Source organism: Aspergillus lentulus, assembly GCF_001445615.1.
Source record: "Aspergillus lentulus DNA, contig: Alt09, strain: IFM 54703, whole genome shotgun sequence".
In the NCBI taxonomy this organism is placed as follows: Eukaryota; Fungi; Ascomycota; class Eurotiomycetes; order Eurotiales; family Aspergillaceae; genus Aspergillus; species Aspergillus lentulus.
In genome coordinates, this window is record NW_028322117.1 from 2,006,511 (window position 1) to 2,959,269 (window position 952,759).

The window sequence follows — 952,759 nt, forward strand, 5'->3', positions numbered from 1 at the left end:
GCCGCGAGGCGCATAGCATAACCAGGTTACCAGGATACCTTGCAGAACGAATGGGAAACAGACGGGATCGACAAGAAGGGAGAAGGCTAATGTCAGTGACGGGTGCACTCGGGCACTTGGGTGATTAAGCCCGTTCCGTCACTATCCACACCAGGAACTGACAATGAAACAAAGGGAAAAAAAAAAACAAATTGACCCAATTATTGGTTTTGGATCATGTCGATCCATGCCTAACCCACAATACCATGATTGACCATCTGGCTCTACTCTGCTCAGCAAGCCTGAGAGCAAAAAAATGGGGTGCATAAACTAAATATCTTGGGGCTTGCAGATTGGCTCTTTCTTCTCTTTGCAGTTGACGCTCCCTTTTCTCCATCAAACATTTAATTTCCTTGTTTCTTTTTTCTTCTGTGTCTCCATCTGCGATGTTACCCATAATTCAAGACGCTCGGGCACTTACTTATGCAGAATGCAATGCCAACTGGCGAAGACCAGTCAGTATTCCGTACTCCGTATCCAGGTACGGAAGACGCGGGCAGTACTGGTGGACCGTGGTAAGGTATGTAAGCAAGTATGGTAATTGGTAATTCCCCGCCTCCTCATACCCAAAACAGATATTGCACCGCCTCAAAAAGTGTCAAAGTCATAATAAGACCGGCTAGCCTCGAAGTTACCAGCCTGGTGGAACTTTATCGGGCGATGGCGATGGCGAGGGTCGATGATGATGTTGATGATGATGTTGATGCTGATGTTGATGATGATGATATCCATAGTTCATAGACGTCAATAAACCACCATCAGGATAACTCTACCGAGTACCGACTACTGAGTACTGATCGCCCTTATTCAAGCGTCCGTTGGTTGAATACTAGCGAGTCTGGAATACATCTCCTCACATCTTGCAGATGGTAAACCCGGAAATCCGACCCCCTCCCTACCCTTTTGCGCAGCCGCCTTCACCGCCATGTGATACATCATGGATCGGATAGATCGCGAATTGTCGCTCGACAGCTCCCCCGTGCTTCATGTGTCAGTGATATGTGCGCACGGGCTTTTGGCGTTAAATTAATTCCCAGTACGTAGTCCTAGTAATACACTCTCCCGGATGACAATTAAGAAAGTAAACGCTGTGCCAATCATAAGTGTCCCCTCCTACATTCTATGCGCCATGCAAGCAGGGGAGGGGACGGTTGAACTGCCAGTTCGTGCATGGCATGTTCCTATTGCCTACGGTGGTTGGAACGGGATCTCATCCAGCCACTCACGTATGAGAGTGAAGATATCGTGCAATGATACGGGCTGTGGCGCAGGATGATGGGAAATGCTCATTAAAAGCTCACATACTCGGCTTCGAATCTCGATCCTTTTGACAGTCGGAATGACGTGCATCAGTGGGTGTCCCGATTGCTGATGCTGGAACTTTGTACTGTGCTTTGTAGGGGAAAGAATCCGCCTTAGGTTCAAGAGATGTATCTTCCGTCGCACAAAAGCAGTGCGACTCCTTCTCTCAGCCTTGGTATGTGGTCGTGCCAGTATTAGCGTTCCAACAGGCCGAGTTCGTACCGTAAGTGAACTATCTATGAAATATGCCAAACTTCAGGAGGCACTTGGGACTGTCAAATCTGGCGTGCCAGGATCTTGGGCCGGCGCAACAAATCATGATGGGCGAACATTTCTGCCTGAGCAGACTTGGAGCGGGGTCGTGTTGGCTCGTTCCGTGGTTTTGGCCACTTTTCCCCGAACCATGGTTCGTCCAAGTCTTTAGCGAACTTGGTTCGAAAGCATCGGCCAATCTGGCTTCCATGGCTCACTCTTGGGCGGATGAACTAGAGCAGGGGCACGAGGGTTCCAGGTAGACATGGGAACACGGCGGAATACGCTTCGCACATTGTCTTCCCGCTGTGTCACTGAGAGTCCAAGGCCATCCTGCAGAGTCTCGGCAATCGCGATGCTCGTTTGTGTTGCCCCATATTCGAAGACTAATCGAAATGAAATCAAGGAGTTTCATTAATTTATGCAGTCTGCTTAGTATCCAAAACGCAGAATGTGTCTGGTTGGTGGACGAAGAAGAGATAGAGTGAAAGCACAGAATCAAGTGCGGGCTGAAAGAGGTGGCTGGGAAGTTCTACTAACATGACATGATCACATCATCCATACTTGTACAGATCGTTCAGATGCTCTGGGTGTCGCTCAAACATTGCAACTCATCAGAAACCATATGATAACCACAATAAATGCAGGTCAAAAAAGGAGAAGACACGGAAACGCATTGGTGTAGTATAAAGAAGAAATCAAACAAATGGCAACCCGTAAACACCTGGTATGCATATCCAAAGTACATGGACTCTGGTGTCGAGAATGAGTCTCAGGCCGGATAAAATTCGTCCCAACGTTGAAATATAATGCGTAGCCGTATAGAGGATCATCAACGAGATTAGATTATTAGGAAAGGTTCGGAGGGTATCACGATCGTACGGGTCTATTCTTGTTCGGCTTGCTCGTCGTAACCAGGGATGTTTCAGGAAGGCAACAGGAAGACGACAAATGAGAGGGTGGCTCAATGTTTGTTCGTACTGTTGAGCCTATTCGGTGACTCGGAAGACGTTTGTTCCATGTCGCTGAACGGTGATTGCCGCTGCGAATCAAGATCACTAGCACCGTTTCGCATCTGATTCCGAAGCGCCGGAAGTTGTCGTCTCCGTGCATTGATAAACCAGTTGCTAATCTGCAGCGCGCAAGTCGTCAGCGACTGTGATCAAGTAAAGGGTCTTGGAGAACTAACCTGGCTGATCGTAAGCCCGGTGCGAGTCATAAACATCTGTTTATCTTCCTCGCTCGGGTAGGGGTGATCCAGATGCTCATGGAACCAGGCCCTTAAAATATCAGTGACTGGCTTGGGAAGGTTCCCTCGCCTGCGCTTGTTCTTTGAATCGACCGAGTCCCCCAAGATGCCGAAGTTTGACTGCTGTGATGGCGGCAATGACTGCGAAGAGGCCTGCTCTGAATCGCTTTGATAGATGACCCCCGGATAAGATGGATACTGTGGCTGAGCACGCATCGCTGCCGGCACGCTGTTTCCAGCATATGGATCCCGCCGGTCACCCATTGAACCCGGTAGACTGGTAGGAGAGTAATTTGGTGCGCCAACGGCACCCCCTCGAAACTCCTGAACCGCAAATGCATCCGTCCGGGACGGTCCCCGGTGATCTGGTAATCCGGTGGCTGGCGCATTCAGAGAGCGATCGGGAATGGTTTGAAGATCTCGGATGGATGGCAGGATAGGACTTGGGCCACGAGCGGCTGCTGGCTGTACTCCGTTCCCTGGTAACCGTGTCTGGACAGGCGCCCGTTCTCCCAGCATTCTATCGGCCATAGGATAGTCGCGAACGTCCCCTACCGGGAATTTGGAAGGAGATCCGTAGGGGGTCCGGCCAGAGAGGGGCCTGGACGCAGATCCAAGCTCATGGTTTAATGATGCAGGGCGCTCGTGCGAAGATGGTTGTCGGGATGACAGGTATGAGCCGGACTCGATTTCGTCATGCAGATGTGGCGGGAGAAGCTACAGACTGTCAGCTGCCGATGTTCCTATTCGGGAATCCCCTCTTGCAAAATCGACGCTTTCCTTACCTCTCGAAACGAGGGCAGAGACTGGGTGTGATCGGCGGAAAGTCCACTTGCATATGAAATGGCCATTTTTCCACTCTTGTCATCCACCTCACCGTGCTGGGACATAAGACAGTCAAGACTGAGGAGTCGATCTGGGAAGCGATCACTCGTCCTAAGAATCAGAAGGAGGGGCTTAGAGCAACTGCAGATCGGGATGTATAGTCAGATGATTCGGAGAGGCACAGCCGGCCTGCGGCATCGAACTCAGAGCCAAGTATTTGGAGTGCTCGGGCGACAGTGATCGCTTGATGTGGTTTCAAGATGCAAGAACAGGAATGGAGGTGTGCCTGCCCAGTTTCCGTGGTGTAGTTATATGAATGGCCCAGGGGAAAGGAGAGTAAAAGGAAGAGTATGAAGAGGTAAAGGATTGGTGAAGAAAGGCCGGGAGAAGAAGAAGGGTTGTGGAAAAAGCAGAAGGCTGAACGATGGAGATTGTAGCTGATGATGCTGATGATGAATGATAAATGGAGGGGATTGGGCGACAATTATGAGTATTATATTAGATTATGTTACCTACCAGAAATAAGAAAAATTAAATAAATTAAAATAAATCGAAACAAAAATAAAAAAATAAAAAATAAAAGGGAAAAACTCAAATAAAAATAAAACAATCGAAAATATTGGTATCTTGACATTGCCGCTCACGATGACGATGGAGACAGCTGAACCAAGGTTATGCAAGGTAAAGAGTATGAGGCAGCTTAACAATTGGATCGGGGCTGGACAAGATCTGTCGTCGGGTTCAGACCTTCATTTCCCTCCTTCCTTTCTTTCCTTTTTTTTTAATTGCTTTCCCGCACTCTTAGTGGCCCAATTAAAGGAATAGAAAATATGTAAGAAGTGTAAGTAGTGTCAGATTCTCAGTCTAATACACATACTTGCCTTGATACCCAGATGGGACTCGATCAACAAATGTCAAATTCGCAAATCAACCGCATTGAGAATTGTGACACACCACTGGGAATTCTGCATGACCACCTGTAAGAGCGTTAGTCCTGTAACCATCTTTAGAATGTTTAAGATCCTTGGAGGCGTGAATCCATAAGTCGCAGGATCCGTCAACTTGTTCCAACAGAGTGTTCTCAGTCGAATCCATGGAAGCAGTCAAAAACTCAAGAACAGGGGGTGGGAAAGAGGCGGATCCAAGAGAATCGATGATCGTGGGTGGAAGTGGATACAGTAGCCACAAACTACAGACGACCGTCAGTTCCTTCGTCGGGAACCAAAATAATGGCATCCAAGATTAATTGGGTTAAAATACGTAGTAGGCTAAAAGGCTTAGACTAAGAAGGGAAGACTGGCTGAAGGAGGGGGAAGGGGTAAGATGAGAGAGGTTTGGAGTTTAGAATTTTACAATTCGGATGGACGGGAGGCTTGGAAACTTCCGCACAGGGGGGGAAGGTATCAGTACGAACTGGCAGAAAAGTGATAATTTATAAAAAAGAAAATAAAAATGGTGTGCCGAAAACGAATTTTCATTTTGAGAATAATTCCCTTGAGCCCTATCAGAAAAATCCCAAGAGGTTGACAGATGGAGCCAAGGATCTGGAGCTGCCCTTGACTGGTAGTGGTAGTAGCTAGATTGATGTCCCAGTCTGATTGCAGCACCAAGTCTCGACGATCTAAAAGGTCACCCTTTACACATTGCAAGGAACCTACAGATGATGATCTGTGTGCCAGAGGTGGGTTTCCACATGCTCGTTGGTATTGTGACTATCTCGGTATCTCCACTGGAAGGGATCGAACCAGGAGCACAAACCTGGTTTAAGATCCATGGGCTTACCTATGTACCTACTTAGAGGTATGAGTATGACCATCCTAGGTATGCACAGCAGGTATGGAAGTCGTCAGAATCAACAAATCTCAATCGGGAACCGATAGGATTTCCTAGTCTTGTCAGTCGTCGGCATGTCTTTCTGTCAGAAAAAAATGGAGACATCCCCAGTCCTGAGCTCAAACTTGATCAGGTTGATCGGAGAGCCTGAACCCCCCTCGTGCGCAATGATTTGTTACTAGTAACCTTCCAGAAACCGACTAAAAGACTCTAGTGTCTTCTAAACTTTTTTAGGCGCTTTTACGGATATTGCTAGTGGCAGGGTGTCGTTCCTGATGTCTGAACACCCTGTCATCTATGAACTTCTTGCCCCATAGTCTGGGATCCCCAGGCACCGGACTCAGGATTCGGGGGCCCAAGGATGATGGCGCTCAAGCCTTTGTTTCCAAGTTGTTATTAAATTGTCATTATCGCCACCAGCAATAATCGGTATGCAGTGTTTTGACGGCAATCCATGGTGAGGATGAACTAAAGGGGGGAGAACTACTGTATTCCAGAAGGATTTTGAACCAAATAGCCAATAAAACGTGGTAGCTTATCTGAAATCTGAATCAGATAGAAGGTTGGTTGGATGGTGGCTGACATTGTTTCAAACTTTCAATAATAACGATCCTAATGATACATGTCCACCTAGGTTCATGTCCAGTTGTCCACAAGTGCAACCGAGGCTGCAACTGGGCAAAGGGACTCACAAATGGGTTTTGACACTCAGAATATCGGTGGAATTACCGGGAAAACCAAGAGTGATCGCCAGGTGTCCCTCGCCGAATTGGACCCACTTGGGTAATTGTGTCAAGAGAGACGCGGAGCCTGGAGGAGTAAAAAGTGAGGACAACCGCTGCAGATCAGGATGATAGAGACAAGTAGACAGTCTAGGTGAGATAACAGTAAGATGCTGTAGAGTATAAATTGTGGACAGACACAGCGTCACCTGAGACGAACACAAAATAACAGATGACTGATGTTAATCCAGAAAGAGAAGGGAGATTAATCATGATCGCAGTTGGAGTACACTAATAGTATGAGATCCATTGTACGGACTGCCCCATCTAGAAAGCCACATATTCTCCAATCATCCATTTTACCGGGCTCCCGCTGCAAGTGGCAGTAACTGACATGAACCAACCGATCGACGGCTCAGAGCGTCGCAGCGAGATCGATCGAATAGTGTGGCAAAAGAACAGATGAAGAAGGGCAGCGAGGGCTGAACTGGGGATAACTGGGCGAATGGGTGACAGTCGAAACCCTAACTTGCTTGACGTCGGCAGGGCTTACTGTCAGACGAGGCTAGTCCGAATCCGGGCATCGCAGTTTCCCAACTTCCTGGACAAGGAAGGGCTGATCGCCCGAGGTGTTCCTTTGTACGAGCCCCACCTACACGACTGGGATTGGAGCTGCAATATGTGGTGTACCAGGATCCACGTCGTCCTGTCTCCTCCGTCACTGTACATTAGTTCGTTATATGCAGTCCTCTGCACATCATTCACATCCCGATCATCCAATTGCTGGATAGGACGGATCCTCATGACTCCGATGATGGAGACAAGGTGGAAGTCGGAAGATCGCGGGGAGAAGAAAGGTCCTTGCATACAACTCGAATTACGGCACTGCTGCCTGGCAACTGAGTTCCAATAATTGACCGCAGAAGAAAGGGGCCAGGTCAAAGCAACAAGATAGTTATTCTGTTCGCAGTGTGCTGCTTGGGTCATTGACTAAATAGTAGCCTCGCATGACGCTGATATAAAGTCAATAAGGACTGATTGGTGTGACAACAGGGCGCCCATACTCTGTAGTAACTGTTCGCGCAGTGCAAACAGGAGATAGTATGCAAGATCCGCTGCCCCGTGCATATGACATCTCAACTATCGGCTAGGGGGTGGGTAGCGAAACTGGCATGCGGCCATACGACCAGGCATGGAACCACTACTAGTGGTTTAAAAATGGTGCGCTTCCATATTATTAAGAATCGAAAGTGTCTGGAGTACTCCGTACTCTATGCTTTGTATCTACAAAGGTAACCATCACCACCTCTGCAGCCGGTTACCTGTATCAGCGAATGACGTGACGCGCGCGATAGGCCATCGTTGGCTGCAGCCAATTTGACTCAAGGCGGAGTTCCATAGTTCCGGAACCAAAAGACAGACGACTTGGCTTTCTTTTGTTTGGGTTTTCTGGGATATTTTCCAAATCGATCCGCATTGTGCCACGGTTACGCCAAGATCGTCAGACGGTCCAATTTGGAGGGCCACATGAGATCAGAATACCACTATTCGGGGAGGATACAACCATGGAATCAGCCAAGCTAGTACCATGAACTGCTTCGATTCCCGGTTTCGTCTGTGGAGTGCTTACACATTGCACAACTGCGGATAGTCCCAGGTGACAAGGAGAACTGACCAGAGTCGACAGGCTGGAGTCGCAGGCATCCATTGACCTGGAGCTGTGGGCCGATCGGAAGATCCAATTTTCAAATTTTCCAGAAAAGGTCATATCGTTCACCAATGATTCTAAGACAAAGCGGTTCCAATGCATATGTCGAGTTTGATAATCAATGACAACAGTGGTGGAGAGTTGTCACCCACGAGACAAGACTTCGAAGGATCTACTCGCTAGTTTTATCCTAATCATGAGTTCATGACTATTCCAAGTCTCGCAGATCACAATGAAGTTCCCTAGTCATGAGTAATAGACTCTTAGGCTTTACTTGCCCATCCATGCTGTACAGCAGATGCGCAAGTAGAGGTAAGGGATGCTGTGGGATGCAGGATAGTGGCAGAAAGCCCCAAATCCCGGATTGGTCTCTAGAGTCTAAACCCATCCCATAGACTCCATAGCCTCATAGATAGGGGTGGATTGCCTGGGAACGGCAGGCCCGTGGGGCCAAGTCCCAGTGTACCTGATTCATCGATTCCACCAATGAATCTGATCCATGACTGAATTAATACTCTGTAGTCCTCATTTCTGAAGGGTAACCATGTATGTCCCAATTGTTCGTGCGGTTAGGCCAGGAGTCACAATGACTGTCCAGTGCTCACCGACATTGCTAAGTAGACTTGGCTAGGGGAGCAGGGAAGTCCATGATCAACTTGGAGAGAATGGTCAAAGTTTGTGTCTGGGACAATGATGATGTCGGGTGATACCTGAAAAGAGCATTGTTCACTTACTCAGAACGGTTATAAACACCGCGCTGAAATATGACTGAAGCCTTGGTACAGCCAAAGAGATTGGAGGTGGCGCCGTGGCGGACAACTTCTTGTTGGATAGAGTTCGGCCTGCAAACCCTCGGCGGCCTCAGTCCCCGTTACCACGGTCAGCTTGCTTTAGGGAGGAGTAGGAGTCCTCAATATAATTCAATATTCAGCGCAAGCTGAGATGAGCAATCACGAAATGATTCGCGTGGTTATTTTATTTTATTTATTTACACACTCATACAACTAAGCTTTGCTATTTCTCCAGTTTTCAGATGTCAATCGCCGATACTGACGATTCATCGTCAGCAAGCATGGGTAAATTTGGCATGACGCCACGGATGAAAGTCAGTAATCCTGATTGATGACCCTTGGTAGCGTTAGACGTCTGACAAGCGAAGATCAGCCACTGACATTCAAATCTTGATGAACAAGGTTGACAGCGGATGCTCCAGGTCAATGGGAATGTTTTGGTCCCTTTTCCGAAAATTATACGACAACCCATCATTGGCGCCGAGTATGTTGTTGGCCAGGAGGCGTAGTATGTACTTCTACAGATTATATAACAGTAGCAGTATGGACTGTGCTTTCGCTGTGGTGTTTGCATTGCACTTTAGACCTGACTCCTGGGGTCCTTCCCGATCCGAACTCCATACGCACTCCGTATCTTGGAACAGAATTCCAAATTGTCCCAGCTGCAGCGTGCAGATGACAGGCTGGACGAGGACTGCCTTTCCGTGTGTCTAAAGTTAGGGGGGAAGCCGAGGACTGGATCGAGGCTGAAATGGAGCCTGACAGGGCGCCAGTCGCCACTAGTTTTTGCACTGTAGGATGTGCCTAGTAGATACATTATTACAGCGGGATAACAGGTAGGGGATACTGGGTACTCCGTAACCCCGGCGTAAGGTATCTGAGGCTGTATCTATTACCTTTACCTAGATAAGTATAGCGAGTCTAGGGGTGACTGCCAGCCTGCCACAGTTCCACTCCAGGCGTACCCACTTACGACATAGATACTACGTACTAGATTTAGTGCTGTCAGCCAGTCACCCTCCAAGAACCAATCATCACAGAAGTCTCAGATCGTGCATGAATGGAGTAAGTGTGCAGATCAATTCTGGATCTTGCAGGATGAAGAATCTACCTTCTCGAAGACGGGATAGGATCGGAATGTTTCCTTGGAATGTACTACATGCCTGACCCCCAGAGATGGCTACCATAAGTGATGATTGGAATGAACGGTAACGACGTTGAAGAACAAATCTACATTACCTACTGCCCAGGAGATCATTGTCCATCTACCCGACGATTCGGAACGTACCTCTGTGAAGTTGGAATGGTTGCAGCTGGAATTTGTCATCTTTGGCTGCCGTGTCCCCTTTTTCGACCGAGAGCATTCCTGGTACCTGGGATTGTCTCACTCTCGGTTGGTTCGAACCGGGCCATCTCTGGCGCAGACATAAGGAGTTCTTGCCGTTGCCCCATTTAGCCTTATTTCGCCATCTAGTAAGGTACTTAGTACCTATCGACTACTAGTTATCCAGAAACCTCCACAGTAGTGGACAGCCGGTAGATATGCCTCACTGAGGATAGTTTGAACTTTGAATTACAGGTTGCTCACGGGTTGTCTTATACTGTATCGGGTATGGCGTATATCTCAGAAATCTCTTGAGTTCGAACTTCGATTGTCAATTGAACATTTAAAGATTACTCCATATTATTCTCTTAGCCACTGCTCCATACTTGCTATTTTACGTTCCCGGGGGAAGCGGCCGTTGACATCATTCTTGGATTCATGATGTCTCATCGACAAGCTACGCCTCCACGAGTCTTCCAACGCCCCATAGTTAAACTACTAGGAACGCCCATTTACTTGATTGCAATTTCTCCGAAGTTTCCCCAACCTCTCAATACTTCGGGCTTGCCATATTGGGAACCGAGGAACCTTGAATCCAATAGTCCAAGATTTGTGTCATAGTCCCAAACGTAGCTGGCGAATCATCCCCTCTCGAATGAACGAACTTTCCCCGCCTCGCAGTACTTTCTGGAATAAGACGCAGTGAAGATGCCACCCCAGTTCCCTGGTAGGACGGTCAGAAACATTAACTCACTCCAGCCCCGTTTCGATTTCGCAACTCTTGGGTAATCGGGTTAGTTAGCAGCGAGACTTGGTGTTCGTCGGGTCACACTGTACTAGCCCGTCATGTGCGGATGATCGACGGCTGATTTCCCTGTAGACAGGAGTCCACGAACTTCATGATCGTCTGGCGGCCGTTTACCAGGTGATGCTTTTTGTCTCGTAAAGTTCTCTGTGTCTAGACGATCGGCGTGGCATCATCGTTGACTGTCTATTCCCTGACTGCTCCACGATGACTAGTCTCTGGAAGTGAGGAGTCTGGCAATTGTGGCTTAAGGATGTGTTCACCACGAGGGCCACGTTTTTCGTCAATCATGATCTACACAATACTCACCGAGGCACACGGTATTTGTCATGGTACCTTCTCGGTTCCTGTTCTCTCGGGAAATAAGAGGTCCTTATCTCAATATTCGAGTCTCTTCGTGATAGACCACCAACCATCGGTAGTTGAGTCCGATAGCCTGCCCCCTAATCTCCTCTTTGGGATCAAGGACAGGGAAAAATGTATCTGAGAGGAGTGAAACCTGTCAGAATCAGACGGGGAGACAGAGTGCCACTGGAGGTGTTTCTCCTACCTGCGCGGCTACTGCATCCAATACATGGCATATAGCCAACGTACTCGCCCTTTATCCCTGATGATTTCCCGTTTCTGGCCACATTCGTACGTTCTATTTGTTTATCGGTGTATACCTGGGTTCCTTGCAGAGCCTATACAGAAATCAGGGCAGAGACGGACTATTGGTTCGAGTTTCCAACAAAAACCCTGCGTGGTACATTGTCGGGGTCCGTTGTGATGCTCTGCTGAGATCTCGGTAGATGCCAGGTTGAGTAACAGTCTTCGCGCCTATCTTCCCGATACCTGTTTGCTGATCTCTTCTCAATCTCCCTGCCAGAAGACAATGTTGGTCTGTGGGTCCTGCTTCAATGTAAGGACGTGATTCAATGATGCGCGTTCCTCAATTCCGCCCGGTTTGCGCTTCTCACCGCCGTCTACCTGCGAGATCACGGCCAATCCTCGCTCGGAACTCGCAAGTGAAGTCCTCTATCATTACACCAAACAAGGAACATGGCCACAATACATAATCGCTGTACTTTCAGGGCTCCTGTCGGCGGTCATCCGACGTGCGCCAAATTGGGTGAATGCAGTGATGAACAACAATTATGAGCGATGGCCCACCAATCATTGGTGTTTTCTGTGGCTGGCGTCGGAAAGCTTCGCCCAGTGAATAGATGAAATAAGTGTCAAAGCCACTCTATTGGGTTCGTTCGCTGAGAGATAAGTCCTTTTGTTCTGATTGCGACGGTTATTGTCTACTCGAGGCAAACACGGTCTTGCTCGTGGCCAGACACGCACTATGCACTCCATCGCACGTGTTTCCACATACAGCTTGGGAAGACCGAAGGCGCACAAGTCCGATGGGATTGGAGTTGTTGAGAAATGTTTTTTTGCACTTGTTCTCCCAATCATTCCGATGATGGGCCGTCCTGTACTGACCGTTGTTTGATCTCAGCTTTGCAGCAGCCTTCGAAGAAGATCCCATATTCAACAGGCCGCAAAATGGGAATCATGGACCATTGTAACAAATGATGATGCTTGACTGTCGTAGTAGTTGCAACCCTATCGATTTGAAGGTATTTCTCTTTTTCCAGTGTGGCATTGAAGGCATACGGCCACACTGTTTCCGCTACAAGCAACTGAGATCCGGGTGAGAATTCGAGAAGAGTGATGTTTGCGGTGCATTATCTCAATTCTTTTGACTGCTTGGAGCACATATTGACCGTGAGCGTCTTACTAGCGCTCAGAATGTAGCAAGGCCTCCGAGTACCGACCAATGTCATGGTGCACATGTTGGCTGGATACTGGGCAGCAGGCAGCGTGCGTTCGTCACTCCGGTTGACTCCACTGATTCTGCGCCAGGACGTCAAGATTGATGTGCCGGAAGCCTTTAGCGCAGGAGGTAGCATTCCTTTTCCATTCAATCTAGATTTCCAAAGTCCTAAGCTGAAACGTACAAGGATTCTTCGTCCGCCGGATGTACCCATCAGCGAGCAATGCTCGCTTCAAGTAGGCTTTTCGACTGTCTTTGTGATTCAGCGCTCATCCTCTTCTCTGCGTGTGATGCGCATCATCTTCCAGTATTCGCTGAACCCCAACTTGTTTGATGGGAAGGAGACAAATCGAGAAATTGAGGATCGTCGACCATGTCCATCGCTAGTGGCAATCCACAAATGTCTCCTTTTGTCTTCAATTGCCTTGACCGCCGGACGTCAGCAGGGACTCCGTCAATGAGAGCTGAAAAAGAGATGCATTGGAAAGCCGGCATTACTTTCTATTCCGACTTGCTTCGGGCTTCCAGGGTCCCCATGTATGGCAAGGTAGCCGGGAAGGAGTAATGCCTGCACTTGCTGGGGCATTCTAGACGGATCAGGAGGTATAGGGTCTCGCAGGATGCTCAGTTCAAACCTGTCGTACACTTATCAAGGTTAGTATCGCTCATGGCAATAGGAAGAGAGCCATTCAACGTAAAGCTTGGGAACACGTTACAGAAGTTTTGACCGTCGATATCCGGCCAAGGTTGCTCAATTGCTGCAAGAGGAAAAGATTTTTCTCTGTTTACTTCTGGGCGTTGCAGAACTGGGACGAATTGGCGCCCCTTTCCTGAAAACATTAGGTAAATGCATTCTACCAAGCAGGACTGGCCAGGATTAAGTGTTACATTGGCTGCACGGAATGGAGTCGTATGTTGCCTGAGGAAGCAAATATCAAGTGTCTAGATCTTTCACGTCTCTTCAATCGACAGTATTTATACTCGCACAGAACCACAGCGGTAAGGATATTTATTCTACAGAATGTCCTCAAACATCCAGTTTATCAATGCCTCCGTTCTTCTCTCTGTCGAAATCTGTTCGATCTGACGTCCGTTCCTGGGCTAGTCTATATACAAGATGGGTTTGATGCGCACTGATCTCGGCTTATCGGTTTCCTTCTGTCATCAAGCCGAATCTTACTTTCCCACTGGATGTTGAAATATTGGCTTCACACCACCAGTCACTTGACAACTGGCTTAGGAGGATGATCGTCGATCGCGAAAGTTTGCCAGATACGAGCGTGCCACCTAATGAGCGAGCCAAAAAAGAAAGGCAAAAAAAAAAGGGAAAAGACTAAGTTGGGCCTTGATTTGCCCATACGCACTAGCTTCCCCTCAAATTCCTCTTCGGCTTCCCTGCAGTCAGATCCTTTGCTGCCTTGCAACAGTTTGGGAAGAAATCTTCATGATCAGGCCATCCGAGCATCAAGCAATCAGATTGACAAAGGACAATCTCCAACAAACTTTCGGATGCAGGTACAATCCTCGATAGGGATTGCGTTATCTCTGCGGTCGGAGGTCTCCGAAAGCCCTCAGTCATTCAGATTTGCGATATTATTATGTCTTGGTCTCGGTGGTGTGATAGCTGATATTTCGTTTTCAAAGGTCAATTGGACGCATTATTGCGCGATAGCATGTGAGACATGTCTATTCAATGCAACCATTTTATCAAAGCTGCGGGGTGGACACAGTACATGAGCTGCCAAGGTCTATACCAATTGTTGCCAGCGTCCCACTGGTCCACTTGGACAGCACGATGGAGCGAAGAACGAGGGCTGGCTTGGCGTCTATCGCAAAAATGAGTAACTATTGGCTGGCATTCATCCGTGCAGGGGGCCTGTCGCCTGTCCTCTCACTTGAAGGCACACTAAGCATGATCCCTGTTCTTCAAGACCGCCGGTTCATGCTCCAAGTGTCTTGTCCAACAAAATAAACAGGAACCGGTGAGGTGATTGGCACATGCTAGCGGCACAAACTAGCCCAAAATGCGCCTTTTTCCCTTACGCTCAGGCATCTCCTGTTGCTTGCGGCTTGCCACCTTCCAAAATAAGCTATGCGCCGGTGACCGAGGTAGAATCCTGCGCTAGAGATTGCTTAACAGAATCTCGACACTAATTAAAGCCTCTTGGCATTGCCTGTACCTTTCCAGGAGGTCGGCCTTTTGTGTTTCCACAAATTGAAGAGTAAGTTTGGGACAGGCCTTTTTCCTAATTAGACAGGAGTTATGGTCTTCTGGCTGAAGCGGCCCAGAGCCTTGACTTTCAGTTACCAATGTTATTCTGTCCAGAACGGGCTCACAAGTCTGAGACTTTTCATGCGGGGATGTCGGTAGCATCCTAGCAGCCTATTCTGATTCACAGAGGGTCCACAAGTCAGCTGTTAATGTCCGGTGCCTGTCGGGTTGGCCAATGGCACAGGATTGACCAATGCGACTTTACGACGTGTTTTTACACTGGACAGCCGAACCCCTGTCCTGCGCTACTGATCACTGAATCCTGGAAAGTGAAGGCTGTTCGTCAAGTACCTGACCGTGGGCTGCAGCAGGACAAGTGCAGAAGCGAATCAGGATTCCAGGCGAAGCCATGTTTCCATAACTAATTGATGAACAGTGACGTCTCCTCACAGGACCAGTCTGTTCGGAAGCTTCCCATGGCTTCCAGCCCGAACACGAAAAGGTGCATCAACTTGTACCATATGCAACACTCCTATTGGGAGGGATCGAGATTAATCTCCGACCAGGCAGTAACCGGCAAAATTATTACCGTAACTAGCCGTTTTATTCCACGTCAAGATCACACAGCATTGGCGGTCTGGGATAGATAATGGCTATCTCTGCACTGGTTGGTTCGATATAGATACATTTCGGCGACGATCGCGCCTGCTCACCAGTCACCAGTCACGCTTTGCAATCGCAGGCGCCCCCCAAGACTGATTTGCATGATCTCCCCTATCCGGGTTCGCCATACTAAATTTAAATGCTTGGTCTCTTTTCAAACCCACAAGAGTGATAGCGAAACAGAAGAGACAAGTGAAGGGAAATTTGATTAAGGATGATGGGACCAGAAAGAGGCCCATCGATATCGCTGCTCCACTGTGGGAAAATTAAGACTCAACCGCCATGATGCAGCATCCAGACCCTCCGCAAGATTACCATCTTGGATGATCAAGATAAGCAACGTTTGTCTATCAACAAATCAAAATGTCCCGGACAATGCCTCCAACTAATTGCGTGCTGTGGTTGCTTTTCTCCTTTTCTTTCCATCGCTAAATTCAACCCCTCATTGCGATGGAAGCGGGAATTTCACAGAACCGGTTCTCATCGGATGCAGGAGGATTAAGATGGCGCATGTCAGTCAACCCCTCTTTGACTGCAGCCTGCAAGTATCGCTACCACCTTCTTCTGCCTGTTTCTACTTTTCTAGAAGCCCGCTAGAGGCGCCTCTTGGTTGCATCGCGCCCCTGATTAGCTTTTACCCCAGGTTCAAGATAGGTTGGCCGGCCGTGGCGGCGCAGAATACCCAACTTCCAGCGGAGCCTATTTCGTCAACGGCTAGCAAGCTAACACCATTTCATTCCCCTAGCCCATCATGGCCTGTTAAAAAGGCAATTGTCTCGCTCCACATGTCCAAGCTACTTATGATTTGCGCTGGATCTTCGTTTTCTGGATTCCCACAGCTATCTGTCCCCTCTCCGCCTATTAGATAGTCATAGTCATTGTTGGTTGCGGATCCATCAGTACCCATTCTGAGGCCATGACGCGCACCACTTCTGTTGAAGATGTCAAATTTGAGATGCCCGCGTGGGAGAACCTGAATGTTGATGTCGCTGACGGCGGCGGCCGACCAGAACCCAGTGCCAGCGGCGACACAATTCGTCCAAAAGGTCGCATACGACGATCAATGACGGCCTGTAATACTTGTCGCAAGCTGAAGACCCGGTGCGATTTAGATCCACGCGGTCATGCTTGCCGCCGCTGTCTCTCCTTGAGGTTCGTACCATAGAAACCCTACATTGAAGGATACGAGATGTCCAAACCCTGAAGATTTCTGTTGCCTCAATTGGCCGGCTGGGAGCGATTTTTTGCTGAACATTCTTTCCTCGCAGAATAGAGTGCAAGCTGCCTGAGACAGCTGAGCGCTTTCAAGATAATGCTTCAATGTGGTCGGATGCTACGGCAGCTATTCCGTCCATTGAAGAGCGCCTCAACTCGCTGGAACGAAGTATGACGGAAATGACTAGCATGATGCGACAGATGATGGACCGGTCGCCCAGTATATCTGGCAGCTCGGTATCCATGTTAACAAGAAGTGGGATCACTGACGATACCGCTTCAATTGAAGGCAGTCAATCGTCTTCCTTCGCTCCTAGACCTATCCGTCTCCTTCAGGACCTGCAGTCCGACTTCATGGGAGAGGCAAATGTCCTACCCGCGGATGCGAGGTCACTCGGTGACCCTTTCACCAAGGGAATCATCGACCCTAAATTATCTCAGAAATTAATTCAATTGTATGCCACTCCCTTCTCTTCGTCTGATTTTGACCTGTCTTGAGAAACTGCTGGCTAATTTTCTCATCCCGAAGGTTTGTTGATCATTTTGGGATCTGGATCTCGATCGACAATCCGTCAGATATTCATAATGAGTTGAGAGCTACAGATCCGCTGCTCTATAGTACAGCTTGTCTGCTAGCATCTCGTTACGTCCCCGGTATACCATCATCCGTAATCTATGCTATGTATCTTCAGATACGGCATGCAGCAGTCAACGTCCTTTGGAATAATACACCACTCAAGCACGAAACTCTCCAGGCTCTTACTCTTCTTGCCTTATGGCCTACAGCAGTACAAAAGGAGACTCCCATGGATAGTTGGTTGCTGAGCGGGATCTCGATCAACCACGCTATCATCTCCTTTGACTTTCTTAACCATGCTCCTGCCGAACTTATTGTGGACAATGAGATGGTCGCAAAACTACGCTTGTGGAATGCTCTATGCCTCACTCAGTTACAGTATGTGTTCATCATATTCAAGGGCTTTCCCGACCTTTGCTAAGAGAGCCTCTAGATCTGCCATTGGAAACGCTCGTCCCTTTCACATACAGCAGAGGTACTTGGAGCACTGTCCACGACTGCTTGAGCACCCAGCTGCTACATTTGAAGATGGAAAAATTGTGGCGGAGATCCAGTTATATCTGATCGCCCTAAAGTTGCAGAATTTCAGCCACCGTATGCGGCTGGGAGACTTCGAATACGAGGAAATCGAACGCTGGAAGATGGAGTGGGCACATCTGTTAAGTTAGTAAATTGCCATTGAATCATATGATAGGAGGTGGACTAACCGATTGAGCAGCCGGCGAGCACCATTCGACGTTAGAGCTTAGCCTTTGGTATTGCCAACTGCTACTCTATCGAACCGCATTGAGGTTTCATTGGGAGTCCGAACACCTAATCTCAGAAATCCTTCGTAATTCGCGCCTCATCCTTTCAAGATTCCTATTGGTCCGGTTTCCAAACGCACTCGCCCTCCCCGATCAGATATACTACATTGTGGGCTACGCCGCCTTGAATCTCTGCGACTTTAGCCCGATGGATCCGCTTATCGACCAGGTTCAAACCTTCCTGCTTCATTTGTCATCGAACGAAGATCACATTGCCTACCGCTTCTCATATACAATCACAGAGCTCAAGCGGCGCTGCGCAGCAGGACCTAACCCCAATAGTGCAGTCAAAGGTGCATTCGGGGATACGCGGAAACTGAGCATGGGACAGCAGTTACCATTTATGAATCCGCTGATGGATACCATGATGGGGGAGTACGGTGGCTTGGAGCATCTCATACAGGAAGTTCCTCCACAATCCTTGCCCGATATGCTCACCAGTGTAGCTGGTGAGCTGCAAGCGTTTCGTACAGCGATTCTTTGATATCGTCAATCGTACGTGGAATCATTGCATGCACTGTGACCAATATGAATGCGCCTCGTGCGCGAAACAGCCATCCGTACCGCGCAGCAATAATGTATTTAGTTTCTTCTTTCACAGCGTGAAGCAGGCTTCACCTCCCGTCGTCGGGCGATTTTCAGCCCTCTTAATTATTCGACTTTGGCATTTTAATTTTAGAATCTGCTCTGGCTTTCTGCCGCTAGGTTTCATCACGTGCAATCATAGATATCCTGAGTACTGGATCGCTTGAGTCCTTCGTTTGGACGGGTAACGACTAAGGTAGGAAACTTTAGGAGTTTAGGCTGTAATTGCCATAGTTGAAATCCTCTTTTGAAAGCAGCCAATTATTGCACGGCCGTCTAAAACTCTATCGCAAGGATGCATTGTCCAACGATGAACCCTCGAGGGTCACTTGTTCCTCTCGCGGGGATATATGTTATCTTTCCGCGATATATATTTAATCGTAGCAGTACTAGCCATATTGACCGATACAAAACCACGCAGCCATACAATTCGTGATATATATATATATGTATTATATATATCAATTCCTAGACAGAACACGCACGAAGAATCGATGCCAGTGAAATTCCCAAGAGAAACCATATCGCGATGCTGCTGCTCAAGTACAAATTGTACTTCCGTTCAGCCTAGCTGTCGGGTAAAACACCCGGGGCAAGCCACTAGCCATGGAAACGGGGACCTTCCCGTCTGAGCCTACAGTCACGGTGGCGCAGGAAAAGACCTCAGTCAATTGTTGTCCGGCCTCATAGCCTGTTCCGCTCAGTGAGAGCGTGTAGGAACTTCCGGAAGCACCGAGGTTTGAGAGGACGGTGATGACCTGCGCCCCGTCGGTGCCTTTCCGCATGGCGATGGTGGAGGTATCCTTGTAAATGGGGTTATTCTGTAGACTGAGTTAGCATGGCTTGATTGGATGGTCGTTCCGGGAGTGAGTGCGGTGTACCTTATAAGTCACGTATCCCGGGTCCTTGCTAATGGCGTGATTCCGGATGGCGTTCGATGTCGCGATGAGCTTATATAGCTCGGTAGTTTTTGAGTAGCCGGATAGCCAGACTGCCTCGCGGTTTGCGGGATCCGCGCCACCGCTGTAATGTTGCTCCTGACCGGCGTAGATGATTGGGATTCCATCGGAGAGGACGATGAATGCTGCGGCGTTCTTGGCGAGAGCCATGTCGTTGGTATACCTGCGAGCGGGAATTCGTTAGAACGCTGCAGTAATGGTGAGTCTAGGAAGGAACTTACGACGCGAACCGGGGGGTATCGTGGTTTTCCACGAATGTCCCCAACAGGGTTGAATCGGCGCACTGCGACTTGACTGTGTTGATCATATTGTAGAGGTCGCTCATACTGCCACTTGTGGATTGGAAAGCTTTCAGAAGCGGATAATATCTGCTCTAGTTAGATGCACGGCGATGCACAGGTCTATATGTGTCTGCCACTCACGTAGGGTAGTTCAGCACTCCATCCAGGACATCTTGGTAGGGGCAAGTGTATGCTGGATCTCCATCAAATACCTCCCCGATGCAGTAGACGTCTGCAGCGTCATTGAATCCCGGCCAGAAATCTTTCTGGACGTGCTTCACTGTGTCAATTCGTAGGCCGTCGACTGTAGCATATCCGTCAATCATCGTGTTGTGCAGAGACCAAGAGTACATTCTTACTGGAATAATTAGACACTAAAGAACCCACCCAGTTGTACCAAATCTTTTGGACATCCGACTTCGTAGTATCAAGATCCGCCAAAGGAACAACATTGTCTCCCAACCAGCAATTTTCCGCGTTTGTCTGATTATCGTAGTTGCTGATGAAGCACAATGGATGGAAGTAGGTCTGAGAGTTGAAAGGTTTGAAGACACTATAGTCGACCGAGTCGCCTGCACCGGCATATCCCTGCTTCAATCAGCAAGCAGTACATCAGTGGGCTGGACCCAGCGAACCATGTGATTAGCAACGACGTCGACCATGAGATACATGCCCCTGTCGTGAAGGGCTGACGCCAGGGCTTTCAGGTCGTCAGCGGTCCCATAGTTGGAATTGACCGAATAACTTACCGAGTCAGCAAGAACTGATACAAATATGTGGGGATGACTTAATGCTCACATGTCTTGCTGCCAGTACCCGTGGTATGCAGTGCCTTCCGATGTATCCTGGGGAAGTTGCTCGGTGACTGGGGTTATCCAGATTGCTGTAAAGCCCATGCCTTGTATATAATCGAGCTATATTGACCCAAATCAGTCATTGTTACACTCTCAATCTCCACACTAGTTAGAGAACGCTTTCGGACTTGTTTGATGATGCCTTGCCAAGTACCACCACAATATTCCTGTTTCACGTGTCAGTGCACCATGGCTTGTGAAGAGGAAGCTCGTGTAGCTGACTCGAGCACTAGTATCACACGAGGCCGTCGTGGAACCGTCAGTCCGTGCGAATCGATCCGTGAGTAAGAAGTAGATGGACTGGGATCGCCATTGCGCTGGAGTGGCCGCCAAAGCCGCCCCAGCAAGGCAAGAAAGAATCAACGATGACCAGCGTATAGGCATCCTGATCGTGCTGTACACTCAACAAGTCCGTAATCTCGTCTTTTCGTCACGAATGGGAAGAGCCAGGTAGGAGACTCATTGGGGGCCTTTTATAAACCTCAGACAAAGATGAAGCAGGATATCAACAGACAGTAGATCACCACCAAATGCGTATTCCACGGTTTCCACCCATCTCGAGTCGTCAGCGATCAAGAATATCTCGCGGAATAACCTCAGAAGCGGACAAGAGTGCCATTAAGGATTGAAATAAATCCCCTGTGAATGTTCGCCCCTGGTCATCCAGCACGAGGATCTGCCGGTCGGTATTCAATTTGTGGACTACTGCATCGCCCTTGCAGCTTCGATAGAGGAAGATCAACATCGTCGTTGAAATATAGCAGCTGATTCGACGCCACATACAGAAAAAATGGACCGATCGCATTTTGCACCGATAGGCTGACGCGGGGACGAGATGGTGATGTATCATCTTTTGCAGGCAAGAAGGGGGCGTCAGGTGGTTGATCTCCGGCCTTCTTTGAGTCTTGCGGTGTGACCGCTGAGCTTCTCGTCTCGTTTTGCCTTACTTCCCCTCCATCATCAACTGTTGTGATTCACTCAAGGCAGTTCATCCATAAAAGCATGTGAAAGCTGTGCATGCGAGGCAGTCTTCGGATGAAATGAAAGATGAAACACCGCGTCTGACCGAGATGACGAGGAGGCAGTTCCTGACGATCGCCATAGGCGTCTTGACCACTGTCAGCGCTCTCTCGGACCCCGCTCAGATTGTTATCCCAACAACAATAACGCCCCAGACGACGGATCTCTTGGAGTTATGGCTAGCGCAGGAAACTTCATATGCCCTCGATGGTGTGTTCAACAATATCGGACCAAACGGGGCCAAGGCTACGGGTGCTGGCTCTGGCATCGTCGTCGCTAGTCCTAGTCAAAGCAATCCAGACTGTGAGTGACCATTTCCCCCGTATCATTGATGATTTCTTCATTTACTGCAACTGTCAGGCTGACTTGGGATTGAGATTACTATACCTGGACTCGAGATGCCGCTCTCACCATCAAATACCTCGTTGATTCTTTGGCCGCTGATAACGATCCTGCACTGCAAAGAATCATAGAGATCTATATAGACTCTCAGGCGCACTTGCAGACTGTCCCTAACCCTTCTGGAAATCTTTCAAGCGGAGGCCTGGGGGAACCCAAGTTGAGGGTGGATGGATCGGCATTCCGCGGCTCCTGGGGGCGTCCACAGAGTGATGGGCCCGCGCTGAGAGCAACAACATTGATATCCTATGCAAACTTAATGATTGTATGTTTTTGCTGTCTTTGGTGAGGATCGAGCCACCTAACTCCGAGGATTTCAATAGGATAATGGTCATTTCTCTACTGTTGAGTCAAGCGTCTGGCCAATCATTCAGAATGACCTTTCCTATGTAACAGAGTTTTGGAACTCCTCTACCTTTGGTATGTTTCTCAGATACGGGAGGATAATCCGCTGACCCGAATCAAAAGATCTTTGGGAGGAAGTTCGCGGCTCCTCATTTTTCACAACGGCAGTCCAACATCAAGCCCTCAGCCAGGGTGCAGCCCTTGCCCAGAGGCTTGGTAAAACCTGTTCGAACTGCCAGTCACAGGCACCGCAGGTTCTCTGTTTCTTGCAGACTTACTGGACTGGCTCGTCCATACTGGCCAATCTGTATAGTGATCGGTCCGGGCAAGATGCAAATTCAATACTAGGCATCATACATACTTTTGACCCCAATGCGGGCTGCGACGGAGAGACGTTCCAACCGTGTTCTGATCGGGCGCTCGCAAGCCACAAAGAAGTTGTAGACTCCTTCCGCTCGCTCTACCCGATCAATGCAGGCATCCCGGGGGGCCAAGCCGTAGCCGTGGGTCGGTACCCAGAAGATGTCTATCAAGGTGGACACCCTTGGTATCTGTGCACTTTGGCAGCAGCTGAGCAGCTATACGATGTACTTTACCAGTGGGAGAGCTTAGGGTCCCTCACCGTTACAAACATAAGCCTCGCGTTCTTCCAAGACTTGTACCCATCAGCTACAGTTGGAACCTACGTGAAGGACACCAGCACATTTGCCTCTATAACTGCAGCAGTTAGAGATTACGCGGATGGGTTTCTCCGCGTCGTGGTAGGGATCACGTTCTACCCTTTTCGCCAGAACCGCGTCAAGTACTAACATGACCTCACAGCAAAAATATACACCCCCGAATGGCGCCCTCGCAGAGCAATTCTCGCGCTACGACGGCTCTCCCGTCTCAGCGCAAGACCTCACTTGGTCATACACCTCCTTCCTCAGTGCAGTTCAAGCTCGAAGACGAGCTCTCAATCCTTCCACATCACAAATCCAACTCTTCCTCTCAAACAAAACCACCGCCACCGCCGTCCCCCAAGTCTGCTCCCCTTCCTCCGCACGAGGACCCTACCGCCCCGTTAAACGGATCAAGTGGCCCCGTCCGGAGTGCCTCTCCCCCGCGCGTACCGTAGCAGTTCGGTTCAATATCCTGGCAATCACCGTCATTGGTGAGGACATCTTCCTCGTTGGTTCCATCCCCGCGCTGGGTGAGTGGGACGCTCGGTATCAGGCGCTGAAGCTGGAAGCGAATGAGTACTCGAGCATCACGCCCTTGTGGTACGGGACCGTGATGTTGGATGCTGGGGAAGAGTTTGAATACAAATTCATTCGGAAGAGGGTGGGGGATGGTGAGGCTATCTGGGAAGAAGGCCAGAATCGAGTGTTTGTAGTGCCCAAAGAGTGCGGCCCTCCCAATGCCACGATCAATGCCGTCTGGAGATGGTGATTTAATCCTCGTTATATATCTGTGACCAAAGGGTCCTACGGAGCTTTCGGGCTACTGCGTTGCTTACACATGATCTACAGTCTCGGGTTACGATTTTCAATTAGTGTTTCGTAGTATGTCCACAATCATGAGCTAATGCTTCAGCAATATAAATCTGAGTAGCTATACAATCGTTAAATTATTCCTCACCAGTCAAAGTATGATCTATAGAAAAACTACCACTTCAGAACCCAGTCCCCAGCCCAGGCGCCATGGGGCGTCATGCTGTGCAATCCCTGCACAGACAGCACCTTGGAAGTAGCATTGTAGTGCACCGAGCCAGGGTGGACGTTGCGGTAGTTGAACGTCACAGCGGAAGGCTTCTCAGCCACGCCGAGTACCGTTACCTTATCCAGGCGGTTCTTCTCTTCCCAGGTACCTTTGACCGAGACCTTGATGCTCGAGGCGGTAGCCTGGAAGTCTATGTCGAGAGTGGAGGACGGGTTGAGGCTGGCTCCGTCGTCGAGGTACAGCGAGCCCGAGGCGGTCTGGTTGCCGCCCAGAGCGACGAGTAGCGACCAGGGGGTGTTGCGGGCGTCTCTGGTCGTGAGGGCGGGTTCCTGCATGGGCAGGATGCTGCCTCCTCGGACATAGACGGGGATGTGGCCCAGTGGAGCGGGGATGGTGGTGTTCACGCCGGGTTTGGCGTCAACGGCGGTCTGAGTGTACCAGTCGTACCAGACTTCGCCCTTGCCGACGCCCGGGAACACGCCCTTGACGGTATCGACGAGGGGCTCGAGCACGGGGACGACCATGATGGAAGGACCGACCATGAACTGGGTGTCGACGGCGGCGAGGGACGGGTCCGTGGGGAACTCCCAGGCGAGAGCGCGCATAACGGTAGAGCCAGTGGTGTGGGCCTGGTGGAAGAGAGTGTAGAAGTACGGCAGGATGGAATAGCGGATCTTCATGGCGGCTTTGGAGGCTTGGGTGACAGAGGCCCAGCGGTAGGGCTCCTGGGGGATAGCCCCAAGGACATTGTGGTTGCGGTAGAAGGGGAAGAAAGCCGACAGCTGCATCCACCGGCTACAGAGCTCCTCATCAGTGTTGCCGTTGAAACCGCAGGTATCCACGCCGAACATGGGAATACCGAACAGCGAGAACGACAGACCCTGCGAAATTGACAGGAACATGGACCCCCATTTGGAGTTGTTATCACCGCCCCAGTGACCCGCCCACTTGCCCGAGCCAGCAAAGGTAGACCGACCAATGATGAAGGGTCGCTTCTCAGTGAAGACCTGGCGCAGTCCGTAGTAGGTGGCATTGAGGATCTGGTGGCCCCACAGACTGTGAACGTCATATTCCTGGACACCATCCACATGGGTAGAGTTGGGAGAAATGGCGTGAACGGCAAGGTCATGACCCTCCTGAACATGATTAATCACATAAGGAGGGTAGTTGACATCACGGACGCCCGGCGTGGGCGTTGTCCGCAGATACGATGTAGATGTTGACGTAGTGGCGGTTTGGGTAGCAGCAGCAGCCGAAGCCTGATTGGCAGAGCCGGCGGAGGCAGAGGCCGCTTCGGTAGAGTTCGTCACATTGAAGGCCTCGGGGTAGTCGTAGACGATATTGCCAGGTTCCCCGGGAAGCTGGAATGGTGGGTGAACCGGGTTCAGATGTAGCTTTCCTGTTCCACAGCTTCCAACGCAGAAAGAGGATACTTCGCTCATATCAATCCAGATGCCATCAAACGCAACCTTCTTTGACCAGGTGACAAGTTCGTTCGCCCAGTAGTCAAATGCCTTGGGGTTGTGCCAATCGGGGAAGACAGTAAATCCCGGCCACACTGCACCAATGTAGAGGCTGCCATCAGGGTTCTTGATAAAAACGTCATCCTTTGCTCCGCGAGCATAAGGCTCATACCTGGAATTCAAACGTCCGTGAGAACTTGGCCATCTAAAAAAGAGGATTAGATAACAAGGACTTACGCATCCGATGCATTGTCGGGGTTTGGAATATAGATTGCCGAGTCAACGATAGGAACGTAGTGGCGTCCCGACTTGTGCAGTTTGTTCAGGAATTCCTCGCCTTCATCGTAGGAGAACCGTTCGGGATCATTCTCAAAGTCACGGTAGCCAAGCATGTAATCGATGTCGCTCCTGGAAGGGATGTAAATAAAACAAACTGGGAAACAAGTATAGACTCAGAGATCCGACTGACCAGATGTATTCCAGAGGAATCTCAAATCGCTCAAAGTTGTTTACCACTTCCTCGAGCTGAGACCAATTCCGGTAGCCCCAGCGGCATTGGTGAAATCCAAGGGTGCTGTACTGCTGCATTGCAGGAAGTCCGATAGTGGAGAGCTGGTAGCTCTTTGTGACGTCCGCTTGCGTGGGACCGGAGTAGAAAGTCAAATCGATGCTACCACCAATTGTGCGCCAGGTGATGTTGCGGGGTCGCAGAAGAACTTCCTGACCATGAGAGTTTCTCAGAAAGACACCGTGGGAGAATGAATCATAATCCTCCGACATGTCCGCCTTGTCGGTGTTGACAAGTGAGTAGGACCCATTCGCGCCTTTGGTATAGTATCTAGTGTCCAGATAGAACGGATGCTGCCCATAGATGTTGCTGGAGAGCTAATTGTAAGCTGCCCGACTTCGTTCATTAGGTTGCAATCATGGTCAGCAACATACCTATCGATTGGGTCTCCCACATCCGCTGCATAGGTCGTTAGGGTCGCGTTTCTCAGGAGCCGCAGCTGGGCCATGCGCTCTCCCAAACCGTACAGGTTGTAACCCTCGGGCAACGAAGAGACAAACTCGATAAACTGGTCCTCAAAGACCAAGACGGAGCCCTCGGTATCGAAGAGGACGTCTCCAGTAGCCTTGCGAATGACCTTGAGGTTGAAAGAAGGCTCATTGGACCACTTCACTTCAAAGTCGCTTTGAGAGGCGGACACGCCAGACCCTTGAGCCCTGGGGACCAAGTCTTCCGAAAGCAGGTACCAAGACGCGTTGGAGGCATCCACGTAGGTAGGAGCAATTTGGATATTCAGGCGGTCCTTGGCCAGATAATCCACTGTCAGAGACAGCGAATCAACGTCTGTCCCGTAGACGTTGCATGGGTCGCCCGCGAGCTGTAGGCTGGCGGTGAAACCCTGGGATGTCTGGCGCACATTTGAGGCTTTGTAGCCAGGACACACCGACTGCGCGTCGACGGCAAGGGGATCGTCAATGTTGGCGATCAATTGAGCACCAACGTCAATAGAAGATGGTAAAGTGTATTGCGCGTGTGCTGAGGTTGCGGACGTGCTAGGCGCAAGCGAACGGCTTGCGCCATAGGCCGTGGGGAGGAGCCAAGCACTGGCGACGAGGCCCAGGAGGTTGGCCATGGTGAAAGTCTCAGGAAAACAACACCAAACCGTGCTGTTGCTGACCGAAAGAAAATTGAACGTCATTTCCAGCAAGGGATCGTCACCTTTATATCATTTCCAGGTCCGGAGCAGATACGCTGGAGAGCCAATTCCTGCCTTTGTGACGGAACCCCACTTACATTACTGCTGTGCGTGGTATGCTGGCCTCACAGTAGAGACTCAGCGAAGATCCCTGGGATACTGATGAATTACTCCGTCAAATGCCCGAGCAGAGCTCCGCAAAGAAGATCCCAGAACTGGAAGCTGGGACGAGAAAGAAGCTTTCATCTCGCAGGATTATTAGGAAACGGGCTTCCTATTCTGGCTCTGTTGCTTGTTCAGTTGTTCACTCTAGGCTCGTGCGGGGGCTTAACGTAATTGGACTATTGGACTGGGGTAGAAAGGGACTGGGGCCGGAGAATCATTCCTCCGAGCCCGCCTGTGGATACGGTGATGTTACCGTGTATATTACGGCCGACATTCGAACCTGCAGTACAATACAACGAAAATTACATGTCGGTCCGAGACTATACCAAGTCACTCACAGCGGGCGGAGCCAGGGAAGATCTTACTCCGCAGCATTTGCCACACTCTAAGTGTTTTAATCAAATAATGTAGTGGGCGTATACAATAGTAACCGAAACAAACAAGATTCCCTCGACCTTTACCCTCTGTAATCAGGTTGCATGCCAGGAAAAGGACCCTCATTGGTGACACTGTCGTTCTCCTGAACACTAAGGTACCTACCTTACCTGTATCCGCTCACAGATCATCTGATACCAGGGTCTTGATTGGCTGTTAGCCCGATAAATTCCCGAGGCAGCAGAAATATCTGGATAATGTTGGTTAACGTTGCATGCGAATCATTGATAATATATCCCACTTGGATCTCTCGGTGAGGGCCGTGAGACTGGCATTGTCTGATCTCATCTGTATAATATCAATGGGATATTAATGGATTCACTTTCAGTATAACTCTCCTCGTGGGTCAATCGTGTTTATACCCATCTGTAGCGACCTATGACCATACATATTCTCCTCTTGTGACGACGGGGGCAATCAAGAAGCTCGAACTGGGGGAACCATCCCATGATCCTATAACCGGCAAGTCATCATCTCGTCATTTCCTGCTTGTCCTCGGCTTCCCGAAAACCGTCTTTACGGTGGATGTCAGCACGCCTCCCCTCGGCAAACTGGGCCAAAGCAAATAAACGGCAGTTGGATGGGCTCTCATTCGTTCTGTGGGCTGTGGCTCTGGTCTAAGTTTACCTAGTCGGTGCCTAGCAAGCCGCCATTGTAATCTGGTTACACTCATCGATATCAACTCGATCTTATGGCGACTAGGATACCTACGAATAACCATTCTTAGATCCACTAGGAGCACCTAAACCAGAATGCATTGTCATCACATATGATGGTATGACTCTTATCCCTGATGCCTTCTTTATCTGCTACTCGAAGGGTCATTGCACAAAATAACGCATCCATAACACCATGTCTGATCGGTTGGTTCGTAGGCCATGCTGGCATTAGGCCTTTTAAGCAACCCCTCTTATTCAGTTTACTACATGTTGCATCTCCCTACTGCATGACAATGCGCACGATTAAAACCTTGTGGTAGGTGGCGGCGAGATCCGGGGGCTGATGTAAAGTAAAAACTGTGGGGATGAAGTAGTTTCTTGTGCGTTCTCGTGCATGGAGATAGAAGTTAGTGAGTTTCAAGGGCCATTTAGACAACTCCTCCTTCGTATGCTGCTGCCATCCTGTTCCATGAAGGTTCTAGTGAAAGTCTCAGTGGACAATGAGGATAACGCGGGGTCCTACCTAATAGAGGCACCCCAGCCCCTAGGCTTAATAATATCTAATACACGGATGCTCCTAAGAATACCAAGAGTTACGGTATTTATGTACCATCCTGACCTGATCTAGCCTAGAAAGGTACTCTGGTGAACAAACTTGGTGTATTGACCATAGTCAATGGATACGAGTTTACAATACAACCATACGCCCATTACAGACTTCTGTGCCCTGATCTCGGCCCGTCCTTAGTACCTGCAGTACAGCTGCATAGAACTGTGAATAGTAGGTAGTATCGATTCGAGTCTATCACCGGTTTCAAAAATGCTCTAAACAGGCTTCATTTTGCTCCTCGCAGCTCCCCGCTTTTTCCCCAGATCTTTTTCTGTCCCTTTTCAATGATTTACTTCCCCTCCTTGAACTTATCTCCTGTTTCAACCTGGACATCTGTTTGTTGACTTTCATATCGTGCTGTCATGGTCGTATTCATGGCTGCATTCTACATGTGACTATCGTCGTCTTATGAAAAGCGATCTATAATGGCCTCAAGACATTGAGAATTTCTGGTCATGCAAGGACGTGTCCATAATATTTTCTTCCTAACTTTACATACTATACTCTTCACTTTTTCCCTGAGAAATTTGCTTGTGTCCGTGTCTGGCAATGGACTCCCCCAGTGATACCCCCTCGAAATCTGAACAGAAACCGTGCAAGCAAGCCTGCGACAACTGTAGGCGTCGAAAGATCAAATGTTCAAGAGAGCTCCCATGCGACAAGTGCTCTCGGCTCCTCCTTTCCTGCTCCTACAGCGATGTTCTGCGCCGTAAAGGCCCCAAGTTCCGGACTCTCTATCCTCTGGCTCCTATCCATCCGCTCATTTCACGATCTCGAGATACCTCGCATTATGGCCCTCGACAGCATACTCTGGACAAAGAGTTCCTTTCAGAGCCCGGAGGTTACCCCATAGTAACCTCTCCCACGTCTCCTCCGTTTTCCGTGCTGGATGCCCAGTTCAACTCCCAAGAGTTCCTGGACTCATTGACACGACTCGCTCCTCCAGAACTTGTCTCATCCCCCGACTCGACTAACTCCACGTCTGAGTCTGGAACCGGTCAATGCTCCTCTTTTCCAAGACGTCTTTCGTCACCTGTTCTACTGGCACATGCGAACGTCTACTTCAAATACCTCTTTCCCATCATGCCAGTGGTGCGGAAGGAGGAAATACAGGCGGACTGCCACCAGCTGGAAAGACTCTCTTCGCGGAGGTATGCTTTTCTGGCTTCGTTGTGTGCCGCGACCCATATACAGCTCAAGTTTGATGGTGCCATGGACCCCTCTGCCTTCAACACTGAGGGACAGTACATGATGTCAGGGGAAGAGTTGCTCGCAGAGGCGGTACGGGCAAGGAAGGAGTGTGATCCGGTGGATGAAGTCAGCATCGAGAGTCTTTTGACTTCATTCTTCCTGTTTGCTTGCTATGGCAATCTCGACAAACAGGAGCAAGCGTGGTTCTACCTGTGCCAAGCTACATCCATGATATTCACCCTAGGCCTACACCGGGAGGTGACCTACTCCGAATTCAGTCCGGATGAAGCAGAAGAAAGAAGGCGTGTCTTCTGGCTGCTCTTCATCACAGAGAGGTGAGTTTATCTGCATCCGACGGGAACTGCTGCTTGAAAGCCGAATCTGACACCTTGAGTGATTCAGGGGTTACGCACTGCAGCAAGCGAAACCGGTCATGTTACGCAACTCCATCCATAAACCGCAAGTCCTCTGCTCGGACGATCCCATTCTGACCTACGGCTTCATCAATCTAATTAACATGTTTGAGAAACTGACTCCCAACCTGTACGACTGGATCTCGGCCGGTGGCGGGGATGGCTTTTCCGAGATGCCTCCCGTATCCTCCATCCAGTCGAGCCTCTGCAAACCCATGTCGCTAGACGGGGTAGTAGAAATCCAAAGAGTAGACATCCTCGTCACACAGCAGTGGCTGCAGGCGATGATCTGGAAGCTCTCCATGGCGCACGTCTCGCAGCCAGGGTCACGAGAGGACGCCGTCCTTCCCTTCCATCTCCCACTCCTGGTAGGAAAGGCCGTGATAGATGTCATCGGTGCTGCATCCCAGGCATCAGTCGATGCTCACGGAATCGGCATGGTAAGCTATTTCAATCCCGCCTGATATCCTAACCCGGCCAATGGACTGACTTTGACTTGCCTTTCCTTCAGGAACAAAAACTCTTCGACATAGGCATGGCCGTCGCAGACGTTACTCGCTCCCTCGGCTCAAAAGCCTCCCACCACCTCGCCGAATCGGCCGTTGACCCCCGCGAACTCCTCTGGAGCCTCCTCAGCACCCTGTCCCGCATCCGCGGCTCCCCCTCATACCTCTTCCCCACCCTCCTCAATCGCTCAAAGAGCATCCTCGGCCTCGACTGCTCCATTAACATGAGCAATTTTCTCCCCCTCATTACCGCGCCTCCCTCAGGACCCACGCCATCCTGGCGCGACCAAACCCAGAGTAGATGGGACCTGCTTAGTGCCGCAGAGCCAGAGCCAGAAGAATCGGACCGTGTCCCTGTTTCTGTTCCTGTCCCTGCCTCGGTACCGCATATCCCATCCCCCCATGGCATTTCACGATATACATCTTCTTCGGGCGGCACGATAATGGACTACGAAGTAGAGAATCGGATGTAGGTATTGGATACGGATACCCGCCTTGTGGTGTGTATTTTTCAGTGACTTCGATGTACATCCTTATGTTGATTATCTGTACATATGTTTGTCTGTATATGACTCGGCGATCCAAGGATGGATAATGGGTTGCAAGTGTACGGAGTTTAGACATATCCACTAGCTCCAGCTGCTATACTCAGCGTACCCTTGACGCGAAGGTAATCAGTAAGCCCAACCAACAATGTTAATCAGCGTTCTGTGGGCTATCCTGCAGTCAGCCCATGGGAAGTATCTATCTCCATTTGCAACCATGCGTAGACAGAGAGAGATTTATTGCTACGTTTACTATCTCCAAGACAAAAGACTCTGCTGTTTGACCAAGTTTCACTCCTATGGTCTGACCTGGAAAGAAGTTGTCTAATTGCTGTGGCAAATTCATTTTCTTGATCAATTATCATGGCTGCGCCCAAGCCAGGGTATGGCCCCAATACTCTTCACTGTAGGCATTTGCATAAGCGTCTCTGTCGATCCAGGAATTAGTTCTGTAATGGCTTGAATCCAAGCCTCAATCTCAAGCTAGACCAGGGTGCCGGTGCCGCTGCCGAAGAATGGATTCTGAAGATCTAGATGAAGAGGCGGCCAGGTTTGGACCTTTCTGAGGTGCTCGATATATAGTTAGATCCATGACTTGAAATGCCTATTGCGGAGACCGTGCTATCAGAGCAGAGCCCGAGCACGGGCTTATAGAGATGGCGGTCTTTAGTTGGGTTTTGGGCTTCCCGAAGCTGATTACATCTTAAAGTCATACAGTATAATTAAGATGAAAACAACTGGAGCAAGAAAGGGTATATTGCGTATCATTATGAAACCTATTAGCAAGATAGCAAGCCACCCTCGAGCAAGCCACCCTAAAGCCACAGGGATGATTAAATATTGGTAAAGGCGGGTGCAGTGGTCTCAAAAGTCTATATGGACAGTGGAAGAATTATGTACGTGAAGACATGCCAGGCATGAAGGCGTCATCTAGAATAGCCATTGCATAAAGAGTGAAGAAAAGAACAATATCCACACCAGTGAGTGTACCACAGCCATCTCAGCGTTGGAATATTGTCTATGCCATCTTCCAGATCAACTCGATGATCTGATCGCCCTTCTCGGCGTCGCGGTGGACGTACCATTGGCGCACTTGGTTACCAAGGAACACCGAGTCCTCGAGGATATAGCTAAATTTGCCCATGTCCTTGGGCCTGAGAGGACCAAGCGCGTGCAAGTACGACTCGTCGACGGCTCCGTTGTCGCCGACCCACGAGACCTCCATGGTCTTGTCGTCCAAGTCGATCTCGGTACTGTATTTGGCGATGGAGAAGCCATTCGTAAGGGTCCAGCCGTCTGAAAACTGCCACTGCCGCAGGAAACACTTATCCCCGCAGAGATTCGCGATGACGCTGAGTTTAGCCATGTCGGCCTGGAACCATGACTTCCAGTGATGCACAGATAGGGGTGGTTCGCGCCCGGCCTCGAAGAACCCCGACACGTCGCCTCGCATGTCGAGCTGCCGCAGTCGATTATCCACCGTCAGCTTCGTGTCCGTGTGCTGGTATATGCAGAGTGAGATTCTCCGGTCCCCGGTGTGAGGCATGGCTTGACAGGCTTCGAAGACGTCGTGGTTGCTCAATTGCTGCACCAAAGGTCGAGACAGAAAGACGCCCGCGCCGCCGAATCCCATCAGGCCGAAAATGCCAATCTGCGAAACACTTTCCGACACACCTCCAATGTACATTGGTTTCGTGTCATCGTATTCGGCAAGCGCATTCACCAAGGCCGCCATGGACGGGAAAAAAGTGTCATCGTCGATCACGCAGGCCCATCGCGTCCGCGGCCGCATGTTCTTGGCCAGATGTGCGACCAATGAAAAGTATCGAGTCTGGTACTCCTCCTCCGACTGTGTCACAAACAGGTTGATCCCCAGGCTATCCGCCTTGGCTTGGACTTCCTCCACTCGTTCATCCGGTTCTATCAAGGCGAAAATACGAGTGCGTGTGTAACCAGCCCAGTGGGTGAAGGCGTCTAACGAGTCGTTCAGCCGTTCTAGCGTCGTAGCAACGCCAAAGTCGATATGCGAAGCATCCACATTCGCAGGTGATGGAGGCACCTCCACCGTAACGGGGGATTTAACGTAGCAATCGTCCTGCGACGGCAGACCCAGCCTACGAGCCTCATCGCTCGACGATTGTTGCTGAAGGAAGGGGATGTTGAGCCGTTGTCGGATGGGGAGCTCCGGCTCCGAGGAACGGGCGACGATCATTTCACGCCGTTCATACTGAGAAAGTTTCCGAACATCCAGGCGGCGGAGAACGTCAAAATCGGGTTCGCACTTGACGCCCGAGGTGACGGTGATATTCTGTATAATTGTCGGGGGTTCTTCGGGCATATACTCGACGCGGGGCCACAGTTCATAAGTAAAACCAGCAACGAGAAGCAGCGCGACAGAGAAGCGCAGAACCCTCCTTTTCCACATCCATGATGCGCCCATTGCCGGTCTGGGCTTCTCCTCGAATTTCGACAACATTTGAGTTTGTCCTGTATGTATTCCGCTTTCCCTCGTTCAACCCAAGCTCGAACGGCCAGCGACGATAGAGACAGAAACCGATTACCGTGTCGACAATAGCATGAGCATCCCGACCGACGGCGAAGAACTGGGTTGGGGTTGAGGACGTGGACTGAGCGAGGCCAATATAGGAGCCCCTCCGATGATAGGGAAAGGGACGGGGAGACTAATCGGATCAGGAGGTCACAGCCGGGTCTAGACCTTGAATCAAATATATAGGGGAAGAAAGAAAGAGAGGACAGAGGGGTAGCCTTTCTTCCCTTCTCCTTTGTCCACTTCAGAACTGAAAGAAACAGACGAAAGATAAAGAAAGAGAGGGGGAAAAAAAGAAAAGGGAGGCAAACAGGAAGTCCGTCTCCAGTTAAGTTTCCGGATAAAAGAAAAGTATCTCCAAAGTGCCTGGCTCTCAACCACGGGATGGTGGGATGCAACGCCGATTGCGACTAAAAAACCCGTCATGGAGACGCAAAGAGGCGAATAGAAAGACACGAATGGCTAGGGAAAGTGGGCCGGTGGACTATGGATCAGCAGCCGCGTCCCTTAACCTTGGCCATGATGGCTTTTTTTGCTCCTCACGTTCACGTCTCATTGAGTCCTGTTCCATAGATACTGCGCTTCATTCTCCTCATTCATTCGTCATCATGGGCCATGTACGGAGTAATGGACATTGATGCATTCGTCGACTATCTACCTCATCTGTCTTTACTCTGATTTTCAGTAGGATACCACCACAAAGAACCCGTTCTTGTTGAGGTACTACATAGATGGCAGTGTGTCAACTGTCAAATCAACCCCATCGTTGCTTGGCCTGTCAGTTTATTTCAATATCCTGACTATCTATTATTGGAATGAACCTGCAGTGTCTGTCTTATTTAGACTACGAACGGAGAAACGGCAGTGGCAAAGACGACTCAATTGGTTGATTGGAGAAGGGGTTTAAGCGATAATCACCACCACCATTGCACTACCATTTACGCAATGACGCGCCACCAAGCAGATCGCGTAAGAACTGACAGTTCCATACCCAAGACATCCAAGCAACGAAGCATTCGGACGAAAATCAATGCTCAACGCAGCGAGTGGAGATCCGGGATGACGACGCTTATCTTGGCGGTCACGTGAGTCAATCCAGGCCTGTAGAACTATGTAATCCCCAGTGTAACTGCACCCTTTTTGCTGGATGTTACGTCCATCCTCTGCTCGTCCAAATCCATACCAATGATATGTGTCCATGAGTGACTAGAGATGCAACGTGCCTCAAGATGATCGCGGGATCGGGAGAGCTTCAAGTGAGCAAGGATTGTCCACCACCCTCAGCCAATAAGAATATCGGCAACCCAATACTGGTGGGTTCAAGAAATAGTGCTAGAGAGTAAGAGAGTTACTCAGTGTTCATAGAAGCATTAGAGGAGTACAAGAGGTAATAATTGACCATAGTATCAGTGTTGAAGCACACTATCATCAATAATAATAGTAATTTTTAACAAGATCTTTGCAGCATCAGTAGAGCTTCTGGCGCAGAAGCGGGCTTAGTCATCCATTCTGCAGGGATTACGGCAGTCCACAAGCTCCGAAAACGCAAATTCCCGAATAAGGAAATATCTGTCTTCCGCACACTGTGGCATGCGGAGGATTCGAGCCAGAACCCCGGATTATTCACTTCGCCTTCAAACACAAAGGCAACCCTGCCATAACGGCAGAATTGCATTTGGAAGCCTTGACCAACAATAACCGGACTCCGCAGCACCCATCTCTCGTGCTGATATCTTTCAGCCGCAGCTCCAATCACACCCCCGCCGCCATGGCTACGCAGTCATTGAGCTCGTTGCTGCAACGAGCCTCCATTGACGATCATGAAGAGATGCTCAGCTCCGCCAATGCGGCGCTGGCAAAGTCCAAAGCAGATATCAATGCCCAGCATGTCAAGGTGGTGGCCTTGTTGAAACTTGACCGCTACGAGGACTGCCTGCGTGTGTTTGAAGAAAGCGGGGATGCGTTGAAGAAGAAGGCTGCCTTGGAATACGCATATGCCCTCTACAAGCACGGCCAGCCCGATGAGGCGATCAATGTCGTATCCCGTATAGCTCGTGGAAGAGGGGCCAACCATCTGGAGGCTCAAGCCGTATGTCCTCTTCCCCAGTTTTAACCTCCGAGAACAACGCATGAGAGACCAGCCGCGGCTTACAAAGGATTACATTTATCTAGAGTTATCGCGCTGAGAAGTTTCGCCGGACCGCTGAGCTTTACGAGGAATTAACCAAAGACAAGGCGTCGATGGGTAATGAAGAGAACGACCTTCGGATCAATTCGTGGGCCGCGGATGCGCAATTGCAGTGGAAAGGATACCCCGAGTCCGTACGACATGCTAGGCCAACAAGAGAGGATTTGGAAGCGTTCGAGACTGTATACAACGCGGCATGTCTGAGCATTGCCAAGGGAGATTTTGCACAGGGTGAAATGCTGCTGAAACGGGCGAAAGGTTCGTACCAATGACTCGTTGGTCTGACTGGCGAGCATGGCCCTAACAATGTTGCAGAACTCTGTCGGACCTCGGAAGACCTTACCCCGGAGGACAGGGCCGCTGAGCTGCTTCCCATTTCCGTGCAGCAGCTGTACGTTTTACTCCGCCAAGGCAAGTCTGAAGAGGCTGAGTCGGTGCTCAAGGAGATTTCAGTAGATGAGTAAGTGAACCCAGTTGCTCATTGCACCGCAACTCAAAGCTTACATCCATACAGTATCCCTGAGCTTTCCACCAAGAAGATTGCCCAACACAATATCACCCTCGTTCAAAACACCGCCGCCAATCCCTATGCCCTGTACAAAGCCTTGCACCAGACCCCCGACTCCACCGACAACGATAAGCTCTTTGACTACCAGAATAATGTGATGATGGGCAATTCTCACGCCGCGGATCTTCTAGTACAAAAGTATGACGGCATCATCCGCTCCGCATCCAAAGTACTGGCCAAAGCAGCCTGCCCCTCGCTCGACGCCAGGACCAACCTGCTCTCGGTCTACAGCGCAGCCGCACACGCACAAGGCCAGTCCGGGCCCAAGGCCCTGAAAGCTATCCTCCCGGTCTTGGAGAGACGGCCCAAAGACATTGGGCTGGTCCTGACTGTCGTTCAGCTCTACGTCAATGCAGGCAATACTACATCCGCCATCAACACGCTGGAGAAACTGCTCCAGAACCTCGACGAGTCCATTGCTGAGCAGGATCAGGACATCCGCTTCAGCCCTGGCCTCCTTACGGTGCTGGTGTCCTTGTACAAGCTTGAAGGCCGCAAGGGTCAGATTCGGTCAGAGTTGGCCAAGGCAGCCAACCACTGGCGAAACCGCGCCGAAGCCCCCGTACCCCTCCTCCGCGCCGCAGCGGCGTCGTTACTACACTCCTCTGACCACGCAGACCTAACCCTCTCAGGAGAACTGTTCAAGGATCTGTACCAGAATAACAACGGCGACCAATTCGCAGTGGCCGGCTACGTCGCCTCGCAGGCCACCCTCGACTACTCCAAGGTCGAGTCGCAGCTCGAAAGCCTCCCAGCTGTCGATGATCTGGTCGCAGACGTTGATATTGCCGCCCTGGAGCAAGCGAGCATCTCTCCTTCCTCGGCGACAGCGGCAGCCGCTGCCGCCGCGATCGCCGGCGCGAGGAAGAGGACTGCAGCGGAGAGCCAGACCCGGGCGACGAAACGGGTCAGGAAGTCGCGTCTTCCTAAGGACTACGATCCGAACAAGGCTCCCGATCCGGAACGCTGGTTACCTCTCCGCGACCGGTCCACATATCGGCCCAAGGGGCGGAAGGGCAAGCAGCGTGCTGCTGAGAGGATGCAGGGTGGTGTTGTCAGTGAGAAGGCGGAGGAATCGCCGGCTACCACACAGCCCAAGGCTCAAGGTGGAGGCGCCAGTTCGAAGAAGAAGAAGAAGGGAAAGCGGTAGACGCATGTTGCATTGAGCCTTATGAGGGATGCCTTGCATGGGAGCGATCTAGACTATGGTGAACTGTGGCTTGCGAAGCATGTAGATGACCTCCATTCACCTTCCTAATCAACCTCCTGTATTGATACTCATGAAGGTACCGAACATATTCAAGAACTGAAATCAGAATATCCAAGCTCCGCCAGTGCGAGATTCTAGGGACGCGACTGGCATGGAATGAAGTCAGCTAAAGTAACCTCAACAAAACTCATTCAAAGCAGTCAATGAATATCTGCCTTCAAGACCTTCACCCAAAGAGCTCCTAGCCAAGGGGAGTTCGAATGGTCCCACACTGCCGATCGTACTGCTCGAACATCATCCGGAACAACTTTAGATCCTGGAGACCATCTACAGCCGTCGTCTTGGCCGGCTTCCCTTCCACGAGAAACGCATATAACGCCTTCAGTTCCTCCCGATACCCATCCTCCCAACTACTCACACTCTCCGTCTTCCTGAGCACGCCCTGGTCATCCATGTCCTCCACCACCACCTTCAACAGCTGGCCCCGCGCATACGGAAGCTCGTAGTAGATGCTCACGGTCTTTGTACGGCCATATATAGCCAGGTGCGCATCACACCGCGGCACCGAGTCAGTACCCGTCTCGTACACCAGGGTAAACGGGTGTCCGCCCCTCGCCGCAGTATCCGTGTAGTGGAAAATCGCCGAGTAGAACGGATCGTTCACCGAGATCGTGGAGATCGTATCCGGCGCGCCGAGCGTATCCCGCATCAGACCCAGATCATGACACCCCAGTGATGCGAGAAACTGGCACAGCGCGATGCGGTCCTGACTTAGCTCTTGTCCGCTGAATACTTCCTCCAGAAGCCCCTGCAGGAGATGCTTGTCGCCGGTTCCCGTTCCATTGCTGCTGCTGTTACTGTACGTCTTGGGTACCGTCGGTTTCTGCGGCGTCGTGGCTGCATGCGCTGTGTGCGGGCCTGCGATGTTCCGGCACCGAGCGTAGTAGATCCGGTCGAGGCTCGCGACTTCTTTCCTGAACACGTCCTCGAAACACGGCACGTAGCGGCGCGCGCAGGCGACGAAGACCTTAGCCCCGTTCGGCGCGCACTTCTCGGCCGCGATGATCCGTTTGGTGCTTCTAATGCTAAGGCTTACAGGCGTTTCGACCATGACATGTTTGCCAGCCTCGAGGGCGGCGATGGTGTAGGTCTCGTGATACTCATTAGGGAGGAAGTTGAGAATGAGATCGACATTGGGATCGTGTATGACATCCTCGATTAAAGTGGTGGTTCGGGGGGAGCCCGTATTGTTGGCGCTGCTGGCTGTGCTGTGAAGGACTGCGATTTTGAAGTTTTGATCTAGGGCTCGTAGGGCAGGTGAGTAGATGGTCTGGACTACTTCGCTGTCTGCGCCGAGGATTCCTACTCGGAGGAGTGGTTGAGCCATCTCTGCGACTGCCAACTGTATTGAGCGCTGCCGAGATAGCCTTCGAGTGTACTTGAATGCTTCTTAGGTAGGTAGAAAGCTATCTAAACAGGAGCTGTCCATCGGAAGATAGCGACTCGAAATCATCTCTCCAAAAGAGAAGAGGCACCGTTCAGAAATAATGTCTGGAGTAAGGGACTTGTTTGATGAAAGGCTTAGACGAAAGGGTTAGGAGTCCACGTAGGAGACGATAAAAGGGAGTAAGCCCTGCAGTCCCCCTTCTTTGAATCTCTTCCGGATCCGTTATGGGATGACATCAGCCATACCAAGTAGTGACCATTAGATGCTATATGGCGAGTATATGTGCTAAGGTTACATGGTCTTGATCATATGACCGTAACAATCTAACGGAATACTGCCAAATCAGCATATGCCCATCTCAGATCCTGAATGGTGGGTTGGTGTACAGTGAGCTGCTGTACAGATGATTTTGTAGTTGATGACGCTTGTATGGGACTGATCAGTAAGCGGTGCATATCTCGCTTAATGCATCCGTTATGAAACTTGTGGATGAGCACACAAAAGGTTCTTCAGATATTGTTGCCGATAGCAAAATCAACTATGCTGTTTATTCGAAACAGCCAGATAAATAATTCTAAATCAATTGGAGCAATGTATGAATGCGCACAAGATAATGGCGGTGATATCAGCCACAGCAAGTGGAGAGGAAAGGCCCAAGAGTCAAGAGGCACAAGGTTTGTACAGCCCAGCACAGCCTTGAGCCTCCATGGTTCAATGGTTGGTTGAGTTCCGGAGTCAGGAGAGACCCATGGATGTTGACGGAGATAATATCGCGCTGGGATGTACTTGATGCGATGTTTTTCAATGTTCTATGCAATTGTAGCCTCGAGATGAGATTGATAGCCTTCTCGCGGTAATTTTGTCGCATTTTGCTAGGGGAACTACTCCGTACATTTGTCTTCTATGTGCCCTGCAAGCAACAATTCTCTTGTTGTATGCAGCTTACAAGTACTCGATCATTTGCCTGGCCTCGGCAATATAGTAAGAATGCAGTTGTTTCCTTCTTAACCAAAGGGCAGTCCTGTTCTGCTAGATACTAAGAATAAAACTACCCATAAGCGGGTCTCATGACAGGCTAGTTCCAGCTGAAAGTCGTCATCAAATAAACTGCCCCAGTTGAGCTTCCATATTTTAGTTTCATTTGGACTTTATAGTCGCTCCATCTCTGACATTCTCTCTTCTCACTCTTTCTATTTGTCCCGTGAACTGTGACATTCCTATCCCAGTTTCAAGAGTGCACACCACAGCAATGGGGGTAAGTATTGCCATCATCTCTTAGAAATATGCCCCGCGTTCTGCCCCGCTCTCCCTAAACGGAGTTTGTTTGTCTGAAATGGAGGGTGATGAGAGGTTGTCAGTCGATCAAAACAAGGACAGATATAAGGCTGTGTATGACGATGACGATAATGATGATGATATATCAACCCTCTACTCGCCGAAGACTGACGATTTACTTGCTTCTGCATACAGTTTGCCTCCAAAATCGCCAACGCTCAAAACAACACGCCGAAGATGAGCGGTGCTTATTCGGGAGCTCCGCCCGCTGGCTACACGGGAGGTCCTCCTGCATCGCTGCAGCCTGGTGCTGGTGGATATGTGAGTCCACTTTTGACTTTTTGCCCCTCGTTTTTTACGGTTTTTAGTATCATTAATCATGTATTGGCGTCATCGTCATTAACTACCTTACGGTCGGAACAATGTTGAGTTTGCTAACGCTGATATTCGGTTATCCCAGCAGCAACAGCAACAGCAGTATCAAGCTTACCCAGGCGCTCCTTCGCCATCTACTCCTAGCAATCCGGTAAGCGCAAATTTCTTGCTTACTGCTTGACATTTTCACATTTCCCCACATTTCTTATTTCCTTGTCTTTCCTCAAAGAAATGCCCGCTGTGGCCAGCAATCTTTCCATCGAATGAAAGTTGTCCTCCCCGTTACATTATCACTCCACATTGCTCGTCTGCCCCTCCTTCCATAAGAAATTGTCGAACCCCCCAATTCCTGGGACTACAAACTTCAACCTTCCCTGCTACTGCTCCGGTGATTGAAGACGCCGTTCATCATCATGTCTCGACCTTATTATAACCAACAAGGATATCCTCCTCAGCTTCGACCTGGTTCCGCTCAGCCCCAGTCTCCCTATCCAACATCTACTCCGCCGCCGCAACAGCAACAATATCAGCCCTATAACGCTCCCTCAGTGCCTCCGAACAAGCCAGCTCCTTCACCTTCCCCGGCACCTGCATCCCACTCTCCTTATCCTACTGCGCAGTCACCAGCGCCTCAGGGATATCCGCAAGCACCGTACAGTCCCCATCCACAGTCACAGGGCTATCCTCAGGCTTCACCCTACGGTACTGGACCTTCATATGGCCAAGGACAGCCCCAGCAGGGTTATGGACGAACGGCCCCACCTCCACCACAGGCTCAGCCCTACGGACAGCCATATTCTCCACAACAACAGGCATATGTACAAACTGCGTTCCCAAATTGATTCGGTTGCCGTGTTTTGCAAGTTTTGCGTCACTGTGCGACTTTGTTGTTCCTATCATGATTGCTGACTGTGATCGCTTGTTTAGGGACAACCTTATGCTCCCCAAGGCGCGCCGTACCAAGGCGGTCCTGGAGGCCCACCAGGGGCCCCAGGACAAGCTGGATATGGCCACCCTGGCGGCGCTCCTCCCGCCCGTGCCACTGAGCAGCAGATCGGTGCCTACAAACAGCTTTTGATTGGCACCATTCAAGAGAAGAATCTGCAAAGCTTTTACCCTCCTGACAGACTGGATAGACTTGTCCAGTCGTTGGCCAATGAAGCTCCCGCAAAGGTTGATAGACTTGTCCATGAGTGGTCAGTGCCCCAGGAAGTGGCAATGGACGTCATGAAACTCGCTCTTTTTGATGTTGTCCTTTATGTCGATGACAGTGGTTCCATCGAGTTCGAAGAGAAGGGAGTGAGAAAAGAGCAGCTGAGACAGATTCTCGGGATCGTCGCAACCGGCGCGTCGACGTTCGATCAAGATGGCATCTCCGTGCGCTTCATGAACTCCAATGAGATTGCCGATGGTATCCGCAGCGTCGATGATGTCAATATGCTCGTCTCACGTGTTCGCTTCGCCGGCTTGACACCATTGGGTACGAGCTTGAGGAACAAGGTCCTTGAACCAATGGTTGTTGCTCCTGCTCGGGCCGGTCGTCTGCAGAAGCCTGTCCTGATCATCACCATCACTGATGGTCAGCCTGCCGGTGAGCCACACGACACCGTCGCTAACGCCATTCGATATGCGACCGAAGAGGTATCCAGAACCCAGTACGGAAGAGGTGCCGTTTCGTTCCAATTTTCGCAGGTTGGAACCGATACCAAGGCCCGCGAGTTCCTTGCCAGTCTGGATGAGGATCCCCACATCGGGGGTTTGATCGACTGTACATCCAGTAAGTAGTGTTGCATATGCAACTCGTCCTTAGCACGGAACGCTAGGCTAACAGAATGGCCAGACTTCGAAGTCGAACAGGATGAGATGGCTCGCGCCAACCCTCCAATTCATCTGACTCGCGAGCTCTGGGTAGGTCCTTCCAGGAAGTACTTGTTGTGACTCGCTGACCATTTCCAGTGCGCCAAATTGATGCTCGGTTCCATTGATTCATCGTACGATACCAAGGACGAAAAGGCTTCAGGACGTCCCGGTGGTCCCGGCGGTCCTCCCCCTCCTGGACCTCCTGGCCAGTACGGAGGTTACAACCCAGGCCAAAACTATGGTCAGCAGCCCGGCTACTATAACCAACCCCCACCCTCTGGTTACAATCAGCCAGGAGCCTATGGCCAGGGACAAGGCTACAACCAAGCGCCTTACTCTCAAAGCCAGGGTGGACCCCCACAGCCTGGCTATGGACAGGCGTATGGCGGATATGGAGCCCCTCCGCCCTCTGACCCATACGGACGTCCTCCTTCTGGACCTCCTCCCGGTGGCTATCCCCCGCAGCAGAGGCCACCCTATGGACAGCCTCCCCCACCCCCGAGGTACTGATCGCGAAATGCGGACGATACGTAACTTCTGTACTTTCAGAGCCGGTTACAGTCGTTGTCCTTTTTTCTTGCTATGGCAGCATATGTAGGGCCTTGCCAAGATATTGCTCATTGATACGGCCCGGAAGAGATTGAGAAAGATGAATGGGTGAGGTTCTTCTGGGTACACTCGGTGGGGTAGGTTAGATATGGTGAGGATGTTGTTCCATAGCTTCACGAGACTTGTATTCTTTCAATTATGATAATTTGTGGAAGTTGTTTGACATCTCTACTTCTTCGATCTGCACTATCAGACAATATATCTGGGATGGCTGGCGAATGGGACCTCATTCAGTCTAAGGGGATCGTTGCACCTAGGAGCCGTTGTCAACCAAACGTTTCCGCGCATGACGTAGGGCCGCTAGTTGAGAGGTGCTGAGCAGCCAGTCACATGATCAATGATCGATTCGTACACAGTGTGTGCAAACCACAAAATCAGAAGACCTGAGCCTGGCTTTGGCTTCATACGCAGCGGCCCAAGCCAAGAAAAACCAAGTTTGCCACCACGCTACCAAGTACTCCGTACACAGCACCCACAAGGCTGCGTAAACTTCTGTCAAGCAGTCCATGGTAGGCCTTACGGACCACTATTCAGTGTCCATTGAGATTGATTCTTCAGATGTACGTACCTCTGTACCTATGTTTCGCCCGAAGCCTTTCTGTGGTAGGTTCAACGTGAGTTCCAAAATCCAGAATTGGAGTATGGAGCGCTCCATCCCGCCACAGTCGGAGAGGGTTGCCCAGAAGTATCCACACATTCTGTTCAAGAACTTATTGGCCTTCTTTTCTGTCTCATAGGCCAAGGGGGGCTGTGCACTACTGCATTTCACGACTAGGTTGTCTCCTCCGTATGGTCTAAGTCTGAAAGGGCTGTGAAGATGCAAGACTTCTAGTCTATTTGAGTGTGGATATTATCAGGCTGAAGCATTCTTTAGAATAGTTTTAATGATAATGCTTACAGAGTAGTAGATGTCAAATGGTATCTGGCAGTGGATATGCTGTAGCCTGAGGTGTATGTGACTGTCACTGTTGTGGGATTATTTGACCGGGAGTTGGAGGTGGAGAGGGTGGATAGAGGAGGCCAATGTCCTCTGCCAACCTTGAAGTTCGAGGTTAATCCTAATTATTCTTAGGTCATTCTGCCCATGTTCGCTGCGCGGCCAGCCAAGTTTATCTAGCCTAATATCCATCTACTTTGCAAATTGCCGTCCGTAAATGAAGTAGTAGAGATGACCCACGCTCTCCAAGTCCTGGACTCTGGAGTTTCTCCGCACAGCAAGCCAAAGTCTGCGAGAGACAGGAAATTCAACAAGAGTCTAGATATCTAATATTATAGCTTGTTGCTCATCTCTCCTTGTCTCGTCTTTGATCGTTTCTCGAATCAATCTCTCGGTTTATTGTAGCATTCCGCGCTGCTTGCATATCCCCTCGTTCTCGCCTCCCAGCAGCGAACCGTCAAGTCGGCCATCTTTCCGGATTCGGTTCTCCCCCGCCATTTTTCTTTGAGCCCGGAGTTTTGTCGCCAGTCTGTTGCAACAAACCGCCTCCTGCGGCGCCGTCTGCGGAAAGCATCCATTGCTTTTTTTCTTCTTTCTCTCTGACCTCTGTCTACACTGCTGGTTTAGGACGCCTTTTGTTTGTTTATACTTTTTTACCTTCTTTCTCTTGTACGGGTTTTGCAAGCTGGTCTCTTTTCTTTTCTTTCTTTTTTACTCCGATACCCGTCGTGTTGTTCTACAGTCTGTCTTCATTGACCTGTTGCAGTACCCACTACAGTCTTTCTTGTTTGAAATAAGCCGTCTCTCGCTTTGTCGGCAAATTATCTGGCGATCGCAACAGCGCAGTCTCACGAGTTCCGAAGTTTTACCCAGGGTTGCAGCAGATGTGGTAATCGTGGTAGGACGCCGGGATCAAAGCATGAGCCAGCATCGTCGGTTTTGATTATATCATTACGACAATACGCATATATCGCTCGATTCTGATACTCCAGTTGAGGATAAGAGAAGGTGGTAGATTGATGGGTGGATATTGAATCAACAAAGCGAAAGATATCGTTAGCGAGCGGCACCTTGCAATGTCCGGACACTATGCATCAAGAAACGAGACTCGGATCACGGAGGACACGGTTCAAGAGGAGGATCAGGCATTGACCGAGCAGAATCCAACACGCAGCTCAAATATTTCGGCGAGTCAGTCCCCGAATAACGGGCCTGCACGGGAAAATGTCGCTCATCCTCGATCTTCCATGTCGCCGTCCCGAATGTCGTCGGATCTCGGCCGAAGGCCATCTCAGCAGCGAAATGTGCGGTTTTCAACGGACCTCGACCGGCCCATTGTGGAGGAATCCAGGAATACTCGACCTGCCTCCAGGGGCCTAACAATCGATACGAGTATCACGAACACTGCTGTCTCCCCAGTGCGTTCGCCTGTTACATCACCAGAGCGCGGGCAGACTTCACCACTATCCCCCAATAGCGCTCTTTCCCCAACGTCTCCGCAAAGTCCAGATGTCGGTCGCTCACGATCCCGTAATCGCGGATATTCACTTCGGCGTACAATTTTCGCAAAGAACATCCAGACGCAAGATGTAACATCACCGGGGGCTATTGAACTGGGCCCAGCGGTTGGCTCGCAGCAGCTACCGGAGACTTCGACAGCGAATGATCAGCCACAGGCGACAGGAGACGAGAAACACTCGGAAGTCGTGCGCCCAGCAATCACGTCGGAATCTTCACCCAAAGATGACGGCTCGACGACATACTACTCTGATCCCAAGGACGGCAGGCATCTTTCTATGAGTGTTTCGTATGAGAGATGGTTGAAGCGGAAGGCTGCTTGTACTATGTTCATGGTGCGACTAGAGAACGCGATTGAAACGGTGCGCAAGGCCATCCTTCGGATCAAGGATATTCCTCCCACCAAAGACGGCCGTCATATTGATCTCGATGTGACGCGCACCGAGGACTTGATTGACGAAAGGACTGGTAAGCCATATGTTGGAAACTGGATTCGATCCAGTCGTTATAGCTTCTGGAGTTTCTTTCCCAGGCAATTGTTCGCTCAGTTCACCAAGTTGGCCAACTTCTATTTCTTGGTCGTGGCTATCCTGCAGATGATCCCGGGTTTGAGTACCACAGGTACTTTTACTACACTGATCCCTCTTTTGATTTTCGTTGGTATCTCAATGGGCAAAGAAGGGTTTGACGATTGGCGTCGTTATCGCTTGGACAAGGAGGAGAATAATCGTCTTGCATCTGTTCTTCATCCTGGTGCCAGTCTTACCGCTGCTGCCGCCACTGGCGCCAGCGACACCGTTTCTGTTTCAAGCGATGCGCAGAATTGGGCTCTCATCAAGTGGCAGGACATCAAGGTCGGAGATGTGATCAAACTCGAGCGTGACCAGCCTGTCCCAGCTGACATTGTCTTACTCCATGCAAATGGGCCCAACGGCGTAGCTTACATTGAGACCATGGCCCTAGATGGCGAGACCAATCTCAAGAGCAAGCAGCCTTGCCAGCCAGTGGCTAAAGTGTGCGGGACGGTCGAAGACATCTGCAGCAATTCCATTCACTTTGCCGTGGAGGACCCGAACATCGATCTGTACAAATTTGATGGCAATGTGATTGTGAACGCGGAGAAGCTGCCCCTGACGAATACTGAAGTTGTTTACCGCGGCAGTATTCTTCGAAATACCGAACGCGCCCTTGGTATGGTCATCTACACTGGCGAGGAGTGCAAGATCCGAATGAATGCCAACAAGAACCCTCGGATAAAGTCGCCGTCGCTGCAGGCAAAGGTCAATCGGGTCGTTATGCTGATTGTTTGCCTCGTCATTATCCTGGCGGTTGCTTGTACTGTTGCGTACAAATATTGGTCACAGGATGTTGAGCGCCGCGCTTGGTATCTTGAAAAGGCTAATGTTGACTACGGCCCCATTTTTACTTCGTTCCTGATCATGTTCAATACAATGATTCCCATCTCGCTTTATGTGAGTATGGAGATCGTCAAAGTTGTTCAGATGTTCTTGTTGAACGACATCGACATGTATGATGAGGAAACCGACACACCCCTCGAAGCGCGAACATCCACGATCAACGAGGAACTGGGACAGGTCAGCTATATCTTTTCTGACAAGACCGGAACATTAACGAACAACTCGATGCGCTTCCGTATGATGAGCGTGGCTGGGACCGCCTGGTTTCATGACTTCGATCTGCGTGAAGAAGCTGCGAGAGAAGGTGATCGAAAGATGTTGATCCACAAGAAACGGAGTGTCAAAGGCAAGAAGGCTATGGCTCGTAAGTCCTACGCTTCAGATACTCGAGAAGTGTTAAGACCCTCGAATGTGTCGAACGCTCTGGAGGTGTCTGGTTCGATGTCCATGGGCCCTCGAAAGATTGCAAAATCCATGGCCGATCGGCGTACCACCGATATGTTGAGATACATCCAACTCAAGCCCTACACCGTGTTCGCGCGGAAAGCCAAGCTGTTCCTGCTGGCAATAGCGTTGTGCCATACATGCATACCGGAGAAGGACGAGTCTGGAAACGTTTCTTTCCAGGCAGCATCCCCTGATGAACTAGCTCTGGTGATGGCTGCGCAGGACCTCGGATACCTCGTCATTGATCGACAACCAAACACCCTGACGATTCGGACTTACCCCAATGGTCCAGAAGAAGAGCACCAAGATGAGGTCTATGAAATTTTGGACGTCATCGAGTTCACAAGCACTCGGAAACGCATGTCTGTTGTGGTTCGAATGCCGGACCAACGCATCTGTCTTTTCTGCAAGGGTGCTGATAGCACCTTGATGCGGTTGCTCAAACGCTCCTCTCTTGCTCATGAAAAAGCAGTCGAGATTGAGCGGCGTGCCAGCAAACGCAAGGCAGCCGAGGCAAATCAGGTAATGAGACGAAATAGTGAGCACCAGAGTCGGAAGGATAGTGGAGTCAGATCCAGCTTCAGCCGGCCAAGCTTCAGTCGTCCCAGCTTCGGTCGACCTAGCATGACAAAGAACAGACGCTCCAGTGTTTCCGGGCAGAACGTCTCTGTGTTGAGAGAAAGCATCGATGTATGGCTTCGTGATCGTGAGACTGATGGTGGTCTTTTGACAAGGGAATATGATGATGAGTACTATAGCCCACGTCCGTCTGCTCAGCTTGGCAGGCAATCCACGTCTTTCTCAGACTCGGGAAGCTCTGTCAACGAGGAGGACCAAGACGATCTGGTCGAGGAGGCGCTGGTCGTAAACGAATCGGCAGTCTTTGAGAGGTGCTTCCAGCATCTGAATGATTTTGCTACGGAGGGCTTACGGACGCTCATGTATGGCCATCGTTTCCTCGACGATTCCACGTATCACGAGTGGAAGGCGGCCTTTCATGAGGCTAGCACCAGTCTCATTGACCGTCAGGAAAAGATCGAGAAGGTTGGTGCTCAAATTGAAGAACAGCTCGAATTGACTGGGGCTACCGCGATTGAGGACAAGTTGCAAAAGGGTGTACCCGAGGCCATTGACAAATTGAGACGCGCCAATATCAAGTTGTGGATGCTCACCGGCGACAAACGTGAAACCGCCATCAACGTCGGGCACTCTTGCCGTCTGGTCAAAGACTACTCTTCTCTTGTCATTCTCGACCATGAAACTGGAGATGTTGAACGCTCAATCTTGAAGATGACTGCAGATATTAGTCGAGGATCTGTGGCTCACTCTGTCGTCGTTGTTGATGGACAAACTCTGTCGATCATCGAATCCGACGAGACTCTCCGAGCTCAGTTCTTCAAGCTGGCCATCTTGGTTGATACTGTCATCTGCTGCCGTGCAAGTCCAAAACAAAAGGCATTCCTTGTCAGATCCATCCGGCTTCAAGTCAAGGATTCTGTCACTCTTGCGATTGGTGATGGTGCCAATGATATTGCCATGATCCAGGAGGCCCATGTTGGAATTGGTATCACTGGGAAGGAAGGCTTGCAAGCAGCTCGGATCTCCGATTACTCGATTGCCCAGTTCAGATTCTTGCTGAAGCTACTACTCGTTCACGGGCGGTGGAATTACATCCGAGCCTGCAAATACACGCTTGGTACGTTCTGGAAGGAAATGCTGTTTTACTTGACCCAGGCACTGTATCAGCGTTGGAACGGCTATACTGGAACCAGCTTGTACGAGCCATGGAGTTTGAGTATGTTTAATACTCTGTTCACATCGCTCGCTGTTATCTTTCTTGGTATATTCACGAAAGACTTGTCTGCGTCCACGCTGTTGGCTGTCCCAGAGTTATACACCAAAGGTCAGCGGCATGGCGGGTTCAACATCAAGCTCTACCTTGGATGGACATTCATGGCCACCTGTGAAGCTATGATTGTGTTTTTCGTCATGTATGGACTTTTCGGAAACGTCCTCTTCACAAATACTGGAAGCGACATCTTCTCGGCCGGGCTTGTCACCTACTCCGCTTGCGTCATCATCATCAACACCAAACTACAGGCCTTGGAGGTGCATAACAAGACCTACCTCTCTCTGATCGTCATTGTGATTTCAGTTGGAGGATGGTTCTTATGGAACCTGATTCTCTCCCGCCGGTACCAGATCAAATCTGGCAATGGCATTTATCACGTGCCGGGCAACTTCATCTTGCATTCCGGCCGCGACCTGGCTTTCTGGGCGGTTCTCTTCGTTACAGTCGTCGCTGTTGTTGTCTTCGAGGTGTCTGTCAGCGCGATCAGAGCGAACCTCTTCCCCACAGACGTCGACATCTTCCAAGAGTACGAGCAGGACTTGGAAATCCGGAAGAGATTTGAAGAGGCCGCCGCGTCTGAATTACAGCAAGGCTGGGATCGTGGCAAGAAGAAGTCGAGCTTCGAGCTGGCTCAAGAGGCGGCGGAGACGGAGGCGCGCGAGAAACATGTCCAAGAGCTTCTGGCGCGGCCCAGAGTCATGACCAAGACCGGTTCTGGCCAGATTGAAATGCAAGAAATCGATCTGAGCGAGTTGAACAGTTCCAGCAGGGATGTCTCTGGACACGCGACGGAAGATGAGGGAACGAGCACGCCACGCCGATCGGTGGAGATTCACGAGTTGTTTTCCAAAGGGTTTGGCGCCATTCGAAAGGGCCAGCTGAAATGATCGCTTTTGCTTCTTTCTTTTTTGTCATTACGGAGCGTCATGGCGTTAGCACCGTATACCCCGGGGTGCTCAGTCTATCGTTTGTTGGCTTACTGTTATATACCATCTGCACTGTTGTACATGAGCCTGAGATCAGTATATTCATACCCACTGTATTAACCGTGTGTCTCGATAGAATACGACGTCTACTGTGTCTTTCTCCATGGAATATCTGACAGAAGCTTGTATGGAGCCTGCCACAATCTTATGTAGACTGCAATGGGGTAGTACATATCTCCTGCGGATTGGCCAATACCCCCCTCTGTTGCCGTTCCTTCCGTCTCACCCTCCTGCACCAGATACAACACCAAACACTCGTCGCAAAAAGTGCTACACCAATGATCGGAACGCCTATCATGAGAAACCGCAAGATAGGCTCCCAGCCGGGCATATCCGAGCCCTCATAGCCCCTGTCGTACCTGCCCGGTGGGATGATCTCCCCCGGCACCCATGTCGGCACTATCATCGAATTCGTTAGTGTAGGCAGCGATGGCGACATTGTCGCCGTGTCAGACCCTGCCCACGAGATAGCCCATGCCTCGTGGACCTGGATCCCGTCGGTGAACAGGACCTGCGCGCCTTTGCCGTGGGAGAGTGTGCCTGTGATTGTTGTCTCACCGGGGGTGAGGGTACGGTAGCATGAGGCCTTGATGTTGTAGAGGTCGGTTAGGTTTCTTGAGAGGGAGAAGCCGCTATACATGTGCAAAGTCAGTTCTGGTCGTGCTTTTTCTGAGGAAGGGAGGGCTGGTCTAAATGATGAGTTCAGGAATAGGCAGGTCACACCTGGAGCAGCAGTACGCTGTTGATCGCCTATAGTCAAGTCGATCTGTGGCCATTTCATGGTATGTCCATGCGCTGGGGCACACGCCTGGGCTGAATGAGAAGCGGGCCGTGCGATTGCTGTCCCATCCTGGGGGTTGGCAAGACGCGAATCGCTCGTCTGCGGGGGCTGAGATTAGGATGGTGGTGAGTCGGAGGGTGGAGTTGATTCTTGTTGCGGTGCTTGTTATATCCCAGATAGAGGTGCATTCGGGGGGCTGTACGAAGGGCGTTGTGAGGGCTGGGAGGGAGGTTGTGGTTGTACTTGTACTTGAGAAGCTTGTCTCGCTGGCTAGCATGTTTGCAGCGCTGACGCTCGCCAGAGAGGCTAGGGCTAGGAATCTGATATACATGGATACGCGCATGGAGTAATTTAGGGCCTGGGAGTGGGTGATGGAGGGGGATTACTTTCTTTAAGATCCATGTCATCTGCAAGGCTAATCAGAATATCAGACCATGTTATAGCTTATGTATGGAGGTTAATTTAAGATAGATGGCCCGAGTCATCTGGGGTTGAAGACCCCTGATTCATTGAAAGAGGTAACTGGTCAAGTTTCACTTCGTGGGAATTTAGCGATGATGCTATGTACAGAACAATACGTACCTCATCTTGGCAATGTAACATCAGCCTACGCCGCCATATTGCTTGTATGTTAGTGAGACAGAGCTCACCGTAAAGACTTATCATTGCCTTTGTGCTGCCTCGTCAATCACAGCCTCAACATATACGACCAGCTCTAAGGGGGAGCATGTGACCTCTCCTGGCTGAAGGTCAACAACGGTTGTGAACTTGAACGTCGATGCGAACTTCGAGAAGTAAAAAGCTTCTTTCATGGAGAGAGTAGTGACCAGGGCTGTGTCATCTTGCTGCTCGATGGAAATTTAGACCACAACATTGAGTGTATGGATGACGATGACGGTATTTATAGGACTACTGATCAGAGAAAAGAGACACAATCCCTGCCTGCAACTTCGTCGTTGGAGTGGGGATGCCGGTATGAGAAGAATCTCATCAGTCAGTGGCTTGTGTTCGCTGCATGTTGACAGCACAATACTATGGTGTCCATGGTATCACGCATCTGCCGACAAGCCCGGTCTTGTACACGGACCAGTTCAACTGGCTTACACCTTGAGCATTGACCTCAATTTATACTGATCAGTGAATTGTGGCATCAGGAAGCGCCCGATCGCCGTTCCTACCACCCCATCGTCGGCCCGGATAGCCAACTTAAACAGGTTGACGGGCATGAGGAAGCCTTGGACGACATCATCTCGGCCAATGGAACTGTCCTCGAGAACCCACAGCCTAGCTTTGCACCTTGGACGAGTCGAGATTCTAGCGAAAAGAAGTGTTTTCAATAACGGCAAGGTTCTCGTGAAGAGTATCCCTGACCCAGTCTCTGATTTCGCCTTGGGGAAAGCTTGAGTAAGTGAAGTTGATTGTTCAATGATGCTCTTAGGCTGCGGATGCGTGACATGACTAAGGCAAGAGATGCTCTGCACATAGACTCAGATTGAGCATCGACACGGTCAATCGACCCACCTTTTTGAGCTCACACTTGAATAAACCTTGCTGTCTTTCCATCTGAGCAGGCTTCAACTACCTGTTCAGGTGGTTCTGGTTCCTCGATTTTCTGTGGCGGTTAGGATGGGATACTGTGGTTGGTCCCTGTCCCAGAGTGGTCTAGCGGCTGGAGTCGACAGTAGTGGCGGGTTGGACCAATCAGAATGTCAGCTATCGGACAGAGGGCGCACGGATCATCAACAGAGGGACCATGAGGTGGTGAGAGTATGGTACCTTACGTACGTACCACCTCACTGAAGAAGATGTTTGAGTCTGTTGCTTGATGTTTCTGGTCTCCTTGCTGCTCGCATCGGTTGTAGGATCCTGAAACGCTGCACGGAGTAGCTTCCTGTGCACCAGGTTTTTGTACTTCAAGGTATCCCTATGGACGGCGGTATCTAAGCGACAGTGAACCACCGTACCCACGAGACATTACCGGATAGGCTGAACCCCCACAGCGGAACACCCAATAGAAAGAGTTTGGTACCTTACTATTGGCGCTGTCACTGACATCATGGCCAATGAGCATTGTGACTGCTCTCTGGCTGGGTCAGGGAGGGCGGGTACCTGGATTGAAATTCTGGAAACGTGTGAATTGGTTTCAAGAATTTAGTCCCTCCGCGGCAAGGACGGTTTTACTCAGTTTCTGGTCCGCGAATTGTATGCCTGACTCCAAATCCTGTCGTCTTTAGGTTCGGGTCACTATCAATAGCAACTAAGAAACAAGGTTGGGTTCAAAGACAGGATTTTTCTGTCCTGGAACTTTGTCCAGTGGCAAGCCAAACCTGAAATCACATACTTCGTACGTGGGTTATTGGTTGCAATGGAAACCGGCAAACTGTAACAACCAGAACGGCAGCAGTCTTCCGGATCTTGATGTTTAGAATTAGGACCTTGCTTAGCACTGTTGGTGTCTTGGAGGTCGGCAATAGTCGAGTGGGTGCTCCACTGATCGAATTCTGGTGGAATAGTTCTGTCGTCGTCGGGATCTGATTTTTTTTCCCTTTCTTATTTTGTTTTCCTTTCCTTTTCTGCAACCAGTACCTCTATACGGGCTAGAGTACGGAGTAATCGGTGCTACGTGTACATAATTATTCACCAGAAATACCGCGAACTCCGAGCGTCCCCTGTTTCCAATGACAACGTGCTTCTACGCACCAGATGAAGGAGTGGCCCGACCCGGTGTTGTACAGACTACAATGCACCACGTTGGGCGCTGGACTTGACTTGAACGTATTTCGTCGTACTCCTTGGATCATCAACCTCCAGAGTTGTGACACTGATGACAACAAGACGGAGTCCAAGAATAGACACTGTCTAGCATACCATTCGTATGTGAATGCAGGCTAGTTTCTCTAGTCGGAGTTACTATCGATACGGTATACTATTATCAGAACTTCGGACGTAGCTGGCATAGTAGGACTAGTAACTCCGTCTAGAGACTACCTTCGTACTAGGGCGATAGATACGGAGCCACCCCTCTACTTATGCGTCATAAAAAGCATTGGGCAGCAGATGCAGTTCCCGATGCAGGGGCCAAAACGCATTCGAGATGGTGACTGGTTAATTTGTTGCGCCCCCCTACTCGAAGCGACCGCCATCCCGAGTTTTATCCTTTCTTCCTGTGGTACGGTACGGGGAAGGCCAGAGATCCAGGCCTAACGTATGCAGCAACGGGTCATGAATCGAAGAATCGGAACGAGATCATAATAATAGATGATATATCAGATCCCTGGTAGGAAAGGGATATCCCTGTGGACATTAAACATCAATAACACCAGACGATCGGAATTCAGCCTGCGATCTGCCAGCCGTCAATACTGAGGTACGCATGGGATGATGAGATCCTTCGGTATGAACTGAGCCTCGGGCTCCCGGCGTCTAGAAAGTAGAAAAAGGAGGGAAAAAAAATACATGACAGTTACCGTCACACTCTTGGATGTACCTGCATGGAGAGAACAAAAGAACCTCCACTTATACTTAACCGTCAGCAACTCCGTACCTGGTCTGTATCTGTAATAAAAGCCAGGAACAGCCGTGCTAGCCTGCCCCCACTAGGCCCCTTTAGGCAAGTCCCATCTCCTGACTACGGTCAACCTCAGGCACGCAAACTTGTCCTTGTCTAGACTCTCTTCTCCTCTGGGGCTCTCCCGGTCTCACACTCTCACTCACTCCACCCGTTTGTTTCCCTCGTCTCTCACTCGTTCTTCTTCCTCCTCTCTCTTCCTCTTCCTTCCCCCAGTCATCTGTCAGCCTTCCTTTTTCCTTTCCCTCCCCCTCTCTCTTTTCTTTACTCTACACTCTTTTGTTTCTTCCATTCTTTCACTCTGTTGAGTCCACTCTTTTCACTTCCAACCTCTTTTATTGACTTTCCTGGTCGTTCGTTACACTCCTTTACGACGACCTTGGAATCCGCTCTCTTCGTCCACATCCTCGGATTGTCATCTCCCTACGCTCCTTTATCGTGCTGACAATTCCATCGAAGATATCCGCCCTGTCGCGAAGATTTCAGGATTCCTTTGATCATTATAAGCTGCTAGTCCAGCTCTCCTTTTCTGACAGCCCCCATTTCTCGCCGTCCAGCTTGACGCTTCTGCGACGCGATCATCTATACCATCCATCTAGGCTTCTGGTCTTGGAAACAATTCGGCCCTGATTTCCGATTACTCCCATACCGTTGCCTTCTCTTGAATCACCCTGAATCCTCTCGCGCTTGACGCTGCTTTGAGAGACTCGAAAGAAGACATCTTTGCCTCTCCATTTTTTTTCTATCGTGTCGGCCGGATCGTCATATTTCTCTTTACCCTTCACTTGGAACCATTGGACAAATTGGTTACATCTCATTTCTCTCCAATCTATATACTTCCGAGTTATACTCTGCAAACAATGTCTTCGACAGACACGTCCGACCCATCGACTATGTCGACAACCTCGACCGCGGCGAACACGGCTTCGTCGTCTTCGGCCGCTTCGACTCCTTCTCCCTCCAACTCCAGTGTTACCACGGCTCCTTCATCATCGGCATCGCGCCGGCCGCCCCGGAAGAGCACTCTGACCCAACAGCAGAAGAACAATAAGCGACAACGGGCAACCCAGGATCAGCTAGTCACTCTGGAACTTGAGTTCAACAAGAACCCTACTCCCACGGCAGCCACGCGCGAGCGCATCGCTCAGGAGATCAACATGACCGAGCGTTCGGTTCAGATTTGGTTCCAGAACAGGTTGGTGGAAGATGGATCCGGCCTTTTTTTGATCGTGTGTACTAACCGCGACTACAGACGAGCCAAGATTAAGATGCTCGCAAAAAAGAGTATAGAAACCGGTGAAGGCTGTGACTCAATTCCCGAATCGATGAGACAGTATCTGGCGATGCAATTCGATCCTAGCAAAGCGGGTGCGAGAGACCCATTCGGGCGCACAGGTGCGTATGGAGCCAGTGGTGCGTACCCGAACGAGTCCGCACCTTCAGGGAAAGTCGGTGAGTTCAACTAAATCATGTCGATTTGTGGCGATTGCTGATGTAGCCAAGTCATCCATCACTTCACCTGCCGTTCCCTGACCATCGGAAGCTGGCGGCGCATCGGGCAAAACGCAATGGACCTGGTTGTCTTCTACTCCCCCGAAAAAGCCTGCATGACATATTACATCAATAACGATTCTGCCGGATACAAAATCGAGTACCCCTTTTCCTACATCAAGAACATCACGCTCGAATCAGGTGATGCCAACGTCCAGTCCAACGGGGCACCCACCAGGCCGGCTGGCCTCCTCGTGGAACTCAATCGGCCTCCGTTGTTTTACATGGATTCGTCTAACTCTGGTGGATTCTATCAATGCGGTGATTTTACGGAGGATCAGCAAGCGAGCCAGATTCTGGTGCACCATCTGGGAGGTCATCCCAAGGTTCTTAGTGTCCAATTGGCCAAGTTGGTGTCGCTGGAGTCTTTCCAGAACCGTCTGGCGTACAGCAACCTTGCGATGGCACCGCCAATGTCGCCTCATTTCATCCAGCGCCCTGCCTCTCAGCCAAACCAATTCGCGCCGGCATTCATGAACATGTATCAGGACCAGTCGACCCTGAACATTCCAGTTGCTCGCGGGCACAAGCGGCAAAGGAGTCGTTCCGTTCCGGTTGCTGTTGACTTCTCCGCCATGCAGATGTCTCACTTCCCGTCTTACAACATGTCCCAGACTCCGGCCCCATACCATAACACGGACTCGGGTATTTTTGCGCCTGTACCGCAGTCGGCTCAACCGCTAGCCCTGAACCTGCGCATCGACACCTCCCCTTCATATGGGTTCGATCCTCGGGGTCATCCTATGTCTGCTACGACGACCGGCTCGCCTTCCGACTTTGCGAGCCCGTCCATCTTCGCTACCAGTGCGACCGGTGAGTCCACCCCAGTCGCTACGCACATGGGCCCTTCATTCAGCCTGCCTTTTGTGGCGCCTTCGGTGGATTCGTCCAGCATGGGGCATGCAGCTCCTTCCTTCTCGAATGTCAGCCATGCCGATCCTATGATCGCTGAACATTCGCCTCCCCTCTCGAACATGGCGCATACCCCGCAGGATATGTACACCCTGGGAACCGAGCAGCAGACCAATTTTGGAGATGATGGGATGGGTATGAATGAGATGTTCGTCAAGCAGAGCATGGATTATTCCGTCCCCACCACCATGGGACTTGACGGTAACACATTCGACCTGCCCATGCAGACCTTGTCTGGCCAAACTTCGCCACTCCTTGCAACCAACTATCAAGGCATGGAGGGAGTTGATCTCAACTCATTAGCTCCGGGGTCATGAGCACCTTATCCCAGGTTGTTCTTTCAATACCCTAAGTGAAATGACTCCACTGTCGTCCTCTCCGCCTGCTAGTAACCCAAGCAACGAGGTGTCTGTTCTTCTCAAGCCTCTATGAGTTTTACCAGGTTTGGCCATGTTTACAATGCCCCTGGGGCATCTGATGGGCTGTCAATATGACATTCCGGTAGGATGGCAGAAATGCTGTCTTCAAACTGCAACTTGGCGTCTGTCGGCCCTCCGTGCGGGTGAATGAATGCTTATATCGTCACATTTCTCGATATTTGCTACTGATACTTTTCCCCTTTTTTATCTCTTCATTTTTCTCTTCTGTGTTTATACCCTTCTATCTTGCAGCTGGTCCTGACGCCTTTTGACACATCGTGTTCTTCATGTTTTCCAACAATTTCTGTTGATTTTCTTCCCTACGATCCCTGTCCATTTTTATTTCTTGATTTCTTTTTTGACCATGGCCAGGGTCATTTAACGTGGTTATGCCAGGAAGTGAGCAAAATGGGCGATATCTGCTGGGAATTCTTACTTTCATCGTTTTTGGTCTTCTCCGGGTCGGCGGGTCAGGAATTGTTTGCATTTTTACTTTGTGATGGTGTGATTCTTTTGGGATTCTTGAGCTTGAGTCTCCTACTCATATTTGTTCCTTTGACTTTGATTCATCATTTTTCATCATTTCCGCATGTATGCGCTTGGTAGCTTGGCCGATACCTAGCCAGCTGTCACGCCAATCGCTGGAACCCTCCTCGCGAGAAATGTTGCGCAGACGGCTGGTTGGTTGCCAGGAAGCGGCAGACAAGATCCTGCCTGTGTTTAAGGTCAATCCACCTTAGGATCACAACCAAGAATGGCATGCATGTGGTGTACAGTGTCTGTTGACGTGGAGGCACGACGCCTCTTGAGTATAACTACATATAGCTGGTATAAGCGGGTATCAAATGAATATAGTACAAATGATGAGAGAGCTTCTCTACTGGCTCTCCCATCCCCTTGGCAGCGGCGCCTTCAATCCTCGAGATTCCCTCAGATATTTCTCGATCCAAATCTCCATCCTCTCCAGGATATTCATATTCGGCCTCCCCTTGTTCGGATCCACGCCTTCGTAGACCCCATCACGACACCAGACGCTCCAAGACCCCATCATAGCCGCCATCAGCACATCCGTCCCCAATCGATCCCCAACAACCGCGATCTCATCCGCGCGCGTCACCACCCCGCGCTCTCGAAACCAATCCACCACCTCCTTCCCACAAAACGGCTTCTTCTCGCTGCCCTCGGGCAATCGGAAGACGGGAATCCGCAGGGATGACAACCGCTCCTCGATCTCTCGCACCTCGGCGTCGAAACGCGGATGGCTCCCTGCGCGGTTGGAGACGATGAGGATCGAGTCGGGCGCTGTGGACTGGTTGAAGGGCGAGGTGGGCGAGTTGCGGAGCGCGGAGAGCTTGTCTATGATCTGGGGAGGGAAGGTTGTTGTTTTGGGTGGGCAGAGGGTGTTGTCTTTGTCGAGGACGAGGGCGCGGATTGTGGGTGATTTCGTTGCAGCTGGTTTTTCACCTGGGTTGACGGCGCTGGGAGGTTGTCTGTGGAGATGCGGACCGAGGTTTTCGGGGAGGTGGGTGAACGTTGGGATTGTGAGGTGGGGAAGGAATTGGGAGGGGTTTCGGAGGAGGGTTTGTACTGCGTGGTTGAAGCCGCGGAGGTTGGTGTTTGGTGTGCTGGCCATTTTCCTTTTTTCCGTGGAGTTGAAGCTGTTGCTGTATACGGATGAGATCAGGAAGGATGAATAATGTTGGAGGCCCGGAGCCAATTGAGAGAGGGGCTTGAAAGTGGTTGTAGTTATGTGTTCATGATTGAGGAACGTAACAATAAAGATAGTCCACGTTATATACTGAGGTCGCTTGATGAAGCTGAAGATGAAGATCTACGAGAGAGAGGTACGGAGAAAGTTACAGCAGAGCCGCACAACTAGGGAACTCTCCGCCTTGACTGGACCTCCGCTAGCTTCAACCCGCTCAACTCAGTTCATCGGCGCCGCATTCTTTCTCTTCATCGGACTCGGATTTTGCTGTCTAACAGAGCGGTCTCTCGAATCCTGAAATCAAAAATAAAAGTCTCATTTTGTGTCCCTTCCGCTCAATCCTTTCTCGCGCCGACCGTCCACTTTTTTCGCGTAACTTTGCTCGAATCGCATCCGATCCTTCAACATGGGTAAATTGACCAGCACCATCGGTATCCCCATCAAGCTCTTGAATGAAGCTCAGGTTCGCTTACTCCGCTGCCTGCATAGAGAATAATTGACTCAAGCTGACTAACAATTGCAGGGCCACGTCGTAACGCTGGAGATTACTTCGGGGGTGGTGTATCGTGGAAAGCTCTTGGAGGGTTCGTCGCCGTCACATTTAGCTATAACCCGGGTTTTAAGGATAGTGCTGACGCTTTTACCAGCTGAGGATAACATGAACGTCCAGCTCAAGGATATCACAGTCACTGCTCGTGATGGTCGCGTGTCGCACCTGGACCAAGTCTACATTCGCGGAAGCCACGTCAAGTTCTTCATCGTGCCGGATATGCTGAGGTATTTACACCTTTGGCCTTAGAACGTTGTTCTACTATTGTGATTATGTACTGACATCTGCAGAAACGCACCCATGTTCCGTTCACGCGGCCAGCGCGGTAGAGGTGTCGGTCTTGCTCGTGGTAAGGCGACGGTGCAGAGGGCTCGGGGACAACGGAGGGGTTGATCTGGTGGATTTTTTTCGTTGGCGTTTTCTTTCATGTGGTTTTCGTCATTTGTCGTTCCAAATGGTACTTACTTATGTGGGATTGAAAAATGTGATTCTTGAAGACCGGTTACGGGGCGATACCCTGCGATAACAGATTTTCATATTTTCATCTCTGGGTTCTCTTACAAGTGCAATCGTATGTCCAGCTCGAGGGAGGATTGACTCGGTGGACGATGTGTACTGCGAGACATGCAGGCGTCGCATACCATTTGAAATGCACCGGTGGTGATTACCTGGCATTGCAACAAATAGAGCTTCTCTCAATGCTGGCTAATAGCCCCAATTCTGTTTGACTGCTCTCCAAACAGCCTGGTGTCCGTAGATAAATCCAACACCCCGAAATCTTCTCCGCCAAAAGTTCCCCGCAACAAACCACATTTTCCAATCCACATGGCAGCAGAGCAAGCAGTACCTCGTCCCTAACAATTCTACATACACAACAGCCCTTGATACGATCCAGCGCAATCCGACTGACCCTCCACCGGAATGACCTCCCCACCCCACCTCAACTCCGCGAGCGCACCCCAAATTCGCAACCCACGCCGTCTCCTCATCCTCTGCCCAAGCTCACACTCAACCTCGACGATCCCATCGCTCCTGTACTCCCTAACAGAAACCCCAGTCGCTGATCCCCCGGCCTCCTTCGCAGGGTACACCACCCACCCTCCCCTCCGCCTCACAAACAAGTACTACACCGCCGATATCCCGATATGGGTTGACGAGATCCCCCTCCCTGCGGCGGTGGATGAACGCGCACACACACAAACACAAAAGCAGACACAAACACAGACAGGGGATGAAGGGAAAACCTCTCCCTCACCCTCGCCCTCGCCCGCACAATGGGCAGTCGAGTTCTCAGGCGAAGACGCACGGGTTGTCCGCGACGCGATAGGGGCGCTGGTGATCTGTATTAAGAATCTGGAGGATACGAGCGCGAGTTTGCCTGCTGGTACGGGCACGGGCACGGGCACGGATACAGGTACAGGTGCAGGTTCACCCGGGTCCGGAGACGACGTGAAAAGCCTCAAGGAGTTTCTTTCTGCGGTTGGCCGGGTCAAGAACGTAATTGAGGAGGAGCGCGGGGAGGTCGGGGATGTCCCTGTGCTGCTGGTATTAGTAGGAGGGGCAAGCGGACATAAAGATGCGCGAGTGCGCGGCGAGGACGCCGATTTGGAGGAGTTGGATGGTGCGAGCGATGAACCGTTTTCTGTTGGGTGGTGGGAGGATCAGCTGTTTGAGATGGGGATGGTGGGGGTGGAGGTGCTCGAGTGGGATCCGAAGGGGGAGGAGGGGGAGGAGCGGAATGTTTACGGGGGTAGGTCTTTTTTCTTTCTCTGTGGGTGGTGAGTGTGGACTGATTGCTGTGGCAGAATACCAGGGTATGCGGCGCATTAGGGAGATCCTCGAGACGCATGACTGGGCTGCGCCGTCTGAGGATGCGGATCCCGGTGGGTTTAGCGACGATGGTCTCGAGGAGCATCTTCTGGGACTGGATCGGGGGGAGAACGGGTTCGATCTTGAGGTCAACGAGCTGGAACGCGAGATGCTTGGGCTGCGGATGGCGATTGAGCATGGGGGTGATGACGGAGATGATCATGATGAGGATGAGGAAGACGACGACGGACTCAAGGTCGAGTCTTTGGAGGCTTTGATGATGCGGATGCAGGCTATCAGAGGTATGTCTTTTCCAGGAAATTTATTTTTTCGCAGGCTAATAGAACAGACATGAGTTCCGAGTTACCGGAGAGTGAGCGCAAGAAATTTGCTGCCAAAGCTGTACGAGATATCATGAAAGAACTATAGATCAGATCTGGCAATATAGAAATTTTAAGCTATAGAGAATATAGTATAGCCAAGTAGATGGCGTTCCATAACTGATTACATAGATGTACGTCAAGACAGCTCCGTCACCCCCAGGGTAATCTTACAGTAACTGACACTTACTCGGCTCTTCGCTTCTTCGTTACCTTGCGCCTCTGTGCGATCATGTGCGTGTAGAGAATGTATGAGCCTGAAGAAAGTTAGCGACTGCTCGCGCGTTGTCCAAAAAACCAACATACCCGGAACATAGATGACAAGCACCACCACCAAGAACCACCAGTAAAGAGCGTTCCATTCTGCAGCAGGCTTGAGAGCCTTCCAAACCATGATGCACTCGCTGCTGATACCGATTGGATAGAGCACATAGAAGGTATTATACCTGCAATCGTCAGCAAGCGCATACATATACAACACAAAACGGGAAAAAATACCTCAACCAAGTCCACCAACTCGGCACACCGCTGCCCCAAACTTGCAACGCAAAGAACCCATACCGGATACACTCTGTGACACCCCACGCCCCCAGACATCCCAGGAACGCATAATCGCCTACCTTGGCGCCAGCGCCATACGGCAATGCCTCGTGGAAGTCTCCGCCCACGATGCCGCCGTGCCCATCCCCGCGGTCGTGGAAGAGATACATGACGCCCCAGACCAGGAGCAGGCGGCTGGCGACCTGCATCGCGGTTGTGATGATGGGGGCGCGCACGATGCCCAGCAGACTGTGCAGGATCTCCAGGCCCGCGAGCGTCTGAGTCGTTGTGAGCAGCGGGGAGTAGACGTGGTGGAAGATGGCGGGGAGGTGGCCGTTGGGCGCGAGCGAGAGGACTAGCATTGCGCCGCGGATGACGCAGGTGGCCCAGAGAGAGAAGCTGATGGCATTGTAGGCGAGGAGGTAGATGCGAGTAAGGCCCGAGGCCGAGGCCCGGGGAGCCGATGAGGCTCTTGTGGTGGACTGGGACATTGTCGCGTACTCCTTTTTGCGTGTCAGTAGATGTGCAGTTTACTTGCAGGGGAAGGGAGACTGGTAAGTTTCGAAAGGATCAAATATTCAGCAGAGTTAAGACTCACGATTTATGATAAATTGACTTGTCAATTGGCTGATGGACGTGACACCGGAGCTTATGAAGGTGGTTATTTTTGTTGATTTGATGGGAGGATGGTTGGTGATTATGTAATAACTCTGATCAAATCGATCCTCGGCTGTAACAACCTAGATAGAACTCATCATATTAATGCACTCCGTGTACGATTTCTCCAATATATGATGTTCAACATCATCGATCTATCTTGACAGGCAGCAGATAACAAGGTCCCCTTAAGCAGAGGCATGGATTGCTTAATAGAAAGTCTGATATCAGCTCAGATTATAGGAAAGTGACCGTCTGAGCTCTGTGCGGCATAACAGTCGGTATTTACTCAATTAACCCTAGATATCTTCATCTGTTGAACCATATCAAAGATACCAGTGTGCGGAGGACACCGCTTTCATGTTGACGCTAAGAACAGACGAAGATTTTTTGACTTTTGTCATCCGACAAAGTTTCCAGCCATGCAGTCTGATGTCATATAAACAAAGCAGTGTAAGTGGTGAGGTGTATGAGTACCGAGTGTATGCCGAAATGATAACAGTTACTGATATGCTGTTTCTGCTTCTCGGATCAGATCCGCGATGGTTCCGTTCTCTATCAATAATATGTTAGTAGCAGAGCTCTATGCATATGCCAGATGGTATTCGGATCAGTTGATCAGTTGATGTGGAGACGTTGAGAAAAATAACAGTACGTAGTATGCTAAGGTAGTCAGGCCGATCAGGGTGTCCACACTGTTGTCAATAGTCGTAGAATGTCCTACTCCGTACACCGAGTATCTAGATAACACTGAATGCCTGAGACAGTAGGCAGGAACTGTCCGTCCATCTTTCAGAACTCGGCTGACCCATTCCCCACTTACTTCAATAACTACTTAGCGTCCAGTGTCTCTGATAGTCAGACTATCCCTATTTCCATGATCATTCATATCTTCATGATAATAGTGAATGGATATGTGCTATAATGTCGTAGGGAGCCATTTGGCCCCTCTTCATACTTCCAGCCGAGAGGGCCCGAGCTTCAGCGCGACTTGGCAATGACCCCAACGTCATAGGCGAGCCAAAATTCCCGAATTGGCCATTTGTCTGCTCCAAACTTTGGATCGAATCCACTGTGATGTCATTTTTCACATCTATCCCAAATATGATTGGCTGGAAGTCACAGCCATAGTCGAACTGACCAACAGCGGTCAAGTTCATCACCCTCGAATGTCGAGAATGGCTGAAGCCACAATGGGGAAGGGAAAATGTCAGGTTCCTTGTCGCCCTCGACTTGGAGGAGATATAAAGCCACATAATGCCTCTCGACTGGATCTGACGAAGGAAAAGCAGCGAGATGATGCGAGAGTGCTGGATAACTCAATCAGGAGCCTCAGTGCCTCAATCTTCATCTGGTATCGATGCGAAGCCAACCAAGGCTGTGGAATGGCACCGACACTGGTCGCTTGGGTATCCCACTTGGACGGATTATCCGTTTCGGTTTTAGTCTGTCAAACCCCGCTGACTGCTCTCTGGCAAGAACACAGGTAGGGTGAGCACCAAGAAAAGCGCCGGGCGAATTGGCGACTCCTTGTCGTTCTTTGGGCTTCTTCTTACTCTAGATGTTTGCTTGTCCGGTACGTACTTTCCGGACATCCACTATATCTGGGACGGGTTCCTGAGGGCCCAGAACAGCCCATGGCCTGAGATGGTGTCGGTTGTGATGTCAGACTGCCGAGAAAGACGGATTCCGTTGGATGCGAACTCTTTCGGAAAGGACTCACTCGTCACTGAATTAGCGGATCGTCAAAAAGTAGCATGTTGATGTCTGAGATAATATGACAGCCTGGCCAGGGTCGGGGGAACGAGGACTTGGGAGGGAATTTGGCGATGATGTCGCAGTGGATCGAACCTCCCCCCTGCCAGTGAACCTAACACGACCCTACCACCAATGAGAGGCTGACGAGCTGACACCCTACGTCAGTCTGTACTGCGATGATTTCAACGTGCATCTCCAGCGAAAAAGTGGGGATGAAATCTGAGAGACGACTTCGGATGAAAATTTATCTTATATATTCTTAAAGGCTATTAATGAGGCTACCCAGGGATTCAACTGCTGGTGGAGATTGCATACTCACGAGGTCATAAAATGACGCCAGAGGAAGCTAAGTCGATTCTCCAGTCCCTCGTCTTCAATGCTGATGCGTGACGATGGATGGAGAGATACGGAGCATCAGAGGAATTGACTATTCCTTTTGTCTCTGGCGCTGTCGGTTGACCCCATTTATTAGCCTTTCTGGATTATCCTCCCGACAGTAGGTATTATTTTCATTATTATCGAAATAGCTTCGTTTTTATTATTCCTCGACCCGAATGCAACTGCTCGAGTCTTGAGGGTATTCACAGCTAAAGAAGTTCCTCCTTTCCTACGTTTCGGACATTCCGGTAGTTTTCTAAAATCGTCCCTTGTCAATAGCTCATTACCAAGACACGAGCCTCTCTGGCTGCAACTGTCAATCGAACATAGTTATCGCTGATCCCAAGGGCTAGTCTATCTCGTCTTGTCCCCGCCGCTCACCAAAAAGAAAAAAAAAGCCCGCCCACATTTTTGCCCCTCCACACAACTCTCTTGTAGTCTTCTCCTCTTTCAGTCTTGACCTCTTCGAGCGCGCCAAACAGAAGGGATTAAACGAAAGGGAAAAAGGGAGGAAAAGGAATTATCGAAAATATTACGGATAGTTTGTTGAAGGTAAAAGAAACACTGTCACGCTTTTCCTTTGTCCAGTCAAACAATCAGCCACATTCCACTTTGGCTGTTTGCGCTCTTGCTTTTCCTTGCGCTCTGATTCCTCACTTTATCCTTATTTGGGTTCTTTTTCCTTTGCGCACTGTCGAATCTCTAATTTGCAATACTTTGTTCTCGGCTTCTGCTACGGTGACTGACTCCTCAGTGGGTGGTTTGGTAGCAAATCATATACTCTCTAGACTGCAGACAGATCTCTTTGAACCATCACTGTCTGTCATCAGCATCAACGGCATCACCATCATCTATTACCGTCTACTACAACAATAATAATAGCAATACAAGGTGGGATACCCCAATACTTACTACCCCTCCTCTTCCTCGTCCTCTCATCCTCTGCGCCTCCCCTGTCCTATCATCAGTCAGTTTTTCTCAGTCCAGACAGCTCATTACTTTTCTTTCATTTCCTTTGTCAGCTACTGTGATCTATCCCTCTCAACCATGTGGACCCCTTCCCCTTTAGGCTCCGTCTAGGTTGTCTGTGTGGTTCGGTTTCGGGTCATCCCTCGTCCCCTCCTGCTGCTGCTGCTGCTGCTGCTGCTCCTCGTCATGTCCCAAAATGCCTGTTAATCTAATACTTCCGCTCCATACATCCCTCCCTTTCTGTCGGTCTCCCCCAAGCCTCTTCTATCCGCATTAATACCGGATGCTCCTCCTGTGACTCCGTTAAACCAACCTCCGATCCCCTGAGACCACCGCCTGTTGTGGCGGCCTGTTAAGCTACTTTTGTCCCTGAAGCCTTTGTGCTCGATTGGTTCCACCTTGGAAAGAACCCCGCTACATCCTGTGGCCTCTGCAACCAACAGGAAGGAAAGGTACCGGAGGTGATCCTCCCTGATTCCCTACCCCTCGTCTATCAGCCCCCATCATGTTAAGCCTCCTGACCACCCTCCCCTGTTGTTTGTATATCTCTTCCCTCCCGGCTGTCTGGACTGTCATAGCCCTCCGACCCAGTAACCTTCTCACTGCGTAGGGCGGCTACCCGTGGCGGTCAAGTGCCAAGCGCTGAGCGCCTGTCTCTTGAAATTGCCGTAATCTCGCCCTGGAACTCGAGAAGCACGAAACAACTGACTTGGCGCTTGAACTAACCGTTTTGCACCGTGTAGGTCGAATCTGTGTCCAAGATCGTGACCACGGTTTGCTTTTCCAGCTTTGAAGAGCCATATACACCACGAAGAGGAGAAAGGTACACCAAAGCGTCAACGTTAACCAGCCTTTCTTGATCCATCTTTCGCTCATCTGCTGGAGAAACAGCGCTAAGCATCACATACTTACAAACATGGCTCCTACAACCACTACCAAGACCAAGGCCGTTGAGGAATCTGTACGTTGCTGCCGCTGACCATCGTAATTGCTGTCGAGTGGACACTGACATCTCGACAGCCCCAGCCCAAGGAGACTACTCCTCCCAAGAAGCTCTCAGAGATGAGCGATGTCATCGACAAGGCCACTTTCGACCAGATCTTGGAGATGGACGACGATGAAGACATGGATTTCAGCAAGGGCATCGTGTATGGATTCTTCGATCAAGCCGAAACCACGTTCGACAAGATGGACAAGGCTTTGTAAGTGCTCGTTGCTCCATGCTGACCGTCCAGTTGGACTAACATTCAATACCACAGAGAGAACAAGGACCTAGATGAGCTTTCTTCGCTTGGACATTTCCTAAAAGGATCGTCAGCGACTCTCGGGTTGAAGAAGGTCAAAGATCACTGCGAAAAGATCCAGCATTACGGTGCTGGTAAAGATGAGACTGGCACTGTCGACGAACCCGATGAGGAGAAATCGCTGAAGCACATCCAGGAAACCCTGGCTGAAGTCAAGAAGGACTATAGAGAAGTAGCGCAGTTCCTCCGCAGCTATTACGGCGAGACGAAGACTCCCGAGGTCACCTCGCCCTCCTCTAAATAGTGATTGACCAAGGGGAAGAGCTTGCGCATAGAGAGCAGAGGCAGAACGAGCATGGGAAGGATGTGCTTCTGAATATACCACACGACAGGTTGAGATCCTACACACATATACACACAATCACTCTTCACTTCAGTCCACATACCCAGAACAGTCCCATTCTGCAAGAGGAATGAAGAACAAAAGCGACAGATAATTTCCACCACTACCTTTCAGTATCAAACCATTGGATTACTTAAATGATTTTCTGCGCTTAGCAAATGGGGTTTTGTATGAGCCATCATTCATAGCATGGAAGATTAGACTTCATCAGTTTTATCAGACGTTGCTTCTCCTTGCCCCAAGTCTTTGCTACAATGCCAGAGTCCAGCAGGGAAAAGGCATATCTCGGGCAGCATGCAAAATTCCAACTTCTGTTTGCTAGACAAATAGAGGGCTCCTTATCCAACAGAACAACAGCATAAATTTCAGGAATATGAGTAAATGCGCAACATGTCATCCTGCGTGAGGCCACCAGACAGTCACAAGCAGCTGTCTAACGCATTCCTGCCCCGTACCACAGTCCGGTAGCCTCCCCTGTCACCTTTTTATTATATTCAGAGTATGCAAAGGCCCAGCGCAGACTTGCACGACATTCGGCCCCTGCACCAAGCAAACCACGCCAGCTTCGAAAGGTTTCCATCATAGCCAGAAGAAGATTGGACGCCCTGCCTTCTCTTGGCTTTTATTCTCTGGTAGTCTCGGAAACGATCCAACTGCAAATACAAACACACATCCGCAGCCGCTCTGCACCGCACTCGGATAGATGTACGGAGTACCTACCCACCATCCGATCCGAACCAACAATTCCAGAGACACACTTACCATTACACTTCTACAATCTCGTCCTATCTCAGTCTCCTTCGGTACCTATCATTCACTGGATTTTCGCCGTCTATGCGGAACGGAGTATCAGGGAGGGAAGGACCTTGAGAGCGCGGGTAGCTTAGTCTAGGGGCGATGGTTACACAGCAGGCGGATGGGCGTGGGACAGGCAATTCTGCACATTTGCGAATCAATTCGACCATATCCTCTCTGGAATGAATTATGTTTCTGCCCTTATTAAAGAGTGGGTTTGGGATATCAAATTTGGACTTCTTGTTACCTCTAGGATGAACTCGGGGAGAAAGGATTCAGGTAAAGAAACAGGATGGAAGTGCAGTAGGGGATAAGGATGAGATGTTTAAAGCACGAGTACAGGTACAAGTACAGCGCGCGGTATACCGGCATATGCGCAGCCAAGCAAACCGAGCCCGGGTCGTGTGTGCTTGATCAAACGGTCTGCTTGTCTGGTATCTGGAATTGGACTGATTCGGATGTCCAGTCGATCGAGTGGTTTGATACTATATTCGTCTTCAGTTTAGTACAAGTATAGTTGTAGCATCCATCAAATCCGTCTAGAGCATGCTTATATCGGCTCCTAAGCAGAACAGACACAGACAGTTGAAGTATCATGTCAAGCACCACACCCACTAGCCAGGTCCACAGAGAAAACGGACGGATACCTACAGCCCTGCCAACCGCCGACACCTCAATCGCCGGCCCATCGACAATCGACAACGGCCTTGCAGGTATCTGCATGCACCAAATCGAACCCATTTCCGTGTCCTCGTTGCCAATCACAGCCCGTCCGAGCTTGCGGCCGATTGTCGTAGGCAGTCGGACTGTCATGTAGACTTCGAGGCTGGGAGTGATGGATGGGATGGGATGGCAGACAGGCGCTGTGCTACGTTCCTTTTTTTTTTAATACAATGGTTTCCCTGTCCTCAGGAGCTTTTCATGCTTGCCTCATTCTGCTTTTCCCCTAGGGTATAAGTTCGTGTCTGCTTTTTCTTTTCACGCTCTAGAGGCTGTTATCTATACCTGCTACTGCAATAGCTGATCTTCAGGATGCCGGCCGTTGGACCCCGTGTGTCAAAGGAGGAGTTTATGCAGGCGCTGGGGCTGAACTCACATGATCCCCAGCATGAGCAGTACTATCGAGCTATGAGGGTATGTTTCCATACATCTATGTGCACGTGCGAGAATGTATTGTACAGTATGCTGAGTATGTACAGGATGAAGCCATCGTCGTATACAATCGAATGAACCAAGGTAACTCGGATCTGCTGGACAGCGTCAGAAATGACCCCAACACCCGACCGCCCTTCTTCTGGCACCATATCCGTCCGGAGAGACAGCGATGGGGCATCATGGAGATCTCGCGGAACGCCGGGCCCCTGACACGGCCGCTGTTCGAGCGGGGCAACACAACGGGCGAGTATGGTCCCAACTGGGTGGCTGGGTGGTTGCTGTACAGTGTGTTTCGGTCGAGAGATGTTCGCAATAACCGTAATCGGCGGAAGGGTGACGACCATGGTAGGTTGTTCGAGAAACAGTATCAATGCAATGCTGATAGCGGCCAGGCCAGGATTCAAAACGGGAGAAGCAGACGGCACAATCGGACAGTGGACTGACAAAGAAGACGTATTATGATCCGGTGAGGAACGGATGATGCGGTGTTTTAACCTTTAACGAGGCAACGGTGCTGGCTTGACCTTTGAAACTTCCTTCTTTTGTATAGACCACCTTTTCATCGCTGCCATTTTTCACGCAATCAATCAATCAATCAATCAATCATCGTCTCTGTCGTCCTTTGGCCGCTCTTCTTTCTGGGATCCGTTCTTGAGTCTTCTCTCCTTCTTCAAGGCCTTGGTAACACGGTCGTCCTGCTCGTCCTTTCGTTCATCCCAATCAACGTCGTACTCGGCCGCGATGTTTTTGATTTCCCTGCGTATCGCATTGGCTTCATCAATGAGTGTTTCCCACACCTGAAGGTCAATGCCTTTCATCTGGTAGAGTTTCTTTTGCCGCGCATTGATGGTAAAATCAAGCGCTGAACGATAGGAAATCTCGCGGTTGTGATACAGGAACCAAAGGTAGCCACCCATCAAAGTGGACAAGCTGACCAGATAGGTCACCGGCTCCATCGTATCCCACCCCAGCTCGGTCTCAAAGGTCAGTTTGTACACAATGTACCACCAAAAGGCGAGAACGCCAAACCCGCCAAGGGCCACACGTTGAGCCCCCCGGTGTGCCAGCGCGTCACACTCATGCTTGATCTCTGCAAGACCCTGTATTCTGCGGGAAATCTTCCGCAGCCTCATCCGCAGGAAATACGTCCTCTCGTCGAAAGAAGGCACGGCAACGTGAATCTGTTCCAGCCCCGCCGGGGCACCTTCGATCGTTACGATGAACTCCTTGGCCCGCGCGGCATCCCGGATGAAGTCTCCAATTTCGGTAGACTGCGACCACCGGATGAAGCGCTGCTCCTTGTCGCCCTGGCCGGGCCCTGGCCGTCGTAGATAGCTGAACGTTTCGTCCACCTCCTGAAAGTCTTCCCCTCGGCTTGCTACTGTCGCGTCATCCTTTCCTCCTTCGACTTTGTGAATTTCACCATCGGTACCTTCGTACATACCCCGTTTCGGCCTGATGGCGTCCTGTTCAAGCTGGAGCGCGATGAACGATACTGCAGGTGGTCTCTTCTGACCGTTCTCGTCTTCGATTGGGGGTACCTCGGACTGGATTAGACGTTCTAGATGGGATAGGGGCTGCTGCGGGTGGATCAGAATGGCGATCTGCTCAATGTCTTGAAATTTGTCAGCGCAGCCAGAACGCCGCAACTGCAGCAAACATACCTTTGCGATTGATGGTTGTCAATGGAATGAGAAGCTTAAACAACCTCGACGGCGTCGTCAACAGCTTGCCCGCAATCGTATCGCCCTTCGTCATCGCCTTCGCAACTTTCCCCCCAGACTTCGTATCTCGGCCCGACTCGTCCTTCTCATTTTCATGCTGCTGCTGCACCTTTCTGACCTCGAGCCTCTCCAGGGGATCTGGTTCGGCCGTTTGAGGCTCCCGCTTATCTCTGGTTCTGGCACTCAGTTGGAAATTCCGTCGGCCTGTCTGTGTCAAGCGACTCGATGTTGACACTCCTGTGTATTGGATTCGGAATGATCTCGACCGCAAGGGCTGAGGTAATCGGTCAAGAATATTCAAACTATTATATTGCAGTGTAGCACACTGACTTCCCAGCGTTGCAGAGCGCAATGCAGCCGCAATGGGTGTGCGGCTAACAAGCGCCCGCATTTTAGACAGTGTCTCAGCTGAGAACCATGTGAAAGTACTATGTAGCTTTACCGAGAAATCAACGAGATCTATGCAATTATTGGAAGAAAAGAGTGGCCATTGTTGAGAAGAGAACTTTATTCCAGATTCCCATTCTAATATGTTGTTGGAGAGATCAATTGCTGATAAACAGGTCATTGAGCTGAGGTGGTGCCTTGGAACGTAGATGGATATTACGTCATGATGCCTAAGCGGATAAGCAAACAGTGCAAACATATCAGGCTTCTAGATTCATGCCTCAGGTTTACCACCATCTTTGAAACATCAGTACAAGGGTTCTACTTGCCAGGTACGCCAGGAGTCATCATTAAGAAACTGCAATATTGCTTCGATTGAACGTAATAGAACAGAGACATCCACCTCAAGCAGTACTGGCCACCACATGCAGAAGAAGAAAGGACAATGCTCCACACAATTTCAGTAACTCAGTCAGCCAGCCGAATCATCGTCATCTATAAAGGGAAAACTACATATCATCGTTGCATGAAAGCCACTCTGGCAAAAGGCGCTTCAATCTATTAGGATATTTCAAGTCATGTCATCAATCGTAACGTCGTAAGATGCTGTTTTTCTTTTTTCCTTTTCCTTCCATATTTGAGGTCGTTGATCTTCCAATCCCTCACGGTTAACCTCCGTCAGCCGAATTGCGTGGCATTATCGAGCCCGGCTGCTAAAGGCGAGTGCCCTGGCCGGGCCCAGAGTCTGTCGGTCGAGACTGAGCCGGCTCCCCTCATGGCTTTCTGGGCTACTCCCACCGCTCCTGCTTTCGCCACTCGTCGAGGTATCAGCATCGTCAAGATAGCGGCTCTTGCGGCCCGTACCAATAGCCACCGGGATCCCTTGCACGATACCCCCGTGGTCATGGCCCGCCGGATACATGCCGTCGTTGACGGAGAAATTTCGACAAATCAAGTACGCCCGCATGGCCGCATTCTCACGGGCAAGGGTCTCGGATTCGCAGACGGAATCTGTTTGGTATTCGCGATTGTTGACGCGCACAATGCAGGAGTATCCGCCTGTACCTGAGTAGGACTCATATTGAGGTTCTGGCCAGCGGCGGCGTCGACAAAGACCTGTTTCGCATGGTTATTGGCTGCTCAAAACGGAAGATCAAGTCTAATGTGTAGAGGATGGAAAGAAACCCGCCGTGGTAGTCAGGGATCAAGGACAAATCAGAATGATGAGAGATAAAGCGGTTCATGTGGTCTTCCAGTGAAACCGATTGCAACTTGCAAGGTCCTTGAAGGAAGCGAAAACGAGGCCAGATTCAAACAGTGCCAAGCCCAATCAAAGGACAGAGGTTTCGTGTATACAACAATCGGCAGGGCGCCGATAAGGGCGGATGGGGTGACATACTCGCAAGATAGAGAATATAGTACATCGCGTATACAGATAGCGGCCAATAAAATGTATGGGACAGAGCGGTATCGGTCTAGTATTCGCTGCCCTGGTTATGTTGACCCTGCGCGGCAACCTAGCAATCAATCCAGAGGCATTCAACAAGCCTCTTGGGAGAGAATTTTTTTTGCTGCCCAATGCCCACGTTGTTCACACAAATGATGCGATTTGCTAGCAGGGAAGGATCAAAAGTCCTCTGCAGCGAGTCAATCGGCGTCGAGGATGCTTAGTATAGATCAATGGGGACAAAGAGGGTCACCAAAACGTGAGCACATTGGAACTAGCGGCCGAAGGAAGACAGCAACATGGTAGACGGCTTCAATGATGATAATGAACGATCGAAAAAGAAAAGAAGGACGACGGCCATCGGGCTAGGTATAATCGGCTCAAATAAACAGGTGGGGCTTCAGTAGCAGACGTCAAGTCCTACGTCCAAAGGCAGAAGGGGTCAGACGTTTTCCTAGCGAAATTAACAAATTTTAGGAATGCCCTTTGTTCCACCATATTGGCTGGACTAGGAAGGTCGAAAGTCGGTTTAATCAGGATTGCACTAAGGATCTTTCGTGGGTGTTTTCTCCTTTGTTTTCTCTCAATTCCGAGTCGCGAGCCATATTGGACCGTTGATGCGTTGGCATGGCTTTCGACCAGTGATTAAGCTTGGGAGAATGGAGCTTCCTGGTCCATCCGCCACGGTGTTATTCGCCGCCGATCCATGCGGCAAAGATTGGCATGTCGCGCAGCATAACAATCTCCGAGCAAATCGTGGTGTCAATCTGCCATCGCTGCGCTGTTGCAGAATGGACGCCCAGCCATCTGAGCGGAGGCCATGTTTAATCGGGTTTTTCTGGCGCCTTTTTCGCTTCGGCGCCGATGCACAGTCGCCCGAAGGGGATCCCATAAACCCCGCAGCATAAGAGGAATGCAGGACATTTACTACTGTCCTCATATTCAAGGCATTGGATCGCACCAGCGCGTTTAATGAAAGACGTTGTAGAAAACCACTAATGCGCTTTCGTTCGTAACAAGATGCATGCCACGCAGGACGGCAGGAATCCCAATTCTAGCTCGAACCTAGAAGAATGAGAGGTAAAATGATTATATAACCGTTACTACAGTGGATTAGAAGCGGACTGAAGGTTTTTGTCCGCAAAAGACTAGTCGGAAGGAGACTTGCAAACTCTGTAAAGAGGCGTTAAGCTGCAAAAGAATTTTGGTCCCTGGCCACGATGGCGAGAGTAAGTCATGAGGGTTCGGCTGGCGTCCCGGGCAGGACTCCCCTTCCAATATCGACCGTTTTCTCGGGACAATGCTTTGACTGTCCTTGGACTCAGAGCAGCCTCAAACTCGATCGGAACTAAGGAGGCGAGGAAAGGAGGGGCACACGAGCTCCAACCCCAGGGTGGAAGAGCAGAACGGGATAGAGGCGCCGGTCTGCCAGCCTGATAGTGGTGGTCGTCATAATCTGCCATGCAGAATTAGACAAATGCAATAGGTTAGTCCTGGAATTTCGACGGACGATATTGGCCCAACGCCTGTGTTGTGACAGGCAGGCATCGGATGCAATGATGAGTTGGCAAGTTCTCACTTAGGTGAGGTGGGGAATCCATGCCACTTTTCCTTGCACGAGCAATCGCTTCCGATGGCAAGGAGAAGTAGATAGAACACGCAACGTTGATGAAGGTTGCAGATGCAGTTGCATAGCATTCCACAGAAGTATACATCAAGAATCGGGAGGAAATCCTGATGGTACCAAATCGAGCAGACACAATCAACATCGACGCTGACGACCCAGTTGTGGACGTAATACAGGATGACTGTCGAGGAAGCCAAACTTACTTTCACTGCCGGTGCATGGCGCAAGTCTGCCTTCTTCTCCCATACAGGCGCTCGGACGAATATTCAAGTAACGAATAGAGTATGAGCAATCTGACATGTCCGGAAACTCTTCACCCCAGACGCCGAGAATGGGAGCTAGGCCAGGGGCAGAATGGCTCATGCAGTCTCATTTCCTCGAAATGCTGCTAATGATGAAAGGTTGATAAACTGAGAGATGGAAAGGAGAAGGGAGCGGCTAGGCAAGCGGCAAGTCATGAGGAAAACAGGCCTCGCTGGCTCAGTCACAATATCCGCTTAAAGAAACTAGTGAGTGATGGAAGGATGTCAAGACTATCTACCTCATGACACAACGACCTCGATTCCCATACCGGCGATCTATCGATGCTTCTCAACCTTCCAGTATGTCAAACTCTAACAGATTCCTAATACCATCTAGTCCCCTGCCTGATGAATGTCGAGGAAGGGACTGTGCAGACTGCGACTGCACTCTGCAATCCTTAGCGTAGTCGCCTTCTATCCCTTGCTTCTAAACTACCAGCTTCACTTCGCTGGTCAGCCACTCCTTGGTGACGCTGAGCGCACGTTGGAATATATAATGTGCGACCCTTGTGTCATGGTGAGCATAGCCCGTAAATTTGCTCTTAGTGTAACTTGAATTTGAACGAGTTACATGTACATCCCGACTGTCAGTGTGCAGTGCACACGCCGCTATCAGCTTCATTTGTTCGTTTCGCTTTCTCGAACCTTTCCAACGCCCCAACCCTTACTCCTTACTTTTCTCGGGCTAGTCTACAGGTCGAAAGATTGATTTTCGAACCAGACGCGTATACCTTCGGCTGACTTGTGTGGAATGACAAAAACGGGATGGAAAGGAACGAGTCGGTCATTCTCAGCGAATACGCCAACGTCGGATCCTTGATCATCCGAGGCGAGGTTAGGGTCGTGCTTCCAAGAGAATGCAGAGCTGAAGTCATCCTTCGAGCTCGCACTTGAGTCAGTACAGTAATGGTGATATTGAACCGTGCTGAGCCCGGAGAGGGCATAACATGTATGGTATGAATCCGGGTGTCTGTAGACAGTCAGCCTATGCACATTTACTGCGAATGTTGGGGCCATGAATTGACATACTTTCCCGGTTTGTCTCGAAGGCCGCCAAGCTTGCACTGGCAACAAGAAAGGATATATCTTGTCAATCCCTCTCGACTGTAAAGATTGCCGACGGAAGCTCGCTTAGGGCCTGCCGCTGGCTGAGTGCCATCTAGCGCAGCCTGGACGAGGGGCCAGCAATTTCCAACCCAGTGGCTGTAACACCCGTCCACCAATTTATTGGTTCTGCCGGAGAAACCTCCCTCGGGTGCATATTGTCGAGCCGAGAGCCAGGGAAGGAGTGTTGCAACGTTCATATATCTAATACACTCAGCAAGGGTAAAAAGATGATCTGTGGATGCGGATCCTTACCTTGGCACAACCACTTCAGGCCGACCAAGGAGACAAAGACAGGCCAAAGCACAAAAGGCATAAGCGCCATGCGCCTCGGTGCCCGGACTCCCGGAGATACCACCTTCATAGGTCTGACCTGCAATTTCACTGTCAATCACAGCCAGGAAGCTCAGCAAAGGGCGCCACTTACATCGCGAAAGATATTCAGGAAGGCCATCCGTGAATGTCTCCAACCCATTCTGCCGAGCTTCGGCTTCCGGGGGCAATGCTAGTGGCAAATCGAGGAGAGCATGGACTACCATCGCGCAGTAGGCCCCTCTGAGCTAGCGACTCAGTGAAATGCAACATATGCAGAGAAAGACTGATAGGGAAATGTTACCGCACGTCCTCTTCTCCACCCTCACAGACGGTAAAGCCGCCATCAGGCTGCTTCAATTTTCCGAGCCATTTCCACCTCAAGAAGGTTAGCGATGACTTGCTGGTAGAGGAGGTGCCCTCATCACAACTCACATTGCCTTTCGATCAATCAATTTGAATGCCTCTTCACCACCAACCATGGCGATAGACAGCACCGCAGCATAGCTCGATGCAACATGCGACATCTGGCCATGCCCTCCTCCAATCCCACCAGTGGGATTCTGTGCAGCAGTGAATGTGGAGATGACGCTGGCAATAATTAGTCGAGATTCATGTCAGACAGGGAGCACGACTACACAACTTTAGGGACAAGCTTACCGTTCGCGAAATCGAGTCACATCTTCTCCTAGAAGGCATAGCCCTGCCAAGGCCCAGTAAACCATCCAAGGGCGACTTGCATCGAGCGCGACAAAGGAGGCCGGATAGTCCTCCAGTGAGTCGTAAAGATACTCAATGTGGTCTTTGCGTTGAAGAGCGGGGACCCCATACTTGTTAAAGGGACCTTTTTGACTGTTGTGGATTCCCTTCAGGAGTGGCAGGCATTTGTTGACTGTTTCAATCTGAAGGTCAGTGGTCTCCGTGGAGAGCGAGTCGCGGATCAGAGGTGGCTCCCTGAAGAGCGCTGGAATTCCGGGATGGACTTGGCCTTCCCCCATCTTTCCGCTCTGGGAGGACGACGAATGGTTGTGGGAACTGGTGGCCGCTGAGGAGCGACTATTGACCTGCAGGTTGGCGCTGAAGTTTCGACCTTTTGGTTTTCCTGCGGTCACCGATGGTCCTTTACTGGTCGAAGAGAAAAGGACTTTGCGACGGTGTTTCCCAGTCGCTGCGATAACAGGCATAGAATATCTAGGATAGTAATCAAGTTTCCGCTCATACACTCATTTATACACGCGAGTAGAGCAATTTTCTTCGCGACGTTGCGATATCCTAATCATTGTTCTCTTCCTCCTCAATGGAAATCTTGCCATCGTCAGTTCATTGTTCTTCCGTCAAGTCAGGTGGTGGGCCTCGACCCCTCATGACAAGCGGGTACAGACAAATTCCCAAGCGGAAGAATTGGCCTTTTTTCGTTCGCCTCCAGCAAGAACAGATGGGATCAAGGTCGACGTCTCTTTGTTCTACATTTAGAAGACTAACTATTCAACCTCAAACTGGAATAGTCATCCAGTCAATCTAAGTTATCGGTCGCTTTGTTGCTCCTCAGTCTCCCTAGCCGGGAAGATCCCGGTCTCCGTCTCTGCTTTCATTTTTTTTTTCCGGGACCCTGCCAATGCTGATTCCCGAATGGATCTTCTTCCAGCCTTTTAAATTTCAAGTCCTTGACCTCTCAAGGTCAAGTCTTACAAATTACTCGACAACTTTTAATGCAGATAGGACCGTTATGCTGCCTCCTTGGTAGCGAAAGTCAGCCCCCAATTACCAATGCACAAAGACACCTAAGGAAAGTCTGTAAGCGATATAGAATTGACGAGGACATCAAGAAATCAGTGAGAAAAGCGCCGCATTCCTGCCGAGGGCAACGTGATCACCCTGTATACTCCGTCAGAGTCTTCCTTCTCTTAGCACGAATGCGCTTTGGTTCTATTTCTAACCCAACCACCAGCCTTTGAGGCTAGCATAAGCAATGGCAGTCGGTTCGAAAATAGCATGCATGTGGACTGTTCAAACCTTTCCCAGGTGCTAGACAATAATAAAGATCGAAAACTCTGTTTCTCGGATTAATGATTCAAGAGAGTAATTACTAACGACGTCGCAACGTCATCAACGACCCGGGTCGTCCGTTAGCAAGAGCAGTGCCATGAAACAAGAATGCAACTGTATGCACTGCTTGCAGTTGCTGGCGTGGCGCGCTGCGAGTAAGATCCAACAGAATGTCGATATCTATGAAGGGAGCGAATGGAAAACTGGTCTGCATTTGTCAAGCTGGAGTGTCAGTACAGTACCTGTCTCTAACTAATACTATGCAATTACTAATGACGGGAATACAGTGGCTTCTGCCAAGTCGATTTTCTCAAAGACTCTTCTTGACGCCTTACTCGCCTGGAACCCAGAAGGCATGCATGACCCCGTGCCATCAAGCGTTGTCACTGACGCTGCGTTCTTCCCAGGTTTGTGGACACTTCAAAGGTGCTCAGAGATATGATCTATCGCGATCTTGCTAGGAAAGTTGTCGCGAATAGACCTCCTCATTGACCAACAGATCCCGGTCTGTGCAGAACTCTATAACTAGATCGTCCCTAAGACGAATTCCTTGCTTGGCAAAGGCTGAAGCTGAGGGGCCTTGGGCAGAGCAAAACACAAACACTCTAGCAAGAGAGTCCAGAGCTTTCCTCTCGGACAATAATCATCACCGAACGTCGTCTTCTACCTAGCATCACCACGAGTAGCTTCTCCGAACAAGTGGCCTGATATGCTTGCTAGGCAATAATGGTCTCATTCTGACAAGCAGTATCCCAGTCTTGGTACGATGATGTCCGTATCATTACGTACTGTCAAACATGGAGCTCCTGCACAGTCAGCCACCCTAGTTGCCAACAAATCCAACGCTTGGTCCGAACTCTGCTCATAATTGGTTGGCGGTCCAATCCATCACTGGCGATTGACAACTGGACTGCCTTAGTCGCATGTACGGCAGACTACACTCACATATGATCCATGATCGCCTCATAATCTCCATACAGATCGTAATGTATAGCCATGTACGATACTGTATGGATTGTCATCGGGGCCTGTCCGAGTATTGCCACGCCTCAGAAGTGAAAGCCTTAGCCAATCACAATTGATAATTAGAGAATAGCTTCAAGTAATTCGGCTCAGTAAAATAACCGACTGGTAAAACAGTGACTAGTATCTTACCATTGGCACTGATCTTGTTGACGTTTCCACTGATCTCCAGTTCCCGAGAGTCTCCCTGGGTCTCGTCCACGGAGCAGTCCGCAGCGCTACCGTGGTACTAAAGCAATTCAAAATGACTCCGTATGGGATTCCCGTATTTGTTTCCTTAAGAGTATGCCGATGCTGACTTTCAGACGCCGTCATGCCGTGAAGTCGAGGTAGGTACGTGTTTCAGAAGCGCTGCATTAGGTGCATGGCTTCATACCTTAGATTCGAAAGTCTCTGATGGCTTCTGTCAAATCGCTGTACTGCCCACTTGGCGATTCCAAGATGATCATCATGATTCATGAGGTGCGACCAACGTATCTATACGTTCTGTAAGCAAAGCGCACCTCTTCCGTCCTAATTTCCATTGTCTCAGACTCTCAGTCAATAGAATACCCGTCGTTTTCCCCGAAACAGCCTAGCTTGGTAAGTTCGTCAGAGTAGCCTTGAAAGTGAATGAGGCTTTAGCAGGAAACCGGCGTGGCATTTACCTTTGATCCCAATTTACATCCAATCACCTCACTCATCCTCGCCGGGTGACCATCAGCAAAGACAACAACCCCACCCACGATAGCGATAACTCCTTCCCAGGATCATCTAGCGCAGCTCCGAAAGACGCAGCTTCCGCTCACCGCTGCTTCGTTCCCCACCGCCTCCTCTATGCCTGTGATTTCCCTCTTCTTCTTCCTCTCATACCCCCGGATTTTGGGCATTTTGCTCATCCGAGTGGCATTTGTCCTCAGGTTTCTGCGACGGATTTACCTTCAACCTCTCTTGCTGTGAACTCTTTTGTACCACCGTCACCTTGTCTGGTCTTTCTTTGCTGAGATTTTCCCTTTTTTTCCATTATTACATTTTTTCCTTCTTGATATCTCGTACATAGCTGATTCTGACAATGTCCAATGTTGATATAACCAACGATGGCTTCATCGGGCTTGACTATGACTCGAGAAGTTACATCCAGCCTCAGTCATGGCCCGTGGCGGTGGACCATCAGAGCTCCCAGCGAACAGAGGGATCGCGAGACATCTCTAGCGGTCACGCATATGAACAGTCGGTAGCTCAGGATCCCAATCTGATGGTCGACTGGCACTTCCAACAGCTGCAACCCCACCTTCAGTACACTCAGGAGGATCATTCGTCAGCTCAGCAATATACGACTTCAAGCTATGGAATGCCCATCCATTCGTCTCCTGTGGATGTCATGGCTCCGCCCCAGGGCCAGATGAGCTCCGGTCTTTTGGAAAGTTCTTATATGCCACTACCTGCGCCGGTCGACATGGTTCCATTTGGCTACCAGGATCTCCAAACTGAGCTGATGTCTTTCCCGGACGGCCTGCCAGATTTGTCATCGTACGCTGCACCACGCAACTTGATTGGCAGCAGTTCCCCCACGGACACTTACTTGGAAGTACGGTCATTGTCGAGTAGCGATAACGGCTGGAGCGCCATCGAACCCCGTCACTCTCACGAATTCATGTTCCCCGATCAGGGCATCTTTATCAATCCCACGCAAACGTTGCACGACCGGAGCCTTTCTGAGTCATCGTACTCAACCTCCTACGGCAGTTTCGTTGACATCTCCAATCCAATCAACTCGCCCACCTCTGATCTTAACTTCGAGTCTGCCTTCAGCATGCCGAGAAGGGTCTCCTACGATCACACTTCCCACGGCTCCCGATCCCCTACTGCAGTCAGCCCTGTAGCAATTGTGCGACCTATTCCTGTTCCCTCCAAGAAGTCCACTTCGCCCACCAGGTCTGCTGGATCACAGGCATCATCCTCATCGCCGCCCAGTAGGAAACCCTCGCGCAAAAGCCCGATCGCTGCGAAGACCGCGGAGACCAAGATCCGCAAGCAATCACAAGCTGGAAAGCCGGAAGGCGAGAAACGTGTTGGAAAGCGAAAGGGCCCGCTGAAGCCGGATCAGAGAAAGCAAGCCAGCGAAATTCGCAAGTTGAGAGCATGCCTGCGTTGCAAATTCTTGAAAAAGACTGTAAGTTCTTCCAATCCGTAAATCTGCCAGCGCTTGACTGACAGGGCAACCTTCACAGTGTGATAAAGGCGAGCCCTGTGCCGGTTGTCAACCATCGCATGCTAGATTATGGCAAGTCCCTTGCACAAGAATCGACATCAAGGAAATCGGGTACTTCATGAAGGATTGGAAAGCGGACTACGAGCGTCATATTACTCTCGGATTTTCGGTCGGAAACATCAAGGGTTTCTCAGAGCACGAAAGGACCTTGTTCATCACCCATGGTTATGGTCAGATTCTTCCCATTAACGCACGGGAGGTCTACGTCCGGGATGATCAATGCTTCAGTGTCGACTGGGTCGAATCGATGCACCGAGAACCCACCCAGTACGAGGTCGAGACCGCCAAACTATCTGCTGGTATGGAAGGTATCTCACATGCCATGTTGTCTGATTACCTCGACCGCCACATTGATGGCAATGGTACTTTTGAGAAGTTCGTGGACGACTACTTCGAGGGTACACCATTCCTGACGCAGATGCTCAAGACTGCCTTCCGGTATTACTTCCGCACAAAGCTACCTGTGATCCGTAAAGCGTTGAAGCTCATCATCGCCTACAATTTGACTCTCCATGTCACAATGGTGGAGGGTATAGGTGAAGAAGATGGCTTCCTTGGCAAGATTGAGGACCCATCATCGAAGTTCAAGGGCAAGATCATGGCGCCTGTCATGATCAATTTCCAGGTCAAGTGCGCCATGGCTAATATGTGGCGCGAGCTGCAGAAGGATGTCCTTGAAGAGCTGTCGAGTCTTTACTCAAGCGTGTATAGTGGAGAGAAACTGAAGAACTGGCCTACGATCTTCATTCTAGCATGCATCCTATTGGCAGTGTGGGAGGAAATGCAATTCGACTGCCACTACCGCACACCGGTGAGTCGCAATTAAGCACTACTGTGAAAGGTTGAATTACTGACATCTCGGAAGGATCCTGCCGCTGTGGAGAAGTTCTGCAATGATATGGAGAATATCCCTGTCGGAGTCATCGTTGGCTTGTTCCAGGCAATTTCACAGAAACTCCCCGCTTTCACTGATTGGGAAACACAAAAGCACCACCACTTGCTGTTTTCGAATCCAGATGTTTGCAACACCATGACCGAGGTTCGCGAACATGTAAAGCAATACGGTAAGCGGCCATCTGTTTCGCCCTAACCTGTTGCTGAGTATACTAACCTGCCCCACAGAGAGCTATCTGAGAAGCCGCTCGAATTCGAAATTCGACCGCAATGACTTTGATTGCTTATCGAACAAATTCATTTCAAGACTTGTGGTTCGCGCAAATTAAGATGACGAGATATGAGGATGGAAAAACCAACGACACTACATCGACTCAAATGTGTTACGGCTGAGCCAGCGCAGTACAACCCAACATGAGACATGTCGACCTTGATGTTTACGAGATTCGTCTGAAGCGAAAGCGACTATCACTCTTTTCGCATCTGTGTCTTATTTTACGGCCGCTTTCCTGCTGTCTTGACTGTTTGTGGATCCTGATTGACAGCGTTTTTTTCTTCCTTTTTCTTTCTTTGCTTCTTTCTCAGTGATATACGTTTCTCGCATAGTGTTTCGACAGCGATGATGAGTATCACGAACGTCATGATATTGTATGGTCACGAAGATGTCTGGCAGCAGAGATGATGAGCGCGCAACCGAGTTGCAGACGTATGCTAGAGGCTAGTTCTCGCGTCATTTTCACCGAGTGGCATTTTCCTTTTCATTTAGCGAGTTTTGTTTTCATTATTGTGTTTAACTATGAGGGGCATTATGATCGCTCCACGGAAAAACTAGGAGCTAAGCTTTGTTTACTCTCCGATTGAACTTCGCTGGATACCAAGGCAATTTGCAATTCCCGTCACGAATATTATATGTTCACCAGCTAGGTATTTCTCTCTTTGCTCGAATAGACTCCGGGTTTAATGGTTGTAGAGCCATTTGATCAAGCAGCATTGGGATTGTCATTGTGTACCCCTAGGTCGAGGGCCATTCAAACAACATTCTGTGAACAATGGGGCATACCAGATAATCTGGGAGAAGTGGATACGGCTGCCTTAATCACGCATTGCCTAAGGCCTCAAGGCAGGAGGATAAGGAGGATCTACCGAATGCGAAGATCACATGACACCTGATGGCTGTCCCGCATTTCCATTTGTGGTAGCCTGGGGCCGCCGTCTTTAGACAACACTATCAGGTGAGGTGTCCACTTTCCACCCCTCCTCCGGCCGATAAGGCACGTCATCGCTGTATGACGCAGTGAGAAACTGAGAATTGAAGCAGCACGGAAATCTCCGGCGGCTAAATGTGATAATTAACAGTATCAAGGGAATCACGGCAGGATCAAAGGTAGATATTTCGGAAGAAGAAATTTTCTCTGAGTCTGGGCGAGGCTAATCGGATCTTGGGTGTCGAGATGGTGTGAGACGGCAACCAGTGGCGTCAGTGGCGGGTGTAAACGGAGACAGACTGTAGGAAACATCTCGGACAACTAGTGATAAGACTGAAAGCAGTGATATGTCTAGTCGCAGCTTTTCCAGGCAATGGAAGTCAGGAGAGAGATTTGAAGGTATGGAATAGGGGCAAGGTTAAGGAATGATGAACTCCGCCCGTTGTACTCCGTATCTACGTTTATTCACTTCAGAGTACCTTAGGAGGATGTAAAACAAGCTCCTTTGTCATCAGTATATGCCAACAGTATATGTCACTATTATTACTCAGCTACCAACTATGTTACAAGGTACTTACAAGGTACTTGAGGCGCCTATTATTGAGTCATCGGGCCGAACGACGACCGGAAAGGCAGTTTTCTAGCAGTTTCCCCCAGGTATCTGTAGAGAGTTTGGCCAGGCGCAGGCTGTGAATGGCCAGAGGAACAGAAACCAGGGAAAGCGCCAGGCGGTGCCAGAAAAATGTCCCTGCCGCTCCTCCTTTCAAACTTTCCTTGCGTCACGTTATCCGGCCTATCTCATCACTGATTCACTCTCGCCGTTTCTGGTCCTGGCCTGGCCTGGCCTGACTAAGTCGCTTCGCCTCCGCCTCCTCCCCTCTCCTCTTATGAGTACTTAAACCTCTCCTCCTTCCCTCTCTCGCTCCTGCTCTTTCATCATTTCATCATCTTTCCTTTTATCTCTCTCCCTCTTTGAGGTATTCCACTATCTCCTTACTACTTTCCTCCTACTGTTGAATACTCCATCATCATCTTTTTAACGGACAGACTGAAACACTCCTCACATCGTCCTCACCATGCAGATCTTCGTCAAGACTCTCACGGGCAAGACCATCACCTTGGAGGTCGAGTCCAGCGACACTATTGACAATGTCAAGTCGAAGATTCAGGATAAGGAGGGCATCCCTCCTGACCAGCAGCGCTTGATTTTCGCTGGCAAGCAGCTCGAGGATGGCCGCACTCTCTCCGACTATAACATTCAGAAGGAATCTACTCTGCACCTGGTTCTCCGTCTTCGTGGTGGCATGCAAATCTGTAAGTTACTTTGCCGTCTCCCGAATTTCGCCACCCTGGTGGCCACATTTTAGTACCGCTCGCTGACTCATTCACAACAGTTGTCAAGACGCTCACTGGCAAGACCATCACTCTCGAGGTGGAATCCAGCGATACCATTGATAATGTCAAGTCGAAGATCCAGGACAAGGAGGGTATCCCTCCCGACCAGCAGCGCCTGATTTTCGCTGGTAAGCAGCTAGAGGACGGCCGCACTTTGTCCGACTATAACATCCAAAAGGAATCGACTCTCCACCTCGTCCTTCGTCTCCGTGGTGGTATGCAAATTTTCGTTAAGACTCTCACCGGCAAGACTATCACATTAGAAGTGGAGTCTTCAGACACCATCGACAATGTCAAGAGCAAGATTCAGGATAAGGAGGGTATCCCTCCTGATCAACAGCGTCTCATCTTTGCTGGAAAGCAACTCGAGGATGGCCGTACCCTGTCTGATTACAATATCCAAAAGGAATCCACACTGCATCTTGTCCTCCGTCTGCGTGGTGGTATGCAGATCTTCGTCAAGACACTCACCGGGAAGACCATTACCCTGGAGGTGGAGTCATCCGACACAATCGACAACGTGAAGAGCAAGATCCAAGACAAGGAGGGCATTCCTCCTGACCAGCAGCGTCTCATCTTCGCTGGTAAGCAGTTGGAAGACGGGAGGACCCTCTCCGATTACAACATTCAAAAGGAGAGCACGCTCCACCTGGTGCTGCGTCTGCGCGGTGGATGTTAAACGAGAGAAGGCTTTCTTTCACTGATTTGACGACATTTTACGGCTTGAATGGCCTGCATGGCGTTTGGATGGCTTATGGTTTCTATTGATAAGGCTACGCTGGGCATACCTTTCTTTTCTTATCGCCTCGATTACGGCGCATTACATACTCTATTTAAGAATCAATGGACCAGTTGATATCTCTGGTAACGCTCATTTCAGGTAAACTTGTAGAAGCTCTTAGAAGTCACAAATGACCGTTCGAACAGCGCCATTTCCTTATTTTAGTGTATGATCTAGTGAGTAGGTGAGTGAGTCTTTGCCACAATGCACGTGACTACGGTGCCAACCAAGGAACCGAAAGCGGAGTGATAAGCAACAATATATCTGGAGACACTGAGGTAATTAAATCGAGCTGCAATACCACGAGCAACTCAGCAATGTAAATGAGCGTCGGTCGGGATGCCCTCCTACTTCTATCATTTGGCTATCGAATTGTTTGCTCGTCCTCAGTCCGGTCTTGGATTCGCCTCTCAGAGTGCTGACCATCGGTCACCTACGTCTCTATCATTTGACTCCGCATGTGAAGCTCTGCTCCCATTTCAGAAGCGGGCGCGACAGTCGATATCAACGATTTATAACAGCCACCAGTCTCGGACTACTTCTTCTCAATGTACGTCTCATAGCCTAGAATTTGCAGAACTCTGAAATGCATCATGCAGCTCTAACGCAAAATCCAGCGGCGAGCGCAACAGCGCAGACCCACCCTACTGTACCCCACCGCTACACGAAATCACCCACGAGTGCGAGCGACTGTGAGAACGATCTCAGACTAGACAAGATATCAATCGAATGCGTTGATATGGTACCCTCGGAACACGAAAGCGCAACGGCTTCAAAACGGATTGGCAAGCGAGACGTCAAGGACAACCCGGTTGCGACCGGGATCGGCACCGATATTCTCGGCGGGCTACGCACCAAAGGGAAATACATACCACTTGACCAGCAGACGCCGGAGAGTATCTGGGGTATTGTGCACCTTTACCGAGATGCAGAGGAGACGCCCTTCCTCGTCGGCGAGGATTACCCTCTGGAGCTGAAAGGATCGGCGGCGGCGGCCAGACAGCCGTATGATCAGCTCGGTGCGCGCCAGGATGCGCCGGCTAAGGGACACTCACCTTCTCTGCGCGGGGATGAGGATTGCACGACTCTGTGTATACTCGCGGTGCCATCTTACATGTCGCCTTCTGACTTTCTGGGCTTTGTGGGCGAGGCGACAATGGATGAAGTGAGCCATTTTCGAATGATCAGAACGGCGAGGGCGAATCGGTATATGGTTCTGATGAAGTTTCGGAGCGGGAAGAAGGCGAAGGAGTGGCAGAAGGAGTGGAACGGTAAAGTCTTCAATAGCATGGAGGTGAGTGTCGTCGGCTTAGTGCTTGTTTCAATCGTGTCGCAGGCTGATTTCCCCCACAGCCAGAAACGTGCCATGTCGTTTTCGTGAAGACGGTTGAGATTCAAGCCGTCAATTCCGACTCTGACGTCTCAGCTTCCCAGCAGAGCGCACCCTCTGCTTCGCATGTTGCGACAAGCCCCCAGCGGACGGCCATATCTACCTCTGTTCAGCCGAGCTCCATACCCGCTGCCACCCTCTCGAGCAAGCCGCTTGCGCCTCCCACACCCGCGCTCATCGAGCTACCCACCTGTCCCGTGTGCTTGGAACGCATGGATGAAACCACGGGGCTGTTGACGATATTGTGTCAACATGTCTTTCATTGCACTTGTCTACAGAAGTGGAAAGGAAGCGGATGCCCGGTATGTCGATATACACAAGATGACTTCCGCAGGGGCAGTCAAGGGGCGGCCTACGGAGATGAGCCGGCAGAGTGCAGCGTCTGTCGCTCCGAGATCAACCTCTGGATCTGCCTCATTTGTGGAAATGTCGGCTGTGGCCGTTATGACGGGGCGCACGCCTTCGCACACTACAAGGAGACGTCGCATGCGTTTGCAATGGATCTTGCCAGTCAACGCGTATGGAGCTACGTAGGAGATGCGTATGTCCACCGGATCATCCAGAGCAAGACAGACGGCAAGCTGGTGGAACTACCCGCAGCGGACAATAGCGCGCTTGATCCTCCCGACTGGACCGACGCGGTGCCCCGCGAAAAGCTCGAGAACATGAGCGTCGAGTACACACACCTCCTCACAAGCCAGCTGGAAAGCCAGCGCGCTTACTTCGAGGAAGTCGTCGAGCGAGCCGCCGACAAGGCGTCGCAGGCTACCGCGGCGGCCTCCATGGCACAAGAAACGGCCGAAAAGGCGGCTGCCAGTCTACGGGCCCTGCAGGCGCAGTACGATAAACTGGCCGCAGAGACCCTCCCCGGTCTCGAGCGGGACAAGGCTCGAGCGGAGAAACGAGCGGAGAAATTTGAAGCCATGACGCGGACGATGGAGAAGGAATGGCGAGAAGAAAAGACGATGAACGAAAGCCTTATGAAGCGTATCGAACACTTGACGGCCGAAGTCGCGGAGCTCAAAGCCGCAAACGCAGACTTGACTGAGCAGAATCGTGACCTCACGTTTTTCATCAGTGGCTCGGAACGGCTCAAGGATCAAGGCGAGGACGTGGTGCAAGGGACTGTCAGTGTTCCGGATCCTCCGGCCAACAGCAAGCGGAAGGGCAGAGGGAAGGGGAAGAAGTAGTTCGACATCAGCCGTGATGGCTGTATGTCGATGGCTGTATGTCGATCGTGGAGAACTTCTCCGTCGTCATCCCCAGCGCAGTACCTTGATCCTTGATCAAGAAGATATGCAGATGAGATCTAGACCAGTTGCTACAAGTCAGGTCTCCACGACGCTGTCTTTCTGGTACCTTAAGCCCACTGAGGGACAGTTCCTCGTTTGCGTTGCAGTGGGGATTGCTTGCCTTCTAGCCTAAGCTGAGAAGGAGACCCGTACGCATAGCACACTTGAGGTTATTCAAAATTCGCCTTTGTGTGAATTGCTCCACCAGAGTCAGGCACTTTCTTGCAGAATAGTCAGTGCTCAGTGCCTATAATCATAACTGATCTGCTCCAATGTCCTCATTGAGGGGGATCGTACTTCCGTTGGCATGTCTGATATCTAATCAGGTCTATACATAATATACAAGTAGCAGTACAAGAACCTCCAGCTCAGTATCCACCCTTCCGCACAGCCCAGAAGTAGTTACCCCAACTCTCCGACCCGGAAACCATCTTCCACCCCAAGCCAGGGAAATACATGACCCCGGTACATTTCCACTTCATACCCTGTAGCGCCTCACTGCCCGCACGCGCCGCAGCCCCATCCGCACTCCGCATCAACCCCTCCTGAATCCATCCCTCCAGCTCATCCGGATTCACAAACTTGCTCCATTCATGCGTTCCGCGGGGCACGACACCAATCGGCCACGGCGCCTCGGCGATCACCTGGTTCACCAGCCACGAGGGCAGAGTGCGCGCGATCGTCGACCCGATCAGCCAGCCGCCCGGTCTGACAAGTCGAAGGCAGTCTGTTAGGAACGCCAGGGGCGAGGAACCAGCCGTTGAGTCGACATGCTCGAGGACCTCGAAGAGGGTCACGACGTCGAATTTCCTGTCCGTTTCGGCCTCCACCTCTATCGCTGTCTCAGGGACGGAATTGGTGCTTGGGGTGCCCTGGCGGAGGACCTCCGCGACGAGGTCCTCGAGCGTGCGGTTCTGGTAGCTGAAGCGGCCGGTGCGGAGGTGGGAGTCTACGTTTGGGTCGAGGCGGGCGTGGTCCCGCGCGATCTTGATGAGGGTTGGGGAGGGGTCGATGGCTGTGATTGAGGCGGCGCGGGTGGGGGTTGTCGGGGAAGAAGGAGAGATGGGGATTGTGCGGGCGAGGGACTCGGCGAAGATGCCGCCACCGCAGCCGACGTCGAGGTAGCGGAGGGTGTTAGTGGTGGTCGCGGCGGGTGTGGTCTGACGAGACGGGGGCAGGGACTCGGCCAGGCAGGAGGCGATGAAGTCGTGGCGGAGGGGGTTCATGAGATGGAGGATGCGCGAGGGACCGACGGGATCCCACCAGCTGCTGGCGAGGGCGGAGAAATGCGAGAGTTCATTTGCGGAGACGGAGGAGGTGGAATGTGCGCGGGGAGTGTTGAGGCGGCGGAGGAGGGGGGCGAGCGAGCGGAATGAGGTTGTCCGTAGAGAGTTCATCTTGATTGAGTCGAAGATTGGTCGATACGCGCCTTAATGTCTCTCTGCGTGGATCAATGCCAGTGCACTTGCCTCTGGCTGTCGAGGTAGTCTGGTTAGACGTGTTAGTGTAAGGCCAGTGGAAGCAATCGGAGTCACAAACATTGAGTCGCTGCAGCTGAATTGTGGTCTTGGCATTCCTTAAAATCCTATAGCAAGCTGGTTTTATTCATGGCTGCTCTGGTAGATACAGCTCGTGGAATCGAGATCAGTTACTGTTGAGATGAAGCAATTCCAGCTCCGCGGTTGTAAAGAGCGACAAACATGCCAAGCCTTTTGACAAGCACTGTACGTCTATATACCTCTCCAAGTGACAGTTGCTCTTACATTGCTCTTTATACAAGGATGATCTCCTTTCCATCTTTCGCTCTAGATTCAGTATTTCTTCGATGGCGATCTTGAAGAAGAGTTTCTTTCTAGTGAGAGTCGAGCTGGAAGCAACTACGCAGGAGTACTAGCCGTAGGACATAAGCTGCAGATATATATATATTGTCATGGGGGCGCGGCCTACGGGGTAGGTGGTGTATAAGCAGGTTCTAGGCTGATGATTCCAAGGGGAATCATCATTGCCTTGGAATCATCATTGTGACCTTTTTGGCATTGTGGATAGTAGATGCCTAGAACCCTACTCCCTGACATATATATATGTATATATCCCTCTCTTAGATGGACATGTATACAATGTGTACATACAAAGCACAACAATTTCGTAATAACTTTTATAGATCCATGATGAGACTGAAATGCAGATGGAGTACATTCTCTCAATATTTCCCTCTCAGATGAAGACCAACCAGTCCGAACAGTCGACCTGGCATCATGCTCCTATGAAGACATCTGGTACGATCGACAGCCCATGACAAAAGTACATCCAAGCCAAGGCCACAAAAGACATGCAGACTACAAGTACGGAAAAAGGGGCAAGACTAGACTACAAGTCAAGACTCAAGAGTGAGACAAGATCGCGGCAATGGACATCATCGTAAGCCCAAACAGGAAATACGCCAGAACGTTCTTGATTTGCCCTGCAGCAGTGCAAGGGCAGGTGGATCCTCCTGGGGAGACAGAAAAATTCTACGTGTCTTCCAGAAGTCTTCCTTTTCTGATTTAATAATATCCTCTGGTTCAGTAGCATGGTTTATGGAGCGAGGGTACGACTCGTCATATATCCACCTACTAACCAAGTCTGTCGTAGGAAAAAGCCGAGTGTGCGACTAAGCTGGGTGATGGGTGGGCTCACTTGTTGATTTAGGGATGGTATCACTACTAACGAGTACGGAGTATGAACTATGGATTGCAGTACTCCTATTCCACGAACTATCTACCAAGCAGTGCTGACTGCTGACGAGGGAGTATCTAGACACCTGGTCTCGTTCACTTTCCGTTTCCCCCTGTACTACCCGTTACTGAGCGCGCTTCTAGTCCATTCCGGTGCTCTCAATCTGGCATCTTCGCCGTTGGACGATGAGGGAGAATCGCAGGATGCCCCGCGTGGTTTGCCGCAATTACGTCCAGTGCAAGTTAGGTGGAAAGCTACATGATTACATCTGCTGTATCACGCTGTGTACTTGTATGTTGTGTTGCTATGGAGTACTGTATCTATGAACTTGAACGACGTATATGCCTGCAGACCTGCAATGACGGTCAAGCCTGGATGATTGCATAATCTATCGTTGTACAAAGTAGTACAACAGCGCGTGAGTACCTACTGAACAGAGAGTGACGAGGATGTGAGAAATATCGGATGTAAGCAGAAAGGGGAAATGATCCCACCTATGGAAGTTTTCTAGAACATTACGCAGTCGGTACTAGTGCAGGAGTGGCTTGAGAATTTATGCCTAGCGTGATAGCATGTCTCATGTTATGGTGATCGATATTATTATGATATTCTTACAAATTACTAGTGTAGAGAAAACACACAGACCCATTTTAATTATTTTAGTGCGTGTATCAGCCACCACAAGCGGGTGGGTTCTCCCCTTTCCTCGTAGCCTTGTTCTGGCAGTAAGCTACGGATTCCTACGGAGAGGCACGGCTCGAAAGTTGGGTAACCTGAAACCATCTCAAACATCGAGGCGTTGAAGGACTAAGCAATTTGTCCAATGAGAATCTTAGGAGTCACTTGCCGTCGGTGGTATTCAGATATCGAAAAGCAGTCAATACTCCGTAGGAGAATCCTGAACGTCATGAATGGGATCACTGGATCATGGGGTGTCAACAATAGACTTCCCGGCTACTTTCGGCTCCGAATAACCTGTATGGTATAAAGTATAAACTGGATCGCTGTTGACGATCAGACGAGTCAAAGATGGTTCTATTCCCTACAAGGCAAGACGACAAGGAGACGGGAAAACGATCCGCGTCATGGGGCTGATGGTATGGTGATGGAGATCACCACCACAGACTTCTGCAGCACTTGAATGGTGCTGTGATAACTAGGGGAAGTATACGAAAACGAGTGGTAGTAGGTTTGTAGTGCCTGAGAATGGATGTTCAGACCTCCTAGAACCTTACTCGCAGGATTGCAGGTGGCTGCGATGGATGCAGAAATGAGCAATCAGAACAGGGAAAGGTAGAGAACAAATGCTTCCATTGTGGTCCCGAATACCTTCTAGAAGGATTTCGGAAGCCTGGACTGGCCTTGGCGTTTAACCGCGGCGTGGCCCCTGTGTGTCTGACTCCTGACTCCTTAGTCCTACGAAGCACTGGAGTCAAGTACTCTGTAGTCTCCATACCAAAGTAGGCTGGCATTATTATTGTACCGTCGATACGGATGGTCCATGCACTAAGACACATAGTCTCGGTTTAGTGTTTCCAGCCAGCACTAGCCGACTAGTAAGTAATGAGTTAGTAACGGAACTAGGCGAAACTAGCCCACTGCTCCCTTCGTATGAGCCACATATTCCATGTCATCGACTCAGTAGATAGAGTCCCCGGCTTCATGCTGAAGTTGGTGAAGTCTGTGATGCCCCAGTAAGCATGCAGTCCGACGTGACATGCGGACTGATCAGTAAATGGACCGGGGCGGCAAATCCGTTGTTATGCGGGAAGCAAAGACTTGTCCGTCAGGGAGTAGACAGGAGTACTCACTATTACTCCGGGGCCTAGAGACATAGCGTTGCATTGTTACCCAATTAATGTCCTGTGCCCGCCATCCACAATTCGAAACTTTCTAGAAGGAAATTAACTTTCCCACCGTTGCTGTTCGCTAATCTGACGCCATGCGCAATTATAAGTTTGGCTGAAGGGGTTAAACAATGGTGAGTTTGTGACCCTTGGAGGCTTCGACTGGGGTTACTGTCAGGCCTGTCCTATGAAGACGATGCTCGTTGCTGATCGCTCACTAACCAAGTCGGAGGTCAGCGGCATCGCGCCTTGAATTTTGAGCAAGGGCCTCCCTGTTAACAAATGAGCATTGCCCTATCTTTCTTAGTCTCCTGAATATCAGAACATTTCGTCAGCCTTGTGTAATTGATCCTCACTCATTGCCGGCAACGAGAAGCGGAGTAAACTACCTAGTACGTCTGCACTTGTAAGGTTCCATGTGTCGCACGATGGCGAGTAGTCTTGCAGTAGGGGAGTGATAACGGGGCCGGAAAGTGTCTCGCAAGTAGCGCAAGTCCCAAAATAGTGATCGTATCTGGCGTACTATCCACTTACTTGCCATTGATCTCTCCTTTTCCTTTCTGCAGGTCAGCCTTGCAGAATGATGAATATCTTAGGAGATTCCGGGGTAGCCAGTAGAAAAGTAAGCTTCTCAGGGGGCCATGACCATGCACTGGTTCGTCTCGGTTCCTGAATCAAAAAAGAGCCATAACCGAAAGCGCCGGCCCTGTTGCGTCATGAACCTTGAAGGCCCATCCCTGACTTATAAAGAGTCCAGATAGGAGATTTGATAAACTAGGAGGGATGGAGAAACACCCATCCACAGAGTAATTAACGAGCCACGAGTAAAATCTTGAGGCGTCACAGGAGGGCCAGAGCAGATACCAGGGATCATCTTGTGTATCGTCTTCAGTCTTCACACATCGCTCGCTATTCTTACTCGTCGTACAGATCGGCACCAGTCTGAATACGGTCTCCACCACCAGAGCCGAATCTCGCACGGCCAAGGGGACGGGGAAGGCCACGTTGTGGAGCCGAGGAAAATGATGGTGACCTTCTGCTGCCGCCAGCTTCCTTTTGGGGGGGGGGCCTGTTCAAAGTTCAAACAGTTCAAGTGTTCAATGGGAGCCACTTAGGCCTCTTGGGGGCGGCGTTCTAGTGGAAACGTGCTGATACCAGGAGTAGTGTCCGTAGACTAGGTAGTTAGGCTGCTCAGTCCTGAACCAGTAGTAGGTCAGCAAACTAATAAATAATAATGACCCATGAAAATAAATGATTTGTTATTGAAATAATAAAACGCGCTGGATACTTGCTAATAATAATCATCGCAATTAAAAGGCACGTACTAGATAAATGGTTAAATAAATTAAAAAAAAGGGCTGTACGGTAGTGGTATGGTGGAAGAACGTGTTTCTGGAAGCCTTCCATCATAACTTAAGTAGGTACTCGATCTCCGGCAGTCGTCCCTTTATTATTATTGCTGTTGCTTGGTACCACTGTCATCATCATCATCATCGTCGTCAGTCTTTTGGTCATATTTCCTTCTCTTCACTGTCCATCATCCACCGAAGCGTCAAAGCAGCTTTGTCCCGCCCGACCAACGGTGACTGTTTCCCACGCGGAAGACGAGCGTCTCATCGACATCATCTTGAACCCGCGGAACTTTTTTCTGGTCGCAGTTGTTTTTCCCTCCCTCGGCCTCTAGTTTCCATCCAAGCCACCGCTCGCAACCTATCCATCCGTGGTCAGCTTCAGCACAGGATCTTCTCTTCCATTTTCCTCCTCACTGGGTACGGATTCTTTGTCGCTGATTGCTCGACTTGCTTTTCCTGTCGCGGAGTCTGCTTATCCCGTATGTTCTCCCCCTCGTTGTTCGTCGGGGCTCTATATGGTCCCCGCTATCTCGTCTGCCTCGTTTGTGATATGAGACTCTTTGCTCAGCCGCTCGACTCTCTCTTGGAGCGCTTGAGATGGCTTGACACATAAGAAGTCGTTCTGTTTGGATATAATGGTTGGAAGCTATGAACATTCCGCGGACATTGATTCCACTGTCTATACTTTGTGTAGATTCAGAGACTCAGTCCTTTGGAATGCTCAACAAACCGTGTTTTGCAACCGCTTTTCGCAGCTGTCTGGTGCTCTCGGAGTGCATATATTTACAATGGTCTCATGAAAGCTCAACCTGCTGACAGTACACTCTCAGAGATTAGTGACTTCGTCTCGCCTCGCAGTACGAACATTCCCGGTATTCAGGTCCTCGAATCCCTCCTCACTTGAGACGCGCTTGAAACCGAGTACAATCTGTCTGTCGCTGGAAAATCACTCGCATCGAGACACAAGAAGGGTGCAGCATCCTGAAGTTTCGTACAGATTCACAAAGTTTGGAACCCCTGGTTTGTCGAGTTTGCGGGCATTCGCGATTTCCCGTATCTGCAGATCTCTGAGGGGCCCTGAACCAGTGTCTCAGTCTCCCCTGGATCCATTCAGTAGAGCTCGCGATTTGCGAAGGACGCTCAATATCGTGAGAATACCAGGCAGCTCAGGAGGACCGGTGAGTGTTCTCGAACCTCCTTTTTATTGCCACGTTCGAAATGTGTCTGCTACTTGCCCTTGTTCCTCTAGCTGAATTCAGCGCAATCTCTTTTCCCGGTTCTTTGCGTTCACTTTACTGACGGATACCTTGGTAAATCAGCGCGCAAACCGAGTTTGAAACGATTTTCAATCACAACGGCAGCACGGAAGCCGCTCACTACATTTACTCTAGCTGGCCAATAGATCCGCGCCTCTTCAGAGTCAGCAAAAGCCGTAGAGACAAATCTGCGGCTGCTCCTCAGGAAAGTTTAGAACAGGACATTTTAAGTGTCCTTGACCGCCGTTTCTCAGCTCGGAGCTGGGTCGGGTCATGGACATCACAACTATTTTGAACAGAAAAGGGTCTACTGCCGCTATCGCAGCAGAAGCTCAATATCAACAGCAGTTTGTGCACCACAACCTGGATCCTTCTTCATCGCCCAAGATGAAGCCTGAGCCTGGAGTGTCGGAAGCTTCCGATCAACAAGTCTTGTCATATCCTTCGCACGCTCCGCTGAACCCTATGCCCAACATGGCCCAGGACATGCGGTATCCGCCTCATGGACAACCCAATAGTGGAATGCCAGTTCTGCAGAATCCTTACGTCCCCGGAGCTTATACTGGGAGTGGTCAAATTCCCAGTGGTGCAACGCCCCAAAGGGCAGATCCTCCGCCGAAGACCTTCCACTGCTCGACTTGTGGCAAGGGGTTCGCTCGGCGTAGTGACCTCGCTAGACATGGTAAGATTTCCATGGGAATACATGCGAGAAGTAAAACATGGAGCCACTGACCACATTCTAGAACGAATCCATACAGGGATAAGACCGCACGCTTGCGATTGGCCCGGCTGTGGGAAGCAATTCATTCAACGTTCGGCTTTGACTGTGCACTCTCGCGTTCATACTGGAGAGAAGCCCCATATGTGCGAGAGATGCGGCAAGGTATGCAGACATACTCTATTCTGTAGTTGATAAAGCGTTTACTGACTCGAATATCTTGGCAGCCTTTCAGCGATTCGTCTTCCTTGGCCAGACACCGCAGAATACACTCTGGAAAACGGCCATACAAGTGTCCATATGCGAACTGTCAGAAGACGTTCACCCGTCGCACTACTTTGACGCGTCATCAAAACCATCACACGGGAACCATTGAGGAGGCCGCCGCAGAGACGGAAGCCAACCTGAGACAGAACAAAGAGAGAGCAAGGGCGCCTGGTGATGGGGTTTTCTCCGAGCACGCCTCGGTTCACTCGACGCCTTCCCCTGCGCACCATCCTGTGTCCATTCCACCTCCCGGTGACCTGCCACCTTTGAATATGCCTCGTTCCGCTGGCGACTATTACATGGGGAATGGATCTATCCCTCCTCATGTTCGGGGGGATTTCTCGCAGGCCAGCCCTCGCTCCTCGCCGACAGCCACGTCACCGTCTCTCTCGAGCTTCAGCAGTGCGCCACACCAACGACCATCTATGACATCGCACCCCTCCGGATACGCTCCCCCTCAGCCGCTTGAGCCGCCTGCTAATAGTGATCACCGACCCAACAGCGTCAGCGGGAGTCCGCACATGACGAGTTTGGGCTGGGCCTCGCCCTCTCACGGTAGCATTCCGTCTCCGGGGTCTGTGAATGATTTCAACTATCCTGAGCCAAGTGGTCCGGCTTATCCCAACTCCATGCCTCCCCACATGTACTTTCCCAACTCGACCATTAGGCGGCCAACGAGCACTGAGCCTGAGAACTACGAACTGAAGCCAAGATTGGGGGACAACGGGTGGTCCACTCCCGTGTAATGCGTGAATTTCCGCATTTGACAGCAGTCATCTACTACCCGCATTTGGTTCGATCTTATCGAATCAATTCCTAGCTGCGCAACGAAATGGCACTTGCGCACGGAATATTCGCTTTTCCTTTGTCACTTGTTCCCGTCTGGCTTTTCCCCCTTGTATCCCTAGCAGAAGCTAAATGGCGCTGCATCATTTTTTTTACCCCGCCTCCTTTTGTCTTGTTTTTGCTCATATCCCCTCATCATCATAATCATGCTTTTGCCCTTGCGGATTTGTTTTCTTCCTCTTCACGGTTACTTTGCATTGATAAGGCCTTGCATACGCGCGCTGGGAGGAGTCCGGACTAGCTCTGATTTGTGTTCTCTATTCGTTTCTTTCTGTTTAATGTGTGACACGACCAGGATGAAGCATCAATAGAGAGCTGGATGGCTCATGGCTAGGTAGGACGGGGTTCAGGAATTCGGGTATCTGTTTTCTATCTGTGGTTGTCATCGACATTGGTGATCATCTTGCGCGCTTTCAATCCCCTTGCATCACCCCTATACCTAATTTTGTTTGTGTTGTTGATACATTATTCCCCCTATCGCTTGTCTCGTTTTTACCCCTCGAATTTCCTTTGTATCTTTTCCTTTGTCAAAGAATCAACACAGGAACCTTGTAAATGAGCATTAGACAATTGTATGTATGATAGAAGCATATTAAATATCGAAGGCTGCCGGATGGCTTTTGAGAGATGGAGAGATAATAACAAGATCCTGGGCGCCTTAATAAATCATAGCAGTCAGTGCGGAGAAATCGGATATATGGATGTTGGTCACGGCGTCATGGAAAACCTGCATAATGCTGACTCAGGCAAATTGGAAACAAGACGACTAGGAATAATGCGTCCCCAGCCCAGTTACATTCATATCGAACACACCCTGCGCAGGACACGAGCAGGTAGCCGGATTCGAAGCGCGAGAGAAAAGTAAGGCGCCAAACGAAGTTGAAGAGGCGTTCTTTTCGCGGGCCGAGAGGAGACCAAAGCGGAGGAAGACCTCGGAGGTTGTAACGACGATGGAGATAAGGATGAGGACGATGATGATCCAAGTTTGATCTAGTGCAGCCGATTAGTCTGGAAGTCAGTCAGATGGGTTAAACTGTGGGGAGGACGCACGAGATGTTCTGTTATCGGCGATGGAGTCGGAGAGAATCTCCGCGAGGTCGAGGAAGACTCGGCATCGTTCGTTGAGGACTTGGATCCGGGGTTTGATCTCGAGGTATTCGCGGACGGCGTTGTAGAGCGGGTAGAGAGTTGGTTCGCTCTCCCAGAAGAAGTTGGGTACGTCGAGCATGTTGGATGCTATTGCAGAGTGTGCTTGTTAGCCTGGTAGGGAATGATGTGGGTTGGTTGAGGAAAAGAGCTGGTGTTGAAGTACTACTGGGATGGACTTACAGAGATTGACTTCTACGCGGCTTTTGAAAAGCTTGCCTAGGATACGGAAGACTTCTTCGCGCTTCATGCCCAGCTTGCCCGTCATGGCGAGTCTGCGCGGGACGTCCTTCGCCTCCGCCATTTGGCGCGCCATGACTTCTTCAAAGAAGCAGAGCTTGGTGCTTTGCGCGATGCCGTGGCTGATGGCTAATTTGATCATGTGGTCGCCGCTGCGCAGAGTGATCATGTCGTTGAATACCCGAGGCCGTGAAATTTCGGTCGAGTATTCGAAGTGAAATTCTTCTGTTTCAAAGTCCTCTTCATCCAAGGGCATGGTTGCCAGTGGTATGCGGGATCCTGTAGTAGAGGAGTTTGCAAACGCCAGATCGGCTAGGAGATCCTTTTCCTGTCTCTCTGTCAGGTTCCAGAAAACCACTACGCCGTAGCTGAAAACAAACATCTCTGCGACATCGTACGGTAGGCGCGCGGGCGCTGTTGAGGCAGGAGATCCTTGGGTTGGCAGATGACCAGGGACTGAGACTCTGCTGCTATCCCTCCCCGTATCGCTTTCAGAATGATGTAGGTCCTCGTCGAACTTGTTGATCAATGTGCCATCGAGCACCAATGATTCGCTAACATCGTGCAATGAACTATGTCTTTGATGGTGACCCCCGACAGAATGCTCCTCTGCTTCCATGACATAGTCATCATGATGGTCGCGAAGCTCGTTCCTCTCAATTTCCTCATCCAAAAGAGATTTGCCTCCGGGTTTCTTCACCATCGGACTGCTTCGCACCCGATAGCCCTCAAGACCAGGTAACAGCGGTAAATGGTACGCCGTATACAGGCAATCATCGTACAGCTTAGTCCGTCCGCCATGCTTGTCCTTGACAAATGCCGCCAACGAACTCATCTTGTAAGCCTGCGCCGTGCAATAAGCAGTAACACGCGCCAACTTTTCCGCACGACGGGCCTTGGGTAGCCGCTCTGCGTAGGTTTTGGCCTTTTCCGGGGCGACTTTGCGTCGATGCAGCAGCTCTTCTTCGGCCAGCAAAGGAGCAATGTCATTGTCGACGCCGAAATCACCCCCAAGCCTCTTTTGTGTCAACAGTCTCTGTCGTAAAGAATCGGGATCCAGATTCCTCTCCTTGGCCAGTCTCTGCACGAACTCCTCGTCCACCTCGTCTTCTTCCTCCTCGTTCAGATCCCCTTCCACTCCCTCCGCTTCCGGTAAAAGGACGAGCTTCTCGCTGACTTTCGTCGTGCGCGGAGGTAAACGTGGTTGCGCGGCAAGTCGACCCATCGTTGCTGCGGTGTTGGCCAGCCTACTTCCGCTTCCAATAGGACCAGAGCCACCAGCACTACTTCCCGCACCGATCAATCCGCCAGCTGCAGACGCTAGACGAGAGCGTGGCCGTGGTTGTGTCGTGGTCGGGGGTGGACCACGCTGTTGCATGGAGGGAACGTCGGAAGCGTATTGAAGGACATTATCGACGGTGATAAAGCGTGTACCAGGGGCACGACGAACAGGTTGAGGTTGTTGTTCGCGCGAGTCTGTGACCTATTACTCCGTGTAATCCCATTAGCATGCCGTATAGGATAGGAAGAACCTAATATGCGATGAAAGGAAAGCTCACCAGCACGTGGGGGCTCCTCTGGCCGGGCACTCGTCCACGGGCAGGAGACATGATCAAATCGATTTGCCGTTAATATTCTGTCGCGATATCAACTTCGATGCCCAAAGGCCTCCTTGACCGTGTTCCCTCGAATGAGAGTGCACTCGCAGGCCCAGGTAGTGCCTCAGGTTCTGGTCTCCGATTGCAGCGAGTCTTCGAGACTAATCGAAACTCGGGCAAAAAAAGGAGATTTAAATCAACATATCCACAATCTCAGCAATCTCAGAGCAGACAATCAAAATCTGCACCATACTCTTGACTCAGATAGCGACAAGATTAAAAGCAACGAACCAAGCCAGTCACTTGAGGTAGTTGATGCACAAACTCCGACCTTCAAAGCTTCACCTAACCTCTCCCACCGCCTATTGAATAAAACGGTCCTAGGCCTTTTTCAGACTGGCTTCAACGAAGAATGACGTCGTCCAGCCCGTAATTTGGTGTATCTTACCAAAATTACCGTGAAAAACGCCGTAACGAATACCTAGCAATACAGTCAAATACCAATCCCGGACTTTCGGCCAGCCACGTGCGCTACAGTGGAGCTAGGCCCAGTATGGATTAGTGGACTGGCTCTAGGTTGATCCGGGGTAATAGTAAGTTCCATGTTTCTCGTATTGGAATGAAACTTAAAGACGCCGGGCTGGACTCAAAAGGGCCGTGGAAGAGGTCATGTGAAGTACAGATGGCGTGGGACAATCTTTCAATTGAGAAAGCCATGAAATACACGGTGATGAGAGCATTGATTTAAAAGCGGAAGAAAAGTAATGAATCTGACGAACAATGATGGAAAGGCTAGACGGAGGGGTAACAATGGAAGGATTCCTGAATAACCCGGAATCGCAGTCCCGAATTGGGACCGAAACGGATTAGATGCAGTAGTCTGAAGCCACAAAAATACTTTGGTGATTATGGTGTTGAGTAGAAGAGCAAAAGAAGGGGGCAGGAACCATCAAGAGAATAGCATCAGAAAACCGGCTGAGGACCTTTTTTTACATCTGGAAATAACTTCATACTTCTATTCGATTCTAACAATAGTCATTGTATTGAAGGTCCGCGCCTTGCAGGAACTCCTTGCGTGACAACAATGCTCTTTTGTCTCAATTACATGCATATGCTTTTGCAGCACGATATGATAGGCCTCAGAAATGCAAATATACAAAAACGAAAATAAAAAGCAGAGGCCTGGAGAGGAAGTATTATCACAACGCCTTGAAGCATGATAAAAAAAAAAAAAACCTAACTTGCTTCACTATGCTTCCATATGCAATAAGCTGTATGAAGATCTGAGGCTTGCAAAAAATGGCATCTCAAATGTCAGACACCTGTATCTGACTTGAGTAACAATGTTTAATCAATATGCAAAGGACATCGAATGGCTCCGGGCCTTTAGAGACCATCCCGGAGTCGTCCGTGCTCGTCCCAGATTTCCTTCTTCATTCGTTGTAGACGAATATGCTGTCGTTGTAATCGCTCCAACTCCGCCCGCGGTGGGTCTGGATGCGAAGCCATGGAATCATGTAGTGCACGATACTTGGCGTAGTACTGCTTGAATTTCTGCGACTTCTCTCGTAATTGCTGGCGCAGTATCTCACGGCTGAGAGGCGGCGACGCGCTCCCAGTGCTGCCACTCGAAGTACTGACTGCCCGCCTCCGCTTGTGTTCTAGGTTGCCGGTTGTGCGGCCAGTCGTCTTGGACTGAATTGCAGATGGCCGGTCTGTCTCTGCCTTGCGCTTCAAAGGATTCACAGGCCCCGTTGTCTTAGCAACTCCGTTGGTCTTGATCGCTCCAGTCGACTGTGTGACCTTGTTCGGTTTGGATAACTGTGTGATAAGAGGAGAGGACGAGGAACTAGAGGTATTGTTTTGACTCGAAGAACGACTGCGACTTTGGGCATCCGATGCATTGGCTGGGGGAGAGGATCCGAGAGGCGACGGTTTTTGAGGTGATCTCTGGTTCGGTGCTCGGTTGGACGGCGGCCTCTTTGCAGCGACAGACTTGATGGAATTCTGAGAGGTTGATTCGGCTTTGGAAGGCGGGGCCTCGGACTGATTCACCTTGGACGTCGACGCATGGGAGGGATCTCCGACTTTGCCCGGCGCAGTCTGTTTGGGTTTAGGCTGGACCTTCGGTTGCTCTGGCTTCGCCTTCTCTGGTGCTGGTGCGGGCACCGGTGCATCCAGCATGTCTGTGTCATCTTCGTCTGATTCCTGAACAAATTCTGCCGATTTGAATTTGCCGTCCGTCTTCGATGCTGGTTTCCGCTCCGCCTTCTTGGTGACCCGTCCCGTCAGCGTGCTATTCGTGGAAGTCTTGCTCTTGGTAGGATTTGCTCGTTTTGTAGAAGAATCTTTGTCATTGGCCCGTTTCTTCGGAGCTGGCGCGCCAGATTTGGGAGCTGGCTTTGGAGTCGGGCCATTGGCACTGGCCCTATCAGTCTCGTGACCGGTCGTATAGCCATCCTTTCCGTTGTCGTCAGATGCATGCACTTGAATTTTTGGAGTAAGAGCCTTTTTAATAGGCCCTGTCCGCAGGTCCAATCGCGACAAGCACTTGCCCTTGCCGCGTTCTTCTTTGGGGAGCAACATTTGCCAGAGCTTATCCGAGCGCGATATCCGCATCCGATCAAACGCCGATATGGCATTTTCGATAGCTTCTTGCCGCTCCTCCTGGGAAGGGTATGGGAAATTCCATACGTCCAGTTCTTTGTAAGTCTTGTCCCTAAGATCGAACTTTTCAGGGTCAATCCGGTTTTCGATGCCGTATTTCCGAGCCAGAGCTGAGCAGTCTTCAAGGGACGATCGCGTTTGGCGTGCGAGAAATTTGGCAGAGACAGCACGCACGGCGAGAAGATGAATGAAAGGTACTTTGAGGGCATCGAGGCGAATGCGGTCCTTGTTTTGGGAGGAGGGTGCGGATGTCGGAGTGAGCGGCGGTATCGGTGCTGGAGAGCGAGACACGCCAAGGGCTGGGCTCGAGGATAAAGAACGGTTGGCGGTATTCTTGAGGAGACGTTCTTTCTCTATTTCCACCTTGGTTGTCGGCTTTCGAGCCAGGATGGCAGCCTCTCTACCGGTGCTGGACCTGAGATCGCCCGCTCGCAGAGCTTTGACTTCATCAATGCTCGTAATCATGTGTGTTTTCTTTGATTCCTTCCCTCTTTCAAAAGCATTCAGGCTCTGCTCAAGGTTCGCCAAAGCCTGATCAGTGGCCGCGGTGGCCTCTTTGGCCCTTTGAACCTCTAACCTGTGACTCAGAATGCCTGCGAAGTATAAGTTCTCTTTGTCGGTGGAGCTAGCGGCGTAGACCTCGGATCGGTGAATTTCGGGTGCGGAGTGAAATTGCTGCGTTTTGGAGCCGTAGTACAGGGTCGGGTGTTTGCCTAATCGAATTCGAGCTGTTTGATCTTTCCGTAAGCTCTGTATGAGTTCATCAAGAGTACTCTGAGCCAGATTCAGTCGCATGACGGGAGGCGGTTTGGCAGTGGCATTGTCTCCGGGGTTGTCTCTTAGTAGAGACAACCCAGTTTCGGGAACGTCGAGAGCAGACATGGGGAACTGTCAGAAAGTAAATTGATGTACGAAGGGCCGATACGTCCAGACTTCGGAGGCAGGAGAGGGATTGGTAGGGTGAGCGGTTGCGAGATCGGGAACAGAGGCGGACGGCAGCGTGGAAGCTGCAGGTTAGCGGCCGAATGCAACAAAGGACGAGGTAAGACGATACGCCATAGATCAAAGCGACGATTGACAATGGAGAAGACAAAGGGGAATTTGCATGTCAGAGAACAAAGAGCAATCGGGAGTCACCAAAACCCATGGCAGAGGGAAGGGTTGGTGGTGAAGTTGTAGTAGAGGAGAGAGCGGAGGAAGGAAGGGAAAAAGAGAGAGAGTGGAGGGAGGAGAGACCGATGAGATGGGACGATGCCAAATGAGCCAGGCTGAGCAACGAGTGTTTAATTAATTAGGCGGACTTGAAGCGGAGGACAAAAGCGACGAAGAGGAAAAGAGCGAGGAGAAACACAGTGAATGAGTGGGGAGAGCAAGCGGTATCACTCAGAGTACCCTTTCTGGGCCAAGTTCGAGCCCGGATGATAGTGCCAGGCCCGCTGAAGGTTGTTAACCCAATCATTCAGAAAGCTAATGAATGAGGATGGAGTCCATAAAGCTAGGTAATTTTCATACCTAATAAGCATGATACTCCGACTATTATTAATTAGTAGAACAGTCTACTTCTACCTACTATCTAGTGTATTTTTCAGTTTCTTTCCCCTGCTAAGTACGGAGGGAGTATTTCTCTTCAATATTCTCTTTAGCCACCACAGCAATGGGCTTTACGTCGTATAGAAACAAAGGTGTGGCAAGTCAGGGCCGGACAACAAAGTCGTCATCACGAGCATTGGAGATAACGGCTCCCATTGGATGCCTGTGTTACTCAGATTTTCCTGGGCCGCATTGATCCTAAGGTACAGAAGCAGGTGGCAGAGGTAGGTACATAACACATACAAAAGCCTGTTGGAAAGATAATCAGAAGGGCAGACGCATGGGAGCCGATAGTACCTTTGGTCTGATGATAGTCAAAAGGGAAAAATGGGCACTGTAAGCTAGTCATGATTGGTGTACTCTCCACGACTCGTTCAGAAATGGTTAAACAGATGGTAGGGCAGTCTGGGTAGGTAGGATTGTTGGTCAGCCTTGAGGTTCGCATTTAGATTGCTGTACAGAGGATAATCTGCGTAAGGCACGTACGCCATGGTATGTAACGTTACCACGGTTCAACTTAAGGTAGGTATGGTAAGGTATCTATCTGCTGTTCTTGAGTGCCTTGGTAAATATTGATTGACAATTATTATGATACTTCGAACAGTTTCTGCTTTCATTTCGTGGTATAAAGTTATCCCTTTCAATACTTCATAGTACCTATACTCCATTGACTTGAATCTCTTCCTTATTTATGTTTCTATTTTTGTCCATTTTCTTTTGTCAGCGTCAAAGTGGCTTTGACGCCTTGAAACAATGCATATAAGGTAAAATGTACCTAAGTTAATCTGTATTGAGTATGAATACGGAATACCATTCAAACAGCGTAAACCAAGAATAATTACGGATGACGGAACTGCTTGTCTGGACAACGCTACGGACGCTATCCTACGCCATGGCCATGCCCACCTGTGGCCCCCACCATAACCAGGATCACTGGGACCGCTGGGTGACAAGAATGGATCCACCATCTACTCCAAATCCTCCAGTAACAATCATTTGTGCATCCATCGATCCTTGACGGACCATTCTGTTCGTTGTCTCTTATTCATATTATTATAGACTGCGAAGGATCTGGTAATAAGTAATTGAGTAGAGAAGATAGTCTACGCTCTTCACTCCGTTCCTCCGGTCTTCTGGCAGGGGAGGGCAGATTTCGTATGCCGAGGAGAGAATACGAAGCGGAGTACAGGATAAGTACTGTAGGTACAGTATAGCCATGGACCGGTGACAATTTGACTTCCATCAATCACTCTCGGTAAAGTAATACAGACGCAGTTCGAGAGGGGAAATCGAGCAGAGAAAGTTTATTAAATGAGGCAATATTACCTGAAGAATTGTTGCATGATTCTGTCTTCATTATTGTATCAACTTAGCGATCCAAGGAGAAGTCATTTCAAGCTCTCTGGTCACTATGAGAAACCAGGAAATCCTCTCTTTCTCTGGTTGATTCTGGAGATTGAGAAGTCAAGCAGTTACATCACTTTTGCTGCTGACGGTGAACTCCTGACCTCCCGTGCGATTCCCGATTCTTCCTAGTTGAATACCAAAGGGTACCGCCCGCGATCAGCGTTGAAGGGCTGGTTCAGCTTGATGGTCCTCCGTAGATCACCCGTCCAGACCAACGGCGAGTCTCGATCTTTGCTCTCTCACTCTCGCCCTGTTCCTCTTTGCTCATCTGTATTACTTGATACTACAAATTATTACTACTACCCGCGCGACATCACTTCCCCACAAGTCCAGGATAAGGTAATGGAATGCAAGGCAGCTCCGAGTATGTAGTTTGGTGGACGTGCCTCGACAGCCACAAAAATGTACTTCTTGTTCCCATTGAATTATAACTGCCAACAAGGTATATGTAATTGGACCGCAACGAAAATGCACATACATAAGGCAAGGTAGCGCGTATCAACCATATTGAAAATAATGATGATGTGCAATGATCCGATCCTCAATAGCCGGCCGGGATCTAACCGAAACAGACCAACCTGATGGTCTCTCAGCACTAGCAATTCCATTGGTTGGGAGGTGTTCCTTGACTTCCTGGTCGTTCTGCTTGTGATCATACTGTCACAACCTTGTGTGGTGGAACACCAACAGCTTCTGAGGTTGCGGACAATGTGTATGAATGGATATTATTATCTACCGTACAAAGAAGGTACTTTACGGTAGGTTGAAACAATCCACAACCGTTGGACGGGACCGCCTTGTTAATTCCATGGAGGGATGGGTGTGTCTACCATCCTTATAATGGCGTTTGAGGCGCACAATACCTGCTGCGAGATGGATTTCTTGCTTGACGCTGGTATCCAAATTTCCGCAGCTGCATTTCCGATACCATTAGGTTCAAGCTAGGTGTTGGAATGACTGTGACAGCGAATCGGACACCCAAAAGGGAAAAGGCAGTGGAAGTTGGAAGTAGAGCTTAGTAAGCAGTACATAGTGCCTTGTAAGCTCACAGATGGTGGTCATGTAGTAGCAGAACACGCAGTTTGGCTCTAGTTACAATGATGGGAATTCAATACGCTGTAGGGCCAGTCTACGATAGGGTCGTCTGTCTGATATTTGCGCCAGTCAAGGAGGCTGGGAATTTGTCATGCCGATTAGACTACTCCAGAATCTATCAGCAGGGAATGAGCTAGGACCCCGAATCAGGTTTCTCCATGACAGTCTCAGCGATCGGCTTACAAGGAGTAACTTCGGCCATAGATACAGTCCAGAACTTGTTACATCTTTGGCATGCTTTCTCCATTATGCCTTATCCAACGTAGCATAACAAACAGCGTTCCTCTTCGTGTTATTCATTTGCGTGACAGTCGTCCACGTGTTTCTCGGCCTCGGTTTCCGGAGACGCTTAGTTGGCTAGCGGAAAAAGCGTGCAAAGAAAGAGAGGAAGTGACTCAGGAATGGACGAGGCCCGGGTTAGACAACTCAGCTCGGTTTTGCCACTGCGATATACTGAACTGTACAGTTGGACGTAATCTCCTCGTAGATAGAGGGGTAGGCTATGTGATTCACATAGGAAATATCACTGGGGAATTTACCGGAGTCCGTGGACAATTTAGAGCACGTAGTGCAACCTTGAATATGGCATGTACCGACCGCGAACTAGTAAGGCAGGCCCCGGCCCAAGTTTTATCGCTGAAGTGCAGAAAAACATCTGCTTCAATGCTTAAGGTAGTTTGTACTATATATCGTGACTGATTGGCTGGTTTGGTCATCTCATCTAGGTAGTCTACACCTCAATAAATGAGGTTATCTCTCTCTTCCGGAACTGATGGCTGGCTGGAAGGTCGATCATTGGTGGGTCCTATGAGAGTCAGGCACTCTGAGCAAAGTCGACACGTCAAGATTGTTCCAGTAAAGAAGTACCTCTCTAGTCTACCTCTTGAATTTACTAGTGGATACGATAGAGTTCTATCACAAGTGCTGAATCTCATATCACCTAAAGCCATGATATTCGACGTCTACAAAGGGAGAGCTAACATATAGAGAGAGATATTTTTTCGCACGCTACTCTACCTCTTATGGCTAATAGAATAGTACCAGGAGTAAGAACCCCCTATGCTTGGAAGTAGGTCCACATTTGTACTCACACCTGATTCAGGAAATTCCTCATTCAAAAGGTTCCCTGAACCAAGTGGCCCTGAGGTCTCCATATCAGTGTATTCCGTCTCCTCCCATGAATGAACTATTTAGTTGCCCCTTTACCCCTGTTTCAACTCAATTCAATTCTCATGTGCTATCTACTCCGTAATAGTCAACAAACTGAAGGATTCTCTGCTAGTTTTCTGGAAGTTCAACAATTCAAGTTACTTCTAAAATTAACCACTACTTCGTTGTACTTTCTGAACCATAGCCCGGCCTGATCTGCAAGATTTCAAGACACCCAAGCCTCAGTGCTGAATGCACCTCAGTATTCTATCCTCTCTTGGGAATAGATACCGTACTACCTTAGTAGCGCATCCATTAATTACGCCCAACTAAGAGCCGTAGAAAACATGGAATAATAAGGCACTAAGGCGAGACATCTCGGTACCTACTTAGGTAGTAGATACTCGGTGGATATCGGGCAACTGAGAATTGCGCAGCCGCGCTACGCTCCAACTGCTCAGCTAGGAACATAGTTCTTGTTTCGCAATCTCGATCTCTACCGAATAGAGCAACCATCACGATGTCAGTCCAGATCTTAAAATGGCATTGCTGCTATTGCATCATTATGAATGGGCTTTGAGTGGTAACGATCCTTACCTACCTTACAGGGCAGACCCCGGTATAGTGGACGGGTAACATGTCATACCGACCTAAGGTACCTAAGTACTAAAGGTACTGAATACCTAGGTAGGTTAGCTCCGTGAACTCGGGTAATTTACTTTACTCTGAAATACCAATACATACAAGGGCTACTAGATACCCCATACACGGGCAAAATTCCTTTAACGGTCCAGGTAGGTGGGTAGGCAGGCAAGGTACCTCCGTAGGGGCTGGGCTATAAGTACTAGAGAGTATCGCCCAGGTAACAAGCACAGGGCCATTGTCCAGAGTGCCCAGTTTGGCATGTTCACTCCAAGGCAAATCGTTCGAGCGAATCATATCCAAACGGCTCTCGCCATCACTGGAAAATGGGTTTGATCTATGCGAGTTGGTCGCACAAGGTGCTACAAGCACTGCATGCATTATCATCACCTGGATAGCGATCGCGTTGGTCTGCGGACTCTACCTGTCATACATGGAGGTAGGTACGGAGTACGCCTGGAGCTTTGTGAGAATGTTTGGTGGCACCGTCTAAAACTGGAGATAAAGGACCGGGGCCAATCACAACAGAGCTCTGAGGGCGATTTCAAATAAGTACTCTACGCTACTTAGCTCTTGAAGTGGGAACAACTTCAGAAGCGCCTACTCTGTTGTACGTTGATAGTACTGGCTTAGGCGAATATACGCCGGGCCTGAACTAGAAAGAACTCATCCAATTTAGACCTTCAAGACGAATCATGCTCAAGAATATGCTAATATAACAGACATGGATATCAGTACAATAGGGCTGGGCCCTGTAGGTTTTTGTATATCATTTTCACATACTCGGGTCGCCTAACTCAACCTTTAACCGGTGACCTTGTAGATGGCCTCGGCCAGTCTCTTGACGTTGCCCGAGGTGATACCGGCGACCGAGATACGACCGTCCTTGGTGGCATAAACGGAGTGCTAAGGTCATGTCAGTGAGTTGGGTCAGTTTTAGCGATCCCATGGGTGCTTACCTCCTTGGCCAGAACTTCCATCTGCTCGGGCTTCAGGCCAGTGTAGGCGAACATGCCAATCTATCACAAATCAGCATTGGTTCAATCTTGTGAGCATAAAGAACAGCTTTCTCACCTGGCTGGTGATGTGCGACCAGTCGTGCTTGCTGCCAAGGTCCTCCAGATTCTTCTTGAGGAGAGCACGCATCTCAATGATACGGTCGGCCATGCCCTTGACCTCGCCCAGCCACTGCTGGTTGAGCTCGGGGTCATTCATAATGGTAGAGGCGATGCGAGCACCGTGGACGGGAGGGTTGGAGTAGAAGGGACGGATGAGGATCTTGATCTGCGAGTCGACACGCTTCTTCTCCTCAGCAGATTCGCAGACGAGAGAGAAAGCACCAACACGTTCGCCGTAGAGACCCTGGTAGTTCAACATGGTCAGTCCCTGAAATGTTTTCATGAGGTCGAGCAGCCCGAGCTTACCATGTTCTTGGCGAAACTCTGGCACAGAGCAATGTTGTGACCCTCCTTGACGAAGTGTCTAGGGGCGAAAGCATCACGGTCCGCGTTACCACTGGCAAAGCCCTGGTAGGCCATATCAAAGAAAGCGAAGTGGCCCTTCTCCTTCATGACATCGCTAATCTGGCGCCACTGGTCCTGGGTGGGATCAACACCGGTGGGGTTGTGAGCACAGGCGTGCAACAGGATGATGCTGTTGTTGGGAGCGGCCTTGATGTCAGCGATGAGGCCCTCGAAGTCAAGGCCAATAGTGTCCTTGTTGTAGTAACGGTAGGAGGCGACCTCCATTCCGGAGTCCTTGAAGACGGCGGCATGGTTGGCCCAGCTGGGAGTGGGAAGGTAGATCTTCTTAGCGTGAGGGTAGAAGCGCTGCAGGAAAGCACCTCCGATTCTCAGGGCACCGGTACCGGAAATGGTCTGAGTGATAACAAGACGGTCCTCCTTGATGACGGCGGAGTCGCTGCCATAGGCCAGCTCCGCAGCAGCCTTTGTAAAGGAAGGAATACCAGTGATACCAGCATATTCTTTGTCGAGACGCGACGCAACGACCTTGTCTTCGGCAGCGCGAACCGAGGGCAGAACATATGGCTTGCCCTTGTCATCACCTATTCATTCCGAAAACAGAAAATCAGTCGTTGCATGAAACAGTTGGCATCAATTAAGCCATTAAGAAAGCTTGAGCGATTCAAGTCACGAATAGTACGTACGGTAAGCACCAACACCAAGGTTGATCTTCTCCTTGAAGGTATCGGCCTTGAAAGCCTCGGTGATACCGAGGATAGCGTCCTGGAATCATCCCATTACGTTAACAATGACCCACAGAGCGACTTCTCGGACAACAGAGTGTATTACCGGAGGACCCTGAGGGACATTGGACCAGGCAGAGGCATGTCTGGCACCGATGACCACGGTGCGCATGCTCGCCTCACGCGAAGCAGCCTGGCGGCTGGCGACTCTAAGAGTGGACAACATTGCGGTGTCAAGGGCGCTAATTCAGAAATCTAAGATGTAGAACTAGAAGCTCAAGAGGTCCTCGAGGGAGAAGTAGTGGGGAGAATCAAGGAGAAAAGTAGGAAAGAAGAAGGGAAAAGGTCAAAAAGGACAACGATTGGAGATCAATCCTAATAAGAGTCAAGAGTAGCAGATCCGAGTCGGAGATACAGCGGGTGAGTTTGTGTATTTTTTTGACTCATGTGAATAACCATAGGGAAATTCCGGGGACAAAAGCGGCTGATTCGGATTGGTCACTTTCTCCGCATCGCGGTTAAATTGGGTTCTGCTTGAGGTACCTTACTTTTGTTACCTAGGTAGGCCCTCCGGTACTAGTACATCCTGTTTGAAGGCATTGAGGGGCCTAAACATGACTACGAAGAGCTATAACCACGGGAGCCTAACTAATCTTCATGAGAGTGACTGATCCTCAAGTATTACCTTGTTGTTTGATCTATCATTTGTACAAGGTATAAAGGAATCACGTGAGTGTATTGATTTCCTTGTTTCTAAGGTAGACACCGGGACCGAATGCTCCGTAATATATATCAAAACAGCAGTCTTGGATTGTCTCTGGTCAGCGGGAGATTTCGTAAATCCCTCTTATGTGAGACCATAAACGAAAATGAGACTTGATGACGCTAGCAAAGCAACAATTTCTTGATATCGAAGTGTCTATAATAATGGTGATATTCATCAATCATGGTGCCATCTCCTCACCTCCATTCCCGATGGCCGCCCTCCGGTGAACTGATTGAGCATGTCGGCCCACTGGCTGGAGCCTGAGGCACTGCTAGACTGGCCGGACCTGCCTGTGCTTCCCCTCACGAGAATTGGGGTAAATGGAGTTGCTCACCAATTATCTAGACCTTAGAGAAGCTGCAAGTTACACGTTATAACTGGCGTCTATACTTGGTTTTTGCGACATACTCCGCTGCGGGTGGAATTATTTCCTTTTTTGGAACATACTTCATATTGCTCTTCTACAGCGTACGCAGGTCAAACTAGTCAATACCTGTAGAAGAGCGAGAAGGACTGCTGAGCTGCTGTGGATGGTCGGTTAAATTCCGCCCCAAACGCCAGACTGTCACTCGGGATGTTACACTACTCCCGAGGAGATCCAGATCTATCCAGATAGGGCTGATACCCAAGTTGAGCTATGTATTGCAAGCCCCTACGTATTCAGGACTTCCTTCCAGTGGCAATGTGGTACACCAACTTCCTTAAACACCTTGAATATACTCAATCAATGAACCGTATGTCCAAAACGAGCAAATAATGGCGTACGAGGGATCCTTTCGTCTTATGAGCTTCATGGTATATTCAGGTAGCCTATAGATGCTAAAACCATACATCATCATTAAGAATTGCATATGATACGAGAAAGTGGGCGAGTTCCGGAGAACTCATCCTAATCTCACACCAGCTTGACGGTTTTTCCGAGCCGTGGCCCCCATAGCATTGTTCATGCCAGTGTGTTGACTGCTGTCCAAAGCGCTCATGGCTTCGCGTTTCTTCTCCTCTTCAATCTTCTTCAACCGTTTCTCAGTCTTCATCCTGCCGCTGCCCTTGCCGTGGAACTGGTGACTAAGATGCTTGAAAGCTTCCTTTTGGTTCATCAAACGACCAAATTCGTCAACGTACTTGAGTTGTACGTCGGGCTTATATTCCTTGTTGAAGACTTCAGCCATGTGTCGTGCATCTTGTTGGTCACGTTGCTTGTTCTCCCACCGCGCGTATTCTTCACGCTCGCGGGCCGACATCCGATCGAGTTTACCGGAGGCTCGGTCGCGTTCACGCTGTTGCCGAGCTCGTTTCTCGGCCTCCGTTTCAAGGTGAGTCTTCTCGTGCAGGAAACGCTGACGAGCCCGCAGGAGCGCGTTGTGCTCAACAGCATCGGAGGGTTTGACCAGCCCGCGTTGCTTGAGCATATTCAATGTGGCACCGAGCCCTTGATCCAATGTAGTTTCTTCCTCCAGTCCGGTTCCGGAGATTTGCTGGAGCTGAGAACCTTCCCTCTTGATGCGTTCCTTGAGGTCTTCTTCGTCTTCAATATCATTGTACGAACGCTCCATATCCACGTCAGTGTCATCGTCGGCCGGTTCTTCCTTGATCCTCTCGACTGATTCTTCCTTGATACTCTCGGCAGGTGTCGTTGTTCGTCGTCTCTCGCGGCGCTCTGGAAGGATCGGCCTCTGCAGATTGGAAACAAATTCTGATGTTTCATCTATGACCAAGCCAGGCTCCTCAACCTCTTCATTCTCTGCGTCCATTGGCGTTTGCGACTCCTCTCTGAGCTGTCGTGCGATATCCTCGGGTCGCACTTTCTGCCGCTTCTTAAATGCAGCCCTTCTCTGGCGTGTAAGAGAGGCTTGTAGATCGTCATCATCGACAAACGATACGTTCTCACTGCTCTCCCATTTTGGAGGAGCCGGCGCGGGCACTCCGTTGCTGGCATCGACTTCCATAGCCCCGTTTTGCGTCGACTCAGTCGTAGGAAATATATCATCTTCGTCAACCGGTCTCTGTCTGGTTGCCTTGACCTTCTTTTTCTTCGGCTTCTTGATTTTAATCTCGCTCATATCCATGTAATCAGAAACCGGAGCTGTCTCAATTGCACCAAGGTCGAGGCTGACGAGATTCTGCTTGAGCCTGTCCGATACCTCTTGTCGCTTAGCCTCTCGTTCTTCGACTGTAGACCCTTGAGCGTCAAGCGTGAAGCGTTTCCGCTTCTTGCCTTCAATCTCTTCGTCATATTGCGCGAGTATGCCGGTATTCTCTTCGGTGGGATCGTAAACAGGTTTCCGCTTTTTCAATTCCAGCCTTTCCGCCACCTTCTCTTTTTCTCTCAGACTGACGTCTTCCAGCTCATCGCCCTCCTCCTCGTTCTCATCTATAGTCGTATCTTTGAGTGTAAGAACATGTTCTTCTCCTTCTTCGAACTCGCCGACCTCATGTCCAACTTTCAGCCCAGCCAAATCCGCCGTGGAGTATTCCGCAGCACGCTCACGTTCCTCTAGTTCTTGAGCGAGTTTGAGGGCGCGTTCCTTTTCGATCTTCTTCTGTCGCTTCTTCGCCTGCAGCAACCAGGTCTTCGTGTCCATATCCACATCGCCAGACTCTCCGAGCGTAGGGCCTTCGAGCATCCGAGCGCGCTGAGCAGCATCACGAGCCTTCTTGATCGCAGCATTTTTTGCCTCTCGTCTCCGCTTCGCCTCGGTCTCCTCTTGAAGTTTCTTCCAGTTCTCCGAGGCAAGCGCTTGCCTCGATTCGAGAGTGCTTCCGGCATCTTCTTCGGATGCAGAGCCCTCTCTTGTTTCTTTAAACACTGGACCGGAGGTGGCGTCGGCACCAGGGACGGGGAGGGGTTTGAGCCCAAGGGCGACTCGGATTTTGTTATTCTGCTCAATCGAAAGAGCGTCCGCCATCTTGGGCGATTTAAAATCAAGTTTGTCGGGATCGGCCAGGAAGTGTGTTGGTGATGTCAGGTCTCGCAGACTGGCATGGATGGTTGGCTTGACTGTTGATAGATTGCCTCCAACCGCAGGCCTTGAGTTCCATTGCCATTACATAATCACATCCAGTCTCGGTAAGGCTTAGCGCGGCAAAATCTTAGCGCGCACTTGGCGCCAACATAAAAAGCCAGGAAATTTTCCAAGATCTTTCTTCTCTTTTTCTTTTTTCCTCACCAATTGAACAAACACGGATCTGTGTCCAGCGATCCTGAGCATGGAGCTGTTCCTCTTCACGGAGGAGCTGCCTCTGTGTCTCGGTTGATTGCTGGACAGTTCGACGACTTAAGGAGCCATTCCCTCGTGGATGGTTTTTATTTCCGGTCGACAGATCTCAGATCGAATGCTGGCATTAGGATCCCTTGGTCTTGAGCTCCCGATAGGTGAGCTCGGCTGGAGGGCCTAGTTGCCAGCGGCGTCATATTCCTGATCCCTTTACCGATTTGGCCGTCGGCTTGTGAGGTTAGGGAAAAACCATGACTAGCCAACATACCTTTTGCTACTTAATTGCGCAGTATTATTCTGTAGGATCTGTGTAGACTGAATGAACTACAAGAGATGGTCTCGTAAATACTACGAACCTGGCATCGCATGGATTGTATATCGCGACGTACTTCGTAATTCCAGAAACTCGCTGGTTGAGGCGTTCGCGAATTCTACATTCACATACATACATACACAGTACGTCCCGTTATCGCCATCTGCATTTACAACAGCTTTAGATGCCCCGTCACTTGATCCACCACACTCTTTGGCCCCAAAACTCCAAGTACCGTCCTGCTTCCGCTGGCGATCTGTGTCCGTCCAGCATCCTGGATCACGCGAGCGCAGAGGCCTAAGCTCATCGCCTGTGCTTGCAGCAACTGTAATTCCTCCTCCGACTTTGTCTGCAAGGCGATCTTTGCTTGTCCCTGTTGTTCCCATCTCCGCAGGACAGGTGACTGTGGATTATGCGCAATGAGGTATTTGTAGCAGGCGAGCGTTGCATGCGAGCACTGGGCGGCGATTTTGCCTATGTTAAGCGTATCGTGTTAGCTGTATTCATTTGCACTCACGGGCTGGATCTCAAAAACCAAGCCTGAGCGGGGAAGCACAAGGGAAGGATTTACCCTTGGTCATGCCCAGATCCGTCCGCACAACCAGCACAAGCTTCACTTCCTCGTTGTTGTCGAAATTGGCTAGCTCGCCACCATCGCCTTCCTCCTCGCTATCATCTTCGTAGTCTTCGTCTTCATCGGAGGAATGCTGCGGGACCTTCACATTGTAGCTGTTGGGCCAGCCTTCCTTCTCTTTGGCCGAGGAAAATAGTCCCAATGAGGCGCCCTGTCCAATGAAGTAACCAGTGATGCCAGCGAGGATCGCTGTAGCTATCACATATGCTGTGGTGGAGGGAGGGACCCGGTCTAACTCGGCCATCTTCTTTATTTTTGGAAGTGCAAGGGTGGAAGAAGCCGTTGGGGTATTTTCCCTCAGTGTTCTAGCTTGTCCTAGTGGTAAACTAAGATCCGATCTGAGCTCCGGTAGCCGCCACAGTCAATCAGTCAGCTACTTCCATAAGGTACCCTTAAAGTCGTCATATCTTCAATCATCTATCCCACAATCTAAAGGCACATAATAAACTTCTCTAATCAAGAATTCATTTAAAGCAAATAATAATTGATCGATGACAATTTTTCCCCCCAACCAGCTTTAACCTTAGCATACCATGAGGCAAGCTGGAGACTGTAGAAATGCACCAACAAGATCCAAAGCAGCGTAACCAAGATTATAATTCCTCAAAAGAAACCGCTATTGCATTATATATACATTCCCGACAGTGCTGCGATTAGAGAACAACATCACCGTCATCTTCTAGTTGGGGCGAGCTCCCGCGTTGCCCATTCGGCGGCTCCTGTTTGGGATTAGCCTAAACCAGAACAACGGTGAGGAAAGCAAAAAGTGATACTTACATCAGAGTTCGGCTAGCAAAGCTGATGAAGATCATGAAGAGCCAACTGGGGATAATGCTGAAACCGTGGATGATATAGCCCAGGGGGACAAGAAGGTTGTTCTGGGCTAGCCAGCCGTCCGTTGGGTGGAGGGCACCTTCGTAAGCGGGTTCCTTCTTGTAGGTCTTCTCGGAATGAATCTTGTAGATGTCCTGGGCCGTCACAGTTGTCGAGTTCAGATACACGACGTGGAGAGGTGTCGCAGCACGACTCTCGCCAAGTTGAGCTTGAGGAACCTCGAAGTACCAAACGGAGGGAGCGCCTGCAGACCATGTGGAGCACAGGAGCTGGTCCGATTCGCAGTTCAGATAACCAAGATTAGGGGAGGCAGGGTCTGCGGAGAACAGGAGAAGAGATTCCTTCGAAGTAAGAGGATTAGCCATAGGTTCTCGGGGTACTCGCATCTTCTACTACCCCTGTCTGAGTCCTTACATTGAAAGCTTTGTCCGCGTTTCCGCAACGACCGAAACATGTCTTGTTACCACCAGTAATGTACAGCAGCCAGTCTTGGGGCTCGGAAGATGGCTCCAAGAGAGCCTGCCAGTTGCTCATGTTAAAAGGGGTGACCGTGACAGCCTTCTGTTGGACCTTCTGTTCGACGACCTTCTCGACCGTAGGAACGACAGGAGTCGCGGTTGGCAGGTAAGACTTGGCCTTGTTGAACCATCCCTGAACTCGATCCGCAAGGGGAACCTGCTCTTGCGCCACAGCAAGGGCTGGGAGGATAACGAGAGCTTGAATGAATCGCATGGTGCAGCTAGCAGTCATGACGCGTGTCAGCAACAGTCGGAAGAGGTGCTATTTAGTGAGCATATCTATATTGAAATCGAACGAACCTGAACTGGTTACAATGACGATAAGCGCACTTTGGATTGAATGGACGGTCTGAAAGGCCAAAGTACGGACAGCAGGTAGCTAGGAAGGCGGGCTCCTGAGTTGTGAAAGAAGTGAAACAGCCACGAAGGATGGAAGTAATTTAGTCTCCGCGATTGGCGACAGCTGGCCTAAGCGTCGGGAGACCCGACTTGTCAATGCTAGCGGGGAGCAGCTTTCCGGTGCAGTTAAGTAGATGTTCTAAAGCGCAAAGGGGTCGATTTGATTGATGAAATGTTTAATGGCATAATTTATTGTGCCATATATAAAGTTGAACCAACTGGAAAAAGATGCCTCTACATCACTGTCGCAAGGACTTTCGTGTTTGTTTATATGATGTCTTGGGGATGCCATTGATTATGTCACCCTGATATAGTTCGCTCCTTCTCGACCCTACCAACAAGATCGTCTGTCTGATGTTTCTGGCTGTCTGAAGTTTGTGCTCCAGCAACACTTTGAGACAGTAATGACTTGCAACATAGAAGCTGCTGGATACCTGGGCTATAATCCTACGAAAGCTCTAGGTCGAAGGTGTCGGATGTCCTCTATTGTACCTTATGACTCCTTTTATCTTTTGAATCTGCTGAGCCGATGTCGATTGGCCGCGGCTTCCAAAATGGGCACCGTTCAGTTCATATAGTAGCTCCTCCTTAAGTTCTCGTAGTAGAACTGCATTGATTGTCTCGTCCTCACAAAACCTGTGTGGCTCAGAGGATCCTTCTAGCCATTGACTTGCATCACAGAATCATAGTTTTTATCAGACGCACCCTGTATCGACGACGGAGTCAAAAGTATTGATCTGCAGCAGACTATCATCTAAGGATCCATCGACAAGTACGGAGATGTGGTGTCATCTTGTTCCCACTTTAGCTCCGATGGCCTGGTGGCTCATAGTAGCGACCTTGATGGGCCACGGGCTCGGTGCTGCGCTAGAAAGAAGAGCGGATTCTTCGATTTTTCATGGTGAGTGGCTTAGTTATACCGATCTGATATATTCCCAATGCTTTCTGAAGCTCACGAACATACTCAAGCAACTGCGACTCTATTGGACGAGGCTCCTTCACAAGAGTCAGGCGACTACACAAATACCTCGTCGTTCTCAGGCGATTTTCCTATCTGTACCGATCTTAATGGTCCAATAGCGCCTTTTTGCCTCCCTAAGGATGGTGCAGATGTTACAGTTGACGCGACGTACTATGTCACATGGAATGCCGACTTCTACCCTCTGAACGCGACGATCACAATCGAGTTGAGATACGCGAACTCTTCTCAGGGAGACTCGGCATTCACGTCTGAAAAGACTGATAACAGTTACGGTTATGTTTCGCTTCCTATGCAGAAGGAATGGCTCCAAGGAAAGCCATACAATGCTCTGACACTCTATCTCATCGAGCTGGATCCTACGTCGGGTAGTCGAGCTAGTGCCCGGCAAGGCCCAACCGTCATACTCCATCCTAAACCAGTTGAACACTACAAGCCTTCCCCTCAGACACCCTTTAATAGGACGGCTCTTCTTATCGGACTTCCAGTCAGCCTTGGTGTTGTCATTGCTGTTGTTGCGGGCCTGGCTTTTGGCATGCGTAAAAGCAGGAGGACCGGGCTGAGAGACGTCGTGGGTGCCCGAGGAAGGGGCTATGGAATTGGGAAATCCAAGAACCAACGCCTTGGGACCAAAAGGGAGATTAATGGGCCGGATTCTTTTGCAGCCTTGAATAAATACAGAGAGGACTCTGGTGAAGGCTTCTCTGAATTCGAGGGTTCAGAGAAGTCTCACGGATTCGAGCGCAGCGGGAGCTTTGCGTGTCGACAAGAGGTATCAAGGCTGAAGACATGGAGCGGTTGATGGGTTCGCATTCTCCGTGATCGCCTTGTGTATGTGAGGGCATTGGGTAGCAAGAGGTGCCGTATCTTCATTTACCTTCGTCTCGACCCTTCGGTCCTGAAAGGACCTATTCACCTTGATGCCTCACAGTAGTTAAGAAGGAGCTCAGGTTCGAAAGTTTATTAAGCGATGGTTGACGTATTTTTACGGGGCAAGGCTGATCCTGTTGTTGTGTTGCTTGAACGGGCGATTCTTGGTATGACCATACTTTGTCTGTCTCTTCATCCTGCTCCACATGCGCATCTGCAATAACATTGAGAGATCCAACTACCTCTCTACTTATGACAGGTGTCATACAGATGGTCATAGGCAACAGTAAGAAAATATAATGTCTTCATGATACATGAGACAAATGCTGTGTAGCGCGGTCTCGGACAGTCGAATTTAGTATGAAGTACCTAGGAGAACCCCTCACTCCGTACGGAGTACTGCATGCTTTGTCCAGTGTGCAGACTGCAGCCATAATAGATTCTAGGACCTGACGCACTATTATCATCTTTATCATTGGATCTTGGTATCAACAAGGGAATAAACTATGACATAAGAGGCTCTGAAGTCTGTACGGTATCTCTCTATATCGAAGTCCTGAATCTCTGATTATCAATTCTCTCTTCTAGACTTTTTCCTTTTTTTGCCTGAATGGATTTTCGATGCTTGGTGAGAAAGTATTCCCATAATTGTTCGCTCGCAGCCGAAGCCGTCCAATCATTCGGTCTCAGTTCAAATCACCTTGGCCGATGTCGGTCCCAAGTTAGTCTGGGTACTCCGCACCAGACTTGCTGCTCTTCATCACCGAGAAATTCGTTTCAACGCACAGGTAATCACACAGATGATGTTAAATCAACATGACGGTAATTTCTTCTGAAATAGACGATCCATCACCTTCAGTCAAGAGACAAGTGGCGACATACGTACATTCCTTCCATGGCTTGCGTAGCATGTACCTTGCTGATAGCTGATTTGCGACCACTAGTATTACCACCAAGAAATGAGTAATCAATGGGGAAAGATCTTCAAATGATGGAGCAATCAGGATTCTGGTTGCGCTGAGAGAAGCAGAAAGCAGAATAACATTGGTCTGGCGGAGAAAATCCCCACACAAGCCCATATTCAGAATCTCAGATAACCAGAGATCATACAGTAGTCGTTCAAGTCTCTCCAACACTCGGCGTGTGAAATTTTCTTCGTTGCCGCTCAAAAGTGCCCAGCGAGTCCGAGTCCGCTTCCCCCTCCGAGTCATAGTCATCCTTTCCAGACCGCCCGCCCTCATAAACTCCACCTACTTTTTCTCTTGCATTGTATGACTCTTACCTCCTAGTACTAAACTTATAAACCCTGAAATTCTTTGAACATCACCAGTGTCAGTTCCTTGTTTTACCTCCATTCCACTTATTGTCAATTGTTACCTAACCTTTGATCCGTCATACAGCCAATCTCGTTCACCCCGACATTGTAATAGAAATCACCCCGCTATCAATTGACAAAATGTGCCCCGGTGCAGACAATGAGCCCAATGGGCACACCAACGGCGCCAATGGCACCGGTATTTCACCTGGAGACAGAAATATCGTACTTGATCCAGACTAATCTCCTTTCTTCCCAGTTGCTCACCCCGGCTTCACTGCCGTTGAGACCCGTCAAAACCCTCACCCTTCGGCTGGTCGTAACCCTTACGGCCACAACGTCGGTGTGACCGACTTCCTGAGCAATGTCTCTCGTTTCAAGATCATTGAGAGTACCCTTCGTGAAGGTGAACAATTTGCCAACGCCTTCTTCGACACCGAGAAGAAGATTGAGATTGCCAAGGCCCTGGATGATTTCGGTGTCGACTACGTGAGTCATAGCCGGCTGGAGTCCACATGTTGCTGGAAGATGTGCACTGACCAAGACATGCAATATAGATTGAGCTCACCAGCCCCTGTGCTTCCGAGCAGTCAAGAAAGGACTGCGAGGCTATCTGCAAGCTTGGCCTGAAGGCCAAGGTACGTTCGCTTCCCTGATCCTGATCTCAACTCGCATCAGTCTAAAGTGTCGTTGCTACAGATCCTCACACACATCAGATGTCACATGGACGACGCCAGAGTTGCTGTCGAGACCGGTGTTGACGGAGTGTAAGTGGACCTACCAACGGTTGGCAATCATGGCTGAATTCTAACTTCTTTTATACAGTGACGTCGTTATCGGAACCTCGTCATATCTCCGGGAGCACTCCCACGGCAAGGACATGACCTATATCAAGAACACCGCCATTGAAGTCATCGAATTTGTCAAGTCCAAGGGCATTGAGATCCGGTTCTCCAGCGAGGACTCCTTCCGTTCTGACCTCGTTGACCTGCTGTCCATTTATTCCGCTGTCGACAAGGTCGGCGTTAACCGTGTTGGTATCGCCGACACTGTCGGTTGCGCTTCGCCTCGTCAGGTTTACGAACTCGTCCGTGTGTTGAGGGGTGTTGTTAGCTGTGACATTGAAACCCACTTCCACAATGACACCGGATGTGCCATCGCTAACGCTTACTGCGCCTTGGAGGCTGGTGCCACTCACATCGATACCTCTGTGCTTGGTATCGGTGAGCGTAACGGTATCACTCCACTTGGTGGTCTCATGGCCCGTATGATGGTCGCCGACCCCGAATACGTCAAGGGCAAGTACAAGCTCGAGAAGCTCAAGGACATTGAGGATCTCGTTGCCGCTGCCGTTGAAGTCAACATTCCCTTCAACAACTACATCACTGGTTTCTGCGCTTTCACCCACAAGGCCGGTATCCACGCCAAGGCCATCCTCAACAACCCCAGCACATACGAGATTATCAACCCTGCCGATTTCGGTATGACCAGATACGTTCACTTTGCTTCGCGCTTGACGGGCTGGAACGCTATCAAGTCTCGTGCTCAGCAGCTCAACATTGAGATGACCGATGCTCAGTACAAGGAGTGCACTGCCAAGATCAAGGCTCTTGCTGATATCCGTCCCATTGCCGTTGACGACGCTGACAGCATCATCCGTGCCTACTATCGCAACCTCAAGTCAGGCGAGAACAAGCCTCTTCTTGACCTCACAGCTGAAGAGCAAGCTCAATTCGCTGCCAAGGAGAAGGAGCTTGCTGGCTCGGGTGTTATTGCTTAAGCAATACGCCATTTGTATTCCACATTGTTCGATTCCATCTTTGTCGGTTGAATTGACCTGTTCATTTGTTTAGAATTTTGACTCCCTGTTTTTCTCTCAGCGTTTCACAACAAGGAAGCTCTGGATTTCCTCCCGTCATGATCTGATGTTTTATTTCTTCTTTTGGTATGTCACGGTATGTCTTGGGATGTTCATATTTACGCGGGGTTTCCAAAAGTCTTCCTTTTGTCCCTCGAAAAAAAAGGGGAGATTGGTGTTAAGGAGAGCGTTGTTCTCTAAGCTGTATATAGCTAGCAGGCCGTTCCAAGGTCAAATGCATTATCATTTCTAGTGTCATCCTCTCGTTGAGAGTACCATTCTCAAGCTTACATGGTAGGGAAGGCCCCACTAGTGTCTCTTCAAGTTGATGCTCTCTTGATATTGGGAATAGCTAGGTTGCCATTGCCCATGTATGATGTGCCTTTCCCCAATCTGCAGAGTGGCGGAGAATTTCAGATCGATCGCGGTTGCTCGATCCGAAGTGATGATTGATGTTGCATTTGCCATATTATTTGGCAGGATTAACATGTGGAAGATGAACCGAGGCAGCTTCGACTGGCGCTCTTTTTAGTCTCCGCTGTCAACTTCCCAGAATCTCCGATTTAGCCACGCTCTCCTCCAGTTAGTTAATCCACCACCGTCATCACTTACCTAGACGTGACCTATCCTCACGCATTCTCTTCTGGTTCCTAAAAGTCTGCAAAATGGCTTCCTCGCTTCTTCCTGTTGCCTTGCAGAACAAACTGCTTGGCTACAGCAGGGCTCCCAATGCGCAGTTGGCGGCCTTGAACTTCGACCTGTAAGTGGACGAATCAACCCATCATTCCTGGACCCCCGCCCATAGGGAAGATCATGGAGCGACCGTTCTGAGCATTGACATCCAAACTCTAACACGGTGGATACGCGAACTACAGACTTCGGAATATTATCTTTATCCTTTTTCTATTGCGTTATGTTCGCAAAACCTATTACTCTCTCCGCGGCTATGGCATCATTGGCAGCATCCGTAATGTCTACGCTTCAATTCGGCTGTTCTTCTATTCCGTATTCCTGCGTACCCCCGGGGTACGTGGCCAGGTCGATAAGCAGGTTTCAACGGCGATCGAGAATCTTGAGAACAAACTAGTAGCCAGTGGCCCCGGTGTCACTAGGTATCTGACTCTCCCCCAGACAGGGTGGACGCCAGAGCAGATTCGCGCCGAACTCGATAAACTGGCGAACATGGAGCATACCCGCTGGGAGGATGGACGAGTCAGTGGAGCTGTCTACCATGGTGGTCAGGACCTGTTGAAGCTTCAAACGGAGGCCTTTGGGCAGTTTGGCGTCGCGAATCCCATCCACCCAGATGTTTTCCCTGGCGTTCGCAAGATGGAGGCTGAGGTGGTTGCCATGGTAAGTTTTCGCCGGTTATTTGGATGATGTGCTTGTCTAATATGGAGTATTTGTAGGTCCTCGCCTTGTTTAATGCTCCTTCGGATGGCGCCGGTGTCACTACCAGCGGAGGTACCGAAAGTATTCTTATGGCCTGCTTGGCAGCTAGACAGAAGGCATTCACAGAACGGGGAGTAAGGGAGCCTGAAATGTGAGCCGTGTACTATGCCTCGGACTGCTGAGTGGGTAGAGTTGCTAACATTCATTGTAGAATTATTCCAGACACGGCCCATGCTGCATTCTACAAGGCTTGCAATTACTTTGGAATGAAGCTTCATCGGGTTCCCTGCCCAGCTCCTGAGTACAAGGTTGATATTGCTGCTGTGCGGCGCCTAATCAATCCCAATACTGTTCTTCTGGTTGGCTCCGCGCCCAATTTCCCTCATGGAATCGTCGACGATATCCCTGCTCTATCCCGACTTGCAACTAAATACAAGATTCCTCTTCATGTCGACTGTTGTCTGGGCTCCTTTGTCATTGCATTCCTTAAGAAGGCCGGTTTTCCCTCCCCTTATGAGGAAGAAGGAGGCTTCGATTTCCGCCTTCCGGGCGTAACTAGTATTAGTGTGGACACACACAAGTACGGTTTCGCACCCAAAGGCAATTCCGTGCTCCTTTACCGCAACAAGACATACCGCAGCTATCAGTACTTTATTTATCCTGATTGGTCCGGCGGTGTGTATGCATCTCCTTCCGTGGCAGGATCTCGGCCAGGTGCTCTGATTGCAGGTTGCTGGACCAGTCTGATGAGCGTTGGTGAGACTGGCTACATCAACAGCTGCCTTGAAATCATAGGAGCGGCGAAGAAGTTTGAAGCGTCAATCAAAGAACATCCAGTTCTGTCCAAGCATCTCGGTATCATTGGGAAGCCTATGGTCAGCGTGGTCGCGTTCCAGAGTGAAAACGGTGGCATTGATATCTACGACGTTGCCGATGGTCTGTCAGCCAAAGGCTGGCACCTAAATGCTCTCCAGTCTCCCCCCGCAATCCACGTGGCATTCACAATTCCGACAGCGGCTGCAGTCGAAAAGTTGACCACTGACTTGGTCGAGACGGTGGAGAAAGAGCTAGAGAAGGCCGAGGAGAGGAAGCGGCAGGGCAAGTCGTATGTGCTCAAGCGTGGCGAAACATCCGCACTGTATGGTGTTGCTGGCAGCATTCCCGATAAGAGCATTGTCAGCCGTCTTGCTGAAGGCTTCCTGGACACCCTGTATAAAGCCTAAAAGATCCATGCTTGATTGGATGGTCGCCATGGGTTTCGCAAGTCGCTCGACGTTGAATCGTTTCCTCACCCGTAAAGTTCCAATTCTATGAGATATTGGGTTCCTGATTAAATGATATAGCTACGGCAGTGGCGTTTTAAGGCGTTCAAGCAGGTTACTGTTCATACATTATATAGTTGTACAAATTGTTCTTCTTGTCAGACCTTCGAAAATAAGTAACATAACACCAAGACAATAAGAAAATGGAGAAAGACGACCAATTTTGACATCCTGGTATAACAATGCTGGCACAAGATAAGTATAATACATGAATCGTTGAAAGGACGATACAGGGCTGTGTTGGCCATGTGAACGAACATGGCTAGGTTTGAGAGGAAGTGTAGATGAGATATAAACGTTCTTTCAAGTCGCAAGAGGGTGTTCAAGCATCAGTACTCTAGGCACTGGAGCTTCCATGCAGAATGATTGCATCGAAGATGTTAAACCACCGTCTCAAAGGTGTACACATGTGCTTGGGAAACCGATATCCTCACACGAAACAACCGGAAGCATCCCAGCCGGTTCACATGGCCGAGAAACAAGAGCAACAAGTTGGTAGTAAGCCTCGCATTCTATGCCGACCGATTCTCGCTAAATTCTTCATTCGATGCCTTCTCGACATAGTAGCCCGGGTCCGGCCTCCGTTCAGCACGAACTTCTTCCTTTGTGAGCCGCCTGTCGACTTCTTGAACCTCCACAAGTTCCTTGACCTTCATGATCTGACCAGCTACTGATGGCGATACTGGGTGGAAGACCGTCGCCATGCGCTTTTTAAGTCCGAGGGCCTTAAGGACGTCTGTTGTTCGTCGGGGGAGACCGATGGCGGAGCGGAGGAGGGTGACGCGGAAGTAGCTCATGTTGACTGGTATATGAGTCTCTGTCGGGTCGTCGGTTTTGGAGTGTTGGAATCAATTGGCTTCTGTCTGCTGTCTCTGCTTGTAGTTGCGGTGTTCGGATATGAGGTGTAACAATCGACTTGGGGAATTTTCTCTCGACGAAAGCCCCGACAACTCAAGAATCGCAATGGGCAGTATATGCGAGGAATGAATGAAGTCGTCAAATTGGCATAAAGAGACTTACACTCGACGCCCGCTCAATTATCTCGATTAGCTTGGTGTCTTTGTCCGCGAAATGGCCGGATTTTCTTTTGCTGGTATGGTCGGTCAGCCAGGCGGAGAGTCACGTGCATTCTGTTCTGCCGGTGCCTTCAAGCGGCCGGCGGGTGGAATCCACGGGGAAGCTTGACGGTGTAGCTTAGGTGTACCTCCGTCATTTGCATTCATCAGAGCGCCGTGTCTACCTTATGGGCTGCTGCTGGGAATTGCGTCCAGCAATCGGCAAACTGGGTATGGAAATCGACACAGGAGCTGTCGATTTCGTAATCTAGGGATTTGTCGGTCGAAACGGTCGACTTCCTTTCGGACAGACGCCCTGTGCTATAAACGCTCCGCGCATTATCCTTCGCTACGTTTGTCTCGGGCGCTGCATTGGCTCTATCTACTCCTGTATTATTGGACGTGCCCTTCTGCTGAGGTTGCTCAGTCTCTAAGGTGACATTCGGTGCGATTCACGCGCAGCTCTATCCTTCCAGCACCTCGCAGGAGCAAAAACATCGCATAGAGGGCGCACTCTGACATCTAATAATAACTTCTCAATTACGTATTTGGCAACATGGCGCGAGAAGGAGACTCAGATGGCACATTGGCCATGCCCCGGCTAGACGAAATATTGCGCCACCCAGAAGACCTGGATAAGATTGCAGGATTGAAAGCCGAATATACACGAAAGAAGGGAGCAGTTGACTCACAGCTCCGGGAAGGTCTCCGGCATCAATTGGAAACGGTTCAACGAAGTATAAATGCCTTGACTGAGGGCCAGCGACAGGTCACGAAGACGAGAGACGAACTTCAGACTATAGACAAGCTGTGCGCGGAATCACAAACGAGCGTCGAGGACTTTTCGCGAATTGATAAATTGGCCAAAGTACAGCGGAACTTCGAAGCAACCCTGATGATGAAGAAGGGCTTGGAGAACTTCAGTACCGATCTTGCGGAGGTCGAGGAACTTTTGCGACAGGACGACGAGGATCTCGAGAATCAGCCGAATTTGTTACGGGTACACATGCAGATCTCGCGGTTGAGAGATTTTCGAGACGAGGCAATGGACCAGATTCGCAAGGCTCAGGATCCGAGCAGCGAAGCGACGCTGGCGGACTACTTCCAAGGCCTGGATTCTGTCATTGATTGGTTTGATGAGCATCTCGGAACTGCTTGTATGAATCTCATCCCGCTAGTGCAGTCAGACAACCGGAGTATGGTTGTCCGGCTGGGTGTGATTGTCATGACTGAGGAGAAGAATGACGCGACGGTGCGCGCTCTTCAGGAGGCACAAAAGGATCATCAGGACCTGGCAGGCCGGTTTAAGTCCATGAACATCGGTCCTAAAACAGTTCGCGGCTACAAAGAGAAACTCTTGCAAGCAATCGAGCTGTATGCGGAGAACCAGTTTCAGGAAACTAAGGAGGCGTTTCTGGGCGATCCTGAGAACCTGGATAAGAGCTTCAAGTGGTACTTCAACGACCTCTTTTCTGTTCAACAAGGCATGCAAGCACTGCTTCCGAAAAAGTGGAAGATTTACAAAACATATACGAATATTTATCACCGAATGATGCATGATTTTCTTATCGAGCTCATTAATGACCCTGAGTTACCGGCAGACAACTTGCTTGCGATTCTTCACTGGAGCGAAAAGTATTATAAGAAAATGAAAAAGCTCGGCTGGAAGCAATCCGAGCTCCAACCGAACATTCTTGACGACCGTGAGCCTGAGCTCATCCGACAGTGGCAAAACATCATCATCAAAGCTGTGGAGGAATGGATGGATCGTATTACCGAAACAGACAGGAAAGGGCTCGTCGAGCGCATTCCAGATTCCCTCGACACCAACGCAGAAGGATATTTCCGTACAAAGACCCTTCCAGATATGTGGCGTATGCTGCACGAACAGATTGTGGCTTCTGGTGCTTCCTCTCGAACAGATGTTGTAGAAGGCATCATTGATGCCATGTTCCGAGTGCTCAAGAGTCGCCAAACCACCTGGCAAACGCTCATTGACGAGGAATGTGCGAGATATAAGGCGGTGGGCGGCGACCAACTCGAAGGCCTCCAGCTATTGCAAGATTGGCTCATTGCCGTTGCCAACGATCAGATCGCCTGCATTGACGACAATGACGAGTCGGGCCAGCTGGGATACTTGAGCAAATTCAAGCGTGATTTCGAGCCATCCGTGGATCCGAAGTATATGGCCTCACGAGCCATACCTGAACTCGACGCTCTGCGGGACGGCTATGTGGACTTGAGTACGTATTGTCTCACTCAGTTCGTCGAACTGGTCTTCACTGTCGACTTCCGCACCACTATTCCAGACTTCTTCACCCAAAAATGGTATGGCGACTTTGCCATCAAGCGAATCACCTCAACTTTTGAGGACTACATGACAGATTACTCTGCCGTTCTGCATCCTTCCCTGACCGACATCCTGGTTGAAGAACTGTCCGACGAACTCCTGATCCGATATCTATCATCGGTCCGCAACAAGGGTGTCAAGTTCAAGCGGCACGTCGATCCGTACACCGACAAATTCAAAGACGACGTCCTTACAGTCTTTGCTTTCTTCCAGAAATACCCCGACTCTTTTGCTTCGATCAAGCAGAAGTGGCGGCTAGTTGATTGGCTTCTCCGTCTGCTCGAAGCAGAGAAAGGTCCGGCTCTGGTTGCAGTTTACGAGGACTTCAAAACGGATTACTGGGATCTACAGCTGTCATGGGTTGAAGCAGTGCTGAGGACTAGGGATGATTTCGAGAGAAGCATGATCAGCGCCATCAAAACAAAGGCGGCGGAATTGTCAATAGAGAGGGGTACAGAGACGCTCATGAGTCGCGTGCGATGATGCTGTTGGTTTGCCAGGCTAAGTTGAAGGCATTGAAGGCGTTTGTTCTTTTCCCATTCTATGGTGGCACTGTGACTTGTCATCTGTCATTGGATCTCTCGGGGAGATTTCCCTCCAGCGAGGCGTTTTGGTGTCTTTTTTGTTCGAGGGTAAATACCTCAGGCACGGATCCTCGACTGTCAGCACGACAGGAGATTCCTCTAATGAGCATGCCATGATTATAGTATATATAGAGGGGATTCGAATGCTCTAGATTTTAACGCCGCCCTCGACACTCCCATCGCTGCTGCCGCAGTCATTAGATTCTTGGTTATCCTGATGGCAAGCTTTGCCCTCAGCGACCACTTTTGAGTTCCCCGAAGATGTGAAATCCAGGCTCCTTTCTGCCACAACTCGGTATTTTTCTCCCAAGCGTGCATTCATCCCACTATCGTCAGGATCAAGCTTCTTTGCGCCCATCTCACATATACAGATTGTCTTTAGTGGGAAGTCCTTTGCCCAAACGAAAGGGTATGCGTCTACCCTCTTCATGGATGACATTTTCTGTTTCTTCTCCGGGGGCGAATTGCCAACCTCGTTGCCACTGCCATCTGTACTTCTGGCGGAATTTGACGCACTTTCGGTACCAGTCTCGTTGTTAGCGATTTGTCGCCTTTCTATTTCGTTGGGGTGAGAGGTCACTGTAATGGAAGGAGACCGTGGCGTTGTCCTTTGACCATCGAGGTAATAGTCTCGGTAGTGAGCAAGAATATCCCGTGCATCGAAGGTGTATTGACTGTTTCGGCGGTTACCGCTGTTTTGAGGGCCTCCTCCTCGCCGTCGACCACGGACATAGATAGTGTTGACCACCGTAGCATGAAGGAGAAGCGGTCGAACTTTGAGCTTAGACTTCGTTTGCGCGGCGCTGATGACCGTGGTCGTGATGGGTTCGCGAGTTTGCGAATGTGCTTGTGCGAACTCGTGCGCCAAATCCACGGACATTTCTTGAAGAAGGCTTGTGTGATTCTGGATTGGGGTATCCGTGTGGGGTTGATGGCCTTGATCTAGATTTGGCTCAGCTCGGTGTACTGTACTCGTTGCGTCGCCCGTGTCCATTTCCATGTCTTTGGGCGGCTTCTGGGGCTCATTGTCATCTGAGCCTGGCTTATTCTTGATATGTTCGCCCTGCAAGAATCCTGCTTCTAGGAACTTGTTCCGCAGCAGCACGCAAAAGGGATAGAGGCGAGACGTGGAATCCACAGGAGCGGCATGAAGGACGGTAGCCGCGCGCCCCCTCGGAAGCGCATGTAAGGATTCGAGGGAAATCGTCAATGGTTCGTAGGTGCCACGTGGGACGATGGCGGAAGCAGAGTCACCTTCCTGCTCTAGTCGTCTTGATGGGTGAGTTTCCTCATCCTCTCCCACTGCGCCCGTAAAGTCAGACTGATGTCGAGGCGACAAACTTCTTTTCCGGGACCATTTCGATTTCTTCGCAATCTCCTCTGCCTCATGCATAATGGACGCCAAATCGAGTGAGTGGAAGAACTCGACTGCTTCTTCCAGCCGTTCTTTCGTAGGAAGACTCATCACCCCGAGTGTGAGATGGAGAGTGCCGACGGGACGCACCGCGCCATCAGGGATGAGCGGCCGTTCGGCGGAAACTTGCTGTTTTACGGAGCCATTCTCATCTGACTGCGAGACCAACGGAATGGCAGCTTTGAATGTAGACAAAGAAGATTCCAGCTGAGGTAGGGAGATGTCGTTCACCAGCGGAAGGCACAGAAAGTGTGTCAGAGGAGGCCTCTTTTCCCTCTTAGGGAAAGTCCATGGTGCTCCATTTCTCCTCTTCTCGGACATGTTCCAATGATAAAGACGGAAAAAAGGGCTTGTTGATGGCTGAAGTAGAGGCCTGAAAGACCTGAGGGTTTTCATATGTGAGAAGAGTTATGCCGCTTTGGGACAGTAGTAAAGTGCCATATGGAAACTCGCCATAACCAAAATATGCCCCCCCCAAATGGAAAATATAGTGATAAATGATCAAACGCTACCACAGTGAGTAAGAATAGACTCGAATCAGAGTCATCAGCTGCTTGAAGAACTTGGAGGTACGGAGGAAAGGAAGCTGAAGTAGAGCTATCTACAGCTAAGCTGCATCGAGGAAAGACTATGACATATGACGCGCATCTTCGTTTCTCCTCCGCATTTCATCGTAACCTTCTCCATCCTCCCTCTGTTCGGCACTCACGCATCCCCTTTATAGTCGATTGAAGGTCAGCTGTATAGCTCAAAAATCACCCAAAATGCTTTCGCGCTTTTCTCGATCTGCTGTCTCCTCCGCCGCCCGTCGTTCTCTCCGTGTAGGCCAGATCTCAGCAACGGCGCCCGCAGTCATTCATCTTCAACCCCGATTGAACAGCGTCAACATCTCCTCCCAGGCGTTCCGTCGAGGGTTCCAATCCACCAGCTGCATCCGCAAGGGCATCTTCCCTGATTCCGCAGACCCTCCCGCCCCGAACCCGCAATCGAATAATGTCGCCGGCGCGTCCACCCATGTCACGGAACCCTCGCCGTTGACTGACGCGCAGTATCACGAATTCGCTGAGTACTATCTCAATGTGATTCAGAATGAAGTGGAGAAGGCCCAGGAGGAGGGATCTGATATCGAGGCAGAGTATAGTGTGCGTATTGCGGGCCTCCGTTCTAGATTTTTTTCTTTTCCGTTTCTTGTTTGAGGCAACTCATGCCGCCCTTGTGATCTGCAAGACATCTTTGGCTAATTTGTGGTTCGATATACGACCCCTAACTCTAGGCTGGCGTAATGAATATCTCACTTCCCGGTGTAGGAACCTATGTCCTGAACAAGCAGCCTCCCAACAAGCAGATCTGGCTCAGCTCGCCAATCTCTGGCCCTAAGCGGTACGACTGGGTCCTCGAAGGAGACCAAATGCATGAGAAGCAGGATACACATCCCTTTGGCAATGGACAATGGATCTACCTCCGCGATGGATCCAATTTAACGGATCTGTTGAATGCGGAGCTGTCGTTGAACATTGCAAAGGACGTCTACAGCGAATTTGAGAAATAGTTATTGAGTGGCCAAGAAGGAGTATGTGGATGATCAGGCGATGTTTGAGATTACCATATTCTATGACGAAGAGGTTACGGTGTATGATATGGAGATCGACATTTCAGTTTCGTCCATGGGAACGATGTAAACACCCGCATCAAGTGCATATTCACTTGCTGCGCAGATATACAATCATGAATCGAAAGTTCACCAATATAATGATCTTCTTTCCTCCCAGGTCCAGATTTCTTCACCACCAAAACGCCCTTATATGTCATCCTTGACGTGACTTAGGCCAATCTTTATCATGACCATGGTCAGATATAGCTGTGATGTCCCTTTGCCTCAATGCAAAGTGTCCTGACAGTCACCAAGACACTGTAGTCACAGGGAGTGGCTCGCAGGGTGCGCATATCCATTGGCTTGGATACGAGAGAACCAGAAAAGGACACGAAGGCCCGGACGGCTGCAGTTGTGGCGTGATTCCTGTATCCTCCATCAACGGACAAGAATCGATATTCCGAGGGAAGTCGTTCCGGTTGAGTAAGTTGACGTACGGGCTACCAGTAATTCGTGCGGCGTTTCAGAAATCGACGCGAGGAACTTTGGGCCAGCTTCATAACCTGGCTTGTCTCTGGGCTGATTTACGCTTGCACGGAAACTGCACCTGGTGCCGGCTGATTACCATCTTTGGGAAGATCAGACTGCAAGCAGAAAAACATTGTCAGCGATCCATATTCTGTGATCTAGTCGAGGCACAAACTGGCAAGCATACCACTTCAAAGATAACCCGAATCATCAAGCTGCAGCTAGGGCAGACGGCAATATCTTCGCCGTCGCGCAAGTCATCGATTGCGATTTCGAATCTGTCGCCACAGGGGCACGGGTAGTGGTATATCTGGAGATTTGGATCGAAGGTCATGTCTTCGATCTCGATTTCGTCGTAGATAGAAAGAGCTTCGTCGGCCATACTGAGCGATCGTGTCTTCTGTGCACTGGCGAATTCAAATATGATACCTCTATTGTAAAGAAAAGTACAAAGCGATCTATTGTTCTTCATCACTTAAAAACTTTTAGTGGGTCGGATCATGTGACTGCGGGGATCCAGATAACGGCCAAAGTCACGACTCCGCAACTGACGCTGGTGTTCTACTTTCCCATTGCAGGGTTGGAAGCATGGCATTGTACGGGGTGTTCTTCATGAGCGGGGGTATCTCCAAACAACGAAATTAGCAAAAAGGTTTCTAGCCACTTAGTCTCTGAATCTCTAACTTCGCCGCCTCAATCTCTTTTACGAGCAATCCGTACCGTTGGGCGATCTCTCGCATCGGGCCAGACTCAAAATGCTCTTTGTTGCTACGAGCAGATGGCTCATGAGACTCAGTAGAGTCCATACCCTCGTAGCCTTTCAGTTCCTCAAGAACTTTTCCTTGTCTCTCCTCTAGCCGTTCACGAGTCTCCTGGAGATGCTGGCGGTATCGGTCAAGGGCAGTAACAATCTCGGGAGTATAGAGTGTTGCTGCTGTGTCTAGTTTGATTATACTTTCGAGTCGTGAGTTTCAAGGCCCTTGTCATCATGCCGAGTAATCTCTTTTATCAGACATACCTTAGCTTCGCTTCCACGCCTTGCGCAACCAGAGCAAGATGTTCAGCCTTAGCCTTGGTAGCCCTGGATAGCGCGCCGTGCTTTACGCGCTCAAGCAACACAACCGTATGCTTCAGTATCTCAGCGCGTGTTTCCAGGACCTTTGCCGCTGTTACCGCCATCCGTGCACGAGCAGCTGGTATTTGCGCCAGCTGTATCTGACGCAGGTTTTGCAATCGCTCCCGCAGCTGTGATGCGAGAGGAGCCTGTGGTTTCACCTTGGATTGGTTACGGCTTGTTCGGACACGACCCCGTGTAGACAATGTAGACGTATGCGGCATCGCAGGTGCAGACGCCGCGCAATCTAGCCTCTTTCCGACGTTCGCAATTGCTCGGAGATCTTCGAGGGCGGACGATAAGGCGTTCGAAAAAGGTATGACTAATGCAGGAATGATGGAATAGAAGGCGTCAATATCCGAAGCTAAAAGGGATAGAGCTTGAGCATGTGCGCTCTCGTGGTCGTCCCCATCCTCGAGGTCAAGCCGACTAGGGGACGATTCCAGGTAGAGGGTAATCACGGCGAGAGGGTCGCGATACTGTCCACAACAGACTTTTAGCAAACTAACGGATATTTCGACTCAGATAGAGCTTATCCTGACATCATCCGGCAACCCATTGTCGGCGTCAAAAGCCAGCTGCTGTAGCGTCTGTTGCTTGATATTTTTGCTTGCGCTTCGCACTCGACATCCTCTCAGGTCCTAGAAGCAGTAAAACCACGGGTCAAATCTGCATCGTATTTGATTCTTGCACGGCCATTTTCGTCCACGCTGCCAATGCTCAAGTCAAGTGGCGCCTTGAACGTACTTCCAGTACTGCTTTTCTGGTTGGCTGCTCATCATTGGCTCGCGTCGAGCCATCGGCATTGAGTAAATTGGTTGTTATATGCAGATAAAGTTTTCCGAATTGGGGATTATTTTCAAGGATAACTGGGTCGCAGGGTGGTATCATTTTCCGAAATGGCTAAGAGTTGGAAGTTCGCAAGATGTGTAAACAAAGCTGCAAAATCACCTGCCTAGCTTTCCGTGCTCCCGCGTTACCGCAAGGTCGCCCCGTGACTTATGGATGTACCTACAACTATGGAGTACAAGACATACTACAGCGCGAGATACACAAGTCAAAAACCACAACAAGAAAGATCGGATTCCGAGGCTTTTTGCGCTTTCATTTTCACATTTCTTTCATAATCATACATGTATCTGCTGCGCCAATACCTTTTCCCAACGACTGCGGGCGGCGTCCTGCGAGCCCCTAGCACTCTCAAGTACTCACATTGACGAGTACGCTCGAGCATGTCTTGGTTCCAAGTTTCCTCACTCAGAGCTCTATGGCCGACTCAGGAATTTTGGAATTCTGCGAGCTGACAAATTGTCCCCTCAACCAAGAACCACAGAACCACAAGTACCAGCAGCAGAGCTATGAAGTGGTATCATAGAAACAAGGTAATCGGTAGAAGAAACCCCATGGTGCTGACACTCAAAAAGAATTGAAGTCATCCGCCACGTGAGCTGCCTGAATTGTGGCTTTCGCTCCCTGGACCTGCGCAGACTCGCCCGATAGGATAATAAAACGGCAAAGAAAAAGAGGGGGAAAAACACAAGGTTCGAACCCGGAAGACGAGAGTAAGTGGTTATGTACAGAGAGTCCAGAACTTGATCACAAGACCAGACTGTCTTCCAAGACAAAACGAGTCGCTAAAAGGGCATAACAGAATTTCAAAAGTCATGCTTTGATTCAGGGGAAATGCTGACGATAAGTAGTCATGAAGTGCCACAGGAGCGCGTCATGCAGTTCCCGCGAGTTGGAGCAGACAAAAGGTCTACTCTTCTTCGCTTTCTTCAGAATCATCCTCTGAATCATCGCTACTTTCATTCGCTTCCACAGACGGAAGAGGATCGGGGGAACGGCCGCCACCGCCCTGGAAACGAGAAAGGTTGCTCTCGAGCATGTTGATCTGAGCCTCCTGCTCATACTTGCTCATAGGCTTATTCTTCTTTGGCTTTGGAGCAGCCATATTTGCTGCAGTAGAAACGGACATATCCTCCTCTTCTACGACATGCGGGGCGTTCTTCTTGACGAACTTCAGTAACATCAATAGAACCTCATTAGGGAGCTCATCGATGTCAAGTTCGATCTCGGTCTCTTGTGTACCCTGATAGGAAACATTAGCACATACCATTTGAGATGATGGATGTTAAAACTCACTTTCAAGGCTGGAACGTTGCTTTGGATAATCTTCAGGGCTTCCTGCATCTTCTTGTCCGGAAGACTACTTATTCCGTTCGAGATGATCTGCTTTTCGTGATAAGTCACGTAGCGCTGCTTTTCTGGCTTTGATGACTTGGAGGAAGTCTTCTTGTCCTTCTTGCCCAAGGGAATGGTTCCGCTCTTCTTCGAATCCTTCTTTCCGGACTTGGACTTGCTAGGCTTTTTCGAACCAGGTGGAGTCTTCTTTTTCTTCTGTGTAATGGCTTCCACTTGACGCGACATTTCAGCAATTTGTTTCTGCAGCATGGTCAACTTCTCGTTGTCGTAGTCGCTCTCGTCTTCCTCTTCTTCGCTCTCTTCGGAGGAAGAGCTAACGCTCTGGTGTTCTGGGTGGGGTTCATGAGCCTCTAGGTAACGTGTCTTCTGAGCCCACTTGTTTTCGAATATCTCCTGGAATCTCTGTCCGGCCATGTAGGTAGGATCTCCTGGGATGTTAAACTTGAAGCAGTTCTTGAATATTTGCCGCATGTCAACCTCAAATTCCTTGGCATTCTCGTACTGGCCAGTCTTGAGTTTGGACTGGACAGTGGAAAGATCCATCGGCTTCTTAATAATGCTGTGATAAGTTGGAATGTTCAGTGCAACCGGATCCACAGGGAAGTAGAAAGGGGCAGCCCAGTTGTAGTGCTTGGGTTTGTGGAGCTCATCCAAGACTTCCTGACAGAATCGCAGTTCCCACTGGTACTTCTTCTTCTTGGGCTTGGTGGAATAAGGTAAATCCCGTTTGGGGGGATGAATCGAGCGCTTGGGACGGCCATCAGTATTGGTAGAGTCACGACGGATCAAAGGCAGGCCTTCTGGTCCAAGAGCAAAAGTCGTGGCTTGAGGGGAAGTGGCGGTCGGGCGAGCTGTAGACGTCCCAATGCTAGTGCGCGGTTCCCGATGAGCCGCTGAAGTTTTGGTGGAAACCTTCTTCGGCTTCTTCTCCTCAATCTCATCAGCCTTGGGTAGGTTCATCATTTGCTTCTCGAATGTGCCTTTGAGCTTCAATCCCTCTTGTGACACCACGTGGTCGGGTCCATTGAAAGTAACTGCATTTTGCACCATCAAATTGAAATCATCCACGACGGCCTGAGCAGTCTTGTACTCATTATTCTTCAATTTGCGCTCGATTGTCCCAAGATCCATAGGATGCTTGATAATCTGCGGATAGTGGGGAATGTTCATCTTGACCGGGTCGACAGGTTCGCGGTAGAAGCGAGCATCATTCATGCGCTTCAAACTCTGAATACCTTTGAGGACGAATTTATGTTGGACCTTAGTCATGGTCGCCTCCCCATTCACAGTGGTGCGGGCAGGTGCTTCGGTCACAGGTGTTGGCAGATCAGGAAGCTTGACCTCAGCTGAGCCTTCATCTTCCAGCTTGGTACGTTTGGCAGCGGGCTCATCATCGGCGTCTGCATCGCGCTCACGGGATACCTTCGTTGGAGACATCGGAACATCTGGCGCGTCAGGCATGTCTTGGTCGGAAGTCTGCAGATTCGGTACAGTTGGCGCCTTACTAGTAGCGTCATCACCGGGCACGGTGTCCAGCTTCGCACTAGTAGAAGGATGATGAGGCAGCTCGGTTTTCACGCCAGAATCCTGTCCATTATTCTCCACCTTGGCATCGGACGACGAATCAGTCGGTGGCTTTGATACATCTTGCGATGCCTTCGTGTCTTGCGGTGAGGCCTTTGAGCCCGTCTCCTGCATCACAGGCGCGTTAGGAACCAAGTTGTCCCCGTTTGGCTCTTGGTTTGATCCATCCGCAGGCGTGGAAGTAAAAGATTTCTCTTCTTCCTTCTCCGTTGCTGTCGTCGTCGATGGTGCATGAACGTCCGCAGGGGTTTGAGTAGGTGACTTTGGGGGGGAAACAGTGGAGCCGGCGCCATTCGTCAACGACGGCTGTTCAGTACCGTGGCCATTTAATGTGGCGGTCTTGTCATTTCCCTCGGGCTTGTTCGTACCATTAATCGACGCTGTTTCCGTCACATGATTCTGCGGGCTACTTATAGGAAATTAGCGAGCTCGTCAATTTATCAATGTGGTGGAAGGACTCAGCTTCGTAAAACGTACCTTGTGCGACCAATATCAACAGATGAGGCACCATTTGGCGACGGCGGCAGTTGAGGCTTGTCCTCCTTGACAACAGGAGGAGCCTCGGGAGGCGGCGTCGCCATTGAGGACAACAGTTATCACCTTTCTTGGGGAGCCCGTAATACAAGGATCTAACGGAGCAGGAAGAGGCTGTTCTCAGTTGAAGTTTAGATAGCGACAACGACAATAATGCACTGAATAGGTATTCTCTGCGCTAACACAGACTAATGATTCGATTCGGTAACCCGTCAAGCAGAAAATCTGGTTAGATGACAGAAGACACAAGGAGAAGTGTTGCCTCTAGCGGTCGCAAAGAGTCGCGACGCCGAGAAGTGTTGCGGAAGATACAAAAACGAGGAAGATTAGCGCAGGTCGGAAGTGGAGAATGCGACAAGGAGGATTTTATATTGCCAAGAGGCGGTAACTGAGCAATCACGTGGGCGGCAAATCAGTTTGACTAAGCTGGAGGCAAAGTCGTAGGAGAACGGAGAGATAGAAGATTAGCAAAGCGGACAACTTTGCGTCAACCAAAAGAGGAGTCTGAGAAAGGCTGAGAATCAGGTGATTTTCACGCAACGGTTCTCTGACACGTGCCTCTGTCAACGCCTGAGGTAAAGGAAAAGCGTTCAGCAGAATAGGGGTTAAGTCGACACTGAAGCTTGGTGTGTTCAGAGATAAGAGTTATATGACAGGAAATAAGTAGGTGCAGGGGGCTGCGACTGGGATTATGATGTGAGAGCGCGTCGCGAAATACGCGTTGTGATGATAAAGTGGTAGTAAGCTGATGAATGCGAGGGCGGTAACCGAGGATACGGAGAAAATAAGATCAAATATTAATAAATAAGGGCGGTCAGCACTCAGCAGGCAGACAGTGGGACAGATAAGGGTCAAGGTGAATAGAAAGGGCCAGGCGTGACCGGGCGCGGGTGCAACGCAGCTCTCAGCTCAGCTCCAGAAACAGAGACTGAGAAAATCCGAGGAGGGTGCTAGAATCTTTAAGTACGAACGGCCGCGTCGCGCTCGTCCGTCCTCTGCCGCTAGCCCCATCTGTGGCGCTAATCCCAATCATTCTAGTTCAAGCCATTTAGCAGGCGCTGATTGGTTGCGCGATGACGCGTTCTACGAAATCTGATATATTATTGGTTGTGGCTTATTTTAGTGTGGAACCTTTGTACCAGAAGTTTTTTCTGTCGGAACCATCACCCATCTTCGAAAAAGACACTCCTAAAATGATCACAAAATTTTCGGATCAAATGGATCGAAACAAGCTGCACACGAAATCAGAACGGTAGGAGTTAATCTGACTGTAATCAAAATGAGCCAATTGTGGTTCAGTTCTGTGAGATAATGATATGGATTTGAGGTGAAACTAGCCAAGTGGGAGGTCAGATATGGCATACCCAAACCTGTTAGGCATTCACATTCAGGAAGAGTAGCATCACAAAATCCTTGGTTTGGGAAAGAGTTGTGCTGAGGCTTACTCAGGGAAGAGATCCATGTGCTGGCCGCCTTCCGATTATGGAAGTCAGGGTTGAGCCCTGAGTCAACTTCCTTCCGTCCCCTTGCGTTGGAGGCTTGTAGGTCGCATCAGACCTAGCGTGTCACATAATGACGCAAGACTGCCCAGTGCAAAGAGGAACCACAAATTTGCGCAAGGTAAACAAGTCGCCAAGGCACCTTTCCTTTTCTGGCAATCTCTCAGACGGACATATCTGACCTTGACAGAGGTAAGTACCGTACGAAATCCAGATTGTAAGTCTCAATGTAGACATACTAAAGGACGATTCGTCTCACCACACCTACTTCTGAACAGCAAGAGTCCATAGCTCCACATCGAATGCAGCCGAGAGTAATTGTGGCGCTGCCGCAGCCTTGACAATCAACGTCCAGCGAAGAACCCATCCTGTAAAGCACATTGTAAAGTAATTGGAGACTAGAGAATGACTGTCCGAGCTGCTTCCCTGACTTTGACTGACGCTTGTTTATCAGGTTGTTTTGAAACAGGGTGGTTGGAAACATACAGCTTCCTGCTCAGAAAGTCCGTCATAATTGGTGATTAGTAGGCCGGCTGCATTAACGTGCTCAGCATAGTTGAACAGATTCAGGAGTCAAAAGTATCAACAGCATTGGCGATCTGATGCTGTTGCTTGATGTCGAGGTCACCAGAAATTTGCCACAATGTCATGAGCCCTCATATCGAAATGAAATGAAGTTAAGGAGATTGGAGTCTTCTTTCTTCAAGCCAGCCTGGGTACAGGCGCAGTCTTGAGTATTTTCGGTGAGGCGACAAGCATGGCTGAAATTTTCATCAATCAGGCAACAAATGGTAATCACTTTTGCTGAGGCCTAGGCAGATGATAGTTCACAGCCATCTCTTCAGCTGAGATTTCAGGAATGATCCTTGGTAAGGCGACCTAAATAGCACTCTTCATACTCTTGCTGATTGAACTTTTGTTTGAAATCCCTGAGCAGTAAGCACTCTCCGTAGAAAGCCTGCAAAAGCGGACAGTAGCGGATTAGATAAGACACTTGATCGCGGAACTTCACAAACACTAGACCGCTTCCAGACTAGCGCAATATAGCCTCTACAGAACTTTTTTTTCCTTCTCAGTAACACTGCCCAGATACGGCGACCGTTGGCAGCTCGACAAGGTCAAAACATTCAGGTCTGCGTTGATCACGATACTTCTCGGCGTCTGTCTTGTGTTACCTTTACCCGCACAGTCTGCCAAAAATGGGCAAAAAGGCTTCTCGCCCTCCCGTTTCGAAGACTTCGTCCGCTGCATCGCCCGCAGTGTCCGGCCTCACATACACCGGGAATAAGTCTTCGATACTGAAAGCGTCGTTTGCACCCTCTGGGTATCAATTGGCGCTTTTTGCGTCTGTCATTCAGGGTCTCGATGGTCAGCACCTCCGAATTCACGACACAAATACCGGCCGGTTACAATGCGAACATGTCCTGGGTCCCAAGGAGACTATCACATCTCTAGATTGGGGCTACTTCCCTAGCAGACAAAGAGACCGTGATCAGCAAGGGAAGAAGAAGCGGAAGCGCCATTCTGATGTCAATGGTGCTAGCAATGGATTCGAGCAAGGCGATGTAGTTGTTGCTTTTGGTACAAACGCCTCCGAAATCCGCATGTACTCGCCTACCGAAGACAAGATTGTGGGGGCACTCGAGGGTGTACATGACAGAGGTGTTGTGGATTTTAAGTTCACTGCGAACCGACCGGGTCAGGAAGGTTGGAGTATTGGTGGTGATAACAAACTAGTGCAATGGGATCTACGTACCGGAAAGAGTACCAGGTTGGTTTCTTCAATTCATTGATACCTCATTATAACTCCAGCTGACAGTGTTTTGTAGAACAATTCATCTACCAGCATCCACAGGTTATAGCACCCTTTCTCGCCCCGTGCCCTCTAATCCGCCCGTCGTCTGCGCCTCTCAAACGCCCTACCTGATCGACGTTGAAGGAGATGAATCGACTGCATCTTTCCCAGCGATGCCGAACCAGATTCGGGAAATTATAACTTCCTCCACAGACTCCCTCGCGGCAGCTCTCTTTCTTGCCTCTGATGGCGATCGCTACATCAATGTCTTTGACGTTGAGGGCCGCAAGCTTGTGTTGAACCTCGTTGCAGATACAGAAGTATCATCCTTGGCGTTGACTTCGGGTGCCGGACAAAAAACAGATGACACTCTGGCAGTCGAGAAGCAAATCCTCGCAGCTGTGACCGAAGACGGTACTATTGAACTTTTCACGAGACCTTTCGTGCCGCCAAAGGACCAGAGCTCCAAGACCAGTCTCAAGGCGAGGGGAAGGCAACTGACGAGGCGGGCGGAGTCATCAATCAAGATCACTCAGTCTGAGACTTCGGATGCCTCTGTACCTGTCGTCGCAGCAACTTTCCAAGGAACTGATATTTTAGTTGTGTGGGCCGAAGGAGGCATCATTCCGGTCTTTGAGCGCATCAACTGCATTGATATAGATACTGAGGAGCTAGCTTTCACTGGGTTGAAGAAGATTGTCAAGACCAAGTCTAGCTCGGTTCTTGCCTCGGTCACAACGAATGGAGTTCGAGCTGCAGGTGAAACCCAAGTCGATGAATCTCGAGCAGTGGTCGAACAAGGGGACCTCGTGGAGGATGATGTCGAGATGCAAGACACGAGGGCGGATGCAACAGTGGCCGACAGTGAGGAGGATTCGGAGGACGACGACGATGATGCGAAGAAGCAGGTTGAGAAGAAGGAGACTCGGCAGCGGAAGCAGAAGAAGGATGCGGATAGTGACGTTGAGATGCGATCAGGAGCCGGAGATGAAGAGGATGCGGAAGAGGACGAAACGGGAGAGCCATCCTTTGGCGAGCTTTTACGGGCCAATGCTTCGGAAGAAATTGATGTGGAAGCCGAGCTTGAGGACGACGTTCGTATCGGATCTCTCGTCCCTGGGAAACCCAGCGCAGCGGTGCAGCAGATCACCTCTGGCGTCACGTTGTCTACGGTCCTTACGCAGTCACTCAAGACGAACGACAATGGGATGCTCGAATCATGCTTCCATACAGGTGACCTTACCATTGTCCGTGAAACCATTCAACGTCTCGACTCGTCGCTCGCCGCCACTCTGCTCCAGAAGCTGGCCGAGCGTCTCTCATCTCGCCCGGGCCGGTACGGACACCTTCTCGTGTGGGTACAGTGGACATGTGTTGCTCATGGTGGCGCTCTCGCCGGCAAGCCAGAACTGCTAAAGCGGATGTCTACCCTGTTCAAGGTTATGGACCAGCGCTCGTCGAGTCTGTCTTCCTTGCTGTTGCTCAAGGGCAAACTCGACATGTTGCATGCACAGCTGGGACTTAGACAGTCCCTCCGCGGCGGAGCCGAGGGCATGGACAGCGAGGATGAGGACAACGTCATTTACGTCGAAGGCCAGGAAGAGTTGGAGGATGAGGATAGCGATGCCGACACTGCGAAGAACGCAGTAACGCCGCGGACCAAGTCGATACGTGATCAGACCTATGACGAGGACGAGTCCATGATTGACGGAGAGCAGTCCGGACGGGACGAGTCGGATGATGAAGAGGATGAAGGCAGCGATGAAGAGGAAGAGAACGAGGAGGACGTGTTCGACGTTGAGGCGGACGAGTCCGTTGGTTCTTCTGACGCTGAGGAATCTTTGGAGGACGAGGACGACGAGGATGACGATGATGCGGAAAGTGCAGGCTCGATGGCAGACTTCATCGCCGACACCGAAGATGAGGAGTCGGATGACGATGGACTCTCTGCGCAACCCCCGCCGTCCAAGAAAGCCAGGTTTGGCGGTAGTGGAGGAAAAGAGAAGAAGTCGGGAAGGCGATAGATAATACCCTGATTCTTCTGCTTTAGGCTCCCGTGTCTGGTTCCTCTTGTTTGCCACTTTTCTGTGATCTGTTACTATGTGGATGGAGAATTTTTTTTTTTTTTTTTTGAACAAAAGTAAAAGAGACTTTCATTTTTTTCTGAGACTGTGGCCGCCAACTGTGATTGCATTAGAGGGTGGAAGGGCACACCATTCGCTGTATACATTTAGTTACTACCTAGATACTTGTATATGCGCAATTAATCTCAAGAATTCCTTCTGGCCCTGATCGTCTGCATATGAGACTCATAGAGCTCTCAACTATCCTATCATGACTTCCTCAGCCAACATGACTGATCTGCACGGTTGGAATGATAAAAATATATTTTCTTCCCCGGGCACCGCAACCAACCATCATTCAAAAATCAACCTCCGTCGCTTTACAGGCACCCTGATACAAAACTTGATGCGCTGGTTCCTCATCCCCTAAAGGCACAGCCATCGCGACCGTCACCTCATCACTTGGATACTTCGTATAATGCCCATCCGCACTGACATCCGCCGTATCCAATGCTAGAATCGTCCCATGCTTCCCCCCCAGAATCCAGGCCTCGTCCTCTGAATGGGGCAAAGTGATATGTGCCAGTCCAGAAAGGAAAATCACCCACCTTTCCTCGAATCAGCAACTCTCCGTTCCTATATGATTCTTGTGGACGACGTGAGTAGGATAAACTGGGAATGATACATACTGTCTCACGGGAGCATTGTGTATCCCGCCATCTAATCGAGCGGGAACAATAGTGTATGTCGCGTTGTCCCCTACAGGGCCGAGGGAGAGCGAAGCGCTGCCTGCAATACCTGGTTGAGTCGATGAAGTGAAACCCGGTTCGAGTGACCAGCATTCCAGCGTCGACAGGTTGTTTCGGGCGCCGATGACCGTGATGTTTAGGGTGGTAGGCATAGATGTCACGGCTGTGCTCGCAATGGCACCCGGAAGAATGGATGCCACAAACTGCAAGAAGGACACCATGATGGCGACAAGCTGTGTGTGTAAGTTGACTGTAAGTCGCAAGCCTAAGCTTGAGTATCGCCTTCCATCAAACTCAACCAAGTTAGACAAGTCTTGTGCTTGAACCGCGCTATTGATCTCTGCGGAATGTCGATCCATGCTGTCTGATTATTATTGAGCCAGTAGAAGGACGCGATTATGCATGCCGAGTCAACCCCTGCGAAGATTGAAGGGCCCAATTATCGCTCACAGACGAGACAAATATTGCGTTCAGCAGTTGCTGAATGGTGCACGGTTGGACTTTTGGCGTGTTTCCTCTGTATATTATTCTTCAATAAGGTTCGTACAAACTAGGGACTATGTAGTACGCGGTACAGGTATACACAGTGTGTATTATTCCTGTGCACAGGGCAAAGACAGTATAGTATGATCGACACTATCGGATGATCGACGGTTCGAAGATCTTGGGAAGGACCCAACATAATTGGTCTGGTTCCAGACTCGATAAGCACCGGCGAGGATAGGAGAATATGGCCATTGGATCAATAGGGATACGAAAGGATACATTAAAAATATTTACTCTTTGCTGGTCAATGTCCTCCGCCTTCGTCGATATGAATTTATATCGCACCAGAACTGAAACACGGGGGCATTCACACAAGACAAGATCCCAACTATCTGATGATTTCGTTCCCTGGCTTCTCTAGCCCTTCAAGTCCTTCAAGAATCTGGCTGCCTCCGAACGGGCCGCAAGCTGCGGCCGTACTTTTCTTTGGCCTGCTCCACACCTCGTGAAATTTTACAGTCTGGTCACTAGACGCAACGATAATGCATCCCTCATCCAGTGTCCGAGGGCACCATAGGCCTCCTTCTTTTGCACTTGGTCGTAATTGAATGGGGTGCGACGTACGGCGGTCGGGTTCGCTTTGCCCTCGCCTGCGCTGGATCGTGGACGCTGAAGACGAGATGCTGGTCGCACGATCGAGAAGATCCTGCATAAGGACATGTGCCTTTCCTGGGTAACTTACAGCGCAGATAGCGCGCCCACAATGAACTGCACCAGCGTTGCTTATCCCATCCCAACTAGTGCCATAGGGACCCCACGGGATTGCTGCGATCTGCTCGCAGCTCGGCCACGCAAAGACAGCGATTCTGTACGGGTGCTCTGGCTGTGCGAACCCAAAAGTGGCGACAATCTCCCTTCGCCTTTTGCTCCAAATAAGGCTAGTCACTTGTGCATACACATTGATGGACGCCAGGCACGCCCCAGACGGGGCATGCCAGAAATGAATGGCTCGGTCGTTCGAGCCGCCTCCGGTGGCAAGGAGAGACGGTTGCCATGGCGCAAAGGCAATTGCTTTGACGGCTGCCGCATGGGCCAATATATGCTTCTGCCTATTTGGGGGTATCGTTGCCGTTCTCTCAGTCCCCAAGGCGAGCGACTCGGTGTGTTTAAGGAGTGATGCTTGTGAAGAACCGAGGCGAAAGTGAGACCATGGAGGAAGCAAATTGAGAAAGTCACGCCGCCTGAATAGTCGCTTGCTTGTGCTTGCAGAAAGGGAAGAGAATGCATTCTGACATTGCACGCCTATCGACTGGCAAGTTCGGGCTGATTTACAAGGTTTTGTTGTACGGTTGAGCTGTCGCCAGGGCATGAGATCACGGAGCTCGAAGATTAGACACGCGTTATCGTTTCCCCCAGTGGCCAAGTAGGCCCCATCTGGAGACCACGTTATACCACAAATCCTCTGAGTATGTGCGGAAATTCTGGCAAGTAGGGTGATAGCACCGTTCCAACCAAACTGTTCTCGAATCTCCTCACTGGGCCATTCTACTGAGTAGTACCATATGTTGCCAAGTTCATCACCGACAGCAAGGTCCTCTGTGTTGACTTCAACGTTGTGGAACCGCTCAGAGAACCTGCGCGTCACTGTTTGCCTGAAAGCCACCGAAGTGATACTGTTGGGATGACTAATTTCATAGCGTGGCTCGGCTTCAGGAGCACTCCAGAGGGTGACCAGCCCACTTCGCCTTCCGACGGCCAGAATGTCTTTGCCTCCGCTCTCGGACGAGAAAGATAGAGAGATTACGAAATTTGAGGGATGATGGTCCGCGAAGGGGGGATACAGCACGCCAAAAATCTCCGACCAAATATACACGCGATGGGCAAGCCCAACAGCGAGAACTCCAGAGGTAGGTGAATACGCGAGTGTTGTGCAATAGAAGTCATCGCGAAGATAAGGGGCGTCCAGGATCCGGAATGGTCGTGCTGGTACGATGCTCTCAGCGTCCTCTTTTGCACCGGTCGACGTCCCTGTCAGGCACAAACATTAGCACCTCCGAAGATGGTTTGGAGAGCCGATACTCCCCTTCTCTACAAAGAATAATTATGTGATATTATATCTTATTGAAAAACTTTGATATGTGAGTGACCCGGACAAACACAAGTATCTTTTTGTGCCAAAGGGGTGGCATCAAGCATAGTGCTGTAAGCTAACATGCTTTCATAGATTTTGGAATGATAGCTCCGTCATTGAGGCTGTCTCATTCAATGTTGAAGATTCACTAAACGGAAGCAAGCAAATTCCTTGACTTACATTGATCTGCCTCTCCCCTTTTCCAGGCGCTGCCTTTCCATGTTAACGGAGAGAAACGCTCGTAATCAGGGTGCGACGGACTCGGCTTCGACTCGAGCAGAGGCCATAGCCTGCACTTCAGTATCTTGACTATCGGGTCGATATTCAAAGCAAGAGCTACTCTCGACTCGTGCTTTTCTGGCTCTTCAGACGACGCAGCTTGAGAGAAAAATCTGGCCGTATGCACCGGAGCGGTCGCTCGACTCGTAAGGCGACCTCTAGTGTTACCAGGTATCCCTATAAATTGTCGACCTAGCATGGCAGACGTTCCACCGACGCTCCATACGGCCCCAGCGCTGACCTGTCTGAGAGGGTCCCGTGGTCCGAACTCACTGCCACTCCTGATAGCTGAGCCGCTGATGAGGTGGGGAATATAGTGAGGGCCGAAGGTACGCCCGGATTGTATTCTCGGGACACTTGCAGATCTGCGCGGCCGCTCAGGCATAAAGGGATCTGAGCTCGGTGTGCGTTGTCGCAGAAGCTTTTCTTCAGGGGTCAGGGTCTGCGTAGGCTTTCCCATTCGCAACAGTGTGGACGGAGGATCAACGAACTCTCTCAAAGGGATGAATCTGTCTGGAGATTTTGGGCTCCTAGAGCCCTTTGCCATTACAACACCATTGAAAGTCCGCCTAAATCTTCCGCGACCTCTCTCAATAGCGGTCTCCTTGCCTGTTGACAGGAGCGTCGTAGCTCCAAAACCGTCTGTGCTATTGGGGATCTGCTGCCCGCGGTTCTTCATGCACGCACTTTCAGAAGCAAATGCGCTAATAGAGAGCCTCTCGAATGAAGGCAAAAGAGATTGTACTTCGTCCGAAGGTTCAATTGATGTATCAAATAGAGGCAAAGGAATGGTAGCAGAGTCGACTAATCGCACGGACTCGCGTTCTTTGGTTGTCGATTGCGTATCATGCAAAAAGCTGCTTGCTGCAGAGACTTCTGAGCTTTTCGAGGAGCGACATGCCGAATTTGTCATTCTGTAACGCGCTCGAGAGACAAAATGTATATACTATGTGGGCTGATAAGTGCTATGGAAAAGGAATGAAATACAGCGCCGCTAGCAAAACACGGGGCCATAAGTAAAAGCTATTGATGATCAGCACATTGTTGGATCATAACAGGGCCTGAGACTGTCAGATACAAAAGAGAGTATAGGCAGTGTGTGTGGTTGTTTTGGTTGTCCTTGTATGAGGGCAAAACACGTGACCTTTCTGAATCTGGAAGGCAGCTTCTGTTAGGCAAGCGTTACGCCTGCTTCACCGTACTTGTCAATCCCCGAAGGAGGTGTCTCGCGGGAAAAGTCCAGAACGACCTGCATATGCTGATGTGACTATTACTTCAATATGGCTGGTGTATAGTTCCACGATCTGACCAAATGTAATATCTACACATTTGGACTAACTTTTGTTCCGTAGCATGGAATTCCCCGCTACAGTTCGTTGGGAGAGCGATCCGAAGAGGCCCTCCAACAGGAACTACGCAAAATTCAAAACTATCAAGCGCTTGACCGGCTTGTTCGTGACAAGGTAGGATTCGATTCTCCTGCTTGTATTTCCCGTGTATCTTCTTCCATACCTCATAGTAGACGACAAAAGACTGATGAAGCTTGCCAGATCGCTGGACATGATTATACACCTGAAACTCTTCAAAAGATCTCTGAATTACTGAGCAGCAACCCAGAATACTATACAGTATGGAACTACCGACGGAGGATTCTGCAACATGAGTTCAATTTGGCATCATCAAATGACTCAGAGGAGGCTGTAACAAGTCAGATAGCAGCGCTGATCAAAAATGATCTGCAATTCCTAATACCCCTCCTCCGGAAATTTCCCAAGTGCTACTGGATATGGAATTATCGCATGTGGGTTCTTGATGAAGCCAAGCGTCTTCTCCCTCGAGCTGTTGCTCGGAAATTCTGGCAAGAAGAGCTTGCCCTTGTGGGTAAGATGCTTAGCTTGGATAGCAGAAACTTCCATGGCTGGGGTTATAGACGATTTGTCGTAGAGTCACTGGAAAACCTTGCACCGGAAGACCAGGAAGTGCGAAGCATGGCACAGGGTGAATTTGAGTACGCAAAGAAGATGATAGGCACGAATTTGTCCAATTTCTCTGCCTGGCACTATCGCACGAAGCTCATCCAGCGACTGCTGAGCGAGCGGTCCGCCAGTGACGAGACACGCAAGAAGATGCTCGACGATGGTCAGTTCTCCATTCAATCTGAATAGGTGTCTGCTACTGGGACGATGCTGACAGGGATAGCAGAACTGGAGCTCATCCACCGTGCTCTGTGTGACCCTTACGACCAGTCACTGTGGTTCTATCACCAGAACCTGATGTGTACTTTTGATCCTTCACTATCAGATCAGACGATGGCGCCAAATCTGAGTAATGATGAACGGTTAGAATATCTGCGCAAGGAAATCGACGAGATTCAAGACATGCTTGATGGGGCAGAGGATTGCAAATACATATACCAGGCGCTGATTGACTGTACTCTTTTGGCAACGAAAGTGAAAGGGACTATGCCCAGTACCGACAAGGAGAACATTTTAAGCTGGCTTTCTGAACTTAAGAAGTTGGATCCGCTACGATGTGGACGATGGCTAGATTTCGAGAAGTCGCTCTGCGCCGATGTATGAACGATTTGGTTATGTTGTGGAAATTCCACGACGATTTCATGATGATCCTGAACCACATAATCTGGATTATTTATCTACCTTGCACATTATTGCCTCTTGAAGTTCCGCCGATCGAGTGTGGAGCGGGTGACATGCATCTCGAAACTAACATCGGACCAGTTTCAGAATAACAAGTGGCAACAGCGTTTCAGTTACACGATAGGAGCGTGCGTCTCAGCGGTCACAGAAACTATTATCTACATCCTTTATCGAACAGGTTGTAGATTGACGTAGGCGACCATCAGAGTCAGCTAAGTAGGTAATAATGATGAGAGCTTAAAAATAAGAACAGTGGACAACTGGTACCTGAAACTGTGGGCCAGCCAACTCGCCGTCTCCCAACCGTAGAACTAGGTCGAGACCTAAGGTACTAGCCACAAACAGTCTTGGCTCTCCCATCAAAATAACGGTACCTTAGATCCATTATTGAGCGGAGAGAGTTATCAACTCCCAACTCCAAGAGACTAGAGTAAGTAGGTAGTCAACCATTAAGCCATTTGAATTGCTTGAAGTTGGGTTTGACATTCTACTTGTCTTACTTGTTTCCTTCCCCTTTTCCCCCTTTACCAACCCAAGATTTGCCTGGTGGCTTTGTTCCATTCTGAGTTCAGACCATCCAACCTCCGCTCCCTTTCGGACGTATCGCACCTCCGCCCACTGCTCGCCTCCCCCTTCCCTCCCCTATCATGGACTTTTGTTGTCCTGATCTTCCGGCACCTCTTATTTCGTGATCAAAATTATCTTACGGACCCTTAAAGAGCTTTCTCTAAGATCGAAATCGTCCGCCTAGCTGGCTCCAGGCGGTCGAGTGCACCATGTCTTCCGGACGAACCAGTGCCGAGTACAACGGGGTGAGTGTCTTTCCCGGCATTTGTTCCTACTTGGGAAATATTGACTGACGATGATGTCGATAAGGACTCATTCGATGACGCCTCTGAAGTACAGACTACCAGCAACCCCAGCCTCACCGTCTCGATTCCTCAGAGCTCATCTACACGCTCTCTCACAGACAGCCCTCCGAGCGGAACAGGTGCAACACCTCAGTTCACCGAAGCGCCATCTCTCCCATCCGTTACTCAGGACGAAGCTAAGAAGGATGAGGACACTGAAGATGCCAGGTCGGAAAGGCAGTCCAGGACGGATGAAACGCCTCGCAGGACCAGATCTCCAAAATCGCCCTTGTTGACGACCCACCGACTATCAACGACTTCTCTGGACGAGGTGAATCTTGCTAGTAACAACTTAGATGACATTACCCTGCAGAATAATTTGGGCCAGGAGCCCATGTCCGACGTTCCCCCTGTACCTTCCCGAAATTCAGCATCCTCCGCTCAAAGCATGCCCCTCCAGGGACTATCTGGCAATCTCCTTTCCAACTCGTGGGGTCCACCTCCCATGAACAAGACCCCGGCCCCATCGGTTCCTGCTCCGCCGCCACCCATGACCCGAAAACTCACTGGCCCATTTGCCTGGCTTTCCCGAAGCTCAACGGCGAGTCGCGAGGTCAAGTCGCCTCCACCGCAAACTAGTCGGCGGAACACGGCCGCGTCCGTCTCTACTCTTTCCAGCAATTCCGAGTTGGCCAAGCATGACGGAGAAGATTTGGATGGTTTAGCGGCCAGGAGACCAAGGCGCAGTAGCCTAAAGGACCAATTCAAGTTACTAAGGATGCGAGATGAAGGACTGGTTTCGGAGAACGACGGAGCAAGTGTCGCGTCAGGACGGGCAAGCATCAGTCATTCTGCTGGAAGTCCTCCCAGTATACCCGAAGAAGAAGAACATGTCTCTACTCAACCTCTTGCTTCGCCGCCCACTGTTCCGCCTACAGTCAACCCCAATCTGCCTCCGGGTACGGTCTCGGGATTATCTGCATCTGCCACCGATGCGTCTGCACCTGTCGATTGGGAGCTGTGGCAGAAACTTGTGAACGATGGTCCGCAGGCACTCAAAGGGCCGAATTCAGAAGAGATTAATGCGGCCATCAAGCGAGGAATCCCCCAGACCATTCGAGGAGTCATCTGGCAGATTCTGGCTGACAGCAGGAATCCGGAGCTGGAAGAAGTCTACAGAGATCTCGTTGCCCGCGGCACGGATAAAGAAAAGCAAGTCACAAACGGTACAGGGGAACAGGAGTCCCTGGATTCATCTCGCGCATCTGTGCGATCGGAGATCTCGACCGCGCACTCGAATCACGGATCTTCTCCGAGCCCCTCCCAGGAGATTGATCCTGAGAAGCTGGCTAAAGAGCAGGCTGCTAACGAGATAGCTCGCAAAAAGAAAGCCAAGGAAGATGCCGTGGCACTCCAAAAGCTGGAGAAGGCTATTCGTCGCGATCTTGGGGCGCGCACCAGCTATTCTCGGTACTTTGTGTCGCAAGGAAACCAAGAAGGCCTGTTCGGTCTATGTAAAGCCTACGCTCTCTACGACGAGGCCGTGGGATATGCGCAGGGGATGAACTTTATTGTCATGCCGCTCCTATTCAACGTAAGGACTCAACCCTAACCTGCACTTAGTGGGAGAATCGTATTATCTAACTACAAGTCCCCGTAGATGGATGAGGCCGAGGCCTTTACGTTGCTAGTAAAGCTGATGAACAAGTATGGCCTGCGGGAGATGTTTATCAATGACATGCCTGGTCTCCATCGCAATTTGTACGTCTTCGAACGCCTGCTGGAGGACTGGGAGCCAGCCCTCTACTGTCACCTTCGCCGGCGAGGTGTTCATCCCCAACTTTATGCCACTCAATGGTTTCTGACCCTTTTCGCTTACCGTTTCCCGCTACAACTTGTTCTCCGAATCTATGATTTGATATTCGAAGAAGGTCTTGAGAGCACCATTCTCAAATTTGCAATTGCTATCATGCGCCGCAATGCTGAGACCCTACTGACAATGAAGGACATGACGCCACTGACTACCTTCCTGAAAGAACGCCTGTTCGATGTCTACATTGATAAGCAGCCTTCACCATCTTTGATTCTCGAGTCGGGGTTCTTCGGCAGCTCTGGCGCAGCGGACAAGGAGGTCTATAGGGCGGATATCATGGTGCAGGACGCTTGTGCAATTACTCTGGCCCCCGGAACGATCAGCGCCTACACTGCGGAGTGGGAAGAAAAAGTGCGCTCGGAGCGAGAGCGTGAAGCTGAACTGGAGGGGCTCAGGAACACTGTGGCCAGCCAAAGTGCTCGGATACGCCTCCTGGAAGAGCAAGCCGAGGCGTCTGATAAAGAGCATGTACAGCTCGCCTCAGAACTCGTGCACCTCAAGGTGGAAAATGAGGAGCTCACCGACATCAATGATGCTCTGAAACTCCAGGTTAGCGAGCTGAAGATTGTTGTGGACAAGCAGCCCGCAGAGGTCGAGGAGAAGCTTCGCACAGAAATGGATCGGATAATGAAGCGCAACATGGAAGTTCAAAACGAAAATCGATCTTTGTCAGAGCAGATGGCGGAGATGGAGCGTGAGCTCGTGGAGGCGAAGATGCAATGGGCTGAGGTAAGCATTCAGCGATTGTTTGGACGATCTGTCCCGATCTAACGTTTTGCTGCAGATACACGAAAAGTATGAGAACCTCAAACAGAAATGGAGTGATCTTCGCAAAGCTCTTGATTAGACTTGCGAAATGTGTTATGCAACGCGAGTCTGCGTCCTTCACCACGTTCAGCAGTATCATCCGAACTCGATTTTGCCAATCCGCTAATCATACGGAGCCATTGTGGCACCGGCAGTTTTCTATGTACATTTATGACGCCTATGCGCCGGCCATGACCAGCTTATACTGCATGCCTACGGAGCTCCACTGTGCAATTACATGGATGCCGAAGTGTAGAAAATGTTCTTTCATTGTGACCTCCGTACGTCTTTCGTTCCCCTCGGCCTGTGATTACTGGGAAGGGAAGACTACAAGCACCTGTCTCCGACAACTTTTGACGAGATATGCGGTGCGCTTGCGAGGGACATAATTGCTATTACTGGGTCTCAGCTTACCGCATTTATGCTGAACAGGTGATCTTCATCATGTTGACTGGATACCATTCCCAGGTCCGTGACCGGAGAGTTCTGGATTGCGATTATGGCAAAGAGCATACTTGATGTGTGCCATGTATATCATCGAATTGAGATTATCCAAATATGTGCATGAACTCGGCATTCAGCCTAGATTTTCTTCTATACAAGCATGACCGGTCCTCTATTCCGTAACCATATTACCATAGGTCTTGAAGCGAACCAACAAGTTAGAATAAATCACAGAACGCTCTCGAAATAAGTCGTGAGAACATCTTCCTTCACCGGCCCCGCCACAGCCCTTAGCGCCTTGTGCGCCTCACACTCGTTATCATAGTACTCCATGTCCTCCATCGAGGCAAAAGTCGTCTTCACAGAGATATTGAATCCCTTGTTGCGAGGATCCGGGAACGACTCGCCAGCCGCCGCGCTGAGAATATACGGTTTCCCATCCTGTCCACAGGCACCCCGTCAATAGCCATCCAACTTTAGAGCCGGAGGAAACAAACCTTCACAGCAGTTTTCACAAGAACCTTGTACTGCTCCAAGATGCGGGCACGGTCTTCCGCCTTGGGGACATTGAAAAGAGTGATGCGTTCGATGGGGGCCATTTTCGAGACTCCGGATGTGAAATTGCCGCGGCGTATATACCTGAAGGAGGGAATTTTTTAAGGTAAAGTAAAGGTACTTGAGATGAAAATAAAGAGGAGAGAAGATTCAAGTATGGTCGTGCCACCCACTTTCCGCTACCGGATGGATATCGTCGGGTATTTATATGGGCCTGGGGGGATCCCCGCGGTGTGGGGTATTTGTGGACTTCGGGTCTTCTAAAGATTGATACGATAGTTCTTGGAGACTCTATCTACATGCTGTTAGCAATTGGATCTGATTTATCGTGCATGGTACAGTGTAGTACAGGCCCGACTGCCGACGATTGAGCTCTTCCGACGGATGGTGAAGTACCTTAGTATCTACCCTCGGTTCAACAGCCACGTAGTGTACGCTGGAATACCTGTCTGAAACCACGCAGTCCTGGGATTTTGAACACCATGAGAAGAGTAATTTGTTCAAGTGTGCCCTACATCGTCATCTACCATTTCGCACATCTGAGTCGTATGTCCATAGTTGCACACTTTGAGTTGACTGTTCCGCTGATGATGAAGCGCGGAAATCGTCCGTTGCGAGCGCCATATTCCGCCCCGTCGTCTGCTGAGCTGCGGCTAAGTTGATTTCCACAAGTGCACTCGCTCTTGTTCGACTCACCTCTCATCTGCATATTGGCCATCGTTCCTGACTACGGAGTTGGCCGAGCTTGGTTTGCGAATTAGAGAGTGAGATGGTCCAGAAACACAGGTACACTGTCTTCAGCCGATCAGATAGTATGCAGTGAAGGAACTGCTTGAACAGGGAGTATCGGGTGTGAAGTGCCCTGTACAGTCATTGTGCTGTTGGTGACTGCTCGAGGATGAAGGGGTGCTTGTGACCACCGTATGGAGGTATACCGGTTAAATTCGAGTGATGGGAGCTCTATGAGGGTTGAGGTGATCCTTCGATCAAAGGAGGACTTTCATCCGCAAGGAAATGAGGTGGATATGACAACGGTAGGGGAGTAAAGGAGAATGAGATGACTTAGCCGCGGATTCCAATCACGACGGATGGCTCAGGAATATTCAGATCTACGATGGAGTGGAGCATCGATTAATTCAGTCCCTCGCCGTGACGGGAGGATGTTCTTCTAAGCAAGTTTAATCTACAGAGATGGTCCAGGCCGCCGGATATGAAGGAATTACTCTAGAGTCTAAAGGTTTCCTCTTCGTGCCTGCTCACGTTCAAAAGCCTCGAACAGACTCTTGAAATTTCCAGCTCCAAAGCCGTCAAAGTTGTTGCGCTGGATGACCTCGATGAACACCGTGGGCCTATCGAGCACGTGTTTGGAAAAGATCTGAAGCAAGTATCCCTTTTCATCAAAGTCCACCAAAATATGGAGCTTTTCTAGAACAGCAATATCCTCCTCGAGCGTTAGTCCGGTGTGCGACAGTCGCCGACGCAGGTCCGAGTAGTATGCGCTGGGAACTTCGAGGAATGATACGCCTCGTTCTCTGAGTCGCGTGACAGCTGTGACGATGTCGTGTGTTCGGAAGGCAATGTGTTGGACACCTGCGCCGTTGTAGTAGTTCACGAACCTGTCAGTTGGTCAGCTCAGACGCTTTCTTACCAGGCGGTGCAGTAATGGCCTACTCCTCAATCTGTGACTTCTTTTTACCCTGAGCCGGCTCATTCATGGGCATCTTAATCACTTCGTTAGGTGAGGCGACGACGATCGACCGCATGGCGGAGTATTCGCCACACATGTTTAAGTCATCTACAGTCCAGTACCGATGGAAGTTAAGGCAGTCCTCATAGCTGAAACGACCACGGTTAGCAACCTTCAGCGCGGAAGAGCACCTATACGTACTACTTCACAATCGGATCGACACCGTTCCACGGCTGATTGCCAACGCAATGATCTATCTCAATGAAGTCGATCGATGGCAGCAACCGATTGATGGGATCGTCGTCTGTTACGGCTTCATAGCCTGGTAGAAAGGGGCCGGAGTAGTCGTGACGATTGATCAGCGAGTGCACTGTATCTTCATAGGTGCCGATCGTGGCCAGGGTGATTGAACCATGTCGGTCATCCTTCAAGGTTGTCGGGGCCGCAACTGGAGCAGCTCCGTGATCTACTGCTCTTCTCCAGACAGCTTCGATATTGCCATCAATTCGGAAAGCAACATCCTTGACACCGTCGCCGTGCTTGTTTAGATGACTGTGAATTTCCTTCAACAATTTCCGATCTGCCTCGGTAACATCAGGATCATCATCATATCCGCCTGTCCCTGCCATGGAACGGATGGGAGAAGTGAGAACGAAGATAGCTTGGCCGTTGGAGACAACGTGCGATACAACACTTCTGGAACCGGTTTCAGGACCGCGATAAGCAATTTGCTTGAACCCCATCCGGGTCACGTAGTAAGAAGCTGCCTGCTTCGCATTGCCCACATACCACGTAACGTGGTCAAATCCCACATATTCCGGGCCTAAATTTGAAGCGAAGATGTTCTCCTCGACATTATTTGAGACTGTCATGGTTTTGACATGGGAGAGTGGAATTTATTTGCCTCAGGGGTAGCACAGGGAAAGAGAATGCAGGGGGTAAAGCTTTCGCATGTTTTCGTAATCATTATTTGGCAGTAGAAGGTATTATTATTAGAGTTGCCTCTCATATCATATCTATCGCTTCACCGACCCGGTCCCGGCCCTTCGTCACAAATTGTTAATAGACTTTCAGTGTTCCGTGATCCCTGCAACCAGCCAGCCAACCAGACTTGGCTCATGCTTAATGGTGCGACGCTTTTTCAACGGTTTTGGAGGCGTCATTTTAGCCCTGACGTGGTATGACTGAGACTCGGAGAATCCATTTCAGGTCAGATTTATTCATTGCTATCCTCGTACAATTAATATCGTGGCATATGATGAGCTTCTGTAGAACAAACTTCCACTCTCTGCGCCGAATTTGAGATGAGATTGTTCTTCTTGGAGCAAATTGGCCATCTCATTGCTGACACTGGCCGTGGGGATCCGGTGATATCTCAAAACTAGGAGGCAGAAGCGAGTGAGACTCTATATCACCTGCTCTGTCTCGCGTAAGACATCCGCGCCTCCCATATCGAAGCCCCTAATCTCTCAGGCCGTTCTGTAAGCCATAGCGACAAGATGTCTTGACGCTTCTCGGCTGTCCTGGGACAGGATCAGTGTCCTTCGTATCTCTCGAACACTGGCTCTGTATCACATTCGCATTTGCACCACTCCAGCACATCCCTTTAACTATCATTAACTGGCTCCGGCCGATTCTTGAAAAGCAGCTTGTACTTGATGATCTCCACAATCTCCAATTCCTCACCCTCGGACTCGGCGATCCCGTCGTTGTCGGGATGCTTCTTACGCTTCTGCACCAACGCGAGTGGCTGCGCCAGTTTTTTCACTTCCCCTGTCATCCGCTGATACCGACCAACGTATAGATAGACTCGCTTCATCCATTTCGTGTCGTCCGGTGATGTGGTTTGCGGCGAGTAGTCAGGGAACATGAGTTTGCCAATTGGCGTCTCGAACGCGGTTATGGCAGCGTTGGGATCTTTGGCGTCGGCGGGGTGAGGAACAGCGCCCTGATCGTTGAGGGATGGGAGGTTAATTGTGCCTTGTAGCTCGAGGATTGCCAGACCTGAGGGCGTTTGTAAGATTTGAGGGAGTGGGTTGTGGGGGTGAAGGGGAGAGCTCGACGCGTGAGGATGGAGGGATATCGACGGCATGTTGGCTTGAGGGGTTTTGTGATGGTTCTTGTGGATTATATTCAATCCAATAATAGTTTCTTTGGGAACGATTTGGTTTTTGGGATTTGACACAATATACAACAGGTCAATGATTTGTAGATCTTATAGATTTGGAGGGAGGATTAGCGCGTTGCTCAGAATCAGCTGGTCTTATCGCTTATCGATAAGCAGATATAATATCCAGAGTGAATGGAGGCGTGAGAGATATACCTACTCTCCTCTCTCAGTCCACGTAGCCATCTACATCTACTACGTCTTTGAATGTTCAGACATCTTATTTCCCGATTAGGCGCATTGACCAGTGGACACTAGTACGAGCACCAAATTTTATGGTTTCCAAATCTCATCAGAGAAACAACAGAAGTGCTGCACATGGCTCAAGTTAATAAAGCACATCAGTCCTTAGCCTGTTGTTTCTTAAGGGCGTAGACAAAGAGAGACAACCCGGTAACTGCCATATAGAGCCACTCAAGCGAGGGCACTGTCATAAGTCATAAGCTGTGACGTGAATGAACACTAGATATTTGCTACATAGCATCTTCAAATTTCCATGATTAGCGTGACCGGTGACGGATGATTGACCAACACATTCACGAACTTCACTAGCGCTGTACAAGGCATTGATTGTTAGAGTGTTTGTAAAACAGACTCTTCTATGACGCTTCTTCTGCATCTTGCCCATATCTCCTTTCTCAGGCGCTTTTCTCACACTAACAACACAAGCATATCTGGCATTCAGCAAACTTTGCGCCTTGTATAAGAGAAAAACGGTTCTCTGCATTGCGTCGACTGAGACTCATATGTAAGTCAAGAGAAATGACACGATCGTCTTGATTCCTTTTCTGTCGAACAAGCTGAGACTGATAAAACAGTACAAGCACGTTCCGGGTCTCTGCACCAGGATATAACTGACCTCTCCTTACCAGACGCGAGTGATCTTAGTCCAGAGTACTTCACTATCAAGCTGTTAGAGCTTCCTAAGGAAGTACGACAAAAGCTCTGCCATGTGACTGACCGCAACTAGGCTAACAGTCAAACAAGGGCGAAGGCTACGCTGGTCAGAGACATACAATCCCAAACATGTCATACACTTCTTCCAAGACATGGATCTCAGACATAATCAAGGAAGTTGACAGATTCGTGAGGGTTTCGAAAGACTCTCTGATTATCGCGCCCGAGTCGTCGAATGTCCCTCAAGCCTACTGCGAATGGCGAGAACATCGGGTGTTCATCAATCAAAGAGCCCAGGAGGCCGAATCTCAACGCCGCACACTTAGAGCCTCACAACGAGCCAGTCAGGCAAAAACCTCAGTTCAGCCATTCGCTGGCAAGACGTTCAAAGACGCTCGATCTTCCGTGCTGGCAATGGAGACGATATGGCTGCCTTCTACGAGCTTCCATCTTGAACGGCCCGCTGCTCCCTGGCCATGCAGCAACGAGCTCACGAGCGATGGTGCCATGAGAAGTATGTCTGGATATTCCCGTTTTCCTCCTCTGCCTAGGGTACCTGAGAACGAGACCGTCCATTGGAGAAAAAGAGCCCTAATAAAGCCGTACCCGTTCGATACTTTCGGAACGCCCAATCTAGGACACATCGAGGGCGTGCCAGACACCGAAGATGAGATGGCATTCTTCGTCGGTCAGGCCTTGCTCGAGGAGATCAATATTGACAAATTCTAAACCGGCCCTGGCAGGACGGACGATTCTGTAACGCAGCAGGTTTTATGAGAACGAAATATGTGAATGCGGCGAGGATTCTCTTAGGTTTCTCAGTGTTTTAAGGTGGTCTTGAAACTTGAGTGCACCTCGGTGACTGTGAAAGATTGCTCTTTTTTCTTGATCAGATATCGGACTACTTGACGTAGAAAGGCCGTCCAGAGGCTGAATGTTGATCTTGTTTCCCGAACGAAGGGCCCGCAAGAGTGTATTGAGGACCTTCTGTGGACGATGTGCGAAGGTCATCCCCAGAAAAACATCTGAATCGTCTGAGGTATACCGGTAAGCTCCGGAGGATAACAATATGTTAGCAGCCATCGCGTAGCTTGCGGTATGTTTGGCACGCTGCGTTCCTAGAGAATGTTGTATCTCAGGAAATACTACGGCGGGAGAAGGGATGGAGCGTTCCGTTATCGAAGCTCGGATGCTCGTAGCAGCATTCACTGCGATGTCTTACGATAACAGGCTTGCTCGAGATGCTCGAGACCATCTATAGCCTCCTTTACCATCTCTTCCCCAGATGACCCCGCAGGCCCTTGCATTTTGCCGTAACGCAAATCACTCAGCTCGCCAACTGTGGCGCTGAGTCCGGACAACACAGTTGCTGCCTCTTGGTCCACCTGGGAAATCTCATGCTCAATATTTGAGCATGCCGTCTCCATTGCGGACAAAAGGCTGGAAATGGAGTGGTAATCACTGGAAGCAGCATTAACTCCCTGACCAAAGAGCTGGACATCCATGTCCATCTCTCGACGGTTATTCTCCTCCATGCCGTCAACGCCGATTTTCATGATTGCTTTTCGAAGTTCGGTCTTTTGGGTCTCTCCTTGACCGACTTCCTTGTCAATATTCTCATTGACCGTGTCCATGTCTTGCTCTCGCAATTGTTGGAGCTCCCGGTAAAGGACTCTGATATGAGGATGAGCCCGCAGTTTCTTCGGAAAAAGTTCCGTGAATTGTTGCAAGGAAATGATGGTTGGCAATGAAGCAGGGGAAAGCAGAAAATTGCTCAGAATGGATGCCTCAGATGGTGCCATACTGGAGTGATGGGAAGACAATAATAGTAGCAATGAGGCTTCTCTTCCTTCCTTTCCGTGTTTAGGGCCGGAAATGTATTCAGACTCGTCTGGTCTATTTTGGCAGTCTTCGACAATTATATTCCTGTCTTTTGTGTTGGTCTCTGGGTCCAGCACAATAGGATGCTTGGCGAATAGGGATGGTGAAGCCAAGACGCGTCCTCAGATTGATGAGAAAATTTCTGAATAATGCTTGGTAGATAAGTATAGAGATCCAAGGAGATGAAAACTTATGGTGAATTCACAATAAGGATGCTGGCTACTGTGCAACAATCAACAATTACTTTAAAGCACAGTTGTTCAAGAGGAAAAGAACGCCGGAGAGAGAGATAAAACGCGTGCAACTCTAAAATGTCCGTCCACTTTTGGGTTCCGCTTCATTCTTACCTTCCAATCCCCAACGCCTCTCTGTCTTCCTTCAAACTGTCATCGAGATCTCAACCACGAATCGGTCAGAAGCCTTTATCTTCTTCATAGCAGCCATAAATTGGATACTTGCTTGATCTGGCCCTGTCGTGTCTCCCGAGGAGGCGTTCGACTTTGTACATCTGGCTCCGTGGGCACCGAAACCTTCGCGTCTTAACGCGGAGAACTACTATTTGATAAACGAAGCTGATATCTTCGTATCGTGATTCCAATAATTCTTCTACATAGATCAAGTCTATTGCCTTCGTCCGCATCTCATTGACACAAAATTACTGCGGCCAGTATTTGCTGATATCCCTGGTTGTGTTGCACGTGCTTCTGCGGATTCAAAGCCTGATTTAAGCTGCATTGCAGCAACATCGTCCTTGGTGTTTCATCATTCTCATTCTTCTGGGAAGCCCTTGTTTGTGGTTAAAGCATACTACCAAGTTCTCTTCCTCTGCTCCGGAAGAAGCAGACAACTTTTGATCATACCTCATCTATCCCGCCACATTCAAAATGGCACCAGCAAGCCAATCTACTTATCAAAAAGACGAAAGAGTCCTCTGCTTTCATCATGAGATTCTATACGAAGCAAAGATCCTCGACGTTAGGCACACCGATGCCGAGGACAAGAAAAGTCCGTTCGAGTACCTAGTTCACTACAAGGGGTGGAAGAACACGTAAGTACGATTCTGTTTTTGCTTTCTTATGTTGCAGGTGGCAGGTCTCCTACGTTCATGCTGCTCTGTTGACCTGAGGTTCGCGATCTTACCGCATGCCTTGAGCCACCTCTGTCTCGATCGAGGTGCTAAATGCACTTGTTTGAGTACATTAATGGAAATCTCGAATCGCAAGACTTGGTACGTTGAATGGCTGTAGCTGACTTGATCCACGCAGATGGGACGACTGGGTGCCTCAAGATCGACTCCGGAAATTTACGGACGAGAATAGGGAGCTCGCTACTACGCTCCGTCGTGAGGCAGAGGCTGCTTTTCGTCAGAAGAGCACAAAGACTACGTTGAAGAGAAAAGCAGGCTCCGATCGCGGCTCCGCCCGGGACAGCGAGGAGCGACAAACATCAGTTCCTGGTCGCACGACTAAGAGGGCCAGAGACAATGAAATTGAAAAGGTAAGCAAAGTCCCTCCACAATCCACAATGCAGACTGCTAGACATGCCCGCTATATCCTTGAGGGATACTGCAAGTCTCGCTGCTCTGTGCACACGATACTCACGATATGGTTACAGGAAGAACATTTCTATACACGGCCGTCCGTGAGGATTGTAATGCCGGACAATTTGAAATCCCTCCTCGTAGACGACTGGGAAAATGTGACGAAAAATCAGCAAGTTGTTGCTTTGCCGGCCAAAGCATCAGTCAACCAGATATTGGAAGATTTTATAGCGGAAGAGAAGCCCAAGCGTACAAGCTCGGCTGACCTGGATGTCCTAGAAGAAGTCATCATGGGTATCAAGGAGTATTTCGACAAAGCCCTTGACAAGATCCTGCTCTACCGATTCGAGCGCGAGCAGTACAAAGCCCTCCGCAAGAAATGGGAGGCGGGATCCGGCGAATATTCCGAGAAGGGGCCCCTTGATATCTACGGGGCCGAGCATTTGACGAGACTATTTGGTATGCTTCTTGATAGTTTGTTTTCGGAAGACCACTTACTTATTTGTTCGTCCAGCAACTATGCCGGAGCTCATTGCGCAAACAAACATGGATCTCCAGTCCACCAACAGACTCCGGGAGGAGTTGTCGAAATTCACGCTCTGGCTCAGCAAGAACTCTGACAAATATTTTGCCACGAGGTACATGACTGCAACAAATGAGTACGTGGAAAAGTCAAGAGGTAATCCCAGTTCGGCAGCTGCAGCTGCCACGACGCGGCTTGTCTGAGCATGATGGGGTGGCTGGTGTCACTGAGCATTTTCTTCATATACGAATGATATACGCCCGTCCTCGACCTTTGTTTGCGGTGCGTATTTGGTTAACGTGGTGCTCATTGCAGCGAAAGATAGCAATCAGCTATGCGCACCATGGTTAACCGTGTCTGCGCTTGTATTATTAGATCTAGAATTGGCCACTTTTTATTACGGATCCTCGAGAAATCACAGCTTCATCACAACGTGCATTCTGGCGTCCTAGGCATACAAGTCAGGACCCAGAACTCATTTATCGATTCTGGCCCTATAGCTATACAGGATGATATAGTTTCAAAGTTGAAAGATCAACTAAGCGATAATTACAGCCATAGAGGCCTTTTCGGGGCACCGCAAGCATGCTCTTGAGCTTAGGTTGAACAGAAAGAATTTCTACGCAACCAATTGCCGGGCATCCTCCACGGTGCATCTGGCCGCCCGCTTCAATTCTGTCTTCCAGTCCGCCTCACGCCATCTCGTCCACGCACTCAACCCCTCAGGAGGCTGAATACTCAATGTGTCGTAGCCCTGCTTGATGATCCTGTGAACCTCCCGGGGCGAAAGATTCTTCTTCCGGTTAGCCGGGATCGGCACAGGATTCGGCGCTTCACCACCAGGTTCCAAGCTCGCTTCGATGTTCCTGTCTGGGTTGAAAAGCAAAGTGTAGAAATGGGTGGAGACGGAGATCAGGGTGTCGATGGCGGCGACGTGGATGTCCTTGCTGGCGACTGCTGTGGGATCAGGAATCTTCGAGGCGGACGGAGATGAGGGCTTGAGAGAGTAGACATCTCGAAATCGGGTGATGATGGGACCCGTTTCGACGAGTTTGTAGAACAAGTCGTCATAAGATGCCGGATCCGGGAGGAAAGTGTCACCTGCGGAGACACAAAATGCCACCAGGTCTACAAGGGAGGTGGTGAGAGTGGCAATGTTGGGAGAAGTTGACAGGTCCGACGCGTACGTAGTAAGGAACCGCATCAGGGAGAGCAGAGTCTTCCAGAGCTCCGACCAGTGGTATGTCAAACGGATTTTGTTCATTGATAGGTAGGTTAGAAGCCGAAGAAGGATGGCGATTGAATGACTTGAATGACGGGCGGCGATTAGCCCAAGCCCCCTGTTAGACACAAACGAAGAGGGGAGAGAATTTACCTGTAGATGTTGGCATCAAGGCGCCGCCGGAGATTATGGGAAATAGTATCGATCATAATGTCGAAGATAACAGTTGCGAGAACCCTGTCTCCGGTGACGAGCGGGAGATACGGCTGCCTTTGCCGGCAAAGGCGCACTTTTCTTTTCTCCCCGTCGCTGCAAAGCTGTTTACACAAGGCTGAGTCTTCAGAAAGGATGCGAAGAGTGAAGAGGTTGAGCTCCGCATAGTGTGCAACACGAGGGGATCTGTAAGCGTGCTGCAACAGGTAGCTCGTAACAGAGAGAAAGCTCGCAAAGGGAGACTCCTCGCTGTCTTTCTCTGGCAAAGAGTTGATGAGGTGATACCCAAAGAGCTTATTTGCATTTGCAAAGTCATAGGTGGCTAGAAGAATGGCTGCTTCCTGAGACGGCCTGATTCCAGTTAGCCAAAGGGGAAAATGTAAACGAAGGAGTACCCAAGCGATCTTACAGAGTTGCAAACATCTCCTTAGCTTCATCCGCCGTTAGCGCCTGAGGTTTATTTCTCGTGCCTGGAGCAAGTCTTCCGAGTCCGAAGAAGACCAGAGTGCTGCTGAGTGTCCAGCCCTCAGGTGCATCGTCCTGTACAGCAATATAGCCGTTCCTCAAGGCGGCGCACGAAAGACCGACACCTTTGACGATCTTTTGAATGCTTGACTCATTGACAAAGTCGTCGAGGCGCAATTGATATGGGTTCTGAAACTCGAACTTATTGTAGTTCGCTAATAGGCCGAGGAGGAGGAACGGCTCAAATATTTGAATAGGGGTATCGGATTCGTGCACAAACTTCGCGGAGTGTCAGCAGATGCACTCGGATGCAGCAACCAGAGCTATTACGGCTTAGCACGTTCATACCTTCATGAGGGAGGGGAACAGATCCCTATGGGTAAAGTACGAGACGAGACTCGTCTTATATGCGCCACTGGTAAGTGCAATGGCTACCCGGATCGCTCTAATCCGAATATCAACTGCACACTCATCAGCGGCCATATTTCAGTCGACTTAGACGGCCGCTTCTGATTGGGTACTCACAGCTGCTCCCATTGCGAATAATACCATCCAGAACGGCGACAAGGTTCGAGATAACATGGTCGACCTCATCAAGCCCGGCAAGGACAGTGATAACATCAGAGCTGGGATTGGTATACTTCTTCTTCAGCACACATGCTAAGAAGCCTGTCAAGGTCTGCCTAAGGCATTAGAGCTTGAAGTGTAACTTCCCCATCTGAAAGCTCACCTCTAACGCATAAGCGTTCACTGGGCTAACTCCAGAGTTGGCCTCCTTTATTGCACGCGCAAATAGCTGCTGGGTTTGAGCCTGGTACAGAGTCAGCAAGCAATATCAGGTTGGAATTTCCCATAGGGTTGACGAAATACCTGTAAGTGAAGAGTATCTTCTGGCCCGAGCCCATCTAGAATTAATGCAAGCTGGGCTCGATCAGGCGGCAACAAAAAGAACTCTCGCCAGAAACCTTCGGATGGGTCTGCAAAATCTGAAGACTATGGATTAATAATTAGCATGAGTTGCAGAGATATTGTAAATGAATCACATACTTGAAAGAGATTTTCATATAGTTGCACAATTTTAGGCTTAAAAGTCTCCGGTCTACTTTGCTGTGTTAAGGGGGATTCCATGATGTTATACAGGAGACTCCAAGAAGCGTAGAACCATTGCAGCAATAATGGGGAATCAGCGCAAGTTACAAACTGCAATACAAATGATGATAGAAAGATGCTGAATATTGAATAACCAATGTATCATAAGTACAAGTGTCGAGGCATAATAATAGTTGTCTCCAGCCATTTCTGCCTCTTTGGGCCAGAACGCACTAGCCACATAAGCACCTGCGTTGTCAGCAATAAGCCACATTTCATTGAGTTTCCTCATTGAGGAGAGTCAACGATCTGCATCCCCTGAATATCAGATGCTTCACCTCTTAATGATCCTGTAAAAGCATGAGTGACTCTACTTCTATGAATTTTGAAATATTATGCTGTCAATAAACTTGACCCTTGGTATTTGTATAACTTTGGTTGTTTTTAACGAAGTTCACATAGTTAATATGGAAGTTTTAATAAGCAGATAGGAACTCTCAAACTAAGCAAGATATAGATCAGTTGGCAGCAATCCTACTGAACAAGTTAATTTACCCTTGGTCTCCTCAATAATATTGAAGTTGCTATCAAAAGATACGAGGGTTCCTAAGAGGCTCAACTGCCATCACATGATTTGTAGTGGCGCCACCTCCAGAGTGAAGTGTGAATCACATTCCAGGCGGGATGCGTAGAAACACCTCAACGCTGATTGGCTGGTTGACCCATTGCCCATGAACTCTTTGCCGAACCGCCGACTCTCTTCCGCCTACAAAACAGAATCTCGTCTCCCAAAGTACCCATTTCTCCATATTTGATGACAATTCCTCTGCCTGCAAGCAGCAAATTCATCGCAGATACAAAATCATCTACCTCTATTTCTTATTGTTATAGATCGCAGTCGTCTCCTCTATACACATAGATTTGATCTATCATGTCGTTTTACAGGGTTACTTTGCACCCTTCGGTGACATCATCCGCCACGATGTTGAGATGCGCGAGCAGACCATTCAATACACAATGCGCACAAGCGTTCAGGAGTTTCTCCTCGTTTGGAAATACATACCGGTCATCAAAGCGTGATATGCAAACTGCTACTGCCTACCGACCCCATACCTTACCGTCTGTTTTCCCTCCTCCGTCCCGAAACGCCGGCACCCCAGACACATCTATCGCAGCAGAATTCCCACCGACTCCTGACACGAAGATGCAAAAACAAGGACAGACTGAGGGCTATTCGAGTGTGAGCCTGCGAGAAGGGGAGGCTCAGAAGTCGAAGCCTGTTACAACCGCACCCACCACAAGCTCGACACTCGCTGAAAAGCCCCGAAGAAAATTACGGGCAAGAAAGGCAGCCATGAAGTTGACGCCGCTCGCAGTTGAGCAACTCCGCAAGCTCCTGTCGCAGCCAGACCCCAAATTTATTCGGGTGGGTGTGAAGAATCGGGGATGTTCTGGGCTCGCCTACCATCTTGAATATGTTGAGAAGCCTGGAGCTTTCGATGAAGTTGTTGAACAAGATGGAGTCAAAGTTTTAATTGACAGCAAGGCTCTGTTCAGCATAATTGGTAGCGAAATGGATTGGCAAGAGGACAAGCTGAGCCGGAAGTTTGTCTTCCGAAATCCCAATATTAGTAAGTGTCATCAGTTCTATACATTTTTACCACGATACAGTTTGTCTAACGTTGAAACCACAGAGGAGCAATGCGGATGCGGCGAATCCTTCATGGTCTAGAACATCATTTATGTAATGTTCGCTTTTGCTATTGCGTTAATTGGGGGTTTATTCAGGTGCATTTCACGGCGTTATTGTGCTTGCTCACGATTTCACATACATCTTATCCCTGGGCTTACGGCTTTCTTTTCCGGTGTACATACCCCGGCAACACGAGGTCGATAGTCGGACCAGCTGTGCTCTGCAAGGCCGGCATTTAGAAGGAATGACTGGGGCTTTTCCTATCTGGCATGGGATGCAGTCCTCTTCCGCAGAGCAGTTTTCCGGTTTGCCGCCCGAGATATTTGGGCAGAGGTTACCAGGACCTGTCGAACTTCGAACAGACTGTACATATACCTTAAGAATTATAATGAAACTATATTTATGATTATTGTCTCCTGTCTCCTGGCTTTTACTGTTATTTCTTTTCCACAACCGGACATCTGTATATCACGTGAGTTTTCGGAAAGCGGAAATCTGCTGGTAGTCGTCATTTCCATCCGTCTCTGTTCGGCAATATGCGGTCACTGACTATGTAATGAAACCACCTGAACGATGGATGGCAGACCGTAACCAGGATGTTTCTTCAAACTTGCTAAGCTGCCTTTTAATCGGTCGGCACTCTGGATTCTAATCCACCAAGAGTCAAGATATGACTTCCCCCGCATTTCTAACCCCAGATCCTACATGGGACGGGGATTCTGCAGATGGGCTTCTTCTCCTAACTGTCCGATTCTCTGCCTCGATTCCCGACTTCCCTCTTGACATCGTGAACCCTGATATTACCACGGCTGCCGGCTTGAAGCAATTAATCCGAACGCACCTTCCACCGAAGCTCTCATCACATCGCCTCCGTTTGATCTACGCTGGTCGTGGTCTGGAAGATGCCACCCCACTGAGTGTTTCTTTAAGGCTCCCACCTTCGCCTTCTAGAACTCCCGTCGCACTAGACGATGCTACCACTGCCACGGGGAAGGGCAAAGCGCCCGTCCGGGAGCAGCCCCGGCTCTACATTCATTGCTCAATAGGCGATATCGTTCTATCTGACGCCGATCTAGCGGCTGAGGCGGCAATAGCTACCACACTCCAGCAAGAGTCGACGGACGAGACTTATACAGGTAGACAAAAGCAGCAACAGCAGCAGCAGCAACCTCCCCCGTCCACTACGTCCGCCCCCCGCGGTTTTGATCGGCTGTTATCGGCGGGGTTCACCCCTTCCGAGGTGTCGGCGCTGCGATCGCAGTTTATGGCGATCCAGTCTGTATCGCGGACGCCGGATACCATGCCCACCGGGGCTGAACTGCGCGAGCTCGAAGACCGGTGGATGGATGAGGGATCGTCCGCGATGGCTGCGGGCGTGGGAGGCGGAGGTGAAGGCATTTCCTTTGCGGATGATGATGGCGGCTTTGGGGCTGGCTCCCGAGGTGCCATGGACGATATGCTTTGGGGCGCGGTGATGGGGTTCTTCTGGCCTGTGGGGTGTGCCATGTGGTTGAGGAGGGAGGAGGGCGTATGGAGTTGGCGGAAGGGTTTGGCGGTCTTTGTCGGCGTTGTCATCAATGTTGCATTTGGCGCTATGCGCATTATGAATTAGATGGCTACTCTGGGTTAGAAGCCGATTTTCTTTGGTGCTATTTTCTTTGCTACAAATGATACCCTTATGCCGAAGGAACGCACCAAGCGACCGATTGAGTCACCACTGACTATAGCAGTAATATGTTTAACAAGTATTAATGCCTGGCGGATCCTATCATACAACGATTCATGTAGGAGTGCCTGCGCAAACAGACAAACGCAAATTAAGTCATGAGTGGATAATATGGAAGAGGAAATTGTATCTACGCCTGTCCAGAACCCGACGCTAATGGAACTTGCTATAAATGACAGCAAAAATCAACAGGACCAAAACAGTAATAATCGCGATCGTGATTATCCGATTCGTAGCCATCCTGTGAGAAGGGAACAGTTCGAGATCAGCAACTTAAGATCAGAAGGGATGGATTTCAAGGAGAGTCATTACCTACGGGCCATGCCCCTCAGAGTCTTGATGCTCGTATCTACATATCCTTCACTCTGCTGCAGCCCCGATCGCGCATGCTCGATGGTCTGCCGTTGCTGGTAGAGGTCGGCTAATGTATTGCGGCCGATATCCTCCGTTTCGAGCGCAATCCGCTGACTCTCCTGTAGACGGGCAGAGCTGCGTTCCAAACGCTCGGTGCCGGAAAGAAGCTGCTGCCTCTGCTCCAGATGTTCATCTTGTGGTTCGTCCGTGTAGCGGTCGCCAAAGAGCGCCCTGCGATCGTCGGAGAGCGATTTGAGCTTCCGCTTGGCTTCGTCAACGTCGGTGGCGTAGTTGCGAAAACGAATGTTGACTTTTGACCGTGCTGCTGAGGGAATGTTCTGCTTCTCCATGCGCATTTGATCTAGCTGTACGTATTCAACACGATGTTAGACAAGATGGACAGGCGGCAGGGGAGGAAGCGTGACGAACCAACTCATTGGCCTCATCTAAGGCTCGTTCAGCCATTCTTATTGCTGATTTCCGCTGCTCACCACTTGATTCCGCTATCTGGTCCAGCTTCTGGTTCAGATCGGCCTGTACCAGCTTCAGCTCCGTCTCATAACTGCTGAACAGCTCAGAGCCGGCATCGGTGTCTAGCGGGTTCGACATTGTCTTCATGAATCGTTGAGAACAAAAACCTAAAGGGAGGAAAAGGCGAGAAGAGTAGATTGAAATGATCTCGGCGCGACGGGCGAACAGGTGTTGTTGATAAGCGGACTGTGATGGATCTCTCCCACCTTATCTTCGTGGCGGGTCTCCTAACGGCCGGACTTGTCTCCCAGGCGAAAGCGTTTTGAAATTTGGTAGGAAGTTGTCACTTGATTTGCAGCTAACACCTACATGAATTGATATAGCGATCGATCAACAACTTGTAGAACGGAATCAACGACGAGGAAAAAGAAAGAAGAGGCTGGACGATGGCAACTGCAATGACGATCGTTCATTGTTCGGCGATTAACCTCATTCCAGCCATCCACGAGCACGTGACGACGGGCCGAGGGTGTAGTGTCAAGAGGTACGGAGTACCTCTCTAGAATAGAACAAATTATATCTTCTCTTGACTTACTACTGTTACTCAGAGGACAAGTACTGAGCAAGCAGTATTATAGTGCAAGCATACCTACTCGTACCCCTAGCATGGGCCCAGTTCGCTGGATCCGCAAAATACTTTGTGTTTCCAATCCTCTAGATGGACGATAGCATTTCCCCAGACTATTAAGGTACCTCTATTACTTTGTCACATTTTCACCTTATATCCCATCCACTCATTACCGTTGTCTGAGTTCGTCACTCCTGATAGCTCTTGACACAATGTTCGAGATCACTCTCGGACCATCACCTTCATTGGTAATCATTGGTTGAGTCCCAAGTTGCTGTCATCTGATGTGGTCACGCTTGAAACTCGCTGGTACAAAAGTGGAGGCTAACCGCCTCTCATAAACCCGTAGGCTGTTATCATCAATATCAACGTCTCCAGATTCAATCTGCGTACGACTGAACTTCCGCTCTCATCTCCGATGACGTACTTTTCACCCGAAAGAGAAACGAGGCGTGTGGATGATCCTGGCAGTGAGTAAGAAATCGGTATCCCGAGGCTCTAACGCTCTCTCTTGGGTAGTACCTGAGTGCGTATATTGTCCAGGCCCTAGTACGGGTTGAATCGCTTTTCTGCGGCTTTGTGATGAAGCAAGCGCCTTCAGTCTTAGGTCCAAAGTCATTAACATCTTGCCTTTATTCGCTGGGAAGAACACTTCTGTTCTCGACCCCGATGCGATGATACTGCTCCATGGCCCCAGATCTGACAGATCGCGTCATGTCTCCCACGCAGCCTGAACGTATCGCTATTGTTGGAGGCGGATGCGCTGAGGTCACCGCGTTTTGGGCTTTACAGCACTCCCCGCATGATGTCCATCTTTTTGAGGCCTCTGCAACGCTTGGTGCGCATATCAAGACAGTACCATTGAACACGCAGGAAATAAAGTCACAATGAACACAGTGCCACCAGTATTCAACGCAACTGCTTATCGTCAGTGCCTTCTGCGATGGAGCCAGCCTCGACTAATACCACTCCAACCAACCTTGTTTCACTGCTTCGCTATCTAGGAATTTCCACATCCGCAGCGGAGCTCTCCTTTGGAGCAACCGATGGTATTGGAGCTGATCAATGGACTGGAAGTATACTTGGGGACATTGTGCGTCGCCCATGGCTTCTGTGCAAACCTGGAACATGGCGGGTGTGGTTCGATATTGCACGACTACGATATTCGTTCTAGACCTACCGGTCGACGGTCACCAGCGGAGTGAGTGCCGTGCACAGCACGAAACCATGATGCGATATTATTTCGCAAGTGAGGAATATTCAAACACATTTTATGCGAAGTCTTGACATCAATGCTATCGGCTTTGTGGGGAATCAATGCTGGCAGAATTATAGACCAGTTGCCGGTCAAAGCATTCGTCCGCTACCTGTTGGACCATAGCATTCTCTGTCCACGACCAAAGAGGCTGAATTGGCGACGCATTAATGATGGAGCCAGGCAGTTGATCCTGGTAATGGCAAGGGCTTTCCCGTCTCATAGAGTACATGTCATGACCCGAGTGAAAGGTATATCTCAGTCGACAAAGGAGTGTTTTGTGCTTGTTACCTCTGATGGACAAAAGGCGCATTTTGACCACCTTATTTTTTGCCATTTCTGCAAATGAAATCCAGCACATTTTGGGTACAACTCCCACTACCGAGGAAACTGAGATCTTACAAAAGTTGCGAACAGCAAGACATATCATGGTTTTGCATTCAGATCCGCCTGTGAGTAATGTCAGCTTCTCAATCTCTCTGTAATATGCCAGAACCTCTGCATATTTCAAAGTACTCACAAACTTCCCAGTTCACAGCGGATTTCGACCAGTCATGGCCTGCTAGTAGTTTCATAGTAACTTCCTGGGACAGAAGCAATAAGAACCGCCCTAGGGACCCTTCCGCGCTCCAGGCTCTGAGGTCTCTTCCTGCCATTCAGAACAAACGAGGGCTTAGCTTCTGCTTCTCATGGACGGGCCGTGGGTTTCTCGAGGACGCTGTTACATCTGGCTTCGCGGTTGCCGTTGAACTTCTCGGGGCCAAAGTACCCTTTGCCTTTGAGCATCATCCGGACCTCTTGGATGCGACTGACCTGCCTCAATTGAATTTGACTCTGACAGATCATCTCATTCGGACACTACTCAGTCTACTGCGTTTCTACGTCCTTGTCATTGAGGTTTCACTCATCCTACTGGGTGCATTGCGAGGTTTACTGAAGAATAAAATCTGTCTCCCGGGAAAGTGACAGGCATTTGTTTGTCTCAAATTCGGATAGATATAAGCCAGAGAAACACAGCTAGGCTATCTCCTAAATGATTACTGTTTACGCCAAAGAGCTTATGGAGCCAAAGTATCCTTTCCATTACGTGACATAAATTTGCATATCAGACATAGCATACATCTTTGCGCAGTTTTGTAACTCCCTCGATCAACAGAAACCCCATTAAATTACGTGCATTACTTCATGAAAGGAACTTCTCACTGTCCTTGCTAACGATGGCGGCACTTCTCTTCGCATCAAGGAAAAGATCTTCGCACTCTGCAACATCCGCCTCCTCAATGCCTCCTGGTCGTCCATTCACACGCGCGAGGATGCTAGCAGGGGTGAGCAGTTGTAGAGCATACCGCAAGCTGACCTTGCTGCCATGCTCGGCGACTTTGTCGAGGGCAGGATCGGTGATATTGAGGCCTTCCGTCTTAGCGCGCAACCGGATGATGGTCTTGATCTCGTCGGGGGTGTAAGGATGCGTGGGGATAATGAGGAGACGGGCAAGCAGATCTGGGGGAATTCCATGCGCAGCAGTGACATCGTCTGTGCCACGAATAACAGTGTGCCCCCGGTTGGATGCGAGAATGACGATAGGGGAGATGCTAGACTCGAGAGCACGGTTGAGATAGGTGAAGCATTCGATGTCAAGCATGTGAACCTGAGAACGAGTCAACACACTTAGAAAGCAATGGGAAAAGGAGCTCGGAATACCTCATCAATGAAGAGCACGCCAGGAACAAGTTCAGCAACACCCTGGTCGATATAGCGGTTGACCACCTTGTTGATCTCCTGGCGCAGCTTGTCCGTGATTTCTGTTTTCTTCGGCTTCATCAGCTGGCCCATCATACTCATGACATCCTGCCCACCCTGTGGCCGTGCATTGGCCATATCCAAATCATGAAGCGTCACATCTTGCACAATTTCCTTCTTCTTGTGGACCTCTCCCTTCGGTACAGGAACATATTCTTCCGCCTCAAGATCGAACTCGGTCGCATATGCATCGGACCGTCCAACTCTCTTGCAAGCTCCAGTGTTCGCTTCGATATAGATGACATCTCCGACGGTCACACGCTCCTTCTGAATTGCCTCGTAGATGCTAGGGTCAAGACGCAGCTTCTTGGTTCCTTTGGCCGACTTCAATCCGATAATCAAATGGCTGATGGTACGCCCGTAGCCGCCAAGGGGGTTCTCGGTTTCCTCAGGCGTGAGTTCTGTGACTTCTCCTTCGTACACCTCTTTCGTCTCGCGCACTCTTAGACCTGAAACCTTGTTAATCGCAATCCCAACCTGAAAGATGCGACGGAAACAGCATACCGATCGCCCTGCGAAAGTTTTCCATAAGTGCCTCGGTCTTCTTGACCTCAGCAGAGTATATTTCACTGCCAACAATCGGGCAGAACGGGACCTTGGTTCCCAATTCCTGTGACACAGCCAGAGCAAGGGCGGTTTTTCCAGTTCCCGGTCCACCTGCAAGCATAATTGCACGTCCAGCCATTTTCTTCGCCTTGATTAAATCCACGACGACACCGCACGCCTGTAAGAGAAACATGCTAGTTAGCCCAAGCTCATCTTAAAAGGCGAAGAAAAATTGAATGCTGCGCACCTCACGGGCTGCTGCCTGACCCACGAAGCCATCGGCAGAGGGCTCCGCAGTCCCATCTGGACGTAACCCAAGGCCTTTGATATGAGTGTGTGCTGCTGTTCTGTTCTCGCGCGAACTGCCCTTCACTTCACTAATCTGAACCATGGTGAAGTATTGCGGCCTGGCGTGGAAGCTGATAGGTAACTCGTTGGATGAAACGAAAGTCTTTCAAATGTGGTCAAATATTAGAATAGTTGAATGAGGATCATGCAAATGAAAACCTGCAGTAAGGAAAATTAATCCTTTAATATCCAGCGAGGTGATGCTTCTGGCCGAAATTCAAGCGCGCAAGCTCAAAGAGATCGAGCAATGATAGCGGTGCGTTGCTAAGGCGGTCAGCACCCCAAAGAATCCCCCCAAATTCTTTCCATCTAGCAGACTTCCCGATCATTTTACTAGCGGACGGTTCTCCATCTGGCTACGATTCGACTCGTCAGCAGCCTTTTGTCGGCTCTCTACACTTGATTTTCTACTGTCCTCCCATTCTTGATGCTGTTTCTATAACTTGATTATCACAATGGCAGGCGTCCAGAGTCGCTCCGCCATGACTCTTCCCTCCTCCCTCTCCGCAGCTTTTCGCAGCCTCTCGTTATCAGTCCCGAAGCGCTCGTTCTCTACGACATTGGCTGCGCAAAAAACGAAGCAATTACCGGATTATATTCCTCCTTATCCCTATGGTCCCAACTACATTTTCAAGCAATCAAACTCCGGTCTCTATGGTGGGGCTATGATCCAGTTCGGAAACAAGATCTCGAAAGGCCGCAACGAGGGTAAAACCCGACGATTCTGGAAGCCCAACGTCAGGCGGAAGAAGCTCTGGAGTGAAGCCCTCGGAGAGTACCTCTATATCAAAGTTACGCGAAAGGCTCTGCGAACAATCTGGAAGTCTGGCGGTCTCGACAACTACCTTCTGGACGACCGGCCCGGCCGTATCAAGGAATTGGGTATTTTCGGCTGGGAATTACGATGGAAAGTGATGCAGACACCTAAGATCCAAGAGCAATTCCGCCAAGAAAGAAAACGCCTTGGCCTCCCCGAGCCACCGTCGTTCGAGGAGTGGGTAAAGCAGAAGGAGGCAGAAGTGAAAGCCAAGGTGGAGGAAGAGACCAACATCAAGGAAGTTACGAAACCAACATACAACGAGAAACAGTACTAGGGAATAAAATATGTGACAGGGGTTTTCTGATCAGCATGCCATGGGCAGTTGATTCGTTTTTTCTATCTGTTGGCCAAGGACTGGGCGTCATGTACTATTATCTTCGACTATTTTCTGGAATTCAATGTACACCACTTCAGACAAGAATCGCTGGCCGGGAGTCACGAAAACAGCCCATTTCTCGCCTAACTCTTCATGTATCATATCTGCAATGCAATATTGCTTGAGATATTCAATGCATATGCCACCTTCCCCGGGTCACAATGTCAGATATTCTTTCCGGACAGCTCATAGGTCTGTGAAGATAGACAATAGAAGGATGTATCACCCAGCTTCACGAATCGAGAAGTATGGCTGATCTCTGCTGGAAGTCCTCTGCTTCGTTGAAATAAATTGACGCCCTTATCTCAGATTACCCACATTCCGTCTGGCGAGACCTGTGAGTCCAGATCGTTGATTGGAATGTGCCTATATACAAAGGTCGGGGCAACGATGATCCGCCGCTCATTTCCGGATTCGGCAGATTGGCCGCCTCCAGGTACGACAGTTCAATCTATACGGTTCGTCCAGTTTGGCTTGCGGAGATTACTCCCAACATGTCCTGATAGGAGGCATCTTCAGATTATACAAAGTCGCCCAGCAAGAGTCGCTGGGGACATAGTCATCCCGTCATGCACTTTGCTCTACCCCCTCGGAGGAGTCCTCATACTTCTTCCCACACCCGCTCCTCCAGGCTTTCTTTACAACGCAAGAAACAGCTCAAGGCCGCTGCAATTCTGGGCTTTACTCTCCTCACCCTCTTCTTCCTTTTATCACACTTCTCCCATTCGAGTACCGCGTCAATATCCGCCCCTGCGGGAGCTTCAAGCATTGTCATTGTGACAGTTCTAGATCGGGCCCGTTTCAGCGATAACTACATCCAGAAGATCATCAAGAACAGAGAGCATTATGCTAGTCGACATGGTAAGTGAACTATTTACAGTGCACCCCCTCTACTTCCACAACCGACTAAACCTTTCTAAAATGCAGGCTATACGACTTTCTTTGCAACTCTGTCTGATTACGAATCCGCGCTGGATAACGCCCCGCGGAGCTGGGCAATAGTCCCAGCGATGCGCCATGCAATGGCATCGCACCCTCATTCAGCTTATTTCTTCCACCTCGATGCTCATGCCCTGATCATGAACCCTAGCAAACCGTTAGAGTCTCATATTCTCGACAAGAATCGCCTGCAATCGTTGATGCTTAAGGACGTTCCCGTTGTGCCGCCGGATAGCATCATCAAGACCTTCTCGCACCTGAAGCCAGAGGATGTCGACCTGATAATTAGCACGGATAACGAGGACTTAAACCCCGGAAGCTTTGTGCTTCGACAGGGCGACTTTGCGCGATTCTTCCTTGATATGTGGTTTGATCCTCTGTATCGGAAGTACAACTTTCAGAAAGCGGAGATGCACGCTCTGGTATTTTCCCCTCTTCGCTTTCTAAGTGGCTGTGATGGCTTTCCTGACATCTGCCCCTCTTTTACTAGGATCATATACTGCAATGGCATCCAACTGTCCTCGCGAGAATGGCGCTTGTTCCTCAACGAAGCATCAATGCTTACAGCAAAGATTCCCCTGCTGCTTCTGCCGACGGCACTTACATGGACGGAGATTTGGTCATCCGGTTTTTCGGATGTGATTCTGATCCTAAGCGCAGCTGTGAGCAGGAGATGGAACCGTACTACAACCTGTGGGCGAAGAAGTTGAAGAGTACATAAGCAACTTCTCCTGGATTGAGCTTCCTGAGATTTGCGCCTGGTTCTTCATATCTGTCTTTTATTATAGATTGGTGTTCATGGGTCTTGATGGGCTATCGTTTTTATCGTTGGATTTGGTTGACTAATGGGATTATATGACGAGACTTCTCTTTTCCATCGCTCCTTATTTCTACCAACTATTTGAAGTAAGGCTTATAGGAGTTTGCGAGCGTCTAATCAAGAGAACATATCCTCTCGTAAACAGCTGCAAGTGGAAATCTGACGTGCATAAGAAGCAATTTCCCCAGCAAGCACCCTCTCTCTATTGCGTGTAGCGTCACAGCAACCCTTGTTAGCTGGCAAGTGGCTCACTGGATGCTTCGTGACATGGCCATATTCCCGCGTGATGCCTGGCTTCTATACGCAGGTTGATCCGATCACCGAATATACTTAGAAAATTCCGGGAATTATGACAAACCTCTTGCGCTTGTACTTGTCACCGAACTCTTTGCGATAGCGGCGTTCCTTCTTGGCGGCCCAGCTAGCCATTATAGAACCTCCAATAGTGATGAAGAACAGGACACTCCAACTCATTCCGCTGACTAGATAGACGCCGATCCAGGCAATGATCTCGAACAAGTAATTGGGGCAGGTCACAAGGTTGAATCCGAAGCCGGATGGGATGCCCCTCTCGGTGGTACCGGGTCGACGCAGGTCGCGAAGCACCAGATGGGTATTCAAGTTGGCCAGCTCGCCGAAGACGAAAAGCGCCAGACCACTGTAGAGGAGGGCTGGGTTGGGTTTGTTGGTAGCAGCAGCCGCGTCCGGGCGGAAAATCCAGTACGCGATGTTGAAGCCGGCAAGAACCCAGTAGTGAGCGCTATTCCTGAAGATGTGGCGGACGGGCATAGTGGCATTGCTGAAACGGTGGACAAAGAGAGTCTCGAGCTCTCGTTTGACGAAGTGAACGGTTAAAAGCCCGCAGATCAGTAGCTGCAGGTCGGAAGGCTCGGGTAGAGGCTTGTCAAAGTTGTAGTAGATATATGGCCGGAGAGGGAACAAAAACAGAGGATGGATGAGAAGAGGTCCCAGGTACTCGATAATGAAGACCGTGCGCCATGCAATCTGGGGGCCTAAGAAGTGATGCAAATCCTGTGTTAGTTCTCATCGTCATTGGAGTATAGCTGGATCAAAATCCCAACATACCAAGATCCTTGACATGAACTACACTCTGATCCCTGAGACCAATATCGTTGACACTCGTGCCCTTTGAATTGGGGACAACTGTTCGGTCGCTCCCCTTGGTGATCCTCAAACGGTGGATGGAGAAGCCCGAAGCTTCCGCGAGTGAGCTATAGATTTCTTGCGTAGAAGCATTGGGACCAATCTGGAGTTCCTTTGGAAGCTTCCTAATGGGTTTTCCTGTAACAAAAGGAATCAGTGCGCTGCAAATGCTTGGATCGAGGAAGGACGAAGATATCCAAACGGAAGCGTACCCCGGGGTTGAACGACCAACGTGATTGTCGACGCCATTGGAGTTGAACGCGATCGCACTCCTTTCTGATCTCGCAATAGCGCGTGCCCGTAAACTTAGTCGAAAGTGAAGCCAACACACTCCGCAACAACAAGAGCGAGGAGATGATGGTCGAGATACTACTGTCTGCAGTCTTGCTGATCCGCAAAATACTTCAGGCTAACAAAACAACTAGCGTCCGCGATATTTGGATCCATAATTCAGGCACCTCGGCACGTCTCAGATCACGTGATAGTAATGGGTGAGGACATGTTTCAGAGGAACTTGTCGCACTTTCCCATATGGATGTTACACTCAAGGCTGAGTTGGGAGTCCGGGGAACACGATGCGGCTTTGTACCACATTGAGAATACTTCGTGGTCTTGATCTACCATCGAAAAGGGTAACTGTAGTGTGTGGCGGGTCGGGGGTGTGCATGCATTCAATCAATCAACAGCAGTAAGAAGAGAATGTTATGATCAAATGCAGACTCCAACATATAGCAACCTGTCAGAACAGAGGCGGACACACTAATTGGACTCAGTCAGCTATCATAGCACCAAGAAGCGCCTTGGCCCTTGCTCGATGTCAGCCTGTCAGCCGGCCTTCTCCGTTGCCTGTGGAGTTTCAGGATATGAATTATGTACTAGACTACCCGATACGCGAACCACCCTCTACTGCTGTCAGGCTGTACGAGTAACTACTCTGAATTAAAGGACTCAGCCAGCCTTGTTCTTACCGGACTATTTAGCGGCAATTTAACTTGCATAAGGGTCCCACTGTCGTCGCCTGCAATTACCATTCCTTCTGAACCAATCTTAAGTGACTTAAATGTGAACCTGTTATTTCTATCTATCTGTCACCTTGATACAAGCGTTCGTGATTGGAAATCATATGAGCAGCCTATCGGCTGCGTCACGACTCATGAGCGGACGGGGATCGGGATCTGGAATCTTGAATTGACCTATCCCCGTGTCGCGTTCGAATTATTGACTTACCTATGAACTTACCTTAGGTATGAACTTCTGACAATATGATTGCGTATTTGCCAGCCAAGATGTTGGTAGACTGGCAACCCACCATTCGCAGATCGACCGGGTTGTCTTTCCCCGATCAGCCATGTTCTTAGCTTTGTAAGAACTCCAGCAGCAGTGGTTGGCGAAACTGGTCGACACCTTGTGGGATCCCCATCATTGATGAACGAACGCTATCATGAATTTAGGATAGATTGCATTTGATGTGGACTGCATATGCATCCTCCATAGGAGCATGTTCCATGCTCTACTGATAAGTATTAATTACCTAGTCTTTCAGCTCTCCACATCGTTGCCATCAGCCATTTTCTGGCCTTTTCCTCAGCCATGGGCAATGTCCCCAGCTGACAGCCAAACTAAGTTGGTCTTCTTGTGCGTGCACGAATCAAATGGCCATATCGCGCACACTCTCCTGTGGGGCATTCTTCGCCTGGAGCGATGGCTGTGGTGGTGATGATGGTTATGGGAATGATTATTATTGCTGACTCCGTCGGCCATGAGCAAGGCTCCTTCAGCCGCACTCGTTTCTCGCAGCTGCAGCTGCATAATTATTTGGTACTCCAATCCATGCCCAATTATTCGTACTTAATGGGACGTTGGTCCCAGGAGGCCTCGTTCTAATTTTCTCAATTTCCTTCCAGTCCACTGGCCCATCGATGGTTCCTAATTGCTAAGCAAAGCGATTGCCTCTGTACCCTTGTTTGGCTGTGCTATTTGTATATCTAGTGTGATTTCGCTTTGCATGCCACATATATCCTCGACTCTGATATTCAGCAAATTGGTGAGTCACAATGATGTCCCACAAGCAAAGTGCATGGTGGATGTATCAGGTGCTGCAGGCCTCTTATATGCCTCTTCTTCTCGCAAAGGTGCCCAGTGCTGATGTGACCTAGTAGTGCATTTGTAATTCCACCCAACCACTTTTGTTTTGCACACTATATCCGCCATGTCTGAGAAGCAAACCGGTTCAGCCAATGGTGGACTTGCAAAGACCCTGGCTCAGCTCGAGCAGGTTGTCTCAGCGTCGCTGCGGCCTCTGCCTAGCCAAACAGGCGATGGCACCTATGTCACGGAGCAAGTGAAGACAGGCATTCTCAAAGATCTTCCCCACGTTGACCTGGGCGATCTTAAGACTCTCGTGGATGTCTCGAAGAGTGCCTTAACTGGAGAGGCTTTGGACGACAGGAAGTATATCATGGAGCGAGTTGTCCAAGTCAGTTTATCCGCGTATGTTAATGGCGAATTGGTGTATTGATTCTGACTACACGCTAGCTCGCGGCTGGCTTACCCTCAACGTCCCAAATTGGTAAAGAATTGACGAATACCTTTTTGACCACCCTGTGGAATGACTTGGAGCACCCACCAATCTCGTATGTGGATTCTCATGAAGTGATATTCTCTGACTTACTTCTGACCGCACGAGCAGCTATCTTGGCCGTGATGCAATGTACCGAAGAGCGGATGGCTCTGGCAATGTAGGGCTCAATGACATCTGGTGTTAGAATGCTTGCTGACCACTGGAACAGAACGTGCTTTGGCCACATATTGGTGCGGCTGGGACTCCGTATGCAAGATCTGTACGGCCCAAAACCACGCAGTCTCCGAACCTACCAGATCCCGAAACTCTTTTTGATTGCCTTTTGGCTCGCAAAGAGTACAAAGAACATCCCAATAAAATATCTAGTGTATTATTCTACATTGCATCCATCATTATCCATGGTAAGTCTTGGCAAATGAAGGGCCGACAATGGGACTGACAAATATACACAGATTTATTCCAGACGGACCGTAAAGATCCAGCAATCAGCCTCACTTCTTCATACTTGGATCTGTCACCTTTGTATGGCAACAATCAAGAGGAACAGAATCTTGTCAGGACGTTCAAGGACGGTAAGCTCAAGCCTGACTGTTTCTCAACAAAACGCATTCTGGGATTCCCTCCGGGCGTTGGCGTAGTCTTGATGATGTTCAATCGTTTCCATAACTACGTGGTTGAGAAGCTTGCAATGATCAACGAGGGAGGCCGGTTTACAAAGCCGCAAGAGTCCGACACCGCAGCATATGCGAAATATGACAACGATCTTTTCCAAACCGGTCGACTTGTGACATGCGGTCTCTACGTCAACATCATTCTGAAGGATTATGTTCGCACCATTTTGAATATTAACAGAACAAACAGCATCTGGAGCTTGGACCCCCGTTCTGAAATGAAGGACGGATTACTTGGCAGCGCAGCTGCTCAGGCGACTGGTAATCAAGTTGCTGCTGAGTTTAACCTTGTGTACCGCTGGCATTCTTGCATCTCCCAGCGAGATCAGAAATGGACTGAAGATATGTACCAAGAATTGTTCCCTGGGCAGGATCCCAGCAACATCTCCCTGCAGGACTTCTTGCGAGGACTTGGTCGATGGGAGGCTAAGCTACCAGAAGAGCCTCAGGAGCGTCCGTTTGCTGGACTGCAGCGCAAGGCAGATGGGTCGTATGACGACGATGATTTAGTCAAAATTTTCGAGGAAAGCGTTGAGGACTGCGCGGGTGCTTTCGGTGCCTTGCATGTTCCCACCGTCTTCAGGAGCATCGAGGCGCTTGGGATTCAACAAGCCCGCTCCTGGAATCTGGCCACCCTGAACGAATTCAGGAAATACTTCAATTTGGCTCCCTACAAGACTTTCGAAGAGATTAACCCGGATCCACACGTCGCAGACCAGCTCAAGCGACTCTACGACCATCCTGATCGGGTTGAGATATACCCTGGTATCATCCTGGAAGACGCGAAAGAGTCAATGGCTCCTGGCAGTGGACTATGCACCAACTTTACGATCTCAAGAGCCATTCTGTCTGACGCCGTCGCTTTGGTTCGTGGTGACCGCTTTCACACCGTCGACTTCACACCGAAACATCTCACAAACTGGGCGTACAGTGAGATTCAGCCTCAGGATTCGGTTGACCAGACCCATGTCTTCTACAAACTTGTCTTGCGAGCTTTTCCGAACCACTTCAGGGGCGATTCGATCTATGCTCACTTCCCCCTTGTCGTACCGTCCGAGAACAAGAAGATTCTGTCCAAACTTGGAACCGCTGATAAGTATAGCTGGGATCGCCCCAACTATACGCCCCCGCCCCAGTTCATCAACTCCCATTCGGCCTGCATGTCCATACTATCGGACCAGGAGACATTCAAGGTTACTTGGGGTAGCAAGATCGAGTTTCTCATGCGCCACAATAATCAGCCTTACGGCAGAGACTTCATGCTATCCGGTGACAGGACCCCGAACGCCATGTCACGTCAAATGATGGGCAAGGCCCTCTACCGTGATAAATGGGAAACTGAAGTGAAGAAGTTCTATGAGGATATTACTTTGAAGCTGCTGCACAGGTACTCTTACAAGCTTGCTGGTGTCAACCAAGTTGATATCGTCCGCGACATTGCAAACCTGGCGCAGGTTCACTTCTGTGCTTCCGTATTTTCGCTACCATTGAAAACCGAATCCAATCCCCGAGGCATCTTCACTGAGTCGGAGTTGTACCAAATCATGGCGGTCGTGTTCACTTCCATCTTTTACGATGCAGATGTTGGGAAGTCTTTCGAGCTTAACCAAGGGGCTCGGGGCGTGACGCAACAGCTTGGCCAGCTGACGCTGGCTAACGTTGAGCTCATCGAGAAGACTGGTTTCATTGCCAATCTTGTCCATAGTCTACATCGGCACGATGTCCTCAGCGAATATGGTGTCCATATGATTCAGCGCCTGCTTGACAGCGGGATGCCAGCGCCTGAAATCGTTTGGACACACGTTCTGCCAACTGCTGGAGGAATGGTAGCCAACCAAGCACAGCTTTTCTCCCAGTCACTTGACTATTACCTCTCAGAAGAAGGCTCAGTTCACTTGCCCGAGATCAATCGGCTGGCAAAGGAAGACACCCCTGAAGCCGACGATCTACTGTTGCGATAGTAAGCATTATAAAATTCTATGTCGTCCTTCTTCATTAACACTTTATAGCTTCATGGAGGGCGCCCGGATGCGGTCGTCGGTTGCCTTGCCGCGAGTTGTTGCACAACCCACAGTTGTCGAGGACAACGGCCAGAAGATCACACTGAAACAAGGCCAGCATATTATTTGTAACCTGGTGAGTAATCCACGTATCAAAATTTGCAATTGCGATCACCCTGCTGACGATATATTCAGGTCTCGGCTTCCATGGACCCTGTCAGTTTTCCAGAGCCCGACAAGGTTAAACTCGACCGTGACATGAATCTATACGCTCATTTCGGCTTTGGGCCCCACCAGTGTCTCGGGCTTGGTCTTTGTAAAACCGCGCTTACGACCATGCTAAAGGTCATTGGACGGCTGGATAACCTTCGCCGGGCGCCTGGTGGACAAGGCCACCTGAAGAAGCTTTCAGGTCCTGGTGGAATTGCCATGTATATGACTGCGGACCAGGCGGGCTTTTTCCCCTTCCCAACGACGATGAAGATTCAGTGGGATGGCGATTTGCCAGAATTAAAGGAGTGATCGAGATGGTGGGTCAAAATTGGATCCCGTATTGACTGACGCAGCTCGCTGGAAGGGCTTGTTATATTGGACATAAAATTGGCGTTGCTCAATGTCTCTGTGTGTATACATATAAGTTAAATAGAAATTCTACATGGCATCGATCTGCTTCTCTAGGCTGATGGGGGTAGCATCTGAAGCATTCGATTTCAGTAGTGGATGTTAGACACCAACTAGGTAGGGCTGTCTGACCGCGAAGGACTAGGGAGGAAGGTAGCTGGCAACGACAGATGCCATGTGCTGGGTTCCTAAGGAAGGGAAAATGGGATCAAGCATCAAAATCGAAGACGGACTTGGCCGGAGATACCGTAGGAAGGTCTTGATGCAGCCTCTATACCTGCCTGACATCATACGGGAGGAGATAGACTACAATTTGTGAGATAAAAGTAGCGAGAACCTAATGAATAATTGAGGTATGAAGAATATTATTCAATTTCTTGATGCTCGCATGCATGAATGCCGGGTGTTATTTTGAAATTTTTCTAGGGCGTAGTCTGCATCAGTGAATGAGTTGTTCGGTGGGGAAGAACACCCGCTCCGGGCTGTTCTCTGCTTTGCTTGCAACGGAAGAGCACCTGAGCTCCATCATCTGGATAATTTCACGAACCTTCCAAACTTCAACATATCCTTCATTTGACCTTTTGCACCACCTCCTGTCATCCTGTCTCAGCTTTGGAGTGTCTCTCGATACCCATCTCGCTCCTTCTTGACCGATTAGGTTGCTAGAGTTTCAGAGAAGCGACCTGCACTTTGTTTCTCTGAACTTTTAACGCCTATCGATACTTCCAAAGCTGCTACAGAACGCATCATCTCACTCCACCTTTCTCTCACCCATCCCAAACTTTTTACTTGGGGAAAACAGACTCTTTTACTCCATACTAATTCCCTCCTCCTCTAACACTTACTGCTTCTATCCTAGTCCTACTCCGTTCGTTGGGCTTTTGCTGAGAAAGAGAAGGCCCGAAACGTCATAAGGCTCCTCCGCGACGGTCTGCGCGACTTGGGTCTTCACGACCTCCCCACCCTCACCAGGAGGAGCAAAGCGCGGGTGAAGCGAGCCTCCTCATGAGTTGCTGTCTACTTTAAAACATCATCATGGGGAGAATTAAGAAGGTGGCCAGCCAAAAGCATGAGGCGACAATTGTAAGTTCATTCACCCCGCTCGATCTCCAGCTCTGGAATGCAGGCTGACTGAAAATTTTCTTCCTGTTCCAGTCACCATACTTGACAGAATTCGTAGCTCGTGCCACGACTATCTCCGTACCAGAGCTGCCCTTACATCTCAATACCTTTTCTCGCTTATGGCCGTTTCCCAGAGGTGATCTGTATCACTGGATCAATGTATTGAACCGCTTTGACGATATCCTCGCGTCCGTCATCGAGAAGTATGCTCTCAACGCCGGCCCACAGACCAAGCCTTTTGGCAGATATGTTTTGATCGACGCATACACGAGCCCCGATGGTCAATGCAGTTCTGAGGATGCAGATTCCAAACTGAATGCCTTGGGATACGGGCCGGAGGGCGATAGGGAACTCGTGGAAGCGATTCTTGATTTCTCCAGGCTTCTGTTAGAGAAATGCGGAAATCGTAGCTTGTATAACAGCAGCGAGCGCTTAGGGGAGCTTCTGAACACCACTTCACTCTCTCTTCTTCAGTCTACCCTCCGGTTGGCTCTTTGCCTGGCACAAAGATACCATTCTCGTCAGCGTGGCGGTTCCCATCTTCAGCAGAGCTTGTTGGCAGCTCACTATAACATCGACCTAGAGAAGCTCCAGAAGATTGCCGCACCTTTTCCCCGCCCTTACACGTCCGGCAAGGCGCCTGTTCCATTTACTGCCGGGACCAAAGGAAAGGAGAAAGGAGCTCATACCAGACATAATGCTAATGATTTGATCTCGATTACTCGCGAATCTGACACCTGGGATGAGTGGGGTCATGTGCGCTTGATCTACTATCCTTCGGCCCCGGCAGAACCTGCCAAGTTGGCATCGGAGAATGCGCAAGTTGGACTGCCGTCACAACCTCCCACTACACCGACGCCTCTTCGGAGAAGTCATACCCATCCTACTCCCCAACTAAGTCGTACGACAGTTGTGGAAGATTCACCGGGCTCCATCACCAATTCCCCCTCCGGAAAACCTGAGGAAGCGTTGCGCGGAGGCAAAGTTCTTGACATCCCTTACTCCAGGGTGTCGGCATCGAAAGCTGAAGATCTTCTCGCTGCGCATTTGGATGAGCTGCCGGATGAGTCGAAGTACGAACTACTTCACAGAATCCGTACCGCCCAGGGTGTGGCCACATCTAATTCCACTCGAGAGCAGATTCTTGCTATCCGAATTCTTGCAGTTACCAACTTAGCTTATGTCTATCCTGAGTCGCTGTTCCAACAGAGGATTCTGCAGTATGATAACGAACAACCGAAACGCCTTCAGCTTGCCTACCAGTTGGGCGAGCTAGTTCATCTCGGTGCAAGCGGCGATCTTCCGGTTTCCCGTACTCTGCAGACCTTGAGTCTAAACGCCCTTGATGCTTTAGCAAAGCACAAGTCACGAGCTATTGACGTTTGTGCCGCACTGAGCGTCAATGTCAATCATGGGGTTCTCATGTTCTTGGCTCGAAAAGCTGTTAATGAGCTAGCATCGGACGAAAGTGACAAGGATGAAGCCTGCCAGGATGAATGGCGGGACGCTCTACTTGCTCTTCTGCGCACGCTTCCTGGCTCAAGCACTCGAACTCCGGAAACCCTTGTTTCAGCTGGGTTGATACCGATGTTTGTTGATATCCTGAATCTTCGCACTGAGAAGGCTCGCCGCGTTTATTCACGTGTCATGGAATTTCTCGATACCTTTGTTCATGCGGTCCGTGATGCTCTCGCGACGCTCACGAATGCGAAGGGCTTTGACGCTATTTCAGACCTTATTGACTACGAGACCAAGACATCTTTTGAGAATGTCTCCAGGGGTGCTGGACTTCCCCCGCAGCACAAAACCCCGTCGATCGACTATCAGATTCCATATTTCCAACAACAAACCCTTCGATGGATGTTCCGCTTCGTCAACCACATCATGCAACACAATGGCGGTGGCTTTGATAGAGTCCTACGGAATTTGATAGACTCGCCTCAATTGCTGACTTCCCTCCGGCTCGTATTCGAGAATGCTCTGGTATTCGGATCACATGTTTGGAGCAACGCCGTTAACATTCTGAGTAGCTTCATTCACAATGAACCTACCAGTTATGCGGTCATTGCCGAAGCAGGATTGAGCAAGAGTTTCCTGGAGGCCGTGACTTCATCTGAGCTCAAGACTCCAGAGAAACCCCCGGTTGTCGAGACGGAGAGTGCTGCACCTGAGACCCAGCCTGGTGACCAACCAGCCCCTCTACCATCTGATGCCGTGAGTGGTCCCTCGCCGCATGGCGAACAGAAAGACCGAGAATACAACATGGCTAGATCGAAGGTTGCGCGTCTCGCCCCTGGAATCATGCCTGCTGCAGAAGCACTGTCCTGCATACCCTCTGCTTTTGGAGCCATATGTCTCAATTCATCTGGTCTTGAGCTCTTCCAGTCTTCGAACGCGTTGGAAAGCTTTTTTGAGATCTTTGAAAATCCCCAGCACGTAAAGTGTCTAAAGGATGACCACAATCTCGTCCGGTCATTGGGCACCACCTTCGACGAACTGGTGAGGCATCATCCAGCACTGAAAGCGTCGATCATGACCGCTATCATTGTGATGGTAGCACGCGTCGGTCTGCTATGCAAGAGCAAGGCTTGGGCACATGGCATGGGAACGAAGATGTGGGTTGAAGGTCCTCAAGGAAAGCCTCAAATTTCTGGTGATTACGATGTGTTGGCCCTCGAGATCGGTGCTGCAATGGACGCATCCCTAGATGATTTTCGAAACCTTGGCGTGCGAGAATTGACTTCCAACACTCTTCCTAACGGTGGAAAACTCAACCTAGGGGACCTGACTCAACTTCTCCCATCTTCCCCAGAATATGCAGAGCCTCAGGACGTGGATGCGGCTGGCCTCACAGTTACGGATTACGTCTACCCTGTTGTACGATTCCTCGGCGCTTTCTTTGAAAACCAAGCCAATTGCTCGTCTTTCATCGAATCGGGGGCTGTTGAATTCGTTTTGGATTTCGCAACTCTGCAGAGTCTTCCATTCGACTTTCACAATTCAGATGCAAATCAGGAGCTTACGGTACTGGTGCATATGTTGGCGGAAACCAAACCGCACCTGGTCTTGCCGTCCCTTGTCACGCGAGCGGAGACTGCTGTCAACAATCTTTCTGGCTTCTGGTCTGAACCGAAGGATTCAGGTTTCTTTGCACCTCTGATTAAACCAGCCACCGAGGAGTCATCCGAGGAGAAAGGCAAGGAGACCTTGGACATCGCGAAGACCAATGGAACCTACTTTGCAAAGCATATGGCTGCCACTCTTGTTCTTACAGATTTGCTTCGTGAAATCTTCTCCATGCCTTTGTATCAGACCCGCCCTAGCCAACACACTTCTGCTTTTGCTCAAGTCAACCTAGCCGATCGATACTGCGTCCTCATCTCCGCTCTGGGAAGTTTGCATGCTGCTTGCGTTTGGGAGGAGATTCTTCTCGAAAAAAATATCCCCGCCACTTGGGATCAGGCTACAAAAGCACAAGCAGCTAGCTCGGACAAGCCCAACGAAGGGACTGAACTACCTACTGCGGAAGGTAGCACTGCTGAATCTGCGCCAGAAGGCTCAGCAAACCGTGGACAGGAACTGCAAGGCGCTGTGCAGCAGTTCAACGATACCACCACCAAGGTACCAGAGGGTGGTGCAGCTTTCAAGAATGTGCAGGCACTCCGCTATCTCCTTAGTTCCCTGCCTTCTTCGATCACCGGTTTCTTCCACAATTTAGGGCTCGGTCTGATAGGAAAGCGGCGGGTAGACTCATATCAGAGACAGAATGCAACCTTGGTAGCTGACGCCATTGCCGGGGCTGTGCTTAATCAATTACAGTTTACTCCTCCGAACTCAAGCGACAATCCCAAGCACCGATTCGCCTACCTTATTCTCATCCTCTCGTCGTTTTCGCATCTGCTTTATGAAGGTAATTTGCTCTAACTTTCCTACTCGCAGATTTGCGAGCTGTAAACGGTCGCCCTGATGCTAATCTAGTTGTGGTAACAGCTACAGCCGAACGTCCACATTCGCACTATCTCACCCTTGTTCTGTTCGCATTCAAGAAAAGACACGGGTTGAAAGTCATGAAAGAGATTTGCGACGTCTTCATGCGAGAGGTCAAGGCTCTCACGCCGCCAGAGTCTGTTTCCGAGTCCGAGAATGATGTTTCCGCACGACTTACATCTGCTTATGGAGGCATCAAGATCATTCTCTCTTTTTTCGCGGAATTGGCCTCGGGCAAAAACATTGTTGATTCCAGCCAGACACAGGCCATTACTACTGGTGATCGGGATCGAGATCGGCCAGACTATTTTCAACCCGGCCAATTTTTGGTCGATCTTCGGATGGAAATATTGCCAATGGCTCGAGAATTGTGGAATTCCGACTTTGCAACTCAGTCGTCAAGCTCTGTGGTCAAATGTCTAGTTGACATCCTTCGTTCATCGCTGGACGGCGAATATGAGACTGGAGCTGCTCGCCGCTCCGACACTCCGCCTCTCCTAGCAGAAGCGACAAGGAAGACTGTTGTAGTCAATAAGGATCGCGTCACTCACTTACACGAAGAAAAAGAATTCGACAAAGATCTGGCTACCGAAGCTCTCTATCGCTGCAACAACGTATACCTTGCTGCTGAAGAGTACTGCAGGGCACAGAAGCGGTTGCGAGCTCCACCGAGAGTCCCACCAAACCCGGAAGATATCGATTCTGCTGGTGGCGAGACGTCAGAAGATACCGCTCTTGGTGACGCACCGCCTTTCAATAGCGGATTCTTGGAACGTTCCACTCTCGCCATGCTCCTTGCTCAGGCATCCGGACGGTCAACTGATGACGGTTCTCGCCAGCAGCAAGACCAGGATAGACCCGATAATGAACTTGGCAATGGGACTGAGTTTCTGGCCAGAGCGTTGACTCAAATCCTCAATGATGAGCAGAGCGTGGCTGGCGAGGATCGTGATATGTCCTCGCATAGAAATGCCCGCAACGCCGATGCCTCAGGAAACTCATCTGAGAGCTCAAACCAGGCAGGAGCAGCCTCCTCAGGGCAACCTACAGAACAGTCCTCAAGACGACGTGAGCTCACTACGGTTGAAGACTTGGACGGGGAACGTGAAAAGGTTCGCTCAAATCTGATCGAGCGTTGCTTGGATGTTCTGAATGAGCACCATGACGTGTCCTTCGAATTATCAGACCTCATCGCGTCCGCGACAAAGAAGCACAGTGACCCCGAGAGCTTCCGCAGAGAGGTCGGTGAGATCCTTGTTCAGTCTTTGGTCTCGTTGCAGATGGAAAACTTCCAAGTTGCTGGCAAAAAGGTAGCAGCTTATGCCCACTTGCTTGCCTTGGTTTTGCAAGACAAAGACATGTATACTGCTACACTGGGCGAGCTGAAGGAATGTTTCACAACCTTCCTTGGGTTCGTCAAAGTCTCTCCAGAAAAGTCAGCGGACGAGTCTTTCCCTTGGATTGGGCATGTGTTGCTTATCCTGGAGAAGCTGCTTTCGGACGATGCGCAGCCTCCTCAAATTCGTTGGAATCTGCCCGACAGCGACAACTCGACTTCTGATGACGCAGGACCGGCGCAGCTTGAGGAGCCTCTGGTTTCCCTGGATCAGAAGACTCAACTTTATGAAGCCATAGTCGAAATCTTACCTAGGATTGGGAAGGATGACACTTTAGCTCTTTCTGTGTGTCGAATCCTCGTCATTCTCACCCGAAGTCGCAGCATAGCTGTCAGACTTGGGGAGAAGCGAAACTTGCAGCGCCTCTTCGTTATGGTTAAGCAACTGTCGAGTTCTACGAACGAGAAACTTCAGAGCGCTTTTATGTTGATCCTGCGACATATCGTCGAAGACGAGGACACCATTCGTCAGATCATGAGGAGCGAGATTGTGGCCAATTTCGAGTCGAAATCATCTCGTCAGATCGATACTACCGGTTACGTTCGGCAGATGTACCATCTGGTCTTGAGGTCGCCGGAACTATTCGTCGAAGTATCCAATGAGAAGCTGAAGTTGCAGCGGTACGATAACCGTCAACGCCCACAGATTCTTACTTTGAAGTCGGACAAGACCAGCGGCTCACCAGGGTCCTCATCGGCTCGAGAAGGTGCTGGAAACATGAGCACTGGCAATAATAACGTCTCAAGTGGTGCACCTTCGTTGGATGACAAAGAAAAGGGTAAAGCTGCGGATTTGAAGCCACCTGTGGTAGAGAACCCTGACGGCGTTATCCACTATCTACTGTCCGAGCTCTTGTCCTACAAGGATGTCGAAGACAGGGAACCCCCAGCTGAAGCCGGGGATTCAGCTGTAAACGATCAAGCAGAAACTCAGACTGATATAGAAATGGCGACCGATGAACCCACCCCGTCCGTCTCCAGCGCCGAACTGGCGGGTGCGCGTACCTCCAAGAAACCGGAAAAGCCTCCATTTAAGGCGGATGAGCACCCTATTTACATTTACCGGTGTTTCCTCCTGCAATGCCTGACCGAACTTCTGTCTTCCTATAATCGCACAAAAGTCGAGTTCATAAATTTCTCGCGCAAGGCTGATCCCCTTGCAACGACGCCGTCGAAACCCCGGTCGGGCATTCTGAATTACCTGCTGAATGTTCTCGTGCCTGTGGGCACCATGGAGCATGACGAATCAGTTGCCTTCAAAAAGCGAAGTAACACTTCTGCTTGGACAATGCGGGTACTCGTCGCTCTGTGCACCAAAACCGGTGAGTTTGGAGGCACCGGAAGACGTCGCAACGATCAGACTGCCAATGAGGAAGATGAGCCCGAGCTCGCTTTCGTAAGGCGCTTTGTTTTGGAGCACGCCCTACGGACATACAAGGAAGCGAATGCGTCTAATGAACAGCTGGATGTGAAATATTCCAGGCTAATGTCGCTTGCGGACCTGTTCGACAAAATGCTCAGTGGGTATGCCTTCGTTTCGGGTGACACGACTTTCCCATCGTCCACCAGGCAGCTCGCGAAGACCATGTATGAAAAGCATTTCATTGCCGCTTTGACAGCCTCGATTGCTGAGATTGACCTCAACTTCCCGGCATCCAAGCGGGTCATCAAGTATATCCTGCGTCCGCTGAACAAGCTTACACAAACTGCCGTCATCCTAAGTGAATCGTCGGACATCTCTACTCTTGGAGATACCGAGGAAGACGAAATCTCCTCGGCCACGTCTGTCTCTGATCTTGATGATGACCGGGAAGAGACTCCTGATCTTTTCCGCCATTCTACATTGGGAATGTTAGAGCCTCGCCATGAGGAGGAGACCAGCTCTGAAGAGTCAGAGGAGGAGGAAGACGACGAGATGTATGATGACGAGTACGGTGACGAGATGGATTATGATGAAGACATGCCCGAAGATGACGGCGAGGTGGTTAGCGACGAGGAGGACGAGATCGAGGGTGTCGGACCTATCGAAGGCCTTCCGGGTGATTCCGGCATGGATATTGAAGTCGTGATTGACGACGAAGACGACGAGGATGACGAAGAAGACGATGAGGAAGATGACGAGTCCGATATGGACGACGATGAGATCCTCGCTGGCGAGATAACCGGTGATCATGACAACGATAGCTTGGAGGAAGGTGACGAAGATGAATGGGAAAGCGAGGAAATGTCCGAAGATGACGAGGAAGCGGAAATCATGAATCAATTCGAGGATGAGCTAGCCGATATTCGACAAGCAGATCGTCGCGGTGATAGCCAGCGTTTTGACGACTTGTTCCGTGTCTTGAACGAAGCCGCAGGAGGTGTCGAGGATCTTCAGGGCGATAGCCTCGGCGATGCTCATGATGATATGGTCGATGATGATCTGAATGATGACGACGGTCAGTGATCTGGTCGCCATAGGAATCGTGCAAGTTGCTGACAGCATTCTAGAGGATGACGAAATTGACGAGCTTGAGGAGGAATTAGAGGGCATTGATGAGGACGAAGGATCATACCAAGGCTTCGACGATGGTACGATGACTTTAATTGCCCATCCATCGCTAAAAAAAAATTACTGATATCATTATTTAATAGATGATGATCTAATCGATCCGTGGGGTTGGGATGGCGACGAGCCTCCATTGCACCGCGGACATCACCAGCGATTCCGCGGCCCTCAACCGACCTGGGCTGCCGTTACCGGAATGGTGCCCAATCGCCATGGCATAGTTCCAATTCAGCCCTACCGATTCCACCGTACACAAATCCCCGCTCGTGGTACCGACGACGGCACTAATCCTCTTCTTGTTCGAACCGATCGGGGTGCAGAAACTGCACAGCCTCGCTTGCCCGGCAATGAAGCTTTCACCGATTGGGTCCATGGCATGGAACCTGTCTCTACCGGACGTCTTGTTCCCATGGACAGCCCGGTAAGCTTCATGAACGCAATCATGCAGGCAATTTCCGGACAAGCGACTCCGGGCTTCGGCGTGATAACTCGTCCAGACGGGATACATGTCCACGTCGATAGGCGGGCAATTCTGCCAAACCGTAGTATTCAAGACATCTTCGGCCTTGGCAGACCACAGGCTCCTCCGGCTCGGACTCGCGACGATCCTTCTCAAGCCGTAAGCTTCGCTTTGGCCACCACTAGAAGTCGCTGGCAAGAGGAGGCTCGCATCCTGTTCAGCAGCACTTACGTGGAGAAGACACAGCGTGTCGTGAATTCTCTGCTGAAGATCCTTGTTCCGCCTGCAATCGAGGAAGAGAAGCAACGTGAAAAACAGATGGAAGAGGAGCGCAAGCGACGAGAGGAAGAGCGGGCCGAGCGTGAACGTCAAGAACGCATCGCTAGAGAGGAAGAGGAAAAGGAGCGTAAACGAAAGGAGGAGGAAGAAAACGCTCGACGTCAGCAAGAGAGGGAGCAGCAAGAGGCAGAGCGTCAAGCCGCAGGGATCGTCTCGGAGCCGATGGACGACGTTCAAGAAACAGGTATCGAAGAGGCTGCGGAACCATCAACCCAGGCTGAAGGTGGCCCGTCCGAGCCTGCTCGTCGAGTGCACACAACAATCCGCGGCCGTCAGCTTGATATTACCGGCATGGAAATAGATCCTGAGTATCTCGAGGCACTGCCTGAAGAGCTTCGAGAAGAGGTTATCATGCAACAACTAGCGGAACAGCGTTCGCAGGCCGCCGCAGCTGGCGAGGAGCCCAGCGAAATTAACCAGGAGTTCTTGGAGGCGTTGCCTCCGGATATTCGCGAAGAACTTTTGCAGCAAGAAGCAGCTGACCGTCGCCGCCGAGAGCGCGAGAGCGCACGCAGGCAAGCGGCGGCTGCCAATGCCCCAGCTCACGCCGAAGATATGGACGCTGCCAGCTTCCTTGCTACCCTGGATCCTTCCTTGCGACAAGCTGTACTTGCGGACCAACCCGAGGAAATTCTTGCTACTCTAGGTCCGGAATTCGTTACTGAGGCACGGGCTCTGCCAGGAAGACGATTGGCTCAATTCGGCGATATTACCCGAGCCGATCATCGCCCTAGAAATGAACCAGCTGAGGATCAAGAGACCAAGAAGCCACAACGACGCCAGATTGTCCAAATGCTCGACAAAGCTGGCGTTGCTACTTTGCTCCGTCTGATGTTCATGCCTCTTCAAGGAAATGCGCGCCATCAGTTGAACGACATCCTTCACAACGTGTGTGAAAATCGTCAAAATCGCATTGAGGTCATTAGCCTTCTTCTGTCTATCCTCCAAGATGGGAGTGTAGACGTCCCGGCGATTGAACGCAGTTTCGCTCATCTTTCGCTACGTGCAAAGCCTTCTTCGGTGCAAAAGACTCCTCAGTCCGTCAAGCGTAACATGGCTTTCCACACTTCATCGAGTGTCAGCAGCGAAGTTACTCCAATTATGGTTGTGCAGCAGTGTCTGGGCACTCTTTCTTTCTTATCCCAGTATAATCCCCACATTGCGTGGTTCTTCCTTACGGAGCATGATCCTGCTTCCACGTTGAAATTGAAGACATCCCGCAAAGGCAAAGGCAAGGAAATCAAGGCGAACAAATTTGCCCTGAATGCTCTTCTCAATCTACTTGACCGCAGCTTGATCATGGAGAACCCGAACTGCATGGAACAGCTTTCTAGTCTACTGAATAGCATTACGCAGCCACTGACCTTACTTCTTCGTCGTGAGAAGGAAAAACAAGAAGAAGAAGAAGAAGACAAAGGCAAAACACCGGAGCAGGCGCAGGTGGCGGAACCAATCGCTGACCAGGAGCATGCAGTACAACCAGATGAAACTACGGAACCGGCAGCTGGCACCGACGCAACCATGACTGATGCACCCAGCGCTACTGTTGAAGGTGCAGAGCCGCAAGCTGCTCAGACAACAGTACAAGAAGACGCTGCGCCGGTCGAGGCAGACAAGCCCGAGGCAACAAAGGAGACGGTGGACGATGAGAAGCCGAGGAGAAAGACTATTGAACCTCCTGTTGTTCCTGATCAAAATCTTCGCTTGGTTGTCCACATTTTGGCTGCGCGAGAGTGCAACGGGAAGACTTTCAGAGAAACGCTGTCGACTATCAACAATCTTTCAGCTATTCCGGGCGCTAGGGACGTCATTGGCAACGAACTTGTCAACCAGGCCCTGAGTCTCTGCACCACGATTCTGACTGATTTGGACGAACTTCTATCTCATATCCACCAGGCCCGAACAGGCACAGACATGCAGGGCTTGGCTCTGGCGAAGTTTTCACCAGCCAGTTCGGACCAAGCCAAATTGTTGCGTGTCTTGACGGCGCTTGACTATCTGTTCGATCCTAACCGTGCGGATAAGGTTAAGGCGCCTGAACCTGACTCTACGGCTAAGGAAGATGTCCTCCAAACGTTGTACGAGAGCTCGACTTTCGGACCTCTGTGGGCTAAGCTCAGCGAATGCCTGGCTGTCATCCGTCAAAAAGAAAATATGCTGAACGTGGCTACTATCCTCCTACCTTTGATCGAGGCGTTGATGGTTGTGTGCAAGAACACGACATTGAAAGACACCTCCATCGCTCGCAACAGCCGAGAACTGTCTGTGTCTACCACTTCGGCCGACGCTGGCTTGAATATGGAAGGCTTGTTTTTCAGATTCACGGAAGATCATCGCAAGATTTTGAACGAACTTGTTCGTCAAAATCCTAGACTGATGAGTGGGAGCTTTTCTCTGTTGGTCAAAAATCCCAAGGTTCTGGAGTTTGACAACAAGCGCAATTACTTTACTCGCAAGCTTCATTCTCGTGGTGCTGAGCCTCGCCACCCTCATCCCCCTCTTCAACTTTCTGTCAGGAGAGACCAAGTCTTCCTTGATTCTTTCAAGTCTCTGTACTTTAAGTCGGCGGATGAACTGAAGTACGGCAAGTTAAACGTGCGCTTCCATGGTGAGGAAGGCGTCGATGCCGGAGGTGTGACCAGAGAATGGTTCCAGGTTCTTGCTCGTGGCATGTTCAATCCCAACTACGCCTTGTTCATCCCCGTTGCTGCTGATCGTACCACCTTCCATCCGAATCGCCTGAGTGGCGTCAACTCGGAGCACCTGATGTTTTTCAAGTTCATTGGGCGCATCATTGGCAAAGCTCTCTACGAAGGGCGCGTTCTCGACTGCCATTTCAGCCGAGCAGTCTACAAATGCATTCTCGGCCGATCGGTCTCCATCAAGGACATGGAAACGCTTGACCTTGATTATTACAAGTCTTTGCTCTGGATGCTAGAGAACGATATTACCGACATCATCACTGAGACTTTCGCCGTCGAAACTGATGACTTTGGCGAGAAGCAGGTGATTGATCTCATAGAGAATGGCCGCAACATCCCGGTGACTCAGGAGAATAAGGAGGAATACGTTCAACGTGTGGTGGATTACCGTTTGGTCAAATCTGTCAAGGACCAGCTTGACAATTTCCTGAAAGGTATGCCGCTTTCCTTTCTTTTCTCTTTGCTTAATTCAATCATGACAATAAATACTCATTATCTTTATAGGTTTCCACGAAATCATTCCTCCTGATCTGATTTCCATCTTCAACGAACAAGAGCTTGAACTTCTAATCTCTGGTCTTCCTGAGATTGACGTGGACGACTGGAAAGCCAATACCGAGTATCATAATTATTCTGCCTCGTCACCGCAAATCCAGTGGTTCTGGCGTGCTGTCCGCTCGTTTGACAAGGAGGAACGTGCCAAACTCCTGCAGTTCGTTACAGGGACAAGCAAAGTGCCACTCAACGGTTTCAAGGAGCTTGAAGGCATGAACGGGGTCAGCAAGTTCAATATTCATCGCGACTATGGCAACAAGGATCGTCTTCCAAGCTCGCACACATGCTTCAACCGTAAGTTTTCGCTACGAAATTGAGATTATGGAATTCTGGGACTAACTTGAGAAATCAGAACTTGATCTTCCAGAATATGACAGCTACGAGACTCTGAGACAGCGTCTGTATACTGCAATGACGGCTGGCAGTGATTATTTCGGATTCGCATAGACTGGTGGTTCTTCTTCTCATGCCCTCTTCGTCGAATGATGGCTTCTGGTTCTCTACAACTTCTCTTTTTCCTCTCTAATTCTCTCTGATGCTTGAGCATTTAACGGCGTTCAAGATATTTTTTTCTTCCTTTTCTTTGCTCGTGTGTATCATTTATTCTGGTCAAATTCTTCAGGGACGGCACTGCAGGGGGGAACGACCTGAGACTCGGACGGTCTCTTATCAGGACACTGGTTGAAGTGCAGGTCAACCAGATCTCCTGTTAAGGGACAGAAAAGCCCATCTCTGGATGGTTGTCCATGCGCTCTGTTACCTTTCTTACAAGTTGTTTTTCATGTATGTAGTTCCGGATCTCTTAGAATAAACAAAAGCAGTTTCATCCCACTTATCCACCCTAGTACTTGAAGTCCCTCCAATGCTTTTCTGCGTAATGAGATTTTATTCTTGTTCTTGGTCTCAGGATAAGATCAGTGCTTGTCATCAAGACCGTTCAAAAATATATACCATGATCTTATCTCTTGTCCGGCGCTTATCGACCGCTATTATCAGGCGAATGGCGTGACTCTCGCATTTTTTTTCTGAGTATGTCGTTCTTTCTCACATCATCTGTCTTCTATCTGATATAGTACGAAGGATGCCAAGCGTACCCCTTGTTTCCAGACTTCAAGTCAATCTGGGTATTGATTTTCCCCTCGCAATGCTTCGTTTACCTAGGACAAGGCGGTGAGTCGGGGTGGGACAGCAGGCAGAAGTCACGGGACGGCAATGGTTTGATTGGGGGGAAAAGTTCGATCAAAGTTGCCCCCCGCGGGGCTTCATCTAGATCTTCATCCTTGAATTTACCGAAATTTAGATCGTTCCCTAGCATGACTCTACGTCTTTTCTTCTGAATATACGTTCTTATTGTTATTAACTCTATCTCCCGGCTGCTGTCCGCAGCTGAACCCGAATCTAATTGAAGCCTTTTCCTTTCGTCACCGTTTCCAGTCCCATTGAGCCTTCGACGCCATGGCCACAAATTCGATCAAACTTCTGACTGGTAACAGTCACCCTGAACTTGCGAACCTCGTTGCTGCTCGGTATGCGCTTTCACAGTCAAGATTTACCTTGCGGTGCGGTGACTGACAGCGTTTCTTCATCGCAGGCTCGGCATCGAGTTGACCAAGATCATGGTCCTGCAGTATTCGAATTCGGAAACAAGTGTCACAATTGGTGAAAGTGTACGAGACGAGGATGGTACTGTCTCCCATCCCTATTGTCCTGTGGTACAGCGATGGTATCGGGACACTGAATTAACCTGCTCGTTTGCTCCCTGCAGTGTTCATCTTGCAGTCCACGAAACCCAACGATATCAATGACGGATTGATGGAGCTTCTTATCATGATCAATGCTTGCAAGACTGCCTCGGCCCGTCGCATCACGGCTGTCATCCCCAACTTTCCCTACGCGCGCCAAGATAAGAAAGACAAGAGCCGTGCGCCGATCACCGCGAAATTGATGGCGAACATGCTCCAAACCGCCGGCTGCAACCATGTTATTACGATGGATCTCCACGCCAGTCAGATCCAGGGTTTCTTTAATGTCCCCGTTGATAACTTGTATGCCGAGCCTAGCATGTTGAAGTGGATCCGGGAACACTTGGATGTGAAGAACTGCGTCATCGTCAGTCCCGATGCCGGTGGTGCGAAGCGGTAAGCACGAGTGTTTTTACCCCGCATGTGCGATCGCAAAGGTGTTGACTGTGTCTTCGATAGTGCTACGGGGATTGCGGACCGTCTTGACCTGCAATTCGCTCTCATTCACAAGGAACGCCCTCGTCCCAACGAGGTCTCGCGCATGGTTCTCGTTGGAAACGTCAAGGACAAGATTGCGATCATCGTTGACGACATGGCTGATACATGTGGTACTCTCGTCAAGGCCGCCGACACTGTCATGCAGCACGGTGCCAAGGAAGTCAACGCCATTGTCGTACACGGCATTCTTTCCGGCAACGCCATTGAGAACATTAACAACAGTTGCTTAAACCGTCTCGTCGTGACCAACACAGTGCCCCACAAGGAGAAGAAGGAGATGTGCGACAAGATTGACACCATTGATATCAGCCCTACGCTGGCAGAGGCTTGCAGACGCACACACAATGGTGAATCTGTCAGTTTTCTGTTCTCGCACGCTGTCGCGTAGAATTGTGCAGAATCGAAGAATTTTTGAAGTCATCGGAGAGGTACTCCAGGCCCTTTCATTATGACGGGTCGAAGGTGGCTTCTTGTTCTTGACGGCTCTGTTCTACCACTGCATTTGCGTTTCCTTCTACGAAAGTTGTCAATCAGCTTGCTCTGTTTTTCTTTGTCGAGCTTTGTAGGGCATGTTAACCTCGGTTTTTTCTCTTTTCTTTTCTATTTATAACATGAATACTGGACATGATGCATGAGACACAAGAGAATGGATGGAGGGAAAAGTAGGCACTTTGCTTCTGAATTTGAAATCTATACCTTTGTACATATATAGAATACTGAATGGCTGCCGGTTGCATTCTTGATTGCTTTCATGCCTATACACGGTGCGGCACCGACGATATGGAGTCTGTTGCTTAGGGCTCAATGGTTAATCAAATCGATACCTATTTGGATAAGGATTTCTTCCAGTAATGCTTGGATGCTTAGCCTACCTAGGACTCATGCAGAAATGTAATGTCAGTCAGCGCGTGGTACGACGAGGCTACCGTGGTTGATACACCACCTTACGAGACCAGGATTGTTTTATGAAGCTGAAAAAAAAAAATCAGATTGCCATGGGAATACAGACATTCTAGGAGAGAGAAAAACCAGAGAAAAAAAGAGCTTCGTTTCATTCAGGTAAGCAGTGCTAAGCAACCCGCGGAACCGTTACCATGCCATGCTGAGTGATGATAAGGGGGAAAAAAGAACGACCTTTGTCGATGGTTGAGAGAAGAGGCAAGCCAAGCAAGTAGGAACAAGAACTCTTTAACATTTTTTCCCATTCACTCCGTGAAATTGAATTCTTAGAATTGAGTTTTAGTTTTGCACACCAAAGTGGCCCGGTTCCGCAGACGCTCTTCCCCCAAGGGCCTTCTTCTTCACTTGGGTCGCCCCTGCGTTGAACTCAAAACCCCTCTTCCCTAGCCATAATAGAGACGTAACCCGACCATTAACCCCCGGAGAAAAAACATTTACTTTCTCATCGAAGACGCTCTCCGCTTGCGGAGCTCGTCACGCTTGGCCTTCTCCTCGTGGACACGGGTGGCCAGAAGCTTGGCGTAGTCGTTACTGTTTGAAGAATGTCAGCAAGAGCGGATTCCCAACGACAGTCGGGGCTGAAGGAAACACGGGGGAGCTTACGCAGCCTCCTTGGCAGCCTCAGCGCGGCGGCGCTTGAGGGCAATCCTGTGACGCTTGCGCTGGAGACGCTGGGGAGTAACCAGACGCTGGATCTTGGGGGCCTTGGTGTAGTCGGGCTTGCCCTCACGGGTGACGGTACGACGGATGACGAACTTGCGGACGTCGTCCTTCTTGTCGAGACCGAAGAAGCGGCGGATCTTGGTGGCACGCTTGGGACCGAGTCTCTTGGGGACAACGGTGTCGGTGAGACCGGGGAGCTCACCCTCACCCTGCTTGACGATGCTCAGGGCAAGGACGGCGAGGTCGAAGTTGGTGATGGCTGCAATGACAAGTGTCAACTACGCGTTTCCTTCTCTCTGGCTGTTTCTGTTTGTAGGACGGTTCGAGACATACCACCACGGACACTCTTGCGCTTTCTCTCACCAGTGCGGCGGGGGCGGTAGCAGCTGCAATTGACTCGTCAGCGACGCATTCTCTGGATATATTTCGATATTGGCAAGTGCGTAATTACCTGTGGCCGTCGGAAAGCAGGAGTCTGGTACGAGTGGGAAGGAGAACTGGTGATATCCGTAAGTTTTCTGACTTGTCTCTGATGGGGATTCCTGCAGTCGTTACGTACCACCCTGCTTCATGGGGAAACCTAGAGTTATAGCGTCAGCAAACTGAGTCCTTCTCTAGCCATTTCACAATTGCTTGCTTGCGGGCAAGCAGAATTCTCGAATCGTACCTTGCTTGTCGTTACCACCGGTAATCTTGAAGATGTAACCCTTGAATTCATCACCGAGGGAGTCGCCGGGAATCTAGTGAGAAAAAACAGCCCGAATCAGTCTTCTGTTCTCCATTCGATATCCAATTCTCTTCCGGCTGAAAAAAGTTCTCTTGTGTGGTTTCGAGGTGCCGGATACGTAAAGCAAAATAGGTCTGGGGGTGTGCTAACTTCGGTTCCCATGCGCTTCTCCATGAAGGGACGAAGCTTGCGCTCATCGTCAACCTCGATGATTTTCTGCGACCCATTGGCCGGGTAGGAGATGTTGAGCTTCATCTTGACGGGTGTGCGCGGTCAAGACGGAGGCGCGGGTTTGTCGACAGGTCGAGGAGGTTCAGGTCGTCGGAGGTTCGTTCTTCGTGGGATTTTTTGCTGTGGTGTAGCGAGATTTCCCTGTGTGGGCGGATGACTAAGATGTACTAGCCGAGTCGGGTACAGCGCCTCTCGGTAGGGCTTCTTATGTCAGCCCCTCCCATTTCTAACCCATTGTTGTCAGTTGGCTCCTTCGTCCTCGTAGAAGAGATCAATCTTATTGCAAGAATAATCTGAATGGCTCTTTGGCCCTTTAATGAAATAATTACTCCAATATATTATCTCAATTATCAGTTCTTAGCTGGTGATCAGAAAATCACAGATTGTGGTCGCATGGACTTTTACCGGCAGACGGTGTTTTATTCCTGAGGTATCAACTCAGAGTCGTGATTAAGGTAGTTTCACCTATTGACTGGTACCCGTGAAACGAACAGTATAGATATAGGCAAGGAGTCTCATTCTCCGGGATACATTGTCTGCCGCGGTCCTGGGCTTAAATTGAACCATTTTGAATGAACCAATGGCTCGTATATCGAAGGTCTGTTGAACCTTGGTATGGCTGATCCCAGACGGTAGCCATAGAGATTGAACTGCTTTTCCTGACTATATATTCCTGGTTTGTCGCACGATCCGATGTAAACATCGGTGTCTGTTCTGTTGCTACGTATTGTTGATGGACTCTTATGCAGCAATATCACACTAAGATTGTGCCATCGTTATCGGTACCTGAGGCCTCTCAACAGTACCTAGGTTAAGAACTTTGGATTTTTGCATATCCAATAGAACTTGAGAGTATTAAAGTGATAGTCCCGATCCAGAGTAGCATTAACACTATACGCATCCCATAATCATCATTGATACATGGAGAAATATTTATGCTCCTCAGATCACATAGCATGCACACCTGCTCCTCAACCCCACCAATATTTATTAGCGAATCAAATCGCAGACGAGAGATTGAACCTCAATATTCCCTATGGATCTTCCGTGATATAGACGATCTAACAAGAAAGGCCGCCTACGGATAAATGCGCGACGTGAAAAGTATCCAGCGGAGTCTACAAGGGCCGAGACAGCCAAAGCGCAAGAATAACACAACCAGAAACGTAAGTCTTGGTGGCGCAGGTTGCAAACCCCAAGTCGTCATCGTCCGCTTTTTTTGCATCCATGAAATCGTTTTCAGAGAGGAGGATAAAGTTGAAGCTGAGGAGATTTGAATCCCTGGCCTCTATTGGTATTTCATAAGTTTAAGATATGACAAATGCATCACTGTCTACACATGCGGACCTGCAGAAAGGAGGTTGTGGTTGTGCACGCGATAGGTTACTACTACTGTAACACTGCCGCGCGGCCAGCCTTACGGAGGCGCAGTCTGTTACTGTATCCATCATCGAACGATGTCCACCTTCGGTAGTTGTCATGGAATCGGTTGGATGATTGGAACCAGCCTTTATCAACTCAAGTAACCAGCCAAATTACACTTGCTTAGGCGTCCAGCGATTGTGATCAAATAAAATTGATGGTGTCATAATCAAATTTCGTTTCCTAGACAGCGTCCCCCTTGCCCCTTTTCCTTCCTGCATTGTATATCGCGATCGCTTATCTTTTATAAATCCTTCAGAGATCTTATATTTCGGCGGATTCTGCCAATTTTGGAACACTTGATCCATTATCCACCCCCCACTTGGCTAACTCCAAAATTGCTAATTATTGCACACTAAATAATACTGTCATGCTCTTCAGTTCCAGAGCGGAACGGTAGTGCCGGAAAGAAGAATAATAATACCGGTCCCTATCCTCATCTTCCTTGCCCTTTTCCCTATGGACCGTTGTCTCAGTATCTTACAATCTACTCCGTATTCCCGAGTCAATTGACGCCAGTCCGCTTGCCACCGGAGGGAAGAGCGCATCCATCATAGGGGACGTGTCTCCCGTTACGCCACTCAGGATCAACATATTCCGTCTCGTTCTTGCTCCCGATCGCCCCGGGTGTCTTTCAGGAGGCAGAACAAAGGGGGAACCGCCGATCGACGAACACTTGGAGAACAGCCTCCCGTCGCACCTTGCAATTGCTGTGTTGTCGGTTTTGGCCTCGACGGCTGATTGAGATGAGACTCTTCAACCGATTCTACGCCTTGTGCGCCTTGGCTGTATGTAGCATTCTGGTGTCAGCATTGTTCCTCGCCTCGCAGCACTATTATCGCCGAGTAGTTCCGCCCCATTTGGCGGCTACGGAGTTCCACGCTGCGGACTCCTTTGATCGGAGATTGGTTGTCTTTGGTGATTCGTGGAGCGACAACAATGCAGGCGCGATTCAGGGGTCGGTATGGACCGAATGGCTGTGCTCAATGGTGAGAGATATCCTGGTCAAATTCAACCGGAGAGCTATGTTGCGGTGTGCTAATCATGAGACTCAGTACTCCTGTCACCATGAAAACATGGCGCAAACAGCAAAATCTCTAAGAGGAAATTACATTGGGTCCGTTGTGGACAACGAGGAGCTCTCGGGCGCCATGCTCAATCTGTACAAGACACCGCTGGCGGATTTCAAGGCGCAAGTGAAACAATGGACGACGGCGGAGAGAGCAGCCCTGCAGTCCTTGTCCGACGAGGAGATCGCGTCTCGTCAAAATAACACGATTATTGTTGTCTCGTTTGGAATCTGGGACTTATGGAACATGATCGGAAAGAGCTACGAAGATTCGACTAGTGTGGTTGATCATAGTATCCAGGTGATCATGGACCAGCTCAATGTGCTCTCTCAGCTCTGGGTCACAAATGACCTCAAAGTCATTCTGACACTGACACCGGATGTGACTTTCCTACCGGCATTTAAGCCGACAGCCGCCGAACAGCGCGTCAGTCGCTACAAAGACACGGTCAAGCTGACGGAGTATTGGAATCGCAAGCTGCGTGATGCCGCAGAACAATGGGTGCAAGGCGTGATCTACCTGTTCGACACCAACGCATTTATGGCAGACCTTATCAAAGACTGGCAGCTCTTCGCTGCCGGGGTGGAGGATTCCAACGGGCTTGGGAAAAACCAGGATCCGGGCTGGGTGAACGTTGAAGACGCATGCGTCCAGACTGGCCAGCAATGGGTAATGGTCACCAAGGAGAAACAATGTGAAAATCCGGACAAGTACCTTTTCTGGTGAGTTCCAGACGTGGCGCGCTCCGTGTAGCCAATCTAGCTGAATACTGATGTTATCTTCAGGAACGAAATGCATCTTGGCCCATCGGCCCATCGTCTCATGGGAAGTGAAGTGTTCCATGGGATAGAAGAGATGTGGCTCCGGTAAAGCTAGGTAGATGGCGTTTTCTCCGAATCGCAGCGCGATGGAACCCTCGACATCTTGACGTAATGACTGCCAGCCAAAGCAGTAGGAGCCAAGGCATTGGTTACTCCCAGATACAACAAACGCCTTGCAGCGGCCCTTGGCGGCAAGCAAGGCAAGGCACGGCAGAGATCGATCTCACATTAGTGGACTCCCGCTGGAAGCTATACTCCTTGCGGCTATATGGGAGTCCGATGATGACCAGGTCCGGAATAGGGTTTTCTTTCTTTGACGGGGCCAAAAGACAGAGTCCGTCCGATTCTCGACAAAGCATCATGGTCGAGACCGAATGTTCTGGTCAAGGTGGTATGTCTCATGCGGAAGGAGCTGACTTCTGCTCCACCCGGTTCGACGTGCAACATTGATAGTGGGGTGCATCATGGATCATAACTTGGCAGGGGCCAGCAACATGACTGTATCATAATTCAAGGAGACATACTCTCCTTTATTCCTGATAGTTGGATAAACCCTGCCGCCGACCTATGAAAAGTAAAAATCGTTACAGGCGTGTTGAGCTTCTAGTCTAGATCCCCTGATTAGTACGGAGTACTCCGTAGGTAAGTGGGCTAAGGGGTCGAGTGGAGAATCGATCTCTCATCTTCTTTTCTGTTCGTTTTCTTTCATCGATATCTCTTTGTCCCCCTTCAATGAGTACCTTCCGGTATGGTGCTAGTGATGAGAACAAATGGGCCCGGGGGGGTGTTTGTCCTACCATTAGGTGGGGGAAGCACAGGGAAGCGATAAGGGGGCAGCAAATGAACTCCTCCAGGAAAGCAAAGGTACCTTAGGCTTTAGCTACGTAATCAGTAGGCTCGCTGGATTAGGGTTAGTGGGCAGGCTAAAGGGCCAGACCGGGTCCTTCCCCGTTACTTTAGGCGGATGTCACTGGACCCATTTCAACCACTGATTGGTTGTGCGGCCGTCTTCGGTGATTGGCTCGGAGTCTCTCCTACGGCACGCCGCATGCGTCCACAAAGACAAAGAAAAGAAAAGCTCAGACCAAACATTGAAACAACATTATGGCGATGACCAGTTGAAAGAATAATGAAGCAAAGTAAAGTAAAGTAACTATTGAATTTAGGGTATGACATGGCGACAGGAGAACGAGGAGGGTGGCCGAGTCTGACCTGGTCAATAGCACATAACAGGCGTTCCTAGGTACCTAGCTCCGTATCCAGGCTATCTTGTCTTCTGCGAAAAGGTACAAGTAGTACTGGACTGTCGCTCTCGAGGTACCAGCCTGAGGTTGCTTCTATTGTGTGATGATGTAGGGCGTAGCCCAGCCGGGCATACTGTACAATCGCCCCAGCCTGATGGCTACCTGACCAAACCAGAACCGCAGTTCCTTTGTTACTTGCTCGTCCACCTCTCTGTTGGATCATGGTGCCGGACCATCATGTTCCATCCGTTTGATCCTAGAGACGGTGTGTACAGTGGGGGGAGGGAGCAATCCGAGGGGATATGTGTCATTCATCCAAAGACAAAGAACGTGGTTCGTAGGGCCAAGGTAGATCCCATCACCAACAGGGGGTCGCGCGCTCAGTAGACCCAAAGATAGATTTAAAACAAAGCAATTTGGAAAAAGCGCCAATCCTGGCTTTATCGAATCGTATTCCCTCCCTCGGTTGGCTCTCTTTAATAGAAAACTCCATTTCATTGTCAAAGAAGGGGGAAAAGAAGTAAAAAAAGTTCGTGAGAAAGTGACAGAACAAAGACAAAGGGCCTCCAAAGAAAAGAAACCAACCATATCGGGAGTCAAGCAAATCACAACTGATAGTCTGACAGGCATCAAGGTCTAAATAAAACTAGGGACAGCGAATTACGAGGCTTTTCTTGTCTTTCTTTAACCTTATACCTCTAATTCTTTCTTGCTTGCTCTCTTTCTCTCGTTCAGGCTTTCTTCTTGTTCCTTGTCCTATTCTGTCTAGGGCTTTTCTACCAGCATCGCCTCCTGCGCCTTGTCATCTATTCATCTAATGTCCTATTCCCTCAACCGACTCACCGCGACCTATTCCTGCCCATCACAAGGCGGTTTCGCTCCTTACCACTTTCTTAAATGTCTTACGATCGAGTCCTTCCCAAACCTCCTGCTTTGCTCTATGACGCTCCTCAAGTCCCTATTCCAAGACGGTCTAGTAGCCTCCTTGAACACAAGATCATGAACGACGAGCCAACCACCAAAGTTTCACTGGTAGACCATCCTGTCGACGGTGGTTCGTGCAGGTACACTGCTGACGTACCAGCAACTGGGCTGCCTCAGGTGCATCTCTCTTTGAATCGGACGAAGCTCGCCCTGGGCAAGATCCCTTCCGATTCTCCCATCGAGTCTCCCAAGGTCGCGGCGCCAGTGCCCACCAAGGACATGCCCGTGCGAGAGCGCTCCTCTCAATCGGAGAGGTCCTCCTCTTCCAGTCCTGTGAAGTCAACTGCGTCAAAGGAGTCAGTCATGCAATTCTGTCTCTGCCAACCGGACCCCAAGATCCCCAGGCCAAGAAACGGTAAGATCTTATCTGTTGCTAAATATGACCACAATCTGACGGAAAGTACTGCAGCTTTTATCTTGTACCGGCAACATTATCAAGCCGCAGTAGTGGCTCAAAATCCAGGGCTTGCGAACCCGGATATCTCCAAAATCATTGGAGAGCAATGGAGGAAACTCCCTCAAGATATCAAGGATGGATGGAAGGCTCTTGCTGAGGTATACAGCTTATTTGTGTTTATTCTCTTTCGTTCTTGCTGACCTTCAACGACAGGAAGAAAAAGCTCGTCACCAGCAGCAGTACCCAGAATACCGGTACCAGCCCCGTCGCTATGGCCGGGATGGTAATTCCCGTGCAGCCGGCTCTGGCATTAGCCACAGCCCTCCGGGCTCTGCAGTCTGCAACCGATGTGGTGGGCGAGTGATGACCCCACCTGTGTCGCCAGAGGCCCCTTTCACGCCCAGTGCATCCGCAGCATCTCCACATCCTGATATGGTCATGGCCCGAAGTTATCAACGCCGGGCTAGAGATTCTGACAGACAACCAAATCCCATCCGAGTAGACAATCACGGCGATTCTTGTCCTCGTCAAATACCATATGAAGAGGCCGGTTGCCGGTCCCCAGACTCGAAGCGACGCCGGTTCAACTCCCAGGTAACCTTGAAACCAAATGTCCATCGAGACCGAAGCCCCGAGTCCACATATCCAATGTCTCCTTATACTCCACGCACGGATGGACCCAACGCTCGGACTTTGCATCAAATGGTTCATCCTTCGAGGACGGCTCGATATAGCGGAGACCATGCACCGCATGATCCAAGTCTGAAACTTCCACCACTACAGACCACAGTGCCTCTCCCCGGCTCCGTGACGCCTATCACTCCGTTCCCCCACGATGGAACAAGTCTTGAGGCCACGGTCATGACGATCCCCTTCCTCAACAAAATCAGAGTTCTCGCCAAGATATCCCCTCCGCTCATTCCGTCCTTCCGTGACAATTCTATCCCGCAGCGAGGACCCGTGATCGCTGTTGACGGGCAGGATCCTGCACAAGTAAAAGCAGTGGTCGATTATCTCAATACTGTTTTCCAGAAGGAAGGAAAATACAAACCCCGCGTGTTTGAAGGCCCCGAGGTCCATTCGCGGGGGAGTTACTCTGCAGCTGGACAGATGGGCGATGCCACTGTCGATTATCTCAACACCATTTCGGTATGGCATCGTATTTCGGACGACATTGTGAGCTTCGTGAAGCCCACACGGGAGCCCTCAGAATCAAAGCCGGAGGATGATGACTCCGCCTCTGAGATTTCTCCCAAAACCATCATCCCCAAGACAGCTGGTCTGAAGATAAGCTCTCCGGCTCAATCGAGCGAGAACGGTTCTGAATCAGCCTCGTCAGTTTCCGGCTCCGGCCTCTCACCAGTCCCCATTGCACTCGTTCCTCGCTACCAACTCACTAACGCAGATGCATTCGCGTGTTCTGTGCCGATCAACGACTCGTACGCTCCCTTGGATCACTGGCAGTGGATGGCATCTCTCTGGCGAGCGTGTGTTGGGCCGGACATTACTGTCTACATCCGCGATTGTGAGAAAGACGAGTTGGATCGCTACAATGGCAACCCGGTCGAGGTTCGTCTGCAAGATGCACGTACTGTGGTGGTGCGCAGACTAGCCGGCTCCCAGAAGGAGCTGGAAGAAAAAGCTTTGAAGCGTGTTGGTTTTGAGATTGAGGATTTCCTCACTCAGTAAGACTTTTCTGCCCAAATTGTCGTTTCTGTTTAGCATGGATCATCAAATTGCGCGGAGGCGGCTTTTTGCTTTTAGTCAACGTAAGCATTATCCCATTTCCGGAGGCTCTCGTTTGTTCTATCTAGGCTGTTGTTCTTGTTGATATATATTGTCATTTTGTGTTGACAATATGGCGTTAGGTGAACTTATGTTAAGTTCACTTATCCCTTCTTCATTTCATCTGACATGTTATCAAAAGTAAGAATATATTAATGATCTAAGTAGGCTGAATCTGAATGTGGTCAATATGACAATCTCCTTGACAGTCTCTATGTTGTTGTTTTGAGGTTCAGCTTAGATAAGTCATGCGCATCTGGTAACTAGTTAACACAACTCATATAACTGAAAAGAGAAGTCCGAGGGCGGTGAAGCTATGAACCAATGGTGTTTGTCAGCTCGCGGAGTCTCTCGTCGCGGCTGGCGCATCCATGAATAATGCCAAAGGATTCTTCTCTGACTGGCGAAGACTTAAGGTTTTCTACATCCAGCATGGATGCATCAATCTGTAGGATGATTCTGCTTTGAGACTTGAGCCAACTCAGCAGGTCTGTGAGACGCCCTGCAACCATCTTCGCCCAACTCCCCGACTTTGACCTGAGAAGGCTGAAATCCGTGACGCTCTATGGTCACCTGCTGATAGCGGATTCCTCGCGACAGGGCTTTAGGGCTGGCCGGGGGATTGAATGGCAGCAGAGTGATTGAATATTGCGTTGGACAAGATCTACTGGCTTCACGGTATGGCGTTGGCTGGTCTGGGACCGCAACCTGGTGTTGCGTCAATTCAGTCGCAGGTGCGTTTCTCCCAACAGAATTCAGTCATCCTCCTGCTGCTGGGCTATCCCACATGGATTTGTAAAGGGAATCTGATTAGTCCATGCACTGACATGGCATAGATGATGGAAGCAGATACTATGAGTCTTAGCGAGTGTCCCTACGGATCTCCCATGCACGACTCGCCATCGCAAATCACACCTGCGACCACACCCACGCCCTCATCACTATTATCGGGCTCTGGAAATAGGACTATGGCCCCTGCGCAGAAATTCATCCAAGAAAAAGACTTGTTCTTATCAAATTTGAACTCATACGTTGCCGTCGGCGTCCTGAGAAAACGCAACGAACCTCACAATGGCGATGCCGACCCTTGGACGGACGACGACAACTACCCGGGGGCACAGATTGCAATGCTGAAAAAAAGCAATTGGGTGCGAACATGCGACTATACATATGTGAAGCATCCGCAATGGTCCTATGTCCGTGTCTATGTCCTGCCGGACGATGCTGGGCACAAGTACATTGACCGTTCAAGCAAGACATTGAGGGAGGCACTTAAAGTTGTCATGTCGAAAATCAATAGGTCCGTCGATGCATGGGATGGGATCTTCTTTTCGGATGAGCAAATTACCGATGGCAATCCGAACGATACTGGAACCGAGGACGAGTCACTGTGGTACATATTCAACACACTGCGAAATCCCGAGCCGGAGGTTGAAGCCGTGAAAGACCCTCACGCGAGGCTGGCCATGCGGCAATTACTTTTTGCGGAGGATGCTGATAACACAGAACTCGATGCTGGTGTCGCAGGGCTCAAAACACCGTTGTACCCATACCAGCGTCGTTCAGCGGCTTTTATGGTTCAACGTGAAGCGCAGCCAGCCCAGATGCTGGACCCTCGTCTGCAGATGTTCAAGGGTCCCAATGGACGCGAATACTACTACGACGAAGAAGAAGGAACGATCTACAAAGAAAAGAAGCTGTATTCAGAGGCTTGTGGGGGCATTCTAGCGGAGACTATGGGGTGTGGTAAGACATTGATCTGCCTGGCTGTCATCCTGTCAACACGCTGTCATGTCCCTGCCATACCGCCTCTGTATCGGGAAGGGGAAGTCAAACGTGAAAAATGTGCGAGTCTTGTCGAGATGGCGGCGAGAGCTGCTGGCCAGTCTTCGATGCCATGGAAGAGCTATTTTGATCGCCTCGGCCGTTCTGGAATGACCTTTGCGAGGTGCATCAAAGCTTGCGAGGATAATAGAGGCGCGTATAAGATACCTTCACCACCTACACGGCACAGTGGTCGCTCTGGCGTCGCATATCCCAGGCCACCTCCTCAACTTGTGCGGCTTACTTCGGGGACATTGATTGTTGTACCTCCCAACTTGGTTGACCACTGGGAAGAACAAATTGCTCGGCACAGTCAAGGGCTTAAAGTTCTCGTCTTGAAAAACATGTCGAACGCTACTCCCAATTCAGATGACCTCTTGCAGTATGACATTATTTTGTTTTCAAGATGGCGTTTCGACCAGGAGGCCGGCGAGGCAGTCAACAACAGACGCGGCGTCTTCAACACAGTGGATTCCCCGTTGTTTAGCCTTCATTGGCTTCGTATCATCATCGACGAAGGCCACAACGTAGCCGGATCTAGCCAAACTTCCAGAACGAGGTATCTTCTGGACAAGTTGCATATTGAACGCCGTTGGATTGTGTCTGGAACACCGTCCAGCGGACTTTATGGAGTGGAGGTGAGCTTGGCTTCACACGAAACGAATAATAGCAGCGACACCGATCTATCAGAGGCTACAGAAGCTGTCCTTCAAGGCAAGAGGAAGACAGAGGCGAGAGATGACCAAGATCTCAGGAAGTTGAAACCGATAGTGGTCAGCTTTTTTGATCTGAAGCCATGGTCGAACCCTCAGGCCAATGACCATGCCGAGTGGGCCAGGTACATGAGACTCGTAGGGAAGGATGGGAAACGTCGAAAAGTGCAGTCTCTTCGCGCCACGCTTCAGAGCCTCGTCGTACGGCATCGCATGGAAGTGATTCATAGCGAGATCACTCTGCCAAAGCTTTACAACAAGGTTGTTTATTTGGAGCCAACGTTTTACGACAAGTTAAACCTGAACTTGTTTGTCTTCGTTTTGGCAGTCAACGCAATAACCTCAGAACGGGAAGGCGATGACTACATGTTTCATGCGAAAAACAAGAAGCACTTGAGGACTCTGATCAACAATCTCCGGCAGGCTGGGTTTTGGTGGGCCGGCTCGAATCTGGATCTTTCGGCGACCGTGAAGAATGCTCTGGAATACCTGGAGAAAAAGAGAGCTCATATGGGACAGGATGATATCACAACATTGACTGAGGGAATAGAGATAGCCGAAAAGGCATTCTCCAGCGGAGCTTGGAATGCTTTTAGGCATCTAAATGAACTAGGTGTCTACATTCGCGATTTCCCTTCTCATGCTCGAGCTTTGTGGGCACTTGACCCTTCGAAGTCAGACACTGAGCCCCTTCATATGGGAATTTACCAGGCTTGTCGCGCGCAGCAGTTTGTCAAAGAACACCTGAAATCGGTTGACCCAGCCGAAGGCCTTGCTGGAGCGGGCATCAAAGCCCGCCGTGAGCAAGCGGAGGCAGCAGAGAAGCAAGGCCCTGAGTTAGGCTTTGCAACTTTCCCAAAGTCGAAGAAGGCACCGAAGAAGTCATTCTCTAAAGGTCTTACGAAGTCACTGCCAGCGGATTCTCCCCTGGCACAGACCAAGTTGCTTGGTACAACGTCGGCTAAGCTGTCGTATCTACTTAGTCGGGTTATGGAGTTGCACGCTGAGGAGAAGATTATCATCTTCTATGACAGCACAAATTCGGGCGTTTGGATTGCTGAAGGTCTTGATCTGCTCGGCATTGAATACCGCATGTATGCGAGTACGCTTAGTCCCGAGCTCCGTACAAGTTACTTGAACCTGTTCCGAGAGAGCGAAGAGATCCGAGTATTCTTGATGGACCTGCATCAAGCATCTCACGGGCTCCATATCGCCAATGCGTCCCGTGTTTTCTTCGTCAACCCCATCTGGCAGCCGAATGTGGAGAGCCAGGCCATCAAACGAGCACATCGAATCGGACAAACTCGGCCTGTATATGTTGAGACTCTTGTCCTCAAAGACACATTGGAGGATAAGATGTTAAAGCGCCGAAAGGCAATGTCAGAGAAGGAGATGCAAGAAGCCGAGAAAGATCTGCTTGACGACAGCACGATGAGCTCTATTATCCAGATCGAACGATTCATCCCAATGCCCGAAAACGAGGATTCAGTCCATGTCGCATATCTCTCTTCACCATCAGGCTTTTTTGATCGCCATAAACTGGCGATTCCTGACGACGAAGGCGATACGGAAAAATCTCCTCCGAAGCGCAAACGTCCGTCGTCTAACAGCAAGACCCTTTTGGACGGCGAACCAGACATCATCACACCTAAGAAGCGAAAAGTTTCGACCGGTTTGGTGTTTCTTTCTCCGGGGGGTATCTTGATGACGCCCAGTAGAAATTCACGATCCAAAACACCTTCAGTCACCGGTATCGACCAGGAAAAAGGCGGAAGCCGTGCAATATCTGAGGCACAAAACGGTGTTCAACAGAGCCCTGGGTCCATATTTGGGCCTTAGGTGTTTAGCGAACATTAGATTCCCACAATATTCCGTTAACGTATATTACTTCTTGAGCGAAACTGGTTATGAGAGAGGGACGTCTTCGGGTACATATATCTCCAGCCTCTGTTTACTGGTGTTCATGTGGAGGATAGATACCATGATTTGCGTTACAAGCTTTTAATATACTGCCGTCTCCCTTTCTCCATCTCCGTCGTACCAAAAGCGGTACCCAAGTGGTTACCGAAAATGGTAATTGTATAAGGCCCGCCGGCGGAGATCACGTGGTTATTGACATTCCGCCAACGCTCCAAGATGGAAGGAGAATAATGTCTACAATGAATATACAATCGTTCTCTTGAAAATGGCCCAGGAATTTGTGCCATCTGAAGTATATGTGTTATGGACTTTTGAGGCAGAACCTTAGTCTCTGCCAGGTCCCGGATCCAATCAACCCCACTCCTAGTCATACCCCACTATCGCCGATTTAAGCAATGAACTAGTGCAAGTGCGATATCAACTATCTGCTTATCTTCTTTTTCTCAATGCCTCCTCGTCTCTTATGAACCATTAGTAACGACTTGTAGTTATCATCTAGCTCGCTTGCAGGACTTGATCGCAGTCCATAAACCCAATAGAGCAAACAACCACCCCGCACAACCCACCCACCGCCTCAAATCAACCACTGAAAACAAGAAGAAGAGAGAAGCAGGAGCAGTTCAAACCTCAAAAATGGCTGAAGCCGAAGCTGAAGCGACGGCTCGTCCAAAAAACAACGTTACCATAATCGGAATCTCCGGCCCCTCATCCAGCGGCAAGACAACCCTAGCCCGGCTCCTGCAGCGGATATTCGCGCATGCCAACGAAAACCTGCAGACATTCATCATGCACGAGGATGACTTTTACCTCCCTGATGATCGGTCAGTACACCCAATCTCACCCACCCCCACCAACAGTAGAACTTCAAAAGTGCCTAGTAAAGAGTAAAGCAAACAAGCTAACAAATCCAGAATTCCATACACGACAACCGCATCCGGCAAAACAGTCCAAGACTGGGACACCGTCGAAGCAATCGACGTGCCGTTCATGGCCGCAGCGCTGTCCTACGTCCGGCAGCACGGCCGGCTCCCGCCACGCCTGAAGAGCAAGGAGGATCTCAACGAGGCGTCCGATTCGGGCGTCAGCGACGAGACGATTACCCAGCAGCAGCGCCAGGTTTCTGACAAGCTGCGGCAAGTTGGACCAGCTCTGGCGGGGGATGGGGCAAAGCGGACGGTTGTCTTCTTCGAGGGGTTTCTGTTGTTTAGTCCACCCAAGGCGGAGGTCAGGGAGCATGTGCTACGACCGGTGCATGAGCAGCTCGATGTGCGTCTGTTTTTGCCGGCGCCGTATGATTCTGTCAAGGAACGTCGCGAGAGGAGGAGTGGCTATGTGACTATTGGGCCGGCTCCTGTCCCCACGCTGCCGCACAGGGGATCGTCGGCTTCCGAGGATGCGAAGCAGCATGTTGATCTGGAGGCAGAGGATGACGCCTCGCCGCAGAACTTTTGGACGGATCCGCCGGGCTATGTGGATGATATTGTTTGGCCACGATACGTACGAGATCATGCGTGGCTGCTGTTACCCGAAAGCGATCTTGACAATGATCGGTACCAGAACGCCAGAAATTCTGATACTGACGAGTTGATCAGAATTGTGGGACAAGGGACGAACGTGAGAACTGATGCCGCTGTCGCTGTCGCTCCTGGGAAGGGAACATTGCCCATGGTTGATGTATTAAAATGGGCCATAGGGGAGGTGTTGAAGCCATTGGAGATGGCCGAACAATGACAACGGTTAATAATTTGACAACATCTTTCATTTCAGAGCTGTAACCATGTGAATATCTAAATGACATCAACCAGATACAATTTTCCAGCCTTCAATGTTGCCACCAGCTTGTGGTTCGAGCTCTGCTCTGTCAAGTGGAAGGAGGCCCTCATTCTGCAGGAAGGCTAGAGCTCCTCGCCAACGGGTCCCATCCATCCAAGCCAGTAATCAATTCTATCCCTGAGGGAGAAATGACCTTGATCCTCATCACGGCTGCCACCAGAGTTGACACTCCCGATTGGCGTGCCCTTGCCTTCCACAACATTCTCTCGAATGTCCTCTGTCTCATTGTGATCCGCTTGTCCAGATTCCTGACGACTTGAACCAACATCTGCCACATAAGTCTGTTGAATGATTTCAGGCGTGTTGCTCGCAATGGCTCGCTCTGGCGCAAGCTCTTTATCCAATAGCTCAGGCCGAGACTCCCGGTCTTCATCGCTTGGAAACGCTAGTCCGAGGACCTCGCTGTTTGCAACAGTCAAGTTTGTGTCTGAGTCTCTTAAAGCACAGTTCGACACGCTGGGGCAAGGAGGGATCTCAAGATACGATGTGAGGATCACCCAGATCATCGAGATACAAAGGCTTATGACTAAGCTTTGCATACAATATGCCATGGAGTCCGCCACTACGTTCGCGAACGACGTCCTCAACGTCTGGGATTCTGCCTCAGGCGAAAATGGCTCGTCGAAGATATCCTTTCCTGACCGAACAGGATCTTCTTTGCGATCTTCCCAGTCATCTGCGTTGTGCTTTCCCCAGACGTCTTCCCGATCGAACTCCACTACACTTGCGAGTTGGTGTGCTGTTTCCTTGCGACATTCCGCTTCGAGCTCAGTAAATATTTGACGGAGATCGTTCCTGTTACTCTCACAAGTAGTTGACGAGACTGGATAGATTCGTGGTAGCCAGTTTACAGCTTGTTGGCCAGGAAGCTTGACCTTCCAAGTCACACCAAACATATCCAGCTCTTTGGGAGAGCAAACCACCTGGAGGTACGAAACTCCGACTGGAATTCCTTCATTTTCCAAGCTAATCATTTGCAGGCCCGTCTCCTGAGGCTCAAGCCGGCAATGAAAACGGCCGTCAGGGCCGCCATCCAAACGTAGGAAGAAGCAACACTTTTCCGCCCAGAAGCAGCGATTATGCAACCTCAAGGAGCACATCGCAGTGTAATCTATCATCACATCTGGTTGGATGCCCTTTCCTTTGTGATTGGCGCTGGCAATAACTCGATAGTCGGCTCGAATCTCCTGGTCCACGGTGAAGTCCTTGACGATGCCGTAGAATTTCTGGTCGCAGACCCGTAAAGGAACGACAAGGTCTCCGTGGTTGACGAACTCAGCGAAGAAGCAGTTCTCCACAATCTTGTACCGCTGCAAGTTGGTAGTGCGGAACTCTAAGCCATGGTTCTCGGGGATCTGAAATAGGAAAAATCCACTCTCGCCAGCCCTCATCCTAGGAAGACCAGGAATGACCAGATTACTCCATCCCTTCGACTTGTCTTTCTCAAGAAGGACAGACACAGTTACGGCGAACTTGTATATTGCTGGCCTTACATTTTCAGGGTTTTGAATGAAGAGGATTCCATTTTTAAATTCGAGTTTGGGCTCGCTCATGGACGATTGGTAGGCTTCGCAACCACAGGCTAGGTGATTTTTAGGATCATGCGCCAGAGTTTGGTCCGCATCATCGTGCTCTGAAACCGGCGTTTTAGGTGCCGTCATGTCTCGATCGGATTTATGGCGCAATGTGTCCGGCTCAACGTGTTGGTCAATGGTGATTGTCACACCCTCGGACTCTGTTTGAATACGAAGACCACCTAGGACATTGTGCATGCCAAGGGTCGCCTCAGGGGAGTCCGTGTCAGAGTTAGATCTTGTGCCCTTGGTATCTTCTGTGGCTACTGATTCATTCGCTTCAAAAGAGCCAGGAGACGTCTCAGGAGTCGACGTGACGAAGAAGTCAGAGTCTTCCCACTTCCTGCGGAATGTTTCAGTCATGGTTGTCTGGGTTGAGGTGAGAGCATCTTCTTCTTCAGTAGGCTTCTCACTATGTGCAGCGATTGATGTATCCTGCAACCCATTCGGCGCTGGAATAGAAACTGTTCTTCTCACCACGTCCTTGTCCAGCCGAGTTACGGACTTCGGGATCATGCTGAGTGTCCTGGAATGTTTCCTGGGAGGGCTTCGCTCTGAAGACTGAATTGAAGACTGGAGCGCTCCTTCCTTCCCCTCGCTTGCATTTTGAGTCTGCTTATCAGGCTCCGGGGCTGCTTTAGCCCCGCCAACCTCGCTGACGATGCACTTTGCGGACGGTTTCTTGCCGGAAGTCTTGGTTCGCTCTGAATCAGACCCAGAATCAGTAAGGGATGCGTCAGATGCACTCCTCTTACGGCCTGGGTTCTGCATCTTGATCCAGTCGGCACAATCTGCAACATTCAAGCGCAGTCCAGAAGAGAGATTGGATGCGGAGGAGAAGAGGTGCGACGAGGGCTCAAGTTCCCCGTCGTTGCCGCAGCCTGCAACAGCTTCAAGGGAACAAGACACAGTTGTATCCTGGGAGCTGAAGCGAGATTCTCTCGCTGCGGTAAAGACGTCTCCCTCAGGAGTGCCTGAATTGTAAGAAGTGGTACCGTCATCAGATTCTGGTGCGGAAAAAGCGAACAATGGGCTTTGAGGCGAACTGTCACTCGACTGGTCTCCTTGGCCCCATTCGTTGGATTGGAGGCGGACGGAGAAGGTCTTGATGAGAGACATATTTACAGATCTGCTGTTGAGAAGCTGAAGTTGCGTGTTTGGGACGCATCGAACCTATGTTGACAGAGAGAATGACAGCGATCAGTACGAAACTCCATCAACAGGGAATATCAGCTTACCTCAAGGGAGATTCTAAGGCCTACTGGCTCAAGCTCATTGCCATTCCAGGTACCCCGTATCTCCAAACAGCTGAACTCGGGCGACCGCTGAGGCAATGAGCTCACATGGGCCTCGCCCCGCTTTGCTGGAGAAGCCATGTGTCACCTATCTGCTTTTAGTTAGCTATCACAGAGATAAATCTCTGTTTCGATGTATGTATCGTCGAAAAGGGCAGAGCGATTGAAGGACCGAAGACGGTGACGATGAGTGCACTGCGCTGGGAGAACGTTGCGCAGGGTTAGGTAGTAGAGGAAAAAGGATGATGAAAGTGAATGAGGTGAAAGTCAGGGGAGCAACGACCTAAGACACACACTCTCTTTGGTCCAGGAAGGGAAGGAGCGCTGTGTTTATACTAACCTGAGGCACCTACGCATGACAATCGCGTAGAACAACAACTCTTTATGTTGTCGTTCCATATCTTGTCTTAGGCGCTATGCCACTATTTCTAATCACATACTAACAGGATGACCTTATATCCTTCAACAATTATTGTAAGGATTGATAATTCAACAGTTGCCCTGAGTGAGCAGACTCAAATGCTAAACCTCCTCACCGGGATATGCAGGTCCCGATTTGGCACAGCCAATATGTACAAAGAATATTTGAACGACGTCATTTCAGACGCGAACAGTGACAGAGAAGGAAGAGGAAGAAGCAAAGTGAAAACAAGAAGAATCAGAGAAACCCGCCAGCACGGTCACTCCCTGTTTTGTCCCATGCGCCATGTATAACCCGCCAGCCACCGATTCAGTTCCCGTAACACCCGCCCATCGGTCTATCCAAAACAGAAACGTGATAAAGATAGAATCAAACAGAAAGCAGAAATGAAGACAGTCCTCCGAGAAAGGCCCTTGGCAACTCGAAAGACTTTTTTCCCCCGTAATGGAGTATAAGAGTGGTAAAAAGACATCAGCAGAAGAAAGTAAAAAAGCAATCCGTAATCGCGTAAATCCATTATCGGGGTGTCCCATTATGTGAGCCAGGATGCTCAAAGGTTGTTTGACCGGGCGCAGCACCATATCGATCCCCTTCGGTGGAACCCATGGGTTGTGACGGGAGAATAGGAGTTGCACCTTGTGATGCCTGATCAAAGTAACCTCGTGCGGATGCACCGTTAGTCCCTTGTGGAAAGTTGCGATTCCGTTGCAAAGGCGGTAAAATTGTAGAACTTGCTTGGTACTGTTGCGTTCGCGGTTGGGGATATCCTTGCGGCATCATGGCGGCCGTCGAATCTGCGGTCTATTTCAAAAGAACAAGAAATCCTTTAGCTCTCGTCTTTAGGAGTCATTGGCTTGTGAAGGGTCCATACAGGAGTACCTGGCTGGTTCATCATTCCTAGAGATTGCATCGTCGCTTGCTGGCTGGAGCGTGCTTGGGCCGCTGGATCTTGCATCTGGGCCACTTGAGCGGATGGCGGAATCCCATAGGACATCTGCGCATCAATGTAAGCAGAGGTTCAAGCTGGGGCCATATTACTGGGTCTCGGGAATTTCACAGCAACCATGGATTTCACGGTGAACCGTAAGATGACAGGGCAGCCACGGCAGTTTGTGGTTGACTAACCGCATAATCTGGTACTCCCGCATGTCCAGCAGGATATCCTTGCATCATAGGTGTCTGGTAGGTTCCTGGCTGATTCGGATACATGGCAGTGGTTTGTGGATACGCATCCACCTGGCGCATCCGACCTTCGGCATCATAGATGCCTCTGTTCCCGTAGTCCACAGACGTCCGCTGACGTTTGACCGGTGTCCCGTAGTATGCATAATCTCTGCCTGCTGCCGGATAGCCAGTGAAAGCGTTCCCCGACATCTGCATCGAAGACCGGTCCGGGGAGCGAGGGAGGGGCTGCTGGGAATACTCTTCCGGCCGTGGCGGCCGTTTCCTGGCAAAAGAGTCAGTCCTATTGTTATGGTGCAAAGCTGAGAAGCGTAATTCACAGGTCTCGCTGAGTACTTACAGAGACAGTGTGCGAGGCTCTTTTCTGATCCGTAGTTTGACACCCTGGTCGGCAAATGACCGAGAAAGAAACGTGGACTCTTGCATTCCAGGAAAAGTCTTTGGTGGTGAAACTGCATCCTGTTAGTCTGCACCACTCGTAGAATTGATGGGCGCAGGATGGTCGTACCAGTGAAGCGATCAGAGATAATGGATTTCAGGTAGGTAACCACATCCCTACGCACGGTGAGATCAGCGCTCTGTCATACATATCAACAATCAAGGAAGGAAGGCACAGGTTGCTCACTTTCGCATCTCGAACAAGGTAAACTTCAGTCGGAACTCCCCTTCGATTTTGACGGACAAATCTCCAAATACAAAGAATCCGCCGTCTGCGCAGCGCGAGTCAGCAACGAATCAGTACCATCTTTTACACAAAAGTAGGCTTACCATTATTATCCACATCCTTCAACCGGTGAAGCGAGGAGACAAGAGTGCCTGCCAAAGCTGTGGCTGGCGGTACGGGAACTGGCTGATCTTCATTGGCATCGTACAGACTGCAGCACATGAAATAATACGGGCTCTGTAGGTAGTGTCTACTCATGCAAATTAGCCCGAATCTTTCCCCAACAAGCCGAAACAAGCTCCCATCGTGACTTACTGCGCGAGATAGCTCCCTTCCTCTCTTACCCGGAGTTGCACAATCGGCGGCGGATCGACTGGCTTGCGTTCTGAAGAGCAAAATTCCCATGTTAATGTCTATTTGATCCCAGAGGAGGCTCGATGAGAGCTATGAGTAGAGACTGCAGTCCCCCACGTACCTTTCTCCTTCCCACCGGCCACGCGCGCCCGATTTGGCTGCTGGCGAATGATCAACTCGAAGTCAGAACTGGTGTTGGACAACATTGTCAGTTGGAGACCCTGGACAGCTGAGTAAGAGTCGAGAAGACCATTCCGGTGCGAAGGAAGGTCGGACAAACCTCTGGGATTCGCGGGAAAGAGAGGCGTCTGAGAACGTCGACGCACTCATCAAGGCGAAGATCTTGTCACAGAAGTACCAGGTAGAAGTAGAACCAGAGAATCCAGGTCGCGGTTGTCTGAAGAGCGCGCAACGAACCACGTACGTATCGTACAGGGTTCACCAAAATCGAGCAAAAGCAGGATAAATGCACAACGGAAAGAATAAGTGGTTTTACAATACCAAGGGAAAAAATGAGATAATAGGCTGGAGATTTCGGCTCTCTGGAACCTTGCAGCGGACACTTGTGGTTCGGACGGAGCACTAAGGCAGGTAGAATAAAAAAGGACGATCCCTAGTAGTAGTAGAAGTACCCAGTGGGGTGAAGGGATAGGTCCAGAGAAGAGGGGAAGAGAGGGGTGTAGGAATTGTCGTTGGTTAAAGACGGACACGACAGAGTATGATTGATTGATGATTCTAAGTAGTAGTTGGAGAAATGGAACTGGTGCAAGGTCCAAGTACCATGGGTGGAGACGAGCTGTGGGAATTTCAGTACCAACAGCTCCCAGTCCGGAACCGCTTTGAGCGTTGAGAAAGCTGAGCAGGCCAGCTACCTTAAGGTAAGGTAGGTGCCTTAGGTGGTGCGGGTGAGGTAGGTGGTGTTGGTGCGTAAGCTGGCAAGTGGTAGTGTGATGGGTCAATTCCGTCGCTTGCCTTCTTTTTTTGCTTGATTTTTTTTTTTTTTTTTTTTTTTTTGAAATTTAATTTTTTGTTCTTTTCTTCCCTCCTTGCCTTGGGTGTGATGGAAAAGGGCGGTTTACGAAAACGGCGCCGCAGGGACCCAAGGATCAGTTTGAATGTAGAGAGAGAGATGGATGGATGGTGTCGTCAGAATGCAAGCGGCAAGAGCCAGCCGAGCACGGTTCCAGACAAACCTTAACCTGTGCTCTGAGGAAAGACTGCCGGATTTGCGCAGTCCAGCAAAGGAAAAAAGAGAAACCAAAAAAATAATAAAAAAAAAAAAAAAAAAAAAAAAAAAAAAAAAAAATAATTGTAAGGTAGCAGTTCGAAAATGAATATTCTCTTGTTTGTTTCCGCTCTCGTGATGACGACGTAGATGTCCAGGAATAGGAAAGCTGATGGAAAACGAGCGAAGAAAAAGGGAAAAAAAATGAAGATTCGAGACAACCGTTGCCGACCGTATATGCTCGATGCTCGTGATATGGCAAGCGCGAACCCTCTGTCTGTCCCTCTTCTTGTATATCTTCCCTTCCTCTTAGTCGTCGGAATGCTTCAATGATATGACGATATAGAGGTAGGGGGGAAAAAATTTGGATGGTCAAAGGATAAAACAAGAAGGTTATTGGGTGTGGTTCGGGCGGGATCAGAAGACCGCTTCAGCCCAGAGTTGAAAGAACACAGCTGAACAATGGGTCAAAAGTCGCCTCCCACAGGTCTGAGGGTCTCTCGACACACAGAAATCCAAGGGAAGAAGGCGGAAAAAGAGGAAAATTTTACTCGAGTTTTCAGATAAACCAGCTGAACCAGATAATGATAATGTGTTCCGGTGGAGTAGTACCAGGACAGTAGACCAACGCCGGTGACTTTTTCGGCCGGCAGTCCAGTCGTTCTTGAACTTGATGGAGAATCGTTACCAGTCAGGTCGACACTCGACCACGGTTGAGAAAACGGGCTAAGGCGTGTATCAGTCTTGATCATCCGACAGGAACCGTAGAACATTAGAAGATGATGCGCACATTGGCACGCCTCGAGGGGTAGGAGGATTGAATGCTCGAATGAAACGAAAGAATAGAGCAGGGAGTGTAACCAGGATCTGAGATTCAGTTCGGACACCTGCGCAAGTCTCAAACTTTACCCTCGTCTAGGCCGGATCGATGGGGGCAGTTGATCGAGCTAAGCATGAAATCCACCGCGTTTGCGGCAAACCATTACTCGCTTCCCCGAACAAAGCCCCAACCCACAGGCGCAACGGTTTGGCCTTGTGCGCGGAGATAAAGCCGATTATGCAAGCGAACAGACCCGTTTTTCCTCACTATCTAGACGCCGCGCAGGGTCTCCCGGCTCCCTTGCAGACGCGAGAGCCGCAGAGCGTGGGAGCGATGCCGCCGGTGCGCGCGCCTAAGCATTCCAGTCTGAGCCTGGTCGCGCAATTGCCATCGCTTATTCTCCCCACCCTAAACTTTGATCGTCTCTTAGACTCTTGACCGGCAGTTCGGGGGAATAATCGCCTTTCGTAGATCCTTAGTCTCCTTTTCCCTCTTTGATCCCCCCTGGCTCTCCGTCTAGGTTTGTTTCCTTCAACGTACTGTTTGAATCAATCAACAATGCGCTCATAGTCACAACAGAAGAACCAAGGGAACAGGACATACCTTAAATTCTCTTGTTCCCCTGATGTCGATCCAATGGGTTCCGTGTTCCAATTGAGCTAGGATCCAAGGGAAGGAGCTCACTTCCAGTAACGAGAAACCCAGGGCACCAAGGCCCACTCGATAACCGTTGAAAATCCCGTTCGACACTAAGAGAGTCGTCGTACATCAACAAATAAACAATGGCCTTGCTTCTCCTGGTCGCTCAATGGAGTTAAGATATCCTTCTTGTCGCGAGTCTCCTGTCCGTCAGCGCCTGGTGATGGTCGGCGGATTCTCTGCTGTCCCACGAAATGCGCTTCAGGCCAGGAGATGTCGAATCGCTTTCCCCTTCGCTTACGGCTGAACCAAGTGAAGCCCTCTTCCTTTCACCCCAATGAGCTCCACTGTTATCAACTCGATCACAGTTAGTCTAGACAAATACCGGTTCGGCTGCGTCGGGGAAACAGTCTGCATGTAAGGGAATCCTTGCATGGAGATAAGGGTTCAATCGGAAATCGGTCAACAAGACTTCCTGGTCATATAGAGGGAGTGACGAACAGTTTCGCCAGAAATCCGGAGTAGAAAGTGGGAGCGGGGTGCCTTTTTCTCACTGCGCGGTTTGTGCAAAGAAGGTCAGGCCGCAAATGGCCAAAACTCGCATGATCTTAGCCTGGGTCCTAGGGATCTAGCTTGGTGGATATATCACATTGGCTTCTCTTGACATGCAGGATGCGATGGCTGCACGCAAATCACAGTGCTGAGAGGATAGTTCAGCTCCTAGTGCATGCAGCTAAATTGACGAGGCTAAGGGGTCAAGAAAGTCAATATGATGCAAAACGACAGATCTCTTGATCGACGAACCACCCGAGTGCAGTAGTATGTGGTCAATGTGTAAGATGGATTTTCTGCAGTCGAGATGCTGACCTTACTGAAATAGAGCTGAGCTACGCTAGCCTTCCCCCACCCAAGGGTGCAGGTCCTTCATGCACGCTGCGTCTGGAAGTTGCAATACCGACGGTGCGGCTGAGTACTCCGTATTACACCTTTCTCTTTCCCATACAACGGACGAGGTTTCCTTTGGTCGATTGACCTTCAGAATTCACCTCTCACAAAGTCGACGTGCCAACGTCCCTGACAAATACGGCTCCTGCAGCTGCACTCACCTGTCCTCACCTGCAAGCGTACTTGAAATGGCAGGAAATCCACAATAGCCGCTTCCGAAATCTTGGCCTCACTGCGCTGGCTCATCACAGTTTGGTCCCTTCATTAACAGCAAATTCCGGCTGGTTGACGACGATGGAATTGATGGACCGCTTTGTGTAAATTCAGGAAATCCAACGTTGACGTGAATATGCGGACATAGCAGTATTAGTCCAATCTGAGCGCAAGCGAGGACATTGCTACGTATTGGCGACAAGCACGCAAGGGTGGCATGGGCCAATGCCTCCACTGCATATGTAGAACACCGTGACGAATGAGAATCCGGCGGACGTTGAGGATTCAATATTCAAGCCGCTGAACGATGATCTCAATTCTCGGAAATGGGACAAAAGCAATCATGACAATGATACAACAAATTCAGGAAGAACAGATTATCCATGAACTGACATTTTGGGCTGGGGCAGTTATGACGGATGACAGTGCAGTGACCCTCAAGGGTCGGGACGACGGGACGCTGCTGTATAATTATTAAGTTAAAGACACAAGGTTATCAAGCACTGACCAATATTTTCATTCATATTGCAGTTGACTGATTTTTGGAAACAAACACTTTCTGGACGCCATTATCATCGTTGTGTTCGCAGTTGGTCAAAATCCTACCGTACCCGCGCGAGCCACGTTGCAATGGCGTAACATGCTGCATACGAGCACAGCCATCATTGTTGCCTGTTGATCCATGGCCCTTGAGATGTCAATATCTTCGGCCTTTTTCGTTTGGAAAACAGCTCCGGCCAAGGCTTTGCGATCTGCACCTTGGATAGGAGACCACACAACAAAGTTTCAGAACCTTTTCTTCTTACGCTGTCACTCCTGGACAAATCGAGAACGAGACAATAGGAGAGAAGAGAGACAGTGGGAAAAGAAGGCGGGGGGGGGAAAAAAGAAAAGAGCAGAAAGAAAAATAAACAACACTCTGGACTCAAATCGAGCGACGAACGATTTTTAATCTTTTAATTATGCCGGCTTCTACTTTTGTCCTTCTACATATTGAAGTGGGGATCAAAAAGCTGCAGGATGAACTGTCACGGACTTCATCGGCGCTCCAGCTGGTCACAACTTGAATTGTCTACCCCCTATTTCACTGGATCTCCGGTTATGCTTGTCCCCTGGACTAACCATGTGAGTTCCATGTCTTCAACAGAATGAGATTCATGGTAGATAGCAGTCGTTGGAGGTTTGATTTACCAGGTAAGTAAGGTATTGCATTCGCAGCTAACTTGGCGCTTTTTCCGCAGAATCCACCAAGTATCCACGGAGAAGAGTTAACAATGACCAGCCTGTTCTTCGGTATCAGCAAGAAATGATCTGCAGGGTCAATTTACCCAGCTATGTATTTGTTTAAACATACTCCTTAAAGGGCTTCCTGAACAGAGGGAAGCACGAGAACATTGAAAAGATGATGAACAGGTCCAAATCCCGAAGGGCTCACGGAGCTCTCCATAGAACTTGGCGGAAACGGAAAAGGTCATTATGACTGATCATACAGCTCAACAGATGGGTCAAAAAAGAATCATGCGAAGTCTCAATTCTTTGACATGGAGCCTCGGAAAAGGCAACCGATAACAGAGCATACTAACCATCGAATCCTTGCTCCTTAGGCATAGACCTGTCGCAAATAGGTAAGAGTTTAGGTACGGTGTGGCCTTGGCAGTACATTCTATTTCTGCGATATGTGTAGTCTATCTGTACTCTGTACATAGCACTGCACTGCCCATGCCAGTGATTCAATGCGCCCCGGCTGAGAGTCATGGTGTTGCCATCCTGCTTTTTGACTCCTGCATGGGCTTGAAGTCCTCCCACCACTAGCCTACCTACCTACCTTAGTATCCTGCATTCCTGCTCAATCATCTACGCTGCATTCATCTCCATATGCAAGACGATCGAACGAAAAGTCAAAACCACACTCATTTCCTGGTTCTTGGGCAACGGTATCCGTATTCCCACTCCGCATGAGGGTTTTGATCTGCAGCTAAACCAAGACGGAGTCGTCCACAATGCTTAGGCCTGGCTCGACCATTATTGTTCGTCTCTGTATGGCTTAAACAAAATTTTTGGAAAAAGGTACCAACAGTCGGTCTTAGGTCTATGCTATTGAATGAGCGGATAGATCGGATAGATTTAATGCATCAAATGCCTCCCTTACCTGCTGTACAACACTGTCTTCCACAGTGCCCAACGCCGCACAGCGAGAGCAGTGTACTGCACTGCCTTGATTTTAGGGCATCACGCTTACCTCCAGGTCTCTCGGGTAATAAATAAGTAGGTGCATAGTGACGAAGCGAGGTGCCAATTATATCTAGATCCTCGATCTCGAAGATATGAGCACCTTACTTAAACGCCTGTGGTGAAATGCATGCCCTCCTTGGTTACCACGATCGTATGCGCTGGACAATGTAAGATTGGCTTCGTTGGTATATGCTACACAAATGCAGATGGGATCAGAGAACCACCCAAAGCTGCCATCATAGAGAACCGAACCTATGACCACGTCCCCTAGGACAGAATCTCCTCAGATCATGACATACAGACGCCAGGAGAGAAAACAGCCATGCAGCAACGAGAAAAAAAAAAAAAAGGCGACAGCCGAATTAGATAGGGCAAGAGTCAGCGCATGACGTGCCAAAACAGTGCTGTGAATGAATTCGAACGAAGTGATGACCGAAACGCCAAATGCACAGCCTACTCCTTGCTTGATGAGAACGATACTTGAAAAGAATAAGAGAAAAACAAGTAATTGAAGCGAGGAACCCTCCTGCATGAATTCAAATAACGCCCAAATGCAAATGCGTCGTCAAGCGCCTTCGGAGACCGAATGTTCTTACCGCTTGTGTTTTGCTTTCCCGTTTACTATCCGGTTTTCAAGCATCTTCATGTTTGCATGACTGCGTCGCCATCGGCGTCCGCATCAGCAATGTTGTTTTCCTGAGGCGCGTCATCGTCTGGGAGCATCTCCACGACCGATTTTCGGCTCGCTGACCGCGACAGTTTCCCTCTGTTCTCGGCTCCCCTTCCCTTGGGTGTAATCGGGCCGTCGGAAAGAGAGACATCGGCATTTGCCTTGGCTACAACCGCGCCCGAACTACGTGTCCCATTGAGAGTGTGATTAGGGGTGCCTGCTTCTGGCTCGGACGGTGCACCATCCTGAGGTTCTGTGTCTTGCACTTCTTCGAATCCATCCTGCAAATGCTGCTCGCCATTTACAAGTCCATTAGTCTTCGCGCCGGACGGCTCTGGAGCAGGGGAGTCCATCAGCTTGGCGCTCCGACCTCGCCGAACACTACCTGAATTCGAAGTAGGCGTCGCCGCCGAAGCCAACATTGAGGTTCTGCGGGGAGTACCGCGACCACTCGTTCGGGCACTCGTAGGGGTCCCGCCCGCCTTGAACACGCTCTTACTGCCAAAGGGTCGTCCCGGCTTTCGTTTGAATACAGGAGCTTGAACAGGAGGATAAATCTCGAACCGGGAAGGAGGAATACCCGCGGCGGGGTCAGACTGAGCAGAGGTACTCGAACTCGCTGTAGCAGCTGTTTGGTGATGGAAACCGCTGGTGTTAGAGAGCGCTTGGGTTGAAGGGGGCCCGGCGGCCACAGTCGAACGACCCCCGGAACCGGCGTGTCCCGTCCAGCTGGCCGTTGGAATCACCGCACCATCGGCCTTCTTGACTTCTTCGCCTTCCTCCTCCTCCGGGTCTTCCCTCTGTGCAACGGTGTGCAATGGAGCCCGGTCAAATTGTGACTGATTGCTACGACCCATGATGTATGGTGTCCAGACCAAAGCATCAGGGTTCAGCTGAACGTAGCCTTTCTCCTCCCAGTTCCGAATACACTCTTCAAAATACTTGCAGTCGAGTCGCAAAGCGTAGGTTTTGGTGATTGGATCCCTGACAAGGGCGCGTAACCCTTCCAAACCAGAGACCACATCATCGGCCGTCATGCCTGTTCGCTCTGAGAGCTCCGCGATGCTGATAGGAGTCCTTTGGTTTCGTAATTGATACGACAATATCAATCGCCAGTAGTTGCGATAGGAAACCAGGCCCATGTCGGAAAGAGGTTTCTCTGGCGAGCCGGTCTTACCTTCAATACGGGTGAGCAGGTATGAGAAGTCGATAAGCAAATTTCCGTAGCCTTTCCTTTGGTGAATGGGCAGTGTGAGGATGCACGAAACGTTGTTTGCCGAACTGGGCCGTTTCTCCTTGCTGAAATAGCCGACAAAGTGGCAGCCTAGATCGTCGAATTCAGTCATGACATAGAACAAGAACGGCTCCACATCGTAGTAGAGCGTTTTGGATCCCAAGAACAATTTAGCGAGCAAGCAAAGATTCTGGCAATAGACTGGATTCTTTCGTCCGTCGACCTCGAATATTGAGATGGAACCATCACGGTAGATTTCATCTCCCGGCGGATGTTTTGCCGGGCATTTCAGCTTGTGCCGCCAGGCAACATAGTCTGAATTCATGTATTTCAAGCAAAACTCGCATATGTAGAGCACCCGGTTCCGACTATATTCTTCGGGATAAGGAGCTGCATACCAGGTCTCAATCTCGTACCCTCCAAAGTTAATGTATTTAATCCTGGACGGAGGGCCCGAAAGCTTCTGGGAAGCGTGCGGGACAGCTTCTCCGCTGTTTTCAGCTTCCAAAAGCTTCCTTTGCCATTCCTCTTCAGCCTTTTGTCGCGCGATCTCGAACCTTTCGCGATCTGCGTGTGTTGGAAGGGTCCTTGAGGTGTCCGCATCCGCTTCCGACAGAATGCCGCCGTATGGCTTTGACTTTGATTCGTCTGTTTCGCGGTCGTTGAATGAGTAGAAGGGAGAGATGTAGGGTGCAGGTGTAATGGGAGCAAAATGGGACAAAGGTTCTTGTACCGCTGGTGGCGGCTTAGGCGTTCTTCTGCCTCTGAGTTGTGACCGGCTCCGAGAGTCGAGGATCTTGGACACTTTATTTTCATTGAGTCGAAAAGCGAGAACCAGTCTCCCAAATTGCCTCAGAACCACGCGGCAGGTATCCTTTTCCTCGCCGCGTGTTCGCCGGGAACGGGTACGCACCGGGGACTGACCGTCTGTATTTCCAAACCCCTGGTCTCCGGACTCAGCCCGAGCGGATCGCATCGATGATTGCCGTCGCAATTTCCGAAGTCCAGGCGTGGGTTCTGCCACGTCGGTCGACGAGGCTTTCCTTTTCCGCAATGATCTGGAGCTGGTCAAGAGCTCATCACTGACGTCCACGGTGCTGAAAATTGAGTGGAAACCAGAATCTTTCTCTCCAGTGTGTGCCGGTAAGAGTTCTCTGCGCATCTTCTTTTGACGAGGTTGTCGCGGGGTTGTACCATTCTGCTCAGTACTTGGCTGCAATTTCTCCCGGACGCAAGTAGGGCATCTCCATAGACCTGCGTCTGTACAATGTCAGTCTCGGGGCAAAGCGCGACGAAACCAGGTAGAGGAGGCTAATCATTTTAAGCATACCTTGTGTCTCATCAAGTGCATTTTCCTCGCGCGCACATTGTCGATGAGCTATAGAGTCACATCAGCGACGATTCTTCAAAGACAGGCTCAGAAGGTGCAACGTACAATGGTCACCACAGACGGCGCATGTTAAATACTCTTCAAATTCTTCGCTAGGATCATTATCCTCGTCTTGACCACAAAAGCTACATTTCCCGTCTGCGCATCAGACCAGATCACTAGAGAGTGGACATGGGAAGAATAATGAACTCACATGCAATTGCCGCGGACAGTGGTGTCCACCTCTGCATCCTCCCGGCTATTGCTCTCAGCCTCCCACTCCTCATCGGCCTCCGATTCTGAGCTGCTAGGAGAGGCAGCGGGCGCATCGCTGTCACTTGGATTCTCAAACGCCGGATCATCTTCTGCATCGGCAGCCGCAGAAGCAGCATCACCGTTGTCAAGAGAGCCAGCTGCGTCGGGCATCTTGACGGCACCAACCGGTTCTGCATCATCATTATCCCCGTTGATGTTCAGCTCGGTATCCGGCTCCCCCTCTGCATCTTCGTCTTCGTCGTAGTCGGCATCCTGATCACCGTCGGCGTTCTCCCCAGAGTATGCCCGATGAACTGCATTCTGTAGCTGCTGGTCCATCTCATAGAGGTCGGTCTCCTCTTCCCCTTCTGCATCCTGATCACTGTCCACCATATCTGCTGGAGGTCTAGTATCTGGATCGTCGATGGCCGGCAGCACGGTCGCCGGCATGGTGTAGGTCGCCGTAGTCGCCAGTTTGAGCGATTGTGTTTCACGGATCTACCAAGGTTTCGCGATGTTTGAATGAGAAGTTGAGGCTATAGAAGCTTCTCGCTAGGGCGAACAATCATCTGGCCGCGCATAAACGGGACATGGGGAACAAAACGGCGAGCTGATTTAAAGGCAGTATCCCAACAATTCAAAGGGCCAATCGGTTAGATCGTAGCATACGTCGTAGTCAAGCGTCAGAGACGAATGCGCGAGCAAGACAAGCGCGGAGGGTGCCAAGTTGGAGGCGCTGGAAGGAGGCGGCCAAGACAACAAGCAAACAACGCGTGTAATGAAGGAACTGGAACCGTGATATTAGAGGCGCTAGTAGATATGCGAGAGTAGAGCAATGACCAACGCGTATATTCGCAGCGGAAAGGCCGTTTGTGGAGTTATTCAGCTTCCAAAGCAATCTGCCGCCGCTTCACGCCCCTTCTCTTGCAGTGAGGTTCACGGAGTTGCTGACTCACCCAGATTAACCCCGGGCGGGCTAAACCGTATCAGGAAGTCCGCCAGACCTCGACGTTGGCGGAATCAAGCGGGCACAAGAAACGACGCCGGGGTTCATTCTGGCCTGCGTTTTTGCAATTGAATCTGTCCGTTGACACCTGGCTCAATCTCTTCGAGGCTTCTTCTGATCTTGCAACGAATTGAGGATTCGTATTCCACAAAATGGGTGTCCCTTTCGAAGCCCTCATCCCCTATGGGATCATCATCGCTGTGTGTATCCGCAACCCCGAGCATGCCAGCACGAGTTACTGATGATGGATGGTGACAGATGTTCGGCGTGACCGGTGCCGGCCTCACTGCTGCTAAGTACTTTGGAAACGAAGGGAAAAAGGCGCGGTGGAACAAGGATCTGTGGGACAGAGTAAGTGCTTCTTCACCTGTGGCTTGCGACCGAGTGACCAAGGCTAATATCCATCTAGCAAAGTGCGTAACCTACCGCTTGCAATACTTGCAATATTTCTCCTTGTTTGCCCAGTCGAGGCTCCGGAAACTGACGATATATTATCTGCCATAGTGATGGAAAGAGACTTGAGAATCACAGGAACTTTACGAGGCCAGTCAGGCAATGCCGTAGCGCCAAAGGGATTCGATGTCAGCAACCCATGGAAGGTATGTCATATCGTCGGCTCGATGCGTTTATTTGTGGTTGAATGCGAGGTGCTCACTTCTTTACAGCTTGAGAAACGGATTTTCTAAGTCACGGCAACGTGTCTCCGCGTCATGTCTTTACACCATTTGTTTTAGCTTGTGTTCGCTTGCATCTTCTAAATCAATATCCACGCTACGGTCCTAGAGCAACATCGTTTGTACAATATCACTGGGCAAGCGAAAGAAACGCTGCAAAGCTAGTTTTCAATTGTCAAAAGAATTCTATTTGATCTGGGAGCTCAAGCCCTGTATTCCTTCAACGTCATAGTCCTGGAAGTGCATATCGAAATACTTCGCCAGCGCTTGTCTCCGATCATTTTCGTTTGCGAGTGTGGCCACCACTTCTGTCTCCTTACCCAGCCTTTTCTTGACTTCTTTTCCTATCATCACATATATACCTTGGGGTTCGAGTCCGTCCTCACTCATAATCATCTTGGTGCAGACAAAAGCCTGGGTAAACCAGCTGGTCGGCTGCTGGCTTGTCGCAAAGTTCATCACTGCAAAATCCTGTGGCAGGAATTCAACTTCCGAGAAGGAGTACATCGGGATCCATTCCCTTTCCGGGCTATACCTGACCTGGTAGATCCAGAGCTTCTGGCTCTTGTCGACGAAGTCGGGGATGCTGTCCTTGATCAGGCGCATCTCGCTAGGTGCAATACAGACCGCAACCTCGTTTTCCTTCATTGGCAGCGGACTGGTAGGGCCATTGCTGCCGAACCCAACGTCGACCTTTTGCGACCCCAATCAGTAGCTGCCCGCGATAAGATTCTCAGCGGGAAACACCTTACCATGTACTTCTGGCCATGAATGGTCACGATCAGAACCATATGTCCACTGCGCCTTGCGTCAGCAAATGCGACTCTATAGATTCTAGGAGATCAAGGTACATACAGCGCCAGGTATCCGACCGCCGTATTGTTCCCAGCCGCTGCCGCGCGACTCACTCGGCCTCCCGTGGGATAGACCTGGTATCCCAATGACCGTAGGACGACATAAAGCAGGTTGGTGTTCTCCATGCAGTACCCGTCTAGTTTACGGTTGACCAACTTCTCAAATACACTCGTTGGATGGATGGAGATCGCCCGGAGCTGGGAGTAATGCAGACTGGAATTTCCCCAGGGGATGGCGCCCAGATGCCGCCTCTGCAACTCGGTCAATGCGGCCAGCGGATCTTTCTCGATGCATCGCTGGAGATGTTGTTGCCTGGTGGTTCCAGATGTACTGGCGGAGTCGGCGTACCCGATGCGCTGCAGATAGGTCTCTATCTGATCAGGAGTATATGTAGACGGTGGCGATGCCATGATGGGAGCGATGATCTATGGGGCCTTGAGGAAGGAAAAGGCTATCTTATTTACATATATTCAAAGCCAAGATGGTCTCGTATTCAGAGTCGGTCATTACCAAGCGATTATTTGTCAGATGCCCAGATCCAGATTTGGCGGGTGAAGCCGCCAAGGTCCACCCCTCGGTCGCCGATTAGAGGCGAGCCGATGTGGTCGGAAGAAGATATCTGTTGACAAGAGACGAGTAGTGTTTGTTCAGGATAATTGGTTAGTATGGTTCAAGCACTATTCACCTTGATCGTTTTAGGAAAATCCGACGCCTGTATGACAATTGCGTTGACGGTGCCTCTATAGTTCTGCTTCCCCGCGTTTAACCCCGCTGCAGAATGATGAGATGGTTCATGAATATATTCAAAAGGACCATTGAGGTTGGTATCGAATGAACATACAGCTCTGTCCGTGGATAGGGCACTCGGTATTCGGACCCAAACATGTTCTCTAAGGTGGTCTTGGATGATATCATGGATCCTGTGGACGGATGTATCTCGATTTCTAGAAGATGATAATGTTGGTTTATCAGATCCTCGGCTGTCAGTATGGAGGAATCTGAAACATCTGACTATGAATGCTTGATGTAACTAGTCTCTGCTAGAACGATTACACACAATTGTTATTCCAAAAATCAGAGCACATAGCAATATTGTATAAACTAATGCAGCTCAAATAGAGACGTCATCACCCAGAAGACTGTTCCGAGCAACGGACAAACGGACGTCGCACCTACATTGACCCCAGTCTCGGATCTCCATCTTCATCGCAACACGATCTCACTCAGCAGTTTGGGGAAACGTATCTGGCCGACTTCGTTATGAACTTCGTGTCGCGGAACCGTGTTACCTTTGAAATTCTCGCTTCTCATCCTACTTGTCGACCACGGTTGATCTTCAACCCATTCCACGTCCCGTCCTCCCAGGTCCAAAGACGCACCATGTCCAGCTCGATCGAACAGAAACTGAAAGAACTGCAGAAATACTCTGCATGCGATGTATGATCCAAAATACCATCATCGCTCTAGATCTGTAGGAAGATTCCGCTAACAAAACCAAAATCCAGGTATCCGATGCTCTCCTCAAACTACAGAAACTCCCGGCAGGAACAGCCGCCCGAGCAGGGCACCTGGCCGACTTCAGTAAGGAAACCCCTCGCTCTAGCATCAATTCCCATCTCACAAGCACTCTCCTCGGTAAGCAAAGCAACCCACTAACAGACAACCCAGCCCCCTTCTCCCCCACCATAGGCCGCAACGCAACACAACCCAAAATCATCGCCCCAGCGTCAACCTTCAAGTTCATCTCCAAGGACGACCGCGTCCCACCAAGTGCGGAACCTGAGGACTCCCATGGCTTCCCAGCAGGCACGCACTGGGTCGACTTCGCCAAGCCAGGCACCATCGCCGTGCTCGAGCAGCCCGCGGACCAGCACTGCGCCGTCCTCGGCGGGATCATGGCCGTGCGGATGAAAGTCCTCGGTGTGCGGGGGCTCCTGGTGAACGGGCGCGTGCGGGATCTGGCGGAGATTAATGAGTGCAAGCTGCCGGTTTGTTATTCCCAATTCTGGATTGCGGGTGTCGGGACTGATTGATGTAGGTTTGGGCGAAGGGGACGTCGACGGTTGGATCGGGGGCCGAGGCGAAGCCAGGTGCGAGGGATGTGCCGGTTGATGTGGGGGGTGTGACTGTTTCCCCGGTATGATTTTCTGGAGGAAGAGAGTGTGGATGGTGATGCTGACATTGCTTGCAGGGCGATATTATTTTCTGTGATCCTTTGGAAGGCGTGGTTGCTATTCCTCAAGAGCTCCTGGATCAGGTGCTGGAACTCATGCCGAAATTAGTAGCCATGGATGACAAGGTCAAAGACGCCGTGTCTCAGGGGATGAATGTCTCTCATGCGTTCAAGCAGTTCCGTACCAAGCCTTGAGAAATTCCAAGGGAGGTATCTACAGGGGTTATATATAGGACGAGCGATCAATAAATGGAAGAACCATCATGTCATTGGTATTCGAACAAGTATTCAATACAATCAAGAAGGTGGTAACATGATATATATATGTCATCGCTATACAAAGAAATGCAGAGAAGAAAAGCAATGAAACCAGCTCATTCCTTCTTTTGTTTACTCGGCGACCCAGACGGCGGCCATACCCATACCCGTACCAACACACATGCTGGTGACACCAACCTTCTTGTTGGTGCGCTTCAGCTCTGTCAGAAGGGTGCTGATCTGTCTAGCACCGGTGCAGCCAAGAGGGTGGCCAAAGGCGATGGCACCTCCCTTGGGATTGATCTTCTCTTGGGGCAGGCCAAGCTCGTTGACACACCACACACACTGAGAAGCGAAGGCCTCGTTGATCTCGTAGATGTCGACCTCGTCCTTGGTGATGCCGGCCTTTTCAAGGGCGACGGGGATGGCCTTCCAGGGGCCGATACCCATGAGCAGGGGCTTGACACCGACAACGCTGGCGGCAACATACTTGCCGATGATCTTCTGGCCGAGACGCTGAGCGGTGGAACGCTTCATCAGCAGCACGGCGGCAGCCCCGTCAGAGATCTGAGAGGCGTTACCCGCGTGGATGGAACCATCCTTGGCGAAAGCAGGACGGATCTTGCCGAGCGACTCGGCGGTGATGCCGTCACGGATGCCATCGTCGGCCTTGACGGTAATGGTCTTCTCCTCGCCGGTCTTGGGATCAGTCCACTTGACCTGGAGAGGGACAATCTCCTCGTTGAAGAGACCGGCCTTCTGAGCCTTGACGGCCTTCTGGTATGAAGAGGCAGCGAAAGCATCTTGGACGGCGCGAGAGACGTTACGGTCCTTAGCCATCTGTTCCGACAAGACACCCATGGGGACCTTGCAGTTGGCAGACTCGGGGTGGCTCTCGAGGAGCTCAGAGAACTCGGTAACGGCGCCAGGTCTACGGGACGAAAATTTGTCAGCATTTGGGCTTTTTTGCGGTATTGCAAAAGAACGGTTCGACTTACCCGTACTGAGAGGACATGCTCTCCACACCTGCCCCAATACCAACCTCGATCATACCGGACTTGATCGCGTTGGCAATATCCACGATGGCTTGAAGACCACTGGAGCACTGTCTGTTCAAGCTCTTGACAGCAGTCGACTCGGGGAACCCGGCAACAAGAGCAGCTGCACGGAACTCGGTGGCACCGCCACCAGGGGCAAGGACAGAGCCAACAGCAACATCTTCCACCACCTTGGGGTCGATGCCACTGCGGTCGATGACGCCCTTGAAGACACCGGCCAATAGATCAGCGGCAGCGGTATCCTTGAAGCCACCCTTTCCACCCTTGGTCAGGGCAGTACGCAGGGCACATGTGACAACGATATCATCGGGATGCTTCTCGGTGATGGCGGCGACACCCTTCTTGCCTCCCGATGTGAAGTGGGAGGAGACCTGAGAAAGACGCTGTTGAGCTGTGTTTCGCCAACGTAGTCAGTAATCAGTATAACTTAGTTGACCGAGGCGAAAGAGTATCTGACTTACCAGAAGACATGATGACGTCAATGTAAACCAAGGGTATATGAAAAGAGACCGAAGGACAACAAGGTAGAGCTCTTCAAAAAGTATGGGATACGAAAGAGATGCTAAACTGGGGAGTCCCCTTTATAACCCCAGAAAACCCAACGTGGAGTAATCATCACCTCTCTCGGTCTTGTTACCCTTTGCAGTGTTCGTGTATCCAAAACCTGTGAAAGTACCGAGGTCCAGCCGCATCAATGTTGTTCCGGCTAAGAAACTAGAGTCACGGGATCTCCGGCGAGGAGTGTGTCTCTTGATTTTCATGTGAAGAATCATCCATCAGCAGATGAGAGTGGCAGAAGACTGCAGATGAACTTCTCTTGTGTTCTTGAGCCTAGGCAATGGTAATATCTAATGATGCTTATGGAAGCTCCGTCGTCATTTGATCCGAGTTCCTCAGCTATTTCGATACTATGATTATACATGGTCTTGTGAACGCCATCTTATCCTTATTGATACACCACTTTGACAGGACTTGTTATATAATCTACTAACTAACTATGTAACTTGGAAGTAGTGCTGACAAAGTTGAAGTCCTATTGTGATGGTACCTGAAAAGGTCTCTATAGTAAATTTAGAATAAGAGGTACTCTGAACGAAATATCCTCCGTCATGTTTGTGACATTCAACACCTACAGATGATGTTACTGCTGCATAATAGTCTTCTAGTGGAAGCTTTTTCTATTCAACTTTCTTTCAATGATTTATTAAAGTATCATAAATGACAATTAGAAATTATTGACCACTCCATACCTCTCTACTATGTAGATCAAGCATCAACCCGAGCGGAGAGTCGGCGGCGGAATCCCCGACATGTTTTTCTCTCCGCATTGCATTCAAGATCAAAAAAGTCCCGGCCAACTCCACAAGGTCTCAATAGACAATAGTCCCACCAATCTCTTCGACTTCACCTCCCGTAACAACTGCACAATGCGGTCCCAGATACTGCGCAGCCTGGCAACAGCCGCACGCGCAGCCCCATCCCGATTAATCCACATCCAATCCTCCTCACTAAGGCCATCTGGACCAACATGCAGCGTACGATTTTCGTTATCCCTCCTCTCGTCATTCTCCTCCCTAACCAGCGTCTAGCAGATCACGAAACCTCTCTCACAATCCGTTCTATCCCGATCATTTTCCCACTCAGCCCCCGTCTCATCATCCCCATTCCGCCTCACCTCGAAACCCGACACCGACCACACAATCCCCCCGGAACCACCCCTCGACGGCGAACCGGCCCCCTACTACAGCCCCTACAAGCCAAAGCGCCAATGGCCCCCGGATATGTCCAAGCTTTCCCCAAAACACCAGTTCCGACTCGAGCGCAAGTACCGACGGCGTGCGGCGCTCAAGTTTGCTCGGCCTAAGTGGGTCAAGACGACGAAGTTGATTCAGTGGGGGGTAATTGGATGTAGGTTTTCTCTCTTGGTTCGGGGAAAAGGTAGAAAGGAAATGATAACGCTAATGTGGCTTGTCTCTCGTAGTTGTTTTGATATATGCTTTGCTGTTTATGGAGTGGGATGAGAGGGGAAGTCCGTTTGATGAGGTAGGTGCTTCCCTCACACTGATATACTGCTGAGAGGTTGGTCGCTAACCTGCTTGATCCACAAACACAGATTCGACGGGCGTTCTTCTCCGGCCTTAAGGATACATTCTCGACTCCGCCGCCTCCACGCCCTGTCAGGAGAGCTGACGATACTACTCAGGAATAGACATCACCATAGAAGACCCGCGTGTCCAAAGTCGATGATCAATCTAAGGCTGCTGTATATAATAATTGTACCATATGCATGAATCAATGTACTATCTGCAAAGACTACCAAAGCAGGGCAACTCCCTAACCTGACAAGCTTGGAACCTCCGCTATCCTGCTCTGACTTGGTCAGTGTCAATCTGAACTACGAGTTGCACGTCCAAAAGAAAACAAATTCATAAGAGCTGACTGTCGTCTGAAAATGTTTGAAAAGGAAAAAGGAGAAATCTCATCATGTTGGCCCTGTTGCTTCATTAAAGGTCGTGTCACCATGGCCGTAGTTCAGCTGAAAGATGTGCCCAAAACGCCAAAGAAATGCCAACGCCGTTTAATATCCAATTACTCCAATAAGACAAAATCAGCAAGCCCAGATGAAGGAGAACGAGTGGCGGGAGTGCTCGAGAGGGGAAAATTGGCAGCAGAGAGTAACAGCAACAGAAAAGCAGGACCTAGAACGCCGGGTCATGATCGCATGATGGAGTTGACTTCACGGAGAAAGTCGATGAGTTACTGAATCTAGACATCAAAACTCACGAAAGCAGATTCGCCGCAAGTATGAATTGGCATGCCGTAATACCAAATGAGCTTGTCACAGCCAATTGCCCAGGTTGTCCCCCTTCTGAGAAACTCGATTGTTGGAAGGTAGGTCCAGTGCAAGCTCCAGCCTGGGAGGCTTTTCGTCAAGGATACCCTTAGGGTTACCACCAGCTTTGACTGGGGACTTAACAGGAGATCCAGGTTCTGGTCGAGGCGGACCCTCCCGAACAAATGTGTAGGGCCATCCATCCTCAACCGCAGCTGCAGTCCACGTCCGGAGACAATCGTGGATGGAGGAGTAAAATTTCTCCTTGCATGTTCTCAGACTACCGCCCATTACCTTTTCAAACCCAGAAGCACGGAGTTCTGAACGCAACTTGTTACGTTCTTCGAGAGACGGCATACATGCAATAAGGCCGTTGATGAGGTCAAGATGCGCTGCGAGATAGTTGGTGGCATCCCATTCAACCCCACCTACATACGGCGCAGCGGGAACAGGCGGTCTAGGTGCCGGAAAATGACGCTCTCGGAACGTCTGTTGCTCCAGTTCTGATGGCGATTTGTCGGACTTGGCGATGGGTATGACATTGAGATGATGAAGAAAAATCCAAAACACCTCTTTGGTGACGTTGCTGACTTCCTTACACCACACTCGGTAAGGACGAGACTGGTAGATACTGGCAATGAACGAGAGCGGTTGGTTTTCTTCCGGGGGACTTGGATCCTGCAAGTAGGAAAGGATTCGTGAGGCGCATGCTGTTGCCATCTCGTCGGAGGAGGCTGTAGCAAGCTGAGTAAAAAGGAGGTTCATGATGATGCTGCGAGTGGTGTATTCGCTCGGTCCTTTCTTTTCCTCATCGAACAGCATCTTCAACAATGCTGGGAAGAGTTCGGCTTCAATTTTGGTCAGGTGCTTCAATGCGACAGAGGTTGTGCAAAGAGCCTTCAGGCACAAAAGGGTTTCATGAAGCAAGGTGTCCTCATGTTCCTCCCTGACGAAGTAATCAGTATTTGGGCATAGAGTCATCAGACTGGGCCGCACAAACGTACCGCCATTCAACTTTCATTATCCTGTAAAGCAACTGGACAATTTCGTCCATACCGCCATCGGCAATGAACGTATCAACCCAGCTGACCGTCTCATTGCGCAATAGGATACGAAGCTTGTGTATCTTACCAATCTCGATCATCTCGGGCTTCTGTATCTCGCGTAGATAGTGGACAAAGTCCGATGGATCGGCAGCAGTGTCGCGACTGGCTGTGGCGGAGAGAGAGACGGTGGACGTTGCTGGTGTCAGGATTTTTGCGAGACTCGCCGGTTGGGACAAATCAACAGACTTTGGGCGCCGATAGAAGCTGCCACTTTCAGGCCGCTGCTTCTTCCCAGGTGAGGAGGCGCCTTTAGAAAAGGTAAAGCCGCGACTCCTGGACCTTGATCGGGACCCTTTTCCGTCATGGCTCTGACGCTCATCCTTCGACTCGCTTTTGCGACCCCGGCGACCAGTGCTATCAGTGGCCGAGGACGGAACCGCGCTCTGTGGGGTGTTGTTCTCTGCTCTATCCTTTTGAATAAAGTCAGCCTTGATGCTAGTGTCCAACGCCCTCATTTTGTCCCTCATATTGTGGGGAATGTTCCGCGCATCCTATGTGACCAGTCAGCATCTGCGTCCCGGACGAGAGTAGTCCTTCGTAGTTAGGCAAACTCACAAGCAGCTTCTCGAATTCGCTTTCCAGGTCCTTCGGGTTCAAGCGTCGTTGCACTTCTGCTTCTTTCTCCTTCGCATTGAAGGCAGAGATTGCCGCCTGCACGCGCGATGGTTTCTTCGGGCTCGCATCCGGCTTCGTCTCAGGCTCTGGGTGCGATTCGGACCTTGACATACGAGGTCTTCCTTGGCCTCGCTGGGACTCAGTCTCAGGCTGATCAACCGCAATTGGTTTGTCAAATGACACTGTTTGGATACTACCCAGTGCATCCCTTAACTTTCGATTTCCTGAAAGATTATCAGATTTCGGACGAGGCTTGGCTTCAGAGCGATTAGCGAGAGAGGGCTGATGGTGATCATAGAAATTTCGCTGTTGCGCTGGGCCATAGCCTTTGGGTGTGTACAGCGAAACTTCTTCTTGCAATGTTCGGCGCTTATTTGGTGACTGTGGCACTCCAGCCTGGTTGTGGAAGGAGTCGGACCCGTACGGGTTCCAGACAGGACATGGCATGCTGTCCACCAGATCAGAGGGGCTTCGATTTTCTTTGTCCCGTACGTCTTTTGAACCTTCGGCCTTCCGTCCCCGCTGGGATCGTTTCAAGATGGCACTGAGGCTGTTTGCCGACTTTGCCTTCTTAGGCTTCCAACCCAACGACTCGTCCTCCGGCGCACTGCTGGCTTTATTTTCCTTGCGTTCCATGTAGTTTCTCAACGATTTCAGTGACACGGTACTCTTCGTTTTCTTGTGCAAACCCGCTTTTCCTGTCTTTTCAGACGGCTTCTGCTGGAATGAAGTGCCATCTGCCGCATCACGGTTGTGGGCTCTTTCGCCCAGCGGATGTTGGTTTAGGGCAGGGTAGGCCTGGTCGGCTGGGGACCAAGACGCGCTTTCCGCCGGTGTGGACCTGGGGAAAATCTTGGGAGGGATAGCATCATCTGCAGATTGATTTCGTCTATGAGCTTTGGAGAGAATCGCTCGGAACCCAAGTTTGGTAGGACTTCGGGTGGCATCATCGAAGATCTCGGGGGAGTGCATGTTGGGAGCCATTTCTATCGCCTTTGACCAGAAACTAACCAAAAGCATAACGACAAGCGTCAGCGATGTTGCAAATAAATTATGCAAAGATGAACTTCTACTGGGACGGGTAGACGCGAGGACACTTACGGTGAGAAGATGCTCCGGTGGCAGGTGAGAAGAAGTAATGTAACAATTCAAATGGCAATTTGCACAACAAAGCACAAGAGCAAGAACGACAAATCACAATTTGCAAGCAAGAAGGAAGACACAGCAAGATGGAAAAAAGCAAGACATTGGCGAGCAGGTTGAGATCTGCTTGAAGTCAGGACTCGACGGGGGCAGACAGCAGGAAGTAATAAAAAGCAGGCGCATCCAAAGAACAGCGAGACCCAGCACGGCACAGCGAAGATCACCAGGTGGATAGTCCCGGAAGTGAGCAGAGTCTCGGATGAGTCGAAAAGATGACCAACGGGCGCATGCAGCATTCATCCACCAACTTTATCCACCAACACCGTTGCACAGTGGCTGGAATCGAGGGTGGTAGAGGGAGTAAACAGAGAATGGCAGTGAGGTTGCTGGGGCAACCATGAGGGGAGAGATACTTATCAATACGGAGTAATATATCGAAGTACTGGACAAACCAAGGTAGGTAGAATTGTAATGATGTAGATGATGATCGATTATTGATCAATAATTGTTTGTCTTATTCCCAACCACCTAGATACACTCGAGGTTACTGGAGACTGTCGTCATTTTGTTATGATCTATCGATAAGTTCATCTAGCTGATGACGGTATCTTGAGACTGATGATATCCTATAGCGTCACCACCACTAAATATGATATTTAATAATTCAAGCGTTCTTTGACCTCATCACCAATTCAGTCACAAGTCTCAATATTCTAGATTTTGATCTCAATGCTTGACTCTTTTGCTGTGCAAATCACTGCGCGTAAGGAGATAGATAGGTGATGGTACGGAGTAGATACCGCTCAGTTTAGAAAAAACCACATGCGGACGCCAAGGCAAGGCTTCATCGGTGCGATCTTCTGGTTCGCGGGGGTGGCTCAATGGTGGTAGATCTCTTACTTACTACTTCTTCCCCTCATTGTAGTACTAATCATCTTTATCCACTACATATGTACCATCGATATATCAACTAAGTGCAGTCGGATCAGTCTTCCGCATATTTGGTCCATCTTACTTTGTTGCATCGGGACTCATGATTTCTGTGCTTGACCTTAACCTTATTATTCCTAGTATGGAACTGACGGACATTACTAAAAATTACTAAAAAATCTGATCCAAACGCTAGGCCACCATGCCGTCATCGTTGACCTTACCTTACGCCGTAGTTTTATCTATCTTTTTGTGTCGAGGAATTCCAAATTCTTCGCTGTATCCTGCTGATCCCTCTGATCTTTTCTATGCGTCAACCTCGTGGATGTAGGATATTGATGCGCATTTGTCTACAGCGAACAACCGCAATCGGGCAGTTTCGGGCTTTCTTCCCCGCAGGTCCTCAGCTTTGATTCCGACGTATATCCGACAATTCTAGATTCCTTTGTGAGACAAATCACTTTCGATATCCAAGCACGAGCGTCAAGCATACTTAATCTTGCATCCGCAATTGGTCTGATGCCTGCACGATCTGCACCACGGCCCAGCGATGAATTGTCCCTCACGAACCGACGACACTCTTGAGCATCCGGGCTGGAACCAGAATCCTCCCGCGTTGAATGCAGATATAACTACTCGAAATGATCTCAATGGCATTGCCAACTCCAAGGTACACCGGAGGCATGCGTCAGGAATGGGAGGCGTCTCAGGAGAAGGCATCATGGAGACAGACTCCCAGCCACACAGTCAAGACCGTACCGAATCCGAAATCGTGGAGACGAAGACGCTAGGCGGAGTGATCGCTGCTGCCTCTGGGGACGACAATCCCCGGAGTCACAGCGGATCACCCCGCCGTCATTCAGATTTTACTTCAATACTCACCTCCCATGTTCTCCATGTCGGGCAGAGTCTTGCCAAGTTTGCTCGCTTCGTGGGCCCCGGGTTCTTGATTGCTGTTGCTTACATTGATCCCGGAAATTATGCCACCGATGTGGCTGCTGGTGCAGAGTTCCGATATGCGCTGCTTTTCATTGTCCTGCTGTCCAATCTCTTCGCCATTTTCTTGCAGTCTTTGTGTATCAAGCTTGGAAGTGTGACCGGTCTCAACCTGGCGGAGAATTGTAGGGAACATCTTCCTAAATGGTTGGTGTACATTCTGTACTTTTTGTCAGAAGCCGCCATTGTCGCGACTGACATTGCCGAGGTATGGCCTTCCTACTCAATTGTACGTCCTTTCACTCTCCAAGCCCTGACGGATCTTATGTCTAGGTCGTAGGTTCAGCTATCGCTCTCAACCTCCTTCTTAAAATTCCGCTGGTCGCTGGATGTGCGATCACGCTCGCCGATGTTCTCTTCCTTCTCATTTTCTATAGACCCAACGGATCCATCTGGGGGCTGCGACTTTTTGAATACTTTGTTATGGCATTGGTCCTGGGGGTGGTGATATGCTTCTGTATACAGCTTTCTCTTATCAAAGAACAATCCGTTGGCGATGTGTTCAGAGGCTATTTACCATCTTCTGCCATAGTACAGTCCAAGGGGTGAGTGGATTCCCGCGCAAACTATGTTAAGGTCTATGGCACTGACTGAAGCTATTTTCCGTCCAGTTTGTACCAGAGCTGCGGAATTCTCGGTGCTACGGTCATGCCTCACTCAATATTTCTTGGCAGTGGTGTTGTCCAGCCGCGATTGAAGGAGTTCGATGTCACAAAGGGCTATGTGGACCCGGCCGTCTGTCTTGGAAGCACTGACGGGAAGGTCGAGTACAGGCCGTCTATCCACGCCATCCGAGGCTGCATGAAGTACTCAATCATCGAGTTATCGCTGTCGCTTTTCACCTTTGCTCTTTTTGTAAACAGTTCCATCTTGATAGTTGCCGGTGCCTCTCTATACGGGAGTTCCGGCGCTGACGACGCTGACCTTTGGGGAATTCACGACTTACTATCCAGTTCCATAGCCCCGGCTGCCGGCTTGATCTTTGCACTGGCACTGCTCCTGTCGGGCATTTCCGCCGGGATTGTGTGCACTATGGCGGGTCAGATGGTGAGCGAGGGGATGCTGAAATGGACCGTCAGGCCCTGGCTTCGCAGACTCATTACTCGATCCATCAGTATCATTCCCAGTATCATCATCGCAGCAGCCGTGGGAAAGGATGGGTTAGACAAAACTCTTACCGCCAGTCAAGTAGTACTGAGCGTGATTCTACCCTTCGTGTCGGCGCCGTTGATCTATTTCACCTGTCGCAACCGTTATATGACCGTGCCAGCTGATCGCATTGGTGGAGACGAGGCGGACATTCCGTCCGAAGGAGTCAAAATGCGAAATAACTTTCTGGTTACTGCTCTAGCCATCCTGATCTGGTTGGTGATCGCGGTAATGAACGTGGCGTTGCTGGTTCTTGTCGGATTGGGCAAGACCTGATACAAAATTGACCGTTGCCTTGACTTACATGATATTAGACTTAGACTTAAGACTTAGACTTCGACGCAGATTTCGGGATACCTTCCCAAGAGTTATAGAACAGAGAGATGGACTCGGGAGGAGCGCAATCGAGAGCGTCTCGTAGAGCACAGAGAAACATACAAATGAAATCAACATTCCCAAAACGCCAGTGCTTTCATGCTCCAGCACATCAATCGTCAATGCACTCATGTATTAGCCCAGACCACCAGCAGGCTCCTTGACCTTGGCTTGTTCCGGAGGCTCGTCGATAAATTGCGGCGGCGCCACCTCATCCTGCATGAAACTAGGCATGGCACTCTCGCCCATCGCACTTTCAAACATGGACTCCTCACCCAGCGCCTCCAACTCCGCATCGAGCTCTGCCTCATCCACATCCTCGGGAATATCATACGCTCGCGAAATACTCTCCTGGATCTCATTGCCGATATCCATCAGATCGGCCATCTCATCCTGCATACGCTCGATCTTGTCTATGTCGACCTTGCCATACTGCTTCTTCAGCTCCTTGGTCGTCGTCTTCATCGCGTCAACGGTCGTCATCACGTTCTTCAAGTTATCCTGCATCATCCCTGCCTGTTCCATGTTCCAGGATTGCTGGGATAGCTGGTCCCGTTGCGCTTCGTACTGTTTCCGGCGCTGCAGGACCTTGAGTGCCTTCTGGCGAAGGGCGTTCTTGCCTGGTCCGTCGCGCATCTTGGCGATTTTGGCTTGGTAGGTTGAGAGCTCAGCGTTGAGAGAGGCTAGTTTTACGTCGATGCTCGCGACGCGGTTGTCCACCTTTGTGACGGCGGGGTGTTAGTTCATGCGGGGAGAGGTAGAGAGGCTGGTTAGAGACAGTCGGGAGGGTACATACTTTGGAGATCGCATCGTCAAGCGTTGGCTTGGGAGCCGTGTTTTTGGTTCCAAATAGTCGATTCATCTTTCTTGAGGTTGTCTGTCAAGTATGAGATAGGGTAGGAAGTACAGTGCGGAGTGATGTAGGGACGGGGATCAGCGCCCGTTGATAGTGGCAGGGGCGGTTGCCGCCTAAAGATGCGGGAAGATGCCCTAGGCTGGCAACGGAGATCATACAGAGGTCTTGGGACTGTCAATACCTTAGTAGAATTTAATAGAAAACCTCCATTTCCTGTTATACTAATTGGTTTATTAGAATTGGATTTCATGAGTATGGTTTCCTGAATCCGGCATCTCTGATTAACGATATAGACACGTGATGGGCTCATCAGTTCGTCAGATTCCATAACAAATAAGGCTCCGCACTTTACTCTTTTGGAGCCCATTAACCTACGGAATAACCATCATCTGACAGCAATTAAGCCATCCACTCCAATCAGAGTAGTATCGATCATCCTTGCTAAAGAGTTTCGCTTATCACCTGGTATCTCGTAATAGTTGGCGGGTTATAGCACGTGTGACCATGTTGATTATTGTCTGTGTGGGTGGATGGTCCCTTTAAAGTCCTTGTCCATCGACCTCAGTGGGACGTAATCTCGGAGACCTGCTTGACTTCGAAGTATTTAACACTTAGCTGTCCCATTGCGGTACCTGAGCTATATTCATCAATTTGCCCATTGCAATAGTCATATACGACTGTACTCAGCAAGCGACTACTGAGTATTGTGAGATTGTTCAGGTCGCAGCGCATCAAAAGCACCGACTTTTCTCCATCGTCAAAAGGAAGAGGACGAGTCCAAATAAATGTCATGAACATCGACTCATATACTTCGGAGTACACCTGAACATAGAAAATATGATTTCATTCTTCTTATCATCATAAAGTTTATACACTTCAAAACCATCCTGAAACGATCAGTCACATTTTCCAGCTCTTCTTTTCTCCTTCCCCCTCCATCTCTCGCCTAGAGGTCGCGTGGAATTTCCCCGCCGCCGCTTGTCGGATCTTGTTGGGTATTTCCGCTCAGCCTGGTTCATCAGCCCTCCAGGGATCAAAGTTGCCGGCCGATCCAGACGCAGCCGCCAGCGCAGCACGTCGACGTGATCCTTGAACGTCAGCTGTGACTCTGTCCTCTATTGACCGTCTACATCAGTACCCTGACGACCACCGACGGTTGATTCTCCTACCAACTTGACCGACTGGTCTCGCCTGTGCAACAGGTTCCTGTGCCTCGCAAGGGAACACGGACTCGATTGACTTCCGCCGGTCCTGCAAAACACTCCCACAAGGAGTCTGGCACCGCCTTCTCTTTCTTCGTCACTCACTTATTATAAGGTCCTGAAGGTATGAATCATTAGGCTCTCATTCCATTGTCATGTTGCATTGCTATCTCGTCTTTTACCTGGCGGATTTGCCTCCTTCCCGCCAGCCTCCCCTTACTGTTATCCCTTAGTGTCCCTTTCCCCTCCTCAGATTGAATGACACCCAAAGGCTACGATTACTATGCTACGCCCTGATTTTGCATCATATTCAGCTGCTTCATCATGCTCTAGCTAGTGAATGATTGCTGACTTACTGAGTTCCGACGCGCAGCGCTTGGCCGCTCCGACCGTATTCATTTCGCAACTATTGTCATCTCCTTCCCTTGAGATAAATCTCACGAATCGACCTGTTTTGGAGACATTCTAATCTAGCAGGTATTACTTCCGTGCATTGGACCAATCGGCATTTCTTACTCGTTGCGCTGTATCATTTAGACGTCTCCGTTACGACTCTCGGAGCGGATCAAACCAAGAACAAAAGTGTGCTTGTGATACCTTACTTGTTTTCCATGACGATTTTCTCTCGGATCTATAGTTCAAGATGTTTTGGCGCTTCGGGGGATACGCGAGTGTCTCCACCATTGATACCCTGCTCGACAAGCCTGATGTCAGTCTCGAAGAGCTGTTGGACGAGTCAGAGTTGATCCAGGAGCTCAAGCAACATAATACGAAACTCATAGAATATCTACGAGAAGATAATGTCTTGAAACGCCTTATGGACTACGTGATTGCACCCAGCCTGGTGAACGAGGATGATGATGATGACGAGGACGATTCGAACGACTCTAATGCCCCTCAAACGAATAAAGATGCTTCAACCGAAGGAGAGAAGAAAGTCGACCCGCTGAAGGAGATATTGGATCCTGAAGATCTGGACCGAGCTGAGAAGAACCGTTTGAAGCATGCGTACATCGCGTGCGAAATTCTCTCGTCTGAAACATGGTCGATATTGGAGTCAATAATGGCGAACACAAGCTACCTGCGCGACTTTTGGGGCTTTGTGCGGAGGCGACCGTCTTTGGACCCTATTCAGGCAGGTTACTTTACGAAAGTCAACGAAACGTTGTTTGATCGAAAGACCAGTGAGATGCTGGAGTTCTTCAAGTCTTTGGACGGTATTGTTCCGGCGATCCTCCAGCATGTCGACAATCCCATGGTCATGGACCTGTTGTTGAAGATTATCAGTCTGGAGAAGGCCGAAGGAGGCCAAGGAATTGTGGATGTGTGTTAATCAGAAACTAGTCCCCTGCTTTTTGAAGTCGAGACTGACACCCATCGCAGTGGCTGAAAACACAGAACCTGATCCCTATTCTTTTGTCCTTCTTAACCCCAGAGCATCCGGCCTCCGTGCAAACTTCTGCGGGAGACTTCCTCAAGGCCATTATCACTATTTCGGCAAATGCGACTCAGAACGACCAATCCTGCATTGGACCCAATAGTCTCACTCGCCAGCTTGTCTCCGCGCACTGTGTAGAGACTCTAATCACGGCCATGTTGCAAGGTGGAAACCCGTTGACAGTGGGCGTTGGTATCGTAATTGAAGTTATCCGGAAAAATAACTCGGATTACGACCCAGAGAACATCGGTGGTCCTGATTCGCCTCCTACGACATACGACCCTATCTATCTGGGTAACCTGCTACGGATTTTTGCCAAACATATACCTGACTTTATGGCACTAATTCGAAGCTCCAAGCATACGATCAATGACAATGGAAAAGTACGAAGCGTGGAGAGAGGACAGCTCAGCTCTGCTTGGGGCGCTAAAATTGAGCCTCTCGGCTTTGACCGTTTCAAGACATGTGAATTGATGGCAGAGCTGTTGCACTGCAGTAACATGGGTCTTCTGAACGAACCCGGAAGTGATGAGTATGTCCGCCAACGCGATGCTGAACGAGAGAGACTGTTCCGCGAAGGCGCCTTCAATCCGCACAAAGAGTCCTCTGCTCTCGAAGGCAACGATTCCACCGCAGACTTTATCAATGGTTCTGTTATCGACTCCGGTTCCCCTGAGGATTCTCGAGCCCTTGAAATTTTGAACGCTGGTGAGGATGGCTTCGAGGATGTCGATTCTTCTGGCGTCCTGGTCGACAAGGAGAAACCTGCCGAGAAAAAGGAGCCTGATAGCCCGCAGACGGAGCCGGAAGTGGATGATGAACCGAGAACATCAGCCACGATGAATGACGAAGCAAAAGATGCCGGCGAAGCCAATGATCATGCCGAGGCTGAAATGGCCACAAAAGAAGGAAACAGCTCCGACAAGGATCTCCCGCCTACGGTGTCTGACTTAACAGACCAACTCAACGCAATGGATTTGGGAGACCAACGGGCCTCCGAGGAAACCACGGCCCAGGAAGATGTCGGAAAGTTTGAGACTCTCCCCTACAATGACTCGGATACGCCCTCTGCTGCACAAATGTCGTCCGAACCCGAAGCCGTACCAGCACCTCTGTTCTCCAAAACACAACAGGATAAGGAATCAGTAGCTTCAACGCCTGATACTGCTGGCCAGGTCGGGAATGCTCAAGATTCCGCGGACCCTGGATCAGAATCGGTGCCCTCAAACACCGATGCTGAAGACGTGCGGGCGCACATCAATTCCTACGTTCAGCTCGATCCGAACGGCCAGCCTGTTGTTGGTGATTATCTAAAAATTATGTTTGTGAAGAATCAGGTCGTACCCACGATACTGGTAAGTTAGCCCGCGGCGACATAGGCAATGACTCGGAATCTGACTCTGCGTGTCCTAGGATTTCTTCTTCCGCTTTCCATGGAACAACTTCCTTCACAACGTTGTGTATGATGTTATTCAGCAAGTTTTCAATGGGCCTATGGACCGCGGATACAATAGATGTCTTGCGATCGATCTTTTCGAAACAGGGCGCATTACGCAGGCGATTGTTGCTGGACAAAAACGAAGCGATGAAGCGCAGCGGACGCAACGCATCAGACTCGGTTACATGGGACATCTTACCCTCATTGCGGAAGAAGTCGTCAAGTTCAGCGAGCGTCACCCGCCCGAACTACTTTCTCCTACAGTGATGGAAAGCGTCTTGAACCCGGAGTGGATCGATTACGTGGAGCAAACTCTTTCCGAGACGCGGGAGCGAGATAATGCAATCCTCGGCGGTGTACGACCAGATATGGCTATCGGGCACCGTCAGGGCCTGCTGAATCAAGGTCAAAGCATGAACGCTTCTTCAGCACTCGCCGAGGCTGGCTTGAATGGCGGCGTCAGCAATTCAGGCTTTCAAAATTTCGACATGAACCAGGGCAGTGTTTCTGGTGGCGCTTTTGGTCTTAGTGGCGGCAGCAGCTCTCTGCTGAGCGGCTTCGGAAGCTCCAGCGACGATGAGGATGAGGAAATGGAGCAACAAGACGACAGAAACCTAACTGAACAATCCGCCGAAGGTGGTTCTGAAAATGTGGGTGATGATTTCTTTACTGACGTTGACATGATCGATGCATGAGAGCTCGCACTTGACTTCTCCCCCAAATTACTCCGTTCCCCTGTTTCTACTCCATTTCCGCCTCCCCTCCCTGGTAAATCTTGTCTTTCATCAAACGGTAGATGAAGACTGGCGCCGCATAGGTGTTGATGGTGAAGGAGATTTGAGGTCATTGGGGAACATAAACATAGAGCGTGTATCTTCAGCGCTTCTTGTCCATGTACAGACCCATTTCGGGGATGAATCCTCCGAGGTCCTGCGGCACCCGTCTGAACAGATGGTCTAGTCGGATATTTAGCCCTTTGGCTGCTCCTTCAGGCATTGATATACAAACTTGATTTCATGCATCTCTAGAGGACCAGCTGCATCTGAATGATGGTCGATGATGGGTTGTGGACTTCTGGGTTTGTTCTCGATTTCCTGAGTCACTCAGCTGTCTGGACACTGTTCTAGCCCGGATGACTTGACTCATGCAGACCCTCTTGCTCCCTGCCTTCATAGTTGACTTTATCGCTTTTGCTGTAATACAAGCAACAGCACTTGCTGACGTCGTTATGAAATTAGGCATCTACGAACTCAACAAGTCACCCTATACCAATTCTTCCTCCACCTCCTGCTCCCCTCAGCCTCGGACCGTCTCGCGCGCGACGGCAGCTGGCAGCACGGCTTGCCGCCCAGAAACAGCATGCTGCCGAAAATGGCGGCAATGAAGACGAGCCTCAAAATCAGACTAACCAGCATGAGAATGGCGATGTTCAGTGGCCATCCAACCCTTTTGTGATTGCGGGCTTGGACGATGACGGAGATGGTACGGACTCGCCTTCCCGAGCCGCTTTTCCCTCCAGCGACTTTCCACATACGCGCAAGGACGAGCCTTTCTCATCGCCTACTTTTCCCGAGTCTGGCTTCAGCCCACCGGATTCGATGTCCACTAATTCCTCCGATGATGACGGGGAAGGCAGGGTAGATATGAGGCGCAAGGAGCGTGTTCCCTTGGAAGTGGATGACGATGAGGATGACATGGGCGAGATGGTCGGTCCCTCACTTGGTTCTGAAATGCTCGACTCAGATGAAGAGGACGAAGCTATCATGAACGAATCTTTAGGATACCCAGATCTCGGGCCTGGCCGCTACAGGAGCTTCCGAAGATCACAGTTCGGCCCGTCTCCTTTCGGGGACGACGATGACAATGACAGCAGTGACGGAGAAGATGATGGACTGGTCGAAATCTTAGTTCCTGGGAGAAAGTCTTCCACGACTTGACTGCCACGGGTGGATATTGCCAAGATTGTCCTCTAGAGTTTGCTGTCTGCGCTGGTTTGCTCTGCATTTCATTTCCTGGCGGTGATTGTGTTTGGCATTCTGGGACGCATGGACTTTTTTCTTTCTTTCTTTTTTTCATGACGATGTACACTATCTGAATGTGCATGACCTTGTATACTGTCGAGAGCGGAATAGAGATGGCCTTCTCTAAACAGGAAGATCTTGGCATTAAGATTACCTCCATGTGGCCGTGCGCTGTTCTGAACGGTGATATCTGCTTCTAGCGACTGACCAGTGTGGTCGCAAGCGCAACATTACCGGCGTTTCTCTTCTCACTTAAATGCCTCTATGTTTGTTGATATAGCCTGCTGTCTTTTCGTTTCTTCTCTTTACTGGACTTTGTACGATAATCCAGCGGAATCAATTCATTGTTTTTTGCGGAGTATATTGTCAAAAGTTGACACTCTATGTTTGACGACTATAGGGCTAAAGAACTAAAAAACAAACTTCTAGAATCCAAGATTATGAGTATGCATTGTAGAGCAATCAATTCTCGCCGTCATGTCTATACCTATCTACTAGCTGTTGTTGGCTTGCTTCCATGACTGAGACGCCCGAAAAAAGTGGGACACCGCATTTCATCATCCCAAAATTGCCCCTCCGAACAATTAATTGTATGAGCTCTCTGTGTTCATCATCCACGTCGCCACGTTCTTAGTCTTTTCTTTGAGAACAGCTGCGAGCGTCGCGAGGGCTGCCTAGTCTGGTAGACAGGGAAAGAGTCGCTAGTTGGTTTGCGCACCATGACGGACAGTGGTAATCGTTCGGCGTTGCTGCCACCGGGGTAGGTTGAAAGCTCGAATCCTTGTGTTTTGCTATGTTGCATAAAATCTTTCTCGCGATGGCCTCACATATTTGTATACAATCCTATAACTTCGGTTTGAAGGGGAAGTAGGAAGCTGGATGGCTCTATTCTTGATAGCGCACTCTCGCTCTTCCGCCTTCGCATTTCGATGAGACACATTCTTTCATTATCTCTCTTAGTTTCGCATTCAGATCTCACAATCTTTGTCACTATGTCTAATGAAAGCGTCTAGATCAACTGGGGACGAGGACCTGGAGAAATGGATCACTCTCGTGGAATGGATGACCAGTAATGGCGGCTACCTGCACGAAAGTGTTCAGATCGCCAAAGACGAACAACGAGGTGTCCATTTCAATGTCAAGAAAGACTGGAAAGATGGTGTCGCAAAGGACACGCATATCATCAAGATCCCAGTAGCTGCAACCATGTCATACCTCAACGTGGTCGAGCATCCTCTTCCCACCGACAAGCAAGGCAATGGGACGGCCACTTTCTCTGTTCATGGTGTGCAGCTTCCGCGCGATTTCGTCGATGCTGTTGGGCCCCATGAGTCTTCTATTTTCTTCTTGATTGGTCAGTATCTGAGGGGCTCAGAAGGGTTCTGGTTCCCGTATATTCGAACGCTTCCTCAGCCACTCTCCCTGACTACGCCGTTGTATTATGAGGGGGATGATCTGCGGTGGTTGGACGGGACGAGCCTGGCGCCGGCTAGAGAGCAGAGAATGGGGGTATGGAAGGAGAAGTACGAGAATGGGATTGCTGAGCTTCGGAAGGCGGGCTTCCAGGATGTTGTTCGGTACACATGGTATGTGTAGACTGTTGGACACCTCCCTTCTCTATTTGATTCAAGTTACTCGGCGCTGCCCGGCAAAAAGGTGTATTAACGGAACCCACGATAGGGACCTCTATCTCTGGTCTTCGTCCATTCTCGTGTCGCGGTCGTTTTCAGCCAAGGTGCTTGCCGAGGCAGTTACTGATGTGGAGCTGCCTGAAGATGGTGTGTCAGTGCTCCTGCCCTGCATTGACTTGATGAACCATCGGCCTCTTGCAAAGGTAGAATGGCGTGCTGGGAAGCAAGATGTAGCCTTTGTTGTGCTGGAAGACGTTGCCTCTGGGCAGGAAATCTCGAATAATTACGGGCCTCGCAATAACGAACAGTGTAAGTCGCAGGTGGAATGACCATATAACAGATTGGAAACTAATCTCATCCCAGTGATGATGAACTATGGCTTTTGCCTTCCAGACAATCCATGCGACTATCGGATCGTCAGCTTGCGAGAACCTCCAGGTAGCCCTCTCGACCAAGCCAGATCCTATCAGCAACAAATGTATCCCGAGCGACCCAGGGCCACAGAGAATCATTACTACGTGTTCAATATCTTCTATCCTCTTCTCGCACCAGACACTGCCATGGAACATTCGATCTTCTCGCCAGCCCTTTTCAATGCCGTTTCCGTACTTGGCGCGAATAACAGGGAGCTAGAGACCCTTGAAATCACCGAGCAGGACATCCGAATCTCAGATGCATATGGCAACTCGCGGACGATTCTAGCCGCTCTCAGTCAGATAATCATTGAATTAATCACACACATTGTGAAGTTGAGGTCTTCATCGGAAGGCCTGGGAAATCCCGAAAACATCAAACAGACACATGCGAAGATCTACCGTGACAGTCAGATCCGCTTGTCCGAGACAGCTCTCGTTATTGCTGCCTGGACGCTCAACCGCGCACGGCAACATGATTACGATGGAAGCTGGGAAGCTACCAAGCGTTTGCTTAGCGCTCATATGGCTCGTTTACCTGCGAAGAATTTCTCCGACGAGGTCAAGTCCCGTATACAAGTCAGAATTCTTGAACGGAAATCGCTCCTTGCGAACAACGGCGAACTTTTTACCTTGAAAGAACTGTCCAGCGTCCTTCCTGCTGAGATACAACGGCCTTGCAAAGTGTTCTTCCAAGAGGTCTTGAGAAACTCTGAAGAGACAATACCAGTGCTAGAAGGAAGCGACGAGGATTCGCCTTTTGCCTTCCCAATGTTCTTGTGTTTCGTGGTTGCCACTCACAAGAACACATCGGCTGATAAATCACAACTTTCCGCAAGACTGTCTAAATGGGCTAGCTTTCTGCTTGAGAAGTATCCACCGCCCCCAGAAGATGTGGCATGGATGCTGGAGGATGAAGAAGATGAAAAGATGGTCAGCTTGTTCGACGACATGCTCGACCAGATGAGAGATCAGAATCCAGACATCTTCTCGAATCTAGCTTCGTTCACCGGAGACTGGAAAACGGACAACTGGTGGCTCTCTCCGAACTGGTTGCGATGGGCCTGGATGGCTACAGAGGAGGAATGTGTGCAGGCGCCTGAAGATCCCTTGGCCTTGTTACGACTAGGAGGACCAGGTCAAGGCTCGGTGATGCTGTCTACAGTGACGTATCTGTATATTCCGCAGTAGATCGTAGTGGAAACCCAGAATCAAGGATGCTGGAAATCTTGGTAACGCACACATGACTAAGCGTAGAACACGTGACTGTTGTTGACCAATCAGCGGGTAGCCAAAGGCGGATATTCAGCAAGCGCAGGAATTGCCGCGCCGTGAAGCTCAACGACGGTGATCATTCCCAATTGACCCTTCCACCTCTCTCCTCGAGACAATCCCTCTATCCCCCGTCAAATCCCAGCAATTGGGCCATCTACCACCATGATATCTCGAGCGGCGGCTCCGTCGCCTTCCTCAATCGCCAACCTCTCCTCCCGCTCTCTCCGCGTTCAGGGTTCGGCTGCCCGCTCCTTCGCCAGTGTCCAGGACACCACACACCCCGTACGGCATCATGGCGGCCTGCGGGACCAGGACCGGATATTCACAAATCTTTACGGACATCATGGCGCTGATTTGAAATCGGCAATGAAGTTTGGAGACTGGCACAGGACTAAGGATATTGTTTTGAAGGGTCATGACTGGGTACGCTTGTCCTTTGCAGCCACCGAGGACATTTTGTGTCCATGCACTCGTTTTGCGGGGTTATACTGGACTTCGAGGCTAATATGTTGTGCTTAACTTCTCTGCAGCTGATTTCCGAGATCAAGGCCTCTGGTCTGCGTGGTCGTGGTGGTGCCGGTTTCCCCTCTGGTTTGAAATACGTAAGTCCTCCACCGTGCCATTACAGGGAGCCTCGGGAAACCCATTAATTCTCTTATCTGCATTAGTCTTTCATGAACTTCAAGGACTGGGATAAGGATCCTAGACCCCGATACCTGGTTGTCAACGCCGATGAGGGTGAACCGGGCACATGCAAGGACCGTGAGATCATGCGCAAGGACCCCCACAAGCTGATCGAGGGTTGCCTCGTTGTCGGTCGTGCGATGAACGCCAACGCCGCCTACATCTACATCCGTGGCGAATTCTACCATGAAGCAACCGTACTCCAGCGGGCCATCAACGAAGCCTACCAGGCTGGCCTCATCGGTAAGAACGCCTGCGGCACAGGCTACGACTTCGATGTTTACATCCACCGCGGAATGGGTGCCTATATCTGTGGTGAGGAGACTTCTCTCATCGAGTCGATCGAGGGCAAGGCCGGCAAGCCTCGCCTGAAGCCCCCCTTCCCCGCCGCCGTCGGTCTGTTCGGCTGCCCCAGCACCGTCACCAATGTTGAGACTGTTGCCGTCTGTCCTACCATCATGCGTCGCGGAGCCAGCTGGTTCTCGTCGTTCGGCGCCGAGCGCAACTCCGGTACCAAGCTGTTCTGTATTTCTGGTCACGTCAACAACCCTTGCACGGTCGAGGAGGAGATGTCCATCCCCCTGCGTGAGCTGATCGACCGTCACTGCGGTGGTGTGCGTGGCGGCTGGGACAACCTCCTCGCCGTCATCCCCGGTGGCTCCTCCACTCCCGTCATCCCCAAGTCCGTCTGCGACAACCAAATCATGGATTTCGACTCCCTCAAGGACTCCCAGACCGGTCTGGGTACCGCCGCCGTCATCGTCATGGACAAGTCCACCGACATCGTCCGCGCCATCTCCCGTCTGTCCAAGTTCTACAAGCACGAGAGTTGCGGCCAGTGCACCCCATGCCGCGAGGGAAGCAAGTGGACCGCCCAGATGATGGAGCGCATGGAGAAGGGCCAGGCCCGCGAGCGCGAGATCGACATGCTCCAGGAACTCACCAAGCAGGTCGAGGGCCACACCATCTGCGCCCTGGGCGAGGCCTTCGCCTGGCCCATCCAGGGTCTCATCCGGCACTTCCGTCCCGAGCTGGAGGCCAGAATCAAGGAATACGAGCGCGAGCTGGGCGCGAAGCCCTTTGCTGGTGGCTGGCACCCGGATAGCAAGGCCGAGGGCAAGTTGATCTCCCCTGGCATGTAAAACTACCATGAACCATTCCATACCTTTTTTTCATCTTGATCTTATCCCGCGACGATAAAAAATGGTTTCTCATTTCCCGCCCGCCTAACTTTTTCACACAACCATAACCGGGATATCAAAAAGATATGGTAAACATACATCCTTAGACCCGCCCGTCGCAAAGCCATGGAGTGATTTGTGTTTCATGTCCGCGTATAACCTCTATCTTCTTTTTTCCTCCTTCTGCTGTGTTTACGTTCAGTCATGTACAGATTTCTGGTAGCAGTTCGAATAATCTCATATGTTGAAGTATTTTGGATCTTTTGAACAGTCGTAATTGAGTAGATAAGCGGTCGGTTACGTAATGTCTGAGGAGAAAAGCTATCCAGCAAGACAGAGTATCCCCATAGTCCTGCTACAGATAGATGGCTGTAGCTGCAACAACTGTTCTTTATCTCTTCCTTGTAAAGGTTGCATAGCTAGCAAGAAAACCAATCAACCTCTTGAAGCAAATTAGACAATATCATCGTGTCTGACAGGCAGAAAAAGCAACCATATTTCGACACATTCGCTGCTCTCCCACCTTTTGCGGCTTAAAAGTCGTTTTGTGTCAAAGCAAACGTCAATCAGAAAAGATCTCAATTTAATTGTCCGAATTCGCCTCGTTCTCATCTCCGTGCGCCTCCTTGTTCTCGCTTGCGGCCTTCTGAGTCTCCTTCTCCACCTGTTTCTGATCCAGCTTGGTGAGCCTTGCCAGTCGCCATTTCATGCCGTGGTGGTACTCCACCCACAGCAGGCCTAGGCCAACCAGCATCAACAAGCCCCAGAAGACAAAGCACCAGCCCCAGCCCATGGCGCTGAGCATATGGTCAATCACAGCGGCACCGACGGCTCCCAGCCAGCATCGAACGAGGTTGGATGCCGCAGACGCGGTAGACGCTCGGTCTGGGAACAGATCCACCATGAGTGTGTTCAGTGTATTGAGGGAGGCGATGAAGCTGAATCCGATGATGAACTGCAGGATAAGGGGTGCCGCCAGCGGCGCTCCCTGCTGAAGGACCCAGCCGTACGGGATGAAGGCAGCTACACCGAGAGCCATGAGGGGAAAGAAAGCCTGTAGACGTGCCTTCTCGATAGGGAAGCCCCGTAAATCGTCACCCTTCTTCCGATCCACTGGCATGCCTATTTTATGAGCAATGCGACGATAGTTGAAATCCAGCAGCTTGCCGTTGAGAATGGCTGCGATGCATGAACCGACTCCGAGAGGGCTATGATTTCAGGAGACAGATATGGTCAGCATATCTCTGGTTGTCTGACAAGCCATTCCCAGGAGCGGATCAATAGGTTGCACTTACATGTAGCAAAGACCAATTTGAAGGTCATTAAAGCCATAGAGCTTGCCAAAGAGGTTGGGTGTGCTTGTCAAGAGCGCAGTGTTAGCCAACATGGCCAATCCGACGTAGGAGACCACGATGAATGCATCTTTTTCCAGCAAGATCGCGAAGGCTTTGAGTGGATTCGGGAACGAAAGCTTGTGATGTTCGCGTGCTTGGTTGAGATTGGCTCTCTGCTCCTGATGAGCGAGACGTTCTTCGGCTGTCATCTTCTTTAGTCGGCGGCGTGCGGCCAAGTACTGAATGAGAGACATCCTCCACCATTGATTGGGAGGGACACTGCCATTCCCGACGATATTGCGATTGGTCTCAGGCATCGTGATCATGAACACGACCAGGTAGCCACCACTGATGATGACCAGGAACCAGAAAACACTTCTCCAACCGAGAAACTTCGCCAAAATACCTCCAATGACTGGCCCAAGAGCCGGCGCCACCATTACACCCGCGGACACAGGTCCAATGAAGCTTCCTCTCTCCGCCGCCGTTGCAATGTCCGCTACAACCCCGTAGCCAAAGGCAATGGTGCCACTGCTACCTGCGCTTTGGATACAGCGAAGAACCATCAGCGCCGCGTAGCTATTCTGCAACGCGAGTCCGATGTTCGCAGCCAGGTAGACAGTGAAAGCAAGAATGTATGCCGGACGACGACCTCCTGAGTCGGCGAAAGTGCCGATGAAGCTCGGAGCCAGACCCTGCAAGATCAGGTACGTGGTGATGGTGAGATTGATCAAGGCAGTAGTGAGATGGTAGTTTTTGACAAGCGTCGGCATGACGGGGAAATAGATCTGGGCGGACAGGGGAGAGAAGAATGACGCCATGGAGATCATGAAGACGATGAAGCGCTTCTCATTCTTACTAAAGGCCGAATGAGCTTCACCCTCGGTTTCGTCGTCTGCCTGCAGGGTCGTGGCCTTCTGAGTTTCAAGAGCAGAAGGATCCGAGCCTGAAGACCCCTGTGCCGACTTGTCAACATGGTGCTGGATCACATTCTCGCCGTCGTTGGAAGAAGAGGAGGGCGCGACTCTCTCCTCCTGAATTTCGCGCACTCCGCCAGACATTGTCGAAGATTCAATGCTCGTGCGATGTCTATAAGAAAGAGATTAGCCCTCAGAGGGAAACGCAAATGCCGAGCCAGGACAAGGGTACAGGCATCTGCTTCGCGGTATTGCGCTTATTCCCAATCTTTCTCTCCTTCTCTGCTTCCGCCCCTTCTTGCAAGAGCCAAGGATAGAGACGCCCTCAAGAACTGTGGTCTCGTGTAGAGAAAGCCGGACACTTGTATACGTTGGCAGATTCCACTGATTATGTTGCGCTCTTAAAGTACGTATCCAGGTCGTTGATCGCTGACTGGCAAAGGAGACAAACAGCGATGCACCTAGCCAGGCACAGGACTGTGAGAAAGGGCTTTGGCAAGAAGACAAGACAAGACCAAAGTGAGGAAGACTGTGTGGTCTCCTTTCAGTCGAAGCTCTGTGTCGCCTTTGCGCAACGGGGGACCGGTATCACTGGCCAGAACCCCAATCAAGACAAAAGCCGGAACCGGGCCTGAAAGCCTGAACCGGGGGGGGGGGGTCGGCCACCGCGCTTTCCTCTTTCTCTGTTTTCATAATGAGCACAGAATGACGAGCAGATCAGGCAGGCACGATTCATGATTACCTGAGGCATCTATTGAAGCATCTACTCTAAGGTACACTAGAGACACACTAGAAACACCATGCTCGATTAGATCTAACAGTAAAACAGGGTAGTGAGATACACGCAAAAGAGTTGGAAAACCACGACTTCGTAAAACTGACTCAGTTCCCTTTCTGAATGACACGCTGCATGCTGTCTTTCGAATCCAAGCAGTAGCGTAGAGAACCCACTTGCAGGCAGAGCTGCCGTAGCAACTGGCACATCCAAGAAAGCGAAAGTGAGTGAGGACAATCAAAGTAAATGCCATCAAAGTCACCTCAGGGCCACAAATGCACACATATCTTTCATAATACAAACGACCTCCTTGCTTTTTTCCCTCTTCAATAACCTCCAGCCATGATAGTATTGTAGTACCTCCGACTCATCTCTGCTGTTTGCATGATGCGCGCATCGCCAGTCAGAGGTAGGTTGAGCACAGAGGGCAACTCGATCGCCTGTTGTTCGTCAGTTATACTTGAATCAGGCAACAGTAGCGTTGAGACAGATACGGTACTTACACTGGCGTCCTCACGTGTAGTCCAACCGGCTACGGCTCGGCTCATTTCCTTGAAGGCGACTCGAGCCTCCAACCCTTCCACTCCAGACCCCTTGCCAATCGTCTCACCCATCGTTACAAGCGCATTAACTAAACGGCTCAGCCGACTAGGATCACGCTTTCCATTCTTGGCAGTGACAAGGCGCAGGAAATCGTCGTAGATTCCGCCGCCGCTCGCCCAGCCTTGGACCTTGCGTTCCGGTCCCTCGCCAAAGCCCGAAATCAATGCCTCCAGAGTGGCGTAGTCCCGTTCAATAACCGCAGTTGGTCCAACGACGCGGCAGAAAGTGGAGTGTGCATCAGTCCAGTTCTTACCACGGATGAGACAATCCACCTCTCGGGCGACATCGCCGCTATCACGAGCAAACAAAGCCTTCGCACCCCAAATCCAGGCCTCGGGAAGCTGCAACTCTGTGGTGAGATACTGCCAGGTGGCATCTGGTGTGCCCTCTGCAGTCACTGGGTCGGGTAAGGAGGATGCGAAGCGTGCCAACGTTTCCTTGACAGCACGTTCACGATCCGACGCTTGAGAGAGATGGAGCAGAACAAACAGTGCTTGCCCAAGCTCCCCACTGGAACTAAGCTCCCAAGCGTAATCCCACACCAATTGGTCAGCCCGCAACGCGTTGATCTTGAAACTGTCGTGTTGTCCGACAACGGCCGTGAGTAGCTGATACAGCTGGAACGGTAACCGGTTAGAGAGTTTGTCACCCGTGACAGACTCAGGAAGCAGGGCAGCCGGGAATTCGACTGCTGGCAAATCAGAACTCTTGGTAGCAGCAGTAGTACCCGAGTAGACCTTCAGTAGAACCCAGAGAGGAGATTCCCGACCCAGAGTGTCCGATGCGGCACGCGACACAACATCTCCCTCCAGGCGGGACGCAGGGTAAGGAAACGCAGATTCGTCCCCGCTCCTCAATTCTTTGGCGAATTTCAGAACGGCGTTTTCGATAGGCTCGTCATCGGCAATACCATACCACAAACGAAGACCAAATGCTTGGAACCAGTCCAGCTCGAATCGCTCAGTGAAGGAAAATGTAGATGCACGATCCTCCAAGGCGCCACCGGATTTGCCCTCACTGCGGAGTGAGTTGCCAGCCAGAAGCTCGTACAGAGCTCGGACCGGTTCGGTCATCTCGGAATAGACGTTGTGCTGGCGCCACATCTCAATCTGTCTCGTCATGTCTGATCTAGTCGTGGCATCTCGACCAATTTGCGAGACCAGTGTAGCCAGATGAAGATTTTGGCTCGCAATCAGAACTTTGCACGCCTCTTCGACTCGGTGAGAACACAAAAGGTGGACAGCTCGTTCCTCAGAAGATTCAATCTTATCCAGGTCATGAGCGTGTCTCTCGCGCACGATGCTCTCCCATAGGCGACCGAGTCGGTCCTTCTTGATGCGTTGGAGGTACTTTGGGCGGAGTTGAGGCGGCACCCCAGCAGAGATATCATCTTCAATCTCATCGTTGAACAAGATGTTGGCCAACTGCCAGATGAGTCTTTCCTGGTCCGATTGTGTGGAGCTCAGCGATGTCTGCGTGAACTGTCCAAAATCGGCCTTAGCCAGACGAGCGAAAGGAATGCCTTCAACGCGCTGAATGTGAGATTGCTTTCTTTGGGCGTCAACCATCCCGCTGGGCTACGACTCCGTCAGTATGCGAAATATCCTAGGAGTGTACAGAATCGGTCCATACCTCGCTGTCTTTCTTGAACGCCATCACCTTAATGTGTCTCTCTTCGCTGGTGACAGAAAACTTTTCCTCCCAACGGGTACCTGTCTGAGGAGAAACTTCGGCCATGTCGTTCCTGGCGCAAATAATTGAATCCATTGGGCCCCAGCGCGGCTTGAAGGAGTGGTGAAAGGCCAGGTCGTCCTCGTTCAATTCATTCGATTCGCCAGCGAAGGTTTTGGGTTGCTTGTTATAAGGCCACTATGAGTTGAAGAAGAGGATTAGTCAATATTCCACTATAAATCAGTTGTGATTGGACTATCTGTAATGACCGCGTGCAGCGGACAACGTCTAAAATACATCATCCTAAAAAGCAAATCGTAAAGGCAACCAACAGATAGCAATGAATCAAGGGAGTCAAACCTCAAAACCTTTCGGCTGTGCCGGCTGCGCCTTCAGAGGAGATTGCCCCTGCTGCTTACGCGGCTGCTGGAACAAAGAGTTCATCAGATCGATGCTCGTCGCGAATCCTTTCTGGCGGTTGTCGGTAACAGATTTCTTCGGCGTGTCGTCGTGAAGAGGTCGGTCTGTAAAGGCATTTGTTTGTATTTCGCGTAGTGCATCCCGGTTTTGCTTCCTTGGACTAATTGTCCGCTGCAGCTGTTCGGCCCAGTCGCCGCTAAGATTCAGACGCGCCTTTGAGGGAGTTTCCCAAGGTCTCAACGAGGGTTGGGTGTTGTCAAGGTAGCTGTCGGTACTGTTGGCATCGTCGTGCTCCACGGTATGATCAAGGTTGGGAAAGGTGCCCGCCATATCCATTTCCTCACCTTCATCGAATTCAACATCTGATTCGCCAGACTGCTGGCTCTCGGTGACGTCGTCGCCATCCTGCTCAGTAGTTGAACCCGTGGAGCCGTCCCCTAAAAAAGACTCATCCTCGTCCACAGAAGCCTCGTCCTTGTCTCCGATTGTTTCCATCACTTGATTACCAAATGCCCCGGGAACCATCTTGCGCTTCTTGAAATCGAAAGTGTCGTCCTCGACCCCGGCCACAGATCCAACAAAGGAGTCGTCAGTTGTGTATGTGGAGGTTGGCTCCGAGCCCACAGTGTTCGCGAGATTGGCGGGAGTCTGGGCCTTCGGAGTCGGAGTGTCAGGAGCAGCACTCAAAGTGCTTTGGTTGAGGCTCTCACCTTCATCATCGCTATCATAATCAAGACCATAGGTGGTGAAGTGGGGGACCTTGAAGATCCAGGTTCCCGTCTCCGTCTCGTAGTCGATAAACTCGGTATTGTGCACCTTTCTCAGGCGGTCGACATGTTTCTCGAAAAGGGGCCCGCTTGTAAGGGGTGAAGGTGACTTCTTGTCCCTGCCTCTGGGCCACGAGTTTTCTATCCGTAGAATGGATGGCACATTCAAACCCTTGCCCATCGGAGGCTTGATTGCTTCATCGGGGTACACCGTGATCTTCCGCACGCCGATTTCCACAAGCCCGCCGAAAATCTGGTCCAGATCGATGGTCGTCAGATCGACAGGCTCATCAAAAGTTACCTGACCACAACGTTGACGGCCGACAGTGAAGCCAACAACATGCTTGAGGTCTTCACGGCTCATCTTACTGAGCTCGGCACGGGAGGGTTTCATCCAGTACTCGCCAGGTTTGGGGTCACTGCCAGGAACGAAGGGAAGTCTGTTGGAGCTGTCGGTGATGGCAGCATGCTCAGAGTCTTCTGGAACAGAGGGAAGATCTTTGCTACGAACAGATTCCATCTCCGGACGGGCAACCATGTCGGTGGACGCCTTTACGCCGTTGATTCCGTTGACGCTTCCAGGCTTGCGAATCGAGCGCAGGAATCCAAGCTCCTCCGGGGTAGGTTCCGGGCTCTCAGATGCAACAGGAACGATTTCTCCACCAGTTGTGGCGTCAGGAGCCTTTGAAGATGAAGCATCGAAGCTCACTCGCTTCTTCATTTTGTCGGCCGTCTGAGTAGCATCCTCGCCATTAGTGATAGGAGCTGCGGGAGTGCTTGCGGGACGTGCGAACAGGTCGTTGCGCAAGGACCGATCGATGGTCAGGCGCTTCAGGCTTCCACTGGACAAGCGAGAAGTACCAGAAAGGGCGCCGGGGGACAAGACACTGTCAGTCTCTGGGTCGAAGGTCTTGCGCAGGTTGCTTGTCGAAAAGCTCTTGCTAAAGCTACCCCGTCCAAGGCTGCCACCAACACTTCCACGAAGGCTGCCGCCTAAGAGACTGCTTCCCAGGCCAGTAGGGGTGCTAGTAGTGCTGGAGGGTGAGCCGTAAGTGGAGTAGGAAAATCCGTATCCCTGGCGCTTTGGGGGTGTGATAAGACGATTCGCCGCAGTTGGCGTAATCTTGTAGACGGGCAGTGGAGTGCGCTGTTTTTGCTTGATCGACGAAGACAGCGGTGTGGCGAGGGGGCCAGGGCTTGGAGCACTAGGAGCAGGCAAGCCGGAGAAGATGGACTGATTGCCATACGGATTGCCATCGAGCAAAGAAGCCTGCAGGCTTCCAGGAACAGGCTGCTGTGCCTGCTGCTGTTGCAGTGGTTGTGCCTGTTGGGTTGTGCCAAAGAGGCTACTGGTGCCGAGGCCACTCTGCTGTTGTTGCCCCTGAGTGTTGCCGAAGAGCGAAGAACCCGCGGTCTGAGCAGTTGTACCTTGGCCCCCGAACAGAGAGCTACCGGTACCAGTGCTGCCGCCGAAGAGGCTGGGCTTCTGTTGCTGCTGAGCTTGGCCACCACCAAACAGACCGCCTGCACCTGTCTGTTGATTCTGGGTCCCTCCAAAACCTCCGAATGCGCTAGTGCCTGTACCAGTGCCAGTCGTTCCCCCGCCAAACAGGCTCTTTTGGCCTTGTTGCTGATTTCCACCGAAAAGAGAACTTGTTCCAGTTTGCTGAGCATTACCCCCGAAAAGCCCACCACCTGTCGTCTGCTGCTGAGGCTGTTGAGCGTTCTGACCGAAAAGGGAAGTGCCCGTGGTACCAGCTGTACCGCCACCAAAGAGGCCGGTGCCAGAAGGCTGCTGCTGTTGGGTGGTCGCGCCGAAACCGCCAAATAATCCCTTGTTCTGCGTCTGGTTCTGAGCCTGATTCTGCTGACCGAACCCACCAAACGCGCCCGTGCCGCCAGTCTGCTGCTGACCGCCAAATGGAGAGGAGGCCGCGGCAGTACCACCGAACGGACTGGCCGTGCTGGTATTCTGCGTACCGAATCCGCCGAACCCGGTGCCCGTACCAGTTGTAGCGGTGCCAGTACCTCCGCCGAACAAAGGCTTAGCTTGCTGTTGGGTGTTGCCGCCGAATAACGAGCCTCCCGTTCCTGTTCCCGTTCCAAATCCAGTTGTTCCAGTTGGCGTTGAACCAAAGCCGCCAGTCGTGGCAGTGGTACCGCCGAACAGGCTGGGCTGAGACGTTGTGGAGGTTCCTCCGCCGAACAGGGAGGTTGCTGGTTTGGCGGCTCCAAACAGAGGGTTAGTGGAGGTAGAGCCAAATCCGCCAGTAGTCTGGGTCGTGCCAAATGCGGAGGGCGCGCTGGTACCGGCGCCGAATGGCGAAGACGTACTGCCAAATCCAGCGGCCGGTTGCGCTCCAAAACCGGATCCACCGAAGGCTGAGGTTCCAAAAGCCCCGGCCTGTCCGCTTCCGTTTCCGAACCTGCGACCCTGGTTATAGTCACCCAGTCGCAGCTCCTCGAAGGAATATTTGCTGTATGGTTGCTGGAAGGAGATACTTTGATAGTGGTTGGTCACATTGGAACTGCTATCCTTCTCCGTGAAGGGACTGAATGGAGTGCTACCGGTTCCTTCACAGGGAGGCACTGCTTGTTGAAATGCAGTTCCTGTGCCACCGCCAAAGCCAGCAGCGCCTCCGAAACCGCCTCCTGTTCCGAAGCCACCAGTAGTACCGGCGGTGGCGGTGGTGCCAAAGCCTCCAGCAGGCTTGTTGCCGAACAGTCCACCACCGGTTGTTCCAGTGCTTCCAAAGCCTCCAGTGGTTCCTGTAGTTCCTGTAGTTCCTGTCGAACCGAAGCCACCAAATCCAGTACCGCCTGTGGTGGAAGTTCCGCCGCCGAAGAGACTACCACCGGTTGTTGTACCAGTGCCAAAACCGCCAGTGCGATTCTGGCTCCCGAATAGCGAGTTCTGTTGGTTTTGTGTATTTGTTCCAAAGCCTAGAAATAAAACCCATGTCAGTACCTGAAGATGAATTCCTCTTGAAGAAAATGGCAAAGCATCAAGGATTGAAACAGTCCGTCCTCGGACAGGGATCCCATTTAAGCCTTGGAAGTAACGATCCTGGACAACTCAACACACGCGAACCATATCAAGTAACCCAGAAGTGGAGAGTGTGCGACTTGGACCCTTGAGTACTGGCTCAACTGGTAAGTAACGCAACTACGGTCGCAGTCCACTTTCTAAAACTGCGAGACGACTCCGACCAAAGGAGCGCAGAACCCCGGGATCTGTCCAAGGATGGGACGCAGAGAAGAGAAGAACCGCTAAGCTGATGAACATCGTCATTGGGCACCTACCTCCGCCGGAACCAAAGCTACTGGAGGTGTTTCCAAACAGGCCACCGCCTGATGTGTTACCGCCACCAAAAGGGGACGAGGTGGATCCAAAGCCTAGATGACGGGGAAGATGCGGTCAGAGACTGTAGTCAAGCTGCGATTCCTTCTCTTGTGGCTACTGCGTCGCCCTTCGTCGCGAGTCATCCGCGGGGTGGTGGCGAGATCCAGTGGTTGTGAGAGACCGTCGCGGGTCGACGTCAGAGGCACCAACATAGTCCTGGGCTGAGATCCCAAGCAAACGAGGCAAGACAAACAAATTAAGAATGACGGGCGGGACATGGGTAATATCGCAGCACGACGATGGATCACAAGACCTACCTCCTCCAGAAGTTGTACCACCAAAGCCAGAGCCGGCGCCGAAGCCAGAGCTCTGCTGGGCGTTTTGTCCAAATCCTCCGAAGCCACTGAAAGACATGATGATTGACGACGTTCTTTGAGGATTAAGAATTCATAAGTTGAGAAGCGATCGTTGACCGAGTTACTAGAGAGATGCTGAAGGTAAATAAACGGCTAGAAAGGTGATCTATCGCGACGCCTTCGCACGAAGTCGAGATTCGAAAAGATAACTTGCGAGTCAAAGTGGCTTCGACGCGCAAGAGGAGGGAAGCTCACAGAAAGTTTGTGTTTGTTTTAAGCTTTTCTCTCGGATCGCTCGCTCTGCTTTTTATAGGGGCGAAAAAGTCAACCCTAGCTAAAGACGGCTTGTAAAAGACCGTCAAAGCCAGAGAGCGAAGGATCTAAAGAGATGGTGGCAATGGGGGTAGGAAAGATGGCAAGGAGTACGGGGGGAAGGGAAGAAGTGACGCGCAGAGGTCAAGAAAAAGAGGAAGAAAGCTGCCCCAGAGCGAAGTGAGATGGGAGACAGCCCGGAAGTTCAGTGGACTGCCTGTTGCGGTTTAGCCTCCGAGGCGCCTTGGTCGCCTATGGTACTGTAGTAGTTGTTACTTGTATGACCATTCAATACTCACTACTCACTACAAAGGTATCTGAACTGGGAAAGTGAGCAGGAGAAAAGTCATTCAAGAGTGAAGTAGATTATGATTTAGTAGTAGTTGCCCCATGGTAAGTGTCCCTTATTAATACCCAATTCAACGGCGGAACATTTGCAGCGTTGTCAACCATTAGTCATGTGACCATAGACGCCTGATCAGGCAGTCTCCAGGCATCTCTAGCGGATTACTGCACTCCACAGTAGATGAATGGATAATCTCAATAGACATTACGAACAACAACAACATCGAAAACCCGTCTCTTCAATAAGGCCATTGTTGCCTTTGGACTACATAATTCCGATGATAATATTCTTTAACACTACAGCGGTTTCCGTCTCTCGTCATTGGCTGTAATGAACTGACTCGACATGTTCTTCATGTTTCACGCCCCATTTATATTACTTGTACCGGTCATTCTTATGCGATATTCCATAGTGGAAGAGGCGACAACAGGCTCCATTCCCTACAAGGCGCACTGGGACATTTGAAGATGTGTAATATATATAGATAAAATGACCATGGCTAAAATTTACGCCAAATTTCAAAGTGGGTACAACAGGGAATCACGGTATAAGAAAAGACGGCTCTGCTCCTGATAAACGTGGGTTGAAACATCAGTTCAACGTGCTAAAAAGTTCCCTTCCTTTGATTCATTTTGTTTTCCAAACGCTTCTCTGGTTCATGGCTCTTCTGTCATCGATAGTCGTGTCATCATTCAAACCTACTTGGCTCGGGCAGCATGAACGGTCTCAATGATCTTGTCGACCACGGAAGGATCCGACAACTAGGACTCGGTCAGCAACAGATAGGAATCAAATGCAGGTCGAGCAACTCACGGTTGATGTATCACCCAAGCTATCTTCTTCACCGCTCAGAATCTTCCGTAGGATACGGCGCATAATCTTGCCACTGCGAGTCTTGGGGAGGTCTTCTACGACGTAAACCGCCTTGGGTGCGGCAAATGGACCGATTGACTTGCGGACTTGCATCACAAGATCCTTGCGGACTTGCTCGGTGGTCTCGTTGCCGTCCTTGAGAGAAACGAAGGCGTTGACAGCTTGGCCAGTGAGTTCATCGGCAATACCGACGACAGCCGCTTCGGCAACCTGGTCTGTAGCGACAGTTAGCTTGCGACAGCCACATAAGATTCTCCAAAGCTACTTACGGTGTTCAAGAAGAGCGGCCTCGATCTCAGCAGTAGACAAACGGTGCCCAGAGACATTGACCACGTCGTCGACACGACCGCGAATCCAGTAGTATCCATCGTGGTCACGGCCAGCGCCATCTCCAGTGAACTACAGCAGTACAGTCAGCCAAACGCCCTTGCAGAAATCGTACAAATGAAGCATCTTACGTAGTAGCCCTTGTAGACGTTCAGGTAAGTGTCCATATAGCGCTTGTGGGCACCCCACACGGTCCGGGCCATGCTGGGCCAAGGCTGCTTGAAAGCAAGAACACCCTCGACATCATTGCCAGAGATCTCCTCGCCGGAAACGGGGTCGATGATAGCGGGCTCAATGCCGAAGAAGGGCAAGGATGCACTGCCTGGCTTGGTGGGAGTAATTCCACCGAGGGGAGTGATGACGTGCGAGCCGGTCTCAGTTTGCCAGTAGGTCTGTTTCAAGCATTAGTCATGGAGTACGGGGGTTGAAAAGGGGTCTGCAAGTCCTTACATCGCAAATGTGAGCTTCCTCCTTTCCGACCTTCTCGAAGTACCACTTCCAGACCTCAGCGGCAATTGGCTCACCGACGGAGCCCAGGATACGCAGCTGCTCCATCTTGTGGTGGATGTGCTCATCGCCGGCACGCTTCAGCAGACGCAGAGCTGTGGGGGCGACATAGAACTGAGTGACCTTGTGCTTCTCAATGACATCCCAGTAGCGGGAGAAGTTGGGGTAGGCGGGAGTGCTTTCGAAAACAACAGTAGAGCAACCAAGAAGAAGAGGCGCATAGACGACGTAGGTGTGTCCGGTGATCCAGCCAACGTCACCACCGCAGAAGAAGCGATCGTCGTCATGGATGTCAAAGACGTACTTGCCGGTCATCGCGGCACCAAGGAGGTAGCCGGCAGTAGTGTGCATAACACCCTTGGGCTTACCCGTGGAACCAGAGGTGTAGAGGAGGAAGAGAGGGTCCTCGGAGCTCATCGACTCAGGAGCGAGATAGCAGGGGTACTTCTCGACCTCCTCGTGCCACCAGATGTCACGGCCTTTGGTCCAGGGGACTTCAGCACCAGTACGCTTGTAGACCAGCACACTGGTAACATCGGGGCACTGCTTGAGGGCCTCATCGACAATGCGCTTGGTGCCAATCACCTTGCCACCACGCTTACCCTCGTCTGTGGTGATAACGACCTTGGATCCGGCATCAAGGACACGATCACGCAGGGAGTCCGAGGAGAAACCAGCGAAGACAACGGAGTGAACGGCACCGATACGGGCACAGGCGAGGAAAGCCACAACGGCTTCAGGAATCATGGGAAGGTAGATAGCGACAGTGTCACCCTTCTTGACACCCTGCTGCTTCAGGACCCAGGCAACGCGGGAGACTTCGCGGAGGAGCTCGCCGTAGGTAATGATGCGGCCCTCATTAGGCTCATCGGCCTCGTAGATGATCGCGACCTTGTTAGGGTTCTTGATGGCATGACGATCCACACAGTTAAATGAGGCATTCAAGCGACCTTCGACGAACCAGGCATTGTCGCCATTCTCGAGCGAGCCGACGTGAGTGGTTTGGAAGTCTTGATCGAAAGTGAGCAGCTCACGGGCCATGCGGGCCCAGAACGTGTCAGGGCTACGGATAGACTCGTCGTATAGTTTCTTGTACTCGTCTAAATCTTTCAAATGAGTCTTCGAAGGGTGCTTCTCATAGAAAGCTTTGGGGACGTGGAAAGTGTCGACATCGTGGGCCTCGAGCACCTAAACAATGTTATTAGCCCGCAGGCCGAAAAACTCCCGAGAGGAATCCGAGGGGAATTTTGCTCACCACGGCCGGCTTTGGGGGCTTAACGTCGCCGTCAGACATGTTCGCGAGCTCTCAACAAAAAGTGTTGAGCTTCAACCGATTGGAATATGGAGACTTCAGGAGAAAAGAGAAGAAAGGGGAGTTGGTGGACGAGAAAAGATGCTAAAGATGCGGGGGTCAGCTTTTGTGAGCACCGAAAGCATGCAAATACACGTGAGCTAGAACAAAGGAAATAAAGCTAAGCAATTGCAAAAGCAGTTAAAGACAGTAGTAGTGCAGCCGAAGGGCTGTTGGCTCTGGTGGGGTAAAGCTGAGCCGATGCTACCTACCGTAGAGTGGGAGAGAGCTAAGGTAGGGAGGGGCAGTAGCAGTAAGGTAGTAACGTATCACTCTACCCGGGAGTAGGATATGGACCACCTTCGACACGAGAGTATACGGAAGAGGGGAGAGATTAGGATAAGGAGTAGAAGGACGAAGGAAATAATAGAAAATAAAAGCACTGAGGAGAAGATGGGAAGGCCAGGCCGTTATATCTATTAGCGGTTCAGTACTATTGTTTGGTGTGAGAAGACGCTAAAGAGGATAAATAATGTTGAGGTCCCGCTCCCCGGGTGTCCGGTGGTCGGTGGAGGCAACAAATGGTTTATCCCTAGTCTTAGTTACTACTGTCTAAGAATTAGATGCATTTGATCGCTCTGTAGGATAATAGGTCGGATTCTCACGCCAAGGATCCATACGACTTCTACGGCCTTGGGAGTTTGGAACTTGGGGAGATTCATCTCCTTCCGGGCGACCGACCTGACAGCTGACCAGTGACAGCATACCTGACGACCGATGTGAATGAATGAAGACTTCTGTCCATAGTAGCAAAAATACATTCTAATGCATTCTTATCTTCGTCAACTAACACTGATGGTAGATAACTACAATAATCTCATGTGCTCAAAAAGCTGCCTAGCTACGAAGTGCTTACTCTCATTCTCCCGAATCTCCAGGTTTCGACCTCGCCCTGGCCCGGACGCATCCAGAAAATGGGCTCGGCCATGCGGGGCTTGACAGGTGATCGTTCCGTTGCTCCGGGGAAGGGATTTGGAGGGTGGGATGGGTTTATGGGCAACCCAAGACGAAAACAGCCCTCTAGCTACAAGTCTTGGGCAATAAGAATTGCTGGAGAAGGCCTGTAAGTGCTGGTTATTGGTTCATGTCGCTTGGCAGTTCTCACTTGCCTACCTTGGGATACATGAGGTAGTTACCCCGCCACAATTATTTTCATGCGGATATGCTTGTTATATCATCAATCTGCAGAGTCCAATAAACAGGTGCCATCATCATGATTGCGAATCCTTGAGCATACTTGCCTTTTGAATAGTTAAAGGGGCAGGTCAAAGTCCGCTATCAATGGAACTAACTGACTACTTGGAGGGGTAGATACCTGGAATCTACTCCGTGGTGATGATCTACGGACTGAATTTCTAATGGAACTAACCTTACCCTTAGTAGTACCTAAGCTCACTAAGTCGAATTTTCGTAATTTCCATCATAACACTCGGGTTGTAACGCCGTAAGCATGCGGGGAGAGCCATAAAGTTTCTTAGGAAATTTGTGCCTTTGATCAAATCAGTCCACATTGGCAATTAGGTGTTGAACACATCAACTCTATATCACATAGTAAATATTTCGGTCTAGACATTCCTAGTAACTAGACTATTTCTATGAGGGATACTGTTCTCGTCTCTTCCGGAAACGAGATTTCTGAGTACCTGACAAACAAGGCCATTTAGACTGAACTCATGCAGCTAGGAAAATCAAAGAGCAGGCGGGGCCGGTGGATGTTAAAGATGGACTGTTCCTGTTAGGTAACTCTGGGAGTCTAACTAGATTACTTCCCTAGCAGCACCACTGGCTGTACTTTCCCAAGTTGATCAACTCTAGGCCTCTGTAACTCTACGCCAACGTGATTGAAAAAAAAGGGTTGACTCACAGACTGACGGATTGGTGCTTGTCATGGCTTCTTGGCGGCTTGAACCCGGGCATTAAAATAATTAAGCACAGATGGCGGGGAAGATGGGTGCCCCTCCAAGGCTCCTAGACTTCTCGGGCTCAAGATTTATCATTATTCGACTTCTTCGCAACTGGAGTGAGAAACTGAGGAACACGAATATCATTATCTCGGCTACGACTTCACTGATAAAATAGATCTTTCCGCTCGGCTCGATTGAATACGGTCGCACGGAAGCTCGGGCATTAGTCTAAGGGTACACGATGCCATGTACTACTTAGGCCCGAGGTTACGGTATACGCTCCGTAGGCAGTTTGTGATTCGGATATATCTGCTGGTTTTCCTTTCATCCTGTTCAGCTCAGTTCTCACGTAGATGAGGTCAACCGTCTTTGTGGACACCGTTGTGATTTCGAGACAACTCGGTTGCGTTAGCCTCCTTCCAGCCATGCCTAGTACCTGACGGCCTCTCGTTAGATGCTTTAGCTCGCCCACGTTGCAGGCCTCTAGTGCACCCTCCTTCCCCTGACTTGTCTGTCGGTGCATGGACTGGCATCCTGGCGATGTTACGTCCCTGAGACATGGGACCAATGGAACATATCCCATGATACGCAACCTCGCCATGTACTCGATCAGAGAGCCAACTGCTTCCATTTTGACGCCGTACGTTAACGCTCTTCCAGCAGTTCAGGCACGTTCCCAAAGACTTAACTACGGAAGCGAGTACTACTTTACATAGGAAGCCGTGCAATAGGAATACGTACTCTCAACCATAATTCCCCCACCTAATCCTTGACAGCAATCTACCGCGGTTGCTTTAGCAGATGTGCCGGCGTCAAATCACCATTCGGTCAAATTATCACTGCCTTTGAAAAAAGAGAATTTTCACTGCCCCTATAAGCAATCAGTCGTATTATTTCCTCCTCCCTGGTCCCCAGTCGTCTTTACTTTAGTCCAGGTTGGCCAACCATTCGTATGTTCGCAACTCGGCCTCCGAAGATAACTGATAGACACCCCAGTCTGACGCGCTTGAATATGCAATTATTCCGCTCACCGGCTGCTACGTAACCGACGATATCCTTGTTGATCTTAACCTCTGGGGCTCTAAGTTGTCTAGTAGTGATACGCGGACTGGTCGAGACACCTGCCGGCTCCATCAGACATGCTTTGTACCTTGCTGGTCACTTGGCATAGAAGGAAATCGATCAACGGCTACTCCGTAGATGCTACGGTCATGATAGATTGGGTGCTTAGCACTTAATTTTGCAGAAATACTCGTTTATCGTTATCAGGACAAGGTAAGTTGAGGTGGAATTATGGACTCATTATTGCTGGCAGCCCACCGCTCCATGGACAAGTACCAGTGTCGCTACCTATTCAGGGCATTGAGTGCGAAGCACTCTTACGCAGTAGGTAAGTCATAGATTGGAAGTGTTTATGCTTACGGACTACCCGAATCTCAATAAAATTCGTAATCAAATCATCATGCACAAGAGAAACGCTTGAGCCTGTTTCGATGCATTCGTAAGCTGCGGAATAACTCAAACCCACTAGTCAATGAGGACCGAACGCCTCGACTCAATCAGGCCATGGCTAGCTAAGAAGCCAGCCAATCTCGATGCCACCAAGCGCTCATCCCAAGCAAGAATAACACTATACTGCCGTCCTGGATAATGTCCCTGAACAACTGAATCCACATCCCAGGCCCAGCCAGTCCCCCGCCCCTGCTCCTTAGCATTATCCTCGCCCCGCTCAGCACCATCTCCCCCGTCGTGAAGAGGACGAACGGGTTCCGGGCCGTCGCAGGAGGCGGCGGCTGGCTTCCATAGGTCGCGACAGACGCGCTGATAACCACGAGGAAGTAAACCCCTAAGACAACGGAGAAGAGTACATGCAGCGCCTTCCACACCCAGATCTCCCGCTTCTCCTCGTCCGTCTTGGGTCGTGTCGCTGCGCCGAGCATGCTCGAGACAAACGGCGGGAGGCCAAGGGCGGATGCCAGTTCTGCTTGCGAGACTCCGGGCCTGGCGGCGCCGCCTTCGCCTGCGCCTTGGTCCAGCCCTGGCATTCCACCCGCCATCAGGGAGTTGAGCAGTTTCATCGTGGGGTCTTCATCGGGGCCTTCCTGGGCTGCAGGCGGTGCATTTTGGCGCAGGAGGGCCCGGATATACTCCTGCTGTGCTTGGAGGTCTTCTGCGGGTTGGTCCTCGACGCTGGCAGTTGGTCGGACGGGTGCTGGTTGTGTTTGACGAGGCGCTCCTGTTTCGGGGACGGAGACAGGTGCAGGAGGCTGCGGTGAGGGTGAGGGCGAGAGTGATGGGGCGGAAAACGACTCTTCACGAGCTGGCAGTAGCAAGACGAATCAGTACGGGAGATAGACGAGAAAGCAAGGCATAAATGTTCGTACCACTTTGCGGTGTCCGTCCGCTCAAGCTTGTAATCTTGTCCAAGCGTGCTGCACCACCTTCGCGAATTTTGGCCTCACGGCGCTCACGGCGCAGCCTGGCTGCTCGTTGAGCCGGCGACTCTTCTGTAGAGGACATATTCAGGCTGTGAAACTCGGCGATGGCTGATGAGGATGTCCAGATGCTGAGGCGTGACGGACGTTCTCGAGCCGATCTACCGCGACAAGGGAGGTATTTTAATTTGCAGAATAAGGAGCTCTGAGTTCCCACTGCAACTTCAAAAAAGCGAAGGCTTGATGGGTGGTGAGATTAGAAAACGCTGGCCACTATTATGTGCCAGTGTGGATTGACATCTGACACTTGACACAACAAAGTTGTCAATTATCCGCCGCTGTGGCGCAGTTCAGCATCGCTGTGACCTAATATGGACAAGTGCAGAATTGCAATTGTACCTTAATGCCCATAACCTCTGCAATCGCCACTACTTAAGAGCGAAGATCTCTAAACTGACATTGTTATATTATGGAATGTCTGTTTCGCTTTGCTCTATTATGACATTCGAATGTCGATTTCTCAATCGCCTTGTGGTGATCATATCTTCAGCCACAGGCCATCAACATAAGATCATCAAACTCCAATGCATGTAAATGAACAAGCCAAGTACAGAAATTATGAATCATACTTATGTATAAAGTATTCTACTGGTAGAAATATATATTGCGCATTCATGTTGAATTCTAAGCGATTGCGCATTTGTACTCTGGCTGGAGGTAACAACCCGACTATGTATAGCACATCCCCCATTCATATATTAGGAAATACTGGCATCCACTTCAAGTGGAACTAGAGGTCCAATGATAAGTCGCAAGCTTATACCATCCTAAGAACAATAGTAAAGTACCTGTATCCCTTCAAGAATATGTTCTCAATGTGTGCCATGCACAGGCATCATCGTTAAGTGCGGTGACATCACCGCATCACATACTAAGGTACTTGTCTCTTCCGGCCCTCTAGAGAGATATATCCTCGCCCCAGATGAGAAGCAATTCATCACAAGCTGAATCAAACGGCAATGCAGAAGCGCATGTAACTTGCTTGAATGCTCTGTCCTTGAGATAACCAAAGTTACAGCGATTCATGATGGTCGAAATGATGCTAAATGCCAAGACATCCAATCTCGTTTCTATGACGAAGCATCCAGATTCCAAGTCAACAGCAGGTCACCGCATCACCCCACAGTCTACATCTACACGCTGACTCGCCAGCTGGAGCTCTAGGCACTCTAAAGCAAGATGTCGGGGAGCTCCGTAGATCATAGGGCAATGACCTCTTGTTTTACGGATCAGCCTTGGACGCGTCCAGACTCAATTGGCAGCTGTTTTGGTTCCCTCCCTCCACAATGACGTAGTCCTCAGAGCGTATCAGCATTCGCTGTACCACTCACTACAGGGCTATTTGACTCTTCGAGATGCCTTGTTAGTTCAATTTCCTGTCTTCTTGTTCGATGTCTATGCTATCACTGTCAGAAACTGCCATTGAGAATCTCCCGCGACTCTCTTGTGTCAGCTTCAATCTACTTTGTATACCCTTCGTCCAGAACACCTCAAACTCAATTGGAATAGGATGAGAGCTTCCTTTCGGTATTCATACTACAAGCCATAAACGTCTTTCTTCACTTCTCCAGTTTGATCAAGACTTGACCGGCATTAAAAATGGCACCAAATCCCAATAGCAAGGGGGGGTCTACTTCCCCACAGCAACATCGAGTTGGGGAACCTTGGAGCGGAACCAACCCCGTTCCGACCATCTCTAAGTTTATGGAGCGCCTCAGGAGTGAAGAACAGCAACAGAAAGAATATGAGGAGGCCCAGACTGCCAGAGAACGACAGACCGAAGGTGGTGCTAGTCCCCATCAACCGCGGAAGAGGGCCAAGGGAAAGACTCGCAAAGTGAGAGACCCAGTTACCGGCAAAGATATGGAGGTAGAGGACCAGGACGAACACTCAATGGACACCGTGAAAGATCCCAAGGTAATCCGATCCGCTTCATGAGACGCCAGGTGAACTTCTGCTAAATTATCTTCTAGTTGGTCGTCCCCAATGCCAATCTGGGAAAGCCAACAGTAAGTCCTTGAAGGGTAGTTGTGCCGGATTGTGTCTGACGTGGCGATGCAGGAAGTCAAAACCGATGCACACCAGGACCTGTCCGAATACAAAGAGAATCAGGATGTGACCGCACCACCTGATCCCATCGCTGAAGGCACCACGTCCGACGTGCCGATCCACGGCGAGAAAACAAATATTCTGTTTCACCCTACACCGACGATTTCCTACAAGCCTATGTTTGATCAGTTAGAGAAGCGCGCGACCGGAGTGTGTTTGGGGCTTTTTATTGGTGTACTCTTCCTCGGTCGTGTTTTTGGTGGCTCGCTATGGGGTCTCATACCCTTGGCCTGTTGCACTACAACTGGGATTTGGTTGTGGATGAAAGAGGTCATTCGGAGTGGCCGTGAAATGGAATGGAGCAGTGAGCAGCTACGAGGGCAGACAGTACGATTCTCCGCTCTGCGTATGTCTAGGGAATTTTTACTAACGAAGCTAACCAGGCTACGGCCAACTTATTGCCGGAATCTGTCGAATGGATGAACACGTTCCTTGGCGTCGTCTGGGGCCTGCTGAACCCCGATATGTTGGCGCCCGTCGCTGATACTATCGAGGACATCATGCAAGCTTCTGCGCCTAGTGTTGTGGAGAACGTCCGTATCGCTGAAATCGACCAAGGAAACAACCCTATACGGATTCTGAGCATGCGGGCTCTTCCAGACGAGCACGTGCAGCAACTGAAAGACAACATCCGCGAAGAGAACAAGAAAAACAAGGATCCTCAGGAGGCAGCAGCTGCTGAAGAGGGTGGCAGCTACTACAACCTCGAAGCTTCTTTTGCATACCATGCAAAGCCGAGTGGCCAAAGTGCTTCCTCCAAAGCACGTAACATGCATATGCAGGTTATATTCTTCCTGGGAATCCAGGGTCTATTCGGAGTGCCTTTCCCGGTGTTTGTGGAATTGATTGAGATGGTTGGAACTATACGCCTGAGACTGCAGATGATGCCAGAAGCTCCTTTCATGAAGGAGGTTACCTACAGTCTTGTTGGCATTCCGCATATCAGAGCCGGCTGCATGCCGATGGTGAGACATGGTATCAATATCCTCAATCTACCGCTGATCTCCAACTTCGTCAACTATGCCATAGGCGCTGCCTGCAGCCTTTTCGCAGCACCCAAGTCAATGACCATGGATCTGGGCATGCTCCTCAAGGGTGACGATATCATCAAGGAAACCCAGGCAATCGGTGTGATGTGGGTTCGGATTCACCGTGCCGTTGGTCTGAGCAAGCAGGATAAGCGTGGCACCCATGGCGGCGGAAGTGATCCTTATATCAACCTCTCCTTCTCCAAATACGGCAAACCTATGTACTGCACCCGTGTGATTACAGATGATCTGAATCCGATCTGGGAAGAGACTACAGCTTTGCTGGTCACCCCGGAACTAATCAAGGTGGATGAGAACCTCAGCGTTGAACTGTGGGACTCAGATCGTAACACAGCCGATGACATTGTCGGCAAAGTGGAACTGCCCATCCGGGAAATGCTGGCACACCCAGGTTGCATGTATCCTCAAGTCTCCAAGCTGCAGGGTCTGAACGACGGTAGCGAGATGCCCGGTGAGCTGCATTGGGAAGTTGGATTCTTTGGAAAGCCGAAGTTAAGGCCGGAATTGAGAACGGATGGCAAGAGGAAAGACCTTCCGGAGAATCTTCAAGACATCCCCGAGTTCCAGGACGAGAAGGGCACTATCATTACCGAAGAAGAAGATGCGATCACTCACACGCCACCCGATCCATTGTGGCCTAGCGGTATCCTAAGCGTTGTGGTTCATCAGATCGTGCACCTGCAACTTGCCAATATTAAAGGCACTACCGGTAGTCGAAAGGGAAGGGAGTACGAGCCGGCAAAGAATTACGGCGAAGGCACTGAAGAGGAAGGCAAAGACTTGCCCACCAGCTATTGCAAAATTATGCTCAATGATGAGCTGGTGAGTGATTTCCGACGCTTCTACCCTAGAATCATAGCTAATGTCTCGCACAGGTATACCGGACTCGAGCCAAAGCACTTAGCTCCAAGCCCATATTCAACGCTGGTACCGAGCGATTCGTCCGCGACTGGCGTTCATCAATGGTCACCGTGACCGTCAGGGATCAACGATATCGGGAGCACGACCCAATCCTGGGCGTGGTGCAACTGAAGCTTACCGACCTCTTCCAGAAGTCCTCGCAAGTCACCAGATGGTACCCTCTCGATGGCGGTGTTGGCTTCGGACGGATTCGTATCTCGCTGCTGTTCCGGCACGTCGAAACGAAGCTGCCCCCCAACATGCTCGGGTGGGATGTAGGCACGTTCCACTTCGTGTCAGACAAGCTTACGCTGCAAGGTTTTAACCATCGGGCTAAGATCAAACTGCGCACCGGTGGAAGCAGTGGAAAGATCCCGCGTGGCCAGTGTCATATCGAAGGGAACAACTCATACTACGACCTGACTAATGAAGACTTCCGTCGGAGCATTCGACTTCCGGTGAAGCATCGGTATCGGTCCCCCGTCGTATTCGAGCTGCACACGCAGGGCAAACACGGAGCTGCGGGTTACGCAGTGCTTTGGCTGCAACACCTCGTGGATAACGAGGAGACCGAAATCGACCTACCTATCTGGTCGACGAAGAATGGCAGCCGACTCACCCAGAACTACATCACCGAGGAAAACTGGAAAGCGAAGGAAGTACCTGGTTTGGAAGACCTCCATGAAATCGGTCGTCTGCAGCTTCGGGGCCTCTTCACTCCTGGTATCGATGACTCCCACGAGCATTACGTGGTAGACAGCAATTCCCGCGAGACCTTTGAAACATGGGAAGCTTGCATGGCCGAAGGCGTGCGGCCTCACCGAATCACCGCCGAGATCCCCGAGGACGTCGATAAACTTCATGAGCAGTCCCTTAGAGCCGGTCGTGACGTCTTGAAACATAGCCACCCCAGAGAGCGCAAGCGCTGGATCGACAAGCAGGGAAACGACTGGAGCGGTGCGTTCGGCGACGACCCCGCCGCCTATGTCGACTCCAAGGGCCGCAAGATCGCGGAGCCAGGTCGCGACCAACCCCCGCAAGACCCAGTCAACCCACCCCCCAAGGAGGTTGAGCCCACCGGGGCCGCGCACCCCAGCGATTATGAGGAGGACTCATCGGAGTCGTCATCAGAGGAAGACGCCCAGCCAGAGCAGCAGCAGGAGCAACAGCAGGAGCAACAGCAGGAGCAACAACAGCAGCAGCGACAACCTTCCGAACCTCATACCATCACGGCGCAGCCCAGCGAAGCCAGCTCAAGCAACGCCCCGTCGAAGCGGGCAGCCAAGCGCAGCGAACAGCGCCAGCAGCGCGGTCTGATGCAGTGGAAGCCGGCGCGCAACGCGGTGTTCGCACGGGATGAAGCCAAGTATGCATTGCGCAAAGTGAAGCACAAGTTCACCGGTAGCCTGAGCGGACGAGAGCCGGACATCGAGACCGAGACGGGACAGTAGTCTGTTGAATCATTTTTCTTTTGATTGCATGCACATGCATACTGCCACTCTATCATCATCTAACGAAAATGTCTCTTCGGGGTACATGGTACAAGATTGGTTTTGAATTGATTCCGGGATACCGTATTGTAGGTACTTGCTAAGTATGTCCATGAATATCCAATGCAAAGTAATTAGTCTTCAATCTGAGAGATACCCCAAGTGATAATTACGGTAATAAGGGTTTAAGCAAGGGTATCTGCAGGCCTATCACTTATCACAGCGGCAAGCAATCAGATCAGTCGAATAGCCTCTGCCAATGCTCCGTCCCGGCCTTAATTAACTGATTAGAGGGTGGGCTATTGCCTATCAGGCAATCTCGAGACGGATTCCTGTAGTCGATTGTCGTGATTGCCCACAAACACCTCAAAGAAGTGACACAGGACTGCATTTTTTTCACTGCGGGGTTTCAGACTTTCATCGAATTTGCCACTTATTACCAGTTACAGGTTTAGTTGTTACTATATTAATCTTTTTTATGTTGGTTGATCGTCCCTCGTGCTCGGCAAGAGTCTCGTATTGGCGAGGGTGGGGTTACGACGCAGAAAAGGACAGTTGGAAGACGTGAAGGAAATAGTTGGATTGCCTGCAATCACAGCGAAATTAGAATCTGACAGTAAGTGTGTATATACTGTAAATTAAGGCAAAAATATATCGTGAAGTGGAGGTTAAAGCCATCGACCAGGGATCCCGGTGGTCTCAGACAACCGAGCGAAGAATGCTTGAGGTGATACATGGAATGCCTGAAAGCAAAGAACTCCAGAAAAATGATAAGCATGCAAAGGCGCTGAATAGGCTCAATATGAAAAGTATGCGTGTCTATATGACGTAAATCGTAACCAATTCAATCATGAAGGCGAGGTGGTATAGTTCAGGGACTCAGATCTATCGGTATCGGGTGACTCAGTCTCAAGGGCTTGATTTGCGTTTGAGCCATCCACTTTGCCCTCAGGAGATGCGACAGATGAAGTTGGGCTGGAGAGTCGCGCAGAAGCACTGGAAGACCGACTATCCTCCGAGTCACTCGTGGTCAGGCTCTCCGTGTCCTTGTCATCATAAGTGCTCACATCTGATGCAGGTGTGGCATTGGCGACAAGAAGCTTAGAAGACGCATCCTCGGGCGTTTGAGGTACTTGGATAAGCTCGTTCCGCTTTTCCAATGGTCCCAAGGTCCATCTCCATTCGCAACGGCGCTTGACGCGACGCTGGCACGGTGTCTGGGGAGTGGAGGAACCATACGGATCGGTCTCAAGCCCGTCCAATAGTGCCACTGCGCGAATCTGTCTTTCCGCAGCTAAAGGTTTCCTCTTCTTCCTATCGCGCTGAGACTGTGATGTGGTGCGATGTTCGTCCTCGTCGGAGGTGTTTATGTCAGACGAAGTACGGCTAGAATTGGTATCCGAGTCCTCGCCGGAGCCAGCCTCTCCAGAAGGGCGATGTTCCACCTGGTCAGTGAGGTCGGAATGGCGCGCGGTGTAGTGCACGGTCGTGATCTCCTCCTCGAGTGGATACCGATAGCTCACCCGTTTCTCGGCGGGGAAGAACATCCTGCGCGAGCTCGATCCCCCATTAGGCCCGTTCGGGGCCACGGATATCGATCGCCGTCTCGCAGTAGGCTCTAACGGCGAGTTTCGGAGAATACTCTTTACCCCAAGAGGTTGTTGATATGGATTCCCGTTAGCATTAGTGGGATATGGTGACGAGGGTTTGCCGAATCTTGAAATGGAAGATTTGGAGGGTGACACGGTAGCAGAAGGCGGACAGGAGGAGACATCATAGGCGTTTCTAAAAGTGTTGCGCACAGTGGGAGACGCTGTGGCACCGGCTGCTAACGAGAGAGACAGCCCCGTTGTTGAACTGCCAAAGGTCATTGGTAGTGATTTGGTCTGAAGTGTGAGTTTCGGTCTCTGTGGGATGTTCGACCGCCGGTCGCCTGCCGCATTTGATGATACGCCGCACGACATATTTGTAGAAGCGATGCCTGCTTGACACGAGGTCTGTGATATTGTGTGGGCGTCCGTTCGATCAGCATCTGAAGGAGGGTGTAGATGCGACGGTAACGGGGGCATGGGGGCTGCAAGCATGGCGAAGAGACGGAGAGAGGGAGACCTAGGAAATGGCGCAAAATGATGGAGAGGAGAGCCCGAGGAAATAAGAATAAAATCAAGGTAAAGTAGAGGAGACAGACAGAGCGAAAGGACGGACTGCGCCCCGCACGAAGAGGCGATGGGGGGGAGTAGACTGTAAGTAAAGCCCACAGTTGGCCAGACCGGATTCCAACAATGAGACAATCGTCGGATAATCGATGGAGACGTTGGAGCTAAATGGGAATTATGGAAATAATAAGATATCTACTAAGAGATGGGAAAAGAATTTTCGAAAAATAAGAATAGAAATACAACGACGACGAAGAGCAGTCGAGGAGAGCAGGTGGGCGCTTGGAGGATTTCCTATTTTAGAAATGCAACTGCGGAGGCAAATCTGGCGATATTGACCTTGAGCAGTCTTTTCGCGGGCAAAGGCAGAAGGAATAAAAGTATGGATGTGAATATGAAGAAAAAGGAGGAGGAAAGAGAGACCTTTGAGTGATAATACCCCAGGAGAGCTTTATCTGGCCTGAAAAGAAGAAAAAGCGTCTATCACATTCATACTCCGTAGTAGGCGTGTTATTCAGAGGGTGCAGGGACTATTGGACGCCATCCTGGAGCAGCCGGTCTATTTCTGTCGTGCACATACGTATGTCTGCCTGTCTACTGTCGATCCGATCGTCAAGTCCAACTTATTCACCACTAGATTCAACCTTCTGTCAGAATAATATCAAAATCAGACAACCTGATACAATCTCTGACGGAATCGTCACATTGTCTATAGATTGTTGCGACCTGAACTCCGTTTATGGACAGACATGACAGCTTTGTAGGATCTCAAATACTTTCAGTCCAGTCCTCCAGGTACAGAATATCTTACCCAGGTACTATAAAAAGATCAGGGCAAGACACGAGGCGGTGGGGAAGGCTTCTAAGGTAGTACTACCTTACGTTTTAATACATACTAGTCACAAAACGGTATCCAAGTGTTGTACGGTAATGTAACATTTGAGCACCGGGAGTCTGGACTTACATGAACCATGGTTCCTCAGTCCTCAGTTTGTACCTTTTTGACTGTCCAGAAACAGTTCCAGTTTGATACTGTCTAGACAGAGAACAATGTTTCGAACTGTTCACCCTCAGAGCTCTCTCAGCCATGGGATTTGTCAAGCTCAGAGGCTTCGTGTTTCCACTACTACTTGTCTCTTACAAATGTTTCAACTCTTCCAGAGTACCGACTGAATCAAACATAACCTGATCATGAAAATGAAACCTCATACCTCTTCAGTGCTCAAAGAAGCTAAATGCACTGATTCATACAGCACTTCAGTGTACCAGTACTTGCAGAGTGACTTTAAATGCTTGGAGGTCTCTGAAATTGCTTGCAAGCGACTTTATTTTGGCCTTGATGGCATATCACTCCCCTTCTTCTCATCACGAGGATCATCAGAGTATTCGATGGTATGCTTAATATAAGAGTCAGCGTAATACGCAGCTGCAGTAGCTTTCCAGCTCGAGTCCTCAATAACCTTACTACTACGTACAGAGTAGTTAGTCCATTCAGATCACTCAAAATGATTCGAGGCAACATTGAGTAGGGTTATTTTGATGAGTGGACACCGCCACCATCCAGCCACTTAGTTTCCTGTGCCACAATCCCAGCCTCCACTTCGGTCCAATCATATTCTCCAGCGGAATTTCGTTTGTTGGAATAACTTCATCTTCGCCGCTCAACAGCTCTATTCTTGAGTCAGACAACGTGGGTACTCGCGTTGACTCGTTTCTAACAACACAGACTCAGTTGATGTGTTTCCTTAATCTCTCAGCTAATTAATCTGGTATCTTTCCACCGACTTTCCTTTGCAGTCTTGATAATGCCCACCATTAGATAGTCCAACAACAGGACCAATGCCGCACAATAGCATTACCTCAGCATCAGGTGGACGGGGCACAGTCACGTATCGAACGAAGACGGATCCTTACGGCTCCAAATTTTGACCAACCTAGATGGCTGCGCCTCGTAGGGATGACGGTCGAATCATCATTCATTTTGTTAGTGCCGTTCGTAACTATGCGCAAAGAAGCGCGGGAAATGGCCAGTTAGGTTATGGTAGTGATCGCTAATCACCCCTGAAAAATACAGGATTATGATTGCTTCTATGCCTCAGTGTTCGAGGCGGAACAGCCCGTGCTCAAGTCTCTGCCTCTGGCGGTTCAACAAAAGCAGATCGTGGTGACTTGTAACTACGAAGCTCGACGGCGAGGGCTGCGCAAACTGCAGCTGATCAAGGAAGCGAAGCAGATCTGTCCGGACGTAGTCATTGTTTTGGGTGAAGACCTCACCAGATTCCGCAATGCTTCCAAGGAGCTCTATCTCTTTCTTCGGGACTTTGTCTGGGGAAAGCGAGTTGAGAAATTGGGGTTCGATGAGGTGAGCGTATACCCTGCCTGTGCTTTCAGGATTTGGCCCAATGCTAATGATCGAGCATAGGTTTTTCTCGATGTGTCCGACATGATTACCTACAATGTCGAGATGCTGAATCGTAATGACCTCAAAAGCTCATTCTTTCACCTTGACCGTCGAGATCCCACAGTGGGTTTCACGTACGATGCGACAGTCTTTCAAGGACACAGCTATCCAGCTGTTCCCGACGTTGTAACAGACCCCGGCTCGGAGTGGCTTCGCATTAGATTGTTGGTTGCGTCGCATTTGGCAGCTTATCTTCGAAACCAGCTCGAGTACCAGAAGGGCTACACTGCCACTGTGGGCATTTCCACATCAAAGCTTCTCGCAAAGCTAGTTGGAAACACACATAAGCCCAACAGTCAGACAACTCTTCTGCCGCCTTATACTGTGGCGGAGCATGGGGCGAAAAGCAACGTGCTACACTTCCTTGATGCTCACGAGATCAGGAAAATCCCCGGAATAGGCTCGAAAATTGCGCATAGAATCAAATCATTCCTTACTACGACTGTAGCTGGGGCCGGAACAGAGGTAGTACGGACTAGCGATACAAGACCACACTCAGATGACCACACCGTCACGGTTGGAGACGTCCGTCTCTTCCCTGGCATGGGCCCTATCTTATTAGAAAAAATTCTAGGCGGCCCAGGATCTCCCAGGGACATTGGGGCGCGAATATGGGGGCTGATACACGGGGTGGATAACACTCAGGTTCTACAAGCTCGAGATCTACCGACGCAAATCAGCATTGAAGACTCATACGGTCGCTTAGACACTTCCAAAGAAGTCAAGAAAGAGCTGGTTGCTCTGACAGCCAGCTTGATCCGGCGCATGCGGGTTGATCTGACTGAGATGGACCCTGATGTCCATTCCCCAGCCGGCGAGCCCGCTGCAGCTGACGCTCTTAATGAAAAACGACAGCTCCGATGGGTGGCTCACCCAAGAACTCTTCGTCTCTCGACGTGTCCTCGCCCAGCTCCAGGCTCCGATCGGCCAGAGCGCCATGGTCTCAACCGGATATCACGTTCCGCTCCTCTTCCATCCTACGTCTTCAACCTCGATGAGAACGTGGATGCTTTGGCAGAGCGACTTGTGCAAGACTTGGCGATGCCAATGTTCCGGAAGCTTCACCCTGAAAACACGGGTTGGAACCTCCGTGTTCTGAATATTGCCGTGACTAATATGATAGAGAGTGCTGGTGACCAGAAGAACAGCAGCGGTCGAGATATTGGGAAGATGTTCCGTAAACAGGAAGCGACGCAGCACGATGATCCTACGCCAGAGCTGGAGAAGGTTACCTTCAGCGGCATCGCCCAGGGAGACATGGATTCGAAGACGGTTGATTCCGCCGGAGCCAACGATACCTGGGAGGAGAGCGACGAAGATGGCGATACGCCGTGTGTCGCCTGTACACTCTGCGGGACATTGATACCACATTTTGCCATGCTTGCTCATGAGACGTACCACACCGCTCCTGGTGATTGAGAACCTTGGGTTCGAGGCTGCGGTTATGTCCATGAGCTACCACATTTCTAAATTTGGATTATGTGATGGAACTATTTATGATCACAATAGTAGCCTTGATGCCTATCCATTTTCTATTCTGTTCTGTATGTACACGGTGAGCATCATCATCACCTCTGATAACCGGTCACCGCTATATGATCGGTCCAGCGTGAACCATATCAAACCCTCCGAGGTGAGATATGCTTTGCAGTAGCAGCGCTTCCTAGAATCTTCCGTTCTAACTCAATATGGTAAGATAGGCATACGTATGTTCGAATTAAAAATGGCCCACAGGACATCCAGCCACAGGCGCCGACTGATCTTGGCAGTGATCATTTGCTCCTTGTTGTGGAGGAGGGTTGTCTTGGACGACGGAATGCACAACGGCCATTCGCCATCTTAATGCTCCATCAATAAGACTAACGATGTATTCCTGAATATTCTTACAGAAATGTATTCAGATGACGATTAATAAGCCTCTTTATTATCCTCCATGATTACTATCGATGACAAGGGCATAAATCCTCTCTCATCAAACAATTTCTTACAAGACCCTGAAGACCCTTTGCGTGAGAGTCGAGTGCATCAGGAATCTTCGCTCCACCTTTGCCGCGCTCCTCCGCAACCTCTCCTCCTGACCGTCAACCATCTCATCTTATCCTCCTACTGTGTATATGATCAGACCCCCACTCGTTTCTGCTTAATTCAGTCATTCGCTTCTCCGGCCTTTCTTTCATCATCTTTGGTACCGCCAAGCCGCTGCGCCCCAGTAGAACGGATCTGCCTGGCGCCCAGCGACCGTCATCCCTATTAGTCTGATCCTAGTGGAGGCTTCTTGCCAGCCATTGTTCTTCAAAGGGTGAATTAAGTGTCTCTCGGAGTGTGAGAATCAATCAGTCGTCTTCTCGTCGATACTGAATCGGTCGCTTTCTCCCTTTTCATAGACAACGAAAGATTCTTGCAGGGTGCCTATGTCTGTGTTGATGTTCTCGACTGATCCGACCAAGTCCTAAGACATTGTTTCATCTTACTTCCTCGGCCATTCTTTTATCTTGTTGCCTGATGCCAGTATTTATTCGGACCCCTTAAGAGATTGAAAGAATATAGGGAGAAGGTTACGTTCCACAGCCTGCTTGATTGGAGTCTAGGGGTTCCGTCCACTTGTCGACGGAGATGAGGTTTCTCAAAAGTGCTCTGCCATTTGTTGCGAGTGCACTTTCACTCCTATCGATTCAGGTTGCTGGTTAGTCCGCATTACTTCTTCGACAGAGTTTTAATCGGAGATAGCTAACTTATCATCCAATGTCGTACAGCCCGATCGCAAGAACCTAGTGCCATCCAACATGTCTCGATACTTGAACATGCGGTAATCAACACACCCTCTCACGAGGTCGACCACCTTACAGATTTCGACGTCACATTCGAACTTCCAGATAAACATCAAACAATAAAATTAGAACTAGAACCCAACCATGATATCCTAGCCGATGATGCATACGTGCAGTACCTTGACGCGGAAGGAAACATTCATCGTGAAGAGCCCATCCAACGACATGAACACAAGGTTTTCAAAGGACGATCTCTGCTGAGGAGAGACAATGGTCTGTGGAAGCCCGTGGGATGGGCAAGGATTTATGTCCAACGGGACGGTTACCAACCCCTCTTCGAAGGAGTTTTCAGTGTCGATAATGACAACCATCACGTTGAACTCAAGTCAACTTACTTGCAGAAGAAGCGCGTCGAAGATGCCAGTATTCCCGACCGAAAGGACGAATATATGGTCGTCTACCGTGACTCCGATATGATTCGACAGGTCCGCAATGAGTTGAAGCGTTCTTTGATCAGCTCGTCGTCCTGCCAGGCCGACAAGCTCGGTTTCAACAGTGACCCGCAGCATCCGATCTTCCGCTCTGAGTTCCAAGACATGGACTCGGGTACCAGCAGCTATGGTTCCATGTCGCTGAATTCGTTGTTTGGCCTCAGCAAACGACAGTCGGATATTGGCGGTGTTTCAGGAAATGCGGGTGGTGTTAATCTGGCCCAAACCATCGGTAGCACATCCGGGTGTCCCAAGACCAAACAAGTGGCCTTGGTCGGCATTGCGGCAGATTGTTCATTCAGGGCTTCGTTTGACAACGACGACGCTGCCAAGCAATGGATCATTAACGTGGTCAACAGTGCCTCGGACGTCTATGAAAAGTCGTTCAATATTTCCATCGGCCTGCGGAATCTCACCATAACCGACAAGACGTGTCCTGCGACTGCACCGGCTTCGACGCAATGGAACATGCCGTGTGATCAAAGCAACATCACTCAGCGACTCAACCTTTTCTCCCAGTGGCGTGGACAACAGAGCGATGGCAATGCCTATTGGACCCTCATGAGCAATTGCCCTACTGGCACCGAGGTGGGTTTGGCATGGCTGGGACAACTCTGCAATGCAGAAGTTACCGGTGATGGCAGCAACTCGGTATCTGGCGCCAATGTTGTCGTCCGCGTCTCTGGTGGTGGATGGCAGGTCTTTGCACATGAGTCGGGTCATACCTTTGGAGCAGTGCATGACTGCGACAGTATGACCTGCGCGCAGAACTTGGAGGCCTCCTCTCAATGCTGTCCGTACAGCAGCGGGGCATGCGATGCCAATGGAAAGTACATCATGAACCCGAGTACAGGAACGGATATCACCGCGTTCTCACCCTGCACAATTGGAAACATTTGCTCTGCGTTAGGTCGCAACAGCGTCAAGTCCAGCTGTCTATCTGATAATCGCAACGTCGTCACCTACACCGGCAGCCAATGCGGCAACGGTATTGTTGAAGCCGGCGAAGACTGTGACTGCGGCGGCGAGTCGTCCTGCGGCAACAACCCATGCTGCGACGCCAAAACCTGCAAGTTCAAGAATGGAGCCGTGTGCGATGATGCCAACGACAGTTGCTGCTCGCAGTGTCAATTCTCTTCCGCCGGAACCGTCTGCAGAGCTAGTCTTGGGGAATGTGATCTGCAGGAGACCTGTACTGGGAATTCAAGCACCTGTCCTGCGGATTCGTTCAAGAAGGACGGAGAACAATGTGGCAATATTTCTGGCCTGACCTGCGCCAGTGGCCAATGCACCAGCCGTGACTATCAATGCCGGTCCGTCATGGGAAGTTTGATCCACGACAATAACACGTACGCATGCCCGCAATTCGATTCGTCATGCGAATTGATCTGTACATCACCCTCCCTGGGTTCATGCTTCAGTATAAACCAGAACTTCCTCGATGGAACGCCCTGCGGTAGCGGGGGTTACTGCCATAACGGACGGTGCGACGGCTCCAACATTGGATCCTGGATCGAAGAACATAAGAATATCGTTATTGGAGTCGCATGCGGTGTTGGCGGCTTGCTTGTCCTCTCCATACTTTGGTGTCTGATCAACCGCTGTCGCCGGCCACGAACTGTTGTCAAACGGCCACCGATGCGGCCCTGGCCGGGCCCTATGCCACCACCGCCCCCTCAAATGGGACAGTGGGCCGGGCCTAATAGAGGGTACCAAGGGCTCCGGGCTGAGCCGCCACCCCCGTACCCCGGACCGTACCAGCCAGCAACACGATATGCCTGATCTTTTCCTTCTTACCGTCACGAGCTCTCGGGATTGATTCCCGCAGCACTTGCATAACACTATCATTTATATCCGGTTGTATATGTTTGGAGTTAGAGAGATTTGACTTATCGTCTGGGTTAAGGCATTTGGAATCCTAGGCTCTGGTGTTTTTTGTGGGCGTATCAGATGTCAGACCTGTTCACACATCTGGTTTCATAGTTAGCTTTGGTTGGTATTACTTGCATATATCTGCACCTTTTTAAGAGAACTATTAACCGCGTTGCGGGCAGATGCGGTTAGCCCTAAATGTGTATGGATGCCATAGCACCTTCCCAAAACATGCAAATATGCTACCTTGGTCCATGGTGGCTTCATGTCCAGCTGAAATCAGTAACTACCTTAGCATTCTCCTCCCTACTACATGTATTTCGTTGATATGAGGGGATTTTCACAAATTTCTGTTTTCTCTGTTTGCGCCATTGACAGTGGAGGAGTATCTCTTCCTTCCTGTTCAATATCTGGTTGCATCGCCGACTTTGAGATCACTGAGCTTGTGGCCGTCCAGCTCCTTCTTTGAAATACCACGCTGGGCGAACATGCCGGTAATGCCCAAGAATAGGATCGTATCACCGCCATTCCTACCAGGCTAGGCAACAAACCGCGTAACCGCGCCGTTGGCTTTGAGATATTCCGAAATTGGATCGAATCTGTTCCCAGCTATATCAAGAGGCCTCCACCCAATAACAATCCTGGCGTTGACATCGCTCCCTCCCTCGACCGGCGAGACGACCGCTTCGTAATGGCCACGCTCTGCCGCATGATGCAACGGGCGAAAGTTATAGGAGCTGCGCGCCGCGACATCCGCACCATAGGCCAAGAGCAGTTTTATAGCTTCTATGTTCCCGCGGTACGCGGCCCGGTGCAACGGACTCGCCTGTCAATTATTCTCTATCTCGGTCTTGCTGCCGTGCTCAAACAGCAAGCGGCTTACTGCTGGTGTTCCTGTTGGATTGTCGGAGGCATAGGTCAAAGGAGAGGCACCGTTTTTGTCACAGCGTTGACATCTGCACCGAGTTCGATCAGCCTCCGCGCTACGGCTTCATTCTGTCCCAATGCGGCTGCATGGAGTGCTGTTGTTGGCGTGGCGTATATGGCACCGCTTAGTGAAGGATGAGAATACTCGGTGGTGTACACGGAAAGTCTAGCAGAGAGGTCGGCCCCGAGAGTGCCGACAAGATAATCCAAAAGGTCGACCTGTGCATGCAGAGTAGCAACCATCACCAGGCGAGCCTTCAATACACTGTCGATTTTGGTCTGTTTATGCTGCGTGAGTGACTGAATCTTTTGGATTGTCTCTCTACGCCCGTTTCTGGCAGCCCAGACAAGGACGGGGTTCGGGTCGACCAGAGCGCGGTCTTGGAGGAGTGGGTCGAAGAAGAATGCGAAGTCGCGAGATGTTCAAGCCGGAGAGTTGAGGTCTCTGGGCCATAGGAGATTGGAGATGAGAAGGATCAATCCTGGGGTAAGATTGAGTAAAAACATTGTGTCTGAGGAGGTGATGTGAGGTTGGGGAAGGTCGAAGTGTCGAAGTGTATCGCAGTAGAAGAGATACCAAGGTAAGCAACCTCTTTGCATAGACAGCACTGTGAAATCCATTGAATACTTGACTAATCCATTGTACCGTGCTAGCAATTGCATACAGCTGGTGTGAATACTGAAAGCTCCTGTCGATATGTCCGACTATCAAATGTTCCTCAAACCTTTTCACACGGATATTGCCTGGCTAACAATTATCTTCGAGAAGGGCCGAGTCATCTAGCTAAATACATTCACGCAAGGTATCTTTGGCAAGACCATATACCTGCTCCCAAGCGAGCTCGACCCTGTCAAGACCGATGCCCTCCAGCAGGTGAATGCAAGAGTGCCGACCAACGAGCCCCGAAACTGGGTAGACAAGGACATCATCCCGGCCTCCAGAGAGGTGCATGGGTACATGTCTTCAATCCTCTCCTCATCGATCTGGCATTCAGTCTTCGCGACGGACAGACTCCTGTGCCAACAGGGATGCTGCACAATAAAGAAACGGATCACCCTGTAGAAGCTACACCTCATCACTGGTACGGCGCTCACTTAAAAATCTTTCGAGCTCGCGTCCTAGCTCAGGACCCGTCAGAGCACCCGCTTTTCTCAGTATTTTCCGTACCGACACGGACGCTGCGAGGTCAAGGGGAGTATCAGCGTTGTAATCAATGGCAAAGACATCAGCCCGCTTATCAACAAGCAGCTGGACGGCCTCGTGGTTTCCGGACTCTGCTGCAAGGTGTAAAGCTGTGCAGCCCTCGTCATCACTTGCGTTAATATTTGCTCCGTGATCCAAAAGCAGTCTTATGGCGGCGGTGTTTCCATCAATACTAGCCCAGAGCAAGGGAGTCTGCCGTCGATCGGGCTCGACGGCTTCCGTCTGTGCCCCGTGTCCCAAAAGCAACCGTAGGATGGCTATCGAGTTCGCACCGTACTCTAATTCTTCGTCCGTATCCCAGGCCTCACCTGCGGAGGCGTCTTCGCGGTCCGGTTTCCAAACAGCGTAATGCAGCGGGGATAGCCCCCCAGTATCAATCGCGTTCACGTCGGCCCCTAGCTCAATCAACTTTTGTGTAGTGACTGTGTTCCCTTGTTCAGCGGCTTCATGTAATGCTGTCCTTGGCAATAGCGAATATTCATGAGGTACCATGGCAGAGAGGTTGGCGCCAACGGTGCGAACGAGATATTCAAGTAGGTCAACCCGGTTATGCAAGACGGCGGTCATGAGCATGCTCTCTTTTATGTGGGGAGGAATAAATATTGAAGCTCGTTTAACCAAACGACCCCTTTGCACTTGGCAGAGAGGGACGAGTACGTCTGACATGGAGCTACATCTAGCCCACGGCGCTGACCTCGAGTGCGTAATCGCAACGGCCACACACCTTGCACTATGTTGCGGAATATGGCGCGTTGAATACAGCTCCGGCTCATCGAGTGTGGCGTTGGTGTAAACCTCTTGTCTAATAATTCCGGAGAGACGTCGTTGGATCCGGTTAAATTCAAGAACGTGACACGCCGATCGACTGTCTCCTTGACGAACGGGGCTGTATCTGGTGACGAAGCACGGTTGACAGGACAATGTTTCATTACTCAAAAAGCACCAGAGCACGCATGACAGAAGAAGCATATACAAGCAAGTAACAGCACAATCATCATTGCCAGCAGATACTCACAAACGCATCCCGCGTAACACCACCGACACCTTCCAAATCAAACTCCTCGATCATCGCGCGTAGCTCCTCCTCCTCCAACCCCGTCTCCCCCAATTCCCTCGCAACCCGCCGCAAATCCTCAAGATCAATGTACCCCTTCCCACCCTCGTCAAAAAGCTCAAACGCCCGGAGGATCTCGTCCCGCGGATCCCGCTCCAGAATCTTAACGGCCGTCACGGTCTGAAACGCCGACAGCGGCATGAGGAGGTTGGAAGGATGCTGGGGGTTGGTGGCCGGCGTCGCCTTCGACTGCGCCTGGTGCTGCGCTGCCTGTGCCGCCGATTGCTGTTGTACTTGGGGCCGGGGGACGCCGTAGGTCGTGAGGAGGGAAATGAGTTCTTGTTTCGAAAGCGTGAAGCCGAGGGCGCGGAACGCGACGCGCAGTTCATGGTAATCTAGATGCCGGTCTCGGTCGAGATCGAAGAGCGTAAACTATCCACACCGTATCATATTAGCTAGATTCAAGAAAACTCTCCCATACCCATATGCCTTGGTCCGTCCGGAACACCGTCCAGAACACCGTCACGGTAGCTAGGCACAGGCACAGGCTAGAACAAAGTATCAGATCCCTTACAGCTTCATTAATCTCCTCCCTCTGCTCCTCCGTCAACCGATTCAACGGATTCGAGTCCTGCGAGGGCCCATGTGTCTGCGAATGCACTGGAGGTTGAGGCGCTGCCTGCTGTGTTGATTTCGCGCCCTCTGCGCCAAATTCGCCGGGCCCCGTCGCTCCCAGTCCGCGATGCCGAGAGAAGGACGACGCGCTGAAGGGAATCGCATTTGTATTCACGGAGCGATCGGGTAATTTGCCGCCTCCGTATGAGCGCGAGCCGAACGGTTGGTGGGCTGATGATGCCATGATGGCTGTTTGTTCCCCAAAGACTGTCGCCAGGACACGGGTCGGTAGAGAAACTGTCTCGTGCCGATAGAAGCGAGAGTAGACTAGGAGGATATTGGACAGTAATTTTCGAGGCTATGAAAATCGGACAATGCTGTGGTGTTCTAATTGAGGAGATTTGTTTCGTCTTTGTCTGCGGAGAAACGCGCTGGAAGCAGTCGCAGCGGCCAGACGCGAAGCGGTGGACAAAGCTTCTTGTTGTTCCTTGGGCGATCATACAACAGAATGTTAGGTATCAAAATGGTCGTTGCACCTCAGTTGAAAATTATTCTGATTTATATTACTACTAGCACAAAGAATCGCAATCACTTAAATTCAATGGTATAGGATTTAAAACTTTCTTTGTCCTCTGGTATCGTGTAGCAAGGTTATGTCATATGTAGCAAGATCCACCCAGGTTTTTGTTTTAGGTAGCCAACTTCGTTGCAAAAAATTGTGGAATTCATAATACCATAGCCAACTGATATTCCCGCAAGAAATCCATAGGGCCGAGTCAAATTACATTTGTTCGAGATTTCGGTGTCGATATCCCTGCTGGGTTGTCCTGTGTTGGCGAATTCTGGCAGCAAAATGGTGATATTGGAGCGAAAACTTGAGCAGATGGCAGCTAATAGCTTCCAGCCATGCTGGATTGGGCAGAATTAACTAAGGTCGTCCCACCCCAGGAGTCGGTTGGCGAAGACATAGACCAGTCGCCCATTAGCGTGTTTCTTCCAAATGCCTCAAAGTCGGCGAGGCTTTCGTCGAAGGGATAAATCTGGGATAACTCTGCTTCCAAATTCTCCCAGTCATCCGCACCGTCCATTATCTGCGAGGGATCTTGAGGCTGGCTTTCGGGGAAAGGAGCGGTAAGAGTTGGAGGCCCGAGGCTCTCGTTAAGAAGTAACTCAGCATCATATGAGACATGCAAGGACAGATAGAGTTGCCTGTGCATGACTATGGATGGCACACCCTGATCAAAAGGGCGTGAACAGATCGCGACGTTGAAGTATTGACGGCAGGAGACTGATGGGATATGCTTCTCAAAGAACACCTTCTTCTCGGCCTCCAATTTTTCTTTCTCCAGCTTTGACCCGAATACGTGCGGGATCTTCTCCTTCACACAATAGATGTTGGAGAGTACCATATTTGAGCGAATCTTAACCTCAGCAAATATGCCAGCCATTGGCTGTGGCAGTTCGAAGCTGGAAAGGGCTTCCAGGACTCGGTGGTAGAGGCCGACAGCGACCCAAACCGGGTTGACGCAGCTTGCACCGCTGCAGTCATTCTTCATGCCAGCAGACTCACCGTCGTAGTCTGATTTCTGTTTGATTAAGCTGTAGGCTTCGGAACCCAGCTCGTCTGACAATTCGCAGAGACCTCGTAAGCAGAGAGCCAGCATGTAGAACATCACTATCTTTGTTTGTTCTACATCAGTCGCTCGCACGTATACCTGCGTCTTGGAAAGGCATAAAATCGCCGAAAGCAGCTTGTGCAGGGCCACAGCAGTCTGCACGAGAGAGCTCACAGGGTATTGCGTCACAAATTTATCCATCTCTTCGGACTGAATGCACTTCAGGAGCTTAAGAATTAGCTGTTGGCTCAGACCGCTGGAAATGTTCATATTTGTAGCGTCGAGATCAGCCGCATGCATGACCCAGTAATCTATCACCTCGCCGTCGCATTGGCAGAAGCTGACAACAGCCTGGGAAGACGCACATTGAGATATCTCTTGTAGAGAACCAAAGATATCTTCAGGTTTCGTCGTTTGGAACCAAGTACTATCTTGGTTCATGTCCTGACAGGGAAGCAAGGACAGTTCTGCAGGTCTTCTGACGCACTTGGATTTGCTGTCTTGGCAACGAGGACAGGGGAGTTGCGGTTCGCAGGTTTTCTTCATGCGGTAACACCAGAGGCAAACGCCTCCCATTTCCTTGAGCTTCTTATTTTTCTCTCTTCTCTCGTCTGATTCCTCTTTGGTCTGTACTCGCGATTCGCGATGACGAGCTGGCCTTATTCCGTCCTCCATCACAAATGTAAACCCGGAGACGTTGCCAGGAGATCGATCCTGCTGGAGTGACCCGGCTGGAGGAGGACAGTGGACCCCCGAGAGGTTCATGGAGCCTTGGGATGTGACTAGTTCAGTTAATATATATACAAATGACGTGGGCAAGAGTCACTTACACTCGGAAGGAATCCGATCGGCCGATGATGCGAAGTCATATACATGACGCTCAACTGGTGACACTGTGCGAGTTCCGAGGGTATCGTACGGCCAGGCGGATAACTGATGTTCCAAATTCATATTCGATGCTGGTGGATTCGGCCTTTGAATCGGTGTATCATAAGGGACTGACACTGGAGAGATGACGGGCCCGGGAGAAGGAAAACAGGTGAAGCCTTGGGAGAAGTTCACTGGATGGGCATTGGTAAGGTTTACCATGCCGTTTGTGAAAGTGTGATGGTTTACCATGAGTTCAGTGGTAGCGCCGCGCGCGAACGGAGAGTCCATTTCAGCAAGAGGAAAATGATGTACATGATTATGATGTACATGCTGTAGTGTTTGTACTTGTTGTAAATTGAAGCTATGAGATGATGGGGTATCGTATGTCGCTTGGTGATGGATCATAGCTTCGTGTGATGATGACGCAAGACTCTCCATAGTGGGCTGGGGCGAGTTAGTAAATATTGACTGAAAAGATTCAGATATCTGAGCAGCAAGAAGAGGAAATGAGACACCCTCAAGCCTGGAACAGGGTAAACTTACACCTCCATTTGGAAGTTCTATGCTCTGATGTCGAGGGTCAAAAGATGTTTGAAACGATTCAAACTGCGACGGAACGAAGGGAAGATCCGAGGTTGGAATATAAGACATAGTATCGGATTCTAGTACTTTACGTGCGTAGTAAGGACGATCGAAGTCGTAAAGATAGTGTATAGGTAAATTAAGGCGGTCTCAAAGAGGTTCGATAAGTAACGAAGGACGTAAGAAGCGGGATGGTGAATGATGAGTTCAGGAGACATTGTCTGAAGAGGTCGAGGTATGTTGTCGTCGAAGTATGACGAGAAGGTAGGAGTCACAGTAGACCCAAAGTTAGGGCAAGGGCAGCATGACGACAACAAACCTTCCACCAAGCAACCACCGTCCTTCAGCAGTCTGCAAGCAAGACCGACAGCAAGCAAGACGGGCAAGGCTGAGTGCTCAGCACATGAGCAGAACAGCGACTGCTCTCTGGTTGAACATCAAAGCCAAATAAGACCAATTCCTGGCAGTTCTGCGCTGGAGTTGACTGGACACAACTGGGCTTGCAGCCTAAGGCAGAAAGCACTTCTCGACCAGAAAACTGTAGGTCTTCTGACCTTCCCGTCCTTGATCACTTACTGATAGCATCATCAGTTGCTCATGGGAAAAATGGCGATGTTTAAACCAACTCAATATCCGTTGGGAGAGTAGATGACCCTGCCAAGAATAAAGTTGGAAATCGCCCATTAGCTGTCCCTAGGTTGCGATTGAAGAGCAACTGCTCCTTGATAAAATTTCGCTTCTTGATTCATGTAGGAAGCGATGTAATCACTTCAAGGCTCCAGATGTTGTTCATCCTGAGCTATAAGATCAGGGTCAATCTCAGTGCCCAGATCTCGGTCTTCAAGAAATTTGCGGCCAAGTAGTTTCTCTGGAAGGTAATCCTGCACTACCTGACCATTGAGATAATTCGGGTTGTACTTGTACTCTTTTCCATACCCCAACTCCTTCATGAGTCGAGTGGGGGCGTTCCTCAGATGGATCGGTACTGGCAAGCCCGCAACCCCCGGCTCCCCCAAGGCTGCAAAAGTATTGTTCAAGCCGCGATACACTCGAGTACTCTTTTTAGAGAGCGCCATGGCTACTGTAGCGTGTGCGAGGTTGATGCGTGCTTCTGGAAGTCCGATCTTTTCGACAGCCGAGTGAGTGGCAATAGCAAGTGGCAGCATACTGTTGTCTGCCAAGCCGATATCTTCTGAAGCCACAACAACTAGGCGACGTGCAATAAACAAAGGGTCTTCACCAGATTGCAGCATGCGTGCGAGGTAGTATAGAGCAGCATCTGGGTCACTGCCCCTGATCGATTTGTGGAAGGCCGAGATTGTGTCATAATGTTGATCCCCTGCGCGGTCGTACACCAAAGTCTTGGTAAGCGATCGCTTCAATTCTTCTTTGGTCATGCCGGGACGTTTCGACAAGTCCATAGCCAGCTCCAAAAGGTTGAGGGATGTTCGAGCGTCTCCATCAGAAAAGCGAGCAAGGTACTCAATCAACTCATCATCTACGATTGAGGACGGTGAATAGTTGGGGCCCTCAACCCTCAAAGCTCGGTCAAGGATAGATTTGACGTCCTCATCGCTCAGCTTTGACAATGTGAAGGTCCTGCATCTGGAAAGGAGGGCGTTCTGGACTTTGAAAGACGGATTCTCGGTCGTGGCGCCAATGAGTGTGATTTGCCCACTTTCTACAGGGCCTAAGAACACATCCTGCTGTGACTTGGAGAAGCGATGGATCTCATCGCAGAACACTATCGTCTTCCTTCCAGTCAGACCGAGCTCGCTTCTGGCTTCTGCGAATATCTTTTTGCATTCCGCGACCCCGGTACTGGTACTGTTGATTTCCACGAATCTGCTCCCTACTATCGACGCGATGACTCTTGCAATGGTTGTTTTACCCGTCCCTGCATGGCCCCAGAGAATCATACTCGGGACTCGATCTTGTTCAATTAGTCCGCGGAGTACACCATTTGGCCCAACGAGCTCCTGGCCACAGACTTCATCGAGAGTCCGGGGCCGCATACGCTCAGCCAAAGGTGCTGCTTTCTGAAGCGCGTTCACCTTCGGCTTTTTCGGATGAGGCTCTCTTTGCACTTCATCTTGGTCCGGCTTGTTCCCGTTCAAGACAGACTCTTTCTCATGTGTAATCGTTCGTTTCCCGTTGACGGGTCGTAGCGGTGAAGGTGCGGACGGGGAATCACTTTGCGGTATGCTTTGGGAGGCGGCCTTTCGGGAAGAGGTCGGCTGAAAGAAGCTAGGTACTGGAGTCTTCTGAGAAGACCCTGGCTCCCCCGTGCTCGATGCCGGCTCCTCAATGAAGTTCTCACAATTGGAGTCGATATGGTCGTTGATCTTTAGGGACGGAACGGAATTCCCGCAAATGGGACAGGAAACCATGATGACTGGCCCATAAGCGACGACTACTTTTGAATTGGTGATCAATCAGACAAATTTCGTGGAGGTACCATGAAGAATGAATGGGGATCACTGCATCCTGGCCCTAACTAATCATTGAGCTTTTGACGCGTGAACGCGTCTGGACACCTACGCCGGACTGTGTTTAGTAATCCGAGGTTCTTGAAATGACGCACATTTACAGCCTTGGTGCCTGACATTGTTGCTTCTTTTGAGGATATAGAAGAGCAACACTGAAGATAAAAGAAGAACCGCAGCAATTATAGGTCACCAGAGAGACTTACATGATTCCTACAGAAACAGTCATCAACGGATAATGATACTTTAGTCTTGTGGCACAATGCCCTTAAAGAATGTAACCTCCGATTGAAGGCGGAGCACGCAATTGTGCTAAATCGGCAATCACCGCCCATGGATGTAGTCAGAAATGCCCCATACTGCCCCCCATTGACCAGGAACCCACTGTTCTTATTTATTTGTAGGCTTGCAGTCATAATCTTCTCCTTGTCCCTATGTTCCTTTCTTCTCGTAGCCCTGCCTCCTTAGCAGTCCTTCACAGTTTCAGAAGCGCATCATCATCATCAGTATCCGCATTTAAAGCTGTACCTCCCCGCCTTCATAGCCGAACAGTGAGAGCGATGTCGGCGACAGCAGCGAGACCAGATCCGTTTCGTCCAGCGAGGAGAGTTGCGGGCCAGAGACAGGATGTCTGGTGCGTATACCTTTTGCAGCACTTTGGACCAGAATGGAACTATATCCTAATGGTGCAACAGGTCAATTGTCAACGAAGCCGCTGCCGCTTCGCCGGTCCAGCCGATTGTGAACATGGGTCAAGGCTTCTTGTGAGTGACACTTCATTCAGAGGAGTAGGGACGAAAAACTGATAAAAATTCATGTAACAGCGGCTACAACCCTCCTCAATTCGCTCTTGATGCGGCCAAGGAAGCTCTCGACCGGGTCGAGTGTAACCAGTATTCGCCCACGAAGGTACAGCACTGCGATTCAGCGAACTGGCAATTGGCTTTCGGCTTATAATGCGATACAGGGCCGTCCCCGACTTAAGAAGGCCATTGCCGACGCATACTCTGCCTCCTTCGGACGAACCATAAACCCGGATACGGAAGTTTCCATCACCACCGGCGCAAATGAAGGTTGGGCGCAATAAGACATCCGTTCGGATGTGCTTGCTGACAGCGGACCAGGAATGTTGAGTGCTTTCATGGGATTCATTGAACCCGGAGACGAGGTCATCATCTTCGAGCCCTTCTTTGACCAGTAGGGAACCTTGACCCTGTGCCTCCGATGTCTCTAACGCGCTGTATAGATACATCAGCAACATCGAGATGCCTGGCGGTACAATTCGATACGTCCCGCTTCATCCTCCCAAGGACGGTGCGACAAGGACTTCGCCTGCGTCTGAATGGACGATAGACTTCGAGGAACTGGAGAGGACGATCAATTCGAAGACAAAGATGATTGTAAGGAGTATCCTTCTTCCTTATTGAGACAATAGCTAACTCGCTCTGTAGGTCTTGAACTCACCGTGAGTGAGCCAGATCAATTACATTCGTATGAAGCTGACAACTGCATCAGACACAACCCAGTCGGAAAAGTCTTCTCGCGCGACGAACTTGAACGCATTGGTCAGCTATGTGTGAAGCACAATCTTATTATCCTCTCCGACGAGGTGTATGATCGCCTCTACTACGTCCCTTTTACTAGAATTGCTACCTTGTCCCCGGAGCTCTGGGAGCGTACTCTCACGGTTGGCTCCGCCGGCAAGGCCTTCTACGCTACTGGCTGGCGTGTTGGATACCTCATCGGACCGGAGCATCTCATCAAGTATGTCGCCGCTGCACACACGCGTATTTGCTACAGCAGTGTATCTCCCCTTCAGGAAGCCGCCGCCGTGGCTTTCGAGCAGGCAGACAAGGTCGGATTCTGGGACCAGAGCCGGACGGAAATGAAGCAGAAAATGGAACGCTTCTGCGAAATCTTTGATGAGCTTAACATTCCCGTGAGTCTATCGCAGACTGTCCAAGAGAGCTACCCTTACTGATTACTACTAGTACTCTGATCCTGAGGGCGGCTACTTCGTCCTTGCAAACATGTCTTCCGTCAAACTCCCGGAAGACTACCCATTCCCTTCTCATGTCGCCAGCCGCCCTCGTGATTTCAAACTTTGTTGGTTCCTGATCCACGAAGTCGGGGTGGCAGCCATCCCCCCGACGGAATTTTACACCGATACGAATGCCCACATCGCCGAAGACTACCTTCGCTTCGCCGTCTGTAAAAACGATGATGTCTTAGAGACAGCGAAGGAGAGGCTCCGCGGTCTGAAGAAATACATCTCGAAGTAAGAACGCTCAAAATTCGGTGGGTTCTTCGGTGAAATGTGCTGCGAACGACGGATGGACATTCCCCGGCCTCTGTGTGCGCAGGACTTGCGTTGCGTTTACAGGGGCTGCAATGAAGCTTTCTGGTAGGCCACGGAGAACTTGAAAATCTAGATTAGCGGGTTTTCGTTCTGCCTTTGTATCTCGGATATCTCAGCGTCTTCTTGTTCTTGCTTCAGGACATGTCAATCTAACCTTGAAACATATTGGCATCATCATTGCATATCATTTCTGCAAATCGCTCTGAGGTGTTCGGCTGGGGAAGAGACTTAAATATGGCGGAGCATTCATTATGCTCATTAATGGAAGGAGCTGACCAGAGATGGCTATCTACCCTTACATCCAGATTCCTATGTACTCTAACAAGCCACCATAACCAAACCCTGGAGCGACTATCTTCAAGATGAAAATCGCCAAGAACAAATCACGACAGTCTTTAATCGTCAGAGAGACCTTCAAGCATTGATGCCTTCGATTTCCATAGGTCCAGTTCCAGCACCGTCCCATCCTTCTCCGCGCTGAAAGACCCTTCTATCTTCCTCCGCCACGCCCTCGAAGCCCTCCCCTCTCATGCGCGCATGCACGTCCATCACATCAGAATGAGTCGTTCTTGCAGCCCGCAAGATCCAAAAAGATTCTTCTAAATGATCGACAGTCTGGCGATGACCATTTCCTCCAACCGAACCGAGAAGACGACGATATTCACCGCGGCAGATGGCATCCGGGCAGTGGCGGCGATTTCTACCGGTCCAGTCGGTCTCGCAAGCGTGTCTCTCTCCGGTGATATCTGGCAGTATGTTGATTGCGAATTCGGAGTGGATCTGATACTTGAGCATGTTCTCGACCTCGGGGGACCATATGCCTTGAGACCGCAGATCGTCCCTGATTAGACGGTACATGTAATCGACCAGTTCGTGGACTTCGATAGTCACTGTAATGAAGCTTGTGATTAGCAGTCACCCTCAGTGGCATGCGTGGCTGATGATCGTGACTTACTGAAAAGACATGCTGCGAGGATGCGTCGGAATCTATCCTTCTTCTCGCGAACCTCGAACTTGATTGTGTAAAGGACCCGATGGGAACACCGCATCTCGAGATTGTTTTCGGGAAATCCTGCTTGTGCCCAATCCGCATAGTCTGAGAAGACAAAATAATCTCCTTCACGAATATTGATGTTAAAGTACACAGCAAGGCGATGACGCTCCGGGGTATCGTAGGGATGAAGGCAGGGCACCAGTGGTGGGCCATCACGCACATCTCGAGGAACAGAGTTCTCGCGGCAGGGCTGTGTGAAGGTCATTTGTCCGCAGTAGATCCAGTGCCATTTGATATCCTGGAGCAGATGTTCTTTGCAGCAATAACGAACTTCGGAGAATGGCCCACATTTAGGGCAGATGACAGTCCTTCCATCCCAGAGATTGCATCGCTTGTCGCAGCTGTGTTTTGCGCACGGAAACCCATGGCTATCAAGTTGCCAAAAGAAAGCTTCTGGTCTCTGAGTGGCGACGTTTCCGTGAGCCTTGCGTGTGGAGAGCGTTGAAACGTCACTGGCTTCCAGGGGCGACGGATGAGAGTGACTGTTGCTGAAACGAGGGGATTTATTGTCTTCAAAATGAGTGGTCTGCTGCGAGCTCTGCTCAATTTCAAGGTTGGTTATCCGTGAAGAGACTTTCTCTGTCTCTGGCTGGCTTGGGGCATTTCTGTCAGTCATCAATATCGCGCTTGCAGCCGTAGGTGGAGAGGCGCCTCGGATCTGCGTTCTGGCCGACAGCCTTTCGCTTTCTACTATGGAAGTAGACGCATCAGTGCTCAGACAATCCTGTGTAGCTTCGCTTGCGGCTTCTTCTATGGGAGGCAGCCGTTCTTTTGCTGCACTCTCGGATCTGTGACTGTCTTTATTGGCACCAGTATGTTGAGAGAAGGATGGCACAGGAGAAGCTTCTCCAGCAGAGATCACTTTGTCATGCAGTGAAGTAACACTGCTGCCAGGATTTTCTCCCAGGTTAAGCATGAGACTCGAAGGCTTTTCAACAGTGCCGGGACCTGGCTGCAGGTCTGCGTCACCTTGTTGAAATTCACTTTGGATTGGGGCGCAGTCTGCAGAAGTCCAATTGCTCTGAGACATAGCAGTGTCATGCGGTTGTGGCGATCTCATCTGCTGGTTGCCCTTCTCCCCCTGAGCTAGAATGTACGAGTCCACATCGGGTCCGACATGAGATGTCTGGTGCATGTGTGTCTCGTTTCTATTTCCAGAGGGGCCTTCGCCCACAGAATCTTGGTTGTTCCCACCCCTATTCCTGTTCCTGATCTTCTTCTTCTTCTTCTTTCGTGACGACGGTACTGGCTGCATGATGACAACTGAGCTGGGATTTGACTCTGCAGAATGCGCACTGGACGAGTGAAAACGGTCGCTGAATGGGCTTAAGGTGTCCCCTGAGGATAAGGACTCTGTCGGAGACAAGCGAGTGATGGTTCTTGCACGTATCAAGTTGATTGCAGATAAGCGGGTAGTGAGCTGCTCTGGACTGATATTTTGCCTTTCTTCCACTTCTTTGCATCATTAGCGACGCGTTTACCTGCGGCTGAGAGACATCTGGAGAAGTCGGCGGAAAGACAGTGAATGCTAGCCCACTTACCCATGTCACTGCTCTCAGCTGGAGAATGACTTTTACTCATCTTCACTGGGGAGGTGGGTGAGTTTGTCTCTTTGTCACTCTCCAAGCTATTGCCAATGAGACACGTGGAGTGGTCCATCAGCATGTAGTTTGCTGGGTGTTTGACACTTAGTTCCAGGCTGCTGAGGTTCAGTGGATTAGAGAGGCTTCTGGGGACGTTGGTCACTGAGGCCCGCTGCATCATCGTGGGCGAACACTCTGTTGTCTCGAAAACCCAGCCCTCTATGTCCTCGGTTGCCATCCTGTTTCCGAAGGCTCCTGGGGGACTCAGAGCTTCCTCAGGACGCGATATCATGAGCGCGTTACCTGCTTTTACTCAGTGCTGATAATATCCAGGGTAAATCTGGTGGGATGTTGAATTTCTCTCAGTCTTGACAGCGCGTCGACCTCCAGTATCTCAACAAAATATCTATGAATCCTTTCTCCTTATAGAGTGGATGCTCTTCCTAAAGAGGGTCTCTGAAGGAGTAAAAGAGATGAAAGAGTTTTACCAGGAAAGTTCCGTGTTCTTGTTCGCTAACATCGCCATGGCGATGGTGACCAACTGATTTTCCGGTGGAGTCTGTTCTGAGTCCTATGTTTCTCTCCTGTTTGGGAGTACACATAATAGGTCTGGGGAAAGATTGACTGTTGTGATTAGCTTAGCTGGCTGTTAGTATCTATCATCGTCTTCTTAACAAGATTTTCACAATCAATAAGTAACCTTTGAGTCCTATAGACAACATCTTCCCGTTCCTGTGACCATAGATATATCCAGACGCAGAAGCTGGATTCTGGATTGCAGCGAGCAGCCCTTCTCACGATCAAGCTTCTTGGTTCTACGCGGACAACGTTGATATTCCAAGTGTTAGGACTCATGTCTCGGGTATATGGATTTCATGATGCACTCATCTCCATCCCATATGTTTATAGAACTCCCGGAGACCTGGATGCCAACAGAACATCTGGTTGATCCTAAGCACTTTAGGCAGATTTTGAAGGTCCATGACCCTCTTAATTTATCATATAATCTGTACTATTCTAGTATTGAATGTCTAACTGCCTGATTGTACGTGCAGCTCCTATGATCGCGTGGTAGTTGCTTCTTTCAGTCGCGCTCGCAAATGCTTTTGCTTCATCCTACAACCATCGTCCAGCATCTTGAAGCTTTTCTTGTGGAGCAGCAGTTGTTATATATTCATCGATGAATATAAATAACTTTCTCACAGTATTTGTTGCCATGTCGAAGTATTCCCTCTATCTCTCATGTCCAGTCAAATGATAGATGATATCCTGACCTCCGGCAGGCCAGCGGTAAATGGAACAAGAAGCAGGTCTGCAGATGTCAAAGGCAGCGAACAAAGAGCCCTTGCTTTTCTTCCCCATTTAACTCCACTAAGCAGGTCTTAGTTTATAATATCTGATTGATTGGCTGACGTTTTGCTGCACTACTTGAAGGATTGGTTGAGCGATCCTGGAGCTTAAGCGCCGGCCGTGGGAGGCTATATTTGGCCTGCCAGCGCTCTGAAGAACCACTGAGATGAGCCGCTCAGCATCTCGCGCAAGATGAAATGACCTGGGTGCAGAAACCTTAGATCTATGTTGATCTATGGAGTAGCAGCTGCTTTTTTTGGTTGTCCTGGTTGTCGTCGGGCTCGATGGCAGGCTTCTGAATGGATGTCTCAGATGTCTGCTCAGGTCAGAAGGAGAACATTTCCATTGCAATGGAAAATAGGCAACTTCGTTGCAGATATAAATTCTATTCGCCCCGATTCTCTATTCACTGTGCTTTATTAAGTCATTGTTGCCTTTCCTTTGTTGTTGTCTTGACAGGCGCTAACACTTGTATTCTTTGTCGCGGCAGCCTCTTTCATTCATCTTTAATAGACTCGAGCATGCGTCATGAGGTCTCAATAGACTGATTCATTTTCCTCATTTTGAAGTCCATAGTTGCCGGTCAACATTTTCTTTGATCTTTGCGGATTCCTCTATTCTCGGCTTCGTCTTTCACTTTCTCTCCCTGGACATTCTGTCTGCGACTACAAATCTCGACCAGCGCGCCTATCGCTCAACGTTGTTCTTCATATAGATTTCAGCATGTTATTCTCAAGATCCGGTCGATCAATATTTCCCCTTCTGCCACCCTACGCAGCTCACGCCCCGAATCCGAATCAGGGGCATATCATCACATTGCCTCCGGACGGCCTGACACCTTACCTTGGCCTCAGGGCTCGCTTATCACAAGTATGGATCAATCGATGGACGATCCTGCTGCTTCTTGTGCTCATCAGAGTTTTGCTAGCTGCTTCAGGTCTGCAGGCAGACATGAGCACAGCGAAACGGGAAGCCCTATCGGCTTGCACGAGCGTCGAATCCATGGGTAGCTCGATGGCTTCCATGCCCCATTATTTATCCCAAGGTGTCAACGAGTTAACAGCAACCGGAGTCGAGAAGGCTGTGAGCGGGCTCAAATCGATGCTGATGCTTACCATCACTGGTGTCGAAGAATTGGTCCTCTTCATCATCAAAGTGCTGTACCAGACTTATCTGTGTCTTTTCACCCTGGCGGTTAGAGGCAGCGTGCATGTTGCGGTGGGCGTCATTGAGGAGGCCGCGGACTTTTTGAATTCCACTGTTAAGGAGGTTGGAGACGACATTGGCAAAGCCGTCAGCACGTTCGAAAGTGCATTCAATAAATTCCTTGATGGTGTGAACACCGTCGCCAGTGCTTTTGGAGCTAGCGTACCAACACTGGACCTCAACAGCTCGATCAGCACGTTGGAGAACCTCCAGCTGCCTTCTTCAATTGATCAAGGGCTTGACAAGCTCAATAGCTCACTTCCGACCTTTGATGAAGTCAACAATTTCACCCAAACGGTCCTGCGCACGCCGTTTGAAGAGGTCAAAAAGCTCGTCAATGAGTCTCTCGGAGCATACACTTTCGATCGATCTCTGCTACCGGTTCCAGCAAAGGAACAGTTGACATTCTGCGAGGGTAACAATGGCATAGACTCGTTCTTCGACAGCGTGACGGATTTGGTCATGACAGCGCGCAAGATTTTCATCGCTGTTCTCATCGTTGCGGCAACGCTGGCCTGCGTCCCAATGGCATGGCAGGAGATCCGTCGCTGGCGCTCGATGAAGGAACGCTCCCAACTAGTCAGGAAGGAAGCTCACGACCCCATGGACGTTGTCTACATCGTGTCTCGGCCGTACACTGCCGCAGCCGGCATCAAAGCCGCGAGCAGGTTCAGTAACAGCCGCAGGCAGATCCTTGTACGCTGGGCGGTTGCTTATGCAACAACGCCTGCAGCGTTGTTCGTGCTCTGTCTCGGAGTAGCCGGACTACTCTCTTGTCTGTGTCAATATCTGCTTCTGCAAGCCGTCGAGAAGACCGTGCCCGAGCTATCGACGCAAGTCGGCGCGTTTGCCGACAAGGTCGTCGACAGCCTACAGAATGCCTCGGCGGAGTGGGCCAACGACGCCAACGGAGTGATTGGACACATGAACCAGGACCTGAACGAGAACGTCTTTGGCTGGGTCAACACCAGCACGACCGCTTTAAACGATACGCTCAACACCTTCGTCGACAAGACGACCGGCGTCCTCAACGACACCTTCGGCGGAACCCTCCTTTACGAGCCCCTCATGGACGTATTCGAGTGTCTCATTGGACTCAAAGTCCAAGGTATCCAGAAGGGACTCACCTGGGTCCACGACCACGCGCACATCAACTTCCCTCTACTTCCAAACGATACCTTCTCCCGCGGTGCGGCGGCCAGCATCTCGAGCAATAGCTCCAATCCCTCAGACAGCTTCCTCGCTGAGGCGGGCGACCAAACCTCAAACAAAATCACCGAGGTAGTTATCAGAGTCGTCAACAAGGTCGAAGACGGCATCCGCACAGAAACAATCATCTCCGCGGTCATCATCCTCATTTGGGTATTCATCGCGCTCATCGGCATCATCCGAGCCCTGAGTCTGTTCTGGGTCCGAGACCGAAACCGCGGCGAAGGGGGAGGAGCCCGGGTCAACCACCACGAGTCAGACGCCGGAGGATTCATCGACGTACCCTTGACGGCTATTCCAAACACAAACACAGACGCTCGCTCGATGCCTGCTCCGGCCCCGGCTCCTCAGTATGAGGCTTCCACAAGCACCGTGGTGGCTTCACGTGCTGTTCCCGTGAGCAGTAATCACCATGAGGATGAGAAACTGGGGTTTGCCGGGGAGAGACAATATGGGTCTGCGCTCAAGGTGGACGGCGCTGCGGACCTGCGGGGCAGCAGCTACGTCGAGTATGGCATGGAGAAGCGCTAGCTGGTTTATGCGGATTTTGATCCGTTGACGTCTCATTTGTCCTCTCCATGGTGCTTTCATTTGTATTGTAGCATCTTTGGCGTGAAGCGTTGCTATTACCCATTATGCACGTTATTCCACTCTGTACGACATTCGTTTACATCTTGCGTCTCATAGAAGACATCCACAGTACAGATGTCATCCTTCAGTCTAGATTTCACAGGATAATCAACATATTGAGCATTAAACTGAATATAGAAAAGTATTCAATCGCTGCGTCCTGTCATTCCTACACTACTATAATCGCTGTACAAGCATTGAAACATGCATATATATAGATCTGTACCCGGGAATACAACAGAGAGCAAAGCCTTAAGGTCATGCGTAGCCAAAATGTCGTAATCATAAGCCCACCCCCTCATCCATAGATAATAATCAAATCGCGACGAAGAAACTCTTCTCTCCTTCTCGAGGCTTGACCCTCACTCTCTCAATAATGGGATCCGCACAGCTGACCCGAATGCGCTCGGGCGTGGCCGGGCTCTGCAAGCTAAGCACTTCATTTACATTCCACTGCTTGCGCGCAGCTTTGAGAGCGTCCCGAATGGCAAAGAAGACAGCACTGCCCATGAATAGCGGGGGTTCACCGACACCCCGTGACCGCTGGATGGTGCGGAGGTTCTCCCACTCGACGTCCTTCAGCATACTGACGTTGAAGACCTGTGGGATGTCCCTAAAGCCAGGGATCTTGTAATTTCCGGGGCCCTTGGTGAAGATCTGGCCAGAGGCACGATGCCAAAGACTCTCTTCAGTGGTGAAGAGGCCCTGGCCTTGGATGAAAGCGCCCTCAATCTGCCCGTAATCGATGGAAGGATTGATGGTGCGTCCGACGTCCATCTTGATGTCAGCGCGGAGAGGCGTCCAGTCGCCGGTTAGTGTGTCAATCTCTACCTCCGCGGCTGTCACGCCCTGCGTGAAGTAGAAGAACATTTGACCCTTGTTCTCTCCCCAGACGTACCCAATATCAGGGGTACGGTAGAAGCCCTGGGCGGAGAGGTTAACACGATCGAAGTAGGCTGCATTGGCGAGTTCCTTCAAGCTGGCCCCAGGCATTTTCTCACGGTACGGACGCAGGCGCTCGTTCAGCTGTTCGCATGCGTTGAAGATGGCATAGCCGTTGAGGTCCGAACTGGCGGACGCTGCCGTGGAGGATGTGTTGGCGACAGTATTTGTAGCTGTCTCCGAGATGAAGACATCGCTCTGAGGAACACCAAGTGCTTCTGCTGCAATCATTGTCATCTTTGTATGCAGTCCTTGGCCCATTTCAACTCCACCGTGGGCGACGAGGACACTGCCGTCGTGGTAAATATGGACCAATGCGCCAGCCTGGTTCAGGAACAATGCTGTGAAGGAAATGCCAAACTTCGTGGGGATGATGGCCATTCCACGCTTGGACCATTTGTGTTTCTTGTTGTACTCCTCCACGGCCTTGCGGCGTTCCCCGTAGGAGCTTTCCTCCAGTACTTGATTATACATCAGGGGAACATGCCAGTCTTTGAGCTCCTGGTGAAAATGAGTCTTGTCTCCCGGCTGATACATATTCTGCAACCGGAATTGTTCGACAGGAATGTCAAGATGATCCGCAATCTCTTCCATGAAGGATTCGGCGAAGAACATGCCCTGAGGGCCACCAAACCCACGGAAGGCTGTGTTGGAAACAGTATTTGTCTTGCAGACACGGCCACGGACGTGAACGTTTGGAATCTTGTAAACTCCATCGATGTGGGAGAGACTTCTTTCCACAACTGCGCCAGACAGATCCTGCGTGTGGCCTCCGTTGGCATATACGTCGGCGTCAAGTGCGAGGAGTTTCCCTTCTTTTGTCACGCCGACCTTCCAATGACAGAGGAATGGGTGGCGCTGCCCAGAGGTGACAATATCTTCATCCCGATTCAACATGCATCTCACGGGTCGTTTCGTCTTTGCGGCCGCTGTGGCACAAATACCTGCTAATTGAACCGACCGCGTCTCTTTGCCACCAAAGCCGCCACCAAGTCGTTTAACTCGAGATACAACCTTGTTGGCTGCCACTCCAGTGACCTGAGCAACATATGTTTGGCTATTCGGGGGTTAGCTTGCATGAAGGGGAATGCAGCAAAGGGATGAAACTCACGTCTCTGTGGGATTCTGAGTACTACTCCAGATCTCCATTTCCCCATCCTCTGGTTTCGGAATGGCCACGCAAGCCTGAGTTTCCAGATAGAAATGCTCTTGGCCGCCCATTCTTGATACTCCATGGAATACGCGATCCGCTTCCTCGAAAGCTTTATCCGTGTCGCCACACTTGATAAAGCGGAAATGGTCAAAATATGATTCGGCCTCGATTGCCTCCTCAATCGTGAGGATTGCGGGCAGTTCTTCATACTCAACCTTCACAGCTCTCGAAGCCTCCTCGGCAATTTTAGCAGAGCTTGCAAGGATCATGCCAATGGGCTGGCCAGCAGTCATGACTTCATCCACCGCAAAGAATACTTCATCGCACTTTGGAGCACCCCACCAATTCGCTTTGGGGTTAGGAAGGTCCCTATGGTCCACATAGTCATAGACCCCAGGGATATCCAGTGCGGCTGTCGTGTCGACACTGACGATCTTCGCATGAGCCTTGGTCGAGAGGACCAGGCAACCGTACAGTTCATTCTTCTGCGCAGGAATATCGTCCGTATACTGCGCTTCTCCAGTGGCTTGTTTCAACGCAGACACGTGAGGCGTAGCTTTACCCAGAATCCTCTGCTGGTAGGCCTTCGAGGACTCGTGGTCTTTCTGTCCTGAGGAGATGGCTCTCTCAATTTCAGCAATGACATCTTCGTCAATATCTGTATCTTTGACCCCAATCTCAGAGAGTACATCGTGATAGAATCGGTAGAAGAATCCCAGGGCCAGAGACCTGCGGTAAGTTGCCATCCCACCAGGGACGCTGAACTTTAGGTCAAAGTCCCGTTCCAAAGCACTCATGGTCCCCTCGAGCGTGGCAGGATTCGTGAATTTCTTGCCAACCAAGAACGACTCTGCGTTGCGCGCGGATACCGTCATAGGTGCCAGGCCACCAAAAACGAGGTTCACGCTCATCACATCATTCGATGGAGAAAGTGACACACGCAGAGCAGCGTTGACGATGGCGATGTCATCATCCTTTCTCTTCGACTGTTTATAGGCCCGAAGGTATTCTCCCTGTTTGGACGAGATCGGAATACGCAAGCTCGCAATGACGGCATCTTCTGGAAGGGCAGTCAACCGGTAACCTTTGAAGAACTCGTTCATAGGGATCACGATGTCCCCCCTCAGAGACTTGGCGATGAGAACAGTGTTCGTAGCGACAAACACTGGATTTAAATCGGAGATGGGAGATGCCGTGGCCAGATTTCCAGCGGGAGACGCAACATTCCTGATCTGCCTTCCTGCGAAATACCGAAGTTGTTTCTTGATGGCCTTGAACGGCTGACCTTCTACTGGGCCGTACTTTTCAACCGCTTCGTCGCAAATCAACTCCAAGTCCGTGAGAGAGACATTGGCTCCGAGTTCAAGATGGTCGTTCTTGAGAGAGTACTGACGAAGTTCGGGAATGTCACCCACGTAGACTGACGCGTTGTATTTCATTGCCTTGAACTTCACTTCAATCTGAGTCTCCGTACTTCCACCGATGATTTTGGACGCAGGGTGTGCGCTTTTAATCTCCAATAGTTGCTGCAGAGTGACCGGCCTGTACCACTTCTTTTTCTTATTCCCGAAGACAACGGGTCGAAACTCGTGCTTCTGGAGAGCCGGCGGAAATATCAATTCCGTCCCAGGATCGTATTTGATAAACTCAGGGGGTGTAAACTTCGGAGAACTACTATCGTTGCTCTCCTCGTTCGACAACTGCTTGCAGCACCCTCCTGTACCATTCTGCTTTTCCATGCAGCAACCTGTTCCACCGTTGGCACTTGCTTTCCCACATACATTTGTTGCTGTGAAACTGTGGGCGGCGTCCAGAATCGGTCTGTACCCGGTACAACGACAAAGGTTCCCGTCAAAAGCTTCTTCCACCGCATGTTGCGAGGGCTCGGGGGTATTGCGAACGAGTGCATAAAGGCTCTAGAAGAACGATCAATCAGCTCAGCCTAATCGACAGAGTATTGTGGTGTACGAAGATCATACCATGACGATTCCAGGTGTACAAAAACCACATTGACTGCCATTTTCAGTCGCCAGCCGCTCCTGCACCGCGTGGGGCTTCTTCACATTCCCAATGCCTTCAACCGTTATGACATGTTTCCCGTCCACACTTATCACCGGTGCCAGGCAAGCATTGACAGATGCGTGGTAGATCTTCTTGGTTGTCGGATTGAGGTGGGACACGACCTGTAAGGAGTAAGAATTTCTGTCGCAAAGACAAACTCATCGTCCTGACTTACAACTGTGCAGGCACCGCAGCCTCCCTCTGCACAACCCAGCTTCGTTCCCGTCAGCCCTATTCCTCTTAAGTATTCTAACAGAGTGAGCTCTGGATCGACATTGTCGAGAATGACTTTTGTGCCATTGAGGTAGAAACGAATAGTGTCATCCCAGTCCTCGGTCAACTGGGCCAGGGAAATAGCCTTGGAAGGCAGCTCCTCCACCTCCGGCGACGTCAAGATTCCAGGCGCCATTGGAGACTCAAACAAGGCTCAAAGTGTGTTTTCCTATCCGTAATGCTCTCAGGGAGAGCTCTCCCAGCGCAGACGATAGCTTCGTTTGTCTCGAGTCAAACGGAGAAGCTGGTATGCATGAGTCCAGCTCGCGATAGAAGAGACGGATCAACAATCAGAGAGATCCGGATTATGAGCAATGGTACAGATATTTGTGATGATAACTCAAGCAGCAGCAGATGAATCCATCACCTAAAGTGATATTGAAAAGATATGTGCGCAGTGTTTCAGAACTGTGATGCACAGACTAGTCAAATAGTTTATCGCCTCTTATCACACTATATGGCTCTCTCCACCCCGCTTGTTATCGCCCCCTTCGCGGGGATCGCCACCATCCGATGAGGGACGCACCTGGACGGCGGAAAGCAACGGCCTCCATCCACGGTTGGAGTTCCTACGAATGACGAGGAACACTGCGCGGCAAGCCGAGGAACAAAGTAATTCAGAATAATATTCATTATTTCTGAGATTCTTAGGCATGTGTGCATATCAAATCAATTGAACATCATGACCCTTTTTATTTATTACTAGCGGGAGACTACGAGAGGTACAAACTGGAGGAAGACTTGATTCCATTCCTCAGGCAGCAACGCCAATCCATATGCTCCGCCCGGTGTCACGGGCTATCGCCTATATAAACCCAGATATTATAACACAAGAAGATAGAAATATATGATAGAAGCAAGAAACTTCCCAAGTATCAGAGGACACACGAGCCAGGAGACAGTGTCCAATAGTGAAAGACATTTTTCAATTGGTCCTCTATTCTCTGACCTTAGCACCAACGAAATCCTTCTCCTCTTCCTCCCATTTCTTCCGCTCAACGACGCTTCGGGCCCTATTTGTAGGAAAGTTTGTCAATGACCTGTCTCCTACGCATTGTGTATAAGGGCATGGAAGCACGTACCGATAAGCTCTGACGAAGCGCCAGATTTCAGTGTCCGCCAGGTTCCAAGCTTCAGCCACGTCTTTGATGCCAATCCTGTTGGTCTCCTTGCTCTTCAAGACTTCCCTTGCCTTTGTGATTAGATCATATTCTTTCTCAATGCCCTGTTTGCTTGGGTTGGCGTTCTGCATTGAACCCTTGTTGGTATTTTGCGCAGACTCTTTCTTTTCGCCTTCTTTCTTGGTTTCGGCGGGGCCACTGCGAGGGATCTTGAATCCGAATTGCCATTCGAACTCGTCCAGAAGTTCCGAAGGCAGAACCTGGCCGTTGTTTGCTGGCAATGATTCCACAGTCATCCACAATGAAGTGCCGATTGCAGAATCGTCTGCAACGGCCTGCTTCAGCACGACCGCTCGGGCAGCGCCTCCTAACTCACTACTCAATCGGTCTTTAGTCACTTCCGTCAGCCATGGGTCGCGTTCGGTTTCGCGGCGAATATATCGAGTGGTCACTTCCTCAGATCCCTGCTGCAGGCTAATCAGAGTGTATGGGTGGGGGAGAGTGCCAATCGTAAAAACGTGTGATGAGTTCTTGTAGGTAGCGGGCTGACTGATATGCATCGGCCGCTCAGGGTTGCACGGATGACACTTTTGCAGATTTGGGGGGCAAGATTCGGGTATGGGCGAGCTCGGGCATTGACCGAGAGCTTTGGCAAGGCGCAGGGCGGGTTCCACTAGGGCGGTCGTATGCTCAGGGAAGGGCTTCAAAACAGCAATGCCGGCCTGGAAGGAGTTCTGGAATGTGTTATGTAGATGTGAGTTGACCAGCTCGACGAGAGCCAGCCTCCCAGCGGTCGGCGATGAAACGATCTTCTCTGCGAGTGTCGGATAGTGAGTGGTGATGGTCGCAGAGGTGTAGAAAGCCAGAGCGCTCGGCTGTTCGACCTTGAAAACCTCGCCGGGTATGATGTCCAGCATGGATCTCGCCTTTTCGTCCACACTCTTGAGGGCATTTTGTACCACATTCTTGAGCACATCGTTGATACGCGTCTTCTCGCCAGCGAAAAGAGCACTGCCAATGTGGTCGAATCTTGTAATCTGCGCAGGATCGACTCCCCGGCGAAAGTAAGACAGCAGCGGATCATCATATCGCGCCATTGGGAAACAGCGCCAATCGGCGAGTAATCCGGTGCCCATATGGCCCCAGGCAAGCCACCTGAACAGATCATACTCGAGATCTTTATTGATTTTCAAGGTCTGTACCATCTCGGAGAGCTTATTGTCCATCGCCTCGCCACGGCTGAGTACGACTGGCCTAAACCCCTGAGCGAACCAAGCCCGACGCCAGGCGAGGAGAAGCTGAGCATCGGCATTCTCCGCATCCTTATTGTCACCGTGACTCGGTTCGTAATAGGTGTAGATGTAGGGTCTCTCTCGAAGCGGAGGCAGTACGGAACGGTTCTCATCGAGAGTGATAGACGACGAAAAAGGGTTGATCCATGCAAAATTGCTGAACCATTTCGACTCGCCGCTCGTACTATTCTTCTGTTCGGGCGGTTTATGGGAAGCTGGCCGGAAGAATGGCAGGTGATAGTCGCTCAGAGACGGGAGCTTGGGCCGGGGTACATATTTCGCTGGGCCAGAGACCGGTTCTTCCCCAGAGGACGATGCTGATGCTGCGGAACTGGGGGAGGAGGAGAATATTACCAGTACGAGGGCGACAAAGACGATAATGGTTAAGAGGGCGGTGCTTCGATGTGGAATCATCTTGCTCTCTTTCTAGTGAGAGAGCAGATTCTGAGGGTTACGACAGGAGTTGGAATCCTGTAGGAAAGTGCGTAAAGAACGACGTTGCGCTTGCGATCGCGGTAATTCAAGTGGAAATTTCGGAGTAATAGAATAGCAGCTCGGCATCACAGTTACATTTGCAACGAGTCAACGATATGAACCAGACGAAGGCTTAGGTCATCGCAAGCAATGGACCGAGGTGAGCCAGTGCTGATACTGTGAAGGCCATCCGTATCTAGACAGCGTCTGACCTTGACCAAGGCCTTTCGTTACTACCTCATCAAGAACTGAGGTACACTGGACCCCGGAACAGTATGGTCGTATCCTAAACGAGTTAGGTACCAGGTACCTGCACCGCCGAATTCAAGAGTAAAGGACAAATAGGGAGTATCTACACTAGGCCTATTGCGGCGAGAAGTGGAAAGTCTAGGTACCTTGGTGCCTTTATGCCTCACTGCCTTAATGCCTGAAACCCCAAAAGGCGGTGACGGCGACAGAAAGATGATTGTGGGGCCTGGGGCAGCGAAATCGGCACTTTTCTTGTAGATGCCCCTCTTGACTCATACTAATATTCTTCTGCTCTGTCACTCAATATCCGGCCCGTGTTGTGAAAGTCGAGTGCCCAAACAAGAGTTTCGGGCCTCTGGACCGCAATAATGGGTGTTGAAACAGCCTCCTTACAAGATCGCCTCGAAAGATGGGCGCAGAGGCTACAGAATTTAACAGTCTCTCCTCTGACCCGAGACTATCCCGAGAACCAAAAGGCGGATCTGAAGAGAGCAATTGAGGCCTTCGAATCCCTCAAGCTGCCAAAGGATGTGCATGCCGGACTGCAGAATCTCTCTGGATCATCGTCCGGATTCATTGCTTTCCTGACTGCATTTGTTCTTCTTGTAGCTCGTTTGACCGGCGACGAGGATATCGCTGTTGCTACCAGCTCAGCAGAAGATGGTCGGCCATTCGTTTTGCGAGTATCAATTGATCAGTCGGAGACTTTCCAACAGCTCTACTCTAAAGTCGAGAATGTATGTGGTATTGTCGTTCATTGTTGGCCATCTCTGACCATCTAACAGGCATTCAACCAAGGAGCTGTCGATATAGTTCCGTTGGGTAGCCTACGGTCCTACATTCAGGAAAAGTCCAAGTCAGAACGTGCCCCGATCCTGTTTCGCTTCGCTGCCTACGATGCCCCTGCCTCATCGCAAGAATACCCTGCCAATACCTTCGAAACCACCGACCTGGTTGTCAACGTTGCAAACGCGAATGGGTCCACGTCGGAGACAGAGCTGGGTGCATACTACAATCAGCGTCTGTTCTCAAGCGCCAGAATTGCTACCATTCTGAAGCAGCTTGCACAGATTGTGCAGAACGCCTCTAACAATCCCGAGGAGGCGGTTGGAAGAATTGACTTCATGACAGAAGATCAGCGGTCGCTGCTACCAGACCCCACATCAGATCTGCATTGGTCCAACTTTCGCGGAGCCATCCATGATATCTTCGCGCGGAATGCTGAGAAGCATCCGGACAAGCTTTGTGTGGTGGAAACCAAGTCGGAGCAGTCTCCTCACCGTGAATTCACCTACCGGCAAATCAATGAGGCGTCGAATATCCTAGGTCATCACCTGGTGCAGGCTGGCATCGAGAGGGGGGATGTTGTCATGGTTTATGCCTACCGTGGCGTTGACCTTGTGGTAGCTGTCATGGGTATTCTCAAGGCCGGTGCAACCTTTTCGGTCATCGACCCCGCCTACCCGCCTGAGAGGCAGTGCATTTACCTCGATGTTGCCCGCCCGCGAGCACTCATTAACATCGCGAAGGCCACCAAGGAAGCCGGCGAATTGACTCAGCTTGTTCGGTCTTTCATCGGTGAAAACCTTGAGCTGCGGACGGAGATTCCCGCGCTTGCACTGCAGGATGACGGTACTTTGGTTGGAGGATCTGTTGAGGGTCAAGATGTCCTCGCTAATCAAGTTTCTCTGAAGTCGACGCCGGTAGGCGTCGTGGTCGGTCCCGACTCGACCCCGACTTTGTCATTCACCTCCGGTTCTGAGGGTAGACCAAAGGGCGTCAGAGGACGTCATTTCTCTCTGGCGTACTACTTCCCATGGATGTCCGAGACCTTCAAGCTTACCCCCAATGATCGTTTCACTATGCTGAGTGGTATCGCTCACGATCCTATTCAGCGAGATATCTTCACACCACTCTTCCTGGGAGCCCAGCTGTTGGTCCCGGCTCGTGAGGATATCCAGAATGAGAGACTTGCGGAGTGGATGCGCGAGTATAGCGCTACTGTTACCCATCTGACTCCTGCAATGGGTCAAATTCTCGTCGGCGGTGCCTCTGCGCAGTTCCCTGCTCTTCATCACGCTTTCTTCGTTGGTGATATTCTGATCAAGCGAGACTGCCGTTCTCTGCAGGCCTTGGCTCCTAATGTCAACATTGTCAACATGTATGGAACCACTGAGACTCAGCGTGCCGTCAGTTACTATGAAATCCCCAGTTACTCTAGTCAGGAGGGTTACTTGGATACTATGAAGGACGTCATTCCGGCGGGTCGCGGAATGGTCGATGTGCAGATGTTGGTTGTAAACCGGTTCGATCCTAGCCGCATCTGCGCCATTGGCGAAGTTGGTGAAATCTACGTGCGTGCGGGTGGCCTGGCAGAGGGTTACCTGAGCAATGAGGAATTGAACAAGAAGAAATTCCTCACCAACTGGTTTGTTGATCCGCAGACGTGGGTCGAGAAGGACAAGGCTGAAAGTCAGGGCGCAAACGAGCCCTGGAGACAATTCTACGTGGGGCCCAGAGATCGCTTGTACCGCAGTGGAGATCTGGGCCGATACACTCCTTCTGGCGACGTTGAGTGTTCCGGACGTGCCGACGATCAGGTCAAGATCCGAGGGTTCCGCATCGAACTCGGTGAGATCGATACGCACCTTTCTCGGCATCCTCTTGTCCGGGAGAACGTTACTCTGGTGCGGAGGGACAAGTTCGAGGAACCGACTTTGGTCAGCTACTTCGTGCCAGATATGAGCAAGTGGTCCTCCTGGCTCGCAAGCAAGGGCCTCGAGGATGATGATTCCGCCGAAGGAATGGTTGGCATGCTCAGACGATTCCGGCCTCTTCGCGATGACGCTCGGGAACACTTACGCAGCAAGCTCCCTGCGTACGCAGTGCCCACGGTCTTCATTCCCCTGAAGCGAATGCCTCTGAATCCCAACGGCAAGATCGACAAGCCTGCATTGCCGTTCCCAGATACTGCCGAACTCAGTGCGGCAGCGCCTCGCCGCAGATCATCCGTCCTGCAGACTCTGTCCGAGACCGAGCAGGTTTTGGCCCAGATCTGGGCTAACCGCCTTTCCAACGTCACGGCTCGAATGATCGGACCTGACGATTCATTCTTCGATCTGGGAGGACACAGTATCCTGGCTCAACAGATGTTCTTCGATCTGAGACGCAGGTGGCGCGGAGTCGACATCAGCATGAATGCCATCTTCCGTAGCCCTACCCTCAGAGGGTTCGCTGCCGAAATCGATCGCATGGTCAACTTCGAGTCATTCGCAAGTAATGCCAACGAGGCTGATGCCACCGCAGATACTCTGGCCACTTCCAACGAAGCTGATGACGAATATTCCAAAGACGCGAGGAAGCTGGTTGAGACGTTGCCCGAGTCCTTCCCTGAACGAACTGAGGACATGCTCTCGGGCGAACCCACCGTGTTCCTAACCGGTGCAACTGGATTCCTTGGTGCACACATCCTCCGTGATCTTCTCACTCGCAAGTCGCCTATGGCAAGAGTCGTGGCACTCGTTCGTGGTAAAAGCGACGAGCAGGCTCTCGATCGCATTCGGTCTACATGCAGAGCGTACGGCTTCTGGGATGAATCATGGACTAGCAGGCTGCAGTGCGTCTGCGGTGACCTGGGAAAGCCACGGTTCGGTCTGTCCGAGGCGTTGTGGAATGATCTGACAGAACGAGTGGATGCTGTGATCCACAACGGTGCTCTGGTCCATTGGGTGTACCCTTACTCTACTCTCAAGCCAGCCAACGTTTTGGGTACCATTGACGCTTTGAAGCTTTGCGCTAGCGGAAAACCCAAGCAGTTCTCTTTTGTCAGCTCGACCAGTGTCCTCGACAATGACCATTATGTCCTTGAGTCGGAACGTATCATTGCGGCCGGCGGTGCGGGTATCAGCGAGGAGGACGATCTGGAGGGCAGCAGCGTCGGGCTGGGAACCGGTTATGGACAAAGCAAGTGGGCTGGCGAGTACCTCGTCAGAGAGGCCGGCCGGAGAGGATTGAAGGGAACCATTGTTCGACCTGGTTACGTTCTTGGTGACTCCAAGACCGGAAGTAAGCATCATTCCACTGAATCACCGTTTGCACTCAAGATTGAAACTTTTTTTACTAACATTGACTCTTTAGCCACGAACACGGATGATTTCCTCATTCGAATGATGAAGGGATGCATTCAGCTTTCGGCTCGTCCCAACATCCACAACACAGTCAACATGGTGCCCGTCGACCACGTTGCTCGTGTTGTCATCGCCGGAGCCTTCCAGCCCCCTTGCACGCCAATTGGTGTCGCACAGGTGACCGGACACCCCAGGCTTCGTTTCAACCAGTTCCTGGGCGCTTTACAAACCTACGGATACGACGTACCCCAAGTCGACTATGTCCCATGGAAGATGTCTCTGGAGCATTACGTCAATGACGGAAAGCACGATGATCCCGAGTCACAGCATGCACTGTAAGTCACCCCTGTGGAACTAGCTACAAACAGGAGCAAACCACGTACTAACTGCTGCCTCAGTATGCCCCTCTACCACTTCGTGACGGCAGACCTGCCGTCCAACACTAAGGCTCCTGAGCTGGATGACGTTCACGCCGCTGCCTCTCTCCGTGCGGACGCCGCCTGGTCCGGCATCGATGCCTCCGCTGGCGCTGGCGTGACTGAAGAGCTTGTCGGGCTCTACGCTTCCTACCTAGTTACAATCGGATTCCTACCCCCGCCCTCTGCCTCTGGGGCGCGTCCATTGCCTGAAGTTCAACTCGGCGAAGACCAGAAGAAGGCTCTGGCCAACGTCGGTGGGCGTGGAGGCACTTCTTGAGAAGTTTCTTCTTGGGCGAGTTTATATGGGTTTCATGTCATTTCTTTCTGGTGTATAAAATGAGCGGTTCAGCATGACCAGAAAATTTACGAGTGCATGTATGTATATATAGAAGAGGAAATAAAAGGAGAATGCGCGGTTTCCAGAGAGATACGGAGTACGACTGTAGATAGTAATTCAGGTGCTCCATAGCTGTCATATTTCCCAAAGCGGATAGATGGAGCGGGAAAGTAGAAATCGCTCATTTTGATTCCAGAGTTCCACGACGAACAGGATGGCAATCATGAGACTCGGATGATGCTGGAAAATGAAAATCAGGTCATTGCTAAGTTGAAGCAAGCCACATATCGCGATGTTGGTACTCCGTAGCACAGGCAATTATCATGCGATCGCGACGAGAGAGATGGCTGATCCAAGCATTGCCGCGATCCCGTTCGCAGTGTTTCCGGCTCACCGGGCCTTTTCGTGGTCCCGCGCGACGCCATGGACAATTCCGTCCTTGGCCAACTGTCGACACAACATTTAATCTCCGTCTTCACCAGCTCATTTATCTCTCCTGTTCTTCCTCGCGAATATTTTCATCTTCCAACTGCTCTGCAACCGCTGTCGTGATCCTTTCCATCGGTAATAGACCCTCGCTGCGACAAAATGAGTCACTCCGGTACGTGCGCATTTCCTTTCTTGGCGTCTGCAGATGCTGTTCCTGAACCCTGATCAAATCACGCTTGATCTTTGTCATTTCTCTGCCTCTCGAAGCCCTTTCGCATCATTTGGATATTGTCGTTCTCTCGATAATTATCCATCCAACGAAGATTGTTTCTGATCGGTTTGCGGCGGTTGTGCTGAGCTGCCCGTCTGTTTCTTTTCCGATTTCGCCCTTCCCGCGTTTTTCCTTTTTTTCCTTTTTCCCCCCTTCGATCGCTTTCCATCGGATCTTCCCCCACCCCCCATCGCTGCTTCGCAAACAGCAAGCCATCCCTCAAAATACTCGCTGTATATTTGTGTCCTTCACGATGAACATAACAAGGCTGTTACCGCGCTCCAATGCTCTGTCTTCGCCGACGGCAGTCGCACGAGCGTTTCGGGGTCGCGGGGCAGGCGTATATCCTTCATCATCTCAGAGCGTTCTTATTTGTCCAACCTCCACCGTCAGCTTAATGCGTCGCTCGCCCTGTTCCACATCTGCGCCATTGCGATCGAGTCAGAAATCGGAAGCCCAGACGAGTGCTAATAATGACTCACTTTCAGACAAATTCTCTGCCGCGCTCGCCAAGAACAAGGAATGGGCTGCCAAGTGCTCCCAAGAGCACCCTGAGCTGCTTCCCACACTTGCTGTCGGTCAACACCCGGAAATTCTGTGGATCGGCTGCTCCGACTCCCGCTGCCCCGAGACCACCATCTTAGGCCTTCTGCCCGGTGATGTCTTCACCCACCGCAACATTGCCAACGTCATCCACCCTACCGATCTCAGCTCGGGCGCCGTCATCGAGTATGCCGTGCGTCATCTTCGCGTTAAGCACGTCGTAATCTGTGGCCACACCAAGTGCGGAGGTGTCGCTGCTGCCCTGGGAAACAAGGGCCTGGGCATCCTCGACCCCTGGCTGATTCCCCTGCGTCAGCTCCGTGAGCAGCACCTCGCTGAACTGCAATCTCTGTCCGAGGACGAGGCCGTCGTCAGGCTAGTCGAGTTGAACGTCAAGGAGGGCCTGAAGGCATTGACGCAGAAGAGCGTCGTGCTGGAGGCGATGCAGGAGCGAGGCCTTCAGGTGCACGGGCTCGTCTATGATGTCGCATCTGGCGTCCTTCGGGAGCTGGACACCGCTGAGCCCGAGGACGCGATCAAGGCACGGTTGACAACGTTCAAGACCGATGCGTAAGCGGTGGGCATCTCCATCGTGTTGTGTGTGTTCGATTTCAGCGATTTTCGAGTTCCATTTTGGTCGTATGTTGATTCTCTGTGACTGTTGATTATGAGCGAGAGGTCAGCATTGGAGCGTGCGTAGTTCACGGGATGTATATAGTTAAATACCTAGGTCAGAGATATGAAATCTAGGGCGATTGAACTCATGAAGTCTGACTCAAAGTCCAGTAGAGAAGCCAGGTCAATGGCTGTAGCCTGCAGACGTCGTCGCTCTCAAGAAAGCATCATTGCCGTCCAAAGACACAGACTCAAATTGGATACGAAGCACAGATGCAGGAAGGCAGAGGAAGAAAGCAAGAAAAAAAAATGGATTCTGAAACGACTACGGGGTAGGCCAATTGATTTTAGATTATTCAGACATCAGCTAATTACGCAGCAACTACGCCGTTTCCAGTGGATGCGTGCGACTTATACCCTGCTAGGCAAACTGTCTCGGGCATGATGCCAATGAAATCTCACTTGTTCGGGGAGGAGAACCTTGTGGCCTGCTGGTTCGCTCCTGACGGTTACTGCTTTGGGTATGGTCCCGGCCGAAGCGGGGTTGTGTCGGAGAGAGTTGATGCCTGAGGGTTTAATGTTGTTGATGTGAGGTGCCGAATACTGTTACAGATGACTAGTGGGAGAGATTGATATATTGCCATTACTGCCATCGATCCAGCTTTACGAAGAATAGGCTTGGTAAAGGAGTGAACGGAAAAGCCCGGCATGCACTTTTGCAATTGGGACCCAGGTTTCAAGAAAAAGAAGGTTGTCATGACCAGCGTTTGAGTGCGGGATGAGTGTAGAGAAGCTTATCATAGTGAATTTACCGGTTCTAACTTGCCTCAGATGTGAAGAACGCCATGGCCATATGACAGCTACGAAAGAAAGGATGTCCGGGCAGTGCTGCGATAGACGTGCTCTGCCTCGTCATCACTCCCGCCATTTTCATCAACTAAAGCATAGTCGTCAGAGCTGTGCTCTAAATACTCTGAAAGCTCGTCTTCTTTGTTTTCCTTATCATATCCCTGAAGATCCATCCAAATGTCTTTTCATGAGCTCGCATGACTGCCTGAAATCGAACGTCCGTCCCATCAAAACTGAGACTGTCAAGTAGACCTTGTCCTATCAACGCAGTAGAGAGTCCTCTGATAATTGCAGCAGATTCTGGGCTCCTGGCGCAGCCAGCGATCACTTATCTCCATGCTCTGGTGAAGTTCTTGCACCTGCCCTTGGAGCATCATAATCCGGCTGCCAGCCTCGGGATGTGATATTAGGTACGAGACAGCTGATAGTCAACGCATCCATTGTCATGGTCTAACCTGCTTGTTCTCAGATGATTATTAAGGTCGAACGTGGCAAATAGGTATGCACCGACGCAGTTTGCAGTTCGACAAGGTCTCGGATTTTGAGACCTTGCTGAACTGCTCCCATCCAGCAGTTTAGCACGAATGATGTCTCTATCTCGGTCTTTTTGTGACTCTCCCTGTTGATGTGACAAGCACATTCAATATGGATTCGGGCGATCATCAAAATAAATGAGAGAATGATCGGAGATAAAGCAGGGGACGGGCCTAGCGCCTGGCACACTCAGAAGCAAGGAGTCTACTTAGGACTGCGGACCCACTTGGTTCATAGAAGCATCGCTTCCTCTGTCATGCCTCTTTGCTCCAACACTCGGCTATTTGAACATATTTACTGTATTTTCCTTAAGTGTGAATAGTCAAAGAGGGAAGGTCAAGCTGATGCTCCAACCGAATTTCTGGACCGAATGATGGATAACCGAGACCAGCGACAGCGCTGGTCGGTTACTCATCGGCTCAAGTGCATCATCGCTTCAGACTTTCGGCAGATCCAATAGACCAAAATTGAGTCACGGATGGTTCGTATACGTCAGTGCCCGAAGCTTAAGCCGGCTTAATAATGATCGCGGCTTTAAGAATGGAGTTATCGTCAACACACAGACTTGCTTCAACCTTGGTCATTTTGGTTGCATTTGCCTTTTTTTCAGTAATCCTGACTCTGTTGATTTTCGGATTACCTGTCTTCTACTTTGCTGCTACGCATTGAGCACCTTTTTCTGATAATTTACCAGCCGTGCTTACAATGGCTTCCAACAATGAAATGGAATATGTCCGGTATGTTCCTTCATTGCATTGCGGCTCGTCCAGGTTCCCGCGCCGCTAACCAGACCAAATGGAAATAGCCTGGGCAACTCCGGCCTCAAGATATCCAAGATCATCCTAGGGGCCATGTCCTATGGCTCCAAAAAGTGGCAGGATTGGGTCCTCGATGAGGACGAGGCCCTTCCTCTGATTGAACATGCCTACAAACGCGGCATCAACACATGGGACACGGTGAGTGGGCGCTCATGGGCACAAATAAAGCGATGCAGACACATCCTCTGACCCGAGTAATGCATTGAAGGCCGACACATACTCCCACGGCCTCTCGGAAGAGATCATCGGCAAGGCTCTAAAAAAGTACTCCATCCCCCGCCATCGGGTCGTCATCCTAACCAAATGCTACTTTGGCGTCACCGACGAAGGCAACGAGGGCAACATGCCTCCTATCTCCGCGTGCAACCGAAACGACGGCGAGTGGGTGAACCGCGTGGGACTCTCCCGCAAGCACATCTTCGATGCGGTCGACGCCTCCGTCCAGCGGCTGGGCACGTACATCGATGTGCTGCAGATCCACCGTCTGGATCGAGAGACGCCCCGCGAGGAAATCATGAAGGCTCTCAACGATGTGATTGAGAGCGGAAAGGTCCGATACATAGGCGCCAGCACGGTCCGTTCCCCCCCGGCTCATTTCTGACTGTCCAAGACGACACACCCTGGTTGCTAACTTTCTCAGATGGCCGCTTGGGAATTCCAAACCCTCCAGAATATCGCCGCCCGCAACGGCTGGCACCAGTTCATCTCCATGCAGAACTACCACAACCTCCTCGCCCGCGAGGAAGAACGCGAGATGATCCCGTACTGCCTCGACTCTGGCGTCGGTCTCATCCCTTGGTCGCCCATGGCACGCGGTGTCCTGGCCCGACCCTGGGGCGCACGCTCCTCCGTCCGTGAGAACAGCGACGCGGCGCTGCAGCTGCTGGTCCGCAGCCGCGAGACCGAAGTTGACAAGGCGATCGTCGACCGGGTCGAGGAGATCGCGAAGAAGAAGAATATCACCATGGCGCAGGTAGCCATTGCTTGGGTGCTAAGTCATCCCAAGGAAAACCCTATTCTGGGTCTGTCGAGCAAGGAGCGGATTGACGAGGCGGTTGCTGCTATCAAGGTGCAGCTGACGCCGGACGAGATAAAGTATCTCGAGGAACCCTATCGCCCCAAGGCTCTAACGGCACTTGAGCGGTGATTATTCATATACATACATACATACAAGAGTGTATGCGTCAGTAATCTGAGTACGTAAGAGATCACATTTATGCAGTCAAGCTGCTGAGGGTCAAACAATAGTTTCAGACGCTTTTCTATGTACACTCGTCTAGGTAATACCATAGATCAGATGCCCCTTAGGTAACTACACGGATGGGATACAAAACTAGGAAAAATGCAAAACTGGAAGTGAAAATTCATTGATACCGTGGGAATCATAATGCTAGAAATGCAAGGAGATGAGATGATCGAGTGAGAAGGCCTCCTGAGCCGGTGGGCGCGAAACCATGGGTAGTCCATGGGCCCGCATGGAAACATGGTTTCGCGCGCATGATGCAAGTTGTGTAAATGGCAAAGAACCAGCGAAGCACCAGTCTTCGCTTAATGGTGTCCGCTTTTTTTCGTGAAGAAGTCAAAGAAACCGCTTAATCGATGTCGTCGCTTTCCTTTGGACGGGGTAGAGTCTGCCGCTCTGGTTTCAAGCAGTTTGCTGGCCTTTTCCGAGGACGCCGTCGAATGGTTCCGTGACCGACGTTTCGTATCAGTAGACTTATCTGGCCATGTATCGGGGCCGCCAGAAGTCGTGAAATCGCCTGTTTTGTTGCGAGAAGGCCCACCAGCGACATGAGTGTCCGCCGCGTCAGTGTTGCCTAATCCCTGCGTCCCCGGAAACATGCTATGTCTGTTGGGTTGGGTTTCCCGGCCGGAGACACTTCGCGTATTGGCCCGCTCAAGAAAAGCGGCGCCCGTGGACCTTGAGCGTTTTGGTAAGCTGGCGTACTTCATCGATCTGGCACGCTCAGAAGGGCCTGGTGTTTGCAACGGAAATGTACTCGACACCGACGATCGATGCGCGGTTTTGTTGAGCACTGGTCCGTCCAAATATGTATCCCGTTGCTCAGAAAGAAAAGCGTCCGGCGGTCTTACGGCCGTTGGAGAGCTCTGTCTTGACACTCCGGGCGAACAAATTCCTTTCGGGTTTAACATTAGAGCCGAGTCATCGTATGTGAAACTCTGTGACCAGCCTTCTCTGAATGCCACCCATATTGCAGTCAGGATAATGATTGTCCGAAGACCATCATCCGTTTTGATCACTTCTTGGTCCAGGGGGGTGTCCAATTCCGAGGAGTCACTGACCACCGACATGCCACATGTAGGTGAAAGTGTGGGGTCAGAAGGCATAGAATACTGGTCAAACACTTCAAGGACATTGCGAGTCATCGATGCGATGACGGGATGTCGACGGGTATTGGGGTTGATAACACTGAATGTAAAACGTTTGCCGTCCTCGTGCAGGGAACCCCCAGGAGGTGCTGATACACGGCGACTTTTCGCTCCACGCGAGACCCAACGCAAAACCTGCACCCCATGATCCGTCTGAGCTCTAAACTCATACGAACCATTGGGCAACGGGATCGCCTCCCAGGCCGGACCAGAACTCAGACATATTTCCGCTCTTCCCTGGGACAAAGCATCCTCTCTGAGAATTTGACAGATTGTCGCAATAACCTCTCGGTTTTCCTGGCTCTCTTCGTCCGAGCTGAGATACTTGTCTGCGATATCTCCTACCGTTCGTTGGTACAGATCGCTTGTCACGACGATCAAATCATTCGGTCCTAGTCCTTTTTTCCCTTTGAAAATCGTAGGGAATTTGCGAGCCAACCGCGGCAGGAAAACTGTTGATGGTAGCACATCCAAGACAGGCAGGGGCCGTGATGTCTGAGAGACTCTCTGGAGCTGCAGAAGAAGCTTTGGTCGAAGTTTCAGCCGCCGATGGCGTGCGTGGGCCGCCGGGTGGGCTAATTGGTAGATAGTTTTCGGGCGTGATGATTGTTTCCTAACTGAGAGAGCGCGGCTGATGGGAGACCGATCTGCAACTGGTGCCACTATCGTATAATTGTCATCGCTGGACGAGATCGATTCAACTTGGCTCAGCGGCATCGTATGCAGTGGTGCTTTGTGCGATCGGTTAGTTTCCGTTGGTTTGTATCGATGATATAGTTCCGCCAGTCCCAGAGACGATAGAGTAGGAAAGGAGATGGTCGGGGAGGGATGTGGTGCCGGGCTGGAGAGTCGTAACTCGGATGAGGCTGCGACAACGTCGTTCTCATGAGCAGCAGCAGCATCCGCCGTCCAGCCAAGGTTGAATAGCATTATTTCATGAGATCGAAAAACTGCGGTCTACCCATTAAGAGGAACATCGGTTGACTAGGCAGAGGCGAATTGCAGGTGTGGCTTGTGATGTAATCGCCAAGGATTGATAGTTTGTACAATGTTCAACCCAACCAGGGTGAATCTTGTGTTGATCTGGGGTAAGATGGGAGAATGAAAGCGGGTTCCCACGCAGGTTAGAAGGGGGTCGTTTGAGTATTCTATTCGAAGGTAATGAGAGTTGTGAGAATAATGGAAAAGAGAGGATGATATTGTATGACAGAGTGGGAAGTCGTAAGCTCTTGTGTGACCTGCACAGCAACAGCAAGGTTAAATTGTCCGCCGCAGTCCTGAGGCTGAGCTGTGGAGTGTGGAAGTATCGGAAGTAGAGGCGAGTCAGCGCAGATGGACGCGGGGAAGGAAGGAATATGTCAGAAAAATGAGAGACGCAAGAGATCAGAATAAAGTGCAGTAATGCAAGGGGAAGAGGCTGAAACTGTCTTAAAAGAATTAGCTGGAATGTTGAAGGGGCAAGAAAGTCTTGGTATGGAGACTAGTTGGCTGAGTTGACGATGCCAATGCTGAAGGTGATGAGAATAAGAAGTCACTTTGTACCGCTAAACTAGCCAGAGAGGAAGGCTGCATGATGTGTATAAGTAGTCAGGTAGGAAAGATGGCGGTCAGCATCAAAGAATTTTCAGGGATTTGAGAAGATATCCACATCAGAACCACATGTGTCAATGTATCCATTATTACAATAATGATTATTCTTCTGGTATCCCCGAATCAATAATCTATCCAGAGAATTGTACAGAGTAAGGAAGACTAGGTGCCCACTGCCATCAAACTGTACCCGTTCGTCGGATGCCCGGAACAGCCAATCCATGGGCGACAACTCGCATCCGTAACCCAAACCAGTCTAGACGACGATCTTCGGGGCTGACAAGGTAGGAAAAGACCGAGCCATGCTGGCGGAAAGTCTAGTCTAAGCCCTGAAATAAATCTTCACGATCTGACTGCCCTGCCATACAGTCAATCAAGTCTGGATACTTACATTTTGCCCGTTCGGAGCACGGCGGAACTGTTCAGAACATCACTGAGCTACCTTAAAAGTCCAAACCCAGTCTTCTCTGCTCTGATTGTGGAGCAAAAGTCTTGAGCAAACGGGATGATCACTCAACATGAAATTTTACTACCTAGCACTTGACCTAGCAATTAGCACGCCGAGCATAATCACAAAGCGCTTCAGAAGCTGAAGCTCAAATTTTGATCCAATCAGAAACCTGAGCTCGGAATTCGGACGGTTTTTGTTCGTTGAACCGGAGATCTTGACCTCCGAGTTGCCGGTAAATTTTGTAAAGTACGGAGTATGGAACTCCCCTGCCCCAGCTTCCGTCCTTCGGCTTGACTTCAAAAGGTAACAAACTCATCCACGGGAGTCAAGTCAAGGTTGCTCCGATTGGAAACGAGGTGGGAATACGAAACAACACCATCCTCCGAGATACGGTGTGAACTAGCTAAGTCGATGTGCCACGTTAGCCCAAACTGTTACCTAGCTTCGAGCAACATTGCTTCCTCCAGCTACCACTGGGAGCAGTGGTGCGCGTATACTAGTAATACAATTATACAAGGTCAAAGCTGGAAAAGAAGAGGAATGAACTGGTCCGATGTGTCGATGGATCCGATGGATCCCTGAAAGTGAAGCCCGTGGTGCCACAGCGATCTGGATTTGGCTTGTGAATATGCGCTGGACATCGCAGAACAAAAATACTATGGTGTTATCACACAGGTACTGTAGAAGAGAAGAAATCGATACCGACTAGCCTAGTCACTAGCAGAACTCCACTCCATAATGCATGACCACTGACGACGGTGAGGTCATATCAGCATTGGCGCCATCTACGACGCACTCTGTATGGAGGACAGGTCTGCTCAGGCTACCACCGTTATTCTGGCAACATCCATTTGATAGACTTGTGCATGCCGGTCTTCCACATTTAGTTGTTCTTCTGGTGAGTGTGCGATTCTAAAGCTTTCATTCCATCATTCTGTTGAAATATATGAAGATCGATTATGACCTGGACTACGGAACAGAAGAGAGCCATTCCATGGTACAGGAGTTCGAGTTCGCTGTATTAGCTTTAGAGAGACCCATCTACGGCCGCATGCTATCGGGTTATCAGTAGTTTATCCTACAGCTGACCGCACAAGATAATTATGTTGGATGTTGTGGTTCCTAGGCCCAAATCAACCCATAGGGCTGACCGGGGCCTGGGTAAATATGTGTCAAAAGAAATTGATCAGTCCGTGAACCCTTTCTTCTAGTTAACTAGTTAACTTATGAGTGATTACATGACTCACAGAAAAATTCTTCCAGTCAATTCTTTTGCTTACCGGTCCATCAATTATCTTTAATCTTACTAGTACTACCCATATCAACTAGGTAGTACAACATGGTCTCAAACTACTCCGTACCTAAATGACTGACAGGATCGCCACCAAATCGATCGACGTAAAGCCAGTATAGTATGCCACTAATAAATACCGCGTATGTTTTGAAGTCGCGCATTAGTAGTTAACTAGTTTAACTTATTCTCCGCTCCGCTGAATCAGCGGTTGGTTTTAAGTTAGTTATCTAGGGACATTTATTAGTATTATCCTTATGCTGCCGAAGCCGAGCAATCCGACCTGCTGGTCCACCTGACGACGACGAATCTTGGCATTGAGCTGTGGTGCGGATCTTTGATTCCTGCACAACACCTCGGCATGTCAAGAAAGCCGAGTGCTCTATTTCGTACGAAGTACAGGAGGCATCGTTCTCCTTTCGCTGATTTGATGATCTTGCCACGGTTATCGGTATCCCTCTTGGTCTACATGGGTCCACAGCAAAGAGACAGACCCTTGTCTCCGTTCTGAACAGTGATGAGTCTGATGACTTCTCCGTCTCGACGCGCCGGTTCTCAATCAGCGTGCTCGCTCGGTCCAATCCTTGTCAATCCTCGCCACCCTCTCAGAAGCTTATCCATTCTCTTTGGGTTATGGAAAGCTCTCATCTTCCTAGTAATAGCTTTCTGCCCCGGACTTGGCTATGACACCTCAACAAGTCTACTCCTCTATCCAACCAGAGACTCTTCGGACGTCGATCCATTGCAATTTCCCCTTTCACTCAGATTTGTGAGATGGGATTCCATTTACTTCGTTCACGCTGCTGAGCATGGCTATGTTTTTGAACAAGAATGGGCCTTTGGGTATGGTTATACCAGGCTCCTGGCCCTTCTTGCGTCCGGTATTTACAACAATTTTCTTCTAGATTGATAAATGCCCGCCTAGCCCAAACGCAAATGCTAATTATGAGTGTTCAGTATTACCTCGATCAGCCAACTTAAGTGAATCAGCTCGAATTGGATTGGTAGCAGCTGTGCTCTCCCACATCGCTCATTACCTATCAGTCCTGGTTCTATACAGGCTCTCAATCAGCATCTTTGGCGGTGACACTGCCAAGCAGAAGACTCTTTGCTTTCTCTCCGCTGCTTTACACATCATCAGTCCAGCGGGTGCATTTCTTTCGGCACCCTATGGAGAAGCTCTGTTTTCCCTTCTCAGCATCTCTGGGTCCTATCTTTACTCGTCATCGGTTCTCGATGATACTACCAACCACCGATTGTCGAGGGACTTGAAACTGCTTACAGCCGCTGTACTAATATCAGCAGCCACAGCAGTCCGCAGCAACGGAATTCTTGGTGGAATTTTGTTCGCGTATGATGCTCTTCTACAGCTGCGGCAGATTCTCAGTCGAGGTTTGTCATGGGCGGTTGTCTCGCGCCTTGCGGTCACTGTCCTCGGAGGCTGCGTCATCGCACTGGGTATGGCTGTACCTCAGTACATCGCTTTTATTGCTTTCTGCATGACTCCGAATGCCCCACGTCCATGGTGTGGATGGACCATCCCGAGCATATACCGCTTTGTCCAAGAACAATACTGGTAAGTGAAGATATACCAGACTGCCCCATGGCTATTGCTCAATGTGTCATGCAGGAATGTTGGGTTTTTACGGTATTGGGTCGTACCAAATATCCCTCTATTCCTCTTAGCCTTGCCCATGTTAGCATTGCTTCTTCGGTCAGCTCTCTGGGCGTGGAGACTGCCATCGATCACCAGTAAATTCTCAAAGAATGCTGCCAATGGAGCATCAACTAAAGCCATGTGGTTACTCCCTCGCTTGGCAATTATTCAGGCCCTGCTCGCGGTTCTGGCATTCACCAGCTATCATGTCCAGATCATTAATCGGTTATCTTCTGGGTATCCATTATGGTACTGGCACCTGGCGGCTGAGCTTATAAGCGATCTTGAAAGCTCTCAATCCACTAATGAGGGCATCAGCATCTCTGCAGTTGCTATTCAAGCTATGGTGATCTATGGTTTGATCCAAGCGGTCCTCTTCGGCTCGTTTCTCCCTCCCGCTTGAAGATATGTACCTGGTAAAGTCTACTTATTCCGGCTGTACAGGTCAACGAAGCCCACCCTGTTATACTGGTGGCCGATCTATCCGGAATGGAATGGATTCATTTATAGCATAGAGTAGACAAACGACGGGAGATAGAAGATATGATGAGGAAAGAAACAGGTACAAGAGAGTCCACTGTTGTAATCACCTAAACATCCATGTTTGCGCTCAGAATGTCTGAAATCACCATACCTCACTCCCTAGAAAATGAAATCCATTCCTATGTCCTACTAACCGGACCATTGTTGTGGGCGTTCCGCTCCTGGTGGCTGACAAAAGAAAGTAGCTTTAGGCTGCGGTGCTGTTACGTAGAATTATGTCATCAGTCGTCGCTCTGGTTGACCGAACTCTCAACTGATACCTTCAACCTCATTGCTTCGCGTGAGCTCACATTATATTGACCACCACGCTGCTAATCAAATTAGGCAGCTAATGCTGACGAATTTCTTTTATTAAAAAGAGAATATCTCTGTTTTTGTGTTTTTCCTGCTTATTTCGAATCGTTCTAAGCTCTGATCGTTGTTCCCCGGCCGCCTCGCTGATTGAGACCGAGATTCGCTGAGCTGCCCCATGCGAGCAGACTGGCAGCAGCCTACTGTCTGGTATCGATATCTACAGCTCGATATCCAGTTACAATCTTCATGACTAGTGTACAATAAGCCCTACATTCTCGCTCGCTGGTTTGTTCCATTCGTTGATCGACGTAATTTGAAGCTGACGTCTTTCTGGATCCAGAGCTCATCTGGTCCTCCCACGAATTTGACCCCTACGCCGCAGTAACTGCCGCACACCCTACGCAACTATGGACACCTCGGGACCCAAGGCGATTCTGACCCAGAATGTCTATCCTGCGCATGAGATTTCCCGAGCCACCTCGCCCGGTGGTGAGCCCGCGGGGATGAACGGGGAGGGCGAGCCCAAAGCCCGCGTCCGTCCTCGCACCTATCCTTACTTCAAATACCTCCCGTATCCGACAGAGGATGAGTCTGAGAGAGAACGAAATCTACGAGAGATATTGAATCAGCTCTACATTGCTGTTGAATCTGGGGATTTCAGTCCCGGCGCGGTCCACTGGACTCGAGAGCTTAGGGGTTGGCTGTCACTCAAGTTCGACCCCACTCGTACAGAACGAATCAACCTGGTCAAGCTATACTATGAGCTCTCGCTGGCCCCTGGGATTGATCCCAATGTTGCGGAACGCTTCGCTAGCATGTTCATGCTACTTACAAAGTGAGCAGATTCTCCCATGGTGTTGCTTAGCTGGGGTTGGGGCGCTGACACAATATGCAGGCGGAAGCATTATCTACGACCGGTGAAAGATCTCATCCTAGATTGGAGGCCCTTATATAAAGAATTGAAAGCGTTTGTTTTGCCGACAGAGTCGGGTCTAGTCCATTCGACCAACCTGAAGCGTAACGTCAAGACACTGACGAAGCTGTGTGCGTTCGTTCAGCTCTACATTGACCCATGTGAGCTGCCGGCTATGCTGGAGGAATTCCTCCCTCATTTTTCGACGTCTTTCTCAGAAGGTGCCTTTGTTGTTGTTGGGTTAATCAATCTACTTCTTCCAACCTCCCCGCCTCCCCAGTCCAGAGAAGATCTTCTACCGCAGCATTACCTGCCAACACATTTCCACCTATGGTCGCTCGTCAATCGTTCCAAGACCTTTGATATGACGTTTCTGGACTATCTTTCCCGGTTGGCACGAGATTCGTTGCCTGCAGAGCATATACCATTTTCCGAATTTGGTCTCTTCACCAAGGAGCAGTCAGCACTCATCTTCACTGCCATCCTGAGACTGCTGGAAATTCCTGTAGGACAATCGACTTCTCCCTACAGTGCTCTCGTAGATATCTCGTCGGGATTGGGCATCATGCTCGATCGAGATGCTCGAAAGCACCCCGTTGCGCATCACATTGCTCGATGGGTCGTGATGTCACTCTCGCCGGAATGCGCCGAGGCAGACGAATCAATTCTATCCCAACTCGAGGGTCTTATTCAGGCTGTGGAGACATTTTTCCATCCTTCCAATTCAGGTGGTTGGACCAAGACATTGTCTCAGCTTGTATACTATCTCTCTGACTTCTTCCTGATGCGGTGGAACCGAGAGCAGAGTGGTGAGATGGAAGTGCCGGTTGGCCGCAGATTGACTGAGCCACTGAAACGCCGTTTCGTGCTCTGCTTGCGCGATGTAGTCTTCATGGGCATCTATGCCAAGAGCGGCACCGCCATCAGCTTCTCATTGTCAACTTTGCAGAATCTTGCATTCTTAGAACCGCACCTAATTCTTCCGGGAGCTTTGCAAAGAATATACCCTTCTTTGCAAGGTCTCGTGGAGGTTCATCGCACAGCATCTTCTCTCCGGGCCCTTCAAGTCTTGTCTCGGATTATTTCGCGGACGAAAGGCTACCGCTGCCATATGACAACCTTGCTTGGACTCGCTCTACCAGGTATCGATGCCAACGACTTGGAAAAGTCTCTTCACGCTCTGTCTTTCATTCAATCAGCGTGCTACAACATCCCCTTATTTGACCTAACGAAAGGCAGGGAGGACATTAACTGTGATATGCTGGCTATGCAGTGGATTAATGGTGAAATGGGACGAATGGAGGCAGAAGGTGTAGAGGTACAGCTGAACTACGACACTGACTTGAGTGATGAGAATGAAGAAATGATCTTGCGCTCATCGACATGCGGCTTTGGAGATTTCATCGTTTCGTTCTTGGGACGTGTCTTCACTCTCCTTGAGAACCTTCCAGATGCGAGCAGAGTGCGGAATGGGTCGCCAGAGGAGAACATTGTGAACACCCTTCCTGCAACATTCATGCCTCTACTCTCGTCCCTTTCGCCTGAGTACTTCGATATCGCTTTGTCCAAGGTTGTGGATTTCGTGTCGAATCATGTCATTCACCAGGCGCGAGATGCGATGGCTTTTATTTGCAATTCCATTTGCAAAGTGAATCCCGATAAGGCTCTGAAGCGTTTCATTCCGGTGCTGACGCAAGCCATCCGGACTGAAATAGACGACAATGGTGCAGGCTCAACTCGGACGACCGGCACCGATGTTCTCCCGCGGGATCGTGCTCTGGTCTGGAACATCAGCATGCTGAGCATGTGCGTTGTTCACGTCGGAGACGCGGTCCTGGCTCACAGGAAGGAGCTTTTTGATATTGCTGTTTATATGCAGCAAAAATGCAGGGGCATACCCACTGTTCACATATCGAACTTTATTCACCACCTTCTTCTCAACCTTACGGGAACATATACAATCGACTACTCGCTGTACGAACCTGAGGTCCTCGCCGAGGGAATAACCCCTAAGCTCTGGAGTTATCAACCAGATCCAGAGAATCTGACTGTGAAATGGCATGTTCCGAAACGTGAGGAGCTTGAATTTGCTGTCGAACTCTTCCAGAACCAAGCAGAAACCGCTCTGAAATCGTTGACTGCACTCACCGATGGAACAGCGAGTGTGAAAAGGGATGGTAGCGGAAAAGATTGGTCAGATGAAGTCTCCAGGAATCTTGTCTTGCTACGCCTTATTCTCTCGGGAATCTCTGTTCTTTTCGACAGCAAAGCGGCGTCGAAAACGAAAGATGAAGGAGTAGACGGGATAGCGAATGATGTCGAGATGTCCGATGCAAAAGACTTCCCAGTCGCCAATGGTGTTGGAGACGAGGACCCTGACGCATCACTCGACACCTCTGACGAGGCAACTGTCAGGCCAAGCTTCTCCTACCCTACCGGCTATCCTCTGGAGGAGAATGACCGGCTCTACAGGTGCATTCACGATCTCCGGGAGAGAGCTGGCTGGGTCCTACACGATGTCCACAGATTTTTATCGGATAAGCAAGAGGACGATGTGCCTTGCTTCGCAGCTCTATACTCGGCTTTCCGGTCTTGGTTCATTGACGTTGGCATGGAACGGTCTGCGCATGTTCTCGACAGAGTCACGCGCCTTCTTGCGGCCGATATTCATCCTTACAAAATGAGCGGTATGCGGAAAGACTACCCGCGTCCCCTACTGGTGCGGAGAGCCAATGTATACCACTTGCAGCGCCTGAGGCACAATGCTGCCCCAAGACCACGGTCTCGCCTCGACGAAATCCTGCTCCTGGATCTCGCTGAGTCGTGCGTTTCGCTTTACACCGAGACTCGGCGCAACGCCCAGAGCGCTGGCGAATCTGCTCTCAAGGCTATCTGGGGGTCACGACTTCTTGTCATTCCTCCTCTGCTCACGGCATTACAGAAAGGTATCAAGGAGAATGATCATGCGCGAATCAAAGGTGCATTGTTCTCTCTGCTGCTGAGTAGCGTCGCGAAAACTGTGGGACGCCACTGGAAATATGCCCCCACTCTGATCAGAACTTTCATTGACGCAAGCGCGGTTGATAAACCATCTGTGCAGAAGATATGTTCTAGTGCGGTTTTTCAAATCATGGACTATGGCCGTGCAATGGAAAGAATGGCTGTGCTTGACAGAGATATTGTAGAAGCAATCGCTCCGAAAGAGGACGTCCAAGACCAAATTACGCAAAAACGCAAGAGCATCAACAACAAGCGTGCTATCATTGAGAAAAAGAAGGCTGATATGGCTGAGGAGCTTGTCAACCTGGCAAGAGTCTCCCACTGGAAGGTCGCTAGCCGGGCAGCCACCATTGTAATCACAATGGGTCTGAGATTTGACTACATCGCAAGCAGCAATCTCATAGAGCTCGTCACTCTAGGGTCCATCGATGACCATCCGGGGCTGCGTGGCATGTACTCTCAGGCTCTCATTGCTTTGTTTACTATGGTAGACGTCCGAGCGATCTGCGGCCATGACTATAAGAATTATATTTTGGGCAACCAGCACTTCCCATCCAAAATCAAGGTCGCCACCAAGCGCTACGAAGAAGGTTGGACAGAGCAGTATCTGGCAAGCTTCGCCAAGCCAGAGGCCGAATACTATATTGACCACGACTTCCCCGGATGGCTCGTATGGTCGGATAGTATGCCTGCATATAAGTCTAATCTGGAGCGCGACATTGAGTATGACGAGGTGGAATGGAACGTACGCAAACAGATGGGTAAACTATTTGATCGAGGGTGGTTCTCCAAGTTCTTCATGTACCTGAAGCAGGAGCCGCGGGACCCGTCAGCCGACAAATTCCGCATGCCCTGTGCCATGATGCTCCTCTACGCATTCGAATTGATGCTTCGCGACGGGCTCACCGCTGCCACTTTTAAAGATATTCAAGAAGAGATTGAAGCTGTCTTTGAAGACGGTAGTGACAAGCATCAACACAGAGCTACTGCAGAAATTCTTGGTGCTCTTATTAGCTCTGTCGCGGATACGAGCGTGGAGAAGAGGACACTGGTTTGGGAATATGCTTTCCCGATCGTGCAAAGGATCTTCACCGATGGTTTGACCCCAGAAAATTCAGGCTACTGGACCACTTTCCTTCATATGATCCTCCAATGTCGGGATCCACGACGAGCTTGGCCCTTAGTTGACTGGCTTGCCAGTTTCCGGCTGGATATGGCAACCAACGCAGCCTTCAAAGAGAGCTCCAAGATCAACCTCCTGCATCAATGCATTATAGACGCTGGCTGGCACTTCCAGTTGGAGAAGCCAATTGTCCAAGATTTCCTCGCCCATCTCGATCACCCGTACAAGGGAGTCCGTGAGGCAATGGGTCAGACGCTTGCAACAATTTACCGTACACGATATCACGAGTCGTACGCGGACCTTCAGCGTCTCCTCAAGGCACAGGAGTCTGCTTCACCTGTCGGCTCATATGCATACCTCCCTACTGAGGAGTTCTCTAAGATGGTGCGCGAAGTCTTTGCCAGGATCGAGAAATGGCGCCATGAGAGATCCCCGGGTCAACAGACGCCATCTTCCTACACTTCTGGCAGCAAGACAGTTCTCCTATGGCTCGACTCCACTCTTTCATCTCACGAGTGTACTCAGCTTGTTCCATTCTTCCCTGATGTGTTCACAGGGCAGCTTTTGCATATGATGGATGTCAAAGAAGATCCAGAACTTCAGTCATTGGCCTACCACGTTTTCCGTCACTTGCCAAATATTCCGTACCCTGCCGAGCAGGACTCCGGGTTCATCAAGTCCTTGATACACATTGGGCAGACGTCACCCTCGTGGCACCAGCGCTTGCGAGTGATGATCAACATCCAGATCATCTACTTCCGCCGTCTGTTCCTACTTTCTCCCGTCGATCGGGACAAGTTGTTCGATTGTATCGCGAACATGCTCGAGGATACACAGCACGAGGTGAGGGCTGGTGCATCAGCTACCCTTTCGGGCATGATTCGGTGCTCGCCTGTGTCTCTCCGGCAGCGCATGGTCAGCAGGCTACAAGAGCGCTTCACAAGGACTTTGGTTGAGAACCCATTACCCAAGAAACCAAAGAACCACGCTCGTTCTGCATTGGCTTCTCCAGTATCCTCTCGATCCGGCACACCGACTCCCGAACATACTCGACTCATCATTGTCAGACACGGCGCAGTCTTAGGTCTTGGGGCTTTGATACAAGCGTTCCCTTATGATAGTCCACCTCCAAGGTGGATGCCCGAGGCTTTAACCACGTTGAGTAACCGCGCCGCAAACGACCCTGGCATTGTTGGGTCAAGCGTCAAGTCAATTATCAGCGAATTCAAGAAGACGAGACAAGATACCTGGCATATAGACGCAAAGGTTAGTGACGAACGTACTACCAGGTTTTCGAGGGACACAGAAGCTAATCTATCAAATAGGCTTTTACGTCAGATCAGCTAGAAGACCTCTCAGGGGTACTGTGGAAGAGTTATTTCGCTTAGAGCAGCGGTCGGAAGACTGTAGAGCAGAACGATGGTTGGTCATGGTCTGTATGATAGGTAGTCAAATTACTCTTCTAACAATCGAGGTTTGATCCTTGTGTGTGATTCTTGTCTGCAGCAGCTTCAATTTTGCTTTGGACATGGTCTGTACATAGCAATAAAAGCAACTCTGAGTAATTCTTCAAATTTGTATTGCCTTTATTTCGGAATTGGGTATCTTTTCTACATTATCCTTTCACTTTTCCGTGCTTAGGACATTACAGGACATAATATATATGTTTCAGTATTGCAACCACCCCATATCTATGAGCGCAAATGAGCTTTTTCAAAGCATCAAACTCCGTATCGCTCAGGGCCCAAAAGAAGGCTGAAAACATGATCTCATTTCATTCTTTTGCCAATATTCATGGCATAAACTGCCATCCTAATGGCAGTTCTTCCCCATAAACAGGATTGACTGATGACATAATCTTCACGTGACTGAGAGGCGGCCACGCGGCTGTCCAAGAGTGCCGAGAGCATCACCGTTGGAGCAATCCATAGCTGCCTCCTTGCCAGCGGCGCTGTTCTTCCCGTCGTTTATTGTCGTTTTCTATCATTAAGAGACGGTTTGTCAGAAATATATATTTACATACGAAGTCCTCGCCCAATACCCGTCCCTGTGGTGGAAGGAACCTGCTGCAGGCAGCGACGCTTTCACCATGGCTCCGAGGGACACCTTCTTCCGCTCGTCTGATATGAGCTTAACGCAGCTCTATATCGCCAATGAAATCGGACGAGAGGTTGTTAGTGCTTTAGGAGAACTTGGTCAGGTTCAATTTCGGGATGTAAGTTGAGCCGTACCTGGACGAGGTGGGTGATTCGAGGAGATACAGGGCGCTGATTTGGATATCTACGATAGCTTAACCCCGATACCAATGCTTTCCAGCGGACTTTCACCAAGGAGATTCGTCGGTTGGATAATGTGGAGAGACAACTGCGTATGTATAACGTCCTGTGGCTGGAGGGTCAATGCATTGCGGAGACCCTGACGGTGGTCGTGGTGGCATCTGGCTAAACATACATGATTTCTTGGCAGGCTATTTCCATGCGCAGATGGACAAGGCCGGGATCCCGATGAGATCTTCCACCGAGTTCTCCGACACGTTGGCGGCTCCCCTAGCTTCGGAAATTGATGAACTCGCCGAGCGGAGTGAGAGCCTTGAGCAGCGAATCGCCTCCCTGAACGATAGCTACGAGACACTGAAGAAGCGCGAAGTTGAGCTTACGGAGTGGCGGTGGGTTCTCAGAGAGGCCGGCGGCTTCTTTGATCGTGCTCATACGCACACGGATGAGATCCGCCAGTCGTTCGATAACGATGAGGCTCCGCTGCTGCGGGATGTTGAACACCAACCTAGCCGTGGGCCGAATGGCGATGCTCAGGCTCAGCAGTCGTTCCTTGAGATGAACATTGGGTTTGTTGCGGGTGTTATTCCCCGCGATCGTATTGGTGCCTTTGAACGGATCCTTTGGCGAACTCTGCGTGGTAACTTGTACATGAACCAGTCGGAGATTCCCGAGCCGATCATTGACCCGACTACCAATGAGGAATCACACAAGAATGTCTTTGTGATCTTCGCTCATGGAAAGCACATCATTTCGAAGATCAGGAAGATTTCCGAATCTCTTGGTGCCTCGTTGTATGGTGTTGATGAGAACAGCGAGTTGAGAAGGGACCAGATTCATGAAGTGAACACCCGGCTGAGTGATGTGGGCAACGTTTTGCGCAACACCAAGAACACCCTGGATGCCGAGCTTACCCAGATTGCCCGCTCCCTTGCGGCTTGGATGATCATTGTCAAGAAGGAGAAGGCCGTGTACGATACGCTCAACAAGTTCTCCTATGACCAAGCGCGAAAGACATTGATTGCCGAGGCATGGTGCCCGACCAACTCGCTGGCGTTGATCAAGTCGACTCTGCAGGACGTCAATGACCGCGCTGGTCTGAGCGTGCCTACCATTGTCAATCAGATTCGGACGAACAAGACCCCGCCTACCTATGTCAAGACGAACAAGTTTACCGAGGGATTCCAAACCATTGTCGATGCTTACGGTATCTCTAAGTACTCGGAAGCAAACCCTGGATTGTACACTGTCGTCACATTCCCTTTCTTATTTGCTGTTATGTTCGGTGATTTCGGTCACGGGGCTTTGATGGCAATGGCCGCTTCTGCTATGATCTTCTGGGAACGGAAGTTGCAGAAGACGAAGCTCGACGAGTTGAGCTACATGGCATTCTATGGTCGTTACATTATGTTGATGATGGGTCTTTTCTCTATGTACACCGGCCTGATCTACAACGATGTCTTTTCCAGGTCTTTCACTGTCTTCCCTAGTCAGTGGAAATGGCCTGATAACATAAAGAAGGGACAGACAGTTGAGGCTTCGTTGACGGATAGCTACCGTTACCCGTTCGGTCTGGATTGGAATTGGCACGAGGCTGAGAACTCTCTTCTTTTTACCAACAGTATGAAGATGAAGATGAGTATTATTCTGGGTTGGGCACATGTAAGTGATATTCTGCTGCTTGTCAAGAGGGCCTGGCTGACAATAACTCTCTGTAGATGACATATGCGCTCTGCTTGCAGTATGTCAACGCGCGGCATTTCAAGTCCAAGGTCGACATTATTGGAAATTTCATTCCAGGCATGATATTCTTCCAGTCAATCTTTGGTTACCTTGTTCTTACCATCGTCTACAAATGGTCTGTCAACTGGGAAGCCCGGGGCCAGTCTCCTCCAGGTCTTCTGAACATGCTCATTTTCATGTTTCTCTCTCCTGGAACTGTGGAAGAGCAGCTGTACAAGGGCCAAGCCGGCGTTCAAGTTGTGCTGCTGTTGCTCGCTGTAGTTCAAGTCCCCATCATGCTCTTCTTCAAGCCATTCTACCTTCGCTGGGAACACAACCGTGCTCGTGCTCTGGGATACCGAGGCCTTGGAGAGCAGGCCCGTGTGAGTGCGCTCGAGGATGACACCGATATGAACGGCGGAGCCTCAGGGCCTCGTGATAGCATGGTCAGCGACGGTGAAGGCGTGGCAATGATTGCCCAAGATCTCGGCGACGAAGAGCATGAGGAATTTGACTTTTCTGAAATCATGATCCATCAGGTCATCCACACCATCGAGTTCTGCCTCAACTGTATCTCCCACACCGCCTCCTACCTCCGTCTGTGGGCTCTCTCTCTCGCCCACCAGCAGCTTTCGATCGTCTTGTGGAACATGACCATCGGCGGTGCCTTTGAGCAGGAGTCACCTACCATCCGCGTTATCATGATCGTCGTCACCTTCTACATGTGGTTCACTCTGACAATTGTCATTCTGTGTGTCATGGAGGGTACAAGTGCAATGCTTCACTCCCTTCGTCTACACTGGGTCGAGGCCATGAGCAAGCATTTCATGGGTGACGGTATACCCTTCGCTCCTTTCAGCTTCAAGACTCTTCTTGAAGAGGATCCGGTGGACTAAACTGGGTTGTACATTCGTTTTTGTGTCTTTATAGATCCATAGCTGTATCTTCTGAAGAAATGAATTGGATTTAGATGTCAGTGATACATTGGCTTTCTGTTGCTCGGACCTTAAATATATTTTCCCGGTTATACGAGGTACTGTAGACACATTTACCACCTGTTGGGTGCGCATATAGTCGACCGTCCCAAGTCAATGGACAGCGAGCGATTGGGTCATACATTGCCCACATAGTGTGGGGCTTTTGACTTCGAAATGACCATACTCTCTGGACAGAATTGCCCGGCCTACATCTTTGTTGCTGTTGACCGCCAGCATATCATGTCGTGCATTTGGATTATATTCTTTTGATTGAGGCCTTAAATACAATACTCCATACATGCAGATCATTTAGTCCAACGCCAGTAGTCAGGCCATTGCAGAAACCCGAAACTCCTTCCCGACATCGTTCGTTTCAGCGAGGATATATTGCACTTATTTCTTGTGCTTGTTGTAGGTATCGATGATCTTTTGCACTTCATCCTTCGAGCCAAGGAACACGCCGCTGCGGTCGTGGATGTGCTCGGGAACGACCGCGAGAAGACGCTCGGCGCGGGAGTTGATGGCGAGACCGCCGGCATTCTCGAATAGCATGGCCATAGGCGCGCACTCGTACAGGATACGCAGCTTGCCCTTGGTGCTCTTCTTGTCGGCGGGGTAGGCAAAGACACCGCCGTACAGCAGGGTGCGGTAGGCGTCAGCGACCATGCTGCCGATGTACCGGGCGCTGTAGGGCTTCTGGCCCTCGCCCGGGTACTTGAGCGAGTGGAAGTACTCGTTGACCCAGTCGTCCCAGTACATGCTGTTGCCCTCGTTGACGGAGTAGATGGCGCGTTTGGCGGGGAGCTTCATGTTGGGGTGGGTCAGGATGAACTCGCCCAGGGAGTTCTCCAAGGTGAAGCCGTTGACTCCGCCGTCGCGCATGGTGATGACGAGCTGCGCGGAGGCGCCGTACATGGTGAAACCGGAGGCGACCATCTCGGTACCGGCGCGCAGGATGTCATTGGCTGTGACCTTCTTATTGGGGCCGACCAACTCGTCGGGGAGCTTGAAAATGCCAAAGATGGTGCCAACCGAGACGCCAGCGTCGAGGTTGGACGAGCCGTCGATGGGATCACAAACAACGGCGTAGCGGGCGTTAGGATGCTCGTCGAATACAATCGCCTCTTCCTCCTCCTCTGAGACGAGTATACGGCACTTGCCGGAGCCTCTCATGGCGGAGACAAAGATGTCATTTCCAATCACGTCGAGCTTCTTCTGGTCATCGCCGGTTGTGTTTGACGAGCCCGCCAGACCGGTCAGGTTGATCAATGACGCACGACGGATGTAGTAGGCAATGGACTTGAATGCGAACTGGAGAGCGTGGCAGAGCAATCTGTTCGCAGCCACGGCAGTGTGGTTAGTTTCGGCGCAGAGTGATTCAATTTGTCAGGGGACAAACTCACGTGAAGTCACCAGTGGCTTCCGGTACCTTGACCTGCTCTTCAGTGAGGAATCGAGTGAGGGTGATGATATCTGGGTTGATGTTCTCCTGGCCCACAGCGCCGTTGTTGCCGCTCGAAGACATTTTGAATCTGGAAGGATGTTGTGGTGTATAGGATAGAGAGGAGGGAATTGAGACGATGTTGCTAGAATACTTCTGAAGGAGTAGAACCAGTACAGTTCAACGTATAACCTCGGCTTGACGGAGAAACAAGGAGAGTTCGAGCAGAGAGCTACAGCAGAAAGACGGGGGAATAGGCGTCTACAAGACTGGAAGCAGATCGTGATAAGGGACGATTGGTGGCAATGGAATTGGATTGAGATGAGAGAGATAGGTGAAGAATAGTAGCAATGGGAAATAATAAAATCTACCAGCTCGACAGCAGAGGACCCGGATTGTTCCCTTCTTATAGTATACCTAGATCCAGAGCAGAGGGTACTCCAGGGGAGGAAGCAATAACTCTTTGCCGGTGGATCACAAGGAACGTCAGAGCCCCCGCGGATAACAGGGCAGAACCGGTCGCCTATGATTTGACGCAATCTTCCTCTCTGTATTTCTCTCTTCTCTTCCCTTAGTCAGAAGAACTGAACCAGATGGTTCATCCGTACGTAAGGTATCCATAAGAGTTCCATAGATCGATATCATTATCATTATTCAGTGGCGGTTCAGCAAGATTGGCCTGATCATCATCATTGTTTTCGTCATTACCCGTAAGAAGAGCCCCCGCAGTGTTCCCTTCTCCCCGCTCTATTCCTCTTCGGGAAACTTGCCGGCTTTTCTTCTTTCCTCTGTCCGAGTCGCCCCGTCGCCCCGATATTCCCCGCGCTCTTGGTAGGAGTTGATACTGCGTACTATAAAGTAGGTATTATTATTAGATATCTAGCACTGGTAGATGATAGTATTTGGACACTCGGTCTATTGATATGAGCCGACACTTACTACTTCGCTGGCCCGATGATATGCGTGCTGCGGAAACATACGTTTACGCTCTAATTATATGACAGTTATTGTGTACTCCGTACCATGTTAATATTCGTTAGTCCGTTTAATGTGCCTCTTCCCCCCAGAAAATCCCTCTCAATAATAAGTGGATTCAGAGAGTCAGCAGATTCGCAAATTTTGATAATAATACCCTCTTGAGTTTGAGACTATTCGAGTCTCGACCCTTCCAGTTTGCTGTCAGCTATTTCTAGCGCCCAAATTGAGGAAGGTCATGCGACCGGAATAAAGAAAGTCCTCCACTGATAAGCGGCGATTCTTGAGATCAGCTGACTGGCAGATTATATAATCCACATATTCTTTCCCTGCCTTGCTCTAACCCACTTCAGACTAGTGCTCTCGGTAAAATTAGCTTGGTCGAGAGAGCTTGAAAAAAGTTCGAAACAGATTTTCCTCCCAGACTTTTTACACACTCACAACAACACCAAAAGGATTCCTGCATCACCGATGCATGATGGCTTTTCTTCTTGATGAATGAAGAATCACTTCTCAGCGATGTTCTACATTGCTTCTCTGAATTTGCTCATCCCACCTCTTTGTGTGCTGACTTGACTGGTTCTCAGATATCATGTGGCCTGGTAAGTTCTGATCGTTCCCTCACGCTCCTCCCTAGCATGATGAAACATACAACCATTTTTCAAACTAGAGTCTTTGACCCCTTCTGGGAATGAAAACTCGGTTTTGCACGTCAGTCTGATGCTGCTTGCAATAACTTCATTGGTTCATTATCCAATTAGTCTTTGCAGTGTGCTAATGTTTTGATTTAGGACTAACAATCTTAGAGTAGCTCTACAAGGAGTGCCGGTTCACCTTTAGACAATGGTATGTAATGCTATTTTCCTTGAAACCCCCTCGATTTCTATCACATGATGCTTTTCGTATTTTTATACGCTGGAAATTACCGACCGAGACCTTCGGGTCGTCGACGATATCAAATGGCTATTTCTGATGATATTCCCATTCACATTTTTTGTTTATACCTGTCTGTTAGTTGGCTGTACGCTGACAGCAACTAGTTTTTGATAAACAGGATGGCTTGAGTAGTACTGGGTGCGGTGGTAAGGCTTTCCGGCTCTTTTGCAGACCCCGACATTCGATGATGAAGCGGCACTGGGCTCCGACGGCGTCCAACAGACGTCCGTTCGTGATGGATATGCCTCTTTGTGGCAGGCCTAGAAAACCTCGCCCACTGATACCTTCTCATTATGATATGGTTTACTTCGGCCTGATTCTCAGAATTATACTGATCGTCATGGTTAGCATGTAGTTACTATGATGCACAGTTGCCTGCTTGCACTCACCAAACAGGTAAATACTTAGACTTTTTCTCCAATGTCCTCCTACACTGTGATGATTCCCTAGATGACGAGTCTTATTCGAGTTATCGATGCAGACAACATTCTTTTTTTACCATTCATGCATTTCTGACAACATGTCTTCCTCGAATCTTCTTGGTCTTTGCTCCTCGTACGCAGCTAATCCTTGATAGGTCTATACATTTAGCAGCCTTGAGGCTTCACTAACTTGACGACGTATGCGAGAGAATGGAAAGAGGTGTATGTAGGCACCCAATCTCCACCACCCCCCTCACAGTGATGAATCGACATATAAAAAAGACAAGCATATGTCCAAGTCGGCTTCGCTGACCAAGACGATAATTGTCATGACTGATCAGTCGCAATGCTTTGCTCATGTCTGTTGCTCATAACTAGCGTTCGATGCTGACATGAGTGATTAGTTGTCCCTATGTGTCACCCTTCTGGGAGATGGAGTTTCGACCTTTCCAGCACCACTTGCAATCCTCTCTGACAGTACGTACCTCCCTTTTCTTTTCTTTCTGATCCCATCGTCAAATGATGATTTACTTCTATTTAATCACGACGGTCAACATAATCTTTCATTGATGACCACCGCCTGTGACAGGGCATGTATCTGACACCTTCCTTTTCATATCAATCTTTAATGTTACATCGTCACGACTGGATGCTAACATTCTTCAGTATATAACAGGTGTCGTAAAGCTTGCTCACTGCCTTAAGCTCTCACAGGTCCATCCTGCTTCCTTCTAAGCTGTTGTCTTGCGTGTTAGATCTTCGCAATACAAACATCTTTAATTTGTAGCAAGTTAGCCTTAGTGATATACTCAATGAAATAAAATCTTACTTTTATACCTCTCCGTTTCAGCTGCTTTTCATTCCTTCTTCGTAGGATGATACTGGATATCATGCCCTTTTCATCGTCCGCAGTCACTAGTGAATGAGAATGCCAATTTGTTGACGTCCCGAGGAGCATCTCACCTGGTCTGCGCTACCGCAACTTTAGTTTGTCGACAGTCAATCTTATTAGATTCTGGACAACCCTAGGTGTGATAAGGAACCTCATTTGCCCATTTATATCAATCCTGGGCGTGGAGTGACGGGGGTGTCGACCTATAAAAGCGCGCGGTTTCGTTGGGCTAAGCGCCAACACCACGCCGCGTGTGATGGGCTTCCTTAGGCTGCATCTCATGAAAGTATCAGGGCAGAGTCGCTATGCCCGATTCTGCAGACTCATGTCAGTCTTGCTCATCCTGGCCGACGGTTCCATAGGCCCTGGTCTTTGATGTTATTTTTATCTCTTTCCCCAACAGCGGATCCGACGAGTTATGCCCGTTGAACGGCCGATTCGTCTCCCCTGTGCAAGCCTCCTCCGCGGCTGGTGGCACTAAGTGTTGCAAATAATAGAAATCTGCATCTCCTTCTCGTATCCTTCCATTGACCTGTCGCATTTGGTAGGTTCCAGGGTCTGTGTTATCGCTCCAGATTTTGATCCTATTCCTGTGCGCGGATCACAGCCATGGCCTCTTGTTTCGCTCCCTTTTGATCTTCCTGCCAGTATGAATAGGTGCGCAGGCCCCTTTTGCATACTACTCTTCTCTGGGTTTTCTCGTCTCGGTCTCTAAAAAAAGGATATTTGTACTGATTGCCGGCTGTCTATAGCTGGTTGTCTCCAAGTAATGCTGGTAACGGGCCGCCGCTGAATTCATATCCTCACTCCGGCTGGCCGTCAACTCATGCCAGTACCAGCAATCAGCTGTCTCCAAATCGTCGAGAACATGCTGTGCAGCCGCCACCTATAACGACCTCGCTAGGTACTCATCAGGTTCAAGGGCTGGGGGTAGCACCGGCTCCTGGTTACGCATCCACGCCCCTCTCAACGACATCACTATCTAGTCCATTTACTCAAGCCTACTCGCCTGCGGTTGCCTCCCCTGGCGGCGCAATGTTAGGATCATCTCCCATGACGTCCAGACAGTACAATGTCCCTTATAATCCTCAGGATTGGGGGCCGGTGAGCGGTGCTGCTCTGAATTCCGGACATCCTGCATATCAACAGACGAATAGTATGCTTCGTGTCGTGTCGCATCCGCGACAGACCGCAGGTCATTCAGGTCCGTACCACCTTATTCTTCACTTCATACGCCAGTTGTGGTTTCTTTCGCAGTCAGCCCAAGGCGAACCAATGCCTGATCTGTACGTCTAATAGAGGAATCTTTATCACCGCCGCCCCCGCCTTACTCTCCTCCGAGCCAACAACAGCAGCATCGGCAGTCAAGAGAGCATGTGAATCATGACAGCTCGAATAGAGGCTCCGTGTCCCCATCTGCCGTGCCATCATACCACGTTGAACCACATGTTGAATATAGGCAACGAGCCATTCCCCGAACTCGGCCCCTATCAATGGTCAGTACAGGCGATGCAGGGCACGGAAGGCACATGTCACTTCCTCCGCCTCCTCCACTACCGCAAGGTGCTACAGGATCGAGGTCATCATCGCAGAGCCGCGTTGATACGTATGGCGATCGGGCTACCTTTGGTACGGGGCAGAGACCGTCTACCGCCGTCTCTCAGACTCAGGAGAGTCTGCGGTCTTCATCCTCGGCCAGTGAACAGTACCATATGACTCCTACTCCTCAGTTTGATAATTTCGCTCGTGCACCAGGCTCCAAAAGAGCTGTTTCCGCAGGTCCCATGGTTGGCAGTGCGAGCTCTTCTAGGGCCACGAGTCAATCTCGCAGTCATTCGCCGTCGACACATGGCTGGGAGCCAGGTATGCCGCTCCCACCACCTCCTCCGGGGCCTCCTCCTACCGCCAGGTCGCAAAGTGTGAGCGGCCTGTCAGAGACATCAGGAATGCGGAACTCGCAGATACCGACGCGAAGACGGCCGCCCCCCGTGATGGGAGCTGGTTTGGATAGCATCCCACCAACTCCCGCCGGCTGGGTTGATGAGGGGTTGGGCGAGAGCAGACACAGGCGGGATAGGGAACTCCCGAACATTGATACATCCAGCGCGGCCCTAGCTAACCGCGGGATTACTGGGTCAGAATCCAGGGATCCCACCCACACCTCTCAAAGTTCAGCCAACAGTGGTCTCTTTCGTAGCCCAGCTATTCGAGATGCAAGCGCCAAAGGTATTCGCGAGAGGCGTATCGAACGCCGAAATAGACAGAGTCAAGTTTTCGAAGACTTCAGCGCCGTCTCAAGCAGTAGCAATCCTTGGGCCGATGCTCTAGATCAAGTGAAGCCTTCCGATCTCGTCCTTGACAACTTGGACGCTAGTCATGGAAACGGGCGGCACCCCAACTCAACGAAGTTTACGCCTCGAAGCACCGCTAGCGCCGGCTCTGACGGGCAGCAACTTGGCACACGGTCCAGGGCATCCTCTACAGGTCTGTTCTCAGGCCGTTCCTCCTTTTCCACTCCCAGAGCGGAACCCAGTCCGGCAGGGCCACCTCGCACCTTTGCGCAGACTCCGCCATTCTCACCCGACAACGAGAATGTATCCCCGACATTCGCTAAGGCCGCAGCCTCGCAGGCTTTGCCACCAAAAGCTCTCCCAACGCCCCCATTGCAATCGGGTCAAGACGTGAGATCAACGGCTCGGTCGACCCCCAGTGAGGAACGTCCAGTTTCGCACATATTACACCTTCCTAACGATACTTTGCCCGCTGTGGCTCCGCTGTCTCCCCGACGCCTGGCAGCACAGCAAGGATCGTCCCTGGACTCTGTTCTCAGTCAGGATTTGGGGTTTATTCGTGATGCCATGCAAAGACACAAAGAATTCATCGAGAAGGAGGCAAGCGCTGTCAACGAGACGGAGGCCTTGAGAATCTTCGCGGATTTCGTCATTGCCGAGTCTCAGATCAGACGCGAGAGATACGGCAAAGTCTGGGACTCGGGCACTTTCGATGTTGAGGCAGCGCGCCGCAAGCTGTTTGAATTGCCGCCAAAGCCAATTGTCGAACCCCAGAACAACATTGCAGCGACTGTATCCCTTTCTCGGCAGCCTTCACGCGGGCCACGAGCAGTACCGGCATTAGACATACCTACAAACCGCCCCGAATCTGCCTGGTGGAGCAATTACAAGCCTTGCTTGTCACCCATCGCGAGCATGAGTATGAGTAACGACGAGATGAGCTCCAGGGGTCGGGCACCCAGTCGCTGGTGGGAGTCGAAAACTGGCTCAGAGAGTGAGGGCGGCGAACGAAAGGTTCAGCGATCAAAGCGAGAGTCAAAGTACATGGGAGTGCCTCGGGAGGCTATGCAATGGGCGGAAGGGCAGGAGTCTCTCGGCGCGAGTCAACAGAGCTACGGATCAAATGCAACGAGTCAACACGCCGCTTATGGAGCAGACGAATATCCGCCTGAAAAGGTCGGATGGCATGAGGAGCAAGGGCCTACTCCCTCGAACTTCCCCAGTTCTGCGCCACGTCATGGAATTGGACGGACAAGGGAAGTCCAGAAACTCGATGTCTCCAGGTTGATTACGCTGCCACCACCGTATCCAAGGCATCATCCTGCTGTCAACAACAGCCACCCGGATCTCGTTGCATACCGAACGCTGGTGCGATCAATCAGCGATCTCTCTGAAATCAAAGCAACAAGACAACGGCATCAATCCGAAGTGGAACGCTTATTAAAGAGCCATCGGGAGATAGTTGACGAAGGTCGTCGGCAGTTCAAAGCCAACATTCAAAGCCAGATCCAGCAAGGTAGTATAACCTTCGCGGAGGCCGCCGAGGCTGAAGCCGCTCTAATCGAAGAAGAAAATCGACTTGAGAGGGAACTGGTTAAGAAAGAGCTGGATACATACCAAGAGTCGGTCATGAACCCGATACATGCTATTCTAACGGACCGAATCAACCGAGCTACTACTTGCATAGACGAATTAATCGGAAAGTTGTTTGATGATGCACAGCACGAAACTCCGGACCAGACTCAAGAAGAGGGCGACGAGAAGCCGGAATTGTTGGAGAAGCTTAAACAGCTGAAATGGCTGTTCGAAGGCCGGGAAGGGTTGCATCGGGAAGCGTACGAACTTGTTGCAGATCGCGATGAGAAGTATAAAGCCGTTGTCCTGCTACCCTATAGACAAAAGGGAAACGAGGAGAAGATTCGCGAGACCAACGCCTTCTTTGCCCAAGATGCTCTTGACCGACGGGTGGCGTACGAAGCGAAAGCACTGTCCCGTCTCGAATCCTTCCTAAGTGTAATCGAGGAGAATGTGGTTAGGGGTGTCGAGGTGCAGCTGTCAGCCTTCTGGGACATTGCACCCTCTCTGCTGGCTCTGATCCAACAAATCCCGAACGACCTCCGAGGGTTTCAGATCCAGATCCCTGCCAAAGAGTTTGAAGAGAACCCGAGTTACCACGAGCACCCGTTACAGTACCTCTACACGCTCCTGTCGCACGCGGAGAAATCCAGCTATCAATTCATCGAGTCCCAAATTAATCTGTTCTGCCTGTTGCACGAAGTGAAGTCTGCTGTGATGGGAGCCAACTGTAAGCTTATGGAGGCCCAGCGTATCCGCCAGGGCGAAGCAGAGGATGCTGTGCGGCGTGAAATGCACGAATCCCGCGCAGATGAAGAGCTCGCGTTGACCAACGACCTGAAAGATAAAGTTGCTACAGTGGAGGGCCAATGGACTGAAGCTCTGGGGAGTCAGATACAGGACCTCAGAGAACGAGTGAAGACATATCTTATGAATGACAATGGCTGGGAGGAATTGGAGCAGTTGGACGAGGCATGAGGCAGGACATCTGCCCAACTTCCTCCTCATCGCTTTATCTACTACTTGTTTTGTGTTTACGAAGATACCCATATACGTTCGTTATGATATACACATGTTCATGCCCAGAAATCTCAATATTATCATCAGTCTGGTCTTTCAAAGAGGCGTCTTCGACCCGTTGATACTGTGGTGTCCACTTTCTCCTGGGCCTATATCACGTGATCGCTTGGCTTCTAGAGCTTTCCTTTTGAATCTGCTCAGCTTCGAAGTTTTTCCCACTTCTGCTGCACTCCCGACGGCAGAACTGCTGTATTAATAACCACCCCTCCCCCATAACGGTATTCCCCTCTCTGCCTCTCTAGATCAGCACATCTCCCGCAGTAAGAAAGATTAATTGATCTACGTCTTCTGCAGCGTCCTTAATTTTGGACCTAGTCTGCGTGTCACTGTGAGTAATTCTTCCACCTGTCCCTTCACCTTTTTTCCCAATTGTTTGCAAGGCCATTGGACCTTGCAATTATCTGAGACTCGCTTCATATGATGAGATATCATAGCTGGCACCAGTCAGACGGGGTGGTTATCAACCATTTCCACTGCTGATTAGCTCTGGTCTGGGAACGCTACCCGAGATCCCTGACAAGGAAGCGCTCATTTTGCATTGGAATCTTCACTCCACTCACGTCAATTGCTTGACATTTGTTGCTAATGCCATTGCTTTGCAGAACATAGTAACTCGGTTTCTCCGCCGCGAGCAAATCGTTCCCACATCAAGAACCTCCAGCTACAAAAGATCATCATGGTCCTCCATAACCCCAACAACTGGCACTGGGTGAATAAGGATGCCGCACCCTGGGCCAAAAATTATTTGAAAGAGAAGCTCCGCACGCTGTCGGCTGAGGAAGATGGCGTCTCCGTGAAGATTTCGGATCTACTGACTATGGACGGCGACGTAGACGTCAGCCAGAGAAAGGGCAAGGTCATCACTTTGTTCGATGTCAAGTTACAGCTAGAGTACGAAGGTTCGTAAGACTCTTGCGGTTTAGCTATCCCGAGAGTATCACTAATAGCTCCCCCATAGGTAAGACGAAGGACGAGGAGTCAGTTAGTGGCACCATTACTATTCCTGAGGTTGCCCACGACACGGAGGAGGATGAGTACGTTGTATGTGTCCCACCTGCCTACACCTCAGTACTGCCGGATTCGTAGTTCGAGGAGTTAACAAATGTTCTTGCTGTAGTTTGAGATCGAGAACTACTCTGATTCCGCCTCCAAGCAACCGGTGAAGGACCTCGTTCGTTCGAAGCTTGTTCCCCAAATCAGACAAGAGCTTGGCAAGCTTGCTCCCGCTTTGATCGCCGAGCACGGAAAGGACATCCAACATGCTCCTGGCGTTAACCCTTCCAGCGGTTTCGCTACACCACCCTCCTATCCCCAGACTTCCAAGAGTGCTAGCCCTGCTCCTCAGACGACGACGACCACCACCAATAAGGTCGCTGTCAACACCACCACAGTCACTGCCTCGGATGAGTTTCGGACGACCGCTGAGGAGATGTATACCACCTTCACTGATCCTCAACGGATCGCCGCTTTCACCCGTGGAGCACCTCGTCAATTTGACGGCGCACAAGTTGGTGGAAAGTTCTCTATCTTCGATGGCAATGTAAATGGAGAATTTGTCAAGCTCGACAAGCCTAAGCAGATCGTCCAGAAATGGCGCCTGGCGCAGTGGCCTGAAGGTCACTTCAGCACTCTCGAGATCAACTTCGATCAAAACGACGTTGATGCCGTCACCCAGATGCGTGTCACCTGGACCGGGGTTCCTGTCGGCCAGGAAGATGTGACCAAACAGAACTGGGACGTCTACTACGTCCGCAGCATCAAGCAGACTTTCGGGTATGTCATTCTTTCCCTGTTCCGACATCCAATTGCTTCCTTACCATTGTCCTCTCAGATCACATCCTACATCTTGGAGACAGTTGCTGATTGCTTTGCTTGTTCTTTTTATCGGTATAGGTTTGGCACTATTCTCTGATCGCATCCACCAAGTTTTGGAAACCACGTATTAAACAGTACTTGCCAATTGGGGGTTGAAGGCGTTGAAAACCGTGCCTTCAGCAGCACGCCAGAGCGTGGCTCGTTCTGGGCTGGCATGGCCTTTGGTATCTCAAACGAGGCATCTGGAGCCTTTTGATTGCAGCCCCTTTGTAATTTGGACCCTCACTCATTCACACCCATGAGGGTATAGCTCGATGAAGTTACGATAGAAAGTGACATGATCACACCAATGTACAGATGAATTAGAATGCAATTCTCGGTCTAAGTAATGCCAATTATAATCTTCATGATATAGTTCTATTTTCTTTCCAATTTCTCTACAATATCCAAATGACTTCCAAACTGGTTGACCAATTGTCAAAACTTTTTGATCGTGAACATTGTCTTCATAACCAAGAAGTCTAATGATTTCATACAAAGAGGAAGCTTAGATGGTCTTCTCGATCATCTCAATGCCGTATTCCTCCTTGAGAGTCTTGAGGAGAGGCTCGCAGATATCCCAGGTCATAGGGGCAAGGACACCCTGAATTGAAGCACACAATCAGTTAGTCTCTGCTAGTAACTCTAGAACGGGAAAAGTAATGTAGAAGACTCACCTTCTGGCTGATGGTACCATCGAGGACCAGCTTGACCGCAACACCGCAGGGGACACCGACGGTCTTGGCCATGGCGGAGTAACCGTTGGGGTCACCATACTCGACAAGCGTGCTGGTTCTGGTCTCCTTGGAGCCGTCCTTGTGCTCGATACCGAACTTGTGCTGCAGCATGACCATGTCCCGCTCGCCGGGGCCGTACTGCATCTTGCGCTCGAGAGTGGCGCAGAGAGTGTCGAGGGGGTTACCGCGGGGGGTGATCTGCTCGTCGGAGAAGAGGCCGATCCAGCGAAGGCCGGAGATGAGGCGGTCGCGCGAATCGTTGTCGGTGAAGGTGGTCTTGGAGGCGATGGCCCACTCCAGGTCCTTCTCGTCCGAGGAGGTGGCGCCGAGAATCTTCTGCGTGGCCTCCTTCCAGGTGATGGGGGAGTTGAGGAAGTCCTGGGCCTCGTCGCTGAGGAAACCAATGTCTACCAGCACCTTGATCATCTCAGGGAAGCCCTGGTAGCGCAGGGTACCACGGATGACGGTCTGGGCCTCGGGGATCTGGTAACGCTCACGGTAGGGGCAGGAGTCACGGTTGGGGTAGGCGACGAAGGCGTAGCCGGGGTAGATGTAGTAGGGCTTGGCGGTAGCCATGAGGTCGGGGCCGGCAACGCTGAACTCCTTGCCGTCCTTGTAGAATTTAGCGGCGTTTCTGAGGGCGAGGAGAACACCGCGGCTGGACCACGAGAACTTGTAACCCAGCGGGTTGTCGGAGCACTCGGGGGCAGGGAGACCACCACAGTAGGATAGGAAAGAGGTGATCTTACCACCCTCGGCGTGTACCTCGGAGATGGTCTTGACAGCGTACAGGTGGTCGATACCCTAGAAGCAGAGTCAGAAGAACGACTTAGATCCAAACAAAATAGCGCATTGTAGGTGCTGAACATACAGGGTCCAGACCAATCTCGTTCATGACTGTGATACCGGCCTTCTTGCATTCCTCGTCCAACTCCATCATGGCAGGGGACACGTATGAGGTGGTGACGACATGCTTCTTCGTGCGGATAGCGGACTTGATAACAAGGGCGTGGAAGGTGTAAGGAATCAGGGAAATAGCAAGGTCAACCTGCTCGAGAGCCTTGTCCAGAGCAGCGGCATCGTTTACATCGAGGGCAATAGCCTTGGTGTTGGGGAAGCCTTCGCAGAGCTTCTGGGCGCTCTCAAGGGTTCGGCAGGCTGCAAATCATAGCAACACTTTGTCAGTCTATGCACATCCAATCCTGTGATGCAACTGAGGTATCCAGGATACATCCATCCGACTTGATCTGTTGAAGCCAGCTGCCATTGGTGCAGTGGGGATCAAAGGTACACGCAACCTCCAAGAAGAAAGGAATAATATCAGCATAGTGTATACGTACCAACAGTGACATGCACATCAGCCTTGGTGAGAACCTCAACGGTGGGCTTGGTGACTACCAGTCTATCAGCCAAAAAAGTCCAAGTGAATGCGGGGTTCCATGTCTCCGGAGCACGATCAGGAGTAAGAGAGTCATACCGAAGCCTGAGCCCAGAAGAAGAACCTTGGAACCAGCAATTTGCTTAACCATTTTGGTGATTGATAACAATTGAATGCCAGATGGGTGAATTGAGTCCAAGACAGGAGAATCACTTGTGCTTCAACCGTTTCCTTTCCCACCACTTCCCCGCTGTCGCTCTGTGGAGTGAGTCATGTGTAGTCACGTGCGATCCATATCTGGTGATAAGAGCTGCGGTATCGGAGACTTCATATCCCCAGAATTGTTTACCTCCTACTCTTGTGATGAGGGAGATGTATTTATAGTGGTTAATATTTTAGTATCTGGAAGGCGTCTTTGACAATATATACAAATCGATACTTTGGTATAATGTGATTTCCTAGGAAAAACTCCAAACTCCCAGCTGCCCCATGCAATGGCTTCATCATTTACAAGCCCTTGACCTTTCCACTGGAATTGAGTTCGGTATCAGAAACTTCAGCGATGTCACCGTCAAAGTTTCCTTCCGCATCGGGATTCTTTTTCGACTTCGAGATCCTCCTTTGCCAGCCGAGAAGGACAGGCAGGAAATGCCACAGATCGAATTCGGGCCACAGGACATCCAGGAAGACAATCTCCGTCTCCTCATCGCACTGCCAGAGCATGAAGTCACTAAGACGTTCCACTCCAGATGTTCGGACCAGTAGATCAAGTGGGGGGTTGCCCTTGGTCAACATATGATCTGTTAGTGTCTGACGGGTGATGGTGTCCGGTGATGGAAAGACAATCTTTCCCGATTCCGATGAGTTCCCCAGCTCTGGTGCTTTCCCATTCGCCGCGTCCTGATGCCCACCGAGATGTAGGGTTGTAGAGGAGGAGAACCCGGAACCCGCTTCATAGACCTTGTCTGTACCTTCACTTCTGTCACTTGGATCTTCTTCTGGTGTTGAAGAGACGGAGGCAGATTCGATATCGCTAATTGTATCTTGTTCCACCTTCGCACTCTGTGCTTGAGCACGGATTTTGAGCGCAATTTGAGCCTCGGAAAATGGCGTTCGCGCGGATGAGTTTGAGCGGATAGATTTCAGGGGCTTGCTATAATCGGCCACAGTATCGCGAATAGCACCGGTGATCTCATCTCGTGACGTATACGGGAAACAGATGTTAAGGACACGTTCACCATTGCGGCTGGTCATTTCCACAGCTCGGTTCACCGCTTCAAGGACGTCGGGCTTCAACAAGTCTAACCGACCCAGTACTCGAACCTTTGCGCCGTAGCGATCCAAAAGATCCCCATGTTGTGCCATCTGTTGCAATTTCACTTTGGCCATATCCATCAATGCATCCACCTCGAACTTTGAGCGTTTGAAATTTTCGATACTGAACGCATATATCGTCACAACTTTCACACCACATTTGTAGCAGACTTCAAGGATCTAGAAACCATCACGAACAGTCAGTACCAGACGAACGACCGAGAACCGGGGCTTCGCTTTGGTAGCAACAGGCAAATCTTCGAAAAGGGGCGGCTTACCCTTGCCAGAGCCTCAAATCCCAGATTATGCCCCTCTACAGTCTCAATGCCATGCGATCTTGCAAATCTCCGATTCCCGTCCATAACAAATGCAATGTGCTGTGGGACCGGCCCTTGCTTGAGCGCTCCGATTAATAGCTCGCGTAGTCTGGCTATGATGAACTCGGCCGGAGGAGACGCGAGGAACCAGTTCCGGAGCTTCGATAGGTGCATTGACGTAGCCATGGTGAATCGTGTAATTGATGATTCTGTTCGAAAGATCTATAAGGAATGATCGCTGTGGCTTCAGAGCACTGGTGACGCTGGCGGAATCTTTCACTTGTCGAACGAGCGGACGGATGCCGGAGAGCGTCGACGGTCAGGAGGTTGGAACTGTCCCAAATTTCTCGACACCAAGAGAAACTGGAGTTTTGACGCTAGTCTCTCACACGGAAACGCCTCCGACTAAGTATGATATGACAGGAAGAAGGTCTTAACTCATAAGGCTGTGTCCATCAGGCTACACTATTTTCCTGCCAACGCGGAACCGAAGGTTAGTACTAAAATTGGACGCAAGCGGGCGGTGATTGATGTCGTAGGAGGCAAAATCGCCAAGCAAATGAGCAGACAGATAGCTGATCGACGGCTGTGAGCTGACAAGGAGGAATGTAGATGAATAATTAATGCCAATAATAATGAAAAAGAAGGCCAGATCATCCAGTCCGCCAAAATGGTGGGTCAAAGGGGCAATGATGTACGGAGTATGTTATCTAGGGTATTCTACCGAACATTCCTGGCCCACGTGTAAACTGTGGTTCAAACGTCGAACGTCCGAGGTCTTGGCCGGACTCTTCCGTTTATCATCAACGGCAACGGCAAAGTTATCCGCAATAGTGATAGATCTACTTCATATGCTTGTGCTTCCCACGCCCTGCAAAGCATCATATATTTAGGACCTCTTCTTTAAAAGCCTGGCAGTGATCAAGTGATTGTACCAATGTGCCCAATCCTGGCTAAGAGTCGATGACATCGATATACCGCCTGCCAGGAAGAGTATACTGGCAGTTGCTGTTTAAGAAAAGGAGGTTTTGCAGGCATCAGATAACTATCTCATTACATATATATATTCTAGCAGGTATCAGAACCTAAGCTAGCCAATACACAAGGTGTTCATTCCATGATTCATTGACATTAGTGAAAGGATCTAAACACATGCACCAACCTAGCGCTCATGTGCGGAACAGATGGCTATCGCGCTGGTCCCACATTTCCAACTTTTATAAATCTTTCCGGCTTCCTTCACTCGAAGGCGTGCCTGGACCAGAGCTGGCCATGTCCCAGCTTCCATCCTCGCTTCTCCGGCGCCTGCGTTCGCCCCGTTCGCGCATAGCGTCACGAATCTTCGAGCTGACTTCGTCAAACCCGTCTTTCGTTGTCACCTGGCTCAATGGCTTCAACTGTTGCCCTGAGGAGCCCGGTCGACCCCCAAACGAGCCACTACGGCTCCGAGAACGGCTCGAAGGCCTCGTGGAGAAAAAGCCAATGTTGGCAAGGTTGTGGAATGACTCATTGCGAGGAAGAGGCTCTCGTGTTGGAGATTCCACCTCCGTATCTGTTGCGCCAGTTCTTCTGATTTCAGGCACGGCTGCATGATCAACCTCTGTCTTTCCGGCTGGTCGGCGGTCTTCACGGAAGGGATCCGTGACGATCCTTGCGGCATCAAAGTCTGGGAATAACTCTGGGCCCAGAGTATTTATAACTTCAGTGACTTGTTGAGCAAGTGCAGCGCGTCTTTCGCGCAGCTTCACAAGAGTATTGGCTGAGGAAGGATTCAAAGATAGCACCAATGGTCTCAAAGATTTCACGATATCCATGCCCACCTCGCCGATGCGAAGCGCAGCGAAAGTAATGGTTGGGAATAAGATCATCCCGATAGGCACGATCAACCACAAAGGCATCCAGTCAGGAACAAGCCCCTGGATACGGTTGTGGTACGCCCACCAGGTGAAGGCTGCAGTGTAGAATGCATACACTGCGGGGGCGAAAGCAAGGGCGACGAGTAGCTTCCAGGTTGCCATGACATCACGTCCTTGAAGTTTCACGGTAGATGCGGCCAGTGCTTCTTGCGACTTCTTCTTGGAGATGTATTTCGTTGCAATGAAAACAGGCGCGAATAGAATCAAGCCAGGCAGTGTCCCGATGGTCAGGAGAGCTAACTTGCCCAGACGATAGATCAAGGTGGCAATGACCTGAATCCACGAGAATTTCGCATACTCTACCTGATGATCACGGATCCCTAGAAGACGGAGTTGCTTGTTGTAGTCGGCGACGCCCTTTCTGAGATGAATAACACGAGGGTCATCCTTAAAGTGGGTATAACCTTTAACAAGGCGGCGGTTGAGCTCGACTACCATGGGAAGCGGGAGGTTTTTTCCCTTGGTGTTATATAGGCGACGAGCGGCTTGAATTACCTAGAAACATGTCAGTCACAAATTCCATGGTCCGAAAGGGCGAGTTCACCAACCATCAAAGTCTCATAATCAGGACTAGTTACAGTTACAGATACAAGACCCTGATAAATGGTGTCGAGCAGTGCGCCGACGGCTTCTCTTCTTTCACCTCGTTTGAACTGATCTACCACCTCCCTTGGTACCTCTATAGGGTTACCAAACTCAATCACGGCCCTTGAACGGAATTTATGAGCGTGGAAATAGTTCATTCCGCATGGAACGATCTTCAAGCCACAGTCCGGATTGTCCGCCAGAGTACCCAGCGCCATCAATGCCACACCAGCTAGAGTTCAATCAGCCGAGGTTCCCGCGAGTAATGAGGGGAATCGAAGGGAAAGAGCTATACCTTTCAATGGAAGTAGGTTCGGCCTGTCATGGCTGCCACCTTCTGGAAAGATACCCACACAGCCACCTGCGTTGAGTCGGCCGAATACTGCTTGGTAGACGGCCGTCTGATCGACGTGAGGTGATACTTTGAATTTGGATCCTTGAAAGTCGGCGTCTTTGGCGGAGCCGTCCCCGGTGAATGTTCCATCATCAGCGATATCATGACGTCCCGTGAGCTGGAAAAGTGCGTCCTTGGCTTTGAACGGTTTCTTGAGTATCAATTCTTCTGGACCGCGGATTTCAGCGATGGTAGCACTGTGCGAAGTACCATTGATGGTAGGAAGAGAGATTGTGCCTTCCTTTTCAAACTCAGGCCCATCAAAGTTGGTCCCCACCCCTCGCAAAAGAGTCGGCTGGTTAACAGGATCAGGCAAATATATAGTTCCAACACCAGGTTTCACATTATCCATCGCTCGAGCCACCGGGACAGTTCCTATTCCCCTAGCCAACAATCCGATGAATTTGCGCTTGAAGGATTTCTCTGCAATGAGCCATGAAATGCGACGGTGGGCTTCATTACGCAACACTCGCATCAGAATCAACGAATCGACAAACTATCATAGGGTTGCAAAGGTCAGCGACTGGAAGATATAACCAGTAGGAGCATGAAGCAAGCACTACAACCGAAGATGGATACATATGTAGGGAAACATGAACAGAAACCAACCTGATTCGCATGAGGCGCTGCAACGAGGATCAAGGGACCCCTCCGAGGGATCTTCCAAGAACCGCGGGGATGAACTTCCCGGAAGAACAGGTCAATTAGCACCGAGAATGACCATAAGACCAAATCATATAGCCACCCAATTAGAGGGGGGATATATGGTTGTTTCGTCCCCATGATACCGTAGAATATATCGAAATGCCCTTGAGCCGATCGTCCCTCTTTGCACCTAGCTGCGGCGATGGCTCAAGGCCGAGGAAACAATGTGAATCTTTGATGGACCAGTCTCTCGAGATAGATCTCGGTCGCTGTCTTATCTCGAAATGATGAAGCCGGAAGTACGCGTCGATGCGACCGAACCAGACATGCGCCTTCAAGACTCAAACCACCTTGATCGAACTTATCTTAGTCAATTCCTGCGATTTTGAGTATAAGAGCTGTGAAGTCTTACTCTCTTTAGTTAACGTCTTGAAATCAGAAGCTTAGGGGGGAAAAAAGCTGAAAAGTAGCTATGTAGCGAGCAAATACTACCCATGTGACACTGCTTGGCTTAAATAATAATGTCATAGAGCACCTTTTTAATTATAGTGGGGGAGCACAGGAGGTCCCAAAAACCTGCGGTTTCGCCGTTTGTGCACGGACTGCACACCGGATTGGTTGAAAATACAACGACGCTTCTAGAACTGCGACTACACAATCACCTCTTAATTAAGTATAGAGGTCGATACTACCTAGATAATGCATCTATCTGCTAATGTCTCAGGAGACAGTATTAGCTGCATCATGTTGCACTAGTTGCACTGCAGAACTTTTGTTCAGCCGAGTTTCCCCTTTCCTATCGTCCTTACACGACATCTATTCGGTCCAACCTTACTGTATCAACCAGAATCATCAGGGCCGTCTAATAGTTGATAACTATCACTTATGACATACCGTCAGGCTCATTAGGTACCACTTGGCCCTTTTCTTCAGTAGCACGAGACCTGGAGCTGCCAGCAAGTGTCCATGGGTCTGATGATCTGGTCCTAAACTCAATCTTGCGGGGAGTTCTTCTTTTGATAGATATGGGCAAGGTCCAGATCTTTTACAGCGGTGCCAATCAGTCGGTAATCGGAGAGGATTGATCATTTAACAATCTCCTGAGATTGCTCGCTGTGGATCAGTAGGACCTGGAGACTATCTGAGGAGATGTTTGCTACTTGCCACATTCTTCGCAGACAACTAATGATTTCATAGGTATGCGCGAGTCTCTTGGCAAAGACATGGCAGATATAATTGTCGCTTTTTGAATTTGTTGAACCTCAGCTACAAAGCCCTGATGCGCTGCTTGCTTGCTCATGTTAGCGCTGTGGCTTGGTGGAAAAATTATACATAGGATACACTGACGTCGTCGTTATAGCAACCTTAGCTGTCAGAAAGCACCGTCAGCGGTGCTATAGACGCTGCAAAAGCCCATACAAGGACTGCTCAGAATGGCACCTTCAGCTATATATAATGATTAAGTCTCCTCATTCACCTGGGTTCGTGACCGGTGTCGGTGCTGTCTTCTCACCCCCAAGGCAAAGACTTCAAAAACAAAACCATGAGCAGTGTATAGCCACACGTCAGGGTTCACTGAAAGTCGATGTCCTCCTACCGATGCTCACATACAGCTAAGCTTCGAGGTTCGCGTCCGCCTGATAGACACTACTCCCGGGACTCTTCTATTTCGGCAGCTTCAGTCCTGTTCATTGTTTTATCGGCACCATGGCCGGGCCTGACATAGCCCCGTGCCGCGCTGCGATCGGACTACTTTAGAAATACCAGCCATGGAGTGAAGCATTTTGGGTGATATTAGGCAAGCTGCAAAGGCAGCCTTAACCTCAAAAGTCCAAATGACCCGCGCCTCGATGAAGAGGATCCCTTTTCTGAGGAAACCGGACAAACAGTACATCTACTGCCTTCCTGACACGAGAGGTATGTATGTTCTTATATTGGGTGATCGCGGCGAACGTGCGCAGTAGCTGTGTTTTCGAGCAAACAATTCTTATGTGCAGTCCTCCGCGATAGAGGAGAAATACGTCATCTACCTTGTAATAAGATAGCGTAACGTTTATTCCGCGGATTTAGGAGAAAATAGTGCAGTGACTTGATACTACATAAATCTGATGAATAGGTGTTAATGAGTCTGAGGTAAGGAGCATCAAGGAGGAATAATAAGTTAGTGTTGGGAATGCGCTCCTCAAACGGCTTGCGTCGGTAATCCTGGTGGATACAGCAAGAAAGTTCTCGCAGCAGCCTCCATTGTTTCAGTGTTTGCCATCCCGAGAAGGCACCCAGGTCGTAAGTGTCCATATGATGCGAGGTCAGAGACAAAGTCCCAAGGCAAAGGCTTTCGGATTTATGCTCTATCTTGTCTGCTCATAAACGCCTAATACATACCATACTGCCGCTTTTAGGACCAATTTCAGTGTCCTCAATCTCCCCGCTCAGAGAGCTGCCCCACGCTACGGAGTACATAGCGAGTATATAGTGCGGATCGTCGCGAATATCACGCAGCTACGAGTCCAAACTACTGGCTTTATCGCCGTTGACATTACTTTGGTTATTCCCAAACACGGCGACAGATTTTGCTAGAAAATATCCGAAGGTGAAGACTTTACCATTACTCTAACTAGCTGCAGCATTCACACAGCGTGAGCCGCTAGCAAGGCTGTTAAACTGGACTTTCGACCAACAGGTCCGACATCTGGTCCGCATCTGTTTCTACTTTATGAAGAGTCATTCAATAAGTCGACACCAAGTCTACCGATAATAGCGCCTGAGCCTAAGCGCGAGCGCATACATCGACACTTTTACTGGAATATTGGAGCCGACCAGGCAAGATGTCAATAAAGTATGTGGAGCGACCCTAGGTTCAGCCGCCGTCTCTTCATTGTTATGCATAGTACCTGCATCGCTAGTCATTTTGTCACAATTATTCTGCCTTCACCCTGATTGCCTTTGAAATGCATTGAGACATCTCTGACGTGGGACTGTACAGCTGGGTGATGCTCCATGACCGTGAAGGATTTGTCAAGCTTCCAAATGAGCAGTTGATATACACCTCTCCACCGCGCACGAGTGTCTCTCTGCAACCGCTCAGTTCGTACACGGGCAATGATTCAATATCCGTGCAGAGCAGTGCCGGCCAGATCTATCTTACCAATCAACGGGTCAGAAGACTCTTTTCATCATTTTCTCCTCGAGAGTCTGCTAACATCAATGATAGGTTGTCTATATTCCTTCCCAGAAGTCAAAAGACTTTCAATCATTTTCGGCTCCGCTTCTCAATGTACATGACTCGCACGTTACTGCACCATTTTTCGGTCCAAATCAGTGGATAGCCCTTGTCCAACCCGTGTCTGGAGGAGGGATTCCCCCGTCATTGCCAGCCGTTCAACTGAAGGTAACATTCAAAGAAGGAGGCGCGTTCGACTTCCACAATAACTTTGAGAGACTCAAGGAGCGTATGCAACAGGCACTTGAGCTCTCACAAGAAAGCGGCCGAGGATCGGGAAACGTTGATCTCTCTACAATCCACCTGGAAGAGCTGCCCGCCTACACGGGGCCACAGGGTGATATGACTGGAGTTCACTCTCATGACCAAGGTTTATCTTCAGACTCGTACAGTCGCCAGGACGGTGCAGGGACAGAAGCCGAACCATTGGATCCACCGCCGGGCTACGAAGAAGTTCAGCAACAGAGTGTTGCCAACGAACTCGAAGACAGGCTACGCCGTGCCAGTTGACGCCGGGTGGAGGAGATTCTGATAATTCTAGACATTGGACTATCTTGCTTACAAATTCTCCGTCTTCACGACTGTTTCCTTTGCTTCAGCTTTTCGTCAGAGGTTTTCCCATTACATTATGAGATATCTTCAGGTTTAATGTACAATAATAGGGGAATTAATCACTCATCGCGATAAGCTTAGAAAAAAAAAAAAGGGGCTCAAGTCCGGAAAACTATTCGCCAGGAATTCACTTCTCTGTATGAATAATCCATCGAGCCGTACAGATAGTGTGAGCTGTAGAGACAGGAAGAATGAGTACTTCGTAGTTTATTAAACGACACAGGTACAGAGGCATCCCTCCCGAAGCGTTGGCCAATCACGTGTGCGACAATTCGACCTCTCCCGGCGCCGGGGTGTTCCGATTTTCTTGGACGGTCGGAGCCAAAGCTTCGTAAAACCACCATCCTCATCAAATCTCGCTCGTTGCTGCCATTGCACCCCCACACTCTCGACTCCAGACCCTCCATTCTCGTCAATTGATACTTTCACACGGTCAGGATGGGTCTCGCCGACTTTTTCTCCGATATGATCTCCTCCCTGAGCTTCCCCGAGGCTCAGGCTGAGGCTCCCGCCGAGACCGTCGAGCAGACCAGCCAGGAGGCTGAATCCGAGAACAAGTCCGACGTGAGCGAGGAGAAGACCGAGGGAGAGAGCACCGAGAGCACGGAGGAATCTGGTGAGGAGACTCCTGCTGAGGAGTCTTCCGAGGACAGCCAGGAAGAGCCCCAGGAGGAAGAGGAGCCCGAGGAGGAGGAGGAAGAGGAAGAAGAGGAGGCTGTGGACATCAAGCCCAAGCTTGAGGAGGGTGAGTCACTCATTGTCGACCTGGAGTTTCCCTTTGGCCCATCCACGGCGTTGGGTCGCTTTGTTGCGTATTCATGGTAGTGAATACGCACGCATTAGATCTCCGGTTGTCCGCCTCATCGTAGGATTGTCTGGACAGCGGCGCAAAGACCCATTTCTATTTACTCATACAGCATGTTATGTGATACTTACTGACAATATCATAAACAGACTGCGCCAACGGTCCCCAGTGCGCCCCCTACAAGCACCACTACGATGAGTGCGTTGAGCGCGTAACTCGGCAGGAGGAGGACCCTGACCACAAGGGCCCCAAGGAGGACTGTGTTGAGGAGTGTAAGTGACTCCATCGGCATATCTGAGATTGGGCTAGCATGGTTGGCCTTGAAGATGCGTTCGTCAGATTCCGACTAACTAATGATGGCTTTGCCTATTAACAGTCTTCCACCTCGCCCACTGCGCCACCAACTGCGCTGCCCCCAAGCTCTGGAAGGCTCTCAAATAAGCGCTTCGCCCTCGGACTGACTCCTGCTGTTCTTTTTCAGCATTCAACGACAAGCGAAACCCACAGTGCCACGTTGGTTATCTGATCGGATAGAAGAAGAGCTGGGAGGGGTTGAATAGAAGTACATGATGATGGCCGGCATAATTGAATGTCAGCCTGCCGATATAGAATCCGGCACTGGAAGAGCACGGGGCGTCCTTGACCGGTTTATATGCTGGAAATGGAACGGTCCTATCATTCTGCTGTCGGCCTTGTTATGTTACGGTATGGAGGATGGTAAAAATGGCATCCTTTGCCTGTATGTACAGATAGCTGGTCTCCGCCTGTTTGAAACTGTGCTTTTGCATTCTGCTTTGTTTTAGAATCAATGTTTCCGCTTTGCTTAGACTTGTGGTGCTCTCCCTCTCCGTGGCCTGGTGGCTGTAGATTGGTCTTCCATGTTTGCATGTACATTGAGTACTCAACAGCGGACTTCGACGTTAAATTTCACCTCAACTGGGATGTGAGAAGGCATTAAACTTACGCAAGATCATTTATTGATAAATATCACAAAAAATTTTACAGTCAAAAAGGAAGCACTGCATAAGACGAGTAAGGAAAACACCTGAGGATAACTGAACCAGATCGCGCAAAGCAATCCCTGACACTACTCGTTATCCGAGAGCCTTCGGATCATCCTCAAGATGAGTATTTAGGCGCCAGCTTCGGCTTGTCAGAAGCAGGATCCAGTCCGGTATTGTGGTTCTCATCACCTACGCGCACGCCCGCACTGGCCGCCTCGCGGCCCCGGAAAACAGTATCTTCCAAGGGGACGCCACGATCGACATCCAACCGGCGGCGGCGGACATCCCGCCCAAACAGCCCGATGCAGATTGGGAACGGCGCCGCAACGGCTGCCACAACGGCCGAGAAAATCAAGGCGTTTCTCATGTTCTGGGGCGGCGAGGCGTTGTTCGAGGCTTTCAGGGCGTCCTGGATGAGGATGAACGCCGCGCCGAGGAGCTGGCCCCCTGTCCAGCAGATGGTGCTTCCTATCTCCGGTGAGAAGGGGTACGTGATTTCTACGAGGTACTCGAGCACGACGGGGAGGAGGCCGAAGGACGATGCGCCGAGGAGGGCGCAGACGACGTATGCAGGGGCGATGCCTGCGGGACTGGACGGGGCGAAGATGAGGGCGATGTAACAGATGGCGACGATGGGGACCAGGATCCGGATGGCGCCGAGGTAGTGCTTGAAGCGGTCGGTGATGGGAGAGATGATGGCCGAACTGATGAGGCCGACGATGATGAGGATGCCGCCTGCGATGCCGGCGTCTGTTTCGGAGAAGCCGTAGGGTTCGAGAATCTGGTTCAGGAGGGAGGAGATGCTGTTGAAGAAGCCCACGTAGACGGAGAAGGGGATCAGGATGAGCCAGAACTCGAGGGTTTTGAGCAGCTGAATGAGCGCCGGCCGGAGGGGTGTTTTAGTGCCCGCTGATGAAGCACTTGGGGGCGTCGGGGGTGCGGCTGGAATGAAGAATGATGGGATTGACGCGACGGTTGCCTGTCAAATTATGGGTGCGATCAGTATTGCTGCTGATATGGGTTGTTCTACCATGACTGGCACTGCGTAACAATTCACTCTTGCTGAGGGGGATCGGCGATGCACCTACAATGATCGATATGTACAGAACCATATCTGGAACCTGCTCGGGGGTTGTCGCCCAGAACGAATCAATCAACTGCCCCAAGGCTGCCCCCAATGGATTGGCCAAAGTTGCAACGGCCGTTGCGCTAATGCGCCCTTGATCGGAAAACCAAAGATCGCTGTACCTTGTCGGCGCACTCAAGCAGAATGGTTGCGCGAGACCAATGAGGATCTGTCCAAACATGGCCACACCAAAGATGCCTCCCTGGGCTTTCGTTCCGGCATATCGAATCCAGTTGCCCACGAGCAGGAGTGTGGCGGTAGTGATGATGGCAGGTTTGGGACCGCCTTTGTTAAGAGTGAAGATGACAACTGGACTGGCGACGCAAAAGGCAAAGAGAAAGCCTGTGCTCATCCAATTGATGGCGCTTTCCGAGACACCAAAATGCTGCGATGAGGTGGTGGATATAGAAGAAAAGGTGAGCCACTGAGTTCCTCAGGATCGTGCAAACATTAGCCAAATTCTGGTTCTGCGTCTGTTGTTAGAAAAGCACACTTACGTCCCAGCTGACGACAATATTCAGCAAAACCAGTTGAGCCAGGCCCCAAAATCGTCGTTTATACACCTTGTACACAGTCACCGTAGAAAACGGGTCTGGTGATAGAATACCATCTTGGGAATCGGCTGCGGAGTGACCTGCGGGCATCTTGGATGCTTGCGACACAGACAGGTCGACTGGAATACCATGACTCCAGGCGGCAGAGGATGGGGCAGAAGGTATCTATTAATGCAACGAGGAGAAGAGCGAGACCTTGCCAGACGAAGAGAGTTGTCACTGGCCGTCCACATGCTGTTTAATATCAGTTAGTTGCTTTAGTTCGTCGACATCCTTGTCGGTAGTGAACCCCAACGTTATCTATGAAAGAGTAAGTCTCATTTCCTCCGCTAAGCAGTAATCCTTTGATCCCTTGGTTTTCTTGTTGGGCTTCTTCCGAGGCTCCTAACTTTAGTACGTAGTTACATATGGATAGTGAACGTGAGTCCGAGTCAAAAGGCAGACCAGATAAAGTGATCATGAGGGCGCGTGCGATCGACTGTGGGGTAAGTAGGCTAGATACGGAGTCCTCCGGAGCTACTCGTGGATTAGATATTATGCTCCGCTTGCAATCATCATACTGCCAATCGGTTGGGTTAGTACCATAGCACCACTGTTTCATCTACGGAGTAATTTCGAACTGTTCACTATAATAATTAAAAGTGTGGTGGCATCCCAGACCTAGGTAGACTAGCCTAAGGAGAATATATCCTGGATGCTGGCTATACTATCTACATGAACACGTCTCGTGTATCTTCATCCGCCCATAAAAGATCCGAGGAATTATTATCAACTGGCAACTGAAGATGGATCGATTCCAGTTACTGTTGCACGAGTCCTGTACCCATCAGATAGAGGACTTGCTTCGCTCGGGTCAACTTGAGACACCTATTCTGTGTGCATACCTCCAGTTGTGTTCGACGTACTCCGTAGCCGAGGAGATCACCTCAGATGCGCCATCATCTTGGGATTTATGATTGTGCAGAAGACCAAGTCTAATTCTTCAAAGTTCAGACCACCATAGGCAATTCGAAGATCATTTTGATGATTGATATCGAATAATGTGGATCTGATCCTTCTCGGGATAAGCAAGCCTTCCTGCGCCTAAGCAAAAGACGAGATCATTGGCTAGATACATCCTACTCCGATAAGTCTGGATTTCAGGGGGAACATCCGGGGCTGAACCAGGGGTTCGTTTAAGGAACCATATTTTCATGGGATCACAGTGTCAAGTCACAAGTGAATATTTATTATCTAGTCCTATAAGAAGGAGATCGATCAGGTATAGAAGATCATCTCATGCATTCCACAAGTCTAATAGTTAGTGATCCAGAATGTGAGAAGTCTTTGCTGATTCCATTTCTTTGTTACCTATCTAAGCACCTCCTAAGGAGCCAAAGTGCAGAAAAAACAGCAGAGCATATATGCATGTAGTTACTACCAGTCATATCACTTCTCCTAGGACATAGATATCTCATGCAACTGTTATTGTATTCTCAATCATATCAAAATTATTTTGATGAATGATGTTCTTGTGAATGTTGATCCATCATATTATGGCGTGTTGGCCTGCCCTTCAGGTAGCCTCCTCATCCTCCTCTTCTAAGTTAGAATTTAGACTTGCTGATCTTCTTCTGCTCTTCAATCCCCCCAAAGTCATTTTTTCCTCTCACCTTATCCACTCCAGTGTCCCTCTGAATAACTTGCCATTACTCTGTTATATCTCTTTTCACACAAATCGCCATTCATTGACCTCAGTTGACGTGGAAGAAGCTGCTGCTTTATGATAATGAACCCTGTTCGGTGACGGCTCGTCCCTGAGACAATTCTCCACACCAATCTATTGCCGCATTCCACCGCGCGTTTCATCGAGATATTTCCTCTCTAGAAGTCGAGATGAACGATCACGATCGCTTTAGCCAGTCATCCTATGGCGACCCGAGATACCTGTCGTCCGCCTCCTTTGAGGCCCCTCCGGCCCCTCCAGCCAAGGTTCTCATGGACGGCTACCGCGAGGCCTTCGAGCCCCAATATGCGGAGAAATTGCGATACAATCCAGTGCGTTGAAGCCTCACTCGGTTTCTCCCTCATATTGAACCATGCTTTTAACACAGCTATTCTTATAGCTCAATCCGAGCCAGCCACGAAGTCCAGCTTTACTGAACGCCAACGACCCCGTCGCCATGTACCTACTCACCGAAACCGCTATGGGGGACAGCATGAATTATGAGATAATGTCTTTGGAGGAAGTTGAGGCTCTGAAGAAAGATTACTCCTTTCTGTCTAGTCGCCTTAACGCAGCCAAACGGAAATTAGCCCTGGAAATGAAACTGCGCGACGCGGCTCTGTCGCTTAGCAGATTAAACAACTCAACAAACCGTAGGGCTAGCGAAGAATACGACGCAGGGATCTCGCCGAAGTCTCGTCCCAGTCACGGAAATGGGTTCGGCGCTACGGACTCTTCGGACAAAACGGACGAGGAACTGGCGGAGAGCACGCGAAAGTGCGAGGAGCTAGCTAATGAAATCTGGAACTTGGAACGCAAGGCGCAGCACGTACGCCAAAGGTTGTTGGAACATACAGCCGGTGTTCTACAGATGACGCATAAGGGGTTGAAGAAGAACCTGAGGAATGTTCCACATACACCGGAGAGCCTCTCTAGCCACAACACCCGCGGCAGTATCGACGACTTTGACGACAGAAGCTTGTACAAGACGTCAGACAATCTTGATGGACCAGCTGGGTCCGGTAGCCAAGAGATGATTGGGCTTGAAGTTATCGGGAATACCGAAAGAAGGCTGGAAGCTTTGAGTGAGAACCTGCGCGACATGGTTTTAAGGCTGCAACCTGAGAGCGACTATGATGCGATTCCCCGAACTTCGGTTGATGCGACATCGATAAATCCCACAGCGACAGTCGAAGCGCTCCTCGCTTACATTGAGCGTGGTTTTAATATAATTGCTGCAAAATCAGCTGAGACACCGCGCGCCTTAGAGTCGGATCACGGTACAGAGAACCATTTAGTGGAAATCAACGCCCGACTACACCACATCGTGGGGCAATCTGGATTGTCTCGCTCACAGGCTCTTTCTCCTCCCCCGACGTCGTCAGGGAATGGCCTACACGCACATTTTGATTACCTGAATCTTGGTATTGATGACCTTCATAGCCAGATTGAGAAGCTCCTCGAACAGAAGAGCATCTTAACGACTCAAATTCAGCAACAGCGGGAATTAAACTCCAAATCGGATGCGGAACGAGATGCACACATAGCCGATCTGGTCGAGCAGATCGCTCATCTCCGGAAAGACCTCGAGCTGTCTGAGCAGGGTGCTCAGACTGCAAAGGATGAGCTCGATCTGGCAATCAAGCAACTCGAAGCTCTACGTCAGGAACACAATGACCTTCAACAACACAAGAGCGTCGCCGAAGATCACGCAAGCGCTTTGGCATCCGAAAAAGAAGCTCGAGTGCATGCGGAGGCGGAACTGTCGCGCTTACAAACTGTCATCCAGGAACTTAAGCAGGGGATGGACGCGCAGACGGAAGCTGATGAAGCCCGTGTGCGGGCAGAGCACGAGGTCGCTCGTCTGGAATCCCATCTCGAACAGCTTCGATCCGAAAGCGCCTCTCAAACAGAGGAACTCACTGCCGCTCGCTTGAAGGCAGACAGTGAAGTCACACGTCTGCAGAGTGTGGTTGATCAACTTCGTCAGGAGGCAAACGCTAGAGCTGAGGAAGCTGTCGAGGCCCGTGACCGAGCCGAACAACAAGTACTGCAGCTGGAGCAGACGATGCAGCAAGTTCGCAACGATGCTGATGCACGGATCAAGGAAGCCTTAGATTCTCGTGTCGCGGCAGAAGAGAGTGCGACTCGGTTGCAGGCTGAATTGAGTGAAATGGCCAGCGAGGTTTCTCGGCTGCAAGACGCTATGGGAAAGCTTCACGCTGACATGGAGTCGCGGCTCAGAGAAGCAGCTGAGGGACGCACAAACGCAGAACAGAGCGCGAGTCGTCTGCAGGCTGAGTTGACAGAAATGGAAGGCGAAGTGGTCAGGGTACAAACGGAACTGACAATGGCCAAAGCGGAGCTCGATGGTGCGTACGGTAGCAGAGCCCAACGAGCAGCAGAGGTGGCCGCCAATCCAGCTATCCAAAAGGAACTTGATGACTTGAACACCAGGAATCTTGAGCTTGCGGAGGAGCTCGCAGCCCTCAAAGCCGGAAAGCCTGGTAGCAGCGATCTGCAGCAGCGAGTGCAGATGCTGGAAAGGGAACTCCGGGAAACTATTGACGATTATGAAATCATGACCAAGGCCAGCATCGAGTTCGAGAAAGAACGTGAGAGGTACGAAGGCATGATTGACGGTCTACGTGACCGCTGCGAACAACTGGAGACGCAGCTCAACGAGGAGCGAATCAATTGGATGGGTATCAACAACGCAGTGGGACGAGATGGCACGTATGAGACCACTTCTACAATGGTCCTGAAAAATGAATTCAAGAAAATGATGCGTGACACTCGCATTGAGAACATGAAGATCCTCAAGGTTAGTTACAATGTCGTGGCCTTCCGTTGCCATTATTCCAGGCTAACCTATCTGTGCAGGCGGAACAAGAAGAACGAAGACGATTAGAGACTCAGATTCGGAATCTGAAGAAAGACCAAGCAGCAAGCACTGGCAAGTCGAGTCTCAGCCACAGCGTCACGGCTTTATGATCATGATATCCTATAGACTTTTTTTTATTTTATTTTCGGTTACCCCAGCTTTGATGTGGACTATCGATCAGTACAGCCAATACTTTCAATGTGCATATTATTCTCTAATTCCCTCCATGTACTATTTCGGAACTCTGCCCATTTGTGTCTATATTTGTCTGCGCACATATAATAACGAAGCTGACAATGTATCATCAATCGCCTTGCTTGATATCACTTTCCGTTTTTGTCCTGCCTTGTGATGAAGATGCGGAAGGTGCACAGGGCCATAGGGAGGCCTGTTGGCGGACATTACATCCCACGCTCCCGATCCTCGCACGCACTTGGTACACAGCGTCTTCTGCAACCTTACTGAGCATCTTGTTATTCTTTCGTTCATGACTCCTGTTTGTCATTGAACATGTCACCCCGATGTCGCCCTGTCTCCACCGAGTCTGTGTCCTCCGATCGACAGTCATTTCTGAATGGACGAAAGACATATCATGGAAATGTCCGACACACGAATACAGGTCTATCTGTGCCAGTGACCAGCGACGAAAGCTCCATCTACAATGCTGCCAGAGCGGGTTCCGTCGACGACAGTTATTCATTGACCCGTAGCACTGATAATCCCATGGACGAAATCTTAGACAGTGGGACGGCACCGAATATGGCCATGTTCATTCCTTTAGCCCATGAAGCACATGCTTCTCACACTCTCTATCTCTCAAAAGAGCAGATGATCAAAGGCCCAGTGTGGGACTCGCATCCATTATCAGACACCTGCGTCGCAGCGACCGCGGGCTGTGACGAGACAACTGAACTTGTTTTGTCTGACATCTCATTGAAGAAGCACTCTCGCGATAAGTCTCGCCATCGTAAAGTGGCCAGTCTCAATGACCTAGACAACGTTCAACGAGTTCCTAAATGGCCAGGACGTAAAGGGTCGCCAGTGCGTCCTGCTATTCCGCGATTCCCTCCACCATATAGATCACCCACTCCTCCGGGCCTTCCATCTTTCGGAAGTCCTGAAGCGATGTCCTACTCTACCCAGTTCTTCGTTCGGTCCTTTGTTCGCGAGGGACATATCCAACAGAGAACTCCACCAACCACAGGTCCACTCACTTCGAATGGTGGAGGGGTGGCGTCTTATGGGGAAACCTTACGAAGGTTCTTCGGATTCTCTTCACCTGCTCCTCCTCGGCCTACTAGACAGGCGATTCCAGTTGCAAGGGCCGAAGATGGTACGGCAGTGCTAGGACGCTTTCCTTATCGGCATAGCGCCCATGGTACAAGCTTGGTCAGCCGACTCGACGACCATCCTTTCCACAGGAGGGCGCTTCCTGCGACCGATTGTGAGACTGTCGAGGAGGAAAGCGACTCTAACCGTCCGAATGAATATGGTACGAGGTTCGTGAAGTCTACAAGCTTAGCGCAAGTCGAGGCATCAGTGCCGACTTCGCGTCCCGCTGAAGAGACTCGTCGTTTCGATTCCTCCAGTGTCACGCCAGCAATACCTAAACCGACCGTGACTGGTCGATCCCGAAACCCAGGACCTGCTACGGTGTCCCGGACGAAAAACCTCATCCCTAGACAGACTAGCATCTCCCAACCACAGCATGGTCGTACTTCAGTGAGTGGCAATGAGCCCCAGCAACAGAGTTCGGATCGAATTGGCCAGCCTCGTCGGTCCGTCGACATGACTGGAACTGTCCACGCGTCAGCAGACCCTTTATTGCAGTTTCTACAGATCAGGGCGCTTTCTCTCTGCTGTTGCCTCCCAGGCTTCGGCGAACAGGACGACATCATATACGCACAATCTTCGAACGATACGTACACCACTGCAAGAAGCTCGCCTGCCAATGGGATTAACCGTCGGGGTTAGTGCTATCCGTCAAGCGACGTCTACGGACCTAAGCACGCAGAATCTCGGTCTGTCAAATTGGGGCAATCACGCAGTTAGATCCTTCTCTGGACGCTCGGGTTGGCATTGTTACATCACTACAAAACACGGAGAGCCGTGGGACAATCAACCACACCAGAACCTGCTGCTAGTCATAAATTGTACTTGGCTCCCTCTGGTGTTGCATTACGAACAAACCAAGCCTTGTAATTGTATCATTATTTCTTTCATTATGATTGGAAAGAGAACCAATAAAGACATCCAAATGGCTAAGTCATATACCAGGCAACTCCGTTGCTCACATGCAAATATGCTTGGACATAGAAAACGTAAGGGACAATATGCGTGGGCTGTGGTGGGAAGAATATGGAAGTAAGAAAAGGCTTGGAAGGAAAGGCGATGAACCCGAGATGCAAAGGTCCAAAAGGGAAAGACCAAATGTGCCGCAAGTAGCAGAATGATTATCAGGCATAGAGAAGAAAGACTGGCATAGGTGCACAGAAAGTAAAGTGGTCTTGCTGATAAGGACAGAGAAAGAATTATGTGACGAGAAAAGGCCCGAGAGAAAGCGCACTCGAACCGGGAGCGAAGGTCGATAAAAGTCTTAAAGACCGGTAAAGAATTGGCACGCTTCATTGAGTTCTTCGTCGTCGCCCACAAAGTCCCATCCCACGATCCTGGGATCCTGGCTGGCGCAGATGATCTTGCGAGCATCGAACTGCAGTTTGAAGATTCTCGACGTAGGATGGCCGCCCTGCGGGTTCAGAGTTCGGTTCACGCGGACATGGTGGTGGTGGTGCGGCGGTACGGGATTTGGCATGGGCTGCGCGTTCTGCATATGATGTTGGGCCTGGATCAACAATGCCGGATTCGCAGCGTGCCCTAGCTGAGCGTTGGCGTTGCCTGTGTTCCAGGAGTTCCAGAAAGCATTTTGTTGACCAGGCGCAGGATGAGTGATAGGAGCCTGATGATGAATTTGGTTGATGGGGGGAAGATGCTGCGTGGAAGGTGCTTGTCCAGGGGGAGGCACAGCCGCTTGCCCCTGAGGCAAAGGCGGACCCTGATTCTGCGGAACTCGCGGGGTAGGAACCATTGTCCGCGAAGAGGACGGGTGCGCCTGCGAAGCGTTGTCGACGGCGTCGGCCTGCCGTAATCGCTGGCTAATGACCCATCGGCCCTCTTTGTCTTTTTTCCAGATTATGATTGATTCGTCGTATGACCCCGAGACGATCCGACCCCATTGACTGCCACCTCCGCCTGGAGGTATTTTGGCACCCAGGGCCTTGATGTCCCGAGGGTTCCGCGAGCCAGCAGTGTTTTGATGATAGCCGGCGCGCCTGAGGGCACTAGGACCCAAGTCCACCCCTTCACCGGAACGTTGAGCGTCCCAGAACTCATTTTCGATTGCCAGAGCCTCAAGTCTCATGGCTTCCTCGGCGCCCGGTGGATCACCAAAGCCAGCCTGGACGGTTCTTACCAAATTGGCGTGTCCATGTAAACAAGCGACCTCTGCGCCAGAGGCATGATCAAAGATTCGAACTGTATCGTCATTGCTTCCGCTGATAATACGTCGGTTGTCGAATTGCACGCACGCAATGCCTTTTTCATGCCCCGGCAGAGTCTTCTTGCATGCACCGCTGTGGATGTCCCAAATCTTGATGAGACGGTCCCCCGACGCAGAAACAATCTCATCGTCGTTCATCTGTATCGCATTAACCGCTGCCCCGTGTCCATCCAACGTCATCAAAAGAGAGTAAGGCCTCAAGCTTCTGATGTGGTTTTTGGCAAGCTCTGCTTCTAAAACGGGAGATGGAATTGCGCTGGTGTCAATAATATAAGACGGATATGTAACTCCGACTCCTTGACGAACGCTGGGATAATCTTTGTCTAGTGGTGTAAGTGCTCGTCGATTCCAGATCTTGATGAGTTTATCCTTAGAGCACGTAACAAGATAGCGCTCGTCGAATCTGAGGTTCAGGACGGAGTCATCGTGAGCGGACGTGATTTCATGGATTTTCTCACCGGTAGAGAATCGCCAAATTATGACATTTTTGTCGCTACTGCCCGATATTATGACATCTTCCGACGGCCGCGGGTCAAACTGTAGGCATAGGACCGACTTTGTGTGACCGACAAGGGGACGATACCGAAGCCTCTTGGTCTCCAAATCCCAAACGCGAACAGTCCGATCTCGGCTACCGCTGACGAGCCACCTCCCTATAAACTGAATTGCATACACACACTCCAGATGAGCCTCTTCCGGGTGGGCCGGATGCGGGAGTTGGAAGTTAGTGAATCGGCCTTTCGCCCAGTTTTCTTCCAAGCGTCTTCGTTGTTTGTAGAGGTGTGGCCAGTTAATTCGCACAGCGCCATTAGGCATTCGAACCATGATTTGGGACTTTGGGGTAGTGGACAGCGGCTGACCGTTCGATTTGGGTAAATCGACAGCTCGGGAATCAAGTCTGTTACTGGGAGAAAGCGGCGAAGATCTCGAGGCTGCCGACACGGCACGGTCGTTCACAACATCACTCATCTGGTGGTCTCCCTCATTATCCGCTTCCACGGGCGCTCCGAGATCTCGTGCTGGCGCGTCATCCGATACTGTTTCTGTACCACGCAAGTCCAGCCAACCCTGAGGGACTCTTTTCTTATTCTTCGGCTCTCCAGAATCCGGGTCTTCATGTCTCGACCGGGACTTGCGACTCTGCGGCGAGGATAGCGCGGAGTGGTTCTGTTCGAATGTGCGGATGGCGTCGATGTCGACGCGCCAGCCTTCGCTGATGTATAGGTCTCTCCATAGTCGAGTGTCAGAGATACGGCTACGCCAAGCACGGGATGCTAATGAGGCCGTCAAAAGGGTCTTGGGGTCAAGGTAGGAGAAGATCTCGGATGTGATTTCGGGCGGTAGCTTGAGAACAGGGTCCATGTGCAACAGAGGGGCGAGTCGATCGACGACTGAGGCAATAGTAGATGTTCGTAGGGTCCGGAGCAAGTTATAAGCGAATTCTGCACAGCCAAGAAGGTAACCCATCAGTCTCCATGGTCACAGCAAGGGCTTTCACCGGACGGGTTTCCAGTTCTGGGCCGCACGCCTAACTCACCAGCTTTGTCCGCTTCTCGGAGCGCAAGGAGCCAATCCGGAAGGGACATCGCATCGCCTGAAGACGGTTTCAAGCAATCATTGTCCGACTGGCTTTTTGTCTCGTCAGCATAACCTTCATCAAGCTTGAAGCCTGCTGGAGACAATGATGGGGCAGTGAAATCGGAGGAGCAACTGGGGTCCCGGAGCCGCATGAGACGAGGAATTGCAGCTTCCGCCGCAGCGGGCTCTTGCTCCATGTGAAAAATGTTTCGTCAGTTAAAAGTTGTGTGGTCGGATTATCGTCTCTATAATGGATCTTCGTCGTTCAGTATGAGCTTGGTTGGCATGGGTTAGGATGTAATCGCGTCGGCCACTGCCTGTCAATAGATAGAGCTAGGACATTCCCGTTGATCGTACAGTCAGGGGATATGATGATTGATCAGAACAGTGGATCATGCCAATCAAGACTGACCTTGAAGATCGATGGAATTATCTTCAATGGATCGGGCCTTTACAGTATTGGCGTGATGGCAGCCAGATGGCTTGGCCAGAGGGGAAGTTTGTCAAGCTGAGAGCGGTATATCATGTCAGAATACACGCATATACGTGTATCCAATCCTATTGATTTGAAGGTCGAGTATTTTAGAATTGCAATCTATAATCAAGTTTCTTGGAATTCTAGCTAAGTGATAGTCATTGCTTTCTAGTCGTTTTCCGTTTCTGGTAAGAGTTTGACCGTTCATCCTACAGCGAAAGAAGCACCGGGACTCCGGGAGGTGCTGTCTCTCTGTAAGGGACAATACAGCCATATCATGGATACCTGATGCCACACCCTACAGAGAGCTGTGACCGAACATTATGAACCCATTCGTTGAAGAGAACAATTCCTTCCTTACTTTCGAATAAATATCAAGACTTCGGAGATAACCAGAAAGATACTAGTTATCCAGCCCAATTCGAATCTGAGTGGGGGAAGTACCGTGCGGCATTTCTGGTATCAGATAGATAGATACAGCAGCAAGGACTCCCACCCTCCTTGACTCTTGAGGTCAAGAGACCAGATTCGTCATGGCTGCTTACTGTCTATCTACTACGAAAAGCTGTGGACAGAACCGGGAGAAGAATATGTATCATGCAAGTGCCCAGTCTCTCTCCCTTTCGCTGCACTAGACACTCCATCAGTTGATAGAGTTGAGAGCCGAAACACTGACTGACCGAGGTCTCCACTTCCCAGGCCCGCCGTCCAATTGAGCAATGAATATCAGAGTCTATTAGATTAGATCAAAGGCTCCATTGTTATTGATGTGTTTTGGATTCTGATGTTCTGAATCACCTGTCACTCGAGAGGTTGGGTAGATAGATAGATAGTCAGACGTAGGACCTCAGGACAATATGATGTAGTGTGACCTTGACTGCCAAGGAGCTGACAAAAGAGAACAGAAGGACATTTCTCAAATTTAAGCATACTATAAAATAAGTTGAATGCAGTAGGTATCAATCAAAATAGTTGGAAGAGATTCCGTCTCAAAGTTTATACCCCCCTGCCTCCTATGCAGTTCATACAATTACTATGTCTGCACCATATCATCGGGACCATATTCCCCTGTAAAGCCTGGGGGATTTGTAACAGAATCATTATGCTTCTTCTTTGTCCGTAGTTATAAGCTTTAGATGACCTCTTCTTCCTTCAGGATCCTCTCTCTTCACTTTTTTGTGATCTTATTATCACAAACTAAGAAAGACAGCTGATACTAGGTATTCAGAGTCTGCTTCTCCCCACCTCTCCACAGCTACTTTAAATACTCGGGTACTGCCTACAGTACCTACTGGTTCTATAACTAGATATAACTACATAGCACTAACGCGCGCTACCCTGCTTCAGTAACTAAGCAATCCATTGGCCTGGATCCTTGCGAGGTCTGTCCCTGGCGCTCTGTTACTCGTCATCTTCCTTCCCCTTCTTCCACCCCTCCTATCTGTTCTCTGCTCAAGAGATTCTGCTCTCTTGTCGTCTTCCTTTTCAGCATATTTTTATCCTGATTTCTACTGCAGTGGTACGACATCAGATATCCATCCCCTCCTTCCTCTCCCCTCCCTTTTGCCGTGGGAACGCCTCCTTAGTTCTTGGGCTTCTTGGGAACGCCCGCAGCGGCAAACCCCACACCCACCCTTTTTTTAATTTCTCAGTACAGAAGATCCCTCCTGAGAATTTCCGATACTATTGATACCTGGAGCTGTTCGCAGCAAGGGTCGGGGAATTTACCAAAATAAATCAAGGAAGATAAGAAAGCACAGGAAAAAGAGGAGTTCTGCAAAATTCTGTGCGTTGGAAAAGGACGCAAGTGTATTAATACTTCTTTCTTGGTCGCATTTTGACATCTTCTCCCAGAGTTAGTTAGGGCGCGGGAAAGCTTCGTCGTTTGGCTCGACCAAAGGGATAGTTATTAGTTAACTATCTATCTACCTATCTCCACTCCCCTTCCTGACAACCACCTACCTACCTACCTTAACCTCTCTGCTCGCTCGCACCCATCCATCCCGCATCAGTCCACCGGCTCGAAAAACTCGTGATCCATGATCGACATTATTCCCTTTGACCGACGATTTGCATCTCTTTCGACCTCCTTCCTTCGGTCTGCTGCGCGGATCTGACTCGACTCACACTTTGGTTTTCGGTGCCACTACGACTTCGAGTGGCGGGCAGCTGAGATGATGGAGCCCGTGGTATCGAACGGCGGTCCTGTCGCCGAGGACAATATCATCAACCGTCGCGGTGGTGAATCGATCTATCAGAGCTGTGTAAATCTCAAGAAACGGCTGGCTGAGGTACCGAACTTCGAACCCCACTTGCGAGAGATGGAGGAGGAGGACGAGAAGCTGGGCAACACCGACCCTGTCGCATCGCTCTGGAATTGCCTTCGGAATGGATACCCCTTGTTGACCATCTACAATGCCTCTGATCCCCCCGAGCTCCTCGAGATCGATCCTTCCAAGGTTCCAGAGGCGAAACGTCCCAAAGCCGCCACCTTCAAGTTCCTACAGGCGTCGTTGCAGGAGCTGGCCTTTCCCCAGCAGGACTGCTTCTTGATCACCGATCTATATGGCGACAGTACGACTGGCTTTATCAAGGTGATCAAGATGGTGAATCGCGTTTTGGATATACTGGAGATGCAGGGCCAGTTGAAGCGGTCTTCGGATTCCACAACTTCGGCTCCAGCGAAAGGGGCGGTGAAGCTCACCAAGAGGGAGTTCATTCTCAAGGAGTTACTGGAGACAGAACGCGACTACGTCCACCACCTACAGAATCTGCAGGCTCTCAAGAAAGAGCTAGAGGAGACAGGGGCTCTGACTGGAGATGCTAGCCACCAGATCTTTCTCAACTTGAACAATCTCCTTGATTTCGCGCAACGGTTTCTTATTCGGATGGAGCAACATTACGCCCTACCTGAGGATAAGCAAAACTGGGGTGAGCTTTTCATTCAGCACGAGGAGGCTTTTCGACAATATGAGCCGTTCATCTCGAATCAAATGCGCTGTGATGAAGCCTGTCTCAAAGAGTGGGACAAGATTCGGTCAGCACCGCGGCCGCTCGACCTTCAGCAGATGGTCGCTCAGCCTGCAACTCTGAACAGTTTCTTTGTCAAGCCTTTTCAGCGTATGACGAAGTACCCCCTGATGCTTATGGTGTGTTGACTTCCGACCTGATGTGTGCGCACCGTCATTAACCACCGGTTACAGGAACTGCGCAAACAAACCGAGGATCCCGATCTCCAAGCTAATATCACGAAGGCTATTGACACCATCCAGTCTGTTCTCGACTCCGCAAACGACGCGATCGACAAGGAGCACCTAGCGTCGGCCTTTCTCGATTTGGATGAACGAGTAGACGACTGGAAGGCTCTGAAGATCGACTCGTTCGGCGAATTGCTCCGCTATGGCACATTCACTGTCTTGAAAGGCGACACGGGCAAGGATTCTGAAAGAGAGGTTAGTACCTGTTTTGCGAATCCCTGTTATTTGACAAGCAAGCACTCATTATGCTAACCAAAATGCGTCCGATCTAGTATCACATCTATCTCTTCGAACGGATATTACTCTGCTGCAAGGATATCAACCCAAACAAACAGAAAACCAAGTTGATGGTCAGCAAGGATAAGCCGGCCACAACTATCAAGGGCAAGCCACGTCTGCAGCTGAAAGGTCGCATCTACATGGCCAATGTGACGGATATCGTTTGCCTTCAAAAGCCAGGTATGAGCGTTCCCCCACCCTTGGACATATGCCCACCACAGTTCTAACAGGTAATCCCTCCCCGCAGGATCCTATCGGATTCAGATCTTTTGGAAGGGCGATCCTGGTGTTGTGGACAATTTCATCATTCGCTTCCAGAATGAGGACGTAATGCGCAAATGGTACAAGGAGATTGACTCGCAGCGAGCGATTCAAGCCGAGCAACGCAGCGCCCGAAACACCGGTACTTCCGAAACGGAATTCATGTACATGAAGGGCATTGCGAACATACCGAATCCTTATCAGCAAGAGTACGACGCTGAAGAGCAGGGCACCAAGGAGGCAGCGTTCTTCTCCGAGTTCCCAATGAGCCGCAATGCGTCCAGCACGAGTCTTCGAACCCGGTCCGCAACAGGAGGAAGCGGGAGCTCTGGACCTCCGCTGTCATCCGGCCGGCAACCGCGCTTCCCGCCTGACCCCAGTCTGTCCGTCCACACGCAGTTCACGCCCGGTAGCATGTCACCTGCAGAGAGGAACATGAACTCGTACTTCTCCCCTGTCGCCGAGACACCGTCGACCAGATCGAGTTCCCAATCCACTGGCTACTCGTATGGGCGCCAGGGCACACCGTCGAACAACTGGAATGAGGAGCCTAATCGCTACACCGCTCCTGCACTGTCTCGTGGCGTATCCAGAGATGGTACCAACTTCTTCAACAACGCGCCCAATGGCCGGGGTACCCGACCTTCTCTTCCGCCTTTGGCAGGACAGGCCAATGCGAACGGCATGGCCCCAAGAATGCGGTCCGCTAGCAGCCCGGACATTCATCATCACAACTCCGAATCGCGTCGGTATATGGGAGCCCACACGATGCAGACCGTGGACAATGTCCCGGTACCGCCCATTCCTGCTCATATGGCCAGTATGAAGGCGCCAGTGAACAGAAGCCAGAACAATTCGCCTACCGGTATGAATCTTCCGATTCGCAACGGCCACAGTCAGCAAGCCTCTACCCACTTTCACGAGCCTCAATATTCGGAGTCTCGAGCCACTGGGCCCGCGTCCGATCAACCGACGTCTCCACTGAGCCGCGAGCCCGACGAAGAGCCTCTCATGCCGACCCAGCTCAAAGCCAAGGTCAACTTTGATGACAATTACGTGACCTTGGTCATCGCCAGTAACATCATGTTCCGATCGCTTACTGATCGGGTGGATGCCAAACTGGCCCGGTTCACCAATCGATCCATCGGCAATAAGTCGGTAAGGTTGCGCTACCGCGACGAGGACGGAGACTTTGTTACGATTGACAGCGACGAGGCTGTCCAGCTCGCCTTCATGGAATGGCGCGAGCAACATCGGGATATGCTTGCGAAGGGCCAAGTAGGGGAGATTCAACTCTACTGCCAAGTGGTTGAGAATTAGACTCGATAGAGCTAGAGCATTGGCTTGCTCTGCACATGTTTGTCTTTGCCTTTTTTTTTTTTTTGTTTTTTTCCCTTGGTTTTTTCCTCGAATTGTCCGTTGCCTGTCTTCCATTGATGTGGGAGAAAATGGCAGCAGGACGGATTATATTCCCTGGATTTCTCGGCCTTCCATTGTCTCCCTGGATTTCCCAGCTCATCCCCCAACTGGATTGGCTTGAGGCTGTCAAGATGACAATCTTGAAACTTGCAGGCAAAGTGGGAATCAACTCCGTTGCATTGTCCTGTGTTGATCACAATGAAGAGCGATATTTACCATCTACTCCCTATGCTCAACCATATCTGCCCCTGATTTTATCCACGGGGGGTACTCTCCCCAGGTCGAGGAGATCTTGATCATGACTTGTTCTATCTTTTTGCCACGTCCATGAACCATGACTGCATGATGTATGTTATACCGCTGTGTTTTCTTCGTTTTCCTCCTTTGAGCAGACAGTTTCTTCCAGGTTATCGAGAGACAAGATGTACAGTGGATTTCGTTTTAGGGCTGGTTCTTTGTCTTCTATTTCAACTCACATTTTCCATTGAGCAGAAGCGGCACATTTGCATTCTAGTCTGGCTTTTTCCGTTCTTTTTTCTTTTTTCGAGTAAGGAGCTTTATTGGAAAAGTCCAGTAATTATCCTATACTACAAGTCCGCTAGTAGTTGTAGCGATTCTCGACGTAGAGCTAGACAGGTAGCCATATACTATGTATCGATCACAGCTTCTTGGACATTATTCAAAATTCTGTACTCAAACTTCAACATCATCATTCAGCAGATTCCTACGGAGTACCCCTGAACCTTTGTTTGAAGTGAAGAGTAAGTAAGATCACGACGAGGAATTGTGGACCCATATGGAGCCTGGACATTATCAATTTAGCCTCAGAGAAGTAATAGCTAGTCTCCCACCTCTCTCCATCGTCGACCAAGACCCCAAATGTGCAACCACAACGACCACGCCGAATCTTGGGAGTCAAGTCGAGTTAATTTGGGTACGCGTTCTCCCTGTAAGGATGCCAGAGCTATCAATTATCATCTAGATACATAATCCTCTCGCCAGCAGCCCGCATGGACAGTGCAGCGACGCGGGAGCCGCCATCATCCAGAATCCCCATTTCGCGATGGGGCAGGCGGCTGCTTAGCTGATAAGGTCGGGTAGAATCCGAACTGTTCGTGTGGCGCCCAACCGTTTCCAGACTCGTCAATTGGGATTGAAGATCGGGCTGGACTGCCTGATCAGCCTTGAAGGAACGGCGGTCTGTTGCTGTATGAGGCATTTTCTGTGTCTCTATCATCTAGTTTCTTTTTAGAGAGTTGATGCTGGCTGGCATGTGTTCACTTCGTAATGGACGATGTCTTTAGCAAGCGAAGAAGATTCTTCTTCCTGGCTTGAGAGTTGAGTCTTCATCTGTAGGTCTGAGAGAATAAGGAATATCCATATAGAGGGGTTGAGGTTTTCATGTATGCGGAAAGCGAAATCGGCGGGTGAATGAGCCGGAGATACTCTGTTTCATCGCAGGAGGCCTAATTTAGTGATGGATAGAGTGATGCCTATCGTCGCCTTTTCAAAAGGCAATCTGGTAGACTAGACGGCGTGGCCCCCCCAGGAACTGAAGTATCTACGAGGCATCAATCCTATCTAAACTCTGGCCGATGGATAATAACTCTGTAATATGGTTCCGCTGGCAGTCTCCGATTTAGTAGGAGGAGAAACTTGGAGTAGAGCGGGGTTTCCCTTATCCCAAATTTTTTTCGCTTTTTCTGCCTTTCTTCTTGAAATCCTATAAATAAATATAATTGAATCCTCTGCTCTATGAAGGAGTAGAAGGATTGCTATCAACAATAGACCATCATCGTCACTTTTGTTTCATGAACACCTTTGTGTCCTCTACGAAATAATTACAGCGTCGCCAAGAAGGATCTACATTCCTCGCATACTATACATACTGCCATATCAGGACAGGCCTGCTGATAGTCTACGAAAATGTCGTTCTCCGGGCGTCGCTTGAGCATTCTGCGTCCCTCTAACCGGCGGTTCTCCCTTGGAAAGGAATTGTCCGAGAATGGTGCGTGTCTCATCTGTATACTTGCGGCTTGGCCTTGAGGAAAATACCTAGAAGCTGAAGGCGTTACGGACTTTTGTCCCCACAAGCTTCCTACAAAAAACAACAGCGCTGACAAACTGGACCTCTGCAGAACTTCGTTCGGAAACCCATCGTCAGTTCAGAGCCGCCCATGAGGGTCACCGTCCCCACGCCGGTCTCGATGCTTCCCGTGCCTCGACGGGTGTCGTCTGGTGTACAGAACGTGCAGTAGAACACGGATACGCCGAGGATCCGTCGGGGTGGGCGAACCTGGGCCAGGGCGCCCCCGAAGCCGACGATGAGATCGAGGGAAGCTTTCCCCGGCCTACCAGTATCCCCATCACATCCGCTGCCCGCGAATACGGTCCTACCGCTGGTATCAAGCCTCTGCGCGCGGCAGTTGCCAGACTATACAATGAGCATTACCGTCAAGGAAAGGAAAGCCAGTACACCTGGGAGAATGTCTGCATTGTCCCGGGTGGTCGAGCGGGACTGATTCGAATTGCGGCCATTCTGGGCAATTCGTACTTGTCTTTCCCTATTCCCGATTACTCTGCCTACTCGGAGATGTTGACACTATTCAAGAACGTGAGTAATCCATGCCTATCGCATTGCCGCGCCCCTGCGCTCTGGAGCTGTCGGTCGAGAACGGTCACTCACGAGCATTATCCTACATAGATCGCACCTATTCCCATTCCTCTCGCCGAAGATGACCACTACCATATCCACCCCAACAAGATTGCGGAGGAGATTGCTCGCGGAACTTCTGTCCTCTTGACATCGAACCCCCGTAACCCTACCGGACACTTTGTTTCGAATGACGAACTTGCCCAGATCCAGGACATTTGCAGAGACCGCGCAACGCTCATTCTGGATGAATTCTACGGTGGCTACAACTACACCACCGACTGTGATGGTTCGACGATCAGCGGTGCCGCCAACGTCGTCGATGTCAACCAAGATGGTTAGCCAACCTCTGCCCTTCATTCGGTTGGATCAGCACTATCAAGAGAACTGTGAAGCTAATTCTGACAGATGTTCTTCTGATCGACGGTCTCACCAAGCGCTTCCGTCTCCCCGGCTGGCGTATCGCCTGGATCGTCGGTCCCAAGGAGTTCATTGATGCACTGGGTTCCGCTGGCTCCTACCTGGACGGAGGTGCCAATGTGCCATTCCAGGAGGCTGCCATCCCTATGCTCGAGCCTTCCCTCGTGCGCACGGAAATGAAGGCGCTGCAGCGGCACTTCAGGGAGAAGCGTGACTATGTCCTGAAGCGACTGCACGAGATTGGTTTCCGCGTCAAAGATGTGCCCCAGGCCACCTTCTACATTTGGCTCGACCTGACGTCCCTCGAACCACCTCTCCCCAAGGAGGCCAATATTTCCGACGGACTGAACTTCTTCAATGCCCTTCTGACCGAGAAGGTCATTGTGGTCCCTGGTATCTTCTTCGATTTGAACCCGGCAAAGAGAAGAGATCTGTTCGACAGCCCTTGCCATCATTTCGTTCGCTTGAGTTATGGACCAAAGATGGATGTCCTCAAGATGGGTCTGGACGGCATCGAGAGGGTGATCCGGCGTGCTCGTGGAGAAGCCGTTGAGCTTCGGCCTCAGATTGATCCTCAGTGGGAGGATGAGGTTGCCGTGTCGGATTAAGCGGTCTCACATCGATTACCTGTCATGCTCGTTATCCTGGTCGTTTCCTCGTTCGCACACGTAGAACATTTTTAAGAGGCCTCCGTTACGAATTTGGGTAAATCAGCATAGATAGATATCACATTGCAGATTATGGCTCACCCTAGCTGAAAGAGAGTAATCGAGTATCATCCACTGGATTCATCCTGTTCCTGTGCAACGAGCACTGTTTCTTCTCCTATTTCGTATCACGTGACATTGAGGTGGGATCACGACCGTGGATGATGATCTTCATTCAATCTTCCATCATCCATGTCCTCGAACTTTGAGATTCAATGAGGGCGAGAGCTGCGCAGCGCAGTACTCTGCGCCCATGACTATGGTCCTGAACTTGTACCGCGTTCTAAACTATGCTGCCTTCACTTTCTTTTCCGTACTCCTAATCTGCCTAATAATACTCACACCCGCCGACGCGATCTACCAATGCTATAAAACGCACCGACTCACCAACATCTTCTTCATCACCGGTGCGTACGTGGCAACATTCATCCTTGCAGCGCTCATATATGCGACACGGATCTACACGAATCGTACCGCCCTATCTGCCATCCCCAAAGCATGGATTCCTGTCGAGAAGGAAGATGTCGGAAAGAGCGTCCGCCGGCTCGTAGTGGAGGGACTCGCCCGCAGTGCGATCATCGCCTATCAGGCGCGGCCGAGGGATATATCGGCAGACGGGGACAAATTCGCTGACTATCCAATGCTTGTGGTGGATCGCGACCAGCCGCCCTGGGGTAAGGTCGAACATCCAGGATGGTCGTCTCCTTCGTCGCCTGACCTACCGGACCTGCCGTATCGTGCTGTTGTGCAGGAACTACCGCATCTGATCGAGGCCAAGGCGGTGTCCCTTGCGCCTCCGGATCCCTTTCTGTCGGCTGCCGCCCATCATCGGTTCGATCCCTCCCTCTCCGATCGTGGACAGTCAGTTCCAGATACGCGAGTTGTGGAAGTACTACGGAGACCTGTGTCGATGGGATTGCGGGAGTATATCCAGCATCTTACGGCATTGAACCTGGTCAATCCCCCAGAAATTGGCGCGGAGTTTCTGGCTCACTACGAACGGGCCCGGTTTTCGTCTCGCGAGCTCCACGAGGATGAATTCAGGGAGCTGATGCACGTCTTTGCGGGCGTCTTGCGCGGGATGACATACCTGGATGCTCGAATACTGGATGACATCAGAGGAGGAAGTTCTCGCGGTGACAGCGAGTCCCTAATTGGACCCTCCGATGAAGAAGGCGAGACGGATACTATGGAGTTTTTGGATGATAGCGACGCGCTGTCTCTTCGCCGTAGCAATAGCTTGCAGCCTTCGGTCGCCTCGTCGACCTGGGAGAGCCGCTCGGTATATACTGCGCCTACGGCGCAGAGTCGTGGATCGCCGGTCGCATCCAGACATCACGACCGGTATCGCACATTGGGCCCTCCCCGGACGCCTTCGACCCGATCGCTCAGGCGCGTGCAGTCGAATGTCTCGGGCAGTTCGTCGGGGGGCAGTGTCATTCACTTGGTAGATCCCCGCGGGCCGTCGGATCTGCCCTATGCTTACAACTTGGATACTACAAATAGTAGATAATGAGTTTTTTTTTTGGTTGCAAGAAACTAAGTGCCTAAATTTTGGTCCTGATTCCCTGAAAGGTAGCCAATGCTGCTGATGCTCTTCCACATTCTCTGGCCGTGGTATGTACATAGCCGTGACGTAAGCCAATCGGAGATGCGGCACAGCTTCGTCCTCCGTACCTGAGAATGAGACACACGTAGTTTCCACTTGCCGGTCTTTTTTCCGTTCTTGGCATAAGAGTAACGTAATCTTGATAAGATCTGATTTTGATCAGATCAAATCATCTGAAACAATTGCCTTGTTGCATGCAACCTGCGCACTTTTGATTCAAAACAAGCATGCAGGCTCTTCTCCGCCGAGGCGCCTCGCTATTTGGGTCGACGCCATCCGGCTCCCCCAAGGCGAGCGGGGATTTCGATGAATTCCGCAAGGCGCCGTCGCACGATGTGTTGTTCCCCAAGGTCGACCCGGCTGTTGATGGAGAGGAATGTCTCCACGACTGCGCGTCGTGTACGGTGAAGTACCCCGCCAGGTTCGACGTGGACTACGAGGATGAGCTCTACGGGCACGTCAACGGATGGGCGACGCATCTGCTCGTCGCGACCGGGAAGACAGACTGGGTGAGGGATGTTGCGGACGAGAAGGGCAGTCTGATGGAGGCGATCGAGAAGGGGGGACTTGTGCCGAGCAACGGGGTATGTCATCGTGCATTCAGCAATTACGGAAGAGTCTTGCTAATGTGTACTGGTAGAATCTGAAGCTGTCTGCGTCCAACATGCCCGTGCCGGACGAGTATCACCACCACGAGCCCGGCGAGCAGCCTACGACCGTCCTGATCCTGCCCGCCTTCACGGTGGTGGAGCAGGTGACTCCGGCTCTTGCGCCTGACCTCATCAAGTACTTTGTCAGCCGCGCGCCGACAACCACCACACCGCTCGGAAGCATTCCGGAGCCTCTGACAGAGCCAGAAAGCGAGGAGCAGCAGGCCGCCCCAGTGGATATCAGCTCGCTGACTCCGCTGCGGTCCCGGCCCTGCGGCCATGCGGCCGTGATCCTTCTCTGCTCGCAGCGCACCCGGGACGCGCGCTGCGGGCAGTCCGCCCCGTTACTGCGGCGCGAGTTCGAGCGCCATCTGCGGGCCCTGGAGCTGTACCGCGATCTGAACGATGAGCGGCCCGGCGGCGTGGGTATCTACTTCATCAGCCACGTTGGGGGGCACAAGTACGCGGCGAATGTGATTGTTTACCGGCGGCGGGACTTTGAGTGGTATCGCAAGGAGAAACCGGGCCAGGATGCGCAAGGGAAGACGACCGGTGAGGCGGACGAGGGTGCGGCGCAGGGCATCTGGCTGGCGCGCGTGCGGCCGGAGGACTGCGAGAATATCGTCAAGTATACGGTCCTGCAGGGGAAGGTGGTCAAACCTGGGCTGCAGCTTCGGGGTGGGTTTGATCGCGAGCGAGGGAAGACTAGCTGGTAGACTACGAGGGAACCCTTTTCTTGTGGGGTAGATTGTAAGTAACTGTGATGATATCATGACATTGATGCATATAGAATATGGCACATCTCAACCCTTCTCAAGAGAGAGAAGTGTTTACAAAGTATCTGCATATCAGTTATACTGTGAAAGGGTGCACTGTGCTGTTAATGATGCTATGTGTGATTGCCAGTATGGCATAGCAATCAATCGCAAAGTACCACATACTATGTCCATGGCACCCCCACGCTGCAATATCCCACTACCCCAGAGTATACTGTATTCCACAATCTTCACTCAGATTGGGTAATACAGTATACAGCATCCGTACCGAGTACGGAGACATACGCCATCAAACATGGGGTCATGATCATTAATCATAATCAGAGTCTCCCCCGTATCATCCAGACCAGACCAGATCGAGGAAAATGAGCCTCGACCTCACTCACCTACTCAAGGAAGTCAAGAGAAGCCAGAGAGTCCCGCCCCCCTCCCCAAATACGAGCTCCTAATATAACTAAACTAACTAACAGTCCCAGTCAGTTGCGGGCCCCACGCCCCATTCCAAAGTCCAAGTCCAACAGCCAGATTACCTGCCATGACCAACACCAACCCAAGCCCCATCGCGCGGATCTCTCGTTAAAATTTACTTAAAAGAGGTTAGCCCGGAAAGTTCTTTGAGTGTTGCCCCATTCAGTTCAGCGAGATTACTATCTGCTGAGTGATGATTCGTTCACAATCGTTTGGCCATGAACACTGGGGCCCTGGGTTCATGAGTACAGTGCCTAGGTTCTTGAGTCATGAATTGTGATCATCTACAAGGAGTTGACTTACTTAGGTAAGGTAAGATTGGACTTGAGTATCCATATTCCGTAAAGAGTGTTGGGTAGGTGCCGTGGCTATGGCTATGGCCACAACTCCACAAGATTTAGTCTACGGGGTATTGGATGATGAAATCGAATAAAGCATAGCATACCGTTATTGGTGCATCTAGACGACGGATGGATTTGACAAATGAGATGCAATTTGCAAACTTGCCTGTAAATAGTCGTACGCAGATAGCAAGCAAACTTTCCATAGTAGTACAGACATGTTGTGGAAGAACGGAGCCTGAGGCGGGAAGGGAAGCTAAGTGTCTACCTTACCTTACCTTAACCTTAGGCATTCACTGAGTATGACACTGCCGTGCTCTGATTGGACAGTGGGTTGTGCCACAATATTTTTCAACCTTTACGAGGACACAGTACCTATTCAAGGCACCTTACTTTCTGGACTATGGTCTTCCAGTATGGTCATTTGGACATAGTCTCCAAGCAAATTCCATTTGCAACACGGAGCAACACTTCTAATACTTGCTGAAGAGGAAGGAGAGTAAGGAGACTCTGGCACACTGCAATATCAGGATCTAGGACCAGGGAGCTCATTTGCCTACCAAAGTTTAAACGGCCCGTTGCACACAAGTCTTCAAAGTGGAGCGGACGGCTAGACGGATTCGTGTTACAATACTTGACTTGTGTGACTGTCCACTGTCAATTCATTGTATTGTGTAACCCTCTCGCCTTGTTTGGGCTTGGAGGGTCGTACAACATTGATACCCCGGGTGGGATGGATTGGAGGTACAGCAAGGAATCAAGGATAGAGTCAGGCAGCAATAGTTAGACTCAGTCATACAAGAAGCTTAAGGTGTCCGATTGAGTAAGCTTAATCGCTAACTTTTCGATCACCAGGAACTCGATTCTGGTTCATAATGGAAGTTAAAAGGTTAAGGAGAGGTGCAGATGGAGAAGTGAGCAGTCCATTAATGCCATCACTCATCAAATACTCCGTAGTCGTCCACATGGCCGCATGTAGACGTCTCATCTCATAGCGAATCCACTTACCCTGCCTGGAGTACATAGGCGGATGTTACTCGGTGGAACCCGCCAAAGGCCAATCCATTCTGTGCGCAGTGCAGACCGCAGTGCAGATTTGCCTCCTTTCTGGACCCTGTATCAAGATTGAAAGTGGGTAAACGTCTTCAACTGTATCGTTCTGGAGTGACTTCGAATTCTCCACCTTAGCGTAAAGGGACGGTCTAAAGACACCAATCCTATAGGGTGGAATGATGAGCCCCTAAAAAGAGCCCAGCAGATATGAGGGAATTTACTTTGTGGTTACCGAGAGTACGCCGACGACGATAACGAGCCCAGCCATAGATGTGAAAAGCAAAGCTGGGCATTTTTTAACCGTCACATTGGGAATCCGCGACTCCAGTAAGCCACAAGATCATCGCGAAGACGACGCAGACCATTAAGGTAACGAAAGACGAGATATCTTCGCGATGCACGGCAGTTCGTCTGCTGGCTGGTTCCACCTATGGTGTATTCCAGGAATCGTCCTCGTCTGAAGCTGTAGGGGCAGATTGGCCGTGCATAACCGTCTGCAGAGTCAACTCAAATCTCAGTTGCCACCTCGAAAAGTCAAGTTCACCGGACTTCGCTGCGAAATGGTGGAAGCACTCCGACTAGGTACTCCGCCTTATGTACCTACGAGATACAGGCTGGAGAAGCTATATGCGCATCTCTACAGCAAGTACCCCAGAGGTACTCCGGAGATGCACCGGTGATTCAATCTCCTCCGCAAGGTGGCAAGACAGTTCAAGCACAAGCAGGCCATAAGTTTCGCACTGCGAGTTTTCGCCTATCTGGACCTGAGTTAGCTTTAACCTTTTGGCGGAGATGTTCGGAGAAGAATCATCGGCCTTCGCCGCCGGGGAGTACTTTGTCTCTTGGGTCTGTATATAGAATCAGCAACTTTTGAGTTTGATTATCGAAGTGTATGAGGTGGATGTTGGCCACTGTATGGAGTAGGTACGGGGTATGTATGTAAACAATTTGTATACGTACCGTACCACGTACACAGCATAAACAGCCCCGTACATTTTGTAATACCAAAGACACATGTTACACAAGTCAGCCGTCAAATAACATTGTGGGTCACAACAGGCAAACCCATGGAGCCGGCTTGGAGTTTAAGTGGTAGGACCCGTCCCCGTACAAAGCTTAGAGTCAAGCTGTCCTGAACCTTGATATGTGGGCTCGCAGGATCACAGAGTTGGAGATCATCAAACTTACAACTCGGTCGTGGCCAGTGCATGGCCCAAGCTCTTGCACTCTATCCAGATCAGAGTTCAGGGAATTGGTGGTAACCGGCAAGAATGCTTCAGTCTGCTCGATCATCAGAAGCAAAAAGGTAAATAGCAACAGGTGGTTCTGCACTCATTGTTGATTCGATGATTTCGAGTCCCCAAAAACCCAAAGTTCGTAACGCCTCCAGGAAAGCAAACTTTACTTCACTTTGTGCTATTTGCCCGTGTGTCAGCGTGTTACCTGTCCATTTTCATGTCTTTTGTTTCGTCTTGGCCGATATTCCCACGCGCCGGAATTGTCCGACAGTCCGAGTCCCTGCATGAGGTGTTGAGATTAAGCCAGTGAGAAAGTACGAAGTAGCCAATGTAAACATGGCACACAGGAGACAGGTGGATGCTCAGCATAACGTTCGGTAGCTATGAGCTAGGGAGCGATCAGCTATGCGGTACGAAGTACAATAATCAGTATCAAGTGAAACAGCATCCCCGATCCTTGGGGTCAGCTAGTAGCCTCGTTAACCTCACCGAAACAATTCAATTCAAGGCTCCTATAACTTAATTGTTCCCTTGTGGATTGTTAAGTCGAGGTGGCCGCTGTCGTCCCGTACCTTAATAAAGCGCTCCTTAATTTTGCACAAGCTAGGCAAGATAGTCGCCGGTCGAGTATTCAACTGTATCTCCGCCTCAATTATACAGGGTGGATACGTCAATCCAGCATGAAGGTTGGTTTGGAGAGAGCCAGGGGGAAATGATCAAGAAAAGGATACGGAGTACTCACTGAATGTTAATGTCCAACAAAGACTAATATTGCTCGAAACCGTCTAGCCTCATTCTGACACGAACAAGCTTACCTAAAGTTTTCCTGGCCAGGTGGCTGGGACCCCGGGTATTGCGATGATAACCAAGAGATCTGTTGCAGCTTCAAAGAATCAGTGCAACGACGCAATCAGAGTACGGAGTCCATTCTACTTATATTTTTAGACCACTACTGTTCAGAACCTCGCGATCAGGATAATAACTCTTAAAAAATCAGCGTGAGAGTTGAAGCTATTCTACCTGCATACGGGACTCCAACTGAACATCCTACAGTCGACACTCGTGATCGAGGAAAACAGTGCATTAGGCGCCTTCTGGCTGACATGGAGTACCTAGCAAAGTTTATTCAACTTATCATAATAAGCAAGGTTCAAGCGCAGGAATAGTTTGCAGGTCTTCTTGACGCAAGGTAATCACAGTAAGATATCACAAACACTGACAGCTTACAGTAAGTACCAGTTAGTTTAGTAGCTATGGCTAATAAAGGAGCGCTGAGTAGCTGATAACCCCGCGATTTCTGTTGCGCCCCAAGGCAACCACAGCTGCAGCTAGCTGTCAGCTCCGTCTGTGCTAGCAGCATCCTTTCTCGTGTCGACGATGAGTCGGGACTCGGGAGCGAATGAGACTCAACTTCCAATCTCTTGGAACCCCATGACAGCATAGTCCTTGCTGACAGAAATAGCTGAGCTCAATACTCCGTCTTCTATAGTCACTCTGACTCTAAAGTCAGGTGTAGTGTTGTACTTGATGGCGTGCGCTACTTCGTAATGGTGTGAGATACATTGATCACCCTAATCCCCGTCCACACTGGAGACCGCTAGTTATCTCCGCATGGATTCTAGGCCTTCACGTCGTACAAAGTCCGATTTTAGGGCCTTAGACCCCGTACGGATAGTCGGATAACCCAAACGTCTCCTGTCTTCAACAAGCTCGATGACCTGTCTGTTTGATTGTTGTGGGAAGAATCTCTTGGCTCAAGATCCTAGTCGAAGTGAAACAGCTGGTAGGAGCTACCTTAGACTAAAGTCACTAATTAGTTATGATTATGAATGATATCTGGTATTTTTCGAGTCAAAAATTGATACCTGGGCTGTACACAAAAAAAGTATCGCCGCGTGGAATCCCACTTATCCCCGCCACAAGTGGCACAAAATGTCAATAATATAATAAAAGAAGCAAGCAACAGCGGATAAGTCATCAACCCTTTACACACCCTTTAGCCAAATGGTAATTCCACCCGGTATCTAAGTACTGCACAGTGCTCGGTGATTGTTTCATTATAGCTGACTCAGTCAACATTAATGCCTCACTTCTCCATCGGCACATCCTTGTACTAGACTAACCCCCGAATCTACTAGCGTCCGTTGTTCGAAATTGGTACCTCTTTGGCTCTTGCTGTCATTCTCGGGCTCCCCTCTCCCCTGGAAATAACGGAATGCCATTCATTTCCCCCCTCCCGTCGCATACCAGAGCATCTCATCTCTCCGGGTCCTTTATCCGGAAATATCAGGGAAGGGACGAGGAACAGCACCATGTACTTCTTTTCCCCTCTCTTCATTTCAGGTAATCTATGCGAACCCGCAAATCATCTACATATCAGACCGCACAGTGTCGAAGTATATACTTGGCCGACCATTGCCAGATGATATGTGCCGTCGATCGTGCAAGCCACAGTGGTGGCGGCCTGGTATCTAACCTACCTTAGCTTCTTAGGTAGGTTTTCCGTTAGACACTGGCTGGAGTCCTGGATATCGGATTCCGAATTTAATTGGCCGTCCCTACCCCCCACTATGGAATGGAATTCGCAGCAGATAAAGTATCAAGCAGGAAAAGACTTGGCCTTTTGTAATGGCGAGCCACAAGGGTAACGATAAAAACATTGACATGAGTCGTCATTGTGCATTCTGAAACAAATCCCTCTCTAACCAGAGAAAAAAAAGGGAACAATTAGTCTGTCTACTTACATGACACTAAGTGAGAGCCACAAACCGTTCCCGATACGTCGATCCTTGGCTGACATTGCCCGTCTATGGCAGGTGGAAACTGGAAATAAACCCTCGCGACTTGCGACCTTTTCCGAAGAGGCCCCACATGACTCGGAGTCTCTGGCGATTCACTTAGTAATAATGTAATAAGCCCCTGGAAGAGAAGGAAACAACTTGTGGCTCAGGACAAGGTACCAGAAAGGTAAAAAGGTAAAAAGGTAAAGAGAGAGGTGACGCTCTGGAGTTCGACGTCGCGCCTACCAAGTAGCGCTTTCATGCGCTCAACTTTCTAATGTCTTATTTGCTGGCTTCGATTCATTTACTGGATTGGCTCGAGAAGTCATCTTGAACCCAGTAACTGTACTAGGTACCTAGGAGTAGGGTAGTATGTATTAGTAGTAATAGGATTGGACGGTGGACTTGAATTTGGAGAGCCACAGTAGAGAAGGGACAGGGTTAGCGCAAAACTTAATTTGCGGCATCATGGCAAGTATGGTATCAATAAGGACAGAACGCCTCTCCAGCCTTTTAAATCGGGTAATCAAACGCAAGACAGAATCGCCAGGGCTAAAATCAAGTGTACAGCAAGGGAAGTCCGAGCGCACGTGGAAGACAATTACTCGATATCTTGAAAAACAGCTCGCATCGAAGAAGAATCCATGATAGCGTCGTGGTCGGCATCACAGGACGTGCACAGGAAAAAGGTTGAGATTGCTGATCAATATAGGCGCAAAGGCATTGGGAAGAGCAGATGCCTGGGGTATATGTGTTGCAATATATCAAAAACGTGATGGTGAGAGTCCATTTGCAATTCCAGGGTCAAGTTCGAGACCACATCAACCTACTCCGAGGAAACCCCAATCTGTTCCTTCAGGTTGATTCAGGATTCGTGTCGGTTGTTTATAGTGAAAATTCTGATTATATGAAATCATGAGAGGGTGCCCTTCAGCCATAGGCTGCGCAACAAATGTTTGCTGCGGCTGCTGCTGCTGGAACCCGGGTGGTATATAGCTCTGGTTGGTTGTATCGTACCGCTGCTGCATAAGCTGCTGCATGTACTGCTGTTGCGCGTGCTGTACATCAAGCGGTGACGTGACAGGGACACTCTGGGTCATCATTGGCGGCGTATCGTGTACTGGGATATGAGTCACAGGCAGACTTTGTTGTGGATAAAAGTCCTGACTTGGCGTCGACGGCTGATGGTAATACTGTTGCTGAGCAAGAAGATACTGGTCGTTTGGGATTGGAGCGGCGACTGGGGCCTGGTAGGATTGCTCCGACATCGCATCCTCAGACGGCGGTCTGGTCATTGTTCCTGGCGGGTGGGAACGGTGTTGATGCTTGGTTAAAGTGGTCTTACGGCAGAAGCTGGTCCAGAATGTTAGAGAGTCTTTGCAGTGGTCGGTGCACGAACAAACTTCTTACCTTCTTTCGCATGTTGGTTCCTGGCAGATGTAAGGTCGCTTGCCAGTGTGAATCCGCCGATGGCGGGCTAAACTTGATGACTGCGTATTCGGCAATTAGCAATAGTTTTGAAAGCAATGCCCAGTATCAGTCTACTCACATCGGAGAAGGCCTTGTGGCAGCCTTCATGATCACAGACATGAGGCTTCTCGCCAGTGTGTGTCCTTGAGTGTACAGTCAACGCGCTGCGCTGAATGAAACTCTTGTTGCAGTCCTTGACGGTACAATGATAAGGTCGCTCATTGGTATGTATCCGGTAGTGTCTGCAGAGATCGGATTTACGGTTGAACGACTGAAAACAATATCAAAACCGTTGGTTAGCGCGAATGGCTTCGTAATAGCTGCTGGCATCAAGGTCTCCAACAAAACGGGAACGAACTAGGGCGGCAAAACAACTAATAAGAAATAGAGCGAAGCCCACCTTTCCACAGTGCTCCCAGGAACAATTGAAGTCACGTCCAACACCTGGGGCCATGGTTGTTGCGACGGAGCGATATGACTTTGGTAGATATGCAAATTAAATGCTGAGGACCAGATATGATAGAGATAGGCGGAGCGATGGTTCCAAGTTGAAATTGTCAAGGGCAAACTCGGAAGTGGGGAGATAAGCAGCACTGGCAGATCGAGGACGATGTGTTAGGGGGGGCTTATGCGAGGGAGATAAATGTCACGGATCCTGAGGTGGGGACAAGCATGGAGAGAGTATCCCAAGTAGTGAAGCAGAGAATGAGGCAGTTGAAAAGAGATCTGCCTGGGAGACGCAATAACAGATCAAAGAAGGACAAGGGGCACAAAGAATGAAGAATAATGCTAGAAGAAGCAGTATCAACCAAAGGCTGCAGATACTCCTCGGGTTTGATGACTTGAAAGTTAAGCAGTCAAGACTGAATCAAGAGAAGTTCCAAGAAACGATTGCCCGATGCGCTCTGACGATACAAGCAGAAGATGATGGGCTGATGGCGAGATTGGATGGGACGATGCTTTCGATTCTAGGTTGAAGCATAATATGAGAAAAGTGCTGTGATAGCGGTAGGTAGTGCTGGCGGTGGTAATAGTTGATATTATATAGTCGAACAATAACAAATAGAAGACATTAAGGTGTCTGGTCGGGTGGAGTTGTAACGCACTGGTGATACGGGCGGGTGTGCCTTCTATGCTTCAATATCACTGAGGGACAGCTGTCAAGCCAGGCAGACCTGAAGATAAACAGGCACTCCAAAACAATCGATATAACCGCACTGGAATACTCAAAAAGGATAAGAGAATATCCAGATATCGGATGGAAAGGGGGAGGTAATAAGGAAAATGGGTGAGAATAAGAGGGAGTGAAAATCAAGAGGAAGTGAGGACGATTTTCAGTGTCCGAATTCTTAATTATCGTTTCTATTTTATTTTATTTTATTTTATTTCATTTTATTTTTATTTTTATTTTTTTCATTTCCGATCGGTTTTATTTCCTAGTGAGCAGGACGTACAGCATGTATTTTTATCAATAGGTAATAATGCACATCAAAATAATATTATTATTATTAGTGTACAAGTTGCCTTTAGAACCCATAGGTACCTCAGACCAATAACGAACTACCATTAACCAAGGCTACCTAAGTGGACAATTAGACTTGGCAATTTCCCCCGGAAGGCTGGTGGCCGCTAGTAAGAAGGGCTTCAGCAAGTCTCGAGTCAGCCATACTAAGGTACGGACCACGGCGTAGTCGATAGATACCCTTGTAGGTACTGCGATAGTATGACTTGGATATTAAGGTAATATGGAACAATGGTACCAGAACACAGAGGAAGACGATGGCGGAAACAGCCTACGAGGAGCAGTTACTTAGCTTGAACGTTTTTACAGGAACATTACCATACTCTACAAAGTAGGCCCGAGGAGAATGACAAGGCTGGGGTAGTCCAGTCCGTCCATACTCCGTAGTCAGGGTCCTGAATATTGACCTTGTATTGTCGTTGTACAGGTCGTAGAAAGGAAGCAAAAAAAAAAGGAACAGAACAATGATACACGAATCCCAGGTGTCGACATCCTTTTAGATACTCAATGAAGATGGTCTTACAGAGGTTGATTGCCTACAGGCTACATCCTATGTAACTCACTTTGAGGTACTTCGCTGTATCCTTGTACCTCATGATAAATGCACCCAAATACCATATCAGGAAACACATGATAGTGACACCCATAGTTTCAGAGGGACTAAAGACTGCGGTGGGAGGTTAAGTACGGGACACTATATTAGTAACTTTATCATTCCAGTAACTTATTCAAACTGCTTCGTGGGGCCCGACCTAGGCCCAGATACGTTTACCACTCTAGTCTCTACAGAGTACTAGCGCCGTGAACATTAAGGGCTCTTAAGTGCTACTTCTCCTTAGGGTGTTAAACTAGACTAGATACTGAACAGTGTTCCGGTCAATGTTATTTGGCGGGGATCGGAGGTATCCACCCGGGTTCCCAATACCGGCCTAGACCCTTTACAGACTAGGTGACAGAGTACAGTATTAGTCAATGGAGAATGGTGGCTTGTTAGGAGCAATAAATTCGCGTCAAATGGCAGCTGGCCTTGGAAGAGACTTGAGCTAGTGCAATTAAGGCCTAGTCTTGCTGCGTGGCGCAATACAACCTACTTGATTGTCCGATTCACTTGTATTGTATGCACGGTAAGATTTCCAATCCATCCATGGACAGGACGTTTCGACGATAATACGAATCTTACCTATGTAATTACTGATAGGACGGATGCTTGGTAAACTTCTGGCTCTGTTGATGAGGCTACTATTTCCATACCCCACGGTGACTAGACTGAGTCATGTATGGCCTTAATGATCATAAGATGTTGTAATAAGGTTCAATTAAACAGAAGAGGGGACTAATTAGCTTGTTCGACCACTTCGGAAGGCACGTAAATATGTATGGAAGTAGCAGGGTCTATCTAGGGACGAGTACATCAGGTATCCATTCTTGCTGTCTGTACCACCCAGTCAACCCCCCTAAGCACTTAGTACCTTGAAAGTCTTTCCATAATCCATACTTATGCACCACCTTAGGAATGCTTGGAGTCAATCTCCCTCTAGCGGATAAAGGAAGCTAGCTTGTCAGCTTGTGTCAAGCTCCATCCAGTGCGTCCTTACAGGAGAGCTACCTAGGTGATTATTGTTGCTACTCGTCAGCAGGCACGCAGTATGCAATACAAAAGCCAGCCCGAGGCGACTGTAATCGCAACTACTATGTTGAAGCAGTCGCAAAGAAAGGTCGAGAACGAGAAAGAGCAGACATTGGCAGTGCCCGCAAGGGATAAAGGATGGCCTTTCTGACATGACTATGAAGAAGAGATCGGCATCATTTCCGGGAATTTGCGAGTAATAGGAATAACTTATCTGCCTGCTTACTCGACTAAGGTATTTCTGGGTATCAGTATCGCCATTGTACCCGCGAATCAACCGCGTTCTCTATTGCGTGGCTTCGATAGTGAAATGGGAGCTTAAATCTGACCGTCCTGATTCTGTAAAGGAGCAGGTTTCATACTGCATAACATTCAACACGTGGTTTATCGAGATATCGAGGATTGGTGTATCAGGTATCGTATGGAGTTTACCGATGTCTTCGTTGATGTCGGTCAGATGGAAAAAGGTCTTCGCATTACCGAATGGCCGACTCTTACATGGCCCAAGGTTACTGTGCCGACACCATATGATCTCGCAAAATTGTATGTTTTCGACTTTTGATCAGAGGATCCAGTTGGTGTAGGGGCCAACTGTTGGGGCCGTTGAGGGCATGCTGCCCATCTATTTGAAAGTAAAATAGAAAGAAAAAGAAAGAAGCTTGTTAGAGTTGGACTGGTCGGGAGACTGGATACAGGCATCATATGTTGGAAAACCTCACTCATGCCTGAGGGGATGATACATCTCAGCTCCATCAGTGGAAAGTTCTCCCTTCCTGTGCTTTACCAGCAGTTCTCCAATGTTGATCCCAACTTTATCTAAATTCAATCATACGAGGTCCTCTGTACCGGTGTACAAAAGGATGATGAGGCAACCATGAAGGATGAAGGATGAAAAGTGACAGATCACCACCGCCAGTCAAAATAAAATTCCACTACTTTATTCCACGCGTACTGCATACTGCGTACTCATGAAATGTGAACCATGATCTTCTGGAACGCGAAGATCTCTCTTGAATTGACTCTTGTGATTTGTGAAGTTGCGATCAATTTGCTCGGTGTCTGGATATTCGGGAATTGAGAAGTGATCCCTTACTACTAGCTACAGAGTAGTACGGGGTTTACGAATGTCATTTGTTGATTGCTCTGTAGATCCCTCCCTGATCATGCTTTTGTGATGAGTATGTTTTCTTTTTCTCAACGCTCCACCCTTGTTTCAAAACATGAACTAATGGAAGTCATTTCCAAGCAGCGCTGACTAGTCAGAGGTAATCGTTTGAAGTCCCAATATCAGTTTAGGGTATGCGTACCTCAAGCTTCTCAATACCATGTGTGCGGCTCCAACAGGGAACAATCCAACGACAAATGCAAGTATGCCTTATCCTTGGTGACGAAAGCTTACTGACGTCTAGGGTTGGGTAGATAGTTGTATGTGTGCCCTTTTTTCTTATCCTCAAAAGACAAGTTGCGCCGTTCGACTGCATCTGGTAATCCGATTGACTTGACAGTCTCGTCCCTCCCCCACCCAAACCCAACACCAGCTATCCCAGGTACTATTAAGACCCCATAATACTCCTAAGTGGCGCAATATAGTGCTGTGAGCTTACTGTAATTACAAATCGCTGCGCTTAAAATCCTTTTGCGAACTCTGGCGCGGAATCCCGTCAATGAGATGGCAGCATCGAGATAGATGCATCGTGCTCGCGCTGCAGAAATTACGTATCGCGCTGATCTCTACATACAGATTTCAAGGGGCTGAGAGAGCTAAAGTCACTCGAAGCATGACTGCATCTGATTGGGTCCAATGCATATAGTTTCAAAATCAGGGGGCTCGATAACTACCTAAGGACATCGTTAAGAGTCACTGCTCGCTAAATAAATGCCGAGGAAGACGTCATGGCTGATCTAAAGAGAGATATCGTTCTACAATTACCTCTCTAGACTGGACCATCATGCGGAAACAGCAATGGAGAGCAGAATTTTTCAGTTGCAAGATAGGTACCTAGGTTTCTATGCACCTGGTCGATGGTTCCGTCAGGGCCAATGGATTGCAATGGTTGGCCCTCAGAACGACCGTACTTTATGATCGAATACTAGTACGAGCTTTGCCTTCGCTTCCTCTTATCATCTGCTGGTTTGCATTTTATGACCAACTAACAAAGTCATTCTAATGGGATATGTTTCTACAGAAGGATTTGTGTTTCCCGCTATGAAAGGGATAAAGTCCCTCCCGCCTTCGTGTCGCTTCATTCCATCTTATTTTGCTGCTTCTTTGTCATGATCAAGATTCTCGCTTGCGATTCGTGCTCGTTCGCTTATGCCACTCATCTTATCGAGCAGTCGGCCATCTTCATATGAAAGCGAGCTAAAGGTTGAAGCAATCAATAATCAGGAAAGTATAACGATACCCCGCATTTTGCAATCTCTAGCAGTCTAGCTTGACTCGACACACGCTATCAACTTACTGCACAAGAGGACTCGCCGCTGCAGCCACATTCAGCAAAGTCCTTCCTTCCCGTCGGCCTGTCCTGGAAAGATCGATCCGGCAACCGAGAATCAATGATTTACTCAACCACCAACTTCCTCCCGTGGAAATGCACTAAAATGGTTTCGGTTCTGGGCGAAACTAGATATTACTGCTCCTGTTTCACAAGCGTGCATTGAGACATTTAATGGCTTGCGGACCCCTTGCGTCAACAGCCAATTGACAGAAACCAGGCCTTTGGTACAGAGCAAGTACTGTACTTGGCGACTTGCTCTTCCCCTTCCCTTCCCTTCCCTTCAAGAAGGATGTGGCTCGATACCGAGGGTCCTGTGTGGCCACATAAATTCCTGGGACACAGCAGCTTCTCTGCGTTTCCCAGGCCATCTGATGCTGGGATGCATGGATTACCCGCTAGTAGTACGATGCCGAAGAAGCACTTTCCCCCTCTTCGTCTCAAGGATGCGAAACATGCATTGCTACGCCAGCCGTGCATCGCACTACCCGACATCCTTGGCCAGCGTATGAAATTCTCCGACTTGCAGGGATCTTTAGACTTATGCACCGTGTCGAGTGGATTATGTTATATTTATCTAGGCCACCATCACACAAAGACCACCGGCTCGGCTCGGCCTTTCCTGATGGGCAACATCTCTAGCTCTCTGTCACAAGCTCACAGCAGCCAATGAAGATGTTCATTGGAAGCTGAGCCGAAACGAAAGAGACTTGAAGTTCTTCCAACCTTCGTCGCCCGAACAGGTACAGGGTTACAGTTGCACCGGGCTTTCTGTATTCATAATACAAACAACCTACTACTTCAGGCGCTGCTTTGATGATCTATGTTCGGGGCCTTTCGACAAGTGTCGGTGAGGCGTCTGGATAAGCGAGCATACAATCTATCCAGTTAGCGAATCCGCCGATTCGAAGGAGTGTTGGCCCCCTTGCAGGTATGGTTGGTCCAACTACTGTAGGTAGTATCTATTCTTCCAAGGTCCTTTGAAAACACGATCAAAACCGCGGTGATAATTCTCCAACTTTGACATCGAACCAGTCTGGAATAGTGGAACGGCCCTTAGGAGTTCGCCTGTTCAAGACGCAGATTGAGGCTGAATATATGTTTCAGCCATGATGGTCACATCGGCAGCGCCACATGTTGTTAATGTGTCTGCTGTCCACTCCTTTGCCGTATAGGCGTGTCTTCTCCAATAGACATCATCATACTCGTCCTGTTGGTGGCCGGATCTCGAGAAACGAAAACTCAAAAAGATGAGGACAGGTCGTGTACATCGTATGGTTGGGGACCGAAGTACTTCGCCATCAGGATTAGCTGTGTCTCATTACTAAGAGTTCATTTTCTGGAAGAAGAGCGGGTTACTTCGAGCTTCCATAGCAAATGTCCTGATGCTGACGAGGAATCCTGGTAGAATACGGCCGTGCTGTGTTTTACAAATACGCTTCGCTTCCAATCTGTCGGATCCCAGGGCCACCTGATCTTCTCTAAAGTAGCTTTCTCATGGGCTTGCACTTTTAAGTTCTCGAACACGAGGGTTCTATATGACAGATGAAGGATATCGAACGGAATGTAAATGGCTATCATCCGGCTCGATTCGATTGTGGTCGAGAAGACTACGCCACAGGTTAGGCGTTTCCGTCTCTCGCACTACTACTGCTTCCCAGTACCTTCTCCGTCGTCTCCGCGCCGGTTCTCTTCATTAACATCGCAGTGTCTAGCCTCATCCAAGCCTTACTCGACTCAATCGCTTTATTGAACCGCAACGGGACTTACTTCCGAGGCTTATTTTGTTCTCAACACTGAACGAAAACAGGGGTTTGATGACAATCCTTGGTTGCCCTGGGCTATTCGGCTAGAATCTTGGATATCGCCGTCCTGAATCCATCTGAAGTAAGCATAACAGTTGATTTGAGGGTTCACATTTATCCTAATGTTTGACATTGATTGTAGTTGTACCGTCACGGCTTGCGAGAAGATATTTCTCGATTTGGCTCCAAACCGGATGATCTCTTCGCTATCGATTGCTTGAACATCATAACGCGAGAGAAATGCAGAACATGAAATCATACCCTATACCGGTCTTCCCTGGTCGAAGTCGCACCATTTCCCTACCCTGGTAAACCGGCCGCATTGCCCTGGAATCTCGACAGACTTTTCGTTCCCTTGCCCTCCGGAGATCATCCAATTTACCCGTTGAACTAAGACACTACCACATTCGGCTGACCGATTGATGGAAATTTCTAAATTTATGCATGTGGGTTCTAGGCGATGTCACCTTAACTATAATATCGTCCATCGCACCGCCATCGCCGGCTTTGCCACTTGACAGGCAGGGGAAACTATCAATGCCCCCACGCTCCAGGACCAGAACGGTCGGATTGAACTAACATGGCTTCACAAACATTTTCCTGATAGGGACCTCGGAAGAGCCGTCCGATCCGCTTCCATTTGATGGCTGCTTGGTACACTATATTGTTCTTGCTTCAATGCAACTCTTGCGTATGAGGCAATGGCCGAAAAACCGCTTCGTTTTATGAGACATGATCTCATGCCTTATGTCGAAAAATCCGGGAAAATGACGGGGAGTCCTGATTGACTTGCGAAATGTCGCATATCAACTGCACTCACCGGGCGCAGAGCAGGGATTGTCATCCCTGCGCATCAGTTGAGACGACGCAGCATTTCAACCCCTCGATGAGTCCATGGATTGAGGTGTTATCCGCACATATTAGGGTTAATTGATGTTATTATGTCGTGAGCACAGCGTTGTGTTAAGGATGCGTAGCAAGCTCTGGTTGGTTCTTGCTTATATTGAGGCTGGCTGCCAAATACGAGTCTCCCGGGGTTCTCTGGAGATCAAGCGTCCCTCGACTGAGTCCAGACACTGTCACGCTGCTCACTTATGCTTACCTCGACGGATCGAGTTGAGGTTTGCTCAAGCGACAGGCCCGTCTTTCAACCAATTGGGGCAATCAATGGTGGTTGGCATAGAACGCCATGGCTGCACTACCTGCTTCGCGTTGCTCGTGACACACTGGGGATAGGATGTCACAACGGGATCGAAAGCCTCTCCGGTTGTCCACCTGACTTACATCTACCACGGTTCGTCCCTCGAAATTAGGCATAGCCAGGTGCCAGCGCAGAGGTGTGCTAGGTTCGTGCTTTTGTCGAGCTCATACTTGCGATGCACTATGGGCTTTTAGACATGCATCTCCGCGTAGAGTCATTAGCTATGCTCGTATAGGAGCGTAATGAATGGTACTTGCGAGCTGGGGTATGAAGGTACGACTTTTTGAGTGATGAGTATGAAACAGCAAGTGAAAGTGAAGGTGAAGACGCAAACAGTTTGAATGATCGCGATCACATGATCTCGTAGATCGGGCAGACCAGCGATAAACAATTTTCCAGTTATCGCTTTATCTTGGAAGGGGGCAGTGTTGACAATCACATCGGCTACACCTACAACAACAACTACTACTACTCAATTGACAAGTCGCGATCGCAGAGATACTCGCGCCTCGAGGATCTGACTACATGTCTGACAGGGATTCCCAAACTGACCTGCAAGACAAGGCTTTTGTCTTGGTAACCGGTGCCAACAGGTATTGTACATTTCTCCGCATCCCCTCCCCAGGGGGTAAATTTGCAGTCGCACACCCATAATTCATCGTTTCCTAACGTGTTGTTCCTCCCCTTGGTTGCAATTCTCTTATTACAGTGGCCTTGGTTTCTCAATCTGCTGTCGACTGGTGGATGAATTCTTGAAATCTCACCGACATCCCCGCCAGTCTCTGACCGTTATTTTCACCACGCGGAGCACCAAGAAGGGAAATGACACTCTCCTTCGCCTACAGGATCACCTTCGGCGCACCTCTGCCTCTGTCTCTGCTTCCGCCGCAGCATCAGCGCGTGTCACTTTTGTGCCCGAGAATGTCGACCTGTCGAACCTCGTCTCCGTCCGGGCCCTCTCCCGCCGACTGAACCACACCCTCCCCAAACTCGATGCGATCGTGCTGAACGCCGGCCTGGGCGGATGGACGGGCATAAACTGGCCCAAGGCAATCTGGGGCGTCGTGACAGACCTCGTGCACGAAGTCTCCTGGCCATCGTTCAAGATCGCGCCCGCGGGAATGGTGGCGGATCGCCAGACCGCACTGGGCGACGACAAGGAACCGCGTCTCGGCGCGGTCTTCTGCGCGAACGTCTTCGGCCACTACATGCTAGCACACAATGTCATGCCGCTGCTGCGACACTCTGACCAGCTGCACGGGCCCGGCCGCGTCATCTGGGTCTCCAGTCTCGAGGCGACCGTGAAGTACCTCGACGTCGACGACATACAGGGCCTCCGCACTCTGGCCCCCTACGAGTCCTCAAAGGCTTTGACCGACATCCTGGCTCTTACCGCGGATCTCCCCAGCACAGCACCCTGGGTTAAGAGCTTCTACTCGGTCGACGAGCAACCAGAACCCCAAAAAGAAACAGAACAAGAACCCCCGCACCCAAACATGTTCCTCACCCACCCCGGCATCTGCGGCACCGGTATCCTCCCCCTCTCCTGGCCCCTCTTCTACTCAATGCTCGCGGCATTCTGGCTCGCCCGCCTCCTCGGATCCCCCTGGCACACGATCTCCACCTACGCCGGCGCCTGTGCCCCCGTCTGGCTCGCCCTCTCCGCTCAGGCCGTCCTCGAGGACGCCGAAGCGCCGTACCGGCGCAAGGGCGGTGGGCGAGTGAAATGGGGCTCCTCATGTAACCGTCTCGGCCAGGACCGGCCGGCGTGCACCGAAGTTGATGGGTGGGGGTACGGTGGCGTGATTGGGCCGGCCGTCCTCGACGGTGACCGGTGTCGTCGCCGGAAGAGGGGCGCGGTGGATCTCACTGCGGAAGAGAAACTGCAGTATGAAGATCTGGGTAGGAAATGCTGGCAGCGCATGGAGGAATTGCGGATTCAGTGGGACGAGCTTCTTGACGAGGCTGAGGCCCAGGCTGGATCAAAGGCCTGACCAGCGTTCTAACCCTATTCCATAGGGGCCCTCCTGTACTTTTCCGGGTCTATAGCTTGCTTAATGTGTAATTGTACATCCCCGTCACTCAACGTGGTTATTCTGGATTTGCCAGTCGTTCGACGAGGGCCTTACTCTGTGTCGATAATAATGCAGACCTGGACATGCTTCGGAACGATTATCACCTTCATATCTGCCTTCACTATTTACATTTCAAGAAACCCCATGTCCATGTTTATCATTAAATCAGGTGTAGTATTATTCCTTTTTGCCCACCACCCCCGAGGAAGCACAAGCGGAGCACGCAAGAGAACGGAAAGCAAATAATCCACAAGAAGAGAAACACAACAGGAGACAGCTTCGAGCTGGACGAACTAGGAAGGATATGTCATCGAATGCGGCTGTTTTCCAAGCAAGACAGGTTGGCAGGAACCGACGAGGATGAAAGTCAGGCGAGGGGGAAAGATGACTAAAAGGCTCTAACAGAGACAAAAAGAAGAGGCCGACGCAGAGACACGCCTTCACCGTCAAGGCTATGGGAGTGCCGAGCTACGGGGTAGGGAGGAAGCAAAAGAAGACGTAAAAGTTGCTGAACTGTTCTGTGCCTGGTGCGAGGAAAAAACTGAGTGGAGAAGAGGCGTAAAGTATTGTATCCAAAAGACTTGCACCAGACTCAGCCGACCGATGGACCAAGCTTCAGTCACGCTGGAATAGAATCGAAGAAAATGATAACCACAACGACTCCGGTTATATGCATCTGGGTGATCGCGAGGTAGGTAGAATCAATAAAGATCGAGGCAAATTAGGACATGTCGGCATTAGAAGGAGGAGATCACATGATAATGGCGGGAACTGTGCAATGCGTTAGATCTCGCAATTCGTAACGTTCGTAGAACGCGAGTGAGGGGACATACCATCGATGTTCTGCTTGATGCTCTTGTGGGGCAGAATAGAGCCGCCATTGACGTACACCTCGTCTGCAATGGTGACATCGTCACCCAAGACCGTGACATTCTCCAAGCGAGCCCACTTGCCAACAGAGCTGTTCCAGCCGACAATAGTCGACTTGATCCAGGCGTGGTCCTTGACCTTGCTGTTCTCCAGGAGCACACAGCGTTGCAGACGCACGCCATCGCCGACCACAACGTTGGGACCAATGACTACATTGGGGCCAATGCGACAGTTCTTGCCAATCTTGGCCGAGGGATCAACCATGACATTACCGCCATAGACGTAGGGCTCGCTGTTGGGAGCTAGCAGCTTGGAGTTACGCTTCGCGAGCGAGGTGAGGTAGAGGCAGGTGCCAGTCAGGAAATCTTTGGGCTGACCGACGTCCATCCAGAAACCCTCGAGATCAAAGGAGTGGAGTTGACCGTCACCGCAGATGGCGGGGAATGTCTCCTGTTCGATGGAGGTGGGACGCAGCTCAATGCGTTTGAGAACACTGGGGTTGAGGATGTAGATACCGGCGTTAATGCGGTTACCAACGAACTCGACTGGCTTCTCGACGAAACGATCAATGCGAGAGGGGTGGTTGGGCTTGTGAACAACGACACCGTACTTCGAGGGCTCGTCGACCTTGGTAACAACAATGGTGCCCTCGTCGCCATGTTTCTTGTGGAACTCCGCCAGCTGCTGGAAGGGATAGTCGCAGATGATATCGGAGTTGAGGACGAAGAAGGGAGAGTCGTCCTTGCCCAGAATCTTCTCCGCCAGCTTCAGGGGACCAGCGGTACCGAGGGGTTCGGACTCGACGGAGAACTCGATTCTGACGTTGTATTGTTCCTCATACTGCAGGCGAAAATCACAGATTAGCCACAGGAACATACCCCAAGCTAACGGGAGAGAAGAGATAGGTGTACCTTCTTGAGCGCCGCGACCATGACATCCGGGCGGTAGTTGACGGCCAGAACAATATCTGTGACACCAGCAGCAGCCAAGCTCTCGACCTGGTGCAGGATCATTGGGCGGTTTCCAAATTCCACCAAGGGTTTGGGAAGGGTGAGGGTCTAGCATCGAACCACAATTATGTTAGCATCAAATCCAAGTATCAGACAGACACGAGCTTCAACTGCGGGGGAGAGACACTCACCAAAGGGCGCAGACGGGTACCGAACCCTCCGACAAGAATGAGAGCTACAATCGAGAGGTTAATCTGAATGAACGCATTGACACTTGGTTGCAAATGGAGAAACCCGTACCCTTCATGATGATGATAATTGATTAGATAACGCAAGGAAGATAGGGCAAAAAAGAGTTATTAGAAGCTGGTAGAGGTATATGTTTTGGCTTTGCGACGAGTGTCAGGAGAGGACGAGGGGCTGTGGAGGGAAAAGAGGAAAAGGGAAAAAGGAGGCCCCGCAGACAACGAATGTCAAGAAGCAAAGTCGACGACAATTAAGGAACCGAATCAAGGCGGGTTCTTGAGGTTGCAAGATGGATCAAAAGAAAAACAGAAGATCTGTAGATAGAGAAAGAAAATAATACTATTATAGAAAAGGGTCGAGAAGCAAAAGCTCGAAGTCCCAGGAACGAACACCTGGCGTTGTTCCTTCCTTAATAACCTAAATAACAAATGAGGATAACATAACATGATTTTCCCAATTATGAGCAGGGGCACTACCACTAAAGCAGAACTGCGTACGACGACAGGTTCCAATGGATGGCCAGTCTAGGTACCTATGGGACCACACTAAAAATGGGTTATGGAACAGTAAGGTACACCTGCTCCGTACTTTGACACGCTAATTGGCGATTCCACCTGAATCAGTCGATGCCACTTACCTTGAACAGCCGGTACGAACATGGCGGACAGTTGCACGTTTTCAGCCAGAACGCCACGGGCAGCATGTAACAAATCATGTACTCTATCCGTACTCTATCCGCGCTGTGTAGATATCAAGTTTAAAGGGGGTACATAATCTTAGGAAAGGCCCAGAACCACTGGATCAGGTGCTAGGTGGAGCAACCCCCGATGCCCCTTGATATTATTTGGTTATATTAATAGGATTATTTCCTGCATATCCAGGACTCGAATGACTGTTCCATATGGTTGCATAACAATGGTAATAATCAAAAATAATGAGTGACTACAGTCTGACGCTGAACTGGATCTTTATGAGGTTTCCAGTTTCTATCGCATTTGCGTATGTCTGGATCTAGAGTGTGGATGAGGAACTGCGATGATTGGGGGTAGCCGCATCGGGCAAGACACCTGGGGAATATGACACCCCTGAACAACAATCTACATTGATGCGCTTGGGTTACATGCGAATCCTTCCTTCATTTCAAACTCTTTTCAGGTTCCTTGGGGATCTTTTCCTAACTCGATATCACGCTCAATCGATCATCTGCCATGTTTCGTATCAGTCAATTCCCACTGTTAAATGTTTGTATAACCCCTGTTAGCGATAGCCAAGGGATATATATCGTTATCGAGCACTGTGTTTGACCACCTGTTGTCAGCCTTATTCTGAAGAGTCTGTCCTCCTCGTCCTTGCATTATCGCAACATTAGCTCTTGCAGTCCTTCAGTTTCATCAATAATTGACAATTACTCCTGCGTGTCTGGAGGCAACAGCTGGCGGCCATGTTTCCTTGATGTACGTGGCCCACCGCCTACTAGATCCGGTGCACGGTCCACAAACAGACGGATCCACTCCCGCACTTTGCACACCTTCACCAGTAATGGCAGATCGCCATGCTTGGTTTCATCATCTCTGAAGGTTTGCAGGCGCCTTGTACTGTAGATACCTCCTGCGTCCGTTGCATCAATCCGCTGGCGGTGCAACAAGTCGACTGTTGTTACCCCTCTGCCCACACTCTGCCCATATACCCGTTCTCGGAATGAGCTCAATCCTACCATGCGCAGAAGAACAATGTCTCGAGGTCGGAGACTAGACAATGACGTTCGAAGCTTCTGAGCCTCGATGTCGCGCCGGCCAGTAGCATTTGTTTCGTCTCCCAGAGGCAGCCAGAAGGTAACTCCGAATCCTGTTCGCGTCTCGTCACCCACCACCACTTCCACGAGGTCCAGCTCCCTTTTCCACTGCCGAGTAACTATGCGGCGTGGAGGATGAATTGCGATGATAGCCACAATCAGGTTTACTGTCATTGTCTGAGGCACAATCGATTGTAGATATGTAGCGCTGGGGACATCTTTCAGGTCACTGAGACACCCTTGAATTGCTAGAGAGCCCACTTCTGGCGCTTCTCTGTCACTGGACGACGCAACGGATGTTCCTGTACTATCCGTCGATAAGCCACTCTCCTGCATAGAGTCTCCCAGATGCGCTCCAGGTAAAGAGATCTCGGACGTCTCGTGTACAGCAAAGGAATGGTCGTAGAACTGAGAGATTGCCGAGTCATCTGGTGAAATTGATGATACGCCATTTAGGGGCGTGAGATCTTGGGTTCTCAAAAATATAGCATGCCTGCCTGGTTCGGAGCAAGCGTTTTCTCGTTCTTGCTCTTGAACTTTCAGATCCTGTAACAATCTCCATTTAACAGCATGGGATTCTGAAACAGGCTGATTCACTTGGTCATAAACATTTGGACCAGAGAATGGAAATATAGGGTTGTTGAGCAACCCATCCTCGTCCCAGCAGAGGCTCTGCGGCGTGGGAGCACCCATGAGGAAAATGAGCTTTGTCGACATTGCTGGTAGGGCTCATGTGAGAGAAGCGCTACAAACAGGTAGTCAACGACCATGGCTCACACAATATATATATATATATATATATATCCGTGAAATGGCTTGTAGGGAACCGCTGCTATGGCTTCGAGCCTAGTTTCCTAGGATGAAATAGTATGATATGTCCAGGAGCGATGATCCATCACTGGCACAGGAGGAAAGGCAATAATAACAGTATGTCGAAGTCTGACAGATCTGAACCACGGATCGCAGATCGACCTACTAAGGTTGTACAAGGCTCTACGTATGGTTTGTTTGCCGACTAAATCAACCTCTTAAACAACTCGGACAAGAGCGTCAATAATAATGATGTGGGTCAGAGAACAACCTACCTACCATATTACCCAGTTTACTGCCATTGATGCCTGTGGAAATGAGAATCGTGATGGAAGCTGCAATTAAGGAAAAGCACATATTGTTCTGCCTGAGGCACATAATCACGTGACTAATCCGACTACGGTCGTCTGTTCAGGCCGCAGTGGCAATATCCATACGAATTTCGCCGCCGCATCCTTGGCCGAATGTCTGCCGGAGAACGAACTACTCCTCATTCCTCATCTTTGCTCGCATTCGCCATCGTTTGAATCTCGCTGGCGATGGCAGTCATCCCGATCAAAGAATAAGCTATTTATCTATACTGTCTTCATACCTGCCACTCTTTGCGTGGTCGACATTAATTGCTGCGGCCTAGTGCCGCTCTTGACTCGAGACAACTATGGCTTTCCAAGTCCCGGTCTCAAGACCTGTAAGGGTCCTTACAGTTCTTACGCCTCTTATGCCATCTATTCTGACTTTCCCCTCTTCGCAGAATCTTGCGGCCGTCACTTCCGATCTGTGGCCATCGATGTCAAAGCTATTAAATGCGCCTTGGACTAGCATCCAACGTACGGCCACATCCGCATCTCCTACGACCCGACGACTGCACCAGCGGACGCTTGAGGGAAACGAACCAAGTGTATGCTTCTATTGCGCTCATAAGTCTTTCCTCAGTGATAAATTGACAATAAGCAAGGTAACTGGCCGGATTCCGCTACCTGAGTGCCTGGACACAGTCCCCCTTGAGGCTTTGAACTCGAATGTCATGCAGCGACCTGTCCAACTTGGGTTGTCGCGGACTTCTCTAAGAGGTAGGCTCATTTTATCGACTTCCATGCATATCGGGATACTTACTTTTGCCTTTGAAGATTCGCTCTGGAGTTCCGCGACTGTATCCCGCCGTCCTATTGTGTCTCATTCCGCTCGATCGTATTCGACGCTATCCGCCAACCTGAACCGGACTCGCCAGGCTTCGAAAGCCAACGGCCTTTCGAAGCTACAACAGCAGCGATTTATGTTTGGAGGCCCATCTCACGGTCTGTTAGCGCACCAGGAAAAGACCGCGAACAACAACCCAAGCAGTCCCCACGCACAAAATGCTTTCTACCAGACTCTGCTCCGTGCGAACATGCCCGCTATTATTGTCGAACGATACCGCAGCGGTCAATTTGCGGGTAATGCACTGTCTGAAGCTATTTATCTGAAAGCGTTGCAGCGTGTCGGTGGCGCCGATTCCGCAGCGGCGGCACCCATCCAAGGTCAGAACCAGCATCTCACCCCCGACCAGCTGCAGGCCGTCGGCCAAGCCGTCGCCGCTCGGAATCATGGTAGTCAGATCGGACTGGCGACGAAGCAATCCGGTACTGGGGCTAAGGATAATCCTCTGCATGTGGTTGTCGAAGAGTCGCTGGGCAGCGCTGTCTTTCGATGGGTCAAATTCCTGCTCGTTTTCGGCTTCTTCACTTACATCTCTCTTGTCGTGATCACAATTCTTGTCGAAACAACCGGCGTCTTAAAGAATATCAAGGGTCCGCAGAGCAATGAGGCTCAACCCCAACAGCAAACGGTTCGGTTCTCCGATGTACACGGTTGCGACGAGGCCAAGGAAGAGCTCCAGGAACTTGTCGAATTCTTGTTGAATCCGGAGCGATTCTCTTCCCTCGGTGGCAAATTGCCAAAGGGTGTGCTTCTTGTGGGACCTCCTGGTACGGGGAAGACTTTGCTTGCCCGTGCTGTCGCCGGAGAAGCTGGTGTTCCCTTCTTCTACATGTCTGGTTCCGAATTCGATGAGGTGTATGTGGGTGTCGGCGCCAAGCGCGTTCGTGAGCTCTTTGCACAAGCCCGGAGCAAGTCGCCCGCCATCATTTTTATTGACGAGTTGGACGCCATTGGTGCCAAGCGGAATGAGAGAGATGCAGCTTATGTGAAGCAGACTTTGAACCAGCTGCTGACGGAGCTCGACGGATTCTCGCAGACCAGTGGAGTCATCATCATCGCCGCAACCAATTTTCCCCAGCTGCTTGACAAGGCTTTGACACGACCTGGCAGATTCGATCGCAAGGTGGTCGTCGATCTTCCGGATGTTCGGGGTCGGATGGACATATTGAAGCATCACCTGAAGAACATCCAGATCAGCACAGATGTCGACGTTGCAGTGCTTGCGCGTGGTACTCCTGGCTTCTCTGGTGCCGATCTGGAGAATCTGGTCAACCAGGCCGCCATTTACGCTAGCAGAAACAAGAAGCCCAAGGTTGGACCCAAGGACCTTGACTGGGCCAAGGACAAGATTATGATGGGCGCAGAGGCTCGCAGCAGGATCATTCAGGATAAGGACAAGCTTTTGACTGCCTACCATGAGGCTGGCCATGCTCTCGTTGCTTATTTCTCTCCTTCGTCTACGCCATTGTACAAAATTACCATTGTTCCCCGCGGAATGGCGTTGGGAGTGACGCACTTCCTGCCTGAGATGGACATGGTTTCCCGGAATTACACCGAGTATCTGTCCGATATCGACGTCTCTATGGGCGGAAAAGCAGCGGAGGAGCTGGTTTTCGGTCCTGACAAGGTCACAAGTGGTATTTCGGCGGTAAGTTCTATTTTCAAACTTCGAAGGTCTGTCCACGATCACTAATGTTCTGCAGGATATTCAACAAGCCACTGAAACCGCGTTCACACTGATTACCAGATTCGGTTACTCCAAGAAACTTGGCAATGTCGATCTGTCGACCAACTATGATAGTCTATCATCTGAAACCAAACAAGAAATTGAATCCGAAGTGCGACGACTGGTCGAGGAAGCGCGGATGCGTGCCACCAAGATTCTGACCGAACGGAGACACGAACTGGAACTTCTGACCAAGGCACTGATCGAGTACGAGACGCTGACGAAGGAGGAGATGGAGAAGGTCCTGAGAGGCGAGAAACTGGACAAGATGGAGTCCGTACCATCGGCTCCGCTCAAGCTGCCCGAGGCTCTGCAGACCGCAAAATTGAATCATCCATCCACCCAGGCCGAAGAACCGTCGGCCGCAGCCAAATAATTGGTTTCTCCCTCATGACTTTTGTATTTTCCATATCCCTTCCATCACCCACCTCCTCTCTGCCGAAATCCAGGCGGCGCGTTTTTGACGGACTCCTTGTTCTCCGTATTTCGATTCCTATTTTCGATATGTTTTCTTTCTTTGTTCCTCGGTCGCATTTCTGACTTCTTGGTGCTTCTCGTCTTTCGATATGAAGTCTCAAAACAGCAATTGTTGCATATGAGGTGGGGCATATCGGTTCAAGAATGAGCGATCAATGTACTGTATTGCATATACATACTTATAACGTATTCATCCAATATCAATGAAGTTGTAAAGTTGGGATTTTGCACAAGTGCTTATCAGAAGGGCATCTTGAATTTGTATTATTCAAGCAGCTTCCGTATAAGGTTACACTAGAAGACACAAGAAACGATGCCGCGGAAATTCCGTTTTGATTGATATGTATTCAGAGTTATCCGTAGAAATACGGTTTATATAGATGTAGTGTAGGAGTATATACTGATGATAGCGGGTATCCAAGAAGAGACCTAGACCTCCACCCTAGAAATGGACCTACTGACCACCGAGACCAAGAGAAAGATGCCAAAATGCCATTACCCCAAGAAGATGAAAACGGAAACGCTCAATCGCAAGCACATTGCACACAATCATCACAAGATATATATATATGTAAGAAGAGATGTCGCTACTCTTGGCCCTCGGACTCGATCTCGCTCGTGTCCAGCCAGCCCCGAGACATCTCGACGGCCTTGGACCACTGCTTGTACATCCGTGCGCTCTGCGCTGGTGAGATGCGGGGTGTGAAGGTGGTGCGATTGGCGCGGTTCATGTTCTTGAGCTCGCTGAATTCTTTCCAGACGTCGATGGCAAACCCGGCAGCGATCGCGGCGCCCAGCGCGGTGGTTTCGTGCATGGCGGGACGCTCGACAGGGATTTGGATGATGTCGGCTTGAGTCTATACGAGTAAAGGATTGTCAGTTTCGCTGGCATCGTGATGCGGAAAGCTTTCTTTCTTTCAGAGACGTACCTGCATGCAAATATCGGAATTACTCATACCGCCGTCCACGGCCAACTCCGACAATTTGTGTCCACTGTCCCTTGCCATGGCATCGAGAATTGCCTTTGTCTGGAAGCAGGCTGCTTCCATGGTCGCGCGAGCAATATGTCCGCGCTGTGTGTGTTGTGTGATACCAACTTCGTGAAAGGTCAGCATTCCGACTCCGTTCAAGGGTAAAATGCGTTCAGAAGACTTACAGATGGTGCCCTTGGCATCATCAATCCAGTAGGGAGCAAACAGACCACTAAAGGCAGTGACAAAAACGCAACCTCCGCTGTCGGGAACAGTAGCGGCAAGATCACTGACTTTGCGCGAATCACGGAAGAATCCGAGGTTGTTCATGAGGAAGGAGATACCACTTCCGGCGACGGCAACACTTCCTTCAAGGGCATACACCGGCTTTCGATCTTTACCCAATTGGAAGCCAACGGTGGCAAGCAAGCCGTGTTTCGAAATGACGGGTTTCTCACCGACGTTGTAGAGCAGGAAGCAACCGGTACCGTATGTGTTCTTCGCTGTGCCCGGTGTAAAGGCGCAGTGACCGACCAAAGCTGCGGACTGATCGCCCAAGCAACTCGTGATCGGTACTCCGTCGAGAGGCCCAAACCGGACGTATCCATAGCCATCAGGGTCTGAGGAGGGAAGAATCTTGGGGAGTCTGATCTTCTTCCTGTCGATACCAAAGAACTTGAGCAGTTTATCATCATATTGCAGGGTTTCGAGATTCATGAACATCGTTCTGGATGCGTTGGTAACGTCGGTAACATGACGACCAGCTTCGGGCCCGCCGTTGAGGTTGTACAGAAGCCACGAGTCAACAGTTCCAAAAGCAAGGCGTCCTTCGTCATAAGCCTGCTTAACTTTGGGGCTATGGCGAAGAAGCCATACTAGTGAGACAGAAGACGGGTATGTGGAGAGAGGTAGACCGCAGATAGCCGGTAGCTCATCCGCCCCCTCTTGCCCTTTGAGCTCTCGAACCAGATTCTTGGTTCTGGTATCAGGCCATGCGATCGCGTTGTGTAACGGTTCGCCAGTTTCCCAATCCCAGCAAAGTGTTGTTTCTCGTTGACTGGTAATCCCAATGGCTTCAATATCTGATTTGCTGTGGCCTAAAGCCAGGAAAGTCTTCATCGCTTCTTCAATGCATGTGTAAACGGAATCCACCAGTTCGAGGGGATCATGTTCGTGCCATCTAAAGGAGGGTGACAAGAGAATGGTTAATTACAATCCACGAAGTAGCCGCACTGGCGCGGCTGGCTAGCAATATACCTAGCCACAAGAACAGAATTGAACTTACCCTGAATGCTCATGGATCTGGCGAAATTCAGTCTGATACTTGGCCACAGGAACACCTGTGCAATCGAAGATGATAAATCGTGAACTCGTAGTGCCCTGGTCGATGGCACCAATGAAGCGGTCTTTCAGGTTGTCGCCTCGGCGACTTTCATTTTGCAGTAGCGAGCGGTTGCCGTCATGCGATTGATAGGCGGAAATATCAACATGCGCTTGTTGCTCTTCGACGGCATTATCAAGCTCGGTCAGATCGAAAGGGTTCCTCATTGTGTCGGTTGCAGTGGGTTGATGTTATATATAGTGTGTGAGAAAAGACGGAATATAAATCTGTCGTCTTCTTCCTTTCCTAAAATGGCCAGTGGAAAGGTAATGGCAAGCAAGATTGAGGAGATTGGGGATTGGTGCAATAGTAAGGTAGTAGTAGTGGTGATAGTAGGAACGGGACTGGTGGGAAAATTTACAGTCCCTAATCTGGTCTAACTCCAATCTATAAGACAGCGAAGAGGATGGAAGATAGGAAGAGAGGGAGAGAGAGAGTAGCCGGGAGACGCAAAAAGGGTCGATCTCAATCTACAAATGAGGATAGGTGGCGGTGCGTGGTACGCGGGGGCGAAAGACGCTCTTCTTGGTCAACTTTTTGAATAAGAGAAGAGTCAAGACTGGGTTTGGTGACGTATAGGTGACTCTCGGGGCGGGGAGGAGGAAGAGGGGTGACGGTGGTTGAAGATCGGAGGATATTCGGGTGGAGCGCTGAATAAGGCAGAAGAGGATGTTTAAGAGGATGCCTTTCCTGTTGTGTACCTCTTTACCCGTCGGTAGGTGCTCTGAATTATGATGATGATGATGATTATGATGTCGGAATAATAAGATATTATGGAGAGCCAGTTGGAGGATCCGGTTTGACTGGTGAGAGACAGGACCGGGGCAAGAAAACGATGAGGTCACCGGTTGGGTAATTGAGTGTGGTTTATTCGGCGGAGATGTGGGGTGGAGGAGTTCAGATTAGAGAGGTGGTGATTAGTAGGTAGTTATTAGAACGTAGAAGGAAGAGACAGAAGAGGAGGATGATAAGAAAGAAGGAAGAGATCAATCAATTGTTCCATCAACACACATCAGGACGTGGGAGACTCTTTATCCAGGAGGGTGGATCTTTTCTTGGGAGGAGAAGGAAGAAATTAAATTGATTTTCTACAAGCCCGTGCTTTACCTTCAGGCTTACAGGAAGAGGACTAGATCAGGTACCATACAGAATTTCTCTGTAGATAGGGACTGGCCTGGCTTCAGGATAAAAGGCAGGAGAAAGTCCCTCCATTCATCCATGGCGGAGAAGTGGGTGCGTGGGGGACAAATCCTATTCTTTGCCTCTTGTTAACTTGAATCTGTTTATAAGCTAGTTTTTTTTTCTGATCAGACGACCATTTGACTTCGTCAGCGTTGATAGTTAGTTCCCCTTTCTTAGGGATCGAGTCAGGACCTGTACCTACTGGTTGCTGCTATCCCCCTTACTTTGTCGCTGTCCTATCTTGCCCGCGTTTATCTGTTTATTTCCATCTGACCTCTTTGGCCTTAGTCTCTAGTTTATTTCCTACCTCTGAATGCTATTTTCCTGGGTGTGGTTATAGACCTTCAGAGGCTCCAGGTCAGAATCGGCAAGGTACCCGAAATCCGATATGGAACTCTAGACCTTCTGGACGCATTTCTGAACCAGCGAGATACCCCATCAAAGCCGCTAAGAATAGTTTCGGACTTGCACATGACACCGATCCAGACCCATCGGTCCTGTAGTAAATTCCATAGACTTCTTTCCTAGGATCATCACTTACTATCCTGCCTACCGCAAAAGTCATATATCATCGACCAACTGCTCAAGCGGTCAAGCCAAAAATTCTAGGTTCATCAAATAAGCTCATTTACAAACTCAATTCATTCATAGTCGGAGAGGTAAGGTAGGTACATCTTTAAGCCGAAAACCCATTGAATCTTTGGAGTTCGATGAATGCGACCAGTCTTGGACTGCAGCGTGCAGGCACATGCAGATCCAGACTCGGAGTTCTGGAACTCATCCTTTTACTACCAGTCTACCTTACTCCAATAAGGACCATAAAGCCTGCACAGAGAACAGCAGGGACCCTCCTGTTCGCGTACTCCGCTATCATCCTCTGGATAAATTGTCGATCAAGCACATGTGCCACATGACAATAGTCAATTTTCTTCTCGTCCGAATATCTAGTACTATGATATGATCTAGACCCCCAATTCAATTAATAATTCCTTGCTACTTGGTCTGTAAATTTACGTACTCAGTATAGCATCCCCTTATTGGACATGCGCTTTATTCCGTACATCGGCATTTATCCCCTGTTGTAGAATCTAGATTGCTTCCGGACAGAGAAGATCCAAATAAGCTTGGGAGATATCCCGGGCGGCCAAGGGTCTAGGAACGGTGGCAGGCTGGCAGCTCGTCCAGCGCTGTGATTTATGGAGAAATTTTTGTCAAATCCGGATACCCGGTTCGGCTACTTTAGTCTTGGTCTACCTTCTGGAAGCCGGAAGATTTGCTAACAACTTTGAACACAGAGGAACTGTACGATGCGTCAGGCATCAACATATCTAGATATTTATTTAGCCATAAATATGGTGTTAATGATATCGTTCGATTAATGCCCCTCATCTACACTATTACGTTGATCGGAAGAACTACGGTACTACCAGTAGAAATGTAGTTATGGCCCAGATAGTGGGCGGACTGTGACGTCTTCGACCAGACTTACCCTACTACTCCGACTTCTCTTCTCCCTTCTCTTTTGCCTCTTTGGATCATTATTCCACACCCAATGCCAAGAGACGACCTGTTCCACCTTTGGATGATTGTGCAAACACATCGACTATTGACACTGCAAGGTTAGATCGTCCAGTCCATCATGAATAGCCTCGTGATACTTGAGTGAAGAGGGGTGCTAGACCAACTTTAAAAACAAGAAATAGACAAAATGAAAAGAAAGAAAAGAATGCGGCACTGGCACGCACTGTACTAGTAGTAGCAGCAGATGCACAGTTCGGCCTAGTTGGCCAAAACGGATGGTAGTACGGAACCTACAGGCAGTCAGGCACTCACGGGACGGAATCGTTGTTCTCTTTTAAGCGGGCCGAGTCCGACATACCTTCCGCACTTAGCTTTGGACTTTGGGGGGGGTTGGTCTGAGTGCCTGTATGCCAACCTTGCCAAGGTAGAATCATTGACCCTTACGCCCCTCACAGGAAGTACGAAACTGAACTATGGTCTTGTTCCGAGGCTTTCATAGTACTCCGTACGCAGTACTCGAGAAAAATTGTCCCTTCTGACCTTACAAGGCCGTCGTTTCCTGCAATTGCAACAGCAACTCGTCATCGAGCTTTTTTCGACTGATCACGCAATATGTCTTTAGTTTTTCGAATCATTCTACCTTAGGTAGTCTCTGCCTACCTCTGATCCTATCTCTCCTGGTAAGGTAATTATGCTCTGTAGCTTTAGATTTAATTGGACCAATCAAAGAGAAGGTCTGAATTCTCCAGACTAACCGTCTTGACGCTACTCCGTACCCCTCTTCAGCTTAATTCAGCAATTTTCGAGATCCCACCGAATAAGTCTAACCTGTTCATATACAGTCCAATAGAAATTCAAACAAAAGAGAGTACCAGCGTCCGCCAGGTCATTGAATTCGCATGTAATCTACAGAAACTCGATCAAAACGATGCGACGTCTTTCCTACTGTCACATTGAGCTGCCACAGGCAGCCCGGGATATCACCCAACCCCTCAAGAGGTCATATCATGTGCTATGAGCATCTCAAAATGCACAGAGTATCACATGTATCCCGCAAGTCTGTCATTTACTCAGACTCCTCCTCGCCGAGCTCGGCGCGGCGGCGAGCATTAGCCTCTTCCTTCTCCTTCTTCTGCAGGAAGAGCAGCGCGTTGATCTTGTCGGTGATCGTGTGCTCAGTGCTGATGGTGTTGGCGATCTGCTCACGGCCGATCAAGCTGGCCACGATGCTGGCTCCGACAACGAAGGTCAGGACAAAGCGGTACATGCCATACCAGTGGGGAGCACGGCCGTGGGCAGCAGCGCGGGCGTCGTTGTAGTACAGGAAGGTGAAGGCGAGGAACTGGCTGATCAAGGCATATTCGACGGGGAGCAGCAGGGTGGGCCAGGCAACAGCGGGGGCGATGACACCGGCAGCGTAGCGCCTGTAACCGTGCTTGCCACCGTATCCGGCCCATTCAAGACCCCAGTGAACAGCTCCAAGGAAGGAGAGGATCTTGAGGGTTGCTTCGCGTCAGGTAGGGAGCTTGACAGCGGGATAAATTCAAACTCACCACAGCACCATAGCCGACCTGGATAGGCTCGAGCATGTGAAGCATCAGCTCGGCAGTCTGGCCGGAGAAAATGAGGCCATCACCGGTGGCGGTAGCACGGTTGATCTCGTAGGAAAGGTAGACAGTCTCGAGAGAAGTAGCGAGGTAGGGGATGACACCAGCCATTCCGAGATAGAGAGCCTCCTTGGGGGTTCCCTCAAGGCTGAAAGTGTCCTTGATGACTTTCTGAAGGTTGTCAAACGCCAATGTTTAGTGATATATCCGATACATAACATAGGTACGGCAGGCTCCTGTCATTAATGCCGGCCAGACGTATCGAACTTACCGCTTCGGTCTTGATACCCGCCATCATGTCATGGTCCTCCTCGGCAACCTTGGCTTCCTGCAAACAAACATCAGCAATTGACCAGAACTCACAACATGAGTGGCACTGACCTTGGGGACGTTGGTAGAGCCCGGGACGCTGGAGGCATAGCGGACAAGCGCAGTGGTGACGGGCTTGCGGGTAGTCAGGGCCAAGCTGGATGTGCGAGCGGGAAAACGAGCGGAGGATGTCAGGTGAGCCTTGAACACATTGTTGGAGAAAGTCGAGCGGGCGACCGAAGCATTGGAGCTAGAGATAGCCCTGAGCATAGAGCGGGCAACCGAGTTTCTGTAGAGCATGGTGGACTGGGGTAGCTAATTTTTCCGATGTTTGGTTAGTGATGAGGTCTGGAAAGCTCGGATAGCCGGGATATAGCCGGCAGAGGACCCAATTGAGGCTGGAAAGTGCTACAAAATGGCTCGAAGATAGTGGCAAGGCTGTTTACCTGATGCTTTACCGAGCTGAACTCGTAAGAGTGGAGATTTTGTGGTCGTGGAAGCAGTCAATCCTGAGGGCCGGGAATGAAGTGATACAATGATGAGGTGTGGTAACGTCTGGCTTCGGCACACCATACAGACCAATCCCGTAACTGTCACTGGCAATTATTGCCTCAGGCATTGCATCGTTCAGTGACCTCCGGATCAAAATAGACGCCATAACGGGATGACCCGACATCACGTGGCCGAGTCAGCGCACCTCCAGGGTTGCAGCCCTAGGCATCTAACTAGATGCAGTCAGAGCGGAGTCTCCAGGAAAAGGGACCGACGTCACTCCTCGCAAGGTTGCCCGCTCAAGATCCACCGCGTCACGGCTGTTCAACGGCAACCACTACTGCTGGTACGCAAACCCCCTAATCAGTCGGCCAGCACATGTTTCCCCAGGCACTGAGCCATACATTTTCCTTACGACGCAATTGGGTAATCAGCTTGCCTTGATACCCAACTGTCTACGGCCCTGACACCAATATCTCATCCAGGTTTCCTGTCAAGTGGACACACGACCTACCGTTCTGACAGCTTGCTTTCATGTTTGCCCCATTATCCACGACATCGTACCGGTCTGGAAAACAGCTAGACTTCCTTCTTGAACTGGTTGGCCTGCATCAATCTTGAATGCGCTTTTTGCCAACCACCTGGATGGCTAAGGCTATTGTTACTTGCGAGTGTATCTAGAGCTCGCGCAGGTATGCCATTTCCTGCGAATTCATTCAAGCATTCCATGTTTTTACCATCCATCAATTAAATATATAAGTCATCTTTCTAATGCCGTCATCACTAGGTACTAGTGATTGTTATCATCCGTCAGCAACCTCTGACCTTCCCTTCGTCGACCTGGGTCACGGTCGCACCCCGCAGTCATGTTGGAAGGCTTGGTCGCAAACCTGCTCAATCGCTTCTTGGGCTATTATGTCAAGAATTTCGATGCAAAACAATTGAATATCGGTATCTGGTCCGGCGATGTCAAGCTTCGCAACCTCGAGCTGCGACGGGAGGCTCTTGATCAACTACATCTTCCGTTAAATGTCGTCGAAGGCCACCTCGGCGAGCTCACCCTGTCCATACCCTGGTCTAATCTGAGAGGGAAACCGGTCAAAGTTGAAATCGAAGATGTGTTTCTCCTAGCAGCCCCGAAGGAAGATGCGGACTATGACCCGGCGGAAGAGGAACGAAGAGCATATAACCTCAAGATGGAAAAGATTGAGAGTGCGGAAATCTTGCGAGAGCGGAATACAGAGGGCATGAGCCAGGAGGAGCAGCGACGGAACCAGAGCTTCACCCAGAGCCTCGTCACCGCCGTTGTTGACAACCTCCAAATATCCATCAAGAACGTGCACTTCCGATACGAGGACTCGATTGCTTCACCAGGTCACCCTTTCGCCATCGGTCTTACACTGAAGGAGCTCAGCGCTGTGAGCACTGACTCCGAATGGAACCCTACTTTCATCCAATCAACCTCCACTACCACCCACAAACTAGCTACACTGGGTGCGCTATCAGTATATTGGAACACTGATGCCGAGCTTCTGGGCACAGGACGAGGCTCTGACCTGGGCGCAGAAGCACAAGGCATTAGTCATGCGGAGCTGATTGAGAAACTAAGAACTGCCATAGAGGGCGAAGAGAGCCACCAGTTTATGCTTCGCCCCGTCAGTGGTCGTGCTGGCTTGGAGTTGGATAAGTCAGGAAAGCATGACCGGCCAGCCATCAAGACACGGTTACTATTTGATGAGCTTAGTTTCGTTCTGGACGACGATCAATATCGCGATGCTCTAATGCTAGTCGATCTTTTCCATTACTTTCTTCGTCATCAGGAATACAAGAAGCTCCAGCCGAAATGCAGACCGAAAGAGGACCCCCGGGCATGGTTCAGATTCGCCGGAGAAGCGGTTCTCAGCAAAATCCACGATCGGAACAGGCGCTGGTCGTGGGATTATATCAAAGAGCGACGGGACGACCGTATCGCCTACATCCATCTGTTCAAGAAGAAAAAGCGGGAGGAACCCTTGTCTCCACAGGAGGCAGAGGATTTTGAACGTCTAGAACGAAAGCTCAGTTACGAGGATATTCGATTTTGGAGGTCGTTGGCGAGAAATCAACTGCGGAAGGAGAATATTGGCCTCAAGAAGCCCGCACGCCAACAAACTTGGTCGGAATGGATATGGGGCACCAAGAAGGAGGAGTCTGAAGAGACCACGATGACCGAGGAGCAACGGCAGGAACTCTATAATGCCATTGACTGGGACGAGAAGAAAGCGATCTCCGAGAGTGTCGAAGTGCCGAGAGAGTGGGTAAAGCTTCAGGTCAACTCCGGTCTCAGAGCTGGAAGCTTCACATTGAGGCGTGATCCTCACGGAAAGTGTAGCGAAGTCATGAAACTGGTGTTTGACAATCTACGAGCGAAGGCTTTGCAGCGCCCGGATTCCTTCTTCATCGAAGTTGATCTGGGTGGGCTCAGAGTGTATGACGGAACAACCGAAGGTAGTCTCTTTCCACAGATAGTCAAGGTCAAGGATTCTCTCCCACAGTCCGAGGACAGTCAAACGCAGCCCCCTGATGGTGACGAGTTGCATCCGGAGGCCAACGAGGAATACGAGGAGGCTGAGGATAACCTGTTTCAATTCCAGCTTGAGAAGAACCCACTGGAGGGCGACGCCGACTCGGTGGTGAAAGTCAAGATGAAGAGTATCGAGGTCATCTATAATCCGAGGTTCCTTGTGGAGATTGTTAAATTCTTCGAGCCCCCTGAACGACACATGGAGTCCATTGGAGCCCTCTTGGACTCAGCAGGAGCAACTGTCGAGGAAATCCGCCAGCAAACCCGAGCAGGCTTGGAGTTTGCCCTGGAGGAGCACAAGAAAGTCGATGCTCACTTCGACATACACGCACCTCTCATTATAGTGCCAGAAAGCATTACACAAGAAAGCTCCCTCTGTCTCATCTTGGACGCAGGTCACATCAGTGTCAATAGTGAACTGGTCGATAGGCAGACCATGAGAGACCTCCAGGCCAAGCAGAAGCGGCAATACGATGAGAACGACTACAAGGAACTGGAGCATTTGCTATATGATAGATTCCTTCTTAAGCTTGACTCCACCCAGGTTTTGATCGGCCCTGGAATTGAGAGTACGAAATCGCAACTCACGTCCGAGGTCAAGAACCGAAACTTTCATATTATCGATCGTATAAACGTGGATTTTGTCTTGGAACTGTGTATAGTACCGAAAAGCACCGAGCTCACCAGGACCCGAATATCAGGCCATCTGCCGGAGTTACACGCTTCGATGTCTGACACAAAGTACAAGGGTCTGATGAAATTGATTGACATCGCGATTCCACGATTTGACGAGGGAGGTGTTTCCGATCGTTCGCCCGCAAAGAGCTCGAGTGAATCGACAACAGCAGGGAATAGAGCAAGATCGGCTTCCTTCCAGCCCTCAGTACATAGAGAACTGCCGGTCGTCGACGAAGATTCCGATTCCGAGACAGATCACGAGCAGACAAAGAAAAGTGTCGATAGACTGCCCAACATTCACCGCAAAGATTTTGAATTTAAGTTCACAGTTGGCTGTCTTCGTGGCTCACTGTTCCGGTCGGATCCAAATGACCAGTTTCGAGACCAATTGTTGGTAGAGCTTGTTGCTGAAGGTTTCGAATTAGACTATTACATGCGACCGTTCGACATGGTGGCAGAGATCGTTCTGCAGTCTCTGAGTGTGGACGACTATATCGAGGAAAACCCCATTCCTGACTTCAAGAGGATCATTTCTTCCAAGGGATTTGACGCAGACGAAGATAAGGACCTCTTTCACCTCAAATTTGTTCGAGTCAAGCCAGAGTCACCCGAGTTTCTGTCTACCTACGAAGGTATAGCAATGAACCTTGATATGTCCATATCTACCATAAACCTTGTGGTCACTAGGAAGACACTTCTCACTCTTCTGGATTTCGTTCTCCTCACCTTCACAAGCCCAGAGCAGCCCAGAACCCAGAAGCCGTCGTCCGACGAGACTGCTCAGGACACCACTGCTCTCACCCAGGACACAGAACAGCCGGGAAAGATTCGGATCAAAGCTGACTTGAAGAGCATCGCCCTCATTCTAAACAATGACGGCGTCAGACTTGCTACACTGAGTCTTAACACTGCGGACGTTGGAATTAATCTTGTTGGCCGCTCAATGCGTATCCAGTCTCGAATCGGTAGCTTAACCCTCATAGACGATGTCAACACCGGCGCCTCAGCCACCTCCGACCTGCGGAGGCTTTTGACCATCGAGGGTGATAACTTCGCTGATTTTAAATACGAGACCTTTGATCCCGAGAGCACAAATTATCCCGGTTACGACTCTGAGGTCTATCTGAGATCGGGTTCTATCAAAATCAATTTCCTCGAAGAGCCATATCGCAAGATCATCAATTTCCTTGTCAAGTTCGGCAAGATGCAGGCTATCTTTAATGCTGCCCGCCAGGCCGCGGCTAGTCAAGCCAACCAGCTGCAAGAGAATGCATCTAAGATGCGATTTGACGTCGTTGTCAAAACCCCAATCTTGGTATTTCCCGGTACCGTGAGACCTGATCGACCCCGCGACACAGTCACTGCTCATCTCGGAGAGATTTATGCTAAGAACACTTTCGTTCCTCTGGATGAACATGCGGAAAGTCCCGCCGTTAACCTGATTTCTTCAGGCATACGCAATATCCGCCTGACATCCAAGTTCCACTTCGGGGAAGATGTAGTCGAAGAGCTGGAGATGATCCAAAAAGTCAACTTGGACTTCAGCATCTGCTATCTTGAGCATCAGAAGGATAATCCACGTCCAGATATGGAAATCGAAGGGTCTATGTCTCCCATAAACCTTAGAGTGTCGCAAAAGCAGCTTAAATTTCTGCTAGAGCTCTCGAAAACTGTGCCCGGCGCTTTCTCAACCGACTATGAGCAGCAAGAACTCGAAGCCTTTGAAGATCTTCCTACGTCTGTAACAGACACAAGCAAAGGAGCAGATTCGAAACTCGCTCAAACCCCCCAGGAGCATGAAAATACCGCCGAAAGATCGGGTTTGGACGACGAGACCTGGGCCAAGCTAGATATGATTTTCAAGGTAGATAGTGTCGGTCTGGAACTTATCCTTGCAAAGGACGACGAGCCAGTGGGTGATCTGGAGAACTCGAGTCTGTCGAAGTTTTCGCTGAATGACACCAAAGTCAAATTGCGCATGCTTACCGATGGGTCTCTGGAATCCGAGCTCTTGATTCACTCCCTGTCTGTCCGCGACAGCCGCAATCAGGACACGAACAAATTCAGGAAGATCATGTCACTGATCAATAACGATGTGCAACAGCAATTCATGGCTAGTCTCTCTATGTCGCCCGGGCCAGAGAAACATCTTATTGCGATGTTGACGATCGACAGCCCACGTATCATACTGGCGCTGGACTATTTGTCCGCTTTGCAGTCGTTTATGAACTCGGTTTTCACCGCAGAGGAGCCGGTGGCCGTTGAAGAGATTGAGGAGACTGACGAAGCTTCTGAGCCAAGATCCAGTACCACAGAAAGTCCAGACCAAACTGCCATCGCCACCCCAGGCGAGGACTCGACAAGCTCGACCGGCCAGACAACGATTTCATTCAGAGTGAACCTTGTTGACGCCCAGATTATCATGATTGCCAACCCTGCCATTGCACATACCGAGGCTATAGTGCTTGGTACAAAGCAAGTACTCTTCTCCCAGCAAAACGTCTCTACACTGCAGATCAACAAAGTCGGCATGTTCTTGTGTCGCATGGACAAGTTCGAGACCAGTAGGCTGCGAATTTTGGACGATTTTACGCTGGAGCTGTCCATGGATAGCCGACCACAGGAGAAAGGCTCATCGCTAACTTCCATAGACGTGCACATTGAACCGTTGGTGCTGCGCCTTTCCCTCAGAGACATCTTGATGGCAATACAGATTGTCAATAAGGCCTCTGAAATGAGAGCAAACAGGTCACAGGAAATAGAGAGCGGCGACGTGAAGAGAGTACCAGATGGTAGACAACCCAGCGCAAAGTCCACTCGAAGGAGATCAAGCGCTGCGCGGTCGTCACATGCCCCTGCCTTGAAATCACGACGAGCATCGGGGGCGAGCGGCAAACCGGCTAATCAAGGAGCTGCTTCGGAACGCTCAGCTATACTGAAGCGCGAAGAACTGAGCGCGCAGATCGACGGCGTCAGAGTGATTCTCATAGGGGACTTGCATGATCTTCCATTGCTCGACTGGAGCGTCAAGAAATTCACCGTCGATGTTCGCGATTGGTCATCTGCACTGAATGCTGACACTAGCTTTGATACCTTCATCAACGTTTACAATTTCTCCAAGTCGGCCTGGGAACCGCTCATTGAACCATGGCAACTCGGTTTTCACGTCGCCAAGGAGGTCGACCCAGAAGTCTTTTCAATCGATGCCTACTCACATAAGAACATGGAGCTCACTGTGACCTCGGCTACAATTGCATTGGCATCCAAGTCCTTCCAATTTCTCTCTACCGATGAAGATGTTCTTTCCAAACCCCGCGGAGCCGACGCACCCTATCGGATTCGCAATTATACTGGCTTCGATCTTCGTGTCTGGGCGGATGTCAGCACTGGAGAGGAAGGGCCGGCTGCTAAGCTCTCTGACGGGGAAGAATACCCCTGGAGATTTGAAGACTCGACTGCAGTGCGTGAGACTCTTGCACCTGAAGGCCAAGGCGGCGTGGTCGGGGTGAAACTCGAAGGGAGCGGCTTCGAGAGCATCAACCGCATTCCTGTGGCTAGGGAGGGCGAATTCTTGTATAGCCTCAAACCCAAGGCGGATGGTGTTCTCCATAGGCTTCTAGTCGAAGTTAAGCTGGGTACCGACAACGTCAAGTATATTACCTTCCGCTCGCCGCTGGTTATCGAAAACAACACTCAAATACCGGTAGAGCTGGGCATCTTAAATCACAAAGAAGGACATCTCCTCAAGATTGAGAAGATTCTTCCTGGGGATGCTCGGCCTGCACCTGTAGGTGCCGCCTACTTGCATGCAGTCCTCATCCGTCCTGACCAGGGCTTCGGATATGAATGGTCAACAGAGCCACTGCACTGGAAAGATCTTCTGCGGCGGCCTACTCGCACGATCAAGTGCATCAGCGAAAGCGGACAGCAGGCTCCGCCCTTCTATTTCCAGATGAATGCCACCTACAACCCAAAGGATTCCTTGACGAACGTCTATCCTTACATGCGTATACGCATTTTCGCTCCGGTGGAGATTGAGAATCTATTACCATATGATTTCAAATACCGCATTTATGACAAGAACACAAAGAAGGATTGGACCAATTTCCTAAGGAAGGGTGGTGTCAGTCCGGTCCACGTTGTTGAGCTATCTCATCTACTGCTTCTCAGTATTGACCTAGAGGACACTGTCTTTAGGCAAAGCGAATTCGCCATCATTAACGGAAATGCGCAAGATTACCGAAGGGAACACATGCTCTCGCTCAAGGATGAACAAGGGATTCCGTTAAGACTAAACCTCCACTACTTCAACGTTCCAGATAGTGGAGGCGCTTTCAAGGTGTCGATTTACAGTCCGTATCTTATCTTGAACAAGACAGGACTGCCAATGGAGATCCAGAGCAAGGCCTTCTTGCAATCAGCACGCTCCGCAGCTGGTGAGGGCCTGAACCCCGACCCAAGACATGGCGGGCGGGCTCTCCCATACATGTATGCTTATCAATCAGAAGATCCCAAGAACCGATCTATTTTGAAGATAGGAGATTCCGCCTGGAGCAAGCCGCAGAGTTTTGAGGCTCTTGGGAGCAACTTTGAAGTTGTCTTGTCCGATAGGCAAGGGAAGTGCGAGTTCCATGCAGGGGTGTCTGTTATGGAGGGTGAAGGCAAATATAAGATGACTAAAGTTGTCACTATCTCTCCTCGCTTCATCCTGAAAAACAAGCTGAGTGAGGACATTTTGGTCCGCGAACCCGGCTCATCAAACGTGCTTACCATCAAGAGTGGCAATTTGGTGCCCCTGCATTTCCTGCGCCAGATTGCAGAAAAGCAACTTTGCCTGTGCTTCCCCGGCGTGAACAATCAATGGTCATCGCCTTTCAACATTGCAGACGTTGGAACCGTACATGTGAAACTTGCCAAGGCAAATCAACGTCAGAGGCTTATCAAGGTTGATGTTATCATGGAAGGCGCTACACTTTTTATCCACTTCAGTTTGGAAACTCGAAATTGGCCCTTCTCCATGCGGAATGAGAGTGATTCCGAATTTATCTTCTACCAAGCTGTAAGCACCCTTGCGCGACATATGACTCGTATACATGCTAACCCACCGACTGCCTTATAGAATCCAAACGTGGAGGATGACGAGGAAGATAGAACAAGTGGCTGGCGGCCAATTCGCTACCGGCTCCCACCCCGCAGCATCATGCCATATGCATGGGATTATCCGGCCACGAAGAACAAGTCTCTCGTCTTGACATGTAATGGAAAGGAAAGGCATATCAGGCTCACCGAGATAGGCAACCTGATACCGATGAGGATACCGCCTTCACGACCTGGGGAGCCGCAAAAGATTGTTGATATCAACATCGTGGCTGACGGGCCGACCCAGACCCTCGTCTTGTCAAATTTCAAGCAATCTCGAAGTCTTTATAAGCAACAGAAGGCACAGACATCCCAGACCAGTGTGTCAACCGGTTTTGAGGTAAAGGAACTGGACTCGGACGTCAATTTCAAAGCTCAGCTACGTCTGGCGGGCATTGGGATCTCGTTGATCAACAAGAACCTGAAGGAGCTGCTATATCTCACTTTCCGCGAAATCGAGATCAAGTTCAGAGAATCAAGGGTTTACCAGACTTTGAACACAACGATCAAATGGATCCAGATCGATAATCAACTCTATGGGGGCATTTTCCCCATATTGTTGTATCCAAGCGTTGTGCCAAAGACCGGAAAGGAGATGGAGGCCCATCCGATCTTTCACGCCATGGTTACACGCGTAAAAGACGACTCTTACGGTGTACTTTACATTAAATATGCCACGGTACTACTTCAACAGATGACACTTGAGCTCGATGAGGACTTCATTTTCGCCATGCTCGATTTTGCAAAGGTCCCTGGTGCTTCATGGTCCGAAGAGCAGGAAGGAAAACTCTGCGATGAAGATCTAAAAATCCCAGAACCGCAGAATGAAAGTGCTAGCCAAGATGTGTACTTTGAGCTCCTTCATTTGCAGCCGATGCAGTTGGATATCTCCTTCATGCGGACAGAGAGGGTTAATGCCGAGAATACCATGCAGCCCTCCAACCCCCTCATGTTCTTCGTCAATGTCATATCCATGTCAATGGGCAATATCAACGACGCCCCCGTTCGTCTCAATGCTCTTATGTTAGAGAACGCTCGTGTCTCTTTCGGAATCCTTTTGAACAATATTCAGAGACATTACACTCAGGAATTCCTTCGTCAAGTCCACGTCATTCTGGGGTCGGCGGATTTCCTGGGAAATCCAGTGGGTCTGTTCAATAACGTCAGCTCTGGTGTTGCTGCTATCTTCTACGAGCCCTATCAGGGACTGGTCATGACCGATCGGCCTCAGGAACTGGGCATGGGTATTGCAAAAGGCGCTACAAGCTTTGTCAAGAAGTCCGTCTTTGGTTTTTCAGACAGTATGGCCAAATTCACCGGAAGCATGTCCAAGGGACTTGCGGTTGCCACGCTAGACAAAGAATTTCAAGATCAGCGACGAATGTCGAAGTCTCGGAATCGGCCAAAGCATGCATTGTATGGTATCACGGCCGGTGGAAATGCGTTCGCAACCAGCTTAGCAAGCGGCATTGGAGGACTTGCTCGCCACCCGCTGGAGGGTGCGGAGAAAGAAGGTCTCCAAGGTTTCATCAAAGGTGTCGGCAAGGGTGTACTTGGACTGGCCACCAAGCCGGCAATAGGCGCCTTCGACCTTGCCTCAAGTACGTCAATTTCTCAAGAAAATAAAGATGTTCATGCTGACTGTTGTCTAGATCTCGCCGAGGGTGTACGAAACACCACGACAGTGTTTGATGCGGAAGGTCTTGACCGTGTTCGCCTAACCCGTTTCATTGCCACGGACGGTATAGTGCGGCCATACTCACAGCGCGAGGCTTTGGGTCAATTTTGGCTTAAGACAGCCGACGACGGCAAGTATTTCAACGAAGACTACATTGCGCACTTGGAGCTGCCGGGCAAGGACATGCTGGTCATGTTGACGTACGACCGAATAATGCTTGTGCGGAGCAAGAGACTCCGAACAGAATGGGATATCCGATTGACAGACATCCAAACCATTTCCAAGGAACGGACTGGTATGAGCATCACGCTGAAGGGTGGCGCAAACGGGCCTTTCATTCCCGTGCAAGACGAGAGCTCGAGGAATTGGCTGTACCGCCAGATCGCCATTGGTAGGTCTATCCCGATAACCTGCGGAGTGAACGGTTACTAATCATCTGAAACAAAAGCTGTCAACGCATTCAATGAAAGGTACAATACGAGAGTTTGAATTGGGATTCCTTCCATCTTAAATATCCAGGCCACATCTCTCTCACAAGAGAATGTGTTGAATGGAACCAACACGAGGATGTATGATGCATTGAACGTACTTGGTCAGATTCTACACTCGCATTCCGTTTTTCACAGTATATAATTCTACCAAAGCCCTTTTAGTGATGAGCATGATATTATCAATGTACATAGCCACACTTTTTTTTCTAAACAGAACGACTCTTTCTTTCTGACGGTGTCAAAGTAGTCTAGAATATATTACACCACTATCTGTATCTAGATCTGGCTCAGACTAATTTGCCGATGTCTCCTAACGAACGTGCTCGAAGGGCATCCTTAGAATCATATAGTCGTGGCCAGACGAAGCTTCATTTCATCACATATGTGGAGATAAATCTATCAGAGAGCAAATAAAGTAAACATGGGTATCATCAATTTCCCGGTTGAACGCGCAGAAACAGAGGCTCCAGGGAAGCTCAGAGTACTTGAGACAAAGACTGATATGTCACTTGCCCTCGGCACGCTCCACAAGCCGATCTTCCAGACCCATAGGTTCCCAAATATCCTTCGCTTTCTTGTTTTGAACCCAGACGACATCTCCCTGTACGAATGCGACAACTCCGCCCTTCCCGGTGGCACTGGCCGTGATGCGGAAGAGTGGCTGACCGTTCTGGGGGTGCGCTTCCCGCAGGGGCAGTATGATAAGACCCTGTTCCATGCACCACGATTCGAGAATATCCTTGAAGGCGATTTCCTCGACGACCTTGGGCTTGCGAGGGGGTGCAGGAGCTTCTGGAGCGACGCGTGGTACGGCTTCTGTGGGGGCCGGTTGCGCTGCGACGCTGGGAGCTGGTAGCTCGGTGGCGGGGTCGTCCAGGCGGGACGCAAGGTCCATTTGTTGAAGACCTTTGTTCCATTCGTCGTCGACGACGGCGAGCTCGTTGATCTCTGCGGGGATCTGAGTGCGCCACCAGGTGAACCATTCGCCGACCTCTTCGAAGTTGGGGTCATGGGTAAGCCAGAAGTATAGGGTTTCGTGCCATTTAGGGAAGAACTCGGCCACCAAAAGAAGGCCAAGGACATTGGGCCTGAAGAATCCTTTCCACTTAAGGATATCCTCCAAAGCAGTCAAGTCCTGATCTTGAGGGTTTACCTTAAATTCTTCGCGCAGGTGAGTCGCAAGACGGGGCAGTAAGTGGTTACGTAGGCTAACATCGAACTCGGACCCTAGCGCGTCTCTCCAGAGTTCGATACCACTTATCAGACCCTTGCTGAGATCCCACGATTCCAACATCCTACGGAACTTGTTTTTCGCGTCTGAAAGGAGACCCGTGGGTTGTCTCGGGTTCGTGTGACGCTCGTCCAAGTACTGGAGCCAAGTGAAGAGCCACCATGGAGAGCGATGGGACGAGGGATGACGCCTGCTGCTGCTTCTGGGCTTCCACTCTTTCAGGCCGCCGCTAAGCTTGGGAACGATGAGCTGGTCGAGCACGTTTGTGAACACGAAACCCGGTAATATCTCTTTCCAGGATACGATCAGTGATGTGGCAGGGGACGGTTCGAACACATCCCAGTCGTTAATGAGCGCAGAGCGGACTCGGGGGAGCCAAAGAGTGTAGATCATAGTTTCGTATGGCGACGTCGCTGGCCTTGACACGGTTTCGTCATTTTTCTTCCTGCTGAGAAGGGGCTGAAGACGACGAAGATTAGATACAAGGAATGTTGGCTCTTGAAGAGGATCCCAATCCTCCATCGCTTGGCGGAAGAGCGGGTGAATAGCAGCGACCGCCGTCTCTGATAGTCGATACTCGTCGATCTCGCTTCGGTACTTCATCTCTATCGATTCGAGCTTGCTGGTCAATTCTTCAAACCGTGCAAGCGTACTGTCTTCTTCGAAAATCTCCAGCTGTCCAATAGCGGTGATGAGGTCCGTGAGTTGATCCGTCTTGAGCTGATTGGTGTCCAGTTGTTCCACGATCTGAGCTTCCTCCAACTCAGCAAACTTCTTTCGTTCCGTCAACCCTTTCCATTCATCGGCAAACGCTTCGAGGTCGTGACGCGCTCGTCGTGCGATCTTCAACGCCTCTCCTTCACCTTGATTGACAAACTCCAAAGGAGTCATGAGGCCGGCTGTGGAGGTCAGAACTCGCTGTTCCTTGCCAGTGGCATCAATCAGCGACTTTAGCACGTTTGGCACCTCCAGACCATCCATATCCGCCTCAATTTCGCGTGCGGTTCTAAAACGAGGTTTCGCTCGAGGGACCGGTGTCCCCGTCCCACTCCTGCTCTCCCGCTGACGTTCTTCCTTCTTTTTCCGTCGTCTCCTCCGTTCTTCATCTGAACTGTCTTCGACAACTTCACCTCGGGCAGCTGCTTGTCGCTTCTCCTCCTCTCGAGCTTGTTTCGTTTTCTCGCGGACGGCACCCAACCCAGCGCCCGTCGGCCGCGCTTGCGCCTCGATCGGGGTGACGATACCCTGTCCACTCGCACCCAAACCTTGCCCTTCTTTGTAACCCATCTTAGCCATAATACGCGCAGCAAAAGAATTCCCTCCGCCGGTGATGGGTTTGCTGGTATTGGCGTTTCCGCCTCGGGGGGCAGAGGTGGCTGACTGCATGTTGTTATTCCAGGGATTACGACGAGCACTTCCCAGGCCGAAAGAAGGAGGCGACTCGGAGCGAGAGGAAGCTCTCGCAAAGCCGCGAAAGCCTGTGGAAGCGCGAGCATCTTCCTCATCTGAGCTCAAATCGACGACTTTACGCTTCTGGCCAGCGAAGGAAGAGGAGCTCGGTGACTCCATGGCCGGTCTAACGGGGGCAAATGCAACGTAGTACGTCTGAAAGTCACAGCCTTTTCAGTTTAACTGATGGCGTGCAAAGTGAGGTTAGTCTGATCTATGAAAAATCCATGAAAAATGAGCTGGCAACGACGCCGTGTGATCGGCTTCTAGAACATGAAGATAATAATAAGCCGTATCTGATTTCTTTCGTAATCGCTCGGGCGGTGACGGGGCGGGGAAACGCGAGCTCCGAGGGGAGAGAAACAATGACGTTTGTTGCCCGTTCTTCTCCTTCGAGCCGATTCTTCTCTTCTTTCTCTCTTCATTTCTTCTTGTCCTTTGCCTTTGAGAAGCATCAGAATAGTTTCCTGTTTGTCTCTTCATTCCTTCAGTGAACGACATCTCTCAATTACACAATGGCCGCCTCTCTCATCCGCACCTCTGCGCGTACCGCCCTCCGCTCCGGAGCTTCGGCTACTCCAAGAGCTGCTGCGAGCTTGACTTTTGCCCGCGGCAAAGCTACTCTGCCTGACCTGTCTTGTATGTTGGCTTCCCCTCATCAACGCATTCCTCGTCTCAAGATGGGAGCCTCCTTCCTTCGTTTAAAGTGGAATACCGACGCTGTATCCGAGCTACACAATCTCACTTTCACATATATCTACTAGCGTAGCATTACAATTGCAGTCTCTGAATGAAACTAATCATGGATAACAGACGATTATGGTGCTTTGGAGCCTTCGATCTCTGGCAAGATCATGGAGCTTCACCACAAGAACCACCACCAAACCTATGTCAACAGCTACAACCAGGCCATCGAGCAGCTGCAGGAGGCTCAGGCCAAGAACGACATTGCGTCCCAGATCGCCCTGAAGCCCCTGATCAACTTCCACGGCGGTGGTCACCTCAACCACACTCTCTTCTGGGAGAACCTGGCCCCTAAGAGCTCTGGTGGTGGTGAGCCCCCGAGTGGTGCTCTGGCCAAGGCCATCGAGGAGACATATGGCAGCTTGGACAACTTCCAGGGTAAGATGAACACCGCTCTGGCTGGCATCCAGGGAAGCGGATGGGCTTGGCTTGTCAGGGACAAGCAAACCGGACACATTGGCATCAAGACCTATGCCGTAAGTGCAACCATTCTGAAGGAGTCAATCCCAGACAACTAACTTCGAATTAGAACCAAGACCCTGTTGTCGGCCAGTTCCAGCCTCTTCTTGGCATTGACGCCTGGGAGCATGCCTATTAGTAAGTGGCCCTTTCTAACCTTGCCATCCAATGCCGGTCAACAGTAGCTGATGCAAACACACTCCGCAGTCTGCAATACCAGAACCGCAAGGCCGAGTACTTCAAGGCCATCTGGGAGGTTATCAACTGGAAGTGTGTGGAGAAGCGCTTCTCCGCATAGATTATCTATGAGCATTGTCTGTTGACACAGCTTTGGTTGGAGCGTTCTTCTGTTGGTTTGTCGCATATGATTGTATAATGATTTCCTGTATCTGATATAGCCCTAATCAACAAATGCACCAACAACTGCCAGTCACTCTCGCAATTTTTACCTCATGATTGTAGTCATTGTATGAGTCCTGCAGCTCTCCGGATAGTCGCGGATATGATCTCCCGTAACAGCCGGTATTGTTACCGTACTGAGCTCTTTAAGGCGTCATCCAATCTCCAAAAACGGAAATTCAATCCTCCAGGTCCGTTCCGCAGTATGACGAGCATATAGGCAAAGAAGACACCAACTCTTCAACTACCTCCCATTCATCGCCGGCCGCCTTTTCCAGCAGGATGTCTGCAGAGAGCCCGGGGCAGAAAACTGGCTTTCGAGCCTTTTTAACAAACGCTCTGCGACCGAAAAAATCCCGCCAAGTTCTCCGCAAGAACACCGCATCTACACCAAACCTCCGAGCGGCTGCACGACCGAGCATTGCCAGCGATGAAGTTCCTGAAGTTCCTTCGCTTGCGCCTTTGCAGGCCCATCGTCTAAAGTATCGGGAGAAACATGCACTAGTGGATACCCAGCTAGGCGAGACTCGCGACCCTACGGCTATGCTACATTCGATAGGTATTCTTGATACGGAAGATTCGGATGGCTTTGCATCAGACTTGCAAAAAGACAATCGACCCCCGGGGGAGCCGATGATTGCAAGCCTATCACAAGATCTCTGGGCGCTTGTTGCAGAATATCTCAATCCGGCAGAGCGAGCCAGCTTAGCATTTGCCAGCAAGACGCTTCTCCTCCGTCTGGGCCGGGGGCCCTGGATGGCCTTGAACCTCCCCGAAAACCGCGAGTACAGAATCGATTTCCTAGTCCCGCACGACCGATACCTACCCCATCATCTCCTCTGCATGCCTTGCGCCCGATACCACCGGCGCACGCAGGAGGGCCACGAAAGACTCGAGCCGGCAACGGTCGTCAACCCGCTCTACAACTGCCCAAACGCCCGCAACCCCCTCCTCCCTGCACCCCGCCACCGCATCACCCACGCCCGTATGCTGCACTTCACCTTCGTGCAGCTCGCGCTGCGCGCCCACCGCTTCGGCCCCGCCTACGGCATCCCCGTCGACTCCCTCTCCCGACGCTGGCGACGGGACGGCTGGTCCCACCACACCCGATACCACATCCACAAGGGCAAGCTGCTGATGCGGGTAGTAAGCTCGACGTTCGCAGACCCAGACATGGCGCCCAGCTCGATGCGCCTGCTCCTGTACTCGCGCGAGGACTACTGGCCGTACTTTTCTGCCTGCGCGCACTGGCGCGACGGGGAGCTCATGAACGTCTGCAAGTGCGCGCTGGGCCACGTCCCAAAACCCCGGGCCACCGCCGGCCTGCAGGGCCTCGAGCACCGCGCCAAGGACATCTACCACGGCCGCACGTACAACCCCAACGAGTTCGCGACCCTGTGCGCCAAGTGCCGCCCCATGCGCCGCTGCCCGGACTGTCCATCCGAGTACATGGTCGAGATCAAGTTGGCCGAGGACCGGTCCGACCCGCGGAGTCTGCGCTTCCGGCATGCGATCGTGGTGACCAGGTGGTGTGATCTGGGTGGTGGGGGCTCGCCGCATGGCTCGCGCGAGTGGGCCGCGTGTAATGGCGAGCTGGCCGGGTATGACTCGTTTGAGGTGCTGGGGAAGCGGTCCATCTCCGGGGTGTTTGAGTCGGCGTTCACGGATGACCATATACCGGGACAGAGGATCGTCTCGATGAATCCGAAGGGGAAGAGGCTCGGGGAGGCGGGGAATAGCTGGTATTGAGTGTTTGTTTCTTTTCCTATATACTGAATTTCTGGGGTGTTTGGCCGTTTGTCATGGCGTATGAAAGAAAAAGGAAAGGAGTATGGTCCGGAATAGCATTGGCTGCATTTGGGGAACAATATAGACTGGGTTTGGTTTTTGGGACAAAATCTGACAAACGTTGAATTCGTTACGAATAATCCTAGCTATCTTCATAGTCTACAAGTGAGTTCTGAAATAGAAATGATAGTCTGGGACAAGCTCGCCCGTCAAGTCAAATGAAATCGTTATCATGTGCGATTTGTAAAAGCAGAGAGCAAGTCATAATGAAAGAAGGCTCGCCGTGCAAAAGCGTACAAAGGAACATAAGGCCAAAAAGAGAGATGGTGCACTGGTGATGAGTTGGCAGACCTGCTGAACCACAACCAGGACAAAAAGCAGAAAGACGCCCAAATGCTTCATATATCGTCAGAGATGTATCGTAATTCGCAGTAAATAAGGCTGGCATTCCATGAAAACCGCCCATGCAATCGATAGTCGTACAGTCCCACATAAAGTTATTTGAAGGAAAGGCTCGGGGTATCAAAGCAGGTCATACAAGTCATGCATGAGATACACGCGACGTGATCAGAGAATTTAAAGTGGCATAGGCCGGGTCATGTATTCTCGAATGCGGGTATTTTTGTTATTGCTGCGCCGTATCCTTCAAGGTCGACGGGTTCTTCGCTCAATATATCGCGGCCGACGTGTCGGATCGTCGTCGTCTTGCTTTTGAGCCATATATCTGACGGAAGCTGACATATCCTGAATAGCTCCATACGCACCGACGCTCTTTGCTGCCTCGGGCAAGGTGTTGGAGCTGTCAGGGCCCCACCGAGGTATCGGCCGTTCCTTGTTGGTAGTCTGCGCAGTTGCCGTCGAGTCGGCTCCAGCTTTCTTATGGTGAGAGCCGCTTCCGCTCGAACCTTTCATCCAACCAAAGCCAAAGATGCCAAGGGAGCTACGTCTCTTATGCCCTTTGCTGGCGGACGTTGATGGTCTGGTGGTTGCCGTTGATGAGTGTGACCAGAAGTTTGATTCTGTGAAAGAATGGGGAAGAGTCCTGCTGGGGCTGTTTGCGGTATTCGCCGCAGCATAGGTCGGTGCCGATCCGCAGAGCTCCCCGTGAACCCGTTGTGAAGCATCCATAGTTTCAACGGTCTTGGCTGTCTTTGGCGGTTCCACGATCCTGGCTTTGCGAATGACAGGGGAGGGCGCACCGTCTCCACTATCTTCTGAATCAGTTATCGGGGATGGCTCAAGACGACGAGGCTGTGCTAGACGGCTTAGGAACGGTGGCCGAAGATTGATCCGTCGTCGGTGTTCCCGTTCTTGATGTACAGGCTGTGTATTTGTGTCTGATGGAGGCAAAGGAAGCGTGGTTATTTCTGGGACTCCCGGGTCTCGGAGAGTCGAGTCCACACTATGCCTACGAGTTAGGAACGTGGATTGGCTGGGAGCCCGTGCCCCGGCCGCTTTAGACGGCGGAAGGCCGGTATAGGTCTTTGTGTTTGAAGATCTATTCTTCGTCGGCCGAGGACTTGGCTTTGCCGCCTCGACCCAGTCTTGAGGAGTCAAGGGGGGCGATAGAGATGACATATCTGCTATTGGCTTTTGAATTATGGGGACTGGCGGAGAGTAGTAGTTCTTCTCCATCTTTGATATGACTTTCTCAATTCCCCCAGGGTTGAAGATCACGTCATCAACGTCGCTGAAATAACGCATACTTGGCTTTGGAGAAGCTGGATCAAACACGTAATTCGGCTTGGATGGGATGCCGTTCAAGGGAAAGATAGCCGGGGTCGCTTCGCGCTCTTCAGTACTAAGACGAGGAAGACTCACATCACTCCGAGCAGGGTTAATTCTTTCCAAGTCTCTATGATCGGAGCTTTTCGTTGTCAGCTCGCCCGCAGACCTTGGCCGGCCAAGGTTTCGGGGGGCAGAGCACTGCTGGTAAGGCTGAACCTTCTCCCTGGCGCTACTGCCATTCGATCTGTTCGTCCCCGACGCACAGGCCGTACTCATTGTGTCTGGAGTAGGGGGTAATTTTGACCCTCCAAAGACATCATCCAACCGTGGCTTCTGGCGAGGGGCGCTTGGGAACATGCCGTTTTTGATAATGTAATCGCCAGCTTCCTTTGAAGCATTGGTGTAAGCTTGGTGCCTTTCTTTTGGGATGGTACTTGTCGGAAATAACTCCACTTGAGGCTGATTCCAGCTAGAGCTGCGAATGTGCCCGCTTGCCTGTATTTCGCCTTTGGGCCTAGGGGTAGTCTCACTTGTCCCCACTGATTTTTCCTGGTGGACTGGAGTGTCGACTTGGTTGAAAAGAGGCGCCTCGTTTATAGTGTCATAGGGCATGAGCTCGCTACATTCACTGAGAGCACTCAATCTGGGTGACTCTGGTTCGGTAATTTCAGTCATTGAGTTCATACTCTCCGCCTTCGTCATAGCGCTTCTTGCAGAGCGCGAAGGATGTTCAGACGTAACATAGAGACTGCGTAGAGCTGCGGTGCTCGGCTGCTCTTCACGGAGGAATGAAGGGGCCCTTGTGAGAGAACGACTTTCCGAAGAAACTCGGTTATTGTCCCCTAGCAAGGTGCCCTTCCTAGACGAAGACCTCTCTGGTATATCTGGAGTGACACAATTCTTAGGTGTAGCTGCGTCTTGCCCATTGCTGGACGAAGGACGAGCTGTAGAGGCTCTGGACGAAAGTGCACCAGCCTCCAGCTCCTCCAATCTCGCTTCAAGTTGACAGATCAATTCCACGGCTTCTGTGACCGCCTGGTCTCGCTTATCGATCTCTTGACGGAGCTGCTCGTTGGACTCGCGGAGTCTCTGATTGTCCTCTTCCACATCACGAAGCTCTTGCAGTTCCTCTTCTAACTCGCGCATGCGCTGAACGTCGTCCTCCAGCTGCTGCATACGTTCCAATCTTTTCTCCAAGACGGCCATCTGCTGCGCGCGATGGAAGATGTCGAGTTTCAGGTCAAAATTTTGTTTGTTAATTTTCGAAATGTACTGGCTGGGCGTCAATTTATGCCTTGACTTATGACCCTTCTCGTGCATAACTTACTTGGTCCATCTCCCTGAAACCCATCTCTCGTGGCTGCTTGAGACCCGCCGATAATGCGCTATTAATCTTGCGTTGTCTCTCAGAACCTGCATCTTCCTGGGACTGAGACTGAGTCTGAGTCTGAGACTGGCTTTGCGAGCGTTCGGGGGTACGAGGCATGTACTCTGCACAGTCATCTGTAGGAGGAGGACCCCGCGAAACTCGAGTCGCACGTTGCTCTCTTAAAAGGTCTTGTAAAAGCGTAGAGGAAGGGTTCACTAAAGGTGTAGAAGCAGGTTCCGGGGTCCCTGTCGCACACAGCAGTTGTGAGCATTCTCTTCTCCATGGTGCCACAGCTTCGCGGAGTGCAAGGACAGCTCAACTATAACTCGTACCTGATCTAGACCCATGTTTCCTTCGTGTGGCACGAGGCGTTCCACTTAATGGAGAATGGCCATTGAACCAGGACGTTTCTGTGTATACCAATCAGCACCAAGATATTTCATTGTAGAACTCAGGCACGCTTTACCAGAATCCAATCGCGACGGACTATTCATGGTGGACGTGCCCTTGACACGAGCAAGCGCTGCAGGAATTGGGGGATCGGATTTGTCTGTGGAACACGGCGGTCAAGTCAGTTCTTTTGTGTATTTCAAATGGGACCTTGCGAAATCAAGGGCGGACTTACTGTTTGAGCAGTGTCTCAGGAATGCTGTACGGCGAGCAGGGACAGGCACGGAGGAAGAGGGCTCGAAGGACTGTCGCAAGGTCGAAGGGGCAGTTGATTGCACGGAGATTGTGCTACGTCGCTTGGGTTTCGAATCCATGCTGATGAAATGTAGACAGGAGCCACTCAGCTAGCTAGCTAGCACATTGCAGGATCTGACAAATTTGCAACAGGACGGCCAGCCGTGTATCCTCTAGGGGTGGCAGAACTCTTCATCAAATTGGGGAAATTACTTGGTCCACTGAGCAAGGGTTGACTCAAAGAGCTCTCGCGGTACGGAGTACTGGCAGATTGACGATGCGAGGGGCCCAAACTCTGAGGCTGGAGGCGCAATGATCAACGAGGAGAAAGAACGGTGGGTTCACCTAATGCAGGAGAGAGGAAGGTAGTGATGATATCGGAGAAGCACAGCGTATGTAGCCTTTTGGCACTATATCAAGTGAGGGGAAGATGAAGATGATGATGACAAGCGCCTGTGAGGAGTCAACTGCGAGTCTGTAAATCTTCAAGCTAAGCAAGAAGCGGAGAGTCCCACGATATGGGTCTGGTCGGGGAATGTCAGGTGTTGCCATGCGACCGATTGTCATGCATTCAAGCAGCGGCCGATCTATTGTTTTTATCCCTTGAATTGCGATTGTTGTCCCTCTTCTCCGTATTGTCGATGTTCATCCTCATACCTCAGATAAGATAGGCAATTGAGCCCGTCATCATTCACTTCCGCCGTCGGGATATCAGTTTTTGGAGAAAGGGTAGCCCGGAGTCCCCTTCCTGGAGGATCAAAGAAACCGCCAATGGGGTTCCATCTCTTGCGAATCATCATTGGCGTTTTTGTGCTAGTGCCCACTAAAGAGTAAGCAATGAGACTAAGGTACGGCTAAAGTTCTATGTAGACTAGCCTTTAATCCTGTCAGAGCTCAGGGGCTGGACTCTTATCGACTATTATCGTGAATAGGAGTCGATTTTGGACTCTGGTAGATATAGGAACAATCTGCCATTGTCGCACATATTCTTTCACCTTCAAATTGATTTAAAGACACTGATACACTCAGTAATAGGAATGAGTACTCAGCACCATGATTCCTTCTGGCTCAATTGCTCATAATACAGAGTAGAGTAACAAAAGGAATATGCTCCAGCCCCACAAGGCGGGGTGAGCCGTGGACCACAAGTTGCCCATGTGCGGTACGCCAGATCTAGGTAGGTAGTCTAACTAACTGCACTTCAATAGACAACGGCACAATAGAAATATAATGAAAATATCTGATTGATTAGTCGCTGAGAGGACCCCCTGGCTACTATTATATCATCGGTCCTTTGCTTATCCTGGCATTTGCTTCGAAAGATATATTCAGCCACAATGGCACTTAAATATTTACATGTTCATATCTGATTGTGTCCTGCAAAGTCAAGGGCCCAGTGAACTGGGTTGCTACTACAATTATCCATGCCAATCACACGGTGATACCGGAATCCTTTCCCCTGGGTTTACTGTAGACAATCAACGGTTCCAAAAGCCAGCTATTCCAATGACGTGCTACTCAAACGGTCTGGCAAATATTGGAACCCTACGGACGCAGACAACCAGGACCTGCACGTAGGCTAGCATTATTAAGTCAACCTCGAGTCATTTGCTCGAAATTAGAACTGATTATTCAGACATGACTGATATCTTGAGGCTCATGCTTTTGAACATCCTACCCCATGCACCAACGAAATGAGATCATGAAATCAATAGCTTGGATTTCTATCATGAACTAACCACAGGATTCCCCTATCACACTAAGAGCGAGCACAGCTCAACCCCTAACCTTCATTTTGGAATTGGCTCTATCATCTCTTTTTGGCCTCCCCTGCCCAGATTCGTGTCTCCCTTGCGCTATCGTGGGCCACGCGGAACACTAGTTGAAGATAGTCAATAGCCGGGAATTGCATGTCAAGGGATGAAATCACATACACTGTCTTTCCGTCTCATCAAGCCCTCGAAGAAAATCTGCACCCTCCCCTAAAGCACCCTTGGGGTTATGCGCGTGGTCAGCAATCTCCGCTGCGCGCTTTTTGAATGTCTGTCAAGACTAAAATTAGCAAAGGAACGTACGGGAGCTGGTCAACTCCACGCAGCCTGGCACATTTATACGTACGTTGATGAGGACATCCACCATCTCTTCCTCCTCGAAGAGGTCGAGCACTCGCTCACTCAGACTGTAGAAGTGCGGTGCCAATGAGCGCAGATCGACGGTTCGGGGGTCGGCTTTTAGCGCATTCACTACTCGGTCTGATAATGCCGATGGAAGGTCAAGTGTAACTAATCGTGAAGTTCCCAGACGTGCTCTTTCTTCGGAGTTAGCTTGAGTCTACTTCGTCAATAGCACATTCTGCGCAAGATCCTGACCCAATTGATAACATCACACCCAGCCATAATGGAAGATCAATTCGGGTTCCTGCCTTGATCTATACAATCGTCAAATCCTGAGTCCTTCTCCTGGGGCATCGTTACTCACATTTTCTCCAGGATTGCCCTCCAAGATGCCAAGCCCGGGCACCTCAAGTTCAAATGTGCAGGGCAGTTTCTGGTATGCATTCGTTAGATCAAGAAATCGTTGTCAAGGTACCAACTGGCATACTTGAGCGTCTGTCAGGATAGAGTCAACGTCATAGTAGGACATTTCGAAGTCTTCTCTGAGTAGTAATATTGTCAAGACATAAAGCAATGCCATTAATTGTGGTCTATCGTTCCGCAGCGCGTACCGTTGTCGCGCGGTCACGTGGTAAACGTAAGATTGTCCATTGCTACTTGGTACTTCTTGGCACTTCTTCAGTATGATTTGACCATCGTATACTTCACTCGGCTATCTCAAGGGCGCCATGTAGGTTCTACGGGTGTAAGTCTGCCATCAGTAGCAAAAAATAATGGCGTTATCACGACATTCCTGAAGTCAGGTTCAGTAGGTGCTGTGCCACTGCCCGAAAGATATTGTTGCCAATTTTGGACCATCTTCCTTTCCAGCGGTGCCAGGCTTGTTTAATTTCAGAAGACTCCTCCCTATCCGACGAACACAAACTCTGACGGTACTGCGATACGTTGGAAAGTTATGAAGGAGCTTGACTTGGACCTGTCTTTTGATCCTGGAACCATTTCGAAGCATAGCGCCGGATGTCTCGAATCATCCCAGAACTATATGCATCCCCGACAATACGGTCAACAAGGAGTGCCCTGAATGAGGATGTTTATTGGATGCAGATTCTGAAGTCGACGATGGATGAAGGACGACATCTTGCAGCTTAGTCTGGAGGATCTGACAAGTGAATTCAAAGTTTTCGAAGATGTCTCACTACTGAAGGGACACCGTACTGAGACCCGAGGTCACAATGAACCTACGTGGACATTGATCTTTTGTTCCTTTGCCTTCATCACAAACTCAAGTGGATCCTATTAAAGAGTTGCAAGTCAATGGATTTAGGTTGAATTGAAATAGGCGGATCGATGTAGATAGAGACGGGCAGACAAAGAAAGCATGAGATCTCGGTTCGAGGAAGAACGGTTTTGTTACCATTTCCGGACGAACCTGGAGGTTCTAGAACTGGGGATTTTCAGGGCCAACCACAGGGTGTTTCTTATCTAAAATAGTGCGACTCCACCGGGCAGTCACACTGCGAACATGTCTTAGATACTGGGAATTGTCTATGTATTATTTCATGGATTCGACATCGAACCATCTCGAGACCGTGGATCTTTAGCTGGAGCAGCTACCTTACTCTACATCCTGATCATGCCTTCTGTAGGTAGAGAGATAGCTATATAACCATTGTCGAGATAGCGCGGCAGATAACACCACCAATAGTGGACAACTTAGAAGCCTATTATGGTACTGATCCAATAACACAGCACATTGAGATTGGACATTGCCTTCCGAGCTTATCGCTCGAATCATACCTGGTTCGTGAAGCCCAACACGATGCTGTAAAATCGGAGAATTGGTGAGGGGAGGCCGGAATATGTACGGTACCACCATTCCTCCTGTTTTCGGACAGATAGTGATCTGCCGAGAATCAAAATCTGTCGCCATCCGTCTTGTGCCCGAAATTAATGCATAACCATGCAGTCTGAACTCCATCATCCACAGATCTCAGCGTCCTCTGTGCTCAGATAGGACAGCTACCTTGTTTGTTTGTTTGTTCGTGTCTCCAAGTCATATCTACGCAGTACCATCACCGCAGGGCTTGGCGCTGGGTTCTAAATTAGTGCTAGCTACGAGTAATCGGGTCTAGCCTAGGTATTTAGTTCTTGTCCGTTGATTTTTACTGGCTAGGAGGCATCTATTATCTCGAGACTAGGAGGTGCTAGACCCCTCTCTAAGTTCTAAGATGTCTGAAAACCATCACCCTTCTCCAGTTCCTTGTTTTCGAGAAGACTCGAGTACGAATGTGGCTCTGACTACATCGTACCCTGCAAGAATTTTTTTTTTTCTCTGCTCCATTGTTATGCGTATATTCGAGTCAGTCACATCCCGATCCAGAGATGGGTAAGTACCGAAGGTAAGCAGTACCAGATACTTACCCAGGTACCATCCTTACGTATGTAGTATCAGTTAACCCTGACCCGCTACCTTAGGTACCTTATTCCGTACCTGGGCACGTACTTGGGTTGTAAGTGTAACGGCCGTGTAATAATCATGCAAGCGGTATGGGGACCAAATAGGTACAACATTAAGCACCTAAGTAAGGTACGTACCTAGATCCTTCTTATCCAAATATAGCACTGTATCCTGATAGCCGGGGTCAAGGTCTTACAATTCCATACATACATACGTCGCTGGGAAATCTAATTTAATTTATCCAAGGATGGAATGTTCAGTCAGTCCATTCATTATTTTTCCAACGATCGATCTAGTCTACCTCTTCATCTTTTTCTCTCTCTCCTTTGTTTATCTGCTTCTTTAGAAGGTCCCTATTATTGTTTCTTTTTCTTGTGTTTCTCACCCTCCTTCCTACACTCTCACCTTGCCCCTATCTCTCCATTCCTCCTCTAATATCATCTCTCGCCTCCTTTGAGAAGTATTGCATTTGACACACTCCTGTGCACTACTGCATGAGGGTTGCCTTATTTCTTTCCAAAATCCGTCAAGCAATTATCCGTAAATCCCCCTCACCTCCACTAGACCTTACGGACTGCCTTGTGCTCTTGATGGCCCTTGGGGACGTCCACTGCTTCCCCACCACCAAAGAGAATGGCTTACAACGCCGTTTCCCAGGCCGACGTCGAAGTGGCCTCCAACGCGACCGATTCTGACGCCTCCCGCAGTCCATCGCTGCAGTCGCACCAGCGCCCCACCTTTCAGCCACTGCCCCTAGATACAGAGCATATCGGAGGAGGGAGTTATTTACAACCGGCAAAGACCGCAGAGGACACCGGATTTGGCAGCTTGAGCTCCATATTACGGCCCATAACATCGACCAGCTACGACATGGTCGAGGAAGACGACTACGAGGAAACGAACCCTGGCGCAGATCGACGGTCCGACGATCTTCGTCGCGTGATTCCTCCGCTCGACACTACTTCCAAGCCACAAGTGCAAACAGACTCCGATGAACCACCCTTGCGGACTCCTATCACCGATACGCCGGTACCTCTCAGTCATCCGACGCCAGATCTCCAGTCCTTACAAGGAGCGTATGTCACTAATGTGGAGAGGTTGGAGAGGAGTGCGGAACGCTTGAGCTCGAGCTCGGCGGATATTGCGAGTGAGATTCGAAAGATGAATCTCGAGCAGAAGAGGCGCTCGTGCAGCTCCGTCTCGAACTCTGTTCTCCAATACAACACGGAAGGTTCCCCCTTGAGGAACAACATTTCCAGCCCTCAGGGCTCCACTCGTTCGGCATCTCGTTTGACGCAAGTGTCGGAAAGTGGAAATGAGGGTATTTTCACCCAGCCTGCGGTTGGGACTGCCCCTGAGCACATTTCTCCGCCTCAAGAGACCTTTTCCCACCAGTCCCCCGCCGATTTTCCTGGTCGGCACGGTCATGGTGCAGGCTACGAGATTGAGAGGCCTTCGTCTGCAGCTTCCGGTGACACCTTTCAACAAGCGAGGGTTCTGTTCACCGATTTTGACGGCGTCCATTTTGTTGACAAAGGTCCGGACCCCATGCGCCATGTGTCGCTGACCCGACCGCCTCTCGCAAGTAGCTCCGAGTCGTACAAGGAACCACAGGTGGGAAATAATATGGTATACTACCCTGCGCCTGTTCCGATGATGCTGAATTTACCGCCTCGGCTATCGCACAGCCGTGATGCGGAGCGGGAACGAGAGAAACGTCGCACCCAGCTCCTCAGCACAGTTGCTCCGGAGAACAGGAAATCCGCGCCATGGCTGTCTGGTCAAATTCAAGAGGAAGCGAACGGCCAGAAAAATTACAAAGATTTGCCTCCGCAACTTCGAGCGAGCGTCTTTTTTGACACGCCGGCCGCACCGCTGGAAATCGAAGTGAAACAGGCTTCGGCCGTCGAAACGCTTGAGAGCATACTGGATGCCTCCGCGCATGCCCCTGTTACTGCCTTTACAGAACATCCCTTCGCTGGGAACGTAGGGTCAGATGTATATCGGAACGCCAAGCCCAAGTCGTCCCATCCGAATCTATACGAACAAAGGAAGAAACGTGCATCGAGAACCAATCTCGTCTCTGAGTATCGTACTTCCAATCCTGATCTCAGAGCGGCCTCCATCGCGTCCCATCCATTACATAAGCAAACTGAAGCAGACGCTGCGGTTAGACATGAAAATGCCGCTCCACATGCGGATGATGATGCTTACGATGAACAGTCAGAGAGCGATGATTCCGAAACGGGGGATGAAGAATCAGAGGAGGAGGACGAACCAGATTTCGAATACACAGGTCCCCCGAATACTCTGCTAGCAGAGCTAGAAATGCGAAAGCAGGAACTTAAACAGCGGCGGCGGACAGCCGCTGCCTCCAATGGAATGCACTCCACCCTTCTTCAGCTTGAGGCTGTCGCGCAGAAGCAAAGTGAGCACAGGCGGCAAAAACCGGTTACATTAGCTTGGGAAGATCCCGACGTTCACAAGCACGAGGAGGATGAGGATGAAGACGTTCCCCTGGCCGTGCTCTTCCCTGAGAAAGCCAATGTCCCCGACGAGGCCAGACCATTGGGTCTCATGGAGAGAAGGGAATTGGAGGAGAGTGAGCCGCTAAGCAGACGTCGCGCGAGGCTGCGAGGAGAGCCTTTGCCCTTGGCCAGCCTTGATAAGCGCCCAACCACCATGTACACTCAAAATATGCCGGAGCCCGCGCAGCCGGACAGCGAAGACGAGGGAGAGACCTTAGCGCAGCGCCTTAAGCGTTTGAAAGCCAAGGACCGCACCAGCACTGTCGCAGAGAGTGAGTTTGCGAGTGAAATCCTTGCCGAACTAAGCCATCTACACGAGGACGAACCGAAGGACAGGGAAACCGAGGCCGCGCCCGAAGACGAGACTCTGGCTCAACGACGAGAGCGGCTTCGAAGGGAGGCCGCCGCTCAGAAGAAGGCGACGCAAGCTCCAAGATACCGGAGAAGTATGGCGGACATCCTTCATGCCCGTCCGATCAGCGTCGGGCAACCGCCCACGAACGAGCCTGCTGCTCACCGTGGACCGACCCATCAGCGTTCATACGACAACCGTCTATCAACACAGCAACTGCCGTTAAATTTTGGGAATCCAGCTGCGGCAGGATTTGCGCAGAACCAAGGACTTGTGGCGGCAAATCCTCAGACTTTGGGGGTGGTGCACCCGAACACATTCTACAGCGATGCTATCTTGGGGATGAATCATCTGAGCTATGCTATGCCTCATAACTACCATTCCAAAGTCTTACAGCCTGTGGTTGATAATGGCCAACGGGAGATCATTGATCGTTGGAGGCAAAGCATCAGATAATTCTCCTCTAGCGACCTCAGTCTTGCTTTTGATGCTGTTGTTTCTTTCATTCTTTTACACTCTTGCATCTGATTCTAAGCGGTATCCATGGTTGTGATGCATTGAAAGCATAAGCCCTCAAGCCCTCATTGTATTGGTGATATCCATGTAGAATTAGCGATTTTGCTTTGTGTTGTGTAAACTCAATCTCTTGTAAAAACGTTCCTGATAATGCATTGATTCAACCTTTCGTCCTCGCATGAAAGAGCAGCTCTACAGTACTCCGTATGTAGATATGCCCTGCATTTACCTTGCGGATGGTACAACCAATCCAAACCATGACTGAGGTAGTAACTATTTCAATCCAGACCGTGAGATCGATGGGATGTTAAAGAGTCAAAAATAAGTTCTGCCTAACTAAAGCACCGGTTGAATCAAACGACAGAGTGCAATCATTATACTTTCGTGCTGAAAGTTTGGCTTGACCCGTCGATGATGATGATTATCCGCTTTCGGATAATAGGTAAGCTAAGTAGATAACGGATGACATTCCTTCTTCCACCGTTTCGGTCAACAGCAACAATAAATAATGCAATAACACCTAGTTCTTCTCATGGCTGACCCCTTAGTCAGTTTTCATTATTGGCAATAGTTCTTCTCATGAATGATTTCTTTATCATGACTTTGAATGATTATATCACTTGAATACCGGATATTTACCAGTTCCCCCTCCTAATTTAATAATTAATTCCCCCTCAAATTATCTCCTCTGCTTGTTTAACTATTGTTAGAACAGCGACCCGTGCACGGCTGAGACGAGCCCCACAGCTCATTATATTGATTTTATCACCTTTGCAGGCTCAACAGGACGCGAACAACAAATTGAAGGCAGAATGGATGATTTCTATGAGTCCTGAACGGAGCGACCACTCATAAGGAAGCACTGTAGGTGCTGGGGTGCCGATAACCATGCCACCATCCACAGTCTTCTCCTACTGGCGACGTGAACATCGTCGCTCGAGTGCACCCCCGATCTCATCGTCCGGACAAGCCTCTTCAAGAGGCAAAAGCAACGGCAACCCTCCTCAGCTCCCGGTTATTCAGCACACGCCGATCCTTGCGACGACGATCGAGGAATCATCTCCATGCCCCGATACGCTGACTCCCCTTACTTCGAGCGAATACTCGCCGGCAGATGGCGATGCTGATAAGGGACATAGTGTGGGTTCTACAGTCTCGACAGATGCGCCGTCATCTGCTGCGACCAACCTGGCAGTACCGTCCTCTACTTCGGACAAGCAAGCGCGGCCTCAATCCAGTCCAGAAGGCCGCGAAAAGAACTTGGACCTCACTGCTCAGCCGAATTCGTCGCAAGTGTCCATTACGGCTTCCCGTTTTGAGTATGGCGACAGCGACTCCTCGAAGCCGAACTCGCCTTTTAGGCTGTCCTTCGGTAAAGGATTGCTGAACTCTCAGAATCAATCCTTCGACGCCAATATTAAGCGATCTTCGACGCCCGTGTTGACATGTACCGCTGACAAATCGAATACAATGCACAAGGAATACAGGCCGGAAGGCTCGAGTTACCGTCGTCAAACCGACCGAGACGTGTCCGCGGAACATACATCGCATAAATCTGGGAAGGCAATGCTTCACCTCCTCAACCCGATGTCTCTCCTGGCCCGGCGGCGGTCTTCACAATTTGCCAGCCTCCGAGCGGAGGACATCAGCATCGGAGCTCGAAACGTGGTCCCCGCCATACCCGATGATTATGATCCTAGGATACGCGGAAACATCGTGCACGACTTCTCTGCCCCTCGTCCGCGCCGGAATTTGTCCACAGCCCCAGTCCTCTTACAAGATGCTGCAAATCAGTATAATCCATACAATACGCCGCAGACTGAGAATGTCTCTCGTCCGCATGGGAGGGATGCAGTAGTTCAATCAAGCGAGCACAGGAGGAAACACAGTGAATACTCCCCAGTTTTCAAGGAGCATTTCGAGGACGATCGGAATGTGCTACAAGTTGACAACAAAGCCTATTTACAGTCATCGCTTCTCACAAACCCGTCTCTTCGTAGCAATGATCAATCGGTCCCTGTATTTGCAAGGCGACTCCCGTCGCGACTACCCGATCATGAGGAACATCCCGAGGAATCAATCCCTCATCAATCTGAGCCCCAAGCAGGACCACAGAGCAAAGAACAGCCAGCAGCTCAGCAAGATTCAGATACAATTGAAATAATACCCCATCAGCCATCTGGCCTACCGAAACATTTCAAAAGCAACGCGTCCCGATTCAGTTTTGACATGAACGGAGTTGAATCGTCAGCACAGGAGAAGCTTCTGGAAGAAAAGCACAAGGAGAAAGAAGCGGCACGCAGGGCCAAAGCTCAGCTCGAAGATAGGGAATACAGTGACGTCGAAGACGATTATGACAACGACCTTTTAGATGACTTTGACGGCTTGGAAGAAAAGATCCCTGGGGTCAACACCGACGCCGAAGAAGATGAGTTTAGTGGATTCTCCGGCCCCGGAGCCGCATTGACTACCTCATGGTATGCTCCTGGCCTCTCACCAGTGGTCGCGAGCCCCATCAGCGCTCCAGGTTTTGGTCCGGCAGTCGATTTAGATCTGCAATCCGATCAAGGCGGCGCTCCACAGTTATCCGAGCTCTCTGTCACCGAAGACAAAGTCGCTTCGTTTCTCCCGACGACAACCCTTTCGGAATCGGCGGCGATAGGAGGCGCTCTGCAGACGGGAACTCGTTCTTCTACATCGCAGCTAACCGAAGAAGACGACGACCTGTACTTTGACGACGGGGAATTTGGCGACCTGGCTGCTGATGCAGGCGGCGAGACGTTTGACGAATCGATTTTCGATGACGAATCCAGTCATTTGTATGCTCGCAAGACGGCAGTTGTACCCGCCGCGCTGGTTGAACCGGGCACGACGGACCAGACGGAAGACAAGTCTAGATCAAGTGAAGCATCTGAATCTCACATCCTGAGTCCCGAACTGGATCAGAAGGATGGTCTTAAGCACGCACCGAGCGTTGCTAGTGATTTTCGAGACCGAGCAGTTGCCAGATATGGTGGACTTGACGCTGAAATGACCCATAACCTGTCGACAACACAATCTCATGGTGGGGTCTTATCTGAACATAACCTGGAGGTCTTGCACAACGCGCTGGAGAAGGCCGCCAATGAGACAGCCAACGTGGACAGATTCAAGCGCACCACAAGCGCGAGCGAGAGGTCCCTAGGCCAGGACAGCATTGCCAGAACGAACCAGACTATGGACTCTTACTCGGGGCTCGTCTCAGACGACAGCCATCTGAGCCAGGCTATGGATGCAATGGGCTTTGAAGAGGTTTTTGACGATTTCAACTACGACGACGATGATGCCTTTTACGATGATCCCATCATCGCTGCTGCCAATGCGGAGGCGCTGGAAAACGACGATGAAGGCTTCTATGGGCAAGAGTTTGGATTTTACGCCCAGGCTCATGGGGCCTACAGCTCAGAACTTACCAATGGGGGGTACTTCGGTCCGCGTGGCGTCGAAGGCATTTCGCGTAACCACAGCAGCCGAGGCAAATTCAGAGAACCCAGTCTGACTCCTATTACTGAACGAAGTGAATGGAGCACGCGAAACTCGGTCATTTCATTGACCGCCCACGGGGCGGCTCACTCCAATCCCGCCGTCTCTGGTCCAGGGCTGGCGCAACTTGTTGATATGGGTACCATGGACGACGAGATGTCCCTGAGCGCGCTGTTGAAACTGCGCCGCGGTGCCTGGGGTGGCAGTAATGGAAGCCTTCGTAGCAGCAGCGGAAGCCCACCACCTCATCATCACTCATCGTCGAATCGCGCGAGCTTCACGGCCTTTTCTGATGTGAGCCCGACTGTATATACGGTTCCGCCGGATTACCTCTTTGGAGGACCAAGCGCGGCTGAATCGCCGATCATGATACCAACGAATGGAGATGTCGTCCACCAGTCGGTATGTGGAGAAGCGGACTCGCAAATGAATCCTGAAGAAGCTGTTCCCAGATGATGCATGTCCATCCACCTCAACGAGCCTGCCGAGCTAAAGATGTCACGACACGGAGAAGCGTGGCGAGTACATATACATGATTTATACCCCCCATTTTACATCTTTCTTGGTTAATTAATTCAAGATGACCGAGTGTCTATACTTGCGTTATGCCGTTTCCTCTCTCCAGGTCTTCCCTAGTCCTGACACCTATATTTACTTAGTTTCTTCCTCTCGATGGGTGCGGAACGTAGTGCCATAATTCGGCGGACCATCATAATCTACTCTCATGTAGTTAGTTTCTGATGTGCCTCAAAAAGTAAAAGGTATATCCCATGAGTCATCGAATCTTCTCGATGATAGCTCGTGCATACAGATGAAGTCATAGTATGGATTTTGTGTCCTGTCCTGAGGATTACTATGAGTAAATTAATCCGTGGCGATGATTGGTCTGCAAGTCCATCCGCAAAAACCCGGAGCGGGAAATGGTCATACCCGGCCTGTGGCGGTGCGTCTTGCTCTACTGTGATTCGCGACCGGCCGTCTTTGCCGCTCTCCAGCTGGTCGGCGGCCCGGGCGTGTGCTGAGTAAGCTGTGGCTGTTGTCAGGAGGACAGCAGGAACTGTATTAGCCACATCCGCGCTGGCCGTCATAACCGTAGACATTCGGCAAACCTCTTCTCCCAGTCCTTCGTCACTACATTAACATTGTCCTCTCGACTCCGGATTTCTCTCCTCTCTTTTTTTACTTTTTCGCGAGGAAAAAAAAAGAAAAAGCTTCGATTGTCTAAAGAGAGTGCTTGCTCTCTGATGAGTTCTGTTTCTGTGCAGGTGCTACGGCAATCTTAGTCGACACCTGTTTTCTGATTTTTCAGTGACAACCGTGTGTCTTCCTTTCATCCGTTCAATCTATCTCAGTTCCTGGGAGCGTTGCCACTTATATTGACAATTTACGAAACAGGTCTCTATACTATATCTAATTTATTCTTGCTCACAGTGTTGAGCATTACTAGAAAGAGCTCAGGCCTACTTGTCGCATCAGTTTCATCGTATCTGTTTTCATCGGCGACGGAAAATTCCCGCAATGCTTCGTTCCACAGCCGTCAAGGCCACCGGCAGCGGTCTGCTGCGTGGCCCCGCCTGTTCGGCCTGCAGGCGGTCCATCTCCCTTACTTCCACTGCTAGAGCTACTGCCAGCCATAGCTCGAAATTTGGCTTGACCACGAGAAGACCTCTGGCCATTGTTGACCGTTTGTCCAACGGCAGGAGATACTATGCTGCTGCTACCGATGCTGGAGTGGTAAGCCTAGCGCGCCTTAGTCCCCTATTTTAGCTATCACTGGAGACATGGCTGAGTTGAACGCGCGAATCTAGGATCCCAATGACAACTTCCTTTCCGGAAACACAGCCAACTACATTGACGAGATGTACCTGGCTTGGAAGAACGACCCCTCCAGCGTGCACATCTCGTGGCAAACATATTTCAAGAATATGGAAGAAGGCAACATGCCCATCGCCCAAGCTTTCCAGCCTCCTCCGACTCTTGTGCCTACCCCCACCGGCGGGGTTCCGCAGACCATGCCTGGCGAGGGATTGGGTCTCGCCGCTGGCACTGACCTGACAAATCATCTTAAGGTCCAGCTTTTGGTTCGCGCATACCAAGCTCGTGGTCACCACAAGGCCAAGATCGATCCCCTTGGCATCCGTGGCGAGGCTGAGGCATTCGGCTACAACAAGCCCAAGGAGCTCGAACTTGACCACTATGGGTTCACTGAGCGCGATCTCGACCAGGAGTTCACCCTCGGCCCTGGTATCCTGCCTCGCTTCGCCACTGAGAGCCGCAAGAAGATGACTCTGCGCGAGATCATCGCCACCTGCGAGAGGATCTACTGTGGCTCCTACGGTGTGGAGTACATTCACATTCCTGACCGCAAGCCCTGCGACTGGATCCGTGATCGCTTCGAAATTCCCGAACCCTACAAGTACTCGGTTGACGACAAGCGCCGTATCCTTGACCGTCTGATCTGGAGTCACAGCTTTGAGGCCTTCCTGGCTACCAAGTTCCCCAATGACAAGCGGTTCGGTCTGGAGGGTTGCGAGACCCTTGTGCCTGGTATGAAGGCGTTGATTGACCGCAGCGTCGAGCACGGCATCAAGGACATTGTCATTGGTATGCCTCACCGTGGTCGTCTCAATGTACTGTCCAACGTCGTTCGTAAGCCCAACGAGTCCATCTTCAGTGAATTCTCCGGATCTGCCGAGCCCTCGGACGAAGGTTCGGGTGATGTCAAGTACCACTTGGGTATGAACTTCGAACGTCCCACTCCCTCTGGTAAGCGTGTGCAGCTTTCTCTGGTCGCCAACCCCTCCCATCTCGAAGCCGAGGACCCCGTTGTTCTTGGAAAGACTCGCTCTATTCAGCACTACAACAATGACGAGAAGGACTTCAACAGCGCCATGGGTGTTCTGCTGCACGGTGATGCTGCCTTCGCCGGCCAGGGTGTCGTCTACGAGACCATGGGCTTCCACTCTCTCCCCGCCTACTCGACCGGTGGTACCATCCACATCATCGTGAACAACCAGATTGGTTTCACTACTGACCCCCGTTACTCGCGCTCTACCCCTTACTGCTCGGATATCGCCAAGTCCATCGACGCCCCCGTGTTCCACGTCAACGCTGATGATGTCGAAGCCGTGAACTACGTTTGCCAGGTTGCTGCCGACTGGCGTGCCGAGTTCAAGCGCGATGTTGTCATTGACATCGTCTGCTACCGTAAGCAGGGTCACAACGAGACCGACCAGCCCTCTTTCACTCAGCCCCTGATGTACAAGCGCATCGCCGAGCAGAAGGCCCAGCTTGACAAGTACGTCGAGAAGCTGATTGCCGAGGGCACCTTCACCAAGGAGGACATTGACGAGCACAAGAAGTGGGTTTGGGGCATGCTCAACGACAGCTTCGACCGCAGCAAGGATTACCAGCCCACCGGCAAGGAATGGCTGACCTCTGCCTGGAACGGCTTCAAGACTCCTAAGGAGCTGGCCACCGAGGTTCTGCCTCATCTGCCTACCGCTGTTGATACTTCTTTGTTGAGCCATATTGCCGACAAGATCAGCGGCGCCCCCGAGGGCTTCACTGTCCACCGCAACCTCAAGCGTATCTTGGCCAACCGCAAGAAGGCCGTTGATGAGGGTAAGAACATTGACTGGGCTACCGCGGAGGCCCTTGCCTTTGGTTCTCTGGTCAAGGAGGGCTACCATGTCCGTGTTTCCGGTCAGGACGTTGAGCGTGGTACTTTCTCCCAGCGTCACGCCGTCCTCCACGACCAGGAGAACGAGGCTACCTACACCCCCCTGAAGCACATTGGCGAGGACCAGGGCAGCTTCGTCATCTCCAACTCTTCTCTCAGCGAATTCGGAGCGTAAGTTGATTTCCAATGACCGATTTATGCTTGCTCGCTCAAACTAACTTCTTCTTAAGCCTCGGTTTCGAATACGGTTACTCTCTGACCTCCCCTAATGCCCTGGTCATGTGGGAGGCCCAGTTCGGTGACTTCGCCAATAACGCTCAGTGCATTATCGACCAGTTTATCGCTTCTGGAGAGTCCAAGTGGCTGCAGCGCTCCGGTCTCGTTGTCTCTCTGCCTCACGGTTATGATGGCCAGGGTCCTGAGCACTCTTCGGGTAGAATGGAGCGTTGGTTGCAGCTTTGCAACGAGGAACCTCGCCAGTTCCCCACTCAGGACAAGTTGGACCGTCAGCACCAGGACTGCAATATGCAGATTGCCTACATGACTTCTCCTGCCAACCTTTTCCACATCTTGCGTCGCCAAATCCACCGCCAGTTCCGCAAGCGTAAGTTTTGGTTCTCCCCCTCTATGAATGACTTTTCATTAACTCACTTACCATAGCCCTCGTGATCTTCTTCTCCAAGTCCCTCCTCCGTCATCCTGTTGCTCGCTCCGATATTGAGGAATTCACCGGTGACTCGCACTTCCGGTGGATCATCCCTGACCCGGCCCACGGTACCGCCATTGACGAGCCCGAGAAGATCGAGCGCGTGATTCTGTGCACTGGTCAGGTATATGCCACCTTGGTCAAGCACCGCGAGGCCAATGGTATCCGCAACACTGCCATCACCCGTGTTGAGCAGCTGCACCCATTCCCTTGGGCTCAGCTGAAGGAGAACCTGGACAGCTACCCTAACGCCAAGGACATTGTCTGGGCTCAGGAAGAGCCTCTGAACGCCGGTGCTTGGAGCTACACCCAGCCCCGTATTGAGACCCTGCTCAACGAGACTGAGCACCACAACCGTCGCCACGTCCTCTACGCTGGTCGGGCCCCAAGCGCCTCCGTCGCGACGGGTCTCAAGTCCGTCCACGCCAAGGAGGAACAAGACTTCCTTCAGGAAGCATTCACTGTCCACCAGGATCGTCTGAAGGGCGAGTAAGCGGGGACGTTGTTAGCCACTGTTGGATTATCATCTTAGGTGCTTTGATTTGTAGGAGCTAGCGTCTATCCATTTCTGTCTCCTTTGTATGAATTCATTCTGTTGTCAGCATCTACTGCGGCTTCCATCCTACAGTCATGCTGTCCTGTTTTTTTATATCTCTTTTTTGAATGTTCCCTGGCATCCGTCTTACGGGTTAGGATTGACTTGTCTATTCCTAGAACATGCCGGAGCACGTGTTTGTAAACTAAGAAGGCCTGAATTACTAGATCTGCAGTATTACTTTTTCGTGAACATATCCCGTCCTAGAGAGGTACTTATGAGACTGGATTGGTAGACAGTGCTGATGACGTCAAGGCCACCAATGGAGTAAAATGAGTAAGCAATCTAGAGTGCCTGAAATGAAAGGCACCAATCACCTGATGCTGGCCCAAAGGGGAAAGTCTTGCTTCTCCGCACTGCAGAACTTCCGTCTCCTCTCGCCCCCATTATCTGACAGATCCCATCAACACCTTCGTCCATGTTGTTGGGTTCAAGAAGTATCCCAAACTTTTGTTTGTACCATTTTTTCTCACCTGATTGAGCGGTTTCTGACCTGTTGCGGTTGGACTTACTCTTCAACCATGGCATCCGTCGTTTCTTCGTCGGCCGTCAATGCTCAGGGTCAAAATGCTCGCCAGTCAGCGCGCCAGACACGTACGAACCCATCCAGAACGTCCAAGACGCTGGGACGGTCGTCATTTGCCTACGGTCACGGCTCAATGATCGAAGCGCCCCCTACGCCTCCTGCCCCTCACGGATTCTATCCCGCCCTCACTCATTTCACCGACGCCATTACCGCTCTCCCGCGAGAATTTCGCCGTCACAATTCGTTGCTGAAGGAAGTGGATGCAAAGGCTTGGGCGCTTGAGGATAATCTTCTCCAACTGTTGAAGGTTTCTTCGGAGTCGCAGCCTGTTCCTTGTCCGTTGAATCCAGCGCCTATTGTCGACGGGGTGGTTCGGGATGATGTTGTGCCAGCGGTAGGTCGTGGATATCTACAACAAATAATGTGCTTGGCTAAAACCGGTTTGCTTTACGATAGGATCCCTCGCAGCCTCCTGAATCACAAGACAGCAAAAGCCGCCGTCTTCTTTTCGATCGTGTGCGGCGCACCCTAGTGGATCTGATGATGACCGCGGACGAAAAGAACCATGTCATTTCCAACGCCAATGACGAATTAGACCGGCAGCTTCTGCGCATCGACGGCGTATTCCCATTCATCGCAGGGGAGATCAGTGAGGAGGCGCGCCTGGGCAGTCTTACGCACTGGGCCTACTCGAACAGGAACGCCGCCAAAACTACTACGAATGAGCGTCCTCGACGGGAAGTCGCATCCAACAAACAAGACCTGAACCATGCGCTTGAAGCCGAAGCCGGATCCCGTAGTGATGCGAGACGGGATGCCGCTCGCAAACAGCGGCGCACGCATGCCGATTCGGACTTTGACGATGCTCGTGCATCTGGTTCGCGGAAGGGGCAGGTTAGCAAGCCTCGTAGCGGTGCAGGTGCAGCTACTGGGGATCTATCTGCAGTCGGCCATGGTGCACAAACTTCGGGTGCTTCGGGGGCTTCGGGTGCGACGAAACGCCGCAAGGTCGAAAGACCTCCAGCAGCCGATACTGGCGCAGCGATGGAAAGATCCGCCAGCGGTGCTGGGAATGCTTTGGGCCGTGGTGCATCGAAGGATGCGACAGCTTCAGATGCCACCAAGAAGAGATCTCGTGCTCCCAACACGAATGCAACCGCTCGCAAGAGGTGAACATCCCCAGGACCTTTCGATTATACTCCTGTGCATTTGCTAACCAGATCGGTAGAAACAATACCGGAACCTCTGCGGCAAATTCTCCTGTCCTGGCACCTGCTCCTCTGGCCGGGGCGTCGAGTGCCGTGCGTAGCGCAGCCAGTCCTGGACCTGGAGCAGTCGCTCGGCCCCAGTCCTCTCGTGCTCAGCAGAGCTCTGGGCAGTCGACAAATGGTCGCCAGCGGCCGTCCTCCTCGGCGTCCAATCGCCTGGCAAGCAACAGTATGTCACCTTTTTTCTTTTGCCTTTCTCTTGCTAACTTTATTTTTGATTCAGGCAAAATCGTCGATACCAAAACTCTACCTAAAGAAACTCCGAAAGCGGACATGGTTGCAGCTGCACTAAATTCAGAATTGCAACGCCAAGCCGAGGAAGAGACTTCCGCCACAGCTGCAGCCAAGGCTGTCGGACCCGTGAGCATGAAACGGGAAGATACAGAGATCCGTCCTGCTGAGTCGGTCGAACCTCGGGAGACGCCAGTACCTCAAGCTTCAAACACAGCTCCGAAGGGCCGGTCGTCGAAGACGTCCACGCCCGTGCTCTCCACTCTCTCAGAACCCAACTCCCAGCGCACCCGACCTACTCGCAACACAGACCCGGCGCCCGCGAAACGATCACATAAGAAGAGTGGCACTGTGGCTGTAGCCCAGCAGCGAGCGGCGTCTGAGGAGGAAGACTCGCTGCATGAAGGGGACGACGAGGATGAAGATGGCGAGCCGCGGTACTGTTACTGCAACGAGATCAGCTTCGGTGAGATGGTTGCTTGTGACAACGATGCGTGCCCGCGGGAATGGTTCCACCTGTCGTGTGTTGGGTTGACCAAACCGCCGGGGAAGAATGGTAAGTTCATTGGCCTAATGAGTTGGACCATGCTGATAGGGTACAGTCAAATGGTACTGCAATGAATGCAAGGAGAATATGCGAAGAAGTCGGAATGGGCGGTAACCAGTCACTGTATGGGGTCATATGCTCAGGCACAGTTTTGTTGATCGTGGGTAGTAGGAGTAGGGCAGGTTATGGACATAGCATAATAGACTTGATTTTCCGGCAGATCACTTAGTCTTGTCCTCATGGAATCCAGTGTTCTCTCCAGCGTAAGCACTTTGATACCAGGAATTACAACGCCCTCAACCTATCCATAATCCCTCCCTCTCGCCTACGCTGTCTCTGCCCAGACGCCTCCCCCCCCAGCCCAACACCGGCATTCCCACTCGCCGCCGCCGCAGCAACAGCCTCACCCTCCAACCTCCTCCTCAAATCCTCATAGCGCTCCCCGCCTTCTCCCCCCTGATTCCCCCGTCTCCCAATCTCCTTCTCCCCAACCACCCAAGCCGGAACCCTCCACCGAGCCGTAGGCAACGGCAACACCTCCGCCCGCCACGCAACCCCAACAACCCACCCCACCACCGCTGGAAGCATCATCCCAGGAAACTGCGACAGAGCCAGCTGCGCCGCAACCAAGTACGTAGTTGACTTGTCGGACAGGAGGAGCGTGAGGTACTTCCCTTGTCCCCCTTCTCTTCTCTCATTCGTATCCGCAGACGTAGATGTGCTGGTGCTGATCCTATACCGAAACGTATGCGGAATCCCAGCATGATACTGCGCCAGCAATGCAAAAAGCGTAGCTGTCGGTCCGCAGGGTAGATAGTTCATTTTGTAAAGGGTCAGCGGGCGGAGGAGGACGAGGAGGAGCGGCGGGAGGAGGGAGGTATATGGTAGCGTCGAGAGGATGAATGTCTTTCACGTTGTCAGTATCACTCACTGTACGTTATCGCCAAGGCGTAGCATTGAATGCGAAAAAGAAAAGGGAGGGGGACGTACCGCGAACTTGCGCTTCCCCCATGCGCGCTCAACAACGCGGAGATGGTAGGCGAGCATAGCGGCGAAGAGAGCCTCGGTTGAATTGGCGAAGCCGGCGAGTTGCCATGTTGCGAGGCGCCAAAATTGGGCGTAGGGCCAGAGATGCGGGGAGACGCGGATGCTGGCGAGGTATTTGATGTCGAGGATGGAGAGGGCGATGGAGGAAGCGATTGTGTAGATGAGGAGGAGTTTGGTGATTGGGGCGTTGGTTAGGCCGGAGGTTAGCATTTTCGTCTTTTTTCCTTTTCTTTGGGGTTTACTGGAACGGGGCAGACCGCGTGGTCTGAGGTGCGGAGTGTGCTCTGCTGGTGCTGGTGTTGTTGTGGTTGTTGATGATGGTGAGGGGAGATGATGGGGGATGACGATGGACACGTCGCGCCAACTGTGGGCCGAAGCCGAGTCGGTCGGCATGCCGATAATTGATTGACTCTACATCTACGGACTACCGTAGCGTCTACAGTTATACTATACGAGATGCAGATGAAACTCATGTACATTATCTATTTTCCAGCAATTGCAATCGCTGCATTTCTTCAGTGTATGCCGTATTGTACTTGGCCAAAGCAGTCTCCAATGCTCGGATGGTGGGCCCCAGCAACTGCTTGACGGCCTTCTCTCCACCTGTAACTCCGGCAAGATTGAGGCGGATCTTCTTGCCCGTAGCCTCTAGCACCTCGCGCGCATGCTGCTTGAGTCTGTTTACTTCCACCTGGCGTTCTGCCTCGGCATCGTTTGCGACAGATTGGATGCGTTCCATGGCCCGGTTCAGCGATTCCACAAGCGACGCTACCTCGGCCGCACGGTCGGGATTTCCGGACAGAAAAGCCTGCCAGAATTGATGAAGGAACTCCGTGGTCGTCGCATGTGTCAGGGTTAACCGATCATAGAGATTGGTCGACAACCCGTACGTTCCCCCCGCGGATGTCGCCTCCGTCTGGTTGCGCCGGTCGCGGATGGCGTCAAGGATCTGCTTCGATGCGCGCTGCAAGTTGGCCTGCGACCCGACCCGCTGATCATGTTTCTGCTCGTCCTCATCTTCAAGTTCTTCTGGTTCCACAAGCTTCCCCAATGGCGCTGTCCCATCGGTCGGCAGGTCCCGGTCGATCTGGCCGCGTAGATCACGGAGGATCTGGTCGGGATCCTGCTTGGCAAACAGCCGACTCTGCTCATCTTCGGTTACTTTGGCCTGCGAGAAAAACCGACTCTGATCCCGGATATTCAGTAGAATCCTGTTCTGTTCATCGTCCCCGCGCAAGTCCCGCAACTGCAGCTCATTGTACGTCTCCTCGTCAATGCCGACAGGCGCCGACGGGTCGCGATCCACCGGCGCCACATTCGCCATAATCTTCTCGCTCAGCGTATTCAGCGTCCGAATGATGGGCACCTTGTCCACCCCAGACGGCCGCATGTCCAGATCCGGCCGATTCCCGCGCCGCTGGCTGTTATTGACCTCATTCCCTGCCAGATCCAAAAAGTGCGGCAAGTGCGCCTCCCGCTCGAGATTCGCCTGCTCGTCCTCGCGCAGATATTTGTCGAGAATGGTATCCGTGGCATCGTTTTCGGAGATGCGCTCGCCGCGCAGTTTTTTGAACAGCCGACTCTGAAAGAATCGCGACCAGAACTGCTGCTCGCTCAGCTTCGGCACATTCTCATCATATACCCTCTTCACAAGCGGATGCTGGCTGAAAATGAGCTGGATCTGCTCCTTGCTGATATTGAGCTTGGTCACGTTGTCCTCGACCCGCGGCTTCAGCGACGAGAGCACGTTGTACGAGCCGCGCGTCTGCGACCGTTCGATCGCGTGCGCCCGCAGCAGGTGCAGCCGCGTCGACCAGAACTGCGACATGAACTGCGAGGCGGACAGGGTATCTGGTTTGGTGTGCAGCGATTCCATAAACATGCGCTGCAGGTTCGCATCGACCTTGAGCAGCGACTGCTGCAGCTCCACGTCCGCCTTGAGCCGCTGGTCGTCGTCCCAGGGTTTTGGAGCCCGCCCGGCCGAGGATACCGCGCTCGCGATCGCCATGGCGGCTGACATCCCTTCCCCGCCGGCGGGGGTTCCTGTCCGACCGGGTGTCGGAGTCGGGGTGGCACTCGCCGCGGTTTTGGCAGCCTGGATGGCGGCGCTGAGTGCATCTTTGATGGCATTCGCTTCCGCACGGGCGTTGGCCCCGGCCGTGAAGGAGAAGACGTATTGTTCTGGAGAATCATTCGGTGTATTGGGAGGGAGAACGAAGATCTTGAGCATCACTTTGGGGTTACTAGCCGGGGTTTGCTGTAGATCTGCCTTGGTCAATAACCATACAGAGACAACCGAGCGGCCATCTCACATACTAGTGATCTGAGAAACTGGAATCGTAATCATTCCGGTAGCGCCGCCAGCCGCAGGAATCCACGAGATGGACTGGCCGTCCTGAGACATGGTCAGGGTGCCATCTTTCTTCTTGTATGCCGCCGATCCGCTCGGAGGTGCCATCGTCCTGGAACTCGACAGCTTCCACTGTCCTGAGCGGCGTATCGGGATGCGCCCATCGGGAGAGGAGAAAAAAGTCCTTCCAAGGGCGAGGCCGGCGAAGAGGAAGGTCAGCGGCCCTCTGTGAAGATTTCGTGGGAGGGAAGTGGGATGATTTCGAGGTCGTGTAAAAATGGGCTCCGCAGCTCTCGTAGAAGGAAAATATCACGTGACAGGTGGCCGTCTGCACGTCACAGACTCGATCCAGAAAAATTCATGGCCCCAGGTTGGAACAAGATGAAGGAGACTACGAAACTGAGCTACTGACAGCATTTAAACCTTGTTGGCAGCTTTAAACCTGAGATGAGATTTAGCTATAAGATCAAACCGAAATGTACAGACAGCAGAGCAATGACGCCATTTCCATGAAACCCCCGACGTCAAAGCAGAACAAGAAGAACTCTTTACAGCCAGAATTGCCCTCTGTATACCCACGCAGCTAGGATTGACCTCAAGGTTATAATGGGAACATGTCATAGAGCGAGGATTGATCAACAACCTTAAGAGACTAACAACCGTCCCAGAGAAGCACAACCGTAACGCTATGAGAATCACTCCCGCTATGCAGAACACAAGATGCTGGACAATTCATAGCAAAAGGAAAGCAAAGCAGATTATCAAACAGAGTAACCAGTGATCCACCCGCACTTTTGTCGCTCATGCTTGCAATTTGGTATCATGAATGAGTCCGCCCATTTTTCGTCAAGGACAGCAAGAGAAGAAAATGAAGCATAGCAAGGGTATTAAACAATCAAAAGTCGTAAGCAACAGCCAGGAAGGAACACTCTTTGTCTCCAGGACTTATTTCTTGAACATGTAATGGCCATAGATGCCTCCAACGTCTCCAACCACAACTGGGATCTTCCTCATTCCCCACCAACGGGCGCCCATTTTCCAGGGACGAGAGCCGTCGTCGGGGACTTGGTTTGGCATAGATGCAGGGTCACGTACGTACCAGCCGCGTCTGCCAAGCTCACGGACGGTCCAGCCGCTGGAGGCACGGTTATTCTTGATTCTCTCCCTCAGCGGAGCAATGATCTTGTCACTGAATTCAATGACTTGCAGGGGATAACTCTGCTGTGAGAGGAGCAAGCAAGTATTGGTGTTGAAGATAGTGCCAATGGACAACTGCGTGACCTTGTTGAGGTCCAGGTAGCACAACGACGATGGCACCCACGGTTCCTGCGCCTCGGTCGAGCCCGCATTGTCCGACACTGGAGGCGGAGCGAAAAACATATTGAGGTCTTTGCAGGACAAGTCCGCCGAGCTCAAGCCGAGCTCCTCGAGATGCTTGGTCAAAGGCACTAGGGCAGGCGCATGAGCAGAGGTGATCTTGGCACCTCCCAGGTTCAGCGAGCGGAGGGTTTTGGGCAACCGAGGAAGAAGAGCCGAGACATCCTCCTCCAGGAGAATCCGGTAGCGAGTGGGATCGGTCAGGAGGTTGAGGTACACCAGCGTATTGCACACTGCGGGATGCGTGGTCAAAAACTCGACCACCCTCGGACCCTTCAACCGAGTGCACCGCGAAAGGCTGAGATGCGTAATCTGCGCGGTCTCGGGGATGGAGAAGAGCGCCGCCTCGGTGATCTGCGTGTGTGTGACATCGAGATGGGTCAAATTGATCAGACGAGGGAGAAGAACCTCAAAGGTAGACGGAGGCAGACTGCTGCACTCGTGCAGGGACACCCGCTTGAGATTCGGTAAGCTCAGAGGCAGACCCGGTCCTGTGGTCAAGGCTTCTTGGAAAACCGCCGAGAATGACTGGGTAGCACAACCGCAGAAGTCAACACCATGCAGGTTGGGCAGGCCGGTGAATATCTTCCGCACGATGTCCACGCTGATATCACCTTCCACATGCTCCTGCAGCAGACATTCCTTAAGGTTTGGCAGAAGATCCAAACATTTCAACAGCGTCGTGGAGGTGAGGTTCTGGATTTCTGCATTCATCTGCTTGGTGCGTCCGAGTCCTACGGAGGTGAAATGGGAAAAGTCCAGACGACGCACGAGCGTTCCGAGCGCGGGATACTGCAACATGTGGTTGAGAGCCTTGGAGAAGATGATGGAATGCGGGAAGGTCATGTTTCTGTACAACACACCCAGTGTGGCAGCGTGCAACGTACGGGAGGTCAAGAGGCACGACACCAGGTCGACATTCCGTGGTGTGTAGCCATTAGGAGGGATATCCAAAGCCAGGTTGGAAATGATTTGATCTGCAGTGACACTGTCAGTGGACGAGCTGATATCCGGAATGCATACGGGAAACTCACCGAGAACTTCCGGGGGTAGTTTCTCTAGCCGCGAGGAGCCTGGAGGGGGTTTCTGAGACTTGGATTGCACAGTCTTCGTGGGAGGATTATTCACCACCGCATTGCTCTCCCACGCCCAACCCCGAGTGTGCATAGCCCCCAACGCGCGAAGATCGCCATAGCTGCGGCTGAGACTCTTTCCTCCGAGTCGAATCTGTTTCCAACCAAGAAAACCACCGCAAGGACAACAGAAATCCGGTGTGTGTTGCATATCAATCGCTAACGGCGATGTCGGTTTGGCCTGCTCTGTGGGAGACTGGGTAATGTGTGTATCAACGAACGATTGAGCAATGCCTGTGCGGAGAGGATCAATCAGCATGTGAGACCTTGCCGATACATGTGCACGAATGCTTACCGTCGACGTCCTCCTTGATCGAACCAAACGACGGACGACGGCGACTGCTAGATCTGGATCCGTTGGGTGAGGAGCAAGCGGACGAGTGCGGCGAGGAAGTGCGCGATAGTTGAGGATGACTAGTGTCTATAGCCGGGGCCGTAGTAAACCGAGAATAGGTTGGCTTCTGTAGGGGAATGGCAGAGGCGGCGACGGAAGACATGATAGACTGGAAGGGGCCTGCAAGAGGCCTCCGAACTATATAATCCGCCGGCTAGGTGAGGAGAAAGAAGGTCGGATGGGATACGGATGCGTAGGAAGGAAAGGGGAACACAAGAGGGCCGAACAGACGGGACTTTTTTTTTTTTCTCCTTCCTTTTTTCTCTTAGCTAATTAGTTCTCAATTTTCCCCAGGTTTACCAGCAAATTCTTAAATTCCTTACCGAAGCAGAGGAAAAAAGGAGGGGCGGCGGAGACTTTGTTAAGGTGAGGAGAATGAGGAAGCTGTTAGTCACAGAAATTCGCTATTGAACTATGGATGTTCGATGGCAGCGGACGGGCACACCACCGCGTTTCCCGAACGGATGCACGGTTCAAGGTTGGAATGCGACCAGTAGGAGGAAAAGGACGGACTGTCACTTGCGTAGCTGGCTATTTGCGGACAGTAGTCTGAAGAGTTTGATGGTAGATGGAAGATGGATGGGGTGGTGAGAGATGAAAATGGGAGAGGAGTCAGAGCATGTCAGGAGACCAGAAAACCAAAGGCAAAATCTAGGTTTATTGCTATTGATCCTGCCTAGGTAGTACGGTACAGCTTCTAAATAAAAACTTTCTCGACAAAAGTGACAGCAAAGCGGAGGCGGCAAAAAACGAGCAGACAGAGATCAAGAGACACAGAAAGAATGAGAACCACCGGGCTGGCCTCCATGGAAAGGGCAAGATGCGGCCACATGGGGCGAATTGGCCATGATGAATGCGGCAAACAAAGTACGGGGTATCTAGACATCTTGCTTTTGTAGATGGTGATAATTGATAGTAATATTGATAGTACTCCGTACTTTGTAGTACATCTTACTGAAGAAGCATCAGACGTTGTAATGATCGCCATTCTTCCATTTCTTTTCTTTTTTTTTTCTCTTGCCTCTAAACTGCTCTAAATCTGGAATTAAAATTTATCAATCGGACCTGGCGGTGTGCGCTAGTATCACTTGGGAATAGGGGATTTCCATCTGCGATGAAAACATTGCATCATAAAGCACGACAGCCTCAACATGGATGAGGTAGAGAACCATCGCTGAACGTCGGTATATTTGATAGCTTATAAGCAAGGTTAACTACAAGTCTACAGGGGCTGATAATGCCTGTTCTGCCCATTATTATTATTATTATTGCAGACATATGGATGTTATTATTGAAATCTACCATGGCCCATCTCTTGGCCTAATCTTCTTTGGGATCGCCGCAAGCATTTCATGACATAATGCGAACCTTCCGCTAGCTCATTATTAGCGTTTTGGTGGAACATAATTACATAATTACTTTATGCAAGTTGACTCGAAACACTCCTGCTATGCTGAAGATGGACAGAAGACCTCTTGAGAATATTTTATTCGCTTTTCAAACTATGAACTATGTCAATTAATCAATTATGGCATGAATACACAAAAATGGGTTGGCAAATTTGCCGTCCTTCGTACTCCCCATAGACCATACTGGTGAACACTGACTAGTCTAGAATACCCCAGATCCAGCCACGTTCTCCGAAACTAAACCGGCGCCCCCTGTTTTGCCTTACCTAACAGTTATGCTAGCGTCCACACTAGCTCTCTCAGCTTGATCTATCATTCGTCACTTTGTCAAGCATTCTCAGGGTGACGGTTGATCATGCGGAGGTCTGACAGTTACATTTAACAGAGCATCATCGGATCATGATGAGCTGTCTCCTCATTTGTCACTTGACCTTTCTATTAGCAATGCAAATCCCCCTGGCTCTGCGACAGACATCACCTGACCGTCTCCCTTAGCAAACCAGGAAATCAAGGATTATTAATCTCTACAATTTCAACCAACTGGCAATAGATATCCGACCGGAAAATGGGCCCAACCCGGTCCAGCAAACAATACTAATGCTTAGCTCAAATACGTGGACTATTATTGCACAATGGCTGGACCCGATGCTCACTAGTCCAGTAGTCTAGATAGTTCCTGCCTGCGGACTCCGTTCATGGTCCGTTCTTGTCACTTCAGGGACAGGCCACATGACCTGGTCTCATCTGGCATTTTCCCTGGCAGTGCGTTGTCCACTGCAGCTGCAACATACCCGATTTCCGGGATTTCGGATGATGATCTTCTTCTCCAAGCTCTCGAATATGGTATGATGATCCTCAAGTCAGCAATCACCATGCATGTCTAGACCGCATAAACATCCATCCCTTGTAGTCAACATTGCCTCTCTGTCCGCTCAGGGAAGAAAATGCCAAGGAGGATCATCCAGCCAAGACTTGAACTATCTACTCCGTCCGCTATTCCTTGTCTATCCCCATCTTCCTAAGGAGCACGGAGTTCACTTGCCTAGACCCCTTCATTCTTGGCCGGAACCCCTTGATTCCCAGGATCAGTCCGCTGTGCAATACACACTGCATCTACCGAGGGGTGGTCATTCGATGATGTACACCTAGTGCAATCGCCTGGTTAACTAGTCCACTAGGCCTAGGGAGGACAAGGCAATGCCTCGCCTCTTGCGGATCTTGCCAACAGAAAAGGGTTCATTACTACTGGCGCATAACCAAGGAAAGATCCAACCGAGAATCCCCCGGAACGTATAACCTCAGTCTACGATTATGTCGGACTGACTGCAACTAATGTGCACACTCGAAATCGCAAGGACGCCCCCAAGTCTCACTTCCAGATGAACGAGAAACACTGGTTGATATGCTGGGTTAGTCCATACTAGAGGACCTCGTCCGATCTCTAAAACATCAATACTATCACGATCAATTGATCGAATTTACCTTTAGGAAGAGCCTTCGTGCGTCTACTTGAGCTGCGACCTTGAATGGTCTCGAGCTTCCGTAGGAATTACAGGCGGTCCTGCAGAACCATTCACGAGGTATAATCTAGAAGTGCGCGCAATAGCAACTGTTGGATCTGTACTGACCTAGAAAAATTTGAGGACTTCTGTGCGATCTGGTTTCAATCCCTTACACGAAGAGTTACTGGCTGTATATCACTAGGCCGGCACTCCAGAACATGTGTCGCACAACAAAAGAAAAAAAGGAAAAAAAAAAAAAAAAAAAAAAAAAAAGGAAAAGAAAAAGAAAAAGAAAAAGACATCTAACAGTCTAAGAGCTCTACTGCAGCCCAATGACATACTTCTTGGCTGATGCACCGTTCTTCACCTGATCGAGTCCCTCCTGGATCGATCCCAATCCCTTACCCACCACCTCGGCAGTCGGAGCAGACTTGAACTCACCCGCTGCCAACGCCTTGGGGAGGAAAGACTCGAAGATGGCTGGGCCAACCTCATTATCCTTGACAGCAGCTCCAAACACGAACTTGGACTCGATGCCTTCCGGCAATGCACCACTTGGGGGATTGGTCAAGGACACAAACTTGCGCGAGTTGACCTTGGAAAGGATCTCACAGCAAGGGCCTGCCGCCTCCGTGCCGATGGCCAGCGCACCAACTCCGGTTTTGCCGGCGTAGACCTTAGTGATATCCTCGACGAGAGTCGGGCTGCGGTAGTCAAAGGCGTGACTAGCACCGAGAGATTGGACGTACTCAAAATTCTTCGCCGACGCGGTGGTGACGACCTCGTAGCCCGCCGCAGTAGCCAGTTGGATAGCGTTGCTGCCGACACTTGACGAGCCGCTCCAAATTAGTACGAGCTGGCCACTCGACGCAGCCCGCGGACTCGTGGGTAACCGCAGCGCCAGGTAATCCTTCTGGAACAACCCACAACTCGCCGTCGATATGCCCAGCGGAATGACGGAGGCGTTTTCGTACGACAGGTCCGCGGGGATCGGGGATGCCACCTGCGCCGGGATGACCGTGTAGTGTTGGAAAGCGCCCTCGGCGGGATTGTTGTCCTTGAGCTCGCTACCGAGTCCCAGCACTCGGTCGCCAGGTTTGAAGCGTGCCGCTGCGCCGGAGCCCACCTCGACGACCTCACCGGCCACGTCGGTGCCCATGATAGTGGGATAGGTGGTCCAGGAGAACAGCGCGGCGCCCTGTTCCTGGCGGAGATAGTCAACGGGGTTCAGGCCGATGGCGCTATTTTTGATAACAATCTCATTCTCCTTGGGAGGAGTGTAGGCGGCGGGCCTGACCTCAAGAGGCTTGGCCTTTTCGGCAATCTGCCATGCGGCGGTATTCGTTGGGTGCATTCTGTGAGATGAGAAGAGCGGATAAAAGGAACGACAATTGTAACAGATAAGAGATCAGCGTCGGCCTGACTGGATGAATCTCAAGCCAGAAGTCTATTAGCCTAGGAATCCCGAGCATGGGGCAGGTCTGTCCCTTAAGTTCTGTGGGACGACCATCGTTTCGGGCGATATTGCTCTAGCAGCCGATGACTGCAACTTGACAGGCGAAGGTTGTCAGCATGAGCTCATCGCGATGGTGACCATTTGGCGGTTGCGATACTCTGGGACTGACTAAAGGGATAGGACCGGGGTACGCTGCCATTCCGCAATCAGATAACTCATTTGATGGCTTCGCTTCTCGTCTTCTCATTTCCCAACGATCTATCGAGCTTGGTGATCCTGGTGGCACTAGATCAATGTGGATCTCCGTTGTCAGACTAAACAGAACAAGCCTTCCGAAGACGCTACCAGTGAAGCTTGGTCTCATGTCACCGCATTAACCAAGCAGAAGTGCTCTGGCACCAGACACGCTTGTCAGTTTCTCAGCGCGGAGACAGTTAAACATGATCTTTGCACACGTACTCGACATGCCTACTAGGGAGTAGTCGGTGAATCCACTATCGAATCTCTCACTATGGTTGCCAACGCAACTTGGGGCTGCCCCCGTGAGTCAGACTTATGACAAGATGATCAATGGGCGTAACACGAGTATCCTGCATGCTGCCTAGTCCATGAGAGCCGCGCAACCAGTCATGTGTTAAGACCACAAGTCCAGGTACCGCGGGGACCTGATCGGCTTTGCTCGCGAGACTCCCGGCCCGACGAAGCTGGTTCATCACTCCGTCTCTTCCATCACTGGGTTGAGCAATTCTTCTTGGACCAGCAAGGGCAATGCCCCAGAGGAGTGTAGTTCATTGATCCTACTCTATCCAAGAGATACGGCGACGGCAAGGTCGTCTCTAAGCGCAAGCGGGACGAGATGTTGCACTTGTCCAGTGACTCCCGCACCATGGTTGTGGCCAGGAGCTGTATCCTAGCTAGGTAATGAGACCTTACGATCTTTAGCGCGGTTGATGCTCTTCAACGTGGCTACCACCAGGGCAGTCCCTCACAACCACCTCAAGCCCTGACACGAATGGTTCCATGCTGACGGACGTCTGTCCATCCCTGGTATCAACCACTGGGGACGGACGGCAACCGCTGTCAAGGTACGACTCAGCCTTGCAGCTGGTCGAGTTGGACAAAGTACGGAGTATCCTGCTCACGTCCGTGGTGTTGTAGCCATCAGTATCATCCTGGCGGACAATCCTTCAGCGTCTGAACAGGCAATAGAATCCCTGTATTTGAAACCGGATATACCCCTGTTGTATATACTCTACGACATGCTACGCTTCGCTCGGTAATGATCTTTCCGGGTGCCAAATCAATCTCACTCTGTCCATATCAGATCGTTCTACGACAAGATACTACTTCGTACCAGAGCGCCACCAATCAAAAAATCAAAATCATAAATAAATGATAGTCAATCCCTGCAAGCGAAAAGCCACCATCCCGAATTCCCGACCGGATAGAAGCCGGCTGGGCTTGCGTTGTGGCTTCGGTCTAGTTTAGTCTGCATTGGCCAACATGTCGCCTGCCTTGCCATTGCCACGTTGGAGGCAATCGTTTACCCGGTTCATGATTTGTGTCAACTGTCCAGCCCTGCTCTGCTTGTAGATCTAGGTCTAGAAAGTTCTTATTTTTTATGTAATTTGTTTTTTTGTCCCTGACAGATAGCTCGGACGCTGCCGAGTTGTTTTTGCCACTCGTTGATAAGATACCAACAATACTCCGTATTAGGATGATTCTCGGAGAAATTGGGCTTGCTTTGTTTACCTTTTCCAGGTAACCTAACCTTAATTGAACAGAGTTCGCTGAACAGATACACTCGTCAGAATGTCGTCAACGATGACCGCATGACTTCAATAATGCAACGAACTAAGAGAAGACTCTAGAACTCTATTCATGACGCACATTGAAGATGATGTCTCTTTGCAAGCAACAAAGAAAAATCAATTGTAACCAGTTGTAGCAGTGGTCGACTTGCCGGACGGGCATCCAGACAAGCGCCGATGGATATCAGTAGTCCTAGCCCATAAAAACCCAAAGATGCAAAAATCGTCTAGATCAACATGATGATAATGATGACCGAAAATCAAATGAAACAGACAGTAAACCAGACGCCCAGAATAATAAAGTTCAACCCAGTCTTCAGCCACTTTTTTCCCTGTTTTCAAATAATCATTTGTCACGTAGCGAAGTTGTAGTGCAAAAGTCAATTTGATTTATTCGACAGCAGAAGAGCCATCGCCGTGGGTGACAGGGTTGACCTTGGGGTTCCACTTGAACTTGAACTCTTGGCCAAGCTCCTTGCGGACGGCAGCCTTGACGGCCTCCAGCACGTTGGGGAAGACACCAAAGTTGGCGGGGTTGTGCTCGTCGTTCTCGCCGCCCTGGAAGACACCGGTGCGCACCAGACAGGTGTTCCAGCCGTACATGTTACCACCGACGATGTCCGACTGCGGGTTGTCACCAATCATGTAGATGTTCTTGGGCAGGCGGTTCTCATTGTGGATCTGCTCCATCCAGGCCTTGAGCACCTCGTCGGCGTAGGTGTAGGTGGCGCGCTCGGGCTTGCCGTAGACGACACGCTCCAGGTCAACGCCGGTCAGAGCCTTGTACTGCGCCTCGATGGCAATACGGAAGCAACCCTGAGTCAACCGAGGAGGACCCTTGTGGTCGGTAGGCATAAGCAAGTCACCCTGGGAGAAGTAGATGGGGATGCGGGAGGAGACGGGGTCCTTGGCGCGGGTCAGCATCTTGCCGTCCTCGGCCAGCAGCAGATCGATGATCAGCTGCATGTCGGTAGCGTAGTCGCGAGAGTCGGCAAAGACGAGAATGGCATCGAACTTGATCTTGGAGAAGTCGCGGGGCTTGGCCTCGGCGCGGTCCTCGGCGGTGAATGTGCGCCAGGGAGAGACGGTAGGGTCCCAAGCAAGGATATCCTTGGGGTGGACAACGTTCTTGAAGCCGTAGTTCTCAGCGACCTCACGGATCTTCTGACCCTCACCACCCAGGACGAGAACAGTCTCGTAGTACTCGGACAATGCCTGCATTGGAGTATGAGACTGGATGAACTGGTCGGTCGAGATAGGCACCTCCAGGATCTCGCTGAGCTGCTCGCAACGGGCGGCCTCAGTCTTGCCACCACCGTTGGTCAGGAGGATGTAGGGGATCTTGATTCCCAACTCGTTGTCGCCATTCAGCATCTTGAGGGCCTCCTTGGCTTGGGGGATGGCGTGGTTGCCGTGAGCCAAGACACCATCGATGTCGAAAACGAACGCCATGTTCTTAGCGGCAGCGACCTTCTCCTTGGACATGTCCTGTACCTGAGAGGCCAGGAGGTCACGAGAGACTGAGGAGGCGTCGGCCATGCGAACAGACGATAGGCGAGACACACGAGGGGATCTGGGGATGGGGAGGGAAGTGCCGAAAGAGTTGCGAGAACCCCGACGGTCCCGCATCGAGGGAGACAAGCTCAGGTTGTGCATGAACTGAGCGGCATCACTGATGGAGCTTCTGGTGGCAGGGATCTCGACAGTGTTGCCAGCCTCGTTGGGGATGGGGAGAGAGCCAGAAGCACTGCCACGGGCATCTCTGGGCGAACGAGCACCGGGAGGAGCGGGCTCGACGCCAAAGTCAGCATCATCGAAGCGAGGCATGGTGACGGTAGATGAGAGTTGAAAAGAGTATGTAGACGATGTAAATAAGGTAGAGTAACGTAGGGAGGGAGATGAGTTGGGTGATAAAAGAGAATGGAAGATGATATCACTCTTATATAGGAGGGCGGGCCGGATCAGTGTTGTATGAAGAATTCACTAAACGGCTTCCCGAGAAGATAAGGAAAGATGGGATGAAGAGAACAGGTGAATGAAGGAAAAAAAAGTCAAGATGACAATGAAGGAGATCAAGGTATTTATTAACTAGAACATGGTTTACCAGAACCAGTGGCGGTCAACCATCCCACTATCACTGTCTTTTCCCTCTATCCAACGCAGCAGCATAATGAGAAAATCAGGCTCCACCCAGGCGTATCATCATTCCTAGGAATTATCGTCATCGTCGTCTTAGGTATCTGGGAAATGGGATGGTATCATGGTAGCAGCAATAATGATTGCGGGATGGACTACCTTACGCTGTAATTGTTCCCAATAATGGTCGGTACCAGGGAAATAGTGATACGCCCAGCGGGTACAGCGGAGCCGGCGTCGGGCTGGCTAAACCCTTTTCAGCCCCGACAGGCAGGATTGCCGTGGGTCTTGGTATTTGCCATGTTACTGCGTATTCCGTAAGGGAGGTATTTCTGTTTCATTATACGGTAGTAGGTACCTTATCTTAGACCCTGTTTGATACGGTCTGTAACATTTCTCAAGAAATTATTCGTTAGAGCATGGAAATAGGGCGGGGCGGGGACTGAGAGGCCGAAGGTGGCATCACTGACTTTCCCATTCACCCATTGGCTGGTAAAGGCTTAAGGTGGAAATTTCTTTAACAGACGAACCGCCCAAGAAATGATCCTCTCAACCAGCATGAGGCCAATCTGCACGCTGAGTGGACAGGAACCCACCCTTACTTGCTATTGATTGGCTGGTCAGGGTTTTCCACCCATGGAATATGCAGAGATCGATGGAGACGATGACGATCGAGCGGGCGGCGGCGGGTCAAACGCTCGCGCCGTTTCGTCCTTTTGATTTGCTGGTTGCAGCTAGGCAGGGATGATGTCATTGCTGAGGGACTGTGTGTCGTGGTGGGGCATCACATCACTGAGGGAATAAAAGAAAAGAGACGCAGCGTTACAGAGCAATATTGGTGAATTAACTTTGGGGAAAAGGGAAATAATTCCCAAAATGTTGGGGGGGGTTTCAGAGTAGCTGCAGTAATTGTTAATTATCGTCAGCAATTGAGTGCAGAAAATAGAGGCAGTTGTAGTGAAGAAGATATGCAGTCAAGGATGCTTGTTGCTTATCTCCTTTAAGCTGCAACAACAGGAATTGAATACTCAGGATAGAAGATTCTGTGGAATAAGAAAAAAGAGAATCATAAGAATCATAGGGGAGAAAATCATCATCATCAGCGTCATCTCCAGCTTGCCGCCTTCGCTCGTCTTCTGCAACCCCACCTAAGCTTCGTCTTGCTGCACTGCTACCCCTCCGCCTCAAAACCACCCAATAATTCCTCCTCTCTCCCACTTATCCGTCATCCATATCAATACCCCTGAACATCTTGTTTCTTTTGATCAGTTTTCCCTTCTTCATTATCCTCAAATTCTACTAGCTCAACTACCTCAATCGCGCTCATAGACTTTCTGCGAAAATGTCGGCCGGTGTCACTTTTACTCTCAGCAACGGCGTTAAGATCCCCGCCGTTGGTTTCGGAACCTTCGCCAGCGAGGGTGCCAAAGGCGAGACCTACAACGCTGTCACATGTGCTCTCAAGACCGGATACAGACACTTGGATTGCGCCTGGTTCTACCAGAACGAGGACGAGGTCGGGGATGCCATCCAAGACTTCCTCAAGGAGAACCCCTCGGTCAAGCGCGAGGATATCTTCATCTGCACCAAGGTCTGGAACCACCTGCACCGCTACGAGGATGTCATCTGGTCGCTTGAGAACTCCCTGAAGAAGCTCAAGGTCGAACACGTAGACCTTTTCCTGGTCCATTGGCCCATTGCCGCGGAGAAGGAGACGCAGGAGAAGCCCAAGATCGGCCCTGATGGAAAGGTAATTTAGCCCAGAGTCTCAGTTTGGACCGCTACTAACTCGCAAACAAATAGTACGTCATCCTGGAAGACCTCACCAAGAACCCCGAGCCCACATGGAGGGCAATGGAGAAGCTCTACGAGGACGGCAAGGCCAAGGCGATTGGTGTCTCGAACTGGACCATCGAAGGGCTTGAGCAGCTGCTCAAGTTCGCGAAGGTCAAGCCTCACGTCAACCAGATCGAGATTCACCCCTTCCTCCCCAACGAGGAGCTCATCCAGTACTGCTTCAAGCACGATATCCTGCCCGAGGCCTACTCGCCATTGGGCTCCCAGAACCAGGTCCCCACCACCGGCGAGCGCGTCAGCGAGAACCCAACCCTGAACGAAATCGCCAAAAAGGGCGGCAACACCCTGGCCCAGGTGTTGATTGCCTGGGGTCTGCGCCGCGGCTACGTTGTGCTGCCCAAGAGCTCGAATCCGGCTCGTATCGAGTCCAACTTCAAGAGCATTCAGCTGTCGGATACCGATTATGAGGCGGTCAACAACGTCGCCAAGGGTCGTCATTTCCGATTCGTCAACATGAAGGATACTTTTGGTTACGATGTGTGGCCCGAGGAGACCGCCAAGCAGATGTCTGCTTAATTGGTTCGCTTGATGCGGGTCATAGAAAATCATTTAATGTTGGGACGAATATCATGATCGTTGACACGGTACATAGCTACATCTGAAACAATCCAATAAGCTAGCTGGATTAGCTGGTTCATTCATTTGGTCGGACTACTAGTAGTATCTATTCCTACCTCTCTGCAGTACCCGTAGATAAATGAAACATAAAATGCGCCAAGATGTCACCAACCACCAATCGCACCTCCTGTCAAATCCATCCCGAAATTGCTTGGAAAACTCTTCAACTCAAAATGCAGCCGTAAATCCAATGAGATGCCGAGCTTCCTACAGGCTGCAGCGCCGATGTAACTGCACGCAGTATCAAGAGGCCGGGCCGTTGTAAATGTAATACAATGACTGACTGACTCGGAGGACAGTCCTCCAAGCCAGCACTAGCCACGCAGTATGACGCATGTCTCCATTTGTAACCTTTCGCACCTCGCCGAATTTGGATATCCAAGAGAGCTCGTCAGGGGTTCAGCCTACAGCCTTACTTACCTAAGACTTACTACTGTCAATCTAATTGGAGTCCGACACTTTCCCCGTAGGTAGGTAGTCTATGCAAATGCGTGGTGTTGCACCGCCTCGTGTAATGAGTCGGAAAATCCCGGGACTCAGCCACGCCCGGTGGGCAAAAACGGAAAAGCCCTAAACACTGAATTTCCCAAACGGGAAAGACCGAGTTTAGCCCGTGGATCTTGACTTGAGACATACCTAAGAAGCAATAATGCCAATAAAGGCTGTAGCCCTACCCTACCCCTTAGGAGTAAGTAGACTAGAATAGGACAACTGTTTGAGGAATGACGGAAGCAGGCCATGACGTCTGTACGAGGTTTATGAGCTAAGGATTTGGGCTAAGTGGATCACTGAGGTCCTTACTGTTCCTATGGCCTGTCATCTAACTTACTCCGTCCACCTCCTTGGATGGTAAACACTCCTACTCATAGCCCACGCTGAAGGTTATCAACGGAATTGATATGGATATGGATATGGGTATCATTTCCCCTAATGAACAGGAACATATGGATCCACATGGTCCCAACAATGATTTGTCCATCCACGAATTGTTGATAATGAACCATACTTGAGACAAAGGTACTCACAGGTTGCTTTGAGTGGTTGATCCCATCCCTTGAGTGATTTTTCTGGAGAGTGAGACGAGTTTCGGTACGTCTGTTAGGCCAAGAAGGATGAGAGCTTACTCTCCTTCCAGGCTGTGTAGATGCAGTATGGCTACTGCTAGTTCACCGTTGATGTTGATGTTGATGTTGATGTTGATGTTGATGCTCCCGCTCGGACATAGACAAATACTGCAGGGCAGGCATAGGATGCATCAGAAGAATGCAACCTGCAGTCTGCCGCAGGCAAACCTTCTTCTAAGTAGACAAAAGGGTATTAACTAATTACCGAAAGTCAATTGCTGACACGATATTAATGACAAGATTCAGCCAAGAGCATGGCCGTCACCTTGGTTTGACCGTACCTTTGCCCACTTGCTGCCGACTTGCCTTCTATATTAGGCACTACTTGCATGCCATCTGACCTCACAGTTCATCCTCTCTTACTAGGACTCGGATCTACGGAGACAATCGTCGGTAATGCTCGGCATATACGATAATGGTGATAAACATGATCCAACAAATGACTATGCGACGCATCTCTTCTCCCCGCACTAAACAAACTACGCTGGACTATCGGAGGCTAAGCGAGATCTTCATGAACACAACCCCGAGTTCCCCCAGGTGGTAGCTGCGTAGTTGACTAATTCTTCAGTGGTATGCAACACTGTAAGATGATCGTCACGTCATGACAGACAATTGATAACCATTTACCACCACAGAAACTAAACCGAAGTGATGGCGGTAATATTCACATGAAAGCAGGGTTGAAGATCAACAGATCAACAAACCACTGCAGATGAACTCATACAAGGTGTGTCTCTTACACATAACGCCTTACTTACCCACTGACAAGTCAACAGAAATACAAAAACGCCGGTTCGCCAGTCCATTTGCCTCGCAAATCCCGTAATCAAGTGATTGGCGGTTAGATTATGTACAGCCTCCAAAGGAGGATCAAGTATTGAAATAACGATAGAGTTGAAGTGCACAGTCAAGGGCGGGGACGGATACGTCTCGGCATCGGTGTCGATCCAGCATGTGCCTTGAGAATGTTCTTGGATCTTATTCGCGGGGCGCTACCGCTTGTAGAGTCGGACGAGCTCCTATCGTCGCTGGTGCCGCAAGGTAGTATCTTGTTCGAAACGGGAGTACCCGTTGCAACAGCGCTGGGCCGCTTGGGGATCAATTTCTTGCGCTTCTCAACATTGCTGCCAGTGCTGAGAGTCGGGAGAAGCGACGCTTTCTTCGTGTCTGCGGCCGCGACAAGACTGGAATTACTCTTTGTCCCTCCTAACCGCCGCACACGCCGCGCCTTGGGAGCTGCAGTAGCAGGTGCAGTAGTTGATGCAGCCACTTCTTCATCATCACCGGTCTTAGCTGTCTGGGACCGGGTACTGCGATTACTGGCTGCCTTCTGCTTATCGATGCCCTTCACCGTCGGACTCAAAGCGACGTCATTGCGCTTCCGCTCCCCTCGCTTACTGCTGTCCTCCCCTTGGTACTGCACCAGGCGCTCCTCGTTCCATGTCACATATTTCTTGGCTCCTGTGCGCTTCCGACCAGGGTCTGTAGCTTTGCCATCATCGACCTCGAGGTTGGTCTTCTGCGATTGTTCCGCCAAGGCCTGAAGTACGTATTTCGGCATGACCGCATCTCCTTTGTTGTGACGAGTGTTTCGACGCGTCGCCAGCGCAAGCTCCTGGGCTTCTGTGCGCTGCAGGAAGACGAACTCCGTCCCCTTGGCGCGACGAAGAGTCAGGGTCCGAAGAGTAGGTGTAGTCGTCTGGGGGACAACTTTGGCAGCACGGTGCCTCGAACTTCGGCGGACCGGGCTGGATGCTTGATTTTCGTCCTCTCGGGCATCAACGCTTTTCCGTGATTGATCATCCCGACCAGGACTATCTGCAGGATCAGACGCTTTGACTGGAGACAACTGGACTTTTGATGGCGAGGGAGAATTGGCGTCCAGCTCTTCCAGAGCCCGTCGAGCCTGTGGAGTTGGTACGTCACTCACTTCCTGGCAGGCTTGTTCTGTGGGCACATCCTGCATAGTCATAGCTGCGGCTTTGGCGGCGCGAGCTGCCTTGGCCTTGGATAGGAAGTTATTGAGCAACTCGGCATCCTCCACACCCAGCGAGCTGCGTAGTGCTGAACGTACCAGAGTGGGCTCTTGTTGCACACTTAGGCCCTGCTCCGATGTGACTTCTACCGCGATTGTGGAGTCTGCTGTCTGGACTGACAGATCTTGTCGATCATCCGTCATATGTGTATCCACGGCTGCATCTGGGGCAATATTGGTTACGGTATGAAGACTCGCTATACTGGTATCAAGTGCGGGGTCAGGTTGAGCGACATCGCCGGTGGCATTTATCTCGAAATCGTAGTTGTTTCCAGCGCAATCATCTGCAATGACGGACTTGCCATGTAGCGCGTGGAGATTCGCTGAGAAAAGAGCCGAGTCTGTGAGAGTGTCTGGGGTCGAGTCAAAAGATGCGTCCGTGTCCTGTTCGGCGATTGACGTGGCCGCGTCCCGTGGCTCATCCTCGTCAGCCGCAGCGTGACCTCCCTCCTCCTCTTCATCCATATCCATTGGCTCCGCTTGAGAATCATTAAAGTCGGCATGGTTCGTAGGTAGTTTCCCTGTAGTCCATCAGCGCGTGTCCAATAGTCACCTGGCTAAACCAAATATCAAGCAAGCATGCATACGTCTTCTCCCCGTCGCTTCAGACTCCCATTTCGTCTCAAGGAACGAACGTCCTCGCAGGACCGCCCTGTCCGGTTGACTCTCATCCTCCAGCCCAAAGCACCGTCGCTTGACACCACGGACAAACCCCAGATTCCTGGACAAGTTTATTTCGGCGAACAGGTCTTCATCGACGTCCTCGTGCGACGCAGTGACGAGACGTTGTAAAGCTTTCATGCTGTTAAAGGAGGAACGAAAGCGCTTCCAGACTTTCCGCGACTTCGAGCGCCCAAGGAACGCGTTCGACGGTTTCCGGTCCCATAGACGAGGGGCGGCGGCGGCCTTGACGGGCGTGAAACTGAACTTTTCGTCCTGATTCTGAAGCTGGCTATAAAACTCAATCCAGCGAAAGGGCGCGCAATTGGCGCACACAGTCGCAATCGTATTAGCGATCGTACCTTGGTCTCTGGGAGTAATGGCAAGGGACGGAAAAGGGGCAGTGGGAATTCTTCAACTCTTCCCCGATTAAAGGACGCATCGTAATTACAGGAATGTCTATCGGGACAAAAGAAGTAACTCACCATGCTCGCGACAGAGGGCCCGATTGATGGGACGGGTCATGACTGGTGGCCATGGCTGCTTGGGGTCCCGAGGAATGTTGACGCCGTGACGGAGCTCAACTGTAAGACGACGGGGAATGCAATGTAGAGATTCGAGCTTCTAGAATACTGCAATAATAGGATACAAGCTTAATAATTGAAGCATAGATGCGACGCTGATAGAGAAGAAAACCATCTATCCTAAGCAATACAAATACGCGTCAAGGCCGAGATGAAAGAAATCATAATAATGAAAGGTAAAAACTAAGCCCGACCGACGTGTTGATTGGCGGTGGGCGGACCGTTGCTGTGCCAACGCTTTATCAGATAAACTCCGACATACATACGGCCAGCTCACCTAGAGACGCCGAGGTTCACTGGATATGGGTTAGATCTCTCTTTCTATTCCGTACTGACGGCGACTTGATCATCCTTTACTTCATGTATAGGTGAAGAAGGAAAGATGGACCCTCCTATGCCTTGAGACACCCAGGAAGAAAATCGACAAGTCGGACAGCAGCACAGCACGGCTGCCTTCCAGCACCATAATCTTGTTGGAAGACGCATAATAGTGGTATAAAAACTCAGAATCTCAGGTGTCGCCTCGTCTACTTGACTCTGTACTACGACACACTACACCCGTCGTTTCCATGACAGGAGCGGGCTTGTCATTGTCGAGGTGCTCGGCTTTCAGCTTGCATAGTATGACTATATGTCACTTGACAGCAACCAAGTCAAGGAAGCATTGTTTTCGCAGCGCTAGACTGAGACTATTGACAAGGACACACCACGAGCACACTGCCTTTATCTACCGGATCACATCCGAGTCTCAAATGAGCTTTCCCGGCAGCGTCAAGCCTAAGCTTAGGCAAGTTCCGTTGGATTATGCTCACTGCCAACAACGCATTCACTCAAACAAAAGAACTATTTAAGATTTCGACGTTAAACTAATGGAGTCGGTCTAACACGGCAATGAAAAGCTCTAAGAAAAGGCCATAGCGAATATCATTCAATTCTGGCTTACTGGTTAGCGATTGTGGTCGAAGTACATGAAGAGGCTAGTTGGGCCATACCCGGTAAGCATAACTCATAAGGTCGTAAACTACTGTCTCTAGAATCGCCTTAAGCAAGAGACAGATAAAATTGGCCCCGTAGATTCACCGCAAACCCTAGAATACCGGCTCCTCCATATCTCGGTCATCGAAAGGGTCACCGAACTCATCTAGGCATACCATTAGCCATCATTCTCTATCACAAGTACCAGAGGAAACATGACAGTGAGCAAGTAATGCACTGTTGCTCAACCTACCCAGATTAAAATCCTTATCGACGATATACTCCATCGCTCGCTGGTACTCTTCCTCCGCCCGTTTGTTCATCCACCGTGCCCCGGGTTGTCGCTGCTGCGACTGCTGCTGCTGTTGTTGCTGCTGCCCAGCGACCTGTGTCGAGAAATCTGAAGGTCTGTTCTTCTCGTGTGTGGCCATCTCCGTGACTTCAGAGAAGTTCTGTGTCTGCGAGCCTGGTGGGGATAGTTCGGAAGTACCAGCAAATCCCGACGCGGAGTCATTGAGACTATTGTTGTTCGTAGGCGTGCGGGAGCCGGCCGGCGAGCCGACAGAAGATTCGGGGGATGAGGCCATTTGCGAGTCGCCGTCCAGATCTGTGCTTTATTAGCAAAGCGAGTCGTGCAGCTATTAAGACGTCCTGGGTGCGGAGGCGTAGGTTTATGAAAGGGATGGTGGGAACGCATCGGAGGATAGAACTTACCAGTCGGCATAGTAGATTATTTCCAGAAGCACGCAAATGAAGATGATCCTGGCAAACAGTCGGTGATCAGTCGGTGATCGTTGGTATAGATGCAGCTGTCGGCGGAGTAGAGACGCCTGGGCTCCGCCGCGGTTTAACTAATCAAGCAACAATGATTTTCCTGTCTTCGCTGGCTTTCCCCGCTGCTACTCACTCCCTTTTTCTCACGCAACAACTGTCGGAGTCAAGACCGCTATCAATGGACATATTGGGCTGGATTTGAATTGGTGTCCCTCGCCCCATTTTTTGCTTCCGTCTACACCACTAGACCTTCACTAGTCGCCTACATCCGTGCTGTGGTGGTCAATCCAAGTCAAACTCCATTCCCGCCGTGTGAATATGAGCGCAAAGCCTACTGCTGGCTCACCCGATGCTTGGGAAGATGACTGGGAAAAACAGGCAGATGTATGTCTTCCATCTCCAATAGCAGTGTTATTCGTGCAAAACCATCCTACATATGGGTCCGCTCGTCAAGAACCGTCTGACCGGAAAATTTCTCTCAGAAATTAGCCGATGATCCAACCCCTACTCCTCCAGAGAAGAAGGTATCCTCGAAAGTCACCAAGGCGCAGCGCAGGGCGCAACAGGCCGAGTTCAATCGGCAGCTATGGGCCGAAGCGTGCGTGCATACACTCTCTACGATCAAACTCAATTGAATATTTATGTGTTGATTATGTGATAGTGAATCTCCGCAAACTTTCCACTACCTAGAGGCTCGTTCCGATGTCCCTTTGAAGCAGGATTTCAAACCAGCGGTGACTTTACTCAGCCGCACGCCTCAATTGATGACGCGCCAGTCATCTTCCAGCGGAGTTTCTTCAGCGACTGCGGGAATCAGTCGGCTCGGTCTGGCGACCAATGATAGCCTGGAGGATTCAGATGACGACCAGAAACGGCCAGAACCGACTCCAGAAGAACGGCATGCCATTGCTCTGAAGAACTTGGAAGAAAAACAACGGAAGTATGAGGAAGTGCGAGAGAGATTGTTTGGAAGTCCGTCTGCAACCACCTCGGGTGCATCGTCACCACGAAGCGCGACTCCTCCCAGACAGTTTGAGGGCAGAGGAAAGGGGAAAAGCCGCGGCAACGGCAGAGACAACAACAGAGACAAGAGAGACTCTTCTGCATCCTCGACGAAGTCAAAACAGCTCTTTGACCCCGGATATTCCTCCAAACCCAATTCAACCTACGTGCAGAAGAAAGAGAGACAGCAAGCTGGCGAGCGGGTAATGAATGACCAGCCACAATCTCCGCGGCAACCCATTCGCAGCCCTAGAGGGCCAGATGCCAGTGGACGAGGTGGTTTCAGAGCAGGCCACAGAGGCGCTAAGGCCACTTGATCACAACACGTCGCGACGTCCGGGGCGCAGCCTTGCGTCATTCGTATGGGGATATGTCTTTAATGACAGGACCACCCCTTGCTCGCTGAAGAATCATGGCAACCCCCTTCCAGAGTTAATTGCGTTTGCAACCTGCGACGTATTGGATCGATTTTCTGCGGGATGTCAGTCTTGGGCCAGTCACGGCATGATTATATACTCACGGGCATATCGCTCATAACTGTCGAGATACAATTCGTCAGAGCTAGTTGTCGCCTTGACATGCTCATTGGCCTCAATCGCATTAACCCATGCGGCCCACCGGCTTCCAGGCTCGGGGTCTGGCCAGCCACGGTACGGTTTGAGCACCCGGCTTAGCCGGAGGATCCAAGGGGCGATCTGGACGTCCACAAAAGAGATCGTCGGTCCCAGGAAAAATGGACCTTCGAGACTGGCAGCCGTAATTAGCGTCTTGAGACCGTCTTGAAGCTCCTGCATATTCGCCGTCTGCTTCTGTTCCTCCTGTTCCTGGAGAACCCTATAGAAGCTGGGCACGATGTGACGATTGATCTGCAGCCATTCAGCACCCGGTCTGGAAACTAATGTCGGACCACGCGTTACTTACATGATCGGTCCAGAGCCGACAGTGAGCTCGCAACTTCGCATCGCCAGGCGGCAGAAGGTGTGGACCAACCTCCAAATCTTCGAGCTGCAGTCCTGGTTAAGAGATGACGGCCTTCCCCGAGAAAGGAATGTGTGGGTCGAAACCTACATATTCGAGCAGAACCGAGCTTTCATAGGATCCCCAGTCACCGTGCCGCAACGCTGGCACCAGGCCTCTGGGGTTCACCTCCAATAGAGATTGAGGTTTTTGATATGGATCTACTTCGATATATTGATATGGGATACCCTTGATTTCCAAGGCTATCCAAACGCGTTGTACAAAAGGGCTAGAATATGCTTTGTTTAGCTGGGAGTGGACTGGAAGAATTGATGCTCAAACATACCAGAAGCAACTCCCGAACAGTTTGAATTCTGCTTCATGGGAATGATTTATAGCGGTCAAGGCCGCTAAACCAGTAGCTTTGGTGTGGTATGTTTTTTGTTGGGCCTCACTTTGGGAGGGCATCGTTCTGGTCTTAAAATTTTGGTTAGTCTCAAGATATTTTTTGAATCGGAATACTCTTTTCAATCAAGCAATCGTCTCGTGGACGAGTCTCAGTTGTGGCAGCTGGGCCAAGCGGGGAAGCTGGATGTCATTTTGTCCGGCATCCAGCAGTGACGTAAATAGCGGAATCACACACGCCAACGCATGACAGTCACACAGCGCAAATCTGACAACTAAGGTAGTAGAAAGGAATAGATCGCACACTTACTGCGACTGCCTTCTTCTTCTCCTTGGCCTCTTTCAGCAAATACCGCTGAACACTATTTTTCTTGACCCGGTCGCTCTCTTCCAACGTATGCCGATGGCCTCCGCCTACCCCGTCATTCTTCCCATTCGCACCATTGCCATTGACCCGCTGGATCGTGAAAAATCTCTCTCCATTCGCCCCGGGATGACCCTCAGGTAAGGTCGGATTCGGCGTGAGCACGCCGAACGGCTGGCTGTCCCTCCTCTGTCCCAAGGCCGACGACTCATGGAACAACGAGTTCGCGCTGGGCAGAAACTCCGAGGAAGGAAAGGACGTCTCGGGCCCGTTCACCGCAAAGTCCGATACAGCGGCCATACCGTACCCGGGGAAGTATTCGGTGATTTTGATCTTGACGTCGCATAGGTCTCGTTGTCGGGCGGTGCGTTTACGCTTCTTCTTGTTCGGGTCATCGGATTTGGGGGTCCCGGGCGGGCGGCCTTTGAGTCTGCAGTCCCAGTAGTGGGAGACGAAGGGTTTGCGCTTGTAGCGTTGTGTGGAGCGGTGGGAGTAGACGTTGTCGACGTGCGGGAAGTAGGTTCGGAATCTAGTTGCAGGGCAAGCGGTTAGATACCTCGGTGTGAGATTCAATTAAAACTGCGTAGACGTACTGGTCTTCAGTCAAGGTGATCGTCTCGTCCACGTTGAATAGCTTTTCCCTCCAGTATTCGAGGTCCGGAGGATCAGGGACGAGTTTCATGTCCTTCAGACAACCATCCTGTTTCGAGAGCTCCGGAGCCACAGAGTAACCATCGCTTTGCGGCTGTAGCTGCAAATGATGCGGAAAGGACGGCGATACTTGCAGGCCGGCGTTGCGCATGTGCCCATCATCGTCGGCGCCATTACCATTACACTCAACAGCGGTATTCGCAAGATCCGAACGTACTTGCGACAGCACCTGCTCGTGGTGTGCATCTTGATCGCCGCCGTGAGATAAACAGGATTGCATCTGCTGGCCATCCGAAAGGCTACCCGGGAATGTGTGCTCTCGGGACGTTTGGTGGTAGGTATGCAGCTTCTCGTTAAACTGCTGAGGAGATATCAGCTCCGTATTAACCGACTCGCTAGGTCGCGACGGCCGCATAGCCGCCGGTGTATTGAGCGGATGACTCGCATTTTGATGGTGCCGCTGCTCCTGCGGATGATGGAGATGGAGATCGGAGTGTTCGAGCGCAGACTGTAGAGGCTGAAGCGACTGCGCCTCCTGAGGATCTGCGAGCTCCTGTGTATGTGACAGGTGATGCTGTTGTTGGGTTGCAGCTAAAGCGGACGCGTCGTCTGCGAGGGACGACAGCGATCGGGGCTGTTCATCAGAAGTGTGAGAATCGACGCGGAATCGCTGAAGATCCGGGCCGTCCATGTCTCGAGCGGAACATCAAAGCACGAAGGCGGGATTAGCGAGTCCGGATCATGTCGAGTGCTGCTTTTGGAGGAGCGGAAGTGGGAATTGGTGGGGAAGTTGAAGCGGCGTGTTGATGTGGAGAGCCTGATACTAGTGAAAATATGACGGAGAGTTATATTGCTGCAGAGTTGCTACAGACATGCCACAGAGGATGAATCTATATTTATACATGCCTCTCTCAAAAGCTGCGCAATGGCTTTGATTTCACTTCCCATTTGTGGGACTCTACCGAATCTGTTGTCACGGTGAAATCAAACAGCTCAAAAAAGAAAAAGCAACTATCGGATATTGTGACAGGGAAACCCACCAGCAAACTAGTCAGGTCTACAATTGACAGTTCATATCAACAGAACAACTCCACGTTATTTGCCTCGTATCAAAATAAAATCCCAATTGATATTTGTTTGACCTATATCAGTCTCCTCCTGCCGCCTTGAAGTCCAGTGCTCGAATTTGCACAATGGCGTCCAATAGCGATGCTCCTCAAGACTCGACATGTCAATATCCATTCTCGTCAACACTATACTGACGATACATGGTTAAACTCTGCTTGGCAAACGCGCTCCGGGCCCGAAGCTTCTCGCCGTATCGCGTGAACAGGGGCGGAACAATGCAGAAGATAGTTGCCATGGCTGCCAGCACGGTCACAGCAAGATTTGCGCCTAGAGCCGAGAACAGATGGGGCGAGACTAACGGAAAGACAGCCGATAGGATCGATCGAAGGAAACTGAGGGCCGAGAACCCACTCGACGCGTAGCTTAGATAGCTGTCAGTGAGATAGCCCCCAAGGACATAGTCTAACTCGGTCAGCGAGTATCCGACCAACAACAGCGCAATCACAGAGACGCTCCAATGCAAATCTTTCACGCCGGGGGGAATGGTCCAGGCGAAGACCCATAGTCCCCCCGCGAGGATAGGTGCTCCCAACCAGAGACCCAACAGCTTGTGCTCGGGGAGCAGGACGCGACCCTGCTGCCGGTGCTGGTCGATGATGTACAAGTCAAGGCAGCGAGTCAGCAAGCCAAGACTAAGCCCAACTCCGATAGCGATGAAGGGTAACCTGGCTTGTCGGGGGCTGAAACCAAAGGATTCATAGATGGGAGGCAATGCTTCCGTGAAAAGATAAACCAGTGCAATTGAGATTGCGCTTATCAAAGACACTATGAACACGATAGGTTCGGTGCAGAAAAGAAGTACAGGCCGAGATAGTGCAAGCCGCGCAAAGCTATGCAGATCCGGTGTATGATCTGGGTTTACTCCTTCCAGCGACTCAACCTTTGTCGCCTTGCGGAGCTGTGCAACTTCTCTTGCCAGCAACAGCGAGGGGCGGGATTCTCGGATGGTGAGAAGGAGGAAGGTAAGGAGACCTGTTACGATGGCCGCAATGTAAAATAGCCAACGCCTTTGAAGCCAGTCCGTTAGCAGCACTCTCTCGGCCATCAATCGTCAAGTAACGCTTACCAGTCCAGATCTGCAACTATGTAGATGCTCAAAATTGGCCCCACGATAAGACCCAGGTTGCTTGTTACGGCCCAGATACATATCATCCAAACCCGGTCGCGAGCGTTGAACATATCCTCTATACTGCCTATTACCACAGTGGTGGGAATCGCCGATAAAAACCCACTGACGAAGCGGCCCACAATCGCACCAGGAAGTGAAGGAACGGCGGCTACGACGAGACAGCTGATGCTGTACAACGCAGTGCTGATGATGTAGAGTTTCTTGCGTCCGAAAGCTTCAGAGTAGGGTGGAAAGAGGATACCACCGAATGCTTGCCCAAGAAGATACCTATTGCGCGTCAATAATGACATCGGCCAGCACATCCACTGTCACAAATGGCTTGGAATGACTCAGAAGGTGAGGCAGGTAACGAACACTGATACGAATATGAATATGGATTTTGTCTTCTCCAAGCTATATTCAGCAGCTGCAGCTCCGGCGGCGGTTGACTAGGTAGATGATCGGGATAAGTTGATGGTCTGGTAAACAAGTGCTTGAAGGAAACATACACCAGAAGTGCTAACAGCTGTTCTGATACGCTCTTCAAATTAGCACAGATAACGTTAACCCAGACAGACAGGCACATACGTGAAGAACTCGAGGAAGAAGATCAGGCTGATATCGTAGATCTTCCGAGAAACATCCCAATTCCGAGGATGTCGACGGTTGCCTATCGCCCATTGGACATAAAGCTCATCGGTGGTCATTTTTAGCCCATATTGGGAAAGATGGAACTGTAGCGAGTCCGGGTTGCTCAACGGGCTCAGCTTCTCGTCGGCAATTGCGATTGTGGCCTGCATCAGGAAGAGATCAAGTCATAGGAATACCGAATTCGAGATTCAGGTGCAAAGGATCCCGTGAACGAGATACATCCATGAGAGCTAGACGCATTTGAAGGGCTTCAGATCAGAGCACCGGAGCCAGGGATACGACGTACGAGCAGGATGTTGCTATCTTCAGAGCAGGGTTCTAGGGAGGTATGCGACGCCTTTCTCATGAGGTAAGCGCTCCCTCAATGCGCATTCCTGAGCCTATTGATATCGAGCTGTTCATTGGGCACCGGGCAAGGATACCCAGCTCTCGTCGTGTGAGTGTGGGCCATTTGCTAGCATGCTTTATTTGGAAAGTCGGAAGGTTCAGCACGATCAACATTCTTCACGGATGGATATGCTCTTCCCATTTCCTTGGCATGCTCGTTACACTGTTCGTCATCGCCAGTCTTGCGGTCCTGTCCTTGAGTGTAATGTATGAGGATTTGAGCGTAGCGTCATCTGGAGCGAAAGACCTTGCAGGCGAGTGGTCGTTTACTTACCTTAGCCGACATAGTTGAAGTGTGACTTCATTCCGTCCCATGTCATATTATTAGATTTCGTTCGACTTGCAGGCAAGCCGAATAAAAGATTGTTTGCTTACAGGGTCAAGCATCAAATCACGCAAATCATTCCGTTGCTTTGTTATATAACTCTAGGACTCATAGATTCATCAACCTGCGGAGAAAATCCTCCGTGCCCGCCTACTCTCCCAATCATCCATCGGGTAAGACTCGCCCTGCGCAGTCTCTTGTCAACCATCAGCCGTTCGGCACAAGCTTAAGCATTGCCATTGTAAGCAAGCTTGTTGGGGCTGCCCCGAGCGTTGGTGACAACACCATTGGTGGCCAGCTGCTTGATGCGAGAGGTCACGGCAGCAGGGCCAGAGAGGCTCTCGAGACCCATCAAGTAAACGGACAGGCCAACAATGTGAGGGGTGGCCATGGAAGTACCAGAGATGGTGTTGGTGGCAGTGTTGGAGCCAATCCAGGCGGAAAGGATATCCTGACCGGGAGCGAAGATGTCGACAACGGAGCCATAGTTGGAGAAGGAGGCGCGGGCGTTGCTCCTGTTGATCGCGGCAACAGTCAAAGCGTTAGGAGCGGAAGCAGGGCTTGTATTCGAGGCATCAGTCTGGCACAACATGTTAGTCCGACTACACTTGCAATGCTCATTTGTAAGTTTTCTAAGACCGGGGATACATACGTTCTCGTTTCCAGCAGCGACGACAGAAAGGACACCTTCATCGAAAGCGTTCTCAACAGCGTTGTTGAAGGCATAGGAGTAACCACCGCCTGTCATTATCCATCAGCAGCGGTTCCTTTCAAATCCAGTCAAACGAGCAAGACGGTCCGGTCCATCTTACCAAGACTCATGTTGATCGCAGCCTTCGTAGTACGACCCTTGCTCACGATGTCGTTGGCAGCCCAGTTGAAACCGTCAAGAATGATCGAGGTGCTAGAAGACTCGCCCTGGAAGACCTTGACGGACAGAAGGTTGGTCTTCTTGGCCACTCCGTAGGTCTTGCCGCCAATGGTACCAGCAACGTGCGTTCCGTGGCCGACGCTGTCAACATGGCTGCCACCAGCGGCGTTGTATGCCAGCGATGCACGGCCCTCGAACTCGACGTGGTTGACATTGATGCCAGTGTCGACAACGTAGGCATAGGTGCCAGCGCCGGCGCTGGTATCGTAGATGTAGTCGGTGCTTGCTTGTCCCTTGTGGGAAATGCTGCCCAGACCCCATGGGGCGCCCCTTTGAGTGGTCAAGGCATCAATGTACCAGATTTGGTCCTCCTCAACATGGGCAACCTGTGCGCTTGTAAGTCAGTGATCTTATTAAATGCTGGAGTTCTGAAGAGTACTGACATCTGCGCTCTTGCGGATTTCCTCGATGGTAGCAGCATCGAAGGAGCCGGCGTAGGCGGCGAAATCCTTGATCTTGTAGCTCTTCTCGATACCGACGGGAGTTTCGCCGCTGGTGGTATCGCGACGCTCCAGGTTGCGTTTGTGGAGATCAGTGGCCCAAAGAGTGTGAGACTCAATGGTAGCTGCATCGGTGCCCGGCTTGAAGGTCACGATGTACTTGCCAGGAATCTTCTGAGCAGCACGACGAGTTTCCTGGACAGGCGCGCCAAACACGGCTGGCAGGACAGCTCCAAGGAGCAGCAAAGTGCGTTTGATAGAAAGCATGGCGAAGACACCGAGAAGACTTTGGATACCGGATCAGGCTGGGAGATGTGGGACTGAATGGTCTGATGAACACAGATCTCCGGAGGACAGGCAGGTATTTATAACTTTTTCTCTCTCCGTGTTCGGTTCATGTTCTTCAGCACTTGTGCCATTTTCATGCCTCTGCATCTCCCAGTCACCACCGCGAACAAGGATGGAGACATTCCAGAGAGTGCAGTGGGAACTAACAGGGTAACATTGCAACTCTGCATCGCACACCGTCGGAGAGCCAGATAATGCATTGCGGAGAGCGTGAGATGAGATGGACTATGCAGATGACGGATATGATCTTCATCAGCTCGACATGACCGAGTCCGGGACAGGAAATCGATGGGTCATCAGAAAGAAGACGTCGACCAAGAAGAATAGTAATTGAAGCCGCTGATTCGTGCAAGAACGCCCAGAGCACAAGAGAATTCTCTCATTAGATGCGCAAATAGCGGCCAAGAATGCTATTGCTCCTACCTTTTGCTTACGGAAGGTAATATGTCGTGTCTTGGCTTTCTCAGCGACTCCTCACGCCATTGTGCCGACTGAGGCCCGTCCCACGGGCAAAGCTTCGGGGAGGAGGGGTCAAGCGATTCGTCTGCAGAGACGGATGTGACCCTACCAGGGTACTTGGCAAACTCACGCGATTTCTTGCTTGGCATTTCTGCACGCACTGGAGATAAGGATATTGACTAGGTGGCTCAGCCTGATAACGGCGAGCCAGGGTCCCCCCTAGACGGGGGACCCAGTCGCCTGAGATTGGCAAGAGGGAGAAAAGCACATGATAACATGCTTAATGGGCCTGCAGATCGTAATAACGTTTGCATTAGACTGGTGGCCCAGTAGACGCCAATCGAGCAGCCAGCGGTGCTGGCTTGTAGGCAGATAACCTTACTATTGCGCCCTGTACGACGCGTAGATACCGTTTCTCTGGAAATCTCGCCGGCTGGCTTTATGGACGATGGTAGTACACATATATCATACGTGCGCACATGTGGTCTTACTGATCTCCTGATGCAGTCATGGTTCGAGGGCAACACACTCGAACCGCTCGAGGTGACTCTTGCACTGACTCGAGCACGCCAACCAGGGCTCGGGGTAACTGTCGAACGAGGGGACGACCAACTTCCCCTCTCCACATTGTCTCGGCTAGTGATAATGGCAGACTGGGAATTGGTGGACGTAAGCAGTGTCTTTTTGACCTTTGTGGCTAGCCTAGATAGCCCGGTATCATTATTCGCCGGCGGGCGTCCGAGGAGCGCTGGGCCTTGGCATTAAGGGACCATACCGTGAGATAGATTAAGAGCAAATTATAATGATTCTTGATGGTAGATTCAGGGCCCGAACCCCAGAGATATAGAGTAAGTACCCTGTGAGACGTAGAGCGCCGAGGGAGTTCCTGTCTGGGCAAGCAGGATTCGCGGGCGCCTTCTCCGGCTTGGCCAATAGCTTAGCATGTCTGGTGATTTAGTCAAGTCGCATTTGACCTCGTGATCTCGATAAGGGCGCTGTCCAGTCGGCCAGGTCCGATTGCAGAGTGGGATCATGGGGGGTGATTGTGCCTTGTGGGCGAAAGGCCAAGAGTTCTCAGTGCAGCATGCCGACTTGGCACGTCCTGTTCCACCGGGAATCCGTTGGGGCTTATTATTATTATCCCATTTTATATGTTGCAATATGCATATATGCTTGTGAAGATGACGGCATGCATGTATACTTGAATAATGTCTCAGAGATAAGGCCTGTACTACAGTTGAACCCTTGCATTTGTTATTTTCGTGAATGACGAAGAAACACTAGGTAATAACGTTTGGCAACAAAAACGCCGGCTACCCTGCGGCCAAGACCTACTTTAATGTACAAGGATGAATATGGCTAAAATTAAGGACAAAGATAGTATGGAGAGGCCTCGGAGAGAGATGACACCATTGCCCTGGTCAAGTACAACGAGCAATATCCAGTCGGAACCATCCTCCGATGCTGACCCCATCGCCAAATTCGACAGATATCTCGTCGTCTCAGTACCATGTCAGATCCTTATTCACTCTTCTCTACATGCTTCCTCTCTGCCACTTTGTTGTCAAACGGGTGCCCCGTAGTCCTCTTGTCAGCTCCCGTCTTGCGACTGATCTTCCCATGGCTGCTTGCAAAAAGCGTACACCACAACCCAAGGGACGCGACGGCAAAGTATCCCACCATGGCCACCGCGAAGACCACTTGGTCGGTGGTGGTATACCAGGTGTACGTATAAAAGGCCGAAATGGCGTGGTAGACGGACGTTACTACCAACGTAGGAACGGCATACGGAGCCTTAGGGTCGGAGTCCTCGGTTGAGACTGCTTCTGAAACCGCTGAGCTGAGAGGGATGGAACCAGTCAGCATGATGGTCAAGGCGGCGATCGTAAGCAGACTGAAGCCAAGGCAGCGAGCGAAGTAGACCTCAATTGCTGCGACGGTTAGCTCCTGTTCCTGCTGAATGTCTTAGCTGAGGGTGGTGCTTACGCGATGGCTGTCTGGCTTCCTCTAGCATAATTCGTGCGATCATCTGTGGCATCCCAATCAAAGGTATGGCTTGTAGCGAGAGCCATCCCGCGGTTGCGTACGTGTAAGAGTAGAATACCTGGAGTACAGGACAAGATATCAGCTACCAGAAGTGCTTGAGGAGTATAGCACATCCCTAACACATACGTCCATGATATGCGAAATGATCTATGTATTTGGTGTACAGATCCTGTTTATGTTGTTGTGATCTCTGCGGATTCAGTATTCAAAGCCCAACAAAAGAGTCAATTGTAGATAGATGCAAGTCTTAGCGTCGGAATATTATTCCCAAGTGCAGTATAAGTACCTCGAGAAAGCGATCTGAAGCAATTCGGTGATACGTCAGTTTGATACTGCGTGGAAGCCGTGTGACATCATCCACATGGCATCATGGCTTGCTTGGAATGCACGCCTTTTGTCTTGTTTGCATTGGAGACATTATCCTTGTTTTTTCTTTTTCTTTTTTTTTTCCCTTTTTTTCCTGTCTAAATTCAAGTTTCAGAATATTCATAAAGTTATAAAGTTGTAGATCCATATGCTACGCAATCTTATTGTTCCTTCGTGCCTGCGGAAGCCGATACCGCTGGATAAGAATGATAAGTACGATAACGCCGTAACAAACCCGAGGAGGATGAGATCAGCAGGGAAGTTCGAAAGAGAATAAAAGACATTAATCGTAAATTTTCGATCGAAATATCTATCGGTTGATATTACTAGAGCGTAGATACCGTGCAAAGCTCAAATCTTCGTCGTTCGGGCCGCCTTGAGACTCTGAGAGAGCTTCTTTGTATCGCTGGGACAGCCCCGCCTCGTCACCAGCTGGAGGAACACCTTCCTCGTCATCGTCGGTATCGTCATCGTTCTCCGAAAGCTCCAGATTCCCCTTGCTTGCTGCTGCAGCGGCTGCTTCTTCCTCCTCCTCTGCTTCGCTGACGGTCTCAGCTTCGTTCGCGGCACGCGGCTTCCGCGAAGATCCGGACACGCTCATATCCTTCATCAGCTTGCCCAGCTCCAACTCGCGCTGAGCTGCCTGGGTTTCCTCGCGCTCCTTCTTCTTGCGTTCCAATTCTGGCTTGTAGTCCCGTTCAAACTCCTGGCGCTTCTCTTCAACTGCTTCGAAGAAATCGTCAATGCCGTCGCCTGTCATGGAACTTACGCCCACGACACTCAAGTGGCGATAGAACTCTTCCAGCATTAGACTCATACTATTGAGAAGCGAGCCCATGTATCCGCTGCCTGCCCCGAATCCTGCGGCGCTGCCCTCCCCTCCGAAAGCACCAGACTCCTCCTCCTCTCGCAATGCTTGCTGGAATGCATCGAAGTCGGTCATCCATTCTTTCGCAAACTCTGCATCCTGGACGTCTGTCTTGTTGAACACGAGGATCATTGGCAGTTTTGTTTTGTACAGGATACTGCAGGCGTAGAGCATGTTGCTCATAAAGGTACTTGTGGAAGTCGTACGCGGGGTATCAATGACATAGGCGATGACAGTAGGGAACGAAGAGGCTAGTGTCTCCAGTAAGATGCTCCCGGATGCACTCCAAACGAAGACTTCGATTTGTCCGGGCGTGTCGACCAAAATGTGCTCGATAGGCTTGGCTGATGGATTTTCGGGATTGGGTGCAGTACGCTTTTCCAGTAATGATATAATCTGATCAACCTTTGTCGCAAACAGATTCAATGATGTCAAGATACCGCCGTTAGGTCCCAGATTGTACTGCTTCATAACTTCTTTGTAGTTGATCGAGTCACGGATGTCGATATTGCTCTCAAAAGGGACCGAGTATACAGCGGGGTCGAGGTTGAGAACGTAGGGGATCTTCTTCTTCGAATGGAGGTACGAGTTGATTCTCTGCATGAAGGTCGTCTTCCCGGAGCCTAAAGTAAAGTGGCATCAGCAATTATCGCTCATTCCTAGCAGGCCTTCGAGCTAGAACGCCCTGTCGAATGATATACCTGCCATCCCGACGCAGACCACCGACACGGGAGTCGTCGCCATGATGAGGGACGGATAAAATACGAATCAGTCCTGGGCACTGTCACAAAATCGCAGCAATAAAAAAAATTCTTCTTCAAATTAAGAAAAATAACTAGCTTGATGGAGAAGGGAGCATGTAAGTGAATGATGTGGTTCGAAGCAGAAATTCTTTTGTCGCGGGGATTCGAGGAGATCTGCTTGCGGGTGGAGCCCGTAGTTCGGACCGCCCAGACGTCATCCTAGTGTTTTTAACGCTGCGGCCGCTCCGTTTCCACACGAAAGCTCTATGCAATCGGCTTGACAGATATCAAACATGACTCTAGACGATTTTGAGAAGTCTCTTGCGGAAGATCAGGAGCGACGGCGCGAACGAGACGACAGAGAGAAACATCGACACAGAGATCGGGACCGAGATCGCAGCAAAGAACGGTCAAGGCATCATCGTCATCATCACCATCATCGGCGCCATTCGTCGAGGTCCAGAGAACGAGAGTCGGATCGCCCTCGGGAGGCGCGTGACAGTGAGGAAAATGGTCATCGACACAAGCGATCTCGCCATTCCACCGACCACTCCGATGATCGGGATCATGCCAACAAGCGACGCCATAGGAGGGAGAGTAAAGACAATGAATCGGAATCTACAGCTCCAGTGAAAGAGATAGTTCAGGAGGAGCCGAAGCAGTTGAGGCGGGATGCTTGGATGGAAGCGCCATCCGCCCTCGACGTTGATTATGTTCACCGGCGTGCCTCTACACGGTTGGAGGAAGAACCGAAAGCCAAGATGCTCCAAGCGGACTTTGAGCTGAAGATACACGACCGAGAGCTGAACCAGCATCTCCGTGATCTGAAGGATGAGAAAGGTCTGGCTGAAGTAGAGGAAAAGCCAGCACAGCATGAGGTGGATTACACTATCGGGGATGCTGGCTCCCAGTGGAGAATGACAAAGCTCCGAGGCGTATACCGGGAGGCAGAGGAGAGTGGGAAACCTGTGGAGGAAGTTGCAATTGAGCGCTTTGGCGATCTGCGCTCGTTCGATGATGCGCGTGAAGAAGAGGCCGAGTTGGACCGGCGCGCACGGTATGGCGAGGGTTACGTGGGCAAGGAAAAGCCAACAGGAGATCTCTTCCAGGAGAGAAAGCTTGAACAAGGGGTTCATAGGGAACCTCTTGAACACTATCGAGATCCTGAACAGGAGCTTGCAGCTCGTGGTCAAGGTCAGAAGATCGACACGGTGCCTCCTTCGGGCGCCACTCAGCACCTTGACCTGACAGCTCTCAACCGACTCAAAGCGCAGATGATGAGGGCAAAGCTTAAGGGATCGGCTGAAGCAGCAGAGCTTGAGGAGCGCTACAATGTGGCCGCAGCGGCGATGGCCAATCGCAAGGAGTCCGATGTTGTAGTGCTCGGAGTTATGGAGAACCGAATGCTTGCAGGACAAAGAAATGAAGCCAAACCCGTCGAAACTAGGAGAGGCCGGGAGCGAGGACAGCTGGAGGAAAATGAGGATATGACTATTGAAGACATGGTCCGCGAAGAGCGGCGGACGCGCGATCAATTTGGTGGAGATGGGAGACGACTGGCGGAAAGGATTGCCAGAGATTCGAAATTCGAGGTCAGTCCATCACCTCACTCATTCATCTATGAATTTTTGCTGATTTTATTTGACTGAGTTAGAATGATTTGGAATACATGGACGATAATGCCGCCAAACTCGCCAAAAGGGTGCATCGGTCTGACATCAACCTCAAGAATGCTACCATCAGCGAATTTCAAAAGATGAACCGGATCTTGGACAACTGCCCGCTCTGTCATCATGAAGATACCAACACTCCCCCAATCGCTCCTGTGATATCCTTGGCGACCCGAACCTATCTCACTCTCCCCACCGAACCCGAGCTCAGCGAGGGATGCGCTACCATAGTTCCTATCCAGCATCGCACCAACCTGATGGAATGCGATGACGATGAGTGGGAAGAGATCCGGAATTTCATGAAGAGTCTAACTCGCATGTACCACGATCAAGGTCGCGATGTCATCTTCTACGAGAACGCAGCTCAGCCACATCGGAAGAGACATGCTGCCATGGAAGCCGTTCCACTGCCGTACAGTCTCGGAGAAACATCACCCGCCTTCTTTAGGGAAGCGATTCTCGCAGCAGACTCCGAATGGACGCAGCACCGAAAGCTGATCGACACCCTTGCCAAGGCGAAGCAGGGACTGGGTCGGAATGCATTCCGTCGCACTCTGGTCAAAGAGATGCCCTACTTCCATGTTTGGTTTGAGTTGGACGGAGGACTGGGCCACGTGGTGGAGGATGAGCACCGCTGGCCGCGCGGCGATCTGTTTGCCCGCGAGGTTATTGGAGGCATGCTCGATCTAGGCCCAGAGGTCATAAAACGACAGGGCCGCTGGAACCGAGGAGGCGATCGCAGAGTGGACGGGTTCAAGAAAAGATGGCGGAAGTTTGATTGGACCCGAGTGCTTGTGGAGGGATAGGTCGGGAGAGCCTTCAATTAGATGTTATTCAAGCCGAGCAGCTGATACTATGAATGTACATGATATGACTGTCAACTTTGGCTTCAAAACAGGTCAAGCGATGAGGGAGACAGTGCTGGCCTCTATCCCAATACCAGGTTTCTGATAATGCGACAGGCAGCGCATGCTCGTGCTTTTCAGGAGCATTAACGTTCCCGGAGAAATATTGACTGCCAAATACCAGCTGGTCTCGAGGTCATTCCATGTCCAGATTGATGTCTTTTGCCTCGCAATTAATTCCGATGCTCGTACTGATCTCCCCGCATAACCCCCACGCGGCGTTCACATATCGCAGGAAAGTATGTGGTAGCTTTTCTCACTCGGGAAAGTCCAGAACTTACCAGAAAGGATCCCACCGACATCGGTAAGATTGCCTCATCCAGACATTTTCTGTGTCATTGTCAATCCTTGAAGATCTTGACTGGTGAGTTGGGACTGGGGCCTCCGTAGATAGCTAGAGATGGATAGTGCGGGGGAGAAATACTGAGAAGGCGCTGCGATGATAACATCAAGTGGGCCACTGCAATCTTTCACGGCCGAATGAAGGCGATATACTCTCTCCTCCTCGGACTTTTTCTTTATTACTTTTCATCTCTGACGGCCTCTGACGATTGTGTGTATATTCTTCTCGAAGACTCTGCTCTGTTGCTGGCAATTGTGCTCATAGACATCGACGCAGCTGGTAGGCTGATATACTCTCGGACATCGCTTGTCCGCCAACAGTCTCGCTCGGCATAATTCCAGGTGCGACGCTTTTCGCTAATAAGTGAGTCAAACTCGTGCTTATCTATCTTCAATTCTCCTTTAGAAAGATCCCCAGATTGACTTGAAGTCACTCAGAAACCTCACAATGGGTTCCACCGGTACCAAACCCAAGGTCCTCCTACTTGGATCCATCGTCCAGTACGCACTAGCCTCTCCCTATCTCTATAGATCACTCTCCTGACCCAGCCTCTTCCCATCCAGCGCACACAAGACATGGCAATCGCTATCCGAGATCGCAGAACTAGTCACTCCCACCGCCACAAACCGCGCAGAGTTCCTGCAGGAATGCCGCTCCGGCAAGCTGGACGGCGTCGTCGCCGCATACAGAACCTTCGATTCCGTCACCATCACCGGCTTCATCGATGAGGAACTCGTCAACGCACTCCCCAGCTCAATCACTTTTCTAGCGCACTGCGGTAAGCTCACCTCACACTCCTCTATAAAAGGTACCCCAGTGATCTAACCTCCCTCCAGGCGCAGGATACGACCAAGTCGACGTCCACGCCTGCAGTGCTCGCAATCCCCCCCTGCGCGTCTCCAATGTCCCCACAGCTGTGGACGACGCCACAGCTGACGTGAACATGTTCCTGATCATCGGGGCCCTGCGCAACTTCAACGCGGGCATGCAGGCCCTCCGCGAAGGGAAATGGCGTGGCCAACCCCTCCCCGCACTCGGCCATGACCCCGAGGGCAAGGTCCTCGGGATCCTGGGCATGGGGGGAATCGGGCGCAACCTCAAGAAGAAGGCCGAGGCGTTCGGCATGCGGGTCATCTACCATAATCGCCGGCGGTTGAGCGAGGAGCTGGCTGCCGGAGCGGAGTATGTGACGTTTGATGAGCTGCTGGCCAAGAGTGACGTGATCAGTTTGAATTTGCCCCTGAATGTAAGGTTTCCTATCCTGCTTTTGACAATTCTGTGGGTTATCCTAACATTAGAGAAGAAACACACACGCCATATCATCAGCAAAGCCGAGTTCGAGAAGATGAAGGACGGTGTCGTCATTGTCAACACGGCGCGAGGCGCGGTCATGGACGAAGAGGCCCTCGTCCAGGCCCTCGATAGCGGCAAAGTCTACTCTGCCGGCTTGGATGTCTTCGAGGAGGAGCCCAAAGTTCACCCGGGCCTTATCCGGAACCCCAATGTTCTTCTCGTTCCGCACATGGGCACATGGACCGTCGAGGTGAGACTCTACAGCAGCGAAGTGAACATGGCAGGCATATACTAATCCGATTGATTTCTGGTAGACTCAAACGGCTATGGAAGAGTGGGCTATCGAAAATGTGCGACTTGCGATTGAAACAGGAAAGTTGAAGAGTCCCGTTCCCGAGCAAGCCGACCTTTGAATGGGACTATCACGAGAATTTTGCACTATGCCAGCCTTAATTTGGCGAAATGTACTTATCTCTCATTATTGATATGTACATGATTTTTTGATGATAGAGTAGATGATTGGATACACTTGTCACTGTGTGTTAAAAATGCACACATCAAATCGATCGCTGTAATTCTTCGATCAACGGACGTGTATCCCTCGAGGTTCTAGTCGTCCATATTAGGACACCTCGAAGCGAAGCATGCCAGAGCCAAACCCTCAACCAGACTTGATTCGAAATGATAAGCAGCCAGAACGCCGTGATGCTGCCATTCCCTAGCTTCTGAGAGAATTGAGAACCGAGAAAAACTCCTATGCCATGAAAGCTTTCGCTGAGCCGATTGGACAAGGTGCGTGAAAAACCGAAGAGGAAATGTAAGCCCGTACATGTAGGGAAAGAAGAAAGAAAAGAAAAAGAAGTCAATGGCCGGATATCACCAACCGTAAGGGGATGTCACCAATGCCGCAATGCCAGCAAAGTGAATGCAGAGTCGACTACTCCCGGGAAACGTACCAGGACCGCACAACCATGCCGCAAATGCGCTTGACAACCTGTGTGGTGCCCTTGCCGCTGGCTTCTTGCTCAAGGAATTTCTGCGCTACATAAAGTTTGGCTCCCGCATCCTTTTCGTTGGTGGTGACATGCTGAGGGAGGCTGTGCGGGAAGTCTGCCCAGCGCTGTCCAATGTGGCGGGCAATGGCAATGGAATAAATCACATCGCGATTCTCATAGGTGTCCAATAGCGTTCTACAACGAGCCAGAGTATCATCAATTTCTTTCGCAGAGCTAGCTTCGTTGTCGTGGAGAGTCAAGAAGTGACCGATCGAACTCCAAAAATCCAATGCTCTTCGCATCAATTGATCAGGAAGGGCGGGTGGATCAGCTGCCGGTTCTGGAACAGGCCATTGGGCCAGTGGGTTTCTCTCCAAATGCTCGCCAGTTATCAGAGCCTCAATCACATCCAGCCTGGACGCGGTTGCCAACAGCTCGAAATCCTTTCCATGGCTGCCGTTCGACACATTCATCACATGACGGCACAATGTCATGGTACTCCAAACGACAGATGCCTCAAAGCTCTCCAGCTGTGCGACGACGTTCGGATCGCTGAGGTTCCGGTCGTTAAATGCATCAATAAGAGCAGAATACTCGGCCATCAGCTGCGCATTCGCCAACAAGTGGCCGAGAGCTTTCTCCGAAAACCAGCGAGTCTCAAAGAATCTATCAATGGCGGGAGCGTATGTAGCGAGGAACACGGCCTTGATCTCTTCGAGACGGTTCGGTGGGAGAGATGTGATAGGATGAGGGGGCGGAGGAGGAATGCCTCTCAGCGCCAGTAGATCGCTAATCTGAACTCGTTTCACTGCTTCTGGATGAGTATGTACTAGAATGTAATATCAAGGGATGAATACCGCACGAGAAGGACGTACCTTTGTAGCTGGAAGTTTCCGACGGAGTGACCGCGGCATTTGTCGCATTGAGGGTCGGCTGCAGTCCTCCCTGAGTGACATTCTGGGTGCTGGCCATATTGGTAGAGTTGTTGCCCCCCAACGAAGGGTCAGCGGAAGAAGCGCCGTAGTCGTATTGTTGGTCGGTGGATGTAGATGGGGATTCTGAATGAAGAGAGGGAGCGAAAGGCTGGGATGCCGCAGGTACGTAACCAGGGGGTGCCGAGGGATAGGAAGGCGTTGGATCCTGTGGATTGACGACGAGTGAAGGAGCAGGATTGGGAGCAGGTTGGATTGCAGAGGGTGTCGACGCCTGCGGTCTAAAGACAGGGTCGTAACCTAAACATTCACGCTTGCTCTTGACGCAATTTCTGCAAACAGGGTGTCCTTCGTCACACTAAAGAGTAACACCAATGCTCCGTCAGCCACTTCTAACCAATATCAAATAACCAAATAAGCGATTGAAAACATGGAAAAAAAATTGTGGCTGTTGAGGCGGAAGAAAAACAGTGGGCGATAGGAGAGCGGGGTTCTTTGCAGGTGGGCAGCACAAGCGAAGCGATAACTTTGCTTGCCCGCCTCGCGATCCCCGCACACGATGATCGCCCTCGCTTCGGAATGTACCCAAAACAACATGGGCTGGAGGTCCATGCCATTGAGATTTCTCATGTTCACAAATTACATACCTTGATTCTGCGCTTTCGGCATGTTAGACATCCGGTCTTCGTTCTCCGCTTAACTTCCTTCTTATGCCTTCCACCAGATAGCATTTTGTTCGGGTCGCCAGGGAGCTGGTAGCGCATCTGCGCGTTCGAATTCATACCCATTTGTGATACATTGGAGGGATATCCTGTCATATATTGGCCTACAGAAGCCATTGGGGGCATGTTTGAGGGCATGGGTGACCCAATGGGAGCCTGAGGAATATGGGATGGCTGTGGCGGAGCATTTATCTGAGATGATGCGGGTTGATGATTCTGGTACACATCATGATTCTGTTGCTGGTATTGCTGATGTGTTGGCTGAGAGTGCTGCGGCTGCGGCTGCGCATACTGTTGCGACGACTGATGCTGCTGTTGATAGTGCAAATCTTGTTGTTGTTGCGGTGGCGACGCCTGATGCGGCTGTTGAGCGGTTTGCGATTGATACGTCCCATTCGAATATTGATAGGGTGCCGTTTCAGCGGAAGCGTGGCCTGACTGGTGGGATGTGAAATGCTCAGATGCCCCGGATACTGTGCCAGTCGACTCTGAAGCAGGAGGTTCTGGGTTGGATGCTCGTGTGCCTGAAAGCAAGAAATTGGCCTCTGCAGCAGGCAAAGTCGTGTCAAGCGGCGGAAGTGATGTATCGATTGGAGGCAAAGATGGCACGTTCGAATCGAGTGGTGGCAGTGTAGAATCCAGGCTAGGTAAAGACGTATCTATTGGGGGCAGAGTCGTGTCGACGGCCGGCATGGACTTGTCAATTGGAGGAAGCGACGTGTCGAAGGATGGTAGTGCTGGTATCAGAGCAGAGTTACTGGTCTCTGTAGGCTGTTCGGCCGCCGCTTGAGGAGCTTGTTCGGCCATTAGCTGAGGTGCGGTCTCAGGGCCATTTTCTGAAGTCGGCCCGGGTGTCTGATCCGGAACCGTCTCAGCAGCGGGCTGTTCGGTCGATGAAGCTGCTTGTTTGGGCGATTCCCCAGGCGCGTTCGCCGATTCTGCTGATTCCGCCATGGGTGCTGGCGAGGATAGGGTTCTGCGCGGATCGGAGCTTTCGGAAGGCAAAAGCGTGCGAATTCGATGCAACGGGTGATATACGACGTCGCAGCTTAGCACACACGCCTATCCGCGGTTCTGTGACTTTGTACAGTGGCCTGAATGTTTGGTGCCGGCTTGCATCTATTCCTGCGGTCTTTCGGCCAATGCAATGTTAGTATCGAGAACTCCGCAAATAGGCTAGAATACGAAAAATCGCGCGTCTAAAAACCACAGTAGTGCTCTTCTTAACGGGGGTAATTGGAACAAAATAATGAGGGTTTGGGCTGGTCAATCTTGTTGGCGCATTCTCTGATTTCCATGGGCTGTCATCTCAAGAGGCCCGCTTGCGCAATGCAAAAGCGCATGTTGCGGCTCAAATAACAGAAATAATTTCCACAATAGATCTGGACACTTGTGCAGTACTCGAGACTCGCCGAGTACGGGACCTCGAGGGTGACAAGGCATGGGTTTGGAATGTTGCCGGGCGAGGCTGTCATGATCTTCTCCGCTCGGACAAAGCGTAAAGCGGCCGCAAAACAAGTTCCAGAATACCGTAGCAACATCGCAACGAGTTTCAACAAGCAAATGCTGCTTCTTAACGTAACGAGTACAAAGTTCAATAGCTCGTGAAGCTAAAGAAATAAAAGACATCTCGCAAGCTAGCAGATTGCGCCCGGAAAAGAAACAGAGAGGTCCCGTCTGGGTTACTTACCAAGTACTACTACTGGTCCAGATAAGCGAAAAGAAGCGAGAGTAGCCAGCCGAGTCAATAATATTCCACCAGATCTCTCGATTTGATCATGAAAACCTCCGCATTAAGTGTGGGGAGAATGGTTTGCAATGAGGTCGTTGCGCGTCAAGAAGAGCATCTGGTGTGAGCTCCGGAACAACACTAGAAGAAGCCCCGGACTTTGACTACGAGAGGAAAAGAAAAAAAAAAAAAAAGGGAGGGAAAAAAGGATGGCAGTGGCGAGAATCACTCAACACCGCAGATACGGCAGATGTATCTAATCTTCACTGATATAATGGCTTCACGCCTGCCATTAACTTCCTCTGTGAATAACAGTTTCTTATCCAAAAATGTCTCCTTGAAATTTCATATCACTCTATATTTTCAATTCTAGCACCATGCCTTTTTTCTCTCATTCTAAGTCGGATACTTATACACTTATTGATCATTCACGTCAATATAATCTTAGCTGGTATTAACCATCTAGTAGGATCATAGACTATCGTCTGACAATCAAAGCTTGACCTAGCTTAGTATATTGCTCTTCTCGCCGTGGGTCTCCTTTTCAACGAGATTTGTTTTGTATGCATGCTGTCGTAGACTGCACGCCAAAGAAAGAAGTGGATGTCACCAACGAGTCGCAAAGTAATGGGACTCTTTTGATGAGCTGCATGTGATGATTACATACGTAAGAACGGATCAATCTTCATCCACCGTATGGGCTCCAACGTCTCTCTGCCGATGTAAGGCATTATCTGAGAACACGCATGAGCTCGAATCTGTACACTCGATCTGGGATGTAGGCGAACGCAAGACCAGACGAGGCTTTTCCGGCAAGCGAATCAGAAAGCCAGATCTTATGAGCTGAGCTTTTTCAGCAACGGACGACTGGAGGCCAGAGGCATCATGCCTGGTTCGCCGACATTGTAGTTCACTGAGATGGGAGCCATGATCATTTCATTGTAGCACCAGCAGGAGAGGTATATTGGACCATGTGCAACCATAACGCATCGCTCGTACATTTATGCGCATGGTAGATGCTAGATACCCCGTAGCTGCACAATTCGACTATTTCCTCAGAACCTTCGGCTTGCGCTTCTTGAAAACAACTCCTGTAGGTGCCGCCTCCTCTTCCTGCTTCACCGCCGGAGTATCTGTTGTAGCAAGCTGCGCCGCTTCTTTATCCTCAGACTTGACCGATGGCAGTTCTGACTCCGGTGCCGCAGCCTGTTCCGTATCGTCGCTTGGTGTAGCACCCTCTTTACTAGCCTTCTCTTTCCACTGTTCATCCGCCGTCGACAATTTGACCTTCTTTACATCCTTGGTAGAATCAAGAAGGGCATCCAGATCTGCATCTCTCTGGGCACCAGGATACTGTCGAGTCCTCGAGCCCCAACCCTGACTCACGAATCTCTCAGCCTCCTGTCGTGCCTCCTGCTCCTCCTCATCGCCTTCCATCTTGCGCTTGCGAACCCCGATAGAGCTACCTGGCTTTCCTTCTTCTGCATCGTCATCACGTCGTATCACCCGTTCGGAAACCGTCTGCCATTCGCCAGCGAGCGCCAGTTCACCACGGTATTCATCGGGAATCGCGATTCCCATCTCTGCCAGCTGTGCAATCTGCTTCTTTCTCTCTTCCAGGGATACAGGTCTTTCCGCCGGTGGGGGGGCAGCCGGGGCGCGTTTCCAGGGTGCCGCGCCGCTGTCCTTTGCGCCTGTTTTCCCTGCGACAGTTTGCCTTAATCGCTGGACTTCGTCCTTCGCCTTCTGAGTCTCTCGTTGCTTCCGCTCATTTTCCCGGTGGATATCGCGCAGAAAGCGCTTAAGGTTTCCCTGGTGTTTGGCACTCGCTTCATGCTGGGTTTTCTCGAAGGGTGTATCACGAATGAATATCTTGCATTGTTTGCACCAGAATCGGGGCTAGATTTATGCTGTCAGATGATGCTCGACTTCCCTCACGTATAGATTACCTCGAGAAAATCACCGGAACTGAATGAAGGGCACTTACAGCTGATTTCCAGTATTCCGCCATGACGATGTTTGGATGTTAGATGTGTTATGTGAAAGGAAATGATATCACCGTTATCGCAAAACAGTTGCGGTGATAATCTGCCACTCAAAGTCAACCTAGTCCTAAAACAGCAGTCAGTGTTTCTCAGGCTTCAGCTTGAATGTAGGCACATGTATCATGTTGTTTAGGAACAATCAAGAGGCTCTAAATCCATTTGAGTAACAGAAGCTACAGGCGCTTGTGGAAGATATTAGATTTCCTGTTGTTGTTGTTGTTGACCTCGTTGTATCCTAAGTGCACGCGAAATGTGATCACCTATATATATATATTTCCCCACAGAACATTGTAAGTTAAGGTACTCCTTCACGACTCTTATTTCGATATAGTTGTCAATTCTATGTTGCAACTTCTACTCTGATCCTTGCCTCAACAATATCGGTTTGGAACCAAAAGCCTATGTCTCGCGTTGAATCCAGAAGCTCAACCTCCCTTCTGATGAACCTCGCATCCTCCATCGCCGGTATGGACTTGTTGCTCTCTCCTAAACCGGTAGCTGTGGCTTCATCCTCATCACTATTCCAATCGTCTTCGTCGTCCTTTTTCTCCTTATGAACAGGGTCCAACTCGTCGGTCTCCCAGACTAGTCGACACTGGTAAGGCGGCAAATTGAACAGGCGGGAGGCGACAGCCTTGACTTGATAAGTATCAAAGGACCTCGGGATCTTCTGGACCCGAATTTTGTCTTTCTTTCCATCGGAACCAATCGACGAGTGCAAGCGAAAAGCCAACTTCACTAATCGGGCGGCAACTGAGCGCGGATTCACGGCAGCACCTGCCAACTCGGCTCTCCTGATTGTGGGCGGGCCGTATTTGTCACAAAGCTCCTGATAGCGGGGATGTGTAGCAAGAATCTCGCGCTCTGCGCTTTCCGGATACGCGGATAGCTCCTTGCCAATGAGGGAAAGGTAATAGAGTTCGCCATTACTTCGGTCTTGGGCGGTTATCTTGCTGTAGTTGAGGGTTTGTATGGAAGCAAGTCGGGAGAGCGTTAGCATGTAGGCCTCGTCCACCGTCATTGGCTTCTCGGGCAGGTTTGTGACGTTCGACGGGGCAACAGGCTTGTCGTAAAGAGGATTTCCTGATATCCGCAAAGATTGGAGCCCAGGAAATACGGATTGGAGTTCATTCACAAACAGCCATGAATCGATGCTGTTTTTGGATAGGTCCACAGATCTGAGAGTTTCGGGAAACTGAATAGAGCTTCCTTCCATGCCAGGCGCATATACTTTCTCGATGCGGTTCTCTCTCAGCGAGAGGTGCTCGAGCTTGCTCAAAGAGGTCAGACATGCTAATGAGGATAGCGAAGAGAGGTCATTGTTTTCCAGTGTCAAAGATGTGATGGTACCCGTGATAGGTGTCGAGATGTGGGTAATCTGATTTGCGGAGACTGATAGAGCAGAAAGTGACGGGAATTGATATGTCAGAGCTGAAACCTGAAGGCGACCGAGAGTCAGTCAGCTCGCTGGGCACCAAGTAGTAGCTTTGCGCAGCATACCTCGTCCCATTCGAGTAGAGTCTCGTCCAGGTGTAGCGCCGTGATATCCTCGAATATAAGACCTTCCTGGAGAGGACCCAGACGATTTCCGCTACCAACCGTCAGCATGCTTCTCATAACTGTACTGAATGACTAACATCAGCTTTAATGTCTTCAAGCGCTTCAGCTGTTGACATATGTTTGCAATGTCAACCCAGCTTTCCAGTAAGTTGTAACTCAGATCGAGATCAACGATCTTAGGACAAGTCTGTTCTATGTCCTTGCAAGCCTCTGCAAGCTCATGTGGACTCGCTGCATGGGCCAGAATTCCTGCAACACATAGGCGATCCAGGAGAACGATTTTCAGTTCCTGGAGCTCTGCAAGCTTCTTCCGGATTTTGTCGAAGCCGACCTCTTCCACTACTTTGTTACTGAACTTGATGATGTCCCGCGCAGCAAAGACTTCGCCTGATTGTTGTCTTGCAAGTTCCTCTTGAAACTCAGAAGCATACTTGTGGCGCACTGCCTCAAGGAACCCTCGAGGTTTGTCGGGTCGTCGCGAAGGACGCACAAACGACCCGGCTGTGGGGTGTTTTCTTCTACCTTCCGTGCAAGTCAGTCAATCCGCTCTATCCAGCCTGAATATACTTGATACATTTAAAATATCTCACTCCGTTGTGTTCTCCAGAATGCTTTCCCCGCGTGGGGTCATCCCATTCCACTCCGAGCCAGTCGCCCGTGGTGCCTTCAACTTTACCCACGTAACGAACTGTGCATAGATCGCCATTGTAGGACCGCCGTTGATTCACATAACATCCGGCATCCATCATCGAAACCAAATAATCGTCATGCACCCCGGGAGTTGCGTTCAAGAAGCTCTGGGTGGGTTGTTGATAGCTTCCCAGCCCAATGAGAAGCCCGCGGCGGTGCTTACATAACCCAAATATATCACGATCTCCGAATTTCCAGTCGAAGCTTATCGCTGCGCATCACCCGTTTTTGTCCACTCCCTCAGTTCTCTGATTTCGGCGGACTGATTCAAAATGGATTACCAGGTAAGCATGAGTAGCAATATCCACTTTTTTTGGCCTGATCTGATCTCTTTTTAGAACCGCGCAGGATCCAAGTTCGGTGGCGGTGGTGTTGCATCTCACTCCGCAACGAATGCAGACCGTCGCGAGCGTCTTCGCAAGCTCGCCCTCGAGACAATCGACCTCGACAAGGACCCCTACTTCTTCAAGAACCATGTCGGAAGCTTCGAATGCCGTCTCTGCTTGACGGTCCACCAGAACGATGGTTCATATCTGGCCCATACCCAGGGCCGCAAGCACCAGACAAACCTGGCCAGACGTGCCGCGCGGGAGCAGCGCGAGGGCAAAAACCAAGATCCGGCGATGTTGCCCGGTGCGATGGGTGTGCAGGTCAAGAAACAGACTATCAAGATCGGACGGCCCGGTTACAAGATTACCAAGATCAGAGATCCCTTGACGAGGCAGCTCGGTTTGCTGTTCCAGTTACAGTATCAGGAGATTACGCCTGGTGTCAAGCCCCGGGTACGGTTTATGTCCGCCTTCGAGCAGAAGGTTGAAGAGCCGCCTGACAAGAACTTCCAGTATCTGGTTGTCGCTGCCGAGCCATATCAGACCTGTGGTTTCAAATTGCAGGCCAGGGAGATCGACCGCAGAGAAGGCCGCTATTGGACCTGGTTTGATGAAGATAGCAAGGAGTTTTGGATCCAGATCATGTTCAAAACCGAGCGAGAAGAGAGATTTAGCGGTGTTCCGGGTTTGGCACCAATGGGACCCAAGACTTAATAAAGGGGGTGTTGAGGGAGTACGGGGGTGCTTTTCTGAGCAAATCTAACGGCATGTACTATTCAACTGGGGCTTTATTTCGGGCGTTATTGTTGGATTTCCCTCGCATTGTGAATGGATTTTAGTTCTCGGAATGGGCGACTTTTCCCGCGAATAAACATTTAGAAACCATTCTCTTTCATTGGGCTACTTTCTACGTGGCATGGCTTATCTACTTTCTGTTCTTCAAAATTGTGCTATTTCACAGATGCATGGCTCTTCAAGGTTTCACTTTCATTGAGGATACATCGAGGCGCGGGGAGCGCCATATGTACGACCTAGCTCAAAGACAAAACAGCCAGTCAAACCATGGTCTGTACGCTTCAGTGTTATCAAAGAATGTTGATGACCAACAAACAATGCAATCGTATGTAGTTCTCTGCTGCTAGATACACTCTATACCCAGCAGTTGTCGTCTTGCGACAGAAAATGCATGAAACCAAATATGCTCAGGTCATTATCACAAGGCGAAATCAAATGCGCTATATGCTCATGATGAAGACCAATGGAACGAGTAAACCGTCTAAAATTGAACATCCACCGCTGCCAGGGTTTTCCGCGCAAGCCAGCCCGCTCTGAGAATCCCCGGTTCGGTTCATGCACAATCCACCCACTTGAAGGCCAGCTTTAGGTTCAGTTCGCCTGGAAAGCATTGAACGCTTTGTATGTGTATCCAATGAATGGGAGGCTCATCTCAGCCTCCTGCTCCTCTGGCATGGCACGGGCCTGAGCACGGTGGATAGCGCTGGTATCTTCCTGCGGAATCTCGTCGATGGGGAAGTACGAAACGTCGATGTTCGAGCTGAGCTTCGGCTCGAAGGGAGCGCGGATATTACGAAGTTGTTCCCACACCACTCCACGGAAGAATGGGTGGTTCTTGATTTGTGTGGCACCACCGAACTGGCCGCCTTCATTGCCAATACGGTGTTCCGCGTCGCATAGGAAACTGCACAGTATGATCAGCTTTCAAGTCACAAAGATGAAAAAGGTAACGGGAACATACCTCCGTATCAACGATTCCGAATCGCGGGACAGCGTAAGTTCCTCGGGGAAATACAAGCATTCTCTCCAGTTGACGATCTTACGGTAGGTATCCGTGGTATCCTCGGCACAGAACGGGGGCCACCCCACGAGACATTCGAACATGATAGCACCAACAGACCACCAATCACAAAGATAGGTATATCCCTGACCATTGAAGATTTCGGGTGCGATATAATCAGGTGTGCCGACTGTCGAATAAGCCATGGCCCGGCGGGATTTTCTCCAGGTGTTGATCTGCCCACGGTTCGAGACTGTCAGGTTTATCGCATCGTTGAAGTATCCAGAGTTGCGATTCTTATCCTTCGAAGTTGAGTTCTTCAAAAGATTCTGATAGTATGAGTTGTCATGTGTTTTCTTGCCTCCGGTTGAGAGACCGAAATCAGTAAGCTTGACGTGACCACCTCGGTCAAGCAGAATGTTGTCAGGTTTGATGTCACTGAACGCGGCCGAGTTAGTATTTGTATAACTATCACAGCTGGAGAATGTCCCTGGCATAGAAGATAACTAGAAACCATAAGTTGCGTTGATTGTGGGAATAACTCACCGATGGAGGAAGCCAAGCTTGTGGACGGCCTCGATGGCCATTACGATTTCTGCCATATAGAATCGCGTGATATCCTCGGAGAAAATTTCATACTTGATGAGCATGGTCATCAGATCACCTCCGGGTAAGAACTCCATGAGCAGATAGAGATAGGCGCTGTCTTGAAAAGAGGCATGCAGCTTCACGAGCCACGGGTTGTCCTTGGAGTCCGCCAGAATATCACGCTCAGCACGAACGTGAGCCAGCTGATCCTTCTTGAACATTTCCGTCTTGATCAAAGATTTGAGGGCATAGATTTTGCCGTCGGTCTTCCGTTGCACGAGTTTAACTTCACCAAAAGCACCCTTTCCGATAATCTTGATGGTCTGGAAGTTGGCAGGTGTCTCCTTAGTCCGGAGGAACCGTAGGAATGTTGACTCCTTTCTCGCAGCAATCTCGGCCTCCTGGCGCTTCTTTTCCTTGGGAACACTAGGGTCACGGATCATCTTATCGAGTTCGGCAGAACTGTTCGAATGGAACGAGACACATTAGCGATTTCTCCCTAGCGACGTTAAATGCCTTCGTCACCTACCGCATGTTGCGATCGCGTGCCCGCTCAATGTTCTCATGGAAGAATACATTCACCAACTCCTTCGCCGCCTTGCCACGCTTATGAACGTTCTCAGAGTAGCGTTCGGGATACCGTTGAAGTTCTTCGTTCTCGGCCGGGGTTCGGGGACTCCGAGGCATAGGAGGGGCCAGGTGGCCCGGTTGCTGTTGACCCGGGGCAGAAGAACCAGCAGTGCGAGGTCTCTGAGCAGGAGAGGCAGCACGACCAAAGAAACCCGTGCGCGTCGAGTTCAGATCCTGGTTAGAGAACTGCTGAATAAGTCCATTTGTCCCATCGTTGGCATTGTAGGCCATCCGTGACTGGTAGGTAGGCTGAGGGGACGGCAGATTGTGCTGTTGCTGTTGCTGCTGTTGTTGCTGCTGCTGGCCGTAAGGCGCCTGAGAATACTGGGGAGGATAAGGGTTGGCCATAAAGTATCCTCCCTGATTGTAAGCCCCATTTTGAGCATCGACATAATCCTGAGGACCCTGATTTTGGTATATCGGCTGAGGAAAAGCAGAGGGGGTTGTTGGGTATGCGCGGTTGTTGGCCGCTGCTGCATTGTATCCATTGCGATCGTTGAACCCGAAATTCAGGTGGAGACGATTATTGTTAGGATCCATTTTGAGACTCTTTCCTCGACTCAACTACCTCGACGTGACAGACGTTGGGGGAGTGCGATCGGGGGGTTGTCGATGTGAAGACAAAAAAGTTGACGACCCAAGGGGGAGGGGAAGGGCACGGGTCAATATTCAAAGGAGCGGTGGCTCAGGAGTAGTACGAGGAGCCCTTTTGGGGGGAAGAGAGGGGGGAGGGCCGGACGGGGGAGAAGCCGCACGTTGCTCCGTCCTCCACGTTTAGGAGAAAATAGGACAAGAGATGATGGTGTCTATCTGAGCAAATTCCAAGAATACTTTGAACAAATTTGCCTCTATTTAACGAGTACAAGGTAGAATCTGGAGAAACAACGAGTGTCAGAGCCAAACGACCGAGAGGCTACTGTGTCTATCTAACTCCAACTCTGCGCGATGTTTGGTTCGTTTTGCGACTTTTGCGGAGTCTGGGCTGTCGGGATACGGCAGCCTACAGAGACCAATAGTGCGGGACAGGGGCTGGTGTTGGCCTGGGGCAGTCAGGCACATATCTAAGTATTGAAAGGGTTCCTGAGGCTCTTATTCAATAAATAGTCTGTGTCTGCAACCTCGGAATCTGAACAATTCACCACACTTCGTTGCGCATTACATTATCTAGTCATGTTCTGTTCTAGGAACTCGCCCTCGCGGAGCAATCAAGTACCTTGAAATACTAGGCCTTCAACCAACAACAATGAAAGGGCTTTGCTTTGACATCAAGCAGTGGGACAAAGACCTAGCAGCGCGAACTAGATGATCATTAAACAAGGTCAATATCACTGAAGTCGTCAAACACTTCAGATCAACATAGCATCTATTGTATTGCCTGCAATCAATGTAGTCTGGTTTTTTTGGGAACATTCTTAATTATCTGTCTGGGCAGACACTGACTCTTGAGCAATGCTCAAATGTGCTCTTTATGCCGCCCGGATAAACCTCGTCCCGTGCAGCTTGGAGGATCCCCGAAGTTTTTTGGACTTATCTCGAGTCATGGCCGAAAACTACGCAGTGTCCTTGAACGAGGATCTGCTCACTTTCTAGAGAAATTCCCTTCGCCGGGCTTGGCCCAATTCATGAAAATTGGAATTACTGACCTTCACTCTTGCGCCCCATTACCTCCATCAACAACTTGAGCCATGGCGGAGTCCTCCAGTTCCGCCGCTGCCTCGGGCCAGGCTCAAAATGCTTCGAAAGCTACGCCCAAGCCAGCCAATCCCGCATTCAGGATGCTAGGTAATTGCTGATCGATCTCTTTCATTAATTTTAGCTGACATCAATCGCTCTAGGATTGCCCAACTTCCGTTTCAAGCTTCCATCTCGGAATTGGATGATCTTTTTCACCATCACCGGCTCACTTACGGCTGCTATCGTCTATGATCGTCGGGAAAGACGTCGCGTACAACAGAAGTGGTGTGACTTGGTTGCACACCTCTCCAAGGAGACCCTCCCCATTGAACAGACACGGCGGAAATTAACGGTATTCTTGGCCGCGCCGCCGGGCGACGGACTTCGCATTGCCCGCGAACATTTTAAGGAATACGTGAAGCCGATATTAGTCGCGGCAGCTCTAGACTACACAATCATCGAAGGCAGAAGGGAGGGTGACGTACGTGCAACACTTGCGGAACGAATCCGCAAGCACCGAAGGAAGGCTGGTGAGCCAAGCTCTGTTGTGGAGGAAATCGGCAACGAGGACATCATCGCCGACGCGAGACAGAAGATCGGAGTCGTTGAAGAACCAGGTCCGAAAGGTGACCTGGTAATTGGACGGCATACCTGGAAAGAATACATTCGGGGGCTTCACGAAGGTTGGCTTGGGCCCCTTGATCGTCCGAGCCCCCCAGCTGCACCTGTGGAAGAGCCGTTGATACCTGTCGAAGGCTCAGAGACACCTGCCGATGGTACGCCCGCTGCAGAGAACACCGAGAAAAAGGAAGAAGCGGAGAAGAAGGATGATAAACCCGCCAAACCTAGTGGACCGACACCAGCATATATCTCTCCGGCCGAATATCCATCGCGGAGTCTTCCACCCACCCTCCCACAGTCCTTGGAGAGCTCCGTCCCCATCCCTTTCCCACATTTGCTGGGTTTCTTGAATACACCAATCAGATTCTACCGTTACCTGAACCGACGCCATCTAGCCGATGAAATTGGACGGGAAGTCGCCGGGCTTGTCCTCGCCTCGTCAAGCAGACCATATCATGACAGTTCCTTCAGCTCCGACTCCGAACTGAGCGGTGCAAGTGTCGACGCCGCTGTTTCACCTTTGGCTTCACCCGATGACCCGACGCCTTCTTCTTTCGCAAAGTACGAACAGCAAGCCGTCCTCGAAAAAGAAGAGTCCGAATGGCACAAATCAGTGCATAAGCGGGACGAGGAGAACCCTGGCAAGGAACGCGAGTGGCTAGACGATATCGTCCTGGACCCACGCATTGCATCTCGGATGCAGCGCTCCCTTCTCTCCGCTGATGAAGAGGCACGCTCACAACGCATTGCCGAGGGCAAGGAATACATTCTCGGACAAGAGAGACCTGCCCCTGTCTCCTTCTGGGAGCGGATGTGGATCAAGTATGGCTACGGGGAGGACGCAGAAACCATCAAGATGAAGCCCATCATTGGTAATCTTGATGGAGCGGACGGTGAATGAAGATGAGTCTTGTCATCGGAGGATGAACCTCTCAACTTCTTGATGTACCATACTCTCCCTCTTAGACTGCATATTAGTGCGACCTTGAAGGTCATATATATTGCCAACTAAGGTACATGATAATGTCGTTGACTTCTAGTGGAGTACGACATCATAGTAAAAGTCAGCCCACTAAGGTAGGCCTATGTCAACAGCTAAGGTAGCGTCCTACCGCTGGGTAATACTCGATACTATTGAGTTAGAAAGTCAACAATCAATGGCGCATAGGTTACAAGATCATGCGTCTTCTCCGGACAACGACGGAAAAAGCTTCATCAGAGAAACTAACGAAGCAAGTACCAAGCCAGTCGTATCTCATTTTTATATTCAGGCCCCAGGAAAAGATAAGAGAAGTATAGTATCCTACTCATACATCAATCACATTGTATCTCTTCCGCTACACTGGAATAAATTCCTTGTCCCCTTGAGCCCTCAACCACAGGTCCGTCGATTTCCAACGCGATGAGACGGGGGTGAATCCGAGGCAAGGGATTGACTGACCCTTAGCCCCAGTTATCACCGCCGTGATACGTGGTTGATGGGATGATTCCTCTTATCAATCGTGAAGTGGCTCAGCTGAGCTGGAAAACTGTCGATTCAGGCCATTTGCTGGTGGCCTTTTCGGTGTATGCGGTCTTCGCGGCCTGATCGCTTCCCCACTCGTACAGAATCTCGAGACCCGCCAGCGCAGTCTCGATGGAGGCATTGTTCAAGTCAAGCGTGGCGACCAGATCCTTTTCGCACTGCGCCTTGGAGTCGGGCTGCAGAATGTGGTGGCATTTGAGGACGGCTTGTGTGTGCAAAGGACTCTCCTTATGGGCGGACAAGAAGGAGTCGTTCCACTCTTCGAGATTCTGCGATTTGGGCAGCAGCTTTTCGAATTCAGCATTGACAACCTCAGCGACCTCAGGGGCAAGGGGCTCAGAAAGACTGTCAAGGGCTTTGCGGAAGCGCAGAAGCTGAACATGGAGAGTCGGGTTGCTTGCGTCGATTTGGTGAGCGGCGGCAAGGCATTTGAGCGCAAGTGCGTATTTTTCTGTCAAACGCGTTAGCAAATTTTTCAAAGGTATCCCAGGGATTGTACTTACTCTGTCTGAGGTACACCTCAAATCCAAGACACTGCGCTTCGACATTCTTTGGGCTATGCTCTAACAAAGGCGTTAAGAACTTGGTCGCATCCTTTAGCGGCTCTTGCGTTTGGACAAGCTTGTTGCCCAGCGGGTCAGGGTCCTCTTTCTTCGTCTCCCCATCAGAGCCCTTCGCAGTAGCGGCGGCAGCTTTCCTGGCCTCTCGCTTTTCAGCCTCGATCTTCTCCAGACGTTGCTGTTCCTTCTTGGCTTTCTTGAGGGCCTTCTTCCTCTCGGCGTCGTCTTGGTCGCCTGAACCATTGAGTCCGCTAGGCAGCGGGCCGTGAGCTAGATCCGGTTCGTCATGGAGTAGAAGGTAGGCTTTGATGGCAGAGAGAGCCATTCTGGTGTAGAAGGGATGTTCGCGCAAACGATCCTCCCATCGTACCATATCAACGTACGCCCTGATCATGCCCTTGCGAAGAGAAAAGCTATGGAAGTCAAACTGATCTTCCTGCCAAACGTCAAAGATGTTGTTCACTCCGTGGAAGCGCTTCAAAGCGAGGCCAAGTTTCTTCTGTCGTAGATATGACTCGCCGTCCTCGGTAAGATACCAAACACACTGCATCTCGTGAAGATCGCCCAATGCTCCTCCAACGGTCTCATTCCTGGTAAATTTGCTCATATTGTCAAGTGCCTTTTCGTTATCATTATTCCGCAGTTGATATTTAGCCGCTTTCGAGTTGATATAGCGGTCCTTCTCATCCAGAAGTCGGGCCTTCTCCATCTCTTCGGCAGCCTTTTGAGGGTTGCCGTAGTGCTTCCATATCCTGGCCTTGGTCATCTGGTACTCAACAGCCTTAGGGGCTAGTTCGATGGCCTTGTCGACGCACTCCATGGCCTTCGATAGATTGCGACTCAGGTGGTAGTTGTAGTGCTGAGCAAGGAAGTAGTAAGTCGAAGCGAGGAACTCGGTGTTATCCTTGGCCGCCTCTCCTTCCGCGGAACCGTTTGATTGTGTCGTCCCATTACCAGACACATAGCTTTCCACAAGCTCCTGGACCGTATCGCGCTTGCTAGGGTTGGTGTACAAAGATTTGATGTTCGCAAAGAGTGATGGCACCCCCTTCTTGAGCATGCGCTGCAGGTATGCATCCGCCGCTTGCTTAAACTCTTCGTCTTCCAAGAAGTCCAGTGGAATTCTGCGAGGAGCGTCTCCTCGAGGGTTCTTGTCCGCCCAAGCGTCATAGAAAGCCTTTAGCGCCGCGTGATCGCTTTCTGAGATCCCCTTCGCCCTTATTAGACCGTCATAGTAGATGGAGTTCTCCGGGTTCCGCTCAAGAAGGGCAGTGTAGGCGGCCTCGGCTTCTGCCTTTCGGTCCAATCGCAAAAGGTAGTCTGCCTTCATTTCCATGACCGCGAGCACATCCGTAATTCTGTATCCAATAGTCTCAAGGTGTTCCAAGGCCTGTTCGACCTTGCCTGCTTCCGCCATGATCATGTTCTTGTACAAAACAGCCTCTGAGTGCTCCATGTCTGATACCGGCGGCGGTTGCTTGAGCGTCTCCTCGTACGTGGTCAAAACCTTCTCCGCCTCCTCGAGGTCACCTGCAAGATGGTGTGCAATCGCCAAAGCCGTCCAATTCTGGCGGAAGCCCGGACGGGCTTGCAGCATCGCACTCCTGCTTTGGACGTAACCCTGGTAATCCCGCATTTGCATCTGGAGCAAAGCGAGGTCGCGCTGGATGGGCTGGGACTCCGGCTCAATCCTCAACGCAAATCTGTATGCCTTGATTGCTTCCTCATAGTTTTTCTCTGCGCGGTACAGCAGCCCATACACGTGCCAGCAAATGTGCGACTTCATGTCATTCCGCAGGGCTTCCTTGGCCAACGCAAATGCCTCCTCTTGTTGTCCGAGATTGCTCATGATCAAAGCCTTCATCGCCTGCGTATCGCCATGGTTAGGAGTTTTTCGAAGGATCTGGTCGGCGAGCTTAATGCCTATACAAGACGGAACGGAGTCAGTCTTCTCGAGTACACCTTTCCGGAAACTTTGAGTGACTCAATTCGGTCCCCAACCCACCCTTTTTATATTGCTTGTTCTCATAGTGGCGAACCACCTGTCGGAAGGAGGACGCATCCTTGGAGCTCAAAGGCTGCGGCATGGTGTGGCTGTTGTGCAAGGTTGGCGGAGTTGAAGGTGCCAGGTTACTTGTGCGTAGATAAAGCTGGTGGAAGTTGTGCGGGGAGTGGGCTCTTCGCTCCGGGAACAATGACGAGCACTTATATTATTCTTCTTAGCCTCTGAACAATATCAACGTCGTCTCTACCGCAATCTATTTACTTGATCGAAGACAATGGATGATTTTCTCTCCTCTGCTTAAATTTATTGTAACACAATGGATGGCTTGCCTGTACAATCCTCCCTCTCCAGCTGCATTCGCCCTCAACCAACGAGGGCTGACCAGTGTCAGTCAGCATAAGTATCCGAGACGACGCTTGCGTGCATATGTCGCCCAGGGAATCCTCTACGAATCAAAGTCCGTTGTCGTGCTACCGTGACTTTGTTCTCTTTGGGTATATGCCTGGCTTTATGGTTATTCGACAAACTGAGATAGTCATAATGGCGCTGAGATAGCTTCTGTCTGGATACCAAACGCCTGAGATATGCAAGTATAATATACAGAAATATACATCAAGAGATATAACATCTCGAATCATCTCAACATCTGCTGTGCCAGCAGTATAATAAATGGGGGCGTATCCTTCATGTTTTCGGCGTAAACATACCGGTCTCTGTCGGCGCCGTTCACAACCCTCACCGTTGCTTCCTCTGGCGCCAATTGTTCAAAGCCTCCTCCCAGGTCAAAGCCGAGTCACTGCACCTCTCAGTAACCACGCCCCAGGTTCGCGCTCGTATGATCTCTTCCACTGTTCGTTGGTTCCGAACCAAGTTCGCAAGCGACTCTGTCCTCAGCTCTTTCGGGAAATATCGAGCAGAGTAAGGATCCAATCTTTCATCGACAATCTTTTCCCGTTCCTTTGCCGACTCTTCCTGTCGAAGAATAAGATCCGGATCGTCAGGATCGGGACTGGTCGCCACCCCAGCGCAAAAGTTCAGTACATCAGATCGCGTTTGCCATGACTGGAAGAGGACATTGTCTTTGAAGTTCCGGCATGCTTCGGGATCTATCGGCCTTCCGACTCTGGAGTCCGTTTGACGGATTGCAGTCGACGAGGGATCAAACCCCTCCCGGGCCGGGGTGACCAGGGCATTGAGATTCTGCGAAATGGAGTCATCAATGGTCGCCCTAGAAAGCCGCAGAAAATCTGTTCGACCCAGAAACGGCGAAGTCAGTGATGTTACTCTGCTATACATGTGCGCGAATCTTGGGCTGTGCATCAAGTACCTAAGAGCACCCTCTCATTGAAGCAGAACTGAGGACTTAATTGTGGGGTTGATGTCGATGATGTCGATGATGCCCCAGACATTTCGCCAGCCCTAGACGGTGCAGGTCCACCGTCTTTCCCAGAAGTCGAAAGAGCCCAAAACCACTCCAGTTTGTAGAGCTAGACAAGAGCTAGGGAAGTAAGCTGTAGGTTGACTTGTGCAGCGGCACAAGAGCGGGATATGGTAACGACGTTCAGCCTCTTGATTCAAAGAGCTCTCAAGCACACGAACACAGGAGGATCTTCCAAGTCCAATAATGTGGCAGACCGAACACTCTTCAATCCGAAAGTCGTAAGGATGAGACCGGATATTGCAGGTGGTTGCGGCAATCCAACGACTGATGCTCTTATCGATAGTGGCTAATCCGAATTGAGTAGGGAGCTATGGATCACGGGACTTCGTGAGATCGTCGCGTCTCATATAACAACTTCGTGTTCAAATGAGCTGACGCCTCATATATAGTTATTATTAGGCCCCAAGTACATTATCTTCCATCTAAACTAATAATTCTGCATATACATCAATAGGTGTGTCCTTTAGAGGTACTTCAGCTGCCATGCCTGAATTAGCTGAAGTCTCGCGCATCGTGCACTTTATCGATCAACATCTTGTTGGGAAGACACTCACAAAGGTTTCCGCTCAGAACGATGATATTGTGTACGGGAAAGTTGGGACCAGCGCCTCTGAATTTCAAAAGGCCATGGAAGGGAAAAAGGTCGTCAGCGCAGGTCAACAAGGAAAGTATTTCTGGCTCATCATGAACGAGCCTCCTCATGCAGTGATGCATTTCGGAATGGCAGGCTGGCTCAAGATCCGAGACGCCGACACATACTACTACCGCGTCGAGAAACCCGAAGATAAAGAATGGCCACCGAAGTATTGGAAGTTCCTGCTGGAAACAGGCGGGGACCCGAAAACAGAGGCAGCTTTCGTTGACTTCCGCAGATTAAGTCGAATTCGACTTGTGGATTGTCCTGCAGAAGAGATCCGCAAACATAGCCCACTCAAAGAGAATGGTCCGGACCCGGTGGCCGATAAAGACATCGTCACGGAAGAGTGGCTGGCGGACAAGCTCAAGAGCAGAAAGGTTCCCATCAAGGCCCTTCTCCTGGACCAGGCTAATATTAGTGGGATTGGTAATTGGATGGGGTAGGGCTACACGACGATGTATGCTGCCGCTTCGATGAGCCTAAAGAGCTGACAGCTGTTCAGTGACGAGATCTTATATCATGCCAAGATACACCCGGAGCAATATAGCAATACTCTCAACGATGAGCAGATCAAACAGCTTCACTCCTCCATCCATTATGTTTGTACCACGTCGGTAGATGTGCTCGCTGATTCTGAGAAATTTCCGGAGCATTGGCTGTTCAAGCATCGATGGGCGAAGGGAAAGAAGAACAAGCCATCGGCCCTGCCAAATGGCGAAAAGATTGTTTTTCTGACTGTCGGAGGTAGAACGAGCGCTGTTGTGCCGAGTGTTCAGAAGAAAACGGGCCCCGTTGCTAAAGATATTGGCGACGAGGATGCCAATAGCCCTAAGACCGAGACCAAACGAAAGCGGGTAACGGCTGTTAAAAAGGAGGAGGATGTGAACGACGATAAGGAGGAGCCCAAATCGAAGAAACATGGATCGCGATCCAGAAAATCTGAGGATGCAGTGGAAATCAAGGAGGAACCGAAGCAGGAGGGAAGAAGACGGTCCACGCGCCTCAGAAAATGAAGACTTTTCTTCTACACGTAGAGGCATGAACTTATAGCGACGCAATTCCATCCGTCTTCATATACATACCTTGAAACATTAAACTTCAAATATGGCCACGAGAAACACAAAATAAAAATATCCCTAGTATCTCATCACAACTTCACTCCATCGAGACATTCTCGGAAGATACTCAAATTCCCTGTTCTATGACCGGGATCCACAATGCCGAATACAATTGCTTCAAACCATCCTTTGAATTCCTTCTCCTTCATGACTTCCAACCAGCAATCCGCGACGTCATGCTTGGGATTCATGAACGCGCCACAACCCAAGGCGCCCAAAACGAGCCTCCGATGACCGTGGGTCGCAGCAATGCGCAGGACAAGGCGCATCTTACCCTTGATCAAATCTCGATCCTCCGCATTCGCATACCGATATTTCTTGGAATCATCAATCACGACAGCCGGTGCCACCTCTGCTGCTATGCTGACAACACCGACTACGGGGAGCCACTCAGGTTTGCCCAAGTCCATCCAGCGATGTCGTCTTCGCGTGTCTTCCCGAAAAACAACCACGGTCGGTGAATAGATAGCACTAAGGCTACCGATGGGATAGAACTGCTTTTTGAGAGTGAAGCTGAGGCTACTGCGGAAACAGAGCTCTTCTTCTTGAGCCATTGCTCCATGTTCCCAACCGCCTCCGATATGATCCGCGTTCGCCATGTTCAAGACACAGACAGGTTCGGTATCCTCATGATCGAGGAACTGGGCGGCATTGGCAAGGTTGATCGCGGTGTTGAAGGTGTCTCCTTCCACAACTTTGACCAAAGTGCGGACATTGGGGCAGTTCTTCTGATCCAACCGGGGCAATTTATCGAGCGAATATTTATCGCCATCGGGCGGAGCGTCAGGCGTCACCGTCAATATCGTCGGGATGATGCTCTTTGTTTCTTGGGCGACTCTTACCAGGCGCGCTCTCCTCGTTCTGCTGTCTTCCTCGCCTTCATCGGTTTTCCGTATCTTTGCGGGCCGTTGGGCTTCTTGCCGGACATTCGAGTCATTTGCGCCGGAAGCTTCAGGCACATCCTTGACTTCTGCGCGCCGTTTCTGTGCTTTGACAGTTGCTGGCTGCTTAGAGCCATCCGCTGGTGCACCGGTCATGATTGGTAGGAAATTTAGAGTATACACAAGGGAGTAGTCGGAAAGTTAGGAAACTAGATGTTATGGATTCTGAGACTTTCTCCTACGCTATATATGTCTATCACTCTCGCTGTTCTTGATCGAATCCCAAGCCTGTAGCCTGGCAGAACAGAGCAAAGCAAACCGGCGTCTCCTGTTGGAGCCTGAGGTCACCAGACAAAGAAACGGCAGAACCGCCTGAACGAGGAGCATAAACAAGGCGGAATCTTCTTTGAAAACGCGGGCGGTGAGCTTATCAGCGCCGATTGCGGGGTGGAGCAGCAAATCAAGTCAGTCGCCACTTTCGGCGGCATGACAAAGCGAGATTGGCTTTACTAAACAGCCTACTTTTCTATCAAAGGGACGTGGGTTTTGTCGGCTTCTTTTCTTTATCTTCTGAAAGAGCGCTTCTCCGGTCAATCTGTTCACTACCCCCCTCACTACTGTTTTCTTTGTCGCTATTTCCGTCGTATTGCATCTACAACAAAGAAGACGGGCTCGAGGACCGCTGCGAGATCCATACTTCTTGGGTGGCGCCCTTCTTGATCCTTATCGCATAGCGGGGAGCTTCGACCAAAAGCCCCTGCCACGATGAGTGCAATTCTTTCTGCAGACGATTTGAACGATTTCATCTCTCCCGGAGTTGCTTGCATCAAGCCCGTTGAGAGTCTACCACAGAGAGAATCCCAGTCGGAGGTATGTTTGCTATCTTACCAATCAACTGTCGTTATCAGCCAATAGGCTAACGCTCATTTCCAATTTTATAGAATCCCTATGAAGTGACAAAGGAAGACAAAGTTCAACCGGAAAACCTTCCCCCGGCTCAGATTTCATTGACCGATTGCCTTGCATGCTCCGGATGTGTCACCTCTGCGGAAGCGGTGTTGATATCCTTGCAATCACATACGGAGGTTCTCAACACTCTTGATTCGTACCCTGAGTTGCCGCTGGATTTCGGAAGCGATCAAAGAGCTGCACAAAATGTGGGATCAGCCGACAGCGATGGTCGCATCTTTGTTGCTAGTGTCAGTCCTCAAGTCAGGGCGGGCTTGGCAGCCACATACGGAATCACTGAGCGGGAGGCAAAATATATGATTGATCAATTTCTCATGGGCCCTCACGGTCTCAGAGCTGGTGGAAAACATGGAAATGGGTTTACATGGGTTGTGGACACGAACATTATGCGTGAAGCGGTGTTGGCTCTGACAGCGGACGAGGTCACCAGCTCTTTATCATCGACTGAATCGGGCAGCCTTCCCAAGCGACCAATCCTTTCATCCGCTTGCCCTGGCTGGATATGTTATGCCGAGAAAACACACCCTTTCATTCTTCCTCATTTATCCCGCCTCAAGTCTCCTCAGGCTTTGAGCGGCACATTTCTGAAGTCAGTGCTAAGCAAGGCGCTTGGGGTCTCGCCTTCTCAGATATGGCATTTAGCTATCATGCCATGCTTCGACAAGAAGCTGGAAGCCAGCCGGGAAGAGCTCACCGACATTGCATGGGCTTCAACCTCCACCGAGTCACAGACAACACCCGTCCGCGACGTTGACTGTGTCATAACCACCCGTGAGCTACTAACCTTAGCTTCTGCTAGGGGGCTTTCTCTACCCAATTTGCCGCTCAAAGCATTGCCCGCGTCATGTTACACGCCATTTCCAGACCAAGCCTTAGACTCATTCTTGTTCTCTAAGAGCTCGTCAGGCCAAACAGTCGAATCGGGGACATCTGGAGGCTATCTTCATCACGTCCTCAAAATCTTCCAAGCCAGAAACCCCGGCAGCAAGATTGTCACGCAGCGTGGGCGCAATGCCGATGTTGTGGAATATGTGCTCATGTCGTCTGGGGACGAGCCCCTTTTGAAGGCGGCTCGGTATTATGGCTTCAGGAATATCCAAAACCTTGTCAGAAAGCTTAAACCGGCACGCGTGTCGAGGCTTCCAGGCGCCAAGCCGCAAGCAGTCTCTTCAAGTGCAAGTCGACGACAGCCCTTGTCAAGAAACGCAACCCCAGCTGGAACAGGCGCTGATTATGCATATGCTGAAGTCATGGCTTGTCCTGGCGGCTGTACCAATGGAGGTGGGCAGATTAGGATTGAAGATGCCCGGGAAGCTATTCCGAACTCGCTAAAAATGACTTCGACTGAAGCTCCTGTGGCTGCGTTGAAACCCACGCCGCATGAGCAGCGTGCCTGGCTTGCCCGGGTAGATGAGGCGTATTACTCTGCGGACTCGGATAGCGAGGGGTCTGTCACGACCGAGCCGGTTTCCGTCCTGTCAAGGGATACCGAGCTTCATGAGTTCTTGAAGTATTGGTCAGAGAAGATTGATATACCCCTTTCCCAGCTGGCGTATACGTCCTATCGCGAAGTGGAGAGTGACGTGGGTAAGACGCAGAATGCGCCCAACGAAACTGCTCGTGTTGTTGAGTTGGCAGGAAAGATCGGAGGTGGTTGGTGATACCGCACTCCCTGTCTGATTCGGTCTGAGAACATTTTTGCATATATCATTTATCCCCTTCAATTTGTTGTTGGGGGAGCGCTTTTTTGCATCACTGGTTGCACGCTACGCATTTGGAGAGATACCCTTTTATTATAGATTTCTCGTGTGAGGTTTGTTGGCATTTGAGAAGATTTGTCAGGCATGAGGTTGCTATAGGAAGTTCCATAGACGTATAGATTAGGGTAAAGCATGCCGCCATAGCGTTTTCACTACGGTCATGATCAAACTCTTGAACTCAATATTTCGATTGCAAACAATAAAAGCAAATGTAGGGAGTAAACATGTGGCAGATAGATACCTGAGGCACATATGCTCTAGTCTTTATTAGGCTAGCTTCATTAGCCCCGAACCTTCCATCGGTGATGACAAAGCAGCCTAGAGCATTCGGCAGAAAAAGTGCTCTAGAGATCCAAGTCTGAACTCTCTCCAACTCGCCTTCAATCACCCGCACCCCCAGTTTATACTCAAGCGATACCTTCGCCAGCGATATATTATTTGCCTACCAGTCACTTTTGAATACAGACCACCTTCGATCATCATGTCCCGCGAAGCGTATCAGGTCCCCTCTCTCGGCGCCCAGAATGCCTTTGGCACCGAGGGCATGGCCGCTGGCTCGATGGATGGGCCTGTCGTTTCCTATCTGTGCGGCGAATGCAATGCGCGCGTCTCCCTGAAGAGAGGCGACCAGATTCGCTGCAAGGATTGCGGTCACCGTGTTCTCTACAAGGAGAGGACGAAGAGGTGAGTCTTTCTACTTCTGCGGGAAGTCAGGATCTGTCCGTGTGCGGTTGCTAACTGCTCTATTTTGGATAGGATGGTTCAGTTCGAGGCTCGTTGAAGAATCCGCACGACGAAGTGTTTTGAGCAAAGATTTGCAGGGCCTCCGCCCGTCTCGTCCTTTTACGACAGTGATGTGCATTTTGTGGCGCTTTGGAGTTGGTTATTTTAAAGTTGAGAACTGCGGGCATGCCTAATGTTCTGCAAAGGCAGCGCTGAGGACAACAGCCAGCAGATATGTTTGGCAACATCGCTATATTATGTTCACAAATATTTTCAGTCCGCCCTGATTCAATGCTGAAATATACCCCGTTCTGACGGTGTTGAATTTCCGTCCCTCGAAATATGCTCTCCGAGTAATCCTCAGGTATTCGAGATCCTCAGGTATTCCAAATCTCGTAACCCAGTATGTACCCAACCTCTATCCAACATAAGCAGTCCCAGCGAGAATCAAAAGAAACAACCCCGAAATGGAAGGCATGAGGCATCACACATAACCCTGCGTCATCAATGGACAGTTTCGTTAAAGTCTGTTCGTGACTTCGATGAACTGTTCCAAGCATTTAAGTGCCGAACCGCTTTCGACGGCCCATCTTGCTCGTCGAACACCCTCCTTCCAGCGACCACCACCTGGACCACGTTCGGTGATCACCTTGCCATCATCACCAGGGCCCATGTTACTGGTGTCGGCTTCACAAAGGCCCGAAATCACCAGGAGGGCGGCAACATTAATCAAGACGAATGTAAGGATGGGGTCATCCGGAGGTAGCTCGTTTCGCAAAATACTCATGATTTTGGCTGCGTTTTCTTTCGGCATCTTTCTACCGTAGACTGCGCTTAGAGGATGTGCAGGCAGACCGAAATCAGACGGGTGAAGCTGGAAGGTTTCAATCTTGACCAAAGTCCGGGGAACATCTTCATCCTCGTCGCAGGAACACTCCTCATCAGGGCCGTCGTAGTCGGGATTGGGGTATCCCGTAAGTTTCCAGCAGTTTGTTGGACCCGCGCAACTGATTTCGTCCAGGTCCTCCGCACCACAGACAACAAGGGCCTTCTTCACCCCACTGGAGCGCAAGGCTTCTGCGAACACGGGTCCCAGACTCTGATAAGCCACACCAACCACTCTGGCTTCCAGCGCCCAGTCAACCGGGTTTGCCAATGGGCCCATTAGATTGAAGATAGTTCGCAGGCCCAAACCCCGACGCACTGGGTTGGCGTACATCATACCGGGGTGGAAATTGGGGGCGAACAGGAACGCGTAGCTCGTCGCTTCGTAGACTTGGGCAAGGTTCTCGGCAGTAACTGCGGAGATCTTCGGGGGAACTGGGGGGATCGCGTTCAGGACGTCGGCGGAGCCAGAGAATGAAGTTTGCGCGCGGTTGCCGTGCTTGGCCATCATAAGGAGCGGCGAGGCGATAATAGAGGCAGTCGTCGAAATGTTGAATGTAGAATGTGAATCACCACCGGTCCCAACAATATCACACTGGAAAAAAACAAAATTATCGAATAAGCAAGGCAGTCAAGCTATCAGCTCCAATTTCAATTCACTCACCAGGCCGCCCCCATAGTTTCCTTCCTTCTTCCCACGAGCATTGATGACCTTTTTCAGAGAGCTCTTCTCGATCTGGCGAGCTGCCTCTCTCATGCGAAGCGAACATAATGCAATGACCTGCGCATCTCGATCTTTTGCAGTAGAATGCAAAAGGGTCAAAAGAGCGGCCGTCTGAATGGCCGATAGACGATCTTCAAAGATCAATGCAAATGCTGAAGCGATTTCGGCGGGATCAACAGGGACCTGCGTAGTGGGGTAGGCAAGTTTCTGAAGGAGGGGTGAGATCGAAACCTGATTAGGCTTCTGGTCAAATTCATGCGCAGACAACATGGTGACCTGAGTAGTGTTCTACTCTTCAAGACACTTGAAAATGACTCCAAATGTCAGCAGTGACAAAGGAAAGGTGGAAGTAGCAAACAGCCCCTCAGCTTGTATCACCGGAGGAGTCAGCGGCATCTGGCAGAATTTCACCGCCCACAACATGGACTATACCGAAATGGGAACATCGGCCATTGTTTCTTCCAGATTTTGGTTTCTTTGCGTGCTTTCAATAATTCATCGGCCAAGGCTATCGGCGCCAACCATTGCGCGAGACTATCACGCCCTGTATTTCCTGAGGGCTCTCACGGATATCATCACATTCGCAGAAAACCAAATCTTACACTTCGATTCACGATGCCGCCACGGTTACGACTCGCCAATGGACGCATTTGTCAGTCGTTCCGACGCCAGAGAGTCCTATGTCAATTCGAAATACCAGTCGCTGCTCGTTATGCGAGCACCGCAGCTACGGCGACGACTCCGGCCGCATCTATTAAACAGATGACAACTTCCATTCCTCCAATCGCTAGATATCCCCCTTCTCAGCCTCCCTCTCATCGCAATCCCGAGTACCGACGATCACAGCTTCTCCGGCAGTACACATCGCTTATCCGCACTACACCTCTCATGGTTCTTTTCCAGCATGATAACCTTCAGTCGGTGGAATGGACCGCAATTCGACGGGAATTGAGCAAGGCCATGCAGAAGGTTGATGAAAAGATTGCCGCTGAGGGACGGCAAGCTCAACCACTGGCGCCGCACATTAAGGTGCAAATCGTGCAGACCAGCATCTTCGAGGTCGCTCTCCGCATTGTCGAATATTTCCGCCCAGATGTGGCCACAGTGGCCAATGCCAAACCTCCCAGAGCCGTCGACCCCGTTACACAGACCTCCGCCGAGATCCCTCTGTCGGGATCCAAGGACGACCCGGCTTTGGCCCATGACCTCTCCCGTGCGGCCCATGACGCTGTGATGCACATGAAAGGCAAGCATGAACTTTCAGCGCTTCTCGTGGGCCCCGTCGCAGTCCTTTCTATCCCACAGGTGTCTCCCGAGCACCTGAAAGCCGCCATGTCGGTTCTTGCCCCCAAGGCGACCGGCTTCCCTGCTCCCACTAGGAGGACTAACCCGGCATGGCATGAACTGCCTGTCCAAAATGGACTGCAGAAATTGAGCTTGCTGGCTGCTCGAGTGGACGGTCAGGTCTTCGATGTCGACCAGACGAAATGGGTCGGCAGTATCGAAGGTGGTATGGATGGCTTGCGGTCTCAACTTATTATGGCTCTGCAGAGCATGGGATCTAGCATTACGAATGCCCTGGAAGGCGCTGGCAAGAGCCTCTATTTCACCCTCGAGAGCAGGAGGAGCGTTCTGGAAGATGAGCAAAAGGGTCCCGAGGGTGACAAGAACGAATCTTAACGACATAGCAAATCTTGTCAGGTGATCCATGTATAATATTTCTTGTACTTATCTCAATTAGATTTCCTCGGGAAACCGCTCGGTTACATTTCGCGAACTTGAATAGCATAGCTTTGTCCAATCAGGATCCATTTTGTGAGATCAGTTATTGTTCCTCCCGCTCTGCCCTCATACGGCGTAATGTATTTCCTTCTTACACATGGGTGCATGTATGAGACCAAATTATTGACATATCATAATAACATATAATGCATTGATGGGAAATGATCAGCTGTATGATCAGGCTGCCCATGTCGACGAGGGCATGCGTGAAAGCACAAATCAAGCATCGCCGTTAGAGTGTTCCTGCTCCTCTCTCATCTGTCTCATCTTCAGCTTAGCGTTCATGCCAACAATGCACCGCACAAGGTCCCAGTCGCCTTCGTGGCCGACCCAGTCCGTGACAAGAATGCCGGTCGACCAGTCACCGTCCTTATCGCTGTGTCTCCGGCAAAGATAGTCAACAGTTGCGGGGTTCAGCTTCGCTGCGATCTTCTCGGGCCACGTCCCGACCTTCCAGAAGTTGCTTGCACTGAGGAAATTGATATAAAATGGATGCGCTTTGCTGGCTTCGGGATCCGGGAGGGCACCGAACGGGTAGCAGTGCCCGCTGGAGCGATCACAGTGTTCCGTTACATATTTGATCTTGACGTCGATGTTCTTCGTCTCAAGGACCTCGTAGAAGTCCTGGATACAGAGTTGTCCACTGCTGCAGGTTGCGCTTGGAGTATTATCTGCCCAATCGCTCCCGTCGATGCCCCAGCCGCGGCCGTCGTGCTCATTCTTTAGCTCTTCTATGATGTTGAACCGGCGAAGCAGGACGACTTTCCCGCGCACCTCGCCCAGAGTAGGGATTTTGGGTTCTGTGTACCACCGGCTATCTGGACGAGCATAATGGTCGCGCACAATCCGACTCAGTTGTTCATCGGTGTGGTTTCCTGGGCCTTCTCGCTTCAGAGAGATGATGAGCGTCTCAGACGGATTCTCGTCGAGGAACTCATTAACGTCGCGCATCAGATCGCGAAAGTACTTGTTGCCCGTCAAGGAGATGGGGAACACGCTGTGCACTAGGATAAGCTCATCCTTGGACGGGTCCTCGGGAAACTGGGGCTGCACACGGATGTCGAAGAAGCGGACACCATTTCGGAGCTGTTCCCGTGGACTGACCGCTTGGCAGCGAACAGACGGAGCCGCAACATGGCACGTAGGAGAATTGTGTGTTCCTGGAATGGACAGTGAGGAGAGCAATGTACTATCTTTGAGCTCTCCCATCCATGCTTGCAGATTGGCCGAGGAGTAGATTGCAAGATGGGATTCAGGCGTCACGTAGACGCCAGTGAAGCGAAATCGAGGATTATCGCACAACGCCTTCATTCCGGCAGACTCCGTCGTAGGAACCGGTGTCTGAATCTGATGTCGCTCTCCCTCTGCTTCAAAGATCCAGCGCAGGCGCTCTTTGTCCGAGTCAATGAATGCACGGACTTCGGTCTGGACTGTCTGGAAAGGTTCCACATGAATATCAACCTCTTCATGAGCAAATGGTTCATTGTCATCAGTAATCGCGGCTACGGTCTCATTGGTGCGAGTGACATTGCTTAGAATTCGAGTGAAATTCCTGGCCAAGAATTGCATGTCATCTCGAGGGTCCTTATGGGGGTGAAAACGCTCAATGAGCTTGAGGGTTATCGGGGTTGTGGTAAGGTTGCGAATCGTCAAGTGTTTGGCCACCATTGTGCAGCAAGTCGGTGCTCAATTGAACGGTCTATTAAGTACAGTGAAGCCAGTCTTGAAATGCAAAATATGAACCAGATGGATCAGAGAACGAGCTGGGAGTGAGAATGAGAATACTGCCGCCTGCTCTTCTCAACCCTCAGGGAGCGTGCTTGGCCCTGACAGGGCTAGAAGATTAGGTTGCACCAATGATGGTTCGATCCTCCGCATGCGATCTCCTAGTCCCACGTTCATCAAGCCGGTAGCTGGAACCCTAAGGTGCATCTAAGACACACCAATTTGTACTCGGACAACAGGCACATTGCCCGTTCTGAGCTGGAGAGTGAGCATTATTGAAGAGATAGCAATTTCACTGGCATCAAAGTCAGATACTCAGAGACCCTGGATCACAGCAAGGCGAAATGATGGTGGTCGGTTGGTATTGCTCACTGTCGTATTCAGCTCCACTGTGCTGAGATAATGGTGGGGTTTCACAAAACAATAATGGAAAACGGAGGGGAAGATAGACTAGTCGTGGACATAATAATGTCAACCATGGACATCATCGTCGTTAATTTTGGATATCAGATAACTCTGCTTAACAATGAAGAAGGTATTTGCATGGATTGCAGCAAATATCCTTGGTGAACAAGTAGATATCCTTGCTCTATTCAAACGAGCACTCAGTGGATGTTGGTTGTCGCCGGACTTGAGTCGAGGCAAGCTTGCGCTCGTCCTAATTGACTCGCAAATTCGAATCAGATTCAATTTAGCCACAATATTTGCTCATACAAGGAGGAAAGAATGGAGCCGAGCTGTTTATCAAGGTACCATTGTCTGTTGAAGGCTCTCAGTATTTGAGTCCGGATGAAAAACGGACCGAACTATGGAGTGTTCGATTGATAATGCGGAGTAAATCACGTGGGGTGACGCTGTGCTCGGTTACTATCGGCGATGGGGAGCAATAATGCGGAGAGACCCTGTGTAGTCCTCCTCCTACTAATAGGGACAATTCCATGATGTCTCGCGGTTTTCTTCTTTGGAAAACTACCCTTTTTCCATACTCCCATTCCCCGGTCGCTTCGTAATCGACTATGAGCTTTTTGCGCTGCAACAGAGGTGTTCTGGGGGCTCTCAGGTCCTCTCGGCCTCAGAGGGTCATCCCAACCACCCCATCGTCAAAATTATCAATACCTCGACGGAGATTCCACGCTGCATTACCTTTGTGGGGCATAAAATCTCAAATATTGAAGGATGTGGGCGAAGGTATTTTCTTTCCTACGCATTTCTCATGTCTGTCATTCAATTGCTCACCCAGATTCTCCGCGCAGGGATCACCGAAGTCCAGATTATTCAGTGGTATGTCGAGGAAGGCGCTCACATAGAAGAGTGGAAGCCACTGTGCCAGTATCAGTCTGATAAAGCAGTCGATGATGTAAGCGAGCGAGTTCTTCTCTATCCCGCTATTTGCCCTATCTGACAATCTATCAATCTAGATAACTTCGAGATACGAAGGAGTCGTCAAGAAGCTCCACTTTCAAGCAGATGACACTGTTCCCACAGGGATGGTACGCATGTTCATGTGCAATTGGGAGGCGAGAACTATCCGCGTCTAACATTATGTTCTTCCCAGGCACTCTGCGACATAGAAGTCGAAGATGGCAAATATCCAGATGATCACACGCCTACTGAGCCCAAACCCGAGCAATTGCAGCCAGATCCCGTTGCTGCGGATACTCTTTCTGTAGAGCCAACAGTATCGACTCCGTTGCCTCCTTCACAGGTCAATGAGACCGCTGTTGAAGCCCCAAGGTCAAAATATGCCTCTCTCGCTACCCCAGCAGTCCGTGGGCTGCTGAAGACTTACAATGTTGATATTCTTGACGTCAAAGGGACGGGGAAGGATGGTCGTGTTCTTAAAGAAGACGTCAATAAATTTATTGCCATGCGCGACGCAGCAGCCCAAGCGCGTTCTGTGGCACCTACCAGTCAGCAAACAGAAAACACGGTTAACCTGACACCGATCCAATCGCAAATGTTCAAGACCATGACCCGCTCTCTCACTATCCCGCACTTCCTCTATGCGGATGAGCTCAAGATCAACGACATTACGGCTTTAAGGAAGAAGCTGGCATCTGACCCCAAAGATCCCAAAAAGGTCACCTTCCTCCCCTTTGTCATCAAGGCTGTGTCCCTTGCTTTGAACGAATATCCGCTTCTTAACGCTAAGGTGGACTTGAGCAATCCTGAAAAGCCGAAACTGATCATGCGGCCGAAGCATAACATCGGAGTCGCTCTGGATACTCCACAGGGGTTGATCGTTCCGAACATCAAAGATGTCGCAAACCGGACAATCATGGAAATAGCAGCAGAAATCAGGCGGCTAAGTGCACTGGGCAAAGAGGGTAAACTCACACCCGCTGACCTCAGTGGTGGCACGATAACTGTCTCAAACATTGGTAACATTGGCGGCACCTACGTTGGACCGGTGATTGTACCAACTGAAGTGGCTATTCTGGGGGTTGGAAAATCAAGAACAGTACCAGTCTTTGATGACGCTGGTCAGGTCACCAAGGGCGAGCTAGTGAATTTCAGTTGGAGTGCAGACCATAGAGTTGTGGATGGGGCGACTATGGCAAGAATGGCCAACAAAGTTCGCGAGTTTATCGAGTCGCCAGAGCTGATGCTTTTGAATTTGAAATAGAGCAAGAGCGGTTCTTCCATCACAGTGATACCAGGTTCTAAAATATAGTAGTTATAGAGTTTATCTGACAAAACGATTGAAACTCAACAGGTGTTTTGCTTCTGAGTCTGTGTTGTGATGGAGCCATGACACCAAGTCCTACTATTGCGTTCGATGAAGAGTTGTGTATCCCAAGTCTGTTGGCAGTGAATTTTTATTTCCTCTTGAATTCTGTGTTTGGATCTTCTTTTGTTTGTTTGCTCAAGGCTGCGCGTGCTGGCGTCAACAACCCCTCCTCATAGCTCTCAGCCTCTCACCACACACCAACCTCTAACGTCTGATTTTCTCCTTGTATTCTCTTTCTTTCACTTCATACTCCTCTTGCACTATTGCTGCTACTTTGTGAGAAGAAGTGTAACCCTCAGTCTGCCTCGTAGCCTTTGTCTCTGTCCCTGATGGTGACACCGAACTGTCAAGATGGGGACAAGAGGACTTCTCTTCATCCGCTGCCGCGGCAGATACTTCGTCATCTGGAATCAGTTTGACAGCTATCCTGAGGGACTCGGAGATGCTATTGTTCATGAAATACCAACTGATCCTGAGGGCTACCGCAGTAAGAGAAACGCTACGCTTCTGGAAGCTGTGCACACCAACTGACACATCTGTTCTCGCTAGATTGGCTGGATTCGATGAGGGAGATGTATTCTCGTTCTGCACAGAAGTTCGAAGATCAGATACTCACGGTGGATGCCAATATCGAGCAAGACGATCTGAGCATCAGTGAGCGTCATGCAAAGAGTTATCTGGCTGTCGATGACCGCCTTGAATATGCTCCAATTCAGATGATCATGAACAGATTCTCCAATGATCTCTTCATTGAATGGACTTACACCATAGACCTTGACCGGGAGATGTTCGCTGTTGATGATGCCGCATGCTTCAAGCTGTTCAATATACCCCACGGTGGACGGTGGATCCGATATCTCGCTGAGGACGCCCGGCAGCGCAGAAAGCTGAGTGATAATACACCCAAGGACATCGTTGCTGATATCTCCTGGAAACCAAACATCGATCCCAACCTAAAGGTTTTGGGCCAAGCCCTCAACATTGAACTTCTCTCGCTTACCGATTTTGCTGCTGAAACTATGCTCCCCTTGGACTTTGATGCTGCCTCCCCCTCCGCTGCTGTCAAGCAAATGATGCCTGTCCGCATCAACTTTCTGATGACCGCGTTTTTGCAGATGTGTAGGGTGTATCGGAAGGTTCTTGATCGCTTTGTTCTTGAGTGGGAGCCCAGCTGTTTTATGTTCAGGGAAATGGCGTTCGCTGTGCTGTCGCTCGCAGCTGGAGAAGTGTTCTTCGAATACCCTGAAGTCCTCGATGCGAAGTATAGGACAAATGGCTATTACCTGCTTCCGAATTCCAGGACTCCAAAATACCATACGAGGATGCTCCCGCGATTCTTACATGAGAGTCACCTTCCTGGTATCGAGCCTGGATCGGCACCGAAAAGCACTAGCTTCTGGTTCCACAACATTCTCGTTCATCTCAATTCTAGGCTTGATCTGGATGATGTCGAAGAAGCATCAGTGGTAGCGGTGGTGAATGATGGACTCGGTCAAGGATACGAAGAGTTCTATGCCATGGTACTCTCTATTCTAGATGTCGTTCTGATCCGCGTGCAGAAGGGGCGTGACGGAAAGCCATATATCAGGAGGTCTCCTCTCCTGTCTCTGTTTGAGTTTACTGACGAGAACTCTGGATATGCTCATGGGCCTCGTACTCGTCTGTCTCAGTCCCAGCAGGGTCTCAACAAACCGGACAGTCACGACGCCAAACCGAAAGACACATGCCTAGAAGAGGACGATGCTTCAGAAGAGGACGATGCTGCTTCCGATAAATCAGCGGACCCAGCGGCAGCGGGTTATTTCACCTTCATGCTAATGTATCACTTCTTCAATGCAGCTGCAGCTGAGAGGCTTGCTGGTAAGAGGTCTCTTCTGTTTCCCAATGAGATCTTGTCCTTGATCATGGACTTTTCGGATATGCGTACATATTTGGCCCTTGCACAATCATCTGCTTTCTGCCACGAGATAAGCCATCGCAAGCTCCGGCTGAACGATGAATACGCTGTGATTGGAAGTGGCGAAGATCCTGAGACCTTTGTCCTAGAAGACTTGCATTCAGGGAAGAAGATCCATTCTAAGCTCAGCATGTACCAAGAAAATTGGCTTGGCCGCGCAATTTCAAATGAACTCAAATTGAGTCCTGTTATAGGCGTCAAGGATGCAGACAGACTCAGTATCATGGATGACGTGGCCATTCAGTTAACGGACATGACGCCAAAGGATCCAATGTGGTCTGAGGCAGAAGAAGGTCCTTCTCGGTAAGTGGTACATCTCATATGTAATCTGTCAGGAGAGCAGTAAAGCTGATATATCGTAGAGAACAGTACGGCTGGTCTTTCCCTCCGAACGGGAGAGATGGTGATTTGATTTTCAATCTGCCTAGTTATGCGTATCTCGGTGCTGTCGAGAACGCTTGGGGACAATACCTGTCTAAGCTAGCAAGAGACGCTGGTGATCCCCACTCAAGGTTCTTCAGTACTATGCTCCGCAACAGACTGTACCGCTGCCTTCTGCCACCTGGATACCGTGAATTAGGGATGGAGCCCTTCCAGTGCAGCGGTTTTCACGCATTCTTCCGCCACGGGCGTGACGAAACTCCACATGAGTGGGAACGGACTCTTCAGTATGTCGTTCGCCAGCTTTCCAAGCTTGAAGCCCGCCCCAGAGATAGGTTCCAGAGATGGGGTCATCCCCTCATTGTGGCCTTTTCGACAAGAGTCAAACTGTTCTATTATGTCTTTCATCGTGAGGTCAGGCCTGCGATTTGCTCGAATGCGAAATCATACACGGTTGAAATCGCTGCCAAGTGCACTGACCCGAATCCTGGCGCTCGGCTTGTCCAGCTGATTACCGGGGAAGACCCGATTGATCTGAAAGACGATGATGACAGGATGAACTTTGAAAGCTGGATCATATCTCTTTGCAAAAACAGCTCACTGCAATACAATCCATACACCGAACAGTTTGATCGGGAGGCTGAGGTGGACGGTGGAGAGGACAACGGAGAGGACCACGGAGGGGACTATGGAGACGATGGTAGAGAGAACAATGGAGAGGGCAATGGAGAGGGCAATAGAGAGGACAATGGAGAAGACGATGAAGGGCATGAAGATTGACAGACGAGTGGGAGTCAGATTGAGTCAGCCATGTTGCCTCGTTAGTAGCTTGACGCGACCCTACATAACTCGTCGCCTATCTGTTCAGCACCATGCTGTCTATTCTGGCAGATATCATCATATCAGTATCTTCTTCTGTGCACTGTGCTTTGTGGAAGTCGATACATCGTACAGAGAAATGAATATTTGTTACCTGGATGTACGAATGACAAGCAGGTTATGAAGCATTCTGAGCAGCGTGTAATGTGTCAATTGGCTATACGTCGCTAATGAAGCAAGATAAAAGAAAACAACAAAAGGACAAACAACAGCCACCACTCGGAGGCGTGTGTCTTTACTAGACTTCAATACTTTAGGGATCTGGTACATTACGTGCCAATTCCACCTAGCCTTTGTGTTTGCATTACAGCACAGGGAAATCCTTGAAGAGGAAAAAACCCGTACCAAGGTCTCAATATGTGTCACGAGTGCAACCGTAGGCACACATAACATCAGTATAACAAAAACAGAGGTTGCCTCAGCGATGGAGTTCGTAAAGTGATGAGCATCAGCGCTTGATGAATTTGAAGCATCCTTGACCTGTTTAATCAATCTCTCTTTTGCCTCACTTGGTAGCAGCACAAAGTACATGAGACCATGATGCAACCAGGCTATCCAGATTGAGGCGGAATTGGATTTGGGGACAATAACAATTAACCTGGGCTAGACCTCTGCAGGCCCGCGGGCTATACCGGAGTACTTAATAATAGGTTTGTGGGCCAATTGGGACCCCGCCTCTCTAGCTGCGTGCAGCAGATGATAGCATACAACATGTTTGCTTCCACGCTATCTGGTCCGTATATGACATATATCAAGGGAAGACTCAAGCTTCAGTTTCAGTATCTATCTACGGAGGCCTCGATTGAAGAAGGGTATACTGCTTTATTGATTGATCATTCCTGCGGCACCTCCTACATGAGGTGGGGGTATTTTCTCCCAAACTTGCCTAATGCAAGAATCGAAAAGATGAACTTGTAATTCGGGTATGTGATAGCACAGCTCTTGTTGAAGATGCCTTCGATACCCTCCTGTAGCCATTCCCCGTTTCGCTGCTGTCTAGACATAATCAAGCGAACTCCACGGTGGATAGGCTCAACATCAGGGTAGTCGACACTCAGGAGGGCAATGACAGCGAACGCAGTTTGAACAACTTGAGACCCCGTAGAATGCTCGATATACGTCATTTGTTCGCAGCTCTGAATGGGGGTTAGTTCTCAGATAACTTTATCGGGGCATAGGGACAGTGTAGTGGCTTGATATAAGTACTCACCTGAAAGCTTTCAGACCATCCACCATCCTCGCGTTGTTTCGAAAGCAGGAACTGACACCCCCTGCGGACATGTTCACTGTTCTCATAAGTCTCCCCAACTGATCCAAGGCATTCCAAAGCAAACATCGTGCCGTATGTAAAGCATACTCCCCAGCTTCCATACCAACTGCCATCAGGGCGTTGCGCCCTCCTGATATAATTTCCTCCCCGTTGGATAAATGTCTGTATTTCTCCGCGCCGATAATCAGGCCAGTGTTTGGAGAACAATATCAAAGCTGTCAACACAGCGCTCGTGCACTCAGGATAATCATATTCAACCATAATGCGTCCAAAGACCTCTGCTGTGTTTAACATTTCGAGGTATTCACTCCCCCTGGTCGGCTCATAAGACGCACAACCGCCCGACGGATTTTGATAAGTGAGCAAGGTGTCCACGGCATCAAAGATCCTTTGGTCTCCAAGCAGCTGTGGATATCCATTGGCCTCTTTTTGAAGCATAATAACAGCCTTCAGCGCCTCTGAAATGCAGTCACTGACCCCATATCCCTGGTCGCGATTGCTGAAAGCCCAGGCTCCCTTACGGAAATGGCGATAACAAACGTCTTGATCCTTACAATTCTCGCGGATCTGCTGCCGATCCAGGAATTCCAGCGCCTGTATCAGCATGGGCTTGAACTGCGCGTCTTCAGCTAGACCAGCCGACCACACCGCCTGAATCAGGAACGCTGTGTCCCAGCATTGCACACCGTTCGTCCCGTTGGCGAACATCCCCTCTTTATTCACCCAGAGAAATTCTTCCATGCGTTCCCGGTGACGACGCGCAGAATAGGAATCGCGCCCATCGCGGATATAGCAAACAATAAGGTTCATAGGTCCATTCACGGATGCTAAATCGGCATAATCTGAATTTGCATCCTCCATGTCAATCAATTTACTAACCCAGTCTTCGGCCCGTGCAGTCAGGCTTCTCGGTCGAAGGTAAGGTGTCCAGATATTCGCCAGGACCCAATTGACCGAGTTCAACAACCACGACTTGGGGTGATAGTTATCGGTTGGGGCAATGTCATTGCGATGTGCCGCCCACTCGATGCTCTCCCACGGCTGGACAAACAGCTCCCGTCGCAGGGCCCTCACAACGTCCGTTTCCGCGGCCGTCCACCGTTTAGACCAGATCCACGACATTGGGAGAAAGACCTGTCGGATATGCACCCACCATCTCCATGGCGCGAGTGGTACCCAGTCCGGCAGCAGCCACGCCTCTGGAGGAACAGGATTAACAACCTCCCAGTCACACACCCCTAGAACTGCTAGCCAGAACTTCGACCAGTGCGGCGCATTCAGGGCGCCTCCGAGCCGGTGGAGAAGACCTCGCGCCTGCACCATGACCGGGTGCTCACTGTCCACCCCAAGAAGCCGCAACACTGTGTAGTTCAGGGATGTGCCAAACACAGTGCTGTCGCCTTCGGAATGCAGACCCCATCCTCCATCGACCGGGTTCGCGTGTGCAAACAGGTAATTTTTGATCTCTGTCGCATAGGCCGCCGGAATGGGTGTCTCCGTCACCACCCACGCAATCACCACCCCGGGAAGCAAGAACATTGGCCCGCCATATTCGCAGCCCCAATTCCCCGGTGGAAGCTGTAGTTTCGAGAAGAATCTGAGGCCATTAATCGCACTTTCTAATGGGGAAGTAGCAGTAGGAAGATCCGGGAGACCCTATTCCATATTGAATTAGAATTAGTCAATTGGATACTTGGAGCACGCGCCATGCGGGAAGGTTAATCGCGTATGGTGAAGATACCAAAGGAAGCCCTAAATAATACTTATCAGCGAGTGTTTGGGGCCATTTCCGGGCGGCTTCATCGTCGTCGAGATAATGCCATGTGTGCTTTCCATCCTCGTCCAGCATACGCCAGCGCGAGTAATCCGTCTTGTCAATTCGGTTCATGGCGAAGATCTGCAAGTACCAGCATGCCAGGTATACTCATTTACCAGAGAAACAAAATATACAAAGGCCAGCTGTTTGCGACGACAGAATTGGTGCCATCGGCCCCTATCAAGCCGATCTAGGCTAAGTAGGTAAACAAGGGACAAAAACGGACACTAGTTTGTATCACATGCTACACACTTGAGGTTCCTAAGAGCATTTAAGTAGGGCTGGGCGGGCGGGAAGCCCCGTTGTCCACACCATTTGGTTATGTGCTTAACTTCAGCCATCTAGGATCATAATGGTATCCTGTAAGGCTAAAGTCGACTGTACAAAGTTATGCAGCACGACGTGAATCCGGCAGCGCCGGTGCGAGTGCCTAAGGCGGAACTGTCGATGATGACGTCAGTTACCACCAACCGCTAATACCGGCGTTTAGAACACTGTGAATCAGGTTAGAATGCAAAAATAAGGCAATCATCTTTCTAGTCAAGGTATCAGCTATGCCTAACGCAGAGAAACCCTCTTGTGTACATGAATCATAACAGCAGACAGATCACCATGACAGGACATAAAGATTCAAACCGATGGGAACTCCAGGATATGATGCGGACTCCGTAGACACAAGGACAGATCATGATGCTTCCAAAAGCATGAGTAGGCAACTCTAAAACTCCAAAGACACCGGACGGCGCAAGAGATCCATGCAATCTGTGCAATTGAACCCAGCCAAAAAACAGCAAAATCGTAAAGCAAGCAGACAAATGATGACCCGGTTACTGGTATTCCGCCAGCTTCTCCGACACCAACTGAAGAACCGTCTTCTGAACCTCCTCGCGGGGACCATCAGCGTTGACGGTCAGCGCATCCCACTCGCCCTGGGGTTCCTCGAGAGCCTGCAATTGCGAGTGGACCATGCCGCTCTTCATATAGTGGGAGGGATCACGCTGCTTGACGCGCTCGATCAGGACGTCCTTGTCTAGCTTGAGATAAATGAAGTGGATCTGGACGGACGGGGAGCCGTAGGCGGCGACGCGCATGACGTCTCGATATTTCTGCTTGAGAGCGGAGCAGGCGACTACGACGCCGGACGGAGGGCGGAAGTTGTTGGTTTGCGAAGGGGAGAGGGCCTCGATGGCGGCTTTGCGCAAGGAGATGAGCCAGTCCCAACGGTCTTCGTCGGTTAGAGGGATGCCATTGCCCATTTTCTCCCGGTTAGTTTGTGAGTGGAACTGTATGGGTACCTGTTAGTTTGACTTGCGCATTTGCCAAAAGGCCGTAGATAGGATATCGGTTGTGTGAGAAGCACTTACATCATCTCCTTCGAGGAAGGGCAAACCCAGCTCCTTCTGCAGCATCCGTCCAACGGTACTTTTCCCGCATCCCGCAGGCCCGGTAACGACCCAGATATGTTGGATGTTCTCGGCTTTGGATGTCTCTGACCGCATTGAGGTGGCCGAATTGTGATTCAGAGAAATTTTGGTGACTGGTGTCCGAGAGGCGTCTACAACCGCATTGGTATTTATAGGCGGTTGATGCCTTTCCCCAGCAGAGAGCATAGTGTGTAGAACAAAGGAAGAAGTACGGCTCAAACAGAAAAGAGAAAACAACGGCGCAAGAGAGCCGCAGAGTGGACAAAGACTATGACGCTCTAGTGATACACGGAAGTCGGTGGGCGGTGCCGGATGGTTCAACCAACTTTTCAGAGTGTTGTTGGGGGTTGGTGGATGTATATAAAAGTCGACGCTTTTGTGTCAAGTGCTTTGAACTAGGTGGAACGCAGCAAACCAGGTTGTTGAACAGCGATTGCAGGTCAAAGGTAATATCAATGTCTTTCATGCAAGTTATAAGGGGAAGAAGAGAAAGAGACAAGGGAGTAATGGCTAAATAAAAAGGAAGAAATCCAGCAGGCGGATATTAAGTATCAAACCTGGGTCTGTGGGGACTTTCATGTCGAAAGCCGATCCTGTAGGGAAACATGACCTATTGTTTTCTTTCAAGTTGGAGTTACAAAACATCGAATCATACAGACGTAACGGGAATTTTCCAACAACTTTCAAAATGGAAAGTCCGAACAACGTCTACCTACTCCGTACAGTGTTGGGCTTCTCCATACTAGGTAGCCTAACCTTAAGGTACCTTACAGAGTACGGAGTATAGATTACAGCCAGCCGAGTGGGGGAAATCAGCGAAACATTCAATAAGGTGGGGGGCATTCGAGAAGATAGGGGGTTCCGCGGGCTTGGGTGTTAGTGGGAGATCGGATCCTTATTCTAGCAATTTGAAGAGACTCACCATTGCAGAATGAAAAGATAGAAAGAAAAGGTACTATCTGGAATAATTCTATAGATATCTGAAGCAGCTGAGCAGGCTGTATATCGCCATACACGAATTTTAACACTGTATCTTTTGGATGAGCATCAAATACGTACCAAATTACGTCCCCATCTCATCCCATCTTTTCATGATGTCACGGGTAGGAAAGAAGGTTGCCCTGCACCGGGGATCCGGGACTGATACGGCAAATAAATACAATTACAAGAGAGTTACAAACACTCATCCATAAAAGCCCCCCACGCTATACCACAATAGGTAGGCTATATACTGGGATAGCAGTTTTCCCTTGTTATTTTGATGCATTTCTTTGAATTCAACAAAAGACCATACAGTTCAAAATTCAAAGGACGCGGAATACAGACGAAACTCTCAGGGATACTTAGTGATGATCTCCAGGGACCAGATAGCAGGATGCTGTGGCTAGCATGGGCTGACGGAATAAGGTAGCGGCCTGACATGAGAAACTTCTAATATCTATCCGTTATCTGTCTACTGGCCAGAACTTCTTCGATATTGAGTGCAATTTGATTGCAATTAATGGTAAGAACGAATGGCGTACACATAGCAATTTCCTAGTACACTGTAATCGGAATATTCCCCCATGCAATCTTCCAGATCTTCGATACCCATCAACAGCAAAAGTGGGGAGGATTCAATCAAAGCGCAAAGGATCTATCCCTAGCTACACTCTGTAATGCGTTGCTCATTCACTTTTAATGCATTCCTGATAATACAGCATGGCTGTACAGCACTTCAATCTGCCATTGTTTGATCCTGTGGACAAGGGAACAAGGGAGCAAGTGATAATGAGTGCATTATGAACGGACTAGTACTCCGCACTTCTGGAGGTACTTTGGCGTCTCAGCTCGGATAGGCGCTCAGCAGACAATCATCCCCCAAACAAGGGTTATGGTTCAAAAGAGCGAACCTGCAAATCTGATACCGCCTTTTCTTCAAACTGTCGAGCGTCGACACTCCACCACTCAACAACCAAAGCCGTATTTTGGCTCCAACAGGAGTCCCGGCCATGTGGCCCACCGCTTAAATTGACTGATCTTGGGTCCTTGTGGCTTGCAGGGGGACATGGCTCAATCCGGGGAAACCCGCCAGTTTGCATGCAAACAATTCGCTGGCCAACATCTTCAAGTTTCTAGCATTGAGTACTCCGTGTTTATCCAAACCTTGTTGGAACATGGACCTTGGCAGGTATCACGAGACTGGGTCTCAGACTCAAGAAGGCAATATGTTCCGTGAAACAAGGGCTCCGGAAATGTGTTTCCTGTTGCCTTACTGGTAGGCTGGCGGATTTCTGCCCAATCCGTTCGTTCCAGTCCAGCTCAGGATAAAAGACGTGTCGAACCTGTCTGAAACTGCATTATTTTCCGCGTCCCCTACTTCGAAAGTTCCAGGTCGTACTGAAATCCCCTTGACTATCTGTTGTACTATCATTACCCTCCATTTCGCAAAATATATTCGCGGCGGATGGCGAGAAGCGGTAGCAATACTGATACCCCAGGTACTCATACTTCTGTATTTTGACCTGCTCAAGACATGGTTCACTGCATCCGTTTCTTTCCATCTTGGATCCTGATTCGAGATAGGTCGTTATCCATAATGATTGCTCTTTAGCCATTTTAGCACGGACACGACATGAGCAAGTATGTAGTCCATTGGTCAGCGTCTGTAGCGCGTAACAACTTGATCGGATGCTACAATTGCTCCTAGCACTGGAGATGACAGATCGGTCCATATTCTCTGGCTCATGGGGGGAGTGACTCGTATATTCTTCAACTGTTAATCTACGACATTCGCATGTACAGACGCAACTGTTTACGGTTGATGGAACAACGTCTACTGCGATGCCGGGATATTACGTAATCACCATATGACAGGCTAACCGCCAGGCAGTCGTGGATCGCCATCTGCGGTCAACAACCCAGATGGAAGCTTGAGCGAAGCTAAGCGGCATGGCAATTGTGTGATCCTATCTGATTTGACTGCAAGAACTTAACGTGTGCACGAGTTCCAAACTGGTTTAACCCTCCTAAACCCTGCGACCCGGCCTCCGAAATGACTTCTCTGTTCTTCTCCACTCCCGTCGACATTGACGTCGTGCTCGAAGACAGCGATGAACGCCAGACAGTGGATGTGAAGCTCGATAAGGGCCGCCGCGAGCGAGTTCCTCTTTACATGGATGGAGAGTCGGTGAAGGGTGCTGTTACGGTTCGACCAAAGGATGGGAAGCGATTAGAACACACTGGCATCAAGGTGCAATTCATTGGCACGATCGGTATGGGAGCCAGCCCGTTCAAAGTCTGCAGCACTTACTGCCACTGGTGGTTGAGATTGAGACGTGAACTGACCAAGCATATTGCTGCGCAGAGATGTTCTACGATCGAGGCAACCATTACGAATTTCTCTCGCTGGTGCAGGAACTTGCAGCTCCCGGAGAGCTGCAACACCCACAGACATTCCCCTTTAACTTTAAGAACGTCGAGAAACAATACGAATCATACAATGGTATCAACGTGAAGCTGCGGTACTTTGTGCGGGTGACGGTCTCGAGGCGGATGGCAGATGTGATTCGGGAGAAGGATCTCTGGGTCTACTCTTATCGCATGCCCCCGGAAACCAACAGCCCGATCAAGATGGATGTCGGTATTGAAGACTGCCTGCATATTGAGTTTGAATACTCCAAATCCAAATATCACCTGAAAGATGTCATCGTGGGGCGTATCTATTTTCTCCTCGTGCGGCTGAAGATCAAACACATGGAACTATCTATTATTCGACGTGAGACGACGGGCTCCCCGCCAAACCAGTACAACGAGAGCGAGACGCTGGTACGATTCGAGGTAGGTCAGCCCGTTTTGGCACAAAATAGGGGATGCCTGCTAACGTTGTTCTTCTGACAGATCATGGACGGGTCGCCTTCGCGAGGTGAGTCGCATCCGACGGAAATTGCTTCATGTCACACTGCTGGCACCCCACAAAAAGCAATATATGTTGTTGAACAAATGGGAGGTGCTTCCTGCTGATCATGACCAGGCGAGACAATTCCTATTCGTCTGTTCCTGGGCGGTTTCGATCTGACGCCCACTTTCCGTGATGTCAACAAAAAGTACTCCACAAGATACTATCTGAGCCTGGTGTTGATCGATGAAGGTAAGCAGAACAAAAAAAGCACTTGCTCGTTCGGATGTTTTTTTCATTCGCATGGAATCTGCCCGATCGATCCCCTATGGCGAACCAGCTGTCGGTCTGTGCGACTTCGAAAGCGCATGACCATTAACGCGCCGTTGTTTTCTACCTGCATTGGTACCTGAGGTTCCTCATACGTTCACACTTGCCCAATAATATCCCACGGCATCCCACCTGAACATTTCAATAGCCGATCGGCTATTGAAACCACCTCGGACCAGTCATGGTGGTCATTCGGACTGGCTGACTTGCGGTCTCTTTCCGAACGGCAAAACCCCCACGCTAAGCCACACTTGGTTGATACACTCGCGTGGTGGCCCCACTAGGCCCCCGGTTTTCGTCATTTCATACGTTTTTGTTTCGATACCCAGCTGTTTTTCTCGGTTTTTTTGCATCCCACTGCGATTTGATAACGTACTGACCTGAATAATTCCTTGTGTCTAGATGCCCGTCGGTACTTCAAGCAGTCCGAGATCACTCTCTACAGACAAGCTCCCGAGATCGCAGCGACCCCTCAAATCGCTCAACAGCAACAGATCCAGCAGCAGCAACTTCTTCAGCAACAGAAGCAGCAACAGCCCCTACCGGAAGGCTCAGCCACGGCCGGACCTGGACGCGAATCATATCACACTCAGAGAGTATCCGCCCCTGCCGCTTAGCCTGTAGGCTGAGTATGTCGCATGGCGTCTCGCTTAACGTTTCTATTTCATGGAAGTTGTTGAGATTTGGCGACATCTTCTACTCCGTACATATACCCTATTTGACTCTGTATCCGTACCTTGTGCTTATTATGAATCGTTGCCATCAGATAAACTGGCCCTGTAGTCGACGGCCAACGATTGGTTCCTTGAATAAAGTAGCTCTCTGCGCCCAATCATGGTTGAGAATGCAACACTTGCTTGCCGCAAATGCTTATTTGTAAAAATATGCACGATTGAGATCTATTTGAGATGATCTATAGCACAAAATGTAAAATATACTAATTAAACATCGTTTCCGACCCGACCTAAAACCGCTCCAAGAACCTGGAGAATCTCTCCGTCATCCTTTTCCCTCCCAGCGACCTGTACCGCCTTCACAACGAGTGGGTATATCCATTCCAGATGTTTCTTGTGATGCTCATTTCCAGCCTGGCTTGAGTCGCCGGATGACATGACCATTGTCTTGATCACAGGCGGAGCAGGAACGGCAGTTGGTTCGCTCCGCAGATCGATCATGCCGCGGAGTAGATGTAGCAGCGCCTTGCGCGCCGGCGTAGGCTGCGGCATGAGTCCGCGGAGTGGCTGATCCGCGATGTACGCCTTCAGGGACACGGCGCATCGGAGTATGAGATACGGGGAGACCGAGCGCGAGAGTAGAACACGGGCTGTCGTTTGCTCCGTACTGCTTGTCTCTTGTCTGGGTGTATCATCATTGCTGGGCTGGGGGGCTGATGCGAGCTCAAATAGCGTGTCGATCAGAATGTATGCCATCCGAGCGCGTGGGGTTGGCGGTGGGTCAAAGGTTCGGCCAGGCCGGATATCATATAGGTTCTGCAAAGGCTCCTTCTCGGAATACTTGATAGGAGCGCCAAAACGCTGTTGTTGGTAGATGAAAGAGGAGTTGAATATCGTACGTGCGAATTGGTGTCGAATATTGTCTGGGATGATGGATGCGCCTAGAGATGGAATGATGATAGACTTGAGTTTGTTCATAGCATCGATATCGAAGGTTTCGTCTGCGTGGGATTTTGTTGTGGGAATTGAACGGGTTCGATAACCTTTCGCAGAGGCAATGCCGTTCGCAATGTCTACCACGCAATTCCAGAACCGCGAGATCTCTTCCAAATTTGCGTTTTCGTATTGCTTTTCGACGTATGGAACCGCCACATGGAGAATATCCAGCACTGCAGTGGTCGATTTCTGCCACAGGCTGGGATCTCGGTCTTTTCCTGGCCACTCGTATCTTTGAACAATTGGGTTCCCAAGATGTTCCAAGGCAGAAGATAGAGAGCCATTGGAGAAAATATCTTCCTTGATACCAAAGGCAGCAATATACCAGCCCAGGAGCTCTACAGCGCTTTTCGAGAACGCAACAAAAGTTGGCCTTCTCGAATCTGAATCTAGGGACCATTTTGTCAATGCGGAATCAACGAAATCAGCAAGACAGAAAACAATCTTCGGCTGGGCCTCCGGCTTGTGTGAACATAGCAGTTTCACACAATCAATGATAATTGCTTGTACATCCGAAACCCGATCCACGTCCGGCGAATACGGAGAGGAGACGGAGTTCCAAGCGAGGAGGCGCAAATGATGGAGAATATGCTCAATATGGTCATCTCCTAGATCGTCCTTATAGAGGGCATACAACTGCTGAAATGCCTGCAAGTATGCAGATGATGCATCCTGATTTGGGCGTCCGAGGTCAATCATGTCCTCCCTGGGAGCAGGATGGCCAGCAACCCACAGCGACCAAGCGAGTTCAAGCGCCTTCTTGCTCATATTATTTGTCGTCTGCGACCGAAGAAGGATGTTTGCCAGACTGGAGAATACCGCTTCACTTAGCTCCAGGAAGTTCGAGCTGATAAGCTTGTGTAGATATCCCAGGAGACGTCCCCAGGAAGCGTCAAACGCATCGTCCCTGACAATAGGCTCGAAAAATGTAGTTATCAGATCGGAAAATCCCTTGATCATGACAACTGCTGTTTCTATCCAAGACTGAACCACCTCAGAGCCCTTGGCCTTCTCCGCTGCCCGAGAATTTGCGAGTTCAAGTTCGATGGCCTCGACCATTAGGAACAAAACACGATTCAGACACAGACGCCATGCCTTGGGTGAAAGTTGTTGCCCGTACGCATCAAAAATCCTTAGAAGGGTTTGAATCGCGCAGTTTCGAATCTCCAGCCTGCTATCCTTCGCAAGGCTTACAATCCTAAGCAGAAGCAGCAGCCACAGCGCATTTCGTGAGACCGAGGGTTCATCACCTCTTGCAAGGGTCGAAAGTGTCTCCTCGCTGACTGAGAGATCGACATGCGACTCAATGCAGAATTCCTCAATTTGCCCTTGCAGAAAATCAGATACATTCCAGAAAGATGATGTCGTTGTCAATGAGATATTGAAGTCCTCTTGCTGTAAAGCGAAACGGGATAATGAATTCACGAGGTCCAACCGACATTGGGGTGGCAAGAGAGCGATAAAATCAGAAGCGACTAACTGCAGAGATTTGTATGCAGCACGAACGAGCCGAGGCGAATCGGCTACCCAGCGTGTGTCACGCGCCCTGCTAGAAATATCTCCTGCCGCTGTCGCACTCTCGTCGTTTGAAGCGTCCCCGAACACACTGGATATCAGACTGAAGACAAGCGTCCATCCATCATTGAAAGACTCTGCATACTGCTCCAGAATACTCTTTAATGTCTCCAGACTCTGCTCATGAATCTCTATGACGGAGGTAGAGGGTGGTAACCCTGGCATGCAAGCGTTAACCGAATAGAGCGTCGAGACTTGCATGTTCAGAGTTTCCAGGTTTCTGATATGACGCGCGTTTCGGACTGAATCAACAGGATCGTCTCTCTGTTTCATAGTCTCAAATACGACATAGCTGAGAACACCGTTCGCTTTTAGGCGAAGTCTCAGGCTTATCTCTGGGTTTGCGGCGGTGGCAATCAACCGCTCAGTGAGCAGCTGCCAGACGCCGCGGTCGGTGTCGGCCAACGACGACAAGCGTTCAAGATTTGCTTGGGCGAGCTCTTTTGCTTTGTCCAAGACAAACTTCAGATCTTCATCCCGCACTCTGGCCTTTTCGACCACAAATGACACACCCCGGTTGTTCCTCCGCGCCCGACTGACGTGCTTTTGCGACGGTAAGGAGTTATGAGTCCCCGGTATCTTTTCAGATGGCCCATCTTTAACTGGTTCTTCAGTCGTGCCGGAGAGGTCAAGGAGAGCAATCAGCAGACCGTCAAACGAATCGCTCGGATAGTCACCAGTGCTCTCGAACAATTTTGCAGCGGCTGCATGAACAGCTGTAATTTCTGCCCCGAGGTTGGCTTTAGACATATCGCCTGACACATCCCCCGCATTATTAATAGAGTTATTTGTTTTGCTGGAGGCCATGCCGATGAGTAAGTCTACATCCTGCAGCGTTCCGAGAATGATCGACCAGGCCGGCTGGTCTAAAGTGGGACCGAGGGCAATCCCCAGATTCAAGAGAGCGCGCAGGCACAGCAGATTTCTGGTGCTTAGTGACAATGAAGCAATTTCCGCAGATGCTCTCGGACCGTCCGCAGGAAATGAGGAGCTAACAAGGGACACCGCGCCGCCCTTGCGTTTTTCATCCATGGCGGTAATGCTGTGGGTATCTGAGGCAGCTGCAGTCGAAGCACCAGCCATCTCAGCTGGCATTGTAGCCTTCGCCAGAGTAGTCAAAAAAGCGTCCCGCGGAACGGACAGTCTGAGAAGGCCGGCAACATGAGCGAGCTTCTGAAAAGATCGGACAAGGTTGTGATAGTATTCTTCGTCCAACGAAGCGTAGAGAAATGTCGAACACGCTGCAAGTATAGCAGGCCAGCAATTCTCAATGATGCCGGCGCAGGCCTTGATTGCTGTCAATTGGGAGTGAGAATCTAGGTCCAAGGGATTAAGAGGTATCACGAGTTTCTTGGAATTCGATCGGTGTATAGTTGTGCTGGAATCCATTATCTGAAGATTATGTGCAGGCTTAGTAGGACTGCTTTTGTCGGGGCTCGTAATCCGACTTCTCCGCTTCTGCTTTGAGTCTGGGACAGTTAATGGAAGTATGAATTTCGCCAGCCCTTCTGCAAATGAGGTGATACAATTGAGCACTAGGCTGTAGATATATGTTTCAGGGGGGGATGGCGGATCGGTCTTGTCGAGCAGCTCGATGTACGGCGTGCGGACTGTGCTCCACTGACTGCTAATTCCCTGGAAACTAGTCTCAGTAGAAGGGCCAGTGGCCCCGATAACCCCAGCAACTCCGCCGGCTTCAAGTGTTATCTGCTCTTCCGTTATGGATCGTGCATGTTCAGCTCGCAAGGGTACAGTTGAACGACTGCTGACTCCAATCAATGAAGGCTTCTCAGACGCTAGACGAACGAGAGCGGCCATGTGATCTCTGAGAATATTCTTTCTGTTGTCTTCTCCATCATATAGAGAATAAACGAGCCGAACTAGCCCCGGCTCGGCATAAAGTCCTCTAAAAATTTCCATACAGAGTACTCTTTTCCAAGGCGACGTTCCATCGGGTTCGAGAAGGTGAGTCAGCAACCCAAGAGCCATCTCGCATTCGGCTGTCAGAAGAGACATGTAACGCTTGAGAAGTATAAGAAGGATCCGAGCAACGCGGCTGGTAAGGGCAAAGCCGTGCCTCTCAGAGAGGTACCTGACTGTCATCGGCATGAGCCGTGTCCGCAAAACATGCGTGAGCTCCGCATGACCAACAAATAAGTGTCCGCTGTTTGTGAGAATGCTCTCGATGAGCTCCAATGTGAACGTTTGAGAAAGTGACCTGATACGCAGAAAATGCAATTGCTCGCCATCTACAAGCCGGCACAGATCATCCAAGACCTTTACGCGCTATGTCAATTAAGTCCGAATACGCGTAGGAGTGTGGTGCTTACTCGCAATGCATCGTACGCAGAGTACCCGATGTTCACGGAGTCAGCTTCAAGCTTGATTGTCACTCCTGGCTTGCCTTCATCGAGAGTTTCTGAAGATACGTCAGCAGACATAATAAGCCAGGCCGAACAAAGGAAAAACGAACTGTCTTCTTCAGCAACTCGTTCGAATGTCGAGACTACTAACTGCTGAAGAGTGGCTGCTGCTGTGCTAGATACGGCAAGAGTCTTGCTTGCTTGCAGCGTAGCACATATTTCTAATGTACTTGCAAGAAGCTCTCCTCCTAGGTCATTGGAATAATGCTGCAAAAGTGAGGGCAAGGACTGCAAGATTTTGAGTTGGATATCCAGGCCTGATCGAGTTAGTGATTTGAAAAATTATCAGCTATGATTGCTTACTCAGGCTAGTAGTCTCCTTCAATCCCCCAAGGACATCCTTCAGCCTCTCAGAAGGTAGACACCGCGAAGCCACAAGTCTCTGCAAGCAGACAACTCCGATTCCGGCAAGCTTTGCATGTCGACTATGGCAGGCTAAAATAAATGGATCGACAAATCTGGGTTTGCGCACAAGATCTCTTGAGTACTCAGTAATCTTTTCAAGCAGCTACATATGGGATTGCTTGACACCCACCAGCAGATATCTGAGCCTCAGAAGTTGAAGGCAACGCCTTCAAATCATTCAGTGACTCCTCAGCAGCCTAAGCCGTCAGTAAGTTTGAGTTGCATGAAACCTCCTCTAGTAGATGGGAAGCAAACATTTCGCAAGTCAGAATTCTTCCGTTTGGACTCCTGAATCAGATTCAAGAGTTCTGTTTGCAAGAACTGTGAGGACATTTCCGATTAATGTGTGCAGTCGCACCATGCCCAACGCTACCAGTCCGAGGAATATCTCCTTGGTTTTCTCCCTACTGGCGATCAGGTGTTCGCTGATTCCGATATTTGTTCATGGAACATTTAGTGGATTGTAAGGAGACGTAGAAATTCCAGACCGGAAACTGAGCTCAGCACTTTACTTCCCGTATAACAGCCATGTACTCTGTCAAGGAGTAGAAGAGAGAAGATAATTTGTTGCAGCCACTCAGCAAAGACAACGCAATCGAGTTGATCCACATACACCGTTCCTTTGATAGATACCTTAGCTCTATCTGGTACTAGGTGGCTTCTCCAGGGAATGCCAAGACATCAGTGGATATGCCGGCCCCACGTGATACAAGTGGCTTGTCGTTATCATCACGTGAGATGAGTTCCTTGAGACCAAGGCAGTCGTGACGAGTACCTCAGGCACAGAGGCTAACCAAAATTAGTAGTGCATTGCAGAGTGCCCCTCTTCCTCCCGCCTTGATAAGGTAGGATAATCTCGCTCTCTCCAGCAACTTTTTGTCCGAGTACAGAACTCGTATTGTCCCGCCTTCAACACCAGTCACTGCAATGGCCGCAAAGATTCCAAGAAACTTCAGGCTTCTTGAGGAGCTTGAAAAGGGAGAGAAGGGCTTGGGAGCAGGTGAGCATGCGACCAATCTGTCATGACGCATCACCCCGCTGATATCACGATGCTTTTCAATTTAGAGGCGTGCTCCTACGGTCTTGCGGATGGCGAGGATATGATGATGAGCAATTGGAACGGCACCATTCTTGGCCCACCCCATGTTCGTTCTCTGTCTCGTTCCGATTGTCAGACCTACAAGCCAGCTGACCTAAGGAAATTAGAGCGTCCATGAGAATCGGATATACAGTGTCCAGATCCATTGCGGACCTGACTATCCTGATAACCCCCCAACCATCCAATTCATTTCTCGCGTCAACATACCATGCGTCGACCAGAAGACTGGAAAAGTATGAATCTTGGTTCACTACTTTCCCAATCGAGAAGGATATCTCCTAATCGTCGCTTAGGTCGATCCCGCCAAACTCCCCTGTCTGGCCCAGTGGAAACGGGAATATACCATGGAGACGATCCTCCTTGAGATCAGAAGGCGGGTTTTAGACCTCTTATTTACCTTGCAAGAGTAGGCTAACCAATCGCTCAGATACATGGCCCTACCACAACACAAGAAGCTTCCCCAGCCCCCAGAAGGCACCAACTTCTGAGTCTATCGCCTTGTACATGGATCAGACAATGATCATTGGAGTAACAGGTCGGTTCTTACGTTAGGTCTCTCTTCTTACTACATTGAGTTCTAGAGCGTGTACAGTCTATGCATAGCAGCAGGTATTGGCGTGGTTTCGTTAGAAGCCCTTTTTCCAAGCAATCAAAATACGAAACGTGCCAGAGATTCTATCTGACCCTAACCTTGTAACAGCGCACAATGGAAGTGATGTACTTCATATTTAATATTTCGGTCAGCGGTTATTTCCGTCCAACGTGTATAGACCTAGGCGACGGAACCAGACATTCTTCCGAAGGTCCGGCATCAGGAAAAAGATGCGATGGAGACCGTAACGACTGCTCCCAGACAAGATGGCTTGATAACAGGTGAAAAGCACCTCACACTGATAGATGACTAGATCTTCCGAGTATATTTGACTGAACGATATGCGAATGTCAAGCATAGCTATATAGCTCAATGCTCATCACGTGATATTTATTTTGCCATAATCACATGTTCTGTAGATCAAAAGGGAACAAATTATTACGGAGTAGAGAGGTACTGAGTGCCAAATTGATCAAGCTATGCATCGGCTCATCGTCCCAAAATCTTTAGGGACGCATCGATATGCTTGTGAGTACCATGTTAGAAGATCGTTTATTATTACGAGGCATATTTAGCATAGGAGCTAACTAGTCGTCTGCAGGTCTGGCACTGTATCGAGCACTCCTCCGCCAGTGCAGCAGATTGCCAGATGCAGTACCTGAGCTCCAATCATCCAAGTCGCTAATCCAACAAAAGTTCCATAAATATAAGAGCCTTCAAAGTCCGTCACAGACTGCAAATGCCCTGAAAGCTGGATATGAGGTACCCACTCAGTCGCTCGGTGCCGTCTTCTGTGACATTACCACTAATACACTGTCCGGTCAATCTGCCAGGCTCTCGACTTACTACATTCAGCGTCTCAGGGCAATGAACATGACCGCCACCGTATTGCGACACTAGTCCTGGAAAGCCAATCGATTAAAAAACAGACCACTGAGTTCCAGAAAGCATTAGCTAGCACGGTTCATCCAAAGCCCTTATCCAAGAGAGAACTCAAGAAAGAAGAATCGAGGCGCTTTCAAGAAATGACTGCGCGAAGGCATCCAGACGCCACTCCCATCCTTTCCCGGCCCCGACCCGTCGTGAATGGAAGACGTCGGGTCCCTGTGCTCGTCAGCGCGCGGGGGATCCCTTTTCTGCGCATCAAGAAGCCCCAGCCCAAGAATCTGAGCGGAGTCATTCGTACGAAACTCGATAAGCGCTGGCGTCGGATAGAGCGCCGGGACAAGCTCGGTGTTGAAATACTATTCGCCAAGGACGAGGATGAGTGGGATCAATTGACACTTGGTCGGCCAGAGACCGAGACATGGGCTGGAGAAATCAAGAAATCTTTGGCCGAGGTGAACACGCAGCTAAAGGAGTCTGATTTAAAGAACAAGGAGCTTGCCGAGGCGATGTGGCAAGTCGTCCTTGCAGAGCGCAAATTGGCTGCGGAAGAAGCAACACAGGCGTCACCCCAAAGATGAATGGCCGGACCAGAGAAGCAGTCTTCCCTTCTACGCAGGCCACTCTTTATGTCATGGATTTTGCGCTCTGCGAAGCTTCATATCCTCATCCACTACACGAGAGATTGCCACTCATTCGGCTGCAGTGAGCTCAACTGACAGTTTTTCACCGGAGCAGCTCACTTGTGCGAGAATTCGAACAGCATCGAAACGTTTATGATGCTGAGTGGTAAATGTGGGCCGACCATTTCAACTCCATAATACTTGATGCTGATGCTTAGTGCGTCGCTCTAAGTGTTTTGAACATGAAATAGGGTGGTCATCCTTAGAGAAACTAGTGACAACCAGCTCTACTACCCTTGTTGCTGCTTGCGGTATGAGCACGCATCTAAATGGTATGGTTTGATCGACCAGTCTTTCCGGGGTCCAATCATACCTTTCGTCCTGGGGACAGCCAATTGGCCCAATTATGACATGGTACGAATCATACGGATACCGCTGGGTGCCTGTCCGTGGAATGCTCAACCATCTACAAAGTCACCGGGTAGTCACACGTGTGCTTCTTCAATGTGTCCAGCGCTACTCGCAGCAAGTGTATTCAATGTTAGGTCCAGACATGTACAGGTGAATGCTGGAGCAAAATCAACCCAGATATACCAGCACTACTTCTTTATGCAGTAATTTTCATCTTCTCAACAGCGGCCGGAATAGCATCCTCATCATCCTCATCATAGTCTGCTTTCCCTGCCAAACCTCTCTCCCATAATTGCTTGCCAGTAAGCTTCTTCTCTTCTTTGACCAGTGCCTTCTTTGCCCTCTTTTCGTCCGCCTCTTTTTCCTCGCGCTCCCTCTGCTCCTTTTCTTCCATTTCTTTTCTGAACCTCTCTCGCCACTCTAGAAATGTTTCAGGAGTCACCGCTGTGCCCTGGAATTTCCGATTCTCCTCCTCTTCGGCCTTCGCAGCTTCCATCTCTTTCAAGGCCTGGACAGCGTTCGCCCGTTCAGCCATGAGCAGTTCGGCACTTTCTTTCAAAGTGCTGACCAGAGTGAAGACCATAGCCATTCCCAAGTTTTCCTCGATAGTTGGCTGTAAAGCTTCAAGGAGCCGATCACGATCTTCCTGGATGTCTAGCAGAGGGTGCTTGGGCGCATTTGGAGGGGCCGTGATGTCCAGGTCCGGGGCAACGTCGGGATATTCTGGTGGGTATGATACCTGAAGAATCAGGACTGGCTGCTCGGTTTCTTCCTCATCTCGGGCGTCACTTTCGGGCGTCTCTAAGTTAATCGATATCCGGTATGCGGTGTCGGAAATATCTGAGGGTCAATTCACAATCAGCGGCCGGGTGCATTCAAGATCGCAATTGCGAATAAGGACAGCTGAAGCCCAACCTGTAATCTCTTCGGGGAAAATGGAGTCGAGCACCTCGCGCTCCTCGACCTGCTCTTCGCGGCCCATTCTGCTTCAAACGTGCTAGTGGTCGGTGGGGTACTGCGAGTAGGTTCCGCAGCAGATGCACAGTAAGGACAGTGGTGCAAACAATATTAGCACTCGGACGTTCGAATTGGTTTGAGAGTCTTGACCTCAGAAGACTTGAAGTATACCCATCTAACAGCTATTATCAAGCTTGTGAGTGCACAGGAATGCCCATAGACGATCTTGCGGTCCCGCATGCAAACTAGGCAAACAGATAAGAGACGACCAAAATTATTTCATCCAAAAAAGGGAATAATTTCAATGCTTCTCCGCCTATCTCAAATACAAACTCGACAGAGCCCACGCTGTTGGATACTTGTTATGATAATCTATATAATTTGAAACTGGCACCTTCTATTTGCGAACATTTCTACAGTACGTGCAAGACACACCAGCCCAATAAGATATCATGGGCAAGTCTAGACCTCACAAGAAGAAGGCTTCGAAGTCGCGTGAAAAGTCCGTTCTCCGAGCTGGCGGTTCAGTGTCCAAACAGAAAATGACCGAAGATCCTGCGACACTCCTTGAGCAAGCCGTCGTCTTACTTCAAACGGGGCAAGCAGATGCAGCGCTTGCAGCAGCTCAGCAGGCTTTCAATTCTGCACCCGCCAATTCCCCCACTCAACTATCAGCCCTGAACACTATTGGCGAGATCTATGTCGAGCTCGGTGATATCAATGCTGCGAGAGAATGCTTTCTACGTGCGGTAGAGCTCGACCCGAATGGCACAATACCCGAGTCCGAAGGGGGTGGTGCTGAGAAGTTTTTATGGCTGGCTCAATTGAGCGAAGCGGGAGGGAAGGATAGTGTTCAGTGGTTTGAGAAAGGAGTTTCGGCTCTAAGAACAATCATCCAGCAGTTGGAGGAAAAACAGGACCCTCAGACTGCGGCTGAGCTGGCAGAAAAGAAGAAGAAAATGGCGAACGCACTCTGCGGAGTAGCTGAAATCTATATGACGGATCTATCGTGAGTTGCATTTTACCCCACATATTCATTGTTGTTATAATCTGACAGCCTCCAGTTGGGAAGAAGATGCCGAAAACCAGTGCGAATCTCTCATAACGGAAGCTCTCTTGGTTGATCCTCAAGCGCCCGAAGTGCTCCAGACACTAGCATCCATCAGGATATCCCAATTACGACAAGATGATGCCCGAGCCGCACTCTCCCGAAGTCTTGGGCTATGGAAAGACTTGCCTCCTGAAGATCCAAAGGTTCCGGAGTTTGCAACTCGGGTCAGTCTTGCACGTCTACTCATGGAGGTTGCAATGGAATTGGAAGCCCTCGAAGTCTTGGAACGTTTGATATTGGAAGATGACCAGAGCGTGGAAGCATGGTACCTGGGTGGTTGGTGTCTCTATCTTCTCGCAGAGAAGCGACAAGCCCCCAAGGACGCAGAGGCAGAAGCATCGCCGGAGTCACAGCGGCTAGCTTCCCTGGTCGCCAGTCGTGAGTGGTTGAAACAGAGTTTGACCCTCTATGACCTGCTCCAGTATGAAGATGAAAGACTCAAGGAGCATGCTCTTGAGCTGGTCGAAGAGATGAACAAAGAAATACCCGAGGACATGGAAGATGACAGCAACGCCGAGGATGCCGAAGGGGAGGAAGGGGAAGGGGATTGGGAAGATGAGATTGAGGACGAGTCAGATGAAGACCACGAGATGGCGGATTGATGAAAAGTTACAAGTCATATATGTTTGATGAATATCTGTCATGATACCAATAGAGATTATTTAATTAATGTACAGAAGCCACCGCTGGATTGATCTCCATTAACGAATGGGGTTCAGAAATCGCCGTGTTTATTCAACGACCACCCAAGACTGTCGTGGACCAGCCTTGGACGGTGGGCAGTAAACGTCAGTGGTAACTGCTTGTTATCAAAATGATCCCTGACTTCTTTGTCACTCAATATCGGTGTCGGAATCGGATTAAGTCCACTCCGACCGCTTTACCCAGAGATACCCAGAACCAAATTTATCCCAGCGACCGACTTTGAGTGGCAAAAAGCTCAATGTGAGTGAAGGTCCCTCATAGAGGCAGCCGGAAGTGTCCAATCTTTATTCAGGATGGACGTAATGTCAGTGCCCGGCGGGGAGAGCGCGTCGTTGAAGGATCCGGTGGTCGAAGTGGAAGCCGTTGATATGGCGGCCGTGGAGACGGAAGGGACGATCAAGGCCGAAGATACGACTGCTGTGGTGGGCGATGCATCCCATTCTGAGTACGAGACTGATAGCGATGACTCTGGAGAGGAGTGGGAAACTCAGTCCCTGTATGAAGATGCGATTCAAGGACTGAAGGATGAGCAACTTCGCGATGGCGGTAAGCTCCTCCTTTATGCGCCTGGCTTATATGGCACTCCCTTCAGTAGCGTCTTTCACTAACCATGACCTTGATTAGTGCCGGGTGCTTGCACTCTGGAAGAAGCCATTGCTTATCGCGAACGACTGCATGAAATCGGAAAGGCTGCATTTGTTGAGGAAACGATCGCTCGTGATACAGTCACCGCGAAGAAATTATGTACTGCGTTTGGAATTATGCCGCCAGCTTTCCTAGAAGGGGCCCCTGACGAAGCGTATCACCCTCTTCTTGCGATTGGGATCTCGCGCGAATTCTCGAGGCGGCCGAAACTTCCTCAATACAATACAATTGACGACGCCGTCCGGTTGCTCAAGGAATCCAAGAATATCATTGTGTTGACTGGCGCAGGTGTAAGTTTTCAGATCAAAGGTGCTTGTTTGGCTACATTGGTACTGACGATTTTCTCAAGATCTCCACGAGTCTTGGAATCCCCGATTTTCGCTCGAAAGATACCGGACTCTATTCTCAGTTAGAGCACCTAGGGCTAAGTGATCCTCAGGAGGTATTTGATATTCATGTGTTCCGTGAGGATCCCAATATTTTCTTCTCAATCGCGAAGGATATATTGCCTACGGAGAAGAAATTCTCGCCCACCCATGCCTTCATCAAGCTCCTGCAGGATCAAGGGAAGCTGTTGACCAATTATACTCAAAACATCGACAACATCGAGGCCAACGCCGGTGTTCTGCCGGATAAAATCCTGCAATGTCATGGCTCTTTTGCGACTGCTACGTGCGTCAAGTGTCATCACAAAGTGAAAGGCGAAGAGATTTTCGACGACATCAAAAAGGGCATTGTTCCCGAATGCGTGGCTTGCAAAGAGAGGCTCAAAGACGATTCTTTGAAGCCGCAGGGGCTCAAACGGAAACGGATGTCCAACGGAACGCAGAAGAGCAGGAAGAAGGACGGCGAGGACAGTTCGGAGGAGGAAGATTACGAGATTCCCACTCCTGGCGTTATGAAGGTGAGTGCGAAGTATCCTGAAGGCGCTAATAGCGACTGACAGCTAATTGTTATATAGCCTGACATTACATTCTTTGGCGAGGACTTGCCCGACGAGTTCGGCCGTCGTCTGCTTCATCATGACCGTGATAAAGTGGACTTGGTCATCGTGATTGGTACATCGTTGAAAGTAGCACCTGTGGCTGAAGTTCCGGGTGTTCTCCCACGCCATGTCCCTCAGATCTACATTTCTCGTACTGTACGTTACGCTCCAATCCCATGGACATTTGTGGCCTTCGAACTGACCCATTTGTTTAGCCTGTGACGCATACGTGCTTCGACATTGACCTCTTGGGTGATTGCGATGTGGTAGTCTCCGAGCTGTCTCGACGGGCCGGTTGGGACTTGAAACATGACATGATACCCCCCGATGAGAAGGTTGAGATTACTCGTGTTGAAGGATATGATTCACGATTTGTATTTAAGGTTGTGGGCGCATAGCGGCGGAGTCTTGTCATGGTTATTTTGTTACTGTCTATCGGTTTAGGGATGGCGCAGGTCTGTGGGGGTTTCTAATATTCGCATCTTGCAGTATCATCCGTCAGAGGTTATACTATGTTATACTGAAGGTCAACTTCAGTAAGGGATATGTTTGTCATGTGTTTCCTTGTTTTCGAAGTACATAAGAGCTGGAACTAGCAAGATGCGAAATCCTCACCAAGAATAGAGTCTTTGAGGTCACTGGAGTAGCTGTCTAGGTGATGATTTAGGTACAGAGACGAGTTGTTGTAGCGTGTTGTCCTCATTTCTCTGCTCATTCCCTACAGTGTGGGTTTGTCCGATAGTAGTAGATTCCGTTTCGCGGCAAAGGAGAAGAATCAATCAAACCGTCATCGCAGTCGACGCAACCACCATTCAACGCACCATACAGCCAAAACTAGGCTAGATACATCCTTTTTTACCTACTCATGCAAAGTTAGGAGTAATTGATTGCCCTTACATCGTCTATCCAGGATCAAAGGCCGCATCTTGGCGTGGTGGCATCGCAATGGAATACTTGATCCGCTTTGCCCAAGTGCACGAAAGTTTTCGACGGCCGGAGATCCAAGCACTGGCAGCCCTGGCTAAGATCGAGCTTGAGATCATCTCTTATAATGAATTTGTAGGTGTTTCTCTTCATATTTCCTCAGGCTGCGGTTCCCCTTCCATCCCGGATTGTAATGATCTTGGAGGGGTTTCTGGTTGGATTTTTTCGTTCCCCGCGCCTCCTTCATTCAACAGAAATATATCAATATATCATTACGTGCACAGCTGACCTAAAGAGCAGTCACCATATTGCATTGTCCAGTTGGCAAATGAGGAAGCTGCACGTGAACTTATTGCTCGTAGCATCCTAGCGAAAGATATCTTCGAGCTCTGGGCCCAAGGCACCAACTATGAAGAAGTTCATAGCGACGTCCGCAGGCGGACCCAGCATCGCTGGAACGACTACAAGGAGGTATCATTTCGGTTTACCATTGAGAGCTTTGCTGGAAAGCGAAGTAATGAAGAGAAACGAGACATTATCCAGTCGTTCGCCTATCTTGACTTCCAGGGTCCCATTCAGATGAAGAACCCAGAGGAGGATTTCTGGGTGCTAGAGGAGTACATCCCAGACGTTGCAATATCAAAGACGACGACCTCATCAAGTAAAACACGGCCGGCTGAATTACAAACCCCGCAGAAGATCTATTTCGGACGCTGGGTTGCCAATAGTAGCCGGGAGGTCGTCAACAAGTACGACCTTAAGAAGCGTCGGTATATCAGCACCACATCGATGGACGCTGAGTTGAGCTTAGTTACGGCTAATATGGCTCATGCAGCGCCAGGGAAGTTGTTCTTTGATCCGTTTGTGGGAACAGGAAGCTTCTGCGTTGCTGCTGCGCACTTTGGCGCCCTGACTCTCGGCTCAGACATTGACGGACGCAGCTTTCGCGGCAAAGAGATGGGGAAGGGTAAACCGATGGGAGTATTGTCGAATTTTCAGCAATACGGCACTCAAAGCAAATTCGTAGATGTCTTTACTTCCGATCTGACAAATACGCCTCTCCGCTCCAGTCAGTTCCTGGATGGCATCATTTGTGATCCTCCTTACGGTGTCCGTGAAGGGCTTCGGGTTCTGGGGACTCGGGATGGGCGTGGGAAGGAAGAGGTCTTGATCGACGGGGTTCCCGCTCATCTGTAGGTTTGCATCAAGGACGTATTGATCCATGATTTGCTGATGCATCTTCAGGCGGCCGGACTACATTGCGCCGAAGAAACCTTATGGATTTGAGGCCATGCAGAATGACATCCTCAACTTCGCCTCGCGGACCTTACTTACAAATGGACGACTGGCTATGTGGATGCCAACATCCAGCGACGAGGAAGGGGAATTGGCCATCCCTATGCATCCAAACTTGGAGGTTGTGTGTGTCTCTGTACAGCCGTTCAACAACTGTAAGTCACAGGAAGAACGCTCTGTAATAGCATCATGTCTGACTTGGCATCTTAGGGTCCCGACGCCTTATCACTTACCGCAGACTCCCGGAAGGAGAGACCTCAGACGTCTCTGTGGGACGAAGGAAAGCCGATGCAGAGGGGATGTATGCTGATGAGCTTAATGCGTTCAGGAGGAAGGTAAGTCATTTTCTTCAGTCCTACATCTGCAGAGAGTATATGACTAACAGTGGTTCAGTATTTCATGAAAAACCCCAACTCCAAATCTAAATCCGGTACAGAAAGCGATGTATCTCGATGAAACAAAAAGTTTGGTTAGAAAATATGAAGGCGTCTCAAAATCATTGTCCCTTACTGCATTATAATACGCCTCTCTATAGGAGCCAATCTGAAGCCCGGTTTGAGAGCATCGCAAGATGAACACGTAGGTATCATATATCAACACAGATATAACGAAGAGCAGCACAAGGCTGCAAGCTCACAGCTTCCCCTTTATCCTCTGATAACGCACATCCGTAGCTGCCACATTCAAATCAACGCCCTCCCTCTCTTCCACTCGGCGAACCTCCTTCGCCAGCTCTTCTCTCAACGCCTTGGCCAACGCCTCTGCCTCCTCATCCTCCAGTTCATCCCTCTGCCCGCGACCAAACATGACGAAACTCATTTTGGCCGCGGTAGGCGTAGGATCCAACGGCGGCCTGGGAATGACATGGAAATGCAAATGTGGCACCTGCTGTGCAGCCCTGATGCCTGTTCAAATGCTTAAGCAAAGACTTCTAATCAGCCAAAGTGGACCGACAACTTACCATTATTCTGCACCACATTCCAACTCCAATCTGTCTCTGCCTCCGAGCCAAAGACAGTTCTCATCACGACCCGCGAGATGATAGGGAGCCACTGGCCGATCTGCGCGACCGCATCCTTTAAAATTTTGCTCATGTAGCCCGGGGGGAATGGTTAGAGGATATACTGACCTCTCTGCTGACTTCAACGCCCATGTCTTTCAACTTCTCGTAGTGATCTCTCGTGACGACGAGAACATGGCCCCTTGTCAACGGCATGATGTCCAAAAAGGCCAGGACATAAGGAGTCGAGAGTACAAGGTGTGCATGCGCTTCTTGCGTCGTATCTATAGGGATGATTCCTGATCCGTGTGCGCCATCCTGTTTCTGTTGAGGATGGAATGTCGATGGCGGGATGGGAGCATATGCTGCTGCGATGCGGCAGAAGGGGCATGGCGCTGATGATGATGGTATAGTCATTTTGTTATTCTGACTCAATAGAGCTTATACTGGGTCTCTGTTGATGAGAACATCAATAAGTATGGTAGCGAGCGCTTGGTAGTCTGGAGCAGAGATTCATTTGCCGGGGTGCATTGAGGGGACGATTGACCTCAAAGCAGGGTATCCCTACAGGCGTAAAAGCTATATACTCTCAGCCAATGTATCAGAAAGATTGTTACTTCAACTCTTCAATCGTTTTGGATGGGTTGTGCCTCTGACCTGATGAATCCAAAGTGGCCGGGACAGAGTGATACTTCTCACTAGGGACCTCGGCTTAAATCTTCACACCTACCTACCATTCTATACTGATTCGTGGTGTTGCTCTACCACATGTTGGACTTCTAGTTGTGAGAGCTACTCAAGAATCTCAGTAGAAACTTAATCAGGCAAAGAAATGCAGAATTGTTCGAATTTAAATTATACTTTAAATTCTGCTTATAGCTGCGCTTCTTTGCTGATCCGTACATCTCAAAGAAGTTTGACACTCCGAGTCCTCGCCTTAAGCCTACAGCAGCACGTGGAGCGTCGTTGATTCGTGAAGTTAGCTGCGTACGACGGACACTCGGCGCATACGGAAGGCTAGTAAGGTGATCGAACCAAAAATTAAGTCAAATGGAAGTACATTTCCAACCCTGAAGCTTTCAACAGTTGTGATACCCGTAGGCAGGCAAGAAGAAGAATGTGTAGAAGGTATCAATCAAAGCTTGTGCGAAACAACCCCGAAGACAGTGCCGAAACCAAAAAAGAGCTGAAAGAACTTAAACAGATGATGCGCCAGACACCCCCGAGAGAAGCGGATAATGCCAACGTACGCAAACTGGAAAACAGAAATGCCGTCATAACCGTATGCAAGAGGTGCCCTTTTACCGTCACAAACAAACAAATGCCGACATATAACTTGAATTGAATCCGTTGCTCTAACACGGAGATATGTGGCATATCGAGGCCATGATCAGCATGCTAGCACAACATCGATGCGCGCCTATTCACTCTCTTTGATGAAGTTGTACGGTTCCGTGAGTGCGCTATCAATGTACATGTGATGGTATTTCTTGGCCCACTGCCGGGTAAGGATGGAGGCTAGACAGACTGATTAGTCGCTGTTGAATTCCGACGGCATGATCTTAGAGAGCTTACCCTTGAGGAACTTTTTGCTTGCGTATTTCTTGAAGAATGCTTCGTGACATACAGGACGGTGAAGGTAGTCGATCATCAATCGGAAGACAGGGTCGATCTCTGCCTCGGTATAGCCAGCATAGTGCGCTAGGGTGGCGTCCTAGTTTGAGTTAGCTTTACAAGTCACTTTGCCTCGCAAGTGCGAGGGTCCTTACCCAAGCCCCACGTTCCAGGATCAGCCGAGCAAGGTACATCGCGGCTGCGGCGACGTGGCTTTGAGGATAGCACATGAAGCGATGATCCAAAAGGCTAATTTCCATGAGGTACTTGCCGAGGGTACGAGTTTGAATGTCATAATTGTCTGCCTTCGAAATACGACGGAGGAAGTTCATGGGGTTGGGATAGCTCATGTTGTACTCGAGAGTGGCTAGGATGTGGCGTTCGGCATCAAGAATCTCCTTGTCTGTGAATGTTTCGTCTGCAACGTGACTGAAGTTGGCCACATGGGGTGAAAGAACTTCCTCATATTTGGAAGCAATGAACATGGCGGCAACTCCGACCAATTGAAGGCGATCAAGTGCGACGACTTCAGCGGAAAGGAAACGGTCGATGATGTTCACAGCGAGGAAAAGCGTCTCGGGGAGGAGACGAAAGCGTGTGTGAACTTCAATCAGCCAGTCGACAAGAATGCCACGCATCTTCCACTCGAGGTCGGGTTGGTGCTCAATGTAGTGAGGGTTGGGTAATGTCTCCAACTCCAGGTCTCTCAGGTAGTCAAAGATCTCCACCACATATTCAGCGGCCATCAGAGGATCGTCCAAATCTTCAGTGTCCAGGTCGTCGACTACGTCCTCAGGCTTCTTGGCGACTTCAGGCTCAGCGGCAATCACAGCATCCTCCTTCGCTGCAGAATCCTTCTCCAAGGTTGTCTTCTTCTCGGGGATCTTCTTCTCGACTTCGACCTTCTTGCGCGGCGGTTCGTCACCCTGCAGGGACTTCTCCTGTCCCGATTTCTGGCTGGACGTCCGTTTCATTTGGTTGCTGCCCATACCAGAACCACTTCCGGGACGCTTTCCTTCAACCGCAGGCTTCTCCTTCTTCGCGTTGTTATCTTTGGCGCCCAAGGCGGTACGTGATGAGTTGTTCCGGCTCAGCTTTTGAACACCGCCGGTCTGCATGGTAGCTTTCGACGTCAAGCCGACCTTGCCAGACGCGGCTTTTTTCGTTTCCTTGGCCTCGCCATTTTCCGTTTTTGTAACATTGCTGACATCTCCAAGGGCAGCGCGTCTTCTTTGTGTGCCTGTTGTCGTCGAGTTGGTGGCGGCCTTCTTGGTCTGAAGGGGCTTTTTAGCAGCCGCGGTGGTTGTGGGAACATCTCCTGCAGACAGAGCAGCAGCCTTTGCTCGTGTCAGACGCGTCGACGGCCCGTTTTCGTCATTTTCGTTCATTGTACCTCGTGTACGAAGACCTCGAGCCTGTTACAGGATCAATCAGAATACAATTGCAAATCATCAATCTGGAGAGCACAATGGTTTTCGAAAGATGGTAGGTAGAAACATTACGCGTCTCTCGTGGGTAGAACTTACCGGAGGCATGATGCTGAAGAGAAGAGAGAGAAGAAGTACGTAGGAAAGCGAAGGAAAAATAAAGGAGATATACTGTAGCTATTGTCGACCTGCAGAAGCTCTCCAGTCAGCATTCCAGGAGATCACCCCGGTGGGGATAGAATACCTGAGAGCCAAGGCGCAGGTTGCACGTACCACGCGTGGAAATACGTTCAATGACCAGCAATTCAACTTGAAGGAGAATTCCTAGTTAGAGGAAGGGAATTTTGTTGCAGAGTCGTCAAAAATGATCGCATATATCGGTCCAATGATGTTGTTGACAGAACCTTTGAGGTCTCAAATCACGTCCTAGTCGGGCGCGCAAAACAAGTAGAACTTCGTGTCGGCGAGCAGATCTTCATAAAATGTCTCGATGGCTAGAGACGACACGCGAAGAACTGCTGATTGCGTGTTTTCGAGGTGCTTTTTTCTGTCTTGAAGAAGCAGTACTGCTGGGGTGGTGTAAAGAAGGTTGGTAAAGTTGACAGGGCAAAGGCGATGTTTGGCCCTACGCTTAGCGTGGAAACAAACTACGCTGGCAAAGCTGCCCCACAGCACAACCACCCGGTTGTATGATGTAGATACCCGCGTAGAAGATAGAAGAGGTGATCTTGACAGACCCTGTATGAAGTATGAAATATGAGATACTTGGCTCAATTAATATAATTGATGAGCGAAGAATGGTGTTTGATAAAAGAGAAATACAAGACACCTGATGAGACACCGCAAAGAGCCAAAGTAAAGATGGACGGAAAGGGGTGGTGACGGTAATAAAAGGAACGTTAGTCTCCCAGATGGTAAGGTAATAGGTAGAATAGGTATTGTATGGATCTTCACTGGATGGACCAGAAGAGGTGTCGAAATCTCAGGTACCTGCTACAGGGCTACCAGTTCAACTGCCTAATTATTATTCTTGAAAGTGCTCCAACTTATTTGGTATATTCAATATCTCTTCTCAAGCAGTCGACTGCTTCAGTTACATTCATATAGTGAAGTGACTGCTCTCTACATGTTAGGATGCATTGAAGGTAACCAGAAGGAAACATGGAAAGCAAGGTACGGAAACCTCCGTATAGATATCGTCATCGACAGAACGATTATTTACAGTGGTGGAGGCTCTTCGTCAAACGAGTATTGATGCCTGAAAGTTTGTCCCCAGGCAGGAAGTCAGAACAGACGCCATCGCGGGCATCGACCGTGATGCAGCGCGCGCCCGAACACCAAAACAACATGTTGTTGCCCAGCAACCGGCTGAACCTTTGAACCTTCCGTTGGACGTGTTCCCGTGTCGCGCAGTCCCGTGATCTCAGTGCTGTGCCACAATTGACTCGGGGTGGCCGTGCAGTAAGTCAGGTGATCTCTCGCGAGCCACATCCGCACCGGATAGTCGAAGACATTTTCCGGAGCACAAGCAGATCACGACGACACTCCCATTGGCGAAGGAGTGTCATCGGTTTTGAGGGTGTCTGGGTCTTGTCTCTGATTGTATCGTTGAGCATTGAGGGGATATGCTTCTCCATTGATTGCTTACTTGCTCCTCAAATCGCGCAGTCCGAATATCGCAGCTCCGGCAGCGCTTGGAATATTTCCGATCAATCGAGACACAACTGAACATCATGCTTCAACCTCGATTCGCCCTGACGGGTCTTCGCCTACCCTTCAGATGCCTGTCTTCAGTGACATCACGAGCATATGCAACAGTTGTCCACGAGTCAGAGAAGCCCCCAGTTGAAGACTCATCCAGCTCCACCTTCGATCCAAGCATCGCCTTTGCCCCTCCACCAACCCGTGATGATGCTGGCGTTCTCCTGCGGAAGTACAAGCCAAGGACTCCCGGTATCAGACATTTGCGAAGGCCAGTCAATGACCATTTGTGGAAGGGACGACCGGTGCACAAGTTGACATTTCCCAAACGAGGCCAGGGCAAGGGTGGTCGAAACAACACGGGTAGGGTCACCGTTCGGCACCGTGGCGGTGGTCACAAACGCCGCATTCGAATTGTCGACTTTGCACGAACTGCTCCCGGGCCGCATCTGGTAGAACGCATTGAACACGACCCTGGGCGAAGTGCTCATATCGCGCTTGTGCGTAGCCAAGAAACCCAGAAGCTGAGCTACATTCTGGCTGCGGAAGGTATGAGAGCGGGCGACGTTGTTCAGAGTTATATGTCTGGTATTCCGGAGGATCTTTGGAAGAGTATGGGAGGTACCGTTGATCCTGGTGTTCTCGCTGCCAGGACCGCTTGGAGAGGAAATTGCTTGCCCTTGCACATGATCCCCGTAGGTACTTTGATATTCAACGTCGGACTTCGTCCCGGCAAGGGGGGTCAGCTGTGCCGGAGCGCGGGCACCTACGCAACTGTCATCTCGAAGGGCAGCGATACTAAAACCCGGGCCAACGAAGTCGAAACCCAGGAAGATGGAACGGAAGTCCAGAAGCCCCTCTCCCAACGGGAGAAGCAGAAGCAAGAACGTATCGCTCAACATGTCACCATTCGTCTCCAAAGTGGTGAAGTTCGACTTATTCATAAGGACTGCTGCGCGACGGTTGGAGTGGCCAGCAATCCTAACCATCAGTATCGGCAGCTCGGCAAGGCGGGTCGGTCACGCTGGTTGAATATCCGTCCCACAGTCCGTGGTCTCGCCATGAACGCTGCCGATCACCCTCACGGTGGTGGACGTGGTAAGTCGAAGGGTAACGTCGATCCAAAGAGTCCTTGGGGTCTACCGGTATGTACATGCGAAATTACGAAACTGAATGCGTTATGATCATTCATTTACTGACACCTTGTGCAGGCCAAATCCGGCTACAAAACCCGGCCCAAGTGGAAGATCAACAAGGCAGTGGTGGTCCCGAGAGTCCGCAACCAAGGCAAGCGTCGGAGAGGCTACAACTGAGCTTCCCTCTCTGTGTTCGTTGTCGTTCTCCTTGCCTTTACTGCATCGGGGGACTGTTTATCCATATCCCATTGTGGAGACATGTGCAAAGGCTGTGTCACTGATCCAGCATCGTGACATGTCCTTTCTTTTTTCAGTTCCTCATTGTACTCGAATATTTTCATGTCTAAATGCGGAGGATGGGTCCTCCGCTCACACTGTATCATATTTTGACTCGATTTGGGCGCCAGGCATGCTGTCTTCGATATCTTTCAAACTTCCTGTGATTATTCCTTCGCTGTTATGGTTGATAGATTGTATTTCCATGCGTTTGCCATGGCTGTCTCGTCTATGCGGTCGAGATACACATGATTCACCGGTGAAGAAGATCTCCTCTGAGACCCTATTTGTCTTATCGAGAAGCATGTTCAGAGAAGTTTCAACCCAAGACCGACGTAGATTACGCCATTCAGATGGCTGACAGTGGCTTTCTGCCGAAAACGAGAGCACCACTCTCAGGGACAGCTTGTCATATCTAGACTCCAAAAAAAGACTCAATGCGATATGGCCCGTATTTCATTTTGGCTGATAACAAAGACCATTACAAGTGCTTCGAGGCTCGCTTGTTCGAGGACGCGGGGTGATCAGCAGTTCCAGATTGGGGAATCGTGGCGGTGTCAGCCCCGTCACCAACCTAAAATGATCAACGTCAACGAATCTTACTACTGCCTATTGTCGACCTGAGCATGACACTTCTCTCCTGAATCTTCTTCTTCAACTCACTTTCGCGCCTTCCAATGCTGCATTGGTATGTCTTTTCGTACTTCGTCATTGAGGTCGTGAAACCTCCGTCCTTGCGCCTTTGTCGAGTCGCATAGTCCCGAGAGCCAGCAGCTTACTTTCAGCGATACGTTTTCTACCAACCTCTTGCTCTACTACCGGGCCATGGCAGATCTCTTCGGCGAGAATTTCCTTAGCGTTACCTCTTCTTCCTCTCAGTTACGGCCTACACCGACAAATCATGACGCACCATCAGCATCCACCGGCCATGGCGACGCGGATAATCTCCATCTTCCTCGTACCAAGCGCATCGCATGTGTTGTATGTCGGCGACGGAAGCTGAGATGCGATGGAAAGAGGCCAAGCTGCGGGACTTGCTCCCGATTAGGTCATGAATGTGCTTATGATGAGGTTCGCAAAAAGAGTGGTCCAAAGCGGGGTTATGTGAAGCAGCTGGAAGCTCGGCTCGGTACGTGATATCCTTTCCTTTCGGCGTTGTCTCTGAACAGGAGACTCTGCACCTTGCATATGGCTAATGTTAGTCCCTGTGAAGCCCAGGTCGAAAATCTGTTAAGGACCCAAGAGCCGAGTGCAGCCCAGAACCAAGAAAATCATAACCATATTCCAGCGTCGAATGAAAATGAGATGACGAGCTTACCGGACGTTCCCTTACTCGCAACCGATCTCAGCACCTCTCTGTCACCTCCGCAGCCAATAGTTGAGCATCAGCCTTTATCTCAGGCATACCTACCGTCAGGACTCAATGCTGGGGGTAACTTTGGTTGGGATATGTTGGGTCTGGGACTCGAGGAACCGTTGCCATCTCAGGATGTTATCGATGAATTGTACGCCTATATCATTTCTCGCATCTCTATATCAATATCTCATGAGTTGACAGGAACCAAATTTATTTCGACAAAGTCCATCCTTCGTTACCCATCTTGCATCGTCCGAGACATCTAGCAGCCATGAACTTAGCCTACAACATACGCCCCGCTGTGTGTCTACAGTATATGACCTGGTGTCATGCAGCCTCCGTCAGCGATAAATACTCAAACCTGCATGCTCTTTTCTATCAGCGGGCGCGGAAATACGCTGAATTGGATGAAATGAAAGGCTTCGGTGAGAGCATTGTTACTCTGGCACACTGCCAAACTTGGCTCCTGATCAGCACATACGAGTTCAAAATGATGTTTTTCCCGCGAGCGTGGCTCAGTAGCGGCAAAGCTACACGACTGGCGCTCATGATGGGCCTGAATCGGCTAGACGGTTTGGGTCCCGAAGTGAAGCAATCATTACCACCAGCTAGAGACTGGACGGAAAAGGAAGAGCGACGAAGAACCTTCTGGGTGGCATTTTGCATTGATCGCTACGCTAGTGCTGGAACCGGATGGCCTGTCATTATTGATGAAAGAGACGTCAGTCTTGTACCCTGTTTCCCCGGGCCCCCTAAACATGCTACAGCCCGATTGACAGCAATTACTAACCGTCGCGATAGATCATGACAAATTTACCCGCCAGTGAAGCATCCTTTGTTAAGAGTAAGCCCGAGCGTACTCTACGTCTCAGCAGCGTTATGCGAGGGGAAGGAATCGCGACTCTGTCATCTCTCGCAAGTGTTGTACTGCTGTCAGGCATGTTCGGTCACAATCTTGCCCATCTCCATCGCCCTGATCCGCAAGATAACGACCACGATCTAAATGGCGAGTATTGGAAAAGGCACAGATGTCTTGACAATATTATACTCCATTTCGCGTTGACAATGCCCAGCCATCTGCGGCTTCCAGCTGGAATAGCCGACCCGAATGTAGTCTTCTGCAACATGGCTATCCAGACGTCGACTATTTGTCTACACCAAGCTGCTATTTTCAAAGCGGAGAAGAACAAGATGCCCGATCAGATCATCACCGAGAGCAAGCGGAGGTGTATTGTTGCGGCGGACCAAATTTCGAGCATCATGAAGATGATCAGTCATACAGATCTGACTCTTGTTCGTCCTTCCACTTTTCGTTGAGCGGCCACCGCGCTAATTTGCCATAGATGAATCCCTTCATGTCCTTCTGTGTGTACGTCGCCGCCCGGGTCTTCGTGCAGTATCTGCAGTCGCGGCCCGATGACTCGGCTGCACGTTCATCCTTGCAGTTTTTCTTCTCAGCTCTTGATGCTTTAAAGAACAAGAATCCCATGACGGAGTCGTTTCTTGTACAGCTGGACGTTGACATTGAGGGAACAGCGTTCCGCGATATTCGGCGTCCAATGGGTGAGGCGCTGCCGGAAAGGGTAAGGCCACACACCATATTTTCACTGGGCAATGTCAAACTGGAATTGCTAACGTTACCTTGTCTTAGATTCCTGGTTTTGTGAACGGAAAATGCACGTCCATGATGCCTGTTCACAACGAGTTCCATCCCTCTGCTTCACTTCCAAATCGCCAAAGGCGAACACCAGCGCAAGGCCAGAAGTCGGGAGGTGCATCAATGGCTGGAGTTTCGCAATCTTTCGTTGAACCGTCGTATAATCTCAGCTCAGGGCCTGAGACGGTAAGCTCAGGGACAGATATGGACCTTTCGCCGGGTTTCGACGACAATGGAAATCCGATATCAGAAGGCTCAACATCGTCAGCCGTGAAATCGTCTTCGAATACATCTTACGTCGGTGCTAGTAGCACATCATCGCCAAAGGTACGGCAACATTCGCCCTTAAATTTCTCGAATCAAACACCCAGCCATACGCTCAGTAACAGTGAGCCGGTGCACGTGCCCTCGGGCACCGGGAATACTGGGCAATTTGACGGTTTTGGGTACAATGATAATATCTTTTCAACGGACGCTATGTCATCTCTCGATACTACTGTTCCAGACCCACCATTTCCCATTCCTCCATCTTGGGATATTGCCGCTATGCAATCATCCAACGGAGAAACTACTAATATGACGCCCGCGACAACGGGGTCTCTCAGTGAGACCCAGTGGGCAGAACTCCTCAGTTCCAATAACTGGGATGCGTGGCGAAACCAAAGCTAAGCCGAGAAGGCGGCCTTCGAAGGCCAACATTATTAAGGCAACCTGCAAGCTTCTCAAAAAGCAGGGTTCGGAAATTGATTGAGTGTTTGAGCTCATCTGCTGGATGTACGTGATACCCTTACGCTGGGTGGGTGTCTGATAACGGCTAAGTCACGATTTGTGGCCTTGAAGTTTGGAGTTTCGGTGTATACGACTATTTGGAGTCTTTCCCTAATGTAACATGACAACGTCCATTGAGGAAGTATCGTGTTTTTGTATAATGCTTTATCAGCACATACCAGATTCAATACTTGGAATTAGTCTCAATGCAACATATCCCACGAGCAAAAATATCCCATACCATTCTTCCGGTTCAGGTTCGCCAACAAATAGGTCTTCTTAGCCTAGTACATACTACAGTACGGCTAACAAGGCTCATAAACTTCCACCAGCCGCACCGACGATCTTCAGTCCTCCGGCACCGGCGCTTCCAGGCCCGTCAGCCGTGGTCGAGTACGCAAGCCAGTAACGCGAGGGATGCCACGCAACAGTTGGTATACCAGAAGCACTGCTGCCGCCAGTAGGAACTGTGTAGACGCTCTCCCCTGTTTCGGCATGGAAGATCTCCAGGCCGTTCCCGCCGCAGCCTACCTCGTCGCAGGCGCCGCAGACAAAACGCCCATCGAAGCTCCAGCTTACGCCGCGGATGGCACCCCCATTGTTACTCGAGACTGTGCGCCGGCAGATCCAGTCCGTTGTATCCCAGAGCGAGATCAGGGCGTCGCTGCCGCCGACGGCGAGGTACCGGCCTGTAGGCGCGAGGGCTATAGAGAGACATGCGGATGTGTGTGCGTGAAGGGTGTGGAGGACGTCGAACGAGGGGTACGACATGATCTTGACTGTGCCTTCGCCTGTTGTGGCGAAAAGATGCAAGTCCGGGGAGGTGGGCGTGGGGATGTGGTGGGAGAAGGTCGTCGCGTTGGTCTGTACGGGCTGTGGATGGGATTCTAGTGCGGTGTAGGTTGTCGTTCCTTCTTTTGAATTTGGAGATGATGTAGGAGGGAGGTTGGTGACGCCGTCTGTCAGAATATATGATGAAGAGGGCGATTCTATCGAAATGGGGATCAAGGTGTCGTCCTGGGATCCGGAAAATAGTCAGTCTCGTTTCGCATACGTCGGATACGTCGGGTTCGCATGGATGAACTCTGAAGTCCCAAGTATAACATGTGGTTCTTTCAACACACCTTTCTTCCCACCATAAGGACTCTCCCGTCCGCCGACCAGGACATTGTGAATGCCTCTCCGCCGACATCGAGACGGCTTACACAAGTCTTCGACCGCACATCCCAGAATCTGACGGTACCATCCGTCGAGCAACTCGCCAGCTCCGAGTCTCTAACCGGGTTGAACAATACTTTCTCGATGCCCGCGGAATGGCCGCGCAGTTCGGTCGAGTATTTGACTGCTGGGCGCTCGGGGTTCCAGATGCGAAGGGTTCGATCGGCCGAGCCTGTAGCGATGAGCTGCCCGGTGGGATTCCACGCTATCGTGCGGATACTGTGGCAGAGAAGCAGCAACCGCGGTCAGCTCGGAGGTTCTGAACGTGAGGTCACCAAGTGGACGAAGATTAAGACGCACGTGTGGGACCCGGGACCCCTTGCAATGGGGTCATGATAGCTTTGAGTCTTGAGGCTACCGAACGCGAATGCGAATCGCTCCTTTGGCAGGAGATTCCGTCGTGGTGGAGGAGCCATCGCTCGCTATTGCTGCGATGGAGCTGCGGGCAGAAAGGCGTGCGACTGTGGAGAGCAGTGGAAACCCACATGCATGCCCCGAAGGGCTGTGGTCCGTGCTGTTAGGAATTGACCCTCGCGAGTGGCAAGAGAACGGCCAGTATATATGCGCGACTGGGACTAATAATGATAGCGGGGTCAATTGCAGCGGATTGCTCAGTAAGGGCACATGAGAAAGTTGGAGAACAATCGATAATGTGTCCGTTGCTTGTTATCAGGCTAAGATAGGATTCATGCCTCAGGCACAAACATGTATAGCAGTCTTCTTGCTCTCTTCATGGACTTGAGCGCGATCCATGCAACGATTAATTAATTACTTGAGGCTTGAGATTGCGTCTGCTGCATGAGATTCATATGGAGCCACCTGGATAATCGGCTTTCAAAGAGAGTTCCTGTTTGTGCTCAGATCGCAATGTAGGCTACTCTGTCTTCACCAAGTCAATTGTACTCGAATCGCCTTCAGCTGGCAGTTATCTATCATTTTGTTCAAGTCCTGCGGTTATTATACCAACAGAATAACACTCTGACAGCTAAAGGGTGTTGAAAAATCCCCTTGATGGAAATCGGTGATATCTGTGGATATATTTGGTGGAAGTATGTAGCCATTGCATAGTACATCTGAGTATTAAACCTGCGATTCATCCCATAGCCATCCAGAGACTGGTGTACATTTTGCTCTCAGCTTTCCATGAGTTATAGACCCAGAAAGACAAATCGAAATCCGGGATACCTGCATGCTCGCAGGCCAGCCTTGTAGGGCTGAAGAAGTTCCCGGTCCGCAGGCTCTATCTATCTACGAATCACACTTTTCCGACCCAAACAGCATCGCGGCAACACATTTTCAAAGTATACGAAGCATCAAGCGCCATTCCGAGACCATATCGAGTGAGACTATACCAGATAGAATTTCCAACCTACATTTTGAACTTTTTGGCAGGGTATCATCTTATCATGTTGGACTTCGACGACGACGCGTCCAGGCGTGAAAAGTGCTTCACCACCATAGCGCAATTGCCTGCGTTTGTCGACCCTAAGCAGCCACCGACAAAAAAGTCACCTTTTTCAGCTATAGCGAATCATTCATTTGTACACACGGTACGATTAAGAAATGAAGAACTCATTTGGACTTTTAAGCGATAATGAACTAATCGTTGAGAACAGGTAGAGGCCATCCTCCCAGAAGAGGTCTATTCAAGCATAAAGGACTCGCTGGATGCGAAAGTCCAAAAGCTTCGATACGCGAGAGTGTTCATGTCTCCTTCTGCATTGCTTGAAGGAGACTTTTTCAATACGTACATCAAGACTGGTACGCCATTCTTTTCCGTCTTCCATGGCCCCGTCACAGAGCAATCTCCAATAGTTCTAATCTCTCACTTAGGCAATATCCTCATGATATCTGAGGGGCTGTCAGGCTCAGACAACGTCTACACTCTCAAAGATGGTACGTTCGCTCAGGAAGATGCGCATCTAGGTTCAAACTGATGATCTTTCAGGGATCTTGAAATTAGAGCTCGGCAAGGAGGTCTACGAACGGACAGGACTGACAGGGAAACCCATCCGCAGCGGAGGAAGGAAACACGCCAAAGAGCGATATCGTGCGTCAAATCTCGTCATCTTCCCATCCTCACTCAGAAACTAATGAATCGAATCACTAGTCGTGGAAATCAATCTACGGCTGCCTTCTATGCTACACGGCAAGAAAGGATTTGACAGAATAGTCTGGGCATTCAAAAACGTCCTTGACCATTCCGTAGCCTGGCTTTTTTACGACCTGGCACCAGGAACCAACGGAATCTCCGAAGGTATGGGCACTCAAACCCCCAAATCTCATGACCCAAATAGTAAAAGAAATCAAGGAGATCCCACCCTCAAAGGCAATCATCCACAAATCATCGACTGCGATGTCTCCCGTACCAACTACCGCAACATAATCACTCCCTCCTTCTGCGAGACGACCTTCATAGAAGCATCCTCAGAGAATATCCTGAAAGATGATTCTGAGAACCTTTGTGAATGGCTGGCGATGGTAGCCCTGGGGTCTCCGCGGGTATCAAAAGACGACAACATCGATCCATACCTAAGCCGCTACAGCGTCCCAGATAACGCACCTGTCAGTTCTACTGATCTGGTCTCCCTGAAATGGCACGGGTTCGTCCCCGCCAGCTGGATTTTAGATCTGTTCATCACTGTGCTGTAAGTCCTCTTCTGCCATATTCACCGGGACCGGAACGGCTCCGCTGACTCGGTTGCCCACTAGGCGTGAGACCGCGTCAAAATCCTCGCTCGCATCAACATGGTTTGCACTGTCTTCGAGTGCACTGGGAAGGGAAGCAGTGGAAGCGAATGATGGATATACGATAATGTTGTTGCCACGATCCGAATGCCCTGACAGTACTCAGGACAATCAAGGAGAAGCAGACACTCCTACCAAAACCAGTCGGTCTTGTATTTGCTGGGAATATGTGGGAGCCTCAGTCTTATAGTGCTACAATGACTATCAGTTCCAGAGAAGCTTCTCTCCCTTTCGTAACTAATGGCGCAAGTCTTAAGGTCAATTTCTGTTCATAGTGTCCAAGTGTTCAAGCTATGCTATTGTTTAAAAGTCGAGGTTGTGGTATTATCCAAAAGAAAGCCTTCACGAATCAGAGACCTCCATGAGATTCGGTTATCGCCCAACTCAAGTCAAAGAACACAGTTAACCAAGGTAAATCACTTATACAAAACTAGAGATGAAGCAACAAGAAAAGTTACCCATATGCGCATCAACTCCGCGAGTCATTACCCAAAGAGCTCATTTAACACGTCCTGTAACACAGGTCTATTCCCAATGACCTTATTCCCGCTTAGAAGCTTGGCCCCTTTCTTAGCGGGTTTCTTGAGGCCTCGATGCGTTGGTTGGCCTTGTATTGGGCTGAGAGGATTGCGAGGTGCCTTTGGCGAATGAGAAGTCTTTGCGGAACTTCTGCTCCCCTTGGATGGTGATTTGTCTGCATCGAGTGATGGAGTAAAGCTCACGTCGCAGTCGAAGATGTGGCTTTCCAAAGCATCTTTGGGCAAATCATATATCCATCTTCGTTCTTCCACCATGCTTATGTATTTCCGAAGCAGGTCATTGCCGTCTCGCAGAGTGCTCTTGCTTCCAATAACGAGCAGCTTTGTCCGCGCGCGCGTAAAGGCGACGTTGATCCGTCTCCAGTCTCGGAGAAGATCGCCAACATTATTGTCGGCGTTACTCCGAACACAGCTTAGTATCACGACTTCCTTGTCTCGGCCTTGGAATTTGTCGGCTGTATGCATTTCAAGCTCGGGTAGGTATCGACGAAGATTTTGCTTCAACAGGGAGAGCTGGCTGCGGTAGAATGTGATAACGCCAATGTTACGTGCTGGGATGCCGCACGAAACCAATGACTCTACGAGCTGAGCGCAAATAGAAGACTCAGTTGGATTTACAATCCTGGCGCCGTTTGCCAAATCTCGGGCTGGGATTGCAAGCGTGTCTGTGTTGATAAAACGGTTCTTTGCAGACGGATCAAGCACGTCCCGTAGCCAGCAGCGGCCTTGGTTCGTCCCCAAACAAAATTGCCGTTGACTTGGTGACTGTGGTAGTTGGTTGATATGATGCAACTTGAGACCGCCAATGTTGGGCAGATCTAAGGAGCGCGACGCAACCGCAGGAGTTCCACATTTCAGACGCCCTGAGTAGATAAGGTTGTTGGAAAGGACCATAATATCCTCGCACATGCGATATTGGTGCTCAAGATTGACCACCGACTCAGGATGTGCGTCGGAAAGGAGCTTGAACAGACTGACATCGAGTCCTCCCTCTTGGGCTTCCTTGTTTTGCACCAAAGGTGGCAATTGGTAATGGTCCCCAACGAGAATGAATGTGCGCGCCATTCGGATCGGCCCTAAGCATACCGGAAGAGTGATTTGCGAAGCCTCGTCAACAATGCAATAGTCGAATATGCGTCTATTGAAGATATTGTGGTTGACCCCAAGACAAGTTGTCGCGACTACTTGTGACTCTTCATAGCATGCTTTCAGCTCTTCGACGGTGGATTTAGGGACTGCCGCAAGATCGACAAATTGCTGTACTTCAGGATGTACCTTTGCAGTAGCTCCTATCCGCAGAATTCGGAAATTGTCGTCTCGGATCTTTAGTAGGATATTATCGACTGCGGTGTGCGTGTATGAGGTCAGGAGAACACTCTTTCCTTGCGCCACCAATGCTCGAATGATATGGGCAACGGTTGTCGTCTTTCCTGTGCCGGGCATACCAAGAACTAGCGCATAATCTCGCGCACTCATGACTTTGTTTATAGCTCTTTTCTGATCGACATTTAGGCTTGCTTTGGCGGAGTCAGACAACGGAAAAGCTGATGGTGACGGCTTGAAAATGGGCGTTTCTCCCTCAACAATGAGTTTTCTGAGCCGATTCGCTTGAAATAGGTCCTTTTCCATCATGGAAATGAGATTGTTTCGAACGATCGCCATGCCGTTGCTGAATTCGTCCTTATCCAGTCGGTAAAGAACCTCCTCCTCCGGTTCGTTAGAAGTAATTGAAGGGAAGGAGCTATCTTCCAGCACTTCCATGATGCCTCGGAATGATTGGTTCTTGTTAGCATCAAATCCCTTTGTCTTTGTTCTTGCATTGTGCAATCTTCGATCGACTGCGACCATTATGTGCTTTGGGCTGACTTGCACGACGTATCCGTTGGCGAGCGCAAAGTGACCTTTCTCATCGGATACAACGATCGGCTCTCCCACAGTCAGCTGCGATTCAGTGAAAGAGAATGAAGGCAAAGGATGCTTCTTGACAAAGGTATATCTGAAGCGATTAATTTTTGTGCTCTCTTTGTCCTCGTATGCGGACCCTGGTTGAATCACGACATTCCCGAAGCAACGCCCGAGAGCCTCTCGCTCACTGCTCAACAAGGTCCAGAGTTCTCGCTTGAATCGCATCATGCTCTGTTCCTCCTTCGTCAGCAAATCGTCCCATTTCTTAAAAAAGTCTCGATGCTGGGGCGTCAAATAGTTCATAGCCTTGACGAATTCATCGCCAAGTCCGCTAGTTTCGCCATCTCCGTCGTCCGCAAGCTTATGATAGATCAAGCAAGGCGTCTTTGAGTAACATCTGTTGCACATGCCCGGTTTCTTCACCATCGGTGGAAGTTGGTGTCTTTCACGGACAAAACCCGCCAGGCGGTTACGTTCCTGGATCATTTGCAAGAGCTCATGTCTGACACCACGGATGCGGAATATCTTCGATATCTCAAGATAGTAGAGCAGACCGAAGGTTACGTCGACGTCTTGAAACGTAGAATCAGTGAGACAAGGTCCGGAGCATAATTGTGGTTGAAAAGCTTACCGTAGCGATCAGAAAGCAGCAAAGTATAAAGGGCAGTCTGAGCCCTGTGTGCCTGATTTGTATCTCTATTGCCCGTCTTGAGCTCCAGAGGGACAATCAGATTTCTGTTGCCCTCGCCGTCATTGCATGCAACTTGGACTGTAGCGTCAATATTGCCCTTGAGCCCATACATCGGAGACCATATGTGCTCCTCCACCTCAAGCAGCTTATTGATGCTCAGATTAACCTTGGAGCTATGCCGGTCTTCAACAACGGATTCGGCCTGGAAGAGCGATTAATCACCAAAGCAGCCCAACTCCTGCAGGGTACACTTACACTCGGAGTGGTCCGAAGAAAGACCTCTGCCCAGGCTTTCAGAGCTGGGACTCTGCTCATCATGTACTCGACGGCTTCCGGAATGCTCATTTGGATCAAGTATAAGTCTTCAACATGTCTGACGAGAATAGCTTCCACTAAAGTCCTCAAAGAGCTCAGATCCCATTTGTTGACTTTCATAGCTTCCTGAAAGAGCTCATGAAAGATATTTCCGAACACTTGAGGCTTGCTAATGTCGCTTGAATTCTTGATACGGTCCTGGAGAACTGCTCTTCGCTGGCAACTGATTGAGTCTGCGACAACGGTCGCAGATATTAGGTGGTCTGGATGAAGTATAATCATATTACGGGCATCATCGACAATGCATTGCCCTGCTGCATCAAAATCTCCGGCCAGGTGAATATATGCACCCTTACTGCAGGGGCTGTCGAACCAAGACTCTCGCAAGATTACTGCCTTTTTGTTTTTAGTTCTTTCATCCTGAACCAACAGCACCTGTCCGATTTGTTAGCCAGCAACGGCATATCTGCTGAGTTTGGCGCAACAAACCTGCTCTGGCTGAGTGCGACCTTTTTGAGTGATATACGTATTCTCTGCAATATCAACAATCAAATACCGTTTGATAGCTTGCCGGTCTGTAGAGTTCTAGCTCTTATGTATTTAGCAAAATCCTATGGAAAGTACCAACTAAGAGCGACAAACGTTGACTGGTCCATTTCTACCTGGCTCCATAGACTGCTCGATAGCCTCCACGTCAAAGTCGTCATCATCAAACTCGTCACTAGAGGATGTTTCCAAACTCCCCTTGGAAGTGCCGTTCAATTCTTCTGTTTCAGATAATCGTTTCGTATTCTGTTTTGCACAAGGTTCTTCATTAGCCAACAGCTCCGCTGACGCTGTCGGTCCTGGAGGAGTCAAGCCTGCTGTTCCATCGCATTCGGCAAGAAGATCCTCTATATCGTCGAAGTCGTCGTCAAATTCGTCACTGTTTACAGCTTTGTCGACACTGAGCTTCCGGTTGCCCGAACCAGGCGATCCTGAGTTATAGTTCGAGTCCCCCAAAGTACTAAGTTGACGTCGAGGCTGCTCCATAGTAGATTCGACAGGGGCTTCAACGTTCATTGGATTCGTATAGTTGTTGGGCCGGGTTGGTTCAAGGAATGGGTCCTCAGACGCTTCGGCCAATGTGAGAAAGTCCTCATCCAAGTCATCATCACCGAAATCAGATGAGGAGGCTCCTACGCCTTCGGCTTCGTTTGGTTGTACAAGTGGGTGAGCAACGCCGTCGTTATACTCAATGCCTTGCTCTGGAATTTGCGCGGCGGCCTTTCTCTCGATAGGGGAATTCGATCGGCTCCATCGCACTTGCTTGCGTTTCGGCACGGGGGAAGAATCCGACATTTCTGCTGGAGCGACAGAGGGCTTCTGCAAGCTTCTCTCAATCTTTTCCAACAAGAAGTTCAGTTTGGAAGATTTCGTATTCGCAGACTCCAGTACATTACTCTTAGATCGAGAGAAAATGTTGCGCCCACTACCAAACTCTTGTCCATTCAATCTTCTCCGTTTTGCTTTAGATGTGGGCCATTCCGCATTGCAACTAACTGATCTCCTCAAACCAGAGGAATCCCTACTGGTGCCTGCCGTGGCAGGAGTCTGGGGTGAAGACGAGAGAAGATTAGCTAGGCGAGGAGGAGGAAAGCTTTCCTCTGGATTGATCGAAGCCTTGCCCAGGTAATTGTTCCACAGGTCTGTTGCGAGATCGCTCTGCGGTGTTTTGAGGAGCGCTTGAAAGGATTGCATATCAAAGGACCGTTTCCGTCCACCCTTCTTGCTTCCACCTAGTGGAGAGCTGGTCGGGGATGAGCTGTGACGCCGTTTCTTTCTCGTTGCGGAAGGTTGAGAGAGTGTGTCCGGGTTCGAGCTCGCAGGTACATGCTGCCAGATAACATGATCTTCCGGCGTGTATTCTTGTCCTGGTGCTCGGTTGAACGCATCTTCTGCATTGCTAATGAGGTCTGCCAGGGGTATCCTGTTCCCTGGCGTCTGAGGACACTCTTTGGCTAGTTTCGGCTCGTTCGCTTCGCCAGAAGGCTCTTCCTTTCCTGGTCCTGATTGCAGTGGTTTGACCACTCCGTTCAACCATGATGTTTGGTTTTCTTTGTCTTCGTGACCTGCCTTTAATGGCGACTTCGCAGGCGACATTTCTCCATTGGTCGCATGTTGATTGTTGAACCGGAAGGCATTCAACTTGGAACGTGAATTCGAGGATATCGGGTAGGAGTTCGAGTTTCCAGCCATGGCTCAAGAATTGTTGGAGATTTCAGCCTTCTGTAGCACATCGGTTCATGTCTGCCTGGAACTTCAAGAACTATACAGGTTGATGCGAGCTGTAGCAATGAGTAGAATGTGGTATCTACCATCGAGGTAGGCCGTTGGAGAGAGGAGTGTTGTTTCCTGATAAAAGGGAAGTCCAAGTATAACATCCATCCAGACCATGGCTGGTGATTGTTCTCGATGTAGTACAATGATTACCTTGAGGAATTGGGGTAATCGAGACGCGTCGCGTGTTGATGGCTCCTGCCTGAGGTGTATACTGGTGCCTGTAATATCAGGCATAACAGCGGCGTCTAGATTACCTCAATAGGGACTAGCGTGGTGACTCCAAGCTCCCGCCTCCATCGGCCTTTTGCGGCTTCACGAACATCAACCACTGGACACCAAGCACCCCTCCACATACCGCAGCCTCATCAACAGCCGCGAATCGAGCTATTGTCCAATTGAACTCAGAGCGGCTGTCGCCAGTCTATATCATTCTTTACTGATCCCCGAAGTACCTCTTTAGCATATTTGGCAGGGGTCCTCCACCTAGCGTCGTCCTCCGACTATCAACTGGCTCTTCAAAGGAACACTGCCAGAGGCCTTCACTATAATCACAATGTCTGCTCGCCCTTTGTCGCAAGCCCTGCGCGCTCGCTGCCTTCTCCGCGGACCTCAGAACACTAGGGGCTTCTCGACCCGGAACACTCTCCGCGCCGCTGACCACGGTAATCACTATGACCCTCCCACCGGATGGCTCTTCGGCGTCAAGCCAGGTCAGAAATACGTGAAGGAAGGATGGGAGAACATTTGGTACTACGGATTTATTGGCAGTTTGCTTGCTGCTGGTGTTGCATACATTTTCAAGCCTGATACCTCGTACGTTTCATCCCTACGCCCAGCCATTCATGGGAGGCCTTCCCCTTATGAGCGGCTGTACCCTATCGGCTTGCGTTATCGGAGAACACAGGTACTGATTGTCTTCTAGGATACAAACGTGGGCTTTGGAGGAGGCCCGACGAAGGCTGGAGGCCGAGGGCATCCTGGAGGACCCTGACAAGGTTCAGCAAAAATGATCGCATTATTCCCGATTTTCCTTGTACACTGTACATAGAGTGATCGGCTATGAAAAGCGCCTTACCACAAGCCTGGTCTGTGATACATACGGCGTATGAGCCCAACTTAGACGACTTGCTTTTTCAAAGTCTTTGTTCGTTCCTTCAATTCTTGTTCCACGCAGAGGGATTTTTGTCGTCGTTGTATTTCTGGAAGTCTCAAATGAACTCACTCAAGGAATACTTTCAAGTGGGGAGATCTCGAGCCTGGTAGAGCAATTTTCTTAATTGGCTTTAAAGGACTCCTGAGACGAGCTTTACGTAGCAAGTATTATGGAGCAGCCTTTAGGGTACTCAAGATCTTAAGATACTGAGCTTGGGTTGAATGGCTGAGCAATTAGATCAGGTGCTATACCTCTGGATATATGTCTGTTCTCCTTAATAAGGGCATCTCTCTCCTGACCTTCTCCAAGAGATTGAAGTCAATCTCCGCGGTAGCGATTGCTGGCTCTCGATATTGGTCTCCGAGTTTCGCCACGATCTCTCCCCATGGGTTAACAATCATTGAATGGCCATAGCTTCTCCGCTTTTCATTGTGCGGACCAGCTTGAGCTGCAGCCACCACATACGCCTGTGTCTCGATAGCTCTTGCTCGGAGCAATGTTTCCCAGTGGGCCTGTCCTGTTGGAACCGTGAAAGCCGACGGATATGTGATGATCTGCGCATTCTGACGCTTCAAGGCTAGACTGATTTCAGGAAAGCGCAGCTGTAATTCAAGTAGCATGTAAGATTATGAATTCGCTTTTGGGACTTGGGCCACTATACTCACGTCGAAGCAAATCGAGAGACCAACACGTCCTAGAGGAGTGTCGAATGGCGGCAGAATATCCATGCCCTTTTCAACGCTCCTTATTACCGCAAAGGTGAGTGGTGCATGCATGCTTTCGACTTAGGATCTACTTACGCGCTCTCTTTGAGGACCGGGCCGTCCTTGATCTCGACATCAAACAGATGGATCTTTTGGTAGCGTTGAGTAATCGTACCCTTATCATCAATCCAGATCAGAGTATTCTTGACTTTGCCGTTCGGCGCCGGTTCATGGATGCCAACGTTGATATGCAGGCTTGCCTGCCGGGCTTCACGCTGGAGACCCTGCACAAAATCACTGTCTTGCACGGATCGCACAAGCGATATGCTTTCTGCTGGGGAAGAGGCAATGTAGTCTGATGCCTCTGGTAGGAATAATGCCTGTTTAGCATTAAGTAATCAAGGTCTCAAGAGCACCTAAGCTCCCATGAGAGAGGAAGTAAAGTGTACTGTACTTTAGCACCAGATGCTACAGCTTTGCGCACCAGAACCTGACACTGAGCCAGGTTCGAAGTCATACTCGCGGTCGAGCATAGTTGCCCGACTGCCTGTAGTCGTTCTGATTAGTAAGTTGGCTTTGACCTGAGATTGGGGAGTTTTCTGTTCTTACTGCAATAGCCATTGTTATATCAGTCGCTAATCTATGAGTCCTTTCAGACAAGGGAGAAAAAATCTCTATGTACAATTCAGGAACAACGAATAATGGGTTGTAGGATGGTGACTGCCAAGCTTGATACTGAGTCCCGATAACGGTATGATAGTGATATGAGAGGGGCTTACCTAAAACCGCCAAGCTCCACCGACTGAGATTCAACGCTGGAGCAGATCATGCACAAACGTCAATCACTGCACTGCGGCTCGGAAATACACAGTGTTTTGTGCAAAACCAGATCTGACAGGAATCAGATCACTTTTCACGAAATATGAAGAGCCTCCGGAGGGAGTTCTCCTCTGATCCGCAGGCCGCCAATGTCACCAGCAAAATCTTCGTCAGGTCCACGAAAAGTGGAAAGGTGCAGAAGATCGTACGTGAGCTTTATCTGAGACAAGATATTCCTTGCTCGTCCAAGTTGTGTTCGCTATGTCCTACAATTGCGCCAGCAGATGCGAATGGCAACAGTAAGTTGGGGTCCCTGAAGTATGCGTGAGGCTGATTGCTAATGCGGGATAGTTGCGCCTTTCGTCCTCTCAGAGCAACCCGCTGGCACGAGCGCTTTCCCTCGCGGTCACTACCTCGTCCCTGATACAAACGCGCTGCTGAATGGTATGGATCTCTTCGAACATACAGGAGCTTTCTACGACGTTATCATTCTTCAGACGGTCCTCGAGGAGCTCAAGAACCAGTCGCTGCCGCTCTACAACCGCTTGCTTTCGTTGATCAAGACAGACGAAAAACGGTTTTACCTATTCTTCAATGAGTTCAGATTGGAGACGCACGTGAGAAGAGGTCAAAATGAGTCCATCAATGACAGAAATGATCGAGCAGTACGGGCAGTGGCAAAATGGTACTCTGAGCACCTTCGCAGCACGCTGAAGAAGGGCAAGAAGGAGAAGTCGGTGCCAGCAATAGTCGTCATCACAGACGATAAGGAAAATCTGCGCAAAGCAAAGGAAGAAGGTGTGACAGCGCTGTCGCTGTCCGACTACGTCTCTGGCTTGGAGGATGCCGACAGGCTCCTTGACATGGTCAGCGAGGCGAGGGAAGCAAGGGACGCAAAGGGCGCTCGAGGCGAGCTTTTCTATCCAGAGTATTACTCGATGTCGAAAATTATGACCGGACTGAGAGCTGGCACACTACATCAGGGCGTTTTCAATGTCTCGCCGTACAACTACTTGGAAGGGTCTGTGAATGTCGCAGCTTTTGATAAGCCACTCCTCATCCTGGGTCGTGACAATAGCAACCGTGCTATTGCAGGGGACGTTGTTGTTATTGAAGTCTTACCGAAGGATCAGTGGAAGTCACCATCCACAAAGCTTGTTGACGAAGAAGCAGTCACGCGGAACGATAATCCCGAGGCGGAAGATAATGAAGAGGTAGTAACAGAAAAGGAGAGGAAGGCTCTGCAGGAAGAGGTCAAGAAGGCGCATGGCAAGAACTCCGAAGGAAGGCCGCAACCCACGGCAAAGGTTGTTGGTGTCATCAAGCGAAACTGGCGCCAGTACGTCGGACATGTTGATCAAGGTTCGACGGGTGCATCAGCCAGCTCTGGACGGCGGCAACAGAACGTCTTTGTCTTGCCCATGGATAAACGTATTCCGAAGATCCGGGTCCGCACTCGGCAGGCTAACGACCTGTTGGGCCAGCGGATTTTGGTCACGATTGACGCTTGGGATCGCGATTCTCGGTATCCTACTGGTCACTTCATTCGCTCTCTAGGAGAACTAGAGACCAAAGGTGCAGAGACGGAAGCCCTACTTCTTGAGTATGACGTGCAGTACAAACCATTCCCGAAAGCCGTTCTGGATTGCCTTCCGTCAGAAGGTCACGACTGGAGAGTTCCTGCCGACAAGCAACATGTGGGTTGGAAAGGACGAAGAGATCTGAGGGATATTCTGGTCTGCAGTATTGATCCTCCTGGATGCCAAGATATTGACGACGCCCTCCACGCGCGGCCTTTGCCTAACGGTAATTTTGAAGTTGGCGTCCACATCGCAGACGTGTCACATTTCGTCAAACCGAACAATGCCATGGACCTAGAGGCTAGCGTCCGTGGAACGACAGTCTACCTTGTCGACAAGCGTATTGACATGCTTCCGCATCTTCTCGGCACGGATCTCTGCTCTCTCAAGCCATACGTCGAGCGCTACGCCTTTTCCGTTCTCTGGGAGATGACTCCGAACGCTGAAGTTGTGTCTGCTGAATTCACCAAGTCCGTTATTCGCTCGCGAGAGGCCTTCAGCTACGAACAGGCACAAATGCGCATCGACGACCCTTCGCAAAACGACGAGCTGACTCAGAGCATGCGCACGCTACTCCGTCTGTCGAAGATCCTCCGTCAGAAGCGAATGGATGCAGGAGCGCTGAATCTTGCGTCACCGGAAGTTCGAATCGAAACAGACAGTGACGAAGTTGGCGACCCGCTCACGGATGTCAAGACGAAGGCAATGCTTGCAACCAACAGTCTAGTTGAAGAGTTCATGCTTCACGCAAACATCACTGTTGCAGCCAAAATCTACGACAGCTTTTCCCAGACAGCTTTGCTACGTCGGCACGCCACTCCCCCGCCCCAGAACTTTGAGGAGCTCATCAACCAGCTCTCCAAGAAACGCAATCTGGAACTCGACGTGTCGAGCTCGCGCGCCCTCGCTGACTCGCTTGACCGATGCGTTGATCCAGAGAACCCTTTCTTTAACACTCTGGTCCGTATCCTTGCCACCAGGTGTATGACATCTGCGGAATACTTCTGTGCGGGTGCACATGCCGAGTCTGAATTCCGCCATTACGGTCTGGCCTCTCCCATCTACACACATTTTACCTCCCCTATCAGACGATATGCGGATTTGCTCGTCCACCGACAGCTCGCAGCCGCGATTGGATACGAAGGCGAAGACGGCCGGGCGCAGGTTGAAGGTGTCATGACACGCAACAGGCTCGAGGACATCTGCCGGAATATCAACTACCGGCATCGGAATGCCCAATTCGCCGGCCGTGCTAGCATCGAGTACTACGTTGGACAGGCGCTCAAGGCTCGTGGGGAGAAGATGGCCGCCGATGGCGTTGATGCGGGTATTGAGGAAGAAGGATACGTCATGCGTGTCTTTGAGAACGGCGTGGTTGTCTTCGTTCCCCGCTTTGGAATTGAGGGCGTTGTCCGTCTAGAGGATTTCGTTCTTCCCGGCGAGTCGGCAGTCCGGTCCGTCGAAGAAAGGCGGGAGCTGCTGGTGCGGCGGGAAAGCGATTTCGACGGCGAGGAGTACACGCTTCGTGTCTCCGAGAAGGGACATCCGGAGAAGGAACGTGGCGTTACCGTCGAGCTCTTCCAGCGAGTCAAGGTGAATGTCAGCTCGGTGAAGGAAGAAGGAGGTCGTGGAGCTGGTAAGAGACGAGTGCGGATACTGATTCTGGGGGCCGGGAACTAAAAGTTTGAATTTGCCATACTACAATATCGGATGTAGAGCATAGACCTCGGGTTACTGGCGTTTCAGCGGTACGAACATACATTTGCGACGGCTGCTTGATCACTCAATCTATAATACTTCTAAGCTTAGAGTGATGTAATAAGGACAGCTTGAGAATTGATTGTAGGGTATCATAATGTGCACTCAAACGAACACCCGCAACAGCAAGGATATTGCGCATCTGTGTCATACCCGCTTCAAAGCCACCATTCCACGTAGCAAGGTCGCAGGCGTCCAGGGGCTTAGATTCGACGTCGTGCGCACGGAGGATGCGGGAACGACCGCTTGACCGTGTTTCTCAGATTCAGCGTCCTTTCCTGGCCCGGCAGAAGGAACATTCCCAGCGGCACTGTCACCTGTTTGTCGGGTGTCCACCGCAGCGACACCTTCTTCCTTGGCACGAGCCAAATCGCCTACTTTCCAGCCCCGGACAAGCCAAAGACACAAGGCGCTGCCGATATACATGAAACCTGTGAAGATCTGCACCCTCAGATATTTCGAATCCGTGGACTTGTTGTCGCGCAGCAATAGGGCGATCGCCTCCGAGACCGTCGTCGGCGGCACAAGCGTCAGCCAGGTGATGCTGAGGCCGCTGGGAAGGTCACGGAGACCGAGGATCTCGGCCGCGACGGGGGTACAGGTCGCCCAGTATGTGCCTGCGACGGTGCCGACGAGGACAGCGAAGAAGGAGACGAGACCCATGCTGCGGGCGAAGATCCAGATCACGAGGCAGAACAGGCCGCAGAGGAAGGAGAGGAACGTGGCGATGTTGATGCGGCCGAACTTATCGCTGAACATGCCTACGAAGGGGCGGCCGAGACCTTGGCCGAGGTTGAGCAAGGCGCTGATGATGCTGCCTTGGTGCGGGGAGAGGCCGACGGAGAGGGCGAAGTTGGCGATGCTGAAGAGGAGCGCGACGTAGCCGAGCATGGTTAGGATGCCCCAGCCGAGGAAGAGGAGGAATTCGGGCCGTTTCAAGAGGGGCAGGTGGAAGGCTTTGAAGCGGCTGCCGACGGCTTTGTTGCGGTCTCTGAGGAGATTGGCGCAGACCAGGTTGACCACGCAGGCGATGATGCCGAGGACCCGGAATGTCCAGCCTAGACCGAGACGGGGGATCATGGCGCCTACGGCTAGAGACCAGATCAGGCCTCCCAGTCCTGAACCGGCGGCGTTGATGCCCATTGCAAGACTTCTTCGCCGTTGGAACCACTGCGGAGTGATCCCCACGCTGCCAACGAACAGGAAACCCATTCCCCATCCGAAACAGACACCCTGGCTGAGGAAGATGTGCCACTTTTGCGTGGCAAAGGAAGATCCAATCAAGGATAGGGTTTCGAAGAAGACGCCTAGGTTGAGGACGAATCGCGTTCCGAAGAGGTGGATCAGATGTGTGGCCAGAGGGGCAACGAGGAGCGCGCAGGAGATACTCAGACCACCAGTGAAGGCGTACGACAGCGCACTAGTGTTGGGGAAGACATCGTGTGAGAGATAATAAGAAAGGAAAACCCCGTAGCTCTACATAGAAACGTTTAGTCCCCATTCCGTCTGGCAGAGATAGCAGCTAGACATCGTACTTACACTGTTGATGCCCCAAGTGTGCGCATTGATCCAGAATACACAAGCGACACAGACCCATCCATAACCGCCATCAGGTACATCTTGGGGGTTTTTGTGGTCCGGTTCTGCTACTGATGTTGAATCATCCAAACCCCGTCCATGATATCGTTGGTATAGAGAGTCCTCAGCGGCCGGATCTCGGTCATGATCTCTTGAACGAGTAATATCGATCGGTGGATTATCTGCCATTGCAACTTGGAGGTCGATTCTACGCAAAGGCAGTACGACTTGAGTCATATGCTTGTCACCACGACCTGATCGTACACATTAGGAGTACAGCAAGTAGAATCCGAACTAGGACCCCATGAGTAGGTCGAGGAAGAGAGAACCAGAGGTGATCTGGAACAACATGACCGATTTTAGGAAGAGAGCTATAAGCAGAGACAATATATTTGGTCTAGTCTGTCTCTTGCGGTGAGAAGGGGAAAAATAGGTGGTCTGTCATGGATGTGATGCTTTCTAGGAACGGCTCGGTTCCTTGGCCATACGGTTTCGGCGATCTATCCGACTGTCCAAGCGCAGTCATTGGGTATCTAGTCTAGATGGCATGGGGATCAACCAGCAGCTACCGTGCCGGTTAACCGGTGCGGAGACATGGATTCTCTGGAGTCTATAGATATTCTGTAGATTGTCTGTTTTTCCTGGAGATTGGCAGTTGAAGGTTGGAGATTAAACCCGTGGAGACTCGAGTACGTTTCTAACTGGGGCGAGATTCTGGGGAAGATGAATGTGAATGCAAGGAAACCTGGTTAAGCATGATTTTCACGCGGAGAACTGTACTCTATAGGCAAACATTTCCTTCACATCTGCCGTCGCACGGTCATAGCCATGTTCATCATCTCTCATCCTCGGAATTATCTATGTGGTGTATCCTGCCTAACAACGGTAGGTACTAGTTATCGCCACGAGGAGGACAAATGTCCGAAAGACGCTAGACTAGTTCAGGGTTAGAGCCCGAGGGGTCAGCAGCTGACATAAGCACAACCCCGCGTTGCCTCGCGACGGGAAGTTTGACGTGTTTGCATCTTTGTTGTTGTTGTGGTGGTCATAGCTTCTTCCATTTCCCAGGATGAGGATATGATAAGGTACCAATAATAATAATAATAAGACTAGAGTAGAATATCACTGGATTCCCTGCATTAAATTACACATACCTCTTAATCTACTCGGACAGTCCAATCTAAGCATATTCTAATCTAACTCTTCATAACTTAGCCAACCTAAAAGATCTCTCTAGTTCATTCCATCCCTGTCATTCCAGCCACCGTCTGCGAGCCTATTGGCTCTGACGTGACTCCATAGGTACCTTATCTACTTAGCTCCGAGCTGAGAGTACAACTCATCAGAGAGATCTCCATCTCCATTGAATCCCTACTGTGATCTTAGACTTCTTCACAATCCCAAGAAGCTGGCCCAAGATGACGCATATACCTCATCTTCCCGGCCATGCTAAGGCCAAAGATGGCCAGCGCAAGGTTACCCCCCCGCGTCCGACTTATATGTCCAGCGATCAGTTCGGTGAGTTTGCATTGCTCGCTGACTCATGACATTCTTGGAAATTGTCGCGGTTTTTGACAGATTGACACCTTTGGAGATGGCACCGTTGATAACCTTGAGCTAATAATGTGACTTAATTTTCAGCAAACTATCTCAAAGACTTGCGAACGAATCGACCAGTCCGCCCGAGCGGATCTAGACCCATTCCATCAAGAGCAACCGGATCAGGTTCAACCCCTCAAGAGACTCTCCCTCCTCGAGCGTCGTCGTCAATGTCAATGTATGGACACCCCAGCGCCCAGCCTACTTCGCCCGAGAGAGAGCGACCTCGAGCCAGCAGCTCTCTGTCTACCCATCGCCCATTCGAACCCCACCTCTCCTTGGGGAGCTCAGCTGGGCGCCCATTAGTACAGGAACCAAGAATGGTGCCGATACGCAAGAATGTTTCACCATCGCATGTTTTCTCGCGCCCATCGCCTCCATCTCCCAATGCTGTTTATCGTGAAAGTGGTCAGCGGCGGGTAGAGAAGGAAGAAGCACGCTCCTTGCGGGATGCCTTGCAGGAATTGGACTTGCACGATGAGATCCGCCTCCATCAGGCTGCACAAGACGAAGCCACGGAGCTAGTCTGGATGCATCTGAACCCCGGTGTGCCCTACAAAAACCCATATGCGCCGTACCATAACCCGGACCTGGACAGATCATCCGAGACGCCAAAGAACGCCGGCCGCTCTCACGGCCAAACTGATAAAATTGGTGGGCCCATGAATAATTATCGATCGACCTCAGAAAGCTCTTCTGACAGCAATTGTGCTGATGCTCGGGGGCCAGGTTTAGGTCTAAAGTATGACAGACAACACCAGCATGTGGTGCAGGACTCGGCAAGCAGCCCTACAAAGTCCTCGTCGCCGCGGAAGAATGTCAAAGTCGATTTTGCGTTGCCCGCCGAGGAATCGCCCTCGAAATCTAGAGGCGGCGGGAACTCATGTCTTTCGAGATTCGGTAGCGAGTCATCGAGAGGGATTTTTCGAAATCCTCGTGACTCGATTTACGAGGAACCGAAAGACACCCGTGGCCCCGAGGAGGATGAGCGACCGGAATTTTCCAGATCCGACTCATCAGCTCTCAGATCAAAGCCGCGCAATGCCCTACCGCGAGGCTCTCGACCCCTTCCGGGGAGACTAAGCAGTCTTCCGTTCGTTGACAAGTTGGCGCGGTTCGAGCTACATAAGCAACATCCAACGCAATCGAGAAATCCGGACTATACGACGAACGACCCGCTCCCGCAAACAGCCCCGGATGACGATGCGGACAAAGAGCAGGCTGTCCAGGCCGTTCCCACGAAGAATGGCCTTGAGATCCGCAGCGAAGAAATCAGGGCGGCTACAAGTAAGAAGCTCAAAGATCGAAGCACAAGGCTGCCTATGCCCACAGCCGTAAGTAATCGCGTTGGCCGGCCGATCGTGAGCTTCGACCCGACTTGGAAGCCCACTGAGGCCCCGTCACCGCAAAAGCGCGACAGCCTGAGGCAGGATTCGGCCTCCCCAACACCACCACCGCAGTCTGCTGCCCCTTCTATTGAAGTGTCCGAGCCGCCGGCGATACCGGTTATCAATGTTCCGGACGAGCAGGAGCCCACCATTTCGGAGATGGCAGCAGCATCATCTCAGAAGGAAAGAGGAAGTACTAGGCCTCTGCCAGATCCAGTGAGCACAAAGCACCGCCCGCAATCATCTCCTCAGAAATCTGCGCAGTTTTCACAGAAGCCCTGGTTGTCAACGTATACGCGCTCTGGAGTACCGACAGCGAAATGTGAGTCCTGCTCGCTTCCCATTGCAGGGAAGATCGTCACAGCGGCGGGGGCTCGCTTTCACCCAGAGTGCTTCGTGTGCCATCATTGCCATACTCCCTTAGAATGTGTGGCCTTTTATCAGGAGCCCGAGACCAAGCGCAATGAGCGATTGGCGGAGGCGCCAAGTGACGACGAGGAGGCGCGTATGTTGCGCTTCTATTGCCATCTGGATTTCCATGAGAAGTTCAGCCCCAGGTGTAAGAGCTGCAAGACCCCGATTGAAGGCGAGATTGTCGTGGCATGCGGGGCCGAGTGGCATGTTGGTCATTTTTTCTGTGCCGAATGCGGTGATGTACGTTCTGACCTTGTCCAACTCTGTAAGCAAACCCCCACTAATATTGTTATAGCCCTTCGACTCGAACACTCCTTTTGTGGAAAAGGACGGGTTCGCGTGGTGCCTTCAATGCCATTCTCGGCGCACCGCTCCTCGATGCCTGGGCTGCAAGAAGCCTGTCCTGGAGGATGTTGTGGTCAGCGCCGTCGGGGGCCAATGGCACAGTGAATGCTTCGTCTGTTACGAGTGCGGCGACGGTTTCGGTCCCGATGGCCGGTATTTCGTGCGAGAGGGCGAGCCCAAGCGAACGTCCAAAGGCCGAATCATTGGGGGTCCGGTCCAGTTGGCTGTATGTGAGCGATGCGAGAGCATCCGACTGAAGGCATCAACCAAGTGATGATACTCAATCTAGGCTGCGCACCACAGCCTCGCTTCTTCCATCCGCAGTGTCAGCAAGTGAAATGTTGTCACGCTGCCATCCAAGATTACGATCTAGACTCTGCATTTTTGTTTGATCTTCTCAGATTTTGCCGACTGTGTTCGAGATGACTGCATATGCAAGCAAGCGGGATTTACAGAGATATGGTACGATTATGCATGCAGCGGGTGCTGTAAGACTGTTTTTTGGTTTGAATCATACTATGGAGTTCGACAGGCAGCATCCTTTCCAGAATAGCATTTTTCAATCCATCAATGAAATTACCAACCGTACTCCATTCTGCATTCCGCGATCACTTGGTTTATGCTCAATGACAAAGAGTCATGCAGGCCATTCAGGATCCGCCTTACGCCGAAAGACAGCCACGTATTTATTCCCCTTATTCCGAGCCACCTTCTTCCCTTCCTCGGTGGCCTCCTTCATAACCCGCACACACTCATCCTTCTCCAGCTCCTCCTCTGAAACCCGCTCGAAGAGTTCCCTCACCCCAGCATTCGCACCCCCGCTGTTCTCCCCGTCCCCCTCCTCATCACCAGCTTCCACCCCAAAATGCCTCAGAATCCAATGATGATACTCCTCTACATCAGTGATCGTGTACAAAAACCCACCCGGCCGCAAAGCGTAGGCATACTCGGCATTCAGCGTCTCGGAGATAATCCGGGCCTTGTGCTTGCGGGCCTTGAAGTGCGGGTCCGGAAAGCAAATGAAGATCTTGGAAAGTTGATGGCGGGCGAAGAAATTAGGGAAGAATTTCATGGTGTTGCTGCGGATTGCGGAAATGTTCTCGTAGGAGCCCGGGACGAGAGTGGTAGGCATGTGCTCGGTGTCGGTGGAAGGGGACGGCGACGCTGCATCTGCAGTCGCGTTTGCGTTTGCGGGTTTCCCATCTATCTGAGCTTGCTGCTGAGACGGAGTTTCCGACCCTGCTGCTGTCGCAGTCGCAGCCCTGAGCTTATGCTGCTGGGCCCGGAGGGCTTGGATGCGCGTCGTCACGTATTCGAGAACCGAGACGCGGATCTCCATGCCTGTCAATGCTCCGTTAGCACTGCTCTTTCACCGCGTATGTATGTGTATGTGTCCGTATCCTACCAACTATCAACGACTCCGGCAGCAGAGGCGCAAGCCCAATGAGCAACCCGCCAAAGCCACACCCGATATCCACGACCTCGACATCCTTCAGGAGCTTCCGGGCCCCGGCGAGATTGGTATGCGATGGGTCCGGGTCAACAAAGGCAGGGTAATGTGATGACCAGTCCATATGCGCCGGGCTGAGGGGGCTGTAATCACACATTAGCGACGGATAGTGTTTGTGGATATGTGCGAGGGGTACGTACTATTTCAGGTGGTGATCCGAGAAGGGGTTTGCGTGCGCACGCTGGCGATAGTACTTCTTCTTGGGCAGCTTGATCTCTGCGACGTCGCTGGGGCCGGGTTGCGAGGCGGCCTCTGCTGTTGCTTTGCGGTATTCATCGCGCTTTTGGCGTTTGGGCGGGGGTGGTGTCATGGTTGGATTCTGTCTAGGGTTGATTTATGATTTCGAGCGGAGAATGTCCTTTACAAAGGGGGTTAGAAGTGTGATGGGCAATTGCAATCCCCGATAGAGAAATATTCGTGCAATGGCCGGAGTTGTGCTGGCGGAGGTTTGGACTTTTTTCTTAGCGGAAGCGTGACGTCCGTCAGGATATCGGAGGTGAGCTTGGCGGAAAGACTCCACCTCCGAATAGCAACCCCACAGATCGATCGCTCTCTTCGTTCTGTCAAATATCTTCGTCTTGTCAAATCATACTGTCCTTTTGACTTCCTGCACAGTAATGCACAGTCATTCGATACAATAACCTCACCATCGTCCCGCCAGCAATCCTCCATACCGTACCGCACCCACCCCCGCATCCGCAATATCAGTATCGGTCTCGTGTATGTCAACACCATACAACTACTCCATAACCACAACTACAACCATACTAACCATATCTCCAGTTCTCGGCCGGTAACGAAAAGATGTCTCAGTCTCGGTCTCACCCCACAACAACCTTCCAATTCCCACCAACCTACTCCTTCCCCCCCTTCTTCACCCCCCAACCAAACAGCACAACCCGCCTCTCCCAGCTCCAGAAATGGTCCTCGCTGATCCAATCCTGGTGCCGCCATCATCGCATCTACCGCCTCTCACTAATTGAAGCGATTGAGAGCCCGCTCTTCCATAATGCTACGCTGCGGAAACGGTTGAATCTGAGCGAGGCCAGGGCCGTGCTGGACTGGATGGCCAAGCCTGAAGAGGAAGGGGGCGGCGGGAGACGGGCGGAATGGATCGATGGGGGGAGTAAGTCTGTGGCATGGATTTGGTGGAGGAGACCTGAGGAGTGGGCAGGGATTGTGGCGGATTGGGTGAGCTTTTCCCTTTTCTGCTTGTCGGCTAGCTTGCTGATGGTTGGTTCTAGGTGGAAGCGACAGGGCAGAAAAATGTTGTCCTGACAGTATACGAGCTGCTGGAGGGAGAGGCTACGATGTCGCAAGGTATGGTTATGCTTCTGTCCTTTAGGAAGTCGTCGCTGACATCTTCTAGAATGGCATGGGATGGATGCAGACGTGATGCTCAAGTCTCTGAACGTTCTTGTAAAACGCGGCAAGGCCCAGGTTTTCGGCAGCGAAGGCCAGGAAGGTGTCAAGTTTTTCTGAACCCGGACTCGTCTTGAAACGCTAAAGTCAAATTCTCAAGCTGCATGACTATATGCACAGAGCTGCTAGCGGCATCAAATCTGTCCGCAAAGAAGAAATCCCATAAAGATCCAGACATTGATCCATCATAACCATGTACAAGGTAAGTTCCCGAGAAACACCGGCTCGGCTATGCAGCGGACCTAACAACCAAACCAGGCGCACACCCTGTCTAGTGGTCGCCCTGGTCAACCATATCTTCCTTCAGTTCGTATCCCTCAGTCGTACGCAGCTCCTGGGACATGGCAATGTCCAGAAGCCAGTCGACGCGCACGATTCGTGGTGTCTTGCTCATACTCTGTGCCAACTGTGAAAATCGTGGCCAGAGCTTCTGATGTTCGGGCGATACACTGCTAAGAAGGTAGACCTCTTTGCGGCTCAGGTCATCCTCCCCTGAGCTATCGTCTTCGCTCTCTTCCCGCTGCGAATGGTAGGAGACCCTTCCGCGGAAAAGGGTGCAGGTCCCTCCATTGACGTCCACAATCGACTTGAACGCTTCAAATCCTCCACGGATGGACTCAACACAGTAGATTTGATAGCCCTGCAGGAGCTTGTTCTTGTTCTTCTTCGCCTTGGCCCTCGCTTTTTCTAGAGAGAAGCCGAACCTCTTTTCGGCGGTTTTGTCCACCAAGGGGAAGTCGTCAGGGTTCAGAAGCTCATTCTTCTTGAGGCACTCTGTGATGAAATCGATATTCACTATCGCAGGACCGTATGCCAGCGCATTGACGAATTTGGGAGTTCTCAGTATAGACGGCGCGGCGAGATGTGTGCATCTTCGTGCATCTTGCACAACCATGATTCCAAGGTCGCGAAGTTGGCGCTGATAATTGTGAGCCCTTTGCCAAATATGGGCTGGTGCATATAGTTTAATATGAGTTGGCAACATACCTTGTCTGCATCCTCTTTCTTCAAATTGCCCACCCACTTCTGATACCCAGTAATAAGGAGGTGCATGGCAATAGGAGGTTTCGACTTCTTCTGTCTCTTCGCCTCCGTCGCATTGTCTTCGTCGCTTTCTTCCTGCGGTTCTACTGATCTGCGTTTCTTGGCGTTGTTTAGTACCACTCTGTCCTCGTCGCTCTTTCTTCGCCCGCCATAGATCACACCTCCGACTCGTTTCTTCTCCTTCTCGTACAAGGCGATATCTGGTGCGAGTTCCTGCAGTCGATTGAAAGCCGTTTCCTTTGACTTGCGACTGCTTGTTGAAGATGGTGTGTCGTTCTCTTTGCCCTCCGACTCCAACCGAGCACGTGCGGGCGTCTGGGGCTTCTTGTTGTCTGAAATTTTACGTGACTTGTCAGCTGCTCGCGGTGTCGTAGTCGCAGCATCGACGGCCTTGGGCGTAGGTGGCTGCATAGCACTTGATGTCTTTCCGGCATCAGCATTCTGGTCTTTGGTCTGCATTGCTCGCCGAGGGCTGTCTGATGATTGAGTTGTGTTCTCCAAAGAAGAAAAGAAGTGGCTCTCTAGCACAGATCTGTCCAGGCGTGTCTGGCCAACAACCTCGCCTAGATTTGTCCGCTTAGGAAAGTGAGTATAGCGAGGATCAGATACCGGTTGCATCTTCCATTTAGCATAGCTTTCCTCCAACCAGAGGTGATTCACAACGTGCAATCCCCATTCTTTCGCAGCAGCGCATTTCTCGCTGTTGCCATGGGCGGTTACTAGGTGCGTGTTTTCCTGCTTCAGGGTCTTGGTACACTCTGCGCCTGCCGCTGCGATCAAATTCTCCAGGTAGATTCTCGCTTCGCCCACATAATTTGACAGACTGATTTTGAGGCCTTCGAATCCGGGTATTCCTACACGCGAGATGGGGTAGTGTAACATCCGTCGTAGCGGCGAGGTCCATGCATTGTAGGTGATCATATGGTAGAGCCATGATAGGTTTCCGACGTCCTTATTCAACCTTGACGCCAAGCGATAACCAAATCCAGATCTGTAACGGCAGATGTAGATATCTGCTTCGGAGACGTCCGATGTCACACGGCCGCCAGCGTCCCTAATCACCTCGACAATCGTGTTAGTTAGATGTATGCCGATCCCAAGATCTGCGGAAAGCATGATCTTTTTCCCTTGGAATACATCGAGGTTTGGCCGTGGATGAGCAGTGACGATAGACGCTGGTAGGTTGGTCGGCTCAAGCGTCGAGGCGCCAATGATATCACGATTTTCCGATGATCGAATCGGTGCGTCTGTACCTGCGCGGAGGATTTCAGGATCTGGAAGAGTATATGGGCGCTCGTCGATTCTCCTTCCTAGTTTGAGGCAGTCATCGAACCTTTAAATGCGGTCAATCAGAGTCAAACCAAAGGTTGTAGGGTAACCACAGTCATACCAGTGAGGAAGCACAATCTTGATGTTCAGCTTTCTAGAAGTGACCATTCGCGCCTTATCGGAATCCACCGTCAGATCGACCAAGTGAGTGACCATATTCGACACCCTGGGACTGTAGAGACCGCCTTTGGCCAAAACGCCGCCAATAATCGCATCCTTATCGCCTTCTGGAATATCACCGCACATAACGACAACATCGTTCAGGAATAGCCTAGGATCGGGGTTGTACTGTCGGGGATTGGCCAACTTTTTCTTCGTTAGAGACGCCTGCACCCATTGCGGTTTGACTACAGGAATGAGAGCGTCATTAGCAGCATCAAATGCAGGAAAATCCACAGTATTCGATATCAGATGCGTGAATCCTTCTGTAAGGGGTGGGAAGTCTGCTGGCGGCTCGTAGATCACGGTCTCCCCGCCATGCGCCTCGAACGTTGACGCGAGCTAGTTTGCGAAGTCAGTCGAATCAAAATTGTACAGTCAACGATACCAAGAAGAAACAGGCGTACCTGATGAGCCGTATCAGGGCTGAGGTCTTTGGAGCAAATTATACAGACTTTGCACTGGTCGAAGAGCTGGAACTCTTCATCACGGCCCGCCATGGCGGAATGGAGACCGCAGTCTGTAGAAAACGTTGGCTTTCTCCGTGACTCTTGCTCTTTTATTGATTCTCCTGACAGATAACCAGCACCAGTTTCGCGACAATGAAAGCAGGTAAAGCGTAAATGATTGCAACACCTAGACGTTGTCCTTGCGATTGAGAATCTGTAAATGATGCCTGAGGGATGCGACGCGCCGACGCGAGGCATCACGACGCCATGTCACGTGACTCGTGCATGAATGTGATACGTCCTTTATTTTTTAGAAAGCAATACGAGTATTGATGAAATCAAGCGTGGTTTAGGTGTTGTATTCTTATTATTGGTTGCATTGCAATGCTACAACTTCATTGATGCATTGTTCGAACTTCGAGTCTAGTATTGGAGTGTGCATCCTGCGACGTACTTCAACACGAGAGCTAAATTCATGGAGACAGCGGGTTTTAACTACATATTTATCAGCTATTTAGATGGGTTGAGATCTTCCAACTGTTTTGTGAATGTGAAATAGCCGCAAGATATAGAACAATTGCTTCACTACCGACGAACTGGCCCGGTGATTGATCACCAATTAGATAAACCCACTCCCCGGCAGTTGGGCTGATCCGCCTTGTGCCTTTTCTGTCCCCATCGGTCTTCAGCTTCCTCGGCTCATCCCCCGAACCCCGGCAACTAGTACTGCATGTCCCCAAGAATGATCATGATATAGTGGGGTCCCCGGTTTATCGATATGGCAGGATTATTATTATTGATATCCAGCAGTCCTCCTCCTCTTTGCAATTTTCTCCTTTTCATATTCCATTCATTGTGGGATGATTGATTCAAAATGTCTTCGTCTTCGTCATCATCAATATCAGGGCCCTTCCGCATCGTGGAACATGTGGTAGAATGTCAACATATCAGGGAATATCCAGCAGCCACTGCGAACGAACAAGAAGATGTACTGCATCTGGCTGTAAAACAATACATTCCATTCGATAACCCCGAACCCCAGCCTGGCGATGTGACCATACTCGCCGCTCATGCTAATGGCTTCCCAAAGGTATATCTGGATACTCTATGGATCCCGCGAGCGCATACTGAATGCATGACCAGGAGCTGTATGAACCACTCTGGGAGGAGATATATGCGCGCTCCAAAGCCAATGGGTTCCGTATCCGAAGTATCTGGATGGCAGATGTGGCGCATCAAGGACAAAGCAGCGTGCTCAATGAGGATCTTCTAGGAAATGATCGTGCGTTGATTGTTATCGGGCCAACCTCTCGAACCTGGCAGACTGACTTAGTCCACGTCCACAGCTAGCTGGTTCGATCACCCCAGAGATCTACTTCATCTAGTCAATGTCAAGCGCAAGGAAATGCCCCGTCCAATCGTCGGAATCGGCCACAGCATGGGCGGCGCTCACCTGTAAGTCTAAGGTTAGGAAGCCCATGCAAACAATTCTAACGCTATCGCAGTGCGCAGTTATGCCTAATGCACCCCCGGCTCATTCACACTCTGGTCCTACTAGACCCAGTTATCCAACGCCAAACCACCCAGCTCGAGCCGCGACCCCTGTTCAAAGACCAGCTCGTCATCGCCAAAACCACCCAACTCTCCACCTACCGCCGAGACAAGTGGCCATCCCGCAAAGCCGCCGCAGAAGCCTTCAGGAAGAACCCCTTCTACCAAACCTGGGACCCCCGCGTCCTCGACCGTTGGATCAAATACGGTCTCCGAGACCTTCCTACCGCCATTCACTCGCTAGATGAGCCCGCAATCTCCCAAGACAGTGACCGACCAGTCACACTCACAACGACTCTCCACCAGGAGGTCTTCACTTTTTCACGGCCCAACTACGACGGGCCCCCGGGCAGAAACGTGCCGATTAACCGGTTAACGCATCCCGATCTGAACCCCAAGCACCTTGGCTCATTCCCTTTCTATCGGCCGGAGCCGTCCCGCATCTTCGCTCAGCTTGAGCACCTCCGTCCCAGCGTGTTGTACATCTTCGCCGGCAAGTCGGACATGTGTCTCCCCGAGATGATGGCCGACAAGATGAAGAATACAGGCACGGGGCTTGGCGGCAGTGGCGGCGCGGCCGAGGGACGTGTGCGCGACGTATATCTCGAAAAATATGGCCACTTGCTCGCCCAGGAAGCACCCAGTGAGTGTGGAGAGGCGGCAAGCCGATGGCTCGGCAAAGAATTGGAGCGATGGAGGGCGGAGGAGCAAGACTTCCGAGAGCAGTGGAGCAAGAAGTCGAAGATCGAGAAAGCGACTATCGATTCACGGTGGAAAGAGCATGTACCTGCGCCCGTGAGACCCAAGAAGGATTCCGAGGCCAAATTATAAAAGGCTCTTATGTTCCTACATTACCATGCAACGACAAGAGCGCCGTTACGATAGACAAATACACATAGGATCATCTACGCCACATCCATGCTACATAGACAAAACTCGCTTCGAAACCTGTCAAGCAACTTCCTGTTTTCTTCATAAACTTCATTTCTCGTCTATAAGATAACCTTGAGTAATTTCAGGGCAGACCTCTATAAGCTAGTTCATTCTAAGGATCTACATAGACCGTTAAAGCAACTTGAATAAGTCTGGAGCGCCTGGCTCGAGTCAAAAGCACATATTGGCTGGTCAAATCAGATTGACTTCTTGGCCGGTCGACTTCCGGAATCAGTACTGGCGGGGACAATCTCCGGGAAGTTCCAGAAATGAGGCCACCACAGCTCGTATTCCTCTTGCCGTCCGTTCAGGCAATGGCGCAGCCAGATACCCCAAATGATATATAGGTAAGCTCCAATACCAGTCATGACATGCCTGCAAGGGACATTAGCAAAAAGCCGAGAACTGGGTTAAACTAGACATACCACCAACCATGGCCCTCGAGTAAAAGCCCCCAAGGAAGCCCGACTGCCCGACGCCATCTGCGGAGCGTAGGGCAAAATTGGTTATCCAAATTCCAAATGAGGAATCCTCCCAGGAACATCGCTAGTCCATAGGCAACCATGAACCACATTGTTTTGAGAGTCCTCACGTCCCTGACATTCTCGTAATGCTGTTGTTCCTTGGAAGGCACGGGCAGATCTTTCTTTTGACGAGCCCGCCGATCCTCCTCAGTAGAGTGTCGCAAAGATGGGCGAAGAGTCACTTCCATGGTGTACATGCTTCTCAACACGACGACGATCGTCAAAAGCGCATACGCATTTTGATGGAATACAGGGTCCTGGAGGTAATGGTAGTAAAGAGTGATAAAGACGGCCAAACTCGTCAATGCGATGGCGAGAACAATACGGAAGCCGAGGGGTCTCGAGTAAGAAAATGAGGCATAGCACATCAAGCAGGTCGTGTAGATCATCGAGAGCTCATCAACTAATTGCATCGGATCTAGTAGGCAGTCAGTAATCCCGCATGTATCCTTTTTAGTGACTGGACTTGCATTTGAGAGTCGAGTGGAATAGGAAACTTCCAGCCCCAACTACGAGATATCCGTAGAAAGCTACCTGGAAGATCGTATCATGTCCATATCGCCGACAGCTCCGGATGCCCTTGAATCCAAGCCACATGAACAAGAGATTTGTCATACTATTGACGATTTCGGCGGAGTAGACAGTCGCATAGTAATCCTATAATTCATAACATGTGAGCGCAAGACATGATCCCAGCCGAAGCTATACGCACCTCTTCACACCAGTTCAACGTTGATGTGACGGGGCTCCAATATCCGGCCTTGGAAGGCGGATACGGAATGGACGTTGGGAAAGACCACTGAGGCATGGTGGATCTCCGCGGCGGGTATAGGACAGCCTCTTTAAACAGCGCCGAGTAAAAGGATCAGGATATGGATGGCATCGCAGCGAAGACGGGAAAGAAAAGATGGAAGAAGAAGACAAAGAGGCACATTAGTCATGTACCTTGTCTAGGTAGATACTATTCCCTGGTCAGGACGCACTTCCTAGGTATGCAAGGAACCTACCGGTTACCTACGCTTCCCACGCAAGCCCCGTGACGTCGATAATTACACAAATCAGCGGGACCCATCAATGTCAACTCAAATTTGCAGCGTACCTATTGGCCAGATCGACCCTCCGCGGGCTGCCGACGCCCCGGCGGAAGGCGTATCGTCATGAAATTACCAGTGATCGATCGCTTTCATCCACTGTGAGAGGTACCTACATTACTGGGGCTAGTATCGGAATTTCATAAGGTATTTTTACCTACCGAACTATGGATGCTGTTTTCAGATTACCAATGCATTCTCCATCTGCATGGAATGCTTGCAGAAAGTTATCTCGAATGGAATCAGCTAATTGACTAGGATACATTAATCCCAATATATTGTTTCGTCTATGGACGTATCCTTCTCAGAAGACATGAGTGGACATAATCTACGCTCCAGAGGGTGTATCTACCTGGGTACCTTAAGTAGCGGTGTATCATTGTATGATACGCTGTATGGTTACATAACGGCGGTAATATATATCCAGATGTGGCTGGTGCTAGGCCAGCCGCAGCCAATCACAAGCAATCGGCCGGAAACTTGATGACTTCACCGATAGTCGTGCATCTCAGAAAATGTTGGAGACCCTCTGCGCCGAGAAAGGCAAGTCAAATCTCACTGCATGACTAGGAAGTGACTCGGCTTTTGCCCTGACAGACCTTTCATCACACGTCATTAGCACTGGATCTCTCCTTTGAAATGCGGTCGTCGTATATTCCGTTGTAAATCGACCGCGGAGCGGTCTCCGGCTTCTGAATCATATACGGTGCTGGAGCGCTGTTGTTAATACGAACGAGCTGAAGCAATTGTGCCTATATCGTCAGCATTGACAGAAGATAGCAGCTCCCGGGGCGAACCTGTGGAACTTCTGCAAGGGAAATGTCGAACAATGCTGCATACGCAGTGACGCCGGCGAAAACCACATCCACATGTACGAACGTTGTGACTATCTATCTTTGACCAAGACTACCAAACTCAAGGTCTCAGCGCCGACACAGATCTGCTAATGCTCTACTCCTGCTCAGCATCCAAAACCACGTTCCATTTCGCCGCCGGCCTCTGCTCTGGCCTAACCTCCTCCATCCTTCTACAACCCGCAGACCTCCTCAAGACCCGTGTACAACAGTCTCAGAAAACCGCTTCTCTCCTTCCTACTATCAAGAAGATTCTCTCCTCTCAACACCCCATCCGCGGTCTATGGCGTGGTACACTTCCTTCAGCCCTACGAACGGGCTTTGGCTCAGCTCTATATTTCACAAGTCTGAATGCACTACGTCAAGGCTTAGCGCAGACAGAGGCTTCCATGGCCATCGCCGCATCAAGCAATGATGGAAAGACTCGTACTTCGTCGTCTGCGCTACCCAAATTGTCTAACTGGGCCAATCTAGCCACCGGCGCCGTTGCACGGACAGCTGCGGGTTTCGTGATGATGCCGGTCACCGTGCTCAAGGTACGCTATGAATCGGATTATTATGCGTATCGCAGTCTGTACGGTGCGGGGCGCGATATCATCCGTACAGAGGGTGTACGGGGCCTATTTTCAGGATTCGGGGCGACTGCCGCGCGGGATGCTCCATATGCAGGACTTTATGTTCTTTTCTATGAGCAATTGAAACGACGTCTAGCCTCAGTTGCCAGCTCGGAGCAGTCAGAGCAGCCACTCAAGTCGACTTCGTCTTCATCCATCAACTTTGTGTCTGGTGGACTGGCTGCCGGCCTGGCCACGGCGATCACCAACCCTTTCGATGCTGTCAAGACACGTCTGCAGCTCATGCCTGGCAAATACGGGAACATGATACGTGCCGTCCGCTTGATGATCCGCGAGGATGGCGTTCGAAGTCTGTTTGGCGGCTTAGGGCTTCGCATTACGAGAAAGGCACTCAGCTCTGCACTTGCATGGACTGTCTATGAGGAGCTGATTCTGCGGGCTGAGGCTCACTGGGCTGAAAAGGACAAGATCAACTTATTATGATAAACTATGACCTTGCCATACTATGTTTTTCCTTCTTTGAGACTTCTCGGTGCTCGTCCAGCGGTTTACAGGCAATTACGGGGAAACAGAACATGGCGTCTCATCCTGATATTGAGCTTCTTGTATCATATATAGCGATGAATATCCCATCTCAACGAAAGAAGAAGACAAAAACCCAAAACTGAGTACAACTTGACGGCTAATACGTATCATATATCATAGGACATCACCAAAAATGACCCCGTCTTCAGCAAAAACCAATGGAAGTTGAGGTTGGGCATTCAATGCGAAAAAAGCCCAAGGCAAAAACAATCTGGTATATTCCAATATACCACGCAAAAACATCAACAGGTTCATTATGTGAAAATCCATGCCCTCCGGTTGGGGCTCTTCTTGCGCACAAGGAACATTCTGTCTTTCTTGCGATCATTGACTTTAAGTTCGGTCAGGGTGCTTGAGGTCTCGGTGACGAGCTTGCCTTCGCGTAGTCGCCGAGTGTGGGCGAAGAGCTCTTCCTGCAAATCTTCAGAGACCCATTGCTTGATGATAATGTAGTTGCCGTCGAGCTATGGGTGAAAAGAGGTCAGTATGGCGCCATCTTTGACTTGCAGTTAGACAGATGACTTACCTCATCGAAATCCCAAGGCAGGCGATAAGCAATCAGTGTCTCTGGGAGGATATACTTGCGGTGGACCTGCAATCAATTGTGTTAAACACCTCACGCAATGGCTTGGGCCCGCTGAATCCAGATCACTTACCTTAATCCACGTAGTCTTCTGGTGATCAATCTCCTTCTCCTTCTCTTTCTCCTTTTCCTTTTCCTTCTCTTTCTCCTTCTCCTTTTTCTCTTCCTTGTCTTTCTTCTTCTCCTCTTCCTTGGGTGGATTCTTCTTCTTGTTGATGATGTCCTCAATCTCTGCCTCGGAGTAGCCAAACTCCATCTTTAGTCGAGTCCTGAACTCGCGGTCTTTTCTCTCCTTCTCCTCTCGCTCCGCCATGCGCCTTCGCTCTTCGGCGATCTTCCATTCCTCGATAGCAGCCTGCTTCATGGCCGCCTCTTTCTTCTCACGTTCCATCTGCTCGAGTAGCTGCCTTGCTTGCTCATCGCGGAGCTCCTTCTTGAGACGCTCGCGCTCTTCCTCTTCCTCAATCTTGCGCTGGAGCTCCTTAAGTTTCTCCTCACGCAACTTGGCCCGGACTTCTTCCTGCTCCGCAGCCTGACGCTCCGCCTCTTCGAATTTTCGTAGCTTGAAGCGGAACTCGGCCTGCCGCTGTTCCTCCTCCATGCGCTGCTTCTTTTCAAACCGCTCAAGTCGTCTTAGACGATCACTGATCTCATCTTCGTACCAGTTTTCTTCTTCTTTAATAAGTTGAGTCTGGTTGTTCTCATGTTCACCGCGCCGGCGAGCAAGCTCCCTCTCTAGACGTTCAATCTCCATCTGCTGCTTCATGAGCTCGAGATCCTGGCGTACATCGTTCTTCTCGAGCATCCGTTGGTCAATCACCAATTCAAAATCACGTTGCTGACGAGGAGACGCCTCATGGCGAGGAGAAGCCTCGCGAGACACGCTCGTGCCAGCACGAGGTCGACGGTGCTTTCGGAGGACAGTTTCATCCTCCGACTCGATATCGACTATGGTTGTATCCTCGTGGCGCTGCTTGCGGTTCTTGTTGGCACTCCTGTTGGTGCTTTTGTTGCGGGAGTCGTTTTTGATATCAACAATGACTGCAGGAGGAGGAGGAGGGGGCTGCAGTTCGCGGCGGCGCCGAGCGCCCGTTGAAGCGGAGCGATGGATACGGACGTCTTCATGCAAGACAGGACTGAGATAGGTCGTGCTGCTGAAATCAGGATCATAGCGATGACGAGAAATAGAACGTCTTCTGACGGAGTGTCTGTGGCGGGGAATATCCATGGAGACGTCCGACTCAGAGTAGTCTGACTCTGACTCGGTGACTAAACGTGCACGACGAGGCATCTTGACCAGCGCTTGCCTTTGTCTAGAAATTTAATTATATATGGGATCGTATTGCGTGGCCGAGGCTGACAAGGCTGAACCACGTCGGGTATCAAAGCGGGGTGGTGCAGGAATCTATATATGAGGTGGGCGGCAGTTGTATAGAGTTGCAAGGACTTGAGGGGAAGGATAGGTCGATAAGAGAAGAAAAGAAAAGATGAAAGGCAACGACAGGAATAGGACCCGGCTCTAAAAAAGTCAAGAAGACGAACCAGCCACAGCTTTCGTAAAAGCGGGAACGGCCAGCGCTACGAAGATCAGACGAGGATAAATGAATGATGACATTCAGCTGAAGTGGGGGAGGAAGCAGGTTTAAGTATCGCAGGAGACCTGACACTGAGAGATCATCCCGTCGCCAACGGTCGCAGGAGCCTAACTATGGGGTACTGCTCATTCTTCCTATTTATTTCCCTTTCGCTTACCACTGTGGGTTTGATAATGATAGACAGCTCCGAATATTGACTCCCCTCGAGATCTAGTGTGCATGCACTATCCCGAGTGCACATTGTCTTTGTAGGCGAAACGCCAACTGGCGGCTATAGAAACAATCGACCAGAACGATCTAGATGAGATTAACATCGACTGGACGCCAATCTTACATTTTTACTGCTTTAGGCGCCTAATCACTTCTGGTACAATCCCAGGTCCATCCAATAATCCACCCACCTTGCTCCTGATCCAAGGAAACTAATCGGTTGATCCCGCTGTGACCCAAGAGTTAGGTATTCCCAGACGTAGCATCCTGAGGTACCTACTTTTGCCAGGACTTACTTCAGCTGCCGTCCCTGTATCCACACATCTGACACTAGGGCGTGACATCCCTCGTGATGGGGATAAGTACACAGGAATCTGGTGCTGTTGCTGCCCGATTGCGCATGACGCCACCCACGCAATACTTAGGGTCGGTGATACTCGATTCAGGTGGGCCTGTGGCGGATGAGGGTTCTATCTCCCTTCTCTGCCTTTTTAAGGTACCAGAGACGTGACACTACGCGTAGATGTGATCAAGCTCCACTTCGGAGCTGCACTTTTTGCCCAACGGCTCCTTGCGATATCCATTACTAGCTTATCAGGTATGCAGCTGATGGATCTGTATTCACTTTGCCATACTTGTTGCCCTGTATGGACTATGTGAAGAATACCTCATATATCGTTTTTGATACCAGAACCAGTCATCATCAGACATGGTTCTGACCCACACTATCCCTAGTTGTATCGGTATCCAAATGAGAAGTGGTCCTGCCTTTGTCTAACCCAACCCGATCGGACCCGCCGGACATACTTCATACTCTTGGGTATTCTTCACAAGTAGTTGTACACTCTCCCAAGGAACGATCGGGGCTGGCTTTTTCAGGGAATCTGTGGGGTCTCATCGCACTTGTACCTGCTCAACAGCCCTGGTGACCTGACAGATCGAAGCACCTTGCAAATCGTGTAGAGCGTTTTGTTCTCCGCCATATTCGGGGATGTCTTCTCATCCCAGCTTTCCCAAATATATGATTGAGGCAGTTGCTGTCTGCCGACTGGCGTGCACATGTGATTTCGTGTTCGACTTCATTAATCATGCTCGTCCACCGGACTTCAGAATCTGCTCCAGATTTTCACGACTGTTCTTGTGCGTCATCTCGAGATAATTCAATTTCTTTTCCAGACCCTCAATGTCTGTCTTCAGCTCAGTTCTCTCGGACGCTAAACGCTTGTCAACCGTGTCCATCGGGACCGCCACGAACCTACAGCCAAAGAGGAACAGTCAGCCTTATCTCGGCATCCTTACTCTGTAAGGCAGCTGATAGCCACGCAGAACCTGTACTCACATTTTCCCAACGCCCTCGTAGACCTTTGTGTCTTTGGATAGCGATCCAATTTCTTTCGATGTCAATTCGAGGAGGCGGATATTCTTCTGCTTTGCCGTGATCTGTGCCTTGGTGACGCCGATCTGCTGCTGCGAGCTGATCGCTCGAGCTTCGATCTCTTGCAGCAACTATAAAACAAGTATTAGAAGGAGAAATTTTAAAGACATACACCCATAGCAACTCGTACCTTCTGAAGAGCTTCGTTGGGGATAGACATGTCGAGGGCAGATATAGGACGTGGAGGGATAGTTGATGAGGGGGAAGCTTCGCGTCCTTCGGATCGACTACTTGGAACGTGTTCAGTGCGGTGGCGATGAGTACTATGAGATCTGGGACTATGAAGTTTCCTCAAGCAATTGTTTCGTTCGAACTATCCGCGCGTCCCTGATGCAGTTAGATGGGTTGAGCGATGCCAATGTACTGAGTTGTACCCCATGATCCCATACTTGGGCTAGAGCTCCTCAAAGGGCGGGCGGTAGGGGCAATTACCAGATACGGCTACATAGGGCATAGGGTTTGGGCTCATGAGATGTACAGATGCATGATATCTTTCAAGGAACTTATTTTATTTGATCAAGGTAGCATATAGAGATATGCGGATTTTGTGCCTACTCAATATCTGCTTGTGATCTTATGGATTGATTACAAATTGAGATTATCTCGTGTCGTATGGAGTAGTCAGGATATATATACCCCGGAAAGCCAGAGGTTAGTGCCTAAAGAACAACGAGGAGACAAAACAGTGTCGAATAGGTACGGTCTACAGCTGGTTGGCAAAATGGTGCAAATGTTTATACTCTTCCTTTATTTCCGAAGCTCTACCTCTCCAGGACTGAGATGAATTGGGTAAGTGTCGGAACAGCTATAATCCGCCTAGCTTTACCAGTAATGATGAGACGATGAGACGGGTATATTAAAATATACCTAGAGAGGTAGGTACGATATGTTGACGGAGGCCTTCTATGCAAACTAGTCAAACCCCCACATGTTTACCCGCCAGGGTCTGGCACCAAGTAGCCTCATATTTTGATTTCCCCTTCCTTCTTTCTCGCCCCTTCCATCGTCCTTTATACCGTTAGGAACGTAACAGAAACCGAAAATCGCGTCCAAAATGGAGAATTACCATAAGATCGAGAAAATTGGCGAAGGTGACGTGATGATGCAGTTATCTCAAGTGGCTGCCTAGTATACTATAGCTCACGCGTCGATGCTCCCCAGGAACGTACGGTGTCGTCTACAAGGCTCGAGAGGTGAACCACCCAAACCGTGTCGTGGCTCTGAAGAAGATCCGACTCGAGGCCGAGGACGAGGGCGTCCCCAGCACCGCTATTCGGGAAATTTCCCTTCTTAAGGAAATGAAGCACCCGAACGTGGTTCAGTTGTTTAATATTGTATATGTTGACGACTGCAAGCTTTATCTTGTCATGGAGCTCCTAGACTGTGATCTAAAGAAATACATGGATGCCCTACCTGTCCATGAGGGCGGTCGTGGTAGAACTCTGCCGGACGGGTCAATGATGAGCGCCAACCTGGGTCTAGACGGAGCTATGGTGAAGAAGTTCATGGCACAACTGGTCGAGGGTATCCGCTACTGCCACAGCCACCGTATTCTGCACCGTGACTTGAAACCACAGAACTTACTTATTGATCGGGAGGGAAACCTGAAGTTGGGCGATTTCGGACTGGCGCGCGCCTTTGGTGTCCCGTTGCGGACTTATACTCATGAGGTAATAAATACAGCCCATGAAACGCGTCATTTAAGCCTAGCAGCTAAATATTGTTCGTCTAAGGTGGTTACCCTTTGGTATCGCTCTCCGGAGATTCTGCTCGGTGGACGCCAGTACTCCACCACAGTTGACATGTGGTCTGTTGGAGCTATCTTCGCGGAGATGTGTACTCGCAAGCCACTATTTCCTGGTGACTCGGAAATTGATCAGATTTTTAAGATCTTCCGGTGCGTAGCTTTTTGCTAGGTCGAGTTGGCCCAATAGAGTTTGACACTTGGTTCTATAGTCTCCTTGGCACCCCCGATGAAGAGATCTGGCCTGGTGTTGCCGCGTTTCCAGACTACAAGCCCACTTTCCCAAAGTGGAGGCGCTCCCCAGCTCCACTGGTCCCAGGATTAGACAGTGCTGGCTGCGAGCTTCTGGAGGCTCTGCTCGAATATGATCCAGCTCAGAGGCTATCTGCAAAGCAGGCCTGCATGCACCGTTACTTCCGCAACGGCAGCTCATTCTATTCCAGCCGCACCCAGGGCAGTGGCTAACCAATCTCCAGAAAGAGAGCATATCGTAACATCATTGATGTTGGATAGTAACTGAAGAATAGATTATATCATAGTGAAGTCAACACGGACGGTTGAGGGGTCGAAGACCATATCTCTAGTCAGAAACCAAGCAATTTCACCTGATTGCCAGCATCACCATAGCTGATTAAGCGTTTGATTGCTCCCTGCTGTTTGTAGTTCGCAACACTTGACCCCGAACACTACTCGCACCATTGACCCATTATTTTAACAAATTCTTACTGTCTACCATGCTATTACGTTTATTATAAAGCTCAGCTGTGCGGGGGCTTATATAGAGGGTATCCTTTATGATTTAAATAAAGTAAGCATGCTGGACAGATTCGATACCACTAATTATAGTAGAACTTAACTGGTCGGGGAAGTGCTGTACCAAAAGGAGTGCAGCCTGTTTATCTAATAGAGAACCCTTTAACTTATATATCCAAGTTTATTGACTAATATGATAATAGGGTAAGAAGTCCAAAATATAGTAAACACATACATCACATAGATATATAGTATGCTCTTTGGCTGTTTATTTTGCAGCCTTGTTAGACAAGTGTTATGTTTAAAGGAGGATCTTTGATGGTTAGTAGATATATATCTACGTGGCAGGAAGGGTACCTAGGTTATAAAAGAGAATACTTCAAGATATAGGTTATGTAGATCTAGGCTGGAGAACAATCAGTCTGTGACCATCTTGTAGTTACTCCAAACGATGATGATATGACAAAGGACAATCCTAAGGTCGGTAAAGCTAGTGGTCACAAGCACTTATCTAAGGTGGTGGGTGTGATTAGAACCAAGGACAACATCTCAAAAGGAGTTCAACCAAACAATGTATTTCTGGAAGACTCTGAGAGCCCAAAATAAGTTATTTACCCAACAAAAGAACCAGCAGGAAGAAAGGTACATGTGCGCAGGGATTCTGCGGTTGGCCGTCGGACACGACAGCCCATCGGATCCCCGTTGCTGTGGCAGGGATGCTGGTGGAGACTGTGCTGGAAGCGCAGCCCGCTATGGACTATGGAGGCATACATCATCCACTCCTCGCTATCCATTTCTTGACCGATCAGAGTGATTCGAACATAAGATTTCTAGAAAGAAGAAATTGTAAGTTTGTCAAAATCCCTATGATCATTCATTTCGGGTCGTTGATTCCCCCTGCGGTTACGATCATCACGATCATCAATCAAAACAATACTAATTGTTTGGTTTACTACATCTAGTAGTTATTTGTTGTTAGCCGCCAAAGTCATCGCCCTAATTGGCACCGAGTCTCCAGAATCATATTTGGAACACCGTTATAGTCGTTGATTCCGACAAACATTGGAACAACTGGGCTGTGATAGGGTCCAGTGGGCGGATCGCAGCCTCTGGCAGCCAGAATGAAGGCTTCATTGTGGATCACGGCCACATTCCTCGCTTCCACGGTCCTATCTATAGAGACATTGCCATTCTCTCCCCCGCAATTCGCAGAAATCAGCAAAAGAGCATACGATGTCTTACAAATCCTGAAGCGCGCCGATAATAATTGCCCGGGGGGTTACAATCCTTGCACCAACCTAGGCCATTCCGACGTTTGCTGCAGAAGCGACTCGACCTGCTCTCGAGACGCCGCCCATAATATCGCTTGCTGCCCTACAGGGGCAAAATGCACAGGAAGTCTTACGGGGACGTCCACTGGCACGGACACCAGCTTTAGATTCCCTGGAACTGCAACTGCGGCACCGACTACGACTACCAACGACGCTACAATAACCGGCTCTACACTGACCGGGGCTTATCCGTTCATCTATGTCCCCACCACATTCCCCAATGCAGGCATATGCTCGTCATACTGGTCCGTTTGCCAAAGCGAGTATTCGCAGTGCACCGCGGCACTTGGAGGCCGCTACGGAGTCACCGTCGCAGGAGGCGGTGCAGGAGTCACGGTCGTGGGCGGTGGTCCAACGGCCGCCGCGTCTGTTTGCTCGAGTCTGAGTCAAGCTGCTTGCCATGGGCTCAACCTGGCGTATTGCGGCACGTATGCCACGGGAGGAAGTAGCCCGAACATTGCTGTATCTGGCCGAACCTCCAGCTTGCAGGACTTAGTTTTTGGTATGGTTGTTGGCGCGGCGGGAATGTTTATCTGAGCCTTTGAGGCACGGAACCATGGAGGTCGACAATATGAGACGCCTTATTAAGTTTGTTTACGAGGGATTACAACAGGGTATCGCAGACATTGGCCCTCTTTTCACGACTCTTTCTCTTTTACGCTTCGGATGACCCTCGAAACGATTGACTGATGATATGTACGCATGTATTTGAAATGGCGCTATGTTTCCCAATATGCTTGTATATAGAAGACGAGATACTTTCATCGATCAACATGACGAGCAGAATCAGATTGACTTGATAAGCTTCACTTCACTCCCTTATCTCTGACAACATATTCAAAGGCATTGTGCATGCTGTACAAGGTTGTTCGACTCATTCATTAGGCTCCTTGCAAGAATCCCTCTTGCTTCACAGTCATTGGTCGATCAGAATGGACTTGATCAAACGCGGCCTGAACTGGTGGATACAGTGAAACTCAATGCCTTGCCTATGCACAGGAAATGCCCAATCTCCTACCCAAGGTTTCAAACTTTCGGATTTCCAAGGCATTAGCGTCCCCGGATTGCCTGAAGATGTGTTGTTCCTACATGGAGTACAGAGCATATCAGTGCATACACCGCTCTGGCGATTCGAATCCGAACAGCCGACACGTCAGTAAGCCTTGATACTTAGCTAGCACAAGACAGGAGACAAAAAGATCCGTATCAATGAGGAAGGGTTGACGTATTAGAAAGCCCGATGGGGACAGGCCTACATCGACCTGATGCAGTTTAGTTGCTTGGCCGATTCTAAGGCCGGGTAATTTCTGGGATCTTCTGTTGGTGGAGCTTCTAGACAGTCAATGGCCCGGTCTGACGGTCTGAGTCAGTCTCGCCGGCCGTTAAAGCCAGGCGATCAGAAGAGTCGAGCACAGTGACCTAGGTGTGATGCTGTCAGGGACGGCACCCAAAAGAGCGGGGAGGATTCCATGTGAGGGGCAGTGATTGTGATGCCAATCACACCGACGGGTGATGCTCAGTTATTATTAAAAAAACTGATAGGACGAACAGGAAGATATGATATGATTCCCAGCCTCCTAAATTTCCTGGTAGTCTCTGAATCTGAGTTATTGTAATATATCGTGCGTCAGCTGTGTTGTAGCGATTGGCTGTTGGTATCAGGAAATCCGGTGGTTGGGTTTGGATGAGAGGAGGCTGGGAGTTGTGCTCAGTCTCGACAGTCAGACCTCCACGAGCTGCCGGATCGCTTCTCATACCTCCATTCCTTTCTCTCATAGAAACATTTTTGTTTACTTAGATCATTATCACAAAATTTCTTACATTCCGTTCGTTTTTGAAACCTCGTGGAATCTGCTTTATCGCATTCCTGCTATCGGAACTATCCGAACTATAGCCTGTCAAAAGTGTCACTGCCTCTGAGCTGGTCGACTGCAACGAGTGACAGGCTTAAGCTGATTTGGCCAGGAATCGCAGCAAACAGTCCAGGGTGGGCGACTGATCGTTACCTTGCGCCAACCCTTCAAGAATCGTCGAAACTGCTCCTTCGCCATGAAGACATTTCATATAGTACGGCCAACGATCTCGATACTGGCTGTTCTGAGTCAGTTGCAACTATCAGCTGCGACACCGCTGGAAGTCGAAGAGGCCAGTCTCGAGGAGGCCAGTCTCGAGAAGCGCTGCGCGAACCCTTGCGGCTATTACAGTCAGCTATGCTGCACCTCCAGCCAGACCTGCGGTACCAACAGTCAGGGACAAGCAGTTTGTTTGGACTCGTCGGGCGGCAGCGGCGGCGGCGGAAATTGGGAATACTATACCACTACCTACGTTATCACCGAGACGGATACCAAAACGATTACTTCTACATGGAGTAGCCTGATACCCACCGCAACAAGCTCGACTAGCTGCAGGACCGACCTCGGCGAATCAGCTTGCGGCAATACATGCTGTGGTGCCGCCTTTGTCTGCGCCAATGATCAATGTATTGTGGGAAGTTCATCGATATGGGTAACAGCCACTGCGACGCCTCCAGTCCGGGGAACGACACAGTCGACTATGACGCAGACTGCAACTGCGACGACCACACAAGGGTTCATTCCACCTGTGGGAACAGACGGCGCAACTTTGATCGGAGTCCATGCTGCCGGAGGAGGACTGAGCGGTGGCGCGATTGCGGGTATAGTTATCGGCGTAATTGCTGGCGTCTTTATCCTGCTCCTGCTATGCGCCTGTATGTGTTGCAAGGGAGCTCTGGACGCCCTGTTCGCCTGCCTTTGTCCTGGTAGAAGGAAGAGAAAGGACACCACATATGTCGAAGAGCGATACCATCACCATGCGCACGGAAGCAAACCCGAAGGGCGTACCTGGTTTGGCACTCGGCCATCCGCCTCAGAAGGAGGCGAAAAGAAGTCCAAATGGGGAAGTCTGGCGACCATTGGCATTCTACTCGGCGCTCTTGCGCTGTGCCTAGGCTTGAGGAGGCGCAAGGATGAAGACGAGAAGAGTGATTACACTTACCCTAGCTCCTACTATTCTTACTACGACTACTACACGAGCGCAAGTATGTCTCCCTCGCTCCCCCAATTGACCGTCCGTAGCTAACCAGTCTGCGTCTTAGGTAGCGAAAGCTCGGATAGGCGAACGAGAGACACAAGACGATCCAGAAAATCTCGCACGCCGCGCTCACGACGATCATGATCTAATGACTTGATCTCAATGATCCGAGGGCGTCCTCGAAAACGAATTCCCCCTCTCCTGTGAATGACTGAGCATTCTCAACGAGCTTCCCCAATAACTGATAATGCATAGATCGGCGCTGGCCTTGTATGTTATAAGTATGCTTGCTGTTTTTCCGTTGCGATCTCTGATTTCTGGGACGGAAATGTGTGACGATTATCTCATGTGATTATGCTTTACCTTTATGATCTTGATGGACTTCGGACGAGGAAATGATGTAAATATGAGCAACGAATGCGAATGATTCGATTTTACTGGTAATCCAACAGATCTTAATCACTGTAGGGATATCTAACCTGCCAGGCACATAAGATGCTGTGAGTTTGCCTTGGGACAGATATATCCATATCCGAACCCCAAAGCATCATGAGCTCGAAGCCGAAGAGGGCATCTGGACGCAGGTACCCTTGTAGCCTAACTCAGATGCCGACTATGATTTCATGCATTCTTATCATGATCGCCAAGGGGCATTTTGAATCTCTGATTCCCCAACCTGGCGAGGGTGAGAGCAAGGGTCTTCATAGTCATGCACCTGCCGGACTGACTCGTGCGCCTTTCAGTGTAACCTGCAAGTCGGTACTTTATTTAGGTAGGTTAGGTATTCGAGGAATGCAAGCTCTCAAAACACCTTCTGAGCAGCTTAAGAACAGTACTTGATGGTAGATATGAAGCCAGCAGAAAAAGAGAGAGATGGGAAATGAAGGGTTCTTGATGTTATTTTGAAGAGGAAAGCCAAGATCATGGTACATACTAGTAGGGAGGCTCCACAACACACAGGACCCGACCTTTCTTCATCGCCAAAGTCACAAACCCAACTAAACCGCCTAAGCTCAACTTGCGCGCGCTCCCCGCCCGCCTCCCGAAGTCCGAACTTCCCTCTTCAATAACCCTCCTCTATCTATCACTCCCGACTTCTGCTTCCTATTATATCCACAACCTCTACCAGTCACCGCTACATCTGACTCCTGTCAGCAGGGATTTATCCATGAATTACACTTCCGAGTTTCCTGCTTGACAATCTGAACTCTATTCTCGCGACGCTTCACCGTCTGTCTCTATTAGTCGCCTAGGGTACTACGATCCTTCGTCGGCCCGCCATGCTTCAGACACAGTCTCAGCACGTCTTTTCCCACCAGCATCAGTATCCGCAGGCTGATCCTTCTTGGCTGCAGCATCAGCAGCAGCAGCAACAGCCACAGCAACAGCACCATCCGGCCCAGCCCCATCCCCACCAAGCCCAACAGCAGCATTCGTCGCTGGTGGCTCAGCATGCTCAAGTTCAGGCTGCTGCCGCCGCAGCGGCTGCCGCTCAACAGCAACATTATAATCGCATCGCTATGGCTGGAAACGGCGGTGCTGGGAACGCGGCGCAAGGTGCCGGTGCCGCAGCCTTGAATGGAGAGAACGCTTTGTCCGGTGCGGTGTCGGTCATGGATGGTGGCATCAGCGACGAGAACAGAAAGGTCTTCATTTGGGTTGCAGAGCTGCTTGATCCGAATCGTCGGGAGGCGGCCCTGATGGAACTCAGCAAGAAGAGGGAGCAGGTTCCCGAGTTGGCGCTGGTCATCTGGCATTCATTCGGTATGATCTCAGACTTATCGCCCGTGGTTCTGCGGAGTGACTTGAACGCTCAGTACTAACATCTTCTCCAAGGAGTCATGACTGCTCTGCTCCAGGAAATTATCTCCGTTTACCCCCTGCTGAACCCTTCCCAGTTGACCGCTGCGGCATCGAATCGAGTTTGCAATGCGCTGGCTCTGTTACAATGTGTTGCCTCTCACAACGAGACTCGCACTCTTTTTCTGAATGGTATTTCCTCACCGTGATTTACTTGCGTACACTGAGAGACAGCAATGCTGATGAGCACGTCGCCTTCTAGCTCACATCCCTCTTTTTCTTTACCCATTTCTCAACACAACTTCGAAGTCTCGACCCTTTGAATACCTGCGACTTACTTCACTGGGAGTCATCGGGGCGTTGGTAAAGAATGATTCGTCCGATGTGATCAACTTCCTCCTAACGACCGAGATCATCCCTCTGTGCCTTCGCATCATGGAGACAGGATCGGAGCTGAGCAAAACCGTCGCCATTTTCATTGTACAGAAAATTCTTCTTGATGACATCGGTCTTGCATATATCTGCGCTACATACGAACGATTTTACGCCGTGGGAACGGTGTTGAGCAATATGGTCACCCAGCTTGTGGAGCAGCAGACAGTGAGATTGCTGAAACATGTTGTCCGCTGCTTCCTTCGGTAAGTCTAGACCTCTGAGTCCTGATATTTTCTGAACAGCCTGCCGATCGGATCCCATGTGCTAATATTCTATCAGACTCAGCGACAATAGCAGGGCTCGTGAAGCTCTACGCCAGTGTCTCCCCGAACCGCTCCGCGACGCCACCTTCTCCTCTGTTCTCCGCGACGATGCGGCCACGAAGCGGTGCCTTGCACAGCTTCTCATCAATCTCTCTGATAATGTTTCCGACGGCGCTCCAGGAGTCACCATGTAGGCGACGAAAAGTATCCTTCCTCATCTAATATGCTTGGTATATTTGCCACCTTACGACATGCATGGGACGGTTTCTAGGCGAAGACGGATCACACGGCGCAAATAGTGTTCAAAATGGCAAATCTCTACACATTGAAACAAGAAAAGCAAAGGGAGAGACATGATCGATGAGGCCATGGTTTCGATTCAAGAAAAGCTCTATTTTTTTCTATTTTTCTTTCCCCCTTTTTTTTATTGTGATGATCTGAGTTGGTTTCATTTCGGTGACTTGGTGCTTGAGTGATCTTTTGTGTTCGAGTGTATCAATTCTCTGGTTCAATTTCGCCCTCTTCGTTGTTCTTGCCTTCATGTACGGGTTCTGCTGATCTTTCATTGCAATGGTACAAGGCTCGGTGGCGTGGATATGGTTGGGCGCTATCTTCTCTTTTGCGCATTTTCCTTCTCTTCATTCATGATTCTTTTACCAATCCGTATACCATTGAGATAGACCCTCTTTTGAGCAAGAGATACCAATATATATAACTTTTTGTTCGTGATGGATGCTGGTTGAACTGTTTCTCGCGAACTATTTTCTCGCGAGATATGCAATTAACAAGTGTTGAGATTTCCAATGTTTGCCCCGGAACTGTGTGGAACAATGCGGCTCGATCTATCTTTTCTTTATGAATACCTTTTATTTTCATTCTGAGCTACACCTTCCCATTTCCTGAGAACTTGACCACTCTTCTGAGCATACCGAAAGACGATCTACCGTGGAGTGCCTTATCGGGTGTAATTAGCCTGGACCACAATCACCTGACGGCGTCCCCAGGTCCGACGCGCCTCCCTCTGAGCTCATCACCGTCTCGCGCCCTGGAAAAACTTCCGCCGTGTCTGCCCGCCGCCCTTCCAGCCAGGACAATTACAACACATTACTGGGAACGAACTGAAATCATTAACACTCATCCAACTGCAATTGATATTTGACCCACAGATTCAATTTTCTAAGCTAAGCAGAAGATCAGGTTGTCCCACGCATTGAACCTCGCACCTTCTTGGATTCCCATCTGCGCTGCGGCGCCTTGCATGGTCTTCAGTCGCCGCCATGGTATCGCGAAAGCGCACCCGCTCCGAGGTGGACGCTGCTCCAGAGCAGCCATCTGAAGAAAATGGCTTCCTGAACCGTCTTCGGAATTCCTGGGAATTTGCGAATCTCATGCAGTATATTGCGATTTTCGGTAAAGTCATGAAGATTGACGAAGACTTTGGAATTGACGTGAGTGTTATCTTTCCTATTCTCCTACACGGCTCCGTATACCGCGAGCGACGGTTTTGTGCTATTTGGGCACCCGCCTTTTTTACAAAAGCTGATTGTTGATGTTCGCTCCCTTGCTAGGATTTGGAAACGGAATGCCTCAGACCTGAACCATCGGAAAAGCTCATGGAGATTGGACTCTGTCTTCTCAAATGGGTCTCGTCGCATCGAGGTCTTACGTATGTGAACGGTCTCTTTCCTTTCTCTATGTCATCTCAGCTGATGGGAGGTCTTGGATCTAGGTTCGAGAACTTTGACGAATATACGCGACGTCAATACAATGCTAAAGCTCCCCATCTGACCAACCCCTTCGGTTACGATGAGGTCCCGAACAAATTCTTGGAGTTTGATGTATTCCAAAAGCTTCGTGTTCTCCATCAACTGTCTGTTTGGACTTTTTGGAACCCCGATCGCATCCGCGAGAAGATGCCAGAGCAGAAAGAAATTGACCAAACACAATGGGTTGGTAACCTTCCGCTGTCTACCTTGGTCTTCCGCAATAATGCTGATACGTTGCAGCGCATTGAAGAATTAGGCTATGATCGCGAAGGCCGCTACTATTACGTTCTAGACGACAACCGGTTGTACCGTCGTACCGATCCTGATATCCCTCCCCCGAAGCCTGCCAAGTCGAAGCCGAAGAGCCGAAGCGCCAGAGCATCACGAGCCTCCAAACGACGAAAAGTCTCAAATGCGGCGCCGATTGAAGAGCTCGGGGAAGACACTGACAATGTCGATGACGGCGTCGCTAAAGATCCTTTCGAAAACATGAAGTGGGAATGCATCGCCATCACATTAGAGGACTATAACCGCTTCTTGGACACGATTCGCAAGACCAAAGACCCCGACGAGAAGATATTGCGGGATAGGATCGTGGAGCATGTGCTACCGGTCATCGAGAGGGAGGAAGAAGCTCTGCAGCGGAAGCGAGCCAAGCGTGAGAAGGAGCTCTTGAACATGCAGCTTCTTGCAGGCGCCAAACGGTCGGGTCGACTCGCTCAGAAGGCGGAGAGGGAGCGGCAAGAGCGAGAGGCAGCCGAAGCAGCTCGGAAGTACGAGGCGGATTTGGCCGCGGCGCGCAAGGAAGAGGAGAGGCTGAGGAAGATGGAGGAAGAACGACGCACTCGGATGATGACGCGTGAGCAGCGCATCAAAGACCGGGAACGAAAGCGTCTTCTGCATGAAGCCGAACTTCAGAGGATTGCAGAAGAACAGGAGAGACTCGAAAGGGGCGAGAGCAGGCTGTCAGAAAGGCAGCTCAAGGCTGAAATGGAGAAGCAGAGGAAGAGCTTGGAGGAGCTTCAGTCAGATGATCACTGGATTTTTGACTGTTCAGGTTGTGGAGTCCATGGGGAAAATTGGGTATGAAATGGCCATTCTCGATTGTGTCAGCCGCACCTTGCTAACAAGGAAACAGGATGATGGCTCACATAGCGTAGCGTGTGAAAAGTGCAATGTGTGGCAGCATAGCAAGTGTCTAGGTATTGCACAGCATGATGCCGAGCGCGAAGATTTCCACTTCATCTGTCAGGATTGCAAGCGACGGGAGGAAGAGGCGAAGTTGCCAAAACTCCCTCCTTTGAAGTTCAAAATCGGCTCTTCACCACCGTCCGCTGCTTTGGCTACCCACCATCATCAAGACTCGGAAGTAACCAATGCCGCCGCAACAGCACAAATGAGTTCTCCTTCAAAGCCACCGAAGGTAGAACCACACGCGTCATCTTCAAGTAAAGCTCAGGCAGTGGCTGGAGTGCCATCATCGCCTGAACGTCCTCCCCAGCACATCACCCACGGACAGTCAGCTCCAGTTAGCGACTCTCGGCCTTTGTCGTCGCCAATGAAGGGCATGACTGGTTTTGCGCCCTCGTCTCAGGGACTGCCTTCTAAGCTGCCCTCCATCTCACAAGCTATCAATCTCCCTCCTATCGGTCGAGGCACCTTTGGTGGCAGTTCTTTACATACTGGACGGCCGTCGTCTGCCCACTCAGCTCAGAGCCCGAGTCTTCCCTCGCCAATTCAGAACCGTCCCTCAATGTCTCCCACCCAGGGCAATCATGATGTTGGTCCGCTTGCGGGATTCCCACCTACAGGTCCCTCGGACGGGTCAGCTCCCTGGACGCCCTTTGGACCACATCGAGCGGCTCCGCGGCCCGATGCTGGCAATAATGCCTCCTTTTCTTCGATCCACAGCGGTCGGCCATCTTTCTCAGCGGCAACTCCTAGTGGCAGCAGGTCCTCGCCCCCGCAGAGCTCGCATGGCGTACCATTTTCTGGCATCAGTCCAACCAAGCAGTCTCCGCGGCCCATGACATCGGGCAGTCTTGTTGGGGCCCCAATCCTGCCTCCAATTCAGAAACTGGAGCCGAGCCCGAAGTTGATGGGGAGAAGTTCACCCGACGCGCCCATTCCGCCTCCAGTGAAATCTATGACTCCTGAACAGGAGGAGCGTCGGCAAAGGGAAAATGCTCTGATGTTCCAGTCTCAGCCTCACGCCCTGTCTAATGGCCAATATTCCGCCATGTCATCCCCATCGTTCAATCGGATACCCCCTTTAGGCCCATCAGCCCTCAGTCGGAACAACGAACCGCAGTCATAGGCGGCTTGACAGGACAGAAACTAGATGGCGAATTGGAATCAGGCGCTTATGTTTTGTCGGGTTGAGGTTCCACATTTGCATTTTGATATCGGATTTCGTACCATTTTTTACACTGCATCATGACCGATGTGTGCTTCATTTCTGGATCTTTCGACGAGCAATACCCTTGATTACCCGAAACGAAATTTAGGCGTCCGCGACGGTGGAGACTTACTAAAACTTCGCGCTGTTATTCTCTTGATGGATAAATACTGAGAGGCCGGAAACATCACCCCCAGCAAATGGACATTATCCAACACCTGCAAACGGAACGTCATATCGTTTATTTGACCACTATCTGCGGATCGTCAATTTCTAGTCTGCAAGGTTAATTAAACGCCTGAAATATTCGAAGACCGAAGCACTACTTTCGGGCGACGTTGAAATTTCGCATCGGTCGGTCGATCGATGAGCAACAATGCCTTTTGGCTTTTTTGACAACATGTCACTGTATCAATTGATCTTCGCTTCTGTCGTACCTGGATACATCATCTTTTTCTGGTCTGGGCCGGATGGATTTCTGAATTACATCCACGGAGTTTTACAATGCAATCAGACGTTGCACTGGGTTGATTGAGGAGTTTATAGAGGTTGACGGATCGGATGGTTCTTTCTGTATGTTTCAATAGATGCGGAGATGGTTTCACTCTCAAGGCAGAAAAATGGACACGCATGCATAACTATTCCTTCAAATTTTGCTTCAATATTATATCGAGCAGTATTGCATTGCCTGGTTGCCTCAAGTGTAGAGTCCAGCCCTGGAGTCCCAACGAATCCGAAACCCCTGTCGGGCCAGCTGCATACCTGTCTCGGGCACAATCAAAGGACCCCAGTAAACCAGGACAGCCTACAATCTATATACCGGTCACCTATAGCGCAGGGCCAACCTCATTATTGGGACGAGATGGCTGCAGCTATGCAGATAGACAATAGCAAACACACAAATGGGATTTCTGCGCAGGTAGCAAATAAGCTGACCCTGGCACACCCACTGCGCTGGGAGCAAAGGGTAGAGTCCGTCTGAATTGATTCGTGAGAACTGCATGGGGCATTTCAAATCGGACTGGATGGTTTGTTCTTGTTGACGGGAATGTGCTTGCTGGTGGGGATGGGGATGGGGATGGGGATGGGGATGGAGGACAGGACAATCGCCTTATTGTGCTTGTTCCTCGCATGGTACATATGCATTATTTAGGAGAGAGGGCAAGCAAGCACGCAAGTCCCTGATGCTTGGCCTGTGGGGATTCAGTGAGGGATGTACGGATACTCCGTGGTCTGGACATGTTACTCGCTGTCGATGACTATCGTCTCTATTTGCTCGTGTAACACTGCTGGTTAGGGGAAGTACTCTGTAGCCGATGGGTGCTCCGCACTCCATCCATACTTGTACGGAGTATGATGGTCTAACTCCGTCCGGGATTCCCCTGGATCGATCGTTAGGGATAAGTGTCCTGTTCTAATAAGATGGTCGGCAGTCCGCCATGCAAAACTAACCATTCAAAGTAGATAGTTTAGACGACCTGATTCGATCAATTCTTGAAATCAATCAAGCGGTTGGTGTAGTGTATCGACTATTATGGTGTAACGCACAGTGCGCACGGGGTGGATCATCGTTAGCTTACCGGGGGTGGCTGATTCATAGCCTGGCAGCTGCTGGTACTTTTGTCCCGGCTTTGCTTTTTCTTCTCTCTGCGTTCGTCTGCCGGATGACGGGACAGGATACAGGCACTCAGGTTTCCACTGCAGGACAAGTAGCCAAGCACACATGATGAACGAGTGTTTAGTGCGGAGTACTCCGTACGACAACTAATGAAAGTATGGATGAAGTATGTAGCAAGTCCCTCCTCACCTCCTCACTGGCCACAGCTACAACTCACTCGAGGAAATCATTCCAAATCATGTATGCTTGGCGGGATGTCTTATCAAATGTAACGTCGGCTATCGGCTCCGGTCATTACTTTATAAGTGGTATCTCGTATTACAGGCATGGTTGGGTTAGGGTACTCGGCTATATCATCCCAGGAGGGACTAGTGGGGCAATACGAAACAACTCGATTGACGACGGCGGATGATGGCCCGGCCGTGATGCAGCTCACGATCCAGAGATCGTCTGAACTCAAAATCTGACAGTGAGAGCCCTCGTTTCTCTGATCATATTCTCATATGACTCGGGGTTCCCAATCACCCCGTGGAGCTAGCCAAGCATGCACATTGTGGATAGCGCTCGTTGTTTAGTTAGTAATCGATTGGAGTAGATAGACAGGTAAAACGGATCACAGTACATGCAGATGTCGACATAGGCAAGGAGTTCAGAGTAATTCCGTACTAAACTAGTAGCATCCACTGCTTCAACTTTAGGCTTGGAAGTGTGATCAAGTCCCAGACTCTACCGCCGTGATGCCTGTCTCTTGCTCAAGTCGTTAGCCTGTATGGCGTAGGCAGATCCTCATGCACATGGGTTGACTGTAATATGCAGTGCCAGATAACCAGAATGGAAGAATGATATGACAGTATCCAATAATGTATCATGGATCCACTGGGGAATCGGTTGATCGTACAGCTTGGAGTAAGTAAACGAAGTACTCTGGGCTAAAAAGCAACACGGTCCAGGCCAAGAGTCTCTAGGTGGGGTCCGGATGGCGTTCCAATTCCGCCGACAACTACTCCGTAAAGTTGGCTAGATTACTAGAAGAGGACACTGATAGCAGGGAATATATCTCCAGTACGCATTAGCCGCGGGATTGCTCAATATTCGATACACCATCGATTGATAACAAAGTTGCCGCAGCTGATCCAAAGTCTAATCGAATTATCAAAAACCTACATGGCACGAAAGCCTAATATTTCTCCATAGGTGTCGAACTATTAAGGTACGCGGATCGACCTTCCTCAAAACCGATCTGGTCCGTGGAGTGTACGGAGTACTCCGTAGGGCGTAGACTCGCCGCACTATGGTACATACTTCGTAAGGTAGTCCGTCCTAGTATCTCAGTTTCACTTTGACTTTTTGAACATGTCAAAACCGAGTCTATCCGTCCACTCGAGGCGGTTGTTCGGATCCGATGCATAGGCACATTGCTTATTAATAAACGACGAAGCCGCTGATCGCTGAGCCACGGACCACTGACGATCAAGTATTGAAGGTGATGATGCTTAGAGCCAGAAGTCAGTTATCTGTCACTGGAAGTCAAAGTTACCTGGGCCACTATAGCTCTCCAATAGAAAGCCATGTCACTGCACCAAAGTCATACCTACTGATACGACTATACAACCTTATTACTAAGGTACCTTACTCCACAGAGAACATTAATCAGCTGCTCCATACTGGACCGTCTTCGCATCGTCACATATGCCTCATACCCGAAAGTAAGTTATAGACGCCGAAGTCACGCTGTTCTGATACAGAGTTGATCCCCGAACTAAACCGTCCGAGTCAGCCGCAGATTAAGCTCGTACGAGGGTTGGGATGAATATCTATTGTGACTTCGCGTGGCAGTCAGGAGTCAGACATCCCTGCGTATGCAAAGTACATCATGACGATGATGGCACCAAACAGAACGCACAGGCCGCGGTCATCCTTGTGCTATAAAACAGCGTTTATACATCAGTCCATATGTTGACACACTCCCTAATGTACCATGTATCACATCCTTACCATTACCAGCGCCTTAAACTGACCGGTCAGGCCGCAAGGCACATGACTCGAAAGCGACGAACGGTTACCGTTAAGTAATCAGGGATTAGACTCAAGCTTCGCAATTTGTCACGCTTTCCAGCATTTTGCTTAGTGGGCTTGATGATTCGAGTGTTCGGATAAACCGATGAATTATCCCCGATCTGGGTCATTCACCTCGATAGTTAAATGCCTTACTTTAGAGGCAATAATATGCTACACTCAAGTGCTCCGACTTGAACTGAGCGTTTCTTGTATCCGAAGAACCGTAAAGTCCGTTGCTAGAAAATTTATTAGTAAAACTGCAAGAGCCGTAAGGACTAACTCAATGCATCTCCTTATCACTAACCTTATGTCTAAAGACTTCGGATTCCTCTACGTAGTAGACGCGCGGATGCGAACCATCGAGGGAGATGGATCACACCGTGAACCAGGCACCTGCCGCACATTCATTGCCCAATGAGAGAATTGCATCTTGGCTGGGCTGGACGGATAACTCTAACTGGCAGGTGATTTGGTACGTACCTTCGTTCGAGCCCTTCCATATTTCTCCCAACTTTATCCCAGGCTCCGTGAATCCAGCCTTATCTATCCTCGTGTTTAACTTCGACACCGTCCACGCGAGTGACAAAGAGTTTTCTGCCATTTAAGGTTGGATAAGAAACCATGTACTCCGTCCTGTTTGTCAAACCATTTCAGACCCACGCGGAGGATTGCCTTGTCGTTGCTCCACAATCCACACGGAGTAGTACTGTAGATTCAAGGTAGGACCAATTCGGCGCCGTGGAGTCTCACGGCCGGCACAGCGGGCAAACATGAGAGCAGGGAAAGCATCCTCGAGCTATCCGGGCCGGTGTACCACCACCACTCGAGGTTTATCGCTTGAGACTTGTTGACCGTTGCTGCAACTCAGTGAGCCAACTAAGGCGCTATCACACCGCAGTCTAGCAGGAAAGTTCGCCTCGAGGCGCAGGATGTGTGGTCTCTATCACCAATCATATTGACCCAACGCCCTGTTGGATACTCAACGGGTGCGCACACTTCTCCTTGCGAATTACCCTTTTGTCTTTTCCATCTACTAACTACCTAAAAAACCTCGTGGCATAAGGTTTGAAACTTAGGATTGAGCCTACTCTGGCGCTTTGACGATGGTTGTGGTGGCTTCCCTTCCACAACCACATGTTTCTGGGAGGCCACGTTCTTGTTGATCGCAGCCACCCTGCACCTTAATTCCAATTCGAGCCATGAATAGCACAGGTCGCGATGGTCTTGCTCGGCGATATACGCTTGCCATGTGGTTGAGACTTGAGAGAACCATGGAAGTATTATGCCGAAAGGACTTAGTGCCAAACAGACTTTCTTGGGTCTCTCCCTCCCCATACTTGACACACGTCGCTCAGGTGAAAAGTTTGACCAGAAGGCGTACAGAAGCAAAAGTGTGATAGCTAGTCCAGAAAGAGGTAATGTGGTTGATCATGTGGGTGATTTTCATTGAATACCTACTCTTCTACCGGTCTCTCAGTTTGCTGTGTCTGATGGAGGAGGGCATCTGTTGGAGTCTGTGGACAATAGCAGACATCCAGTTGGCAATCTTGAGCACAGATCCTTGTCGGACGTTGGCTTGTGTCCATCGATCGCCTTTTTGACCACTCTTAATCTCCCAAGTCAAGCGCTAATCCAGAAAAATATCTGGGACCAAGAAGACGTGGCGGTACCTCTGATGTCCGCTTGCTCTGCATTCCTGATATAGCCATCTAGCTTATCATGAACTCCTGAGTCCTTAGCCAATTGCCTAACTCGCCGGGAAGTCAATAGCCTCTTCCCCAAAGCTGATCCTGCCATGTGCTCGGGGACATTTGATCGGCAACTTTTGGAAGGAGCTTCCGTGGCTCGTACCCAGATTCTTTCATCTTCTCTTCCCACCATTTGCCCCGTAAATGAAATCCTATTCTTCACAGCTTTGTTTCAAGAATATAAACAACGTGGAATGTTTGGGGAGAAGAGGCGCAGTCTTCGAACCTGAAACGCGATTCTTATTTAGGTTCGCCGGATTTGGTGAGGAAAGAAGCCATTAACCAATTTAGGGTGCAACGAGCCAAGATGTGGTGATCAACGCCATGGTTGAGACCAGGGATTTGACAGGCCCCTGTCACCAGACCATCGAGGCTTTGCTCTGTCTGCTGTCCTCGAAATACTACACTCAACGGAATGGGAAAGGCTCGCTTCTTGGCGCAGATTAGTGATGTTCCAGAAGCTTGTCGGACACCCGGGGTTGTCGAGATTGTCCTTCCAGATCATCCTTGCCGCCCATCCTCTTACTTTTGGAGGAGGCTTTGCCCAAGGACCTGCATGGTGACACCAACGGGGCTGACATCAACTCAAGCGGTCAAAGCGTCCCTGCAGGAGTCATGAACCACTCTGAAACTTGCAAGGTACCTCAACAATGAGTGCTTTCATCTTGAGGCAGAGATTCTTGATGAAACCAGCCCTGCCCACAATAGTGCATGAATGCCTTGTGCAAAAATAGACAACACGAACTGCATCCACTTGAGATCGAATTGGGAACCAGCGCTTAGGTTGCTGGGGAATCTCGAGTCGAGCGCTCATACCTACTGTCAAAGGCCAGAGGTTCCTGTGTCCCTAGTTTAAGCTCGAACAAAGAACTGATGCAGGGCCACTTCGGTTCCTGCGCAAGCCATATGGGGCCTTTCCAAGCCTATCAGCAACAGCAGCCCACTTGACAGCCGCAGATCATGGGTCCATGCAAGTCTCCACTCGACGGTATGCGTGCTCACTCTGATATTGTAGACAATCAACAAAAAGGTCAATTAAGATAGATGAAGCGGAAGAGTGTGTAAGGCTTCCCCAAATACCATTCGGTACGTCGATTGTGACTGGTACCCACTCTAGGTACCGTAACCGCTTTCAGGTTGACACATGACAGCCACATGCTTGGGGCTTGTTACACGGTCCAATAGCTGCAAGGATATGTACTATCAACCTGTTGGTATCACCACAAGATCAAGGAGTGACAACCTAATTCTGGCAGTTAGGTAAAGTACCTTATGCATGGTTCATGATCCATTGTATGCGACTTGCGTACAGAAACCCGCCAAGTTCTTTCTCGACTCAAGGTAGGCTATAGACTTATTCGTTCCTGCTACAAATGGTCTAGTCGACACGTGACCGAAAGGAGTCCAAGTGTAAGGAACCTGATGGCAAGAATAGCAAGCCATTTAGGCACATCCATCAGGGTTGATCAAGGGTAACATGCATAATTCCTACCCATTGTAGTCGAAAGGGGAGGCGAAGATGGGGAGCAGTTCATCAGGCTACCTGTATTTTCGGATGTAAGGTACGAGACCCTTTGACTCTGATTTTTACAAACATCTACGCTAGTAAGGTAAGAATCGGCGATCTGCTAGAGCCAGCCTGTGGTACTAGTGCGGCGCAAATTTGGCCCACCCAACGATAAGCACCAATGGGATCCTCGTGGCAGGGAGGTAACTTAATTGTCATAACAGCCACCACAATTGATTAATAATGCCTAGTAATAGCCGGCTACGCTACTACCGCCATGGCATTAATGAATGGCAACATTCGGCAGACTTCAGGTGCGAATCGACTGAGAGGAAAAAGGAAAAGCTAGAGAAAGGAAGAGAGGGTTGATACTGAGGGATTCTAAATGTTGTCAAATCTGGCTCTGAAGGAGGTCCTCTCCTGAGTATCAAGCTCCCCGCAAAAACTGGTCGAATTAAACCCCGTCTCCATCGGGCCCATGCTCACCGTTTGGTCCAACTATGGGGCATCTCCAAACACGGAACTGCTTGCACCCGAACCATCTACCTACTACCTATCGATGACAACATTAGCGGCAACTCCGTTTCCCACTCAAGACGTCTACATACAGGTAGCGTATCTCTCCTAGAATGGCGGACCCGAGGGCGATCGATGATCTCAAGCTCCCATATTCCGCCGCGATTTAGGATTGACTACTGGGAAATGTCCATGGTCGTCTTGAAACTACGTACATTATTACATATGGTTTAGATTGGATGATTTGCTGGAAGTTGTGAAGGTCCAAAAAGGCCATGTGGAAAGCGTGCGGTTCCATGGGCCAGTCCTCATGTCTCCTCACCATACGGCGTAGGTCCGGATTCGATATACCTTTTCGACGGGTGAAATTCTCAGTAGCTACGAAGTAGGTACGGTAACCGCCTCATGTTATATTTGAAATATCCACCCACAGACTCCAATGACATGCAGTTTTATATCCTCAGACCCATGGTACGTCGCTTCTGATATCATGATCAGTACATAGATACTCTTGAGTCTCATCGCGGAGAGTGGAGACGTCTTCCTCTTCTATACTCCTAAACAAATCATGAGACCCTGTATCATACATAAAGTCTAGATTTGTCATGTATTTACTCCGTAGAGTACTCACGTTATAACTTTGAATTGTCAGTCAGGTCGTGGCTAGATAGGTAGTGCCCATATGTACTATGGCTCCAACTCCACGATTGACCACTGTTTGGCACTCTCAGGATAGTGAAGTATTGACGACATCTACTACAGGTTTATGTAAGTATCTACCAGTCAACTTGAATAATTTTTTTTTTTTTTCTTTTTTTTGGGGGTCTTTTTTCCTTTTCGATTTCCCCTTTCCCCGTTGGTCGTTTTCCCTTCTGATCCTGTCTTGAGACTGATAGACCCCTTAGTAAAGTGCTGTCACTTTCCTGAAGCTAATTAAAAGAATGTCGCATATATTACCATAACAGTTACTGTAGACAGGTGTCCCAGGAGCTAAAGCCACATGAGGTCTTCCTCGTCATGTGTAATAATGCCTGAACATAGAACAGGTCAATATAGAGAGACAGAAGTGTTCTTAACAGAATTGTGTCTTTGAGTCTGAATTAGATTCTTCATTGAATCTCCTCTGATTAGAATTATTCAACTTCTATCAAATCATGACCCATGGATTGTTCTATCCACACTGCGGTACCTACATCCACTCTAGCCACTCAGTCCCATACTGATTCAGTAACAAGGGATCTAGAAGCAGTTCAAAGCATCTGCATCTACAAAAAGGAGGGGCGCAGTTCCTCTCGTTCTAGCTCTTTTATTATAATAATAATTATTATTTTTCTAATTTTTCTTTTCTTTTTTTGATCCTTTGGGAGGCAGATCCACTGGCGTATGTTTAGTTCAAGCCTTCAAAGGACACACCAGAAAAGAATAGGAAATACAGCCTGATAATATTAATGGCAACCCCCGGTCTCCTCTTGTCCCAGCACACTGGGAACAAAGACAGCGTCCAGAGCATTTTTGGCTTGATTTTCCCAGCAGGTGCAACACCGCCATTGACTCAGGGCCTCAGCCTACTGGACTGCACCAGCCAGAGAGGAGTTCCTGACTGACTGACTGATGTCTGTCTGTGTCTGTCTGGCCCTCCAGGTCTGCAATAATGAGGCATGGAAGAACCATAATACATCTCCACTATTACCCACTGATCAGACATTAAAATATTAAATAAGATCGACGGGGCTCTTTAAGATTCACCATCTCGTTCACATCCCCATACTCTGATCAATCAGTCTGTCAATCAATCAGTCCTCTCCTCCAATTGATCCATCCTTCCATCCTGTTTGCTGAATATCTTTCATAAAACATCCTTCATACCTCCACCTCTATCCTCCCTCTTCTCTTTTCCTTGGTCCCGTCTATCCTGCCTACTTCTACTCTTGATCGCTGATTTCCAGTGGTACTCTTCTACCGCTCCATCTCCTTCTGGTACCCGTCTTCAAACGGCAGTGAATAATACTGCCTGATACAGCGTCCCATCTTCTCTCGGGGTCTCTGTTGCTGTGGGGCATCAATTCACCGGAGCCTCAAATGCTCAACTTGCCTCTGAAGTATCCTCTACTTAATCATATACTTCTTGTCATTCCATTCGCCTTCTCGGGTGTCCCTCTCTCCCGCTCGCCAGATTGTTTCCCCCGCTTGTCTAAGTCAAGGGGTGTCGTTTCTACAATCGGACTGTCTCAGCCTTCGCACAAGAGTCAGAAAGGGGAAATTTCAAGATCTCCTTTCGAGCATCTGATCTGCTGAGGGACTTCTACAATCACTCCAACTGCATCCTAAAGACGCATATTTCCACTGTCGCGCGACCTTTCCTCCCAACATCTCTGTACCATCCTCACCTCTGATCTGCTGTCACAATGGCTGCAGCAGCTGCAACTGCGAGATTCATCCAACCTCCTTCTCCCCCTCAGTCGGCCGACGGAGATCCCGCTTCTGAACAGTGTGGCATGCTCAACTCACTATATTCCTCCCAGAGCCCCTTTGTCACGTCCAGCTTGCCCTGCAGCGCTGAAGCTGCCTACAGTGAGCTTAAGCCCCAAGCGATGGTGAGTTGGAAGCCTTTTCCAGCTTGTTCGTTACCTACTGACTATTGATCAGACCTACCCTTCGTCATCACCGAGATATGTCTCCCACGAGTATTCAACACCGCTACCACTACAGCATACGGTAGGGTTCCCACCCCCGTTCTCAATGACACATTTGCTAACCAAGCATATGCTAATGGACTGCAGATGCTACCCTCAGGTATTCAGATCAATACGCCGCCTCCTGCCGCGGACGAGGGAGTTGTTCCTAGCAGATTAGAAGCGACTCCTCGCTGGCCATCTTCATCAGCCTTGAAGCTCTCCCCTGGGAAAGTAAGAGTGGCTAAACCTCCCAGAATTAGGCGCCGAGCCAAGAAGGCGAACAATCGGGAATCGAAACCCAAGCTACCTGGTCCTTTAAGTGAAGTTACTAAGCATTTGACACATGTTCCCCTCAGAGACATGGGCATCTGGGTGCATCGTCCCAAGGAGGTGCGTCACGCGGAGGTTGCCAAAAAGAATGGCAAAGTTGCCAGACCTATGAACTCATTCATGCTCTACCGGTCTGCATACGCCGAGCGGACCAAGGAGTGGTTTGCGCAGAATAACCACCAGGTCGTTTCAGAGGTCGCAGGCGACAGCTGGCGCATCGAAACGCCAGAGATTCGCGAGAAGTACGAGCTTCTAGCGAACGTTGAAAAAGTCAATCATCTCAAAGCACACCCAGGGTACAAGTTCTCTCCGTCGAAGGAAAAGAAAAAACGATCTGAAACGGATGACGACCAGCTGACCGTTGATGGTGGCGAGATGACATCTGGATCTAGCCCAGCGTTCCTCCAGGTTCGTGCCATGGGCTCGTCCGAGGTGGACAGCAATGGCTGGGGCAGCCGCGACTCAACACCGTTCGACTTTCCCGAACATGGGCTGCCCACGACGACATATTACAGTTCTTCGTGGCAGACAAGTCATCCCAGCATGTCAACTCCCAAACCCTCGCCATACCTCCAGCAGCCAATGCATCAGAACAACATGGGTCCTCCTACTGAAGATCCTCGATTCAAGCATGTTGGACTCCAGGACATCCAGTTCACCCCGTCGACGGCGCTGGCCGGGCTGCCTGGAGCCGCCCACCACGACCTTCTTCAGCCCCAGAACAACCCTGGAACTGGACCCGAAGGGCAGCTTGACCCTCAGTTGCTCTCATTAAGCGACAACTCTAATCAGCATCCTATGTACAACCACTCACACTACGCAATCTGGCAAGAAGTCCCGACGAGCAACTGCTATGTCCCTGTTCCCTCTCCGCTGCAATCCACATACCATGTCGGCGCCACCTATCATCAAGGCATGCAGACTCTAGGAGATGGCCGCGATACTTGGGATTCTGCCAACAACGAGACCAGTTTTGATGCTTCCAATGGCGAGTTCGAACACTGGATCAACTCTCATGCATCCGGATATCCCTAATGGATGATGTGACATTAATCAAGGCAGCTTCCTTGTGTCCCTGTCTTGTTGCGACGAGGAGATGAGCCTCATGTCATGCTTACTGATGTGTGTTTTCTGATTTCTTTCTGTCATTGGGCCGGCCTTTTGGGATTTAGAAGAAAACCTCAGGGTCGGAGTTGTACAGGCGCGAAGTGTAGTATTGTGGGACTGGGTGATACCCTGCTTTCTTCAGGTCTCCTGGTACTCCTGTCTCTTTGGTGGTCTGTGTGATATCTCTTTTTGTCTATTGGAGTTGTTCTCTTTCTGGGTGGTAATTTCCTTCGGTATTCCATGCAAATATCCCTGCTGTTTATGTTGTTGGTATCTTGACTTTGACACCATATTAGACTGAATGACGCAAGTCGTTATTTCCTGGCTTTACTCTCCGTTGTAACATCTTCTTCGCACTGCACTGCTACAATTTTGTCCATGGATGAGCGATCTTCCGGTAACCAGTATCTTCTCCGTTGATTGTAACTACATCATAGGTCAAAAGTCTGCGGACACTCCAAGATATCGAAAAAATCGGCCATGTTCAGTCCCATACTTCTCAACCACCATCTGACCCCAATATTAAATAATAAGCTATAGAATAGTAGATATTAATATTTAGTGTACCAGCCCCTTGCCTGGTATACTGCACGCAATCTACGCGGCATTGAGTGAATAAGACAGTCAATCACCTCCTGCGGGGTAGCATCCCAGGCCTCTATAATAGCAGATCTAAATTGCCTCTAATCGACCTTAAATCTGCGTCTAGAAAGAGCTCTGGATAGAGTTCCAAAAGCTTCTTCTTTAAGAGGTTCCAGAGGTGTTCAATTGGATTCAAGTCAGGCGAATGGGAAGGCCATTCCATCACCCAGATTCCCTGATATTAAAACCACTCCTGCGCCTAGTAAGAAGTATAGATCATGGCATTAGCTCACTAGAATATTATGCCCGGCCTATAGATTGGAAGGAGGCCACCTTCAAGGCATTTTAGGTAAGAATTAGTGGAATATCCGCCTCAAGGAGCTAATTCATTATATTCTATAATCACTAGATTTGTACACCCTAGATCATCTGGGATATATCCATCCTATGGTTCTTCAAGTTAACTAGATCATGCCGGTATGCTTTATTTAAGAGCCAGAAAATGAATTAGGTAGAATTATTTAGCTTTCTTTAGACAGAATATTTATCAGAAAAACAGTACTTTCTCCTAGTGAGAGAAATCAAGCTATATATACATAAATTTATACCATTCTTTAACTGTTTCGCGATTTACAGGGATCCTTTTCTTACTCTTCCACTGCTTAAGATGTTATCTCCTCAAAACCTATTGAAGAGTTGACTTGGGCCTTCTAGCTTATTAAGGGACTCCAGTACATGTAATGCTTAGTAGAGGGATTAAGCTTCTGGGTCTACCCATTCGTGGCCTTCATTCTAAGGTATTGTGGTGTTGGAAGCGTTCCGTAGTTAAGTAAAAAGAGCTGTGACTAACGCTAAATTCCTTTCCTAGTTGAGTAGGCGATCTTTGACTATCTAGGCCAGATAAAATAGCTGCACGTGCTTCAGATGATGCCTCTGCTTTTAGCCTCCTATTCCACTAATTTCAGTGCTAAATAACCTCATTTTGATGGAATAGATGGTGGTTGAAGAAAGTGTTGATTTTTTGACGCGTCATGGAAACGCGGAATGTCCGGATACTTTTGAACCCTGATGTACAGAGCTATTAGGTAGTTTGTGACCAATTTCATGGATTGAACCCATAGTGCTCTCAAGGGTCAATCGGCAAGAAGCATCTTCTCTACTCAGATCCACCGAGCCACCTGTTACGCAGCCAAATCTGCACTATGCAAGTCTACATCACTAACACATTCAGTATGTAGTCCTTGCAACACTGAACATGCACAAATTGTCAACGAGGTTGTTTGAACGCGGTATCAACCAGGTGAACGATGCGGTTGATTCATTACGTCGGATATTCCTTCTGTTGAGACTGTGAGTCAATGCATTCTGTCACTGATTCTCCTTCATTATGCTTTTCCTGAGCTTCCCTGCTTTGTCGTCTCTCGTCAATTGTGTGATAAGGCATGTATGTCCACAGATTACCCTTGTGACGAGCCAATCATTCTTGGTCTGTCTGCAGATCGCTGATCTATTTGATCGGAGATCTTCAATAGATGCGCCAAGTGTACTCCGTGAATCCTATGTGGATAGTCAATGGACTGTGCTGACAATTCAGTCAGACCAGTCACAGGACAGGAGTCACATACTGAGCTGGAAGAGCAGGACCTTACCACATAATGATACTTAACTTTTCCTGGACATAAATAGTCCACCCTCGCTGGACTTCAATGAAGTTCCCGGATCATTCTAAGCTGTATAAACTCAAAGACTCAAGTTCCTCAACCCTCTTCGAGACCAGTATCCGAGTCAATCGCCGATATGAAGCTCGCAATCCTCGCAGCCCTATCTACTCTCGCTTGCGCAGCTTCCCAAAGCTATTTCGTTGGCGTAAGCGTCTCTTCCCTTGCCACAGCACCTTATGATGACTGACAAGGTAGTATGACTCCTTGAGCCCCGGCCCCGTTGACCCCAACCCCTTCAAGGGCCTCTCATACGGCGATCAGTTCACAGTCGCCCGTCGCGCCAAAGTAGCCCCAACCCTCTACAGACCCAAGAAGAACCCCAACGTTCTGGCCCTCGCTCCACAGCCGCCTGGGAAATTCCTCGGCTCCGTCCGCAAAGCGCCCACGGCGGATACCTTCGCGGCCAAGAAGATCTCCTTTGCCTGCGTGACGGACCAGAAAGGCAAGACGGTGCCTGTTGACTGTACTGTCTTGTTCGAGGGCATGCAGAACAACGATCTGGGCATTCCGAAGGTCCAGACGGCGAAATACGCTAGCACGCCCCGGTTGCAGAGGGTGGATTTTGAGGGGTTCACGGACTTAAGGACGTTGGACTTTACTGTCTCCAAGGCTGGGGAGGATGACAAGTTGAGTCAGGATGTTACGTTGATTTTGGATAATTTTGCGTATGTTGTCAACTCGAAGTAGTGTTGTGGATATTCAACCTTCCAACGTTTGGGACGAATTAAGAGCGAATATTTCCAGGCATGTATCCTTGCTATGACAGCTTGAGAATCACATTTTGGCCTTGTAACACATAATAAGACTCGACTTAGGGTGTGTTTTGGTTCTTCAGATTCAGCCTGATACCAATAATGGCATCCAATATTCATCCTTAACGGGAGAATAATACAGTGAGAGAGGAGTTATAGATTGTAAGTACCTACTCCGTAGGTTCCTATAAACACCGCCTTCGCGAGGCTTGGCAGGAGGAATTGAATCAGCCCGGCAGAATAAACTTATCGGGCGATCATTGGCACACGCGTCCAGCGCGATTCATCAGACGCATCAATATACAGCAGCAATTGCACGTAAAACCCTGACATTTCTTCCATCCAACATCAACCATTCTTGTCAACACACAATCATGTACGGCGAGCTCGGAAACAAACTGGTCCGCCGCGTCCTACAACCCCAGTTCCATCCCGCGCTATTGCTAACAGCACCCACAGGTCCAACACGCGAAACGCACTCAGTCCCTCGTCCACCTCCCCCCTTACCAAACCGAGCTCGTACGCACCGTCGCCCGCGAAGTCCGCGATCTCGACCGCGACGTCGCCCGCCTCCTCGAACCCTTCGGCGGCAGCTTCAACCCCTCCGCTGACCCGGCGACCGCCTGCGCCCTACTAGTCGACCACATCTGCACGCGCCGCAACAAGCGCTGTCTCCTTGCGTATCACCGTGTGCGCACGGAGAAGCTCGAGGAGCTCTGCTGGAAGGGGGTTGATGTGCTGGAGCAGGAGCAGCCGAATGCCGAGGAAGGGGGGGCGGCGCATGGAGTGGTGAGTTCGCAGGCGGGGAACCATAGCTCATTGAGTCCCGAGGAGGAGGAGTATTTCCGGCAGTATAGTGATATGCTGGCGGCGTATAAGGGGCAGTGGACGGATATTGATCTGACGGGGAGCTTGGAGCCGCCGAGGGATCTGTTTATTGATGTGAGGGTTTTGAAGGATGCCGGGGAGATCCAGACAGAGTATGGGTATGTTGCTTTTGCTCTTTGCTTTTGTTTAAGAGATTTCCCTAGAGGAGTTACATGCATTGAGAGCAGTGCTGATGTGTGCTTACAGGGTTATCAATTTGACGAAGAACAGTCAACTCTACGTTCGACAGGGCGATGTGGAACGGCTGATCGCACAAGGGTTCCTGGAGCGACTGACTTGATAAGAATAGATGATGATGAACGGCTAGCGATTTGACGACTTGAGATACCCATTGTATATACGGTGCATTGAACTTCTTTCTAAGGATTGTTGTATAGTTTGTAGAGGTCTTCCCATAAGCGGAGTACGGGGCTTTCAATATGATTCCATGATCTAAATAGTCAGGTGGTAAACCAATTTTAACCAGTTGACATTGAAAACAGTGGCCTCTGTCTTATGCAGTAGCTGATGGTAGCATCTTACTACGTAAACAGGTACTGCAATTGATCCGCTGGCATGTCCAAAGAAGCAAAGACAGACTAAGCTTGCATGCATATTCCGTCCTTGCGCATTGATCAGCCACAGCAATCATACTACATCAATCAATTTCAGACTGTTTCTGCCCAACTTTCAAGTTCCAACTCTTGCCTCCACAGCTTAAAAGACGATTACTCAATAAAAATAATGAGTTTATCCGTGCGGTAATCAATTCCAGGAACTACTCAAAGTTCCTGATCCACAATTGCCAGAATGCGGTAAAGCGCCCCCAGCGGAGACGATGATAACGGCCGGTGATAAAGACTTTTTTAGTCAACTCACGGACCAGGATTGATAACGCGCGCAGCTTCTGGTCTTGGAGCTTTGATATGAAATAACTCCTCCCAATGACACATGGTCACATTCGAGACCCCCGTCTGTAATCCTCAGCCCTCTCATGCATCGGGTATTTGCAGACCTTCTCCCCTCAGTTGCGTGGCGATCAGAAGACCATTGCTCCTTGTGCCTTGATTCTTGCGTCATTCGGGGTCCCGCCCATCTGCTCGTCTGCGGCCGTTGGGGTGCGGCACGCACACGGAGAAAGGAGCTTACGCTGTCTTGCCCTCAATTTATTCCGGCATTCATCGTTCCTCAAACGGGTTGTCTGTGTCGCAGACAGTAACGGTTCGGGTTCGCGATGGGCGTCATCGGACGTCGAGACCGCAGTGATTCTCGTGCGTCAGGATTTTTACCCCGTCGCTCATCTTTGGTCAACACTCCTGTTCCAAATGTGACAGAAATACCGATCGAACGGGCCAATCATGGCGGTACTCCGGACACTTCAGGACTCGAGCCTTCTATCCACGGCGGGTCGAGCTTCAGGACTCCGACTCGGTCATTCTACCATCGGTCATTCAAAGGTCCCCAGGGTACGGTAATAGAAAATTCCGTGAGGGGTTCAATGTTCTAACTGCTGTCTAGATCTGGCGCACTATTCATCGGAAGGTCTGAGAGAACAAACAGCTGAATTAGCATCGCTTGCGCTGTCGCTTCCTCACGAACGGAGCTCTCTTCCGCGAAGCTTGGATATCTTTCAATCGAAACAACAGACTGATGTCGCCGCACCGTCGTCAAGCTACGACAGCACTGCAGGGGACCTGACTATTGTTGAACCGGAACCCATCCACGCTCCTGCTACCGGCTCCTCGGCATTGACTCAGATGATTCGCAGTCCTCCCTCTGAATCGGTCGGGGACAACCCCGACCACTACGGAGGTAAGCTGCGCTCAAACGACGCGGCTGGTGTGCAAAACCCAAGGCTCTTGTATAATGATGGCGAAGAAGAGAACACAAGTACCGAACGGACGTCGTTGTTGAATAAAACGTCACAATCTAAACCATTCCATGGATATGGTGTTGCAGATGATATTGAAAGCCAGGACTTACTGAGAGAGCGCGAGCAGGGCGTACAGCCTCACGCTCTAGCGACGATCAGAAGCTGTCTTCGTCTGATAGCAAGCCCAAAGTCCTGGGATGGGAGAGCAGTATGGCAGCGGGGGGTGGTTTATCCCGCCAGCCTGCTACCCTCTGTGTTCCTCGGGCTACTGCTGAATGTCCTCGATGCGCTCTCCTACGGAATGATCCTGTTTCCGCTGGGAGAGCCTATCTTCTCTGAGCTGGGGTCAGACGGAATCTCGATGTTTTATGTCAGCACAGTCATTGCTCAGCTGGTCTTTTCATGCGGAGGGTCAAGCTTCCGTGGTGGTATCGGGAGCGAGATGATTGAGGTTGTTCCATTTTTTCACAAGATGGCCATGACAATTCTAGTTCGGGTTGGCGAGGACAACCCGAAATCTGTCCTCGCCACAACCATCCTCGCATTCTCCGCCAGTTCGGTTCTTACGGGACTTGTGTTTTTCCTGATGGGAACGTGCAAGCTTGGCTCTCTCATCGGGTTCTTCCCGCGTCATATTTTGATTGGATGCATTGGTGGTGTAGGGTTCTTTCTGATGCAGACCGGCGTCGAGGTATCTGCTCGACTATCCGGGTCTCTCGAGCTTAACGCACCAACCCTGCAGAAGCTTTTTCATATGGATACATTGCTGCTTTGGATGATACCCTTGTTACTTGCGATTGCTTTTCTTGTTTTGAAGCGCTTTGTGCGGTCCAATTTCCTAGTCGGTGGTTATTTCATTGCGGTAGGTGTGGTCTTTTATATCGTCAAATTCGGCGCGAGAGTGTCTATGGATACCTTGCGTAGCAGGGGATGGGTCTTTGACGCTCCATCGTCTTCCAATCCTTGGTATCACTTTTATACGCTCTATGGTGGGTACTTTGAGGCTATTCCAATCAAGCATGAATTGACTTTGTGCAGATTTTTCGGCCGTCGACTGGTCCGCATTCGTTGATACGATTCCAGCGATGTTCGCATTGACGTTCTTCGGAGTACTTCACGTCCCCATCAATGTACCGGCACTGGGTATATCGACTGGGGAGGACAATCTTAGTGTTGATCATGAGCTTATCGCTCATGGCATTACTAATGCACTGTCAGGTTTCGCAGGAAGCATACAGGTATGGTTGAGCAATTCAAAGGACATTGTTCGTTTCATTTACTCATGCAGCTCTAGAACTACCTTGTATACACTAATAGTCTTCTTTTCATCGCCAGCGGTGGCAATTCTCGACTGGCAGGTATCATGCTTGCCTTTGCTACGATCGGTATTCTTGTTGTTGGTCCCGTGATTATTGGATTTATTCCCGTCATGGTCGTTGGGGCTCTCATCTTCATGCTGGGCATTGAGCTTATGGAAGAAGCTTTGGTCGACACGTGGGGGAAGTTGCACCGACTAGAATACTTGACAGTAAGTTCGTCCTATTTCGTCAATGAGCAGCCTTCTGATTCGTACAGGTCGTCATTATTGTCGTCACCATGGGTGCTTGGGACTTTGTGGTTGGAATCTTTGTCGGAATCATCTTGGCATGTGTGAGTTTTGTGGTGCAAACCTCACGCAAGCCAGCCATCAGGGCTACCTTTTCTGGCAAGATTACGGGCTCGACTGTCAGGAGACCTCCCATCCAGCAGCGATTCTTAAAAGAGGCCGGGCAGCAGACACTCATCATCAAGCTTACTGGGTATCTATTCTTCGGGACGATAGTCAGCGTAGAAAGTACCATGCGCGGACTCATTGAAGAGGAAACTTTCAACAGACGACCTATCCGGTTCCTCATCCTGGATTTCTCGCGAGTGTACGGCCTGGATTTTTCCGCGGCAGAGGCATTCACGCGTATAAACCGGATTCTCCGGAGACGCAATGTGCAGATGACTATATCTGGGCTTGATATGACGAGTGAGGTGGGGAAGAGTCTTCAGAACGTTGGGCTTCTCGCAAGCGAGACCGGCGTTGAGGTTTTCAAAGACCTCAATTCGGCCCTTGAATTCTGCGAAAACGATTACCTCAAGATCTTTTACAACCATCGCGAGGCATTGATACGGAAGAAGAGCGGATCGTCGCCTCATCTTGAAGTTCCTGTGTCCCAGAACCAATTGCAGGCCGCTGAAGGAATTGTTGGCTCTCCCCGCCGGCTCTACCTCCAGCAAGCTGCAACGACTACTCTGCGCGAGGAGGAGACGGCAGCAATGGCTTCGGTTGCCTGGTCGGCGATGCGACAGCCACTCCCTTTGCTCCTGCAGACCTTCCAGGGGATGACCACCAAGAACGAGGACTTTTGGTTCAGGGCATGCCCCTATTTTGATCGAGTCTGCTATGCTGCGGGTACCGTCCTCTTCCAAGAGGGCGACTTACCTGAAGGATTTTACCTCCTCGAGTCGGGGATGCTCCGAGCCGAATATGAGCTACCTCAAGGCCGTTACTTCGAACTGATCGTCGCGGGACGGCCGTGTGGCGAGCTGCCGTTCTTCAGCGAAACCCGACGGACTGCGACGGTCAAGGCGGAACAGGACTGCGTGGCCTGGTGTCTGAATGCCGACAAATGGAAGCAGTTGAAGGAGGCAGAGCCCGAGATCGCGCAGGAATTGTTGACGGTGAGCTTGAAATTGACGAGTGAGAGAATGGACAGCATCACATCGTAAGTACCTGCCTTCCAACTTAGCCTGCGGACAATAGCTGACGGGGTATGTTTAGGTATGTTTTGACGATGGCAGCTTGATCACTATACGTTTTTTGACATAGGTGTTATTGGATGAAGCAATTGGGCGTTGCATATCTCGCATTGGCGGTCATCTGAGTCTTTGAATACTCGCATTAGCTTATTTCATATATAATGCATTTCTTGGCTCTGTAGATAATGTGATTTCTTTTTGAAGACTGAGCTCCAAAGCCCATAGAGGTGTATTGCCATGCAGGACTAGACTAGACGGACGCATGCTTGACGCCTTTGATACCGTCGTTGCCGTCATTTCCTGTATTCTGATGCAAGATGATGCGATGCATGGCAAGATCGCATGACTTGAGGGGTAGGTCCTACGTATGTAGGCAGTCGTCTGCTACGCATTGATTGCTGCACCTTATAACCTATGACAGTGTAGCACTGGTGTCTACATATATTCAGACGTACGGAGCTCCTACGCTTTAGAATAGATACGCGGAGTCGGTGACAAATGGTCAAAAGCTGCTTCAGGACAAGCAGCGATCATCAGATGTGCAGGATCGACATTGAACAGTAGTGGCATGATTGGCTCGTTGCCTGGTCGGAGATTGTGACTGGTAGATAGCTGGTAGCTGGTGACTACGTTAGCGACAAGAGAAAACTGTTCGAAACGGCCAAGAGCGCGTAGATCTTGATTGCCTCTCACCGGCTAGGGTCTCACCCCGTAACTCCCAAGGTAGATATTAAATATCCGTACTCGTATTCAGTGACTCAAGTCTCGTCTCGACGTCACCAGCCAAGCGTGGACCGGTAAACTATCGGAAAACGCAGGGTCCGCTAATATAGGGCTGGCCTGGTAGCGTAAGGTAGGTAGGTACCTTAGGTACCTCTAAGCGAACCCGATGCGAGCTTGTTGTGATAGGTTGCCTGCTTGCAACTTGAGTGAGAGCGGGTTACTCAGTGGGGCTCTTTTTGCCTGACACAGACTACAGTGGTCAGTAGGTCGGTATGCTAAGGTCCTCCGTCTGGCGGGAACTGGAAGTTGACTAAATTACCTGTTTCGGGCAGTTGGTGTATACCTAGACCTGAAGCTAGGGCTATTGAAATTTTCGTTTTCACTTTACTGGTTGCTGATCCACTCCCCCCTTTTTTATTTTCCATACAGAAGCGATGAGATTAATTGAGGTACCTCACCACGCTGGGCCCTCATTGGTATTTATGGACTACCTTACTTGTACTCCGTAGGTAGTTGACAGGCACGATTTCGACAGGTACTTCGGTATGTAATAATAGCATGTGCATCCATACGCGACATGGGGATGGCTCATGGAGGGTGCCAACGTGTTGTGGTTGGTCAATCGGGAAGATCGCAGCAGGAGTCACGGGGCTGCAGTCGCGTGGACTCTCCTTCAACTCACTTTCACCTGTCGCAACTCGCAAGGTTAGGCTAGATAGATGATGATTGGAAAGCCGCAGCAGCGCAGATAACTAGAATGTTCCAAAATGCGCAGTGCGACGGCAAAACCAAGGACGCTGCTTTTGATTTGCAGAGTCAGAATACACGGTGGCGGCGGGTTTCAATTCCAATCGCCTCCTTGAATCGGAAATAATGCAGAGTGCAGGTTCCCTCGCGAAAATGTAGAGCGTGTGAGGTGGATCCCGCAAGGGACAGGGTGAGAGTCGGTGGGTGTGGTGTGTCAGCCTGTCAGGGGGTGCTACTTTTGGTAGTTGGCTTGCTGTTTGTCGCAAGGATTTGGATCATTGAAGTGAGAATATGGAGTATTCAGAGATAAATGCGGGTAGTAAGACTATTCTTCTCTTTCTTCCTCTATGCCTGTGTATTCCTCTACATTGAAGGATGTCTTGATAATTCATAGATGTTGGAAGAGTTATCTGTACTACCAGACCATATGATCATGTACTTAGCGTCTCGCAATTCTAAGGACGATCTGAAAGAAGATCCATGGATCAAAAGGATCCAGCGGTGGCTGGCGTCCCACAACCAGATGAGCGACGGTTGACGGGCCAGGTGACATGATTGTTGATCGCATCACTCTGCCATTCAAAGAATTGTTTTTGATGCCATCGACATTGCTATTGGGGCTCAGTTTTGTCGGATCAACAACAACAGAGGTACGGTACCTATGGGCATGTACTCACACCCTCCCAGTCGCAAGTTGAAGAATTTTTGCATCATCATAATTTGCAGGACACCGCTAAATGACACTAAAGCCGACCAAAATTAAGTTGGAATCGGGCCACAAATTTAGGGACAAGTAGTGGATTAGTTCGGAATGGGTCCGCCCAAGCAAGGCCTAGTTACTCCGTAGGTAGTCTAGAGCCGTTTAATATCGACCTATCTATCTGCACGACCGGTAGGGGAGCTCCTTGAGTTGATCACAAAGCTATCCACATACGTAGTCAGAAAGCGACCTTAGTAATTAGTCTGATGGACTAGCTGTCATAGTGTGCTCTTTAGCATCTTAACTACACCACTGTTTCATTATTCCTCCTTTTTTTTTTTTTTGACTTTATTAGTAGAGGATCATGGCGGCGACAAAAGAGGTAGATAAAAGATAACAAGCAGAAATTTCACGAGTTACTCTAGCCAAATTACCCTCAATAATGGATTGCCCTTGGGTTGGTCAAAAGCTTGGGCACCTGGCAGCGCATCCAAAACATACAATAAAGCTTCCCGAAAGGTTAAACTACCCAGTCACGGGTCCCTTGTGTAAGGATAGGACCATCCAGCTTTTGATAATCTTCTTTCTACTCCGTAGAGGTGTCTACTCCTGAGCAGCTGGAGCTCTGATGGGCCGCTAGAGATGGGTATACGAGCAGATGGAGCCACCCCTAAGTGTACCAAAGTATCAGGTATCAACTGCTCCCAATCCCAAGACAAACAAGAAAAATTTCACCCGAAGGACTGCTTTGTACCATAGTAACCAAAAATTAACCAATAAACCATGTCTATCATTACCGTGCTTCTTCTCTGGCTAGACCTAGTCAGGCCATAGTGAGGAGGACCGCCCTGCAGCTCATTGCCCTTCTGGGCTGATGCACCATCAACCCAGGCTGCATCCACTCACCCCCCTCCTTTCACCCCCTTCTCCTTCTTTTTCTTTCTCTCGTTCTCTTTTTTTTCCCCTTCCTCTCCCTCCCTCTGTTTTCTTTCTTCTCTTCTTCTCCTCTCCATTCCATTCCTGATAACTAAGCTATCACGCTTTTGTTCGTTTCCCACGAACCTTTCTACCCATTCTTCCCTTGTGATACCCGAGCTATTCTTTGCCTTGTGCTGAGAGAGCTCCTGTTTCCTTTCTTTTGAGATACCCCCCTTGAGATACCCATACTCGCCCTTGATACCCGAAGCGCTTACAGCTTCTCTAACGGCTACTTAATCAAATTCCAAACCATAATAACATTTTAATCAACCATCATCATGTCCGAAGTTCAGAAGCCAGTTGAGGAGACCCCCGTGGTTGTCCCTGCTGCTGAGCCTGTCGTCGAAGCTCCTGCTGCCACTGAGGCCGCTGCCACTGAGACTCCCGCTGCTGAAGCTCCCAAGGAAACCCCCGTTGAGAACGGCGAGGCCACTACTGCTGCGGCTGAGACCACCGAAGCGACTGCCGAGCAGCCCAAGGAGGAGGCCAAGGAGGAAATCACTCCTGCGACTGAAGGTGTGCTTGGACACAAGGGTCCTGGTCTGGTGAAGTAAGCGCTACTTGCGAGCCATGAGACGGTGATGGAGCAATGCTGACTTGTTCCTTTTTGGTTAATAGGGGTCTGCGTTTCTCCAAGCGATTCTTCTACTTCAGCGACGAGCCCGTCGAGGCCAAGCAACTGTCTGTCTTCCAGCAGAACGAGAAGCCTGCTGTCGCCAACCCTATCGTCGCCTGGGCTACCCAGACCGGCAAGGGTCTCCTTTTCCTGACCAAGCGCGCTGAGGACAAGGCTACTCCCGCTGGTATCTTCAACTTGGTAAGCAAAATTTTTTTTTTCTTTTTTCCTTCTTCAGACATAGCGTGGTTATTCATGCTAATACGTCTTAGGCTGAGATCTCCGACCTTGCCAAGGAGGGCGCCAACGAATTCCTCTTCAAGGTTAACGGCCAGAAGCACACTTTCCAGGCTGCTAACGCTGCTGAGCGTGACAGCTGGTTTGTTGCTCTGGAAGCTAAGGCCGCTGAGGCCAAGGCTGAAAAGGAGACCATCGTTGCCAGCGAGGGCTACAAGGCTGAGCTCGAGAAGCTGAGTAAGTGATATTGGATCGAGTTGCTAAATACGGGTCAATTCTAATTATCTTGCAGCCAAGCCTGTTGTTGCTGAGCCCGCCAAGAAGCCCGTTGAGGCTAAGGAGGAGGCCAAGAAGGAAGAGGCTGCTCCTATTGAGGAGACCAAGGAGACCACCGAGGCCAAGGACAAGGCCAAGAGCCGCTCTCAGTCTCGCAAGAGGGCCAGCATCTTCGGCTCCTTCCTCGGCAAGAAGGAGGAGACTGAGGAGAAGAAGGAAGAGAAGACCGAGGACGCCAAGCCCGTCGAAGCCGCCGCTGAGCCTGTCGCCGAGTCTTCCGCTACTGCTGAAGCTACTGAGGGTAAGTTTCATCAATATTCAAAATCTGTCCCGAAGCCGAAAGCTGACTTGTCATCAAGCTGCCGCTCCTGCTCCTGCCGAAGAGAAGAAGGAGGAGACCGAGGCAAAGAAGGAGGAGAAGAAGGCCGAGAGCCCTGCTCCCAAGTCCAAGCGTACCTCTCTGTTCGGTAACTTCTTCCAGAAGGTTACCAGCCCTTCCCACGAGAAGTCCGAGAAGGAGGCTGCGGCTCCTACTGAGACCTCCGCTGTCTCCAGCACTGCCCCCCAGCTCGAGAACCCCGTCGAGGAGGCTGCCGTGAAGCCCATCGAGCCTGAGACCGTGACCACCGCCGCCGCCGCCACTGAGGCCGAGGCCCCCAAGGAGACTGCTGCTCAGTCCCCCACTGCCGAGACTCCTGCCGGCAAGGACAAGCGTCGCACCTCTTTCTTCGGTAACTTCGGCAAGAAGAAGGGCGACTCTGACAATGAGGGCGCCGACGGCGAGGCTAAGGCCAAGGGCAACAAGCTCGGCGGTCTGTTCCGCAAGCCCAGCAAGGCCGTGAAGCTCGACAACAAGGAAGCCTCTGCCAAGGAGGAGGACAAGGCCGAGCCCGCCGCCCAGGAGACTACCGCTGAGGCTGCTCCCGCTGAGGAAGCTAGCAAGCCCGCTGAGGCTCCCGCCACCGAGGAGGCCAAGCCTGCGACTGTCGCTGCTACCTCGACGCCCGTCCAGGCTGCAGCATGAAGTGCTCATTCTCAGAGGCGTGCCGTCGAGTTTGAGAAATGGTGGGATCAACGTTTTGCGTCTCCCAACGCCTCTGCATGCTGTTGAATCATTACCATGACGGGAAACGAAAACGAAAAGTGTTGAGAGAAAAACCATGAAAAAATAGTTCAAAAAACATCTCTGTCGATCTGGATCCGGTCTGCCTTTTTTTGCCTGTCTTCGAACCGCTCTATATCGTTTCCGCAGGAATTCCTTGGCCAAGTCTAACGAGGATTTGGTGCAAGGAATGTCAATGATACCCACATGCTGCTTTGGCGGTCATTTCTCACTGCATCGACGTCACCGGTGCATTTCGTTCCTTAATGATATCCATTCGCGCAGGTTATCCCAACCGAGGCTTGCGTGTGTTCATGTTTTGCGCCGTGCAACTAGATTGATACCACTTGCTGTCTTGCTTTTGATGTTGTTGGTTGATCTACGATCACTAGGTTGATATTTTGTGTTGATACCCGAAGGGGAGGACTGGATTTGGTGGCTTCAACTCAAATCGAGCCCGTTTGTTGACTGTTTGCTTGGAGTGTGTACGCCATGTATACTTGCGCACCGCATCATAGTAATAATTAATAGAATCAATAATGCGTTTGTATGATTTGAGCAGTTTTAGTAGACTTTGGTCTTGACGAATTCATCCCGAATTTGCATGTGAGAAGTGGATAAGATAGCATATAGAACCAAGGTGCTCAAAGCCCTGCTCCCGAACTTCAGAGCAGGCCGACTAAGTTTTTCTGCCTATGGGGCTCAGTTGTGGGCCAAGGCGCCATGGATGGCGTAGAGAACATTCCGTCCTTTCTCAAGGAGTCGAGGCTTGAGGGTTCAAACTCAATTGTACAGAGTAGTTTCGATAGTCTCCTGACCGTGCGCCTTGGACATGACATCAGTGAAGCAGTGCCTTCCTTTGATTGATTATTCACCTACATGCAGGATTCATACAACCTCCTGTCTACAAAAGCCAGGTGACATCGAAAACGGTCAAGCGAACAAAATGTTGGCGAGTGTTGCCGACTACGGCGATTCCCGGTAGGGATGATCCGTAGGTTCGTTCGTGCATGGGTCGTGGACTGCAGATGTGGATTTCCGCAAGGTGCAGAATGTGGACAATGGACGCGATTGACCCGAGGGTTATTCTAGACTGTTTGGCTTGCAGGCTTCGCTTAGTGAGAATCTGACCCTCCTTGATGAAAGGGTTGTAGGAAATTGTTACAGAGTACTCTGTAGGGATACGTATGGTACCTTCTCAAGGCTGGAAAGTTGCTAGGAGTATATATAAGGGTGCGGATAACTGTCCTTTTCTCCAAACTGTCTGTCGAGCCACTCGTCTTCTGAGAATGCCTGGAAAAGTACTTACTACTACTCAAAAAGATTGTGCGAGCTGATAGAGTTTGGACTTCGGAGATAGTAGACCGAAGTCCACGCCCTTTGGTGACACCAACGCCCGAATGGGCAATTGGCGGGGAGAGAAAAGGGAAAGTGATATGAGTGGAATAACCCGCCCGATCCCTGATTTTCCTTGTTTTTTATCTTTTTTCCTTCAGCTCCCTTATTAATCCATTTTATTGTGCAAGACACTGATTGGTTCATCTGGCGATGGCGTGCTGAGACATGAGGCTCCCAGGCCACCAGGCTGCCAGTCTTGAGCACTCAGCCCCCTCCACGTCCCTTGTGACTTGGGACTGATTATTAACGGCCTGCATATGCCGTCTGGAGTGTGAAGTAGATAGGCGTCTGGGTCCGTGGCTAAGATGAAATTGGCTTTATATGACGGACACGAAGCTGCTGGCTTGCGTGGATTCACCCAATGTAATATTCATGAGACAGTCAAGGGAGGCTGTGATGAAACCGGGCTTTCTTAGTGCTGTCGTGGAATTGATGCCTGGATTCTGGATACGATGTTGCCCCGTGTTATTGGTCAATGGGTCGTGAAGAGGTACCTCTTGCCCGGTACCGAGTACGCGGCGGAGTAAGGATGGTCCTCCGTATCCTATAGGGGATCCAGATCACGGAAGCATCATTCCAGGGCTGTCAATTGTCAATGATGGATTTCAGTGATACTCATCCTCGCCGTATGTAAGATAGATATCTGTTCGAGGATCTCTAATAATCATGTCAATTGAATTCAATTGAAGGCATCTTTATGCTGCACCCTGCTTGACAGGTACGTACCAGAAAAGTACCTACCTACCTGCACAGGAATGCCGCCCTGGGGGCGTGTTCCCGCGGGCCCGACGGACCAATCATCGCGGCACATGGTCCTATGACTCACACCTGCTGACTGCGTTCAGGAGCGCTATCCCGACACGGTTAGTGCAGTAAGTGGGACATTGTTGCGCCGCCATTGGCTGCCGGTGGAACCGCACGGCGCACACAGACAGGTTAAACTAGCACACTCGAGGGTTTTAAGAAGTGCCTGATTTCCCGTCGCTGCCTGGCGCTTTTCTTTTCCCTTTTCCTTTTCTCCTCCATCTTTTCTTACCTCTCAAACCATCATCATCTACATTTTTTTAACATCTTCACCATACAACCAAACAATTATCAAGAATATCAGTCTCAGTATCCATTGCAAAATGGCTGCCTTTTAAGCTCCTCCCCCAGAACGACCTCGTCTTTCTCTCGTGAGACAGACACCATAGATCCTTTACGGTCTTCGTCACTTTCCAACATCTCCTCTCAATCTTCCTCAGAGTCTCCTGTCCCAGGACCTCTGAACTTTAGCATCGCTTCGCGTAGCTCAAGTTCTTCTTTGAACAACATTCTCCCGTTCGACGTCACGTCGTCCACCACGGATAACTATCAGCAAACATGGCTCCCCACGCCCCCGCCCCAGCAGCCTTCGGCTCAGAATCTGAATTCGAATTCCAACAACGACAACAGCAGTTCCCCGCAGGAGGACTTTGTGCTCTATCCCGCCCCGTGTCCGCAGCCTCGTTTGAGAGACTCGCGTGCGCCAGTACTTCCGAGTACAGCCCCTAGATCTGTTTCATACAATCCTTTCCTGGTCCGACCTCAGTACCTGCAGCCCAGACGGCACTCGCTCAGTCTGTATCAGCAACTTCAGCAACAGAAACTTTCGGGTTCACCTGTCCAGGTTCCTCGTGTGACCAGGCTTCACTCACAGTCTACCGGGTATCCTCTGTCCTCGTCTCTTCGGTCTAGTCCCTCCAGCCGGACGCACTTTCAGCGTGTCCACGCCGCGTCTGCGCCTTCGAATTCACCAAATCCCAATCGTCCTCCTGTTCCATTGTTTTCAGCCGCCAACGGCACTCAATTCAGTCAAAAACAGCTGCTGCAATTACAACAGTTTTATCACCGCCGCATCATGTCGACTCCCAACATCGCTCAAGGTGAGCTAGCAGAAGGAATATTCGTTTCACCTTTGTCTAATTCCGCAGCAGATATGCCTGACTTCTTCGGTCTGCCCTCGAATGACTTCGGGGATGATTTCGAGTTGAGCACTGAACCCACCATGCTTTCTCCCAATCAGATCCCCACTGGCCTCATGGCTGCCAAGGACTCTGTGGCAGGTGCCCCTTCGGGCACCATCTCGCCCAAGGACTTGTTCATGGATGCGTCGGCACCCCCGTCGACGTCGTTCACTGATCTCAGCACTCCTTCCTTCGAATCTCCTGGTTATTTCAGCCAGGACACTTCGCCCATGTTCCCCACCGATCTGGAGCTGGGCCCTGGCTCCGAGGAGTGGGGTCCGCTGTTCCCTGCTCAAGATGACTACTCCACGGCCTTCGACTCCGCCGCCCTGGATGTCGCACTAGCTCTCTCCCAACCCGAGACTAAGCCCACAGAGGAGGTCTCTGTTCCTCCGTCTCCTGCGGTTCGCAACTCTGCTTCCCCTGCTCCTTCTCCTGCGCCAAGCAAGTCCGGTGTTAAGCACTCCACCGTCGCCGGTGTCAATGCTCGTCAACGCAAGCCATTGCCCCCTATCAAGGTTGACCCCAGCGACCCTGTCGCGTTGAAGCGTGCTCGCAATACCGAAGCTGCTCGTAAGTCTCGTGCTCGCAAGCTCGAACGCCAGGATGAGATGGAACGACGCATCCGTGAGCTCGAGAAGTCTCTGGAAGAAGCTCAGCAGCGTGAGCAGTACTGGAAGGCCCTTGCCCAGAACAGGGGCTGAACGATGATCGATAGCTTATCTTGATGACATGCTGCGTTTGTGATATCTTGTTTGTTTCTTTGTTTGCTGTTTTTCTCTACGTTGGCTTCTAAAATTGGGACGTGCAAAATGGGATCTGTGGTGGCGGGGGCTCGAGCCCCTCGTCAACCGAATGCCAGAAGTACCAGTCAGTCTCCGCAGGAATGGTTACCTGACGATGACGCTTCTGGCAGGATAAAAGTTTTCTTTACTTGATGCCTTGAATGGTGGGCAATTGAAACACCATCCTGCTTCTTATCATTTCGGGTACTCTTCGCCTGGCTTGCTTCTTGCAAACATCCTAGTCCTCATCTAGGGTGCTGTTTCTATTTCTTTATGTTTCTTTTAATGGTCGGTTCTGATGTCTCCTGCCAAGCAGGATTGACTCGTGGCCAATTAATACTTTTCCTTGCTATTGCCCTGTCAGTCGCTCAATTCCATGAATGCGAGTTTTGTCGACTTGGCTTCCTGTTTCAACATGTCCTGAGTTTTACCAGAGACTGTCTTTACTAAATTGAAATCAATTATGTCGCTCTCTACTATTTTCCCATCGTAGTTGTATCTCGCTCGTGCCAGGTTACATTCATCTTCAGCATGCGAGCATCTTCGCCTACGCTACTGCTTGAAGAGTATTAATACTGAAGGCGGTTGAATTTACTGCCTACGTATTGCACAGGGTCTTAGAAAAAAACTACGAGGGTGAATGATTATGATTAATCCTGCTCGAACTCAGCTCAGACTTGCCTTTTAACCCGTCATCGACTCAAAACCTCTTGATTCTCGGACACCTGCCATCGCCCCGCATCATCCATACCCTGACATACCACAAGGAACATAGTAACACCCATACCCAGTCTTCCAATCTCGTCTCTCATAAACACACTCAACCGATATACAATCCAGCCCACAGCGGGAGGATTACATCTCGGAATGAGTGGCTTGCGATGAAACGAGCGGTAGAGAGGGAGTGTCAGCTCTATATGGTAGATTGCACGACAAGGGATGAATGACGGGCAATGAAAGGCTAAGAGAAAGGGACAGAAGAGTTAGTCTCGGAAGTATCTGATCAGTGTTTTGTCATCACAGCTGGTCGCGTCATGCGCAGGGGTTACATGTGGTTGGTAATGGTGTGGTCGAGGACAGGACTGTTGTATTCAGCTCAGTGCATCGGTTCCTTTGGTTCTACCCTTTTCCATCTTTGCTGTTCTGGAGCCGAATTGGATTGCTCGTTTCTTTTCCCGAGCGACAGTAGCCATGCCCAGCTTCAGGGACAGGAGGCGGAGCGCTCTCTTCTCTGGGTCGATGCCGGTATAATCCACACCAGTGGTTTCTGATGGTTCTGGGACCCCGAAGCCGCATTTCTCCCATACGGGGGCTTCGAGCACGTAGGAGACGAAATCTTCGTCTAAGAACGGGTATCGCGCCTCGCGACCCCAGTTTGAGAGGATCCGATCATCGCGGCCGAGATTTCGCTTGCCGAGACGACTGACGTCCAGATGGATCTCGTCAATGAGGCCCCTAAAACCGTCGCGGGCGAACGCTACTCCGTGTCGCGCATAGCCTGCGAACAACTCATCTGCTCCCAGGCCGGAGAGAAGTACTCTCGCTGGGCTGGTGTACTGTGTCGGCTCGGACGGTGAATTCCGACTATTGACGGCCATGCCTCGTGCGCGAGAAGCAAAGTACAGCGCGCACGCAATAGACAGGTCCATCTCTGTATTGTGAGGTCTCATCAAGCGCTTCACCATATCACGGTGCGCGACAGTCTCAGTGTAGGGTATGTCTATTGCGACGAGGCGCCAGTTGCGGTCTGGGCAGACTCTCTGCAGTTCTGCGAAGGCTGCGCGACCCGTAATGCGATCTGGACAGCTTTCGTAGACCGATGCCGTTGCGCCCTCCTTGCCAGCAGCTGCGGCAGCAACTCGCGGGTTCTCGAAAGCGACGTTGAGAAGATCAATTGTCTCATTTTTGGGAAGTATGTCATGGGACAGTCTGGCAAGTAGAGTGCAATCAAGGCCACCAGAGAACAAAACGGCGACTTTCACATCACTTTTAGTGATGGATGGTGGTTCGGGCACCTTTTGAATTCTAAGGTGTAACGATTGACAAAGCCTTTGCTCAAGCTCTTGGATGGCGTAAGAGTCGATTGTCAATGACGGGGGCGTCTCATTCGGGACAGATTCGTTCATGTGTGGTATTGGACTTTTCTGTCTTTCTGTCAGCGATTGCGTCGATCGAGGAGGAGAAAGCGTGTATACCAGGCAGCTGGCAGTTGCATCTTTATGCTCCCAGCGGAGAGTTTGAATGGCGTCAGGATTGAATTGAATGGCACCAGATACAAGAGCATTCTGCAGTACGTCTTGTTTAAAGTCAATAAAATGCACCCCGTCTGTGTCAACTTCCTCGAAATGTGATGACGAGGAACTATCGCAAATACTGCAAATTTTCAGATTTCCAGAATCGTCTAGACCTTGCAACAAGGACCGTCGTCCGAGGCAGTCCCTACTGAAATATAGCCTTGAGTTCACTGCATCATAGAAAACAAAGGAAAAGGGACCTGTAATGTTACTTATGACGCCCGCTATTTTCTGTACGGGATCTCCATAATGGACAGCGTCCAACGACGAATGCGTAGCGCGCAGAAACGACTGAAAAATGGACTCAGTATCATTATCTTCGATAGGTTCGCCAGCTATCTTCCAAGCCTCGCCATTCCAGCAGAGCACGGATTGCGTAGAAGAATCCACAAGTGGTTGAGCATAGACATGATCTCCTCTCAATGAAAGAACCGTGGAGATGAATGTGAGAGTGACGGTCACCCTCGTTTGGCCCGTATGACTCAAAGACAATTCCTGTTGTCTTGTATGCACTTGGTAGCTGTCGGGTCCCCGGTTGCGCAGTAGATTGCAAGTCTCTTCATTTGGGAGCACTGACCCATTGGTGCTCAATGAGAAATAAATCCCACACATTGCAGCACAGTGGCTGCAAATACAATGTAGCAAAAATCCTGGTTCCGGCGACCAAAAGGCAAAAGAAGATAGATTGAAGTCAACCTCGGTGGCCGGATCTCGGGGCAACGATGATCCACGTAGCTTCGTGGCAGGTGGTGATAACCAAATACTCCACGCTGCCTAACATGGGTCCGATCGACGTTGTTTCACGCCCGGTCCTAGGTTAAATAGACATATGCTACTTTGAATATCCCATTGTTGTTTGAATGGTTTTTCCTTGCTGCTTCTAAGCTTGACCGCTGCGTGCTGGATATTCCCCATAATGATCCGTTACCTCGTCTGAATCTCCCTCCTTCCCCACCGAGTGACCGAGCTTCTACATTGATTGCCGGCGTGCATGCAGATTGCTTATGTCTGAACAAGCGATTTTTACGACCCCGGCTCCGGATGGACGACCGGATTCTCAGTGGGATGTTCATGACGATCAAATAAATTCGAATCAACAGCAAGCGACACCGTCAGGTACCGTATTGTCGGTGTCAGCGCATAATGACCCCTCAGCGACACACGAACATTCAGATCAGATCGACCAGTTGGGTGAAAAGAAGGATATTCCTCAAGATGGATCTTCAACCTCTGCGTTTGACTCGCCAAACATGACGTCGGCGAAATTCGCTCCAGGTTCCTTGAAATCTACATCCGAACCCCAGGGGACGTTGTCAGCGCGCATGGAAGGATTGTCGGTCTCGACGAATACAACAGAAACCGGTTCAATAGTAGACAGCGATGTGCCTCCGCCTCCCCCAGAAAAAGACGAATCCTATCTCAGTACGAAATCCCAGCTTGCACCGCCCCTGCAGACGTCCGTGAATGCGACTTCTGAATTGAGCGAGAAAGAGCTACCGGATGTACCGGGCCATGGAGAGAAGGAATATAAACGGGACGCTGGCATGGATGGTACTCGAGAGGATGACTCTGAATCCGAGATTCAGAGCATCATGGGCCAGTTTCAGGACCCTGAACGCAGGGGCAGCCAGGAGCAGTTGATGTCTCCTCGTTTGGAGCTGGCTGAGCAATTCCTTGGAGGCCAGGGTCATTTCCCGCCACGTCATTCGAGTCTTTCAAAGTCAGTAGAGTCAGGCCCTCAGGCTGCACAGGTGAATGCAGGGACACCACCTTCGGCCGTCGAGAAGCCACCTGCTCCTATTTCGAAGAGCGCACGTAGAGCTTCCGAGGATCATCCAGCACTGACTCGACGATCTTCTACGTCGACTGTTCCTCCGCCTCCGCCAGAACCTGAGCCCGATCAACCGTTCGATTTTCATCGTTTTCTGGAGCAACTCAGACACCGCACTGCAGATCCTGTGGCCAAGTTTCTCCGCTCATTCCTTAATGAGTTTGGAAAAAGGCAGTGGATGGTACATGAGCAAGTGAAGATCATTAGCGACTTCTTGACCTTCATCACCAATAAGATGGCCATGTGCGAGGTTTGGAGGGATGTTTCCGACAGCGAATTCGATAACGCGAAAGAGGGTATGGAGAAGCTAGTCATGAATCGATTGTATTCGCAGACCTTCTCCCCTGCTATACCGGCTCCTCCCTCAATCCCAAGAAGTGCAAGCAGAAGCAGACGAAGAGAAATGGAACGACTTCATGGGCCATGGAGGCGTGGCCAGCACCAGGAAGATGTCGAACGCGATGATGTATTGGCGCAAAAGATGCGGATTTATGGTTGGGTGAAAGAGCAGCATCTTGACATACCGCCTGTGGGCGCTCACGGCCGTCGGTTTCTGAACCTGGCGCAGCAGGGTAGGTCTCGATGTCCGTTTATGCTGAGACTGTTTCTGACACTGAACGAAGAGCTTCTGAAGATCAATGGCTACCGTGCACCACGTGATAAAGTGATTTGTATATTGAATTGTTGCAAAGTTATCTTCGGTGAGCAGCAGAACGACTAATCCTTGAGCATGTAAGGTGCATCACTGACGCCGATTCCTCTTGCAGGGTTGCTCAAAAATTCAAAACAAGCTGATACGTCAGCGGATTCATTCGTACCGCTTCTAATCTACGTCGTGCTACAAGCTCGCCCCGATCACCTGGTTTCCAATATCCAGTACATTCTTCGCTTCCGAAATCAAGATAAATTAGGAGGAGAGGCGGGGTACTACCTATCTTCACTGGTATGTCAATCAAACATTAATTGCTGATAATGTAGGCAACGTAGCTGATTTCATGAACAGTCAGGTGCTATTCAATTTATCGAGACCCTGGATCGGACAAGCCTGACAGTGAGTGACGAGGAGTTTGAGCGTAATGTCGAGGCCGCCGTGTCCGCTATTGCCGAGCAGAATCGCGAGTCTGAGTCCTTCGAACCGAAAAGAGCAGAGCGTCCTACGGCGGAAAGCTCTCTAGCTCCATCACGGGTTTCAACCGATACACAAAGATCTGCGGTGCGGAGAGAGGCGCCGCAAACGAGTGACGAGGAGAGCGCACCAGTAGCAGGACTATTGCGGAGTATTCAGAAGCCCTTGTCAACAATCGGAAGGATCTTTTCGGACGAGCCAGATTCGCCACACGAGCGACCAATACAGCCTGCCGGCACCCCGCAGCCGGGGGCACCACCGCGACTGTCCCCTAACGTATATCAGCCGCCGCGTAGTAGTAGTGAGGGTCCCCGTAATGCGGCACAGCCGCAGTTGGCCAGGGTACTGGATGCGCAAGATGCTGCTGCACGTCAAGCGAGCGCCGAGGATGCGGAGGCACGAAGGATTCAGCGGGCTGAACACAATAACGTGGTGGAGACACTGTCGAACATGTTTCCGAATCTTGATCGCGACGTCATTGACGATGTGGTCAAGATGAAAGAAGGAAGGTTGGTTTTTCTATGATATAATGCAGAGAAGCATCGCTGACGCTGTTGCTGCAGGGTTGGTCTGGCCGTCGACGCATGCCTCGCTTTGAGTGCGGAGTAGGAGAATACTAGTGCTAGTAGGATAATTGGAAAGCCCGCATGAATTTCGAGGTGGTCATACTATGGCTTTGATAGCCATACGTCGCACCATGTCGCCTATCTTGTAGCTATTCAGCTTTTCTAGTCATGCATGTGCATATATTACTCGGGCAAGCTATGACCGCCCGAGTGCCGTCTCTAATGCATGGACCGAATGCTACTTCGAAGTCATCTATGTGCTATATCGCAGTACCTTCCCAATACTTAATCAAACCGAGTCGTCATACAACAACAATAGTATATGTATGTTGTCGAGAATGTCACGTGATTGTTCGGTCAATTGTCCACCCATCAATTAGTGGCGAATCAGAGTGCTCCAGAAGCACCTCGCTTGCTGCTAGCGGCGTTTGTCAGTCTCCACCACAACATATATAAATCTCCTCGAACCCCCATCTTTTAATATTTTTCTTCTTTCTTTTCTTCATACTTACCTTGTTTGGGTGGCTGCGATCAAGAAGGCGGTCCACCACGGATTGGTCCCTGCATTGCACAGCGCGGCGGAACAATCCGTTCAACGGCCTTCGGGTCATTGACAGGCGTATTCTTTGGCACTTTCCACCTTGTGGATATCATACTTTCCTTTTCATCAGTTCTTGAGCCAGTGGCTCGAGGGTGGAGAAGAGGTCTGATAAGGTGTGTTCTTCCGGCGAGCACGGAGCAATGTAAGGTAGTTTTCGTGCTGTGTGCGAGTCGCTGTCTGAAGGAGGGCGTGATTTGCCTGACAGGTTGATCCACAGTTGCGTGTACATACCTTCAATGGATCTTATGCGAAATAAAGACGCCATTTCGAATCCTGAACTCAATTTGAAGTAGCCGTACCACGAAGTAGAATTTCTATCTGGGATGGGTAAACCTCTGACCTCGCGGCTTGTGTTTCTGCTTTGGAAAACAAACTGCGCCACAGCGTACAGTGGCGAGTGAGTAGAACGCCTCAGCCACAGTAGTGTACAGAGTGACGTTGTCGCCACAGCTGTCAGTCAGTCGGTATCCACCACGGAGTACATAAACACACATCGTTGGCAGCTACAAAAGTATCAAGTCTACATCACTCAGTTGCAGGTACGATTGTTTGAACTACTACTTCCTCCTGTTTGTGTCTATCTATACGGACTACCGCGAAGCAATCTCCTCAGATCAAAGATGCCTCACCTAAACCCCCCCTCTAATGAAGGCAAGGAGCCATCGACTGGAACTCGGCCAACTGGCTCCGCCGGCTATGCATCATTAGACGCCCTATCCACAAGAGAAGGCAACGCCAGCGGACGAGTTTTCGGTACAGGCACCGGCGGCACAGTTACATCGCTGGAGTATTCGACCGCCCTGAATTCGGATGTCATGCAGAATGCGGAGAGCGATCGTGCCATGAGCAAGGAGGAGGCCGATAGGATGTACGAGCAGCGCATGGAAGAGGAATATGCGAAGAGGGAGGGTGGTGCTTGAAGCATACAGCGATGCTGACACTGCGAAATTCAATAAGAATCTCTTCTTCTTGTATTTATAGTTTCCTGAATGAGAATGCATATTATAGACGAGGCATTACCGTGCTGTAAATTATCCTCAATAATCTCGACAGGAGTGTGGCGTTGCGTTGTAGCCTTGTAGGTAGAACTGTGAAAGTCGATGCTGCGAAAAGGGAGAAAAGCGAAGACACTCCGTTTCGAACGGCAGCTACTCGCTATACTCCATCAACATGGCTGACACTCGTACCTCCAAATGAGGTCTGTAAGTGTAGAAAAAAAAACTGGTAGCTTCTCTTTGATTGAGCGTGTCATCCTTAGTGCAGGGGCCATGCTAATCTTCTCTGTATCGTTTCAAATTGACCAAATGCCCGAAGGCAATTAGGTAGACATTAGAATGATTTATATGCGTTTCGAAAAGAGGCTTTCCGGCGATATGATTGGTCGGTAAGCGGGAGTGAACGGATCACCAAAACTTACCTTCTGTGGCCCTGGGACAGCAACGCAACGAGATCGAGGCACGAGCCATTTCAAGATTGAACCCTGGTAACTGTTGTGAGGCTATGTGGTCCTGCAAAAGTGGAGGTGTTACACAGTTGATCTTAGGCTCCCCTATTTGAAGAGCCATGTTGGAGAGCAATATGAGCGGGATCCTCCAAGCCACAAAAGAAACGCAGGTAGCACAAGGAGAAATGCAGGCAGATGTCCATTATGATCCACAAGATTTTTTGGTCTTCTCCCCCGATGTGACTGATGCCTGGTGACAACTCACGAATGTGATTAAGGACCCTGAAGGAGCTGAAAGGGTTTTCAGGTGTACCAAAGTTGAGAATCTAGTTTGATTGAAGTTAAACTTTGCTTAAATGGGGCCTCGTATTCTACTCTTTCTCGCGATGTGATTAGCGCGGGAGGCCCTGCCAAGGAAACATCGTATCTTGGGGGCAGATCAACTTGTCCTAAAGTTCCCGTCTATACGAGCCTCAAGATCCATTTAGGGATCTGATCATCCACACGAAGTCTTTCTTTCTGGACTCCTATCCGTTCATTTGCTACCGTTCCCACTTTCAGGGCTTCATTCTCAAATAGATTCAGGGCTTGACAACTACGATTCCAAATTAGGACATCGGTTCGACTCCGTAGGAGCCATCTTGGACTCTTTTTCCCCATCGATAGTCAGGCGAAGGCCTACAATGACCGTCCCTGGTGCGCGATGATAGGCTCCCCGTTGGGAGCCCTTCGTCTGAGAGGCCTGAAGCAGTAGTTCGGTTGTTTGGGGCTTCAAAATCCGTTTCCAGCCGCATTCAATTCTAATAATAATATAACTTTAATGGCCATGGGCAGTATAAAGTCTCGTATCGCCAGTAGATGAGGCTGAATCGACGTGCGCAAACTTGAGTATTCTTCACGTTCTCTCCAAACTTCTTTCATATAAGGTTATTGTCGTCTTCCAGAAGACATATTTCTGTAGTTGTTTAATACAAATCGATCACATACTATCCTTACCTTCAGCACGACAGTCCTTTCGGCTTTCACCATGCAGTACAAGACCCTTTCCTTGCTCCTTCTGACTGCCACTGCCCTGGCTGCACCAGAGGCCAGGCCCGAGGCCGCCCCTGAAGCCGCTCCCGAAGCTTCTCCAGAAGATGTTGGCAAGAGACAGTATGACTACTACTCGAGCCTCATGAACGAGCTGAACAGCTTGTCAGTATATCCCCAGAAGCAAGCAAGCTGAACGATACTAACCGATCTTGTGGCCACAGGGCTGACACCAACAACTGGGACAAATTCTTGACCAACACTGACTACAACCAATACTTGACCAACACCGACTACAACCAATACCTGACCAACACTGACTTTGGCGGTTTCCCAACCAATACCGCCGCTGGCAACGTTCCTACAAACACCAAGCTAGGCGGCGCCCCGACTGACCTGGGAGGTCTCGGCTCCTTCTCCATGCCAACCGCCGCCTTCACCTACGACGGCATGCCTCCTCCGTCCATTGCCTCTGTGCTCATCACTGCTGTTCCTTCCTCATACATGGCTCAGTTGGCCAACCCCAGCGTTCGCTCATCCCTGATCCACGATATCCAACAGGGTCACTACCCTGCCTGGTACACCGCCCTGCCTAACAGCGTCAAGCAGTGGATCTCGACCAACTATGCTTCCATGACTGGTGCCGCAGCAACGGCCACCGGCAACTCGGGCTCTGGGTCTGGAGCTGGATCCAAGGGATCTGATTCCCAGGGCTCTGCGTCGAGCTCCAGCTCACAAGGCGCTGCTGCTGCTCCTGCTGCCACTGGTTCCATTGCCGCTAGCATTGCGGGTGCTGCTGGTATCCTTGGTCTTGCCCTGGCTCTGTAGGTTGATCAACATAGAGACTTGACTGGTTGGACAATGCTTATGCTTCGTTATCGATGATATTGGACTGGTTGATATGTTTAGTGACGTTTAATTCTTGAAAATAATACCTTAATGTCAAATTAACCGTTGCGACGGACTACCAATAAAACCATTGGCATTTCTGCCATCATTCCTGTAACAGTCCTATTTCAACGTAGTTGTAATGCTTCATTCTCACCGGTGAGGACCTCCACAGCTTAGACTGGAGGCCAGCCCTGGCATTAATCCGGTGTTCTCTCCAATCATAGAGACTGCAATATCCTAACCCCCAAGGTTGATCGGGACCGCTGCCACTAGAGATGAAGGGGGTACGGATTTGCATGCAGCCTGAAATCATTTGAAAAACAATCAACCAGTCGTAGACGATGCAAAGGTCATCTTCATGGGTCATTCGCCAATGAGACTTTGCGGTTTATCATAACCCAGACCACCAGCTGCGGGACATACAAAGTTGCGATCCAGATCTTCGATTGCTGACAATTACGGATGCGTTGATTGGCCGATTTCCACGAACCTAGAACCCCCTTGATGTATCAGCAAGAGGAGCTACACACAATTTGAATTCCTTATAAGACTCTAGGGATATTTGAGACTGGACGATAGATAAACGGTGTAAGCATCGCGTCTTAGAGGGCATTAAGTATATTAGTCCTCTGCTGTGACTTGTGATTATCACTTCGTCTCACTGTCAACCCGCGTCTGTGTCCTGCGAAGGCCTAGAATCGCCTCCTGACTCTGACGTCAGTGCCACTGATTGCCTGCAATACTGTATATTTCTCTTCTTCCTATTTCGGTCCTTCTGGGGCTTCAGACCCTCCAACCCATTCACCGTCGAGCTCATTTATTATCTTCTGAGATGGCGCTTTTATTTCTTAAACAAAAGCTTTTTCCGACCAAAGGAAAACAACCCCGATCAGATACCTATGGTTCGTTGAACGCGGCTATTTACCGAAGTATATACAACGCTAACCAGGCAACAGGCAAGCCTCTTTTATCAGCAAGCGATTCCGACACTCTAGGCAGCGATGTGGACCAAGATCTCGAAGCTCAAAGATCCTACCGTACTTTCCACACATCCCGAGCCGACTCCGACTCCGTTTCATCGAGTTCCTCTTCTCCCCGATCACGTATCAATCCGCGCATCATCTCGGATGCTATCCTGGGTCTATCCGATGGCCTCACTGTCCCCTTTGCGCTGAGCGCTGGTCTCTCTGCGCTGGGGAATACCAAAGTCGTCGTGCTGGGTGGTCTGGCCGAGCTGGCAGCTGGTGCCATCTCCATGGGTTTGGGTGGATACGTCGGGGCCAAGAGTGAAGCGTGCGTTTCTCGCTGACATCCGTATTCCCTGTGATTGAGGACTAACTGCTTACAGAGAGTCGTATCAAACGACGGTCCGCGAAACAAAAGAGTTGATTGAGACATCCCCCGTCGAGACCAGCGCCATCGTCCACGATACATTCTCCGCTTACGGCCTGCCGGAAGCCGCCATCTCGCAGATCAACGCGTCGTTGCATGCATCGCACGATCGTCTCCTTGACTTCCTCATCTCATTCCATCACAAGGAGACCCAGCCTGATTGTAACCAGGCTTGGATCTCAGCCATTACTCTTGCCCTGGGCTATTTCGTTGGAGGGTTCATCCCGCTCATACCTTACTTTATGGTCGACCAGGTCATCGTGGCGCTGTACTGGAGTATTGGTGTTATGGCTGTTACGCTGCTTGCGTTTGGGTACATCAAAACCTGCGTCGTTCGGGGTTGGAGCGGTAGGGACAACATCATTGCGGGTATCAAGGGTGGTGTGCAGATGTGCTTTGTGGGAGGCGTAGCAGCTGGGGCTGCTATTGCGCTTGTGGGCTTGATCGACCATGGTTCTGCTTGATTTCATGATACCACAGCCTTTGATTCTGTTTGCATCAAAAGTCTAGGGACATATAGACCGAGCGCGGCGTTTGGGACTGGGACAGGGAATGACACTTAATTTTATGATGACATGTACGATACTTGACTCTATACAACTCTCTTCAAACCACAAACATACCTAGACCAGGGTATCTTTCGACATAATTTATACTAGACACAAACCCATCACCCGCTCAAAGCCTTCTCAACTAACGCCCTCGCCCTGTCCGACATCTCAATCCCCAACGCCAACTCATGCCCCCGCTCCGACATCTTCCCCCACGTCTTCCTCAGAATCCCCAGTATCTTCTCCTCATCATGCCCCCTCTCAAACTCCTCAAACTGATCATCCAAAAACACAAGACAAGCCACATCCTCCAGCACCTGCGTTTCCTCATCCTTCCGCAGATCCTCCTTGCGCACCAACGCCGCCACCCTCCCCGCCTCGGCCTCCGAATACCCCGCCTCCAGACAGATCCGCTCCGCCAGTTCGGCCTGCCGTTTCGCGAGGTACGTCCGCCACGCGTAGTAGCCTGCTTTTGTGGCGGGGTACGAGTCGCGCGGCACCTCCCAGCGTTTGAGGTGCTGGGCGCGGATGGCGAGTTGGAGCGGCTCCGAGGGGTTCGCGGTGCGTTTGAGGAGGTAGGTGGTCATTTTGTTGGCGTAGTGCAGCTCGTAGGGGATTGTGTCATTGGCGGTGCTGTTGTCGGCGATGGTGATGCGGCGGGGATCTTGGGCGTGGGCTTCGTCGACGAGGGCGAGGGCTTTGGTGAGTTTGTCGCTGGGTGCGGTGGTTGCCATGGCTGGAGATTTGCGATTGTTGCTCGCGATGATGGTTTAGCGTGTAATGGTATGTGGGTGACAGAGATTGAGGTAGGAGATTAGGATCCCCAGGTAAGCACTCTGCAATATGTTGTAGATAATAATCGGAACCTTGGGATTGGTCCTCCTCTCCGCCCCGCTTGATAGCAATTAATCGACCTTGCCCCGCTGAGGGGTGAAAGGCTGAGTGTGAGAGCCTGAGGGTGGGACTCCTGATTTAGTTATATCCAGGCAGACAGTAAAGAGACTCCGGGCAAAACCATTCATATGCATTCATCTAGATAATGTATCACATTGGCGGCATCCTGGTGCCAGCGAGATCTCCCAAGCTATTGTCCGTAGACAGGAAAAGACGAAAAAGAATACACAACCTCCCCCGGGTCCCTCAAGAGAGAAAAGAGAAGTGTACCGCCATATCACCAGCATGATTGATGAGCCTAGACCAAACAGTCATCCACCGGGGCGACGGAAAAGGACAACTCAACGACGACAATTGACCCATCGAAGATCCAGCAGAAAAGCTGAAACGCAAAAGAAAACGTAATGAAATGACAACCTTAAAAAGCGACAAGAGCATCCGTTTCCGCAGCTGATTATTGCTCCCCACCGAACGCCGTCCCATTGTGAAAGCCGGGTATATCCAGCACCGTAATGCAAAAAAGGGAAAAAAAAAAATGTACGGAGAAGTAATAAATGGGGCCAGGACAAGGTCATCGGCCTGATATCCGACCTCAGCGATATCTCTCATCGCATGCATATTCATGTATATGCCACGGACAGTCAATGCCTCGCCCCCTGGTCTGGAACATCTCGAAGCCTTATTCACGAAGAGGAACATTGAATAGAAATTTGCTTTTCATGCCGTAGATCTTAAGGTCGTTCGTTTACCTCGCTCCAATTCCAAACATACCGACGCCGTAGCTACCGCCTCTATCGGGCAGCGGAGTCGAAACCTTTGGAACATGCTCCTTTAGGAAAACAAGAACGATCAGTCGTGTCCAGGACCCATTCTAAATGGCATGTGATCTTACCTTCTTTCGTTTCTTCTTTCCCATCCCTTCACTGTTGGAATAGAATGCGGCGTCATCATCGTCATCGGCATAGCCTTCGCCATACCCGACGAAGCTGTTGTCGTCATAATGCCTCTTGCGCCCGCGACGAGGGCGAGCGCGTTCCGGCTCCGTAGGAAGAGGTGTTTCATTCGCTTGGCTAGGCGATCGGGCGGTATTATGAAGCGTAGCTGCTTTCTTTCCGTCCCCATGGCCCGCATGTTTCGATGGCTTCTCGTGACCCAAGACGTCCTCCCAGTATTCGTTATTTGGAACTGTGCCCGGCTCCATCTGCATCGCCTTCATCTGAAGGTTATGCAATGCCGAATCAACATCGGCGACCTTGATTTCCTTTCCGTAAACTTTCTGGTTCTGCCATTCCTCCTCAGGCCACATGGTTAGATGTCTGAGCCCGCCAGGAGTAGAGGGGTCGTGCTTCACGGGTTTGTTTCTCCCTGCGAGCCCCAAACCCTTCAGCTTGCCCTCATAAGACTTCCTGAGTCTGTTGATCTTCTCCCCAGTGACAGGATCCATCCTTGCAACCGATTTCGCAACCGGACCTAGACCATAAAGTGAGATGAGATCTAGCGCTGGGTCCGGGCCGGTCGCAATATGGGCTGTGATTGCATAGAGCACAATGTTAACAAATCTCAGTTCAATAAGATATGGAACATAGTGCATTGTAAAACGGCATATGTCGCGTAGAGAAGTCATCAGGGGTATCCTTACAGCTTTTGCAAAGATGGAATGTGGAAGAGAAATCCTGCTGCAGGGACTCTAGGCTCAGTCCATCGGATTTAGCAGAAGCGTTGACGTCTTTGTCAACATCCATGGCATCTGCATCGTCGCGTGTAAGTGGGACGTCCATGCCCGCAAAATTGCGGACATCTATCCCAGGAGTTGGCCCTTCTAACTCCCGATCGTGATCGGTTCGTCTGTGCTCTGACCGTTGTGTAGATGATGCATGCAGGCCTGTGGCAGTAGTTGCGCCTGAGTCTGCTTGCACATGCTCAAATGATGTTCCCGCGTGCTCTGAATCCTCGACGGAAGTCGGTCCCATGAAGTGGCCGCTCACACTGCTGGCCGGAGTAGGAAAAGAATTCGTCGGCCCTAGGGTCGGCTGCTGTGAGGTCTGTGTAGACATCGGAGCTGAGGAAGGAGGGGATGAAAGATTTGCAGGTTGTGACGTCGCCTGGCTGGGAGGTTGGGAGGATGTGATATTGGTGGCATAGTTAGAAGCGCTTACCGACATCAACGGAGGAGATGTCGGAGTCTGTGGAAAATGTTCAGAGGATATATACGGTGGATGGTTCTCTTTCAATGACCCGGAAGCGGGAGATGATGGTGAAGGAGGCCCTGCTCGGAATGACGCTGATGAGGCGCAATCAGACATGGGGATCCTAGATGAGGAATCCGGGACAAGAGAAAGGCAAGAAGCCCAAGCAGCCTGAGCCCTGCAGCGACCGTGAAAAGATCCTATCTAGAAGATCTTTGATACGGGGGTAGTAAGCCAGGGCAGATCAAGGCTTTGAGAGGGGGGCGGAATGTGGTCACGCCGGTCGAGGTTCGCTCTAGTAGGACGTTCCACGACCGTCTAAATGCCGCGCATTCCAATCAAATCACACGATCTCTAACTGAAGAGTCGAGGGACCAATATTTTGTTGATGTAAAAAGAAGAAGTGGAAGGCGATGTGTGGTGCTGGTGGTGAATAGTGATGCCCTTTGATACTCAATAATGGAGGAGAAACGACTGGAGATGTTGGATGACGGCAAAGACGCCAGGCGCACACGTGATCGGGTGTCTTTTCGCGCTTGCAGTCGGCGCCGGGATTAATTACTTTCCTATTCGGGTAATGCGCCGTACATAGAGTAGAGACCTTCGGTTCCCGGGAACGGCAGAACAAGATGAACCTGTCTAATCTTGATCTGGTGTTTTGAGAATAGCGCTTCTTTGTTGTTCAAAGAGGATTTAAATTAAGCCTGTATGCATTCGCCGGACATTGTTGACTGAAAGTCTCCGTAAATCGGAAGAATAACGTCCTTTGTCCAGAATATCGGTGCCTTTTTGCGGCGGTATCCCCTAGACACAGCCAATACTCTCACGGATAGCAAGCAAACGAGCGCGTATTTATGGATCATAAATGTCAGCCATCAGGATCTTCACACTTAATTTTCAGTCAATGCTCGCAGCTTGATTGTTCAATCCATTGGACTGAAACTACGGAATTCTGAACTCCAAATGAGATGGTGAAGCCTCGAAGATTGTAACTATTGCGTCAAGCAAAAATGCATCTCAAAACATCATGTGGCGGTCCTGTACTTTCATCATTATTGTCAGCCCTCATAAACATGCGTCCGCAAGCCTGGTAAATTGACCTTTGGACGCGGTATCTGGCTACAAGTGGAATCTGTTCAGATGTGTAGATTGGATCTAGCGCTGAATTGCCCATGTTAATCATATGAAGTGGATTTGAAACGATTCACAATCACTCAATAGAGTCCATCACCGTCAACTCGGTGGCCAACCGTTTCAAATACAGTATGACCTCCTCTCCCTTCAAAGACTTGTAGGTAGGATAGTAAAGACATTGATCTGAAGTGAAAAGTTGCCCCAACACCAAGCCGAGCACCTTATTCCAACGCATATCGAACAGAGTAGGATGGGTGTAGCTGGATTCGCAGACAACGAAGACATGAATATCGCAAATAAATTCGAGATCGGTGAATCTTCAACCGGGAGTATCGCAAAGATCATGACTGATAAAATGTGGCCGACTCTCTCACAAGTTGTGCGGAGACGTCGGGGATATTTTCCTCCAAGGATGCCATAAGCTCGATCTGCTCTTGCTGACTGAGCGTCCGTCCTCGCCAGGGTGGAATGGGAAAAGCTCCATTGAAATACTGAGAATATTGATCATCGATCGTGTCCATCCAGCGCATAGGGTCAACGACAGCATCAACGTAGGTTAAATGGCTCGCTGTCGTCGAGGCAACAGTGTAATTAGGATCCCAACCGGGCAACCCCGGAACTACTGAAGGAAAAGAATTAAATGGTGTTGTGGGATTGAAAGTGACGTCAGAGAATACGGTGGATGATTCGGTATACCCCTGGGGTGTGTATGAGGCCTGCGTAGAATTCGAGTCGGACGGTTGCAACGGAGAAGGTACAGTCTCCCAATGTGAGTAGGATGGAGGCTTTTGTGACTCGGCTCTCACGCCTGCCGCCGGAGATGCTTGTGAGTATGGGAAAGTCGGGTCCGCGGAGTGTCCTCTTGAGACAGTGCCGATTGAAACAGTATCATGAATTGAATGATTCCCAGCTCGCAATGAAGTTGTCGTACTAGAAGGGCTGGAAATGGAAGGCGGAGTCATCACGTCCTGTGTGGATGACGGTGTTGCATGGTTGGACGGCGAATGAACGACAAACGATTCGTCAGTATTATAAGCCTTGAGGCATGCAGTCACAAGATTTTTGTACAACAGCAAAGCGGACTCAACCCCGGGCCACCTCTCCGCAGCAAGCATCATCGCTTCCAAAGCGACGTTGAGATGAGCCCTGACCTCCTCTATGGGATGCTCCCTTCGGATATCGGGGTACGATAGGGACCAGAGAATGGTATTTAGCGCCATAAAGAGTGATTGTGTGAAAATCCAGGTCAGATCAACTGACCCAGTTGCGATTTGCTCTCGTTGCATTGCAACATTGAACACCGACGCTTCATAGCATTTTCGTGCAGCATCAACGGAGGGTTCTGGGACTTGAGGGGATGGTCGGAACATGAAGACGATCATCGTATTCCGTCTGCCATGAAACCTATTGGAGAAAGGTCGGTGATCAGCAAAGTCATCAAGATGGGATTTGATTTCTTACCATTTTTCGCTCAATCCGCTACCGCCATCGTTTTTAGGACAAGAAGCCACCCAGTGGTCGAGCTTGGCTAGCATTTGCGAGAACCACGGGTCTTGATCGTTCGCAGGGGTGTCACGCTTGTTCAAATACAGAGTGCGCCGTATCTCTAACTGTAACAATCTCATCTTGAAAAAATGGACGGCTATGCACTTGGCTAAGATTGGTGTGCCTCCGGGAAGAACTCCATCGGCTGTGATGTATCGATCGTCCACAAGTTCGAAGAATTTGACGTTGATATAATCATGGGGGATAGAATAGCAACTTGGCCGACCAAGGCTATGCGCGAGGCCGAGTTCCATCGAGGTGACAATCCAGAATAACCGTCTTCGCATGTCAACCTCCAACGGGTTCAATGGCCGCCCATCCGGCGACTTGGTAACTGTCGCTTCTTCGGTCAGACCGAGGTCTTGACAGAGTTTGACCGCTATCCCGACAACCCAGTACGCAGCCGTTCTTGTGGGCGTCAGCAGAGAGTATTGGGCTATGAGGACGAGGCATTGCAGAGCCCTGAGATCCATTCGCCTAAGGGAGGCCTCTAAGTAAGGTAGTGCCGCCAAGTAGTAACTGTCAGCCAGTCCTGCATACTCGGTGCTCATTTTTTGCATGCTGATGGCAATGACCATGCGGAGTTGGAAATTGAGGCAAGGGTCATCAGAGCCATTGAAGACCTGTTCAACCTCCTGGCGAAAAGAAGGCTCGTGCAGCGTCGGTAGCATGGCTTGCGCTGCAGATATGGTCAAACGAGATGCACCAGGAATCGTCGATTTAAAGAGGCAGAACTCACCCTTGACTACAAATACATCAATCAGTCGATAAGTCAGATTACGCGGGGGTAGATTAGGTTGAGGGATCGAGCTGATCATGGGGTAGACTTTCGATGTCGGTTTAGAGCTTTCTAGCGCAAATGCTGCTTTGATCTCCTGTGCTGTGAACTCAGGAACAACATCTTTGATGCTTTTTGAGTCTGTGTTCTGCTTGGCCATCTCCATGACCAAACGAGTAATTGCGATACCGCTGGATGGCCCAAGGTACCTCGACTCGTCATTCTCTTTGAATCGAATGCGCCCCGCCCCTCGGACCATGAGCTCGGCATCTGCAGCGTGTTGAATATCTTTCTCCAGGTCGGCCAATTCTTTCTCTAACATGCGAGCTTTTTCGCGCAGGGAGATAATGTATGTTCTCGGTATGGTGCACTTGCGGGCGGAATCGTAGTATACGCATTTGGCGTTACTGCGTTCGCATGGGGAACATCTCGGAATACCTGGATCGCACCTAGATTTTCGCTTCGTAACCCTTAGCCTAGGAACGAGAAAATCGACAGGCGGGGTAGATGAAAGGTGATGAATTCTCGAAAAGGACGTACCTGTCGGCACCTGGTACACGCTGTCAATGTATGCGCAATCCGCCCGTCGGGAGCTTCTCCTGTCTGTGGTGATGATTTGACGGATGGCTCCTTCCACGGATTTGTAAATCGTGGATGTGATTCCAACGGACTCGAATGTGTGGCCATGGTCGTGCGTCGGGTAGACAGCCCACGAGTCGTTGCGCACGTTCAAAGGGATTCCGAGTCACAAAGCGCTACGCAATACAGCTTCCATGCCTTCACATGGAGCTGCCCTTATGAGGGGTTCTTGAGTTTAAGTTAGACCCACAGTAGCAATTGATGTTTCGAGCACCGGCAGAATAATGTTGACGATAGAACACGGTCGACATATTCAGGGTTCGTCTGCAAGGAGGCGTAGGCGGCAGCACCCGGAGGAAACCATCAGTCTGGAACGTTAAATGGGAGCACTCGTGACTGGTCTCGAACACTCGCAGGCGATTAATTCTATTATCTTGTGCGCTCGGCGGACACAGTATATATTTTGATCCTCCAAATGCAAGGAGGAGGGGCGTGGTGGTACCTCCTCGGTCCAGATCCCACAAAGGCGCTAAGTCAAGTGATGAGCCAACGACTAGGTAGGTAGCTACGTAGGTACCTGCGGGAGGTAACATTAACCACACTGAGACCAACCAGTGAGTATTCTATTATTCCACCCACCCCGATGCTCAAGCTCACAACTGTCCAAGATGTATCTACGTGCTCTTATTGCATCGTTATGTCGATATCCAATAGCAAATCACGAGAATTATTTCTGCTTTTGCTAAGGGTTTCTGGATCGACCAAATATACCGGATTCAATCACCCATAGCTGGAGCTAAGCAATACCTTCCAGCAGCCTTTTGCCCATAGTTTTGAAACGATAGAAACTTTCCTTGTCGACGACCACGGTTGCTGGATAAAGATCAGGACCTCGTCATCTCTATTGAATGACCTCCTCGCAACTTAGAGCCACTGCCACAAACTCAATTATACGGGTTCAGCAAATAGGAGGTTGGCCGAACCATATAAACTAGATCATATTCCTGAATGGTTGATTGCTCCGGAGCAGGAACCATGCTTCCTGTTGCCCCTCGCAGGAATGCTTCTGTTATTGAAATTCACAGCTGTCGTTGACGTGCTCTACACAGCGAAGGGGTTGCTCGGAGGAGACTATTCATGCTATATGCCAAGCATGCTGCTGTTGATGCAGCAGGTCTCTCTGATTGAAATATCAACTGCGACTGCGACTATACATCTCTCTGATTGCTCGTCTCTGACGGTTCATTATGAAATGCACTGTTGCTAAATAGCGGCAAGCGTTGCTCGAGATCTCACGACTTGGAGCTTCCTGAATCGGGCAGAAATCTGATCTTGGTGAAGTCACCTTCGCTAGATGTGGAAACACAGACTTCAAGGGTGGACATACTTATTGGATTCACTTTGGGATTATAGGCAAAGATGGCGCTAGGGAGACCAATAAGTCTGTGGCCCGCTATATTCAAGTTCTGACCGAGGTGTTTGAGCTGGCCAAGCGCCTAGTCCATGTCTCATTAGCGTCAGCGAGGGATTCGAAAACTCTTATTGAGGCCCTCAAACATTAGAAACCCGAGTCTGCAGGGCCAAGTAAGCTTGTTGTGAAAGGAAGGACATCTAGAAATTGATTGGAATTGGATCGCAAATGACAACCAGCCAAGACCATGATTGGAACCTGTGTAAGTTGACAGGCGTAAGGTCTGTATAACAGATGCGTGTTGGATATGCACGTGCACCAACCATGCACTATAGACAACGGGCGCAAAGCAGCTGTTGATATTGATCTCTCGTTCCGGACATCCGAAAATTCCGCAGTCAAGAGAACCCGGATGGTAGTGCCGTGGCATGACAGCCGTCTATGTTGAAGCTTCTTAATTGGGAACAGGACTCGTTGTCTGAAAGAGGGATGCCCGGGGGAGGATATGCATATTCGTTGGTCTGTGGCACGCATCTGAAGCTCAGGACGAAGCCCCCGAATCGTGCTGTATCATCTCCTCCGAGGCGCCTGTAGTATTCGCGCAAGCAAAATTAGGACAATTACTCTTGTATTCGATCGTCGGCAAAGCGACAGAGTTCTCCATTGCCGAAGAGATAAGGTGCTGGGTATGGTGGAGAGGGTACGGAGTGCGGAAGGTGGGGTGTCCTTAAGAGGTGGGGAAAAAAAGGAAACCCAACGGACGAGGAAGAGCCAAATCAGCCTAAGAAGAAGATCAGCAGATGATGAATTCTTCTACTTCCACTATCTACAACGACGTATCTGCTGCTCACACTACTACTGCCTTACCCGCAGCATAACGGTCATGCTGCTTTGTTGGATGCACACCACTGCAGGCTGACCCAGTTGGTGGCATGAACTTAGTCGCCTTCAATTAGGCACCCCTTTCGTCAAGGTAACGGGGTTCATTTACCGCTTTGCTTTGCCTAAACCTATCCCTTTCTTATCTCCTCAAGGTACCCCAATTAGTGACTTGCGACGCGGAGCAAATCCGCTACTTACTTCCTCCATTGATAACCTCGTGATTTTTCGGTAAATATCACTGAAATTTCCACAGGATATGGTAGTCGACTTTTTTTGACATTGACAACGATAAACTCCTCTGCTGGGTCTCTCGCTATTACTACAAAGGTACATCGTCTCAAAAAGCGAAAGAGATCCACAGGGTCCGAATGTTCTGCTGAGAGCAGTCTGTCAAAGCAACTAATGATCGATCCCGAGGTACTTCTGCCATCCCTTCTGAATTTCCTATTGCCAAAGTCATTAAGATAGTAGATGAATCAGCGTCTATTTTGATCTTCGTTCGGTCGCGCTCCTCGCTCGCAAGACTTCTGATTGCTTCGGCAGACCACATTTCAGAACCACCGTTCTTATATCTGACATGCTGCACGCATTTCACATGATTCTCAGCCATTGCCCGTCCGCCATTCGGTATGCGCCTGGTGTTTTCAGACGCGTCATACTCTGTTGCAATCTGTTTTCCGATCCTCTGACATGCTGCCCAGGTAATACTATGCTAGAATGTCGGCAAACTCATTTCTAGACAAACCGCTTCTTAAAGTTAGTCGGCCGGTTGCCGCTTGCTCAAGATGCCGAACCGCGAAAATAAAATGCGATGGGAAACTTCCTGCCTGCTCCGCGTGCGAAAGAGTAGGGAAAGCGAGCACCTGCTCTGGTGCCAGTGACGAGTTTGCCAGAGGAAAAGAGAGAAGTTATGTAGCGTCCTTGGAGGGGTACAATGAGCGGCTTGAAAAACAGATTGCAAGCCTGCGGTATCGCAAGGAATCTTCATCAACGGATGAAATAGGGACTGTCCGGGAAAGCTCTATCACTTCGGTTTCATCGCCGGATTGTGTTGCTCAATCACATCGCAAAGAGGTTTCCGATATTGACGACCTGGTTGGGGATTTCGGCTTTTTGTCTGTTCATCTTCTATTGCCCTCGTTGTTTCGTTGCTGACCAGCCGTTCTAGGTCGGTCAATGCCACCTCACGAGATTTCCACGGTATTACTTCGAGTACGTCTTTCGCCAATCTTCTACTATCAATGGCAATTGCCGAGCCGCTGCCGAAATTATCATCGCAGTCATTACCCTCACGCCATGAAATAACACCCCTTTTGCGCCATTATTTCGACAACCTATACACACAGCTGCCTTTCTTCGTCGAGACAACTTTTTGGACGTCTGTAGATGCTGTATATCAGTCCGGTGGTCGTTTCGCCAAGCCATTTGATCATTGGATTTTACGTCTTGTCTTAGCCATCTCGTCTGCTTCGACGTCGTATCAGCCTGGCGACGGAGATCATCAAAGGGCACTATCTTTGATTTCTGGGGCGCTGAAATACGCCGAAGAAGTTCTTCGCCCAGGATCCGTTACTGGCATTCAGGGGATACTGTTGCTTGCCCAGTATTCCTTTTACGACCCTAACCATTTTCGTAGTTGGTATCTTGTAGGCACGGCCGTCCGAGCAATGGTTGATCTTGGCTTGCATCAAGACCCTCCTTTGGAAGAGTTGTCTACTCCTGATCGTTTAGATATTCGTCGGATTGTCTATCATTGCGTCTACTGCTTGGATAGGTTTGTGCCTCTACATCATTCTGATACGAGCTCATTTTTACTGATTTGGTTGAGCACAGGGGTGTAAGCACCGCGTTGGAGAGAACACTTTCCTTCTCTGATGGGTCTGTCAATGTCGCTTTACCCTCAGTTACCACAGCACCTGGCTTTGCTCTTGCAGATGCAAGCGATGTCTTTTTGCACAGTGCGCAACCTGCTTGGCATATAGTCAAAATTCGGCAAATACTGTCCACTGCATATCATAATAAGTACGAATACGAGAATGAGGCATCCCTCCCAAATGCGACCTCCACTTGGACCCTGTGCTACAAAGCCCAGGAATGGCTCGAGAATGCTCCTCAGAACACTGCAGGGCCTTTCACTATTTTATATACACTGGAGTCCCTTTACACGACTGTCATCATTTTGTCGCCCATGCATCGATATATCGGGACATCTGACTATTCGAAAGTTCTCCTGTTTGAGCGTTGCATGGATTACATCCGCAAACTTCACCAGATTTTGGAAACGCCGAGCCTAGTGCCATTGATGACATATCTTGACATTCAGCGAGCATACCAGGTCAGTAGCTGGTTCCTCGACCTCTTGGACCGGCATTCAGAACTCGTCCTGAACCGCTCGGTGCCACCGCTTCCCAACATCCCTTTTGAGATTCCAGAACCACCCGCGATCGACAATAAGGACCGCTTGAACTGTCACGCACGAGCGAGCGTATGCCTGGATTATACCCAGGATCTCCTCCAGTTCTGCCTTAGAAAATGGGGAATCGCAACGCTTCTTGAAACATTCCAGACAATTTCAGCGTCTGCTCGAGAACGGCTAATGCAGTCACCCGCGATTTACGTTCCAGGTGCAGGGCCTTATGTGACCGGACCACCCTTGCCCCCATCTGCGGGTAGTGGATATCCTGGCTATCATCATGGCCATTATGGTCTATGAACGAATCAAAGAGCTGCATATTAGTCCGCTAAATAAATGATCCTACCCATTGAAGTACTCCTTGTCGTCCTTCAGAGAAGGATGTCGAGGACAGCCATGGTAGCAGCTGAGTACGAGTTAACCTGTATTCGTCTACTCTAGGCTGCAGATATGCGCCTATTTTGGGAGTCTGTAAATAATTAGGCATCAAGAGATGGCATTGAGACGATAGTTCGTCTGCTTCAACCATATTTCCGCATTGCATGACAGGGGACGAAGTGGAATATTCAACCGCTATCTAATTTCTAATTTGGTGCGCATGAAAAATCGCGATCTCTTCTACATGGTACATTACAGCTGCTTTTCCCATCCCCACTTTCTCCATCCAGGGAACTCGACGGAAGGAATTCCTGCAATTGGCCATAATATTGGGCTGAAAAAGAGGTACCAGAGGTAGTACGCAGCGTTTGTAGACTGTGGACTGTGGAGTGCTGAAGTGGTGGGCAGATCGACTCTTGACGTCAGACTGATGATCCACAAAAAGCTCTAGTACAACTTTGTCTGGACTTGACCAAGTCATCGCGGAACGATTCCCAGCGCGTCGAAACCTGCTCGGGATGGCGAATAGACCACGTAGCACATCTTATGGAGCTATGATTTCACATTGTTCGCTGCGAACTTACTCTCTTTGTAGACCTCAAAACTCTAGACTAGATCATTTGTGCTTTGTGGCTAGGCGACCATGAAAACGATGCTCAGTGCCAAGCCTTTTGGATTCAAGGTTACTGGGACTAACTACAAAGTGGGTACGCCCTACGCCGAGTCCCTACTCCGTCGAAGGGATCAAGCCAACAAGAGCGCAGAGGCTTCCCCTTTTGTTTCTGCCTCGTGGGTTGTAAACCGGGGGCCGATAGATGGGGAATTAGCATTGATAAGCTGACTTTGGCTTTACCATGTACATTTTCTTGTGTGAATATAAGATGAATCGTCAAGACTCGATGGCTAGCTAGGTAGAGCTCAAGCTTTTCGTCATGCTCTGAACTTTATCGAGTCGGCAATAATAGATGGTCCTTGTTCATAACCTAGTACAGATGATGACTTGCCTCCTTTAGTTTAGTTGCCTCTTCCCATTGATTGACTGATTGTCTTCAGCCAAGACCATGTATGAGCTCATATTCGTCGGAACTCATATGCACATGCTGGACCAAATTTCAAGAAAAGAACAATAATGCTTTCAGAGAGGCTTCTCTTACGTATCATGCTCAGGAACCCGACCAAAAGCAAGAGTAAGGTACCTCTGCCCGGACAGCTCAGGTACTCCTCCCTATGCTAGTAGCTATAATCCTCAGCGCAAAAAGATAACTCACGACACCGTGACGTCAAGCATCCAAGGAAGGGTTGCAGCCCCCTATCAATAACAGTCATAATCGATGTCACCCACGATCAACTTTTCTCTCCTCTTCCTTGCCCCCCTTGATCTGATATCAGTTGTCTAGAAAACTATTTAAATAGGTCACCACAATCCATCGACTTCCAAACACTTTTGGCCTTGTCACTCTTGATTCATAACTAGTTGTCCTGTCTACCCTACCATTGATCTCCATACCTCAACTAAACACACATTCCTCTCGCCCTTCGCGCCCTCCATTCCGGTGATACCCCTGTGACGCGATCTTCGTTATCTGTCTCTTTACTTGTGCACTTGATTCTATCTGTCTGTTATTCGTCTCTTTTCTTCTCCGAAAGAAAGTCTTAGCAGAGCTTACTTATCTATCCCTTTCTCAAGTGACCATCGAGGTCTTTGGTGCTCAGCCATAAAATTCTATCTCACTATTGTCTGATTGTCATTGTCGGTCGCAAGTCATCCATCAGCGGTGCCAACAGACCTCATCATGCCGTCGAGAACTGTCAATCGTCCTATGGACACTAAGCAAAAGGAAAAGGTGCGCATACCAATCCAACCCTACACTTTCAAAGAAGTGCTCTGACAGTAGCTTTACTCCAGGATATCAACCAGAAGTTGCAGTTGTTCGGGATATATCAAGGTAAGATTGAAGCGCCTGTCCTTCAGCGATTATTTCAGGCTAACGAACCATACAGCTTTCAAAAACGGCAAGCTTCCATCGGTTAGTCCACGGATCATCCTCGCAAACTGCGTCAAGGCGCGTGGGCCGTGCATAATACTGATGAAAGTATCTGTAGAACAAGCAATGTGATGTCGCCTTGAACAGTGCCATTACCTCCAAGGCCCTGTCGTCCCCTCCTAAAGAACTGTCCAGCGAGGGCCAGGCCCTGGTTAAGGATCTCCGGGTGGTCATTGACGAAGCTAAGAAGCTCATTCTTAGCAAGAATGAGGGCCAGTTATTGCAAGACTTTATCTGGGAAGCTCAAAAGCTTGGCACTGGCGAAGCACCGGTACAGCCAAATGTTCCAGTGAGCAAAGAATCAGCCCAGCAGGACGCCGACAGGGCCGTCGAAGGATTAAAAACCCTGGGTACCCTCCTGATCACAAACGGAGAGTTCAGAAAGCTCTGTAAGTGGACTCATTTGGAAGTCAGTGCCGAGTTAAGTATCGTACTGACGCTTTACAGTGAACGATGCTATGATCATTGCTCGTGACATGGCTGGTGATGTCTCGCAGCACGCTGCCGACAGGGTTCGACCTTCACAGGAGCAGCTGTCCCAAGTGGACCAACCTGCTGAAGAGAATGTCTGGCATGAGAAGCCTGATATACCCAAGGAACAGCTCAAGTCTCGCTTTCAGAAAAGCAAGGTAAGATCCTCTTCTGAGAGCTTATCTGCTCACATGCTCACTTCCCCCGTAGGAAGAAGCTGGTGATGTAGCAAACACTGCGACACAATCTGCAACGGGTGGCCAGGACCCTGCCACTGCTAAGGATGTCGATGTCCAGGCTGGTGTCGGTTCGGCAGCCCAGAAGGCCAAAGAGAAGGTCCCAGAGGATGTCTCCGAGGAAGCGAAGAGTCGGGCCCAGGAGCTCAAGGAGCGGACTCGTAGCTACATGGAGCAGAAAATGCCCAAGGAGAGACGCGAGCAAGTTATCTGGCGATTGAAGAAGATGGTTATTGAAATCCAGGGCCATCCTGATTGTAAGTTCAATTCGGGGATTAGAAGCTTCGGATAGACGCTAACTTTGCGGCCTATAATAGACCAGCAAGCTGTTGGCACGCTCCTTTCTCTCGCTGAAAAATACGGTCGTCACACCAGAGACATCTCCCAACAAGGTGCTGGAACCACAAAGGAACTCCGTGGCAACGAAAGAATCAGATCGATGGAGACCAATCTGAAGGTGAGTGACCGGAAGAATAGCGCTGACAGTGAAGCTAATATTATTGCCAGACTCTCATTGAACGATTTGCAAACAGCACGTCCTTGGATGATTTCTTCGACTCCCTCGACAAAATCTACCGCGATGCAGACAAGGACCCGGAGCTCAGAGGCTGGTTCAAGAACATGGACACCTTCATCAGGTAAGTCCGACCGCCAAGGTAGACTATACGGATCATTCTGACTCGAGCAGGAAAACCTTGCAGGAACAAGGCTACATCATGCAGGAAGACTGCGACCGTGAATGGGACCGATTGTACGATCACGGTCGTTACCTGTTGCGCGATCGCTACAAGGATCATACCGATCGGATCCTTGATGAGATTAGATTCATAGGCGATCAGTTCAATCAAGACCCTCAGAATCGAGCATTCCGCTCAGCTTTGGAGAAGCTCTTCAATGACCTTGGTCGAGACGCTAGTGGCAATGTCGCTCTCAAGAAGCACCTGCTTAAAGATATCAGAGATGTCATCTTGCCTTCGGTCTTTGAGAACGTTCGCTATGTCCCTGTGCCTCGCATCGAGGTGTCCGATCCGATGGCCGACGTGGTGAGTCTGCTTCAAGAACTGTCTTGAGGGTTTCAGGTGACTAACGTTGCAATGTTCACAGGTTGTGGAGAATCTCGTCATCGAGAGTGACAATCTGATGCCGAATGTCGTGGAATTTGGTAGTGATAACTATTTCCGCTGGGGTCGGAAGAACATCAGTAACAAGAGAGACAACAAGGTTCGTCACGCGTTATCCAGTTATGTCCGCTGCTCAAACTGATTCCTTGCTCAGATCATGATCTCGGTATCCGGTATTCAAGCCGATCTCAGAGGTAGGTTCAATATTGAAACATGACGATATTGTGAGGTTATGTCTTACTAACTCCTCGTTAGATGTCAGTTACTATATCAAGAAGAAGCAGGGATTCCCTTCAATCACAGACAAGGGTGTCATGGACATCTTCCTCGGTAACGAGGGCTTTGGGTTCAAGATCGCGGCCTCCACGGCTCATAAGGAGGACCGTCAGCACTTTGTCAAACTGGACAAGGTGACGGTGAAGATTCACGATCTCGACATCAAGCTGAGGAAGTCCAAGCACAAGATTCTCTTTGCCATCTTCAAGCCTATGCTCTTTAACATTGTTCGGCCTACCCTGGAGAAGGTGCTCGAAAAGCAGATCCATGACGCTTTCGTCAAAGGTGATGCATTTGCCTTTGAAGTCAACCAAGAGGTTCAGCGTGCAAAGGAAGCTACCAAGCAGGATCCTGCAAATGCTCCCAACATCTACTCGCGCTACATGGACGCTGCGCGCGCGAAGCTGACCGAGAAGAAGCAAAAGGCTCAAGCAATTGCTCAGCGCGATACCAAGATCCAGACCGTCACCACTCTTCACGACTCGATGTTCCCAGACATCAAGCTCCCTGGAGCAGTCTCCAACAAGGCTACTGAATACACTGATCTCGCGCGCAAGGGAGAGCGCTGGGAATCCCCAGTCTTCTCTATCGGCAGTGCCTCTGAGTCCAAGGACATCCCCAAGCTCGCTTCCATCCAACGCAAGCCTCACCGGACGGCCGAGGGCCGACTCAGAGAGAAGCCTGATGGCCGACCAACAGAGGGAGCCGATGGTCGAGCGACCCAGGGTGGTCAGGTCGGTGCTGACGGGTATCCAAAGACTGGACATCCCTCGCGTGGATTCGCCGATGAAATGGACAATGCCTTCAGCAACGGCGCCACCAATGGCCACACGAATGGTCATCAAAATGGGGCCGCTACGAAGGTCACCGCCGAGGGGCTTACCGTCCGAGGCACCCCCGAGGCCTTCAACCCACAGACCGCTTAAAGGAAAGATTAGCTATTGAGGACATATGTCTGGCCGTTCCCTTCAATATTTCCTTTGTTCCTGACTGATGACGCATGTACTGGCTTTGAGATATCATGTTTTCGCTTCCATGAGTTTTGTGCTTGCAGTATCTGTGTATGATGTCTTGTGGCTGTCACGCTATGATCTGTATGACTAGTTTCGAGTACGTAATCTCTAATTCTGTCTCGTTCTTCTGTCAAGTCTTCGATATTCCGTAAGTCGGTAGAGTCATTCAGCCATTCTCATCAATAATCCAATCTAGCTATTAAATTCTGTTACATCTGTTCAAAGTACTTTTCCCATCCGAGTTCCTGCATCTTGGTCCCCTTCAGCTCCATGTTCTCGTGTCTAGCCTGCTCGGCATACGCCTCCACCTTACGCTGGATAGCCGGGTCGAATGCGCCAAGGATACGAGCCGCCAGGAGAGCAGCGTTGATGCTGTTGTTGATTCCTACCGTCGCGACGGGGACACCTGTAGCGATAAACGATTAGCGGGCTGTCCACGGGAAAGAGAGAGATGGTAGAAGAAAAGAAGATAACATACCTCTAGGCATCTGGACGATGCTATACAAGCTGTCCACGCCGTCTAGCGAGCTGCCCTTGACCGGTACGCCGATGACGGGCAGGACGGTGTGAGCGGCAGCCATCCCAGGGAGATGGGCGGCGCCGCCCGCAGCGGCGATAATGACCTTGATGCCGCGCGCGGCCGCGCTGGCCGAGTACTCGGCCATGAATGTTGGGGTGCGATGGGCGGAGGTGATGTCGACGGCGGGCTCGATGCCGAAGTAGTCACGGAGGAGCTTCAGGCCCGGGACAAGGGTCTTGAGGTCGCTGTCCGAGCCCATCATCACGGCGACGGTGGGGGCGGGCTTCGACGGGCCGGACTTGGCGGGCTGCGTCTTGATGTCACTGCGCTTGGAGCGGATCTCGTCAACAACGTCGATGAGGGGCTGGATGTATTTCTCGGCTTCGTGCATCGTGGGCGCGGTGACGGTGACGTGGCCCATTTTGCGGCCGGGTTTGGCGGCGCCCTTGCTGTAGAGGTGGATGCTGGCATTGGGGATGGAGAGAGCGGCCTCGGCGGCTTTAAGGTGGGTGTCTGGGGCGGCGCCGCCGATAATGTTCAGCATGATGGACGGTTGGCGGATTTCGAGGCTCTGTGGGGGAATGGGGAGGTCGAGGATGGCGCGGAGGTGCGCGTCGAACTGGGACAGGGCACATCCTTCAATCGTGTAGTGGCCGGAGTTGTGGATGCGGCTGGCAATTTCGCACAGCATGATGCTGTCGTCTTCGAGGAGGAACATCTCCACACCGAACGCACCCTTGCCCTCAAAGGCTGCGACAGCCTTGCGGGCTAGCTCCTGAGCTTTCTGGTTGATGGCATCGGAGACATTGCGGGCAGGTGCGTAGACGAGCTTGCATATCGAGTCTTCTTGTACTGTCTCAACTGTGGGGTATGAGAGGACCGCGTCCTTGGTTTTCACAACCATTACGGCCAATTCCTATGAGCGTCGCTATTAGGTCGAAGTCACTTATGAAGCGAATAAAAGACCAACCATCTTGAAGTAGGCCCATTTCTCAGCGTACAATGGCCTGTCCTTGAGCGCTTCAAGGGCTTCGGGGATATCGTCCTTGGAATTGACACGGAAGTTTCCTGGCGCCCATTGTCAGCCACAACAACATTCTAGATAGCCTTTTCTGACTCCGTCTTGTTCACTAACCCCGTCCATCGTAGGCCATCGTCTTCGACTTAAGCATCAAGGGATACCCAAGTTGCTCGCCGACCTTGGCGAGTTCAGCCGGTGTGTTCTCAAGCAGCTCCCGGTGCTCCGCCATTGGTATGCCATACTTCCGCAGGTGTTCCTTCTGATTGAATTTGTTCTGGATTGTTCGGATCGCTTGCCAGCTGGGCTCAACCTTGACCTCCGAGGAGATCTCCTCAAGAGCGTAGGTATCGACATGCTCAATCTCGGCTGTCACAACATCGCAGGTCTTCGCCAATTTCCGCACAGCTTCATGCTCCTTGAATGAGCCAGTCACATGGCCGTCGTGGGCACTGATTTGTTTCGCAGGGGCGTTATCGGCGTCCAGAACATTGACCTGGATGTTAAGTCGGTTCGCCGACTCAACGAGCATTCGTCCCAACTGACCTCCACCGAGGACCCCAACCTTTGGAGAGTTCCACATTTTGGCCTGACTGGCAATGAAGGCAATGAAACTAGAATTGATTTGCTCCAAGGGTCAGTCACCAGACCACAGTGCTTGCAACGTCTGGGGAGAGTGAGACAAGGCCCCTCCGTCTGCCCGCCGTGGGGACATTCGTGACTCCATCGAAAAATTGGCCGATAACCGTCACGTGATGCTCCGATAAGCGATTACTGCAGCCAATTACAAGCTTCGACTGCCGGGAGAGCCGCTCCCCACGCGTATAGCATTCCATTGCATTAATTAACCTAGAGCAAGCAACTTGCGTCTGGGGACTACCTCAACAACAGAGTGACGAGAAGGAAGCGTGGGGCCAAAATGTCACTGGGTAAGCTGCTTAGAGCGTCTCTCATAAAGATGATCACCTGTCCATGAGCGCGCTCTGTGTTGGCCTTTTTATCCCTGGCAACACAGCTTGGGAATGCCACCATAAGCTACTAGAACTATCTTGCGCTGACGTTTTGCAATTATAGATGAAGAAAGCTTAGAGACGGTCGCCAATGGCGGCTCAATGGACTAGTACGGGCAACGATCTGTCAATCTATCTATATCGTGATCGAGTGCTAATACCTCGTCCAGCAACAAATGGCCCGGTATGGTCGGGCCTCTCCTCGAGCGACTAGAACATGTGCGCAGGCTGTAGTCATCCTTTTATCCACTCTTCGTGAGGACTAACAGATAAGTAGAATGTATACAACGCGTTTCCCATGCCCAAATTTCACGTCGAAACCCAATCACCAGCCGCACAGCAACAGCCATCTTCCTACTCGCAAGAACCCAACGCAGTGCCACCGAGCAGCAACAAAGAGAATACTCCTCCAACAGAGACAGAGAATCCTTCACAGTCGACAATACCCGCATCAGCTGCCACGCCGCCTCCATCGGGCGAGCGTGTGCCAGACTCCAAACCGCAGTCGTTCGTTGATTCCTCGACCGATACCCTCCCCCCGCCGCTTATGTTATTGCTGGATTCCATCAAGTCGGCATTAAAGACATTTTTTGCATCGAAGCCTCCGCACACCATACAGAGACTCGCAGAGCTAGTTCTCCGACCTAATGCACACTATCGAACTCTCCCTGCGTACCTGCGCGCCGTCGACCGAGTCGTTTCCGTTACAAGTACCGCTGATATATTTCCACTTCAAACAGAACCCAGCGCCGGTCAGGTCAATGGCGTATTGAACGGAGGAGGGCATGGTTTCATGTTCCCAGATCATGCCCCAGGAAGTGATGAGTCCCTAGGTGGGGCATTGCTTACTCCGATCCCTTGGTTGACCGGCGCATCCTCCCCGGGCAACGACGGTGGAGCTACTCTCAGTGAAGGTAACGCTCTTAGTTACTTGTCTCCATACATTCCTGTTAACACTCGTTCTTCGTAGGCCTCGTCCCAGGTAATTCATTACCATTGGTCGCGCAAACATCACAACCAGAGCAGGTCCAACTGCAGGCTCAGGATCCGATAGCACAAGCCCAGACCTTAGAAACGACGGCACAAAACGAGACTATGGGCGGTACTAGCCCCCCGCCAGCCGACTCGTCCGAGGAGATTCCCCACGCTCGGGGCCCGCCGATCGTAGGAGTAGAGGATGTGGGCCTGCAGGACGGCAAGGGAGTCGAGATGACTTTGGCGCAGAACGCAAATGCGCTTGCGGGTGGGTCGTCGGCAGAAACCGAACAACCTAGTTCTACTACTGAGGGACAGACCGAGGACAAGGAACCGGCGTCTAGGGCAAATGCAGACAGCGACGGGGATATCCAGCTTGACGATGCGAAAGAGGCGGGGGAATCGGCTCCTGCCGCAACAGCAACAGCAGCGGCAGAGGTAGAGGCAGAAGCCACTGAAACTCTCCGGGCGACAGAGAACAAGGATGATTAGACGCTCTTTGCGTTGGTTGTGTTTCTTGGGCTCGCATTGTTTCATATAATGATGATCAGGAAATCTACGAGCGACAGTCTTCAGGTCATATATTGACTATTGGCCTTCAATGATGAATGATATGAAGTGACTTGACTATGTGCGAGTGCAGGACTATTCCTGGTTCAAGTACTGCTGCTTCATATCCTTGGGTTTTGCATTATACTAGCGATGCAGTTGTAGAGATACTCGTATCAATGAACATCTGTAAGACCCTCGAAAACCACATATGTCTATGCCATTCATTATTATGGTAGCCGTAAGAAGAGACATCCATCATGCAGGTACTTCATAAGCCGAATCCTAGGTAGCTATGAACAGTGCACATGAGACAGAGCATCGAAAAACATGCAAGAAGGGGAACAGGGGTAATTAAACGACTGGCTCTACCGTCTGTAGAGGGACATAGCCATCGTTGGTGTCTACTGTTCTCGGACTCCGTCCGGTGACAGTCGACCAGACTTTCGCGCCTGTCCGCCTGGCCCAACCCAACGGGCCGGTACGACTGCCAGGACCGGAGACAAAGAGAGCAGCCGGCCACCGGTTCTTCCGGGACGCGCGAGAGCCAACGCCGCCGAGCTGCGCTTCCTTCTCTAGCTTCTCGACGTCCATCCATCGTGGACGTTTCCAGAAATTCAGGAGCAGGCTGCTGACGACGACGGAGACGCTTGATGCTGCCATTGCCGCGCCGGCGGCCATGGGGGGAAGCATGAAGCCGCCAAAGGGCAGGAAGAGACCCATGGCGAATGGAAGGCCGATGACGTTGTAGACGCAGGCCCACATGAGATTGAGCTTGATGCGTCTGAAGACTGCGCGAGAGAGCGATAGACTGGCGGGGACGGAAAGGAGATCATCTGGCCGCATGAGCACGATGTCGGCGGCTTCTATGGCGACGTCCGTCCCCGAAGCCAGAGCAATCCCAATTGATGCGGTTGCCAGAGCCGGGGAGTCATTGATTCCATCGCCTACCATGGCGACGCGGTCACCGGATTCTTGCATCGAAGCGATTATGGATTGTTTGTCGGACGGGGAGGCAGAGGCGTGAACGAATTCAGGAGATATACCAACAGCGGAAGCGATGGACAAGGCAGTAGAGCGGGTATCTCCAGTGATGAGCGAAGTCTTGAGCCCCATGCGATGCAAAGCAGCGATCGTAGCCACGGCAGTCGATTTCACAGTGTCGCGGAGGAAGATAGTTCCGGCAAACTGCTGATCGATGGCCACATGAATCTGCGTGATGCCAGCGGTAGGCTTCGGGCTGCCGGTGGGCTGATCTTCAGCTTCAACAGATTCAGGAACCGATACACCTTGGGACTGCAAGAAAGCGGCATTGCCAATTACAGCACGATACCTTGTCCGGTCTCCATTGAACGCGGGCTCAATCAATGCAGATATTCCCTGACCAACATGGGCATTGAAGTCACCCAAGCTGCCTGGTAGTCCATCGCCCTCGGAGTGGCCCGATTCAGCCTTTGCTGCTGAGAGGATGGCCTTGCCGATAGGGTGCTCACTGTTCATCTCCGCGAGACCTACGATCAACCACCAAAGTCGACAACGCCCTTCATGCCACTGGCGTTCTATTCTGGCCTCGGCAACGGTCATCTTCCCCGTAGTCAGGGTGCCAGTCTTGTCAAAGACGACGTGGTTGATTTTAGTCGCGCCTTCAAGCACAGCACCACCCTTGACTAGAATGCCCTCCTGCGCACCAACGCCAGTACCAACCATGACGGCTGTTGGGGTGCTGAGACCCAATGCACATGGACAAGCAAAGACGATGACAGAGATGCAAAGCTTCAGGCAAATCATGACTTTTCCGCCACTGCCTTCGGCGACGAAGATCTTGGGAGGATGAGACCAAACGTGGCTAACGAACATCCAACCAAAGAACGTGATGAGACCGAGACTGATGATAGCCGGAACGAAGTAGCCAGCAACAATATCCGCCACCCGCTGGATAGGAGCCCGGCTTGTCTGCGCGTCCTGAACCAATTTCACAATCTGGCTGAGCTGAGTGTCCTTGCCGGTTCGGGTGACCTTGAAGTCAATCGAACTAGTGCCATTCACAGTTCCAGCAATGACGGTACTGCCCTTCTTTTTATAAATGGGTAGCGCTTCACCGGTGATCATGCTTTCATCCACGTAACTTTCGCCTCGAATGACGACCCCGTCTGCAGAAACTTTGTCACCAGGGTGAAGAACAACTACGTCGCCAATTTCAATGAGCTCAGTTGGGATCACTCTGTGACCTGGACCAGATCTGTCCGCGCTTGAAGATGCTGGCTTCTTCTCATCGGTGTAAACTTTGGCGGTTTCCCATTCCTCGGCGAGCTTCTCAGCAGCAATAGGATCATCGTAAATTGTCGTCATAGACGGAGCCAGGCACATGAGTCGCGAGAGAGCGGCTGACGTTTGACCTTTAGCCCGATTCTCTAGCCATCTTCCGAGTGTAATGAAGGTAATGAGCATGGTGCTTGTATCAAACACGGTGTTGGGCCGTTTGTCGGCCATTGTGCACATGGCCACAAGCATGATGAAGACACTGTAGAAGAAAGCCGCAGATGTGCCCAACATGACAAGAACATCCATAGTCGGTGAGCGATGCTTGAGTGATTTGTAGCTGCTCACGTAGAATCGCTTACCAATACCGAACTGTACGGGGATGGTGAGCAACAAACATAGCACGTCCCCGAGGTACACGCCTGCGCATAAGCGGAGCTTGCCGAAGTCGAGCTTGGGTAGAGACATGGGAAGCAACATGTTGAGAACGAAGACGGGCACCGCGAATGAGAGAGAGAACAAGAATGCGCTTCGCCACTCTTGGACCTCCTTGGTTTTGGACAGAGATTCCAACTGGGCGTTGGTGTCGTCCGACTCAGACAGCAAAGCATTGTAGCCGGCAGCCTCAATCGCCTCAACAATGGTACGAATCCCAATTTTCGCAGAATCATACGAAACTGCAAGCTTGTATGTGCCCATATTGATGGACGCCGAGTGTATTCCGGGTCTCCGGAGAAGGGAGTCTTCTAGATCATTTGCCGCGACTACATCGCGCAAGCCGTGTAAACTCAGAGTTACGCTGTTCGTGGAGCTAGACGTAGACAGTTTGGGCTCTGAAGAAATGATAGCTGCGTCAAACCCCGCATCTTCGATAATTGTGGTGATTTGTTGGGCCGAGAGAACCGTAGGGTCATGGACAATGGTAGCGCGTTCAGCAAGTAAGCTGATGTTGAACTGAACCACACCATCAACACCATCGAATGCACTCTGCACGCTGGATGTACAAGCGCCACATGTCATGCCATCTATCGAGACGGTTGTGTTCATGAGGCACGATTTAGCGTCCGCATCTTCCTGCGAGCCACGAGGACCGTCCTGCGGCGTTGAGGTTTCCAGCACCGTCGCGCCGAAGCCACGATCCTCGATAATGTCCGCGAGCTGTTGCGGCGTGATCACGGAAGCATCATGCTCCACCACTGCTCGTTCTGACAGCAATGAGACGTTGATCGATTTGACGCCTCTGACTTCCTTGAGTCCTCCTTCCACAGCAGACGTACAGGCACCACACGTCATCCCTTCCACCGCTAACGTCGTGGTCGAAAATCGCGGCGTCGGATCCTGCGCATTTCTGTGGCTATCGGTTTGTATCGACGGGCCGTCAGTGGAGATGATCTCAGCATCAAAACCGGAGTCTTCGATTTTTTCGGCTATTGTTTCCGCAGGTATTATGGTCGGATCATGATGAACGACGGCTCGGCCCATCATCAAGCTAACTGACACCTGTCCTACACCATCCAGACCCTTGAAAGCGCCTTCAACAGCGGAAGTACATGCCCCGCATGTCATTCCATCCACCTTGACTGTAGTGGTCGCCATATGCGCTGGGGATCGGCCGGCGGAGGAGCCACTATCGTGGGCGCGTATAAGATCGGAGGCCGCCATGGCGCGGGGTTTGAGTTCACCAAAGCTACGCAACGGAAGCTGTACTGCAGTGTGCTACCGCATGAGGATCTGTTATGGAAGGGAGACCAAGACTGTATGAAAAGAGAGATTGGGAGCCAGCGCCTACAGCGAGCTGGGTTGACGTCAAAGATAAATAGCGGAGAAAAGACCAACGAAGGGAGTACAGGGACGGATGTGGTCGGAAGCCCGACAAGGGCATATCATTTCATCCCTTCCTTCTTGGTTATCAATAATTTCTTGAGGGGCAACTGGAAGAAACAGCCGGAAAGTCTTGGCTAGAGGCCCATAATGCATAAAGAAATTACAGCACAATCAATCAGCGGCAATGGTTGTGGTTTGGGCTGTTTGGCGCTATTCCATTATTAATGTTAATCTAATCAGCCGTAGGCCCAGTCTACTCGTCTACTACTGGTACGTACTCCAAGTTCCTCTTCGATCGGCCTTTCGGATAGATAGACTAGGTCACGGAGCAGGCCCTTCTTGCACAAAGTACGGAGTATGGAGTACATATCCAGATGCTACTATTACGAAAAATGCTTCTCATTGCATTGCCAGTAATGCCACATACTTGCGACCCATTTTGAATCAGGAATTCTCAAGTCTGTACACAACCCTTGTGAGCTGACAGCGATGAAGCTGCAGTGTCACACATTTCCAATGCTTGACTCGATATGCAAGGGGATCATCACCGCCCCTTGGTCTCTTCCCTTGATCAGCGCTTAGTTAATGGAATGGTGTCTGACTCGGTAATCCGGCTGTCCGGCTCAAAAAGTGGTAACCGAGATTTCTCATGTCTGGCTCTATTATTGATTATTATTCTGTCTGTGAGACGAGTCTGCTGTGCGTACACTACACTATTGATCAATTATCAAGGACAGTCTCAAATGAGGATGATTATTCGCAGGGGCCATGTGCAATTGCGGTACAATTTACGCTTGGCCATCATGAAACAAACCCAGAATCCCTATCCTCATTGGGATGCTGTCCAGTTTCAAGTAAACGCTTCTACTAGTCATGATACAGTCTAACCCGTCAGATAGCCACCTAAAATGAACCAGGACTTAACCAGACCTGATCACAGGGTCTAGATACCGTTTCGGTTCGAGTTTCACAAGCTTCATCGGAAATATGGTCTTGGCCTTTCACCCTCCCAGGCGCAACAATAATAAGCAGAAGACTGCATAATGCTGAGCAGAAGGGAATTGAGCCGCTTGATTGGCAAAGGGCCAAACTTTTCAACTCGCAGTGCCATTATTATAATGTGAGTTCGGATGTAGCATCGGCGATCAACCATCCTAGAATAGTGCTGAATACTTCGTATCGATCTGGAGATTATGATCAGAGTTATGCTTGAATCCCATCCCGAATCTTAAGTGACAGATCTTGTTTGCATCTCAAACAAACAACCCCAATTCAGATGACAGCTGGATAGGTATCATCATCACCATCAACATCCCCGCTGTTATCAGTCAACTATTCTATCAGAGACAGCTCCGGTGCCGAGTCTCGCATACCACTCTTAGTCTCTCACATTTCGGTTTTGCCTTAAAACGTAGGTTTACGCTTGGCTGTCTCGCCGAATGAGCTGCTGTAGCTGACCTTCAAGCACCAGACCACCAAGCTCAAATGGATCAAATACATACTCGGGCCATCGAGGCCCTGCAACCCTTCATCCACCTGGCCAACTCAAACAGTGCCACCTCCCCACGATTTATTGCGAATCTAATCACAAATGCAACCTCGAACCCGCACACCTACGTCTTCGCCGAGCTGCTGGAAACGCCTACCATCCAAGCCCTCCGCTCCCCAACCACCCCAGCAGAGTTCCAAGGCTACCTAACCCTCCTGGAGATCTTCGCCTGGGGAACATGGCAGGACTACCAGAGTAAGCCCGCCAGCCTTTCAAGCTGAACCATTAGGCGTACGGTAACTAACAAACCCCCTCAGCAACACCCAACCTCCCCAGCCTCAGCGCCGAACAAGCGCTCAAGCTCCGCCTCCTCTCGCTCCTCACGCTTTCCGCAACACTCAAGCCCCTCACATACAAGACCCTCATGGACGCCCTCGCCATCTCAGCCCCCGCTGATCTCGAATCCCTCGTCACAAAAGCCATCTACTCCTCCCTCATCACCGCCCGCCTCTCCCCCGCCTCCAATCCCCCCTTCGTTAACGTGACCTCCGTTGCGCCCCTCCGCGACATCAAACCCCAGTCCCTCCCGACGATGATCTCCCTCCTGACAGAGTGGGAGAGCCGCTGCGGCGACGTCATCAGCGACATCGAAGCCGAGATCGCCAAGATTAAGAGCAATGCCGCGAAGCGTAGGGCGAAAGAACAGGCGCGAGCTGCTCTGCTTGAAAAAGCGCTGGCCTCCGCTGATGGGAGCGCAAAGGACGCGGCGGTAGGCGGGCCCGGGTCCAGGAAGCTCGGGGGAGCGCAGCGGTTTGGCCAGGGAGGTGGCAATAAGCGCGAGTTCAACGCTGATGACTACGATGACGAGGATGATGGGTACTGGGATAATGGCAACGATGGCGGTATCGATTTACACGCGGCTGGTTCGCGTATGGACATTGATGAAAGTGCGGGATCTTCTAGATTCGGGTTGAGCGGGGCTGGCGCGAGACATGCGAAGCGCATCCTGGGAAAGAAGTCCTAATGTAGCAGCCATTGTCGCTGGTTAAAGGACATGAAAAAAAAATGCAAGGTTAACAGTGGACCTGTAATGGTCATTACGAGCTCATGATGTATCTTCTTCCGGATGGTTTACTCTTTCGCATAGAGCCATCATGCTAGGACTACTTACGACATGCAATATCAGCATTTGAGAAAGTTATTTGCCATTAAGATTGCATTATTATAACAGATTAGCGGACCAATGCCTGAACACCAAAAAGTTCCGCCGGCAGTCATTGAAATTGAACATCATGCAGAAGAGGCAGAAATGGGTATTGTAAGAAGATGAAGAGGTGAAGAAGCAATCAAGAAGGAAACATTCACAAGACGAAGCGACAAGGAAAGTCTGTTGCGGCTGGAGGGATCGGTACGGCGTGGCCTCGAGCCGAATGACGCGGCATCAGCCAGAAGGATGTACCGCGTTTTGCTCGAATCGTTCCAAGCCTGAAGAAGGGCTCGACGGAGCGCAACTTGGATGAGAATATCCTAAAGTGTCGGTTTCGAGAACAACCGAGTGGCTAGCCTATGCACCAGCTGCTTTGGCAGGCCGAAAAGAAAGCCCGCACTGCGGTGTCGGTCCCGCGTAGGACAGCTGGGCTCGCATGACATAATCATAGTCGCGAGAATTATTCAATGGATCAGAGGAGCGTCCGAAGTGAGGCCTGGTAGCGCGGACGTATGCTTAACAGCCTGAAAATGACCAAATCACAGCATAATACCGGGAACAAAAATGAACAGAATGCTCAGCGCAGCAGCGACCAGTAGGGCAATGAATAACGTTGCAGTGGCTCGTTTATTCAGGAGCTTACGAACATAAGGCTCGCGGATTGGAGCCCAGTTCATGAACGTGTATTCACTGTACCCCAAATATGCCATTACCGGGTCGATCTTGTACTGGTACGACGCGATGAAATATGCAGCCACAATGAAAGGCAAAATCACCTGGTCCGTCATTAGCAAAAGTGTGCAAGGAACATGAAAAGAGGTCTTACCCAGCAACGAATATGCCGCGGCTTGTCTCGAAGGACAACGTAGAAGGCGCCCCAGAAACCACCGCCAAAGCTCATCAAAGCCAAAGCCAAGCGAGTCACAACAGTCAATGGCACAAGATTACCCAAGGCTTTTGCCTGCAAAAACCCAGGGTATGCGTCGCGTTCCATTGCTTGGAAGACGTAGTCTTTGGCGGGGTCAAACACTTCCGGATCATCCCTCCCGTCATCCTCAATGAGATTGATTACCGTTGATACCATTTCCTCCGGGAGAACGATCTCTCTTTCAGCACCGGGTAGTAAATAGGTGTAGAGAATCTTCTCTGCAGACGCGCGAATATCGTGTCGCGTGACTGTATGGCCAGGGGAATTCGATTCGTTCTGTGTTCCAGAGCTTGGACGAGGCGGTTGTTCATTGGAAGGAAGGCGAGCAGCGTTCTGCGACCCGAGGCTACTCTGCGGTGAATGCTGGGATGTGTGGCCATCAGAGCGAAGGAAGGCCGACAGCCTTTGATCGGCGTCCTTGTCGTCGTAGTCACGAAAGCCCCGGCGCAAGCCAGAGGGACCAGCTTCTGTAAGCGGGATATCGCCGAGATGTTCCAAGGTATCCAAAGCGGCGGATGAGCCTTTACTATCTGCTTTTTCAAGATCAGGCGTCGCAACTAAGACAGACCGACGCAGTTCGCGGACATAATGGCGACATAGCGACATATGTTGTGATACATCGAGCCTATTTCACTCCGAGGTCAGACTTTCCCGTGATTCATGCGCCGCACTATTCAGGGAGAGATCTCGTGCATACCAGAAATCCAAGTAATCGACCGAGCGCTGCTGGTCTCGCATGTATATGTAGAAAGAGAATAGATCGACAGGAGCCAGAGTGCGACGACTGAGTACCTCAAACAGAGTGGGGAGCCGATTCCTCGGCTCCAAGTCCAAAAGTGACGGCGACGCCATTGTGCGCGAGAGCGATAGACAACCAACAAGGCAAATCCAATAGATGATCCAAACAAGTGAAAATTGGCGTGAGGTCAAGAGCGAAAAAGTCAGAAATGATGGAAGATATCGAGTCGTTCCAAGAATAGGAGTGGCCCGTGTTTACTGTTCCACCAACGTCTCAATAATAAGAATAAGATGGCCAGCTCACGATTGAACGATCGCAAAGAACCAGAATATTAACGAATGGGCGGAGATAATTTAGTCCAAATTAAGGCATCGGCGCAATGAACGACAGAGATTCGAGATTCTAGGACTTTCAGGCTCAGGAGCCCCTGGAGAGGCCGCCTGAAGTGGGAAAAGACGGCTTAAAGTAACAATCCTCCAGCCGCCCACTGGGAACGACAATGGACAATAAGGACAAGCAGGAACAGGGCACGCGTTGCGATATTATTATTATAATAATAATGATTATAACAGCAAAAGAAGGGCGATGAATTGCCCCGACCACCTGCAGAGCAACCTTTTCATACTAGAATAGTAATTGTCCATCTCTTGTTGACCTGCCATCTTCATGATCCGCAACCAACAAACGGCCCGCCGCAAAGTTATTCCGAAATGAAGGACCCACCAGCTAACGATCATCAGCAGCTCACCACGTTCTCCACTGCTGGCCGAGATTACACGCAAGGGAGGGATGAACTATGATGTTACAATCATCTGGTGGCTAGAAGCAAAGGGCAGCGACAAACTCACAATGCTGTGATAGATCATATCTCGTCTCAATACAGCAGTTCGCTGAATTCTAAGCTCCCTTACCGGATTGAATTGCTTTCCAGCGCTTCTTTTTGGTCTCGGTGCCTGGGGAATAAAGCTTACAGCAGCGGTTTCCCTGGTAGAGAATGAGGAATGTACGAAGTGATGTTTGTGATATTGCCATATCATTTGTTCAGTCATCGAGTGTTAGATAGAAATGGCCAAAAATGCTCCCCCATGCATCCATTGGGTATTTGTTCGTTGAATAGAAGCAATAAACGCCAACCAAACCAAAACTCCGCCGCTTCAAGATCAGAAAAGGCTCGATCAACCATCAAATAACTCAGTGTCCATCGGCCAGATGCTATGACAAAGTCAGCATGAGTTGTTCTTCCCCCTAGGAGGAGCGTCCAAGAGAAACACTTACCGACCACTCCGGGATGTTGCGAATCTGCTGCCACATAAACTTTTCCAATTTATTGGCGCTTTTCGCATATGGCGTATTCTCGTTGTTGTATTTCCGGCAATTGTCAAAGATCAACATGGCATCTTTGATAAAATCTTGCGGGGTCGGGTACATGTCCTTCTCATGCTTCTCTTCCATCGTCGATAAGTCCATTGGCTCTTTGATGACTTCGTAGTAATCAGGAACCTCATCGCGGTTGACAGGCTGAGTGAACGGCCATGCAGCACTGTGGTTCTGCATGTCGTTGAGCAAGTGCAGGAGCTGATTGTAATTCGGCCCATGGCGCGGTTGCCGCGCCAATTCATCCATATCCGGTGACCATCCGGATTCCTTAATGGCGGGGATACTCAGAGGATCGATCTTGCAAGCCCCGTTCTTCCATTCCCTTAGCGGAGGATGGATAATATGCGAACGGCTGAAAGCCCTGATTTTGGCTTGCACCGCTTCCTTTTGCTTCAGAAGCATGCGACCTGCTTCCAAGTATCGGATCTTAGGGAGCATGGTACATTGCATGATGGTTCCTCCCTCGTAATCCTTGATATAACCCATCCATATAGACTTGTCGAGCGTAATTTCCTTGGTGAATCCCTGCTTCTTGAAATAACCAATCGCATAGTTGTCCGCATAAGTCAGGAAATGCATAATGGGCGAGGTCGCTTTCACATAGTCCTGCTCTTACAGTTAGCTACCACTCCTGCTGCGGCTTTAATTCCCAGCCATACCTTCAAGTGAGACATCAAATGCGCACCGTAACCCTTGACTTGCTGGTCCGAAGATATGGCACAGAAGACGATTTCCGCGAATTTGCGGCTATTGAACGGCCGGTAGGTGATGCCTCTAGACAACAATTGGTGAGCTCTTCAAGAACCAACCAAGCCATTTCTCCCACACGTACCCTACAACCTCTAATGGGTGCTTCACAATGGCGATAGACAAATGCGAACGATCGTAGACAAGCCGTGCGATATAATCCTTGGGCATCTTTGGAAGCTGCTTCTGAAAGATGCACTTCAATCCGGTGAGAACGACGAAACTATCCCGCGAGCCATCATTATTGACCACTCGAAACTCGATTTCACCTCGTCGTTCTTCTAAGACAGCGGGCTTTTGTGGGGGATGAACATCAGCCGCGGGGTCGAATCAACATTCAATGGTGAAGCTTACCTTTTCTGGGAAGGGAACGATCCTCAGCGGTGGCTTTCCAAGAGGCTCATCTTCGGTCTACAACCAACACTGTTAGAAGGCAACAGAAATGAGTTCGAAGTAGAGACAAACCTTTGGCTCTCTTTCAAGAGAGTCAGTGCGCGCCTTTTTGATCTGTTTCTGGGAATCCGGGGAAGCCGCATCTTCCGAAGCTTTCCGCTTGGAACCTGTATCTATGGTCAATCAAGTCTGAAAGCCACAGAGACCAACACACTCGGCTCGCGGACTCACTCTCTGATGTAAGTGCCGGCATATTGCGCTCGAGATTTCTGTTATAAACTGTCTTCTTCAGCACCCTGGACCCCAGCGGCGCCGAATTGCGATCTCCGCGTTATAGGCGGAGACGGGGAGAGGCTCGGAACTATGTTGATCCGAGATTGATTGTGCCAGATCGACCATAAGTTACTTAGCTTGACGCGTTGTCTCTATCTAGAAGCTCTGCGATGGCGGAGTAATGTAGACTAGTTGTTCTTTTCCATTACAGACATCAATTGCTGTATAAGCTGTCTGATAATTGACCTTTGCTCAATTTGAAGTTTAATTCATTTATCCTCATGTCTCTGAACGAAGTCTGGGAGGCAGCCTCCTCAAGCCCTTACTCTCCCCTGATATCGAAAGATCACCAGTTCTTCGTTGGCTTCAGTCTGCTGCTGAGTGGTAAGAGGTTTGGCCTTCGTCAAGATTGACAGAACTAACTGGCATCTTAGCATTGGTTCTTACTGGTCTATTCGGTCTGAGTATGTCTCGTTCTGCGCATCCAAGTCAAACCGGGTTATAGCTCACCATTGCTCGCTAAATAGATCGCTCCTTCTTGAGCATCGCAACATTCGGGGTTCCAGCGTCATTGGCATTCGGGTAAGCTAAGCTGTGACAGTTTCTGATTTGGAGCCATGCCCGTCGCTCATATACCACTTCTACAGATTTGGTGCCGTATACATGATCTGCGCCGTTGGTGTCTACGTTTGAGTGACTCGTATCCCGAATCTTTCTATGTACTGTAAATCGGAAAGTTGAAAGACAAAAAACGTGTAACAGGGCGAGAGCTGTTTTACTAGACACGCCTTTACAAGCCCACCAACCTCTTCCATAACCAATTTTCCGTGCTCACTATTTTACGCGTTTCCCTGGCTATCTGTACAGACAGAAGTCCTAGGGCCATGGCAACTACCGAGCCCATCTTTTCAGCTGTCTCCAGCAACGCTCACCAGCTCTATACTCTGCTGCAATGCATCGGATTCGTTCCAAAAGCCACCGTGCAAATTACTCCAGACGGGATCCGGTTTTCGGCAGAGGAGACCAGAGTGATACAAGGACTTGCCTTTCTAGACAAAGCACTCTTCACCAGTTATACCTTCAACCCCCCGAAGACCCCAAGCAATGAGGCCAACGACGCAGACAACCTTGACGACACCGCAGACACCGCATACTACCCATGTTTCGTGGTCTCACTGTCTGCCCTCTTGGAAACGCTGAAAATCTTTGGCATTAATGATGCGCCGTCTGGAAGCTTCAGCAGAGCAGTCAGCGTCCAACCGCCCAATCCTTCAGCATCAAGCGCATTCACATCCCCTGCACTCCTCCTCGACCGTTCCTGCACAATACAGTACACGCAGGAAGGCGCTCCGCTGAGCATCACCCTCTCCGAAACAGGAGTCAAAACGACCTGCGATCTGACTACCTACGAACCCGAAGACACCGACACAGACATCCCCTTCCAGCGCGACGGCATAGTAATGAAGATTATCATGCGTTCCGCCTGGCTACACAACGCCATCACGGAGCTCGGCGCAACCAATCCGACTGTCCTTAAACTCTCGGCCTCGGCGATACGAGAGCCATTTTTCGCCTTGTCAGGCTCCGGTGGTCCCCTCAGCGAATCGACGGTTGAATTCTCGATTGAACAGCAAAACCAAAACAATGGCCCGTCTCAAACCCATAAGGTACTCACCGATGATGGCTCGCGAGCCCGGGCAAAGAGGGCCAAACTCGCACCTACCGTCACCGAAACCTTTCTTGTCAGCCCACCGTCTTCCATGGGCACTCGCATCAACCAGAATTATCGTTTCTCTATGATTCAAAAGGCAGCTCGTGCTATGGCAGTAGCCAATAAAGTGAGTATCCGAGGGGATAGACAAGGCGTTCTCAGTCTTCAGTTCATGATTGAGTTCGACAACAATGGACATGGTGGCGCACCTGGTGGCATGCGGTCTTCGGGAGCAGGTACTGGGGGCACTGTGACTTTCGTGGACTTTCGTTTTGTACCATTACTAGACGAAGATGATGTTGATCTAGAAATGGATTAGGTAGAAGTTGGCGGTATGTTTGGTCGAAGCTGGAAGAGGACGTTGAAAATAAGGACATCAATAAAAAATCGATTGCTTAGGACTATTTCCCCTTCCCCAACGCCGTGCAAATGCGATATGTAACCCAGGACCACTTGTTCAGCTAATAATATACAATGAAAGCAGACAATTATCAATGCATGCCACCTGGTCCATGCGCTGGTCATCTTCCCTGCTCTACCATGAAGTCGGAGTCGCTATGTAGCGTGGAAGCAAGCATCGTACGAGTTTTGACAGTAGATTACATGACCTAAAGCTCATTAGTATATAAAGCGACCATGCTGGCAATGCAGATAATCATAACTCACCTCTGCAATGGACTGTCTCTCGATGATTGACTTCTGTTTCTCATTGCGGGAGACCCGGTAATAGTAATCACTAAAGTCACCGCATTGCATGTGCCGAAGGAACTCCTCATCGTGAGTAATCACAATAAGTTGAAAGTTTGCCTGCTGCTGGCGCGCCCGAATGATGTCGTGCAGGGACTCAGCAAGAGAGCGGATGTTGTCTCGGTCGAGGTTGGTTGTCGGTTCATCGAGTGCGATCAGGCCGCAGTTGACACCGAAACACTCTGCCAGGGCCAAGCGAATAATTATACTCGCAAGCACTTTCTGTCCTGCACTGCAGCGTCCTCGCATGTCCATCTCTGCACCCGATTTGACCATGCAGACGCGGTAGTTGTAGGATCGGTTTCCTTTTGCATTTTCGTTGTCGGAGCGGATGAGGATCGTGTCAACGTCGGTGCCTCTGTATGTCTTTTGCCAGAGCTCTCCTATGATTGCATTGATCTCCTCCATCTTCAACGAGTGGTACTTCATGATGGCTTTGTCCAAAGCACCTCCGTACCGAGCCAAATCATCAACAGCCGCCTTGGTAGTCTCCACCTTGATGTGCGCTTCTTTATACTTGGAAGCGGCGTCTTTGTAGTCCGTGTTCCAATCCGCGAGAAGCTGCATCAACTGGTCATCTTTAGACTTCATTTCCCCCATCTTGCTGGCTTGCTTGGCAGCAAGCGCGTTGTGTTCGCGGGTTCGGCGCTCTGATTCCTCCCTGAAACGGCTTCGGTCCACCTCTGCGTTCTGAGCTTCTAAAACCTCAATTTCTGCAGACACCTCCGCCAGTGCTCGAGTTGCTTGTCGGTATGTCAGGTTGTCGGAGTATTGGCGTTTTGTGTTCTCGCTGTCTTTAAGCTGTGCCGAGATTTTGTTGATCTCCTTGGTAATATTGGCCTGTTCCGCTTCAAGCTGGCTGATTTCAGTCTCAATCGTTTGAAGCTCGCGTCTACTACGCTCCAACTGACTCGGCCCGCCTCGTTCGTTGTAAGAATCAATCTCCTCCGTTGCCAGATCCAATTGGCGTATATTTTCAGACAGTTGAGAAATTCCTTGCTGCATCTCCCTCTCTCGGCCTTCGACCCGCTGGCTAATATCGTCGTATTGAGCTTGGTATTTGAGGAGCTCCGGTGTCAGCTCCTCAATGTCTCTGTCAGCCTTTGCGATTGCCTCCCGTTGCTGGTTGTTAAGGTTCCTATACTCCTCAATGCGAGCAAGCAAGTCTGACTTTCTCTCTAGTTGGAACTTCGCATTGTCAAGCTTGCTTCTAGCATCTCGAAGCTGCAACTCCAAGTTATTCATCTCAGTCCGTGCCTGCTCTCTATCATTTGTGAGCTTGGTCAGGGTCTTTTTCAGAGCTCTAGTCTTCTCGCCAATGCCTGCAATCTCCTCTTGTAAATCTTCCAGGGTACGTGTAGGAGTGTTGTGTACATTGGCGGACAGATCCTGTATCTGGGACCGGATGGTCTTGATTTCGCTCTCGTATCGCACGATAGTATTGACAGTTTTCGACAAAGCCTCAACGTCTCGCTTCTTTTCAACCTTCTCGCTGACAGTCTTGTCATGATTCTCCAGTTGGTCCAGGAGCTCGTCCCGTTGATGGACATATTGGTCTTCTTCCTTCTCTAGATCCGGAATCTCGGTTTTGGAGAGGCGAATCCACGTATCGTAAGCTGTACTTACTGCACGAGCCGCGTCAAGTTCGGCTTCAAATCTTTCAACATCTTCTTCCTCCACACCAATCTGTGCTTTCTTCACCAAGCCCTCTAGTCGTTTCTGGAAAACAGTGAATTCTGCGTCGGCCCTGAACGCTCGTTGGCACAGTCTACAGGCTTTCACCTGCTTGGCTGTCTCCAGACAGCGCATAAAGTAGTCGCCGAGTCCGGCGCTTTGCTCGGCGTCCCTTCTAGCGACATCGAGTTGTGCTTGTCGTTGTTTGAGTGCATCGGGATACTCTTCGGGTTCCTCATTGATGGCTTCGCGAATTTCTTTGGCGCAGCTATTGAGCTCTTTCTGTCGCTGAGCCAGAGACTTCTTGGCGGTCATGAGCTTGAATTCGACCTGCTCCAGCTCCCTGTTGACGCCGTCACGTTGGCTTTCGGCATTAGAGACGTTTCTGGTCTCCTCTTCAAGGACACGCTGAAACTCTTGCTCTAAAGTGGCTGGGCCCCAGTTTGCACCAATGTACTTTGCAAGACGTTCGCCATGGGCAGCTTTCATAGTTTCCAAGCTGCGTTCTCGTTCTTTGAGTTCCTTCTTGAGATGATCTAACCGGGCAAAATCCCCGGCTCGTTTTGTGGCCTCGATCAGTTCAGCATTGAGGCGGGTGCCTTCATCCTCGAGGGTGTGGAGTTCTGAGTTCACGTCCTGGATTTCTTGGTCCAGTGAAGCCGATCGAGCATGATCTTTGGCGTCCTTCAGACGAATTGAGATGTCCTCAATGTTTGCTTCAAGCGCAGCTTGGACGCCCTCGTCGACGTCAATCTCGTTGAGCTTCGCTTGATAATTGGAGGCCTCCTTGTCATTTGCAGCAATTTGACGCTTGGCCGCATTCTTACTTTCCTGCAACGCAGACTTTCGCTGCCCAATCTCATTTAGAGTAGACTGTACGTCGCGTAGCTCAGTTTGCGCCTCACGTTTAACGCGCTCCAGCGCTTGGTTTTGCTCCTTCAACAACTTCCGAATCTTCCGCATGAAGTCGTCAATATCGGATTGATCTTGGATATTATCAAAGCCTCGGATGTTATGACTGCGAGCAATCTCCCTTGTCATTCTCTGTCTTCTTTCTACCTGGCGCTCAAAGTTGGCTTTGTCATTTTCATATTTTCCGTATTCGGCTTGTTTGACGCCCAACTTCTGACGGGCTTGCTCAATCCGGTCCTTGATCTCCATGTAATTCTCCTTTTGAGCTTCCTCTTGCTGCTGGTATTGAAGTTGCTTGGACTCAAACTGCTCTAGATTCGATTGCAACCACTCATCCGGATCCTCAAGCTCAACAAGGTGTCTTTTGAGGTTGTCAATTGTCGACTGCAGACTCTTTGCCTCAATACGCTTTCCTTCCAAAGTCCCTAAAACTTGAGCATAGCTTTCAGACTCTTTCCAAGCTTTGTCGGCGAGTTCCGCAACACGGCGCATCTCTTGGGAAAGCTGATGGGTTTCAGCGCGGAGCGCCTCGATCTCGTCCTGCAGCTTGATGGATCTTTTCTCTGCACGATCAGCTTTTTCTTTGTCTTCTTTGGCATGCTGTTCCATGATTTTGTATTTTGCCAGTTCCTCATTCTGTTTCTTCCGGAGGGCTTTGATATTGTCGATGGCTTTCGTATACTTCATAGCTTCGAAAATCTCATCAAATTTCTTCTTGAGCACCGAGGGTTCGCTCATGGGCCAGAGACTCTCATCCTGGTGGCAGAAAATGACGGAATCTAGGACAGCTCTCGAAACACCAAGATACTGAGGCATGATTTGGTCCAGCTCTGCCACTCGGGATGAGATTGCTGTTCTTTCACCGTCCTTGACCATGAGAAGCTGTCCCTCGAGGGTTTTTTGTTGTCTAGTGGTTTTCTTCACTGTAAGTTGTAGACTCCGTGTAGCAACCATCTTCGCTCCAGATGTACCCTTGAACGATAATTTCACTTGGGCTAGGACTTCTTTCTCTCCGCAGAGCTGCATAATAACTTAGTAACATTTCTGTAACAGAAAGGGGAGTTTCCAGGGTTACCTTGGGGTCATGGATGAAAGCACCGCCCTTACTGTTGGGTGGAAGATCGCCGGTCGTAGCATATTTGAGGCATTCAATGATTGTCTGTATTCCCACTTAGCATAAATGGAACTCATAAGCTGTCCGTTTGGTGAAGCATACAGTCTTCCCTGAGCCATTATAGCCGACAATCAATGTAAGAGGCGTGTGAAATTGGATGGTCTCGCTGCGGGTGTTGTCGAAGGAACGAACACTGAGAAAGAATCACGAATCAGTATACAAATCGAAATCGAGAGCATATGCTTTTGTAGGAATGAACGCACCCTAGGATTGAAAGTTTGTCTATCTTCGCTATAGTTGGAGCAGAGCATCAGTCTTGTGCTTCGTCATTGAACTCCGCATCACTTACACCTGCCAAGCTTATCAGTTTTCGACGTCATGTTTGTTCGAAGCGTGCAGACTCACATTTTGAAATAAAGCACTACAGCGCTGCCCACCAGACTCTAACGGTCTTTAAAGGATGTCAAGCCACTGTCCGGCCCAACACTGTCGGTGCCCCAAGCCTAATCGAAGCTCGTTATCAATATCGTCGCCGCTTCTGCCTGCGCGTCAGGACGCGGAAAGGAAGCGCGAAGTCACGTGATATGCGCAAATGGCTCTATGGGGTTGAAAGGAACATTAGTATGTTGCAACGTTGTCTTTATTATTCTCCGCAAAATAGCGTGCTTGGGATTAATGGCATTTGTTTGCTTTGGAGCTATGATGACTAGGATTTTGTATAGCACCTGGCATGTGCTGGTTGAGAAGAGAGTAGGCTACGTTCTGCATTGCCATAGTTGTGAGTTGCTTGCTGAGGTTAGGTGACAACATCACCTAGGAGTGACGACTACTAGATAATGCTTGGGAGCGGAATAGTGGCGTGATTATATGGGTGACAGGATGGGTGGAAATGCAGCTGTGAGTGGCCTCGGTAGTAGTCTGTTCACGTTCTATAGGTAACGTAAGGAGCTGTGAATTTTCTCTCATGGTTAGTTCACTCTTACCTGGCACACTGCATTGTTATTTCACTCCTGCTAGGGCCTCTTGGACATATAGATCTAGGCAAGAGCCATAAGAACAATATCGTCACTTCCGACATCCTTTCCTCAATCTCCTATCGACCTGGCTGACATCCAAAACAAAACAACTAAATGACAACATGACTGCTATCGATCAAATCCTGCTAGATTGAAAGCACTGGACGTACTGGACTTTGATAGAGGCGTCTATCCTTTTAACTGATCAATATTAGTACGTGGATTCGGCAAAGCTGTCGAGATTCGTCGCCTGAATCCGCGCAGTGATGAGGGAGCTGTGAATGGAGTCTGGAACTGCATTTTGAACTGGGTTTTCAATCCGGTCATCAGCTGTATTACACAGCCACAGGCAATGCAACTCAATATGGGGGAATGAAAGGCTCCCCAGTGTCCTATACCATGGGGGTAGCTGGGAACGCGCCGCTTCTTTTTGATAACTCAATGCAAGTCGGTGCAAGGCGAAGGGCAGCACTCTCTTCACCGTGATTGCTGTGAATGAGGCAGCACGCCTGGCTGAACCTGAACTCTTGCCCATGCTTGCCTGGTTTGAACCGCGAGCAATTCTGCTGGTTGGAACCCATCAGCAACTGCGGCCCCTCGCCTTCCCGCCATGATGACAACCCTTCTCAAGCCAGCTTTCGACATCCTTTTTCACACAGCTCGACCACAATGGTCTTATGATGTCATGTTCAACGAAGCGCTCCAGATGGTGAATCAACCAATACGACGCGGCACTTCAACCCTTCAGTATCAACTGCTAGTTGAACTCGATGAAATCGGTCCTCTGCAAGCAGTGTGCCCGCCGCCGTGCAACTTGTAGTTGCACGTGTGTTGTTTTCCTACGTGTTACTGGTATGCCAGCCGTCTAGACGGCGGTGGACATGCTCGGAAATGCTTATGACTTACCAGCGATTCTGCAGTGGTACGTCGTGTTGTTGATGTCGACGAAGAAACTCCTCAGTGGAGAGTTCTATAATTCACAGCTTTGCACGGCCGAATCTCTAGACGCCAGTGTTGGCCAGACCACGACCATAGTTTCCCAACTACAAAACCGTCGGGTCCTCCTTAAGACCGGTTCTCTCATTTTCCCTGACATGTCTGAGGCCAAAGGTCAACGTGATTCCCGACAGAGGTCCTGTATCAACACAGACCTTGCTGCTGTGGTGTCTGCTCTCGTTTCGGACCTGCTTGACGACGCACCTCTCATTTCTCAAGTGATTGAGCAGATATATTCAGACGAAATTACGATATCACAGAGAATTTCATTGTCGAAAGTCAAAGCATTACGGTCTCCGACCAGTGCAGCGGATATCGAACGAATCTCGAGCGTTTGACACTCCTCTGAAACTGGCACTTGGTTCTCAAGCTGCATCAGGGCGTGGAGCTTATCAATGAGCCATTTGAGAACCTATTGTCCAGGCGCCTCCTTCCAAACTTGTAGCCGTCTCGGAGTCGTTGATCAGCTGCATCGGGATGTAAGACGACTCGAGAAGTACCATTCGCAGATTCTTCATTTTCAGGGTCGAACGACCTGGTCGCCCAGAAGAAATGGAATTTGAAGTTCTAAGAGAGCGTGATCGGCTTTTACAACGCATGGAAAGGACTTACTGAAATGGACACTGTTTCATCATGATCAAAGAAGAAAAGATGAACAATATATTGTTCTCGACGTCCCGATAGACTGCCACAGAAACCCTGTCCAGGTAATCCTGCCGTCGTCCATTTAGAGTTAACTAATATCAAAGAAAACTAAGTTTTAAGATGTCATGGCTCCTATAAGTTCGCTGTTTTTCATCTTGTCTGTCTTCCTAGTTATCTATCATAGCCGACCAAGCGCATCTTCTTTTATCCCGCCCATCGAGAGTCTTCCCGGTCATCTATGGTTTGCCTCTGATCCCACAAATACCTATAAATTTAGAGGACATCCCGATGTATATCGCGCACAATATAAACCACTCCCTCGTATCTCAAAGAATCCGAGAACTCAGATGGTAAAAGTTTCTATGCCAGAGAGAGCAGGGCCGCAGGGAGTTACGGGTTAAAATGCGGCCGTATACAGTGTCAACAGCGGTCATTTTCGGCGTTGACCTCACAGGTCCTCACATTCCATGTTGAATTCCTTCGTCCTTTTTCTGTGCATATCTTTTCCGTCTTTTGAACGATCAAATTTGGCGGGTCTCTTTACATTATCGGCACCTATATCATCAGGACTCTCGCTCAATGTATTGAATCATTCATAGTGACAATCATTTCGCCCTTCCTGGTTCCGCGCGACCATGGAAATCGCCCCTCCAGAGGCGGACACGGTGAGATCAAGCGAGACATACGCATTGCAGCACGAGGGCGACACTGGACATATAATGGATGTGCAAACAGTTCCAAGGTCAATTTCTAGCAATGAAAGCGGCAACAATTATTCGAATGCCATCCCCCAAGATGCCGAACCGCAGCCGTCTCTCGATGCGACTACAGAACAGGTTTGGGTGCAGCGTGCCCTCGCCGAAATGACAGACATGCTCCTCCTCCTACGTCCCGATGGCACAGTTCTCTACGCTTCGCCGTCCTGCAAATGGATTACCGGATACGAGTCGAAGCAGATCGAACATGACGCCCTATCCCGCTTCATTCACGATGACGACAAGTTCGTCTTCACCCGTCAACTCGAAGAGTGCATCGCCACGGCCCGTCCACTCCGGTGCCATTTCCGCTTCTACAAGCCGAATAATACCTTTTGCGTCATAGAAGCGCACGGTCATCCACATGTCAAAGGCGAGAATAATGCCTGCAACGGCGTTTTCTTAGTCTGCCGGCCGTATCCCACCAGGAGCTCGGCGCTACTCGATTCCTTTCTCGAACACAAGATCGAGAACATCCGGCTAAATCAGCGCATCTCACAACTCAGAGCAGAAGAGGAGGAAGATTTAGATGCAGGTCGACAGACGTACCTCAAGCAAAACTCGGGATCATCTGCCCTGCGCCAGAACTTGCCTCCATTCACATCTTACGATGCGACCGGCTCAGGTGAGGAGAACGAGTCGTCCGATACGGTCAACACCGATGATGGAGAACCGGGGTCGCTTCTTGAAGGCAGTACGCGACAGGCACAAGATATGGCCCACATCGACGGAATCGAGATGATAACAGGGCTGCGCTACCGCGAGGGCGAGCGGTCTCATGGTCTCAGCACGGGCATGCGCCAAGGCTGTCTCGTCCATTGCGATATTGATATAGCCACGATTGAGCAGCAAGCTCGGAGCGCACAGGAGATCGACCGAAGGAAGAGATTGAAGGGAGAGTATCTGTGTACAGACTGCGGGACCTCTGATTCCCCGGAATGGAGAAAGGGACCGGACGGACCAAAGACCTTGTGTAATGCCTGCGGTTGTAAGTTGCCCCAATGCTACCCCTGTTCGACTGAAACTGACTGCTGTCTTCAATAGTACGCTGGGCCAAGAAAGAGAAGAAACGTCAGGAATCAAACTGATTATCACCCCTGGACAATATCGGCGCGTCTCACTGAGATTTTATACTCTCTTTCTGCGGAGGGATACCCTTGCGATTCTTTAAGAGATTAACATATGCAGCGAAACTGAGCGCTGTCTTGTTGGTTTGAGACATAGATCAGCCTTACTCCCCTTCGTGTGATAGGAGGTCATATGAGCCTCGGTTTTATGGATCATATCTCAGTCTACGCTGAATGGCTACGATCAGCTAAACTACAGCATCGATACCGGTCGCAATTCTTCTTATCATCTAAGAAATGAGGGCGACGCCTTCTCAATGGCACATTGATGACTCACAACCAGCTCAATCAACAGAACTTTGATCGAAAGCATGAACATACACAGGGGAATAGAGCAGCAATCAACAACTTTGGTGAAAATTCACACTCAATAACCGGTCGCACACATCCTATACACACTTCAACACGATCAAAATGCGCCGTCACGTTTTGGCGGCCTTCTTGGGAGGCGGAGGGAAATACATCTGAGGCTGAGACTGGGCCGTTGCCCCAGTCTGGGCGTATTGCCCTGATGCGAGAGTCTCCGCTGACGACTCCTGCTGCATCGAGTGGCGGGGATTTGAGCCGCCGAGATATTCCCGAAGAGGTAGGTCGGATGAATTGTCTCCTCCTAATCGGTTGAAGGCAAGGCTACGGGGTGTCATAGCAGGCATGCCCTGTGGATAAGCTGGGCTCATCGGAATCATTGCGGGAGACTTGAGAACAGCTTCTTCATATTCCTTCCAGGTTCTCTTCTCTTCCGCCTTTTCTAATCGTTCCGCGCGCTCCTCCGGAGTCAGAACGCAGGAATGGATACTCAGAACGAACTCGACAAAATAGAGGACGCTGTTTCTTCCGTTAACCACAGTCATGAGGGTCGACTCACAGGGACATGGTACTCACATGATTATTATTGTGAACGCAAACAGGGCCTTCGACTGGCGACAGTAATTGATGTTGTCCTTATTCGCAGCGACGGTGCACTTCTTCGTGATGTACCACGGCGCACCGGGCTGCGGGTGCGCGGGATCCGACATATCAGGGCCGGCTTGGTACCGAGCTGAGGCGATGTATACTGCAACAAGACCCCCGTGGACAATAACCGACAAGGGCGGATAAAACAGTCGAAGGAAGTGTATAGGGACTTTGGTGATCAAGAAAAACGTGCTTAAAACACCAAGTACTAGGTTGTAATCCGTGATGCTGCAGCCCCAGCCAGCGTCAGCGACATTCTTCTCCGGTTTCAGGATTGAACGAACAAGAATGCGGGAGAAGAGAAAGAAGCAGAGCGAAAGGCAAGAGAAAAGCAAACGTACAATTCGCTCCAGACCGTAGGCACCTTATAAGGCCGATAATTGGCAGCCGCATACAACTGCTCATCGGGGGAACTGTTGAAGCCGTTGTCTGCGCCATCCTGCCACAGTTTCGTCCGGTATAGATTGTGAGAAGCGATTCCAGTGAGTGTAAGGATAACAATGGTAAACGGCAGCTCGACAGCCATCAAGTACAAAAGTACTTTGTGATAGCGATGATTCCGAGGGAAATACATGGCGACGGAAACCGAACTCTTCGGATAACTCAGGAAACGGCCAATCTGAAAAAGTCAAATATAAAAGAGCTAGACCTCGTCTCTTTATCGAATGTGTAGTCGAAATAACAGTCCACTGGCGGCCAGACCGGCTGGCTGGGCGTTCAGTTCACTCGCATTGAAGGAACCAAACCACTCAACCAGAGGAAGTAGTGCAAACCAGCAACAATCACAGAAATCGACTTCTAAGACCAGCCGGAAACACGGTTTAGATATGAACAGAGCAGAAGCACCGTGAGACTAACTACGGAGTACCTAGGGGGTCAAATATGGCAACGATGCACTCTTGTCGTCCATGGTGCCCTGTAAGCAGATAGCAGACATGAAGAGGGGCACCAACCGCAGCAATGATAAGCCAGGAAAGTCGAGGATCAAGAGATGCCAAAGGTTCCTGCTGATGCGTCTGGCCAATGCTGGCGGGTTTGAAAGCGCCAGCACAGGCATGAAGCCCGGGATCTATCGCCAATGAGGCTGCAGAACACGCACATTGGCTGCCCGCCATCACACGCTAGTCCGTGTGACGAGGAGATCAATCTGCATGGCTAAGCGGGTGGTCTTAGTAGTAGTCTAGTAGACCTGAGGAGATGTACTAAGAGCTAGTTGACCAAGTCAATTAGTTGCGAAATAGCTTGTGGTCGTCTGTCGGAAAGCGAAGCGCCAACGGGAGGAGGATCACTGGGCGTCTGTGATTGTGTATGCAGCATAGTTTAATTCGCCTTATTATTCATCCTCATCATGCTAATTGGCATACCAACGCAAACAAGCATTCGTACTTCTAGAGTATCTCATCGTGGGCTGTAATGGATCTTAAGACTGTCATCTGAACCATAATGAGGAAGTGCATAATAAGGAATAGTGCTGGAGGATGATTCCAGTATGACACGCCGGTAAACGTCATACCACTCATCCATCATCAGAGGTGTACTCAATCTAGACTGATCGTACAATGTTGTTCTAACAAAGTCTCCGAGGTCAAAGCCTAGGTAGTCTACGCGGATAACTCAAAAAATATAGATACTTGACGTCAAAACCAGTAGGTCGAACATCCGAATGCAGACTCCCCGACTATTGTGGTGCCACCGACTCCATCGTTCACCACACGCACCAAGCATCCTCGTCTCTCAGTCTCAGCGCGTGCCTTTTATTGCGTGGCTTCGACCCCTGTCACCTCACCAGTCTGTTCCGGGTGCGATCCGACGCCAGATGGATTACGCATCAACTAGGAAGGCCTCTGTGCCGCATCTGGTGCGCACGGCGGCTGAGCCACGACAGAACCGCTTGTATACCGTCCGGCTCTCACACATCGACGAGGTCAATCCTACTGTGCGCTTGATACAGCTAACAATCCCTCCTTATGTGCAGAGCCTGGAGGGGCAGGAAGAGCGAGCTGATGGAGAAGTATACCTTTTCGCTACTATGCCACTTTTACTTGTATTATGTATATAACTAACGACCTCAGTCGGATCAACCACAACCACTCACGTTCCTACCGGGCCAGTGGGTAGACGTGCATATACCTGGCCTCGCCGACGCGGGGGGTTACAGCATCACCTCCACCCCGGCAGATGCGCAGGTGCTTCCCTCGCCAGGGCCTCCCGTGGAGTCTCCCATGGACGAGGAAACGGGCCTGCCGCCGATGGACCCGCGAGGCAGAGCACCGTACGTGGAACTAGCCGTCCAGCACGCCCCGTCCAACCCAGCCAGCGCATGGCTTTGGAGACCCAAGGACGAGATCCAGGGACAGGAACTGAGCATCCGCATCGGAGGCAGTTTCGTCTGGCCCCCATCGGGAATTAACCTCGGTGAAACCAAGAAGGTGCTCTTCATTGCAGGCGGAGTGGGAATCAAGTATGCATTCCTCGAGTCACCCACTTGGAAGTGGGAGCTGACCATCTGCCAGCCCTCTGATCTCCATGCTCTCGCATCTGAACAACAACGACGACGAAACATCTCTACACCACCAGCACTCCGACATCCACTTCTTCTACTCCACCAAAATCCCCCGGTCAGCTGTCCCGTCCCTCCCTGAGAAAAGTCCCCAGGCATACCTGGACCGGATCCTCTTCCTCTCGCGACTTCGAGAGATCATTCGCTGCCAGTCAGAGTCGGGCCGTCTGCGGATCTCTTTACGGCTCTTCCTCACTAACCTCCATGATGACTTTGCGCCACTTCTGTCCGAACCGCAGCAGGATTTGACTATTTATGCACGAAGACAGCAGCCCGATGATCTGCGGCAGGTGCTCCAGGGACCTGACGGCGTCATTAGGCCTGAGGAGACGGTCTGCTATATATGTGCGCCTCCCAAGATGACAGACGAAGTTGCGAGTACTCTTCAAGGTCTGCTGGGAGATGGTAAGGAACGGGTATTGTTCGAAAAATGGTGGTGATCAAGTTTTTTTCATTCGTAAGATGTGGAGAGTGTATTGAGGCAAGGCATGCTTGCGCTGCAACAATCGCAAATGTTCTAGATAAATGCTGCTGCAGACTGAGATCCCAGGTCCTCTGCTCAATGATGAGACAATTCAGACCCATGCTAGCCTGCCTTCTCAACTCAATATATAAGGTACAAAGACTGCAGGAAAAAGCGCCCGAGATAGCAAGATGTAAACCATAGACAGCGTCTCTATGCCGTGACATCAAGGTATGAGAGTGTCGATAGCATCGCAGCAAAGTTGGTTCGAAGCCATATTAAAGATCACTCCCTGACAGAAGCGGCGAGTCAAGAAAGGGCGATTGACACATGTGCAAGGACTCAAAAACGTTCAATGATGTTCGTCAGGTCCTTTCACTGCACCTCCGTCGATGATCATCATCTCGTCGATCTTGGCCTCTACTTCGCCGTATTCAAGTCGCTTGTACGTCACAACACGCCCGGGGTTCATGTCAAAATCATAGAAACGAACGCGACGGACATAGCCACCATAACCTCCGTAGCCTCCAAAACCAGCACCGCCTCCGTAGCACATCCAGAGAGACGGCTTCTCATCTCGGTCTTTGTTAAGCATGCAGTAATCATTCACATGATCACTAGTAATAGGTTAGCAAACAGCACACAGGTCGTTGCCGAGTATTCAAAAAGGTACTTACTGCCCGCAACTCACGAACAAAATCCCCTCTTCTTCTAAAGCATCTTTGAAACCAGAGTTGAATCCTGGTGCGGTGGGAGCCTCCGACCAATTTCCTCTATAGTAATTTGAGGAGTCGCGGTATTCTGGAAGCGGAATATGAATAAAAGCCATGTTCATGTGCATGTGACTGTATTCATGGTGTTTTGTTTTGAGGCTTTGCGCAGTGTTTTTGAACCACCGAATCTGACTCGGTTTGATCCAATCGTAACCTCGGAACTGACGTTCGTCTGGAGAATAGGAATGAGAGTCGAGCAGGTACAGAGTCAAAGCCGAGTGCGCGGTCGTTCCACGACCGAGTACTTCGACAATATAATTTCCAACCCCGTCCACATCTTCAGGGCCGGCGGTTGACAAGGAGTAAGGGAGATCTTCAAGTATGGTCATAAGCTGTTCTCGACTAAGATTGCCTTCATCGTCGTGATTGCCGAATATGGCTGCGTAGGGTATCTTGCGGTCGACAAGTAACTTGACAGACTTGAAGAGCGCACTCTGAGCATCTCTCGAAGTTTCACCGTTGACTTGGTCACCGCTCAGGACGACAAAATCGGGCTTTTCCTCGTCGAGAAGTCTTCCCACAAACTCCAGGGTCCGAGGATCCGCTTCACACTTGTGACCGGGTACGGGCTCTACCGGAACTGGGTCTCGACACACTCCGAGTCCAGTGCTCAGATGAAGGTCTGCTAGTTGCATGATTTTGAATTTCCCATTCTCATTAATGCGTGGAGTGGGCTTCTTGGTCTTTGGCGGGTCTCCCCTTCGAATACTGATGCGGGCCTCCAACTCCTCCGTCTTGCTATCCAGCAGCAGCGGAGTATCTTTCACCTCCCAGCCCACACGCGGATCAACCGCGTCCGCACCGAACAAGACATCGATCGAGGTGATCGCTTTCTGCGAGTCACTCGCATGACGTTTGGCCGTCCGCTTCAGCCAGATGCCACCTGGCCTCTGCTCCCATTCAATTTTCTCTCCATGTGGGTCATTCGAGGACTGCGGTGTCAGCCGGCTTATCTTCAAGTCGATCACCACCTTGTCAGATGCCAGCAGTTCCTCTTCCTTCTTCCGTTGAAATTGTACGTAAGCACTGGATGTCCACCCCAAGCGCAGATAGAGATCCTTTTCAATTCTGGACCATGCCTTCGGGTCGACTTTGCAACTGGAAAAGATGCTGAGAGAAGAGCATGTGACAACAGTCACATCGGTAACGACGTAACCAGCATAATGCGTGGGAAGGTGGCCATGGATGGACGCCGGTAGCACACGGAATTTATTGTCTAGAATCACCACAAGGAGTAATGCAATTGCGGCGATGATAGCGAGCTGCACGCCCGTCCGAACCTATTATCATCGAGAAAAATTAGCAGCAGGAACATGAAATAATCGATTCTCACCGAGTAGATAATCCATACAAGTCGGCGAGTCATGTTAAGGAAAGGAGCCCCTGGAGATCTTCGAGCGGATAGTAAGTAGCTGGACGCTCAAGCATGATGGGGCACACGAGGCTATAAGATGAAAGCAGGCCGCACCATGGACAAGATCTTATTGTCGTCAGTCCATCTCAAGGGGGGCCAAATCTGGGGATGGAAGAGTCGATTGTCCGAGCCCCCGTATTTGTAGCACCAAGAAACTCGAGACCGGAAGGCGGTCACATGTGAACTAAAGTTTAGTATTACCTCTCGATTATCGGCTTCGAAGTCCCTGATCCGCGGGCCCTCCCTGATCTAGGCCTATTTGGAAATTCCTCGAGAAAGCCTTCCTGGTTGGCGAGTCATAGTTGCCTCAGTACTTGTCCGATGAAATCTTAGTTAGTGACCCTCGTCTAATCAATTTCTATATAGCCGTTCTCTCTCTCTCCATATGTATAGATAAGTATAGCTATTATCGGAGGGTGTTTCCCCCCCGTCTATTGAACGTCCAAAACCAATCGAAGAAATCCAACGTCTCCCGAATCTATACAGCGGCGGTGGAATCATCTTAATTGCCTTGCTCATGCACCTTTTTCAATCCTTCTTCAGCCACTTTCTTCAATGATACCTTACCGCTTAGAATGTCTTTTGTAGTGTCCAGGATCGTCTCCCAACTTTCGAACGTGGTGAATGGCATTCCTTCACGCTCGCAGTAGGTCACCAGATCTGAATTGTGATTAGTAGCGTACTCAAAGATCGACCAGAGAGTTCTGGCTTACCATGCCCCTTTTTGGCAAAAAGAAGGTCAGTCTCTGCGGCAGCAGACAGATCGGAGACACCATCTCCAGCATAGAGCAAAGTAGGACGCTTGTCTTCCGGCAATGCGGCGTACGGCTTGATCTCCAAGGATTTGTCATGTCCGAAATGACTATCGAAGGCGCAGTTTAGGCTCCGAAAGCAACATTTACTACAGGAGTCTTCGATATTCTCACCTGTCGTCGTGGTACTTGATTTTCCAACCGCCTGCGGTGTTGATGTCCTTGCCGTCGCGGCTCTCCACGTCGTTGGAAACAATGTGCAAATGGCTTCGAGGCTTGTGTCCCAGCAATGACTCGAACAAGGCACTAATAATGGGCTTCATCCCCGACGACAAGACCACAATTGGAACATTGTTTTCCTCGGCCCAGTAGTAGAACTCGATAAAGTGGGGGTCAAGTTTCATGTTCTCCTGGAGGATCTCGATGCACTTGTCGAAAGGCGTCTTGACGCTGTCCAACATATCGCGGAAGGCATCACTGTAAACAATCGAAGAAGTCAGCGGAGGCCTTCGCTGGGAACAACTTCATGCGCTTGCTGCATTGCACATACCGGAAGCTAGCTCTGCCGTGGAGCACATCGTAGTTCCCTTGGCGACGTTTTTCTCGTCCGTATCCAAGATTGTCGGTCTGAATATATAAGCCTGAGACGCCAAATCAGGTTTCACGCCATAAGTTTACCAGAAAATCATTGCCTGAGGTTGACAGCGGATAATTAGCTTCTGATAGCATATTTTAAAGCCAGGTGTGCTTACTATCTGCCAGTGTAATGGTCCCATCAAAATCAGTGAAGAAGATGATTTTGGGATTGGTCTTCATATAAGGGAGTTCGGTGGAACCCATGGTGACAAGAGGTAACCCTTCAGTACGACGAAAGACTGAATACAGACAGAATTATGGTAAGATGCTAGCTCAGTGATGCAGACGATGTCAATGGAGACCCACTGGATAGGGGAACCTAAATGGCAGAAATAAGCTAGAGTGCAGGACTGAAAGTTCCTAGGTCGAGTCAGGATAATAGATGGCTCAATGGATTGAGAACATGAATCAAAAAACTAAAAGAAAGATATCCCGCGGGGGGAATCAACAGTTATCTACTGCCCCGCGCATCGGTCAGAATGCAACTAAACTCGATTTGACTTGACATCTTTACTTTACTTGCTTCACCATCCGCACTTGAGTACTGGTGAAAGAATTACGCATAATAATTGGGTGGTTTTTCGATGCTCTTCTGGGCCTATTAATGCGGAGGCGCTGGATTGGGACAATGGAAATCCCCCAGTCCCCACGCGCCCCTGTTTTGATAAGTGGACAGAGATAGATAAGTGCCGATAGCGACAAGTCCGATAACCGTCAGAAAGTTTTGATTCTGGCCATTGCCAAAACCCCCGTCGCAATTGAACAACGGATTTTCTCGACATTTTCCTGGTTCCTTTTAATCCCCTCTTCTATCGGCAAGCAGTGTCGGATGGCTCGTCTTTTTCAATCTCTGCGCCGAGCTTTGGGGCTGATTCCCTCAAAGCCCGTCCCAAAATTTTCGGGGTCAATTGACACGAATTTCTCTTATTTTAGAGGTACAGTCCACTCAGATAGTCAATGCCTCTTGTGCCTGTGTATGCTGATCAATGTTCGTGTTAGAGGGGGACAGAGTCGTTGTTCATGGCAAAACTCCATCATTAACGAAGCCCCTTCGGAGAGGGCAGAAGACCGATGTGCGACGAGGAGTACTGGAACACGATAGCATCATCGGCCAGCGAGTACGAGATCTTGTCAAGGCGCACAAGGGTAGGTCCATCTGAGGCCCTTACCCATAAGAAATATATAGCTAATTCACCGTCGCAATGCAGGCCCTGACTACCGACTCAGCCTTCCGACCCTCGACGAATATGTTTCTATGACACCCCGACTCGTCACACCAGTATGAGATCAATCGCCATTGCTCTCTAGTCCAAACTCCTACTCACGAACGTCCCAGTAGATCTATTCCGCAGATGCCAACTTGATTGTGTCCCTCCTCGATATCCACGTCACTCCCCCAGCAGAAGGATCCCAGGAACAGCCACCGTTGGAAATCCTCGAGTCTGGCACAGGTCATGGCTCCCTAACTCTGCACCTCGCGCGCGCGATCCAAGCAGCCAACTCAGTTCCACCTCCTCTCCCACAAAAGTCTCAGATCCAATACCTGCAGGGACGACCGATCCGCCCCGGAACCGACGTGGAAAAGGCAGACCCCAAATCAACCAGCAACACCGCCCAAGAATCACCAGACGAATCCGCCGAGCAGCAAACTCAACAACAACAATGGGACACCTGGCGCGCCCACCGACGCGCCATCATCCACACCGTAGACGTCTCCCCCAAATTCTCCGCCCACGCCGAGAAGATCGTCCGCGGGTTCCGCCGCGGAATCTACGCCGGTAATGTCGACTTCTACGTCGGCCACGTAGAGAACTGGATCGCAGTGCAGAAGAAGGCACGCGCATCGAGTTCCCTTCTCTCGAGCAGCCCCACAGTCGAGCCGTTCCTCTCCTACGCTATCCTCGACATGCCGTCCGCACACCTGCGTATCCCCCACGTCGGCCCCATCCTGAAAAGAGACGGCATTCTGGTCGTGTTCATGCCGAGCGTGACCCAGGTCGGCGACTGCGTGGACCTCATCCGACGGCAAAAGCTCCCCTTCATCCTTGAGAAGGTCGTGGAGCTCGGCTCTGGCATCAGCAGTGGTCGGCTCTGGGATGTGCGGTTCGCCGTGAAGAAGTCGCGTGCGGACCCGTCCTCGTGGACTGAGGCCGCGGACTCGGCGGAGGCCGAGGAAGACTCTTCTGACGCTGGGGTGGAAAGCGTGCCTGCTGCTCTCGAAGAAGCTGCAAGGCAAGAGGAGAGCGTGCTGGTCTGCCGACCTAAAGTCGGGGCCAGGATTGTGGGTGGAGGTTTTGTCGGCGTGTGGAGAAGGATAGAAGATTCGTCGAAGGAGTAGCCTGTTTTCCCTGTTTCTAGGAACATGTTAGGATACCGGATATCCATTTGTGACAGATATTGCATTGCATCCCCATCATCCTCCTGCACTGTACAATACACAGCTAGAAATGTATACTATCTTCATTCCTTACTTGTTTGTAGGTCGTAGGCGGTACAACATCGTAAACTCATTCAGGTAATCTCGCTTATCTACAATCACACCAGCGATTGATAATTCAAACAGCAGCAAGCCGGTCCTCTAGCTTCTAGAGGCCACGGCATTTATTCATGAAGTAGCGAAATCAAAGACGTACACGGTAACGATGATCCCCATTCGCCCAGATTGAGAGGATGAAAAGACAGGGCGATGTTATCCCGCTACCTCAAGCCGCATTCGCTGCCTATGGCGTCGATCGTGACTAGGCGCGGCTGAGTTGACAGTGAGGTGACAGCACTCAAGAAGACACCAAAGGCGCAGAAGATCCAGGAGTAGAAAAGGATACCGCGCAATTGACGACTAATTTCCAAGAACATGACAAGCGAGTTCAATTGAGCAAGTGCCCTCGGTTGACAGCAAAAGCAAGGAATGTAACCACAGGAAATGTAGAAAACGACAGAGCAAAGCAAATAACAACACCAGAGATACACGAGAGGACCCCAAAGTTTCCGAAAGAACAAGACAAACCGGCTACACAAACACCAGTCTCATGACGTTCAACATGCTCCATTCCCTCAATTCCGTTGCGGCCCAAAGTCCGCCTCCACAACCTTACCCTTTTTCCCTTTAACTGTAAACTCCGCCAGCAATGCGATATGATCACTTGGAAAATGATAATTAGGGAATCCGGGCACCCTCTGTAGATAGTCCTTGTCCACCTCTCCGAGTAACGCCGAAACATGAAGCGAGTTTGAAGAATACCAGATATAATCAAGGATATCTTTGAAGTCTGGCGTGTAGTTCGTGAAGGGAAGTTCGCCAATAGCTCCATATGCGGACTTCAACTTGAAAGGATGCGTCATACCGACTTTGCTGAGATTGCCGTAAAGACGCTTCTCTAAATCCGGGTGCTCCTCGTCGAGCCGACCGTGCGCAATTAGATTGTATGCTGCAGAACCCGGAGCCGAGTTCAAATCTCCACACATCAGGAGAGGGATCTGATCGCCACTGGCATATTGCATGGACGGCGCCGGTTCCTCCAGAGGTGGCGTTTCTGATTGTCCCTCCTCTTTGGAGAATCGGAAAGCCGCCTTGTCGGTGCACGGGGGCCATTTGGCATACGTCTCCGACAATTTGGTGAGTTCTTCCATCAGAATAGCCGTCTGAATCAGTTTCACATCCTTGAACGCTGGATCCCAGTAGAGATGGGCATTCACGACAATGAACCGCGAACCGGTCTGCCTGTTTTCAAGGAATACGACAACTGCAATATGATCCTTCTGCCAGAGTCGGTTATAGATGTCGTCTTGACCTTTTGCATCTGGGCGCCGCACGGCTGTCTGGCCAAAATTGATCAGCTGTTTGTCGAGAAGGATGAACTTGCTGCCCTTGAAGAAGGTGGCACATCCATCCACGCATTTGGCGTCCTCCTCCTGCATTCCCATAGCCCTTCCTCGTGGCCAGTAAACACCCTTGTAATCATTGTAAGCCAGCTGTTCCCGGAAATATTCATTATAGCTTCCTTGGTCGATTTCCTGAAGACAAATGATATCCGAATCGTGAGACCTGAGCTCGTTCAAGATGAGCTCCCTTCTAAACTCCCAGGAAAGAACGCGAGCTGGGGCGTAGCCGTAGTGTGACTGAGTCGCGGAGGAATCACAGAGTGTGTTGTATGACAAGACAGTAACTTTGTCAGTACGATGGTTCGAGGAGCTGGCGGTTTCGTCGAGGACAATCCAGTCCCGGTCCGGGGGTGGGAGGTGAACTGCCATCAGTGTCAGTAGACTTGTGCAAGAAAGAACGCTTAAGAATATCTGCAATTCTACTAACCTGGCATCTCTTCCTTGAGATATTTGATCAAAGCCTTGGTACCGTCTTTCATGATGTGAGACTTCAGGACATCATTCAGTGGGTTGCCCTCAACGCCGAGTGTTTCCAGCCTGTAAAGGTAGCCCATCTCGTAAGGAAGTGTGCGGATATTGTTGTCGAACAGGTAGAGCTTCTTCAGATTCGTGAGCATGCCGATCTCCTCTGGGAGCTCGGTGAGGTCGTTGCCTGACAGGTCCAAGTGATTTAATTTCCGAAGTTGCCCTATGGTAGGTGGGAGGGCTTTCAGCTTGTTATGATTCAGATACAATTTCTCCAGGAAAACATAGTTGAACAGAGACGTGGACAGCGCGCGCAGTCCCTGTCCGCCGAAATCCAAGGCGTGCCAACCTTGCCGTGAAGATGCCTTGGCCTTGACCACCCCGTTCTGCCCGTCAGAGACTTGATCTTGTGTCTCCGGTTGGCTAGGGGCAATCTGGATGCCCTTGGCTTGTTGCGCGACAGACCGGGCATGATAGTGGGGAGAGCTGGCCTGCCGTGATTCCGCGGCCAACTGAAGTTGTTGCTGCCAGTGCTCATTCATCGATTCGTCAATATCTTCGTCAACATTAGTGTGAGCCCCATTTTGGATGTGGCTCGGGGTAAAGTGGGGAGTCGCGGAAGTTAATGCCCCGCTCGAGAAGTTGTGTTGGTGGTTGACGTTGTGTGAAGCTTGATTGTGGTGCGTGTGGTGATGAGGTTGCTGCGTATGGTGCGGGTGATGACTCTGCGACTGAAACTTTGGGATCTGCATGCCAAACCGCTGATGGGCTTGGCCGCCATTCATCATGACATGCTGCCCTTGATGAGTTTGGCTGTACATGTTGAATGGATTGAGAGCCGCGGTCTGACTGAGAGGAGGAGATCGGGAAGGTGAGGGAGTATCGTGGTTGAACTTCAGTCTTCCAGTGGGTGAATTCGTCCCGTTTCGTGCGATATGTCGTTGGTGAGAGTGCTGTTGTGGTTGCGTTTGAAAGAAGAACTGCCCGGCCCCAGGCTGCTGGAACCTGTAGGTACCATCTGCCATTTAACGTGGCAGATGAAACCGTGAGCGGGTTGCTTGAAGCGAGGTTGTGAAGATGCTCCGAGTCGACGACGCAGGGCTGAGAGTAGCAGAGGGAGAGAAAGGAGGAGTCGAGGATCGAATAATGCGGTCTCTCCTTCTCTTCAACATGGGGTCCTGAAGCGGAACCGCCCCCTAGATAGTCCTTCCGAAGTATTGACTGCAGCGGAAATCACCACGAACAGCCTCCTTCCTGTCTCTAGTATTCGTTTATCCGCCGACCGAGCAAGCGATTGTCAACGATAGGGGCGGGAGAGCGGGCGGGCGAGCAAGTCACAAGCGCTGAGGGAGAAGGTCCCGGGCAATGAGCCTGTACCAGATGGCTATCAAGGCTCCAAAGTGTGAATGGGCCAAGGAGATCAAAAAATGCGAATAAGTATCCTTATCGATTGATGAAGTAGAAGCATCAAGGGTCTGGTTGAGATGGCGGTTCCGTCGCCTTGATGCTGCGAAGTGGTTTGCATCGAAGGCGGGAGTCGTATGGTCACGTGATACTATGCCCGAGAACATGATTCGCCAACAATGACAGGGCCAAGACCAGCCCAACACGCCAAATCTCCAGCTTTCCCCTCGACACTTGGCTTCAGATCTTTGAAATAGATCGCATCAGCGCTATATTAATTTGTTCATGGGTCTTTTCAGGTTGTCAAACGCAGTTGAGTCGCACGTATGGCTTACTGAGACGAAAGCGATGATCGAGGCTGTTTGCGCATCGAAGACTACGGACTTGTGCTACACTACTCCATACGTCCTCGATTTTGATCCAGTATGCTCGCCAACAATTTCTGGAACGCGGAAATGTCACTGCCATCCTAGAATACATACTTATCAATACAAGGAATAGCCTGATAGTTCAACCTCACCCTACAAGCATGTATGCTGTGCGATGTTGTAGGCATCCCACCATAGCCTCTCCGGGTTCTCAGTACACCGTCGTGAGCTGCTTAAAGCGCTTTATACTTGATCGACCTTTCCTGGTAGTATTTTTGCTTAGAACGGGGGCCTCAGTGCACCAACATCAACCATCGAGGACAGAGGCCGATCAACATTGCTCAGACGCCGCCCCCAGTACGGCTTCACCGTAGTACTTTCTGACCACGGATGTACTTGTCTCGTCTTCAGCGTCGCGTGAACAAGAGAACAACTGTACTATGTGCTAGCTGCAGAGGTCATAAGTTTACTATTATCCGAGCTTGCTTTGCAGGAATGGAAATATGATCGGACTTTTGCCAGTCGTGAATCCTTCACTGCGCATGGATGGGTAGTTGATACATGTACGAGACAACTGTACTCGAGGGCTGCAGCTGATATCAAGTCCGGAAATGGTACGCCATAATTTGACTGGATGACTAAATATGATGGATAAGACATCGTGCAGATGGCGTAGTCAGCTGTTGGTTCAATGACAGGAAGAGACAGACAATTATTGCACATATTTGACAACATGTCAATTGTTAGTATTGTAATCAAGGGATAGCAGAAACTACCACGATTAAGGAGACGAGGACAATCCGAGTCGTCACGCGTCAGTCGGCCATGTTGATCGCATACAGTATGCCAAGATAAGTCAAGAATCGGAGAAGCATTCTTATCCAGAATGTCTGGCTTCAGATAGGGAATCGTAACCCCGGTATATGGTAATCGTCCGTGGATCCTTTGAACAGCTTTCTATCTCATCCTTCTGTTCTAAGCCCTTCAAGCTATGGAGCAGATACCCGTAGATACTACCAATCTGTCTGAGCGCCTAGGTACTGGTGCTGACGACTAGTGTACTCAGAACACAATGTGACCTGTGCAGGCACGTGTACATATTGCAACGGACCGCCACCCGTGACTTCCATCTGCAGGAGCCCGTCTGGAGCCTGGTCGCCGTTTTCAGCACTGGTGGATAGATACATCGGATAGAGGTGTCAGATTTTGCACCCCATCTGTCACCGGATGATACTTCCTTATGCATATCAAGATAGGCTACAAGTACCCAGTTGATCACATGTAAATTATAACACGTTGGACTATTGTGCTTCTTTCGTATTTGTCTCTCCTGGACTTTCCTCAGGCACAACGCGGTGACAATCGAGATTCCAATGAGAGAACTAATATCCTGAACTAGAGCCACTAGTGTGACTAGACTCATGTAGGCTGTACCGTACCTACGTTAGCCTGCCCGGGAACACAGACCAAAGCGTGTTCTGGTTGGGCTGGGTGTCCGTTACAGTTGGCAATCTGCATTACCAATTTCCGTCTTGGGTGGGAAGTTGGTTCTATGCTTTGAATATTATTGTCATTATTACAAGGGGAAGAACTTGTTTCCTTGAAAATCTCTACCTCTTAATTCAACGGCCATTCATCATCGAGTTCCCGTTCGGACGATCTCTCCTTATGGGATAGACTGAATAGGTAGTATTACTCGTTTGAGAGCGTAGTCCACCAGACCGGGTAGTACAATGTAGTATCAATCATGAGATGATCGACTATTGCGGTTCCATTGTTTCATTTTGTGTAACATGGTCGGTGCTCCTGCACCTGCATTCAACACAGTATCTGTGTAGTAGTTTGTACTAGTGTGTAGGATGTACTTTTACTAGCAGTCCCTGCAGAGTATCAGTGCAGACTATCTATTTATCTACAGCCTCCATTGTCTGGAGTCTGGATGTGTAACAGAAAAAGAAACTCAAAAACGAAGGGAATGAAAGACAGAGAGAGAGCCCCTGATAAGTTGATGGGCGTGGGCCAGCGGGGATATCTGATTCTAGCTAACGGAGTCGAGTACGTAGGGTCAGGCTTGGAATTCCGCCACACACGGAGTATCGCTTTTTTCTCCGTTCAAGACAAGGACCGGGTAAAATGAGAATTATGACGGTGGCATCCTAGTTTAACATCAACAATAATGGTCAGATTGGTTGTTTTGACTGTGTCTTGGACTGTCTTGAAATCTTGGTCGTGTCTGGAACCGTTCAGTGTAGTATTCCCGTTGAGTGGTAACTACGGAGGAGTAATTTAAACGACGTTATAGTTTCTCCTTTTAGTCTTTAGACTCCCGACGACCGACGAGAGTCCCAGTCTCCCAGACCTAGGTAAGAAAATCTTAGACACTTTTGTCGGAGTCATCCAGTGGAGTTCGACTGCCGATTTTAGGATCGTGGACCGGACGGAGACTTGAGGCGCAATTTTGCGATGGTCTTTGCCCCCCTCCTTCTCATTCATGTCTTTTAGTCCCATGGATCAATCTCTCTTTCTCCGCAGTCCAGACCTGCTTCAATTAACTTACCTGAGCTCTCGTTTCTTGCGTTGCCCCTCCTGTCTCGTCTTCTGCTGCGACGCTTGATCCTTTGTCTGTTCCTACTGTTCTCACACCACCTCCTGTTACAATGGTATAATCACTCCGCTCAATTCTCCCTCCTACAGTGATTTCGAAGGGGGCCGGAATGCATATAGCTCATCGCAGAATTTCGTCATTTCTCGACTGCTGAAGAAAAAAGATAGAGCTTCCAATTCGGAAATGGACATGATGCAAACTACCTTCACCCCCGTGGCCTCCGGGTCCGACCTTCATTCCACCCTGAGCTCGACTGCTCCTACGTGGGCAGGCACTTCGACATCCTCCCTCTCGTCCATGAACGACTACACCTCCTACCCCCTCGTCCGCCAAGGGGACCGCACCTATCTCAGAGACCCCGAAAATCTATACCCCCTGCCAAGCGACCTGCCAGAAATTCACCGCCAGACATTGCGCTCCCTTATGCTCATTCGTGTCTTCGGAGGCCCTTTTTGTACGCCATCGCTAAACGAGCAGCCCCCCAAAAGGGTTCTCGAGATCGCATGCGGGTCGGGGTTATGGTCCAGTATGTGTCATGACTATTTCAGCCGTCGCGGCCATCGCAACATCGCCTTTCACGGCATCGACCTCGTCTCAGTGGCCCCCGATTTGCGCAAGAAAGGTGTGAACTGGCATTTCAAGCGGCATGACCTACGCAAGCCTCGCCTGCCGTACCCGGACGATTACTTTGACTTTGTGTTCATCAAAGACGCGGGAATGTGTCCGTCTAGTCCAGCACAGCAGGCGTCTGGCCTCAGCGAACCATTGCGTGTTCTCAAGTCTGGAGGAATTCTGGAAGTATGGGATTCTGACTGGGTATTTCGATCACTGCTTCCGAATCCCGCCCCAGCTCGCAAACTAGCTTCAAGAGAGCAGGAAGTCGCGGACAGCACCGCGACGTATACCTTTTCACCAGCCACACCCTTCACCGGAGCTCAGAACAAGTTTCTCCAGGATTATAATTCGTGGGTCGAGAAAGCCTTTGATCGCCGAAAACTCACTGCTATACCATGCGCCACAATTGGGTTGTCTTTCAATGCCGAAGTTGACATCCTTGAAAAGGTGGACAGTCGTCGTATCGCCATTCCATTGGGTGAATTGCGATGGGAACGTGAAGGAGGCCGCCCACGCAAGCAATTGACCGCGGAACAGATGTCAATCCGACGAACTGCACTTCTGACTGTTATTCAGATGATCGAAGGCATGGAGCCAATGCTCATGGAGGCCAGCGGCAAAAGCAGGGATGAGTGGGACAGGTGGTGGACCGCGATGATAAACGACTTGTTTCAGAAAGGAGGTCTCGCGAGTGGAGAGTGTCTGGAAGTGAGTGCTTGGTGGGGTCGAAAAAGGTAGACCCTGCTTGACGAAACTTCCGGTGGAGTCATAAAGATAAGGAGGCTTTGGTGTTTTTGGATGCCAGAAAAGTCCATCAACTATTGCTCACGACCCTAATTGGTGATACCCCCAAGTCTATTCTGTGTTTTCATTTGTATATTTTCAAAACCTTCATCCAGATTCAGGCAGCGCCACTGTATTTATTTATTCTCATACCTCTGTTTCAGCGTGCGGTACCGCTTCAGATAATACCTGGTTTGCTCATCAGCATCATGTCTGAAGGTTCGGGTGTGTGGATGCATGATATGAACGATCTCCTCATGATAAACGGTGGTCCAGTAGTGGCTATCCTAGAATATACGTAATAACTTGCTCTTTTGAATCCATCCTGCTCGAAGTTTGTGTAGAGTGGTGTGTGGAAGGGTAGGCTCTCGGAGTTGGTGGGTGGTGGGGGTAAAGGTAGAGTCCGCGTTCTTACATAGCTTCAATCTCTGATGCATAGATAATCAGCCGCTGAAACTTTAACGCCAGGGACATCCAGATTTCTGGATACGAAGACTTCAATCATACCCTTTTTTACAAAATGTGCCCTCGCTATCCCCGTCCGGATCTTTTCTTCGTCGGTCAGATGCGCTTGGCCGGAAAACGCTTTGTGCAGCCTTTGCCTGAAATAATCATATCCAAGAGGGTATTCGCGTCCGATGTAGAGGAGTTCTGCAGTATGTGAATTAGTTTCCAATGGGATGAACGAGTATAGTTATTCGAAGGAAGGCATTTTGGTTCAGTGCCGAAATAGCGGAATGGACGAAACACAGGATGCAGAGCGAATACCTTTGTAAATATTGATGACTTGTCGACGGAGCTCTGGATTCGTCATTGTTATTGCATCGACTCAACAAGGAGGGTCAGCGTCAGGGTGGGATGGCTGCAAGACGTTGTCGGGATGTTGTTGTTCTGCGGCCGGGAGATGTCGGTGACGTCGTTTGGCGGGCGGCTTGATATTAAGTGTGGATTAGGGACTACCCAGCATACGGCCTCGGCTGGATTTCCTTCAATCAATCCGTTTAACTTTTTATATAGAGTAATAATTGTTAGCAGAAGGCTCGAGCCTCAATGGTATATGGTTTCTTGCTTATTGCCGAGGGATTTTGCTCGAGATGATGCGGAATATATATAGCTGATGCGGTGCGGAGAAGCTTATTATGGAAAGAAGCAATAGGACTGCTCTTCAGATTGAGCGTGCTTAGACCACCTTTAAACTACTATTTCCGATGCTACTCAAGAGTAGTGCTGCTCTACTTCCCTGGATGACAGTCACTAGCCCATTGACCCGGCAACCACATCATGTTAATATCTTCGGTTTCGGCATTTGTGAAGGTGGAGAGTGGGGGGAGCCCGGGGTTAGCCGTCTCCCCCATGCTTCTTCAGTCTCATTGAGTATCAGTGGGAAGTAGACCAGCAACAATCCTAGAATCTCCCCTATCCCTGTTGTACATATTCCAGCTGAACGATGATCGCAATCCATACACTCAAAAGACAGCGCCTCACTGCGATCACGTCTCAAGCCTCAAGTTGCTATCCCCGGTTCTTCTCGATATCGCCCATCTCCCGGGATGCTCGCTCCTCGGCTTCGAAGCAACCCCCATCTAAACCCCACTCCATTGATCCGCGATGGCTTACCATGATCAAAAGACGGATTGGAAAATGCATGATGTTCGGCCTGAAGCCGCCACAGGTCAAGGAAGCAGGAGATATTCTTCAGCGCATTGCGCGGGATTGGCGCGAGCTGATCGCCGGCAGTGAGGGATATCTGACAGATGAACAGAGGAGAGGTTTATATCGGCAGACGGTAGCTTGGGGAGAAATGGTAGGGCCTATGCAAGCAAGACTCTTGTAACGGAACTATGCTGATGGAGCACGTTCTGCGCTGGCAACAGGATAGCATGGTGAGTGCTGCCCGATTCACCTGTCGTTTATACTGAGATAAACTGACCATTGACCAGGGTATGTGGACTTTGACCCTTTCTATAATTAAAATAGCTGCAGATGTAGCTGAGCTTTGTGACAATGCCACCCAGGACACGTCAATAACGTCACGTACCTCCGATACGCCGAAACCGCACGGGTATACTTCATTCGCAACATCGCCGTACATATAGATCCAGCACACAGGAAAGAATGGATGAATCTGGTCAGCCCAAAAGGAGTTGGCGTCATTGTCCGCAGTCTCAAAATCGACTACAAATTCGTACGGGGACATCCCTCTTTTTGCTCTGATTCTTTGCTGACGAGTGCGCCTGCTGCAGCCCATGACGTACCCCGACAAAGTCACCGTGTACCACAAACTAGTCCACGACCCCTCGGCTCAGCAGTCTCAATTCGCGTTCGACCTTCAGGCTATGATTTTATCCGAAGCGCGTCAGCGACCTGCTGCCCGCGTGCATGAGGATATTGTCGTGTACGATTACAAGCAGAACAAGAAGACTATCCTGCCGCCATTTGTCGAGGCGCAATTTCAGACCATGTGGGATCTCCAAGAGCGAGCCAGGAAACACTGGCAGCAGCAGATCCTTGATATTGAGACGCAAGTCCGCAAATTGGAGGTGGAAAGCTGGGATCGGGAGGATGCTGTCGAGGATATGGGTTCTGCAAGGAAATGAAAGCTTTCGCTCTAAGGTGAGATGGCTCGCTCAAGGTCTTTATTCTTATATGTTTTAGAGTGTGTAGAATTCAGTCCTGAGCTAGGACAGCATAGACAGGCAATGGAGAGTGACAGAAGCATGAACTGTCGTCTTCGACGGGACCTTTCGTCCCTGTGTGTTGCCGTGCATTGTCGCGTTTCTCAAAATTATGCATGGGATTTTCCACTGGTGCCCAAGGTTTTAACTAGTAGAGGTGTGCAATCATGGGATGCTTGTTATCATTGCCATGCAGGCCAAACCAATACGGCGCGGGGTGAGCATTGTTACTAAATGATGTACATGGATCAGCACAAGTTTAACAGATGCAATTCAGAGCGAAAAAGGCAACCCGACGCTTGTGACGCTGCATCGGTTTATGCATTGAGCTCTGCCGTTCAGGCTGTTGCCCTTCGTTGATAAGGCTCGATTTCGACGAGCACTGAGCAAACAACCAAGGGACTTGCAATTGTGTCTACAGTCCCCGTATATATAGGTATAATGGGTACCGAGCCATACAATGTTGTACCAGGGAAGGGTAGGGCGCCATACACAACTGTCGTCTCCGCTGAACCATCATCGTTGTACACCTAGGTCCGTGGATTTGATACTTTACCTAGGTAGATTTACGCACGAACAAAACCTTAGTATCATATGACACTCAATGGACCCGGCGCCGGGGCATTTCCGACAAAATCCCAGAATAAGTTTGGCCCGATTATCCTCTTTAGGGTAAAACCTGTCGATCATTCATTGTTATTCCCAGTTTCTTCCAGTTAATCCAATTAAGACGGGCTTAAGGAAGATTGATTGACAATCAAGAATCAACAGTCATGTAGGCAATATTCTGAGTGCAGAGATCTTCATTTACCTCTCTACTTGTTTGGCTATCATGCACCGAGCCATACTATGACCCTAAATACAAACGGTCAACTCAACCATCGGAGTCAAGAGCTATTGCTCGAATCTGGTGAAAAAATCCTCTGCTGTTCCAATCTTTGACTACCAGATCAGACGTTGTGCCCTTTGTAGCTGTCGAACTGGGAAAGTCGACCCCGCTCAGAAAGCGGAGGATTTGATCGTCGGATGATCGACCTGCTTTGAATGACTTTGAGCACAGCATATCCCTGTGCACGGCGGCAGAAGATAGCTTGACAGAGAAGCGAATATTTGTATGGCCAGTTTTTGCGTCAGTGAGGGGTAACTGGAAAGTAAGCAGTAGGTCATGTACCATGGGCCGTGGCATTGTTGACCTATCAGGCAGCAATCTCGTTGCGATAGATGCTGGACACGTAGTCGGTCTAAGAGCAGTGAAAGATGAGTGAAATAAGGCCGAATCATTCCTGTTCATCTCAGACATAGTGGACGCATGTATATCAGCTAGTCAATATCTTGGCCACACAAGTACCGTAGTGCCAGAGGACTTTGAATCCACTATACAGTATTCTTAAACGATTTGGCATCAATCTGATGGAGCTCGTCTTGGACAGATTCTAGACCCTGAATCTATCTGTTTTGGAGGTTGATTATAGAGGAGTAGATATCACGGGAGGGTTGAAACTTGCAGGAGTTTATCGGATAACCGCCAAGCTAGAAGAAGCTTACCCCGTTACCGTCGTAATCATTCTGAAACAAGCGTTATGCAGTACGGAGTAAAATAGGCAGATCTGTTTATGTCAGATTGACTTGTCATAACGCAGCCACAATACGAACAAATGAGAGCAACTAGAATATGTCAATCTGAATAGTGCCATTTTGCCCCGTATTCATTCCTTCTGCAGGAGTAGGACAGTACATACCAGTAATCGACTCCATCTCTGGTTGAAGATCCCAAAAATAACAAACCTCGGCAGCCAACCGGAATGAAACGCTGCCTGGGTCTGCTCTTCCATCAGCCCAACTGGTCAGGTGATAATGTCATCTATAGGCCGGCCGCCTGGGATCTGCTGTACTGTATTGCGTATTTCCAACCAATACGCGCCAACTGGTCAAGCAGGTGCCATTTAAAAGTCGGTAACTTGTGCCTCAGGCCACAGACCTTTACCCTTCTGGGGCTTAGTAGACGCGGAAGCCTTACTGCCTTGGGCTGAGGGTCCTTTTTCTCTCCCAAACTTCCAGTAGCAAATCTGGCTGAGTGGCTTACATTGGCTCAATCGTCTGCTCTTTTCTTTCTTTTTCTGGTCCGGTTCTGACGATCAGTTCCAACCTTCCTGTGAACTAGACTCCTACTGTAAAAAGGTAGACTAGATTTCCTACGAGGCTACTCTCTCTCTCTCTCTCTCTCTCTCTCTCTCCCTTCCCGCCTCGTTTCGTCTATCCAGATTCCGAGAAAACCAAACCAAAAAAACCTCCGTTCCTTTTCCCTTTCTCTTTCCTTACCATTCTCTTCAAACCCGCCCCTCCCGCCACGCTATCTCAGCCCTCAGTTTCTCATCCTGTCTTGTCTTGTCTTGTCTTTGTCTTTTCCTTTTTCTCTCTTCATTTACCATTAGTCCTCTCTACCGCCTTTGCGAGACCCCTCTTGTCGTTCCTTTCCATCCCGCTCCCGCACATATTGCCAACCTGATATATCGCCATTCTCCCTTCCTGCTCGCCCCTTCGAAGTCGTCCTTCCTCCATTTTCCTTTTTCCTTCAAAATTGTCTTCGTCTTCACTCACCTGCCTGGTCCAAGTCCTTGGCTCTAATCTGCCAAGCTGACTCGGACCTGGGTGTTAGGCTCCTCTGTCGATGCCACGTTCATCGGCTACGGCTAGGAAGAGTCATAGCAATCGGCATGAGAATGGCAGCGCAAATACAGGGAAAAAGGTGGCTAAACAGAAATCCAATGGACATCTAAACGGTAATCTCAACGGCGGCTCTGCGTCCAGTTCTCTTTCCTCCTCTCAAGTCGATCTGCCATCGTCTCGCTCTTCCAGCGATCCGGTCATCCCCACAACGACCGCAGCATCGACCAAGCTCAACGAAACGCCGGATAGCTCCAAGGGGGATTGCAATGCGCCTGATCATCTGAACGGATACGCCAAGGGCACTGCCGACATGTCGTATGTGCAGAACAATGGTGTCGCCTCGCAGACCGGTGGCGATGTTGCAGGACTGGCCTCGCGTCGTACTGAGAAGTCAGCGACCGGTGCCAAGAGGTCGCCTTCGAATGCCTCAATTAACCCTCTCCAACTCGCGTCGACCATTCTCAAATCGTGCCCCATGTACGACACGATCGCGATCTTGATCTTTCTGCTCCAACTTCCGCCCATGGTTCTCACCCTGGTTCAGTTTTTGTTCGCCTCTTTGACCTTCTTGCCTCCTAGTGGTGCATCGGCCGGTTCCTTGACGTCCAATTTCGACATCTTCCAAGGCCCCGCCGGAACTCCTTCCCTTGGTACAATGATTGCAATGGATGGATTCTGTCTACTCATATGGGGCTTGTTCATGTGGACCTGGGCGCAGAATTTCGCGCTGGACTTGGCCCACGTTCAGGTTGCCATCACGCTAGGTGGAGGAGGATTTGGAAAAAACGGGGGGGTGAACACCCTCTGTGTTGGTATAGTTTTGATAATGCACCTTGTACGGAGCAAAGGTATACAGGATTTTGTTATAGGTCATCTTCTTTCCTCGAACATCATCAGTCCCGATATGTTGTCGCAATATTCGCATCTTTTGCCTACTGAGTTTCGACGCACGGAACCGCAGACGTCGCCGAGCTGGATTCGGAGTCTACTCGCAGTCCATATACTGGCACAAGCTGGCACCGCCATGGCGAGACGGTCAATGGCGAAGAACAGAACGCCTAATCCTCCTCGTACCGGCAAGCGCATCGACACGGAAGCCTCCGCCGGCTCGCAGACGCAAATCGATTCTGCCTTCGAGTCAGGGGCCAGTGTTTCGTCATATATCGGTGCTGATGGGCAAATTGTCACTCCGACAGCTCACAAGGACGGTAGGGATCGACTAATTTCGGCAAAGAAACGCAGGAGACAGGCAAATCAGGTGCGGAGTCGTCAGCCGTTTTGGGCGGCACTCGCAAGCACTAAGATAACCGTCATGAGAGAATATGAACACTCTAGGACTTTGTCGAAGACAGCTCGCGGTCTTCCCATGACCGAGGATGATCTTCAAGGACTTTCCCTGGACGATGGGCTTGTATGGATTACAGAAATCGACAGTTCAACGATAAAATTTGCGGCTGGTGACTTTTCTTCGGCGGATGATTCGAGCGGTTCGGGAGCCTGCGAAGCTGGATGTCTAGGAAGCGAGGATATGGAACCCTTCTACGTGTGCGTGAATGGAGCCCTTTGGGCCACCGCCACAATATGCAAAGTGCAGGATGCACCGAAAGGATCGAGTATGGTACATTGGCGGGGCGAGATTTCTGGTCTGGCCCCCAATTGTGCTTACACTTGCTCGTTTGTGCGGAGCGATACCGATGAGGAGATATGCGTCATTAGTGTCAAAACTCCTGCGACCAATGATGCGGAACAAGGTAAGAACGACCTCCTGCGGATCTTTCTCACGGTGTCGAGCTTTACTGACTCTTCAAAGCAGCAGTCTCTTCGGTGTCAACTCCACCGCAGCCATCGTATCGTCCTTCGTCCCCGACCACTACGCTGAAGAACTCTATCGTCAACGCTGAAGCCAAGTTGAATGAGAAGCGGTCTCGGCTCAGAAAGGCCAAAAACGATCACAAGCTTGTTATTTCAAAAATCCGGAAAGAGCTTGACAATTACAACCATCGTTTACACAGCGGAACAGATGAAAACAGGCAGAAACAACGCTCCCTGCAACTGGAAAGGAACATTCGGCAAACGGAAGAGGCCACTGCCTTGCTTGAAGACCAGCTTGACAACCTGGAGAATGTCCCCAAGGAAGAACTTCGAGAGTGGTCGGATCAGAAAGCCAAATATGAACACGAGCTGAGTCTGCTAAATTCGGCAAAGGAGCAGCTCGCCTCTGCTCGGTCCGCTGTTGCCCGTGAAGTGTCCTCATTGGAAACTGAGTTGAGCTCTGCGATTCAGAGGCGGGAGCGTCTTCAAAGCCGCCGTACTAGGATCAACGAACAATATGAGAGGATTGTCTCTGCTAATGCGCAAGGGCTCAATGAACGCGAGCGTCGCGCAGCAGAACAATTTGCCCGAGAGCAGGACCAAGCAAAACTCGAAGCAACTTTCAACGAGCAGTTTGCTACTATTGGGCAGTCTGTGCAAGAGTACCAGTTGCGCGCACAACAAATCTGGCAGCAATGTGACGCTATCGAGCAAGCCATCCAGCAGCAACACCAGCAGATGCTCTTGGATCCTGGTCCGTTGACCCCCGAGGGTAATCTGCCCGGGACGAATCCGTTTTCCGAGTCGGCCTTGCCACTCGGCGCATTGACATCGACTGCTCCGAGCAACAGATCACTGCTAGGGCTCAGCTTCCCGCCTTTGAAGTCCAGTCCCCTTCAGACCGCGTCTTCTCCGGTTGGTGCGTCGTCTTCTCACCCCACGAGTCCAGTGCAGCAGCCGTCGTATCTCAACTTTCCAACTTCCCCCCTAGTCAATGCTAGCTCTCACCTCGATTCTGACTTTGTCTATCGTGACCGATCTTTCTCGAACCGTTCTGCCCGGAGCAGCCTCTATGGCTCGGACTTCATGGACTCGAGTCGTCGTCAGCCTTTCCAGCTCGACTTGTCTGAGCTGCTTGCTGACAAGAGAAGCCCGGGATCCGATAGCAATAACGCTCTGAATTCGGGCTTGAGACCTGTTTCCAGCCCTTTCCAACGGGCGGGTAGCCGTGGAAGCGGTAGCGGAAGCAATGGAAGTGGTGGAAGTGGTAGCGGAAGCGGCAGTCCTAGCTCTGTGTACGGTAAAACTAACTAGGGCATGGGTGGATTCAAGAGGCTCTCGCGAAGTCTTCTGTGCGGGTCCCAAGGGTACTCCTGGTTGCGTGTGTTCTGTCTCCAATTTCTGCTTGTGTTATTCTCTCGGTGTGATGTGGTGCTTGATGTCGAGAGGGGGTCCTTGTTCTCTCCGACGTCTAGTGCTCCGCTCAATTTCCGTCGCCTGAGAACAGTCGATCCTGCGTCCTTCATCCTGTGTAGATTTCTTGGATAAAAGAATCAAAAAGCCTACCATTTGCCATCACTTGATCGTTGTAAAGTGTCCAATATCAATATGTCGGTCAATGTTCGCGGTGCCAGCACGCGACCTGCCGTAGGGAATCTGCCTACCGAGAGTCGGCAGTGAGTAGTATGCCAGCGTAGTCTGGTTTACAAAACCGACGCTACAAATCCGTCAACCTGGGAAGGTGTGAAAAGATAGATAATCTGTACATTCTTTCCGCGTCTTTTCGATAAGTGCCTTTCCCTCCCCCCCCTCGTCCGCACTCTCTTACATAAAAGGGGAACTCTATGTACAAAATGGCCAAAAATGTGTATATGCGGCGCAAATCTTGAATGACACACCGCGCGCTTCTGACGGATTGGATTCACCTGTCAGCCGACGGTAGGAAGCAATTATATGAGTGTGGGCAGTCATGGGTCCCAGTCGAAACCCATACTCTAGGTTTCGAAAGTTATATTTCATGGCCCATTTCCCAGAATTTAGTATTAGCATATGTCAGGCATAAACCCTTTGCAGAGCCGGAAGATACGGACGTCTCCGCCTCTGACTCAGGAAGATGCCGCAAGAGCGCTTGCACCACGGTCCCGACGACGATGGTGTGATCGTAGACCTCCACACGCTGAGGATTGAGCTGGCACTCGAACACAAACGGGAAGTCCTCGACACTCTCCTCCTCGGTGTTTGTCTGGCTGATGGCTCTCCGTCGCAGGATGGGTAGTGGTCTTGTAACGGATCCGTCGGCAGAGACATGCTGCGCGAATTCAAAGTCTCCCTTTCCGCTTAGGAGCGCCAAGTTCTGGTTTCCCCTGGAGAAATCCCGGGCCAGGGCTGCGGTTGCTGGGGTCGGGGCTAGGAGATGGACGAGGAACCGGCCCGAGGACTGTAGGGCGGTTAGGGTCTCTGATGGACGGCGCACATTGAACGAGATGACGGGCGAGGGATGGAGGGTAACCGTGTTGAAGGAGGAGACGGTCATGCCGCGGAATGCTTTCTCGATGGGGCCCTGCGGATCTGTGGCTGTGATAATGGCGACGGGGTAGGGGACACGGCGCATGAGCAGGCGGACTTGATCGGTCAGTGAAAGCGCGGGGCGGGCTGATGCCGGCTTCTTCGGTTCACTGCCAGCTTGCGAAGCTGGAGCTGAAGTTCCGTATTGTCTGCGAGGCCATGGTTGCTGAGGTGCTTTGCATCGGACGGGGAAGTTGGACAGTCGGTTACGTAGAGCTTGTATAGATTGTTGCTCTGGTTATATTTGGTCAGATGATGAACAGGTGACATGTGTAAGGAATTAGGCCAAATCTTCCATACCAACTCTGATACTTCTGGCCGACAGTACGGATAGCGAATATGGCAGCTTCATCCCGCCGATGATAGAGCGGACGGAGCTCTGGGCGAGTGGAGCTCAGGGCGAATGCACGAGGGAACGATCAGAGAAAAGACCATAAAGGCTCTTAAAACTCATCCTGAAAGCCCAGCAAATCCTTCGATAGTCTTCAATTGATAGCCATTATCACTTCGGCAGCAGATTATATCCACCCAGAAACCTCCGCGGCCGCGGACGATGAGAAAACGCAGCGGAGGTTTACTGCTTACATAACCCCAGATCCATGAACGATCCGCGAAATTTCTCGGCCAAACCCATCGACCGATAACCATCGCAACAGTGCTCGTGCTACCCAATTCAACTTAAAACCCAGGAATTTAACTATCCTCACGCTGCATCCCTGGTTTCCCCTATCAGCGAACACAAATGTCAATCCACATCCCCCTCCGCCGCAGCGCGGTCAGCACCGCCCGAGTCCAGACATCCACCACCTACATCTGCTCGCAATGTCGACATGCCACACTCCTCCGGCGCCCCAAGCGCCCCTACACCTTCACGCAGCTCATCACCCTCTCCGACGGCAGCACCTTCACACACCGCACCACCTCTCCGACACCCGTCTACCGCTCGACCCGAGACACGCGCAACTCGCTGCTCTGGAACCCGTCGTCCAGCAAGCTGATGAACGTCGAGGAGGATGAAGCCGGTCGACTCGCTGCCTTCAGAGCCAAGTTTGGACGGAGCTGGGATGCGAATACGCCTGCTGAAGGAGAGACGGATACGAAGGCCGCTGCTAAGGGCAAGGAGGCGGCTGATGCCGATGCTGCTGCTGCTGCTGAGGCCGCGCTGGCAGAGGAGGAAGACGATAATTTGCTTGACCTGATTAGTTCGTTCGGACAGGAGATGGAGCAGGAACCTCCGAAGAAGAAGAAATAGGTTGATCCGTTTGGGGCTGAGGGTGCGGTGGATTTGAGTGTATGATACGCAACGGAGGGCGGATGGCTTCAACGCAATCTTCATCTGGGATTTATGGTGCGTTGACTGGAGGAGGCCGCCTTCGATGTTGCACGGAGAGATTCTTCTATTTTATTTCTGGCTCCACGGTTTTTGTTTCCTCGTCGTGTCGGTTTTATGGCCCATATACATGTACCTCATACCATCTGAAGGGATTTCAGCATACTATTGAAATGGACCCTGAACATGTCATTTTTACCAGGGCTTGAAGGAGTGAGATATAGTTTACACGGAAGACAAACCATAGTAATGACCCGACATAAATATTAAAAGAAATCGGGTTCAGAGAAAGCACCAAACACACTACGCTCCGAATGGTATCTGGGCATTGCGTGCTCAGTGCGAGACAGAACAAGAGAGTGCGTTTAAAAGGCTATGGCGGCTCCCCAGCGAAGCGATAAGTAGACCCGGGGCGAACTAGGTCAAAGAATCATCGCAATTCAGTTATACATGGCGAGAAAAGGTCTGGAGCTAGCCCGGGAAGAGCTACGCCGCCTCCTCCGCAGCTACTGGAGCTGTACCGCTGGCTTCCTCTGTCGCCTGTTGCGCAGGAGCATTGGCTGCAACAGGAGGGGACGCAAAGAAGGGGATACCCTCTTCACCAGCATCCAACTGCAAGAGGAACGTCTCCCACAGCTCGATCAACTGTAAGACTATCAGTAACGCCGATCAGAAGCTTGACTAGTTCGGTAAAACTCACCTCCTTTTGCGCCTCCACTGCACTTTCCAGGAAGGTCTCAACGCCAGACTTGAAGTCCTCCACCTTTTCTTTCTCAAATCTCTGCAATTCATTACGCATCAAACGGCCCATGTCATCGAATAATAGCCTAGCCTGGTGCACTTTCCTTTCCGCGTCGGCCACATCGGCGTTGGCCTGATTGAGACGATCCTGCTGCGTCTTTCCTTGTCTGAGCAGCTTCTCCTGGATATGCTTCCTTTTCTGCAGTTCAGACTCTGCTGCGTGCCAGCTATGGAATGCTTTTTGCCGCTGAGAGAAAGCCGTCTTGACGCTTCCGATGATGCGAAGGTATTCATCGATGGTGATTCCTAGTGTCAGAACATCCTGCTGTGCTTGGCGCTCATAGAGTTCCTTGATGCGCAACTGCAAATCTGAAAGTCCATCCAATGGGCTTGAAAGGGCCGGAGACAGCTCGACAGCGGCCAAGGCATGAAGTGAAGACGAAAAATCGCCAGCCGCTTCTGCCAATCCCTTGCGCTGCGCGACCACGACATCAATTGCCTTCAGCAAAGCTTTGAGTTGATTCTCCAGCGCGTCCATGTATATCTTCCTATCGTGAAACCACTATTCGACTCAAGTTAGCTTAGTGACTTGACTGTATGCAAACCACATGGGACTCACATCATCGTGTTCTACGAACTTTCCACCCCCACCTACGCTAATTCCAAAGGAACTGAACATCCCTTTGTTTTGACCTAGATCCGGTTCCCTGTTCTCCTTGTTCTTGACATCCATATTAAAGGATTCACTTTCCAGGAATATCTTCAGATCCGCATCATGCTGCAGGATAGGATGCGCCGCGATCTTGTTGAGCATGCGCTCAAGTGCAGCCCTTCTAGACTCAACGAAGTTGGTGTCGAAACGGCCAACAGCTTGCTTTTCAGGCGGAGGAGGCACAACAACACCAGGGTTGTTATTGTGCATGGAATTGTAAAGCCATAAGAAATCGCGGTATCTGCGGCTGACGGTAAACTCCGGTTGTCGGTACGCCTTCGATGTTGTCTGTACTGCGTATCAGCGCCTTGCGTCCCATGCATGAATGAAAATGTAGAGAGGGGAAGTTACCTTCGTCCGAACTTGGTACACGATGTGGCTACTTGTCAGATCTCCCACCTTGTGCGGATCACCCACTGTGATTTCGAATGTCGGCTTGGCAGCCTCTTCAATGCTGATACTGGGTTGAGATTGCCTCTTCGTCCCGTCCGCGTCTGCCGGGGGCTGTACAGGGGGCGGTCCCCTGAACCCCGTACCATCCTCTTCCAGATGTACCGAGTCTCCCAACCCACCAGTACTAGATGTTTGTGATGTAGATGACGTCGGACGAGCACCGCGACCTGCAAAAGGCTCCTTCTGGGGTGGTGTCGGTGCTTGCTCGTTGACGGGAGCGAGACTGTCGGTGGGCTTGTCTCCGAGCGGACCCAGCGGATCTACGGTGTCATCCACGGCCTCCAGCTTGGTGGCCTGCGCGCTGATTTTGCGAGCACCTCGGGGGTTTCGTCGAACAGGTGAACGGGTAGCGCTTGGGCTGACGGGTTGTGTTGATCGGTCCGGTGCTACTGAAGCGATGAGCTCATGTCTCAGGATGCCATTAGGAAGTGCGCGGTATGCAATACCGCCCGTGAACATACCAACTTCTTCAGTTTCCGGCCTCTGTGTACCATGACTTGACTGCGAGGGCACATCTATGCTTACAATCAGAGAGGGCAATTTGGAGTTGAGTGGTGACACTGTGCTGCCTGCTTACCGCCCCACGGGGAGTCTCCAGCGTCCAAATCCATGATAGCTGTATGGGTATGAAGGCAATGGGTGCTAAGATTTCAGAGATGTTATGACTAATAATAGTCTGTATGAAAAACTCAAAACGACCACAAGGCCCAGAGTCGATGAGGGGTTAGCGATTGCAGTTGACAGCTGGAGATTGTATGTAGAAGTCGGACGGATGATCCGCGCGGTCGTCCTGCAACTAAGTCCCAGCCTGGCTCCCCGCCAAGGCTTCCCTCGTTGGGTTGCTACTGTTGAGCTTTGATACCACTGTTTCTCGACAAAACAGGTGATCCAGGGATAATTGACATCTAGATATGTATTGAGCTTGTATTACCGTGATTGATCGGATCGTGGCTTAAATATCGCAGATACGCGCGTCTATATGTTGTCGCCAGCTTAGGACCCAGTACTACTACGTTAGTCTTTTAACCTGCCGAGAGGTCCTCAAATTTCTATAGACAAATTTCATGTATCGTCATATACACTGTGGATCCCTAGTCATCATGTCGCGTGCTTCGTCGTTATTCTGCTGATGGACTCCCCATTCCTGGATTATGTCCTCATCCCTGATAGTCATTCGCTGGCTTGAGCGTTCATTTGACCCACGGAAGGCCGAGCTTGTGCATTTCAACAGCAAGCTGGAAAAGATAATCCAAGCTCTCGCACTGCGTCTTGGCTTTGGCAACGTCATCACCCCAAACATAACTGTATACAACCATCAGCTTCAAAGGCTCAATGTCAGACGAGCGGATACAACTCACATTCCATGTCTTCTCACCAGGACAGCGTAGGTGTCCGGATACTGGTCCATGGCCTTCTCCAAGCTTCCCGTGAGATCCTCCTCGAACGCAGTGTTCTCGATGATAGGAATCTTGAGGGTGTCGAAGAAGCCCAGCATGCCCTTCCCCTTGCCTCGAGGAATACCCTTGATCTGCTCAATGTTGCTGATCTCGAAGCAAGCGTCGGGACCCTTCTCGCGCTCGACCAGGAGCGTCACCAACACGGCCCACTGAGAGTGCGTGTGGATGCAGCAGCCAGCACCACGCTCAAAAGCAGTAAGGAACAGTGGAGTGCATGCGGACGGCTTCAGTTCGAGGGGCTTGCGGATGTACTTGCGGTCGGAAGGAGGGTACTTGGGAGTAGGGAACTCCAGAACAAAGATATTGTGCGGTTGAATTAATTCCTTTTGGACTCCTGAAGGCGCGATGAAGATATGGTCGCCGCGACGAATCGAAGTCTATGAATTGACACTCTCAGCCACAGTCGTCTCCGCGACGAAGGACGCGATCACTCACTCCACCACCAGTACCAGTGACCCAACCCCAGTTGTAGAATTTGCGGCAAAGCTCGGGGATCAGATTGGCAGGGTGCTCAGGATCAGAAGACTGGACCAGATGGTCATTGTTGTTGTTTTCAAATTCTTGGGCCATGCTGCAAGCTCAATGCTGATAACAGACCGAGGGTTTCGCAGCGATTGCTCAGATAATGGTATAAATTTCGAATAATTACACTTGAGCAGAATCAATATGACTCAAGAGATACCCAGACCAGGGTAATTGGAATCAAAACGGTGGAATATATAGAGGAGCAATGAAGTGGTTGCGCTGCGCGGGGAAATGGAAATATTTTTGGGCGGGACTCTATCGCGCAATCTCCGTTGGCTATCCGCAGTAGATTGTCCAATTGACCAGGCGGTAGACTCCTCGTGGATGATCCATGGTCAATTCTGGACATGACATGAGCAGAATATCTGTTACAAGCTTAAGATTATGATATAGAAGTAAGTTAGGTCCATTACCCTCCTAATGATCTGCGTTGAGACACTGTCTGATAGTTGATATCTACCAACTCCTCCGTCCTAGAAAGCTAGATCAGTTCTGGCTATCGACAGAACATTGGAGAAGCACCGCTAAACCGCAATAGGCAGGCGGGACCTTACCCCAAGAAGCAATCCAGGCTCAAGCAAAGAAGAGGCCACCTTGAACTTCCCGGCACTCGCTGGAAGCACTGCTGCTTTGTCACTTGCATATTTAATGCTCGTGTAGTCTATCTAATTGCTCGGTGTAGTCAGTCAGTGGACCATCTTACCTGGCCTCACCTCTATCCCTTCTTGCTACCTAGGTATATAACAATTACTCTTGCCCAGTTGTCCTCTTCTTCCCTTCTCCCCCCTTCCCTTACTTCATTCTGTGTGGATCGTCTTGTGGTACAGCTTCCCTTTCCCAAACAAAACACCTTACTGTTTGCCTCCACGGAGGTTCAATTGCTTGTTTGTTTGTCTGATTGCTTACTTGTCCATCATTTGTATTCAGAGATTCTCGGGTAATATCAGTCTCGATCCCGTCGTCGTCCATCATGCGTTTCAACGCAGCTATCACTGGCGCCCTCGTCTCCTCGGCCACTTTGATGGGCCAAGCTCATGCTGAGGAGACTGAGAAGAAGGCCGACGCTACTTCGCTCGTGGAGAAGCCTACCTTCACCGTAAGTAACGTCCCGTCAATCCAGTATTCCCGACCGTCGCTCCGCGTCACTGACGATCGACTTTCTATTAGCCTACTACCATTGAAGCTCCCTTCCTCGAGCAATTCACCGCCGACTGGGACTCGAGATGGACTCCCTCTCACGCCAAGAAGGAGGACTCCAAAGCGGAGGAGGATTGGGCCTACGTCGGTGAATGGTCTGTCGAGGAACCTACCGTGCTCAACGGCATGGTTGGCGACAAGGGTCTGGTTGTCAAGAACGTCGCAGCTCACCATGCCATCTCCGCGAAATTCCCCAAGAAGATCGACAACAAGGGCAAGACCCTAGTTGTTCAGTATGAGGTCAAGCCACAGAGTAGGTCATATCAGCCCCTGCCAATTGCACAGAGTATACTGACGCTTGTCCCCCAAAGACTCCCTTGTTTGCGGTGGTGCCTACATGAAGCTCCTCCAGGAGAACAAGAAGCTCCACGCCGAGGAGTTCTCCAACGCGACTCCCTACGTGATCATGTTCGGTCCCGACAAGTGCGGTGCTACCAACAAGGTATGAAATGAGTGCCTTGATATCGAGGCAAGTTTCTCTACGAATTGTCAACTGACAATACTTCACAGGTTCACTTCATCTTCCGTCACAAGAACCCCAAGACCGGCGAGTACGAGGAGAAGCACATGACCGCGCCTCCTGCCGCTCGTACCTCCAAGCTCACCACGTTGTACACTTTGATCGTCAAGCCCGATCAGTCCTTCCAGATCCTGATTGACGGCGAGGCTGTCAAGAACGGTACCCTGCTTGAGGACTTCGCCCCCCCTGTCAACCCGGAGAAAGAGATCGACGATCCCAAGGATAAGAAGCCCGCCGATTGGGTCGACGAAGCCAAGATCCCCGACCCGGAGGCCAAGAAGCCTGACGACTGGGATGAGGACGCTCCATATGAAATCGTGGATGAGGAGGCGACTATGCCCGAGGACTGGCTTGAGGATGAGCCCACCAGCATTCCTGATCCCGAGGCCGAGAAGCCCGAGGACTGGGATGACGAGGAGGACGGTGACTGGGTTCCTCCCACTGTTCCTAACCCCAAGTGCAACGAAGTCTCCGGATGTGGCCCATGGACTCCTCCCATGAAGAAGAACCCCGCCTACAAGGGCAAGTGGACCGCTCCTTTGATTGACAACCCCGCCTACAAGGGCATCTGGAAGCCTCGCAAGATCCCCAACCCCGCCTACTTCGAGGACAAGACTCCTTCTAACTTCGAGCCTATGGGCGCTGTAAGTTCTCTCATTCTGTGCCCGCAGTTCTTTGCTCCATTCTGACAAGCGAGCAGGTTGGTTTCGAGATCTGGACCATGCAGAACGACATTCTTTTCGACAACATCTACATTGGTCACTCCACTGAAGATGCTGAGAAGCTCCGCAAGGAGACTTTTGACCTCAAGCACCCCGTTGAAGTTGCTCTGGAGGAAGCCTCCAAGCCCAAGCCCGAGGAGAAGGGTGCCACTCCCAGCGTCAGCTTCAAGGAGGACCCAGTGACATACGTTCGTGAGAAGGTCAACTACTTCGTGGGTCTTGCCAAGCAAGATCCAATCAACGCTGTCAAGCAAGTTCCCGAGGTCGCCGGTGGTCTGGGAGCTCTCCTTCTGACCATGATCCTCGTCATTGTGGGTGCTGTTGGAGCCAGCAGCCCTGCCCCTGCCGCCGCCGCTAAGAAGGGCAAGGAGGCCGCCACTGCCGCCAAGGAGAAGGCCAGCGAAGCTGTCAGCTCTGCGGCCGACACTGCCAAGGGCGCAGCTACCAAGCGTAACACCCGGTCGTCTGCGCAGTAATGCAGATGCGCCGATGCTTGGGAAGGAGACAGGGGATAGTAAACCATCAAGTCAAAGTCAAAACTTGAGAAATGGGAAAGGAGACATTGAAGATCCCAATTTTATGTTTATTGCAGCGTTCAAATTATCGTTGTACTCTGATATCCTTGGTTGTTCATGGTAGGTAAGGCAAGACTTCTCGAGGGAAGAAGGCCACCTGTGACGAGACATGAGAACAAAAGAAGACCATTGCCAACTTCCAAGAGGGGTGGTAGATGCGATGGATTCTGTAAACTAGTATTCAATTTGAGATAGCGAATTTCATCAGATTTCAGATCGTAGCCATAGTGGGCCGTCAAGATGCCATATTATCCGGGCTGCACAAATACGGACAGACCCTCAATTAAGTACAGGAAGCTTGACAGAGATCGGGTGTCCTGATTAAGATAGGCTGCAAGAAGGATATAGATAGTAGAAGATAGACTCTGATAAGCGTTGACGGACCTTATCAATAACGTTGATTGTCCTGTTGGAGATTTGAAGTGGAGGTACGCAGACGTAGCACTGTATTGGTATGTGCCCAGGAATCAGGCCCAGCTCCCTCGAGATGAATAAACCTACCTTTAGCCTTTGGAGAAGGTAAAGCAGGAAAGCCATTCCTGTAGTTATGATTGGGTTTTCTCGCCGAAGGGGGTTCGGTTGACCTCGGCGCTCTTGGGCGTGCCTCAGGATCGCAGATAACCCCGGAATCGGTCCAACACAACAGCTGCTCCCTTCCTTTGACTTTCGACTTATATCCTGCTCTATCCCCCCCAGCTCTCTTGAGACCTTTTAATTTCCATCAACCCCAGTTTTCAGTTTCGCACGCTTCCCATCGTCAACCCTCCCTTACCCTCACCCTTTCTTTATTCGTCATGGCCGCCAGTCGGTCCTTTGCTCGTTCTCTCCCCGCTCTCCGCGCTGCTTCTCCCCGCACGGCCATAGCCACCCTCTCTTCCGCCAGGATAGCAGCTTCATCCGCAGCGCGGTCGCTGTCGACTTCCTCAGGCTCCTCTTCTTCAGTATTGTCTGCTCAGCGGGTTTCTGCAGCAATGTCGACATCATCATCGTCCTTTGTTGCTACTCGCAGACTACACGCCACCGCCCAGCAGCTCGCCCCCGCAACCTCTTCCGCGGCTACAACCGCCACCGAATACCCGACGGATCACACGCCGATCGCCAACCCCATTGATACCACCAACTTTATTGATAACGAATTTGTGTCTTCCAAGGCCACCACATGGATCGATCTGCATGATCCCGCTACCAACAATCTCGTCACCCGCGTGCCTCAAAGCACCGATGAGGAGCTGCGTGCCGCCGTTGCCTCCGCGGAAAAGGCGTTCCCTGCCTGGCGGGCAACCAGCATTATCGCCAAGCAGCAGATCATGTTCAAGTTTGTCAACCTCATCCGCGCAAACTGGGACCGTCTCGCAGCGTCCATCACCCTCGAGCAGGGTAAGACCTTTGCCGATGCCAAGGGTGACGTCCTTCGCGGTCTGCAAGTTGCAGAGACCGCTTGTGGCATCACCACCCAATTGACCGGTGAAGTCCTGGAAGTCGCCAAGGATATGGAGACTAGAAGCTACAGGGAGCCCCTGGGAGTCGTTGCAGCTATTTGCCCTTTCAGTAAGTCCTTGCCTTTCCGCTTGTCTGGTGGATACCCACGTTCTTTCTCCGTGACTAACCGCTCCGCCCCCAGACTTCCCCGCAATGATCCCTCTTTGGTGCATCCCTATCGCTACAATTACCGGTAACTGCATAATCCTGAAGCCTTCGGAGCGGGACCCTGGGGCTGCCATGATCCTGGCTGAGCTCGCCCGGGAGGCCGGTTTTCCTCCAGGTGTGATCAACATCGTCCACGGCTCTGCCAAGACCGTTGACTTTATCCTCGACGAGCCAGCCATTAAAGCTATCAGCTTCGTTGGTAGCAACCGTGCGGGTGAATACATCTACACTCGGGGCTCTGCCAATGGCAAGCGTGTCCAGGCCAACCTGGGTGCGAAGAACCATGCCGCGGTGCTACCCGACTGCAACAAGAACCAAACCCTGAACGCCATCGTCGGTGCTGCCTTTGGTGCCGCTGGACAACGGTGCATGGCCCTGAGCACGGTTGTCATGGTCGGTGAAACCAAAGAATGGCTTCCCGAGATGGCCGAGCGAGCCAAGGCCCTCAACGTCAACGGCGGTTTCGAAGAGGGTGCCGATCTCGGCCCTGTTATCAGCCCTGAGAGCAAGAAGCGCATCGAAGACTTGATTGCCAGTGCCGAACAGGAGGGTGCCACCATCCTTCTGGATGGTAGGGGCTACAAGCCTGAGAAGTATCCCAACGGCAACTTTGTAAGCTCACACTTTCCTATCATCAAACCCTTTCCGCTTCACGTCCACTAACCCATGCTCGCATAGGTCGGCCCAACTATCATCACCAACGTGACCCCCGACATGAAATGCTACAGGGAGGAAATATTTGGCCCCGTCCTCGTCTGCCTCAACGTCCCCACGCTGGACGACGCCATTGAACTGATCAACAAGAACGAGTATGGTAACGGAGCCGCCGTCTTTACTTGCTCCGGCTCGACCGCCTCGCGCTTCCAGAAGGACATTGAGGCCGGCCAGGTCGGCGTCAACGTCCCCATCCCCGTCCCCCTGCCCATGTTCTCCTTCACCGGCAACAAGAAGAGTATCGCCGGTGGCGGTGCTAACACCTTCTACGGCAAGCCCGGCCTGCAATTCTACACCCAGCAGAAGACCGTGACCAGCCTGTGGCGCAGCGAAGATGCTATTAGCACCAAGGCCCACGTTGTGATGCCCACGCATTCATGAACGCACATCAGATTGATTTGAAGAAACAAAAAGGGAAACTATATAGCAGGGAAAGACCAAATCGCAAAAACTAATATTCGATATACCATTTGATGACATGCACGCCTCTGCCTTGTTCCTCGCCTTTCGGGAATAAATTGATATCTCTTTCTGCATAGTTCCACAATCATAGGCCGTTGTTCTCGGTTAGCTTCCGAGTCTTATGTATCACTTGTTGCTGGACAAATGGGAAATTGTACTGAGCTTTGGCTATGAGATCATGTGTCAATGAAGTCAGATGCACGAGTATCGTTGCGTAGTATTTTGAACCACCATATACCTCAAGGTACCTCTATCCATCTATCTACCTAGTCGCTGCACACCATAAGAGGCTGCGGTGAGGCAGTGTTGAGTGGCTGAAGGGAAATCAAATGCGTCGGCTGCAAGAGGCGAAGGCCAATTTGATTTCTATCTATGCGTAGACAGCTGCGCCTATTCTTTCTTTTGTCACCTGCCTTTGATCTGCGTGCCAGGTGCCCGAGACTTAAGCAGCTTATGAAATCGGGTTGGACAAAACTCCAACCGCCGAAAACTACATGGATGCAAAGTAGGGGACTATGGACACAGTCAATTCTATAACTAACAATAGGTCAATAGGGTCGGCGGTTTTGAGCAAAGGCCGCTGCACATAACGTGACATTTCATAGCTCAAGAGTGAGCAACACAACAAGTCCTCCCGACCCTCAGATAGGGTCTACAGTCAAAAACTTATCCGTTGGTGCTATCATACATGACTTAGTAAAGAGGACAAGGTTTACGCATCGAGCCTCTTGACATAGGTATAAGCCAGACGAGCCATCTTGTACTCGCCATCCTTGGCGACAACCACGCGGCGAGTGTGGTAACGCTGTCCGTTGATTGTCTCAAAACCCCAGATCTATATGGATGTTAGTATCTGTCGCCAACTCCCGGTAAGTTGTCAAATATACGAACCTGTTCGGCGGTCCAGCCGGCTCCATCGTCCTGGTTAACGACGAAGCTCTGCAGGAAGAGACCTTCGCCTTCACCATACTCCTCACCCTCATTGTCCACGACGAAACCCTCGCACGGGCTACCGTCTATGAGGATCTCGCCCCGCAGGAACTGTTTCACTTTGGGGTCATCGACCTTGGTGCTGATATCGACGGCAGGGCGGACTTTGCCATCATCGCCCTTGGAGCCGCGGATCAGCCGCGACCGTCCCTTGAGGGTGCCAAAAATATGGTCCTTGTGCTCGCGCTCCACCCAATCGGTGTGGCGCTTCTCGCTAGTGCCCTTGAGGCCTCCTGTCAAGACCTGATCGATATCGATGTGCATGAGCTTCGCGTCTTCCGAGTCGGCATACTCCTTGACAATTAGGGTGACAGTGGCGTATGAGATAGCTTTGCGAGTGACCCAGCTAACACCTTGCTGAACGAGGATATCAGTAAGCATGGAATGACAATGAAGCGATCAGAGACAGGTCATGCAATGAAGCTCAAAAGACCAGGGAATATGGCTTTATGACATACAAACGCGAGAATAGGGTCGGAGGGGTCAGAGATGTTTTTCTCCTAGATTGAGCATCTATGGTCAGCAAGATGCGAAATAGAACTTGAGTACAACCCATACCATCGTCCACTCTCCATTGAGGTTCTTGATAGTGACGTCTGCGGGGGCGGCCATGATGGATGATGAGGGGTAGTAAATGGTAGATGATAGGATAGGGATGGGGATTCGAAGCGATTGCAGATAATCGAGAGAAGGGAAGAATGTTGCCTTTTGACACTTGGAGGAGGGAGAGGAATGGGGATTAAAATAAGGCCGTCCGGGGGAACAGTGGTCACAATGACTTTCATGTGCCTGTCTGGGCAATCTCTCCACAACTCCCCGTTCAGGTACCCTTCCCGTCTCGTTCCTCCCCCCGCTCATCACCGAGGCTGACACGTGCAAGCCTGACATCCATACTCCTCTGGACTACTGCACGACTCTGTCTTTTCTTGATTATTACTGGCGCAGACTGCACAGACTGTTGGTATGAACCTGTCGTCTCCTTGATCCAGTGACTCTGTTAGCCTCATTGCGACTACATAGTATCTCAATTACCATTTGTTGACATTTTTTAATGCGATGTGTAGAGTGCAGCAGGTTCAGCCTCTGGCTTTGATCGCTAATCATAGTCCATCTCGAATCCCATGCCCGATGCAAATATCCTGTTCTGTCTACGCCTCTCATGGTTTGGTATGACGCAGTAACCACTATCATATGAAAGCGTGGAATCAATACTCCGTACGGATAAAAGGTGGGGTGTTATTATTGATAGCACGTACCTGAAAGTTCAGGCCGTAAGGGTGGATACCCCTTTCACGTGCCAAGGCGGAGTACCAAAAGACCGAGTAAATATACACGCAAACTAGGTAATCTCAGGGTCAACAATAACATCGTCATTTATTCAAATTTGTTCAATAAGCAGATTGCCATTACAAGCTTGCGGCATGTCATTTAACAAGAAATATGCCGGTCTTCCTGATCTAGTAAGTTGTCGAGTCTCACCCCCACTCGTGTCATGGCCTTGGCCTCAATTAACAATGCGTGTCTCGTCAGGACCCAGCTCCCGATATCTATGAAACCCCAGATCTGACCGATGAGGCATCCACACTTCCCGTTAGTTTCCTGCCAATCGAAAGCAGATTCATACTTCTCTGAACTCACCATCTAACATACAAAAATCTGAAGACTGCCACGATTCGCACCGTCTCCGACGCGGATGATGACGCTGGCTCAAACTCCGACATTGACCGACATGGAGTCGATGTCGACGATGCGCGTGCTCATTTCCTGGGGGCTACTGTAGACGCCCGCGATGTCAATTTCTCCGATAGCATTGCCCTCAGACGAAAATCGTACAGAAGCAAAAGCCGTCGACGACGGAGAGGTCCTGATGGGATAGAGGAAGTGGGTGATACCAGCGACACGGAGGAGGAGAGCTTCGAGAGGAAGCTGGCCCGCCTGCGCAGGGAAGTTGAGGAATTGAAGGATGAGATGGCCTCACGACAAACAAAGGCGAAATCCACCGAGGAACCTGTCGAAGCGGTAGACGACGGTGTGCTGGAATTGAGCCGGGCGCTGGACAACCTCCATGGATCTTCTCGAAATGCGTCAGGATCGCACTCCGCTGCTGCAGCACTGTCCCAGAAGCTCGTGTCGACTTCTTCCCAAGGTGTTCCAAGCGAATCGAAGGGGACTGACGAGCCGATTGCGACAGAAGATGTAGGGAGTTCGTCGTCCGCTGGCGTTCTGGCACATGCTGCAGCCTTTGACGGCCGGCTAGCATTAATTGAAGCCGCGATGGGCATATCCAGCTCCTCCAATCCTTTTGTTTCTGACGGCATGTCTGAGCCGGCACTTCAGCCCGTCCTTCCGGCCCTGGACCACCTCACTTCCCGACTATCCACACTTACGAATATCCTCGTCGGTCCCACTCCGGCATCAGCCGTACCAACTACTGGGTCAGCTCCACCATCGACAACATTCACAACCACCCACCTCGAGGCCCTATCAAGCCGGGTACGACGACTGACCGCGGATACCGAGGCACTCGCTTCGGCGCGGAAACGTGCGGTTGACGCCGCCAAAGCCGCTCAGAACGCCCGTGTCGCGACCTCCACGATTGAGCAGACCTCCGACATGTCGGTGTCATCCGGGTCGGCCACCGAAATCGACCAAGCAGCTACTCAGCGTGACGAACAAGCCACGAAGATCCAAGCCCTCTACGCTACCCTCCCTACAATCCAGTCCCTTCATCCTATCCTACCCAGCGTGCTCGAGCGGTTACGATCCCTCCGTGCCATCCACGCGGGGGCCGCGCAGGCAGCGGATTCACTCAATGAGCTTGAGAAGAGACATGCTGAGATGACGCGGGAAATCGAGCAATGGCGTGAAGGGTTGAAGGTGGTCGAGGAGAAGATGGGCCAGAGCGAGGCAGCAATGAAGAGCAACATCGAGTTAATCGAGCCATGGGTCCGCGACTTGGAAAAGAGACTGGACCGGCTGGAAAGCCGTGAGGATTGATTTTCGCTCTATACCCGGGCCTGCTCAGAACGCTTGTAATAATGGTAGTAAGACGGCGATCTATCCTTGGTGTGACATATGCATACAGTGATATCCAATAATTTGATACTTGTGTACATTTTGGCTCTTTTGTCATGGCCTACCCAACGAGATAGAGAACAAACATACACTACCAATAACGAATATCACCTAATGCGCCGCAGGATCTTGATCTTGGGCTCCATCCTCAACTCCGCCCACCACCCGCGCGTAACATGTTTCCGAGCATAATCCCTAACCGTCGTCCAGTACCGAGCACCCTCGGGACCAAGCACGAGGCCGGAGACCCGCTCCTCCAGCTGCCCAGTAGCCTCATCACCAGGTCGCAGGACCCTCAGCCCCGCGAATCCATTGATCACCTCGACCTCCTCCCAGCTCTGAGGCCGGCCCGATGCCCTCCGGACTTTCTTCTCCTCGCTCGGCTCGATAAGCACGTAGTCGAACCGTTTCCAAAAGGGAGGGAAAGCCTTGGCGGTCTCGTCTTCTGTCTTGTCGTATCGCCAGACTGAGCCAGAACCTGAACCCGCCCTCTCGAGGGCGGCGGGCTCGCTGCTTTGCGCGGTTTCCATGGAGACCTGAGGGGGAGGCATCTCCAGGAATCTGGTGACGCCTGTCTGGCAGGCGAGGTTGCCGAGGTAGACGTTGATGACGGGTTTGGTGTTGTCAGCGCGGCTGTGGAGGACGTTGAGCGCGCGAGCGCCGGGATAGTTTGCTGATGAGGCGGGCAGGAGGACAAAGTTCGAGAGGAGGAATGAAGCGGCTGTTGAAGCTATTAGGGCGAGGGAGAGTAGACGGTAGACGTTGGATTTTGTGCGGTGCGTCCAGATGTAGGAAGCGCCCTGGGCAGCGGCGGCTGTTAATGGCGGGATTGTGTATGCGATGAAACGCCATTCCTTGTGCGGTTGAGCGCTGTATATGGCGACAAAGGCAAGTGATGGGATAAGCATGTACGCTGCGGAAGAGCGGGTGGATGGGTGCGTGAGGGCGAAGGGGAGTGCGAGGAGATAGGTCAAGGGGTTCAGCAGCAGGCGCGGGATGGCGCTGCTGAAATAAAAGTGCCACGGGTGCGTTCCCCAAGCGGAGGCTTGTCCCGAGATGACATTGAACTTGAAGGCAGCGAGCTCTGGCCACAACGGGAACTGCTGCCAGAAGAACGAGTCCACCAGCACAGTGATGGCAAGTCCAACCACAAGTCCCAGAGCTCCCGCCGGGATGATCTCCTGTGCGATTCGGATACGACCCGTAGCAAAGAGAAACAGTGTATGCGCAGCCAGCAATAGGGCCAACTCGGAGCGGAAAATGATGCCAGCTATCGTCAACAGGAACAACCCCACTCGACATCTCTTCCTGTAGACATCTGAGGCTACAGGTTCTGGGAGAAGAGCCCGCATTGCCAATGTAGTGATGCCAAAGGCGAACATGTTGGAGAGAGTCCTCGAGGCATAGTAGATGATATGGAACTGGCTCGCTTGGAACAGCAGATACCAAATGGCCGTAGTCTTTCCGAACGCTCGCCGTACGCCGAGCGCGAACGAGATCAGCGACGCGGCATTGAACAGGCCTAGGATACCTCGAGCTACATGAGAATAACATCAGCTGCTAGACTCGCTAACCAAGCGCAAGCTAGGAAACGCATACCGAGAGCTTGCTTATCGATCTTCTCATTCAGCCAGATGAACGGCTGTGACAGCCCGGCCAAAACAACAGAGCCGACAAAGGTCCGAGGCACCGCTCCTGGAAACGTCGAATGATCATAATGCGCTAGGATACCAGAGACATCACCCGTGGGAATGCCATATTTCAGAATATCATGTACAGCCTGTATATGGAACGACTCCTCCACCTTGGTGTATGGAGCAACGAGCAGGTGGAGACAAACAAGGACCGGAAGCGACACGATCAACAACAGAAACACTAAACGAGAAATCAGCAATTACTGAGGTCCATATTGAGCCATAGCAATCAGATCATTCCTACCAACATTACTCCCCATTGTGCTTGCGGCAAGAAGGTTAAAGCATAAACCCCGTTCCGCAGGGCAAGTGAAGTCATTTATTCCAGCAGAGCTCCCCTTCTTCCCCACACGTCAGCGAACATCGACCGCCGAGCCAACTAAGTCATCTCCGCCTCGACCTGTATCACCACAGTCCGATTCCGACCCTCCACACCTGCCTCTCACCACGCGCAAGCGTATCAAGCAGTCACAAAGATGTTCCTCTTCGGCCTAGGAAAACTCTTCTACGGTGCGTACCGTATCCCGTCCCGTATGGCCTCAGTCAACTAACACCATGCAGTATGCTGTCTATTAATCAACGCCGTGGCCATCCTCTCTGAAGACCGATTCCTGGCAAGAAGTACGCTATCCTGTCTCCTTTGCTCTATCCCTCCTCCGCGCTTTATTTTCACGCGCTTGCCCACACTTCACCAATACAATACAGATACTAAGACTAACAAACTGCTGTAGTTGGATGGGGCCGCACACAGGCAGACCCTGCCTTCGGCGCGACATACGACAGCACAAGTATCAAGGCCAAATCCGTGAATCTGATCGCTAGTGTCCGGACCGTGATGCGAAGTAAGCTCCTATCGATCCTACCGTTCACTCCTGGCTATTTTGTTGCGTCGTTGGATCAGAAGATGGGCTATATGAGGCTGAGCTAACCGTTCGATCTGGTTACAGTACCCCTAATCGTGATCAATACGACGATAATCATCTACGAGCTCATTCTTGGGTGAATGATGCCCTTGCGTAACCTTGTTTTTCGCCTTATAGAAAGACTCAGAGACATAGTCTTCTCTCGGGGGTCCTTCAAACGCATGATCGGCCTGTCTCTACACAATGGAATGGGCACAAGAAGCTAGAGCTTACCGTATGGGACGAGTGAGCCATGAGGAATAGGATCCCTCATCAGTAATTGTCCGACTACGAGATCTCGCGTTACAAACTGCATGAATGACAGATGATATGATTGATTCCCAGCAAGTTGTCCTTTAATTATCATGTCCCAGATTCATGCGACGATTGTATGTTCACGAACATCATTGGTGTTCTCAATCGTATATGCATCTGCGCACTTTAATTTTGATACATGGATCTCTTAAAACACCGCAATAGATAAATCTCGACTGTTCTATGGCAATGAAAGACCAGAAAGGTCCTGTAACAAAGTACTTGCCGGACTCAGAAGACAATATCCACCTTGTAGATCCACAACCCACATGGCCCCAGAGAACACTTTGACTTTTCGGAAGGAAGCCGTACGAATATTCTCATGACCATGAAGTAAAAGTTACCTGTACACCGTTCCCGTGTCACTTGAGGAGAAAAAAGAGTAAAAAGAATCCGCTGAACGCCTCATGTACGCCACTGTGTGACCCGGGCATGGGTATCACAACATTGACCATATGGGAAAGAAGATAGACACATAGATGCGTGAAAAGTGAAGATCATCGAAGGAAAAAGAAATAAGACAAGATCGGTCTCTTGAAATCGCAGCTATTTTGACAGCAAACTCTGTCGTAGGTGTCATCTCGCCGCAGATCATAGATACCGGTACCGAAGGGGAAAATATGATGATACATCAAGCGAATATATGTACGCTAAAGATCCGGGTATTATGTGCAAAACTATGCAAGTCCGTTGAAATGCATCAATGTCGACCTTCGAGATAATGGCCGCTATGACAGAATGCTGAACGACTTCTTTCTGAGGCTGAAACTTCTCCATTTTCCATGTCCGGTACGTTCATGTTTGGAGTCTTTGTGGCTCACTTGCTCGTCCTCTCTTATCGTAGGCTTGCCCAGGGGGGGTGAATTCGGGGACTGGTCGTGGTTTGGAGGTGATTGTTGTCGCTGTTGCTGTTGTTGCTCTGATGTCGGCCCACTTTGCGAAAGGGTTGAATGCTCGGGGATAGGTACCGGTGGTAGATCCGACGACACGCTTCGCGTCTCTTTGTCCTTGCCGAGCCTGTGGCTCAAGCTTTTGCTGCCCCGTTTCAGTCGGCTCAAACCACCACCTTGTTTCTCCTTGCCGTTTTCAGGGCTGAGGCGACGGTCTTCATCGGCCTTGGATGCTTTGCTCATTTCTAGAGCGGCTTTTAGCTCGGCTTCCTCACGGCGTTGGTTTTCCTTCATTCTTGCTCCCTGTTCCTTGCGGCGCAACTTTTCAGCCTTCTCTCTTTCCTTCTCAGCCGCCTTTCGTTCCTTTTCTTCCCGGGCCCGTTCCCTCTTGGCCAGCGCATCATTCTTTGGTGGGGTTGCAACTGTGGCGACCCTCTCGGGAATGGGAGGGACAGCGGGGATCGGAGAAAGCGGAGAAAGCGGACTGAAAGGAGTGCTCTCGGGGTCTCCATGCTCGTGGTGAGTAGAAAGCTGAGGCGCGGTAGGGGCTCGTCTGAGGCCATTTGGTCGGAGGTTATCTTCGTGAGAAGGGATCTGAGAAGCGCTGTGCACGTGAGCCAAAGGCGACTGAGGGAACCCGTTCTGCTTCAACATAGTGTCATTTGCGTCGGTAGCGGCCAGGTTCGAGTCCATATTTTCTTGTTCCTGTTCCTTCAAGACAGCCTCAAGGGTGGTCTCCTGGTAGAAAAGAACATAAGCACATGCTAGACCCGGCTTATCGCCAAAAAAGTTTTTGACATAGTTCTTGTCCACCGGCTCGACCATCTCGTCATCGAAAAGTAGCCATCCTCGATCTTCAGTCTTGATGATCGCAACATAATGTCCGTGATAGGGCCCACCACCAATATGCACCACAACCGCATACAGCTCATAGAGGCGATCGGGGTCTTCGGCATCATCGGTCGTATTGAACAGACGGAGATGGTATGGATAAACCACTCTATGAAACAGTTTCTGCAGTCTCTGAAGGTCCTCTGTGTATTTGAACCGTTTCAGATGTAATGCTAGGATGCGCGGCAAGCGTTTAATTTTCATCCTCTTTTCAGCCTCTTGAAGACCACCACAGTTGTCACAGTGGAATTTATTTCGTTCACAGAGCATCTCCTCCGCGGAAAACTTCCTCAAGCAAGATGTGACCGATGAATGTTGCTCCAAATCCACGGAAAGGTCCAAAAACACTTCGTCACGCTGAGACACCTTTTCGCATGTAAGGCACTGCGTTTCTGAGGTCAAGAGACCTTCGAATAGTTCGTGGACCCAACGAGTAGTATTGGGGGTCTTCGAACCGGTACTCGACGACTGATCCACGGAGTCAGCAGTCTCTGGCGCAGGAAGGCTTTTTTCCATAAGAGGCTGTTTGGAAGCCTCGGCTTCGACGTTAGCGACAACTTCGTTGAGCAATAGGTTCAGAAATTCATGTGCATCTTGATGCATGGCCGTCCGGAACATTTCGTGGTCTCGCCTGAGGACCTCCAAGAACTGCTGCGGACGTATAATGCCGATGCGGGACTGACTCCCAACGACGGATTCGAAAATGTCCTTCAAAGACGTAAAAAGTGATTCAGACATGCCGTAGCTTGCGGCGTTGTTCTGTGTTTCCAGGAGAGGGAGGGTCTGAAGTGCCATCTTCTTCTTATATTCCGGCGAATCCTTGTCCTCGGGCTTCTGCTGCGGATTCGGCGGCATGCCAGGTCGCTGAGCACTGGCAGCTTTCTGCTTCTCAGCTTGAGCTTCCGCTTCCAGCTGCGCGTTCGGGTTCGGGTAACGGAGACTCTTCGCTAACGCTGCTTCCAAACTCTCTATCGGTGTCCTCGTAGGATAGTTGATTACCGCTTCGCGAAAAGGAACCGAGTAGTAAAGACATTGTAATATCGAATTACAGTAGCTATCGAAATAAAAGTTTTAGCAGTGTTTCTTTCGATAGTCTTTCTTGTCCTTCTAGGGCGACTCGATGTTATGCGCGATATGACTTACCATGTATTTCCATACTAAAGCAGGACGAAATGTCAGCAAACTGAACTGAGCGCACAATAGAAGGGCAATCCGGCAGTACGGTAATGATCTTACATTTTCCATGCCATAAAACTTGTCGCTTCCATCCTCCCTAATCGGGCCCATGTCCAGTAGCCTCTTTTCTAGAGGCGTCATCGGGGGAGGTTGTGGTTCTTTCTTTGCGGGGACGGCTCCGACCGAAGGCGCAGTAGATCCCTAGGTAAACAAGGTGACAAATCAGCAATTGACCAAAGCGTCGAGGGAACGAAGAAACAATGAAAATGAAGATAGAGAGAATCTTTCTGTAGCTTCCCTAAAGCTGACAGGTAGAAGACAAACATAGCGCCAGGCGAAAGGAAAGCCCTCCGGCCTAGAAAGCCAGACAGTAGGCACAGAAACGGGTAAAAGGGCTTACCCCATTATGGCGAAAACTCCTCAGGAACGACCCCATGCTTGTCACAAAGTAGCTCTATTCGTAGTATCCGGCTTCATCGGGTGACTTCCGCGGGAAAGGAAGCTGATGCCAGCAACGCTGGACGCGTGCGGAGTTCGTCGCAGGGAACGCGCGAGGGATGAGGATGCGGTAGAATAAGCGGGTAGTGACCGAACAAGAAACAGTCGGCGATCAAGGAAGGGCAGGAGATATGGGGATTTCCAGAGTATCTCAATCAACAGTATACGTTTCGAAAGACCGACGGAACCTCGAGAGTGAAAAAGTGTGGAAATTTGATCAGAGGAAGAGAGAGTATCGCGGCGGAACGTCGTTGGAACAGTAGCGGAAGAGAGAGAGGCGGGACTACCCCATACGTTGAGGAATACAGCGGTTGAGAGAGGCTTCCACGAAGGTTGTGAAGAGTGAAGAAAACGAATTGAGGCGACAGATTGACAGCAAGAACTCGTTAGGAAGGATATGAGTACAGAGATCAGAGAGTGGATAGGAAGATGGGAGAGGTAGGAGAGCGAGCGGGCAGGCGGTTATCTGAGAACAGAGGCTAGCAGCACGAAGACGTCGACGAAGCACTGACTGACCGTCGTTTCTCCATACAAACGGGAGTTAATAAGACCGAACCATAATTAATCTCCGGACTGCTAGACATACTAGACTGCTAGTTAGTCTACTGTTAGTTCGTTTAGTTATGACGGAGAGAGTAAAGGGCGGGTCCGAGCGAGTTTGGGGGGCGAATGAACCGTTTTGGGTCAGTGGATGTTCTCGTCGTTGGTGGGCTGGAGTCAGACGATTCTTTGGGTGTCTATCTACATGGCAGTATGATTCCTTAGAGACTGCAAATTTATAAAGCTGTGATCTTTATGTTCAAGAGTCATTAATCCAAATTTTGAATGTTCCTTTTCATAAGATATGATCAGATCAGGATATACCCAAAGAAACTGTCACCATAGAGAGAACTCTTATCAATACCTCTGGAACATAAGGTATGTTATCATAATACCGGTGACAGTACAGGTAGGTGCCTGTAACTAAGCGGGTTACCCGAAGGTGTAGGGTATCTTTCTGCCTTTTCTCTTACAGATTGGAGGTAGATAGCTACTTGTTAACTCGCCATCTGATTATTCTTCCTACCAATTCAATAATAGTTAGGTGGAAAACTCGATATAGTAGTCCATAGACTCCTTCAGGATCAATCACCAAGGGACAAGGAACTCACTATTGCTGTGGAATCTCCGAGTCAGTCGACCCACTGTGTTCGAACTGCTGCCTTGGATGTCTAACTGCAGAGTACATCTTGAACTGATTGAAACAGGAGAATCGGATAATTTCAAGCCCAAGTCGACCACATTGTGTACATGAAGCGACTATATCATTCTTGAAAACCAGTCCGACCTTGAACATATCACTAAGAATAGTAGAGGCCAGAGTCCTAAGCCATGGCGTAGATAGGTCGCTGTACTTTGAAAAGCCACCTTCAAACCTGGTCTTCGTTAGGAAGGGTATTCTGATTTGATGCCAGCCCATTGGCAATGGCTCAGGCTTATGTCAATGGCTTAGCTGGCCTTACCTAGTGTTACGGTTGCACACAGCGGATCGAGTTCCTGGAGGCGTAGGCCAAGTGATCCTCCACTGGTACAGATACGTAAGCGAATTCTCAGGGTCTGATCATTTTCGCTTGGACTTCAGGAATCCTGAGTACTCGCAATTCTCTACTCCATATCGGCGATCAAGGCGGACATCGCTGACTTTGAGTTCTTGGATTGCTAATCTTGTGGTGAAAAACAGCATGAATTCTGACCGGTCTGAGCTCAGCGGCCATCTTGGCACTCCTTATCATATTAATAAGGTGCTTACAGCCTGAGACCTAAGGCCATAAATTCGATATTTCAGGTATCCTATTGTTGAGAGGTTGAATTACCGCCAAAAATAGTCTCTTTGGAACTTCCCCCGCATATGGACTGAGCCGATATGCTATCAGTAGTATCTCGAAATGAGGGACTAGACGTAAGGTACTGTATCGTATGTGTCAAGGTAATCCAGCCACCGAACCACGTGGAAACACAAGGATGATAAGACAATTCCGGTTATATACAGTAGCCAATCGTCAAATTCTGTCAACCCCACATTGTTCGATAAACCCGTAGTTCAACTGTTCTGTGATACTAGACAATACAGGAAATGCACAACGCTGTATGTTTTGCTGTTGTACGAAACTCAAAAGGTACCTGAATAGGCTGAATCAGGTCAGAAGTGCCTACGGTGCAAAGTTGTCAGGTACTTCGACGGTAAGCAGTTGTTAGTCATTACCTTGTGTATTTTTAAAAAAAATAAGACCGACCGACCGCAGTTCAATGGTTGCGAGCCAGCCATAACCTGCTTCTTGAGTGACATGTTGGCAGCGGCTGGTTAAAATCTAGAAATGGTTAGAATTCCAACCAGGGGGCCGAGTCCTACGCACTGGGCCCAAGGACAAACACCCGCAGTGACGTCCAATGGGACCTGGGGAAGGGCTTATCCCTGACGACGAATGAAATGCTAGCTTTCATTTGGTTTTCTGGGCCATGTGCCACCCCCTCGCGTGGGGTTAAACTTTGAGCCAATCATAGTACACTTATGTGGGGGCGTAAATACCTCATTGTACTCGGATTTACTGGCTCAGGGAAGATCTCGGTATGCTTTTCAAGACTGGTCTTGGACTTGGTCAAGATGCTCAGCCAGGTACCTTAGTTTACAAGGGTAATAATGGTGAATTCAACAACAAGTACGAGTAGGCTAGGCCCTCAGGATGATGCGCTTTTGAAGTACTCAGAATCAGCTTTGATTGTCCGACTGGCTGACCTTGCAGCAGATAACTGTGCTCATGGTGTGCTTTCAGGCAAAATGAACAATGCAAGACTGATAATTATAAGCAGAGCTCTGTCAACGACCTTGATATGTCAGCTGTCAAGGACTTCGATAATGTAGATCGACGATCGTACGGAGGACAACTACCCCACTTCCTTGAAGCTCGATTTACGGAAACTATGGGGTAGTCTCAAACCTTCAGAACATGTACCTGGGTTTTGGAATTCGACTCTCCGTGATGCTTCTGTCTGTATCTCCTGTTCCACGATAGTCGGGATCTACCCCAGTGGTCTGGCAGAGGGAGCTTCAATGCGTACTGATGCTTCAGGATATACACCGCGGGCAAATACAAGTCAGCAGAAGAACTCCTAAAGCGAAGTAACTGGATTATCTTGGGTGAATAAGTAAGCCATCTGTCAAGATAGAGTAGAGACTGTCGATAGCCTGAATTCTCCTTGTCTTGGCTCATCACTGCGCAGTGTCTGCATCAGTCGATCTTGATTACTGGGTCAACCAGGTTTGGCTTGCAAAAAGTCCAGTCTCTCCGCTTGGGTTGCTGAGTGTCCAATGCTTTCCTCGTCACTCAGCCTTGTCCTGGATAAGCTCTTTCATAGAACCATAGCAGAGCACAGTGTTCCCTCTACAGAGATAAATCGGAGTGAAAGAGCCACACGTGACTTGCCCTAAGCGGAAGCCCTGAATCTCTGTTTTGAGAACCGGACACGGAGAAACTTGCTGTTTCGAGAAACTCTTCAGAAAAAGTAAGTGAGTCAGAAACAACATCAGATCATCAGATTGGCCAGAGATATATAGAGAGTCATCGATTTATTGACTACCAGCCGGCTCTGCTTCACCATTCCAATCCCTTGGATGAAGCTCACATTTCAATCCGGCTTTTTGCGCTCTGCACGACAAGCAATTGTTGATCCCATTGTCGTTGTACCTGTCCGTCGGGCCCTTCCCAGCGCAGCGGCCGTCCGCCCAACAACCCTCACTCTCTCCTCCAGCGACCCCACCATCCCCCACTACCGCCACTCTTCTTCCCTCACCCTCAGATCTTCGCGCCCGGTAGACACGATGCCAAAGGATAACAAGAATTCCTTCAACCTCAAGACGCCTAAGGGCACAAAGGACTGGTCCGGGTCCGACGCACTTCTCCGCGACCGGATCTTCTCGACCATTGCCGATGTCTTCAAGCGTCACGGCGGCACGGCGCTCGACACACCCGTCTTCGAGCTGCGTGAGATCCTGGCCGGAAAATATGGCGAGGATTCGAAGCTTATCTACGACCTTCAGGATCAGGGTGGCGAGATCTGTTCTCTTCGCTACGATCTGACCGTCCCCTTTGCCCGCTGGCTCGCCATGAACCCCGACGTGCGCAGCATCAAGCGCTACCACATTGCCAAGGTATATCGCCGTGATCAGCCTGCTGTGAGCAAGGGTCGTATGCGCGAGTTCTACCAATGTGATTTTGATATCGCCGGTGCTTTTGATCCTATGGTTCCCGATGCGGAGATTCTGCGGATCGTGACAGAAGTGTTTGAGGAACTTGGATGGCAGGGTCGTTATACTATCAAGGTCAACCACCGGAAGATCCTGGATGGTGTCTTCGAGGTCTGCGGTGTGCCGCCCGAGAAGATCCGTCCTATCTCCAGCGCTGTTGATAAGCTGGATAAAATGCCCTGGGCCGATGTGCGGAAGGAAATGGTCGAGGAGAAGGGACTGGATGGTGAGGTGGCCGACAGAATTGAGAAGTACGTGGCTGGCAAGGGCGCTCGGGATCTACTTGAATCTCTATGGAAGGACGAGTCTTTAACTGCGAACGCGTCGGCCAAGGCTGGTCTGGAGGAGATGGGATTGCTCATGGACTACCTTGAAGCCTTCGGATGTCTCGACAAAATTTCCTTTGACATGTCTCTGGCGCGAGGACTTGACTACTACACCGGTGTCATTTATGAGGTTGTTACCGAAGGTTCTGCGCCTGCCGTCTCGTCCTCAGCCCCCGAAGCACAGAAGCTCCAAAAGTCCGGAAAGAAGGACAAATCCAAGAGCGGAAACCTCGAAGATGAGGACAGATCAAACGACCCCACACTAGGAGTTGGCAGCGTTGCCGCGGGTGGCCGCTACGACAATCTGGTTGGCATGTTCTTGCCCAAGGCTCAGATTCCTTGCGTTGGTGTCTCATTCGGAGTCGACCGTATCTTCTCCATCACCAAGGCCAGACTCGAGCGGGAAAAGAGCGCCGAGGCACTGCGCAGCAGCGAAGTCGATGTTTTTGTCATGGCCTTTGGTGGAAAGGGCTTCACCGGTATGCTCAAGGAGCGTATGGATGTATGCCAGAAACTCTGGAACGCCGGAATTAAGGTAAGCTTCTCCGCGATCGTCTCTACATAATACAAGCAGAAAGACAGCTGACCGTTCCCCTGCAGGCTGAATTCTCCTACAAGATCAAGCCCAAGCTCCCCCAACAATTCAAGGCCGCCGAACAGGGAGGCGTCCCCTTCGCCGTCATCCTGGGCGAGGACGAACTCGCCGCCGGCCAGGTTCGTATTAAGGAACTGGGTCTCGAGGAAGGCCACCCCGAGAAGGAGGGTGTCCTAGTCGACCTGGCCGCCCTCACCGACGAAGTCAAAGCCAGACTGGCCAAGAAACAGAGCCAGACGTCAGCGAAGGCAGATATTTCGGGAGTAACGCAACAGCTCGAAGCAGTCAAGGTTGAAGCTCCCAAGACCGAGGATGCGGGGGTCTAAGAGGGGATACGTCGCATATAGCAGGCTATTCACATAAAAAGGGGACATGTAGAAAACGAGAAGCAGGACCGAGAAGTACCTGCAAGATCCAAAATACCCAGTTTAGATTGCAGTCGACTTTGGAGCATGACATGCAAAAGGTTTATTAACATTCCATTTCTTTTTATTTCGGTTACTTGGGTTCCCACCCTTATAGTGTACATTGGAGTATCGTAAGCTAAAGTATTCTGCCTCTGTCAAAAGCTATCATACAGACGAATAGTGATGGATAATGGAAGTGAGAGGCGTGGTGCCGTCGAGGCCGAGGTAGTCCTCAGCCCTGCGCATTTTTCATCAAGAAATTCTTGACAAACGGTAAGCGATCAATGACATCGAGACCGAAACTCCGAGCCCATGTAATCGGCCCTTGGCCGGGAACATTATACAGCTTGTGCAGGACATCGCAAGCAGCGCCGATCTTGGCGTTAGTGGCGTACCGCTCTGATGTATACCGTTCCAGAGTCAGGATATCACCGACATCCATCCCGTGGTTGACGGCGTACTCGATCGTCTTGGAGAGGGAAGCCACGTCCCCGAGACCGAGGTTGAGACCCTGTCCGGCCAGTGGGTGGATGACGTGGGCCGCATCGCCGACCAGAGCTACTCGGGGCGAGATGTAGGTTGATGCGTGGCGAAAGCGCAGCGGGAAGCAGGCCACGCTGCCTTCTTGAACTCCGTTGACCATAGGCGGGATGTGGAATGACTGAGGGGTATGCTGCAGGCGCCAAGTGAGTTCGTCTTCGTGGGGATTCTCAGCATCTGCAATCGGATTTGCTGGACGTTCCATGTTTATCATGTACTTGAGGTCGGCCATGGAAAGACGGAAGGCAGCGTTGACCATGGCGATGAAGGCTCTAGGCGAGAGAGACTTGAGGTAGGCTGCATTTTCGACGGTGGTGGACCACACTAGAGTTGCGGTGTTGTTGGGAAGAGGAAGCAGAGCAATGGGACCACCTAGCGACGGCAGGAAACGCTGGTAGGCGGTGTTGGTGCCGATGGGAAATGTAGGCGAAACGGGATCCGACAGGGATAGGGTGGCTACTACACCATGCCTATCGTAGTCCCAGCCATCCGTCGTGATGCCGGCCCACCGACGAACGGGGCTGTTGATACCGTCGGCACCAACCAAGAGTTTGGCAGCGATGCGCGAAGGCGTCTGGGATTGTCCCGCGGGGCCCGTAGGAGAGAGTGACAGAACCGGCCATGCCGACAGATTAGGTCCACTGGAGTAGTCAACGCCATTCTCTATCGACGAGACCGTGGTATTTGAGAAGATCGATAGGTTCTCTGCGCCAGATGCTTCAATACGTGATAGCAGTCCGCGGACGAGATTCGCATTCTCCGTCATCGTCGCTACAATGGGGAGATTCTCAAAGGGAGATGTTTCCATGGACCAGTCGAATGATATGCGCGATCCTGTCTCTCCGTCCCATACCTGCATCTCCTGGTACTCCTGGGCACGACTCGCGTCGACATGATCCCACGCACCAATTCTTTGGAGGAACGACACAGATGACGGTGTCAGACTGCTGACTCGGTTGGAGAACTGGTGCGGTTCGAGCTTCCACGAGCGGGCTTTGCTCAGATCCTGGGACTCAATAAGAGCGATCTTGAGTTTTGAAGTTGCTGGAGAAGCTCCTGTATGCGGTTAGTAAGGCCAAATTACCGAGCATCATCTCAATTGCGCGAATCGATGCGAAGAAGGATGCCATACTGAGAGCGGCCAACAACCCCAGGCCCGCAGGACCACCTCCGACACAAACTACATCATAGATCTCGGGTACAGAGGAGGGTTGAGTCGCGAATCTCCTGCGTGTAACTGCCCCCGAACGACAGGAGGGACAGATGTAGGGTCGAAGGGCCGACCGAGAAAGAGGGCGCATGGTGAGCTGAAGCGTACGTAGTACAGTTTGAAAGTCGATCATCAGATCATCTCGTTTCGGCGATGCGCTGAGCCGGTCGACGGAGATGCAAACGCAACAAACACTTTTCGCTATGGTATTATTAGCAGAAGACGGTGATGATTGATGAGCATCATGCCATCAAGCAAATTCGTCAGGACCAAAACGGTAGCTAATAGAGAGGTATAGCTCTGGCACATAGCTGCATCAACAGCAAACAATGCTCTCACAGTCATATCCTGTCCAATGCTGGATGCTCAATCGGGATATCCGAGACTACAAGCCCCCCACGGAGATCACCTTAGTCGACACCAAGGGACAAGCCCCCCACGAATAAGCATCACTATAACCAGACATGATCTCTAACTGTCCTATCATTTCTTCATCAATTCACTGCCACACACAATGCACAATGCGGTGCTGCGGCAGACTGCAACTCCGCCACCACGACGGGTCTGCTTTCGGACTAACCCGTACAACTTCCTTCATGCGGATCCTACTGCAGTGAATGATCATGCAGAGTGTGGACACAATAAGCACTGAAACGCTGTCCCCATTGCCACCGAGATGTCTGATACCCATTGCGAATGCACCGTAATACCAATTCCCCTGTTAACCGAAGCGTACTTCGTAGGAAGTGGCTGAGATGAGGTCCATCGCCAGAGGTATATTACACCGATATCTCGTGAACGACTACTGTAACTGGCAGATGATCTTCGTTAAACTAAAGGCCTCAATTGACTAACTCAATTATGCCTGTTGATTCGCTTCTTTGCTCCTAGCATCTTATTATTATTCTATTAAGCTAGTTGGCCTTAAGACCAACATCACCAGTAGAGGTAGTGACACTATACACTACACCTCTACCGCCAACAAATGGCATCAACATCAACATCGACCTCCAAATCCAGCACTACGCTCAAAGCCTCAACACCGTCAACCCTCCATCTCAGCGCCAACTTCGCAGGCGCGCATTCCAAGTCCCATGCGGGGAACTCCAATGCCGTGGGATACGACCATGAGATCTACCTTCAGTTGACGGCGGGGGAGAAAGCGAAAGAGAAGACGCCGAACCAGGTATACCGAGAGGTGTGTGGTCCCTACCGGAGAAGGAGCAATGCGACTGAGATTGGTGCAGGAGCGAGCCCGAAGACGCACGACGAGGGCGTTGGATCCAGCTATTTTAGAACCTCAGGGCGATCCGAGTCCGATTGACTTTGAATGTGCTGAGGTTCAATCGAAGCGAGACTGGTAGCTCAGTGTGTATTAGTCCTCAAGATATTCAGAGTTCTCTTACCCAGCGTGCAGACTTGACCTGGATGTATATGTATTGATTGAGGGTACGGCATGGGACTGAATGATAACTACCAAACTATACCGCCGCAAGAGCTGTCATTGATTAGAGAAGAAAACACGCCCCCCGGTGTTTACCAAGTAACACGAATCGCTGCCTTGTAAAGTAACGAAGTAAACAAAGTAATGAAAGACCTGTCCAGTACTTTCGCAGTTCCCCCTTTGCTCTACGCTGCCACTCCCTCCCCGCGACCATGTTCCGACGTTTCCGGATCGTTATCAAGGTCGCCTTCCATTTCAGCAACGAATCTTTCCCAAGTGTTTATCACGCCCTGGAAAAAGTCGATGTGCTTTTCAGCAAGAGCCCCCAGCGTATCTCGAAACTCAACCGCCTTTATCCGTTCAAAGTCGGCTACTTCGCGGACAACTTCCTCATCGAACATCTCTGATGTGGTCTTGGCCGACTCCACCTCGCGAGTGAGCTCGTCGATGCGTAGCTCCAGCTTCCGGACACGCTCCCGACGCGACTGTTCGTGGTCGACCCCGCGCATGTCTTCCATCTTTGAGCGGATGAATGAGGCAGGCGATGAAGTTAGAGGGTTAGAGGCGTAGTAGGAAGATGGGTTGGCGGCAAGCGAGTCCCGCTCAGCCACCGCTTTGTTGCGATAATCGACCAGCGCTTCAAAGTCGAGTTGTTTCTGCTCGCGAGTCTTGAGGAGGGCTTTGACGGAGACAATGTATGCTTCCATATCCCGTAGAGAGCCCAGATAGTTCTGATCCGTATGGTCTTTGAGCGTCTTGAAGCCCCGCGCCGTCTCCTCCACCGATGCCGCGAAGATCTGTAGCGGGACCTCGACATCCGGCTCGAGGGGCACAAGCTTCCGGAATTGCGTCGCAAGATCGTTATAGTCTGCCTCGAGATCGCTCTCCCGGCGCGCTACTCGGGCAACGATCTTCTCAACATGGTTGAGATCCTCATCTAGCTTGTCGGCCTTCTCCTTGACCTCGATGAATCGACGGTCTGGCTTGTGAACCTTTGTGAATGCATTGACAAATGTGTCCGTGAAGTTGTCGAATATCCCCGTGCCGCTACCATCCGAGTTACCCGTCGAGGTGCGGGTAGAGTGCAGTCGCATGTGCGCATTCCAGTCTGGCGATTCGAGGAAAATAGCGAGCAACGGAGCTCGACGAAGGACAGGGTGCAATGCCAGGCGCTTCAAGAACCGATGTAACGACCAAGCGCGACGAGTGGTGAACTCCGGCCCGAACCGATCTCCCGTCACGTACTCCATCTTATGCTTCTCTGGGAGCGGCGGGACCGCGCAGGCAGGATATTCCCGGTAAAGCGTCCTGTACAGAAAATAGAAATCGGTAAATCGCCTCCGCACAGCAAAGTCTGGTTTCTGAAAGGACTTGAAATCGGTCTGCATATTATGTCTTGTCAATACCCCGTTCGCATGCATCTCCAGCCAGGCAGCCAGCAAATGGGCACAGGCCCACTGATCAGGAAAAAGTAACCCACATGTGTAGTGACGAGATACGAAATGTACGCGTCCTTAGTTCCATCGTTCTCTTTCAAAGGGGAATCGACTCGACATTCCAGTATCCCATCCCCGATACCCGCCAGGTCCACGGCGTCTGCCAGCGGCCCGGCCTGAGGCGGGTCTTCGTGAACTGAGCTCATCCTCCGCTTGCCATTGGTATCATGATTGTATCCTTGCGACTCCTCCGCATCTGTCCCTGATGTGGTGGGTCGAGAGATGTCGCTCTCCGGGTCCTGTCTCCACGAGACGCTATCAAAGTCGTCGTGCTGATCCATCGAGGGGCTGCCGTCCGGCGGTGTCTTGGCTTACGGCGTTGTTGCACCGACACTGTTTGATGGATCCGATGAACACAGAGCTGAGATACTATCGGTATCCAGAGAAGGATGACAAACGAGAAATATGGAATATATCCTATCGGGTGCTGGTTGGTGGTAGCTGATGATGGAGAGTTGCGGAGGAGCCATCAACCAGCTTGGTGGAGCAGCCGGGGAGCTGGAGAACCACGGCGTCATCGGCCAAGGCTGGAGGAACATCCAACCATCCAGCCGTCGAGTTTATCCATGATTACGGCTCCATCTGCCAAAACTACCGTCAATCTTATAGTTACTGCTGGCCATGTATTATCTCCAAATTATGTTCATGACTGACTTATTGTTCTTCAGAAGATGATTATATACAGATCTTTCTTCGGCATCAGGCTGAATCGCATTGAAGATGCATCGAAACGCCTAATAGTACGGAAACAGAAAAAATCAAAAAGGGATTTTCCACAGTAAACAAAAGGATAAATGCATCAGTGGTCACCGTGTCTCAGACTACGGTCATCGCTTGAGTTGTCGCGGAGACGATCCTCACTTAGAACCCTGTCTCTGTAAGGCTCATCATCCTCGTCGCTGAACAAAGGCTCCTCCTCATCGCTTTCTCCTGCAAAGGCATTGTACAGCTCGCCACCCCGGCGCTGAGTGCGACCCGAACGCCCGTTGCCGCCGTGGAGCGCGTCCTCGTCCTCGATCATTTCGAAATCATAGTCGTCACGGGGGTTATTGAGAATGCGCTTGCGTCGCTGGACCTGGAAGTAGACCCCCAGACCAATACAGAACACAATAATGGAGCCGATGGCGGCATAGATCCAGATCTGCGTCCTCTTGGAAGCCCCGAATGTGGGCATGAAGCTGGGCAAGAAGCTGTCCGACGCAGTAGTAGGTGTGGGAGAAGATGTGACCGTGGCGGCCGGCCTAGTCTCGGCGGGTGGAGCTAGTTCGGTTGCGGTCGTTTCGGCGGGTGACGGTGTCTGAGTTTCGATGGGCTTTGCGTTCACAGGACGATTGATGGTGTCGTCCGTGGAGTCGGGGGCACCCGTCTTGGTAGGTCCTGTTTCCACGCTGGTGGTAGCCACAATAGCATCCTCGATGCTGTGATCATCGTCATGCTCATCGGGAAAGGGATGAGGCTTTTGGTTGGCGCCGTCGATAGCCTCTCCCCAGAGATTCAGTCGCCAATCAATGAACTCTCCGGTGAACTCATTCACAATGGTATCTTTGACAATTACAGTCCATCTTCCCACGCCCGACTCACCCCTGCAGGGAAGAAAAAGTGGTTAGAAATCTGGAATCGCCAACTGTAGGGGAAAGGCTCCTTACCAATGAGCAACAGTCATGAAAGTCCAGTCGACATAGCCCGCTTTTTCATTATCCGACTTCCTTGTGGTGCTCAGATGGCTGACAATGCCTTCTGGACTGCGTAGCTCAACGCTAAGATCACCACGGCGTGTATGATTGACATTCATGGTCACAGTAACATGCTCCAACCTCGCAATGTTCGCGTTCTTCATCATCTGCCCAGTCACCTCGTACGAACTGGCTAGACCCTGGTCGCCTTGAGGGACTTCGTGCTGTACACGGAGCCAAGGGGAGTGGAACCAGGCTTGCGGCTTCACTAGCTCCCAGGTCTTGGCCTTCTGAACCAGGGCGTACGCATCGACTTTGCCATAGCCCCAGTCATGACTGAACTTCCTTCCAGCCTTGGTGACCTGCCAGCTACCATCGTCTTCATGAATCGGGACGGCTGTTTCCACCATGAGATATTGGGCATCGCGCCATGTTAGTTCTGGACGAGCGCTGAGAGCCAGTGCTACCGTCCCCGCGGCCAAAGGTCCTGCCGCCGATGTTCCACCATGGAAAGAGTAACATTTGTCAGTTCCAACGTCAGTGGTGTGGATTGCGTCGCCCGAGCCACTACTGTAAGCGACCACTAACTGTGCGGAGCATGACTCGGAATAGCTAGGGTGTTTCCCTTCCCTATCAATAGCACCCACAGTGATACTGTAGATGCTATTCGTATAGCCGTCGAAGTTGCAATTATCCTCGAAGCTTGCACCGTTCCCAGCCGCAAACACGAATATCGAGCCCCTCCCGCCGCGACCGTTCTGGACGCCATTGACAAAGGCCCGCTTGATCAAAATGCCAGGACCTTCCATAGTCGCACCATCATCGGGAGGACCCCAAGAGCACGAGAAAATATCGTTTTGCTGATAGGCGAAGTTGATGGCCGTCGCCTCATCAGCGTCGTTGATAGCCTTGGAGAGAATCCGGACTCCAGCAACCCTGCTGTCGTATGCGACGCCAACTCCACAAACGTCGTTTCGCGCCGCTGCAATCTCACCAGCGCATCTTGTACCATGCTTGTCATCACTAAGTCGTGGCCTAGGTTCTGGGGTGTTGTCGTTGAAATCGTAAGAGCCTTCGGGGAAGTAGTTCGGCTTAAGGTCATTGCTGTACATATCCAATCCGTCATCGACCACGGCCGTAGTGACACCTTTTCCAGTTATACCTTCCATCCATACCCCAGTAACATTAAGATCATGACCGAGCTGAACAGTATTAAACAAGTGCCACTGTCCATTAAAGATGGGATCCGTAATCCCGAGCGTAGAGGCGATTCGCTTCTGAGCCTGGGCAGCTACGGGGTCCTCTTTGCCGGTCGGGAACGCTCTCACAGGCTTCTCGGACGGTGGTACTCGCTTCACTAAACGCTTCTTGGGCGCCAGCTTCTGTGACCAGAGGATCCCACCCAGTGCATCATTGTCCTGCTCTTGCGACGTGGCACCGTCTCTCGAACGCCGCCGAATCTTCCTCGCAGCACGTGCACGTTCCAGCAACGCATCTAAGTCTGAGCTGCTCTCCCGAGGTATCGAGAATGTGTGATGGTTTGTCAGTTCTCCGATTTGACCTTCATGGCGAGCTCCCAGGAGCTGAGCGACATGGGATGGCGAAGCGGAGTCGTCGAGGTGGAGAGCGAAGAACTCGTGGGTATCGTAGGATCGAGGCTGGACGTTTGCAGAGGTTGCAGAGATGAAGCTCAAGGCTAGAGCTATACTCCCCAGAAATCGCATCTCGAATGCGTAGGACGTCTTATTGAACAAAAGGAAAAATGTCCTCTCAGCGAGGCGGAATAAAGGACAACGAATTGGCTGCCATGAACGGAAAGTCGACAAAATCCACTCAGAAGGCTCAGGTATCGGAGAGAGGACCTTCGGAGAGTAACGATAATATTAATAAGAAGAAGAAGAAGAAGAAGAATTCGAATATCAGTTCTTGCTTCATAAAAACCCCAGCTTTGTCAATGTCGATGACTGAGAAAACATAGTAGTAGTTGCGGAGTTCGAGTCTATTTTAACTACAAAGTGTCACCTTATTCAGACTGATCTACCTCACTATTGGGGGCCATAACACTCCGTAGCCTAGACAGTAAGGGGCTTTCACCGCTAAGGAAGAGAAGACAAAGAGACGGTTATGCGACCACCAAAATGATTATCGGAAGGCTAAAATACAGATTGTATTAATTCTTATTGATTTCAGATGAAAGAAAGCTACCTGCTTACTACTAATTCCGCAGATTAATAGATACATCTCTAAATATATTGAAGGTGGGCCATCACCTATCATAAACCTCTATAGGCAGCTCATTCGAATCTTAACCAGTCCGAACAACCACGTTCTGACTGCTTAGGTCCTTGTCAAAGACTAAGTGGCCGAGAGCCTTAACTCCACTGTCGCTCTGCTGCATAAAATCCCTGGATATGGCGATGCCACCTTCACGCTTGAATGCTTTGAGTGCTTCTATAAATTTGTGGTACCACAAATCTAACCTAGTAGCAGCAGTAGTAGAGCACCGACTATCCTTTTTCTTTGGCGCATATTCAGCTTCAATTAGGATCATTGAGCTGACGTATATACTCCGACTGCCTCAGGATCGTTATTCTTAGGATAGAATTGGGCAGCTGTCACAGCAGCGTGGCATACGGATTATCCAATCCCATTATCTATATCTTGAGCACGTTCTTAAATAAGGCAGTGCTGCGGACACGAACCAGGATCAACAATATTGGAGACACATCCCTTAATAGAAGATCGGTGGTGCCTGGCAGGATTGATTCTGCTGCAGGTCCAAGTCCAGGTCGTAGTCCAACTGTTTAACAGCCCCGCGCGGCGAGGGAGTAGAAAAGAAAGAGGGCTGGGCAAGTAAATCAAGTTGCCAGCCACCAGGTTTAATCTAAATCCATACCTGCCTGGCCTTGCACGATCGAACTTGCAAGAGGGATAATATCATTATTGTGCATTACTCCATATCACATTCTCACCTGATCATCCCGTTGTCCTCTTTTCCTTCATTCTTTTTTCCTTCCGTAAAGTGCTTGAGATTCTCCATTGTTTTCATTGTATACTCCACATCTGTATACTTCATTATCACGACCAGCACCGAACTTGTCCTGCCATTCCACAGCCTCGGGGCTCAGACTTAATTTCGAATAGGCGTACAGGTCCAGCATAGACTCCCTCATTCTTGACTGATTCGCCTATCTACAGTATCATTGCCAACACATTCATTTTCTCGGTCTCGATTACAATCCTAAAGTGAGAGGTCAATCGCATGCAATTGACTTTCGAGGTATGTCTTTATTTCTCGTAGCACTGGCACTCGTTCTACCCCTCTTATACAACTCTTCGGGCCGAATCTGACAATCGTCACTCAGGATTAGGCACTTGATTATCATGCTCCCGAGTACGGATTCTTAAGACTTGCTCCTGCCTATAACTGAGTCGCAAAATGGCTACAGCAGGCTATCGAAGACCTATCGATAGAGACTCAATATCGCCTCAACAGATGCCTCCCAACGAAGCTCAGCATCATGATGATAATATCAGAACTGTCACTAGGGACTATTTGCACGATGACAAGCACATGTTAAGAAATCCAGAGATCTCCCATGGCCTGTCGCATCCTTATCGCAGCAATTCTACTGCAACACAGAGAAGACAGGTCTCCAGTTCATTTTCTGCACGAGCTCAGAACCGCCCAGAGGGTAACATAATCCCACCGGAAGATTATCTCACATCCACCCCTCCTTCCATTAAAGGAAATGGAGCACCTACGAGGCGTCCGATCAACCCAGAAGCTGCTGCCTCGGGATCAGCGAGGCAGATGGAGGACGGCAAAGCGACGTCACCTGTAGACTCTGTCAACCAAATATCGCCGCTGAGTCGATCTAGCACGTTACGGTCTTCAACGAATAAGCAGCATGACTTCGCCCCAGATAGGTCCCCTCTTCAGAAGCTCGAAGTTACATTGAATGGGATTAGCAAAGAGGAAAAAAGGGCGCGCGTCTTGGAGGCCGAGATGAAGCTCAAAGAAAGGTTGGCACGTCAACAGATAGAGGCAGAGAATCGAAATGCCTCTCTCACGCAGCCTGCAGAGGGTAACTCAACTGCAGGCACAATTGGAAGTAGGATGCCTCAGCAATTGGTCTCACAGCGAGATGTTGGCCAGGGAGAGCAGGATAATCGAAGCCAAAAGACCAAACAGAGCATTGGCCAGAACGCTGTTCACAAGGGGCACGAAGCGACGATACCCCGTGAGCAGGGAGTTCCAGAACAGGCAAAGTGTAGCGCCCAAAAGCCAGGACCACCAGCCCTGTCGGTCGCTCCTGAGATGCAAGCCTCGAATATTAGTTCAAAGCCCTTAGCGGGCCCAATTTTGAATCACGGTAGCGTTCCCAGGAGATCTGTGTCGGTGACAAACGGACCCGGAGGTCATGCCCTGAACACCAAGAGAGATCCTAACCCGTCTCGAGATGGGAGACGTTTCTCTGCGGTACCTGAGCCATCACAGAAAGATCATGCAATGCCAAGTGTGGCACAGATGGCACACCCGCAACCCTATGCTGGTGCTCGAGTCCAACAGAGTCGACCGCCCCAGATGGGGCGTGGAGGAAATCACCCTTATGCACGAGGCATAGCTTCCCAGCAACCGGAACAGCTAATCACAAATACACATCCCGCTGTACTGCACGGTCTTTCCCAGGACGAATTAGGTCCACACACAAAGCCCAAGAGAAATACTGTTTCGTTCAATGTGCCTCCGCCAACGCCTCCTCCACTTTTGGAATGGAAGAACGCACCGGTTGCTCGACTGGGTGCCTCGGACTTCGACTTCCAACTTCTCGACGTTGATCGAAGCAAAGCCTGGTGGGAAGGTGGTGGCAGTAATCGCAGGAAGAGCAGAGCTCTCCCGAGCGCTTATCAGAAGCCAGCTCAGAAGTTGACAGGTCAGTGGTTCTACCAGTATTTGAGGACTCCTTCATTTATCCGGTCCGTATTCTCTTTTCTCTTTTTCGGTGTACTAACCATGGGAACCATGCAGAGAATAAGAGCTTTCAGCCTCCTATCTTCCTGAAATGCGGCCCTCTGCTCCGCTACACAGGACTGAAACGAGTCAGTATTGACGGACCAAACGGCCCTTTCGACAAGGAGACTTGGAGAGGTAGTATTATGATCGTCACCAAAGACTCACGCTCTTCCTATGAGCCACCGCCCACTCTGAGGTTATTTTCTCAGCCGATGGATCTCCTACCGCCTCCACCTGTCGAAGTCAGTGGCGCTCAGCTTGCACCAGAGTACGTCGATCCCACGGCAGGTCTCATGAAGCTGGGTAGGGACGGCAGGCCGCTTTATGTCAAGCCAATCGACCATACCGAGGAAGGAATGGATTTGTCATTCGTGGAGAATGACGATGGAATCTATGAGATGTCCCCCAGTAACCTGGACTATAGCAGTGACGGCGTCAAGCAGTCGATTCCCGCCAACAGGCTTCACCCAGTGGACGGAGAAACAGTGGGAGCATACAAAGAAATTCCCGGAGCACGCTTGTACGCCGACTCAGCTCGAGATGTCACATTCTGGAGGTTCAACATTGAAATAGAACTAGGCGAGACGCAACAACGAATCGCATACCGCTTGAACCACGGACCGGCCCTGGGATTCTGGGTACCGGCCAGAGGGCAGTCTATGAACATTATGTTCCATAGCTGCAATGGTTTCAGCCTAGGAGTTGATTCCAACAGATTCTGCGGTCCTGATCCTCTCTGGCGCGACGTATTGAATGAGCATCAGACTCGCCCTTTCCACGTCATGATCGGGGGCGGTGACCAGATCTTCAACGACAAAGTTATGGTGGAATCGCCCCGATTTCAAGAATGGATCAAGGTAAAGAACCTGACTGACAAGTACGACATGCCATTTGACCCAGAATTTCGAGCTGAGATAGAGAGCTTCTACCTCGAGAACTACTCGGCTTGGTTTTCCCAGGGCCTTTTCTCACTGGCCAATTCCCAAATCCCAATGGTCAATATCTGGAACGATCACGACATCATTGAAGGTTTCGGTTCGTATCCGGACGAGTTCATGGCTACACCGGTGATTTCGGGACTGGGTAGAATAGCGTTCAAGTACTATCTGCTCTTCCAGCATCACAGCGTGACTGAAGAGACGGAAGCAGATGAGCCTAGCTGGCTGCTTGGTGCGCAGCTGGGACCCTATATCAACCAGCGAAGTCGAAACGTGTTCATGTCTATGGGCAAGGAAGTAGCTTTTCTGGGGTTGGATTGCAGGACGGAGCGACTGGTAAGAAAAATGTGCTTTCCTGGCGGACAGGAAAAGGGTAGATGCTGACCAATCTCTCAGAGTGACGAGATACTCAGCGAGCAGACGTGTGATTTGATCTGGGACCGGTGCCACCGTGAGATTGTCCGTGGAGAAACCAAGCATCTGATAGTGCTCTCGAGCGTTCCCGTCGCATATCCAAGAATGGTTCGTACCCCGTAGACCCACCGTGATATGGGTTTATTGACATTTTAAACAGGCAATGCTCAAAAACATTCTCAATAGTCGCAAATCGCTGGGGAAGGCTGGGCTTTTCGGAGGCTTCGTAAACAAGAACGGCAGCAAAGTAGAGATATTCGACGATCACTGGACGGCTAAACACCACAAAGCCGAACGGACCTATCTGCTTGAGGACCTCCAAGACCTTGCAGCAGAAAAGTCGGTTCGGGTGACTATCTTGAGGTGAGAATCTACTCCTGGTCAGCGAATGTTGGCAGAAGCTAACATGACGCTTCAGCGGCGATGTCCATCTGGCAGCCATCGGACAATTCTACTCCAATCCTAAACTAAACCTGCCCAAAGACAAGGATTACCGATACATGCCGAATGTCATATCTTCTGCGATTGCAGACATGCCAGAAACCGAAATGGTATCGGATATGCTGAACAAGCGCAACCACGTTCACCACTTGGACACGAACACAGATGAAGACATGATCCCCATCTTCACACACGACGTCAACAACAAGCCGCGTAACAACAAGCGCTTGCTTCCTCGCCGAAATTGGTGCGCAATCCGTGAGTATCAACCCGGTGAGCCGATGTTCCATTCTTCACGAAATATCAGTCTCTCTGACTGAAGATAGGCTCCACACCTCCAGGTACACCGGAATCCGAAGAGGGCCCTCCACTGGCTGAGGAGCCGCGTCCGGGTATACTGCAGAGGACTCTGTCCTTAGGACGAGGTGACAGACCTCAGGGTGGTTTGCTGCGACAGCTCTCGCTGCGTGGACCTCCACCGGCTGAGGAGCGGCGTCCGGGTAAACTGCAGAGAACTCTGTCCTTAGGGCGAGGTGATAGGCCTCAGGGTGGTTTACTGCGACGGCTCTCCCTGCGTGGGCCCCCACCGACAAAAGATTTTAATCTTGGAGATGCACCTGGTCGCGGTACGAGTATGGACGGACCATTTCCTCCCACTGATGCCGAAGGCGGCTATTTCCCTGGTCCTGCACCAGAATTTCGCCCAGGCCCCTTCCACCGTCGCCCTACGAGTTTGAGCCAGAAGGCTGCCAAGAAAACTGCGAAAAGGGGCGACGACGGTGTAGGCGCATACGTCAATCTGGAGAAGGGTCTAGCTATCACGCTCAACCTGGAGCTCAACCCACAAGATCCATCAGGTATCACGACGCCGTATAAGCTTCTTGTGCCCGTGCTGCGTTATGAAGGCGCTGAATACGATCCCCCCGCCAACCCGGTTGCCAAAGGTTGGAAGAAATGGTTGGCTGTAGGGCGTAAGAAAGAGCGTGGCTTCGCCAAGGATGTCCCTGGTGATGTGGAGGATACTGATTACGATGACGACCCTGACTACGAAGAAGGCTATGCGGGAAGTGATCTCGATGAGCCTGGTGAGAGGCTGCCGGAGAAAATGGGCCACAGGGGTCATGCACCAGCACATGCATCAGTACCGGGGCCCGACTATGATTGGCCGGAGGAGACTATGAAGCGGAAGAAGAAGTGGTTTGGACGATTGGTATGAACTTCCGATGACCTTTCATGATTCTTGACGATTGAATGCCTTATGAATTTTTCACGCTTGACATGTGCTCCCTAAACTTGTTATTTTGTACATAATTGATTGTCCCATGCAAGGTCTTGGAGGTCTTCATTTGATGATAATCGAGGCTCCATGTTATCGCCCATGCATTTATGAAGACATGCTTAGGTAATGAGGTGGATTGGATCAGATATCCAGATGCTTCGAGAAGCCGAGATAGCAACCGCCAGCAACAGCCCCAGTACTTCGTATGTGCACGAATGACCTTGTGAGACAGAAAACAGAGACAAGAAAATGGAATCGGCTATCAGATAGCCGTTCTATGAACCAGTCATGTAGGTTGCAGCAGTATTCTTCCTGCAATCGGGATGGTGATGGCGATAATAAAGAAAAGGTCTCGGCCAGTTCGCTTGCTAAGCATGGGCACGTGACCTGGTCTCGCCGGGGGTTGATTCCTAAGAATCGACGCTCTGGATGATCTCATGCTGGGCAGAATTTCGGTCGCCGAGAGATTATCAACAAGTGTCTTGCGAGGAATTACCGAAAGCTTCTCTCAGGCAAGTTGTTCCTCTGTTATTAACCTATTTCATCCGTCGCCGTTCGTGCTTGGATCACATCATTTATTATCAATCAAATCCGTCGATCCACTTTTTTGTTCCATCCCCACCATAAAAGAACTGCATAACCAACCGCATGAGAATCACCATCACTAATACCGAACCAGACCAGATTTCGATACTTGAGCCCCTCTTCTTCCTTTCGCCATTTATCCTTCGTTCTCTTTCTTCAGCCCCGATCAATTCCTGATTTTGAGTTGGCTTAAGACCTCCCCTTTTTGCCCCTTCTCCCCGATAAACTCTTTTCCCCTTAGTTTTCACAAAAACCGTCAAACTGTTTTCCTTCGCCTTTCGTCGGATTTCCTCTTCTCTGCGATCCTCTCTTGGACTGACTGCCGCTGCTGCGTCCTCACTACATCAAAAGTCTTCCCCGCCTACCTCGGTTCTATCAAATTCGCTATCGACGCCGTTGCGCGTCAATACAACCTCCGCTTCCAGAATGGTGCACACAAAAGTTGTCAGTAAGTATCTACCCCTCTTGCAACCCAACGATGTCAACTGTCTGCTTTGTCGGTTGTAGCCGTTTTACTGACGTGCTGTCCTTTAATAGTTATCGGCTCCGGCCCGGCTGCCCACACCGCAGCTATCTATCTTTCGAGAGCGGAACTCAAGCCTGTTCTCTATGAGGGTATGCTGGCCAATGGAACGGCCGCTGGCGGCCAGCTCACCACTACCACCGACATCGAGAACTTCCCCGGGTTCCCCGATGGCATTGGTGGCGCAGAGCTCATGGAGAACATGCGCAAGCAGTCCATCCGGTTCGGCACAGAGGTGATCACCGAGACTATCTCCCGACTCGACCTGTCCTCGAAACCTTTCAAGCTATGGACAGAATGGAACGATGGCCCTGATAACGAGCCCGCTTGTACTGCGGATGCCGTCATCATCGCGACCGGTGCCAATGCTCGTCGCCTCAACTTGCCTGGCGAAGAGACCTACTGGCAGAATGGAATCAGCGCCTGCGCTGTCTGTGACGGTGCGGTGCCCATTTTCCGCAACAAGCCCCTGTACGTGATTGGTGGGGGTGACTCGGCTGCCGAAGAGGCCATGTTCCTGGCCAAGTACGGCAGCAGCGTCACCGTGCTCGTCCGTCGTGACAAACTTCGTGCCAGCAAGGCGATGGCCAACCGTCTGCTGGCTCACCCCAAGGTGACCGTCCGTTTCAATACCGTTGCCACCGAGGTGCTGGGAGAGAAGAAGGCCAACGGCCTGATGACTCACTTGAGAGTCAAGAACACCGTTACCGGCGAGGAGGAGGTTGTCGACGCCAACGGTCTCTTCTATGCTGTTGGTCACGACCCCGCCACCGCCCTCGTTAAGGGTCAGATCGACCTCGACGAGGATGGATACATCATCACCAAGCCAGGCACCAGCTACACCAGCCGCGAGGGTGTGTTTGCTTGTGGTGACGTGCAGGACAAGCGTTACCGCCAGGCTATCACCAGTGCAGGTTTGTGACCACCGATTCCGAGTTTCTGCTTGATTGTAATACTAACTGCCTTCATCAGGATCCGGTTGCATTGCTGCTCTCGAGGCCGAAAAGTTCATTGCTGAAGCCGAGGGCCCCGAGGAAGAGCCCGTCGCCGTATCCGCTCAGAAGTCCGCCGATAACTCCACCGTCCAGCCCGCCGTTCAGGAGGTCAACGGTGAAGTCAAGAAGGACCCCAATGGCGCCGTTCCAGAATACAAGTCGAACCCTCTTCTCTAAGTGAATCATCGCATCTAACTATCCTCCTCGCCTTCTCCACGCCACTTCGCCACGCCTTGTGCACTCTCCCTGTTCATCTGCCTCGACATATCATCTTGATATATCCTCTTTCTATGATCCTCATGGACGCGTTGGCTCTTCCCATTAGACTTTCAGCGTTTATTGCAACTTTCCTAATGACTCTTTTTCTGTCCCACCATATACAGGGACTCACTCCGGATTGAGATGAGATCGTTTCTGGGAATCTACTTCTACAAATAGAATAGACATAGACTTAATCCCAAAGCTGGACTTCAGACTTAGATCTCGGTACATCGTGTGCAATGGGAAAGACCGCACTTGATATCCACAAAATCCTGCTTGAGCAATGCGGACTAGTATCAATTCTGTCTGCAGGAGTCTAGGAGAATACTGTTTGTTACATAGCTAAAACGCTTGTCTCAGTATTAGTAGGAAGACCCAGATCATATTTAGCACATTTCCAGCGCCAGCCCCTTCGTACCCATGTTCCCCTAACATAAAAAGATAAACTGTAACTCATACGTGGGTCTAGGCATCACCTCTTCGCCGGCGGCCGCCACGACTCGAACGGATTGGCCGCGCACCACCGCTCCTTGACCTCGAGCGACTTCCGTTCCCACTCCTTCGTATTCTGCTTCCAGCGATCCCAGATCTCCGTGTTAGTCTGCCGGTTGACCTCCGTCTGTTCGATATACGGCCGTTTTTCCTCTTCGCTGGCCTGCCGCCACATGAGGCCCAACGCCTGGCGGATTTCGTCGCGCGCGGCTTTGGCATTCGGGTCCTTGGTCGTGGCTTGTTTGGCTTCGTCGCATTGCGCGCGGGCTTTACCCCAGTAGTCCTTCTGGTAGAGGAGAAAAGGGTTGAGGCCTGTTCGCGCCGGTCGGGGTTCAGGCGGGCCGAGCTCGGCGTGGATGGCTGTCCACATGGCTTGTTCGTAGGCTTGTCGCAGAGCGGTGTCGCCGGAGAAGGAGTTGTTTGATCGTGCGGGCGCCGATGCGTCGGTGGGATCTGCGGATGTGGAAACGGGGGCGGAGAACCCGTTTGAGAAATGTGCTTCCTTTTTCTTTTGCGCCGTTGCTACTGGTGTGCCCAGTTCGATTGTCTTGCCCTTTTCGGGAACCAACGGGTTTGGGATCTCTATAGGTCCGAGGACGGACTCTATAATCTCTGATGCAGCTCGCAGACCGGAGAGATAGGCCCCGTGGACGGTGGCCGGGTGGGTGCCGCACGTGGCCTCTCCTGCGAAGTGTAGGTTGCCAATTGGCTTTGCCATCAGGTCATAGTCACCCGGTAGTGCCTGCGCAGCTACGTAGGAGTAGCTTCCCCGAGTGAATCTGTCAGTTGCCCACCGCGTGATGATGGTCTCTAATGGATCAGGTACCGCGACATGCTTGAAGACATTCCGAAGCTGACTCGTCACCTCTGCAATGATCTCCCCGTCAGGTGTGCACTCCGCCTGGTGCGCTGCGTCGCCAGCCATCAGGGCGATCAGAACTGGGAGGCCTGTTGTTTTCATGCAGTTCCAGAAGAGATAGAATCGGCCTCGATTGGCAGCATAGTCCTCCTGTACCATGCTGTCTCGATTCTTGGGCTCACGTAGCAGTCCGAACATGTCTCTCTCGGTATCCCAGAAGGGTTCTTCGAATACGAGTATTACTTTGTTCATGACCCCGAAACCGAGCCTTTCTATAGCTCCACGCTTCCAATCAGGAAGAGGCGGCGAGAATTCTATAGAGGCATGCTTCAAGACACCAAGTGACCCCGTGAAGACAACTTTATCTGCAACGAACGATTCGCCGTCTTCACAATGAACCACTGTTTTCCGCTTCCCCGAGCCCGTCGAGTCATAGGCGATCTTGCTCACGATCTTGTTCGTTCGAACGTCGAGTTTCGTGGGCAACGACCACAAGCCATAAGGTACCTGTTGATAGCCGCCTATGACCTGTGAATGCTCGCCTTCGAATTCGTTGCCCAAATCTTGGTCCCAGCCAGAGAGACTGAGTTTGCCGATGTTGGTAGCGTTCGCGTATTCCAAGTTTGCAAAATGCCAGTTGATCAATCGCATATCCTTGGGTGTAAGAGGAAGCATGCGTTGATATTGTTTGACCCCCTCGTCCATTACAGCGCCCAGAGTCGGCGACCCTGACGCTTTGGCAACAGGATCTAAGTTCAGGGATGCTGTTGCGGAGACCCCATCCCTCAGCTTCCATCCCATGGCTTGACAAGCAAGAGCTGCGGGCTGCTCTTCTGTAGGACCAAGATCGGTCGGCGCAGGGGGCACAGTTGCTTTTATGTCCGCTGTTTTGTGGCCCACGCCTCGTCGCACCTTTTTATTGGGGAACAAAAGTTCAACGGTACCTGCGGCCCGTGCCTCTTCGTATTGTCTTACGGTGAGACCGTCGCTCATTGTTAAGTCGCGACCAGAGTCTATCAATCCCCTGTCTCCTTCGGCGGTAGGTACAATAACAGCGTTGTGACGGTAGAGTCCGGAGCGGTCAAGAACATCAATATACAGCCGTTCATCCATGGCGTCCTGAACTTCATCGACCGCCGAGCCGTCAATATCGTAGATAGTCGATATATCACGTAACAAGTGATAGGGTAGCGCCAACTGCCCACGAATTATCTGGTCCAATGGATTTCCATGCTCGAAACCGACGATGATTTGCGCACCCATTTCCGCCTTGGGCAAAAATCCTGGGGCCAATTTCGACGACTGAAGACTCCGTAGAGGGTGAGAATATATACGGCCTCCGATTCTCCGCCTTCCCTCCAATACGACAACCCGCGGTGATGTCAACGTATCATGGTATTGCTTGAAGAGCCCTTCCAATTGTCTTGCGCAACCCAGGCCTGCCATTCCAGCCCCAATTACAACAATGACGGGGCCGTCCTTGCGTCTTCCTTTTCTAGGGGCAACTAGAGCCGGTGGTATTTCAACGCAACCAAAGTTGATGTATCCATTCCGTACAAGCCATTCGTAGGCAAACGAAGCCAATCCCATCCACCGGTAGTCTTTGGCACAGCCTAGAGCCTCGTCTTTTGTGACACTGACCATCGGGTTTCGCGTCCAGAGGCGTAGGATCCCGTTTCGTATATTCAGATAAGCTGTGACATGCAGATGGCACAGATGATCCTGTAATGCTTCCTGTTCCTTCTTGTGTAGAGAGTAGGGATTGAGTCTGCATGCATACGCTGCGGTAACACACTGCTGAGCGTAAACGGCAGCTGTGAGCTTAGAAGGTATGGACGACCTTGGCCGATATCTGGCATAGTCTGCACTGCCACTGAGCCCTTTGAAGTCAGACGAAATAGAAGACGAGAACGGCACATTGTTGACAGTTGACGGTGGAGTTGAGTCTTTCTGACTGGGTTCATAGATCAATGACACGGAGGTAGCCGAGCCACTAAGTATATTACTCGTATCCTCATTTAAGTCGTGTGTCACAGAATCAGTGCTCTCAGATCCACCAGCGACTCTATCGAGAACTCCATTGCCATCTTGAGGCCTTGTTGATGGATCGATAATCGCGGCGGGACTGGATGTCTCGCCATTCGATTGATTCAATTCATTGCACGAAGGAGAGCGGCGAAGCCGCTTCGCCGGAGGCTCTGACTGGTCACCAGTTCCAGGTATTGTTTCATTTAATAACGAAGGATACTGCAAGTGTTGGTTACCATTGACGTATGAAGTTGCCTGAGATAAGTAATGGTCAAATTGTGATAAATCGTACGACAGCCCATTCAGACCCTGCAGTCCCATAGATGCGGTAGTCTCCATCCTCGCTAACAAGGGGTTTGATGGACATTGGACGGGACCACTTGAAACTTGATATTAACCAGATAGGCTTCCACCAATTCAGATGAAAGCCGAATATTGTTAGGTGTCGAAAACAAGCTCCTCTTCCCTTTCCAAGACGAATATGGCGATATTAGATGTCAGGATTTCCATCCATGGTGGGTCCACTTAGAGGGCGCCGAAACAGAGGGAAAGGGTTCTTGGAATAGTGCAAAGTATGATACTTCCTAGGAGATAGTCAGAGCGGACTGATTCATCCACATCAGGGTTCTAAACAAAGACAAAGATGTTTCGTATCGCAAGAACATATGTACTCGGTTTCATCTTACCTTGAGGCGAGATAGATCGTACAACACTGCGGGTCGACAGAAAAGTATGATCTTAGGTCATCACAGAACGCACGCCCTTCGATCTAGTTTACAAAGATATTGAATGGAGACGAACAAGTTCATCGAAGGACTTGCTTTAGGACGTGCTTTAACAGAGAGTAATAGTAATACAAAGGCTGTGCACGATGCTTCGATGTTCTCACTGCAAATGTGGTTTTAGCAGGGAGACTTGATGGTGCTGGACGGGAGCTTCGGGCGAACCCAGCGTATTTCTCAGTCTGAAGGAGGAAAGCCGCATTCTACAGTCTCTCTCTTCTTCTCATCATCAATCGGCTCAGAATGGCCATTTCACAGTCTTCCTCCTGGGGTTGTTAATCAGATGCATGTCTGGAACTAGCAATGTTACTTATGCAAGCATTGTTTTTGTCTTTTCCTTACATAAAAGAGCATTGCAAGCCCCAGGCCAGTAACACCAGTGATTTGATAGGCGCTTCTCACCTTGCGTGTGCCGTTTAGAGCACAACTAGGGCTTAGAAAAGGCTCACCTGCTACGTCTGAACCAAGCGAAATTTGAGCGTCTTGAGCTCTTGAACTGTGTCTGATGTCCTCTCTTTATGCAGCAACGGCACTACGCGCGCGAGAGGACGTCGTGACATGGCTTTAATTGGCAGGTCTATACTAATAACAGTGTGTGTACATCATAAGGCAGGTATATCATCGTGAAGATATGACTCCTGGACAGCGTGACAGGTCTCAGCCCGATCGCACGTGTGTATGGAGACGGAACATCTGATTGTCAGGTCCATCGCCATCCCCGAAAACGTCTGAATCATTGTCCGTGAGTTCGTCCCTATAGGGTCCCTGGAACTGCTTTTTCGTGAGATTTGGCGAATTCTCGCTGCCGCTCTCGTCGTCAATAACAAGATCGACGTTGTCATCATCAAAGTCGTTGAACCCGATCCTTTCCTCCTCATCGCGAGCGAGTGTAGCGGCAGCAGTGTTGACATCTGGGTCTTCGGAGAAAGAACCATGGGGACGGTGAGCAGCATGGTCGGCTTGTAACGATCTCCGTATATCTGCTCTCTCTTTGGCTTCCAACTCTTTGGCTCGAGCCAACGTCCTATAACCATAGTTGTTAGCCTCTGGGAGAGTCAAGGCAGTGTCAATGCCCAGGGAAACTTACCTCCTGTATATATACCAGCCTGTAAAGATACCAATTCCAATGGTAAGAATAATACTACAGATGTTCACAGCCTTGGACCCGGCGCTCATCTCCTCGTTTTTCTCGGAAAGAATCCGAATCCTACTTCCAATGAAAGCCGGGACAAGCAACTTGGGTGTGATGAGAGCAGTCGCAAGTCCATACATCAAAGGATGGACCGTCGGAAAGGTCGAGACGGCACCATTGCAGACAGAATACGGTAGGGGGCATAGGCGAATCATGCACAAGAGTTTAAGTCCATCGTACTTGAGTGTCAACGCGAGAGCAGCGAATCGTTTGTCCCGTTCCATCATGCGGTTCACAAATTTCGATAGGATCGTCCGCGACACGATGAAAGAACATGTTGATCCGAGCACGGTTGCAGTGGCATAGAGGATCCAGCTAAGATATGTGTTAGGTCTAGGTTCAGAGTAATCGATCAAATAAAGCAGAAAAATAAATCAGCCTACCCTTTCCATATGCCAAAAATGAAACCAGCTATCGTTCCAAACGTGGACCAACCTACCAATGGTGGGAAAGAAACGAAGAAAACGCACAGCCAGAGGACGAAAAATGCAAGCCATGACTGTTCCCATTTTTCAGCTACAGGCCCCAGCCAGAAGAACACTTGTCCCGTGAAGATCATGAATGCCAATCCTAGGAAGATGGCAAGCAAAGCTGCTCCAATAGCCCCAATTCTCTGCCAAAATGTTAGTCTCCGCCATGTCTTTTTGGTACGTCGCAGCATCTTCGTGGTTTGATTGACGACTTGATCACGGAGACCAGTTGATTCCCTGGCAGAGGGACTGGCCGTATTGCGTCTACTGGAGGACAGATGGCTCCATAATGGCTGTGTATCTTCTTCGGCCGGCGACAGGGATTCTGCAGGCGACATTGGAAGAGATAGAGCCCGAGCAGTGGACGTATAGTCTGCAGGCATCTTCAGGAGCGTGGAATCTTATCCGGATTGACTTTCGATGATCGTGAATCGGCAATGACAGGATCAGCGCTTAGAGGAGTAGGAGCATGGACACGCCACCAGCCAACACTCGGGAATATGCCAATCGCAAGATTGCGATCAACTGCGCATAAAGATAGGAGCCTTTTGGAGCTCCGTCAGGGAAGGGAGCGCCGAAAGTGTGCAGAAAATAGGTAGATAGGTCACGGAATACTCGATGAGCGGAGAAGCAGGGAGCGCCGAGAGAGGAATCGAGCTGAAGTTAGGAAACCCCCATCAGATGTTGAAATCGAAGAATATTAGGGTAATGTTGTTACCCAATTTGATTAACCCTTGAAATTAGCCGTCATAGTGAGATGATTTCTAGGCTGACGCCGTGATGTTGAACCTAGCCATTTGAAGTTGGAGGGTTCAGCTGCTGACTGTACACAAAGCCTATCTAATCGCTAGTTGACTAGTTACGCGGTACAGGTGAGTTACTAAGCCATCGTTTTACTTTCACCTGATTTAGGCGCGACTGAACTTTGTCATTTAGGTGATGTCTATGTCTCTCTGTTTACAAACCTGTCAAGCATATCGTCAATGATGTACATCAGCTGTGAGCGCCCCGGACAGAAATAATGGATATCAAGATGTCGTAAGTATTGCAGCTCCTCCGCTGATTGACGATCCTTTTGTTATCTCGAGCCAAGGAATTTGGTGCCTTTGGGCCTGAGGTTCCAGATCCTCCCCCACATCCGCGAACCTCATTTCGTGGTTAAGGACAACATTAAATAACTGTGAAGATAGTGTCTCGAACCTTTTGGAGCTGATCTTGTAAAGATTAGGAAAGAATCTGAAAAATAAATCACGTTTTCTCCATCGCAAGAGAGAAAAGGCGATTCCTTCGTCAGAGTAGGACTCCTGTACGTAGCACAGCAGCATGCCTAGATTCCTTGTTGGGAGCCAGTAGCTTGAGACCTTGAGCGCCTCAGTGTTATGGCTGTCAATTCCCTGCCTGAGTCCCCGGCCTTCCATCCAGTAGCTTAAGCTCCGTTGACCACGATTCCCCGATCTCTCTCGTCCACCCTCCTCTTTTTGTTCTCATCCTCGTTTATATTCTTCCTTTGTTGTGCAAGCGTTGATCTCTCATTTTATGCTGTTTAGTTGAATTCTCTTGCCCCTCTCGTTCATCTTCTTTGATGGGTTCTTCTTTCCTTTGACAGAAGCGATGTGATATTCATATTCAGTGTTCCGCAATCTGTCCCCCTTTCGCATGTCTACGCCCCTCCTTTAGCTGACACCACAACCAACCGATTGTGATTCGCAACGCTTTCCCATCTTCGGAGAACAATGGATTTTCATCTCTGAGAGGCTGCTCAATCTCAAGTTTCGAATACGCTCTTATCGCCGTCCGAGAATTTGACGACATTTACCCCTCATCTTCATAACACTGCGTCGCCTTACCTCGCTCCGCTTCTTTCGCTCATACCTAGTCGTTTATCGCTTCATCGAAGCATCTACTCAGGATGATATCCGACGACCTTCTTGACAGTTGTCTTCAGATCCTTCAGGATAAAGCTCTTGATGAAGAAGAACAGGCAGAGAAAGTTGAGAGTTTCCTGCGGGAGAACACATCTTTGTCTGGAGCATCGCTGGAGAATGCGGTGCTCGACGTCCTTTGGCGACATCGCAATCGCACATTACCCGACTCTTCTCCTCCCCCTCCTCGTCATACGGTGATTCGCCGGACCTCACCAGCACCATGGCAGATGGCACGCTCCTCTACACCTTTATCCCCTCCTTCCAACCTCGGCACAAGCCCTGGCGGCTCATCTTGGTTCCAAAGCTCACGAGGCTTCTCTCGCGCACCTCTTTCATCGACCGTATCACCATTCACCTCCCCGCGACCATCGCCAAGATTAGCCCTTGCGCAACCTATCCCGCATTCGCCGAACCTTAACGCTTACGAATTCTCGGACCAGAGTCAAGTATCGGACTTTTACAGTGACTTTGGCAACGATAGCAATGTGGATTGGCTTGTTGCAGACGATGCGCAGAGCACCACCTCCTCTGTGGGGACAATGAGCGCCTCCGGTGCCCTCAGCGCCACTGCCCCGGAATTTGTTCCCGATATGAGCCCCCACGATATCTTGCGCACTGTGCTTGGAGATAAAAGATCCAATGAAGAGATTGAGGCTGCGTTGGAAGCAAATGGCTATGATCTCGGCGCGACCATTGCATCTCTCTCACAGGATCAGAGTGGAGGCAGTTTCAGTCAGTCGGATGATGGTCGCGTCGTCGTCGGCAAATCTATGACCATGGAGCAACCGAAATTAAGCACCTCCCCGAATCACAACCGAAGCCCTGTTGTTTGTAAATATTGGCTGTCTACCGGACAATGCCTTCGTGCAGATTGTCGGTTCAGCCACGATCTTACCAATCATGTCTGCAAGTAAGTAAATGAAACATATACTTGGATGGGCTTCACACTGATACGTGCTTCAAAAGGTACTGGATCATGGGCAATTGCCTTGCGGGCGATGGATGCCCTTTCTCCCACGACCCTTCAGCACTAATTGCGAATCTCAGTGTGGGGGAGAGCAACCAACAGGGCGGTCCAACATTTAACGTAGAGAACACCTCAGAAGCTTTCCCTCCGTTACAGTCTGTAGGAGGAGCTGGGGAACAATGGACGAATCACTATCTGGGCAAGTATCCTCATCTATCAGGTCTTGCGGGAAACAAATCTCCACAAGCAATGCAGCTCACCCCAGGGAAACGCAACGGCCATGGGTCTCGTCCACATTCCCGTCCAACGAGCCGTCACCAGCATCGTGAATTGAACCCTACAGCGCTTTCCGTAGATGATCCAGATGCATTCCCCACGCTTGCTGCAGTGAGCGCAAAGAATGCTAGTAAGAAGCACGGGAAACGCAATAACCGAGAAACCGGTTCCGTCAAAGAGAACTTGCCTACATCTTTGGCGGATGTGGTCCGTATGTCTCCGTCCCCTGCTCCGGGCAAAGGCAAACCCACGTCCAAGAATAGCAGAGAAGGGACCAAAGGCCGCGAAAACAATGCTGCTGCGCAGTCTATCCCAGCTCCGCAGAACATTCCTTGGCTCGAGACTGGCTCCCGAGCCAACCAGCAGTATATCAAATACCGTACTGAGGCTATCCGCCACGGTACAGTGAGAAACAAGTTTCTTCAAAGGTAAGAGGACTGAGGTAACCCTGATAAGTTTGCGCAGACTAACGTATCTCTCAGCGCTGCTCAAGCTTGGAACCGGAATGATGCTAGAGCCGCAAAAGCTTTGTCTCTTCGAGGCCAAGCAGAAAACGAAGCGATGCGTAAGTGCCATCGCGAAGCGGCACGGCAATTGTATGAAGAGCGGAACAAGCACCTTCTTAGTGCCGGTTTGGATGAGTCGTCCGAAGAACTTTACGTCGACCTTCATGGCCTGCACCCTGAAGAGGCAATCGAATATTTAGAGAAGATCCTTCTGAAACATGCTCGTGAGGGACGACGTGTGATCTACGCCATCACAGGCACGGGTCATCACTCGAAGAATGGCAAAGACAAGATCGGAAAGGCTGTCAAGGCTTGGCTCAACGAGTGGAAGTACCTCTACCGTGAGTTTAGTGTGCCCGGGGAGAGGGGAGGATATGTAGGTGGCATCCTCGGCATCGACCCCACCAGCTATGACAAGTCTCTTGCCAAAAGTCTAGAAGAAGGTGACGATGGGAAGGGTGGTGACAGCAATGGTAATCAACCCGTAATGACAATGGGCAAGATTCAACTGTTGAAGCGCGAGGATCTGGAGTCGAAGAGTTCATAATCGCGTGGCAGGATACCATGCGCTGTTGTCCATTATTGCACTCAGGAGATGACTCGAAAGACCTCGCAATCCCAGCACCTTGACGGAAAGTGTCTTCTCACCATCATTGGGAGAGCAAAGTATGCCATATGCCACCATATTCTCATCGCACGCGACCATGATTGTGAGATTAATTCCTCTCCCGCACTGCCACATGCAGAGCGCCGAGTGCTTACTAGTTTACTGTTGCTTGCTCTATGGACAGGCCGGAGCGCGCTTCGATCGCGATGGCACTTCTTCAATTACGACGTATATACGGGTTAGATACATTTATCAAACACTCTTAACGTTATCCTGTCATCAGTTGTTGCAGATCAGTCATGAAACTTCCTAGTAAACCCGCTGAAAGCCTGCAAGTAACGGCAAGAACAGGTGCGACACGCGACAAATGCATTTTCATTCGGGCTCTTGATGCCGCCACTTATCTTGCAACTCCTCCACATCAAATCCACAAGCCTGCGCCTTCTTCACAATCGCGCGTGCTTTCTCTGCGACGGGGATGTCAATCATCTTTCCATCCAGAGTCCAGGCTCCACGGCCTGCCTTGGCTGCTTTCTCATCGGCTATCGTCACGCGTACAGCCCATTCCACCTCGGCCGGCTCCGGACCGAAAATACGCTGCGCCGTCTCTACCTGCGAAGGATGAATACACTGCTTCCCGTTGAAGCCCAACTGCTTTCCTCCGCGACATTCTTCCTCCAACACCGCCGGTGGAGACCCGTCACCCTTGGTAGACTTGTAGGCTGTACAGACCAGATCAATCGCAGACGGCAGATTCGCAGCGCGGGCTGCAGTCACGATGGCCGATCGGGCAAACAAGAATTCTGTTAGAGATGGAGTGCGGGTAAGACTGAGGTCGAGGGCGAAATCCTCCGCCGCGAAAATCAGACCTTGGAGAAGTGGAGTTGCAGCGCAAATCTGGGTCAGATTCGTCAGGGATTTAGCCGACTCAACCAGGGCCAGAAGTGAGATAGGGGGCCGTGCGGCTGCGTCTTGCGAGTGTGCCTGTTGCGAGAGCGTGTGGGAGATGACATCAGTGACAAAAGTGAGATCCGAGGCGGAATTGACTTTGGGGATGACGATGGTGCTAAGGTTGGGGGATTGCAGCTGTTTCTTTTCGTGAGCTGGATTTCTGACTTCGGGGGAGTTGAAGCGTCACATACGACTTCGGTCAGATCTGCCAATGCGAGACCGCTATCTACTGAGTTGATACGCACCGCGCGTTCGCGGATGCCAGAGGGAGCGGGCTGGTCGAGCGCTCTCCGCACCAGCGAGCGAGCTTCCGCTTTCTTGTGCGGAGTCACGCTGTCTTCTAGGTCATAGGCGACGCAATCCGCCGTCAACGAGCGGGATTTGTCAATGAAGCGCTGGGACGATCCGGGAACTATCAATTAGTCGTCAGCCAGGAGTATTACCCAGATCGAGGTCGTTTCGTATGCGCCAAGAGGGCGGGATGGTCGACTGCGGGGAGAGCTTGTCTGTGGATTCACGTACTGTATAGCAGGGCGCGACGGAGGGTATTCCTCGACGCCATTGCTGTTTGGAATATATATATGATTTAGATCAAGATGATGTGCGCTGAGTAATTCCGAGGACGTCAAAACATTTATTGCCAGCTGAAGAGCATGGCAGGATAGAAAGGATATTGCTGTGCTATACCCTCGGTATGAGATAAGATAGCCCGGACTTAAGCATTGGACTGGGACTTGAGCTTAATTGGGCCGTTTAATCGACATCACTTGCCATAAATTCTGCTGGCAGTTATATTTTTGCCTTATCCGTTGGTCATCCAATGTCCAATTATATCCATATGAACATGCAAGCCAAGCTCTAATGGAAAAACGATATGTACTCCGTAATTCCATGCTTCCTTTTCTCAATGCAGACAGTTTGTTTTGCTTTTCCGCTGTGGATCATATTCTGCCATCATCTACCGCCTTGTCTACGTACGCAGGAGACACGCAGCTTCATGTATACACATCACGCGGATTGCTGATCTCCGTTTAAAACGAGAGAGCTCCATAGCGCTTGCCATCTTTCTGTTGAGCAAGAGTTTGAGGACTCTTCGTACGGCATCATGGACCAACCTCTCCAGGCGCAGCAGGGTGAGTTGAACTGGCGTCTCAGCGCCCATCCGATCACTCTGCTGTTCTTCCTGGGCTTCCGCACCAGTGCGCTGTTGATGTATCTATTCGGTGTTTTATTCATCAAGAATTTGTAAGTCTCTCAAGGACTTGGGGAGTTTACTGGTCAATCCATTTCATAGCTTCTCTTCCGCTAACTCGATCCACAGCGTCCTTGTCTTCATCCTGACTCTCCTCCTCCTCTCCGCGGACTTTTACTATCTGAAGAACATCGCCGGACGTCGATTAGTCGGTCTACGCTGGTGGAACGAAGTTAACACCGCTACCGGCGATTCTCACTGGGTCTTTGAATCCTCCGACCCTACCACGCGTACCATCTCGGCCACAGATAAGAGGTTCTTCTGGCTCAGTCTGTACGTGACACCTGCGCTGTGGATTGGACTCGCCGTTTTGGCAATCGTGAGGTTGAGCAGTGTTATTTGGTTGAGTCTAGTCGGTGAGTTTTCCTTTCTGGTAACAATTGTTGTAACGACCTCAGAGGCTAATTCAGTCTCAGCCATTGCGTTGGTGCTGACCATCACCAATACGGTTGCGTTCTCCCGTTGCGATCGCTTTAGCCAGGCTTCTACGTATGCTAGTCGGGCGTTTGGGGGCAACATTGTGAATAACCTTGCTGGAGGTCTGCTGGGCAGACTTTTCAAGTAAACTGCAATCGAATCTACGCCATGTATGTCTTGCGACATTTTTTTTAGGGACAGTAGCCCGAGGTTATCCTTACTTTGATGTCATCCCTAAGGATGAGAATAGCTGGAGCGTTGTATGACTATTCACAGTCTTATACTAAAAATATATGTGATACTCAATCAAGCAGGATCAAGTGATTATGAGGTTACGGTTGGTTATAATACAGTTGACCAAGTATGTGGATCGATTTGTCTTTACACAGACACTAAGCTGCTTTCGTCAGCTAGGGTACTTTATGACTAGAAATGTTAGTACCGACAGCTGAGGTTAGGTGGCAATAATTACACAGGTCTGTTGGGTTTAGGGCAGCAGAAATATTTCCCATATCTTCGGCTTAATTGTTGCATTACACAGATTTTATATACTAGGAGTATCTCACACACTGTCTTATCAAACCCGAGACACGACTCTCTCTGATCATGCTAGATTCTCTATCACAGTCAGTCTAGTAATAGTAATCGAAAAATCCCGAGAAAATCGCATTCTACCATATCCTAACCAAGCGCCATTGACACTAACGTCTGCCTGGGATGAATCCATGTCAATTGCAAGGCAGGATCGAAAGAGTATCAGACGACTTTTCACCCCTATTGCAAGTTGACTGTGCCGCAATTTCGATAGAAGGTCTTTCAACATCCTCGTGCCACATAAACAAACCCACTGGGCTATGCAGCTAGCTCAAACGAGACGATGGGATGCGTAAACGGCTGCTTGTTTGCTTTTTCCTTTTTCAATGGCTGTTGGTCCTGCCTTGATATAGTCTAACTAACTATGCGAATGTCGTTTGGTCAGTAGAGACAATCTGTGAATAGTATTTCTGGGTTTGATTTTCACATACCTCCTTTTTCAGTGATGTGTCAATATAGAGCTCTCTCTAATGGTTCTCATCAATGTATATTGTCCTGAGGAGCAATACCAGCTCAAGTAGGCACTTCCCTATTGTCATATAGGGTTGCTTATAATCGGCAACTTCAAGTCGATGATTCAATAGACCTTGTTAAGCATAGGAGAGAGACAATCTGCCCATTCAGTTCTCCTAAGATGATACTTCACCGTCTGCTAGATGCACTCAAAGTCTCGGCGTAGATAGATTTTTTCACAGTCTCGGCGTAGCAGGACTCTTTCACACGATCTCAACCTGTCCAGGCATTGACCCTTTCATCTGGTTTCAGCCTTGCCAGTCCTTCATCATCCTAATTGGTTTCTGGTGGTTACCAGCACCTTTTCAGAGAAGATACATCGACTCACTAGCGGATTATCCTGGTCTCTTTTGTCTTGTCCGGAGAGTCTGAGAGTCTGAGCCCCTGACAAACGCAGCCAGTGCTGAGAGTATCTCTCATAGCCATAACAACCCCTGTTATAAAGGCTTGGTTGGACAGCCTTTTCTCAGACTATATCTTTTTGCCCTTTTTCTTGTTTGTTTCCTCAAGTTTCTTGTTTTTCTCGATGCCGAGAGGTACAAAGATCCCTAGAACTCGCTGGTCAGAGTCAGAGAAACTTCGGCTCCTCAATTACCGGGATAGGCATCCTAACTTACCTTGGGATCAAATCAAGCTGGTAGCATGACCATACTTCATATATCTGAACACCCATAGCTGATCTTTTCTGTAGGCTTTTCCAGGCCGCAGTGGGAATGCTCTCTGCAAGCAGTACTCTGTGAGTTGGGACGATACAAAGCAATATATGCATTGCTAATACTTATAGGACCTGAAAATTGAACGTGAGAAAGAGGCTCGGGAAAAGGTATGTTATCTCCTGGAGTATCTCGTGTAATGATCAGGGCTTGGTGCTAACGTACCTCATGCTGACCAGGCTAACAATGGTAATAAAGCGACTGAGGAGATGGTATGTCATCTCATTCGTAATATCGCCTGCAATAGTCAAATCTCGTGCTAATATACCTCGTGTTGATCAGGCGAACAATCAGACTAAAGTGACCAACACTGCTCAGCTCAGTAAAGGGAACAAACGTCTGCTGGACCACGAAGGAGACAACGAGACACAAACCAGCAAGCAAACCAAGGCTGGTGGTGTCGCAGCACACAATGACAATGACCCAGACTTTGACCCTAGCGAGGCTAGTGACTCTGACGGGGGCGACATTGGCGTTAGAGGTGACATTGGTCGCTCTCCCACAGCTCGTCAGCTTCGTAATACACCTCGCAAACAGCTGAATGATACTGTCGTGGGCTCGGCTTCTGGCCTGAAGCGTCCATCCAAGCTTACAAAGCTTCAATTCACTGGTCAACCTGGTGCACGCGATCCATTTAGCACAACGCCCGCTAGCCCTGACCCTCGCACACTGCAGAACGCGAAAAAATCTAGCAAAACTACCATTAAACCTGCTTCTGCCTCTACTCACTTAACACTTTCAGATTCTCTCTCTCTTGAGAAAGCAGCAGATACGAACAAATCTGACGCAACCTCAGGAATCGAGTCACCGGTGCAGGGAACTCGTCCAAGCTTATCGCCTGCGCCCAATCGTCATTCTGCACAGAATCAACAACCTACTACCAAGGAGCATTCGCTGTCAAAACCTGAAGACGAAATGGCTCCTCGTCCTCCCACTCCCCCTTTTTCCGCTACCACTGCTTTCACCGAATCTGGAAACAACGGATACCCGCCCATGCAGCACGGTGCACTCCTGCTTATGCAGGCAGCCATCGCCATGAGAGATTTCCCGAGAGAGCGTGCCCGTAACGAGCAGTTGGACGAGAGAAATGAGCGTCTTGTGATGGAGGTACTGAAGCTGAAGGAGAAGGAAGCCGAATGGAAACAGGAGATTGCAGACCTCCAGTTACACAACGGACTCCTCAAAGGCGACATTAAATATCAAATCGATCAGGTCAAGAAGCTTGAGGCTGAACTGAAGGAGATGAGGGAGAAGAAGGACCAGAGTGCTCTCGATTTCGCCAATGGAGCCACCAATACCGAATGCGAACACTGCCTTGAGCATATCACCCGCCTCAACGCTCTTACCGAAGAGAATAAGAAGATCAAGCAGAGATGCAAGGTCTTGGCTGAAGCATTCGCGGCTGGCAATGATCAAGTCTGAGTGATGCCTGGCACGTTACTCGCAATTCGACTCGGTCATCCGCTTGGTCATTGCATAGGGTCGTGATAAAGGGGTTTGGTCGATGGTCTGATGATTCTGGAGCAGGAACTGATGACCCTTGTGTACTTTTATTCATCGCCATCTTGGTGTTGTTCTTACCGTTACTCGGGAGAGAACTTGCCCAGTTATCTCTATAACTAGGGCTCTAATATGATGATTTATGACTTCTGAAATTACTCTTGTCTCATGGCAGAATTGTACCATTGTATAATCACGATACTGGACTAGTATGGCATGAAAGGTACCTTAAGCCTATCAGTAGCTGGTGCCATATAATCGCTGTTAAACAAATATAGGCAGACAGAAGAAATAAAGTCATAGAGCATGAGGTTACTCGCAAATGCCTACATGATATAATGGAGACTATGGTAATCGGATATTCAAACCATGTAAACAAGACTGCAAATTCGTCAGCGTTTGCACAGAATCCATATAGTTCGGTTGTTGGCCTGAGAACACAGGCAGGCAACAGCTTGACGCTTTTCTTGTGAATATTGCTCATCTGTGAAAGATTTTCTCAGGGAACAAACAAAGGTTGAGGTGTTGTTGTTGTCGTTTGTTTGTTGCTCCTCGAGCTCACCTACTCTTCTTCCTCTCTCACTTTCTCTATTCTTGACCCCTCTCCATTCATCTCCTCTCTACATATTTGCATCTTTGTGAATTCGTTTCCTTTTTGTTTCTTGATTCCTCTAAAAAGAATCGTGTAGGGGTAAGTCTTTCCTCTATGCTTCGATCAAGTCAAGTCTCCCGGGAGACTTCTCCCTCGGCTTCCTCAAACCACGTTCGGTGTGCTTCAGAAAAGTTTCCATCAGCGCATTTGTCTTTTCCATTTCTCTCTAAAGCGAGACATCTGTTTATTATTCTCACAAAATCCCTGGTTGCGAAGCAAAAAGTTTGACAACGCCGTCGTCTAACTTGCTTCTCTTTTAGTTTCGAGCGTGAACCAACAGTCAAGATGTCTGGCTGGAACTCCGGCGAGGCAGATGCCTGGAATACCGGTGAAGCAAGCGGCTGGAATGACAATGACAACAACGGCGCTGGTACGTAAGCCTTCATACTTCCTTTCTAGCGGTGGCGGACGTGTTGGCGGTCCTGCTCTGTTGCGGGAAGTCGCATCATCTGGTGCCGGTACCGGCAAGGATAACATCTGCGGAAACGTGTATACTCATTTATTTTGCTTAGCAGGTTTCGCTGACGAGAATGTCAACCCGATCAGCTCCACCCCTGCTGGAGACTTCGGCGAGAGCAAATGGGGCGGTGATCAATCTGGTGGTCAGTTCGAGCCTACCTTCGGTGCCGGTGGAGAGGGCAACGACAGCAAGTGTCGCAAGTATGTTTCTTCCTCACCTGGCAAGCTCTACGAGGTTTATGCTGCTGACAGGGCCTAGTTGTGGAGGCGATGGCCACTTTGCCCGTGAATGTCCCGAACCTCGCAAGGGTATGGCTTGCTTCAATTGCGGCGAGGAGGGGTAAGTAATTCTAGGCTACAAGTCAATATTTGTCAATGTTAATGCTGTATAGTCACTCCAAGGCAGAGTGCACCAAGCCGCGTGTATTCAAGGGTCCTTGTCGTATCTGCAGCAAGGAGGGTCACCCGGCTGCGGAGTGTCCTGATAGACCCCCTGATGTGTGCAAGAACTGCCAGTCCGAAGGCATGTCCCTAGCCATGCGCAGATAGATTAACTGTAGCTGACAAAAGGATGTGCCAGGCCACAAGACCATCGAGTGCACCGAGAATCGCAAATTCGATCTGAACGATATCCCCGACAAGCTTCCCGAGGAGGCCTGGGCTGCCCTCAAGAAGGCTAGTGACGAGAGAGATCTGGAGGACTTCCGTGAGGTAGGCAATGAAATTGACCTATACGCATTGAAACACAACGGTTTGTGGCTGACAACACTCTAGGGCCTCAGGGTCTATTCCAAGGCGGTTCCTCAGGCCACTTTTGTGGACATTGAGAAGAAAATGCGTGAGGAGAATTTCAACATTTACCTTATTGCCATGGTCTGTTCGGAAGCTTCTGATGTTGTACGGTCCTTGTGAGATACTGATGGTGTCTATCGCGGCAGGAGAAACCAGTCGGCGACAGCATCAGCTTGATCAACCTCCAGGGCAAGTTGAACTGCAAGTACGTCGTTGCGTTCTACTTCAGCCCTAAGCCGCAGCGCACGAACCTCAAGGAACGCTGGCCCGCCGACCCTGAAGAGAACCTTGAGCGCCTTGAGGACGCTGGCTTCCCTTACGATAGACAAGTTCCCAAGTGCAATAACTGCGGTGGTAAGCAGGAACTTTCTCTGCGTGGATGGCGGGGATCTTAGGAATAATGCTAAATAATCGCAGAAATGGGTCACACTGCTCGTGGTTGCAAGGAAGAGCGTGCTCTGGTGGAGAGGGTCGAAGTCAAATGTGTCAATTGCAACGCCAGTGGGCATCGTGCTCGTGACTGCACCGAGCCTCGTGTTGACAGGTTTGCCTGTCGTAACTGCGGGTATGTCGTTCTTCCTCTCTTCATCTTCCGAGGCTTGCGTTGACTTGAACAGATCCTCGGAGCATAAGGCAGCCGATTGTCCCAACCCGCGCTCCGCTGAGGGCGTCGAATGCAAGCGCTGCAATGAGAGTAAGTGCTATGCTTGGGATACCGCTGACCACCACGCATGCATATACTGACGAACTGCAGTGGGCCACTTTGCAAAGGATTGTCCTCAGGCACCTGCCCCTAGAACCTGCCGCAACTGCGGGTAAGCCTCTGAGAAAGGAGCTGTTGTCACCGTCGACATTCTAACAGTAGTAGATCTGAGGACCACATGGCAAGAGATTGTGACAAACCTCGGGATGTGTCAACCGTAACTTGCCGTAATTGTGACGAAGGTAACATGCCATTTGCGAAGATGATTCGTACCTAAATTCTAACGAATGGTATTCTAGTCGGACACTTTAGTCGTGACTGCCCCCAAAAGAAGGACTGGTCCAAGGTCAAGTGCAACAATTGTGGTGAAAGTAAGTGATCTTCCAAGGGATCCCAGCAAGTATGATTATATGTTGACCCAATGTAACAGTGGGCCACACGATCAAGCGCTGCCCTCAGGCTGCCAGTGAGAGTTTCGGTCCGGACAACAATGACATCCAAGCAAATGGCGCGGGCGATGATTGGAATACCGATACCGCTGCCCCCGTCAGCAATGAAAATACTGACGGAGATGCTGAAGCGGGCGGTTGGTCGGGCGGTGGTGGATGGTAGATATCAAGGCGCATGGTGGAGAACGCTGTGCCTGGTGGTGTCTACCGTTCGGTTGAAGATTGACGATGTCTAGATTCGATGTCATGCGCAAGCGTCATGATCGTCCTTGGGTGTTGTCTGCTCGATCGCTTTGACCATTTCCGGTCTGACCTTGATGCTACTGCAAGTGTACTCCATATCCGCTAGCCTCCTGCCTTTGCTGCCGTCACTGGCTATCCAAGCTCGACCGGGCAGGCCCGGAACTCTTTCCAAATCAGATATGAGGGAACACATTCGAGGTAGAATCGGGCAGAGGGCTCGCATTGACTGTTGACACTTTGTGATGTGGTCGACGGAAGGCAGCCTTTCTGTCTGTGATCTCGAATATGATGAAATTACGACTTGATATGAAATGACCTCCGATGTAGCCTGTAGATGATCCTGCTCGACTCCTGTAGCCGGATTTGCAGTCCTACGTTTAGCTCAGACCTGTATCTCGCCCTTGGACCGCCCAGTAGTGTAGATGCATCCGAAAACAGATCTTATCAAACTGCCATTGCGTGCCATGTCAGGAAACGCCGAGATACTCTTCCAAACCGATAGATCCAATATGGTTGGGGAAAATTCCAGTTCTTTATGGACTTGGTAATATTATCCAGTCATAACCTACCTATAGAATGCGATACGAAAGATACAAGGGTCTACGTACGTGAGGATGAGAAGCCTGAATGACTAGTCATGACTCATGCAAACTGAGCAAACTAGGCGACTGTTGACAATTTGGCAACTTCTCTTCTCCATCTGTTGCTTCATGTTACGTTGAGGAGTAAGCAGCACTTTGTCAACACCATAAGATGGCGTGATTATAATTAAATAATTTGTACCCCTGTGATCAACTACTCTGGTTCCTGCTCCCCACATATCCACAAAAATTCACTACAGTGACAAAATGGAATCTAATCTATCTGCACATGAGATCGGCGAAGGTCTTCCTGTTTTGATCATTCATGGATGGAAGATGGAGGCAAGAGTCGAGGAGCTGGACTTTGAGCCGATTTTCAGCAAAACACCGGGCCTTCGCCGGATTTACGTCGACCTTCCAGGCATGGGCGCAACACCTGCAAATAATGTCAAGGATCTGGACGATATATACCGTCGCCTGGTGCAATTCATTGATTCTCGACTGGGGAGCTCGAGATTCTTGCTTGTCGGCTCGTCATGTGGCGGCTACCTTGCACGTGCGATAGCTCAGAAATATATTGAGCAAGTCGATGGTCTACTCTTACGCGTACCGCTTATTGAGCCAAAGGACAGCATGCGCGATCTCGATGCTTTCAAACCTTTGGTTGCCAATGAGCAACTCATGTCGAGCATGCCGGCCGAAGACAAGGCACTTCTTGGAGACGTTCTCGTTCAGACGCCTGCGTACGTTGAAGCTTTGAAGGCAAAATACGAGGAGGTTATCCTCCCAGCGGAGAAGAAAGCCGACAGTCAGGTGTTAGATCCGATCCGAGCAGATCCACATCGATATCAGTTATCTTTTTCGTTGGACAATGAAGGCGCCAAGTTCTTTGCACCCACGCTTGTTATATGTGGTCGGCAAGATGAGAGCGTTGGCTATCGAGACAGCCTTCGCTTGCTGGAGCTCTATCCACGATCGACCTATGTTGTTCTAGATCGTGGTACGCATGGCCTTCCTATCGACGAGACCAGTCTTTTTGAAGCCCTTGTTCGTGACTGGATAATCCGGGTTAATGAATGGCGAGGTCGCACGGACAGAGAAGTGTATGGTGACTCTAGAGATGGAAGGTAGTGCACCAATCAATAGGGTAAGTACCCTGCAACATAATGCTTCTAGGAGGGTACTGATGTGATGCGATGGTAGTTAACCCAGGGGGAAGGCTATGACGATAAAAGAACTATAGATATGCATTTTTACGATGGGCAGTAAAGCCCTGAGTAACGGTATATATATATATATATATAGCGCAAATTGAACGAGATTACGGCCATGGAGGATTTCCGGCTGGAACTGTGGCGTCGCCATATCGTGGTTCGAATACGGGAGCTTAGTCTAAGCACCGATGGTGTAGGATTATAAATTAATGAAGAGGTTCAATAAACACTTGAAGTTGAGCCACTGCCGTCATCAGGGCCCGTGAAACTAACCGCCAAGCACCGCCGCGTTTCTGGGATATCGTCAAAACGCAGATTAGCATCCACCATTTGCATATTTGCATATGATGATGGGAAAAAGGTCGGTTCCAGCTGTTGGTATCTAGATCGGACGACTTGATGGATGGGTGAAAGTCAAACTTCTAAGCACTAGGTAGAAAGGCACATGTTATTATGAATGCTACGTAAAGATTGAGCTCCAGCGAATGTAAGACGCAGTTAGTGCCAAGCATACGGACTCAGATACGAGCAATAGAAGTTTGAACTGATGGGTCTTGCCGAACCATCGACGAGGAAGCGAAATGAAGCGAGATGGTATGATATGCTCTGGCTCGGAATCGCCCGAATAGGCAGTTCCGGCGGGTCTGCAGACATAGCAGCGGTGCGACATCAACCATCAATAATCGGTAAACGATCAATCAGAGCGGTGCAGACGGTGGAGCGGCTGCGCACGTTGCACTTTAGTCAGTGCTTGAGCCTCTTGACGGCCGAGTCGAGGATTCATGGTGAGGACTCTGATGGAGGGTAGTCGGCTATCGCCTTCTCCACGTTTAGTTGGTAGTTTGGTGGTCAAAGTCAAAGCGGACGGGAGGGCGTCCACAGGAAGAGAAGTGACCTGGGGAAGGTGGACCGTGGACCATGGACCAGAGGCACCAAAGGTACTTTGGTAATTGGCATCCTACACCTCCATGTCACAAATAAGCACTCATGTGTTTCTACTAAGTCTTATATATATTGACAGCACTTGTCTTTTCTTGCGCTTGAGCATTGATCTTCCTTGAATGCTTGCTTTTCCTTTTCTTTTGCTTCTGGTGTTTCCCGGTCTTGGATATGGGGCCGATCTATTCTCGGCCAAGACGCTGTGTATCCCGGACTGGGTTTCTCCGGCCCGTGTTTCGGCCTTGGATTTTGGTGGAGATCGGCCTGAAGTTCTCTTAACTGAGTCATCTGCGTCAATTTTCTATACCAGCTATGAACTCGCATCATTGCATGAGACAGCATCTTGAGAAACACTATGTATGTAGTTCGTCTCCGCTGCCTTGATATTGCAAATAAGGATACTACTGTCTTCGTCGTTACGGAAGACGTAGAGAGTATGGACTACGGATCAGTTGTCTCCGAGACTCCACCCCCAGATTCAACGAATACTCTGTCATAAAATGTCAATCGAGATCAACCCACCTTGACCGCGCTTATGGCTGATTGCGTAGTAGTCGGCTGTGGCTCATGGGTACGAAGTATACTTAGGATCCAATTGACAACCACGCGAAGGACCACGCGAGCAATCACGAGCTCAGGGACGCGAGGGATGATTATTTGAGTGACCATTGTTCCGTTCTCCAACGTAACATCTTATGTAGAACCAAAGAAGAACACAACGAAAGATCCAAAGACCCGGCAATTTTCCGACCGCGGAATCGTCCCCTCAGTCTCGTGTATCTACTCCGTACTCGAAGTACTCTGTTACTTCTGGACCAGTATTCCTCGGGTTGCCCAAAACAGGCTAGCGCATGGACGTCTGCGGTTAAACCAAACCCACACCATGACGGCATAATAATCCATAGGGATGGGAAGGCATCAAATAATAATAATGTTTTCCATCAACACATTCTACATGCTAAATCTAAATGCCACGCCGGTCATTCCCCGCCGATCAATCAAGCCACACCAACCATCGTCATTTTGGCTTTTCCCCCCATCAGAGTCGGGGTCAAAGTGGGGAACCTGTATACACCCATACCCCCCATACCCCAATGCAATGAACGAGCCACTGCCCGACTCACGAAATCACGGGGAAATTCGCTGCCTCGCTCGATCCGGAGATGGTGGAGTCCAATTCCAACCGTCCCTATCCAATCTCCTTCAGGATGGTATTCGCTGATTTGCCTGTGAGAGTCGTCTGTGATACCAAATCATGCCCGCTCATTGCTGCTTTGGGCAAAGTACCTGCCTTAGGTTCTCTCTGACTGCTTCGTCCTTGAGCTCTTACTTTCACCAGGATCCTCGTAATAATGATAATTATTGGCTCTTTCCTGAACTTATATTTAATACCTCCTCTCTTTTAAAAACCCCATCCGCTTCCCTCGTGCGACGCTGATCTCTTTTCTCCGAATACTTCTTTCTCTGTTCCCTTTTTCCAAATCAATCCTGGATCTTCCCTTTCCATCACATGAGTCTGTCTGCTCTGGGGTACTAGCCTTCCCTACCAACAGTCTCATTTCGTCGTCCGGGTCTTGTATAGCATTCACTGAAGTACCGAGGCACACAGTGCTTTGCGCAAGATGGGAACCCAACGGTATCTGGGCCTTCAAGGCCACAAGCTCCAGCTGGCTATCGGTATCATTGCCGGTATGGACTTTCTGCTGTTTGGGTAAGTTTGGAACGAATCCATCTTCTCTGCCATTTGCGCCTTCCCGCGGGCGATGTCTGACTCTTTCTCCACTAGTTACGATCAAGGTGTCACTGGTGGTCTTTTAACCTTGGAGTCATTCATCAAATACTTCCCAACAATCGCCCTTAACGGACCTCATTTTGAGAGCCTGAGCCCGTCTGAGAGAAGTGCACAGTCTACGCGCCAAGGTGAGTATCAATTCCATGTCTTGACTGCCTTGTGTTTCTCGATCTGGCGCTTACAACTCGCTCAGGTATCGTTGTTGCTGCCTATAACCTGGGATGTTTCGCCGGATCGATTCCCACAATCTGGGTGGGTAATTGGCTGGGTCGCCGCAAGACAATCTTCTTCGGTTCCTTGATCATGGTGGTTGGAGCGATCTTACAGTGTACATCCTATCATCTGCCTCAGTTGATCATCGGTCGTTTGGTTACCGGATTTGGTGAGTTTGTCCGCTAGTACAGGCATATCCCCGACTCAAGAAGATCTATGTGCTAATTCAGATGAAACAGGTAATGGTATGAACACCTCGACAGTGCCCACATGGCAATCGGAATGCTGCAGGTCCAACCGCCGCGGTCAGATGGTCATGATCGAGGGTGCCATGATCACTTGCGGCATTACCATCAGTTACTGGATCGATTTTGGTCTGCTTTTTGCGGACCCCAACGAAGTGGCCTGGCGTTTCCCCTTGGCCTTCCAGATCTTCTTTGCTGCGATTATCCTGGCTTTCGTCATGTGGCTTCCCGAATCACCCCGCTGGCTTGTTCTCAAGGGCCGCGAGGATGAAGCAAGGCAGACTCTGACCGCTTTGTTGGGTAGCGACGCTGATGAAACCCTTATCGAGACCGAATTCACCGCCATCAAGGCTACCGTCCTGGAGATGAGCAAGGGTTCGTTCCGCGACATGTTCACCATGACTGAAGATCGCCACTTCCACCGTACCGTGCTCGCCTACGTCAACCAGATGTTCCAGCAGATTTCCGGAATCAACCTGATCACCTATTACATTCCTGTTGTGCTGGAGCAGCAGCTGGGCATGGACATGATCAAGTCCCGGCTCGTTGCCGCTTGCAACGGAACCGAATACTTCATTGCTTCGTGGATCGCCGTGTTCACCATTGAGCACTTTGGTCGTCGTTCCCTGATGTTGTTTGGTGCCGCCGGCATGTCGATCTCCATGGTAATCCTGGCCGTCACTGCCAGTCTCGGCACGGACGCATCCAAAGTCGCCTGTGCCGTCTTCCTCTTCGTGTTCAACACCTTCTTCGCCATTGGTTGGTTGGGTATGACCTGGCTGTACCCTGCCGAGATTGTGCCTCTGAAGATCCGCGCCCCGGCCAATGCCTTGGCTACGTCCTCGAACTGGATTTTCAACTTTATGGTCGTCATGATTACTCCGGTGGCATTCGAGAACATCAAATGGCGGACCTACATTATTTTTGCCGTCATGTAAGCTGCCCTCACTCTCTGCTTATGGTACAGACGCTAACCAATGACAGCAACGCGGCCATCTTTCCCGTCGTCTACTTCTTCTACCCTGAGACTACCAGACGGTCTCTGGAGGAGATGGACCGTATTTTCCGAAAGACCAAGAGCGTTTTCTCTGTGGTTCGCGTTGCTAGGGATGAGCCACACATGTATGGCAAGAAGGGCGAACTCTTGCTCACTCTGGATGATATTGAGGACGACGCCGTGCGCCGTGCAAGCGTGTTAAGCCACGCTCACAAGGAAGCCGGAAGCAACAGCGACGACAACACGAGCTCCGAAAGAGTGGAGCGCGTGGAAAAGGCCTAGATGCTTGACGCACGAATCGTAGACCTCTTGATGAGGCATGTTGTATGAGTGGGACGGTTGATACTGTCCACTGCATGGCTATATACCCCGCTTGAATTAATCGTACTGAAATTATAGATTCATTTCATTTTCTCCATCAAATTCAAGGCTTTCCTGCCCATCGTAGAAGTGCATATCTATAGTTCTTTTGCCGTCATAACCTTCCCCCGGGTTAACTGCCATCGCATCACATTTAGTGCCCTCCTTAGAGCATTATGTTGCAGGCTATAACCCTATCATTCGTGCATTGCCTTCCATCTATTAGTTTACCATACAACAAAAGATACATGACCTGCATTACTCTGATTCGAGCGAGTCCGTATAAGTTGATTGAAAGAAAGGTTGGAAGTACCACAATCAGATCTTTCGATAAGATATAACGACTAATAGTATTCACTATTTACAGCTTCTAGAACCACCAACATCCCACATCAGAGACAGAATCGGTATTCGGTAGAAGTGTCTTTGACCGACATCGGCAGCTCAAAGCTAAACTATACTGTGACTCATTCAAGGTTTGGGGCGTCTGCTGCAGTGAGTGAGCGTTGGGAAATTGGCGTTGTGACCAGCCGGCTGTTGAGTGTGGAGTAGATCTGTTGAATATAGTTTTTCTTCACGATACCCCTCTACCATTGAAGGAAAAGTACGGAAGCTGAAGCTATCCAGATAACCCGTCGTTCAAACAAAGTTGGGCGGGAGGAATTTCCGCTCCGGCTTTAAGCGTCGAAGCTTCAGGAAAAAGAAAAAAAAAGTTAGTCCGATCGTCGGATTGCAAACTCCGCTCCACGATCAGATTAATATTGAGATTTGAGACTTGGGACTTGGGTATTTGGATATCCTGGTTTCGTTTCTTGGTATATATTTTTTTTGTGATCTTGTTGATTGACGGGTTCTGTGCAATCTGTGTTTGGACTTTCTGCTTGTTCCGAGTCCTGACGGACTTACTGCGGCGTATAAAGTACTAATATCGGCCTCGGTTTCTGGCCTATCAACCAGGTACGTTGAATAAGTGATGTCTCCTGCAGTTATATCTACAGTGAACGCTGGAGGAGATTTTTGGCTGTACTAAATCCTCTCTCGTTTCCTATTCCGGAAAAATGAGGCTTTACATATCTCTCTGGACAGTGACACATGCTAATTGACGTTATCAGAACCATCTCCAGCAAGCCAGCGTAGAAGACTATCTTCATCCGTTCTGAAGCAGTCCACATTGCTCATTGCAATCCTGGTATTTGACGCTTCGACCTGTCTAGCCGTGCGGGGCTTGCAGATCTCTTCCATGCGCTGAAGGTTCTGCATTATCTCCTGTGATTCCGACTCGACTGTTGTTCTTGCTCTTCTATTGGATTCAATCAGATTAGAATTCTTGCTTGCTCTGGATATTCCTGCACCATCAATGCAGCTTTAGTCATAATCAACACCCCACCACTCATCCCAGCAGCTTCAACATGTCCTCATCAGAAGGAGAAATCCGTCCCCAAGACGTGGGAAAGCATCAAGACACCGAGAATGTCCGGGAACCATCATCTGACACTCCGAATGACGTCGAATGTGGCGATGAGCCCAGCGTCGCTGAGATTGAGCGCATCTATAGGTGAGTCTCCGCCTATAGGCTTGACACTACAGAAAGAAGCTCACAATCATCCAGGAAGCTAGACTACCGGATCATCCCTGCCTTCTGGGTCCTGTACTTTCTCTGCTCTGCCATCCGATCCAATGTTGGTCTGGCACAGACGATGAACATGGATGTACACCACGATCTCGGGTCCGTGCTGCACCTGACGCCTCATCAGATCTCGACTGGTCTCGCCTTGTTCTACGTCTGCTATGTGGTCTTTGACTTGCCGTCGAATCTGGTGATGACCAGACTCAGCCCGCATGTCTGGATGAGCCGGATCGTGATCAGCGTGGGTATCATTGGCAGTTGCATGGCGGCCATGAAAGCAGCGTGGAGCTTATAGTATGTTTTCCTTCTGTTTCTTGGAGTCTGCAGTTTCTGACCACGCACAGTCTCCTCCGTCTTCTGCTGGGCATCTTCATTGCCGGCATGTGGCCCGGAATGACCTATTATCTCACCCTCTTCTACCCTCCCTCGCGGACGGGCAAACGCATCGGCCAGTACTTCACTGCGGCTCAGATCTCCGCCGCTGTCGTGGGCTTGGTGTCGGCAGGCTTCCAGAAAATGGACGGCGAGCGCGGCCTCGTCGGCTTCCAGTGGATGTTCCTCGTCTACGGCATCATCACCATTGCTGTCGGCATCGTCCTCCTCTGGTGGCTTCCCGACCGGCCCCTGGCTCCCGGCGCCCAACCCCCGCGTCCCAAGTATCTCAAGTGGCTCCCGCGCAGCCCGCCCGCCCTCACAGGCCGGGACGCAGAGATCCACTACCACGACCTGCGGCGCGTCTACCACCGTCCACAGTGGTCCCTCCGTGACCTCCTCCGCGTGTTCCTGGACTGGCGCCTGTGGCCGCTGCTAGTCATGTACTTTGGCGTGGTAGGCGTGGGCATCGGCGTCCAGAACTACGCCACCGTCATCATCAGAGGGATCGACCAGTCCCTAAACGGGATTGACCTCAGTCTCCTCACAGCCCCAATCTGGCTTGTCAGTCCCCTCCCCCTTGTCATTTGTCCCCCTTGGCTGCATAACTGACATCAGTAGATGGACCTCCTCGGCATCCTCCTGGTCACCCCCTTCTCGGACCGCTTCCACAAACACCGCGCCCTCTTCTTCTCCCTCCCCGTCTGCCTCCAGATCCTCGGCCTCCTCCTAACAACCTACGCCGGCTCCGCCTCAAACCCCTGGCCCCGCTACGGCGGCCTCCTCATCGTCGGCTTCGGCCTCGGCCCCACAGTCCCCATCACCATGTCCTGGACAACCGAGGTCTTCCAGCCCCGCCACGGCGAAGTCGGCGTCGCCGCCGCCTCGGCCGTCGTCTCCGGCTGGGGAAACCTCGGCAGCATCCTCACCACCTACGCCCTCTACACCGGCTGGCCCAGCGACAGCGCTGCCCCCGGCCGCGCCAAGTTCCGCAAATCTAATCTTGTGATGGTCGGTATCCTGTGCGCTAGTATTCTCTCGTCGGTGGTCATGCAGACGGGTCTCTGGCTAGCGGAGCGGAGGAGGCGCGCTCGCGGAGATGATGAGCCGGCAAAGATTGTCGATGGCGCGGCTAGGCGCGAGGCTCAACAGCGTGGATTGCAGGGGTTGGGGTCTTCGGGTCTTTTCCGCATCTTCAGGAAGGGCACGTAGAGTAGACTTATGGTAAATAGATCGTCACGATTGGTTTGGAAAGGTAGAGATAGACACTTCTTTGCTCTGTGATAGCGCGGTGTACCTGCAATATAATTAAAAGACTAATAGATATCAAGAGAATTAGTTTAAGCTGTTGGCGGAGACTTTGGAGTAAGTACACTTGGCTATCATGGCTGTATACCTGGATATCCCGTTTTCTGGCTGTCGCAGACATCATACAGTCCGAAGCCCGGCAGCTAGGGCTAGATAGATGATGAAGTTGTTTCAGATAACTCTTGCTCAGAGCTAGTTATCCCTGTAGAATGATAGGTGGTGATGATGTTCCTCGGCCGTACGTTTTGGTTATCCCGAAGTAGGAATGGTATCTCGTTAAGCTCACAGCAAGTAAAGAATAGAAGGGATAAGCTGTAGCTAGAACCTCTCTGCATAGACCCCCGTAGCATGATCCTCACAGTCCGACTCGCAATCCGTCTCACAGCCTACAGCGTGGCGCCGCAGAGAACGCAACCCCCGTTCATCGAGATGGTCCAGCCAGCTAGCGTACCAATCCAAGAATTCCGGAATCGAATCAAAGCGCGCCTTGCGGCCGTACAGAACGCTCGGGTTGACCACCTCGGCCTGGAAAATAACCACCCGCCACCCCCAGTCCCGGATGTTGGCAGCATCAGCATCAGCAGCAACATCAGCAGCAACATCCGTGCACAGCCGGCAGTACACATACGCACTATACCACGACGGGCACGCGTATAGCTGGTTAAATCCAACGCCGGTGATAAAGCCCGCCCGGACGTCTAGGTCCTCATCGATAAATGCCTCCAGCAGCTTATTCGATAATTCATCTTCCAACTCCCGCTGCAAGCGCTCCTGTTCGCGCTTCTGTAGTTCGAGGTCTGCCAACTTCTCGCGTCTCTGGTCGTCATCCAGTCCCTCCAGTCCCTCGTCTTTGACTCCGGTCGACCAAGCCGGCGTGCACGGCGCAATCCCCGAGTGCCGGAAGTCAACGTCCACCACCCCCTGCGCATACTTTAGGAACAGGCCTAGCTCGTCACACCGCGGGATAGTCACAGGCTCAAACTCATCCTCCTCGTCATCATCATCTTCGTCGTCCTCTTCAAGAACGATCGCATCCGCCTGCCGCTGGCACACCCGCTGAACGGTATCAACATACATCTCCCGCCACTGCTCCGTGTGCAGCAGGGGCGGGAGCAGCACGCCGTCAGCGGGTTCATGGGCCGGCAGGGCGTCGAGAACAGCAGGGATGTCAAGATCAGCTAGTGCCGTGTTGTCCTGTGGAAGGAGATGGTCTATGTGTCGGTACTGGCCGAGCAGGCGGCGCTTCTCCTCTTCGGTTGGGAGACCTTTTGCGTTGATGTCGTTGATGCGGTCTTGCAGGAAGTGGTGGTTTGCGGCGGCCATTTTGCGGCGGAAGCGGGTGATCGCAGCGCGCATGGTTGCGTCTGCGTTTGTGTCTGCCATTGCTGTGCTTCTGGCATTATCAGATTATTTGTAAATTTTGCTGTTTTGTTTGTGAGTGAGGAGAGGGGAGAGGCGAAGTAAGAAATTGGGGAGACGAGACTAGAACTGGGGCTATGGGCTATGGGCTATGGGCTATTTGAGTAGGCACCAGTACTACCCTGGAGAGCCTAGACTAGGCTAAGCTATAGGCTAAGCTACGGCTAAGCTACAGCCCCTGGAGGTTCCACTCCAGATACTAAGGCACCGTAGATACTAGTACTAGTACTAAGGTACGGAGTAGTATACATATGACTGATGGTGAGTCCATCCATCCTGGCCGTGACGAACTCGCCTGTCTGCGCCTGACGAAGGCACACCAGTTGACCTGGCCAGACCCGGGCAGGATGTATCATGTATCCACCATAGGCACTGATAGTAACCCTAGTTCTACTGAGGTCCACTCAGTCCCAGCCAAGGACCGGTCTAAAGCTTCAATTTGCTTAGTACTGTAGCTAAGGACGGTAGCTAAGAAATTCCAGTCCTAGTCTGCACCCGATCTACTATCACCGGACAACTGCCGGACAACTAACTGACAACTAACTGACTAGGGAGCTTCTGAATATCCACCACTACAGTCAAATCCATCTCGATTGCGGTATGCTTTCTCCCCAATGCTACCTCAACGTGCTCGCTATTGAAATTAGCGTCCATGATGGATCTCGTGGGTTCTTTTCCTCGCCGGAGTTATCCAACGAAGGTCTTTCGAGGGAAGAGATGGAAGATGGTAGAGATGGAGGATGGGACATCGGTAAACGCCGGCTGGTCGGTCGGGTATAAAGAGTCACCATGGCTCCGGCGAGGTGCCCTTGTAAAAAGAATGAGATTCAGTATGATTGACTGATTCCCACGTCGCCGACATGAAGGTCCTTCTGCTGTGGGCGGTCCTATCGCTCTGGATAGGCGCCTGCCGCGTCCAGGCCGCCGCAGTCTTTGCGCATTTCATGGTCAGTCGATATCCAGAGCAGGCAAGCAGTTCCCTCTCTTATTGACTGACCCTAGGTCACCAACTCGGAGAACTTCACCACCTATGACTGGGAAATCAACATGAAGTCTGCGCAGCAAGCACATATCGATGCCTTTGCTCTGAATATGGCCTACGGCGACCCGACGAATGAACCCTCCCTGGGCCAAGCCTTCGACGCTGCCAACATCACGAGCTTCCAACTGTTCTTCTCGTTCGACTATGCGGGGAACGGTGCCTGGCCGAGGAGTACTGTCATCATTGACTATCTCACCCAATACGGGTCTAATTCTGCCTATTACCATTACAACGGAAAACCGCTTGTGTCTACCTTCGAGGGCGCCGCCAGCGCGGCAGACTGGATCGATATCAAGACGGAGACGGGCTGCTACTTTGTCCCGGATTGGTCTTCGCCAGGAGCAAAGGCAGCGCTGGAGGCTTCGCCAGGCGTGCCCGATGGTCTTTTCTCCTGGGCCGCATGGCTGTGGGGACCTAATGACATGGACACCCACGTAGATGCATCGTACATGCAGTATCTGGACGGAAAGCCGTACATGATGCCGGTGTCACCGTGGTTCTACACCAACCTGCCCGGCTACAAGAAGAACTGGCTCTGGAACGGCGACCACCTGTGGTACGAGCGCTGGGAGCAAGTGCTGGATCTGCAGCCCGAGTGGGTGGAAATCATCTCCTGGAATGACTATGGCGAGTCCCACTATATCGGCCCCATGCACGCGAATGCCATGGCGGCCTTTGAGATCGACAATGCCCCGTACAACTACGTGATGGCGTATATGCATGAAGGATGGCAAGACTTCCTGCCCTACGTGATTGACCTCTACAAGACGGGAACCGCCACCATCACACAGGAGGGCGTCCAGGTCTGGTACCGCAGGGCCCCAGGCGCCGCCTGTACCAATGCTGGGACCAGTGGCAACACGGCCAGCCAGTTCCAGGTCAAATTCCCGCCGACCGAGGTGCTCAAGGATGAGGTCTTCTTTTCCCCGCTCTTGGGCTCGCTCGCCGATGTTTCCGTCAGTATCGGCGGCGTGGTGCAAGAGGCCGGGGCAATACCTACACGGTAGGGGAGTCCAAGGCTGTGGTTGCCCAGGCCGACGGTAGCCATCTCATCTATAACGATCCTCCCAACGGCCTCTTCCCGTATCGCCGCAAGCGCGACCTAGCTGGCTCGTCAGATCAACATCAAGAGGATGAGGACAGCGCTCCCCTTGCGGATGCGGACCTCCTCCACGAGCCTGCACTCAACGCTACAATCCGCCTCGACGACTTCCTGCTGCCGGCCACCACGCCAAACAACAACCTCAGGCGCCCCGCCGCCCTCCCCGGGACCAGCTTCCTCGACTCGCGGGTCTACACCGACGTCCTGAGCTGTGAATTAGCCGCCGACATCGACGCCTGCTGACTGCGAACCCCAGCCCGACGGCAGCGGCAGCGACGGCCGCGGCAGCAACCCCAGCAAGAGCCCCCCACCGACTCCACCGGCTACCCAGCAACCTACCAGATCTACATGCGCCCGGGGCCCGGGGCGCGTCTTCTCACAAACCGACGAATGCGACTACGAATGGGGTCGGCTTCGAGGCCTACGGCTTCGCCACGCCCGAGACTGGGGGCACGCCGTGCGACGGGGAGGGAGCCTGAAGCGAGCAGTACTGTCCCTCCAGCAGCCTGGACCCTGATCTGCCGGCTAGCATCGACGGGGATCGAGGTGTGAGGGAACACGTGCACGTACACGGCGACGGCTGACTGGCGGTCCGTGGAGAACATGTATCCGGCGGGCAAGCTGACCTGCCAGAATAAGTGGAGGGAGGCGTCCTGTATCAAGGGCGCCCAGGGGGTCCAGTGGGACTGCGAGCTTGACATTGCCCTTTATATGGTGGCATGTTATGGGAGCAGATTACTTAGCTTGTCACAACCTAGCCTGAGCTGAGCACTCACAACCTAGGTAGTGGTAGCCACATGATACCCATATTCAGCTCCTTGGGAGGACTCATCCCTGGATCTCCCCCCAGCTTCATAATGAATAGAGGCCATTGCAAGTACTTAGCTGACACTAGGGCCTTTAGAAGGGTATACAGGCCATAGCCCTATGGGAATGCCGAGGTACCTGGCGGGAAGTTTGGCAGATCGACAGCACATGTATATATAGTAAGGGCTGATATATCTCCTGCAGGATGCGCATGCAGCAAAACAGTGTCAATGAGTGACAATCTTGTATGCTACTACCATAGAGGTCTCGCCACTTTAAATAAGCTTAGTTGTCATGATCAAATGATTGTTCTCCATTTCACCTCGGAAAGAAGTCCTCTATGCTGTACGTGACACATAACCCACATGGGAAGACAAAGAAATCTGATTAAAAGTGCAACAGCAGCAGTGGGTAGCGAACGCAAAGGCGCAGGCTCTGGCATCTCGAGAGTAAGAGTGACAACCTGAAATACCGACATTAAAGATGGGAAAAACGAGAAAAGAAATCTATGTTTGCTCCACACGTTGCCAGGCCGCTCTTGTAGTTCTACACCCAGTTGACGCCGGCGGGTATACTAGCGCTAATGAAATGTCTGCACATTTTGTTTTGATACCGAAGATATCTAGTTGCCACCGCAGAGCTATAAGTGGTCAGCAAAGTTCACCTTGGTATGAAAAGGTGCAAACTTACAGTCTCGACGATGATACCGGTGATCTGGTAGGGATCAGCGTTACTGGCGGGACGGCGGTCCTCGAAGTAACCCTTGCCGTCCTTGGCAACCTGGCGGGGAATACGAATGCTGCCACCACGGTCGGCGACACCATAGCTGAACTTGTCGATGCTGCCGGTCTCATGACGGCCAGTGAGACGCTCTTCGTTGCCCTCACCGTAGACGGCAATGTGCTCGTTGTGACGGGCCTCCAGCTTCTGCATGTAAGCCTCGATGGCCTTCATACCGCCTTCAGCACGAGTGGAGGCAGTAGAGACGTTGGTGTGGAGACCGGCTCCGTTCCAGTCACCCTTGATGGGCTTAGGCTCGAAAGAAATCTTGACGCCGAACTCTTCAGCGACGCGGTGGAGCAGGAAGCGGGACATCCAAAGCTGGTCACCCACTGTTGTGTTTGGTCAGTACTTGCTTTGCAATACATGTGAGATGGATTGTAACGTACTCTCAATACCATTGCAGGGGCCGACCTGGTACTCCCACTGGGAGGGCATGACCTCAGCGTTGATACCAGAGATCTTGATACCGGCGTACAAGCAGGCACGGTAGTGAGCCTCAACAATGTCACGGCAGTAGACCTTGCCAGTTCCGACACCGCAGTAGTAAGGACCCTGAGCACCGGGGAACCCGCCCTTGGGCCATCCGTAAGGCCAGCCGTCAGTGCCGAGGAGGGTGTATTCCTGTTCCAGACCGAACCAGAACTCTTCCTTGGCGTGGATCTCCATCAGGCGGTTGGCCTCATGACGGTAGTTGAACTTGTTGGGGGTTCCATCCGAATCCCAGGTCTCGCAGAGAACGAGAATGTTATCGCCAAGGCGGAACGGGTCAGGGAAGATAGCAACAGGGCGGAGGTAGACATCGGAGTTGTCACCGGGGGCCTGGCCGGTGGAAGAACCGTCAAAGTTCCATTCAGGGAGCTCATCGACGGATTTAACAGGCTTGGTGAGAGTCTAAATGCATGAACATTCGAATTAGCAAACATTATTCTCAACATCGTGCTGCATTGTATCGCCTGTCACGTGTCACGGGAAGGTGCAGATGAAATCGTGGCTTGCAGTTTCTAGTCACCGTGCGCAGGGCTTATCGGAAGAGGGCGCGCGTTAAGATAACAGCACGCCTCTTGTCACTTCGCCAGCCCAGCATCACAGCGGCCATAACCAGCAATATCCATGTATTCATCTTGTCGCCAGATTGTACAATCATTCACATGGCATCTATGTCCACAATCGCACTTCCACGTAACACGTAGGATCGGATTTGAATCGGAGAGGAAAAAAAAAAGAGGTTGCATACCTTGGTCTTGCAGCGGCAGTTACCGACAGCGTCGATCCAGACATACTCAGCCTGGACATGACCCCGTTGGTCGAGGCTCATGTATTTCATGAGCTGTTGCCAGCACACAAAAGTCAGTATGACTGTTTCCTCTAAACCGCAGAGGCGGCCGAAGGAAAAATTGTAAAATCAATAAAGAGGAAACGCACATTCTCCGTGTTGGAGACGACGGTTGATGTTTCGGCCTAATAGCAAGAGGGCATGAGTCAGAACACCAGTCTTCCACGAAATCACCCACAACATCGTATTCGAATGTATTGAAGGACTCACCATGATTGGCAGAATGTGTGATATGAAGATAGAGAGATTTCTTTTTCTTGACGAATATTTCAGGTTCGCAGAAGCAGAGCACGCGAAGACTTCAATTACTTAAAATGAAGTCGATTCCAGTAGACAGAGAGATTGACGACGACAATAATCCAGATGTGGACGAAAGCGACGATATACTGCAGAGCAGATAAGAGAGAGAAAGTGGGTTAGTTGTTAAATAAAGAGGAGGATAAAGGATGGAGATGAGGCAAAATGGATGTATGGGAGTCACAGTAGAAATGTGGGTGGGGGGCGAGGATATCCTTCAAATTTAAGGCAAGAAGGACGACATGAGGGCGATCGATTTCTTTGGGGCACCGGGGGGCAAAAATTCAGTTATTTTACGGGAAAGAGAAAGGAACCCAGAATAATCCCACTGGAAGATCCATCAAAACTGAAATTCAGATAGGGAAACAAGTTTGAAAATTACCTCACCCGCTGGTTGCTGGGCGCCTTCCCGTAATACAAATTCCCACCAGTCAGCATCATATCCACTTCTGACTATTCCTGCCTGCATGATCGAACCATCTGGCCTCTGCAAGTATTCCTAAAATTGTTGATTGGAGATAGATTTTGAGGGCTTTTACTCTTTAATGTTCTCACCAGAATTTCAAATGCTGGATAATTTCATTCATTATCCTGGTGCTGAACTGGAATGAGGCAAAAAGTAATGTGTGGGCGGAATTTAGTACAAGAGTTTATCACCAAATCAGTACCATACCAACCATATATCCCTCATACTCATCACATCACAACCGACCATATAACAGATCAAAATTATCTCTATTACTGTAGAAAAGATATTGTAACTGAGGAATATATTTTCTCTTCTCAATGGATGATCTCGAAAATTCAATAATGACCTCCATGTATGGATGCATACTGCAATCCATCATGCTAAACAATAATACCCGTTTAGGAAATCAGATGGATCAAAAATGGCACCCCCTTTTCTCCTGTTGCGTGGGCAGAACGGCATGTGCATGTAATGCGAAACACTTCATTTCTGATAGGCAGAAGTATATAGAGCATGGAGTAGAGTCTTTTGATAAAATCATTTAATATTTTACCGTCAAAGCGATAAATATCGATTGCAGCCGCCGAAGCGATGGAACTTCCCCGGACTCTCCACCCCACGCCAGGACAAAGATTGCTACATACTGATAAAGATCTGCCGCGATTATCGTCTATATACATTCGTACTGGTGTGCATGATGTGTCGGCTGACTCTGTCTCAAAAGCAATATCAATGACATTGCCTGATGCCTGTGTACGACGCTGCAGTCGTAAAGATAGCAGCTTTTATGTTGCTAAAATGTATTATCAAACAGCGACAGGGACGGATGCATATCAATTGCAAGGCTCAATTAGTACGAATCATGCATGCGCCTAATGCAATAGACCCAAATCCTATTGGTAGATGTGCTATAATAGCCTACGGGATGCATCAGACCTTAAGAAGACATTCACAGGCTATCTGACTAGCAAGGTACGAAGTACTCTAATTGCTTCCAGAGGGCTTATCTCTCCAGAAGATGGAACTACGGAGATGATTTCGAAGAATCGGGCAACACAGTTGGTCTAAGATACTCAGATTGTTGTGATATGTGTGATTTTCAAATACTTCCAGTAGATAATTGCAGTTGACACAGCGTAAAATCGCGTACCTGCGACTTATCAGCGCATGGTTTTGCTTGGATACTCTTAGTCAATTCCTTATCTATGCCTGCCCCTCAAAAACCCCGCCATGTCGCGTGGGTGGATCATAGCGCGCCTGCCACATTATCCCAGGTCAGACAGTGAGGAAGAGTTCAAGTTAGCGGCTGAATCAGAAACTATTACTCGGTCATATCATCTCTGCTCGACTTCTCTCTACAGAGCCAACGTTGTAGGAATCAATACCCGATCCCAGACCATATCTGCAGCCCAACCATTCGCTTCAGGCGGGAAATTTTGATTTGGGTACCTCACACTTTATCCGGTAAAACTATTACATACACGACCCAGAGACGAGTGCCGAATGTGGGGCGTGGCAACGGTCCTTGGACAGCCAGAGGGCCGCCGAAACCGGACTGGTGTTACTAAGTATAATTTAGGACTTGGGATGGCCAGTAATTGGATGACTGTGCGTTTTGCACCGCCTCGAAATTGGCGAATGATGGGAACGTTAGGGTCATCAGGAACTTGGAATAGATAGGTTGTGAGAAAGTCACTGCGTCAAGATGATTCTGGAGAACCCATCTTCTCCAGACTTTTGGGTGGCGGCCCTTGCTAGTGTCCGATCTGGGTGATGTGAATCCTTAGTCTTCCCGGCCTGTTCTTGACAAGAGGGCCAACGACAACGGAGTCGAATCGGGAGATTCAGGAATCAGCTGCCGCCGAGTGGCTGTAGGTTCAGCCCTGTGGCCGATTTACATTTTGCCTGGAGGATGGAGAAATCTTGCAGACACTGTACCCTGTACTACTACAGAGTATACTCGCTATTATTATCTTGAGCCTGGAAGCTTCTGTTCTGTACGAGAATCAGAGACATTCTCCAGATCATGAAACACAGCCATCCTTCTCTATCAATAGCATGCAAGCGGTGCGGCTAGTGCAGTAATAAATAGAACATGTGTGTGGCGGTCCGCAAACACCCTTCTAGCCGGGTGCAGCTTAGCGTCACTCATCCTCCACAAGTCGAATACATCATCCGTCCGCCTGTCCGGTTTCGCCCTTGATCATATGCAATAATATGAAGTCAACTTTGACTCCTGATGCCGACTGTTGACGATCTATTCGAATTCCAAAAAGTCAAAACAGGAATATCTCCCGTTGAGGGCACTTATGACCGAGGACAAAAAGAGCACCATTACCGTCACCTCGGTAACATCTGTCCATTGCAATTCGCAACCTCAAAATGGACGTAATTTTTCGAAAGTCGAAACGCAACGTCAATCTCCATAAATGATAAAAGTCCAAGAAGCAATATGCGGGTAATAGGAAATATATCCCTCACCGACTACTCCAAAAGCCTTCACACGTTTGCGATGGATAATCGCTCATCGCGTCGTCCAATAGGCAACGAATAATAAATAATTTCGAGTCGAGCATCTCAATTGAAATTTTGAAACAGAAAAAACCGCAAGTATTATTGTTCTTGCCATCGCCAAACGCGTCCGCTGCTTGCCCAGTCATTTCCGCGCTCAGAAAGTTTGCTTATCGCAACACGCTGATTGGACGATTTTGTCGAACCATGACAAACTGCGCTGACTGGATCCCAGCTATTGTGATAGTATCACATCTCAGGCACCATTTGCACGTTACTACGAGTACTCCACCGGATATCGAAGTTCGAATGTCCTTTGTAAGAAAGGTAGAATATTCGACGCGAGGTCACTATCGTCATGTATCTGGATACTTCTTGAATTTGTCCTACTTCAGATGCATCCCACGCAAGCCTGAATTTTCGGTGTATCGATGTAGCAGTAGCACTGCAGACAGTACGCAGTAGTCAGGTACAGTAATTCGCGCAGTTGATCAAACATTCCATGCCCCGTGCCACGCACCAAAAAGGAGTCAAGCATTTGCGCATGGCAACTCAGGAAGACATCTTCAAGACATTCTTCTGATACGTAATGCAAACGATGTTTGTGTAGAGCCCCTTGCATGGTACTCGCATATCAAATTGTTAACAAATCGCGCATATTGGCTGTTCAGGTACGTAGTACACTTGATGTCCCTCGAGCTGCCATATCGTCTCACCTCCCAGTGGTATATATTGCTTTTACTGGTAAGCAACTGTACGTACAAGTTCAGGGGAGGCTAGGCGTGGCATGGCTGGGTCGGCTTGTGGATGAACATATCTTTAGATTGCCGTTTGATGCTGTTAATGAAGGCTTCCTCCATGAAAATGATAATTATGGCTATCAGTCCATTCAATTACCACTTATGCAGTGAGATCTGCCCGCTATAATTGCGAGTCCCATTCAAAAGGTCACCTTCCACTGCGTGTCTCTTGTACCCCTTTTGTGAGCTACATGGAGTCAGGTTGTTGGCCCAATCTTTCTGATCTCAGCTTCAAGTGTGGCTCGCGCACCTCCTGCTTGAACAGACTAACTGGGACCGTCGAGTAGACGCGGAGTGGATCGATCTTGGGCAGCCTTGAAGCAGTCAGGCAGTACCTGTTGTGAGGATTCCTTATGGCAACACTAAGGCTAGTGCTATGCATGCAGCTCCATCACCCGGCACGCAGTAGTATATTGCAACGCGGAAGTCAAGGTCCTGCATTCGACGGCAAGCCAACCGACAGGTTGATTAGACGCTGCTCTCCACTTAAAAGCCTCCGCCATTCGTCATAGGTCTCACCCGCGTCCCTTCTGCTGCCGTACCCACCGCGCAACCCATTCTACCAATATGCCGATGTCTTGGGAGATTTCCAGCACCTTGGCTATCTTCTGTTGCAGCTTGTATGCCTCACTGTTCTGTGCACCCTTTTCACTGTCCGCAGCCGTTTCATCATCTAGCAGTCCAGTCATGTCCACAACTGAAATGCGGCCATTAGGTCCAATCTCCAAACTGATAGAGACTTTGCTCAGGAAAGTCTCTGCAGGAGAACCAGCCAAGCGAGGATCTTCCACTGTGAAAAGTAACATAATGACTGGCGATTGTCCAAGTTGCGTCCGTAAGGTCACATCTACCTTGATCTCTTCCTGATTTGCAGCAGGATCACGCAGACTTATTGATGGTGACATTGCAATGTCTTTATCTGAGCCGATAGCAGTAGCATTTGATCTGTTGATTCCATTCAACAAGAAGTCAAGCTTCTGCTCATTCGGATCTTTATTGCTCAAAACGATCACTTTGTTTTTCTTTGTCGGCATTATCGCTTTTGAGGTATTCGGTTGTCTAGGAGTCCCCTCTGTGACTGATTCGGCGTCCTTTGTTGACCCGTCGTCCTTTTGCGGCGAATTAAATATTTTGTGAATCAGATTCGCAAGCAATGCATACTGACGCAAAATCTAGAGAGCGCACAAGTGTTAGCAGATTAGTGCGGCGCAAGCGCAGCGTGTACTTACTGGGAAAACGTCCGCAAGTTGCCGCGGATGTGAAAAGGGGATGTCACGCATCGTCCGCCCTGCAACCGACTCAAACGCCTGAAAAGTGTAGCTATGATGCTTCGTGCAGGGGTTTCCTTCTTGGTCGAAGCCTTGAACACACGTTCTGCGCCTTTTGCGGCCGGGCTGAACGATATCCTCAGCGCCAAGACCCACTGCACCTGTTGCTGACAGAGGTGACCACCCAGGAACTAGCAGACCGTCATAGGTGACCATTCGGAATTCGTGTGGAAGCTGAATGCCGAGATGCCTGTAAATGTCTGAAGCTGCCAGGATCGGAACATCAAGAGGTGGCTCCATTCGAGCGACAAAGCGGCGGTTCACTGCAGAGGAGCCCAGCATGTTCGAATCAAGTGCCATTGCGTCTGAGCCACCGGAGCTTAGGGTAGGAGGCGGGTCAGCCCAGTTGACAACTGCAATATCTGAAGCTGCAGTTTCATTCGAGGAGGTGCCATTTGCAGCATTGTTGACCACTGTGAGGACAGCAGAGTCCACCCATTCTTTCGACACGCGAAGTGACGGATAGCCTTCCTCGCATTCGATCATTACAAACCATTTTCCATTTTGTGGCTCTGCAACTTCATCAAGCGCTCGATTAGCTGGTCTATCAATGTCCATGGCGTCAGGAGGTGAATTCGCGTGCTTCGCGTCTAAGACCTTCGCTCGGTGGATCCAATAGTCCAAGCTTAGTCCGAGTCGACTTCCCTTGTGAAGGCTTGGTCGGCCAATGGATCCAGCGCATAGATGTTCGTAAACACCCGAGAATTGAGGGAGCTTCTTCTCCTCATCCCATACCCGCTGCAGACTTTGGTAAAGGCCTTCAATGGCCTCAAAGCAATTGACCTCTTGACTGAGTCTGTCATGCTTGGACAGCCACTGCAGGTTTCCATGGAATCCAGTCAAAGACTTCCATGAGCCCCGTTCTCCATCTTCCGGGTTTTGCACAAGATCTCGCTTCAGTACAGCAGTAGCTTCTTCCCGTCGTTCGCCATCTGTAGCATCCGGTGTGGCATAGCTAAGGTTGACGTCTTTCACCACGTTCTGGCCGCGGTGAAATTCAATCTCAAGGTCAACAAAGTTTCCGGCTATATTGATATTGTCCTCCTGCCAGATAGATTCAAATTTTTCGAGTTGGACTAGACGCTCAATTCCCTCCCTGCAGACTGATCTGCCTGATATGCGAGTCCGTAGGAGTTGGACAACATCTTCAATGTGCCTTTTCCGCTCTTCGTCGTTATCTCGAGCAGATCCTAGTTTGATACCTTGCATTCCCAGCGCCTGGATATCATGCTCATTCATACTCGGAACAAGTAAGGCATCATGACCGGCAGGAGATGGGCTGATTCCACCGTAGCCACCCAGCGCTAGCAAGGCAGATGGTGAACTGAAGGTGACAGTATCCTCAATGCCTGTTGTTGCAGCGAGAGGTGTAGCATATTGGTGAGAGGATACACTTGGCTGATGACCATGGCCATGACCCGATGCTGATGGTGTCCTTGTTGAGGGTGACTTATGCGCTATGGGTCTTGCCATATGCGCGCCAGTAGGTCGAGGAGAAGAGGTCAAGTGGGTTGGGGTTGCTCCCGGATTTTGTTTGGTAGAGGGGGTCGCCATATTTGTCCGTTATTTGATGATAAAAAAAAGTTCACATTTAAGGAACAACTAGCAGCCACTCGATATGACTGCTTTATAATCAATTGGGGTATCATGCAAAGTATGAGATACAATCAACAACCAAACTAAGGCTGCGATGCTTACTTCCCATGCTACAAGGGATGCGCAGGAAACGACGGTTGAAACGTCAAGGTATCACTAAAACAGCGGCATCCTACGGGAAAGATTCTGAAAGGAGAATTTTTGATTATCCAGATAAAGAATGAAAGGAAGCCATCAGCAAAATCGTCAATGGGAGGAAAGACATGGAACAACATCGCAAGACCTACAATAAATTGCCGTTATGGACTCCGCGGGATCACATGATTTTGTCTTGTTTGTCTCGACAGCGTCATAGGCAAAGGAGCGATTGAAGCTCCAAATAATTCTGCGCAGACCGATTGACTGCTTCTCGATCTCCGCGGTATATTTACAATATGATCTTGTCCATGTCATTTACGCGACAGCCGCTCAGGCTAGCGAGATGGTCCCAGATTCGCACAGTGTCTACCCTAGAAGGCAATCCTCATATCGTAAGCTCGGCAACCAGAGTGTCTGCCATTCCTCGAGCTCACAATCACAGTATGTTTTCTCGAATAAACCCCAGAGCGGAAGTCATACCTTGTCGCTCTTGTCTTCGGAGCCTGTCAATCCCAAAACAGCCATTGGCGTCACATCCAAGCTACCTCCTTCAACGGACTCCTTCAGGGAGAATCCGAACTTCCTGAAGATCCTACAAGAGGTCGTTTCTGAGTACGGCCACAAAGATCCGGACGCTATCTCTCAAGCTCAAGTTATGGTTTCCACCTCCGGGGCTAATATAAGCTCGGGAGGTGTCCTAATGACGGGACAGGGTGGCAGAAGACGGCGAGAAAGCAAGGACTCTAGTGGAGGAGCCAGTGGCCAGGGTGGTGTCGGCTCTGCTGGTAGAGGCGGCTGGATACACCTGTCCGACAGCAGGAGACCCCCGGAGTATGGTCGTATTGCATGGTAGCGATCCTCTTTGCCGAGTTGTCCAATTGAACCACTAACGAACTGGCAGGCCCGAGGATATCTTCGGCAGTCTAGAAGTTGACGCGAACGGGAAATTTGTCGGGGACAATGGGAATTATCAGCCAAGCGGTACGGTTACATACTTATCAGACGAATTTGGCTCGATTTCAAGCTAACCAGGAAACAGGCACCTACAGAATCGTCACTAGGGACGGAATGTAAGTTCCCTCGCCCTTTGACTAGTTTGAAGCTGACATGTGGCGCTGCAGACTCGGACTGAGTCCTTTCCTAAGAGAGAAGCTGGTTCAAAGACTACATGAGCTACAGTAGGGCAACCTCAGCTTCAAGTCGGAAGTTATACTGAGCTATGTAACACCATGATATCACTTGTACTATAATACCACATGTGTGAACACATTGAATATGGAAACTACTGGACAGTTGGCTCGTTACTTTCATTTCTCATTAGGTGATTCAAGCGTTATGCCGCACTGGAGTGGCAGTGTCTGCGCGTGTTGAGGCTGAATTGATCATACTGCAAACCATGACGCCTTCCCTGATTTTGAACGGTGCAGAAACACTAGGCATACCATCATGATGCCGGTGCACATGTGGTTGTCATTTTTGAAAAAAGTTTGTGATTCGCTGAGAACCATCAGTCGTCTTCCCATTTGTCTTCTTCATAGGCTTGTCGTTGTGCGTCGCACTTCGCGTTTTTCTAGTCGATGTTGTCGTCTTCCGCTCAGGCTTAGTCTTCGGCTCCTGCGCGGGGGAGGATGAAGGTCCTGGCTCGGTTTTCTGTTTCTTCGGGGCTTCATCGCCAATGTCATCGCCGTCCGGAGGGTACTCTCTTTTGACGCCCGGTTCTGGCAGCGGAGCGTTATTTTCACTCCATTGACTGTCTTGAGTCTTGCGCGGCTCATCCGAATCTTTTACCACCTTTTGTTCGGCAGAGTGCAAGGTTTCCTTGGCGTCCTCATCCCTGGCGGAAGAGACTGCTCCACCCTTCTGCTTCTTCGCATTGGCGAAGAAATTGGCGATATTACTCTTATTGTCCTTGCTGTTGATCGGAATGATGAAGTCGGGCGAGTTGTTTCCCACCTTGCCGACCTCTTTGGATACTGGATAGCATTCCAATTCTCCTTCGTACGGTTTCAGAATGGACTGCAATCCACTGGACCAAGTTGTCCGTTCGGGATCCAACCACATCTTCATCGCTTCGCTGTTGGGCTCAAGTATCACTGGCATTCGATCGTGGAGAAATTTTAAGTACGAGTTCGAAGAAGTTGTGATGATGGTATATGTGTAAAGCTTCTCATCCGAGCCTGTACCTGGAGGTCAGCGGACGGCGAACATCGCAAAGACAGCAGGTAGAATTGAATACCTTCATACGACACGCAATCCCATAGTCCGGCAAAGCACAGCAAATCCCCGTCCTTGCGCTTGATGAAGTGGGGGATCTTTTCTTTACCTCCAGGTCCTTTCTTCAACCATTCGTAAAAGCCTTGGCATATCACAATGCATCGCTTCTTCCGCTTCATGGATGTCCACATTCCGCGATCCTCGATCAAAGAGTCATCGCGACAATTGATTGTTCGCATCAGAGACCCGTAATCGGGTTTCCGCTTCGTCCAAAATGGTATGAGCCCCCACCTCATGCTCTGAATCTTGTACCTCCATTTCCTATCACGATCTTTTTCTACACTGTCGACAGCTTCTGGAGACGGCTCCTGTGGGCGGTCTGCGATGTCTTGTTCGTCATCAACGAACCCGCGGTCAGAGACATCGGCCCGGTAGACAGCACCATTAGACCCTGGTGCAAAATTGTATGTTTCTCTCACTTCATCATCCTCGGGGACCTCGTCAACCTGCATGCCTTGCTCCTGCAGACGGCGTCGGACAAATGCCATCCGCTAGCGATAAGATCAGCACTAGACAAAGAAGCACTGGGATGATCGGGCTACGCACCACTCCAAGGGCATACCGTCCACACATCTTGGATGCGCAATATTCCTACACCAGGGAATTATTGCGCGCGTTTATAGAAAATAGTTATTTTCTGAAGATGAAATGGATATTGAAAGAGCGATAGTGCTGGCGCTGAGCGATGACTTCGACGTCATATCATGTCCGCAGGCGGAGAAGCTCGGACCACTAGAACTCTTGGATTTGATAGATGATTTGAATTTCAGTCTATCTCGTCGCAGCTTCTGGATCGCGTTCCACCACAGTTTCACCATTCCAACTCCCAATCGGTGCCCGTTCATGATTTGACGACATACAGAAAATCGCACAATGTTTAATGCAGCATCACGGCGCGCCTGCGCCTTCATTTCGAGGCCGAGAAACCTACAATGCAACAAAGCTCTCTCTACACGCACGGCGTCCAACAGATGTCAACCTGGAAACAGCACCAGATCATCATTTCAAAGACATTCGCAAACACCATTTTCCTTATTACAACATGTGCGTCCTCAGTGCCGACATCTTAGCTATGGACAGCGGATGAAACGCGGCTTCCAGGAAGCGTCAAAAGGAATCTGGCGCAAGAATCCCATCCTCCTCCCTCTCGCCATTATCTCCCTCGCCGGAGCCACCGCCATATTCGCATATATATCCTACGTGGAGTTGACACGCGTCGGCCCGCAGTATCACAAATTTCCACCTCCAGTCGCCGAGTCGCTCCGGACGGCCGTATACTACACTGAAGTTGATCTCAATCCCGCCAAGGCGCTGAAGGCATACAAGGAGGCTTTGAGGAAGGCGGTCGAGCTTGGCATGCATCCCTTCTCTGATGAGATGGTAGGAATACATCTCCAGGTATCGATGATGCTTGAGAAGGCCGGGCTGGCGAAACCCGCCATCCAGGTTCTCGAGCGCACAAAGACCGAGTGCCTGAAGTGGGTGGAAGACGGCCGAAAGAAGAAGGATGCACAGAAGCCTGAAGCCGAAGCAGTGACGGAGTCGATTCAGATCGACGATCCGGACGCGCTAGCAATGTATCAGAAGATGAAGGAGCTGGACGAGTACGAAGACCGCCAGCGAGACAAGGTCCTGAAGAAGGTTGTCGGCATCCACATGAAGCTCGCAGAGCTGTACGCAAGCGACTACATCCAGGACGAGAAGAAGGCCGAAAGCTACCAGGAAGCCGCGGTGGAACTGTGTCTGAAAGAGCTCCGCCGTCGCCAGGAACTCGGACTCCCCGTTGGGAGTGCCTCGCAAGACGACAGCACAGCCTGGCTGAACCTCTCCGAGATCGCCACTGCACTCACAGATCTGGGACAGACATATCTAAAGCAGGAGAAGAATGAGCTCGCCATGCCGCTCTTGCTCCGCGCGCTGGACCTCCTGCGCACAGACGAGGGCAGCACACCCTCCTGCAAGCAGGTGACGCTGCTCGCCGACGTGTCCACCGCGATCACCAGTGAGCTGCACAAGAAGACTCCTTCCCGTGGGTCTACCGCCGCGCCTCAACAGCTTATCGACTCGGGCAATCAGTGGGCGCAGAAGGCTCTAGACGTTGCTGCTAAACTGCAGCCTCCTATCCGTGACGAAGAATGCGATATGTCCTGTATCGCGGCAATGTATAACCTGGGAGAAATTGCCCATCTTCAGGGTAAGCGGAAGGAAGCCGAGCAGTATTGGAAGGAGGCTAAGTCTCTGGCTCGGGGGTTGGGACTCGAAGAGAATGCCGCCCATGTGGATGAAGCTCTGGCGCAATTGAAGAAATGAGTGATCTTTCGTGTTTAAAGAGGCCATTTCATGACTGTACAGTAGTATTAAAAATGAAAACAATTCGAGATTGCTGCCTATCGACAGTCAGGCACATGGCTAGAGGGCCGTAACATGTAGATGCAGTCCCGCACGCTGTGCTTTGCCAAAGGCAATGATACGATGAAGAGTAGGAATATAAATAGATTTTTATAGTATGTTTTTTTAAATTGGTATTAGAACATTCGGCATGCCGACCCTGACAAGATTCCAGACGTACGAAGTTTATGACGAATCAAGTAAGCTAGACATGTCGGAGAAAAACCCTGGGCCCAGGCCCGGAGTGCTTCATTGCTCATGGCTCATACATTCCAACCAATGCCAGCGCTTTCTTTTTTATAACAAAGAAAAAACATGGATTTCCTCTCCTCCGCCTAAACGCTCGTCAATCATCTATGCCCTCGACATGACACCCCAGGCACGGATCTTGTTGTCAGTGTAACCAGCGAACAGAGTCTGGCCATCAGCGCTCCAGGCGAGAGAGATACACTCGGGCTCACGGGCCTTGGAGCTCTTCTCGATGAACTCGGGCTTGAGCTCATCAACCTTGCTCTTCTTCTCGAGATCGAAGATGGTGATGGAGCTGGCGGTGGCGGCGCAGAGCCAGTAACGGTTGGGGGAGAAGACGAGGGCGTGGATCTCGTCACCAGCGTGGAGGGAGTAGAGGTGCTTGGACTCGTTGAGATCCCAGAGCATGGTGGTGCCGTCCTTGCCACCGGAGGCGCAGAGGGATCCATCGGGGGAGATGGTGACGGTGTTGATGTAACCGGTGTGACCGATGTGGTCGGTCTGGAGGCGGCAGGAAGCGAGCTCCCAAACCTAATGGGTACGTCGTGTTAGCTTTAATCTCCCAGGGAAATAAATGAGCTGGTCCCATGTAAAAAGAGCAAAATTGCGAAGTGTCCATCAGGGCATTGGTGATTGTTTGTCTCATGGCCGTGGAAGGCTCTGAAGTAGCAAATACGTATTATGCAAAACATCATTTGGGCAGACAGTTTCGCATTCGGGTGTACATCGCGCCAGGGAAGACCGGATAAACGTACCTTGACGAGCTTGTCCCAGCCAGCGGAAACGATGACGGGGTTCTGGGGGTTGGGGCTGAAGCGCACGCAGGAAACCCAGTCGGTGTGGCCCTTGTCGGTGATGGTGAACTTGCAGTCGCCGAGGGTGTTCCACAGCTTGATGGTGCGGTCACGAGAACCGGAGACGATCTGGCGGTTGTCGGCGGAGAAGGAGACGGAGAGGACGTCGTTGGTGTGGCCAACGAAGGTACGAGTGGTCTCGCCGGTAGCGAGCTCCCACAGGCGGAGGGACTTGTCCCAAGAGGCGGACAGAGCGTAGGCACCGTCGGAGGAGATGACCTGCAGGGAACAAACACACACGCGGTCAGCCAATCTCCTCATATTTCTTTTTGGCTTCCTCCACCAGCGATCCCCAGTCGTTGGACTCTCTCTAAGCTCAATGGAATTTCGGGTAGCATACACAGTCAGAGACGATGTGGGAGTGACCCTCGAGGCTGCGCTTGGGGTAACCGTAGGCCTGCTCGTCGCGAGTAAGGTTCCAGATGATCAGGGTCTTGTCGCGACTGCCAGAGAGCAGCATGTTGGGGCTATTCGAAACATCCAAGTCAGAATCTATTTGTCCATGTGCTCAATCAATGCCCAAAGTCTTCCAAAACAAACGTTTCTTCATCCTTTCGGCATATGATTTTCTTGCAATTTTTTCGAATATTCGGTATTCCCTTACTTCTCCAGAGAGGTAGCCAGGGAAGTAACCCAGCCATTGTGGCCCTCAAGGGTACCACGAAGAACCATCTGCTCAGCCATATTGACGATGAAGGGGCCGCGAGAGGAGGGAGGAGGATGAACGCGGGCGGAGCAATTGTCGTTGACTCTGGGCCTGAGATAAAATCGCAGCGCTCGAGGATGGAGGAGCAGAACCAACGTTGCCCGCCTAAGCCCTAAACTAGCCCGTTCTGCCGCTGGTTGTGTGGTCCACAAGCCCTAAGCCTAAGCGAGTCACATGACCCGGAGGAACTATACAGATTGGTCGGAGCAGCAGTAAACATCGTGATACATAACTGCAATCAGAAGGTTGAAACGAGCTCATTCATCCAGTTCCTTGATGATTGTTACGCATTCTGTGGGTTGACCAATTTGAGCATACAGCCACCAGCAACATAGCATACGCCGGCGTCTAAGTCATATACCATGAGATACCAGTACAGACAATGCTGCGAAGGCGTTGATATCTCAAGCAGAGCACATCAACATATTCAAGGCATACTATAGTACAAGCTGAAATATACAATACGCACATCCGACTCTTGGTGCCATACCTTGATCTTCCCATTAGTAGTAACAGTCAAAGCCTATTTATCAAAGACCTGGATGTCGGGCATTCTCCCCAGCCCAGAACCGCCAGTCTTCTTATTCTTCGCAGCATGGAATCCCACAGCGCTCTTATCGCGCACATGCTGTCTCAGAAGCCTGAGGACCTCCGAGTCGGCCCACCTGGAGGGAACAGGCCTATACGCAGCCTTGTAAGCACCAACGGTCTGCTTCCACTCACCACTCTTGGCTCCGGTGCGTTTCCACGTCTCGGTAACGGTATCTTCGGCTGGGCCATCCGCAGCAGACGGAGGGTCCTGCGTAGCCCAGTAGTAGATATCCCAGTCATTCTCGTCCAGGAAACGGTCGTACTCCTGGAGCTGTTCTGGCGTCATATTTTTCAGATAGACATCGGCGAATGTAGATAGCAGCAGATCCGACTCGAGAATACCTCGCTTCCTACTCTGGTCTGCAGTTTATCACTCCATTAGCCTCGGGACGGCAGAGGCGAACAGCAAGAACCAAACTTACACAGCAAGCGAGCCCTCATGGTCGCCGGGTCCTCTCCAGTTCGCTTGAGCGGCTCAACCTTGAAGGTAATCCCTTCCATCTCCCCAACACCAAGCTCCGGTTTCTGCGCACCGGGCTGCTGTCTACCACCAGTGTAATGCTCGACACGGCCAGGATAAGGATCTACCGGCTTATAGTTCGGATCGACGGAGCTCAAGACTTCCGGAGGCGGGGTCCTCTCGCCGACACTGGGGAAGTCATTGGTCATGGTCGAAGTCGAATGAGGCACAGCTGGGTTTGGAGGCCTCGAGGTCTGGTATTTGCGGTGCTCCGGAGCTGTAGAGGGCGCGCGATCCTTCCCATCGCCATCATTCAGACGAACAGCCGAGCTGCCGAAGGAGCGGCGGGCAATTGTTGCTGTGAGAGAGAAGGGCGACCTTGAGGGCCGCGAGAGGCGTTGAATGAGCCGTGGGGCAGACATTGTAAAGCTCCTACTCAAGACGAATTTGAAATAGAAGCTTGACAGGGAGTGTCTCTAGTCAATAAAGCCCAATGTCCAATGTAGGCACATTAAATAATGACACGGAATTGACATCATCCGCGGCAATGCTGGGTGCTGTTTGCACCGTTTGCATCAATTAAACATGCAAATGAGATCGGTATACGAGAAATAGCCCGAGTATAAATCGAAATTGATTGAGGTCACTACTGACAGCGAGGATGTAATGTGTCAACTAGATGGATTTGAGGTATTCAGATGCGACTGCATGTCGCAACTGCTTGGTCTCATCGCCACGTCCCTTTCACGATCACTCGGTACAAGTAGCGGCATCTCATGTCATAAACCCCAGAACAGTCAAGGCGAAGGCGTGAGACGCTCATTTCTAGGTGATATAGTACTACGAAACAAGAGCACACACCGGAAGCACTTCTATTCATTACAGGTGTCATTTCATAAGTACGGAAATCGAAGCAATGCACCATAAATATACCTGAACGTACACGAGGCCGAACCATCAAATGCAACTGAAACTCCGTGCCTGTCATGCAATTCAACGGAGAATCAATCATGAGCAGTCTTGTCCACATGACAGGTGGGGATCCAAAACACAACACGACAAGACCTTAGATAAGATGCTTCGACCTGTTCGCAACAAGAGCAGCCGTTAGCCACGACACCAATCAACTCCCCAAGACCGAAAGAGCAACACGGGAGCTCAACATACCTAAAGTAGGCCCTGAGGTATACGACCTGCCAAACACCCAGACCAACCAGCATTCCCATAGTGCCAAAGGCAAACCACTTCACGCGCTCGTTGGTGCTCTCGTTGGTATCCCGCAGCTTCTGTTCGCGGGCCCGCAGGTACTCCATCTCGTTGACGATCTCCGCCACCATCTCCTCAATACGACGGAGATCAGTTTCGACTGGCTTGAGCTTCTCCGCAGCTTGAACGCTGGACCAGTCACGGGCGTCGGCGCCAATCTCGACATCGAGCTCGACAGACTTGTACGGGTTCGCAACACCGTCTGCGCACGTTCAGGTCAGTTCCGAGTCAAAAATGTCTAGCTGGATATCATGCGCAGCTAAGTATTGTAAGAAGGAAAACTCACGGTGAGAAACCAGCTTATTCTCAAAGCAAACATCAAACGCCGTATCCGCAACAGAGGTGAATGCCTGACGAGTCTCGCCCGCGATATCCTTAGGCCGGCCATGGTCATTCCCAAGCGCATCCTTAATCTATAGGACAGAAACCAGTAAGCATCGCAGCAATAAACCCGATAAACAGCAATAAATGAAGCCGGGAAGTAGCCTCCCACGACCCGACCCCAAAAATATCCCAGGGCAGTGGTAAGAATCAACATACATGCATATTCACAACCTGCCCATCACCCTTCTGCCCGCTCACAATAGCAGTCACGACGACCAATTGGTCCTTGAAAACAAAGTTGCGTATACATCGCTCGTTGTGCCCGCTGCTGGCGTGCAGGTCGAATTTCAAGGCGGAGGAGAGCTGGACAAGCAGCAGGAAGAAGATACGGAGGAGTGTCCTCGTGCTGGATTGTGAGGAGCTGCCCATTGTCGATGAGTAAATTGGTCGACAAGGAGGTTGTGGCTTGTTCTGTCGGTATATTTGAGCAGCGATGGGGCTCTACAACATTATTGATGCCACGCCGCGTCTACGGAGAGCGACCGGATTATAGATCTTCCGCATCCTCCAGTCATATCAAACTGACTCGCCTGAAACTATGGTATTCTTATGCCTTCGGGTTGAAGACATTGAACTGATTTTATCAGGCCATCTTCTATGGAATTGTTCGAGGACGAAGGTCCGACTGAAACGTTGACTACGCAGTCAACGCTCTACGAGTCTCTCTACGGTTGATGGCTGACGGTGGATAGAATCACGGATGATATGAAATATTTTGCTCAGATAGAAAGAATGTACTGGCTCAGGCAACCGTCAAGAATATTGGCCACCCAAAGCTTTATATATACAATCGTACTCCAGTGCATGACCTCCCTCAAGAAGTCCAGAGAGTAGAGATGCGGAGAATGAGACAGGAAAGGGAACACGTGAGGTAGCCAAGTGAGTGCGACACGAGAAAAGCCAACATAAGTTTGCATGCGCGAAGAAATCGTAGGCATATCACTGCAAGGAGTATCACAAAGAAAGGACAAGATGCAAGGAACGTTTCATCACTGGCTTAGAACGCTCAAAGACACATGTCATCTGCCAACTATATAAAAATTTCATAGTCGCAAGGGATTGGAAGACTGATCTAGACCAAGACGGGAGAAAAACTAAAGAAGAAAGGGTATATATAATCTCATGCTTCAAACCTCCACTTTCTTGCGACGAACAAAGAGACGGGAGAAGCTACTCGGATCTTTGCCTCTGCTGCCAGACAAGGAGGGTCGCCGACCAGCAGGAGGCTCCGGCGGACCGGTGCTTCTGAGAAAGCTGGCTAATGCACTTGTTTCGGTCTGCTTCTCAGGCACGGTGGACAACCCGTACCCACCATGACTTGCTCCTCCGTTGCGCTCCATGCCAACCTTGACAGTATAATTCGACTGTCCCGTCAAGTAACCTTCCTGTTGTTGACGCAGCGATGATTTCGAGGATTTCCCGGAAAGGGATTTGTCAAAGGAAGTATTTCGGAGAAGCCGTGCCTTCATGGCTGAGGCACTTCCAAGTCCTGTGGAAGTACTTTTCGATGTAGGCATATTCAAGGCCCGAGGCTGGGGTTCAGCCTCTGGCGGAGGAACATTACGCAGGAAATTCATCAGGCTTTCTTCCTCCCGTTTAGGCTTCGAGGGTTCTAGAAGCTCTTCAAGATATTCGTCGTCGTCCGAGTCATCAATGGCGTAAGGATCCCGCACCCGACGTTGCTTCCGTGCAGGTTGAGGATCGGTAGAGTCCCTACTGCTGGCCAGATTGGCCGCATTGACTGAGCCCCCTTGTGCAGTTGAACGGTTGGCGGATTCGAGAAGGGCTGTACGAGAACCGACGGAAGTAAGAGACCGAGTAGCCATTGAGCCTCCTTGTGTGCTAGCAACAGAAGGAGCGCCTTGTCTCAATTCGTCCATGTCCATGGACGAGGCAACTGTGCGTGGGACTTGGTGAGCTCCGATATTCGACGGTCCCTCCCGAAGAAATTCAATTAACTCGGCTGTCTCGTGCCCTCGTGGTGCCACAGCTGAACGGGCTTCCAGACGTGGAGCGCCGCTGCGGGGGGACTTCCTGTCTCTCTGCTCGGGAGCTATGCTAGGTATCTGAATGGGTATATGTTTCGCCCTCTCGGACGACATAGACTTCGATACCCTTGGAAAGTCGGTCGCTTCCCTAGAGGATGATTTGGATGTCCTTGGCCTAGGTGTTTCGCTTCCAGGAGGGCCAGTATTCTTAAGAAAATCGGCCAAATCCGCGGTTGGTGATCGCTGAGGCTGCCATCTGGGGGAGTCCAAGTTCTTTTCAAGCGTCAGCTATGGGGTTCTGCAAAACAGGGTTTTCAGTCTGAACCAACCTCTATATCCCTCATGTTCTTGGGTGTCAGGGTATAATGGATCGTCTCCTCGCTCTGGATCAATTCATCCAATCCCGATTTATCATCATATGCTGAGTCATGGGTGACAGCGGATGCTCTACTGGTTTCTGAGGAGCTGCGAACGAGGAACGTAGCGGAGTCGGTTTGGCGACTAATAAGGCCCTTGAGCTTGCTCGAAACCTGCGACGTAGTCGATCCGGCAGTGACGGGACGCTTCTCCCGATGGCTGCCGAAACTGTCGGACCGGCGTGATTTTGTGTAAGTAGACGAGGCTACCGAGGTTGAGGGGCGTGATACCCGTTGAACGGCTGCACGCTCGGTCCCAGAACTGCCAGGGGTAGCTAATCCCGGACTCGTTGCCCCGACAGACTGCTGGCCTGCGGTGTTCAAGGTCAAGGGAATGGGCAAGGGCCGAGTCCGCGCACGTTCAGGAAGAATGGCCTCTCCGGCTGTGGAAACCGGTTCGGTGACCTCTTTTCTAGAGGATTCGGCTGTCACCGGTGCGATTCTTGAGGGTTTGCCGTCCGCGGTAGAATCAGACGCCCTGGCAGGAGGGGCTTGCACGGCTGATAAGTCCTCATCAGCGGTCTTGGAGGAGTCAGGGCTGCCGGCGGGGCGGGATAGCTTGGCGCTTCCCCCTTGCGACTGCGGTTCATGGTCAACGACAGTCACAGCCCGCGGCGCTTTTTCTTCCGCTGGCGATGCAGGGGTATCCTCAGAAGCATCCTTATTGGTAACCCGTTTAGGTCGCTGCAATGCTGCCAGCTTTGGCTTTTCGCATAATCCATGTCCTTCGATAACCTCGGAAACAAACTCTTGCTCATCGCTCAATGATGCCGTGGATGTGTCAGTGATACTGGTTTGACTTGGGGCGGCGTCAACTGATGCCGCCGACGGTGAGGATGCCGTAGCCGCATCCTGCACAACAGCAGAGCAGTTCTGTTCACCGGATGAATAGTCTGTTTCAAACTGCTTGACTTGTGGTGCCACCGTAATTTTTTGTGAGACTGATCCGTTTGGTGCCGCTGGTTCGTCATTCTCATCGTGCTCATACATCGTCTCTAAGCGCTTCTGTTCTTCGGCTGTGGCAGGGGAATTTGCCTGCGAAGCCGGGATATCTTTTGGACCATCATCTTCGGGGTACGAACTGTTGGGTAGTGACCGCGATCGAGCGTGACGAACAACTCTGGCACCCTGTGCGCTGAGAGGAGTAACCGGCGAGTTCCCTGTGGAAGGAGACTTTGGAGGTGCCAGGGTGAGTACCATAAGGCTATGAGGTCGCACTTTGTGAGCTAGGACAGCTTGCATGGTCCGAACCTCGTGTATCTCAAGCACTTCACTGCCATCCAAGTCAGCCACATATCCCGGGATCTCAATCTCCTCGACATCGTGGTCGCTCATTGGCAGAGCGACAGATGCTGGATCAAGCTCCTTGCTGTGCTCAACATCCGGTGACACGGGCAGACTGGGTGGGCGTTCATCGACAGTAACGATGCTGCTTTTTCTGCTGCCCGCAGAGGGAGCAGTCAATCTGCGACGCTGGAAGGACTCCCTCGAAACCGTGCGAGATAAGCTACGTGTACGAACACGTCTTCGCCAGGTTCGCCACAGTCTTCCTAGGGTCGGATTCAAAGCTAGTTTTTCCATGTCGAGTTCCTCCACGACTAGCCTATCCATACTGCCTCGCTCAGCGCCAGATTCGGTCACTTCGTCATGATTGTCGCTAAGTTTCAAAGATAACCGGGACCGCGCAGTTTCGCCTGCAATGATGAGGGCCTGTTCTCCAATGTGCTCGATGATCGACGTGAGAAAGATCGCGGCTGCCGGAGTGATGTTGCCCACGTGGCTGTCGAATCTCGGCGGAATCCCATCGTCAGACTCGATAAGCCGGTCTTGCGCGATGTACTCGTCTTCATCGTCTTCCTCCATGTCACCCAACCTCGTGTACACCATGCATCGAAGCCGAGTCAACTTCCAGGAACGGACCAGGTCAAAATCATTGCCCGAAGTCTGCCCACCGCGAAATTCAGATTGTTCCTCTTCTTCGCCGCCCATGTACTCATGCAGTTCATCATCCGCAGCAGAGACTACTTCTTTCGCGAGTCGAGGTTTGAGGACGTCGGCTATCGCCGGTCGAATGCATGCCAACTGGGTCGACTTGGCGGTTGCCAGAATGTTGTAGAGAAGGTGGTCGAGAAACCCGTTCAAAGCCGAAAGAGCCTCTGGGGTGACAAGAGCGCTCGCATTCGCACCATTCTCTTCTTCGCTAGTCACAAAGTCCGCAGTGTTAAACTCCTGGTCGGCGGTGATGATTTGAGACGCTGCAGATGATGCGATGAAAGAGGGCGGAGGGTTCACTGGTGGTGGAGAGAGAAGGTGGATGCGTGATAGCTGGGAGTCGCTGGACATGCTAGTGCTGCGCGAGCGCGACAGTGTCCTCGCCAGCTCGGGAAATTCGGGGCCTTTGTAGTGCTGCATGATTCTTTATATTGATCGCATGCAGTTAATGGCGGCCTTCCGCGGTTCCGGTGGCTTTCGAGTAGAAGGGGCCCTCTTTGAAGAGATATACGAAAATACCAAACGGAGTCGCTAGATCATTCTGAAAGAGCCAAAATATAATTAGTACTCGTCAGCCTTGTAGACAGATAATGTCGCTGTGTGCACTGCCTGCTTTTTAGGGGGGGCTCATATTCTTGCGGGTGCTAACACATGATGGGTACGCAAATAGCACTGCAAACGGAAGTGTTGGAGATGGGACAATGGACCAAAAAGCCTACCCGTCAGTTGTTAAAAGGAGTAGCTATTGATTTATTCATTCCAGCGAGTTGACAGTGGTCGGATACTTAGAAGCGAAAGGAAGGAAACCCTGTAGGCCTGATAAAGAGAGTATGCGAAAGAATGGACTTCCTAAGCTCGGAGGAGGGAGCGAGAAGAGAGCTCGAAGGAAGAGGGAATAAGAAGCTGGAGTTGCACCGGGGACTGGCGAAACTTTGAATTCAGGAGGTCTTCCGAACTTGGTAACTACAGAGTACTAGTTCAAACGGGTATGACTTGCCCGGACTATCGCTAGGTACCTGGTTTTGACAAGTGCTAAGTGCTCGATGCTCAGTAGGGTAGTCAGAACACGGAGGTAAAGATGCAAATCAGGAGAGGTGGAGACTGTCTTTCTACCATTGAGGTTTGAGAATTGCGATCGAGAGTGGGAGTGGAGAACAGTAGTAGTAGAAAGACGACGGGAAGGAAATAACAATGTTTATCCTTATAATAGGCATTATTCAGGGATAATGTTAATGATGGATGCTGGATGGCAAATGTCTAGACTACAATAAAGTTCGTGGCTCTAACGTCAGAAGTATCACAATATGGCAATCGTCTGTAAAGTAGTTTTGATCAGGTTACATTTCTATAAACCAGCGTAGATACTCTTAGTCCCCCTACGTCTGCAGCACGACCAACATGCCCACGAGTTGGATACGGTTTCCCTCAACACGCGGGAGTCGGGACTGACCCTGAGATCGACACCGGCTGTTGCCACTTTGTGTACATTGTCTAACAGTCCACCTGGTAGTACCTCCAGAGGCACATAGTAAATCAGGATTTCGCAGTCACGGTAGCACTAAACTCCGGGAGCAGTACTGGAAATTGAGAAGCAACTAGGTTTGCATGGTACTTACCACTATTCCAGTTGGCAGTGCTACAGGCAAGAGACACGGAGTACTTGGGTAGATGTCTCCTGAGGTCGCAGCCCTAAGGTACGTACTCCGGAGGGAAAGAATAAATGGGGGCGAATTTAAGAAGACGAAAGCGCAGTGGATCAGAAACAGCCCCACCATCTAAGCGTCCCGATTCCAGGGTCAGGGGAAGAGCCGAATTTGGAGGGAAAAGGAGAAGAAGAGAAGAAATACAGCCTCCCCTGCAGTTAATTTCTGAATTCCAGATCATTGCCAAGATAAGAAGCACTCCATCGGATCAGGCTCAATCGGATCTTATTTGCTTTTTTTCTCTTCCAGACTCGCTTTGACGGCATTTCCACCATGACAAAATCCAAATCCAAGTAACAATTTTCTCTGAATGGTAGGTAGTGGGCTCCGTAGACACTCCGTAATATTCATCCGCTGAAAACTCTTTTTCCAAACTATTAGACAACGGCGATGGGGTTGGCCCACCAGCAACAGCAAATAGCAATCCATCATTTCCATAACTCTCTGCATTTTCCATAGATCGCACGTCAAGTTGAAGATCCTCTTAGTCCCATTCCTTCTAAGATCAACCATCTACACTTGATTCTTGACTGTAACAAGGCAAGCAGTTACATAGAGCTGGGTCAGTAACTTCCCATTGTCTTATCTTTGCATGACCGTATCACCAACTCACGTCTGGAGATGACATAAGAGCTGTAATCATGTTCGTAAAAGAAAAAAATCATTCAGTGTAAGCCACACGTGGTCCTCAGAACGCCTTCAAGCCTTGCTCTGGAGGAATACAGACTGTGGATCAGCGATGTCGCCTCTTAACCAATGAATCTATCCACGAGTCAGACACAGACTCAACAACGGCCTATCGGTTTGCCCAGTCTGGAATTGTAGTCAGGATTGCGACTTAGCCGGAAAGCTTATGAACCATGGTTGCAGCCGAGCAGCTAATAACTAGTTCAGCTGATAACTACTCCGTAATGTAAATGGCTCATTGAGATCGGAGAGAATACCATATTGATCGTGGATTCGGACCATTCTATTGGCACGCTTCCTCCGATACAGTTGTTATCCTGGGCGAGGTGGCATTCTTAGTGGGACTACTAGACTGCTAATCATGGATCTACTCGCTTATTTGAGACTCTTCTTGACTCTTCACTGCCTCGGAGAACACGGATAATGGGGCTAATTCACCAAGACAGGAAACGTAATCATTTCGGAGTCTCCAGCTGCTAAGCATGTGTTAGGGCTGACCAGCTGAGCGACTTGCGTAGGATCCAGCAAACCAAGCCATTGAAGTTTGGTACTCGCTCTGTTAACCTTTTGATACTGGAGTTAGATGACTGCACCAACAATGCGGGATCTAGGATCCGGCTGACTTGATCGCATATGATCTTAAACGGATTTGCAGAGGATTACTGCTATCGCAGCCATTCATTGATACTTGAGACTAAGATTAGACTACACGTCCTAAAATATGTCTTGGAAAGGCACGGACTGAATTGAACGTTGGGCACTTGAGAGTGACCCAGGGACCAAAAAAAACAAAAAGAATATGGTAAGACTGGGAGTCGAACCCAGGCCTCTTGCGAGAGTGCATGACAAATCTAGTTTTCTAGAGAAAGCTAACCAGCTTGAGTGCACCACCTTAACCACTCGGTCATCTTACCATTACTATGCTGAATAACAGCACAACTTGCTACCTATCCAAGCGCACTATCTGCTGTAAAACACGTGGTTTTCTCCGTATCCGAGAGCACTGATCAAACAGTTGCTTCGTCCCGACAATCTTTTCTCAACATACCTAAACATCAGTTATCAGCAACGCCAGAATTACTCTATTACGAACTTATAAGGGTCCCCTGGGCTCCTTTATCAACATTGGTTGCTCATCTTCCCTGCCTGGGACCTGATGAGTTCAAAAATCGCGCAAACACCCACTCAAAATGGTAAGATGACCGAGTGGTTAAGGTGGTGCACTCAAGCTGGTTAGCTTTCTCTAGAAAACTAGATTTGTCATGCACTCTCGCAAGAGGCCTGGGTTCGACTCCCAGTCTTACCATATTCTTTTTGTTTTTCTCTAATGTCATTCATTGCACGTAAAGAATAGCCTTAGTCTTTTGTCCTCACCAGGGAGTATAGCGTCCTGCTATCTTATAACGATACTAGTTGGCATCGTCTCGGGGTCGCAGTTGGGAGCTGGAAGACTATCAATATGCCGCCCCATGTATTGTTATACGACCAACAAGTACTTCAGAAATATCACTGCTTGTGGTTTTGAGAAAACGCATGAGACGCAACTCACTTCTCACTCCAACATTACATGAGACTGAACCACGCTAGCGCCCTTCAGCCTCCTTGGTCTGAATTGGAATCAGCCTCGGGCCATAAGCCAGACTTCGTTCCATCTTGACCAACTTAGAGCGTTTCACGGTGTTTGGCCACATGTGGTCAACAGTCACTGATCAATATGTCTGGGTTGACCCATGCAAATTGTGTCATGGGACATCCTGGCATTATGAAATGGTAGACGGTAGGTAGGCACCTGGTCAACCGCCTGTCTAACGATTAGAGCCGGCCTTCGAGGCTGCATTGCATGGTGTCAGAAGCAGGCCTCTCTAGAATTTTGATAATTGCCCTAAGAATACACAACAAGCAAGCTACAGGGTGTCAGAAATGGAAGTAAGTAGGGCAAATGATATTCGAGTACCCGAAACGACGTGGACTTTTATGTACATAACCTCATAACGTTATTGAATGCATATAGCCATTGCTTTTATTCATCAAACATTGTAGAAGAGCTTCTGGTCCACGAACTCCTGTTCAGTGCGATGTATACGAGGCCCAATTCTGAAGGGCATAAGCAACGCCGCCAGCGAAAAAACTTAGCTCATCCTGGCCGATTTCGACATCATTTCCTGCCAGTCTCTCAGAAAGAAGATGTTCAATCTTATCCACTAGTTTGTGATCGAGCCCTTCAGTCGCCTCGGTCTGTTGCCGGGCTTCCCTTCGCTCGGTAAGAGTGGCCAGTTCGTCAAGCTCCTCCTGAACAATAATGTTGCGGAATGTACCCAGGACGTGGTTCAGGACATTATCGAGGTACACCCCTTGCGCGTTATCAGACTCCATGTATGGAGATTGCGCATGTCCCTTTCTGATATCGTCAATTCTTTCGCGGAGACGCGCTTTGTATCCAGGGTCAGCAATCCCGTTGATGCCGTTAATGTAGGCAATGAATAGTCTCTTATCCAAGTCGACAATGTCACTCGGGTGCTCCTCTGGCCATTGTTTGATTGATTCACTGAGCTCATCATGTTCGGGCATTTTGTCACTCAAATCAGACTCGGCGACTTGTCCGCCCTGCAGGCGAAGAGTGCCAGATGCCCTCGCCATTTCCATTAATTCATGGCAGGTTAATTCGGTTCGTGGTGTCTCGGCCTCTTCTTCCTGAAGCTCTGGCGCCTCAATATAACGCACGTTGGTGTCGAAACGCACCACGGATTCGAACGAAATGAACGAACCGTCCACTGATTCACCATCGTCATCGCAGTTTTCCGAGATGGCATCGGAGACATCCGAGGCCTCGTCCCATGTGGAAACCGCATACATTTCGTCATCATGTTCATCAGACACAGAAGCGTAATCGTAGTCAGAATCGTCTGTTCCGTAGCCAGACTCAGGTTCCTCATCTTCCTCAATATCAGAATACGGCCTCTTCAAAATAGGCTTCAATAGCGAGTGTAAAGAATCCTGGCGGCCTGGCGTAAAGGAGTCTAGCGACGTGCCAGCAGTGATAGGATTGGTTGGACTGATGGAGAGCTCGTCCGAGGCATAGCAACTGTCCTGGGAAACGGATATTTCGAGGTTGGAGAAAGTCGACGATAGGGACTCCCAGGACTTCTTATTCAATGTGTGCGTGCTCATCTTGATGAGCTGAATAGCCTTTTTTAACTTTTTGGAGGCTAAATCACAGTGTGGCTGAAATATTGCGCTCCTTTGTCTCAATGAGATAGGAGTTCGCAAATTGGATATGGGTGCAAGGAGAGGAGTTCGTAGTATAGTGATCTCAAGGTGTGGCTTCGATGGCCTCCGAAGAATCGGTGGTAGTCCATGGCGAAGCTCGTGTGTGAATGTAGTTATTCACCTAAGGGAGGCAGACGAGGACCCCCTCAGCTGGAATAAACTTGAGACCCATTGTAGAAGCACCTGATGATATTGAAGTTTTATTTGACCAGTCGAGCAATATGATGGTTATAGAGCATGCACTTGTGATCGTCTGATTTCCGTTTAATCAAAATTTTCGCTTTGTTTCCTTGTCTGTCTTGCAAAAGAAATCTGATTCTGATAGTCTCGTTGATGTAAGACATATAGGCTGTCGAATGACGAAGAGAAATATTCAAGGCGCGAGGTTGCAGTTATGTGATGTTTGGGAGCACAACGCGTTGCGTACTGCTAGAACTTGGGGCCCGTCTATCTCAATTGGGATAATAACGGGTTGGATCTGCTTCTACAAGCAGTTGCGATCAGTTCGAGTCCTTGACGATACCAAGTCGTCCTTGTGAAGTCATACCCACTTTGCGTGGGATGTTCCGGCAACAGCGGGGGTTCGAGGGGTAACAGTCGAAAGTTGGTGACGGCTGGCTTTCGTATGAAGAAATCTCAGACACAGACTGACATCGACGCTTCACGTCGAGCCAAAGAAAATGCGATGGATAAGCCAAGGAAGTTCTGCACAATATACAGGGCCTTGGTGAAGGGGTAGAAAGAGGTCAACTGCGCGGCGGCTGCGAGGAGTCAGATTTCCGTCATCAGCACCTGACCTCCTTGTTGCCTCCCAATGCAATCAGCCGGAGGCTTCCCAGAACTGGCTTAGCGGCTGCCTGTGCTGACCAGAACCGGAGTAAATTTCCTCCGGTATTATGAAGGATGAGTGCTACGATTCTCTGCGAAGCCACTCGGCTTGTCCATTATTATTAGGTATGATGACGGGTGTCTTTGTGAAATCGTGACATGACTCGAGATATCACCATGGATTTCATTGAACACACACTAATCTCTGCCGCTGACGAGCCTTGAAAATGCTGATGGTAATTGAATGATACTAGAGCTGACGACTCAATCAATATTCATACCTGTACCGTAATAACTCAGCAGATTGTCACAATGAGCTCGAATTATTTCCCTCCACTAAGCCTGCCCATCTAACAAAGGTGTTTCTTTGTGATTTTGAAACTGTGCTCTATGGCCCTCTCTTTGAGGGCTTAAGCTTTACCACAATTTGAACAGTGGTTTACGTCTTGTTAACACCAAGTTACTACCACTAGCCATAGAATTCTTTCTTGTGGCTCACTGTTGTTACTACATATCGACCCGAGATGATCCCCCTTACCAGAACCTAATTTTTCTAAGCACTGACAGGACATTCAGCGACGCTTTCAGCCAGATCTTGTCTAGTCTTCACAAGGCGAAAACAGGGCCCACACTTGCTATTCTTGGTTTCTGAACCTTTGTCCTATCTTTAGCCCTCGCTCCTTCGAGCTTGATGGACTGAAGTATCCCTAGGTGCAGGGTTGGCTCCCCGAAGCCTGAACATCATGTGCGTCCTCGTAGCAGGGAGCTTCCTAATTACCACACGGCTATGGGACACACAAAGAAGGCTTTGGAGAACAAAGAAACTGGCTGGGGATGAACCCCCTAACTCTGGGTACGAGATTCCCTCTACGGATCATACTTACTGGGCTTGCCAACCACATGAGTTGCTTTTCCGCAGAGAACAAAGAACGGATCACACCATGACCCAGTCGGTTCGTACTTCCTAAAGGTTGATTCCCATTGAGTACCTTTCTAAATAATTCCAAATCACTTCTGACAGGGCAAAGTCTCCAAGCCATGACAATCTAAGGCGAGAATTAGTTCTTCCCTCTCCTAGTGGAGATCCGTTACGTGAATAGAGCAGGATAATTTTAGAAAATCTGGCATGAGGGCTATCGCGCAGACCTTTCTCGTAGGTCATGCCTCCAGACTGACTGCTGCTAGAACTGTGTGTGTGCCTGAACCCCAAGAGCCAGGCTGTTTCTTTGCATTGTTGTTGTGGGCGCGCATTCTTCCCAGCCCTCGCATTCCAGACACACATTCGCAACAAGCTTATCGACGGCTGTGCCGTTGAAGGGAGCGAATCATTGCTAACCAACAGCTCCACTGAAACATCAACCATTAAGCAGGATCCAAAGGAGTCAAAGGAGAAGACCAGGGCATTGTGGCCCTGTGCTGGCTAGTGTGCTGTCTGTTTGTGATGCGTGCTGACGGTGTAGGAAAACCGTATGACGCTTACACTTTGAACACTGGGGATTGACCAAATCGACGCTGATAATGGCATTTCGCCATTCTGGATACTCTTCTCTGGTTCCTTACGGATCATACCGCTCAAGCTAACGGATTTCCCATGATCGTCTCCCGTCCCATGGACCGCTATTGAGCAGCTGTCATAAGCTCTCCCTAAGGTGATGGGCTCTACCTAGCTGCTGAGGACCACACATTCCTCTTCTGTTGATTCTTCCTCTTTCTGGTTCTGGTATGGGGAGGGTTGCATTCCAGCGGGTGGCCAACGACAACCCAGTCCACTTTTGCCCAGAGAGTGGATAAGGGTAGGATATTCGCATCAGCCACTTGCTTTTTCCCACGCCTTCTGATTGGTATGGCATCTGGGGCACTCTCTTGAATTATTCGCATCACCCACCGGGGATCAGGTGGGCCATATCGAGGCCCTCTCCGACTGCTCCATGTACATTCCTCTCCCATCTTTAGAGCAGAAGGAATGTACGCAGAATCCTCGAGGCTGGCAGCCATCGCGACAATTCAAATAGGGCCCGTCTGTCTGTTGTTTGTTTACTTTGTCTTCTTTGCATCTTCTGCAGTGTTTTCTTTGATTGTCAATCTATCAAACTATTCCTACATTGCATTCCACCATAGCCAAACTGCTTTGCATTGCATCGACGGAACACCGGATCGACACCCGAACTCTCTTCGAGCCATACTTTGTTCCCGCAGTCTCCTTGCCAATCATATCTGATCCGCCTGGCACCCGTTAACCGGTCTCTGACACTTCTCAGCTCTTTGCCGCAAACGGAAAGATAGAGCAACCCAAGATGTTCGCTCAACCATTCGATCATGCCTTCAATGATTTGTTCAGTCAATATGTCGACATGGACTCATCGATGGTCGATGGCAACAAAGACGCTTCAATTCCAAGCGACTTTGACCAAATCTTCTCTCTTGACTCGTTGTCGAGCGACTGTGGCGATCACTCACCCCCAGTCCCCACCAAACCCACCCGTCAGTCACCTCAACCGTGGGCCACAGACTTATGGTCTCTGCCGCAAGATGCAGCCTCATCTGCAAGCCAAGGCAGCTTTACATTTCAGGACACTGTGCATCCCTCAGCTGTCTCAGACCTAAGCTTCCACCTTGAAGCTCTTCCTACTTCACATCCTGCCCCTGCAATTACCTGCAAAGCATCTTCTCGATCACCGTCCACTCCTCCCGCAACTCCCCGCCACAAAGCCACCAAAAGTGCTCTGGTCACTCCGAAATCTATCCGTCGTCACCGAGATTCCCATGAGCGTAAACTGCTGCGCAAGCAGAGCTTCTCCCCGAGCTTGATGCGTCCCTCCCAGCTGCAGGCAGGCAGAATGATGTATCCCGAAGTATGGGCTCAGCGGTTTCAGAACTTCAGTCTTCATAGCTCGGACGAGCACTTGCCGCTGTCGCCCCCTCCATCTGATATTCTTGTGCAGCATGAGAACATCCCTGCGGACAATGTTGTCACACATATGAACCATTCGACCGAGGGCTTGTCAAGGAATCCTGCAGAGATGTCTTCACATTACGAGACTGGCATCTTTAACCAGTCACCAGCCATCTCTATGCCATCACCGTCAGCCAAGTTGCTCGCACAGCAGCAGCAGCAGCAGCAGCAGCAGAGCTATTTAAGTCAATCGAATAATTCCACAATGGCCACATCGAGCCCCCCTTCAGGGGACGACATATTTTCCTCTCCACATTCTTCCGATCCTCAATCCTTGTCCTCTTGGCATTCCGACCCCCTTGGGGGCCCTGCACTCCCTTTCACGCCTGAGCTCCAAGCCCACGATGGTCAAGCGTGGTGGCCATCCATGCCCTCTCGAGTACCGCGACAACCTTCATATCAGCACGTGGTGTCCTCTCCGGCTCCACAAAGGTCAATCCAAAGCAACAACCAGCATGATCTGATGCAGGGGGGATTGATGATCCAATTTGATTCCTCATTCGATGGATCTACCTCGGCAGACGCATCATTTTCGGCTGTCGTGGCTTCGGCCCCTATGCCCCAGGATAATCAAAATACATACAGCCACATTCCCGTCACTCCTCAAAAGTATATGAACTTGTCCGCCTACGCGACTCCCCCTGTTCAACAGTTGTCACGATCACCATCTTTGTCTCCAAGAGGCCGCGGGTCACCAACACAAGGATCACCCTTGCGTAACGGGGCCAACACAAAAACTAGCCCTCACCGCCGCGGCTACCACGGCAGGAAGTTGTCTTCTCAGTCAATGAACACACCTAAGCCCGTCAAAGGGCCAAACTCGTCGAGTCCCCGATCGGGATCCAACAAGTCGCTGACAGTGTCGTTTGTCAACTTCACTCCAAACGACAGCAAGAAAATCCTTACTGGAGTCGCTCCAAGTGGGAGTTCCAAGACTAAAGCAAGACGCGAGCAGGAGGCCCGCGATCGACGCCGTAAGCTCAGCGAGGCTGCCATCAATGCAGTACGAAAAGCTGGCGGAGATGTGGAAGCACTCGAGGCTGTCCTCTGCTAAATTCTGCTCATGTATACCTAATATCTGTTTAACATTGTGTTTCTTTCGCTCTATACCTGTTTGATTTTATTGCAATGGTTGTTTGGAGCGTTTAATTTTCATTGTGTTTCAGGCTTACAGAAAAGGTGCTTAGATCGCCACGGCTTTTTGATACACACATACCTAATCATGGAATATATTATCCCTAATGTTCCTCAAGATTCTACTACTTTGCTCCTGAAGATTATGAGTAGCTGTCCGGTTTACCTAAGGATTACTTGCTCAACATCTGAGCAGGTTCTCATCACGCATGCTGACGGTGTAAAGAATCCCCGTAGGGTTATGCCTGTCAGATGTACAACGGGCTTTGTCCCCGGCTCTCTTTAGAAGGATGTTGCCTTCAGTACAATCATATGGTTTATATGGAAGAAGATGGTGGTAGATAGATGCCGTATATTGTACAGGGCAGGTGTATTCCACAAAGATTTGTGCCGGGGATATACAGGTATGCAAAGGTCCCCTCAAATGTCCTAAACAATGTGCAGTAGAACGCCAGGTTGCCAACTGAATATAAACAGAAGCAGAGAAATTTGCCTCGAATAGCTTTTCTGAGGAAAGGGATCTAAAATTGTATAAAGAAATCGACTAGTATTTGCCTAGTCACCTCCGCGAAGAAGACGGCGTCCAGGACTCAGGCTGCCAGTTCTCACTGTCGCCTGTTCGAGCTTTAGCCCAAGGATCCTCTTTCCCCGTTACATCGGGTGTTGGTGTTGGTGTTGGCGTCGTCGTGTCCGCTGCTTTTGAAGCCTCAGCGCCAGAAACTGCGTTATGCGTCTTGGGACCCTCGCCAACCGCTCCCATCGGTGGATGCAATGTGGCGTCGCTTGTTCTGGTCGCGGGTCCCGGCTGCTGTGTTTGCGGCTTATCGAGGTAGGAGGGCTTGCTTGCCCAGCGCATATCGGCTAACTGGGCGAGTCGCTTGATTTGGATCTGACGGAGGACATCCTGCTGCTGTTCTTCAAGGGAGGGAGGGTCGGCGCGGACGTATCGGAGCCATTGGTGCCACTGGGCTGTAAAGACTTTCTGTTAGCTTACCTAGACAAGTCCACAAGTTCACTGCCATCGTTTTAAATGTTCCAGAACACTCACGAGTCACTTGCACGTCCGCATAGTGGGTTTTGGAGTTGTACTTGACAATCCGCCGGTATCGCCCGGCATTCAGTGAGTCTTTGAATTCCCAGTATGTGTTCCCGGATAAGTCGGTGCCTGAAATATATTGTCAGAGGACCTGCAGGCAACGTAGTAATAGACAGTTAGGTAGTGCTGGGGATACCTACCGACAAGGAAGGATCTTCGCCACGGCAATCGAAGGCTTTTCCACTTGAACCACAAGCTGTTCACTGGACTCATTAGGATGGGTCCCAGGTGAGATGGAACTATTGATGGCAGCCTAGAACAAACACCGATCAGGGCGCGATGGAACGTGGCTTGCTGTGTTGCGACGAAGATGGAGGCAATCGATAGTATTGAGGGCGCAGAAAAACGTCATCGGGCAGTGCTCGTAATCGTATTGGGATTATTATTACTATTACGACAGGCGTAATTTGTTTGGCCGACAACCACATTCCATTCCATAGATCATCATCAACTAACTTCTTCTTTTTACCATCGCTTCTATCCTTGTAGAGTCTCTTTCCATCTTCAACTCCTTATACATAGGTTCTCCGTTCATCGTTTCTCAATACCCCCCTTAGTCAAGCTTCTTCTAGAACCTCTTTCCCCCCTATTACGCTACCCCTTGAAGCCCACATAGATCCGCGGTTCTTCCCACCGTTCCTGTCCGGCAGCATAAACAGGGGTTCACATCCCTCGATCTGTCAGATCCTGGTTCCTCAAGTCTCCAGTGGACTTTCTGTATGAACGCAGAGTCACATTGATTTCTATTCGGCCCGATATGGCGTCAGTTACATCATTAGATAAGGACCTGCGCAGTTTGCGCTTGTCCCGCTATACCCCGCAGGCTGCCGCAGAGGTCCGCACATGGATTGAAGAGACACTTCATGAGAAACTTCCACCAGGGGATCTCCTGGATGCGCTTAAAGATGGCGTCGCGCTTTGCAGGCGAGTATCTCCCTGCAGAAACGCTGCAAATATGTACTGATTGGATGGATTTCACAGACTGGTCAACCTCGCCGTTTCCCCCGGCGTCAAGTATAAGCAGTCATCTATGCCCTTCGTACAGATGGAAAACATCTCGCATTTCCTACGCGCATGCCAAATACCTCCTCTCAGCCTACCGCCACACGATGTCTTTTTGACTGTCGATCTCTACGAATCCAAGGACCCCGCGCAGGTCCTGCAGTGTCTGATGGCCTTCAGCCGGAGGGCTAATGCGCTTCAACCCAGCAAATTTCCCCGGGCAATTGGTGTTCAGAGCAAAGGAGGCGCCGTGAGTCCTCATTTGACCGGCTCGAGTCAATCGGCCAATACTCCTCTACGATCTCGAGGACTCAGCAACGTCAGCAACAATTCTGGGACATCTAGCCCCGCCAAGTCGCCGGCTGTCAGCAGCTGGAGCAAGAAGGCGGACGAGCAGGTGACAATGCCGGCCTGGAATATCCATCAATATGGGTATATGGGCGGTGCCAGTCAGGGCAACCAAGGAGTGGCCTTTGGCGCTCGTCGACAGATCACGACACCTTCGCCATTTGTTCCAAGCCTGGAAGAGAAGGAAAAGCGCAGGCGGGAGGAAGAGGAGCGGCAGCGCATCGAGAGAGAAGAGGCTGAACGCATCCGCCGTCAAGAGCGGGAGGCGGAGGAAGAGCGCGCCAAGGCCGAAGAGGAACGCAGGTGGGCAGAAGAGACCGCTCGTCTGAAAGAGGTGGAGCGGCGTCGGCTGGAGGAGGAGCGTCGACAGTGGGACGAGGAACAGCGAAAGTGGGAAGAAGAGGAACGGAAGCTCCAGCAGGAGGAGAAGGAGGCAGAAGAGAGACTGAACAAAGCGAGACAGCGTCAGCGGGAGGCAGGTGATGTCCGTCTGACGGGACAATTTCTCAGTCAATATCAAGCCGGCCTTACTGGCGAGTCCATGGAGAGCCAGCGCATCAAGGAATTGGAGCGGGAGCTGGAGCTCGCCCAGGAACGGGAGCGCCAGTATCAGCGCGAGCGTCAGAAGCTGCAGGAGAAAGAAACAGGCAAGCCGCAAGCGCAGAGTCCGCGCCCTGTGCCTGTTCCTCCGAAGCCCAGCTACAGCCTCTCATCTCTCGAGCAAGAACGCCGAATGCTCCGTACCGAATGGCAGAAGCATCAAGCCCACGACGAAACTGCCGAGTCCGAGCCCAGCAATGCGCCGCCTCCGATGCCGCCCAGGGCACTTCCAGAACCGACCACATCGCAATCAGCGGCTGCATCGCCTCGGCCGCTCCCCGACCCAGCCGCTTATGCCAACAAGTCCCAGGGCCAGGAAAGCCGTGTCGACCGCTTCCTCGCATCTAACCGTCCACCTGTCGCCCCTAAGCCTGCAACTCACCGCCCACAGGACTACACCACCACCGCGGAGGTCGACGAAGAAAATAACCGCCGAGCCGCTGCGCAGCAGAAGACAAAAGCAGGCGGGTGGGCCTCCAAGTCCCTGCTGGAGCGGGAAATGGAGCGCGAGCGCGAGCGCCAGCGTGAGTGGGAAGAGAGTCAGAAGCAGACGCGCGAGGCAGCCGCGAAGGGTCTGAAAGATCCTAACGTTGGTGTCGGGCCGGGCCAGGGCGCCTGGGATGTGCACCAGTACGGTTTCATGGGTGGTGATAACCAGAACCGAGGAGGACCCGGCCTGGGTGTAGGAGGAGCAAGGCGGCAGATCATTGGGCCTCGCCCGCCGCCATAGATGGCATGGCCAGTTTTACCTTGTTATACTGCGCTACTTGACCTTGCTGTTGTCTTCAACCCGACTTGCTCCGATCAAATATTTGTACATATGCAATTTAACATTAGATACCATGTTTAGGAGAATCAATTGACATCAAAACTAGACAGGACTGGTGCGAGACAGGGGTATCATGAAATAGACACAATAAAGATATAGAAACAGCGTGCCAATCATGGCAGCTACTTCGCAGAAGCACCCTTCCGCGAGAGAACCTCATCCACAAGAAACATCAACCGCTCACCACTCTCCAGCAGCCAGCACCACTCGATATCCTCCGTCTTGCGACTACTCTGGTTCTTCCTCGTTTCCACCTGGACCTTCTCCGCCCGGGCCATGATCCCCTCCTGCACGGCAGACTTCAGCTCCGGCGTGACAGTCAGCATATCACTATCCGCCAGGAGCACCAGAAGCGACTCCAGCGCGATGGACATCTTAGCATTATCGACGATGCTAGGCGTGCTAGCCGCATAGGGCAGGAAACACTCCTCCAGCTTGGCCTGATTCAGATACTCCTCGTCTGTGTCCGGGGCTGCGTTCTCGCGCATCCGGAACAGCAGGAACTCGCAGAGGGTGGTCTGCGCGGCGGCGGAGAAGTGCGGGAGGACGAAGGGGCTGACAAACGCTTGGTAGATGGGGAGGGGCAGGTGGCGGATATTTTCGACGAAGAGGTGGTAGAGTTCCTCGAGGGTGGTGAAGGAGGCGGGGAGGTCCTCGGAGATGGCGGAGAGGAGGTGCAGGAGGCGTTGGCGGAGGGCGAGCGATGGGAAGCCGCCGAGGAGGGCGACACCGCCGTGGACCTGGGCGGTGCTTGGCGTATCGGCGGTGACTGCATCAGCGGTTGGAGTGTCTTTGGGGGCGGCGCCTCGCCTGCTGCGCTTGGATTGACGGGTTGGACGTCTGGCAGGGGCCGGCGCCGGCGCTGCGGAGTCTGTTGCTTCGGACCCGTCCTCGTCCTCGTCCTCGTTGGACAGGTAGTCGCCGAATTGGTCCTCGTCGATATTGACTTCGCCTTCGCGCTTCTTGATATTGCTGCTCTCGCGCTTGAGCTTTTTCAGCTCGTTGTGGAACACCTCGCGGAATTCGCTGACGGAGGCTGAGCCGCCATCTGCGAAGATGGCCCGTAGGATTCTTCGATTTCGCCCGTACGGAGTGCTCCCGCCGGCAATGTACCGGAAAATCAAGCTTCTTTCGAGCACTTCGCGACGGGCTTCGTCATCCTCGACACCCGTGCACTGCCTCTTGCGCTCGTTCCAGTCGTCCTCGAGAACCTCGCACATGAACTGCAGCCATATCTGCCATCGCGCCCACCGTTCTGGATGTAGGACAGAGCAGTTGAACGCCCACCCTACGGCATGCCAGAAGTCTTCCGCGCGAGACCAGAGAGATGCCGATTGGCACAGGTCGATGTTCAGTGTCCTCGTGTCATCGTTCGAGATGTCGCCATTCGCGTTCTCGTCGTCCTCTACGCGCCGCCGCCTTCCCCGCCGAGAGGACTCGAAATGATTGAATGCAAACGCCGCTGTGAATTTGGCAGAAATCGGTCCGACAAGCGTGTTGGTGAGTCGGAGCAGTCGTAGCGCTGCGTTCGGTGCCTCTTCCTCTTCTTCTGTCTTGGCTCGGCTGGTGGTGGATGGGTGGATGAGAAACGTGGCTGCGACTGCAAGGTACGGCGGAGAGGGGACGTAGACGGGTCCTGAGGCAATGGCACCGGGCGACAGTATGTTCAGTAGAAGATTGAGTGCTTGTGTGTCTGGGTATGGCTTCGTGTCAGTGCGTGGCATCGGTAATATGGTGAGCGGGCAAACCAACACAGCTTTTCTTCGAGGAATATGCCACAATGCTGGACGAGTTCGTAAGGGATCGCCTTTGTCGGGCGATACAGAGGCGGAGACGCCCCTTCGTCTGTGGCCATAGCTATCGTCATCGGCATTGATCGTTGCTGACGAGGTGACTTTCTAGGTGGGTGACAGTGAGTACATAATTTGGTTATCGATTAGGCGCGTCAACGCGAACCCGCGACGCTTATCGGAGGGGTTCCATTTGACTACTACGAAGGTGCTGGCCGAGTTTTATATGTTTTGAGACACGTCAACACCGTATTAGTCCAAGCGATCGACTCCTTCTCTATATACTGATGGTTATAGTGAAGCAGGAGATCGCGAATCGTCAATTTCCTGTACTGGAGTTTGGTTTGCTATATCAAGCAAAGAGTCTTCCGGGCTGTCATCAAATCAAGGTGCTGTAGTGTAGTGGTTATCATGCGACGTTGTGGCTCCCCACAGCTCCGTCTCGACCTGGGTTCGATTCCCAGCAGCGCCAACCACTGGCGTCTGAACTTGATTTGTTCATTTTTTGCTCTTTCTTTTGCATCACCTTCCTCTGTTCATTTATTTTTCTATTCTTTCGTGTTCCTTTATGCATTCTCTATAGTATACAATTATGGCTTGCCTCACTAACATATTGATATGGGTTGCCGCTTGTTGACCGCGGACTTTTGTCCGTACCGTAAAATATACATTTACCTGACATGAAAGAGAAGTGGAAATTGTGTTCTGCTCGATCAACGCAATACATGCCGAATCGAATATCGATATACTTTCTAAACTACTGATATCATGGAGTATCATATCACCACCAGCCATGTACAGAGACCATGCATCACCGGTCTTTCAATATCTGAATCGCTAGCTCGGATGCACTATCTCCGGGATCGGCTCATTATACCAGCATTGGCTGACCGAGGGTCGGCTGGTTTCTCTTTTTCCATGTCTAGGAACTAGCATCGGGCTATATGGCGTGATCCAACAGTTGCAGAAACACGCACAGCCATATGGAAGGACCACTTTGGTATAGACTCGGAGACGCCTGGATGTACAAGCAGTGCTGCGATAGGCCCAGGTAGTCTATATAAGCAGAAAACCGACGCATTCTAACTCCCGTACGTATAATGGAGCAGGCCCAGCACTGGTTCACCAGTCAAGTGTTGGCCAAGCATGAGAGGAGGCTAATAATGGACTCGTAGGTATTTCAAACACGGCTTTATTGCAGACAAGGAACAACTGCTCCTTGCCGCACTCTAACCCGGCTCACGCCGATTCATATATCAAGTATTCTTTATTGAATTACCCCCAAACCCCCGTCACACCACGAACATGCAGCAGATAAGGAGATTGTTGTAAGCGTAGCTGTAAAACTGGAGAGAGAAGTCGATCCCGTAGACGGTGCTGTCCAATAGACTAATATAGCAAGCAATGGGGTGCTCGTAAAGACAAGGAAAAGGAAACACTGAGACGCCAAGTGGTAGTGTAAGAAAGGAGATACTATGTCGACTCATCCGGTAAGTCGGAAAAGAGACCTATCCGCAGACGGTGTGACTAAGGTCCAGGTTAGCAATGACTACGCGAAATCAGTAGGACAAAACGTACAAATGGTAATTTTGGAATGACAACACCCAGAGTGGCCAGGAAATTGATAGTGAAGTATGTCAAGTCGTAGTGTGTGTAATGTGTGCTGAGTAGGAAGAGACAGATGGGGACACAAAGGAGGAACTTCTTTGTTGGCGTGTACTGGTCCCCGTTGTCAATTTGCTCCCACATGTTGAGGTTGTCGTATGCTCCAGCGTTGAACTCGAATGGAATACCCCGCACCCAGTGAAACATGATGAAGGAGCCGAACATATAGCTGATATTCGTGAGGGTCCATGATGTCTCCTGCGAGACGCCAGGAATGATGTCGTAGAAGATCTTCAAGGCGATGATGAGAACGAAATGGATTGTCCAGGCACCTGCAATTGACGAGCTCAAGTCAGCTGTTTGCCCATACCAAGCTGTGTCCCTTCAAATAACATGGACTCGCTTGTATCACAATATGTAGCTCACGTACCCTTAGCATTGACCCAGTTAGCATTGAGGTTCGGCAGGGCAGCCTGATCACTGGTATGCTCGATGGATTCCGGCGGCTCCTGGTAGATGATACTGCTCGATCTCCTCCTCCGACCAGCCTTGGATTGAGACATATTGGAGTCCGGAGACAACCGGCGCGAACCAGTGTCGACTTCCGGAGGGAAGGAGATGGCACGGGGAACGAGTAGGGAAGACACTTTGGCGGTGTTTCGTCAGAACGTACGAAGCGAGCTCGAAGAGGTTGCCAGAGATAAGCCGGGAGGCGCAGAAAAAGCAAGACCAGGAACCACCAATGAACGCAGGCCTTCTTCTTTCTCCCTGAAGAATCTCACTCTTTTCCAATGAGAATGGACACTCTCGCAGAACTTCCGACCGCGAGATCTTAGAGGACCGGCAGTATGATGGGTCACAGGAGTCAGCAGACAACAACTGCACTGTTGGCAAATACAAGACTGGGAGACAGGTCAAAAGCAAAGAAAAAGGATACAATGAATGGCGATACTATGATAGCCCAAAGAACTAAGAGGAAATTCGAGCAGTGAGTGACAAGAAAACCTGGGGAGACGGTCGACGCGTAGCTGGAAGTCGAGGGGCAAAAAGAAGAGAAGGTCGGCGGAAGGAAGAAAGATTGGAGATTCACAAGGAGAAGCAGAAGATGGTGAAGAAGAGATAGAACAAAGTCAATGAACTAGTGCAGAGGCCAGACCTAAAGACCCCATTAATTGCTGCTATATTGGATATGTTCTAGACTGCTCCCTAGATAAACTACAAAATAAACATGTTCATCAATCTGCATTGTTATTTTTATCTCCCCCCTGGCTATACACATGGGAATTGAGGCCACACTATCTACTAGTGCTCCGTACGCCGTCCGGAGCTGCTATTCCCAAACCGTGGGCTATATTCAATTGCAGCTCCATTTTGATCCATATTGATACTTAGTTAATGCACAGTGAATATCATCACAACTGCAGACCGACAATGGCTCCCAAGATAGATTTCAATACTTCCTGATCAACCTCACGTTCACCGTAGACCCATGTTCCAGCGGCGACAAATGACGTTCCTGGTCTCTATCGGCTACTGTAAAATTTATCGATCGGAAACAACCCCAGAATGCACAATGTCCACCCATATGTTAATCAACCTTTTATTTTATCAACAGGGTGACTTCCTGACACCTCGCAGGCGCCAAAACCCCTGATGAGGCATTATGATGGGATCTTCCGATAATGAAAATGACTCGCGAACCGCCTCTGTTGGTGTCCAGCGCAGCCGCTTGAACAACTCGACCGACTCGTCGCGCCCCAACTCGTCGGATCCAAACCCGAATCCTCGAAAAAGGCAACGGAGAAATGGCAAATCTGCGGTGCCGGACGTGCGAGACTTTGTGCCCCAAGGCGCTGCTTTCACTGCAGCATCCCTAGAGGTAGATCCGGACAGCCCGTCCAGCTCTGGTTCTGACTCGTCCGACGGCGATAGCGACGGCAAATCCACTACGTCCGATGCGGAGAAACAGAATACCGCGCGGACGAATCCTCAGGCACCTGCCATTAACTGGAACAAGACGAGCAAGAGCGGCATCAGAACGTCGCTATCCAGGCGAGCGGACAGGACGGGCGAGAACAAACAGGCTTCTTCTCAGTTCAAGGCCGTCAACGACAAATTCTGGCGCAGTCGCAGTGCTTCCGTGTCTAGTGATGGTGGCGATCAGGATGTCACGCTGGTTGACAACGAGGGTGACATGGAGGTAGGAGAACTTGACGAGGAGACATCCGCAGAGTCAAGTGACATGGATCAATCTGGAGATTCGGATGACTCCGTATCTCTGGATTCCGAGGCTGATGACTCTATATTGCTGAATATTGGCGATCAGAATGATCAAACAGACGGCTTGTCCGCTGAAGTAAATCCTGTTTCTGTGAATGGTACCGCTGCAGGCGACCGTTCGACAATATCAAAGGAAGAATCACATCGTCTTTTTTCCCAAAAGTACTCGGTTGCGCCGACAATACTCGCGGATCTCGATCGCAATGATATGGAGGTACAGGCTAGGTGCTTGTTCTATGACCGCGAAATCAATGACATCAACCTTCAATTGCCGATATCGTGCACCGAATGCTTAAAAGAGGGACATCTTGCAGCAGTGTGTCCTACCAAAGAGGTATGTCTTCGAAACATTCGACTGAAGTGTCAGACATATGCCCCCCATGACACTCGAAGTCTACTGCAGTCTATCAAACGCGATTACTGATTACCTGTAGTGCGTACATTGTGGCGCCTGGAACCAACACCAAAGCATATTCTGCCCATCCTGGCGGAGATGTCAACGATGTCGAGAACGCGGTCACGATGAAGAACAATGCTCATCGCTCCTCAAAGGCTCCGCATCTGAGGTACCTTGCGATCTCTGTGGATCATCCAGCCACCTGGAACTCCAGTGCGATATGATGTGGAAGATTCCACGGCAGGAACTGCCCTCGGGGCCCGTGCTGGTCTCAATCTCGTGCTCCCACTGCACCAGCAACCGCCACCTTGTCGGCGACTGCCCGTCCCTCTCACGATCGATGGTCTCCTCATCATTCACCCTCCGAGGCATCGACCCGCACATGGTGACCAACATCAACTCAGTAACCGGCGGCAGGCAAGGCGGACCAGCTTCCCGAAGAGGCCAGAGCGGCATGCAAATCCGGGGCCGTGCGGACCGACCCTCGGTATCCTCAGACAGCGAGGACATGATGCCCAGGGCGGGCCGCCAACCCGGCGGTCGGAACGCGAACGCGAACACCAACCGGCCCAACATCCGAATCGGCAGCGGGATAGGAAGGGGCAAGAATCTTGCGCCTGCTGGCCCTCGCGCCTCGGACCGGGATACCCGTCAGACGTACCGAGACCGTCAGGACTATGGGGGCCACAATTCCCGTCAGCGCTCCATGTCTCCCAACGCGCGCCCGAGCCGGGGTAGAGCCAATGATCGCCGGCAGCCACCGCCTCGCTCGCCTCCTCGGAATCGACCGGAGCCGTCCCGTCAGACAAGAGGCGGAGGAAACGGCGGGGGTCGAGGCGGTCGAGGCGGGCGTGGAGGTGGGAGCAAACGAGGTGGTGCCAGCGGAGGTGCCAACGGAGATGGCTATCGTCCGATGCCTAGTGCCGCAAAAAAGAACTGGGACAGATACAGACTATGATGAAATGGACAGTGTAATGATACCCATGAAAGTGCAGGGGCCTGGTTACCTTGCCAAAGTCTGTGAGCGACTCTACCTCGCCAGATGACATTGTATATTGCATGCGACTATTGTTGGTGTATTAAGGGCAATGGCGTTTATGGGTCTACCGCCTTTTATTCGAGTCGTGACTTGGGGGCTTTGTTTAGATAGCATTATCTTCTATCATGTCCCAATTCGGGCACCATGACCGTGACCATGTTTTCATGAGTCTATATCCATAAGGGCATTGAGAATACGCCTTTGCGTCCAATTCTCGGACTGTATATATTCCTCGCATATGTACAGTACACCAGGTTGCGCTCTATACAATACCAGACCATGTGACAATTGAAGGTTACCTTCTATCCTCTATCCTTCCCTGTCACTTGTGGGTGGCTTATCTCCTCCCCGTTGACCAACGAAACCGTTTTCTAGTATGTCAATCAGCTCGTCTAAACGCTCGATACAGAGGTCCGTATGAGCATGGTCCTTGAGATGAGCATTGTGCTCATTGACAAGCAGCACCGTCGCTGCGCCTGCCGTATGACCAGCAGTCATATCATCAATGCTGTCGCCAACCTGCAACAACACCAAGAAGACAGAATTAAGTTCTGGATACAAGTGAATCAAAAAGATGCCAACTTACCATTATCAAATTCTTAGCGCGATTGTCAAGCCCCCATTCCCGGGCAATATGTAGAATCCCAGCCGGATCAGGCTTGGGAAGCAGGCCGGGGGTTTCCCGCGTAATAATGGGTAGAAAAACGTGAGAAGGAAGGTGATTCTGCAAGAGATGCATCACCGGCGCCCTGTCATACATAGCGCAGTTAGTAACTGTTCATGAGTGACTAGAGAAGTAGTGGTAAGGCTTCGACGCACTCAAAGTTGCGTGTACAGAGGGCCCTATGCAACCCCCGGGACTGGAGGTAGTCCATCAAGTCCACCAGACCTGGTTGAGGCTGTTGGTGTTTCATCGCCTCTCGCTCGATGGCTTTGATTTTTTCGGCTGCCGCGGTGCGCTCGGCAGCGGTGGGAAGACCCCGAATATGGTGCAGAATGTCGACTTTCTTGTCGATACCCAGAGCCTTACTATGGGCTGTTAGCAAGTCATATCTTTTGAATCGGGTATTGGCTGATGAGTCCTTACCGCATCTCGGTAAACATGTAATTCTGTGGTAGGCTGTTGCGGTTAGTGAGGACTAGAGTATTCTATTGGAACTCAATGAGCGTGAAGCGCATCTTGAATCATAATAAAGAAGAATACGCCAGATTGTTTTCTCTTAGTAGTAGGAGTCTCACCATAGTGTGCCGTCAACATCGAACACAATTCCTTTTAACCGAGGCGCATCAGAAGATTCCGCGAGGGCTGGGTTGAGGGGAGCGAAGCGTCGTTGTCGGAGGGCATAATTCTCAAGTGAGAGTGCCATTGAGACGGCTGAAGATGAGGATCGGCTGAAAGTACGAGATGCAAGCATAGAACGGAATAGTTGTTGTTTGGGTGCGGGGAGATCTTAAGGTATGGTGGTGAGGTTCAAATCAAGTGACGTGATGAGGGAGATGCGAGAAGATAGGCAGTGGCAGTACACAGGACTAGCGGCATCTCCAAGAAGAGCACCTGGAGTGATAGATCGATGTCCATGATCCTTCAGTGGTAGAAGATGCCATTGAGACCTAGATGATATTTTACAAGTCGATCTATGTTATTGATCTTCTTGGGACACTATCCATTATGCTGAAAATGCCATTGCCGGTTGCTCTTTCCTCCAAATACAGCTTGCTACTTTTGGCGAATTCCCTAAAACAGGAACTCTTACTTCTTTGTATAATGGATAGTATCTCGGTCCATTTATGGCCTCCCTGCTCTATATTCAGTTTTGTGACATATCCTGTCTCAGCATAGATAATACCGCTTCATCTCAAGGACCGCATTCATGGCGACGTCAGCACCCAAGGACCTGTCTCAGAAACATGAACCTATTGCGATCAGTCTGGCACAGGTCCTCAAGCTAGTAGGAGCACTGTTGACCCTGAAGATGCTGCATGCTGTGGCGCTGGTCTTTCGCATAGAGCAAGCAGCAGTACGGCACCCGGTTCGCGGAGCCATCCATCGCAGAGAGCAGCAAATCGTACGGATCTTTTTATCATCAATTCCGGAAAGCTACTACGTACCAGTTATCGGGAACTTCTTCTCCAACGACCTTCCCTTAACCTCCATTGCAACGAATTCGACTTCGATCCAGCAGTCCCAGAGGCCCACAAATGCGGTGGAAGCACAGTCTACCGAGAGGACATCGTCCAACCAGAACAGTCTGCTGATGCAAGTCTCCTCCAGTATTGAGCCTGCAGTGCGCATGTCTCAGGGACTCGTGGATCGCGAGGCAGAGCTCGCCAAAAACAAGTCGGAAAGTGGCATGGACTCAATGATCCCAGCGGCCGGCAGCGATTCGCTTTACTCGAACACGACGATGAAAAGAAGTACTTCTGTGCGCAGAATGTACTCGCGTTCCTCGAGTATGCAGCAGCATATGGCAGGTTCGGCAGCACAGTATGCCAAGCTTGTGTCTGGCAGGCCACAATTCAGCACCACCAGTCGGCCAATGTCGATGGAGTCGACGGATGGACAGCAGCATCGACCGACCGATGACTCCGCGAACGACCAGACTCTGCTTGAAATGGAGACTCTGCGAGCAACCCACTCGGTGGAAAGTTTTCCTGGAAAATTTCCCATCAGTGATGGACTGGATTTTAGTTCTCTTGCCACGGCACCACACCATATAAGAGGCCGAGGGACCACTTCTGTCAGGCCGTTTTCTGACGTTTGAGTGGACCTTGAATTGCCTGGTCTGTTCTTGGTTTTGCTTGTTCTGTTTGGGATATGGAGAGTTAAGCGTGTTTTCATCATTACTTGGAGCCTCAAGTGTCAGAAACAGGGTTAGTATTCAGGTTAATACCCAATTCCATAGTTCAAATCAGCAAGAATGCATCCAAAAACAACAGAGCAGCAGGGCTACTGTTCTTGATGTATGGCATGATCCAGATATCCCATTGCCCGAACGTAGATCTTTGCACTCTCCAGAACCCGCTTCTTGCTGTTGCCATGCGTGTCCCAACCGACAAAGGCACCATGAGCATCATCGAACTCCGTGTGCTTGATAGCCTTCCAGATATTGAGCACCGCGTCAGGCGGCAGGGGGATCTGTCCGGTCAGTTCAACCTATACCAACAACCAAGCAAGAACCACAAACCATATTGGGATACGACCACATGAACGTATACGACGCCGTCCCCGGGACCCGATCCTTATGATAAACACCACTCGGCACGACCGCAATCGAATCCGCAACCAGCAACTTCCTCAACGGCTTGAACCACAGCACCGAGCTGCCGGGGAAATGGCCCCCCGTCTTCACCGCTACCAGGTCTGCGTCCGCATCTCCATCGCCTTTACCCGGCAGGGGGATCCGTAACTCACTCCCCTCCCAGAAAACCTGCCTCTTGGACTTGCGCATCACCCACTCCTTATCCTCCGCTGCGATGTAGACAGGACACCCGAACACCTCCGCCCAGTGCACGTTCGCGCCGAAGAAGTGCGGATGCGAGATGACGATCGCGGCGAGGCCGCCTAGCTCGTTGATCCGGCGGATTGTGTCCTCGTCGATGTAGGAGAGGCAGTCCCAGAGGACGTTGCCGTGGGCTGTGCGGCAGAGGAAGGCGCGCTGGCCGATGCCGACTTTGGGGCTTGTGTGGATGGTTATCAGTGAGTCCGGGTGGTCCGGGTCTGGGGCGAAGTCATTGTGGTATTGGGTTGTTGATTGTAGAGTGCGGAGGGTTGTCCAAGATTGGCTTCACTGACAACGTTAGTATATACTTTACTTGTAAGTGACTGCTGGGTGCGATGCCTACCCTGTTGGAGGGAGGTATTGGCGTGGATCGTCGCAGATCTTACAGGAGGACTCGGAGGTGGTACCGTACTGTGTTCCGCAGGTGGAACACATAATGAGCTCCAAAGGGTCAGACATGTTTGCGGTCCAAAAGGTTGTCTCTTGTTATAAATGTAATGTTGTCGTCGCTGTGGTTGAGAGAAGATTAGACGTTCTACAGACGGAGGAGTTCAGGTGAGGGGATGATGTCGTTCTTGATAACTTACCCCGCATTTCGATTGCGCACTGCATCTATGATGGCCACAGTCCTTGATAGTCGTGTCAGGATCATGAACTCAAGCGCTGGCTCTCTTGAGTGGAAGAGTGACTGGTGGGAAGAATTGGGGTTTAACCATGCTTTTATGTCCAGGCTATGCAAGAGACTGCAAAGTACATTCATCACCACAAGTGACCGACAAAACTGGTCTGCTAAAAAACAAAATATGCAGGAACATGAAGACAGTAGGGAATCATTCGTGCGCAAATAGGGCAGAAAAGTACATTTGGTAATGCCATAAAATCAATGTTTACAACCTCCACCGGTTCCACCAAAAGCAAGTCATCAGGAAGGGCAAAAAGAGGCTGCAGATGTGATATGCAGGAACGCTGGGATGGACAAATTATCAGGTAAATGTTCAACTGCAAAGGTCATTAAGGTCATTAAACACTGATCAGCACAAGGATCACAATCCCTAGCTGAGATTGGGTAGCGTCTTGGAGGCGTCACTCAAAGCCTCTGTCTGAGTGATGTTGCGTGACAACCGATCAGTGGTCGTGTTCAACATCAACCTGGTCGGGGCTTGCTCGATACTGACTCATCTTCCTGCGATTCGGACTGTATTGGGAGCCGGAGTTGAGAGGTCGAGGCCCGGTAGGTTTGCGCGGAGAAGGCGTGCCACGTGGAGAACGCATAGCAGAACTCTGCAGGTAAGATAATTAGTGTCATTCTCGTTCCTGATGTGGTAAACAAAGGGAGCTCACCTGGGAGGCAACACGCTCCGCGTATGATCGCTCCTCCTCCTTAACTTTGGGAGGCCTCTCAGGGACGAGCGGACCCTCGTCCATGATCTTGGGAGGTCTCGGGGGCCCCTGTTGCCCAGCTCTCGAACTTGTTTGCGAGTAGCCAGTATCCGAGATTGGTGAAAGTCGACTGGCGCCACTGTATCGATTCTGATTCGGATTAGTGGCAGACATGCTGGGATTGGAACCCCACTGATCCGAAGTCGCCCCGGTCATTGGCATTCCGTAAACCTGCGCCTGCGTCTCTAGCTGGGATTGGTAGCGCCCGGTAGGGCCTTGGCGCGGTTGGGGATGCTGCAGATCGAGACTGTCGCGATGAGCACGGTACTTCGGAGCCTCAGAAACCTGTGATGGGACGAGAGGCGACGGAGGTCGATTCTCCTGCTGCTGGTCGTTCAGGGTGTAGTTGGACCGCAGCCGGTCATCGCCTTCCGGATCGTACCAGCCAGCCGTCTTGTAGGGCCCGTTGATATCGGATCCAGAACGTGACGCATCGAAGTAAGGGCGTTCCTTGCGTCCGGGTTGGAGGCTGTTGCGGATATTATCTCCCATGGAAGATGCAGTGGTTTTCGACCATCGGGAGATCTTGGGAAAGAAGGAAGAGCTGCTCGATTTGTGTTTGCGTGCCTTTTCCGTCTTCGGGCTAGTCTCGTTGCTGAGGGCACCCGAAGCCACCGGCACTCGAGGTGGTGTGGAAAGAGGCGCAGATTCAGCCCTCTCACGATGACCGTCCGCGGTCTCCTGGGATGGCATGTTCGGGCTCAAAAACTCTCCACGATCGTCGTGATCGTCGTAATCGTCGTCCTCATCGCCTTCCGGGACGGTGCTGACGCGGTTTTCGACCTCTTTTCTTTGTCCATTACTACGAGATTCTTGGAACGGTCGAGAAGACGTTGAGAGGTATCCTGTTCCTGGAGAGCTAGAACCGGCGAGACCCTCAGGCTCGTACCCTTCCGGATCAACACTCGCTGTGCGGTTGACACTGCGGGCGAATCTGTCGTCTTGACCTGCGCGCAGGGCTTCAACCTCCTCAAGAAGCTGCTCCAGCATCTCCTCGATCTTGGTCAAATCATTCGAAGACTTGAGACTCAACCCCTTGAGGGCCCGTTTGAATATGCTCTTTCGCTTCGAACGCATGTCCTCCATATCTTCCGCAGCCTGGCGGAAATTTCTTGAGCCGCTAGCAGGTAGTGGGCGCGGTCCACCGATAGCTTTGTATACACGTTCATGCTGCTTGTCGCTGGCCTCCATGATCATGCCGTCCTGTTGAGCGATGAACTTCTTCATTTCCTCGAATGAATTGCGCATCTCCGCTGCACTTCTGACGAGAGTCACCAAGATCTCAGTATCCCTGGCATTACGCTGAGCGTCACGGACGGTGAGCTAGTTAGTGGAGAGGTTAGTGAGTGCTCTATAAGGGAGGGGAAAGGAATACTCACATGATCCATAAGGGCAATGATATCTTTTGACTGGATTCGGTCGATCCCTCTCCCTGTAGCGCTATCATACAGAGGAGAACCGATGCCGTGTGAATAGCCACTTAGGTTCCTCTGGTGAGAAGGACCGGTTGGGTCGTCGGCCTCCAGGGGAGTGTCGAAAAGGCCCATGCCATTGGCATCAATTCCACCAAATCCCTTACTGACCGGCTCGGGAGTATCGGCACCTGGTGACAAAGGATTGGCGGCCGATACATAGCCCTCGTCCTTGGCACCCAAAGGCGAGCCGAACATGTGACCACCACCATACGGTTGATCGAAGTAGCGGTCAGGTCCATAGTCGTCCGCAGCGTAGTAATCCTTGTTGTAACCATGGTAATCCATAGACTCTACTCCTAGGCCCGCTCTGCCGGCACCCGCGTCAGCATGCTCGTGGTAATGCGGCGACTGATCACCCTTTGGCGGTGTCTGGTGATACGTCCAGTTGCTATCCTGAGCAACATCCCCTCTCGGACCTTGGATGATGGAAGGATTTGTATTGATTTCCGATTCAGAGTCGGGGCTCACGTCGCGACCATCACCTATGGGACTTCCTGCACTGCGGTGCTCATCAGCATATATTTGAGGCGATTGGGTTCGATCCTCAAGCGACTGAGTCACACTTTGGGGAGGCGATGTGGCGCCCATTCGTCTCGGGAAAGACGTCTCATCCGGACTGGATGCATCTTGGCGTTGCTTGAGAGGGCTACCCTGGCGAGACCTATGGGCTGTCTGCTGGTGCGGCTCAGGGCTGCGGTCGTCTTGTATGCGAGGCAGATTCTGCTGTGAAAGGTTCCCGCCTGACTGACTCGACTTGGTATCCAGTATTGAAGGATCAAGGAGCGAAGCAACCGCTGATTCAACGGCAATAGGTTGGACGTATTGAGGATTTGCACCGATCCCCTGAGCAACACGCTGGCCCTGGTCAATTTTCTTTATGTAGCTGACTTCGCTTTCATCAGTGTAATTGGTCAACCGTTTGCCCTCGCTGTCAATAGTGTCTGCCGTAGAGTGTCGGTTATTGGGCCCGTCTAATTCCGAGCCTTCATGCCAGCTCTCGTTGTGGGGTGTTAGCCTTGGCGTTCCCTCATATCCCAACTCATGATCGATTTCATTCCGATGTTTCAGAATCTCACTATGACTTGTCAAGCCGTCTGGTCGTGTTGACCGCGCGAGACTCGTGCTTGGCGCCGAGGAGAGAGATTCAATCGACAGTCGCGGCTCCAGCTCCCTCTCGCCCTCCGAATATTCATGTTGCTCATGCTGAGTGGCATACTGCTGGGATTGAGAGTCACTCTGATAGCTGGCTACGCTCTGGATAGGACTGAGCGTGCGTCGGCGCGAGTCGTTGTTGAAGCCGGAGTCTCGACGGTCGGAATGGGCGTCTAAGAGGTTAGCCGCTGCCGCAGCGGCAATAGCCCCAGCAGCAGCCTCGCTGACGGGCGAGTGATCCCGATCGTGAAGAGAAGGATTTGAAATGCTGTGCAATGAGAGGTCGTGGTGTGAGAGGTTGCTGTGTTTCAGCGCCAATTCATGCCGCGAGCCCAAGGGTGTCCGATTGGGAGTGCGGGACATAGGAGAATTAACTTGCAAGGGCGAGCTGCGCGATACGTCCTGGACTCTGCTTTCTTTGTGTGGAGTTTCAGTCTCTGCGCTTCGTTGAGACAACAGAGAGTCCCGGGTCAATTCCGTCTCGACGGCACTGCGCAACGGCATGGGCGCCACGTTATGCTTCTGGAAGACGAGCTCCGTTTCATTGATCCCCTCGGCGCGGTCTCTGTCGCCACTTCTTCTGCCTTCGTCCTTATCGATGCTGGACTGCGATTCATGACGTCTCAGAGCGGCCGCGGTCAATGCAGTGCCTACAATTGCGGCCTTTTCTGCATGGCGCAGTCCATTGCTTTTCTGTCTCCGCAACTTGTCTTGTTCGGTCAGCTCGGGGCGATTGCCCCAGACTGCATAGGTCGGTTCGAGTTTCTTCTCGCTATCCTTGCTTGTGCGGCGCTCCGTCGCTGCCGGCACCGGCTCGCCCGAGAGTACGATCCCTTCGTCCTTGCTATTCTTGTTCAGGACAACCTTTGGTTTCATGACATCTGGCGCACTGGCATGCTTGGACAGACGCCGACCCAGCTCATCCCGAGACCGAGAGCTGGCAGAGGAGGTATGGGAAGCATTGAGATCACGTTCAAATTTGGAAGTGTTTGAGATGACTTTTTGATCCTTTTTGAGTTCCTTCAACTCAGGCAAAATCAATCTTCTGATCGCATCCTCAACCGTCTCCAGCAGTTTTGGATTGTTGAGGGATGACTTGGAAGTTCCCGACCGGAAAGAGTATTGGTCGCCGGACTTGCGGTGAGAAACAGCTGAAGCGCTCAACAGACTGGACTCAGGACTCGCCATGTCGTCGTCTCGGTAGACTCTGCTTTTCTTGCTGGTAGCGCGGTCGCGTGGATCGTTGCTCAATTTCTCAGCTACTCGATGAGCGATCCTCTCCGTACTCAGACTGCGGCTTCTCTGGCGGGTCGGCGTCTTGAGATAGTCCTTGGTTTCGTGATCGTGTTTCCTATCAAGACTCGAGCTTCGTTTACGTCGCGGGCCAGCAGAGGAGGCTTCGAGCATGCTATCCGCGGGCATCGACGAGATATCCGATGTAGGCTGGATATACCTGTCCCGCGAAAGGCTGGACAGCTCACTGCCCTGGTCCCGATTCACGAACTCGATTTCCACTGGGGGATGCCGAGACGAGTGGTGGTTCTCGTCAATAGCAGAGTTGGAGGAAGAGATACTGTTATCATCTGGCTCTATCAGGGATTTGTGCTTCGAAGGGGAGCTGAATGAAATGCGGCGCGAGTAAACCGGCTTTCGGTTCCCGCTCGATTCGCTGATCTGGATATGATCTTTTTGCTCTTTCGCCTTCCGAGCCGACGATGGAGTCACTCGAACACGGACGCTTGGCCGCGAAGTCAAAGAACCAGAACCCTTCCCTCCTTCGAAGTACTCGATAAGAAGGGAGGTCTGGGAGTGATGCGATGAGCGAGACAGTTTGGAATCGTCGCCCCGGTCACGGTGTCTCCGCCGGGTGGAGATGATTACGGGGCTTCCGTCGTCAGGGATTGAGTACGACGTCTTGTCTGTGCGTCGAGAGATGTCAGTGGCTAAATCAGTCCCTGTAGCACTGCCGCCAGTAGTATCGACGATGGATTCAGTGGGGGCGGGCAAGATCGGCCTGCGGGTGTCGACACCCATCTTGGTAGGAACCAGTACGTGAGGTCCTCAGCCACACAAGATCATAGTAGTCTGTGTCTGTTTTGTCGAGATACTTCTGAGGGTAAGGGAAGCTTGAAAGGGATTGACGAGGTGATGGAGGCAATCGGGTAGGATGAGGAGGGGCTGACACCGAGATCCAGAGAGCTGAACGATGGTTTGTCACTACAGATTGTAGACATGCAGTATGGACGGTGATGTGGGGTCGGGAAAGAGTGAGGCAGGCAAGTGAATTGTTGCAGGGAAGATGAGTGGTCTGGTACCACAAGAAGCAGAGCAAAGGAAAAGGAGTCCAAGCGTACCAATGCAGAACAAATTGAAAAAAGAAATCAAGCAGTCAGCAATAAAACCAGAAAGTCGAACAGACAAGCGGACGAGCCGACAGACGTTAACTTGACTTTTGAACGTCGCCGCTACACTACAGCGATCCCTCACTTGAGGTAGCAGCAGCTGTAGCCTGTAGGTATGGACGTGCGTACAGTAGAAAATAGTTAAGAGCTTGACCGATAAGAGAGCCCAATCCCCAGACCGTATCTACCAGGGAGATCTGGCGCATAAGGTGGTGGAGACGAAAAAGTCACAGGTTCGCTGTTTCTAAGATTGAAGCTGCAATCATGGTCTTTCAGAAGGTAGAAAAGATAACAGTGGTCAATCAGACAGAAAGCAAGCAAACGACGAAAATGAGAGAAGATCAGAAAGACAAGGGAAAAAAGACGAAGGCTGGAGAAGACAGAAGGCAAGATCTATCTAGCTAGCTAGTCAACCTAGTGTTGATGGGATGATTGATAGCCGGCCAGCTGGCGGAGGATCAGAAAACCAGATTATTATCTAGCGGCAACACACAAGCAGCGACGGCGGTTCTTGAATCGCGTTGAATTTTGAACGTCAATTATATTTAAAAGGGAAGGAAACCCTCGAGGGCGAATCTGTCCTTTTTTTCCTACCCTCGAAACTTCCGCTTTACTTTTCCAATGTTTCTGCCCCTTTCCCATCCAACAATTGTATATACAAAGTCCTTCCTCGGATGAGTCCATGTCCCCTTGGAATAATGCAAGGTATATACTCCGTACCTAGTCCGAGTAGTAGAACTCACCGTAATAGGAGGAAACAAGAGCTACCGTTACAGTTCTGATTGGCAAGACTACGAGGTGACGCCCAATCTCGTCACCCTGCAAGGTGGCTGGGACAATTGTACAGGACACAGACTTAGCCTGAGGGAATTGTTACTGTCTCATTGAACGCTCGAAGGACTTTGTACAGAATATCTCGTACAAAATTTCCTCAGTCTGTGTGTCCTCATGTCGTTTGAGATCACATTTTCGTTGTACTGTAGTTGCTATTCTTCCACAATTGCATTATTATATAGAGGTGTGTCCCGGTTTGCGGCGCACCATCACACTATCGTTCCTAGAAATCTTGGATCTGCCATCAATAATTACTTTCCGAAAGGAGAGAACGACTCGGGCAATACTCGAAAGAGGCGGATAGTAGCCGATCAGTATCACTCATTGCCTCTCAGGCTCGTGCTCCGAAGATCCTGTGCTGGTAGTACAGATGAACCCCTAATTGGAACCCAGCGACAAGAGTATATCGAGTCATCAATTTGACGAGAAAGCCAGTCACCAGCAAAGACATAATAATGACTACCTTACCAGTTACCACTGATGGTTTGAACTCTTCCCCTGCCGTTCAACGTTAGACTGAGTGGTGAGGTTTATCTACGTCCAAAACAAGAACACAAACTCTGAGTATCCACTGCACCTAGGCGCGGGATCAGGACCCGCTCTCCAGGAACCACCGGCACTGGCTCATGGCAACAACCAACACTCAAACCAAAAGTACCTTAGGAGGTTAGTTTGACTCTCAGAAACTCATTTCCTCCATGCTGAATCAATCCCCAATCCGATGGGGAAATCTGGCACCTACCAAAGGCCGATCAGCCATCGCCAGGACGACCTCGTGTTCTCTGCATCATTGGACGTGATGGGTCCATATGCCCGCCAACTCATCACATCCCACCTGTAACGCCCGTGATGTGGTTGGTTGATTCAATGCAGTTTCCCCAGCCACCGCGGCCGACCTCACCAGCCACCGGGTTCTTGTTTGCAGCTTCGGGTAACACCATCCTTCTTTTCACTTTTCAAAGGCAAAGGAAAGTTTAGAGAATAAGCAACGTTTAATCGGATGACCGGGGAATTTTATTAGTCACATCCGATCGCTTCGGCTCGTTCGCAAGGATGTTTACGTCTTGTGCCTGAAAATACTGTGGTTCTCCGTACAGTCAAGTCAATCTTGCATATCCTCGGTTCCCTGTACTCTTTCTACACATCCGATGAGAGGAATAGAAAAGCAAAGGCCGGATGGGTTACTTGCATAGGGGCAAATCCTGGTGCAAGATTGTACCTTACATGGGTCACCTTGCATCAAGTGATCAATCGATGCCTTTTATAAAGATATGGTTATCTAGTATCGGCATTGTGACTCCGATAATTCGCCCAACGTTCGGACAGATGCTCGTCTCTCGTCTTGGCTTGTTATGTTTTTGTTGTAGAGTTAGGATCCAGAAGCGTCGTGAGCATCTGATAGGGTCGGGCTTAAGAAGACCGTGAACTGATGTTTGTGATTCTTGCTGAGTTGTAGTTAAGTCGGACGATGTCGAGCCAGAAGCCCACTCGGTGCTTCGAATACATTTGGTTACCAGAGAACCGTGAAGGAAGAAACATAAGATGACTAGATATGTAGACAAATTATATATCCACAAATATGTATAAACTCCTGCACTCCTAAGAGACATGACGCCAATACTCACAATGATCACACAGGGTTGCTTTTAGGCTTTCCAGAGACGCTCTATGAACAGATCATAGTCTATTAGTCTTCATGCTTCCGCTTGAATTTTAATCCTTTGCTGTGAGGCTGGCTGCCGTAATTGCGCCGCCCCTGTTGCTGCTGCTTCTTGTCGCGACTGAGACTAGCTCCCAGCTGAATGTCGATGCGTGGTGGAGTGGAGAAGCCGAAGCCCTTTGCGACCTTGACGAGATCGAGCTTGTGAACGTCGAAGACAGAGCGAAGGGAATGAGAGGCATATGCCTGCAGGTACGAGCGGTAACCTTCCTTGGCGGACTAGATCGGAGTCATGTCAGCATGTCGCTCGTCTACTTAACTGGAGTCGAAGGTCAAAAGCGCAACTCACCTTGTTCAAATAGTAGTTTTGGCCAATGAGCTTCTCGAGTTGAGATTGAACGTTGACGATCTTGTTCGCCGGGAATTCGAACTCGACCACGGGCACGCGTGCTTCCTTCAGATGCTTCAAGAATCCGACTTCGGACGGCTGCAGGAACATCAAACTGCGACCCTTGGCATTGGCACCACGAGCGGTACGACCGACACGGTGAATGTAGTCTCTCGGGTCATCAGGAGGGTCAAACTGAATAATCCAGTCCACAGCGGGGATCTGAAACGATGATTAGCATAAAGCAGACAGACGATGCGTTGTGGAGTCGTGACTCACATCCAAACCTCTAGCAGCCACGTCAGTGCAAATTAGGGTACCCTGCTTGGCGTTGCAGAATTCGAAGAAGGTGTTGGTGCGCTTCTGCTGCTTCTGCTTGCCGTGCAGGTCGAGCACCGGCAGATCAATGTAGTTCAGAAGTTCGGCGTGGTACTTGACGCAGTTGCAACTTGAGAAGAAGACAATAATCTTCTTCTTGAGGTTGCGCTTCAGGAAAGAGAAGAGAAGCAGAAAACGCTTATCCGCCTCACAAATGACGTAGCCTTGTTCCAAACCTTCGACCGTACTGTGTTCCTTTCGGTGGTCGACGTTGATATAGAGAGGACCGGGCCGAAGGGAGATACGCGCCAGGTCCTCGACCTTTGTCGTCTGGGTGGCAGAGAACAGCATCGTCTGTCTCTCTTCGGAAGGCAAGATCTTGACGATCTGGCGCATTTCATCTTCGAAACCCACTTCCAGAATCCGATCCGCCTCATCAATCACGAGTGTCTTCAGATTCTTGAAGATGAAACCTTGAGTATTCTGCAGATGATCCAGCAGACGTCCCGGGGTTGCGATGAGGAGGTTGACACCCTTCATGAGCTTCTCCGCCTCCGCTCTCCGATTCGCACCTCCAATGACGATACCGTATGTTTGAGAGCTATGAGCACAAGTCAGCAACTGCCGAGTACTAAAGTCGGTGCTCTAAGTCACTTACTGGTATTGACATAATTCTCTAGCCACACCGAAAATCTGAAGGGCAAGCTCACGTGTTGGGGAGACGACAAGGACACCAGTACCTGTACGAAAAGACATCGGTCTGTCAGTAAGCCGCTCTCAGATAAAACGAAAAGATATTCTTACCGTTCCTAGGCTTGAACCGTAACGCGCTCAGCATCTCGACAGCTGGAATCAAAAAGGACAAGGTTTTCCCTGAACCGGTCTTTGCGGCACCCAGAACATCCCGACCGGCGAGAAGTGGAGGAATCGTTCGTCTTTGAATCTCGGTCATAGTATCAAAACCCATATCATTGATGGCCTTCAATGTCTTCTCCGATAAACCCAGCTCTGTGAACTTCTGAGGCTCACCCTCTACCGTTGGGAGACGAAGAGCGTCCGCCGAAGGAAGATCTGTGGACTCATCCTTGTTATCCCCGGCGTTTCCATTCTCAGCTTCTGACTGATCGGCGACATCGTCTTCGTTGTCGTCGCTGTCTTCGTCGGCTTGAGAAGGAGCGCCCTGTTCTTCCTCGCTCTCATTCTCTTCGTCGCTGGATGCGTGGCTGACCTTGCGCTTCTTCGTGGATTTATCCTGTCCATTCTTCTTGCTCTTCTTAGTATCCTCCCCCTTCTCAGAAGAATCGGTCACAGCTCCATTCTCAATGGCAGGCTGAGTAGTCGCATCGTCGGTCTCAGCTGCTGCACGAGCACTTCCACCGTGCTTTCTCTTGCGCTTTTTCGTAATCGACTTCGCTGTATCCACAGGGCCCGGCATCTCGACTGCCTCGTATCGTAAAAGAGACGAGTTATGTCTGGGGTCCGAAAGTGGTTTGGTTAAGAAAAGCCTAAGCTGTGAACTGACAATTTTCTTCTATTTTCCGTCTTTCTTTTTTTTTCTTTGGGGTCGACCCACTGCAAAAACTCCTCGTCACGTGCTGATAGGCACTGATAGTTGTCGGATGTGTCAGCATCCTTGTATGCCACTTTCCTAAGGCATCAATTTGTACAGATCCTAGCCCATTCCAAGATCCATGAGATTTCCGTTAAGGTAGTTCTATCTTTGCTTCATTTTGATACCTTAATTTGTACTTTCGGCGAGGTCGATCTTAAATGTTGAGATGACATTATATCTGATATCCTACGAGCCTCTTTTCGAATCCGCCTACAGATATGAAGTCCCCAATCAATGACATATCAATCGATGTACTGCGCTTGTCCCAGCGAAGCATGCTGAGATTGGCAGCACATGATCTGATCGGAATAAAGACCTGAGCTCGCTCATGCTTGGACTAAGCGAATGAGCAAAAGATTTCATAGGGAGCCTTGCCGCTTTGCCATGCTCTTTTCCTACTTTAGCTTCAAGGTTGTTTTCACAGATCTAGACGCATCTGACCTTGCCATCAAAGGGAATTTCGTTATCTGGAACCACGCGGTGCAAAGAGTCAATCTCTTCGTGAGTTCCACGCGAGTCAGAGCCAAGCCCAAGGGATGGATTGTGACGAATTAGGGGACATCTATCCTCCGAACTGACTGGTTTCTCTCGGTAAGACGCTCTCTTTCGACTTCAGTACATGGTGCTGATTCCGAAGCCGAGATTTGGCCAGTTGTACTTCGAATCGCATGCATCCCTGTTACCGAAACGTCCTTTAAGGATCACAGGGAGAGCTGTATATCTCAAGCTGCAGTGCTTCCTATTATGGCTGAGGTCCCATCAACGCTTCCCAATGAAGGCATAAGAGCGCATGGCAACTCCTGCTACTAACACTGTCATTTCAGCGGGGGCTGTGCACTATAGGAGCGGTGAGACCTTGGGAGCCAAGATACATTCAACTGATTAATTTTGCTGCCTCGAATCCAAGGTAAGGAGTGCTCAGTTTTCACTTGTAGCCGAGTACTTGGCGGCGCATTATGTATTGAATTCAGTCTCGGCTAGATGTAAGAAGAATAAATGAACAGTGCATGGTGTTCCAGAGCCATAATAAAGAGAATCGTCTATGCAATTTCTATTACGAAGTTTGAAGTGAGCATATAAAGCTAAAATTAGAAATTCCTGCTGCCTATGCTTGTTCAAGTCTTGGAGTTTCACTGTACTGAAACTGCATTTGCAATTTTCTTTGTCCTTGAGACTTGAGTGCATGGGGGGCTGCAGTACGGAGTACTATTCCTTGATTTCCCTCTCTGATATCATGAATTGTTGAAGTTGTCATCGTATGACGAGTACAAGTGCGAGCCGCGAAGATCGGTGAGGATGAACGTCATGGCACGCATTCCAGTGGGAGGATCGGCTCCAACCTCCAGCCTCTGATGTAGATCAGGGACGGTAATGTGCGACTATCACCGGACCATGATGCTTGAGTTGAAGTAGTATCGCGTGCATTATCCTCCAGATCATCATTGCCAAATGAAACTGGAAATCATGTATCTCTACCCATAGACAGAGCTGACATTCTAATGTCTGCTACCGAAATCATCGTTAAATGCGCCAAGGAGTCTTTTGGAGGCTGTGCAGGACGCAGACATAGGCGCTAGCCAGATTCGTATGGGGGACGATTCAGTTATGTTTACCTCTCTAGACTTTACATCAATGATCTAGTAGTATTCTTGTTTGAGAGAGGGCATTCAAATAATAATGTCAATGTCGAAAGGAAATGAATTTTGTCATACATGAAAATCAAACACTGATATAACCTCAGCCTCGAGCTTAAACCACAGTTTGCATGATCGCATTAAAGTTTGAGTGGGTGGCGGAGTTATTATTAGCATCCGCTTGAAATAATGATCCATGGTCGCGAAAGAGGACCAGCAGGAAGACCGCTACCACAATCAAGCCTGAGGAAGTCCACAGTCCACATCCTGTCAATACTTGGCCTGAAGCCCTGAACCAGTCTCAAATGATAGACGCTGGACGTGGCTGGGGTGATTTCTAAGAACGTACAGTAAGGAAATAGAGAGATGCTGGATCGCCAAGGCGAGTAACGATGAGCGTATCACTTTCAATGGGACAGATCCACTGGTGCCTTTGGAAAGCTCGATGGATGTAATCTCGCAATCCGTGGGGTCCTTGGTACTATCCAGGATACACCCAGCCTTCATGAATGACAATACTGCTCCCTTTGTCTTTTTTGGGGGTTTAGTAGTATTCCAATCTCCCCAGAAAAAGGCAAAGAACGAATCAAAAACCTCACCAAGCTGAAAAGATCTAAGTACTTCGTAGTACAAAGGATATTGTGTTCCTGTTGCCGCCGACGCAAACGCAAATTTGAAATGGATTAAAATTATAACCAATGATCTGGTGCTCTGGTCCAGCAAATATGCCGCCCCTGAGAGACGCGCGTGCATTATTGGGACACACAGAGGCTCAGCACGGGCTGGGTTGATCTGCTCTGGTGGTGGATGCTGTGGGTGGTTGTCCGCCAAGGGAACTTTGGCGAGACGGTGGTTGAGGTACCTACAGAGCATGATCCGAGCATTACGGCAGTTTCAGCAAGAAATTCGATGGCTGATACGGTCATCCATCATCTTGCGCATGTAGACTTGTCATGCTGAAGAATCTTCGGCATAAGGTAAAACCTAGTTCCTTCCCTGCATAAGTACACTGTAGACTTAATCTTCCAATATTTCCTTTCCTTCCCTACCCCCCAAAAACCTGTCTCGAATTGAAACTGCAGCAAATCCACTCGACCCAAAGACAGCTGCCTGATACTCACTCTGCGACCCTAAGGGACCTTAATTAATGAATGCAGTGATCACCTGTCATTGGTCCACCTCACAACACAACCCCCGTGCTGACTCAGCTGTCGAGGGTGTTTCATCGGCATTCCTGTGGTCTCTCCTGCGACCAGACCTTCTGTCCCATCCACACCCCCCCCCCGTTTTCTTGTGTTTCTGGAGAGGTCAAGAGCGAAAGGGTGCCAATTTCTATCTCTCCTACTACCCTCGTTCTTTTTATTTTCTTTCTTTTTGATATCTCTCTTTGCCGCTTCTTGACTACTCGTCCAAATCGAAGCGTCTTGAGGGAAAATAGAAAGAGACGGATAGAGAACGACGGCCATCATATCTCAGGGAAACCCCCGTCCCCTTGGTTGTCTTACCCTCTTAGGCTATACACTGTGTGTTCGCCGTCCCGCTCGCTTCAATCGTCCTCCAACGACTTCAATATCGCTCTCGACACTCTTTTATATACACTGCGACATTCGTCACTCTTTCCCGGAAATTGTTATCGATCGCTTCGTCGCCGTGTCGATTCGTGCGATCCTTTCTCTCGTTTACCTTGCCTAGTAGACTCGCGCTGGATATCGGTCTATGGTCCCTTCAATGACTTATTGAACAACAAGTCGCAATACAACCCGATCTTACTCGAACAATCTTGAATCGGCACTTTATCTGAATTGCTCGTCACCCTCGCTTCCACATCATTACAATACAACCTGTGGTCGATACCACATTGCCGCATCCGGCCGGTCCACACTTGGTACTCTGGAGTACCACCTCCCATTCGACAGTGGTCATTCCAGCCTTTTTGACTGTGCTCTATTCTCGCCTCCATCCACGAACTTCTTCCCGCTGTCAAGTGCAAGAACACAGCTCGACAGAGCCCTGCCACCATGCGGTTAATATCGCTGATCATCAGCTTGTTCGTCGCTTTTCTCGCAACACCGCTTGTGTCTGCGACTAAGCTCATCGAGTCCAATGCCCTGAACCTGTGTCAAGACAGTTCGAACTTCACAGCAACATTCTTCAGTGTCACTTTCACGCCCAACAATCGATCATTAGCCTTTGCCTTTGATGGAGTCGCTGCGATCTCCGGTAAAGTTACCGCCGAGCTTGTTCTCACTGCATATGGATATGAAGTAGTGAGGAAAGAGCTGGATCCTTGCGAAATGAATCTGGCGGGTCTTTGTCCAATGAACGCTGGCCCCATCGATGTGCCCAGCGCCAATATCATCGTGTCGGAGGATGTGGCTAAACAGATTCCTGGTGAGGATGCCTACGCTGACTGCTGTCTGAAAAGGGTGTAATCTCTCTAACCATACCATTAGGCATCGCATACACGGTTCCAGATCTTGATGCCAAGGTTCGGATTTATATCAACTCTACAGAGACTCGCAAGAGTATCACTTGCATTGAAGCTAGTCTATCGAACGGCAAGACGGTTTACCAGAAAGGCGTCGGTTGGACAACAGCTATCATCTCCGGTTTGGGTCTTGCTGCTTCCGCAATCACTTCTGGTCTCGGTCACTCAAATACCGCCGCTCATGTCGCAGCCAATGCTCTCTCTCTTTTCGGCTTCATGCAGTCGCAGGCTATGTTCGGCATGATCTCCGTTGCAATGCCACCGATTGTCGAAGCATGGACGCAGAATTTCCAATGGAGTATGGGTATCATCCACGTTGGGTTCTTGGAGACGCTTTGCACTTGGTATCTCCGATCGACCGGTGGAACACCTTCAACCCTTTTGTCCGAGTTGTCTACCACTTCCGTCGAAGTCCTGAAACGCCGAAAACGTTCTGTTGAAGCTACAACGAACCTGATGAAGAGGGGCGTCAACGAAATCGTGAAAAGAGCTACTGCGGCCAACGACGCGGCTACTTCCTCAACCGTCGTTGTGCGCGGCATTGATCGTGTCGGCTTCATAGCAGGCATTGAACAGACCAATATCTTCCTTACGGGTCTCATTTTCTTTGTTTTCTTCGTCTTCATAGTGATGGTCGTTGTCGCCCTCTTCAAAGCCGGGTGTGAGATCCTCGCGAAGAATGGAAGGATGAAGAGTGACAAGTTCTCTGATTTCCGAAATGGCTGGAAAGTCGTGGCACGAGGCATCCTGTTCCGACTGACCCTGATTGGTTTTCCCCAGATGTGCGTGCTGTGTCTCTGGGAATTTACCCAGCATAACTCGGCCGCTGAGATGGTACTGGCGGTTATCATGTTTCTGTCAGTGCTCGGCGCTCTGGGCTGGGCTGCTTTCAAAGTGATCATCCTGGCCAAGCGGTCGGTTGTCATGCACAAGAACCCAGCATACATTCTCTTCTCTGATCCCACATGCCTGAACAAGTGGGGATTTTTGTACGTGCAATACCGTGCGACTGCCTACTACTTCGTGGTGCCGGTTCTAGTGTACCTCCTTATCAAGGCCATGTTCATTGGCCTTGGGCAACCAGCTCCTGTTGTACAGACCGTCGCCCTGGTCATCATCGAGGCCGCCATGCTCATTGCCGTCAGCGTTCTGCGGCCTTGGATGGACAAAAAGACGAACATCTACAACATCACTATTGCCGCCATCAACTTCGTCAATGCCGTCTTTTTGCTGTTTTTCTCGGAGGTCTTCAACCAACCAGGTCTCGTTACTGGTGTCATGGGCGTTATCTTCTTCGTTTATAACGCGGTTTTCTCGCTGATTCTATTGATTCTGGTGCTTATCGCATCCATCTACGCCATTGTATCGAAAAACCCTGATACCCGTTACCAGCCCATGAGAGACGACCGCGGCTCGTTTATCAAGTCGCAGAGCCAATTGACTACGGAGCTGGACGCCCTAGGTGCCACTGCACGCGGCGATGTCAAGGACACGTCCTACAAGTCGAGTCCCTTCGACGATGACAATGGTTCTTTCTCAAGCGGCAACGGAGCCAGCATTGGACGTCAGAATCTGCAAGCATCTCATGATACGACGCCGCACCGCCAAGCTCCAGTATCTCCAGTTGACCCTTCGGTACCTCTATTCCCCAGCGATGGACGGGGACCGCCTAATTATGGACGTTCACCATCGCCAATTCCCTACCGCGCCCAGCACAATGCCAGTCCATGGCAGAGAGGGGCCGGGTATGATCATTAGAGGATCCCGCTGACTATGTTTTCTCTGAGCCTTTCTGGAAATGAAGTTATGGCGTAAGCGCGGGAGTGGACTGACCAATCGTCCTGCCCTCTGAACTCTGATTTTTTTCCTTTTAACCCTTTCGTAGCTCATCCACCCTTTCTACCTCCGTTCCTTTTGCTTCATTGTGATATACTCCAAAATCCTTTTTTTTTTTTTTTTTCTTTTCCCAACCTCGCTATTGATCTTACTATATCCTTACTGGATGTTCTCTTTTCCCCCTTGCGATTACAGCTGGCGTTCTGAAGCATTGGATTTGGATATCGGGACCTGGGTTTGTGGACATTTCCCAAGTATTTTAGGGACCTAGAGTCGTTTGTGCTCTGCATTGTCCGGTGGTGTATCATATCGCGGTTCCATGTATGGACAGGAATCATATTGCTAGAGCCTGCGTGAGACACGCATGGTATCCTAACATGCTCATTATTATAGAATACGTCTGTGGTCACCACAACTTGATATCAGCGTGGACTCATGTTGGAATGATAATAGACCCGCCTAAACGTCAATGCGAGGTTCGGACATAGATGCGTGTGGCAATGGTTATATTGCAGTAAGAATGATCATTGTCACTAAATGCATTCGTATAACATCCTGTTAAACCACGCTGAAGTAGAACAAATAAAAAAAGTTCGTAGAGATCTACCGACACGAAAGCCCGAGTAACATCACAAGTAATACACCACAATGACCAGCCGGAACTCAATCATCGCTTTTCACCTAGTCCCGGAGGAGGCCCCGGCAGAGTCGAGGAGCCCATCCCCGGCGGCGCCGGGGGACCCGACATACCGGGCCCAGGGCTCGGGCTGAAACCAGGCTGGCCGGGAGGAGGTACGGGAGGGAATCCCCCAGCGCCGGGAGGAGGAATCTGGAAATTAGGCGGGAACCCGCCTGGTGGTGGGACGGGGGGGAAGCCTTGACCGGGGGGCATGTGGCCGAGAGGCGGCGGGGGAAGACCTCCTGGGGCGCCGCCTGGTGCTGGGGGGAAGGGAGGTGGGAAGGGGAGGCCTCTACCGCCGGGTGGTGCTGTGGAGAGTGTCAGTGATAAACAGAGAGCAGAGAATTGGGATATGGAGGGTGTGGACGTACGAATGGGCATGCCTGGGGGAACTCCATTGGGCCCTCCGGGGGGAGGGATACCGAATGGAGGAGGTGGGAGTTGACCGGGGCGACCTAAACCAGGGATATTGGTAAGTATCTTTCCAAAACAAGAGAAGAGAGTTGTCCCATGAGCTGGGGTATGTTCGCGTACCAGGAAATCCGAATGGTGGAGGAAACGCGCCTGGGGGAGCCATGGCAGGGTTGGGAACAGCTTGGCCCTCGGCAGCATATGAAGACGTGATCGAGTCAATGACGGATTGTGCCTTTTCCTGTCCAATCTCTGTACCAATTGTCAGCACCGTCAGCGACAGACTGTGGTTGGGGAGAGGGTAGACTTGTGCATACGTTGATAGTATTCCACCACGTTCCTCAAATGATTCCGACCCGCATTGTGAGCCTTACGCACGCTCATCGAGTCGTGCGTGAGATATACATCGCAGTAGTCACCTGTATACAGAATCCACTGTTAGAATCATTGTAGCTACACTCAAGCTGTATTGATAGACGACTGCTTCGGATGCGATTGCGCATCCGAACACCTGATATGTTCCGACGGGAAAGAAGGCCTACAGAAGAGTACGGCAAATGTCAGCTTGGATGTTCATATTATGGGAAAGGGATACTTATATTTTGGCATTTTCAAATTGTAGAAGCGATCGCTTCTGCAATCGTTTGGGAGAAGTTCGAATGGGTGGCGCTCAAAAGGCGCGTTGCGCGTGGGACAAAGATTGCGCGCTGAGACAAGACGGATTGCGCTGATCGAATGAGTAACTCTCAGATTGCAGTACAAATCTTGTCTCGTTTGTCAATAGTTCGGTTGCTTGCAACAAAGTCCGGTTGGTTAATTAAAGCATTGTCGCAAGTAAATTTAGCTACGGAGCCTAGAGATTCGATCCAACGGAGGTTATCAGAGCGGTGGAAAGTGGCAGAATATGATGATGTCCTCAGGCTCAAAGGTGTCAAGGCTAGCGACGCTGCCTGAAAGCAACACCATGTTATGAGGGTACAATGATGACGATATCCAGTCGATTATCTCAGTCATGGCTAATGATATTCAAAGCAGTACGCCGAAACAAGGCAATTTGGAGGAATTGCGAGCTAAAGTTTAGCACTGTCGACCATCACTCGTTCAGCAGAATAAGTCAACATTGCCTTACCATGCGCTGCACGTCCTGATAGAGCTCAACTGGGATGGATACCCGAGCCGAGCGAACAAGTGTCGTCCCACATTTGCATTGCTTCCTCACTCAAGGGAGGATATCCCCATTTGGCCATATTAAATGACAAGAGTTGTTGGAGCTGTTTGCTCGTGCTTAGTAGATCAGAAGCGTTATCTGATGATTCCCACACTGGTATCTGCCTGAACCACTCTTCATAGTTAGAGCGATCTGTGGTTGAGCACCGTGAGAGATCCGGGGAACCTCTCTGAATCATCTCAGTTGTGATTCATTATGGCGTCGATGCGCGACGTGTCAATATGTTCATCGACGGACTGTAGTGTGCTGCAACTGCTTCACATTTGCAAGTCTCGAAACATCAAGATCAGAAGTTAGCAGCCATGGCCGACTCAAGCAGTTTCTACCAAGGAGAAGCATTATACAAGGTTGAGAGAAACCCAACATCTCATGAGATTCAGTCAAATAAACCTTGCAAGGACGACAGCCCAGCTCAGTGTTCATGCTGCAACCCAAGCGGATGGCGCCGTGCAGTCAAGATCCTCGTTCTTGTTGCAGTGCTTTTTGCAGTTCTAGCTGGAGTAATAGTAGGCATTGTCCTTGGAACGAGGGATACTCGATATCCAGATTATTTACCTCTTGACTATTTCCTGGTGGACGAGTACCACCCATCCTCCTTCTTTGATCACTTCTGGCACTTCACAGACGAGGACCCTACCTATGGATTCGTCGAGTAAGTAAATAAGCTTAGGCAGTCTGCATTGACCTCGCGCTTACAATCCACAGGTATGTCAATCGTAAACAAGCAGAGTCCCTCAGCTTGATACATTCTACAGATTCATCTGTAAGCATAAGAGTCGACAACAAAACCCGCTACGCACCCCGAGGCAGAAAGTCCGTACGACTCGAGTCTAAGAAAGGCTACGACACGGGCCTATTCATCTTTGACATCATCCACACACCCTACGGCTGTGGAACCTGGCCCGCCCTATGGCTAGCGGACACATACAACTGGCCACTCAACGGCGAAATCGACGTGCTCGAAACAACAAACCGAGCTACAGAAGGCAACGTGGTCACCCTGCACACCGACAAGGGCTGCAGCGTCAAGGGAAGACGGAAGCAGCTGGGCAGCGCGCAGTACTCGGCCTGCGACGATAGGCACGGGAACGCGGGCTGTGCTGTCCAGGCTCGCCCGGCGACGTATGGCGAGGAGTTCAACGAGAATGGCGGTGGTGTATGGATCCTTATCCTCTGCCTTTTAAGGTGAAAACACTGACCCGTTCCAGGTGTACGCGGTTGAACTCCGAGAAGCAGGAATCAGAGTCTGGGTTTTCCCTCGCGGTTCCATCCCAGACGACATCTCAAATTCGGAGCGCAGGCCTGACCCGTCCACTTGGGGGACGGCTCTGGTTGACTTCCCCAGCACACACTGCGACATCGCGTCTCACTTTAGCAACCAGAGCATCATCGTCAACATTGATCTGTGCGGCGAGATGGGGGCCCAACAGGAGGACTACAACGATCTGTATGATTGTCCGGCAACATGTGAGGAGTTTGTCGCTCGCAACCCGCAGAATTTCTCGCAGGCTTATTGGGAGTTTCGCAGTTTTCGGATCTATCAGACGATGTGAACGGGGGTTGCTAATTTGACTCGCTATACTTCCGTAGGTTGCTGAACTTTTGCGTTTATTGGATGACCTGCGACTGGCTCGCGGGATCTTGCTTTATATACGGACTTGCGGGGGCATATTGGTGATTGCCGCTCTTCCTGGCTTATCTCTTAGCGCAATTGATACTCATATTGATCTTTTTTCTACTTGATTGCAGGTGAGCGTAGTACTCTAGTGCGGGTGCTAGTATGAAAGCCTAGCACAGAGTAAGAAATGCAGGTTACCCGAACCCTAACAACAAGAGGCCTTGTATAAATCACGCAAACCTGATGGACAACTCGCCATGACGTGATTTAGGATGAACGAGAGTCGTGCTACTGAGACTACCATAGTCACGTTCCCACTCCGCTCCAGCTGATTTGAGTGACAAACTGACTTTGAGGCCTTAGGTCTGTCAAGGATCCAGCGGGAGATTAACCAGTAGTCGCCAGGAACCGGAGCGGTCAAAACCCCAAGCCGGCCCCAGACCGGGGGCATTCTGTTACTTAAGAATATGCCGGCCACAGAGTTCTAGTCCCTCTGATCTTCAAGCTTTAGCTAATATTAATAATGACTTGGACGACTCCAACTCCGCAGTATGATGCAGGGGGAAAGAAATGCCGCATATTGGGGATGTGGCATGTATGCATTTTGTACGACTGTGACACCGGATGCTGATGTGCATGCTGGTGCTACACACAGCGCAAATGGAGAAAGGGAGGGTAATGGGGCGGTTTTGTTGGGAAGGTGATCTCCGACTGCAGAGACTGGAAAGTATAGTTGTTCTGCGGAAGTCTGTTGGAGTTTGAGGAAGAGGGGCTCCCCAAACGCAAGTCCCCAAACAGTTAAGCAGCAGACTACCTCAATAGAGCAGGAGGAATCAAATCCAGGGGGAAGGGGATCTGCCACAAGGGGTGTTCAACACTTTAGACCGCAATAAACAATAAGACATACTCTGCTGGTGAGCTCACGGGGAGATATCACGGGATGCTGACAGCTGGTGGTGCCAGCATGACAGTTAGGGATGTGGCACGCAGCCACGCTGGGCTGGGGCTGGAAAATCCGGGGAAGGCAATTCAATTTCCTGTTTCAGCTTGTCAGGCTGGAGAAGCCTCGGAGTGCTCGGTTTGGATTGAATGGACCGGCCATTTGCCGGTAAGGTGATCCGGTTGCTGGTACTGGTCAGTGGCACTCGGCGAGAACCACCAGTGACTATCCGTTTTGTCAAGTTGAAATGATGACTGGTAAAGGCAAAGTGCAAGGCCAGTTTTGCTGGTTGGAGTCGCAGAAAAACTTGCTACCCCTCAGGGGAAATTGATTGGTCGAGAGCAAGTGGGTTACAGAGGGAAAAAATAGAAGGAGAGGAAAAAAAAAATTTTTTTCCCTTCCGTGCGTCATTTCTGAGATCCACTTTCTGTCTGCACTCTGCAGTCCAGGCTCTCCCGGTCTGGGGAAAGCTGTCCTCTTTGAGCCTAGTGTCTGTTCTCCTGTCGATTTGCGGTCAGGACCTGTCATAAGTCTCTACCACAGTACGGAGTACTCGGTAGACAGGAAAGCCTGAGATAATCGAGGTAGCAATTATGATGGTATCAATTACGAATAGCTACCTTCCGTGAAACCGATGAGGATTGCCTCAAAATGAACCAGATACTTGGTAGAATCCAAGATTGAGAGGATTCTATAGAGTCTTCATCCTTGACCGATCGCCCCTGACTTGATCCTGGCGCTAGACTCGAGCAAGGTTAGTTGGATCTACAAATGCCAAGTCCTTCTCCTCCAAGACACCACTATTGAAGACTCTTCTCCTGAGACGTAGTCATGGGATGGTTTATTGTCTGCCCTGAAAATAGTGCTATGATAGTAGATCCATCACCAAACGCTCAGCCTCAGAAAGGGGTAGGTACAGGGAGAATATTCTGTAGCCTGCCATGGGGATTAATGATGGCATGGAATGTCCTAAGAGATGGCAGTTTCTACGACAAGAATGATGCAATTGTACATGGATTTCGGTACATGCGGGGTTTTTTATTTAATTTTATTTCTTTTTGCTTTTGTCCCAAACAACCATCCATAGTCCAATAACAATAGGCCATGTTACATTTATCTTATACTACATAGAATTGGTTGTAGATGGTGAGGAACAATAGTCTGAGATTCCCCATGCAGCCTTCACCAAATAAAGATGCCACGAGACTACCTTAATTAGGATTTCGCCGCATGATCCGGCCCCCAGGAACTGCGACGCAATAGCCAACGGAGAGGATCTAAAGCATCGACGGAGACGGTGAGGAGAGGGAATTGGAAACATCGTCATTCAACCATGTCTAGAACCATCTCCTCTCCTCATCGTGACCGAAACCTGGATTGCTTTGGTGGCATTTTGGGAAAGAGGCGAGTGCTCAAAGCGACTCGTGACTGTCCATCCAGCAATTTCCATTACCCCCAGAAAATTGGTGGTGGCATCTGATTGGCTCCAAAGGCCGTTTCTGTTACGTTTGCCACGCCGCGGAGGGACGGTGTGCTCGTCAGATGATCTCCAGGAATTTCTTAAAGCAGCAAGGGCTGTTGGCTGCCAACTGGACTTTTTGCCCAATAGGAGACTGACCGGCTGACACAATTCAGGAATCTTAACTTTTGATTGGCTGTCGCGCCGCTGAATCAGCGACTTATTCTTGCTGCCGCCTTACAACCTGCCGAAGAACCGCGCGCATACCCTCGGAGGCTTACCTGATACGTCGACCGTGAGAGAATTTTCGCTGGGGAAATTTTTTTCGGTTTTGACGACTAGAACTAACCGCCAACTCCACTTGGTTATCCAATATCCACAAACAGCACCGCGTGTGACCCTCTGGTTCTGTCCGTGACTCTTGTGCCTGGCAAGGAGCGCCCCAGCTGAGGCACTAATGGTGCAATTTGGTGCAATGATGGTAGACCATGACGGCACAAGGGGGCATAACTATATAAAACCTTCCCCGCCAGAATGTTTGGGTCCCATACTATACAGTCTCCATACAGCAAACAAAGAAATTTCTTCTCCTCATTACCTCGCGTCCTTTAATACTCCTCGCTAAACTTCTCTCTTTGACGTCTTCTTCAACCTATACAAACGTATTTACTTGATATTCGAGCATTCTGCTTCTGCGTGCTTGAAGTCGCCTACAATTCCGCGCGGTCACGTCAGCTATAGACTAGACGTTGAGATTCATCCATTAGATGGTTCTTTGCTGAGAGTTGGCTCTTGAGTCAATCGCATGATCCGCATACCACGAGCTTGATTCGAGTATAATCCGGTCAAAGGACATCCATCACCACTACCGACATTATGCCCGCGAAAATGAACTACCGCGTGATTGAACCTCACCCGTCCGTTCCTCACACCAGCCGTCCAGCCCTACATACAGCTCGCGGAGGCGCTGGCAACGTCATCAGCCTGAAGAACACCAAGACTACCGATTCGCAAACAGCCACCGGCCCCGCCTCCCTGACGCGCCTGGATTCAAATGTCCCGAGTACCTTCAAGTCAGGCCGCGGCGGTGCAGGGAATGTCCGCAGCAGCAGTGAACGGGCGATCTTCAGCTTCGATGAGGAACTGGAACGGGAATTGCGCCGTGCCGCTCCTGTCTACCACGTCGGCCGAGGAGGTGCCGGCAACATGATCTACGGTGATAGCTGCAGTAGTGGCAGCAGCATCCTGACTCGCAAGTTTTCCTCGAGCAGCACGGCATCAGCCAGCAGCACCGGCTCTACTCGAGAGAAGGCCCTTCGTGGCCTGGAGAAGGGTTGGGGAAAGATCAGGGGTATGGCTTAAGGGGTCGCCATTCCTTGCATCATGCGCCGCGCCGCGCTGCGCCTAACGACATGACGATTTACGACCAACAACCAAAAAAAGTTTTTTCTTTTTTCGATTATCATCTCCTTGGGGAAGTTAACTATCACCTACGCTTTTCTTAATCCAACTTCAACATTCTTCGTGCGATATGATTGCTGTGGAGCGTCCTGGCCAACAATCCGCGGCTACAATCTATCCTTTTGCTTCAACATTACTGTATCGATCTGATACCCCTGCTACTATACATCTGAAATCTGCTTCCGTTGTCTATGATTCCCCAAGGATTTTCAGCATCCATTGCGCCTATCTCCCATCATTCATACCATTCTGTTTCTTCAAGATTATTCAGCGTGATTGAGCCATGCCAGATTTTTGGATTGGCATCGGGGAGGCCATCTGCATCTGCATTTGCATCTGCATCCCTCATGTATCTTAGCTTAGCGTAACACTGGCGTTGGCCACACCAATTGGAAACAGGAAACAGATTTCTGCTACTGGACCTTTACTTGGATTTTTTAAGTAACTTGTACTCTGTAGTCCGTAGACCAGACCTATGTACCCGTACTCGTACGACATGTCGCTCATTACGTCTATATTCCAATGTCAATTATGTACAACATCTGCCTTCAAACGGCTCCCACTGATACAGTACAGGGCAAACACTGCCTGAACATAACCACCCCCACTGAAGCGTGAAGTAAATTACTTGCTCTTTGATCGATTCGGGCAGCGGGACATGGATTTCATGCATAGATTTGAGGCGCTATCATCTGGTATGTTGCATTGTGCCCAGCAAGAGAAATAAAAGGTATAGTGCGTGATGGGATTGAATGATGCATCAATGGCTTAAGAAGAGGGAAGAAGAAGGGTATCAAAAGCCCAAGCCTAGCCGCTACAGTTGTGGGTTGACTCAATTGAGCCTGGTGGACTTGGTGGCGGCTGGTCTGGCGTATACGGCCAGAAGGCAGAGGAAAGAAGAGGCCGAGGACGACTACCGCATTTGCTGATAGGAGAGACATGCTTAGGCGAATTTCCTGTGGATGATCTCCGGGTCTTCGTGCCATTCGTCTGCGCTTACCCACATCTGAGGGAGCTGTTAGTTGGGGCTGTTTTGGATATTGGGTCTTGGGGGGTGACTTGGACGTACCTTTCGGAATGTGCTGAGCCCGGCGAGGATACCACCGCCGATCCAGGTGGTGTATTTCCGTTCTGCCGGCGCAGAGATGCGGATCTTCATGTCCTCTACGGCCAATCTCTTGATCTCGCGCATTAGCCGGTCGGGGAAGTTCTTGCACAGTGTTGAGCCCCCTGAGAGGACGATGTTGAGGTATAGGGATTTCCGGAGATCGAGATCTGTGCGGGTGATGGCGTCTTGGACGATCTGATGAACGCCGGGGTATTCCAGGCCGATGAGCTCGGGTTCGAATAGGATCTCGGGGGCTCTGTAGCGCTCTTGTCCGATCTACTCTGGTTGATTAGTTCCGGTTCCCCAGAAATTTGACTGTAGACGGGTGCTGACCTTGATCTTGTGCCCATCAGGCAATACGTAGTCGACGGCTTTCGCCTCCGACTTGTGGTAACTGTTCATCCAGTCCTTCTCTTCCCGCTTCGGATCCAACGACACGTAGCAGACCTTCTCCTTGATCATCCGCACGACCTCCTTCTCCGCACTCGTATGCAGCACATGCCCGTTCTTCCGCAGCAGCAACTGCAATTGCTCCGTGACATCTCTCCCCGCAACATCAATCCGCCGTATACTATTGGGAATTGCGAAACCCTCAAACACAGGCACCGCATGGGACACCCCGTCCCCTGAGTCCAGCACCACGCCCGTCGTGCGCCCGGACGCGTACAGTGACAGCACCGCCTGGATGGACGTATACAGCGCCGGCACATTGAACGTCTCGAACATGATCTGGGCGGCAACATCGCGGTTCTTGCGCGGGTTGAGCGGCGGCTCCGTCAGGAGCACGGGGTGTTCTTCCGGTAGCGTCTTCAGCTCGTTCTCGTACACGTAGTGCCAGATTTTCTCCATGTCGTCCCAGTCCGTCACGATGCCGTGTTCCAGTGGGTATCGGATTTTGAGCAGCCCGCGCAGTTCCTGTGCTCGTTGCCCGATAAACACGTCGCCCTCTAGACCGCCGGCCATCACCCGGGGGTGTTTTGGCCGCCCGACGAACGAGGGAAAGAAACATGAGGGGATCTCTTCTCCGGCGAAACCGGCGCGGATTGTGCCGCTGCCATTGTCGATGACAATGGGGGCGTTGTGAAGCGTTGCCTCGGCCATTGTGTGAGAAGAAGCGTTGTGTTTGGGGAGGAAGTCGGTAGGGGGGAGGCGGCGCGAATCGTGGTGACAATGGCCCTGAGGCCTATTCTTGCTGGTTGTAACTCGTAAGACCGGTAGACGTGAAAGATTATAACTGTCAGCTTGTGAAATGAGTTCTAGTTCATCAGCGTGGACATTGGCGATGTACGCAAAATAGTTGTTTTCAGAGGGGATGTTATCCCGCAGCTCTTCGCGTCCGCTCAAGTTTCCCATCAACAAGGAGCTTGGGCCAGCCGACTATCGCTGCTACAAAGTACCTCTACAATCTATTCGCCCCGACGCCAAAAATTTAACATAAAACATGACAATGGCGGAATCTGAAGGCCTTAAAACAATACGAATGCCTAAACAGTCAAAATCCAATGTTCATGAACGGTCGTCCGCTAACAAAACAAGGCATCGGGCTTTCTTCTATCTGACCGCACGGCTCGATCGACCAACAACTGCCTCGAGGCCCGTAGACGAGGCACAAAAGCTTGGACCAGATATCCTGAGGTCAAGCTTGGAGCAATTCCAGCAGTTGGAAGCACCGCAGATGAAGGAGTAGCGGCGACGCGATTGTTCGCAGTTCATATGAAAGTAGCCAAGAGGTAGCATAAATCATCATTCATAAGGGAGTTGATGGTATTCAATCCACAAATCCCATCTCATCAGACATTACTTGCTCCAGTGTCGGCTGGCTTTTCTGGCCAGGGCCACGAACAGGCGGCCACCTTAACATGCGAGCTCGTAGTTGTTCAGCCTGATGCAGTGCTTGGCAAAGATTTCTGCAGGGTAATTAGCAAAGCCTGATGCACATATAGCAGAACCTGAAACGTACTGATAGTGACTAGCAACCACGTATCCTTGTTTCTGTAACTGGCGCGCTAGTTCCTCTTGATGGTTATCCTGAAGAGAAGGATTGGGCACGACAACGAGGGGAATGCCCATCCGCAACACCTCGAGAATAGTGCCGGATCCTAACAAGCATTCCATGTCAGATATCAGAGGATGCCAGTGCTGGGTAACGGCCAAGAAAGATGATCCAAACCTGCGTGACTGATAACCAACCCACCACTTCGTCCTTTACTTATGTCTGCCTGAGCCAATGCAAACTCTCCACCCAACCCATGCTCGTGGAAGGAGAAACCACCGATATCTATTCTGCGCCAGGGCCTGCGCTCAGGTGGATACTGCTTGAGGAAATTATCATAAATCGCCGCATTTTTGCCGTATTGTACCAGTAAATGCGAGTAGCCATTTTTCTCCAGGGCCGTCACAAATGAGGGATCCAGCGCAGCGCGTACAAGCTCTTCAAAAGAGGCAGTTGCGCCGACTGTCACAAAGCATACTTTGGTCGCGAGCTTCGCTGACATGACCGCAAACTAAGTCCCCAGGAACTCCGTTTGACAGGGAATTTGATCGATGCTATGACAGGGCCGCAGGAGCATTTCAGCTCCTAAGCTAGATATGCCCTTTGAATAAATATGCACGTCCGTTATCGACCAACATCAAGGTCAGACAAAGGAGATGATGAATGGTTGTTGCAGTACTTTGCAGTGATGTATTGATATGATGGCAGCAGTGAATGCGCTTATCCCGTTTAGGCTTAGCGTTACCATGCGAAGTTCATCCGCAGAAAACATCTCCGACATGCAAATCCCAGGAGGAATTCGACAACCCCCCACGGCCAATCTTCGCCCGCAATGGCCTTTGTCGCAAGATATCTGGGCCGTACGGCCTTTTCGGTCGCTCGGAGAGGTCCTGCTGCTATTCAATCCCGCCCCTTCTCTGTCACACCCTTCAAATTCATGCCGGAAGATCCGCCAATTACCAAAGAACCTTCGCCGGAGGATGAATTGCCTGACGTGCCGGAGTACTCGCCGAATCTCCTCAGCAAGGAAGAGCGGTCAATGTATGATATGCTATCCCCGGAGGAACGGGAGGCTTTTGACGCGGAGCAACGTCGGATGATCGAAGAATTCAACGACCCGCAAGTGCGAGCGGCCAAATTTGCGGAGATCGAGAAGAGTGTGAGAGACATAGAGAAGGAAGTAGGGTTGCGATTTGAGGATGTACCGGACAAATCCCGGGGCTTCTGGGCGGAGGAAGAAGACGATGAATTCGGTCTTGTGGAGGACGCAGACGACGATTTCCACGACGACGAGATCACCTCCATGGCGCACGCGGAGGTCGAATTGCACCGCGAGATTCGTGAATATGCTCGCATCGCGGCTTGGGATATGCCTTTACTGAGCAGTAAGTTCCGACATTTCTAAGCGACTATGGTTCAATGCTAATCTGGCCTCCAATCCCTAGAACTCGCCAAACCTTTCACCCTTCCTCCCGAAACTCACATCCTTCGCTTCCGCTACACCACGTATATGGGTGAACAGCATCCAGCCGAGGCCAAGGTGGTCGTCGAATTGGCCAGCAAGGATCTTGTCCCCAAATATCTCTCAGAGGAACAGCGCCAGACCTTCCTTAAACTCGTGGGAACCCGCTACAACCCCGATACAGACATTGTACGCATGTCCTGCGAGAAATTCACAACTCGCGCCCAGAACAAGCGATACCTGGGTGACATTGTCAACACCCTGATCAAAGAGGCGAAGGAAGGCGACTCCTTCGCAGACATCCCGCTCGACCTCCGCCACCACAAGCCCAAGACTCAGCTGCGTTTCCCTGAGGAGTGGACGATGACAGAGCAGCGGAGGAAGCAACTCGAGGCCACACGGAGAGAGAGACAGCTCAGCGAGCAAACACGGCGGGCAGTCGTGGATGGGAACGCCATCGTTGCACAGGCCACTCTTTCACTGCCTTCCTTGAACCCTGCCTTGAGCGCCAGAGCCGCCGAGGAGCGGGAGAAGGTTGCTGTCAAGGTTGGAGCCAAGGGCATGAAGAAGAGAGTACGCTAAACCCTCGATTGCGGTGGTGTATTGAACTTGTCTGGTTCATGTATTCGATGAATGTCTTCTTTGCGTTGATTTTGAGTTCGAAAATATCAAGGGCGGGCGCACATGTCAAACGGTCGTATAGACTATCACTTACACTATTGTACAATATTCTACTTCATGAGCTTTTCCCATCTTTTATACTGGGATGTAAGTATACTACGTTTCTGCTTCATGCCTGTACCACGAAAGAGAAATCAGAGAAAAGCTTCCAACAAGTCAAATGCAATCAACCATCATGTGCCATTAAGGCCGCCCCTTTTTTTTGTGATTTTTATTTAAAGATATAGATCCATACCCCTCAACCGTTGTTATAACAGACAAGAGACACCAAAGGACGACGAGAGATCCGCCCCAGTTCAAAAGTCACGAGAACAAAATCCGGCGTGGTCCAAGTCGAAGCCGACTTTAACTCATCAACCTCGCAATGGTTTTGTTCACAACCTCCAAACTAGCAGTTCAACCTCATATCCTTCCTCTGTTCGTAATTAAAATAATCGGTTGAAGACTCAAAGCCACCCAACGAAATCAAGAGAGAGAGACAACAAGGAAAAGATCAGGAATCGGAAGTGTGAGGATGGAAAGATGTCAGACCGTCGACGAATGAATGTCCACGATCAGTATCCATGCAGACGCTGTCAACTTGAATTACCTCCATTCCTCCATGTTGCCCTCCGCCATCGAGTGGTGGGTATATTTAACCATGGGCGAGTGAGGGAATATTGTACGAGCCAACCAGACAAGCTTGGCGTGTCATTGTAGGGGGAAAGTGACTAAAAAGAGAAGAGTGGCCGCGGTCCGATTGCTGCCACGCGCGGGGTGAAAACCGACTGCAAGACATTCGTGACTGACACGAACCGGGCAAAGATTCTCCCATATATGGGATTACTTGGCACGTCCTCCGCCCATGCCGGAAATGTCGTCGGGGGAGGTGACGGCGGGACGTTTGAGAACGGTAGGGTTCTTATGAGTGAACATGCCGATAGGTGGGAGGAGTGGCCTGAGGCGTCCGTCGTCGTCCTCGTCATTTCTGGCGCGGCTGTTGAGGTAGGCAGTAGGGCTGGGCTCAGAGCACGAGAGGCAAGACTCGGTCGAGGATGAGCGGCGGTGGCGGGGAGACTCGGAGGACCTGGGAGTTCCCTGCACGACGCCGACACCGGTCTTGGGGGGCACAAAGAAGTCATCGTCTTCGTCATCGTCGAAGTCCTTGACAGCCTCAGCAGCAAGGTTGTAGAGGCGAACACTCTGCTGGCGAATCAGGTTGGAATCGGCGGCAGTGGTCTCCGTACCACCATTGGGAGCAGGATTAGGAGCGGCAGGACGGTCCTGGAACAAGCGACGAGACTTGGGTTGCACACGTTTAGTGCGAGGCTGACTTGCGAAGACGTCCGTGTCGGCCGACACCGTGTTGGTCTTTCCAGGCACCGTGGTAGCTGCGAACATATCACGCAGACCACGCAAGAACTCGTCACGCTTGGCAGGCTCTTTGGGATCAGAGATAATCTGTTGACCAGAACGACTCAGATCGGCGGACGCGTAGTCAGGAAGGGGATCGAAGGAGAGCAGGTCGATCTTCTTATTGTGCGGATTGGCACCACGATTCTGGGGAGCAGAAGCATGAACTTGGCCACCCTGATTGCGGACGTGTGAGCTCGAAGTCTGAAGCTGTACACCCTGGGCCTGCTTGGAACCGTGATGGTGAGCAGAACCCCTAGGCGAGCTGACATTGCTGAAATTGGGGCGGCCTGGAAGCGCAAGGGGAGCCGGCTGGTGCATGGAGACAGCGCCCTTGCCCTTAGTGCTTCTTTCAGTATCAGAATGCTCAGCAGTTGCACCGATTGCCAGACGAGAGCCCCTCGCAGCACCGCGGTCGGAAGCAGCGTCATCAAGCAAGCCAGCCAGGGCACGCGACTCACGGGTCTGGTTGCCTCCACCAGACAAAAGGCTTGGGACGTTGTACTTGTCACGGTACCAACGGGGAATATCGCGCAGACCAAGCTTCTCGAGCATGGAGCGATCGGTGGGCATCTCATGCTTAAATAGACAGCCTACATGATTGTTACCCCTAACCTGTCGATTGCCTGTGGTCATGGATTGGACCATACCTTGCTGCTGATAGTCGCACTCGCCGTGACGGATCCAATAAGAGCAGTATTCCTTTTTCTGATGACTGCCCTATGCCATTATCAGTTTCGTCTTGCTCCATGTCTTAAACTGACGACGACTCACCAGTCTGGGGGTTCCACCACCGTTTCCCGCAGTGTGGCCCGCAACAGCACCAGCATTAGGAGCAGTACCCACATTAGCAGGCACAATCCAGCCATGATTAGGAGGTGGAGTAGGCATCACCCAGTTCTGACCGTTGCTCTGCGGATACAGAGACTGAATACCCAGACGCTGCTGGGGAGCAACACCGTTTTCATCCGGCATGTATCTGGGTGCGGGACCTTGGCCTTGGTTGCCATACTCCCTAGCACGCTGGCCGGGGACGTTGGGGGCATCCACTGGAAACTGGAAACGAGAGAAAGGAAGAGCACTCTCCACAACATAGAACGAGCAACGAGGGCCCACGGTACCAAGGCTTGTCATGCCCTGGGTATCACCCGGAGAAAGAACGCGTGGGGCCGAACGAATATTGACGTGGATAGGAAGCTCGTCAACAGCAATAAGAGGAACAAGGGTACCGTTAGGTCTGGCGCAGAAAAACTGAGGACGCAGAGGGGAGGACATGACGTCGTGATTCACCCTCCTGAGCTTGACTTTGACACTCAGAAGACCTGCAACTCAGAAGAGCTGAGAGGTTATCAAAGATGTGGTCTTGGGGTCGCTTAAGAGGATATAACAAGGTAAGTGTCGCTGTGGAGTTGAATGATGAAAAAGCTTTGAGATGGTGGGTGTTGAGAGAGAGAAAGAGGGACGTGAGAGGAGGTCAGCCAGGGTATTTCTTGCGTCTATCGCTGAGTGAATACTCGCGAGGTATTTTGATGTTTTGTGTGCGATGTGAAGCGAGCTGGACATTCACTGCTGAACAGGGCAGAGGCTGGAGCAGCACACTACCTTCTATGTGTTGTGATCACAATATGGATGAATCTACTAAATCAATGACAGGCAGCGTATATAGCGGCTTCAAGAAAACGTCTAAGAGGAATAATCAGCCTCCAGGAAAAGTAAATAAGAGTATATAGGCGGATGGGATGAAGCTATCCCAAAGTCTGGATACAAGACCAGAAAGACTACATCGACTAAGCTTCTAGAAAAGATGACGAACAACAATAAAAGAACGAGAGGAAGAAAGGGAACCACTTTTCTGTAAGTTTCAAAGAATCAAAAGAACAAGAAGAAAAAAGCTTCAAGCGTAGTCTAAAAAAATAATGGCCTGTTTGCCTCCATCCTAGACCATATGGTGTTGGCATCGGTACAACAGCTTAACGGATGGCTGCAGTTTGCTCGCCCACTTGCCTTCTTTGCTTTTTTTGGCCCTTCCCTGAGCCTCCTCTGAACAGGCCAACGGTTTTCTGGAAGGGTAGAGAACGGCCTAATTCTTTTTGTATTGTCTTATTTCAGCATCGTGATTGTCTTGAATGGCGGATCCTATGGATGAGGCTGATTGTCGGGATATGAGGCTGTACCATATGACTACTAAGGACTTCTTATGTTGGACCTGTGGAATCCGCCAGCTTACTTTACCAGGCTCAAGACTTGCATGATAGTTTCCGAACCGACGTTCTCATTCTGATCTAGAGTGTGTAAACTAAAGTACATCATGGTATGAAAGTTGTAGAAAAGATTCCATTCCGATCCCAATGTACGCCATTGATGCCGCCGCCCCTATGCAAGTTCCACATTCAAGGTCATTCCTATATCGTAGAAAGTCAAAGAGTGCAAAAACACATGCAGACTATCTCTCATGTTGAAAATCTTTGTCCGGGTTGACTCGGCCCGAAGGACATTGTCCCATGGCCAGCCGGGTAACCGGTCAGATCAATAACGGGCGACCCAGTAGAATCGGTGTTGGTTGTACCAGGAACTCCATTACTGGCCTGGCTTGCTGTAGCCCTACTGGCTAATTTCCTTCGACGCTGTGCAAGGGAGCCGCGAATCCCTTGCAGGTATTTCTTGGCTTTCTCAATAAGCTCGCGATCCTCAGTGCTGTGCTTCAGAGCGTCTAACATCCTTGCCACTTGTGTCTCAGACCGAAGGTGGGGACAAGTACGTGCAAACCCATAATGCGCAAGCCCGCATAGACCACAATGTTCAACGCCGACCTGCTTCAAGGGGCAAGAGCCCGCCGGATGATGCTTGGCACAGACAAAGCAGGGCGGGTGACGCGCCTCCACATTGCCGTCCATGCCTGTAGCACCGTATGCAGGGACTCCGTCCTCTTCGGCAGCGATACGTTTGAAGGGACGGACTGTACGCGTGGTTAGTACCGAGGGATTAGGGCTCAGGCTGGAAACTGCGTTACCTTTGGATTTCTTGGAGGACCAGTCCATCTCGTAAGAATCCATCTCAGGGTCATGGTCTGATTCAGATTCTATGACCTCGTCCGCCTTGTATTCAACGTCATCGTCGGCCTCGCGGCGAACCTTCACAGGCGACGCGTCCGTCGTGTCTTTTCCGTAGTCTACTGCTGCTCGCTTTCGTTTGCCACGGCCTAGCATCTCTGCCTTTCTCCTGGCCTCTTCTGCCGCCGCTTGCTCACGCTCCTGCAGAATCTTCTCCCATAGCGTATTGCTGATTGCGGGATCTTCACCTTTATCTTCAGTGTCCTGAAGTTTGCCTTCCAGATTTTGGTTGTCATTTGCCCAGATCCTGGCGAAGCTGAATTGTGACTCCGGCGCACTTTCGTCAGGCGTCTTCGCTTGCTCTTCCTGACTACGATCCAGGAGCTTATCAACGGATTCAGAATTGTAATGAACGTCTCCCGAGTCATCATCATTAAACAGTGCTTGGGCTCCGTGACGCAATATAGATTCCAAGTCCCGCCCATCGTCCTCCTCCGCGACCATCCGGTCAATGAGGACATGGTCGAGGACCATCTTCTTCTTCCCAATCTGCATAATTTTCTCTTCGACACTTCCACGAGTCATAAGCTGGAAGACAAGCACCTTATTCTTCTGACCGATGCGGTGAGCGCGAGAAAGTGCCTGCATGTCCTGATGAGGATTGAAGTCTGGATCCATGATGATAACAGTGTCTGCCGTGGCGAGATTAATACCCACACCACCGGACCTGGTGGAAAGAAGGAATGCAAAATATGGTGAGTTATCAGCATTGTATTCATCAATACGTTTCTGCTTCTCCAACGAAGTCATTCGTCCGTCCAGTCGGCGATGCAAAAGGCCGAGACCGTCCAGAAAATCTTCAACAATATCTAGATTATCGAGGAACTGGCTGAAGATCAAAACTCTGTGGCCTCGCTGCTTAAGCTTAGGAAGCATAATCTCAAGCAGCTTGAGCTTTCCTGATGCCTCAACCAGGTGCTTATGCGATGCAGCAGCATTAGCAGTGCGCTCCTCGATTGCTTCACTGTAGACAAAAGGATGGCATAGGCACTTTCGAAGCTGCATCAGGATATTGTTCAGATTATGGCGATCTGCCTGCTTAACGCCTTCAGAGTTACTGTTCCTCTGAAAAATTGCCTTTATCAACTGCGGATTCTTCGCCAAAATAGACTTGTACAGCTTCTTCTGAACAACAGACATGGACACAGGCACAATGATTTGAGCCATGGGAGGAAGAAAGGTGAGCACTTGTGCTTTTGTACGTCGCAGGAAGAATGGTCGAATCATGTTGTGTAGTTCAGGAATGTTCTCTTTTGAGAGTGTGCCGTACTCTTCATCTAATTTTGCAGCGTCCTTGGTGGGATCACAGAACTGAAGTAAATTGAAGAGCTCCCGCGTGTTGTTCTGGAGTGGTGTACCTGTGAGGAGTAGCTTAAAGGGGAACTTGAATCGCGATAGAGATTCATATATCTGGCTCTTGTCGTTCTTCAAACGCTGCCCTTCGTCGACTACCAGACCTGCCCACGGTATCTTCATGAGAACTCGTCGAGATGCGTCATCAATCATAGTCTCATAGGATGTGACTACAACATGACATCGAAGATCTGGTTCGCCCTGAGAAAACATCTCGTGCTCCTGGGCCAACTTGCGGGCGAATGCTGAACCATAATATGTGACGACGCGGATGGAGGGAACCCATGACTTGATCTCCTTGCGCCAATTTGGACAGGTTGAGTTCGGCACAACAACAAGAAAGGGCCAGCACTTGTGGTACTGGATGAGAGTCGCGAAAAAGGCAATAACTTGAATAGTCTTTCCTAGTCCCATTTCGTCCGCAAGGATGGCATTTTGTTGCTTAAACCACATGTAGTATAGCCAATTCACCCCATCTTTCTGGTAGTCCATTAGCTGCCCCCCGGTCACCGTGTCAGGCTGAGCGTCTCTGACAATCTGAGACTTGAAATTTTGCTTCCGAATGTGAACAAGGTGCTTCTGAAGTGCCTTTGGCTCTGGCATATGGATGTAATCACGTCTAACCCAGTCCTCATAGGCAGCCTTAAAATCATTCCATCGTTCAGTTTGGCTAGGATCAGGAGGGGAGTCCCATTCTGCTTCCTCATACGGCAAGCCTTTGAATTTCACGTAAGCCCTGGTCACCTTGCGAATCCTCTCAAGGTCTGACTCAAGGGTTCGCTCTTCCACTTCTTCAGAATAGTACACTTGGAAGACAATGTCAACGCGCAGGAAATCTTCAGGGATCGCTTCCTCTATGGTCATATGGGGCTGGAAATTTTTCTCTGACCTGAAGAAAGCTCTTCGCATAGCAGGACTAACAATACCCCAGACCCAGCTGCCGGGCATCCATGACGTATGGTGGTAGGAATGCCCCTTCCATTTGATGAGATATTCCTTATCCACTTCCTTCACCCCGTCCGCAGTGTACCCAGCGACATGGTTTGTGGTGTCTGCTGGTCGCCATGCAACTAAAGCACCGATCTCGCCGGGGACAGATGAGCAATCGTGGCACTTCCAGGTATAGGAGTATTCTTCAAAGCGGGCCGTTGCAGGATTATCAGCCGTATCGGAAACTGGAGGTAGGTGTTCAAAGTGAAAGGCTCTGTGGCAGGCTGTACATCGGAATAGCACATTGTCCACATTGTTGACAGTAGTCATGTCCACGGGGGTAATCGGATCTTTCCCATCATTGTCCTGGCGAATCTGCTGTTCTTGCTTCGGTGTCAGGCGCTCGCGGAGAGGCTTCGACATCTTGCCTTGATCGTTACATTTCATACAACAGCCTTGATGGGGTGATATGGGGTCCTTTGCATGGGAGACTCCTATGCAGCGACGGCATTGGAGAACAAACTGTTCATCAGCAACTTTGGTGACCAGATGATCACGATTCGATCTGGGGCCTAAGCAGGTTTGGTGATAGGCACTAGTACAGCCCTGACAGAAAACAAGAAGACCTCTAGTGCCATCATCGCCTTCGAGTCCACAAACCTCGCAGATGCCATTATGGCGAAGGCGGAACGCATCTTCTGAAGGAATCTTTTGGAAAGTCTCCTTGGCTCCAACAAATCTCTTTTCTCTTGAAGAGTCTTCTTTCTCAGAGATATCATCTTCCATCCTCTCGCGCAGATTCCGCCGCAAGGTCTTCCGCTGACGAGTTGAGAAGCGCTCGCCTCTAGGTTCAGCGTTCTCGCTCTCTGAACTTGATTGTCTTGATCGGCGGGACACCCGGTTGTGGACACGTCTCCTGAGGCGGCGAGTTCTTGAGGTGATAGCAGACGAAGAGATGATATCATCACTCGAAGCATCCCTCACAGGCTCGTCTTCGTCGCTGCTGAGGGGACCAAAGAAATCCGTGAAGCTAGCTTTCTTTGTGCGTCGAGATCGCCGACCTCGGGTTCCGGATTCAACATCTTCCTTATCTGAGGAGTGAAGCGTTATGTGAGAAGTTGTGGGAGATGACGAGTGGTAATCAGTGTTCTGGAAGTGGAGTAGGGCCTCGGGACCGTTCTCAAGTGTCTGAAGGTGAGAGAAGGTGACCTATATAGATGAAGATTGAATGATCAGCTCAAGCACAGTGAGAGATATGTCAACTGAGTCTCACTATGTCCGATTCACCACTTCGTAACCGCACGCGGTACGAAGGCTCGTTTAAAGGATGTGATATTTCACTGATCACAGAGCGGACCGCAAAATGACCAGGAAGAAATTCATACTCCTCTGGGTTGGCGATCGGAGGTATTTCAACTGCAGCAAGTCGCATTTCACGAGGCATCGGATCCGGCGAGAGGCGCTGCTCCTGTTGAGACGCTTGCTGAGGCCCTGGCTGGGGCATTTGTTGAAGTGTAGATTGAGTTCTTTCCCGTTGAGTGTGCGTCGTATGCGAGCCATTGAATTTAACTAGCAAATCCGCGACAAGATCCTCATTCTCATCGTCTCCTTTAGAAGGAAACGCCGTTCCGTAATATAGCTCCATTATATTCAAAAGGGAAGCTCCACAACACACGAAGTACTCGGCGACGAGTGAAGTGAAGAGTACGGAAAAGAACTAAGTAGACACGAAAAGAAGTGAACAACTACATAATACGATTGAGAAGGCGAAAGTGAATGAGAAAGCGCTATGCAAGGTCAGTGACATATTTGACCGCAGATAGTAATGTCTTTGACATGCTTAAAAGCGTAATATTAGGACGCCCATGAATGAATTGGTCTTCATAACTGACGCGTCGGAAGGCAACGCGAAATTGTTCCGGAACAATGATGATGCGCTTATCTTATCAGTTTCTGATTTCTGGGGAAAAAAGAATTCAAGACAGGAAGATCGAGAAGTACAGAGTTTGAACACAGTTTCCTCATTTTCTTCTTCACTGACTATGTGCTACTAAGTCTTCATAATCGAAAGGCAGTATATTGCCTGACTCTATCTTGCACTTGAAATGTTCTTGAATGCACCCTTGAGAGCCCTCGGGACTTGCTCATCGAGAGCTTCTTCAATCCCACTGCGTTCCATTCGCAATGCGTCCTTGAATTCGGCCATTGGTCGCGGTATCCGCAAGACTCAGTCGGTGGAAGGCAGGAACCAACCGCAGAAGAGCTTCACAGGTGGCGCAGACCAAAGCCCTAGCAGGAGGCACGTTGGTCGATCGGACAGTCGCAGAGATGTCGGCATAAGAGCTTTCGACGAGGACGAGTTCATTAAGACGGGTAGATTACGCGAGCTCAGATCGAAACGAGGTGCAAACCTACCGGAGCCAAAGCGACCTAGAATACAAGCCGACGAACGGGCCAAGACCATCAAAGAACACAGGAAGGAGAGGGATCTTCAAGAACGATCCAGGCTGAAAAGGGGCGAGAGACGTTTCACAGAAGGGGAACCCGAGCAGAAGAAGAAACATGTGTTGGTTCCTGATTCTGTCCCGTACACCACTCCTGCGTCTGAATTCATCTACGGAACCAGCGCCGTAGAGGCGGCGCTGCGCAGCGGCAGACGCCAGCTGTACAAGTTGTACATATATCAGGGAGACAACGAGGAACTTGGTCCCACACGATCTATGCTACGCAAGCTCGCCCTCTCCAAAAACATCAAGGTGAAAATGGCATATGCAGGATGGGACCGGCTGTTTGATCAGATGAGTTCTGGCCGACCCCACAATGGCTGTATACTTGACGCATCCCCTCTGCCACAACTGCCCGTGAAGAGTCTCTGCGCCACTCCGACCCTGGGCGCGGATGAGTTCCGCGTGGTTCTAGCACCCCAGTCAAAGGAGGAAGCGACGGTGAACAGCACGAACAATCGCATCCCTGTCCGCCACCTTCCAGGCAACAGCAGATATCCGGTCGTCCTTCTCCTTGACGGGATCACCGATACTGGCAATCTCGGCGGCATCATCCGCTCTGCCTATTATCTGGGAATTGACGCCATCGTCTTCGCTGGCCGAAACTGTGCGCCCCTCTCCCCGATAACGATCAAAGCATCCGCCGGAGCCGCGGAAAACATGCCACTTATCAAAGTCAGCAACGAAGTGGACTTTATCCAGCAATCCAAAGCCAACGGATGGCGCTTTTTCGCAGCCGATGCACCGGTACCAGGCTCTAGTTATCCTGACACAACCGGCGATATCGACCTCACGAGGAACGCGGTCACGCAAGCACCTAGCGTCATCATGCTGGGCAGTGAAGGGTCTGGGTTGAGTGGCCATATCAAGTCCCACGCAGATTCGATTGTCAGCATTCCCGGGGCGAGAAACGCGACTGAGTGGGGATATGAGAAGGATCCCGCCAGAGTTGACAGCCTCAACGTAAGTGTTGCTGCGGCGATTTTGATGGAACAGTTTCTACGAATCCCCGTCTTGATCACCGACGGGCCGCCAAAGAAGACTGTGAATAAATGATCAGGGAATAGACGGGAATTAACAACCATTATGTGTATATAGCTTGTACAATACCCTGGAGTATGAACATCTTTATTCTCCAAATGCAGTGTCATGTGGGACTACTCAATGACACAATGCCGTAGAAAGTAGGCCGACTACCATGGTTTGAATGAGTGTCTTGTCAGGAAATTACTACATCTGGTGCCTTTTGAATACCGAGTCCTACCGATCCGCAAAGGTACCTGTTGTACAATTCATTTTGCGCATGAAAGTAGGACATCTCATGAACCACGACTCATCGGTGACATCTATTGCCAACGCCATACCAAACACTCGAGAAAATACCAACCCATCCCATGGCCAAATAATCTTCAATATAAGGTACAGGATAGTCATAAAGATTTTGTTGATCGGAGCGAGAATGGAGGAAACGACTGAACTACTTTTTCTTGCTCTTGGACTTGGATGCAGTAGTCGATGAAACACTGGCTGCTCGTGAGGTTGACGCGGAATTTGCTTTGCTGCCACTTTTGACGGCCTTGACCTGTTTGTTCTGCATCTGTATTAGTCGATAGTCATGCGCGCCTGTAGGCAAAGCGAGTTAACTTACCACTGCGCCGTTTTTGCTCTTCTTCTTGGCTGGTGCGCCGACTTCCTCGTTCTCTTCATCCTCTTCTTCACGATCGCGTCCCCGGCCCTTGCCGGCCTCGCCATTCACTCCAACCTCAAACTCTTTAGCGACAGTATTCAATAGTGTAGTGCAGCGACGGCCAATCTCCACTGGTGTCCGGCTGAGGAAGAACCAATCGAAACGGAAAAGGGGAGACTCGCGAATCTCATCGCGTATCTTCTCGTAGAGGCCCTCGCCGTCGACTCCATACTTGTCCAGCATCACAAGAAGGAATCTGTCTTCTTCTTCTGTGTAAACCTTCTTGTTGGTGGTAGACACTGTGTAGTTGATCTTGAGCTGCTGCAGAGGAACGCGGTACATTTCCATTTTTTTGCGAAGCATCTTGCGTTGATGGCTCATTTTCCGGAGCTTCTCTTCACCCTGCTCAATAATACGGATATACTTGGGGTAGTCTTGAATTTCGGTGTATCGCTTCCAGAAGACTTTAGCGTATTCTTCCACTTCGGCTGCATCTTTGCTGTCCACTTCGGTAGCGATCCCTTCATAATCAGTACGGCCGAACTTAGCGGACCCGTTGATGAACTGCTGGAAGTCTCGGCGATTCCATGTCGCGAAACCCTCTTCGGACATCCGGGCCTTTTCCGCCTGTTCCTCCTCTGTCAATGGCACGGCATTGTCAATTTCTTGCTGCTCCAGGTCACGCTCAGCTTCTCGCTCACTGAGCTCCTCTTCAGGTCCCTCAGGAAGCTGTGCCTTGTACCCAATTTCTTTGTGGAAGTAAGCTGTTTCCTTCTCTTGAAGTTCTTGGAGACCCGGGGGAAAGAATTGCCAATCATGGATGGATATCTGCTTCGGCGCGCGTGGAACCTTAGGCTTTGTCTCCGCTGTCCTTCCGCCGGTGGCCAGCGCCTGACGGTAGTATTTGTCGATGGAGTAAAACTGCTCCTTTCGCTCCCGCTTTGCTGGGTTGATCCAGTTAATGCCGATATCCTTCTTCTTTTCTGTGAAATCCTGGCCGTTCCATTCGTATGCGCTCTCAGAGCTGAATTTCTGCAGATCATCGATACCCAATTTCTCGTACTTCTTGTTGAGTTCAGCAGTCCGCTCCTCACCCTTGCGCAAGATAGCATCGATATCATCATCAGATAACTGCTTGTCATTAGATAAGGTGCCAGCTGCACCTTTCGTGTTGAAAACGTTTGCGGCTCCATGCTGGATCATGCCAAGCAGCTCATCTTTGGAGGCTGCGTTCTTGACTTGTTGCTGAGCACGGCCTTGTTGAATGACAAGTTGATCCAAGCGCAGTTTCTGCGCGGCTCGCTCCAGGACCTTCTCCTCAATAGCATTTTCTGTAACGAATCTAAACACCACAACTTGCTTGGTCTGACCGATACGATGGGCACGGTCCATCGCTTGCAGATCAGCCTGAGGATTCCAATCACTATCGTAAAGAACGACAATATCCGCAGTCGTCAAGTTGATACCCAGCCCTCCTGCTCTTGTTGTAAGCAGGAAGATGAATTTATCTGAACCCGGCTTATTGTAGTCGTCGATGGCGGCAATTCGATCTTCATGCGCCGTTGTACCGTCTATCCGGCAGTATTTGTACTCTCTAAAAACACAGTAGTCTTCCAGAATATCGAGCACACGACTCATCTGTGAGAAGATGAGAACTCGACTTCCTTGCTTCTGCATGCGTGCAAGGAGCTTGTCCAAAATGACCATTTTGCCGGAATTATACACGAGATGCTCGTCAGTCGTATAAGGAGGACCGGGTTCGGCGCCCTCAAAAAGATACGGATGGTTGCAACATTTGCGCAGTTGCATGACGATATTCAACAAACGCGTTTTTGATTCGCGTTTCCCAGCAGCGCCATTGACCGCATCAATATCTTTCTCGAGGATCTTCTGATACCACTTGACCTGCATTTCCGACATAGGCACATAGAGGTTGACTTCTTTCTTTGGCAGCAAGCTTTTTTCAACGTCACTCTTCACACGACGGAGAAGGAAGGGCCGCAGAACGCGGTGTAACTGCTGTACAACGGTATCTTGATCGGCATCCTGACTGGAGAACCATTGATCGAAAGCTTCCGAGTCGCCGAACACATCCGGTAATAGGAAGTTCAGAAGAGCCCAAAGCTCATGGAGATTGTTCTGAAGGGGTGTACCGGTGATCAACAACCGATTGCGCGAATTGAATACACGAATGATCTGGGCTAGTGACGATTCCTCGTTCTTGATCCGATGCGCCTCGTCGATGATGATATACTCCCAAGCAAATTTCTTAAGGTGCGCCTTCTCTCTGAGAACCATCTCGTAGCTGGTGATGCAAACGTCGAAATCTTCGTCAAGAAGTCGCTCATTGATGAGTTTATGACGTTCCTCCTTGTCACCTTGGAGCACCAGGACATTAACTTCTGGTGTCCATTTGTGAAATTCACGCTTCCAGTTATCAAGGGTGGACTTGGGCACCGCGACAAGATGAGGTCCAGTGATATCGCAGACATGTCGCAAGTACCCAAGGAAGGAGATGGTCTGTAATGTCTTACCCAGACCCATTTCATCAGCCAGTATACCAGAAATGCCGTTCTCATGTAAGGAGACCAGCCAATTCAATCCTGCAACCTGGTAATCGCGCATCTCGCCGTGAATAAAGGGAGGGGATTCCCGGAAGACCGTAGCAGTTCCGGCACCAGTTTTCTCGTCTTTTAGCAGTTCAGCATCTTCCTCCTGTTCGGTTCGGCGACGTCTATCATTTCCTGCGCCCCCTGTTCGTGAAGATCCCTTCTTCTTAGCCTTGGCGTCTTCTTCAGCGTTCTGTCGGTCAATCTCCGCCATGATCTCCTTGATTCGGGGGTTGGGGTTGGTTTCGATGAAGTGGCGGAACAAATCGGTGAGCCCAAGGAGATAACGAAATCTTCGGATAGAGTCGTCTTCCTATGATGCGCAAAGCCAAACGTAAGTACCTGTACCGACTCAATGAGGCTGGACAAATAAAACCCACCTTTGACTCGTCCAATCGCCCATGCTTCTTGCCAAATATGCTCTTCCTCATTTGGAAAGCCTCAGATCTCCTTCTCCGGCCATCAATGGGAGCGGCATCACCAGCAACGCTGCTTGCCGTTGTGTTAGGGTTTGTGTCGGAGTCCTGATTTGCAGTCGTTAGAGAGTCAGAATTGCCGATATCAATGAGTTTAGGCACAGTTACCGTGTAGTCTGGAGTATCTTGATAGCCCTGTAGAGGGAGAATGATTAGCATGATTTGACAGATGGAAGTGAAGCGCCAGAGGCGCAGGAAGCTCGAATTCAGACTTACCGTCATTTGCGAGTCTACATTATCAATGGGTACTGACGTGACAGCGTCTTCGTTTGCATCCGTCATTGGAGTGTCCGCCTGCGAGGGTGTATCGGAGTTGAGGACTTGCGAAGGAGCCATTTTGGTTCTCCGCGCACTGAGCGCAAGTGTCTCTTATGACGCGAAACACGACTCGAGACTGCTTCGAGAGAACGACAAAAGCCAGAAGAAGAACTTGAATAGATAGAGCTGATGATAGCTGGACTGTCCTGCAACTTTGTATGATGGTTATGGCGGCCGAATCGTTAAGCCTCAAGGGACAAGGACAGGAGAGGAAGTTGGATACTGAAGAACGATAGAATGTCGCCAGTCGCGCTGGGATGGCAAATGGACTTGCATTTCATCGGAGCAGCGCGGCGACGAGACGCGCTGATTGGATGAAGCGCGCAGCCGTTGATGACTCAGTGCTGAGTCACCTTGGCGCGGAATAGAAGTTTCCCCGCGGTGGATCACGTTACCGGGACAAAGCAAAGAAAAGAAAGATCACCTGCACAGGAGCATCGCTGCAGTCCATCAATCACCTGCTGGAATCCGCGCTTCTACATCGCCTTTCTTTCTCCTTTCCCTTTTCTTTTCCCTATCTACGTCCTTGTCAGTCATTGGCTTCAGTGCCTGACAAAGACTTTTTTACCCTTTTTCCTGGCTACATCATCGTGACTTGATTGGCCTTTGTTGACGGAGCACGGTTCACCTCACCCCTCCTTGTGGCACCGAAGCGACTACCGTCTTCAACCTTCCATCAGGGCGGCTTTTGTCGCAGTTATCACAATCATGGACTCCATGAGATCCTTGAACACATCTTTACCGAGCTCAACGCCTCGCCCGCAGCCTCCCGAACAGCTCCTACAATCGTTCAAAGCTGCTGCACTGTCCGTTACAAACCTTTACAAGAATGCTGTACTGGAACAAGCCCAGGCGAGACAAGCAGGCTATCAAGAAGCGATTGAAGATCTTCTTCAGTTTCTAGACAAAGAAAACCTTGGCCTCGGCGATGGGGAAGGGTGGAGAGTACGGCAGTGGGCGACTGAGCGGAGTGACGGACTTGGTACACCTAGCGACGATGACGAGCGTGGAGATCTTGAGAAGACCAGAAATACTCCGCAGGTCACAGCCCGTAAGGAGCAATCTGAGTCAGAAGCTGTCCGGCAGTCAACGAAGTTAGAATCGCCTCAGAAACCCGGATTGTCTCAGCGGGACGAGCCCGCCCCCCCGGAGCAGCAGCCACCCGCGCTTTCTACCCCCTCAGCCAACGATATCAACGGCTTTGATAGGCATGCTATCTTCACCTTTACGGCAGGACCATCTTTCCCTCAATACCAGGAACACGACGTCGACATGCAAGCCTCAGATAGCTCTACAGCATCTTCTCAGGATGGTTCCCCCGTCAGCGTCTCCGTCTTGCCCCGAAACTCTCGACAGCAAAACCGCCAAACCAACCTATCGCGACCGAATCCTCGAAACTCTCCCCGCGACTCATCTGTTGGAATAGGATCGAAGCGGAAGCTCACTTTTCCCGACTTTTTTGACCTGTCCGGTATGGGAAACAACAAAGACATGTTTGGAGGTGGCAAACGCGGCCGCTTCGCCTAGAGAATATAATTGTCGACGATGGGACGAATTTTATTCTTATAGTCACGCAGCGGTTGATTGATACTTTGGATTTTCGGTGCATTTGTGGGAGTATTACTTGTGATTTCTGGTGCTCTTTTCTTTGTGCATTTCATTATCATCATTCTATTCTTACCTTCTTTCACATTATCACACTTTCCAAAATCCTTTTCGTGCTTTTGTTTGTTTCATGCATTTCAACCTATAGAGGATATCAGATATGGCGATACCCAGTGAGGCAGTTGTTGTGAACCTTCAATCGTATATATTTTGAATTTTGGTCTGCATGCGCACCAGGAATCCTTTGTCTTCCTTCTTCCCAGGACATATAGTATACCATCGATATTCAATAATGTACATTATGAGCTCGTCACATACCCAAAGCTTTGCTGCCGGTGATTAATTCAAAGCCCTCCATATTCCCATGCCTACTAATGTTGCAGATATAGTTGCAATGCCCAATTTCCGAGATCCCATCTTGTATTTCGTCGCACTCCGCATGATTGTTTGTTCTTGCTTTCGTAGATTATTCATTCCCGTGTAGTAACTGTATACTCCAAGGCCAATGAACGCGGCCGAACCTATGTTTTTCCAAGTGAGCAAGCCGCCCTCTATACACGAGAGTAAAGAAAGGACGAGAGGAACGTACCTGTTATTCGGCAGGAGAGGCAATCATCGTACTTGTCTTCTGCTAGCATACGCTTTGCGTCTTTTGATTGAGCATCCCAAGCGCTCTGACTTTCCGACGGCGCCATTTCTAACTCGGTCCTTATCAGTGTGCGAAGGTAGGTCAAACAGTCTCGGAACAGGATGGGATTCAGATACGGATTTCTTCAAAAACCGCCCCTGAAGTTAATCAGCAACCTGGGAGGACATAAACTTTGATTGCCTCGAGGAGCTTCCTCCCGAGTCCCAACGCATTGTAAAAATACCAGGAGGCGGGATTCGGCGGCAGAAACACAGTGACTTTCTGGATGTCGTCAACCAGCGGATGTATCTGATCTCCGCTAATGCTTCCCCCACTGATTGAGACACACTACACACCGGCATGATGAGCGGCGAGGTCGATGCGCTCTACATCTATGATGAGCACAAGTAGGCGCCGCCGTTAATGTTTCCCCCAAGGTTCGATTCCATGAGTGCTGACTGTCTGAGCTCTCAAGCAACCCGCTCGTGGAGCATGTATATCGCTCCCGTCCGCCCTCCGCGGCAGCTATCCTCCCTCTCTATCTCGCCCACTCACCCCCGCGTCCGTCACTCCTCTACATTCCAAATATCTCGCCCCCGGTGACGGTCTTTTCTATCGTACAGTCAAATTTGCTGTTTTTGGCCCTTTCCGAAGTTGATACCGAGCCGCTTCTTGCGCTGGAGTTCTTGCACCGAGTTGTTGATGTGCTTGAGGAGTTTGTCGGGGCTCCATTACTCTCTTCCAAGCTTCAGGCGAACTACGATGTGGTTGCACAATTGCTCCACGAAATGTGCGATGCGGGCATCGTATGCAATACGGAGCCAAATGCGCTGCAGGAAGTTGTGGAGATGCCTGGATGGATGGGGAAGTTGTTAGGAGGTGTTGGACTACCGGGGTGAGTATGGGGTTGTTGCTCTTGCAAGTCGGACTTGTGATGCGGCTCTGTCAAAATATGAAGTCCCTTACTGACCGGGTTACACTGCGCACAGGTCGTCCACACCTATACTAGGGCCTCCCAACCCTCTGAAGAACCCATTATCATCTGCAAATGTCGCTCAGGGCCCTGCGATTCCTTGGAGAAAGGCCGGTGTGCGGCACACGTCGAATGAGTTATACGTCGACATTATTGAATCACTCTCAGTCACGATTGCTCCATCTGGACGACTTCTGTCTGCGCTGGTATCAGGAACCATCGCGTTCACGGCGAAAATATCCGGGATACCCGATTTGCTCCTTACTTTAACCACTCCCAGCGGTCCCCAGGCTGTGGGGAAGAAGATAGACCTGCCGGTATTCCATCCCTGTGTCCGACTAGCTCGATGGAGGGAGCGACCTGGCGAACTCAGCTTTGTGCCTCCCGATGGCCGATTTATTCTTGCGGGTTATGAGGTGGATCTGCTTCCTATTGATCCTAGTATCGACCAACCTCCCACGCATATGGAGAAGGTGTTCTTACCTGCCATTGTCGAAGTACGCAAATCACTCGGACCGACGGGATCGGAGTTTGAGGTCCGATTGATCTTAAACACAAGCTTTCCAGGATACTCAGCTTTCAACCGCCCCGGAGCAGGGCGGGGCGGATCGGGCACTTCTACTCCCTCGTTCCTTGGAGGAGGCGGGAACTCCTCAGCGCCCGTCCTAGAAGAGGTCGTGGTTACAGTACCAATACCCAAGACGGTTCGAAATATCACCGATATGCAAGCAAGTCGCGGGGAAGCGATATTCGCGCCCGGCAACGATACACTGGAGTGGCGCATACCTACCAAAGACTCCGGAACCGTTTCCGGCACAGCGACACTTCGCTGCACGGTCGTCGGGCACCAGAATGTGGACGACGAGCTCGAAGAAGACAACGAGGGGGCTGACGCAGACGCAAATCTCTTACAAGGGTACTACGACGCCTCAACAGCAGCGTCTTACCAGGTCGCGGAGGAAGCCGCAACAGGTACAACGAAACGGAAAACGAAGAAAAAGAAGAAGACAACGAAGACAACAAAGACCAAGAAATCATCCAAATCCGCCGCCGCCAGCGCGCTCGTCGCCTCCGATCAAGACAGTGTACCGCAGACCTCCCCCAATACCTCTAAGCCTCAGAGCCCTGCACCTGAATCGTCGTCATCGCCAGCCGCACCCGCTCCTGCACCATCCACCTCCCAGTCCTCTTCCTCCTTATTTTATATACCACCTCGTAAAACCAAGACACAGCTAAACGCCAGCCTTATGCCGAACTCTGCCTCAGTCTCATTCTCTGTCAAAGGTTGGCTACCGTCAGGGCTCAGAGTCGACAGTTTGAATATCGACCCACGGCGCAGTCGAGGCCTGGGAGAAGGCGTGAAGCCATACAAGGGCGTGAAGTATCTGTGTGTCAGCAGGAAGGGCATAGAAGCGAGATGCTAAGCACAGTTTCATCGTGCTACCTGGACAGAAGCTATCACCATCTAGACATGCATGAGATGAGCCATGATACGTCCTTACTTTGCAGTATACAGAGTTTGCAGAGTCCAGCTACGAAGATAAATTTGGGATTTGAGGACTCGCGATGATAACGGTACATCTCATGACATTATGACATGCGCACATCCAGGATTGCCGGTCAGATTCAGGCTATATCGTGGACCAATTATGTATGACAATACATATGAGAGAAGGTGACAAAAATGCCGTATCGAGTAGCGATTTGCAACGAGAAAAGAAGAAATGACAGATCCACCACACCTTCTTAGAGTTTCGATGATCGACGTTCGAGGATTTGCAGCACAATGTAGGCCACTAGATATTCAGAGACGTAAGTAAATGTATTGAATAAAGATTATAGGTATTAGATGATTAGATCATTATCCGTAGATGTCGAATGTAAGGGTATCTCCAAGCCGCCGGGTATCCAGAAATCATTCAAGGGGCCAAGAACTGAACAAAAGCAGAAACACAATATGAGACAAGGAAATGTAGTAGAGCGAGTGAACGAGATGAGGAAGACCCCTCGAGAGCTTTTTGAAGGTGTGAAGGGCGAAGCGGGGGAGAGTTCACTCTCGGTCTGCCGAGTAACGCGGAGAAGTGAGAAGTCGGGAACAACGATATACTTCACAGGCGGCGGAAAGGGTTGTAGGGAGACAAGATAAGGAGACATTACTCACCGGCTGCAACAACTGCTGCCCTGCCGGCACCAGCCTTTGCGGTTCCTCCGCCGAGAGTGAGGATGGTGCGCAGCCAGCCGAACCGGAGCTTATTGCCATCGCGATCGAAATCGGGCACCAAGGTACTGGCGACCTTGAACTTGCTCAGTTTGCCGGCATACGGGGGGTACCGGATGGAGAGGATCGCCTCGAGCCAGCCGGGGCTGGTGGTGATGGGGCGGCGGTGCACGAAGACGTCGAAACTGGCTTTTCCTCTGTAGGCGCCGTTGCCGCTCTCACCGACACCACCGAAGGGAAGCGTGGGGATGTGCAGGGCGGCATCGTTGACGGCAGCTCCGCCCGAGCGAGTCATGGAAAGGACTGTATATCACGTCAGTCGGGTTGGTCCTGTGGCAAGGATGGTTGCCAAGGGAAAATTGTGGCGGACTTACTCTTGTCGGTATCAGCCTTGTTACCGAAGGGGTATACACCCAGGGGAGTGCTCTGGACGCTGTTGGCAATGTTTACGGCCTCCTCGAGATTGTCGACGGGAAGGATGGGCATCAATGGGCCAAAGCTCTCCTGGATGATGAGAGAGTCGTCGGGTGAATCCACCTGGACAAGGGTTGGTTCGATGAACCTTTCGTTCTCGTCCATGGTTCCTCCCATGAGGATCTTTCCCTTGGAGTTATCGATCATGGACTTGAGTTTACGAAACGCACCCTCGTTGATGATGCGAGAGTAATCGGGCGATGCTTTAGCGCCCTGAGGGTAGAATTCCTTGTAGGCCTTCTTGAACTCCTCAACCACGGCGGGCAAGATGGCTCTGTCTACCAGGAGGTAGTTCTGGGACGTGCAAATCTGGCCCGCATTCAACGTTTTACCCCACAGCATACGGCGCGCGACCAGTCGAGGGTTGGCATTCTTGGTGATGATGGCGGGGTTAATGCCTCCCAATTCCAGCACAACGGGAGTCAGATGAGGAGCGGCTGCTTTGGCGATGATACGACCGACGTTCGCGCCTCCGGTAAAGAAAATCTTGTCCCATCGTTCGGCAAGCAAGGCCTGGACCTCCGTCGGTCCACCTTGAACCACTGTGTAGCATGAGGGGTCGAGGGAGGCCTCCACAATCTGCTGCATGACGGCGGCGCTCTTGGGGGCATTCTCACTAGGCTTGATTACCACAGTATTACCAGCAGCAATAGCCCCAATGACCGGTCCAAGAGTCAACTGAAAGGGGAAGTTGAATGCACTACACTCGAATCACCGAACGTTAGTTTATATTCCGGCAAGTTGTGAATGGCTAGCTCATACCCAATAACCAGAACACAACCCAGCGGGTCTTTACGGATCTTAGGGTTCATAAATTTGTAGTTGAAGTCGATATCCTCGGCCTTTTCATCCTTAACCCACTTGTGAAGATTCCGGCTCACAAAGACGATGTCATTCTCCATCCATAAGGTCTCGGAGACTTCGGACTCGAAACGTGGCCTGCCCAGATCCTGGGCCAAGGCCTCGACGATCTGCTCCTCATGGTCCTTGATGCTGGAAAAGAAAGGCATGATTCATTAGAAAGAAGTCCAAAAATGCACAAATGAAAGAGTGGATGATTCACTCACGCCCAGTAGAGCTTGCGAAGCTGCTTCAAACGAAATTCGACATCGCGCGTCTTGTGCTCTAGAAACGACTTGCGCAGTCTCGATACGCGCTCCTGGATATCTTCAATAGAAGTAAATTGGAGTGGGGGAATGTCCGACGCAACCATGATGGAAAAGGGGTACACGTTGAAGAGTTACAAGTTACAACTGAGAAGGGAATTTTAGGTGGGGATGAGCGGGAGGGAAGCTGAGCTATATAGAGAGATGGAGCTTACTACAAGCGGATGAATTGTTTTTAGGGAGAAGAGGGTCAAAACGCTAACATTTATAGTTACTACCTAGGTTGTTATCTATCTGTTCAAAACTAAGCCCGGAAATATGTTCATTTCTTTGGTTTTCAGGATGTCTAGAATGATCATGTCCATCAAGATCGTCACCACATGTGTCAAACCGCTGGAAGCTTAATGCTCTCCCCCTCGCTTTGTGCATCCTTTGAACCGCGGCAACTCCATTCTCTCTCCCCTTTATCCATGGTTGCACTGTCCCACCATCACAAATGACATTGATCCACCCACTAAAAGGGCAATCGGCTTCATACAGTTGATTACTCGATTCAATAACCTCAGTTCCCAGAGGATATTCCATAGTAGAGGTGCTGGCTTCATTCTGCAGCACCCCCCCGCTAACTATGGGATTTCATGTTATGCTTCCCTTGATTCGGAGAGACTCCACATGATCGGCAACGCCCTCGCAACGGTCTCTCAATCTGTCAACTTGACCGGAGCAATAGTTCGGCCGAGATGCTTTGGTTCTGTCCAAAAGTCACCGTTCATCATCAGGCACATGGACCCCTATCGTCCTATGGGGCCAATAACTAACCAGCAGCTAAGACCACAGTACCCCGTTCGGAGTACATCTCTTCCATGCAAATTCTGAATCTCAGGAGTGACCACAAATCCTGAAGATCTTTGCTCTCACTGAGAGCTCGTCTACAATAACGTGGAATTTGGAGAGCATGTGTTATGGAATACTTGAAGACGAAGCCTGAATGAATCGATGAAACCACTTTGATGCGAACTATCCAGGCCTGTATTGGCTTTCTGAGTATGAGAAGACATTTTCAAAATAAAAACTCCAGAGATCCCAATGCGTACAGTCTACTGTACACTGACAAGACTTGACAGCGTCAAGAACGAGGTGTCAGATAAAACAGAAAAATTAAACGTCAGTGTCATGAGAAATTTTCAGGCGGTTCTTGACTATCCACCGTCTCAGTGCTTGAACTGATCCTCTGTCACACCCTTACCCATGGCGGCCGTGCTGCTGACACCGCCAGTGACCATCTTCAACATGTTATCCACATAGTTAGCACCACTCCATTTCTGGTGAGTCACCACGTCCACGCCCTGCTCCATCTCAGGTTCCTGCACCAGTTCGCCGTACGCGCGCATTCCCTGTTTCGCGTAGGCCCTGGCGAACTGGTCGGAGATGAGCGCGGTAGTGTGCAGACCGGCCAGGGTGATGAACTGCCAGGCATAGCCCAGAGCGCCGAGTCTCTTGATGTAAGTCTCTTGCTCCTCACGTGGCATAGCCTTCTTCCAGTTGAAGGATGGCGACAAGTTGTATGCCAACTTCTGTTCGGGCCAGACGGCGTGGACACCGTCGGCAAACTCCTTCGCCTGAGCGTAATCAGGGAGCTTACTCTCCATCCAGATCAGGTCCGCGAATGGAGCATAGGCAATAGCACGGTTAATAGCGCACTGCGTTCCTCCCTGGTACCGGTAGTAGCCCTCCCGAGTACGGGGAGCATCCCAGTCCCAGTAGATGTCAACGCCAGTGATGCCCTTGGCGATAGCACGAGCCTCGCTGTTGCTCTTGCCCTTGACGGCAGTCAGGTACTCCTTGATGAGGGCATCCTTGTTGACATGTACGCCCGCCTTGATGGTGTCGATAACAGCATCGTTGAACAGTTTCAGACCAGCTTGGGCAATCCATTGATCCTCGATGGCCTGGAGCTCTTCGCCAGCCTTGCCGGCCTGCTCACCCGCCACCATGAGGTCGTTCAGTGGCTGCAGGTTGGGATTGGTAGAGCCAACGATGAAGGCGTGATCACGGTGGTCGATGGTAGAGGTGATGAGTGTTGCGGCTTCAGAGTCGGTACGGGCAATGGCAAGCAGGTCGGTTCCTGGGGTCTTGTCAGCTGATATTCTGGTGGAATGGCATTCTGCATGTCTACTCACCCATGATATCTGCCTGCGCGCGGATGGCAACCAGACGGTTGATGTGCTCGTTGATAGGGACAAGGACCTTTCCGGCCATGTGACCACACTTCTTTGTACCAGGGGCCTGGTCTTCAATGTGAATACCGGCAGCGCCTCTCTCGATGAACAGCTTGGTCAATTTCATGACAGCGGTGAGACCACCATGGCCGGTATCAGCATCGGCGATGATGGGGCGCAGGTAGTCGATGTTGGGCAGCTTGCTGCGCTGGTCCTTGGGGGTTGTGATGCGTTCCTCGCGTTGTTTCCGGTCATGGAACAGCTGTGCCATGAACAGCTGGTTCACCTTGTTGGGGACAGTGTTCTGCGCAATACGGAATTAGCACGAGCGCAACGGAGCTTCGTCATAGGACCGAGGCTGAATACGAGCTTACCATGGGGTAATCAGCGAGATCGGGGGAGGGTTCATCGGTGGACGAGGCGGTGGAAGAGCTCTGCCAGCCGGAAACGTAGACGGTGTCGAGGTACTTGGCCATCTGGGTGAGCATTGTTGGCTCGAGACAGCCATAGGTGAAACTGGCAACTTTTTTCTGGAGGGGACTAAGGTCAGTGCTGTTTCTCGGTCACTCCGTTCGAACCTGCGTACCTCAAAGTTGCTTTCCAGGATCTTCCAGAGCTTCTTGCTCTGGTCATTGGAAGGGTACTGGATCTTCAGGTTTCCACGCTTCGCCACGATCTGCTCTGCAGTGTACGGGCGCTTTGTGTACCTCCATCTCGAGTCTTTCCACCAGGCTTTGACGGCTTGGACGTCGTCCAAGTATTTCTGGTCTTCGTCTTCAAGGAAACCCATTGTGACAGGTATGAAGAGGATTCAAACAGTGAGTCTTGGAAGGAATTGGCCACAGAGAGGTTGATTGACAGCAGTAATGTAACAGTAGCTAACCCTACACAAGGAGGAACATGCAAGACAAGATATAAAAGGAGAACCGAACCCCAGAGAGGAGAGAAGAAAGTAGGTGAAGCTGAAGAAGAACAGGTAGAAAAGAGAATTGCAATCTCAAATCCAGAATCACAAGCCAAAACCCACGGTACTTATTACATTTGAAGCATGCGCCATCGCGAATGCGTCAGAAGGTCTATGGTCGGTAATCGCTCGGCTCAGCGGGACAACGAGGAATCCAATGCGGGCCGGCCATATGAGCATTGCACTATTATTGAATAGAGTACCAGAGAGTTTCGCAAACCGCGGGGAATCATTCGTCGACTTGCTCATCAGGAAATTTGGGTTAACATGTTCCAAATTCACAAGCTAGCCCCGAGAATCGGCCAAGCTCACTGGTGGTGGCTCGGGAGAGAGGATCGAGACTTGCTGATGATCCTCGGTCTAATGGACGCAGTAATACAGGAGTGCCTGTATTCGACCCCCATTGCCACTCAACCATTTTGCATGTCACTGACTGATATAATGTCAATTTAGTATTCAGAGCTAAACGCTTTTACTAGTTGAGTACCTCTCGAGGCAATACCAAATTAATTCGAATCTACATGAAATGCTATGAAGCTGGAAAGCGAGAATCTCAAATGCGACAGGATGACGTAAAAACATGTGCTAGATGTCATTGACAGTACATGACAGTATCAAATAATGTGTCTAAGGTAGATCGTTGTCCAACATCTGACAGTTCAAAAGCATACTTCCTGACACCGATTCTCGGAGCTTCAACGACCTTGTTAAACATGATAATATCGAATCCTACTATGCTGAAAAGGTATATCCCCCGAGTGTTCCTGTCCTTCTGCTCCATAGAATCCGGTGAACTCGGTGCCGATATCAGAATCTGAGTCATGTCACGTATCGATGTCAGACCCCGGTAATTGTACCCCACATACGTACGGTTACTCATCGTAGAGCTTAAATCATTCTCAACCTCAGGTGTGTAACTCTTCAGGCAGTGGTACCACATCACAGCATGTTGCCTCGAGAAACAGTCCCATTTACCAGTAACTAGATAAAAGAACACTACCATCAAACAGAAAGTCTCAATACTTCGACATGTTCTCCGTATCTACAGTGAAACAAAACAGCAACATATCGACAAGCACGTAAGGTACCTAGGTAGGCATCAACCTCGGCACAGCGAGCACCAATCACAGGCCCGGAACTGTTCGTCCAGGAGTGACTCGCATCTGTCCAAAGAATCACGAAAATCAGCCTCGGGAAAATAAGGAGGTGGAATTCGTTCTCTTCCCGTTTTATTGTCGACGAAAATGCCATCATCGTCTTCTTGATTGACAACTGAATAGATGCTTGATATAGTGGCTATTTTGGGCATATTTCCCCTTGGAGGCGGAGATGCTCTGAGTACACTACTGTGTGGAATGTTCACATGCAAATCGTATATCAGATCACAATTACATTACATCTAATCTAACAAACAGTCACGAGGCATATTACTGGAACAGGCACTTGGACTAGACTAGTATGTGAACTTCTCGCCTACTAATTCCTCACTCAGCGTCCACAATCGCTCTGCTTCGAGCAAACTCGTAGCCCATGGCTTGACGGTGTCGACCCACGGGTCTGCAACATGGCAGTCGATCAGGTACTTGCCGTTGTGTTCTGGTTGTGTCAGACTGTGCAATCAAATGCTGCTAAGAGGACTCTTACTAGCAAGATCAGGATCAAAAGCTGCATAGATATGGGTCGAGACGCCTGTCTCTAATGGTTTCGGGTCCAATCCCTTCCATCCTTCGGAGTTGCCCTGCGCGCGGTCGAGAGCAGCTGTCCTGTCAGTCAGACTAAAGAATGAGAGACCAGAAAATGGAAAGCACATACCGAGCTCCTCGAAGCTCCCGTCCAGGTCTTCAAGAAGGTGGTTCGCAATATTCGTGAAGATCACTCCCGGGTGCAGACTGAACGCCAGAACATTCCGGGCTGCAAGCTTCTCGGCGAGAGATATGGCCATGAGCATATTCGCAGTCTTGCTCTGCCCATATGCAAGCCATCTATTGTATACCTTGCCATTCTGATAGCACTGTCAGCCATGCTCACAACAGTACACAAGAAGAAGCGCCACTCACATCAAAGTTATAATCGGCAAACCTAATCCCACTCAACCGATGCCCATCACTAGCAACCATAACAACCCTCGGACTCCTCGCCGCGAGCACCTTCCCCATAATCAAGTTCGTCAGCAGAAACGGCCCGAGATGGTTCGTCGCAAATTGCGACTCCACCCCCTCCGAAAGCGCATACTCCGTCGCCATGATAGCAGCGTTGTTAACCACTACATCGATCGCCGGGATATCATCCCACGAGTTGATCTGCGCAGCTGCCTGCCGGATGCTGTCCAAGGAGGCCAGATCGATCTCAAGCAGGCGGGTCTCGACGTTTGGATGCGACGCCTTGATCTCGTCGGCTGTCTGCTGGATTTTGCTCCTGTTGCGGCCGGCGAGGATGAGGCATCTTGGTTCGGCGGCTGCGCTGGACTGCACGAAGTGGCTTCCTAGGCTGCCCGTGGAGACGCCGGTGGTGAGGATGACTTTGCCTTTGATGTGGCTGGCATAATTCTGGACTAGTACGTGGGCGGGTGTGTTCTTGTCAATGGGAGACATGGTTGTCGGTGCGAAAGAGTCTTGGATTGAGCTTGTGGGTGTGCATCTTGAGACGATGTGTGTCTTATTTATATACGTAGGACCATGCTGGGTGGCAATCTGGCAGACGCAAGATGGCACTCTCGGGTTATGCGGATATGCATCCTGCTGACTGCGGAGGTAGCTTGTTTATCTCCAAGGTAGGGGTAAGCGGAGATGACATGAGTCAGAAATGGCATGAGTCGGAGAATATCTTCTTTATCTGCCAGGTAAATTCTGGCAGCGTGATGATGTCTTTATGCAGGATTAGATTCATCAGAATCCAAAGTTTATGGATGAGATGACGATGCTATTGAGACCGAATTGATTTTACCTATAAAAAGTACTCTGTACTCTATGTGGATGTTCCCGCAGAGACAAGTTATCTTGTCCCTCGCAAAACAGATGGCAATTTGAGTAAATGACTGCAACTTGGAAAGAAAGAAAGATATTCAGATGGTAAGACAGAGCTAGTCGAGGAAATAAATTTTCGTTCCTTTCTGCTTATGGTGACATGACTTGGGAAGAAACATGCCGACTGGGACGACAAGAGGATAGCATTTGCAAATTCCAGAAACACATCAAACTCCATCGTGCCTGAAATGGTCTTCTGTATCCGATCACTCGAATTGAACACTGACAAAAGAGCCGCAATTTGACGATTAAAATGATAATACTAACGAAACGAGAAATCAAACCTGCCGCAAATCATGATGAATGCTTTCTCTAACCAGTAGTAGAAGATGCTCCGAAGAAAGGAGAAGCCTGAAAACTGGAAGTAGTAAGCGTCGAACCACCGATTCTAATAAGCGTCCTGCACGGCTATAGCTTTGCTGTACGTCTCCCAAGGGGTGATGGCTCCCAGAGCGCGCCGTTGATGAGCGTTTAGGAACTCCAGGCCGTACACATAACTGGCATTGACCCAGCCAAACCTGTATTCAATCGTCAGTCATCTGGTGCGGGTCGCGGAAGACATAGCAAAACTTACCCTTCTCGAGGTGCACCCTTGAAATCTACACCCTGGTTGCCATATTCTGCATCGACCCGGTGTGGATCGATAGGCCGAGTGACGTCGTATTTCTCGACGACAACACCGTTAAAGTCAACAAAGGCCTTGGTAATCATGTACAACCACTTGTAGGCCAGACGCTCAGCTTCCTCCTGGTAGCCGTATCTCAGCAGTCCCGTCCACGCCAACATCTGCTGTGGAGCCCAGCCGTACGGATAGTCCCATTGCCGGTTAGGTCTGTCTAGGCCTACAGCACCGCGGGACTCCTCGGTTCCAGAAACCAGACCACCATATACCTCGAATCTGGGCAAAGCCTTCCGCACCATTTCTGCTGCCTGGTGCGGTGTCGCCAGTCCGGCCCACATGGCCCAGAATGTCGTCGCACTCTCATAAGTCGTCCGCTTCTGCAGAACTGTGTCATAGTCGAAGTACATGCCCTTCTCATCATCCCAGAGGTAGGTATCCATCCGCACCTTGCGTCTTCTTGCACGACGATCCCACACGGAGGATGACTCGCTTTCGATATCCTTGGTCGACTCAGTGCGAAATTCAGGGGGGATTTGTAGCCTGTCCTTGAAATAGGTCCGGATAATCCTAGCGATATCGACCTCGTACTTGTACAGAAGAGAGTTCAGGTCTACCGTGGCCAAATTCGCGCAGACTCTCTCGAGACGGTAGCTGGTATCGTGGCCTGATTCACGGACGGCCCTATCGTGCAAGAAATACTCATCAAGCTCAGGTTCCTGGACTTTGCCTTCGTTGTAAGCCTGGACAAACTCCTTGAACGTCATACCGTGCTTTTCAGCATACGGAGTGAGGATATGCGTGAAATGAGTCGGTTCAGTTTCGGGAGGAACACCTCTTCCTTCCGGACGGTATCTGGACAAACCCGACAGCTCGTCATAACGCGGTGCAGCCGTCCAGACGCTGTAGTATTCCTTAATCGCAGCGAGTGTTGCGTTGCGGAGGAAATCCATTGCGTCCGGCTCGTTCTTGATACGCTCATAGACACGCAGGGCCATGTCGGTCAAGAACGGTGGCTGTGAACGGGTGAGGTAGTATGAGCGGTTGGCATTCAATATCTTGCCATAGTGCTTGATACAGAAGCAAAAGTTGATGACCATGGCCTTGGCCAAGTCCACTCTGTTGCTGACCAACAAGCCTAGAGACTCCATGTAACTGTCCCACCCATACAGCTCGTTGAATCTTCCTCCGGGGACAACAAACGGCACACCAACGTATTCAGTCTTTTGGGTGGATTCATTGTACTTCTTCTGCATTGCCAACGCAAGCAATCCGGGCTTAGAGTTGAGATCCCTCACATAGTCCGGTGTAATGTTCGCATCGAGCATCTGCACATCAAGTCGCAACTCGGGGTAATCCTTGGCAATCCCCTTGTAGTACTCGAACTGCTCGGGGGCACCGTGGGGGATATAGATTCGAGGCCGCGGGTCATCAGTCCAGTCTTTGGGATCCCTGCCGGCGACTTCAATATTGGAACCATCGATGCGACGTGTGAGAGCGTCCCAAAATGAATTCTTGATAAGGCGAGATAGACGCGCAACAGGGTTCTCACTCAAACGAGCTTCGTCGAGAATGATGTGCTTCCTCCCATAGTCTTTGGCGATGGTAAGCTCCTGGAGAAGATTGGAGAGCATGTACGTTCCTCGCACATCGAATCGGTTGTACCCGGATGACGCAGCCGTTCCTACTGATAACACCTGAATAGCACCAATCAGCCGGCGCTCGAAATATGACTTGAACCATTCTGGGCCAATGGCAAGACCAAACCACGTACCTTCGGACCAACATCCTCAATCGTTATCTGCATGTTCCGGTCCGTATCCTCCCGTTCCAGCAAGCTCTGCAGGGTTGTGTCGACATCGATAAGGAACTTTCGTGGTTGTGCGGAGAGTTCATCTATTGAGCACGTGCAGGTCAGTCACCGCAACTTTGTTCTCAGCTTGTTCTTCGCAGGGGCTTCAGATACGTACCATGACTGCCTCTCCTGGCAGGAATTCTGCCCAGAAGATCCTGGATGTCCTCGCGGTTGAATGCTTTCAAAGTCTATACGTATATTACCGAGATTGATCAGCAAAATGCCCCGGTCTCCAATCTCTCGTAAGCATATTGTAACTCACCGAAGAAAACGCACGCCTGCGGTCTCGAATCCGGGCAACTGAGTCCTCGTCTCCATAATAAACGTCAGGATCAGAAAACGGATCGAGAGAATTCGTTCGTCGATGCTGTGTATTGGACGAGCTCATCGTCTGTCGGTCGTTGAAGAATAAATGGAAGCGATCTCGGAGTCAAAAAGGCTAAAATAATGATCAGAGCAAGGATTGTTGGGCTGAACAAGGTAAAGCGAGGTCAATGACCGCACCAAAAGTCGTCTGTGGCGTTCTTGCTGTGTTCCTTAAAAATGGCTATGATGCTTGGTGTGTGAATTCCAGATTGCAACACAGAGTGAAAAGTTCTCAGTGATAAATGACGAAGGGAGAAAGATAGACAAAGGGGAGTTCCACACGAATTGGCCACACCGATCAATTATTAGTTACCACAGACGACGGACGGAGGAATGACAACGTGCGCCGTGGGGGATGCACTGTTATTTTTGTTTTTCTTTTTTCCTTCGGATTCCGCTTGATTTGGCTTTCTTTTCTTTTTCCTGTCCAAGTGACTTCCGAAGCTGGACTTTCTTGAGTATTACCTGAACAATTCAACTCCGACAATGATAAAGAGGTTCATTGTGCTGGTATGACGGCATAAGTGAACTGATGATGTCGCCGCTCCACATCGCTCCATCACTACATCATTGCCGCTCATCACTACTATCTTTCGTAGCCTGTAGGGTATCCGCAGCGTCAAAGAAAGTTATCGATAGCAGTCTTGACAAGGATATGCTCGAATCGAGAACGTGCAAATGGAGGGGGAGGGGCTGAATGAAATAATCCTATCGAATCAACAAATCATAAATTGACAGATCGGAGCGAAGAATAAGAGGGAAATACATCGAAATCGGTTGGTTACGATCAAAACGGTTGTATAAAGCTTTACCAGTGTCGACCACCGGTGCATATGATAGATCGAAGGCCTATACCAGAGATCTCACCAACATCAATCAAATATTAATTCAGACTACTCGCTTGGAGATGTCATTCCTCGATTATACTTCCATATCCCTCACTATTTTGTATGGTAGCGTCTAAAACTGTTCAGTGTTTGAGATCGACGTCCAGCAGAAGACTCATCAACGAGTCTGTCATCTCCCGCAATGCGTTCACCAGGAAGCAGTATCGCACGGTCTAGTTGAACCGGCAGTCCGCGATGGCGTCCTCGTATCATCATGGCACAGATGACGATTTTGCTAAAGACGCTAAACTGTCCACAAAATGAGGTGGTCACATTGGGGTATCCCAGACTGAGACCAACGTTTCCACTGCAATGCGTCAGACATCTTTGGAAGAAAAGGAATAGATACTGTACTCACTATGCAGAGACAACCTCAAAGAATATGGCAAATACGCTGAAGCCCTGCAAGAAGTCAGTGGTGCGAGCCCTCAAAAGGGAAACAAGACTGGAAACAGACAGGTTCCGAAGGGTCCATGATCCTCCGTGCCTCGGTGGCACAGATACAGAAAATCCCAAGAAATATATACCAAAGATCAAAGCTGAGTTGATTGCGCATATGCGTCGTCACGTAATTAATCCCATTGTTCTCATCCAGCTCATCATGATTAGAGGGATATAGCCCAAGAGCACGTTCCTCGTATGTATTCGAAGCACGGATGCTTATGGCAATCGGAAAAATCGAAATGTACATCATGACTAGTAAGCTGAATTGAACTGCAGGGTTCACTTCTGCGAGGTTGAAGGACGAAGTTCCCGTATGTCGTGCCGAAGCAGCCTGAAAAATGGCCGCGAGGATGCGATGCACACCGGATAGAGTGTTGACGGCCGGATTATGGAGATCAAGCACCACAATGAGCAAGACGTCCACAAAGTTCAACACAAAAAGGATTCCAAAGAGCACCCATGTAGGTCGGCTACGGAAGAGCAGCGTGTAGCAACGGCGTGGATAATTCAATAAGAAGCTCAGCGGCTCCCTAATGGACGAGTGTTTCGGGGCGCATTTGAACATGATCCAGATGATGAGGCGTAGAAAGCAAGGGTACATAGTATGCCCTGCGTAGGCGAGAAAGCTCATGATGAACATCGGGAATGCTGCATCTCGAAACGATATCATCGAGTCAGGAGTGAGTGTGAATCCTAGGTTGTCAACCATCGTCTGGGACGTGTACATGGCCCTGCCGGCGGCGAGCATAGTAAGCTTTGCTGATATTGGTCTGTCAAATGCTCATGCAGCAGCAAACGTACCACCAGACGTTTCCTTGTCCGCATTCCTTCAGGTAGTCCCTGTATTTGGGATCCGCATGTTGAATCCAAGGCACGAGGCAAATGACACCAAGGACGTGGAGGCCAACAAAGTAACCTATGCTCATATGTCAGGTTCCCAGTATGGAATTATCTCAAGTCCACTCTCACCCAGCGTTATCTTCAGAAGTAGTCTGAGACTGCGATACTCTATTCCTCCCAGAGCTTCTCTGTCTTCAGGGGTCAGGTTGTAGAACTTTGAGTTTCTGCCGAGACTGGCTTGTGAGGAAAGTTGCGGCAGCTCCGGGTCTTTAGCAAGCGGGATGGTTTTCCTAGACTGTCGCTCTTGAGATCTAGAGGGATAAGATCCAAGCACAAACATCGACGAAGCAACACGCTCCAGCGGGATGCCGCTGACCAAAGTTCGTTGGCGAGCTATATCGGTCTCGTGATCTTCATCTTCGGCGCGATTGGAATGGTCTGATATTGGCGCAGATGTATTAGTGTTTATCTCTCTGTTAAGATATGGAGATCATACCGTGGTCGTCTATCTCCGTGATTGCATGACCTAGACCCTGTTAGCCGGGACTGAGTTACGCAACTCAAACCAGCAATTACCTCTATCGCGTTCGCGCGGTGAGGGTATGTGCAAAGCTTTTGAGTCGTCTGCAAAGGAGATTTGTCTGTGTTTGATTGGGTTCTCGCCGTCGTTGTTGTCATTGTCCGAGACGATGCAATCATGTTCCCTGAGAATTTCCTCCTTGATGCTTAAACAACTCAGTCGGAATTAAAACAAGTTAGTGGAAGTACTCACTTATCCAGCTTCAACTGATTGTCAAATAAAGCACTCGAGTGCATCTGCACTGTATTGGCTTCTGAACATCGATCGGCATTGAACTTGGCTGGTTGCGCTTCTGCATCTTTCGAGGGCGATGATTCTGATTGCAGAAGAGTAGGCGCTTCACGAAGTTAGCAACAAGGAAACCTAGATCAGATTGTAACCGGATAGATGAGCTGTAACACATACCCAGTTTTTTCAGACGCTTCTCGAACCAGTACAGTCGCACAACGACCACTATAAGATTGATGAACCCAGCGTTGGCCACAATCGGAACAAAGTACAGGAATAGCTGCTGATAGGTCTTCAGCTCCTTCACGTCAACACTATTTTGTTCAATTCTTATCAGTAAGTGGTCTCTGTGAATTTCAGAGTGAGGTCAACAAACGGGTTCAGTCCTGATTCTGTCGAGGAGCTCACTCCGAAAAGGTAGGCATCGACTGCACTGAGGTTACCATATGGGTAGAGGATAACAATCCCTAAGATGCCCAAAGTAACGATATATGCATCTTATTCCTGATGAGCTTGCATGAAATGATGTAAATCAGATAAGGTTAACGCACAATGTAAGGTTATGAAATTAAGTGGTGGCTTCCACATTCCTAGCTCTCAATATGGATCTCGACTGCAGCTTGATATATTACCCTCCCGTCGCAACCAGATCGCCGATATTTGCAGGGTCAAGTCTAGGAACCAATGATAAGCTGAATACTCTTAGAACTTTTTGTTTCGCTCAATAAGTACCCCTGAAGTAGAAGGTTAATATATTGGACTCACGCCGGATTCGCCCATCTAAAGCTTTATACTATAGGGCGCTTTAGCTGAGGGATTTGCCAGGCCAATCCGAAGCTCACCAAACAGCAACCCCACGCAACTATGAAGCTCCCCTGCGTCTATAAAGCTTCAGATGTACGAGGCAATTATCTTATCCACTGGTTAAGGATGTGGGAATACGAGCCCTCAAGATATTTTTACTGAGCCACCGCCATCTGGCTGGAAATGATGAGATCAGAGAGTCGCAAAGGACGATCTGTCAGCCTGCGAGACCTGCTTTTACCTATCACAACTTTTACGACACGAAGGCGTCAGAAGACCTGTTCAGTTGACTTTTTGATACTAGGGAGTCGGTTTGGTCTACCCACGCCAAGGAAATATTATGCTCTCTGAAGAACGGGGTTAGGATGACTATCTCGCGAAAGTGCCCTGCAAACTCCCAGGGATCGGCTGAAGTGCATAAGTCAGATTAGACACGTGGATATTATTGACCCTTGAGTAGCTATTATTATTCCCAGAAGACCAAGACTTCTTGTATGCAACCCCTGCTCAACTACTCATAACAGTGGAAGGCAGCCACAACCAAGGCAATGATCTGAGATAAACTCGGCAAGACCTTCTTGAATAGGTTATGATAGGCGTGTCCATTCAAACGGTTTTGCTTTTCTAGTCTGGGCTAAACTGGTTGTGTATGTTGTCTACATCTTCGCAGCAATCGCGCTACCACCGTCCACAGTGATCGTCGCACCATTGATGTACGCACCGGCCCGACTGCTGAGGAAAAGGCAAGCACCAGCAACATCTTGAGGCGTGCCAATACGGCCCAGTGGGTTAGCACCTTCGATAGCATCCCGGAATTTCTCCAAGGTGGCGGCCATCATCTTGCTCTCGAAGGGACCGCACGCCAGAGTGTTGGATCTGTCAGAAAGCCATATTAGTAGTCTTCTTCGACGCACGTAGTCAGCACAAGGTGTACGAACGTGATATTCCTCTTGCCAAGGTGATGTGCGAGGACACGGCTCAGATGATGCAAGCCAGCCTTGCTAGCACTGTATGCGAACGTCTCTAGAGCCGGTACTCTGAGCCCATCAATGCTACCGATGTTAATTATGCGAGCCGGATCATTCGGCGCACCAGCTTTCTCGAGAAGGGGCGTAAGGAGCTTGGTAAGATCAAAGACTCGTTGAAGGTTCAGAGTGAGGACTCGGGTCCATGCAGATGAGGGATATTCATCGTAAGGAGCACCCCAGTTTGACCCGGAGTTGTTCACGAGGACATGAAGCTCTGATAGAGCATGGGATTAGCCTTCCGCCTGAGCAGGGCTCCCAAAACCAACTTACTGCTTTCGCGCTTGGCAATCTCCTCAGCTAGCCTCTTGCATTCCTCCTCCTTGTAGAAGTCCGCGGGAATAGCATACGCCTTTCCCCGGCCAATAGCATTCAGCTCCTGGACGGCCTTCTCGCAAGCCTTGGCATCTCGAGACGAGATATAAACTGTTGCGCCGTTGGTGACGTAACCTTCCGAGATCATACGCCCAATGCCTTTGGCTCCACCGGTGACCAGCACCACTTTGCCCTACATAATTGTTAGCAATATGCAAAATGATGGTGCATAAGCGAAGAGCACCGATACTAACCTGCACATTGAAAAGAGACTGGGTATCCATTGCAATAGTGTCAAAAATGAGATTCTAGGGCGGAAAGGGAAAAAAATGAAGGAAATAAATTCCGAAGAATGTTTCAACGGAGACTTGTCTTCACCATGGTCGAGGCGAGGGAAGCCCTCCTCATATAGTCTAGCTACGATGCTTATCCGACGACCGAGATACTGTTGCACGGCTTGGCGGAGAGTACCGAGGCTGTTCGGAGCAGGAACAACAAAAGCACCGACACGTAGACGCTATGCCTAATCTAGGAAAATCCAGGGCCGGTCTGGGCGCTGGTGCGGGGAGGGGCGAGTGCTGTTTTATGGTTATTCTTTTGAGTTGCAGTTGTTCTACAGTTGTATGGCGTTGGTCCCATAGATGGCATTATCGATTTCAGCATCTCTTAATTGATATCATTTACATTCTCGCATATTTTTCTCGGTTTATTCTTGGTCTCATACCCCAAAATCATAGATTTTCCGCTTTACCTTGATTTTGCCTGCGTTTGTCTAAAAATGGAAGAACTATTAGCGAGACATCGCAAGGAGCAGAAAGATCTGCAGGCGCGCATTACGCAGAAGAAGAAATCGGCTACAAAGAAGACACGTCGCGGAATCAACGAGGAATGCGAAAGGCTGCAACGAGAGCTCTCCGATCGTCACCAAGCCGAAATTGCAGCGCTCAACGGCGAGCCTATCCAGCCAGTCAATGGCTTCGAAGACCTTAGTCTTCGCGATCCCGATGTCGAAGATGCAGATACAGTAGAGAAACCCACATCAAGTGTTACACAAGATACAGACAGCCTCCCGGAGTCTTCAACGATCGACTCGACCGCAACCTCCTCACCTGCCTTCGCCCCGCGTACGAAGAAACCGAATCGACAAAAGGCTCGTCTGGCACGTCGGGCAGCGGAACAGGCGGCTCAGTCGGCGCTCGCCGCAGAAGAGGCCGCGAAACAGGTTGACCATCGTAGTAACGAAAAGGAGGTGATGGAGGCTGTTTACAAACGACTGGGCTTGAAAGAGGTGGAAATCAACCCAGATGGGCACTGTTTATATTCAGCTATTGCCAATCAGCTGGAAGAATCAGGGCTTGGGCTTAGGCCTGATCCACAACGGATAGTCATTCAGCCCCAGACACAGTCTCGGATTGATACGGTTGCTTCGCCCAAACATGATGGCTACAGAGCGGTTCGAGCAGTGACAGCGGATTTCATCGTCGAGCACAAGGATGACTTTGAGCCCTTTATGGAGGAGCCGTTGGATTCGTATACCCGGAAGATCAAGCTTACGGCGGAGTGGGGAGGACAGCTAGAGCTGCAGGCAATCGCTCGGGCGTATGGAGTTGATATTAATGTCATCCAAGGCGATGGCAGGATAGAGAAGATCGAAGCCGGCGATATGGATGGGATTGATGAGGAGGAGAGACACAAGCGGGTCATTTGGTTGGCATACTACCGGCATACATACGGGCTGGGAGAGCATTATAATGCCCTTACGAAACAATCATAGAGCAGCCATTCTAAAGGGAGAAACATGCGATTTGATATCTGGTTTTCGAATGCGCTAATTGCTCTTAAGCATCTCAGAACGTTGTCGGGGTCCCGGATTACGGCACAAAGAACAAAAGGATTGATCAAACTAGTTCGGGCGGCGCCATATCGACACTCGGTCTTGGATCTCTCCCTCAACGATCCCTATCTCATGCGTCCGAGCTGGTTGCCAATATGCCTCTCGCTCAAGCCCCTGTGGACTTGGCGCTTTTGATGGGTCAATGCTACATTGACGGTTTGCATCATATGGGATCTCTTCGCCAGGGTGGTTCAGATGTGCCATATAAGCCTCGGACGTAGAGGCCCATGGAGGGCCCTGTAGTGACGTATCCTTGTGCCTTGGAAACTCAAGGCAAATGAGATGCCCACGCGGCGAATCTGCCAGAAGCTGGGTGTGCCTGAGCGCCCATTGCGGACGCATTGATGGGTCCAAGGCGCAAAAGAACTGTCAAACACATCTGTTTAGCGAGAGAAGCACAGTACTGCGATAGGAGCTAACTGAACTCTGCTCCTGACAAAGAAGATAGAAACCAGGCCCCGTGCACTGTACAAAGGACTTCTGAGATCCACATACCGTGTAGTCGTAGATCAAATCGAACGAATTCCGAGGCAATTGCAGTTTCTCCAGCCAAGTATCCTTGAAGAAATCACCCTGCACGAATGTGATTTTGCCTTGCCCAATCTCCGCATCTCGTACGGGATACTTATCCCCATTCTTCGCCTGTTCCTCTTTACACACCTCAACGGCAGTAGCGCTATATTCCAGGCCATAGGCGTCATACCCGAAACTGGCCAGGAGAAGTACATCGACACCTCTTCCGCACCCCGGGACTAACGCCTTCTTCCTGTAGGTGTTGCCCTGCGCACCTCGGCCAATGGGGTCACCGATGATATCGCGCTTCTCGATCAACGTATCCTCCAATGCTGGGTTGGGAAATCCTCTGTCAAAGGGGAGAGGTTTACCCCCACTCTTATTCCAGAGCTCAGCCCATCCTTCAACGTAATTTTCCTTGTATTTTGCTATGAATTCCGGGATACTGGAAGGGAGGTTGGGGTCGTTCGACATTCTTGATTCAGTGAGATAAAATGGAGCCTATGCTGGTTTGTCCTTCACGTTGCTCGAAGGCAGCTCGTCCGCGAATCAAGGCGCGAAGCCTTATATAGTAAGTATGAGGCGGGGTAAGTTATGGTTCTGGGAAGCCCGAGTGAACGGTTCGGTGACTTCGGCCACCCAATTCTTCTCCAGGATTTCAATCGGCGATGTCTCAAATTCTCTCGTAATGACTAATGATTTATAAGCCAGGCGATCAATCCTATTGCTTCTGTAGAAGGAAATCCTCATATATGCAAATTGTACTAAGAACTTGGCTGAATATTTTTGACGTAGCATGTCACCTTTCGGCAGCGAATGAAGACCGGTCAGTGATCGGAAAATAATCTCGGGCAATCTTGAGAGTATCACGCAATATCAACATACACAAGAAGCCGATTTATGCTGGAAAGCAGGTCATCGAACATGCATAGGAACAATCGCAGAGAATTATGCCCCGGAACGTGCGAAAATTGCAATATTTCCAAGCTTGAGGAGACAATGGGATCCACTGCTACAAGATTGTGAGTCAATCATTTTACACTGCAGGAATCGCCATCCCATCGCCTCTGGGATCACTTCCCGCACTGTAGACCAATTGGCCATCGTCGTGATGACAGCGAATGATCTGACCGCGACCAAACATTCCCCTCTGCCACCCGGTCAGAACCTCGACTTGATGTCCGAGCCGCTTGAGGCCTTCAATGGCTTCGTCACTGATACCCTCCTCGATATAGACTGTCTGATTGCCAGGCTCAGAGTCAGCCGCGATACAGATCCGGGGAGCATCCAGCGCTGCTTGGGGATGATAGTTGAACGCAAGCATGTTGAGAAGGACCTGGACATGGCCCTGTGGCTGCATGAAACCACCCATGACACCGTAAACAGAGTGAAGCGAGCCATCTGAGCAATTGGTGATCAGCGCAGGAATGATGGTGTGGTACGGCCGCTTTCGTGGAGCCAAAGCATTAGGATGACCTGGGTCCAGAGAGAAGTTGGCGCCGCGGTTCTGGAGTGTAAAGCCACAACCTTTGGGGATGATCCCACTACCGAATCCAGCATAGTTACTATTGATGAAGGAAATACCGTTGCCCTCTTCATCAGTCACAGCGAAGTAGACCGTATCGCAGTGATTGTGAGCTGGACTACCGTGATCGACGATGTCTGCCGCTTTCTCCGGGTTGAACAGCTTCGCCCGTTCGGCCAGGTACTCCCTGGAGATCAGCTCTTTCGACGGTACCTTTTCGACATCTGGATCCGTGACCCACCATGAAGCATCAGCGAAAGCAATCCGAAGACTTTCAATAACAGCGTGAAGGTACTCTGTCGAGTTGTGCTGATCCTCGGTAAATACGGGGATCTTTCCCGTGCGTTCGAGTTCCTCAAGGATACCCAGGGCCATGAGAGCAACGATGCCTTGGCCGTTGGGTGGATGCTCCCATATTTCCACCCCTTGGTTTGCTTCATCGTCTGTTCCAGGGGTCTGTTTCTTGACAATATCTTGGCCCGTGAATTTGAGTGAGATAGCTTCAGTATTTTGTGTTCCCGTCTCAGCATGATACTTAAGATCGTCCAGGGTCATATAGCCACCCAAGTCCTGGACGACCTTGACCAGCTCTTCTGCAACTTCGCCTTCATAGAACCCCTTCTTACCCTCCGCAGCGAGCTTTCGGAAGGTGTTTGCCAAAGTCGGATTCTTCATAATCTCACCAGGAAGGGGGCTTCTAACACCATCTTTGGCTTTCGGATCAGGCTTGAGCATTTCCCGAAAATTCGGCGATGCATTTCGTAGCAGATTTTCGCTCTCACGCCACTTGAAAGCAGTCAGAACAGTACATACTACAAATTCCGGACAAATGAAAAAGAATAGACTTACAAAGTAGGAGGATAGTTCTGACACCGCGAATCCTCGCTCTCCCAATTCAATTGCTGGCGCAAGAATCTGCTCCAACGACAGCTTGCCACTGCCAAATCTCTCCACTGTGTCTACCCATCCAGCAGCTGCGCCGGGGGTAGTTACCGATAGGACGCTGGTCTTTGGGATGCTCCTCTTCTCATTGGCACCAAGCTTCAAATCCTTCCTGATCTTTTCGAGCGTCGCGTTGGCGGGATATCGACCAGAACCGTTGAGTGAATGGACTTTCTTTGACTTTGCATCATAGAAGAGACAGAACATGTCACCACCAATCCCGGTCGATGAAGGCTCGGTGATATTCAATGCGGCGGCTATTGTTGAAACGAGTCAAACCTGCTTATCATCGCTTATTGCAATCAGCACTTACCCACTGCTACAGCAGCGTCCTGGTGAAACATGATGGTCAGCGAAACTGATGGCCGAAATAATGTCCCATGCACACATACCGCAGCATTTCCTCCTTCCCTCAAGATTCTATGACCCGCAGCGGCCGCCAGAGGTTGAGTACATGTTACGATGCCTTTGGTACTGTGGACAGTACTCCGTCTACTGGCAAACGGGACAAAGTCCGGGTTCAGTCTGGAATAAACAGCGTGGGAGTTGAGGGGCATTTTGAAGAGAAACAACAAGGGCAAACAAGGTGCAGTAGACAGTGAGATTGATCTAGAAGGAGACGGTGACTAAACGATGAGGGGAGGGTGACTCTTAAGTAGGACAACAAATGAAGACTCATACATACTAGGAACTACTATCGGGATGCTCCGCTCCTTTACGCCGTGCGCTCGAATACAGCCGTAACCTTATCATTTATTGGGGTAGGCTGAATTCTGGAGCAGCTTTTCGACACCTGTAGCCCAAACAGAACATACGCAAAGTTTATTAAGATATGCCATGCTTGAAGTATCTTCCTGTCATCATCAATACCATCCATCGCCCGCATCAGATGCCTCGATTTTGCTTGTTCTCGACGAAGCGTTGGACATCTTGCCGAGGAAAACAGAGATGATGGAGAAGTTGGGGTCACCTTCCTCTTCGGGAATGAGGGGCAACTGTACTGCTTCGGGTTTAGTGCGGGAGAGATACGCGTGACTCTCCGATAAGACGAAGGGACGCTTGGCGTCATATCATAACCACCGAGACGCTGATGCTCCGGATAACAAGCAGTATTGTCATAGAGACTGTGTATACAACCGCCCAAAGGAATCTGTGTCACGTTTAAGGTCTTCCGTTCGCCTTCGGCTTGTCCATTCCCGAAAACGAACCACGAATCTGGCGCCCCGTCGCCCCGCACCGACAACGGAGCGATCGTCCTCATCCGCATCATTCCACTGTATATTCTGCACGGATGGCTGCTATACAAAAGTGACAGCCTTTCCCTATCAGCGGTGCGATAGCTGTCTATATTGTATTTGAACTTTCAATGGTTCTTCTGCTCCAGACTGAGTCTACCATCTGTGGGGCTGCCTCGAGCCGAGCGCGTCCTCCTTCTCCCTTCTCTTTGATGGCATAATGGTGGTATTTGTCGATTATGACCATGATGTCTTCCCCGGAGCCCATGATGGCACATATCAGGCGTACCTTCAGCCAGATAAGCCTGCGCTGTCGAAGTTAAAGGCCATTGGCTCTGATCCGCCAACTCTTGCTGGCAATGATCATTCTGCTGGTTCGATGCACGATCATACAAAAAATGACGGCTCTCATGAGATACCGAATCGTAATGGATTTTCAGCTGCTTTGAGCTGCTATCCGTATGCCTTGCTGACCGACAGTTTCTGCCAAAGTCATTTGGGTGCTGACTGAAGCTGCAGAATCGTCAAGGAAATCGCCCGACAAGTCGATCTCAATACACTCTATGCCCTCTCCCGAACTTGCCGTCAGTTCCATGCCAATCTAGCACCATATCGCCATCAGCTGGTGAAGCAGACCCTTCGTTGTGAGAACGAGTATGTTGAAACTTTGTCGGATCTCTTGGATGGCAGGGCGGCTATTCCTGACAGCGTGAGATCTGTGCTCCGGCTTGTGAGTCAGGGCACCCTGACTGCCGGTAGACTGGTCAGGGGCAAGGTTGGTAGATGTGCTCGGGATATGGTAGCAGAGTGCCGGAGATGCTCCAGGATCATATGCAGGGTAAGGCCGAGTGAAGCACGTGTCATTGCGGAGCTCGACTAATGGCGTCCACAGAATTGCACCATCAAAACCCCTCCCAGAAATACCCTCAAAGATCGCGTTCGTCGCCTGTGCACCACCTGCCGTACGGCACCCTTGGCCGCCCATCTTACCCGGAGTCCCTCCAGTATAACTACTTCTGAAACGCAGGTGCCGCCAGACCTTTCGAGTTTCACAGCATCAGCTTTTATACATTCACCATGTTCGTGCGAAGAAATGGTATGGCTTTGTTATCCATGTGGCAAGACCCTACGCAGTAGCGACACTACTTACCGCCGTGTGTGGACTTGGCGCACTCGGTATAGCACATATCTTGGAGGCCTAGGCACCGGGATTGGTGAGGGATGTCAAGGGGTGAAATGCGGAAGGGAAGAGAATTGTTTAGCTGCTCAGGAGATTGAGCTGGAGGTGGAGTGTGAGGCGGACGAGTCGTCAGCCTCAGGAAGTCCACACAACCATCATCAGGGCAATGCGCACGCACACGGTCACCTCAGTCCTCAGGATGAACTGCTCCGGGATCAGTCCTTAGAAAGAAGTAACAGCCGTGATGAAGAAAAACCGGGGTACTTCAGACAGGAAATCATTGGGATAGGTGGACGAGTCAAGCAAAAAGCGAAGAAGCGCGTCACTGTCGGAGCTTGTGTTGTGGAGTATGAGGATGAGCGTGATACCGGCCAATATTTGACTCGAGAAGAGCAGGGATTGAATCGAAGCTGGTGCAGCTGGTGCTGCAGGGTTATCCCATCCAAGGATGACCTGGCTTATCCATTGTCTATACATTGATGCATAGCTGGTCCTTAGCGTATATTAGCTCGGGTATATAGGGAACGGCATTGAAACATAGTTTATACTTTCAATATGGAAAGTGAAGGTTTCGTCGCACGCAGATACGATTACATAGGACTAATGAGGACCGACAATGGCAACACAAAACTCAGTAGGCACCCTGAGCCAAAGAAATCATGTTAAGTTCCCACGGCCACATAGAAAATACCCATCCCTAAATGCACAGATAGTATGCTCGTTGACTGTACAGATCCGCTCATCAGACGCGCCTACTCCATGCAGTAATCGATCGCATTCTATCCTGCTATCTCCGAGAAAGCCTATTTAGACCAGTACAGTACAACCCCGCACACTATATTGCATCGCAGTCCCCCGATTTGGCATCTTTCCGGGATCGATTCGCTGCCCTGAGCTTGTCACAACATCCACAATTCCTCTTGCACAGCAGCCGCCGTCCTAAGGCAGCCCCAGTCGCGGAGATACCAGTTGCAATTGGAACCACAGGTACTTTTCCACGGCAGGAATGCGTTCCGAACGAGGACGTAGATGGAGTAGCAGGTCAGAAGCGAAGAGCGGAAGACAAACTGGATTGGTGGCAAGAACGCTAGTATGCATAATCACAGTGGTAACGAGGTGAAATGGATTCCTGAGGAAGAGGACTACTTGGTCAACTAACGAGTAGGACATACGAGTCTAATTGGTTATCAACACCAGTATCGATTGGTAAACTGCTAAAGCAAGAGCAAACTCTATCTGTCCGCCAAGCATGAAACCAAAATCCACCATTGCAAATGGATGAATCCAAACAAGATCTATCATAAGGGCGTTTCTGTCCAGAGACACGTGCAAGCGAAGGGAAGTTGTAATGTAATGGTACAATACTTGGAAAAGATCGTATTGTTGCAGTTCTGTAAAGCGAATCGTGGGTATATGCTCGTTAAGCAACATAAAGAAGGACATAAATGAAGAAAAGAAAAGGATATCGCATAAACCAACGGGATGAGGACCTGAAGCCTGAATATATGATTGTAGTGAGCTATACAAGAATGCGGCTGGCGATGAGGTATGAGGTTTTTATCGGAGGATGTAGGCGAGGATAGGATGGAGGAATGCTTGAGGACATTGCCATGGACCGTGTTTGGAGGATATAATAGGGGCTGGAAGTCCTTGCAGCCAGCCGTTTTTGGTGATGTAGATGGTGAGGGATGGCGGGATTGATTGCGAAGGTATACCGGTTATAGCGTCCAGGACTTCCAGGGTACGGGTTGAAAGGGTACTGTCTGGGGATGGTGGAGGTCATCATAGGCGACATGGTGTGAGGATGGCCATGTAGGAGAAGGATAATGGCAGGTCATAGGCTATAAAACTGTTAGTTCAAAGACTCAGTGATTCAGAGAGTCATGGCAACGTACTGGAGAGAGCAGGCATCCATTCAACGACATGGGAACCATTGAGGAGAGGTTGGCCTCGGCAGGATCCCAACCACGTAACGTGGAGTGCATAGGAACTGGCGAGGACGTCAGATCAGAGTCGATGATGCTACTTGGATACGAATCGACCATTGTAGCTGGGGTAGATGAGAGTGAGGAACGGCTATGAGGTGGGAGAGAGAGCGAGGTGCCATCCGAGGCGGGCGATGGGCATGTTTCCGGGGTTGCGTAGAAACGAGTGTCCTCAACGGACTCGAAGATCTGATGATTGCCATACATGGGTACCTGCGGAGCTGAGTGCATGTCCATCGAGTTCCACATGAGACTACAGTTGCTCGTGAGGCTCGGGTGCATGGACGAGCCCACCAGGGCTCCGACGGACATTGTGCTTGGTGACTGCGTGGCAGCGAGGTATGTGTTTATGGCAGGATCTATCGGCATGCACTTGGACACTCGAGGGGGTTCTGAAATAGTGGGAATTTGTGTGTCTCGGTCCCATTGCGATGAGCTCTCCATCTGTGCCTCAAGCTCACTGTGGCGTCGAGTGTCAGTTGTGCCTCCAGAAGAGCCCCATTCCGGGATGAGACTTACTGTCTTGCCATGTGCCGGGTTAATAAGTCTGAACGATGAAACTCTTTTTTGCAGCTCTGATGAGGGCAGCGGTATAAAGCTTCAGGCTTGTGGTTCAATTCATGCCGTCTATAAGATGGTAAGTAAAGTGTTCCGTGGCACAATTGAGAGGCTATGCTACCTTCTATGTTCTGCTCTTGTAAACACCTAAGACCTTGTTAGTAGATGTCCCTGACACAGTCGATAGTGTCCAGAACTAACCTTGTTGCATCCTGGGAATTCGCAAGCATGTACACGCTTGCCCTTCTTGGCTTTGCTGATACGATGAGTGGTAGGTGTGTAAGTGATAGGAAGAGGAATCTCTGATGCTGCATTGCTCCGACGCATGGTCACGGTGGTTTGTTTACTGGTTGTGGAAGACAATAATTTTTTAGAGGCAGAACGTCGTGGTTGACAAGCAGTTGCTGCGGAAGATGTGCTTGAGGTGTGGATGAACATGGATAGATGGACTGGCGACTTGAGAGCAAGATATAGCTTCCGAGTTTGATTAAGCACCTCTAAGCACGTCGCAGGTACGCTGGACAATGTGTGGGGAAGGTAGGCTGTGATAATGTTATTGTTGGGGTCCTCACAGCTAACAGCGATAAGATTGGTTGATGGCGAGAGAGGGCAGGATTAGATGTTGGAGAGAAAAAGCCTCGCATGCAAGTGACCGAGATGTCCTGGAGAGAAGAAAAAGGAACGAGGCAAGATGAAACTCACGAAATGGTGGCAAACGACGAGAGAGACTGGGGGAGATGGAGGTGAGAGTGAGGAAGTTGATATAGATTGTTGAACCGTCGGAGTGGATATGCGAGGTACCAAGTCAGCCTGCTCCAGAAGATCTTCCTCACCCCCAGGCCCACAATTGGATGGTTTGATATGGAGATGTTAGTTAAGAATTTAGGGGAAAAAACCTGAAACAATGGTATTATTGATGATGATTATTTTTGGTCAAACATAGAAACAATTCATGTAAGTAAGCGAGAGGTGCAGGTTTGATGATCAATCTGCAGGGTGATCATACAAGCATGGCTATGTGCCTACTAGCTAAGGTATACCTTGGATGACTCGGTAAAATCGCTGTACATATTGTTATCGATGCGTTTCCCGGCTGCAGAATTAGTGTGAAACTAGAGTAAAAATACTACAGAGCCACACTAGGGAGGTCCAACAGTCTTAGTTTCGTTGGAAATCAACCTCGACTCTGGACCTCGAAAGTGGAAATCAGTGAAGCATCAAAAGTTCAAAGTTTAATAGATTAGAATAAAGCAAGGTGGGCCCCAGTAGAACGAGGGCGGATTGCGGAGGTTACATTACACAGAGATACCTGATACCTTACAGGGAAGTCAAAATTTCCCCTGAAATTTGGTTATAAAAGTATTGGATGGGATTTGAAAATAATGGCTCCCCCTTCCAGCCATAAGCAGACCACCAACATCCACTCTGGGCTAAAAAGGGCTTGGATTAGCTCATGCGGCTGAGGCGCATTCGAAAAACATGGACGTGTAAAGCTTTGAATATTATTCATTTTATTTTTACCCTCGAGCCAACAACGTGTACAGCCAGGATTAACCAAGTCCCAAATATACTTCAACGGTTTTTGGTTAGGCTGATTCTTATGCACAGGGAAGTAGCTAGACTGGAGAGTTTGAATCCCAAGCCACGATTTTTAGAGGTCAGAATGCCTGAGGTAACAAAAGGATTGTAGCATGTCTGAATACTAAGATATGTCTACATTAGATAGAGTTGCATTTTCACATTTCACTTCATGTGTTATCTTTCCATTTGAAATGAGGTCAAGTACTTCCATTATGGAGGATAGCGGACAGCGTACAGGTACCTCAAAGGCATGATGACGAGATGATTTTCCGACGGTCAAGGGTGTAGAGGCCATCCTGGACACTGCAGCAGCATGAAAACCAACAGAAAACAAATAATCACGAGAGGGTAATATAATAATAGCACTCCATAGGACGAGGTTGAAAGTGTTGGTTGAAAAGTGCCTCTGATTGGCTGATTCGTAAATACTTCCATCTTAGCTGCATTTTCCCTGGAATGTGTGCTAATTATACCACTTTTTCTCTATCCATTTTGAGTTTACTTCGCTTCTGTGCAGGGATATTTGCTTTTGTTGTTTTGTCTGTTCGCTAAGGCTCCTCCGGCACCGCTGACTTCAGGCATTCAGGCTTCGCTCAGGTCAGCCCTAGACACAGTCTATCACAAGCTCAACAAAATTAACTATAATTGACTCAGTTAGTATGCTAATTGGACTTTTATGGGCTGCTAAACATCCGCCAAGGTTGAATCAGCTCGGGCGGCTCATTTGGCTTCTGACAATCAGCGAAAAAGACCACAAAAAAAAAAAAAAAAAAAAAAAAAAAGAGGTTTTGCCATTGGTTGTCCCTGAATACCTATCTAGATCTTCTAAGAAGTTATTCCAAATGGCCGTTTCAAATTCCAACCCTTGTGATTGTCGCTTTTGTTAGAAGTTAGAACGAGCCAACCAGAAGTGCATCTGTCTGGCCCTCGTGGCCATGACACTGCCCCGCAACCAACATATACCCTTTCAGGAAATTCCCGATTTCATCTCGTTGATACTCCGTAGATCCATTCGATTGTATAGCCATAAGTCCAACATTAGTCGCAAACTTCCTCTTTTAGATACTGGAGAAGGTTCGTCCCGTGTCAAGTCTGCCTCCCAAGGCTGTGGCATCCGTATTTGTAGTTAAATATAGCTACGTATAGGGTCGATGTATTCAGGACCCGTCTCGTATTTACAATTCGTTCGCTACTCGATTTTATTTAAAGATCTAGATATCTCGAGTAACATTCCTGCGCCAGAGGCATGGATCACGGCTTGACGTAAGGAGTAAGGAGCAGTAAGGTGCCCCGTAAACGTGGACAAGCACATCCACGTGTGGATAATGCCATAAGCACCTTGCATCCTTCGCTTGCACTATCCTCCGGACTCCGGACTCCGTGCTCGTGCTCTCGCGATTAATCTTTACCCGTGACTTGTCAATATTAACACCCGACCATCGACTGATACCTATGCAGCCCTCCGGGGGAAGATCCGGCAATCTGCCCCAAATGTCCGGTCGATTTTGTACCACCTCACCTCCGTACTTCCAGACTTCGCTTCCCTGTCAAGGCATCCAGATTCTGGGTCGCCTAACAATGCACTGTGAGTATCCCTGGACTTCTGGAGAAATTGACAACGACCAAGGAGGAGTGTGCCATTCCCTGTCATTGAGAATCCAAGCATAGGCTTAGCTTGTTTCATCTGGGTGATCAGTACGCTATCTTGTATATACAACAACTGTCTTTACTCTATGACTTGCAAATTTGAAAAAGTATCTTGGGGTTTTACTGTTGTTTCTGAAACTTTGTCCCATTGTGTACAGTACTCTGGCTTCTGGAATTGCCTCCAGGATTTTCTGCATCGTTCGATATTAACACTACAATCCAATCATTGGTACAATAAGCGAAGGTTTATCAAGACATCGGTTGGTGCCGGATCCAACGACCCAGACATTTGTCCACTCGTCATCTACCGCCTCGGTCAATTCATTACAAGCGAATCCTGGTGCTTGTATCTGTATGCATCCAACAAAAAGAGTGCATCCTAGTCATGATCATCCTATCCTTACTCTGCAGACAAACAGTCCTATCGGCTCATTCTGCAAGCAAGCCACACCTGCAAAACCCAGCCAATCAACCCGGAAACCACTCCTCCGTAACTTTCTCTCCAGATGAACATACGACACGGAAGAGACGATTGTAGGCAGTCCATCCACCACACAGTACTTCGCAGTTAACCCTTCTTCCCGGGAATGATCGTCACTTCCACATGGGCATAGTCACATAATCCGCATTAGAGTGCATTAGCTGGGAATGCTGCAGTGAGCATGGCAACATGGGTTGATGGAGGGTAGGGTAAGACGGTGGCCCACCATCCATTACGGATTCTTGCCAGTTGGCCATGTGGTCTTAAAAAGCATCGGACATGGACACGAACACGGACATCGTTCGAGTGTGGATTTCTGCATAAATGTTCTTGTTTACTACTCATTGAATTATGGCCGTAGAATATTGAAGTACTCAGCACTACTCTGTAAATATTAGTAGTAGTAGGGCTGTGGACTACCCTGGAGGTTGCTACCGAAGCTCATTGGCTCTAAGTCCCTCAGATCTAACGAACCTTACCTTATCCCTCGCACTTGTTCACCTTACTCCGTACTCCGTACCAAGCACCATCCGCATTCCACAGGATTTTACTTTTTACATTACCTACATTCCACTTGTACTCGCAGAAGCCATGCCGTCATTGGAGTGTGCAAGGTGTGCAAGCGCATGCATGGGTGAAACCTACGACGCTGACACCACCCGGCCCAGGCTGCAATCTGTCGAATCCACTCGCGATTTCTGGCGTGTTGGTTTTGGCAGAGCCATCACGTGGCGGGGTTGGCATGCAAGGTTCCTCATCCTTCGAGGCGGGCCGGTGGATCAAGAGACAGGCGAGATGAGTGTGCGTTGGGCTCGGGACTGATAGACCACGTCCACCGTTCACGGACTTCTTAGACTAGTATTTCCGTGATTGCTTTATTTGTTGTCTAAATATTGCGTTGATGGAGGTGGCAACTGGAGAGCGATCGGCCAATATGCTGCTTTCCTTCCAACTTCCTTACACTTACTCGCTTCCCCGGCGGATCAGGCGGCGTCCTAAAAAGGTAGACTCTTACGAGGATGCAGGCGATTCAAGTCCAGATCCAGTGTTACACAAGGTAAGGGAAGGATGGATGGTTGCGATATGTGCGACCCTTGAGATTCCAAAACTCAAGTGTTATGGTAGCAGCACGTGTGTTCTGTAGATTGTTATGAGAGTGAGACAGCAACGTGGCTGTCTGTGGGGAAAGGCCTCTGTTAGTGTCAAGTGTGGTGTCACTGGTGTCACCACTATGCAACCATCATAGAAGCTGTATAGAACCCAGAAACCACTAGCCTATTTATGGTATAGCCAAGTCAGTGGAGTGGGTTTCTCCACCAACTGCACCTTGCCTGGTCAGGTAATCGGTAAGGTACAGCAGTCAAATGTAATTTGAAGAACTCGGTACCGATAATGTACGCAGGGCAGGTAACCATGAATGCTGTAAACCAGTTGGGGATAAGAAAGTAGAGCTTCATAAACGTCGATCATTGAAGCAGAGAAACAACTGAGGAATGAGGTGAGGATCTTGACCCATATAAGCATTGCCCTTCACCTGATCCCGTCGTATAGTCTCCCATTTTGATCAAGCGGCAGCTTCGAATTTTGTAGCTGATTGGTTAGCTCCATTCAATGTCGGAGAATCGGTAGACAAAGCAATCCGTGACAAGGATCCGCAGCCGGAGCCCAATCTCGCACCGGTCGAAAGGGTCATTTGATTGTGCTCCCAGCCTAAAGGTTAGATAAATGGTAGATAGATAATTTCCAATGGTTCGAAATTCGCCAATCTTCCGAACTCGGGCCCGACACGGTCTATTCTCGACGAGGCTTGTTAGCGTCCGACTAGACATCGATGGCATCATGGCGGTATTATTATTATCCAGTCTGGACTTCTTAGTGCAATTCACAGCCAAGCCCTGCACGGGTGTACCGTTTGTAGGGATCTTGCACTGCCATGCGACCACCTCCTGTCATTCATCTATCTCAAACATGACATAGGTAAATCTGCCGTCATCATGGAGACCTCGATTAAAGCGTGATCGGAATCTGAAACGGGAAGGATGAGAAAGGTTGGTGTTGGTACTGCGCCTTGGTCATAGGGTTACCTGTTCTCCAGGAAGATTCAGCCTTGCCTGATTGCCTCAGGCTGTGAGTTGGGTCATGCAAATCGCCAAGAACGTTGTACTGTATTTGTTACACTTAGGCTAGGGGTACAGAGAAAATTACAAGCCTGAGCCCACTGTTGATTCTGATCCTGAAGCTGGAAGGTAAAAGCCTCAGTGGAGAAAGCGAGACGTTTCCTTTCGGATGGCGGAGAGAACTCCGGCGTACCTTTTTGGGTTTCCAATTGGTGCTATTATTGACCCTCCTGGCTCCGGCTCGACCAAGTTAACGGGCTCATACCAATTGCCTATTTTGACGTTCATTGTCGTCAGGCATCTATAGAATCGTAGGCACTAGAGTGACTTGAAAAACTGGACCCTGAGCAAGTGATGACCCCTGA

At 50.4% G+C, this 952,759-nt stretch overlaps 299 protein-coding genes and 3 non-coding genes across 302 annotated transcripts; 151 read left to right on the plus strand and 151 right to left on the minus strand.

Annotated features, from left to right (window-relative positions):
* Positions 1-1,761: 1,761 nt before the first annotated feature.
* On the minus strand, positions 1,762-3,732 carry ALT_5487 (homeobox domain-containing protein; the record flags this gene model as incomplete). Its single annotated transcript, XM_033554756.2, has 4 exons — positions 1,762-1,979; positions 2,575-2,725; positions 2,783-3,559; positions 3,628-3,732. The coding sequence occupies 4 exons, from the start codon at positions 3,730-3,732 to the stop codon at positions 1,762-1,764; spliced, it is 1,251 nt and encodes a 416-aa protein (XP_033410647.2).
* Positions 3,733-16,445: 12,713 nt separating this feature from the next.
* ALT_5488 (Zn(II)2Cys6 transcription factor domain-containing protein) lies at positions 16,446-18,611 on the plus strand (the record flags this gene model as incomplete). The annotated part of the gene is made up of 5 exons (XM_033554755.2): positions 16,446-16,681; positions 16,798-17,199; positions 17,274-17,699; positions 17,755-17,984; positions 18,040-18,611. The coding sequence occupies 5 exons, from the start codon at positions 16,446-16,448 to the stop codon at positions 18,609-18,611; spliced, it is 1,866 nt and encodes a 621-aa protein (XP_033410646.1).
* Positions 18,612-19,251: 640 nt separating this feature from the next.
* Positions 19,252-20,848, minus strand: ALT_5489 (alpha-amylase; the record flags this gene model as incomplete). Its single annotated transcript, XM_033554754.2, has 7 exons — positions 19,252-19,533; positions 19,594-19,834; positions 19,893-20,039; positions 20,094-20,256; positions 20,312-20,540; positions 20,588-20,696; positions 20,751-20,848. 7 exons carry the CDS (start codon positions 20,846-20,848, stop codon positions 19,252-19,254), a joined length of 1,269 nt encoding a protein of 422 aa, XP_033410645.2.
* A 998-nt stretch (positions 20,849-21,846) lies between these two features.
* Positions 21,847-24,001, plus strand: ALT_5490 (putative glucoamylase/glucan 1,4-alpha-glucosidase; the record flags this gene model as incomplete). Its single annotated transcript, XM_033554753.2, has 5 exons — positions 21,847-22,129; positions 22,204-22,490; positions 22,549-22,645; positions 22,694-23,331; positions 23,393-24,001. The coding sequence occupies 5 exons, from the start codon at positions 21,847-21,849 to the stop codon at positions 23,999-24,001; spliced, it is 1,914 nt and encodes a 637-aa protein (XP_033410644.2).
* A 215-nt stretch (positions 24,002-24,216) lies between these two features.
* ALT_5491 (glycoside hydrolase family 31 protein) lies at positions 24,217-27,374 on the minus strand (the record flags this gene model as incomplete). The annotated part of the gene is made up of 4 exons (XM_033554752.2): positions 24,217-25,906; positions 25,972-26,142; positions 26,204-26,611; positions 26,677-27,374. The coding sequence occupies 4 exons, from the start codon at positions 27,372-27,374 to the stop codon at positions 24,217-24,219; spliced, it is 2,967 nt and encodes a 988-aa protein (XP_033410643.2).
* A 2,481-nt stretch (positions 27,375-29,855) lies between these two features.
* ALT_5492 (putative C6 transcription factor (AmyR)) lies at positions 29,856-31,889 on the plus strand (the record flags this gene model as incomplete). Its single annotated transcript, XM_033554751.1, has 3 exons — positions 29,856-30,832; positions 30,900-31,350; positions 31,422-31,889. The coding sequence occupies 3 exons, from the start codon at positions 29,856-29,858 to the stop codon at positions 31,887-31,889; spliced, it is 1,896 nt and encodes a 631-aa protein (XP_033410642.1).
* Positions 31,890-32,979: 1,090 nt separating this feature from the next.
* ALT_5493 (glycosyltransferase family 31 protein) lies at positions 32,980-34,437 on the minus strand (the record flags this gene model as incomplete). The annotated part of the gene is made up of 1 exon (XM_033554750.2): positions 32,980-34,437. One exon carries the CDS (start codon positions 34,435-34,437, stop codon positions 32,980-32,982), a length of 1,458 nt encoding a protein of 485 aa, XP_033410641.2.
* A 1,840-nt stretch (positions 34,438-36,277) lies between these two features.
* On the plus strand, positions 36,278-38,415 carry ALT_5494 (signal recognition particle subunit SRP72; the record flags this gene model as incomplete). The annotated part of the gene is made up of 4 exons (XM_033554749.2): positions 36,278-36,598; positions 36,682-36,955; positions 37,013-37,157; positions 37,212-38,415. 4 exons carry the CDS (start codon positions 36,278-36,280, stop codon positions 38,413-38,415), a joined length of 1,944 nt encoding a protein of 647 aa, XP_033410640.2.
* A 301-nt stretch (positions 38,416-38,716) lies between these two features.
* Positions 38,717-39,862, minus strand: ALT_5495 (Gfo/Idh/MocA family oxidoreductase; the record flags this gene model as incomplete). Its single annotated transcript, XM_033554748.2, has 1 exon — positions 38,717-39,862. One exon carries the CDS (start codon positions 39,860-39,862, stop codon positions 38,717-38,719), a length of 1,146 nt encoding a protein of 381 aa, XP_033410639.2.
* A 1,309-nt stretch (positions 39,863-41,171) lies between these two features.
* On the plus strand, positions 41,172-43,942 carry rfeF (uncharacterized protein; the record flags this gene model as incomplete). Its single annotated transcript, XM_089599919.1, has 7 exons — positions 41,172-41,177; positions 41,393-41,518; positions 41,658-41,723; positions 41,971-42,390; positions 42,500-43,349; positions 43,413-43,480; positions 43,529-43,942. The coding sequence occupies 7 exons, from the start codon at positions 41,172-41,174 to the stop codon at positions 43,940-43,942; spliced, it is 1,950 nt and encodes a 649-aa protein (XP_089455796.1).
* Positions 43,943-46,054: 2,112 nt separating this feature from the next.
* On the plus strand, positions 46,055-51,100 carry ALT_5497 (aminophospholipid-translocating P4-type ATPase DNF3; the record flags this gene model as incomplete). Its single annotated transcript, XM_033554746.2, has 1 exon — positions 46,055-51,100. One exon carries the CDS (start codon positions 46,055-46,057, stop codon positions 51,098-51,100), a length of 5,046 nt encoding a protein of 1,681 aa, XP_033410637.2.
* Positions 51,101-51,570: 470 nt separating this feature from the next.
* Positions 51,571-52,330, plus strand: ALT_5498 (uncharacterized protein; the record flags this gene model as incomplete). The annotated part of the gene is made up of 3 exons (XM_089599920.1): positions 51,571-51,768; positions 51,956-52,105; positions 52,157-52,330. The coding sequence occupies 3 exons, from the start codon at positions 51,571-51,573 to the stop codon at positions 52,328-52,330; spliced, it is 522 nt and encodes a 173-aa protein (XP_089455797.1).
* A 4,111-nt stretch (positions 52,331-56,441) lies between these two features.
* On the plus strand, positions 56,442-58,328 carry ALT_5499 (homeobox domain-containing protein; the record flags this gene model as incomplete). Its single annotated transcript, XM_033554744.2, has 3 exons — positions 56,442-56,743; positions 56,801-57,000; positions 57,052-58,328. 3 exons carry the CDS (start codon positions 56,442-56,444, stop codon positions 58,326-58,328), a joined length of 1,779 nt encoding a protein of 592 aa, XP_033410635.2.
* A 979-nt stretch (positions 58,329-59,307) lies between these two features.
* On the minus strand, positions 59,308-60,063 carry ALT_5500 (phosphatidylglycerophosphatase; the record flags this gene model as incomplete). Its single annotated transcript, XM_033554743.2, has 1 exon — positions 59,308-60,063. The coding sequence occupies one exon, from the start codon at positions 60,061-60,063 to the stop codon at positions 59,308-59,310; it is 756 nt and encodes a 251-aa protein (XP_033410634.2).
* Positions 60,064-60,544: 481 nt separating this feature from the next.
* ALT_5501 (putative small nuclear ribonucleoprotein SmD3) lies at positions 60,545-61,081 on the plus strand (the record flags this gene model as incomplete). The annotated part of the gene is made up of 4 exons (XM_033554742.2): positions 60,545-60,601; positions 60,662-60,722; positions 60,786-60,915; positions 60,979-61,081. The coding sequence occupies 4 exons, from the start codon at positions 60,545-60,547 to the stop codon at positions 61,079-61,081; spliced, it is 351 nt and encodes a 116-aa protein (XP_033410633.1).
* A 528-nt stretch (positions 61,082-61,609) lies between these two features.
* ALT_5502 (adaptin-binding domain-containing protein) lies at positions 61,610-62,926 on the plus strand (the record flags this gene model as incomplete). Its single annotated transcript, XM_033554741.2, has 3 exons — positions 61,610-62,438; positions 62,494-62,799; positions 62,847-62,926. The coding sequence occupies 3 exons, from the start codon at positions 61,610-61,612 to the stop codon at positions 62,924-62,926; spliced, it is 1,215 nt and encodes a 404-aa protein (XP_033410632.2).
* A 137-nt stretch (positions 62,927-63,063) lies between these two features.
* Positions 63,064-63,908, minus strand: ALT_5503 (protein tyrosine phosphatase-like domain-containing protein; the record flags this gene model as incomplete). The annotated part of the gene is made up of 3 exons (XM_033554740.2): positions 63,064-63,134; positions 63,184-63,323; positions 63,376-63,908. The coding sequence occupies 3 exons, from the start codon at positions 63,906-63,908 to the stop codon at positions 63,064-63,066; spliced, it is 744 nt and encodes a 247-aa protein (XP_033410631.2).
* A 4,187-nt stretch (positions 63,909-68,095) lies between these two features.
* Positions 68,096-68,727, plus strand: ALT_5504 (Hpt domain-containing protein; the record flags this gene model as incomplete). The annotated part of the gene is made up of 3 exons (XM_033554739.2): positions 68,096-68,140; positions 68,200-68,381; positions 68,439-68,727. 3 exons carry the CDS (start codon positions 68,096-68,098, stop codon positions 68,725-68,727), a joined length of 516 nt encoding a protein of 171 aa, XP_033410630.2.
* Positions 68,728-70,653: 1,926 nt separating this feature from the next.
* On the plus strand, positions 70,654-71,257 carry ALT_5505 (uncharacterized protein; the record flags this gene model as incomplete). The annotated part of the gene is made up of 3 exons (XM_033554738.2): positions 70,654-70,755; positions 70,821-71,121; positions 71,169-71,257. 3 exons carry the CDS (start codon positions 70,654-70,656, stop codon positions 71,255-71,257), a joined length of 492 nt encoding a protein of 163 aa, XP_033410629.2.
* Positions 71,258-71,375: 118 nt separating this feature from the next.
* On the minus strand, positions 71,376-72,891 carry ALT_5506 (uncharacterized protein; the record flags this gene model as incomplete). Its single annotated transcript, XM_089599921.1, has 4 exons — positions 71,376-72,391; positions 72,441-72,670; positions 72,723-72,774; positions 72,831-72,891. 4 exons carry the CDS (start codon positions 72,889-72,891, stop codon positions 71,376-71,378), a joined length of 1,359 nt encoding a protein of 452 aa, XP_089455798.1.
* Positions 72,892-73,584: 693 nt separating this feature from the next.
* Positions 73,585-78,863, minus strand: ALT_5507 (CAAX farnesyltransferase subunit beta RAM1; the record flags this gene model as incomplete). Its single annotated transcript, XM_033554735.2, has 8 exons — positions 73,585-74,003; positions 76,995-77,233; positions 77,293-77,571; positions 77,623-77,740; positions 77,795-77,922; positions 77,984-78,058; positions 78,115-78,270; positions 78,340-78,863. The coding sequence occupies 8 exons, from the start codon at positions 78,861-78,863 to the stop codon at positions 73,585-73,587; spliced, it is 1,938 nt and encodes a 645-aa protein (XP_033410626.2).
* A 2,936-nt stretch (positions 78,864-81,799) lies between these two features.
* On the plus strand, positions 81,800-84,222 carry ALT_5508 (Zn(II)2Cys6 transcription factor domain-containing protein; the record flags this gene model as incomplete). Its single annotated transcript, XM_033554734.2, has 4 exons — positions 81,800-82,900; positions 82,959-83,810; positions 83,865-84,063; positions 84,122-84,222. 4 exons carry the CDS (start codon positions 81,800-81,802, stop codon positions 84,220-84,222), a joined length of 2,253 nt encoding a protein of 750 aa, XP_033410625.1.
* Positions 84,223-86,174: 1,952 nt separating this feature from the next.
* On the plus strand, positions 86,175-87,172 carry ALT_5509 (ubiquitin family protein; the record flags this gene model as incomplete). The annotated part of the gene is made up of 2 exons (XM_033554733.1): positions 86,175-86,412; positions 86,493-87,172. 2 exons carry the CDS (start codon positions 86,175-86,177, stop codon positions 87,170-87,172), a joined length of 918 nt encoding a protein of 305 aa, XP_033410624.1.
* Positions 87,173-87,613: 441 nt separating this feature from the next.
* Positions 87,614-89,854, plus strand: ALT_5510 (putative RING and UBP finger domain protein; the record flags this gene model as incomplete). The annotated part of the gene is made up of 3 exons (XM_033554732.1): positions 87,614-87,824; positions 87,892-88,568; positions 88,628-89,854. 3 exons carry the CDS (start codon positions 87,614-87,616, stop codon positions 89,852-89,854), a joined length of 2,115 nt encoding a protein of 704 aa, XP_033410623.1.
* A 470-nt stretch (positions 89,855-90,324) lies between these two features.
* On the minus strand, positions 90,325-91,353 carry ALT_5511 (3-demethylubiquinone-9 3-methyltransferase; the record flags this gene model as incomplete). The annotated part of the gene is made up of 1 exon (XM_033554731.1): positions 90,325-91,353. One exon carries the CDS (start codon positions 91,351-91,353, stop codon positions 90,325-90,327), a length of 1,029 nt encoding a protein of 342 aa, XP_033410622.1.
* A 6,046-nt stretch (positions 91,354-97,399) lies between these two features.
* Positions 97,400-98,857, plus strand: ALT_5512 (putative C2H2 finger domain protein; the record flags this gene model as incomplete). Its single annotated transcript, XM_033554730.2, has 3 exons — positions 97,400-97,808; positions 97,870-98,009; positions 98,072-98,857. The coding sequence occupies 3 exons, from the start codon at positions 97,400-97,402 to the stop codon at positions 98,855-98,857; spliced, it is 1,335 nt and encodes a 444-aa protein (XP_033410621.2).
* Positions 98,858-99,723: 866 nt separating this feature from the next.
* Positions 99,724-101,953, minus strand: ALT_5513 (RMD1 family protein; the record flags this gene model as incomplete). The annotated part of the gene is made up of 4 exons (XM_033554729.1): positions 99,724-99,947; positions 100,008-100,193; positions 100,287-101,826; positions 101,903-101,953. The coding sequence occupies 4 exons, from the start codon at positions 101,951-101,953 to the stop codon at positions 99,724-99,726; spliced, it is 2,001 nt and encodes a 666-aa protein (XP_033410620.1).
* A 1,374-nt stretch (positions 101,954-103,327) lies between these two features.
* On the minus strand, positions 103,328-105,490 carry ALT_5514 (uncharacterized protein; the record flags this gene model as incomplete). The annotated part of the gene is made up of 1 exon (XM_033554728.2): positions 103,328-105,490. The coding sequence occupies one exon, from the start codon at positions 105,488-105,490 to the stop codon at positions 103,328-103,330; it is 2,163 nt and encodes a 720-aa protein (XP_033410619.2).
* Positions 105,491-111,295: 5,805 nt separating this feature from the next.
* ALT_5515 (aspartate aminotransferase) lies at positions 111,296-112,923 on the minus strand (the record flags this gene model as incomplete). The annotated part of the gene is made up of 6 exons (XM_033554727.2): positions 111,296-111,397; positions 111,451-111,510; positions 111,566-111,853; positions 111,916-112,556; positions 112,659-112,737; positions 112,804-112,923. 6 exons carry the CDS (start codon positions 112,921-112,923, stop codon positions 111,296-111,298), a joined length of 1,290 nt encoding a protein of 429 aa, XP_033410618.1.
* A 1,424-nt stretch (positions 112,924-114,347) lies between these two features.
* On the minus strand, positions 114,348-116,369 carry ALT_5516 (U4/U6-U5 snRNP complex subunit SNU66; the record flags this gene model as incomplete). The annotated part of the gene is made up of 1 exon (XM_033554726.2): positions 114,348-116,369. One exon carries the CDS (start codon positions 116,367-116,369, stop codon positions 114,348-114,350), a length of 2,022 nt encoding a protein of 673 aa, XP_033410617.1.
* Positions 116,370-117,160: 791 nt separating this feature from the next.
* ALT_5517 (aminoacyl-tRNA hydrolase PTH2) lies at positions 117,161-117,869 on the minus strand (the record flags this gene model as incomplete). The annotated part of the gene is made up of 2 exons (XM_033554725.1): positions 117,161-117,465; positions 117,563-117,869. 2 exons carry the CDS (start codon positions 117,867-117,869, stop codon positions 117,161-117,163), a joined length of 612 nt encoding a protein of 203 aa, XP_033410616.1.
* A 435-nt stretch (positions 117,870-118,304) lies between these two features.
* ALT_5518 (uncharacterized protein) lies at positions 118,305-119,209 on the minus strand (the record flags this gene model as incomplete). Its single annotated transcript, XM_033554724.2, has 3 exons — positions 118,305-118,344; positions 118,403-118,800; positions 118,874-119,209. 3 exons carry the CDS (start codon positions 119,207-119,209, stop codon positions 118,305-118,307), a joined length of 774 nt encoding a protein of 257 aa, XP_033410615.2.
* Positions 119,210-120,314: 1,105 nt separating this feature from the next.
* ALT_5519 (DUF4448 domain-containing protein) lies at positions 120,315-121,157 on the plus strand (the record flags this gene model as incomplete). Its single annotated transcript, XM_033554723.1, has 1 exon — positions 120,315-121,157. The coding sequence occupies one exon, from the start codon at positions 120,315-120,317 to the stop codon at positions 121,155-121,157; it is 843 nt and encodes a 280-aa protein (XP_033410614.1).
* Positions 121,158-122,681: 1,524 nt separating this feature from the next.
* hcsA (homocitrate synthase) lies at positions 122,682-124,320 on the plus strand (the record flags this gene model as incomplete). The annotated part of the gene is made up of 5 exons (XM_033554722.1): positions 122,682-122,739; positions 122,800-123,029; positions 123,098-123,178; positions 123,240-123,307; positions 123,366-124,320. 5 exons carry the CDS (start codon positions 122,682-122,684, stop codon positions 124,318-124,320), a joined length of 1,392 nt encoding a protein of 463 aa, XP_033410613.1.
* Positions 124,321-125,063: 743 nt separating this feature from the next.
* ALT_5521 (sphinganine-1-phosphate aldolase DPL1) lies at positions 125,064-127,013 on the plus strand (the record flags this gene model as incomplete). Its single annotated transcript, XM_033554721.2, has 4 exons — positions 125,064-125,158; positions 125,274-125,751; positions 125,808-125,941; positions 126,002-127,013. The coding sequence occupies 4 exons, from the start codon at positions 125,064-125,066 to the stop codon at positions 127,011-127,013; spliced, it is 1,719 nt and encodes a 572-aa protein (XP_033410612.1).
* A 611-nt stretch (positions 127,014-127,624) lies between these two features.
* On the minus strand, positions 127,625-127,909 carry ALT_5522 (mitochondrial 54S ribosomal protein uL30m; the record flags this gene model as incomplete). The annotated part of the gene is made up of 1 exon (XM_033554720.1): positions 127,625-127,909. One exon carries the CDS (start codon positions 127,907-127,909, stop codon positions 127,625-127,627), a length of 285 nt encoding a protein of 94 aa, XP_033410611.1.
* Positions 127,910-128,723: 814 nt separating this feature from the next.
* ALT_5523 (SNARE-binding exocyst subunit SEC6) lies at positions 128,724-131,000 on the plus strand (the record flags this gene model as incomplete). Its single annotated transcript, XM_033554719.1, has 1 exon — positions 128,724-131,000. The coding sequence occupies one exon, from the start codon at positions 128,724-128,726 to the stop codon at positions 130,998-131,000; it is 2,277 nt and encodes a 758-aa protein (XP_033410610.1).
* A 249-nt stretch (positions 131,001-131,249) lies between these two features.
* On the minus strand, positions 131,250-132,836 carry ALT_5524 (uncharacterized protein; the record flags this gene model as incomplete). Its single annotated transcript, XM_033554718.1, has 1 exon — positions 131,250-132,836. The coding sequence occupies one exon, from the start codon at positions 132,834-132,836 to the stop codon at positions 131,250-131,252; it is 1,587 nt and encodes a 528-aa protein (XP_033410609.1).
* A 443-nt stretch (positions 132,837-133,279) lies between these two features.
* ALT_5525 (frataxin family protein) lies at positions 133,280-134,064 on the plus strand (the record flags this gene model as incomplete). Its single annotated transcript, XM_033554717.1, has 2 exons — positions 133,280-133,657; positions 133,789-134,064. The coding sequence occupies 2 exons, from the start codon at positions 133,280-133,282 to the stop codon at positions 134,062-134,064; spliced, it is 654 nt and encodes a 217-aa protein (XP_033410608.1).
* A 626-nt stretch (positions 134,065-134,690) lies between these two features.
* On the minus strand, positions 134,691-136,639 carry ALT_5526 (uncharacterized protein; the record flags this gene model as incomplete). Its single annotated transcript, XM_033554715.2, has 6 exons — positions 134,691-134,750; positions 134,822-135,065; positions 135,355-135,588; positions 135,653-136,227; positions 136,291-136,389; positions 136,496-136,639. 6 exons carry the CDS (start codon positions 136,637-136,639, stop codon positions 134,691-134,693), a joined length of 1,356 nt encoding a protein of 451 aa, XP_033410606.2.
* An 868-nt stretch (positions 136,640-137,507) lies between these two features.
* Positions 137,508-140,118, minus strand: ALT_5527 (putative transcription regulator BDF1; the record flags this gene model as incomplete). The annotated part of the gene is made up of 3 exons (XM_089599922.1): positions 137,508-137,840; positions 137,894-139,943; positions 140,015-140,118. 3 exons carry the CDS (start codon positions 140,116-140,118, stop codon positions 137,508-137,510), a joined length of 2,487 nt encoding a protein of 828 aa, XP_089455799.1.
* A 2,651-nt stretch (positions 140,119-142,769) lies between these two features.
* ALT_5528 (WD40 repeat and Utp12 domain-containing protein) lies at positions 142,770-145,389 on the plus strand (the record flags this gene model as incomplete). The annotated part of the gene is made up of 2 exons (XM_033554713.2): positions 142,770-143,341; positions 143,400-145,389. 2 exons carry the CDS (start codon positions 142,770-142,772, stop codon positions 145,387-145,389), a joined length of 2,562 nt encoding a protein of 853 aa, XP_033410604.2.
* A 397-nt stretch (positions 145,390-145,786) lies between these two features.
* ALT_5529 (uncharacterized protein) lies at positions 145,787-146,398 on the minus strand (the record flags this gene model as incomplete). Its single annotated transcript, XM_033554712.1, has 2 exons — positions 145,787-146,036; positions 146,118-146,398. 2 exons carry the CDS (start codon positions 146,396-146,398, stop codon positions 145,787-145,789), a joined length of 531 nt encoding a protein of 176 aa, XP_033410603.1.
* A 778-nt stretch (positions 146,399-147,176) lies between these two features.
* Positions 147,177-149,752, minus strand: ALT_5530 (WD40 repeat domain-containing protein; the record flags this gene model as incomplete). Its single annotated transcript, XM_089599923.1, has 3 exons — positions 147,177-147,332; positions 147,406-148,691; positions 148,975-149,752. 3 exons carry the CDS (start codon positions 149,750-149,752, stop codon positions 147,177-147,179), a joined length of 2,220 nt encoding a protein of 739 aa, XP_089455800.1.
* Positions 149,753-150,872: 1,120 nt separating this feature from the next.
* On the plus strand, positions 150,873-151,652 carry ALT_5531 (Rab geranylgeranyltransferase BET4; the record flags this gene model as incomplete). The annotated part of the gene is made up of 2 exons (XM_089599924.1): positions 150,873-151,212; positions 151,273-151,652. 2 exons carry the CDS (start codon positions 150,873-150,875, stop codon positions 151,650-151,652), a joined length of 720 nt encoding a protein of 239 aa, XP_089455801.1.
* Positions 151,653-152,506: 854 nt separating this feature from the next.
* Positions 152,507-155,301, plus strand: ALT_5532 (putative GTPase activating protein (Gyp5); the record flags this gene model as incomplete). Its single annotated transcript, XM_033554709.2, has 4 exons — positions 152,507-152,542; positions 152,607-154,175; positions 154,242-155,183; positions 155,239-155,301. 4 exons carry the CDS (start codon positions 152,507-152,509, stop codon positions 155,299-155,301), a joined length of 2,610 nt encoding a protein of 869 aa, XP_033410600.2.
* Positions 155,302-155,933: 632 nt separating this feature from the next.
* Positions 155,934-156,304, minus strand: ALT_5533 (Dabb family protein; the record flags this gene model as incomplete). Its single annotated transcript, XM_033554708.1, has 2 exons — positions 155,934-156,146; positions 156,203-156,304. 2 exons carry the CDS (start codon positions 156,302-156,304, stop codon positions 155,934-155,936), a joined length of 315 nt encoding a protein of 104 aa, XP_033410599.1.
* A 1,187-nt stretch (positions 156,305-157,491) lies between these two features.
* Positions 157,492-158,819, minus strand: ALT_5534 (4-hydroxyphenylpyruvate dioxygenase family protein; the record flags this gene model as incomplete). The annotated part of the gene is made up of 3 exons (XM_033554707.1): positions 157,492-157,876; positions 157,932-158,096; positions 158,149-158,819. The coding sequence occupies 3 exons, from the start codon at positions 158,817-158,819 to the stop codon at positions 157,492-157,494; spliced, it is 1,221 nt and encodes a 406-aa protein (XP_033410598.1).
* A 734-nt stretch (positions 158,820-159,553) lies between these two features.
* Positions 159,554-160,039, minus strand: ALT_5535 (Ctf8 family protein; the record flags this gene model as incomplete). Its single annotated transcript, XM_033554706.2, has 1 exon — positions 159,554-160,039. The coding sequence occupies one exon, from the start codon at positions 160,037-160,039 to the stop codon at positions 159,554-159,556; it is 486 nt and encodes a 161-aa protein (XP_033410597.1).
* Positions 160,040-161,140: 1,101 nt separating this feature from the next.
* On the plus strand, positions 161,141-161,740 carry ALT_5536 (uncharacterized protein; the record flags this gene model as incomplete). The annotated part of the gene is made up of 1 exon (XM_033554705.2): positions 161,141-161,740. One exon carries the CDS (start codon positions 161,141-161,143, stop codon positions 161,738-161,740), a length of 600 nt encoding a protein of 199 aa, XP_033410596.2.
* Positions 161,741-162,216: 476 nt separating this feature from the next.
* ALT_5537 (Cnl2/NKP2 family protein) lies at positions 162,217-162,813 on the minus strand (the record flags this gene model as incomplete). The annotated part of the gene is made up of 1 exon (XM_033554704.2): positions 162,217-162,813. The coding sequence occupies one exon, from the start codon at positions 162,811-162,813 to the stop codon at positions 162,217-162,219; it is 597 nt and encodes a 198-aa protein (XP_033410595.2).
* A 2,761-nt stretch (positions 162,814-165,574) lies between these two features.
* ALT_5538 (ARMH3 family protein) lies at positions 165,575-167,983 on the minus strand (the record flags this gene model as incomplete). Its single annotated transcript, XM_033554702.2, has 8 exons — positions 165,575-166,262; positions 166,331-166,741; positions 166,800-167,134; positions 167,204-167,316; positions 167,381-167,534; positions 167,586-167,666; positions 167,726-167,848; positions 167,903-167,983. 8 exons carry the CDS (start codon positions 167,981-167,983, stop codon positions 165,575-165,577), a joined length of 1,986 nt encoding a protein of 661 aa, XP_033410593.2.
* A 943-nt stretch (positions 167,984-168,926) lies between these two features.
* Positions 168,927-169,676, plus strand: isa1 (Fe-binding Fe/S cluster assembly protein ISA1; the record flags this gene model as incomplete). Its single annotated transcript, XM_033554701.2, has 2 exons — positions 168,927-169,575; positions 169,639-169,676. 2 exons carry the CDS (start codon positions 168,927-168,929, stop codon positions 169,674-169,676), a joined length of 687 nt encoding a protein of 228 aa, XP_033410592.2.
* A 631-nt stretch (positions 169,677-170,307) lies between these two features.
* ALT_5540 (DSC3 family protein) lies at positions 170,308-171,249 on the plus strand (the record flags this gene model as incomplete). The annotated part of the gene is made up of 1 exon (XM_033554700.2): positions 170,308-171,249. The coding sequence occupies one exon, from the start codon at positions 170,308-170,310 to the stop codon at positions 171,247-171,249; it is 942 nt and encodes a 313-aa protein (XP_033410591.2).
* Positions 171,250-171,671: 422 nt separating this feature from the next.
* ALT_5541 (v-SNARE protein VTI1) lies at positions 171,672-172,326 on the minus strand (the record flags this gene model as incomplete). Its single annotated transcript, XM_033554699.2, has 2 exons — positions 171,672-172,082; positions 172,147-172,326. The coding sequence occupies 2 exons, from the start codon at positions 172,324-172,326 to the stop codon at positions 171,672-171,674; spliced, it is 591 nt and encodes a 196-aa protein (XP_033410590.2).
* Positions 172,327-175,254: 2,928 nt separating this feature from the next.
* On the minus strand, positions 175,255-176,808 carry rvb1 (RuvB family ATP-dependent DNA helicase pontin; the record flags this gene model as incomplete). Its single annotated transcript, XM_033554697.2, has 4 exons — positions 175,255-175,719; positions 175,773-176,320; positions 176,376-176,595; positions 176,665-176,808. 4 exons carry the CDS (start codon positions 176,806-176,808, stop codon positions 175,255-175,257), a joined length of 1,377 nt encoding a protein of 458 aa, XP_033410588.1.
* Positions 176,809-177,220: 412 nt separating this feature from the next.
* ALT_5543 (mitochondrial 54S ribosomal protein bL28m) lies at positions 177,221-177,859 on the plus strand (the record flags this gene model as incomplete). The annotated part of the gene is made up of 1 exon (XM_033554696.2): positions 177,221-177,859. The coding sequence occupies one exon, from the start codon at positions 177,221-177,223 to the stop codon at positions 177,857-177,859; it is 639 nt and encodes a 212-aa protein (XP_033410587.1).
* A 671-nt stretch (positions 177,860-178,530) lies between these two features.
* Positions 178,531-179,621, plus strand: ALT_5544 (putative alpha-1,6-mannosyltransferase subunit; the record flags this gene model as incomplete). Its single annotated transcript, XM_033554695.2, has 3 exons — positions 178,531-178,822; positions 178,889-179,322; positions 179,391-179,621. 3 exons carry the CDS (start codon positions 178,531-178,533, stop codon positions 179,619-179,621), a joined length of 957 nt encoding a protein of 318 aa, XP_033410586.2.
* A 429-nt stretch (positions 179,622-180,050) lies between these two features.
* ALT_5545 (trans-2-enoyl-CoA reductase (NADPH) TSC13) lies at positions 180,051-181,133 on the minus strand (the record flags this gene model as incomplete). The annotated part of the gene is made up of 3 exons (XM_033554694.2): positions 180,051-180,733; positions 180,807-181,022; positions 181,097-181,133. The coding sequence occupies 3 exons, from the start codon at positions 181,131-181,133 to the stop codon at positions 180,051-180,053; spliced, it is 936 nt and encodes a 311-aa protein (XP_033410585.2).
* Positions 181,134-183,093: 1,960 nt separating this feature from the next.
* ALT_5546 (peroxidase/cytochrome P450 family protein) lies at positions 183,094-186,658 on the plus strand (the record flags this gene model as incomplete). The annotated part of the gene is made up of 7 exons (XM_033554693.2): positions 183,094-183,360; positions 183,420-183,517; positions 183,574-183,622; positions 183,674-183,866; positions 183,918-186,096; positions 186,146-186,272; positions 186,332-186,658. The coding sequence occupies 7 exons, from the start codon at positions 183,094-183,096 to the stop codon at positions 186,656-186,658; spliced, it is 3,240 nt and encodes a 1,079-aa protein (XP_033410584.1).
* A 1,134-nt stretch (positions 186,659-187,792) lies between these two features.
* On the plus strand, positions 187,793-200,313 carry tom1 (E3 ubiquitin-protein ligase TOM1; the record flags this gene model as incomplete). The annotated part of the gene is made up of 7 exons (XM_089599925.1): positions 187,793-187,840; positions 187,913-191,789; positions 191,858-195,700; positions 195,753-195,833; positions 195,897-199,745; positions 199,816-200,160; positions 200,219-200,313. 7 exons carry the CDS (start codon positions 187,793-187,795, stop codon positions 200,311-200,313), a joined length of 12,138 nt encoding a protein of 4,045 aa, XP_089455802.1.
* A 1,008-nt stretch (positions 200,314-201,321) lies between these two features.
* Positions 201,322-202,494, plus strand: ALT_5548 (ribose-phosphate diphosphokinase; the record flags this gene model as incomplete). Its single annotated transcript, XM_033554691.2, has 4 exons — positions 201,322-201,392; positions 201,458-201,549; positions 201,632-202,004; positions 202,068-202,494. 4 exons carry the CDS (start codon positions 201,322-201,324, stop codon positions 202,492-202,494), a joined length of 963 nt encoding a protein of 320 aa, XP_033410582.1.
* A 1,006-nt stretch (positions 202,495-203,500) lies between these two features.
* On the minus strand, positions 203,501-204,711 carry ALT_5549 (40S ribosomal protein eS6; the record flags this gene model as incomplete). Its single annotated transcript, XM_033554690.2, has 7 exons — positions 203,501-203,597; positions 203,670-203,988; positions 204,063-204,115; positions 204,181-204,226; positions 204,289-204,309; positions 204,397-204,469; positions 204,607-204,711. The coding sequence occupies 7 exons, from the start codon at positions 204,709-204,711 to the stop codon at positions 203,501-203,503; spliced, it is 714 nt and encodes a 237-aa protein (XP_033410581.1).
* Positions 204,712-206,855: 2,144 nt separating this feature from the next.
* ALT_5550 (SGNH/GDSL hydrolase family protein) lies at positions 206,856-208,049 on the plus strand (the record flags this gene model as incomplete). The annotated part of the gene is made up of 2 exons (XM_089599926.1): positions 206,856-207,901; positions 207,965-208,049. 2 exons carry the CDS (start codon positions 206,856-206,858, stop codon positions 208,047-208,049), a joined length of 1,131 nt encoding a protein of 376 aa, XP_089455803.1.
* Positions 208,050-210,141: 2,092 nt separating this feature from the next.
* On the plus strand, positions 210,142-212,314 carry ALT_5551 (putative HMG box transcriptional regulator; the record flags this gene model as incomplete). The annotated part of the gene is made up of 2 exons (XM_089599927.1): positions 210,142-210,783; positions 210,839-212,314. 2 exons carry the CDS (start codon positions 210,142-210,144, stop codon positions 212,312-212,314), a joined length of 2,118 nt encoding a protein of 705 aa, XP_089455804.1.
* Positions 212,315-213,297: 983 nt separating this feature from the next.
* ALT_5552 (DEAD/DEAH box helicase) lies at positions 213,298-216,786 on the plus strand (the record flags this gene model as incomplete). The annotated part of the gene is made up of 1 exon (XM_033554687.2): positions 213,298-216,786. The coding sequence occupies one exon, from the start codon at positions 213,298-213,300 to the stop codon at positions 216,784-216,786; it is 3,489 nt and encodes a 1,162-aa protein (XP_033410578.2).
* A 714-nt stretch (positions 216,787-217,500) lies between these two features.
* On the plus strand, positions 217,501-218,598 carry ALT_5553 (ribosylnicotinamide kinase; the record flags this gene model as incomplete). Its single annotated transcript, XM_033554686.2, has 2 exons — positions 217,501-217,688; positions 217,779-218,598. The coding sequence occupies 2 exons, from the start codon at positions 217,501-217,503 to the stop codon at positions 218,596-218,598; spliced, it is 1,008 nt and encodes a 335-aa protein (XP_033410577.2).
* Positions 218,599-218,762: 164 nt separating this feature from the next.
* On the minus strand, positions 218,763-221,393 carry ALT_5554 (uncharacterized protein; the record flags this gene model as incomplete). Its single annotated transcript, XM_033554685.2, has 1 exon — positions 218,763-221,393. The coding sequence occupies one exon, from the start codon at positions 221,391-221,393 to the stop codon at positions 218,763-218,765; it is 2,631 nt and encodes an 876-aa protein (XP_033410576.2).
* Positions 221,394-222,506: 1,113 nt separating this feature from the next.
* On the minus strand, positions 222,507-224,396 carry vosA (the record flags this gene model as incomplete). Its single annotated transcript, XM_033554684.2, has 9 exons — positions 222,507-222,791; positions 222,862-222,984; positions 223,116-223,437; positions 223,513-223,624; positions 223,681-223,727; positions 223,798-223,882; positions 223,941-224,086; positions 224,152-224,221; positions 224,312-224,396. 9 exons carry the CDS (start codon positions 224,394-224,396, stop codon positions 222,507-222,509), a joined length of 1,275 nt encoding a protein of 424 aa, XP_033410575.1.
* Positions 224,397-230,906: 6,510 nt separating this feature from the next.
* ALT_5556 (histone acetyltransferase mst2) lies at positions 230,907-234,242 on the minus strand (the record flags this gene model as incomplete). The annotated part of the gene is made up of 4 exons (XM_033554683.1): positions 230,907-233,428; positions 233,499-233,546; positions 233,604-233,683; positions 233,752-234,242. 4 exons carry the CDS (start codon positions 234,240-234,242, stop codon positions 230,907-230,909), a joined length of 3,141 nt encoding a protein of 1,046 aa, XP_033410574.1.
* A 1,416-nt stretch (positions 234,243-235,658) lies between these two features.
* ALT_5557 (arylamine N-acetyltransferase family protein) lies at positions 235,659-236,737 on the minus strand (the record flags this gene model as incomplete). Its single annotated transcript, XM_033554681.1, has 3 exons — positions 235,659-236,165; positions 236,225-236,270; positions 236,328-236,737. 3 exons carry the CDS (start codon positions 236,735-236,737, stop codon positions 235,659-235,661), a joined length of 963 nt encoding a protein of 320 aa, XP_033410572.1.
* A 578-nt stretch (positions 236,738-237,315) lies between these two features.
* Positions 237,316-238,695, plus strand: ALT_5558 (RraA family protein; the record flags this gene model as incomplete). The annotated part of the gene is made up of 5 exons (XM_089599928.1): positions 237,316-237,353; positions 237,449-237,764; positions 237,833-238,315; positions 238,366-238,464; positions 238,519-238,695. The coding sequence occupies 5 exons, from the start codon at positions 237,316-237,318 to the stop codon at positions 238,693-238,695; spliced, it is 1,113 nt and encodes a 370-aa protein (XP_089455805.1).
* A 195-nt stretch (positions 238,696-238,890) lies between these two features.
* Positions 238,891-240,287, minus strand: ALT_5559 (3-ketoacyl-coA thiolase peroxisomal A precursor; the record flags this gene model as incomplete). Its single annotated transcript, XM_033554679.1, has 3 exons — positions 238,891-239,689; positions 239,757-240,207; positions 240,278-240,287. 3 exons carry the CDS (start codon positions 240,285-240,287, stop codon positions 238,891-238,893), a joined length of 1,260 nt encoding a protein of 419 aa, XP_033410570.1.
* A 956-nt stretch (positions 240,288-241,243) lies between these two features.
* On the plus strand, positions 241,244-242,025 carry ALT_5560 (uncharacterized protein; the record flags this gene model as incomplete). The annotated part of the gene is made up of 4 exons (XM_033554678.2): positions 241,244-241,351; positions 241,406-241,724; positions 241,798-241,859; positions 241,930-242,025. 4 exons carry the CDS (start codon positions 241,244-241,246, stop codon positions 242,023-242,025), a joined length of 585 nt encoding a protein of 194 aa, XP_033410569.2.
* Positions 242,026-242,655: 630 nt separating this feature from the next.
* ALT_5561 (GTPase-binding protein rid1) lies at positions 242,656-245,354 on the minus strand (the record flags this gene model as incomplete). Its single annotated transcript, XM_033554677.2, has 3 exons — positions 242,656-243,595; positions 243,654-244,246; positions 244,311-245,354. 3 exons carry the CDS (start codon positions 245,352-245,354, stop codon positions 242,656-242,658), a joined length of 2,577 nt encoding a protein of 858 aa, XP_033410568.1.
* A 1,639-nt stretch (positions 245,355-246,993) lies between these two features.
* On the plus strand, positions 246,994-248,864 carry ALT_5562 (NRAMP family metal ion transporter; the record flags this gene model as incomplete). The annotated part of the gene is made up of 3 exons (XM_033554676.2): positions 246,994-247,647; positions 247,713-247,984; positions 248,051-248,864. The coding sequence occupies 3 exons, from the start codon at positions 246,994-246,996 to the stop codon at positions 248,862-248,864; spliced, it is 1,740 nt and encodes a 579-aa protein (XP_033410567.1).
* A 234-nt stretch (positions 248,865-249,098) lies between these two features.
* On the minus strand, positions 249,099-249,825 carry ALT_5563 (putative SNF7 family protein (Cta1); the record flags this gene model as incomplete). The annotated part of the gene is made up of 2 exons (XM_033554675.1): positions 249,099-249,683; positions 249,760-249,825. 2 exons carry the CDS (start codon positions 249,823-249,825, stop codon positions 249,099-249,101), a joined length of 651 nt encoding a protein of 216 aa, XP_033410566.1.
* Positions 249,826-251,664: 1,839 nt separating this feature from the next.
* ALT_5564 (SAPS family protein) lies at positions 251,665-255,834 on the plus strand (the record flags this gene model as incomplete). Its single annotated transcript, XM_033554674.2, has 4 exons — positions 251,665-252,345; positions 252,405-253,814; positions 253,873-254,547; positions 255,136-255,834. The coding sequence occupies 4 exons, from the start codon at positions 251,665-251,667 to the stop codon at positions 255,832-255,834; spliced, it is 3,465 nt and encodes a 1,154-aa protein (XP_033410565.2).
* An 803-nt stretch (positions 255,835-256,637) lies between these two features.
* ALT_5565 (SET domain protein) lies at positions 256,638-259,153 on the plus strand (the record flags this gene model as incomplete). Its single annotated transcript, XM_033554673.2, has 4 exons — positions 256,638-256,678; positions 256,932-257,504; positions 257,599-257,858; positions 257,913-259,153. The coding sequence occupies 4 exons, from the start codon at positions 256,638-256,640 to the stop codon at positions 259,151-259,153; spliced, it is 2,115 nt and encodes a 704-aa protein (XP_033410564.2).
* A 246-nt stretch (positions 259,154-259,399) lies between these two features.
* ALT_5566 (NADH-quinone oxidoreductase subunit NuoF) lies at positions 259,400-261,063 on the plus strand (the record flags this gene model as incomplete). The annotated part of the gene is made up of 3 exons (XM_033554672.1): positions 259,400-259,660; positions 259,768-259,839; positions 259,906-261,063. The coding sequence occupies 3 exons, from the start codon at positions 259,400-259,402 to the stop codon at positions 261,061-261,063; spliced, it is 1,491 nt and encodes a 496-aa protein (XP_033410563.1).
* Positions 261,064-261,685: 622 nt separating this feature from the next.
* ALT_5567 (nucleoporin NUP145) lies at positions 261,686-271,346 on the minus strand (the record flags this gene model as incomplete). Its single annotated transcript, XM_033554670.2, has 8 exons — positions 261,686-262,310; positions 262,398-263,525; positions 264,489-264,568; positions 264,632-266,308; positions 266,364-266,600; positions 266,763-270,532; positions 270,893-270,985; positions 271,250-271,346. The coding sequence occupies 8 exons, from the start codon at positions 271,344-271,346 to the stop codon at positions 261,686-261,688; spliced, it is 7,707 nt and encodes a 2,568-aa protein (XP_033410561.2).
* Positions 271,347-272,644: 1,298 nt separating this feature from the next.
* Positions 272,645-274,947, minus strand: ALT_5568 (acetate--CoA ligase; the record flags this gene model as incomplete). The annotated part of the gene is made up of 6 exons (XM_033554669.2): positions 272,645-272,707; positions 272,760-273,034; positions 273,089-273,218; positions 273,278-273,538; positions 273,597-274,841; positions 274,909-274,947. The coding sequence occupies 6 exons, from the start codon at positions 274,945-274,947 to the stop codon at positions 272,645-272,647; spliced, it is 2,013 nt and encodes a 670-aa protein (XP_033410560.1).
* Positions 274,948-278,482: 3,535 nt separating this feature from the next.
* ALT_5569 (uncharacterized protein) lies at positions 278,483-279,428 on the minus strand (the record flags this gene model as incomplete). The annotated part of the gene is made up of 2 exons (XM_033554668.2): positions 278,483-279,228; positions 279,293-279,428. 2 exons carry the CDS (start codon positions 279,426-279,428, stop codon positions 278,483-278,485), a joined length of 882 nt encoding a protein of 293 aa, XP_033410559.2.
* A 1,574-nt stretch (positions 279,429-281,002) lies between these two features.
* Positions 281,003-284,912, plus strand: ALT_5570 (C2 domain protein; the record flags this gene model as incomplete). Its single annotated transcript, XM_033554667.2, has 5 exons — positions 281,003-281,320; positions 281,377-281,412; positions 281,465-281,839; positions 281,896-283,383; positions 283,437-284,912. 5 exons carry the CDS (start codon positions 281,003-281,005, stop codon positions 284,910-284,912), a joined length of 3,693 nt encoding a protein of 1,230 aa, XP_033410558.2.
* An 887-nt stretch (positions 284,913-285,799) lies between these two features.
* On the minus strand, positions 285,800-287,035 carry ALT_5571 (uncharacterized protein; the record flags this gene model as incomplete). Its single annotated transcript, XM_033554666.2, has 1 exon — positions 285,800-287,035. One exon carries the CDS (start codon positions 287,033-287,035, stop codon positions 285,800-285,802), a length of 1,236 nt encoding a protein of 411 aa, XP_033410557.2.
* A 2,010-nt stretch (positions 287,036-289,045) lies between these two features.
* ALT_5572 (disintegrin and metalloproteinase domain-containing protein B) lies at positions 289,046-294,609 on the plus strand (the record flags this gene model as incomplete). The annotated part of the gene is made up of 4 exons (XM_089599929.1): positions 289,046-289,148; positions 289,207-289,469; positions 289,530-290,979; positions 292,322-294,609. The coding sequence occupies 4 exons, from the start codon at positions 289,046-289,048 to the stop codon at positions 294,607-294,609; spliced, it is 4,104 nt and encodes a 1,367-aa protein (XP_089455806.1).
* Positions 294,610-295,237: 628 nt separating this feature from the next.
* Positions 295,238-297,403, minus strand: ALT_5573 (ankyrin repeat domain-containing protein; the record flags this gene model as incomplete). Its single annotated transcript, XM_089599930.1, has 3 exons — positions 295,238-295,525; positions 295,633-296,006; positions 296,722-297,403. The coding sequence occupies 3 exons, from the start codon at positions 297,401-297,403 to the stop codon at positions 295,238-295,240; spliced, it is 1,344 nt and encodes a 447-aa protein (XP_089455807.1).
* A 421-nt stretch (positions 297,404-297,824) lies between these two features.
* cdc31 (putative cell division control protein Cdc31) lies at positions 297,825-298,743 on the minus strand (the record flags this gene model as incomplete). Its single annotated transcript, XM_089599931.1, has 2 exons — positions 297,825-298,316; positions 298,366-298,743. The coding sequence occupies 2 exons, from the start codon at positions 298,741-298,743 to the stop codon at positions 297,825-297,827; spliced, it is 870 nt and encodes a 289-aa protein (XP_089455808.1).
* A 646-nt stretch (positions 298,744-299,389) lies between these two features.
* ALT_5575 (uncharacterized protein) lies at positions 299,390-301,273 on the minus strand (the record flags this gene model as incomplete). The annotated part of the gene is made up of 2 exons (XM_033554660.2): positions 299,390-300,885; positions 300,946-301,273. 2 exons carry the CDS (start codon positions 301,271-301,273, stop codon positions 299,390-299,392), a joined length of 1,824 nt encoding a protein of 607 aa, XP_033410551.2.
* Positions 301,274-302,337: 1,064 nt separating this feature from the next.
* On the minus strand, positions 302,338-303,957 carry ALT_5576 (ssDNA-dependent ATPase MGS1; the record flags this gene model as incomplete). Its single annotated transcript, XM_033554659.2, has 1 exon — positions 302,338-303,957. One exon carries the CDS (start codon positions 303,955-303,957, stop codon positions 302,338-302,340), a length of 1,620 nt encoding a protein of 539 aa, XP_033410550.2.
* A 656-nt stretch (positions 303,958-304,613) lies between these two features.
* Positions 304,614-306,335, plus strand: ALT_5577 (kynurenine--oxoglutarate transaminase; the record flags this gene model as incomplete). The annotated part of the gene is made up of 9 exons (XM_033554658.2): positions 304,614-304,687; positions 304,749-304,817; positions 304,878-304,962; positions 305,021-305,126; positions 305,178-305,250; positions 305,300-305,453; positions 305,505-305,518; positions 305,569-305,992; positions 306,045-306,335. The coding sequence occupies 9 exons, from the start codon at positions 304,614-304,616 to the stop codon at positions 306,333-306,335; spliced, it is 1,290 nt and encodes a 429-aa protein (XP_033410549.2).
* Positions 306,336-306,826: 491 nt separating this feature from the next.
* ALT_5578 (uncharacterized protein) lies at positions 306,827-308,721 on the minus strand (the record flags this gene model as incomplete). The annotated part of the gene is made up of 2 exons (XM_033554657.2): positions 306,827-307,302; positions 307,368-308,721. 2 exons carry the CDS (start codon positions 308,719-308,721, stop codon positions 306,827-306,829), a joined length of 1,830 nt encoding a protein of 609 aa, XP_033410548.2.
* Positions 308,722-311,122: 2,401 nt separating this feature from the next.
* Positions 311,123-313,345, plus strand: prm1 (pheromone-regulated protein PRM1; the record flags this gene model as incomplete). The annotated part of the gene is made up of 1 exon (XM_033554656.2): positions 311,123-313,345. One exon carries the CDS (start codon positions 311,123-311,125, stop codon positions 313,343-313,345), a length of 2,223 nt encoding a protein of 740 aa, XP_033410547.2.
* Positions 313,346-313,759: 414 nt separating this feature from the next.
* Positions 313,760-318,009, minus strand: ALT_5580 (putative xanthine dehydrogenase HxA; the record flags this gene model as incomplete). Its single annotated transcript, XM_089599932.1, has 5 exons — positions 313,760-315,443; positions 315,498-317,266; positions 317,321-317,455; positions 317,519-317,722; positions 317,776-318,009. The coding sequence occupies 5 exons, from the start codon at positions 318,007-318,009 to the stop codon at positions 313,760-313,762; spliced, it is 4,026 nt and encodes a 1,341-aa protein (XP_089455809.1).
* Positions 318,010-318,810: 801 nt separating this feature from the next.
* Positions 318,811-320,700, minus strand: ALT_5581 (uncharacterized protein; the record flags this gene model as incomplete). Its single annotated transcript, XM_033554654.2, has 2 exons — positions 318,811-318,886; positions 318,956-320,700. The coding sequence occupies 2 exons, from the start codon at positions 320,698-320,700 to the stop codon at positions 318,811-318,813; spliced, it is 1,821 nt and encodes a 606-aa protein (XP_033410545.2).
* A 677-nt stretch (positions 320,701-321,377) lies between these two features.
* Positions 321,378-325,832, plus strand: aarA (L-aminoadipate-semialdehyde dehydrogenase; the record flags this gene model as incomplete). Its single annotated transcript, XM_033554653.2, has 4 exons — positions 321,378-321,746; positions 321,795-325,074; positions 325,147-325,471; positions 325,535-325,832. The coding sequence occupies 4 exons, from the start codon at positions 321,378-321,380 to the stop codon at positions 325,830-325,832; spliced, it is 4,272 nt and encodes a 1,423-aa protein (XP_033410544.2).
* A 1,013-nt stretch (positions 325,833-326,845) lies between these two features.
* ALT_5583 (carbonic anhydrase) lies at positions 326,846-327,709 on the plus strand (the record flags this gene model as incomplete). Its single annotated transcript, XM_033554652.1, has 1 exon — positions 326,846-327,709. One exon carries the CDS (start codon positions 326,846-326,848, stop codon positions 327,707-327,709), a length of 864 nt encoding a protein of 287 aa, XP_033410543.1.
* A 2,129-nt stretch (positions 327,710-329,838) lies between these two features.
* ALT_5584 (aldo/keto reductase) lies at positions 329,839-331,098 on the plus strand (the record flags this gene model as incomplete). The annotated part of the gene is made up of 4 exons (XM_033554651.2): positions 329,839-329,870; positions 329,939-330,089; positions 330,160-330,525; positions 330,592-331,098. 4 exons carry the CDS (start codon positions 329,839-329,841, stop codon positions 331,096-331,098), a joined length of 1,056 nt encoding a protein of 351 aa, XP_033410542.1.
* A 401-nt stretch (positions 331,099-331,499) lies between these two features.
* ALT_5585 (uncharacterized protein) lies at positions 331,500-333,272 on the minus strand (the record flags this gene model as incomplete). Its single annotated transcript, XM_033554650.2, has 1 exon — positions 331,500-333,272. The coding sequence occupies one exon, from the start codon at positions 333,270-333,272 to the stop codon at positions 331,500-331,502; it is 1,773 nt and encodes a 590-aa protein (XP_033410541.2).
* A 5,303-nt stretch (positions 333,273-338,575) lies between these two features.
* ALT_5586 (proteasome activator BLM10) lies at positions 338,576-348,095 on the plus strand (the record flags this gene model as incomplete). Its single annotated transcript, XM_033554647.2, has 6 exons — positions 338,576-339,003; positions 339,064-344,470; positions 345,210-345,419; positions 345,494-345,572; positions 345,671-347,139; positions 347,196-348,095. The coding sequence occupies 6 exons, from the start codon at positions 338,576-338,578 to the stop codon at positions 348,093-348,095; spliced, it is 8,493 nt and encodes a 2,830-aa protein (XP_033410538.2).
* A 474-nt stretch (positions 348,096-348,569) lies between these two features.
* fbp1 (fructose 1,6-bisphosphate 1-phosphatase) lies at positions 348,570-349,701 on the minus strand (the record flags this gene model as incomplete). The annotated part of the gene is made up of 2 exons (XM_033554646.1): positions 348,570-349,509; positions 349,580-349,701. The coding sequence occupies 2 exons, from the start codon at positions 349,699-349,701 to the stop codon at positions 348,570-348,572; spliced, it is 1,062 nt and encodes a 353-aa protein (XP_033410537.1).
* Positions 349,702-354,371: 4,670 nt separating this feature from the next.
* Positions 354,372-357,686, plus strand: ALT_5588 (uncharacterized protein; the record flags this gene model as incomplete). The annotated part of the gene is made up of 1 exon (XM_033554645.2): positions 354,372-357,686. One exon carries the CDS (start codon positions 354,372-354,374, stop codon positions 357,684-357,686), a length of 3,315 nt encoding a protein of 1,104 aa, XP_033410536.2.
* A 778-nt stretch (positions 357,687-358,464) lies between these two features.
* ALT_5589 (AHA1 family protein) lies at positions 358,465-359,859 on the plus strand (the record flags this gene model as incomplete). Its single annotated transcript, XM_033554644.1, has 4 exons — positions 358,465-358,687; positions 358,747-358,829; positions 358,906-359,561; positions 359,739-359,859. The coding sequence occupies 4 exons, from the start codon at positions 358,465-358,467 to the stop codon at positions 359,857-359,859; spliced, it is 1,083 nt and encodes a 360-aa protein (XP_033410535.1).
* Positions 359,860-360,150: 291 nt separating this feature from the next.
* lys9 (saccharopine dehydrogenase (NADP+, L-glutamate-forming)) lies at positions 360,151-361,908 on the minus strand (the record flags this gene model as incomplete). The annotated part of the gene is made up of 5 exons (XM_033554643.1): positions 360,151-360,246; positions 360,320-361,183; positions 361,251-361,537; positions 361,720-361,773; positions 361,857-361,908. The coding sequence occupies 5 exons, from the start codon at positions 361,906-361,908 to the stop codon at positions 360,151-360,153; spliced, it is 1,353 nt and encodes a 450-aa protein (XP_033410534.1).
* Positions 361,909-362,264: 356 nt separating this feature from the next.
* Positions 362,265-363,574, minus strand: ALT_5591 (undecaprenyl diphosphate synthase family protein; the record flags this gene model as incomplete). Its single annotated transcript, XM_033554642.2, has 2 exons — positions 362,265-363,251; positions 363,350-363,574. The coding sequence occupies 2 exons, from the start codon at positions 363,572-363,574 to the stop codon at positions 362,265-362,267; spliced, it is 1,212 nt and encodes a 403-aa protein (XP_033410533.1).
* Positions 363,575-364,605: 1,031 nt separating this feature from the next.
* ALT_5592 (putative glycerol-3-phosphate acyltransferase Sct1) lies at positions 364,606-367,066 on the minus strand (the record flags this gene model as incomplete). Its single annotated transcript, XM_033554641.1, has 4 exons — positions 364,606-365,799; positions 365,853-366,121; positions 366,185-366,779; positions 366,893-367,066. The coding sequence occupies 4 exons, from the start codon at positions 367,064-367,066 to the stop codon at positions 364,606-364,608; spliced, it is 2,232 nt and encodes a 743-aa protein (XP_033410532.1).
* A 2,687-nt stretch (positions 367,067-369,753) lies between these two features.
* Positions 369,754-370,658, plus strand: ALT_5593 (GRAM domain-containing protein; the record flags this gene model as incomplete). The annotated part of the gene is made up of 3 exons (XM_033554640.1): positions 369,754-369,764; positions 369,912-370,083; positions 370,140-370,658. The coding sequence occupies 3 exons, from the start codon at positions 369,754-369,756 to the stop codon at positions 370,656-370,658; spliced, it is 702 nt and encodes a 233-aa protein (XP_033410531.1).
* Positions 370,659-371,198: 540 nt separating this feature from the next.
* ALT_5594 (cytochrome b-c1 complex subunit 6 family protein) lies at positions 371,199-372,006 on the plus strand (the record flags this gene model as incomplete). The annotated part of the gene is made up of 3 exons (XM_033554639.2): positions 371,199-371,505; positions 371,715-371,837; positions 371,942-372,006. The coding sequence occupies 3 exons, from the start codon at positions 371,199-371,201 to the stop codon at positions 372,004-372,006; spliced, it is 495 nt and encodes a 164-aa protein (XP_033410530.2).
* Positions 372,007-372,684: 678 nt separating this feature from the next.
* ALT_5595 (putative cell surface receptor/MFS transporter (FLVCR)) lies at positions 372,685-374,339 on the minus strand (the record flags this gene model as incomplete). Its single annotated transcript, XM_033554638.2, has 3 exons — positions 372,685-373,548; positions 373,658-374,119; positions 374,193-374,339. The coding sequence occupies 3 exons, from the start codon at positions 374,337-374,339 to the stop codon at positions 372,685-372,687; spliced, it is 1,473 nt and encodes a 490-aa protein (XP_033410529.1).
* Positions 374,340-376,124: 1,785 nt separating this feature from the next.
* Positions 376,125-378,948, plus strand: ALT_5596 (involucrin repeat protein; the record flags this gene model as incomplete). Its single annotated transcript, XM_033554637.2, has 3 exons — positions 376,125-376,286; positions 376,355-378,778; positions 378,838-378,948. 3 exons carry the CDS (start codon positions 376,125-376,127, stop codon positions 378,946-378,948), a joined length of 2,697 nt encoding a protein of 898 aa, XP_033410528.2.
* Positions 378,949-379,348: 400 nt separating this feature from the next.
* Positions 379,349-380,812, plus strand: ALT_5597 (uncharacterized protein; the record flags this gene model as incomplete). The annotated part of the gene is made up of 1 exon (XM_033554636.2): positions 379,349-380,812. The coding sequence occupies one exon, from the start codon at positions 379,349-379,351 to the stop codon at positions 380,810-380,812; it is 1,464 nt and encodes a 487-aa protein (XP_033410527.2).
* Positions 380,813-381,434: 622 nt separating this feature from the next.
* Positions 381,435-384,169, minus strand: ALT_5598 (F-box and WD domain protein; the record flags this gene model as incomplete). Its single annotated transcript, XM_089599933.1, has 2 exons — positions 381,435-383,785; positions 383,932-384,169. The coding sequence occupies 2 exons, from the start codon at positions 384,167-384,169 to the stop codon at positions 381,435-381,437; spliced, it is 2,589 nt and encodes an 862-aa protein (XP_089455810.1).
* A 2,452-nt stretch (positions 384,170-386,621) lies between these two features.
* On the plus strand, positions 386,622-389,564 carry ALT_5599 (Rho family guanine nucleotide exchange factor CDC24; the record flags this gene model as incomplete). The annotated part of the gene is made up of 4 exons (XM_033554634.2): positions 386,622-387,596; positions 387,651-387,899; positions 387,977-388,163; positions 388,231-389,564. 4 exons carry the CDS (start codon positions 386,622-386,624, stop codon positions 389,562-389,564), a joined length of 2,745 nt encoding a protein of 914 aa, XP_033410525.1.
* A 2,025-nt stretch (positions 389,565-391,589) lies between these two features.
* ALT_5600 (pyridoxal phosphate-dependent aminotransferase) lies at positions 391,590-393,344 on the plus strand (the record flags this gene model as incomplete). Its single annotated transcript, XM_033554633.2, has 4 exons — positions 391,590-391,671; positions 391,802-392,277; positions 392,368-392,653; positions 392,725-393,344. 4 exons carry the CDS (start codon positions 391,590-391,592, stop codon positions 393,342-393,344), a joined length of 1,464 nt encoding a protein of 487 aa, XP_033410524.1.
* Positions 393,345-393,696: 352 nt separating this feature from the next.
* Positions 393,697-394,956, plus strand: ALT_5601 (DUF4129 domain-containing protein; the record flags this gene model as incomplete). The annotated part of the gene is made up of 1 exon (XM_033554632.2): positions 393,697-394,956. The coding sequence occupies one exon, from the start codon at positions 393,697-393,699 to the stop codon at positions 394,954-394,956; it is 1,260 nt and encodes a 419-aa protein (XP_033410523.2).
* Positions 394,957-395,279: 323 nt separating this feature from the next.
* ALT_5602 (sucrase/ferredoxin-like domain-containing protein) lies at positions 395,280-396,418 on the plus strand (the record flags this gene model as incomplete). The annotated part of the gene is made up of 2 exons (XM_033554631.2): positions 395,280-395,636; positions 395,693-396,418. The coding sequence occupies 2 exons, from the start codon at positions 395,280-395,282 to the stop codon at positions 396,416-396,418; spliced, it is 1,083 nt and encodes a 360-aa protein (XP_033410522.1).
* A 6,761-nt stretch (positions 396,419-403,179) lies between these two features.
* On the minus strand, positions 403,180-404,282 carry ALT_5603 (putative C2H2 finger domain protein; the record flags this gene model as incomplete). The annotated part of the gene is made up of 4 exons (XM_033554630.2): positions 403,180-403,711; positions 403,769-403,848; positions 403,908-404,099; positions 404,229-404,282. 4 exons carry the CDS (start codon positions 404,280-404,282, stop codon positions 403,180-403,182), a joined length of 858 nt encoding a protein of 285 aa, XP_033410521.1.
* Positions 404,283-413,003: 8,721 nt separating this feature from the next.
* ALT_5604 (3-keto-steroid reductase) lies at positions 413,004-414,472 on the plus strand (the record flags this gene model as incomplete). Its single annotated transcript, XM_033554629.2, has 2 exons — positions 413,004-413,071; positions 413,188-414,472. 2 exons carry the CDS (start codon positions 413,004-413,006, stop codon positions 414,470-414,472), a joined length of 1,353 nt encoding a protein of 450 aa, XP_033410520.2.
* An 832-nt stretch (positions 414,473-415,304) lies between these two features.
* Positions 415,305-416,680, minus strand: ALT_5605 (mannose-1-phosphate guanyltransferase; the record flags this gene model as incomplete). Its single annotated transcript, XM_033554628.1, has 5 exons — positions 415,305-415,324; positions 415,387-416,263; positions 416,335-416,481; positions 416,565-416,608; positions 416,674-416,680. The coding sequence occupies 5 exons, from the start codon at positions 416,678-416,680 to the stop codon at positions 415,305-415,307; spliced, it is 1,095 nt and encodes a 364-aa protein (XP_033410519.1).
* A 1,344-nt stretch (positions 416,681-418,024) lies between these two features.
* Positions 418,025-419,128, minus strand: ALT_5606 (uncharacterized protein; the record flags this gene model as incomplete). The annotated part of the gene is made up of 1 exon (XM_033554627.1): positions 418,025-419,128. One exon carries the CDS (start codon positions 419,126-419,128, stop codon positions 418,025-418,027), a length of 1,104 nt encoding a protein of 367 aa, XP_033410518.1.
* Positions 419,129-419,939: 811 nt separating this feature from the next.
* Positions 419,940-422,520, plus strand: ALT_5607 (i-AAA protease YME1; the record flags this gene model as incomplete). Its single annotated transcript, XM_033554626.2, has 4 exons — positions 419,940-420,119; positions 420,177-420,291; positions 420,349-422,066; positions 422,122-422,520. The coding sequence occupies 4 exons, from the start codon at positions 419,940-419,942 to the stop codon at positions 422,518-422,520; spliced, it is 2,412 nt and encodes an 803-aa protein (XP_033410517.2).
* A 688-nt stretch (positions 422,521-423,208) lies between these two features.
* On the minus strand, positions 423,209-425,140 carry ALT_5608 (glycerol kinase; the record flags this gene model as incomplete). The annotated part of the gene is made up of 4 exons (XM_033554625.2): positions 423,209-423,478; positions 423,551-423,717; positions 423,778-424,772; positions 424,878-425,140. 4 exons carry the CDS (start codon positions 425,138-425,140, stop codon positions 423,209-423,211), a joined length of 1,695 nt encoding a protein of 564 aa, XP_033410516.1.
* Positions 425,141-428,742: 3,602 nt separating this feature from the next.
* On the minus strand, positions 428,743-429,892 carry ALT_5609 (DUF3429 domain-containing protein; the record flags this gene model as incomplete). Its single annotated transcript, XM_033554624.1, has 4 exons — positions 428,743-429,171; positions 429,230-429,454; positions 429,555-429,611; positions 429,665-429,892. 4 exons carry the CDS (start codon positions 429,890-429,892, stop codon positions 428,743-428,745), a joined length of 939 nt encoding a protein of 312 aa, XP_033410515.1.
* Positions 429,893-430,950: 1,058 nt separating this feature from the next.
* ALT_5610 (membrane morphogenesis protein VPS13) lies at positions 430,951-440,574 on the plus strand (the record flags this gene model as incomplete). The annotated part of the gene is made up of 3 exons (XM_033554623.2): positions 430,951-438,384; positions 438,445-440,065; positions 440,117-440,574. The coding sequence occupies 3 exons, from the start codon at positions 430,951-430,953 to the stop codon at positions 440,572-440,574; spliced, it is 9,513 nt and encodes a 3,170-aa protein (XP_033410514.2).
* A 564-nt stretch (positions 440,575-441,138) lies between these two features.
* On the minus strand, positions 441,139-443,433 carry ALT_5611 (putative G-patch domain protein (TFIP11); the record flags this gene model as incomplete). Its single annotated transcript, XM_033554622.2, has 1 exon — positions 441,139-443,433. One exon carries the CDS (start codon positions 443,431-443,433, stop codon positions 441,139-441,141), a length of 2,295 nt encoding a protein of 764 aa, XP_033410513.2.
* A 395-nt stretch (positions 443,434-443,828) lies between these two features.
* Positions 443,829-446,664, plus strand: ALT_5612 (superoxide dismutase; the record flags this gene model as incomplete). The annotated part of the gene is made up of 5 exons (XM_033554621.2): positions 443,829-443,952; positions 444,127-444,533; positions 444,587-444,654; positions 444,724-444,786; positions 445,107-446,664. 5 exons carry the CDS (start codon positions 443,829-443,831, stop codon positions 446,662-446,664), a joined length of 2,220 nt encoding a protein of 739 aa, XP_033410512.2.
* Positions 446,665-447,348: 684 nt separating this feature from the next.
* On the minus strand, positions 447,349-450,564 carry ALT_5613 (uncharacterized protein; the record flags this gene model as incomplete). Its single annotated transcript, XM_033554619.2, has 5 exons — positions 447,349-449,703; positions 449,759-450,045; positions 450,133-450,210; positions 450,267-450,350; positions 450,426-450,564. The coding sequence occupies 5 exons, from the start codon at positions 450,562-450,564 to the stop codon at positions 447,349-447,351; spliced, it is 2,943 nt and encodes a 980-aa protein (XP_033410510.2).
* A 1,730-nt stretch (positions 450,565-452,294) lies between these two features.
* On the minus strand, positions 452,295-453,127 carry psf3 (DNA replication protein PSF3; the record flags this gene model as incomplete). The annotated part of the gene is made up of 5 exons (XM_089599934.1): positions 452,295-452,362; positions 452,419-452,527; positions 452,603-452,815; positions 452,963-453,031; positions 453,086-453,127. 5 exons carry the CDS (start codon positions 453,125-453,127, stop codon positions 452,295-452,297), a joined length of 501 nt encoding a protein of 166 aa, XP_089455811.1.
* Positions 453,128-455,689: 2,562 nt separating this feature from the next.
* Positions 455,690-458,392, plus strand: ALT_5615 (uncharacterized protein; the record flags this gene model as incomplete). The annotated part of the gene is made up of 1 exon (XM_033554617.2): positions 455,690-458,392. The coding sequence occupies one exon, from the start codon at positions 455,690-455,692 to the stop codon at positions 458,390-458,392; it is 2,703 nt and encodes a 900-aa protein (XP_033410508.2).
* Positions 458,393-459,340: 948 nt separating this feature from the next.
* Positions 459,341-462,430, plus strand: ALT_5616 (uncharacterized protein; the record flags this gene model as incomplete). The annotated part of the gene is made up of 1 exon (XM_033554616.2): positions 459,341-462,430. One exon carries the CDS (start codon positions 459,341-459,343, stop codon positions 462,428-462,430), a length of 3,090 nt encoding a protein of 1,029 aa, XP_033410507.2.
* Positions 462,431-463,492: 1,062 nt separating this feature from the next.
* Positions 463,493-466,855, plus strand: kgd1 (alpha-ketoglutarate dehydrogenase KGD1; the record flags this gene model as incomplete). Its single annotated transcript, XM_033554615.2, has 4 exons — positions 463,493-463,708; positions 463,783-465,827; positions 465,887-466,260; positions 466,317-466,855. 4 exons carry the CDS (start codon positions 463,493-463,495, stop codon positions 466,853-466,855), a joined length of 3,174 nt encoding a protein of 1,057 aa, XP_033410506.1.
* A 623-nt stretch (positions 466,856-467,478) lies between these two features.
* ALT_5618 (putative PHD finger domain protein (Ing1)) lies at positions 467,479-469,643 on the plus strand (the record flags this gene model as incomplete). Its single annotated transcript, XM_033554614.2, has 5 exons — positions 467,479-467,877; positions 467,940-468,652; positions 468,712-468,920; positions 468,975-469,538; positions 469,585-469,643. 5 exons carry the CDS (start codon positions 467,479-467,481, stop codon positions 469,641-469,643), a joined length of 1,944 nt encoding a protein of 647 aa, XP_033410505.1.
* A 171-nt stretch (positions 469,644-469,814) lies between these two features.
* On the minus strand, positions 469,815-470,786 carry dscB (the record flags this gene model as incomplete). The annotated part of the gene is made up of 2 exons (XM_033554613.2): positions 469,815-470,435; positions 470,520-470,786. The coding sequence occupies 2 exons, from the start codon at positions 470,784-470,786 to the stop codon at positions 469,815-469,817; spliced, it is 888 nt and encodes a 295-aa protein (XP_033410504.2).
* Positions 470,787-471,054: 268 nt separating this feature from the next.
* On the minus strand, positions 471,055-473,034 carry ALT_5620 (TFIIH subunit TFB1 family protein; the record flags this gene model as incomplete). The annotated part of the gene is made up of 2 exons (XM_033554612.2): positions 471,055-472,841; positions 472,893-473,034. The coding sequence occupies 2 exons, from the start codon at positions 473,032-473,034 to the stop codon at positions 471,055-471,057; spliced, it is 1,929 nt and encodes a 642-aa protein (XP_033410503.2).
* Positions 473,035-473,871: 837 nt separating this feature from the next.
* On the minus strand, positions 473,872-475,933 carry ALT_5621 (Leucine Rich Repeat domain protein; the record flags this gene model as incomplete). The annotated part of the gene is made up of 2 exons (XM_089599935.1): positions 473,872-475,670; positions 475,732-475,933. The coding sequence occupies 2 exons, from the start codon at positions 475,931-475,933 to the stop codon at positions 473,872-473,874; spliced, it is 2,001 nt and encodes a 666-aa protein (XP_089455812.1).
* A 3,127-nt stretch (positions 475,934-479,060) lies between these two features.
* On the minus strand, positions 479,061-480,095 carry ALT_5622 (zinc-binding alcohol dehydrogenase family protein; the record flags this gene model as incomplete). Its single annotated transcript, XM_033554610.2, has 1 exon — positions 479,061-480,095. One exon carries the CDS (start codon positions 480,093-480,095, stop codon positions 479,061-479,063), a length of 1,035 nt encoding a protein of 344 aa, XP_033410501.2.
* A 2,303-nt stretch (positions 480,096-482,398) lies between these two features.
* On the minus strand, positions 482,399-483,835 carry ALT_5623 (phosphatidyl synthase; the record flags this gene model as incomplete). Its single annotated transcript, XM_033554609.2, has 1 exon — positions 482,399-483,835. The coding sequence occupies one exon, from the start codon at positions 483,833-483,835 to the stop codon at positions 482,399-482,401; it is 1,437 nt and encodes a 478-aa protein (XP_033410500.1).
* A 1,651-nt stretch (positions 483,836-485,486) lies between these two features.
* Positions 485,487-486,517, plus strand: gldB (putative glycerol dehydrogenase (GldB); the record flags this gene model as incomplete). Its single annotated transcript, XM_033554608.2, has 2 exons — positions 485,487-485,894; positions 485,948-486,517. 2 exons carry the CDS (start codon positions 485,487-485,489, stop codon positions 486,515-486,517), a joined length of 978 nt encoding a protein of 325 aa, XP_033410499.2.
* Positions 486,518-488,653: 2,136 nt separating this feature from the next.
* On the minus strand, positions 488,654-490,979 carry ALT_5625 (uncharacterized protein; the record flags this gene model as incomplete). The annotated part of the gene is made up of 3 exons (XM_033554607.2): positions 488,654-490,302; positions 490,369-490,733; positions 490,927-490,979. The coding sequence occupies 3 exons, from the start codon at positions 490,977-490,979 to the stop codon at positions 488,654-488,656; spliced, it is 2,067 nt and encodes a 688-aa protein (XP_033410498.2).
* A 1,134-nt stretch (positions 490,980-492,113) lies between these two features.
* Positions 492,114-492,724, minus strand: ALT_5626 (uncharacterized protein; the record flags this gene model as incomplete). Its single annotated transcript, XM_033554606.1, has 3 exons — positions 492,114-492,166; positions 492,254-492,607; positions 492,715-492,724. 3 exons carry the CDS (start codon positions 492,722-492,724, stop codon positions 492,114-492,116), a joined length of 417 nt encoding a protein of 138 aa, XP_033410497.1.
* A 368-nt stretch (positions 492,725-493,092) lies between these two features.
* ALT_5627 (uncharacterized protein) lies at positions 493,093-494,093 on the plus strand (the record flags this gene model as incomplete). The annotated part of the gene is made up of 3 exons (XM_033554605.1): positions 493,093-493,158; positions 493,257-493,372; positions 493,436-494,093. The coding sequence occupies 3 exons, from the start codon at positions 493,093-493,095 to the stop codon at positions 494,091-494,093; spliced, it is 840 nt and encodes a 279-aa protein (XP_033410496.1).
* Positions 494,094-494,186: 93 nt separating this feature from the next.
* On the minus strand, positions 494,187-496,844 carry ALT_5628 (glutathione S-transferase family protein; the record flags this gene model as incomplete). The annotated part of the gene is made up of 7 exons (XM_033554604.2): positions 494,187-494,248; positions 494,297-494,642; positions 494,698-494,781; positions 494,845-495,022; positions 495,080-495,210; positions 495,449-496,031; positions 496,096-496,844. 7 exons carry the CDS (start codon positions 496,842-496,844, stop codon positions 494,187-494,189), a joined length of 2,133 nt encoding a protein of 710 aa, XP_033410495.2.
* A 540-nt stretch (positions 496,845-497,384) lies between these two features.
* On the minus strand, positions 497,385-499,189 carry ALT_5629 (putative transporter C36.03c; the record flags this gene model as incomplete). Its single annotated transcript, XM_089599936.1, has 3 exons — positions 497,385-498,288; positions 498,348-498,677; positions 498,978-499,189. The coding sequence occupies 3 exons, from the start codon at positions 499,187-499,189 to the stop codon at positions 497,385-497,387; spliced, it is 1,446 nt and encodes a 481-aa protein (XP_089455813.1).
* A 789-nt stretch (positions 499,190-499,978) lies between these two features.
* On the minus strand, positions 499,979-501,390 carry ALT_5630 (S8 family peptidase; the record flags this gene model as incomplete). The annotated part of the gene is made up of 4 exons (XM_033554602.1): positions 499,979-500,332; positions 500,405-500,493; positions 500,565-501,009; positions 501,067-501,390. 4 exons carry the CDS (start codon positions 501,388-501,390, stop codon positions 499,979-499,981), a joined length of 1,212 nt encoding a protein of 403 aa, XP_033410493.1.
* Positions 501,391-503,451: 2,061 nt separating this feature from the next.
* Positions 503,452-504,002, minus strand: ALT_5631 (uncharacterized protein; the record flags this gene model as incomplete). Its single annotated transcript, XM_089599937.1, has 2 exons — positions 503,452-503,824; positions 503,917-504,002. 2 exons carry the CDS (start codon positions 504,000-504,002, stop codon positions 503,452-503,454), a joined length of 459 nt encoding a protein of 152 aa, XP_089455814.1.
* Positions 504,003-504,652: 650 nt separating this feature from the next.
* ALT_5632 (putative ATP binding protein) lies at positions 504,653-505,954 on the minus strand (the record flags this gene model as incomplete). Its single annotated transcript, XM_033554600.2, has 2 exons — positions 504,653-505,833; positions 505,912-505,954. The coding sequence occupies 2 exons, from the start codon at positions 505,952-505,954 to the stop codon at positions 504,653-504,655; spliced, it is 1,224 nt and encodes a 407-aa protein (XP_033410491.2).
* A 292-nt stretch (positions 505,955-506,246) lies between these two features.
* On the plus strand, positions 506,247-508,429 carry ALT_5633 (putative cell cycle control protein (Cwf19); the record flags this gene model as incomplete). Its single annotated transcript, XM_033554599.1, has 2 exons — positions 506,247-507,545; positions 507,608-508,429. 2 exons carry the CDS (start codon positions 506,247-506,249, stop codon positions 508,427-508,429), a joined length of 2,121 nt encoding a protein of 706 aa, XP_033410490.1.
* An 889-nt stretch (positions 508,430-509,318) lies between these two features.
* Positions 509,319-510,577, plus strand: ALT_5634 (D-mandelate dehydrogenase-like dehydrogenase; the record flags this gene model as incomplete). The annotated part of the gene is made up of 4 exons (XM_089599938.1): positions 509,319-509,371; positions 509,420-509,649; positions 509,708-510,414; positions 510,479-510,577. 4 exons carry the CDS (start codon positions 509,319-509,321, stop codon positions 510,575-510,577), a joined length of 1,089 nt encoding a protein of 362 aa, XP_089455815.1.
* A 524-nt stretch (positions 510,578-511,101) lies between these two features.
* ALT_5635 (putative C6 finger domain protein) lies at positions 511,102-513,767 on the minus strand (the record flags this gene model as incomplete). Its single annotated transcript, XM_089599939.1, has 3 exons — positions 511,102-511,973; positions 512,035-512,449; positions 512,739-513,767. The coding sequence occupies 3 exons, from the start codon at positions 513,765-513,767 to the stop codon at positions 511,102-511,104; spliced, it is 2,316 nt and encodes a 771-aa protein (XP_089455816.1).
* Positions 513,768-515,589: 1,822 nt separating this feature from the next.
* Positions 515,590-516,553, minus strand: ALT_5636 (putative formin binding protein; the record flags this gene model as incomplete). The annotated part of the gene is made up of 2 exons (XM_033554596.2): positions 515,590-516,441; positions 516,530-516,553. 2 exons carry the CDS (start codon positions 516,551-516,553, stop codon positions 515,590-515,592), a joined length of 876 nt encoding a protein of 291 aa, XP_033410487.2.
* A 374-nt stretch (positions 516,554-516,927) lies between these two features.
* Positions 516,928-518,853, minus strand: ALT_5637 (uncharacterized protein; the record flags this gene model as incomplete). Its single annotated transcript, XM_089599940.1, has 4 exons — positions 516,928-518,025; positions 518,088-518,178; positions 518,225-518,665; positions 518,738-518,853. 4 exons carry the CDS (start codon positions 518,851-518,853, stop codon positions 516,928-516,930), a joined length of 1,746 nt encoding a protein of 581 aa, XP_089455817.1.
* A 256-nt stretch (positions 518,854-519,109) lies between these two features.
* Positions 519,110-519,880, plus strand: ALT_5638 (spliceosome assembly protein PRP11; the record flags this gene model as incomplete). The annotated part of the gene is made up of 2 exons (XM_033554594.2): positions 519,110-519,121; positions 519,176-519,880. The coding sequence occupies 2 exons, from the start codon at positions 519,110-519,112 to the stop codon at positions 519,878-519,880; spliced, it is 717 nt and encodes a 238-aa protein (XP_033410485.2).
* A 672-nt stretch (positions 519,881-520,552) lies between these two features.
* ALT_5639 (serine/threonine protein kinase CBK1) lies at positions 520,553-522,719 on the minus strand (the record flags this gene model as incomplete). Its single annotated transcript, XM_033554593.2, has 4 exons — positions 520,553-520,865; positions 520,923-521,399; positions 521,508-522,011; positions 522,079-522,719. The coding sequence occupies 4 exons, from the start codon at positions 522,717-522,719 to the stop codon at positions 520,553-520,555; spliced, it is 1,935 nt and encodes a 644-aa protein (XP_033410484.1).
* Positions 522,720-523,864: 1,145 nt separating this feature from the next.
* On the plus strand, positions 523,865-525,375 carry ALT_5640 (Tim22-complex subunit TIM54; the record flags this gene model as incomplete). Its single annotated transcript, XM_033554592.1, has 2 exons — positions 523,865-523,961; positions 524,015-525,375. 2 exons carry the CDS (start codon positions 523,865-523,867, stop codon positions 525,373-525,375), a joined length of 1,458 nt encoding a protein of 485 aa, XP_033410483.1.
* A 611-nt stretch (positions 525,376-525,986) lies between these two features.
* On the minus strand, positions 525,987-528,646 carry ALT_5641 (peptide alpha-N-acetyltransferase complex A subunit NAT1; the record flags this gene model as incomplete). Its single annotated transcript, XM_033554591.2, has 3 exons — positions 525,987-526,450; positions 526,503-528,482; positions 528,565-528,646. 3 exons carry the CDS (start codon positions 528,644-528,646, stop codon positions 525,987-525,989), a joined length of 2,526 nt encoding a protein of 841 aa, XP_033410482.2.
* Positions 528,647-529,299: 653 nt separating this feature from the next.
* On the minus strand, positions 529,300-529,973 carry ALT_5642 (MIX23 family protein; the record flags this gene model as incomplete). Its single annotated transcript, XM_033554590.2, has 2 exons — positions 529,300-529,811; positions 529,892-529,973. 2 exons carry the CDS (start codon positions 529,971-529,973, stop codon positions 529,300-529,302), a joined length of 594 nt encoding a protein of 197 aa, XP_033410481.2.
* A 515-nt stretch (positions 529,974-530,488) lies between these two features.
* Positions 530,489-531,655, plus strand: ALT_5643 (putative formamidopyrimidine-DNA glycosylase; the record flags this gene model as incomplete). Its single annotated transcript, XM_033554589.2, has 2 exons — positions 530,489-531,081; positions 531,145-531,655. 2 exons carry the CDS (start codon positions 530,489-530,491, stop codon positions 531,653-531,655), a joined length of 1,104 nt encoding a protein of 367 aa, XP_033410480.1.
* Positions 531,656-531,789: 134 nt separating this feature from the next.
* Positions 531,790-532,797, minus strand: ALT_5644 (uncharacterized protein; the record flags this gene model as incomplete). The annotated part of the gene is made up of 1 exon (XM_033554588.2): positions 531,790-532,797. The coding sequence occupies one exon, from the start codon at positions 532,795-532,797 to the stop codon at positions 531,790-531,792; it is 1,008 nt and encodes a 335-aa protein (XP_033410479.1).
* A 609-nt stretch (positions 532,798-533,406) lies between these two features.
* On the plus strand, positions 533,407-535,271 carry nar1 (iron-sulfur cluster assembly protein NAR1; the record flags this gene model as incomplete). The annotated part of the gene is made up of 2 exons (XM_033554587.2): positions 533,407-533,511; positions 533,583-535,271. 2 exons carry the CDS (start codon positions 533,407-533,409, stop codon positions 535,269-535,271), a joined length of 1,794 nt encoding a protein of 597 aa, XP_033410478.2.
* A 580-nt stretch (positions 535,272-535,851) lies between these two features.
* Positions 535,852-536,151, plus strand: ALT_5646 (Rpo12/RPC10 RNA polymerase subunit family protein; the record flags this gene model as incomplete). The annotated part of the gene is made up of 2 exons (XM_033554586.1): positions 535,852-536,054; positions 536,127-536,151. 2 exons carry the CDS (start codon positions 535,852-535,854, stop codon positions 536,149-536,151), a joined length of 228 nt encoding a protein of 75 aa, XP_033410477.1.
* Positions 536,152-536,613: 462 nt separating this feature from the next.
* ALT_5647 (anthranilate phosphoribosyltransferase) lies at positions 536,614-537,972 on the minus strand (the record flags this gene model as incomplete). Its single annotated transcript, XM_033554585.1, has 2 exons — positions 536,614-537,573; positions 537,643-537,972. 2 exons carry the CDS (start codon positions 537,970-537,972, stop codon positions 536,614-536,616), a joined length of 1,290 nt encoding a protein of 429 aa, XP_033410476.1.
* Positions 537,973-538,317: 345 nt separating this feature from the next.
* Positions 538,318-539,382, plus strand: ALT_5648 (mitochondrial 54S ribosomal protein uL10m; the record flags this gene model as incomplete). Its single annotated transcript, XM_033554584.2, has 1 exon — positions 538,318-539,382. The coding sequence occupies one exon, from the start codon at positions 538,318-538,320 to the stop codon at positions 539,380-539,382; it is 1,065 nt and encodes a 354-aa protein (XP_033410475.2).
* Positions 539,383-539,703: 321 nt separating this feature from the next.
* Positions 539,704-541,152, minus strand: ALT_5649 (phosphatidylinositol-specific phospholipase C; the record flags this gene model as incomplete). The annotated part of the gene is made up of 1 exon (XM_033554583.1): positions 539,704-541,152. The coding sequence occupies one exon, from the start codon at positions 541,150-541,152 to the stop codon at positions 539,704-539,706; it is 1,449 nt and encodes a 482-aa protein (XP_033410474.1).
* A 1,270-nt stretch (positions 541,153-542,422) lies between these two features.
* Positions 542,423-543,835, plus strand: ALT_5650 (lipoamide acyltransferase component of branched-chain alpha-keto acid dehydrogenase complex, mitochondrial; the record flags this gene model as incomplete). Its single annotated transcript, XM_033554582.2, has 3 exons — positions 542,423-542,566; positions 542,628-542,699; positions 542,765-543,835. 3 exons carry the CDS (start codon positions 542,423-542,425, stop codon positions 543,833-543,835), a joined length of 1,287 nt encoding a protein of 428 aa, XP_033410473.2.
* Positions 543,836-544,291: 456 nt separating this feature from the next.
* On the plus strand, positions 544,292-547,058 carry ALT_5651 (uncharacterized protein; the record flags this gene model as incomplete). Its single annotated transcript, XM_033554581.2, has 3 exons — positions 544,292-544,427; positions 544,490-546,200; positions 546,260-547,058. 3 exons carry the CDS (start codon positions 544,292-544,294, stop codon positions 547,056-547,058), a joined length of 2,646 nt encoding a protein of 881 aa, XP_033410472.2.
* Positions 547,059-548,008: 950 nt separating this feature from the next.
* ALT_5652 (terpene cyclase/mutase family protein) lies at positions 548,009-550,315 on the minus strand (the record flags this gene model as incomplete). The annotated part of the gene is made up of 3 exons (XM_033554580.2): positions 548,009-548,293; positions 548,368-550,083; positions 550,169-550,315. 3 exons carry the CDS (start codon positions 550,313-550,315, stop codon positions 548,009-548,011), a joined length of 2,148 nt encoding a protein of 715 aa, XP_033410471.2.
* Positions 550,316-551,070: 755 nt separating this feature from the next.
* On the minus strand, positions 551,071-551,853 carry ALT_5653 (gluconokinase; the record flags this gene model as incomplete). The annotated part of the gene is made up of 2 exons (XM_033554579.2): positions 551,071-551,526; positions 551,608-551,853. The coding sequence occupies 2 exons, from the start codon at positions 551,851-551,853 to the stop codon at positions 551,071-551,073; spliced, it is 702 nt and encodes a 233-aa protein (XP_033410470.2).
* A 2,848-nt stretch (positions 551,854-554,701) lies between these two features.
* On the plus strand, positions 554,702-556,491 carry ALT_5654 (vacuolar protein sorting-associated protein 26; the record flags this gene model as incomplete). The annotated part of the gene is made up of 5 exons (XM_033554578.1): positions 554,702-554,921; positions 555,014-555,486; positions 555,547-555,571; positions 555,680-555,796; positions 556,277-556,491. The coding sequence occupies 5 exons, from the start codon at positions 554,702-554,704 to the stop codon at positions 556,489-556,491; spliced, it is 1,050 nt and encodes a 349-aa protein (XP_033410469.1).
* Positions 556,492-556,815: 324 nt separating this feature from the next.
* Positions 556,816-562,280, minus strand: ALT_5655 (MON2 family protein; the record flags this gene model as incomplete). Its single annotated transcript, XM_089599941.1, has 5 exons — positions 556,816-561,396; positions 561,450-561,538; positions 561,593-561,799; positions 562,078-562,144; positions 562,203-562,280. 5 exons carry the CDS (start codon positions 562,278-562,280, stop codon positions 556,816-556,818), a joined length of 5,022 nt encoding a protein of 1,673 aa, XP_089455818.1.
* Positions 562,281-562,874: 594 nt separating this feature from the next.
* On the plus strand, positions 562,875-565,104 carry ALT_5656 (ubiquitin-conjugating enzyme E2 variant; the record flags this gene model as incomplete). The annotated part of the gene is made up of 4 exons (XM_089599942.1): positions 562,875-562,947; positions 563,013-563,092; positions 563,154-563,279; positions 564,502-565,104. The coding sequence occupies 4 exons, from the start codon at positions 562,875-562,877 to the stop codon at positions 565,102-565,104; spliced, it is 882 nt and encodes a 293-aa protein (XP_089455819.1).
* Positions 565,105-565,753: 649 nt separating this feature from the next.
* Positions 565,754-566,539, minus strand: ALT_5657 (RWD domain-containing protein; the record flags this gene model as incomplete). The annotated part of the gene is made up of 2 exons (XM_033554574.1): positions 565,754-566,397; positions 566,473-566,539. 2 exons carry the CDS (start codon positions 566,537-566,539, stop codon positions 565,754-565,756), a joined length of 711 nt encoding a protein of 236 aa, XP_033410465.1.
* Positions 566,540-566,966: 427 nt separating this feature from the next.
* On the plus strand, positions 566,967-568,227 carry ALT_5658 (ACL4 family protein; the record flags this gene model as incomplete). Its single annotated transcript, XM_033554573.2, has 2 exons — positions 566,967-567,523; positions 567,579-568,227. 2 exons carry the CDS (start codon positions 566,967-566,969, stop codon positions 568,225-568,227), a joined length of 1,206 nt encoding a protein of 401 aa, XP_033410464.2.
* A 396-nt stretch (positions 568,228-568,623) lies between these two features.
* On the plus strand, positions 568,624-570,358 carry ALT_5659 (putative histone deacetylase SIR2; the record flags this gene model as incomplete). Its single annotated transcript, XM_033554572.1, has 5 exons — positions 568,624-568,876; positions 568,955-569,265; positions 569,325-569,879; positions 569,937-570,116; positions 570,176-570,358. The coding sequence occupies 5 exons, from the start codon at positions 568,624-568,626 to the stop codon at positions 570,356-570,358; spliced, it is 1,482 nt and encodes a 493-aa protein (XP_033410463.1).
* Positions 570,359-570,905: 547 nt separating this feature from the next.
* ALT_5660 (tRNA (guanine-N2-)-methyltransferase) lies at positions 570,906-572,636 on the plus strand (the record flags this gene model as incomplete). Its single annotated transcript, XM_033554571.2, has 5 exons — positions 570,906-571,019; positions 571,185-572,077; positions 572,130-572,335; positions 572,391-572,515; positions 572,574-572,636. 5 exons carry the CDS (start codon positions 570,906-570,908, stop codon positions 572,634-572,636), a joined length of 1,401 nt encoding a protein of 466 aa, XP_033410462.2.
* A 177-nt stretch (positions 572,637-572,813) lies between these two features.
* ALT_5661 (putative HIT-like protein MJ0866) lies at positions 572,814-573,597 on the minus strand (the record flags this gene model as incomplete). Its single annotated transcript, XM_089599943.1, has 3 exons — positions 572,814-573,085; positions 573,142-573,256; positions 573,310-573,597. The coding sequence occupies 3 exons, from the start codon at positions 573,595-573,597 to the stop codon at positions 572,814-572,816; spliced, it is 675 nt and encodes a 224-aa protein (XP_089455820.1).
* Positions 573,598-574,600: 1,003 nt separating this feature from the next.
* On the minus strand, positions 574,601-576,182 carry ALT_5662 (B-type cyclin nimE; the record flags this gene model as incomplete). The annotated part of the gene is made up of 3 exons (XM_033554569.2): positions 574,601-574,698; positions 574,756-574,894; positions 574,950-576,182. The coding sequence occupies 3 exons, from the start codon at positions 576,180-576,182 to the stop codon at positions 574,601-574,603; spliced, it is 1,470 nt and encodes a 489-aa protein (XP_033410460.2).
* A 1,772-nt stretch (positions 576,183-577,954) lies between these two features.
* Positions 577,955-579,235, plus strand: ALT_5663 (mitochondrial 54S ribosomal protein uL2m; the record flags this gene model as incomplete). The annotated part of the gene is made up of 2 exons (XM_033554568.2): positions 577,955-579,067; positions 579,134-579,235. The coding sequence occupies 2 exons, from the start codon at positions 577,955-577,957 to the stop codon at positions 579,233-579,235; spliced, it is 1,215 nt and encodes a 404-aa protein (XP_033410459.2).
* A 924-nt stretch (positions 579,236-580,159) lies between these two features.
* Positions 580,160-583,017, plus strand: ALT_5664 (putative C6 transcription factor Prf; the record flags this gene model as incomplete). The annotated part of the gene is made up of 7 exons (XM_089599944.1): positions 580,160-580,310; positions 580,383-580,463; positions 580,623-580,839; positions 580,893-581,412; positions 581,493-581,984; positions 582,035-582,274; positions 582,343-583,017. The coding sequence occupies 7 exons, from the start codon at positions 580,160-580,162 to the stop codon at positions 583,015-583,017; spliced, it is 2,376 nt and encodes a 791-aa protein (XP_089455821.1).
* A 414-nt stretch (positions 583,018-583,431) lies between these two features.
* On the minus strand, positions 583,432-584,750 carry ALT_5665 (putative WD repeat-containing protein C18B5.10c; the record flags this gene model as incomplete). The annotated part of the gene is made up of 3 exons (XM_033554566.1): positions 583,432-584,133; positions 584,241-584,553; positions 584,635-584,750. 3 exons carry the CDS (start codon positions 584,748-584,750, stop codon positions 583,432-583,434), a joined length of 1,131 nt encoding a protein of 376 aa, XP_033410457.1.
* A 990-nt stretch (positions 584,751-585,740) lies between these two features.
* On the plus strand, positions 585,741-586,986 carry ALT_5666 (ribonuclease P protein subunit p40; the record flags this gene model as incomplete). Its single annotated transcript, XM_089599945.1, has 5 exons — positions 585,741-585,884; positions 585,951-586,095; positions 586,168-586,230; positions 586,283-586,384; positions 586,445-586,986. The coding sequence occupies 5 exons, from the start codon at positions 585,741-585,743 to the stop codon at positions 586,984-586,986; spliced, it is 996 nt and encodes a 331-aa protein (XP_089455822.1).
* A 581-nt stretch (positions 586,987-587,567) lies between these two features.
* ALT_5667 (bifunctional ATP-dependent DNA helicase/ssDNA endodeoxyribonuclease DNA2) lies at positions 587,568-592,770 on the minus strand (the record flags this gene model as incomplete). The annotated part of the gene is made up of 5 exons (XM_033554564.2): positions 587,568-590,098; positions 590,158-590,419; positions 590,473-590,967; positions 591,022-591,117; positions 591,175-592,770. 5 exons carry the CDS (start codon positions 592,768-592,770, stop codon positions 587,568-587,570), a joined length of 4,980 nt encoding a protein of 1,659 aa, XP_033410455.2.
* Positions 592,771-593,407: 637 nt separating this feature from the next.
* Positions 593,408-593,864, plus strand: ALT_5668 (uncharacterized protein; the record flags this gene model as incomplete). Its single annotated transcript, XM_033554563.1, has 2 exons — positions 593,408-593,667; positions 593,777-593,864. The coding sequence occupies 2 exons, from the start codon at positions 593,408-593,410 to the stop codon at positions 593,862-593,864; spliced, it is 348 nt and encodes a 115-aa protein (XP_033410454.1).
* Positions 593,865-594,205: 341 nt separating this feature from the next.
* Positions 594,206-595,228, minus strand: ALT_5669 (carbon-nitrogen hydrolase family protein; the record flags this gene model as incomplete). Its single annotated transcript, XM_033554562.2, has 5 exons — positions 594,206-594,232; positions 594,307-594,609; positions 594,673-594,751; positions 594,808-595,091; positions 595,166-595,228. 5 exons carry the CDS (start codon positions 595,226-595,228, stop codon positions 594,206-594,208), a joined length of 756 nt encoding a protein of 251 aa, XP_033410453.2.
* Positions 595,229-595,633: 405 nt separating this feature from the next.
* On the plus strand, positions 595,634-598,790 carry ALT_5670 (exosome catalytic subunit DIS3; the record flags this gene model as incomplete). The annotated part of the gene is made up of 2 exons (XM_033554561.2): positions 595,634-595,829; positions 595,882-598,790. 2 exons carry the CDS (start codon positions 595,634-595,636, stop codon positions 598,788-598,790), a joined length of 3,105 nt encoding a protein of 1,034 aa, XP_033410452.1.
* Positions 598,791-599,015: 225 nt separating this feature from the next.
* Positions 599,016-600,635, minus strand: ALT_5671 (MCT family MFS transporter; the record flags this gene model as incomplete). The annotated part of the gene is made up of 2 exons (XM_033554560.2): positions 599,016-600,344; positions 600,408-600,635. The coding sequence occupies 2 exons, from the start codon at positions 600,633-600,635 to the stop codon at positions 599,016-599,018; spliced, it is 1,557 nt and encodes a 518-aa protein (XP_033410451.2).
* Positions 600,636-601,864: 1,229 nt separating this feature from the next.
* Positions 601,865-604,529, plus strand: ALT_5672 (LIM domain protein; the record flags this gene model as incomplete). The annotated part of the gene is made up of 4 exons (XM_033554559.2): positions 601,865-601,964; positions 602,088-604,087; positions 604,143-604,418; positions 604,482-604,529. The coding sequence occupies 4 exons, from the start codon at positions 601,865-601,867 to the stop codon at positions 604,527-604,529; spliced, it is 2,424 nt and encodes an 807-aa protein (XP_033410450.2).
* Positions 604,530-604,829: 300 nt separating this feature from the next.
* On the minus strand, positions 604,830-606,012 carry trm8 (tRNA (guanine46-N7)-methyltransferase; the record flags this gene model as incomplete). The annotated part of the gene is made up of 3 exons (XM_033554558.1): positions 604,830-605,533; positions 605,598-605,785; positions 605,843-606,012. The coding sequence occupies 3 exons, from the start codon at positions 606,010-606,012 to the stop codon at positions 604,830-604,832; spliced, it is 1,062 nt and encodes a 353-aa protein (XP_033410449.1).
* Positions 606,013-606,506: 494 nt separating this feature from the next.
* Positions 606,507-607,184, plus strand: ALT_5674 (ESCRT-II subunit protein VPS25; the record flags this gene model as incomplete). Its single annotated transcript, XM_033554557.1, has 3 exons — positions 606,507-606,893; positions 606,947-607,022; positions 607,072-607,184. 3 exons carry the CDS (start codon positions 606,507-606,509, stop codon positions 607,182-607,184), a joined length of 576 nt encoding a protein of 191 aa, XP_033410448.1.
* Positions 607,185-607,395: 211 nt separating this feature from the next.
* Positions 607,396-610,156, minus strand: ALT_5675 (BRCT domain-containing protein; the record flags this gene model as incomplete). The annotated part of the gene is made up of 4 exons (XM_033554556.2): positions 607,396-608,043; positions 608,112-609,501; positions 609,559-609,998; positions 610,064-610,156. The coding sequence occupies 4 exons, from the start codon at positions 610,154-610,156 to the stop codon at positions 607,396-607,398; spliced, it is 2,571 nt and encodes an 856-aa protein (XP_033410447.2).
* Positions 610,157-610,979: 823 nt separating this feature from the next.
* Positions 610,980-612,487, plus strand: ALT_5676 (putative toxin biosynthesis protein; the record flags this gene model as incomplete). Its single annotated transcript, XM_033554555.2, has 4 exons — positions 610,980-611,195; positions 611,249-611,387; positions 611,452-611,560; positions 611,611-612,487. The coding sequence occupies 4 exons, from the start codon at positions 610,980-610,982 to the stop codon at positions 612,485-612,487; spliced, it is 1,341 nt and encodes a 446-aa protein (XP_033410446.2).
* Positions 612,488-612,786: 299 nt separating this feature from the next.
* Positions 612,787-613,921, minus strand: ALT_5677 (ceramidase; the record flags this gene model as incomplete). The annotated part of the gene is made up of 4 exons (XM_089599946.1): positions 612,787-612,964; positions 613,015-613,531; positions 613,731-613,770; positions 613,826-613,921. 4 exons carry the CDS (start codon positions 613,919-613,921, stop codon positions 612,787-612,789), a joined length of 831 nt encoding a protein of 276 aa, XP_089455823.1.
* A 1,102-nt stretch (positions 613,922-615,023) lies between these two features.
* On the plus strand, positions 615,024-616,116 carry ALT_5678 (putative mitochondrial carrier protein; the record flags this gene model as incomplete). The annotated part of the gene is made up of 2 exons (XM_089599947.1): positions 615,024-615,075; positions 615,125-616,116. 2 exons carry the CDS (start codon positions 615,024-615,026, stop codon positions 616,114-616,116), a joined length of 1,044 nt encoding a protein of 347 aa, XP_089455824.1.
* A 356-nt stretch (positions 616,117-616,472) lies between these two features.
* Positions 616,473-618,092, minus strand: ALT_5679 (uncharacterized protein; the record flags this gene model as incomplete). The annotated part of the gene is made up of 3 exons (XM_033554552.1): positions 616,473-616,682; positions 616,745-616,810; positions 616,875-618,092. The coding sequence occupies 3 exons, from the start codon at positions 618,090-618,092 to the stop codon at positions 616,473-616,475; spliced, it is 1,494 nt and encodes a 497-aa protein (XP_033410443.1).
* Positions 618,093-619,692: 1,600 nt separating this feature from the next.
* ALT_5680 (putative prefoldin subunit 1) lies at positions 619,693-620,201 on the minus strand (the record flags this gene model as incomplete). Its single annotated transcript, XM_033554551.1, has 3 exons — positions 619,693-619,861; positions 619,946-620,112; positions 620,172-620,201. 3 exons carry the CDS (start codon positions 620,199-620,201, stop codon positions 619,693-619,695), a joined length of 366 nt encoding a protein of 121 aa, XP_033410442.1.
* An 894-nt stretch (positions 620,202-621,095) lies between these two features.
* ALT_5681 (cyclin-dependent kinase) lies at positions 621,096-622,250 on the plus strand (the record flags this gene model as incomplete). Its single annotated transcript, XM_033554550.1, has 4 exons — positions 621,096-621,132; positions 621,203-621,711; positions 621,775-621,938; positions 621,998-622,250. The coding sequence occupies 4 exons, from the start codon at positions 621,096-621,098 to the stop codon at positions 622,248-622,250; spliced, it is 963 nt and encodes a 320-aa protein (XP_033410441.1).
* A 1,409-nt stretch (positions 622,251-623,659) lies between these two features.
* Positions 623,660-624,406, plus strand: ALT_5682 (uncharacterized protein; the record flags this gene model as incomplete). The annotated part of the gene is made up of 1 exon (XM_033554549.2): positions 623,660-624,406. One exon carries the CDS (start codon positions 623,660-623,662, stop codon positions 624,404-624,406), a length of 747 nt encoding a protein of 248 aa, XP_033410440.2.
* Positions 624,407-625,918: 1,512 nt separating this feature from the next.
* On the plus strand, positions 625,919-626,968 carry ALT_5683 (uncharacterized protein; the record flags this gene model as incomplete). Its single annotated transcript, XM_033554548.2, has 1 exon — positions 625,919-626,968. The coding sequence occupies one exon, from the start codon at positions 625,919-625,921 to the stop codon at positions 626,966-626,968; it is 1,050 nt and encodes a 349-aa protein (XP_033410439.2).
* Positions 626,969-628,200: 1,232 nt separating this feature from the next.
* Positions 628,201-629,612, plus strand: ALT_5684 (Rcd1-like cell differentiation family protein; the record flags this gene model as incomplete). Its single annotated transcript, XM_033554547.1, has 4 exons — positions 628,201-628,684; positions 628,757-628,912; positions 628,983-629,358; positions 629,435-629,612. 4 exons carry the CDS (start codon positions 628,201-628,203, stop codon positions 629,610-629,612), a joined length of 1,194 nt encoding a protein of 397 aa, XP_033410438.1.
* A 1,083-nt stretch (positions 629,613-630,695) lies between these two features.
* ALT_5685 (putative PHD finger domain protein) lies at positions 630,696-633,501 on the plus strand (the record flags this gene model as incomplete). The annotated part of the gene is made up of 4 exons (XM_089599948.1): positions 630,696-630,866; positions 630,987-631,084; positions 631,148-632,267; positions 632,323-633,501. 4 exons carry the CDS (start codon positions 630,696-630,698, stop codon positions 633,499-633,501), a joined length of 2,568 nt encoding a protein of 855 aa, XP_089455825.1.
* A 9,933-nt stretch (positions 633,502-643,434) lies between these two features.
* On the plus strand, positions 643,435-645,069 carry ALT_5686 (HMG-box domain-containing protein; the record flags this gene model as incomplete). The annotated part of the gene is made up of 3 exons (XM_033554545.2): positions 643,435-643,623; positions 643,676-643,744; positions 643,810-645,069. The coding sequence occupies 3 exons, from the start codon at positions 643,435-643,437 to the stop codon at positions 645,067-645,069; spliced, it is 1,518 nt and encodes a 505-aa protein (XP_033410436.2).
* Positions 645,070-647,520: 2,451 nt separating this feature from the next.
* Positions 647,521-648,131, plus strand: ALT_5687 (uncharacterized protein; the record flags this gene model as incomplete). Its single annotated transcript, XM_033554544.1, has 2 exons — positions 647,521-647,589; positions 647,640-648,131. The coding sequence occupies 2 exons, from the start codon at positions 647,521-647,523 to the stop codon at positions 648,129-648,131; spliced, it is 561 nt and encodes a 186-aa protein (XP_033410435.1).
* A 439-nt stretch (positions 648,132-648,570) lies between these two features.
* ALT_5688 (DNA replication protein PSF1) lies at positions 648,571-649,364 on the plus strand (the record flags this gene model as incomplete). The annotated part of the gene is made up of 3 exons (XM_033554543.1): positions 648,571-648,597; positions 648,656-649,182; positions 649,271-649,364. The coding sequence occupies 3 exons, from the start codon at positions 648,571-648,573 to the stop codon at positions 649,362-649,364; spliced, it is 648 nt and encodes a 215-aa protein (XP_033410434.1).
* Positions 649,365-650,297: 933 nt separating this feature from the next.
* Positions 650,298-653,770, plus strand: ALT_5689 (sulfate transporter family protein; the record flags this gene model as incomplete). The annotated part of the gene is made up of 6 exons (XM_033554542.2): positions 650,298-650,529; positions 650,582-651,925; positions 651,975-652,174; positions 652,231-652,464; positions 652,512-653,689; positions 653,746-653,770. The coding sequence occupies 6 exons, from the start codon at positions 650,298-650,300 to the stop codon at positions 653,768-653,770; spliced, it is 3,213 nt and encodes a 1,070-aa protein (XP_033410433.2).
* Positions 653,771-657,149: 3,379 nt separating this feature from the next.
* On the plus strand, positions 657,150-659,024 carry ALT_5690 (uncharacterized protein; the record flags this gene model as incomplete). The annotated part of the gene is made up of 5 exons (XM_033554541.2): positions 657,150-657,421; positions 657,490-657,688; positions 657,760-657,961; positions 658,017-658,301; positions 658,360-659,024. The coding sequence occupies 5 exons, from the start codon at positions 657,150-657,152 to the stop codon at positions 659,022-659,024; spliced, it is 1,623 nt and encodes a 540-aa protein (XP_033410432.1).
* Positions 659,025-660,952: 1,928 nt separating this feature from the next.
* Positions 660,953-663,189, plus strand: cpcA (amino acid starvation-responsive transcription factor GCN4; the record flags this gene model as incomplete). Its single annotated transcript, XM_033554540.2, has 4 exons — positions 660,953-661,023; positions 661,346-661,363; positions 661,656-662,404; positions 662,456-663,189. 4 exons carry the CDS (start codon positions 660,953-660,955, stop codon positions 663,187-663,189), a joined length of 1,572 nt encoding a protein of 523 aa, XP_033410431.2.
* A 1,172-nt stretch (positions 663,190-664,361) lies between these two features.
* On the minus strand, positions 664,362-665,396 carry ALT_5692 (asparagine synthase C-terminal domain-containing protein; the record flags this gene model as incomplete). The annotated part of the gene is made up of 1 exon (XM_033554539.1): positions 664,362-665,396. One exon carries the CDS (start codon positions 665,394-665,396, stop codon positions 664,362-664,364), a length of 1,035 nt encoding a protein of 344 aa, XP_033410430.1.
* A 1,172-nt stretch (positions 665,397-666,568) lies between these two features.
* Positions 666,569-669,130, plus strand: ALT_5693 (guanine nucleotide exchange factor VPS9; the record flags this gene model as incomplete). Its single annotated transcript, XM_089599949.1, has 5 exons — positions 666,569-667,967; positions 668,019-668,066; positions 668,133-668,338; positions 668,399-669,030; positions 669,085-669,130. 5 exons carry the CDS (start codon positions 666,569-666,571, stop codon positions 669,128-669,130), a joined length of 2,331 nt encoding a protein of 776 aa, XP_089455826.1.
* Positions 669,131-670,308: 1,178 nt separating this feature from the next.
* On the plus strand, positions 670,309-670,608 carry ALT_5694 (uncharacterized protein; the record flags this gene model as incomplete). Its single annotated transcript, XM_033554537.1, has 1 exon — positions 670,309-670,608. The coding sequence occupies one exon, from the start codon at positions 670,309-670,311 to the stop codon at positions 670,606-670,608; it is 300 nt and encodes a 99-aa protein (XP_033410428.1).
* A 1,551-nt stretch (positions 670,609-672,159) lies between these two features.
* Positions 672,160-674,908, plus strand: ALT_5695 (VIT1/CCC1 transporter family protein; the record flags this gene model as incomplete). The annotated part of the gene is made up of 4 exons (XM_033554536.2): positions 672,160-672,326; positions 672,386-672,985; positions 674,052-674,345; positions 674,401-674,908. 4 exons carry the CDS (start codon positions 672,160-672,162, stop codon positions 674,906-674,908), a joined length of 1,569 nt encoding a protein of 522 aa, XP_033410427.2.
* A 206-nt stretch (positions 674,909-675,114) lies between these two features.
* Positions 675,115-675,729, minus strand: ALT_5696 (DUF4202 domain-containing protein; the record flags this gene model as incomplete). The annotated part of the gene is made up of 1 exon (XM_033554534.1): positions 675,115-675,729. One exon carries the CDS (start codon positions 675,727-675,729, stop codon positions 675,115-675,117), a length of 615 nt encoding a protein of 204 aa, XP_033410425.1.
* A 905-nt stretch (positions 675,730-676,634) lies between these two features.
* Positions 676,635-678,051, minus strand: ALT_5697 (mediator of RNA polymerase II transcription subunit 19; the record flags this gene model as incomplete). The annotated part of the gene is made up of 3 exons (XM_033554533.2): positions 676,635-676,718; positions 676,782-677,416; positions 677,529-678,051. 3 exons carry the CDS (start codon positions 678,049-678,051, stop codon positions 676,635-676,637), a joined length of 1,242 nt encoding a protein of 413 aa, XP_033410424.2.
* Positions 678,052-679,550: 1,499 nt separating this feature from the next.
* On the minus strand, positions 679,551-681,854 carry ALT_5698 (fungal specific transcription factor domain-containing protein; the record flags this gene model as incomplete). The annotated part of the gene is made up of 3 exons (XM_033554532.2): positions 679,551-680,613; positions 680,671-681,433; positions 681,494-681,854. The coding sequence occupies 3 exons, from the start codon at positions 681,852-681,854 to the stop codon at positions 679,551-679,553; spliced, it is 2,187 nt and encodes a 728-aa protein (XP_033410423.2).
* A 3,127-nt stretch (positions 681,855-684,981) lies between these two features.
* Positions 684,982-687,117, plus strand: ALT_5699 (fungal specific transcription factor domain-containing protein; the record flags this gene model as incomplete). Its single annotated transcript, XM_033554531.2, has 4 exons — positions 684,982-685,031; positions 685,283-685,519; positions 685,573-686,178; positions 686,238-687,117. 4 exons carry the CDS (start codon positions 684,982-684,984, stop codon positions 687,115-687,117), a joined length of 1,773 nt encoding a protein of 590 aa, XP_033410422.2.
* Positions 687,118-688,988: 1,871 nt separating this feature from the next.
* ALT_5700 (uncharacterized protein) lies at positions 688,989-692,270 on the plus strand (the record flags this gene model as incomplete). The annotated part of the gene is made up of 12 exons (XM_033554530.1): positions 688,989-689,039; positions 689,102-689,141; positions 689,197-689,222; positions 689,299-689,629; positions 689,688-689,869; positions 689,922-690,204; positions 690,265-690,404; positions 690,455-690,585; positions 690,636-690,990; positions 691,052-691,168; positions 691,223-691,262; positions 691,324-692,270. 12 exons carry the CDS (start codon positions 688,989-688,991, stop codon positions 692,268-692,270), a joined length of 2,643 nt encoding a protein of 880 aa, XP_033410421.1.
* A 296-nt stretch (positions 692,271-692,566) lies between these two features.
* ALT_5701 (phosphoribosylaminoimidazole carboxylase ADE2) lies at positions 692,567-694,478 on the minus strand (the record flags this gene model as incomplete). The annotated part of the gene is made up of 4 exons (XM_033554529.1): positions 692,567-692,763; positions 692,836-693,793; positions 693,848-693,945; positions 694,013-694,478. The coding sequence occupies 4 exons, from the start codon at positions 694,476-694,478 to the stop codon at positions 692,567-692,569; spliced, it is 1,719 nt and encodes a 572-aa protein (XP_033410420.1).
* A 613-nt stretch (positions 694,479-695,091) lies between these two features.
* Positions 695,092-696,372, plus strand: ALT_5702 (uncharacterized protein; the record flags this gene model as incomplete). The annotated part of the gene is made up of 3 exons (XM_033554528.2): positions 695,092-695,124; positions 695,183-695,819; positions 695,876-696,372. The coding sequence occupies 3 exons, from the start codon at positions 695,092-695,094 to the stop codon at positions 696,370-696,372; spliced, it is 1,167 nt and encodes a 388-aa protein (XP_033410419.2).
* A 411-nt stretch (positions 696,373-696,783) lies between these two features.
* ctpA (Cu(2+)-transporting P-type ATPase CCC2) lies at positions 696,784-700,350 on the minus strand (the record flags this gene model as incomplete). The annotated part of the gene is made up of 1 exon (XM_033554527.2): positions 696,784-700,350. One exon carries the CDS (start codon positions 700,348-700,350, stop codon positions 696,784-696,786), a length of 3,567 nt encoding a protein of 1,188 aa, XP_033410418.2.
* Positions 700,351-701,997: 1,647 nt separating this feature from the next.
* Positions 701,998-703,025, plus strand: ALT_5704 (PCI domain-containing protein; the record flags this gene model as incomplete). Its single annotated transcript, XM_033554526.2, has 2 exons — positions 701,998-702,256; positions 702,319-703,025. 2 exons carry the CDS (start codon positions 701,998-702,000, stop codon positions 703,023-703,025), a joined length of 966 nt encoding a protein of 321 aa, XP_033410417.1.
* Positions 703,026-703,747: 722 nt separating this feature from the next.
* Positions 703,748-704,988, minus strand: rgsB (uncharacterized protein; the record flags this gene model as incomplete). Its single annotated transcript, XM_033554525.1, has 3 exons — positions 703,748-703,984; positions 704,035-704,761; positions 704,834-704,988. 3 exons carry the CDS (start codon positions 704,986-704,988, stop codon positions 703,748-703,750), a joined length of 1,119 nt encoding a protein of 372 aa, XP_033410416.1.
* Positions 704,989-706,066: 1,078 nt separating this feature from the next.
* gcnE (histone acetyltransferase GCN5) lies at positions 706,067-707,645 on the minus strand (the record flags this gene model as incomplete). Its single annotated transcript, XM_033554524.1, has 7 exons — positions 706,067-706,087; positions 706,151-706,858; positions 706,912-707,026; positions 707,085-707,293; positions 707,354-707,410; positions 707,465-707,559; positions 707,624-707,645. The coding sequence occupies 7 exons, from the start codon at positions 707,643-707,645 to the stop codon at positions 706,067-706,069; spliced, it is 1,227 nt and encodes a 408-aa protein (XP_033410415.1).
* A 904-nt stretch (positions 707,646-708,549) lies between these two features.
* ALT_5707 (putative DNA repair protein Rad1) lies at positions 708,550-709,695 on the plus strand (the record flags this gene model as incomplete). Its single annotated transcript, XM_033554522.1, has 1 exon — positions 708,550-709,695. One exon carries the CDS (start codon positions 708,550-708,552, stop codon positions 709,693-709,695), a length of 1,146 nt encoding a protein of 381 aa, XP_033410413.1.
* A 280-nt stretch (positions 709,696-709,975) lies between these two features.
* ALT_5708 (MRX complex DNA-binding subunit) lies at positions 709,976-714,203 on the minus strand (the record flags this gene model as incomplete). Its single annotated transcript, XM_033554521.2, has 6 exons — positions 709,976-709,984; positions 710,043-713,729; positions 713,785-713,868; positions 713,926-714,016; positions 714,087-714,114; positions 714,173-714,203. The coding sequence occupies 6 exons, from the start codon at positions 714,201-714,203 to the stop codon at positions 709,976-709,978; spliced, it is 3,930 nt and encodes a 1,309-aa protein (XP_033410412.2).
* A 2,912-nt stretch (positions 714,204-717,115) lies between these two features.
* Positions 717,116-718,323, plus strand: ALT_5709 (GATA transcription factor LreB; the record flags this gene model as incomplete). Its single annotated transcript, XM_033554520.1, has 2 exons — positions 717,116-718,223; positions 718,280-718,323. The coding sequence occupies 2 exons, from the start codon at positions 717,116-717,118 to the stop codon at positions 718,321-718,323; spliced, it is 1,152 nt and encodes a 383-aa protein (XP_033410411.1).
* Positions 718,324-718,784: 461 nt separating this feature from the next.
* Positions 718,785-719,890, minus strand: ALT_5710 (uncharacterized protein; the record flags this gene model as incomplete). The annotated part of the gene is made up of 3 exons (XM_033554519.2): positions 718,785-719,187; positions 719,245-719,544; positions 719,658-719,890. The coding sequence occupies 3 exons, from the start codon at positions 719,888-719,890 to the stop codon at positions 718,785-718,787; spliced, it is 936 nt and encodes a 311-aa protein (XP_033410410.1).
* Positions 719,891-720,979: 1,089 nt separating this feature from the next.
* Positions 720,980-722,316, plus strand: ALT_5711 (FAD-dependent oxidoreductase; the record flags this gene model as incomplete). Its single annotated transcript, XM_033554518.2, has 3 exons — positions 720,980-721,327; positions 721,389-721,777; positions 721,830-722,316. 3 exons carry the CDS (start codon positions 720,980-720,982, stop codon positions 722,314-722,316), a joined length of 1,224 nt encoding a protein of 407 aa, XP_033410409.2.
* Positions 722,317-722,691: 375 nt separating this feature from the next.
* ALT_5712 (metallophosphoesterase family protein) lies at positions 722,692-724,478 on the minus strand (the record flags this gene model as incomplete). Its single annotated transcript, XM_089599950.1, has 3 exons — positions 722,692-722,956; positions 723,017-724,392; positions 724,446-724,478. The coding sequence occupies 3 exons, from the start codon at positions 724,476-724,478 to the stop codon at positions 722,692-722,694; spliced, it is 1,674 nt and encodes a 557-aa protein (XP_089455827.1).
* A 550-nt stretch (positions 724,479-725,028) lies between these two features.
* Positions 725,029-726,118, minus strand: ALT_5713 (putative Phosphoserine phosphatase; the record flags this gene model as incomplete). The annotated part of the gene is made up of 5 exons (XM_089599951.1): positions 725,029-725,186; positions 725,240-725,388; positions 725,453-725,755; positions 725,829-725,919; positions 726,031-726,118. 5 exons carry the CDS (start codon positions 726,116-726,118, stop codon positions 725,029-725,031), a joined length of 789 nt encoding a protein of 262 aa, XP_089455828.1.
* Positions 726,119-726,743: 625 nt separating this feature from the next.
* Positions 726,744-728,252, plus strand: ALT_5714 (tRNA (adenine-N(1)-)-methyltransferase; the record flags this gene model as incomplete). Its single annotated transcript, XM_033554515.2, has 4 exons — positions 726,744-726,849; positions 726,914-727,060; positions 727,123-727,193; positions 727,254-728,252. 4 exons carry the CDS (start codon positions 726,744-726,746, stop codon positions 728,250-728,252), a joined length of 1,323 nt encoding a protein of 440 aa, XP_033410406.2.
* Positions 728,253-728,965: 713 nt separating this feature from the next.
* On the minus strand, positions 728,966-731,079 carry ALT_5715 (CCR4-Not complex 3'-5'-exoribonuclease subunit Ccr4; the record flags this gene model as incomplete). The annotated part of the gene is made up of 2 exons (XM_033554514.2): positions 728,966-730,155; positions 730,221-731,079. The coding sequence occupies 2 exons, from the start codon at positions 731,077-731,079 to the stop codon at positions 728,966-728,968; spliced, it is 2,049 nt and encodes a 682-aa protein (XP_033410405.2).
* A 3,739-nt stretch (positions 731,080-734,818) lies between these two features.
* On the plus strand, positions 734,819-738,630 carry ALT_5716 (uncharacterized protein; the record flags this gene model as incomplete). Its single annotated transcript, XM_033554512.2, has 4 exons — positions 734,819-735,958; positions 737,511-737,802; positions 738,049-738,218; positions 738,277-738,630. 4 exons carry the CDS (start codon positions 734,819-734,821, stop codon positions 738,628-738,630), a joined length of 1,956 nt encoding a protein of 651 aa, XP_033410403.2.
* A 2,746-nt stretch (positions 738,631-741,376) lies between these two features.
* Positions 741,377-744,501, plus strand: ALT_5717 (putative ubiquitination network signaling protein acrB; the record flags this gene model as incomplete). The annotated part of the gene is made up of 2 exons (XM_089599952.1): positions 741,377-743,126; positions 743,189-744,501. 2 exons carry the CDS (start codon positions 741,377-741,379, stop codon positions 744,499-744,501), a joined length of 3,063 nt encoding a protein of 1,020 aa, XP_089455829.1.
* Positions 744,502-745,195: 694 nt separating this feature from the next.
* ALT_5718 (flavin reductase family protein) lies at positions 745,196-746,104 on the minus strand (the record flags this gene model as incomplete). The annotated part of the gene is made up of 2 exons (XM_033554510.2): positions 745,196-745,986; positions 746,053-746,104. The coding sequence occupies 2 exons, from the start codon at positions 746,102-746,104 to the stop codon at positions 745,196-745,198; spliced, it is 843 nt and encodes a 280-aa protein (XP_033410401.2).
* A 390-nt stretch (positions 746,105-746,494) lies between these two features.
* Positions 746,495-747,004, plus strand: ALT_5719 (mitochondrial 54S ribosomal protein bL31m; the record flags this gene model as incomplete). The annotated part of the gene is made up of 1 exon (XM_033554509.1): positions 746,495-747,004. One exon carries the CDS (start codon positions 746,495-746,497, stop codon positions 747,002-747,004), a length of 510 nt encoding a protein of 169 aa, XP_033410400.1.
* A 564-nt stretch (positions 747,005-747,568) lies between these two features.
* Positions 747,569-749,599, minus strand: ALT_5720 (sorting nexin 1; the record flags this gene model as incomplete). Its single annotated transcript, XM_089599953.1, has 5 exons — positions 747,569-747,727; positions 747,783-748,385; positions 748,443-748,823; positions 748,887-749,503; positions 749,566-749,599. 5 exons carry the CDS (start codon positions 749,597-749,599, stop codon positions 747,569-747,571), a joined length of 1,794 nt encoding a protein of 597 aa, XP_089455830.1.
* A 579-nt stretch (positions 749,600-750,178) lies between these two features.
* On the minus strand, positions 750,179-751,015 carry mde1 (methylthioribulose 1-phosphate dehydratase MDE1; the record flags this gene model as incomplete). The annotated part of the gene is made up of 3 exons (XM_033554507.1): positions 750,179-750,290; positions 750,347-750,822; positions 750,881-751,015. The coding sequence occupies 3 exons, from the start codon at positions 751,013-751,015 to the stop codon at positions 750,179-750,181; spliced, it is 723 nt and encodes a 240-aa protein (XP_033410398.1).
* A 925-nt stretch (positions 751,016-751,940) lies between these two features.
* On the plus strand, positions 751,941-753,885 carry clxA (calnexin; the record flags this gene model as incomplete). Its single annotated transcript, XM_033554506.2, has 5 exons — positions 751,941-752,066; positions 752,138-752,420; positions 752,479-752,609; positions 752,678-753,331; positions 753,388-753,885. The coding sequence occupies 5 exons, from the start codon at positions 751,941-751,943 to the stop codon at positions 753,883-753,885; spliced, it is 1,692 nt and encodes a 563-aa protein (XP_033410397.2).
* Positions 753,886-754,778: 893 nt separating this feature from the next.
* Positions 754,779-756,726, plus strand: ALT_5723 (CoA-acylating methylmalonate-semialdehyde dehydrogenase; the record flags this gene model as incomplete). Its single annotated transcript, XM_033554505.2, has 3 exons — positions 754,779-755,532; positions 755,606-756,243; positions 756,310-756,726. 3 exons carry the CDS (start codon positions 754,779-754,781, stop codon positions 756,724-756,726), a joined length of 1,809 nt encoding a protein of 602 aa, XP_033410396.2.
* Positions 756,727-757,519: 793 nt separating this feature from the next.
* ALT_5724 (uncharacterized protein) lies at positions 757,520-758,409 on the minus strand (the record flags this gene model as incomplete). Its single annotated transcript, XM_033554504.1, has 4 exons — positions 757,520-757,642; positions 757,699-758,154; positions 758,256-758,297; positions 758,356-758,409. The coding sequence occupies 4 exons, from the start codon at positions 758,407-758,409 to the stop codon at positions 757,520-757,522; spliced, it is 675 nt and encodes a 224-aa protein (XP_033410395.1).
* An 809-nt stretch (positions 758,410-759,218) lies between these two features.
* Positions 759,219-760,794, plus strand: ALT_5725 (uncharacterized protein; the record flags this gene model as incomplete). The annotated part of the gene is made up of 3 exons (XM_033554503.2): positions 759,219-759,257; positions 759,328-759,387; positions 759,460-760,794. The coding sequence occupies 3 exons, from the start codon at positions 759,219-759,221 to the stop codon at positions 760,792-760,794; spliced, it is 1,434 nt and encodes a 477-aa protein (XP_033410394.2).
* Positions 760,795-760,979: 185 nt separating this feature from the next.
* ALT_5726 (dolichyl-P-Man:Man(7)GlcNAc(2)-PP-dolichol alpha-1,6-mannosyltransferase) lies at positions 760,980-762,826 on the minus strand (the record flags this gene model as incomplete). The annotated part of the gene is made up of 3 exons (XM_033554502.2): positions 760,980-762,409; positions 762,472-762,747; positions 762,811-762,826. The coding sequence occupies 3 exons, from the start codon at positions 762,824-762,826 to the stop codon at positions 760,980-760,982; spliced, it is 1,722 nt and encodes a 573-aa protein (XP_033410393.2).
* Positions 762,827-763,042: 216 nt separating this feature from the next.
* ALT_5727 (YOS1 family protein) lies at positions 763,043-763,494 on the plus strand (the record flags this gene model as incomplete). Its single annotated transcript, XM_033554501.2, has 3 exons — positions 763,043-763,076; positions 763,128-763,187; positions 763,298-763,494. 3 exons carry the CDS (start codon positions 763,043-763,045, stop codon positions 763,492-763,494), a joined length of 291 nt encoding a protein of 96 aa, XP_033410392.2.
* A 1,017-nt stretch (positions 763,495-764,511) lies between these two features.
* On the minus strand, positions 764,512-766,881 carry creB (ubiquitin carboxyl-terminal hydrolase family protein; the record flags this gene model as incomplete). The annotated part of the gene is made up of 3 exons (XM_033554500.2): positions 764,512-766,618; positions 766,708-766,721; positions 766,801-766,881. 3 exons carry the CDS (start codon positions 766,879-766,881, stop codon positions 764,512-764,514), a joined length of 2,202 nt encoding a protein of 733 aa, XP_033410391.2.
* A 4,006-nt stretch (positions 766,882-770,887) lies between these two features.
* On the plus strand, positions 770,888-772,767 carry ALT_5729 (histidine--tRNA ligase; the record flags this gene model as incomplete). The annotated part of the gene is made up of 2 exons (XM_033554499.2): positions 770,888-772,381; positions 772,447-772,767. The coding sequence occupies 2 exons, from the start codon at positions 770,888-770,890 to the stop codon at positions 772,765-772,767; spliced, it is 1,815 nt and encodes a 604-aa protein (XP_033410390.2).
* Positions 772,768-773,080: 313 nt separating this feature from the next.
* On the minus strand, positions 773,081-774,689 carry ALT_5730 (putative ubiquinone biosynthesis monooxgenase (Coq6); the record flags this gene model as incomplete). Its single annotated transcript, XM_033554498.2, has 2 exons — positions 773,081-774,444; positions 774,521-774,689. 2 exons carry the CDS (start codon positions 774,687-774,689, stop codon positions 773,081-773,083), a joined length of 1,533 nt encoding a protein of 510 aa, XP_033410389.2.
* An 894-nt stretch (positions 774,690-775,583) lies between these two features.
* On the plus strand, positions 775,584-775,962 carry ALT_5731 (uncharacterized protein; the record flags this gene model as incomplete). The annotated part of the gene is made up of 2 exons (XM_033554497.2): positions 775,584-775,796; positions 775,846-775,962. The coding sequence occupies 2 exons, from the start codon at positions 775,584-775,586 to the stop codon at positions 775,960-775,962; spliced, it is 330 nt and encodes a 109-aa protein (XP_033410388.2).
* A 265-nt stretch (positions 775,963-776,227) lies between these two features.
* On the minus strand, positions 776,228-780,935 carry kexB (kexin kexB; the record flags this gene model as incomplete). Its single annotated transcript, XM_033554496.2, has 4 exons — positions 776,228-777,424; positions 777,523-777,848; positions 778,349-779,121; positions 779,185-780,935. 4 exons carry the CDS (start codon positions 780,933-780,935, stop codon positions 776,228-776,230), a joined length of 4,047 nt encoding a protein of 1,348 aa, XP_033410387.2.
* Positions 780,936-782,650: 1,715 nt separating this feature from the next.
* Positions 782,651-787,237, plus strand: ALT_5733 (uncharacterized protein YGR266W; the record flags this gene model as incomplete). The annotated part of the gene is made up of 6 exons (XM_033554493.2): positions 782,651-784,148; positions 784,244-785,502; positions 785,563-785,688; positions 785,741-785,943; positions 785,999-786,294; positions 786,348-787,237. 6 exons carry the CDS (start codon positions 782,651-782,653, stop codon positions 787,235-787,237), a joined length of 4,272 nt encoding a protein of 1,423 aa, XP_033410384.2.
* Positions 787,238-788,311: 1,074 nt separating this feature from the next.
* On the plus strand, positions 788,312-789,580 carry trr1 (thioredoxin-disulfide reductase TRR1; the record flags this gene model as incomplete). Its single annotated transcript, XM_033554492.2, has 3 exons — positions 788,312-788,333; positions 788,423-789,322; positions 789,381-789,580. 3 exons carry the CDS (start codon positions 788,312-788,314, stop codon positions 789,578-789,580), a joined length of 1,122 nt encoding a protein of 373 aa, XP_033410383.2.
* Positions 789,581-790,136: 556 nt separating this feature from the next.
* aof2 (putative lysine-specific histone demethylase Aof2) lies at positions 790,137-793,382 on the minus strand (the record flags this gene model as incomplete). Its single annotated transcript, XM_033554491.2, has 1 exon — positions 790,137-793,382. One exon carries the CDS (start codon positions 793,380-793,382, stop codon positions 790,137-790,139), a length of 3,246 nt encoding a protein of 1,081 aa, XP_033410382.2.
* Positions 793,383-794,482: 1,100 nt separating this feature from the next.
* On the minus strand, positions 794,483-795,870 carry ALT_5736 (TVP38/TMEM64 family protein; the record flags this gene model as incomplete). Its single annotated transcript, XM_033554490.1, has 3 exons — positions 794,483-794,849; positions 794,913-795,332; positions 795,401-795,870. 3 exons carry the CDS (start codon positions 795,868-795,870, stop codon positions 794,483-794,485), a joined length of 1,257 nt encoding a protein of 418 aa, XP_033410381.1.
* A 1,526-nt stretch (positions 795,871-797,396) lies between these two features.
* Positions 797,397-799,708, plus strand: ALT_5737 (CCCH zinc finger and SMR domain protein; the record flags this gene model as incomplete). The annotated part of the gene is made up of 3 exons (XM_033554489.2): positions 797,397-798,322; positions 798,379-799,083; positions 799,138-799,708. The coding sequence occupies 3 exons, from the start codon at positions 797,397-797,399 to the stop codon at positions 799,706-799,708; spliced, it is 2,202 nt and encodes a 733-aa protein (XP_033410380.1).
* A 435-nt stretch (positions 799,709-800,143) lies between these two features.
* On the minus strand, positions 800,144-801,281 carry ALT_5738 (HpcH/HpaI aldolase/citrate lyase family protein; the record flags this gene model as incomplete). Its single annotated transcript, XM_033554488.1, has 3 exons — positions 800,144-800,854; positions 800,911-801,131; positions 801,242-801,281. 3 exons carry the CDS (start codon positions 801,279-801,281, stop codon positions 800,144-800,146), a joined length of 972 nt encoding a protein of 323 aa, XP_033410379.1.
* A 543-nt stretch (positions 801,282-801,824) lies between these two features.
* ALT_5739 (uncharacterized protein) lies at positions 801,825-805,630 on the plus strand (the record flags this gene model as incomplete). The annotated part of the gene is made up of 7 exons (XM_089599954.1): positions 801,825-801,964; positions 802,041-802,327; positions 802,388-802,491; positions 804,187-804,231; positions 804,280-804,318; positions 804,388-804,420; positions 804,491-805,630. 7 exons carry the CDS (start codon positions 801,825-801,827, stop codon positions 805,628-805,630), a joined length of 1,788 nt encoding a protein of 595 aa, XP_089455831.1.
* Positions 805,631-806,645: 1,015 nt separating this feature from the next.
* On the plus strand, positions 806,646-808,926 carry ALT_5740 (DNA-binding protein HEXBP; the record flags this gene model as incomplete). Its single annotated transcript, XM_033554485.1, has 13 exons — positions 806,646-806,730; positions 806,801-807,020; positions 807,079-807,159; positions 807,212-807,317; positions 807,390-807,530; positions 807,594-807,692; positions 807,758-807,965; positions 808,029-808,176; positions 808,229-808,305; positions 808,366-808,426; positions 808,480-808,556; positions 808,614-808,685; positions 808,745-808,926. 13 exons carry the CDS (start codon positions 806,646-806,648, stop codon positions 808,924-808,926), a joined length of 1,557 nt encoding a protein of 518 aa, XP_033410376.1.
* Positions 808,927-809,854: 928 nt separating this feature from the next.
* On the plus strand, positions 809,855-810,718 carry ALT_5741 (alpha/beta fold hydrolase; the record flags this gene model as incomplete). The annotated part of the gene is made up of 1 exon (XM_033554484.2): positions 809,855-810,718. The coding sequence occupies one exon, from the start codon at positions 809,855-809,857 to the stop codon at positions 810,716-810,718; it is 864 nt and encodes a 287-aa protein (XP_033410375.2).
* Positions 810,719-813,362: 2,644 nt separating this feature from the next.
* Positions 813,363-815,269, plus strand: ALT_5742 (sugar porter family MFS transporter; the record flags this gene model as incomplete). Its single annotated transcript, XM_033554483.2, has 5 exons — positions 813,363-813,451; positions 813,527-813,660; positions 813,726-813,914; positions 813,985-814,924; positions 814,975-815,269. The coding sequence occupies 5 exons, from the start codon at positions 813,363-813,365 to the stop codon at positions 815,267-815,269; spliced, it is 1,647 nt and encodes a 548-aa protein (XP_033410374.2).
* A 1,487-nt stretch (positions 815,270-816,756) lies between these two features.
* ALT_5743 (putative MFS transporter) lies at positions 816,757-818,558 on the plus strand (the record flags this gene model as incomplete). Its single annotated transcript, XM_033554482.2, has 4 exons — positions 816,757-816,902; positions 816,957-817,268; positions 817,319-817,910; positions 817,968-818,558. 4 exons carry the CDS (start codon positions 816,757-816,759, stop codon positions 818,556-818,558), a joined length of 1,641 nt encoding a protein of 546 aa, XP_033410373.2.
* A 414-nt stretch (positions 818,559-818,972) lies between these two features.
* Positions 818,973-820,010, minus strand: ALT_5744 (uncharacterized protein; the record flags this gene model as incomplete). Its single annotated transcript, XM_033554481.2, has 1 exon — positions 818,973-820,010. The coding sequence occupies one exon, from the start codon at positions 820,008-820,010 to the stop codon at positions 818,973-818,975; it is 1,038 nt and encodes a 345-aa protein (XP_033410372.2).
* Positions 820,011-820,933: 923 nt separating this feature from the next.
* Positions 820,934-822,769, plus strand: ALT_5745 (glycoside hydrolase family 71 protein; the record flags this gene model as incomplete). The annotated part of the gene is made up of 4 exons (XM_089599955.1): positions 820,934-821,020; positions 821,076-822,029; positions 822,077-822,428; positions 822,474-822,769. The coding sequence occupies 4 exons, from the start codon at positions 820,934-820,936 to the stop codon at positions 822,767-822,769; spliced, it is 1,689 nt and encodes a 562-aa protein (XP_089455832.1).
* An 877-nt stretch (positions 822,770-823,646) lies between these two features.
* glnA (glutamate--ammonia ligase) lies at positions 823,647-825,353 on the minus strand (the record flags this gene model as incomplete). Its single annotated transcript, XM_033554479.2, has 6 exons — positions 823,647-823,664; positions 823,715-824,136; positions 824,194-824,698; positions 825,042-825,134; positions 825,230-825,265; positions 825,351-825,353. The coding sequence occupies 6 exons, from the start codon at positions 825,351-825,353 to the stop codon at positions 823,647-823,649; spliced, it is 1,077 nt and encodes a 358-aa protein (XP_033410370.1).
* Positions 825,354-829,732: 4,379 nt separating this feature from the next.
* On the minus strand, positions 829,733-832,099 carry ALT_5747 (RNA polymerase II mediator complex middle subunit MED1; the record flags this gene model as incomplete). Its single annotated transcript, XM_033554478.2, has 2 exons — positions 829,733-830,389; positions 830,447-832,099. The coding sequence occupies 2 exons, from the start codon at positions 832,097-832,099 to the stop codon at positions 829,733-829,735; spliced, it is 2,310 nt and encodes a 769-aa protein (XP_033410369.2).
* Positions 832,100-832,575: 476 nt separating this feature from the next.
* Positions 832,576-833,461, plus strand: ALT_5748 (uncharacterized protein; the record flags this gene model as incomplete). The annotated part of the gene is made up of 5 exons (XM_089599956.1): positions 832,576-832,671; positions 832,722-833,110; positions 833,181-833,260; positions 833,319-833,349; positions 833,401-833,461. The coding sequence occupies 5 exons, from the start codon at positions 832,576-832,578 to the stop codon at positions 833,459-833,461; spliced, it is 657 nt and encodes a 218-aa protein (XP_089455833.1).
* A 288-nt stretch (positions 833,462-833,749) lies between these two features.
* ALT_5749 (SOS response-associated peptidase) lies at positions 833,750-835,126 on the minus strand (the record flags this gene model as incomplete). The annotated part of the gene is made up of 3 exons (XM_089599957.1): positions 833,750-834,462; positions 834,516-835,044; positions 835,100-835,126. 3 exons carry the CDS (start codon positions 835,124-835,126, stop codon positions 833,750-833,752), a joined length of 1,269 nt encoding a protein of 422 aa, XP_089455834.1.
* A 510-nt stretch (positions 835,127-835,636) lies between these two features.
* Positions 835,637-836,863, plus strand: ALT_5750 (TPR domain protein; the record flags this gene model as incomplete). Its single annotated transcript, XM_033554475.2, has 1 exon — positions 835,637-836,863. The coding sequence occupies one exon, from the start codon at positions 835,637-835,639 to the stop codon at positions 836,861-836,863; it is 1,227 nt and encodes a 408-aa protein (XP_033410366.1).
* Positions 836,864-837,295: 432 nt separating this feature from the next.
* ALT_5751 (40S ribosomal protein RACK1) lies at positions 837,296-841,820 on the minus strand (the record flags this gene model as incomplete). Its single annotated transcript, XM_033554474.2, has 9 exons — positions 837,296-837,721; positions 837,946-838,263; positions 838,385-838,511; positions 838,649-838,905; positions 839,289-839,701; positions 839,764-840,233; positions 840,969-841,269; positions 841,354-841,480; positions 841,608-841,820. 9 exons carry the CDS (start codon positions 841,818-841,820, stop codon positions 837,296-837,298), a joined length of 2,652 nt encoding a protein of 883 aa, XP_033410365.2.
* A 758-nt stretch (positions 841,821-842,578) lies between these two features.
* Positions 842,579-846,267, minus strand: ALT_5752 (uncharacterized protein; the record flags this gene model as incomplete). Its single annotated transcript, XM_033554471.2, has 2 exons — positions 842,579-843,712; positions 843,769-846,267. 2 exons carry the CDS (start codon positions 846,265-846,267, stop codon positions 842,579-842,581), a joined length of 3,633 nt encoding a protein of 1,210 aa, XP_033410362.2.
* Positions 846,268-849,037: 2,770 nt separating this feature from the next.
* ALT_t108 lies at positions 849,038-849,151 on the minus strand. The gene is made up of 2 exons: positions 849,115-849,151; positions 849,038-849,081 (listed from the first exon to the last, which is right to left on the minus strand). It is a non-coding gene; the product is annotated as a tRNA-Leu (tRNA).
* Positions 849,152-849,429: 278 nt separating this feature from the next.
* ALT_t109 lies at positions 849,430-849,543 on the plus strand. The gene is made up of 2 exons: positions 849,430-849,466; positions 849,500-849,543. It is a non-coding gene; the product is annotated as a tRNA-Leu (tRNA).
* A 761-nt stretch (positions 849,544-850,304) lies between these two features.
* On the minus strand, positions 850,305-851,405 carry ALT_5753 (uncharacterized protein; the record flags this gene model as incomplete). The annotated part of the gene is made up of 1 exon (XM_033554470.2): positions 850,305-851,405. The coding sequence occupies one exon, from the start codon at positions 851,403-851,405 to the stop codon at positions 850,305-850,307; it is 1,101 nt and encodes a 366-aa protein (XP_033410361.2).
* A 3,221-nt stretch (positions 851,406-854,626) lies between these two features.
* On the plus strand, positions 854,627-856,339 carry wetA (developmental regulatory protein WetA; the record flags this gene model as incomplete). Its single annotated transcript, XM_033554469.2, has 1 exon — positions 854,627-856,339. The coding sequence occupies one exon, from the start codon at positions 854,627-854,629 to the stop codon at positions 856,337-856,339; it is 1,713 nt and encodes a 570-aa protein (XP_033410360.2).
* Positions 856,340-856,978: 639 nt separating this feature from the next.
* Positions 856,979-857,728, minus strand: ALT_5755 (NADH-ubiquinone oxidoreductase assembly factor N7BML; the record flags this gene model as incomplete). The annotated part of the gene is made up of 3 exons (XM_089599958.1): positions 856,979-857,397; positions 857,468-857,584; positions 857,656-857,728. 3 exons carry the CDS (start codon positions 857,726-857,728, stop codon positions 856,979-856,981), a joined length of 609 nt encoding a protein of 202 aa, XP_089455835.1.
* A 544-nt stretch (positions 857,729-858,272) lies between these two features.
* Positions 858,273-860,195, plus strand: ALT_5756 (calponin homology domain protein; the record flags this gene model as incomplete). Its single annotated transcript, XM_089599959.1, has 2 exons — positions 858,273-858,443; positions 858,561-860,195. 2 exons carry the CDS (start codon positions 858,273-858,275, stop codon positions 860,193-860,195), a joined length of 1,806 nt encoding a protein of 601 aa, XP_089455836.1.
* A 221-nt stretch (positions 860,196-860,416) lies between these two features.
* On the minus strand, positions 860,417-862,018 carry ALT_5757 (uncharacterized protein; the record flags this gene model as incomplete). The annotated part of the gene is made up of 1 exon (XM_033554466.2): positions 860,417-862,018. One exon carries the CDS (start codon positions 862,016-862,018, stop codon positions 860,417-860,419), a length of 1,602 nt encoding a protein of 533 aa, XP_033410357.2.
* Positions 862,019-862,472: 454 nt separating this feature from the next.
* On the plus strand, positions 862,473-862,556 carry ALT_t110. Its single transcript is given in 2 exon segments — positions 862,473-862,509; positions 862,522-862,556. It is a non-coding gene; the product is annotated as a tRNA-His (tRNA).
* A 1,001-nt stretch (positions 862,557-863,557) lies between these two features.
* ALT_5758 (ORMDL family protein) lies at positions 863,558-864,252 on the minus strand (the record flags this gene model as incomplete). Its single annotated transcript, XM_033554465.2, has 3 exons — positions 863,558-863,611; positions 863,663-864,021; positions 864,120-864,252. The coding sequence occupies 3 exons, from the start codon at positions 864,250-864,252 to the stop codon at positions 863,558-863,560; spliced, it is 546 nt and encodes a 181-aa protein (XP_033410356.1).
* Positions 864,253-865,352: 1,100 nt separating this feature from the next.
* Positions 865,353-867,324, plus strand: ALT_5759 (zinc knuckle domain protein; the record flags this gene model as incomplete). The annotated part of the gene is made up of 3 exons (XM_089599960.1): positions 865,353-866,303; positions 866,363-866,535; positions 866,664-867,324. The coding sequence occupies 3 exons, from the start codon at positions 865,353-865,355 to the stop codon at positions 867,322-867,324; spliced, it is 1,785 nt and encodes a 594-aa protein (XP_089455837.1).
* A 390-nt stretch (positions 867,325-867,714) lies between these two features.
* On the minus strand, positions 867,715-868,772 carry ALT_5760 (putative haloacid dehalogenase-like hydrolase; the record flags this gene model as incomplete). Its single annotated transcript, XM_033554463.2, has 5 exons — positions 867,715-867,924; positions 867,992-868,154; positions 868,225-868,434; positions 868,493-868,525; positions 868,645-868,772. The coding sequence occupies 5 exons, from the start codon at positions 868,770-868,772 to the stop codon at positions 867,715-867,717; spliced, it is 744 nt and encodes a 247-aa protein (XP_033410354.1).
* Positions 868,773-869,276: 504 nt separating this feature from the next.
* Positions 869,277-870,167, plus strand: ALT_5761 (uncharacterized protein; the record flags this gene model as incomplete). Its single annotated transcript, XM_033554462.2, has 1 exon — positions 869,277-870,167. One exon carries the CDS (start codon positions 869,277-869,279, stop codon positions 870,165-870,167), a length of 891 nt encoding a protein of 296 aa, XP_033410353.2.
* A 185-nt stretch (positions 870,168-870,352) lies between these two features.
* ALT_5762 (putative metallo-beta-lactamase domain protein) lies at positions 870,353-871,364 on the minus strand (the record flags this gene model as incomplete). Its single annotated transcript, XM_033554461.2, has 3 exons — positions 870,353-870,541; positions 870,591-871,188; positions 871,249-871,364. The coding sequence occupies 3 exons, from the start codon at positions 871,362-871,364 to the stop codon at positions 870,353-870,355; spliced, it is 903 nt and encodes a 300-aa protein (XP_033410352.2).
* Positions 871,365-872,030: 666 nt separating this feature from the next.
* ALT_5763 (uncharacterized protein) lies at positions 872,031-877,006 on the minus strand (the record flags this gene model as incomplete). The annotated part of the gene is made up of 3 exons (XM_033554460.2): positions 872,031-872,186; positions 872,247-873,668; positions 873,725-877,006. The coding sequence occupies 3 exons, from the start codon at positions 877,004-877,006 to the stop codon at positions 872,031-872,033; spliced, it is 4,860 nt and encodes a 1,619-aa protein (XP_033410351.2).
* Positions 877,007-879,895: 2,889 nt separating this feature from the next.
* On the minus strand, positions 879,896-882,009 carry has1 (ATP-dependent RNA helicase HAS1; the record flags this gene model as incomplete). The annotated part of the gene is made up of 5 exons (XM_033554459.2): positions 879,896-880,147; positions 880,218-880,478; positions 880,536-881,175; positions 881,233-881,314; positions 881,379-882,009. The coding sequence occupies 5 exons, from the start codon at positions 882,007-882,009 to the stop codon at positions 879,896-879,898; spliced, it is 1,866 nt and encodes a 621-aa protein (XP_033410350.2).
* Positions 882,010-885,838: 3,829 nt separating this feature from the next.
* ALT_5765 (transient receptor potential ion channel family protein) lies at positions 885,839-888,066 on the plus strand (the record flags this gene model as incomplete). Its single annotated transcript, XM_033554458.2, has 2 exons — positions 885,839-886,211; positions 886,274-888,066. 2 exons carry the CDS (start codon positions 885,839-885,841, stop codon positions 888,064-888,066), a joined length of 2,166 nt encoding a protein of 721 aa, XP_033410349.2.
* Positions 888,067-888,811: 745 nt separating this feature from the next.
* ALT_5766 (putative U1 snRNP complex component Yhc1) lies at positions 888,812-889,618 on the minus strand (the record flags this gene model as incomplete). Its single annotated transcript, XM_033554457.2, has 4 exons — positions 888,812-889,131; positions 889,195-889,278; positions 889,358-889,486; positions 889,552-889,618. The coding sequence occupies 4 exons, from the start codon at positions 889,616-889,618 to the stop codon at positions 888,812-888,814; spliced, it is 600 nt and encodes a 199-aa protein (XP_033410348.1).
* A 1,146-nt stretch (positions 889,619-890,764) lies between these two features.
* On the plus strand, positions 890,765-892,015 carry ALT_5767 (glycoside hydrolase family 16 protein; the record flags this gene model as incomplete). Its single annotated transcript, XM_033554456.2, has 3 exons — positions 890,765-891,114; positions 891,168-891,618; positions 891,671-892,015. 3 exons carry the CDS (start codon positions 890,765-890,767, stop codon positions 892,013-892,015), a joined length of 1,146 nt encoding a protein of 381 aa, XP_033410347.2.
* Positions 892,016-895,355: 3,340 nt separating this feature from the next.
* On the plus strand, positions 895,356-895,841 carry ALT_5768 (DUF3602 domain-containing protein; the record flags this gene model as incomplete). The annotated part of the gene is made up of 1 exon (XM_033554455.2): positions 895,356-895,841. One exon carries the CDS (start codon positions 895,356-895,358, stop codon positions 895,839-895,841), a length of 486 nt encoding a protein of 161 aa, XP_033410346.1.
* A 1,042-nt stretch (positions 895,842-896,883) lies between these two features.
* Positions 896,884-898,401, minus strand: ALT_5769 (actin-related protein ArpA; the record flags this gene model as incomplete). Its single annotated transcript, XM_033554454.2, has 3 exons — positions 896,884-896,946; positions 897,010-897,324; positions 897,382-898,401. The coding sequence occupies 3 exons, from the start codon at positions 898,399-898,401 to the stop codon at positions 896,884-896,886; spliced, it is 1,398 nt and encodes a 465-aa protein (XP_033410345.2).
* A 415-nt stretch (positions 898,402-898,816) lies between these two features.
* alg13 (N-acetylglucosaminyldiphosphodolichol N-acetylglucosaminyltransferase catalytic subunit ALG13) lies at positions 898,817-899,543 on the minus strand (the record flags this gene model as incomplete). Its single annotated transcript, XM_089599961.1, has 3 exons — positions 898,817-898,955; positions 899,009-899,147; positions 899,243-899,543. The coding sequence occupies 3 exons, from the start codon at positions 899,541-899,543 to the stop codon at positions 898,817-898,819; spliced, it is 579 nt and encodes a 192-aa protein (XP_089455838.1).
* Positions 899,544-899,873: 330 nt separating this feature from the next.
* Positions 899,874-901,085, plus strand: ALT_5771 (mitochondrial 37S ribosomal protein mS35; the record flags this gene model as incomplete). Its single annotated transcript, XM_033554452.2, has 2 exons — positions 899,874-900,426; positions 900,487-901,085. The coding sequence occupies 2 exons, from the start codon at positions 899,874-899,876 to the stop codon at positions 901,083-901,085; spliced, it is 1,152 nt and encodes a 383-aa protein (XP_033410343.2).
* A 921-nt stretch (positions 901,086-902,006) lies between these two features.
* Positions 902,007-909,473, minus strand: ALT_5772 (chromatin remodeling factor mit1; the record flags this gene model as incomplete). Its single annotated transcript, XM_033554450.2, has 6 exons — positions 902,007-903,169; positions 903,227-903,296; positions 903,351-903,898; positions 905,056-905,532; positions 905,587-909,178; positions 909,243-909,473. The coding sequence occupies 6 exons, from the start codon at positions 909,471-909,473 to the stop codon at positions 902,007-902,009; spliced, it is 6,081 nt and encodes a 2,026-aa protein (XP_033410341.2).
* A 601-nt stretch (positions 909,474-910,074) lies between these two features.
* On the plus strand, positions 910,075-911,529 carry ALT_5773 (RNA methyltransferase, TrmH family; the record flags this gene model as incomplete). The annotated part of the gene is made up of 1 exon (XM_033554449.2): positions 910,075-911,529. The coding sequence occupies one exon, from the start codon at positions 910,075-910,077 to the stop codon at positions 911,527-911,529; it is 1,455 nt and encodes a 484-aa protein (XP_033410340.2).
* A 421-nt stretch (positions 911,530-911,950) lies between these two features.
* On the minus strand, positions 911,951-915,581 carry ALT_5774 (ISWI chromatin-remodeling complex ATPase ISW2; the record flags this gene model as incomplete). Its single annotated transcript, XM_033554448.2, has 5 exons — positions 911,951-912,064; positions 912,122-915,082; positions 915,150-915,293; positions 915,354-915,380; positions 915,462-915,581. 5 exons carry the CDS (start codon positions 915,579-915,581, stop codon positions 911,951-911,953), a joined length of 3,366 nt encoding a protein of 1,121 aa, XP_033410339.2.
* A 690-nt stretch (positions 915,582-916,271) lies between these two features.
* On the plus strand, positions 916,272-917,090 carry ALT_5775 (uncharacterized protein; the record flags this gene model as incomplete). Its single annotated transcript, XM_033554447.1, has 1 exon — positions 916,272-917,090. One exon carries the CDS (start codon positions 916,272-916,274, stop codon positions 917,088-917,090), a length of 819 nt encoding a protein of 272 aa, XP_033410338.1.
* Positions 917,091-918,156: 1,066 nt separating this feature from the next.
* ALT_5776 (putative AP-3 adaptor complex subunit mu) lies at positions 918,157-920,193 on the plus strand (the record flags this gene model as incomplete). The annotated part of the gene is made up of 3 exons (XM_033554445.2): positions 918,157-918,203; positions 918,272-918,691; positions 918,786-920,193. 3 exons carry the CDS (start codon positions 918,157-918,159, stop codon positions 920,191-920,193), a joined length of 1,875 nt encoding a protein of 624 aa, XP_033410336.2.
* A 729-nt stretch (positions 920,194-920,922) lies between these two features.
* On the minus strand, positions 920,923-922,674 carry ALT_5777 (hexadecenal dehydrogenase; the record flags this gene model as incomplete). Its single annotated transcript, XM_033554444.2, has 4 exons — positions 920,923-921,290; positions 921,362-922,161; positions 922,224-922,454; positions 922,529-922,674. The coding sequence occupies 4 exons, from the start codon at positions 922,672-922,674 to the stop codon at positions 920,923-920,925; spliced, it is 1,545 nt and encodes a 514-aa protein (XP_033410335.2).
* Positions 922,675-923,778: 1,104 nt separating this feature from the next.
* On the minus strand, positions 923,779-925,576 carry ALT_5778 (isocitrate lyase 1; the record flags this gene model as incomplete). The annotated part of the gene is made up of 4 exons (XM_033554443.2): positions 923,779-924,692; positions 924,748-925,090; positions 925,161-925,316; positions 925,373-925,576. The coding sequence occupies 4 exons, from the start codon at positions 925,574-925,576 to the stop codon at positions 923,779-923,781; spliced, it is 1,617 nt and encodes a 538-aa protein (XP_033410334.1).
* Positions 925,577-927,203: 1,627 nt separating this feature from the next.
* ALT_5779 (oxidoreductase, short-chain dehydrogenase/reductase family) lies at positions 927,204-928,341 on the minus strand (the record flags this gene model as incomplete). The annotated part of the gene is made up of 4 exons (XM_033554442.2): positions 927,204-927,346; positions 927,395-927,508; positions 927,563-927,752; positions 927,808-928,341. 4 exons carry the CDS (start codon positions 928,339-928,341, stop codon positions 927,204-927,206), a joined length of 981 nt encoding a protein of 326 aa, XP_033410333.2.
* Positions 928,342-929,161: 820 nt separating this feature from the next.
* On the minus strand, positions 929,162-937,020 carry ALT_5780 (neutral trehalase; the record flags this gene model as incomplete). The annotated part of the gene is made up of 17 exons (XM_089599962.1): positions 929,162-929,291; positions 929,348-931,089; positions 931,167-931,288; positions 931,363-931,435; positions 931,524-931,614; positions 932,859-932,902; positions 932,958-933,675; positions 933,746-933,860; positions 933,914-934,222; positions 934,281-934,310; positions 934,361-934,509; positions 934,557-934,701; positions 934,770-934,906; positions 936,057-936,272; positions 936,335-936,638; positions 936,695-936,929; positions 936,991-937,020. 17 exons carry the CDS (start codon positions 937,018-937,020, stop codon positions 929,162-929,164), a joined length of 4,590 nt encoding a protein of 1,529 aa, XP_089455839.1.
* A 494-nt stretch (positions 937,021-937,514) lies between these two features.
* On the plus strand, positions 937,515-938,510 carry ALT_5781 (deubiquitinase OTU2; the record flags this gene model as incomplete). The annotated part of the gene is made up of 1 exon (XM_033554438.2): positions 937,515-938,510. One exon carries the CDS (start codon positions 937,515-937,517, stop codon positions 938,508-938,510), a length of 996 nt encoding a protein of 331 aa, XP_033410329.1.
* A 129-nt stretch (positions 938,511-938,639) lies between these two features.
* Positions 938,640-939,617, minus strand: ALT_5782 (putative thiol methyltransferase; the record flags this gene model as incomplete). The annotated part of the gene is made up of 2 exons (XM_033554437.2): positions 938,640-938,996; positions 939,126-939,617. The coding sequence occupies 2 exons, from the start codon at positions 939,615-939,617 to the stop codon at positions 938,640-938,642; spliced, it is 849 nt and encodes a 282-aa protein (XP_033410328.2).
* A 562-nt stretch (positions 939,618-940,179) lies between these two features.
* On the minus strand, positions 940,180-942,167 carry ALT_5783 (gamma-glutamyltransferase family protein; the record flags this gene model as incomplete). The annotated part of the gene is made up of 4 exons (XM_033554436.1): positions 940,180-941,454; positions 941,518-941,867; positions 941,924-941,942; positions 942,003-942,167. 4 exons carry the CDS (start codon positions 942,165-942,167, stop codon positions 940,180-940,182), a joined length of 1,809 nt encoding a protein of 602 aa, XP_033410327.1.
* An 898-nt stretch (positions 942,168-943,065) lies between these two features.
* On the plus strand, positions 943,066-944,505 carry ALT_5784 (uncharacterized protein; the record flags this gene model as incomplete). The annotated part of the gene is made up of 5 exons (XM_089599963.1): positions 943,066-943,304; positions 943,365-943,620; positions 943,738-943,807; positions 943,873-943,924; positions 943,980-944,505. The coding sequence occupies 5 exons, from the start codon at positions 943,066-943,068 to the stop codon at positions 944,503-944,505; spliced, it is 1,143 nt and encodes a 380-aa protein (XP_089455840.1).
* Positions 944,506-945,743: 1,238 nt separating this feature from the next.
* On the minus strand, positions 945,744-946,895 carry ALT_5785 (uncharacterized protein; the record flags this gene model as incomplete). The annotated part of the gene is made up of 5 exons (XM_033554434.2): positions 945,744-945,866; positions 945,921-946,470; positions 946,530-946,637; positions 946,690-946,715; positions 946,770-946,895. The coding sequence occupies 5 exons, from the start codon at positions 946,893-946,895 to the stop codon at positions 945,744-945,746; spliced, it is 933 nt and encodes a 310-aa protein (XP_033410325.2).
* Positions 946,896-952,759: the final 5,864 nt, after the last annotated feature.